This window comes from Ciconia boyciana, chromosome 7 (genome assembly GCF_034638445.1).
Source record: "Ciconia boyciana chromosome 7, ASM3463844v1, whole genome shotgun sequence".
Classification (NCBI taxonomy): Eukaryota; Metazoa; Chordata; class Aves; order Ciconiiformes; family Ciconiidae; genus Ciconia; species Ciconia boyciana.
In genome coordinates, this window is record NC_132940.1 from 59,795,097 (window position 1) to 60,948,529 (window position 1,153,433).

Sequence of the window (1,153,433 nt, forward strand, 5' to 3'; positions counted from 1 at the left end):
TTGCATTTCAAATTATATGTATTGGATCAGACTGTGGTATTGGTTACCATTTGATTCCTGCAAGAACGCAGTTGCAAGGTAGTTAATATTGACTGATTTTTTTCAGTAACATCTCATTTCACAGTTTCTGAGCATGAAATCAAGCCATTACACAAAATAAAAGATCTGATGATAAAACTCACTTAAAACAGCCTTCTGTCTTATACAACCAACTGTCGAAATTAATTAAGTAAACTACACAACTTTTGACAGAACAGGTTGGTGGCCTCTCAAATTCTGATTCTAGCATGCACAGCCAGAAGTAGATTTCAGCAACCTGCTCTGCTGCTTGGATGCAGCAGTAAGTCCCTAGTACCAACATGAGGTAGAAAGCACCAGGCTTGATGCTCTTGTGATGGGATTTAACATGAAAGGAAAGCTCTCAGGTACTTCTGGTTGCTATGAAACCATTGACATTTTCTGTTGGAAAGTAATTTGTCCTCAGTATAGTACTAAATTAGAAAGTAAGTAAGTGGTATGTCTGCAATATTGAGGACACTAATTACTTTTGAATGGAAGATAACACTACCTGAGCAGACCACTTTATGCTAGTCATGACTGGAAAAGCTTAATGTTGCATCTCTTATAGTCTAACAGCAATACTAAGACAGCCACTCTGGGGCAGGAACTCGATGTGCAGTAAAGCTGCCTACCTTGCATCCATGCCGTTTTTCACCAAATGAGAATCTGGCCCAGAAATGTTATTAAGCACCACCGTGTAAATTATGCAGTAGTGAAACACAGACTTCAATGAGCTTCCAAGCACCCAGCTAGGTAAGATTGTGAGGTTTCTCAGAAATACTTTGGGTCCACTACTGCTCGCTACTTCACCAGCAGGAAAGCAGCAGGCTGACAGGTAAATGAGGCAGGAAGCTGAGCAGAGCCTTCGGGTCAGACCGGAGTGCTTCTGGGGCTGAGCTGAGGAAGCTTCGTTCCAAGTTCACCCTAAAGCCAATACCATCAGCATAGAAATGGCTTTCAAAAAGAAACTCGATAGTCCAGCATGAGGACAATCACTCCCTTAACAAAAGTATTATTTTATTTGCGTATTCCTCTATAATAAGCTAATAACTTCCACTACAACTAGCAGTTCAGGTCACAAACCTGAGTGTAAGAATGATCCTTTCCCCAAATTAGTTATTGGCTGCTTGGGTCTCAGAGCAAAATTAAGTGATAGAGGTAATCAGGATAAACAATTAGATACTAAGATTTCCTGTGAGCAACAGGGCAGCAAGATGTGTTCGGACATTAAGAACTGCACAGTTGAATATTATTGGGTCATAAATATAACAGGACAGCATGATTTTGAAAGCTTTCTTGTTTTTATATGAATAATAATCTAGTACGTTCTTTTGTATTTCTTTCCTTTGTGCATTGAATTTGGTGTGTATACTTCCACATGAATAATGCAATATAGCAAAATTGATAGCACAGTTCTTTTGTTAAAGCAGTTATGAAATGAGAAAACAAAACCTACAAGGAAAAGTTATGAAAAAAACCAGCATTTCTCTAACAATAAAAAGATGAAGTTGCCTGGCCGTTTACATTTGTCTTCTGTGTCATGAATATTAGATCAGATTCTTTATATTAATCCATTGATAGTTCCGTAAGGCAACTCATTTGTGATAAACTCTGTCAGGACTGCTGTAAATAAAAAAAAGATTTATGAATTAATTTTCATACGTAAATGACAAAATCCTCTGATACATTTGAAATATCTGCCTCGCAGTTAAAATAGACATATATATGCATGCATGCATACGTATTCATTTAACATTCAGATCAGCCTATTCTTTTAGAACATATCTTAATGTCAACTGCCTTTTTCTGTAGGAAAGAACAGTAAACTACGAACATAATTGGCATTGAGGACATATTATAAATGAAAGAAATGGACAATCTGTGATCTGGGAAGTGTGCTGGACTAAAGGTGTAGCGGGTTTTATTTCAAAAGCATTTTTGTTTTCAAGTATCAATGGGTTGTGTACATGCCAGTGTGCTGTAAAAACACAGATATCTACAACTCATTATTATTATTATTACTTGAATTGTCTTTATAGCTACAAGTCTCAGACATGAACCTATTAGGCTAAACATAGCACAAAAGCTTAAGCTCTAAATACGTCTTCATTTGAAGCTTAGGTGGATAATTCAGCACAGCCCTGAATATCTGTGTAAAGCCAAAAGTACCACTAAACTCCACATTTTCTGGCAGCAGTAAATCACAGAGCTGGTTCAACCCCTCCATTTCCTTTCCTTTGCCAGTGAGACAGGGACTGCAATGGGCCTGCCAGGACTGTCACTGCCATACAGCCAGCACATGGGCAAAGAGCTGTAATGAAATTTTTCTTCATTTCCCTTGTACCACAGCAGTGACCTGCATACCAGTGCATCCATGCTCACACTCCAGAAGTGCAGCATCTCCCTCTTGTTCTGCATCTTTAAGGCATTTTACAAAGAAAACTCAGAATCATTCTTTTTATTTTACAGATGGGAAAACCAAAGTACAAAACATGTTGTGACTTCCTCCAGAGGGATAAATGTCTATTCTTTTTAATAGACCATTAGCTAATATAATACAAGCTTGCATAGCCCCTTGACATGAGCATTTTTAGGTTCTACAAGTGAAAGACAGAATTAACCAGTTCATTACTAGACAGAAAATGAGGCAGGCACGATACCCATGAGGTTTAGTTCTGGATTATCTTCTTCCAATTAATTTATCTGTATGGCACTTCATTGTATGCTCTGTTTATGGTGTGCTATTTGATGTAGTGTGTAAGCTCCCTGGAGCAGGATCTGTAAAGTGTGGTACCATCCACAGTAACTAGTGATTTATTCATAAAAATCACAGATTTAAAAAAATATGCAATATCCTGCGAGAAGAAATAAAACAGATTGAACTCCATAATCTGCTGTGCTCTTAAACCTCATTGTCTGGGACCTGAATAACTTCCAAAAGTACACGAAGCAGTTTAGCTACCCTTTCTGGTCTGTAGCGTGTCCTCACATTCTTTACACAAGGACACACTTTGTGCTGTGAAGTAGTTTGTTCTGACAGTGTTCTGACTTAGTTTTTACATACCTATAACCTGTTGCTTAGTGTAGAGGGGTCAGGTTGAAGGCCAGCATGGTAATGGGATTTGTAATTCTTAAAGGATCTTACTCTATAGTATGAAATTGAGCTTCACAATACTCCTGCTTAGCAATCTGCAGTCATACACCAGAAAGTCTAGTAATACCCAAGAGTGATGTAAACCAACTTGATCTGCACTAATTCTGGGGTTGCACTTATTGATGTAGTAGCTATGTATTCTTTTAAATAACAGCATAACACCCCTGTTATGTTCTACTGAAGATCAGAAATACTCTTGTACGTGAAGAGAAAGCAATAGATGCACTTAATTAAAAATTTTCTTAAATAAGCAAGCCAACATAAAAACTAATAGTTGAGGTAAACTTTTTCCCATTCAAATACAGAGTTTAGTTATACCAATTAAATTCAAGTATACTTCTTTTCTATACAAACTTGGTATTTTATATTAACTTGACTGTATCCTGAAGCCAGACTAGAAATCTATCAATTAATGCATTTGTCATGTGTTTACAAAATACACACCCCCAAGCTTATTTGGATTATACTAATGCCTTTTAAGGTTATACAGAAATGTGGCATGTGTAGGCAGAGACATATTGACAATCCATGTCTGGGAGCATTTAAAATAAATAAGAAAAGGAAAAGATAAGTACAGAGAAGGAGTTTGTATGTCCAAGTTCATGCAGCATGTCAGGGAGCTGATCTGTCCTCCACTATCCTATATAGTGAACTATTCATTATCTCTTAGGACTAACAACACAAACAAGTATATCATGATTTCTCATTATAGTCTCGGAGAGACTTTGCCAACTGTGATTTCACATTCTTTTGATCTGAAATATATTAGGTTTTTTTTAGTCGTAAAGCATGCTTTACTGAAATTATAGATCTCCTGTTTATTTATTTACCTCATTATTCATTTACTTATGTTACTATTTTTCCTGTTAGTTTGACTTACATTAATAATATTACTATAAAATTGTTCAACCCCATTGTACCAAACCCTTCCTGTCAAAACCTACTCTTGCAGTTGGTTTTGAAAACTGGGTAAGAAAATGTTAGCTCAAATCAAAATGCTCCACAATGCAAAAGACATAAAAAACTAGTAGAGTATATGTTAACTTAATTGCTAGGCCAAGACGATGAGGCGTGCAAAATCATAACCTCTTAACAGACATTAATAAGGAAAACCACCAATGCATACAACAAATAATAAAATACACATTGATACACTAGTGACTTTGTGTTATCAGAAAAAATGCTACAGTTTTATAAGGAAAAAAAAAATTATGAGAAAAAAAGGAAAAGCTATAATCAACTAAATATAATTTGAATAAATCTTAGTTTCTTATTTTTATAATATTGAAATATTTCTATTAGCAGCCGACCAAGAAACCAGCCACATATCTTGTTGATATCAATGAAACTATTTGGGCTATCTTCTGGTTTAGTCAACCTCAGAATGTGGCTCACCATCAACTTCAGCAGGACTTTGACAATATATTTCACAGGTGATTAAACTCAACATGTGCAATATCCTTAGGACATTATATTACCTGCAAGCAATGTCTAAGAGATGGAAGAGGAAAAAGTAAAGGCTCTAATGAGAGCTGAGCAGAGTGACCATTCACTACATCTCACTTAAGAAAGTAGTTTCATTCTGTGTTTCACTACAATGTTAAGAAATACACAAAAAAGCATATTGCTCTATTACAAAATGTATCTGTCCTCTGTTCATAACGTTATTTCTTTTGATGCTGAAGGAGCTCTAAAAGGAGCACAGAGATAGAAGGGGCTGAGAGAGCCAGAACACTTCCATTAACCTATTAACTCACAGCCCCTGAGGGCTTGTTCATCATGGTGCCTATCAAAGTGTCAGTCTTTTCTATTACTTTTTCCTTCAGAAGATGTCTGTCTATCATTGTCATGCTCTTCTAGCAGGACTATCCATCATTTTGGGTGAAGCCAAATCATTCATTTTCATGGCTGTCTCTGTTAGTGAGTCAGGAAGGAAAAAAAGTGTTTTTTTCAACAAAAGAAAAATGATGGAATTGCCCTCTTAATCATTTTCTTTTATTACTTAATCCAAAAGGTTGGGAGGAGGCTCTGCAGTTTATTATACCAGCAGTCACCGACACCATTATATTTCAGGGTGTAGCAATATGTCCTGCTTTTCAGCAGCTTATAAAACTAGCCATAAACATTAACTCCGCGCAAGAGTTTGTCATACTGTACTCCTGGCTCTCAATTCAGAGCACTAGTTGACTCATATGGTTAGTACTGTGGTACCCCTTCCAGCTGAGGTAGGCTGAGATAACTAGAAATCACAAAGGGTTGTTGTGATGAGCTGCAGCCTTGCCCTCCCGGAGCTGCGTGCTGCTGGACCGAGCATGCACTGAGGTATTGTAGATTTGCTAGGGATTTTACAAATGCCAGTTTTGCCTAAATGTTAGGCTTAGAGCACCTTGATCTACATTATTACATAGATCATTATTATGATATCAATTATGTCTTGTGAGTAGCAAGACTACACAGGACACACTCTATTTAGCAATAAAATTTGCAAAATTAAACACTTAAAGCAAAATCATCACATTGTTAACCCTCATTATCTTCAGCCATACAATAAGGTGAATGGAACAATACTAGGTGAATCTTCTAGAATTTTGGACACGATATAATTGTTTTTGACTGCTCGCTGTCCTAACACACTTTTCATTATCCCCGTAGCTACTAAAGTTACCAGAAGAATCTCCATAATGAAATATGAAAATGTTTCAGAAAATGTATTAGATATGGCAAAAAGCCCAAATTGCATGCTATACCATGTTAACATCCTGTAAAAGTCAGCCTCCAGCTCTTGAGAATTTACAAAGTTAAGTGGCTTGGGTAAAGCAAAAATTAAGAAGCTTACCTTTTTTTGCATTTGTCTTTTTGGATTACTCCAGGTTGAATAAATCCTCATCAGTTCTTTTTGTTCTATGAGTATCTTTATGTTGATGCTCTAATCACAAGAAACTGAGCTCCTATTACCAGTATTTTGTCACTGATGAGCACTTCTTACGTACATCTTCTCTTCCTCACCTCTACCTTGGCTGCCTATTTTCTTAAAAGTTTTAGCAACTTAATAACTTTGAGATCACTTCCCCCATGTTAGATTTGGTAAAAACTGACTCCATGTTCAGAATTCATTAGCCATAGATAGGCAAGCAGGTTAAAACAGATTAAAAATAGTCATGGGCAAAACACTTTAAGTGGGGTGATAATTGCAGTTGCTGTAGTCATAGGAAAAAGGTAAAGTATTATAGTAAGGAAGAAAACATCAGAAAAGTCTGACACAGTAAGGATAAACTCATCCTAAACTCAGTCTTGTGAATGCCTTGTAGCAGCATACTCTAGTACTGGGGCAAATGCTGCCTTCTATCATTGTCTGATCGAAAGACTAATGAAGGAAATGGGAATAATTCTTTTGACTTCACTAGAATTTGGATTTGGCTCCTGGGGAGAGAAAGAGATACCAGATAAGTCTACATTGTGTTTGATGTAAACTCTCACCACACTCCCAGCCAGCTGGGCACAAGTGAGCTCCAGAGCAGAGCCACAGTTAGCATGGCACAGAGCCCAGGCTAATAAGGCCTGCTGAAAGGCAGAGTATATTATCTTGAGCTCAGAACTGTACTGCTGCAGCCATAAGGCTCTTGGCCAGCTTGGCACTTCAACCGAATAAACATCACATCTGCGTGGCAAAGGGCTCCAACATCTGCCTGAAAAATCCCACATAAATACACTCATTGCTGAGCAGCTACAATCATGGCATATTCCTTACGATCTAAAATGTGACTGCACTACAAAAGCCCCTAAATATTTGTACAGAGCTAGAGCTCAAGAAATAATTACTTGGCTAATTCTTGATAGTATGGAGATGATGTCTTATTACTCTGCAATGTCAATTGCTTAAGTACTACTAAAGACACTTCAGAAACATTGAGTGTCTTCTCACAATCACACTCCCAAGAGCCATATCTGTCAGCGATGTCCGCAAGTGGTTTCAGGGTAATTGTGCTAACTTAATAAAACCTTATGTCAAATTCCACAGAACCCTTGAAAATCAACTGGTACTTTTAAAATGTAAAATTAGAATCTTTGGATTGATACTTGTACTTTTCAGCTTCACAGGTTTCTTTCCCTGCCCAAGAAAGTGTATGTTCAATCTGATGGATGTTCATTCTATAGCATTATTACAGTATCCATAATGATTCTTATTTTGAAGGTGCTGATTATACAGACTGTGATGTGAGAGTCCTGATCCCTTCACATTCCTTTGAGTGGATGGTATGGAGGTTTATTTTTCTACAGACATCCACTGGTACCTGAAAATATCCATCCTATGCTTTTGAACCCAATGAACACCATAAATCTGCAGTTTACTACCAGGTATTTTCCAGGAGGAAGATCATTGATTGCTGTCTTGCTTCTGGAATATGCTTTCATTTTCTATTGCTCTATCAACTGCAAATTTTTGTCTTGGTAATTGGATATTTGGACATCAATATGCTAAGACTGGGTGTTAGTTAATTTTTCTCTCCAGTGCATAATATGGTCTTCCAATATGAATTCAGTTAAAAGATTCTGAGCTAATACACACATTCCAAAGAATCCATTAATATTCAGGAGTCTACTGTAGAGTTTGTTCTCCACAATCCTCCCTTTGCTAATAAATATTTGATTATTTTTTTTTTAATATATTGTGGGAACATTTGGAATGCTTCTTCTGAGGCTTTCAAAATTCCTTATGTTTTCCTTACTTTTACCCACGTAGATCTCAGTAATATCTACATAGTAAAGAGTTCACCAAATTAATTATCCAGTTTTGGTATTACAATCAAGGACAATAAGGCAAAACACTACAGAAGTTAGGTTAAATACACCTGCATTCACTCAGCAGGTGAACCGTGCCACTGACAAGCAGCAGAAAGTGAAGATTCACCTAAATTCTCCAAAATTATTGCCAATCCTGTCTAAAAAAGTGTAATTCCCAGCTCTGACTTTGGGTTGACAATCTCAGAAACAGGGTTCTACCACAAGGTACTAGGATCTGTCCTGCTCTTAGGTAATATATTAACAAAATTCGTAAGAGTAGTAATTTGTGCTCACTGATATGTAAAAAGCAGAAACAGTTTGGGATAAATGCTAGGTGAAGTGATAATATATATACCCAACCTGGCCCACATAGTCACTTCCAGTGTCTGTGCATAGGATTTTCCCACAGTTCTGGTTCCAGCCTCTGCACACTCAGGGGCAGCTCAGATCTATCCACAGTTACCTTACATGCATGACATGTGCAACAAATTCCATTCTGCTCTTGACCTTTAGCCTCATATCAAGAAAGAGACAGACCAGCTCTTCTAGAAATATCATTTTCAATTTTTCTTGTCAGTGAAGTAGTAGATATTGGACTGCAACCAGGATAAATGTTAGGAAATTAGTTAGGAAATGAATCCCAAACATTTTCATATGTACTTTTCAGTTCTCTTCAAAATGGGGGCGGGGTGGGGGGGAGAATCTTAACGAAAGCTGCCTTGAGTCAGGGTCATATATTAGGCCACACATTTGGAGGACACTAAGTCAACCCTGCAGCGCTATGATTCTACAGCACCTTGAGAAAATCAGCTGCTCATCAAGAAGGAATTCCCATCTGCAGCCACAGCAGAACAGAAAAGTGTTATGCACGGATTTACCAGCCACATGTCCCACACATAAGAAGATCACAGATGCTACAGTTCCAACCAAATATAGGTGTTACAGGTATTTGCTGCTACAGAGAAAAACAAAACTTATATTAAAACAGACAAAAAAGGCCAATAAGGAAAGTATTAGACTCAAGCAAAACCAGCAATGATGATAAAAATGGATGCAGGCTCTGATTTTCTGGATTAATTCAGTGGTTTCTATAACCCAGGAAAAAAAGTTGCAATTAATGAATAGTTTCAAAAGGCACTTTCTCTATAAAGAAAACTAGTGGTTTTTAACTACAGTTCATAAAGACAAGGGACTATATTCATTCACTCATCTTTTGAAACCACTGGTTAGAGTGAGAGCAGGGATGGATATGACCAGAAGGGTCTAACTAACTTAAATAATAGTTAAAAGAAATCAAAACTTACTTCCCCTAAGTAGAAGAGAAGTCTTTTCCTTTGTGACGCCCCTTATTCTAAGTGCAGATTCAGTCAAGTTCATGAACAACCAGCGGCTTAAATAGCAAACTTTTTCTTTAATTGTTAGTACAAACTCAGTGCTTCACTGCCAGAAATTTAATTACAATTAGAGACAACATTAACGGAACATCGTTTTTCTTCTTTGCTTTTCTAAAAAGATCTAATAAAGTAAGCAGAACCTGTATTTTACAAATATGCCTAAAACAGAGTTTGCCCCTTAGGCCTGATCAAAAAATGAGGAGACATGATCCTCTCTCTCACCACCATCTCAACCCATCCCTCAAAAGGGCTAGATTAAAAAATGGAAATCAGAGGAAACACTGCTCTGAGCCGTAAGCCTCATCCTCTTATACCCTGCCTTAGGTGATACAGGGCCATGTATATCCCCCTTTTTCAGGTCTGACAAAATGTAACAGCCTCTGTAGAAACTGATGGCCTCATCGATAGGTCTCTGAGAGAGGGAGAAGGTAATGTTTTCTCCTGCCTTTAATTTATCAGCCCGAGAAGCAGTAATCAGGATACAGCACCAGCACAAGTAAATTTCTAGCGCTTATGTAAACGAGAGGAACAATTATTGAACAGGCTGTAAAGAGTTTATAAAAGCACAATCAGAACAATTAAATGCCTGATCTGGCACGCAGGATGTGGTATCAGTACGCACTTATCACTGCACACCTGAGCAACCACGCTCCCATCTTTGACAAATTACCCTTCACTAAGCAGTGACAACATTTGACCTGTCATGCTGACAATGGGGGCTGGAAAATTATGTCCCGGGGAATGTCACCTTCTGAATAGACTGTGAAAAATCTCTATAAAAATTAAGGGAAGGGGGGACACCTCTGCAAGAACTGTGTTCTTTCAGCTTCTCTAAAGCAAATTAGAGCTCATGCTCCCTGCCTGCAAGGGAGTTTTGCTCTTCTGTTTCAAAGTTCTTCTGTGTTAGTCTCAAAAGCGTAGTTCTTTGAAGAAGGCTCTAAAACATTGCCCTTTTAAAAGTGAAAATATAAAGCTCTATATTAAATTATTTTCAACCAAAACCCCATCTTAGCATAGTCTTTTCCTTCTCACCATCACATTCTACTTTCTCCTTAATAGCATCTGGTTTTATTTCTTTTACCCTGCTTTAAACTATTTTATTTCTAGAGTGTTGCTATACAGTAATCCTAGATATATTTTACTGTCATTCATTTTTACTACATCATATAACACTCTACAAAATCATTTTATACAACACTTGTGTGTATCTACATATAATACTTAGATTGCATTTTCCCTCTCATTTTGTATTCTGCCTTCAGCACTGTGCAATGCACAGTGATTGTCAACGGGAGGATTTCCAGTGACTTCACTGAGAGCTGGATAATGCCTTTCACTGCTGGGTATGAGCTTTACTTTGGTATTTTACCTAACTCTACAGAATTTAATTTAAAAAACCCCAACAACAAGCGAACTCCCTCTATTCTTCAAGTAAGGTGTAATTTTTCTTCTTTAAAAGAATAGATTTACTTTCTCTGTTGTTAAGGTTGTGCTGATGGCAAGGGAGGATTAAAAAAAAAAATAGCCACCTTTCATCCCACCACCCTCCCACTCATTTTATAATCAGGTAGCAACAATTGTAAATTTCTGTCATTTTTCAAGTAACAAAGGATAACATCCTAGAACAGCAAATTCTGGGAACTATTTAGTTAGTTCCAGTTGTGATAGCTCTTGTTTTAAATTTTGGAGACCTCTAGTTTAATAATCATTGACAAACAAGGCCTGGTCTTTTTGATCACTATATAATGCATGTCTGTAGAAGAATCTGTGTATCTGTATGTATACACTGATGGGTGTGTGCATGCACTGACATATTTATATGCACATCCATTTATACATTTTTATCCTAGTCTCACAAAAATTTAAACTGTTTGTATTGTGCTATTACTTCTTTTCACTTGTTCAAAAAAGCAGTAAAAAATAGTTGCCAAAATAGTTTACAATAAAAGAAGGAGATGCAATAACTACAGCAATCACCTAAGCTGGGACCAGCTTTTTAACAAATAAAAAGGTAGACTATTTTCAGACTTCGCTGGTCCTATAAGTATGACTTACAGCTAAGAACATTTTCTAGCTGTCAGACTTCAACCTGTTATTTGCTACTGTGGAGAATTTTTCTGTCAGCCTCCCAGTGTGCTTTTCAGGGGGCTACTAAAGGAAGGTGGAACGGGAGGTAAGACAGATCCTTACCTTTGTAAAATAAGTTATTTTTCATAATTCTAAAATAAAAATTCACCCCAGGATAGACACTTAGTTGTCTCCACCTCAACTGCAGTTGAAAATTAGGCAGTTGTGTGCCAGCAATACCCTAACATTGTAAAGTCGCTGTAAAAAACAGATTAATGGACTTGATATGTAAAGACTTACAAAAATCCTGATATATGCACTTTTTTGTTGGTGACGAGCCAGCTGTGACTGCAGTGACAAAAGCAAATATAGAAGGTGGAGAGGAAGGGTAGATCTGCTTCCTGTGATCAGAAGGACCGAGCCACTATCAGAAACAAAAACCAGAAGAACTAGCTGCAGTCTAACCTCAGTGTGTCACGTCGTATTGTACAAAGAGTATGTATTTCTATGGAAGAATGGTATGTAACCTAGGAGCGGTGTGGGAAAAAATAAACAAACACCAGGATTTGACAACTCACAAGGGCATGGCAGGAGGGAGAGGATCAGTAACAGATGGTCTTTGCACTGATGAGCTGGTGGTGGGAGCAGCATCTAGGTGTGTTAGAGCTGAAATATAGCTACCTTGCAGGTAGACAAGAGGAAAAAAAAAAGTGTGTCTAATGGTCTTTGCCTTATCTTCTTCTTCCAATCAACCTCTATATTTCACACACACTTTTCACAGCAGCACATCCTTCTGCTGCAGCTCAACAGATTAAAAAAAAAAAAATCCCTATATAAAGTAAGCAATAGAGCAGTAACACTACTATGACTAGACCTCCATGCCACCTAACAGCACACGTCGACACAGAGCCAGTGCACAGGAACATCTGTGTCTTTCGCAACACTTTACACAGGGAGGGGCAAGAAGCAGCTCCGCTAACAGAGCGGGGCTCTGGGCATGCTTAGCTTTTTGCTTCTTGAAACAGGGACCTCTAGCCATAAAAGAGATCACTTTCTGCCTTGCAGTCATGCAGGGTCAGATGAGGATAACTCATTCATATCTATTAGTACTCTCCTACTTCAAGGACTGCTAGAGAAAACAAGTAGACCAGGTTGAAAGCAAGATACTCGTGTGGGTCCTGTGCATCCACTGTGATTTAGCCTGCAAACCAAATACAAAACACTGCAAAGGGGAAAAATAAAGAATTAAAAATCAAAACTTTATGCCTTGAACAAATCTTACAGATAAAAAGCAGGCAACATTATTTTGAATAACAAAAAACCCCCATTCCTTCATTAACCTTTATTCTTTTTTTATTAGCAGTCTTGTTACCATGACTCTGAGCTGAGCCCAGCAGGCTGCCCAGGCAATGACATTTCAGAGATTGGCAAAGCAGCACAGTCCATGTCAGCTTAACACTATCTTGAGTTTTTGTCATTCACAGCAGGAAGAAAGCTGGCCAGTTCCTTTTGTACTTTTGAGAAGGAGGTGAACAAAAAAGGTAGTGGGAGGTGGGAGGGCAGCAGGGAGATAGGGAACTTGATCAGAAAGAGAAAACAGACTGAAAAATATTCCATTGACATTTTAATAATCTGGGAAGCAGACATCACATTTTAGGCAAAACATTAGATTATACAGTCTCAGTGTGGAGACTATGGGAAAATAAGGTAGAAGTTTTTAGATGCTACATCTTCCTCTTTTTGTGAAGAACATTAGAAAGGACTATGATAGGTTTAGACACAGATAGGACAAGAAAGGACCGCAATAATTCTTTCAGTTCATCTCTTTGCCCCAAGACTAGATTGATCATTGAATGCCACCTTTTTACTAGTCTATCTACATAATGATTGGCTCTCACTGGTGAACCTACCATGAAGAATACTCAACAGTCTTTAGAGTGTATATCCCAAACTACAGAGATCTCTGTATTCAACAGGAGACAAATGCTCTATCAGAAGACTCCAGGGAGATTAAAAATGTAATCTCTGGTTTGGGATTTTGACTGTTCTGATAGAAATAGCTCTACAGTAATAAACATTACGTTTGTGCCTCAGAAAGAAGTTGACCCCAAGTAAGAACCACATACTGCAAAGGAGACAATCCCCTGGTGCTTGCAGTTTATAGTCAAGACTAGGGAGAAAAGGCTGAGGAAATAGGACTCTCTTCTTCACCAAAGAGCTCATCTCAGGTATATATATTTAGCAACTTCACATGAACAAACAAGAAACCTGTGGCAAAGTCAAGAATTCAATTCAGATCTCACCAAGTTCCAGAACAGTGACTTCCTTAATACTAGTGTATAAATGAATAATAAGCCCTGCATAGGGATGTTTCATATAAAGATTAAATCAGAGCTGTTATGGCTGGAAATACATCTGTCAAGGTGCCTGTTGTCTGCAACATGAAAAATGCTAACTATATTTTAAAGTATTATGAATATTGAGTTAATTTGGACTTCCATTATGTACTATAGACTCACTACAGTAAAGAGAAAAAAAAGGGGGGGAAAGAAAAAGGAAAAGATTCATCCAGTCAAATCCAGTGTTAACAGAAAAAGACTTTTTCTCCCTAAGGGCTCTATTTAAAGTTTACCAGGTCTTGCTCATGGAAGACAAAGAATATATGATGATGAAGCCAAGGTGGAAGATCAAAATGAAAAAGGGTGGTGAAAATATAATATTAATGCTCTATAAGCATTTAGATTAAAAAATATTTTAATATCAACAGACATAAACTTGCAAGGTTGAATTTTAAAAAGTCATTCATATAATACCTCATTTGAAGACTGAGTAGTAGCCATGTCATTTTCCAAACACATTTGCACTATGAATGGAAAATTATTGCTTTTAACAGAATTAATTGTGTTGCATTGCATGTTTTCAGTTTAATTGATAGTCCAGTAGTATGGCTGGTTTTCCTCTTTCTGCCATAACAGAATTGCCCAAGCAGACACAAGTTAAGCTCAGTTCTTTTGATTAGCAAAAGCTATTGCCTCCAGTGTTAACTTATTGCTTTCTTGTAATGCTGAGAAGGAAGCATATCTCTCTGTATGTAAGTCTTCTAGCTTAATTAATGCTCTAAGTGAATTTCCAGTACGTTTTTAGAAAATACTATGGAAGTAAAGTATTTTCCATCTATCGAATTTACATGTATTTCATATATTACAAATGCTTTGGACCTAAAAAGGGTTTCTATAGCACTGTTGACCTAGAACAGAGTGAACCCATGAAAATATTTTCTCCATGAGGTCACACTCCAAAAAATGTCTGCAAGAAATGAGACAAAACATAGGCCAAAACTTTTAAAAGGGAGTCCTAGTAAACTGTTAAATTTATATGCCTGTTACACAGGTACTATTTTCCAAAGATTTTCAGCAACTGCTGAATGATAGCTGTGACAGGCCCATTAGTAAGATAAACAGATATGTCCTTAACTGCTCTGACAGTGAGAACAATTAACTGCCTTGAGAAAAGGGAAGAGAATTTTTACTTTGATAACACTGTTTATTAAGCCTGAGTTGATGCAGCCTCAGAAGTCCCTGACTAGTATGTTGACTCAATGACAGGTACTCAGTCTACATTTAATATGTTGGAAATGGAGAAGGGTAACATTGAATTATTCTCATCTCTTGTTTATTTCCCACGACATTTCAATAGGAGTGTTTTGCTGTATTAAAAAGAATAGCCTTTAAGGTTAGGTATGGACTGGTAGCCCTGGGAGCAAGCACCTCCAGGCTGAAGAGTCTGAACATGCACCACAGCTACCACTGACGCAGTGCAAGATCCAATACTGCATCAGCCTTTGCTGTAACTTATTTTTGGGGGGACAAATTCTGTATGTGAACCAGAAAGGTGTTGAAATGAGCGGGTCCCAGTTCTGAGCAACCTGAGTACCAGGACTGTAAAGTGTGCTGCAGCCTGCACCTATTAAATCTAGAAGCAACATGACAGGCAGTCTGGATTTATGCTGAGCATTGGGTAGAGAATAGCCTATTGAGTCTACTGAATCTCGACCAGGATTTATTAAGTCAGAGGGCAGGATGGGCCATAAGCTTTTTCCACTGTTTTTTCCCTGCATAAGAAAAGAAAGAAAAAATGAATATGATGCCTCATTGGTTAAAAGCCTTTATGCCAGTATTAGAGGGGATTGTTCTCTTAGTGATTTTAATCTGCTTGAAGAGAAAAGCATGTGTTCATCCCAGACTCTTTAAGCTCTCTATTTTCTCTTATCCTTCAAAGGATATTTCTTGTTAAGGTTTATTTGCAGTTCACCAATAATTTTCCTTGCATCAGAAAGGATGACTGCACTTCTACAGAATGAGAAACATTCTTCTCAGAAGGATAACATATTTCATCCCCATCTTCTCCTTCAAAATTCAGAGATGGAAGTGCAGAATTGCTTTTCCTGAGGGTTGTGTAACAGCTCAGTAAGGATGTAAATGAAGAGCCACATCTCTTAATTGTCATGAACATGCCAACTACGACTCCATTTTCTAATCTGATACCCAAATTACAGCCTTTTAAAAGCCATGTTGTGACAAGACCTCCTCCTTTCCTATGAGCTAAGCAAGATACATCATATACCAGCAAACTGCTGGACCAGTGCTTCAGAGACAAAACAAAAAGGCTACCAAAAGACACTTTGTCCTATTAGGCTGTGCTGATAATCAAGGTGGCCATAATTATTGTATTGCTTCTTTATACTACCCTATTTTGTCTTTTTATTGTATTTTTCCTGCTTGTACTAGATCACATCTCCTCTAGGATGAATGCCACCTGCTCACTCTTGTCTCAGCAGGATGGAAGCTGATCCCCAGTGAGGACTTGGGACTATGAAGCTTCAGGAAGCAGTATATTTTTACAGACAAATGCTTTAGAAAAGGCAATGGTTTCAGTATAAATGAAGAACTGACAGCTGATACAGGGAGAAAAGCCTGTAAAAAACCAGAAGACACTTGAGAGGAATTCAAATGAAGAACCAGAACCAGCACACAGACCCTGACCCAAACTCTTGTGGCATTGACAATGATACTCCTGTCATCACCAGGCCGTGGACAAAGAGTGCAGAAGACACAGCTGGATTCAATAAGGCTGTAAAGCCTCTTAGAAATACTTCTTACAGCAGGAAAGAAACAAAAAAATCAACATCATTAACAACTGATTAGGGGTTGTAGGGTTTATACAGAAAGCCCACATACATGGGCACATTTCTTGTCTTTGACACTTAATATTGCCTTTCATACATCAATAAATCCCCCCTGTATACACATAAAAATCACTGAAATCATTACAAGAATCTTTAAATAGACTGAAACCTCTGCTGAGCTGTTAAGGCAGAAATAACAATGGAAGCTCTTACTTTTACTAGACAAAGCAAACCATCCGTTTGTAGGAAAAGGCACCTTCACTTTATATGACGAGAGGACAACGAGAGAAAGGAGCAAATGCAACTTGTCCGAGAACCCAGAACATGTGCACAGGATGTGGTTAGCCCTATCTGAACACAAAATACTACTTAGCACTGCAGTACATAGTGTCTTTTCTCAGTTTAAAACTACAGGACAAACAGGCTGAATTGTGAGTCCACAGTGACAATATACTTGATCTGCAATACAGAACAAATACAGGAGCATGAAATAAATATTCCAATTGCTAAGGGAAGCAAAAGGCAGTCTGAAAAGAGAAATTTTCCTTAATTATTCTTCGAGTGATTTTTTTACTGAGTTGCCTAACTTGTTACCTAGAGCATCCTTTCCCTCAAAATTCCTATCTTTAAGGAGAAAAAAAGTGTTGTACTCAAATTCCGAAACCACAATGTCAGTTGCTTTCATTTCTTTTGGTTTCTAAACATGCCTGCTTTTGTAAATATTTAATGGTTAGGTTTGAACAAACCTCTCCTAACTGTGGGCCAGCTTCATGAGCCAGAATTCTGTAAATCTTCCCTAACACATTTTTTTGCAAGGAAAACGCCAATGCCAAAGGCTTGCACGTCACCAGTTTCTGCGAGAAAGATGAACGTGTTTGGTCCCTTGTGATGCTCCACCTAACTGAAAGGTAGAGATCAGCTGTGATAGTTTCCAAATGATATCTGCTTGCTTGTTCTTTTCTACTGCTGATGGGGCTAGAGGTCTGCTTTTTCAAGGCACACTGCCTCAGTTCCTCCAGCCTACTTCTCTGTCACTGCCTGTGCTTTGCATTTGAGGTATTGAGTCAAATAAGTGTTGTTTTGCCATTTGTAAATCCTCTTGAAAGTGTTCACTCTGCAGCAGGAGCAAGGCATTTACCTGTCTGGATCTTGTGTGGGATAGTCTCCAAGCTGACAGACGGTGCTGTCTCATCCATCTGCTCTGTCGACAACTCCTGGGAGGACGGTGCGTGGATGGAGTACTTCAGTCCGTTAAGTGGCCAACAAAAAGCTGCATCAATTTATTTACTGCTTTAAGCATATAAAAACCACAGAGAGAGACTCAGGGTTTCCCTAAATGCTACCCCATGAAAATATGGGAAGAGCACAGTCAATGGGAACCCTTGGGAGCGCTCTTCACACGCTGCTGTATGACCCACCTGTTTATCTACTAACAATCTGTGTGTTTCTACAGTAAGCACAACATCAATCTCTTTATGGAGCGTAAAAGAGGAGACTCCTCTGGTGCATCTACAGACTTGGCTACAGTCCACCTCTCTGTTTTTCCAGAGATGTATGAGGCACAAATGATGAATTCAGCACAAGAAGTATCAACTGACAAAGAAACCTCTGTTTCCAGAAAGATTCCTGCAGACAAAATCCTGTTTATAAAAACCCATTAGAAAAAATAAACTTTGTGGAAACTTTCTTTGTGTGTACTCAAGGATACAGAGTACTTCACCTTGTGAAAACAATACTGCAGTTCATGTATATATTTGCATATATCAAGGTGTGATATCCCAAAGCCCTTGAGTCTAGAGTTCCTGTTCCACTAAAAAGAACAAAAACAATGACCCTCACTGAATCTGTGGCTTCTAACTCACTTATACAGATGGTCTTGAAAATTTAATTGCCAAAACATGGTATAATACAAATGATAAAGGTTTCAAAGAGTTATCTCCAAATCAGAAGACAACTCTTGTGCTACCCAAACTGCAGTTGATAGTTACGGAAATCCAACTGCAAGCACTCAATTTGAGAGGAAGGGGAAGGGAAATACACGGGTTTGGATTCTGAAAAAACAATAGTTATTTATGTTAATTTGCACTGCAGTTATTATTTTTAAATATTATCATACACTTGTCCCATATTTACTGCTACTTACTCCCCTCAGAGATTTCAGTAATTGAGTTCTTCTTGTAAAATATACCTTTAATTTTTTTGCTAACTCTAAAATAAATGACTGAATGACAGAGGAATATGCTTATGTCAGTAAAATACACTGTTGGTTGTTTCCCCAAAGCAACCATTTATAGTGCTAGCAGAGACTAAATGAATGAGATGGAAGGATGGAGAGTGCTTACACCTGTTGTAACTAATTTCCAAGTAAGCTTCATGTTAGAAGCTGGGTTTCCAGGGAAATGAGCGTCCTACCACAACACCAGGTCTTTTTTCTTGTTTCAGATGGAATGTTTACAAAATATATAGTTATAAATACAAATTATGTAAGTTACAAAATAAATATAAATACATCTGTACATGTTATTTTAGGAGCCAATGAAATTCAATAGCTCAGATTATATTCAACACAGAGACAGAAAATATTTCAGTAAATAAAGTAAACTTAAAGCTTCCTGGGTACAAAATTGCTCTCATCTAAAAATCACCCATTCCATACAGAGACCATACCACAAGATAAGTTACATCTCAAAAGATACCGCTGAGTATATGGCAAATGCTCCTGCACAGAGCCACATTTTAAAACAGAAGCAGTAATAATTCTATAAATATCTTACAGGTATGCAGAACTTCGCAGGGTGCCTTCCAGATCCATTTTCCTTACTGTCACAAAGGACCATATTGTATGCAATCTATCTATAGTTATCTTCTATACAGAGTGAAAAGACAGCCTCAGCCCATCATTTACTAAGACATTCCTCTCCTTGGAGAAGAGGAACAAGACAACAGCCACTCATACGAGGAGGAAAATGCAACTGCTAAGGAAAGGAAATGAAGGAAGAGAATATACCTCTGGTAAGAAAATCCCTAGCAGGAGACTACTAGTAATAGAGAATGCAATGAAAGATAGTTAGTAGAACCTAAACTGTGCAAATTCAGATTAAAATAATACTTACAAATATTTAACCAAGCCCATAACGATTAGAAAATGCAATCTGTGAATACGGTGGGTAACCTTATTTGCAGTTTCTGAGAAGTCTTTGGATTACCTGGTATTGATGAACAAAGTTAGAATATTATGGGGTGAGATCCTGTGACCTCCAGTATGCAGGAGGTCTGACTAACCTGTCCTATCAGCCTTCTCCGGCCTTAGCATCTGTGTGTGCATTAATTTACCAATTTAGCAGTAACTCTCCTTTAAACAGTCTCTGTGAAACATTTTAATTAGTTTGGTCTTATGGCTTGTCTAAAATGCTTCTGATAGCACAGCGTACACTAAAGCAGTGTTATGAATGCCTAAAAATATAAAATCTAATTATGGTAGCTGTGCAACTGGAGTAACGAGAAGCGAGTGTGACTGATAAGAAGTGAGACGGCAGGCTAACAAGCTGAACCTCTGTAGTTCAAAGGACACCTGTGGTATTGCTTGGAGGAAGATATGTGGACTAAGAAATATGAGCGTACAGCATTTAAAAAGATATGGTATGAACTGAATACACAGCAATGCTAATTATTAGAGCAGGCACTTAACATATGGATAAAATAAATAGCTAATAAGAATGTACAAGACTGAAGATGATTGCTAAGAGAAATACACCTGATGTAGTGAATAAAAAATTACCTGCTGTAGATAAGACAAAGCTGTGACTCCAGTTCTTTGGATTCATGCTGCTGGAAAGTCAGACCTCACTGAATGCTACATGGTCACTATTACACAGTGTTGTCTCTGAGTAGTTATTATTCTGCCTGAGCAATTGCACTTGCAACACACTGAATGGCCAGTGAGACAGAGCCGCCAGTGTCAAAGAGAGGGAAAGAGAAGTCAAAGCATACATCCGCTGGTATGAATGAGAAAGAGGAACAGAGGGACACAACTGATGAACTGCCTTCCTTTACTGTAAAGAACATACACTATCAAATCAGCTAATGCATCCACAGCTGGAGCACACTCCCTTCTAGACTGTCAGCATCTGACCTGACCCTTTGCAGAAATTCTTGTCACCAACCAAGACTATTGCCCAGTGAAATACCAGTGCATTTTCTGTATTCCACTGGCCTTTCCCAAGATCATTAATTACTGACCAATTTATATGCTGTGAGAAACAATAAAATCATAGGTTTTAGTAGTAAATTTATGGTTCTACTACAAACCAAAATTGCTGTAGAAGAAAGCATACTACATTACACAGAAGATGGCAACAGCACAGCAATATTCCCCCCATACTGCTTCAACCAGCACATCGCATCAAGTTGTATGTGGCTTCATGTCTGGTCCTAAGCAAGACACCATATGGCTTTGCCTTCCCTTCTACCCTTGCATTGTTTCTGTGGGGTTACAATACCTAAGCGAGGGGAACTCTTTTCTATGTACATACAGCACAGGGTGGGAGGGAATGAAATGTGCACGAGCTACCATTTAATGCTTGATGAGCTTTTCTTTGCTCAGTTTCTTCAAGTTGCATTACCAATAATGCTTTTTCCTGTTTTTACTGGTCTCCTTAAATATTTCTCACAAGTTATATAATCAAGTAATAAACAGTCCACATATTTTTTTTAATTCTCAGTTTGTAATGCTAAAGATCTTAACCTTATCAAGTATCAAAGCTGTAGAGCAAGTCCTATTTAACAATATTCAGTAACTTACTTTCTTACTGCCTCCACACTAGTATTTTTAGCTCAGTGATGATTTTCCAATCTGTTTAAGTTGTCATCCAAGACATGGGGAATACCAGAAATGGTACATTTTGATTTGACAGTACCACAGATTGTTTTTTAAAAATAACCGAGGAAAAGACTTTACAGCATTGTTTGAAAATATTAAATTCCCATAGGGGTCAACAGAGGTGCTTCTCATATGCAATTTATTCACTAATATGTTTCATGGGTTTTATGAGACTATTCACTTTCCTGGTTAATAGAAAATCTGTACTTACCATGGCAACCCCTATATCAGATGGTTATACAGTAACACTCTTGAAATAAACCACAGATTTATTCAGTCTTCATAATCAATCTGGTCATAAATGTCACAGTAACTTGTCATTAAACTTTCCCCTATAGCAACTCTAGTAGTTGTTTGATCCTTCCTGCTTCCCTGTCAAACTCTTCCCTGTGCACAGCTGCGGTGTTCTGCATGCAGTCTTTTCTCAAATCTGTCACCTGCTGGGTGTATAAATCCTCAGTGATACAGCATACATAACGGGTGATCTAATGACAACAAGCAGTTTCACACACACCTACTGGTAATAGCAGCAGTGATCACTTTAAAAGGACGCTGATGACCAAGCGGAAGTCAGGACGGAGCAAAAGGGAAATCTTGAAGTTTAATAGCAGGCTAAATTATTTATCTGTGTTCCTCATGTGACTCCTTGGATTTCATTTCAGTTTCACTAGCTGACAGTGAGAGATGCTGCCTCTGTGAATAAGACAGATCTCTCGCACCAACAGCATTTGAAAGGAATGCCCTGCGCAAAGTCAATTAACGAGACGTGGTAGAACCCAGATCTCATCAACTCCTGTCTGTCATGAGGCTCCCTGTGTATTGTAGGCCTAATTCTTGCTGCCTTGCACCTTGCATTAGTAATCTGCATCTGTGCAATGTGGGTGTAAAATGCTACCACATAAAAATGAGTAATGTATTTACATCCACTGCAGAGAGGGAAAAATGCCAACAGAATGGGATACATTGGGACCTCAGAACTAGTACGTATTTTGAACACGTTTTTTGTAATCTAGAAAAAGCAATACATCCAGCCAGAGGTGACATTTTGCTAAGGGTGAAAGTTAAGTCAGTACAAAGGAGGGTGACAAAATATTTAAAATTTTCTGAATGAACTGGGAGCTTAATGAATAGTTTATGCAATTCATATAGGAAAAAATGTAAGGTAATGGGACTGGAGCAAAACAGACAAAAATGGAATATATTCTTTATAAGAGCACATGCTGCAAAACACTAAATAGGAAGATGAGGAGGTGTCGTGGTTTAACCCGGCAGGCAGCTAAACACCACGCTGCTGTTTGCTCACTCCCCTCCCCCAGTGGGATGGGGGAGAGAATCGGAGAAAACAAAGTAAGGTTTGTGGGCTGAGATAAAGACCGTTTAATAAGACAGAAAAGGAAAGGAAAATAATAATAATAATAATAATAGTGATAATAGAATATACAAAATGAGCGATGCACAATGCAATTGCTCACCACCCGCCGACCGATGCCCAGCCAGTCCCTGAGCAGCAGTCCCCTAGCCAGTTTTCCCCTGGTTTATATACTGAGCATGACACCATATGGTATGGAATAGCCCTTTGGCCAGTCGGGATCAGCTGTCCTGGCTGTGTCCCCTCCCAGCTTCTTGTGCACCCCCAGCCTTCTGAGTCAGTAGAGCATGAGAAGCTGAAAAGTCCTTGACTTAGTGTAAGCAGTACTTAGCAACAACTGAAACATCAGTGTGTTATCAACATTATTCTCATCCTAAATCCAAAACACAGCACTATACCAGCTACTAGGAAGAGAATTAAGTCTATCCTAGCTGAAACTAGGACAGGAGGTTATGGTGGGTAGCACCCTAAAAGCTTCCGAACTGTATGTAGTACACTAAAACCTTCCAAACGGTATGTAGCAGAAGTAAAACAGATTTCATCTGCATAACCAGGGGTAATGATTAAAGTCTAGAGTACTGGAAGTATATAAGCTATCAGCAAACTCTCATCCAAAATGTTAGATTCATCACATCTGATTCTCTTCTACATTATTTTAAATTTACAGCAGTGTCATGTTATCGATTGCAGCACAATTATACTGGAGCCAAGCCAGAGCAATTCAGGAGAGAATCAGGCTCATCGTTTGCACAGTATCCTTTCTACAGACAACTCAAAGCTAGCCTAATGCATCAAATCCTTATACGTACATTAACTAATAGAAAGATTATTAAATATGCAAAATTTTAAATTTCCTTTACTATATTTCGACTAGTAGTAGTGAAACTGCTGTAAATTTACAGTAGCTAAAAGAAAGACACTTTTCAATGACAGAAAAGAACAAAGTTCCCAGCTGCAGAGCCTTGTCTTTGTTTGGATCTTATAATTTAAGGAATCATTTTCTAAAATTGCCTCTTGTACAGTAAAATGACAATGATTAGGCTTGCTATCTTCCAGCCTCCTGCTGTGCAAGACATGCACTCAGTGGTCCCGGGATACAAAAGTAGCTGCTTTACAAATAATAACACAGTTTAACTATCATTTAATAGCTTCAAAAACATCATAGTAGTTACGAACCCTTTGGAACGAGGACAACTAATTTCAGCATCTCAGTTGTTGTCATGTTTAATCACTTTCTAATGCTGGTGGCTGTTTTAGTTTGTTTCTTTGTTTTTAATTGCTGGAAATTTTTAATTCCTGGTTCAAACAACTTAATTTCACAGTTTTTAGATTAATCAGTGATCACTTGAGGGGAAAAAAATGATTGAAGTTCATCAGGATGTAGTGTGGAGAATCAATGTAATATTGCAGAAAAGCATTTCGATCCTACCTTCCTGAACTATGTGGCTTTAAACTGTAACACTTTAAGGAATATTGGGAGGATTGCCTGGGTACATGACTTTCAGGGGTTCTTTGTTTAATCTACAGAGCTGATCTTCCCTGCCAGAACTAAGGATATGTCAGCTCCAGGGCTGGTGTGTTTAAAGGGGTAAGAAAATGACTCCTTCCCTAGAACAAAAGGCATCTACTGGCTTGAAGGTTTCATTTACACACCAGGGAAATTTGCCTGCCCATCTCCTCTGAGTGCCTTGTGCAGTAAGGTCTCCTTTTGGAAATATTAAAATAAGGTACATATACATTATTTTGGTGAAGAAATTCTGAAAAAACTGTTAGCAGGAATTCAAATGCAACATGAGAAATGTGAGCTACTTCAGAGGAGAAAAGAAAAAAGAAATCTGTGAAGAGATCCTATTCTGTTCTGTGTGTTGCCAGAGGGGTCTGTGGTACCCAGCCTGCCCAGGCACCCCGCAGCAGCACAGCGGAGGGTGTGGGCTGCTGCAGATCTACCTGCGCTGAAACAGAAAGGAGCGCACCGTGTACTGCCGTCACCAACACACGCCGTCTGTTCAGATTGATGAGAGCGATGTTGAGAGCTTTAGAAACTTTCATAAATAAAAACTCTAGGCTTCAATAAATCAGGCAGTCAAACCAATGGGGTTTCTTTCACCCCTATTTGAATGCAAATCAAGCGTTTGACCCAATAAATATTTGTGATATCCTATTTCCTACATGCTGATGAATCCAGTGCTTCCTACCCCATTAACTGAGGCTGTGTTTAGGAAACATCTATCCAACAGCTAGAAAGGGGGATTTATCAGGATCATTCATTCATCTCCTTGGCACTTCTTCAATCACAGCATTTTACAACTGCTTTTTATATTACTGTCTCCTTAAGTAAAGAAGAAAATAAGAGATTTCTTGTGGGTTTAGAAAGGTACTTTTTTTTTTTCTTTAAATACAATCTTACCTGGGCTTATTTGCAGGACCAGCTCTGCATTCAAGGCCTATCCAGCCATTATTTGGACACCAGACAATAAATTCCCCATTCTGAACTTCTATGTATGTGCAGGGCCTTTAAATTAGCTATAGTCCAACCAGCAATAAAAATAATCATAAATCACTTCTGTGAACACAAAAATACTGAGAACATTTGGCAAGGTCCAGAAACTCACAGATCCAGCTCTCAGACTAAACCCTTCCAACACAGGTAGAGCATCCCTACTCCTATAATTAAAAGATATTGAGTGCCCACTTGTTTTCTCACACCATTAGCCTCCATCAACCTATCCACCGGCAGCAGTCCTTTTTCAATGTTTTAATACTGCTATTAAACAAGATTACCTATATAAATTCAGTCTTTGTTCAAACCTCATCAAATACAGTAGCAGGTTCAGCAAGGCAGTAACGCATATGAGACACTGACTCATTTTAAATTATTTTTTGTTAGATAACTTAGCACAGAATCCTCAGCGAGCCCTTTTCCAAACAAATTCCTGCGTTGAAACATACCTGGGGATGCTCAAACTCATAACTAGAGCATTCCATATAACAGAGAAGCACGAAGGTATTTAATGTTTTATTTAGTCTGAAATGAGTTGTATCAGATGCAGCTACAGTAACATCAACATCTTTGATTCTTATCTCTCTTTCAATGGCTATAAACTGGTTCATTTCTACCTATTTACTCTGATTTGATATTTATCTGATCCAGGTCAGAATCTGGCCTAGTGGGATTATACGAAAGGTAAAGCAGCCCAGAATTTGCACCTGACTAGTCTATCTCTCTCATACCACTGTAAATACGTTTATGTTTAGTCAATGTATTTTATATTCCTGTAATTTTAATTCATAATTCTAGAGTTTGTCACTGTCATTTCTAGCAGCTTCTCCCCCAAAATACCTTAGCCATTTTGACGCTATTGTACTGTCACTATCTTGATGCACTTTTGCGTCTTATGCTATGGGTTTTATAAAGCATGAGACAAATTGTTGTGACTTGATACTGAGAAAAGCCTAAAAGCGTCAAAATATGTGCAAGGAATTAACTCTATCATGGAAAATAAAAGCTGTTACCTATTACTCCAGAATTACCTGTATCCTTGAACTAGAAAAATCCAGCATATCTGGTGCAGCTGGGGAGAAAAAAAAAAAAAAAAGCAGAGTATCTAGGGTACAAAGTAGAATTCTGCATCTCTAGTTAGTTCCCAATACATTGCTGAGCTTATGTATGCTCAAGGGAGTATTTCAGTCTTAAAACATGAATCACTGAGGACACAGGAGATAAAAGAAGCTCGAAAGAACATTTTGATGGAATATTTCTCAAAGGGAAAATTTGTTTTTGAAGGTCTCTTTTCAAGCCTTCTTTAAACCCTTAGGTCCTATGCATTGTGCTTTTCCGTAATTTTTTTCCCATTTGACTTTCACTCCTGTTTTTACAGGATGTGAACTCTCTTGAGCATTTCAGATCTGCCTTCTTCATCCTTTTTAACCTGAGGGCTTTAAAACTCTAGAAAGTAAAAAAATAATAATAAAAAAAGTCTGGAGATAGACAGAGGAACAAAAGAGGCCACAGGGTGTCTTCAGGAAGGTAGAAAAGGATGACTCCAGAAAGAGAAAGGTGATAATTCCAAGAGAAGTGTGCAGTTACTCACCATATTCATCACCCAAAACCAAAGTACTTAAGGGTAAAATTCAGACAAACTCTGAAGTTGTTTGGATAGTGAATACATTTTTATAGACCCCTAAAGTCTTTCTGGTGTTCCATCTTCTGTGCCTCCAAACCACAAGTATCTATACAACTTCCAAACAAAAAAATCTAATCCTTTATTGTCGTTCACATTTTCAAACTGACCTGTGGTAGTTTTTAGCTTTCCTGCTTATATCACTACATAAGCACTAAAACAATTATTTGAAATTGAACTGGTCCAGAAATAGTTCTTATAGTCCAAAGCAGGACAGAGATATTTTTCATACAGGTGGATAATTATGCAAGAACAACCCTATCTACCCAGCTAGTTAGGAGACTAACCTGAACTGGGTCCCACCCACATCCCTGTGTTTCCAGTATCTGACTCTCTGGGAGTCTCAGTCTGGGTTCCTGGCTCCAGGAACTCAGGAACTCCAGGAACTCAACTGCTCCATTTTAGTTGGAAATCCAGAAGCCCTAGTTTTACCCAGACATTGGATTTTGGCTCTCAGCTCCATGGTAAGAAGCTTGCAAACCCAGAGAACTGTGTTACAAGAAGAAGCACTCCAGAATTGCAGCCTCCAAGCTACCCAGCCAAGAGCATGCCTTGAGGCTATGCAGCCCCTCGCTTCAGTCAAGGTTGCTGGATTTTAAGGTTACCCTTTCCTCCAAGGGTCAAGAACTCCTATTTCACATGGAAACAAACAAACAAACAAGAAAAGGGAACAGGGGAATTTTAGTATTTGAGTATTTTTGAAATTTTGTTTCCAAATAGTCTTTTCAAAATATTATCCCTTCTCACAGAAAAGAACTTAGAGTTTTTAGAAACTTTGGTTAAAATTGAGTAAAATTCAAAACCTTTAAGGTTCAAAATCATTTGTTACACAGACATCAACTATTCCTGCTCTTCAGCAATCAGTTTCACGGCAGGTTACTGATACACTGGCTTGATTAAGCTAATGATGAAGCGCAGATAGTTTCTTTTTTTGCCTGTATACTTAACTGTAGAAGGAACATGTGATAGCTGTAAATTATTTATTATTTGGAGGGGAGGGGATGGCAATCAGTAACTGCAGTTTGTACAGATTATCCTCCTCTGCTTTGCTAAGGTCTGATGTGAGGAATATTTGATTACTTTGTCACTGACAGATGCTTTTCAAACCTGCCTGTGCAAAATCTATGCAAGACTCATTACGCTTCAAACAGTGCGTAAGATCTAACAAATTAGCTTTAGGATCACAGCATGAGTAAACTAACATAAGTCTTTCATTGTAAGAGTAAAGCAGACTTTCAAAATAGGAATATTCAGCAGTAACAGCCAACAGTTCAAGTGATATTCTCTTCTTGCAAACAGACAAATATCAAACAAGGCACAGATATAACAGGAACACAATGGTAGAAATTGTGGAAAACCTGTTTCTTTCTCCTTTACAAATTTTGACTCGTCAGCAAATACCAGAACACCAAAAATTTTGCGCGTCCCTCACACTGATGCACAAACATCACTGCTCATCCTCACAGGACTCCATGTCCCTCTATGCTTTACCAGAGTGAATGTTTGGGCAGGTGTCCATCCCCTGAAAGGTGAGGCCACCTTGCCTCTTAGTAAATGACAGTAATGCAACATGGAAAAGGTTCCCTGGCTGAGGAAGACAATGAACGCAGCAGCACTCAGTCTGCAACTCCCATGTAGCAGCTTTTAGGTGTGAAGGAGTTCTTCCTCTTAATCTTAGAATGAGTTTACTTCTCAGAAAACAGACTGTGTGACATATCCAATTTTAATTCCCAACTTTTCCAATGAAGAACACATAATGGAAAATTCTGGACTAATTGTGCTAAGAGGTTGTATAACTCAGTGGCATACTTCCACATATTCATAAATAATGATTGCTAACAGCTTACTAACCCAAGAGGAAAAGGACAGATAAGTCAGAAGAAGATCCAGGTCCATTTTCAAATTCCACCAAAAATTTCTATACCTGCACCTCCATTTACCCATTAATGACTTAATTATTCTAAATTACATAATTATATTTGTTCATTATTTTTGTTCAGCACAGTACCACTAAAAGAAAGCCTTGTTTGCTTATTTAGAAGAATAGCTTAAAAAGTTTAATTGCCTACTGCAATTAGATCTGGAGGTCTTTCAGACAGCATATGACTTGCATTCTCAGGCAACAGTGAAATTTTTCTCAAATAATGGAAATCTGAATGACTTTATAACTTATAAACCAAAATATTTTCTGTCACTGTCTGGAATAATATAAGTAAATTAGGGTTACAGTTACAGATCATGTGCATAAGAATCCATAAATAAATAAACCTGGTAAAAAAATTACTAGTTTATTTCCAGTGGAAAATAATGTTTCAACACACATTCACAGTTTAGTTACCAAGAATATTGCAATTTTTAAAGAATATCAAGAAAGTGATGAAATTCACATATTTTCATTATTACATTTTCTAAATGGAAAGCCCTCAGGTTCAAAACTATTTTACTTTTTGAAATTTTAATAAATTTATCCTTAGAATTAAAAAAAAAGGAAAAGAGAAATATTCAAAATTGTCTAGCACCCCACAATATTTTTGCATGAACAGTAGGCAAGAAGAGTTAAAATTTTCATGAGAATTTCAGACGGAAATGGTTGAACATCATAAACATACAGAATTGAAACCTTTTTGCATCCAATCATTTCAAGAGAAATTAAAAATAAATTTCAGTCTGAAAATATGTAGAAGATTAAACGAGCAGATGAAAAGTGAAGCGCAACAAGTACCATTCAGCTGTTTTCTCCTGACGTACAGGGCAGCGGCATGAGACTGGTCAAAAAGGTTTTCATGAGTTTCTCTTCCCATATCTGCTAGATGCGGTGCCCCACTGCAGAACAGGAAGAGTCACATGTTCTGCATCTTCCTGACCCACTTTTTTTTTTTTTTTTTTTTTAAGATAATGCCAATTTTTCAATGTAAAATACTGGGGGATGAGGGAAAGGGAAAGAAAACAAGCCCTTCTACTTCAGTGCAACGCTTTCAGGGAACTGTAGCATGAATATTTCATGCACGCAGTCTCATCTATATGCTCAGCTTCTTAGCTGACACTATAGTTTCCATCATGTCCTTAGAAAAAAAGGGAAATGCAGAGCACAAATATAAAGCCTTGTGGACTTACGTGGTCAAAGTACTGCATACGAAAACCTACCTGTGAATTAAATTTACAAAAGGAAATGAAGACGAAGAATCTCAGGAACATTAAAAAAAAACAAACAAACAAACAACAACAACAACAACAACAAAAACAAACAGAATATTCAGTTTGGGATGAAAACTTAGATTTTTAGAGATCTGACTTTTTAAAAGAAAAAAATCTTCACCAAAAATTGTAGAAAAAAAATTAACCAACAGGACTTTCAGTTTAACATTTCTGACAAACAGCCTGACTTCAGCAGTGCCTCTACACAGTTTTTCTGTTCTGTGTAAAGCAGAGATTGATCTCGGATAACATGGACAGAAGTGAACTTTGACCTGACTGAATCAAATTCTATCTAGTACGTCCAAAAAAGTAATACATTCCATTTCATTAATAAGGAAATACAACTAGGATAAACAATATAAAAAATATTAACCAGCAAACACATCCATGTATATATGGCAGAGCTCTGACCAAAAATATAATATTAACTCAGATTTAATTAACATATACTAATGCTTGTATCTGTCTCTGATTTTTCACAGGAAGCATTGCAGAATATCATTAATGTTCCAAAAATAGATGCAAGTTCAGAACACCATTATCTTGAAGAATTTAATTGGTCTAACTATTCTATGAAGTACAGCAAAATGCCATTTTAAAAATAAGTTTAAGAATGAAAGCCTCTCTTTCCAAATCTAATTATAGATATTTAAAGGTGAAGCAAAGGGAAGCAGAGAGAACACCTGTAACAGAATAAAATATCCCTATTGGTATATTCAACACACAGTAATTATCAAACAAAATGAATTCTCAATAAATGGTTAACAGATAGAAAAAGCACCTTATAAATTTTGTTAGGAGAGCTGAACATTCTTATTGTACATGCTTCAACGTAGCAATTTAACGTGTTAGTCTTGATCTGACCCTGAAGCTAGTGGGACAGATCCTTAAAATAAAGCTTGCTGCCACTAAGATGAGCAGTGCAAATACAACATATAATATCCCATACCTCTGTCTGCTTTTGCCCCTGATGTGTCAGCAGAAGAGATCTGGGGCTGCTCTATGTTATACCAATTTCTCCTGAGAAAATTATTGTACCCAAGACTGTCAAGTCTTGATGTTGCCAAGCCATACCCAACACTGGAGTGAGGATTTTACACATAGCACTGTTCTACATCCAGCTAGTGAAAACAGAGCAGTAGTGCTCATTTCAAACCTGTCTGAAACAGTATTTTGGCTTCAGTAGTGAAGCAGCCATAACTGCATCAGAATTTCCCACCAGACGTTTTATACCCATTCTTTTTTCAAAATATTTTAAGCCACCTAAGAACCTGTAAAATGGATTGTCCTTGAGAGGTGAAACTGGGTATGTAAGCATGGTGCACTAAAGGAAACATAAAGATACCATTCTATACTAGAAGATAAAGACACCATTTCTGTAGCACTACACCTGTTCTATACAAATTTTGCTGACAAATTGGAAAAATTAAGGAAAGTTCTTCTGTAGTGTCATATGTAAGATAAAAGTGAGAATTAAGTGGATTCCTGATCATAAAGAGTTCTTTAGGCAAAGTCAGAACAAAATTCAGATTTTGAAAACATAAGCCTTTTATATTTAGATGTAAAGAATACATATTTTGTGTGGATAATTAACTATTAAAACGGGCATACAGGGATGTTTCATCATTTGATGTCTTGAAAATCTTCTTTTCTAGCTCAATTAAAAATTATGGGCTTGATAAAAGAACCATTTATCAAATTCTACCAGCTTATGCTAAACAGGTGGTCATGCCAGATTATTTTAGAAGGGCATCTGTCATCTGAGTCTATCAAAACCTCTGCGTCCATAACACACATACTGAACACAGCTTCAGTGAAATATTCTCATAATGCCATATGGATTCTAGAAAGCACCCATTGCAGTGCTGCATCTGATGCTTGACACTGTAAATCCACATTCAGTTGACCTTGGGGTTTCATTTTGTCAAGAACAGAGTTTGGCTTACTGATATGAAATAAGACAGGTAACCATCCTGAAAGTAAAAGCAGTATAGGTGCCCCCTTCGGCTTCCCCCCCAACCTCTGCTGAACGTAATTACCTTGAGACTTTCCAGATAATCTTAGTAGAGAGTAAAAAGAACAAGATGTCTTAAAAAAACCTCCAACAAAATCTCTCTGAAAAGATCTGTAAATCCCTGGGGCTTTTTGGTTTGCAAGTGCTTTGAGTTATTAGAAGTTATACACATTTACTTGCAAAAGTTCATATTACAGCTCCAAGTAAGCTTAGGTCAAGCTGCTTTGGAAGAGATTTGGACTCAAGTGAACCAGCCTTTCGGCCTGCCAAAGATGAAGATATTCAGCATTGTCATTTCCCCAGTGGGTCTGGGATCAGCAATGATTGGAGAAACAGTGCCGTTCGTGCCTTAACATCTTTCGACAGCAACAGTCAGCTTGGCGGCTGAGAATTCCAGGTGCTAGGAAAGCTCACTAAAGCGAAGACATCTTTCTGAACAAATGTTTTCAGTAGAACGAGAGGGAAAAGAAAACACAACCAACAACAAAATGTCCTAAACAAACAAAAAAACCAGCCCATAGGCTTTAGCAAGGCTGAAGTATCCAAATCTCACCTGGATGAGGGCACACAAGAGCAGAGAAAAAAACCCCAACTCCTACACTTAAGGGCTGAATAACTAGCACTATGCAGTCATTGAATAGAAGTGAAGGACAGCTTGTGCTATCATGAGAGCTTTTCAAATAACTTTGTTTTCACAAGAAGCATGCAAAAGACTGAGAGGAAAGGGAGAATGGGCACAGAAGGACCCAAGCATTTACCATACAAACTCAGAAATCACAAAACCAGCCTCTGACCAATATTTTATCTTTAGAAAATTCCAAGAATCACTTTAAGTGCCTAATTATTTCTTCTGTTCATTGCTCAGGTCATTAGACAAAGTACTGTGTGCCAGATAAAACTACCTTCCACATATCACTCCTATCAGATAAGAAGAGAAAAGAAAATGCCCAGAAAGGGAGCTGCAGCATACTGTACAGTTTGAGAAACAAAGAAAACAGTCTTCAAAAGAGATAAAAATGAAACTGAGATTCAAGAAAAAGTCATTATTAACTGTCTGAACGACCAGATCTTTAGTGACCATTTGACAAACTATTATACCACAAGAGGTCACAAAGCGCATCATTGGGAAGGTGTTGTGTTATTATCTTTATTCAGCAGGTGGTGAAGCTGACACACAGTGAGGTGAAGCAATTTGTGTGCATTTGCAGTGCAGGTCAATGGCAGGGTGAGGTACAGACCCCAGACTCTCACGCCACAGCACTTTTCAGGGACACTGCACACGTTCTGCTAAAATGTTGACCCCTTAAAACACTGATGACACCTAGGAGTCCCCAGTGAACCACAACCAGTTTATGCAATCATAGGGTATCTGTGAAAGGTATCTCAGATAAAAATGTTTTTTCCTAACAACCTGAAGTTTCAGTCTATCAGTTGCACCCAAAAAAGCACATGGAGACCAGCTAGTTTTCACATTAGCTCAGTAACTGCATTAAAATCATCCAAATTGCACCGATGTTTTTGTTAGATATGGTTTCAGCTCCATATTCAGATCTAAGCTGCTTAATAATATTGTAACACGGTTAACAAACACAGTATTACATACCACAACTAAGCATAAAGAAAGCTTTAAAAATATTATAGTTACTCTAACTACAGTCTCACAAGATAGCTTTAGAGGACCTGAAAGGAAAACATACATGAAAGGACAGCACTTTTTGTTGTAAATTATCTGATTGCAGCTCCACTATAAATCTGGGTGCTGCACACAGTTTTTCTGATAAATATGCCTGGAAACAGTCAGAAGAAAGCTGTACAGTGCCTTACATCATCTCTTACTATGAGTTACTAAAAACAGATGTCATTCTGACAGTGAGCTGGCTGAGGCTGAGATACTGTAGCTCATTATCCCACAGAAGTCTCCTGACTTACCTTCAATACGTGCACGAAGTGTCATAGAGCATGTTGGAAATTATTTGTGTCACAGCAGTGTGGTGTGTTTTACAAGGGACAGTCAAGGACTCAAGTAGAACACCAGCAAGAACTTGCTTTGATGTGTTGTCAGTTCAGATGAAATTAAGAACATGTACAGGTTATGAAAAAAGGGCAATTATCCCATGGGGATTTTATTCTACACTGCAAGGAGACATGTAATTAGATTCTTGCTATGCCTGACTACACTTTTGGAACTTTCCAATTTAGGTTTGATTACCTAATGATTAACAAAATTTCAGATTTCAGTTCTGATATTCCTCCTTATTTTGTAAGTAGGAACAACTTCCATGACTGTAGAAGAACCTCAGCTCTTCCTGAGAAAAGGCAATCACTCAACAGGAGTAGAAAAGCAATGCTATTCATGCCCCACACTGAAAGCAGCAGTAGAGGAACTGTCGGGATCATAATCATCCCTGATCATAACCTCTCTTTAGTCTGCAAATGGGCTAGATTACTTGGAGCTCTAAAATATGCTTCTAGTATCATTCTGCTAGTGGATGTTTCTCCCTGCACTCCGGAGATGCTCAGAAGATACAAGCCTTCCCTTGACATTTTTTTTCCCCCACTATGTATGTCCCACCCTGTAACATAAATACATACCTAAAAGGAAAGCAGCTGCAGCCCTGCATCCAGATGAGCCACAGACTTCAGAGAATGAGATCACTGCTCTAAGTAGCAGCCTTTGGGGCACCCTTATGCGTGCCACATCAGGAAAGTGATAAACTAGCCCAACAGCAGACAGTTGAAAAATCAGCCTAAGATAACTTATGACACCAACCACTACACAACCCTCACTAAATTCACACAGTCAAGGCTGGCTAGGGAGCACCAAAGGATTTAATGTACAGCAAAGGACATATTCCAATCCATAAATACATAAGACAAATGAAAAAAAAGACAGTCCAGTTAAGGCAGGATGTGCAGAGTGCTGGAGAAAAGATGGTGAGAAAAAAACTAAATGCGTTTTCAGCAGAATTTGAAAGGGAAAATGGTAGATAGACAGGGAGTAGACAAGAGAAATACTGAGAGATAATGATTAATATCAAGGCTTCAAATCAGTAAGAATGGTTCAAGGGAGCCTAAAATGCAATAGATTTAATTTACCTGATTTTTGGTCCTCACTCTGTGTAAATCATGGAAAACAACATGAATTTGACATAGAGAGAAGCAGGTAGTGCACTAGTACTTTAGATGGACAGAAGAAAAACTAGAGGCAAATCACTGTGCCTTCTATCATCTATCCAATGGTGTTATAGTGTTAACAATGTAAGAAAAGGAGCATTTAGTGCACCAGGATGAAAAAAATAATCTAAATTTTCACCAGTAAAAGAAAGTGCTGGAAAGGTTGGATGAAATGTAGGGACATAAAATGGTTCATCTTTCTCTAAAGAATGGCTTAAATAGAACTGAGAACTTCTTGTCTCTTATAATTCATTATTCTTGCAAAATGATTGAAACAATTCACAAAACTTGGGTAAGCCTTGCTTTTTACTATGAATTTCCTTTATACATTGTATACACATGTACACTTATATGCTCATAAGAAACCCTCATCACAGCTCTTTCTACTCATTAACAGTATTTTTATTTATATATGAGAAAGTCCAGTAGTTGCATGTAGCAGATGGTCTGAATCATGCATTGCTCTTCTGAAATATGATGCTGTCATAATCACAACTAATTTAGGCACTAGAATGGGCAGTTTGAAATACCTGCTAACCAGCATCTACCGAAGCCTCAGATCCTCCCTCGTCCCCCAGACTGGCTGCAAGGCTCAATGTAGAACTAAGTGTACCTCTAGCCAAAGTCAAGGAAAAGGAAGGCCTCACAGTGCTGTGAAGGTTTGCTGAGAAGAGCAAGAGATAATTCCTTCTTTAAAAAATATACTGCTTAATGCTGGCTGCTGTGGCTTTGTTTTAAAATTTGTTACCTCATTACTGCAGAAGAGAACAATATGAAAACTTTTCAACACAGAACATGGAGCACAAGCCAACAAGTTTTTGGTCATTACCACAGGTTAAATTTAGATTACCAAGAGATGTCATAATTTTAATCATATTATTATTTTCCCCCCACAATGTTTACAAGGCTACTGCAAATGATGCCAGACTTCTACCTGTGCCATCTACATCCCAACAGAGATTTGAAACATGAAGAATGGGAACGGAGCATGACTGCGACTTTTACTTTGCGCGTGGGGTAACTGATGTGGAAGAAGCATGTAACAATGAAAGAATGATATTCTCACTTCCTTACCAACTGTCAAAGTATTTGCTAAGGAACACACAGATGAACGTAAGCATCTAGCAACATCTCTGAAACTCGCTAAGCTTGGAATCACAATGTAACATAAGTAAAAAACCAAAAAACCAGAACCACAAAAGGCAAATCCTTCCCAGCACATTGCCTCTTTCAGAAGACTGGTACTCATTATGTTGTGCCTTCTGTGCTCAAATGCAGAACCTGAAAAAACTATTTAACGTGTAAAGAAAGAAAAAGAGACTAAGTTTTTCAGCTTAAATATGCTGAATGCATCATTTGCTATTAGAGCTAATGAGGATTTCAGTTAGGTTTGGCCCCTGTAGGATTTTCTGGGATTTGCCAAAATGAACAAACAACAATATATATTAATGAGCAACTCCAAAGGCTTGGATAAGACGCATGGCTCAAATGCACATGGAATAGCACCACTGTAAATCATACATGTTGTGTGTAACAGAGTTTTAGGTGGCCAACAGATGGGTTTTAATGCCATTCTGGCTGTATCTGTACCATAATTCTGCACTAAAAAAACAGAAGCCTTTGGCCGAAGGACAGATCGCTGCACCTGCACCCCTTAAAGCCACTGCAGCAAGCACCCTACTGCTCCTCCCTGCAACAGGAGAGAGACAGCAGCATGGCTGCAGCTTCCCCTAGCAGTGGGAGAGAATCAGACAGAGCACAGGGTGCCTTGGAGCTTTGTAAAGCACAGGGTCTGCAGTGCCCTGCACAGGGGTCTGTTAAGGCACCCCAGGCCATGCCGCTGAAGGTTACTCTGTGCCTAGCATGAGGCAGATCATCCCTTTAGCCAGAGTGTTTCTGTCATGTGTGGATGGGTTGCAGGCTCATGTAGTGAGCTCCATTGCACAAGGTGCATGTAAAACACGCTTCAGAGAACATAGCCTGCTTTGCACAACTTGCAAGACAACCCTATGAACTAGATATGATTTAAATTACACTTCCTGGGAACTGGTGAATGTGAAAGACATGAATATTACCTGTGTACACATACACACAAGAATACACTTATGAAACAAGGTATAACACAGCAGTAGCAGTGCCCACCCAAACCAGGGGCATCTCCAGGGCTGTGGCTATTTTTCAATAAAGTTGAGTGATCCTTTTTGCAAAAGATAGAGCCAAGGACCTGACAGAGGAAAAATCCAAGGACACTGGAAAATGCAGCAGTTGGAATGTGGCTCTAAGCAAACTTCAGTGAGATGACTTCCAGCATAAACTCTGCCTGAAAAGATGAACCGCTAGCAAAAGCCCACCTCCTTCTGCATTCAGAGAAACAATACTCTGTCTCTGCAAGAGTATTACCCCCTGTGGTAAACAGGTGGGATAACACCAGGGTACCCAGTTTCAACACTAATTTTTCTAAATAAAATAATCCTTTAGGTCCTGACTTTACACTAACAGCTCAGTTGAAGAGCGCAGCGCAATATCTTCCTCCATACCAATTAGTGCTCAGGTATGAAGTACATATGTACAAAACATATGTGCATGCAAGACACTGAAACTTCCCAACTTCCCATCCTCTTACATGGTGGAATGATCACTAGTTGCAGTTTTTCAGACTACAAACAGTACATCTTACATCTAACCATCACCTAATTATGCCACATTCAAAATTGAATCCTACTAATGGTGTAATAAGATCAGTCACCTGAGAAAGGGCAGCTATATGCCTAGCAGAGTAAAAGTCAATGATTTAAAAAAGGTGAAATAAAACTATTATCTAAATAAACAAAACCCCTCCCCAATAAACAAGAGAGGCAGAATTCTGGTGTAATGATAGATCTATATGCACATTGCTCTTACATTGAGTCCTTGCATGACAGGCAACCAGGTAACTTGGAAGTAAATAATGGAAATCAAGCCCATGATACTCCTCTTTAAAGATTTTTTTTTTAAAGACACTTATTTTGCATAGTACCAGGGGAAAAAAATTATGTCCCACTGCTCCCCCCCTTACTTTCATATGATCAACTGGAGTTTTTTATTCCAGGGAGGGGAACTGAAGGAGAAGGAGGTGGCTGATGGGTTAGTAATTTACATATCTATATTTCTTTTATACTGCAAGTATGTTCCATTTGTTCTGAAAATATGTAATGATCTAAAATGGGGACAATTTTAATGAATTGGGTTCATAATATTTCATATCTTGCTGCCAGACTCTTAGTCAATCAAACTAATGTTATAAAGGAACAGCCAACAGCCAATTTTGACATCCTTTAAGCAGGTCAGTTATAAGCCAATTAGCTCTACCTACTTGGTCTCCAAGGTCTGAATAAAATATAGCCCATTTTGATTAGAAGCACTACTTCCACCAGTGTGCACATGTCTTAAAATAGACTGCAAAAATACTTAAAGCCCCATGGAATTGTAAAAGAAAGTCTCGATCCTACTGAAGTCAATTACTGTAATACAATTTCTCCTGACTTCTCACAGATTACAAGAGCTCCTAGATTCACACAGTGTCATTCCATTTTTATTGGATAGCAGAAAAACCAAGTGCTGCATTCAGCAGAGCCCTTCCATCTGCTAAATACAACTTTTCCGTGACATAAGATAAATTGAAAGCATCAATCCCGAATTCCAGCAAAATTCCTGGTGATCTAACTTCAACAAAAGAAAATCACTCACAATTACATTTATATGCATCACACGTTAATTCCTCTTGTTTATTTTAACACAAGTTTCACATTATTAATAACTGTCAGATCCTCCTTGAATTAGGATAGTTTAATGAGAAATGCAGTTATTGAAACTGGGTAAAATAAGACTCATCAAATTATTTCAAGAATTAATTTCACACTAATGTAAACTTATTCATTAATATTGTCGATTAGTCAATAAATGTTTTTTCTTGTTAATCATGTAATTTTTAAGAGCTGAGAAAAATATAGATGTTTCATTTCTCAACAATTTCCTGCTTTTCGTTGTTTAAAAAATGGGTGGAGGTTTTTTTCATTATTTGCCCCTCTCCCCTTAATAAGATATAAACATCTTCTTTGGAACCATACTCATGACTAGGAAGTGCTAGACAAGTCTTATTTTATATGTAGTCACACATATCTCTTGCAAAACTATTCCTGTCATTCACTGTAATATATACCTAATGTAGACAGTGAACTTCAGAAGAGCAGATCTGATTTAACAAAAAACAAAAAAAACCACAAACCCAAAACAACCCAAAAAACCAAAAACCAAACCAAACAAAAAAAGACCAACACAAAACTAAAAATCTCCAGCAGCAAGCAGAGAACATGTCTTATTTTATTGGAGAAACTCCAAACTGGCAAGATCCTTAGAAATCAAAATGCCTCTGAAGTCTTACTTATGTCTTCGTTTTATTCTAATTCTAATACACTAAAAAGGCTCAGCATGCAACCTCTTTTCTGGGCAACAGGCTGTCTCACAGGCAGTATTGGGCTACCCAACCCCTAACCCTGAAAGCTATAACGAGTGGCTAGGAAGTAGTACTATTTGTCTACAGATAACCGTAACTCTTTACAAAGACAGTTCGTAGCATCCTCTCCACTTAACTAAAAGGGCAACCAGAAACAGCTTCTTTCAAATCATCCTATAGGTCAGAAACTGAGCTTGAAACTAGACTATAATCTCCTGTGTGCTGGAGCAAGCACCTTGTGCACTAGGCAGCATGTCTGTCAAGCTTCTAGATATGGCCAGAATCAAAAGCTGATCAAATGGAATAGTGCTGCAAGGTTCTTACAGAGAGAAAAAAAATTATGAGACAGTAGTGCTAATTTAGACACAGAAACCTATCATAAAAACCTCATTAGCTCATGAAATAAGAAAATAAGATTTTTCTAAAACACATATATTTTAGGATGACTTGGCCTAGCATGGCATTGGGAATAATCAAACCTTGCATGAGTAGACTTCTTGGCAGCTTTTTGCACCTGTTCTGAATTCCACCACTCAATCAGAAAGAGCCAGTGAAGCGCTCAACAGCAGAGCCCTGTCTCCTCAGGTCTCAGTATGATTCACTTCAAAACTGAATGCACTCAAACTGCAAACTAAATGCAGTTGTTATCTTTTGTTTGTTTTGTGCATGTAACACATAGGCAATAAGTGAGAAATTTTTAGTTTTCTTTGTTTCTGCACAAGCCAAACATTTTCCTAAGGGAAGTGTGGGACAGGAGGAGAAAGAAGTCATTTCTGAGCAGGAACAATATATTATCAATACTAACCCAAAACAAAAAAAAATATTATGGAGAAAAATAATTATTTGGAAAGAGATTACAATACTTGTTTCACATATAGTATATACATGGAGATCAGTTACACTCTTCCTTTTGTGAACACTTATAAAATAAAATTCTGTTTGTCTTGTCTAACAAACCACACCCATCCCACAGGCTCTTTATTAAATGTAAGCACACGTGTGGAAAAAGAACGTTTTTCTCCCGCCCCTTAAATCATTATATAATCTTCCTGCATCATGTGTCAAATTCACAAAAAACATAAGTTATTGAAACTACACCATCAACAAATCCAGCCTAGTATAGTTCACCATGTTTGCTACTGTAATCACATGGTCAATGAAAAAATTATGAGAGGAGGAGCAAAAGAAAAGAAAAGACAATCCACAGCTAATAATCCAAGGGCACAAGCAGCAACTCCAGGATTCAGAACCATCTAGAACTGCCAAAAAAACACATTTAAGACTTATGAAAAGGGGGGGCCTGACACTCAGCTATTGTGAATGGCACAACTTACGTGAAGCCAGCTGGCTTCTAGCCAGGTTGGCCTGGCCAAATGCACAAAGAGCTAACCTCTAACCCTGAACCCAACCTAAGAGGATTTCATTGACAGAAACTGGAACGAAGATCATACGAAACAGCAAGAATGTAATACTGAGGGCTGTAAAATTTACTCATACTTGGGAATGTAAATAAGCTCTACTAGAGTAATTTAAAACAAAGATATAGCTGTTTCATACCGTCAATACAGAAATATTGAAACCTCTTATCAAGGAAACTAGACTACAACTTCCTTGATTTAATGGTTAATTATACTGCAGCTAATTATTAAAACTCCTGATAACTGATGCAGCATAAGCAACTGTATCTGCCTTCTGAAAATGAAAATGTACCATAAACATTTTCTGTAACATACTACTGTTTCAATTTTCAGATGATTGCCTGTCCTATGTCCATTACTCTTCTGTGTTTCCACTGAGCTTTAATTAGAGTTGAAGTATGTCTTGATTTGCTGATTAAACATCATAAGCAATTTAAAAGAAAGGGTCATCATTTTAAATATGCAGGAAACCACATTTAACTTACTTCACAAAACATAGCATTAAATCAAGTCACGTATTTTTTAGGAGAAAAGTTCTGATCATTTCAAAGTATAAATTAATTCTTTACTTAAGCCTGGAAAAATCTGAGCTATTCTTGAAAATAAACCAAGGGAGCAAAGGGGATGTAGACTACAGAAGGGCATATATGTAATTTGCAGTCAAAGCTGCATGTACTGTAATAGGTACATAATGGATGGAATGGCTGGAAGTCGTTCACACAGGGATGGTCATTATTTCCATCCCAGAAATACTTGCTTCAGAAACATTGCCTGCCTACACCAGCACCTTTGGTCTATAGTACTTATTTACCTTGAGGATAAAACCAAAATCATTTGCAAGATTATCTATATAGATATAAGGGTATACATATTCTAACCCCTCTCCCCCACTACGGAAATGTAAGAAATGTCCACAGTGGTTTTTTCTTAGTCTGCAGGAGAATTTTTTGACATCTCACTAAATGCTTTTTGTTAGGGTGAGAGCAAGGGAGCTGTGGAGTTGGATACTTAATACAGCTGTCTTTTTTCCAAAAGGTTATTCATTAAAGAGAAGTAGCTGCTACCTAAATATTTATACATTTTTCACTGAAGAATCTTTCATAAGCTGTTGTTTACTTTTTCTTACCAATAGCTGTCACAGCATCATTTCATTAGTTAATCAACTTTTCTCTACTGACATGAACACAATAGACTTTGCAGTTGCTGGTGACTGGGTCAATACAGAAAAAACAATCTTTGTAGAATCAGAGTTATGGTAGAAATGGAAATATTTTACACACAAATAAACTGACATGCTTAGAGAATGACAGAGCATTCAAAATTTATTACTTCAAATGAGACACCCAGTTCCCCTTTCTGCTAAGAGTTATGCAAATGTTTAAGTAAACAGCACTAATCAGTATAAAATTAGATATCCTTAGCTTTTGCAGAACTGGGGTTGTGTTCCATAGTTACACAATTACATAAATTACTTGCTTTTTGACAGTCCTCAAGTCACTTATTTAAGTATCTGAATGTAGCTACAGGCACATAAATTTGGAAGTGTGATAATAGATTACCTAAGGCCAGACAGTGAATCAATGTCTAAGCTAGAAGAGGAAAACAGGAATCTTGAGTACCTGTTGAAACACAAGGTGACACTGCTCAGTGTGGAAAAAAAATATTCCATTTGCAACCTATACAAATATAAATCAATTCTGCTCCCCAAACGGTGATACTGCCCTTGAAATAGTCTTAAATATGTTGCGTATTCCTTCAGCTTCATTCTTACAGAGGTAGGTGTGGAGAGATTAAAAGCACAAAAACCCAAACCTAAAACTCAAACCATCCTTTACTAGGATTAAATCACTAATTGCTTTCACTCTTCTTGTAGAGGTCCTAATTACATTGTAAATAAGACTATGTACAGTATCAGCTGAATTACCTAAACAGTTTAATTACCCTGAAAAATGCTTCTAAGTAAAAAGTTTATGGGAAGCTAACAAAGTCACTTTGTAATTACTGCAGAAAGTCAAAGTCTAAAGTTGTGCCAACATTACCCCCCACATGGAAAATTTCACATTTAGAATAAATTGCGTGTAAAATTTCTTGGGTGTCAAGGTGAAGGCAGAATATGAACTACTTTTTAAAGAGCAGAACCGCAGAGAAGCTATTTTTAAGAGTTCAGTCCCTCTTTCCCCACCACTGCAACAATTATTTTCCCAGCAGGCATCAATGGGACTAGGAAACCAGAGAGCTGGGAACTAGATGGTAGGGAATCTAACAGCTTCAAGGACCCTAAAATCTACCTTTATATCATGCTGAAAAATTTTTCAAAGATTCAACCCATTTCCACATGCTTCAGTTTCAAGAAACCTTCATTTTAAATAGAGACACAGGCCTTCAGAAAATTTCCAGCCAGTTTAACAGTAGCTGCTTCTTGCTTTTTAGGTAGAATATAGAGTCACTTTAAGAACAGTTAAAACTGCTGTAGCTCTTCATCATCAGCTGGTGCAATGTGAACTGTGAAGTTGTAAAACCTGGTCACTGCCTGAGTCTGAGCTGTGAACTTCCATGAGAACTTGATGACTATTTCTTTTGGGGGATAAGGAAAAGGGAAAAAGGGAAGAAATTATTTTCTGCTTCTGAACATCCCAAATGTTTCTAGCCTCCTTCGGGCCTGAAATTACTCGTTCTCAAGTCAGACCCATGACCCCACATTTTGGCACCTGTGATTCCTGACAGCGTCTGGTCTGCCCACTACCAGGAAACATTTTTGGATGTGGAAATAAATAAGACTTACATCAGATGCCAAAGGACCATTTTTGGCATTCAAATAACATCTCAAAGTAAGTGGAACAACGGCGATTTTTACATAATGCTGAAACATCATTTCTTTTTTGTGTGTTACATTATGTATTTTCATTGGTATCTGATAATAGCAAGAGATTGGTAAGCTAACTAAATACCAAGTCTTTAAAGAATTCAGTAGGCTTCCTATATATCCCAGGAGAGATGTGGAAAATAATGCTTCACCTTCTAGAAAACTTAATGTAGTCTGTAAGGTAGGACATTTCAGGTACAATCTCTGCATTACAAAATAGCATATTTGCACATTAGGCATCACCACTGATACAGGAAGTAGCCTCAAGGTTAAACAACCCACTGATGCTAAGAGTTGAAGCAATGGTTATGAATTACAGCTGGAGATAAGCTGCACTTCCTCAGAAGTGAACTGATGACCCTCACAAACACAGAGCACTGAAATAAATCAATTACTGACTAATAATAATGTTTCTGCAATTCCTAACCTTCACCAAATCCATAATGGATAAATTTTCATCTCATGAAATCTAAATGAACGAGGAAACACCTCCTAAGTTCTCTTGGAAGTTATGTCTCTTAGCATCTTTGGAAAGTCTAGGCAGACTAATTAAAATCAGTGCACAGTGTTAATCAGTGCCTAACCAGGAGCAAAGAGAACATCATCCTTCTTAGGTGGGAATAAAAATCCTGAAAGTCTAAAGGTGGCAGAAATGTAAATGCACACCAGAAACATCAGTGTGCCTTACACATAAAGGGTTTAGAAAGAAGTTAAAGTTGTATTAAATTAGGGACCAAATCATACATGAGATAAACCATTGTAATTTCACTGACTTCAGTGGAAGTAGGGGTCCACCTCAGCCACCCTTTAGGCTCTCATCACACTTCATTGCTTACCCGTAATCTAGTGCCAGCCATGACACTGTAACTGCAGGGGTGTCTTTTCTGCTTCTCAGTAAAGCTGTACAAGCCTTAGAAGTGACTAATATGATACCTTAAAAGAAAGAACAGATACGTGCTGCTTTTTCTCAGACGCTCTACGAGTGACCAGCCTGGGCACTATAACTGATCTTTTTATTTAAGCACAGTGGGAACACCAATAACAGAAAACATGCATATCATATTCCAGAATCCATACCAATGGCCTGAGAGATCTACATGCATGCTGAATTTAGCCATTTTAAGTGTGCTAATTTCCAATTTAAAGCAGTGCCAAACAAAATGGATGGGCCATTTTTGAACACTGTTCCCCTTAAGAGATTTGTCAGGTTTGGACTGTGTATCATGCTCTCAAAATACACTGGGACTCCCACTGATGTAAGCTGCATGTGCAAACTGAAGGCAACTCATGGTCCTGTGAGATAAACTGCTTGCTCTTTTATATCCTGCAGCATATAATTTGAAAAAGCAATCTGCTTTGCTTACTGGAATTCAAAACTGCAGTGCCCATAACGACTTGGATATTTTAATCACATCTTGCTCCTAATCTTACTTATGTTCCATACTATCAGAAGTCCTATTTAATTGATTCTACTTTGATAATAGCCAAGTTTCCTGACCTCAGATGTCAGATACTGAAGTCATTACATAGCTGAAAGCTCCAAGACACTTACCAGGTAGTTCAGAAAGCCCAGGGGAAAAGGAGATTTGGGTGATGACACTGGCTCATGTGGGAGCCCACCATTCTCTAGAAGAACATAAAAATGCAGGCAGAGCTGGGCCTTAAGGCAAACCAGAGCGTTTGCAGTCTCTGTAAGCGCTTTTCCTCAAAAACAAATGAACAAAAAAACACCAAAAGAGAGATCCTCATTGCCAACAACATGATGTAGTTGCCAACAGAGGACTGTGCTAGATGCAGCCATCCAACTAACTGCACTGGAACTGCTTGAGAGAAGTCATCTGCCCCACTCAGCCAGAGCACACCAACAAGACTCACAATAGAAGACATAGACAGTAAAGAAAAGGAGGTATGAATACATCTTCCATCCTGTTAATTCCAGTAGATATCTGTAGAAATCTGTGGCTAAATTTGATAATAATACGAAGACTACCTTCTATCTACTAGACAAAAAATCTAAGGTCTTAACACATATGTTTGTTTTTTTGGAAGCAGCTTTGTGCGGTCTCAGGAGATTACAGCATTTAAACGTGGTACATTTAGCTTTACAACTGAAAGTCAGAACAGGTCATGTCCATAGAGCCCAGTTTTCAGAAAACAGGTATTCAGCACTTTCAGTAAATGAGGCATAGTTCAAAGTATCAGATCCCAGCAATTGGTAGTCACATCAGGAAATCCTGGCCTAAATATTCATCTGTTCCATTATGATTCAGTATCTGGTGCCTTTTCCATCCAGCATAAGGAGTGTTCGAAATCTCACCAAAGTCAAATAAGTTTCAAATTACTTAGAAACTGGGGAGAAAAACTTGAGTGACTTGGAAGTGGTGGTGGTGGGTTTTTTTAAACGTAATGACTACAATTGCCATTTATCCTCTAGATCTCCCATTCAAATCCAAAGTCAGTCATATGACGGGTTTCTATCGCGTGGGCTCCGACCTACACATATCTTAAGTACCAGACATCTTAAAACAGCAACATGATTTCACAAACAGCAAGAATCCAGATAAATTTGCATTAACTTCAGATAAAATCCTTTCATAAACCAAACACCAGTACTTATGGGATTTGTTCATCGCCGTTGCCAGAACGTCCTGTAACATGCACCCTGACTCTGGCTGTGCAAGCTAAATTTGCTGTGATTAGTAGGGCTGAAAGAAAAACGACTGCACTGATATTCAAGCTGTTTGAAGAGAGGTTTACTGCCCCCAAAAGAATCATTTAATTATAACACACCATTTTCTTTAGATCTACATATAAAAGAGTTAATTTGCCTAAGCATGCACCAATGGGGCTAATGGATAAAGGTTTTTATTAGGGATGTGCCAAACGGTTCAATAGTTACTTGAATACTGTAGAGACCTCTCAAACATGTAGCTTTGGTGTGCAATAATTCTGTTCAATTAATGGGTTTATTTCCTTCACAGATATTCTTTTAGAAGTGCTCCATCATCCATGCAGTGCTGTTCAGAGACATGTTGTAAATACTTTCTCTTTACTGGTAAGTTCTAAGGACATGATGCTGTTCTTTCACACTGCTGTACTTGATACAGGAAGAAACCTGCAGAGAAATATGTAAAAAATGCTGTACCAAATTCTCCTTGGACCCGAGTTAATTGTTGATAATCATTTTGTTGCAACCAATGGAATCACATCAGCTTTAAAACAACCTCTAGTGCTCCTCTCCATTTCAGCCTGGAGCTCTACATGGCAGGTGGCGGCACACCCAGCATCCCTTCCAGCATTGCTTACTAGAGACAGCCATTAATATGACTCTAAATCTCTCAGCTCTGTTATCTGTGCACTATTGCTGAAAATGCATACCTCCACATACCTATTAATTTGAAGTTTTAATAACTGACAGCAATGAGAAAAAAAAGAACAAAACTGGATTTTCATTCATTACAGTTTTCCTGATTTATGGGCTAGGTTTTAACACATTGGTTTTTGCACAGCTATGTTCAAGCTGGGATCAGTTTTTATGGTGTAGTATCTCAAAAGAAGTTGAAATCAAGCTTGATGAAGATATTGCCATTACCATAGACCAGGATGTAACGGATTCAGATGAGAAATTTCTCCAGAGCATTGTTGACATTATAACTGGCCAAGCTGAGTTAGCAATTTAGTTAATAAGAATATTTGAAGTTTCCATAATGCTTTTCATCATCAATATCATCACAACTTGCTACATGGAGAAAAAATTATATTCCTAGCAAAATTCATCTCTGAAGGAACACTGCGGAGTTCAAGGGACTGGACATGGGAACATTTGAACAAAGGCAAAGTAAGTAGCAGAACCTCATCTCTTCCCAGGGTCCCTGCATAATTAAATGTGTGTAAGGGATACAAATGCATAAAAGCTGCAGGAGATTTGCATTTAAATGTGTCAGACTTTGGAGTCAAATTTCAGTGGCCATCTTTTCTAACCTTCGTACTCATTTTTCCCTCAAGTTTCTGGATCAATTTCTGTTACCTGTTCAATATTACTCATGTACCTTCAAACTGAACTTTTCACTATAATCTAGAACAAATTAGTCAAATCCAACCTGACAAAAGATGCAGAGAGTTGTCTTGTGGGGGACATTTTTTCATAAACATTCTCTTAACTTCTCATTTGAAGGCTGATCCAGAAATCCTTGGATTAACTAGAATCCAAATCACATTGTTCTCCTGGCAGTTTCATTTCTAATGTAGCTCTCCCAGCCTGACCAGCTCCTTTAACTATGCTTCTTGAGGCTCCTCTTAAAACAAAGGAATCCTTTCAAACAATCAAATTGCAAAAGACTGCTCTCATAAATCCATTTAGTCTCTTTTAAAATGTAGAAGCTTATATAAACAAAGGGAAAACAAACCAGCAGAGAGTCAACCACAGATGGGGGGAAAAAAAAAAGCTACTCAGCAATTTCCATGATTAGTGGTTTCAAGACACATGCACTTTAGCAAGGCAGAAGAAAGCACAACTGCAAAAGTGAATACCCAACTGCATAAATTCTAAGAATTCTAAAAGCAAATAAGCATATTTTGATCCCATTTGTAAATTAGCTCTGTTCAATAGTCCTTAAAAGGACTTCTAGAGAATTTTATTCAATTATTTGCATACTTTCAAGACAGTATGATTACACCATGATTTAAGACCTCCCAAGGACTTTCTAGCAGTGATGAGAGTGAGGACAGCACTCTCTCTACTGCTGTTGAAAATCCTGCCTTTCCATTAGTCTTGAATCCTCCTTGAAATGACAGAGGAATTAGAAGAAAAGCTGCTTCTACTCACAAATAAAAGCCTCTGTTGTATGGAAACCACCACCTGCTTCCTTCATCCCCCTGGCAGTAAAATAAGTTTACTGTGTCTATGTTCAGAGATCTTTAGAGATCTCCTCCAATGCCATATCTCCCTTTTAGCTGCTACCTTTCCTGCTTCTGGATCTCAACTTTCTTTTTTGACTATTTTTTCTTTGCTTTTTAATTACACATGCTTCCCGGTGAGCTAACAAAGCACCAAACTTTCTTAAGCTACATGAAAAGACTTGCTGTGAAGCACCCATTGGCCTAAACTGCACAGCAAAGAAAATGAGGCGCTGTCAAATAAATGTACCTGAGCTGCATCTCTCCCAGGAACAGGAAATACTGGATAGCAATATTACATATCACACCTACTGCATTGTCTGGCTATTTCATGAGAGTTTCCCTCAAACCAGGAAACAAAGAAACATCAGGATCCGTGAACTTTCCTGTATGTTTTCGAGTTTAATTTCTGAATCTCTCTCTCAAATTGTAAAACAAACATCTGCTACTTATTCGTTTCATGTCCAATTACCTGTATGTGGATGTAAAGAAACATATAATACCTGGCATATCCAAGAAATCAAAATGTCTTTCTTCACCAAAACCAGACAAGTTACAACAAGTCACAGCAAAGTCCAATGCACGCATTAACAGACATCACTGTAGTAAAACTGTTCTCTGAATGGTCTCCTCTGTGCTGCCTGTTGTTTCTACCAATTGTTTCTGAACCCTCTTCCCTTAGTTCTTCTTTTCCTTCAATCTGATTTCTTTGTGCAATTCCACTGAAAGGGCTGGGAAAAAAATTACAGACCTAATATGACCATTGCCATCCAGCTGTTAGCTGTCCTTGAACGGTCTCTTTCTTTGCCCCTAACCTGTATCCAGATGGTTTATTTGAAAGGTAGAAAGCAGCAAGTTTGTACAACGACTAGACCTTCTTAGACGGTCTTAAGGTCCACATCTTCAAAAGCATTTAAATGCCTATGTCCCATTGGAAAAAAGGAGTCTGGTAACTAAATATTTATGCAAAGCTGTCTCTAGGCATTATGTATTAATGTAACTGCTTTGCCTGTGTTACATTACAAAGACATAATAAACCTTTATGTAAAAACATTTTTCTTATTCAAAGGGAGCTTAGTTAAACTTATACTACTTGAGAATTATCTGCTGTGAGTTTAACATTGTTAAGTTACCTTTGTAATAATTTTTCTTAGCCTTTAACAAATGAAGTTGCAAATAAATACGTGAAATGCTGTATGAGTAGCCCAACATTTATAACAGAGAATATGAACATCTGGATAATAGAAAGGTTTGAGATTCCCTCCAGGAGAATTGTTATAGCTCATTAATCATATACATCATGACTCCACTATTATTATCTTTAATTACAAAAAAAAGATGAAAAATCATAAACTTGAGAAAAAATATTTCTAAAGTTAAAACCTATGGAGTCCCATATCTATACTCCTGTACCTTCCTTTGCCTTTCTGGTTTTTGGCTGTATGATCACCTAGCCAGCAAGTGTCTCATTTACAGCAACGTACTACAGGTATTGACATTGATACACATGCTGTGATACCCTATGGCATCTCGCTTACAGGGAGGGGACTCTGCATTTGCATGAGGCTCCATGCTGGCATTTTCGCCTCTGAGATGCATTGGCAGCATTTTCTACATGATATTGTGGAGCACACTTGTAATATGCTTGAACAATTAACAACATAAAGGAGATGCTGCACTCACCTCTAGCTAGCTTTAGCTAGAGGTCAATACCTCCATTCTGGTGTTTTGGGTTTGTTTGGTTTTCCCCTCCTGTTATTCCTCACTTCTCCATTTCCGAGTGTTGAGTTCTTTTTCTCTTGCTACTAGCACAACAACAAAAAGTGGTGAGGACAGAAGTCATGATTACAAAAGACCATAAACATTACAACATTTACATGGTGACATTTTTACAGTGGCCAAATGATTACCTAATGACATCTCCAGAGCTTCCAGAGGTTAGACCTGTCAGGGTAACAAGACAGTTTTTGCTTTCTATGGTTACCCAGGATAGAAAAGGCCCACAAGGGAGGCACATTGTTCTTTCTCTGGCAATGAACTTAGCAACTTGAGATGGAGGAAAAAGTACACAAGTTCCTGAGACTGAAAGTAATCATCAGTGTTTGATACTTCTGAAATTGTTTTCCTAAATTAAGTGATGAGAAGACATAGATATGGCTTTGTCCTGTTTACCCTTCCTAGTAAGGATCCCTTATTCCTAAACAACAAGGGCATCATATTTAAACAGAGCAACACTTTCAGCAGTTGGAATTGAATACCATTGAATACATTGACCTTTACAAAGATTTAAAAATAACCTTGAATGTTGTCTTGCATTAGCTTTCATTATTATTCAATTGCATCTGATGAGCTGGCAGTAATTTCCACTTCTGGTTGCTATTGTTTCTTGTGGAACAAACACCTTCTCATATCTACAGGACAAGCTATATATGGAAAAGTGTACAAAAAGCTCCCTGCTAAAATTCAGATAAAACATGTCAGTACAGTGGATGTCTAGGGCATTGGTCAGACCAGCACCTCATTCACCCACCCTCAATAAAATTTACACAAATTTCTGCTAATTTCTCCTATTTTTCCTCATGCCAGCCAATATTTTTAAGAGCATTTATTTAATCAGGGACATATTTTCTACATACATGACAGAATTCAGCTATGTGCTTCTGGAAAAAAACAGCTGAAAATTACTATAACTCAAATTCTTTAAGGGTTATCAGAGAGATACAAAACAGGTTTGCTCTTTGTCAACATTTGTATGGGTAATGCCTGTTTTCTCACCTTCCGTTCTACTTAAACTTGCTCCACAGCATGTCAAAGTAAGTTTACTCTGCGAATGAGTGAAATATATTGCTCTGACCTACTTGTTAGCCACTTAAATACCTTCAAGGATCAAGGACTGAGCAAACTGACTATTTTTCAAAACACAACCCAATGTAAGAATGTCAACACAATGTAAAATTGTCCATTATTCTCATTCCGTCGATACTCACTATGATTTACAAAACATAATGTGTGTCTCAAACTAATGGTAACTCCCCTCCAATGGTAATTCCCACCCACATATCCCATCTTTCTCGACAGGTGTTCAAATATATAAGTGCCTGGAAGGCAGCAAAGCCTGGCCCAATTGAAATGTGATTAGCAACAAGCAGTCTCAAAGAAAGTCATTCTTGGAATCCTTCCCAGTGGTTACCTACATACACAGAGAAGCAGGACTGGGGCAGTGAAGCCCCAGTACTTTGCTACTTACAAGTCTTGCAATATGATACAGGGAAAGTTATAGGCTTTTAATTAGATTTGGAAGTGTTACAACTTTTATGAGGCACAGTCATCTTTTTTGACTCAACTGGACTCTTTGTGGAGAAATATGTGATAGAAGAATGTAGCTTCATGAATGTGAATCCATTCACAGCTGCATTTGAAATCCTTGATGAAAGGTGTGATAAATAAATATTAAAAAAAAACCAACCAAGAATAAATGCAAAAAACACTGGCTTTTTCCATTCCTTGTTTTTTGTTTGTAACTTCTAAGTAAGAGCAAAAGGCAGAAAGCACTAGTTTTGCTTGATCTGATAATATATGTTGCAAGAATGAGGGAAGAGAAGCAATGATGGTTTCAACGTCATATTTACTTCACTGGTGTAAACAAAGTAAAGTAAATGCAAGTAAATAGGTTCTCCTTTACCAACAGACAGTGTGATACCATATTCTGACTTCAGTAAGACTCTTGCAAACAAACCTAATGGTCTGCGCTAAGACCTTAACAGATCCCTCAGGTATTGATTAGTCTTGAATCAGCAAAGATATTTTCTGATTTACCCACATTCTCAGAGAGGAAAACTCCAAATATAAGTAAACATTCATTTTTATAAACTACTCCGTATTAATAATTCATTACGCTGCCATCAGTGACCTAATAATTCTTTTCTAACTCTTACTGTGATGATGTGAAGCTAGTAATAAAAACTTTCTCCCCGCCAACAGTACTTGGAAAAATAGTTATTCCTCTCTCATACCTCCTTTCTGGATAGTACCCAGGTATTTGCTTCAATATTCTATGTGGGGAGAAATCCACATCTTTTTGCTTGTATCTGGCCTGCAAAAGAACACACAACAGCCAGGCAGGAGAAGGCCTTTCTGAGAAAGCCCCTTTCCTATACTTGAATAATGATCACACTGGAGTGCAAAGATGTTCTGTTCTTTGCAACTGCAAAATAAATTGGGGGGAAAAAGATGCTTCATTAGAGTATGAACTCTTTATACTCTTTATTTCAGTTGCACTGAAGAGCCATCTTTGCTCCACTAGTTTTAGTACTATGTCAAACATTCCTAGAGATATACACATTTCTCCCATACTTCTCAAATTGCACAATGAAGACTGGTAGCAACTAGCAACAAAGCAAACAGGTCATATAACATTATCTAAATGCTTTGCCAGGTACAATTCAGGCTTACGCTATCCAAAGGACAACCTACTGCATATTGCCCAACAGCCCCATTCCTAGGTTCTGTCAGCAATTTAAGCCTATCTAATTCCAAACTGTGCTATTTGTTTAGTCTGCAAACATAATATTACTGTTTTCATAAATAGGTGTTTATGTTTAATTTATGTTTAATTTGAAGAGGTTTTTAGAATATTTTCCAGGTAATATCCAGACCCTAGTTTACTGGTACACAGAGTAATATTCCAGCTGAACCTGTAGAAGTCATGTAACTAAGGACGCTTGCAATTCTACCAAAGTTTTCAAAAATTACATTTTACCTAACAGTTTCTATGTTAGGAATGGTTAAATACTGTTCCACGTGACAGCAAAAGCAATCCAAGGTTACAGATCTGTCTTACTTGGAAAGTATTTTGTATGATGCAGAGTTGCATACATGTGTATCAAGTCTATTTTGATAAGGCACAGGAAGCAAGGAAATACAGGTGAATGCCTTCCCTTGTGTCTGCTGCTATCTTTTCCTCACTTTCTATGCAACATCTCAAAAATGTGTGTGTGTAAGTCTCTGTTCACAAAGCTATATTTTGACAGATCTAACATACAAAGCAGCATAATGCTTGAAAACTCATCTAGGTTGTGCTTCATCTGAGACTTCGGCTCATCTATATGCTAATTCGAACTGGATGCAAGTTGGATTCTTCTGAAGACTGTGCTCCTAATATCCTTTTAACACATAATTTAATATTATGATTTGGGGACAAGCAGTAAAAGTCAGTGTGTTGTGTTGTTCTGTAAATCTGTTGATTGCTTCTTTCAGGGATACTGCATCAAGCATTGGCTTTTCAGCAAGGTCTGTCAGTCTGTTCTGGCTCATTGTGCCACTTAGCCACGTATGCAACACTGAAGAGCATTAAATAACACTTCACAGATGCTAATATAGAATAATAAACGACATGGTACAAAGGTATAAGGAAATGTCTATTTTTATATGGGCAACTGAACCACTTATCACTGAAATGCCATTATTTGCATGTGAAACTTACTCTCTAACACTTGTTATAAATATTGACTTCCAGACCCCTGTAGCATAGGAAAAGAAAAAAACCCAAACCAAACCAAACCAACACAAATTTGTGAACTGAACTCTATTATCATTAGAAATGAGTCCAAAAACAGGAAGCATTTTACTCCACATGAAAAAAAAAAAAAAAAAAGGAAAAGGAAGAAGCTATTAGTCTTTAAATTCACTTCATGATAGAAAGTTGATACAAAGATGTTCCTTAGGGCTTCATTTTTTTAGATTACATTTTCCTTGCAGAGATAACCTACATTGGCTTTTATCAAAGGTTTCTTGTGGAGGCAAAATTTGTGGGGTTTTTTTAATTATTTTTGTGCTTTAAAAGCATAATTATTTACAGAAGGACATTCATCACACGGTTCAGATGGGATTTTACTTGAAACATTTTTTTAGTTAAAATTCCTAAAAGTAATCCAAAAGTTTTATTATTTTTCAACAAAACCTTACTCCTCATGATACCAAATGGCCACTTGAGAAGTGCTAAGGGAATGAATCTGCATTTGTGGATGTTTACAATAACATAAAGAATTTTACAACAACAAAAACACCCCTGCTCAGCAATGCAAATAATTCAACTTATTTCATGGAAATTCTCAAAGTCAAATTTGACCAACAAGTTGGTCACAACTAACTCAGTGTGGTTATAAGATACTTTATTAAAACTCCTCAGCAGTGAATAATCTTAAACAACAGAAAAAAAAGATTTAAAATCATTAATATTCATACATCTCTTACCTTGAGGATAGCATCCTCTAATGAAATGCAAGGAGGCCACAAACAGCTATCCAGTACACCTGCCTCTCTTCTAGACAGTCTTTTTAATAATATTTTATTCCTTTGATCTGTTAACTCCCAGCACAGACCTTATAGGAAAAAAAATTCATAACTTGGTTGGACTCTGGGGCTATAATCATCCCAACCAGTAGGTCAGAATCATCTCTTGGCCATACTGAAGTGTTCTCTCTGTGACAAAGTATGTGAGGCCATTATTTTCCCTTACTGCCTAGCTACTAGCAACTCCAGTGTTTTATCAGGTAAATATCCCAATAAGCACATTGTACATAAATACTGTATTCATAAGTTATATAGAATAGACACACCCAGGTCACCCTCTGTCTATCTTACCTATATGCAACAAAATGTCATTTATAAATGCTTGATCTGTATTGGTGTGGTGACACACGCTAGGAAAAGAAGTCAGAATTGGTTCATCTGGACAGCAGGCTGTTCTGAGTGACATACAGCTCACGCAGGCTGAAATCCTGGGAGTCATATGCATGAAACCAGGCATAAAATGCTCACAAGGGGCGTTGGCATAAGAAGTACAAACATAAACCAACAGTAATGGAAAGGAGAGAAATGACTTTGTAACATCCAGGGCCCAAACTGCTTTGAAAATAAAAATATAAAATATCTTTATGAATTAATTAGTATCCTCGAATTCTTTTTGTAGGTTGTCAATCTGCATTTAAGTGGTTCAAAGATAGAAAAAAGCACAATCATTTTTATGAACTTACTAGTTTTCATCAGTTTCTGATAGCATAAAATTTCAAGTTCAATGTGTATATCATAATAGCTTGTCATAAATGAAATCAAGCTTGAAATCCCTACATAATGAAAAGTACAATAAATAACTCATTAAAAGGTTATAGACAAAGGAATTTATACATATTTTGACTCTTCTTATACTATCTAACAATCTGTATCTACTGTATATCTCAGGAAGCTCAACTCAGTTAAGCTATAATAAACAGTGATATTACTATAACCTTTTTCTTTCTCCAGCAACAATAGAGTAATGCACATAGTACAATGAAGGATCAGACCCCTTTTTGCACATAGCCTCAAATAACCTGTAGCAAAACCAAAACTGTAGAACCTATCAGCTGTCATCCCCACTGCTTGCGGCCAATGCTGATGGATACCATCAATTAATAAACAAAATTTCTAGGTGGTAAGCCAACATCAGTGCATCTGCATTTACATCCTGCAATGCTTGACAGAGATTCATGTACAGAACAAACTGATACTAATTACAAATTAAGAGTTCGTGCAGGTTTGAGGAAATCAAAGAGCTTTCCAATTACTTCAAAACCCTGCATGGATTTCTGTATCCAAAGAAATAGGTGGTTTGAAGTTAGTGAGGTAGTCTCTTGGTTGCTTAAATCCTAAAGGGATAGTAGAAAACGTTTGGGCAAAACTCTTCAAAAGCACAGAAAGTTACTACACCAGTCAGAAGGCCAGGACATAATATCTGCAGTAGTAACAACATGTAATCAATCACGATGATTTTTGTTGCTATTTCACATGCTACCTCTTCTGTTAGAACATGGTTTAAGACACATTCTGGTTGCTTTACAGAACCAGACTGATACAGTTAGAACTTTCCTAAGGGGCTCAATCAACAGCACTGATCCCTCATGACTAGCTGTTGCCAATTGCTAATATTAACATACAAGTCTTCTCATCAAAGCAAAAGTATCAAAAGAATATTCAGGCTCAAGTATGACAATGAGATAAAAGGCTGATGGGAAAAAAGTCAACCTGTTCTTCCACCAAGGGGGGATAGCCCTGTAGGCTAAACAAAGTAAATGCTACTTTTTTTGAGCTAAGGATAAAAACTAGCAGGCCTCAAATATGCATATCTGGTAGGGAATTTTACTAGACTGGAATCAGCATAGTTCAGTATAAGCCTGAAGCTGGCTACTGGTACCACCAGGTTAAATCACTGTTGCACAATACAGTGCACATGAGAACTACCTATGAGGAATTTCAACGTGTACCACAGTTAGCCAAAGGACCACCTGACAAAAAAGTCTAAACACCGAATCACAGACATTGACTAATTGCCAATATGCAAAATGTAGCAGTTACTGGCTAATGAGTACTCTATAATCAATTTAAATACTACGTTAGCAGACAAAGAAAGTTAAAGAGTTTTCACAAACTAGTTATTTCCTTCTCATGGCAATTTTTGTGAGCTTCACTTTGTGAATGTCAATCTGAAAGATAAATTCTTGAAAATACCCATGAAGGTTAAAATTCATGTCCTGCTGGAAACAAAAAAACCATTCAATATCAAAGACTAGATATACCAAGTGAATTATACATAAGGAAAGGAAAGTCAAATGTTGGCTTCAATGCATGGGCCAAGCCTTCAGGCTGGTATAAACTCATATAGCAAAAGTTTTTTGTACAGAGAAAGGCAGATATTCTAATAACTCTTTAAAATAATTTTACCATAGGCATTTGTAGCCAATCCATCTAATACAAAAAATTTCAAGAAAATCATTCGACTATATTATTGCTCATGGCTTGCTTACAGCAGAATGCACTTCAGATTAAGGAATAGCTAGAGGTAAAGGAATAAGACCATTTGCAAACACAGTTGATTGGCAGAAAGAAAGAGATATTCTGGAACAGTTCCTTGCATAGATAAATATCTTCTCAAATTGTTGATGGTGGACGTCCCACTACAGGATCTATCTCTCCCCTTCTTATTTTCCTTTTGACAGCTCTATCAGACTAGTAGAGGTACAGTGAGACATTACAGGTTCAAGTGTCAAAAGCACAGTCATGTTACGTGGCTGACTACCTCATCATCCACAGCAGGCAGTACTCTTCTGGGAGAGCTGATGTACCAACAAAAATACTAGCAGGGAGGAAAAAACAAGTCAACCCAGTGAAAGCAAAGATTGATTAGATAAGCGGATTAAAGGATTTAAAAGGCCAGAGAGAAACAACTGCCACTAAACCCCTGTCAAGAGATCACCCCAAAATGAAGAGACAGGCACGTACCACAGCGTTTTTGGTTTTGGAACTTCACCTGTATTTGCAGAGTGGATCTGAGATACCTCCTTCTCTCCTCCAAAAGCCCTCATTTCCATTACCCAAGCTCTCCCAAACCTGCCAAGCACAGAGATTCATGCCTTCGTCATTTCTGAGACAAGCTGCTAAACTACAAAAAGGGGTCACATGTTGGCTTCATCTGGCCTGAGACATAGTCACTACAAAGCAGTGTAAGGCAGCACATCACACTGGTCTCTGTTGCAGGGATTTCCCGTGTGATACTGGATACAACACAGTATCCATACCTACACATGGAAGCTCAGTTAATTGGCCCAAGTTAATATATTACTTTGAATTGTTTTCTAGAAGACATCTTTCCAAATTCATTGCCCTGCCCCCCCCCCCCCCCCCGATAACTAACAATAGTATATTGAGAAAATATGTGATCAATGTGTTTATACTCCCACCTAGGTATTTTTTTCTGGAAGACAAACTTTTCAGGATGGAGGAGAGTAACTGAGGCACTAACAATAGAATTATTCACTCCCACATTTACTGTAGTGATATTATAGCAATTGATGTAGTCAATAAAAACTGTTAGCATTAGAGAAATGTGAAGGGAATCAATGAAGCCAAAATAATTAAATCATGAAATAAATCCTGGCTAATGGATATAAGTTTACCAAATTGAAAAGCCCACAGAAGTTGCTATCAAAAATCTGATATATACACAAAGTTTTAAAGTAATGATCCTGTGATATTTCCTAGTCAAAGCAGAAGAAAGGGAAAAGAATAAGATTCCACTGTCTACATTACCCAGATTTGTTTATGAAGACACAGTAACTTTTTAAGTGCAAGCACTGTTCAAAGTTAGTCAAACAACTACCTACATCTTGGAGGAAAATACAAGAGTCAAACAGAATGCAGTAATACTAAAGCACAGACTATAAATAGAAGGATACTAACAAAAACTGTAAGGACTTCCAATGGCAGAGAGTAATTTTTTCTCTAAGCCCTTCTCATATCAATGTTAAATTCAACTCTACATTTGAGATGAAGATGACAGAGTTAGCAAAAGCAGATGCACTGCATCTTCACAGGAATCTTGCAGAGCAGGCAACGTGAAGCTAGTAGACACATTAAAATGAAGAATAGATCTCAGCTTCAAAGGAAAGAGAATCACTCTTAGATTTACAATAATACTGTCATATAACATCCATATTTAAAGAAGACAACATAAAAGGAATCAAAATACATTTCTTGAAGTATAATGGGCTTTATTCCTTTAGCCTTGGATGTGGAAAAAAATGGAAACATAAGAGGCAAATGACATGAAGCTTTCACTAGCTTGGGGAAGGTGGTCCACCAGTTTTAAAAACTTTTCTCTGGCTGAGAATATTTAAGCTATGCATTTATCAAAGTAACTCTGAACATAGCTTAGAGTCCATGGAGTTTGCTTCAAACAGAATAGACACTTTTAAGCTGCCAGTGGACCATGTTGCTTATCTACACGAAGACTCACTACAAAGCCCAAGAGAGCGCTGCTGTTACCTCCCACCTGAGTGCAGCTGATTAAGCATGTCCTTGACAGAAATTGTCTGTGTAAGTGACTTTTAGCTTCCAGGAACCTAGCCAAACTAAGAAGTCATCCTACAGGCAACAGGGTAGGACAAAGAAATGATAGTTCTTTGAATTTTCTTCAACTCTAACTCTTCAAGAGAGGTTTGGTAACCCCAGGGAACAAAAACAGAAAGTCAACTGATTGTACATTCCAGCACTCCTCATCTACGCTGCCCTTCTCATCTTGTTTCTTCTGGAGTCACAGGCTGAGATACCGGAAAGACAGGAAGCATCCACTGGTGTGTGGTTGATCCTTTTCTTTCCTCCTCTTTAGCAAGTGCAATGCAAGATAGGCTGTGGCATGCTTTAGGAGAAACAGAGGATCAAGGACTATTATATTAGGATGTGAAGTGACTACAGGCACACAGGATCTTCTGTGACCACTGTAACAATGTCATGAGTGCTGCCTGTGTCTAAATGGCTCAGGTAAGAGCTATTTTCAGCGTTTTTTATTATTATTGTGTTTTGTCCTGGATCACACTGGGAAGATGCCTATTTTAGGCACCTGATACTTTATTCAACCTGGTTTAAAGTGGTTATTTTGAATGCATTTTTCCCCCACTTACTTTTTAATAAGCTACTTCCTTCACTCCATCCATGCCCAAATCTCAGGGATATGAAGAAATGTGGTTCTACCAATGACCTTGGTATGAATAGCTACTTTGAACATCCAAAGATCGCAGACTAGTCAAAAGACATATTTTGACCACCACCCTGCATGTGCCCACAGGCTGAAAAGTCTTTCAATTTGTGCAGCCTAACAGCCAACATACAAGAGATAAAACTCAAAACTGAACAAATTAGCCAGAAGTATGTCAAACCACTAAAGTGAACATTTTAACTAAAAAGCTAAACTGCTGATTGACTTGATCTGATCTTGAATTTTTAGTTTGCCAGTGCATTCAATAGGGACATTTTTTAGATACTCTTACATCTCTATTTGGGTTAGAAAACTGTTTTCTTAAATCATTGAGGCATCTGATGTATCAAATTTAATATAGGCCCAGCTTTGTTGCAAATCTATGCCAGAATGCACAAGGCTATTTGGGGAACTGAAATTTTGTTAGCTGTTGTTTTAATCCTACGTATGCAAATTGCACTCACCAAATTTAAGCCATTTCAGTGGTGACTACTTTTGCTACACTGGTCTCATTGTCACAGTTCTATGTAGCAGATGTACTGCAATTATCCCTAATGCCTAATGTGTGTCCCTTTGTGTCCCAAGTGTTTTTTAATTTAATGGAACAATTTTTAAAATCATGTTTAAGCTTATGTGTCAATTTGAAAAGATTGCCCTTTTTTTTGTTTGTTTTTTAAACAAACACAAAATGGAGGCCAAGGACAGACTTGATACAGCTTCTCTATCTGCAGATAATGGAGGTTTCATATAAAAATCTCACTAAAAAGAGTTTGACTTCCTGTTGTGGGATTTTTAATTTTTTTTTTCCTTAGTCTGCCCATGTCAATTCCAGTAAATTTCTTTAAACTTAACCTTGAGAAATTATTTGTGTGGAAGTGAATAAAGTCTCCCTAGCTATGAGAGGATTAATGTGTTCACTGATACTTTCCAATTAAAATACTGCAGAACCTACACCAAATGCAGTAAAATCAGATAAGTGCACTAGTAGAGATGGGCAGTACACCAGTCTGGCAGCTCTTAGGTAAAGCATCATTTGAATTCAGTTGTAAAGTCTTGAACAGTAAAGTCTTGTTTATCCCTGATATAACAGAAATCTGATTGAATTGTATTCTGAAACAAAAAACCAAGTGATACACAGACTGTTTTAATTATGAACAAAGTTTGTAATGCTAAAGGATTGTAATCTGATAAGGTTATGGGCTTTTTCTGCACTGGAAAAGAAAAACACGAAATGTAGTAATTTTTTGTCTTTGAGGTAATTTGTCAAATACATTAAATTAGAACAATGTTTTCTTTATCACCTCTTGTTTTTGGTGTACTGGAGTTTTATTATATTCAAATCTTTTGAGTCATACAGATTGGAGATAGATACACATAATGGAATAGTGTTAACATATTATCTCAAGAACAAATAAGCATTTCTTTTCATTTTCCTTTTGGATCCACAATTTTTCTTATTTAATCTAGTAAAGTAACTGAAGAAATATGTCTGCTTCCTTAAATATCTTATTTCTCTATCCCCAACAGATTTTGTGTAATCCTGAAACAAAAGCTACTTCTATTAAGAAACAGAATGACTAACAAATTATAAATATAATAAAACTATGCAGTACCAGAAAACATATTATATGATGTATTTGTTCCCTGGGTCCCCAGGGCTTTTCTCTTAAAAAGAAAAAAAGAAAAGAAGACAAAACAAACAAACAAATAAAACCCCAACCACCTGTTTGTTTTGCAACCAAATAAAGAAAAAAATATTGAGCTACATGTTCAGGTGCTAAAATTAACAAAGTGCACTTACCAGCTGAGGACCTAACTATCCTTAAAAAAAACCCAAAACCAAATTGCTGGGTAAGAAATGCACGTATCCATAATAATAGACTAGCCAAGGTGTGTCCTCTGGTTTATTCTGAAAAAAGCTGAAGATCAATTTTCTTATACTAGAAGGCATTAATGGTCACTGTCAAGGAAATCTTTGATCTATTGAACTTATTAGAGACCAAGTTAAACTCCGTGAGGTGTGCTAAGAACTCCTTCCAAGCCCAGAGGAACAATTTAGTCTCCTTACAGCACAGAGACTAAAACAACAGAGCAGGCTAATTTTTTTTCTCCCTTTGGTACTCTGTATCCATGTTAAAATGTCTATGGTACACCTTCAGATTCATTTTTTTTCTCCTTACAATCACACCTCCCATGTGCAGAAATCTTGCTGCTCATTTAAGCAACTGCAGACTGAATTCAGGATCTGTTTCTGTTTCATGGAAGTGCTTTAGCTGCTTTCATCTTACTATGCAACCGTTTTGCAGAGTGGCTACAGCTGTAGCATTGCTATGAGTAACAAGAAACAAAGGCAGGAACCCTCTATTCCCTGTCTCTGTCCCTTTTGCCTCTCTTTTTGAAGCTTATGTCAATTACTGCCGTCTGCTGAAACCTGCTCTGCAAGTTGTTAGGGAAATTCATACACACTCCCCAAAACCCAAGCACCATACAAGAACACTAGAAAAACACCATAGACACAAGGGGAATTAGGGCTTGATTTACATCAAATGAAATGAAATACTATTCATGAGGAAAAGTGTTTAAGCATAGATGAAACTTACAGACCATATAGAATGCAAAAATCACCTGCCTAGAGATATAGGGTCAGAAAACAAGCAGACAGTGGGGAAAAAAAAGCTATCAAATATAGCTCTAGGAAAGGTAAATAGAGAAATTAACAGAGAAGCAGACCTGAAGCCATGAGCCTGGAAACCTCCTGCAGTTGTTTCCCTGAGCGTTAAGGGAACAACAAACATAACTCTGCAAGACACTGAAAAGTGGTGAACTCTCAGACTGTAACTGGCTATTTCCCTACAAAGTAATAGCTAAATTTAATCAGTAGCAGCACTTTGCACTTCTCAACCTCCTGTCACCAAAGCATTCCAAACAGCTCACGAATAATGATTCAGAACCACAGCTCTTACTCCTGTGAAACAGTGGCAATATCTATTTCCCCCCCCATTTTACAGATAAGGGGAACAATGCATGAACAGACTGAAGTCAATTCAAAGGACTTGCCAACATGCTTTATGGTAGCCATGTATTGAACCTCTTTAATGATAAGAAGTCTTTGTCAGACAAGGACAGTCTAGTTCTGTTTTTCAATCACATCATGTGCTTGATATAAACAAAGTTATAAAAAACCCTGCTCCATTGATTCATATCGCAGAGGTACTTCTTAGCCAGGTGAATAGTGTCTCTCAACACAAATGGCACTACTCACGCAAATTTAAAAAACAGGGCTTCTCCCAGGCAAGGCATCTTCAACTAAGTTTTAGGAAAGCAGAAAACCAGTTTCCTGAAGAAAGTTGTTTTCTGTTTTATAATACCAATCATTAAAGGATATCTGAGTTTGTAGATGGAAAAAGAATTTTTACCCTTGATTTTTTTTGCTCAAGATCAGAATTTTCAAAAATCTCAAGGGTTTACTTAATCGTATATCAATGCACATAAATGAAAGATCATGTGCAGTCATTTATATGTGAATTTCTGCATTTGTTTAATTAGCATGGAGCTATTCTGCTACTGCATTCCAGAAAGCAGTTATGTTTTCATGGAAAATTTAGTGTTTCTTCCATGCAGTTGACTGCTAGAACTAAATACATGAAAGTGGCATGCTTGTCACCACAGTGCAAACAAAAAATGCAGCTTCCTACCTTCCCAGTGCTTGATACTCAATACCTAATTTAAGCCTTAATATTCCAGTTTGTAGTCAGAGCATCTATTAGAGCAATTGTGCAGCAAATCATTGAGAAAAAAATGTTTCTTCTTCCATATGCATAGTCTTTGCCACCAGAGGTCAACAATTAGTATACAGATCTATTATTAATTTTAATAAATTGCTAGAAATAATATTTGTGAATATGAGTATTCACAATTTATGAGCTGATATTTAAAATCTGTGAAGTAGCCCATTTGACACACATCATAAATTACACAGTATATTTCTAGCTCATGAGTGGAAGAGCATATGACTTAAAATAGATTGTGTGAAATGCCATATATACTAATTTGAAATTCACCCTCTATTAATATTCCCTAATTATTTAAAACTTGCTGCGTATGAATTTTCCTGCCAGCAAAATCATGGAACATATGTAAAAAGCAAAAACAAAGAAGGTGCTAGCAGTTTTAAAGCAAAACCTTTTGAAATTCAAATTATTATTTGTGGAGAGAGAAAAAAAATAAAAATCACAGTATTCAACTGCCCTATAGATGTAGACAAGGAAAAAGGCAGGGAAGATGATGACTTGCACTGTCTGAGGGACATGCAATGGCTTCAGAGTTGACACATATTGAGTCACAATTAGAAGCAAGTTTGTCATTCCCAGTCTCTTTCCTAACATCATAAAATTGCTGTTTCTTCCTACTACATGCACGCAGAACACAGATATCCAATTATTGCTAATTGGTTTTGGTTTTCCATGCATAGTTAATGCAACCTTATTTATACAGGGCAATCAACTCCCTTCAGGTATGCCTAACTTTTCAGTAGCATTCATACTACATATAATTAATTTTAAATCTATAAAATGCATTGCAAATATCCTGGGACAACATAAGAGTCAGCCTATCTGATGAAAAGTATATTAAAAAAAAAAATCATGTTTCTGTAAACATTTAAACATGTACTTGCTCTTTTCCACCAAAATAATTCCATTATGGATGCTTAGGATTGTGTGAACAGATGCATCAGCCAAAACCCATCAGAGAAACAAAATAGGCAGCAATAATTGAGCAGAGATACCATGCTATGGCTTAAAACATGCCACAGAAATAAACTATGATAAACTACGACACACAGAAGTTTTACACAAAATTATATCTTCACTTGTATTCCCATGAATGTTTTGCATGAACACACATCTAAGTCTTCACACTATAAATGCTTTTTGATAAGTATGTGCAAGAGTCTACAAAAGGACCCAGCACACAATGCAAAGGTAACACACAATTGTGATTTCATTTGATTGTGACAATAGGTCTTAAGTCATCAGTGGGAAGGCCATAGGTGATGCTGGATTTACAACAGATTCTCACACAGTGTCACTTGCACCTGTCCCTTACCCACTGCCTTCACTGTCTGGCAGAGAGGATAACTGCAATCTGTCTCTCCGCATTCGGAAGGGACAGCACAGCTCTTTGAATGCACTTTCATGCACTTTTTATACTTCATTGTAAAAAACCTACTGAACACTTCTGTGCTACATATGAGAGGCAGAACCTCTCTGCACTGTTCCCCTGCAGCACTTCAGAACAAATTAGGAAACAGGATAGCTGACCAAAACATTTGGATTAAACTCCTGCATTTAACAGCTAATACATTTCTTTTGGTCATTGTTTATTCTTCTAATGTATACTTATTGATATGCCCTCCAGAAATCTTTCATTTTTCTACTCCAGAAATGTAAATCAACTGATAGCTGTACTCACTCAACAGTACAAATGAACACTAGAAATCCAGTGGCTAGAGAGTTTCCGATAGCAGCATTTACCCAATTAGCCATCAACTCATCGTTTTGAAAAAGATTAGAGAATGTGCAATTCCCTGCCTGTATTAAACTACTGAAATCTCTAGGAGAGTGCTGGGAGATTAAATGATGGTATCAGCTTTTCACCATAGATGGTGAAACTAAAACTTGAAGAAGCACAAAGCCAGTGTTGTTAAGCCACTGCACGCTCCCCAGAACTGACCTGCCTTACCTGGCAAACCTTCCCTCCAGATGGCTTTGGGGCAGTGCTGCGTGACCCCCCCCAGACAAGCAGCTGAAGCTACTCCTTTCTCTCCCATGAGGACATCTTTCAGTACAGAAAACTCAGAGCACTGGCAAGTCAAATTATGGTAAAACAGACCACCCCCTACTCTCTTCTCCATCATGCAGCACTGGCTCCCTCCCTTGCAGTCTCACTAGACCAGGAAGGTCTGGTCCCTGACGGGTGCCGCTGCCCACCCCTGGGGCCCATCCTGTGCCCTGCCCAACCAGCCCAGCCTCAGCACCCCAGGGACTTTACTCCCCCTCCCCCAGAGCACCCAGCTGCTCTTGGGAAAAGCTCCTTCCCACTGCCCTGCAGAAAGGGCAGCTGACAACAGACTGCAGGCAGCTTTCTTTGTGCCACCCGGCTTTATTTACTCTTTCAAACGTGCAACCCAATAGCCATATTAAACTTCAGAAAAACCAATTAGGCTCTCTGTCACATGGCATAAATCAGAAGTCATGCCATAGAAAGAAATGCTATGAAATCAGCAGAGAGGACAAAGGCAGAGGCAAACTCAAAGGTAGCAGCTGCGCTGGCCACCTGAAAACATCATTTTAATTTTGTTTATGCTCAGCTATAGACTTGGCTACCTCTGAGAAGTGTTGGCTCAGTATGCAAATGTCAGTGCTCTGCACTCCCCAGTTCCTTTTGGTGTATGCTCTCCACATACAAGCAGGTACCTGTTCATTTAACTCACTTAATGCAAATTAGCCCTTGCAAGTGCAGTGGCTTATTTAGAAAAAATATAATTTGAAAATGTAGTCCTATGCAGCCTGTGGATGAAAGGCACAGTATATTTTTATTTTAATGTTCTTAAAGATAAGCATGATGGTTCACAGAATTATCCCTTTTTCCAGTCTGTAACCCACTGATGCCATACTCAGAAAATACTTCCATCATAAAAGGCCCCACATTTACTGCTTTCTGGGGGGGAATATAACAGTTTGTCTGAAGAACAACAGTTTCTTAATTATTTCACCATTTATCATCTACATAGCACATTCCCTTCCCTTGTGGTCAATAGCACTGTCACAGAGACCCAGCTTAATTGAGTAGATATTGACGGTCTTTTTGTTTAAACTGAGGCATGTGGAAGTATTTCTTAAGTACTGTTTATGGCATTTGGGTGATTAACATCTCTGGGTGTCTTTCAAGATCCTATCATTATTTTCTTTACATGGCTTAGTCTAACAGACTTCACTAGGATGAAATCAGGACATACAGACCCTGCCTTCACTTCTACTATTCCTTTGTTCACCTTCTCTTGCACACTTGTCCTTTATTTCTTAAATGTGAGGAAGTCTGAAAATGAAATTAAAAAGTCAGAAACATAGGCCTATGGCAATCCTTATTACTAGAACTGATTGTTCATATTGATTGCACAATACCACTCCAATTAGTACTGTTTTGAGTAGCCTGATCTCCAGTGTACCAAACAAAATCTGTTTCTTCGTTTCTCTACCACCAAATGTGTGTCCCCTCCAGACCACCGCATGTACCAGTTTTAGCATGAATTTTGCAAAGGCTTGCTTGCTTGCCAGTCTGTCTGGGCAATGTTATGCTGTGTCATGCATCCTGCCCCATACAGTCTGGGGTACAAGCATTAATCTTCTCGATGTACCCTTCCGGTGTTGAATGAGGAGCCCGTGCCAAAGCACTTTTATGCTATTAGCTGTCTCAAACTTATTTTACTTTGAGCCTTAGCAAAGAGAGATCAAGTGATACATTTTAAAAACCATGGGTTTAGCTAAAGAAAGTCTAAGACAGAGGTCTCCCCTTTGTGCTACTACCTATCCTTAGGGCTCCTGCCACCCACCAGCCTGAGACTTTATTCTGATCCTCTCTAGTTTCCCTACCTTGGTTTTCAGGGATACTGTCATTGTGCAGTCTCTCACCTGTCAGTCCAATTGCCTTTTTGTTTTTGCACCCATGAGTTCCATATAAAAGCTAGCATAAATGGCCCCCATGGGAGTCTCTTTCTCATACCAGGTATCACCTCTCACTCTAGTGGAAAACACTTTGTGGAAAGTGCCACCCCACTTCCCTGTCATCCCTCCACCAGGGAGTTGGAAGGGAACTGTCAGGTTGTCTGCTGGAAGGCAATGACCTCAGAAAAGCTGCCCGTTGCGTGTGCAGAATTAGATGAAAGACAGAGCGCCAATGGTGACAAAGTGAAAGGTACAACGGGGATACAGTCCCCTACTGCCCTCTGATAACAGTGATGCATCCAGATTTGCTTTGTGTCCTTGAGTATCTGACATAGGTAGACAAGTACTAGCATGAGCTATTGCAGGCCTTAGTCTCAACAATTAAATCAATACATCCTTAAAACTGTGCATCTCCCTCATCCTCACAAAGAAAAATTAGAAACATGATAATATGTCTGCTCAACACTGCCTATCAAAAACCAAGCCACAGTGGAGTTGTTCCAGAGTTAAGCTGTCCTGACAAAGTAACATGAGCAAAAAATTAGCCAGCTTTTATTAAGCCATGTTTTTTAGCATCATTTTCTACTCTCATGTGGTCCTAATCAAGAGCCAGGGCGAGGAATGTCAGTGAACCTCAGACTCAAGAGACCAGTTAGCATTTGAATGTGTAAAGCACACTCTGAATTTCACAGTTTTATGTTCAGTGACTCTCAGTGGCTCGGCTCCATCTGAGGTGCAATTCTATTGACTGCAACCATTCCTATAGATTTACCCTGGGGACTTTTTTTTGCTCAAAAGGATTAACTCTGAAGGGAACTTTCCCCTGAAACAAGTGAAATAAGAGAAACAGTGACATGGAAATCCTATCAGCGGTTCCTGCCATTATTGATTAACAGGCTAAAGACAACCACTTTCTAATAATCTGTTGTGGCGAACGAGCAGCTCATTAATCACCTCCGGGAGCAAGAGCTGTTCCTAAGTGCTTTTTATTCAGCAGATGGGCAAGGTGGGTAAGATCAAAAATCCCAGGTAGTTCCAGGAGGAGGTGTCTAATTCATGGTGCTGAATAGAAGCTAAAATTGAGCTATTGAAACATGGAATCTGCTAACAATGATTCAGAGCAATAACCTGCTAATAGACTATCCCATCTGTAGGACCAACTGATACTGTAATTTTGAGAAGTGGAACAGTTCAGTTTTCATTAACATATACAGTATTTTTCTGAAGTGGCATTTAGATTACGAAGCATCATCAGTAAAAATTTGCATAGATAACTACAACCTTTTATGAAAAAGGGTGTTCTGCATTTTCAAAATGTCACAGAACAACCCTTTAAAAAAATAAAAAATTAAGCAAGTAATAATGACAGTAAACTTTCTTCATTATGCTGAAAATCAGCCTACAAATACTGAAAACATCTGCTTTAGTCTATTACATTTATTTTCTGAACAGATTTAGATATCAAAGATTTCTCAAAGGTTTTCTGGAATAGAAACCAGCAAAAAAGAATGTTTTACAGGACTGAAAGCATAGCCATATGCATTTAATGATAAGTTATGCATGTTATGCACTTTAAAATATGCATTTTCAAACAGATCTTGGAACACTTTACATTGTTGATACTATTCAAAAATTAATATAAATGAAAATGTCACTATAAATAAAGGATTTTTGCCAGCAACTATTAATATTTAAAAGCAATGTGTGGGGTTTTATTAACTCGAATAAGGACTCTTTTTTAAAACTTCATTTACATAAATTAAACATTCCATTGCTACTATAGATAATTTTCCTTTTTCTTCTTCAGTTGTCTGATTATAAAAAAAAAAAGAAAAAAAAGAAAGAAAAAAAAGAAAAAAAGGGGTGAGGGGTTAGAGGGCAGATAGATTTCATGCAGACGAATTCTAATAGACCTTCCAGATATATAGCATTTTGTTAAAAATTCATGCAGGCCAGAATACTAGAAGGTCAGAAAATGTCTTTGAAATTCTGCCAGAGCTCTTTTTGATAATTCATTCAGGTTTTAAAAGGGAAAATTCCTCATTAAAAAGGACCTAATGCTTATTAATTTATACTCCTAAGGCAGAGGCTGAATATTAAGCGGTGGACTCTGTTAATCCATTTATTAAATATCAAAGACCATATGTTTTCACCCTGTGTCCTTGCTTATTGATTAATTGCCTTAGACCTATATGGGTAAAAGCAGAAAAAAGTTCCTTCAAAGGTAAGTCTCTAGACATTTTCTTAACCTGGTGGAAACTGTATCACTCTTTTGTGTACTATATGTCTTAAAGAACTGAATCTCCTCTGCCTTCAGGTACAAGTCTGTAATCTACTGGATCTGGCTGAATAAAAACTCCCTTTGCTGAAAGTTATAATTTTGTGACAAAGGGTAACTATAATAGCTCCTACAACACTGATTTCTGGTTTCCTGGTGAACACATTATTGGACATTAAGTATCAGCAAGGCTTCTCGGTGCCCCAGAAACAAACAATAGCTTCTCTGCTCTGTGCTAGGACACAGTGAGGAGCTGAGCACTTTTCCCACTCTTAGCACTATTTTCAAGTTCCCTATTCAATTGCAGAGTTCCAAGTACAGTTCAGATGGAGCCCAGGTTCTGGGCCACAATTTGAGCTATAAACTCTATAAATCAATTGCTTCTCAGAGCTACCAAGTAGCCTCCATTTTGCTCAGAATCCCCATATTACCAAAGCAGAGGGCAACAAAAAGCAACAGGAGTGCTGGAGTTTGCAGCAAATCTGTGTTTTACTAGAGTATTTTGTTTGATACTTGTACATCTTCCACTTTATTATATCACTCTCAAATGACAGAAGCAGAAAGGCAGGATCATGTCCTGCATTCACTTTGTAGTGGTATAAAAGATGACTCAAGGTGCTACTGGTTCAAGAAGAGCCAAGCCCGAACTATGAATCTTTTCTGAAATCTACTGAACTTAACAGTCAAATATCAATTTTCACTTCTTATGAATAACTTCTCCCCTTTCCCAAAATTGAGGATGAGAACTAACAAAGCATGATCTCAGGTAAATTAAGGTTATATCAAGAATGATTACTGACATGGAGAAGTATGACATTAGATAGCAGAATAGCCTTCCAAGTGATTGAATCTCCCTTCATGGAAATGGGAGGAAAAAAAAAAAAAAAAGTGTGAACCAAACAACAGACCACCAGGAGCAATCATAATTAATACCTTCAAGATCATCAGGTAATATGCTGATACACATTACCTTGTAGATAACACAAAGTCCCACCAGGGAAAACGTGAAAGCAGCAAGCACTGGCACAGGCTTGCTTGGCAAACCTTTCTTTCTCTGACTGCAGAGGGGAAAAGCCCCTCGAGGAGTGGGTACCATCACTCTGCATGTGTGACTGTGTCAGCAAGCAAACTTTCTAGCCAAAATTGCTTGGTTACCAGGAAAGTGATTATTCTTTTTGCCTTTTGAAAACCAGGTGATGCTCATCTTACTGCTAATTTTCAATTGCCTGCTAACACAGATTAGAAGTCTACAGAGACTTTTTCTTAAGTGCTTCAGTAGTCAGCAGACAACTAGCAAGATGGCAGATGAGTACTGGCAGAGTTGAAACAACATGTTGTATGGGGAAAAAATCTGTGTAGTAACAAAGGGAGGAAAATCCACAACAAAAGAAAAACCTGTAACAGAGAGAGAATGAGGGCACTTCAAATTGACACAGTATAGAGGACTTTAAGGTGGTTTTCTTCTTGTACGAGGGCTGCTGTGTGCAGTCACTGTTCCCTCCGCTAATTCTTGCTGCTCCCTCAGTTGTGCCAGTACAACTATTTGTGTGACTGTGAAGTGAATCAGATCAGGGAATTGATCCAAGTTAAAAATAACCTAGGAAAAAAAAAGAAAAACTCAAAGCAGCTGCCGCTGGTGCCAAAAAGAAATGTCAGGCAAGTCACAGCCTCACCAGGGTCTCTCCTGAGCCCGCAGTTTCAGAACAGTTAGATTGACATGGTGTTCGAGACCTACAGCCTGGACAGACAGCAGCCCACAAGCCTGTCCTGTCACAGGGACATGATGGACACGTCAAAACAGCAGGTTTTGAACTCAAAGTCCAAAATACCAGTATTGGGGATATAAAAGCATGAACACAAGGTGTTAAACCACAAATTGAGATGGATAGAGCGTAGGTGCAAATCTTCTCAGTGCTGCCACACTTCAACCATTCAGATAGTTAAGGTGCAGACCTGCTGCTTCAAACTGGACTTCCAGCCACCTATCTCTAAACAGCCACCTCAGGGAGAATTTTCAAAAGCAGAATTTTCAAAAATAGAAACCAAAACACTGATCCCCATATGCACCATGACATATTCGGTGTATTTTAAGTTAGAGATGGAAGAAATTGTCTGCATCAGGAAGTACCTAGTAAGCATTCAGAAACTACAATAGAGAAGGACATGTCAGAGGCAGAATATTAGTCAGCAGAGTCTAACCCTCCCCCAGTAAAAATGAAACAGGGATTCAGTTTCAATAAATGATTCCTGTATACAGAATGGCCTCACTTCTTACCAAGTTGAGGTCTACTTTACATGTTAATAACAGAATTCTCTGTGAATACAGCAAAGCCTCTTCCTGCTTCTAACATGATCTTCAGCATGGCATTCAGTGACAGTCACCTGCTCACCACAGCACAGATGAACTGGGGAATTTATTGTACATTTTCTGAGCTCAGCAGACAATGCTTTGCTGCTGGACAGTCTGCCGGAAATATCCAAACCAGTACCAGATCTATAACATAGGCCGAATGGTTTCCTTGTGAATGAAAACAATTTATTAAGAGAGTATCATACAGAATCTATTTTGGTGTCTGTCGCTATGGTTTAGATAACAATTCCTGATGATAATAAGCTCAGCCTTAAATGCGCACATGCCATGATCATGCTGTGTAAGTTTAAAAATGCTACTTGTCTGCCTGCCTGTTTAGCTGGCAGTTTTACCCACCAGGAACACAAATGATTTAAAACCCAGATGCTGAGCAATTTGAGATGCAGAAACACCCTACAGTGAAGCAATTATTGCCTTGGAGGGTCTTATTATCCTCATCATGCCATGAATTCTACACAAAGTAAACATGCCTTCATTGTTATGTATTTCCCAAACTACAGTATTGTGAAGAGAAGTTTTGAAAGAAGTTTCTCATCCCTAAATGTAAATCTCACCATCTTTTCTCCTTGCTTAGAGAGGCAACAGACGCCTGCTGTTTTCCTGTCGTATTATATTGGATTCCCCCCCACGCTACCCCGTAAACCTAAGCAAGTAGTTGAGGCATGGGTTTTATACGCTACTGGTCAGAGAATACAAGCACAAGGTAGCTTGCAGAGGGAGATGCATCATGCTGCTACACCCTGACCAGCACTGCTTACTCTTGATAGCCACAACAAAGTGGTGTAGCACATTTGGTCAGATGTGCATTAGCCACAGAACTGTGCAGGAAAGGCACTAGCACTCGGGTTTAAGAAGAATATAGCCTACAGGGCTTTTAAAGCCATTTAAAATCAATAACGTTCATGCCAACTGTCTTATGGAATAGATTTCAGAATCAAGAAAAGCATTCTTTTCACCGTAGAACAAAGCACTTGTATAACGTTATTATCTTGCCAGTGAACTATACTTATTGTATGCTTGTTTCCCACTATTAATTAAAATGCATTGAGACAAGTGGCCTGTTGACTTAATTGGACACCAACGATTGCAGACCTGAGACATATCTTTAGTGCCATCTGATCATAGCCAGGTCACCTGAGCATAATTCAGAAATGTAGCTTTCAGGTATTTACAGCATAGCAAGGACCTGGATTTAAAAAATGCTGCATGCATTGGGCAGAAACATACAGACTGCCTTTAAGAAAACTGCAGTGCCCCATATTATTTCTTGAATGATACTCAAACCCTTTACTGAGTCATCTAAGAACATCCAAACTTAATGATTAATTGACAGTGTTGTTTAATCTTTACATTGATTAGTCTATGTCCTTCTGTGCGATGCATAAAGGACGGCCATATAGTTCTGGACTACATTGCTTATTTTAGAATACAGCAAGCACCCACTACAGGAAAATGCTAAAGTAACAGCTCTGTATGAGGCAGCACATGTGTGCAAATTGTAACGAATCAAACGCTTATTCTCTTCTACTTTCAGCAGCCAGCTGCTTCCTACATTCTTAAGATCAAAACCACACAGATTGAAAGGGAAAAAAAACCCCAAACACATTAGTTTGTGTCTGAAGTGAATGGACAGTACAGTAGGTAATAATCACAGTAGTTAAGGATTATATCTGTATTTTAGATTAAACTGAGGCATCCAAGGATACTTTTTTTTTTTTTGCTAAACTACACCATAAGTTCTGGAAAAGTCACAGTGAGCATTCCTTTTCCTGAGGGGACATAAACTTACAAGGCCTCTTTTGTAGATACATGCCCTTACCCATTATGCTGTTACGTATCTTGGTTACTGCAGACATACTGCGGTTAGTCTCAGTTCTTCCTGTAGAAGCTATTCCACTAAACATGATAGTCGCAAACAGGAGTGAAGACCGAATAACTAAAAAGACTACTCACTACAAAGGTAGAAAACACGATTCCCAGTTTCTGATGCACAAGCTAACTTTATTATACAAAGTAGGACAGGTTCAACTGAAGGAGAAGAACACTGCACCTACAATATGATATTGCAGAGTCATTTAGTCATTTGGGAATTCTTCTGGGGAATGGGAGTTTAAATTCTGTCCTACAAAACAAGCAGCCTAACTGGTTAGATTTTAATTAAATGGGATTTGACTCTGAATTCTGAAATAGCTTCAGATCAGACAAAAACATATCGATTATTTTACAAAAATATTTGCTTATATGTACCTGAAATTCAAAGTTGTGATAGATCCATTAGCTAATACTGACCAGATACAGGAAGCAGACTCTGTAGGTTTCACAGCAGCGCAAAGGCAAGTGCTCTGAGTATGGAAATGTCTTGTCCCATACCTGTTGCTTAGCCTTCCAGTGTGAACCAGTAACAGTTACTATAAAAGAAGAGCTCCTGTGCCTTAGGAAATTTAGAGTGAAAAATCGATTCAACTATTTAAATTCAGATATAGCTCTTTATTGTAAAGAACAGCAATAAATTTAAGAGCATACAATACTTTAACCATTATAGTTGAATGTATGAAACAATGTAGTTCACAGTCAATTCCAAGTTTCAAATATTTCCATTTTCTTATCAGCTGAATCCCAAGATCGGCCAAGTCCCCCACTTGATCAGAATCAACAAGCTGACTAAAGAGAAAGTACACAGAACGTTTTATTACTTGAGTGAAGTAAATGACCTTATCTCTTCATGGTGCACATTCATCATCACCAGGAAGGAGGATAGATGGTAAGAGCACTCTCCAGAATGCTTCACTTCGGCTGTCGAGTTGCAGCATATTCTGCTTTATCAAGATATTTAGCTCTTAACAAATGCCTAACAAGAACCAAATCAGTCCTGTAATTAGAGTTAATGGTTTTTGTTGATGTCAGCAATGCCAATGCAGAGCAGGAATATTATTGTAATTTAATTTTGAAGAATTCAGAACTGAAGTTAATGCTGGCTGCTTTGCAGCAATCACGAGAGCGTAACATCCTTCACTCCAAGATCTCCTAGTGCATGCACATGTGGGCATAACACTGTGTAGGTTAAATAAGCAATAGCGTATAAAGCAAGAACAGTACAAATTGCTCATTGTCTGGATAATACTAACCAGTTTTTATATGTTGGAAAACAGAAAAACAACAAAAAAAGATTTTGTAAAGGACCTTGTAACTTTTTCCTAAATGTCCTCTTTCATGTTCAGCCTGAGTTGCCCAATGCCTGTCTCTAAGCTTGGGAATAACCAACAAAATATTTAGGGCTGTTCCTCAGGAAATTAATGCAAGAGAACACTGTAGTGTGCTTACTGAATTTGTTTCTCAACACACACACACACACACACAAAAAGAAACCATTTATCATTGTAAAAAGGAGGGTTGAAGCACAGAGTTAGTCAGTAAATTCTCCCCATTCACATCACAAATTAAATCACCTGACAGCCAGAGTACTGAGACCTAACTTTCTCCTCTGCATTACCTTGCATGCCTACATACCCATCTGCTAGATCTGGTGCTGGCATGTGCACCATCTGTGCTTAGCACAAGAGGGGAGTAAGACTGAAAGGTTTTACAGAGGCTTAGAAAATTCACATGGGGACAGACCCTACTATCCCCAAGGTAAGAGCCACATATTTTTTGTTTCTTTATGTTCGCACAGTCAATCACTGTGTCTCCTACCAGAGGCAGGACATATATGTTAAATGCTTTTTGTATTGTTGCTCCAATCCTTTTGTATAGTTACTCCACTCATGGTCAATTGTGGAATTATTTAGCATTTGTAGACCCTTCTTAAACTAATTTATTCACACCTAACTTTCAACTGTTCGCATCTGTGATTAATTTGGTCCAATGCATCTTGCTGCTATTGGTGTTGATTTATTGTCAGTTCAGGCTTATAGGTATAGCAATTGATTTGTCTTAGCTCTTCTCTGTCTTTCATGCCCTAATTTTCAATTAATGCCTATTCATTAGTGCTTTCTTTCCATTAAAAATCCACAGCCTTTTTTGTTGGTGACTTTTATTGGCCTGCAATAAAGAAGGCTTTGCTTTTTACATGTCAGACAGGCCTGATTTTGCATTACTACTGGCAGCAATAACTAAGCATGTGACACTGCCTTTGTACTACTGATGGATGTCATCTAACATGTAGGAGGCAGAGATGAAAGGGAAAAGTTAAACTGAGGGAGAATGGGGGCTACTCTCTGTTTAATATCTACACATAATAAAGAGTCATACAATGTAACAGAAAGAACGGACCTCTGCACCTATCTACCATTACCATTATCTTTGGCAGAAGTTTTAGTACAGATCTGCCATTTTTTTTCCCCACTCCCATTTCTGTTTAATTGCAATCCTAGATTATGTGCAGCACACTTGCCTGAATACTATGTAGAGAACAAAAGCTACTGAAAGCTAGGTGATAGAGCTCAAAAAAACAGTGGAGGAAAAAATTGCATGGTAGGAATAAACCCATCTGGTTTTTAAATTAAAAATTTATAATTAAAAGAAATAAATGCCAAAATGTCTCAATCTCATAGTCAAATTGATATACGTTAGCTAGACTTCAGCATTTGTCCATTACTACTCATTGCAGCAAACATAAGGTAACATAACCTATTTTTTTACTTTCTAACATTGACTTTTGGAACAGTTAAATGACACAATACTTTCTGCAGACTAAGAATACCTCTTCTGGACAACTACTGTGCCGAGCTGGTGCGCAGTAACTTTTTGAACGATAGTAACTTTATTTTGAGTCTGGCCTGTTAAATTTACTCAATACAGAAAGTTAAAAACACATTTTGTGCAAAAAAAATTCATTGCTGGATCCTGAAAAGAAAGAGGTCTAAGAGCTCTTCCGACAGGTCACCAGATGGAGCGGAGACCCTCTGAGCCAGGGCTGTGCTGCATTCTCAACACAGTAACTGAAAGGGACAGCTAAATGATAGATGCCTTGGCTGAGCATCAAGATGAGCTGTTGTTCTCTCAGAAGATCAACAAAAGACCATCAGGCATTCTCTGTCAGTAGAAGCTACATGATCAAAATGCAGTTTAAGATGTTAATCAGAAAATGGAACAATAAACTAAAGCACAGCAGTTCCTTTCAGTCTTGCTGCCACTGCAACCTATAAGAGTTTTGCCACTGATTTCAACAAGAGCAAAATCAGGTAATTATAATGCTTGTGGCTTACAGAGCCCTCTACCTTGACTAACAAAGCTCCTCAAAGTGAAGCACTTCAGGGGCTTCTCTACAGTCTCCTTCTACAAAAGAATTTATTTTATAGTTATGGCACATCTTTAATTAAAAAAACATTAAAATTAAAGAGTTGAAAACAAACATTTCAAGGGCCTTAAATCATTTTGTACTGGTCTCTAAAGCTTGTTCACAGTAACAACAGAGAAATTACCTATATTAAACTATAGCATTATTACTATCTTATATATAGCCCTGCAGTAAGAAAGCGAGTAAAAGATGGAAAAGCCTTTTTAAAATTTTTGTTTTAATTATTATTCTACAAAGGACTTTATTCAGGGCAGCCTTTAAGTATAAAAGATTCCTAAGGTTAAGAATAAGTCTCATCATTGACTTGAATGGAAACTAAAGAGATTCCTAAAGTTAACTGTGATCTTAAGCACTGCTTTAAATTAGTGGTTTATGAAGCACTGTCTCTGTTCGGTGATTTTCTTCTTTTATGAGTGTTACCCCTGAGTCTACCAAGATGTATACAGGCACCTATGTTTCAGCACATACATTTGCCATAACAGAATTGGGGACATTCTAAAAGGTTAAAAAAATCAGGGCAACTTGGTAACATAGGTAAGCCTGGCTTTAATTATGTGAGGATATTTAAGAAAACTTTACTCAAGTAGGGGCAAAATAGTGCTATTGGCAGCACAATGACATTCCTGTGCTTTCATTTTGCCAATCTCAGACAAAGGCAAAAGCCAGTGTTTGAGATGATAAATCCAAGTGTCATGGTTTAACCCCAGCTGGCAACTAAGCCTCACCCAGCCACTCTCTCACTCCCCCCAGGTACGATGGGGGAGAGGATCGGAAGGGTAAAAGTGAGAAAACTCATGGGTTGAGATAAAGACAGTTTAATAGGTAAAACAAAAGCCACGCACGCAAGCAAAGCAAAACAAGGAATTCATGCACTCCTTCCCATGGGCAGGCAGGTGTTCAGCCATCTCCAGGGAAGCAGGGCTCCATCACGCATAACGGTTACTTGGGAAGACAAACGCCATCACTCCAAATGTCCCCCCCTTCCTTCTTCCTCCAGCTTTATTATGCTGAGCATGACTCCATATGGTCAGTTGGGGTCAGCTGTCCCAGCCATGTCCCCTCCCAGCTCCTTGTGCACCCCCAGCCCACTCGCAGGTGGGGTGGGGTGAGGAGTAGCAAAGGCCTTGGCTCAGTGTAAGCACTGCTCAGCAACAACTGAAACCTCCCTGTGTTATCAACACTGTTTCCAGCACAAATCCAAAACATAGCCCCATGCTAGCTACTATGAAGAAAATTAACTCTATCCCAGCCAAAACCAGCACACCAAGAAAATAAGCAAATTTTTTTATTTTCATTTTAATTATAGGTAGTCAATTTGAACATTTTGTCTACGCAGGGACTATGCAGCACAGGCTGTAGTAATATGACCTTTCTTGAATTTTCTTCTTTTACCAAATAAGACAAGATGAGAGCAAAGATTTAATGGAGCTACAGTAAAATTTCCGGTAAAGCCATAAGGAAAAGCAGATAATTGCCTCACAATACAGCAAGAATTTTGTACTGTGGGCTCTACGAAACAGAGAAACACAGACTCCTTGGCACTATAGTCACTACTGCTGTTGGTTATACGGACCTGGGTAAAACATGAATGTCCATAGAGACTGTATGTCTTATCTGTGAGTTTCAGTGCAGATCTTTTGTTACAGCCTGCCCACAAAGAGAAGAGAGCATATGCACAGATATGTAACAGGTATGCTGCAGGTTCACACAGGCCCAAAACACCAATGCACACACCTGCCACATGCAGTGTAAAACCCTAATTGCCTAGACCCTTAAAAAGCACTAGCTGATGGATCACACTCTAATAGATGACTAAGAGACAGCTCTTCAGATGGGTTCAGCATCTGAGAGTGCCAACTAAGGGGTTTTAATGATGCGGCTATTTTTGACATGGGTGCAGCTTCATTTTCCAGAAATGTGATGTGTTACCCTGAGTAGGAAACACTCTTGCAAAAATCTAGCATTCTTGTGGGGCACTTCTCATATTTTCTAATCCTTTGTGTCTAACATCAAATAACTTTAAATACCTAGGTGTTTTAAAAAAAAAAAAAAAGCTCTGGGAACATGTCTGGGTAGTATGTATGCTTAGAAGTGGAAAAAACTGCAAACCAGAGAGACCTTACTGGGAGGCTGATTTTAGGACTGAATTTACAAAGGGACTTGAGTGAAGACAGCAGAGCAATTTCCAGGTTCAATGCCATGTAGTATGTGGATACGTCCAAAATCCTTCATTAGCTATAAAATATATGTCAGAATAACCTGTGCAAAATTATGGCTCTAGTAGAAAGGGGTGAAGGGTGAGTAAGTGTTCATAAATCAGATGTAGAAATGAAAATTAAAATTGTAAATTTTAACCTGGCACATTTTGGATTTACAAAAGCTATCAAAATACAGCCATCTCTTTTCATTGGGCTGGTTTAACTTCGTACCTTTAAAGAAAGGAGGAAATGATGCAAGTACATTTCCCTTTAGGATTTGTCTAAATTAATATAGCAACCTCTATATCTACATCTTTATATTTGTAATTTACTACAAAATTCCTGAATTTCTCATTAGTACAAGTATAAATGTGAAAATAAATAATAATATTCCAAAAAGTGTTTCAGACCTGATGTAATGATTCCTACGGAGCCATTAAGTTTCATCATTTCCATAAATTCAGTCTCCATGCAATGAGCTCTTTATGAAAGGGCATTTAATTGCCTGATAGGATATAATGGCTCCTTTGCATCAATAATAAAGTCAATAATCTGCATTTTTTAAACCTCTCTAAATATCCATTGACACAATAGGTTGTTGCAGTCCTAAGTCCTTCAGGCCCATTGGACCACTAATATAAAAGGTATGAAGCTATTAAATATACATTTAACATGATAGAATGTTATGAGTCTATTGGAGGTCAATGCTGTAAAATTATGCCTCTAAAAATCCTCCTCAGAAAGTAATTTATGGCATAGAATATGTTTATTAAAAGTCCCTGACTACAGATTTATGTGATTTTATGTGAAGACCACAATTGAATATGCTTGGGGACCAGTCCTGCGAACACTTTCCGTGAAGTTCAGAGCTTATTACCCTACATAATCCCTCCTGGAGTCAATTGAAATACTCCCAAGAGTAAAGTTACTCATAGTCATAAGTATTTGTAGCTTCATGCCCTTAAACTTCTTTCCACAGCTCTGCCTCTGATTCACTGTGGGATCTAGCAAGTCATCTGATTAGCTGTGCTTATGTGAGAAAGGGAACCATTTAATGGGTAAATAGTAAGATAAACTGTATGTTTGCTATGTACTTAGATGCACAGCACTATTGGTACTAATTGTTACTATTTCTGCAGCTCTACTTTTATTAATCGGCTGTGTCAGTGGTAGTGACCAATTAAAGAAAGAAAAACATTCTCTGATCAAACAAGATATTGAAATCCCTTTGGGACATAGCTCAAAAAAATTTGAAGTTCCTCCTACCCTATGCCCTAAAACCCTTCCTAAGCTTAGTGCAATTCATATTTATGAAAAAGTATTGCTTTTCTACTGAAAAAGTTTATAAAATGTTACAAAAAATTCTCCACACCTTCATTCCCCCATCCACATATCCCTGAAAAGAATTTCCCAAAAGTGACTCCCTCCGTGCCACTGGAGTAGTTAGTTACCACTGTACATAGGAAAGAGCAAGAGCTTTTAATGAACTGCATAATACTGTTTTCATTTCTATGCTTGTATAAACAGTGGGAGGGATAGTTTTTACATTAATTTCAGATGTAGCTTTCAGCATACACGAAGGAAACTATACATTCCCACCAACCTGGCACAGGAGAAAGTTTACCTCACAGTAAATTAATGAAGAGCTTATCATCAGCTAAGTTTACAAGCTGGTTAACAAGGTGCAGTTTGCCACCCAGGAGGGAATGGTCCCACTTAGTCATGCATGAAGGACATCACTGTCTAAACAGTAGGAAGGATAACCAACAATCTTCATAGAGGAATGCTAATGTCCTAATCTCCCTTCCATTTGTGGCTCAAGAAAACTGTTTAAGGGTGAAATATTGGAGAGAAGAATGAAGAAATAAATCTGGCTAGCTCTCCCCATTGTAACAGCAGAGGATTTACATACATTTGTAGGTTTTTGCTCATTCTAAAGTCAAATTCTTCCGTGATACAGGAATTTGCTTAAGTACTGAGGCCCGTTTACATGCCTGTGCCACTACGTTAGCAGGATGATATAAGGGACAGCAGGATGACAGAGGGATTTTTGAGCTCACTTAAACCATATACAAACATACACATGTTTTTCTTCTATTTCTATATACCTGCTTGAACCCTATTACTGTGCTGTGAGTACTTAGGTGATAACTGATAAAGGTCTGCCAAAGAAAAACACGACAAAAATGCAACAGAGTATCAGTACTTCATATTTTAGTAGCAAGCTTTTTACTACTGGAGAAAACCAGCAGCGAATCTTGCTCATTCTGGACTCCTTACTATGTCATTTGATTTCCTACATTTTTGGGCGGTTGTCAGCCACCAGGCAACAACAACAACAAAAATATCACACCCAGCTAGGTGGAGTGGAGCCAAGTCTTGGTTAGAACCTGAAAATACAGTTTTGATAACACAGTCTCCTTACAAACATTTTGAACTTCTATCGGGAAGTTTCCTTTCTAAGTGAATATGAATTTTCCCCATCAGTAACTTGCTAATAACAAATAAGAGATTTTGGAAGACTCATGCTGCAGACCTTAAGGACAGACTTTATTTCAATATAGACAAAAATCTTCAGATGTGGTACACAGACACAACTCAGTATTGACTTCAGCTGATTTACAGTACAGTGTCTAGACTGTTCTGTCCGGCACTGACATCCTTACAGTAGAGGCAGGATAAATATTATCATTGAAAGAAGTGCTGTCATATAGTCCAACCTGCACACAGTGACTATACCTTTCGGCCCTCCACTGAGCCTCTTCTACACTGAATTTTATGGAAGACCCATCTAATCTATGCCCCCCACAAAATCTCCAGTCTTTCTATATTCATAGCTTGTCTTTCCCCTCAGAGTTGTTAGCAAAGCCCCGAGTGGATTCATTATAAAAACTAACATATTACCATAAGCTAGGAAAGGATTTTGAAAGAATTGTGCTACCAGCTGATAAAGGATTTGGGAGACTGTAAATCTTGCATTATTTATGTAATACACTGTATATGAGAAGCTGAACATACAGTTCAGCATGGGCATATACCACAATGAAATCTTTGCCTTTAGGTAAAGACAAGAACTAAAGGGAGACCTTCAGGGATTAAATTGCTCCAGTCACAAGCCAACATCTATTAGGACTAGCAGAACAAATCTCACAACAACAAACAAAATTTAAAAAATTATAATGTATTTTTGAGTGAAAGCTAAAATGGCAAGTGAGTTTGTCAGCAATGTAAGACTGACTGCCTAGGTGTGAAGACATTGCTGTAGATGACAGCAGAACTTACTGAGCTCAATTCCATTCCCAAGATTTTCTTATGGCTATGTTTTGAGGGGTGAAGCTGTAGAGGAGAGGGATTTTCAATTATTGAAGATGTATCATGTGGCTGGCCAGCAATTAGGATAACCTCGGATCCAATCAGTGTGCTAGTGACTATACTCAAACCAGAAATGTGTGTCAGACCTTCAGATACCTGACACATTACTGACTGCACATTCAAAACAAATAAGGGGACCCCAGAGCACTTGTTAAGGAGGCACTTGCTTTAAAGCTGCTATAAATTTTTCCATAAACTTAGTCATACTATATATATATATATATATATCTTGGTAGATCCATGTTCAGGATTGAACTCTGGTCTTTGACACATGAGCCTTGGAATATGCTTTCTGGTAACCAGATCTTCTGCAGTGACTAGGAGGAAAAAACACAGTATCAGTGGCTCAAATTCCATAACTTATTTTTCCTGCTAATCCCTGTGTTATTTTTCAGAAGTGAGAAATCTTATAGTAAGAAGGTATAAAATTTATCTGTTGTATACCTGGCCTTACATTATACTATTTATTTGTGAAATTTACCAATTCTTACATTAAAGCTACAAAGATACATTTACATTTAGAAATCTAAGGCACAGAGTCTTTGAAATGAGGTGGAGGGGTTTGTTTGCCCCCCCCCCCCCCTTTTTTTTTTTAAACTATCCCCAGTGAAAACAACTGGGGAAAAATCATTTCCCCAATGACCCAATTTTGTATTAAAAAACCCAAGAATTTACTGCAGACTACTTCTTTGTAAGAAAGAGAAACTAAAATCTTAATCCCGTGATTAAATTAATGTAGGACGAGTCTTGGACCTATGCAAATCTTCAGTGTTAATTTACAGCTGGGCAAAAGGGTCTACTCATGTGTATCATATTTAATGCTGGGGTCTTGAGTTAAATTCAGAGCATGCTGGACTGCAGTGAAATAGTGCATTTTGACCTGGACTGAACACTGAGGGGAATTCTACCTTGGCTGCAATTTTGTCAACTGCTTTGGGGACTTCACTTCCTGGATTCAGTTTCCCAATTAAAAAAAAAAAATCTGGAGAATGTCAGAAGAGTACTGATTTTTTAATGGGGGGGTGTGAGAGATGGGCGAGGTGTGTGTGTGTAGAGGAACACTTTAAAACAAAAGAGCGTTCAAAAGAAGGGTGGAGTCTTCCAAATAGCATTGTAATTGCCCTGAATCTTCACATTCATCTGACAGGCTTTGGGAGGTGGGGATGGGAGCAGGTGGTGTACTTTATTTGATTGTGTTGGCTTTTTAAAAAAAAAAAAAAAAAGTATTTTAAATGCTTCCTAAGTACTTAAAATAGTGTTTGTAGGGCATTGGTGTATTGGTCAGTATGACTCCAATCTTCTGAAATACTCTACAGAAAAGGCCATTTAGGATTTCAGAGAAAACACTGAGGTATTTGTCCTGTAATGCAAGCCTGAAGGAAGGTTGCTTTCCTACAGGCATGGAAGCTTCTATTTATCTGCTTAAAGGGGAAGAGACACAAGTACTTGATGGGGAGAAGAAAGGAATGCCCATTGATACAGATAAAAAATGATTTCAAACAGAGGCCTCCCTTAATCATCAGCTACTAGGACAGAACACAAAAGGAAACATTTCTTACCAATTTGTTATCCTTGATCCTGATTTGAATAAATTTTTACTGGAAATGTAGGAATACTTTAAAGTATTAGCTGAAGACACAGGCTCCCCCTTGCCCCAAACCCTTGAAGTTAGAGGGGCTATACCTTCAAGAAACTGAAAATGGGAGCAAGTAACAGCTTCTTTAATATGATCCTGTTGAAATTCAAAGAATTCCTCTCTCAGAATGGAACCCCCATTTAGGGGAAAAAAAAAAAAAAAAAAAGAGATTTATGCCTACACCAGTTAGGAGAAACTAAGAGCACCACTAAACAACAGAAGAAGAAAAAACAACTCACAGCACCACAGGGGCTCTTGAAATTTCTGAACTTTCAAGCATTTTTGGCAGCAGAAATTGTTTGGCTGTGAAAATAGGGCACAGCAAATAGCACAGTACAATACCAATTGCTTGGCACTGTTTACATGCTCCCTGGGTAGAGCCCTCTCCTTTCTTATCTTTCTGGAGCCCTGTACTGATTTCATATATACACTAAGCTACAAAGAAACTACGAAAGAAATCTATATTTTGCTGCTGTCTTGTATGTTCAAAATGTTGGAGCATGGATTTTCTTTTATGGTACCTTTTGGCATCTACGGTATTTTTTATCAGTCTCTTCTCCCAGGTAACAAGCGATAGGACGAGAGGAAATGGCCTCAAGTTGCCCCAGGGGAGGTTTAGACTGGATATTAGGAAATTTTACTTCACTGAAAGGGTTATCAAGCATTGGAACAGGCTGCCCAGTGAAGTGGTTGAGTCGCCATCCCTGGAAGTATTTAAAAGACGTTTGGATGAGGTGCTTAGGGACATGGTGTAGTGGTGGTCTTGGTAGTGTTAGGTTTACGGTTGGACTCGATGATCTTAAAGGTCTTTTCCAACCTATACGATTCTGTGATTCTGTATTTACAGCACCTAGACCTTTGTGGGAAGCTAAGCCAGGAATAAAACAAATATGGGGCTTGATTCTCCTTTTTACTTACATTGATAAAACACGAAGCGTAATTCCTTTGGCTTCAGACAAGTTGTTCCTTATGTACATTGGCATAAAAGGAAAGTGAACTACTATTGTAATAATTAGAAGAATCTGTATTGACAGCTAGCATATAAAAGAACTTGATAGTGCAGGACAATCATATCTTACAAAACTGAAGGTAAGAAATGCAGTACTTGGGAATGTGTTAGATTTTGCTTTCTTTTATAGCCAGAATTTTGGAGTCCAGCAAGCTGTGGATCAGCACTGATGGCATAGCAGTGACAGAGCCAGCCTTACTACCTGTGATGTGAGCACTTCCCTGCTCTGGCCGCAACTCCTCTGTTCCCTGGCAACAAAGATATTGTAGTGTCACAGTCTGCTCTGATGTAAATTGTAATTTACATCAATTTATTATGCAGCAGCAGTTGGTTGCAAAAAAGTTTCGTTTCATGAGAAGCAGAACTAGATTGGAAAACATTTTCAACACAGCCGAGTTTTGTCAGGAAATGACATTCACTAAACCCAAAATGTTTTGCCCAACATTTCTCTCTTTCTTTCTGAGATTCACACATATCGTCAACTGAATTCCTGACAGGCTGTTGGAGAGCCCAGTACTTCCATACTGTGTAACGCCAGGGGATGAGTTAAATACGCACTCACACATTCACTGCAATAGAGCTGACAGATTCAGGTTATCCACACCACAGCGCCAAACTTCATGTCAGGGACATGAGGGCAGAGGGCCTAGGACCTTTAGCATTACAGTAGAGCAAGTTCAAAGATATAGATATTCATACATATGTAAATTATTCAAATTATAACTTCTAAGAGCTTATAAATAAACCCACATTACAACGCTTATGTTATGGTGCACATATGCTAAGTTATTTATATAGGAATATCCCAAAGTAAAACACAGCAGAACTAAAAAACAAGCTGAGACTTCTCACAAACAGTAAAATAATCATATGTGCAAATAACAAAAGTCTAGTTTAAGCTTAGTAATAAGGTGTCAGAATGCTTCGCCCAAAACTTTTTTTTTTTTAACGATTAAGCAATTCTGAAAATTTTCAGGTATTCCTTAAACAACATCATGTTTCTGATACGAAATAAGCTTCCTGGGACCCACAGCTGAAAAGGATGTCAATTCTGTATAGCATCTTTTGGGGCTTCTAGGATACTCAGCAGGTATTTTCCCAGGTTCCTGGGTCAAAGGTAGCAATAGGAGAAACTGCATTAAACAGTTACATATGGTGAGAGCTTGTTTCAGATGATCCAGGGCCTGAGTGTCAGCTATGTCTAGAAACCTTAAAAGCTGTAGCTGTGGCCAAGGCTTTAATGCTTAGGTTTAAAGGCACAAGACTGGAAGTCCCACCCTGAGAGATTGCCTTGGAAAAAAATGGAACATCAAAGCCCAGAGATTTTGATACCTGAGTATTAATGCTGTATCTGAAGTAAGTCCTATGGATGCCTCAGGTTACAGCAGGTAACCCAAAGATGATCTAAGCCATATAACTGGATATTCTTAAAAACTTAATTGTGCAAAATCAGGGAGGGGGGAGGAGCGATCTGTCTGTGCAGCTCCATTGTTATATTCAGTCTGTTCTAAATGTTTGTTCTTTAAACAACATGGAGCAGTTAAAGAAGAAAAAAAAAATCAAACCCTATCAAGCTGTTCATGCAGAGAACTCTCAACAATTTTCTAGAATTGTCCACTGATATTACTGGAAGGCTTCTGAATAAGTCACCCATGGCATGGATCTTTAATGGCTGCTTGGTTGTCTCACCATCAGTCGCACACCCCTTATCCTAGCAGAAGGTGGTAGTGGCACCTCAGCATCTCCGCAATGTTCACACAGACAACTGACAATAGTTCACTTTCAAAATGTTCCCAGGGTTCGGCCATCCATATTTTACTGTAAAATTTATAGATAATATCAGGTATAAAATACTTTGTTTTAATAATGAGTCTTTCTATAACCATGGCCACTTCATTAGCAGTAGGCTGCATCATGCGCCTTCATTTTAATTTAATAAAGCTGGAATATCGGGCACTTTCATTTTGTCAACTGTTCATCTCCTTGCAAAGTTTAGGGTTTTACAAATAGTTTTTTCCCCTTTACTGTTTGTACTTTTTGACATATTCTTTTAGTCTAACTCCATTTGCTTTCCTATTGAAACCCTTTGAGACTAAAATAACTGAAAGTATTATCTGTTACAAGAGCACATTTTAGTGACAATAAGAAAAAAATCTTATTTAGAGACTACCTACATTTCTTTTTTCTTTTTTTCTTATAGGTAAATCCTAATATAAGGCTTTTTTTAAAATGCCATTTCTACTACAGGCTGGAAATACAATTATTCCTGTTCCAAAATGTAAAATGTTCTAACACAAGCAGAAACCCGAGAGAGTATCTTTCCTGAACCCATTTTTAGGGAATAACTGCTCAGACGAAAATCTCCAGCATTTAAATTATACAGACTGCCGTCAGGGTGCAGTATTCAGATTATATTAACTGTAGTACATCAGTTCTCATTTTATGCACAGCTACATCACTGTGCTCTTACTGCATCAGCACGGTAGCATGGGACCCTCCAGTTTTATAAGATAAAGATGAATTGTTAAAAACAAGAGTTAATTCTGCTTTCTGTCCTCTACAGCCATGACAAAGACTTAAATATTTTATTTTGTTCCTAAAAATGTGAGTTTAGTAGCTCTTTTCATTCTCTTTGACCAATTACTGCAGGAATATATCCAGAGATAGTAACAAATTCAGCTAAATCCTCCTTCTCATCAGCAATTTCTAGTAGGTGTCATCAGGTGATTTGGCCCTGAACTCAAAGTCCCTGATTTTCCATGCGAGCTGACACACCAGATGGCTCCAGACTTAGCCTCTGCTTCATATCTGCCCTTGCCTGAAGCCATCTCCAGTGCTCATCCTTTGTGCTTACTCTCTGTAAACAAACAAGCAACTAACTCTGAAGAAAGCAAATTTTCAGTCTGATCCCTGTGAGTGCATGCCAAGTCACACATATACAGTGTTGCTGGACTTGACTTCCACGTATACATATCAATATATGAGCAGTGCTACCTACTGTGAAAACATGCAGCTCTGTAAATACATAGCGCAGATTAAAAGTATTGCTGTCTTTTGCAGGTTTCTTGCCTGCACAGTTCTTTACGTGATCTTGTGTTCACGTAGCCAGAATGGGGTAAGTTATGTGGTCAGTAAGAACCAACCAGCATAAGCAGCAAAAATGAGTATCAAGTTCTCAGAGAATCCAACTGAGAGAAGGAGAAACAAATGCCATTTTTGAAAGAAGAGTATGTATCTATCTCTTTATGGGTATTCTGCAAAATATAGGATTTGGAAGCGTTTTGCTTGTATCTAATTTTAACATTAAAAGCTTAGATACAGAGGTGAGAAATGTGGTGTTGGTACCATCATTGCATCAAGGACTACTGAGGACACTGTGATATAGAACAACACAGGACAGCTGGGATTACCCATTAATTGATCTAAGATCATCCTAGAGCAAGGCATTTCATCTGGTTATCTCTTTATCAATCTGTGAAAACATAATCACACTGCTACCCTCTGTAGAGAGCTTCCATAGGTAAGAATAAATGCACTGCCAAATCCATACCTTGGCCACCTGTCATGTACAAAAGTCACTATTTTTTCATTTATAAAAATGCATGTTATATATCTATAAAGATAACACTTGAGCCTGTATCAGATTGTACTTTAATGCTTTTACACATCTGTCAGGGTTCTCTTAAGATGGTTTTCTGTGCATGATTGCATTTTTTATTATTATTTTTAAATCTATTACCCACATGAGCAGAATTGGGAGCTGGAGGCTGCACAGGACAGACCTCTGCCATTTAAACTAATGACACTCCTGGTAACAATGGTTATTTTCCCAAACGATCAGCACTACAAAAGAAGGAAGCTTTGCCAGTGGGCAAGTGTGTATGGGGAGAAAAACACAAGAGTATCAACACAGTCATTTTGCAACCTATGGTTGGTGATTCTCTTCTGCCTTCCTTCCAGCCATGTTTCCCCTCGTTCTGCTCCTTTTCTGCAGAGAATCCCTTCTGCAGAAAAGAAGCAAGAGACAGACTCTTGCTTTCCTCTTTTCTTTGTTTCACCCCATGGGTTTCTTATACCCAGCCCTTGTTTTGCTTATCTACTTTCTTCTCCAGCATTACCTCTTCGCTCCAAGTAACAGTCCACCTCAAGTACCTACCCAGCAATTCTTTTGGCCTTAGACCTTTCTGGATCCCTAGGTCCAGCCTGTTTGTTCAAATAACAGGGGTCATACTACAAGCATCAGCTTCTAGTCCAGTTCCTAACCCAGTTTTCTACCTGTTCTCTTCTATGCTTTACGCAAAACTCTCGCCTCTGGTGCCAGCTCTGGTTCAGTGCTCTGCAATGCAAAGATGCTGGAGCAATGCATTACAATTAAACAGGTAAAGTTTTAAATTACTTGTAACTTAATATTTCACTGACTGAGAATAACCTCTCAATAACCTTAGAGATTGCCACAAGATCTGAAATACTGGTTATAACATCCTATCAGCTGCTCTCATAATTTCTGCACATTTAAATCTATTTTTTCCTAATAAACCCCTCTGAATAATTTGAGAAGTTGAGTTCTACATTCCATAATGAATTTAGATTTATGCAAGAAACATTCTGAAATCAACAGGAACAGTTCTTGAGCAATTAGAATGAAGATCTGTTAGACCAATAAGACACTGGATATTCAAGTTACTGTAAAATACAGTAACAATCCAACTTCCATTTCAGCATGGTAGGAACACTAATGCTGGAAAGTCCTAATATATGATAAGTCCTCTCTTGAACTTTACCAGACTACTTAATTTCAGAAGCTCAAATAGTGAATTTATTGTTACCTGTAATGAATGTTATGTACAACTCAGAATATTTCTGCTTTCTAGTTGTATCACACATTAGTGGCTGTAATTGATTTGGTGTTAGTCTTGCATACTTGACTTTGTTTAACAGGTTGCACTGAGCATAAGTACTTGTAAGTAGATATGTAGACTTCTTTAAAATGCTGACTTGAGCTGGCTCTGCATGAGATAATTGTTATATTTCTTTACTATATTGTTTTATTGGAATATTTTTTTTCTGTCTATGTAAGTTCCAATTTTTCATGAACAGTTTAATATTAATTTTTCCAGTATCCTGAACTTTACTGAAACATGTTCATATGTTCATTTATTCCAGAGAGTGACACAAATATAGGACCCAACAAGTCTTTCTCTAATAATAGCAGATTGGAACTAATGTGAGGAAGTAATGGTCAGCTCAGGTGAAGTGTGTGAAACAAACTCTCATGAAATTGGTGAAAAAAACAGTTAAGGATGAAATTTGTCTCTGTAGACAGGACAATATGTGGGGTAAGACTGGATATAATAGGGAGAGGTCCCTCACAAAAGCATCTTTCTTGCAATACTAATGTTTGCCATGAAGGTCAAAAGAGGCTAGAGTGGAAGCAAGAATCGGGGGAATCAATACAAAGCCTGTGTGGTCAGATCTGAGAGGCACTGAGTGGCTGTGTCTCCAACTTTTAGGATGCACCGGTGGATTGGGCTGCCCTTTATAGCCACTAGCTTACTTGCTGGTCTAATAGCTTCCTAAAAATAAAGCTAAAGTTTCTCCAGGTTTTGAGACTATTTTTTCATGTCATTGCAAGTTCTCCTTTTTTTTTAGGACAATGGAAATGATTACAAGACCATCTATGTTTCTGCTGTATTTCTTGCCCTATTTAGATTTAAATCAGGAAATTAAAATAATGATTAAAGAAATGCATGTCATGCCTAAAAAGCACAGAATATTATCAAGGGACTACAAAGGCTGACACAATGGAGGGATGAGCTAAAAAAATCCTGAGAAGTTAAAACTGGCTATGAATGAAGTTTTCAGAGCAAGGAAATAAAAACAATAAAGTCTCCTTCAGGTGTATAAAGTGGAGTGAAGCTGACAAGAGAAGACATTAGACCATGGCAGGATATTTGAAGGAACTTAATAAAGAAGGAGGATAATATAGCCCTGGAATTTAATGAGGTCCCTGTAGTGTTTGCAAGAGGAACTGGAGTTGGAAAGCAAGCAATAAACAGCACACTTAAGTTTTTCAGAAAGTACTGTGCCTAAAGGCCATCAGGTTAATGTGCAGATTTAATGAAAAAAATGTACATACACCAGAGGGTTAAAGCATACATCAGATCTCTTCACACTGACTTAAGTCTCTGCTGGGGTGGAGGGGGGGAGTGGAACTCCCTCAAATATAAAACTCAATCAAACACTGCATGAGAAGATGAGATGGAAGAAAGTATAAACGATTTCTTCTCTTACTTGAATGTACACTTTCTTTGATGTTTTTGGCAAGTTGAGTTCATTGATAAAAAACAATAAATGCTTTTTCAGGAAGTTCCAATATTTTGAAGAAAACTAGCTGGAGCATTAAAAAAAAAAAAGACACATTTATATTAATGATCTTTTTTACACTGTGTCTGGGCCCAACCTTCCAGGTTCACCCTCAGCCTCAGCAACAGGAATCCAAGGCTCCTGCAGGCTATAACCCTGGAGATGGTACTGCAGCCCCCCAGGAGCCCTGGGCTTTCCTCTCCAGGGCTGCAGGGAACACTCAGGGGCTGGGAGGAGCTGGGCAGGTGAGCTGGAAAGAGGATTGCTTTCTCAGGCAGAGGTTAATTAAAGAGGCATGCTACTGCAAAATATTTAGATTCACAGGAATTTGAGGGCTTTATCTGACAAAGTAAATGCCACAATAATATTTCTGTCTGGCTTCAACAGACAGTCCCATTTCCTCATATCTTACTACTACTGAATTTACTAAGCAAACACCACATATTATGGAATAAATACCTGCATCCACAGTCCCTGAAATCAATAGTTGTTCCATTGACAACTGTGGGCTTTAGATTATAGACCCTTAAGAAGACATTACCTATTTCAAATGACCTCTTATTATGCAGCTAAAAGCAACCAGAGATAAGACTTTTTTTGAGCTGATAAAAAGCCTCCAGAGCAGTGGTTCTCAAAATTAGAGTTGCAGCCTCAGGTTGGGGTGTGAAGAGGTTTTTCTGCAGGGTCACAACACATTCTACAAACCTAAGATCTCGTTGTAAAGGAAATTACTTCTAGCTCTTCTGGCAACAAAGATAACCTTCAGAATGTAAACATCTGAAGCAGTTTGGTTTATTGAATAAACAATAGTAGGGAATACCCAGTTCATGATGCTTTCTACAAAGATAGAGAAATTATTCTATTCTGATGATATAAATACAAAATAACAAGTTTGTGTCAAATATAGTTTCTATCCAACCAATCATGATGTGGTAAACTATTTCAGCTGGGTTTGTTGTTGAAACAGCACCAAAGTTTCTGACACAACTCAGAGTGCAGATACGCTGTGAAAGACTATAGGATGGGAATGGCTTGAATTTAGAGTTGCCTAAAGATTATTAAGTTTCAAATACCCTAGTTGATTAAAGAAGAAAAGTTTAAGATATGGGAGACTAGAAACCGCCACTGTTTAAAAGCTGTAATGCAAAGAAGCATTAAAGTAGTCACAGAGAAGTTTCAGAGGAAATTGGGGGTTCACTGAAGATAGAAGGGCAAAAACTACAAAAAACTTAATCCTTCACCACGAACAAGTATGTGTTCATCTGTGAATATCCTGCCCTCCAGGGTAAAATTTCATTACACATGAGAAGATATCCTTTAAGGTGACTGGTAATATACTTCAGGGGCTGAACTGCATAAGCACTTATCAGCCTATATAGCTAAAATGGAAGAACTATAATTCTAATGCAAAAGCACTGGTCATATACAAGAAGCATCAGATGATCCAGTCCTTGTTCTCCTCATCAAAAGCACAATCTGATACCTGTTGAAGTTAACAGGTATTATTCATCCAGTGTTTTCACACAGGAAGAAGAAATGGTTGGGTTTTGGGTTTGTTTTTTTGGTTTTTTTTTTTTACAAAATACCTGAATTCTCAGTGCTCCAATGGAAATTAATACACAGAACCTAATCTTTTCAGAGGTCTAGACTTTCTTCTGCTGTAGTTCAAAACACTTGTTGCTAAAAAGGACTTTGATGCCTGGTTTGTAGGGGACTAATCTATGGGGAAATTGAATTGGCATTAAAAGGGAATATGAGGTGAATTTTAGAGGAAAAGCTATCCTATAGAGAAAAGCAAAGAAATATATATGGAGAAACAAGCAGATTAAATCAGTGTCCAAAGCACTGAATAACATGCTATGATTTCAGTAACTCACATCAGTCAAGCATTTGGTCCAATATCACTGAGCTGAGCTGTTGTCATAAAACATATAAAGGAATTCAAGAGAAACCTAGGGAGGGCTGTAAAGAAACAAGGGGAGTAGAGCGACAAACAGTTCTGAGAAAAGGAAACGGGAGTGAACCTGATGGAACAAATGGCCTTCTCCCTGATTTTCCAAGAATAAACCTATTTAAAGAATAAAATTATTGCAAATCTGTCCCTACAGTTACTGTAGTGATAATGAAAGCCATTAAAATGAATATTTGATAAATGAATAAATGAATAAAAATGAAGGGAATAAATGAATGGTAAATACTAAATGGTGAAAATTAAATGAATAATTCTCTTAAATGAATAAATCCACTGTGCTTCAGTTTGTTAGTGCTCTATACAGATTAAATACCTCTTAAACGAGGATTCTTGAAACAAGTTTACACTGCACCACAAGGATATATATACTGGGGGTTACCAGGATAATGGAAAGTAAACATCTGCATGTGTGCCATTGCTCAGTTTCTTTAGCACACACCAAAACCGACAATTTAGTTATTAGTTAGATTTTACAGTTAGTGCAGTCAGTGGCTGTTGCAGAGGCAGCAGTATCTCAATTTTTGCCTGAGCTGTTTAATTCTTTTATAGCAACTGTGCATTTCCTGTATTGTTATTTATTAAACACTGGTATTCTTGGCATTGTACAAGACACAAATATCAGTATGTTCAGACAGCACACAGTCTAGATGTCAAAGAGGAAGACAAAAGTTGAAAAGAGGGAGATAGAAAGATTGTTCAACACAGCGGTAGCTCTTCAAAGAAAGAGGAAAAAGGAAGAATTGATGCAACAATTATTGAATGTACAAGTGAAGAAATATTCTGAACAGGAGGCCAGAGCTATATAGATTGCAGACAAGAGGAAAGGAATAGAGCTAAGTAAGTAATTGAAAGATGGAATGACATGGTCAGAAAAGAGAAATATTTGTCAGCAGTCAACATAATTAAACTAGAAAAGGGTTCCCTAATTCACATTGCTATTACTGAGAAGGTTAATCTGTGGAAGGCCCAACCTTCAGTCCTTATTCAACCCAGACCCCCAGTCACTCTGGCTGGAATTAGCAACAATAAACTTGTACCCCATCACCTTTGTCATTCCATTAGCATCAATATTTGTATGCAACTGCCTCCTTATTTAAGTATTTACAGCAGAACCTGCTGCTAGGACTGAAAGCAGAAGTCTGACCACAGACCTTGTAGAATCTACTGAGAGAAACTGATTTTTTTGTTTTTTAAAAGAAAAATGCAGTTCACCTCCACTGAGAGGTTTTTATCATGTTTAGCTGTGGAAAATTAAACTGTCCTTATGCTGTACAAAACATTCCCCTTCTTCCACTCCCCCACTGTTAAATTCTGAGTGCTCTGCAGAAGCACAGGTCCCAGTAATTGAGGAACATGACAGTCAATACAAACAAAACCACACAGTATACATTAGTACATACTCCCTGAACCTCCTTAACAGATGAAATAAAGAATTGCCGCAATTCCTCAGATTAAAGCACCGGATTTAGTCTGTTTACAATCCTAAATTCTATCTCTCTGTAAACCAAACAATTTAAATTCTGCTCCAGAGTCACATAAATCTCAAAATAATACTGCATACCTGGAACCTTGAAAAAAAGTGAAACATTAGTCCCATTTTGAACCCTTGTTGCATATTTTACTTCACTTCAATTCTCCTCTCATCCACTGGAGAAGATGCAGTAAACAAAGACACCTGGAAAACAGCCAAAACCATCGTGTGGTTCTGATATAACTCCAGCCTGCTTTGGGATTAGCTCTGCACAGCTGCTGTTGTTTGGTCACTAATGTCATCGTTTCTTAAGTAGGTCTCACTGGGGAATTAGGCCTGTCTTTTTGGTAGCTACTAAGTTAAACCTGCAAGCTTAAGTCAATAACAAGTGTCATGATGAGGTCCCTAGATTTTGAACTAGTGCTTCTCATTCCAGAATGTGGTTCTTTGCTTTGCTGTTTCTTTAACAGAGTTAAGGTTTGTAACCCAATAGAAGTCTTTTACTTGTCAGTTGGTAATTCTTCCTGTTTGGTATCTTGTGTAGTTCTTGTGTATCTGTCTGCAGTATCTCTAGTAGTAGATGTAGGCCAGTAAATACTTGGTATCTAGCTGTTTCTCCCTCTCCCTATTTATCTATACATCTGTTGTCTTGGTAAATTTACAAAACTAAAGTTACACTGGATTTCATACCTACCAGAATGTCTATTGGTCTTAAAGCAGCAAGATTTTTTGATTGGTTAACTTGGCTTTGAAGCAATAATTGGGAAAGTCATTTTAATAGTTTTAATTCTCTGCACTGTATTTGAAAACATTTTTTTCATTATCTTTGTTATCATTCTGTTGTTTGCCAAGCCCCAAACCTGTTGATATCCCTCAAACTCTTCAACTCTTTAAGTTAAAACAAGCTCGATTAGCAAAAAATTCTGAAATACGAATCTCCATGCAATCTTATTTACTCATTAAATGCCAAAAAGCCATTTTGTGCTCCTCATTCCCTTTTATAGCTATTGACTGAAATGTTGCATCAGTATCAATTATGGGGATTTGAAATGGTGAGAATGCTGGAGAAGCAGAGAATGAGATTTCATGTTCACATCAAAGCCATAAATATTGTCATTCTTACTGTTCTAATGCCCCTTAAGCTTTATTTAATGGTTAATTGATTGCTAAAAAAATCTTTCAGATTCATTTAATTTTCAAGAGTGTGGCCTTGTTAGTATGTTGCAAGGTCTTTTTTTTTTTTTTAACAGCAAAGTTATATATTATGTGGCATGAATTATAAAGCAGTTGTCATGGAGATGTTGCTAATGCAGGAGACTATATGCTGTGTACTTTGAAATCTGCAGAGCATATCTGTTTACAAGCACCTTTTCTGAATGCCTTGCAACTGGTGGTTAGGATATTGTCTGGAGAGTTTGTTGCACTATGCCTGAGTATTATGCTATCGCAGTGACATATCCAGGTAGCTCTCACTTTACACCTGCCTAGACATTACACTGGAAATTTTAGTGGTATTCAAAGACCATAATGAGGCAGTCAATTGAATATATTGAATTGCTCTGAAGCTTATGTCCTATCAAAGAAATGTAGAAATTACACAGAACTGAAACAGGTAATACTAAGAGCTTGCAACCTAGGACTTCTTTGTTCCTTTGATATATCAATATTAATTAATTTAGCTAAAAAACAGTAGGCATACAAAAGCGATCTTAATGAACCAGTGCCTGCAATCTGGTGGCTCAAGATTTGCTTACCTCTATAAGATTTTGGTAAGTAGGTTACAGAACTGTTTCCCTCTGGTTGCACAGCTGTGAAATGGGGACATTTATGCCTAATTATCTTTATAAACTGCTTTAGAGCTCTCAAGATTGAAAACACCATTTAGATGCTAGAAAAAACACCTCTATCTCAAAAGTTTTTCAAAAGATAATATTCACCTATCTTTCTTAATAGTTGTACTTTACTGTATATGTATCTGATGATAAGTGTTATTAATCTTAAGTAACTTTTATTCTTGAAGCATCATATGCCACCCTTAACAGTCAGTTTGACAATGTTTTTGCTTGCATGTTACCAAACGGAACAAGCTGGCATGTAGACTTGTTTTGTAAGAAAGACAAATGGTTTTGAAGAAAGGTTTGCAGTATTACGGAATCTTGTAACAGCAAGGTATCATTATCTTTCTATCTTTTGTGGTAGTGCCTGTAGAAGATCCTGGGTTTTCTGACAGAGAAAACAAGATACAGCCTTACTGAAAATTGCTAAGTAGGTTTTGCATTAAGCATCAAGTTTTCTATTTCCTATTTTCATAAATATGTAGAAAATCATGATGCCTTGCAAAATGAAACTTAAGAGAGCAGTTCATGAAAAAATTATATGCTCCATTTACTCTGGCCTCCTATGTACTTTATTTTTTATTAACTCACTTATCCTTTATATGCAGGAGACCATTTCTCTAATATGCAACCCAAAAGGGTGGACTGCAGAATGGGGAGGGAGTAAGCCAAAACGGACATTTGCATTTCCAGCAAAGAAAGTACATTCAGAAATTCACCCCACATTAGAAAAGAAATGAACCACACAGAGTTTTGTTGTTGTTTTGAATGTCTTTTAGCCTAGAGAAATGAAAAAAACTAAAAAAAAAAAAAAGGGGGGGGGGAACAAGCCTTCTAATGGCTTTTGTGGACTGCAACATGTGATTTACAGACCTCAAACCACTTCTTTTATTGCAGAAGGGACACTGTACTTCCCAGATATTTTTTTGTTCCCTCAGTTATTCCATGTTTTTCCTCCCTTTTTGCTCTTGGGGAAAACTTTCTTCTGAATTATACTAGCAGCTAATCATGATCTTATTGCCCTGGCGGGATTCAATGACCAGAAAAAATTTCAGTTGGAAAATGCCTGCTCACGTGTTCCACAAGCAGGCAGATTTTGTTTTTTTCACCAGGTGAGAAAGTTATCTCTGTTTTTTTTCTTACAGATGATAACTGATGCCAGCTACAGTTCTGCTGTGGAAAGTTTAGTTTGTAATATTCACCTCTTTTGGAAATTATCCAGATTTGTTAATACATGTGAAAACAGCAAATGCTTCACCCTTGCTAGACTTCTACCTCCTATTAGCCCATGCTAATTACAGTGGATAAGATTGCCTTTTTTGCCTACTGCTGACTACTGAGCCTTATTGTTGTTTTTTTTCCCACTACTGCCAGTTTGTCGTCTTTGGTTTTGTCACTGAATTCAATGGACTGGGAATTCAATGTATTACTACAACTTCTCATGCAGATGTACGGAGAAAGATCTTACTTATCTGCTGAAATATTCTACTCTTTAATATGTGACAAATGTACCAGCAAAGTAACAAAAACCTTCTTAAAAGTTGGATGAACCATTTGCCCCTCATTTTGCTGATAAGTTTGCTACTTTTAAAGAGAAAAGCTAAGGAGGGAACTTGAAGATAAAAATACAATTAAACATTAAACAAGATGAGGCTAATCACAGTCTTTTCTCTGGCAAAAAAACCCAGATTAAGGTAGAAATAGACCTGGCAAGGAAGGGAGCACAATATAAATTAGTGGAATGCTGTCAATTTACCACTAAGGATAATGAAGGAAAAGTCAACAAATACTGTGAGAACCCAGATATTTTTTTTATCTCTAATTTTTCATACTAGAAAACCATACTTGGAAGTCATTGGTGATCTTTCTGTACTTTATCATTTACAGTATCCAAAAATAATCCTCACAGCAAACCATGATGTCATATTATCCACATTTAGTTGCAGTCTTGAGGGTATGACTTCATTTCTGTATTGAAATGAGCTGGGTTTTAAGATTAGAGGGCAGGACTGGATGTTAAAATACCTGAGTTCTAATCCTAATTGTGGGACATCAATTATTTCAGTGATCTTAAATAAAGTTTAATGTCCCTGGTTCAGGCTTGCTGTTTGCTGATTTCAGAAGACGTTGAAGACTCCACATGCCAAAATAAATAATAAGAATCCTTCTTCCTTCTCTCCCCTGCTCCTAATGAAAGCCAACAGATTATAGCTCAGAACTGTCAGGAAGCTTAGTAGAAACTTCATGTGCTCTGCAATATTTACAGAGTCTCAAACTGAAAGGTAGTCACAGAATGGCAAAGTATAATCTTATCAGAGAATATTAAACTTTAGTTTAGTGTTCCAGTGCAATCTTCATATTCAACCTGTTAAAACATGGGTTACAATTTCTTTGCACAGAACAAAATGGAAATTTTGTTCTCTAGGTGTGAGAGCAAGAGCTGGATGAAACCAGAGAAAGACACAGGAAACAGTGTGGCCTGATGAACCCTGATAATTACTACAGTTTCATGTGTTGGACTGGTGTAGACCCTCTTAATAGCAGAGCAAGAACGACACCAATTTTTATAAATTTCATTACATTAGTAGTGCCTCATGCAGATTAGGATGCAATGCTCTGGAAACAGCAGTTAGGAGCTAAGTAAATTTTTAGGCAAAGCTAACCACTGAGGGTGGGTCCCAGTCTTCATCCTGTAAGGCATTGTTTATTCCTTCTGTGTCACTTCAAAAAAATATGTACAGAACTGGAAAGACATTAAAGTCATTCCTACCATGTGACAGTGAGAATGAATCATGATAGTTGTTCCTAGTGTGGAGTAGAAAATGGGAATGTGTGAATCTGTAGAGACATTAAAGTAATCATTAATCCTTTTCTACTTGTCAATCAAAAATGTTGTACTCTTGGGGTGAGAACATGTTTGGCTGAGAACAAGCTTTTAGTAAAATAGATTTGGCAGATGCATATTTGCAGATGCTCATGAAAGATGAATCATGACATTTCCTGACAACAAACACACCAAAATGTCTGTTTTGCTACTCTGTTTCCCTTTGGGTATTGCATCAGCTATATATACTGTATATGTATGTGTTTGTGTATAAATCAATCAAGCACTAATGAAGAAAATTCTTTGCTGTCTACATCAGAACACAACACTACTATAACAATATCCTGGTCACAAGAAAAACAGTGAAGAACATCTGAAACAATTGAATAGGTTCTTCAGAAAGGCTATGAATTGTGATCATTAAAGTGGCATAGACAAATTCTTTAATTATTGTCATGGTTTAGCCCCAGTCGGCAACCAAGCACCACACAGCTGCTCATTCACCCTCCCTTCTGGTGGGATGGGGGAGAGAATCTGAAGAGCACAAGTAAGAAAACTGGTGGGCTGAGATAAGAACAGTTTAATAACTGAAATAAAATATAATAATAATAAATAATAATAATAATGTAATGAAAAGGAAAACAACAAGAGAGAGAGGAACAAAACCCAAGGAAAAAAAAAAACAATTGATGCAACCGCTCACCACCTGCCAACTGACACCCAGCCAGTCCCTGAGCAGCGATCACTCCTCCCAGCCAAATCCCCCCAGCTTTACATGCTGAGCATGATGCCATATGGTGTGGAATGTCCCTTTGGTCACTTGGGGTCAGCTGTCCCAGCCGTGTCCCCTCCCAGCTTCTTGTGCCCCCCCCCAGCCTCCTCGCTGGTGGGGTGGGGTGAGGAGCAGAAAAGGCCTTGACCCTGTGTAAGCACTGCTCAGCAGGAACGGAAACACCCCTGTGTTATCAACACAGTTTTCAGCACAAATTTAAAACATAGCCCCATGCTAGCTACTATGAAGAAAATTAACTCTATGCTAGCCCAAACCAGCACAATTATCTATGATCATTATATTCTCATAGAAAATTTTCATTTTTATCACTAAATCTTATCAAAGAAGATTAATTAGCTACAGACAATTTATCTAAGATCAGTAAACACCTCCAGTGCAGAACACATTAAAGAAATGGTGATTTTATCCTGCATTTGAGTAAAGAATAGGAAACGACAGGCAAAATGAATGAAGGAATGAATGAATGAATAAATAGACAAATAAATGAAATTAAAATTCTCTCAATTCAGTATTACTTAATATTCCAATTTTATGTTATTTAATTATTAAGAGACTTGTATGAAAACAAAATCAAGCCAGCAAAAGGAAAATGAAGCTAATAAAAAATAAGAGTAAGACAAAGAACACAGAAGAATGCTAATGAAGCTGTTAGATCAGTTTGAGCTGATGCTCAGAACCACATCAGATGCCATGTAAAATGTATCTAATCTCAGAGCAGCCTTTGGCCAGCTGATGTTAAATTTTCAACACCCACTATTAAAGATACAGGTACTCTCTCACTTCAACATCACATATTTTTTATCTGTGAAAAAAGTTACAACTTCAAATTCATATTGAGAAATCCCAAAATCCCAAGAAAAACATACTATTAATGAACTGAACTCGTAGATTGAGTCGGCCTCATTCTTTCTTTTGTCTTTTTTAGGGTTTTTTTTTAGGGTTTTTTGTTTTGTTTTGTGTGTTTTGTGGTTTTTTACTCTAAATGAATTGCTTTTGTAAGGAGGAAGAATCTGGCTATTCCATAAAATAAAACTTGTTATTGTAATATTTACACATTAAAATTCTAGTACGCCTTTGCAGTTGAATGCTGCTACATGTACTGTACAAGCTGTGACCTCCCAGGTGATCTCTAGTAGAGATCCATCTAGTCTGACCTGTTGCAGATCCAGAGCGTCAAATCAATATCAGCGAGAATCACGTAGGCCCTCAAAACACAGAGGCTGCTAATGTAACAAAGGTACAAATAAATTTGTCATCAAAGGCTTCACACTGTTTTACTAAGCTTTACAATACCTCTGTTCATTCCCAAGGATTTTTCCCTAAAACTATGTTTAGAAGTATCAATTAGTTCTCTAAAATGGATTTAAAAGCAAATTACAGCAATGTATCACAGCAAATTTTTACTCACATTCATTCTGCTTGACCACTATAGTTACATTTGACCAAACAGTATCTTCCAGACAGTATCCAGCCTTGACACGAATAAATCCACAAAAGCTATTTCTCTTGACTACCCGTTCCACTGGTCTTTTTATGAAGACATTTTGCCCCATTTTTACTTTGAAATGTTCAGCTGCATTTTCCAGAGGAAACTGCAACTACATTCACTATCTCCCCAACTAGGGGGAAAGATTAGGGACAATTGCTACAATCAGTGGGAAGCACACACCATCTTGGAATAGCGATAAACCCTTGGTTTGTGGATTGACGGTATTTAAACAGGTTGTGTTTGCTCGCCATCACCCTCTGCTTTTGTATTCAAATAGTCAGGGCAATCATTGTTCTTTGCAGATGTAATCAACCTGCAAAGCAGGATTCTGTTTCTGGCTAAGGATGTTTATTTGGTATTAAGTATAATATATTGAAAGTCATAGCAATGCTGATGGGTCAGCACAGATGACTTCCATCATGAGTTACCAAGACACATTTCTTCGAAAAAACTCATAGATAAAATGTTTTCGGCCAGCTGAGGTTAATAAAGATAGGTCCTTCATCATCTCAAGGAATGGACCCAATAACGAGTAACAGAAATAATATCATAAATCATTCTTTATAAAGTAGGATTGACTATTATTTGCTAAAATGCCTTTCATGGTGAATTTGCATACTATTACTTGTTGAATGACAATAAGAAAGCAAAAAGGAAAGGTCATGGGGGGCACAAGAAGGTAAAATACTGCTATGTACTACTGTATTTGATAGCTGGGATTGATTTACAGAATAAACCACCAAACAACCCTGCCTACAAGTTCAAGGGATATGGCTAGCATGGGAGTCTATTCATATAAGGAAACAATCTAAAGTCCTGCCATTTTGAACAGTTAGCTGCTCAGAAAGACCTGGATACTCCTAAAATGAAACAGCATGTATATATATGTTTTATTATTGCCTCTTACCATAATTCTCGTATTAATATGTAGGGGTAGGTTTTGCTCACAAGATGGCAGTGTTGATTATTACACACTGCTTCACTGAGCCTTCCTCTAGCTAAAGGTCTCTGTGCTGCTACCCAGGAAAAACCACACAGGGTGGAATTCCCTAGAGGGCTGCATCTTCACACCTGCTTACCCAAAAAGCAGATCATCTGACCCACCACACTGCATATTTGCTACCATAAACCCTCAGGATTAAATATACAACACCCGTCTGAACATCCTAATAACCTGAACATCCTAATAATCTCTGAACATCCTAACAACCAAACAGTGTGGATCCTTGTTTTCCAGTTCTTATTAATTTTCATGTCAATAGAAAGCATTTTTTTCCACGCTTACAGACGGCTTTTCCCCTGTAGAGAGCAGGCATGGTCTCTAAAGTGGTAGGATTCCAAGTTTCCAACCTCTGTTACATTTTCTTTAGCAGCCAAAGGTTCCACATGATTAACACAAATGATTATCAATGGCTATTTGCAATGCAGATATGCTCAAGTAGTTTTGGAGACCCTGTACTGAGTAACATTCAAACCTTATAGGACTTGTTTTCTGGACCCAGGAGATTGCATCCTACCAAATACACTCACAACAGATAAGAACTGAGGCATTTTCTGTTCAAACTCAGCAGTGCTTCTTTACCTACCAGTGGCACTCATAAAAATCAAACGAGTTCAGAGGACATTTATCCAGCTCTTCTTCAGAGATTGAGAAGCAAGAGGCTTATCATTGCCACTGAACATTATGGCACGTTTTGGAGAATTGCTTAAAATGCGAGAAAGCAAAAGGGCCTGGAATTCACTAATGTTTATCCAAGTCCAGAATAAGAGACAAGGATTTTTAATGAAGATTGACAACTAAGGGAGATTTGTGTCAGTAAATGAGAAAATAAAGCATTCAGGAAGGGGGAATTACACATTTTTTTAGTTTTTTAGTTGTGACCCTAAGTCAACTGCAAAGATGTAGCAGAATGAACAACCATGCCAGAAACAGGCAAACGTACAAACCAGAGTTGCCAAAACAAATTAACAGAGCTTCTGGCTGCAGGTGTTGTTCTGACCCACTACAGTCATCAGGGCATGGAGAAACACCAAATATAAACCGAGGCAAAACTGACAGATTCCCATTATGTAAAAAATGAACCACAGGAACAATGTTCCTTTCAAAACAAGAGCATTAAAGATTCTTTTATGTACCTGCTGTAAAAGTGAAAAATGCTTACTTATGCATTCCCACTGATCTGTCTCCAATAACGAAAGTGATTTTTAAGTAAATTAAATTCACAGTGTTTACTGTGGAGCATCACATGCAAGATGAAGCTTTTCTTAAAGAGACGCTGTGCATCCAACAAGACAACATTTGCTTTGGACACTGTAACAAAAACATTTAACATTATAATGATAGTAAGGCTTCTACTTCAAACCCAACAGCAACAAAATTCAAAGTCCTGGCTGAGACTGCACCTGTAATGCAACCAGTTCTGCTTACACATTGCAGCACTGACTGCACCTAGAGCTTCAGATCACTCGTGTTTGGTGTCACTTGTAATCTAACACAACATACTAAAAATAGAGCTATAGTCCTAAACTTGCAATGTCCTGCCTTGCACAGGTAGTTAAATATTTACTGCTAACTTTAGTAAAGACTTTCTATTAAATTAATTTGTCACCTACTTGATACGTATTTTGGAGACATGCTAGATTTTTGAAGGGCAGGCGAGTTATTTCAATGCTAAATCTTCTGAACTACTGTGGTGAACAGATGGCTGAAGCTACCACAGCTATACAAAGGCATTCATGTATTCCTTCCTACTGACAATGGGGAGGAAACAGTATTCCCCATTCATGGACAGAACTCAACACTGTGGTTGCCCAATTGCAAGGGCACTTTTTCTCCCCTCCCTTGCCCCCCGTGTAGTTGTTTCTCTGACACTTCCTTTCATGAAATCATTTTCAACAGAGCAGTGTGCTCTGAATCCATCTGAGCCAGTGGCCCTGGCTTGGTTTTTGTCATTTCTGTTTTCCTTCTACCTTTTCAGTCATCAAGGCTGCCAGAGCATTCACTATGACCTTCCCCTGTGAGAATGCCAATGGATTCTGACCTTGCTTTCCTTTCCTTTCTCGTTCCTCTTACAGCATCTGCATAGGTATCTCTAGCCAAACCCACACATTTTACTGGTGCCTTAGAAACATATTTTTCTACTCCAGACCAATCTCATCTGGCCAAATGACAATATCAGGTAATAAACATTCTGGAATAAGAAGGACCTTTTTTGTGTGTGTGTGATCATGCGTTGCATGAGTTCTGGCTCCTCGTATAATTAATAATGTTTAGTAATGCTAATAAATGCCACCAAACCAGAACATGAATTTGGTGTTCTGGTATGCTGGAACAGGCTAGCGTCTCTTTAATAACTTGCTACCCTCTTGTTTTAATTACTGTTCCTTTCCCACTTCCCAGTCAATTGTGCACAATCTGTACCTACAGCACAGGCTGAGTTCCTACTGACATCAATGGGGAGTCTGAATTTAGACTGCAATGGTGGGGAGAAATTTGCCCTTGGCTGCTGCGTGCATGACTCACTACAACCAGTATTTCAGATGTCCCAGATTATGACCTACTTTACTGTGTATTACTCAGAGAGAATGAGTAAGACATTTCTGAGGCTGATAAAAACCAGTATTTTCTGTGGTAGCAAGGAAGAAATGCTTTCTTAAACGTTAGATCAATTTTGGAATTCTTGTATCAATGATTAAAATTCCCTGGGGTCACTGTGCAAAGTCTACTGAAGAACTGAATTGATTTTCATAGGCTACAAATCAGATTTGCGGTCTTTAACTGAAATGCAAGGTGCGTGTTTCCATACATAGGGGATCATCTAACTGATGAAACACCAAATAGACCTCCATAAATAGATCTACTGTTTGGCAAAATTACAGGATTTGTGGGTAATTTATTCAGTACTGGCACCAGAAGTATTGTTTTCAGCCTATTCTGCAAACCTTGTGTGGAACAGGCCTTAGAGTCAGACAATCATTTAAGCATGTCCCTAAGTGCTTTGCTGATATAATATCATAGATCCATTGAAGTCACTGGAAGCCTTTCCCTGACTTTTATGGGCTTTTCATAACATCTTCTATGATTCACTTTTCCAGGTATAAAATGCGAATATGAATAACAGCTCTTTCCTCCTATTATTTGTCAGGTCTATTTAGGCTAGAAACTCTTTAGGGCAGATCTGCCTTTTATATGCAGGTCTTGTGCATAGAACAATGGTCCCCCAGCTCTGGAGGGGAACTAAATACTACCATAATATTATGCTCCAGGTCAAACCAGTCTTAATAGAAGCTCAAAGGCCCGTGCTATGCAGAGGGCCAGGCTAAATCACCAAACTGGTTCCTCTTCTCACTCTGGAATTTAATACGAGTAACTGGGATACAGCTAGAGAAATGCAAGACCAGCTCTGTTTTTCTACTGCTACTGGAATTTCTCTGGCTCTATGTACATGTGTGGATTTATACACCTGTGTAGATTAAACTTGCCACTTAATAAGCAAGAAAGAGCTGTGGCTCAGATTTTGAAAAAGTTTTGAAAAACGAAGTAAATATGGCTACATATTTACTAGTGTAACCACATAGTAAATGTGGTTACACTGAAATCAGTGTGAAGATATCAGCTCTTCCAGAAACTGTATGGTGACTGAACACTCTTCATATAGGTCTTAACCATTGCATTAATCTTAAAAGAGATCTGAAAGAGCTTAAAGAAATTTCTTCTTATTCCATTTAACACTGTAATATACCTGAGTTGCCTCTTTTTAACCATATACTGTAATATAATATTAATATCAGTATGGAGGAATTCATAAAAGATCAGCATTTTGATCTGTAATACTCTTGGATTAAAAAAAATTAATAATAATATTTACAAATTTTCTACAGGAAAAAAATCCCATGTTCAGTTGCCTGTTTAATCTGCAAATGAAAGCCTGAGATAAGACACTGAAGAAGGAAAACACAAAATAAGAATGTTTACCATGAAATGAGCTTCATTAATACAGAAGATCCTTATCTGGACCACTCAAAAGATTCCATGTGGGTGGATTCTTCTGCTGTGAGAAATAAAGTTTTCTTTTGCAATCAGCATTATACAAAGCCATTGGTGTCTCCTGGATTGTTTATCGATATAAGTGTAAAATGAAAATTAGATATAAAGATTAAAAGATTTAATCTATTTTAATTAAGTTAAGATTTAAAATATGGACTTTAAAAAAAATTATATTCAGGCTACCTCATCAACCCAAAGTGATAGTTAGACTTCTAAGTATATATGTTTTCAATTTTTTGTGTTAATTAAATGGCCTCACCCAACCTGTATTTTATATCTATTATTTTAAATTTTGACTGATGGTAGGAATACAGTATTCTAATTGGATAACAAAAATTCCAATGAGTTAGAATAATCAATCAAAGAAGGATGACCACTCTGAATAGAAATTGGGAATTTCCTATTATAACTCACTACCAAATACTTCCACCTAAAAACTAGATGTAGCTTTATCCTAGAGGTTTGTACTAATGCCTTCAACAACCTCAGAAAGTGACACTGGCATTTCTGCTAAAAGATCTTCAGTACATTTAAGAGCTTATTTAATTCGGTTGTAAAATTCTACTCTGGGCCAATACAAGAAGTGTAAGCGACTTCACAATGATTACAGGGTGTCAACACACTAGTAATTACTTACATCTTCCAACATTTTTGCAAAATTTTAGTACCAGTCTTTTCAAGACTTGCTTGTTGAATGGGAAATTTAACCTCAAAATTGCAAGAAGCAAGAGTTTTGTCTAAACCCCACTGAAGTAATAGAAAGACTTACAGTGATTGTAATGAGCTTTTCAGCAGACAGAAAACACGTAGTATCTCGGATATAGAATTTATTCCAGGAAACATTCATCTGGCATATCACACCTTTCTTAGTTCTCACATTCATTTATGGTATTTTTAGAACAGGATTTTCAGAGCATGGATACATAAAAATGACTTATCAGTTACACAGTAAGAATTAGCACGAGATTAAGATGAAAACCAGACCTCCGGGGCCATACTACTACTACTGCTGCTGCTGTTAAGGCAGGGGGTAGTGTCTAGACTTTCAGTGCTATTCCAGTAACTATCCAGCTATACAGAACTTCCTCTACTGACATAATACATACTTGAAAAGCACAAAAAAGTTCTGATGCATATACTTAGGTTTTGAAAAGCCCATGACATTTTTACGTTGACAATACATTAGAAAGTGAGGACTTTTGATAAACGCAGTCTGCAGAGCTGATCCTCACCAACCTACAAATAAAACAAGCATACAGAATCACTTAAGCACCAATGATGTGACTGCAGCTACCTGCCTCAGATCCTTTCTTCCTCAGTATCACTGTAGACAGTACTCTTCCATAATGTACTCTTTAAAAATTATACCATTAAATAGACACACACACACACATACATATACAGGAATGATACATAGATTTTTTGTTTGTATCTGATTACATGTCCTACGTGCAATCTAACTTAGAAAGAAAGAATCCAAAACAGTATAAATCTTAACAGGATGGTTTTTTTGGACTCTGCTTCCATTTAGCAGATGCAACAGATCTCTTATAGCAATTGTTACTGATTTCTTTTTCCTGTATATAAATACTTTAATACTTACAAACGAGGCAACAAAGAAAGTCAATTTGACATTTAATGTTCCGCACAGAAATCACAGACGCTCTGCCAAGGAATTAATTAAAATTACAGTCACATAATAATGACACCAATAATAAATACTCATATACAGGTAATAAATTAACTCATTAATTCAGCCAGTACACAGTTGTAAATAACTATATGAAAATAACAAACATTTTATATCAGTTCTTTAAATGTTAGCTCTGTTTTTAATACTGAGTTTCCTTCTTTGGTTGTTCAAAATAATGATGCTTTAATGGGACGTTAAAATTTAGATTTATTAAAGAATCTGGAATAAACTGGTTGGAAACTTTCTAAAAATACTTCAAAAAGATTCACAGACTTATTCAAGTTCTGCCTTACTCATGAAACAAAAAATCACAAAATAAAAGCACTGGATGTGTGTGTTTGCATATATGTGCATATATATATATATATACACACACACACATGTATGTGTGTGTGTATGTGTGTATACATATTTATTATATATACACATAAATATATAGCCACACACACAAAATATAGATATATGTATATCTGCAGGTTCAAACATCTTTTTTTCAAATACATTTCACTGAGGGATGCAAGATCATTCCTTCAAAACATTTTAAGGAAAAAATGAGATACATATGTGAACTGCTTTAATTCTGATTAGCAGGAAGTCCTCAGCTTTTATCTGCTATGTTACAGTCCTGCACAGGCAAAACTCCCATCACAAGGAAGCAGTACATCACTGATACCAGCTTGCTAGAGGGAGGACATCCCAAGAGAAACTGATATCCTTTTGGGCTGCTGTGTGTGTCTGTGCCAGAAAGAAACCCTACCAATCCATCCTTACAAGGAGAGAAGTCAGAAAGGCCATGCACATCTACCCTTTATCCAGTGGCATATATAAATACCTTATTTTGTCTCTCTTACAGCTGTTTCTGAGACATAATTTGGAAAAACAGAAATGTTGTTCTCACTTCAGAACCTCAGCCATGTATGCACTAGCTGCTGCAGGTAACCTGCTGCTAAATCTGGTGACAATACATGTTGCTGATTGATACAGCAATATCACCCACAAGTCCACACAACATCCGGACAATTTATTAACTGATCATTTTAATCCTCCAGAGTTTTCATTAAAACAGATTTTCTAAGCACTGAGTTACTAGGTGCTTTTGATTTACTCATACAGTCCTTGGTGGGGAACTTAAATCAGAGATTCATCTACAGTATACTGTAGGATCATGTCTGTATTGGCAAAAGCCATGGCATACTCCAAGTTACCAGTCAAGAACAGTTTTACTCCCATCACACTTATTTATTGGAAATTACTTACTGGATATTTAAAATAGTATCTAAAATGAAATGGAATATCACTAACCCATATAAGGGAAATTTAGATTGTCCTGTATCTTTCACTGTAGAGAATAGATTTCTTTAAACAACCTACCCTATTTTATGCTTAATGTTAAAATAGGCCTTATAAAGCAATGCTTTTGAGCATCTTCAAAATTTAATATTTAGTCCACATACACAGCTTCTCCACAAATGTTTTCTTTCCTACATTGTAGTAAAAGTGTGCTGCTTTTTAGCAGGACTGACAGATTCTTCATTTAAACCATAACTGACATTTTTCAGTTGTTATTAACCCATAAATTGTCCAGGCTACGCTTTCCCCATAATAAAATGTATTTTAAACAAGTTAGCTATCTCAAGCTGAAAAAATATGAACCAGTTTATTGTCATTTCTATTATAAGTATAGAAATCAGCTTGGTACTTATCAGTTTGGTAGAACAGGTTCATTACAAGAATAGTAAAGTGTACAAAAAGTAATGATGTACCATTCTTCCCCTGGGCCTTGGTCTGAAGAAACCTTCTACTGTATGGTCACAAAAGAGCTTTCAAAGACAAGTAAAAATTAGTTTCTGCTTAAAATTGCAGCTACTTTGGCTGCCTTGACTGTATCTTTATATAATAAAAATATATCTCAGTAACAATATCATAATCTTTTTAATATTAAGATTACCATTTCATTGGCATGAATGAAAAGACCATACCAGTGATTCATTTACATGTACATCCTGTGTCCAACAATGGCCACTTTCTTTACAGAAAAGTGCAAAGATCTCAAAGTTATCAATTACAGAGGAACTGGTATATAGCATTTTCTTTTCCTAAGCATCTTAGCCAGTAGCTACTTTATCAGCTAAAACATAAAGTACTTTTCTTTACTACAATTGGTTTTCCATCTAATATGCCATTGTATCATGCAAGCATCCAATACTATATGTGTGTGCAATAGAATCAGAACTTATGGTTACAGGTATGATTTTTTGTCATTTGCCTGAAAAAATATTCTAAAACTAATGTATTTTCAGCAAAAAAACCCTGTATCAGAGAGGATAAAGAACAATTTTCAAGCTATGGGACTAATTTTCTGTTGGTCAATAAGGCTAAAACGATTTGTATAGGTTGAGGAATTTGTCAGTAAGTTCTCTTTAAGTGTTCTCCTGATGGTGGTGATGTAAGGAGAAATTTAAGAACATAGATGCCTTGTTTCCATAGCAGGGGAAGGGAACCAGCGAGGCAAGACAGGCTTTCTCATAATTTGCTATTTCAGGTGAAGGGAACCAATGAGCTGGGATAGGCCTTAACATAATATTGCACCATAGTAGCAGAAAGGGGATCATTAAAGCCAAGATGGGCCGTGGTATAATTTTTGCTAACTCTGCGAAAATACATTTGGCATTACTTGTGGTGAGACAAGAACTAACCAAACTGCTGATTTAGCATAACTATAAGGCCTGAGAGTATCTATAAACCGCGGCGGAACTGCTGAACTAACAAATGGCTGATTTAACACAATAAATAGCACATAGGAAAAATAATGCAGTAACAGCATAGTTAAGACAGCTGCAGAATGAGGGGAAAAGGAACTATTTGAAAGGAACATTGCCTTTGGAATATGGAATTCAAAATTCAATGTGGAATATTGAAAAGGGAAAATATGACGGTTGGTTTCAGGAAACCAGTTTCCCAGAGAAACATTTCCCAGAGAAACAGAGGAACCTCCATACTGGGAAACTGACTCAGCAGAAACAATGAACTACCAGTCTGGGAAACTGAGGAAGTAAAGAACAGAAGGCCATAGGTTATGGACTCCTGAGGGGATAAAAGACAACTCAGAAGACTACCAAGGTGGAATCAGCAGAAGCAGATCAGCATTAAAAACCCCAGCTGCTAAGAATCAACTGCTACAGAAGCAAGCACCTTCTCCAGGAAACCTGGGGATGCGAGGTGGGATGCCGCTGGGAGCCCTGTGCTGTGAGTGCGGCCTGTAAGGACCAACGGCGGTGCCTGACCAACAGTGGGTTGGGTGAGCTGGAGGATTTGGGAATGCTTGTCATAGCCGTGACACTGTGCCTTTAATATTTCTGTGGCTGTATGCCGAGTAGCTTGCTATAGCTGTCTATTACCATTATCGTCATTAGAGTTATCTCATAAGACGATTAGAGCCAGTTGCCATCCACTGCCATTCTCGTAATTACCCCAGTATCCTAATTGTCTATTGTTATTGATTAGTTATGGCTATCCATCTCACAGCTGAATATTGATAAATCACAGTTGCATTTGGTACTGCTGTGCTTAAATTTATACAAGCTATTAATCAATGTAAGTTTTTAAAAGCTGTCCTATATACTTCATGTAGTCACAGTCCCTTTATTCACTTAATGATATGTTGTCCACTCCCCTCTTTCCCCACTTACAGATCAAATTAAGCAAAATCATTTGCCACTGCATATGGAAATTACCCCAGTCAGATGCTCTTTAGAAAAAAGATAAATTCCTAGCTAAATAGGTTGTGCTCAAAATTAGAGCTACCATAAGAGATAGATACAGAAATACAAACCAAGAGTGTAATATAAGAATTGTAAGAGTCACTATGTACTTCTTAGAACTCTGGTCCCACTGATCACTGAATGAGTTCGATTTCAGCCAACACAACTCGTACTGTGTAAAACACAGGTCACATCTATTTTAACATTAGTCTACAAGGCTGGCAGAGGACAGGCTCGAATCAGGAGGTAGTGTGAAGGGGCAAACCATGTATGCTGAGGACACTTTGAGGAGCAGCAGGAAAGTGGAAGAGTAAGGTTGCTTTTTCCACAGGGTCACAAGGAAGAAACACCGAAAGGAGCCATCTTGAGAAGGCTGATAGATATGCATGTTGGCTTAGTCAGAAATATATATATATTGCTATATTATTTTCATTGCTGGCTTATAGACAGAGACTGTAACAAACTCTGCATATAAGACCAGCAAATTAGATTTCACCATGTTTTTGGAAGACTGACCTCTTTTTCCTGCAAAGATGGCAAGTTCTCTGTCCATCCTTCTTTCTTCAGAAAACAGTCACTAAAGTCATGTAAAAGAAAGGCAATCCTTGATTTAAGTATCTTATAAAATTTGATATGTCAGCAACTGTACTGGGTGTTGGTGGCGAGGTGCTGGCAGCGGGGGCTGCAGGGGCCTCTGTGAGGAGAGGTCGGGGCTGCCCTATGCTGGACACAGCTGGCTCCAGCCGGTCCCAGCCAGCTCTGCAACGGCCCCACCGCGGGGCACAGCTGAAGTCTGTCAGCGATGCCTGTGGCACCTCTGGGAAAGTGTATTTAAGAAAGGGCAAAATACTGTCCAGCAGTGAGGAAAAAAGTGTGAGAGAGTGCCCTGTGAGCACCCAGGTCAGAGAGGAAGGAGGTGCTGGAGGAGGTTGTCCCCTGAAGCCCGTGGGGATACCCCGGTGGAGCAGGTATGCACGCTGCAGACCATGGAGGGCCCCATGGTGGAGCAGGGGAAAAGTGTGAGGAGGAAAGAGCGGCAGAGAGGAGCTGGTACAAACTGACCGCAACCCCCATTCCCCATCCCCCTGTGCTGCCTGGGGGGAGGTTGGGAGAGTTGGGAGTGAAGGAGTGAAGTTGAGCCTGGGAAAAAGGGGTGAGAGGAAGGTGTGAGGAAGGTGTTTTAATTTTTGTCGTTGTCTCTCACTATCCAACTCTATTTTAATTGGTAATATATTAATTTTTCCCAAGTCAAACCTGTTTTGCCTGTGACAGTAATAGGTAAGTGATCTCCCTGTCTTTATCTTGACCCACAGCTTTTTCACCTCATTTTCTCCCCCTGTCCTGTTGAGGAGGGGCAGTGAGAGGGCTGGGTGGGTGCCTGGCCACAGTTCAAGGCCAACCCACCACCAAAACAACAAAAATTGCAGAGAGATATTAAAGAGGGTGTCTTGGTACAGTGCCTTGTGAAGGAAAGGCCTGCATGAGACTTAGGTATCACTTGGGGTCAGATAACCTACCCTACTATAACAACTAACTTTCATGCACTGGTATACGATGAATCCATCAAACATTTTAACGAAGAGAAGGAAATATTTTATTTCCACTTACAGGAAATTATTTTGTAAAAGTGTGAGTAACTTTTCTGGATAAATCCTTTCAACTGTTAGACTACTTTTTCCACATTTGCCCCCACACCAATTTTCTTCAGGATAGGAAATTTTGGAATGTCCTGGTTTCAGCTGGGATAGAGTTAATTTTCTTCCTAGTGACTGGTATAGTGCTGTGTTTTGGATTTAGGATGAGAATAATGTTGATAACACACTGATGTTTTAGTTGTTGCTAAGTAGTGCTTACACTAATCAAGGACTTTTCAGCTTCCCATGCTCTGCCAGGTGCACAAGAAGCTGGGAGGGGGCACAGCCAAGATAGTTGATCCAAACCGGCCAAAGGGACATTCCATACCATATGGTCTCATGCTCAGTATATAAACGGGGGGTAGTTGGCCGGGGGGCAGTGATCGCTGCTCAGGGACTGGCTGGGTGTTGATCAGTGGGTGGTCAGCAGTTGCATCACTTGTTTTTTTGTTTTTCCCGGGGTTTTGTTCCTCTCCCTCTCCTTCTCTTCTTATTTTCCTTTTCATTACAATTCATTATTATATTTCAATTATTAAACTGTTCTTATCTCAGCCCACCAGTTTTCTTACTTGTGCTCTTCAGATTCTCTCCCCCATCCCACTGGGGTGGGGTGGGTGGAGGGTGAGTGAGCGGCTGCGTGGTGCTTAGTTGCTGACTGAAGCTAAACCATGACGTGGAACTACAATAAAGAGAAATCAGAGGGTTTTTTAAATAGTCTGATGCTTAGAATAGCTGTACAATATTAAGTACAATTGACACAAAGCATGTCTTGAGAGCAGATGAAAATACTCAGTGCAGAGAAAATACCAGTTTTCTGCCATGCCTTGGTCTCTTTTGTTAAATCTGCTTTCAGTCTGCCAGGATGAACTAACAAGGAAAAAGAGTAGAGGAAACTACCTGGTTTGTTGTTGTTTTTTTTTTTTAAAAAATTTAAAATTTGTCATATACTTGTGTTATTTCACCAGTGAGTCCTGAAACCTTGCCTTGAAGCTGCTCACGTAGGACCAAATTGTCTCAGTAAGCAATATAGTAGTCATCATAACTGGCAAGCCATTCTTGCAGCAATGGTGACAGAGTGCATCAGCTGAAGCTTCCAGGAAATGAACATTTTTTATTAGTCCATGTCTAACTAAATTTGTTTCCTCCCGGAATGTTACTGGTCAGAGACTACAGGCAAGGCATGAGGTAGGGTATTCTGATCAACAGTAGAAGTACTATTATTAAGAGCCACTGGAATCAGTCCATTGATTCCCTCCCTGCAGAGTACCAAGTGAGAAGCTGAAGTTCATTAAAACTGTAGCTTTGACTAGCTTGGCTGGAAATTACAATGCTGGGTTTATTACATAATGTATTCCTCTGATGTATATTTTACTTATCATAGATTATGAATTAATAGAGGCATGATTTTAGATAAAGGGATGGAAGGTAAATGTCAGCAGATGATAATATTCTCTGTATCAACATAACTTCTCATGCTGACTCTGTAGAACCTTCCCTTGAGGCTAAGTCTGGCAGGCTGTGATTTATGAAACAGTTTAAGGTGTATATTTGATAACCAACTATCCTAATTAGTTCAGTCATTATCAGTCTTCTTGATAATTTTGGTTTCATTCCAATATCTATTGATGTCTATGAGAAGGCTCTGTTATTATCAAGGGAAAGTAGGTCATATTTCAGTCTAACTGGCTTTCAATAGCTGTCATTGGATCATCTTAAAGAAGTGGAAAGTTCTCTGCTCTAGAAAAAACAAGGACACTGACTTTGGCCTCTGGTGTTGTTTTTTGTTTTGTTTTTTTTTTCTTTTTTCCTCCAGACAACCCCAAGTGATCAGGGTCTCACAAACTGGCACATCTAAAAAGCTTTCTAGCCCCCTGACAATTTACCATGGCACTCAAACTTGAGGATGGCAGTAGGATACGCTTGAATTCAAGTTAGTAATGTTTCCTCAACCTGACAATTTTATTCTAGTCTCTGTAAATAAAAATAACAATTTTTATATTCTACTTTTTCATACAATTCATTATCACTCTTAGGCTTCTTTGTGTCTTTACTGCTTTTAAAAAAAATCAGTATCTTTTCATGTCTCTCATTTTTATATTAACAATTCATTCTCTCACCAGATGCAAACCATTTGATGTTGCTAAGCTCACACGTAGCCATTGTTATTGTTATCAGTATTAGTAATGGAATCATTATCATTCTCATCACTAAAAGCTAGCTCATTATCTGATAAGTCAAAATTTCCTCCCAAAGATTTTGAGGTATTTGATTTTCCTCATTTGTATTCTCAGAAGTAATTTCTTCCTCACTTGCTGGAGATGAAAATGCACCTTCCATAAGTAAGCTGCCATTCTGCTCATTATGCAGCTTTGATTATTAATTTTTCTTTTCTCCTTTGCAGCACAAGAATGATTGCATTTCTAACTGGTTTGTGCCTCCCAAGGGATTTCCTTTGAAAAACAGCTACTGGGGTTAAGTTGTGATTATGTGGGCTTGAGACAACTACTGATCCAACTACTAAAAATCCATGGGACCTGATAAGACTGACAGTTGAACCACAGCATCAGCTGGTGGGCAGGTTCTTGGGGAATAAACTTTGGGAAGAATTTGAGATAATGATACCTGTGACAAGCTGGCCTTTCACTGAACGTTTCACTTCTTTTTCACCCCAGTTTCTCACCCATATTGGACACAACCTAGTCCAAACTCCTATTAGCCAAGTAAGTTGCAACAGCTTAGACAAGTTTTTCAGTGTTTGCTTTCACTTCGCAAACGGGTGGCTATTTCCTCTTCTGTTAAGTCCCAATTCTGCAGACGTATATGCTAAAATTTTTCCCTCCGTAGACTGGCAACTCCATGGCTGCTCTTCATCATCACTAGTCAACTGTTCTAGCGTAGAATATTGACTGTCTTCATACCTGTCTAGAGGATGAGGTCATAGTTTGTCCACTTTCTTACATCAGGTTTCATTTAGTCCCCCTCTGATTTCTCCTTGACACTATACAGAGGGTGAGATTTTCTTTTCAGAACTGTTTGTTTGATATGGGAATCCTTTTCTGATCGTTCACGCACATGGTTCTCCTCTTATCTAATGCTACTTCATTATGTAACTGGGGTCAGGAACAGACTTCTCCAACGAGAAGTGCCAACACGTCAAGTGTGCAGGAGATTTGGGAAGAAAATGTAGTCAGTCTGGGGCAGAGGGGGAGTTGTTTTGGTTTCGTTACTCTGGTTTTGTTCTGCTTTTCTCTCACAAAGAAATATTTCTGATGATGTGGTACAGAAAACTACCTGATGTGTGAGCTGTAAGTGGCCTTTTAAAATTCAATTAACTTTATTTAATGGGATTCATGCGTTTGTAATATCAAGGAGTCACATTACTGAAAATTAGTTTCAGTAATGTTCTTCTAATATTACTGCACAGCTATTTGTTGCTAAATGGAAAGAAAGCTAATTACTGGACTTAGTTTCTCACACAGCTGATAATGCTTTACCCCATCTTCCCTCACATGACATGAGATTATGCATGCATGCTACTAAATCATATTTTAAATCTGAGATATCTGACCCCTTTAGAAAACTGAGCGCTTCTGTTTGTTTAGCCAGGGACATTCACAGCCAGAGAAAGAATTTAGATTCTTGATTTCCATTTCTTTCTCAGACTTTAAATTCTCAACTTTAACACAAATTATGCCTAGAGAAAGGCCTTTGCATGTGCCATCCTGGCATCAGCCAACTAGCCATGCCATGGCATTAGGCTAGATCTCTCTAACAGCTTTATATACAGAACTCACCACTTTTTTTCCCAATGTACTGAGCAAGGACTACTTAGTATCTAATTCAGCCAGCCTTTTGGAGGAGAAATCCAGATTGGAGCCATGTTTGAAAGGTTTAAACTTTGCTTCTTCCCAGAAAATAACACAAATATTTTAAGGATCTGGATCATTTTCACAGCTCTTATAGCTCATCTCTCAACTTGGAAAAAGCGTGGCTTTAAAATGTCACACAAGTATTTTGCCTACAACAGATATGTCAGTATTACAAAGTAAACCTGTTAGAAATAAACTTAATGTATGGGAACAAAATTAATTCGCTTCAAGGCCACTGGAGTCACAGTCTGAGCGGAAATATGGAAACCGAGGAGTGATAATTTTTAAAGATACACGACAAACATGTTTCATTATCACTACATTGACTGCACAGAACCTGAAAATGGCATTGGATTTTCTTTAATGGGAACTCATATTTTCTTTGCATTTTGCTGCAAATTGCAGGCTGGTCAAGGTTAAAAATGCAAAATTAAACATGGCCAAACTATGGCAATTTAACTTCAAATTTATACCTGCTTTAAGAAGATGCAAGACAGACTGCATACAGAATGTTATGCATCTTGGTTCATTTCAGACAGAGCTGTAACAGATTACAGGTTTTTTCATGAAACAAATCATACTTAATAGATGTATAAAACATATAACTTCTATATTTTTCAGTACTGATCAACCTGCAGAGTATACTATGCTGCCTAAATTACATATGTTGCATGAAAACAATGAGAAACAGAAAAAAATAAATACGAACCAGACAGAAAGTTACTTTCTTTCATTCCTTCTCTCATCTTACTGTTCTGGCTGTCCTGTTAAAGGGTAGAACAACAGGATGCTAATTACAAAGAAACCCAGCTAATAAACAGATAACAACTTGCATTTACGCAGTTTAATGCCTTTCATGGGAAGAAGATATCAAGGACTTAAAACTCTACATGAAGTATCTACACAGTTGTCATGGGAAGCAACTACCATTATAAAATCATGTGACAACGTACAATACATCTGAAAGAGTACCATACCACATCCATGTTTAACTGTAACTTTCAGAGGAAATTTAATTTATTTTGAAGTTTTCCCAAAAGACCTACAGAAAGGAGACTGGTACACCGACCTGAAGGGCACCACCTACAGAAGCAGAATGCTGGTGGGTTCCCTGGGATCTCTTGGACACCTGCTGCCCAGAGTGTTGGTTGTTTTGCCTGAGAGCTAACAGTCTAACAGAGAATGCAGTTTGTTGTAGACCACAAGCCAGTTAGTCACTGGAACTTGGTAATGACTAATTGTTCCCTAGTCAGCTGATGATACTTTATTTCCCAGTGACGTTCCTTGCACACCTCAATTCTTGAGAGGTCAGCAAATACTTAGTGTGACAAAGCAGTTTCAGGATGAAATAAAGCACAGAGAAAGCAGTGATATAGTTTTTTAGTACTTACCCAAAATGATGGGGGAATTAACTAAAACAATTAATTCTCCCTTTTTTAAAATCTGAGGTCGACCAAAACACATTGCCAGTATTTCTGCTTATATTGTGATCATGGAACGCAAAAAGTTCTTACCTGCATACACTCACAGCATGGATTAAGAAATACAAAAATGCCTTATTTGTAATTGACTGGAACCCCTACAGGTGATTGAAGAGTTCTTGAAAATACTGAATTTAAAGACCTTTAAGACTGATATCTTTCCAATAAAAATCATCTTTTTCTTAAATCTTTTCCATAAAGAAACAATGTTAGAAAATGACAACCATTCTTCTTCCCGTAACAGTGGCAATATGGCTCTAGCAGAAGACATTTACAAGGATTTTAGTTGTCTGTTATTCTTTTTGCTGGTGCAACATGAAAGATTTCTGAGTTAGATATTTGATTTAGATATTGTACGGAACAATTCTTAGAAAAACAGATGGAGGTTTTGTTAGTTTTATTGAACTTACCAGAGGGAACACTAACAGCAAACATAAGATAAAAACTCTGAAGTAGACACAGAAGACTTTGCTCTATTTTATTGGGTATAACCATATCATGGATATGAGTCTATTAACTTTTTGGAGAAATGTTGAAAAATATTATAACTTAATGAAGAAAGATCATAAATTATACAGAAAAGGGTTTCCTGAGTATTTGTAGTGAGTGAGATGACCTCACATAGACTTTTGTGTTAACTGCATGTCAAAACATATAGTCATCTAGAAAAAAATGTTTATGCCATGCAAAACAGTAAATAAATTGTAAGATTTAATATTTTTACCTTCAGGGCAGAGGTACAGAAATACAAGCACAGCAGAGGAACCTCAGCACAGCAAAAAGATAATATTTTCCCTGTGGAAGAACTGTAGCAACAAAAATTGTGAGTATTCCCACATTTGAATAGGATCATAAGCAGTTTTTGGGCACCACTGTTTGCTTTGTCACTTTCTTTGGGCTCCTTTGACATGGCATTGTGAAGTTACATGCCACCTTGCCAGGCAGTGGCATTAGCAACCTGTAGTTCTCCCAGTTTGACACCCACTTAAGATGGGCGTCTGGGGTGGCACTCATGCCATGCTGCCCTTGCTGGGTGCTCTGCCTTTGATAGCAGAATGCAGTAGGCACCTTCCTGCTGATTTAAAAAGTTTCTCTATGTTGTACAGGCCACCCTGTGACATGCAGAAAAGCACTGTTTTCTAGTGAATACAACAGTGGACTAGAGATCTTGGAGGTTGTTTCTGAGTTCTCATGAACGGCTCTGGGTGTTACATTTACGCTTAATTTCCCCATACATATAATGGAACAATAACACTTACTGCATATGATAAAGCACTTACCCAACCTGGAAACCAGAACAGATCTTTGTAGCCTTCCAGCTGCTCCAGATATCGTCCTTCTGTGCTCTTCCTGTTCTGCTTTGACATAATGCTGTGCAAGTTTCAGACTTTCAAGTATCATTTATAGATTCAACCACTTTTAGGTTTTAAATGGCTTTTCTGTCCTTCATTTAGAGGAAAAAAATCATGTACCATTGAACACGTGCTAGAATTACCAGGAGATAAATGGTCTTTGATTTTCAAATGTGTATTAATGGGTCAATATTCTCATTTCTTGCCATATACAGATCTCTCATTAATTATAATGTCACTATAGCTGCAGAATGAATTTGACCTTATCTGTTGAGCACCATGTTTTAGTATTAATAGTTTTTGTTCTTAACAGCAATTGGGAAATACAGCCAGACATGCTGAATGACAGATCTTTACCGCATGGCTCTGCTCATTCAAAAAATGCAATATTACAAAGGGTGTTAATAACAATTTATTCCTTTATTTTTTTTACAATGAATAGATGTGCTTAATGCTGGGATTATATAAATTTAATATTGACGTGTAAAACTGATTTCCGCTATGCGTCTAATATGGTAGAAAAAGCTTGCATAGGAATCATTATGCATCTCTGGACTAAGGTTATTAGCACAGCAATTTGTTCAATTTGGCATCTTTTTTCATAAAGATAAAGTAAATGCATAGCTGAGTGAGTCCAAATAAGTTAAAGGGTAGTGTATGGGTAATTTTTCAGGAAGTGTAATGTCTTCAATTCTAAGCAAACAGGGCTTTGGTCTAAAATTCTAGTGTTGTAAAATACTGCAAATTACTAAAAGCAAGAGTGTGACTTCATAAAATGTTTAAACCAGGAAGAAAGGGAGCAATAGGGATATTCCGCAATGGATAAAATGGGAACGAACCAGAATGTAGAAACATATTTGCTAAGGTAATAGAGCACTGGTTCACCAAGAAATTCCCAGGCATTAACAATAAGAATACTACAAGGAAAGGCTTTATGCTGGAGAAATTCATAATGAGATAATAGTAAAGTTTAACTGGACAATATTACAGAAATGTTTTATTCAGGCAAAACCAATGGAGTTTTATCACAATTTTATTCAAGCTGTTTAATAATATCAGTGTTACACTTCATTTGAATGGGTGAGAAATAGAAAAGCAATAATGGAAGGTGTCATTAGAACAGTGTCAAGCCATGATGTCCTTGAAACCAATTAGGAATCTTCTGCAGGAATTGAAATGACACCAGAATAGAAATCTATGCATAAGGAGTTACAAAGAAAAGAAGCAGAGAAACAAACAGGCTAACTTTGAACAAATGATTACGTCTCTCTTGCTTAAAATAGAGCAGACTTCAGGTTAAGTTTAGGATCTATACAAAATGACAGTTATGCAGGATGAGATACACTATTCAAATCTAAAGCTAAAGGCTTCAGAGAAAGTCCTTTCTCTTCAAGAGTGAATCCTTCTGGCTAATTCCTGCTGTGGCAAAATCAGTGGGTTACTCTCCTATCCCACATTCTTAAGGAATCGCTAAGTGATCATGTTAGCACTGGGAGCCACTGCCCTCCTCTTCCTGTAGGGTCATTATGCATCTAGGCAATCATGATTGGCAGGGCAGAAGAATTTAAATGGAACAAAAATGCAGTATTTTTAACATGGAAGAAAACTCCACCTTCCCAGTTTAGTTCTGGTTAATTTCCCAGTTTCCATCTAGGACAAACTGACCCTAGACCCCTCTTTGCTCAGCCCTGAGGAGCTGAGTAGGGTCCCTATCTGTGTTCTCCTCTTCCCCTTGAACAGCAACTCACAGCAATACACTGGAATTTTGCACAGTTCATCCACATGATGTTTGGTCATTGCTGCCTTCGATGGAAGCATCTTCTGGAGTGAATTACTGCATTGCATATCACATCAGTCTTTTGAAACCATGAAGAGGCTATCAAATGAGCCATATCACAAGAAGTTAAATTCTTTCTAATACAAAAAAAAAAAAAGTTTTCATGTAAATGTGTTTATATGATCAGAGAAATGATGACTATTTTGCTAGGTTTGGATATGTCATGAGTGTTCTGTGTGATTATTTATTAAAGACTGCGAGTTCACAAAGTAAACGGGTTTAGTAAGAGTGGACTCTGAATCTTGCTTTAGTTGTCATACTCTATTCGTTCATTTTTTTTTGTGTGGATGGTACTGTACTTACATTAGCTGCCTAGGTTGAATTTACCTTTAAACTTACGAAATTGATTAAAATGTTTATTCATATAAAAAAATACAGCTGGTGTTCCTTGTGAGAACTGTAATATAAGAAAATACCATTACATGCCTTGAGCTGATATATTTCTATGTTTTATGCTACTGCCTAAAGCACAATCACAGAGCAAAGAAATGAGAAATTTTAAAGGCTACTGAACACTGGAGATGTGAAATCAGCACTAGGTTATTTAGCACAGGTTTTTAGAATGATATGTAGGGGAAACGCACTGCTCAAGGACTCTCCAGCTCACACTCATAATTGTAACATTTAGTGGGCTACTCTGTAATACAACAGTCTGAAATATAAAAAGCCAAAAAGAAAGTAAAGTCCCCCAAAATCCCTCTGCAAACAAACCCCCATCAGCTATCTTAAAGTCTGTTTATTTTCTAATGTATCATTGTCTTTTGCTTGTATCTGTTTCCATGTTCATTGATATAAAATGCTGATTCCAGCTATTTTCACAATTATGCATTTCCATCTGTTTCTTAAAAACAAACAGAAGAATTCCAAAGGGTTCAATGTATTAAGCACCCTCCATTTGTATCAGTTCCACTTGTCGATGCGTTTGATTGAACTAAAGGTGTTCAATAACTCCGAGAACTGGAAATAAGTTGAGATTTCTACCAAATGGAATCAAGTTCAATTTTGACATACTACTTTGGTTTGCTGAATTTTAGAATAAACGCATAGATGCTTATTTGAATTTTACTGTGCCCTTTGGACACTTAAGTACATGGATAAGTTTAAATTAGTTTGAAGGATCTGCCTTACCTTACCTGAAGCGTGGTATTATTTCCTCTTAAAATAATTATTCCACAACAACTGTTACCAGCGCTGCACTAGAACATGAGGAAGATTTTGCCCTCTTCTATGAGCAAAGGCTTGGCAAACATCTCAGGACAGAATTCTAGGACCATGGATACACTGCAGGGAAATGACATATGCTTGCATCTTGTGTTATTTAACAAAACAGTGACCTGTTCTAAAGATGCTGCTCTCAAGGACGCTCCAGGAGGGAGTAGGTCCACTGAAATGAAATTCCAGTAGTAACACAGACAAAAACGTAAACTGTAAATCAAGGAGGCTGTTTAGTTCAGCTTGCTAGAAGCTCAGACTAGTCTGGAATTTCATGTCATCTTGCCAGATTTATAATGATATGACTGGGTACAGAGTCTGACTTGCCATCTTTGATCCAATAAAATATTCAGGTACATTATTTTAAACTTTAAACGTCCAAGTCCCCTCTTTCACAGTCAAATTCTTCCCTGATGGTACGAACTCCAGAGTGATTCCACTGACTTGTACAGGCTTTTCCCATTTACTTTATAGTCAGTGGAGTGACTGTGGATTTAAAGTAGTGTAATTGGGAGTAAAAGTTGGCTTTTTAAGTCTACTTCTATTTTTAAAATCTTCTCTGTCAAGTTTCATGAGGTCAGATGTGAAGATGAATTTGTTATTTAAGCTTCTTCCTCCTGCAGGCAAAAAGCTTAATAATTTTTTTCTACTGACCTTGTCTTGTCTAAAGATGAGTCAATGAATCAAGTTATGAATGATATATCATGAATAAATGATTTATGCCTGGTCAGATCAAATATGATGTATTACTTAGATCCTTGAGTATTATTGCATATAAAGATTTATCCAAAGTGTCATACAATTGGTCAGGGAGAGAATTCTTAAGTCTTTGTACATCCTCTTGGAAAAAAAAAAGTATATAACTATTCTCTGACTGGAGAAATTTATCTTGGCAAAAATCTTTGTCTTTGACAAAGGCTTAAGAAGGACAGTCCAGCAGTTACACTTCTCTGCTGGAATGCAGGAGGTCCCAGGTATGCCTGCCTTCCTCATTCTTTGCAAACTCCCTTCACCTTAGTCCCACCATCTATAAAAGAGGAAAATAGAAAACCTCTTTAGGTCATAAAGGGTGTTGTGACACTGACCAGCTTATAGACCCGGAGGTGCTCATACAACATAGCAATTTATTTTTATGTAAGATTTACAAGAGTAATTTTTTTTCCTAATAAATTTATTTGCTGGTTCAGTATAACTTTCTGTCTTAGCCTTCATCATATGGATTACTCATTACTGAGTCCTAAGAGTATTGGAATGCAAACACCTTCTCTGACAGACGTTCTTCAAGAAGAATTGCATTGCAGCAGTAGCCAGTGCCCCCTCTTATCGATTTGACTAAATTAATAACAAACTTGTAAGGTAGTTCCTCAGGTGGGCTACATTAGAGGTCCCTGAAGTGTGCCAGCTGAGGCCTGGCCATAAGTCTGAATGATCTCCGGAAAGAGAATTGGTGCAGAAAAGTTATTAAAATAACCTACTTACTTAAATATTCAGGGGGAAAAAAAAAAGTTCTATCAGCCCTTTCAACTTCATGCTGTTCCCATCCTTCTTCTGTAAATCTGATGGTTTGTGGTTTCTTTCTCCCAACAGACTTAACTCCCCTTCCCAGTTACAGTTAATGATGCCAACCGTGCCATACTGTGAAGGATCTTCAAACCACCAACTGGATCACACCTTATTATGTAATCTGTTTTATGTCTACTTAATGAGCTACCTGTCATGGTTGATCATTCATTTTCATTTATTCTAGATTTATAAAATGATGGGCATCAACATATGTAATTTGAAGCAAATTAATGTATTCCAAAAAGGTTGTTTTCTCAGAAATATTAATAGATGACAGGAAAGTTGGGTAAATATAATTATTCCGACAAGAAAGATTTCCTCTTATCCTGAAAAGGCAGTAGTACCAGCAGGAGCTAAATGAACAGTTGCTTATTGCATATGGATGGTGAAGGCCTCCTGGAAATAACAGCAACAACCATGAGAAGACCAATCATCTGTCAAATATTTTGGACTGTATTGTGACCAGAACTAAGTACCTGCAGTCAGTTTACAACACTGCATCAAACTGCGCAGCCTAGAGTCAATTCCTTGGATGGCCAGCAAAGTAACTGAGGCAGAATTCTGCCAATCTAAAACTGTACAGTAGGAGGTGCATAGCTGGTTGAAAAAAACCCACGATGCTGCAATCAGTCACTATAAATTTTTCTCTCTAAATCTAATGATGAAGCATCAGTGAAGTATGCCATGGAACATCAAGTTAAATACTTCATAGATTAATAAAAATGTTACATGCCGCGAATTTATGTATTGAATTTTCATACTGTAAAAAGAATTATTTAAAAAGCTGCCTTTTTATTTCAACTGCTGCTTTCCCTGCTATTTTATAATAGTGAATGATAATGAAGTTGTCATTTTACATATAGGATAATAAATTGCCTTGCTATGAATACAAGGCTATTACTCACTCATAGGGCCCTGATTATGTTGTGCTAGGAGAGTGTGACAAGCGCGTTATGAATGGCACGGTCCTGAAAGTGAACTCAGTCAATGTTCATTATAGGGTCATCCTCCCAGAATTTGAAAATGTGAACTTCATGCGTGGGGGTATGATCTAATTTTTCACGCTCACTGTATAAGTAACACGTGCATATCAAGGTCCCCCATCATAGTTCTGCATCTTCATTTCAGATAACGCGGTGATCTTTCACTTTAGGAAATGCAGTGACACATGACATATGTGGAAACTTACTCAGCTAATTTGACCATCTTTCATATAAAGTCCCACGCTGACAAACACCTGCCTGTCACCCAGGCTCGAGACAAATCCATCTTTATGAATTCTTACACTGAGCTCTATTATTATTCAGAGGAAAACCACAGAAATAGAGTTAGAAATGTCAACCTGTTTGTGGTAGACGCAGATGGCAATCTCTTTTTTTTCCTTGTTTCTCTGGATGCCATAATCCACTTTGGAATATAACCGTTACTTTTTGATAGGTATTAGACATTCCAACGCCTGCCTAGTCATATGGCAGTACACCTCCTCTCACGTTACAACTTACATATATCCATGTAACTTGGACTTAGACCAGTTTTTAACCTTAAGGTTTTCCCTGTGTGTTCTGTAACAGCCTCCACAGGTTTATACTGTCAAAGCAAAGGCATTTCTCAGCCAGTTTGTCTCTTCCATATTGACATAATATTTACCCATTTTGTTTCACTTTAGATACTAGTTCTTAACTTTCATTCTAACTTGCATAACCAACACCATGTGAACACTACTAGTGTTTTAAGTTTTATATTTTATATTTCTGTATTTTCAGCTCTTATAGTACATCTCTGTCCATTATCTTCCCTTCTTCCTGTAGAAGATATAGTGACACAGTTCTGATAGGGCACTGGGCTCATCATCTTCTCTAATGACAGCTAAGGGATTCAGAAGGATACTGTATGAAACTGGTTTGTATTATACGGTATAAAAGCAGCTTATTCTTAAGGGATGACAGATAACTTTGTTTAAGGGAGAGGTCCAATTTTAAGTACAATACTTGCTATTGTACCAACAACACATGTTAAAAGGAAGGAAGTATTGGCATGGTATTAGTTCCGATGTGTGTTCTCTTTTGTGCAGGAAAAGTAACCCTTAACCAATGGGATAATTCATCTCTGGCATAGCGCTGACCTCAGCTCAAATATACCCAAAGATGAATTGGAGGCAATGGCTAGAAACCTTACTAGATTTCCCTTGAAATGAGATAGTCATGCAATATCAGAAAGTGCTTCCATTTGTTTGAGGCTGAGCTACAAATAGCAGATCGGATCTTCACTTGATGTAAGCTGGAAGCCTCAAAGGAGCGATCTTGGTTTACAACACTTGAGATACAGCCCAGAGCCTCTGCAGCTGAGAGGAGGACTATAAGCAGAAGGAGACTGAAGTTTGTTAGATATAAGGTAAATGGACTGTTCAAGGTCACTGTACTGAAATAAATCTTTGCTTTGGTGCCTTTGTGTATTTGCCTTAGCAAAGGCTTTAAGGCTTTTTAAACTCAGATATTTAGACCTAGCTTATCTTATCCAGTCCTAGGATAGTAGAACTGGATATAATCCACGCATTCTATCTCTTGCATGTTAGGGAGAAAATGGTGATCCAATTGTTGTTACTAAGTATCTCAAAATCAATTCAGCTCACAGACAGCACCACTCTTATAGTCACTTTTATAGTCTCTTCTGATGGAATATAGAAACTAATTCACAAGGCCCTGAGTTTCTCTTTCAAAGACAGGATTTGCTGCTGTTTCTAGCGTTAAAAGTCTTAGCTATTTCATACGTTGCCCCTTCCAAAATAAACAGATCAGTGTGGGGCTGAAGTGCTCTTACTGGTCTACAGTGCATTCAGAACAGGTTCAGAGCTGGTTAAACTGGCAACAGAGTTCTTTGGGCAAGAGCCAGATCTCCACTGTGTGCCTTCTGGTACCTGGTGCAACACAATCTTCTTACCAGCACCTGCCTTTCCCAGGGTCCACTTCTGGCACTCTTAGGACTTTCAGCCCACTGTTGGCCCCATCAGGCAGCTACCACTGGCCAGAATCTGTTTCTACTCCCATCCTGCTCATCAGCCTAGTATATAAACACTTCACTGTGACAGTGTCAAATTATTCATTACTTCAGCTGCATGGTTACCACACCTGCACTTCATATAAAAAGCAAATGCCTTCATAATTACACGATCCTGTAGACTCCACTCCCACGCGGATTTCTATGCTACTACTTGATAAGAAATACAGGTGCAAGAAATGCCATAGCCATCTCAAGGTTAAAGAAAACAATGGAGAGGACTGGTTATATTCCCATTCTCTTGGACAAATCTGTTCTATACCAAGCCTGGCTACTTGGAATGCTTGTAGTATGTTAAATATACTTTTTTTTTTTTTCTTCCTCAGACAGATACTCAGTGAAAGAGGATAATGGTCCAATCTCTTAAGTGGAGACACAGAAGATTTTGATACCCAGGCAAAGACCATTTAGCTTTAATGACATTTTTCAGTAATAATGACTTCCACAGATCTATCAGCAGGGATTGAAAATAAGATACTTGTATAAAACTGTTGATATACGTCTGGCTTTTATTTTCATGGCACAAGTTTACATGGCTTAAAGGAAACATGTTCTGAAGGAATATGTTTCACAAAATAGTCTTGAACATTACAAGAGATATTCTAGTCAGAGCTGCAGTTTGTATGGAGCTAATGCATCAAACTAGGTTAATGATCTAGCCATGATTAAAAACATTAACAAGGTATCGCTTTTATTTTTCCTTTTAATCTGGTGAACAGGAAAGCAGTTTCAAAAAAACCCTACACAAAATGGAAATTGGAAATTTGGAAATACACATTCATTTACAATGAAACTATTGCATTACACCTCTCAAGTGCTTCATAAGTACAGAAAAGCCTCCAAGTTCTCATATACTATAAGCGAAACGTGGAATTCGTATTTTCATGAGATAACAACTACCTTATAATTTCAGGACCTCTGAACTACTGGAAAAAACCTGATCATCTGAATTTCATATAATCTGAATATTACATATCATCAAGATTTTCAAAACTGACTGGTCTCTTCAGATAGCATTCAGATTGCTCAGTAGCTTTTTTTTTTTAAGAGTCTTATCCTGAATACTTTGAGTTCGATCAAAAGTCTCTATCTACTTTTCAAAATCTTGATTTTCAAAAGCATACAGGGACTTCTTCTTCCTACCTGAAAGATGAATTATCTGAATATCTGGGCTTTCTACATACCAGCATCTAAAGAAGTGGATAATTCAAAATTTACCTGTCAGTAAATTATCACATCCCAGGTTGTGAGGTTCTGTCTAGCTACTTTTTTTCTTCCTTGCTTTTTTCCTTCTTCACATTATGTTTTAATGCCCTGGGATCCATGTTACTGAATCAGCAGCTTGAGAGGCATATGTTACAGCTCACTGGCAGAAACGATTAAAAAAATAAAGTAAAACCAACAAAAAAGCAAACGAATACAATTCCAAGTCATTCAGTGCAATGTACATTATACACATCTTCATATTCCAGTTTAATTTCTAGCAAAAATGTAACTATGGAAAAAACATTGTCTAATTCACAACCACTTTCACAACATGTCTACTACTGAATTCCAGTCCACAGTGCCTTCTCCACAAACACTCTCACGGACTGCAAAAATCACTTTCATAGCACAAACAAGTAAAACGTGCTTCTTAATCAAAGTATGTGGAATCTACTTACATTAATGGCCAATGTTACCTTTTTATTACACTATGTTATACAAGTGAAAATTGATACAAAGTAAACTAATTTTGCAAATAAGCTGTTTTATTCAGACTCAACATTCTATAATGTGTTACAAAAATCAACCTTTCATTGCACATTTCCACATAACATGATATTTATTGGTTTCCAGGAATCACTGCATCAAGTTTATATTACTGCATGGTCAAAAACCCTAGTTACTTAATATTCTGAATTGACTAGCTATCAGTTGTGGCAACTTGGTTTTACTACATGAGAATTCAGAAGTAGATGGAATGAAGGAGTCATCATTCAGGCGCCTCACATTCTATGCCAAAGCTTGACAAAGATAACACAACTTGACAGCTACTCTTTTGCATACAAAAGGCAGAAACACTTGCATATTCCATCCAATTAGGTAAACTCGTATTGAGACTAACATGATCACTCATAACAGCATTTGAGCACTAATCCTCAAAGGTACAGCAATGAGGACATACAATACACTACCATGCAGCTAGGTATGAATGCAATGCTAAAATCTGGCCTTACGCAGAAGAATATTATTTTCCAGACCTGTACTAAAGCCCCCAAAAGTTCCTGTTCCAAGTACCTTAACTTGTGCTTTTTCTCACTGTATGCAAACAGTTAAGATACTTGAATGTGAAGTGTTCCCTGAATTCATTATACTTCCTCTGGATATGGCATCACATTCATTTTCCGTTTGTCTCAGAATACCAAACCGTAATATATGTGATAAGAGTATGTTGCATATTAACTTGCATAAACTGCAAAGGGAAAACAAAGAGAATTTGTATTCATCTTATCTGCTTTAAGTATGAAATATTAAGCATCTCCTTATTTCTCCCCTAGTGGATTCATAGACTACAAGATGTTTCAGCTGTTGAGAACAGGAAACGAGACTGCATGAAAAAACCCCAGTGTTCCAGTACTTTTTCAGAATCCTCAGTATACAGACTGAAAACATCAAAAGTTTGGCAAGCACTTACCAAGTATTATATTTAACTTTTTAAGGATAGGGGGCAACAGCAGTTTCTGTAGCAAGCTAACACATCAGTCAGAGCTATCCATCTCACCTTGGTGTCATTCAGATCAGTATCAGGACTGTGCTACATGAGGGGGGCTACAAGAGACACTAATTGAAAACTGTGGAAATACACTGACAGCTCAGACACCCCCCTAACATGCCACCTGTAGTAAGAGCTTGTAGGCGGTGCTAAGAGAACTTGGTATTACATTGCTATATTACCAGTACACTCAGGAGAGAACAGTTTCAAATAGGAGAACATGAGCAGGTCTCTGCAATACTATTAAAAAAAAAAAATGTTCTCTTAAATTACTGCCTCAAAGCATTATATTGCATACCTATACCACTGCATGGTAAAGGCAGCCACCCAAGCATATAATATCATATACATTATCTGGTCAGTAAAGGACATTCTTCCAACGACCATGCTTTGAAATACCACTTTTAATTCTATCAAATAATCCAGGAATGATCAGACAAGAAGACATTACACTGTCTTAACACGTGAGAAGCTTTCCAAAAACACTAAAGGCAGCACACATTTAAAAGAAAAATAAAAAGCAAGACTTCTTTTTCAAAGGCTTGTTGGAAAATAAATCAGAGAAAAGTAGCTTAAACAAAACCCTAATCTTTTTTAACCAAATGGATTAGGCAGATGAGTAAGCATATACTACATTTACACAGCAAAAAAAGTTGCTCCACGCCTATATTCTGATTACAGTTCTTAAATTAAGCTCTTGTATTAATTCCAATCTGTGAAGCTCTTAAGAGAATGTGTGCATTAATCCATGCCAACATTTATAAAAACTGTTACACTAATACTAGATTATAATACATCACTCGTACATACACATTTATATTCTGCCCTGTGGGTTTACTTAACATTGACCAAGAGACTCCTGCCCAATTTTTGAAAAATATACTCTTGCTTGTAATAATCTATGTTGAGAGATTAAAGAGAATAGACTAAACACAAATAAACAATATTTTGATACCAAATCTTTTGGGAAATTCCATAAATAGTGGCCAAATGCTGCTGACTTCACTCATGTGGAATAGTACCCTGATAAGCAGTCATGGTAAAGTCAACCCTGCTGAAAAAAACAGACCAAGCCAGTAAGACTGAAGGGGAACAGAATCTTTCAGTAAATCTAAATCTTCAGGTGCACATATTCTCCAGTTATGATGAGTGTGTATGAGCAATAGCAGAAATAACCAGGGGCAATGGGATTAAAATTAGGAAAAAAAAAAATGTTAGGCTTGATAGCACCATAGTTTTAGTAAACATACAGTCTAATTTAGATATTCTTAAATCCTTTGCTTCCTAGATGAGTATTCATTATTCTTAGGCACTTCCTAGGTTCACATGTGCATGTTCAAGTACAGGTTTGTGCATATGGCTTGAGTCCTTATCATCCTTAATCATTTAAAACACTGCAATACAATAACAAAGTTTTGCTTCTGCTCTAACCACCTTTTCTTACTCAAATATTTACACACGTAACTATTGTATGGAGCCATCACGTAATGAAAGGTACTGGATGGCATGCACAAGGTCAGAAAAAATTACGTGCTTCCATACTGCTTATTTTATTTTGTAGGCAGGTAGTAGGTAGTACCAACTCGAATTAAGCTTGTCTATAATTTCTTATTCATCCAGCTTCAAAAAGTTTATTTCAAAACTTCCAAGCTTATCACCTGCCTACACTGATATTTTTGAGGGAATTTCCTGGTCCAGACATTAGAGAGAAAGATGCTAAGAAAAAATACTTTTCATTTCTCCATACTTTTACATTCAGGTTTTTTAATATAAAACTGAAATGACTGGCTAAGGAAATTGGAACCGGATGGGGAACAAAAGGCATGACTGAGTTCAGAGGGAGAAAAGAGGGGGATTAACTTGGTGGTTCGTGAATTAAAGGGAAGACTAAGAAATGATAGTTGGTAAATTAATGGGATGACTAAGAAGTGATAAGGAACCAGAACAGAGGCAGAAAACTAGTGTAAATGACCAAGAAAAAGGTGGTGAGGAGTGGGGAAAGTCATCACGTGGCATGAGGATGTGAGAGAAGTTGAATGCAGGGAATGCAGGGGGTTGGAGAAGATGGTGGCAGAGGGAGAAAACATAGTCTGATGGTTAAAGCCACCAAAAACTACGTGGGGTGATGAAATCCTATCCCTGCATTGGTGGGCAGGTAACTTTTACCATTAATGTAACCTTTAATAGACAGTAACTAATTGTGTATTCTGTATTTCTGAGACATTTACTTGCCATACTGGAGTCTCTATCCCAAGTTTTGTGGACTCAGAGCTCCAACAGAAGACACCTTTACTATGTTTGGAACAATAGTTCTGTACAAGGCTAACTGTTTTCAAAATTCAGGTCCCAGGCATCTTAAAATGATATTTTTTTCCTATCACTCACCTTTCTGTGACTGGCAGAATACCGCTAAAATGTTATACAGTGCTAAAGGGAAAGAACATCTTCCACACTATGCTTGTTTCCTAAGATAGCAACCGTAATGTATGTCAGAGGTTCCTATTTCTGAGTAACACAGATAACAGCTACAGCTTGCAACACAAGGCTTTTGAGGAAAAGCTTAACTGCTCCCTTGAGAATACAGGCCCAGACATAACTATGTTTATAGTATTTAATAGCGTTTAAAAGCCAGAATGACCCATACAATTATCTTGCCTGACTTTCTGCACAACGCAAGCCATAGAATTGCACTGGGCTCCCAAAGTTTGGTTAAAATAGCTACGTTCACAGCACATAGCTATGCATATGCTGATGGGTATTTTTCCTCCCTGCATTTTCTAATGCATCTTTTGTTCTCAATCACTCTCTTAATGTAGCTAGAAATCCTGTGACTGGGAACCTGGGACCACACAAAAAAACCTCAAAAGATAAAGACATTAGTCTCTACAACTTAAAAATAAACCCCATGGCTTGAAGGACAAATCTCCTTATACAAACTTTCCAACATATTAACTGTGAAATCCTAGAGACCTTGGCCAAGAGTTTTCACTGGATGAAATGATGGTTATCTTTTGAATGTTTGCAATTAAACCAATTACAATAATTTAACAAGAAATACAGGGAGAGATTTGGAGAAACTATTATCTACAGCAGAAGGAAACACCTTTTCTCTGTGAGGGTGATGAAGCACTGGTACAGGTTGCCCAGAGAGGTTGTGGAATCTCCATCCTTTGAAGATATTCAGAAGTAACCTGGACATAGTCCCTCCTGGGCAACTGGCTCTAGGTGACCCTGCTGGGGCAGGGAGGTTGGACTAGATGACCTCCAGAGGTCCCTTCTGTGATACCTGAGAGATTTAACCTTTCCCACCTACTGCTGCAAGAACTGAGGTCAGCCGAAGTGCCTTCTTTTACACCTGTAGACTGAAATACTTTCCTAAAAAGTAAGTGAAACAGTGCAAAGTTCTTGCTAATTTTCTCATGTAGTTATTATTTACATCTATTTTTATGTAGATGTATCATATAACTGCAAGTAAATTAGTGTTTGTACAATGTTTTGAAGATAAGGCATTTGCGTATTTGTGTGTTTGCGTATTCGCACAGATACCGTATATCAAAATAATCTTGTTTTTCTTAGATGATAAAAGCAATTCACTGCCTTTTTTAAGGTTAGTACTCAAAAGCCAGCTCCCACGTACTATTATTCATCTGAGCTGATTGTGCTTTAGCTTCTTTATGGACTCTTTAAAATATGCACTAATAAAATCTTATTAGCTTTTTATTATAAACTGTCTCAACATACAAATATTACAAGCTGCAGGGATTTTCTGGTCACTGTGAGCATGACTCTAGATTACTTAGCAATCAATGCATTTGTTATACTGTCTCTGGCAGTTGATGTTTCTAAAAAGGTAACGGATTTTTAGTATCATTCAGGCAATTTGCAAACATACTTCTTCCTTTAAGGGCGCTCCCTTTATTTCAACACAATATAGGAATGTATTCAATCTGGGTAAGCTACTATGATTTACTAACACCTTCCTTTAGCTGATGTTCCACAGCTGGCTGGGCAAAAATTCTATGTTAGAAACACACCAGGTATTTAGGACCTTAACTTGCTATAAATTCTTTGAAGTCAATAGGTAGGATTTAAAAATCAATGGAAGGATATGGCTCGAAAGTGCCTTTTCTGAAGCTATAATGGTACAAATATTATCACTGAGCACTCACTTATACGTAAGATCTGAACATTTGAAATAAAAGCCTACAGATCTAGAAGTGTGAGATGACATTGAAATCAATGCATTTAAGTCCCTAAATAGCTCATCTGATTCATCTCACCAACAAGAATATATGATTGTCTCTAGAATAGACAGGAATTTATAGCAGCAGTGCTTTTTGTGGTGGAGTACTTTGAATTCTGCTATTTTAAAAGTGGTTATAGAAGGACATTAGTGAGAAAACAAGATAAATGTTTTAGTGAGGAATTACATGGTTGAAAAATCTTACATGAGGGATACTCTTCCCAACAGATTTCACCGATTTTGCATGAGTACACTTTGGTTACATTACAGGTGGTTTTGGTGGAACATACATACTAAGACTGAGGAAGCAGTTAGTAAATTCACCTGGCAGAATTAAAGGAAGTGTTAATCTCTATTTTTGGTCTCTTAGTGGCACCTGACCCTATATTATTTAAGACCACAGACGTTGGCTCCACAGCGAGTCAGCACTCTAAAGAAAATATGTTACTAAATGAACTGTTAGAAGAGTGGTCCCTATCAGAAAATACAATTCAAATGTAGTGTGCACAGTACATCCCCAAATACTATCACAAAATAAACAGACAACTGAAATGTGACTATTCCAACCATGTAAGTATTACAATACTAAAAACTACAGAAACAAGGGGATGAACAAACACTGTAGTATCAGAAAAAACGTTACTCTTCGGAAGTCAAATTCTCTCTGCGGTAAAGAGAATTGGTACCAGTGTTAGCAAAACAATAGTCATATACTCTTGCTTATCAGATGCCAAGTAAAGATAGGAGATAATCATGTCTAGGCTCATGCAGTCATGCTGGCTGATGTTGAACATATTCCCACTTCAGTTGTAGCTGTACAACTGCATAGCCCTGCCTCTGGTCAGACTCGGGATGTTTTTGCCCATGTTATGATAATAACGTGCAAAGAAATGTAGCAACAACATAACTGTATGTACCTAGTCCCGGGTCATTGCTAATAGAGGCCCATTTGCCAAGGACTTTTGGAAACAGAAACCCAGATCTGTAAACAACTCTCATTTCTTGCTGTGTGAACACACACTTTAAAAAGTCTTTCACCAAATTGTGCACTTTGAAATTTTCCAGAAGGCAATTTTTTTACACTAGTACAGATACTTTTTCCATTTTTATTGCAACCTGAAATGTTTCTGTAATGTTTCCATGGCAAACTGGGTAACAATACATTTAACATTTCCATCAAATAAATTATATTTCGATTCTAAGTATCTACATAAAATTAATTTTTTAAGCTCTAACCCCAGAATCATCTGAGATTGTAAAACTAAACCCAATAGGGCTTAACAATTTCAGCTGTTTATATTACTAAGACCCGCAATTCTCAAGTGTGTATATTATCCCCTTAGAGGTTCGGACACTGAACCTCCGGATGCTTTAATTTCAGATTACTTCAGGCCAACAAGGTAATGGTGTGATTACAGGCTTTGTACAGGGCTTCCACCAATGCAAAACAGATTTGAGTTTTAGCCCTGCAATATGCTTCACCAGCTTGTGCCTTCAGAGGTGAATTCCTGGCTCTGCAGTAGAGAATGAATTTATGTTTTCCTTGTGCTTTTTTGACAACAATCCAGGTCCTATATGCTGGGCACTACTGATGGACAGCCTGGGACAGTGGGTGGTGTGGCCGAGTGGTGGAATCCCAAAAATATTCCCAGAACTTTGAGGTCTTGTTTTCATTTACTGCTCTCTAGAAATTTAGGGAGACCTTGAAGTGGGCTGTTTTGGTAATGTATAAGCTTATAAGGCCTGTAGCCTTAAAAGGCTAGGCAGTTCTTTTATTTACCATAAAGAATCAAAGTATTTTTGTACAAGAGTAACTGCTGACTCAAACTTTTCAAATCATTTGAAATCATCACAAAAATTTTCTCTTCAGGAATTACTAGAGAAAGCAACTCTTTTTCATACAGAAATGGGACAATCAGAGTTTATCTGTATTCTCAGGATTGAGGTATTTATTGTTCCACAGGAGTAAAGATGTTGGATTGCACTGGTAAGAGTGTTTTGTGCATTTCCTGATTAACTCCGGCGCTGGATACCCAAGGAAACGCCACATCCTTCAACTACTTACTCTGAAAGGAGTAAGGAAGAAGATGAGTTTGCTGAGGAAGTTAAGAAACGTAAGAGTATACTTAAGTTACATTTTTCTGACAGAGTAGGCATGGAAAGCTCACCTGGGTATACATCTGGGGTGTCTCAGAATCAGGTCTTCAGCATATTGCAGGACGTGCTTGGTACTTTGCAAGACTGAGCTCTTAGTCATAAAAATATATTTTACATATAAAAATACAGCAGATGTCCTTCTAAAAGTCGTATCTTAAGTGTTATTCCCTCTCATTATGTTTTATACATTCAGACACAGACATTTGAGATATACTGTGAACAGTGCAAAAGACTGTTTTATATTTATTAAAACACGCATTGCAGTACCTTTAAGAGCCAACTGAAAGGGAAGTTGAGAAAGGTTTCATCCTCAGAGAAATTCTGGTCCAAGTCAAACTTTTGTTTAGCAAGTTGTAAACAAACGTCTCAGAATGCAGACAATCCTCTCATTTCTTTCCAGCTAAGGTAGTCTCAAACACATCAAGTCCTGCTTTGAAGTAAACCTGAGCTGAATTGATGCTGTTCAGCACCTCTGACAAGGCTGCTTGAATGGTCTCATTTGACTGATGTAGTTTGCAGTGCTCCAGTGCCTCTAGCAGTACTGAAAACTGGCTTGTCCTTTCATCTAGTCTGTAAAGAATATTTCTAAAAGAGAACAATGGAAAATGGTAAACTTTTTACTCAAAACAATTCATCAGAAATCATCAAGAAACCCTGCAAGCATCAGCCACACTTTACAGATGATACATATTATGCACAGTAAAGCTGACCCGTGGCAAACTGAAAGACAACTGCATATTTATTACGGCTTTGTAAACTGCATCTGTTCATTGATCTAGGTGTACATACATTGAAACATTCACAAAATCCGTCAAAGAAATCTCATATTCCTCTTTGACCATTCAAGATTTTATTCAAAATCATGAGCCTAGACCTATCACACCTCTCATGAAGTATTTCACGTCTCAGCTGGATTCCATTTATTCCTCTCTAAAAAAAAGTTTGGTTATTACTGTGGACCCTAGGCACAGAATTATTTTTTTTTTCCTATATGCTCCTGTTATTTATTTCACACTTCAGAGGTGAAATTCTAGCTGCATTGAAGTCAATGGTAAAACTCTCATCAGCAGAACCTTTATTTCATCAATAATCCTTTGTGGCATCAGAACAAGAGCAACCCGTCTTTAATGTCACATACTTGAGAAAGGAAAAAAATTGAACGTACAGCTAAACCCTTATGAAACAAAATCTCTGTTTTCCTATAATATCTGCAAGACTTTTTAATGGTTCATATAAAAACACATGCAAAGGTAATGTCTGATCCCTTGGAAATGTTATCTGTATGAGGTGTTGGAGGCTCAGTATTCAAAGCTAGTCAGTGATTTCAATGAGACTCTTTGAAGCAGACTATAAATATTATCTAAAAACAGGTGTAATCATTATCCTAATTAGAAGAGCATGTAAATATCATAAATTTCTACCCAGGAGCTCCTTTGATTGTAAACAGAAGCAAGTGAAATTTGAAACAGGAAAGCTACAAGTGATTTGGTGCAGGACCTTATCCTTAAATACAAGGCAGGTGTTCAGGGCAGGGGAGAAGTTGTTTCACAGAATGAAACCAGCAAGAAAGCAGGACAACTTAGATACTCTGTTAGTAACCTAAGTGCATGACAGAACAGGCCCAATGGCAACTCCAAATTCGTAATAAAACTGCCAAGTACCTACAAGACAGATGACCACAAAAGTGTATCTTGTTATTATATGAGTCATCTAATTGCCACGGGGGAATGGTAACGAAGTAGCCCAATAAATGACACCACAAAACATCTACAATCTTCTGCCAAGTTTTCCAGTTTGAAAAAATGCTTTGAATCAGAGGCAATGTTTTTCAAAGCTATGAAATAACTCCAATCCTCATAACACAATATTTGAATCTTCACGCTTTTACCTTCCTGTATTGGGTATACATCCAAAACCAGCAATGTGCAATAGGAATGGTAAGCTTTTTATCCCCTGACAGCAATACATCTAGCCATTTCAAGTGTTCTGCAATGCAGTACATGTAGTTTTAAACAGAGGAGGGAAACGGTTCGAATCCAACATTGCAGCAGAAGGATAGCCTACATAGTTTAAACAGTAGGTCATCACTGACCTAGATCATTTAGACTGAAACAGGTTAGGAGCATTTGCAGCAACAACTCAGTGGGGACAGAAACCTCCATCAAGAGGACAGTAACAAGCAGATATGGCAATAACTTCTTCAGCTTGCACTGCGGAAGCCAGAGGAGGACAACTGCCTGCTTCCTTGCTTCTGAGCTGATGCTACTGTTCCTTGAGACTATGATGCAGCTTACACTTAAAGGTGAATAAAGTTATATTATGGACTGTCCCTAAAGCGTCTCTGTGATATAGTAAATGAAAACTGTGTATGTTGAGAACCAGATAAATTCTTGCTTGGTTGGTTGGTTTTTAAGGATAGGCTGTGCTATGAAAAATACTGTAGTTTTCAAAGCAGGGATTGATTTTGCTCCCTCTGAAATAAATTCAGGGACTCCTGCTGAGATCAGTGCAAGCAGAATCAGGATTTTGAGGAACTCTCCTCTATAGTTCCCGTAGTTCACAGGGAGATAGAAGCCTGTTCACAACCCCTCAAAGGCTCTGAACAGCAGGGGCAATGCTAGAGATAATCACATTACTTTCTACTCGCAGGAGGCATGTGACAGTCCTATCTGGTTGCTGGTGGCTGGGAGAGTTTGACTGAGCTAGAATTCTTCTCCAAATGCCTACAACACTGGCATCTTGATCTATATTAGGATCCCTCTATTCCTTTATTGGGGGTAATGTCAACTAATTAAAATGTCATAAGACAATAACCATCAGCAGAGCAACACTAACTTAGACTGCTAGAAATCAGACTCTAAAGAGAGGATGACCTGAAGACTGCAACATTTGGGGACTGCTGAGAAAACGTTTGAGGTGAATAGGAACAGATCTTCTCCTATCCCATCTTCAAATGTGCTCTAAACATGGCACACAGGCTAAAAAGATGTTTTACCTTGACATACAAGGATGTTAATACACTTTAACTCTACTGCTGTGATTTTGGAATCACAGGTGATTCCACAGTAAATCCACAGGCAGGTGATCCACTGTAAAAGACAAATATTCCTAGCATATCCCACCTGACTACAGTACAAATCAGTGTCTAATGAGAAAAGCTTAGTTGTTTGATGAATGAAAGAGACAAGCAGTCTGCTGTCATAATTTAAAAGAATATCTTACCTTTGCAATAGTAATATGACTTCAGCACAGCTGATTACATAGTATGACAGAACCTATTTTTTATTTTTATGTATGCAAATAATAATAAGTAACATTATACAGCACCTGTTTTTTCAGATTTTCTGCTAGAAATTCTCACCAGGGCCTTATATTTTCCAATTACTTATCTTTGCTTGGCAAGCCATGCCACCCCTTTGTTGCATGAAACGATTTCTCTCTTTATGCATGTTCATGAGAGTCAATTTATACAATTTTACTTCTTATCTCTGTCCAAGCTTAATCAAATGAAAAAAAATGGCTAGTTCAGTTTATTACTTCCAAGCCTTTACAAGTCAGAAAAGTGTTTTCATTAAAGATTACACATGGACTGAAAAATAAAACCCAGCCATTTCATTGGCACAAGATATCACTATGGGACCACAACATGCATAATGATACCAAGAGACTTTAATTTATACTGTGAAATTCAATTACTTACACATTCCTTAATACAAATTGGTTTTGTAGCCTACACCTCTGAAACAACAATTCCAGCCTCTGGCCTAATTGCTTAAGTATCTACCTTCATCTTTAACTATTTTGATCTTATAAATATAATTCACACAGTCAGCCTGACCCACACAAAACAAAAAGACTCCTAAACAGAAAAGTGCAATACATTATTGATGACAGTAATGAAATTACAACACACATCATTCACCTTAATGGGCTTGTTTCAACAACACATCACAGTGACTTGAAAAGTGTAACACTGAAGCAGGAAACCTAATTAATAACTTCAGGCGGTACCATTGAAAGAGGTAAAATGGCTCCATACAAACGAAATCAGCCTTAGTAAACTAAAGCAAAGAAACTACAAAAATGCATTCTAAAAGAATCTCTTCTATAACTTCTACGAGCCCTTTGCAGGCCTACGAACATAAGCATTATTGATCGAAATAACGCCATTAGAGTTAAATGCTGTTTCACGTTATCACAAGTAAGGATGCAATGTCAACCCCACCACACCAAAATGAATTTGACAAAATCTTGCAAGACAGATCACACTAAAAATATATTGATTTTAACACAACTTCAAACTATTTTGGAGATTATATTAGAACAACTGGACAGTACAAGATAAAACTAGATTACTACATTATTCTTGTCATGAGAAAGGATTTTTTAGCTTACAAGAAAAGTTTGTGTGTAGGTAATGTACAACACAAGCTGAATTATTCAGGTACTTACAAATAACCTCCTATCTAAGAGCTTACGTTTGAGATTTTGAAAAGTAATTATTAAATCATTAGCACATGATGGCAAGTATGCAGTCCCACATAAAAAGAGTGCAGATTCTCCCTCTGGAATCACATTAGAATTGTTTACAAGTAAATGCTATGGGCAGTGTCTGTCTATTCCAGTTATAACACAATGTGCTGCGAGTAGAGCTGCTTCAGCATCCTCGCAAATCCAATTTTATAAATCCCTGAATTACTCTTGTATTCTCCAAGAAAAAAAAGCACACCAGAAGAAGGATGCTCTGTATTTCCCTTTCTCTTGAAAATGTTCCATTTTGAATGCACTTTTCTTACACCTAGGAGTTTGTTTTCATTCATGTTTGTAAAACATAAAATGTTATTAACTTGCCAAATAAATAAATGCATTCTAATAATAGTATTTCCATGTTGGGAATTCCAGTTCCACAGGGTGTTTATTTATTGTAGGACATAAAAATATTACAAATTCTTCTTCCCTGGAAACTGCATGAGCTGATTTATACTAGTTTATTTACACTAGTTTGTACCTCAGAAAATTTTATGGTTAAGGTACAGAAAGCTTCCCTTCTTCCTCTGGGCACCTTATCCTTTTGATCTCCAACAGTGCTTCTTCTTTCCTCTCTTTTTATTTTTTAAACTTTTTTGACACCCACATACAGTTATTTTATCTTACTTATTTTATTTCACAGCACTATTGTGGCAGAAGGTTTATAATTATAAAATTAGAGCTGCTAGCCATGTAAGACTAACTTTTATCAGGACAAAATTTATGCAGTGGTGAACTGTCATTACATGTCATTATAGCTGATCCAGAGGAAATGGATTTCTACAATGCTCATTTCTTGCCGGATTGAATGGTGGAAGCCACTGGCTCTGGGGCCGTGTGATCCAACAACATGCATGTGACCAGGGGTGATGGGGATATGGCAACCTTTTAGGGCAACTTAGCTGTAAATGTCGCTCTATGCCTTCACTGTCCGAAGTCCCCACAAACGCAGCATGTCATATTTAAGGATCCTTTATTTGTAATGTGTTGTTCTTAACTTTTGTTTGCTACACATCCTATCCTTTTTTAAGAGTCATCAATTGCCTTCACTTAGCGCTGTCATTTATAGGACTACAAATTGTTCTACTGGCATATATTATAGAAAGTGATATATTTAAATCATGCACATTCAAAGGTGAAAGTCTGCCAGAAATATAGGTATTTGCATGGTATCAGCAGTTGATAAGCTACAGGTAATCTAGACATCAAACCTAAATAAAGTCTAACCAACTGAAAGGCATTTCAAAGGCATCATTATGTGACAGTGGTAAACCAGAAAAATTCTGTCCCTGCCAGATAGAAATTTATCTTGCACAAGAGACAGGAGTTAGGACACCTCTAATTGAGTCAATTATGGCACACGGATGTTATGGTAAGCCTGTATTTAACAAAATCCTGTCGGGACATGGGACTACAAGGAGGTAATTATTCCAAGACTGAATTAATTTCTGAGAGGCCAATTTAGAATAGGGCTTGTTAAAAAAATAAATCCTGATTTTGGCAGCTCTGTGAAGTGTCTTGAGGCTTGGTTTGGCTTGATTGCCTGCCAAATAAACAAAGGAAAAAGAGAAGCCAAAGTGGAACGATAGCTGGTTACATGATATATTATCTTTTATTTCCCTACAGTTATCTTTGACTACAGTACTTTTTTAAAGGTAATTAATGCATTGTCGTAAACCACACTAATCTCTTATCGCTAAAGCCTAACCCTAACTCTAACGTAAGTTTCAGCTTGATGCACCCTGCCAGCCTTAGATCTTTGTCAAGGCCTTGAGTGCACTAATAGGTCTTACTGGCCCCGACCAGCCTTACCTGGGGCCGCTACCCACACCCCCTGCTCACAGGCCCAGGAGCCCCATTTCACCTGAGCCCTGGGTCTTCAGTCCCAGCCTGAGCTACATCGTAGGTGTGCCTGTCTCCAGCTCTGTGGCTGCCACGCAGCCAGTTGATCCAGACCCCGATCTGTAGACTACTTCCTGGCTCGACTTGCATCACCATGGGCTTGCCTGATGACCAAGGCTCTTGGCTGAACCTGACTGCCACTCCCAGGCCTCCCCTGCTTGCATCGCTTGGGCACTACTGGCCTGGCTGGAGAGGCCACTGCCCTGCTGGCCATGGTATCATGCCTGGCTCCCCACCCTTTAGGGGGCAGCCGGCTCTCACCACCCCTGACAATCTTCGCCTAAACAGGTGACCCTATCAGATTTGACTCTAAACACCCATCCCAACCTTACCTACGGACCTTCCCACCTTTAATCCTATCCTGGCGATCGTGACAGATTCAGCTACTAGATTCCAATTTGCATGTACGAGCATTCAGAATCCCAAAGAGAAAATGAAAGATCTATTAAAGAAATAAAGCTGAGTAAAGGTTGTTTGGATAATTTTTTATGACTAAAACTCAACATTCACAGAAAATATTCACATTCACTTTCTGTTCTGAAACATATAAGAAAATGATTCTTTTGATAGCTGATTAATGACTATCACCAGAAAAGACTGACAAAAAATAAAGCTAACTGAATGTTAATCTTGATTTTGTGATAATAGGACAGTGCTCTATGATGGCTTGGAAAAGATTTCAAATAGGATACTGTATCTATAACAACCTGTAGCTAAACTTTTTCACTTTCATTAAATAAACAGTAGTTACTTCATTTCTTCCTGTAATTTTTTTTATATTTTTGTGGCTTATGATAGCAAAACAGCTTCTAGTATAATATAAAATAACCATGAACAAATGGAAGCTGGAAGCTTGATACAAGTTGCTAACCATAAGAGGACTGATGTTCTGGAACAGCCTCAAATAAGAATAATGGAGCTAAGAAGTCTGACTAGTTTAAAGACTGAGTTTGAGCAAAATCGGGCTTCAATAAAATACCTCTTTGCAAGGGCTGAACATCAACATTACCTTGCACTCACAGTTTTTCCCCTGTTGAAAAATTACTGAGTTTAGGAAACTTCTTTCTTTCTTTCCTTGGAGTAAATAAGATCAGTAAGTAAGAAGAATCAATTCTACAGCTTCAACAGTACAGAATGACTTCACAGAACAGAAGTGGAAAGAAAAAGAAAAATTAGGATGCATTTGTTCTTCAGAAGTTGCAAGCGATTATTTATCACTGCTAAAGAGTAGTCCTCTTATTAATTAGGCATGATTTTCTCTAGGGTTTTATGGAAATTAATTAAGTGACTTTATCTAGAAATTCCTGAAGAAGCCACAAAACACACTATCAAACTCCGCCATCAAGCTCTCAAACCCTATACGCAGCTGATGAGAGAGTCACATATACTCCACAGAAATGTAAAAATTCCTTGAAAATCCTTCAATGTTTTTTCTGTGATTTCTTAGAACAAGGACTTGCATCTATACTTAAGAGTGATGATGCATTAAACAAAATTAATATAACTGTATTTTAAAGTGTTATTTGCTGGCAGCAACTGGTATGAAGTATACTTTGTTAACTTTCAAATAATGTAGCTGTTGGTAACAAATGTAGGCATGTTGTTCTTTGATTGATTTATGCTGCACTTGCTTTTCAAATGAAAGAAACATATGCTTATGCTGAATAATTTGGAGGAAACTATTTTTCTTTTAAGGATGTCTCAGTCTGAAATACTCAAATTCAAAGCAGATGTGCTACTATTTTGAAGGACTTGAGGGAAGTGAATTAATGAAATTATTTCCAAATGGCTCACAGCTGATGTTCTGAAGGCTTCTTAGGGATTTTTATTTAGAAATCATGTAAAACATCCGATTCCTAAGGAGGAATACCATTTCTAAACAAAGCAGCAAGCAGTGTCCAGTGTTTGATGCAGTAAATTGGCTTGACCTTGATCTCCAGTTCCAATCCTGACTAGCTTTATCATCTTAAGTAACTCCACACCATGAGACGTGAGACCATTATCATCATAGCCAAAATCAGAAAGGTCATTATCATAAGAGTTAACTATGGATAAAAAGTTAATTATGTCATAATATGTTCTTTAAAGAAGTGCCTAAAGTTCTATTTTTATTACCTTCAATGGCATGCAGACACACAAAATTAACACTTTTTTTAATCCCAATTAAGGTAATTTTCCTGTTAATGATCTCACCACCAAATTTCTAAGCCCTATTGCCTGGGTAATATGTTAGTAGGGGGAGTTTTACATATTAACTGTTTTTCCAATGAATTCCACTTATTTTTGTACTATATTCGAGAAATGTTCCTGGCTAATATTTCAAACATACATGAGTGGTTCTTATCTGTCATGACCAAAAATGTGGAACCATATATTTCTTGGATCTAAAAAATGTTATCAACCCTACTCTTTATAAGAAAAATGAAACAACGTACAAAATATTAAGTTTCTGTCATATTTAATAAATTCAAAATCTAATACTTTATATAACTTTCTGAGATCATAGGTTATTTTTCTCTGTAACCAAATATTCTTGGGCTATTTAGGACCATAAGCACAGACCTGAGTGAGATCAGCCAGCAAGGGAAACTGAATGGAAACTGTATCCTAATCAGAAGACTTGCTAGGCGTTGGCATGATAGCTCTGCACTGAGCTCACTGAATAGCCCTCAGTGAGAGGATTTTTACAGTTAGCAGAACAACCGCTGTGAAATGGGCTAAAACATCTAATAAGGCCACGTATTCAAATAAATGTCATTATACAAAACCCCCAGGTTCTCTCCAAGGTCAAGATCGTGCACATTCGTGGAAAGCATGAGGAATTGTATGTCCTGGATGAAGTCTTGTCTCAAGGGCCCCCAATGCTGTGTTGAATTGCAATATACATAATAATATTTACTGTATCAAAAACATAATGGGTCTGATGCATACTATGGAGAACTCTGTAAGTCTACAAATCAATCTAATTAAAAGAATGGAAGAAAATTCATGAGGAGTACATACAGGAAAAATAAATTAAGGTACGTACACCCAGGTTTACCATTCATACCGGGGAAGTGAGAAAGCTGGTTTCCAGCCATGACATAATCCCTAATTATAGTGGTTTTCTGCTTTTGCAGGTGTAATGAAAAGATTTTCACGTTCCCTGTTTAAATAAGCTTTAAAGTCAACCATAATTACATCTCTGCAGATGGCTAATTCAGTAGTATTTATGCAGCAAATGCTCTTTAAATAGTAAAAATTTACAAGACAACAAATACAGTCATTACTTCATGGTCATTACATGTACCAGTGATTCCAAAGGAAAAACCATTTGAATTGCCACTCAGATGGATCAGGTGTTTTGCGTGTGAGTTACACTCACTTTACTGCATCTTCTCAGTATTAAGAAAGGGCATAATTCAGCATGATTATCAGTCATGAGAAAAATAATAACCATAGCAGGAATTTGTAAGACCATTATCAAACTAGTAATTGCTACTGTTGTATGCTAGGATAAATGTGCTGCTCCACACGTGGATGAATGTTAAAGAGTCAACATCCCAGCAGATGAAATTCTATCTATCTGGCTTAGAGAACGAATAACCACAGCGCTGTCATCCCCAGAGGGGCTGGGAGGACTAGGTCAGAACCCTTCCCAAAGTTGCCCAGTGCACAGAGAATGCTCATGCTGCTAGAACGTTGTTCCTACAGGTCCATCATGAATTAAACAGTTTCTACACTTTCCTAACTACACCTGTTCCGGGGAGCTACACCGGTGGCAAAAGGTATCCTGGGGAAACCTTCTTGTGCTATTCAGAGTTACAGCTTCATTTCAATACAACATTATGTTGATCTGCTGAATGAGCAGATTCATGACTGCATCTTCTTTCCAGTCCCTCAAATCCCATTTTGAGTATCTGTACCATCTGAGTGAATAGGGAGTGATCTTTATGTCTGGCTTCTGGCAGCTGCTCAAGAGAGAAGAAAGTTCCTTTTCTCCTCCCACCCATGCTATACCCCCACATAAAAGTTGGGTACAATGTTTAAAAGGAATACAGTGAATAAAATACTTTCAGTTCACCTTATATCAAGGTTGTTACTCCAGATTCTGCTAGTGACTTGGATGTATGAATTTGACTCAAATTATGATTTTAAACTGAATTTAGTGTGCCAAGGAGGTTGTTGCATTTTTTTAAAGATGGCAACAGCTATATAAGTGCTATTAGAATCTAGTGTTCAGGATTGGATTGGAAATATTTCTTAGTTTGTACCAACCTAATTAAATTCACATCATTGCTTGTCATGCCATTAACTAACTGGTTTGTCTCTGGTTTTAGGATTAGAAAAAAATAACCTGGCAGTTAAGAATTGCTACTATATTCTTATAAATTATTTTCTAACCAGGGGTGACTTGCAGAGATGACTAAGTCTATTCAGTTTTATGATAAAAAACACTTTTGACTATGCTGTAAAAACTCTAGATACCGACTCATGATTGTCACCACTTTTATAAATCCTGGTCACCTGACACATGACATCTATTTAGAGAAGCATATAGACCAAGAACCTAATCCTTTCACTTAATGTCTGCTACCAAAGACTGGGAGGAAAATCATCTTCCAAGTAAGCATTAACTAAAGATTTACCAAGAACTGCACAGCATCTCAGATCTTCTGACAGTGCATAGCTGCCACTGTTCACCTATCTCATGAAACTTCTTTTTGCCTCCCCACGTTCTTGGGAAGAACATAAAACCATCCTTGGAATATTTCCTGTGATTTTTTTGCCATTGGTAGTTCATGAAGTGAGCTACAATGAAGCAAGAAGTGTCACTTCTTCTGTCCTGAATATGAGTTCGTTATCTCTAACTTATGCTTGCATACACTATAATCAGACTGCAAAAACACAGTAGAGTTTGAAGGAAGAAGGTAGAAGAAAATGGGAAGACATTTTAGGTGTAAAAAAAATACATTCGGACAAACGTGTATTAGAGAGAAGGGAGCTGAACAAGAACTGCAGAGCCAAGAAACACTGGTGAAGGAATAGAAAGTGAAATAAGTAACACCATTAATCATAACTCCATTTATAAGACGTAGAACAATTATAGAAGAAAAAGAGATGCAAATTTTGAAAGATACAAGATACTAGGGTGAAAAGTCAGATGGAAAATCACTGCTGTGCAGTAAGACAAAAATTCATTTATTCTGACTGAATGGCAAAATCTGAGGTATGCTATTCTAAAACCAGTACACAATTCTCTCCTTCTCCCTCAACATAATTCTAATATTGTATTTACAAATTGCACATGGCAGATAATAGGAGACAGAACATTATCTACTACTGCCAGTGCAACATGAATTGTTGCAGTATTTCCCACACTAAGGATCATCAGCACCATATCAAATCACTCTCTGCTCCACATAATACATTGCAGAAAAGAAAATATTCCATGAATTTGGTTCAGGTCAGTCAAAAATGTCTCAAACATTACAACAAAGTATACAGGGGTATTTTCTACCTGAAGCCACAAATGAAGGGTTCAAAATGAAAAAAACTATTCTGCAGAGTCTATACAATGAGACAGAAATACTGTTTTCTGTAGAAACTCTGGGATAGGGGTTTTTTTTTCAGATGACATTGCACTACATGTTTACCCATGTCACTGTGTCATGGTTTAACCCCAGCTGGCAACTGAGCACCACCCAGCCACTCTCTTGCTCCCCCCAGGTGCGATGGGGGAGAGGATCAGAAGGGTGAAAGTGAGAAAACTCATGGGCTGAGATAAAGACAGTTTCATAGGGAAAGCAAAAGCCGTGCACGCAAGCAAAGCAAAACAAGGAATTCATGCACTCCTTCCCATGGGCAGGCAGGTGTTCAGCCATCTCCAGGGAAGCAGGGCTCCATCACGCATAACGGTGACTTGGGAAGACAAACGCCATCACTCCAAACGTCCCCCTCTTCCTTCTTCCCCCAGCTTTACATGCTGAGCATGACGCCATATGGTGTGGAATGTCCCTTTGGTCAGTTGGGGTCAGCTGTCCCAGCCGTGTCCCCTCCCAGCTTCTTGTGCCCCCCCAGCCTCCTCGCTGGTGGGGTGGGGTGAGGAGCAGAAAAGGCCTCGACTCTGAGTAAGCACTGCTCAGCAGGAACGGAAACATCCCTGTGTTATCAACACAGTTTTCAGCACAAATCCAAAACATAGCCCCATGCTAGCTACTCTGAAGAAAATCAACTCTACCCTAGCCAAAACAAGCACATTCTCCACACCTTATTCCATACCATTTACGTCATGTTCAGGTCCCACACTATCCAATACATCCTCGTTACCCACCCCCCCCTTCCCGTCCTTTGATACAATACACAGATACCATTCTCTTATCTATGGACCACCCCTGTAAAATATCTGTAAAAACATTTTACAGATATTTTACAGATATAAATGTCCACTGAGTTCATTTAGTCTATGACTTTGGGCTCCATCTGTTATGGTGGTCACTCAGGACAGGAGAGGTGGTGTGTTGCGTGGAGTTACTGGGCACCAAAGCCAGCTCAGGTGGGGTCACTGCTGCACTTGCACTGCTTCTTGTAAGGCTTCTCCTCCATTGGTTCAGGTGCTTCCTGCTGTAGTAATTCCTACAACATGCTGTCCTGGTTTCAGCTGGGCTAGAGTTAATTCTCTTCCTAGTAGCTGGTCTAGTGCTGTTTTGGATTTAGGATGAGAATAACGTTGATAACACACTGATGTTTCAGTTGTTGCTAAGTAATGTTTACACTAAGTCAAGGCCTTTTCAGCTTCCCATGCTCTGCCGGGTGCACAAGAAACCGGGAGGGGGCACAGCCAAGATAATTGACCCAAACTGGCCAAAGGGCTACTCCATACCATATGGCGTCATGCTCAGTATATAAACTGGGAGAGTTGACCGGGGGACAGCAATCGCTGCTCAGGAACTGGCTGGGCATCGGTCAGCAGGTGGTGAGCAATTGCATTGTGCATCACTGATTTTGTATATTCTTTTATCATTATTATTATTATTATCATTATTATTTTCCCTTCCTTTTCTGTCCTATTAAACAGTCTCTATCTCAACCCACGAAATTTACTTTTTTTTCCCCAATTCTCTCCCCCATCCCACTGGGGTGGGGGGGAGCGAGTGAACGGCTGTGTGGTGTTTAGCTGCCTGCTGGGTTAAACACCAGCACACTAAGATGAGCAGGATATTTGCATCTTTAATGCTTGTCCTCTGTAAATCCAATGAGCAGCTTGTTTACACATGGAGATTTAATAAGCACTTTAATTTTTCTACTAAAAGTACCCCTAAAAACTAGAGTCTTAGGGCATGTGAATTTTGACACCTGAGAATCTGCTGCAGTTTATCAGCAAAACAGAAATAAATCCAGTAAATTCTGTACAGATGTCAGAAATGTATAAAACAAATCTCAATCTGAAAGGAAAACATTTGTTCTAGTGAACAACAAACACTTGAGTGGCATGAGATTAGCAGCAATGCAAATTATCTTTTTGTGTGGTGCTAAAAGCATCTTTTGATTGTTCTTTCATTTCATTATGGCAAATTCAGGGTGCACAATACATCATTGCTTATAGCAAATATTTTATTCAGTGCATCGTAATGTACTGATTTGTTGTAATTTTTTAGCCCAATGAAGTGTTAATGCCACACCTGGGTATCCATGATAAAAAGAAGCAAAAGGAAGAAGTTTAACTTGCACAAGCGAGCAATAAAAACTGCTGGAGGTCTTTCTTGAAAACACATTGTTTTCGAAATCGTTACTTTTCACCTACTTATTACTCAGTTCACTCAATTACATCTACTAGACATAGCACGATGGCCCTTGCAACAATTCCATAAATAGTGGTGACAGATGCATACAGCCTTAATGGACGGGATGAACTTGGCAAGCTAAGATGGAACTCTTAAATGAAAGATTTTACACAAGTTGACTTTGATACTTTTAAAAAATTGTTAAAAGAACTGTCAGTCAGGACATAACTGATCCTTAAGCAATGGTCCATTAAGAATAAAAATCACCTAACTGGAGCAGAAATGACAGCCTGAGCCCTTGTGTGCCTCTTTTGGACTTCACATTTAAAGATCGAAGACACAAACTCTGTTTTTAGTGACTCTTTTAGATTTGGAAATCTTGGTGGAAGCATCACAGGGTATTCTAGGAAACCCTAGGAAACCCTTACTACTGGCTCCACCTTGTATCAACAGCATCCATCAAATATTAAGATTATGTTGAGTTCTAGACATGGATCTGAAGAAATCAAACACTCTCAGAAAGAGAGGACATCTTACTGCACTGAGTGTCCCCTGCCTGATACTCCATGAAGGTTTCTTGATTATCTCCTTTTTTTGCAATATTATTATTCATTGTTCCAAGGCCATTGAAGCCTTTCAACAAAGAGACACAAGCTCTCTGTGTGAATACCTAAGGAATGTACACACAGACTTGACAGATACATTAGGCTGACAGGGTGTCAGAGGCTGTGGTGATCAGCAAATATAAGAAATAAAATATACAAGGAATGGGGGGGAATGGTCTTACTCAGTCTAAGCAAACACAAGATTTGAGCTCAATATTTATAAACACCAGGAAGATACATGCTGTCTTGTTATCCATGATATTGCCAGTGTCAGTGTTTTGGTAGGTATTTTCATAGAGGGAAAAGGATGCAAAAGCATGACAGTAGACTTTTAGAATCTAAGACTTTTAAGGATTAGCTGATGCACAAAAGACAAAGATGTTCAGGAAAGAGACAAAGAGGAGACCCATCAGTCAGCACGGACGCATTTGCCCAATTACCTAACTTACAAACATTCATTTACAGAAATTAATTTTGCTCTCTCTCAGAAACCATGCAGCGATTTGGTTAATCAGTATCAGAACAGGTGTCAGTGAGTACTTCCTTGACCTTATCAGACAAGCTGCTTTCACTGTAGGGAAACCACCCCAGGTCTTTGCTTTCATCTATGTTTATTTATGGCTGAAGCACCTTTTATTTAGAATATAGAGATAAAGCATCTTCTCCTGTCCCTAGCAGGCAACTACACATGCTTTACTGAATGCTGATGAAGGTAAGAATTTGGAGTTTTCTTACTATATATCAGCATTTATAGAATCATCTTGTATCTCTGCTGAGGCTGACCATCTCATTGAGAGGACAATACGCTTGAGATTTTTTTTTTTTTTTCCCCCCCTGTCTATGCAGAGTGCCTAAAGTAATGGAACCTCTGTTCTTACCTGAGCTTCGTGCATGCCACTGCAGTGTAATCTACGGTTATCGGTACTAGTAGCAAAATATGACCATCAGAAAATATACAGAAATGTTCAGCACAAGAATACATTGTAAGAGTGGAAAGCGAGAAACGGCTAGAGGAACGAAATAAACATCTATAAATTTCTACTGATTATTACGCTAAAATAATGACAAAATATAAATCAGAAAATTATCAATATTATGATTATGTTATGAGAAGCAAAGACAGATAAATGAAAAATACCAATAGCTATCCTATTTTGTTCCTAAACATTTATTTTGGAAATAGAAAGTCTACCCGTGGTTACCTTTGGGAATCACAGAAATTCTTCAGGTACAATAAAACTCAGAGATTTTTTCCTAACCCCAAATCAAGCCCCAGGGTAACCCTTGCAAAGCAGGGTAATATTTCTCAACCTGTTATTTTTCATTCTGCCTAAATTTCTGGATAAAAAAATACCCTGATGAAAGCTGTACTTGTATATTTCCAGCTCAGTTGGAAATAGAATATCATGGGGAAAGTATGCTATTGTCAAATTTTCAGTACAATGTCATGAAGTTCAGGTAAGAAGGATAATAATCTAAACTGCAGTGTTTAGTTATACTGTATTGAACAATCTGCCAATATCAATCATCATTACCTAAATGTAGTCAGGATATCCTAATATAATTATCAAAAACTAAAATAACTTGAATTCTGTTAGTAACTTTGAATAATTTTATTGCTCATTATAGATTAATAATGCATCAATTATGCCCAAATATTGCCCTATGGCATTGACTGGAATGAGGCATCTATTTTTTAAGTACATATATACAGTGAGAGACTACAGCTATGGCAATGAGTGTACAAACCATACCAAAAAAGATATAAAGATGTATTAGTTCCTCTGTAGTAGACAAACACAAGTAGGTTGCAATCCACCTCCTGCAATAAAGCAAAAAATCCACCTTTCTTTTTAATTCAAATTCTAGAAGAGAAAACATAGTATAGATCCAGAGAGCTGTGAATTAGGACAAACACAAGCCTAAAAGTGATGCCTAAACTTCAGCAAATTTGTCAAGTACTTTGATTGAGGTTGAGAATATGAGTCCAAATGGGTATACAGGAAGCAATCATTTTTTCATGAAGAATACATGCTTTACTGTGCACACAAATTCTTCCTTCAGAAGGCTGTAAATTACAGTATTTATGGAATCTTAATGATCTAAACACAGTTGGAGCCTGAAGGTCAAGGCTGCAAACTGCATCCTAAATTTCTGTTTACAGATGAAGCATAGTATTTATTGCTGCACTGCTTGCGCTGCTATAGTTAAAGGGCTGCCAGCATTTCCATTATAAACCACTATTTCAGGGGTTTATAACTTGCCCATCAATCTTCCGACTGGGATGAAACATGGCATACAAGGTCCTGGCTGTGAGACTGATTTTTTTGTTTGTTTTCTTTACAAAATTACAAAAAGAAAAGCTTAAAGTTATACAAGCAAAAAAAAAGTACATCGCGTTTTTCAAGTACTTCTAGTGTTCCTGTGATACAATTGTAGCTTCAGAACACAAAATAGATTCATATAACTACATCAATTAATAGAAGGACTTTCAATCCCTAAAAAGTGAAAAATAACCTAAATAAAGACACATTGTTAGGTGCTTTTTTTGAAAAGAAACTGTACTTCAGATTTTTAATGTCAGGAAAAGAAATCGGAAATCTATCACTGTCCTCGATTCTGTTTGCATTAACGGTAAATCTACACTACAATTACACACCTCGGCACAGTACAAAGAATGCATTCTTTTTAAATAAGTATCTAAATGATGATACATAAGGTGTACTTTACTGTTACATACTCCAGATGACGTTAGGTAAAATAGTTCAGAGTAAAGTCAAATCCAATGTTTTCCCACAAACTCTAAAGTAACCTTATTGTCTACTGTTAAATCCTGTATCAAATGTAATGAAATCAGGAGGGGAAAAATTACAAAGTTTTCAGTTCCACACTATCTACTTTGCCAGTATGAATACTGCGCTCTGCGCCAAAGTACTGCTGAGAGCAGGAAGGTGAAAAATTTAATTCACATTATACATGCAAATCTAGCAATTACATCTTGATGAATAACAAACTTAATTCTGCAAGCACTGCAAGAATTTAAATATTAGAAGACCTCAAAAAACCCTGTTATTGGAATCCTAAGTTTTGGTATAATTTATTTTTACAAATAGAGAACTGGGCCAGATTCAACAATGTGCCTTTGTGATGCAACGCAGACACATTACATTACGTTAAGCAGTTTTACGGCTCCTTTGCAACACCATACCAGTTCAGACAAGAAAGACAGCAGTGCTAAACCTGGAATGTTAGACTTTATTTAATCACGTTTTGGTTTATTTCTTTATATTATAAATCCAGCCACAGCAGGAATGAAGTAAATTAGTCCCTCCTCAAATATCATTATTATATTTTCTTTATTATAGCTGTAGGGATTTTATTCACTGACACTGAGTTCACCACAACTACCTTTTTTTTTTTCTTTTGTTTTTGTTAAAAGATGACTGCATTTGTTTTATGCCATTCCTAATGCTTGGAAGAATCTCTTCCTCCTGAGGCTGTAGCTTTCTGCTTTTCTTCCAAAGTCTACCTCTACCGTCTGTCTATTTTGTGTCCCCTTGAAACAATCACTTGCACAAGCCATTTGACAATTTTCCCATCAGCTGCAACAAAGTACTGTTTTATTAATTTAGTTAGTTCTGGTTGCATAAGGAATTTCTATTCCTTAAATAACATAGATGCCTCATTCACTTCCGTGTCCTGGCCCCTGTCTATCTTCTGTGTGTGTAGATCAGTTCACTTCCAAGCTCTCTTTTTTGAGTATGCCAACCAGTTTCCCCTAAAGGAAAACCTGGGTATGGCTTTAGGGACAGTTTTACCTGGGGAAGCCTCCTAATGGGCAGTATGGATGAGCCATTGGCTCTCTTCAGCTGCAGAGTCGTCCAAAATAATCCCAGGAGGCCTGGTGAAGTCAAACAACCCACATACGCCCTCACTGTGTAGCCCAGGGCATTCAAAACATATACTTGGGGTCAAGCTATAAAACACTACATTGATGGGCTGCGATACAGTGTTTCAGACAGTTTGTACTGAAGCACATGCACACACTTTATTACTTCTCCTAAACAGCCAGAGGGCCAGGCATTACTCAGGGCAGGCTTGGCCAGTTCTTGCTTTTCAAACTTTTTTTAAGCTACTGATCGCCGTAAGTTTTTTTGTAGAGAAATCTGTGGTGAGACATATAGACCTGTAGACTTTTTTCTTAGAAAGTGAAAGATGGAGTGATTATGACATCTTAAAATCAACCTGGGTAGTGCAGCTGAATACATATTGGAGAAGAATTCTAAGCAGAGACAAGATGTTATTGAATGGTGACTGACTAAGGCCTTCTCATTCACTCCACTGTACTGCCTTTGACTGGTTGAAATGCACCCAAGAACAATGCTATATAATTAAATATGTTAAATAATGCTACACAGTATCTTGTATAATTCTGAATCTTCAATGAACTGTAAAAGGTTTTAAATAAAATATAGGTGGAGCTTGTCAAGCAGTATTAGACTTCAAAATATTTTCCTCTTCTGAAAGCTTACTGTACCGTCTAACACAAGTATCTGTCATGCTGCCTGAGTTGCCATCACACTGTACATCTTGTTAGCAGTGATGTCATGACAGAAACGCTACAGTGCTGCATTCTAATGACCTTTTGTATTTTAATGAATTAATGTTTTCTGCAGAAAGGATGAGATAGGAAAAAACAGCTTTAATCTTGGATACTCACTGAGATTTTTTTAAAAGAGCATGAGAGTTCTGAAAACCAAGCAATGCGAGATTACCATTTTAGCTCAAATGAAGAACATGTTGAACACCATACCTGTAAAGTCCTGGAGGAGCTCGATGAACCAGGAAGCTTTTCTCCAAGCTTTGTAGCACATCATTGAGCATCCTGACTCTGATAGGAGCTCGCTCCTTGGGGTCATTAGCTGGGCGCATCTCATCTGATTGGAACAATTCTGCGGTGTCCCTCAGACGTGATGCCACTGCAAGCAACTGAGGAATGTCTACTTCACCACCTAGGAACAGTAAGAGAAAGGCAGTTGCCAGTGATTCAGAGAACATCACTTATTACTCTTGCTTACAAGTCAAAATTAATAGTTCAATTAAAACCTGAGCCTCTTTTCCCTTGTGAAAATTATTTAATGGATCAAGGAAAGCCATAGATCATTGTGCATAAGCGCTATTCTATTTTTCAAAGAAGATCAATTTGGGCTGTGATGTTTTAAGATCTAATAAGCTATGAGGAATGATTTTGGGGTACAGCTTGAAATCTACCATTGGAAAAACAGGCATGCAGGAAGCAATGGTTATAAATCAGTAACTGTAACATTTCCTTCTGGGACAGAATTTATTCAATGCCATTTGATGCTACTGCTCAAGTTTGAAAGCTTGTGCTTAGATTCCATAATGACTGCTGTATGTACAGAAAATCGTAATATGCAAAATTTAATTGAATTTTGTTCAACATTTTAGAATCCTAGAGGTTAACAACAGTTGTAGAGGGGATGTGAAATTGTTCCCCTTAATCACTTAAATCATATGCCAATGAGCTAACTAACACTTTAATTGATATCCAAATGTATATTCTAATCCAGTCAATATTTTCAAAACTTTTAAAACTTGGAGTCTTAACTGTTACTTTGTTTGCAATCCTACACAGACACCAAAAGAACGAAAGCCCACAGCACCGTGGAGCACACCATGATTTCGGTATTTCCCTATTCACAGTCCAGAAAGAAGACTGTGATACATGAATTGGAGCACTGTGAATGTGCAGTCTATTCCCACCTGCAGTGCAGGTGAAGAGCGTGCCCTCCTTTCCCAGTGCGTGCATAACCATCATTAATTTTTACAAGCGCATGGAGAGAGAAAGCAGAGTCTGAACCTGATATAAAGTCAAAAGTAACATCAGTCAGCAAAAACATTTCCAGGATGCAGAAGTGATCTTTAAGGCCAAGATTCACTTTGCCTATTAAGGACAAGGAAATCAACGATCCTTAGATCTTTTAAATGATGATTTAATCAAAACAAAGCATTCAGCTTTAGCAGCTGTCTCACCTTTAGTTGAATGTACAAACTTCAGTGAGTTCAGTATCTTAGTGACTGAGATGACTAACCCAACAAGGTGGTTCAAGACACAAGTTAAATGAATACTAAAGTTCCTTGTCTAATAAATATATGGAGAGATCAGAAATAGTAAATGGAGAACATCAACCCATTTCTCAAACGATGTATGGATGGAGTCTGAAAAGTGAGCATATATAACAGGAATGGAAAAACAAACAGGTACAACTAAGAAATTCAAGGAAACGCCTGAATATGACATATTCTCCCTCTCATATGGAAAAAGAGATTTGCTATTGGATACATTTCAGCAAAGGGAAAGGAGTTCATAGACCCCCATGCACTCCTGTCATTCAGCTGACTAACGCATTCCAATCTAGCAAAACATGAAATGATCCAAAATACACGGAGAGATGCTGGTGTGAGAGAAACTGTCAGATTTCAAGAATTATCAAGACGAATTTCAACAAGGAACAGAAGCTCTCTGTGGGAACAGGAGTGAGAGAAGATGTTTTATGTCCGTCTTGGTTTGGGACAAGGTTGCTTTGTCAATGGCTCTTGATCAATCCACCTTTCCCTGATTAGAACAGATAACAGGCACTGTAGTACCTTGATGTACAGGATTGGTATCTTTCTGATTGAGTCTGGAGTAATTTAAAGTCTGATTAAGTTAGGTTGATGCCTCAGAAAAATATTCTCCAAGCACATAAACTTGGTATATTTGGGATATTTTGAAAAATATAAGTATCCTCAATTTTCAAATCTCAGGCAAACATCCTGTGCAGCTGATGAACTTGTGATTTCCATGCATATAATCCAGGCACTGTGCATACCTTACCCTGGGACTTGTGTCAGTATGGAAAGGTTTAAATTCATCCTGTTAGAAAGAATCCTTTGGTTTCAGCAAAGCACTTCATATTTCCAGTAACATACAAAATTTACAATTTTTATTCTGAATATTATATAAACAATTGTAAATGTCAGCTACGCCTTTTCAATAGGGAAGGTGAGATAAAGGGAAAATACATCATTCTATATTTGGAAATGAAGCCAACCAGACCACCCTTTTAACCATAAAAATCCCGTAAATGCTCTCACTCCTTCTCCACAGCATGCATTTTGCCCCTAAAGCAACTACATTTTACTTTACAGTCATGAGTAAAAAGCACTGTTTACATCACACTCTAAACCAGCACTTATTACAAAACAAACACCCAGGCCCTTTTTTAATACTTCTGTACAAAACCTGCAAGTGTCTATGGCTACTGTTACCACAGAGAATGAAGGACATAGCTTTAAGGGCATCAGTAGTTTTTACCACAACACACTGAACTTCACTGCCAAGGGAAACTGTGATTTATGCTTTTTCTCAAGTTGAGAAGCTGAGAGTGGAAAGGCAAATGATTCTTAGAGAAAAGGATGCATTAACTAATAAAGTCTTAAACATCTTGTGATACTTCTACAGAGAAAATAAAAAAGCCTGCAAGTGTTACTTCACTCAAGAGAAAACAACGCCCCATTATTATACTTCGTATTCTTTGTCCTTTTGTCTCCAGTATGAATCATGATGAAGCTAGTTGTTTAGCTGTTAAATAAAATTGCAAGTACAAGAAAGTGACTCAGGAGCATGTATACTCTTGATCAGAGAATTATACTGTTGAATTTCATTACACTTGCTAAATGTAACTGGATTTTATTCAGAAACAGGTTACACCAAATAGATATTTATTTTTACAGACATTGAATACAATAGCCTTTCCCCATGTAACTGATTGCTCTTATGAAAAGTACTGCTAGAGTTTTAGCATTTTAAAATTGTATTTGTGCCCTCTGGTATGAATGTACTTGCCTACGAGCACCTACAGGAGAATGAGCACAGACAAATGAGCAGTTTAAGGCATGACGCTCGCTCTCCATGCATGTGAACATGTGCTTGCATGTAAGAGAGAGGGGAAATTGCTTCAGGTTTTTATTAGCTTGCACATTCATGATCAGCTACGGTGTGTTGTATTCACTAGAAAGATTTTTCATGCTCTGCAAAATTGGATGATGAGACCTGGCAGTGGAAAATCTGAATGGGAAAGCTTTGTAGAAAGTACCCTAAAGGGGGCAGAAACACAAATCCACAGACAACCTCATTTCAAAGAATATGTTGCCATCAGCTTCAATTTTGCTACCATGACTGCTACTGCCCAAGTAAACTAATCTGATGTTGCTACAACAAGCCTTTTTTCAAAGAGGCTATCATTAAAAGGGCATGTTGTGACATATTGTTATGCAATTTCAATACAGCGGAAGTTATCAATGACTTTGTACAGAGCTGCTGAAACATATATGGCCTACTGACACAGAAGAGATGCTCATCCTTTCCCTTCAGTACCAAATGCTTTGTCCACGGAAAATGCATTTTTTTCCATGATTATTTTTTTTTTTTTAGAGGCTGATGAAAGGTTTGCCAGTACTAATATATAATATCCTTGAAAGGATACTGAAGACAAGATGTCAGTGTCTCATGGCAAAGAAGGTATTTCTATCATACATACAGATAACTAACTGTTGCATTTTTCACCTCTGTAGCTGTCAAGAGTAATGGGTGGGAACAATAAAAAAGGAAGCTTTCTGAACATTACAGACAGATGGAGAAAGTAACTCTGAAAAGCACCCTAAATGATCAGGGAAATATGATCAAGCAGGTAAAATGATGCCAGGCTGAAGACTAGCAGATAGCTGTAGGCAATGAGTATGCAGCCATCAAGTAAATGACAGAGATATGTTTCTGTATTGATTTTTCTAAGGACAGAGAGTTTAGACCGATGGTTTGAAACGTATGGGTCGAGCCAGGGCTGTGGGAAGTTATGCAGACTTTCCTGGAAATGGCTTATCATAAACCAGATTATTTTTAAACTTCTGCTAGCACTGCCTACTATTGTCACCCCAAGTACTTCAGCTGCTGTAACATCTGTAAAACATCCATTCTGGGGAGAAGAAAGGGCCTAACTGATAGGAAGCAACACACAGCTAACACTGTGTCAGCCAAAGAGCTTGAAATCACAGCCCTTGCCCTCCCTATATAGGGAAAAACAGAAAATCTCACCCCCAGTTAACTTAATTTGCCTTCATAGGCCTCTCTCAGCTAGTACCTATTAGAGATGGCTTACAGCTTATCTGATTTGCTTACCAGTTTCAGCAGCCTGTGATGAAAGCCACAACTAGGGAATCTTAGCATCTGTGCCTAGTGCTACTCAGCCACAATCTAAGGCTGGGGCAACAGACACCAATTTTTGAAAGCTCTGCAGGAGTCTAGGTGGGCCCAGTGACCTGCAATAATGAAACGATAGCAGCTTCTACAGCCAACAGCACCTAAGTGAGACACATGGCTAGCACCAAACCCGGTTGCCTTTATTTTTGTAAACTGTGTGATTGAACTTGTTATTGCTGAGTCAGTCAGGTGCAAAAGTACAGAAAGGCTTTTGATCCTAATGAGACACTTTAACACTTCCATCATCAATCCCTGAAGCTTGCTGTAATATACACGAAGTTTCAAAGAGGCCCAAATACGGTGCAAGATAGCTTACAAGGAGCAAGTCCAGACTGCACAGTGCTAAAAGCATTCAGCGGATGATACAAATACATTTTGAATAAAAATGCTTATATACATACAAAATACTTATATACAAATGCTTACATATTTGTACTTGCATATACATACAAAATACTTCACATTTGTACTTGCATATACATACAAAATACTTCTATAGAAGTGCTTAAAAGAACCATTTGCATCATTCACATGTCAGATTTGACATCTAGTCTGTGCCCTACCTCAAAAGATAAATGGGGTTTTCATAGCATGCAAGGCCTAGCGAGATATTTGTGTATTTGAATCAAGTTGCAGTGGGTCTTGAGTTTAAATGTATGAAACGCACAAACACGGCCCAACTGCAATGTGTAGTTAATGAGAATATTTTAAACTGTCACCTATTCATGAATTTCTCTAAAATATCACATCTGTGATCAGATAGGTAACAGCCTGAATAGCCCCGGGGACCTGGATTTCCGTCTTGGAACCCATCTCATGTAATTTATGACCACAAGGTTTCCTGTTAAACATCAGACCATCAGCAGATGCAGAAAAAAAAAAGTCTCTCCAGTCACAACCCTTCCTTTCAGGTAAACCCAAAAGCAGTAGCTTGTTTCCAAGAGTTCTGGTGTGTGCAAGTGGAGAGAACACATGTCGCTTAACAGCCATTTCCCCATCTTTCTGAGGAACGGGCCTCGAGCCAGATGTAAACATGTTGTGGATGACATTTCCCGATAACCTGCCATCTAGCCTATCCTGCATGTAAGAAATCGTTTATAAAGTGCTGAGTAACATCCCATTGAATTTAACAGAGCTAACAGTACAGACACCCACCACATTACAGAATTAAATCCTTTGGAAACATAAATAAATGCAGTATTAACAAGTATTAAGACACACGCATCCTTTTGCGAGGACATGCAGGAGACTGCAAAGCTGACTCAAGTATTTACACATACGATTGAACTTCGAGAATGTGAGAAAGTCCAACAGGCAATAAAATGTGTGTTTAAGTGATTGACTGAACCAGATCCCAGAGGCAAAAAATTAAGCCTAACGAACAAATCTTCTAGCATGTCGTGCAGATTTCCCTTCAGCTTTTCTACATTTACAGTTTGCATCAAGTTGGAGAAGGAAATAGTTTACTAAGACAATGCACCTTTGAACTGGAAATCTAAGACAACATCAAATCTTTTGAAGAATAAAGAAATCCATGAGCCATGTTAAAAAGTACAACTTCTCATTTAAGTAACCAGAAAAAAAGATCATTGTCTTATTGGTTTCCAAAATAAAAATAAACTGTTATTTGACACAAGTCAGAGATAGATGAGACATGAAAGTCATGAGAAAAGTCATTAAACAAAACTCCAAAGTGAACAGCTGGGAGAAAGTTTATCCTGCTGTCCCTACAGCCTAGAAAATAATTTTCCCTCCCCTGAAGTGGTTGAGATAAATGATATAACTGAAGTTAGAGGAAAAAAGTCAGTTTAAATCAAAATTTCTTGTTACTCCATATAAAGAAAAAAGGAAGAACAATACCAGGCATCTCATGTTCAGTTGAAGGAATACCAGCTGAGCCACACTTTTTATTTGATGATTATTCCCTGCTGTGTTTAGGCTGAACTAAACCAATATTTATATGGCACAACAGAGCTAAAATTACTTGTCTTTTTGGGTGCTCACTGATTCCAGACCAATGCTAGCCTACTGACTCCTAGGTCTTGACAATGATGGATGGCAAAGATTAAAGAAAAGATATCATACTTCTATGAATGTGTATTACAGAAAAGTGATACTTTATACTGTAGGGAGCGAATGAAATGCAGGGGAAACACGTCAAGATTACAAAAAATCCCTAAGTTTGAGATAAGATGTCACATTCTACTAAACTATATGTAAAGTTTTGGTGTGATTTTATAGAACTTCCGTCTTTATTTAACAGATCAACTTGAGAGTTCCATAAATGTATAAATAGAAAAATTATTTTTGAAAGGCCTTAGCACACGACAGGCAATCTGTATCAGAGGCATAATTGGAGAAAAGGAAATAACAACATGGTTTTACCTATCTCACATTTTTCCACTGTGAGGTCCTAACAAGGGCATGCTTTGGAGTAGTCTTTCAGATTTCATGGAGGTTCTTGTCAGGGATGTACCTTTTACCATTCCTTTTAAGTTCACTGAATTCTGACCAGAATACCAGCTTCTGAAATATCTCAGTTTGTACACAATTATGTTAGAGTTTGGCAGCTAAATTATCAAAAGATTTAATCTTCAAGGACTAAACCTCTTATGTGCTCTCCACAGCCAGCCTACTTTCAACTAGTCACTTAGACAAGGAAAGAGAGTTCGATCTCATTTGAACACACTAAGACACGAGGAAACTTTAAGGGAAAAGGGACAGAATGGGAGGAGGAAGACAGATGATATGGAAGGAGAAAGCTTATACAGATGAGTGACACTAGATAGTGTTAGAACCTAGACTTCTCCCTCCTTAGTCCTCAGGACTGGAGCTAAGACAGATATTCTTTTCATAATTGATAAGATGTATATTTATTGTTCTTTTGTAGTCTAGATAGTAGCAGAGAACATCTCAGTAACATAGAATGGGTTTAGTTCCTTATAACATAGCAACATTTTTCTACCAACTGTAGAGAGGGAAAAAAACAAAACAAAACAAAAAAAACCAGCCCCCAGAAGGAAAGGGAATGCACAACTGCACCCTTTAACTGTGTTATCTTAAACAGCTCAAGCCAAGGGCTATTGACTTAATTGGGTTCTGTTGTCAACATAGGCCAAAAAGACTGCAGAATGCTTGTTCTTTTATCAAGCCCTAAAAGGCTACAAGACAACAGAAAGAGCCAGAAATGAGAAGGCAATATTAGCAATGGCTCAACAATCTTGATGGAGCAGTCTCATATCAAGGCATTCATCCTACACCTAGCAAACAGGGCCAAATCCAGAGTCTATGAGAATTATATCTGCATCATTTCCAAGTTACCAGTCAATTCTGTTTACTTTCTGACTAGGAACTTTTTTGTCCCTCTCCCTAATCCCAACCCAATGTCCCAAACACACCAAGATGAGTTTCAAATACAGAACTTCCAGGGTCTCAGTGCTTCATCAACTCAAACAATACGTACTGGTAAATAATCGTGCTATGTCACACATAAAAAGAAGAAAAGTTAGCATGCTCTGCCAACAAGGTCAGTTAGTGGAATAACCAAACAAGGAAGATGATTGTGAAAATTAAGGAGCCAAAGGGCAATGAGATTAGAAGTCCTCTCTTGCTTGTACTGAACAAAGCCTTAAAGGGAATTAAAATCAAGTTCAGTCACAGAGGTTGTTATCTTTGACTGTAATTATGAGATTTTAATACTAATTATTGCTTAACTGACATAGTAACATCAGAAGAAATATAAACATTTTATGGCTCTATTCAGCAACAAAACCTGTGTTTTATTTAGCATTATATAATGACACTGTTTAACTAGTAAAATCACTGGCTATCATTAAAGTGGAAATTGAAAATCTGTATCAGGGAGTAGATGATCCCTTTTTTTCTCTGTATCAATGGAGAACAATATTCCTCTAACAAAAATTACCTTTAAGACTGTTCTGAACTTCTAACGCGATGTCAAGGGCATTAAACGGCAAAACTGGTTCACTGGCAATTTGCAAAGTCACTTGTCCTGTTAGCTGAAAAATACAAAAAAACCACAAAACAGTCAAATAATTTCTAGCAGATTTAATAGCCAGCACTTCTTTTGCAATAGCACATACTTTCATCACATTGGATTTTCAGGGAAAAATTAATAAAACTCCATAAACACATCTTTGTGAAAAGGAATATGATGTAGACCATTGTCTCTCTAATACAACATTAAAAAATGTTAAGAGATTATGATTTATGACCACACACAAGAATTCCGTGCAGTACTTTTTCTGTGGACCTGCGATACTGCAGGAGTCTCTGAAGGGCCTTAGTTTTGCTTTGTTTTCAAATAAAACATCTCAACATTCTAAAAATAGGAATGAGGTTTATTGTTTTACTTAGTTCTCTGGTTTTAGTTATCGGATTTTGAGAGTTTACACAAGTAAAAAAAACCAAACAAACATCACAGACGTTAATGAGCTTCAGATCAAGCCCATGGCTAAATGCAAGCTGACCTGAAAACCTACTGTCTTTTGAAGAGATATGTGACAACTTGATGCACACAGACGTACAACTTCCAAACTGGATAGAACACTACATTCTCTCAGTAACTTACAGAAAGAAATTCCCAAATGAGTGAAAGGGAACTCTCAGTCCACTCCAGACTAGACAGTAGCACCTGTCATGAAACTCAATGGCATGAATGGTTCTTTTCAACAGTTCCAGAGATGAGGCCAGGGACTGACTGGCCTGAGTGCTTTTTTTCAGTTATAGAAGACAGGCTCTCCAGCTCAAGGCTTAGACATGCTACAGGGGCTGCGTATAGAAATATGTCTTTCTGCTGAACTATACCCTAGCCTGTGATTAAACAGAGGATTTCAGTCTCTAGGCTGCCAAGTCCATCACTGTTCGTGGGAGCTATAAAAACACACTGACAAAAACATGCAAGAAACTTTCATTCATCTTCTTCATATCTTGATATTGCAAAAAGGGGAAAAAAATACCTGTAGGGCTGTGCTCTAAAATGGAATGACAGCTGCAGGTGATGGTGATCGTGTTGATAAAAATGTGGACTGAATAGAATCATATTGTACAATACTTCTCAAGGTGTTGGGGGGGTTAGAATAATATCTGTCCTTCAAAAGCAATATGATAGTTGCTGCACTGAAAGTAGCATTTTAATTCTACAATACAAAGTAGTAGGAAAAGACAACAATGCTAAAGTAATATTAAAAACTATAGTACAGCAATTGAAAAGGAAAACCACCTCCCAGGAAAGTGGATGAAAACAGGGTAATATCAGAAATACAAGTTCCCTGGAGAAAGATTGATAGAACCCCAACAACATTTATAAGAAAGCATTAAAGAAATACTATTTTTTGACCTGGCCACAGCCTGATTTGGGCACAGGGACTGAGGGAACATGCTGTATTATCAGGCTGCAACCTCCATTTGAGCAGAGACACACTGTGAAGCTATTGAGATTTACCTCTAGAGAATACAATATTGCAAAACGCATGAAGAAAAAACTTACCATACATAAAGTGAGAAAAAAATAGGGAAGAATAATGATACGTCAAGCCGTTATCAGGAAAACTAAAGAACTAAGAGTGAACTTGAAGGAAGATGAAAAATACTGTGTTTGGACATCCATGTTAAAATATTACACAGTAACCTCTCATTAAACTTTTCTCCAAACTTCCCAACTGCACGGGCCATTAATGCTTGAAGGCCATTACGTTTTCTATCAGTGATCAGAGACAAAAGTCTCTGGGTTAAAAAGCATTAGAAAACATTAGTCTTAGGAATATCAGAGAGGTACTGTGGAAATACAGAAAAAAAACCTGTTAGGGCAAACAGAAATCTGTACAAAACTGTATCCAAACCAGGTTCATATAATCCAACCAGAAGCAACTGTAAAAATCTGGTTCTTAACATCCAAATGCCATGCAAAATCCTTCCTTGTCCTGCATGGAACTCTTTCAAGCATAGCTGACCAAAACATTAACAACCTGTAAGTTGCTATGGAAAAGCAACTGCGACAATGAAATAACATCCTATTAAAGAGGAGGCATTCTATATGGAGACCAAACTCACTGAGTCCTAAATAGTGCTACATCACACTAAACATTTGAATTCTTCCCTGACACCCTATTTCTGCAAAAACCTTCACTAAACAGTCATGCAAGATACATATTCATAGGTATATTTTAGGGAGGGACATGAACAGTTATAAAGTGCTACCGATACTTTTCAATCTGTTACCGCAATGTTTAAGAACACAAAAGTACGGAAAAAACGCTTCTTTTCTGAGGCATGAAAGTGGCATTAAAGAGGAGAATACACCCTAGTAAGCACCTTTCCTTTTTGTCATTATCTCCTACAGAATCTGGCTTGATTCTTATAAGTTCTTGCCTTACTTCTATTTCTTCCAAGCAATTTTATTTTTGACCAAAGACCAAAGTTGTTTTCTCTTTCCTATTCAAATAAAGTTATACCATCAAAATCCTATGACTGACTGAAGCACTTTGGAAACTTTATAGTACCTCTGTATGTAATACTGCAGACATTTGTGTGTTAGTAAACAGGTAACAGCGGTGTTTATTACATCACGTACTTCGTAGGCTAATCTGGAAGAAATCAATCACATAAAGGAAAGCTCAGAGCATTGATTTGAACAGAGTAAGTAATAATGCTGCAGAAGCATATATCAAACCCACATAATGCAGCAAGACAGAAAAGGCTACTGATTTCTTATTTATAGTCTTATTTTTGGATATACCATTCCCCTGAGTACAACACTGAATATACATGGAAAATAAAGGCAAGCTTCTGCCCCCTTTTCCCTGTTGAAAAATGGTTCAGACTGACTATTGAATTATTAAACGCAACAATAACTTAGCAAAGAGTACAGACAACAATTTTCTCACAAACTGAAATGCTAAAGCAGCATAATTGATTCTATTCCCATACCGAACTGGTTGTAACACTAATGACAACTTCTCAAATAACATTTATACATAATAATACACAAACAATACACACAATAATTGATGTAACATTTGCGCAATTATCAAGTCCAAAGAAAAAAATTATAGTTCAAATGCTAATTGATTCTGAAATGCTTTTCTGATACAATTTAAAATGAAAAAATAACGAATAATGTTTCCACTGCGCTTGACTTTGGGAAAGGTGTTCTTCAGTGAACTGAAATGTATTTAATGAACTTCCAATTACTTTAGAGATAAATGTAAAGCATAACAATAATTGTGGAGTTATACTGTATATTGGAAAATAAATCTGAATATTCAAAATAGGTTTATACCAAGGTAATATTTTTTCAAGGTCTTTTACCTTACAGCGTAAACATCTTTGTAGGAAGGAAATAACTACTGTCCCTTTATCTCTCTGACACCGTGCAGATCCAAAAAGCTAAAAAAAACCCCAAACAAAAAAACCCCAAAACTTCAAAAAATTCTGTTGTTAAAGATGATTCAGTATCACTCGACTCTTCTTAAATGAAGCTGTAGGTGGTTCTTTCTTCCAAAGTGTTATAACCTACTCTTTTAGGAACTATGTCTTCCTGCAATTCTACCCAACTTATGAAGCTAATTTCACTATAAAAGTCAGCTCTCGGGGACATCAGGTGGATCTGCACCACTCTCCAAAAGACTGTGTCAATAAAATAATAACTGGATTCAATACACACAGTACATTCATCTATGTAAATTATAAATATCCTTTATCTTTTTAGCTGGTTTACAATGCAAATAAGGAAACTAACTAAAATGGAGCTGGGGGTTCATCATAGAAATTATTTCTTTATGTCACACCTGGTTTTTCAGTGAGTTAAACTCAGTTTTCAAGGTAACTTGCTTCCTCAAATATCCAAGCTGCCTACTAACAACTCAAAGCACGTCTATTGGCATGCAAAATTTCTTTAAAAATTGAATACTTAAAACCCAGGATACAAAAATGTGAAAGGCTCCACTCAGCCTTTTTTCACTGATTCAGCTTTGCTTTTGGGGCATGCTGTTATTGATCATGTCTTGCAGGGACACATCTTAAATGTTATCTGGTTTTACAGACAACGCAGACATGGCAACCCATCTTCCATTCTGTCATGTGATGAGAAACTTGTAAGATGAATAAAAAGAAAACATATTTAGTGGATATGAAGATATGAAAATATTATGCATGATAGAGATCAATCTGCTAGAATAAACATCAGCATATAGTGTGCAGGCAGTTTCTTTAACACAGAAGTTCACGTGCCAGTCTTGGGGTTTTTTTTGTGTAGTGAAATTTGGAACTGTGCGCTATATCTAGCCTGTGTGCTATGTAAACCTCAGTGGGTGTAAGTGTTGAGCCTTTAGGACATTTTTAGTTAAATTAAGAGTGCTAAAATCTAAACAGACATCTCAGATCGCTTCATATGCCAAGTTACAAACAACATAACTTGAAAAAAATCAGGTAAACTGCCATGTTTATCCTTTTGTGAACACTGCTCTTAGGTAGTGCTGTACTCCAATTTTACCTGCTGGAATGAATTAGACACATCTACTTGAAACCTGAATTGTGCAGTGGCAACTCCTTTGTATTTCAAGTCATATACCTCTGCAACATACTTTTTCTTCTTTCCTGCAATCTATAATTTTCAGGTTTTCGTTATATAATTTTATTCTATGAATATTAACAACACTTCACCCTACTGATACCTGTGCACTCTTAGAGAAAACTAGCATACATATGGCAGCTAATCTACATGACATATATATACATAGGTGTCTATATAAACTATATAAAAACATGACAACTCATATTAGAAAGCAGATAAGGTAACAAGGTAGTGTAGTAAACCTGTGTAGATTCCCAACTACAGACTCAACACACCTCTGTATGTAAGACTTCCTACTACAGACTCAAACAATCCTTGTAACTGATCAGAGTGTGACATGGGGTAACTAACTTGTTTGAACTCTGAGCCTCAACTTCCTTTGACATCAGGCATTTTTTTTTTTTTTGAGTCACGTTTGCCCTCAGACCTTGCACTTCTCCCTTCACACATTATCCATGTGGTTCATGGATGAGGAAAGAGCATGGGAAGACACTGTGCTGCCTAGGGTGATCAATAACAGTGTGTTGAAAATAACACTTTTTTCCCTCTTTTTTTCTTGTAAAGGTGAATGAAAAGGTTTAACTTTTGTGGCTGGCTGTTGCAGTGTCTAATCTTGGGTGTTCGTCTCTTTGCATCAAGGGGTCTGTCTTTCCACACATACTGACTAGCAGAGTGACCTGCTGAGATCTTTTGACATTAACCCAAACATAAACAACGGTTTCAGTTTCCACACCCATGTAAATAAGGAATAAATCTCTGCATATATTAAGATCCCCTCTCAGAACCAAAACATTAGCCATCTCAAATGTTAAAATAATCAGCCTTCCTCAACCTTCCCACCCTGCAAAATTAAAGAAATATTTTCGATAATACAGGCAAATTTCCTGGATTTGCTTTCTGCTGGTTCCCCCCTGCCCCAACTTCCTTCATGTTATCAGATTTTTTTAATTAAGCATGAGGAATTGAGTCTAAATGAAATCTGTGATTCTCTGACAGTAACATATTTTCAGCACCTAGTATTACTGGATGAATGGCAGTAATCGTGAGACTCATGATAAATTAACGAGCATTTTTAATACTGGGATCTCACTTTACTGCAGAAAAACTTCCTGCATAATCAGTCTAGACAGTTGTTTTTCTTATATTCATCACCCCCCAAAAAAGTTAACTGACTCATACAAGAAAAGTCAGAGGCAGGAGCATGAGAAAACAACCAGTTCTTTGACCCTCTGTTTTTCTGAAGAACCACATTCCCTTGATTAGACAACGAAATAGAAATCTCATCACAAACATGTTTGCTTTGCACTAAAGCTGCCAAATTTTGAAAATTCAGAACTTCTCAAAAATTCAGTAGTACCGTATGTGTTTTTGTTCTTACTGAAATCTACCTTGGCACCAGGGCATGTATTTACACTACAGGTCAAACGGTATTTTGGGGTATCTGACATTCAGTTCAACATCCTGTATTTTAGGTCAGTAGAGGGCTCCCCGAGAAAAGAGTACGATGAGTCTATGGCTACGGTAGGTGAAGTAGAGCATAGTCATTCTTAACAGATAGCTGTTTCTGACCAAGGAAAGTATGAGGTCTTACAAATATTAAAAACTTTATTTCAGCACTCCCCTCTATAATTTAGTATTGTTTTATTTACTCTCAGTATAGAAAATACTGATTAGGAAGTAAAAGTGATAGTGAACAAAATATGGATCCTCCCTCTTTGCAGGTATCCTGTGCACAGCAAACAACACTTAACTAATTGTATTATGGTGGCACACAGCATTAGGCAATCTGAAAGTTACATATTAAGATTTGCCAGAATTATGGTAGCTTAGGCTGCTTACTCTGGAGTACAGAAAATCTGTATTTACATGATCATATGCTGCATTTTCTACATGGCTCAGGATGAGATTCGGAGGCACTGAGAAATTAAGGTCACAAGTATTCTCTTAAGTGATTAATTTGCTTAAAATCTAATTTGTTGGCCAACTTAGTAATAAACAGCACTTAGAGTAGTGAAAGTACATTTTCTATAGATTTCATTCACAGCTGGGAGGGATCATTCATCCCACTGCTTTCAATTACTTGCACAAAAAAGAAACTCATACTTATCTCCACTTTGTTTTCTGTGCACATGTAGAAATTCCTACATTTTAAATTATATTTATATAAAGTATATGGAAATATATATTTTGTGTATATTTAAATGCATTTATGTGAATCTTTTAATATGTGTATATATAAAAATATATTTAACATTGTATTAATTTCTAGTGGGCGATTATACCCCACTCCCTGGGTTATAACTCCATAAGGTTATACAGAGTTTCTTTCCACTTGCTTCTACCTTCTGTCCAGATCACCAGTGAAAGGGATGTGAGGAAGGACATCAAGGGGTCATCATGCCGCTCCCCACACAGCGGCAGAGAGCAATCCTCCTCTCTTCACACAGCACAGAGCGGACAGAGGTGCCTTGTGTCCTGCGAGACATCACTGTGCTCTGGAGCTCACTGTCATGGGATGTGCCAGACACCATGTGCACAAACAGGTTTCAGACGGGACTAGACAGACCCCTGCAGGGCAGTGCACTGCTGACTACTAAAAATGATGCTCCAGATTCAAACTTCAACTGTGGTCATAAGGGAAATACACTTCTGAGGCATTTGTCACTAGCTACTGTCAGAGCCTGGGAACCAGGCTGAAGTCTGGCCCATTGTGGCAATTCTCATGCTCTTGTTACCGCAGCAGCAGAGAACAGGGATTATTAACTCAGGTTCCCAGATAATAGCTTTATTGAGTTAGGCTTGGCACTGCGTAAACAAACTTGTACTCAAACTGGCTTGTTTGGAACTGAGGCAGAGCAGCTTTATGTCTGGGCAGAATACACAGGGTTAATGCTTACACAGGAAGCCATGAAGTTAACTGTAAAGCACAGTTCCTTATGTGGGCAGTGTAGAAGTGTAGCTAGAAAGGGAGAGTTTCTAAAGTGCTTTATTCTTATTTTTTCTGCACATAAACAGAAATTGCATGTATTTGAAGTATGCAGGTAAGTAGCAATAATCTTGAGAAGAGTTTATAATAATGTATTTCATATTTATGTATGTCAAATTCTAGTGATGTCTAGGTGCAAAGAAAGTGTCAAATTAACTTCTAGAAGGGCCACTAGACTTAAACCTCTTGTAAAACAAAAGTTAGTCCCTTAGACTTTTCCCTAGTGTGGGTAGCTATGAGCATGCAAAAGGATGTAACAGAATGCTCTTCTGCACGAAGAGCTTCATGAGCTCTGGGTGAAGAGGTCACACCACAACAATACAAATCTTTACATCATTACAAACCCCCATGCTAGATTTCTTAAAGAGAATTTTAAAGTTTGTTCTAGCATTAATTCTTTATCTCCAACTTCAAAGCCAGGTTGCTCTGGTTACCGGCTGCAGACTTTGAGTGACAAATACAGAAAATTTTGCTTTAAAGCTGAATAATTGGCAAATAGCATTCCCATAAACCAAGATGCCATTGTTGCACAGAAAGTGACCTTTTAAATGCTTTCATGCTCTGACCCTCTTCAGGTATAGCAGGAGGAGGGGGAAATTAGTGCTAGATCCTTTTTAATGAAGCCATGTTAACTGCCTGAAGCTGGTTACAGGCAGTCCCGAGGAAATAGATTCGGCTATTGTTTTGGTAGAAAGAGAAATATATAATAAAATATGAAGCAAAATTTATCTCCACACATCAGAGGCAAAAATCTGTAATGACAACAATCATGTACAGAAATTGCATATTGGATAGATCTTTACTATGTCAAACCAAAACTACATAGCTTATTTTTTTATTTGCTTGTGTAATACAGACTTTCAAAGGACAAAACACACAGCTAGCTAACAGTGCACACACTTTAGGAGAAGAATTGTTAAGTACTTTTTCTGGTGTAAGCCATAAATGAAAGTTTAAAGTTAAAGAAAGTAAATGTCATCTCAGAATAACAGACAAGATATATCAGTGTCGATTCCTGGTATGAAAACACAGGATGCTGTGATTAACAGTTTGGACATTTAGTACATAGTTCCAGAAATCATCACACTCTTCCGTGCTACTAAATGCCTTCATTGTGTTTGCTACCAGTTAGTGAATATCAGTACCTTTCCCTGACTTATGTACGTGTTTAAGACTCTAATCAGGATGTTAGCACAACTAGCCCTCCTTACTCACGATACAGGACAATCAAAGCACAAGATGATAGGACTCAGCAAGATAATTGATAATTTTGTTAACAGTTGCCAGACAGTTGGCTGGGTCCCGCTGGTCTTACAAGTCAGACAGTAATGACTAGCAGATAAAATAAACAGCAGTGCAAGTCTGCATTTAATCACCCAGGTTCACAAGCACTCTACAGAAATATAGATCAGCCTAGCAAACAGCATGCGGTCTTACAGTCCTAATTAATCAAAGTATCTTCTCATATGCTTCAAGATACATGCATGAACGAAGAATCTCCCTGAATTAGAACCAGTCCCAGGATCATACATTCAAGGACATCCAAGTACTTGCTAAGTTTCTATTTGATCTATAAAGTTCAAAATTCAGTTCTTATGCTGAATCTGCAGGACTCAGCCTGAAACTTGTGGCATTGTTAAAAACTAGATAATAGTCATCAGAGGAGTGCAATAATAAAGAAATCTGCAATAGGAAGCTTCAACCACAGCTTTCAGTTTAGACCTTGATATCATCTTTTTAATCACTCCCCTTTTACAGAAATGGATTTGATTTAATTGAACTCCTAAAAAAAAGTCTCTAATCACACTTCATCAGCATGCAATTATTATTCAAAGGAAACCATATGTACTATTAGGCACTCTTAATTAAAATAATGCATATAATCTGCTTCAGTACCTCACAGTCATTCTCCTTGATGTTCATTATTCTTTTACTTCCATTATTGTAACAATACTTTTTTTTTTCTTATTCTTCCTCATCTATCCCCATTTCATTTATACACTTTTTGAGCATTAATGATCATGGTATCAGGACACTGAGATGCGTTAATATGCTGTCATCTGAGATGCGTTAATATGCCACCATCCTTAAAAACTCATTGCATAGCATGACCTTCAAAACGTGTTAGACCTGACTACGGAGATTTGTAAGAAGAGGATGAGGGAATGCTGTAACAGGAGCCTTAAACTATACTCTCTTTTGCCTGAATTTTATTTGCAATTACGAAGTCTTCTAAGTGGCAATACTGAAAGAAGAAAGTTCGCTAGGCAGCAGTCAATCCTTAGAGAAAGAAGGACAGGATTTGGGGAGAACAAGGGACAATGGATGGAAGAAATTGAATCTAGCAGTTGAAGAGCCTGAAGAAAAGCATCAATGAGGGGTTGAAGCAATGGTTCCTTGAGGAACTTGGAAAATTTGGACAGTCAATTCAGTATTGACTCAACAGAATAAGCATTACCGAACCACAGAATCACAGAATTGTATAGGTTGGAAAAGACTTTTAGGATCAGCGAGTCCAACTGTAAACCTAACACTACCAAGTCTACCACTACACCATGTCCCTAAGCACCTCATCCAAACGTCTTTTAAATACTTCCAGGGATGGTGACTCAACCGCTTCCCTGGGCAGCCTGTTCCAATGCTTGACAACCCTTGCAGTGAAGTAAAATTTCCTAATATCCAGTCTAAACCTCCCCTGGCGCGACTTGAGGCCATTTCCTCTTGTCCTGTCGCTTGTTACTTGGGAGAAGAGACCGACCCCCACCTCGCTACACCCTCCTTTCAGGCAGTTGTAGAGAGCGATAAGGTCTCCCCTCAGCCTCCTTTTCTCCAGGCTAAACAACCCCAGTTCCCTCAGCCGCTCCCCACCAGCCTTGTGCTCCAGACCCTTCCCCAGCTTTGTTGCCCTTCTCTGGACACGCTCCAGCCCCTCAATGTCTCTCTTGTAGTGAGGGGCCCAACACTGAACACTGTATTCGAGGTGCGGCCTCACCAGTGCCGAGGACAGGGGCACAATCACTTCCCTAGTCCTGCTGGCCACACTATTTTTGATATAATCCAGGATGCCATTGGCTTTCTTGGCCACCTGAGCACACTGCTGGCTCATGTTCAGGCAGCTGTCAACCAACACCCCCAGGTCCTTTTCCTCTGGGCAGCTTTCCAGCCACTCTTCCCCAAGCCTGTAGCATTGCATGGGGTTGTTGTGGCTGAAGTGCAGGACCTTGCACTTGGCCTTGTTGAACCTCATACAACTGGCCTTGGCCCATCGATCCAGCCTGTCCAGGTCCCTCTGCAGAGCCTTCCTCCCCTCAGGCAGATCAACACTCCCGCACCACTTGGTGTCACCTGCAAACTTACTGAGGGTGCACTTGATCCCTTTGTCCAGATCATTGATAAAGATATTGAACAGGACTGGCCCCAACACAGAGCCCTGGGGGACACCGCTTGTGACCAGCCGCCAACTGGAGTAAACTCCATTCACCCAAACTCCATTATGAAAAGATTCATGAGAACATTACATATTAAAGTCTCCCTATACTCCCAAACTCAGGAAAGCTAAGATATTTAATGGTTATATAGAGAAAATACTGTTCTTTTCTCTCTTGCCATCTCTTGATGCAAAGGTACCTCAACTTTTTCCACCTAGGTCACCCTAATCAGTGAAGACTGGAGCACTGACAGTTCATTAAACATGACAGACTAGCCCCGAGGGAGACACACTAGTGAACCACAGTGCTGAGGATCCAAGGGAAGCTGAAAATACATAGTTCTGTAGTATATAGCTCAAAGAAAAGACCCATAAACATTAAGAGACACGTTCCACTTCAGGGGAGAATTGGATGGATAATATACTGAGGCTACCCCCAGACACCAGGATACACTGCAGTACCCACAAAGAGGCTCAATGTCCTTGTTAGGCAATTACTTCAATTAGGGTTACATTCTGCTCTTGGATATACTGGCGTGGTAGTACCAAGCCAGAAAGGTATTTAAGCTTCTTACTGGTATCATAATTCAAAGATGCAATTTCTGTTATTTTTTCACAGTACGTTTCAAATTGGAATATCCAATCTTCAATGTGTACTGTGCAAGACACATAAAATAAGAAGTAATCAGTTGACTTACATTAATAATTTGAAATGTAAATCTCAAAAGGAGATCTCGTACCTCCTCCTGTAATTAAATAGTATAACTTAACAAATAAAGGTGGGGAAGATTGGTTATTTTATTTTAAAAAGAAAACATTAATTAAAGATGAATATGTTTGGGACTGAGCAAGCTCCCCTCAGGCTTGGGGAAAATGCCAAGTCTGACAAACTCTTTGAGCCTTAGGGAATCCCAGGTCAGTTTGATGAACCTACTGAAGTATTTTATAATTAGCTGGCATACTCCTGAGGCTACCAATTTACCTGAAAAAGAAACTCCCTCACCTTTCAAACTTGTCCCTGAACAACAATGAATAAAGACCTAACAAATAATGTTTCTCATCATAGAATATTTATATAAACAGAGAGAGAAAACTCAGAAGAATGTCCTGTGCTATAGAATGGCCCTCAAAATGCATAAGGAACCCTAGCAATAAAACTCAAACTATCTGAAGGTAGAATTGAGATTTATTACCACATCTGGGGCTGTAATAATACACCTGTTACTAAGATAGTCAAATTATGATGGCCATTTCATTCCACTGCACCCTATCTTTATGTGGCCTCTGTATTAAAATGGTAAAGGCAGCATGATATAATGGCGACAACAAAGATTAAACAGAGAAGCACATTTTAAAAGCGTATAATCTTACAACACTGCAGGAAATGTTACTACTCGCCCAAACGACAGCAGTTGCTGTTAAGAAAAAAAGATAAAAATCAGTGTTTGCCTACTGCACCATGGAGCTCCAGGTGCATAGAGCACTGCACCACAGTTCCTCCAGGTACTACCTGTTTTAAATATCTTACTATTTATAATTATCATTAGTGTCTAAGCACCAAAAATACATTACATGTCTCAGAAAACAATTCAAAAGACATCTACTCTAAAAGGCTTGTTGCCTATCTTAAGCTTATCTGATAGAATCAAACAAAGAAGCGGGGACACGGCATATGAAAGGCACAGGTTACTTGAGACTATCTGACAAGCCATGTTGCAAGAACCACTCAAAGCTCAGGACTCACCTTGTTGGTAAGCATCATATTTTTGTTAGCTTCTGGTCTTGCTATCGATTCCATAACTTTTGTTTTGGCTTAGCTGAATGCTTATTTGTCTTCAGTTTTAGATTAACTTTCTGGAACAAATGAGTTCATCGTAAGAGGTCTCAGTATGGGCAAACAGACAAGGAGACAAGTTTTGCCTGACAGGTAACAACAAGGATGGAGATCTGATGACTGTACTGAAAGAAGAAGATGAAAGGGACATTGTTGAAGAGACTGGAGAGTGGAAGAGAAGGAGTTTGAAAAAGTAAAAAGATTTAGAAAGCAAAACAAGTTGGAATTTGCTGCACAACATAAACAGGAGCCTAGGGAATTTCTGAAAGAGAAGATGGCAAGATTAAAAGGATAGCTGAGGAAGATCATTTTGGCAACCACACTATAGATGGATTGCAGGGAGAAAAAAGACTTGCAAAGCAGATGTGTCAAGACAAGAAGATTACAATGCAGACAAGTGGTTTGATCATGAGGCCAGGGAGAAAAGGATGGATTTTTAGAAATACCATAGAATAAAAATGTATCAAAGGAAAATACTTAACAGTGTCCTTCAGCATACTGTAATCAGTGTGTACTCAGCATAATTTCCCCATACTATGTAAAATTCCAAATAAACTGTCCCCCAAACTGAAGAAATACTGCAGAATATGGCATTGATATATAGTGAACAAATTAGTGGGAGGGCTGACGATGTCCAAAGTGATATATGCATGCACGTGTGTAAGTGTACTTGCATTCATAGATCAAAAACTCATCTCAAAATTCTTCTGTATGTTCAAATTGAAGACAGATACAGTTACAGATAAAATTAGATTTTCAGACCTAAAAATAAATTAAGACCTTGTAGACTCTAAGAATTTCCTTTTTTCCCCTCTGCAGTAGAAAGGCAATGTATATAAGGCATTTGATGTACTCTGAATGGCTTTAAACTAAATGTAAATAGTCTTCAAAAGAGTTTTGATATCAGAGTGAAATTTCTAGAACATTTTGCACTATGTCTGCATTGTACATCAAAAATACAAAACACATTTTAAAGTTTTTTGTTTGTAGCTTCAGATAAATTAAAAAGCCCTACAGAAACTGTTCTGATCTCTCAGGTATACCATAATGCTGTAACAGCTTTTGACCCCTAATTAACAATATTTTCATCCAAGCCTCGTCCAATAATAAGGATATGGGGCATTTCTGGGGCGAGGAACTGATCAGAAGGCACACTTGATAGTGGATTTAAAAAAAAGAAAAAAAATAGTTTTAATTTATGGACCTAATGAAAAAGACAGACTTTAGAATTCACTCAGTAGCCAAAAGCAGTAGGTAGCAAGTAACAAACTGTAAGTTTTTTAACACCTTTTAAACCCCATTTCATATTATGAACACTGACCTCTTAAAATATTTGAAACAAGAAAAATGGAAATGACGCTGTAAATCTCGTGGTTTCTAGGAGTTGCTATTTGCATACCACTCAGTGGTCACAGTCCACCCGTCGGGAGGGTTGCCCCAAGAGACAGCATGCAGGCATCTCCATGTCTGTCTACTCCCAAATGTTTAAAACTTCCATACTGAGAACAGGAGACGCTAGACACAGTATTAGATTAGACCACTCTCTTATGCTGATTTTGGCAATATTTATTTTACCTCCAGTCCTCCAGCATTCCCCTGCACAAAAACCACATGTCCCTGAGACAGTCTTCAGTCGAGTTTATTGCCTTTACTGCTTATTCTGCTCAAGCAACAACTGACATTTGCAAAAGAGGGGAGATTAGTACCATCTAAGCAGAGGGTTTTATTTGTGCAGAATATTACATTAAAAGAGCCCAGTAGCTATTAGTGATTATTAATCTTCAATTACAGTAATAGCCATATTTAACAAAAAAAGAATAGGCTATGCTGCAAGTCATGAGAAAAGCCTTTTTAATTGTCAGCCCTGCTAGTCTAAAAGACTCTTCGCCCTATTCATTCAGTTATCATTCTGTAGTTTATAATTAAAGTGCTAATGTATATCAGAATTCTTTGATCTCAAAATAAAGGATTCCTTTACCATAGAAATTAAGAACACAGTAGTTACAGGAAATTCAAGTTTTCAAGTAAAAATTAAAAGAAACAACCAAAAGTAAAGTAATGTAATTAAGGGAAAACTATTTTTGTTGAATAAGGGAAGGAAAAAACTTTGTGAGTAGTCATTCTGGATTATGGAACAGTTTACCAAGTAAAGTGGCAAAAGACCTTTCTCTTTGATAGTTAAGTACAATCTAGGAAGAAAGGAAGTAAGTGTACTGTACTGGCAGGAAGGACTAAATGACCTCAAAGTTCTTTATCTTAAGCTAACGAGTAGAGGTAATTCATATGTCCTGGAATCTAACTTCAATTAGCATGAGTTATCATAACGATTCGTAGTATCTCATCCATGATATTTTATTTCCATTCTGATTTCATATTTGAGGGAAAAGGTAGTCAGCAGCACGTTATGTCACAAAGTCCATCTAAATTAATGCAAATAAAAAGAACTATGTGTAGTCATCTACACTAGGTACAAGCATTATCTTAAACACTCAAGGTCAGCAGAGCTGCTAACATATAGTCTCGTCTCTTGTGTCTTACTGTTTAAAGACAGTGTAACTAAAACCTGACTTCAAAAACCAAAGGAAAAAAATTTCCAGAATTAATTTTGGCTTTTAGTCTGCTAAGAATAATTTGCTTTGGTCATTGGAGATATTAACTGGAGTACGTGTTTCCCCACCCCAGATTAGATGACAGGTACTAAAAAAAGTTGGTAACTAAAAGGGATAGAGTCAGCAAGCCAGTAAGCTCCCACACTGCTTATCTGTGAGTACCACCAGTCACTTCTGAAAATGGAACTTAAGCTTTGGAAAAATCTTTCAACAGCAGCTACTGGCTCAAAGACGTGGGTGGACACCAGGCAAACTTATCTCTTAATAAGAGAGAAGAGATAATAAACTTATCTCTTAATAGCTCTTATCTCAGCTCTGATATTGTCATCCCTTCACTCACAATCTGCTTCTCTGGGAAAGTGATCTTATTTATCTCACAGGGGTTAAACAAAAAAGTAAGCAAAGCCTAATTATATACTATTGCTATAAATCTGCATTCAGTTTCAATGAGCTTTGGATTAGGCAGGTCAATACATTGTATAAACAATACAAACATATTACTGTCGCTGTTTAGCAGTGTAAAAGGATGTGTTTTGCATTTTTCTCTTCATTACTTTCTTTGAATTAAAACCACTGAGCCTCACAAAAAAACCAACACAACTCATTCTCAGTGAACTAAAACAGCCAAACTGAGAGAAAGTGAGCAAGAGCTTCTTTCTTAACATTAAAAATGCTTCTATTAAACCCATGTGACTCAAGATCATCTTAAGTATTTCCTACATGACCTCTAAAAGCAAGATTTCTAGTTCTGCTGCCTTTTGAGACACTAAGAAAGCTAAGATTATTGGAACAGACAGTAATTTTAAGGTTATTAGTTTTTCATTCTCAAAGTCACAGTTTAATAATTTTTAAGATCCAACTAGTCGTACAAGAATAGAAGCTTGAAAGTCCACTACAACTATGGAAAATATAGTAAAAATAGTCCAGGAAAGACAGTTATGGATCAGAGGAGACTGCAGAATTTTATCACAGTATATACTTCCCGATGGCTTTGCTTTGTTCTGTTCTTTGGAAAATACAGGCAAACCATACACCCCAAAAATGAAAAGTTTGGGCACGTAGGTCTGTACTAATGAGCTGCTTAGCTTAAGTTCACGTAGTTTGGAAAACCTCAGGCAAAGATTGCAGAGAATAAATGGTCACTATTTTTTTTTTTTCTAATAAAGAAAGATTCCAATAAATTAAAGATGACTCCAAAAGTCAGGCTAGAAAAAATATTTTCTTCTGTCAGTATTAAACTTTGGTTACCTTCTCTCCAAACAGCTTGAATTGCTTCATGCATTTGAATAAAAAAGTTGGTAGAAAGACTTAGCTTAATATCAAGGATGTGCTTTCTATAGTTTCTATGAAAATTTAGGGACTTGTCCAAGCTGAGAATAGAAACTTTAAAAAAGTACTGTCTTCAACTCTTATGACCTTTGGAATTTCACTGTTTTCTTTGCCTTCTCCTGAGAACAAGTGTTAACCTGTAAATCAAATGACTATATTTCTTCCTGTTTACTTTCCAATTTTCATGACTGCTTCCATGTTTCTCCTATGCCTTATATGAGTGACACACAAGACCTACGTTCTGATGGAGGAAAAGCCAATTTCTAGAGTGCTCCTCAGGTTAATACCCTGCCAACAGCCTCTAACAGAAATGCATGAAGTACATGAAAAGGACTATGGGCAGAAATGTCCCAAATAAAAAATAAATGCAAAAGTAAACTTACACCTTAACATCGAAATGAAATTAAAATAATCTCTCATAATAGAGAGATTATTCTGGAGGAGGGATTTCTATGTGTATGTCCCTTTTAAATTGCTGTTTAAAAATTAAGGTGAGACTACTAACTGAATTATATACATAACTGCTGTTAGGTATTTGAGTGTCTGGACCATAACTTGCAAGTAATGCAATGAAGAGAAACACATGATTATGCAAGGTATTATATATTTCAATCCTCTGTTTAAAAGTCATTTACACAACTTTAAGAGATTACATTAGACAATATGAAAGTAGGAAAAAATAAATGGGAATGAGGATACGGAAACTGCTTGTTAGCAGCTTTTTGATTACAAAAGTGTTCTGCTTATAAAGCATCCTTAAGCACAACCAAGGAGCCCTTCATAAGTACTGTCAATGACGATATTTTGCAGTGTCCTAGAAGATTCATAGTCAGTATGAGATGCTGTAGGTAAGCTAATTAAGAAGACACAGAGTACAACCAGGTTGTAATATATGAAGTGCCATGTTGCTGGACTCCTCAAACCTGAATTTAATCTGAAGACTCATCTCAGTCTCCTGTAACAAGTGCACTGATTTCAGTCTAATTCATGTCTAATGGTGAACTGCCTTTTCTAGTTTGTATAGGCTGTGTATCCAGCAAATGATCACTGTCGATGATTACAGACTAATGCCTTATAGCAGCGAGGACTGCGATAGCGTTACTTTGGTCAATTACGTCCTTGCCTTCCAAAAGTACTAAAGCTCTAAGACATTTCACTAAAATCCCTTTTTCTTAAGTACAGTAAAAGGCATGATGATATAAATAGCTTTAATTGAGATACTGGAAAGTCATGACAAATAAAGGGTGTATTTTAAGGCAAAGAGGTGTTGTTTGTTGTTCCTACAACATTCTCAGAAGACCAGCTCTATTTCTGTGATCTACATCAGTGAAGCAATTCAAGCTGAAATCTACAAAACTTGAAGGTTTTTAATGAAATGAAACATATTTCAGCAGCATATGTCACAGGTCTTCTAAGTGATATACTAAGCATGTATACATTCTCCACTGAACAGAAGCAAGTTTTTGATTTCATATGTGCTCATAATTACCTCAAACTTACATGTAAGTCTTAATAGTAACTGAGACAAAGAAAGCACAAGCAGCGAACAGAATCATACCGCTTTCAATATGGTGACACAGTGAAAATCACAGAATATGAAGAAAGACACTATGGGCCTTTAAAAAATGTTTCTTGACAGCTTCTGAAAAATAGCAAAAAACCAAAACTTACCCAACCGTATGCCTACTAGATTTATCAAACAGTATCTTACCGTGTAGCAAAATTATCCCTAAACAAGAACTATGCTACTGGATAAAATATCTCCACAGAAGCAGGACAACTGAATTCTCAATTTAGTGAAAGAACATGGTGAATTTCTTGTTACCATTTCTGCTTCTTTTTGTCCTCTCCAAATGGTAGAACAGTGTAAAAGTACATAGCCTGAACTATAAGTAGAAAAAAAATTTTAAAATTGAATGCACTGAGCAAATCCACACATTTCCATTTTTGTGTTCCTCACCAAGATTCTCACTTCCTTGCTTTGCTTTCTAATCCAATTTTGAAGCACCTCAGTGACTATAAGAATCATTAAGAGCGAAGTCAGAACTTACTCATGGGCAAAATATACAATAATCTTCATAAAAATGCAATAATAAGCAAAAATAATCAAAGCTTCCAGATTTGCTATTACTGCAAATAATATGGGTTTTCACAATGTTTTTGTGTAAACAGTGCATCTGGGACAGCCGATATCTTCAAATAGCCAGCAACCACAGTCTGACTAATAGCATGCTAACCAAAATCAGTAGCTAGTTGTGGTAAAAAAATTGCACATATACTACCCATCACTATACAGAAAGCATCGTATGCCTTTCAGCTTCAGAAATTTATTAAAATAGCTTTTGTGCCATATACTAGCTCACTTAAGTTCAGTGTTTTAGGTCTGGCCATTTGGGGATATTAGGCCTGTGCTCAAGTCTAGAATCTGGCAGTCCGTGCAGCTGCATCAACATAAACCAAAACCAAATGACTGTGTTCAAGTCCTGAGGAGAATGCGCTCCTAGTCTTCAGCTTCACTTTCCCTTAGAGACCTGGGACAGGCAGAGTTACAGAGAGAAATGCCCATAAATAGCATCACTTCACTGCTAGTGAATATATGGGGAAACAACTTTATGCACGCTAATATTTTCTAAGGGCTTGCTATTTTAAAAACTTTGTATATATTTGTAAGTATTGATCTCTTCTGCTTTTAAAAGTCCACCAGGAAAACTTACCAGCAATTTATTGTGCATATAAATGCAAGATGAAAAGTAGATTCTTAACACTATCATATCACCTGTTTCTGGACAGGCTGAATGCATAAGATATTAAATGGGACACACATTTATAGCCCTATAGTTTGGAACTAGAGGTCAGTTCTTAAAAATGTGCCCATGTAGCTACTGTCTTCTGTTACATGATTGCAATGCAACTGTCCAAAGCTTTGTCAGGCTTTGGGTGCTTCTGCCAATGTTAGAACCTGTTTTCTCCAGCAAGCAAGAAAATAATTTCTCTTGTCAGTATATGACTGCTGAGTAAGTCAAAAGTGAAGGCCTTCCAACTCACAGGACACGTCTCTTCCAGTGGTATACTTACGCGGGCTGAAGTAGGTCAGCCAAGTACCTTTTAAAAAGTCCTTCGCTCTCCTGCAATGCTGGCTGGAAAACCAGTGACAGTAGAGCCCAGCAGGAAGCATGAAGAGGAGAAAAAACTGCATGTTCCAGGTATGGGTAGAGTTTTGTTTTTAAAAAAAGATGCTGAATCTCTTCTCTGACAGCTAGTCAATGAGAGACTGATGATATAATAACTCTAACAGTATGATGAGATAAAAGCACTTGCTGTAGATTCAGACATTGACTGTACCCAACTAAGATTTATTTTTGTTTACTTTTGCTTCGCTAAGAAAAGCAAATGGCTCTAGAGTATCCTTGTCCTTCCCCAGCAAATACTGATTAATGAAAAAATGTGCCAGCTAAACAGAAACAAGATTTTAAATGGAATTCTTTCATTAAAAATTAATCTTATCTGTTAACTACATATTGCAATCTGGAAAAAAATAAGCTCTCTGAGGTAGACTATAATCAAATACGTTATAGAGTGGTACTGTCATATTTGATGTAGCTTTCAGCGTCCCATGCTTTGCCAGGAGCACAAGAAGCTGGGAAGAGGCACAGCCAAACTGGCCAAAGGGCTATTCCATACCATATGACGTCATGCTCAGTATAGAAACTGGGGGGAGTTGGCTGGGGGGCAGCAATCGCTGCTTGGGGACGGGCTGGGCACCGGTCAGTGGGTGGTGAGCAGTTGCATCACTTGTTTTTCCTGGGTTTTGTTCCTCCCTCTCTCTCTTTTGTTGTTTTCCTTTTCATTACAATGTATTATTTTTATATATATATTTTTTTTTCTTTTTCCCAATTATTAAACTGTTCTATCTCAACCCATGAGTTTTCTTACTTTTGCTCTTCCAATTCTCTCCCCCATCCCACTGGGGGGGAGGGTGAGCAAGGGGCTGTGTGGTGCTTAGTTGCCAACCAAAGCTAAATCATGACAGTTCATAATCAAGACATAAATACTATCATACTCTTGTTCTCTTCTTTCCTGCCCTGACTGTGTTTTGTGAGTTTGTTTACTTCTAATAGAGAAGAATACAGTAATATTTCTGTATGGAGTTACATCCCTTCAAATCTCTAGACATAAACAGGAGTGATCCAATTTCCAACAGAAAATCAGTGGAGCAAGAGCCTTTCAAAGAAATATAGCAATATTCTTAATGGGTAACTAACAATCATGTCAACACTGCATTGCCAGTTAAATATAATAAGGCATAATGGGAAATTTTGAGAAGAAATTATCATCTATAATTTCTGTTGTTTTTTTTTTTTTTAAAAAAAACATTGAAACATAAAAATCCTTCCAGTGAAGGATGTTTTAAAGTTTTGAAGAAAATGAATTTTTTTTTAATTGATTACTTTAACAAAATCTGCTTAATATTTAATTTACTTAACTTTTTTTCACATTTAGCTATTTTTACATGGGTTTGATTGATATAGCAGTGCTGTTTGGAACAGTAAATGACTTAGTAATTTAGGGTAATGCTCTATTTCAAATGCAGTGATGTAAATGAAGCACTTAGAACATACAGTTTCTAAGACAAGCTGGTTTAGAAAAGCATTTGAATAAATATCCGTAACACACTTTATCTGGAAAAAATTGTTACTTAGAAAATAATTAGGAAAAGTTCCATATGACAAATACTTGTTTCCCCCTGTCCTGTGAGATTTTACTGTGGACAGAGATGTTTTCCTGCAAGAGAAAGGGAATGCAAATGAAAGATTCCCAAATTGATGTGGAAAAAGGAAAAAAAGAGAGGAGACTGAAGTTTTCATTAACTCATATCCTCAACATTGAGCATTCAGCCTCCACATTATGCAAAATATCTATTGAGTTACAAGCAAGTTGTTGTATTTTTGTATTTTTTTGGAAACCATGATACAATGTCATGGTTTGGTACTTCAGCATAAAAAGAAATGTTTCATTCTCTTTGCCTCATTAGGATCTCATGTGAGGCTCCTGTCAGCTGCAAGTTTGTTCAGTTTATCTCAAGAAAAAAGGAAGAGAAAAGCTTAAAATTTTCCTTAGATATGTCAATCAAAAGGATTGCACTGGCTGGGACACCAAGTTCAGAAGAATATCATTCATGTCAGTTAAAGCAGAATCGTTATATGTGGCCCCATTTTCTTCATCACTTTTAGACAAGACGGTATTTATGTAAAGGCCCAACCTCAGCCTGCAATTACACCGAAATCAAACGAAGCTATACAAAGGTGTTAGTCAGTGATTCCAACATGTACTTCTCTTTATGTGCTATTTTCTTAGCTGAGAAGTCCTTTCCTTAGGATCACAGTTTCACAAAAGATAAATAGTATTCAAATTTGAATTGGCCAGGGAGGGCAGGCCTGACATTCAATCTTAAAGCATTTCCTTACTTGGCTGTGTGAAAATTATTAAAATTCCCAAATTCTGGTGATTTATCTCAGGTTCTTCTGCAGGCTATGTTCACTTATATTCAAATTTACTGCTTTCTTTCCATTCATGTAGTAAAGATATACTGTCCTTATACACTTTCTTTCATGTAGCTATGCTTTTATTGTATTTGCAATAGTTGCTAAACTAAACAGCACATTGTATCAGGTCTTTGATTCGAAGAGACATACCTGTTTTAATGTGCTCATATAATTTTACAATCTCTTATTCATTATCATGTTGTCTTTTTTATTACAATATAGATGTTAGAATGGCAACTGTTAATATTTGAGACTGTAGGAATTTTTTTTTTTAATGTCAAAACAAAAGTATTGACCGTTTGAGATCAGAGTGCTGCTCTAGGATCACGGCTCTTTCTTTAAGAAGGCAGCTCACGTGAATGAGCCAAAGAGGAACCCAGCCATTTCAAGGAACTTTTAAATGCTGTGTACTGTGGTTCCAATGAACACGGTGCCACCTTATGCAATGTGACGTATCAGGTGGTAAACTAACTCTATTTCATTTTGCTGCCATTTTAAATAAAAGCTAGTGACAGAGTAGAGATACAAAGTGTGTTTCTCATGAAGAGTCTAGCTCTCTTGTTTTGTAAAAGCTGGTTAATGCTGATGTTTGGATCAAACATATTTCTAGAGCCAATTATTAAACATGTACTGTGCGCTGCTGGGATACCCAGCTTATAAATCACGAAATTTCATAAAGCTGGCTTAAAACTCATTGGCACTCCCTTTCCAGACTTGTGAATAGTCTTAGGGAAATAGCATAGCAGAAGGCATCCACATAAACAAAGTCCTTCTGGTTATAGCCCTCGGCTACCCAAAACAGAAAAGGGAAAAACTTTAAATAGCTGTATTGGGTAATCTCTTCTTTGTATCTGATAAACCAGCTGTAGAAAATAATTAGCTGGCAGTGCCATTCAAGCCAAAATAATACACCTTCGAGCATAGAGCTTTCTGTTACAAACCTGATAATAATTTGTCTTTCATTTACTTATATAATTTATCCAATTAAATAAACTGTGATCATTTAACTATAGCTTGTGGTAAGCAACACAGTTTGCAAAAGATGAATAGCACAACAAAAACACTAGAGTCTGAGTAACTAAATAGCAAACCACTCTACAGTTCAAGTCTGACCAGATTTGTGGTTTGATTTAACTCTGAAACAGGGCTTTCTTAAACATAGAGCATAGGAGCTAATTTTCCTTTAGGTACTGAGCAACACATAAAGCTGCATTATGAAACAAGTTTATTCATGGTAAATAAAGAAAATGGTTACCTAACAAAACTGGGAGATGCAAATCTGCCTTCTCAGAGTTCACTTTTCATTAACTTACCATAAATACTGCCACCACTAAAATGGGAAAACATTTTTAGGAATTTCACTAAAACGTATACTTTCTTAATAGTCAAGTAATACATATCCCTTAGATTTTCAGCAAATATTGTCCAAATGGATTGATTAACCCTAAAGCATATTTACAAACTCTGCAACAGATTTATAAAAACTACAACAGATATGCAAATCTTACCAATAAATCCTAAATAAAGTTTTGATTTAGACATTTTTCCTGTGCACTATACAATACAAGCCATAGCTTTATTTCTAAATCACAATCTTGGGTCTCAGCTGCTAGCATCAAAATTACAAATACAGCCCTTACACATTAACTCTTAATTAGGTTTTATAAATTCCAATCAGAAATTCCGCAGTGAGTTCCTGAAGTCCAGATGTAATAATGAGTTTCATAAAAGGCTTTGTAATTTGTTTCTCATGTCTTCCTTCATAGTTCAGAATAAATCACACTCCAGCCACAAAGCACCCTAGTATTTTTGTAAAGTAGCAATTTGTTATTATTTGTCAAGTTTAGCCATGATGCTTCTACAATTCTACTGAAATAACAACAAACATGGAAAGGACTTCTTAAATTTAAGGCATGTATTTTAAGCAGATCTAAGAATTAACTTGCAGTAGAGTACATAAAGAACTAATCTTCCTCGGGCCAATTTCAACACCCTTTCAGTTCAAATTTTAAAGCCTATCAAAAATTATGCTGTTGCTGAAATAACTGCTTCTATGCTACTCCCTCCATGCACTTCTCACTGTCATCCTTACACAGGCACTAAAGTTTGTATGGCAAATCAGATCTGAGAGCTGAAAACAAAACAAACCCCTAAAGCAGAAGCAACAACAAAACCAAATGATTACTTTTCAGTCAGATCGAACTTAATCCTGCTCACTCTGTGGTAGCATTCAGATTGGTTTAGGGGAAGTGTGAAACTATAATGTCAGCAACATTCAACTGATGGATACTTCTGATGATCTTAATTATTACATTAGTTTCAAAGTCTTTTGAAAATCCAATTTCAATAGCAGGTGCTAAGAACTTGACATTCAGCTCAGAATTTGATGGAATATAGGTGACAGGAAGGGAAGAGTTAGTAAATCAGAAGTGATGTATCAAAGACAGGGGGAAGCAAGCATTTCTTGTTATTTTAAGAATTTTTTACTTTTCCTGAGATACTTCTAAAAATAGGAAAAAAGTTGAACTGAAAACTTAAATTCCAATAGTGTTCTTCCACAGTAAGGTAAATAAATTATATTAAAAACAAGATGCGTAACAGTAAAACTTTTACAGTTACTACATCTTTCTTTTAAGTACTTACATAAATTTTTACTTTAATTATGTTTATACAATTCCTTATATTACATATCATCTTTCTATTAAAAATCTCAGTTGCCAAATCCTCTTGTCATAGAACCAAATCCCAAAATCAAAGGTCATAGTGTGCTGAGCCACAAGCTCTGCTTATACAAGAGAATGTTCTCCATATTTCAAATGAAAATAAAGACGAGAAAAAGAACTTTATCTCTTTTTATGTTGATTTGATCAATTTTGCTTTTTTATGAGACCTAAAACTTCTGTAGCAGAGCATTTACTCCACTGAGCCTAATCAAGTTTTTCAGTTGCATAAAGATAAGTATTTAGTCTTTTGTCTTCAGAGTGCTCCTCTGCTTCCTTTTAAGCTTTGGGGCTGAATTCCCGTCTCAAGCACAGCAATGTCAACATGGCATAGTACTGGATGATTACTGATGGGATACAGAATACAGCTTATAATTTAATTCCCAAATAGGTCTTATATTCACAAAGCAGAACAAAACTACACATTTTATTTTGAAATATAATGAATCATATTTGCAGCTGCTGCCTCTCATTTTGCACCTGAAAATCTGAGAGTGCATCTGCACTTATGGGCTCAAACACTTCGTGAGCAGCTGAAAATCTGACCAATATTTTCTTTATATGCGCACTTCATGTAGACCATTTGCTCTTATACTGGTTGAAGCCAGACTGAACTCCACTGAAGTACACTGAACTAGTACTATAACGGAAATTAGATCTGGGTTCATCTGTATATATCATATTCATTTATCTGACAGAGAGCACTAATCATGAGCACTAATCATGTTTTAAAAAGTGAAATCTGAGTGATTAACACAGGCTGGCACCGTGACAGATGCAACAATGTTATTTAAAATTAGATTCCTCAAAATGATACACGAAGGAAAAAACTTACAGAGGAAATAATAAAAAAAAAATAATAAATTATGCAATCTTCACCTTTGTGTTCTAAAGCTGTTTTTTTAAAAAAATAAGCAATAATCTCCCTAGAATCACAAAGTAGTGCAGCAATAAGCTAATTTGAGCAGAAGCCAGTGAATTTTTGTCTGTTTTTTTGTTGCCTTGGATATTTCATAAAGTTGTGATAAAAAGTCTGCCAATTTGTATACCGTACAACTGTATGTTGAGCTAGAAAGCTGAGCCTTTGCAGATTTGAGTATTATTTAAAAAAAAAAAAAAGTGTTACATTTAAAATATCTTAGAAAAAACACAGAAAAGATCACTGAGTAGAAAACCTTTAGTAGCATACTTTTTTCTCTCAAAGTATTTGTATTTTGTGAAGTGTGTGTGTATGTATACGTAGCTCAATCAAGCCAGTAAAAGCATGATTTTACCAACTAAGTGCTTTAATTAAAAAAAAGAAAAGCACTTAAAAAGTCATTGAGAAAAACAAACCCAGGAATTATATTTTTTATGTCTGTCATGTAAAAAAAAAAAAAAAGAGGGGGGAGAAAAAGTAACAACTGGTAATATCAGTGGTTATTTTTTGGGTGGCATTTTTTTACAAGACGATTGGGCTAGTAATCACTAAAGGAAGGCTATTTCCCTCAGAGTCACTGCCCACATTTTTCCCCTGAGTTCTTTAAGTATCAGAACTTTTGAACACTTCTCCAAGATGAAGTGAAATCTGTAAGATTGCCTCACTCCAAATTAAAGAGGCTGTGCTGATACAGTGCTGTTGATCAGAAAGGGAGCGTGTTTTAGTGTAACAAGATGTCACATTCACTCCAAAAGGATTAAAATCAGTTTGGATTCAAGTATTTACATACTTACTTTAATTACTTGTTTGAAAAAAACATTCAGTTCTGATAATGCTGACTTGTATCATCCTTAATACATGTCAATTTTCATCTTACTTTGATTGCACAGTCCATTTTTTTTTATTGGATGCTCTGAAATTCCAGTGAGCTGTCATGAATTTTGATGGATTCCCCATGCTATTCTCCCTGTCCAGGCAAGTCTGAGATAAATGGCTGGACAGGCTATGATCTTTGGGCAAATTACTCTCCTTGACTACAATATCTATTGATGAATTGTATGCGTAGTCCTTTACATATTTGTCAGTTTCATTACCCAAATAATAAAAACCACACATTCATGGCTCCATCAGAATGAAAGGGGGGTATCATAAGTTATTAAAAAAAGGTAATCACAAAGTTCACATTAAATCTAATCAGAAAAAAACCTAATCATGAAATTCAAAGTAATAGTCTTAACATCATCCACATCAGTCAGATGCAAAAATATTGCTATTTATTTGGCCATTTAAGAATTTGAATTATTTTGTTACAAGAAAGTAAATGTTCTCCTTTCAGAGTTTCATTCTGCTGAAGTCGTAAACACATAAATGTTCATGGACCACATATGATGGTAGTGAAACAGAAATGATTTTATTGCTTACCTGTAATAATTTAAAACAGATTAAGTAGAACTTTACAATTATCTCGGAATATACACATGCATTATCCATGTACACCTACTACTGCTATCTCTAAGCAACTGTCGTGGTTTAACCCCAGCCAGCAGCTAAGCACCACACAGCCGCTCGCTCACTCCCCGCCCCCGGTGGGATGGGGGAGAGAAACAGAAGGGTAAAAGTGAGAAAACTTGTGGGTTGAGATAAAGACAGTTTAATAGGTAAAGCAAAAGCCGTGCACGCAAGCAAAGCAAACCAAGGAATTCATTCACCACTTCCCGTGGGCAGGCAGGTGTTCAGCCATCTCCAGGAAAGCAGGGGTCCATCACGCGTAATGGTTACTTGGGAAGACAAATGCCGTCACTCCCAATGTCCCCCCCTTCTTTCTTCCCCCAGCTTTATATACTGAGCATGACATCATATGGTATGGAATAGCCCTTTGGTCAGTTTGGATCAACTATCCTGGCTGTGCCCCCTCCCAGCTTCTTCTGCACCTGGCAGAGCACGGGAAGCTGAAAAGTCCTTGACCGGTGCAGCAACAACTAAAACATCTCTGTATTATCAACACTGTTTTCAGCACAAATCCAAAACATAGCCCCATGCCAGCCACTATAAAGAAAATTAACTCTAGCTCAGCTGAAACCAGGACAGCACAAAATAAATGGGCTATCCTTTCGTCTACTGAAAAGACAAGAACTCTCTGAGATTCAAGAATTATCACATAACTATAAGAAAACACTACTTTTTCATGAATGATTCTTCAAAGGAAGTATCGTTCAGGACATAAATTTCTTCAAAATAAGGTTAACAATAAAACTTTATCTCTTTTTCTACATAGTCATACTAATTTTAAGATGAGGAAAAGGCTGCAGCATACTAGAATATACTACTCCATTACTCCAGAACAATTTCTATCCTTCTTTCTGTCTATCCTTCTGAAATATTGTTTTCATTTATTGGTGAATGGACTCTTTTCTTAAAACACTTTTAGGTCCAAATGCTGTACCTTGTAATATTAGTTTAAATTTTGAACTAAAATTATTTCAATAGATAATACAGATGCTGTATCTTTGAAAATCAATATCACATGTGCATGGTTGGAATTAGGCTGCAATTTATGAAACTCCTGGCCATTAGTTTTACAAGAAGGTATTAAAATAAAAAATAGCTTCATAGCCAGTATATGATCTCTGCTTATGAAATAGAAATATCATTTCCACTGTAGGAAAGTACGTCTTTTATATTGCTTTGGTTTTATGGTTAGATTGCTACAGATTATACCCAGCCCCTGGCCCAAGGAACCGCTGGCAGATGGGGTGATCACTCCTGTTGGTTGCCTAGATCTCATGCTCATTATGTTAACACATTGAATCTATTCTGTTGGACTCAAATGGAAGTGGAACAGATCATACTTGAACTTGTAAGTTCTGAAGGCAAAACTGACCAGTAGAAGTCCAAGCTTATTTGCCTCTGCCTCTTCTTGCTATCCAAGTGGCAACACTCTTATCTACCACGTGACTCTGGAGGCCAGAAAGCCCTGTTCAGTCATTAAACAGTGACCTTTCTTCAGTAGGAATGCACTCAAGAAGGTGGGGTTTGCTTTCCTAAACTACATGCTTAGACTCAACTCTTTCAATGTGGTTAGCACTTGCTGCCTGGGGCAGAGAATTAACTGCTTTTATAACACAATTGAACTAAGATCTGGTTTCAGGCTCACAGAGGTGAAACAGGGGGACAGACAGTATTCCCTACTCATAATCACTGCTGAACAGAACCTTTCTCTTCTCAAAGGAGCTGAACAGATCATAAAATCAAACTCTCTGATGTTATTCCAAGACAATCTCTTCCCTTGTACATACTGAAATAAGAAGAAACGGTTAGTTTAACCATCCCCACTGCTTCTGATACAGGATCTTCAGTTCTCAGTTCTCTGAAAGACACTTCTACTATCTTATAATTCTAGCTTAAGGGTAATCACGTATTCTTAGTCTAACGTTAATTGGTCTAATCTTAGCTGCTTTAATGCTAGAGTGTCTCAGCAAACTGGCAGTATTTATTTATTGTTATTGACCACACTCTACTAAAACCAGATCAATAAACAAGATGTTCTTCCTTGGATTTGGTAATACCTTTAGCTTATATTCTTTTTTGACTCATGATAATTTTTTTTTAAGTATTCACTAGTTTTGTCTCACAACTTTTATACTTTATGAAATTTCTTCGCATTGTCCAATTGTATTTGAAAAGACAGGCTTTATTGATGCTAATTTTGCTATCCTTCATTTTAGGAGATCTATTAGAAAAGATATAATTGTACTTTTTCAGTTATATCTGATTTAAACACCTGCACATCAACATATTAGGAGACAGAATAAAACAAAACACAGGACAAGAGCAGACTACAGTTTCATAGACTGGAGTATGTTACAAAAACATCTTTACGATTTTTATCACTGAGAGTACATCGGGTTTCTCAAATACAGCTAGAGTTACAAAACAATTCAGAACAAGAATTTCAAATAAAGATTATCTGCCACTGGAACCAGATTTTCACAGCACATCTGCAACGAAGGCATCAAAGTGTAGGGCTTTTGAAACAGGCCCAGTCACTCCTATTAATGCCACATTGACCGTAAAACACAAGTAGAGTATCTCATGGTGCAGCATATCGAAATCTGAAGTTCTGGCTGTTTATTTTGGCTCTTGACCAGTAATTAAGGGCTAACCTCCCAAAAATTTAACAAGTCTTTTTAACAGAAATTCTACACCTAACCTGACAAGTATTTAGAAGGATTTATAGAAGCACCTTTTCCTATATATTCAAGCTTGTATAACCTTTGGATCAGTTTCTTCCCTTCTATGGCTTGAAGAACTCAAATCTGCAACTTCCATTACCCAAAAGCATACTATAGTGTGTCTAGGCTACAGGCCATTCCAGATGCATGTATCATACATCCCTAACAGTGAAGATGCAGCAAAGAATCTGAGTTTCACTGATCCTGGAAACAGAACAACAAAAAAAGAGGAGTGTGTATTTGTATCCTACCGATTAGTGTGATAAGTGGCAGTTCTAACTTCCACAGAGTATAAGGTTTTTACATTAAACAGTGTTGATGTAGAACAAAGGTAATTTTTAGAGGGTCTGTGCTTTGCAGCAGAGTTATAGCTCCACATTCCAAAAAGATTGCTCTAGTAAATAGCCCTTGTTCAGACTCCAATGCTCACGAAAAGAGGACAATTTCTATTCAGACATAAGTTCGTGCTTAATTTTTACTGTTAAGTTCCTGCAGGCATCCCCCAACTCAGAGCCTAATGGGTTGGTTCTTAGGAGCTTTTTTCCAGGACACACATTTCCAGGATACACATTATCCACTGTGTAGACATTCAGTTTTGGTCTTATACTCCCCTCTCTGGATGGCCACAATCCCAAGAAATGCTCAGCACCAAGAGGATGGTTCCAGCAGAGTTCAGCTATCAGTTTGATGCTAAAATAGGTGTCTATATTTAAAGACAAGATTTAAAACACTGTGGATGGGGCTAAGCCTCCTGGGAAAATCTGACATTTTAAAATTCCTTAAGGGAAACCAAATTCTTGAAAATCTGGTTTTGAATTCAGGACTGAGCTCATGAAGGAAATCGGCATCTGTAAAGTTCTGATGTGTTTGTAGTTATGTCACAGAATAAAATAAAGACAAAATATGTCAATAATACATTGTACAACTGTACACCAAAGGAAGTTATAAGTATGGTCTAAAAAATGAAATGAAAAATAAACACAGATCTTCACAGCTGTATTTCCCAGGTATTTCTGCCAGTTGTTTGCAAAACCAATTAATTCATAGTACTTAAGCAGCTATTTCCATCTCTTGTTAAAATGCACTTAAGCAGATACTTAAGTTCCACTGACTTTACCTCATATTCACTCATAAGCAAACTGGATTATGTTAAATTTAAAAAAAAAAAAAAAAAGAGTCATTACTACATCATCGTTAGTAGAAACTTAGTGTTTTAAGAGGCACACTCTGGGGAAAGGATTGTCTGATTTGACATCTTTGTCAAAAGATCTGAAGACAGAAAAGAGCTAATACAGTGAGCTAATACAACAGACAAGATACTTTTAGAGTACCCAGAGGAACTATTCCTCTAGAATGCTAGTGTATTGTTTAAAGAAAAATCCATCTTCCTTGCACAGCCATCAAATTCAGTACAGGTATGCCAAGAATAAAGATTGAATCTTTGTCAGATGAAGTATTTGTTAACCAATAACAAATGCTTACGGTAGTACTGATGCTACAGAATGGATTAATAAAATTATACTCTGATAAATTCAGTAACTAAGTGTGTGAAGTATAGGATAGCAGGAAACAGGTGAAAATTCAAATAACTGCAGGCATATTCCTACCTATTAGAGTAGCAAGCTTCAGATTTGTTTTTTCTGTTGTTGGATTTCAGTGGTTGAATATAAACATATGTGTTGACATTCCTTAAAAAATGCACACATATGTCCAATAATTTGATATCCCTCATAACAAACTTACATTTTCAAAATAAAAGCAATGGAAATAACATAAATTTTCCTGCCACTCAGTACAGAGTCACTGTTGGACAAATTGGAAACAATCATTTGACTTGTGCAATAAATATGCAGTAGCTTCTTTGTACAGCCACGATCATCAACCACCAGAAAAAACACTCCAAAATAAGACATTTGTCATGAACATCTTTGCTGAGAGTCTGTCACCAATGCAGCACTCAGTAACCAGCTAGGTATGCAGTCAAATTACAAATCTCAACATAACCAAAATATAAGGCACTGTAAATGAAGGCACTGCCATAGGCAATGTCACTTCTTTTCAAGCCAAGTACATCCCACTAACACAGGTGCTCACACAGCTTCAGTACATAGCAGAAAACTGCCCAGCTGGTCACAAACAGTAGTTGAAATTCCAGCAAATCCCGAACACGTGCTAAATTCCAACTTCAGAAATCTAGCTTCAACTTTGACATATGCCTCAGCCTTTGTCTAGCGTGTCAGAAAAAACACCAGATTCTCCAAGTTAATGCTGAATTCGGTGAGGAGATGAAGTAGTTGCTCAGTTATTTTAAGTACCATTTTTGACCCATGGTATTTTATTTTCTCATATATAAAATGGGGATTAAACAATGCTTCCTCTCATTCCTACCTTATTTTCTTTTGTTTAGTTAGACTGCTGTAATCTGGAGTAAAAAAAAAGTCTTCCACAAGATGTACAAACACCACCAATCTTGGGTTTCTATCATAAGCTTTAAAATGATACATTATGTATAAACTTTTATGTTTATTCTGTGTTTTCATTGGATCAGATGGAGTTGACATATATTTGCTTACTTCACTTAAATTGCAACTCTAGCTTGAAAAATGATGCAATGATTTTTTCCTTTTTTCTGACAGTTGGCAGACAAATCTTGAGAGCAACTGAGTAAAATTTAGGTCTAAAAGAGGAATTCAGGAACTGTGTGGTTCTAAACAGCAATGTGGTTAAGAAACATTCCCATAGAAGCCAATGCTAACTTTTTTTAAAGAACATACAGTCTTGCTGCAATATCAAAAAGATTTAAGGAATGTAGAATTAATTCTCTCCTGAAAGCCAGAGAGCTGAACAGTTAGGACTGTACACAGACAATCCATGGGAATGGTTTCTACACAAACCATTCTACTAATGCTGGCTATGTTTTCTTGTTCATTCAGCTTCTCTTGTTTATTGGAGCCACAGCTGTCCAGTTATTTTGATATTTTCATAGTTGTCAGAGTTCTCTAAGCTGAAAACATTAAATTCCAGCCACTCAAAAAGAAGCCCAGAAACAATCGTGGAATACTTGAGTCTTGACATCTTTCCACAACTTCCCAAATAAATGGCACAGGAGGAAATGGAGTTAGTTCTGTCCTGTAATGCTTCTTCCATTTTGAAGTAGTTATTAGGAGGAAAGATGTGGAAAATTTCAGGGGGGTAGGGGAATGGGGTTGTTTTTTAATACCTGACTGAACCAAGTGAAGTTGTGTTGGACAGTGCAGCTGGTTCATCAAATTTTTACCAGGGGTTCTGCAACTTCAGCTTATTTTTATTACCTAGTCTTTATCCATCAGAGTTCAAGTACAAAGTGCAAGAGTCCTTGAGGCTACTTGCTTTTAGGAACAAAGAACTACTGAAAAATTCCAAGCATATCTACCCTAACTAGGCTAGAGCAGATAGAGAATATGCTGTCTGGCCAAACACAGTATGACTGTCTGTCAGAACACCTCACGTCTTTAGCAGCAAAGTCACCTCTTTCACATCTAATGTTGAGAAAATCCCCAGACAGCTTTTTTTTCTTTGAATGCTGTTACTTCCCTGTTCACCACAATTCATACAGCATCCCCAAAGTTACTGTGCCAGTTTATATCACCAGATTTACTCTTGTTTTTATTGCTGCTGACAATAGCTACAGAATAAAATATATATTGTTAGAAGGGAGTTTTCAGTAGGTTTGTGTTTATCCTCTGCTTGAACTGGATTATATGTTCTTTCATGCAAGAAGTCTAAAGATATAACAAAAACTCTCACTTGTGCGCTTAAGAGAATATGTGCTAAATCAAACCATTTCTGTGAAATATACCTGTGCTTCTTTGCAGAAAAATTTGAACAAGTTTGTTTTTCTGTGAATTCAGTCAGACTGTCACCACAGACAACGTAGTTCTGCTTTGCACATCTCAAATACCATTAAACCATAAATACCAGTAAGATGTTCAGAACCAGTACATGAGAGGCTGATCAGTAAAGCAAAGCAAGTCATTTAAGTTACGGAGTGACTATCTGGCAATTGGTGCATTACCCTGTACCTATGCTGCTACATCACCTTAGGGCAGGTGAGAGCTGCTGAAACACCATGAATCGCTGCCAGCTGTGGGAGGACAAACAGGAAAATTAAGAGATGCCCCAAGTCATCCTGCAAATTCTCAGGCAGAAAAAACCCACACAGGTGCTTTTATGTGTGACAGAGCATCCAAACGATACTGCAGACTATTCTGATACCTTCAAAACAAGGTAAAACTCCGCATCTAAAAATTCAGTATCAACAGCAGATTGTCTCACATATGGATATCGATCAGGTCGCCCAGCTTGGTTCTCACTTCATACACCGAGAACTGTGCTTCTGTTATGTTAACTTCATTCAGCATCTCTGTCACCTACCCCTGGTCCATATTCCTGTTTTTGTCTGGAGACTTGGATAATTTGTTTTGAGAGTACAAAATCATAACCTAATTTGTCTTTAAAAAGACATGAGAGGTCCGTTGGTCTGTGCAGAACTCATGTCTTTGGAGGTATGATGATGAAGAGACTGAGAAATGATGTGAAAGTCTGGCATACGCGAATGAAGAGAGGCATTTTAAAAATTACATCAAAAAGAATACATCACTGAAGAAAGTTAACTGGAGAAATTACCTGTGAAAATTGACACTCCAAAGTGTCACATTTTCATGATGGAAATCATGGCAGACAGCAAAAATTTCCAGTTAGCATACCACACAGTGATACGGGGGAAGGCTGCCATATATCTGCCTGGACCTTGCAAGGATAAAGGGTTTACTGGGCTTGGCTTGGATATGCAATATACTTGGGTGCATCAGACTTTTGCTTTCTGAATATTTCAGATTCATTCTGCATGCACCATACGAGTACGCTGGCGCATGTGCTGTAACTCTGATTGGGGTAATATTCTCTCTCTGCTGTTTGGAAATCTTAAACAATTCTGCCAAATCCTCTAGTTCTACACAGAGGAAATTTTTAAATGAAAATGGAAGATACATCAATGGAAATTCAGATGTACAGCTGCCTTGATGCAGAGGCCACTGGGATGCCTAAGCACAATGCCACACAGCTTTTTCAAGAACAATCTGATACCAAAAAGGGCATGTTGTAGTGAGGACAACACATGAATGTGAATGTACTCTGCTGAAATAGCTATGCCAGTAATAATACGCTGGTAGAAATGTTTCTGGTAAAACTTTGCAACATAGATGTGCTGTACATGGTTTGTGAGAGTGTTTCCATTTGATATTACTGGGATTGCATCCCTGCCAAAACTACAACAGCTGCTTCAATGAAATGCAAAGAAATTTCAAGCTGGTTGACTATAATGAGATTTTGCTTTGATTTTGAACTCTGGCAGGAAACAGCATTAATACTGTTCTTCACAGTATTATTCCACTGATTCAAAATCTGCGCTCTCAGTCTTTGGGATTGTAAGGGTTTGCCACCTTCATGTTAATTTAGGTATGTTGTATTGTCTTATATTTCCTAAATTTAATATTTCAATAATTTATGGCAATCTCATATATCAGTTATATATACATCCATAGTTACTTTTAGCTTTTGCAGTACAGAAGCATAAAAAAAAGAGCTCATTTGCAGATACCATGCAGGAAGATGAAAATATTTAGCAGACATAGCATGCACCAAACCACAGATTTTGATTTTTAGGGAGATTACAGAGAAAGGAACTACTGAAGTTATGGATATCATTGCACTGCCACGATGAATGGGTATCCCCTATGCTTGTATTAGAGAATTAATGGGACTAGACAATGGGTATAGGGGAATATATATCCCTCCTATGCTTCAAAGGAACAGAACAGTATGATCCTGTTTGAGAATTCCTCAAATCAACATTCCTGTGCTGTACCTTATCTGTGGTCAAAATGTGAATTTCATTTGCCAACAGTCCTGCAGTCCAGTACATTTCATTCCATGTGCTTCAAGAAAAGAATCTGCCTGTCATCTTCTTGGAAGTGTTTATATTTTTTTTAAAAAAGGAAATAGTCTAGTATGTTACACAAAAAACCTCATTTCCCCTAGAAATGGAAACACTCCTCCCTATTGCTGTTTTATTTAACATTTAGAAGTTAATTGCATTACGGTAGTTAGTTCTACTTTATGCAGCTCCATAATTGAAGTGTAGAATAATCAGGATCACTAATAATTTTCTCAAGAGTTATCTGTCAGCACCCATAACTCATCATAAAACCAATTATGTCACTTCTGGCATACCTTTCAACACTTTGGTGCCTGCCAAAGTAAAAATCAATAAAAGATGATTATTATTCCATGGCTGATACTGAGTAAGTGGCTCCAGTGGCACTCCCTGTTGGGGGACTGCCATTAAAGCTTTTAGAACTGCATAATCCCAGTCTTAGTAGGCTACTCTAGTGAGCATACCTTATAACACAAAGGTATTTTCAAACTTGTTAATAACTCCAATTGACTAGTTACCATGAAACACTGTGCTGAATAACACTGAATAACTCAGTGTTATTCAAAACTTATTGAAAAATAGCACATACTTTTCTGAGTATGCATTTGATAACAATGGAGTTTCACCTGACTGCTTCTGGTCTGATGGGAAAATCCATTCTCTGCCACGCAGGCACACATTTCTCCATTTTAATACTTGATATATGTATTATAAAACACACTTGAAATTACAAGGTCTGCAAATCTCACTTACGATACCATTAAATTTTGCACTGCAACATGCTGCTGTAATGAATGTCTTGGTTCTTCACCACTAGGAAGCCTACGTATTTCTCTTTCTTCTCTGAATCTTTCAGATCAGCCTGGGCCTTGCAGCAATCTACCCTAAATCCACCTTTAAAGTGCCAAGATCTAAGATAAATTGATCTGACAAGTGTTCTGACAAATTAGATCTTCTAAGCACTCAGATTACAGATCTCCTTAATAGCTGCATGCTTCTCATTCATTTTACCTGCCACATTTGGCATTCTCCTCCTTTTCAAAGTATTCATGAAATTAAGGTAACTACTGTCTTCAAAGAGCACAAGCCACAATTGGCTGATTATTTGTTCTTACACCGAACCTCATGTAAAAATTTATGTTGAAATTCTTCCACTGTTACTTAGTACCAAGCCATTCAGATAGAAAAAAATTCATTAAAGCCCTGTTTCCCTCAGAGAGATGAAGGGCCTCAAATAGTTTCCTGCCAAAATCAGCATAAGCTTTTCCACCAGCTTCAGTGGCCATACAAGCAAAGCACACTGTTAGCGATATGCAGTGGCAAATGAATTTCATCAAATTGAGTACTAAGCGCACCTCTGCCACCAAGACTGAAAGATACTTATTCTTTGTGTCCTCCTTGACCTGCATCCTACAATATTTGAGCACTGGGCTGAAAAATGGCAGGCTCATTGTTGGAAAATATGAAGTGATGCACACAGGAGAAAACAACCTATGAGCATATACAGGCAATCAGGACATATGAATTAGCTCATATCACTGAAGACAGAAATATTCAAGTCATCATGACTAGTTAATGGATAACAGCAGTGTAAAAGCCCAACAGCATGTTGAAGAATATTGAGGAAGGATTAGAGAAGAAAATATCAGAGAGAATCTCTACATCCACACTGATCCCACATGTTGAATATGGTACATAGTTCTAATTGCCTTAAAGCAAAAGAGATGCCATAGAGCCGCATAAGTACAGAGGTAACGTATGATTAGGCAGGAATGACTTACCTATGAGGACAGCTCAAACTGGTTACTACACCCAGGCACAACACAGTTTAAAAAGGAAAGCAACTGGTATCGAAAAGTAAATGGAGCATGTTTGTTTATTATTTCTCATACTAAAGGCAGAAAAAACCTAGTGAGATAAACAAGTAGCAAGTTTTAAGTGGGGGCGGGGGGGCGGGTGTGTTAAATTGTGGGAAATGTTGCTATGGGATGTTAAGGAAGTCAGAATGCAAATGAATTCAAAAAGGGCATAGATAACTACACATGCAACAGAGCTGGAAATTGGTGTGGAGGTGTGATTATGAGCCTAAGAAATATTGCACTGCCAATTTACAGTGAGTGGGAAAGTATACCAGAGGAAGTATCATGCTATGATTCCCTGATTTTATATATTTATTCCCCAAGAATCTACTACTTGTTACTACCAGTTGTCGACTTTTGTACCAAATGGAATTTTGCCCTTATCTAGCGAGGCTATTCCGACTCTGGAGGCTATGCATCAACCAAGAAGCAACATAAACTTCTGAAATCAATCAGCTTGGATAAATTGGTTTGTCCATATCTAACACTCTTGAATATACAAAAAAAGACCCAAACCAGGTCAAACATTCCTTCACTAAAACCATCAATACACAAGAAATCTGGTAATAGATACTACCTCTTTACATTTGCTTTTTTCAGATATTTCAATTTTTTCTCCAGATATCTCAACTCTGTAACATCTTCACCGCCAGGTCTGAATGAATAAATCACAATTTAGTAAAGTAAATACTCCTTTTACGATAATCACCATCCAGCACCACTATGCCTTCTTGCATTGAATTCAACATTTTCTCCGTTTCCAAACCTCAATTTGATATGATAAAGTAAGTATAGCTTCAAGAAATATATACCAACTGTGTCTCAAAAATACCAATTACTGTGCATGTTCCAATAGATGCAGAGTCATTCAGATCAGGTCTCAGCTGGTTGCTAAAGGAATTGAGACTGTAATTTTAAACACAAAGTCTCTCACATAAACAGCTGTAAAATACATGCTTCTATGTATGGAAAATAGATTTTTTCACTGCTATGAAATTTAATAATTTTTTGCCTTTTTAAGCAGATTTTTATTTGGCCATTAAGATTTACCAAAGGAAACAAAATACAAGGATTATTAATGGCAGCAAAAATTGTTGTTAAAAATGAATTATTTACTGAACATGGATACTACAGTCAAATTAGCAATCACTTAAATAGAAGGAACTAAATTAATATATGAACAGAGCATATTACTTCCTGGGTTTAGGCCTTGGCTTGTACCAGCCCTCTAAAGATCACAAAATCTTTAGTTCAGATATGGCAGAATGCTGCTTACCTTCAGACAACAATAAGCTATCAGCTATGGACCTACAATATTTTGGATTTATTTGCCAAGATTAGTGTCTCCAAAACCTCATAGGTCTTTCCCCAACTTGAACTTCTTACATTTGGAACTTCTATACTCTAATATCATGGAAAACTTGATAAATGACAAAAATTTTCATAGTCTTCAAAGATATTATAGCTGGTTACCAGTGTTTTGTACTACTCTAGTTCTGTAAATAAGGATCTGAATATTTGCTATTTGGATAAATAGTGGTAAAATAACCAGATACGTATCTGAATAAAGCAGGTTGGAATATGGCATTTACATTGTGTGAAAAATGTTAAGATTAATAAAAATATGTTTGGTCTCAAGAATAAAAAGTTACAGTTTCAAATATTTTAATAAACAATTTCTGAGGAAAAAACCCAATGAAAATTATTAAATTTTGAATTTATTATATTTGAATATTTAATTTCTTTTAACACAAAAACCAGTTTTGTGTAAAAAGTTTTTCAAAATTAAAAGTTAAAATTTCTGAAGCAGTTATGATACCTGTTTTACTTGCAATTGCAATGGAGCATGCCCAGTCAGTTGGCATGTACCTGTTCAGGAGCATTAACTTCCAACTGAGGTCTAACTACAAGCTAAGTTCTCAATATGGATTTTTTTTTTGCAAGTATGAGTAATTTAATATAAAGCTAGAGATTTCTAATCTTTTGAAGATATAACATGGCCTCATCTGTTCAGAGTACCACAATGAAAATATGAAGATTTCAGATTAAGAAATAGCGTTAACAATGCTTAGTTAACTAAATAAATTTAGAGCATTTCCTTTAAAACCCATATCCAAGTAATATTTTTACTTTAAAGACTTCAGTAAGAAACTAAGTCTTGGTCACTCAAACTGTAGGTTTTCTGAGGTGTTCAGAGAATTGTATCAGAATTTCTGTAGTCTCATGAATACAACTTGCTTTTGCAACTTAGAAGTCCAAATAAAAAGTGTTTTTCCTTTTACCTTGCTTATAAAAGTCAACAAAACTCTGTTTTCAAAGATACAAGATGAAATGGTATTTCAGGATATATAACATTTCTGTATTTTTATCCACTTCTCTCTTTCACTCAAATAAAAACGTATCTTATTTATTTTTAACTATACTAGCTCAAAGACAACCATCAGGCATATGCAGCAACTGATAAATGCAAAAAAATATTTGTAATAATCCACTTTTTACTAGAAGCAAAAAATGTCGAAGCACCAAGCATCATATATCGTTCATGTGCACAGTATAATACGTAGAATTCTGCTAGCACTCATACATTGACTGTGGATAACTGATCAACAATGGAACAGTGTAGAATAGGCATTGTTTAAAAGATTTGTATCTCCATGTGGCTCGAATTTCCTTTCCTTTAGTAATTATAGATGTTTTCGTTAAAGCTAAACTGACATATGTTTTTTCTTTTCAAAGAAATAAAACTTCATTAAGCTTTTTCCCCCTTAAAGGGCTCACACTGAGAATCTATATGTGTGCAGTATAGAGAGGACATATTTGGAGTTTTGATGATGGAGATAAGAAAAACCACAACCAACAACAAAGCCCCAGCAACCTTCCAGGTTGCCCAAAGCATGGAAACCAGTGTCAGTTTAAAAAAGAAAATTTCTGAAATAAGATGACTCTTCAGAATTCAGCCTACATATGCAGCAGCTTGTCTGCACTAACATGCAGCCACTAGAATCAAATGTAGGGTTGAAAGAAGATCTTACCAAGTAAAAGGTGATATGATGTCACCTCAGGTATGAAGCTGGATAAATGTTACCACACAAAGCCATACTAAGGCCTTATATAAAATACTGCATACATTTCTGGACATTCACCCAAAGAAAATGCTTTCAAACTGGAACAGCTGACAAACACTAGGATAAAGGGAAGGGAAAAGGAAAGCCCATCTTGCAGGATAAGGAAAGACAATGGCTGGCTTAGTTACTCTGAGAAAAAGGTGGAGGGGGGGAGTGGAGGGAACCAAGAGGTAACAACACTGTTATCTAACTATAAAGAAGAGTAAACAATAGATGAAATTTAGAAAACTTTTGCTCTTCAAGCTATTCAGAAACTACTTTAAGATCAATTAAGCTACGCTAAAGATGACAAAATCACCAGCTGAGGATCTTGCTCCACTGCTCCATATATTATTCATCTTTATGAAAGCATCCTGGGCTACAGTCTGAAAAGCAAAATGGAAATATAGTCGTATCCTAATGCAATCTTCATCAAGTTTTATCAAAGAAAATTGTAATGCTCAACGAACCTACTTAAAATAATTTGTAACGATTTAAACAGTATCAAGATGCTTAAAGTCAACTATCTAATAAATATTTTTCTGTTAGTCAACATTATAGAGCAAGTACCAAAATACAGATTATTCAGATTATACATGGCCCATCACACACTAATTAGTAAATCATGAATTAACTATGCAGTAAATAATCACGTACCTACTTCCCTCAGTCTTTGGGAAGAAATTTGGTGAATCTTTTCAGTCCCTTTGGCATCAAGGATGGCTTAAAACCCATCAATTCCATTAAAAGCGCTTCAGAGAAGACACTCATTTTGTGATTGTTCCTTAACTGTCAGACTCTGCCAAGCTTCAAAAGAATGTCTAGGAATATGTGCTTCTTTTTTTAAAAAAAAACCCAAGCAAACAAACAAACAAGAAAACCCCTAAAAGCCCCAAGATCAGTCACTGTCTATTTTGCCAAAGATGCTGATCTGCCTACATGCTAAATCTTTGGGAATTTATTTTTGTTGTTGCCAAAAGAAATGTTTCAAAAGCAGCTGCTTTTCCAAAAGAAGTAGCTCCAAATAAACAAATCTGTTTGTGAGGCATACATAGCTCTGGTTTATAAGAAATCCAATTATAAGAAGTGTGTAAATCCATTAAGGTGGACTCATTTGTAGTCACGACTCTTTGTAGAAATAGGGCTTGCTGAGTGGACAGAGTGAAGAAAGAGTACTTTAGAGCAAGGAGTAATTTTGATTGTATTAATAAAAAACACGGAGGGAGTATTATATTGGAGCGACAAGAGGGGAGTCAGAACACATTAACTTTGTGAGCGTCCCCTCTGTAGAGCACTCTCCAGAATCAGGGGATGGCCACCCCTTCCTCCCATGTGAACATGACTGTGACAGCTCGTAAAACCATCTATCTGTGCATGTGAAGGTGCCCTCAGAGAGCCCTCTTCACTGACAAAATTGACAGCAACAAACTCATTACTTCCTGCCACCTAGTGGGACTCAATGCCCTGCACTCACGCCAATAAGTTTAATGTGAACCATGCAAAATACAACTGAATCACATAAAATTAAGCACGTGCACATAAAAGTGTTTTGATTGCACAAGCTGACTGATATAACAGTAAAGACTATTCCAAAGGTGAATCTCAATGAAAAAAACTCCACAACTTTTAACTACATTCAAAGTATTCACAGGAAAAAATAGATTACCTTTCAGAATTATTAACAAATGCAAATTTGGCCACGTGAAAGAAAGTATGTGTAAATGAGATCTCAATTTCTGTTACCTTTGCAATGGTCTCATGCAGGCTGAAGGAGGGATCCAGCTCTTCAGTTTTTGTCGTATGTACAGGAAAAAGAGCTTCGGAGAGAAAGCTAGAATTCTGTGAGAAAGAAATAAGAAGCCTTTTAGGTTTCCACATTGATTTCCTCCTTCAAATGCTTATTGGATTTTGTTCAGAAATGGCAAAACCCTTCAAATTGTTCTTAAGTTTTGCCGATTATTAGAACTTATTTCACTGATCTAATTAATTGATTCCAAGTCCCTGAAAGGGGCAAAAAACCCTAAGTCTTATGACTTTATTTCTGGAATGGCAGTTGTCTTTGTAATTATGTTTCCCAAAGCAGCTAATAATTTTGCCTAGAGGGAGAAAAAGTATCCACACAGATTTCATCCTGATCTAGGCAGCAATCAGACAGATTTAGTCTTCAGAAGAAAGGTAAACACAATAATCAAAGAATATACTTTTATCTTCTGCAACCATCCTACTTCTGTATACAGTAATGCCATCTACATAATATGGGGGTTTGGTCAATTCCCTAGAATTATATCCTTTATGTTGACCGCTCTTTTTAACACCGGGCAATCTTAACTTATTACTTGTACAAGATGTTCGCCTCTTCTTGTACTGTAAGAAAGCAAGAAGTTAGGTTGCGTATTTGCTGGCACAAGGAAACAACAAACTGATACTCAGGTGCGGACTGAAAAAAAGCAAAACAATGCAAAACAAAACCCCAAGCCTCAAAGGTGCACAGATGCCTAAAACAGGAATTATTTTAAACCCATGTTCCTGAACCTGGTGTAATAACCCAGAAACTAACCTGAAAAGAAAAATCTTTCTCTACATCCCTATAACTGTTGAGACATATATCTTAAAATTATCCTTGCTTTTATGGAGTGCCTCTAGTTTTGCTCCTTAGGCATGACCTGAACTGCCCCTCTCAGAAAAGCCAGGAACCTAGTGCCCATCTAATCCCCACCTGGTATAAAAATAGGTGTAGAGGTGCACCTTGATGGACTGAAATGCTCGATTTGGTAAGCATACTTTGGATACACTCACTGTTCACCAACAGCAATGAGTTCAGTACAAAAGCACAGAAACTATGGCCAAAGTTATTTCAGAGATCAGCAGGAGGATGTGACAGTGCATGCGTATCATGCCATTCTAAAACATACTAGGTATGAGCAGCTCTTTTAAACATACTCTTCAAAGTGAACTATGATGCACAAATAACCAGAGATGCATCCACTGCATTTACCTACGCCCTGAAGAGGAACAAAACTTCACCTCAAGCCTTCTGCCAAACTCTGGTTAGCTCTAGACAACTAAGTTCAGCATCACAGTATTTTGTATCTCCTTTTGGAAGGCCTAAATCTTTCCTTGTCCATGAATCTTATTTTGGGTTTTGATTTTAATTTTGGATGCCAGCACCTAAATATATTATTGTGTTTAGCTAGAAGATCCTAAGGTCCTTTATTGTATTTCGTATTTAGTGTACAATGCACTGTGTGCCACGTAGAATCACATACAGGCTTACCAGAGGGATCGATTGGGGACTGTAGAGGGACTACAAGCCTCTCATTAACATACTTCCTTGTAGCATGTCTTTGCATCTGAGTGCTGGGAAACTAGTCTTGTCCTTTGTTTGACAGCCTGACAGAATCTCTAGGGAAGTATCCAGTTTCAGATTAAGTTAGGCTAGTCCTAGAACTAACATTTCGCATGCATCTTTCAATGCCACTGTTTCTTTTTCTGGAGAGGGACAGTAACAAGAATATAAGAAAACGTACCCATTAAGAAAGGTTAAGCAGAGGAGTGTGACTCATGAAATGAAAGTATTTTGCCAGATTCATAATCGTAACATTTTATATATGCTAGTTCTGGAGCTTTATGTAGGACCCGATAAGAGAGTACCCCAATTCTGAGTGCAATTTTTATGTTCTATGAATTTACGTATAAAATAGTACTAGCAGCAGTAAGAAGCTGACAATATTCCTGGCTCAGAAATGCCTAAATCATCATGAGATTATACTACGATTACATCTCTATGAAAATAATTTTGAAAAATGTCTAGAGTCTTTTCACATTGAATTCCAAATAAAATTCACAGAAGCCCATGGTCTTGCATCTAAGATGAATAATTTTTCTGGTTTAGATTATTTCCCAGACTGTGAGGCAATATTGACAATGTTCTGGAAGCATATCCTTTGCGAATACCAGCTTCCCATATCTACTAGACTAATATTTCTTCAGTTCCCTCCTCTTGATATATACTGATCTTCAATAGGTTCTGTCCTTGTACTCCAAAAAAGACTCATACTCTGTACTCACAAGAAGTGAAGCCCCTTTTTAGGGGCATTAAACCCGGTAACAATGCCCAACTCATTCTTCAACAGCCATAAAGTTACTTGCATTCAGAGATCGCATAGTGGCCAAATAAAGCTTCGGTTAAAAAATATTAAAACTTATCTGCGCTTTAACAGGATTGATTTGTAAGGTTGGCACTCCACTACCTTTTCACTTGCTAAAAACACTCTGTAGGGTTTATTGTTTTAAACATCAGGAAGTGTGCAAATGAGAGAGACAAACAATTTAGATGCTTTGTTCTGGCTTGTACAACCTCTTCTTATGTGACTGAGCTTTGCTCTTTTGCATGCTGGGTTCTAAGCCATACACAGACTGAAGAAAAATAGTACTTTATCTAAAAGAGCTGTTAACTTCAATTCAAACAAAAGAAGTTAAAAAGAAGCAGAGAAAAAAACCCTACCCTCTTCTTCAAAACAAACAATATAAAGTATCTTACTCATGTACCCCTGGGGGATAAAATGATGGTATCTGATATATGCCTGCTGAATTGGAATTATATTTGTACTACACAATGCAGTACATCGCATGGATCCAAGAGCTAGTTCTTAATTGGCCACAGCACTGTTCGCTCTCTTCCCAAACAAGTGTGGGACACAAATGCATTATAATCATATCAGCAATGTGATATGCCAACATGCTCTGCTCAAAACTACTCAATTTAGGCGTAGTTCCATATAGATGCTCAATCCACCTCCTGAGCGAGTACATTCACAGCTAAATTAAGCTTCTTTGAACAGTGTGACATGTCTCATAGACATGGTCAAGAAAACTCCATGAAAGGTGTGTCTCAAAAAGGTCTGTTACATCGCTGGTAAGTTTGCTTGTTAATTTTTTCTACAAATTAATGCCTCCATGATCAATATTCTATCAGTATTTCCATGCATTTCTAGAAGATTATTTCTGGTAGTAAGCTCCCACCACTTTCTTAAAAAAAAATTTTTAAAAAATGTAATTAGCTCCAATTCATACAAATTTTTGTGTTCAGTGACACATCTGTGTGTTGTATAATTTGTCACAGAAGTATCAGAATAATCAACAAAGTCATTCTTCCCCTCAGAAAACTTTTTTTTTTTTAGACCTCAGGGAGAAGATGCATAAAGTCATTTATTATAAAGATAAAATACATACTTTAAGATTAATTAATAACACCTATTCATCTTTGTTTTAAGTTTGTGCACTAGTTTACAGTTTGACTGGGGGAGGTTGAGGAACACTGTCATTCTGCTACGGTGGTGCTAATGCTGTTCATCATCATTCACATAATTGCAATTGATAACTTGAAAAGAATTACATTATTTATATTCATTCTTGAGTACCTTACTGAGAGTCAGTGAAGAGAATGATTACTGAATTAGATTTGCTACACAAGATCAGATTATCGCTCCATCTAGAAAAATACTCTTTTCTGGAATCTAAAACTTGATGGATCAGATGCCTGTAAAGCAGGGAAACACCACTTAACTGGCTTTTATCCTACCCTACTCTAGACACACACCTGCAGAGCATGGGTTAGGATTCTACTCATTGTACACTCAGCTTGCATTCAATGGTGAGAGATACAAACACTGAAAGTATACATTCATACCCATTCTCTAAATTTACGTGCCTTCATGGAGCAGAAGGTCTTGCTCCTCTTACACAACTTAAATAGAAAGAAATACTAGGTCATAAGTGTTTGAATTACACAAGCGAGTGGTGTGACTGAACCCCAAGTCAGCTAGAGCTCCAAGGTGGATCAGTCCTGGTATCTTCCTGGAGGCAAAGACCTGAAAAGCCAAACTTAATTTTTCTTTAAAACTAGGTTTTATGAGAACTGAATCCAGGACAACAGTCTTTATTAAAAAGCAAAAGTACAACAAAATAAAAAACACTTTGTAAATAACTTCTGCCTGTTGTTTCTTTGCACAAGGAGTCATTATCTTTAGGTTCTTCCTCAGCCCAGCAACCCTTCGGTGACTTCCCACTCTGCAACAAACTCAGCACAGCCCCTGCTAGGATCCCCAGGCAAAGAGGGTTTTTTTTCTACCTGTCTTGTGTAGACAAATATGCTCCCTGCTCTTCTCATCAGTCCCTTCTGTATTGAAAGGTTTGGGGGTCTTTTTGATTTTTATTACTGTCCCCCTCTCACACCTCAGAGAGGTGTTGCTCTCTCTTTTGTTTGCCACATCTATGCTCTGGAAAACTCTCCCCGATTAGTATGTTCCTTCTCTGAAAGCCACTGAGCAATCAACCCTTCTTCCAAAGGATTCCAACCTAGTCAAGACCACAGCAGCTGGGCAAGGTAAACAGGTAGCCTTTGCTACTGCCTCAACTGCTGCCTTTTAAAGGAACACAACATAAGTAAGCAACGATCAGCAAAGAAATCAAAACACATTTTGTCATCACAAGAAGCAAGTCATTTTGCTCATGATGGAATCAAGACCCTGCTTGCTAAGATCTTGAAAAGGAGTCATAAAGAATCACTGCTTTAAGCAGGCTTGAGTATTTTTGCACGATTAAGCTTTCTACTCAGAAAACAAAGCCTTTCCTATGGAGTGCACATGAAATAAAATAAATTACTACAATTTTATATATTTGTACACATTTGTAGATAACATTTATTATTCTGTGTGTGTGTGCAGACAGATAATACTTGCAAATAGTTAATCCAAGATTACTATCTGAAATAACTTGCTGACATCCGAAATATGTTGCTCTGCACTTACAAAGGGAAATGTTTACAAAGGGAACAGTTGTTCCTCCCCCCCCCCCCCCCCAAAAAAGACAGCTCCATAAAGAACTACGAGAAAGGCAAACATATTCTGTTTCTCTTGCCTTTTATTATCTTTCAAGCACTATGCTCATCAGAGAAAGCTGCATGAACTTTCCAAGTAACAGAAGCCCACTCTTTATCCCAGGGAGCACATGGCAGAGAGATGAGTCTAGCTGATGTTTCAAGAGTACCTCTCAGCATTTAACAGCAAGAGCAACACTTTCCAACAGCGAGAAACTGAATCAGACTCCCCATTTATTCTTTCAGCAAGCTCACAGTAACAAGAGAGTGGTGGTGGTGTTTTTTTAACAGCATTTTGCTAAGCAAATTTCTAGTAAATAGACACTAAGATAAAGACATGCTAATCCAAAGAGCACTAAACCCAGCTATATTATTCCTTTATGTTTTTCACCCACAGTAGGAGTTACAGCTACAGTTGCTGTCCTTGTACTCTTCCACGCTCACTTCCTAAACAAAATTCATCTGCCTTCACTTCTAGTCAGGCACTGCTATCACCCTCACTTCGTACAATAGGCAGAGTGTTCTACGTATTGTGCAGCTGAATGCTCTCAAGATGATATCAATTTATGGAAAAACTTTTTCAAGGTCAGACCACTGTGAGACACCTTAAAATTCAGGAGGCCCAGCTTCCAGTCATGCCTTTGAAAATTTTCTCCTTGCTGTTTATTGCCTTTTGTAAATTGTTCTTTAGCTATCCAAATGGATTAAGAACGTTTGCTCTTCTGAGATGAAGCTATGTTTTTATCATACAATCACTACAATCTAGAAAGGACCACACCAATAATCCTTGAATTCCCAGTGTAATGATCTGGTTTCTCTACAAGCTCTTCAGAAGAGAAATGAACAAGCATAACATATGCTTGGAAGCGGGCTTCCAAAACCCCCCTTTGTCTCATCTTCCTTTTGGAACGATCAGTTAACCTGATCTTTTCAATACTCATTTAATGAAGCATTCTGTGAAATTAGAAAGACATTGATGTTCCACTTTTCAAATAATGGGTCACTTCTGATTAAACTTCGATTGAACATTCAACTTTCAATCTTAAAACAAATTGCCTCCTCTTCTTTTTAATTTGAACCCAATTTCCTGCTGCCCTTGGGTCTCGTGACAGTAATTAATTGATTTATGAATCGATTACATGGGTATCGAAAATGCAGGGAAAAAACCCTTAAAACCCCAAACCTAGCCTACTCTTGCTTATTTATGATGGACACTTGCAGTAAAATTCACTTCTGATTTACTAGACTTATTTTTCTAACTTATCTTATCCTTCCTCAACTAATTAAGTGAACAGAATGCTTCACCTTCTAAAGGTACTAAATTTGCCATCCCTTGTGTACCGTCTTACAGCATACCTTCAATTTATATGCCAACTTTTAACCAATGCATTTTAAATAATGAATAAAATCCCACAGCACTTCTGGTGATTTAATGTAAAATAGAGTAAATTCTAAGACATACTTTAGAGATCTATTTTGCTGTCATTTAAAAAAAAATAAATAAATCCAATTTTACCAGACACTGTCTTAGAACTGGAAATAGTTCTGTGGTACATACAACAAACAATTTTCTTTACTAGGCCAAGACAATGCTGCATTCACAATAGAGAGTCCTGTTTTCTTGACTATTACTTTAGAAACAGTTAAATTACCAGTTAGGAAACTCAAATTATGTAACTAATAATTCCTTAATATGCTCTCATTCCATACCTGAATAGATTATTCTTGCCTGTTGAATATTTCCCAGCATTTATAAGAAAACATCCCTCTGTCCTTAACCTGGTGAATAATACACAAACACCTCCAGAATGTTTTCTGGTTTTTTTTGTTGGTGGTGGTTTTTTTTTTTTTTTTGAAAAGTAACATGCAGTGGAGGTTTCTCCACTCCGCAATAATGCTCAATCTGGAAAAACACAGTCTTTAGACTACAGTTCTTTAATCAGGTTGACTTCACCTTTGTTAATATTTGTCAGTATTGTCCATATTTGCACCAGCTTTGCCCTTCAGCACTTCACAATATTTGTGCCACCAATTTTGTACTGCACAAAAGTAGAAGACTTTAGGAAGGTACAACAGACAGCAAGCAGCAAGAGCAAAAATCCTTCTGAAATTTGTACAGGTAGGCCAAACAGTATAAACATGCTAATCTAATACTGCTAAAGTCTGCAAAGCAAACACAAAAAAGAAGGATGAAAGCCAAGAGAAAGCTGTTTATTTTCTTCACATAGGCTGAATAATAATGTCTAGTAGAGGAGAATTTAGGGGTATAAAGCCTCTGCTGCATCAGGACTGAGAATATAATCTGTTATCTGTCCACATATATATATGCTGGGTCTGTTCTATGAGCTATTAAACTGCTTCACTCTTTCTGCCTTTTTGTAATACAACAGCGTGAAGAGTAGAATTGCAGCAGCCTGAGGGACACACACAAACATGCAGTGTTTGGTCACTAAAACACAAAGCAAGTAGTCAGTGCTTACCTTCAGAATCAACCTGGGAAACAAGTTTAGTTGGGAGGTTGAATTCACCTGCAGAACACACACGATAAAGCTATGCTAGTGCCCAAAACTATTACCCAGAAATCCAGAGGCTTACAATTGCATGAGGACTTGTCTGCATCTGTATTCAAAACCATTGCCAAAAATTTGTCATAGCATGAAGGAGAAAGCCCCATCAGAAGAGAAGATAAAAAGAGAGCAGTGAGCAGAACAAAAATACCTCTGAAATCTGCACTACAGGCTCTCACTAATTCCTTCTTCCATTTTACCCTAAGTCAAGCAATTGGCATATGGTGTCTTGGCAGCAAATACACAATTATATTCCTTTGTGAAACAGGTGTTTCACCTCAGCTAGGCTAAAAGACCATCTCCTCCATTTTCCTTTTTTCTCCTGGCAGGGTATAAGAGATTGAACCAGAGGTTTGACTGGAAGAAGGATGAAAAAAAGTGTAATGGTAAATGGTATCTCATAGACTAAAATATGGCTTATTATCAGACATCTGGAATACTTTTATTTTGGGAGGGTGCTGCAGACTGAAGCAGATTTTTAAATAAATTTACTGAAAAAGTGGATTATCTAGCATAGAACATACCAAAGCCAAAGTGTGGTTCTCCAATGTGTGGGTTAAACTGAATCAATGGAATAATACCAGGCATTAATGTATGGCATATAGGATTTCTCATTAACAAAGGCCCTTAAAGCTGCAAATATATTGCAGAAGAGAGTGCATGGCTCTCCGTCTCACTAGTAGGCTGACTTTTCCCTTTCCAGCAAATGCTCTTGATATCTAATTAAATATTCCCCCCAAAAATCCACAAAGGATTATAAAGCAATATAATAGTTGGTTTTCACTGGTTATTACTTAAATGAAACTAAAGACATAAAATGGGTATGCTTTTAAATTATTTTTAGAAAGCAAAGCTTTGCAGTTGCCACAGCCTAACGTGTGTCAAAAATCTCATTCTAAGTCAGAATGACGCTATTTTGTGAAAATGGGCATGTCAGAAGGAGTTTCTGACAAGAGGCTTTTCTTCGGTATTTTTACCATTTCAGCTTACTGAAGAAACTTTTAGAAAAGAAACAAAACCAAATCTATTTTCTGTTTTAATGTTCTGGTAAAGATGCACAGTGACCTTGTGATGTCACCAAATGCTGGACAAAATAAGCAAGGCCTGCCAAATCAGACCACAGAACACAGAAGAGGCAGAATTGGAATCACTGCTGCACAATTTATTTTATTATTCAACTCAATTGTAGCCAGAAAAACTGAAGCCAACAGTCATCAGACAGGAAAAGAATATAAGCACTTTTCTCTCATCTCTCTTAATTTAATGGTTTCTTCCTTGCATTAGTAAGTGAATTGAAATAATCACTGTAAAGCTATAAATTCACAGACTGCAGCACAAAGAAAGCAACTTTTAAGATATCAGGATACTTGCATAGCTTTATTCCTCTCGAGAGTTCTCCCTTGACGCTTTTTAAACTGAAGGCAGAATCAGCAGTTTAAGTAGGAGGAAGCAGCCCAAGCCATAAATCTGGAACCTCACAGAGGATCTTCCCAAAGCTTCAGAAGGTTAGAAATAGGAGGCTCAGTTCAGATTCACTACATGTAAGAGAGAACACCTATTCTTGGATGTGTGGTGTGAAGGATGCAAGAACACTTTGTGACATTTTATGATCAATATTATGCGGAAAACATGCAGTGCCAGTAAGATCATCCTAACAACGTCCTGCTATAAGCCATGAATCCCAGTGACAATGTCTTTCATAATCACAAATATTATAAAGCACAATGCTTTTATCTCCTGATCCGATGCTTCTTATTTCCAGTTTTCATTTTTAGTGCTTTAAAAAAACTATTTAGGTTATTATGCTGAATGAAGAAATCTGATTTTATCCACTGGACAGATATTGTGCAGGTGGGAGGCTCACCATTTTGCAGTAAGAATCAGAATTGGCTTTTGCTAAGAACAACAATAACATCTTCAAAGACAATATTTATTTATCAAAAGCCTTATTAAACAGTTCTTTAATGGCCACGATAAGATACATCAAACAATGCAAATTTTATTTGAGAGAACGTATCATTGACTCAAATCACAGCTGTTTGATAGTCCAGTGATCTTGATTTTTTTTTTCAAAGTATTAAAAGACAAAGCTGAGCGTCACACTACTAATATCTGCTGACACAAAACAAGTTCTGATACTTATTCCAGATACTCTGCCAGAAGATTTTTAGTTGGTCTGTTGAATTTAGCCACTCAGGACAACAATGGTGAAATGTTATCTTGAATGTAACATGCCATTTACTTCTCCAGCGAGGACAGATAATTCAGTGCCTTCTATCCTTCGATAATACATGTTTTCAGTAACTAGATGCTTCAGCAGACTATCAAACAGAAGCAATAATTGGTGTCTAAGCAAATTTCTCACGTGTTTTCCCATATCCCATTGACCTTGTTAACTTCCAGGCTGTCTTTCTTCTATTGACTTTCAACAGCCCTCAGTCAACTCCAAGAAAGCGAAGAGCCTATGAGAGAATCTGCAAGGACAGAGTTTACAGCAACAACGTGTATTCGTGCAGTGTGAATGATAAAGCAGCTGTGCATTTTTGTTACTGTACGGCAGGTTTACGAAAATAATTTTCCCCTCCTGGATGCACCATGGAATGTTTGGGACATCAAAGCACTAGGATTTGTGCGACCAGATTCTTTTGGAGCAAAGTAATGTATCCAACTGATGAGGACGTCATCAGTTTCACTAACATCAGTGGAATAACAAAGATGCTCTTCCATGAAATTAAGTAGCTAAATATTCATATTATTCAATAAAACAACTCAAGCAATCAATTGAACATCAAATGTATTTTGTCTTGTAAAACACTGAGTCATTAACCTTAACAAGTTCACATGCTCTCACTACCAAATTCAACTAAATTAGCATCCAAGCGAACAGATGGACTAATATATTAATGTATTACTGGTGAGTACTACACTGAGTAACCCCTGAATGTACTGAGAAATTAAAAAGCACTAATTTATGCTGAAGATGGACAGAAAAGAGAAAACATGTTGGTCAGAAGGAATATAGTATGACCAAACAAAAGCATAGCTATTATAAAGACAGTATAGCCCATGAGTGAGAAAGGCAAGACACAAAAGCAGCCATGGTTTGGACCTACCTTTACAAGTAGTCCCAAGACAATCTACTGGGGACTGTTTGAACTATATTTTGTTACACACTGGCAGTTCATTACTTGTCCACCAACAAAAATGAAACCTCTCTCTTCACCTTGACACATCTAACTCCCATTGCTACACCTTGTTGACCATGAAGTTCTGCTACAAAGTTCATAAAAATCTCCCGGCAGCAATTGCAACAGCACCAAACTCTCCAGAGACAGTTTAGAAAAAGGAAATCCTGGTTCCCAAGCAACCTGCCATTCTGAGGCTGATACACATTTGCTCCTTTGCAAAGAATTGCTGGTATTCTAAGCACACTAGTACTTTGATTCTTTCATATATGCATGAAACATCTCCTGTAACTCCCCATGGGCAGCTACCAGCTGTGTATTTCCTTAAAAAATTTAACATATACCAGGGAGAAAGGGGAGGAGGAGTAAAACGGGGAAGGAGGGGAGCCATGCAGAGCTGTATTTTTAGATGGAAAAGCTACCAAAGTGCAGATCATGACAACAACACACTGCTGTTACGCAAACTCCTTATTAGTCTAGATACAGAAGGGAAAATATGGCTCCTGTTTAGGCTAGGAATCTCCCTGGAATATCAGGGCCAAACAACTGGCACTAATGCTCTTCTAAGGACACTCATGCATATGCCACGGGCCTGGAAGTTCTGTTTTGAGCAGCTAAGGCTGAAGAAAGCACACCGTGTCTTCGTATATGGTCTGCCCTGATCTTTCAAAGAAAATGATGCCATGATGCTTCTAATTGAAGTTCTTGACAAATATACCTGGATCTGATAAATTAATTGGAACTGGGTGACACTTAATCCAGGAGGACATAAATAATAACAGAAGAAAAACAGCATAAAATTTACCAGAAGAGCCTGGTCAGCCGTAGATCATCCAAGTAGTCAGTCAGAAATCTCAAGACAGTAACTCTTTCCTGTCTGGAAAGCGACTGGAGGACATACCGGAAGTAAAGGAGAAAATGATCTGGATATGGAGTAACAGCAAGATTAATGATATGATACAAAATGTTGAGATAACTGCATTAGGAATACAGAGATCTGAAACTTCAGAACATAAAAATTGATTGACTTTAAGCACTGTAACTGTTTGACCAGTGAACTACATTAGTGATACAAAAATGGCTCTCAATAATAGATAACATAGATCAGGCAACTCACATTTGCTTTAGATGTACGCACACAGGTACAAGGCTGTGTTTGTGGAGTTAAATTTCTCACTTTACCCAGAATTTGCTAACAAAACTACACCACAGATTTTGCTGCCTTCCATAATGCCACCTTGATTTTATATATATATAAACATATGCATATAAAAAGAAAGTGTGCATTTATATATATATATATATATATATAAAATCTATATAAATAATCCTTGACAAGAACTTTGCTAAGAGAGAATGTAAGAGGCTATTGGTCAGAAATTTACAGTGACAGTTATCAGAGTTTGCTCACAATACATCCAGCTGCTTCACATTACAATACATGTTACATTCCTAGGTAAGCTGCAGCTCAGACATTGTAGGTAGAAGACAGAGGTTGTGTCTGTCACTGGGGATTATCTGTCCTTCTCAAGTTTGCAAATTGTTTACTGGTCGTTTTCAGCTTTGTTGACATATACAGTCCGTCCTGTATCAGCGACACAGAGACAGAGAACTGTTCTTTCAAAGAAACAGTAGTTTTCAATAAATTCTGGCAGCTAGAGAAATGGTAATAGCTCACTGATAGGCAGAAATTAACTTTATTTTCAATGCTTGTTTTGTGAAATCTAAGAAACAGCGTGCTGGAGGTTATAATGGTAATGGATGTAGCTATTCATGTGGTAACAGAGCCAGTGGCCATCAACTACACTAATGAATTACATACGCTGCGATGAGTGATAAGGCAGTTGCATATTTGAAAATAAAAAATCCTCCAAATACTTCCTACAAGTTCCCCTTAAATTGAACTTCTCACAGAGGCTAACTACTTAGACACTTTCACTGAACTAAAATTAAATAATATAAACATCATGTCAAGGTCATAACTGGAACCAACTCAATACGTCAGTGAATCAATAATGACAGGAAACAGAATCTCCCAGTCAGCAGTGGGACAAAGGCATTTGTGGTAAGGTCCCAATCTGGCTAACTGGATACAGTCCTGATCCTTTACACACGGCCAACACCCAGAACTTCCCCATGCCACCCTGATTTCTATGAATTTGTACGTTCACGTCAAAACTTTACGTTGACACAAAAAAACCCCCAAAATGAAATAGCAGCTGAAGGTCCCTATAACACAGGATTAAAATGCTCCTAATCACTGACACCAGAACCCCACAGCTTACAGACATTCAGTACTGTTCTCACACAGACAGAAATTGGTATAAACACCAGTTTCCCATTAACTTTTAAAAAGAGACAAGCCAGATGCACTGAAGAGCACTCCATACTGCCTAAGCCTTCCCTCTACACTAACACAAGCCTGTGAAAGAGATAAAAGCAGCATGCAACACCGGAGTTATTTTTTGGTAAACTAGACCCTAAGTTCTCTCCATCAAGGACAGCTCCTCTGTTTCTTTTCTCATAACAAAGAAAACTGGAAAGCTTTTGATTTCTTTTGAAAGAAGTGCATGATGTGTCAGCCTAAGCATGTAAATACTGAAATCAAGAAACTGCCGTAAGTTTGCCCAAAGAGTGATAAAAAAGGAAGAAAAGAGGGCAAGACAGGGGGGAAGGGAGGAAGCGGAGGCAGACGGTAAAAACGACTGAGAAGCCACATTCATTGAAGAGTTAAGATTTAGTGGCCTCTGTTTTACACCAGTGTGGGCGAAAATCACTTTTAAGGGCTCTAATGAAAGTTGAAAGTTACCTTCAAAAAGTTATGCATATTTCAACCGAAATAAAAATCATTATGCATTCTCTCTAAAGAGGATACAATCTCAAACTGTCAAAATTCTAAACTCTTCTACATATATTACATACAAATGCCTTCTATAAAGAAACCTCTTTTCATTTTTCTTCTAAATTAGCTTAGTGGTCCATGGTATTACACTATCTTGGTCTAGCCTGTGAATAATGTGACAGGTAATTTTTATACTTCTTGCCTGTACTTAAGTTTGAGTGAAGATACGGAAAACAACTTTTATAGTCTCGGTGTAAAAGTAAATGTTCTGTAAGCCCTGCATACCCAATCTTGGACAGCTACCATAAAATATTTCATACTAAATATGTGTCCATCAATAAATAACAAAAAAAGAGGGTAATGTTTTGGTTTTTTTAAATAATGTGCAGTAACTTGTTTTTTCTCAAAACAAAATGATAATGCTAACATTGATGTAACCTACCACATTATCACAGAAGGGATTTAAGATTCTGTGTTATCAGATAGGCATCATTATGTAATAGGATGTGCTGAGAAGGATGAATAATATGCAGATAACATAGGAAATCATCTAGCTATAATTTGAAAAATTGGATTCCTCATGAAACTGCCGACTGCAATGACACAGAAATGGATAGTAAGAGTCTATTTCCATCTTGAAAAAAAGCTCAAAATACTCCTGTACCAGCTTAAGTTTGCAAGTGATCGGAACGGCTTCAAAATGCTGAACAGTTTAATGTTGTTTGATTTACAATACTGAGGGAACAATCAAATCTCTAACTGAAACCATGGCAAATCCAGATTATATTTTCTCTTGTACCCAAACATTAGGCAGCCACAGCAAGGCTATTTTTCTCAGTCTCTGTGATTTACTTATGTTCCAGTATTTCAGCAACTGTGCTATAAACTGTGCTAAGAAAGACATAATCAAAATGAATTAACTTGCAACTACGGGGTTGGTTCTTTTCTCTTTAGTGAAGAAGTCCACTACTACACTTCCAAATATAGATCTTTTATAGATCTCTCTGTCCCCTTTCATGAAGGAAAAAAGGCAAGTGTGACCATCAGATTAAAATGTTGAATCCAGCAGAGCAAACTACATTTTTAAGGTGCTCCACCAAGAAGAGGGAAAATGATATGGGATGATGCTCATATAAAAAGAAAAAGAAGGCAAAGCTTAAAGAAATAAGGGAGAGAAATAAGAGAAACAGAAGAATGTTAAAAGAGAAGGTATGGATAAACATCTGAAGTTCTAAGTCTCTCTCACAGGTAAAACTATGGCTAGAGACAGGAAACAACACAAAATTTTCCAGACCGCGCTGTTGGTCCTGGTTTTATATTTTTATATAATAAATGCAGTGTAAAAATGAAAGGAAGGATTTATGCCAAACAACTTTCTGGAGAAGGCTGGAGACACCCTTGACGCCCTACTGCAAAAGCTGTGTTATATTTTAAGACATACATGTGGTACATTTTAAGACTTAAAATTAACATTAATCTGTTTTAAGTAAATCAGCAGGGAGTTCTTTGAAAGCGAGCTTACTCAGCAGTGACAACACTATGGAAGACTCACGTGTTCTCTCTCCATATACCCCAAGTACTGACACACATATTCTTGGCATAGAAGAGTCTGTCTTCTCCTTTCCATGTTTGATGAGGCCACTAAAGAAGCAGAATTAGAAAATAGCCCTTAAGTTTGCCTCAGAGTTTCAGTGATTCTGTGGAATCTGCCTCTCCTCCTCCACAAATAAATACCCTATTTGAGCACGTCAGCCTTAAACAACTGGTACCATAAGCACATGGAAGCAGCCCTTTTCAAAATATATCCCGGCACATTTAGCCCTTCTCAGTATATACTGCCTGAAATCACTATCTCTATAACCAACAGCTGTGTAAACAGCTTACATTTCAAATTCCATCTTTTCCATAACAGGTGATGCTTCCATTGCAGCTAAAAAGTAATGGGGCAAAAAAACTCTCAGATCCCCAAGAGATTCATTTTACTCTGCCTCTGTAGCAGAGGTATTCTATACTGCTGAATAAAGCTACAACTCCAGTATTAGCTCACTGTGACGATTTTTATATTCCAAAGAACTTTTTGAAAAGTTCATAGATAAAATTCCAAAACTGTACTAAAAGTTGAAACTTTCACACATTTTAATAAAATGATTACCACTTGAATACCTTGCTCTTTTAGAATCCTTCTCATGTTTATGCTTCAAGCCTTGCATCAAGAGGCTTGTTCCATTACCCATATGTGCAAGAAAGATAGTAAGGAAAGACAAAAGCTAACCTGGGAAAAGAACCTAAACTTTTCAAGTGCAGTGGTTTGACCAGAAATACAAACTGTTTCTCAGAAACATGGCTTTGATTATGAAAGGTGCTTTACAGATTTGGATTAAATGTGCCTCATAGTACCCCTGCTAAACCCTGTTCTAGAGCAACAGAGAAATGTAAGGGGTTTTTTTTAATAAGTTATAAAGTAAGTTTGTTTTGGTTCTCTGAACATGAAATAATTTCCAGTTGAATTTCAGAGGTATTAAACACTCACAAATTCAATTGTCATTACTTAGAATTGTGGCAACTCAGCATATTTAATGGCTGAAACACCTCAGCATGGTCAGCTAGAACACGTGCCAAAGAAAATTTTGAAGGATTTTAGCTTCAAGTGACTTTGATTATAAAGAAACAAACCTAGGAATCTGAGCAACAAGTTCTCTGCCTTCATACAGGCTTTCCACCCACTGCCTCAAAACCACATCGATTGTATCCACTTTCTGAAATAAATCATTCTATCGTCGCAAAACAACTTCCCAAATTGTGTTAAACAGGATAACGCAGAGTATTCTGGATTCATGCATCTTTTCCATTCATGTCTCCAGTTATAGGAAATTTCATGTTAGTTAACAAGTAGAGCATTCACTGTGACTAAAACCACTTTCTGTTAACACAGCCACAGATTTGAATAATGAACCTTTTATTGCTGTAAAGGTTAAATTTCAGTAATTTTTAAACACTTTTTTGAATTTTGTAGAGGTCATTCACAAGAGTAGAGTTGAGTCTACAGTGAACGTTACTTCATATGGAAGAACACAGTCATCACAACTGAAATGAACCATTTAATACTAGAATGTCCATTAACGTGCAAATTTAAAAAGACGCCAAAAAGCAACAGAGAAGGATAAAAAAAAATTAGTAAGGGAAGAGAAACAGGGTAAGCTATTAAGTTATAAAGCAGTATTTTCTATTACACAGACACACAATCGATGTATATCCATTCAGAAAGAAGAACAATGAAGAATTCAAACAGAAACTGAATGCATGCTCTGCAGATCATACACCACCATATCCAGTGTTCTCAGAGTTATTCCTAATTTACAATCAAGTAACCAAGAGCTGAGTTTCAGTCATGTTGTTTACAAACAAAAACACCACAGGTGAAGAATTTACGTCTAAGACACTAAGCAGAATCATGATGAACAGTGATGTATCCAAAACCATATTTTTGTCTGTTATATGTATGTATTTTCTATCATTATGGAGGATATATATGTATTATACTTGGTATACCATTTATTTGTTTGAAAATACATTGTCATATAAACATGACTAATATTTTCAAGGGCACAGAAACGGTCCACACATGAAAAAAAAACCCACAGAATTTTCTCACTTGCTCCAATTTATTATTCCTGATGTACCAATAATCATACGATCGAATAATTCCATTGATATCTAGCTCTTATTGCAGTACAGAGAGTAACAAAGACAAGTCTGTGATCTAAGACCTCTTTTACTTTACGCTCCTCTTTCTTGTTGATGTAAAGCTAAGTGAAGATGTTTCTAATACTATTCTCCACTGAGGTGAGGACTAATAGACTTATAATAATGGGCTTTCAGCAGTACAGAAACTCAGATTTGAAATCAACATTAGTTCTCTGTCTGGAGGCTCTATACAGTCACTTGGATGTAAATTAATCATATAACTTGAATAGCATGACTCCTCCTCAAAGTAGGAGAATCTGCAGCATTAGGAAAAGTTGATCAGCCTTTCTCCTAATACATTACAAATCAGAACATGACCCTTACGTGGAGGTAAAGCCAGTGCACCAGACGTTAGGAGGAGAAGAAGGCTTTCTTCAGCAACTGCAAGAGAATCCTTGGAAATTGGGTTAATATTATGTTTTTTTCCACTTGAGAAATTCTTCCAAGTTTACTTCTCACTTGCAGACTAAAATGCTGCATATTTTCTGTTAGTAAATAAATGAGCTGCATTTCACTCAGTGCATTTTTATACTAGTGGCTGAATACTTAGAATGCACTTTACGAGCTCACAGATCTGACCACAGGCATTTGCCATGCAGATTTAACCTCCCTGAGGCTGTGGTTCGCTGTATTAGGTAATTTCAAGCAAGACAGTTTTACTTACTCTTCTGGTCTGAATGTTTCCTCTTACAACTTTTATTTCCTCTTATTTACTCCTCAGGTTCCTGCCAATGAAAAGCTTTTACAACCTTCTCTCTGAGGACTGGCATTATACTTACTGTGTAAGAAATGCATTTCTAAAGCTGACCTGTAACTGTTGCTCTGTAGGCAGACTACAAGGCACAGGTCTTGGGCTTTTTTACTCTAAAACAGGTTTTTTTTGAGCCTGGAATAGCATCAGTTTTATGTGACACTGCATGCTGTCTGACAGGTGGATAAAATAAACAACTAATGTATATTCCAAAAGAAGAGAATTTCCTGAGTAGGTCACAGCAGTGAAAGAGACAGCAGAGGAAACCAACCTGGTAAAATGATAGTCTACAAAAGCACATCAAAACATCCCATTTCAGAAACCTGTTTTCCCAAATCCAATTCCTGTTTTGCAATGGAGCTGACAAAGCTGAGGCATAGTTTAAAAAGCTGAATGGCTTGGAAACAAACAAGCAAAAATCCCTCCCTGCAACTCAACAGATTATTTTCAGTCACTAACCTGCATAAGATAAATTCCTACAATGTTTATTAATAAGGTTGTAAACACAGAATAATTTCTGTCTGCCTTATAATAGTACTATCCCTGTTTGATACAATAAACAGAATCCCCAATAAACAATTGCAATAAACAGTAAACAATAAACAGATTGTTTGTCTGGTAGAATATAGAAACTAGGAGAGACAATAAGCCTATTTTTTGAAGGACTGTTAATCAGTACAACAAATAACAAAAATATAGCAAAGAATCCAAATTTAATCATTCTCTGTAACTTCACTTTTAGGAAAAAAATCCATCCTCTTGCTACAGAAATTTACACATTTTGCTAAGCAGATTTATTTCTCACATGAAATAGATCTCACGGGGTCAAGATCTCCTATGGTCTGAGAGGTACAGTACATCAAGACTGTAGATTACACTCATCACAAGTTTATTTCTAGGAAATGATTTTGCAAGAAGGACAAGAGCTGAGTTTTCAACAGAGAATCAGATTTGCTGTGTCATATTTAAGGAAATATGAAAATATTTTCTTTTATGATTTTAATTACATTGCCAAGTCATTTCCAGCATTGTGCTGAGACAAAAATGCACATCTGCAACATTAACTGAACACGAAGAATAACTTCGGTAGGATTGAAATAGACAATAGCCAAGGGAACCTTCAGTGTTCATATTGTAAATGTTGCCGGGAAATACTTATTATTTTGATATACTGAAGTTTGCAGATTCTTTCTCATGCTCTATAGATCCTGTATACACAGATCTGGAATGAAAACTATACGGAATAGCTGCTAAGTGACAACTGAAATTTGCACTGGACCACAAGCCTGTCATAAACATTGCACTCGTAGATCTTCTGCCTTCACATTTTCCTTACAGCCTTTGCCTTGTGTTTAATCCGAAATAGAATATTTTGCCTAATAGGTGTAGCGACGTTTAGAAAGAGAAGTCTTCTTATTTATATAAATTCGTGACTTAATCTATTTTAATTTACACAGCAACATCACAACAATGCTCCAATATTTGGCATATTTCTGTTTTGTTTTGCATTTGTGAATTAGAAGGATATTAGCATGCAGTGCCAGGAAGCATTCCGGTTCAACTCAGCTTCGGCTTTGTTCTTGAACTTGGAAAGATGTGCACATACGTAGATAAGCACAGTGCAAGAAGATAAATGAGGGGAATATGAAGTCAATGCATTGTTACATTTACAAGAAAACACACACCTTTTCTCATGACCACTGTATCTTGGAATAACTAGTGCCAGGCTTCCTGATCCTCAGCTGACCAACTGAGGGTAAGTTTGAGCTGTCCAGGTGCAAATATAACCTACAGTAGTGAAGGCTGAGGAAGGACAAACTTTCCTGACAGTTTATCTGTGTCCAATTCCAACCTGGTCTCCAAAAAGGATAACAAGCCTCTTCCTTCCACTTACCTTGCAGAGGACAACGGACTGCAAAAGAACATGGTGTTTTCAAGACTCCAATCAAGCATATAGATCTTTACAACCAACATATATACTAGAGTCATATTTTGCCCACTGTATGAAAATAGATATAAAATTCATTTTGAAGGCTGTCTCATCCTACTGTGCAGGAAAAAAAATACACATCAAAACTCATTTCCTCTATGTTGAAAGCAGTCTGAAAAGTTGGGTTAGATAATATGTAACCTATAATACTATCAGCAATATTAACATTTTTAACATAATGTCCTCCAATTTTTTTTTTCTTTTCATTTGTTCTAAACATTTATCTGTTTGTTTGAATGCCATACCTCTATAAAATCAGTCACTTTTAAGCTCTGTGGTAATCCTCTGAACATCTGAAAAAATGCACTTACAGGAGATAACTTTCCACTACAACACGCTTGTCACGTAAGGATATAACCCGAGAAAATCTAATTCTATCTTTCTGCTATTTTCAGTTTGTCCATTTTTATTTGTAACTACCTCTGATGTTTTGATGTCCTCATAAGAAAACTGCGTGGCAGGTACTCCAAGATGGTTGATGAAATAATCTGAATCTCCTTGTATCTGCACAGAACTCACATTAGATCCTGGACATTTAGTCTTTTCCACACAGTTGAAGCTCTGGCTCTGAAAAACAAAAACAAATCAAAATTCTACTTACTTATTTACAACCAGACTCTTAACAAGTCATATCAATATCTCATTTACACAGCATTCTTTGGGTTGAAGCATTTTAAAAACAGGCTGGAACTTACACTGGTATTAGCTGATTCATACTTAGTAGTGAGTGAGTCTACAAACCTTTCACCCCCAATTGATACATACTGCAGTCTTTGGGATCGGACATAGAAGAGTGTGCTGCAACATGGCTGAGTCTTTCAAAGGACAATGAAAGTCATAGATAATTGAAATGGTAGGAGGGTGTTGTGGTTTAGCCCATTGGCAGCCAAGCACCACACAGCTGCTTGCTCACCCTCCCCCTCCAGTGGGATGGGGAAGAGAATCTGAAGAGCAAAAGTAAGAAAACTCGTAGGTTGAAATAAGAACAGTTTAATAATTGAAATAAAATAAAATAATAATAATAATAGCAATAATTTGTAATGAAAAGGAAAACAATGAGAGGGGGGGGGGGGGGGAACAAAACCCAAGGAAAAAAACAATTGATGCAACCGCTCACCACCCACTGACTGATGACCAGCCCATCCCCGAGCAGTGAACCCCGTGCCCCCGCCAACTCCCCCCAGTTTCTATACTGAGCATGACGTCATATGGTATGGAATAGCCCTTTGGCCAGTTTGGCTGTGCCACCTCCCAGCTTCTTGTGCACCTGGCAAAGCATGGGACGCTGAAAAGTCCTAGACTGGTGTAAGCTCTATTTAGCAACTAAAACATCAGTGGGTTATCAACATTATTCTCATACTAAATCCAAAACACAGCACTATACCAGCTACTAGAAAGAAAACTAACTCTATCTCAGCTGAAACCAGGACAGAGACGCAAGAGAAGAAGCCTTTGGTAGGCATATGAAATGTCCCATACTGGGAAGATTAGAGGTCATCATGGTATCTTTTCGAAGCATGTTCTGAGATCTTTAATGGCTACTAAGGAATCAATTCTTTATTCAGTTAATAGCATGCTCTCTAACAGCAAAAAGCTGAATCAGATAATCATATTCAAGATATCTATGGTCTATGAAATGCTGGCAATGTAAAGAATTTGCTGCAATTGCAGAGTAGGGGTTAAGAGAAAAAAATTAAAAGGCTAAAGATATGTAAATACACATTTTCTGGGTAAATTGCTTAAAACAATTCTAGTCAGTGACTTGTTTGTATTTCTTTCACATTAGTATTTAATGGTGAAATCTTATCAACAGAATTGCACTAAATATAAGACGAAAACTGGAAAAGAAGCCCAAGACTGAGTGCCACATACTAGTGTAGCTTTCAAATACATTAGGTAATTAACAGTAGGCACAAAGGCTTTCAACATCCATTATAGCAAATAAACTACTTAGGTTTCTTTTTAAGAATGTTAAGAAGTTGAAGTACTAGAGATTATTTACATTTAGCTAACAGTTTATATAGTATAACATAGCTTCCTCAGACCTACCCATTAAATTACTAGTTTGCTACAAGAACAGTGTAAAGATTACTTCTCTTTTAACATTAAAATACACCAGATTCCATATATTAAAGTTCCTGAGGTTAGCAGGAAAATGTTTTAAGAGTTAGAAAGAGACAAATCTTGGTACTTTTCCATTTTTAAATTAGCATAATTATTGCTTCACAGTTTCACTTCAGTGCTATGAAGAATGCAATTGCATATTACCCAGTATAAATAAAAGCCGCAGATTCTCACAGAAAACTATTTTAAAATACCTTCAAGAAATAGCTTCCATTTCATAAGTATTTTTGAAAGGTGGCTATATCACACTCTTTTTTTGTTAAACGTTTCTGCTCCCGCCATTCTTACATATATTCACAGTTGTGCAAGGTCCGTCTAAAAAGACTGAGAGTTACAGTCAAAATAGAAACAAAAGATCACTTCTGTATGTGCAGTCCACCTCCAGTAAATACTATCCCCTTTAAAGATATCCATGGAGCAACATGATTCACAGCAGCCAAAATTCTGGCTCTCCATGGCATAGTAAGAGAAAAGAATAATAAAAATTAAACATTAACGTAGCATTAATCTTAGGTGTCATTTGTAAGTCATAGTTGTTAAAATATTGCAGACAAAAGTTTAAATCAGGGCTTTTGGGGGATTTTTTAGATTTAGATTAAGAGATTTCTTTTAAGTTTTTAACCCTTAAGGCATCTCTTTAATTATGTTTGTTCCTGTGTTTCACTCCCCCTTTACATCATACTTGAGAAGGTTTCAATCACATTGAGAAGACATTTAACAACATCACAGTGTGGCTGTTCAAAGACATACAAATCCACCTGCTATTTAAACAGCCTCAGTAAAGTCAATAACCTTGTTTTTTAAAACCCGAAGCTACAACAGAAACAGCAGAAGCCCAAACTATATATTCATTTCAGAAGGTGTTTTTAAATAACCACATTTTATTGTCTACAAACTTTCCCAGTCAAAACCACTGTACAGCACACATCCACACATAAAAGAATGTTTATAATTTTATGCATATACATGCACACAAGATCCATCCTTAAGTGATTGCTCCTTAGACTCTCTCTTCACTTCCTCATACTGCCCAACACATTTGGTCAAGTTTCATAAATGATGAGTAGTCTGTTCTTCCAAAAGTTTACTGAATGATGTGAAATATAGCTTTCGGATTCAATAGGAAAACCTCTGAAATAAGCAAAAAACCCCCAGAGTTACCTCCCAAAGAAAATCACAAAGTTAAATGACCAAGTTAATCCCATTAAAACTGTTGGGCAAAACAATTTAGTATCAGAAAAGTCAAACAGCTGAAGAGTCAATGATCCATAAGCAAGCCATATACTAAACGGAAGGATCTTGTCACTCTAAAAAGACCTAATCCTAGCTCTCAGTAAACACAATGGCAGCAAAGCTCTTCAAGGCTAATGCTACTTGCATCTACTCAGGTTAAGGATTTACGTAACTATCGTGACTATCCAGAATTAATTTTCAAGAAGTAATCAATAGAAGGGATATCTTGAAACGTGGTAAGGACCATCAAAATCTTAATATATACCTCACAGAGGTAAGGAAATGGAGCAGGGAAAAGAATGGACATTTCTTTCCTTGTAAACCTAAATCTTTATACCTTTCACTCTACTTAGCAAACATTAACCTTTCATCACCTCCTACGTATTCGTATCTAGAATCTGTTACGAGATTTTCAGAAAAGGAATACTATAAACTGCTGACTGGAGGTACAAGTGTGGACTTGGAATTTATACCTGGAATTCCCAATTGGGGAGGGGTAATAGAGGGTAATAGAAAAGGAAAACAAGGTTTCATGCAATGAATAACATTTCACACAGCAAAAAATGCCAGAAATTTTTAATCTAATATGTGAGAAATCAACTGGTGCAACTGTACAAATGAAGTTCTAAGGCATTTTCCATTACTGTCATCTCACTTATACCCCCAAATTGTTGGTTAAGTATCAAGAACATTAGAAAGCTGGATCATTACTGTCATCTACTAAGCAGATTAGGTTTCACAAAAAAGCAGTCAACATTATAGATACTGCAGGGCGAGCTAATTGAGTATTTTGATATTGTTCCCCTTTCTGTATTGCTTCTAAGAGGTGAAAATGATGGTAGAGTCAGGTAATTCTGAATATACACCAACCCCCATTTCTGCTAGCATACCAGGAACCGAAAAAAGAGACTCCTTCCTTTTTCAGAAACCCAAGCCTGACTTTTAGCCAGCATTCTACCCCTCAGAAAACACTTTACTACATTCCATTTTAACTATTCAAAAAGAATCTGTTACTTTTTTCCTCACTATAGCAACAATGAAATATTTTTTATGTATGAAAATTTACATATGAAACATTTACAGATTCAGTTAAGAGTACAATGAGATACGGTATGTTTTGGTTTTTACATCACCATCCTTCATGGTGATGGTGAAATGGATTTATATTTTTATGACAGCAATGTTCAATTCAATCATGCTAGCATCTTAAGAGTTTAACTGCTTTGTTCAGCTTTCACCGTTCTGACACACAAGTCCCTGATAATGAGTAGTTAAAAAATAAAAATTTAACACTGCACTAATACGGGAGAATACTTTATGTGCAAGATACTGTTCTCTTCCAATTTATTTTTATTGTTACGCAGACTCTGCATCAGCATTCTTCAAGTCTTTGGCAATGACTGCAAACTTCAAGTAGTGTGTTTTGCATTCATTAAACAAATGAAATGTTTCCCAAAATTAATGGACTTTAAGATAAAGAATAATAATGGTCTACAATTAATAAAGCTTTCCCATCAATGAAGTGTTGTTAAACTAAGAGGCAAGCTTTTAACTTAGTCAATGCTAGAACAAAAGCCCACCATACAGCATGCCACATATTTCATATACGATAACAAATCAAAGCAAATAAGCTGTTGAAGGAATCAGCAAAGCAAGCCTCTTCCTCTCTCCACCCGTCTTACAGTTATAAGAAAAGAAACTGAGGAACATTTTCCTAGAGTAAGATGCAAAAATGAGATAGTCTTATTGTGCAGAAGAATGATGGCAGGCATGGGAATGATGGGAGATGGGATGGGAGTAATTCGGTGGTGGGACTTTTTAGGCTGTCTGCTTGCCTAAATGCAGGTGTCTAATGCCATTTTAGATGATGCAAGGCATTCACACAGACTTAAAGCAAGACACAGGAAAGCTGTATCTTACTGGATCAGCATCTGTAGAAAGGAAGTATATCAAACCTCAAATGGGATTAAACTTTTTTGTTTATATGACTGAATGGAGTTCCTTTATTTATACAGATTTGCTTGTCAATGTCCAGGCAGCTCCACCTTGTATTTCTTATTATTGTTTTGCAGGTAAAAGTAACATCAATTAAGTCTAATATCAACTGCATCTATAGCATTGAACCCAGCAGCTAGACACATAACTGAAGCCTTACCTACAAATACCTGTTTATAGGACTATTATCCACAAATACTGGCTACATTAGTAGTTGCTGCTTTCATTTCCTTCCCTCCTCATCCTTACCTAGAAGAACCATCCTAAATCTCTGTTCGATCTTTCCGTACTGAAGACACTACTGTTTCTGACAAAGAAATTAACTTCAAAGTCCACGTAGTTAATCAACTGGAAATATTGTTCTTGTATCATGTGAAACACTCTCCTACCAAAACGTACAACCTCTGTCTCAAGTTTCTTTCAATATGCGCCAGTCAGGGAAACCAGGAAAAGATCATCTCCCAGAATCGTAGTTGCAATTAATGATAAGCAGGACAGCTTCCATGCTTGGCAGCAGAATGCCTGATCCTTGCTGCAAGCCAAGTAGGCATGAATGCAGAACAGAGATGAAAGACTGCCTGTGAAAAAAATTACTGCTGCTGGGAAATGAAGGTCACTCCTAAGAAAAAACCTACTGGGGGATGTGGGCCACAAAATTGACTGGGGTGGGGGTGAAGATTACACCAATGCCAATATCCAGAAACACAAGATTTAAAGTTCTTTGGCATTTTAAAGTTCTTCAATGCCAAATAATTTGTCAATCATCATGTAATAGCAACTGTGTATCACTTTGGCATTCTGCTTTCCCTTTAATTATTTTTTACCCACCAACTCTTCTGCTATTCTTATATGTTTAAATCTAAAGTGGTGTCATTTACAAAAAAACCCTCTTTGTAACATGACAAATTTGATTAATTTTAATTCTAATAATCCACAGAATCTTTCCTTTAATATATATGCAACAACAATTTGTGAGCTCCCAGTTTGGGAAAAAAGTTTAATTGCTATGCATTACTTCATCAGTTGCGGTCAGGTCCTATTTAACGATCCTTTAAATGTTAGCTTTTATGCAGGAAAATAAAAAAATTAATAACTTTAAAAACGCATCTAGAATAAATTACCAGCAACGCGCTCTGTAAGAACTAACTCCGTGTCGTAGAGCAGGCAAACTACACTTCCTCAGCTGGTTAGTCTTACAGTAAAACACACATAATAGCACTATTTAGATCACTCAGTTGCTCAGGCTGGTCTCCACTGTGTCAATCAAGTCCTCCCTTTAGATTGGAAGGAAATCAAGCCGTGTGGTTAGACAGTAATCAAGGAGTGGCTCATGTCAGTGCAAGGACGTGCAGGCTATTCATAATTGCATAATTTTATTTCTCTGGAGTTCATTTTGGTTTTCAGCATCATGTTACAGGTTTATATTACAAATTTGAGAAAATGAAGAGTACCATATGGCCCATTAAATACATTTAATTTGGATTAATGTTATAAAATAGACCTTACACACCTAAAGTATAATGAAGTGGTACTTCACTGTAGACCTTATTCTACCACTAATCAGAGCTAAGCATTCATAGGTGCCTTTTGCTGCAATGTTAAGATCCTGGTATAAATAAAAGCTTATATAAAAAAAAATAAAAATGATTCTTGGGCATTTCTACAGTTCACCTTCCACCTGGAGACATGTACCTGTCAGTTAGTTCTAGTCACCTTCCTTCCTTATGTGACTCCAGCTGAAGTTAAAACTTTAGCAGCTTTTGAAAATGGATTAAAATGTCTAAGTAGTTTTCGACAGGACAAATAAAGAATGACCAATTATTTGTACAATGTGTCAGTGATCCCAGCTTCAGAACTACAGCAAGGAAGCTTATTCTTCATGACTAATCAATCTCTATTTCTTGAGCTGAATTGCCACCTGTGTTAGTTACTGGTGCAAGGCAAATGCATTTAAGAAGTAGAAGCATGATAAGACCATCTAGATGAAGTAAAATTATCTAAACAAAGAGCTACAGAATTTATTAAATTAATCACAGACCATGTAAAACTGCAGAAAGCAACAGATTAGCATCTTTATTACTACGAATGTATTATGCTAAAACATCATCAACAGGTAGGAAAGGCCAGAGAAGCTGCATAGTGAAGGATTCACAAGTATTTATCTCTCATCTATAAAAACCTGCTACAGTGACATACAAATCATTACAGGAAGAAGGTTTGACAGCTCATAACAAAATATTATTAGCTATCTGCTTACCCTGACTACCAAAATCTACTGAAAAAAATAATGGAGTTTATAGGAATTGTATTAATTCTATGGCAAACACACTCCTTTGTTTTCTCTCATCTGATTATCTGGTTTGACCATAAACATCCTGCTTTGCTCTCTGTCTTTGCTGATTGATCATATATACTGCTGTTAATGCAAATCAGCTCTTTATTAAATTATTAGGGAGATTTAAGACAGCACTTTCCCCTATAGACCTTAAAGTACATTTGAAATCAACTGAAGGCAAGCAAGGTACCTAATATTTCAGTCTTACCCAACGTTACAGAGCTTAACAACTAAATAGAAATTAAATGCATGGCATTTCCCAAATTCTGAGCCTTATCAAACTGTCATGATTCAAGTATGTACATAAAAATAATTCTAAATTATATCCACTCATTCATTCTCTGCATGAGAAAAAGAAAAGAAAATCTAAATGTGCTGATGATAATTAATACGATATATACAAAGAATAGTTGCGGTTTAAATAGCCTAAGTGTTACATGCCACTACTGTGATGTGTTTGCCTACTTACACAATGCAATCATCTGATTACCTCCACTATTTTAGGGACATAATAAAAATGCTAAAAAAGGGATAGGCAGACTATAATGTTCTACTATAGATGGTAATATTGTAAAAAGCTGTCATATCAACGCTTGTGCATGTCTTTTACATCTATATTGGCCATGACAGCAAAGTCCAAAAAGCACGTACAACCCTGTTTCCCAATGATCTTTGACTTCTTGATGCTGTATGAGGCATTGAAACACACCTGAACAGCTTCATCTGATGATACTTATTTTACTTGTTAGCACATTTTAGTCAACATTTCTAACAAAGCAAAGCACAAACACTGAAAAAAATGGATCACCCTGTAGACCAAGCCTATAAGCATTCAGAGTAAGATAAATATGATTAAAGCTACAGCAAGAAATCTTCTGAGGTAGAGTGACTAAAACCTGCTGCTTTTATATTTAGAATAAAATAATTAATTAAAAAGGAATAAAATGTTGGATCCTTAGTTTCTCAGCAATTATTTCCTTCCAGCTTATGCATATTTTCATTTAAACATGTATGAAGCTTTACTGAAAATATTTAAAATCTGAACATTATTCATTTACCTTTAAGGGCAACATGAAGACTCCTAGTGAAATTGTTCTGTAGCACTGCAAAATCAGTCACAGAAAAGATGCATTTAACTCAGAAATTTTCCCTAGTTTGGGTTCTTTACTATTGTCTCGGTAAAATGAGAGATGTTACTTGTACACACACACACACACATACACACACACACACATTTTATTGAGAGGACTATCTTGTCACTAGGGAAAAACAACTCCCACAAGAACTAGTGTTTATTTAAAGACATCAGGGACAAAGAATTTAGCATCATCTTCAATTCTTCTGATATCCACCACAGTGCAGGTGATTCTCAAACAGATCACTACAGCTGCCAGGGATCACCATTAGCCCCTTCGAAATTCACCCACAATGTACTCTGTTTTCTTACACAAAAGCACTATGTCTGGAAATTCCATGAGTAAACTGTTTTTTAGCCTGTGTGGGAAGAGAATTTGGTATTTGCACAAGCAAAACCTGCCTCTCAGCTAAACCACATGGCTTTAAAAGAATTGTTCTTTGAAAATGCATGCAGGTGTCCTGCATGACAGAGAAGACCTTTTTCACCCAGGGGGGCAAAGGAAACTGAAAACTGTGACAACTACAATGCTTATAACAGGTCAGATCAGAGATTACCCAAGATCCAGTTCTGATACTGTATTCATATTTGTATTGAACCAAGGAAAATTCAGGCTATGCAACACAAGATGCCATACTTAAAATTCCAGTTTTACTTTTCAAAAAAGTGTAAAATAATTTTGGCCTTTTAATGGTGATTTCCTACAAAAATTGGGAAACTATAATACCGGTGGTTATAAAACAAAGCATGGAGAAATACATATGCTTGGTCTGAAATATTTAAATATATTGTTATATGTTGTACCCCTTTACAAATTTAAATTATTTTTTATTCAATTTACAGCTACAAAACATGAGAGAAGCATAAACTTGTATTGCTTGTTCAGGGCTTTGTTTTCTGTTAAGCAGCATTTGCACATTTTGAAATCATTGTCTTATTTTTTAAAAAATATGACCATCAGTGTAAGGTCTTTATAATAAATGGGACCTCACAGGACTGAACCACATTTTAGATATGAAGTTTACATCAAACTGGTAATAAATACAAAAGCAAGGTAGTAAAAATTATATACTGCAAATTTAATTTCCTTTACTGGACTTCTTCTTCATTTAACTTTATCTACTGACAGTTTCTCTCTGATTCCTGATGCTTTTTATATGATACTGAATTACATTTATCCTTCCTATACCTAAATTGAAGTCATATGCCTCATTAACTCAGATATACTTGTTGCCAACACCCAGTACAAACTGCTAGGAATTTTAATGGCTTTTTTAAGGGAGGTAAAAATCAAGCAGGTATGCTCCTATTTGATAAGAGAATTTCAGAGCAATCAAATATTTAGAGCTAAAATTACATAGCATAAATTATATAAGTGGCAAGACTGCAATTGGAATGCCATCAGCAGTTCCAAACATCTCAGTACCTTAAAAATATAGAGAGTTACAAGGTTTTACAAAAGTAATTAAGAAATTCCAGAACTTAGCTATGGTAGCTGTGTTTCTCCAAAGTATCCACTTACTCAAGACTCCTATACTCATCAACCAGAAAATGTACAAAGTACTGCATTAAAACTTCTCCCATATTTTTCCATCAGCACAGATAAAAGCAAGCTCTCCAGCACCTCAGGTAAAGTAAATTTAAAGACTTATTTTCCATGACCACAGGCTCAGCCTCAATATTCAGTGTACTACTTTTATTTATGGTAAAATTCAGAAAACAGCTTAAGATCATATTACATTATGACGAACACCCAGCAAAGAAAATACTATATTAACTGAGGGAACCTGTCTCCACACCCAACTCTGAATACACTGAAAACATTGAGTGCTTTGTTTCCTTTAGAGCTTGTATTTTTAAATCTAGTTTTTAATCCAAACTATTTTTGAGCATGGAATGGTTGCATTTGTAATTAAAGGACGCAGGCAAATCGTTTGTTGATTATGTAAAAAGTAATACTTTCCTGGACTTAATGGTGTTCAAGCTTTTTCCTCCAGGTATTCAGTAGCAGGACTACTGGTCAGTGTTAGTTGTCACATACACACTGAGATACTGTGAAATCCAGGTTTAACAAATTGCAAATTAATCAGTTTTAGTATAAAACACTGATAAATTGGGACTTGATAAGAACTGGATGACTTCCCTAATATTTTGTGCTGTAGTAACATTTGTTGCTAATATAAAAACACTGCTTAAGGAGGTAAGAGGATTACGATTTGACAATAAGACCTCATTTTCAAATGGCTGATATTTTATACTCCATGGAAATAGCTGTGGCTTGTAAATAATTTTAAATGCCTAAAGGCATTCTCACTCTAGAATACGTAGAGACAGAAATACTGTGAACCCATTTCAGTTTAGTCTAACTCTGTAATGATCAGGTTCTGCCATGCTACTCATTTTGGGATGCATCATTCAAACCCTCCGAATGGATATTAAATAATTCATGCCAGTAAGATTACAGCCTTGCTTCTCCATACCCCATAGGAAGAAAAAGAAGAGAGAAGTTACTTGTCCCTCTAAAGGGGACAGATATGTACACTCACTCTATTATTTGAAGAGTTATAATATATCCTATTTCAAGATCTCATGAGTGTCCCAAACAGGACAGTCATTGTGAGGTTGGATATCAAATGAATACGCAATAACATATTGTTCACTGGTCTTCAATATGGTTGCACAAAAAGACAAAAAATCAGGAGAGGAAGCTTCCACTACATACTTTCCACTAAAAGTGAATTAAGGCTCACCTAGAAAAGTAAACTATGAAAGTAAATTTATGGATTATTTTAATGATCAACACTAGATCAACATCCCATTAGTATGCACAGCACACGCCTGCAGAAGCCATGTTTCTCAGTTAGCTAAGCAGATGGCTCAAAGCACCCCATCACTCTATCCTACTTTAAAAAAAAAAACCAAACAAACCACAAACAAAACCAAAACCACACACAGAGCAAAATTTGTATTTGTATTGCTGCACCTAATGTTAGAAGTTAGGCACACACTTAGTTGTAATATAGATACTACAGTTTGCAACTACTCTAATTTATATTTCCCCAAACTATCGGCATTCACATGTCACAATTCCTCTTTCTGAACTACATAGTACTCATGATCTGTAGTATTTCTACCAAAAGTGTTTGCTAGCAAACTACTCCCCCCAAAAAACACTTGTCAAAGTGCAAATCAGCTCACCAAAGACATCTTTCTGAGCCTTATCATAAAGCTGACCCAGGAAGAGAGATGCATCAGATCTTAAGTGAAAGTCAACCTGCTACCCTTTCCCCATGCAGTGGATTGTTTCGCTGTACTGAGATCTGAATCTGCTACTTATAAACACAACATAATCTAAAGTGTATCACTAGGAAAAAAAAAAAAGTCATTTATCCATCACACATGTGAACATATTACGTCACATATTCCCTACCCCTCTCCACACACTCCCAATATCCAATATCATACCAACTCTTTTCCAGAACCTAAGAATCCTACTGAATCATACTGCACATCTCTAACAATACACACAGAGGCATGACAAACCCATAACAACACATCATCCAAACAAGAGGGGATACATATACAAATAAACATGGTATAACAAGTGGAACAATCAGGTTTTTAAAATGGAGGAGAAATTTGCAGTCAAAATTTCTATTTTGTTACTGTAGTCAAAGACCAGAGTAAGTTCAATTGTAATATACACAAATGAAGAAACTTGATTGGAACAGAACACAGAAAATCACACGTGATACTTTGGAGGAACTCTCTTGCCACAGTGGTAAATTATTGCAAATCTCCCCTCATGGCACTAACCTAGAATAAGGCCAAAGTAATTTACTTCTGGCAAAGCTTTATCTTGCCCTGAAACCTCTGGTCTGACATTTAAACTTCTCGATAGCAACTATGCACGAACAAATCACTCCCTTCCCAGTCACACACAAAAAATATTTTTCATTCTTTGAAATGGAAAGTCACTCCTATTAGTCCATACAGAGCATGAAGGTCAATAAACTACCATCATATTTTTCATAAAAAAACCCTCTTCTGACTTCAGTGGGAATTGAGCAAATGGAATAATAATAGTACTTGCACTTAAGATACCAAGTATCTGTATCAATTGCATTTTTCGGAAAGATCATCACGAAGCAGATTTATTAAAGTGTGTCACAGACAGCACCACAAATACTGGTCTCCAGGCTCCAATGGGAGATAAATTAAATGATCCAAAAGATGTTAGATTATATTTTCTACAGCAGTGGTGCAAAAAAACTTTGGGACAAATGGACCACTATAAACCCTACACTTAGATGCTGTAATGCTCTGACGCTTTCCCTGACTGGATTCTTCCAACTTTTATCTACTTACACCATAAGTAAGTATCCTTGGTATTGCCTCTGTGCTGGGCAGGGAAACAATAACAATCAGGAAAGCAGAAGAAAAAAAAGCTAGAGCAGGGAAAGCAGTAGTGCCACTAGAGTCTTCTTCTTTCTGGGTTCACAGACGTTCACTTGACCTTGGTTTCAAGAGCTACGAAATATTAAGGCTTGGGAAAACAACTTCAACTAAGTGAATAAAATGTGATTTTAGCCAGATACATGAAACTGACCTAGTCCAAGTAACTTTGAAAAGATTTTCACCAAAACACACAGGAGCCAACCATTACCCAACACTAGTCATACACCCAAATGACGTGTTCCTTTGCACCTGAAAAATTAAGATTATTATCTGAGATATTTCCAAACCCTATGTATAGTATTGAACAGGGATATTTTAGCTTCTATGTAATGTCAAGTACTGGAGGACTAAAAACAAATTTAAATTTTGTTAAGAAAATGTGGTGTTTTATTGTTGACAAGGTTCCAGGGATATGTCACTGCTTTCTGATAACAAGCAAGCAAATCCCAGAAAGGCTGTTAATGTATTTTATTTCAGAATTTATCAGTACAGATCTATAAGACTGAAAACTGATAGCTTCTAACTACTGCAAAATATAATCTAAGAAAAATATGTATTACATTATAGTTCAGGTTTAATCCTCCAGATTCTGAACTTCAAAAGTTAATTTTGCTGCAATGAAACCAAACTTTCTGAAACAAAGCAAGCACCGTCTGTAAGAGACAAATGTTTACACTGCACACATTGAGAAAACAAATTGACAAATCCAGTAAAGTGCAACCTACAGCTATTTACTCTTATCAGCTAAGGAAGACTAATGAAAGCCACATATATGCATTTTTGAAAATACTAAATAATACAGTATCTACATGAAGGTGCAGATTATTTCAAAGGTGTAGATTCTAGTCAGCAGTGTGGAAAAAATTTACTTCACAGCCCAATATTTTTTAATGGACTAAAGCTACTGAATCACATAAACGAACTCATTTTTTCTCAATATTAAATCTTTCTCTGTGCACTCCATCTTCCACAGTTTGCATCTCTGGCCTCACTGCTGTAATTGTATATGCAAATAGTTTTATGGATATGAACAGTTTCCCTAAGCTTAGAAGTATTATTCATAGATACAAAATCAAGCATGCATATACATGCATACACACACATTTTCAAAATATAAACAGACTGGAAGTTCCAGGACATGATTTTCATTGTACTGGTTGTTGGTATGGTTGGTACTTAATAGAAATCATATGTAAGAACATAGCTGTATTTAATAATATCCTTTCTGTAACAATTGACAGTTGTGGGTCTGAAGCCAAACACAACCATTATATTGTCTACCTTATACTTTTCTTTTAAAAAAAAGGAATATTATTTTACTGAGATCAGTTGCTTTCATGTGAGTAAAGAATACCATAGATGAAAAAAGCTAATCTATATCTAAAGATACTAAGAAATGAAATAATCCATCTTTTCCAAAGTAATTTGTTCTAAAGTTTCATTGTCCTCACTCTTAAAATAGTGCTTTTTAGTTCACGTGTGAATTTGTATGGTTTTATTTTCCAGTTTTTGATTCTCAAGCTATCCTTTATGTTTTACCATTCAAATACTTTAGAGTAGCAATCTTCCATCCAATAAATAATGAAGGTGTTGACTAGTACTGAATCTAGTGCTGCTCCCTGAAAAATGTTGGTAGGAAAATCTCCATTCAATGGTGATTCTCCATTGACAGGTAATGCCTTTGAAGATCTATCAGTCAGCTTGTGTAAATCTGAAATCCATGTGATTAACTACTATCCTAAAGCACTGTTTTTATTGTGAATTCCATAGAGTACCATACAAGATGTTCCATAAAAGTCTGTGCTGCTACCTTTATAAAATAAACATATCATTCCTTCAAAAGAGTAAAAAAAAGTTTCATGACAGAGAGATGTGTTCTGTGAAAAAATTCTGACTGGCATTAACTCCCCTCCTGTGACAGTGTGCTCCCCCCCCCCCGCCTTTATCTCCTGTAACCCTGTTCAGGTGATAACCACCAGTGGCAGTCGTAATGGATGCATCTGGTCATGATGGCTGCATCCGCTCAAAGTGGATTCGGGAGACAGATAACAACACAATAGCCTAGGGCTATTGTGCAATGCGCCCACCGAAGAAACTAAGATCTGGTTGGCATGCAAATATGACTATGAGTCAATCATCTTACCCCCATAAATAGTGAGCAGCCCAAGAGCCCTTTGAGCTCTCCTGCACGGCAGCGGGCTGCACGCCAGGATCTCCCCTTGAGCAGGGATGCCTCTCAAGGTTACTCCTCAAGGTTGAGAGATTCCTTGCCACAAGAGATCCTCGGTAAGTGACTAATAGCATGCTAAACTTTGAAACCTTGAGTGATATAAAGGATTGATTGCGCATATATAATCCTTTAGACATAAACTGTTGACCAAGTCTGGGACTAGGATTGGATCCAGCCGCACCTAGACTCCTCTCTGAGAAGGAGTTTAGAAAGCAAGGGGGTCCTTTTCCAAACCTCATGACTCAATGGGAGGGTCTCCCTAACAGTTTTGTCTGACCCTGTCCTCTATGCAGTAAATAATCAAGCGTACCTTGCAATTGAATCTCGTTAAACCACTGTCGCATTGAACTTTGTTAACTCCCTAGTCTATTATCAATAAAGTATATTTTTGCTTCCCTCTTACAAGTGAAGTGCACTCTCACTCCATCTGTGACACCTCCTTCTTCTAAGTCCTGTTTAAATCAATTATCAATTTATTTTATCTTGGGGTATTATCAAAATTAATCAATCTACAGTTACACAGGTCGTTGCAATTCTCCTTTGCAATGCTGATTCAGCTTTAGCACTCTTTTAGCTTCTGGAACGCCCTCAGTCTCCATATTTCAGTGCACGTAGCTCATTTAGCCTATGGTTCCGTTTTGGCACTCTGGGTTCCGTTGCCTTATGGGATGTAGAGACTCTATGGAACAATTACTTCAGCTCTCCTCTTCTTCAGTTCCCTCCAGGATGCCATAGTTCTTTAATAACTTCCAATCACAGACTTTGTACAAACTTAAAAACTTAATGTTTATGTAGCAAGACTGAGAAAATTATCTATATTGTCTTCTCTAATTTTTATGATTTCCTACTAGTTAATCTGAAAAATGCTAGTCATGCAGTAAAAACTAATCCAAAATTCAGCTGCTGCTTTAGGCTCACTGAATTTTTTAAAAATAATGTTAATCTGAGACTGTCATTTTAAGAGGCAAATCACCAAAGCACCAAATTCTTAACACAGTTAACACTGAAGATCAAAAGTTTCTAGCGTCTCTTTCCTCCTGTATGCCTTTGGAAGAGCTACAATTAAAAAAAAAAAAAAAATCAGCTGCTAATTTCCACTAACTGCTTCCCAGTTGTATGCAAGAAAGTCATTTCAATCTGTTACTAATCATAGTTCACTAAAACATAACAAATAAGGAGGTTCTATCCACAAAATGCATTTGAAAGTGAATTTTGGAGCTAAACCTCACACACACAAAGAAACAATAACTGGTTCTACTGGTCTGAAGGAGATTTCTACTTTCAAAAGATGCATGAAGTACTAGCTCAGAAAATAAGAAGATATCCACTACTTAAAAACACACATCAAATTACTCCCAACAGAGTTAAGATGCATGTGCACTGAAGCGAATCTTATGTACCTGTCATTCTCAAGACTACATAAAGAACGATAAATGTATATACAACTTCTCTACAATAAATGATCCTTTTACTTCAGTACTTAGATCGGACTGAATAGCCAACACATTTTACTGTTTGCTCCAATTTCAAAATATTTATGAACACAGTAAATGTATCAATTGAAAAATATGGCCCAAAACAGTTCTGTGGATATGCAAATTCTATGCTCTGACTCAAGATACTAGATAATCAAACCCTAATCTGTCCTAATTGGCTACACAGGCCAAAATTGGTCAGACCTTAACGTCCAGAATCTATGTAAATCCAGTCATGTTATCAAACACCCAATTTACAAATGCACGAGGTCCCCGAGTCTTCCCCTGACTATTGATGTGTCAGCATCGCTGAAAATCAGCCTGCACAGAAGCAGAAGTTCAGAGCTTTTCCTATGCCATCAGTCTAAAAGCCCAGGTTTCACAGTTGACATGGCTTCTTCAAATGAAGGGCTGCTGGTGCTAGGCCGTTTCTTAATTTCTTAGGCCGTTTTCTTAATTTTCCCCAGGCTGAGGGACGAGACCCCCAGACCTCCTCCATCCTAAAGTCACAAACAACTCAGTGCCTGGCAACAGCTTTCTGAACCTAAGTATCTATTCAAGCCCTAATATCTTAACAGAAACACAGAATGAAAGATATTACAACGATGTATTGAAGGAGGAGGCAAAAGATGCACGTGAGTCTGGTTTACACAGACTCATAACTAAAACCTCTTCCGTTTTCTGGCTTACTATCTTGATCATGTTTGGTGGGTGTCAGATCACAACTAGGGCATAATTAACCAAAAAAATAAAATCACAGTTCCATTAAGAAATGAAACCCCATTTAGTAGTTCCTTGTAAAAGTTGTGTACCAGGCAATGTTTGACCTAAGAAGGTAAAGAAACACGCTAAGAGCTGTCTGCACGCCTGTTATGCTATGATATACTTATACTATGATGTATTTCACCCTGTATGAATTGAAACATGATGAAAAAATTAAATATATATATCTCTGCCTATTTTTATGCTGAGAACGTCTGTTACCTGTATTTCTTATTGTGGAATAATAGCAGCTGAAAAGAAATACTAGAATGGACTTATGGCCATATCATTTCTTCTATAAATTAGCATGAGCAAATGTCTTTTACACCTCCTGCAGTGAACTCACTCCCCATACAATAAAGACTCCATATTCACCTACTGTTGGTTTACTGAGTAAGAAAGCATTAGTGGAAAAATATCAAATTCTCCTATCTATTGCTATCCCTAGCATATGCTCCTTACCATTCAGTGCACATCTTTGATTTGGCCTTCTAAAATAAAAGGCTAATATCTTCAGAAGTGCTGAGTGACCATCAGGTACACTGATGTTCTTCAGAAGCAGCAGATTTTCTTGTGAATAACAGTTTGAAAAGTTATGAAAACAAAGCAAATTGAATAAATCTGAGGGAGACATATTATTCTTTGATAAGTCTATTAACAAACACAATATACTTGAAAAGTCCAAAGGAAAGAGAGATTAGAATGACTTGTTCTTGTATGAGCAGTATATTTTTAAAAATGGTAAAATATTCATTATACAGCTACAGATCCCATCCTAGACTTTTAAGAAAAAAAAAAAAAGAGAAAAAAGAAAACGCTGACCTGAAGCTGGAACCAAAGATGAACCTTTATTTAAAAGGAAGGAAATGTAACAAATTACTTCCAAAACTTTCCTTAAACTGTACTTTTCTCTTAATCTCATGCTACTAAGACATAAGTAGGAATGGAACATTCATCAGGACACTCATTTGTAATCAAATATTCTAAGTATCTGCATGTTGACACAATACAGAAATACTGATAATTATCATCCATTATACTAACTTTTGCCGTTTTCTTGAATGGCATTGGATGACACACCTAGTTTGAAATTTTAGTACTTTATTTTCTCCGAGAATATTATTTCGAAGGCTTTTTAAAGACTGTGATCAAAAATAGCAATGCAGATGAGTTCTAGAGCTGTAAATTTCACTTCAAGTGCTTCATTTTAACACATTTGAGTGCAGTCTGATTGACTTACCGAAACACTGAAAAAAAGGCTACAATTTGAGCCAATCATGCTGAAGTAAAAGGAGCTATGAAAAAAACGCCCAACCCTTCTAATGTAGAGTTCAATATAGAGATTGGAGATAAACAGTATTAGTGTACATTAAGGGGGCTAAGGATTTTCAACTAAAAGCATTAAAGAATCTTCTATGTCAGGAATTATTTTCGGCTTAGTTGTCACACAGTACATACCAAAACTGAGTAAAAAACCTGACTCTCATTCATCTGCATAGCAAACCTGAAAGCAATAGTACCCCAGCATTTCTTAGCCAAACCTCCCTCTTCCCTCTTCTGCCAGTCCTGAGTCCTGCTGCTGCTTTGGCCCTCATATTAGCATCAGCATACCTTGGTAGTGCTTTACCTACTGATCCTAATGTAACCATGGCAGACAGCTTCAGAGTGTCATGTGTGTTCTTCAGAGAACATGAGCATGGACCACATACATCATGAAAGTCTTTAGATTAAAACAAACAAGCAAGAAAGAAGTCTAGTGAAGCTGCTGGACCAAATTTTTGTTTGAACTCAAATGGTTTTAAAAAAAAAGAGTGCTGAAGCCTAATTTCAGACTCACTCAGAGAGCTCAGCATTCACTGACACCAGATTGAATACTTATTTAAGTGGTGGTCATCAATTACCAACGATAAATTTCAATTTCATTAAATTAACTGATTTAATAATAATAATAATAATAATAAAAAGCAAAACTGAGTAATCTGAATTCAAGCTTTTGAACTAACACCACTGCCTGTGAGGAAGGTACTGTAGCAAGTGCTGCAAAACATTTGGAGAAAGTTACCTGACTAAAGAAGGAAATAATTTACAAAAATAAAGCAAATGGGATCCTAAAGCATTAGAAAGCTCACCCAATCAGGGATCAAAAAGAAGTTTAACTTCAAATTAACCAGCTTAAATCTGGAACGTTGGATACCTGCATACTGATCAATAACAGATTTGAGGATTGATCCCCTACAGTTCAATAACAGATCTGATGAAGTAAAGATTTCGCAAACCATTTCAAACAACAAATGAACTTGAGAAAATAAGAGTCACAAGTAATACAAGAACAGAAAAGACTACATTCAGGAAATTTCATTCAACATTAGTCATTTACAGAATGAAACATACTACAACATTTCAACATTATACCTGAATTCTGTATTAACCACTTACACTATGCAATTTAAACTGATTCCAACTGCTACTTCTTAAGAACTTTTAAGATTAATGAGTGAACTTAATGCCAAATGTTTTAAGAGTGCTCAAATGTAGAACAGAAGACTGAGAGTTCATATCCCTTTACTCATTTGCCCTGAGATCTGGATTAAATTCCCTCCTTTTCCTCCTTTGTGACTTCGTCAAGTCCTATTCATCTCCCCATACTTCACTTTACCTTTAGTAAAAAAGAGATCATTTTTGTTTTCCCCTACTGTTAGTCTACCTTGTCTCTTGGGATATAATTTTCAAAGGCACAAAGGCCAATCAGGAAAGTATCTTCAACTGAAAGCCAATTAAGTTTAACACCTTTCTTTACCTGTATCTTTGAAAATCTCCTTCATGTTTGAAGTGCTACATAATCAGACTCAGAATTCATACTAATTTGAAACTATTATAATATCATCAATACTAAATTACGCAAGCTATCCATTTGTTTTAAAATTAAACACTCTGATGGAGGAGACCCAAGATAGCCTTAAAATGTTAATGCATGATGCAAAAGCAATGATCCAGAGGATGCTCTGGCTAATTAACAAGCTCTAGTCTCAGACCTGAAATGATAATACTGATGAAAACACTGACAAGGATTTAATGAAATTCTAAAGATCCTTGTCTGGCTTGTGCTCCATACGAAACAGAGGGGGATGGAACAAAATATATCTAGGGAAAAATTCATAAAGATCTGAGGTCATTCAGTTAGAAATGTTGATACAGGCAAATATTTTAAGGGTCAATGCAAGTAATCATGCTGGTATAGTTGATATAGTTAGCTCCTCAACTTAAAAGAGGGATATCCGAGGCAGCGTGTCTCACAGAGAAGCGAGGGGCATATCACTACTCTTTTCAGCAAGGAACACATGTCCCTGTGCTGCAAGAAAGCACTTGCTACTGGCTGCCACCAAGATAGATGCAGTGCAATTCTTCCAGGAAAACATGAGAACAACATGGATGTGATGAATTACCTTACCACAGAAGGTTTTCATGATTTCCAGAACAATCCTAGGACCTGTGTTCATGGTGTCTGAGATTCAGAGGCTCCTTAAATATTTCTGTATTTTGCTTGGTAGTCCTTCAGCAAAATTAGAATAATTGGAGGGTATTTTACTCAATAACAATGGGATTGTTAACTCACCTCAGTAGTTAATTACCAAGGACTATGCAGTACTCATTGAAGTAAAAAAATACTTTTAAAAAAAGACTCTATGTCAGAGAGTATTTGGGGAGGGGGGAAAGCCAACTCTGATGGAAATCCAGACTTCTTTAGTAACAGAATAACCTCAAAACCTCTCTCATATTTTATTCCACTTTTACATCAGTGTGGCTGCACTAGTCCCCATGTAATTCCTCTCAGTGTACATTAGTTTACAGGAAATCACAATAAGGACCAAAATATTTACACTAAAGCCCAAGGCAGAGTGCGTTCTTTGTGGAGCATAAACACGTTGTCCCAATTAAATGTCACATATGGGCTCTCCTCCTTTCACTTAGTGTTACAGCTCTCTTTTAAAACGGTCATAGGTAGGCTGTAAGTTAAGTTATAGGAATATTTTGCCCTGAGCTACAGTGTTACTATAAGCAGTGCTGCACAAGTGTCTAACACTAAATCTACACTGAAGAATGCTCATAGTACTTGTGCCTGCTTTGATGGGGAAGTACAGGATGTCAGAAAGAAGAAATGATCATAGAAGTTATGATTATTTATTTACCACTTTCTTTTAAAAGAGGGATTAAATACTAGAGCATCAAGCTCAGATGTCAGCAGGCCTACAACCTACTTCGGGAACCCTAGAATGAGCAGATGCTGCCAGAACAGAAGCAAGACTTCTCAGCACAGTAGGCAAAGGTGAATTTTGCTACCTTAATGATTCTATCTTCGTCCTTAGGGCTGCAAAATTCAATTCATGGAGTAAATAAGAAATTTAAATACAAAGTGAGGATGAGCTCTTCAGGCCCCACCTCTGATAAAAACAAATAAACCTTGCATTGGGAGAGAACAACTAACCTCCCCCGTGCACCAAGCATTGGCAAAGTGCCACCCAAACACTATCTCCTCAACCATTTGCCTTCTTCATCTGTGCCTTATATCTTCCTTTGTCTTCAGGACAAACATCTTTCATTCCATAGCAACAGCAATGAAGTAGTGAAACACTGCCCCACATTCCCAGACACTGTATAGACAAATCAACTCATATGGACAAGTACTGCCCTTGCATTCATGTAACCTGACCCTTTCAGATAATAATAATGCTACTATTCTGTTTCTTTTTGTAAGAACTAGATTTTGAGACTTGTTAAAAAAAAAAAAAAGGAAAAAAGAAATTGAGTGTTCTTATGGATACTTCTCCTATCTGACACTTGCAGAAACAGTAAGTGTGCTATGTAGTGCCAGACAGCAAAACACACATGTATGGCATCAATACAAAGGACAAGAATGAAAAACACATAGGACAATATACTATTATCTTCTTTGTAGCAAAAAATGTGGTATGGATTTATGTTGATTACCTAAAAATACAAGCTGCCGTATGCACTTGCCAGAACTGCTGAACCAATCAATTCTTTACATAATCATTTAAAATACCTGTTAGAGAAACCTAATCGGGCTGCCCTGCTACAATTTTAAAAATTGCTTGTTTTGATTATCTGCCACTCAGGATCTCTGTACCACTCTTCTCTCTTCTAAAAGAGATGCTATAACACTTGTTTCCACCATGACAGTTCTTCTTAAGTTAACACATATACCCACACACCACATCTACCTTATCTGACTTTTGTCTCAACTGTTCATGTGTAAGAAGAAAGTCTAATTCAGGAGAAAAACACGAAGTTAAAAACAAGCATTTAAGTACCCCATAACCAGGGTAAAAAGTTAGTTGATTAGTATTGCAATTAATTCCAATAAAGTGTAGATGATACTCCTTTTAGTCTTTCTTCTCTTGAAACAAATGGATTTCTTTCATCACTCACAAGATAACTAGTGTCACCTGTCCATCTCCGATTAGCTGATACCAAAGGCAATCAGTTTTTGATGAGCAGGATCAGATGCCTTCAGTAGCTCTGTCAGCACAAACATAATGCTCTTTTCATGGAGAATACAAGCCATACTTTTTAGTGCTGAAGCAGAAAACTCTGTCATTCTTATGGGGAAATAAATCAGAAGTCAAGACCCAATTCTCTTCTGTCTTATAACAGAATAAATCAGGAAAAATATACTTAAATCACTAGGGTTACAGCATTTTGTAGAAATACAAGTGAAACTAGAATTCCATCCTCAACCTCTTCTCCATTATCACAACAATGAGATTGAAAAAACCCACAAATGCAAACACAAAGCCATTTTGCAGAATAAGTGAGATATGCCCCAGAATTGTGAAACTAACACCTAGGGACTAATATTTTTAAAAAGATTTAAGGAGAATCAAAAAGAAAACTGAGATTTACATATGAGTGAGAATAAAATAAGTGCTTTACAAAAGAAATTCAGATGAAGAGAGAAGGCATTTGGATGAGACATTATGTTCTCAGATTAATTAAGGTCAGTTTATTAAAATGCCTTTGGTTCCAAGTTCACTTGCTAGTCAGCTATTTTGGTTTACAAATATATATTCCAAAGAGGCTCTAAAGAGGCATTAAATCACCGGATAACCAACCAGGATACCATTTTTAACAGCAACACAAGCATACAAAAACCAAAAGTGAAATACATATTTCTATTGTTTTTTTCTGAGTAGATTCTCTGTAGAGTCACTTTGACTCCACATATATTTTTCTGCCATTTTAGCTCATTGTAAAATATTAGTTGAAGTGCAATGCGCCACAAATGGTAAACTTTGGCAAAACCAGGATTTAACAGAGACTTCACTTGCTTGTCTGGACATATTAATTAATTTAAAACACCAAATTTCATACTAACTTTGAGGAAGATGTATCGATTCTCTGAAGCTGATATTCAGTGTATAAAGTGTATAATTTTCTTTTGTGTATAATGATAACTTTTGTTCAATATCTAAAAAGATTGTTGCAAAAAAGAACAAAGATCACCAGTGGAAGAAAGGGAAAAGAAAGATTAATCTTCAACTGTGATGACTTCAACAGATGAAAAAAATTTTCCAAATATTGCTGTGATAGAAGACAAGCACAGATCATCTGAGAAAGTTGTAGAGTCTTGCAGACTGGAAGCTGAAACACATCAGAGAGACTTATTTTTGCAGTAGGATGAGGAGTTGGAGCAGTGATTGCTCGAAGTCCTTACCAGTTTTGTTTTTGTATCATCAAAGGTGCTTTACATATTCATTTGTATGTACATTTTACCTAACCACACCTTATGTTTGGAATCTGTGAAATGTAATTCTCATTTCCTTCCCAGGAAAAAAACAAACAAACAAACCAAAAACAAACAATAAACCAAGCAAACTACATCCTTCTCTTTCATTTACAACAATCATCCATTAATTTACAGGGAGAAAAAGGTTTTATGTGATTTTTTTTTTCCCTCCAATTCCCCAAAGCTCCAAAGAAGTATCTAGTGCAATATAATTGGTTCCAAAGCACCCTCGATTCTGAACATTCAGTTCCATTTTAGCTGTGCAGGCAACTGTTTTACAAACTTACTTGAAGATACTTTGTAAATAAGATTTATGATACTTTTGTGGTGTTTGGAGTTAATTAAATGTTTTGAGTGACAACTGCAAATAACTACCACTACTTGTTTTAAATAAAAATCTAATCATTACACAAAGCTTGATAAGCAGACCAAATGCAGCAAACAAAATACACCACACAAGACAAGTTTTTTTTAAATAATGAATCTAAAATCAAATAAGATGTTTTGTAATCAGCATGAAAGACAGACATTTAAAAACATGATACTACTATGGAGTTCATGTACACTAGCTGCCACGTCAGTCTATTCTATATAACATTATATTCTCTTTTGTTCCTAAGTTATTACTTGGTAGGCTACAGCTTTATCGTTTCAGAGTTAAAATGACCTTAAACAAATTCTCCTCTCATCCTAGTGCCAACTTGAAAGAATAAAACAACTTAAAGTATTTTTGTATTAACTTTTGCATGTTGCCTAGTAGGCTAAATTACTACTTTTCCATTGAATTTCAACCTCCTTCATTTTTTGACAAAAAAATATGAAATAAAAATGTGCTAAACTTACAGGATTTTAAAAATTATACTTGACATTTGTTCATTTCATGACAGAAACTTTAAAAGCTATTTAAGTATTACTGAAATTTCAGAACAGATATTTATTACATAACTATCAATGGTAGAAAACGTGGATAAACTAAGGATAACTTTTCCACAAATGTTTAGACATATTTTTGGACTCCAGATTGCATTAACCAAAATTAGTAGGTGATCTTGAAAATTCTGGTTAGCCAGAATGTAGCAAATCCCTTCCTTGACCGTCACAGACATTGGTAATATACAAAACAGCAGGAAGACCATCTAAATCTCTACCCACACAAACTCATGAGTTGTTTATTAATCTTAACAATAAATACTGTTTTTCTTTTCCAATCAGACACAGAATGCAACAATTATCTAGGAGAGCTCAAAAGCCTTTGGAAAAAAAAAATCAATAGCAATAAATTAGAACTTGATCTGCAGCTTTTTTTAAATCTTTACAACTACCATTAAATGTGATCATTCTCACTTTAGAGAAAAAGATGAACATGTTAGAACTGAGAGGAAGGTAGTTTCCAACTTGATTTTTTTTTCTTGTTTTTTTTTTTAGATTCCCTTCTTCTAATGCCAAATTTCCTATGGAACGTAGAACATTCAGCCTTCTTCAAGTAATTATACAGTAAGACATCTAATGAAGAAGAGGGAGACATGATACAAAGTTGAGAAGTTAGCATCTCTCCTAAATGTTAGAAGGCTCTTGAAAGAGAGCCTAAGCTTTAAAGTCTTCAAATAGATGGCTACAAAACAGGTTTTGAAATCACCTTCAAGGCTCTGTCAAGAGACAAAGGTTTGAACCGTATGACCTTTTACCTGCCAAAAGAACATTTTTTGCAGAAACTTCAAGAAAACTATTTCCTGCATTTTTTCTTTTCCTGACATCACAGATTATCATCTGTAAAATTTTTCCCTGTTACATTCAGTGACATCACATTCTGCGTGCACCTAAAGACGGGAGTAGTAATACTATGGGAACTATGCTTCTTTGAGTCATTAAATGAAAATGCATTTCAACCACATTACTGATTAAAACCTCATGAATAATTTGGAAAATACACAGATTTTTGGCTTGAAAGCACTTTGGAAATTTCCTGGTAATTCAAATTTCCAGTTTATGAGGTGTCCTGATAACCTCATAACCCAGTAACCTGATAACTGTTCTAGCCCTGTCTAGTAGTTTTTCACACTGGACAAGACACCACCACCAGAATATTCTGGTGGTGAAGTGAACAGATGAATAGGGCATGAAAAATGAATGAACAGGGAACCTCTAGAATAGTTCAAGTTGATGCTTGTGATTATTCAAGCTATGACAGCTTTAAATGGATATGGAATCTTTTTCCCCACTTCTTCCACAATTTTGAATCACTATGTTCCATTCCCTTTTTATTTTGCATGCATAGTTTAGCCATCACAAACTCCTCCATCCGAATAACTCATCAAAGGCTTTTACTAAGTTCTTGCCAACAAAGATGCCTAAACTTAAAGATTTTTTTTTTTTCTTTGGATAACTGACACTGAACTGGTCAGGTGTTTGGGGTTTTGTTTTGGCTTGCTTTTCTTCCCAAATTTGGGTATTTATTTGGGTATTTATTATATAGTTATGCCTATAGAATAGACCCAGAAATTCAATGAATAGCCTTAAAAGAATATTTTTTGTTTGTTTGTTTCACATATAAGAAATGTAATTGCACCAACACTGAAATTAAAGGGACCCTTTGGGTGACAAATGTACAAGGTTCAGGTGTAAACACCCCTGGGTATGAAAAGACAGGCATGTAACTAAAACATAACAATCACCATAATTATAAGGTGATTTTTAAACCATTCAAACTATAACTTTGTTACTAAGTCTATTTTGAATATAATTCCATCTAACGTATAAGTGAACGATCAAACACCAAACGAAGCCAGCTTATTACGAGTTCAGAAGTCACGGCCACTAACCTGACACATGCACTGCCACTAGATTTGCTGACCAAGTCTGACAGATCCTGCAGGACATGCAGGTGAATCTGAACACTAAAACACACATAGAGTCCTCTATGCATGCATGACAAGGGCCCATGTTGGAAGAGCACTTCCAACTTCAAAATCTATCAGCATGAGCAGGAGTTCCATGCTGTTTACTACCCCCATTTCCCAGTGGGGCTCAGGTCAATGCTTTTCTGTCAGTTACTGGCTTAGTATTCTACAGATATATTTTTCCTCTTCCTGGGAGAAATAGCTTAGCAAAAAAACTCCACCAAAACAAAACAAAAACCTTCCCAGGTTTCTACAAATCTATTGTTCTTCCCCTTCCTCTGAGTTCTCAATATGTGACCTGGTTAGGACCATATTAAACTGCATACAATTTTATGACAGCAAATACTAGTAAATCATTTAAAGTCACAGTGCTTCAGAAAATAAACATCTTCATGCTTGTCTAAAGAATAATCACAGCTAGAAGACCTACTGAGATAGACTGAGTAATAGTGTGTCAAAGAGCACTTTAAAGCTTCCCATTCTCAGAATATGAGGTTAGCACACTTAGAAAGGCCACATCTTACTACGAAAAAAGTTGGTATCGAATACTTCGGGCCAGGTTGAGTATCTATCACATTACCTAAAATATTTCACCTTTTTTATTATATGACAAATAAATGGTCTGCTTTTCATTACTCAGATGCATTTTTTTCCACATTGATCTGCAAGCTAGAAAGTGTGTTGTGCTGCAGAAAATTTTCATTATTCGTCTGTCACGTGCAAAAGTAAGGAACAGGCAGCTGTAATTGTTATGAGCCAAATGACATAACAGAGTCCTAATTCTCATTTCATTTTCTACTAATATCTTGTAGATTCTGATTTAAAGATGCTTTTTTTTTCCTAGTTATTTTACCATACGCTTCATTTTTGCACGAGCATTTCTCTTCCATGCGCTGTTTGCATTTTAAGGCTTATAGCTATTAAGCCAATTTCATTCAACAACATAGTTATAATGACTAGAAAAAAACAGTGAGAAAAACTTTTCATTGATTTGTGGTTATGCAGAAAATGTAAAATATCCAGAGCTGTCAATCTATCATCTTTTATAAGAACTAGAAGTTTACTTTTAAACTCTCTACATGAAAGGTTTTCTATCACTATGAAAATGTCTTTCTATCATCATGGAAAAGTCAGTTCTGAAGGGAAATAACTAGGAGCAATAAGATGAAATTAAGGAAAGGAATATTTAGACAGAACTGCAGTCAACTTTTCTAATACTGTAGTCTGGATAAAGTCTCTGGAAGGAAAAAACAATTCCATTGCATAGTACAGCTTATTACACTAGACAGTTTTAATTAGATCGGACAATAGAAGCCTAGAACCAAAATCCACTCTACAGCAGGTAAGGAATTACTGAAATCTCCCATACTCCAGGCACGACCTTTAAAGATAATAAAATGTCCAGATTTCTTCAATTTTATCTACAATGGCTATCAAAGTTGACATTTACATTTCAAAACAAAAAAACCCCTGCTGAATTTGTACATCATCTACGCTTTTAGCAGAAGAACTTAATACCTTAATTTCGTAAAGATAGGGAAGGACATGGAAGCAGAAAGCTTGATTCATTAGAAACAATGGACATTTGACAGATCACCAATAAGATCACAGCATAAAAACTAGTTCACTTGCATTCTTCCTTGCTAACAAACTTTTTTTCCCCATGGTTAACAGCAATAGTATTTCCATAACATCAAAATGTATGAGTAGGTTTAAATGATTACTCACTGTCTGAATCAGCATCTATCTATTAAAGTTGTTTAATTTGGAGGAAGAGTGAAAAAATACGCAACAGTGGACAAAGCAACATTTTATCAAAATAAAAGCATTCTTAGCAGATGCAAAGTACCTGCTGCAACTCCAAAATCAATCCGCCATTAAATGAAACTTTGCTTTTCACACTGGAGAAGCAGCATCTTAATGAATTTGAAAGAGCTGGCAATGAAGTATTGTCCATATTAACAGCATTCTTTTAATGTAGTTATGAATTCCTGACACAGGAGTTCACAGCATAAACTTCTGATTCTCAAGAGATTTTTTTGGTTTTCAACACAAATATAAATAGTAACACCAGCAATCAATTATAACACTAAAAGCAATAATAGGGAAAGACTGAAAATTCATGGGGAAGCTGTAATCTTCTGTTATATGGCATACAACAAGCAATTCAAATAATATTTTAATGGTTTTTTCTTCTTTAAAACCTACTGATATACGAAGCTTGGAGATCCTTTATTAAATGCTGAAGGTAAGACAAAATAAATGAGAAAACAGAAGTTGGAAGAAAAGAATCAATGCTGACATTAATGTAAGATTTTTTTTTTTTTAAAATCAAGAAATAATAATAGTAACAAGCATCTATACAGAAGTTTATCTTTGGTTCTACTTCAAAAAGAAAAAATAGTTTTCTGTCAATAACACCACCTTTAAATGTAAAGATGTTTTATGCCATTTACTCCATTAATAGAAACTAACACTGATAAATAGCATGGAACAATACTTGGTACAGTCATTTTTAATTTCTGATACAGAAAGTGCTCAACTCATTCTTCGATAGCTTTAAATGGCTCTTTTCCTTAGCAGAAAGGAGCAGCAAGTTTTCTTGGGTTCAGCAATAACAGCAGACCTGGAGTCTGATCAGCAGTGGTCATACAATAGGTTAGAAGAAAACAGCAATTAATTTATGTTTCATAATAACTTTTTTACTTGTGAAATGTTATTTATAGAAAAAATCATTAATGGCCTTATTTATGGAGAATGAATGCCAGCATCAAACAAACCCAATTTACCAACGACACTCTGCCAACAAATGGTGACTCACTAACTGAGCAAGCGAATTAGCAATCATTTTCCTTACAAAATAATAGAAGGCAAAAATGTAACTTGGCACTATTTCCCTCTTGTTAATGTGGACACTAATTAGCATAGTTATATAAAAAAAATTTGAATTAAATATGTCAAGGTCTCAGAATTGTTTGAATTCATCTTTGCTTAATTAATCCAAATATTTAAATTAGCTTCTTCATGTAATTTGGTGTTTCAACCAGAATCCCACTGATGGCACATAAAATTATTATTTGCAGACTGCTTATGTAGCTCCCTTTTCAAACCTGCAACTAAAATAAAGATGTAATCCCTTTACATAAGACATCTTTAAGAAGTCATGGTCTCTGTTAATTAGCCAAGCACTTATCCTATTCTCTGACCACCAGATCTCACATAGTAGACAACTCATCAGGTTTGTGATTTTTCTTTTTATTGGTAAGTCCAGAATATTCACACAAACTACATTTCAGCGAAAACTTCTTCCCTACTTTTCCCCCAGTTTCCATAATTTAAGAAAAAAAAGTGGCTTGGAAGCTGCAGTGATTAGCAACTGTCCAAAATTTTATTTTAGAACAGCCACATATTTACAGCACAGAAAGTAAACACTGTTGTATGCATTTGCCTATCTTAGTTTGACGTTTCTCCACAGTTCTCTTAGCTACGGTCCTTGTAGCATTCATGGAGTGCTCTGCATTTAGTGTGATTTTTACTCGACTTCTCTTTCACAGGACAAACCACAGTTTTTCATTGTTTTCCCTAGAATCCTAACACTTAACCTTTGTAGGCATTTATAACAAGTTTAGTTAATTGTCCCTAGGAAAACATTATTCCTCTGTTTTACTGAGATGGAGTGCCCACAATTTTAGCACAACAGTGAGCACTGAACAAAACCCAACTCTGTCCTCAGTGCGAATAGTGAGCAGATCTTAGTCTCCCCCTCCTCAAATAGTGTCACAACACTGTTTAGGAATAGGAAAAAATAATGCAAGCTGGTCTCTTCTGTTGGGAAGTCTAAAAATGGAGTATGAGTTTTACCATTGAATCCAAAGGTACAGTACGGTATCTTCCATGTATCTATAAATTATGGAAAGTTTCTATCTAACTAAACAAGACTAGCTATTTTCTCTTTTCATTTTAAAATGGATTGATATTATTAATTCTAAATTCCTGATTCACTTTATTTTCTGTTCTAACAAATGTAATTTCAGAAAATTACTCTTCCAAATTAAAATGATCCATGTCTCTCACTGGACTTTTTAAGCACTTCTTTGCAACTTGCACCTGTCAACAAGAATCTCATGTGAATGGGCTCACAATTTGTTCAAGATGAGATGAGCTCCAAAAAGACACATCTTATCCCATTTGCACTATCATAATTTTGAGATGATCTGTAATTACATTGTCTTCTTGGCAAGTGCTGGAAGTAATATCAACATTCTTTGTAAGTAGATCAGTCTTCCAGAGAAAATCTTCTAGACACATGGCAAATTGTGAGTACCCGTGGGAACAAATGAAGATCTGTGCTGAGCTGTTCCATCACTGTCAATGTACTTGACATGAATTCAGAAACCTAGCCAGCGTTTGGAAGCAATAATTCCTACAAATCTTTTTAACAGTCACAAACTGTATGACAGTTTCCTTAATTACAAATAATATTATCCTACAAAAAATAAAAGTATACAGATTACCTCGCATGCATTTTGTCCTTTTCTTTTTAAATGGGGCTTCAAGGTAAACATGCAGAATGGATACAATCTCAGTAATAAAGCCTTAGCCATTAAAGAATCAGAGGTGAGATGGAGGGTGTTTACTGGAAGAAAAAAATGAAGTTCTAGTCATGTTTTACTGACTATTTACTAATTAACTGGTGCAAGGCAGGACTGCTAAGAGAGCCTGTGTCCATACTGCTGGATAGGATACAATTGCTATTACAAGAATTACAAACTATTACAATATCACACCCAAATGCACCACAGAAATAAAGTGGAAGTGAAAAAGAGATTTCCTTTGCTTTCTCTCCAAAATAGAGGGCAGGACTGTAACACTCTTAGTAATATGGTGTTTAATAGAATAAAAGAATCAAATCTTAATATAAGTAATAAATAGATAATAAAGAAAGTGTCTGCTGCACAGCTCCAGACAGTTTACAGTTTTCAGATCACTGCCACAGATCATATTGTGAAGTCAAAGAAACAAAATGAGAAACAATCAAATAGCTCAAGGACCTAAAGTAATAAATTTAGTCTTGTAAATGGCAAATACCTGTTTTCATGGCGATAGGACTGCAAACACCAATAGGTTAGCAAAAGGCTAGCTACCTATCAGAATAGTATTTTTTGCAAATACAGTAGCTAAAACTTGAAATAAAATTTTAATTGACATATCTATAACACCTATGGACTCATATATATAACGTAATAATTTTCCACAAATAAAAGCCTTTTCTTCCCTGAAAAGAAATTATTTTGCATTGCATTTTTCAGAATACTTATACAGAATAAACCAGGCCCTTTCCATGAGGAAATTACCACCTAATCACTGGACAGGAGAAGTGGTTAAAACATTGCTAAAAAGCAGTTTGACTGATAGCATTTTACTAACTTAGTTGGACAACAATTGCCAAACAAGATGAGTCTTAAACTCCATTTAATTCAAGATGCTACTTTGAGCAGTGTTTGTTTCAGAAGCAAGTCAAAGAAACATCAGAATAACCTAATGAGTATTAGCTTGGCAAATTTATGGAAAAAACATTTTAAAAGCGTACTTTATGAAAGTCAAATTGAACTCCATTTTATGCACGCCACTTTAAACTGGTTTTATAATTTAGTATGTACCTTATATTATTTTCAATTCATTTTAAATATTAATAAATTTAGCAACCTCAGAAATGGCAATAAGGTCATTAGTTTAAAGCCTACATGCACTTACACCAGCATAACTACAGAATATTCTGGCTGTAGACTCGTTACAAAGGCGGAGATGAGCGATGAACCTGATGTACCTACTTTAGACAATATTTATTATAGTAAGAGTAATACTCTCCCTGTGTGTCATGTTACATCTGGTAAATATACAGGTTTAAATGCAAATTGAGAAACAGTCTGGAAAGATCAGATTAGGGAGAGAAAAATGTGCTTTGTGCTAAAGAATAAAAAAAATGTTACTTTAAAGCTGCCAAAAGGTGAAAAAGCTGTAGGATATGCAACTATGGTGACACCTGGTATAATGAGCTGTTGAAATAAATTATCCTTTCCAACCTCTTAATACACCTTGTAATTTTTAAAATAAAATTTAACCTGCTTACTTAGTAAGAACAGTTCATGCGTATTTGTGAGGTTAAAATGCTTAAACAAAACAACCTCAACCTATAGCTATCTAAAACCAACCGGCATCAAGGGGGTTAACTACGTAACCTCATAAACCACATGTGAAAGAAAATGTTTTATTTCTAACCTCTACTGCCAGTTGCTGAAGAGAAGGAGATGCAACAGGGTGTAAAGTTGAGTTGCCTCTGACCGGATTATGGAGGCTAACGTAGGCCACAACATTTCTTTGAAGAACTCTCTTGAGATCCTACAACACAAGCAGAGCAATGGTTATTACTATGCATCATTATAATTAAGACTTGTTTTGTTCTTTCAGCTTCTTCTAGGGAAAAAATGCACCCTACGTTTTTGTCCTCTCTGATTCCCTAAATATTACTTTACTACTACTTCTTACAATATGCTGTTAAGAACTTCAAAGGATATCTTAGTGTTATTTCTCTATATAGCAGAAGTTATAATTCCATTTCACACATCATCTCAACAAAATGCAAACAGGCCTGGGAGGAATTAAAAATGACTACACTTGTAAGGCCCAAAATGAAAACATTACATACTGTGAAACAATGTGAAAGACTTTTAAACTTATGCCTGACAGAAGACAAACTTCAAAAGCAATCATTACCAACAGTTAAAGGTACTCAAATTTTTAGAGACCAAATTCAGATTTGAATTGCATAACTTTCCCAGTGTTTTCATTTTATTATTTTTTAGACTCTAGAAATAGTATGTACACAGTGTTTCAATTATTATCTCTTTTTAAAAAAGATCCCCTTTGCCTTCTCAGTAATGAGTTACTCTTTGCATGAAGTGGCTCTTTATATTGAACAGAAGGGGTGTAACGCAATTACATCTGATGTAAAGCTGACTTGAAGTGGAACTAAACAAATTCTGCTTCCAGCCTGGATCTTTTCAATTTGATTTTTTCACCCCCTCTTGTTTTTGAAGAATAATCACGTTGGAAGTATGAAACTTCAATGAGAGCTAGCCGCTTCTCACGCATGATAAAAAGCAATTAACTCTTCATTTTATCTACTGTTTTAATTCAGCAGCCATGAACCTCTCTGCTAGCTATTCGTTTAATTTAACAACTGAAGTCCACTGTAATCATACATGATCAACAATACTCTGATAAGGTATTTTCTTTCAATAAGCTGATTTCTATTCTGTTGAAAGTAAGAGCCCAAGGAATTGTCTGTGTCAGATTGTATCTAACTCCTTAGCACAAATATGTGAAAAGTGAATCAGCACTAGCCATGGAGACACTGAAATGTTTATGTAATTAATGTAAACCATAGTACGGTTCTCTTCTTTTCATTCAATGTGCTCTTGATTCAGTTCTCCCCACACTAAGCCTATCAATTAAAAATTAGTAACTGTTGAACCCCTAAGAAGGAGAAAAAGCCCTTGAAGCTATTTCTGGGCCTAGGTCTTTTTTGAGGTTTCCCCCCCTCCCCCAAACTCTCGCAATGCCATCCTTTACAGTCCTCTGCTGAATTAGGAAGGGAATCAGCTCACAAAGGTGCTGTATATGCAGCCTTCACAGCTACGGAAACAACTTGCCATCTCATTATCACACATGCTCTGTTCCACAGGAACTGCCTCTATAGATGTTTTCACTGCATTTGCTGTGGAGTACATGAATGTACACAGACAGATGTCACAGACCAGTTAATGAACCATAATTTCCATGTGGTAATGTCATATTGTTTTCATGCTTTCAACAAAAGTAATCATTATGGCAATGAGTCCTTCTAAAATTATTTTACCTCTGCCCATTCATATGAACCAATGTTCCCAAATGACGTTCCTCCCCAGGAGCAGAAAACAATGGTCCGGTCAGGTCTCCAGCCTCTCTTAACCTTCAACATCAAGGCTTGTATAAACGCTGTGATGATAGCAGTGCTACTCGCCCATTCTTGTCCACCATAAGTATTCAAACCGTTGTGATGACTACCAATGATGATGTATCTGTCTGAAATGTGAAAAAAAAGACAGACAAGAGAATCTTATTTCTTCTGGATACTAGCATTAGAAGAATTTTAAAAAACTAAAAGATGAATTGTATTAGTAGTCTGTAATGTCCTTAATACAACACAATGCTGTCAACCAAAATTTATATGATCATGTGCAAGACAATCATACAATATAAACACATAAAACTGTGAATACTACTTAAAAATAAACTAGTAAATACGTATATGTATATACTTTCCTAATTTAATCCCTGCACCCTTGCCTTCGTTGTTTGCTTATTACAATCCCTTCTTATAAATCTGATAGATACCATTTTATATAGCCAGGACTTCATCATATAGATAATCTAATAAAGTTCCATGCTCACATTAGAGTGTTATGAAAAAACACAAATGAATAAGCAGGAAACTCTATCTTCAATACATATTAGTGTCCACAAAAGAAAACAAAAGGTGTGGTAGTACAATGAGAAACACAGAGAAAATACACAAAGTATTAGTACTCCCTCACCTGGAAGACTGTGTTCAGTGCTCACCACCCTATCTCAAAAAAGACATTGCAGAAACAGCAGTTGAGAAGCTGGTAACCAGAACGGTTATATATCAGGACTTAGACTTCCATGTAAGGAGACATTGAAAAGACCTGGACTGCAGGTTTAGAGAGGAGACATGACAGAGGAATAGAGATAATGAATGATACAGAAACGGTAAGTCAGACCTAGCAACTTTGATGTTACTGGGAGAAAGTATTTTATAAAATGAAAAGCAAGAATTTTCAACCTGAAATAAAGAACATGCCTGTGGTTATTCAGAAAAAAACCCACAATTTTTTTCAGAGAAATTAAATGAAATCTTCATCTCTCGAGGCATAATATATAATCTAAATACTAACTTACAAGTGTAAAGAACCTTATTATATTCCAAAAGGATGATGTGTATGAAACAACATGGACCAGTGTGACTGACGCGTGTCAAGAAGTCTAAGCAGAGCTATGCTGAATGACTTATTAAACTATTAGACCTTCTGTGCGAGATGAATTCACAACCAAAGCCTCTTTGAAGGATTGCTTACGAATTGTGTTCTGATATTTAGTAAAGTCTCTTTCTGGTCCAGATCTAGACTTTTAAAGGTGTTCTTTCCATATTTCAGGATATGATAGAGAACAGAAGAATAGTTATCAAGTGATGCCAGATCCACAACAATCTCTGGGTGTCATTTGGGTTCCAAAAAGCGCAAAAAGTTTTGGTTTTCTGACAGTATTCTTTCTTTATCCAAGGGGATTCGTTCTTCACTGTTATCAGTACACTGGAACGTAGCAACACATAGGTGATAAAATGCCCATGTTTTACATTGCTTATAAAATTAAATATCTACTCAGTCTTTTTTGCAGTGACTGCTGCCTAGAAACAATTTTAACTGAACACCAACATACTTCACTTATAAAACCATTCTCTATCAAACTGGACTTTTACCAGTTTTGTTCAACAAAATACATGGCGATGTTGTTTTATAAGGAATCAAAAATGCTTTACAAATAGGGGATCTGCTATGTACATATAACACAACATTTTCAATCAACTGCTTGGGGGTGTATAGTATGTAAATGAAAATTTCTTTCCAAAAGCAGATATGCAAAATGTAAATTTAAGTGTACGTAATAATTTAATGTAACAAAATGCAATCTAAATCACATAATTTTGCAACTTGTGTGTTGCATCATGAGACGTTTAATTATAGGTTGCACTGGGATTGAAAAATCATAGGATCTTCAACTCACTTAATGTTAAGAATTGGGGACAGAAATGAATGGCCTTACAGGCTTCCAGGTTGTTCCAGGAAGTGCCGCTAACACAGGGTGATCAGACAGGACCAATGCTTGCCCCGTATTATAATCTCTGTTCAGTCTGTGAACAGCGTACGTGAAGGGGAGTGGAAAGAGACCTTATGTAAAATAGTATAGGACATTTTGACGGAGAAGAAAGCTACAAGCAGCAACTTATTGTAGGAGATGCCAGCTGAATGAACAGGGGTAAAACGTAACAGCTGGTGTCTCCTTTGAAATTCTTCATCTTTGCACATCTCTCCCTCTTGAACAGAGGCAATACCCTGAAGCAAATGACTATAGGAAAAGCATAAGAGAAAGGATAGTCATGCTTACAGAGGCAGCAGCTGTCCTTTCTCATAATCATTTGCTGAAGCATGTACAGAAAGAGATCACATGGTAAGAAAAAAAGAGAAAGAAAGGACTAGAGATAGAGAAAAAAATATCCATCAGATACTTTTGAAAGTGATAAGATGGGATAGGGTTCAGGGCAGTGATGGGCTGGACAACAGGGATTTATCATTAAAAAAGAGTGACTTTATACTGTCTTCTGTTGTTATACATCCCATTTTCAACCATTTCCGATACAGCTACAAAATCAGGGTTCTGTTTTTCAGGTTTTAAAAGGCTACCAACTATCATATTTCCTCTGCTACTAAATCTTTTAATATTTTGGTTGGATTTCAGATGCTCATTGTTAGTCCTCAGATCAAATGTCAAATACGGTCACCATTACATAGATGTGTTTGTCTGTGTGTGTGTATTAGGAGGCCTTCAAGCAAAAAAAAAAAATAAAAATCCACCCTTGGTGATGGTTTGGTCTTTCATTAAGCACTAAAGATAAATCTGGCCTTCTTTCTGCATTTCTGGGAACAGAAAGGTGATTATTTCAGGCGTATGAAACTAGCAAAACCCCATCAAAATGACAGAGAATCAATGCCATGAAAACATCAAGTCTTCAAATCAGTTGAGTGGGCATGGCTATAGTATCAACCAGGAAGAGCAGAGAAACAAATGAAGGTGTAACATTGATTCTGTGCAAAATGTTATCCATGGTGCATTACATGCTTAGCTTGTGCCTACATTAGAAGCCAGTTGCTATGGCCGTTGTTCAGCAAGACATTTACGGGACAAACTGTTGGCATCTGGGCAGTGCTGTTGACTTCTCTTGATTATATATCCTCAAATTCTTGAAGTTAAGCATGTACTGACATACCTTTAAAAAGTAGCTTCTTATTAAGAATGCAATAATAAGATGGAAGATTCAGGTATAGAGAAGATAAAGAATTTATTAAACAGCAACTGATGCATGCTTCTTATTATTTGTCTTGCCTCTGTTTCACAATTCAGTAGACAATATGTCTAAACATGGCAGTTTCTACTTTTCAAATTCCATGACAGCTATTGCAAAACATTAGAAATAGTACACTAGTGACTTCAAATTCTTGAAGGAAATTAAATCCTTTACTGAGATTAAATTCACTGTGCTAATTGTTTTCTATGTTGTTATGTTGTTTCACTATGGTGAAAAGTACAGCATTCAGCACACAAAACTGAGTCATTATTTCACTAACAGGAATAAACTTAAATCTCCTCTACCTCCTTCATTCCATCACTTAAAATATGAAATGACTGGCCTACGTCCTAAGGGACTGTAGATACATTTGCAACCTTTCTTCTGAACCTAATGAAAGATTATTAATCAAGGCAAATGTGATGATGTTTTGATGATGATGCCTTCTGTACATTAGGAATTGGAATGGGTCTAGAACACTTTGCACTATGTAAGTAGCCAGCAACAGTGTTCATTCATGTCGCAGAAACCCTTTAACTTTTAGGCAAATTCACACGCAGACAGAATAAACTCAAAATGATCTTCATTCCTATGATGTTCTGATTACTGTATTATCTGCATACAGCATCAAAGCGGGGAGGGGGTTTGTGCTTTATGTCACAGTTGCACTTGGGATCTTATTGTTTAATTCTTAGACATACAGAACAGTAAGAATTATTCATAGACTTGTATAAAACTAGCTTAAGGCATGATTGTAACACAAAATAAGGCTGCAGCAAGTGTGATTAAAAATTTAGTCACAGATTTTTGTATATCTGTATCACATTAATATTAGATTCTTAACTAAGCCAGAGATCACACTGCCCTACACCTTGGTTTCAGTGAGACACTTGAATTATGTAGGGAAGTTCTGGACTTGAAGCATGGAGTTTTATTTATCTCAAAATTCTGCTATCATTAGAAAACAAAATCAAAACCTTTTCTAAAGTTGTACAGACAGCTTGCATATAAATTCAAATAATGCAAATATAGTACAGCCTAAAATTAAAACCACCAACATAGTTACTTGGTATAAAATACTAATACTCTCTATGGTCTACATGTAATTCCTGTTTGTTGTGTAAAAATATGCTTACTGTAACTATAATACCCCCTCGAGCTCATTCTCCGTTTAACCCTTATGTTCTGTTTTGTCATAAATCAAATCACAAAATGACTACAACAAAGGCGCTCTCCTTCCTCTGTATTAGTGCATTATCCGGCAAAATAGAATCCTGATCCCACGTATGACTGCCAGCCATCATGAAATAAATAATCGATACAGATGATAAAGGGCTACTTACCAGGAAATACACTTCCTTTTAAATATCCAATAACATTAGAAATTGTCTTGTAAGTTGTGACTGACTGAATATTCAGACTGATTATTTTTTTGCCTGTTAAAAGATGAAAAGAAAAAAAAAAAAGTTAAACATGTTTATCCAGCCAAGAAATCTACAGGACACAGATATAAATTCCCCACACATTAAAAAAAAAGTAAAAACAAACAAAAAAAGATACTGAAGAGGAACCAGAGATTAAAACATGAAATATTACATTACTTTCTTAGTCCCACTTTAGCAGTGGGGTTCAAAGCTGGAATCTCAAAAGAGTTCTCTACTTCTTGAGTGAAAAGATCATTCAATTCACCCAATAAATGCTGCCAGAATACAACAGGAAAAAAAAAATTAAAAAGAGTGGAATTTACATAATTCTATGATAAGGAAATGTCTTAATCTTTATAGGTTTTTCTCACCTAATCCTTCACCCAGGTCAATCTTTCAATAACCTTCACAAAATTATACCTAGTTTATATTACACTATTCTTCTGAAGAAAACCCCTTATGCTAAATCAGATGACAAAAGTTAGACCTCTGCATTACTAATCACTTTGCCAGCATAGCCTTTGGTGATATACTTGTGAACTTATGCCAACAGACAACAGCTTTTGTTGGCTTAGCTCGTATCAGCTGAGGAAATGGTGTAAATACAAAGGCGGAAAAATTCCAAAACCTGCCAATATATAAGGGGCTTGCCAGTATTGCTATGCCAGCTGAGACTGTAGCACAGGATAAAGCCAAAGAAAAGTAAATGTCTGAGTTAAAATAGCTTAAAAAAATTAGCTGTCCTTTGCTGAGAATTACTGTAATTCCCTCTGTCCCCGAGGTGGGACACACTAACCAGACTAACTCCTGCAGTTTGTGGCAATGGAAACAAAACAACTAACTACAGGGAGCTGCTGATACCTTTAAAATGTTTCGTTTGCATTGTAATAGACTGTATTAACATTCATCTCATCTGAAAGGTCATAACTTCTATCTGAGAAAAGTGAAAATGTCTTAAGCTGCTCTAACTTAAATGCTAGCAATTGTCTGACAATAACCACTGTGTCATCCTAGACCTTCAGGGAGGTTCTCTTACATCCAGAGTACTGCACCACCCCCACGGCAGACCTGTGTTTAAAGGCATCTTTGAGCCAGAATTCCTTCAACGTCCATATCCCAACTGTCACAGATCAAAATTAAAATATTCCATGGATCATTTTGCTCTCTATCTCCCAGGCTATTATCCTCCCACAGATGTATTTCTAACAGTTTGTTTCCTGGCTTTGTTTCCTGAGATGTGCAGAATACGCAAGTGGGGAGTTTACTGCAACATGTAAAATAAAAACAATACATCTCTATGATACTGTTCTTCAAGGTTCGTTTGCTGGTACTTCATCTGGTAAATTTACTTTAAAATTATCTTAAAATAAAAGCCAGTGTATTTTCATTCACTAGTCTTCATTGATATTTGAAAAAAGCAAACCAACTGCTAGGATCTTTCTTTGGTTTAAAAAAATGTACCAGCAATATTTATTCTACTTTTTACTTAGACAAAACCTCCTTTGTTATCAATAGTTGTGTCCTCTACGTGACAACTCTGTTTTTGCTAGAACGCAACAGCAAAGAAAATGCAAGTCAAGCACAGTTAACTAAAAATAAACCACACCACACTATTTTGCAACAATCTGTGACAGCAACTTAATATTTTGATCTGCGATGTGTATGTTGGGGTTTGATTCGTAATTAACTTTGCCCTTCTGATGTAAGTTACTGTAAGGTTTATTAACACCATGTGATCATGAATTGTGTTTGTTCTACAAATCTACAGACATTATTCTAGAATTTTTTTTAAAAATTCATTAAAAAAAATATTAATCCAAAGGGTTCCCCAACACTGTACTGTCACCTATGTTCTTTTTTTTTTGTCTTTTAAAACAATGTGAAAACAGCTCGTGGCATCCATATTGATTAAGCAGTTTAAATTTAATCTATACTATGCGAGTTACTTCTGGCTGCTATTTCTCACCTATGACCATTCTAGAGTCAATTTACTCCACTTAAAAAAGATTTTCAAGCCAAAACTGATTTCCTTTCCTTTTCTAACCCTGCAACACTTTAGATATATGTTTCTTTAGGCCCCATTTCAGACAAAAAGAGAAATGCTTTGGAGGACAAGTGACTTAACTGTTTTTCCTTAATCAACATCAGCTATCCAGTCTTCAATTGACAATAAAGAAATAGAAAATTAACTTCTGGCAATACACATATTCTGGAATCAGATATTCAAGTTAATAGTCATGTAACACAGTAGTCAGCTTAAAGTGACTCAGGCTTAAAGGCTTAGTACACCAGATGAAAAGGCTGAAAGTACTCTTTGGAGTATACAGCAGAAGTGAAATTTAATCCCCTTTAAACAGTTCTGACAACAAACCTCTCTTCCTAATGCTATATTTTAAAGATCTTGACAACTTTCTCTCTTTTTTTCAGTATTCTCTGGAAAATTATGAGGAGACTAGCTTAACATTATTAGGGATACACTTTGAGTTTATGTAAGCCAAAAGCTACTTCTGAAATAGAAGAAAAGTATTTATTGTCAATATTTTTTTTTTATTTATTTCTTGACTTGAAATCTGTAAATTGTCTCATACCAAAAGACTACCTCCTCCTCTCACAATTACACAGGTATTTTTAGAAATGCATCGTTATTTCCTTCTCATTTGATTGACAATTGTAGCACTTCAGATGAGCAAAACCTACTACTTTTAGCCTGAAAATGAGTTATGTTTTCTTTCTTTTTTTTGCTTTTAACCTTATCCCAAGCTCATACCAACATAGAGGAGTATAAGTTTGAGCCCGCTTTTCAAACACGTTGGTTAAATTCTTGAATCCTGATCATACTGAACACCTATAATCAGACAGTTTTCTGAGCATTCCTTTGAGTACTGGATTTTAAAAAGCATCATTAGGGACTCAGGTTTGAAAATGGAACTCATTTGACAAGATTTTTGCTACTCATATACAAAAAATTCCCTACACGCACATTTAACTCCAGTATAGAAGCATCAAGTACTAACTGAATTCATGCATTTCGATAACATAGTTCATGGATCATAAAACCAGAAGTTATTTCAGAAGATTGCAGAAACAAGGTACATTGAATAACTTCAAGTAACCCAGTTTTTAATATGAATATAATTCCTGCTGAAATAAACTTAAACCACACCTGAATGAAAATACATCAGTTTGAAATCACAATTAAAGTAAAGCTTTCAAACATCATCAAACATCCATGGCCATGTTACTTAGGGGGCACTAATTCAGCTGAGGTAGTCAGGATAAAATTACATTCAACAGATTCTTGTTCCATTTGAATGAATGTTCCAGTCATTCAAAAACCTTATGTCAGGCTCTAATAACTCAACTGCTAACTTTTTGAGCACACACTACCAAGCTTTTCAGACCCCCTTGAAGGCTAATAATTTTTTTAATAACGAAAGCTACAGTTTTCATAAAGTTATTTGCCCCAAGACCTGAGGCTTTAAAGTAATATCACATACCACAGAATATGATGATACAGTTAAGAACCAGCTGCACTCAATGTAGAAACACCATAAGCTATTTACATATAACGAATAATCAAATATGTCATAAATTTCTCATATTCTATTGGTGATACTGTATGGAATAATATGGACTGGTACGTAATATTTGGAATACCCTGTTAAACACACTGATATGATAAGGATACATTAAAACACATATAGCAGCAGATATTGCTATCATTTAGAACAAACGCTTCATTTTCATTAGACATTTTCTGGAATAATTGAGTAAAATTCAAAACTACTACTACCATATTAGACTGCCTAGTTAGTGGGCTTTTGAAATCTTACTGGACTGTGAAAAATATATTTTAGTTAGTCCTCAGTATTTCATCATGTCAATTTGAGTGCCAAACCTTATCTACTCCATATTTTAAATCAGTTTTCACTTAAGTTCAAACACAGGACTTTAAACAAAGAAATGTAAACATCATAAGCATTTATGTAACAATATAACTTACATACCAAAAATACTATATGCAACATAAATTCTTAAAAAAGCAGATAAACTTATAAAATAGTATATACTTAATAATTTATGTTATCTCTGAAAAAATCTTGTGCGACACTATCAAGTTGCATACGCAAAAATCAATGCTGAATCTATGATAATGTACAGTATTGTTGAATTATAAAATTATTTGTGCAGGGATATGTCAAAACTCCTAGACAGATGTCCCTGTAACAAAAAGCCTTTACTGTTTTTTTTTATATAAGCAATACACCATCTAGATTCAGTCTCTTTGAAATCTAGTATCCCTAATTTTTTTCCCTACTAGATTCTTATTTGATTAACCAACTATGTTGCCTATTAAAAAGATATTCTCCTTTTTAAATGGATATTCATAGGCCCTGAGTCCTCAAGCTCAATCTGAAGAGCTTAATGAATAAACTTTTTGCTATTTGATCATATTTTATGACCTACAATATGGAATCCAACAATAAATCTATTAAGATGAAAAGCTTTTGAAAATAAGTGATGCCTAGAATAAAGTCCTTTAAGGAGGCTCTAAACTGGGATAGCCTAATGCGATACAGAATAAATGTGTCACACTCAATATCAATGATAGTTGTGAATTTTGAGAATGCTTCACATTGTATAGTTTAATTTAATAATCTCACACTATTTTGAAAAATTCTTTACCTGCTTTACAGCAATCAAAACCAAAGCATCACACAGAAAAATAATGGCACAGAACAGAATTCTGAAAATGTATCTTGATCAGTTACAATTCTGGTAGAAAAACTCTTGGGGCTTCAGGTAGGAGTAGAGAGAAAATATACAAAAAAATGCTTCACACTGTTTATGCTTAATTCTTTTCATGAACTGCTATTTAAAAAGAGAACAGAATTTACAGCAATCACAAAAAGGAAATACAAGAGTATTAGTATAAATGTTTGTAAGTTTTAATATACAGTATGTCTGTATTACATCTGACTTCCCTATTTAACATGTACTTCTTTGAAATGCCAGTAAGCAATATCTGCAGAACATCATTATATTTATACTGTTATATACAATGAATTCAAATTTGGTAGATACAGTAACATGCACTGCCACACAATATGCTGGCGTCTTTCTCTATTTGTTTTCTTGGATTTATGTTTGGCATTGTGCAAATACCTAGCAATTATGGGATTGTTTGCATATTGATATCATAGTGTATGATGGCACAGCCAGAGTTTATTAAATATGGTACTCTTTCTTTTCTCTGAGAAGTAGCAAGCTACGAAGGAGAAACACATCTAACAACATCACAAGGCTGTAGCCTAATAGGAGGATATATATCTCCTTTATCTTTTCATGCCCTTCCTCCGACTGAAGACAGGCTTGATTTGCACTAGTGCAGCACTTGGCAGAGAACTTTATTTGTCTTTGACGATGACCGTATAATATGGAAACTAAAGGACTCTTCCAATTATTCCTTTTGTATAATTAATGATTCAAATTTCACATGATCAGAGTTGACTATAAAACTCAGTATAATGACCATCTGAGATGTGGAACTGTATAAAATAGATAGTCAAAGTCCTACAAAAATTCTTTATGTTATGCTACAAACCTTTTCAGTAACAGTCTCTTCTGATTATCTGTTTCACTCTCACCTTTTTTGGTAGAGGATGTGGATTTGTTTGCAGCCTACAATGAAGTTTTGCACTGCAGTCATTAAGATGATTCAGTATTGATCAATGACTGTATTCTGTAGGCTAAAAAGGTTACAAAAGATCAAATGATTCTACCTAAAAAGCATTTTGATGAGTCATTTTACTGGCTATAGCAGAATGCTGGGAGCCTTTGTATACCAGGCTCTATTATTCACATAGTGTTTGATATCATTCAAGTTACTTAAACTATACATGCTTTGGTTTTACTATTTTATAAGTTAAAATATAAATAACTACACCAACTTCACAGCAAAAGGCATTAAGAGCTCATAAGAAATGGGATCTTCTTCGGTATATGTTAACTCTACTGATATTTTCTGAAATAATACACCCTCAATGATCTTGGTTGATCCAGACAAAGAGAGAAATAGGGCTGGATTTCAACATCAGTTGGCTAAAGAAACTTAGAAGTCTTTAAGTGAGATCAGTGCATGAATGCTTGCATTATACTTCCTGTCATTTGAGTTAGACTGCTCAGGCATACTAGGTCAGACCAACTGGCCATCTAGGCCTTATGTCCAACAGTGACCAACAACATATGTGTGGAGGAGAACGTAAGAATAGGATGAGTGTATAGTGATTCTTTCCGAAGACGCTGTTGTGCCCTCCAGTGTCTTGAAAGTTAGTTATCCAGGGGGCAGGGGGTGCGTCTGTGTTTAAACTCTTTTGATTGTTTTTTTCCTCAGTTAATTATTTACATAATTTAAACTTATGTAAATTTTTGACTCATGTAAGTTTTTAGCATGCACAATGTCCTGTGGCTGAAGAGGAAGGAGGGTAAGGAACCTTTATTAATAGTCATTTATGAATAACTTGGACACCTCCCAGCACAAACCCCTGTCTCTGTTGGTGACTATCTCTGTCTCTTCACTGTTAAAAACAATTTTTATTTTACTTATTGTTTCCTATAATTTTAAACAGATACTTAGCCATGTAAACACATTTCCTCATATACCATGTTATCTAATTTTTCCTAAGTTCTAGAGAGGATCTTAGTTGAGAACCTTTCAGACAATATCCCTTTGATCTCCCTATTTACATGTCTGGCAACACAAATTCCTCAGGGTTCCATTCATCCTCTGAAAAATACGGCACCTTTTTCCTTAGGTACCATATAACAATGAAAACTATTTAATCATGCAAGTTGATCAGTGAAATCCTCAGGTCTGCCCTTCTGCCACAGACAGCTGGAGATTGATCACTAGTGGAATCCTAGATCTTTCTCATCTTCTGTCTTCTCAGATGCAAATCATATGAGTATGAAAATTCACGCTTAAAGCCAAAGAGAAAAATTAGACACGTATCTCTAGTGTTTTTAACTACGAGACTTCCAGGCTACCAGACTTCCATTTAGCACCAAAGGATATGGTCATTAGTGATGAAAACCACTTTGTAAATTAAATTCCACTAGATAGAATTACTTTAAATACTCAAGAGACTCATTGAAAACGGATGATTTGCACCTGACTGAAATCTACCAACTCGCAGATAACAAACCACAAAGAAAGTTTACTGCAACACAGCAAGACTTTCTTCATTTATGTTTATAGGAGTGCTTTAGTTTTACAGAAATCTTCACAATGTTCTAGCAAATATCCTAGTAACATTCTGTAAAAAAAGAAAGCTTCAGAAGTGTACAGCTTCTCTATAAAACTTCACTCTTAAATTCTTCCTAATTGCTCATTTTTTGGAAAAAGTTCATGGGAGCACAGAATTTCAGATTAATGAGGATTAACAACAATGCACCATACTGAACAAAAAGCAAATCTAATTACTAACTTCAACGAACACAAAACTAATAACTAACTTCAACTCTCACTATTCGCTTTGTAGGTTCTAAGTATTCGATATCTCTCAGATGTTTCTCTCCTTATTTTCCCACTCCCTCTGTCACATTATGTCTCTTGAAAACTGCAAGGCTAAGGGAAAAAAGAGGCAATGTGAGAAAACTATATTTAAATGTTTAATCATTACTGATGAATCTGCTGTTCAGCTTTTTGAAACTTACTGATGAGAGAATGATGATCATTTTATTCTAATAAATTTTAAGCCAACCAATCATCTGAATTGCTTATTCACCTCTTTTGACAGATAAGTGATGAGTTCTACGTCAGAAGTGAAATCTCTCTCAAGCTTCTTCAAATCAACAGGAAGACTGCAAATTCAGCCTTCACTGTTCTCATATGCATTGCTTTGTTCAGCATTTTCTCTTTAGCTATTATTATTAAATAGTCATACAAGATTTCTTATCATGAGACCAGTCTTTTATCTCTTCCATTAAGGCTGCTACTGAACACTTCAGCACACTATATGCTCTGGCACATCTATAGTTTCACTATTATTTCAAGGCAAAATATATCATAATGCATTATGGAATTATGCAAGGCTTCTTATTATAGACCCTGCTTGCTCAATAAACTAAAACTTTTTAAAGAAATCCCACATGCATTACTGTGGTTCAGAAGCTTTACCTGAAATCAAACACAAGCTGTTGTGTTCACCCAGAGTAAGCTGGACATGGATTGGCTCTTACTAGACTGCTAGCTTGGAATATTCTTTCTTTACAGAGATTTTCCACTACACAGAATTCCTGCCTTCTCAGGGAGATAAAACAGACATACCACACCTGTCTCAGAAAAAGCAGAATAAGCTACCCTTTAGGTGATTCTGTCCTGCAGCCTCCACACAAAGCTTTTTGAGAAACACACAGTGCAGAATCTTATCTTTCTAAAATGAGTGTCATTTGGCAGCCCAAATTCATGCTTTCCTTTAGGCACTTCAGCTGTTGAAAATTCTTATAATACTAGCAAGCTTCATGCATCCTACCTGGAACGGTCAAAGACTTGTTCCTTCCAAAATGACCTTTTCCCATTTATATAGTCTTTGTCTATGGGTTGTGGGGAAGATCAGTTCCTCTTTAAAATACCTAGTCGGCCATGCATGGAGAGCAATAGTCCTGTCTAACCACAACAGCTTCAGCCATGAAGCATGAGGTCTTTCTGCCTTTCTTTTTAGTATGTATAACTACAAATGCTAACACAAGTCATAAAATTAATTAACCTTTTTAATGACTTGTGTTGTATTCCCATTCCACAATAACTTTCCAAAAGCAATAAACAAGTGATACATCACATGTGTGATAGTACAATGGTTGCCCTTAAAATTTGCTTTTACTGTTCTCATCACTGTATTTAGCACTGGAAATAGTGGCTAACTTAATTTGCCTCCCCCTTCCAAGACCACTGCTTCAAATCAATTCATTTAAACAGGCATTATAATGAAATATACCATTTTTTCTGCATTTTTTTCTAACGAAAGACAGACTAGTACAAAACAAAAATCAAGACAGAATTACTGTTTCTGGAATGTTTTCTGGAAGGTGTTCCTTCCTTCACTGAAACACTGTGCAGTATCTTTGCTAGAAGACTATTTTCACTTTTTTCCCCCCACATCAGCAGTAGGTTTGTTCAAGCAATGATCTGTATGTCTTTGCTAATGGCATTATCTCTGAAGAGGTAATCTGAATGCATTCTTTCATTACATCTAGCTCTACTCAAGGTATTTTGTTCTTATCATGATGACTGTTTTCCTGGTGAAACTTGGAGGAAAAGATGCCTGAAGGTTCAAAAACCAATACATTGTTTATTCTATAGCAGGTACAAATTAAGGAACACAGAAAGACATATCACTATTTAGAATTACGGTATTATTATGCCAGAGGCAGAAAAAAAGACACAGAATAATTTTAATACCGCTACTGGTGCCTTAATGTTAAAATCGCATTCTTAGTAGTACAACAAGACCTAACAAACCATAGTGCAGCACTAACAAAATCTCCTTAGTGATGATATCTAGATAGAGGGGTTTTTAAGTCAATATTAAGAATTAGAGCTTAATGCCTTATACTAAGAGACTTTTTTTTTTTAACCAAAACTTCCGTTGATCAGATTTTGGGAGCATAATTTTTAGATTGTTCATAGTCTCTTCTAGAAAGCAGCTAAGCAAAACATACCCATAATCAGCTAACCCTCTTAGTTATACACAGTAACACAAAATGGATTTCGAGTCCTTGAAGAACATTTCATAATTAGAAGAACAGATTATTTAAAAAGCATTACCTGTAGCTGGCATTTGGAGGGGTATACACCTATCTTTTTGGACAGTGTCCTCAGGTAAAGAAACAAGTTTTTTGGCAAGCACTGCAGAAATTGGTTGTACTAACAGTGCTGTGAGGTTCAGTCGATTTTGCCTGTAGCTTCCATCTTAAACAACAGAAAGAAACAGCAATTTAGTAAATGAAAATTAGATTTCCCTTCTGCATCAACAAAACAAAATAAGCAAATATCTACAATACAGCTTAAAACAACTGATTTAGATAAGCAGCTGTTATTTTGTACTTACCTTACTGAAAAAAAATCCCTTCAAGAACATGTGCCACAAAATTACATGTACATATTACAGTATTTGGGCAACAGTTCCACGAGACAGAAACTGTCAAAGAGTCCAAGCAGATATTAGATTGTGTGTGACTTAAATACAACAAATTAAATTGGCGTATAGTTAAAGGAATAAGTGAAAAATAGAATTACTGATCAGCAATAACCTTCAAATTCAAGTAAGAACTGAACACAGCCTTACACGGAAAAGCAGACATTTAAACAGCCTGAAATCATGCGTAAGTGTCTGCACTGAACGACGCTACTACTCATAAGGCTGTTTGTTTTGCTAGGGATGCCAAAATGTTTAAATTCTATGGAAGTTGTGCTACTTAGCACTAAAACTGTTTAAGGGGCAAGCTATCACACAAACAAGGTTTTGTGAGAACTTTGACAAGAACCACACCACAGAGGATGCACATTGATGATATACTGGCAACTTGATGAGATGTGCTTCCTTGCATATACCAAAAAGCCTGAAAATGTAATATACACCATCTTTTAAAGAATACAATCTAATCTTCTCATTGACTCAAAGTGGGTTCAATGCAGCTAAGGTGACTATAATTTATCTTATAAATGCTGGGGTGTTTCTGTGATGGGAGGTTGAAGGCTCAGCTGAAGGAGGTCTGGAATAAGAGTGTACTAACCAGACAGACATATCAAGTGGAGGAAGGTACAGATCAGAAAGCACCAGAATACTTCATTTACTGCTTTAAGATCTTAAGAAGCCACAGCACAAACCTCACAATGTCAGCAGATTCATGCATATTTTAAAATCTCCCTTTAACTGAAAAAACGTGAGTTTCCATACACATGACTGTCCCACATTTAAGCATGGGAAGGTTTCTGATGAGATAATGAGATATTTTGGGAGACCAACTGACAGAACTGGAAAAAAAAGGCAAACTCTGTACATGGAAACGCTCTGAAGCACTTCAGGACAAAATGCTCATCTGTTTTTCTCAACTATTTTAGCTGGCCTAATAAAGGCATCAGCTCTTCCCATGGAAAGCAAGAATGCTCTTGCAGATGACAAGCCCACCACAGAAAAGGAGAGGTTCATAGCACTGGGCAGAAAACAGCGCTAGAACAACCTGCAAAACTCTGAAAGCCTTCCAATATACCTGCCCATACCGAATCATTTCCAAACTGCCAACTAGAGATTCAGAATACAAGGCCTCTCTCTGAGACCTCTATGAAACAAATACCACATTTTCTGTTGACATGAAATTCTTTACAACCAGAAGGCATTCTTCACATACTGTGTGACTACAATCACAAAGGAAAGAAGCTATCGGAAATCAGGAGCACACGTTCTAATAAATTTCTATAAAATTTCTAATGGGAGCGTTGTTACTGAACCACAATATAAAAAAACACTGCTTTCTGTCTATAGTTTGTCAATCTGCAGACTGTATTACAGGAGCAATGAAGCTCAAAACGTTGCAGATGAAAAGCATCTCTCCTTTCTCCATTCACCCACAACTTGAGCTTCACACCTGAATAAACTGTGAAAGATACGCTTTCGAGAACAACTTACAGGAGAAAACCTCCCATGTTTAAAAATGAATCATTTCACAATATAAGATGGAGTTTGAAGTATGGGACAAAAATAAAAAAAAAAAAGAAAAAAGATTTAAAATCTAGAACAGGATATTTAAGTTATCTGGAAGAAAAAATTTCTAATAGGGGGAATTCTTAAAGACTTGCCTAGGCAGGTGATAAAATCTCTACAACGGAAATCTTTTTAAAGAAAAGATTAAATGAATATCTGCTAGGAATGACGTACACATGGCTGATCCCCTCCCTGAGGGAAGGTGCTAGATTAGATGACCTCTTGACATCTTTTCCAGGCCTGATTTCTATACGATTCTCTAGTAACCAAACTTCCTGAACTAATTACAAAAAGGCAGTATTGGAATTAATATTAAAAAATGCTTTAAGAAAAAAAAAAGTAAGAGATCCTTTCCTTCTGCCAGTCATTTATTAGTTGCCATGAGACTACCTTGTTTAGGAGACTGAGGAAAGCTATCTGCATCACGATCAGGGTTCAAAAGTGAAAGATTCAAGACCAATCTCCCCAGTAAAACAGCATACACTGAAAAATCTGTAGATTTCCAGGGCTACTAGTTAAAGCACAATCATTCACTTTTTAAATACTCATAGGCTTGGTGCTGTACCAAATGCAAAACAATGCAGTGCAACATCACAAAGAAACCAATGTATCGAAAGAACTTTGCAAGATTCTTGCTTGCTCTTTCCCCGATGGATGCCAGACTCCTTGGAGCACATAGTGCTTTCAGGATCTGTGAGCGCAACAAACGCTTTGAGAATAATTTAAATTTGAGATTTTGTTTGTAATGTCATGTAGTTTTATAGCATGAAAATCTTCCAAGAAACAGAACTCCTTCCTCCATGCAAGTCTAACAGTCTAACCGTGCCAGGCCTAAAACCGCTACTAATTTGAGAAAGACTCTAGAGAACATACTGGAATGCAAGAAGAAAAATATGCTAATCAATTATTAAGTTAATTTTAGGAGCACAAAAAGAGGCAATCTTGAGAAAGTTTCTGCATAGAAAGTGAGCACTACATTTCTACTTTTGCAGTGACTGTGTTTTGTGTTTTCTTTTTCAATGCAAGCACAAACCTTGAGCACCAGTTTCCATACTGCTTAGTCTGGGGTATGCACTTGTAACCTACCGCTTCATAGTGTTCTATCACTTAACTTACTGGTATTAGTAACATATTCTGAGATTTCTGAAAAGTTTTTACTAGGAGAATTTAACAGTAATACTTGTGTACCATATGCCACTCAATTCTGGGTTAAAGTACAGTTTAACCATCGTTTCAATGACTTTTGTCAAGGCTGAAAAATCAGAGCACATGAAACAGAAGAGAGTTAGCCACAATGTCATACTTCTCTAGTCAAAAGAATATTGCTTTACCCACAGCTTCTTCAGTATTATGCAATTAGGCTTTTATTTATTCTCTAAAAAGTTTGTGCTATAAGAATCAACTTTCTGTTATTTTTTATTTAAATTCCAGATTCAGAGAAAGATTGGACAGAATATTGTATTTCATTGTTATCTGTTTATTAAAGTCACCCTCTGCCAAGATCTGATAAAACAAAAAGTTAAATAAAACTGTCTAAAAAGTTTACTGATAAAATTCATTAAAATAATTCCTTCTATGACCTGAAACACTGTTTTAATGATGTCCCCCCCCAAAATACAGAAAAAAAGTAGAGTCTGACTGAACAGTGAACCATAATTGTACATACTCACATCTTTGACTTTCTGCTGCATTAATAATAGAGCAGTATTAGTTTTGAAATATCTGAAGTGAATGGCTCATTAATTTTTCACCTTAAGCTTAATAGAAATTTGACAAACAGTTTTATGCTGAGAATAGACACTCCAAGCAGGACTTCACAGCACACCATGAGAATAAATTAGAGCATAAAAGATGGAATAAAGTGCATTTGGTCAAATAAGATCGTTCTGTCATTCAATTGCCTGAAGTGAACAGTTAGTTCAATGCCTTTCTGTGAAAGAGGTATTCTTCCATTTACTCATTCCCAGCGTATCTTCTGCACTGCCCTTTGTCAACACTTGATCTTGTATTAACCATGACAAAACCAAAGATGTATAAACTGACACATCATAGACATTTATATCATTTGTGCCTTGATCTTGTATGCAGCTTCCCCCCCAGTTTTGCTGATACATTCAATAGCTGTTAGGCTTCCATTGGTTCCCATGAAGCTAGTCACAATGATTTCTTTATACTTCCCTACAAAATCAGTTTATCTGTGGTTTTCCTGACTTACCTCTGACCGCATGCCAGACTGTCAGGGACTGTGCAGTGCCTACTACAGGGAGGCTCCAGCAGCTGATTGGTGGCTCTGGGTACTGAAACCACATCACTGTTGTTACTTGTAATAATTCTGCCATGCAGCAGCTATTTTGTTACAACTTCAGCTACAGCTTCTTACAATACTGTTCATGAGCAGCATTTTTAAGACAGACATGACTCTTCTTACTCAAAAAGCAGTCTTCAGTTAAGCCTTCACACTATCAATTAATACTGCTAGACAAGGCTTGCACTGTCACATTGGTGCATTATACATCAAGATTTGAGGTTGTTTTGTTGCTGCTTTTTTTGCACATTGTTCTTCCAATGAATAGTTCCACAAAGTAACACCTTTTCCTAAGACAATTCTTATTGACTTCCTATATACTTTTCAATGGCACTATTAGTATGAGTATAGTCATACTCGTATGAAATTGCAGGATTTGTTTCAAGCAGATACTTAGAATACAGATCCTGTCTAACCTCTGATATAAAATGTACCCATCTGCTACACCTCACAAAGTCACTCACATTTTTTTCTGTCCTAAATTATCTCTTTGAACATGGGAAGAAAAATAAACTGATTCTGGCTGTCACTTCTTGCTATAAATGGATACAGTGAGAATGTTGATCCAGAAAAACTGATGCTGTTCTCCAAGCACTTATGAACAGGAAATTCTGGGAAAGCCCCGTATCTGATCAGTGTTTGGACGCTGAAAGTGAGGTACATGTTTATCTGCATATGAAGTAAATGGAGAGCTCTTCCTCCATCTCTCTAAAGCAAAGAAAATAGTGCTGATTGCCCTACGGTGCTTAAAATGGAAGTTAGAATGGATTTTATTAATGGAAGGGAGAAAACCATAACTTCAGACTTATAGAGTATCTTGAGAAGTATAAGCTAAAAATATCAGCAAGGATAAGAAAAATAACTGGTATAGAAAAATGTTATTCAAGAGAAGAGCAGAACCTGAAGCAGATGCCCATGGAGTAGAAGTGGTAACAAGCACTCTCCTGCTACGTCTTTATTCAGTTCTCTGTGAATTATCCACTAGAATTACAGGGTGGAACATATGTCAATTTTGAAGTACTTTGCTTCACTAGCCACTGGTAGTAATATGGAGGAAGAGAAAAACGATTGCTTCTCTTTTGTAAAAAAAAAGAGCTTTGAAATTCTGCAACCAGGGATTTTAACAGCGGCCCCAACTAAGGACTTTCAAAGCAGCTTTACAGGCAATGAAGCATGAAATGATGAACTGTTTTGCCAATTACGACAGCATTGTGGCAGCTTGCATTTCAGGATGCATGATTCACAAATGGAGAGGGATGCTTAGAACTATGTACTGATTTGACATATGGGTGAGAAAGACAGCCGTGCCTCTAAAAGGTTTATGGACATTTACAGAAAATACAGAACTTGGAGGCAGTGCAGATCACCTAGAAGGAAAACAAGTTACTGGGAGTACTCAGAAAGTATCTGAAAAACATTTTCAAATCTTTCTTTGCTTTGGTGATGGATAAAGAGACTTCTTTAAAAACACTTTTTAAAAGTCAAGAGTTAATGAAAAGAGTTTAGAACAAACACAAAGATATCACACCACCTGTGATAAACTCCCAAGAGTTAACAAGACCATACATTCATTGATACATACAAAAATACATTAACACTACAGAAATATTGTTTTGCTTATAAAATATATTCACTGTATTCTGTTTACATCACATTTTATCAGTGGAGTGCATGCAAATCTGGGTATATATAAACCAGGACTGTCTCCTTAAACAGATTTCTGTTGTCCTTAAAATAAAACTAGAAATTCTGTAGCTGATATGAGAAAAAAATAGACTTCTGGAACCTGCTGTCATGTTTCTCCCTCCCTCCTGAGGAAATGTGCTTAATCAATATGAAAGAGAAAAAAATGCCACTCCCCTGTCTCTTAGTGCAAATCACTCTTAATGCCTACTTAATGTACTTTAAAAATACTGTCAGTGTTGTTTCTTTTTAAGATAAATGGAATAAAAAGCAACACATTTATTTTGTAAAAGCAAAACTGCTTTGACACACTGATGCAAAAACATCTCATTAATCCCCCTGTTCCCTTCTAAAGATATTTAATAAAATGTCAAGAATAAAAAAAAAATATCCCAAACCAAAAAATTTTTCACAATACTCTCAGCATTTTGAATCCCCCTTTCCACTTAGCTTGTTATAGTGGCTAATTATTAAAATGACACAGAACTGGCCAAAATAGAGCAAAATTATATAACACTTCTACACAGACTGACATGGAAGAAACATTTTTCCTTTTTACTTATTGTACAATTGTTCATCCACTAAGTCATGAAAAGGAAAGAGTAATTCTTCCACATGTTACAAATAGCCAAAAGATATTCTCATGTCCTAGTAACAATGGAATGTAACAGGGGAGAAAGGACAGGGTAATTCTCAGTCTTCCTGTGTGACCAAATGCTCATCTCGCCACTGAACTGAAAGAAACTCTCCTCTAACAGACAGCAGTTTGGGCCATGTGACATACAAACTACTATCCATCCTTTTGACAGTGATGGTAGATATTCTAAAGGGTTGACAGAAGTTGTATGGGTTACAAGAGAAAAAATAAATAGCCCTCAATACTTTTAAAATAAGCTTATTCAAAAAAACCTATAATCATAAATTTCAGTTTCTGCACCATTTGTTCTTCGCATGCATTCTGAATTCAAACCAACATCTTCAAAACTTTGCTATTTAATTTTGGATCTTATTTGAGGTATTCTTGATACCAAAACATCTGCTTAGCATCTTCTACCTTCATTAAATTTAAAAACACAGGTACTTCACACCGTATAGGTGTGGGGGGGAAATAATCAGTGCTAAAACATTGGAAACACTCAGAAACATTAGCCACCTAAAAAACTGACCACAAAATGCTGCAGCCATGTTATCCAAGTCTTAAATTGGATACTAAGTATCACTAAGGACTGCAAAAATAAACACTGCAAGTCTTACTTAAACTTTAAATCTTTGCACCAAATTAGTGATTCAAACATTACATGATAAAATAATTCTACAACAAATTTATTGTCAACTGATATTTTGTATTTTCCTAAAACATGCAGAAGTATTAATCAAATGGAATTCAGCAAAACTGCTTGAAGTGATTGTTCTGATGCTCAGAATTACTGCATAACCCAAAATATTAAGTTTCAGACATATACTTGGGACTGGTTTTTTTTAATCTTTCTCTTAGAGTAAAACTGCTTCATGAATCCTATATCTGCAAGTCTTATGTTTGAAATGCACCTATTTGCTGCTCCCAGAAAATATATTTCCCAGACTATTAACTATACGATGTTCTTGAACTGCAATCTGGAGGGAAGCATGTATGTATGTGTGTGTGCATGAGGGAACACAAATCAAACTGCTGTACTAAGCTTGACAGAGGTGGCTTTCAAAACTGAAATATTATAGAACATTTTGAATTCAAGTGTCAAACACATTATGGAATTTGTTACCAGTTTCATTGAAAAAATATACTTTGGTCTGTGTTTGAGAGCTACTTGGGTCTGTCCCATCTGCCTATCTACTGTGGGTCAAGTACAGACCTAGCTCAAGTTTACCCCCTTGACTGTGGTTGTGCTACGGATGAATTTGGCCTGTTCTGTCAAAATGGACACAGAAAACATCATTGGATCCCACATTCTGTTACTGCGAGGTTAGATAATTCTCTTTAATATTTTCTGAAAGATTCTTAAAAATTCTCTTTAAAATTTTCTAAAAAATTAATTAATTTTCTGAAAATTAATATTTCTTAAATATTGATATTTAATATTTTCTGCATCAAATTATCTAATAACGTAAGTGACAAGAAACCTACTCCATACCTCATAGTTTATAATACAGTTCACAGACACACATTTAGTCTTGAACATAAGCACTTTACATTTGCTTCCATAATGCTTTTTACCTCCAAGGTAAGTAAATGATGTTTCTTTTAAAAAATAAAGTTATAATACCCAGACTTTATAACTGCCTTTTCCAATCTGCAGTGTCATATTCCAGTCAGACCTTACGCAGTTTCTGATACTGGTTTCCTTTTCCTCTCTGGTAGCAGCCCACAGTGAGAAAACCAGCAATGATGATAATGCAGCAGCTCTCGTATTCTGAGTGGGGAAGCAGCTTTTCTCTGGTTTATGGCTAGTTATAGTAATTGGTTGGTTACTAGCTCTCCCATGCTTCTTGAAGGAGATGCAAGGGTGAGAATAGGGAATAACTGGTATCGGTCAGTTTACTTTATGTTTGCCCAGCAGAACCAAAGACTTCTCTCCCTCCTACAAAAAGGGTCCAGGTAGCCACCAAGCATGGGTATCTACTCAATAGTGGGACCATTAAGTCACACTGGCAGATAAGGCACAAAGCACCTCTGGTATGAATTACATTTTCTGTTAACCAGTTCAAGAAATAAGCAACTTCTGGTACATTCAAGAGTTAATGGGCTGGTCTTAGAGCTTGTTCCGTCATGAAATAAACCTTGGTTTTCTACCCCAGTGATGGCCACTATAGACAAAACAAACAACAAACATGGAAATGAGACACTGATACAGATTTCCTTCCCTTCAGTGATGATTAAGACTACAAATAGCAAAATAGCTGTCTTGCTTTAGGTGAATTATGTTTGCAGCAACCAGAATATACATCAGGTTACATATGCCATCATTGTTCTGGTTATGACCAAGCATGGAGTCCTGTTCACCCACAAGAATGAAATTTATTGTTATTAAAAATAATAAAAACCCTATAACACTCTACAAGGAATGGAAGGGAAATAGAAAATCTCAAAGAAAACACTGAAAGTGACAGGTTTAGGATACCAATTATTTTGTTTATAGCACGTAGTGAACACTGCAATGACTCAGAATCACGTGCCATCTGTATATATTTGGTGGAGAACATGAAATAAAATTGCGTACGTTATCTGTGGTACACTATGTTTTTCTTACAATAATATATATCTCTGATTTATTCTTCCATACTTGTTTGAAATCATGGAAAGTCACATTTTGGCTTCAGTTTGATGACATATGGGGTCATCCAAGAGTTTGAAGTCTCCCCCTTTTCCCACAGCTTGTTACTTATTCCCTCTCCCCACACTGCAGTGCCATTAATTGTGCCAGCACAATCGTTTCAGTGGCCATCCTATGAACTAGATCCACAAACTTTCTTGAAGCTTTTTAAAGCTAGATCAGTTCCCCAACCCATATCACACAGTGCTCTTAACAGATCAGTAGAGTAGGAGCTAAGCTGGAACAAGGAGGTAGATGGGATGGCAGGAATTCCTCCAATTCCTCCCAAAGCCTTGTATTGTAAAACCACAATTACAGAGGATACTCTTGTCCTCTAGGATGCAAAGTGTTGCCTGGCACAGAATGACACTTAAATATGCACATAAATTCAAAAGCTACTTACAGCTTTAAAAAAAAAAACCCAACAACTTTCTAGTTTCCATTTCCTCTAGGGTTCTTATTTTTAAAAAACACAGCTTGTATTTTGATTCGCAAGGGAGCACCACATAACCTTAAATCTGAAAAATCAGATCCTGGTAATACAATCCTCACACAGGGGGGAAAAAAAAAATAGTTACTGTGTTAGGGTTTGGTTTATAAAGAACTAACTGGTAAATCTATCATAACCGTGCAATAGTTAAGACCAGTCAGAAATGAGATGTTAATCACGGTTCAGATCCTAATGGACAGATGCCTGCATACACACAACTATGTAATCGGAATCAAAAGCAACAAGAATCCTCTTCTCAGCCCAAGGACTACTTTAAATACTGAATCACAGCACACACATTGAATCAGCCTTCTGCATATATTTCTGGTTCCTTCATGCAAGGGTTGAAGCAAACCAACAGGATGTCTTCACTTTCTGTCCATATATTAAAAATGCTGGTTTACATATGCTCTGTTGACTAAGAACTCAAAAAATTATTAGCCTTCAGTTGATATTCTGGAACATTTCTGGAGTGGTGTATGAGATATTTACTTTTATTTTGTATGAATACTCTGATTTAAAGTAACAATTCTATGCGTGTTGCATTCTGGTACTAAGGTACACAATTGGGTTTTTTTTTTTGCTCCTTTTTGTCTGTATACTATGTTAATCAATGTAAAATCAGGATGGCCCAGATTGCTTTCTCTTCTCATTCTGCATAGCTCTGTAGCTCCCCCTTGCCACATTTGTTTTCTTATCAGCAAAACATTTCTGAAGTTCTTCGCTTGTAACTGTACATACTTAGTTAGCATTTCACTCGGAAAAAAAAAAAAAAAGTAAGACAATCCCCTTACTTTCTCTTTTGACTGCCATCTGTTAAGCTTCTCCTCAGAGAAATTAGCAAGTTTCCATATTGGAACTCTGAACTGCAAATATGCCATCATCTGCAAAAGTTATGAAAAGAATCCCAATTGGAAAAGATAATAGTCTCATATAAAATTACCAGAGAAGACTGAAACATAAGCAGAGGGCATTGTCCAGGTATTATATGAAGGCTGTTCATGGCCTCTAAACAAACAGCCTGGATAATGTCAGAACTACAGAACAGCTGAGCTTGGAAGGGACCTGTGGAGATTGCTGAAGGACAAGCCGCCTGCTCAAAGCAGAGTCACCTAGAGCAGGTTGCCCAGGACATTGTCCAGTTGGGTTTTGAGCATCTCCAAGCACACGCCACAACCTCTCTGGGCAAACTCTTCCAGTGCTTGACCACCCTCACCATAAAACAGCTTTCCTTACGCTGAAGGGGAATTTCCTGTATTTCAGTTTGTGCCTGTTGCCCCTCCTTCATTCCCTGAATACCACTGGAGAAGAAACTGGCTCCATCTTCTTCCACACTCCCATCAAGTATTTACACACATTGATAAGGTCCCCACAAGCCTTCTCTGCTCAAGAATAAACAATGCCATGTCTCTCAGCTTCTCCTCAGATGTCAGACACTCCAACCCCTTAGTCATCTTCATGGCCCTTTGCTGTGCTTGCTCCATGATGTCCAAGTCTTTCCTGTATAGGGGAGGCCAGAACTGGACCCAGCACTCCAGGTGTCATTTCACCAGTGCTGAGCAGAGGCGAAGACTCAGCTCCCTCGACCTCCTGGCAATGCTCTTCCTAATGCAGCCCAAGATGCTGTTGGCCCCCTTTGGTGCCAGGGCACATTGCTGGCTCATGCTCAACTTGTTGTCCACCAGGACCCGCAGGTCCTTTTCTGTCTAGCTGCATTCTAGCCAGTCGTGCCCCCCTGGGTACTGGTGCGTGGGCTTATTCTTCCCCCATGCAGGATGTTGCATTTCCCTTTGTTGAACTTCAGGAGATTTCTGGCAGTCCATTCCTCTAGGTTATTGAGGTCCCTCTGAATGGCAGCACAGCCATCTGGTGTGCTGAGCTGCATGCAGAACAGCAACCCTGAAGCCTCAAATGGGTGCGTTACCTCTTCTGAATTTGAGATAAAGCAAGCAAGTAGTGATTTGGAATGTTTGCTAATCAGTGATGGCAGACCCTAACTCCATATACAGAACATGGAATAGGTAGAGAAAGGGATACACTGATAATGGTATACTCTGGTCTATTAATCCTTAAGCTATTGGGGACACAGCTGTCTGGATCAAGTGTCTCCCCAAGATGATGCAAAGCATTGCAGTCAAAAGCACTTATTTTATTCATCTGAAGTACCAATACAATTTCTAACTCATAATTTAGACCATGCACATAAAAATACCTGAATTTAAAAAACCACTCTGTATCTAAAAACATAATGCTTCGGGAATTTGAGATAACTGGGGAGTCAGATACAAACTAGTGCTGGTTTGTTGTTTTCTTTCCCTGAAAAACAATTCATTGGTAAATATTCGGGCCCAACTAATAGTCTCCTATTACGCTGTAATAAGCATCCCTGATAGCGCTATAACATTGTTGTAACTTTTTTTAGGCATTACACGATAATTCAATAAAACAGTTTAAAAACAAGAAAGCCTCTAACATTGTCTGAAAATGAAACAAAATTAATACTTATCTTCTGTTTTAGCAGGGCTAATTGTAACATCAAAATAATATGGAAGTTGCAGTGTTAATTTTACTAGTATGATCTTAACGTCAAAATTTCTAAAATAAGATAAATCTGCTAATAATGCATGTCTATTAATTCAAAGTATATTAATACCATTTAACTTCATTTTAGTGGAGTGTGCCATTGGAAATGCAGTGATGCTCATTTTCAAGTTAAATTCTGACTATATGTATCAAAGGCATATGAGCAGTTAAACAAAAATCTCTATCTGGTTACATCTTGTTCTAAAGGGCTTGCACCCAATTCAAAGAGAAGTATACTTAAATACAGAGAAGAAGAATCAGTGTTTTTAAAAAGCCAGATTGCAACGAAAGTGTTCCAAGTTCTGAGCTCATCTTTACTTTATTAATCTTTCACCTGCAAGATCAGATATAGTAGATATATTTGGTCATGTACCAATAATAATTTGATTACAATTACTGAAGAAAAAGAATATCCTGGCAAGTCAAGTTGAAATGACAGTTTTCTAGAATGAAGATATAGGTCTTCTCAAGATCCTTAATTAATCCTGTTTATAGTACAGAGTGGAGAAAGAGCTATGCTCTGAAAACCCTAAAATTCTGATTCTAAGGAAATCCTTGTAACATGTATTGGTTCATATCTTGGATTACAGAGGAGAGACAAATAAACTATAATCTATTTGCAGCGCTCCTCAGAGATATAAACACTGGTATTTAATGTACTTAATAACTTGCTTATATATTTGCAATCTTTTATTATATTCATGCTGACTACTGTAACTGTTGTATTCAGCTTCAGAAGGCTATTACAAACACCCATGAGAACAGGATTTTATTTTGCCCTCAAGAGAACATTGTATATGAGTATTCATCCAAAACTCCAAATGGATTCCTTGGCTCTAAGTGATTCCTGAACCACGTCTTGTAAGAAGCTTTGCATCCTCACTGATGTAACTTACACAACTGAGCTTGTGTTACCCGAGATGAGTATGCAAAATAAATCATGTTGTTGAAATAACAGAGCTGTGGAGCTAGTTAATGTTTAGGCTAAACCCCCTGAAATTCAAGGACAATTTGAGTTAGGAAGATCAGAAGCAAAGAAAATTTGAAACAAAAAAGAAAATGAGGCAATACTTAAAAAAAAATGTTCTTGTTAAAGAAGGGTAGAGTAGCAGCATCATTTCAGAATATTATATTTAAGGTCATGTTTTAAATTGTAAATCAGTGATAAACAAATTCCTACACATATTTTTGAAAAATGTTACTTGGGATTATTTTTTCAAGTAAATCCTTAAGAACAACAATTCCACAAATATAATGGAGATTATTGCCAAATATAGGTATTAAAATTCTGCAGAAAATAAGATTATAATAATCAATCTGAATTACTACTTAAAACTAAGTTAAATGCAAAGTGTCCCTTTTGGTCAATCAATGTTTTGAAACTTTTTTCAAATGCCAGAGATAATTTGATGTTCGTCTTATCTGAATTACATCTGATTGATTAATATTATATTTCTGCATAGAATAAATTTCCTACTCAATTCAAAGGAGCCTTCACAGGTATAAAACAATGTGTACCCAAACCTCCTGTAACATGCTACTTCCAGTTATACTAACGTAAGCTACTTACAGCTTATATTTCCACAGCTGTAAATTACCTGCATTGTACCTTTGCTCTGTAGAAAAAAAAGAAAAGTATTTTGTTTTGAAATTAACTCCCCCCCCCCCCGCCCCCCCAAGTTATCATGCAGTCACTACTTTCTTGGTTTGGGTTTTTTTGTTGGGGTTTTTTTTTTTTTTTTTCTGTATTTTTGGCTAGTTTATATTCATATAGAAAGTAATGTATTGACTGGCAGTAACCTGTTAGTGGAGTTTTGTGATCTCAAGTTATTAAAAAGAGAAAGATCTGAAAAAGACCAAACACTGTAACAGAATAAAACAAGTTGGAAAGAAAAAAAGAAAATACACTGCTAGAACAAGGAAAAATGAATGTGAAAAACAATAGAAACTTTACAGATCAAAACTAAAATATTGAAAAATAGATCCCTGTCTCCTATTATCTAAGAAAAGGCACAGATCATATTCTTCTAATGGCCCCTCAAACCTCCAGGAGAATTAACTTGATAATGCACATACAAGTATAATTACATACTCTTCCCTGCTCTACAGTTAACTTTTTAAAATCACCTGGCAATATTTTTATTATTTTTTTAAACATTAAAATCGGTGATCTTCAAAAACAATTTCTAAAAATTCTTTATAGTTAAAAATATTTTCAACTGTTTATTGGATATTTTAAAATCAAATATTTTATCCGCTTTGATGCAAAAGGAAACTACTAAAGTGGTGAACCCAAAAGTTATCAGTCTCAGTTGCTTTGATTTTGAAAGGCATCAGTGTAACTGCATTATCCTAAAGTAGTTTTTAGTGGCTCATTTTCCCCTCAGAACTATATTATCCCTTTATTCCTCCCTTCTAAGTAATCAGTATGGCATACCACAGGAGGCATATAGTGGACTAGGCACATCAAATGTCTCCACCTCCAAAAGCTGATACTGATACCAGATACTGAAATATTTAAGTCAGCAGATACATTTGTTCATCTGATTAAATATAACAATGAAACCTCCATTATCTTTTCTTCAAATGATTTCAAAACACTTTTTAATTTAGCTTCCATTGTGTGCTAAAGTTTTCTGACTATACATGTGGTATCTTGTTGAAACACTACATTTCAGAAGCAAAATATAAGCAGAGAAGTTCCATACATTTTTCCCATTCTATTAGGCAGGCTTAAAGCATTGTTTATAATTGATGTATACGTTATCCTTATTCATTTTCAGTCCCTTCTCCTTTTAAAAGAAATAAAAAGGCAAGACTCTCTACAGCTCCCTCAAAGAACATACCCTTCCTAGCTCATTTCTTACTGCAAGATTAGAAGGACGCTGCAGCATTGAACTGTCCTTTGTTCCTTTTATAGTGTTAAATGTGCAGAGCTCGCCCAGGTCATAGGCAAATCAGGAAATCCATTCTTCTTCTTTTTTTTTTTTTTTCTATTTTTACAGCAAAGAACATAGGTTAGAAGAATCCCAAAAGAGCCATGGAGGAGGAGAAATCAATACATATCTAGTTTCATTCTGACTGTTAGCCTGAAGTTTAATGAATTTTAAATAATACCTAGAAGCATATAGAATATATACAGACTGACAGAAATGCCTATGCAAATCTTACTCTTCATAGCAGTTGCACCTCAACTAAACCACTGAACACAAGGCAACTCTCCTCTTTTTTTCTTGTTATAAAAAGAGTGGTAACTGGAAGTGAATAATAATAATACACTAAGAAGATGCTTCAGATTTGCCACTACTTTCCTGTAAGTACTAGCAAAGAGCTTGCAGCAAGCAAATTGTTTTCACAAGCTGAAACTGCAATGGACCAGACTGTCCTCCTCTTTAAAAATATGCAGGTCCATGAAAGAAACATCAATCAAACTATCTGCAAAAACTGTACCAAGAAGAGGAGCTGTTTATGCTACACGTCAGTATCAAGCATAACATTCCTTATTTCATTTTTTCATCAATGTTACAGATATTTGCAATGGTGGTATCTTGAAAACTTCATAAATGTGGGCAGTGCTAATAAACATTCTCCCTTTCAATGGCTTACTGTTAAAATTTATTGTCCTGTGATATCTCCAAGGACTATCCCTGTCTCTGAAGATGGGACCTCAAGGTTTCAAAGGCCCACAGCATCCATATCTATCAAGAAGATTCTTGAACTATATGAAGTTAGATACACAGAAACACACATGAATTCTAAAAGCACTTGGGACTCAGAACATGTGTGCGTGTCTGGTTCTTACCATAAAATCCCCTCATACCGGCTTCTGGTTCAATAACTAAGACAGTGTGATGGCACAGCTACCTAAATAGACTTTATTACGGCCTACAAATACATGTATGTGCACGCGCACATCCACACACACAAACCCCATGTCACATGAAATAGAAACCCTCCAGCTGCCATTGACAGTGACTGCTGCAGAACTAGAAGCAGCATAGTTATGTTTCTAGAGAGCATAGTCTGGGCAAATAAATCTTACCTATAAGTAGAGTTAACAAGCTCTGACGTGCTGTTGTACTAAGACAACCCTCACCTGGGATTTTCTCAATGGGAAAGCAACAGCATTACTCTCCTGCATCACTTAATCATTATTGTAAAGTTCATTCAGCACTTATTTCAAAATATGTTTGATAATCTAATCCTCAATGTTACCTCTATTCTGATTTCTACTACTTTACTGTCACAATTCAGTTCCATGGATTTTTTTGCCTCAAGTTACACAAAGTTGCACAAAGCTGGTAAGCTATCACCACAGCTTTACAGTAGATAATAGATGCTCTCGACTCCATCATATTGATAGGCAAAAGCACAAACAAAAATACAGAAATACAGTTCATTGAAAGAAACGAAGAAATACAAATAAAAAGAACACACGGACTACTATAACAACATGAGTTAAAGCAGTTATTTTCACAAAAGGAATGTGTCATAAGTAATCATCACTTCCATGTTATTTCATCTCCTTCTCAGTACTGGTAGAAACAAATAGATGTCACATTTGTAAATTCCATTGGCACTGTTCCATTAAAGTGACACTTGATGTATTACGTGATTGCCTCTACAATATATAACATCATTCATTATTGTCACAGGTACTGTATTTCACACAAGTGTGCAAACTAGCATTTGCAGTTTTATTATAAACTATTTCCTGCCAATAGTGTTGTAAGAAAGTTGCAATTTGTCCTCAAGTATCTGTTTTCTGCTCAGAAAAAAATATTTATAGCCACTCAAATATCAAATATTCTTTTCCCATGCACTCACTGCAGACAACATTTCATTCTCATACATGGTATGCTGTATGAGAGCACTTAAGTCAGTGAGACAGAACTGACTGAACAGTTGAGTTCCATCATTGTTCATTATAAGGCCAAAATTCAAGCATTCCTTAACATGATTTCAGGTTACCAATTCATAATTTCATTTTACTGCCTGCAGTTCAACTGCAGTAAACAAGTCTAATATTAAAGTAATAACAGATCAGAGGGCAAAAACACTACTTTAGTCTGTAGATAGAGGTGATCTTTTTTATTGTGCTTTTACTTCATATGTGGCTTTTGTACAAACATCAATACAAGAATTATGTGGAAAAGATATTAAATGCTATGAAACAAGAAAAAATTTACTACATGAAAAAGCACAAACTATTACTTTTGTTACAACTCTATTTTAACTAAACTTAAATTTTATTCATTTTTGCTTTAATCTGGTTAAGTAATTCTAAGTCCTGTTAACCTCTAAAATGGAATGAAAATGTAGCTCAGGACTAAGCATGGAGAAGGCATTTGAAAGATGTTCCATTACTCAAGTCACAGTCATCAGTGCTGAGTACATAGTCACAAGGCGAGATGCTGAGAAGATGCTAAATGTATTTTAATTAAGTAGATGTATATATACAAGACTGTGCCTTCTGGTTGCAGTGATTTGATAGAAAACACAGAAATAAAGGAAATAAGTCCTTTTGAAAAAATCTGGCCCTTTACTTGATTCAGTTCTCACAAAAATCCAATCTTACTTATGAGTGGCAGTTGAAAAAGTGGCACTGACTCTTGAGAAGTGTTAAAGAGCTAAGAGGAAACATAGAAAAAAGAAACCTGAAACAATCAATCACCCAAAGTATTTAATATATTAATATGAATTTGCTACCGGTTAATATTTACCTTCCTTACACAGTTCTCTTGTACATATAATTAGATAGTACAGGACCTGTATTGATGAAACTTCAAGTATCTATAAACCTATGTAACAATCACAAAATTAGGCTTTGAGTTATGTATGCAAACTTGTTTAAATAATAATCTTCCCATCAGAGCTTTGAGCAGAATAAGGTACTGCCTTAGATTAATTGGGCTAATTATACTTCCTTTAAAATCTGTTCAATAATTTTCTGTCTCCTACTGTAAGTAAGTAAATATTTCAAATGTTGTTTAACCTCTAGCTTAAGTCCCCAAGAAAAAAGCCAGAAACAAATCTATTTAAAATCTAATGAAAAATGGTGTATTTTTCTACCACTGTTTGGAAGTGTGCTCATTAGCATTGGTTCCCTATATTCTGGCTACTGAATTTTAAAATGAAACAATTTTCTTCTGTTCCTAGAAAGTCTTAGTCAACACAACACAAACATCTACAAAAACCACAAATATGAACTCAATTACTACTGTGTTTTTTTCTGTCCTTCACCTAACTTGAAGTCCTTCGTACTGATGTGCTCTCTGGACTCTGCATGTAATTGTAGTTTTTAAGCTGTAACTAAAAACGTGTTTTCTTAAGAATACATATCTCATGTCCGGGGTTGATATCATAAAGTCATGTCATTTAGATCAAAAGCTTCTTAAAATCATCATTGCACTGCTTCTCACAGGTTTTGGAAAAAATGTTTTTCTTAGAGAAGTATTGGTTAGACTTACAGGGCTCAGGCCACATTCAGTGTACGTGGAATTTGCATTAGGTACTTCGGTACCCAAAAGTCTGTGTTTTTCATGAAATATTTCCAAAAGGACTTCATCAGGCTGAAGAAGGAAATGAAACTGTGTCTGTTACATGCTCTTATTCAACTCTATACTCAGGGCACCCCCTGAAAGACATGACTGATATGAAAGAAATCCTGCATGGAAAGGACAAAGGACAAAGTCTATACTGAATCCTCCTTGACCTATTTCTTAACCGTAAACACACCAAGATACACATACGGTACCTATTGCACAAGCTGCCGCAAACCTGTATTTTCCCTATAGGAAAAACTAATTTTATTATGGTCAGATAACTTGACACTTTCAACAACAGCCAACTACCTGAATTAGAGCTGGCACCCTGCAGTTGGAAATTTCCTCAGATCGGAAAAGTAAATAGTCCACTGAATAATCAAGAGACTGAAATAATTCAGACTAATTTCTGAAACTGTGAGTGCCTCTTCAGAGCAACTTTTATGAATATAAACCCCCCATTAGTTTTAGTGTTGTTCCATGAAGTTCTACACCGAGGATACTTCCATCTGTGGTGCTTCCTGTCTATATACAATTTAAAAATAATAGTGAAAGCTATATCAGAGGTTTGCTTCAGGTTGGCAGAAGCAGCCATTCTCTATGGAACACACTTGCAATTAATAACCTGAAGGTATTTGTTTAAAATGCAAAATACTAGAACAACTAATTCAGAGGCACTGCAGAAGCACTAACGAGAATCAAGACCTAATGCATTTCCAACATATACACTAAAATTAATTATGAGCTTGATGGCACAATTATTTGGCTTGGGTTATGTACAAAGTCAGTCTTGCAATTACAATTGGATTGTTCTGCCCTAAAATTTCACAGAAATATTTCTGTTAAACAGTGTACATGTATCTTGAAATGGCAAGAAGAAATTACACTACAGCTATAGTATGGATTAATTATTGTGACATTAGCCTTCTTCAAACCTCTCTGGCAATTCTTTACAAATGCAGATTTTTTAAAAAAATTAAGGATAATACACAATATTATGTTAAAGAGTTAAGTCACACTTTGACTTTGCGAAAAGTAAAGACATTTCTTCTGGGACAAGTTCTTGACATTAAACAAGTTCTGAGAAGTTTTCTCAGTCAAATCATAGGTTGATAAAATGACTGTAATTACCTCATCTTAAGAATTATTGATAACGCAGTATACAAATAATGAGTTTAGTCAAACTCTTAAGCAATGTGATTACAATAAAATTTCTGACAGCTACAAACAATGACCTATGTGTTCTAAGAGTAAAGCTATGCCAACTTGCATTGGAACACCACTCATTTACTTGACCTACCCATAATTATGACAGTGACTTAAAGAACATAAAGTTAAAGTAATGAAAGGGAAAAAAAAAAAGTAACTGCAAACTTTTCAATTTTTCTGAAAATAGGCAAGAGATTGAATTCAGTAAAGCAACCTTGCAAATCCCCAATTCAACAAAAAGCAATATATATCTATTTACTGTTTTTCTCAGGTTCATTATGTATAAGTCATATTATTAAAAACTGTAAGAAATGTGCAGGATTCAGACTAAAATGCAGAAAAATGCTTAATCTGGTCAAATGACTAAATATTTTTCTGTTTGGGATTACTTCAGCAGTTGTGAAATTAATGGCAACCCTCAGCGAGTGCTTTCATGCAGATTCAGACTTTAACCTCTGATTTTTTTTTTCAGATCCTATAACAAAGGCGTATAATATTTATTTCATTGTTCATTACTTATTATTGCTAATTATACACTATTATTACTATCAAGAACTTTGAGACATTCCAAAGGAAAACAGAACAAAATGTTAACAAACTATACTAAAAAAATCCTGTACATTTAAGTGTTTACACACAGAAAGATATTTTTCACCATAAGGGTTCTGAAAATCTTCTACAATTTTGAATAGACATATCCAGTACAAGATGGGAATCCTGGTACCCATCAATCTAACACTTCTAGCTTGTAAAGTGAAACAGCGCATTCTAACTTCTAAAGTAACCAAACCAACAAAAGGCATACAGTATATTCAATGGTCATTGACTACATGATATGCATTAAACGACACATCAAGTGTGATCAAAAGAGAATAGAAATGCTGACACCAATATAATTAAAAATGCAGGGGAAATCAGATTGGTCAAGAAGATTTACATACACTAGACAAAAATGTCTCTTAATCAATGGTCAAATATATGCATATTAACATCAAATCTTAATCTCAATCAGTGTGGGCATTTGTAGTACCCGACAACTGGAATGTCCCTGCACCCCCCCAGGAAAAAAAAAAAAAAAAAAAAAAAAGGTGAGTTCTTACATAATCTACAGCAATCTTAACGTTGTTCTTGAAAATGAAATGGGGTGGGGGGGAGGACACATGACACAAAACAAAACAAAAGAAAAAACAAACCCACAACACCAAAAAACCACCCCAGAAATCCAACCTCCTTAGGTAAATTACTTATCTGCAGAATAATCTATAACAAAGCCAGGACAATATATTTAATCACAATGACTATTTTAAGTTAACTGTACTTTAAAAAGAATGCCAGGACGATATCTATGGATCAATGTCATCAGAAGGCAAAGCTGGAAGCTGGGACTTGGCGCTTAACCCAACTCGTGTGCTCTGTTCCTGCCATAGCTATATTACAAAGCTATGTAAGTGGAAAGAGAATCCCAGATGACTTCTGGCAACGTTTTCATCAATACTCCAGCAACCAGGGAGCCCAGACTTCAATAGAACTCTGCATTTAGAATCTAATACTAAGGATTAGTATGCAGCTCACCTATATTCATTTGTAAAATAAATTCTGGAGGGTGTATGTAACTATACTGAGGACACTAGAAAGAAAATCAGGTATGCCAGGTAAGCTCTCACATTTAGTGAATAAGGATTAGAAATGCACTGTGGAAAGAGAGAGTTCTTCTGTATTCCCTGGATCTGTAGCTAGAATCTGTATTAAAATAAATGGATTGTCACACTCTACATTCATATGAATGAGTTCTTAAGTAAAATCCAGAGTTGAGTCAAGCTTAGTTATTTGACAGACTAGCTAATAGAAAACATACTGACAAGGGAGACTTTTCTACATATTTATGCCTTTTCCAGTTCAAAGTCTAATCTAAAAGCTCTCTTAAAAGGAATTTATTCCAGTAAAGAGGGTGGAAATTGTTGTCAAAGCTTTTATAATGGTAAACATCTGTAGGAATGGAATTCAAGATCTCAGTAGTAGTGCAGGCTTTCAATTCATTTCACTTCTAAGACAAATCACCCAGACCTACCTTAAACTGTGTAATAGTAATCTTCCTCTATGCAATGTTTTCAATACAGAAGGAACTTTTCTTTAAATAAATAAATAAATAAATAAAAAACCAGAGATCACTTATATTATGTAACCTCCCTGTAATACCTAAAGCTTCTCACACGTCACTTAAGAAATGCTTTCCTAAGTTACCTCATAGTAAGATTTCTTTCCCTGTGCCTCCTTTTCATAGCGGGAGGCTGTCAAGCCCTCAGAGTTTCAACGCAAAGTCTCTCCATAATCCATAGTCCCTTGCTTACCTCAGGAGGACTCAATGTGATATAAATTTAAAAGATAACTCTTACTGAGCCTCTGACCCCAAACATAAACATTCTGTTATGCATTAAGATACTTGATCTTTCTTTTACAGGTAATACTGTACAATGTTATGTTACAAGAGCTATATAATCTGAATGTATGTTCACAGCCACAGGACCAGATCATTTACTAGTATAAACTACCACATTTTTACTGCAGTCAATTTACGCCTGCTTGTGACTGACTCAACAAATATTTATATTAACATTCTCAGGTCAAGATTCTGAAAATGCAACTGGAAGTCTAGTCTTTAGCCTAAAATATTTTGAGGAATGCTCTTTTTCAAAAAGCATTTTAACCTTCAATGAAAGAAGGACTTAAAAAATGAATTTCTGAAAATGATGCTGAATCGTTAATCGTATTTCAAAACATTGAGTTAAATATCTCTATGTGGTGCTCAGTGTGTAGGTAACTACTCTGAGGTTGACATTCAGACATAAACTTCACTATACTTTCAAAATAATTAACTCCAGAGAACTACAATACAATGATTCATACTTTTGGTACTTCCAAAGACCAACTCCTTCTCAGGTTGTTTTCAAACGGCAGGTTAACTGAATAAAGCTGGATTTGTTAATTATTTTGCAGTACTGTGCATAGTGGCTTATTGGTATTATCTACACTAAATATATGGGGCTTTTTAAAGCAGGATTTCAAGCAATCAAGTGCTAATCTGCAATACTAAAGTGCTATCTCCTACATTATTTGCACTCATTATTAGGATAAATTACAACTAATTTGCTGTGTTCTTTCTGTTTTTTCCAATGTAATGTTACTGAAACATACAGGACTTGGATAAAATAGAATTTAGTTACATATATAATTTCGTCTTCAATATTTCTTAAAGATCTTCATGGGACAATGTGTTCTAAAGTTCAAACACTCAGAAGACACTGAAGCATCCATTATGCACTTACTTATTAATTAATGCACTTAATTAATTAATACAAAATACCAAATGTTGCTATTGAAACTATTTTTTCGGTTCCTAACAGAAATGAAATAAAGTTTCTCAGATACCAAAATTACTACATACTAATATCCTTACTGCTCTTTTTGTGGTCAAGAGCTATAATACATTTTTCATAAATAGGCAGGGTTATTTAATGAATAGTTTACAGCTAACAAACAGTTGCAATGGCTAAATGGAAACATGGCAAGGTCAGGTGTTCCAATATATTCCAAGATGACCCAATAATGCTAATTTCTACAGCTGCTCCTTCCTAAAGCAAGGGATTCAGTTTATCTTGCACCAGCATAGCACCACTACCAGCTGTAATACAACCCTAACTTGGCAATGGTATTCCTGGTTACATGTACCTCAAAAGGCAGAGGTAATTCCCTTTACTCCAATACCTTCGTTCATAATTTCAGAATAAAAACATACCATTTACTAAAAAACAATCGACAGATATTTTCTGTGTTTAATAAAGAAATCAGAAGTATAAAACACAAGTTACAGAGAGATTAATAAAAGAATCACTGCTCTTTATTAGAAAAACATTAAATTATACTAAAAATTACCTTTTCATGCAAAATAAATACATGTATTTGGAAAATACTTCAGCTCTAGAATGATCTTAACTTTCTCTTCAAAATAGAAATAATATTAATTGAGTATAAAAGAAAATGTAGATTAAAGTAGCAGGTGTAGCAGGGAAAACTTGCTAGTTCTACAGAGAATACTCCTATTGACAACAGAAGATTGTCTTTCAAGTAACTGTGGGGCTTAGTCTACAATAAATAACAAGTAATAGACAATAAATAGCAAAATGTCATTCGTAATGACATTAAAATGAGCTTTTCTTTGCTAATGTCTTCAAAGTGCTTGGAGCGGAAAACTGGAAAAAGTTTTAAACACAAACAAGCAAGCAGTATAATGAAGGGCACAATTCAGCTGAAATTTTGCCTACTCAAACAGAGACTGATTTAGACAGCAGTTTTGCTACCAACAAGACCAAAGGAGTTCAGTCAGCTCTTATAGATTACTATCCATTCTTGAAGCAATATTGCAGACCCCAGCAAGGAGTGGATGTATGCATAAATATGGTCTGAAATATTTTACACTACTAGTGGTGAAATATGTGTGTGTTAAAAACAAGAGTCAACTACAGACAAAACACTATTTGAGTATTAGGCTAAAAAATAAAATCAGATATATTGCAACAGCGATATTTATCAATGACTTCTTCAAAGCGGAAAGAATGAATTCCCTCTGTATTTCAGTGGGATTTTACTAAATCTTACCGGTTAGTATGAAAATAGGAAATAGTATCTAATCCAAAGGGAAGACAGGCTCTGTATGATAATAGAGACAAAATGTAAGTAGAGGTAATGACAGCAGAGAAGGATGTGTGGACATGCATTGGTAAATTGAATTAATTCCCAAACACCCAACTTCAAAACATTTTCTGAAATGCTGTTGCACCAGCTACACAGATGTGACATTTTTTATCTCTATTAACTTGACCTTGCAGTAACTCAGAGGTGGAAAATTCTGACTGAATTCTGACCCTGAAGTCAACTGAAAACTCCTAAAAACTTTAAAATGACCAGAACTTTTGACTGTATCTCCAGTCCTAGTCACGTCTCCATTATTTTTTATCCTATAAAAAGGAATGACAGGTGTTTATTGACATTTTTACTCTATAGATTAATCCTTGTTGAGTAAGAAATTAAAGTCCATTTCATTTTTCATTAAATACAATGATATAATATTTGCAAATACTGTTTATATGTAGCACAGGTTTTTTTCCAGACATAATTTGGAAGAAGGAGCATATAGTCTCATGTCTATTTGGAACATAAGACTTCACTCTTCAGTATGTATCTGGGCTATTATAAAACACAAAACAGTTTCCCAGTGAGAACCTAAGGAATTTAATGTATTCGACAAATTAAAAGGACTTCTGGTAAACACCTCACCCCTTCTAAAGTGGAAATTTTTGCCTTAAACAATGTTTAACAGAAGGTAAGAAAATTCAGTGTATAAAATTAACATACTCTTGATCTAGCTTCCTGGATAGAATTTGTAGAGATTTGAAGGAGTCAATTCTGTTATCTTTCGAGTGAAGCAATAATGAACATCAAAGATTACGGTGTGGAACAAAAGAACTCCGTGTCGTCAATACGTTGGTACAAATATATGGAAAAACACATGCCACTGACATGCTATAACATCTATCTCAACCAATACAGGCAACCAGATAGGACTGAACCTATTTTAGGTAATTAAAACATAAAGTACTTTGACAATGAAGAGATAAATTTTATTGTGGCCTAGATGTTTCCTAATGTGTATAACTGGAAGTTTGTCTAATTATCCATTCATTTCAAACAACACATGTAATGGTGTTGACATATTGATACCGTAAAGAATTCTGTTGAGTAATCTGCACAGTGACAGTAGAGATGTACTATTTTGTCCTCAAAAAGAAAAAAAATAAACACCCAAATGCCCTTTTTAATTTTCAAAGCAAAATTTTCTTCATAAACAATGACTGCCAGATAAGAAAGGTCAAAACTGATAAGATAAAGTATTTTTAAGCTTCTAAGAATATGTAACAAGCTACTGAGAACTAAAGAGAGAGGTAGGTTATTTAAAAGAAGTGCTTCCCTGTTCTTAGAGTAAGAATATGTTTATCAATCAGTGCAAAAGAAAGCAAGTACTTAATCCTTGAAGCTTTGAAGAATGGGCCTGATGCTACAGGCTAGGTTAAGTGTATAGCAGGCTAGGATTTCTGTATGTGTTGTTCTCTTATGTCACAGTCAATTAAAAGATTCCCAGGGCACAGTTTGAGAGTGTGAGAAAAAGCAAATATGCTTCCCGAAGAAAATCTGAGTCAAAGTAGCACCTTTCTTCTGAAGACACTTGAACATCTATTTATGAAGATTTATATTTATTCCTTGTGGCCACTAAAGCCATAATCAAATACCCCAAATTTCCACTTATAGTTTATCACCATTTAGTTGAAAGGGAAATAATACACTGATTTCTTTTTTAAGACCACTGTAACTGGAAAAGGAATATTTCAAATATGTGCAGAACTTTGTCAGTATATCTTTGTTTTCAGTTCGCTTTGGGAGACAATATTATATCCATAAATTAATTGAAAATAATATTGCTCATTAACTACTTGCTATACTGTAAAGATCACAGTATTGCATACTGGAGAAAAGTACATTATAATGAAGTCTAGACTTTTATCCTGAAGTTTGTATAACAAAGTTTTCAATTTTTTTCTCCACTTGCCATTTAAGTTTATATATTTCATTTTGAATACCTAGAATTATTAGGTATCCCCATAAAATGGCTATATTTATTTTCTGCAGTTACAAATATTTCAATGCATTTTCAACCTCCTAAAAGCACTTTTTGTACATGAGGTAAGGACAGTCCAAAGAGCTTTTGCTCTTTGTTTTTATCTTGGAAGATTAACTATGGATAAAATAGTAGAGGAAAGTCACAAGAGATCTGCTTTTAATGTTTTATTTTATTTCTTCTGTGTAGAATGAAGGAAGCAAGTCCTGAAGGGATCTGTAAACCAGGACAGAAGAAGGAATCATTGCCCAGGATGATAGGGCAGATAAAGCAATGCACATCCAAGGGGATAAACCAGACGAAAATTAAATACAACACGGCATCTCCACATCGAGGTCATAAGAAACATGCAAAGTTGTTCATAGGATAATTTAACTATTGCAACTGGCTAAGTACAAATCTGGCACTGAAAAATATTACCTAAAAAATCCAAACTTGCAAATAAATTTGTCAGAGGTGATGGAGTTTCCTCTAATTTAAAATAATTTAAATTATTATTAGATGAACTGAAACACAGGTACTTGCTGCCATTAACTAAAGTCACACATTTTACAACTGATTCTGAAATTAGTTCTCCAGATTTAACATCATAAATTTAATCAAAATGATCTTAACCCTAAACTATATTTCATAATTGTCATGACTGAATTGTGAATAAATTTAAAAGCACTTTTAATTATCAAGCTTTCCAGTACAGTAAGGACTGTATCCAGTACTAAGACAGGACTTCCAGTACTATCAGGTAATAATATCCTATCTAATAATATACTGAAGAACTAGTACCTCCACTAGCTCTACTCTTATATTAAATCTAAGCAGAAACAAAAATACATAGACATGTTTTTGAAGGGCATCCTTTAAATAGCATTAATGAATATAAAAGTAGTATCCAAGTATACACAAAACCTCTGTTTTCTAAAGAGAATTTGCAACTGCACCCTCACATATACACAAATAAGCTTTTATCCTGAAAGCAACTATGCAGTATGAATCACCTATGTGGGGTACATTCACAGCTCAGTTATTCAAGCACACAAAGTCTCAGCTGGAGTATTGTTCTGATTGTTAGCACTCACACTGAAAAATCCAGCAGTTGGGTAAAACATAACAGTCAAAGGAACTGAAAAAGATGAGGAGGATGTAATCTACAGCAAGCATTTAACAGTGGGAACGTTAAAGTTTTCTTTACCAACACAAAAATAAAAGACACCAGATGATGATTCAAAGAAAAATACTAATAGAAACATAAAGAAAACATTCCATCAGTGGAACATACAAATCACTGGCCTGATATTCTCAGCCCTGACATTTTGCCTGACATTTCTGAAACAGCTGAAGCTTTCCTTCCACAGGTGTCAGGCATTTCCTTCCTCTCTTTAGTTACAGTAAGTGGCTGAGATGCCTTGTGAATTAACTTCTCCTCTGGACGAGTGCAGTCAGTTTCTGCAATTAGAACATAACAGTCTCTAGTTGAGAAGAATTTACTGAATAAAGCTTAGTTTTTGGAAATTACACGTGCAAGATGTTGAACAGCCATGAACCTCAATCAGATCAATGGACTGAAGAGTCATCAGCATTTTTTAGGAAGTACTCCATAACAATTACAGCATCATTATCAATATTGGGAAGACAATGTTGAAAGGTATTATTAGAAGCTGCAACAACTTCTAAAGACTCCTACAGAGTCTGACACAAAGCACACTCACAAGGAAGGTAGAACCTGAAACAGAAGTAGGCGAGTTTGCTATATGCTACCTAAACAGATCTGGGCTCTAATTACCCATTTGTGCTTCTAGCCATCTAATTGGTCTCACAGTCAAATCACCAGAGGCACGAGTACTCAAATTAGCACCCACATCTAGTCAGAGATACAATGTATGAGTACACATTACAGTTACCATAAGAAAGGTAATTCAGCTGCAGAAGTGCTCCTTCAAGCCCTAAATCATACTGGATATTGCTTGGTAAATCCTACTAATGCAGTTCAGTAGAAGCTCAAAATATACAGTCCTTTCCCTCACTGAACTTTAAGACCATAGACTTTTTCTTCTACCTTATTTAAGAGTAGATATATGAAAAAAAAAAATCCATCAGGTTCTAGCTAAAGGGAAACCCATGTTTTTCATATTTGGAACAGAAACAAGCTCATGTCAAAATCTAGTCCAGTACACATTAGTGCCTTAGGTCTGTATATGGATGTTTTATAGATATTTATTTAAACATTCAGTTTCTTTTATCCCCTCTGCTTTATTCTATTCCTTTTTTTGCAGGCTAAGAATTTCAACATTAGTTTAAATTCAGCCTCACAAATGACAGGTACAACACATGTATGAGTTTGAGGCAATTCCTATTATAATAATTACTAAAATATTAAACCGCTCCAGCTTTGAGACTATAAATATTTTCAGTAAGCTATAACCAGCAAACTTGCAATGATATCTGTGTCATGAGGACATCTTTCCGCCAACCCATTTACCTTGGCTATTAGGTGCTCAGATCCATATTGCAAGATAAATGATCTAATGCTTTAATTTGTTTTAATTAATCAGATAAAACATTATTGTAATTTCCACTAAAAGTAAAATTTCGACTAAACGTAAAAAACCCCCAACTTCAAAGACCATGTAGAACTCCTATCTTTGCAATCGCTTAGTGCATAAGCATCACTGAGAGACAGCTATACTATGATAATAGCCCACTCTTACTGTTCTTTATCATACTGGAACTTCCATGAAATGTCATTGGTATACAAAACAGATAAACAGAAAATAGACCTGTTCATGAACTAAGTAAAAAAGAAAAAAAAAAAAAAAAAAAAGATAAAACCCAACAAAATCCCCTTTAATGTAAGGAAGCAGAATGAAGAGAAGACTAAGCATGACTGAAGAAAGAACACAATAACTTTGGTTCGGACTTATACTAATCACAGTTCACCTGATTCAATAAAAATCTGGTACAGCAGTGACAGACTATGATGTTGAGCAGCATAATAAATATCATTATTATGAATTCTGCTAATCCCATTTCCCATGACAGATAACAAACAGACAACACATTAAAATGAAGGGATATCCTTTAGCTAAAATAATGTGCATCCAGATTATCCACATAATCAAACCTGCATTACTATTAAAGTAACAAAACATCTATGGCATGGTAATGCTTAGATTTTTCTCCAGGAAGCAAGTATGAAATTCTTACCAGGACCAAAAAAATCATGAGTATTCCATTAAAATGTAATTATGCCATAAATCATTTTAATGCATCAAAAATTCAATGGGATGGTATAGGAAAATACATATATGTATATTTATACATACATGTTTAAAGATATAAATGTCTTTCAGTAGCTTTTTAAAATAACTTATAACTGGTCAAATTAGACTTTTTAAAAGCAGTAAGTTCTGAACAGTGCTCATCAAGAGTTTATCTTTGTTTTGGATACGGCATCATTCAGAAATTAATACAGGCTTTTTTTTGCATAAACAGTATTTTCATCAGAGGCCAACAGATGGTTACCTGGGCATAATGCATGCTCATTTCAAGTTCTAAGACAAATTACATACTATAATACTGGTGTACTGTTGGTATAAGTACATGTTTTCAGAAACATAAAACAAGGTTCAAAAATTCATAAATGATGAACAACTGATGTCACTCACAAGTAAGGGGCAGTTTTGATAACATCATTTATGAAAAGCTTGGCAGAGGAAAACACATGATAAAGACTGCAAAAGCAATAAACATTTTTGTAGGAATTATTCTGCCCATAAGGGAGAGAGCCAGGCCAGAAGAAAACTGTAACATTACAGAATAGCAGTTTGTCTTCATCTTGAAAAGGTGTTTTGAAGAGTTTCTAGAAAGCTTGAAGAGCCTCTGAATTGCAGTTCAAGTCCCATAGAATTTTTGAATGTGCCCCTCCTAAGCCACTTTTTCTGCTCTGTCTTGTCAGCCAGTTGTCAAACATCACCATCAATTCCATTTCTGATGGGTACATACTATACCTAGTTTCCATGTGTCTTCCCCCCACCCCCTGCATCTGACTAATTTTATCTTCAGGGAAATGCTTGGTTCATCTTGTCAAAGAACAGAGTGATTAAAAAACTTGTCTTCAATTGTACATTTTTAAAAAAAAGGTCTCCTAGTAACTAAACTTGCACAGCCTAATGGCCAATGAATGCAAAAAGATGTTTCCCTGTAAATCTACTGAAGCCACCCTAAATAGGAGATGGGGCATTTCTATCATCCACAGGAATGTTCCCAGTCTATGAAGAATTCCATCTGAAGATCATCAGGTACCTTGAGAAAATATACTGGGGGTTGTTTAGACCTAGACCACCTACCATAATTTTACTCGTCAAACAATTCGGGCTGCAGGGGGAATGAAGTAGTTTCATCCCAGAGGACTTCATAAAGCATTTCTAAAGGGCTTCCTGAGGATGGGATTATTTTTAACAAGAAGTGCTCCCTCCAAGGATTTAACAAAACATCTTGCAGGGTGAAAATCAGAGCAGGTTTTCAGTCCTCTGAACTGTCCTGCCCTTTGTCTTACTGGTATACTAAATTAAAAGTTTATTTGGAGGGTGCTTGAGATCCAGCATCAAATTCAGGACATGACACAGCCGTCAATGCAAGAAGATAGTAGAAAATGCACACACTAGGGCATCACAGATCATCAAAACACAACAATCAGGTCAAATAATGGACAGGTGGCAAATGGATTAAAGATCACCTCTTTCACTGATAGACACTAGTATCCCAGTGATACCTCACTCACACCTTCTCAAAAAAAGACACTCCCAGCAAGAAAGGATTTTGAGAAATCCACTTGTCAGTCAACCTCATGTTTGTGTCCTTTTCCCCATATCCTGAATTTCTCCTGCCATTCCTGTGTTACCCTAATACTAATGTCACTCTGTACCCTTGGAGTGTAAAATGGTAAGCCTTAATTAATCTCCACTTCAATTTAAACTATTTTTCTTTCTAGATTTCAAATGATTAAGAGTTTTAAGATATTGGGGGGAGTAGTTTACTGGGATTAAAATTTCTAAATTATATTTGAGCACCACACTGCTGTTGTTATGTTCTAGTATAGTTTTTTCCACAAAAATAGAAAAGGGAGAAATCAAGAGATTAAACTAGTATATCAATTTTCTTCTTCTTCCAATGCCATAATCCCTCTATGTTCATGCAGCAAATAAACTAAAAGGAGTGCAAAAGAAAAGCACTGTATTCCAATGGACAAAAAAGAATGAATCCAGGAATCAGTATGTATCTCTGACTAACTTTATGGTCAGGAAGGACAAATCACTTTATCTCTGTGCATCTCTGCACAACTCATAAAATGGGAAGAGTAAAGTCCCTGCCTTCTGTTAAGGAATTCTGAATCTCAATGTTTGTTTATTAAACATGTGACAGCCAATAATTAAGCATTGTTCTAACTTGTCAGAACAATGATATTAAAAAGTCAATAGTTGTCTAAAATAGCTTTTTATTTTACTTGCAAGGCTTCCTAGATAAATAAGCCGTGTATGTAATACACGTCAATTTGCTACTCAGATTATCTATGAAACAATAATTATAACAATTTAATTCTTCAGCGATGATTCTTTAATATGCTTGACTTTCAATATTTTAACTTTATTTTAATTCTTAACATGCAAATCAGAACATTGCAATAATCAGCAGTTACGCTGACTTTTTAAAAATCAGTCTTCCACAATCACTATTCTTCTCTAACTGCTTAATATCACAATGCTTCCTTTTAGTAATTGTTGATTAACAACACACTGAAGCACAGCATGTGAAACCTTGAAGAATAATGAAATTATATCTGCATAAACAAAAATAATAAACTATTTTCCCAGTATTATCCAATAAACAAATGCAAATGCCAAAGGTAAAACTTTCTGAAGTATTAATGACTAAGATAGCAAGGAGGTTAAGAGAATGTTGGGCCGCTTCTGAAAATCTTATCTCAAGCAAAGAGAGCTATTCTGAATGTTTCCAGATGTGCTTTTAACATATTTCTAGCTGGATTTAGCCTCTTTCCTCTGCAGATAGGATTCTCTGGTAGTAATGCATTTGTGGTTCTGCCTTGTGAAGTACCAGCCAAAATAAAACATGCTTATTGGGATTTATTTTTGTCCTGTATTCTGGTTATGATCTACAGAAAAGGACAGTGGAGAAGTAATTTTGCAGAATACTGTCCTGCAATACAAGTCTGGCAAAACAGTGTGTTGTTCTCATATGTGATGAATGAAAGAATCAGATCATCTAAATAGCCATCATATTCTTATAAAAAAAGGAAAACCTGTTTTCTTTTTGCTGATTGCTATGACCTCTGTTTTGACACCACATATTCTCACTCTTCAGAAGAGTAAACAGATTACATACAGATAAATTACAGATATTAAAAATAAAGCATGTGGAATAAAGAAGCATTATTAGGATATATAAAAAGGTTTCTTCTACTAGAAAAAAACCACAAATCCATCACTTGACAGAAGTCAGCAAAAAAAAAAAAACAAACAACCCAAAACCAAAAAATACTGACGTACCAACATCAGCCTGAAATACTTCAAAAAGCCAGAAATCTTAATATAATTCTAAATATCAATACTAAAGCTACTTGCACTTTTGTCAAAAGGTTTCTTAGTAAAAATCACAGATTAATTGAAACACAAGAAAGGTAAACAAATAACTCTCCAAAAGAGCAAACAGCTCATGGGTTAAATAACTCATTTTCCAAAAACTATTTTCCGTGCAGTTTCCTGGGCTACAAGACTATGGGTTATTAGCTAGATGACAGTCTCTCTTGATTTCCCATAAGCATTTTGAGAAGCATTTTTCATCACTAAATTAAATTATTTTTTAAATGTTGGTATATTCTGAAATTACCATTACCAGCCTAACTGTAATTACTGTATTGTCTCCTATTTCCATTCAATGATCACCTCAATTATTCAAATTTAATGTAAAAAGTATACAATATTACAAGAATGTGTATTTAAAAGTTGAAAAAGAGATAGGGTAACATCCTTTTGAAGGGAGACTAGCTCCACGCAATACCATTAATAGGCTGCATGCAGGAATCACTTTTCTTAAACATTAGAGCTCTTAGCAATTCTTTTGTTGCCACTACAATAGGACCTGAACCCTATGTTGCTCAATTTTCCAAGTCCAACAAAAATTTAACTACTTTTAGAAGGAATGATTAGGAGGGAGAAGCAGGTAAGTTCTCTATTTAAATACCACTGTCAAAGTCTTTTGCCATTTCTCCTTCTAATTACATTTTTTTCTCTCCATTAAGCAATAGGTGTCTGGAGCCTTACCAGAGGACAGGGAATCCGGGTATTGCAAAGTCATGTCTACAAAGTAAAAACCAGTTCACGTGAGGATACCCACCTTCTTATCACAACTAATTATTATAGGAATACCAGTGCACTAGCACAGCTACTAATAACTCAGTTCAGTTTTACTGGGCTATCAGAAAAGCGTCTGTAAACATATGTGTATCTACAGATTCTGAAATGCAGATAGTAGAACTGATACAGAATGCTACACAAGCAATCCCATATTTCAGAAAACCTAACTGATGAATCTGACTGTCAGACAATTACTTTATCCACATGAATTTGTCTTAGCTAGTGCAATATAGGGGAAAGCAGAAATTTCTGAGGCTCAGAATAGCCTTCCTGTGCCCAAAGTCTTGGGTAACAAAATTAACAATGCAAGCATTTCTTGCAGGAGTGACAACTTGCTTTCAGGTTGAAAAATTAGCTTTGAACACCATGCAGTATCTGTGGCACCTACCAGAATAGTGTGATGGTCACTGTAATTGACCTTCCAGAAAACCTCCATGCAGCTTTTCATGAATCCTGCTCCACAAATGAATCATGAAGACCATTGTGATGTTGCAGCAGCTAATACAAACACTATTGGACCTCAAGGTTTCTTTTATCCTTTTCTCTTTGTCATCGTTTCTCAGAACCACTGGATATATCTCCTATTCAGACATTATAATTCCTTTAGCACCCTCAAAATTGTCTATGAACTACCAAGACCATTCCCTACAGTCAGAGAAAAAACTAGTATGATTAAGTGTTACAGGGTATGTCATATAACTAACACATTTCTCACCACATGTCACAAATTCCTTAATAAAAATTCTAAAAAATATTTCATCCTGTCATCTTCCTCAAGACACAGCACCCAGTACTGTTTGAGAAATCTTCTTTAATGTCTGCAATCTACAGACTATAATAAGTAGCCATGTTTCATCCGTCTAATTCTCTCTTTAAACTTATAGCTCTCAGAAAACATTCACTGATCCTTCCAATTCAGAAAACTACTGCTATTTTTACTCTTTAGATTGGGTCATGAATGAATACTTGCCATTGTGTTGAAATTGCATTAGATAGACATGTTGAATCAGTCACTTCTTCCTTTGTCTGCCAATTACAGTAGGTGTCACAGAAGCCCTATTTTAATACCAGACCAAGATAAATTTAAATGGTTGCATTCTACCAACACACACAGCATCTTGTTCTTTATCCTCAGAAAGACTGAAGTCCTTTAAACTACTGATCAAGAATGAAGACCAAGAAATGAAATTTATGACATAGTCAATAATAATAAATTCAAATAATAAAATAATTCCATAATAGTTGATTCAAAAAAAGCTGAGTTCTAGTTAAAATGGAAAAACAAATTATACTTCTGCCAAAACCACATTTTATTCTCACATCTCATTTTGTTGATTAATGTCTTGTGTCAGAATTTAAACATGGAAAAGAAGATGACTATGCAGAACCTGTTCAGGCCTGATTTCTTATATTTAGCCCAATATTTTGTTTCCCTTCCTATCATATAGGCATGTTTTCCAAAAGTGTTACAGCCAGCCAGCTCTTATCAGCTGGACTATAAGGGAGAACGCTATAAGTTATACTTTGGGGATTTCTGGCTTCGTGTCACAGTTCCCAGGTTCTTTTAGGCCATCCTGTCCCAGATCACTTTTTGTTTTTCTTCATATCAGTGTCAACAAAAAAACAGCTGAATTTATCAGCTGAATAGTCAGGCTGAATTTATTCTAAAATTTGTTACCTACTATAGAATCATAGAATAGTTCAAGTCGGAAAGGACCTCTGGAGATGACCTAGTCCAACCTCCCTGCTCAAAGCAGCATCAGTTAGATCAAAGTTGCTCAGGACCATAACCAGCTGCATTTTGGATATCTTCTCTGGGCAACAATCTCTCTGGGCAACGTGTTCCAGTGTCTGCTCCCCCTGCCCCCCAGTAAATATAGAATTTACAGTACTCATATATTCAAAAGACAATAAATCCAAAGAAAAGGCAATAAAAAAATTAAAGCTAGGATTCATCTCATCTTAAGGCGAGACAAGACATTAACGTGTCTTTTCAAAAACTGACCCATAGTGAGGTGTGCATACTATGAGATAAACATCTTACTAAATCACAGTACTTTAATGCAAGTTTCTGTTGCCCATTTGTGCTATAATACAATCAGGGAAAAATTTCTATAACAGCTTCTACGAATGGCAACTCCTCTCTCTGTTCAGAGGATAATGTTTTTTAATTTTTTTTTTCTATGAAGTTGAAGCAGAGACTGAGACAAAGAAAAGTATTTTAATAAACATAAGTCCTGTAGAAACAAATCGTAAAGAACCTGACCCAAAACAGAACAGACATTAAAATTCTAGAATGATCTCTGCTAGGATCACAGAGATTTTGACTTAGAAATGAGTATAGATTTGTATAGCTAAAAATTACTTTATTAAGATTTATTTTACGATTTGTAAATCTCTTGCAGTATTTCTACATATGCTTTAGGATTTGTAAATATATTATAGGATTTTCAATTCACCTTTTCATCTTACAAAGCGAGTGAGAGATGTAACTAAATCCTATCTTAAAGCACTGATTCCTAAATCAGGGCTTCAGAGTTCAGAATTAGAGGTCTGTTGTATAAACTGGAGGATAAATCCAGACTCTAGAAACACAGTTGTGTTTCATCTAACAAGATGAAATTGCCAGAAACTCAAAAAATAAAACTGAAGCTGTAACTTTTAGAAAATATTGTTGACCAGCTTAAGACTACTGCTCCTGCCTAAGTGTTTTAAGCATGCTTCTTTTCTATGCTTTGATATGTTGTACTAACAAATAAAAATTATTTAAAAAGCATGAGTAATGCCTAACAGTTATGAAACCTACTTAAAATCCATGGATGTTTTCCTCATTTACATTCTGTTTTGGGATTTCTTTTTTAATTTTTTTTTTTAATTAAACAGCAGTCAAGCTGCACTTCTAGGTTTCCTCCAGTATCCTGAAGCTCACAAGGTAAAGCTTTCACTTAAAAAGTAGAAGGCTAATATTAAAAAAGTGATTAAAGCATCAAAGGACCCTGAGGCTTACAAACCTAATATGACTACAAAGTATAATTAACTAAACACAGTAGTAGTCATTTGATACCTACATTTTTGGTATTACTGAATTTCTCACCTCCCCCCCCCCTTTATTTTTAAATCAAGAATACTTTTATGAAATTATCTGTATAACCCTTACACAACTCTCCTTACACCTGAGTCACCTAATTTTAACTCAAGAAACATTCCACTCATGCTATCTTCGCAAAGTCCATATTCTCACTTTCTGAAGAATTTTTAAAACATTCCTCAACATAGTCCATGCCAGGTGATGTATATATTTTGTTCAATGGATTAGCAGCACATAATATTACTGCCCAGAGAAATAATTTGCCTCTTACCAGCAAAACTCAAAGTCGCAACTAATACAGCAATTTTGGGAGGGAGCAGAGGTAACTGACAAGGGAATTAATTCTTAGTTTTATCTTACCTTTACACTTCATTTACTACTACAAAAAGCAAAATGGATCTTATACTATGCAAAAATTATTACTGCCCAAATTTTAACTGCTGAAGGCTTGGCAATGTGTGGTTCAGTTCTCTCAGAGTACGCAAAATATTGCTGAAAATCCCTCACAGTCCTGGATTAAATTAGGCTTGGCAGAAATCGCACAGTGGACTAGTTGAAAGACTGCTGATGCTTGGAAATCAAGAAAAAAAAAAAACCCTAGGCATTTTAAAACATGAGTAGGCCAGCTGTTCTAAAATTAGGCTCCTTGTTATGAGCATTATACCAGAAAGGAATAGATTGTCACCACGTGTCAGCTTTAGCTGACATCTGCTATAAGAAAAAAAATTACCTCCCAAGTAGGCAGCACAAGCATTTTTTCATTATGTATTTTGTAAAGGGTGGTCCCTATACCACAACATTTTAAATAAATACACAAATCATTATATCACTATTCTAAAGGATCTATTACTTCAACGAGGTTTTAAATAACCCAAGAGGCTTCACTCTTGTTTTCACTAACTCAATAGACCCACCTGTCAGCTAGGTAAAATTAGCATATAAGAGGTATTGGAAGTTACAGACATTTTGTGCATATACTTGTCCTAATTGAAATTGAAACAGTTATCAAAGTTTCAAAGGCTTATTCAAATCATTCTCATAGCCTAGTTTTGCACATGAAAAACATGTCAGATAACAAAAGCATCTGGCAACAAACTGACTGTTTCTCATTCCGCCATTGTGCCCATCACACAGCAAATATTGACTGGCATCAGTACATACAGGAGTACTCCAAAAGCACTGAAGAAAGAAGCTTTGTAAGCTGTGACTGCCTCCTTGCTACAGTCATTCTCCCACATTTATGAAATTCTCTTGTATTGCACAGCTGACACCTGGCCATCTCTATCCGCAAATACTTTTCCCAGTACTACCCCTTTCTCAAAAGGAAGGTCCATGCTTTCGCAGAACAAACCTCAGAGCATTTTAAATCGTTTTAGTAGAGAAAAGGAGAGAATAGCTTTGCATCAAAACTGATGAAGTGGCTTACATAAAGGAGTCCTGCAACTTTGTACCAGCAACAGTATATTAATCTAGTGTCCCTTAATAGAAAGGAGTCACTATGTCTACAGTCACATTGAGTGTACTTAGGCAATATGTCTACATCATAAAATCATACCTAAAGACCATCCAGTGGAGGTTAACCAGCAAATATCACTCCTATCACCTTCAAGAAGGAGGATCTGGGATCAGCCTTACATTAGTCCCTGGGAAGGTGATGGAGCAAATAATCATGGAAATCATTTCCAAAGATATGAAGGACAAGAAGGTCATTGGGATTGGTATGAATAGATTTACAAAGGGGAAATCATGTCTGAGCAACCTGATAGCCTTCTACAATGAGATGACTGGCAAGTTTGAAGAAGATACAAAACTGGAAGGAGTGGCTGATAGACCAGATGGATGAGCTGCCATTCAGAGGGACCTCAATAACCTAGAGGAATGGACTGCCAGAAATCTCTTGAAGTTCAACAAAGGGAAATGCAACATCCTGCATGGGGGAGGAATAAGCCCACGCACCAGTACCCAGGGGGACACGACTGGCTAGAATGCAGCTAGACAGAAAAGGACCTGCGGGTCCTGGTGGACAACAAGTTGAGCATGAGCCAGCAATGTGCCCTGGCACCAAAGGGGGCCAACAGCATCTTGGGCTGCATTAGGAAGAGCATTGCCAGGAGGTCGAGGGAGCTGAGGTCTTCGCCTCTGCTCAGCACTGGTGAAATGACACCTGGAGTGCTGGGTCCAGTTCTGGCCTCCCCTATACAGGAAAGACTTGGACATCATGGAGCAAGCGCAGCAAAGGGCCATGAAGATGACTAAGGGGTTGGAGTGTCTGACATCTGAGGAGAAGCTGAGAGACGTGGCATTGTTTATTCTTGAGCAGAGAAGGCTTGTGGGGATCTTATCAATGTGTGTAAATACTTGATGGGAGTGTGGAAGAAGATGGAGCCAGTTTCTTCTCCAGTGGTATTCAGGGAATGAAGGAGGGGCAACAGGCACAAACTGAAATACAGGAAATTCCCCTTCAGCGTAAGGAAAGCTGTTTTATGGTGAGGGTGGTCAAGCACTGGAAGAGTTTGCCCAGAGAGGTTGTGGCGTGTGCTTGGAGATGCTCAAAACCCAACTGGACAATGTCCTGGGCAACCTGCTCTAGGTGACTCTGCTTTGAGCAGGCGGCTTGTCCTTCAGCAATCTCCACAGGTCCCTTCCAAGCTCAGCTGTTCTGCGATTCTTTTCTCCTGTGCTAAGTGCTGTGACCCCTTTACTGACAGCAGTATCGGAGACATCTGAGCCACTCCATGATACACCATGCTCTGGAATGCACTGTCACTGAAATCACACTCCCAATATGCTTAGATGGTTTTGACCACATTTGAAGTACACATACTGTTTACCCTCTTGTCTCATAAGCTTCTTTCACCACTCATGTTGTCCTTAGCCAACCAACTAAATCATCGCAAGAGCTTCTCTCTCGCCCTGCTCCCTGCTCCCCTCCTCCCCCCCAGTCCCCCTGGGTAGAGCATTCTATCTCTGCAGGGAAGGAAAACAGTGCAAGTCTGAAAAAAAACCCCTCTGAAAAGTACAAGCAAAATGCTTCTGAAAATTGCCCAACCCAAACTGTGATGAATTACTTATGTCTTTTAGTGTTCTGCAGAACGGTATTATATAATATGATAGTACACATTTATGTAACGAAAAAGTATTTTCCACATCTCCATTTTAAGATGATTAGGTTTTCTTCTGGGGGAGTTTCTACCTGTCTGAAAGTAGGAAGAGGTACTATTATCTTTTTTATGCAGCTGCTGAATATGGTAAGCAGTGGGCTGGAACAGATATCAAGTCGAATTAAAGATGGTTTGGTTTATTCTGGCTTGCAGTATTCAAACTGCACTAGAAAAAAATTCAATTATAAAACTAATTACATCTTTAATTGCTTAAACAATCAGCCAGCTGACTTCATGGTGCTCTTCATACTATGCAGGTGCACTTGCAGGTGTTAACTCTGCAATACATAAGAGTTACATTGTAGTATCCCAACTTGTGCACAGGAGTGCTAGGAGGATAAAATACCATTGTATTACATACATGCACAAATATATGGGAAAGTTAACCAAGCCTTATTAGCAAATACAATTCCTTTATTTATACATATATAGCTACTAGCTGCTCTATCTTCCTGTGAAGGGTACCTAAACTGCTTTACAATCATTCCGATTCTGACATTTTTCCTTTTAGCTTCTATATGGCCAAAGTTATTGGTTGAATCTGACCAGAATTTGTACTTTGAGACAGTTGTACTTCTGGCAATTATAGCAGCATTAATAACTAGTACCACCTACCAGAAATGCCTGCCTTTTACTCTGAGGTGTCATCTTAGCAGTACACTTGAGTAAAACACATTCATCTCCGAAACAGGTATTTGCTTTGTACATACAAAATAAATTAGGAAAAAGGCACAACTAATAGTGAATTGGGCCCATGATGTTCAAAATGTTCAATCACTTAACCCTTTTGTCTCTTCCCTATATTTCATCAACTTTTAAATAGAAGGGAAAAGTTCAATTTTTAACAATTTAAAAATGAAATGAATGGCTTTTTAAAATCCCCTTTCTGCATACAAAACTAAACACTAAATTCAGCCTAAATTCACAAATATATTCTGCCTCCCAGCATTTCTTTTAAACATATTCAAGTCTTCATTGAAAAATTAACAGCCAGTTTTAAATCTAAGCTGCCTGAACAGTCATATTAAGAGAGAATCTTTTAGATCTTGACAAGTCTTATTTTTCAGAATGTACAATATATCACCTGAAATGGAAGATGGTGATAATTAGACTCAACTATTAGAAATACAGGAAAAACAGGCCTAGGACACTGAGGCTGTTTTACTGTAATACTATAACCAGAGTTTTGGAGCCTTCAAAAAGAGTTCCACTCAAAAGGTAACTACCTACTGTTCTAAGCCCTTTCTGGTTCCCCCAGCACCAGCAATATCACTGTTGCTTGCTTGCAATGGAGAGGTGTCATCACTAACTTGGTACTGGTCTAAGCAAGTGTTTCAGTTGCAGTGAACAAAGAAATGTGTTTACAGGTTGCAATTAGCAAAAACCTGAAAGTGACTGTATTGGTTTGCTATTTCTATGCATGTTTTTGCTATAACTCAGATTTTATGTACAAATACTGCTAAACTTTCCTGCCTATCTGCTAGATGCTGCTGGATGAAAAAAATCTCAAGTAACATTAGCTTAATTGGATTCTGAAAGAAAACCACCACCACCTGAAACACAATGAAGCCACTGGAAAAGGCTGTGAAAGACACAGGATTAGAAGAAACCACAGTAATGTGCAGAGAAGGGCATTAAGTAGCAAATGACTGGCAACAGAGCAAGTGGTCCATAAAATTGGCCTGTAGCTGACAGTTCAGAGCTTAGCTGGTTCTTAAAATGGATCATTATATATTGCTACGTGAGCAAACACACAACTATTCATCCCGCTACCTTTGCAAACAAAAGTAATGCCATTCCTCATCCATACACATAAATCTAGTAAAATATTTCCTCAATATCCTGTCTTGGGTCTCATCTGCTTCTTAACACCATTCCCATATACAACTAGGAGTTGTGTATGGGAGTGCAAGGGAGTCTTCATAAAACTCCCTGATGCTATAAAAGCAGCTCCCTGTCCTGGATTCTCAGCCCATGCAAAGACAATTGATTTCAACTAGACTCTGAAGGCAGCCATGCTTTTGTAGTAGCAGATTCCAATATACCAGCTAGACTTACTGCCATACAGTGATGTTTGCTGTTTCGTGAGCACATAATAAATTATCTCACTCGCACAAATTATGTTGAGCTGAAATATCATGTCAGTAAAGCTATAGTGGGATTATTTTCAATCACGATTGCACAAAAGATTTAAATATGCTAAACTCGCGAGTTGAGTAGCTTCAAAAATTTAATCTGGACACTATTTAAAATGCTATTTTTGCTGGATGAGAGACAAAGTGGCTTCACTGGAAAACATTCTGTAGGGAGTCAAGGCTGTTTAGTAGTTTAAAACTGTCTGAAATGGCAAAAATACCGAGGAGTCCTCCCCAACTTCTAAGGTGTCAGGAAGTGTTTAGACAGTATGTTTTCCACTGAACTAAATCTGCAGAATAGAAAGCACTGATTTGTTGTTTTTCAAATAATTCGGTGTTTACCACTTGTACATTCCACTACTCTTTTAAACTCACTTTTTTTTTAGTAATTTTCTGTTTGAAATTCAGAAAAGTTTTGACCATATGGTTCAGTATGGTATTTGGAAGAGTCAAATGATACAAACACTGCTAGCAAGCTATTGTAGTACCATTGGCAGTAATTTCTCCCCTCCTCTTCTAATACTCTAATTGATAAAATCACTGCATTTTCACTTCAAATTTGGTTTATCACCCCAAGATAAAATTATAGGCAGCTTAACAGAAAATAAAATGATACCTGATATACAAGTGTCCACACACACAAACTTATGAGCCTAAAATATCTTGATATCCAACTGATTTTCTCAGTTTTAAATACATGCAACACCAATTGAAAGCCAGACAGGAGGAAAAACTAAAAACCACCACACCCAAAAACTCAGAGCATGTAATTTGATACTTAAATACAAATTTAGTTGCTTTATTGTATCCTGCAAAATCTGAAGAGGCAGATCATGGATTCAGATACGTTTTGAGCGCTTAGTGCGAGAACTATTATTGAAAATCTGCTGAAATCATTACTTACTGTGGTCACTACTCAAAAGTCAGTATTTTCTAAAGACTTACCTCTCTATTGCATTAGCACACATATTTTTTCATGCAGAAGATAACACAGTATGTCAGATAGAGCAGCGTAGTTGATAATGATGAAGTGTGGGGGTTTTTTTTATGGAAACCACTAAAATTATGTCGTAAGTAAAAATAAAATGATCAAGAGTCTATATAAACATACACACACAACCCTCCCTAAATTAAAATATGGCACTGTAAACTTTTCTTTCTCCCCAGCTTCACTCTGCCCTTAAGGAAAATAAAGCAAAACAAAAAAACCCAGAAGCCTGAATGCAGACTGTCATTTTACACCAAGTTATCTTTGTATTTCATTTATCTGATGTTAGCATCAGAAAGTAAACACAAATTTTTGGGGAAAAAAAAATAATTCCCAGGATAATTTCCACTGCTGCAAAGGCAAGCACAGAAAAACTATCCTTGTAACTGTGTTTTGTTCTTTAAAACAACAGACAAACCAGGGCTGAGGACATTTTGTAAAAAGCCATGATGATTCATAACAAAACATTTTAGAACATATGTTGCATATGCATGGTTAAAACTGTTACACAATGTTCTATTTTCTAGTTAACTTCTGCTCAGCTGGTTGCTTCAGAGGAGTAAAATATCATGAAGTCAAGGACAGTAAGGACAAACTCAGATAAGAGGCAGGAAGCACATAAACATACAGAATCACAGGGCTGACTAAAAATAAAGTAGGCATACATTTCTGTCACAGCATGTACTTACTTACCCATATTCCAAGAAGTAGTAGTAGCTTCCTGCGTTTACTGCAGAACTGGCTAAGCTTAGTTAAAGAATGATACATGACTAAAGAGGTAAATGCCATGGGCTTTTCATGATGCATATTTGGTGTTCTTCAACTTTTGCTGTAATTTATCAAAACATGGAGAACACAGTGTGGTGGGTTAACCTTGGCCAGCTTCTGGACACCTACCTAGCTGCACTCTCACTCACCCTACGCAACAGGATAGGGGGAGAAAATAAGATAGAAAAGCTCATTGGTCAAGATGAAGACAGGGAGATCATTTATCAGTTACTGTCATGGGCAAAACAGAGTCAACTACGGCCAATTAAAACAGATTTGGATAGTGAGAAACAAACCCCAAAAGATTAAAACAGCACCTTTGCCCTGCCTTTTTCCAGGCTCAGTTTCACTCCCCTGCCTGTCCTGCATTCTTGTCCTTTCTTAAATATGTTTTCAGAGGCACCACCAACTTTTTGATCGGCTCAGCTGTGGCCTGCAGTGGGTCAACACCTCACCGATTCCTCATCTTCCTTGTCCCTTCCTCTGAAATCATATCCTATTAGCAATGTTTGAGGAATGCTCATGTCAATTCCTCTGCCTCAATAATGTTCACTATTCACAATTCTAGGGACACTGTGCATTTCCCCTGCGTTACTGATTTTTCACCCAAATCCCTGTATTATGGCTTGCGTGACTAGCTGCTAACAATGACCTGAAGCATGGACTACTTCCAAATATACCACTTTGCCTCACTGTTATAACCTCTGCGTAACAATTCTCTAAAACAACTTTACACTTGAAATTCAAGCTGATAGCATAAGATTGTATTTCACGGCTGTTATATTTCAGCATTTTTAAGCTCACAATGTTTTCTATAATGCTGTCTGAATTCTTCATGAAATAATTTCTATTCCACCACTGCACAGATAGGGATTCTATTATGAGGTACCTTATCTCAGGGGCAGGGTTCTTAATGCTTATCACAATGCCACTTTTCTATTTACATACTAGGATTGACAAATAGGTTCTATCCATATTTTTGTTTACTGAGCCGTTTCCTGTGTGGAAACAAATTTGATTTAAAATGACTCTGAAGTATAGCAATGGAGAAATGTAATGTGTCTCTGCCATACAAAGGTAGGTGAAAGGAAGTGCAGCCTTCAAAAAGTCAAAATGGAAAAAAAAAAAGCAGATGGGGAAGTCACACAAGTTTTATGCTATTCTTCTACACTTTATTTTCAGGATAATTTTTGCGACATAAGTCTCTTATCTCCCTCTCAAGCTTCTTAATCCCATATGTTTAATACCTTGAGTCCCACCTACTGGCTCTGTGTCATTTCAAAAGCAGGAAGAAAGAGAAGAAAGATTTCTAAAGAAAGAAGGAAAGATTTCTAAAAAATGAAGGATACTAGTCTTTGGCAATCAGAATCAGGCAGACAGAACTGATGTTCAAAAAGGCTCATATGACTGTTTCAGGACTGATATGACACAGGATTGGGAGAGTCTTAAGAAAAGAAGAATTAAATTATCAAACAAAGCTGCAGAAACTTTTACATAAGTGCCATTGACTTCCCTTTCCACATCATTACTTTCTTCCCTTTATCAAACACAAGACCAAAAAAATCATTCCACTCATATATAGTAGGCATCTCAAAGCCATCCTCAAACGATTCTGTCCATTCTAAAATAATTCACATGCAGAAGCGCAGCATTTAACCTTCATGAAACAGAAGATTTGAGCTAAAACCTCATGAGAATGCCAAAGTTCTCTCTGAACTATTACATAAACCCCATTTTAAAATGTTGTCAACTTTGAGAAGAGATCTGTAAATGTTATCATTTCCTGAAGATTTTTTTTCTAGGAAAAAAAACTCGAAGCAGTCCAATACTTTGATGCCACAGAGAAATTTGTTTTCAGACTAAAAGAATGTGAGAAACATAGGCAGCAGCATGAAAATACAAGTTTCCTACCTTTTATTCACCTAGTACAAGACTAACTTTGGATCACTCATCTTACTAGGAATTTCCTAGTAAAAGGAAGAATGGCGGTAGAGCAGTCCCTAAGATTGTAATAGTAACAGTTCTTTTGGCAATGTGTGAAGTGCAGATGGTATCAAAGATATGCCAATAACTTAAGCAGGAGCTTCCAATAAAATCTCTTGCAGTGCATGCTATACTCTGTGAATCAAAGTGATAGGGGCAACCCCGGGTATCTGGCACTTTTATTCTACATGTAGTCAGTTTAACTACCTTATATGCAAATGCATCTCTCGGGCAAAAGTCTGCGCTCCAGACGTATTTGTATTTGTCCCAGGCATAAGTTACCTCTAACCAGATTGATTCATAGTCTCCAGAGAAGAAAATAATCATCAGAAACACAGAAATTCCTTCCATCTGATCTACCTTCCAGTGACAAAAATCATAAAAAAGAGTTTCCTCAAGAGTTCCTCTGAGCTCTTTCCAGCTCATCATTGAATTCAATGACCAAAATATAAATGATTTTAGGAACCTAATAGTCTATTCCTGCTTATGAATGTTGCTCAGAGATTTAAAACCACAGACAAGCCACGCTAAGGGTTCTACTAGAAACCATCAATGTACTTATAAGGATATAACCATTTTCCATATAATTAAGCTTCTTTTTCTCAAACTGGAGATTGGAATGCACACTGCCAATAAGATCATTTACTGACAGAAATGCAGCCCATAAGGTTTAGACACTGAAGTGGCATCTTCATGTTGGTGTATCTGTTTTAATTAGCTTTACTTCTCATGTAGGGTAAATAAAACATTAAGGAGTCAGCCAGACAGATAAGCGACAAACTGTTTTTCAAATAGCTCCATGAAATGAGCAAGAATAAAGTTTGAAGAGTGTTTTATTTACCTCTGTAGCTCCCAGGGCACTTTTAAGAACACTGGGTCAGGTACACTGAGACACTGAGAAAATGTGCAATTTCTTTCCCACTGAGCTGTCAAGGCATTCATGCTGTGAATAGCTAACACCCTTCTTTGACAACCAGGCAAATATTTCTATTTTCTGCCATTCTAGTCATGAAGTATCTCAGCGTTGCCTCAGTTGATTTAGTGCCAATTCAAGTCAGACTTTAGATGTCTGAGCTAGTAACTGGACCAAATATTCTTGATGAAGCCTTGTCATAAACTCATAGACTGCTGCTTAATACATTTCCAAATAGTTAGATAGTAAAAAAGGTTGTAAAGCTGAAAAGGCAGCAGAGAAGCAGAACACACATTCACTGAACTGACAGAATGTAGAGTTAAGTAGTGCATACAAGTCAAATATGCTGCTGCTTCTATTTATTGTTAACAGTGCTTTAAAAAAAAAAAAAAAAACCAAAACCACAAACTTAAACTTTTAAAAAACTATGTAATTCCTTAAAATCAATTCTTTATTTCCCATACTTTGAAAATACATGTATTTAGAGAAGCACAATTGATAACCAAGTCTATCCAGGCAGAACTGAGACAAGGCTAAATGAACACATCTTATTCAGGTGGTAATTGTGCAAAGATACTATAAACATTAATTTTTCTTAACTCTTTTCAAATATAAATTTCTGATTACATTGCACCTGCAGCTATTGACCAGAATTTTCCATTACCAATACCATGAAAGTGGAAGACAGAATGAAGGGAAGAATACTTCTTTCACTGGGGACAGATCCTGTGGAAACCACTGGACTAGTACCTCACAGCTTTGTTTTTCATGGGATAAGAATAAGCAGGCAGGAGTAATGGTTCAGTGTGTGAATACACAAATATAAAAAGCAACAAAATAAAGTAGTTAGAGTACAGACTTTGTGCCAAGAGTTTACAGTAAAGCACTTCTGAGATTGGATTCCATCCTTTGAGCCATGCTGCATTACACAGTGTTCCCTTACTCGGGGTTTCTATGTCAGGCAGGATTTGGTTTAGTCTTTTAACTCCCATACTTACAATCTACAGAGAATTAAAATGTCCCTTAACTGAATATGCCTTGAACGGTACTTACCAATACTGGCATAACCAGGTGTTGATGGATCTCCTCCACTGTTCAAGGAAACCATAAAAGCTTTATCAGCAAGATCTGTAGTCTTTGGTAAGTCACAAGGATCAACGTAAAGAAGAACACCGCCAAACCCTGCATCTTCTAACAGAGAAAGCTGAGGGAACAAAACAACATATGTGACTATTAACAAAAATTATGTGACAATGCATTATTATTTATTTTAATTACTATTGAGATAGAGGCTTTACCATGCATCAGGCTCTCACCATACTATGCTCTGTATAAACGTAATAAAGACAGGTGCAATTCCAAACTGCTTGTAATATAAATACAGCAGTTATTCTTTGAGAAGACAAAATCAAAACCCCAAAAAACTAGTTCAAAGTTTTTTCAAATACAGCAGCTATTCTTTGAGAAGACAAAATCAAAACCCCAAAAAACTAATTAATTGGGAAACATTTTCATGTTTCCCAATTAATATCAAAAGCTACTTTCAAGACCTAACAACAAAAAGAATTCTTACTTTTAAATGATATGTAGCATATTGAGGAAATGCAGTGCTAACACTCATTACAACTGCATTTGAGATTTGCAACTGTTCCATCTTCACCTCTTTTATTGTGATAGTCAGCCAAGGCTGGTGTGTTGGAAGTTACATTCAGATGAAGTACTGGCCATGATTCAGCAAGGTACACAAAGAGATACGAGTGGAGCCACCTTTCTCCCTACTCATTGGACACTTGCTAGACTTACAACCCCAACGTATTTTCATGTAGTATAAATACCACCTTGAAAATGCGTCAGTTTTGAAACTAATCTCATTAGAACATCTTGAGCAGATCTTCCATATTTTCTATATTATTAGCAGTATGAGGTTCCTGCTTAGTTTACCTCTTCAAGGACATGCATAAGTGTGTACAGCACATACTAGATGTTTGCCTACACTGGCATCAGTCTTGCACAGGATTTCTGGACAGAGTTACTCTTCAGTTGAGAGAGAACACAAAAGGAGTTTACAGATTAAAAAAAAAAAAAAAAAGGCAGTCTAGTTTACCCAAACCTTGGAGTCTGCCTCCTGTCAGACAGACAGCTTTTATTCTGTGTCATTAGAACATCACAGCTTGAGTTGGTAAATGTAATTAGCCTTTCCAAAAATCTATGGATCTGGGGCAGCAAATCAGGCAAACTTCCCCAAAGTCAAAGACAAAAGCATGCAAGCACCATAACTTGCAGCAGCCTATAGATCAATTTTGACTGAAAAAGCTCAGGTTTTCCCTTTCATAGAGAACTGAAAAATAAGGGGATTTTATTCCAAATCAGATGAAATCGAATTGTAATGTGGAAAATACTCCTACGAAATGAGATGATTTTTCTGTATAATGCTCTGCATATTTGGAATTGACTGAAGATACAACAATGTCACAAAACTATATTAATTTTTCAGACAGAAGTAAGTCTGATATTTAAGGATTATCTTACTATTCACTATGCTCCACTGATGACTTTCCAAATGGCTCCAAATGGTCTGAGGAATGACTGCAAGTAAATGTTGTTTCTCGACTACACTCCGATTCTGTAGGAACCTGAGAACTTGTTACTATACCTCCATTTCTCAGTTCAATTGTCCTTCTCCTTCTGTCTTTTAGACCCTTCCTTTTTTTCTGTGTGTATATATTTTTTTTTTTTCAATTTATCTCCTAGCTGTTGGTTTTAAGGAATGTTTATGTGTAGTTCTTTGTGGGTTTACAAGTATGTAAACTACATGAATATATGGCATTTGGTTTAAGTCTCAAAACCATTTGATGTTTAGTTCTGCTTTTCTTGAAAGTTAAGACAGAAAAAAATGTCTAAAAATAGCAGCCTACTATTTGCCATTTCTACAAGTAAACGTATCTAGTATTATGATTCGCCAAGGTTATGACGCTGTAGTCTGAATTCAGATAAACAGATGCAAGCGAACCTGTGAATCCCCTGTGCAATCCTACATATCTTATTCAAACAAGCAATCCCTAGATGAAAAGGGATAGTCTCTGAGAGAACACTATTCAAATAAATATGAGTGTGCAGACTGAGAATGTGACTGGCACAGATGTTTAAAAATGTGAAAGGTTAAAAAGGTATTACAGACCTTACCTGTAATGCAGGAATAAAAACGTCCGAAACGGTAGGTTAGTTTATTATTGTTCTGTTTCCAATTCATGTTCATATTCACATATTCAGCCAGGATTTGGCTGCACAATAAAAGGGGTGGGAACACTATAGGAGAAGCAGGATACATCATAGCTAAATGATTTAAAATAACAACTGTCTTTTCTTTTCCTGCATCCATATCTAGTATCTTTTTATTCATCTCTAGTCTTATTTAATAACATAGAAGATAGGAAAACCAGATGCGGTCTTTTTTTTTTTTTTTTTGAAGAGAGTTTTAAAAACTTTGTACTCAACAAAAATCACTATTAAATTCCTCTATTTCACTGAGAGAAGGTAACTACATGGTTGTTATTCACAAAGTGCAGCAACCGCTGCTGCCATGGCTACAATAACCTCTAGTAAGGAGTTGTGTTGTACATGTGAAATTATAAAACAGCTGTCAGATTTCAGCTATAATTGCTGCTTTTTAACTTTCCAAGTGACATCACAACTATGCCAACAATAAATAAGTATTGTTGCTTCCATTTTCATCTTAAATAAGTCAACACCTTAACAGCCATAAAGTGCCCTAGCATAAAGAATCTGAGGAAGGTACTGAATATTTTTTTACATGGCTAAAGCTTGTAGATTAAGTCCTTCAAGTAAACTGGTACACACCTATTCAAATCAATGGATTATTTTAGACTGTATAATCAACCAACAGCTGCTCCTTATGGTTTTGGGTGTATGCCTCCTCCTTCTCCCAAAGCCACAAACATCTCAGAATAAAATGGCAACAGCAGAACCCTTGACAAGAAAACAGACGCTGGTGCCCACTGTTAACCCTTTTGTTGTTTATGGCTGCTTAAATCCTCAGTTTTTAGAGTCACTTAAGAAACTGTAACTCTTACAATCCAGTATATTAAATCACCCCATAAAACATTCCGGACTCAGTTTAATCTAATGAGACACTTGCTGCTTTATCAAAGGCTCTGTCGTGTAACTGGGGACAGATTAGCCTTGTAAACTCTACACACCATAAGGCACCATTAAATTTCCTTTTGAAGATGATGTGGCTGAAGCAGTGAAAAGACACATCTTTATTTTAAGTAGTGACTAGTGATTTTGGAAGATTTAATTTTACTCAGCGAGGTTCTTATATAATAAGGTTATGCTTGAATAAATGAGGAATGAACCTCCCAAAATATGGCCAAATCTTCAGAGAACCTTGCTGCACCACTGTCTAGACAGTCCTCCATCTTTGTGAAACCTCTTTGCAATCAGCCATGGTGTTAAATGTGCAGACAGCTACAGTATCAACATTGTGGTTTGTCTTCCTCTCTCTCTCCTGGTAAAGGTCATCTCTTCTCTCTCCCCTTTATCCCTCCCCTAAAGTTGTAATGGCTATGCTTTATAAGGTATAATACCAGCCCCATTACTGATAAATATTGCTTCTGTAAGGCTTCTTTCAGAAGCCTACTTTCTATGCTTGTCCATTTATGTGCCTTGACCCACAGTAACAATTGAACCACTGATCAGCTGGCACAGACGACTTATTTCACAGGAGGAAATATCTCAGACAGTATATTCCTGAAAGTTTAATGAAAATGGGATATTGAGTAGACAAGAGGCAGATCCTGCTAATGCACTGCACTAAGAAGGCATTAATAAAATCTGGAGAGCTTACCCCTTAATGGAAGAGGGAAAAACCATATAAGAAATCATGAGAGAGAGTGACAGATGGAAAAGAATACAGAAACTTGGACTGCAAATTAGACGCCACAAAATCCAACCTCAAGAAACAAAGCTGTGAAAAACCTGCTCACTAACCCATGGAACAACCTGTTCTTTTTTCAAATCATACATTATGTAAGATAATGCAGTTCAGTACAGGACATATTGGCTTACAATTCTATATAATAAGTAAGTGACTTTGTCATCATGGAAGGTTCTATCCTTACTCAAAACAAGTAGCACTAACACTACGTCTGAAAAAGTTAATTTAAAATACAGCAACTTTCAAATGCATTACACCATTTCTGTAGACAGCAATGAGAGTTTTTCAGCATGTGATAAATCAAACTCTAGTGCTGAGGAAAAAATGAACCAGATGTCTTCATTTTACTAAAGGTTCCCTTCTGCTACATTTTACTTCTCAATACTAGGTTCAATACAAATCCAGTCACATTTTCTTATTAGATCTAATTCTGCTTTCAACTATATTACATAAGCCTTCAGACTTTCAATCATTACATAATGGTTAAAATGTATCAGTAAATAAAACTATATAACCTAGCTGCACAATGGTATTTAAGAGGTCTCTTTTACCTAGTTGTCACATATTTTCAATATTATGCTAGTATAATTTAGAAGTCTACACTTCAAAATGACCTTTAGCACACCATACTGACTTAAGCAAAAAGTGTCTCAAAATGTTGTCATCTTCAGAAGGCATTCATGTGCATATATTTCACATTACTGAAAGTGTATATCTTGACCATATCCTCACTCCTGTACATAGATACTTACATTAATAGACAGTATTGGGCTGTTCGTTGAAACTACTCACATGTTTTTGAAGGCCTTTCTACTCTATCACCACAACATGACAGAAAGATGCTTTTGTGTTAATCAGAATCAAAGCAATTGTGCAATACACTGGGAGCTTCTGACTGATGTCAGTACCATGAAGATTATATACCCACCCTCTGTGAATTTATGTATATGAAAACCTGGAAATTTCAGTCACATCTGAAAGTCACAATAATGAAAAAGGAACTGAGAGGCTCTAGAGAGGGGTGCCTTTGGTATAACAAGGCACCAAAGCTTTAAGTGGTAGATTAAGCAAGCATTTATCTTCCTTCTTAACTCTTATCACCAATTTTATTGTTTAAAAAAAAAAAAAAAATCAAAATGTGTCTGGCAAAGTAACAGAACCCTAAATAAAGAGATTAAACATGCTTTAGCTACAGGCACTTATAGAACGCTTAAGCATGGGATTTTTTTAAGCTTAATAGGGCAGTTTGCACTCCTTAAATGTCCTTAAATCTGCACACAAAATTACAAAAATGGTATTTTACACAATGTCTGCATTAGTGTAAATGATATCACAGTTCATTAGACAACAAAGGCCTTTAAGTGTCAGCTACTGACAGTACAACAAAATTCATACTGGATCATGTTATTATTCTAGCATATGACCTCTTCCATATAACTTCAGGCCAAAAGTCTTCCTCTTCCTGAAGTCAGATTCACAACTGCACTGTTTATTACAAGTCCATTCAGGTGCTAACACAGCAAAACCTGGACATAAAGCATTCATAAAATAAAAACTTAATGGATATTCCCACTTATATGTTAATTGCCTGTATATAATTATCATCCCCTTTTCTCTGCCCCTTCTAGGTAATCCACACAAAAATACATGCAGAATTTTCTATTTAAAGTCATAATACATATGGAGCATTGAAACAAAAAAATATTTTAAAGAAGAAAAACTGATTAGTAAAACAAAAAATACAATACATACAATAATATTTCAGAGGAAGAAAGAAAATATCTCAAAGATATATGAAAAAAATACATACATGTACCTGTTACATATTACTCTGTTTAAAATCAAACATATTCATAAAAATTTGTAGAAGCTGTATCTCCTGTTGTCATTACACTTCAGTGCAATGATCAGCATTAATTAGACAAATAACAGCAATCAGTTTTTAAACTACTGCATTTTTCGATTCTTAGTGCAACGTGCAAAAGACATGGTTCATTAATCTGAGACACAGCTTTACTAGCTGGACAGGCTACAAGTTATTAATTACTCTTTTCTACTGAAGTTGCAATTAAAATCATGATGCTCTGAAAGGAACTCCCAACTCATTTTACTAATTGGCGGTACGTAAAATTACCAAGCAAGGGGAAAGTGCCATTTAAACTGTTGGAAGACCTCACTGACATAACATCTTTTTATTTCTGAAACAGATTGCTTGAGTAGAAAAATAAGACTTTGCATACCGCAGATTTAATTAGATGCCACCATCCTCTCAATTACCTACTATAATACAGGCTACTTGGAAAATGCAGTGGTACCACAAACAAGATTCAAGGCAGAAAAAACCACCTAGATACACAGCTCTACATTTTTTACAACTCTTCCAAGTTGCATATTTTTAACAAGTAAGGTGGCAAAGGTCCATTGTGGCTTCAGCTTAATTTTTTAATACTGCTTTTAATGTTTAATAACACTTTTACATTTCTCATCACAGAGATCTAGGGACAGTGTTCAAAAGAATTCTGTGGCAAAACACTATCTGAGGAGGTTCTGGCTTTTGCTGATCAATCCTCAAGGTGCTGCGTTAAGACAGCAAAAGAAATGGAGGACACAGCCAGTTTAATGGCTGACTACATGGGGATGATGAAAAGAAATACATCTTTCCTATTCAGCTCAAACACTGTCCTTGTCTAAGGAATGACAGTATTGCCGTATTGAACAAACAGGACTGGGAAAAGGATTAAGCTGTGTAAAACTTCAAAAAGCTAGAAATGCAGACAATGCTGATCTCATAAATGACAGGCTATTCCCATAAAGGGTTTAGAAGGTGGAAAACATACTACTGCATCGGAATTAAGCAAATTATTCCTGACATACAGTGCCATATATATGAACAATACAAAATTAAATACTTGCTCTGCATCATGGCAAGACCTTAAAACTTTGATGTACTTACTATCAAGAGAAATGATAATATGAAGTGCATTTATTTGTGGAAAGAGTCTGACATGCATACCTAAGATTTTTTTAAGACATTTTTATTATTCAATTTCCAAATTGAAATGGTCATTCCCAATTTTCAATTTTCAGAATTTTATCGTTTTTATATCTAAAAATGATTTCTAAGGAGAGGAGATTTCCCTCTTGTATTTCCTGGATGCCCTACAGAATGTGGGAGGAAAAGCAGGAGGGAAGGGTAAGAAATCTTGGAAAGTTAATCATAAAAAATCTGCATATAAGTGATGGAGCTGTACGGCAGTGAGGAGTAAGAGCTACTTTGCACATAAATTTAGCAGCAGTTGTATTTTTAATAACATTCTTCTGTCAGATAAGTGCTATTCAAGGGCAGCAGACTTTTAAATTAGAACTAACCACAAGAAAACTCATTTTGAAGGTTCACGAACATCAGCTTTTACAAGTAAAATAATAAGGTAAGTTGTTTTTCCTTACTGTGAGTATCTTAAAAAGAAACTACCAAAGGGAAGTAAGATAGGCTTCAATTTAGCCAGAGACTTCCACGCTCCCACCCGCCAACTTGAAGCAACATTAAATCTCCACACTAGTTCATTCCCTTTTTGCGCTAGATGTGGACATGAGGAGTCCTTGGAACCCTTCCGCCACACTAGAAGTTCTCTTGCAGTAGGAGAGACTAAGCTCCCATGCAATGAAACGTACATACCAAGCCCTCCCACAGATCTCTCTCATATACCAGTTATCCATTACCGTATGTATAGTTGACCCTTTTCATCCTCTCAGGCAAACAATGAACCAAAAACCCCCAAACACAACAACATGTTCTAACATGTCCCACATGTTCTAATGATGTTGGCCTGAATCCCTGCTGGAAAGTCTTCCCCATAGCTAGGGATGTTGTCTGTGACGGAGACACATTTAAACTTCCTACAAGCTGTGCTATATTCAAAAGCTGTAGAATGGCCACCTTGTCTAGAGTACCTGCATTTTGTAAAGCAGCCCAGTAGCGTTGTCTGAACATGGATAAGATGCTATATAGCCACAAAACAAAAGAAAAAGGAAAGCAAAGAAAATGCAAGACAGGCAATTGGCACTGGGAATCACAGTACACACTCAAAGAGCAGCAGCTTCTATGGTGCAAAGCTGAGAGAAACTCACACCAACAAAAGGAATAAGGAGCTGAATAAATTAGATCTACCATAAATTGGCAGAACTCAAACCGGATCAAGAGTTTCCAAGCATTCATGTATAATGCTGAATCACAATTCAGCCTACTGTCTCCTAGTTTGACTGGAAATCTAGGCACTAGCCCCTCTGGGCAGCCATAGTAGTTGAGGGAAAAACCTCTTGAGACTTCCCTCCCCCATCTCTAAACCAAAAAGCAGTTTGGTTTAATCCTGTAATCCTTGCACAGTTACATTTTTAACGTCATGGCCCTGAATGTGGTATTAAGCTTACAAAGAACTGAACGTTTTGTCCTATACTTTTTCCTGTTTGCTGTCTGCTCATCTTCTACACAGTTTTATCAAAGAAAAGTAATTTGTTACACATCAGCAGTTTTTAAAAATGGAATTTTTCACAATAGGGTACTTGGACAATTAAACATAAGCCAGATATACTGCCAGTTCCCTGCACTATATTTTAGGAACTTCTAATACAAATTGAGTGCATATTTTATTGCGAGATCTTGCTTACCACTGCTAAGAAATTCACAATGTTCAATCTAATTAAAAACGAAATTGAACTACAATTCCCTAGAAACAAGGGATGATTGGACTCAATAAGCTTTACTTAATTTATTTCAGAAACAAAATAATTGAATTGCTTACAGTCCAGAAAAAATGCTTCATTATTTGATGAGTATATAATACAAAGCCTTTCATATCACTGTTTCATTCCTACATCTTCAGGAAATATTACTCACTTTTAAATAAGCATGTAAAGGAGCACCGCGTGTATAATAAGTATCACTAAATATTCAGTAAACATTAAACAGAAGAAACAAACAGACTGGATGAATGTCCAGATGAGCAACCTCCAGAAAGCCAATAGCATTTCCTTGTTCACACTGAAACTGTTGTTTCTGATTATGTTTATGGTTATTTCAGTCTATGTTTAGACTTCATTATAGAGAGAATAGAGCTTAAGATCCGTCATACAAAAAACAATTACACAAAGATATAATTATAATCTTGGTAAATCATCAGGAATAAACTGATTAGACCATTAGTTATATTTTACGCATTCTACGGAACTTTTAATCCAAAATCCACCAAACAGCCAATAAAGTCACAGGCCTGAGTCAAATCTGCAAATTTCCCCTTACTTTTTTTATTATTATTATTTATTTGTTTTCCTACCACTAGAAAGGTGAGGTAAAGTCAGCAGATGCAATTTACAAACACTGTTCCCAGCACGCTCCTCAGACAGCCAGCCATGGTGTCAGGTTTACATCACCCTTCTGCACCTCATGCAGGGCACAAAAACCACAGAAGGTTTTTTCTGGTGAGGAGGCCGCAATTCCACTGTTTCAGCAGCCATACTGTTCGCCACAATCATTTAGCGCACCTAGTCTCAACTTCAGGGAGGTCTCAAATCTCTGCTGTCCATCTCTCCTCACCACTCTTGAACCCAGCAGCAAGCTCCCAGCCAGGAGACGTCCCAATCATGAAATAAAGTGATACAACTTACAGCAGATCAACTTTTAGTATCAGCTTGGTTGCATACTGCAGTACTTGGCTTCACTTCAGATCTCTTGCACTGGTACTGCTGAACTGCCTAGTGGCTCGCACTCAGGGTAGGACGTGTGGAAGGCCATTGCTTCCTTTGCACTCTGCCATACTGGGTTTCCACGAGGAAGGCAAACGTTCAGAAACCAAAACCTTCCCACTGCAACCTCCAGCTCCACAGAGTGCTGTGGCACCTCGCTATGGCAAACACGATTTCCTTTGCACTAAATGAGCAGCACTTGCCCTGCGTATTTGCCACGAGGCAGCCCACTGCCAGTGGCGGTTCCCGCCCTAACACGCCCCAGCGCCCCTCGCAGGCTGACAGGCCTCACCTCCCCTTCTGGAAGCTTCTGGGTTGCCAGGTGGATCATGTGGGGCAGCGCATGTGGCGGGGCGCTGCCAATCCCGCTCGTGCTGGGGGTGGAGTGTTTCCCGATCGGTGCGCTCACACCCATCGGCACCTGCTCTGCGTGGCCTGGGCCGCTGGCTGTGGGGTCTCCCTCAGATGAAGGTCGCCGTTACTCTTGGTTTAGGAAAATATATTTAGCCTGTGGTGTTTTTTCTCTCCTTGTTTTCTGCTAACCATAGCAATAATGACACACTAACTCAATGATGTTAAACAGGGAGAGGTTAGACTGCGGTACCCTAAGCCTTAGATCAAACCGATGAGCAGGCTCCCACCCTCTGTCAATAGAGGACAGGACCTGAACTCCCATCGGATGCGGTAGCAACTCCTATTTTTAGCTCTTTAGTTACAAATTGAACCCTGAAGTGTCATCCAAAAGAGAAGTGATTACATTCATGAGTGGTAATACTTCATACTCAGAAAATAGTACCACAAATAGAGTGCAAATAGGTGTATTTAAGGGATTTTACCTGTCACTACAGTAAGAGCTATTAAAGATTTAATGTGTCAATTTAAAATTATTGGTGCCTGCCCCTTTAACCTTTACCTTCCATCCAAGATGAATTTGCATTTTTGATTTTGGAGAATTCTCCATTCTTTAAGGAACAGCTATTTTGAGAAAAATCTAGATCACAATTTCCATGTTTTGGCCTCAAAATATACTGCAGCTATTCAAACTGAGACTAGCCTACAGAGAGTTAGTGAAGCCACTGTGGGTGGCAGTGGGGGAAATATGCTCACACTGGGGTTTCTTCCAGTGGTGAGCTGCCATCCCTTCAGTATAGATTGGGACTGTAAGCCACTGCCAGTGGATTGGTATCTACATCACAGAACAGTCACGTTAAAACTGGTAATTTGACAGCATACAGGAAAATTTAAAGATTAAGAATGCATAAATTATAATTTTGTTTTACTGAAGTTATTTATTCATTTGTCGTAGTCATCTTAAGTCACAAACCAGATACTTACCTAAATCTGAGTTTTGGCATACTCACCTCTGGTTAAGTAACTGAGTTATCCTCATACTCTGACATTTATGAGTCAAGATCTTTGTTAAACTTAAGGCCATACTCACAACAAAAACTTAAGGCGGTGTCATACTAGTCTTAGAAAAAAAAAGAAAATTTAAAAATGCTGAAGTGTATCACCTAAGTGCTGCCAGCAACCAACATCAGTGAGGACACACCAGGCTTGTTTTTCCACTTTCAAGCTACAGAGTTGAGTACTCTATTTCTCAGTTATATGCAGTACAACTCAGTAACGCGGGTAGATGTTTTCAGATGAAGGGAGAAGCAGCCCTTCTTACAGGGAGGGAACAGCTACATCTCAGTTTACATTGCAAGCATCAGCCTCCTGAAGTCATTCAGATTACCACAGCCACTGTCCTCTGCCCATAAGGGAAACCCCCATGGCTAAGTAGTGGTGTAAGTCATCTGTTGAGAGTACAGGAGAGGATAGCAAATTGTACCTTAACTTCAGGAAAGGGATCCTCAAATTCTTATACTGTATCTGCTATAACAAGTGGCAGGTGGGCTGAAAGACCGAAGAATTAATACAAGATGTTAGACATAGTAAACAGTGGAGGTCTGTGTGTAGCATGCGCCTAGGAGCCAGGAACTTGTCTTCTTTTGTGCATTTGATTTACCTTAGCTGTTTGTTACAACTCCTCCTGGGGATTCTGGGTGTCATTACCATTATTCACTCAACCTCTGCATTAATTCTACATAATTGCCTGCATTTATGAACGGTTTCCACAAACAATTCTCCAAACAAGGTAGGCTTTGGACATGTAATGGCCCAAGACCACCAACCAAAGCAAAAGTACACACAAAAAATGGAGACAAGAATGTTGAAAAAAAAAACAAAAAAAACCAACCTTAAGTTGTTTCTAAAATTACAACTTAAATAATCAGCAAGACTAAGGAAGTATATAAGCAGAGAGAAAGGGAAATACCTACTTGCATAAACCTCCCACATTGTGCATCATATGCAATGTAAATTCGTAATCTTTGATTCTCTCAACAATCTTTTCTCAACTTACATGTAGCTTGTATTCAGGATATCCTTGGGGTACCTTGAGTATATATTTTCCAGTACCGACACTGAAAGTTAGTAATGTAGAAATGCAAACAGCCCAAGTCATCCTACCATCTCCAAGATAAAAGTAGGATTATGACTTTACTAGCTCCGTGAGTGTAGACGTTACATGGTATCTATTCAAGATATTAGCAGATGTTCTCACAACCCACATAACAATCAGTCACAGATTTTTAATTAAGGCACATTTGCTGCCTCAAGTAATTGCATCTTAGGACGTCTGTTAGATTGTTAAAATACAACTGCCTTCATTAGACTTGTGCAAAAAAATTTCTTTTCACTTATTTTATTATTCTTGCAACTATTATCTTGGAAGATTCTATGAAAAGCTAGTCTATTTCTTTTAAAGTACAAAACATGTTCTCTGCTCAAGTATTTTCTGGCGTATTACATTGTATCCAGGTTTCATGCTTTTAAAATAACACCTTGAACATAATATAACAGTCTCTTTAGATATTGTATAACACTGTTATGTATTTTTAAATTTATGTTTGGTTTAATTTTATGTTTCTAAGTGGAACGTATAATGATATAGAGTATGCTATATGTAAGCCTCAGGCATATCTATATATCAGCTAGGAAAACTGCATATTATTAATTGGCTGATGAATATTTTACTTTCATTTATGGAAAAGAGCAGTGTTTAACTACTTGGTTAGCATGCCTTTAAGTAAATCAATACTCAGAATGAACTTATTTATCTTCCTTATTGGAAAAACAGTCACAAGCCAGGAATGGTAAAAGAAATGATCATAAAGAATGTGCCCCAGTGTATAAAGTTATTTCAAAAAACTATAAATATTAAAGGAGTTATTAAAAACCTTAGCAATAAAAGTTCTTTATAAATTATCAGTACTAATTTCCACTCCTAAGCTCCCTTAGAAATCCCAAAATTAAAAATTCGGCTAGTTTCCATTTTTTTCATGACTGACATTTCAGCAACGAGAATTTTTTTCCACAAGACCGAATTCATGAACTGTGCCACACAGAACATATCATGAACACATCTTTCATACTGAACACCAGGGTCTGTGGCGGCATATATAATAAACCTAAGTACTGTTATGGATGTTATGCATAACTCGGGTACAGCAAAACTGCAGGAAATCTACACAAAAGATACAACAGCTGCAAAAGTCAACACTTGCAGCTTTTTTCTTCCTAGGTCCTTTCTTTTTCACTGCTTTCCACTCAGTACATCAGTAAAACAGAGCTTTGGCTCCTCCTGTGACCTACTAAATAGCCCGTTTCACCAAAATGAAATAGCAGAAAGAGCTACATGAAAGAGGTCCAAGGTTGAAGTACTTGATGAGAACAGGGATGGCAGCTGCATTAGTTTGGCAGTCACAAAGCACTACAAAGTCATTCATTCACCATCAGTTAAAAAAAAACCCAAAACCAAAACCAACAACCCCCGGCTCTTCTTCAATAACACTAGTATACAAGTAGTTCCAGAACATCAATCCAAAATTATGCCCTTGCCTTGTCATAAAAAATGGAGTGAAAAACATAAAATGTGAAAAATATGTCTGACTTATTGTCATAAAGATTTTTTATGCAGTGATTAAAAAAGGAAGACCCCGATACCAAACCAAGGTCGTACAAAGGGTGGTGAAGAAGGATGAGCTAGCAACGCTATTGCTCCCTGTCACTCTTTTCCTCAACTAGGTCATGGACAGCAGCCACAATAAAGTCATTTTTGTCTTTCTCTGACAATTTTTTGGGGAAGGCAAGGAAAGATGAAAAGAAAGTATCTTTTGAAACCTTGTACATTAAAAACAAATACAGTTCCCTCTGATGGGCCCACTGAAAAGATTTAGCCGCACTTACAGCTCCTAGAACTCCACTGAACTGACTTCTAAATGACATAAACAGAGAATACTGTAGTTAGAAGATGAACAAAAAAGAAATACAATGAAACCCATGATCAATCAATTTCTGTTACACCACTGTTTTCTCTTGAGATAGAACTTTCAGTAAAAGTCTTTAAAGCATACACAACTTTACTCTGGGAAACAAAACAAAACAAAAACCCAAAGCCCAAATAAAAGCACAACACAATGTTATGCTGCAATGCCATGCAATGAATGAATGCTCTGACAGACAAATGGAGACATATTGCCGGTGTTTAGCACAGCACAGGAATCTATAGACAAATCAGGGAATAGTTTCAAGTTCAGACAAGAATTTTCTCATGCAATGTCTTTGCAATTGAGGCAAGGAGTAAACCAGCACAAATAGCAATTTCCGTTCTCACTCATTAATTCCTTTTCTCTGGTGACAGACTGGCAGAGATGGCTAACCTTTTTACTTACCATTGCTTGCAACTGGTCAAAAAGGTGAAAAGAAAGCCAGTTCAGGGTTACACGGCAAGTTTACTTTTGCACCACTTATTAATGGAAAACACAACTAAATTTATCATATTCACAATATTAATAGTTACTGAAATAATTGTGTCTAAGTCTGCATTTAATTGCACCAGCATTACACCAACATAACATGCTCAATGTCAGTAAACTTAAACTGGTAAGAAACTAAGAGTCAGGCTTTGTAACCTTTTATGTGTAGTGAACTGAACATGTAGCGAGCCACGTCAACAAGTTGGTGATGGAAAACATGCTGTAAAACAGGGCGCTAAGTCAACAGGTTCTTACTGGTTTCTAGAAAAGTGGAAAAGCACAACCTATTAGAATGAACTGATTATTCTACCCCAGCTGGAGAAAGAACTTTTATGACTGACTGCAAAAGGAGGGCAGAAAGTCTTCAGATAAAGCAGCAAAGCAGTCTGCTTTCCAACACTAAGCCCGAATTTTTCTATTCTTTGGTCTCAGCATCTTTTAAAACACTTACTGCTGTGTTTTTTTCTGAAGACCTGAGAGATTTTGATAGGGAACAAAATAGCTGTAATTTTCCAAAAGGCACTGTTAACTAATGATCAGTCTTCTTGGATTAACCTATTTACTCGGCTGGCTCTTCAACAAAGTAGTCAGTAAAGTTATTTTTATTTCTCTGTTACATGTAGCATTAATCTGGGGTTTTTTTTTTTCTTTTTTGGGGGGGCGTGAGGGGGGAGGCATTTCAACTTTTTGTATGCTTTGAAATGTTTTTATTGTGAAACACAATGTTTCAAGAAAGATGTTTTGAATGGCTGATCTCCCAGCAACCAGAAGGCAGCAGAGGTACACGCCTGAGATCGGAGATCAGGCGACAATACAAAGTCTGAGAAATCCTCTCAAGCCATTTGCTCGATTACACCCACAGTTCTGAATTCACAAATCTGTGACAGATGTAGTTCTCTCCAAAGGCTCTCACTCAGCCCCACTTTTCAGACAGATGCAAAAAGAAGATATGAAGCTTTCTAGGGTCACCCGGATAACTGTCGAAGGTGGATCTGAACTGTACTGATGCTGATGCAATGCCAGTAAGTGGATACCTGGAGCAAGATACAAACCCTTCTTTAATAATAGCATAACCGCTGCTTTATTTGCCTCCAGAAGTACCAGATGTATTTCTATTCTTTAATATTGCTGAAATTACAGTACATTGTTTATTTATTCGATGATTAATTTCCATAGCCATATGCTTTCTAGGTCTATATGCAGCTTGTGGTGTTCAACTTCATTTATAATACATAAATTTACTAATAAATACAAGAGTTCTATTCAGACAGTAGTAAAATTCAAAGCCATATATTATCATACTTGTATTACTGACATTATCACTTCACATGATCCTTCTTCCTCTAAATTTCATTAAGCAATAAACCTCATGTATTATCCATCAGCATAAAAATCCCAGATGGTTTTAGCTAGGAAATTGACGTACGTGGATTTCAAGATACAAGATATACAGCTTTGTCCAAAAATAATTATTAGTAAACTGATTTCCAAAATGAAGGCATACCGCTTGTAATCAAATTGACTGAAATGTTAACTTAGTACCATGCCAAAGACTTAAGTCAACACTAGAAGATACAAAAGGAAGTGTTGCTTCCTCTTTAAGGGCAAGACACACATCTACTTTTAAGTATGTTTTGCTTGTTTGGGGGTTTTTTCTTTTTTTTTGGGGGGTGTTGTTTTGTTGTTTTTTGGTTTGGGTTTTTTTTCCCCCCCTCTTGGAATGTAGTTAGAGAATATGATAATAGGAATGTTAAAGATGTCTTTTTTTCCCAGTATTTATAAACATCTTCAGAGGCAAACCAAATCATCATGTAACACACCTTGGCCATGAGACACCAACTAAATTAATTTCAGAAAAAATGTTTAGAATCTGCTTGGGTGTTATTTGTTTAAGGAGCATAGACTTCTGAAGCACTAGTTCTTATTACACTGTCTATCAATATTGAGGCCAAGAGAAAAAGCTTATCTCCTTCCAAGATCTTTAAAGGGCAAAGACTAGTGTTTAGCATGCAGCTGGTACCTTCAGATTTCTATCATTTACTCTGGTCTGTTCCTATGTAGACTGAAGATGGAGTATTTTGTGGGTAGGCTGTTACATCCATTTTTGTTTTGTAATAAGTGGTAAAGCATTGCTAGAGTTTTAAATACATACTTTCCCAAATGTGCAATTCTATATGAAGAAATTGTAGGTATCTACATAGTGGAACTCATCACCACAAGATGTTGTAGAGGTAAGTATGAACAGGCTCAGAAGTGGAATATACCAATTCATGGAATATTCATGATGGCAATTAAATCAGCCCAGACACATTCTCCACTTCAGGAAGTCACAACACCAATGACTGCCATTTTTGGGGAAGGTATACCAAAGAAAAAAAATCACTTTGTACTTGCTTTGTAACTCATACGCGTCCCCTAAGCATGAGCCATGTCAGGTAAGGATATCAGGCTGACAGAGGACATTTCTTATGTTATGTTCTCATAGTAAAGATGGAGACTTTTTTCTGGTCAATAAGAACTTCTTGACAGAAGACTAAGCAGAATATTATTCCGGATGAGTGATTGTGTGTGCATGTCACCATGACAGTTTATGGTAACAATATCTCAACAATAACAGTACTATGCTATGGCCATGACCTTATTGTCATATGAGAGTTTTACCCGAATAAACACCAGACATGGCTTCTTTTGCTAAAGGAGACTTGTTCCTGTAAAACATACTAAGCAACATACTTAAATATGTTCTTTACATTAAATAAAGGGAATTTTAATGTGCTTAAAGATAAGGCCGTGTTTCTGTATTCTTCTGGAGCAAGAGCAGAATGCTAGAAACCTCACTGTATCAAGCTTCTCTCTCCAGTGAGAAATAAACTTTGTCATATTAACAATCAAACTAATTTTGGCATTAAAACATAGGTCTTCCCAAAATTAAATAATGTACTCTAAGTTTTATTCTGCTTGTTTGCTGAACAGAAAAAGGGAGAAACGGGACATTTAACTCTTCCCCTGTAACCATTGCTATCACTAAGCATTGAACAGCTCTACACTTTTGGTAGGTCAGAAGCAAACCTTATTTTCTGAATCCGTATGCCTTGAAACTATTTCATTCTCCAAGAAAATAAAGCACTTTGACTGGGAACATCAGATTTAGTCCTTGCAATGCTCAATGAATCTGTACAGCACTCACATCAAAATTAATCCCTGTCAGGTCTACTTGCAAACAATACAAATCAGTAAGTTATCATTTTAATAAAAAGCTCCTTTAAAAATGCAAAGTATATTTGTGACACCCACTTTACACTTGCAAAGGGTACAGGTTTTCCGGAAAAAAGTACATGCAAAAATGGGCAGATGAAAACAAACACTACAGGCATTTGCAAACAAATTATAACATATATACAATGTTGCACACAAAATACATTTCTGGGTATGATAGCCTCATTTTTTTAAATGCTAAGATCTCAACCTCTCATAATTAATTTCTGATGAATTGCATTACACTGAAAAGGAACAAAATGTAAATTAAATACTCTGTAGTGAAAATTTCTGTACTTTTATCACACTGTGTATCACCCTTCCAACCCCATTCTGTTGGCTAGGGCAAAAGCCATCTTTTAAAGATGCGCCCCTTACTGCCAAGTATGAAGCACTGTGCAAATATGACAACTTACACTATTTCTTCAATTTTTCAAAACAAGGAAGATATATGCACACTGTTTTGAATAGGATTGTTGCTACATACAGTTCTTACACAGAAAAAGGAGGGTAGGTCACAATTCCCCTAATGCATTCCAAATGTCTTCCCTGTATCTCATTTTTATGGTTCATGTACAGCACCTTACAGTGCAGACAACTTGCATTGCCAGGCACAGCAAGAGCCCATAAAGCTTGCGCGAGCCTCAACATTTATCTAATATTGGAAACAGCAGATCCAATGTGTCACACATTTATGTGATCAACTGCCTTGCTAACAGAATCTGAAATTAAGATGGCACACATGGTTATTGAGAGATAGTAATGTCTACAGCAGTCAGATGCACAGGAATAATTAATTTCTAATCTGTCATAAAGATTTCTTAAACCTGGAATCCAAGAATCACCTGAACTAGCAGATTTGGACTTACCTTTTTCTCTTATACTCTATAATATGATAAACAGCAATGGGACATGGTCAGGTGGTTAAGTGGATTAAATGTTATCATATTTCCTCTGAGACCACAGTAGGAGGCCTGACTGAAATGAGTTGTCAGGTCAGTTCCCCAATGGACATTTTACATCATAAAACCATCACTTATAACTGAATACTGATATAAAAGGCAATATAGTCAGTTCCCACTCTAGGGAAAACCAAGATTGACTTAGAAGTGAAAAAATACGCTTCCTTCTTATTGAAAGGGTGGTCTCTCTAGGTCACCTCGAGGTGACTTCTGAGGCTGCATGGTAAGAGTTCTTATGATGCCTGCATAATAACTTGCAGTGGAAAAACATAAATATCAAGTTCAACTGCCATTGCAGGCACTCCTCCAACCTTCACAAAATGCAAATACTCTGTCCTCTATCTAAAATATTACCTGTATCTAGACATAACTGTGTGCTGTGCTGACAAATCTCAGCCAATGCACATACTACGATTATTTCCAATTACAAGGCTATCATCAGCAACACTGTGGGGTTTTTGGTTTGTTTGGTTTTTTTTCAATCTGATGAAAAACCTGATTTTTAGAGAAATTTGAAGTGTAAATGTGATATGAAATTTGGAAGTGTTAATGAAAAACGTTACTAGTTATTAAATGGTATCCTAAGCCAATTTAGGAAAGTAGCCCCCACCAATTTCAGCTTAAGGTTCCAGTGACTGTGCTCATGCAACTTTTGTTTTCTCTCCCAGTGAACGTCAGGAAGCTCAGGAATCTTTTTGTATGCAACATCCCTGATTGACCATTTGTATCAAAAAGCATCAAAACCAATGCTTTTTTAAAAAACAAAACAAAACAAAACAATCAATCACCATGAATGATCACAACTCCAATTTCAGATGTGGAAAAGTATTTGCCCTCAGAAAATTGCTTAAAATAAATTCAACACTAAAAAAAACCAAAGCCAACAAAAAAACCCACCAAAAAACCACATACAAAACCCAAACCCACTTAAAAACATAAGAATATAGTAGGAAAACATATAAATGGAAGCAAGTTGCCATTTACTTGGAGCTAGATCTAGAGAAAACAGAAAAGATAAGTTTAACTTCATTGCGCCTGTTGCTGTCTGTGAATTACTCACTCGGACTTCAAGACGAAATTAAAATGCCTGAGTTCTCATATTGACATGCACAATCTTTTCCTGTTAAGTGAAAATATGTTCGCTGTGTAAGAATTGCCTTCTGCACAAAAGGTTAGTTTAATGTTTTGGCAATTGAAATGAAATATTCCAAGTGCCTATTCCTGTACTTGCAAAGAGGGTGCCAATTATATTTGTAATTATGGACTTGGTGTTTTTCTTTTCAAATTCATGCCCAGGCATCAAGAAGCCCAAACAGCTAAGAGTGAAATTTTGACTTTGGTGCTCTACAGCTTCTTAAGCATTATGTAAAGAAAGAGAAAATGAAAGAAATATAACGCTAAAAGCCACTGCCCCCACCCCCTCGCCCAAAAGACCTCCCAAAATCCTGAGGACAAGCAGTTATATATTTTGTCCACCTGTGTTCCACAAAATCCAGCTACTGAAGATCTGAAAGGAGTCCATTGAATAACCCTAGGGAAAATAATAAAAAACCTCCATAGGCTATAGAATATAAAGTATAAAAACCTGGTTCCACTGATGCCAAAGAAAAGGCTGGCTATCAGCATTCAGCAAGACCACGTTTCTGCTCAAAGTTCTGATCACCATGCAAACACTAGCTGTATTCGAAAGGGCAGAATTCAGATTTCCATACATAAATCACAAGTGTTGATTTTGTGAACCAATTCTCACAGATGCGTCTCTAAAGCCGTTCAGAACAAATGCAAATCAAAGCAAGGTCTGGATCTGGCTATATTTCCTAAACTGCAGGACCAGCTTCAAATATATTTCTATCCAGAGATATTTCTATCCCACTGGGTTACGGAACCTTTTTTTTTTAACTGTGTTAACTGCATTTTAAAGGACAGACGACAAAAAAAAGAGCAACTAAGCACAAAAATCATTCTTCATTTGAGTAATCTGTGACATCCTGGTTTATCAAATAAAACATTGATTCTAGGAACAGAACAATTTACTTCTATAATCTCTTAAATAAAGTTTTACATAAATATTTTGTTCAACAATAATGACTTTTGATACCTTTCAAATCAGTTCAGACATGTAAATAAACTGATTAAGAAGTAGTTACTGTGGAAGAAGGAAAAAAAGACCTAAAAGAGCATAAAAAGGCCAGAGAACAGTCATAACTTCTTTTTAATAAAATAATAGACCAGTAACTACTACAGAACGTGCCACACAATTCAAACCCCGAAGAGAATGAGGGGAGTACTTATAAAACACTTGTTGCCTGAAGAAAGAAGACCTTTTCCTCTGGTCACTATTCCAGAAAATATAAAATAACCAGCATGTACAGTACTGGTCTGTAATTATCCTTTGCAGAGTTGTTCAAGTGGACAGTTCTGAAGATTAATGGCATGGGTTGCATTGCTTCACCTAGTCCAGTGGCTGACATTTTCAAAGAACCAAAAGGCAGATAAGACCTGTTCTGGCAGGATGAGATTTTATATATTCACGCCCCATCTCTACTTAAAGCTCCTGTATCTTCCATTTTCTTTTTCGCTTTCTCAGCTGTTGTTGAAATCAAACAGTATATGCTGGAAACAGATGAGATGAAAAAAGGCCCAGATAATTTGTCTGCCAATGGCTCTTTTGTGAAGTCCAAGCCCAACTAATGTGAAGGGCCAGCTCAATCAGCAGCTTAGGTAGAAAAAAATGCCTATATTTCCCTATATAAGCAGCAGAAAAAGTGCCAAGACCACTTGCAGAAGTATGGCTAGCGCACCTGCAGAAAGAGCAAACTTAAAAAGTTTAGATTTTATGATGGAAAGACAAAGTGTGTAAGTCTTTCCTATTTCCCTGCACATGAGTAGCTGATCAGCTGTGTGGATTTAGAGCTCCGAGGTACAAATTGAAGCAATGGATTTCTTTGCTCAGCTCTGCTTCAGAACAATTGCCTCACAGCAAAGCCATTTCACTTGACTTTGCACCATTTATCAGGACAGAGCACTCAGACAGTAAATTGGATGACTGCATTTACTAATCGCTTTTTAAGGGCTTGATAAAGTAGAAAATTATGCTTGGGCTTCACACCTCTAAAATCTGACAAGAGCTTCAGAAGACCCCAGAATGAAATTTTTATGAGTCAGCCATCCTCCATTTTTGAATGGAAGCCACTTACTGTCTCACTCAATTTAAGCCTATTGTGCTAAAAGGAGGAGACCTGCTATAAAATGGTCAGCCCTTTCCCTCAGGAAATAGTGATTCATAATGGGAGCTGGACTAATTTTTCAAAGGATGCATTTAATATATGTAGTGAATGTGCAATTAAACACCCAATTGAGTATATGAATATTTAGAATTATTTGCCCAAGAGAAAATGAAGTGTTCAGTGTTATTGAAGATAACAGGTCTATGTACCCAGTCAAATAGCTAAGAATTCACTGTTTGATTCAGCAGTAGGACCTCAGGAACTTCTATATCAATCCAGTACAGAACGAGAGAAGAGGAACTAGAGCTGGGAATACAAGTATGTCTGCAAAACAGCAATGACTTCTCAAAATATTAAGGGAAAATTCTGTGGCATCAAAAATGCAAAATAATCGATATCTACTTTTGCTCATTAACTTATATGTCCCCTTGTTTACTCTGCTAATAGCACATTTCTCCTTTCGTTCAAACAAATCCAGGGGTTTGTAATTGAAAAGGAAATGAGTAATAACCAAAAGTCCTTTTACTGATGCAACCAGAATGTTAATTACTTGGGAATATTGACACGTTGTGCTACAATTCCAGACATCAATTACTTTTCTCCTACCCCACCCCTTACACATTCTTCTTACTGCTTACAAGAGCAAATTACTTCCTCCCATTTATACTGTATAAACAAGGAATTCTCACTCTTCTTTTATTTACTGCAGTGCACTTGACTAAAGGGATAAGAGAGCAAATTTTTGTCAACTATTTCATATTCATCTGGACAGGATACGGATTGGATTTACAAGTGTACTGGCATAGTTTCTCTTTTAGGTAGTACAGGTCACAGTACATCATCCTTCAAATGCTGCATTAAGTACAAGGTAAATTGACATGCTCAGTTTAAATTATTCTGGGTAGTAACAGCCTTCTAGGAACTGAACAATAGACCCCAGCGTGATTTGGTTCCCATCAGCAATACAAAACCACTCTTTTGACTTTTTTTTAGTCATCAACTATAGATTTCTCAAGTCAGTATCATTTCTCAATTTTCTTTCCCACAGTACCTCACACAGAGGGAAAAAATGTATCACAATCGGTACTTCCATTTTTTTAAAAGCTATGTTTTAAACTAAATTTACCAACAAAAATTTAAAATATGACTTCAGGATGAAGCATTAAGTGATAAATCTGTGCAGAGAGACTTGGTTTTTTTAACTCAGGTACGTCTACTCAATGGGCTGGGGGTGGATTTCTTAGTCACCCCAACACAGAACAGATTTATGATATCAAGGCAGGGCGTCTCCACGCTTCTCTAACTAGCTATTACAGCTTGTTCCTTCTGTTCAAAGGGACAAGAAAGCATTGTTATCAGTCAAAGCAGGAGGAATATAACTGAGAAGTATGTCTACCAACCTCTTTAACGTGATACACTTTCAGATGAAAGAAGACCCATGATCTTTCTTCAAAACAAACAAGCATTTTCTCAGTCATCACTAAAGAGCAAAATAGCTTGTGCATCATTGCTTGAATCATGAAATCAGGAAGAAGTAAATAGGTGACTAAAAGAATAATCCAAAACACAGGATTGATGGCACTATGAAATATCAGTTACATAAATGGCTTTTTGGTACAGACTATTGTCCAGTAAATTTTTGAAGGCCTTGGTACAGAATTTTTTTACATAGGAAGTAGAGAATAAAGGTGGCTCCCTGTTATTTTCTGACTGGATTATATCTAACGGATTAAAGCAGCTGTTTGAGGGGGGGAAGGTTAAGAACACGAGGGAACTAAAACTAACCTTTGGGGGCGAGGGGGAAGGATAAAGAATAACAATAAAAGCAAATAACTTGAAGGAGGGAATCTCCTATAAACTCAGGGGAGACAAAGGCTAAGGAAAAAGGACCACAAAGCAACTTTGTGTTCATGGAACACAAAGTAAGAACTAGCATATTTTGTAGGAATATAATTTGGCTAAATAGCAAACTCTGCATCGACAAATCTGATTGTTATCAATCAATCTGAACTCAGCTTGGATTATTCAAGAGGAACTCTCAGGATTTGGGGAACTGAGATGAGATTTTAAAAGATGATAAATTAGAGAAAACCTGAGAAACAAGACGCTATTCAAGTGGACATTACTAGATGATCCCCTTCAGATCCAGATCTCCAGGTCTAGTGTTATATGCTTCTATAACTTTTATCCATACTACCTATACCTATGGCTCAAATTTTCAAGAAGGGGTTTGGGAGGGGATAAAATATAATTAAAAATCCCATAGCACTCACACAGGAAATTGGTATATAAAGACTTTAGGCGCCTTGGAAAAAATTCCATCCTACAAAAAAAAAAAAAAAAAACCAAAAAAACCCACAAAACAGTGTCCTTAATAATGAAACGTATATAAGATGTTGAAGTTCCCTAAAAAACATTTTGTTCAATATAGTTTTTTTATATATATATTTACATGCACACACTGTATATATATATATTCATATGTATATACATATACACACACACCTGTATATATAGGGAGGGAGGAAGGCATGGAAGGAGAGAGTGCTAGTTAAATGGAGATTTAAAATGTAATCTTCACAGTTATATGTGCTAGCCATAAAAAGTACCAGAGGGAAAGAAATAAACAACGTAGACAGTAGAAAAGTGAAATTACTTTTTCCAAAGTAAACTTATTTAAAACTAATGCAGTTATTAAATAGAAGCCTTTTTGCAAATTGCCTTTATTCTGGGAATCTTTAATATTTTCCATTTAGTAAATCCTTATCCGTAAGTGCCTGCCAATAACCTCTGCATAAACATGCAAGCATCCACATTTCCAAACTTTGACAGTTAAAAAGCAATTTTATGAATATTTATGAAGGCAGTAAATTATTAAAATAAATATAGATATTTACACATTAGAACATCTTCATTTAATGGATGTGGAAAAAATGTTAATATGTGAACATTTTAAAGATGAAGTGGTTTGGCCTTCAGAGCTTTTGTTACTCTATTAAAAATTAATTTAGCACAGAAATTATTGCTTTTTCTTGAATCCCAACCCCAAAAGATTAAATCATGATCAAGACTCACAACATTTTTCAAAAAATGAATCTGGCGACGGTATTTCCAGAGGCTGGATACTGAAACTACTGTGCAGTTCTCCCTGAAAAAAAGCCTCCTCTGGCTTCTTTTATGTGCTCACAGTGGCGACATATACTCAGACGAGTTTTAGGGCAGAGGACCTGGGTGCTCATGAGGTGGTTTCATCACCTTTCTGTCACCACACATTTTATACTACTAGAATATGTTTCTGGTCTACAAACACAACAAGGCAACTCAAATTGCTCTTTCTCAAGAAGGTGTTCTACATCACAGAAGTGATTTGCTTCATCACTAGTAATAAATTTATTCATCTTTGCCCACATTTATAGATCCTCCTGATTCAAGGACATCAGGGAGTCTGTTCACCCACGATCCCAATAACCTGAGTTCTACCAAAACACAAATTTTCCTTCTAGTCAGAACACCAGAAGGCAGTCATTTTCAATCTGAAGGCATGAGGAAGCAAGTATTCTACCTTTTTTATGGTACTTAGTTCCCAAAGTTGTGCTTCACTTCTGTTCTACATTTGTCTCGTTTCAGAGAAAGTTCCTCCTTAAGAAAGTTTTTCTTCTTCCTTAATCCAGTTCCCTCTTCTTCCAGAAACAATCCAGCTCTTGAAAGTGTCTCAGACTAGTCACAAGATCCCTTTAGGAGGAGCCACAGTAGTTTAAAATTTTGCCTTCTGTCAGTTATTCAGCACTGTGAATTATTCTGCCTAAAGAGACAGAGATTACTAGCATCATGGCTATGCCAAGTTAATGCATCATATGAGTAAGCCCTGTACGCTCCACTCCTCGGTCTGCTGGCTTAGTTTGTGTTACTACAGGACATTGTCACTCCAGGTGCTGGGAGTAGTGAATTCCTAAACCTTTCAGTTGCATTTGGAAATGACTCTGCTTTTGCCATACTATAACTTGCTCCCGCCCTTGAAGCATTTCTCCCATTCTTTTCTCCCACTTTTAATATTAATTTTATAATAGACTACAAAGTCTTGCTCCCTTACTGATCTTAATAGTGCCGTATCAATGGTAAAACACCTTTTCTAAACCTCCACTCCTCTCTGATTTATATATACATTAATACACATCCCTTTTTTATCTATTCTTTTTATCACAGCAAGGTAAGCTCTACTTGTTTTTTTTCTTCCCTAGAGTCAACACTCTTTTTGATACTTTACCCTGCTATAAAGGTAGGGTCCATGTTCTTTCTTTTTATATGCATAACTTATCAAATGGCTGTAGTAACATATTCTTTATTTGAAAAGGTCCAGCTTAAGGGATCGAGATGTGTCTGTGTGGCTCCGCCGATACTGTAGGAAATGTGCCCACTGCCATAACTGCTGCCCCTCTTGCCCTGATCAGATACTACGTTCTGTTTCAGTGGAACAGAAATGCAACACTCCCAATAAAATCTGAAAATCATACTCAATTATAAAAATAACTTAAGGACAGGTTTCTACAACTCTTGTTCTCACAAAGCAGCTTAAATTTATGAACCTTACCAAATTTAATCAGAATTATTCACTTTAAGGATTCAACTGCATATTCTAACAGCACATTAACTTCAGGCTTTTCTGTATACTCGAAATTCCCTGTATATTCCAATTCCAAGTTACTCCAAGCTCTGAACCGCGTCTGTTGTTTTCAGTGTGTCTGAAGACATGAGAGATGGGCCTAGTCTGAAAGACTGAAAGTAGAAGCTACAAATTATTTTCAACCTTGATCCTCCCCCAAATTTTGTACCCTATCCAATATCCATAAAATACCAAACTAAACATCTACAGCAAAAATATTGTAATACAACAGTAATACAATTATTTTTCCAAATATTCCAATTTCCATGACTTGGGCTTATTTCTGTAAACTATCCCCTTCTACATCAAGCTGTTTTCTACCAGCACATACTTCCGTCTGTTAATGTGATGTAAAGACTAAACAAATGTTGTTCAGTTTTCATGGTGAGTTTTCTGCCAGCAGCGGTTTATTATTTCTTTCAGTTTTTTTCCAATGGACTCAATACGGAGAGAAAGAGTAGTCAAGATTATAAAAAAAAAAGGCAAATTAAAAACACAAAAGGGGGAAATAGGAAAAAACACATGAAAAACTGTAGTTGACGATGGCAGTAAAAGAGAGAGAGGCAAAAAGCATATCCATGTGAGGGAAAATGGAAAGCTGAAAAATACAGACATGATTAGAAACTCTGTTATAAAGATGAAACGTCGGTGCAGGATCTATAAAAATACAGAGTGAGATATTTGTATAATATAAAGTAATAATAATGAGAAATTAAAGAACATTAAAATGTGAAAAATACAAGTTAAATACAGAAATTAGAAAGAAAACCAGTAAAAAACCCCATATATATAGCGACAGCTCGGTTATGAACTAGCATTCTGTTTTAATGTGATGTAAAACCAACCACGTGGAAGACAGAGATAAGGAAAATATAGGCAGAGGGAAGTATCTGCTGAAACAGAAATGTGAGACTTACTAAGTACAGAAACATAAACATTGGGGGGGGGGGAAGATACAAAAAGTGGATTCAGTGGTGAGATACTGGGCCCATTTAAACCACCAAGACTTGCTGTTTAAGGCAATCTTTCTATTTTACTTCAAATATACCTTATGAAAGAAGAATCTATATCTGATATATGCCTACATATTTTCTCATACTTTTAATAGCTTACAACTATTTCACAGCCAGAGACACAATTTATATTCTAAAAAAAGAAAGACAGTTTACAACCTCAAAAAGAAGAAATAACAAATAAAGGGCAAACTTCCTACCTGCGTGAGCAGAACACAAAAAGTAGGTTTGGGGAGTTGTATTTTTAGCTCAGATCCCGAGCGTGCGTTCGAAGTCAATCTCCTGATCGTACCACACTTTGGTTCATATTGTGTAACAGACTCTGAACGTCCAAAATGCATTATTTTGGAATATCAGATGAGCACCAGAAGTGTGGCTAATGCATCTCGGCCACCACTTAGCATTTTCTTCTCGGGACGAGACTACGGCCAACCCACACTAAAAGTTCCTGAGATGCGCCCTGTCCTCAGCACCCATTGTTTTGCCCTACTCCTTCAGGCTGCACTACCTGCTAATTTAGACACAGTAAGTACTTACAGGAACACAAATCAAATTGGTAAAAAGTCCATCTCATAGATGGACTCCATCTCATATTACAGCAAACTTTGCATCTTTATCGAATTCCTACTTTATGAGCCCCAATTGCTATTTCATAGTTTTTGTCAGCTAGCGGTGAAATGCAGTATAAGATCCATTGGTGGAAATGATGCACAACAGCCAAGTTTCAACAATAACTGACCTTTCACAGGCATAATTAGATTGCATCTAAATAATTTAAATAAACAGCTAAAGCTACTCAGCTGAAAATGGCATTTTCATTGAGACAAACATTATTCCTATAGAAAAAGATATTAGTGGTTATTTTCTGAACCTGTGTTGTGGTCCCGATTGTGCTTTCTGTTGCCGACAGAGCAGATCCTGATTCTCTTAATTATAAGATCTGGAGCCACTGTTCTTTTATAATTGCTTTTGTGAATTGGGAATGAATTGTTTAAATATTTATTGGGCTAGTGTATTTTCTGAAAGGCAAAACAGCATTTTTGTTTATAAAATATTGGCAACAGAAGGCAGTTACTTGATGTTTAGGGTTTAAAGGTGGTTTATATGTTGAGTCTATTATGTCTAATGTACAAGTGGACTAGTGAGCTCCATCTCTGCGCCCTCTGCCAGCACTGGAGTTGGAGGAGAAAGAAGGGACACACACATACCCATGTACTCCCCTCCCCACACATAGCTGCAACCAAAGAAGAAGGAAGGAGGGAGTGGAAGAAGAACATGGTTCTTGTTCTGAACTGGTGGTAACCCATCCATAGACCAGTAAATCCTAGTGATTTTACAGGAGTGACTGGCCATTAATGGCAGGGAGATAAATGCCTATCTGTGTATCTCAGGGTAGCCTGCTTACACATTTTACACAGCAGAAAACACCACAGAAGTTAATGCTCTTTTCCAACTCTCAGTCCCTTTCTTCCCTTTGAGGTGGTAAGGATGGCAGAAAGAACCAAGGTGCCAAAGGCAAATTCTCCACAGAGCAAGGCCATATTACATCATGATGAAATCAAGTTATGATGTCATTTCTTAAACAAATCCATAAACAATAGCGTTAGTCCTCCTATAGTGTACGCTATTGGTTACTACCTCGCAATCTCAGTGCTGGCAGCAGCACATCTGTAGCAAGGCCCAAAGTGCTGAGCTTTAGACACAGCCCAGTGGGACGGGAAAGACCCGCAGAAGCCTGAGGTCAGGAGAGCACATAGTGTGCTCTGCCTCCTCTCCCAGCAGGCTGAAACTACAGCCAGCAGGCCAAGTACTACATATGATTAAGCAGAAACAAAAGACTTCAGTGCAGTGGTGTATGTAACATTTTTAGCAGACACAGATCCAACTATTCCTGATCTCAGTTGACTTTTTTTTCCCTCATGCTTTATTATTTCTTTTAGGGATTTCTTTATTTGCCAAAAGACTTATAGTACACCCAGATAAAATATGGCATACTGCTGGCATAGTGCTGTAAGATATGCAGCAAAATAAATAACTGTAACACATAAAAAGCACCGCAGATCGAAGTGGCTAGCATTAAGGAAGAATCTGAATGCCAGTAAATCCTGACTTATTGGGATAGAATGGGAAAGTCTTTGTTTTGGTATTTCGAAACTGGAAAAACAGATAACTAATTCAGCTAAAGTGCAAGAAGCATTTGACTAACCTTATAAAGCAAAGGTGATTGTCCTAGCTTCAAAAGTGCAATTTTTTTGGTCACATTTGTAATGGCTTGAATCCGGATCAAGTCTTCCACGGTCCCATACTGTATATCAACAAGTTCTGCCTGTGAAGAGAAGACAGAGTTCAGGCTATACCCATAACCATGCATCATTGAGGGTGCTCCTGCCCCAGAAACAAAGTTGTTTGCATAAGTACAAGCACCGGAGCAGAGTTCTGCAATTACCTTCCCCCCAGTTCCTCCTCAGGATTACCTGTAATAACAAAGAGCTTGAGAATTCAATCTGATAAATTTGTATCTCTGCAGTTTTCATTCATAATTCATCAGCTGTGACAAAAACCCAGGGGTTTTTGCCAGTGGTTATAATAAGTGGTGCTGATTCTTATGAGCATTTCCCCTCGTTAGCTACAGGAATGTATTTAAAACCATGTAAGGGATACTAACTCACTTCTGTTAATTTTCTTAAAATGAATCAGTGTGAATTCGTTTCTTAAAACAAATTCGTTTTTCTTAAAACGAATCAGTCTTGTGAAGCTTGTCAGAAAATGAGCGAATGATTATACTGGTCACTTACAAAAACATACAGGTAATACATACTCTACCAATGTATAGTTTTATTATGTGGTCTCATACGATTCCTGAGCAGCCTACCTTAACTACTGAAGTATTTTCTTATAATCCATCAGTTATCCAAGCATTATACTCAGATAGCCATAGTGATAACAGACTACACTGCTCTGACATGTAAACTTTTCAATTAATACATATTTTTAAACTAATTAGAGTCACTTCCAACTAAATTAAAAGTGTTTAGAGCATGAAGATCTTCAGCTCTTCAGTTAGGACACTGCAAGAATATATAGTAAAGGTCTAAGTTATTATTAAATGTCAAGCATTGGCAGTGATGGAAAAATACTTCAAGATGTGTTTTCAAGGATTATATATATATGTATTAAAAACCCCATATATTTATATATAAATTTAAGAATGACAAAGGGCATTTTTCGCACACATTTATAGCAATAAATTCTGGTGAAGACCAAGTATGAGGATAATGAGTCTTGTACATTTTTATTTTAGAATGTTATGAAGCTCTCAGGGCACCATCAAGGACATTCTAGAACCTATAAATCCCTACACGGTGTTCACATAAAACATAAATACAAGAAGACACAAGACTATTCCATGAGTGCGTAAAAATTAAAATTAGAGGAGCAGTACAAGATGGAAAAGTTTCTCTTTCAGTTTAGTTTTGGTAGCTTAAGTATGGATTCCTTGCCAAAGGCAACAGTTCTCATTTTGGGCATCTCTACCTGAACTGTTTAAATTCTAGCAACAGTTGTTCTGGATATGTAGGATGTGTGAAATTTTACTAGATTCCTGAACACAGGTATTTTAGGAAAGTATTTACCCTTATACAACTGTATCTGAATATTTTGTCTGAGTTTGCACCTCAATATTTAAGTTGAAATCATAAAAAAAAGTTGCCAAGGTTCCCATCTTCTTAAATGTATTCTTTTAGATTTTCAAGTTAACAAGTTTGTAAGTGTGTAACATGTCACCAGTGCTGTATAAACCAAGTATTTAGAAAGGTCAGCCAAAGTTATAAAACAGTTCTGGAACAGGCAAACATTAGATTTAACACGAAATACTGAAATGTAGGAAGAGAAAATCTTGCACTTCATATAGTTTCTTCTGAAATATGTGGGGTTATTAACATCTAAAGAACTTGAAAACTATTTCATAAGAAAATTTAAATGGTGACTACATGCTGAAATCCAATATAAATTTTTTCTTGTGTGTTCATCATATTTGGAATGTGATGAAGCTTTTATACTAACGGAAGCTATTTTATACTTTATCTAATTGATGCCTCTGTTTATAAAGAGCTCACCTCAAATGAGGAAAGGGTATTAACCACTGTACTTCCTTGAAGTTCACACAGATTTTACCTCACTCTGTAGATCTCAGTTTTATTTTAATTTGTACCCACAGACATGTCAAGAGATACACTTTAGTGCAATAATTACTAGAGTCTCAAAAGTCTTATGGCTTGAGAGGTTATATCTAGGCTGATTTCTGGGGAGACCTCCAATCTAATTCCTTTGGACCCAATGACTTTCCCACTTACCCTCAAGCAACCCAAAAATCAGAGCTTTCATCATTCATATGAGAGAAACCACAATGAATTTTCCCGAGGCAAAATCAATACACAAAGATATAACTTAACGAAGTATCAAACCATTTGCTCCTACAGTATGCCTGTGTGAAAATGAGATCCCTGCCCATCTACATTCATGTGCTGCTTCTCTTCACATCATTTTTGCTAGCTGCTCCTCCAGGGTGCTATCCACCGCTCTGTAAACAACAAAACTACATGTTTGCACAATTATTAATGCATTTAGCAACTGCCCTTGGATGTTCTTCGTTAATTTACGGATGCAAACTGCATCTTCAAGAGCTGCTCACTGGTCTTTCCCAGGCAACAGATGAGCTCAACAAGAGCAGGCTGAACAAAAGGCCCTACAAAAGCACAGTTCATTTTTTAATTGTGTGAGAACCAGAACTTGACTCCCTGCTGCCCCAAACACTCTGCAAACCATGTTCTTTGCTCCAAATGTTAAAAGTAAGCCCCAATACCAAAGCTATTAAATACATTCATACATTGAGAGCACATGTAAGAAGTCATTACATAATGAAAAAGCAGCTGGGTATAATATAACAAAGAGTTACATGTGCTTTCATTACACATCTTCCACATGAAGGATATGTCAAAGCTCAATATATTAGAAGTTTTTCTTTTGCACTTGCCTGAAAATAAGTATGACCTAAGCCTCTTGTTACTGTCCAACTTTAGGGATACTTGCACACTTATATTTCACTGTAACTTCAAAGTGGTTCTCTTCTCATCACAAATCTTTGACCCTTAATTTTACCTTTTTGGGAACCATGGGTAAAAATATTGCACGTGTCTACCAAAGTAAATTATCACATCCTGGTAACATCACATATAGCCTAGCAGCTGGAGATTTGCACAGCTAATCTCAGATCTAACTTCAGTTAAAATGACAAAAACACGGAATAAAATCTTCTCTTGAGTAAAACCATACATGGCTCCTCCCCTCCCAAACGAAGTCAAGAACCCACTGGAAGAGTTCAGAAGAAAGTCATAGCATTTTGGCAGAGCAGTCCAGAAACTAATAGGTAAGCATTAAATTATAAAAATAGTTTGAAAAATTATTCCTACCCCTTCCTTTCTTCTACACTTGAATACTTTAGTACAATTTCTAATAAAAAGCAAAACATTTTGCACTACTCAATTACAACATCTCATCAAATACAGTACAGCAACACTAGCTCAGAGTACTCAGTTTTGATTTTATTTAATACAATGGGGCTCAAATAATTGGACCCTTTACTTCTAGCATAAAATAAAATATTGAAAAAAATACACGTTTAGAATAATCTTAAAGGATCCTATTGAATCCAAAAAGTGCTACCCTCTCAGTCATCCACTGAGACATTAACAGTCCATTTATGTTGCATGAAGTCCTGTTTTAGTCACAACATTCCTAACACCTCCAAAAATGAATAAATATTAAATTTTCTATTCTTTTTTCTTTTTTAGAAATGCTTACAACATGACATAATTCTCATTTTACACATTCCAGATTTTAAAAAAAGCAAAATACCCCACCCCCAACTACGCATATTTGATAAACTGCTTTCCTTTGGTAGGATAATTCTGTTCATAAACGAAAGAGAACTCATCCTTTTATCAGGTGCCGAAAAAGAGCACTTGTGTACTTGGTTTAGATATGCAAGGGTAAATCCTCTTACCCTAAAACTGGGAAACTGCTAAAGAATGAGTTGTTTTATCCATTTGAATGAGGTACTTACTCTTCGAATTGTCTCATGCTGTGCTGTTTGAAAGATATGACTATTTAGGAACAAATTGCTATGTGCAATATGGAGTTCAGTAGTATTCCCCCATGCATGAAATGAAGTAGGGGTAGGTAATAAACCAAACATTTTTAGAAGAAGTAGTTATTTTATGTTAGACTTATTAGTTTCTAAGTCCCAAGATGATGCTCAATGAGTTGTAAACATTCTATCTTAAAAACTATGACAAAAACCCCCAAAACAGAAAAGACAAACACTCTGAAAATGCCACAATCAAGACAGTCAAGGATCTTTTCCCAATTTCTTCTACTTATCTCTAAAATGAAAGAGAATAAAACAGCGTACTTAATCCAATCATGGATGAAGAAGAGTACGACAGGTCTTGGAAAGGAAAAGTATGAATAACTGTGTGAAGCAGGTGGCAGCTGGGGATGTGCTGGATACTATTTTAAAACTTTGCTTTCTTTGCAAATGCTAAGGCAATAAAAAAAAGGATAAGTTAAACAGGTCAAAAATAATAATGGAAATATGTTTGTCATATCACATTGTTATCATTCAGTCCACTTGAATGAGGAAAGGAATTTAATAACAGCTTTATCCGCCTGCATCCAATACACTAAGAGGCAGATTGTAGCTGATTTGCCAGGGGCACACAAGACAGGAAAAAGATTAAGGGAAAAGCCCACAGGAAAAAAACAACCTCAAAGCCAGTACACCCAGGAAGGGATGTTTCTCACAACCACCACAATGCAGATGGAGTCAGTGCAGATAAGAAGGTAGCTCTTAAATGCATCTGCTCTATCTATCAAGGCTGGGAATCCCAGGGTAGAAAAGCACCACACCTAAGCAAATAGTTTTACTATTATTTCTTACAAGAATACGTTAAGGTCAGTACCCACTAATCTCAAAGAAATCTTATCTGAAAGGTACAAACTTATGCAAAAAAACAAAACCAAAAGTAGCATACAGAATGGCTGTGGTGAAAAATCTTCTCTTCTTAATGTTAACCTGTTAGTGCCACAGTTCAGTAACCTCAAATTACAAATATATTTTATCAAATACCAACCTGTTGACTCATATTAACGAACAGCTTCTACACATACTGTTTGGGAGGTCAAGACCATAGAAGCTGCAGCTATGAAAATGACTGACATTCAGTAGCACAGTCAAGCTCATATTCCTGCCATTTCTGACCGACCCACCAAAAGAGTGTCAGAAATGGATGACCTAAAGAAAGTCCAAGTATTGAAGAAAACAAAATATTAAATGCTCTGTATAAAATATATTTAGGATTGCTTATTCCTCAGAATTAAGACAATTTCTCCAAAAAGCACAAATGTAATTCTAGAAGTATCAACCCCTTAGTTCTGCGAGTGTTCAGGCTTACCGTATCCCCTTCTTTCATTCAAGTCAATGCCCTTTATTTGTCCTTCAGCATTCAGCTACTATTTTCAAATTGTTCACAAAATAAAGGTAACAGAAACATCCAATGTATGATCAATCACAAGTAAATAACCTTCAACTAGTCATCCTGCCTAAAGTGAAAACTCCAAAACATATTTGCAAATTGTATCTGAGAAGACAGCAGTCTGCAATCAGGACATGAGGCTAACTTTAATTAAACACTTCACTATAATTTATTTGCACAGCTCTGAAATTGAGGCTGAAGGCAGCATTCAGCAGAGCATAAAAGTAAACTCAAGCTGGCCGTAGAACAAAGCTGGACATCAACAAACGCAAAGAAAACTGCAAACATAAAAGTAGCTCTTCTCTAAAATTAGAGAAAAGGAAGAAAGAAAAGGGGAGATAACGGAGCTGTGCCCAAGTATGCCGAATCATTTGTTGGTGTAAACTCTGCTACGCTTTCTGACAGAAGCTGCTGCTCCCATTTCAGCCAAAAGCATCCCTTCGATAATCAGGGAACCACAGCTGTCTCCCTGTGATTGCTACCACCCAAGCCTCCTTTGTTGTCCTATTGAGCATGCCAGAGACAAAACAAAAGCCATAGCCATCTTTTCTATACTTACTGTATTTCTACAGAAATGTTAATATTCAAAGTTATCTTTTAAACTTTGTCCTTCACTTGGTTCCAGGAAAAAAGAGGGACAGAGAGAGACCTTCTGTGTTTGTGGGTTTTGTGGCGCGCATCTGATGACTGTCTCTAGTTCAACTGAAGTGCTGAAGGTTGACCTAAGAACGTAACGTGCCTAATTACTGATTTCTTTTACAGCACTCAGTATGAGTAGGACCAGTCAGTCTGTTCCTTCATGGTTAGGACTCGCTGAAGCCAAGTGCAAGTGCAAGTTTTACTTTCTGTTTTATGTTGCTAGGCTCGGCATTATCAGAAGAGGAAAAGATCTGAGAAAGCATGACCAAGGGTATAATTCAATATTTACTAAAATAAAGACAAGTCTGACGTAAGATAGAAACAAACCAGGAAAGAATCTGAAGCAGATGACAGATTTTTAAGAGGAGAGTTCGGGGCGGGGGGGGGGGGGGAGACTGGGGTGGTCAGGTGACACATGAACACATGAAATTTCTTATAGAGCTACTTTTGCCATAAAACCAAAATTCCTTTCTTTATAACCCACTTTTTATATAAACACCATACTCCAGTGTTTACATTAATTTCAAAATAACACTATCTTTGAAATCCCCTGGTGAGCTTTCCACTCTCTATTGACTTTACGACAAATTTGGTATAAGGCCTCAAAATCCAAGCATGCTGTCTCTGGTAGCAAATACTACTTACAATGTTTTGTGTGTCCTATGACACTTTGACATTCCCAAGCTGTCTGGGAAAGCTTTTAGATAAATTTGAGGTAATTACACAGAAATGCCTCTGTGAAATCCTGCAAATGACTAACCTGTATATTTGAAAGTAAATTCCCCTACCATCTTGGCTAAATTTGGACACTACTTAACCAGACTCTGTTTCTAGTGGCACAGGATTCCCTATCCTTGAGCTTCTTTTTAGGTCTTATTAGAAAACTGGAATGAGAAAAATAATCTTACGTCTTGAAAAATAATAACCTAATGTATTTCCAAGCAACTGTCTGAGGCAAGCCAAAAACAGATGATTTGCGCAATTTGGATTTGAACATGCTGTCTGAGCCCAAAAAAGCAAATCATTACCTATCTGGATTAACTGAAGCTGATTTTGTTCCGTTAGAATACTAAGAGATGCACCTGACCCACAATGTCTGGGCAGATTTAAATCACAGAACTTCAGTATTGCTCCACATAGCAAGATACATGTGTGTGGGGTCATTAAATAACTAGCTGATCATTAAATAACTAGTTGTTTTTACCTACAAGCATTTACACTTCTTCAAACAGATTCATGACATTTTTTTATTTACGTTTGTTAGCACCTTACTCTAGAGGTTTTCTTTTTTTACTTCAATATTCCTACTCATACAATAAAATTCCAGAGTAATTCAGTATGACTCACAGTATCAGCTTACAGTCAAAAAGGATTCTTTGTGTCTAGTTTTTATTACATAAAATTGCATGCTGCATTACAATGGCAGCTAAAACTGTAATTTGTACCAAAACAGGAAGAAAAAAAGATGTTTCTTAACCTCAGTTTGACAGAGTTTGGCCTTGGAGACCGAATTCAGTCACAGACACATTTTACACGCTCTCTCTTGCCCCTCATCCTATCTGTCCAGCTAACACAGCTCCATTCCAGGCAGGGCTCTACTGAAGCTTCTCCTATAGGTTGCTTTTGCTGTTTCAGTATCATTTTTAGAAAGAGACTGAGGTTTAACTTGTTTGCTCACTTTCTTTTTCCAGCTTATAGCGGGTTTTTTTTCTACTAACTCCCAGGGAGAGTGAATTAAGATCGAAGCCTTTTTATTGCCTACAGAAAAGAACCTCTTCTGTGTTTTATGGTTACAGAGCCCCAGATAAATCGGAGCTGACATAGCTCAGTTCCCTGTTGATAACGCTCATCCTGTCAACTCCTCCCTCTATATCTGTTTTCAGCTTCACTTTTCCTTCTTTTAATTCATTCATACTTCCCCCCCTGCCCTCTGTCCCAAATCACATTCTTCCAGTTTCCCTTAAGTGGAAGGCAAAACTAATACTTGATACCTTCTTAATTCTAATTAATTAATTCTAATACTTGAGTATACCTTCTTAATTCATTACATCCAGCGAGATATCCAATCAACAAACCTAATTTTTTAATCTTTTCTAATTATATTTAAATGCAAATCTAGTTTTTCAGGAATTCTGAAATAAAACATTCTTATTTTCACTCACATTAAGTTGATATTTATTTATTTTAAAACCTCTAAGAACATTGCTTTGGTTATAAAACACTAAAGGACACGATATCATTTAAGGCCCAAAATCCTATCAGAAATTTTATTATTTTAACCTTTCATTAAGTGATGGTGACATTATTTGTCATCTCACAAAGCTTACTAGTGACAAAATTTTAAATTAAAGAATCTAATTATTCTTTCTTATATGTGTTCATTATTTATAGTCTCCTCTTTTATAAGAGTTAACTGCAAAGATATTTAGTAGCATTAGTCTCTAAAGCATAAAGTCCCATTGATCACACTTTCCTAAGCAGAAACAGTAATCTGTATTTGCCAGCCTACTTGGTTTAGCTTATTCAGTGGTAATTATTCATGCAAATATACATTTACAAATTACACAGACTAAGGATAAACTAAACAAAACAAACAGAATTGTTCAGCTGTAATGTGACATCTTAAAAAAGAAATCATAAGCTACATATGTACATAGTAAATTATAATGGTGTGATTTAAACCCAGCTTTAAAATTTTCAATGAAATGACTTTATGTCAGAATCCAGTCCCACTATGCCAGAACTCAGCAAATTCTCAAGGCCGGCCTGCAGTGACACGGAGGTTTTATTGGCTACTCTCAAACATGAATAATGAAAGTAAAGCATCCAGAGGGTGCAGGCTATCCTCCTTCAATGGCCCTTTTATCATATATCGAATAAAAAACAGGCATTCCCTCCTAGGATAGCTACAACTGTTAAGCCTTTGGAGAAGATGCTTGCACCTTACAGAAGGTGCCTGAAAGTGCTTTCTATACAAATAGGTTCTGCAGATTGCAGCAGAAACTGCCGGCTAACAGCTAATGTGGGGAAGGATCCGTCTCAGCTGGGCAGGAGAGGCTACCAAACAGCACACTCCCCTTCACCTCTTTGTAGGGTCCACGTGAAACACGAAACACAGTGAAACATGGAGCATAGCGAAGCATGAGTTTGCACCTACACATCCAGAGAAGGAAAGTAATCTCCTGCCTGAAATGACGGGTCAGAAGAACAATGTCCTGTGAATGCAAACACTCTATCAAAGATAGAATATGTGTGGCAACTGCAGTGAAATGTCACACGGAAGTGCTTTTGAGTCTTTTTAAGTAGAATTGAAATATTTCATTTTATAACTATAATACATTTGACATCTTAATTTCCTAGAGAGTAGCATTTCAACTTTGTTCAATTTTTTCATTTTTAGAGCTAGTCTGGCTGTGTTAAAACAGAAATATCTAGGAAAATAGCCTTACAATTTTCAGGTTTCCAACTTTTGCCACAATTCTGAATATATTTTGGAACAGCATAATTTTCATAGGATGAGAAGCCTGTTTTCCAATCAACTCTCATACTAGTGCAGGCATAGTGCACTGAAATATACAGGCTGGCTGTATTTCTATGCACACTTGCTATGCAAACACATAAAACATAAGTTATTGTTACTGCAAGTACATAGATACAGAAAGATAAAATAGACGTCTACCTCAAAGATGCACATAATCACACGTATGTACAAGAGGAGGTCATCCACTGCATCAAGAGAACACTTGAACTTTCAGAAATGTCAGTGAGAAGTCTATTTTCCAGAGTATAATAAATGCTCTTTCATAGAGTAGCCCTTGCTTGGCCAAACATCACACACTTGAACATAATCAGAGAGATGCCCAACCATGTAGTGCTTTAAACACAAATCTGAGTGGTCAAGCAGCATTTTATCAAACCTGGAGAAGCAAACATGCAGTTGTGAAAAGGAAAATGACATCTTCCCTATCTGATGTGAATTTTGTTGTTTTAAGCCATCATGCAGATGTACAGGTCTATAAATTACCTCTTTAGAAAAAGGATTGAGGAAAAATACATTCTAAAATGACAAATACATTCGGATGAAAGAAAAGGACACCAATGAAAATGAGGAATATACTTGAGTAATAATGAATTCAAGTGGCCCAAATGATTGACGAAGACAAATATAAAGAAGGCTGTATGTGAGAACAGCATAGCTCTATGTGATTAAACAAGTAGATATTTCCATTTTTCAATTACCTAACATTATGGAAAGAAGACTTATCTTACAAGTGACATATAGCATGTGATTCAGGTAAAAGTGTACCACAAAAAAAAGCCGGTTCTTTGTTGTTCCAGGCTGTCAAGTTTTGTTTTTAAAAATGCACTCAGTATTTTGGAATTGGCATTTGGTCATTAATTGTGATACTGTATTCTGCACTGCTTAGTCACCTAAAGGTTTCTATATAGCAGTACCATTTATCTTGTCCTTCAGAAGTAGCTAACCTTCATTTTCAAAATGTTTTATTTTTATGAATAACAGCAAGGATGAAATGAAAGCTCAGGATAGGGCCCTGCCAGGTATTGCTATAGCGTAATCAGTAGCTCACCTTTATCCTAAATCTTTCCAAAGGTCAGGGTGAAGGTTTTCCTGAATTGTGCCAAATTTCACACAGACATTTTGATCATTCATCTCTGCTAAGTGTTGGCAAAAACACCATGGAGAATTTGTGAACTTGGTTCCTGTGCTCTCAGCAGGGATGGAAAATCCTGGAGAAAGAGAGGAAATCCTATGCAAGGGACAGAAACTGCTGCTTTTTAGAAAAGGGCCCAGTGAATTGTTCACCTTGTACATTGGCATTCCATTAAGCCACATCTCAAAAGGAAAGATGGAAGAATGCTGACATTATCTAAAATGTATGGGAAAGTCTGAAAGGATACCAGAATCTGGACAACTTGGTGGGGAGGAAGGAGTAATCTGACCTCCGACATCACACAACTGATTTCACTGGTAACGCAAAAACTTCACCATCACTGCAGCCCTGCTAGAGCGTTGGAGCTGGATCTGAACAGAGCTTCCCTCATCTTTGAGGCAGCCTGGAAGCCAAGTCAGCCCCCTTTACAGCAGTAGAGAACTGCTCAGTATTGTTGTAGCAATAGCACTTTATGGTACAGTTTTCAATAAAAGCAGTTAGGGACATTATTACAGAACTATCGGTTACTATAGAAATCCATACTCAGTTCTTTCTCTTCCTCCATTGTGATCCCTCCTGCCCAGAATGTTGAACAATCAACAAAAAGAAACTAGGGAGCTCAGTATGCGCTCTCATAAATTCTGATTCAACCACAAATTTCCTTAACAGTCCAACTTCCAACATCAAGTGGTCCCTTTCCTGAATTTCCGCAAACACAAGAGACTAAATTCAATAGACAAGACAAAGAACGCACAACACTCATCATTAAAAATATTCACTAGTCATATCATCTACTGAAGAGCTTCCCTCCGTATTTCTTCATTTGTCTTTACATTTTTGGTACCCACTTTACAAACACTATACATTGTGAAGAAATTATCTTCACTGTCTGCAGAGAAAATTGAAAAGTTATGAAAGTTTAATTTCAGGCGGAGCAACTCTACAGGCATTAAGACAACAGCAGTAAGATCAACAGGGAAAGATCTGAACTGAAGGAGTCAGCCTTACCCACCAGATCCTGAGCCTAACACTGTCCATGCTGATACAATTTCTTATTCTAGATTTTTAATTTGTGTCGTTACACGATCGCAATATTTTCTTTTAGCCTTAAGTCGTAAGAGTTTTATAGGTAAAAAGACAACATAGACAAAGACATGAGAATTTTTTTTTTTAATAAAAGTTTTGGTTAGAAGAATGATGCAGCAATTCTTTTGCCAGTAACATAATTTCTAGCTTTTCATATTACTTCATTCTCTAAAATACTCCCCAAGTACAGATCGTGCCTGGCAAGCACTGACCTGCAGGAGGAGGAACATCTCTCCTGGATGACAACACAGCAGGAGCTTTCTTGCATATTTAAGCAGCTTTGCTCTCTAGTAGTTGAAGCCATTGCCAGACCTCTTCTATCCTTATTCACCTCTGTCTGCCCCTCGAAGACATCAGTGTGAAGCAGTGAATCTTACAGGAGACAAGACTAACTCTATATGGTAACATAATTCAGTGGAAGGAAGATAAATTCCTTGAAGCATCTTCTTTCTCACACACACCTACCCTTGGGCCAGTCACAAGCTGGTGATTGATTAGTCACCTTCTCTTTGAACTGCAGAGCACAGGAACATAAGAAATAATGATGAGAATAGAACTGATATATCTCACGATTAATTCACATTAAGGCCCTTTTAATGAATGAGATAAACACAGTAACTAATATTCATTACATGAGGTGTTAGACATCAGATTTATTTGTATTTAGGGGAAGAGACAGCATATCAGACAGAAAAAACTAGGAATGCCTAATTCTAGAAAAAGGCAAGACCAATGTATTTTCAGCTTTGTTTAGTTTGCACTGATTTTTTTATTATTATTATTTTGTAAGCAGATACTTCTCTCCTGGGATAGCAACTGGTGATACTGGAAATACAGCACAGTCAGAAGTGCTGTATTTCCAACCAGCTTAAAAGTGAAATTCTGAACAAAAGCTTTTTCTCAGGACATTTTAGTCCAGCCCAGCCAGTGAACAGGCTCTGGCATTTTGACAGTTCACATACACACCCAATGCACTTCTGCCAACTGTACCAAAGTCAGACTTGCCTAACTGAGTCTTTTTTTTTTTTTTTTTTTTAATATTCTTTTTTACATTTTTAAGAATTCAGTTCTTATGTATTTTTTTCAACCAGTTGTATCACAGCTCCACATTTTTTCATCCTGCTCTGAAAGGCTTTCAAAAGACATTTGCTTCAAAGGGTTTTCTCTGAGAGAGGCCTTCTTCACTTTTTGGTCTTTCTTACCATTAAGGCTCTGTGTCCAGGTTTATAGCATTCCTCAAAGCAGTCTCCAGAGAGGTTCATGCTTTGCTCTTTTACACCAAAATTCTTCAACAAAGAAGTCAGACAAGCTATTAAAATCTGTCCTCACCAAACTATTCATATAATGGCAGCTTTATCCTCAACTACTTTAGAATACATTTAAAACCTGTCATGTATGCTTTTTTTTCTTTTTTAGTAAGAACTTATTTCCACTCTTTCAAAGTGGTCATCTTAGAAGATTATATTTGGACTTCATATTACCATATCCTAACACAGATAGGAAGTTTTCACACTTGTTTTGGATTTTCAATGCTACTTTCATTTCAAAATATTAAAAAGATTTTAAGAATGAGGAAAAAAAAGAGTCCTGTACAAAAGCATTCAATAAGCTGATATTATTACATTAGAAGAAATCAATTTTTAAGATTTTGACAAGATGTTGTCCAATATTGCCTGTAAAAGTTATACTGGTAGATACAGATAACTCCTAAGATAAAACACATTGCTTAGGCTTCAACTGGTAAGATTTATCACGCTGCATCAAAGATTAAAATAGTCGCTCCTGATTCTTATCAGCTGCCAGCTCTAATTCACAAGAGACACCAGCATTATTTACACTTTTTCTCTATTTTCAAAAGTAATCAAGTGCAGTATGTCAGAAAAGTGGTTTGTTCTTAAAAAATTTATTTTATTACAGTGATTCTAACCTGTATTCTCATGGATGACCGACTGATGCCTGGGACTGCCAGGGCTCCTAGGTACAGGATGCATAGGCACCGTCAGGTGTAATCTGCCTCCAACTACAGATGCTTTTGTATTGCTAATGTTCCTTAAAAACTTTTAGGACTTGCTTCTCTTCCTCAAAAATGAACTAAAAAATGAGAAGAAGCAATAGTTTAATCAATATTGTATTTTACAGTCACTCATAACTATCACAAAGCTGAGTAGCATTTTAACAGGTTCTTTATTGTTTATGCTTGAAACTACATTTTTTTAAACAATGAAGTATACAAGCTGTTTTAGGGACAAGGATTGAGTATTATATAAATACAAAAATGTTTTGTTATTGTAATCATTATATCAGTTGTAGTTGTTTCTTATGTTGTTTTTCTCATCCTAGCATTTTTTTTCAAAGCTGGTATTATTTGCTTTACAGTCTCTCTGTTGGAGAAAATTTTTGCCTTTTTTTTTTTGAGTGTAAGCAAGATTCCTTCAAGGCAGTTTTAAACCTTCAAAATATTGGAGAAATTTAAAAGAAAAAGATCCCCAAAACCCAAACCAAATAGCTCACAGCAGAAGCAGTTTTTTTGCTTGGGGATCTTCCTCTGAGAAGGATATGCCTTTGCAAACTTAAACAGAAAAAACACAGGTATGCTCTTGGTAGGTTCAAATTTACTAAGAAGATGTAAAAGAAATTGCAGGGAGACAATAAGATAGCACTGCCTAAGCAAAACGTGCCTTGTGATTTGGCAGAAGGATTTCCACTTGACTTGGAGTACCTTTGTATTCAGGTTCGCACCGAACACCATTAACAAAAAGCGGGAATGAAAGAAGAGTAACTGGGTAGGTATCAACCCAGAGATCTACTGAATGGCATAAGTGATTGCAACTTGCCTGGTCTGAATTATACAATAAAGTAATTAAAGAGAAAAATATTTCTTAGAGATCCATGCATTTAAAGAAGTTACTTCCACTTGTATTCTCTCACAGTGACTACTAACAGACAAGATTCAACTCTGGTAAAAAATTATGTAATTCCCATTGATTTCAATAGGAATTTTACTTGCACTAAAATCTGAATAAAGCACCAAACCAATTTCCCAGGTCCTCAGTGTTTGCACCCTTTAGTTTTTACCATGCAATTGGAATATAAATAATGTTTATGGTTCGACATTGCTCCCTCTCAAATATTGTAGAGGCCTTACTGAAAAATGCCTTTAGCTGATTATGTGCAATGGCATGGAAGTGCTCAGTGATCTGCTATATCTGTAGATATCAAGATGCCTCACCTTTTGCTTTTTTGCATTTAAAAAGCTCATTTAGTATTAATGACTTTATTACTAAAATGTCATTACTAATATTTTATTAGTAAAACATCAGTACAGTATTGACTCGCAATTATACAACAGCAAGAGGTTTTGCAGCAGTAGCTATTTGCATCTTTGAAACCCTGCCCTTCAATGACACAAAAATCTTGCAGCAATATTAACCGGGCTTTTGTGCATGATAAACTACTATTATTTTTAGGGAACTGTACAACTTTATTTATGAATGCTTATGTGATATATGCCAGAAAACTGACAGGATGTTCTGCAGGACATCTCTTCAATGATCATTTTTGTAGTCCTTGACTGCAATTTTAAATTATATAACCTTCACATTGCATTTCACAGCTTCCTATATGTAATTATAATGGAGTGGCAGCTATGCTGTAGTTAATGTTGAATGTTGTTTTCTGTTTAAAGGTCAAGTCTATTCTAAAATCCATATTCTTAGTGAGATTGTCTTGAAAATTTGCTGTGCCTACTTGGTATGCGGAACAGTGGTCTAAATTATGATTATTTGTGGAAGAGGTTTCTCAGAAACTCTTCTATAAATAAAAGATAAATAAAGCTCCTCTAAAACGTCTAAATGTTACAAAAATCTCATTATTCTTCTCATTTGTGTGTATGTGTTATCCAACCTATAGCCCTAACCATCTGCAAACTGATTTCAGTTGCTAGGGATTCATTTTAGCGAGTACATGTCTCTTCAGAGAAGAAATTTTAGAAAATGTTAATAAAGATAATAATGAACTAAATTGGAGTGCCTAAAAGAATTAAATGCACACATGTATCAAGATTCCCTCTAGCTTGATATTTTGCACCAATGTGCCATCAAAACTGACTGAAAGACTTAGGGTGAGATGCTGTGATTATATAATCGGAATTATATTCACTCTCTGCCTTTGGAATTCAAGATGTGCAAGTGAGCATGCTGCAGAAGGCTCATTTGGAAATTTTGCCTAGGGATAAAAATAACCTGGGAAGATTTTAAAATTTTCTAAAACCAACCCACTGACACCAATCTTAATTCAGAAATATTGTTAAGGAAATTACCACTGATTAGCTAGAGGGAAGATAAAACATAATAAGGGTGCACTAATCGCATTTCCAGCGCAATGAAACCAAATCAAAGCAAGCTGTTGGGTCAAGGATTTCCTGATGCATTCTCCCTCCAGAGGAACTCATAACCTTTTGGTGCAGAGCGAGAAATACAGAGAGCTGCAAGTACTGCAAGGAAACAGTGCTGCAGTACTGTAAAGACCTAGCAGAGAGGGGAGGGGACTGTAGGGCACACAAGTGGGGAGCCGGCAATGAGTGGGAAAGATTAGAGGAACAAGTAGTAGAGGAGAGGAAGACTCCCATCTTCCTGCAGAGTCAAGGACCTGGGAAAGAAGGGGATGGATGGGGAGAGGAGACATCTCAGCACAGCCATAGAAAATGGGGTATTTGATAAGAAGTGAGCAAGCCCCCCTCCTCGTGAAAGAGGATCTGACAGCAGTCCGAGTTCTGCTTCCCTTATTCCAATCTTGCCAAGGTTGAAGAATGGTGGGAAGATCACTGAGTGAGCTTAACAGATGGGTTTGCATTTCTCATATTGCTTCAGGTTGCATTAATCTCTGCAGTGGGTTCTCATTTAGCTGAGAAAATGTCACCAAAACAAATGAACCGGAGCAGGCTGATATGCTATCAACAGATGTAGAGAATCTCTTCTGCATATTGTAGATAGAGGCATTCTCACTTGTCTGCTCCCTGCAGCCCCTCCAAAACTAATCAAAGATATCACTGGCTGAGCTGGGAATATAAATGTCTAAAATCAACAGATACCTCTAATAGAGAAATGGGTAGAATCAGTCAAGGAACGTGGACAATGGCAGGGAAGTGAGGTGATGTAGTGGAGGAGTCCAAGCAGTCAGGGAACAGGGACAGAGGACGGGTCAAAGTACAAAGGAAACACTTGAGTGTTGGGAGAACTGCCTTGGAGATGGGGATGATTCATTTCTGTCCATGAAACCATCAGATCCCTGCCTGCATATGCAATTCCATTTCAAGAACATTCCAGTACTTGTACTTTTCTTGCATCCTCTCCTGGTTCCTGAAGCAACATAGTCCTTTCAGTGTCTGAGGTAGAGAAAAGTGATGTTTTGCTGGGCTTGCCGAGAGTGTCCACAATGAAAAAAGGAAAGGATGGAGGAACAGCAAAGGAACCATCAGGGATTTGGTGCATTCAGCAGTCAGTTACTCCTGAAGAGGCAGAGGAGTGTAATACAGCATGAGGCAACACTGTATAATGGAGGACACTAAGCATTTCTGTTTAAAGTCTTAAAGCAGATTTAGGATTGCCAACAATTCCTTAACACTTCCATAAAGCAAACAGTGAATAAATTTAAGGTGAAAGGAAGGTGAGGAAAACTTCAGAGCACACAAACAACTTCAGAAAAATCAGGGAATACAAAGTAAATACAATCTTCATTTTGCTTTAATTAGTCTGTCCTTGAATGTTGTCCCAACACAGTAACCATTACATCTGCTAAAACCTTCTCTTTACAGTTGCTAAAGAAACAGGGAACAGAGCACATTAACATTGCAACACCAAAACTGAACACTTGTTTCTTCCTGAAGTTTGCTGTACTCAGTGGGCCTGCTTTAAACCAGCCTCCCAGATGACCCGAGTACCACCCAGCCTTCTGCTGCGCTTCCAGCCAAGACGTATCCTTACTTACCCTTCGTTGCACAGGGGGGATCACCGCCGTGCATGTTAACAGATGGGCTACAATATGCATCTACGCTGACGCTACTTACCAATGTGGTACTGAAAGGAGGATGCTGGATCTCTGGGGGTTCACATACACCTCTCCTCGGCTCTCGCCGATGGTTCCCCAGCTCATCCCTCCACTGCTCCACTGGTGACAGCAAACGCAGCCACAGCTCGTAGATCACCGCGCGCCATGAAGGCAGGGAGCAGCACATTCGGATTCATCACACCACATTCACTTGGGGACTGGCTAGATACTGTTTGACAACGCATTTTGCTTTAACGCATAAATTTGATGCAATGTAATTTCCCTTTATATATGTACTCTGTTGGCCAGAGTGGCTTTCCTGTTTTCATCAAGCAGACAAAAGGTTTAAACTCTATAAAAGCTGGCTGATATTTAAGTTTTAATAAAAATATTTCACATATGTCATTCTTTCCTTAGACTGACCTAGTCTACGAGACATTATTTACATAACTGCTGCAATATCTATTTCAAAAGCAACTAGACAGCTCTCTCCAGAACTGTAGGCTGCCCTGCCTGTCACTGTGATGGGTAAACAGTGTCACCTTTTCAGGGCCCGATGAATTATAGAGAAGTAGTAAAGTGCACCATCCATCACAATGGCACTAAGTAGGTTTTTGAAGTAGATTTCAGATCACAAATGCTCACATTTTTACTCACAAATGCTGTTTAGACTGTTACCAGAAAGCATAAATTGGATGGCTCATATACAATGGCCCATATGATGAATGGACATGACAGGTGGTCAAAGAAAATGAGTCTTACTATTCTACCAATAACCTTGTCAACATGAAAGTAGAGCTGTAGCTCTGCTGGTAGCCAGGCTGCAATAACTTAATGATTTTATTTGTTTGAACTTCTAGCAAACCAAATATACAAATGAGATACAATGCAGCAGCAGCATCAAAGCAATATTAGCAATTCCACCTGATTATGTGACACACAATAGACATTTTGTACTAAGGATGTGTCACATTTGAAAGAAAATTATTCAGATTATAAGTAGGTGTCACACAAATACCTTTTCACAGGAAAACCCTCATGATTTTGCAATGATCTTGCAACACCCACTGCAAGATATTCGAAACACACAACTTGTAGCTCCACTGCAAGCAATGAAGTCACCCTCTGATAGCTGAACACAGCAACAGTCACCACCTGCTAATTCTCTGTCCTGGTTTCAGCTGAGATAGAGTTAATTTTCTTTATAGTAGCTGGTATGGGGCTATGCTTTGGATTTGTGCTGAAAACAGTGTTGATAATACAGAGATGTTTTAGTTGTTGCTGCACTGGTCAAGGACTTTTCAGCTTCCCGTGCTCTGCCAGGTGCAGAAGAAGCTGGGAGGGGGCACAGCCAGGATAGTTGATCCAAACTGACCAAAGGGCTATTCCATACCACATGACATCATGCTCAGTATATAAAGCTGGGGGAAGAAAGAAGGGAGGGGGGGACATTTGGAGTGAAGGCATTTGTCTTCCCAAGTAACCGTTACGCGGGATGGAGCCCTGCTTTCCTGGAGATGGCTGAACACCTGCCTGCCCATGGGAAGTGGTGAAGGAATTCCTTGCTTTGCTTTGCTTGCGTGCGCGGCTTTTGCTTTACCTATTAAACTGTCTTTATCTCAACCCTCGAGTTTTCTTACTTTTGCTCTTCCAATCCTCTCCCCCACCCCACCGGGGGGGGGAGTGAGCAAGCGGCTGTGTGGTGCTTAGTTCCTGGCTGGGGCTAAACCACAACATTCTCATTTAAAGTTTTCCTACTTCCATTAGTTTAAATAGTAGAGATTACTGTGTAGGACTGAAAGTCAGGGAGGTTAGATCACTACCAGTTTATCTATAGCCTAAACAAAAAAGGAAATTCCCCTTTTAGGCAAAACTCTAGATCTTAGGATACTTTAGGTAGACTTTTTGAGGAATAAAAGAAAACACCTGAAGTTTTGTGAGGGTGCTAGGTATCTCAAAGACCTGACTGTAAAATTGTGCACAGCGAGTCATTCTTTGGCTCAAGTACAAGCTCTGAGTTTTGCCAAAGCCAAGGTACACCCCTGGTGATGAGTACATACACAGTGTGCATGGTCCTCATTTCTGCAGAACTCCATCGTAGATAAAACTGCTCTAAAATATAACTGAAAGTGGTACATATGCTGCTGGCAATAAAATCAATTATTTTTCTGAGAACATTGCATTTCCTTTAATCTGATGAATTTGTTAGCAACACATTTATTTTCATGAAATAAATCTCAAAGGCACAACTGTACTTATTAAGTTACAATGAGAAAATAATATTACATATTGAGTTTCTAAGTGATAAATGTGAGAAGCCAAACCCATTCATTAGTACTTTTTACTTGTCCATGGAAAAGTTAAAGCATACATCATGCAGGTTAGGACCTACCCTTGCCTACTTCATTTCAATTCTTAACAACAACCTCTAACCTGAAGTTGTTGGGCTGACAGATCCCCAGAATAGAGGCTGTACGGAGATAATGACCATGAGACTCAGTATGGAAAGTAGGCATGTCAGGTACACAAGAACAGGAGATGGAGAGAAGTCTCTCTCCCAAAGGAGAACAAGAACTCCATTCCTTCTCCACTCTGGAATAAATCTCTTGGACTAAAAAGCTTCAATGCTTTTAAGAAAGAGAAGCTGAAGTTTGTGGACTTCAGGATGGTAACTTAAGGATCTGACTTTCTACCAGCCCTCATATTTCCTACAGCCCCAAATTCAAAATTATATTAATAGTCCATAAAATGGGTTAGTTAGCATCATGCAACTTTCCCCATTTTGACTCATTACAAGATTTCCACGGTGCATTGCATGTTATCAATAAACATTACAGGCAAACACTGTCACAAACAAAAGGAAAATACACAACAGTTGCATTTTACTGTTAGAAAGTCAGTAATTGATATGCTATAAATACTAAGATATTCACAAAATATAAAGGTGTTTTGGAAGAGGTATCGTCCAAACCCAAAGCCATTCACAATCTGTTCCTATACAGTCTATTAGTGTTCTAAGTCATGAAAACAAACATATCTTTTAAAGAATAAAGAAACCAGGATGGAAAAATCCCTGCATCATTGGAATAACATACAATACTTTAAAAAGGAGAAAGACAACAGTAAAGCAGTGAGCAGTGAAATTGCAATTTTTATATTTCAGAAATATTTATTGAGATTTACACTATCTCAGCTAGGAAAGTAAATAGAAATTACGACCCCTTTGTGCACCCCCCAATATATTTGGAAAGCAAATATAGGGAGGTAGCCAGTGAAGACAGTAAAGAGGATAAAACAAGATAATCCAAGATCTTATTTCACTTGCCAAGCAACAAATCCCAACAGGCAGGATATTTTTGCTGACAAAACTTCCTAACAAAAGCTACAGTAAGATAAAAATACAAATCGGGCTTTTCAAGAGGAAACAGAGCAGATGTGTCAGCTGAGTTGCCACAGAAGAAAGTATGCGAGATCTGCGACCATAAGTCAGGAGCTCCAGGTATTAGCCCAGCACTCCCACCGGTCTCACTGCAGGAAACCTCATCTTACTCTTCCTACAGGCATCCCTCAAACCAGTAGCAGTTATACATCAACAAGAATAAAATGTCGCTCTAGACACAGCTTTCACACTTTTACACGCAAGTAAAAGATACCAATTCATAAACTCAGATAGTTTAAAAAAAAAAAAAAAATCATGTCAAGCCTTCAGGTCTAATTTTTAAGTTTGAATCGAGATTGGCCGCACGATGTTTTACCTAAATATGTTTATTTTAAGGCTGGGCATTTCACCATGGGTACCTTGCCAGCCAAGTTCAACAAAAGCTGATGTTTTCTAACTCTATTTCACCACAAATGACAGAGACAAATGGTCATATTACCTCAAGAGTTCCTTTGGCAGAGTAAGCTGCGTACGAGTACAGGAGGTCTTGGCTATGAAGCGTTTTGGTCTCTCTGTTGCACTGTTGTCCACTAGGATAAAAGCATTCACCGCTGTTTTTCAGAGTTACTGTGTTTGAAGAAGAGCCCGGTAGGTCAAGCAAAACAGGGTAATTTACCAGCTGGACATCTTCAAGGCCTTGGGAATTCCACTGAACCAGAATTTTCATTGCAATGTCTACATCATCTCCTCTAGGGAACCGTAACAAATCTCTGGAGAAAACACACAAGTAAACACAGTTTCAGTTTATTTCTCACCTAGATGCTTGTATGCATCAGTCCATAATTTTATGCATAATGTATCATCAAACATGCAACCCCCTCCTCTTCCCCCCCAAAATCACCCTTCATTTTTTTGCAAATAATTTCCTCCCAATTGTGCGATAAAAGCAACCACTTTTTGGGAAATAAAAATAAGGAAAAAATATTTATAGGAAACATATCAAATTAAAACATAAAAAATTCTGCAGAAATTATCATAGTAATTGTTTCAAAATTCATCTCTCTGGTGCTGATCAAGTTTCTGATATAGCATCAATTTAATCAACTATTGAATATGAAGAATGCAATCTGAAGTAACATTTCAGGGACTACAGGGAGGGCATGATGCTGAAAATGAGTTGTAATTATGTGTTTGGCTTAAATTCATCAAGTAAAGCCAATTTCCTAAACAGAATGGAACTGTTCCCCCAAATATTGTGCTAGCTGTCGGAAAGTTTTCCTCAGATTTCCTACCTGCACTGAAGGATTACCTGAGCCAACAGCTTGGCAAGCATACAACATGAGCCCGGAAATTATTTTGGCAGTACCTACCAGATGGGCCAACTGAGACTTCAGACGGATTGGTCTGGGCTTGTATCACTGGGTTTGTATCACTGTTCAACACCTGCTACCAGATGGGCCATAGGATGAAAATGGTGACGGCACTGAAGGACCACCCTCCTCCCCAGCAAATGTCAAAAAGATACCAGATGTAGAGAGTATTTTAAAGATAACTTTAGAGGACAGACACACTGAAGGGACAACTAAAGGCTTTCCCTACTTACGTAGGCAAGCCCTTATGTAAGCAAAGCAAGACACAAATAAAAAGCACCATCCAAATGCAGTACAAAAAGCTTACAAGCTTACAGAATATTTGCTGAATTTTGTGAGGACTTTTTTTTTTTTTTTTGGTCTGTGAGGCTCTCAGGACTGAAAAACAAGGCTAAGGATCACAGAGGTATTGATTTCCAAGCAGAGAGATACTGACACTGCCTGAAACTCTTGTTCACAACCTTCTCTTCACAAAAAGGCCAATTATATTTAGATGTTTTAGGGTCCTTAATTGAACCTTAAAAATACCCTGGCTGTCTTGCACACATCAAAAGCAATGGTTGAATAATGCATGGTCTTTTTAAAACCGTTATTGCGAGCAATAGGTATTTGAGAATCCACCAAGTGCTTTACGGGCACCCCTGTGCTATTCAGGACCCAGCTGCGAAGCTGCAGGCAGGATGCTCCCGGCTGAAGGCACCAGCACTGCTTCCAATGGGGTCTGCACTAACCCCCGGGAGAAGTCCGCCAAGGAAAGCTTATGACAGAAAGCAAGCACAAAGAATCCCTCCTCTACCCCAACAATACTATCTTATAGTTGAACAGACCTTTAAAAAAAAGAACATTTACTGCCTACACAACGTCAAAACCTTAAAAAGGCAGGAAGTGAAGTTATAACACCTATTATAGCCTAGAAAGGGCTCAAACATCATATACTACGTTCCAATGTCTAATGCCCATAATCACATTACACGGATGAAATAATTATTCCAACACCCAAAGGATTTAAAAAATATGCAAAAATTCTTTGATCAAAGACATATGTTGTATCCCAGCCCGCATTACCATAGCGAGGTTATTAGTGTACAAAGTTCAAAATCTTTACAAGAACACTGGACTTCAGTTAAAGACTTCAGAGATCCTGTCAGGAGGAATAACTGTCTTGCAGATTTAATCTTTTAAAATTATCTAAAATAAGTCTTCAAGCAGTCTACACAAAACAGACGAGTTAATCCAACCTGTAGTATATTACAAGTCTCCAATTTCATCTCCTGTGCCTGCTAATGTAATGACATAAACTTAGGCAATGCAGAAATACACAACGTTGTTTGATTAACACAATCATTAACACAATATCCGCATTTCCCTCAGGTGATAGAAACATTAATAGAATAAATAATTGCAAGAAACTTATCCCAGGCCCATAAGGTTATGGCACATTTCAACAAGAAGTATTCCGTTTCAATAAAAGGAATTAAGCATTAAAAGAAGAAGATACAATAAGCAAATTGCTCCCTTAGTAATAGAAGTAGTTACTTTCCACTTCATAATTAAATAAGCATGTCTTTGAAACTTTTGTGACAACATACCTGATTAAGTTAAAGAAATGAGCACAGTCACTATTTACTCCGTAATTTCTTTAGAGCATGTTAAAATCAAATTGCAAATTATAAGCACACGTTATATTACAATAAATCAGCACATATTAGACTACTTTGATAAATCTTATGAACACCACCAAGATTTTTTTTCTAATGTTTTTTTACAATTACTGACTTGCACTTGGTCTTTGATATAATTCTGCTGGCTGCACGGACTTTAAGTCAGAGGTAATTTAACTCATTATTTTTATTACATACTAGTTGGGTAACAAGTATAACACGTGAAAACAGTATTTCCTAAACCAGACCAAATTCAGAAACGTGTTTGTTTGACAGTCTGTCCTGAAAAATCCCAACACTTCACGTGCATTTCATAGTCCTTCTCTACAAATCATCAATTAACTTGCTTCCTAAAACTGCCAGGGCACTGAGATTCATAGTAGTAAGATTTAAGCAGTGGAAAGAAACAGGCCCCTGGGATGATTATGTTTCTCACTTTTGCAAGCGGCTGCATACTCAGTAGGAATCAATAGCAATGCGATTGCCAATTTCCATTTACAATACTGGCTTTAATAACGTCAGCCAAATTTTTTATTCCCTTACTCACATTAAAAAGATACTTTATTCAGCTACTTGTTCAGATTCAGTCAATAGGAATAACCACAAAGTTAATAGGCACATCTCAGTTGCTGTAAATCTGCATAATTTATTGAAGTGGAGCCACCACAGACTTAAGATTTGGTCTCAAGTTAGTATCAACGTTAATAAATATAACAATAACAGTCTGAATAGTACCGTGCCTTTATCGGATGCTCTCAAAGAGATTTCCACAAGTTATTTTCCTTTACTTTCTAACATAGATCAGATATTGAACTAATGTACATCAAAACAGGGCATAAACTTGTGTTCATGAGTATTCTGCTCCATCTCAAATACACTAAGTTCCTGAACTGAAAAACCACAGATAAAATTGCACTTAGAACTCAGAAAGCATACTCCACTTAAACAAGGTAAAGTTTTCCCGCTTTGCTATGATGACAAGATCAAGAAAATGTTTATGAAGACACATTCTTAGACTTCCTGTGTAAACAAGAAGTCTAAGTCTTATATTACTGCTTGATCAGCTGGATGTCCTGGCCAGTGAAGAACAGCAGCCCATCATTGTTGAAGGTTCAAAGTTCTAAAGCTACAAAAATAATTCAAAATAAGCTGAAGACACATCTGTAATAAAGACAGGCTTTCCGAGCCTCTGCAGCTTCGAAAGACCAATCTTTAAGAGCTGATTATAAAAGATAAATGAACATAAGCGCACACACACAAAAAATACAGAAATTTCATTTACAAATTGGTAACCATGGGGAACATGGAGCTGAAGCAGCTTAATGGAAAGCCACTTGCTATAACAGCACTTCTTACAACAAGGCTTGCTAAAGAAGGGAACAAGGTATGGCAAATAAGCCAGCTGCTCGTTGCTGGTGATACACTGGGGCACCGCAAAACACCGCTCAAAGGACACTGGAAAATTACAATAGGCCACTCCAACACTCAAAAGATAGAGTCATTTAACTGGATAACGCAATTCCTTATCAGACAATCTTATTAAACTGGTACAAAACCCCCTAAAAACAAATCTAAAACTGCAGTAGAATTCTACAGGTTTAATCTTAAAAAGCTACAGGGACAAAATTTCCCTTCAAATATGAAGACCTTCAAGTGTGGTTTGTTTGGGTTTTTTTTCTTTGAAGATTTAATGTCTGTACTGCAGTGAGAGTGGGAAATGGCCTACCCTTCATGGCCTATTAAGAAAAATAACCCAAATTCCAGTTTTGCAGAGTTAGAAGTTTATCTAATTTCCTTTTTCCCAAATTTTGACTGTAAATTTTTACTCTTTATTTTCTTCCAGTTCATTGCAATTGTTGATAAAGCAATTACTGGAATTTTAGGTAAGAACTAAGAACAAATATAAATTTGGAATTTTTATGGGCTGATTTTTCAGCTGAGTAGTTGTTTTCAAATTTTGGGAGTCGCAATGAGCTCACCGGGAAACATTTTTTGTAAAGCTACATCAGAACAAAGTGTTATCTTGCCTAATATGCTGTTTCCAACAGTAGCTGGTAGCAGATAATCAAAAAAGAATGCAAGAAACACATCATATGGGGCTATTATATTTATAGGCTTCCATGCATATGTCTTTTTTCCTAACCACAAACTTTGTCCAGGCTGAGTTTTAAAAATGTTTACATATGTTCAGGATTTCAGAACTCGTTTCAGTCCATTAAGAGCTGAGATGTGGCAGTTTCACCGGTGCCGGGTGAGTGCACAGCACTTGCACAGACCAACTGCTCAGCATATGCACAAGTATTTTTTTGCAGTTGCAGATATTTATTTGTATCCATCGCATATAGTGTGTACACACAGCAAACTAAATGCGTTCAGGAAATACCACCTGTCCAAGCCACATCTGCTTAAATTTTAATTACATGTTCCTGTTAATTAGGGTGCTCAACTGGCTGGTCTCCAACCTGCCCGATCGGATTTCCCGTGGTCTGAGCTGACTGCCACAAATCTGCTGATTCCAAAACAAATAAAAAAAATCCGAGTCCAAGAGAGGATAAATATTTATCAGGAGGTTAGAATATCTAAGAGAAACATTCTCATGGTGTAAACAGTTGACTACGTGCATCTAGTGCAGGACAGGATCCAGAACCACTTCAGCCTCTTCAGGTTACATTGCAAGGCCTCCAGCAACTGCTCCAGAAAGCAGATCTGTGACATGTCCTTTGTCACATCTGCCATCGCTCTCTATACAGTCTGGATATTCTGGGCATATTTTTAGCACTGATACTAATTTTGTGGCAGTCATGGGTCACAAGAAATCTGGTAACTGTGTTCATTCTTGTCACACGATGACCATAGCAATGACCAAAACTAACAGGTAAGTCTATTCAGATATGCTTCCTAAATCATAAAGTAATACTGGCCTACAGCACAAAAGCAATGGAAAGCTCTGGTTAAACATAATATTTGGACACTAGATATGGGTGACATGACTACGTGACATGCTTCTGCTGCTTCTGTTTGCCTGGTTTTTGGCCAGCCAGTCTCACCACCCACAGCAGCCTCTCCTCTGGAGACGGAGCTCTCATGGGAGGCAAGGCTTTTTGCCAGCCCTCCACTCTCATCCAGTTCTGCCTGACAGAAAAATTTATACATGGCTCATCAGAAGACAGTGATGAATGCGTGGTCTGTCCTAATGCTGGGAAAGCTAAAACCCCGCTCATTCTTGGGTAACAACATACCGCTTTTTCTATCAAAGGGAGCATTTACAGATCTGCACCTGCGCATCTCTACAAATGCTACATAGTGCCTACAATACAGATACCATGCTATTAACATAAAGGAGTATCATTTATGACAACTTTCACTTTTCACAGACGCAGAATAAATGTAATTTGTGAAACCATAAAAAATATCTAACATCAGGTAACAGAACACCAGCTCTAGATTTGGTTGCACAGTTCTCTATTAGAAAAATGCTTTTGAACTTTCTTTTTTTTAAACATTATGTGCACTATGGCTTTTGGGTATTTTTGATAAAAAGGGACTTGAGTCTTCCATTTAGAAAATGACACCATGAGCAGGCACAAAAGTACTTTTAAACAAAACTTCACAGCGTTTTTGTACTATGTTTGGGTCCACCTGGGTACCACCTGATTTCCGCAGGGGTACCTGACCCTATGTACCGTCTCCTGTCATGGTATAATTACATGCACAACAGCTTCAGGCCAAACTTCCCATTTTCCTGAAAAGTTCCTAGTCATGGGATTGAAGAAAACCCTCAGATCTCAGCCCATGCTGGCTTCCAAGCTTAGCTATTTTGTACTTTTTTTGTTGTTGTTGACTACAGAACTACCAAGCATACTGCTACTACCCAACTGCATCAGACAGTCAAATGCCTTTTATATTTTTTAAATAAAACCAACAGGGACAGTTCAAATCTCACTTGCCAACATCAGGATGCAAGCCAAACTTGCGTTCAAGGCAGATAGTGGAAGGCATTGAAAAATGACTGATTCTCTCACTCTGTGATTCCAGACTTTATTGGAAAACAAGCAATTCATTGTTCCTCTACACTAAACATTGCAAAGTCATAAATTGGCCATAGGTGAGCTTTCCAAAGCTTTCTAAGAAATCTGGATGTCAGTTATGCTGACATCTAGCCAGCATCCAAATCTTCCAAATGCTTCAGAACATCAGAATGCCAATACGAGTTCCAACAAGGGTCTATCAAATGATTGCCCAGAAGAGGGTAAAAACAGGGCAAGCACACACAAAATCCCTCAGCTACTCTTCTGGTCTATTTTAAGATGAGAAGATTCTTGAAAAAATCTACAGCTCTGAGTATCTGTGACTTCTTAGACAGCATTCACCTTACTTTTCAGCAATAACATGCCATTCTAAATTGAAAAAGGCTCTTTATGATCTGTTTGTTTAATTCTTCCAGTTATGCAATCTTTTATTGTGGAAGGAAACATCCATGGTAAAACCCAATGCCTCACCTATTCTAGCATCAGACACAGAAAGAACATAATAGGATTTTAAAATGGTGTTAACTTAATAGCATGCTCTGCATGTTCACTCAAAGTTCAAGAGCCCATCACATTTTAACGGTTTATTAATGGAAAAGTACTGATTAAATCTAATTATTGATGGAGAAAGAAAATTGTTGAAAACCGTTATTGAATGATGTAAATGCAGCAACTGAAGCAGTCATGTGACTTATGAGTAATCAAATGAGTTAAACTCTGTCACAACACAGAGTACGTGGTCAGATCCACCAACAAATCATCAACTGACATTTGTAGAAATCATCGCGATGAATCCAAGGCATACAAGCTTTGAAAGGTAAATATTTGTCAACAAGCAAGCCATCTGCAAATACATTATGTTCAAAAAAGAGGTTCAGTACATGTTCACCATAGAGAAATTATGTCAGTTTATATCTGTTCTGAATCCTTTTACTCTGTTTTTCATAATACCAGGAATTACTAAGTCATAATTTCAGAAGCAATGAGGTATAAATTGCATCCCAGCACAAGGAAGGCTCTTGTTTCATTCTTCTGTATATGGTCTTTCAAAGCAACGTAGTGAATACTCTCAGTATTTCATGAGTCAGCAGCATCTGCAAGTGTCTGTAACAAAAATCCCTCATCTAAGGTCCAAAAAATGTTGCATATGTACACTAGTGTTTGAGTCCAGAAATGGCTGGGCAAAGAACTGAAGAGTTTAGTTAATTCAGATCCTTTGCAAGTCAGCCAAAAAGACTTTGAACATATGCAAAATATGTTATATGGGTTATAAGTTTGATAGAAACTGTTTTGAATACATCAGATTAAAAAAAATAAAGACCTTAATACAATTTTTATTTGCAGTATGGAAAAATGCATGGCAAATTATCAACATTACCACAGTACTTTATAAATAAATTGACTTATCAGCAGAGCACAAAAGTACAGTAAAATGCATTGGCCAAAGCGAAGGTTGTTTAAACGTGTTAATTTGCAATGGACTATGAGCATGTGTAATCAGCTGAAGTCCTGCAGTCATGCAATAACTTGTTAAATTACTGCTTTTTGATCATTTAAAATCATGTAGGCAAAATCTGAAAGGGAGCTGACTTTGATATTAAACCAGATGCCCAAGAAATGAAAACCACAAAACTGTGGAAGTTTTTGAAAATGTTTAGTATAAGCAAATCACTCAAGGGCAGACAGGTAGGCAATGACAGAGCTAGGAACAGAAACCAGATTGCCTGATTCACTCTCGTGGGTTTCAGTTATCAAAGCATCTTACACTTTACTTAAAATAATCCTTAGTCTTGTTTTTTTTTTTTTTTTCTGAAAGCACTCACTTTGCCATGACATATACCTTGCTTAATTATCCAGAGACAGATGAGAATGTCATTTAGCATTTCTCCCCCATCATTCTGGAGACACATTAAAAAAAGGATGGTGATCATTATCCATTTTCAGAATAGTTAATGAACCACAGAAACCTCAATACAGAGAACGACAGCTCCAGACCCTCAAAATGGGCTGTTTTTCAAAATCCCAAAGACTCTTAATTCCAGATGCCAAAAGAGGAGAGAGAGAGGAGATACTTTTTACATTGCATACTTCACTGCAAAAAAGTAATTGCCATGACTCATTGTTCCTTTTGTTTACAAGAGGGTTTAGGTGAAAGGCTCTCCTTTTAGGAAAGCAAGCAAATCTTGCCTCTTCCTAACACTGAGCTCCCGGTCTTCATATGCTTACCAAAAAAAGGACTGATCTACTCCTTCGTACTTCTCTTTTTTTAATACAGTAAACTGTTTTCAACAGATGAACTGACTATAAGAAAAGTTATTTCAAAATATATACAGAATGGAGATATCTACACAAGAAACCTCTTTTTTTTATGAAACAATCTTGTTCGCAAGAGAATCTCTCAAAATGATGCCGTTTTCTTTCAAAATCAGTGAGATCACCACCGCTATTTTTTTCTTATTAACTTCAATAGTTGCTAAGTATCAGTCACAAAAGACAGGTTTTCCTCTATGGTATACAGGATTATGTGTGTATATAACATCACAACCTATATCTTTGTACAATTCCATCTAAAGTATTTTAAATAAACTTGTACTTTGTCCAAAGATATAATAGCGCTCTGTATGACTTTACCTAAACCTTTATTGTGGACATGCAAGGGTATCTTAGCCTCTCCTTTAAATACAGCAAAGGGAATATAATTTTCTTCAAAGTTTGTAGGTCTAATTATTTAACAAAGGGATTTACTACTATTTTCTCCTAATGCAAGAAAAGAACCAGGTTGCAAGCTCCAAACAACTGTGCCCTGCGTTTTCCAACAGGTTACGATGCCGAGGGCAATGCATACTGCAGCTGAAGGAGAACAGTAAAAAGACAATCCCCACCTTGAAAGTGTTTGCATACAACCCCGCATTCCCAGGCAGAGCACTGACCCAGCAAAGCTTCACAATGATATAATCTTCTTTTCTTCCCAGACCACAGGGAATATGTCAGTGTCTCAATAAAATGTGACCAACTGCATAATCAAGTCCAAGTGGTCTCTTTTACTGTCGGAGACAATTACATTTACTTACAGCAAGAGATCATTTCTGTATGTATGTGAATAGCAGTGGATGTTTCACTAACACTTTTCTATACAGAACACCTATTGATCAAAAAAACTTGAAACCTTGCTTTTTATATAGAAAATCTGCTGATCAAAAAAAAAAATTCTCAACACTGCCCAACTGGCAGTATTTTATTCCTTTCAATTGCCAATCACTAGGTTACACTGTGAACTGAAAAGCAATTAGATTGAATGCCGAGTGTTATTCTGACAGCACTGGACATCTTCATTTGAACTGTATGATTTAACTTTTGAATAATATCCCACTTCCCAAAGGACAATGAGGAATTAAGAGGGCATGCTAACCTGAAATCCTAGAAAAACTTAGCAATACTTAGAAAAGCTACCTATTATTTGAAGATTTAGGATTACTTGGAATTAGATAAATCCCCAAATAAATGTTTAATTTTTAAAATTAAAAAGAAGGTAAATCCTTCATTTTATCTCATGAATCTCAGAAAGTTAACCCCTATATACAGGAAAGCTTAAGACAGCCACAAGACAATGCCATGTAACCATTCTGTTACCAGTCTCATTTCCTTATCAGTATGTTAACTTACCAGTGCAATTCTAATGGAACTGGGGAGATTTCTAGCTGATATGTCAGCTTAGATGTTTTATGAAAATATTTAAAAGTTCAGTCAGGTGTATTAGTTAAAATGAAAACTGCAGGAAAAAAAGTGGGAGAAAGGATACAATACCATTGCTACGCATTTATGCAAGGAAAATGTTATCATGAATGTCACATGACATGGCTTAGTTCAGATAATCTCCATCTCACCAGCTGAACTGCATTTCAGCTGAATTTGTTTTTATCTGCAAATGCTGATATTTTTGAACCGACCCTTCAGTTCTAATATACAACTGAGGAAATCAACACTGATAACCAAAACAGTGTTGTGAAGTTATTTATGCTGTACCGCAAATCAAATTGCTTGTGGATATACAAAAAGTTCTCTCCAAAGGAGCAAGCATAAAATCTTATAAAGAGAGGCTTGGGAAGAGACCACAGGAGATCATTTGGTCCAAGGCAGGCTCAGCTCATCCAACTGCCACTCAAGGCAGATGCTTTCCTGCCCTGTTCCAAATATAGAAACTCCTTGTCTGTCCTAAATAATCACCCTACGTACTGCTACATTTGAGCACACTGTTTTCTCCTTTCCACCACTGACATTGAGAACAGACTAATCTTTTTCGCTTTGCAACAGTTTTTTTACATACTTAGGGATTGCTCTTATGGCCTTCCCTCATCTGATCTTGTCTTAAGCCAAATGTCCTCAGTCTTTTCATCTGTTTCCTCAGAGCTCCTGCTCCTGAAATCTCTGATTGCCCTCCCTGATCTCTTCTGGCCTTCTGCCAGCATGTCCCCACTCCTCCTGGAACTGAGTTCCAACAAATGGACACTGTGAATACGCCACTTGCACTGAAAATGAATGATTAGTATCCAATTATCGTTTGCCTCCATAAGAGTCAATTATTATTCCTCTGCTGTCCTTTATTCCGATTTCACCTCCATACCTCTCCAGTAAGTTCACCGAGTCCTTTAGCTCTGTTGACCTCAAAGAGGCCTCCTCATTTCACCACTCATTTGCTGCAAGAAGGAATGGTCTTGAACACATCTTTATGTATTGTATAAAATGGGTCAGATTTTCAAAGTGCTGAGAATCCACTGTTAAGAATGAAAAAAACCCCAAACAGCTCCCATATAAATAAATAAGCTTAAGTGCAAGACTTCCAGAGTTGTTGTGCAGTCTGCCTCACACCAGACTTCATTGTACACCAGCGTGTGCCGACAGCGACCTGGCCTGGCCAGAGCTGTGTATTTTCACTGAAGTGAGTCCTCCCAAAACATCAAGCGGGCTCTGACTCAAAAAGTAAATTTTACAAGGATTTAAACTAGAATGATAAACTTTTTAAAGCAGGCAAAACTCAAAGTATTTGCTTGCCCACTTCTAAGCATCTACCAATCTCAAGTCTGGAGCTGCTCTGAGATTTGGCTTTCAAAGTCATCACTCTGTTTGCAAGGAGAATCCTGTAAGTTTGCTCTTAGTCCAGCAAATTTGCAGTCATTCTCTCTCTGTTGCAACGACCTGCACAGTTCGCTTCAGGTCCATGCAAAAAAGTCCTTCTTTCTGTCACTTCTAAGGCCGATCTACCCACTTCATCTCCTCTCAGCAGTCTCTGTGCCACAAAATCCAAACCAGTTGCTCTATAAAGTCCACGGATCTCCAGTAAAGTGCATCCTCAAGGGGCACGTTACAACGCCTAGGCATACAGGGCAAAACATAGGCATCGCAGTGCAGAGTCTTCTAGAAAAGTCACAGGAAAGGGACCTTACCTGCTCCTCCTCCACCTACTCCTTTAAACTTTTTGGTATACAACATTCTCTACTTTCACTTTGCAAGCCCAGAAAGTGTAACTCCCTCCCCAAAACCATCTATTTACCCATATTTTCTTGCCTGTTCTAGACTTCCCTCGGACTTCTGGCCCTTCTTTATCCGAAAATAAAATAAACCACGCAAAGCGTCCCAGGAACAGTGGGTGGTGCTTTCATGGAGTAATACTTAAATGGTCTAATTCATTTTCAGCCTCTCTTACAATCAAACTAAAATTTCAAAGCCCATTTTTAAGCGACTAAAGCACAAATAAAAGACAAAAAACAACAGCAATACGCAGATGTTCAGGAATTGGAATCAAGGCTGAAAAATGCCCCCTAGTATTCAACATACTTTAATGTGCAATCACCTGAATTGCTTACTGCAAGTACAAATGGGCTATTGTAGTACTGCGATGTTTCAACCTGAAGGCCAGAGGGGGGTGGCTGTTGCTAGGCAGTAAAGAGGAAAGTGCTCTATTCCAAAGCTTCAGCATCAATTAAATCTTTGGGAAAAAAATGAAAAGCAGAATCATTACATATCAATGGTAAATTTCGGTACCTTTTCTCGTCTCTCTTCCTGCAAAGATATTATGATTCTCAGTCTGAGTTTGCTCTTAATGCGGCGTTAAGGAAGCTACAGACAGACACGAGGATACAGAACAGGATTCAGAAAGGCAGCAGCGGTGCAGGTTTTCACGAGGTATGCACGTACAGAACATGGTCATGTATCTACACTGCAGAAAATAAAAATATTGGCATGGTCATCCTGCCCTGCTTCTTACATCTACTATGAAGACAAAGTAATCTATTAAACTATCTACTAGCTGGATGAATTCTGGGAGGCAGATGGCCTATTTGTTATTAACATGACATGAATACTCGTATTCTCGGTAACAAACTACCTACGTGGATTATGCAGGCACAACATTTCATCCGAAGTTTCTTAAAAATCTGCGACATTAACCCATATGACACATTCACTGACACATAAAAAGGATAAATATCAAAATGGAAAAACTAATAAGGGGTTGGAAGTCTAGATATATTTAATCAAGCTGAACCATACAGAGCAGCTTCGGATTTTTTAATCAGGGGGAAAAAAAAAAGTAAAACCACAGCTTTAGCAGTGTAGCTACAGTCAAAAATGTATAAGCACACAAAAAAGTAAAACCTGACAATTATAACTATACCTGAAGCAATAATGACTGAAACACAGGCATCTGTAAAGTTTGTGTTTTTGAGAAAGTAAAGATAAATTGAATCAAGTTTTACTGGAAATCTTCAGGAAACAAATCTACCTTACTTAGTAAATATGGGAACACAGTAACAGTTTCACTGCAGTCTAATGTGTATCACACCCATTCTTCAACTTCTTCCTCCACCCACCCCCAAATGGTTCAGATTAACGGCCCATATTGCTGCGTATTCACTGACGCTTTCACTGCAAACAGAATTCTGCCAAAGAGAGAAAAACATGACAGTGAAAGACTCAACAATTCATGTGCATTTATTCCTCAGAGCAACGCATCGTAATGGCAAGTTACAAATTTTGCACGCATCTCTTTTAATAAACTGATTTAAATTATACAAGTGCAAATCCATATGTAGACATTATTTTAAAGCAGTTGTTCTGTTTAATGTGAAATCATTGGAGGATTTTACTTCTCTGCATTTTATGCTGGCTGAAAGCGTGCCCACAAGCAGTTTCCGTAACTCCACTGCCACAAAGCACTAACATGTCACCCCAGTGCAAACTGCAAGCTCTCCCCCAACCCCAATTAAAACTATACCCAAGAAAGCTCCTTTTAAACAAAAATACATACACCTAAATTTAAATCAACTCCTTCAATTTCTTGCAGGGCAGAGACAAAGACAACTAGGATAGCTTTTAATTATTTCTGAATTTTGGTTAGATGCTTAATCAAGTTACTTTTAATAAAAACTTCACTTTAAGTATAAGCAACAATTATTATGAGACCTGAGCAATTTGGGGCATGTTAGAAGGCAAAAAGGAGTAGGAAAACTACATTACTGTGAGCCTTGCTACTGAAGAAAATAATGATCTGGAAATGCAGGCAATATTGAGTGAAACAAATTGTGGATTTTATTCAATCTGATCGCCAATTAAAATAAATATCACGTGGTTAAGCTTAGAAATTCACTTTATCTGAAATCATTGTAGCACAGAACACAAGGGAAGATGCTAAGCATATTTTCAGTGAAGTTAATAGTTTTGTCAACAAAATACAATATTAGCTGTGATATTTATGTAAGCAATATCTTCCAAAGTGCCTACAGGATTTAGGAAAGCAAAAGTACTTAAGGCCTCTATTTTGAATTGCATGTAGGAGCATCTTTTCCGTATACTGTTTCAAACAGCAAATTTCCTTAGGTAACGGCAGTAACACTATATACATGCAGAGTCTTGGTATACATAGAGAGAGCACAAAAAGGCTACAGTCACCCAAATATCTGCCAGTCACTGTGAATTAAGATAAACTCCTTACAAATGGTTATTTTAAAGACAAAACTCTCTGCTTCTTTATCTTTCTTGGTGAATCTATACTGTCAAAACTGTCAAATCCTGCCTACACCTCCTCTTCTTTCTGAGGTTTTGTGATTTGCTTTGGTTTTGGATTGTGTTGGGAGGGGGTCACATACCTTTTTGTAACATTCTTCGTTGGAGTTTTTCTACCATCTCTCCTCACCATCCCCTTCTTCCCCCTACAAACTGTCCTTTGAAACCTCCGCCTTTGATGGCCTCACATCTGCTCTCTTCCTTTACCACATTTCACCCCGAAACGTCCCTTGTCAACTCCAGCCCACTATTCCACCATATCGTGTTACTCTACATACTAAGCGGATAGGATCAGCAAACAAATAATATAATGTATTTGAGCCTTGGGACTGAATAAATGACTGATGAGGCAGATACACCTTGAGTGGCGAAAGAAACAACTTGACAGGGGAGCTGGACCACCTACACCTCCCCCAGCCCTTCATCATGCACATCACGAGAGAAAGAGGAAATACTCCAGAAGCATGGCCTTATAAAAATAATTTACTCACAATATCCAGATGGTGAGTGGGGAGAGGAATAGCCTAGCTGCTGAGAAGTGTTTTGGTGCCTTGTACACAGGTTTTAAAATTTTAGATAAAAGTGATGTCAACTGAGATCTGAGTCTGCATCCACAAGTTTGCTCTCTAGGCTAGCAAAAGGCACAAATTCTTATAAAAATGTAATTTTTATTTTGATAATTAGGTTCTAGGTTTTATTTGACAATATTACTCATACACTTCATGACTAATATGCCACCTCTCTTTTGGAGGAACAAAAGAGCAGCTTATTTAAGAGGGTTTTTTGGGGAAAAAAAAAATCATTATGAGAAGTTTTTGTATAACTCTGTTATCCAGAGGCAGATGTGAACATTTACAGAGTTGAGAAGCGGGAAACGAGAATAATCTTGCTCTGCGTTATCTTATCTTCTGTTTACCTTGGCCACTATATTAGTATATGCGGTTTAATGACACATTTATACAAAGACAACAATAGCTTTATAGCTCACTGTATAGTACGTTGCTAGGATGCATTTCTTAAATCATCAACAAAATTACCCTCTCTAGGTATATATTTAGTATACCTATCAGCAATTGGAAAAATGGAATTAATCAAATTACCCATGGCCAAGATTTCTTGTTTTTTTTAAAGGATGGTTAACATTAGAATCCCAGATCTGTATTTAGACAGATAAAATCTTGAATTACAAGTGATGAGCACTGAAAATTAGGTCACATATGTAGGAGTTTTATTAAAGAGTTAAGTAGCTGGTTTAGAAGCCTATTTCCTCCTTGGTTATAAAATCTTCCTGTGGAAGACTGGCAAGTCAGCCACATCGTGTGTTTCTGAGGACAAGACGTGTCATACCTTTCAGTACTTGGATGGTTTATCCTCTTCTACCCGCTCAGACCTCAGCCTTAAGTCTCAAGAGACACACCAAATGCTCTGCCTTCAAATATGCTGCTACCTTATCAGTACTGGAAATTCACTCTATAAATTCATACATCTCCAGCTGCAGCTGTTTCTGCTCAGGGCGTTATTGTCCCAAGCCCTCCCCTACCCCTTTGCCCTCCATCTGAAAATTACTGTTTATTCAGCTCTGTTGATGGAACAATGAACCCACCTCAATCAAAGTAGGGCGGGTTTATTTACACATTTTAAACACTATAGGTTTGTTAATCCAGATCATCAACTAGCTACCAAACTATTTTTCTGCAGCAAGTCCTCTCCCTAATTGTAATCTTTTAGCAAGCCACCATCCAATATAAGTCCGCTTCCAGCATTTCTCTAGCACCCACAGGAGGCACCAGCTATTCCGTTTCCTGAAATGAAATCACCACATCAAAATCTTCTAACTGAACAGGCCCGACCTTTTTAAAGGTGTGCTATTAATAAGATAAAATAAACTGCAGGACTCCAGCAACCAGGTTAAAAACTCAGTAAGTAGCCAGGAGGTGACATGAAATGAGACCAAGTGGTCTTTACTTAATGAAATAGACTATCTCCTACAACTAAAGCAGCTTTCAATAACCGACATATGCTTTTACAATGCAAAGGTACATCTGCATTGGTGAATGAATAGAAAAAAGTGTAGTTAAAGGCATTCAAAAGCACATTGTTTCTATCCGTTCATATTTCCAGAACAATGATGCGTGAAATAATGATTGTTAATACACAGGTTTCCACATGCTGCCAAATTAAGGATAAACCCCAAACCAGATTAACTATAAGAGGAAAATACCTACTGTTCTTCCTATAAAAGTGCACATCTCTTACATAAACATGTAATTCTAAAGCAAATTTTAAAGGAAATTTTAACAATTGCCTTTTCTTTGTTCAAAAGTCAGAGAGATATATAGAACATATATAAACCTATAGGCATAACTGGTAAGCCATGCGCACGTGTGTGAGCATATGCATGCGTGTGCAAGCAGCATGAGCTGCTGTGGCTGGAAGAAGCCTGACAACTGCTTAATCTGCAGCTGTTATTTTCCAATTTAAGGCTGATTGCAGAAACAGCAGAAGATTTCAATGCAACTCCTGATGACAGCAAGCAAACAAGATGTTTGGAACACAACCTGCCTTCTCTACCCTTGGACACGTCTAGCCACGGTTCAACTTGTCTCCAGCTAGATGAAGCATGAACCCCAGGGACACAGCTACAATGGGCTGCTCCTTCCACCAGGCAGCATCATTCACCAAAGCCTGGGAGAAAGCCCCACAACAGCTTTCAGCTGCTGTTAGTTCCCATTTTAAAGAGGGAAAAACACACATTAGGCTGTCCTGCTGGGTAAACATATTCACCTGTTTCTCCGGCTTTCTTTGTAAAATGCCCCTTTAACTCTGCAGGGTCAGAGCTGCCAAAAACATAAGAAGATTGAAAGGGAGAAAAATGGACATTTTGTTACCAACTAAAAAGTTAAAGTAAACAAAAGCAACACCTGTTTTTGCCATTTGCAAAGGTTATTCTTCCTTGAGTATTTGGATTTTAACACACTGAAGACCTGTGTTTTCCAAGACACAGAGAAACTACTGAGCCTACTGATGGTATTTAAGTTTATGGCTCCTTAGTATCTTTTGGAAATAAGACAATTACGGGAGCATTTTCAGAGCCACAAAAAAAATCCACTATCCAACAAGGTCAAAAATTTAATGTAAGCTCCTAAGATAAAAAAATTACAGGATCACCTCACATACACTGAACTCTGCTCTGTAATTAACCCAACTAGACAAAGCTATGTCCCTGTATTCAAGCCCAGAAAGTTATGGTACCACACAAAGGGTAAAGTTTAAATTAATCAAAGCCTTTCTACGTACTATCTTCATATTGATCAGTTCCACAATGTGACAAAGACACTCATGTTACAGAATCCTATCAAATGTCAGCCCTTGTGGAGAGCATTATTTGCAGTATGCTTCAAAAAATCTTCTAGTGCTGAAAAACAACTGTAATTTACTCTTGCGCTACTCCTAGGAGTGCTGAATTCCAACGGAGAGACCTGTTTCTACCAGAAAATATATTTGTGAACTGCTACTGTACAAAATTATTTTGAGCAACCAAACCAGTATTTTGCCCACCCTCCACAAACAGGCGGACCAATGACATAGCGAATATTTTCTTCTAGTAGCCTTCCTCAGTAGATAACTACTTAAGCTTTTATACATCTTCCCTATATAATGAAAACATAAAAATGATACACCCAAAACCATAGAAGTCACTTACATAAAAAGCTTTAAAAAGCCTGAAATAGACAGATAGATGAACATAATCTGCTTACCCACCTCCAAGCAAGTATTTCCAATTATTACAACTCGGATTATCAAATAATTCCTGCTAAGCATAGCATTAGAAACATTATTAAAATTAATGGTTGCAGTTGTCAGCTGATGAATGCAGAATAAGTATGGCAGCACACACATGACCATAAGGAAACAATATGTAATGAGTTATTTTTGAGAATGGGAGACTATCAACAAGACATTAATTTTAACATTGTAATTTTTTCAGTCTCTTTACATAGGCACACTGGGGAAGAAGCGGTAACTGAAAAATTCAGAAGGGGGTCTGGGTTTCTTGACTGTATTAATACTATTATTACTCACAATACCCAGAATATGTTTGGCACACCCCCCAGAAAAGGTCCAGTCAGTGCTTCAAACATAAAATACAGCTTAAAAGCAATTTCATAAACACAAGCTGGAGCGGAGGAGCAAAAGTGCAAGACACAACAAGCTGCCAAGATACCATTGTCTATTAATAACTCTCATTTTAGGCACATCAGTGTAATGTGATAAACTATCGCCAAGATTTTTACAGAATAAAATTGCTATTACTGAGACAAGCAAATAATACTTGAAATCTCATGCTTGGTTCACAGTGGAGCCTTTACCCCCGGCTTTATTCTTGAATTCCTATAGAAATGCCTACAGCAACAAATAAAAAGTTTCTAGCCATGCAAATCTATTTTGCATTTATCTCAACTCTTAGCTCCTGGAATACTGTGATGATGTCAGATTTTCAGCTTTTATTAAAAAACATTTTAGCTTTTAGGATTACAAAAGAGAATGTGACAGAAATGACCCAAGAACACTCAGCAGTCAGATAACAAATTTTAAAAGTATTCCTATTTTAATATAATTACTTTCATTGCTTGAGCAAGTAACAATAGAGAGGAGATGAATCATTTTGCCATGTGTTGGCAATTCTGCTTTATGTGATATAAAAAAATTAAGGTAGTGAGACAGTGGCACAGAGGGACAAGCGGTCTCACACTTCTTTGATCTGATGCTTAGCAAGCTGCAGCGGCACGACCCAACCTTCCCTGCAGTGCAGGGCCCAGACAGAAATGTCATTTGCTTCTGCCCAGCTCTGCTGCCTTTGGGGTCCCTTCTCTCGTGGGAGCGTGGTGGCAGCTCAGAGGCGTCGGCAAGCACAGACCCACTGGAAGATACTCAATACAGACAGGGTTTTGGATGCTGCCAGGAATGGCTGCACTCCTCTAGCTCAGGCATGAGATCACAGTTAAAATAAAGAAAAGCAGTATGTGGAATAAAAATACCCTCCACCTCATGCTCGCTGGATGGCTGCTGCATGCCACACCATAGGATCTGTATTTCTGTGAAGAGATGGAGAAAACCAAAGGGGTCTGGAGTATTGCAAACACTGAGACAAACCCCACTTCAATTTACACTGATGAGAAGAAAAGGACACGGTATAATGTGTTTAAGCCCCACTCGCTTGCTGGAATGTAAAGAAAGCTATTCTGAAAAAACAAGAAGCCTATTCTGGAAAAACCTAAGGCTAACAATTTAATTTCTGACTGCAGAGATATTACCTTGTTAAATCAACAGTCAGTGACAGGCTTTTACTTCTTCCTGTAAATGTAGTCCTAATCCTTTGCTTTTCCACTGTAATCCCGCCACCAGATGGAGGGCACATCACGTGGCACTCACAGGGGAAAGAACAAGGAAAGCCACAACCCCACGTACGGATTTCAACTCATTCCAAAGAAATAAATACACAAAAAGTTACTGTCTGCACTTAAACTGAAGGGAGTATTTGGCATAGCAGCGTAAGGAAACAGCAAGCGGTCCCTCACACACCGTTACTGGTAAAAAAGACATACAGCAATGGTTTTAAGAGGAATAAAGTCATTCATTTGAAACTGTGCTGAGAACATAACAGTAATTTATGTAGTTACCAGTTACATTCTTCAGATTATAAAGTGATATCCAGCTGATACAAGATTTATTCTCTTAAACATCATTTTCTTCTAGAAACAGAGTAATCCAAGGAGGGTATAGTTTTGTTGTAAGCATTGTATATGTTGTGAATAAATTTACTATAGAAAAAAGGGAAACTAGTTTAACTCTTCAACCATCTGCTAGTGTGACCCTGCTAATTTAAGACTCAGTCAAGCAATGTTGATGAAAGTAGAAATTACATCAACTTCAGCAGGAATTCTGAAAAATTGGCTGAACATAGGAGCGAGAAAACTATTTATGTCTGGAAAACTCCCGTCTATTCCTTATTCACCCAGCCCTTCAGCACTGAATATGGATGTTTTCTTCTCCTGTTGCTTCTGACAGATTAAGCAATTCCAGAGTTGTCCATAATTAATTTTGGCACGAAGGTAACTACCCTTGCACAATCTGGAAGACAAATGAAGTGTCAGAGAAAGGCACCCCAGAGTAATTTGTTTCTTGCCTTATCTACAAGAAACAGGTGTAATTTTTTAACAGGTGTGATAGGATAGCACAAGATGGTGGCTCACCACTAGTCCCTTAATAAATGTAAACAGAAGAGAAATACTTTAAGTACTAAGTAAAGGGTAGGGAGAAAAAGAGAAATCGATTAGCAAAACAAAACAACCTGACCCTCCCGCCCAAACCCCCAAACAGTCCTTAGGTGAGTGTCACACATCCGAGCCATTCAGTAGGTTCAGGATCTGCAAGGAAGCAGCCAAGGAAATCCTCCTGATAACAGAGCAGGAGATGAACAGCCACCCGGGCCCTGCGAGGCATCCTCCTCCACGCTAAAAATTCAAATAGGTACCTGGAGTGCAGGTGTCACGTATATCACTGTCCTATATAGCCCTGCCTCAGAGCTCAAACCACCAAATTGGCTCCAGCGCGGGTGTTACAGTCTGAAGCAAGTCAGGATCAGATGAGTATATGACAACGACGATGGTTTTGCTTCTCTGACCATCATGGTTCAATAGTGCCCGCTAAGATACGACAAGCAGCTTCATGTCTTCTGCTTGGGTGTCTCTTGCCTGAGAAAAGGTAAGAGAGCCTCAGCAGAGACCCTACACTCAAGGTTAAGCAGCAGGGATGTCTGGCAGAGACACAGTATGATGCGCAATAGGGATGACCAAAAGGCCCAACCCTTGCTCCCCTTCCCTGGAGAGCAAGCTGGCAGAAGAACAAAAAGCCAACAGGGACAAAGCCACACAGATGCAGGCTGGGCTCCCAGGATGTCACTACAGGATTACCAGACGTACACTTCGCTGTGTTAGGTGGGATGTTATTTATTAACACTAAAAGTACAAACCTGTCATCCCCAAGCCTGTCTTTCTTGTTTACCTCACCTCTCCCCTATCATCTTAAATCCTGCTATTCTCTCTCTTTTCTCAACTCAAGATTACTTTTGGTCGTCTTATCAGTCTCCTCCAGACTGATAGTTTCAAAAGCAGATATATCCTCGACGCGTGTCTGACAGGTTTGGCCTCACTTTTTATGACACCTGTGCTGACAGCACGTCACAGCCACAGATACATAGAACTGCATCTGAATGCGCCTAAGAACTCTTTAACCAGAAAAAGTTTTCTTACTTTTATACGAAGATTTCCATTGTGACCTTTCCACTGGATATTAGTTACCAATCTAGTGAATCTTATACGGACAGAAAACGCTAGTGAGTCAGCCAGTACAGATCCAAGAGGTGGGCAAAAGTCTTCATTTCAGTCAATAACTGAAATGGAAAAATCACCCGAGTATTATTAAAAAGACATGCTACCCTTTTTTCATCTCCAGAATGTAAAGTTTGAAAATTTCCATCAGCTTTTTCCCCCAGCAGAAAAATAAGGAAAAAGAATTGTTTCCCCTCGCCCTCAAAACCACTTGGAAATCAGGGTCAATCACATCAAAGCTCTTACACATACAGCCCTTATTCTTGGACTCAGTGAAATTAGTGTCTTCCTATCTGACACTATGGCAAAACCCAGACTCTTAACTTCAAAACCCAGGAGACTGAAAAGGAGCTGAACAATCAACGCCTGCTCCGATTTTAACTGCTGTGAGTTCCAGTGCTCCTCCATCCAAATTCTGCCCCTTCTTCAAATATAACAAGCACTCATTTAAATTCAGTACCACCTGAATACAAATGGTCTCAGGAAGAGAAAAAAAAAAAACACCACCAAAAAAACCCCTCAACAACAAAAAAAACCCACAAACCACAAACCCATGCATTTAATTCACAAAGTCTACCAAAAATGTTAATAATTACTCCAGAGTAACCAAAGAGCAATCTAAGAACTTAGGATAGCAGTATGTCACCAAAAAGTTATAAAAAGCATGGCTGCCTTAATTCCGTGCAAAATGGTTTTCATTGCCCATGAAGTTCATAAAACCATCAGCCAGACACAAGTCAATCTTGGAGTGGAAATCTACCCAAAACCTGCTGGTGACTAAAATTTCTTCCAGAGAAAAGCAAGACGCGTTACCTGGAATAAACAACTTCAGAGAATTTTGACAGAGGCTGTAATTTTCTAGGGCTACCAATCTGATATGTTCAATATCACCGATAAGATATTGAAAAATAAAATGAAGATAAAGCTTTAAGTAAGTGTGCTACAAACAAACAATTCATTACAACCAGTACCAGAAGAAAATAATAATCTTATATATATACACAAAGAGGTTATAATTAAAATTGGAAGAGGGCATGCAACAACCTACCTAGGTTTTATCAAGACCATGTTAACTTCAAATTTCCATAGTACAATGACAGCATATCAACTGATTACCATGTATGTGTTTTGCTGATAATTTTCTAAGTTATTCACTTGAACACAGCTGATTCATTAAACTAAGTGGGTTTTTTTGTTTTGGTTTGTTTTTTTTTAATTAATAATGTCAATATTACTAAAGGCAGGAAAAGGAGAGAAGATATTTCTGGTTTTCAGATTTATTGATCACCAAAGCCACTTCAGCAAATACATTACCAGCTACAAAATAAAATCAAATCCCTCTGAAATCCATAAAAATCTAATGTATATTGATAAAAGTAAATATGCTTAAATAGTTTAAAAGAAAATTTCAAAATTATGTATAAAGGTTGCTTCTGTCAGAACAAGCAGTCTCTTGGACTTCGTGTGTGCAAGCAAACACTTGAAAAATCGTGTTTGCCCTAAATAGAGGTGCTGTTATACACCAAACATTCTCTATTTTTCAATAAAAAGTTTTGTGCCTTTACGCACCATGTGGCATCATACACATTTTGATAATGTAATCCAGTTTCGGACAGAATGAACAGGACTTCTACCACTGATCTCCCTGGCAAGCACTCCCCCAGTGCTCCATTGCATGAGCAGACTATGCAGTAAATAACCTCTCATCTTCTTGATAAGTAATCTGTTTGAATTTCAGCTGTAGCCATATTTTAAAAGCATAAGAAGACATATTTGTCATCTTTTGAAAATCAGCAGTAATAAACTAATCACTACGAATTTAAAAGGAAACAGCTACTTATTAAAGGAATAGCATAGTACAGGTCAGCAATAAAAAAATTTGTTTTATTAAATAATGTTCTTTATTAAATTACGATTCTACACGATCTGCAATTCAAACTTCATTTGCAAAAGTAGAGGGAAATGGCTACAACTAGTATCATTAATAAAGCCTTAAATAACTAAGCTCTGGAAAGAAATACTTGCGAGAGCTATCTGGATTAGATCTTTAAAGGAACGAGTCACAAGCACTGGAGTACTCCAGGAGGAACTCGCTGCTTCACCTGCTGAGAAACTGCTGGAAGTGGGAGTCTCTGCAGGCAGCCCAACACGAACGGCCCTGCACAGCCAATGCAACAGCCTATATTCAACGCGTTCTCCTCTGAGCAACCAATCTTCTTATTGGTTATGTATTTCACCTTCTTCCCAGGTTTACTGTGCAAGTTAAGTATGTCTTGATTTTAGGGTGACATAAAAAGAATTTCTAACTGTCATTGCAGACCCAGCTCAACTCTTACTGCTTCCAAGAACACTCAGGCTACATGTAAGTTTGGTTTTGTCTCCGAAAGATTTGACAAAAATAAAAAGGCTTGGTGATTGAAAAACAATATTGAATTATACAAGTGGCAAAACTTCCTTATGACAGGAGGCCAAAAGTTTTCTCTGAAGGAAGCATCTCCAAGGCCACTTCAAGGTGCTGCTGGCCCAAGAGGTGTCACACCTGCCACCACAAGTGGCTGTATGCCCTTTCCCCTCTCCACCCAACTAAACTCCTCTTTTATGCGGAATTATCACAAAAATGATGGAGGAAAGCTTCTTTTTTAAAAAATAAAAATATTGTGAAGAACAGCTAGGCAACATTTAGGAAGGAATGATGTATTTAGATGGTTAATGAAAATACGCATTTGCCTTACAGAAAATAAAACTTTTTGCAGAAGAGTCAGAAACACTTTACCTCAAGGCATAATACAACCATTAACTGAGCCATAATTATTGACTGCGAATTCTTACAGTATGCTCTGATGCATTTGGCATTGGCACGGAACAGGAGGCAGTAAACTAATTCAATTACATGCCTGATCTGTGAAGTTTATTGATGTTCAGAAGTGGGGCTAACTTGTACAGTCTTAGCTGTGAAAGTTAAGAAGATGCTGAAAGTGTCTACTGTTTATCTTCTTGCTTTTTGTTGCTGTTGTTTTTAATGAATTAACAGTGTTATGGGTTGCTAAACTGCAGTCCACACCTTTTTGTATTATTGGGCATAGTTAAATTATGAAATACGTGTTTCAAATTTTATCGCTAATTTTGTATTTTCTCCATTTCTCATGTAAACAGTACAATATTTTAAGTGTTTGATACTGACATAATTTAACATCAGTTAAATTTATAGCTTAAATTTAAAGCTTAAAATTATATTTTAAGCTTTAAGATTCTTACCCAATCTTTGTCTGAAATTAGAACATTCTTTAAGTGAGAAAAAAATTTAAAAAATGGCTTCAGGAGAGCTTCCTCTGCTGCCTCACTCTCAGAACCCACCTTCCATAATTGAGATAGAAATTACAGGTATACTAAGTGGTACTCTTATGTTTCTCTTCGACATGATACCAAGATTAATGCTCATTGGGCAGAATTTACCATGTTACCCAATATATTGCTGCTGTTGAAAACATAAGTTCACATTTTCTCAAATGGAATATTTTGCATCGTCAGTGTGATACAAGTGTGAAGCGTCATGAGTATTATAAGTAGGCAAAAATATTGTTAGCATTTGGAAAACTTCATTTTTCTTCACTAGTCCTTATTTTTCTTCACAGAAGACCATTGCAATCAAGATGTCTGCTGTAATAAGTTATAGCCACTGCTGTAGTGCTGACAATAGGGGTTTTTTTCCCCTATTTGAAGTAGTAGCATTACAGTCCATCTTTATAGATTTTATAAGGATGTTGATTCCAGTTTAATGAGCATCAGAGAGCATCTGGCAATTATACCCCTGAGGGAGGCTAACTGATAAATTAGCAGACCCACTGCACCAAGGCCGGCAAAATCTAGTCTTTAAAACCAGCTCTCAAATACTCTCTGGCATACATGAAAGTTTACAAAGAAGCAACTCCTACTTTATTTTGAAAAACGTTAGTAAGGCAGCAAGTGCTATCCTAGAACAAAAACCCTGCCTAGTTCTGGTACTTTTCTAAATCAGATTTTCCCAGTTGCACAGCTCCTCATATGGATATGTAGATGTCCAGCAGGAAAGTCAGGATCATAAGTAGTGATAAAATATATTCACATGAACTCTCAAGTTCATAAAGTCTATGTGATAGTACTCCAAGGCTTTAATTTCTTGACTACAATGAAGAAGCAAAGATCAAAACAACCCAATAAGCAAACTGGAGAATGGCCTCACAGGTCGACTGCTTCAGATCCATATACTCGATGGTCTGTCCAGGGAAATAAGAATTACAGCCAAGAGCTACCCAACAAAGAGCCTGAGCAGTTCACTAGTGAGGTGGTTGCTGCACTGCTCTGTTCTGATGCTTCCTCCACCACAGAAAGAACATTTCAAACACGAAGTCAGAACTTAAGACTGAATTTAAGAAGAAAGGACAAAGGAAACAGGGAGATATATATCTGAATCATGCTGTCACAAGCAAGTTTCAGTGTAATCAAATGGACCTGTAATTCACAGGACCACAATAGGAGCAATATTTTGAGATCATCCACTTTTAAAGTGTAATTTATCTGCCGCTATTACCATATGAACATGTAATCATGTGTAAACATGCAAATCGTTTCAGGTATGTTCGAAATAGTGCAATATTTTCAAATAAGGTAGAATAGGATATATCTACAGAATATTAATGTAGAAGCTTAGCAAATGTTGATTTTTTTGGGGAAGGGAGCAAGAGAGGGCCACCACACTTTCCAGGAGAAAAAGCTGGTAGAGAATACCAGGCATGGACTGGGGCAAGAAAATTGTACCAGGAGGATGTTGACATGCCATCTCAGAAGACAGCATGGGAATTCATCTGGTTACATGCTGTAATACAATCAAGGGAAAAACATTCCATGGAAGACGTAAAAATGACCCAAGTTTTTGTCCAGGGTTAACTGATGTAGTTATATCAGGGCAACTGAGAAGCATCTGAAACTAAAAAGTGACCCAGTGCACTGCTTAAGTACAGTTCAAAGACAAGGTGCTCAACAAATAAAAAAAGGAGAATAAAACTAAACAGACCTTTTCATCCAGCAGCAGTAAAACTAGAGGGCAGAAAACGATGTTAAATCGCTTAAGCTTGTTGCATCAACAAACCATATCAGAAAGTTACAAAATATGTGTCTCATGGTAACCATTCCTATGCAACACATCGCAAAATAATAAAGCGCTTGCATCAAAGTCAAGTTGAACCCACATAATGACTCACCCTGGGAAACTCGGGCACTGGCGGTGTGCGAAGGAGGAAACTATTATGTGAGAAATGCAAAGCCACTAGGAAAGTAAAACAATGTACAGGCACTGCAGTGGAAAAACAAGAAATCCCGAAGGGCTTGGAGCACTGGGTAGTTAGTAAAGCAGGTAAAAAGCCATCTTAACTAAATGAAAGTATCACCCCAGAAGATGAGGGGCATTCCATTATTTTAGTGATTGCCAAGCACAGTAAGAAGCTCACTGTGTTCATCAAGCAGTAAGTGCAGCCTAAAATGTAAATGTAAACAGAGGACAAAAGCAAATTAAAAGTACAGAGGTCTGAATGTCAAAATAAGACAATTTTAGAAATAACTAAATGACGACCTGTTTGTGATTTCACTTTCTTCTTGGCTGCCTGAGCACTTGCGGAGCTACATGGCTAGGAAAGCTGATGAGTTTGAAAAATATTAACACACTTTTAAGTAACTTCAGACAAAAGATTCAGACGTTCTAATAAAGAATACTTGTTTTTAGTAAGATACAATTAAAGTTTTGTCGTGGTTTAGCCCCAGCTGGCAACTACACACCACACAGCCGCTCGCTCGCTCCCCCCCGGTGGGATGGGAGAGAGAACCAGAAGAGTAAAAGTGAGAAGACTCGTGGGTTGAGATAAAGACAGTTTAATAGGGAAAGCAAAAGCTGCGCACACAAGCAAAGCAAAACAAGGAATTCATTCACTCCTTCCCATGGGCAGGCAGGTGGTCAGCCATCTCCAGGAAAGCAGGGCTCCATCACACATAATGGCTACTTGGGAAGACAAACGCCATCACTCCAAACGTCCCCCCCTTCCTTCTTCTTCCCCCAGCTTTATATGCTGAGCACGACGCCATATGGTGTGGAATAGCCCTTTGGTCAGTTTGGATCAACTATCCTGGCTGTGTCCCCTCCCAGCTTCTTCTGCACCTGGCAGAGCATGGGAAGCTGAAGAGTCCTTGACCGGTGCAGCAACAACTAAAACATCTCTGTATTATCAACACTGTTTTCAGCACAAATCCAAAACATAGCCCCATACCAGCCACTATAAAGAAAATCAACTCTATCCCAGCCAAAACCAGCACAAGTTGTGTTTTAAAGAAAAAAAGCACCAATTTCTAACGCTGAATAAATACAGTTTATTATAAAATTGTTCTTACTACTAATTTCAGATTTAGTCGGAGCAGAATAAGACATTAGGATAACTTTACGGTACTTATATTCTTACCTTGGGACTCTTACTCATGTTCGGTTCCACTTACTCAAATTCTCTTCATATTGATCATATTGCAAGTAAGATTAAAAAAAAAACAAAACACCTTCATTTTTGAGTACATTTGACTGGGCTCCTATAGACCTAGGGAGAAGGGAGATTCCACTAGTGCCTGCAGTTTGTTCCTAGCCACATTAGAAACTTGTTGTCTAAGAAAAGTTTAAATGTTACTACTGCAAACATAAGCTTTGAAAAAAAATGTTAAAACATTACTGCGCATCAGACTAGACTTGAGAAATTTCACAAGATGCTCATTTCCACTTGTGCAGATGTCCAAAATACAAAGCTTTAAGATGAAAACTCAGTATTTACTGTAAACAAACCAAGAAGTAACATTTTTTTCCTGTTTCAATGAAAGGTGGTTCTTATAAAAATTGATGTTAATTCCTGATATCAAGTTGGCCAACTGAATTAAAATTTCCAGAGTTATTCTATTAATAGAGTTTAAATCTGTCTCTTAGTAGAGATTCAAATATTTGTTCTAGAATACCTTTGTAAATACATAAATTCCCAACATCTCAGCTGTCTTATTCCTTCCAATAATACTGTGCCTGAAAATGATTCAGGGAGTTTAAAACACAAACAAACAACCAACCCAAAAACCTAACCAAAGCAAAACCAAACCCCTAACACCTGAGACGAACAGAGCTAAAGCACTTCCCTTCCACTAGTACAAAATCTAACAGTCATATTTATGAGGGGCTCCAGGGCACAGTGTGAAGCATATTTTGGCAGCAATCACAATTGCAATGGAACTGGTACTCTGAAGAAACAAAACATTTTGCATTTACAGTCTCTTTGCTCTTCTTTAACCTTCAAGCTGCTTTAAAAAAACCAAGATAATTTTTAATCTGCATATTGCATGGCATCAAAATAGCACATCTCCAAAGCTGAGAAAACATATGCTGTCAGCAAAGAACAAAATCATCTCTTTGATTCTAATACCTGTGATAGTAGCATGATAATAACTACGTGTGACAACCTCTCCCTACTCTCAAAATAATTATAGTTCTCTAGAATTCAACATCTGCGTTACCAGATGTTACTGTCAACCACGTAAGCAGAAGCACTGCAGAAACCTGGCCTGCCTCCAGAGTTTTTGTCTCAATACCTCGGCAGATGCAGGTGGTTTTCAGTCGTCCAATATTTGGAGCACCAAGCCATGCAAATCTACTTATGTAAACAAGAAAACAGCATCAGCAAATAATGCATCATACCCAGACAGGTTCACCATAGTCCGAGACCGACATTTCTGCCAACCTATTGAGAACTCAGATCAGTTTTAGCATGTTTGACACAAAAAATAGTAATGTCACAACATGTTTCTGAAAACCTATTTCCATTAAGTCGTTTTAACTTCAACATTCACTTTCATACATAGACATAATATGTGCTAGCTGGATGAGACATGAGCTATTACAAAAAACAGGCATGTGCAGCAGAATTTTAAAATATTATATCAAAACCATAAATCATTCACTCTTCAGACATAACTTGTAACTTAGCACCAAACTCCTTGCCTGAATAAGATGATATAGATACAGTGCAGCTTTTATGGAAGAGTGTTTCCTCTATCTATATACCTCTAAACTGCTGCAATCTGAAATTAAATTATCTTCAACAGGGAAGCAATCCAAACTCTAGCTGAACTTTCTCAGTGAAAATAAACATATTTAAAATAGAATTAACTGTAGCCAAAGGGTAACAATCTTTCAAAAACGTGCCTGGAGCACTTCTGATGCAGAACTTTTTTGATGTTGCACTCCTTAATTATTAAACCAACAGGTTTAATCCAAAAACAAATAAGAAGAACAAGTCTCTTTCTACTAACAACTCCTTCCCCATTTTGTTTCCACAACCAGCCAGAAATGAGCCTGCCCTGTCCTATTTGGCCGCACTTTCTCAGGTCAGCCTGGGACATCCCTTTCCCAGGGAAATCCCTTTCCCAGAAGGGGCACATAGCATTTTGGAGGGCAACTCCGGCTCCTGCAGCATCTCTCCAGTCCCAGCACTGCTCTCCTGCCATCTAAGGGGGAGATACCTGGTTGAAAGGTCCAGCTCCTCTCTTCCTCCTCAATAACGCACTGTGGATCCCCAGGGGTGCAAAAGCATTTTGGGAACCACTTGACTAACACACTCATGGGCACGTAGAAGGACGTTGCTCCAAATACAGAAGGGCTTTTCCTAACAGTTGCCCCAAAGCATTTTACACAATCAGCAAAAGAGGTCTAACGTGCTTACGCCATTTATTTATAAATTAAGGAGGTGCGTGTGGGAGGCTTAACTTAGATGTGAAACACTAACAAGAAGAGAATCCATCTCCTAGATCTTAGCAGAGCCGTGCAGCCGGAGAGGTAAAGAAAAGCACGTTTCAAAGCCAAAGAGTGCATCCAGTATTTGGTACTTAGACATGAATCTCTAAAGGGTAGTGAATGTATACCAGCCTAAGTGTTCAGACACATAATTAAGTCAGAAATTATTATGGCCTTTATGACAGCAGGACTCCAGCTCTACAATACTAAAAGTCAAGGTTTCCACTATAAAACTCCTTTTTCATGCATGTAAAAGTTAGCTGTCAGAATTATTTCTAGGTTCAAATACATCTTATAAGCTCTTCACCTTCAAGCAAATTAAACTGAAGTGCCCAATCATTTTTAAATCGCATAAGTAGTAAGTTTTAGGCGGGTTGCAGTCTCTGACACAATTCTGAATATTCAGCCTTTAACTTGAATTTCAACAATTGAAGTTTCATTAGCAGCAGTAGCTTCACCCTCCCTCCAATTCTGTGCTTACAATTTTCTCATTTTATACAATTATGGCTAAGTGTGTGTTCAAAATTTAAGTAACATAAGCTACACGTGCAGGCATTAATTTTAGGAAAACAAAGGCAGTGTTACTACTAGTTATTGGCATTTTAGTGGCTCAAAACAGAGGAATTTGAGTTCAAGATTCCAGAACACTGGCCACTGTATATACAGTTAATAAAAGCATTCACCATCCCAAAGAGTTTCCAGCCTACATACCTGACAAACCAGATATTTAAAATCCATACTTTCATGGTCTTAGTTATTTTGGTCCTTCTATGCATAGAAGCATTTCTTTTAAAACATTTCAAAAAAACAAGTGCACAGTGCATATCAATGTTATAAGCAACCTAATCTGATCTTCCTGGGACCCGTCTCAAAATTACATATAGCCATGGCTAGTTTTTTGGGTTTTTTTAAAGTAAAAAAATAAATCCCAGTGTGTTACTCCATATTGCTCAGGTGTGCCAAGCGCTATACAAAAAGAAAATATTAAAATGGTCCCATTGTTAACCATAAACAATTAAAATTTAAATAAATGTCTCTGAGCTCAGTTACATGATTGTAAATTCAGAACAACTCTGGGAGATTCAGGAAAATAAGCGCATACTAGGAAACCTGAAATTGGAATCAAGAACAAATGTTTAAACCTACTTTGAAAGAGGACTAAGTTAAATTCATGCTACTCTAGTTACATATTTAGACCATCTCAAAGGTAGCTGCAAACTAGGGGGGCTACCTTTCAGTGGGAAGACCAAGAGAAAATATTTCAGGAGGATTTAAAAAGAACATCATTTGCCTTAGTTCATCACGTGGCTTTCTACTCCTCTCAGAACCACAGCTCCATTTTCATGATCTTCAGTATATTGCTTAAAATTATACTTATAATTCATTTTAATTCATAATTCATCTTTATTATGTTTAAATTCTGTCTATAACAGAACCACGGTAATTTAGAACCCAGCTGTGGCTGAATCCATATTTAGTTGACTACTCCCTTCTGCTCAAATCTGATGATACAAGAAGATGAGAAAAATTCTACATGATACTCAGGGAAAAAGGAATTTAAAGTAAAATATTTGATTATTTCTTTAAAGAAGGGTCCAAACAGCATGAACTCACGCTTTTCTGATTCCCAGTGCATAGTAATGCTCATGTAACAATACATGCCTGTCTTTTGTTTAGTTCTGTTTTTTTTTTTTAAAGGACAAATCAAATAAAGGTAATTAATCTGATGAAATCAAAACATTGTCATAGAATACACATTCTGAAAAGAATGCAAGTAGAATACCACCAAGGAGCCTTTCTTGACTTCATCCAATCTTTGTTTTCCCTAAATAATTAAGCCTCCTCTGAAAATTCAAACTTTCAACTACAGAGATAGCTACTTTGCGAAGCTGTATTTTAACATTTCCGTGTATGCAATGCTGGTAAGATATAGTATTTCCAGTAGGTCTGAAATTCTCCTGGCAAACAGGGAAAAGCAACTGAAAACTTTGTTACATCGCCTTCAAGATCAAATAAGGACTTCTCCACAGACCTTTCCTCCATTGACATACAATCAGAGCCATGTAATTACCTGTAAGCAAATATTCACTTCAATTTTCCGTATCTAGTAGAATATGGTCTCTCTCAAAGTTAGTGCTCAAATAATACTGTAAGTAAAATTCATTTGATTTTACTATGTATTCTCAAATAGTCCCAGGGCAGTTTAAATACAGTCTCAGAAAGACGCTAATAGAGATCGATTATCTCCCTCTCAGCTATAATAATAATAATAATGAACAAATCTTGAATACATCCTAATGTTTCCATGATTTGAAACATTGGTGGGGGCAAAGAAAAAGAAGAGCTTTTCTAGCAAACTTTAATAGCTTTCACAATTGAAAGAGAAGCTAATATGTTCTTCGCAATACAAAAAAGCATAAAGATGCATCTTCTAGTTGGAGGTGAATCTAGAAAAGAACACTAATTTTCCATTACTATCAAGTCATCTATTTAAAGGATTACAAACAGACAGTACTAGGATGTGCTTTTTTGCTTCTGGAATAGCTGCCCTGTCATTCTCACTAAGGTCACACTTTTTCTTTGAAGTTATCTTTTTTCTGTTTTTATGAGGCATTATTTACATGCTGTATCATAGTCTGGCGTAAGAAACTAGGAAACTATTTGTATACGACTACAGTAAGCCTTATGACAATTACCACCATCCTCCTCTGTGTAAAATTACTTTCCCCTCATTCTAGAAAAAGTAACAACTCTTCCGTTGGGGTAATATATCTTGAATTACTGGTGGAATATCACCATTCTCATCCCAAAGTCACTCTTCATGAGTGGCACAACAGCACATAACTAATACTTAAGACTCATCTTTAGATAAATCCATTTTCTATCTCTGCTGAACTAAGAGTCACATAATATAACGCAGCCAGCAACCAGCGTTTAACGTACAATAAATAAAGGGTGTTAAAATGTCTTTATGCACCAAAAGATCCAGTATATAACCTAATCTTAAAGTTAATTCTTGTTGGGTAGACTGGATTATTCAGTAACCGCATTTCAAACGCAAACATTGTGAGTTCTTTGGAGGATAAAATAATTTCTGAGTAAGCGTGTAAAGAAATTTATAATCCAATGCTAAAAGGTGCTGCAGAAACGTCAGCTGCTCTTATCTGAGATGAAGCAAACAGGACCAGATCTCAAAAGCAAGTCAGCTGTTTTGGAGAAACCAAACATATGTGAGTGAAGACTGCTCAGATGATGTCCCTCAGAAGTCAGAAGACACTGGTGGCAGCATGCCCTTTGCTGGCAGGAGCGTGCCCAGCTCAGCCAGGATGCCCTGGAAAGACCCAGGGATCTCCCTGAGGCGGTTCAGGAAAGGTAACTGAGGAAAAGCAACTGAGGAAAGGCAGCCAAGCAGCAAGACACTTAGATTCAGTACATACAATTCTGCAGTCCTGCTAGAAAAATTCTGACACCCCCCCAAAATAACCTGGGAAACGACCACTTTTGAAGATGCCAGGGAAGCAGTGTGCCCAGCTGGGGCAGGGAGGACCCTGCTGCAAACAGAACTTGTGAGCTTTGCTCCAGAGCTCCCAACTGCAGCCAAAGCAGCAGCACGTACGTGCAGACTAGGCCTGTTACACCGCATTTAGCAAACGCCTTTCTCTGCACCTCAGCAGGCCGCCAGGACAGCTTTCCATGCGTTTGCAAGACAACACCGTAATCCTCCTCCTCCCCTCTGGTCCCAGTGCCCCACCTGCGCCTGGTGCCTGGGACGCGAAGGAGAAAAGAGGCAGGGGCACCGCTGGCTCCCTGCGAGCAGCCAGCACGCTTCCTCCCCGAGCAGAGCACCAGGGCAGCGGGAGTTTGAAGCCTGGGCCTCAGAGGCCGGCCCTGCCCTCCAGCGCACCACAGGCCTTCTCTGGGGGGGCCCACAGCCTCCTTAGCAAGGCAGGGGCAGCACTAGGCAGGAATGCCCCTGAGGAGTTTCTCACTTACCTGAGGCCTTAATTTGGTAAGGGATAATTTGATCTTTAATGTCAGTCTTAATTACGTTAACTAAGGGGAAGGCATGCAATCGTACTGCCAGCATTTAATCCTGGGTATGACTCATCCTGATCCAATTAACTGTTTCCCAAACAGCGAGACCTTTTTAACTTCAGGACATACTAAGTCAGGAGAAAATGAGAGAGACGGAAAAGAGACCTAAACCTCTACAAGCCTTGCTCTTCCTCGGGGAGCCGCTGATCATTGCTGCCGCTGCAATCTGTACACAATTCCTGCAGCAGCAACGCTGGCAAAACTGTAAAAAGAGAGTTAGATTAATCCAGCCAGGATGTGACGAAAGCATGTAAAACCAATTTCCAAATCCATAAGACCGAAGTAGGATTTAATTTATTTAGCTTTGTATTTCTAAAATAATACCGAATGATTCTTGTTTTAACAGTGCCTGGTTAAAAAAAAAAATTAAAAAAAAAAGAAAGTTTTGCCAGTGGAGAGCTGCAAATCCCTGATAATGCCCGACCGCCTTGCAGTGCTATCAACAGCTCCGCGCGCCTTCCAGCAGCCCCGTGACTGTACCCAGCTCCGCCTCGGCTCCTGCAACCGCCAGAGCCCAAATCCTCTCTTCTGGTTCAGTTTATTAATCAAAAGAGAATATTAATATCAAACCCTCTCAGGCATCCTAGCTAAAACAGCTCAATAATAAAGGAAAAGAAGGGGTAACTCTAAAAATTTAGGAGTTTATTGCTAGCATCCTCTATCAGATGAAATTATCATTACCTTTTTTTAGCCAATTGATGAAGAATTGCGGAATCCGACCTCATCTGACCATAGGTGACAAGAGGCAGAGGCCATCAGTGCAGGCGTCAGCCTTTGAAGTTTATTTTAAGAACTGCTTTCTTCTCCGCCAGAAACCCATGTGAAGGCAGTGGGATGGTTAGCAGAATAGGGCCACGTTGCCACCAGGATGATCGACTGGAGTGCAGTCTTTTCAATCTGCCTTTAAGATTTTTGTTAGTTTACTTGACCCGTAATGTAACAAGACTGGGCATATGCTGCATTAATGCAGTCGTTTTCATTTAAAAGAGTTTTTACAAATGCTGCAGAGCACATGTAGAAACCACCTCGTGCTCCTCCAGCTGTCATCTCCTGCTCTGGGTACTCGGAGGTATGGGGACCAAAACATGCGGGCTACACGCCAACTCTCAGTTCATAGATGCCAATCGTAATTTTAAAATGTGGTCACAAATTCAATTAACTTTCTTGGGTTTGTTTTTTTTTTTAAATCCTATTTAAAAAAAAATCCCTATTCCTTTGAGGAATTCAAAAAAGGGGATCCATATTCTGGGTTTATATCTGAAAGCAGGAAAATTTTTCATATTGTCTTTGCATTATGATTAGGGAAAAGAATGAACAGCGCTACTTTCTGAGGAACTCATTCCATATCCAAAGTACTACTGCTTCTCAAACGTGCAGTCCAAGATCTTTCCTGCACATGTAACAAATTTGACTGATCTCAGTATGCTTCAATAAAATCTTTGAAAAGACTGATGAAACACAGAGATTGGAAAAAACATTAGAAAGAAACCACTAAATCATCTCACCTCGCCTTTTCTATGCCACAGATATATATTTTGCCTCGTGTTGAACACTATAATGACAGTTTGGGTAAAGAACATTAAACAACATAACAAAGTCATAATGAAATTTGTTCCATTCATCACCTTATCTGTGCTGTATACTACTATTTTTAATTTAATGCCTGATGTTTCAGCCATTGGTTCCCATTATATTTTTTTCCCACACCAGACTAAGAAGCCCAAGTATCTATTTTCATGTGGAAATATTTCTACACTTTGATCAACTAACTTAATCTTTTATTTTATATAATACTTATTTCAGTATGAATGAGATAAGCCCCCCAACCTATATTTATTTCTCATCAATGCTAAACAAGTAACTTTATTAGGAGTTGAGGCCCATCCTGCTGTGCAGAACTATGCCCTTAATAACTCTCTGGGCATTTCTAATCACAGTCATCATAAGATTTTGAGTTCTTACAGTTTCAAAGGAACTATGAATACAAGAAGTACTTCTGGCCCTGGGATAAGTACAGCAATCAGGTTTCAGCCACGACCACAGGGAGAAGTGGTACTGAGCACTAGAATATATGACAGTTTTGAGAACTGTAGTGTAAATGACAGAACCTTAGCTACTATGCAAAATTAGATCTATGTATTCACATATGCACAAAACCCCATATATAAATGGACGGCTATATAAATATATCTATTTCTGCCTATAGGAAACGTATTTCCCATAAACAAAACTTACTTCAATTAAAAAAAGTTTTCCATGAGAACAAAGGAATACCTGTATTAACTTCCACAACACAATGTCTTGTCTATCTTTTTAGCACATAGGCTGAATAATTTAGAAACAAAATCCCCCACAGGGTCTGTGCTAGGATTCTGAGGAACTATAAAGACTTAACTCTTTTTTTTGTCACTGGGTTTTAATTTTCTTAAATAGTTTCTGGAAATACTAGCAAAGAAAAACAAGCATGATAATACAGAAGGAAACCATTTGTATTTTTTAAGTCACTATTTGCACTGCTAGCAACACAGCGGCAGGTTCCATTTGCCTTGCACTAAGCATATCATGAATAATTCAGTTTCTTCCTTTGTTCCCTAAATAGTTGGCAGGGAGGGGAAACTTTATTCATGACCGTATGGCCTTTCTCTAAGCTCGTCTATTTATTTAATAACGCACATGACAGGGCCCATCACCTAGGTTGGCATTTATTAAAAATAAAAGCATTCAATAACTATTACCAACAAATGGCCATAAAACAAGCTACTTCTCGGAGCTACCACCTTTTGCTCACAAATAGCACTCAGCCAGCTATTTAAATAATTAAATGGTCTCAATCTGCACCGCATCTGTGTTGGCTCACGTAGCCTTCGACAGGAAACAGATTCCAGAACCGCTGGGAACATGTTCCTGCCTCGGCTACAATCATAACTGTAAGTATGTGAGCTCTCTGCTAAATCACAGCTGCCCTGTTGGAACAAAGAAAACCATTTCCATCAAGGGCGTACTGACATTTTCATGGACTCCTTATCCATTTTTAACTATCAATCCTTCTTCCCACTGTCTCCCCTCTTCACATTTTGGAGAACTCCTGGGCTTCTCCACTCTATAGGCTCCAGTTCGTCACTTGAACAGAACCAAAATGTGTTATCGCGTAGAGCAAAACACAAGTATTGGATCGCTGAGTCAAGGTAGCATACTTCAAAACTTTGGTCATTTGGTCAATTCTGTATTACATAGGAGGATTACTGCATCAGTCCTTCCGCTATACCCTAACTTCCAAAGGAAAGACATCCCAAATTATGTCCTTTCTCTAGACATAGATCTCAGCAAAAATACTACAATCCATACAAACTCCTCTCCGAAGAGCTTCCTGAAATTTGCTGGAGAGAAGTCAATCTTTGATGGGGTCCTAACCCCCACAGCAATCTTTTCCCTTAAGCCTCGCACAACCCGCTTAATTAGCCTGCTGGGTAATGAAGTTTGAGCACCCATTAAAAAAGGTAAAATGAACAAAACCCTCAAATGTCATCTGCTCACTAAAAGTGAGAGATCTGAGCACTACTACATATATTGAGCTTTTATGATTTTGATAGCACTGGTGCAAGGAAGTCTCTGTGAAACTACAGAAAAGAAAGAAAAATGTCACAACAGATGAAAAGATGAAAGTTGTTAAATTTTCTCTGTTCTGGTAAGTAACCAATTTTCACAAAAGCTAAACAAAGACATTAAGTTGCTTGAGGACCAGAGATTGCTTTGGCAGGAAATGTCAACACACACAAAATTCCCCAACTAGGAATAAAAATCCTGAAGTTTCCAAGAAACAAGATTTCCAAACAGTTTTACTTCTGAGCCATTTGAACACTTTGTCTTGATAGTGACATTTCAATTTACTTTTCAATTTTAGTATTTTACTAAAAGAAAAAAAATGGATAGAGAAAATTTCATCTAACTGGAATACTTCAACCTTTTCACCCTTGAAAAATACTCATAAAATTAGTGCAGTATGAAGCAGTATTTTAACTTGGACAGGAACTAGTTCATCAGGAAATCATATGTATGTAAATTTGTGTCAATTACACGTGTCCAAGGGAAACATCAGCTTATATGAAGGATGAGACTTCTCGCATGTTTAAAGATTAGCCGTTACTGAGACCGAGAAAAATCAGACATACTCACAGACTTCCTGCATTATTTAACTTCTTGTCCATAAGGAGTACTCTAGAAATTTAAAAAAGCCAACCAACTTGTTTAATTTTGAAGTCTGTACACTGTACAAGTTTCAGTATTACTGGGAAAAGCCCCAACTTTCCAATGCATTTCATATTTGTTTCAGTTATTTGTTCAGCGTCACAGCTACCACACTTCAGAAACTCATCAGCTTTCAAAGAGAATTGAACTGAGAATACAAGCCCCTTAATTCAAGACTACTGTAAAAGACTATTATTAAAATTGATTATTATTCAGACAATATTAATTTCATTATCCCCGATCAATTCCTAGCAATGCTCCTTAGTAGCCTTCACTCACGAATGCTGCATGAGCAGTAACTTAATACTGCACAACAAATTGCAGTCCTGCTGCTCTCAGTAAATTCGGTAACAGTCTGACTTATTAGCAGGCTTCTAGTAAATAGCTGTCATAGGTGCTGACTGTAGGGAACTGGATGTCAAAGCACCACCAAAGAGGGCTGAGAAAACTCTTTCCCCTCGAGGCTTTGTTAATTTGATTTATGTGTACAGGCAGGAAACTAATTGCTAATTGTTGCAGTGCATACCATGGAATTGCAGCACTCCACTCAAACACCGTATCTCAAGAGTACCAACAGACTTCAGCTTTACATTCTGCTGATGAGAGATGCATCCTAAACAGGAATTTGCGAGTGTTTGGTGCTTAAGAAATTTTACAAGAGAACTCTTTGCAATGCCCTGTGCCACCATCTCCTCGGAGAAAACAGCCACCCTCAAAGCACACTGTATCACGGAGAAGTTGAGAGCCAATACGGTTAACTCAGCAGGAGCGAACTCTTACAGTTGTTCAGGCAATTAGTAGATAGTCGGCATATCTAGTGCCACTAATTAAATTGTTAAGGGGTTTTGTTCTGGAAGGTTTGTTTCTCAGTATCTTTATAAGTACGTCCCTGGGAGCACTAGCCAAAATTGCTGATTCTCCTTGTATTGAGTTGCAAGGACTGGACAGTGAAGGGCAACTTTGTCCAATTTCTGTATCCTCTGGTATTTCCCCATTGGATGCAATTGGCCTAAAATGAAAACTGGCTTTCATCTCAACAGGCCGTGTGCTTTTTTCCTTCAGATTCTTTCTGTTAGAAGAAATATGGTTTGGTTACATCTATAAAACTGATGGATGGCAACGTAAATAAGTCTTTTGCTGCTAAATACTGCCTTTTAGCCAGCATTAGTGTCAGAATCACTCACAAATGTCTAGTCAAGTATTTCTCTTTCTCAGGTAAACTCAAGTACAGAGCCTACCACTCACCAAAAGTTTTTTAAAAGGTATGGCTTTTTAAAATCCATAGATGTTTTACCATCTGTTCCAGTTTGTTATACTGAAACAGAAACAATCCCCTGAAAACTTGAGCTTTCCAAACAGCTCCAAACAGCTACAGGCAAAGGGGGGAGCGAGACGTCCCGGGGGCAGCCCAGCAAACGGGAAGATTCAAGGTATCATCAGACCCTCCGTGATCCCTCTGTTAGCCCAAGCAGGCAAGAACAAGGTATGCTAGACCTTTAAAAAGCAAATTACTCCCTCACCCATGCTGGCACAGCTCATTTCATCATCTATTAGAAAAAGCAGTACTTGTCACCATTCCGAATTGCTGTTCTAATTGGGACTAAATTGCCCCACGCTTTTCAGCAGTCATGGTAAAGAGGTAGATAGCTAATGGCCATGGAAATTGGTTCTCTCTCTAAGCCCTAACCACACTTCTGCTGTGATGAGTTTGAGGTAATTTTGGCAAGGTAATCTCTAATTTTAAAATAAGTAAGTTTATACAATCCAAAAATAAGTAATCAGAGCAAAATTCATTTACATTCTATAGCCTATGAAAAGCTAGCGTTCCTTTTTCTTAGAAAATGTGAGGCGCTGTACCAACACGCAGACGTTGTGTAGGAAAGCACTCCAATGGGAGAATTTTGGGTGTCAGGTTCCGCTCCACCTAACGCAGAACAGGACTGTGACCCTCAGTCCCCTGCGTCCCACGTAACCTCTCAGCAGTACTGAGCTGTCCCCATTTTCCCCTCTCAAGTTTCCACCCTGAGCCTATGAATATTGCACTGAAACAGACACTGTACCACAAAAAAAGGCAGATTTATAGAAAAAAACAAACAGTAATTAAAAAAAAAGTCTTCAAAAATTCCTAATTAGCTCACCTATCCATTTTGTTATTCCACAAAATACACATCCTGGAATGATACGCCTGTAATAAAATACTCAAAAGCATCATTCTCAGTTTTCATTTTGATGACATATGATGTCCACCCCAGGACATCACATACAACACACAAATCCTCCCGCTTCTCCTCTTTTGAGAAAAGGTCTCAGAGGTTTGGCAAGCTCTCTTTTATTTTCTTACATCTCAAAAGCAAAATAAAATACTTTTTGGTCTTTTAAAGAGTTTCTGAACTGGTGAGTTGGCCCAATTGCAGAATCACAGAATCGTATAGGTTGGTAAAGACCTTTAAGATCATCGAGTCCAACCATAAATTGTGATCTTCTTTCTATTTTCCCTAGCAAAAAACTGTATGTTGTTTTTGAGAAAGGAGCAGGAAGACAGAAGCCATTCATATGGGCTGTGACAGATAAGGAAATTTATCAAGGGACTCATCATTTATTATGCCAATGTGAATATACAGCTTATTGGATCTAATTCATTACTATATCACTGGTGTATTGCTTGGAAAAAATATTTTAAGGCAACACTGTGTACTTCATTTACAAAGGACATAGTTATAATACAAAAAATCAGACTTTATTGTAAATGATTTCCCAAATCAAACACCTAAAAATCAATATATTTTTATGGGTACCATTAAAAAAAATAATTAACCAAGAAGAAAAATTGTTCTCAGTGAACCACATGGTGGACTTGAAACATGTCCTTATAATGTTAAGTAAACCATAAGCTAAGACATTTCTTCAAAAAGGAAGAGGAATTTTATAAGCATATGCTGTAACTGACTCTAACAGGAATAAACTTACACCTCCTTGTCAAGCATTATATCAATATAATGCTTCCTTCTTTCATCTACAGAAAAACAAATGAAAGAGCTATGTTTGGCAAATCAAAAAAAAAAAGGGAAAAAAAAGAATAAAAAGAGGCAAATTGAATGAAACCAAAGAAAACTATAAATCAGACAAGCCTTTCTATTAACACCTCTGAAGTACAGATATAACCTATTTTTTGGTTTAAAAAAAAAAAATATATATATATTTGACATAAGTGGGTATCTGGAGCCTAAATTTACCAAGTCACTGTTCCACAGATACCACTCGGGTCATGCAGGGCATCCTTCTTCCACAAAAGACACCTCCCCATGTTCTCAGAGCCATTCTTCTCTGGGGAGGTAGCAGGAGGATAAGTGGAAACTTTCACTTGTTTGACATGACTCTTATCTCCTTTCAAAAGGGGCTTTGTACTTATAAATACGCATTCAAAATTATCATGTGAATAAAGAGAATCCCAAGTGATTACACAGACTATGGGAATGAAATAAATCTAGAGAACTCGCTCCCGGTTACCCAGGAACACGCCAACATCCATTTCTAAAGATGTAGTAGGCAGGACTTCAGACTCAGTTTAACTAGGTTTAATACTTGCATTTTTTTATGGCAATACAATAAATATCTGAGACTGATATACAGGAGGGAATAGGATGAGTTGCCACTGATATTTGCTTTTTACAATGCATTTTTCAACAGTTGGCATGACAAAAAACAGAATATGCCTGCGTACAGGGGACACAAAGACAACTGCTCAGATCACAAGTAAAGTGAGCAGTGGTCTAGGCCAGCAGATGGCTACTGTCACCCATGTAGATGTTAGCATGCAGCTATTAACAGTAGCTGTTAACAGGAGTAGGAACAAAATGGGTCTTTCCTAAGGGAAGCAGTCACCAGAACCCTCCTTTCTCTCCTCATACCCTTCCTGTAGAATGAGAGGCTCTGCTCCTGCCATGATTTCTCATTCCCGGGACAGCAAAGTCAATTTTGCCAAGCAGCAGCCTGTGAACTTAATTCAGTCCAAATCTCCAGAACTGAAATCTTTCGAGAAGTTCTGGGCTCTCTTTGCTTGCTAGGTCTGTGTTTCACAGGCTTTACCCAATAAAAAGGTGTGAAGCTCCAGGGTTTTAACAGTGCCAATTATAACTGACCAGGGACAAGAAACACTTGCGTATGGAAGTTTCTCACTTCACTTTCAGAAAAGACAAGTAAACTGCTTTTCTCACTGCATAGGCACTTTTGTTTCTTTGGCCATGACCGCATAGGAGAGCGGTTGCTGTCTGCTCTCCCAAAGCCCTTTGAAGAATTAAGCTGAAGTTATGGATGGCACCAGGCACCAGTGACAAATCAATTCTTGCAGAGATGGATTTGTGAGATTCTGCAGGTGATATTACCAGATGGAAGAAGGAACAGATATGCCTCCAAAGGACAGTTAGTTACAACTAGATGTATTACGAAGGGATTTAAACCTCCCTATTGCTCGAGGGGCAAAAAAAATTATACTGAAGAAAGCATTTGAGTGAGAAGATACAGCATGAAAAGCAGAGCCGAAATGTAGGAGCTGCCCTATAGACTGGATGAAGAGCAAAGCAAAGACTCTTCCATCTGTGGCTCCCCAGTCTTAATCATGGGAAAATGTATCCAAGAGGACTGTGAATCTGATAGTAACCGAGATGCACGGCTGTTGAAAGGAATTACACAGTATAAGGCTATTACAATTTTCTCTCAAAAAACAGTGTTTGAGAGAATTAACTATTCTGATAAATAAGGTATAGCTAGAAATATCAATATCAACACAACTGTCCATTTTTCTTTACACTTACTATTCAACATAAATCTTTGTTTATCAGTTTAATTTACAGAAGTCGACCCCAAAATTATAACTCCCTATAAAATGAATATGATAGCCCCACAATTTCCAAACAAATTATGATTGTTTCATTTTTATGTGGCTTTGGAAAAAGAAAATGGAAATAATTTCATATAAAAATACCACCTTTCGTATTTCCCCTATTGAAATGCTCTGCACTGTTGAACATGCAATACAACATATTTTCTTTAAGAAAAAGATGCCAAATTGGATAGCAGTAGTTATTACAATTTTAGAGGTCTTTGAAGAGACTGTATTTCTGCTACTTTTTGTGCTTTCATTACCTTGTCCCTTTATATTTTGTTAGTATTATTCAACTCAAACCTTAACTGAAAACACTCACCAAAGGTCAGTTTGCATAAAACTCAAATGTTTACCTTTCTAAAATATAAAATCTTAGTAACATATATAATGATCAAAATGTTGGCAGTTAGTGACAGTAACCTTGAAGTCAGCGATAATGCTCCCTCTAACTCCAGACCAGGGTGTCTCAGATTTTTTTCCTCTTGTCTTTTACTGAAGGTAGGGCAAGGAAAAAAAACCACCCAGGAGGCAGAGGGGACACTACACAGCACAAATGGCAGGCTCATCTTTGATTTGGGGAAGGAAAAATGTAATATTAAAAAAAATAAACAAAATAAAAATCAATCTACTCATTGTTAACACAAATCTGCTGAATAATTCGATTATGTGGTAATGACCACTGGGTAGCTAACCTGCATCCGGCAGATGCACAGCAACAGGATAAAGATATATTTCTTTAGCATCCTTCTTTTTATACACAGCAAGAAGGAAAAGCCAGCTGAATTTTCAAAAGCATTTAAGTGATACTAGAAATCTGAATCCCATTTTAAGAAGTAGCTTAAAATGTCAGTTTTCACTGAAAATTGGGCTCATTTACTTTTGAGAATTCAACAGTGTGCTTAGCAAAATTGTTGGGTGTTTCTGTATTTTTGAAAGCCTGCCTCTTACGACCTTAAGCATTTATTATAAACTTTAGAGACTTCCACATTTAAACACATTCATCACTTTTGAAAACAGGACTTTTCCTGTTCTAACGATTATATTTCAGAGCCGCAGACAGATTCCACAGGGAGCAAGACCGTGGACTCAAAGCACAGATGACTACTCTCCAGCTATGCCCTCTTGACACACTCTCTCTAAAAGGGCTCTGAGAACTCAATCTTGCCATGGAGTCTCAACCTAGCTGTCCCAGGAGATAGCCTACTTCCAGCCTATAAATTTTACCAAGCTTTGTCCATCTGTGTTACCCTACTAAATTCTGCTGATAACGGATATAATTCTAAACAGCGCCTGAGGTATTCTGTATTTCGACTTCTACCTGGTCTCTTTTGGATGTGGGATTTATGCCCTTTTCTTATTCACCCTGAAGGCTTGTGGGAGCCAAGTTACACCAGACTTGAACTAAAACCTTGTCATATATCTTTCCAAAAGAAAACTGAAGAGAAATCATATTCGTGCCACAAACAGATATAATACTACTAGATTGCTATCAGCTCAGTGATGTTTGCAGAATTATGCCCGTTTTTACCGGTGCTGACTCTGCCCATACTATGAAGCAGGATGTTTCTCTTATAAGTATTTCTCTGAGGAAATTTAGTATTCAGACTCCTAAAATGTTAGATTTACTGATTCAATACTATTAACAATATTTGTCCCAATTTTTGTCAGCATGTAAAATGCAATGAACAGAGTAAGAAAAACTCTTCACTTTTTTGTGGTGACTCCTTTCCCCCTTTCAGGCACCTCTGACAACTTTAGTCCTCTTGAAACCTCTAAAACATCAGGAGTAAACTGATTTCTGCTTTTTATCACCAACATTGTAAGCACTTCCCTACGGGAAGGGGTGTTCAAAAAGGCTTACAGACATAATCTTTACTTAGGCTGTATCATTAATTAGGCAACTTGGCCAAGGCCAGCAATTACACTGTGCTAAATTGCACTGAATTTCTGTAGCATTGATGTTTCATGGGAAGCAAGGTGCAAAGTTGAAGGAATAAAAGCCAACACAGTGACTTTTCTTACCTAATGATTTCTAGTATGTCTGCTGGGAAAAATGCTTAACAGGGACCTGGCTGATGTAGATGGCCAGTACAGAACTGACAGGAGAGCAGCACACGAGCTCTCACCAACAGCCTCCAACGGAGAAGCTGGACAGGAACACCTGCATCTCCCATTTCAGCAAACTATGCAGATAAACTGCTGTTATCCTACATGATCCTCCAATTCCTAACACAGTGTCCAGGTTTTGGATGGGGTAGAGTTAATTTTTTCCATAGTAGCTAGCACAGGGGTTGTGTGTTGTATTTGTGCTGAGAACAGTGTCAGTAACTCAGGGGTGTTTTCCGTTCCTGCTGAGCAGTGCTTACACAGGGTCAAGGCCTTTTCTGCTCCTCGCCCCACCCCACCAGCGAGGAGGCTGGGGGTGCACAAGAAGCTGGGAGGGGACACGGCTGGGACAGCTGACCCCAACTGACCAAAGGGACATTCCACACCATATGGCGTCATGCTCAGCATGTAACGCTGGGGGAAGAAGGAAGAGGGGGACGGCGTTTGTGTGGGGGACACCATCGGAGTGATGGCATTTGTCTTCCCAAGTAGCCATTACGCGTGATGGAGCCCTGCTTTCCTGGAGATGGCTGAACACCTGCCTGCCCATGGGAAGGAGTGAATGAATTCCTTGGTTTGCTTTGCTTGCATGCACGGCTTTTGCTTTAGCTATTAAGCTGTCTTTATCTCAACCCATGAGTTTTCTCACTTTCACCATTCCAATCCTCTCCCCCATCCCACTGGGGGGGAGTGAGCGAGCAGCTGGGTGGTGCTCAGTTGCCGACTGGGGTTAAACCATGACACACAGATTGGCAGAGAGGCTTCATTCAACTCACACAGAATCCAGTCCAAATCCCAGCCAAATCAACACAAGTCCCCTGGTGCACTTCCAGAACGTCTTTAGAAGCCCAGAGGGTCCCAATCCTCAAAGCTTCCTCTGACTGCAGCAGATTTCATCCCAACAGGAAGTTCCCACTCCAGACCTCCAAGCACATTAAGGTGATGTCTGCTTGGGTGATAGGATTGGCACTGCTGTGTCTTTTATACATTTTTCTCCTAAGTCCTTTATCAGGACTGTTAGCAAAATCCTTTACCATTATTGGGTCTGATCTAAGTAGTAAGCTAAGAAAATTAAATTAACGTCATTCTCAGTAACATTTAGAAATTGCAAGCTAAGCAGCTGCCACTTATTCCTAGTAACTCAAAGTATATTATATTGAAAGAAGTCTTACAATAACATATATTGATTTTGTCAGGTTTGGCCTTTTTTTTTTCCCAAGCTACATATGTTGCGTGTTCTATACTTGTAGGGCCACATAGACACAGGTTTCATTGCAGTAGCTCTGATTCTTGCCAAACAGATGTTGACGGAAAGCAACTTAACACAACATGGGATAAAAGCTGTCTCAGATCAAAATGCTGGCTTAAGAACAATCTTGTGGGTAATGCAGTATACTAAAAGCATTGATTATATATCTATATACAGAATCAATAGGTAGCTGAATTAATGCTTGACTGCATTTGTTGAAACCATGCTATTACATAGAAAAAAATTACCAAATGCTAAGAATTATGTTAATTAAAGGACAGCAACTACGTACGTTTTTGAAATTCCAAAGCATTCATATAAATTCCTTTTACTTAAAGTCCAGATTCTCACTAATATCCTAAGAGCTAGCTAAAATAGTTTGAAAAGCGATGCAGAGTTTGAAAAGGGATGTTTTAAAACCACCCTTTGAAATAATAAAATGGCAAGCGATTCCCAGTCCCCAAACACAAAGAACTGGAGTATTATCCTGAGACTGACAGAGTTCTCTGCAATTTGCTGTAATTTTTGTAATACCCAATCAGTAGGGCTTAGCTTATTTCAATACTCTGTTCATGACTAAGCCTAATGACAGAATTCAGTTCAATTTACTCTCTGAAAAGACAAAGAGGTTAATTTTTTACTATTCAGAATCAACAATTTTCATCACCTATACCCTTTCCCATTATAAAAATAATTAGATTTGTATAAAGTAGAGTCAGTTCAGCACATGAAAACTGACACGAAATCCTTCATACCTATTTTTTCCCTTGAATTTAGTAACAGTGTTGGCTCAAAACATGGTACTAACTGCTCCAGGATTTTAGGCTTGGTTTAGCAAATATAATAAAAGACAAATTATGTTAGAAGACTTCTGTGGTTATTTTCAATGTATTTCTGATTTACTCAAGAACAACTCTTTGGATGTCTGTGACAACAATCCTTTCTAACCTCAGGTATGTAAGTTCTGCTGCTTCTGAACTGGTACTGATGAAAAAATCTGCAATGTGTTTCCTTTATCATGAAAAAGGAACTTGCAGTTCCAGAAGCCAGAAATAAGCTCATCTCCCTCCTCACATAGAAATAACTTTCAAAAGTTGGCAGGAAAACCTAGTTTCTTCCACATTTGCTGCTACAGAAGAGTGATTACATGCCGATACGAACGTGTTATATAAACTTTCGAAGCAGTGAAAAGATTCCACATGGAAAAAAAAAAAAGTTAAAATCAAACCCAGTCAGTAGATATTTTACAACATTTTATATCCATAAAACAGATACTAAAGAAAAAAAAAAGTCACAGTCTTTCAGAGTTCAATTTTTCTCTCCTAAACCCATGCAGACTGAAGGTTTACTTTCACCGTATAGATTGAAAAACAAAAGCCAGAATACACTTATTTGCCAGAAATTAGATCGGGATTTCTTAAAGCACCAAACATTACAAAACATTACAAAACACCATCTAAAATCTTGCTTTTCAATAATGTTATTTGACAATTGACTGGATCTAGGACAGCTGGTCTGTCGTGTATATTTCTATTCACTTTGAATTATCTATGTTTTTCAATTCATGTACATTAAAGCTAATATTAATATATTTAGCAATAGAATGTTATTAAAGCAAAAACTATAATGACTAACACAAATCCACATTGTTAAAAATTACTCTAGTTTCATATATGTTTATGAAAGCTTCCCAAGCATCATGAGAAAACTGAACACGAAGAAAAAGTCAAGGTTTGTAAATAAGATTCCACATAAAACAAATTACAAGAAGTCTTAACATTGGCACCTGATTGCATTTAGACAAAAACAAATCAAGGTACATACCTGTAAATCTGTTGAATATTTTCAGCTTTGATTTCCTTGAGGATTTCATGGTAGATATGAAGGTTATTTGGTTCTTGAGACGTTGGGGGAGAAGGGCATTTCTTGCGTGCATAATATCCTATCACAATTCCAAAAATAAATAAAATCAAGGCAGTGCAAAATACCTTCAGTATCTGAAAAAAATTGCAGCGATTGCTCTTTGGTGCCTGTCTCGTATAGTGAGAGATGTAGTCGGGGTCTTCCTGAAGCCGCTGGAACCTTCCCTTTGGAGATGATGATGGCTGGATGGGCTCGAGATCAAGGTCAGGGCTCTGTGAGTTTCCCAGGTGATGCTGGACCGCTCCATCCAGTCGGAAATGGTCAAAGCCAGGCTCCTCCAGCTCTTTTTCCATGTCCCATTCCAGTTCCAGCGCTGTGGCTTGGAGCTCATCATTGTCAAGGTACGGAGAGTGCCCCTGTGCTCTCTGGTCTGCATTCACTTTGTGATAGGCCATCTTTTTATCTATTAAAACAAAAATTAAAAAAAAAACCTAAATGTTTGTTTCCTGATGTATACATAAACAATGTATTTATTCTTTGTAAACCTGGGAGAACTAAACATATATAAGAAAAGGAAAAACTAGGTTCTCAGTATTCCACTCTGTTTCCATCATCCTGTCTTCTTTTGCAGGATCAGCAGTCCCATGAACATCGTCAGAAGGGAAAGAAGATATTTAAAGGAATATAATATATTGTCAGAATATGAATAAAGGGGATTTACAAGTGCCAATGGCAAAACACAAAAGTTATCCTATTATTTTGCCAGTCCCCAAGATAATATTAAAAAAATCGAGTGAAGGCACAGAGTTTCCAAAACAATTATTTATTACCTGAAAGTAATTTTAAAGGTTAACAACTGGGTGTATCAATTTCATTTCACACACCATACAAAATAAAGCTGTTAAAATAAAGTTGAAAAAGTAGAAATAGTAAAACTTGCCTGATCTGATACTAAACACAAGGAAATGATAAGTTAAAAAAGAAATTTCAGGGTGACACTATACTTACACACCAATAAAAGGCTTCCATTTAGATGGAGCATTCTATTATTTATAGGTATTTTAAATGCATAGTTCCTGAATGACTGATGAATTTACTTAGAAATTGTCCCAGCTGTTTTGCTCCACTTATTTTTCCCATTTTAATGAATCAAAAGCACTGCCTGGTAAGTATTTATATCAAAATCATTCCTTTAATAGCAAGGCATATCTGTGGCAACGCTAGATATTTCTATGGAAGTATAAGCCCTCTAAAGGGAACTCTGACCTCCAGTACAAACATTCAAAGTCAATTTTCAACAAATCATTTTTAACAGTCTGCAACAATAGGGTGCCGTTTTCCGCCATACTTTGACAATAGCTATTCCACCACATAAGCATCTGTAATTTAGGGCTTTTCAAACAGACTCACTCATCAATTAGAATAAAATGAAGATAGAGATATTAAACCTCTGACAGTGATGGATATTGGACTGACACTTACAACACTACATTATCCCTCCATTTTTACATTTTAAGGCATTTTCTTTCTCTAAGACTTACCTCCAGATAACATTATTGAGGCCACATAATAGATGAACCTACTCTAATGGCAAAGTAGAATTTAGCTTTTTGAAGCTCTCTGAAGAGAGCAAACCGTTAGAAAGCATTGATATAATGAAACAGCCTATTGTGCACTGACAGACTATCTGGCTCCATACAATACCAATTTACAGATCCTATTTCCTTGTACAGCCATATAAATATCCCTTGCCTATAACTGGCAGGCAGTCTAGGAACAGTCAAGAGAGCCCATACTTGAGGCATGCGTTTCAACCATAGCTATTGTATACACTTTGCAAATCAACGCTCCACCTGCAGTCCAAATTTTTCTATATGCAGTGGAAGCAACACAGTTTAGAGTGAGCTGACCTAAAGCATCTTAAATAAGTATGAAAAGTTGCATTATTTATTTAAGTAACGATAACAAATCTCTCAAAATTCCAGTTGAGTCAACAAATGGCTTACACCTGCAAAGCCATTCTGGCTGAACTTTATGGACTTTCTGTTAGCCCAGCCCTCAGGTTTGTGAGGGTCCCTCTGAACTGTAGCTCTACAATCCAGCAGGTCAACCTCTTCCCCCCACAGCTGTGCATCACCTCGAGATTTCTCAAGCAAGCACGCTGTCTCCTCATCCAGGTTGTTAAGGAAGATATTTAATAATATCATCCACAGAATTGATCCCTGGTGCACTAAGCTTCTTACCAAGCACCAATTCTTTGGAAAATTGAGCTAACTATTTTTCAAATTATTTACCTGCCCTTTCACTCTGTCTCCTCCTGTTTTGTTGGTGGAGGGATTAATTTGCAAACCATCAATGACGGAGGTCACTACTAGATAATAACAACTGCCCAACAACCTCCTCTTTCCAACTCCAATTCATACTGCTTTTTATTAGAGATTAATTTAAAGACAAGTGTTTCGTCCTTTCAAAGCAAAACAAATCATTACTGTATTCCATAAATACATAATTTTGGCTCTAGAATTACTACAGTCATTTAACAAACTGCTTTAGCCAAATAAATAAACCCTTAATAGATTACTACAATATTACCCATAGAATAGGAATTAAGGCAGTTTTTCAGATGCAGTTGCACGACAAATATTAATCTTGCTGCGCTTATAAATGGTGACCATTGCATATCCGTGGTAGTTAAGTTTTCTCTGCATTTATGACAATTTAAAAATGTATGTTATTGTTCAATGGAGTGTATTAATAAAGGTTATTTAAATCTACACATAAGTGCATAATAAAAATTCCTTTGAAATTTCTTGACATGGTTGTTAATGCAGATGAGTAGTAACCACATTCCACAGCTTAGTATCTCAGCAATTCAATTTTCATACACGGCACCAAAACCAGGTACCTCACTCCAGAAAAAAAAAACAAACACAACTAAATGAACTAAAATAAATATCAGTATTTAATTCAGTTTTATATTTGAGACCAGTCTTTGGTGTATGGGATCGTCTTAGCAACGCATGTGCTTTAGTTAAAGAATGCAAAGAATGCAAGATTAGCCCCAGTTAGCATCTTCACTTTTTCTACCAATGTTGCTAAGTTCATTATTTGAGTGTAAGGACACAGCACAACTTACCACGAAGTATCTGAGATTAGGGCCCGCAGTGTATTTAACTCTGCCAACAGTGATTTTGGAAAGGGGTTCTCCTGATTCTCAAGGCACAAGTCATTTGTGCCACGTAATCTATATTACCAGTTCTATTTAGTATTTGGCTGGTTAAGGAAGTAGGACTTAAAGATTATGTATTAAATGTAATTTTAGGTAGGAATTAGAAGGATAAAGAAAACACTACATAGAGAATAACAAAACAATAGAAATATGGATAAACTATGAAGTCAAGAAACAACACTATGATACTCTAGTTCAGTCTTCTCTATAACACAGACCATAAAATGAACACATTTTTGAAAGACACTTTTGAAAACTTCAAGAGATAGAAAGTCCATCCCATCTGCCAGCAAGCTATTTCAACATTTAATTGTTGTTAAATACATGTTTTATTATGAAGATAAAAGCAACTGCAAAATGCCAGAAGTCTGAACGTGCACCGAGTGAGCTTTAAAGCCATTCTATAGGGACAGCAAAGGGAATCAAACTCTGGAATACTGGACAAAGCATGGCTGATGACCAATAAAGTTGATGTGCATTTCTATACTTCCACTTATTTGTGGGGAGAATGTTTATAGAGAGGTATCAAATCAATGCTAAATAACCTTTCAATTAACTGTACACCAGAAATCAGGAGAGTCAGCTTTGTAAGATCGTTATTGCCTTAACAAGCCCATTTCAAAACTATCTACCTGTTCTTTGATCTTAAAAATAACACATTTACATCCTGCCTGATAGGTGCATCTTGTTATGAAACAACCAGAACCTTTTTTTGTAATAGCTTTCCTGCTTGAATCCCTTATCAATGAAGCCTTTGAAAACTATATAACAAGGACTACATGAAAGGTTGCATCTGTATCGCTACCGCTCTCTAATACCTCCACAACAGAAAGGTCAGCTTATACGAACGTTTCAGGAAATCAACAAGGAAAGACCAGTATGAATATATTACAGTAAATTCTTTGTGACTGGTGCTGTAGTTGTTAAATCCAGTTCATAAATAGCTGAGACGATTAGCAGGCTCATTCACAGCAGGAAGAGTGGCAAGTGTTAACGTGCTGCCCACAGCGAAAGCCTTCGTGGGCCATTTAGTGTTCATTACTGAAAAGGCAAGCTTTACCCAGGAATTGTACTAAAGGCATTGCGGCTTCTTTGTATAGTCACAAAACCAGAAATCCAGGGTTGCTGGCTAATCTCATTTTAAAGGTTCTTTCACTTTGATTTTCTTCTCAGTATCCTCTATACAGAGTACTTTTGCTTTAAGTCCTTGTAATCTTTTTGCGTCTAGGCAAACCCCCAAAGCAGATATAATGTCACCTGTCTGAAGGGCAAATAGCTGTAGTTATCGTGGAAATCAACACCCACCACACATACAGGTCTTTAAAGTGTATACGACAACAATTTAGTGCTTTGTTAAATGAGATGTAGTACTTTGTTAAATGAGATGATGCCAAGTTTCAGGCCTAGACAAATTTCTTCAGAGTTATAAATCCTCGACAAAAGTTGTTTGCAGAAGAGATTATGATGCCCTTGTCAACAGCAACATTACACTACACTGTAATTCAAAAAATAATGTGATATTTCCATCATCGCTTCCTTTATTTTCTGCAGTAATGATTTCTCCCTTCTCTCACGTTTGGGATGTGGGCTTGGCAACCAGTTCAGTTACAGCAGGACAATTAAGTTCCTTGTCACTCTGCACAACCACCGTATAAAACCAAATGACAAAACTTACCGGTTGTTCGCGTTTCACTAGCTGACTCAAGATGAACACAATCTGAAAAAACATGCAGTGTTGTAGCAGAAGACACAGAGACATCGGACTTGAGAAGGTAGATGTGCAGAACACAGATAATCGTTGAGTCCAAGTTTTCTCTTCATATAACACTAAGAAGTACTTTTTGGCATACGTGAGTGATGTCGAATATTTAACTTCTTCAAAATCTCTCACCAATTTTATTATATCATGAACAGCCATGTGGACCAGGATACCGTTAACACAAAGGATGACTACATGACAAGAACAAGGTCTATAATGCACCTTGATTGACAAGACTTGCGCACGATTATGTCCAGTTGGAAGCAAGCATTAACCCGCCTGTCGAGGAGTGATCAAATGCATCAGCCACTTGAGCTATAATATCCTGGGCCGTCCAGGTGCGCATAGGTACACACGTAGGTATTTGCCTGCTGCCTTTTCAGAACCTCTGAAGTCCTGGGGCTCAAAGAAAGAATTGCTAGGAAGCTCCTTCTCACCCACCAGACAACAATCACATAAAGATGAGGCAGACTCAGCAGGTCTCTAATATGCTGGGCATGTATTACTAACATAGATCTTTTCCATCCTCAGACATGTTTAGTTTGCAAATACCTGTTTGCCTGAAAGAAAACTCAGAAATATTTATTGAACTTGCAGTAGCTAACAGCATCTGCGATATATGCATAGCCTACCTAGGAGGTTTATTAAAACCGCAGCATAATCAGATCAGTATAAATGGCTCTGTTACGGAGTCTGTGCATTTCTTGTGGTACGTGCTGTGCTGCTGCCTTCGCTTTGCTTCCATTTTCAGAACAGCTTTTCCCTCCAGCTCGGGTGGGTAACAGCTCAGTTTTCTAGCTGCTCACTCTTTACCACACTCATTTGCAAATACCAGAACAACAGTCTCAAACAAGGAGGAAGAAGCCCCTCACACACACACGCTGGTTCCTTAGTCCATGAATTAATCGCTCATCCTTCCTTTGGGCTCCACACTCAGATCCCGCTGTTCTCCTTGTGAAGGGCACTGGAAAGGACTGCAGCGTTTCTAAAAGCAAAAAAGTGGATGGAGAAACAGGACTCCCAGAGCTTGGAGGGATGTGTTGTGTATGCGCGTTTACGCGCTGTTCTTAAACAAGGAGTAAGGGGAAGAAAGGATGTCCTACATCTTCATTCATTTGCGCTAGGCCACAGCCCCACCGCCTAACCTCTCCCTGCCCCAACCACCTCCCCGCCACTTACCTTCCCACACCTCTGCCTGAGCTCCGGTCCATCCCCTGGGCCCACACTGGGCCCTGCGCCTCCAGAGCACCCCTGTCCCTGCCCACCCCCGTCCCAAAGCCCCTCGCTCCTCCCTTCCCTGCTGCTGGAGCTGCCACCCCGCCCCAGCATCTCTTCCTCCGCTTCCCCAGGGAATCACAATAGCTGGCGGGGTGGGGGAAGTCCACCTGACACCAAGGGTCCCTCAGAAAAAAATGTGCTGGAGTTCTTATCCCCATTTCCAATGTCAGGGACTTGGAGACATGACACAATTACAACAAAACGCATTCAGAAGGGATGCAGTTGCAGAAAGTGAGAATACGTTTCCTGCAAAAGACGACATTTTAGCCACGTGTTTCACCCCGTCCTTGCCACGGTTTGGTTTGAAGAGCAGCAGCGGTGGACCCTGGGTGAAGCCACCTGTTGAAGTCCTCTGCCCCCTCAGGCCCAGTGGGATTTGGCACGGTCAGCAGCAACCACCTCTTCTGCTCTTTGAACACCTTAATCTTGCCCTTTTCCCACTTCTCCTCATACCAACTGCCTGTATCCTAACCTAATATTCAGTTTGCCTACATACATATTTTTTCCAAATTCAAGGTTTCATCAATAATATATTTTGCATTACATTTCCCAAGACATTATAATTGCCTCTGGAAGAAATAAAACACAAAGCTTCACCAAGACAAAAACTATTATTGGGGCATTTGCATTTAAGCTTATAGTTGAATTTGATGTGAAATAAAATTATTGTAAATGGTGTTTAACTTGAAAATGCTGACAGCGATAGCTGCAATAACAGGCCCTAGCAGTTCTTAAGAAAGTTAATTTTATATGACTCATTTCTGCTTTGGAAATTTTTACGTTGCCAGTCTTTGGATTTGGCACATTTCACTTTGGTGGGGTTTTTTTTCCCCCCAAACTCTTTTTTCTCGTTACTTACAGTCAATCATATTTAAATTATTGTAAAAAAATGAAGTAATTTTAACTTTAAAAATTTGGAAACTGTACACTTGCAAGCTACTACACTCTAAGAAACTGTGCTAATGGGAGTCTACTATACTTCCAAAGGCGCAAACCAACATTACAAAATACTATGTGATTTCCACCCATGTCTTTTGAAACGGTAAAACAAAAAACAAACAAACAAAAAAACCCAAAAAGGTCACTTTTATGGATGAGCTGCAAACAGGAATCTGGCCTCATCGAACACAGACTCCATTCCTGGTTTTTAACAATCATTGCCAAAATCTAGCAATGACCATATTATTAACACATTCTGCTGGGGAGGGACGGACGACACACGGGGGGGACACACGACATGACACACCACCAACCTGATGACTCCGGAGCAGCTGGGATACGAGGTTATCTAGCCTTAATCTAGTCCAAAGATAAGAGATGAACATGAGTCAGCCCTGCAGTTTCAGTCTATCCCCCTGAAGGGATCTGCCCCCTGATAAAAGGACACAGTTGCGGCAGACCTGCAAGCATGAGACACGCTCAGGACCTAAGACCGAGTTTCATTAAAAATGTAGACTGCAGACAGTAAGTTGTGCTCATGTCTCCTCTAAAAGGAAACCAGCTCTTAAGCGACTTAGACACTTTAGGACGTCATCTCGAAGCAGAATGATCTCAGATATATAAATGACTATACATGGGATAAGGCAATTTAAAAGAGAGACATTATTTCAAATCTGTTTGTAAAAAGAATAAATCTACAGACAAAGACTTCCTCTATAAAACCTGCATTTGTGACTGACCTGTGCACAATTTCTGTTCCCACAGAAGAGCTATGGCTCCAGCTGGAGATGGCAAGTGCTCTCAAAACCCTGTTTCTATGGCTTCTGCTGAAGAGACCAGAATGGACAGTGGCGTGGGGGAGAGCAGAATGGACTTCATCTGCAAACTGCTTGCTACTCCCGGTGACACACAAGATCAGATGATCTAAGCTGGTTTTCAGAGCTTAGGATGAATTTCACAAACTTATCTGGTTACAGAATACAGATCTTCCTATTATTAAGATTTCACATGGAAATCAGAGATACACATGACACATGAAGCCCAAATGTCTCATCTCAAGAGTAATTTTTTGGATAAAACTAGATTTTATGTATTTAAAATATTGATAAGCACAAGTAATATGTTTCTGTTGTCACCATCCCATGGTCTTCTAACTTGCTGTAGAAAAATAGGTCAGTACTTTAAAAATTTCTGTAAAATGTACTCTGAAATAAGGATTTTTTTTTTTCTTGCTCAGTGGGGTTTTATTGAGTTTTATCAATTTCAACAATGACATAGAGTTCTTAATATATTATGGAGCTGAAGATAGCAACATTTACAATTTAGCTTTATTGGAATTTTACTATATTTTGATAGATGACAGCTTTAATGATTCTGTGCATGGTTTATAGCAGAAAACAGAGTAAGGCAGTAACATAATCCAAAGAATTCAGAAAACAAGCAAGTTTACTTCATAATCACGCCAAATTTATTTTCTGGGTGAACTCTCGAATGTTAAAGCTCAAGCACACAGAGTGATGTTGCCATGGCAACAGCTACTGCAACCCAAGATGGGAACATATTTATGAAAGCACATTTATATACCCGTACACACTTGCCGAGGCACACTGATGCTCCAGACTCTTGTTAGAAGGCAATTGAGCTATTCATGCGTTATCGGTCCCGATTCTGCTCCTGGCAAGGCAAGGGGACGTTCGCTGAAGCCATTAAGCTGCAGCAACCCCGCGTATGATATATACAATGCAAGGTTGTTTCCGCATGTTGTGGTCGTGAAGCCTTCGAGCTATTACTGCTGCTTCTAGGACCTAAATGAGGAAACCTTAATTTGCCATAAGATGTAATATTAGAAGATTTAGTGTTGCTATAGCTATAGGCGAAGAGTGGAGTGGTAATATGTTTGGTGTCCTTTGACCTTTTTTTTTCCTAAATCTCCACTGAAATAAGCTGTCAAGTTTGAGAAATGTCAGAATTTGGTCATCTGAATCTGCCCGGAGGTATAATTTTGCATGGTGTACAATTCCTGTGAATTTATCACCACATGTTATTTCACACATAGTCAACATGGTGTGACATTCAGCATCCTGAATCTGCCACTGTCTACATGCCGAAATGAGTTTATGATTTCTCCTTAAAAGAAAATCCAAGGTGCATTAGTTCAGGTCAACAGAGGAATCCTCAGTGGATTTCTGGAGATAAAAATCAAAGGAAGCATCCCTTCCTTCTGCTGCTTCATCGCATACCTATCTGTTAGGCAGTTCTACCACTCTTGACACAGCCTTTCCACATCAGCCAGCACCGAGTTCAGTGTGAAAGCATCTTAAATTAAAAAACGATTTGTTCTTTTAGTGGAGTACCACTCACTCTGCAAACACGTTTAAGATCTGTGATGAAGTAAATCTGTATGTAAAGCTCTACATATCAGTTATATATATGCTTTCAGTAGTTTTTCAGGAGAATTTTACACTTTGATGTTAGCCTTTCCAGAATTAAGTCACAAAAAGCAGCTAGATCTGATGCTGTTTTCAGCCAAGTCCTACCCAACTGTGACCACAGCCTTGGGAGAAGAGGCACAGCTGCTTAGCCTATGGTTTTATCCTCAGCCTCTCTTTGATGGACTCCCAATCATCACTCATGGAAATCTCTCAGCCTTGCTGAGATGTATGAAGATGAGGGTATTACATTAAATAAACTAGAGAAGTCCATTATCCTAAAGACTACCTCAATTCTCAGTTGTCCGTCTCAGCCTGCTATATTCACTTTTGACACCTACAAGTTGACAGTTAAACTTTTATATATGCAGAATTTATCATAGACTGCTATTAGGCTGAACTCTGAGCAGTTCTTATTAATACTGTTAGTCTGTACTAATTTCTTAAGCAATAATTTCTTAAAAAGTAAACATAATACTTCTTGACCACGAACAGAGCAGCCTTAGAGAGGAGCATGATACATACTTCACAACCTAAAATAAACAGATCAGCTGCTGTAGAGGAAAAGCTTTTAATAAACCTTCTTGTTCTTTTAGACTAGGCCAGGGCTTGTGCATAGCTATTAGAGCTTAAATTGTTTACGCTGTAGCACTTCCTGATTTAGAGACATTAGCAATGGAAGATAAGCAAAGTGTGCATTACGACAAGAACAAAGAGGAGATATTCAAGAAACATATAGCTTAGGATACTGAGTTAAAGTAGGCTATAAACTATATAACTGATGCTTAGAGGTATTTCAGCACTTCCCATCTAAAGCAGGAATTGTGCATGAACAGAAGGACTGATGGTTTGTGCTAATTCAGCTTTATACCATCAGCTAAATGTGCGTTGATGATCTTGTAAGATGCTGGATACCCATGTTCAGGTACACATTCTCGTATAAGAGAGCTAGTGATGTTTGGGAACTCTTCAAAAAAGCAATATTAACTGGAAAATGACAATCTGCTGGCACCAAAACCCTTAAATAGTGAATGCCGCAGAACAGCAGCTGTGGATGACCCGTCACTGAGCATAAGTTGCATACCGGCTAATACGTGCCATTACTTCCTCTCTCCAATTTCCTTTAAAAGCAACATAATCCAAAACCACTCCAAGCAACAGCTCTGAGAGAAGACTAAGCCCTCTCTTCCCTGCTTTCCGCTATAAAACAGAACAGTATTCCTGTCACAGTAGTATAATACATTACAGCTTCTTAAAAAGATGGGATGATACATCAGTTACACTAATTCTCTTAATTCTGGAAAGTTATACTGAAAAGTTGACAATTGACAGAACCACAGAAATGTCGGCTGGCAGGGAGGGACCTCTGGGGTCACCTGCTCCAACCTCCCACTCAAAGCAGGACTGCTGCCAAGAACAGATCGAGTCGCCTCGTCCTTAAACTGAACTCATCAAGCATTCAATCAGAGCTAAAGGGCTCAATATGAACACAAATGTATGCCATTTCTCTCCTTTTTTTTCTGCTGTGGATACATCTGTTTCTTAGTAAAAATAACACCAGTATGTAAAAATAAAAAACCTCAAACCTGTAATATAACCAGTCATTAAACTTCATACAGACATTTCTGCTTTAAAAAAAAAAAAAAAGAAAGAAAAAAACAGAAATGGAAAAAGAAACGAAAGTATTAACACACAGACATAGCAGCCATGGCATGAAAAATTCATTTCCATTAATGAGACGTGGTAGTCCCCAGGCCAGCGCCCTTTGTATGTGAACCATGTTAATCAGATTGTATGAGCATTTGCTGGAAACTCCTGGGATAGCAAGCAACTATAACTATATAGCAAGCATAGCAGATTAGCAGCTTGCTAAAAACTGCTTGACTTGTAACCCTTGAAGCACATGGATGATGCAGATTTCCCGAATCACTGATAAATGAAGCATTTCATTTATGTGGCTCATATTTTTTGCAGCCTTTGACTCAATTTGCACATCACCAAAATGTGTACAAAATATCCTTCTCCATGGCATCTTTGTGTAAGAAAGCACAGAATAAACAAACAAATAAGGGTTGTGTCAATTCTGATTTGGTCACACACACTTCTTGTACAATGCCTTGCTATTGCTAGCCTATATCTCCAAAAAACCCTTCAACAACTTCAGCTGAGTTGAAGCAAGATGAAAACACAAGTATTCCCACCAGGACTCATTGCAGAAGCAGGTTTGGATATGGAGAACATGCCGATTTATTGAAAGATCTAACAAGATAGCAGGATCTAGACTTGACCAAGCAAACTCTTCCCTTCTAAGAGGCCCTATTAAATGAACCCTTCAGCCAGGGGGAGGAAAACAATCAGGATTTAGGCTTTCCTTCAGCTGGCAGCAATACATTTAATTGCTTCCTAGCTTGGGCTTTATCTGATGTGTTTTCCCAGTGACAGAAACAGATGGAAACTCTCGCTACTCGAGACAACTTTGTTTTAAAAACACTTGGGAGTTTCAAAGAAATTTCCAAGTTGTTGGATCTGTAAAGCTTTTTATTGACTTTATCCCCAACCTAATTCTAATCTCAATCACCAGTTCTCAAATCACTGTTTGTACAGAGCTAGGAACCATTAAGAAGCCAATGTTCTCAAAAAGCAACCCACAAAATTAAGAGAATCGATAAGCTAATTTCCAAAGAACACAATTTCACAATAATCATGAAAATATTATCCATAACTGACTCTGAAAAGGACTCCAAGAAGCACGCTCTTAGTGACTGAATAATATAATAAACTATTAAACTCTGCAAATTCCTACATGAGTATTTTCAACATTGTACTAATATTTTTTGATCGGAATATGAATTATAGTCCCATTGCGTGCCTTCTTTTCTACCACAATACTCAGGTGTCTCCTTGAAGGAAGAAGAAAAGACGTCATAAAATAAACAAATGTATAACCGATCATCATTCACGTGCTGCTTCTGTCTCTCTGGAGGCCTCTGGGAAATTGTGTAGATTGCTGTAGTGACTATCAGTATGTCCATGGTCTCTCCTGCCTTTCCTTCCCTTTTGAAATATCAAATGAACAAAAAGTATAGAAATAGGGATGCAGATCCCCAACTGTATGCATGTTTCCTTCAACTTCAAAACTAGAAAACTAATTTTTCACAGTTTCCCCAGAAACTTTCCCCAGAAACATCATTCAAAACTGAACATCCCTTGCTATATTTTACATGTTAATTATTCCTCTTAGAAATAAACATTTCCTCACTAAAAATGTGCATTTTGATGAAATTTGGTTTTTTAGTGGGAATATTTCCCTCACAAAACAACTTAATCAGCTTTATTCATACATGACCTAATTTCAAGCTCAGGGGAAAAAAAAAAAAATGAAGTCAAAAGATGCCCATGAGCTTCCACAGGAAGAGGATCAGGCCAAGCAATTTGAAAAAACAGAAGTGCTTTCTTCATCTCTACTGGTTTTTACAGTGAAATGTCTTCCACGGAGCTTCACTGTGCAAAGTTTTTCATGATTTACAGCAAGGAAAGAGAGGAAAATCAGTCTCTAGTGAAAAGTCACCCAAGCTCATGAAAAATTTAGAGTGACTAAATTTATAATTAAGATGAATCAAGAAATGACATTAGAAAACAGTTTGTACATTAACAGAAATCAAAGACTGAAAATTCGAACGCTCTTTTTTTCTTTCCAACAGCGAACGCACAGAATTCCCTGTATTTTAGATACGCATGCATACCTGTAATTTCTATATGTATTAAAGGTATTTAGAAACACAGTGAACTATTTTAAGTACATCTCATAGCCTTCATAATTTATATATGAACAGGGACATTATTAAAAATAAATGATCTTCAATGGCACTTAAAAGTAATGCTGTTTTGAGACTAAATGTCAGGCAAATGGCATAAAAATGTAAAACTCAGTAAGTCATAAAACACTGCTTCATCACAGAATATTTATACTACCAAAATACAGCCTGAAACAACCAGGTTTATTATAATAACACAAACAAAATCATTACAATTGCATTACACTTCATGTGCAATCATTACATTACTTAAATACTCCATTTTTCATTCTCTTCTAAAAAGTATCAAGCTATGTATTCATACAGATACAAAGGCTTTAGCTGCACTGCTATATATTACAAAGGGTATGGTCTGAATATGTGTGATCAAAAATAATCAGTTCCATTACCCATTTTCATAACTTTGCCAAAAAAAATCCCAAATATAACCATTACAAAGTCATGCCCAAAGCCTCCCACATTGAATGTAAAGACAATAACCCCGAAGTGACCATTATGTCACATCTCTATGTAAGGAACATGTAAACTCTCCATAAATCTGTTCGGACCTGTAATCCATTTCCATTTTCCCTTTACTTTTAGATCCTGAAAATAATTAAGCCTACAGTTAAACCAATTAAATACTGCGTGCCATTACAAAACCATACTACATTTTTTTCTTCCACTGCTAAACTTAGTCCAGAATAATTGCAGCAAATACTATTATCTACCACAGTTACCATCTGGGACATGAAAGTAAACATTTTAATTATTGCCATTGTAATTTGGGACCTACAAAGACCAATATTTGGGCTACATATAGAATTTACTTTTATGGATTAATGTCAAAACAGGCGGATGCAACACTTCAAAAGACAGTTGGCTACATGTCCATAAACTTTGCTACCTAGTGCAGACTACTACAAAGAACTGGAGAAATGAATTTTTTATCCAGGCTGGTTGTTAAGCTGCTGGGTGATCTCAAAAACAAAAATCAGGATAAAAGACATTGACCTCTGTTCTAAAGCACTTTTATGTATCATTGAAGTAGTTATCATTGAAGTAAAGATAACTTTCTCATTAGAGATGTAGATTATCAAAAACTCCTAGCAATTTTACTGACTGTATTGGGAACTTTGTATGCGGGGAAAGGAGAATACTTTACTTCGGGCGCTTTTATTTGAGTAGATACCTATGATTATGCACATCTAGCATTAGGCATCAAAGTTAAAACGTATTTGGCCTGCATAGCGATCTCTCAGTAAAGAGCAAAGGAAGACTGCAATCTAATTAAATTAATGAGAGTCAGAAAAATAAATATATAGGGTATGAAATAGAGAGGACATTAACTTCGGAGTTTTTGAATATAGCACTGAGAAAAGGTACTTAAATGCCTTTGAAGATAGTCTGAATCTGTTTTACCAAGGTCAAAATGACTGCAAAATGAGTGAGAAATTGGAAAAGTTACATAACATTGGTAGTGAGCAAAAACTTCTTACGGCCCTATCGCAACTTAGACTTCACACAGCTGAAGAAATCCAGAATGAACTCTCATTTAATGAGCCCGTTAAGACTTCCAGCTTGTGACCAAGGTCTAAGATTATTAATGACTGCACAACAGTCTATGAAATTCCTAGCCTACGTGTGTTTGAGAGGATCACTCCTATTTGACACATAATGAACTCCTCCTGTGGACTACTGAGACTCCTTAACTCTCACCTGTATTAAAGGAAATTAGTTTGCTCAGTTTCTCTGAACTATACACTAAATCCAGTTTTCCATCACACATTGCAACTTGTATTACTATCTAATAATTATGGTTGTTTTCTGGTTTGTTTCTTTGGGTTTTTTAACTAATAAGGCAATGATGACCAAGACTTCTCAGTACTTACTTTCACTATTTTGAAAAATGATAAAGACTGATACTGGACTGGGATGAGATGTAACTGAAGATCAAAGTCAGTTTGTTGGCAACAAGCTCCGCCTTTTGTAAGCAGTGAGCAGTACAACTCATTCAATTAGCAGGGATCTGCTTTCCTGGGAGTGGAGGCTGGTATTAGAGCAATAACCCGATAAACCATAATTCACTCACTATCAGACCTGGAACCAATGGATGTTTTCAAAGATCTTCGAGACCTGTTATGTATAAACGTGCACACTCAAATAACCCCTGCCCTTACTGAGGCTGGGGAGGATGCTCTTTATTGGGGGCAGATTTTATTGTCCCTCTTCCATGCAGATTTTATATCTGTAGTTTCTTCTCTAAACTGAAATTATACACGGCTTTTTTTTTTTTTTGACAATATGCTCAAACTTTAAGCCTCTGAATATTCTAATTGTTTTGAATGAGATACCATAATGTTTGAAAATAAACACATACCTGAAGCTTTAAACATTGAAATCTAAATTCCACTTTCTGGCAGGCCCACTATGAGCATCCAGATCTATTCCTTCGTTTTTAACATTGAACTACGGCATACTGTAGTGCAAGGATTGAGTTGAAATACTTTTTACTTAAAAGATAATGATACAACTATTTAGCTAAATAAAATAGTGCATGACCTTACTAAGAAAATACATAATGTTTATCTACAGACATGATCTGGAGTAAGTTTTCATCCCAGAAGGAGTATTTTGCTATTACAACTATAAACATCTCCCCGCCATGTTTTGAAACTAAATAATTAGATTTAGAGAAAATATGCTTAATTATACCCAGAACAATCAAGACTGACTGCTTGGAGGGTGTGAGTTGCTCAGTCCATCTGCTGAGTACATTCACTGCTGGTTTGGCACTTCTTTGAAGTCATGAAGTGTACACACACAGAGAGGTTAGAAACTTTTCAAAATCATGTAAGCAGAGGGTGATACAGCAGGTAATAATTTAATGACATAACTCCTAGAACATGTTTCATAAAAAAGGGAGGGAATAAACAATGTCCAGCCCAGTCTGATCTTTTAATTGTAGTGTAACAGCTTTTGTTGAATTGGCAATGATTTTCCACCCATCTATTCTGCAGTTGGAAACAGTAATAAACAAGTTCTATATATGTTCTATTCCTAACGCAACATTTCAGATCAAAAAAAAAAAAAAAGGCAACATAAACTACAAGTTGCCTAAGACAAGAAAATAACTATAATTATATAACACTGAACAAGAATATTTATCGTTAGTTTTGCAGGTACAAAGAGGTCAGAAAGACGTATGCACAACATCTGCTCTTGCATCAGCACAGAACACTGATGCTGCTTAAGTGTGAAAGCAATGAAGAAACATTAGTCTTATTAATTCTTCATTTTATGCAGAAGCACAGAATCTCATGGAAGTGGAGAGGCACGATACAGGCATGATAGCAGAGGTAAACCAGAAACTGAGTGATTTTAATGAAAATGAGAGAAAAAAAAAAGATAAGACTGTGTTGGTCTACTTAACATACTACACATGCCAATGAAGGCTGAAGGAGAGAAGAGGATCTCTCCTGAATGCTATTATAGCAACTTCACTGTTTTAGAAAAGGAACTGCTACCTCCAAAGGAGTCGAAGATGCTGAGATAAGTACTAAAGTACATAAGGTTTGATTGGCAATCTGCTAAGTCAGTGGGAGTCATCTTAACCGAAAGGGTTTGGAATTACATCAGAGATGTATCACCCTTTGCATTATGCGCAGAAACTGAAGCATAAATGTGTAAGGAAGTAAATGCAAATGAATTGGAATAATCGGCGATCTGTCACTTTGAGACTCAGATAGTACGTTCCAGTCACTGCTGGCTTTACGTGAGAAATTAAGATACAGGCAAAAAAAAGCAGGGCTGAGTGTAGGATAGAATTAATGGTTGTGTTTATCCCACAATAATACTAGTGTACACAGAGTATTTCAGTTTTGTCATAGAACAGTATATTTTTTTCTTTATGCAAAGGTCAAATAGCTTAAAGGGTCTATATTTGAGTCACAAAGTAGAAGTAGTAATTTATATATATATATGCATATAGACACATATGAAAGAAACATTATAAAAATCACTAGTTGAATCTATTGGATTAATTCAATTCTGACTACAAATGCCATAATTGGTTGCCTAATTTGAACTACAAACCCTAGTCTCATGATTTAAGCAGCTCATAATGCAAACTTTCACTGTATTATTTTTTTTGATTAGTTCATTTCTCAGCAAACTCCAATAGAGCAATGGATTATGGAAGTTGGGTTCTGGATTTTATGATACTATAAAATAACATATGAAACATTTATTATTTAATGTTAAATTTCATAAAGAAGATAACCTCTCTCCATATTGTACACCCAATCAGTTCCAACTTGGGATTGGCTTCTCTGTTTGAATGCACAGAAGAAAAATAGCAGCACAGCTGACTGGAGTGTCACCTTGTCTTTGTAATATACTTACTTTTTTCTAGTTTTTATTGGGTATGTAAATGGCATAAAAGAAGTGAGGTGAAGTATTTACAACAGTTTCCTCTAATTTTATTTTTTGATTCTCACAATTTATTCCCCTGTAAGTTAACAAAACAGAACAGAAACATCACAAAAGGTCACTTTGATGTAGAATCATCAAATTCCCCAGCATTATTCCAAGCAAGTTTATGATTTGTAGCTTGAAATGCTAGCTAAACCAAGAAAAATATACTAAAATAAACCTCATAATGAAAACAATATATAAATACCATATAATCCTGTGCTATGCTTGTCACTTGAAAAGGAAGCGCAAATCAAATCTTAATAAATATGACATACTAGTTCAGAGTGTAATGGTGCATTTACCACATAAGACAATTAGGGTTTTTTTTAATTGAATGCTGTTTAATGAACCTTTAACTTACCTTTCAGTCTGCCTACAACAGAGTGTTCTGAAAAGACAGTCTGAAGTCAGAGTCTAATTAGAATCCTCTGCATGTCCTACTGCATCTATGCTGTTGTTACTTGGGGTTTTTTTGGGTGGTTTTGGATTTTTTTAGGAACGGCTGACATTTTGTACATCACTTATTCAGTTTACTTAAGTATACACAAATATATATACACACAGCTACATATGTGCATGCATTTTCTATAGCTATATACAGAATAAATGCAAATTATTATCTGGTATTTACTTACAAAACTACACTACTGCTGAACTATTTTTGTGGCAACAAATACATTATTTAAACATAAAAGTGACAGTAATAACTGTCAGATTTAAATATTTAGTGCCAGAATATTAGGCTTCTGACTTAAAATGACCCTAAACAGCCTTAAAGCTGCAGTAGCTGGGCAGCTGAGGAATGGGATAAGGGAAGCACTTGCTAGCATAAAGCCAGCAGAGCCAGCTGAGAAACAACCTACTTCTGCCCTCCAGAAAAAAACAACCAAACAAACAAACCATGAAGTACAAGAGTCCTACATAAAGGAGATGTCCGTATTTATATGAATATAAAGATGGTCGTGGTAGATGCAGATATCTACTAGGACGCAGCCACCTCAGACAGCAGTCTGAACACGAATGGCAGCAGGAGCTCATGGCATCCTTGCTGCCTCGGCCGTAACCACAGCCTCAAGGCCACCTTACCCCAGGCTGGAGGCCAAAATGAGTTAGCTTGCCTCAGAGAAAGGGAGCGGAAAGTAAACCAAGAGCCAGCTCATCTATTTTGTCCACCTTCAATGGTGACAGATGTAATACAAATTGAAGTGCTACTGTTTCAGCCGCTGATGTTTTCTGATGAATTGCACCATCCAAAAGTTATTTCATGATGGTGAATAGTGGTAAGTAGGAATAAGAAAGCACAGAGGTACAACGCTATCAGTGAATGAAATGGTAATGAAGTGGTAATGCTACCCCTAAACAAAGAAAATAAAAAACCCTAAAAGCAAATCTTCTATTACTCCGAGGTATAAACTTTTTCTCTAATGCACCCATACACTATTGCTAGATGACAAATGCTATTATTCAGCCTTCCAGTTTTCTCTCTCTCCCTAGCTGCAATAATCCGACAGGCCGTTATCCTGACAAACGAGATATTTGACATATCCTGATTGAGCCCATCACCGCAGCGTCAGTCACTCCACGGGAAGGAAAGATGGCAGTGACTGGTAAGTCAATGGAGCAGATGACACAACAGCACGGTTATCACCTCATTCGCACCCTGGGGTAGTTATACGCCGAGTGAACATTACAAGCGAAAACCAGCTGTTTATACTGGAGTAACTGATGTAGCAGGTTCTACCATAGCCCTCAGATTTCACACTCCCAATGAAATAGCATTGCCAAGGCTTCGAAAAATATTTTGATAAAACACTCAGGAGCCATGACTTTATTTCTCATGGTAAAATAATGAGAGATGCCCTGATTACAATGGAAACAGCGTAGGAGAGGGCTAGAATGTTTGTTTGGAACAGATAATAGCTGCTTTATCTCAAAATAAAATACCAAAGTTTAGGGAAAAAAAAATGTGAAAAGATGAAAATACTAATCAAGCTTCTTAAAGAAAAAAATAATATTTTTTTCTTTTTCTTTTTCCCCTCTCTTCGTTGTTTTTTTTTTTTTTTTTAAGCTCCCTTGAATGCTCACGACCCCCTTAAAGCATAACGGGCCAAACCCACACCTGATGTAACTCCCCTTAGCTCAGGCGAGGCATGCCAGAGAAAAGCCTGGCTCCGTGTTTGACACCAATGGCGACTACAATCCCAAACTCTAATTGGATTTTAAATGATGCCCGGTTGATTGATGCGTCCCTTCTGATTTACTATATAGTTTTTTGGCTCAGTGAAGAGAAGTTATACACGCAGAAGAGCATAATGTGTCAACTAGGAGATTAATTTTACAATCTATATGTTGAAGTGAATAAATTGTACTTTCATTAACAGAAGTAGGCTATACACCGAAAAAGTCATTGGATTCGCTTCACTGGTGAACTAGAGCAACAATATATGATTAGAAAGCCTCAGCAGTTCAAAAGTCTTTAAAGGCAGGTCCAGTGGTTATACAATTAATTTTTAATGATATTGTTACCATCTGGGAAATTCACTTGAAGTGCTAAATGGGTTCCCTGAGCTAAAGTATTAGCTTTAACAAACTTGACACATCTACAATGTGTCTGCTCTCTGTTTAAAGTATTGTTAAAAGGTTTATGAGAATAAGCTATCATTATTTGTGCTTTTTAAGGTCTGGCAATACATCCACATTTGCAGCTACTAGATTGTTATTGGAGATTGTGGAAGGCCTGAAAGTTTGCCATTAGCAATAATCATATAAAAACATTAAGAAAAATTAAGTTGTTTATTCCAATTGGATCATATAATGTCTCCTCCTTTAGGGGAAAAAAAAAAAGTAGTCAAGGTTTCTGATTTCAGAAATCAAAAGCAATGAGTATAAAAAAATCATATCAAAATCAATGTGTATAAAAAAATCATATCAAAAGTAAGCCCCGTAAGATTGACCTTTTTGTAAGTTTTCACAGTTTTAAATTTAAGGGGGTTTAAAAAGTAAAAGTCTTTCTCTCAGAATTTTTACTGAATATTGCCAGTAACATTTTTTTTCTTCTAAGTCACGCAAGACTCAAACAGATCCTGTGTTTAACAGCAGTTAACTTCCACGTTTTAAGCACTAACACAATAAAATGTTATACTTGGTTTTGTTTCTTTATTTCCTTCTCTGTCTCAAAAATGGTAATATACATTAAGCTTTTCAGATATCAGCACAAATTTTTACGCAGTTAACCAAGTATGGTAACAATGCTGAGATTTTATATATGGATTCTGTGACAAGTCAGAATAGTATTTAAATACATACTTATAAATACTTGTAAGTATTTAAAATTTACAGCCTTTGTACAATTACAACAGAAAAGAGTTACTGTAATATTGCTCCATAAAAGCATGGGGTTTTGAACAGGCAGCTTCTATTTTGAAAACTCTTTTCTTGCCAGTGAAATGCGAACACTTCTTCAATTTCGTTAAAAAAAAACCAAAACCAAACAAAGAAACAAAAAACACTCAAACAAAAACAAACAAAAAAAAAAACAAAAAACCACCCAAACAAAAACAAACAAACAAAAAAACCCCAACACCAAACTACAAGTGACAGTACCGAGCTGTATTTTGCTGTTATATTTCTACTCCATTTGGACTTATATCACGACAGTGAGGTCGAAAAAGTAATCAAGCATACCTCTGGTTCCTATTTGAGTATCAGGATCTTTTTCTATGACTATAGGCCTCATGACATGAAAGGAAAAAAAGCAATTGCTGACAAACAGCACTTTCATCAGGATAAGAACCCAGCAGAATAGAAAGCTTTCAGCTAAAGCTTTTGGTAGTTAAAAAACAAAAAAAAAAAAGAAAAAAACCACACAACAAAAAAGCCACACAACCAAAAAACCCACCACACAAACACCACCAAACAAACTTCATTTCTAAAACTGAAACATATTTATGGAAACATAGAAGCCTGTTTTCTTGACCCAAAGCATACTGTATGACTCATATTTAATGGAGCAGCTCCAAGAGAGAAGACAGGAAAGAGACCAAGCTGAACCTCTGACTCAGGGAGCGCTTAATGAGGACTACCTGATTGGGCACAAAAATTTTGAAGCTGGGGCATCTCCTCAAAAACAATATGTTGGGAATTTAATGCAGAAAAATACTAGCAGATAGTACTGTTAAGTAGTCAAATTAAATCTGTGTGTCTAACGGAGACCTGGTTATTCTCCTTTTAAATAATTACTGCTCCAGCACAGTGACTTTCTGTTCCTGCAACAGACAACCTTGCACAAAGCTCATGGGGCAACTTCTGTCCATTTTTTTCTCAAAAAAAAAAAGGCATTGGAAAGCAGTTGATACCCATTATTGTATCATTTTCTTTCCTTTATAAAATATGTAAATGCCTACTAAATTTACATTTTAGAACAGATGTACATTTTACACTCAGCAAAGAGAAGTTTTTCATGGACAAAATGACACCGGTGCCATTTATGAAGAAAAACATCTTATATAGCTGAAGGGAAATAACACAAATACTTCACTTTTGTGTTATTTCTACTTCATCAGAAAGCATTAAGGATTAAAGTAGAGATTCGCAGTACCACACACAGAATAAAGGACTGAAAGACTATTATTCTAAAGGTCACATTATCTTAACTAAGTGCCACTTTCTGACAGTGTGACACTCATATAGAAGTAACATACTCCGTTTACCAGAAGCCGCTCTACGAGATCCATGCCCTCTGCACTCTAAACAAAGAAATTAGTGATTTTCTTCAAAGGTCGCTCGGCGAGCGTGTTATTTAAAATGAGGCATTCGCCAATGGCGGTAGGTATCTAAAAAACATCTGATCTGGGCCCTGAAGCGAGTCTTAAAAATGCCTCTCCCCAGACCACACTTTTTTGTGCCACAGGACAAAGTCTTCAGCTCTTCCAGGGCAGCAGGCTATGGAATTTCGGTTACAGATCCGGAATCTGTTATTCTTTGCAGAATACGTTTTGTTGAAGAAATGCTATCTCCTTTTAACATGCATGAAAAGCAACAGTATCCACTTTCTAGGTGCTACTTATGTTATGTGCATTTAAAAAATGGACATAACAGTAGAAATGAAACATCAGCTATGTCTGTCCCTGCCTGGCACCGAATATGAAATCCTGTACGTCAGCCTAAAGATAGGCTTGTTACATAAGATACACCCAATGCTAGTTCATGGGAACTGTTCCATAACAACAGACCATGACAGCCTATTACTTAATGTGCCACTGAGCTGATGCGACTCAGATAATAACACATGGGAAATGTAACGCTGCCCGGAACACGCTATGCTTTCTACAAGAGTCCCTTTTCAAACCCTCACGGCAAAGTAGCTGGTCTGCCAGCAAGAAGTGGACCTATATTTAAAGGTTATTAAAAGGGCAAGAATGAAGAAAACAATAAAGATCAGCTCTGCAAAGCTCAGTATTCGAAAACAAAATAAATGTGCTGACATTTCTATATAAGAAGTGAAACTCTGAACACGGAGATAAAAAGATGAATAGAAATGCATTCAAAGAACTAGATGAATTTTCTGTGAATAAGTTGGGTCTTCAGCAGTCATTGACTATTCTGACCTTATCAAGCTTTTCAGCTTCTCCGGATCCGTTAGGGCTGTTTAACACCAAACGAACCAGCCAACTGGAGAACCGTGAAAGCAGAGCATCTCAAGGGAACTCGATTACTAATTCTCCAGGAAACCTTATTTTCATGAAAACAGTTTATTAAAATGACAGTCCCTTGAATATCTCCTCTCGCTAAGTTTATTGGGATGTTTCTATCTGCATTTTAATGAAGATCTTTGGGAAAAAGAATCTCAACAGTTATTCAGAAATATTATTTATGAAACGGTGTTAATCGTGTCTGTATACGAAAGACTAACACTGCCATAACATTGTGTTTGCGTAACACAAACCACGATTTACTTGCTGTTCTGCTGTTCCGTCTTAGATCAAAATTTTAGTGGGCTACATTGATCCTTCGACTGGTAAACCATGAAAACTGGTGGGGGGGAAGGAAGGAAGGAAGTAAATCTGACACTTGGCCAGCATTCACGTGCAAGATCTACCGAAGAGAAAACTGGGCTATGCCAGATGTTGTATGGAAGAACTCTAGGACTGATGGAGAAATCGATCTCTCTCAGTCTGTCCACTTCTCTCTTGAACTAAGCGCACAAGCCCACAGAGTTCAGCGATTTCTGCGGAGCCTCAGTTCATGAGACAATTCAAACCCAAACCCATCTCTTAGAATAACTATGAACTACTGTATTGCAACCTGTAACCTCAATCGTGCTCCTCACTCATATTCCTTCACGCTCATTCTTCTTCCACTCCCTTGTTAAAGTCCTTCAGCTTTGTGCAGAGCACACGAGTATTTGGGGGGCAAAAGGGAAAAAGGCAAGAACCAGTATTTCCCCGCATCCTTGGAAGTACGCTCTCCCTTGGAGGGATGAGCTTCTGTTTCAAGGGCTGCATACATACTTTGCATCGAGTTGTCACTGGATAAAGTTGCAGACTGAAGTACCTAAATGCTACTTGAGGCATCAGCAAACACCTAGCTCTACACCTTTTGTCGAGTTAGACAACTTCGAGCACCTAAAACTAAAGCCCTTTTTAATGGATTCTGACTACTTAGCTCAAAAGCCTCAGCTTCCATTTTTTTTTTCTTTTTCAAAACTAAGCTAGTAATACTTACCTATGATTAAAATGAGGAAGAAAAATTGATTAGCAGTTGTAAAGTACATTAATTTGAGATAATCAAATAGAACGGAGGAAGTAAATCCAAAAAGTATGCAGACCTCACAGATGAGATACTGATAATATAAATGTATTCCTCTTTAATAAGTAGTACTAATATTGTTTTTTGCCAAACCAAGAGGGTATTATTTTTTTTCTGAAAAACTTTTACACCTTATTACTGCAATCACTTTTTTAATTTCATGCTTCCCTAACTTTATTACTGTTAATTTTCCTCACTTAATTCTGGCTATTTTCTACCATTTACTGGGAAAATAGACAGAACTTTCTCGTTTTCTGATAAATAAATGGCTTTGTGAAAAAGGACATCTATCTGTACAGTATGCTTCTTTCCACCACTGGAAGCCCTCTGACATCCTATGATATTATTTATCTATTTAACTAATTCCCATTAAAAATCCTGATGCCTCAGAGCAAAGGCCAAGGCAGAAGGAAAGCAGCAGTGTGCGACCCGAGACGCCTGGCTGTGCCCCAAGGCTAGCTGAACTGTCCCACCCACTGCAATGAGGTTTGGGTCACAGCTGGTAGATCTTGACTTTTTATATGCTTTTGCTTAAGTCTTCTGTCACTGCTGATTGAAATTCAAGCAATAATTAATATTAGCCACAGTTGATCAACATATTGCACTTAATTATCTTTATTAAGAAAATTATTCTTCCCCTCCAGTAACAGTTGTTAAGTGAGAAAAGGATTCAAATACTCATATGATTTTGCACCCAACTAGTTATTTTAAATGTACTCCTGGTAAATGTGTGTTTGTTGTGTTTGGGTTTGAGTTTAGCACCTTCCTTTCCCAAGCGAGCCAAATGCTTTAACATGCATATTAAAATCTATAACTCTATTCTTAAAGGCATTATATTAGAGAAGAATGATGTATCACACTACTACTATTTTAGACAGCCAGGTTACAACTAAACAACAAATGCTGGAGTTGTGCTTTAGAATAAACAAAAAAAAAAGTCCACGTCAGCCAAATACATAGCACTCCTAAATGAAAGTCAGAGATGAATGTATTTATATAAAATTTTCAATACCCTTTCCCTTTACTTTTCCCTTAATATTTGCAAAGTGAGGGTACAGAAGAGCTGTAAATCAGTACAGTTTCAATACCCTAATGTAGACAGCATTCTCATATGTTTTATGCCTAATGGTGGGCTATACAATGAAAGCTAATGTCTATAACTGAAAAGATATTTATATTCATAATGCAAAAGAACGTTAGGATATTGTAGCTTTCAGTCATCTTGGCTTTAACTCCTGAACTAGTACTGGATTATTAGAAGAAAACAGCTGTATTTCCCTCTTTCATTCTGTATTAGCATGACAGTGGAAATAATACACTAAGGAACTTGAAATATGTTACTACACTGTGAGTCCTTATGGGTGGATTGTGGTTTATATGTTAATCTTTTCAGTATTTGCAGCTCTATCTGATAGCGTTTTCCAGCCTTCTCCAGTAAAAGCATTTCTCTAAAATAGCCAAACTCACCATTCAATATTATCTTCCATTGATTCCCAGTTCTAATTAAGAATGATACTCCCCACAAGCAAGACAGATTAGAAGTATTTCAAACTAAATGGGTGTAATGAGACATCTTTCCAGTTTCATTTGTTCTTATATAATGAAATGAAAGTTAAATGCCGTAACCACAGCTCTCTGAGGTTGCACACGCCAGGTTATGCTCATTGTATTTGTTGCATTCCATTAAAAAAAAAAAAAGTGTTTGTTTTTGAAGTCAACTGTTAAAAAAACTGAAGGAGAATATTTTAAGGTTTGTTTCCTTGAAACAGACAATTCCCTAGAAACAAGATGACTTTGTGATGCTTTTGTTGTGGCTAAAAATGCACCTTTGTGAAAGCACCCTGGCTCAATAATGCCATCCACTGGAGTTGATTATTTAGATTTAGCATTGCTTTGAGTTCTTAGGATATTCAAAAAGAAGCTCAGCCATGTGAGTCGACGTATCAGCATGAATCTCTTCGGAGTAACACAGCTGAATTTTTCAAAACCCTTTAAAACACCATTTCACAGAGTAGAAAAGTAAAACCAGTTGTGTTCAGCTTGTCTTCACACAGACGCTTCAAGCTTTTCAGCTCTTCTTTTTTTTCCCCCTTTCTTATTTAAAGTTCAGTTTGCTTTCAGTAACACACCACAGTTTATGGACTAAACCACCAATTAAGCAATTGAGCAACTAAAGAAACCGTCTCTCCAACTGCAGTCAGCTGATAACCTTCTACCCCAAAGCTGCACCTCCCAGTCAGCAACCACCACAGCCCTCACTTGGCCCCCCAAAGCGTTGCATGCTGCCTTTCATTTCTCCATCCTATGATGTCATTTTACCATTCAACATTATTATAGGATTCAACTGCCAGAAGAAAAGTCAGGTTTCCAACATTCGCCACCCCCCCCTCTCCCCGGCTTGTTTTCGTATCACATAAATATGTGCATTCTCTCAGAAATGAAGCAAGCCACCAAGTATAGCTGGCTAATTGATGATAGTATTTTAATTTGCTGGAAATGAAAGAAATGGATGCACAGACAGCATTACCTAAACCTACTAACTGTCACAGAATGTGAAGGACCCTGCGTCCCTAAAGGCACACCACTGCATCAGAGACAAGCAGAGCAACAAACATCTTATTAAACAAGTGCAGAAAAGCAAAAGGCAGAAGCCTCCAGGGCCATGTTAATTATCTCAGGGTCGAAGTCGCTCAGAGGGCTGTCTCGCAGACTCCGAGGCAGTCAGATGGCAGTGCCAACGCACAGAAGTCCCCAAGGTCCTGCAGTTATAGCACTGTCATATTTCAAATGACAGGTAATACTTACGAACATGCCGACACTAACCTCCTCAATTATATTCAATGTCAAGGTTTTCATGCTGAAGGAACTGCTAATTTTCAACGTACACACTTGCTGACAAAAGGTACTTTATTGAAGACGGGAGTTTAGGGTATCTGCTGCATGACGCTGAAGATCCCTTTTGACACTCACAGTGGGAATAACATCCTTCATGCAAGCTCTCGAATGATGAAATAAATATTGCCCTTAGTCAAGCATACAAAAATCACAATATACTATATTTGCTTTGCTGACAGACAGTGCCTTTGCAAGGAAATCTCACTCTGCTATTAACCGCGGTGTGGATGAGCAAATACTCTCTTGGTGTTTATTTGAACTTCCTCTGAAGAAAAAGGCTCAGCGGGTGTGGGATATTGCAATGCCTCAGGTGCTCCAAGAAGCAAGACTAAAAAGACAGTGCCTTCCACCAGCCCCCCAAGAGCAGCCATGTGTGCCATCGAGCAATTTAAGTGCAATTACCAAGGAAAAAGTAAGCATTGAATTTAAAGAGAAAGACTTTTGAACATGCAAACATGATTCCTTGTTTATTCTCATATTCGCTCTTTGCAGAATTTAACTGAAAATACAATTAAGTGAACTTGATTCGGCAGTTAGTACAGAAAAGAGATTAGGTGGCACAGATATGGCTACGGGTGAAGGAACATGGTCTCATTAGAGTGTCTATCCGTTCAGGCGGCTTCTCCCACTTACAGTCATTAATATGAACTGGAGACAGATTCTGCTGTGAGTTGCACCAATTTAAATCCAGAGCAACTCTTATCTGGCCTCCAATTTGCATTAATGGTCAGAGGTGGCACACTGAGATGAAGCACGATGAAGGCAGACACCATGCTCGGAAGCAGAAGGAGCATCACACTAGGAGAGAGGCTCTGAATTTAAAGGGACACAGTGCAATGTAAAAAGGACACTTGTTTGAAACAAAAAAACCTTCTAAAATTAAAAACAACATTTAAAAACTTTGAAAAAGTCTTTCAGTTATTTGCATTATTCTTGATTTTTTTTTAGTTGTGTACAAGCAGTTTCAATGTTTCTTTATTATTATTTTTGTTAACATTTACAGTGCAGTACACAAACATCCAAAAATGCCATATTCCTACAGAACATGCCTGGGAAGCAGTTGACATTTCAGCAGTTACTTTTTCAAATGCTCAGATTAGAAGAGTATTAGATCTCCCCTAGTTTCCCTTCTCATATTGCAGAAAAACAGGCAAATTTGGTTTTTAATAGGCGAGTAAGAACACCAGCAACCCCATTTGTAATTGATGTAAATAAGAATTGTGGCTCTACTATGTAACCGCTACAGGCTAATCTTACTGTCTCATGTTCATACAGCGATTTCTGCACAGCTTTGGGAGGAAAGCTGTTCCTCTCCTGCATGTCATGATCCAAGAATTCCTTCATAATGATGCCTATACCACCCATGTTAACACTGAACTAGCAACCAGAACATGCTGAGGTACTAAAATCACAAGAGAGCTCATTAGTCCTCCACTTTATTAATTGGGAGTGGAAGGGTTAAAGAAAACACACCAAAACATGAGATTTATAGACCTTCACATGCCTTTCCAACTCTATACAGATAAGGACATTTTCACAATTGATCTGACTGATCCTCTTCAAAAGAGCTGCTGGATTAATAAACCGATATCCCCTTCCACGAAAGGGCATATTTCAGCAACAAGGGGAGCAATTTTTGGCAATATGTCTACAGATCCAGAGCTTGAATTTTTTGCTGACACAGCAGATGGATTTCATAAAGCACTATGCTCTTGTTAAAAAAGAAAAAAAAACCAAAAAAACAACACACCACAAAACAAAAACACCCTCCCCCTCAAAGCCCAATGCCATCCCTGTCACTTGTCCAAGAAGAAATTCAAGGGTCTGAGATTTCATGAGAAAACAACACGCTCAAACTAATAACGTTCAGTATTCACATGGACTCCTGAGAGGTCTGAGATTATTTCGTGTCTGACTACTCAATCCTTTTTCAACACTTATTCACAATATAAAAATTCTGCAAATGTTTTCTATGAACAACACTGGCTTCTAAAGTCAAAATGTATAAACACTTATTAATAACCTGCTCTGCTTTCACTGCTGACATTGAAGAACAGAACTGTTTAAGCCTCTACCTAAACATACAAACACATCAATGGTTTCTTCCCAGCCTTAGCTGCTTCTGAAAAATGTTCCAAGTAACTCACAAAAATGAGTTAGACAAAATCAGTTCACCTACTATAGCTCAACAAAATACGCATGTATATGTTACTACGACAGGTAATTTTACACACTGGCAGACACTTGCACGTGCTTTTTCTGTATGCAAATACAGGTGTTTCAATTTACAGGCGAAAACTAATTTTTTTCAGTGTACACTAAAATTTCTAATTTTGACCCTATTAATCTTACTGTTTTACTGATCTCTGTTTTTCAGGAGAATGAGGCTTAATGGATCAAATTTAAGGAAGCCAGAGTTCAAGAGTAAGTATGGGAAAAAACAGTGTTTCTCTTTGTTCCCACTGCAGTACCGCTCTGTCCCTCCCACTGAAACCATGGCTTGTTTTAGGTACTGTAAGAAAACAACATAAAAGACGTAGGAACATCTTTATTCTTGATTTTTTAAAATGCAAATAATTCAGATATACAAAAGCTTGGGTGAAATGAAAGCACTGAACTTAACGGCAAAATCTGAAAAGCAGCTTAGTGTTTTCTGAAGACTGCTATTGCTGTCCCTAGGGCTTAGCGGGCAGCTACAGCACCAAGTTTATGGCTTACAAGTCCATAGTGCAACATTAAACCATGTTTTAAGCAGCCCTGTACTGTGCTACTATATAACTGAGCCAGAACATATAGATAGGTAATGCTATATTATGCAATACAGACAGACCCAGCGTAATTAAGAGGCTTTTAGTGTGTAAAGTGAGGATCCTGAGAGCCTGGATATAGAAAGATGCAGACAGACAGTGGTGCTCACACAACCTGAACTGTCTACGCACCATCAAAGATTTGCTAAATCTGCCATTATTTACTCAGCATTTCTTAGCTTTCCCCACACAGATGACTTGCCGCTTCAGAAACATTTGATAGAGACAAAAACTGCATTACTGTCTAAAGACCTGGCCCAAAGATTTAATAGAAGAGCAACTTTCCTAAGACTAAAAAAAAACCCCTGCCTTTCCAGAGCCAACTCTCAAATTAAAATTGCATCCCCAAATGATGTTTCCCCACATATGACTTAAGACTTGTTCAGTTCTTGTACCAGCAACAAGCCCGCTGAAGAGAAGCCTTGGAAAGACAGATGTGTTTTGCTCACATTGCAGTTGAGGGTTGGCAGCCCAAGCTGCCCGGCAGCTCTGCACCACACTAAATCCTTCCAGAGCTATTGGTACAGCAAGTTCAAAGACAACTTTCTAGAACATCCATGAGGTCTTTCTGCAGACACCAACAGTAGATGTTAAAAGAAAGGGCCTGGCATATACAACTGGAATATTCCTAATGCTGTATGCTTTTTTTTTTTTCTTTTAAAGGAAGAAGGTTTTCAAATACAGGGAATCATACACAACCACCATTAGTGGCTGAAGGAGAAAGCAGAAAGCTAAAAAAATAACATCCTGAAGCAATTTTTGAAATACTGCTTTTAAAAACTCTTATAGCTTATATAATTTTAAAAGGTAACACACGCCATTAGACAACCTCACTTTCCTCTCCTTTCTCATACCTTAACACACACATTAAAAAACCCACTCCATAAAATCCATTTGTATGTCTAGTGTGGGTGGCAATACAGGCTTGATTCTCATCTCTCTTATTGTTGTATATCACTTAGAAATCTCACTGGATCCACCCTACTACCCATTGCTCCAAAATATATAGGTTGCTCTGACAACCGAAAGTCTGTACTTTGTACTGTCGAATATATAATTTTGTCAGCCTAGACAACCTGTTGGCAGCTATTACAAAACAAAACTGCAGAAAGCAAGAAAAAAAAATCACCTCTTTTCCATGCATACTTTCACTTCTCGAGAGTCGAGATTTTACAGTTCAGAGGAGTCTCTGAGACAGCTTTTTTCACCTTTCATATGTACAATGATAACTTTCCTTACCTGAATTATAACTTTCTTCTTACTCGCTATTCCTTTTGTATTCTGGTTTATGAAAAATAAAAAGTGATGCGATGGCTTAAAACTCTGCTTGAACTGTAAAGCACCTCTTCAATACTTTTTTGGGGGTTTATTAACACAAAGAAACATACATTGCAATTGCATCTATGCTGTAAATGAGCCAAATGAATCTTGAACACTATGACTTTTCAGAAACTTCCTAGCAAGCCATAGCTGCCATTCAGAACAGCCTGCCCTCAGAAGAAAATACAGGAAAGCACATGCATATTTCTATGATCTATAAAAGCCAAGGGAAAAATCTCACAAGTAGGATGAAGAATACATATGCATCAAGGAAGACACCAAAGGCTCAGTCTCCACCACACCTGAAGACAGGCAACAGAAAACCTTGCCCACTGCAGAAAATAACTGGCATGTATTACTAGGAATTTTCTAAAACTGCCATTAAAAAAAAAATCTAAATACCATAGTTCAATCAAATCATAAATGCTATACAAGTGATGCACTGCGAGATCCAGGATTTCCCAAATCCTAATCAAAGCAATGAGTTAAGTTCCCTCTCCACCCTCATTATTGCCATTAAAGAAAGCTACAGACAGGCTTTTTAGTATCATCTTAAGTATTCAGTTTCCATAAAAGAAAAAACAAACAAAAAAAAACCCCTAAGAAACAAGTATTTTTTTCTCCCAGTAACTGTTCCATAAATCAAATGACATTTAAAAATTTATAAATGTAAACACACTTTTATTTTCCTTGACCTATGCAAACAAAAACCCCAGTCTCAGAATTCAGTGGCGTGTGGCTCAATGTGAACAGGAAACCTGAGAACCTGAGGCCAATAACCTTATTTAATGACATAGCAATAAATAATTAAGCACACACACAAATATTACCTTCTCCCACCTCAACTCAGACATGTCCATATGAACTTAGATAATCAAATTTATAACTGGGGCTGCATTGTTTGGTCATTTTTCCAATGACTATAATCATGATTCAATTAGCTTCCTCTGAGCGTTGGCAGGAGCACAGTCAATGTCCCGTGACATTTAAAGGATTGGTACCGCCCAACCCTTCTCTCCTACGTGAATTGTCTGAGCTCCGAAAACGAAAAACTTCACATCTGCAAGACGACGCACAGGAAAGCTATTCCAAATGGGGCTGTTTCCCTCTGCAGGAGCAGCACGTGGAGAAGGGAAGCTCCCAGATTTTTGATTCCTCCAAGGCAGTGATTTGGGTTATGATTTCGGAAGCACAAAAACACTATGGTCACCTTTGTAAGAATAGATATTACATGTGTATAAATTTTATAAATATGTATCAGAAATACATGTGTGTATGTATATATACATATATAAATATTTAAAAAGCTGTAAAATTTTATCCACACTTCCAACAGTTCGATAAGCCAAGATGCTGCATTATCAGGCTTCAGTGCGTTGGACGCTGCCTATCCAGGACCTAGTAGTGGGACTCCCAAGGTTTGTTCGGAGAGAGGTTTCTCCTGAAAAGGCAGCGATTGTATTCTTCAGCACTTTTACCTGCCTATTACTATCACTAAAGTTCAGCACCACTCAGGTGCTAAAACTTGAAATGACTGTTTTCTCATAAGGTAATGGACTTAAATATTCTTTAGGCAGAAATAGATTCTTTCCTCCACAAATGTGATGGAAATAATCTGCAAGTACTTTCATTTAGAACCACTTATGATGTAAAATTATTTCAGACTGTGGCTTCACTCTAGCATAGTATAAGAATTTATATTAAAGCTGACTCTGAAATATTTGCCAGCTGTTATACCATTCCAGTACCAAATTTTATGAAATCAAACCCACTGCAAAAGAGACTGTTAGCTGATTATTCACATAAGTAGTAAGCCACGGAAAAGTATTGCTGATATCTTACAGCCAGAGTTGTATAAAACACTTGCAGCAGATGAAAAAGGATACCATGCATGCAAACAGCTTCACCTTTCCTTATTACAAAGTCACAAAGAAATTCTCCATATTTTACCAAGTTTTCGCTCTGATAAATATGTCCCTTTTCCAGAAAGAAAGAGAGTCCTTTTATAGAAAGCCCGGACACAGTGAGTTAAGGCTAGTTTAACAACATCCCTTAAATATTTACTATACAAATGGCCACTTAACTGAATATCCAAATATCTAATAGGCAAAAAACATTTCAAGCATCACAATTATCAGTTTAACTCTTTCACACATTCAATAACATCACCTTCTTAGTTAATGAAGGCAACCTCAAAAATAATATGCCTCTAAATCTGCTTTAAAGACAGAGTGTTTCACACTTAACTTGCCCGCAAGAAGTCGCATACTTTTGCCATTCAGAAAGTTCGAGCAAAGTTGCTTTTAGCCACCACAACGGAAACACAGTTTGCATAAATCTTGCGGTCTGGGCTGTGCAGAAGACAGTAGTCCCTCCTTGAGGACAGCAGAGGACAGACATTTATACAGTTGGATCAGGCCCAAATGACTGTATTTGCATTTACACTTAGTAAATTAGCTGGGAAATGCCCGAAACAGCCAAGGAAGGTGGGCAGTGCTATTGTAGTGTTGTGCGGGCAACAGGAGTGAGCAAAGGCTACCATGGAGACGTCCTTAAAATCTGTCTCTTTAGCATATAAAGAAGTGGTGGAAAATCGCGTTCTGAAAAGGACTTCCGATGGCTTGGTTGGAAAATGGTGGGTTTGCTCCGTTTTGTTTGGGTGTGGTTGGTTTTTTTTAAATAAACAAAGGAAATATACAGTAAATTATTCCTTTGTGACAATGGAGCTGAGGAGGCTTGAGGAGCACGTTTCAGAACCTTCAGAAGAAGGCATGCCTGCGGGGGCTGCGCGGGCCCCAGAGCAAGGGAGCGGCGGACTGAGGCGCAGGGCGACAGTCTCGGCACGCGGGACCACAGCTAATGGAAAAGGCTGCATAAACACCAACCAGGATGCGCAAGAAGCAACTCGGCGTGAACTGGAGCAGCTCCTAGCAGATCTGCCTACCGGGAATCAAGACCTACCTTGCAGGCCAGCAGCCCGAGCTACGTTTGTGGAGACGGACGGGGCCACAGGCACCTCTTAGCACACCAAACGGGCAAGCAAAGGAAGGTGTCTGTAGAAGAGAAGAGTTGGTAGCTACCTCAAGATGTCCTTCAAAGCCACACTGCGCTCTTCAGGGCTGGCAGTCTTGCTCACATTCAAATATCCCAAACTGAGATATTACCACATTTCCTTTTATTCCTCTTGCCAGTAATATTAAGTCTGTTTAACCGGTTGTTTGGGATTTGACAGATGACCTCATTGAGAACACGGCCATTACAATTTATTCTCCCTGTTTTCTAGGAAAAGGCTTGACTAGTGGGGGCTTTGCATTTTTATTTATTTTTTTTAGATTTATTTTGTTAGTAATTGACTCCTTGCTGTCAACTGGTGCCTGCAGAAGAGTTAGATTTGTAAGAAGAGCAGCAAGACATGTTCAGGCATGTGACAGGCATAGCATGCTGACAGGGGCTGGGAGATACAAGACTTTTATGAACGCCAGAATTATGTTCCAGCAGAGAACTTAAACTTTTATATCTTCCAGCAATTTCTCAAAAGGAGTAATACTTATATAAATGAAACAGCTGCCCACACAAAAATTAAAGCAGCAATTGCCAGCACATTTTACTTCATCTATAAAGGCATGCAAGGTAGCAAAAAGTTTTGTACATATATTTCTCAGGGAAATAAACTCAGCCAGAAAGCAGCTTTCTGACTTCTGAAGACACTTACTGTTCATGGAGAGCAAACATCAGGCTTTACAGCTTTCGGAGGAAGCTACGCTTTATGTCCCTGGAAGCCAACACAGTGTCAGACAAGTGATGCTGTGGGTTTCCTGGAGGAGTATAAGAATACAACAACAAAAATCCACTGACCAGGAGCACTAGATTTTGACAGAGACAGCACAACTTCCTCCCGCTAAGGACGCTGATGGATGTTTTCCGTACCAAAACTGACAGTGACAAAACAGGCTTTAACGTGAAGGAGCCTTTCCAGTCCCTCTTCACACATCTGGGAAGGCTGGTACTGACTGACAAGCAAGTCAAATATTATGAATGACTGACATCCCTAAAACAAATACGGAGGTGGGGTGTCTTCAAAGAGCAACTGCTACCACTGCTGGTAGGGGGTTTTTTTAACGCTTGTGGCAGTGACTGGTTTTGCTGCATGTGGCTGAGAGGACAACTGTTTATTTGCCCGGTCTGCTTCACTGCTGGCACCAGCCCAGCCCTGCCCTGCCCTACCCTCGCTTCTTGGCCTAAAGCAACCAAAAATAGTTATGCTGGGATCCCTGAGGTAGCAAACAGACTTCCGTGGTATGGGATGTTGCTCACTACATATACCAGTATTACAGAAAAGAAAAACAAGTTGGGAAAAGATAAAAATTTATGTGAAACCAGAGGCAGAACAGAGAAAGCAACAAATTGTAGGGAACTCGTTATCTTTCTCATGCCCCATTTCCATTACTGCCTGGCAAACGCACACTTGTCATCACCGGTATCTTTCCTCCATTTTCTCAGCAATGCTTGACTTTGTCTTCTCAGGGGAAAACACACAAACAAGAGATGAGGAAAAATTATTTGATACCTTTTATGCTCCTCTCAATCCTGAGTGATGGTCCAACATTGTTTGAGAAGTCATCTGCAGAACCCTAATCCCTACTGTGGCACAGACGGCACCATCCCACAGCTAACCTGCCAGCAGGAACACAGGCTTTCCACACGACATTTCAGTTCAATCTAGAGGTAGAGCCCGTTTATTGCACAGTCAGCACAATGTGGCAAAGTTACTTGAATTTCTTGGGAAAAGAGCCATAATAAGGATGTGTACTTTGGGCAAGATTAGCACCTGCTGCAAATAAAAGTCAGATTTATACTTGCTAGGGATCTAGTCCACCAAGGAATAGAATAAATTTAATATTCAATTATGGAAACAAGAACTTAATTTTAGTACAGATGAGGATCATGACGTAAAACATAGCATCCTACAATCTATCATGGTTAGCATGATTTTAATGGATCATTAGAAACGCTTATGGAACCTATAAGTTTCTGGGCACTACTTCGGGATCAGTAATAAAAAAAATTCATTCTCTAGTTACCTCCTAAAGCAACTTAGCATACCATATATGATGAAGAATTATAGTCTACTTGAGAAAAGATACTTAACTCCTTACAATGCAGCAATAAAAGATGCCTGATCGGAGATGAAATTTGAAAGCTTTGAGTTTGATGGGCTTTGAGAATACCCCTATGAAAAGTATTATATTTTATACTCTTTTTTCTTTTCAAAATGATTGTTTTTCCACAGACTTTCTAATATGAGCATACAAGCAGAAAAATTTCAGTATTTCTTTTCAGTGATGTCAAATTTTAACCATTTATTACAGTGCAGAGCCCTGGATAAAAATACTGTCTGAATCACACACCTAGCTCTATCTGCACCTTAAGAATTTAAGTATGTCCCGAATCAGACCTCAGAGTGACTGCTCATGAAGAAATCTTTTTGGAGTCAACATGCATCCTCTACGGTCACTTGTATCCACACACATCCTCCTTGCAGAGGAGCTATCCTTCCTACTCTGCTGCTTTAATCTCTCTTCATATTTACTATACTCTGAAGAATTTTAATAAATATTCCATGTGGTATCCATAAAGCAAATAAAAATGATTAACTAACAGTCAGCACAGACGCCTCTAAAGCAGCATGCACTCTTCTTTCATGCAGGATATCAAGTTCAATACCATGATAAAGGTTAAGTTTATTAAGCATTAGAGAGATCTGAGTTCTCATCACTCAACCACTCTTCTTTTATTACACTTTCTCAAAAAAAAAAAAAAAAAAAAAAAAAGAGAGGTGCACAGCTAAATGGTGACCTTTAGAAGTACTGTGTGTTCCTACGGGAGGAAATGCACTGTATTTGATTGTTAGTTTTTATAAGATTAATTAGTCTGGCACACTAATTGATATATTTTGGTAGATGAGAACAATGAAATAATTTGTTTCCCTTTAAAGGAATTCTGTAATAAATGCAGTCCACAGATGAATAACTGCATTGCTTTATCAAAGCAATATACTTTTTTTTGGAGATACATTTTTAAACCTAAAACAAATGCATCCATTTGGGTAAGTTATCTGAAAGCATTATGGAGCACAGTTTTTTCAGACAGCAAGTCCTTCATGGATTTAAATCACCAAACCAGATACATAATAAAAGTCCCCTATTCAGCAGGATGACAGATGTCATCAGTAGAAAGCCTCGGCATTAGCGAGCTAGCACATCTCAGTTCAGGGTTATTGCCTGTGCACAATTTCTACTGTAATGCAACTTCCACACAAACACAAAAGCGTTTCGTTTGTAAAAAGCCAGCATTGTTAAAACTCGTGTCGCTTAGCTTTTACTTGCACTAGTATCTATGTACGTAGGCATAATAATCTTTCACAGATCTGACCTTCAGAAATCACACATTAGTATGCAAGTATGCACAGTATACTGCAAACACTAATGAAGATATTTCGACAGTGTAGTTAGACCTCAGACACATGATAAAGTTGTCACAGATTAATATATTACCCACATCAACTGAGCCATGGTTACTGTCCAGTCACCTGGTCTTAGCTCATAAAATGCAAGGTAACGAAGTAACAAGCATTAGCGAAGCCCTCTTTCACTTCAGGTTAAGCCAAGTCAAATAACTTTGCATTTGTGCAAACATAACCAGTTACTGCATCTCTGCTAACCCATGGTAACTGAACAGGTCTTGGTATGTTGATCATGTATATAACCTGTTAGATAGGCTGCTGCCATCTCAGGAAGTGCTCCCCACATACCCTACAGTAAATCAGAGATGAATGGCACAGTCAGTACCTTCTCCCCAGGGTACCAGAAGTGTCTTGCACAGACCTTGGCCGGCCCTTTGAAAGGCGACATCAAGACTTATTTGCCTAGCAGCTAACTTAGCAGTGACGCTCGTTCTCTCACCACATCTGTTGCAAAGCTATCACAATATTGGACCTCTTCATTTTTAAGCCTTCATGGAAATACTTCAGCCTACACAAAACATCCCAGAACAGGCTCGTAACTGAATATAAATTAAGTGTTAGAAGGCTGACATACCACTGTAGTTAGATGATAAAGCTTCTAACACCCCAGTAGATGCTATTTCTCTCAGCAATTCTTATAACAACTGCAGGAAAATCAGCCCAGATGCACAAAAGTGTGCCAGTGACCACCTTCAGAGCAGCTGCTGAATTGGGACTGGGAGTGAGGAGTTTAAACAGAAGTGAAAAACCCGCCTACCTTAGTGAATCTGGCCTAAACGGACGTGGTTTATTGCCCACTAATTACAAGCTGGGAAAAGGGACCAACCAACCAGCCCAACGCCCCAGCCCTGACAAAAGGAGAAGAGAAAAGCACATTAAGTACAAAGATTTAACTGTACATTAGGCAATACTTGCTGGGAGTAGGAAATACAAAATCAGTTTCATGAGCTTTATCAGACACCGCATGCCTCTTGGGACTTCTGCTAGAAAAGGTCACTATAAATTGTGGCCGGACTCTGTTGGGGTTCCTCTAACAGACCCACTGGCAGAGGTTTGGGAAGGATGGTGCTGAAACCTGAGAGCCAACAGTTCCCGTCTTGGTTTTGCACAATGAAGGAGGCAATAACAGATTTTTAGTTCAGAGACTGAACTAATTACTTTATTGTTGGTTTTGGCTGCCAGAAACGTTTTTCTATGAATCAGAAATGAATTCTTTATTAAATGAGAGTGCCCTTCCTACCAAGTAAGTACTTAATTCACTAGGCAAGAGTCTAAAAAAAAACCAAAAAACAACAAACCAAAAAAACAAAAAACCCAAAACTAAACTAAACACCAAAACTAAACACAACCAAAACCAACAAAACAAAAACCCAATACTTCTTTAAACAGTGCAATGAACATTGAAGTATTTGTACAACACACAAGAGCGTCAACAGAAGAGACAGAGACTCCCCACAGTGTACAGAAATCAGTGGAAAAGAGACAAAGGGGAAAAGACAACTTGAGTTCAAATCTGAACAATCTGAATGCCCAGACCAGACTCCTGACAAGAGAGGAAAATGACTGTGCATGATTTGAGCTTTTTTTGCATTTCTTTCAGGAAAGAGCTCCAAGACCACGGTTGCTCTGTTTTTCCTGCTCAAGCCTGCAGACCAGCTGGGAGAGACAATTTTCTTTTTTTGTGAAATTCTGTTCCAAGCAGGCTTCTGACTGCTGGGATCTCACTTCCTTGGCTTTGGAAAGCTAAATCTAGACTGTTTTGTTGATAGGGAATGGCATAAAGCAAGCGACGTGACAGGAGGAGGAGGATATTTCATAAACGAGAAGCATGCTTGCATCAGGTGCAAAGGAGAAAAAGTATATCGATTACTTTTACACTAGAATTATACTGACATTATTTTACCCTTCTCACTGCAAATGAGGAGTAAGATTAATTTTACAGCAGTAGATTTTCCCCATGACTTCAACAGAATTAGATTAAAGTAATGTTTCAGTTGCGCTTAATCTAAATTTCTGTCTTCTAAACGGTAGGCAAATGGTTTCTAATCACTATTTCTGTACCATCTGATGTTAAAGGTTCATCAATTTTATTTCCCACCAATATGATTAAACTCTTATTCAGGCAAGAAAACATTGTTAGTAAGCAAATAAATTTCTTTTAAAACTCTCTCATGTACTACCAGTTAATAGCTTCTTCAACTAAAACCGTAAAAATACACTGGTCTTGGACTTACTTTTTAGCTATATGCTGAGCTGTGAGTGTGCGATGTTTGTCCCCTCTAGTTCTGTCTGACCCAGACCAGCAACATATAGGACATAAATTTGAATTTCCCTCTATACAACTCTTTCAAAAAGAAAGAACTGTTAGAATCATAAACTGCCAAATAGTGTGATTTTAACTTATTTAATGAAGGACAGAATGAATTTCTACTTTATAAAATGTAACTCCAATTACTACCAAGAATAAAACACCCCATGCTATTATCAAAAAGTCATAAAACATCTGGGTTTAACAATAATCTGGCTGAAGAGTACTATACATAACAGAAATAAAATTCCTTATTGCCGTTCATCATCATCTATCTTTAAAATGATACTGTGCTCACACATTAATTACAGATATTAGATAAGTGAATTGTATCGCTACGCCCTGAAAGGCTGGCACAACAACTGCTGGAAGAGCATAAAACCATTAAATCGGCGAGATCCTTTCTCCATCAGGTCTGCCAGCAGCACGATTTCACAACATAACACTTTGTCAGTCATTTACCTTCAGCTGTACTTGTGAAATATAGCCCCCCATAAGCACTTTATGCATTACGACTCAGTCTAATAGGTGAAAAGGACTTTTCTGTATGGGACAGGGGGAATTAAGGGGTTCCTGACACTGCTTTCAAACAAACGAGTAAATAACCTGCCAGCGGCACAACAAAGAGTGAACTCTGCCATTCTGAGATTATTCGTTTTGTTGTACAGGTATAATAAACATACTGGAGGACAAAATTGGTCTGTTACATTACTATATCTACTTAATTTAGAGCAAGTGCACAGTGTAAGCTTCAGCATTTTAATGAGATAACAAGGCTCAAGCACTGCCACAGGTACTACTATTGCACAAACTCTGTCAGAAAAAGCCCTTTTTGGAAAAACCAAACCACTACAGAATTTCGACCTCAGCTATCAGCCCTGACACGGTGCCACAGCTTTTCGGGCACTGACAGCTTTTGGGGACTCTCCCTCCTCCCAGCACTGCCCTGCACCAGGCCCAGCTAAGTTTGGTTTGTGAAGCAAGCAAAAAGGGACGTGCTCCCCCCTTTCCCTCACCGTCACTCCTCTGCTGCCGGTGCCCGCTACCTCATTAGCGACCACCCCCTTAGGACACAGCATCGCTTTGCTGCGGCCGGTTCCTCAGCTGGCCCTGATTTTAAGTAGCTGTCTCCATCGAGTCAAGGCCTGAGTGGGAAGGAGAGAGGACCACATCTCTCCAGCCAGTACATTCACCGAGGGTCCCTTCTGCACCCCAGAAAGGGCAAGGACAGGGACGCAGCATTGCCCTGTGCAAGGAGAGTCAACTCTATGCCTTGCAAAGACACTTGCAAAGAAAAAGGCATTTATTCATGAAATGACAATCCACTCTGTCCTGCTTAGCAACAGTTTTCCTCCTCTGTGAAGCATTAGTAATATATTTTTATCTACTTTCAACACCACGCCTTTATGATAAAATGTTTAATTCCTTAGAAAAATAAACTCTGCCTCTAGCGAGGGTAACTTCTGCAGCAAACCAGCAGATGTAGGGTTTTGACAGCTGACTGGTCATAAACAATCAAAGGTTTGAACAAAGGTAAAATACTTGTGTGGGCTACCATTTCTGCCGAGAAATTCGATGAAAAGTGATGAACAGCAAGGAAAGAGGATAAAATATCACAGACTTGAAGCAGAAGAAGTCTGCAGACGACGCTGGCCTGGGAGGAAGGAAAAACTAACAAAACATATCACTAGGCATAATTAACAGCTGTGTAAGAAAGAAACCAGATTTCAGAGGAAATCCTCCTTCTGTAGAGGTTTAAGGGTGACAATAAAGCTTAAACTGTCACAGGCGTTTGGTTAATACATTACAGATGGAATTTAAAACTGGCAGGTTAATAATCAAGAACTCCCCAGGGTATCAGACTCCCATGAATGCATCTCCCCCTTTACCTGGGCCAATCAACCTACATTCATACTTTTCCTACCACCTGACAAAATACATCTGCTGGTAAAAAAACAGCTTTTCCTGGAAACAGATTAAATATTTATGCCATTCTATTACTGATGTAAACACTTCTCCTACACAATTTTCTAGATATAGATCAGCAGCTTCATTGCAAAACTTAATCATGCACTGTTCCCTGAAAACTGCTTAAAAGTATGTTTTAGAAACTGTTCACAGAAGGTAATAAAACATACTTAGAGTCACATAAAACTTATAATCATTGTTCCAGCCATTTTAATACTGAAAAACAACTGTGTTCAGAAGTTGAACAGCCTTTGCTAACACTACATATGCCCTTCCAGTACCTAATTAGCTGATAATACTCCGAATGCCTGTAACGCACGATTCAAATGTATTACTTACCAATGTGTTTAGTATTCTGCAAATAAGTCTTCGTACCAATTAAATCCCTTGTTATTATGAAAACGCTTCCATACTGTTGTAATAACACAGGATAACACAGTCAATGCTACTAATCATGAGGCTATTCTTTGAATAATTGCAGGATTTATGAGTAATCATTGCTAAGGATACACTACTATTCAGTACAGAGTACACAAAATCTAATAATACCTTTCAAATAAATCTGATTAATGTTACAGTAACCTTTAAGTGAGGCATGTACATAAAAAAATCTTCCCAAACCACTGAGAAGCAGTATTTTACAGTGCAGTAATTTACTGTAGCAATTCCGCAGTAATTTACAAGCACAGTAATTTACAAGTGTATGCAGACAACTCTATTTTTCTTCTCAATATCTGAAAATATTGCTAAATATCAGGTTGGAGCTGAGAGAAGATTATTACTTCCATTTCCCCTAGAACAGACAAATTAGGAGAGACTTTTGCCCACAGGAAACTTTTGGGGCAAACTCAGGAATAAGCCCAGATTCCCTATCAAGTAAACCAGCAAGTCAAGAACCTGCAATATCTCCACAGAAATCTCTAATGGTACTGGCTTATAGTTTAGTCCAGTTCTAAAATTTTCTGCTGAAATCACATACAGCAGAAATACTTCATTCATCATCAAAATAATCAAATACATTACTTCTAAAATAACACGTGAACTCATCTTATTACTTAAGAAGTTATCTATCTTACAGTTACCTGAAAAAGAAAACTATAGGGCTGCAGAGCAAGAACCCCTTACCATCAAAAAGATGATAACACTAAGATGTAGAACTAGTAGGAACTTTAAGAAAATCAGTAAGACTTTCAGTAAGTAACTAAACATGATCATTTACAAAGTACAACTAAAGAATGACATTAAAAAAACAACTAAAAAAACTCTTCAACACAGTACAAGAATGGAAACATTTTAGAGAATTATTTAATTAGTAACTTACATATATGAAGACATTTAAAATGCCTTTCACACACACGACTACCCAAACCCACAGAAGTCAGTGTGGCAGGGGACAAACACACAGGCAGATTAGATCACCTCTTCTGGGATAAATCAGTCCCAAATTTCCTTCACCTGTGCCTAACAAAACGCCTGAACTAAAAGTGCCCCACCAACCCCAAATCCTTCCAACCTTCTACCATTCACTCTGGAAACAGCTGAGACAAGGGCCAAGCAGATCCACACGTGTGCAACCTCCTCACCGCCCAAGCAGGCATGCAAGGAGGACTGGCAAAGCTGGCCAACGGTGTGGTATGAGTTGTGCTTCAAGAGGGCAGACAGTATTAGCATTCACTGGGGTACACAAGGAAAAAACAAAGGACCAAGTACTGAAATCAATACGTTGAAGAACCCCTTCTTCTTGGGGATTAGCTGTCTGTGGGACTTTCTGACACAGCGTTATCTCTAGAGCATTAACTCAATGATACCTGCAAGGGCTACACTTGCATCTTCATCATCTTTCAAAGTTCCAAATCGCCTGTATTACTTTAAGAATACAACATGTTGGAATAGCTATCTATACCCTCTTTCAAAAAATAATTTCTAAATTGCATCTGTCTGTGCTGTTCATTCAGAATTCAAAAGGAAAATGTGAGGATGTCTGCTAAACAGGAAAACATCATTTGGCCAAAAAATGGACAGACAACTTCAAGTTCATTAGAAACATTTATCTATAAAAAATATTCTCTAAGATATCAATATTAATATATTACATACAAAATATAATAAATACATACAGAGAGCAGAAAGTGAAAAATTTCAACTATTTTTCTACTATAGATTAACAAATCTGTTTTTTTTTCCTTCAGAAGACATTGGTTACTCAGGCAAGCCATTCTATTAGCAAATCCCTCCAAAAAGAGAAGAGTAAATATTCCACAGAGACATTAATAGTAGATAAACTGTTGCTTCTGGTCTCCTGCCCAGTGAATGCTTTTCTAAAGGAACAAAAATATTACTATGCCAACCATCACTACACAACATTGGACTCCACCTCTTCCTTTTTTAAAAAGAAAATTACCCACACGCCAAAAAAGAAACATTTACTGATTTTATTATGTCTCAATCAGATGGACAAAGCTCACCCAAAAGGCATTAGTATCACCAAGTCAAGACCGGCAATTCCACATTAACAACAGTATTCAGCAGCATCCTACATAAATTTATTAGAGAAAAGAAAAAGGAATCTTTGCACATAGATACAGCACTAGACAATTAAAATAGTAAGATAGGAACAGATGTGAAAAGCTCTTCAGAAAGACAGCTATTCTCAACAAGTCTTTAACTGTAATGGGGAAAAAAAAAATCAAATTCTTATTTTAATGCACCCGAATCGCATCACTAAATACATTTTACATGAATTTACACTGTGCCTTCAGGGGAAGCAGGTTACTCCTAAATAATGACAGAGATTTCTACCCAGGGCAAGGTCCTCAAATTATATATTAACTATCAAATCATGGGTTTACATTCATTCAAACTGGGGTCTCGGCATGGGGAAAAAAAAAAATCTTCTTTTTCCTAGAATGCTGAAATTTTGTTTTTTGAATGCTGAAGGTTTGTTTTCTGACTTTGATCAGAAGCTTTCCTAAAATTTTCTCACCTGTACATGTGCTACGCACTCTATAAGCAATTTGTGGCAATCTACCAGTTCATTACAGCATTCTTCCAAAATCATAGCATACTAAATGATTTTTTTTTCCAAACATGTAAAATGGGTAAAAAGGTATTTACCTAAATTGTACAAATACATTGCATACATGGAAAGAATTTATTTTAGCAAAGCAAATATCTGAAAACGTTAGATTCAAACCCATTTCTTTACATTCAGGTAACCATGGAATCATGTAAATTTTTCTTTCTTTTCTTTTATCACCTAGATTCTTTAATATGTGAAGAAAGCAATAACAATTTCATTGAACTAAACTACAGAAAAGAAAGGCAGAGGTGCCAAATTGGTACAGTTAGAAGGCTCAGATTAATAATTTATGACAGCCAATCTAATCTTTTAGAGGTAAAGCAAGTAAAGAAGATTGTATGTCTGAACTTTTTACCTGTGTTTCATTAATCTACTTGCTTGCATATATGTAAAGTGTACTGTCAACGTGTGCCGCATCCCCAGGCAGGCGAATATGGAGCAGCTCTACCTTTGCATCCACAGCAACAGTTCTACAGCGTTTGAACATGATCTCTTTCAATGAAGAAATTCCTCAAAAGCCAGTTTTACCAAGCACACACCACTTGGCATCATCGCCTGCACCTCTGCCTGTCCACACCTTTACCTCCTCATCCTGAAGTTCAAAGATAAACAACCTTTCTCTGCTCTCAAAGCTGTCACTCTGAAAGCCATCCATGGGCAAAATTACAACTACAGCAGGAAGCTGTTAAATAAATTACATGCATGCCTTAACCCATCATTTGAATCAATGTATATAAAACATATGCTACTAATACAATGACCTGTATTAAGAGCTTTATCCTTAGGCAGATTTATTTGTCCGGTGTTTAAATTATATTTTTTGCAGTACCTGGCAGTGATTGTTAATATTACATTTAATTTGTATATGCATTACAGTATCATCCAGAAACACAAGGTGCAGGAGTAATATGCCAAATACAACATCTTAAAAAATTTCAACATTAATTTTACCGCACAGATTTTTTGCATGCCACGGAGACCTTTATTAGGTACCCCTATGCAATTCACTTCAACAAACAGCTTCATGTAAGAGCAACTTATTTTATGCAGATGAAATACCCAAGCACAAAGACTAACAGAGAGTCTGAGAACACAGAAAATTCTCCTTTGGGTTTTGAATGGGTTTGCTTTAATCAATGTAGTTGATAACAATTAAGCCTCAAAACCTGCATGCGTAAATGACATACTGCAATTTATTTTTATTACAGAGTTTGTTTTGTTATTTGTAGCTCGCCATTTAATAGGCAAACACAAAATCACACATCTCCTTGGTAACAGGTTGAGCCCAGCTCGATATCCAAAACGTCTAACCCGCCGATGGGACGGGAAGTCCCTCCTGTCCTCTCTGACCAGGGACGGCAGATGAAGGGGGCCCGGCTGCCACCGCCCAACAGTGCCTTTCTGGAGACACGTAACCATCTCCATGTCAGTGAAGGTGACAAGAAAGACTTCCCGGATGGGGTTATCGAACACTTTTTACAGTCAGGCCGTAAACTTGCACCGACGGATTTGTGTGTTTGTTCAGCTGCCCTAATTCCAGTGGGTTTTGGCACAACCCACACCCTAGCCACTCCAAGGCTTGCACAAAGGACAACTCCCACTCTCTCACTTTTTTCCTGATGCATCTGATATTAGTTGTTTGTGCTCCTGTGTAGTGAGTGATAGCTGATGAATATCTCCCTAACTGCACTATGTGAAACTGCATCATGGAAGGAACTTGTTATTGATGGCACAATACATTATAATGGAATTTTATATAGAACTTATGGATTTCTTACCCCTTCACCTACCAGCATTATTTCAGAGAGAGGTTTAAGCAAGAGTCAACCCGACTTTTGTTTTAATCTCTCAACTATGACAATATAATTAAGCTGTGAATGATATATCAAAGTGCCATACACAAAGACGAATTGACAGGAGTAATTTTTACTACTCAAAAGCCTTCAGTTTCATATATCATAATATCCTGTAAAGCAAGCCCACTGACATCTGCTTGACTGTAAAAGCAATAGCTCGGTATAAACCTCAATTCATCCTTCAAACAGGCATATGTGCTCCCTGCTTATTACTAGCACTATGTGCATTACTACAGTTGAAACCTGCATCATTCATTATTTTGTTTCTTTATTAACTGCTTACCACAAATCGGAGGGCAGAACTTGCCATATTCTTGCATGACAGTGTTTCATATGAGTGCTCTGCTTAAATTATTTTAAATGTTTTATCATCTTGACAGATATTTTGCTTCTTTTGAAGGTGTTGAAGAACAGAATTTGGCATATCTGGTTAGGATCCAAATAGGTCTCAAAAAAAAAAAAAAAAGGAAGGGAGGATTTGTATTCAAGCTCTCATTGTTTCTCATTTCACTTCTAGTTTTGAAGCTTTTCAGGGCTGCAGCGGATCTTAGTTCTGTACCTACAAGAATGAGAAACTCGTTTACAGCTAGGATCCTAAGGCACTACTGTAATGCAATTATTATTACCATCACCATCAGTATCAGCCCAATCAATCTGAGTATGTGCTTCTAATGAGTTTGTGTCTTGAGGCTGTTAATGTTCAGACTGATTTGGGGGGGGGGTTGTTGTTAAATAACCATTCTTTGCAGAAAATAAATTGAAAGCTTTATCAAAGTAAAATTAGTATTTAGAGAGCAACTATGAAAAATCTGATTATAGAAAAAAATTATCAAGAAGAACAGATTAACCTAGCTCATTTGGGGGGTGAATTGTATTTGCTGGGTTAAGAGATATGGCTTGGCCAAGAGGCAATTTGCTTATATCTTTGGGTTCTTCTGTAGAAGAATAAAATACTTTCCTTAAAATAAATAAATTATACAGAAAAGATTAAATACTCTTCCATACAGACCGTGCTCAGAAGGAATGCACACTATTTAAAAGGCTGCTTTGGCAAAACAGAAATTCAGGAATTTTGTTTTCTGAATTACTGCGCGATTCATTACAATAAATCTCCACGCCTTCCTCAGAAAATACCAGGAACAATTCTTTCTTGGCCATCGGATGCCAGAGAACTTCCAACTTGAAAAAAAAAACCAACTTAATTTGCTCTTGTCTGATAAAATACTCTGCTACAGCAGTCCCAATTGTGAATAATTACCATTCAATCATATGAATCAGTCTTGTGCATATGACTGGATTTACAGTGACAGACTCATTTTCAGCTGCATGTTTGCAAGTATTTGTATTAGAAAGCCACCATTTCCAAGGCAATCATATAAAGAAAAGTGAAGGTGAAAACTTTTTCATTATCTCAGAAGACAGCCTATTACCTATATCACTTTCTCAGATATCCATCCATCCACACCTAATGAGCCCTATGATTTAGTCAGAACACATTCATAAAGATGATTCATAGTTGTTATGCAGCCACTTGATGTTAATAGCAAAGCTGATGTCTTAAATCACAGCTGTTTCCCTATGATAGCCAAGGGGCAAAGCGACACTTTGGAAAACAGAGGAAAGAATTTATTAGGGCAACTTTTCGAAAGCAACATCTACAAGAAAAATGTGAAGCAAAACATCAGGGTCAAAAGTGCTATAACCAAATCACTAGATAGTATTAAATGCCGCATAGTAATCTGCATAACTAAGAACTTAGTAGTTATTGGTCCTCCCTCTGCATACGTTAATATTGCCAAAATTTTACTATATCTAGGTTAAAAACTTTTATATTTAATTTTAATTTTATCTATAATCTGTTCTCAGTGTTCTATAGAGATGCATAGTAACCTGTATATATTTAGTAACAAGAGGCAAGTAAAGTGTCATTCTTTCCTATACTAGTAAGCATTTAACCACAACTAAAAAGAGTAAATTTGAACCAAAAAAAGTCTTATATTTAGTAGTTGAAGAATTTGCTGATTTTTAATTGTATCGACTAAGGGACAGATAATACAATATGTTAAGAGTACCAGTACTAAGCCAGTAACAAACACCAAATGACCCAGTGTCTTCAGGAAAACTACCTATGTCCTTCAGTTTTAGCTCGTTAATAAGTTCTGCTGGATCACAAAGCATACAGGGTTTTAGAGGGCTGAATCCTCTCTACATACACCCCACTCAGATGCACTTTGATCCAGAAACACTCAATTTATGTTGACTGCAGACTCTGGTGCTTTAAAGAATATTGTAGCTTTACAGCCAGGAAGGAAGGAACATATGAGTAAATTTGGCATTACACAAAAGATAACAATTAGGCACAAGATACCCATCGGCTCTTGGGAGTCTCTTAGATTCATAAATGAAGAGACGTTGCAGCATCAAACTCTGGTGAGAAACGGGTGCATTTTTAAATAGCACCAACAATCCCTGACATTTCACTTGCTTTCAGCAGGACTCCGTTTGCCTTACTCATCACTATTAAAAACATCTAAATTAATCCAGCAGGATTTCAGAGAAAGCAGTGAATGAGCTGTGATTTTGCAAAGCGGTAGTCTGATTTCTGCCTCCATTCTTCTGGCCAGTAATTTTAACAATAGAAATACTGAACTCAAGTTCCCATTACCAACCATATGGTATTTTTAACAAGGAATGAAATGACTGCCAAACTGGAAAAAAATACGGAGATGAGAACAAGATGCGCATACACCCTAGCAAAGTGGAATAACTGCATAGATTAAGTAGGTCAACTACAGGTATGGATTTCTTTTAAGGCGATCCAAAAAAGTATGAAAAGTTGCATGTGAAGGCATGCTCCAAAAGAATTCACAACTACTAACAGGCTTGTCTTACTCAAATCAAGGGCGGCAAAACTGAAACCACCTACCCTAAGGAGCTTCCTCGGGAAAGCTGGTCTGATTTCCCAACTTGCTCGCTGGAAAGCTGCTGTGGAATAACCAGAGTGACGGACGAGCACATGTCGCACAACTACTTCTTAATGGTATTTTTGTCAGGTGATTTGTAAGCAGGAGCCTGGATTGGATAGGAAATTACCTTCTTTACAACCGCCATCTAGTATTTTGCATTAGAAGAAATTGCTATTCAAAATACATGAATATGGCAATTGCTGCCTTTCTTGCACCTTTTTTCTAAAGTGAGCTCTGAAGTTTTCTATTAGTATTTAGATTTGCAATGTGATTTTCAATACAGAGCTAAGCCTGTGTATCCAAAATAAAAAAGTGAAAGGAGGTCAAGAACCATCTTGTTAAAAAACAAGCCTTCCATTTCGGGGAAGAAGGGGGGGTTCCTTTTAAAAGGAAAAAATCTCTGAGGAATAAATTGCTAACGGCTCTTGGGCATCTGTGGATCAGTTTGGTTAGTGGGTTTTGGTGGAGGAAGTAGGAAAAGACATGCACATGCATGCAGATTTCCTCCAGCTGCTAAAGGCACAGATTTTTAATTTATAGATTTTTAATTTATAGACGTTTTGACTCTTCAGGTATCAGAAGTCTTTTAATCTTGTGAAACTTGCATTATTTTCTTCCTAAGTTTTAAAAAATAATTTTGAAAGAGAAAAGCTAGAATTGGAATCCACGAGGCTCAACCAGGCCATCAGGAGAACTTCGCATTTCTGGAAGTCCTGAAACATTAGGTTTATAATGAGAAACTGATGCTAATCCTAAAGAAATGTGAGGTTTTCCCCTTAACTACACACACGGCTCAAACAGAAGGTGCTTCAGCACACAAGTCCAATAAAGTCCTTGGAAATCTCCGTTCCCATGCATACGAGCATACACAGACCCACAGACCTTGTGCCAGAACCCCTGGGAAAGGTCAGCAGAAGTCCAGACACTGGGGCATTTTGTTACAAGCAAGTGTTAGTCTGCCATGCGACCCCCCGAGTGGGAAAACCCAGACTCCCGAAGGTGACTTGCCTCAGGAAAGGAAAGATATGAAAAATTCAGAGCTGGGGAAAACCTCTTGCCGCTACACTACACTCCATCATACGCCACCTCCTCTCTGAAGTAAAGCTAGATAGAGCCACAAGCAGTTGTCACATCTTTAGCAGACTGAAAACTCACTCTCCCCTACCTGTGAGAAGAAGCAAGGAGACATCGCTGCACACGTTATTTCTTATTTAGACTTCTGCACGGCAATGCTCGTAGGTAAACGTTGCACCACATTGGGGTGGGAGTCTCAATACGCATGTGCGGGTAATCCTGGCTCAGAGCCTCCAGATGAATGAAGGACATGATCTTACTGATAAGAATATGTATAAACTAAAATGTACAACTTCCCATGGCTGTTAAGTTCTCTACTCCCTTCTCCACCCAAATATCAAAATCTGTGGATATTAAGTAACTGTAAACATGGTTAGAGACCATTGCACACATTTTTCTCCTAGGCTGCTTATCTGGGCTGAACTGCAGCACTACTAGTGCAGGAGAAAAAAAAAAAGACTGAAACAAAACAAAGCAAACTACTGAAGAACAACATGTTGTTGTAAATTAATGCAGTTTTGGGAGGATCCAGAAAAGTTCCTGAAGTTTCTTCCTCCTCTTTATAATGTCATGCTTCTAATTTACTTCATTTATATTAATAAACACTGGGTTACACAACTATTAGTCTAGTTGAGAACTGCACTAAAGCTCACTAAATCTGTCTCTAATTATTATGATTAATGGTCCAAAACGATCAGCTTCTCAAATTAACAACCTAAAGCAACTGGTATAGAATAAAGGATATTTTTCTTGGTAAACAGGGTCTTCAGTCTTTTTAGTTAATGAAATCTTGAGCAGTCCATTCAGTAATATTACATTCTAATTCACCAAAAGTACCTATTTACATAGATTTGCATAGATTATGCTGCCACTATGTATTTATTTGAGATTAATTATTTTTAAATTCCACTAAAACTTACTGTCATGCTTAGTTTAATACTGCAGAAATGGATCTTCAAGAGCTGAATACCTTGGCCCTACTGTTTTTCTCACTGCTTCCGGAGCACGTACTATATACAGTTTTCTGTATTACTGCTACTATTCACCAATACTCATTTTTGAAGGACAAGTTCTCCATTGAATACCTGAGGTTTGTAAAACATACTCCTGACATTTCACAGATTTATTGCTAAATTAAGAAATATATATATCATCTAAAATACTTACAGGAATTACAGTTCTCTGTTACTTCTGTGATTACTACTCCAATGTCTTTTATTTTGCAGTGACTTTTAAAGAATATTAACGCAAGCTGATCACACAACCTAAGTTAATTATATAGTTTACAAGTGAGAGAGACTATAAGCAGAGTCTTATCAAACCCACAAAGGAAGTATCAAATATTTTTCATTTTAATACCCTTAGATTTGGGTTTCTAGATTTGCAGTTTTACCCAACAATGACTGAAGACAGTTGCTAAGTCTGAGCCAAAGCCAACTCACAAACATGATTAGAGCAAAGTAGCTGAAAATAAGGTCTTCCTTTGTCCTTACCATCCTCAAACCCTAAAAAAGCTTCTACCACCCTTTAAATGCAAGACATCTAGTAAGGACCACATCTACTACATTAATTCCAAAGAGGAAGACAATATGCTCCCCAAGCATCAAGACACAGTGATATGGGTTAAGAGAAAAAGGAAGTCCTTCAATAACATTCAAATGAATAGCAGTTGCCTTTGCCATCTAAGACACACTGAAACTTTAGTGCCCACTCTTCTAAACAAGGATTGATAGCTCTTGCTCAGTGGATCTTCACCAGCAGTCTTTTTTCTCCAACATCTGTCATCAGTAACACTTTTTTTTTCCCCCTTGAACTAAAAACATGAACAGCCCTGCACAGAAAATTAAGCTCTGCAGAACATAATGAGAAACGTTCCCACAGCTGCAAGGAGCCTAAGGGATTGCTCATTAAGAATTAGATTTCAAAATACATAGATATGGTCAATTCCATAGGGAAGAAGTATCTGTCTCAAGAGTGGCAGAGACCATTGCCTTTCTCTTTTGTCCTTCCTCTTCATAGCCCATTCCTAGGACCAACTGAAAATAATTTCACAATGTGCTTCTATTGCAAATAACCGGCATCACAGCCATGCCTTTTATTTCTCTTGCTCTTTTCTTATGGCATTATAATGTGCAATAGAGTTGTAGCATTTGGTCTTCTACTATAGGTCTCATTTCTGTTGGGTGCTTTTTGTGGACTATGATACATGGGGGCATGTGCAGTACTTATTCAGCAGATCTTCCTGGACCAGTCACCGGTTGTGTTCCTCCATACCATTGTCCCAAGGTAGATGCCACGTATTTCGTGGTCCCTGCAGGTCCTGTTTCCCTATTTGTAATAAGTTAAATGCAACAGTCTTTGTATTAATTCAGAGAAGCCTCTGTCCAACACTGGATTGAAAAGAAAATATAAAAGTCCTTCTTTCAAATATGGATTGAAAAGATAGCAGAACCTACAACACTATTGGTGGAGAACTTGCTCCCACTTGAAGATTCCTCTTATAAATTTCAAATTACATACCCAGTTTAAACAAGTTTGTGTTCAGTATTTCTGTCATCATCTGAGTTAATAACATTCATTCTTTAGTACATGTGAATAACCAAGACAGCAAAGATTAAAAGGGAAAGTCGATAGCTTAAACAACTGGTTTGGCAGCCGCATGGAAGAAACAGGAGTGGTTCAACCACTAAATTCTCACACATCAGTCTGGGAATGCCCTGCAGAGGACTACTTAGGACACACTACTGGCTGGTGTGTGGGAAACCTAAGTACAAGATTGTTTCAACATGAGAGGTGCATCTGAATGCTCTTCAAAGCAATTGTGAAAGCTATGCAAAACCCACTCGATTCTATTTGGAAGGTTATTGGGAAATGGCAAATTACTCATAGCTGCGTGATTTCGCTTCTGTTGTCGTTGCTTGAAATGCCAGAGCTTGCAACTAACCTGAAAAATCTCAAAAATACTTTTGATACTTGAAAAACTTACCAAATGCATCCCAGACACTATTGCACTGTGATCACCCCTCTGTGTGATGAAAAGTGAAGATGAAAAGTGAAAAAAACCTCTTTTAAGTGAAAGAATTGCACTATCTCCATAACTAGAAAATATAACTACAATGAAAAATGACGTGATACTGTGTTTTGCAGGTTCCTGAGTTGTGGCAGTGGGAGGGGGGCACGGGGAACATTGCTGCTAAAGCTGGAAAGCATCCAATATATAATGCTGTAATTAAGCCTCATGTAACTGACTTAAATATTTAACTCTCTTTTTTTGACCAATGCATTCCACAGAACACGACTAACACCTTTTCTGTGGGGAAAGAGGTAAAAAGGAAATGGACACTTTTACCTAGAGGTAATTCGGCTTACTTTCTTCTTTCCAAAACTATGGTTTCTTTCCCTTTCTGTAACAGCAGAACCTGGAAGAACATTTTAATCATTTCTGTGACACTTTGACTAGTCCTTTTACTTACTTTTCCTGAACTAGGAAGAAATTCACATCATACTGCAGAGTAAAACCACCTGAATTTCATCTGCTTTCAAGCCTCAACAAGAAATTTCATACAGCTCTATCCATCTGAAGTGACCTTGCAAAGTCTAGAGCCTTACTGATATATTTCTTAGCTCAGACTGAATCGACAAGAATAGACCCACTTGCAGATACCCTGAAGACTGAAAAAATGTAATTTGCTCCTGTGCACGTACAAGATAAACATAATTTGTGAAAGCATTCATGTGTATAAGATTTCCCAAGGCTTTGTGTGACACAAGTTCATAAAACATATTTGTGCCTGATGGTATATATTTTATATCACCACCACTCACCTCTCTTCTGTTACCATGAATTTTCATTAAGGGAAGAAGGTTTAAACATGTAAGGAGAGTTTTAGTAGTAGCTGATTTGAGTGAAGGTGATCTTGAGTTAGAAGCATGTTTGCCCCATTAAGACTATTGTACTAATGACACCATGAAAAGACAGTAATATCATGTACCACTTTTGGAATGACATTATTCCTAATCTTGGCTGCTAAAAAATGTCCCAAGAGCTAAATTTCACATTAATAATTCAGTAGAGGGGATTTGGAATAGGAGTATTAAAAAAAAAAATACAAAACCTGAGAAACCCATTTAGAAGAATACACTTTAGAGTTATTAATTTAGTAATACCAGAACCCCTTTCTTTTTATTTTGCAAGCTTTTGTAAGGGGTTGTCCTTATTTAGGTGGCACGCTAAAAAATATTATCAACAGACAAGGATATATCATAAAGGCATTGCTGCTGTTAGCACCAGTTTTTGATCCGACTCCTCAGTCTGTAATGCAAAGAATTCAGGGAAAATACAACTTACCGCAAAGACAAAGTCATGCTGGGTTTTAGACCTCTGCATGAATAGGAAATATACTTCCACACCAGATTCCCGAAACCTTCCATACGAAATTCTCACCTACTGTAAAAACGAAGCCCTGATATAAAAAAGAGATAGTCTATAGGGTTCCCAACCCATACGCTCAAACGATGTAATTGCATACGTCCATGTTTTCTACAGATCACTGAAAAAAGGGTCCATTTTGGTCTCACATCTGGGAGACAACTAAGCCACATTCAAGACACTACAAACTGCTGTGACAGACAAAATCTAAGACTAACAAAACCTTGAAGACTTTGGAATCCATTCACACTGAGAAAAGTCAGTGTAAAGTTTTTTTTTTTTTAATTATACTCTTAAATTTACATTATACAACTGTACCGTGTGCCCACTGCTGAACAATGAGAACTGACAAATGCTCAGTACTTCTGCATACTTCATCAATATGGATTTATTTTTTAAAAGACCATCTTCTCATACTGTTTCCTACTTTCAACATCATATTCAGTCTTACAGTTTTGGAACACTCATCTTACTGCAACATGGGCATCCATAAGTCAGGAGAAAAGTAAGTAACCCAAAAACCAATGGTCTTTCAAATGGACAAGGTTTGCAATTCTTCATGCAGAGATGCTCCCACAAAAACAACAATCCTTAAGATAGAAATTGGTTAGATAAAGGATGCAAGAAGTGCAGGATTAAAAGGCCTAGTAAAGAATAAGAAATATCATCTTCAGGTAGCCCTGCTGGTGCTCATAACCTGCATTTTACAAAACTTCATGTCATTCCTTGTATGAAGGGAACTGAGACATTCATTTTAAGAAGTCTCCCTCAAATGAGATTGTTCTCTTCAGAAACTAGATTAAAGATGAAAGTGATCTTTTTTAAAAAAAAACAATTAATTTAAAAAAAAACACCTTATGGCATCTCATAGGTTTTTAACTTACTAGAAAAAGTTGGCAAACTGTGGTTCACATAGACACAAAGCATCCCTACTTGCAGGCATCTCCTCCTCTCCACGCACTGCTCTCTCCAGGTTCTCTACTTACAGAAGTAGCCTCACAACTCGAGATTAGATTTTGTGTTCCACCTTGAGCTGCAGGGGAGGATTATGGTACACCCACAATGTCGTTCATAATGCAATTTCTCACCTAGTTAATGAGGAATAAAAATTGATCAAAAGAGGTAAATCATTCTTATTTTTAAAGTAAGGCTTCCACAGACTCCTGATACAATAGAGTAGAAGTCCTGCTGCATCATTACAGCCACACTTTCTAATCATAGGTCTTCACAACACTAAATAAGGGCACTTAATGTCCCCTCTCCACCACCACAAATAGTGGATTATTGAGATTTTCTAAGAAAAACTGTTTTCCCTCAGAAAGCACTGGTTCTTAAAAAAATCAAGAAGTTTGACAGAAATGCATTCTAAAAACGTCACTATAAGGTTTCGTAGTCTGGGTAAACTGCTAAAGTTTCCCATGTAGGCACTATATGCTCGGAGCATTTAGCTCTTCAGGTGGGTGCTCTCTCCCTTCACTTTCCATCATCTTGTGGAAGAAAAAAGGTGGGGAGTGGTGGGGAATGAGAGGGAAACATTTCCTGAGCATCTCTAATTACAAGCACCACTATCCTCAAAGAGAGGTTTAATTGGCCTGATTCTTATTTTAGCCTAGTCAGTTCACTCATATTTAACAATTACTGAAAGACATTACGCTGTTGGTCTTGAAATTATTTTTAGACACCATTAGAAGCCTGGCCTTAGCAAAAATTCTTAATTTAATTTGTCACGAACAGACTTAACGAACGTACTCGACTAAGAAAGCCTCAACGGTGACAAAAACAGAGGGAAAAGCGAAAGCTTGTCAAGTCACAGACTAAGTACCAAAAGCTGCTACAAAACTCCCAACAATGAGAAGATGCTCAGTGAACACTGCTCAGACAGCTCAGATTCACTGTGTCACTCTTGCAATATTTTAAGGCTATTACATATCTTCAGGTTGGGAAGAAATTGCAAATCTGATCTAATTACTGACTGTTTTGTGGTGTACTGCTTCTAGGCTGCTCCTCTACAACACTGGATAAATCCAAAACAGCAGTGTCAAGCTGTAATACTGTAAACTATTTCTAAGAGAAATTATGTGGGTTTTGAAGCATCAGGTAGGGCCAGCATGGACCAACTCTGGAGAAGATCACTTCAACATATACACAAAAAAACTTCTAAATGCAACAAAACCAATCTTCTGGAAGTAAGGTCCAAGTCAGCTATTCTCCAGAAGTCGTGACTGCTACAGAAAACTAGCTATATACACATAAGCCTTACCATCATCTGCATAAAGATGATAACCTCTATCATAATGGCTAAAGATGGAAGACTGAAGACGAATATAAATACGGAAAGCACAAAGCACAGCATCCCGAAATGCTATACTCCACATGAGTATAGGAAAATGCTTATTTAGAGTAGAAGCTTTGTGTGCTGTAAAATGTTGCTATAATGGAGAGTGGTAGAACTGAATGTTATAATACTGAAAAATTCTAACAGAGACAGCCTTTTGGTTGAAATGGCTTCAATGCATTAGTAAAAATAATTGGGTTTAGTTTCCTGCTCTCAAATTTAGTACTAAAATCTAGAGGCAAATGAAAAACATGTATATGTGATTGTTAGGAAAAAAGTTCTACCTTTATGGTTCTGGAGGGTTTTTTTGTTTTTAATTGAATTTTAAAAATCCCACACTACTTTAGAGCTACAAAAGAGATCCTCAATCACTTAAAAAAAATAAAAGTTAAACTTTCCAAAATATGACTAAGATTTTTACAAATTACTTAGAAATGCTGCACAACAAAAGTATCTATTAAATAAAAAAGATTTCATAAGAATTAAAAATTTGGGTCGGGGGGTTCTTTCAAAAGAAGAATTAAAATGAAAATATGAATACCACAGGAAAAATAAATCAAAAAACTTTTCAGTTCTCAACAATTCAGATTCCAGTTTGATTTTATTTTTGAGATAAAGCTCCACTGCAGATTTAGAAAAACTAGACATTTATCTTTTGTCCAAATATTTACGACATTCAGTGGCAAAGGCAGGTTACAATCTAAGTCTAAAGTTCCTGTTGCATTTCACCAATCTTGTCTCTCAAATGGCAGAAAAATCATCTCTGAAACCTGAATTCACTACGACTGTGTGGAAGTTGGACCAATTTCTTGGTGATGACTGAATTAAAGATATAAATGCAGTAAACTGGATTCATGTCCGCATGCAGTTATGGTACGACTGATCTTATCTCTACTCAAGTGTCTTAGAATGAGATCTTATGATGTCAAAACACTGCAAAGTTTTTGAAGTGGGGTTTTACTTGATAACACTGACAGGTTTTTTTAACCTGTGATTTTTCTGCTGCTTTCCCTCTATATTGTTATCATCAGCTTTTTTTTTTATTTTTTCTATTTTATTTCATGTTTACTTGTACTGATCAAACCATATAGTTTTATTCCTTCAATTAATGTTATTTCAGATGCTCCAAAGTGAAAAACAAAACCCCTGACTTTTCTAAGCCTAGTGGTTGTCTCTTAACATGTGTGAATAAAACAACCAAGAATACTGTTGTATTTTGCATTAAATTCCACTGAAGCTGACTGGTGAGATTTTTAACCACCATACTTTATTGAAGATGTATATAAGACACCATTTATTCTCTTCTTGGAAGGAGATAGCGAAATGACAGCGCTCTCAAAGTACAGGGGACACATCTCCGCCCCAAACACACGCTTGTCAATAACATTAACTGTGTGACCAAAGAGGCTGTATTTGAGGCATGTGTGCTCAAGGAAGAGGGGAACAGACTGAAGGGGGAAAAAAAGCCAAATCAAAACCAGAGAAGCAAAGAGTCAAGGATACAGCCAGAATCAGCCCACAAAGAAAGTGCATTTTGGTTAAGTATGCTGCAGGAGGGTTTGAACTGAGCGCAGATAAATTCTGCTTAAATTCTCCAAGAAACAGAAGAAATATTACACATTAATTATTACATAAACAAGACATCTCACAGGATTAAAAAACACTCCCTTCAGAAAAACCTCAAATTTGGGGCAGATTTTTGATCAAACCAGATGAAAACACTTACTTGGCCTTTGTTACCTCGGCATTTTCTGAAAAACTCAACTCAAACCAAAACTTCTAAATGAATTAACAAGCAAAGTTACATGAATCTCTAAGCAAGACAAGAAAAGCCAGAAGCTGCATTATACAATGTTACAATTAATCATTAATACAGAGTAACATTTAATATATTTCCTTTGAAGTTTGGCGGTACAGGAAAATACTAGCGATGGAAAGCCTCAGGTAATTGCAGCTAGCAGGTGGTTTAGCCCGAGGAGCTGGAATCAGGAAGACCTTTGTATTTTCATTATTATTTCTTTGTAAGAGATTAGAAGACAACGTCTTGAGTTAACGTGATGGAACTTCAAAGTACAGGTATGGCTACGCCGAGGAGGAAAATCAGTGCAGAGAACCTCAACAACTGACAGCAGATAGGGTAGCGCCTTCCAAATGATGAGAGGCTGGAGTCATTGGCCAGGAGGACGCTACTACAGGAAAGCTCTCAGGACGCATTCAAAGACAGTTAAGCCCCAAAACACAAGGTGATTAAACGAATTATTTTCTCACATGAATGCTACTTCTCTGTACGCACCTGGAAAATACTCCTAAGTTTTATACTATCTGAAGTGTTTTCTAAAATATTATGAATATTTGTGACTAATAGGTGTATTTCAAAGTAATTTTAGAATTTGGGAATTGATTGAAAGAGTTATTCTGATAAAATGAGTTAGAGAAGACCACATGACACACGACATAAAGAGATTTCTTTGAATTTTCATTGAAAAACATAGTTCTATTCCTCCATAAGAGTGAGCTACTCCATGAATGACAAAGGAGCTCTCAGCTAATGAGGGAAATGATCTGACTGAATTTCCAAGGAGGCTTTACCATAGCTTATATGAAGTATTTCATTAATATTTATCTCTGTGTCAAAACTCTGACAACCATTGTTATTTCTTCAGCTTCTAGTTACACAGTAAATTCTTTCAAACGGTACCATGCTTGGAAAAAAAATCCCATACAGGCTGTGATGTGTCATAAATTAAAACAAATTATTCTATGTACTTCCGTGTATCATTTTCACATTTCAGAAGTCATCCTTGTCTTTCACAAACAGGAAATTCTCAGGAATTTGATGGTTCTTGATACTCCAGCCAACTTTTCTCTGGCAGCAAAAGCGCAGTCCATCCCCAGCAACAAGTGCGCAGTGCACACATCTAAGGGGCAACATCAGGAGGTTAAGTAGAATGTTTAAATATTTCATTAAATTAACTTCTCTCTGCTTCCAGGCATTTCTTTCAGCTGTACAGTCACTGAAATTTATAAACTAATACCAATGCTTATGCAATTTTAATTTGACTGATCCGATGAAAGAAAAAAGTATAATTTATCATGCCACAGCTTTACTTTCACATAGTCATGAGGTCTTTTCTCTTCCCTTCATCCAAGCACCCTTCGATTAAGGTGCATTGTAATTCGGCCACCCCACTTGGAGCTGCTGCAGCGATACCTGGTGAAGCACAGTTGCCAGAAGTGATGCTGGTGGGATTGTGGTCAAAAATTGAAACAGAGGTTGAACAGATGTTCTTTTTAACATCTGTCTTCTGGGGTGCAGTGACCCAGCAGCAGAGTCAACCATCTTAGATAGTTTTCATGCATGCAACAGCAAAATACCCCAAAAGGATGAACAAAAAATGCCACACACAACCCACACCAAATAGTAAAGAGATGGATTTCAAATAGCTACTTGCCGTCTGGATTAAATTTATCCTTTTTAAATTTTTTCAAATGAAAATGGTGGGCCACTGGATATGGCTGGTGATGCTCAGAACAATACAAGACCAAACCAAAAAAGCACAGTACTTTCTGTGGACAGAAGACAACTTGTATGTTAGTTCGACCTCTATTGCTAACAACCAGGAAAATGCCTGTCAACTCACCAAAAAGTTAATAACCAGCTAGTTAATCCTACACAGTTCTTGATAGTTCAGTGATCTGCAAGTGATGTGGCCTTCATATGAGGAAGTCTGCAGTAGTACTAAAATGTGGTCATATAGAGCCCTCAGTGTGAAATTCAAAAGAAATACCAGCACACTTGCAGGAATAAAAGGTGACAGGGAATCTTTAAAAATAAATCCAGATGTCATCCAAATAACAGCACAGCTCAAATACATGCAAAAAATTTAAACAATTAAGTTTACAAGACAAACAAGCACAATACCAATGACAGAAGAGAACAAAAACCTGAACCACTTCTATGGTGTATGACGTGCAAAGAGCATCTGAAGCACTTCAGGATTCCTCTGCAAGTGGATTAGGAATTACTATTTCATGAAGTTCCCTACTAGTTCTACTATCAATCTCTTCTTTTGCTTCTTTATATTTGTCCTCTACCCTTTCTAGTAGAGGTAGCTATCTATCTACATATAGCTAACGCACACAGAATCACAAAAGCACTACAGTAGGCCAACAATGATTTTTCCTCATGTTGTGTATGAAAGCGGAGTCCCTTTTATTCACAATGGCATTACAAAGCAATCTAGCATTTAGCTACTCTCTCACCAGTACTTTTGTCATTATAACTTCAGACATGCTGGCTGATGCTATCGGCTTTAAAGATCCTGTTCCCCAGGTTGTCTGTGTGCAGTTTATAAATCTGCTTTGGATTATATTGATTTACTAATTGACCAAAACACTGGATTATACACTCTGCTGGACACTTTACACATTAAACAAAGTAATTGATAAAAAGAGTGTGCTTGTTGGGCTGATTTTTCTAGGATTTGATCTTTTCTAGGAACGTATATCATTTCAAGTCAGTCCTTAATAGCACAAAGAAATAACATAAAAGAAAAGAAACAAGGGAAAACAGCCTTTTGAAACTGTTATTTGCTACTGGAGGAAGGCTGGCAGAAGCAGCCGCACGAGCAGGGACTTGACTGGCAACAGAGACCTGATCAATGCTCGCTATCGTGTAATCAATGGAAATTCATTAGGTGAGACCCTCTGCAGCCTAACAGAGGTGCCCTGCAGCGTTCCCCAGGAAACTGGAAAGCAAGCACCCTATCTATCAAACCCCTGGAAAGAGCAGTTAATCTTCCATCCCGTTTAATATACATCTGTTATTAATCAATAGCTGTTAGAATTTGTGTCCCTTCTCCTCCCATTTTTACAAGAGCTGGCAACTTTCCTGTGACTGAAATAACCCAATTAATCTTCCAAATAGAAAGGCAACCCTTTTTTTTTTTTTTTTTTTGACAGGCAGATGTTTGACAATTGATCTGAACAGCCTGAGGAAAAGGAGATGGAGCAAGTACGAAGTAAAAAAGCACATACAGCATCAGAATACATCGATGTAAATAGTTCATTGCTCCACCTGCTGTTGGGCTCCTTTTCCTCTACAAATCACATGTTCTCTATTGCTAATGCTAAACACAAAAACAGGCACCTATAGACAGCTTCATCACATAAATCCATTTTATTAAAAAGTCTGGACTAAAAATGTACAAATCTGAAGGCAAGTCAGAATGAGACAGAACACTGATTTACTACTTAAGTCTCTTTTCATTGGGACCTAGAAGTATAAAAGACAAAACAGCAAGGGCTGCCACACAGGCTTACATGCATCTTTGAAGGAGATCTGTATTGTCCAGAGAATAATAAAAAAATAATAAAAATCTATGCTACAATGCAGCTATTTCTTCCTTGGATCAGTATTTAAACAACAAATTGCTATTCCTACCAGAAGGCCATATTCAAATTATTCCTATACATTTTGTATGGGAAAACCCAAAACAGTCTGATTTCGCTTTTCCTCTAAGCCCTTTATATTCTCTTTTGCAGCACGTGGGTTCACCTGACTAACATAGAATCGTGTGCCGCAAGGCAGACATTTGGCGAGTGTGCAGCCCTGCTGCGCATCAGCACAGCAATGCTGTTTGACGTGAGTTTTCACCTGTAACGTGGTCCAAAGGACGGCAGCAGAAAGAGGGGAAGAACACGTGTCAGCAGGCAAGTACTCCTACCACCTGGTACACACAGTGCCACCTAACTTGGGATGCTCCCATCCTCTGCATCAGCCAATTATCCTCTTTAAGTGCTCTCAGAGATCAAACACATTAAATTCCTGTGGTCAAAGGTGTGGGTTTAGGTGAACAACAGTAGTAACTTCAATAGTCAAATTACATGTTCCGCTGTGGCTAATAAACTCTGCATTTCATTAATCTTTTTGGTAGGCCACCTCTAACCGAATGTTTGATTAGAAAGGAGCTGTGCTTCAGGTTGTGGTATGAAGGTATTAATATAAATAGGTGATGTACTGTAAGATGTACTGTAAAACTGCTTATGAATATAATGGCTCAGCCACCGACAATTGTTAAACAGTGGAAGGTCAAAAGGGCTTCTCTGAATTTTCAGCAGTAAAAATAAGAGGAGATCCTGAATTTAATACAGCATTTTGGCATTTTAAATAATGATATATCCTTTTATATCAAAATTTTTCTCCTTTAAATTATCATCCGTAGTAATTTTTCTTTAAAAAGCTATTCCCTTTGTACAACCATATTGATAGTTTATTGTGTATGTGCTAGATATCCTAACAGTTAATACTCTCTGCACATCAAATTTCTTGGGCCTCTATTATTAACCAAAACCTTTCTGAACTTCGTACATACCCCTCAGTATCAGCAATATACAGACATTAACACAAGTAGCACCACTGTTACGTCTTAAAGCTGTCGTCCCATCCTTCCAAAGGCCTTGCAGTCCTATTCTGCTTTACGTTTAGCTCTATGTTTTTAGCTTTTCAGCTAGTGATTCAGAGGTATGAGAACAGTTTTAAAATCCCAGGACTATGCACAAATAAAAGCCTCATAAGACAGTAGGTTCATCACCCTTAGATCTACGTTATCTCAGCTTTTAGCCTTTTAGTCATCAGTTTCATTCTAACCTCAACCCTACACTCCACATATTTGCATCACAAATCTTCAACACATGCTCACAATAACGTTCAGTCTACAAGAGCTTATTCTGAAACACTCAACTCATGCACTCACAGCACATGTTAACCCGAATGCAGCTTCAGATTCTTGGTTCCAGATTTGTTAGGTATGGTAAGCAAGAAGGCTAACCCTGTTTTCAAACATTTACAGCTTTTGGACAATGATTTCAGTTATATCAGTTACTATAAGCCCACGTTATTTGGCTACTTTTTAAATATATCTCAGCAATATATCTCTGACCTAGAATACCAGCCTGTAAATAAATCAATACTACCAAATTATTCCCATTTTCTGATTATTCCAGGGAATGAATTATACTTATTAACATCACTCCACAAACAGAACATGCCCTTGCTTTTAATGCCTGTGAACCTCCTTATGAAGAGAAAAGAGGAGGAGTTAATGCACTTTAATCTAAAACTAACTAGCAGCCAATTCAGACATCAAGAGCATCCCTTTTGCAGTACATCATATTCAAACACAAATTCAACTTTCCCGATGCCTCACCCTTTCAAAAACACTATGGCTCCACCTAAAGTAGTAATTTTGTTAGAAAATACTACTTTTATACTTAAGTATGAAATGACACAGTTACTGTTAAATCCTGTGAAATCCTGCCCACCTCCCATATTATAACGCACTTCTTCCTCCAGTATTGCATTCTTAATTATAACAACCACACAATATACCATGCTGCTTTTCTATACATTCGTACAGAATGAAAACTTCACTTTCTCATTCTAACAAAGTAATACACATTAGAAGCACATGTAAGTGACATTTGCAATATTCAACCAGATGAATGCCCTGGACAAACATATAAGATCCACTGTACATTCGTCTCTTCAGCAAAACCCCTTATAAATATAATCATTGTTATGAGTTTCAGGAACAAGGGTAATGTGTTTTTTTTTTCCTCCAGAATTTGTTCCATTTGTTGACAACACAAACTGTCTCTTGAATTTGTTTTTCCCATTTGTCAAAACCAGCCACGATTCTCATTGTGGTTTAAAATCCACAACTACTTGTCTGAATTCTCTTATAATTGGTATCTTTTCCATTTGCCACTGATAACCATGTCTCTGGCTAATGGTCTGATTTTTTTTTTTCTTTTCTTTTTTCCTGTCTACAAGCAAAAAAAAACTCTGCCTGATCCAAAGAACCTCAAGGCAGTTCAGGAGTTATGACCTTCTACAAGGGAAAAACAAACCCCACAGACAGCCAACACTTTCTTGCAGTTTAAGGAACGGAGGAGGGATACATACTTCTGTCAGTCTTTCTTCTTCTCTTTGCTATCACAGCTCCTTGTCATCAGGCATGGAAACACCTTCCCTTTCCATCCATCCTACACCCACATATTTTACATTTATCACCAGAGCATAAGATCTTTCTGCCACACTTTCGGTGGCCGTGGGTTTGCTTCACTTGTCTTTTCTTTGATCCAGTAAAGTATTGAAATACCAATAAAGTAGATTAAAACCAGAATATTGGTTTTAGCTATCATGTCTAAACCCCAGTATTTGGTCAACTTCTCCACTTCTTCCACTGACAGATCCCAAACAGACTTTACTATAAGGCTGAAAAGAAAAAAGGAAATTCTTATTTTAGTTTTACCTTTTAGGTCCGACTCTTCTGAATAAAATTTGTCATCTACAGAGAGGGGATTTTTTAATATGTAAAATCATACATTCTGTTTAACAGGCCAAAAGTGTGTTTTCTGGATATGCTCCAAATGCATTTCAGATTGACAGCTATTAACAGTCTGGATCTTCCTGTTAGAGGCCAATAACAAGAACAGTTTTCCAATAAAGCTTTGAGATTGTTCTTCTGAGAAATAATCACTGTTCATTCAAAAGACAGTAGAAATTATGCAGGTGTCAACATTTGCCATGAACTGACAGGATTTATCCTCTCAAGAGACCTTGCTGGAATTGTAGAATAATTAAAGGCTCATGGCTTTTAATTAAGAGATCTCCAGAAGGAAACTGAGGAATTCTTAACAGCAAAACAACTGGCGTAAGCAAAGCAAGGACTGAAAAGAGAGAAAACCATTGCTGTTAAAGGAGGCCTACAGAGGAGAAATCCGTGTTCTCACTGGGAGAAGAGGGATGTCATGAAAGTAAACTCTCCAGATAAATGCGTTTTAAAAGAGAAGGCAAACCATAATGTATTTATAAAGATCCATATTTTATGAATACGTTTATCTGCCCACTCTGATAATGCTATTTGGAAGTGCACGCTACAGAGCAGAGAGATACGGGATGTGCAGTTTTGAAGTGTACATAATAAGCATTTACCACCTAAAATAACAAAACATGACAGCCGCAGGAAACTGAGTTTTGTTTCTTTAGCTGTCTGTATTTTTAACATAGTGCCCAAAGTCCTACCCTCCGTGGGAGAGCTCTCAGCATCTCCTCTTCTCACTTCTGGGAAAGTGAGGATGGAAAGTGATGGAGCTGCATGAGGCCCCACACCAATAACTTATTCCTTCTGATATGGTCTCAAATCTCACTGTAAAAAGCAACTCTGATTGCAGCTAGCTTGAAGATACATGAAAAGTTAGTTAGGTGAAGTGGAAAACAGCATGGGAATGAATGCAAGCAATGTCAGACCAACATAATTGTCACTTTTATAAAATCTTTAAGGATCCCATGGTCCAATTCTGAGTACAAGTGTTTGGATTTGGAAGTGCCTCCAAAATGAGATTCTGGTAATCACTGAGCTAGAAGGAATGAAATGGAGGAGATTTCTGATCTAGGAAAAATAGATTTCTTTCATCTGGACGGTCTATAATTAAAGACCAAATAATTCTGTATAAAATGCTACTTGCCTAATTTTAAAATACATTTCTTCCTGTGCATGGAGATGTACTCTGCAGAATATTTTAGATCCTGTGTACAGACCAACAAACCCCATGCAGTTTTGTCTGTGCCTCATTTTCCAATTTAAAGTTTATTTTTATTTATTCTTAGTTCCTGAATTAATTAGGCAGATTCAACAAACAGTTTAATGTCCTACAGTACAAAGTCTTATTAGTTTGGTTACTTTGCACTATTAAATACAATACCTAATAGTCAAAGTCTTCACTAAAAGAGTGAGTCTTCACTCACTCAAATTATTCAATAGCAGCACTTGGGGGTGTTTCCTAGAAAAAAAACTAAAAACCCCTGGAAAATGAAAAACTGCATTTATCTTTGCAACTGCAATTCAAAACTGTAACAAACTGAACCAAATTCTACAGCTGGTTACTCATGACTAACTGTTAAGTGCATAATGAAGAACTATTGAATAAAGATGATGTGTGTTGCAGCTGGGCTAAATCTAACCCAAAGTAGGTGCAGCTCTACTGGTACCTACTGGCCCCACTGTCACTCATAGCGACAGCTCCTGAGAAGTTAAGAGCGCGACTCTCATGCAAAAGCTGTTTCACATGATGAGCCACGGGGCTGTGTTTGGTGCAGGAGCTACAGCTTATTCAAAACCTGTAGTGGTGAGAGGAAACAAGTCAGCTGGAGCTTCCAGCACTTGCGTGTCTGAGTTGCCCTCAAATCAATCTCTGTGACCTTCAGTGAACGTGGTCTTGACAAAACTGCTTGCAGAGCTCCCTCTGTATCTCCATTCTCCCAAGCAGGTGGCTGTATGCATCATGCCTATGGGGAAAGTGTTAGAATGTGCCTTACAGGATGACGAAGAAATAGTTCACAACACTTGGGTGTTTCCCACCGCCCCCCATTCCAGATAATGATAATGAATTTTATTCTTGTAAAGGACTGACATTGGAGATGAATCATATGAAGCCTTGCCTCCACATTTCAAATTAATCTGACCCTGTAACCTCTCTGCTCCTGTCCTATGCAGAAACTGCTAATCCTGCTATGACGTGCTGAGCTCAGACGATTTTGCAGTTTAGACAACTAACTGCAGGAGTCTGGAACGAAAAAAGGCCTCATCCCTATACTAATTATCTACTTAGGAAATGTTGGTTCTTTGCATTCAGCAAAACTCAAATGACTGCAGCTTACTTGCTTATCGAGACACCTTAGGTTCAACTTGTGGAAGTCAAGGCAGACGTGTCAAGGGCAGAAAACAAAGATCTTTTTTAAGCCCAGAGATGGACGCTCAGAAATAGGGGCACATAAAATCACTGAGATCTAGACATACCTGGACTTTTTGACTTTCTTCTGGAAAATAATCCCTGCTCTGAATGGCAATGAGGCCAATCATTTTTATTGTTAAAGGATGTGGAACCATTAAGGCATTTGCTATTCTTACTGCTCTCATTTTTAGTCTTTAGTCCTTGGTGTGCCAGAAGAAATTCAATAAGCTTCTCCTCCCATATAAAATCGTATCTACCTCTCTGACGATATGGGCCAGATTTTGACTGGAGTCCCAAGCCATCACTCTTTAATCACGTAACAGCATCGGGCTTTCATCCTGTAAAATTTATGTTTCAGACCTTATCAAAACATGTCCTACTGGTCACAGGTAGTTGGCAGAGAGCCAGCTGGTTATGTCCAGAAAGCAGCTGACAATAACATCTAGGCTTCATCTACTTAAAGCTGTCAAAGTGTGAAGTTAAGCAAAGGTAACTGTATATGCACTCAGCTACTGCGTGTTCTCAGAGGAGTATTGGATGTATGGGGGTGAGAGACGCTCAGCCTCTACAGGTATCTCTCCAGGGTACCAAGTCTGTATTTCATTTTTAAGAGTGCACGCAATCAAGAACCACCTCCAGTATAAGATGAAAATGAGCACCCCTGATGCAGGACTCAGGGCATGTACCAGCCCTCACGCAGCCAGGTATGACAAGAACACGAGGTCCCGTGCTTTGGAGCAGGACCGCTTAGCTCATCTTTCTCCAGAACTGTTGCCAGAGCCACAGACTAGTTGCTAGAGGCAGAAGATAAGACTAGCACATTGAATGGAGCAGGCAAATAAACTCATTTTATTGCTCTGGACAAAACAAAAGCAGCCAGTTTTCATGCTCACGCACAAGCCGGACTCATCCCTGCTTGCAGGCTCTTTGAAGACCCACCACCGCCACAGCTGACCTCCGCTTCCTGGGGAGAGGCGACAGCATTCACAGGAGTGCGAGCTTTACAGAGAGCTCGGCACGACCATTTCTCCTCCACATTCCTTGGTTTCGCTAGCAGGTCTGAAGAGGTTAATTTCTGCAGCTTAAGGGCAGCTCTAACCTACCTATTGACAATTTACAGATGTTTTGCTCACCTAATTTGTTCCACTATTCACAAAAACATGCAGTTACCTTAGCAACTACTACATTACATTTTATCTCCAAGCTGCAGAGCTTTTTCTTTTCTAAAAACAAACCCCACAAGCCTACTGATACTGCATGTAATCTTTGATATTAGTTCTAGCCATTTCAGGAAACACAAAAATAGGCACAAGTGTAATGAAAATAACAGCCTCTTTTCTAAAGTCTATTTAAGTTTTCCATTTATGAACAGATTTTCTTTGTAGATTTGTTTTATTTGACTCTTCTGTATGTTTGTTATTCTTTGCGTTACAATTTGCATAAAGGAAATTAACAGGACAAGGAGGAAGACTGGTTTTGATATAAGGAGCTAGCTGGAATATGGGTAGAAGATATTAGAGAATGTGCGTCTCAAAAAAAAAAAAGTCAGGAATCAAGGAAATATCTGAAAATTGCTGCAAGAAGAAACAAATGCCTTTAGGCCACTGACTTCAAAGTCCCCTTATTCAATGGACATCCAGAATGAAAATGCATCTATTTTTAAATGGCAAATCAACAGAATACTGAAAGTTTTTCTAAAGTGAAAGACATCTTCCTCTATGAACATATCTGGAAGAAAGGATAATTATACTTGGAAAATATTTGCAGTTGGTTATGTACCAGCATTGCTCCTAGGCACCACTGCTTCCTGCACTACGTAAATTTGCATTCAATTGAAATAAATTTGTTTTGAAAGGCGTGTTGACATCATGTAATGTGAAATGATGTGGAGACATGTAAAGAAACATTGAGTAACCTGGTGTCTTCACAATGCCTGCTGCAAGATGAACCGGCCTCAGATCTAGATGTGGCTTCAACTTCTTCAAAAGTTCATGTGTTGCTACCTAATACTGCATTGCACAGGGAGAATGGGAGGGAAATGAATAGTTTTTTCTTCAAAAGGAATACATTTTGGGACATATTTTTGTTTTACTTAACTCAACAGAAAATCACAGATTGGTATTTTCTCAGAGCTGTGAAAAACTATAAAGGTTTATCTTTAGGGGTGACTAAAGTTAGTGAACTCGTTGAGTCTTGTGATTTCAGCTAGTTACTGATTTAAATCTATAGATCAATGCTTAGACTCAATTTTTAATAAATTATTTTAACTATCTTTGAATTTAGGAATCATCTTAAATACTGTCTTGAGTTAATACTTTAATGAAATAACTTCTGAAAAGGTCTTGTTCAACACCTGCGTGATATTCTTTTATATCTGTAACATGATGTTTGATTTTCAGCTACCTGCTCTACAGTGCCCATTTGTGCATATTTGAATACACTAGAGAATCTAGGTTCTGCTTTTTGCAAAATTTAGATACCTTTCAAAGGCTAATTTTCCCATTAAAGATGGCTAAAATAAAAAGCAGCTGGACAGAGAATTTTTCTGGTCTTTCTTTTTAACAGGAGGTTAATTTTTTAATCAAAAAAGCACAACATTTTTCAAAAGCAATAAAACTTCGTAGGAAGCCATCAGCACAAAGTGCAATCCAAACTTAGAATTTTAATTGTAGTTAATTAAAATGTTGGTAGGGAAGTAATCTAGTATCCAATCAGCTATTAGTAATTAATCTTCCAGCAAATCTAACTGAGGATGGGTCTGGGCACTTAAGTTCTAACCCAGGGGTTTTCCAGTGCATTGACCCTCCAAGTTTTCTCCTGCCAGTTCAGACTCCTGTACAGTGGATTTAGGCCAGCTGACACAAGTTTTGGTTTTCTTCATTACCCTCACGAATCCTTAGAGCAGTCCACTCACTCTTTGAGTTTGCAGTTGCCAGGTTGAAAATACCTCTGTTAGCTTTAAGCCACTGCCTCATTTCTCCTTATATTCCTTTCTACTTTCTCTCCTACGAGCACCTATCTGTCTGAAGCTCAGCAGGACTCTGCTTTGAACATGTTTTTTCTATACTGCTAAAGAAAGTCACTGAAGCTGACCAGTAATAATAACCTCCACAGTTCAGCACATAGGTCTTTCTGTAGCCTTCTGACTATTTCTGAAACCACTGTTACACTTGAATGATGGTTTATAATTTTTTTTTTTTTAACAGATATGACTCTGACCCTTCCATCTTCAATACATGCCTGCCTATACCCACTGTCCTATTCTGTCCTTGAACACCACAATTCGCTCTGATCACAGGGTTTAGAAGAAGAAACAAAATTCCTGTCCACTGGTGTCTACTACAAATTGTGTAATACACTTTCTATCATTATCCATGAATTCACCCTGCGACCACATACAACGCTCTATCCTTACCACCGATGTAAAATAAGTAACTATATAAAGCAATAATACCACTTTGTCAAATAATCCTTTACCTACAAGGGAGATAAAGAATGAAACATATACAGTTACTTGGTTACTTTCTACATTAACATTTATTTAACTTACTGAAAAATTGTATGTAGTTAAAAGGCAGTAGGAAACGACAGTAATGCCAATACAGCATTCAAATGCGTCAGTACTTCTTGTTACATCCTTTCTCTTTCACTGTCTAGCAGACAGAGCAAACCTCCCCTCCTCAACCTCTCCGAAACAGTGCTATAGCTTTGATTAGCGCTATTAAAAATGCTACTATATTCCAGTTTAGTAATGGAAGAGTTTCAGTGTTGTGGGAAAAGATTCACAATGTGTGCGACAATGACTTGTCTAGGTTGCACACAGATGTGACTAACACATATGAAATGAGTTACAGGAGAACGATATGAATTAATATACTACTGTAATTTATGCCATTCATTTCCTTTGCATAATGCTGCACCATACCATCCATTAAAATTCATAAAAACAATTCATTGCTTTTTAATTTCTACATATTTATGAGCACTCATTTGAAATGAAAATTGTTTTCTTATTGACACATTCTTCCATCTTGACAAAAAAAGAAGAATATTGAACACTAAAGGCTAATGACTTCAATATTTTTTGCTGATATTAATCATACTTGGAATGCCACAAAAATGAAGAGACATTTACCCAAATCCAAAATACAGCAATCAAGTAATTAAGACACTTAATCCAAAGCCAATAAATGATATTCCAAGCAGCAAATGTGGTGATGTAATTATAACTGTTTTAGCACCTTTGCCTATAAAGAATATTTGAACAACAAAATAAAAATTAATGGCAGCCCCAGCTGTTATCATAAACAGAAACAGTACTTTCATTTTAAAAGAAAGCAGATGTATTTTCTTAGGTTCAGAATGCACGTAGAATTTTCTGTACTATCCACATTCACTTCATTTACAGCAAGCGACTTTCTTTACACTACTGTATATGAGATGGTAGACATGTGCCTGTTTAATGAAGAATTAGAAAGCAACTTAAAATGACTGAACTTCACAAACCACTTCAACAGGCTGATAAACACAGAGGGAAAAACTCCCCTCTGTCTTGCAAAATAAACACAAAGTTGCAACATAAAAATTGTGAGAGATTCTCCACCTTCACAGCACATGGAAAGACATGAAAGGCACAGGAGCACCCTGACAGGGTAAATTACTTGCATTTATATTAACATTCACCTAATTTTATCCAGCATGATTCCTGGATGCGTAGCGTATGTCTTTCCTGTTCTTCATTACATGAATGTGACAAGAGGAGATGGATGCTGGCAATGCAGCTCTGAAGACAGCAAGCTGACCCTCACCTTTTTTTCCAGGGAGCCAGGGTGGAAAAGAAGGAAGGAAGGAAGAGAGGAGGCACTAACAGCCACTTAAAATATAAAATTAGTACTTTTGTGAATGTTTCAAAGAACAGACTAGCTAATTTCTCATCAACTCCTTTAATGGAAAGAGCAAGTCCAGCCTGCTCTCAAGATTTTAAAACATCACTGGTGCTCATTATCATTCCCTTCCAGCACTGGCTTTGCAACTGTATTGTGTTATAATGCACTAGACAGAGCCTGGTAATCACAACAATTCAGAAGAACAGTCAGAATCTATCTCCCTTGCTCACAGTGCAGCAGAACATAGTAATCTGCAGGCCCCTGTCATGTTTTCACACTGGCAATATGCTCACATTCGTTTCAAGCCCATCAGGCTCACAAGCGGCATTGCTGTAAGTGCTGTGCACGGGGTGCTGCGCTTCAGTCAGCTGGGGAACGAGCCACGACGCCCGCAGTCCCCGTGCTTGTCCAACTACACGTACGGGTTTCTTCTTCTACACCCATTAGTTTGTACCACATATACCTGATTCTGCTTTATTCTAAATAAATACTTATTTATTATATACCACCTATACCCGATTCTTTATACTAAACAAATACTTATTTATTATATACCACATATACCTGATTCTGCGTTATTCTAAGTAAATACTTATTTAGAAAGGAAGCTTACCATGGCAAGGATTGCTTCCTATTATAGTAGCACGTGGGTTTTAAGCAGACTTGGCACATAATTTAAGTAAGGGTTCTAAAACATGCTATTCTATAAATACAGGTGGCCAGAGTTTTCAAAATAAAGCATATGATAAAACCTCACTGCAATTTTGATAAAATACTGACATTTCCACCCCCAAAATTCCTACAGCGCTCTGAAGCTTCCACAACCATTACGGAGCTAGTAAAAACCTGACAACAGCAAAAGTAAACAATGTTTGTTCATTGTACTGGCTTCAAATAAGTGCATATATTGTCAGATTGAGTCTGAAATTTTAACCTCTGATCCACACCTTTAAAAAGTTGTCTACATAAGAAATAGTTTAATGCTAAATAGCAAAACAAGTATTTAAAGGGGATTCTTAGACATAACGTTATTACTAGGATTGTCAGGAGAATAAATCTTTATTTTCAGAGTGATTGTGCATGTTTCCCTTTGCTTCAAGAAAAAGAGGATCATTAACATTTAAATCGAAGTAAATTAGACTAACTTCTACACTGAACAGCCTGCAAAGCAGGAAACATGATCTAGCATCAAGCAAACTGGCAAATCAAGTCTGTTATCAGCACCTCCTGAATAAAACTCTGTGTAATGTAGTGTACCCAGCACACAATGCATTTCTCAAGAGAGGAACAACCCATAATGACCTTTGAACAGTCAAGTAGGCATTAGAATAGGAACAGCCTAGAGATGCTGGAGTTTGGAGTAACTTTACATCCGCAACATGTAGGTCAGCACTGGCTACAAATTAGGAGTCTTAATAGATTACTACACTGTTAAAGTAACATAAAACGGTTCACTATTTACCAGTGTACTTACAGAAGCTGTAATAATCCTAAATCTGATTGAAAATACAACTCAAGAAAAAAATCAGAGAAGGGTGAAAAAAGGGGATGTAACTTTCATAGACTTGAATGTTTCAACACAGAATTGCAGGTGTGGAACAACCTGCAAGACGAGACAACTGCTGGATTCTGCATGGACCTGATGGAGCACGGTTTCAGGGCCTTAATGCACTGATGAATTGCTAACGTGACAACAGATCACTGACATCCCAGTTAGGATCTAGGTATGTCACTTCAGGCGCAAGGTTTAGAAAAAATCCTTTAGATCACGTACCTGTCCTTCCTACAGATGCACGCCACTCAGCTGCGATTCAGTGTAGCTTCACCACTTTAAATATATGGTATCACACTAACTCTGAGCTGTAACTGCAGGTTGAGTCCCTATGGTATAACTTCTTCCATGAGCACTTAAAAAAGTGTCTTGGGTAGGATTAGCTTTCTGTCTCTTAACAGGAAGAAAGAAAAAAACATTTTGCTCTGGCAGAGGACTGTAAAATACTGGGGGTTTTGTTATTTTTGATCTTAGGATCTTCCCTTTTCTAATTTACACTTTTATTACTGCATCAAAGCAAAACACACAAGATAAAAGTTGTATGCCAGCTGCAGCCAGGTTCATAATGGCTAAGACTTCAGAGCCTAATGAGTGTTTAACACTTTCCTAATGCAGGCAGTGTACAATAATAATTTTTATAATCGGGGTATGAAATTTCTGGCTCTTCCTTGACAAAGCCCCCTCTCTCTTCCCTCCCTCTAATGCAACACACAGCCAACCTGGCTCAAAAGTTAGGAAAGAAAGGGCACAGCAACATCCCTATCACATAATTTTAATATATATTTTTCAAACTTCAAATCACGTTGAGGATCCACTACTAACAAATGTAAAAAGAAAAAAAAAAATTGTTAAGAAGAAAACTGCAATATGCTTTCATATATTTTACGCCCTGTATTGCCAACAGCAAAATTAAACTGTAAGAAATAATGACAAGCTAAGGCTTAATTATTTGTGGAATATGTGCAACACTGGAAATACCAAAGGGGTTATTTTTCTTCCTATGCTACCATTGTCTAAGAATTAGTTAAAAGGGTATAACCAGATGGGTGAAAATACTCAAATGTCTGTCTTCATTGGTGGTGTGATAGGCAAAGAGACCTGGTACAGGCAAACAGGGACAGAGTTTATCATATCATTCCAATACTACCATCTTTTTTCCCCAAGTATTCAATTTTCCAACTGAAAATTAAAGATTTGGTTTGGGATTAGAAGTAGTTAAAAGCAAAAAAAACCCCAACCAAACAAGGATTAGCAGCTCTTAATAATTCTTCCTTGTCGTAGTATCGCACAACTTGGAAACTTCAGACTATTCCAAATATTTATAATTTAGCATAGGTCACAGATATAAGAGCCCAACTGGACAGCAAATGACATGCAGTCACACAGAGATCATGGTTATCATCATGTTAAGCAGCAAACAAAGAATTATGAATAAGACTTATTTGCTCTCTCGTTTCCATATTCATTAAGCCTTCCATCCTTTATCAGAAATGCATACAGAGGGTGGGAATCTTTATGCTTGGAAAAATAATTTTATTGGTGTTTCTTTTAGAACTTTTTAATTAGTTTTTCCAAGATTAATGATCAATTATTGTTTTAAATTTGGATTTAATTACTGTGATCAGATGAAGACTGAACCATCCCTCTAACTTCAGTACATGAGTAGTCTCTGGGCTTCTACCAAAAAAATCTTAAAATAGCATACTTTACTTTTTTCAACGCATGAACTATGATTAATGTTTAAGCATCTTTGGCAATATAAACACAGCAAGGAAGTTGGGAGTATATAATATCACCATTGATATTTTGCCTAATACGTAACACAGAACAGCTGTAAAATTTTTTTAAGTAGCAAGTTCTTACCAAAGGAAATAAGTGTCCGATCGCCATTCGGGTTTTGGGGTTTTTTTTTTCAGAACTAGCTGAAAACTTCTATTTTGCAGTTAACCATGCAAAGTAATTTGACTCAACTCATAGCCTTCTGTTAATACAGTAAATGTAAAGCAACAACAATATAAAACCAGACATTTCTGAAAACCGTTACTACCAAAATAAACATATTTCTGCTGGTTAGCGCTAGACAGCAAAATAAGAACAGCATACTAATCCAGACAGAAAGCAGGTGGTTTGCTAGATAAGCACAATGCCCCATACCAGAGCTGGGTTACTGCATCTTCTACTTGAAGATTTTGAGATGCCAGTCATTGTGTTTCTGACAAGAGATGAAATCCCCAGCAGACTGAGCCCGTCATTTCCAGCGAATTTCCATACCCTGTCAGCAGTCGCTGCGCTACATAGATACTCCTGACAGATTCCTGGTGATATATTAACAGTTTACTCTCGCTGATTAAATGCAAGGCAGACAGACAACAATGCAAATTAGTAAGCAGGAAGAATCATTAGAAATTTGATTCATTATGGGAAAGAAGAAAATAATTTCAAATAGGACTATTAAAATAGTTAAAAGTACATTTTCACTATGTCCTAATTTCAGTTAATTATAAAAAGAAAACAAACTATTCAGAAATACTGAGTTTTGATTTGAGAAAGGAAAACTTTAATAATGGGTGAAGACAAAATCCGCAGGAGCTTTTTGCAAAGACTGACCTGATTAAGAAAAAAATGTATTCTAATTCACATGGAATTTAAAGTCTGCCTTTAATGATTTAAGGCTAACAGCTAATGGGAACAAACTTGGGTATATAAAATACAATAATTATACAATTATGATGATACATAAAATGACTAATACGATAACGCTTGGGTTTAATAACACGATATGGGATACACCGTCACAATGGCCTTAGTAAATCAACCATACACCATTTAAAATTATTTATCTTTGATTTCTTCTTCCTTACCAACTAAAAGCTCTGCAGAAGCCACAGCATCACTGACTGCATCTGAAAACATCAGTTAGTCTTGCATGAAATTGAACTTTATGAAGAATAGGAAGTTACTGATGACCTTCAAATTTTGAAGCATAATAGAAATGTTTATCTTTATACTTGGCATAATTTAAACATTTATACACTAGTAATTTAAAATGGCTGAAATGCCTCACGGTTACGGGGTTTACAAATGATAACTGAACAACTCAGTAACATTTAAAATGCTGCTTTTTCAAACATCCTGTCTCAGCATTCTGCTCCTATTCTATTCCATGGAATATAGGATTTTAATTTTCTCCTATTACAGTAAGCAATCATGCCCCTATCAGTTTTCCATCTTTACAACAGATGTGCATATTGAAAGACCTAAATGCTAACTTCCCGAAACAAATACCAAAATAAAACCAACTAACACAAAATGAAAAATATAGCCAATTATAACTTTTTAGCCCACAAATGTCATAGAAAAAACAGAAAACAAGAAAAAATGTTTGCTAAAAACAGTCTGTCAAACAGAAGCATGCTACCAGGATAAATGCTAATTGGTTTTTTTTTCCATATAGGATCAACTGTAATTTGCCTATTTCAAATGAATGTTCCAGACCTAAATTTAGTATTTATTTATTTATTTTTAGGATTGAAATAGTCAGTACATTACTTATTTCTTTTTTTATTTTGTTTCCTTGAAAAGCCAGACATGGGTCACTGGATGGACTGAGTGCTCCCTCTTCCAATTCTGAATAAGAAGTATACACAAGATAAAGTGAATGAAATGAAATGCAGACAACTTTTCTGCAGTCTTTAAGAGGAAGAAGTCAAATCTACTATGATAGGTAGGACAAACTGGATAAATAGGTTTAGTAAAAATGCATGTATGTTTGTGCTTATAATGCCTATAATCTGTTAAAGTGTATGATTACAATTCAGCAAAAGTTTTAAAGGTTGGGTTTGGTTCAAAACGTCATTCTCGAACATTTGTGTTTGCTTATCAGGTAAGAATTTCCATACAGAAAAACAAGATGATGATCATGAAATTTCAGTGGGCCTATTTTGCATCTGGACAAAAATAATTTAAAGGTACCAGCTGTATCTCATCGTCTCCACTTAAGACCTGTCTGCACTCAGATGCAGTGCATATGAAACAACTGAACACAGCCAAGGCCACAGATTTCCACAGCTGAAAAAAGAAACTAGACTAAAATCACTTTTTAGAAGTCAGTTTTGAAGACTGAGATCTACTTTGGACCAAACTCAATTACTGAGACTTAACTGGAGATGTGCTGCAAACTGAAGTTACTGCACCTTTTAAACCCTGACGAATATTTATATACATGAGCCTGCTTCATCAGCGATTTTGTTTCTTTTCCTGGGTGCTTAACTCTGCTGAAAGAAGCCCCATTCCAAGTCCTCAGTATATAGAAAACTCCTATTCACTTGCTCCTGAGGCAGTTCATTTACAAAAGACTGGTACAAAATTAAACAATAAATTAAATCTGAGTCCAAGTTCATGATTGGGTTTAAACAAACATCTGTTTCTGAGACAACAGAAAACCCATTTTATTTTTTTTTAAAATAACTTTCGAAATATGAAGGTGATTTTTCTTTCCTGCAACTTTTAGTTTTGCTGTAATTGCAATAAAAGATTCAATCCAGTTCAAATAGCTGCAGCTGACACCAAACTAGGAAAAAAAAGAACAATCCAAGTTTCTTAAACTCAACGGCTGACTTTACAAACAGATGAAAACCAGGTTTTATTGGACCTTATCTCCATTTACTGGGAGCACAGCAGTAACCATACATGCTGCAGAACTAGGACACAGACATGAAATTCAGTAAAATCCTTTCTTTTGGTCTGCATTAAAGACAAAGCAATAAACAGAAATAAAGCTACAATAGACTCTCCTCATTACATAAATATAATAAACCAAAGAACATAATACCCTAAGGCTATGTACATCTTGACACTAAGACTCCTTTTGTTTTTAGAATCAAGTTGATTTTTCTCTTGCTTTTGGGTAGATCTACAGAAGAAAACTCACCTCTTCCACCTTCACAGAATCTGTTCAGGAAAAGTTTCTTGACTAAACTAGATGACTGGAGAAATAATACGATTATTGCCTGTGAATGTATCACTACCTTCCCAGGTTAGGAATATAATCACATATTGAAAAGGCAAGAAAACTAATCTCTAATTTTTTTAAAGCTGAATTCAGTAACAAGCTAAGTGTGTAAACAATTGTGAACTTGAACCACTGCCCTTCTGTGTGTGACCACAGAACATGTGCGAGCTATTGTACAACCTTCCCTCACTGCTCTACCCATTTGTCTCCATCATGCTCTGTGGGAAGGGCAAAATTTAACAAAATAAAATTACATATCCAAGGTAGGCAGACAATGCACTCTGCATGCTATTGATTTATGAAAAATGTCTGTAGGCAAAACAAGACCACCATGTTCTGTGTGTAGACACCCACGCACCCAAAACACAGCCTCCAAGTACAATGATTTACAGATACGTAACCTGTAATCCCTAATCTTCAGCTGAAGAGTGCAACACTAAGAGAAAGATTGGTTCATAGACCCTTGTGATGTTGCTCAAGGATTTGAAGAGCCACCTTCAGCAAAGCCAGAGTCAGGAAACAACAGGTACTGACATTGTAATACATCCATGCCAACGATGAAGGATGTCATTTACCTTTAAAAATACAAAAGGCAGTAATATCAGAATAAGCAAAAAAAATACACTACATTTAATAAGCTAAATCTCAATTTTCACATTTAAGAAAGACTGTATTTTGGATAATATTTGACTAATGTAAATTTAGGGGCTAGATTTTTTCAAAGATGTTTGACATCTTAAAATACTTAGCATTTCCACTAGTCAACCAAAAATCAAATCATTGTGCCAGATTAATTTCTATCTTCAATTATTTAAAAATAATAATAAAATAGATATTTCCTTTCTGTAGCAAACAGATTTTTGTATTACGAAATAAGTTGGAAATGTCATAAAACAGATTAAAAAAACAACACTGAAGTGACATACAGGGAACCCTTTGTTTCTAGATCACCTCTGGAGAGTGCTTAGAGATCCTCAGCCTGACATAGAGCTTTACAGCACAAGCAAAAAGGAGAAGCGTTCGCCTAACTGCTGTACACAGGACACTGAAGTGACTAATCCCTCTTTCCCCCAGAAACCTGTCCTGAATCTTCTACATGACATAGGAAGGAGGTAACATGAATAATTACATCAAGACTTCAGTTTAAACCTGTTTTGTAACACTGTTATTAGTACAGTGCCTACAGCATTTCGGATGGACAGCCAATTGTGTCTTTGAAAAGTCTGTCTTGGAACAAGAAACATCCTCAGGAAGGTGGAAACTTGCTCCCTGATTTTAGGTTCCCATCAGCACAAAGGAAGCTGGCTGATGCCACCAGCCTTCATAACTGACCGTGTTGTCCTGGTTTTGGCTGGGATAGAGTTAATTTTCTTCCTAGTAGCTGGTATAGTGCTGTGTTTTGGATTTAGGATGAGAATAATGTTGATAACACACTGATGTTTTAGTTGTTGCTAAGTACTGCTTACACTAAGTCAAGGACTTTTCAGCTTCTCATGCTCTACTGACTCAGAAGGCTGGGGGTGCACAAGAAGCTGGGAGGGGACACAGCCAGGACAGCTGACCCCGACTGGCCAAAGGGCTATTCCATACCATATGGTGTCATGCTCAGTATATAAACCAGGGGAAAACTGGCTAGGGGGCCACTGCTCAGGGACTGGCTGGGCATCGGTCGGCGGGTGGTGAGCAACTGCACCGTGCATCACTTGCTTTGTACATTCTTTTATGATTATTACTATTTTGTTTTATTTCAATTATTAAACTGTCTTTATCTCACCCCGTGAGTTTTCTCACTTTTACTCTTCCGATTCTCTCCCCCATCCCACCGGGGGGGAGCGAGCGAGCAGCTGTGTGGGGCTCAGTTGCCGGCTGGGGTTAAACCACGACACCGTGACTTGCAGCAGAAGTGGTTTCTGAACAAATTATCACATTCTTCATTTTGTTATCTTTCTCTCCCAACCTTTTAGTTCTCATCCTTCAAGGTAAGAGTTTTACTCTTCCTCTTGATTTTTAATAGCTCAGCACGTTCTAACCCCACATCCTTTTGTATAGAAGACTTTGTTTTTTTTCATTTCATTTCAACATGCTCTTCTACTGTTAGAAATGAGCCAATTAAAACCACAAAGGTACTTGTTAGTAGTCCTTGCCGCTATCGTGTTTACCTTCACTAAAATAAAGGCACTTGAGAATTACTGACAGACTTAAACCCCGCAATGCCTGCAGAGCTCAGGCAGCTATTATCTGCCTATCTCAAATGAGAGCCTAAGGTAAAAAGTGAAGCAAGTGATTTGCACAAAGCAAGACAAGGGGGCAACCCAAGCCCATACAGAAAATCTGTTATTCAACCAAAAATTGAAACAAGTTCCTCTTCTGTCAAGTCCTCTTCTGTCTATGGCTTTGAGTCTTCAGAGTACAAGTTGGCACCTGGCTTTAACAGGTGAAAGCTACCACTTTCTTCTTTCTCTTCCTACCAAAAAGGAGCCTATCTCCCTACATGTAGAGGCAGTAGGAAATGTAGTGGAAATGTAGTGGCAGTCATCTCTTGTTAGAGCAGACACCATGTTACAGCAAACACAAATTCCCTCCAAAGCAAAAGCCAATTAATTGCATGTCTTACATAACCTATTTGTTAAGAAGAAACAAACAAACAAAAAAAACCCAGAAGTTAATTGCATTTTAATATAAAATCTTTACACCTTTTGCAGATGATTAGGATATTTCACAGTTTATTATAAAACATTTTCTGTGATCATTAACTGAAAGTTAATGGTTTTCTGGTGTGGTGGCTTGAGTGTAGTAACTGCAGTGACACACCAACATGAATGTTAAGTTGCTGCATACGGCAGCAGTACAAATCTGACCTGCTAGCCAGAAACAATACACACAAAATTAGAGTAAATAAAAATTAGAGCTTACGTTTTTCAAGGTATTGAGCCTCCCTTTGTCACCAAAACAAATGCCTCAACACATAGATGGCAAAACTCTTCTGGATTTCAAGGCCCAAATTAAATGGCTAAAGGATAACTGCAGAGGAGTGAAAAATCAAGGCAGGTCTGGGTTCTCAAACTGTTGGAAGTTTTTAAGAGAGAGAACTGAGCATTTCCATGTGTTGTGGTTTTTTTCCCTATGAAAAATGCATACATTTCACACTTTTTTTTTTTTTTTTTTCAAAAAATGGAAGCAGACAAAAAAGTATTATTCAAGTAGTAATAGGGTTCTTCAGAGCAGACAAAACTGGGGGAGATCAATGGGGGTACCTTTATAGAGAGGGCTCTGCAGTCAGAGATGCCACCTTAGTCCTGCTGCATAAAGAGAATGCAGATGCATGTTTGATTTAAACATTTAGCTTTATAAGAAAATATTTAAGTCAGAACTTGCTACAGAAAGCCTTCAGAAACCGCATCATTGCTCCGTGTCCTTGAAACGGCCACAGCTGTCTTCCTCACCGAGGTTCATCCCAACAAAACACTTGATGTTCACACGACACATTTTGTCTCTGTGTGTTCTTAATAGGCTTCCGTTTACCTGCTGGAGTGCAACCTGTCAGTTTGGCCACCTCAAATGCCTGCAAGCCTCAATCATATTCTTTCTACCCCTTTTGTTCAAAGCTAGGCAGAGTAAAGTCAGCCAGAAGGGTTCAAGCATCAGTACGCCACTGGCAGATACTCTTACGAGGGAGGAATTTCCTGCCGAAGAGTTGGCAACAGCTACTACAAGCTGCCTCTCTGAAGTCATCTTTGTCCTAGTTTGCTTAGTTTACTTATTCAGTAAGGGGTCACAGCGTCACTATAACGTGCACAAAGTTTGAGAAACTTCAGATGCTGTTTGGTATCAGTGCTCACCACAGGGTGCATGAAGATAAAAAGATGAGAATCTAAGTAAAACTAACAAGCAGAAAGAGATAGAGGTGCATCCACCCCTTGCTGAAATAGGGAGAAAAGTACAGTATTTCTCAAGGGTGTTCTGGGAGTTTCCTTTACAGAGCAGCCTACCCACATGCTATAGATTTACAAACATCCTTCCTTTTAATATAGATGCATCGACACAGTATTTGGCACTAAGATTAAGTTCACTATATCTTTGTACTGAGACAACTAAAATAGCACTAATTTGGCACAATTCTCAGGACCACACAAACTACCTCCTTGCTTTACGTGATGTAGATGTTTGGAGAGAAAGCAAACACTTTTTGGTCCTACAGGCACCTACTCAGGGGTCTGAGAGACTCCATCACTCTTTGCCATCGCGGTGAGTTGCCCTCGATTGTCCTTCCAAGGGCCAGGTCTTTGGAGCTCTCTAACCCATTTTTCTCTATGTAGCTCCAGTTCTCCTGCATAGGGAAGACTGTCTTCCTCCATTTACCTCAAAAGGAGGGCACCAAGCAGCATCTCCTCAAAGACCATTTTGGATGGGGGAGAAGAAAGGGAGCTTTATCCTACTCTGCCTACAAGGATCCTTGTACTGGAATTTTAATGAGAGCATAGCCTGTATTTCCAGTCACCTAAAATGACTATTTTTGGGGATCACCTCAGTTCTCCCTCTTCTTCCACCTACAGTCAAACCTCATGAACTGTAAGTAGATGTGCCACGAAACAACACATTTGGCTCTAGGCCTTATAATGATTAGAAAGGTAGTCTGCATTTCTAATGCTGCACTCATTACATGCTGTTCTGAAATTCAAACACGTTAAAAAGCTCTTCCTCCTACTCCGCGACGTCTGAGTAAGAGCTCACTGTGCTGAAGAGCAATGCTAGCTTTGCCACTGATTTCTGATCAGATAAGAATTTCAATTTTACTATTTTAAGCCAGACTTAAAATTTTTACACTAACATCCATCGTCTAACAGCCCAGGTTTAAGGCAAAAAGCACAGAAATAAGGTTCCAGCCTTTGTCTCATTTGGCCCTTGGAACTGTAATTTTTCCACAACAGAGAAAAGTCAGCTGAATTGCAATTGAAATTGTAAATGTACTTCTAAGACAAGAAATATACTGTATACATTATAGTGTCCCACGGTGAGAAAGGGTCTTTGATAGAATTAGAATTTGCTTTCTTGCATCTCAAATGCAAATTTCTCTGGAGATAGCTCAAAAAATCTGGTAAGAAACAAAAACTCTTCAGCAATAAAATATTTTTAGTACATAAACAAACCAAAATATTCTCATTTGCATATGGTACATCTTCATCTCCTCTGACATTTTTTATTTTTATCCTATATGACAATGCTACTCACAAACTAAATAACCAAAAAAAGCAGGCAACATTTCTGATGCCAGATGCTGAAGATCAATAGCTATTTCCCAAAGTTTATGGCATAATTAAAATTTGTAACAGGAATAATTTTCTTTTCAACCCCCTCAGGCTAAGCCTAGAATTATTGACTAAGTTAAAGTTATGTAGTGTAGCATTTTTTATTATGTTTATGGATAATATAAAGGATTTTATGTTTTTTACATGTAATCTGGTAAGTATAGAAACAGTAAATAGGAAAAATTCTCTGTATCAGCAAAGCAACAGTTATAAACATTTTGGTTTTTAGGTATGTAGAGGACATGGGTTTATGTAATTATCTGTTAGTTAACCATCAGCTACATTACAGTTTAAATGTGGATGGCCAGAATGCCCATGAATTAACAGAGAACTGAACTTACAGTCCCTTCGAGCCTGACTGCCACAAAGCCTTTGTTACAGGGAGGCAGCATCCCAGGGATGGCGTGCAAGACACCAGAGTCGTCAACACTGCCAGAAGCTAGAGGAATACGGTATCTGTAATTTAATTTACTGGAATATTGGAATGGCTTTATATTTATAACCCAAATAGTCCACTGATGCTTTCTTCCACCCAAGACATACTGAGAAGAGACTTGAAGAGAGAAAGGAGAGCAAATGAGAAGAGAGCGCAGTTGATCGAGGACATCTACGCATCACCTCTATGAGGAGAGAGAAAAAACAATTCTGCTGCACCACCAACATTGCCATGATTTGGGTTTACTGTAACTCTCAGACTTTCAGGTCAACAATACTCAGTTTAGAAGTTAAAAGATGTATATTTGTTTCCTGTCAGCCCTGAAAACTCAGCCTTGGGCAGTGGAAGTCTAACTGGATTATTTCTTGCTCATATGTCTCAATCAATGCTAATAGCAACACAGGCCAAATTAAACCCTCTGATACCAGTGCAACCCCATTACTTTCATTGCGTTTTCACAAATAAAATATAACTAGAAAGTTGGTAAACATTTCTGCTGATGAAGCACAAGAACAAATACAGTCTGACTCAGCCCCTCTTTGCAGCGCTAGCAAGAATAAAATGCGGTAAACTTAATTGTGTTATGAAGGCACATAAAATTTGAGCTTACACAGACAGCAGAAATGCCACTTTTATACAAGCACTATGTGAAGAAAAAGATGAACATATATACAAATTGACAAAGCCAGCTATTGTGAAACTATTTCTAGCACTATAGATTCACAGTAACATTCTGGCTAAAAACCTTAGCTCCACTTTCTATGACTGTTTCTACTGGGATGGATTCAGTTAACTTTAGGTTATGCTTTTTATTCTCCTGAATGTTAAGAAAGGCTTCAGTATATGACCCAAATATAACCAGAAACATGAACTGGAAAAAGGCAGAAGTAGCTGCAGCACCGCTCTGCAAGAGAGTACCAATGCAGGTCCAAAGGCACGCCATGGCTCTGCACCAGCTGAAATACTGTCAGGTATATGAGGTAAACATGACAGTGGAGGCACGGACTCTAAAAAAACAGAAATTAAAAATTTGAGTGAAAAGCTCCAGCACTGCTACACAGAACACGCAATTGGTCAGCACCTCTGAAACGCACATGCTTTCTTGAGAGGGAAGAACATGACAAGTCTCCTTGAAGCTAACTGTTGGTTTCCAATGGTTTCTAGCTACTTTCCTGATGTAGATCAAGTAAATATTTCTTGCTTCTCTGACTACTGACTAAATGCAAAAGGAACAGTTTTTGCAGTTATTGTTCCCAGTTTTATATATTTCACAACCACGAGATTCCTAAGAATTGTCACAACTATGATATAGACATTAAATACAGCTGAACTGCATCCTTACAGAGTTCTTTTTTCTCTGAAATAGTGAGAGCTAGAAAATACCATAACAGGTAGCAAAATCAGAGTATTTCTGACAAACATGCGCTCTTCTTCAGCAAACGAGGCAGCATTTTGTTCTGTAAGCATGGACATGTCCACACTTCCTCAGGGTTGCACAGCTTTCTGTGTAATTAAAAACTAATCTTAGGATATGAAGATCTGAAGTCACTGAAAATTAATTAAACTTGTTTGCTCCCTCTCATCTATACCTAAGACATATCTTCAGCTACATTTACTGCTGCATAAATCAACTGATCTCTGATAAAATCTTTTGGAAAAATATGCTTGAGAAGAACATCCAAAATACCTGAAATTTGCCTGAACATTCTCAAGTTCATCTGACAGACATAGCACAATTACAGAAGCCTCGTTTCCTTAGTAATTAAGGCTAAAATCGTCACACACCCACCCCCCAGCTTTTGTACATGTGCTAAATTTTAACTGCTTGTCATGACTACAGAAGCTTGCAATAACTATTGAAGTCTGTATGACAAAAGCAACATCACTACGAGAGTGCAAAAGTCTTTACACAGTGCACTTCACCTCTTTTCAAGGCATGTGCACGTGACGTGACATAAAACACTTTCTGTGTCTATCATGTTTTGTTTGAACGCCTTCACAGTGTGCTTTTACTTTTACAATTCACAAATAGTTCCAGAAGGGTAAATTCAAGCAGTATGCCTTCTCCCCCAAACAGCCTGCTTGGCTTTACAATTAGAAACACGCGAGTAAGATGGAAAATTACTCAAATGCTCATTAAAATTTCCTTCTGCTAATATAGCGTTGCTTCATACACCTCAGGATATATGATACATAATAATATATATATAATGACAATCTGGACATGCATAGAGTCACCGTGAATGACTAAGAATAGCAGGAGAACTAAGAAAACCAAGTCTCTGGGTTTGAAGCAAATCTACAATGACCCGTTTCAAATTTTTCAAAATTCACTACATACTACACGGGAGAGCATTATTGCACGGGTATTGTGCCAGTACTCTTTTTATTTGGCCTAGATGTCCTAAGTAACTGATATTTCTCCTACTGGCTTGAATCCAAATTAAACAGTAATGACAATGGTATAGAAAAAATATAGAAAAAATAACCCAAGAGCAAAAAATACCCACACATGATCACTGAAAAGTAGAAATTCTTCCAGTAAAGTCTACTTTAGCCTACTTTTTCATCATTACTTAAAGCATACTATATTACAATGTAATGTTACTACATTACAGTCAGGCAATGTCCATAAATCTAATGGAATATTAAGAATATCGTAAGTTTGAAGGGACTAATTAAGAGACCAGGAGGCCAGGGCGGAGGGGGCACAGACGGGGATGGACACGGGACACACGGGGGGGACGCCAACAAAAAACAAACCAAAAAACAGAACAAAACCAAGCACTTTGAAAAAAAAAGTCTAAATACCTTGATCACGATGATATTGCAATGAAGAAAGTAACCTTGCTTGTCTTTATAAAGCATTATACCACCTCATTTGTGATGGAGATCAGTGGAGATGCTGTTTTTCAAGCAAAGGAAGAAGGCAAATAAAATGAACCCCCTCACCACCACCACCTTTTCCACCAGGACTATGGAATGCAATCCCTGTATACAGGTGGAAAAAATTCCAGCCACTTCCAGAAAACTTCCAGTACTTGAAGGAGGAGGAAAAAGAGACCTTGTCAGGACCTGCTATGAATGCAGAGCAGTCTTGAGATTATGAACTAGTGTCATATCTGCATAAGAATTTTAAATAAACCTTGGATTCTTCTGCCTGAACTGCTAAAACCACGTTGATATTCCCCCTGCATCAACCTCAGTTCTTTACTTTTCTCCAGTAAGTGACATACTTTCAGAGAAAAGAGGTACAGGAGCGGCCAAAATAAATATAACGCTTACCACACACACTGAAGAATGATGTGGCGGGGGAAAAACCAACAACTTCCCTTGGATCACTTCCCTGAGTGGCAAACACTGAATATGATAGGCCCTACTGCCAAAAAGAGCTCATTTCTACATTTGGTAGAATTTCAAAGTTTAAAGTAGCTTTATGATCAAGATGATGAGGAAAAGTTTTCGGACACTTTGCAAACATCATCCTTTCACTATATAACTACTACATTTTCAATTTCAGTTCTATTTATTGCAGCAAGATGTTGCTATCTCATTTCATTTTCAGGCATATATATTAGGGTGCAATCATCTGCAATATACCTCTAAGAACTGGAAAGGATTATAACAGCAAAACAACAATAATACTAAGCAGACTGGGAGCTGGAAGTCTTGGGTCCAATATCCAGTTCTGCAGTGGATTCTCACCATTGGAGAGAGATTCACTATTATCATGCTTCAATTTATGCAGTTTTCTCAGTTTTAATATGCTTATGTTAGTGAGGCTATTTCTGTAGAACTGAAATCCCAAACCCTGATTCATGAGCACACATAAACTGGGAAATCAAAGCTAAAAAAAAAAAAAAAGGATACCTGTGATAAAAGAGTTAAAAGCACCTAAAAAATGTTGGAATGACTTATGCTGAAGTCGAAAGAGTGCTCTGTGCTGATCCAGCTGCTGATGGCTCTGCGGGACTATTTGAATCTCGTATTTTTCACAGCACCAGGACAGTGATCAGAACATACTTCTCCAGCTCTCTAGATTCACCACTTTGAAATGAAAGTCAAAAATCTACAGGAGGCAGCAATAAAATGTATTATTTTAAATTACCCATTGTTACCGCACCTGGTTGGTGAATAGAGCCAATCTGTGTAAGAAATGCTGTCACAGGAAACCCTCACTATTATCATTCAAAAAGAGCCAAGAAGGGACCCAATGATGTTCTGCTAATAACTGTCCAGAGAGCAAACAGGCACCCAATTCTGAGCACTGAGGTCATCGAACACAAAGCAGGGAGGAAGCATTTTTACAATGGACCTTCAGAGCTACCACCTTTTGTTAGAGAACCCCAGTTAATAACTGCAACTGATTACAGCATTCATTAGCATTATTCAGAGTCCTGCTCAAAAACGCAAACCTGAAACAAGACCGTTCTTCATAAAGCCTAGCAAGCAGGGTAGACCTGGTGGCCAAGAAGCCCTCTCATTAAGAAAGGGATGCTTGAGACTGAAAAGACACCGTTCTGAAGTTCGCTTTCCGAGACATTCCCTTTTTAATTCCCACTGCCCCATGCAAGCACGCCATACTCTTTATGCAGGCTCTTGATATTTTCCTGTCACCTTTCTCAGCAAAAAGTAGTAGTTGCTTCTTTTAGACCTGGCCCGTAAATGTTTCATGAGACTACATATATATTGATCTAAAAATCAACATCAGAACACAAGAACAAGCCCTAAGGAACTCACGCTTCGGAGCTGATCCAAAGCCCAGATTAATTACAGAATGAATCTGAACTTGCTGGAAATTATTTTAAGAAATATTATACTTCTTTAATCATATGTTTATATTAAGGATCTATATAATGAAACCATTTATAAAAATGCTTTAGATATGCTAATAAACAGCAGATAAGGGAGCCCTGAAAAAAATAAAATTCAGGATGGTATATTAATAATGCTTGAATGACTCCTCTCATTCTTGCTCCCTTACTGTGCCTCCCGAGAACTGAAAGAATAAGCTGCTTTGACTTGAACTTGTCAATTTAACTCTGTCCTCTGTGGGCCAGAGAGGCAAGTGTGTATTAAACACACTTAGCAAGCGAGCAAACCTACTATGAACATCCAGCAACACAATACAGTGTAAAATCAATTACAACTCATGTACAGTATCATAAAATTAACATTTACAGTAATTGCCTCTTGTGGGGCTAATATTGTCACACTCTCCAGTAAACAGTACTTAATTCACAGGAAGACTGAAAACAACAACTCATGTGAAGGAATGGATCTTGATTCTAGAGGCAAAAAACACAACAACAACAGAAAACCAAAAAAACCAAACCACAAAAATACAAGATATTCTCAGTTAGTTGCAGTGCATTTTTGAAGGGCTCTCAGTGTGCTCACTTGAACTAGGAATCAATTTATGGCTGGCAGTCCAAGCCCTACTGTTCTGGGCTTTGCTCTTTCAGTTGTCACACCCAGGCTGCAAGCCTCCGCAGAAATGGAGGTCTGAAGAATAACAACGGAACCGAACCAAGAGTTAATTTATTCTCTGAGCTTACTGTACTTGGTGCAAAACAAAAATGCTGTGACGGCAGAGTGACCTTATATTTACTGATTGACCAGATGGCGAGAATTACTGCCTTATGTAAGCCCCGAGCCTTCTTCACCATCTGACGGCTGTTTGGTGAAATCAAATAAAGGTCTCTGCGTAGTCTTTAGTGCACAAACCTAATCATCACAAGACCATTACTTTGTGCCCTTAGAAGAAAATGCTGCAGGGAAAGGCAAGGAGTGAACAGGACTGAATCCCTTGGATCCTTAAAAAGGGTTTTTGCCCCAGCAGAACTGAGACACATGGGTATAGCACAGCAAGGAGGTTTGTGCACCTGCTGCCCAGGCCGTATCTCTTTTGCTAATGAATAAGTGAAGCCAGCCTCCAGGGCTGTCAATCTGGCACCTTTAGTAATTCATACAAGCGCAAAGTTCTCTAAAAATAAATAACATGAAAAGAAATGCAAGTTGTCTCACTAGCAGTGGTTTTGACAGGTATCTTGAGTAATGTTAATTTTCCACCTTTTTTTCCTTAAAAAATACCAGCTGAATCACCAATTATTTTGGACAGTTTCTAAAAACAAGCACACATGGAAATAACCCAGTACATCAGATCGATGGCAACTGAAAAAACTTATACTGGGGGTGTACGTGTGTGTTTGCATGCGTGTACACACAGAACATTTTTATTTAAAAAATGGTATTACTGTGCAGCCCTAATTCTTGTCCCATTTTCCCTAATGCAAATCAAGCGGAATTCCATTTGACTAAGGTCACTTACACTAATGGAGAAAAGGCACAAATTAAGTTAGAATCACAATCATGGTTCCCAAAAGACCTGTATAAAATACAAGGGGCCTGAATACATTTTACATCAGTTTTATCAATAAGAGTTTATTAGCAGCAGTGAAATAGCTCCTCGCTTACAGCATGAAAACGAAGATCAGAATTAGGCTGGATATATTTCTGAACAGCATACCACTGTAACCTCAAGTCAGATCCTGAATGAAGAAAAAGAAACAATATCAATTCTCTCATTACCATGCCAGAAATGGCATTTAGACCTGTACAATACTGAACATTACTGTTGCTTTTTTCAAACTTAAAATCTGGATCAAAACTGAATTTGCTACTATATGTCTTCTATGTGGTACATACATATTTATTAACACGCACCAAAAAAAAGCAGTGGAATAGAAGTTCTCCATTAAAAAAAACCTGCTCTGGCATTAACAGAGTTATTCCCAATTAACATAGGTCTGAGACACATATTTGAATCCCAGTATAACGTGTTTGCATGTATATAAATAATAACTTCAAGGGAAAAATAGTAACACAGCTTCTCGTTGACTAGAAAGTTAACATTTCAGCTCTCGGAAAACCATTTGCAAATTTTACAATAGCTTGAGGATTCTTGCAAAACCCAAAATAGATACAAAGCTTTATCCCTTGCTGGTATGCAAAGCATGAGAAAGAGGCCAGGAAGAAACTGGTAAAGTCAAGCAAAAGAAAAGCACCGGTTGAATGTCAGGGGAAAAAAAAAAACACTGAATGCTAAGAAGATAAAATAATGGAATAATTCCTCAGGAAGATAATATTTCTGGGACGTTAAAACTGTCTGTTGGAAGAAAAAAGGGCTACTGAGAAAACATTCTTTCTCAAAGCAAAAACTTGACATTAACGTTGCAAAAGAAGGACTAAGCAAGATTTATGAACTGTTGTGTTCAGGCTTCTACTGAAAATTTAAAACACCTAGGACAGAATACTCTGTTCTTACAGTTAGTCGCATAAGTGCTTACAAGGGCTATTTTGCATGCATGTGTTGGTGTTACCTTAGCACAGCCCACAGAAGAAACAAAAGAAAACAACCTGGAATAAGCCAAGAATGCAAATTGGAAAGAATATCCTTCATCTTTACGCACCTGCCATGCCCTGCTCACATGCAACAGGTACTCAATTTGTGCAAAACAGTTGTGCAAAGCATTTCCTCTCCAAAAAATATTTGCAGCAGACTGAACTACATTACAGAACGGTAACCTCAACTTCCACAGATCACCTTAAGTTTAAAGCAACCTTTGTTGACAATACAGCGCCAAATGCTTACATGATCTTATCAGACCTTCCCTTACCCTCCTAAATTCATGCAGTGTTTCTTTAAAAACAATGTATTGCAGAGATGAGGGATGTGGATTTCCTCCTTTCCCCAAAACACACACACATGCAAAAACACGTCCCCTCCTGTGGACATGCAGCACCTGCTGCAACAGCCGACAGCAAAACAAGCTCCCACACGCAAGGCCCCAAACTTCCAAACAGCACAGCATTTTGCAGGTTGCATGTGCTTACCTTGTTGGGACTGACTCGGTACACTAGACTCATTCTCGCCCATTTCTAGAAAACGATAAACTCCCCCGTAAGGAGCCAAGCCTTTTTGTCAAGTTGACTCGGTTGCTGTGCAAGTTTTGACCTCCTGACTTTCAACTGTAGCACGGTAACCGTATACCTGACTTTCTTCTGTGAATAATTAGTATCCTGCTTCCTGAGCTACCTGGGCTTGCCTGACCTGTTTCTCTATAAACTGACATCATATCCTTTGATCTCCTTTGATTAACATGTGCTTCAGGCAAGGCTGCTTTGTCTCCTCTTGGACTCTCCTGCTCGGTTGCTCCCCACCCTTTCCTTTCACTTTCACACAGACAGCGATCTGAAGAATATTTCTCTTTTGAGGCAGGTGTTTTAGTCAAAATGCCAACAGAAAGTTTGCAACTGATTTTAAAGATCCTCTGAAGTTGCATTTCATAGGAAAACTAAATGATAACTATCAAGCCAATCTCTGTGGGATGGGAACTTTGCAGCCACAGCTTTCCACCATGGAGAACGATGATCGCCGACACAAGTGCCCCTTGGCAAAATCTTTGCAAAGAACCCAAAACCTAAAAAACAAAGCCACCCTTCCCCTGTTTTTCACGAAGATTACCTCAAAGGAAAATGCTTTCCTTGAACACTGTAATTTTGAGATTGTTTTGACTGTGTAACAGAAAGGGCTTATAAGCAAACCAAAAAGTTATTTTGCTTCTCTTCCCCTCCTTCTCCAGCACAAGGACACAAACTTTTAAGATAATCTCATCCAGCCAGACTTCAAATTGAGTTCCAAGAAAATATTTGCTCTTTTCTGCTGTGGAACTCAAATAACAGGTGTCTGATACATTTGTGATCAATTTGTTGAACAAGTACACCTGTCTCTCTGCCTACAAAGTTAGTTTTATTTTAACATTTACATTTGCAACTGCCAAGGACAAAAATCAAAGAGAAGCCACCACACTATTTTAAAGGAACAAACAATGACAAATTAAAAGAGCTAAGTAGCTCTCACAATGTTAACCTCTGTCTGGATTACACTCAAAATGGTCTAATCAATGGCATTTGAATTTTTTTTAATCCAGTAGAAAATAAGTCTATTTTTAGAACTAAACTGTATTGTCTTTTTCTTTCCTTTTTTTAAAGTACTGAAATAATTATTTATTAGAATGAAAACACAGGAGGGAAAAACTGAAGATAGTTTTTCAACATAGTTCAGGCTAGGTAAAGTGTAACTTTAGAATTTCTGAAACAAACTATGCTAATTCAAACAAAAGTCTTATTTAGGAATAAGAATATCCCCACAGACAGTAACACTCCTCAAGCTAATCATCACACAGGCAGCAGTAAAAAAATATTTATGTCCTCTAGTGATTCACTGTCAACTTCTTCTGCGCACACTAAACACCATCCTCATCCACGCATGCAACTAGCTTTTTTAGCCATGCTTAAACATCTGACTTTTGCTAGAGAAGGTAAATCAGACATCCCAAACCTGAATCATCTAAACAGTGAATTCCAAAAGAACTTCTCACTCGGTTCACAAAAATGAAGGCTTTTACAAGAAAAAGCTCATGCTTTATTCTTGCCTGATTAGCAAATTAGTCGGGTTAAATCAACCATTCCACAGTCAGAAAATGCTCTTTACCGAGAAAGCAAAGAGAGAAGCAAAATGAACTTATGTTTGAAAAATGAGCCTTTCATTATTTTATTTCTGTTAGTTTAGCTGAGCTTTTCCTACGCTTTTTTCCCCATAATTCTCAACCTCAGCTCACGGCCCAAAATTTGCACTCCCTGGTTCCTTCCTGCATTTCACCAGGCTCATCCCTCCTAGAATCCCGATTTACTGTCAATGGACTGGAGCTGCCCTTGGCCAGTTCAGACTCAGTGCAGGAGGTGAGACGCCAGCAGACACCTGGGGAATCTCCCTAGCTGCACAGCAGACAACCAGCGACTTCCAGTTCCAATGCTGAACATCATCTTGAATTCATTTGCTAAGTTTCCACTTGAAAGTAGGAGTGAAACATTCAACTGAAACATCCATTTAGTGGATGGAGATCTTTTTCAGCTCAGCTCTAATGCAGCTTCCTCTACTTAAGGACTAAATTAAGTTATTTTTGTGCGCAGAGAAATGCATAAATAAGAACTTTGCTGGCTTTGTGATTACTTCAGGAGTGACAAACCACAGTGGCCTCTCCTCAAAGCATCCAGTAGTACAGTTAATGAAATGAGCATGCAAGAGTGGATACTGAGACTTTATTAAAGGGTCTGCAACGTCTATTCATGCTTTTCAAACAGGTCCCTAATACGAACGGAGATCTGCACGATCTTCCTGAAGCTCAAAGCTGATGAAATGCACCTAAGACAGGAGAAGAAAAAAATATTTGGGCACTGATCTTTCTTTATCTCAGCTCTCGAACAAGGCCACTATGGCAAGTGCACCATTTACTATTAGTTTTATTTGAGAACCGATACCTAGGTTGCACCTAGGTTCCTTCCTGGGGACAGCAGAGGAGCCCATATAGAAACTCTTCCTTGACCATCAAACTTGTTTGACCTGTTTTGACCATCAAAACTGTGGGGAAGTCACAGATTTAGTGCCGAGTTTCTATATTCAAACAAGCTTGAGTTGCTCTGTATTTAAAAGACATACTTAAGAAAAACAAGTGTATTTACCAATGAAGTTCTGCAGTGCAAAGCAAAATATATTTGGTAATTAACTCATGAGACATAAACATCTAAAGCATTTCTGCCCTCTCCAAACACAAACTGTCCATCTCTTGAACGACAGAAATCCTTTAATACTCTATGTTATTATAACTTCTAAACATGGTAGAAATCATAATGATTAGTTTTTACCTTCGATACTGTACTCTGTGAGGTCCTCCAACATATAAAGAGAGCTACTAATTCCAAAGAAAACAGAAGTCTTAAGGCAACAAAAATAACTATTCTTCTTAGCTACTGAGTACCAACACTTTCCTTAACAAGTAAGATTCTGATTTTAGGCTTTTAGCACCTACAGAAGTATTTTGTGGTTTAAGTTCTAGCATTTTATCACATCACCTTCTGTTAACTCTTAAATATTTTTAAGAATTCAAGACATGAGAGTGATAGTACTGAAAATACTTCTTCCTTTGAAATGAAGCCTACAAGTGGGAATAGCGCAAAAAGGACTGAAACTCGAGATTTTTCACACTCCCTCTTCCCACAATGGCTGATGGTGAGAAATGGCTAGCATGGTTTTATGTTCTCCTAAAACTGTTTGTTGTGCTCACTTGTGTGCAATGATTTAAATGGAGTGCTTTCCAAAGGAGGAACTCTTAATTCATTCACTCTCTCTAGAAAGGCCCAAATGTGAAAATGTAGTGGTTTTGTTCTGCTCCCAGAAGAAAAAGGAAAGTTATCCTGTATATTTACAGTACAGCAACTACAATGTTTCTTGATTCTAAGGAGTGCATTTGACAGACAATGAACAGAAATATAATTTGATGACGACAGTGATCAGGGCTACAAGAGAAAAAAGCTAGATCTTACGCTGTGCATACAGCCATGCGAAACAGATCGCTGCATCATACTGCGAACGTCATGGATGACTACAAGCCTAAGTTCAATGTCATTAGAAACAGAGTGCTCTCCACCAACAGTGATAAGACTTGCCAGAGGACACGAATATTATCACAAGTTTTCCAGGGTAGCCCTGCAAATGTAGAGAGAGGTCCTCACAACTGAAAGCCTTCAGAAAAGCAAAGGTTTCCTGTAAGTGCTGGCCAAATTGCTTTCAAGACTCTCATTTCTACTCAAGAATCTAGATATTTTATACAATTAATGCAAAAAAAGTAATATCAACAGCTAACAGTTGCTGTCATTCTTTATTGGTAACGTGTTTCAAACTCCCAGGAGTATTATGCTACATACTCTACAAATGTAATAGAAAGATATGTCGGGGGGAATCCCTAAAGAATATAGTTTCGATGTTTCAAAAAAGTGAATAATGAGGTACACTTATTACATGTGAAATTGCACAGATGACACAAATCATGCCTAGAACTGAAATGTAAGCACTGTGAATACGCAGAGTTCTTTCACACAAATCCCTAAGATGACTCTGCGATCCAGTCTCTGTGAAAGCTTGCTAGTTGATAACCAAGTGTTTTAAAGTTTATCAAAGGAGAGAAGCAGTCCACAAAGTTTCTTGTAGTGACTACCTGTCTGGCACCACAGACTGACATTTTTCACAGGAAAAAATAACAAATATTTCACCTTCAACAATAGCAGGAGTGCTAGGAGAAAAGGGACAGTGCCAATCCTGTCTCCCTCATAAAAACAGAGGGGCAGATATCGATGCTCAGGTTTTTATATTGTTGGTGATTTGGCTTTTTTTGTTGTTGTTGGTTATTTGTTTGTTTGTTTCAAAGAGCAACATGGTTATTTTATCTTTCCATGGAAAAAGGTACAGGAAAAGGAATGGCATTATTTGGTTAGCCTCCACATTACAAGCAGTTGTTTAGCCTACAACCTGAATTAAAATACGAGATGGGGAAAAATATTTTCTTCCACAATTAAAATGGATTAAATACAAAAGCAAGGATAACCAGTCTCAAAAACCACAGTGAAATAGGTTTTCAGTGTTTGTGCAAATGATGCACTAACAAAATTGCGGCCGAGTGCCAGCAGGCAGAGACTGTGCACGGAGAGAGCTGAGCCCAACTTACTGAAACGTGGAGTTCACATGAACTTGAAATTAAATTTCTTTCCTTTCTCCAACGAAGAAGTCTGACTAGTGAGCAAAACCCAAGAAAGACCTACTCCATCATGGATGAGATTTTCATCCCACATTCCTCTGGCTTCTCTGAGTTTTATTTCCAAGTCTAGTTGTTGCAAACAGTTTTTCACCAGTTACAAGGAGGCTGTGGTATAAAACTTTCATACAGACGCAAACATCACTACTTTGGAGCTTAATGAGAAACAAAGTATATTTGTTCTCATTTATTTCTAAGCACTAATTACAGCTCATTATAACTTTTTGTCAGAAAACTACTTGCCATCAGAAAAATATCACTTCGTTGAAACAACTGTTTTTATGGTGAAAAGACCTAGTTTTAATGAGTCTTCCATTAAGAAAGTTTCTTAGTTTCTTTTCCATTGTTTATTGTTTTGGGGTTTTTTTTGGCTGGTTGGTTTGTTTTTGAAAAGAGAACAGAAAAGGCTCCAAAACACCACTCTAACCAGCAAAATACTGATTTGGGCAAAAAAGAACCAAGATTTAGGTCTTCCAGACCCAACAGAAGGTGTTTTATTCTCTCTGCCACTTCGTTAGAGGAACTGTTGCACAGAGGAGCAATCTCATTTATCAAAAGCACATCCAGCAAAATGACTAACGTAGCTCAAGCTCTCCTTGATCCCTTGCTGAGTGAGAAAAATCACATGCCAAGGGAATTTATTAATATGCAGAAGAAAACAGGGTTCAAAACATCCATGGAGTTTTCATTAATTTTTGTTGTTTTGTTAATAATGCACACATTACTTTTTGCAATACCTGAATTATGGATAATTGTTCTGTCTCTCTGAGACCTATCAGTCCTGACATGACTGACAAATGTAACACAGCAGAGGGGATCTAAGACTACAGTTCAATTTCTGACCCCATTTGATAGCTTTATGACCATAAGAAAACAACTCAACGTCTCTCTCTCTCCACTCTCAAAGTCCTGATTTGGAAATCTGAAACGAGAACACTTTGACAGCTTTCCCCAACAGAGGTATTTTTCCCTCCACAGAAAACAGGTGCTTTGTCAAAATGTCGTTTCTGAAGTTTCTTTAAATATCTTTTTCTAATCAGTTCCTGCTCCTCAGTTTTCATTCACCCAGCTTTAGCAACCAAACCTAAAAAAAATGTTAGCAATCAAAATCAGCAATGGCCTCCTGATTCACTTCTAGTGTTTTTAGACTTCCTACTTAATGAAAATATAGATGAGTCTGTAGAAAATAAATAACAACTCAAGCTGACTTCAGCAGCTGAAAGATGAGTGCACAGAAGCCAAACCTACAGACATGCTAGTACGAAGTCTGTTTGTAGAAGACAGAAAAAAGAAGAATTAGCTTCTTTTTCCTTCTAATTTGGTCTTTTCAGCACTTGTATTGGGTTTGCGTGGCAAGGTTTTGGTAGCAGGGGGGCTACAGAGGTGGCTTCTGTGAGAAGCTGCTAGAAGCTTCCCCTATGTCTGAAAGAGCCAGTGCCAGCCGGCTCCAGGACGGACCCGCCGCTGGCCAAGGCCGAGCCCATTTTTGGGGAAAAAAACCTGCGCGACTGCAGCCAGAGAGAGGAGTGACAATATGTGAGAGAAACAACTCTGCAGACACCAAGGTCAGTGAAGAAGGAGGGACCCCACGCTGGAGCAGAGGAAGAGTGTGAGGAGTCCTCCCTCTGAGGAGGAAGGAGCGGCAGGGACAACGTGTGATGAACTGACCACAACCCCCATTCCCCCTCCCCCTGTGCTTCTGCGGGGGACGAGGTAGAGAGTTCAAGAGTAAAGCTGAGCCTGGGAAGAAGGAAGGGGTGAGGGGAAGGTGTTTTAAGATTTGGGTTTATTTCTCATTATTGTACTCTGATTTGATTGGTAATAAATTAAACTAATTTCCCCAAGTCGAGTTTGTTTGCCCGTGACTGTAATTGCCAAGTGATCTCCCCGTCCTTATCTCGACCCACGAGCCTTTCATTGTATTTTCTCTCTGCTGTCCAGCTGAGGAGAGAAGTGACGGAGCAGCTTTGGTGGGCACCTGCCAACCCACCACAGTATTAAACAAAATCAAATTATGCAAACAAGTATGAAAATCTGATGCATGGAAGATGATACTTTATCATCTGGGCCTCCATATAATAGTAATGCAGCATATATAAGATCTAGTATAAAGGGTAACAATTTCACTGCCCGTCAATCCACTTGATTATTTACGAAAGCAGTGGAATTAAACGAGTGCTTTTTAAACATGTTGTTTGTTTTACTTAAAAATCTCTGCGCAACTTATTTCTGCCACCCCTACTTTTGATGAATCTTGTAGTTATAATTGAAAGCAAAGGATAAATTGAATGACAAAGGTAAGCAGCTTAAAAAAGGAGAGCAAACCAGAGAGGGAATGAAAAATGTTTTTCTAATATTTGTTGGCAAGAGAGCTAATGCTATAAATGCTAACTAATACTGAACTCCATCTTGCACAATTAAGAAGTAAATCTTACTACTCTGAGATCACATTATGAAGCAGAGCCTAAAAACCTGATACAGTGAATCAAAAGCTGATTGGCTTTAAAAAAAAAATTCACTATTTTATCCTTATTCTACCCTTTTAGAGAAAGCACTTCTTCAAAACACTGAAATGGGTGACCTTGTGTTTAGATTTCGGCAAGATGAACACTCATCTCTAGTACATCTCTAGTACATCTAGCACAGCTGGGAAGAGTTGTGGTTTAAGTAGGTCAGCTTGCATTCCAGCCACATATGTAAGCTTTTATAACAAATATACTGTATAAAATACAGTGATTTAATATGGAGATGGATTTTCAAGCCAATGAAGACTTGGACTCTGAAGTATCTTCTACCCCAGCAAATATAGAAGAGCCAGGAAGAATCGTATGTGTGAATCTTCAATCACTAAAGATTGTTCCAACAGAAGAGCTGTAAAATACATATATATGTATATATAAAGATATATATATATACACACACGTATCTGTATCTTATAGAGAAGCAATACTATGCTACCAAATTACCTCACTTTGTGGGACTGCCACATACAGCAAGAAGGCCATTTCATGAAATGCAATGAGTTGCAATACATACATCCCATTGAGTGCTACAAGGTGGCAAACAGTTCCCTCCTGAATCAAGCAAAGCAAGAAAATTCATCTTTGTCGTATCATCAACAAGGCTAAACAGTGAGTCTCTGCATCAGAAGCCTGACAAATGCTTTTGATACTCACACAGCCCCATTGACAAATGAGGGGGCATATTGACAAAAAGTTGTTACTAAAATGATATTCCTACACCCATTTATTGCTTTTATAGCCAGCAGACTTGCTGCCTCCTTGTGCCAGGTGTGATCATCTTCTGAAGCTATGATAAACCGATTTAGCTCACTAATCCCACAGTTTTGCCAGCAGAAAGCTACCTCCTCTTTTCCTATTACTTCTCAGTTTTCTGCTACTTTAAAAATGTTAATCAGCCCACAAAGGAGCACAGAAGATGGGAACAAGACAGCTTTTTTTTGGTGCTGACAAGCTGTTAGGTGAGCGCAGCCTCTTTGATCCAGCTGCACCGTGCACTACGCACGTATACATGCAGCCCAAGTTCAGCACACCCGTAATTTACCATCTCCTCCTCTCCAGTGAGATACTTTCACATCACATCTGCTTACAACCCTCTGCAGACAAAGCACATCTCATTAGTCTGTAGTGAAGCACATCTCATTAGTTTTTAACAACTACTCTGCAAAATCAGATGGGTAGGTGACACGGCACTTGGACCATACAAACTGAGGCTCAGATTCTGGCCTGGCACACCGTGTTTGACAGCAGGGCATGTGCATCACATTGGAATTGTGCTTCAGACTGAATAAATTCTTCCTTTTTCCCAAACTAGTTAGTTCAATTATTTACTATAAGTAACTCCCTATATAAAGCATTTCTAGTATGGAATAACACTCTTCATTGCTGTTTGCATTTCTGAATTATCTATGCAATACTCCTAAAAAACAGAATGAGCTATATTTTTCCAGTGAGAGTAAAGACAGCGAAATCTTATTCTCCCCAGCTGAGGGGGGGGGGAGGGGGGGGGCAGACATAAATGATTTTTAGATTAGCATTGTTTTCCATTTCTCTCCAAATCTATAATAAAGTTTTATTTTTCCCAATTCCAGTTGCAGTGAGGTACTCTTGGAAAACACAGCTGTTGGCTTTGTATTTACTAGTATGTAGTTATTGCATTGCTTAATATATTTTCACATAGATTTGGTTTTTAATACAGAACCAACATAGGAAATGAGATCTAAAATACATTACCCATGCCCTTTTTTCCCTGCTTACACACCATGCACTTGTTTCATATGCTTTAATCAATAAATTGTCTCCGTATCTCAGACAGGGTATTATGTAAGGCAAGTAAAACAGCACAGAAGCCAAAATGAAGGATGAGAAGTTAATTCTGTGTTCATAATTAAGAAAAGGAATCAGAATCTTGCTTTCAAACAATGCTCATTGTACACCAAAAAAAAAAAAACTTAACTCTTGTTGGCTCCAGGTTGATCCTTCCATGACTTTCTATGTTTGAGTCCCATAAGAAAAGCAAAAGCACAACAGAAACCACTACAGTATAAGGCAGTAAAAGAACACTAAATAAAACCCAAAACGCATGCAAAAATATGTTGAAAGTCTCAAATCTGCTTGATTTAAAGCATCATTTTAAAACAAAACTTACACAGTTTAAGTTTTCTTAACCCATGTTCCAACGTAACTAATGGTTAATCTATTAGAAGTACTGAAATTTCATAAGACATCGGCAGGTATTCCAACAGAATGCTGAAAACATTTAACATATTCCACTTGCATTCCTTACAAACGCTGGTAAATGAGTATTTGCAGTTTAAAATTATTTAATTGGGTTGCAAATAAAAGAACATTTCTGGTAACATTATGGAAGTTGGGCAGATTTTTTTTTTTCAGCAGCACTGTGTTATACAGAGAAACTACTACATTTTTTCTGAAAAATGTTATTGATCCTTACTCATCTTCTTGGTTCAATTATAATATTTTTTAAGGTATTTTTCTGTCTTAGAATCTATCATAGGAGGGTAAATAGCCAACAAATTGGACATCTTGGACATGAAGACAGATTCATAAATCTTAAATTGTAATATTTTCCTTCATTGATACAGTAGATTAAAGCACAAGTTCAAACACTTGGATCCAAGGTTTCTGTAACGTTAGTGCAGTACGCAGTTCCTTGAATCATGCCAGTTATGTTTAAGTTAACACAATTGTACCAGCAGACACTTATTTGTGCAGATGCTGGGAAAGAACAATCTTACCTACATACCAAAGTTGCCCTTAAGAATACAAGTTACCACAAAATACAGTCCAGAGAAGTTTACCCAAACTTTACCATGAATCATCATAAGCAACAAAACATTTCTCAATACCCTGTAGCAAACTCCAGGCTTGTAATTTAAGTATAAACCATTAAAAAGATAAATAGTAAGTGAGAAGCTACAGTTTGCAACATGAAGAATGAAGGAGAAAGACCATTTTGTTAATGACAATTGCCTTAAGGCTTTGGCTATACAAATGGAAACATTTCAAATCTTTCACCTGATTTTCTGAGTATCTCCAGTTACAAGGAAGTAATTTTACACAGTTGGCTGCCGCTATCTTGCCTCTGTGTGTTTGCATGGGGACAGACAGAGAACAGACTGTGCAGAAAAAAGTTAGATGAAAACACTGATTTTTGTCCAGATTATTCAAAGTCTGATAATTACAAAGTATCCAGTAAACATAATGGATTTCTTTGCAGCTTCCATCAAAACATTTCCATACAAACACTCTACATTTAGACAGCTGGTCAGGTTTCACAGTGTGCCAAATGCTCTAAAAAGTTTCATCCTTAACAACAACCATCCTTAACAAAAACACTGAACCCAACAAGAAAAAATGGAACCAAGCATTTTGCAAATGACAACTGCTCTTACTAGGAGGAGATAGGTGGCTTTTTTTGCTTTTAAGAATTCTCAAGGTAATACAATTGCAGATGTCTACGCATTAACCTCATTTTTGCCTGGTGGAAGAAACAGGCACAAAATGGCTAGGTAGATCTCCCGTCCAACAATTCAAAACAAGAACCCAACCTGTTTCCTACAGCTTTGACCTTATCATTAGGCACCAAAGCTATTCTTGAGAGCTGAAAGGGGTAAAAAAGTTACTCCTCTGGCAATATCAAAACTACACAGAGTACTGGATCGTGCTACCTGAGTCTGAAAGCCAGTTGCAACTTTTTCCGTAATAAACGTGCCCATAGAAAAGAAAAAGGGTTACTAGTTCAATATTCACTTAACTATAACCACCTTCATGTGGTTACGTCAATCCACTTTTCCATAAAGGCCTTCTAGAGAACACCAAACTAACAAAGGCCACCCTCCACCTCCCTAATGAAGTATCACCTATGTACAATTATACTGCAGCACAAAGATAGATCTACAGCTCATACTCAAAATTCATCTGAATTGTTGTAAGAACAACTTGTACAAGGTCAAGTCTGTCATACCCCTCAGTGCACACACTGTTCACAGCCTGATACTACACCACAGTAAGAGGGGAAACAAAGCAGATGTGTCACTTCATAACTGTTTCAACCACAAAAAAAGGCAACCTTCTCAAGGTTGCAATTAGAACGCAAACCCCAGATCATCATCTTTGAGCATTGAGTGGGTTGATGGCCATTTTCTGAGGGCTTTCAGCCTAAGACAACGTAACTTTACCTGGAATTAGATCTAAGTGCTTGCAATTTTAGGCAAGTTTCTTACTAAACATGGCGCTCATCCTGAAAGCATAATAACCACATGGGACAGAATTCACAACATATTGTGTTCCTTTAACTAAAATGCTTGATTTGCTTCCCTTCTTCTTGTGTTTCTTTTTAAAAGAAAGAAATACATAGAGACAAAACATGGAATATACAAATCTAACCCAACGATGATCCGTATTGAGAATAAAGTATGCAAAAATGCAGAAGTCCGTCCTCATGAGCTCAAGAGATGCGCCAATTGTCAACTCCCGTGTAGTGACAAGGGACCTCAGCCCATCCTCCCCGCGTTGCCAGGCAACCATTCCTGTATCCTTAGCTGTATTCATTAGCCATTAACCACCATCAGGCTCCCTTTCTTTTCTCCCTCACACAGGCTCCCACTGTCATAGATGTAGGAAGGCGAGGGAGATGTTAAACAAGATGACTTCCTTTCTGATCAAAAGTAACATTCTGAGTTTTAATAACTAATAGATTTTAGCCAATTCGCACAATTCATATAATTGCTTTGTAGTGAAAGATACAGCAGGATTATAAGGTACAGTTCTTTTAGTAAGAGGGCTCTGTTAAAAGTCAACATTAGTAGATATCTTCTAAAATGCCTATTATTAGATAGTGATGACCTCATGCTGAGAGTACTAAAGTGCCCTTTGAATTTGTAAAAAATAAAATAACAGATGACAGCTTTTTAGCTCCAGAAGAATGGCATTAAACATGAGGAAATGCTATTCTAAACCTTGTCGAGATAAATAAAAATCAATTGATCTCAGAAGTAGAAATGTGTTATCTTTAATGTATGCCATGGAAACAAAGCAATACAACTGCTAGAGGTACTGATCCACTGTCCTTAATAGCAACATAAATATGCACCACCTCCAAAGTAGCTGGTTCCCCGCCTGCCCGTCCTCAAGCTACAGGTTAACTTCCACTTGCAGGCACTAGCAGGTAAGTTACGCAGCCATAAGCTGAGCTAGGCAATGCAAATGAAGTTGATGAAAACTCTCCCCCCTCCCCAGTCCCAGGTTAGCACCAGCCAGAGCAGCTCTCATCCAGCTCCTCACACTGCAGCCCAAGCATCCATGGTGGCACAGGGGATGTGGTAGGGCCCTGGCTGAGTACAGAGGGGAAGATACGGCTCTTTCAGCAGACGTTCTTACTTGGATCACCTTAATGCTACTAAGGAATAACCCTATAATACATTCTTGGTATTTCACAGTCTTGTTATCTTGCTAGGTACCATGAGACTGAAGTTGAATAGAACTCTTCAAGTGAAGAAAAATACTAAAGTATTGAAAAAGTTACTGCAAAGCACTAAAAAACATCGAACATTGCAAGACCCGCAATTCTACAATAGGGAAGCACAAGATTCCCGGTGTGATGCTGTGCAGAGGTCTCTCTTGAGCATATAACTAAGAAGCTGCATTGTCTCTCCATCTTTTTTATTTTTGAGACCACCATGTGAACATGTTTTCAGGTCTATTAACCATCATTGGAGAAGCAGCTTGATTAGAGATTATTAGGACAAGGACCATGAATAAGATTGGAAAACATCCTTACAAAGAAAAGGATAAAAAAAGCTCAATCTGATATTTAAGTGGAAGTTCGGGTGTGATTAACAAGCAGTCTAAATAACTAAGCTAAGATCAGAAATGTGATAGCATAAGGTTGTGCAGGTGAGCAGAAAAAAAAAAGTGCTATTTTCAATGCTTCAAGCTGATGCAGACAAATTGGAGAAATAAACAGGGCAAATGTTTTCCAACAGTGTAATCTGTTGGGCAACTTTCCAAGAATCATGAGAGCTTTTCCATCACCAGAACCTTCAGGATAAGAGGCTTTTGCTTTATTTTAAGTACAGCTACTGAACACACAGAAGTAATTGTTCCAAGGAGGGCCTATTGCCTCCAGATAGGACAACCACATCAGTCGCTCCAGCGTTAAATTATTCCATGGTCTGTATATAGCAACTGCTACAGGAGAAAAACCACACCACAATACCTTTACATCTGACATGAAGAATTGATAAGAGATGGTACAGTGCTATCACCCAGGACTATTACTCTCCCACAATTCCTTAATAAGGCGTCTGGGCATTTTGTTATACACTTCATGAACCAAGACATCAAAATGAATGAAATTTAGCAAAGCATATGTAATGCACAGAAATAACTCCAGTTGTCAAAAAACTAGATGATGGAGACAATTCTACAGTGTGGAAGGAAACATGCTGATTACTACTGTTTGCTCGTTAGAGCACAAAAGCATTTTTACAGACTGCTGTTTTACAAAATTTTCTTCTGGTTGTGTCCACGCAGGTCAAAATTGAAGATTCTCTTCTCATTTCCAGATGCAACTTCCGTAATTTGAACCCAAAGTATATAGCGCAAGAAAGAGGATTTTATGTTGCCCATTTTATATTATAATTACTTTAGTATAACAAGCATAGTCATGTCTATTTGCTAGACAAATGCAATACTGACCAATCTCTACACTGCCAGATTTTTTAAATATTTCTCTCTGATGCCAGAGTCTAATGGCGATATTAAAAGTATTTAAACCATGAAACCATCATGGTACAACTGAAGGAATTGTCAAATTTGTTTGGTAGCACCAAACACAGTGAAGAGAGAAAGCACAAGAATCTGAAATGGTTCTTGCTGTGCCCACACGGCCCAGAGGCATTGGGAGAGATCCCATCTTCAGGGACAGCAGCCTCTCCACAAGCCCAACCCTCTATCTGGTGTGCCAAGGCAGCCGCTCACCATGCTTACAGGAAATACCTGGAGTACAGAGTGGAAATGGCTATCCTGGCCATACAGAGCTACTGCTCTGATCTAATGGAAAATGCAATTTTGTTTTTTGTTTATTGTGACTGACAAAATTCTATAAGCATATTTTGCAAGTTCTGGAGTCACATAATTTCATCATTACAAGCCCTTCTGTCTTGATCTGCAACTTATTAAAGCTTTGATTTATTAACACTGTATCAGTAAAGTGACAGTAATTTAGAGGAACTCAATATTTTCTAAGAATAAGACACTCTGGCCATCTGTGAGTCCTGGATTATTATGGTATTTCCCAAGTATCCCAAATATTAAGTCTTAATACACCCTTATCTGGAGTCCTACTATAAGAGTATCTGTATTTAAATACTGTTCAAATCAGAAAACTATTAATAGCAAATTATTTAAATAACTCAAAAGTCCTTAAAGTAAACTTCCAATTCTCATAAAGTCCTCAGAGAAGGATCACAATTTCCACCCTAAAGGGGATACAACCAAGCCCACAATACAGTGTCATTAGGTAGAACAAAATTATAAAACAAAACAAAACTCCTATCCAGCTATGGATTGCTGTCCTACCCCATGGGCAGCTGGGCAGGCTCACTGAAGGTCCAGCACTCCTTTTGAAAGTATTGCTGACAGCTTTGCTTTGATCTCCTTTTACAATTCTCCTTTTTGAATCTGATCTGGTTCTAGAAGTACCTGATGCTTAAGGGCAAAACCTGGGCTTTTAAACCAGATACACAACTGAACATATTTTGACAGTGAATTTTTCAAATTTATTGTGCTGCCTGGAACTTGTTTTTCTGGCATGTGCCAGTATCACAACCCTTAATACTAAGGATGTGAAGTAGCATATGTTTTTAATTATGCCTAATAGCATTGGTTAAATTTGGAGAAAGTTTCACTTGAAAATCAGGCCTGAGTACAGCGATCTCACCAATCCCTTCAACCACAGACATAGCAGGGCAAGTAGATCCAAAAAGTTTCAAACACTGTAAATTACCCATTTTGAGTGATTTCAACAACTGAGACAGACACAGTAAACAGTCAAATGAAGTATGGCATGATAAAGGAGTATCTAGTGGAGATTAAGAATACTTAGCTGCCCTCGCCAGTAATTAACTGTTCAGAAAGTTATTAAAATAACTTTATTTTAAAGTGGAGAAGGATCACAGGTCAGCAGGAGAGCACCTGAAGAGCAGCACAAAGGAATTCCAGCCACTCCAGCCAGTAAGTCAGCTTCATCAGGGGCCCAACTTAAATGCCTCTGTGCAAACACACGTAGCATGAGGAATAAACAAGAGAAGCTAGAGACATGCGCACGTCTGCAGGGCTATGATCTTATTGGCATCACAGAGACATGGTGGGATGGCTCTTATGGCTGGAGTGTTGGAATGGAAGGATACAGGCTCTTTAGGAAGGACAGGCAGCGGAGACGAGGAGGGGACGTCACCCTCTCTGTCAATGACCAGCTGGAGTGCATGAAGCTCTGCTTGGGGATGGATGAGGAGTCAACCGAGAGCTTATGGGTCAGGATTAAAGGCAGGGCAGGGACAGGTGACATTATAGTGGGGGTCTGCTAGAGGCCACCCAACCAGGAAGACCAAGTGGATGAGGCCCTCTATAGACAGATAGGAGCACCCTCACGTTCACAAGCCCTGGTCCTCATGAGGGACTTGAACCACCGCAATATCTGTTGGAGAGACAACACAGCAGGGCATAAGCAATCCGGGAGGTTCCTGGAATGCGTTGACGATAACTTCCTTCTCCAAGTGATAGAGGAGCCAACGAGAGGAGGTGCTATGCTGGACATTGTTCTCACCAACAAGGAGGGGCTGGTGGGGAATGTAAAGCTCAAGGGCAGCCTTGGCTGCGGTGACCATGAAATAGTGGAGTTCAAGATCCTTAGGGCACAAGGAAGGTGCCCAGCAAGTTCACGACCCTGGACTTCAGGAGAGCAGACTTTGGTCTCTTCAGGGATCTGCTGGGTAGAGTACCATGAGATAAAGCCCTGGAGGGAAGAGGGGCCCAAGAAAGCTGGTTAATATTCAAGGATCACCTCTTCCACGCTCAGGAACAATGCAACCCAACAAAGAAGAAGTCGGGCAAAAACGCCAGAAGGCCTGCATGGATGAACAAGGAGCTCCTGGACAAACTCAAAACAGAAAAAGGAAGCCTACAGAGGGTGGAAGCAAGGACAGGCAACCTGGGAGGAATACAGAGAAATTGTCCAAGCAGCCAGGGATCAGGTTAGGAAAGCTAAAGCCCTGATAGAATTAAATCTGGCTAGGGACATCAAGGCCAACAAGAAAAGCTTCTATAGGTACGTCGGTGATAAAAGGAAGACTACGGAAAACGTGGGCCCTCTCCAGAAGGAAACGGGAGACCTGGTTACCCGGGACATGGAGAAGGCTGAGGTACACAATTACTTTTTTGCCTCAGTCTTCACTGACAAGTGCTCAAGCCACACCACCCAAGTCGCAGAAGGCAAAGGCAGGGACTGAGAGAATGAAGAACCGCCCACTGTAGAAGATCAGGTTCAAGACCATCTAAGGAACCTGAAGGTGCACAAGTCATGGGACCTGATGAAATACATCCGCAGGTCCTGAGGGAACTGGTGGATGAAGTTGCTAAGCCACTATCCATCATATCTGAGAAGCTGTGGCAGTCCGGTGAAGTTCCCACTGACTGGAAAAGGGGAAACATAACCCCCATTTTTAAAAAGGGAAAAAAGGAAGACCTGGGCAACTACAGGCCAGTCAGTCTCACCTCTGTGCCCAGCAAGATCATGGGGCAGATCCTCCTGGAACCTATGCTAAGGCACATGGAAAATAAGGAGGTGACTGGTGACAGCCAACATGGCTTCACTAAGGGAAATCGTGCCTGAGAAATTTGGTGGCCTTCTACGATGGGGTTACAGCATTGCTGGATAAAGGAAGAGCAACTGACATCACCTACCTGGACTTGTGCAAAGCATTTGACACTGTCCCGCACAACATCCTTGTCTCTAAATCGGAGAGACATGGATTTGATGGATGGACCACTTGGTGGATAAGGAATTGGCTGGATGGTTGCACTCAAAGAGCTGCGGTCAATGGCTCAATGTCCAAGTGGAGACCAGTGACAAGTGGCGTTCCTCAGGGGTCGGTATTGGGACCAGTGCTGTTTAATATCTTTGTCGGTGACATGGACAGGGGGATTGACTGCACCCTCAGCAAGTTTGCCGATGACAACAAGCTGTGTGGTGCAGTCGACATGCTGGAGTGAAGGGATGCCATCCAGAGGGACCTTGACAGGCTTGAGAGGTGGGCCTGTGCAAACCTCATGAAGTTCAACAAGGCCAGGTGCAAGGTCCTGCACATGGGTTGGGGCAATCCCAAGCACAAATACAGGCTGGGCAGAGAATGGATTGAGAGCAGCCCTGAGGAGAAGGACTTGGGGGTGTTGGTTGATGAGAAGCTCAACATGACCTGGCAATATGCACTTGTAGCCCAGAAAGCCAACTGTATCCTGGGCTGCATCAAAAGAAGAGTGACCAGCAGGTTGAGGGAGGCGATTCTCCCCTTTTACTCTGCTCTACTCCCACCTGGAGTACCGTGTTCAGCTCTGGGGCCCCCAGGACAGAAGGACATGGACCTGTTGGAGCGAGTCCAGAGGAGGGTCATGAAGACAATCAGAGGGCTGGAGCACATTTCCTACGAAGACAGGCTGAGAGAGTTGGGGTTGTTCAGCCTGGAGAAGAGCAGCCTCCAGGGAGACCTTATAGCAGCCTTCCAGTACTTAAAGGGGGCCTACAAGAAAGCTGGAGAGGGACTTTTTACAAGGGCATGTAGTGATAGGACATGGGGTAACGGCTTTAAACTGAAAGAGGGTAGATTTAGACTAGATATAAGGAAGAAATTCTTCACTATAAGGGTGGTGAGGCACTAGAACAGGTTGCCCAGAGAAGTTGTAGATGTCCCGTCCCTGGAAGTGTTCAAGGCCAGGTTGGATGGGGCTTTGAGCAACCTGGTCTAGTGGAAGGTGTCCCTGCCCATGGCAGGGGGGTTGGAACTATATGATCTTTAAGGTCCCTTCCAACCTAACCCATTCTATGATGATGATGATGAAAATAATTATTTTCTGCAATGATTTCACAAATAAAACAAGCTTGCCACATCTTACCACGGAACACAGTAAGTTAAACAATTCTAGAGGAGAAAGACTAAATACATGCAGTGTTAGAGGATACATTTTCCATATACATGAGAAATCAAAGCATATACATATATAATGGAAGCTGTAGACTGCTGAAAATTAGTCTCTGGTATGGCTCTTAAGTTCCTAGAGATATTTAATTACCCCTTCGGCATTTTCACTGCCTTGTCTCTATACCAGGAGTACGGTACCATGAAAGTAAAATTAAAGAGGAACAAAAATGTGAATTCCCATTCTAGCAATTTTGTTTGCAACTGAGCTCACGAAATACAGAAGCTAGAGTTGCAACCTGATTTTCAATTATTTATACTTTGCTGCCTTCATAATTTCACATTTTCCATTCAATTATAGTAATCTCTCCTTCATATGCATATTCAATTTTTAGACAAAAACAGACACTTGCCAAGGCAGTATGTAAAACACATAAGCATTCATGACACTGACTGTCATTTAGTTTAATTACTGAAGCCTACCCCAAATTATTGGCTCATACTTACACTTTATTTTGACTAAAGATTAAGTTTTGCAACTTAACTCCTTAAAATACTTACTTACTTTCTTCTGAGCACGTAACATCCTCACATTTCTTTCAAACAGAACAATTATGATGAGAAGAAAAGTCAGAAGAGGTGTTTGATACATTTGTTTTTTCTTTCTGAATTACCTTAAAGCCAAGACGGGATCAGTTTGGTAGGGACTTTTTCACGAAGGCATATTTTCAGTCTGGCCTCTATGTTAATTCTCTGCAAAAGAGGAGCACATTGCATTTTATACCATTCACAGAAACAGAAATCTAACCATATGCAATGATGCAACTTGTAAATATAAATAGAAGATGCATTTTCCTGACACAGCAGCAAAATAGAATGTATTTTTAAACATGCTGGTACTTATGAACTCTTTTTCTCATTTAAAGAAACAAAGTGTCTGCCAAAAATGTCAAAACCAATGACTAGACCAGCAAGGTCTAGTTCATGAAGCAGCAGGTTCATATGCAGGGAACCTGTGGTGCTGGTTCTGCTCTACTACAAAACACTGGACAATAAACAATTGCCTTGTTTATCCCATCAGTAAAGTAGAAGTGTTCTTATTACAAAAAAGACCCTGATATTCTGATCATTTCAATTTTTCACCTATTTCCCACTAGCAATCTCATTATCATCCACATAAATCTCCCTCCTTCTTTTAATGAAATGCAAAAGGTGTCAATGTGTTCCTTCCCCAAGGGAAACAAGGTAGCTCAGTACATATTTAAACAGTCCCTGTGTATATCGCTGCAGTTCAGTACTAATCAAAGCTTATTATAAAGATTCTACAGATAACTCCACTAATAACCCTCTCTTGCTGCACTACATAAATTATAAAACAAAAGGAAAAAAAGGATCAATAGTAACCAAGTTGTGCCATTGTAATTTTCTGTAAACACAATCATAGCGGGGCAACAAAGAAGTAATCTTGGGGAAAAAAACAAACAAACAAAAAAACCCAACGAAACAAAACACACCACACCACGCTGCCACTGCTTTTCCGAGGCATTCCATCAACATCCACAATGCAGAACCCACCGAGCTCCTCCAACACTCCACTTCATTTTGTAGGACTGCAGCCAGGACTAATCCCAATAAACAAATAATGCACTGAACTAGCAGGAGTGCAGTTTCCATCTCCCAGACACTAGGTTTTCATATAAATTTTACTGATCCAACATAATGGCTGTAGCAGACATGTTGAAACAGGCTTTCCCTTGTGCAGATAAGAAAGTGGGAAAGAGTAGCTGGGGGATGAACACGCTTTTACATCTTTTTCCTAGGTATGCATTTAAAAGTCTGACTAAAGTTATCCTTTAAATAATGAGGAGAATAAAAGTTGGAAAATAAAATTTTAAAAAACATATCTGAATTTGTCATCTGGAGATAAATTATCTTTAAAAAAACCCCAACAACTGATGGTATTATAATTATTCATACTTCAGTTGCTGTTGTAATTGCTTTCAAAGTAACCCTAGAGAGTCACAGTTCATAAAAATGGAAAACCAGCAATGGGAAGATAGTCTCTTTATCACTGTAGATTTGAACCATGTCAGAGACACATAAAGTAATTTGGGTTGGGAGAAGCTTGAAAAGTCAACTGGTCCAACACCCCCACTTAAAGCAGGAGTACCATCAATATTAGACCAGGACGCTCAGAGCCTTGTACAGTCAAGTAAAACTAAGAGGAAAATACCAGTCCTAAAGTAGATTCATGTTTTGCCCTTCATAGACCCAGTCCCCTTTTCACAAAGGCAGCTGACAATGAACTGCAGTAAAGCAGCAAAAATTTAAAATAAAGTAAGGATGGATTTACTGAGTTCCAAAAAGCAACATTTCCTTGACAGTCATAAATATAATATTGTACTACTTTTCTGCAAAACAACACCTTTAAACTACACAAACTAAACATGTAAGCACATATTACAGTTATGGTCTTACTGGGCAAGATAAAAGGGAAGGGAAGGGGCGGGGGCAGGGGGTAGGAGGGGGAATCACTCCTTTCCCTGGACCAGAAAAATAAGTATTTGCTCACAGGTCTCAGATAAAAGCTTCACATTAAAACATTTTATCTATCTTACAGTTTTACTGCTCAAAAGATGAAGTATGAGATTATATCCAACTTTCTATTAAGCTCTAGAGATAGCCACATGCTATGCAACTCGTAAGACTTTAGGGTTTGGACATCAGTAGTAGATATTGACTATATGAGGGAAGCATTTCAAAAAGGCATTAACACTAATAGGGCTTACATACGTGCATCAAGGGAAAAATAGCCACTAAGTTATGATGATAGTCAGTCATGATCCAGAGGTACAGAAAGAAGTTATCTGTACAATTCCAGAGAATTCCAAGAGATTCTCCTGAATTCCCCCACTTAGAAGAATCTTTGATTTCTTCTAAGCATCTACTGGGAAGAAAAAGGGGAGGGAAAAAAAGGTCAAATCATAAAGTAATCAAACTCAAAGATTTTTGTGTTTTACCAGTTTGAAGAACAAGTGCAGGGGCAGATTTAGCAGACACAAAATGATTTATTTTTTTTTTTAATTGAAAACCAGAGGAAAAAAGAACACAGTGAACTCTTTCCACTAAAAGTCAACAGGTTATAGTTTTGTCCAGTCTTTTGCATTTAGACAGTCACAGCATTATTTAAAACATGCAGAACATTTTTAAAGTTTTTCTGTCACTATGACTAATAACTGCAGGATCTCACGCTCCTGCATCTTCTAGATAGGCAGTTAAAAAGGAGACAATACGAGTTGTCCATTTACACAGTAATAATGAGATTCTGGATCAGGGAACTGAAAAAAAAAGGTGTCATGGTTTAGCCCCAGCCGGCGACTAAGCACCACGCAGCCGCTCACTCACTCCCCCCTGGTGGGATGGGGGAGAGAATCGGAAGAGCAAAAGTAAGAAAACTCGAGGGGTGAGATAAAAACAGTTTAATAGGGAAAGCAAAAGCTGCGCACACAAGCAAAGCAAAACAAGGAATTCATTCACTCCTTCCCATGGGCAGGCAGGTGTTCAGCCATCTCCAGGAAAGCAGGGCTCCATCACGCGTAACGGTTACTTGGGAAGACAAACGCCATCACTCCAAATGTCCCCCCTTCCTTCTTCTTCCCCAGCTTTATATACTGAGCACGACGCCATGTGGTATGGAATAGCCCTTTGGTCAGTTTGGATCAACTATCTTGGCTGTGCCCCCTCCCAGCTTCTTGGGCACCTGGCAGAGCACGGGAAGCTGAAAAATCCTTGACCAGTGCAGCAACAACTAAAACATCTCTGTATTATCAACACTGTTTTCAGCACAAATCTAAAACATAGCCCCATACCAGCCACTATAAAGAGAATTAACTCTATCTCAGCTGAAACCAGGACAGTATCCACCCCTTATTCCATACCATTTACGTCATGCTCAGGTCTCACATTATCCAATACATTCTCATTAACCACCGTCACCCTTCCCATCCTTTGATATAATACACACATATCATTCCCTTAGTCTATGGACCACCCCTACAAAATATTTGTAAAATGTCCATAAATGTCCACAAAATTTCCACTGAGTTCATTTAGTCCATGACTTTGGGCTTCATCTCTTATGGTTGTTACTCAGGACAGGAGAGGTGGTGTGTTGTGTGGAGTTATTGGGCACCAAAACATAGCCCCATACCAGCCACTATAAAGAAAATTAACTCTATCTCAGCTGAAACCAGGACAAAAGGTGATGTTTTAGTTTTCCCCTCTACCATATAGAGACACTTATTTCTTTATTGCTCTATATTCTTTATTACCTTCCTGTGCAGGAATGGCTATGTTCAAAATATACTTCAGTATATTTTTGTCCATGCCACCCATATCTTTAACTTTTAAGCAGCTATCAAAAGTACAGATGATGACTCTGAAGTAATTTAAATAAGCAAGCATTAGCCCAAGGAAAAAATTCCTGTTCACAAATCATGAAGAAATTATTCTCTCCTCAGCAAAGTTTATATTCGAGGATGTAAGTATTTTTGCTGGGAGAGAATGTTGCAAATTAGAACAGAAATCCCATTTGACTTAAATCATAATTCCTGTGTTTCACATGAGGCTCAAAAATCAGTGAGCAGAGAAGGCGGGGAGAGGAGGGAGAAATACAACAGCTAACGGATTAGATGTTGTCACTTACGATCCATCATCACAGTTTCTCAGATTATGAAAATGAAATTTTCCCAGTAGTACATTTTATGCTTGACAGATTACAGATCGGTTTACGCATTCAAAATTGGAGCACTCGGATTTTACAAAAGTTCAGGTCTTCTGAGACCAGCTTTTATTATATGGTTTGACACGAGTCAAGAGAAACATTCAACAAGACAATGCCAGAGACACTTTCAGGCAACGAAATGGGTGAAGTCACAAACTCCTTAATGATCACTTCAGCAAGCCTGAATTTAACACTTTTTCCTTGACTATACAGCTGGCTCAGAAAGGTCATTAGACTATTATATTCACTGTTATGTAGAGCAGCACTATACACATACAAAGTTTCTATAGCAACACTTTCTTAATTCACTCTTTAAGCAAAACACCAATTAGCTTTTTATTATAGCCAATTAAAAAAATCTGCACACTAATTGACAACCTCTCTACTCAGAATTTAAGCTTAGGCAAAAGAAAATTGCAGTGAAATTTTCTGTGGTAATAGCTTACTTCCTATTCTTCCTCCTTAACAGAACAGTAAATTATTCTTGATAGGGGCTGAACACTTATTTTCAATCTAAAACGTTTAGACACACAGAAGTAACCTATCCTGGTATGCCTTAAATCTTAGCAGAGCCTGAAGATTACAGGTTTCAGAAAGGCAGCAGAAATGTAATCAACTGACTTATTTCTGCATCGCAGGAAATTGGGCATAGGCCTATGCACCTGGAGATCATGCAAGAGGCAGCCAGCAAAATGTTTCTCTCTCAGAGTATTTAAGTGCGTTGAGCCAAGAGAGAAAGACGGCAAAAAACAGTACTAAAAATCAAATTCAGTAGGGCAGCTGAGACATTTTCATTTGCTTCTTAATACTTATTGATGGTTTTCTCAGACGTCTTCTACACAGCTGGTGATGACAGCTTCTTTGTATGCCACTTCAAGTAGCAAATATCAAGATACATTAGTCAGAAAACAGTCAGCGAGCACAATATAAAAAGAAACACATCATGATGCAGAGTATCAGGAGAAGTAATCAACAACAAAAGCCAAACCGTCCTTCTTGGAAAGATGTTCTGCAGGAAGCTGAATAAAAAATGTCTTTCCCCTTACAGATCTTGCATGTGAGATGTCAGGATTCACCTCACTAATAAATAAATAAATACACACAGAACAAAGTAGCAGATGGCTCCTCTGACAAGCGTGGCATGCCCCAATCAAGAATTAATGGTACCTGGGGTATCAGTAAGTCTGCTAGTTCTTGACGACAATCTACGGAAACTAGTCCTATTCTCACCATCTTATACTTACTTACTCACACTGTCTTATACTACAGTATTAATTTAGAAACTTAAGGCAGCTGACAAGTTATGTGGGGACACAATAGCAATAACCAAAAGAGTTTCCCTTGAAAGGCTGATGAAAAGAAAGAGGGGTTAGAGTGGTCTTTCAATCCTACCACTGTAGAGGAGAGAGCAAAGTACTCCCACACGTGCAAGAGACCGCTATGTATAACCTTGGAGATACAGAAGTTGCTGCAGCATGAGAAGACCATCTGCTGCAAAGTCAATAGGGTCTGGAGTACATCAGTGGGCTATGCAGTAAGCAAGGACAACAGAGGTAAGGGGCTAGAGTTAAGCAACACAGCTACAGGCTTTTATTCTTGGTTCTTTAGAAAGGTAAACTCCCAAAGACAGCTCCCTGAATCACCAGAAAATGGCAGCACATTCAAGCTCAAAGCCTCCCAAGTGCAAAGTCCCCACTACCAGATGCACAGCTCTACCTCCTGCAGAGAGATTATATTAAGCCAAGACATGGACATGGTGTTACACACAGAATAAGTACTAATCAAAACTGTCATCATTTGTAGTCCAAAGTCTTTGAAGATTTCTCCTCTTGTAAATCCCTGCTACCAGCACCTCACCAAAATATGTGACAGTTCACACACCTCTTCAGTGTACTTATCTCCCTTCTCTGCCCTTGAAGGGAGGAGAGCAACCCATGTCCCAGCACAAGATCTGTCAGTTACTGTAATGCAGTAGTGAATACCTGACAAACAAATTACATTTTTTCTCCTTTCTCATTTTTTTAAGCTTTCTGCATTGGCATTTCAAGCCATTTAATATTTCAGCAAGTGGGTCTACCCTGCCAGTTACACATTACACACACACAGTGTGTAGTTGAGGAGAAAGTTTAGGGCAAAGTTTAAAGGCAGCTGGTAACGGCAGAGCTACTTATTGGCAGAAGCCGGGATCACCTTCAGCTGCTCTCCAGGAACCTACATTCCCAGTATCAGAGGCTCCAACCAGTGACAGCCATTTTTCAAATACATCTTCCCTAGGTATCTCTTTCTTACCTTCTTCTCTGATTTGCTCTTTGCCCAGTCAGGCTGCCCTGAACAGTCACGTCCATGTGGTTAGGCAGGTGGTGTGTGATGTGAAAACCCTTGTGGGAGTAAAACAACAGATACAATTTCTGGCAGTCTCATCCCTGCCAAGAAAACACCTTCAATGGCCTAAAATACGAACCCAAACCAGCTGTGCAGCCATCCCAGACTTTGTGAAAGCAGACAGTGCACAAATCAACATGGTCAGGTAGGTATACGCTTCTGCTCTATATTTCCAGGTATTATAATTAGTGTTCAAAGTATCTTCATTAAAAGAATAATTTGCACATTCGGTTGCAGGTAAGAAATACAGAGCTACATTCCACTTTAAGACTTCAGAAGCAACATTTTCTTCTTTGATCGACTTTTTTTACTGTTTCGCAGGAGGGCTTACTGCAATTAAATTGTCTTTATCTAAGTATAAAAGCTCAAAATATTCTGTTATTTCCAAGAAGTAATGGGATGGCTTTGTTGCATATCTAAATTACTCACCCACTGTTATGACCTACCATAGAACTAAAGCAGATTAGAACAATAGTCTAGGCATCATTGTGAGCATGGATTTTCAACAGTTTTGAAACATCCTTTCTGACTGCTTTCATTTACTTTTCTGATTTTGAAACATGTAAAACACAGAAGCATAACTGCAGTAAATTTTGATAACTACCATGGATTTCTCGCACTCTCTCAAAGAAGAAAAGTATTTCAGAAAAACCTTCCATCCAAATATATCTTTCCAATTTCTACACAATCCTCTGTAGGCAATAATATGCACCTGTACCCCTGGATGATGAAAAGAATTTAAAGAAAACCATAATTTTCCCACAACATTGTTCAACCTCTGAAAAGAGTTGGCGTTCTCAATCCAAAGTTTGAACACAGAACCTGAAAGCAAAATGACTGTACAAAAGATACTTTTCTTTCTTCACATCTTGGTGAAGAACTTTATGAACTACTGCTCTTCAATAATCTGAAGTTACTACCCCCAAACTTAAGAAAACTCAGTTTTTATTACAATGTTTGAAGTAATTAAAATCTTATCCAAATAATGCTATTTCAACACCATTTTAATTCTTGGTACTCTATTAAAGAAGTATGGCAAGATCTCTGACTTGCAATCAGATCAAATAGTAAATTCTGAAAGGTTCTTCCTCCTTTGTGCTGTCATTACGTTATTTACTAGAAGGCTCAAAGTTAGGGGTAGATTCAATATTTCTTATGAAACTTCAACCTTGGATTCACAATTGTCACATCCGTAAGCTCTGAATTCAGAAACGCTGAGCAACTAGAACAAGAAAATGTTATCATCACTATCAAGTTCTCAGACCATGGTATGACAGCGACATTATTGCATCTTTTTAGTTTTCATAACGTCTCCCAAATCTCATGCTGTTTTATCAGGCAAAATAAATACAACAAATCTCCAGTCTTGCTACTGAAAATGACCAACTCATACCTACAGGTGATTATATGTATTTTTCTATTTTATCATTTCAAAGTTAAGTTCAAAGACCTAAAGATATGATAGATTAATCCTGGAAAAGAAGCAAGCGTCTCCAAGGATCCCTTTATCTCACAGTCAGGAAAATTTGGTGAATTAAAAAAGAATCAAACATTGAGGAAACTACAATTAAAAGTTTCTGTGGAGGAATAGCACTATTAAAACAACCCATCTCCCCCTTCCAATTTCTTCCATCTAAAACTTCCAGAAAGCATCTAGTCGTAGTACTTCTTACATCATCTTGTATTACGGGTAGAGCAGCATATATTTATTTTATATGTATGAGAAAAATCAATATATGCAATTCAAATCTCAGCAGCACATGCAGTTTGATGGATACACTGCTCTTGCTAGTGCCAGGTTGCAGCTGAGAATCGACAAGCAATTTCAGTGCTACCATCAACCCTTGTAGCACCTGATGGATCCACTCTGCATCTCTGGTCCTCAACAAAGGACTGGAAGAAGCAAGAGCCAGTACAAGTCACTACATGGAGAGAAACAGGGAACCTATGCTGGCATTATGCTTTTTCTTTGAGATAAGAACTCCAAGAGTTTGCCTTTAAATATTCAGAGAAAAATAACTAAATATCTACCACTTAAATTAAAGGACAAAGCTGGCTTCTTTGAATTGAAAGAGAAGACCAAGGAAACTGGGTTTAGTTACAAAGTCCCCTAATAACAAGCAGCAGAATGCTGTATCTTTTTTTGGGTGGAAGAAGCTGTTATCTACCTTCCCTGCTCCTAATGGGATTCCCTGGGGGCTCTTTTTTACCAATTTCAAAAGGTCAGTCACTGTTGCCAAATGCTTCTTGTCAATGTTAAAGCCACAGTCTAGTCTTTGATACTAAGATAAAAAGACATATTTGCTGGTTTAGAGCACCACAAACTGCGAATAAGGCCCACTGCAGTATTTCAAAGCAGCAAATGCAGCAGCAAGATTGGGGTGTGTAACACAAGATGACCAAAGTAGGGTAATATTCTGAAGGAGAATAACTTGTAATGATATACTCAGTGATACATTTCACTTCCAGCCTGGTCCAAAATGCACTGAAGTTTGCAGAATTTCTGCAATTTTAACAAGTTTTGGAACATGTCCTTTATGCCCTCTGAAATCCTATCAAGGAAGTAGTATCAGTTTATCAGGTTTAGTGGGCGCACACACCACATTTTATCTTTAAGGTTATCTCCCTAAAGGAGAAGGAAGGTTCATACACTCAGCATATTTAGACACCAGAAATACGGCAAATGAGAGGAAAGGCAGATTTCTCAGTGATAGAACAAAGACAACAGGTTAATCTTCAAAATGGCTTGTATTTTCTCCCTTAGCAAAAAAAAAAAAGTCAGATAATATATATTCAGTTTTTACTTGTATTCTCATCAAGATTCATTCCCATTGTGAAAAGAAGGTATGTCTCTCTCTCTAAATAGATTAAATCATAAAGAATAGCAAAAAGTCAATTTCCACACATTACAACTATTTTCATCTAATAATTTGTTGTATTTCGCAACTGCTAAGTTATAAACCTCACCAAAATAGGGTTTATTATAGCACAACTATAGATAATAGTCTGTCAGCATTTTTATTAAATTCCTTATATCAGCAGAGTTCATAAATTGGCAATAAAAAATAAATACATAATTCCAATGGAAACGTACCATACTGGGTGCCCAAGTTGTTTTTAAGTAAGGAGAGTCCAAAAACTAGACCATACCTCTCCATCTTGCCCCAGCAAACAGCCAGCCAAATTTTAAAAATGAAAACAACTCTTGGCTCATTGGCAAAGGCTGAGCTGCCGTTTTACATGTGCTCACCACTACAAAATCTTCAGTCTTGATCCTCTAGTTTTGCCCCCCACCGGGACACGCAGAGCTCAGGGGCTTCAGCAGCAGCTGCAGGAGCTCCATGGGTGAAGATGACTTTGGGCCCTCGGGAAGTTTAAAACCTCCTCCTGGGTCCAGAGAACCACAGAGGGCTTGCGAGCCCAGGAAAAGGTGATTCAGCCTCAGTGCTGACAAAGAGTGTGGAGACAGTTTTCGATACATTTTTATACAGCAAAGTATTTTGTGGTGTAGAGATGCACAAAGTAGTAATTGATGAGCTTGTTCAGGCATGTTACATATACTACAGTAACTCAGAACTGTGCGCTAATGAAACGAGACTGCACTCAAGCTAGCTTATCCTGAATTATGTTAGGTAGTTCTGCCCAGCCCTAAATTGTGCTACCTCATCTAATCCTTCAGAAGACACCGCATTTAAGTCATCCCATGTTTTCACAAAGGGGATGGGCAGGGAGAAGAGCCTCTTTTTCTTCCCTGCTTTCGTTACAATAGGCGAAGCACCCCTCCAGAGAGGCAGCCCCAACACAGGGGGTCACCCTCCTCTTCCTCGCTACTTAGGATCAGGAGCACTCAATGCCCCTGATTCAATAGGGGAGAAGATTTGTGATTCCCACCTGATTCTGCCTGCAGCTTCAGGGTTAGGACATGCCACGGATGTGGGACCTACACCTCAGATCTACCCTTGCCCCTGCCCAGATAGGCGCTCTGGACTGCTCACCTTCAGTCCATTGGCATCTTCTGGTTTTCTGCTTCCTTGGACAACCCCAGCAAGGGGATATCCACCTGGTGAACTGCAGCGCTAGCGGCCTACCATCTGTCCAAGATTAGAGGAAAAATAGGAGTTGATTCATTTTGAACAGTTCAGCCACACTGAGTTTTGCTGACTTATTATTGGTCAGCATATTTATTATGAGAGATATAAATAAAACATTAAACATTTTACTCAAAATAACCAAAACAGCCTGCAATTCTCCTACTTCCTGAGCAAATTTAAATGAGTTTTCTCCCCAATGGCTTTTTCTTTTTTTTTATTATTAAAGAACTGACGCAAGGAAAAGCCATGACTAACTAGGCCCTTACTAGGAAAAAAAAAAGGAATAGCTGGGAGGTGATACAGACAGCCAAACTTATATTAGTGCTATAAGCCAAATTTTGTGCTATTGTTGCTATTGCATTATTTTGGTAGTCCAATTAATTTCTGATGTTGTCAAATGCAAAATTAGGTAACTAATAACCAGTTTGCACAATGAGTACTTACACACGATACTGACAGTAACACAATTACACAAATTTCCATTAGCCTAGGCTATCAATTAAATACTCTCAAAGGCAAAGGATAAAATACCTATTTTACAGCAGCAATTATGAATTCCTGTAGTCCAAGAGACAAGTATTGCCCATGGTGTCAAACAGCAATAACTAATTCTGAAATCTCGTTTGCTCGGTTTCTAATTAAACCCATTGCATTACTGCAATGTATGTTTGCAGTTAGCTGCTGCCAGACAACTATGTCACCAGCAAGTACCAATAAAGCTCATATTGATTCAAGAGCATACATTGCTAAAAATCAATGTTCCAGCAGGTGGAACAGAGGTGACATCAGAATTGCAAAGTTCTGCTTAGTTCAGCATCCAAACCAAAATTCCCATCCTAAACCATTCCACAAAAGAGACTTATAAATGAGAGCAAAGATGAAACAGGGCAGAACACACAACTCGCCTAATAATGCAAAACCAACATTCTTGTTCACACTGGAAGAAAAAAAAAATTAAAATAAAAAAATTTTTATTTTGAAATAAAATTTTTAACAAAATGCAGATGTATCATCTTGCCCCACTGAAAGGCCATGGAAGGGTGACTTATCATTCCAAACACACAGCTTGATTCTCCGCTGGCTCTCCACCGGTAAGTCAGGAGTAGTCCCAGTGGAAATAAAAGCTACTCTAGTGTTGGTGGAGGACAGGTCAGACACAACCACTAGCAGCACTGTGATTTAAGACTCTCGCTGATAATATGTCTGTGAAAATATCAGGAAAGCTCTGATTGCCTATTATGCATTATTAAGAAACAGATCAATACAAAAATCTCCAGGGGCCACTAACATGCACCACACGTGTGATTTAACCTTCTGCAGACACATCGAGCAAGCAAAGAAAGCTGGTTTCCTGCAGTCCCGTGGTCAGGGTGTCTGCTGCACAGTACAGCATGAGCCCTGATTGAAGATCTTCCCCGGGTAGGACACGCATGGCATCTTTTCTCCTCTACCTCACCTTCTTCCTCCCTCCCTGTTGGATTTCTTCGTGTCTTTAGTGACTTCAGTGAGTTTTTCTTCGTGACTTTAGTAAAAGTTCAAGCCTTGGCTTTTTCTAATGGGATCATAAACTCTTTTTTACAGAGTTCCCTGTTTTCAGGAGATTTCCAGGACTATACTCACAGTCACAACTCCATCCAGCAGGAATGGCTCTGCTGCTGACGCATCTGCACATAGCTTTCCCACCTCAGGGGGATACACTGTAAATTTGTAGATTTTAATGCACCACCTTTCAGCCAGCATGTGCCTCTGCCTCACCCCATCGCTTCTCAGAAGCTAGCTAATGTATGGGAACGGAGCCGTACACAAGTGCATGGAAGTTTGCCCCAAAAAGACTCTGTTTCGGCTACAGTGCCCAATAAACACTTGACAATAGATAGGCAGCTGTGACTCCTGCTCGCTGTGCCAGGCAGGGCTGTCTTGCTGTTAACTTGTGCTCCTCCAGCTATACCCGCTGCCATTAAATTTCATTTTAAGCTCTTTGGGGCAGAGGCTGGGTTGGGAGATGGGGTTGTTTACATGCAGCAACCAAATGCAAAAGGTGCCAGACTCCAGTTGGAGCCTCTAAACGTCACTTTAAATATCAAGAGTAACCAGTTATTTCTGCATGTTTTTCAGCTGAGGGCTTGATTTTAAGGATCAGAGAACAGAAACAGCTCCTTTTTGAAAAATAAAAAGTAAATATTGGGCACTCCAGATGCTCAGTAATTTTTCTTCACAAGATAGGAATACTGCTTAAAATTCCCCTCTCCAGCAAATAGCATTCTTTTTCTTGAAAATATGAAAATAAAGTTAACTTCTGAACAGTAGCATATGTCACAAATATATGTACCAGCACCACCCTGTGAGCCTCACACTACTTTGCTAGCAGAGCTGGGCAGATTTGTGTTATTTACAGTAAGCATAGTTAATAACTTACAATAATCATGTTTAGTACCAAGCTCAGAACAAACTGCTGCCAAACTGATAAATGTGGCAATGAAAATTGATACCTTTGAGATTTGTTTCATGGCTCATATACAGAAAACCTCACCAGCAGACATACAAAAATCAGAATACTTTCAAGAACAAGAGTATTCTGCACGTGACTGAATTAATTATTTGAAAATCACCCACTTCAAAGAAAAACTGTCTCCAGCTTTGGTGACTGGCTGTTTATTTCCAACACAGAAATAACTTTATTAATTGTGGAAAAGGAGGATACCTGATTCTTTCCATCTTTTGAAGGGTAAAAATAAGTATGTAGAGAAAAAGATAAAACATCATTCATGTAAAATAGGTCTTCAGGCCTTAAAACATTTTCAATTACAACATCAATACAACTCCCATATGATTCTCCTTCTGCCCAAAGTTAAGTGATCCTTACCATTAATCCATACATTAACCTATTACAGAAAGGAGTTTCTGTTAGGAGTGCCCCCTCCGTTCTCTTAGAGTTATTCTTCCAGACATAGAAGAATGTGCATTATAAACAGTTAAGCTCATAATCGTACCAGAAAAATAATAAAAATGACAAAGCAACACAGGTTCTGAGCACTGGACACTAAAAGAAGAACTGGCAACAAGACAGAATGGAAAAGAGTGGAAAAAAATAACAGTTGTTTCAGATAGCTTACATGGCTAGCAGTCATATTAGATAGAATTGTCTGTATGTTGGATTGCCAAACTTATCACTGCATGGCATCTGGTTCCACATGCCTGTAACTGCCAGATTTTTATTCTGTGGGTTAAAATTCTGAATTTCCCAATCCAAGAGCAGATGCTTCTCAGGTTTCTGAAAGGTGATTTCATTAATTCACCGACAACAAACAAAATATTACATGCCTACTTTAGGGAAATGGAGTTCATAGTGCAGCAAAAGCAGACTGGGACCAGAAGGGTTGGGGAGAAGAAGCAGAGAAAACATGGCGAGGCCAAAGAAGAGAGCAGAAACAGACACAAACAGCAGTGAGACTCACGGTCAACAATGTTCTCCAAAAACCTTACTGTAGAGCCTCACATACTCCAAACCATAAATTTCTTTTGCTCATCTAGAAGCATATGTGAACCACGCTAACAAGCCGTGCATCCCTCATCCTTATCTAATGTTGACATGACAAACTACTAGTGGTCTTGCTCTTTCAAAGATAACAAGAACAGCCTGCTTACAGATCCATGGCTTCCAGGCACGCTGCTAGATGCTGGTCAACTCTGTGGGCACTACTATGATTCTGCATTGCATGATTGATTAGAATTATTCAGCCTGCCTAAAAAATTGAACAATAACAAAAATGCATTAATATTGCAAAGTCAAGCACTGAACAGCTATGAATTTCAAACACAGATATATTTATTATTATTTAATCCATGCATCATTCTGTGTCCTAAATTGATGACACTGGGGATAAAATGGAAGCTGCTGTTGCCTTGTTCTGTATGTATCTTGTCAGTACTCTCTGGTGAGAAAGAGATCCAACAGGAAAGCAGTTGAATGAAAGCTTGAAGAGAGCATATTGAACCAGAAGAAAAAAGTATACCATCTTATATTTAATACACACATATACTACAGAAAGCTGAATCAATATCAAAGATGGATGAAGGTTTCTGACTTGAGTAGCTGATATTTGAAACTTCAAATGAAAACATTCCTCTGTTTGAACTCTTGGGATTTTTAAGTATTGGAGGAGGAAGGGGAGTGTGGGTGAGGACATGGAGGAGAAAGAGAAGTGTGAAGGACAGTAGGAAACAAAAACAACTTGAAAGTTGAAATTCACCACAGAAGAGGACTGCCAAGTACAGCAACCAGTCCCATGGAAAAGTTCTTCAACTTAAAACACTCATGTTTTAAGGTAAAACAGACTCTAAAGGTAAAACAGACTCTGCACAGGAATGTTATGTGTAATAAGATGCAGTAAAACAGCATCACTAGCATACGCTTGTGTATGAACTTACAGTAATACAGCATCATCTTAAAATCCTAGATTCATACGTGACACTTTCATACAAAGTTATCACTGTAAACAGTGCAATTTATTGTCTGCCTTCTATAGTTTGAAACTGCTGATGCTGTTTAACCAACTTCTGTCCCTTAAAATATTATTCAATTTCTCCATAAAATATTTATATTAAGCTTCTAGCACAGGTTTCTGCTCAGGGTCCTATTAAGCTCTCATGAGGAGTTGAGTCAACATGTCACAGGCTCAACCTTTTAAACTCAATGTTTCTTTCAGGTTACATAAAAATGGAAGAAAACTGGAAGACATGGTTGCACTTTTCAGTTATCATTAATGAAAACATAACTGCAATTAAAGAATTACAAAATAAGTAACATGTATGCATCAAAAAGTTCTTTTAAAAATGCTGTTCATCTCCTCAACTAAATTAAGCTCCAGCAAATGGAAGGTATTATTCCAGCATGCTCTTATCCCATCCATCTCCTACTCTTCTACACATTATCCAAATTCTGTGCCGAATGAGATCATTCTACTATAGCCCACACCTCCTGAATAATTGATTGTTTTGACATGAAATGTTCATGCACAGCAGCATGAACATCAAATCACCTCTGCGACCATGGAAATGGGATCTTTGAGTCGCCAGGCTGCCAAAACTTGGACAAAAGTCAATGGCAGTTGTGCTTACATGAAGTGTGCTGAGTGTTTGTGGTTTTAAGTTGACTCCAGAATTTCACGGTCTTCAAGAAACATTCTGAAATTCTTCTTTAGGACCTTATTTTCCTTGAAGTATATACAAGGACTTGCATGATTGTGATCACTTGAACATAACCTCACGTTTTTACTGACATTTGGCTCTCCTCACCTCCAGGCAAAACGGTAAGGAAATTTATATGTAAATTATTCAGTAGGTAAAGAATCTGGGTAGAAGCCCCAGCTGCAATATGAGAAATATTCAGAGGATTACAGGTATCTTAGCTATTTATTAAATTATACTTCCCAGATGTTAGGCTAACTATGAAGATTAAAACAGTCTTGCTGATTTTTTCAAGAGGAGGCAACTGAGATGTATTTGGTTTTACGCTTCTTGAATTTGTATGTATACTTGTGATAGTACTATCACAATGCTGAGCAAAGGAATACACCTTTGCAGCTCAGGCCACCCAGGAGTACCCACATCAGAGCAAAGTCTGGGTTGTTTTGCCTGTTTTTTTCCCCTCTTGATTATTGGACAAGTCTAGAGTGACTAAACTTCTGAGACTCAGTCTCAATTAATCAGCATCTTAACAAGCTGTCATAACAAGCACAAATCATGCAGTTACTAAAATCTGATAAAGATGCTTCAGAATGAGAACCCTCTTCCTTTACTACCTGATGTTCAGAGGCTATACAAGTACCTTGCCCTAAATCACATAATCATTGTTCGTTAAATAGCACCTTATTCCACAGCAAGCTGGATGCTACCAGAAAAAGTCACGTGCTGCTCAAGTGCTGAATATCACTCACTGTACCGAACACAACTTCAAAATGTATACAACCATACATACCACATCCAGAGCTCTGCCATTGTATCACACTGTAAACCCTGCCAAAATATGTGACATGATGAAAGAAAAGTGTATTAGAAAAAACAATAGTCTTAAATAAAATTTGTCAAAATTTAGAACTGGTGGAGCATTCAATAAAATGGCTTACCACAAGAGAGCATACTTGCATATATAAACTGCTCAACAGTTAGGTAATTCCAGCATAGGATTTTAATTTTGGGTTTGGTGTTGTTTTTGTTGGGTTGTTTTTTGTTTTTTGTTTTTTAATTAAAAGATGCAGCTGACCTGCATATCATCATTGAAACCAAGGACTTTATCAAAGTGAAAAGCCCAATTAGCATCAGTCCTCTCTGGATGTATAGGCTAACATACCCCTCATCAGCTCAATAAAAACCCAAGGGTGCTTCTGCTCTCCAGAACTGCAAAACTAATAAACAATTTCATTTAATTTGAAACAGACTACACTGAAATCCAGTTTACCTCAGAGTAACAGTGGATTGCATGCTTTTCTCCAGGGCATGTGTGGAAAAGTAAGTATAAAAAAAGTGAATGCATGGAAAAGTACAATGAATAGACTTGCATTTACAAACAGAAAAGGGAGAGTGCCGTATTTATCGGATTTGAAAATCATATGCTGCAAAATATCTTATGAAATGCATTGAAAACATGTTTCCATAATACCCTTTGAAGTAACTTTCTAAGCTGAAATAAAATGGTACCCAAAAAGTAATTATTATTATCATTATTATTATTATTTTTAAGAAGTCACGATAAAATAAAGTGCCATAGCTTCCTCTGCTAACCAGTATTTTATTCTGGTTGTTTCCATCACCACCAAATGGACTGTCCAATGGAAAAATACCTACAAACCGGGAAGAAACTTCAGCATTATGTAGGGGAGTCTTTCATCACTGGAAAGAAAATGCCTTTCCAATTACAATTCTGTTTCTATTGCTGTGCTTCAATTACAGTGCTATTACTATATAACACAACAGTTAGAGCATCTGTTCCACGTTAGTTCAACCAGATATATTTTTGATGCATCCTTATTTGTTACATAAATCAAAATCCACACACTATTTTTCCTTCAAGAGGAGAAAAAGAAAGAAAAAAAGCCCACTAAAAAGAAGCCCTAGAGACTACCTCACTGTATGGCAAGAAAGCACCCAAATGTTATAGTAATAGTCAAGCATAAACAGAATAGGAAACACGTTTTGGGCGCACTCTGCAACTTTTAGTCAAACAGACTTACAGTCAAATAAGTGGTAACAATAACGTTTTTCTCTACAGGTTAGACCTAATTCCTGCAGCCCTTACAATTGTACTAAGAACTAACAACATTTTGCTAATACTGCCCAATAAAGAATGTTTCAAAATTTGGCCTTAAACACAATTCTCTTTAGATACTCTTAAATCCTAATACTTCAGTTAATGCTGATAAGTCAGGATCAGGACAAGCAGACAGGACACTGGAGCCAGGATCAACTGCAGAAATGAGGCTCTACTCCACAAAGAAAAGTAGGATTTTGAGAAGTGAATGAAAATGAGGTCTCTCTTCCAAACAAAAAAACCCCACGGGGCATATAGTCTGTTTTGGGATAGGTGCTCTAAGTCACAATACAGGAGAGCAAGGGAGGGAGAAGGGATGGCAAATCCTTGCTCTGCAATAACCAAGCTGGATCTGCCAATCGCAAGAATATTTTTGAAGAGTAAACCTCATCCCAGGTTGCTCCCATAGCATTTATGTTGATGTTTCCTCAAAGGTTTTGGGTCTCATTGAAATGTAAAAACCCAACCGTCACCAAACCCAGAAAACAGTTTCACTGAACAGTTTTGACCAGCTCTAATTAAGATATATACACCTCTTCGAGTTGCATGCCAGTTTGGTGTTTATTTGAACAACTTAAGTATTTAATAGATACCTTCACTTTTAATTACCATAAATGTCAAGAGCTTCCTGTAAGGTAAGAAGAGCTCCCCAAATGTTTCAATGATTTTTGAGCTTTATCTGAAGTGGTTAACTTTAGGATTTTGTAATGAAAGCGACCCTACAACATTTCAAAAACTAACAACCTTCACGCCTACACGTTTTCACCCTAAAACATATCCAAAGACTTTCACTGAATAATAGTGCCTCTTCTTGCACTTGACATTTATTAGTCATGATTTTAAAGTGAGGAGTATTTAATTACAAATAAAGGATCCCTGCCTTTGATAACTGTCAAGGAATTGCTAAGCATAAAATAAAATATGATGCTGGAGCCCCCCCTTCGACTTTGCCGTGTATGTTTCTTTCTTTTGATAATTCTAATAAAATAGGCGGATCGTCAAAGTCTAATTTAAGACTTAATGAAGCAGCAAAGGTTGGGGTGATGAAAAAGGAGCTGAAACAATAACAGTAAAAACATAGTCAGACTATGATGATCCAAGAAAAATTTTCTGGCCAATTAGATTTGATTGTGTTAAACAATGACATACTACAGAAGTAATTAGAAATCACATACAGTATTAGCAAGTGACTAAATGCTGCTGGTTAACTGTATTTTATGCTTCCTGAAGACTGCCATATCCTTCTACCACATGTGTTTTAAACAAGAATCCAGTTTAATCATCAGAATTGTACTTTTGCCTCCCATTTAATTGTGGCCAAATTATTTCCTGAATTTTATCTTCCTGCTGTCTTTACTATTACAAAACACTATTAATATTAAAAGGATGTTATGGAAATCTTGTTCACATATAGTCCAACATTGACAGTGACACAAAAAATTTATAAGAAAGCTCAATGACTTAAGTCAGGCACATCCTTTGTAATAAACATATATGCTTATTTTGTATATATATAAATAAAAAAAACACCTCATGGATCTGTTAAGGTCCACAGATATCCACCCTCCAAACTGAATCACACAACCAAGATTTTCACACACCACTTAGCAGGCCCAAACAACAGCAAAAGCAAAACTGTTCTGCCAGTTCTGAACAGCTGAAAGCCCGCTGGTTTTTGCATTTTAAAATACACAAAAAAAACCACCAAACCCTTCAAATCCACAAAAATGCTCACACCACACACACACACACACAAAAGCGCTTTACACCAGTGTTCAAGACTGAAGGGTATTCACAATGGCTCAGCTGAACACTATGGCAGGGAGTCCTTCTTGATGTGAAATTAAACACAGTCAGCCTTAACATTTCATAAGCATCTCTGTATTCACAAAGACTGTATAATACCATAGCAGTGAATACACTGAAAAATGTGGAGACAGAGCAATACTTAATATAAATGCTCACAGCCAATTTCCTTAGTGCCTCAAAATAATAAATAAATAAATACAAATCTGACTGCTAACAACGCAAGCAAATCCAAATTACTATTGTGCTTTAAATCAGTACCCCCAATCTCAATGTGTCTGTGAAAATAAAGAGACAGGAGAAGGGAGAATTTTCAGTAGGCACAAACATGAATTAGCAGTTTAATGGACTTTCTACATTTTAACCGTCTCCTCCAGGTGATGCAATACTCATGAAGAATTTCTCCTAACTCACTCACTCAAGTTTTCAGAAAATTAATTACCAGAAAATATTAATTCACAGGCGGTCCTCCAGCAACATTTCCAGTGGCATATTACTGAATACAAACAGCATGCATCTGTCTGTACCGCTGCATCTGATTAAAAATCAAACATTATCGATTTTTTGTTGAGTACCTAGCAAGTCATATGTCAAGCTGTCTAACAGAAAACCTGGTTTCAGCCATGATTCCCATGGTCAAGGTGTAATAACGAGTGCCCATACAAGACAGATCTTGTTTTACCAAGCCACATGACACGTGGTAATGTCCCAAGGTTAGATCATTCTCTGCTTCACTCTAACTCTTTCAAATTTAAATTCAGAGAAAATTCTTTATGTGGCAAGAAGTACAGCAAGCTCGTACCTATTGCTCACTTTAAGTTTTCAAGCTCAAATTCCTTAAAGACTTGAATATGAAGAAAAAAAAAAAATTAAATTATCTTTTCACACAAGTACAATTGTCACGTGTAAAGTAACCCAGTCAAGTTCACTCATCATGCATCAAGGAAAATAAGGACAAAAATAGTAGGACTATAGCTAGACTGCTCTTCTGTAGAAGTTTTGTGCAGTGTATGAACCTTCAAACCCTGACACAGATGCAGTAATTACAGTTCAAGTTTAACATAGTCCCTTTTACTCTGCTCTCATCTTTAAGCAAATTTCTGTTTAACTGAGGGCTAGGTTCATCTTTTATCCCTCCCTTCCACACAATGCTCAGAGATAAGAGGATTTATCAGAGGGTAGCAAAGATGCACTACATTTAGTGTTTTCTCAGAGCAAACTCTCCAAGTTTCTCTCTTCTCACCTTAGTCTTGTTCTAAATTGTACACTCATCTATAAAAGGGCTGCATTAATCCTGTCCTGTGACTCATTATTTTGGATAAGACTAGAATAAACTAAAGATGGGAGATAATTGCCTTCACACAGACCAATTTCAATTTTCAGAGTAAAATCTTAAAAGGATGAAGGAATAACAGGAATGTATTCAATCTAAAATATGGCTAGCCACTACAGTAAAACTACGGCTAAACACCATAGAAAAAACTGTTTTTCCATGTCACTACTAAGATAACCATGCTAAATATTGTCACTTATTAAAAGGCAGAGTTGCTTGTAATTATGTACAAGTGCTAGACACTGGCTGCAAGACCACAGTGCAAATTTCATAAAGTGGGGCTGGTTGCTGCAAACACTTAACTCACCTGTGTTCATAAGCACTTCTCCAAAGAGCAGAATCAATTTTTTGGCAAAAATCTAATACTGAAATTGAGCTTCTCTGAACATCGCAGAGTATCATCTTTTCTAGGCCTCCTCCTCTTCAGCCTTCCCCCTGAAGCTGACAGGGTTTGGATTAAGGGCTCTGGGAATCTTGTTTGCCAAAACTTTTTTTTTTTTTTTTTTTTTTAAACACAGAGGACAGTGACCATGGTTCTACTAAGTTCCCTTAAAATGCTAGTAGTAGAATTGATTTTTTTGTTTGTTTCATTCTAGCAATATTTGCTCAATTTAACCAACTGAGTTATAATACTATGCTGTAAAAGGAACAAGACTGGAATCACCAGGTACCATGCTTATTTAGCCAAATTAGAGTCAACAAACCTTCTCCCAGTTCTAAGAGAGTATCTTCAACTTTTGTCAGCCCAAAACATCAACATTTACTTACATCTACTCAGATGGATTGCCTAGAGAACAGCAGAAAAAGCAAGGGAAAAAAGCTAGCCACTACCTGGTTTACAGCACCAACAAGCAACATCTGCACTGTGGTACCTTTGTCACCTTTGTATACTACCGTCTTAAAACTTGAAAATGATGAAACTGGAAGCAAAGGTCTCGCATCCCAAAAATAAGAAAGTGATTTGTTTCACTATATTACATACTAATTGAATGGCAATAACTGCTTAATACAGATGGCAAAGAGATGCAAGAATATGAATGTGGAGAGCAGCATCTTGAGCGGTGCCTGTTTTCATAGGTAACTGAGAAATTACCCTGGTTGTCAGATGGAGTTTGTGGGGAAGCGTTTTTGTCCAGGGGTAGCTTTGCGTCTCTGACAGTTGCTCAGAGAGTTTGCGTGTGATAAGGAAAGGGAAATTAGCCAACAGCCAAGAACCGATTTAGCCTCAACTTTAACAGGAGATTCCATTCAACCAGCAGTAAGACTCAGTTTATCCTTAAAAGGTTTGTCAACTGTTTTTGACCAGGTCAGCCTTATTCTGTAAATCAGATCATTTAACTACTGTCTCGCTCGTGTTTCTGACTTCAATATTCAGTTCTGCTTCCCTGCAGTGCCACTGCTTTGCACAAACATTGTGCAAGTTTTAAAAATCAGATATTATGACCACATCCTCTCAGTGCCATTCTGAATCTTTAATTACTAACAAATATAAATCATCTCTTGAAAATGATGCTGTATGTCTGGTTGGTTAAATATTTAATAATTATTTAAATTCAATACTTTCTAGTGTTGGAAACACTGAAATTAGTCAAGTAAAAAAATGGTTTTAAACTCAAGCACTGGAAATGCACATTTTGTGCACTTCATTTCATTTTATAGTCTCCAAGAACTATTACAATTTTTAATAAACTTGTATCTGGGATTTGAAGCCAAACACTTATGCTCAAAAGGCACAAATTTATTAACTAAAAGACACCCAAAGTGGTAATAAAACGTATTCCCCAGTGGTATATTGCAAATGGGCTGTAAAAATTACATTTTATTAATCCAGCTGCAATTAAAAAATAACAGCTGTACCATTTGCATTGCAATGCCCCACTTCTGGGGAGATGACAAATATTGTTCATTATTCATTATATATTGCTGATTGGCAAACATTTTTCTCAGTCCAGTAGTGATGTCTCTTGGGCATGACTGCTTCTCTTTATGATTGCAAACTGAGTTCTCCTGGTATCATGGGGTTTGCAAATGCTAAGAGTCTTTTTTTCCTCTAAGATGTTCCACATTTCAAAGAGAATGATAAATTTCTGCTGAAGCTAACAAAACTAAGCAACACATATATATATAGACAAGTATCTGGCTAACATGTTTTTAAAGCGTTACTGACAGTTACTTACTTTTCTACAATTAATAAGCCAGTATCACAGCTACCATCTCTTCATTGAGATAACACATTCAAATGTCTGGCAGGTAGAAAATGAGAAGCAAAGAAAAATAGTAGCTAAAATTTAGCTAAGAAATGTACAGAACTACCTATTAATTTTTACAATCAAAAATAATAACTACTGAAATCATCTTCCTTTGGAATAAATTAATACTCCATCCAGTAGATAAAATATGGGCATCATGCTGCTTCCACAGTTTGCCATGCTCTGTCTTTAGAGTTGGAGTCCGTATACTGCTCTGTAAACATTAAGACAGTTAGAAAAACATTACAGTAAGATAAAAAACTTGTATGATTTCTGAAAACAGATAGGAAGCCACAGTAGGTCAAACAAGTATGGTATATAACAATCAAATATTGGCATTCTGCTGCGTACATCAGAAAATCTTAACTAACTCAGCTTCGTTATGATCCTGATGGCTCTAGCTCCAACAAAACAGCTTTAGAATTCTCCATTTAAAATTAATTTTATTTGAAATGTTATCTGCAGCCCACAACATTTTTTAATTAATATTTACTCAATCTGACAGGTTTTCTAACCATACAGTAAAGATAGCACCAACCCTACCTGAAATAAGTAATCATACTGAACTCTTCAGCCTTGTTTATGTTTATGTTGCTGACTACAAAATAACCGCTAGCTAGTTAACAATTTGCAAACCCAGTGATGGTAAGAACACACAAGCCACAAGAAACAAATACCTTTGTGTTCACATCCAGAGACTAACAAAGTAAAATATTTAGACATATCTGACAACACAAACAGTATTTGAAAGTTACATTTGACAAAAAGTAAAGACTTTGATAAGTTGGTTATAAATACACCTCCCAACAAATAAGGATACAGAGCCTGGTTTATCATTGTATGTACTTTAGGAAATTAGTTACACGTATACAAGCTGTTAGCGTTGAGAATGCTGATGCATTAGAACTACTTCACAATGTTAAAAGCAACTGCACAAACAGCAGCAGAAGGTCAGGTTGCAGGCTACCCATCTCTCCACTGCACTAAATGTTTTTTGCTCAAGGCTCCTCTAACCAAGAGCACAGTAAAATTTCTATTGACTTTATTAGACTATGAGAGCTGGAGCAATGGGGGTGAGGGTTTCATGGGATTTCATTGAGCCTACAGATACAGGCAGGATGCAGTCTGGTGAAAACTAGTCACTCTGGGGTGACAACGCTATCGTGTACCAGGCTTCATGTACAAAGATGCTACAAACTATCCTCCCCTTACCAAGGTCAATACAGCAAAAAGGGGATTCCCTGCTTCTTGGTACCAGGGTCCCATTCTGACCAGTCATTACCAAGGCTGGGTGCAAAGAAAGAACAGGCTGGGAAATCCATTTCTCACGGCTTATTGCCCTTCTCCTTAGGACCCCCTTTTCACCCTCCTTCCCTCCAAAGGGAAAAAAAACAGTCTTTGGGAGAAAGTAAGGAAAGGTTTGCAAAGAAAATTGATGCCTACCAACCCAAGAGGCTGCCGCACAGACTAGGTATCTTCTGCATAAAGTTTATAGACTGAGAACAATAAAAGACAGCTTTACCAGATTAGCAGCAAAAGAAAGATATTGTGGAATTTGGGCATGGTTTTTTTACAAGCAAAAGTTTTCTCCCTTCCTTTACATCTTCCTAGATTAGGCAAACAAAAGGCAGCCCTGCCGTTTTTCTCCTGCTACTCACTGCATTTTTCTTTGCTTTCGCAAATGGAGTCTCTCAAGTGCATCAACAACAATACCAACTTTCTGACCTACCTGTATCGTCTCAGATATTCTCAATGATGTTCACTGGTAAGTGGCAGAAGATAAACATCTATTTTTAAAAAGCACATGGCAAGCTAGTAACATGGCAGGCTGTCTTCTCCTTGTTACAGGCTTACTGACGGAGTAGGAATTATTCCTTCTGGAATAAAAACACAACCTAAGTAGCTATAGCATTATTTACTTATAAAGTATTACTAAGCCTTATTTCTTGTGATATCACATTTTCTAGGTAAAAATTTCAGACTGACAGTTCATAATCACTACTACAGAGAACAACTTCAGAGTGTTTCCTCTATGATAACGGGAATAAGCCTTGACTTGTAGACACAAGGACTTGGTAGTGAATACACTTTCATCCCAAAAAATCCAAACCCCACACTGAATCTGAAGATCTGTAAAAGTTTGTACGTAGACCTGATCCAGGACCTTTTCTCCTCATGAAATGTCTCTCCCTCTCTTTGCTGAAATCCTACTAAATCCATCAAAAGGTCTCTACAGATGTGACAGTCTCTACTAAGCTTGCTGCTGTCTTCAAATCTCATGCACACTGTGGCATTTTCAAGATCTGAAATGCACGTTATGAAGGTTTCCTGTTGACCCAAAGCAGCTTCACAGCATGGTACATCTGAGAACTGGGAAGAGGACAGCACAGGCTGCCTATTTGCAAAGCTTCTGAAGGAAAGAGCAGGAGACTTCACAGACAGGTCTGTAAAGTCTGAATCACAGAGAGAAAGAAAGGAGCAAGAAAAAGCATTTAAGAAAGAAAAAAAAAAGGGCACAACATTGATTTTTATTCTTTTCAGTTAACTCATTAATTCACTGAAATAAAAATGGTCATCCAGGAACATCAGATGGATGCCCAGCACCAATTTTATCACCATTTGAGTTCCTCAACACTGCATTTACTACTTGCCATATAAGCTCCACTTCCTTACAACCTTACTTCTAATACGATCTAGTATGATCAAATAGTTCCTTAATAAGTAGAAGACTGGTAGTTGGGGTGGGGTGGTGGTGTTTGGTTTTGTGTGGGTTTTTTTGGTTTTTTTGTTTGTTTGGTTGGTTTTTTTAATAAAGAAATATAACAATAGTCATGAATTGCCACTTCCAGGCCACAATACTGAACTGACCTACTTGAAGGATTTTTTTTTTTTTTTTCTGGAATTTTGTATTCAACCCTAAACTGATTTCAGTGCAGAGTACAACAAAGCTTCATAAACTTACTATGCAGAATCTGTATTAAAAAAAAAAAAGCTGTGCATTCTGACATTCTGAACTTGAAATCACATGGGGAGAATGAAGAGAAACCCCACTTCTTGCACACCGTCAGCAGGTGGTAGGGGGAAAATTAGCACATCTCTTCTCATTCTTAATTTACCAAGAAAGCAAAAATCTCTTTAAAATGGGAACCATCTTTGCTTGAAGTGGTTTACAGCTTATGCAGACCATGAGTCCTGCAATCCTACCTCACAGTAGAAAGCGCAGACTCACTGCTTGTCAGGACTGTCTTCAAGTTCCCATGCCAAGTACAATGCACTGCTTGTTGCTCTAGGCTACGCTAAGAGGCACAGCCTACCCCCAAGTATATACTCTTTCCAAAACTGTTTGCTACACAGAACTTTTATTTTCACCACGTAAAGTTTAGCGTTACCTTGGTTGCTGCTCAGTGAAATATTTTTAAAGGACCTGAAGCGTTACAGTCACTTTCCATTAAGTGAAACGTTTGGAAACTTCAGATAAGCTCAGGGAAAAAAAATAATGTGTAGGGCCTAAATGCAAGAAAACCCAGCAGGCTCTCACACATTAGAGCAGTGTGGGTTCCTGAATTCAGCTCTCAAAGAACCCAAATATAACAATAATGATCTTGGCACAGGGCATTTCCTGCAGATTAATGACCAGCAGGGAGGAGTTGATGGCCCACAGTGCAGCCAAGGGCCATTAACCCCAGCCAGTCATTAATCCCCAGGAAATGCCCTGTGCCAAGATCATTTTCTTATTTCAAAATGAAAAGCAGCGGAGACTATGTAGGTTTTTTTGTGTTGTCTTAATGAATGATGCTATTCAACTGCTATCTCCAGGGTATAACATCTAGGTAAGTTACATTGCTATAGTTTAACTAAGAGACTGCAAGTGCAGAGGATGGGCAAAGTACATGACCCAAGCAGAAAACACTCGTTTTATATGAGGCTGACAGCAATGAAGGGATGGCTGCAGCCCTGTTCCTTGCTCAGAAACATGACGAAGTGCTGAATCACTGTATCATGAGCAAAGATGTTGCCGTAAGCTGCATTGAGTCATTCCCAACTGTGCTGCTGAGCACACTCTCAGTAATAAGAGGCACGTATCTGCCTCATCCATGCAAAAACACTGGTATGTTGCTCTAGAGTAGACAGTGCCATGGACTTTATATAACACTTTATGGAAGAAAAAGGACCGTTACCATGTTCATTACCATTCCTGTCACCTACACCTATTGGTAACTCACACTTCCCAAAAATCACATCCCAGAAAAAACCCTACAAAAAAATCTAGAACAATATCTGATTTGTGTGGACAATTTCATAAAAGCTCTCAGTTTATAGCAAGTAGGTATGGATTAGCATAGACACAGAATAAAACAGAATAGTAAACCCATGTTTACAAGCTGACCTGTCACCATAAACTTCAGTCTTCTGCTAATAGGCAATTTGAGTGCTTCACTATGGTGTTTCTTCCGCACAGGTAACAAAACACATGGCTGGAGTGTTCCCGCTGCAGCTCATAAGTGAAGCCAACTTGCAGGCACTGCTGGGATTCACTACAATAATCCTTGTGTACCTTGGACTCCTGATGGACTTATTCACACAGTATCCTTGAAGATACCCCTTTTGAAGCTAGGAAACTTGCACACAGAGAGGGATTTTTCAAAGGGCATCAGATGAATAACCATCTTGGAGATGCTGAACCTTATCAACATGGTGAAATTCATACAGCCTATCACAAAACTGGTTGGCAAAGGAGTATGCAGGGGTAAGCACCAAATCCCCTGAAGTACATGCTTTTAGAAACGTTTTTATTATATTGACAATATGTGGATGCAGAGAGGGGAAGTCTTACCTCTAAATTCAGAGTTTAGCATATCTCCAGGTTATCATGACTGTATGTCAGTGAGCCTAATTTTGTTGGTCTATAATCATGCAATTAAAGCTTCTTGCTAACAGCATTATCACTGCTTTAAATACCAATACATCACCAGACTTCAGGTTAAGAGATTTTTGTTCTATAAATACCATCCTAGTGCCTTACAAATTAAATGAGGTCTTGGTGGGAAAAAAGACAAGGCAGAACAAAAGCCTTAAAAATAATTCTAAGCAACTAGTCTCCAAGAAATTTCACAATCCTCTTATTTGTGAATTGTCTCATCTCTAACTAAACTATCCAAATAGTCCTAAATAAATAAATAGTTCTCTTTTCTCAGAAGCACGTCTTCTTTCTCCTCTACACTGGCAGTCATAAATTTACCTGCTAACTTAGCACCTGTGAAAGACATTTGCTATTTCTCATAGTTTTAAGCTGAGCTTACTGTATGGAGTATCTCCCACACACAGCCCCTTCCTAATCTTCTGTAAAGTGCTCTTTTCAAAGATGAGGCTATATGAAAATTTATTTTTCTGTACTAGGGAAGAACTTACATATGTTTTTATTTAGCAGTAAACAACTGTGCATGGTTACTTGCTCTTATAGTCCCTAATCTTATAGAAAGCTAACAAGCATCCTCTCCCCGCCCCAAGGAAAGAAGCACATACAGTACTTTGGGGCATCAGGCTCTCATCAAAGACTGTATGTGAGCAAAGGCGAATGATCCTAGCACTCTTTTAACAGTGCTTGCTGTCCTCTGGTTATATATAATTTACCGGGAATAAAAATAATTCATGAAAACGATTCAGGAGTGACCAAGTAAATCCAGCAATGCTTTTCAGGAATTTGTTGCCCAGCTGCTACAAAGGTCAGTGCTTCTAGCCTGTCGATTAGTTTGACACCTTTATTCCCACAATGAAAAGCAGAGCTGAAGGTTTTTCTATGTTAAAAAGTAGAACAGTGTATAAAAAACCACACTGCATTAACAGAGGACAGATTATCCACTTAGTTTCCACAGAGTGGAGTAGAGTACCAGAAACCAAAACACAGAACTAATTCAGCTCCTTGTCCAAAGATGTATCCAAATGTCACATGAAGTTGAACACACACTCCATAAAATGCAGCTTTTAGCCTCTTGCCCAAGCCTCCTACAGACACATCAAGTTGGGAAAAGCAGTAGCAAAAACATCTTTACACAAACATACCATAATAGCCTTTTTCTTCAGAACAGCCTTTTCTTCAGTCTTAATCGCAAAGCAAGTAGACCTCACCGAAAAACTGCATCTGTTGCAATTCAGTCCCCACACCAGCAACCCTTTCCTGCCAAAGGCCAACAATCAGAAAGGGAAAGAAACTGCTGCAGATCACTGAGGGGGTCTGAACTTCCAGCTTCATCTTCACCACTGAACAAAAGTCACTACAATATATATCACACAGGACTGGATTTCAAAAGCAGTACAAAACTGTAGCAAAGCTAACTTCTTAAATACTCAAACAGCTGCTCAAGTTTTAGAGCCCAAAGCCAGACCTGTACAGCAGAAGAGACCTTGTCAACCTATCCAGGGAAACGTAAAGAAATCCTAGATATTACGATGAATGAAAGAGGCCAATCAAATAGAACAGAGGGCAAAATTCTGTTTACTTATCCCAATATAAATCTAGCAAAACTCCACTGATTTTGGCAAAATCACTAACCACAAACATACTGTTTGTTAATACACAGTATTCAGATAGAAAAGGCAATCCTAAACTGAATTGTATTATTTTGTTTAAATTTGAAATTGAAACTTTAGTATTAAATTGAATATACTAATACCTACTGCGATACAGTAGATATTAATACAGACAAGCGTTGTACAATAACTAATCACTATTTAGTATAGGCTTTTTCCCCTAGCTTTTTTTAATCAATAATCTTATCCCTCGATAGAAATAGCTCTTTTTTAGAAAATACTATGGTCCCAAGTAAGAACACAGTTATTACCTTGATACAGTAATTGGACCCCCCTTGGTGTGCACCTGTGACACTTTAATTCTGTCAGCCCAATGTATTGAATTTTCTGGGTCAAAATTAGAGAACACATCAGTAATGTCAACAGTTGACAGAACAGTGGACAGAGCAAAGTTTAAATATTTATTCTTTCAGTGAAATCTTCGAATGCTAGTGCAAAAATCTTTTCAATAGAAATAGAATTCTTTCTTTGCTATCTGTGGTATCTTTCATTGCTGACAATGTTTATTTGTGCTACAGTGTTCCAGAGTACATCCGAGTCTTTAAAAATCAGTGAAAAAAGTTTTTAAACGTGCTCAAGAATGTAGAAGCACAAATTCCAGATTAAATTTGCCAAGAATGATATACCCAAATTCTCCTGAAGTCCTTCTTGCAGCTCCTCTGATAGGACCTAAAGCATCCTAACAGTTCTAAGAGAGCTCAGGATCTGCTTTGACATCTCTACTACATGCGCTGACCTCTCTACTGAGCAGCCTCACAAGTCATCCTCAAATTAGTGAAAGGTTACATATTTTTGCTAGTTGGCAAGTGTGCTTAAACACAAGTAAAAGCAAGACCTGCAGTTGTTTGGGGTACATCCACCTTGTGGATAAGTTTTCCACCTGCACATCATACACATTTTCCTTTAGCTTCAAGTTGAGAGGCAACAACAGAGTGCTTTTTTCAGAGGGGGGAAAAAAAAAAAAAAATCACTGTACAACTTACATAGGAAAGAGAAGAAACTTGATTCTCCTTTATACAGCTCTGAAGAGGCTTTTGAGAATTATATGAGCTTTTCAAAGAAGGATGTTTTCTTAAATATTACCTGTTCTCCACTATTGGTAACTTGGTTCTAAGTCCAAATGGGACTGATCAGTTCAACAAGGATCACTACAATTTACAGACAAGTGAAAGAGATTATTCTCAAAACTAACAAGGAAGACACACACACACACACACAAAACCCTCTACACAACTGCTATAAAGGCAAATTGTACTGCCTGCAGCTTTTACTTTGAAGGTCAAATATTCTCTGAGTCATCAAAGAAATTGCTCTTCAAAAGGTGAGAATAACAGTTCCTGTATACAGAAATGTTCTGCCCAGCTATTTTGTGCAGAGAGGACCAATGATAGCCTTTTTCATTCCTAGCTGGGAACTGCAGGCCAAATGTCATGCTAAGATAATAACGGGCTGATTTCAGAATATTGAGAAGCAGCTTGAAAGAGAAAAACAACTTCCACAAAATGAAGAAATGGCAGCATTTCCGTACAACTGCAGCCCGAGATGATTTAGGGGAGCAATCAAATTAGTTTCAGCATCTTTGTTCCTCTAATTTATCAATCTGCAATTACTGTCATTGTCGTAATAATTTGTATCAGTTGTAATTTACCCAATTAAGAAAGAGGCAGATGCTAAAACCCAAATTACATAATTACAAGTAAGAACATTACTGATATTGTGTGTGTTCCAGTTAGCCATGGCCCTTAGAGTGGACAGCTTCAGTTCATCTCCATGGAGGCAGAATTCCACATCCTTCTAATTTTTTTCCCCTGTAAACAATAATCAACATGTAAAAAAGTTCTCAACTGCAGAAACTGCTCCATTGTGTCAATGATAATAACGCTGAGTCATAGTATACAATTGATTTTCTTGAGCAGTTAAAAAAAGTCAAATTCAATAGAAAAAAAAAAAACAATTAGGACTGTACCGACCTGTGCATTTCCGCTAACAATACAGTTTTCCCAGAGCAGTTTTCCTGACTGAATGTGGAACTTACAGTTTTTGCATCCCCTCTGAGCCATTGGCTCTCAGGAATGGCTGCTGACACAGGGCATCCCTACGCTCAGGTGCAGGTTTTTGGCAGGAACACATTAAGAAGCTTAAAAGTCTACTCCTCAACATTTTTCTTCCAAATCAACACCGCTACCTTCTACTTACCTAAGAACTCACACCTCTTAGTTGATTAACATCCTCCATTTTGCATCTACTCATATGGCTTTATTTAGCACAAATAAATGAATGCGTACTTGAGCTCTCCTTGATGTTACACCACTGCTGACTTCAATAGTACAAAATCTTGGTCATCTTTTCACCTTCTAACCCTTGTTATGAAAAGCAGCAAAGGTCAAAGACTGTTTTGCCTCTCAATCTCGCCCTGATTATTCAGCACACAGAAAAATTCTGGAGCCACTCACTCTTGTTTACAACTTACAGTTCTCTAAAAATATTGGACATTCTTTTCCTTTCTCCACCCACAATCAAGAGGGAGTCACTGCAATTTACCTCATTCGTCCCTTATTTCCACAGTGAATGACTCATTTGTGAACATATTTTTTCACCAAACCAGATCATGCAGAAGAGGAATGCTGTTCTCTCAGTGCTGCTGTTAAGAGACTGAAAATGGACTGAAGGACTTGTCTGTGGCCATAGGATTACAGTATGTTGTGGCTTCCATCATTCTTGGCTGGTCTTTCTAAATATCTTGTTTAAAATGTCATATCCCCCCCAAAATTAAGTTTAGAAATAACTCCATTTTACAAAACTGAAATGTATATTTTTGAAAATTCAGAAGCTCGGAGGCATTTGTAACTCACTGGGTTGTGGGGGTTATTTTGTTTAATCCTTTGTAAATACATGGATACTTCCATACCTTAATACTCCCTTTTCACAGTGTAGGGCAAAGGTCATCACAGATTTTGGTTTGGCATATTTTCATTACATATCCATTTTATTCCATAAGTAAAGCAGTTAAAGAAACTTGCAGGAAGACACCACTGACTTTATTTACTTTCTTATTTATTCTGCAGCAACCAGACACATGTCTGTTTGTACTGTTCCTGAGAGCTGTTACTGCTAAAAGGTAATCTAATTGAGCCAGAGCCTTCAACACATCAAGCAGATGGCTATAAATAATGCAAAGACGCTGAACTTAGTGGAGCTATCACAAAAAACATTCACACCAGTAAGTCCAACTTGTTAGAACACCTTTAGGCCAAGTCATGCTATACACAACTTTACAACTAACTCAAGAATTCAAGACCATTCGCCAATGTATCAAATTCTTTGTCCATCTGTAAAGCAAATAGTGCGCACACTTGTAAATCCCCTTTAAGTTGTTTCTACTTACGCTGCTTTCAAAAACTTGTGCTGAATACATAAACTGGTAGCTATTGGGCACTCAGAAAAAAAACCAAACCAGCTGAACCCGTGCATTTATTACACTACAGATTATCACATGGATGTTCAGGGAATGATAATTTTTTAATTTTTTTTTTTTTTTAAGGGTAGCAAGCCCAGAAGAGTGTGATATGGGAAAGGGTTTGTTTACTTCACTGCTAACTTCCCAGTCTGCTGCCTCCATCAGCTGCATTGCTCAGCTTGGATTCTTGTGTCGAAATTCTGGTTTTAGGGGAAAAAAAAATCTGAAGAAAAACGATGGAAATTGGGACTTTGATGTTTCTGCTTTAGCTAATGAGAAAGCATGGAGGTTTATATCCCCATTTCCTTTACGAGTCTCTTCTATTCGTGTGTGTGTGTGTGTCTCTGTAGCACACTCTTAAGAGCAGCAAACACTTCTAGAAAATTTAGCTAGCATGTCAGAGTAACTTCTGCAATTTATCTTTAAATAGATTTCAACAGCAATCTCTTCATTTGAATAAAAGCTTGCTTAGCTATTTTGCAGACAGCACAAAGAATCAAGCATTCGTCTCAACTTGCAAAAGACTTGATAAGCACAAAAGGATAGTTCACCCCTAAAAATGAAACACTTTAAGAATCATTTAAAACCATTTCACCACTTTTTAAAATGTATGTTTTCATAATCTGCTGCTTGTATAGAAAGCCCACCTGTAAAAGAAAGTGGAAATTCATGCCATAAACATCAAGTCTTTCAGGTTTCCACTAACTACGGAACAAAAATAGCCTTAAGTAGTTAACCACTACTTATCCCCAGTTGCTGGCTTATATTTTAAAGGAAGTCTGGGATTCATACTTTCAGTAAGCTCAAGCACTAGTCATCTTGAAGAAAAACTTCAAGTATTCAACTTTAAGCGGGCTCCATCTCTAACCTCTTCCCTCCAGCAGAAGCAAACAGTCAGAAGTGTACCTCAGGGAGAAGGATATTAGTCTGCTTCTCAGTTTCAAGCAAGCCTGGAAAAAACATGAGATTTAAGAGAGCTGGGAAAGCATTGACAGGAAAGATTAGCAGCAATGGCAACACTGGGAAAAATAACACAGAAGATGGAGACAGCTGATGCAAGTCTGTCTTTTTTTTTTTATAAAGTAAGAGAAGCTTCTCATCAGCTTCCAATTTTAGGATTTGGGATAGATAAAAAATATTTTTATTTCAAATATTTTTATTTCTCAGCTTTATTTTTGTCTTTCCATACCTATAATTATATAGCTGTTTGACACATCATATATTGTCCTACTTGGCTTTTCCTCCCTCTCAAAAATAAATATGTCACTTTCGCCTTTTTTGGGAAATTACCAACAGTATGTTGCCATTTGGGAACAGTACTAACATTATTTTACCATTTGGGAAACAACCCATTGAAATAATCAGCCCACTTCACTTTCAAGTGATGTAAAACACAGCTCCACTGTAACTAAATTCTGAAGCTGAAGGAAGCATCAGCATGCTTGCTTTGTACATTCACTACAAAACATCCCAAAGTGCCACTCCAAGCAAGGCAAGGTGACGAATTTGACTACTGTTAACTGAGAAGCATTTACATTTATTTAAACATAAATGTATTACATATGTAAAAGAATCCAAGGTGGCGTGGGTTGAGTAGGAACATGGAATCAGATTAAAAAAGAGAAAAATTAAATAACAGATGTCTGTCTCCAGAATGCCCATCACCTTTAGTAGTAGTGGAAACAATCTGCATATTAATTAAGCCATAACTGAAGTTAAGCCTCTTAATTTTGTAGGAATGGAGAACAGGCTGTCATTGATGGCTTCCCCAGTAACTGTTTTGTAGCCGTTTTCCCTGCCACTAACTATTTACTTACGCTGCTGTAAGTCACATTGCAACTAAACAAAAACCTGCTTAAGGGGAAGAATGGCAAGTGCTTTGCTTTCAAGGAAAAAGAAAAGCCTTGGAAAAAAACTTTCTATACTTCACTTTGCCTCTCAGTTTTCTTCTTCTGGAATGAAGTAATAAATGTAGATAATTTTAAACAAAGAATATTCATTCAACAATCATCTACAAAACATTTTTTCAACTATTTCTAGTGGGTTTTATTTATTTGTTTTTACACAATCTGTCTAGCACTGACTTTTTTTTGTTTGTAAGGTCTCCTTTTCTCTAGGAAGAACATGCCTCCATTAAAGAATTAGGAAATCAGTATTTTCTAATGCATGAAAACAAACATTTTCTAATGCATGATTCTTTCAAACGCATAAAAACAAACAGATATCTACACTAGAAAGCCATTTCTTAAACTATAACACAACCAAAAATCCTACCTTAATGAATGCACACAATATGAAATGGAGAGCCACTACAGTCATACATGACTCTTCTCAAACTTTTTCCCTGAGATTTAACAAAAGTGCATCACAAGTGGCTTTGTCACAGCTTTCACACATTATCAAGTTCTGGTAGTCATATGAATTCTGCTAATACTTAGCTATGAATTTACAACATAAAATTATTTCAGTATGAATCATACCTTAGCACTCTGTGTAAACATCCCTGATGTTTCACATTTGCATCCTGTACTTACGACTCTTAAGCTGCCAAGCATATGGTTTTACACAGGATCAGAGAGAGATTTAGAGAGATGTGGGCTACGTCTGTCTACACCACCTTACACTGGTATTAGTTAATACCATAACTAACATTTAAGAAAAAAAATAAACATCAAGTTTTAGCTAGAAAGGAATATGCCTCTATTAGAGTACCTAGAGAGGATTACAACCCTCACCACCAATCCCCTTGAGGTTGTTCATGTATCTACAACTAGCAACACAAACTACTATTGAGTAACATGCAAGAAAAATAGGAATCTGGAACGGCCTCTCCAGGACCTGTACATGGCCAAGCATGGCACTGCAGCCCCTTGCATTACCCCACGTACGGGAGGAAGCTGTGCTGGGGACTGACACTTCCTCCCAAAAACTCGGCAGACATAGCACAGAGCAGTGAGCTGCTGTGGCTACCACTGTACAACACAAGTCTTACCCTCAAGAGTAGCAACTAGGTCAACTATGTTTGGGAATTCCCAACCTAGAGCAGGCTTTCTAACTGCATGCACTGTCTGCAAAATACTGAGAAATGTACACAGATGGGACACAGAATAAATGAGACTTCAGGTAAACCTTTGTAAAAATAACAGATCTGCAGACTGGCTGGCATCGCCATTCAATGCACTTCCTAAATATTTGAAAGAATACTGCTTCTATTAAAATACAAACCTGGTAAGGAGGGTTCCATGTAGCCAGTGGGAAAGGCTACATCTCCTCTGGCCACATCAAAGAGCAGTTGCAGCTTCTCCCACTTGGGTCACACATCTGCCTGCCAGATGCTGAGCAAGCAGTCCGACACCGTGTCTTTTCACCCTCTGCCTGGAGCAGGTCTCCTGAATGCAGCAGTACTGGCTTTGTTTTAACTACAGGTAAGTCCTCAGGCAGCAGCTCCTCTAGGTGACCAATCATCCCCCCAAAGCAAAGCTTGGTTTTCCACCACAGATTTTGCTTGGTTTTCCTAGGGAGCCAAAGTAAACCTGGCTGCATTTCAGCTGTTTCTTTCCTTGTGTACAAATAGCATCAAAAATGCTCTAAGTTAATGATTATCTATAGTAACAAAAACAGTTACAGCTTCAGCAGCACAGGCAGGAAAAAAAAAAGAGGAGGGTGTTTATACTATACAATACATACTATGTAAAGAGAGGTTCCTAAGAAAGATGTTTATAAATAATGATGTGCATGGTTCAACTAGGCCATAATGTTTGACCTACCAACAGTCTTCACATATTTAGAATGTAAAACCGGTATGTATTGGCTTGCAGTCCTGATGACCTCAATGGCTACGCTCTGACCGTCCCTTGGGCTATATTTCCCTTCAATGCTAGTCCTGTCCCATATTGCCCAACCAAGCACATCTGGATTTTACAACCCTGGGCAAGAAGCAGAGTAAAGTCAAGCAGCCATTGACCTGCTTACAGGCTAGAAGCCCAACAATACTGTGATGCTGAAGTTTCCAAGAAATTCTCACAAATTGAAGTAACTTCAATATATGCAAAAACCATGGAACTACCGTAACACAAAAACTAACAGTTGTTTCAATGGCCATACAGAAAATAGTAGTCATTAAATAAGTAGGCATTACCCAAAGTCCTCATCATCCCTGAGAACAGGTGGCAGCATGTAACAGTCTCGGTGATCTGATTCAGCTCGGTTATTTTTTTATTCCCCTTGAGGCTTCTCAGCAGCAGTTCAACAGTGTTTAAGAGAGAGGGGACACACAATTTCCAGAACACTACACTCTGAATCTGTCCTGAAATGAATAACTGCATGGAAGTTTAGAAAATGAAAAATATCAAGCTAGCCTCATAGATCCATAATTGAATGCCCCATGATGGCACAAGTTGGGCAAGCCGGTCATAAATTTTTACACCTTAAGCTTTCAAGTGGCAGAATGGAGACTTGGGAGATATTTCTGGTTCTAGCTATCTATCACGCAGTTAAAATTTGCATTAGTTAGCATGTCTAACGCCAGACAAGATTCAGCCCAGCGAGACAGTAAATTGATGCTACTCTAAAACTTTGAAGCAAGCACCAGAATCAACATTGTATCATGCACGGTACCAAACACATCCCTTGCTAAATCCTGAGCTTTCAGCACTCCTCCTACCACCTACCACAATAAGCATCTAATGAGCTGTCAGAGCACACAGAGCAGCACTCCCGGTGTGCAAAATAAAAGATTTCATTAATCTACAACTGGAGATTTATGAAAATCAATGTCATAGTGTCACTGCAAAATGTCATCTTCATTTCTCCTTTCCCTGTTCCTGTATCCTCGGATACCACATTCAATTATTGACAGGTTTTTTTCATTTCCCCATTGCCCAGCCTTTCAGGAGAGGCACACTGTACTCCACACTACTTTCTTCTCTGCAAGCCAGGAGTTTTCCTTTGTCATCAATCTCCTTACACTACCAACGAGAAAGCATCTACTTCTTCTGATGATATTAATGACCAGGGCAACCGTATTTCAATATTGATTTTCCTGACAACCCTAAATAATGTTGTCCTATTAATAACACACTCATGAGATAAGGCTAAACGCACCTTCTTTAGGCTAACAGTTACAATGATTATTATTAACTATGGATCTGCAGCCCAATGACACTTTATTTAACCCAACAGGTTATTATATAAAAAGCTGTGTCTAGAGAAAGAAAAAAATAAATTTACTCCACCTAATTATTTTTAAAAAACCCCAAGCTTCTGCCATGTCTTTTTTGGGTATTTTATATATATATATATATATATATGTGTGTGTGTGTGTGTGTGTGTGTGTGTGTATGTATATATGTTTGCTTACACACATACAAACCAAGGAGCATAAGCACATTGACTTTAAAAAGTCTGAAATTGAGTTATTTTATAACAGAAAATTAGCATTAGAAAATAACATGACAGGTCCCTGGTGGCTTTTGGCACCCTGATATCACCAGCCGATGGCTTGTAACGGCTTGCAAAATCTAAGTTAAACAAATTATTTCATAATTACCTGAGGTATGAACTGTTTTGATCTGCTCCCCCACCACACACCTCTGGATCGATCACATTTTGCACAAGCACAGATGACGATGCTCACCAAGAGCACTTCCTTATCTGCTTTAAAATTTTCACAGTCAACCTCATCCAAAAACCTATGGACCACCTGTGCCCTGCCGCAGAAGATGCTTAATGCCATATTCTCTTATGGTTAAGTATTCTACTAATCAGGCACTTAGAGTTATATACAGGTTGATTGCAGGTCATTAACTAACATGAACTGCACTCAAGCTAACAGGAGATAAGTTATTGAACTCCAGTAAGATCAGTATTACAGGCAGAACAGATCTGTCCTTCTATAAGGACAGATGCCACAGTTTCGGCCCTTTACACTAGAAAATCTTCTAGATATTGTCACCTCTTAGGCACCTATCTTTACGTATAATAGTACGTAAAAGAGCCAAAACCAGTACCAGAAATCATCCAGAGTTTTATTAAATAATGCAATTTTACAAATGGCCTCTTTTTAAATCTCTGCAACACATTCCTCAATGATTTTTTCCCCCTTTCGCTCCGAAGCGGACTCAATTATTAGATCAAAGAGACAGCTAATGTGAAAATTAATATAGAAAAACTAATTTAAACAGAAAACTGGCAAAAGAAAGTTGTAGGTGGTAATGGCTTACATTCCATTTGTTTCCTCTGAAAGGAGATGGGGAGACCTCAAATAAAAATGAAGAGTATATACATTGAGTGGTTTATGGCAGTAGTAATCAACCTTCTGGTATAATACTCTGCTGATAATCAGGAATGTTAGAAGCTCATTCAAACATGAGCTGCACTAAAAGAAAAAGCTTTGCCATGTAGGGCTATAAACAGTGGTTTTATTCCCACTGGAGTCAGCAGCACAATTCCGATGAGCACGCTGCAGCCCGGCTTGCAGCACAACACCCAGACTGTTAGATAAGGAGCTCCAGAGAGCAGGAAGAATCAAGTACACCTGCACCATTCATCTCGCTGTGTATTTGCATCCTAATGGTTTTAACAATTGATTTTTTTGTTGTTGTTATTTTTATTTTTGAAGAACAGCATAGCAGTGGATTGACATTCACAACTGTTCATAAATAAGACAACTGCAATAGCTTTATAAATGCTAAAAAAAAAAAATTACGGGAGACAAAATTTATATAGTATGTCAAACCTTTTATAGAAACCACAGTGAGGGGTCAGCAGAGCATAGTGCCTGTCATTCCCATTGCAATTACGATCACTGCCAGAGTCCAATCAGCTTAAACACTCCAGGGTGTTAGTGAGAATCTTGTCTTTTGACACACGACTTATGTCATTTATTGACCAACGTTGAACAAGTCAGAAACTTTAATGAAAAACTTCAGAAATTAGTATTACAGGCTCTGAAGTAAGAGAAAGGAAGAGGCAGAGCAAACTGCACACTCTGTAAATGCATCCTGCATTCTGAAAAGTACATAAATGTTTTATGATGCTTAAGTGTCAACTTTGCATCAACAATAAACTAAATACAGAGCCAGGAGTAACCTTTATACACCGTGATGCACATAATAGTGGCAAACTGCTGTGAAGAGACTGTGCTTTTTTCTTTTTATGTATATAAAAATATATATGTATCAGTAGTATATTTATCAATATGCATGTGTTATATGTTTTTTGCATATAAATATACATATGTATGTGATAAGCTTTTTTTGGACACAGTCTTGGGGTTTCTTCCTCTTCTGTTTTTTAAATTGTTCTCTGGTCATTAAGACATGCAAAATCATTTATCTCTCCACAGCCCTTCAAATCTCAGAAGTTCTGAAAATACTAGGTCCTTGAATAGAAAATAAATAGCAATATTTTATTACGTTAGACAGAAAGCCAATCATAAACAGTAACTGAATCTGATGGATCAATTGTACAAATGTTTTGGTTCAGGCTAGTCATTAATCAGAAGAATACACCTATTGTCGTTTTCATAGGATTCTAATAGAGATGAAAATAAAAAAGGCTGTGTAAGGTCCTTGATTAATTACCGTTTTCACTGACTGTTGCTCCAACATAAATTCTATCTGATGCCTTTCAACACAGCCCTTCATCAGCATGATAGCTCTTTCATTCTCCTATCTTTTATACAGTTCCTCAGTAAAATGAGTATTATGCCTTTAATTTAAACAGTTCTCCTCCAAAGAACTGCACAGCAGCAGAGTGATGCACAGTGGCTTTAATACCATCACCACAACACAACTAAAACTCCCTTGATGGTGTAAATAGACTTAACCAAACACTACTGTCAAGGTAAACTGTTTTTATTTGGAAGCAATGCTACACTGAACGCTGAGTAGTATCCTGTGAGTAGTGGCTGAGTAGTATCCTGTTTGTCTGAAATATTCTATTCAAATCAAAGATTTATAGATTTTCTTGTGGGTTTATTTTGGCGTTTTTTGTTCTTTTTTAATTATTATTAAAGTAGCCTAAATTTTAGAATCTCAGGAACAGGTAAAGTCGATCTTTTCCTTACCATTTCAAGGAATATACAGCAGTTTTCTTAAGGAAACTAGTCATATCAGACAACACTTGTGTATCTTAAGGATATTTAGAGAGATTTCTATCATATTGATGGCTCTTGTACAAATTACTTTGATATAGGTCAGTTTTTTAAATTCCCTTTGACACAAGGCAATTACAAATATTTACCTCATTCTATAGCAAGTTCCTCATCATTCAACAGCAGAATAGAGCACATTTTGTACACACCCGTACATTTGCAGCACTCAACCAGGTAAGATCTAAGCTCTGAGAGTTGGCGTGAATTTTACATTACCAGAAATCTTTTTTATTTTTTTCACTTGCTTTATTTCAGCCACTTGACTTCAGCAAGTAATACCAATTACTTGATAATTAGCAACGAGGTGCTCAAACTACGCTCCATAACCATTTTTCTGGGTCTTCTTCTAGAACATGACACAGCTCACTCTTCCTGTTAGGACTTGAGCCAACAGGAGAGCAACTTCTGTGGGAAGGGTGGTCATGGTGATGGTCACGGTTTTGATACTGAAAAGCAGCACAAGTATTCGCAAATACAATTGCCCTTCAGTTTAAAGAGAAACACTGTAGTAGTAACACCTCTAACAGAAGACCAGACAGCCCAAGCAGCACAGTGATAGCCCCAACTAGGTTAAACAAGACTTTACTTAAGCAAGACAAGGACTGGATTGCCATACATTAAGTAAAGCAGAGCAATAGATTCTGGCATGGATGTCCATTGGGTATAGAAGAACAGATACTGGCTATAGATCCTGGGGTGGTTCTTGTTCAGGTAGTGATTCAACTTCTAACCTCACACTTCTGTACCGATTCAGTATTTCGCCTCAGCCTCCAAACCGTGGATGAATCAACAAGCAGAATAGTCTACTTTTTAACATATGGGCAAATTTTATTTCAAGGAATTGAAGGAATGACCCAGATTACGTTTGTTTTTGAGACAGAACCTCCTAACTAATGTGTATCATCCCAACACCATGCAGAAAATCACTGGTCTCACTTCCTTATTTCTAAACAAACCTACACAGGCAATGCATATTTTACAGCTGGTTTTTTTTTTTTTTTTTTTTGCTTTTGTCCAATGCCCACAGTTCAAATGGTTACCCTTGCATTTTGCAGATACAGAGAGACAAAGGTCCACGAAATTAACACAAACTACTAGGGTCAAGAGAGAACCATGATTTAGCAAAATAGAGAGGATTTTAGGAAGTCAAGAGAAAAACCTTCCAATCTGCCAACTTTTAACATTAACTTCCACAGTAGTTTGCTCAGTTCTTAGACAATTACTGCTTCTCCTAAGTTTACCAGCCTGCTACATATCAGAAATTCTATTTTTAATATCCAATTATAGATGATGTGACAAGGAAGTATATAAAACTGTATGGAATTGGGTATTACGCAACCCTTCACAAACACCACTCAAGGTATACTGAACATTAAGCAGTAGAATAGTTTCACTGACAACCACAAGGATTATTGTGCTCAAAATTAAGCACTGCTTAAGAGCTTTTCTCATTGAAGCTAAATGCAAGTTAATAACACGACCAATAAGCATCCACAGCCTCCTGGTTCCCTCCTGATACGAGACTTTATTCAACAAAATTAAATAAAATTGCTGCAATTTCACAGAAGTTTCACATGCTTAAAACCGGATTAATGTCACTGGGGAAAAAATTCACAAAGCAAATATTCCACACAGACCTATGATTCAGTAATGTTTAGTATAACACCACTTTAGAAGCTTGTTCCTCTAACTTGAAGCATACCACTGCACAAACAAATAACTTCTTGAATAAAACACCCTTTTAAGCAGATCCACAAATCTTTTACTGTAGTCGGTAAAAGGGGCAGACGTAGCTCAGAAGTCTGCCTGAAGCTGACAGCTTTTGATATCAGTCACTCGTTAACGCATACTCAGTTTTATCAGACTTTTTCTTTTTTTAATGTAAAAACATACAGCAGTTTTTCACCTTATTCCTGGGTAAACAGGTCATTGTTCCTAAATGGTTTGCAAAAGTAATTCTGAATGCAACCGTAAGCATCAAGAATACTTCATTTAGGCAAAGAGTTGAACTGCCTGATAGGAGATAAGCTTGATGAAACAACCAACACAGATACAGCAATGTGATTTTGGTCAGTGGCATAAGTTCAAGGAAACTGTCAAGCAAATTAATCAACCCAATGTATTTATTGTAACTGAGAGCCATGCTGCATTCTTGTTTCCACACAGCTGCATTTATATTCTTTCATTTATTTCTGGAAGCAAGTTGCAGGCTAAAATTTCAACTTAGGAAGAGGCCAAGACACTTCAATTGACACCGATGGGAGGACCATGAAGCCTGTCTTTGGGGACTCTGCCCTGAAGACCACAGCCAGCATTTATGCCAGCTGTGCAAGTACCTGTACACAAGCCAAAGAAATCACTTGCAGAGCTCAGATAACTTGATCGCTACACACGAAACATTCCTAGACTCCTCTTTTCAGACTACCAGGAACATGTAACCTCAGCGGCAACATTGAATTTGGTGACAAAAATTCATTGCCTTGTGATTTCAATCATGCTGCTAGTAAATCCACAGACAAGTATTAATTTCATGGTCTATTGACCAAGGCCCTGATTATCTAAACTTAGCTGTTTTCTATTTTCAAACATGGAACAATTCAGTTTGTTCCATTCTGCAGGAGAGACGCATACTTCTCCTCCAGTCAAAGCTGAAGTGGAACATTGCCATCTATGAGGATCCTTCAGAGGTCCCTTCTCAGCAGAGGAAACCTCTCTGCTCAGCTCTCCTTCACATTTTCTCATGAGTGACGAATACAGAACTGTATTACTGGTAACCATCGAGCTTCTAGGGACAGCCACATAAGTGGAGTATATTCAGGGGGAAAAAAAAGCAGCTGCAAAAACACTGACCTGTTACAGGAAGGGCAAAATTATTTGTTCTCATAATACAACTAGTCTCCATCCTACTCCCAGCACCCTCAAGTAATGCAGAGCGCATTTGTTTCCTCCCTATAGGAATGACAGATGTATAATGTGGTAAGAACTGTTTTCTACTGTTGTAGCTGCATTTTCTTTCTTACCTCACACAACCCTTTGTCTGGAAGAGATGGATAAATATTTGACATGGCATCATTCCCAATGCTCCCCACAATATAAAAGTTTTTAAAAATTTAAATGGTTTCTTTTCCTGTGTAATAATTAATGACAAAGGTTTTTTTCTTGCTTTTGTATTCACTGTAATTACAAAACAAATGACATAATTTCACACACATATAAAAAACCTCTGACATTATTTTACTGGTTCTGCCAGCTACAATTTGAATAAGAACAGGATCACAGCTAATGAAGTCAGCACTAAAACCCTCATATAATCTTTCTGAATACCCAAGAACTTCCATATAGAGTAAAAATAAATCATTTTTATGACTGCTTTCTGACACAGTTAGGAGGAGTATAAAAGAAGATATGAACTAAAAAAAAAAAAGTGAGAATTATGAAAATATGTCAAACGTATGACGTGACACTAGGATGTGATCAAGCCAGTAAGAGATTAATGCAGCATAAAAACATACCTTTGGGTTTATTAGGGGCAAAGTTTGTACAGTGTACTTAGAGATAGTTACGAAACTAAGAGGTGCTGAAATAAAGATTTAAAATCTGCTGTGACTGCAGTCTGTCACAGGCTGAACTTAAGACCAAAGATTTCTAGCTTTTTTTTTTCTTTGTCAGTCCGTTAGTAATGTACCAAAGAATAAAAATGTCTAAGTGAAAAAAGCATTTTTTTAAGCAAATAATTCTATTGTGGTTCAGTATTAATGCATTTCCATGCTTTCAATCTGTAGAAGGAAATAAGCAGACTCAGTTAAACAGTGCGTTTCATCTTGCAATGGGAACATTTAGGAGGACACCCCCCCCAAGATCCTACAGGTGCCTACTGCATACCCTGGGTGACAGCTATTACCAGAAGTCTCAGCAACACACAACAGCTGACAAAACACTATTCCTCCAAGTGCTTGGCAACTGTTTTACCATTAACTACTTCACTGATCTTACCATAATATTCACAAATAAATGCAAATATTATTACAATTTATTACTGGCCATAGGCTGTTCAACCTTCACTGATTTGCATGAGAATTTGGTTCCAATACTAACAAATATCTCATTTTAAAGATTAAACTCCTTGTATGGTAAGGACAACAAGAGGTAGTACTATATGTGCTATCTCTAAACTTTTGACAAGTGATGTCACTTTTTTTTTTTCACTGATTCTGTTCTTCCTCATTTGAAAGCAGACGTGCAATGAAGTTCTTTCTGATCAGCAAAATCCGTTAAAAAAAAAAAAAACAAAACAAAAACCACATCCCTTACTCCTCCCAACTCCCTTTCATTTAGAAAGGGGACAATTTAGACCTCAGCTGGCTGCATAACTTCCAGAGACCTCCAAGAAGCATACTGTGGTTTTGAACCACATATCTAGAAGCAAGAGTAAAACTTGGACTGCCAAGCATATCACTAACTCAGACTTGCTATCATTTGACCACATTGATGTCAATGAAACTATTCTATGATCTCACAGTCCTAACTTCTAAAATGATAATTTGTTATTATAGGAAAAAAACCCTCTTCTGACATGGAAGGAGAAGGCTGCATAATTGAGTGTCAAAAATCCCTTCAGAGTTCTGGAAGGCAGACAAGTGCTTTAACTCCCAACATCTGGGTTAAGAACAATGACCCAATTCATCAGAGCAGTGACTGTGACCCAGCACATGCTGTGAGGGGAAGCAGAGCACTGGCATGTGCTCTAGCAATCCTGCCAGCCAGAGCAAGGAGCCTCGGGTCAGACCCTGGAAGACATCTCTGGGCTGCACGCTGAGCAGCAGCACGCACGCCTGGCTGCCACCTAACCTGGCTCTCATCTACAGCTCTGGAGCATCAGGAAAAGCTTGGACCTTGTGAACATGGTGAGGATGAGACACCTGTGGGACAGTGAAAGAATATTCTGTCACCTTGCAAGCAGTTTAACTTAGGTTCTGCAACAGACCACACAATGCTCAATTCTACTGCCAGGGGACCTAAGAAAAGCAAAGCTACAGGTTTCTCCAGTCCTAACTTGCCTGTCCTCCTTCCCCACCCACGCACATACAACTCAGGTCATCGCTGTGCAGGGCCTTGGCTCAATAGGGAATGGAGTGTTACAATTCCCGTAGCCCGACTAGATTGCCAAGGTATAAGGGACAACAACTGCTATCCTATTCCACCCCAAATTATATTAGAACTAGTTATAAAATAAGTAGTTAATATTGCATGTTCATGCTTCTTTTGCATACTATCATTGTTCTTGCTAGTCATCTGAGGACAAAAATAGGAATTTTTTTCCTGAAATGGTTTTAGGCTTTACCCTGGAATTAACTGTCTCTATAAAAAAAGGAAGCATTAAAAAAAAACATTTAACAGCTGGATACAACATCTGCCTTTCCCAGGTCATTAGTACTTAAGAACAGTTAATTTATGAGACTACAAGGTTACAGACAGACTGTCAATTAAAAGAATCACACTTCTTTCTCATTTAAGCCTTGTCTGCTGAGTGTTCCAGTTAAATAAATTGTCCTTTTTTTCCTTTTTTTAAATGCAAGTTATGCCAAAGGGAAAGAGCCATCAACTCTTCAATGTTCCAGTAATTTTTTCACAATAATGGGCCATTTTTCTTAGGACTCCATTTCATGGAGTCATGTGATTTTATACAGTGCTTTCACATCTCAGATCCATGCTTGCAAAGTATGAAATAGGAACTTGGAAGGTTAAAAAAAGTAAATAAGAGAAGCACAGCAAAGAAAATTGTATCTCATGTAATAGACACTTAACCTCCATCTTAAATACCAGAACTTAAGGCAATCTAAGGATTTCTTTGGGATATGGTACCTAATTTCTGAGTATGTATGTGAGGCAGGCAGTACTTAAGTTACCTGCACTGGTTTTCTTGATTTGACCACCAAGACCCTTATCACATAATGACACCCAGCCTTCACGACCAGGGCTTAACACCTTTGTAGTCTTTTTGTTTTCTGATTCATCTCTAATGTGTAGTGGCTGAGAGAAGTACATGTACATGAAAGTAAGATTATTTAAAAAAAAGAAAAACAGAACAAAGAACACAAACACAAACTATCTGGCAATTCAGGAACGTGTTTAGGAGTGCAAACTAATTTTAACTCATTAACAGACTTCCAACAGCCAGCCTCTTTTTTTAGGATGAAAAATACAATCATACTTCATGACTCTGTATAAAAAGGTGATACAATTCTTGCTTTCAAAAATAGAAATAAACATTACTTCATAAAGAATAAGAAACCAAGCCTGAAAAGGGCAATTTAAGAATATAAGCAAGGAAATAATTATTTTGAAACAGTCCAATTATACACTCAATAGGAAAGCACTGTTTCCAATTTATAATGAAGCACTTTTTAAACATCTCTGTTGTCAAGCTCAGAATATTATACTACTGTTGAAATTCATTCCCTGCCAAAAGTAAGAATTCAAGTCTTTTCGTTTCATGGTCTGAAAACAGAGTTTAAAAGCATTTTTTTTCTTTGTTTTTTTTTTTTTTTTCTTTTTCCCTAATCCCAGTTCTAATTACACTGATGTAGGGCTGTACCTTGTACAGGTATGCCAGTGTTTCCATTATCAGGGCTTGTTAAGAAAATATTCTTTCAAGAAGGATATTGGCATATGAGTATCTCAGCATGAACAAAAACGGATTTTACAAAATCTGGCATCAAAAGTTACTTCTGCAGAAAGCAAAGGAGATCAAAACCTAACTCGCACACCCACACTCATCATACAAACAGACACTTTTAACATCAAAGAAAAAAAAAGGGCACCAAGCATGTAATGGATAATTGACTACAAATTATTACTCAGGGGGGTATAGAGGAGACAGGAATCCAGATATGGCCCTCTCTGTTCACTCTCCATCTTCATGACTCGTGTCCCAAACTAAATGGCTGTAGGTGGAGTGAGCTTCTTCCTGCTCAGATTTCAGTGCGGAACTAGGACCTACTAGTTCTGAATTATGGCTATAACTTAGACTTTTTGTTACCATTACCCAAAACAAGGCTTTCACTGTATCAGACAATAACAGCACATTATTATTACACCAGTACTGCCAGAGCAGCACAGCCCTCTGACAGCACACACATGTAGTTGTAACAACTCTCACATCAATATAATATTGTTCATGTAAGAAGCTATACTCATAAATAAATCCATTCTGGGGGCTGCAGGAATACATACTGGAATGAGAAACAAAACATAACCCGCCAAACACAGGGCATCTAGATTACACACCCAGGCTGCAACAAAACTTATCCATAACTTCAGCCAAGAAGTTTTGTTTCCATTTTTCTAACCTCTGGCAGGCTTCGAAGAATCAGGCTTAGCTTCAGTGCCAGTCCTTCCCCTGAACCAGCTGCAATTTATCATATTATAATCCCATCTTCAATTGCTCAATCCATCCTTTTCAGTGTACATTTCCTTGTGTTAAGCCAGTTATTGGCCTGTGGCTCCCCATTCTTTCAGACTGTCTCAAGGCTTGCTCTTTTAATATTCAGTATGTGCTTTTTTCCACATGTAGCACATTAAATAAATTGGTTCCATCACTCCTAACATTTTAAAAATGCAAACAGATACATGTGGCCTAAGATGCATATTATAACCCCACATATTATACTGTAATTCTGCCAAGTTCCATTTTGCAATCACGAAAGTGGAGGGGGAAAAAGTGTTAAATGAGATGTAAAAAAAATTGTATATTCTCCTATAGTGAGAGATTTCATGACAAGACTTAACATAGGATGCACAAACTTTTATAGTTAAGTTACACAGCTCTCAAAATCACTTTTTTCCTGATGGAGATACTGAAACACCTTAGGTGCAATAGCATACACTGACTGTCTTGAAATCCTCATAGCTGGTTTGTGCGAACCACAGCTAACAATAGTACCATACACGGTAATATAAATCATATCCTATGTTAATGTATATAATATCAATATATGCTACATAGTTATGTAAGAATGAATGTAGCAAAATAAAAGACAGACTGAGATTTATAAGGAAATAGAAAGAAATCAGAATTTCCATTTGGACTCCCATCTTCTTCATTTCACCTCTATATTCCTGCTCTTCTGCTAACAAGCAGTACGCTCTAATTTCAAATTCTTGCAATGTCCGAGTAGAACAGAACAGACATGATGTAGTGAATAAGGAATACTGATTTAAGTCATATGTACAACTCAAACATCAAGTAGAATTTTTAAAGTTTCCAAATCCCTATTTCTGTTTCTATTGTTTACATTTTATGGGGAAATTGTTTCAAAACCAAATTAGTTTTCAGAAGTTAAGTCTCTATTGATTTCAGTATAATATTCAGTAAACTGTTTAGTATAACTGGTGTGCTTGCATGAGCGTGCACAAATGCATATCTACATCCAGAAAATGCCTGTAACTCCAGATTTTAAAAACACTTTCCTAACAGAAAAATTTATATTATACTATTCCATGAAGTAGATGTTATTCACATTTCACTTTTGGTAAGTGAACAGAAGTTAAAACTTCTCCAGTGGTGTCACTGAGAGACCCTAGTGAACTAACCCATATATGCATGGGCCAAGGTATTGCAACTGCATCACTGAAGAATCTGTAACGCTACACCATCTGCTACAGGCAGAAGCTCAACCACAACATCACTCAGTACCCTGACACAGTAGAGATACCAAAGAAGGTAACCTCATTCTGCAATTTCTTCCATATATTTAATGAAGAATTCAATAACGTACCTTCAATTCTATTTATCATCAGGCTATAAATGGCTACATTTGCAATTATAGACGTAACTTGACTCTATCGGTATTTCTCTTCCATAAAAATGAAATTCCCAGCTCTAAAAGCCGCTGTATTCTCAAACTTAACTACTGTGAGGCAGGTGGTATAGAGAGCAATAGCATCACGAAATTTAAGTGGTACACAGACCACTCGCGTCTCCATACAGTGGTACCTTCCACTTATTTGCATATGTCCATTGCTTGTGTATCAAAAACCAATACTTTTTCATCTATTTTCATTTCAGAGAAGTTGGTTGCCTTCCACAATATACTTTGACCATCTTTTAAAACATCTGCTGTCAGTGGAATCCCCATCTTGTCTATCTAAGGAAATGTTGTGCCCTGAAGACTCCACTAAAAATGTCCCAACTCGCTACCTGTCAGGTGGCTGAAGGCGCTTGCTCAGGCAGCCTGCAGCTGGAGAGGATTATAGCTCACAAATGCTGCCAGTATCGGCGAGACAGCAAGTAGCAGACAGTTCATTTTACAAAAACTTAATGGAGTGTATGGCCCTGGCTGCTTAATACAAGCACTGTCAAGGCATCTAAGCAAAAAGTCTCAACTGTCACTGCTGACAAGCCGAGCAGAATTATTTGTCACACTAGAATAGATAAGAGACCAGTAGAGTGGTGCATGGTGAGATTCCCATACATCTCCACGCTGCAATCTCAGACAGCAGACATATGGTTTCCTCCAATACACTGGCAGTATAATGTAATCTTACTACAAGGCAGTATGGTTAAAATGTTGCTCTTTCGTCTTCATATTTTGACTACATTATCCGCCTTTTTACTCAGTGTTTTACATCTTCTAATTAAGTGGTCTCTGACTTCCCCTTCATATTTTCTGAAAAAGACAGCATGCAAACCCCTGAATAATCTCCAGGTCATTAGCTAGTATAATCCATGTCATCAATATGTCAAATTATACCAGCTAAAGAACTAACCTGATGCATCTGTTCCATAATATAAAAGCTTTCATCTGGATATTTCTTCTAACCCCATCAAAAAGGCTACCATTTATTATCTTTCAGCACATGTGTACTCATTAACAAAGACTTCCAAAAAGCTAATTCTTTCCTCACTAGTGCTTACAAACCAAAGTTCTCATTATCCAGCATGCTGGATGTACACAATCTACTTATCTAGGATATATACCATCCTTCTACACACAGAAATGTCACCTTAAAATTCCACTACTCCTCACACTAGAAGAGAAATGAATGTTTTTCATTTATCAGAATCTACCCTGCACAACTACATTGATATTAACACTGAATAACCAGAAAGGTGCATATTATCCTATAAACTCGTCAATTACCTGAAACTCAGATAAAAGTTGTTCAAAATCATCAGCCAAGAACTATGAAACAAACTACTCTGGACAGAAGCCAGGCAGTTATATCTGATGCACAGGTGTTCATCTAGTCCTAATATCTATTATGCAACCTAAAATAAATTTATTTAATTTATAACTCTACTACTATATTGCACTACCATAGCCTTCATAACATCATTTTCTGTTCCATCAGCCTGCTGCACCTCATCAAATCTAATATGCGAGTTATTTTGGACAAATGTCTTTTTATGGAATGATTCTTGGCAATAAAGCACAGCAGAGATCAGGTCCTCGATAAAGGCCTCCTGATGTTAACATAATACATATAGCAGCATCACTGCCCAACTAATTCACATCCAGAAACCTGTTTTTTTTCAATAGCTTGCCAGACAAATGTAGGTGGGTCTGTATTCTCTGTGCTTCTGCTTCACCTGCCTGGTGTATTTAGAAAATAAGCTTTATGGGTGATAGAATTTCTCTACTGTTTATATAACTTATTGTAAAAATAGGGGCCTAAACTGGACTAAGCCAAGTACTGTAGATTTTCCTACAAATATTTAAGCCTTTATTAAGAAAGAATATACTGTCAAGGAGTGTTTTTTCAGAACGTATATAAGCAGACTATAGATCTATATTCATTTAGGATCATTGTAATCGATTCATTGTCTGATATGGAGGACAATGAAGTACCTAGAAATGTTACTAGTTTGGAACATTCCTTCTTTTTAATCTTTTTAACACATTGAGTATACAAATGAAAATTAGGAAGCTATGCCTATCTGGACTTTATTGAAGGTTACTTACTAAGTTTGACAATATAGTTTTACTTGGTATCACTTAAAAACAAAATGTTATCTCAAAATCAAATTTCAAATGTCTGTAAAAATATTGTCAAAACTAGTATAATTGAGGTTATTTATGAGTTCTAGTCTCCACAAATTGATAACCACACGAGAAAAATGCCTGCAAGATCGTATTTTGTATTCAGCAAAAGAGTTCGTCCAGGACCAACAGTTACATTGGTGCATCCAGAGGGCAACTACTTAGTGATAAAAACTCCATTACTGACACTCTATTTTTAATCCATGCAGATTGCCTATGATGATTCACTCAAGACTAAGTGGGGGGGGGATGAGTACTACTTAAACAGTTCTCCTTTTGGGATGAAGTGTCTTAAGGCAGTAGCACTAGGGAGGGTTTATGCTCACAATATCATGCTAAAATTATTTATGAATGTTTTGTAAAATTATTTAAAAACAGATATTGTCGAACACTGATATATGCATGATTTAATGCATGTGACATTAATGAGTAACCAATTTGTCATTCACAAAAGAGTTGATGCCTAGTCTGAAAATAAGCACCAATAAAGAATGTATTTTAAAGCAACTCTCTTGACTCATTCTGAACTTATTAACACTGGCAACCATTATCACATTCAGATACGCAAGCTGAAGATCTATGCAAACTGCAAAAGAACCATTTGACAGATTGGATCAGAAGAGCTCTGCAAAAGAAACATAACAGCTTAAGTTTGAAGTGCCAAATCTCCTCCTCCTCGTCAATGCAAAACCCGTATTTCCCCTCAGACAGATTTCTTACTCAAAGTTTTAAGAAAAGAATCTTAAGGAGGAATGAAGTAATAGCAAGAAATGAAAGTAATAATACAGAGTGAGCCAAGTTATACAGGGTTGTCAGACAAGGATGAGAAGAGAACTGTGTAAGTGACAGAAAATAAGTGGAGAGAGGCAAGGCTACCTACGTTGTACAAATGCCAGTATTGCTTGCTTGTTCCTGACACCTCTTGCTCTACATCTAGGGCCCACTACTAAACTGTCAGATGGCGTGAAGTGGTGCCACTTCTTAGGCACAGTCCTTCAATCTCAAAAATGCTATGAGGTTATCACTGGATGTGATACAAGTACTTTGCCATGCTATTCCCCAGACAATGAAATGGTCCCAGTATCCCAAAGGCAGATCTTAGCCACACTAGTTTTCAAGGAAAAACATACACATTTCCTCAAACATTCTTCCTCACAAAAGCACTAGAAGCTACAATTATTGAAATGTTAGCAAGACAGAAAAAAGCCCATATGAATAAAATTTGGCTAAAAGCATCATTATCTAGTCTTCTATTTGACATTTATTAAATTTAGAAGTTTATGATTGTTACAATTAAATTAAAAAAAGGAAACTTCAGCATGTTACCTCATCTCTGAAAGACCTTCCCTGCTTCCAAACAGCCAACGGATATTTCTGTATTATTTCCTGCACCACTGCAGGAGAGTAACAAAGTTTTCACTTTGTCTACAGTAAGGAATCTACATGTTACAGAGCTGAGGCCTGAGAAAACAATTACTATGTACTACTCTTCTACACACACATATACATACATTGCACACAAACATACATACATCTACAAAACCAGGCCAAGAATCTTGAAAAAAAAAAAGGAAAAAAAAGAAAGAAAAAAAGTACCTCATCACTGGAGCTGAGAGCTATTCCCCATGGCTGAAATTCATTCATGGACAGAAGACTTGTACATAGTTTAAATCCTATCCAATTCTCAAGAGACGGATGCACACGCGCGTGGACCCTGCACAGAGTTAATTTTGCCTCCCAGCTGAGCCATCAAATTGCCGTAGCTCTGACACAATCAGCTCCCTCTTTACTGAAGGACGGACAGAGATGCACTGGGCTTTGGAAGACAAGCTTTTACATTCATGACCAAGAAACAGCTGTATTGTTGATGATGGGGTAAAGCCTAATGCTGTGGGGATACTGTACTAAGTTGTGGCATCTCAAAATTAATATTGTGAATTTGCAGAATCAAGGCAGGGGCACAGAAGGAGATAAAACTAATCATGAATGAAAATTAGAATGAATATGAGAAATAGGTGTATGCAGTAAAGGTAGAGGCTTGCTAATTCACCCTGTTGAAAGTGCCTAACAAGTGAGCAGCTAACCTACTTAATGGGTGCTCAAAGGACCTAAAAAAGCCAGCACAGAGAGCATTACATTTCACTAACTCACACTTCCAAAAAAGCTCTGTCACTATACAAGCAGCAAATCATGTTTTTGAATACAGTTAATCAGCCATACAATAAGAAGAGAGAGGGGCAACCATAAAAATAAATGCAACTATTTCAAAAGAAAAGTGTTTCTTTATAACATTAGTTCTGGAAAAGACTCATGCTTAAATTTTACTCACTGATAAGTTAACACCTCCCTACCAATTTAGCCAATCAGTTAACAATGCTGTATCATACTTCCTAAGAAGATATCATTAACTCAATCTCACAGACCAAGAAACAAGAAGATTACAACATCCTAATTACACAGAAATGCATGACATCAAATGGGCGAAGATAATCACATAATTCAATAGAAAATTAAAAAGGTTAAACCACTAACAATTTAATCAAAGACAAAGTAACAAAATAAGCGTAGTTACAAATTACAAGACATTAATTCAACTTCCAACTGTAAACACAAACTTAAGATTTTTGTCTTGTACAAACACAAAAGACCAAATAAGACATGCTTTATCAGTAAATAACCTCCGTCAAGAATCAATGCAGATTTATGAACTTTCTGGTCCATCCAGTTTTCCCTTTTCCCTAAAATCTTCAAAGTGAGGATTTTGAGGCACCTATTCAGAACCACTAAGCAAGCTTGCACTGCAAGATTTCAAGAACTATGTATGTTGGCACAAGTGAAGTGCGACATACTGACTGCATCATAAAAATGGCAAGACTGACATTCGCAGTTGTAGCAATTCATCTAGATAGCACCGCAATATATCTTCACTTCAACGTGTAAAGAAACAAGGTCTAAACATTAAAAACTTGCTGCGTGCTGGTGAAAGAGCTCCATGATTCCATTTTTACAGTGAAAGGAGAACATTTAACCTTAAGAGCCTTCATCCCATGCCGGAACATACATGAGGCTTTGTTGGTTGCTTTGTAGCCACAAATGAGAAAACCTCTTTTGACCAGGACATAATATCAAATTGCAGCAGCATGGCCATTTACATGGCTGCATTATCCCATCCTAAAGATCCTGTCACTGACTCTGCTCAGCCTGACATACACAAAAGGGAAGTGAGCCCAGAGTGAGTTCTCCTCATCACGTGCCTGACAGCTGGTGAAGACTGAAAGACCGTCTCCTGGCAAACAGCACTAGAAAAAAAAAAAAAGAGGTAAGCAGAAGACATCACCTGAAATCACTCCTCACTCTCCCACATCCCATCGCAAATCTCACTCATTCATAATCTCACTCATTCAAAATCTCACAAATTCATAATTACTAGAGCTTCAGGAGACAAGAGAAAGGAGAAAGTAGAATGGCTTACCTGGAAAATGAGAAAGCAGTAACTAAAGCAGATAATTTCTTCTACTTTTCAATATCCTAGCTATTTCTGAGCTTTAATCAGTCATCTCCTTCCCTAAAATCTGCCATGCAACGAAAGACATACCCCAGAAAGGAATTTTTAATACCAGCTCCTTGTGGGACCAAACTGATATATTTTAGCCCATTTCTTTTTAATAAATGCAACGATTTTAATCAAATTTGTTCAGAGGACAGAAGATTAGTTAAAGAAGAGAAGTAAATGAAACATTAAATTAAGGTATCATCAGGAATTAAAAATGTAATTTTATGTTATTATCAGTGGTATATTATGAATAAAGAATATGCAATATGCAATTAATATGCAGCACAATATGAAAAGCATTTGAGAAAAATGAATTTGATATGTAGGACAGGAAGGTCATGAATTCTTAAACCCGATTCAATTTGCTTTACTCTGTTCAATTTTCTCATGGGCATCTGTTTAAATATTTCCAGGTATGGGAAAAGTCACTACTAAATTCTGACATATTTTAAAGAGATTAGGGTTCATGACAGGCAACCCAGTATATTTCCTATACAAATCAAGGCACTACTCCTGTAAGCTTGCTCTTGTTTGAGCAGATAGCTGCTTCCCACATGGAGCTACATGGAAAGCAACAGGACGAAGACCAGCAGTTCATAAGAATAAGTCAAACAGTAGAATTATACCACTAATTCTAAAAGTTGAAATATTCTTAAAACTTAATCTAAACTCCCAGCTTATCTAAGGTTAAAACATATTATTCAGAGTCACTAACCAGTGCACAAAATTACATTTTTCTAAGCCACTCACTGTTCTGTTTATGGATATTTAGAGGGAGAAGATGCAAAGTAATGTCCTATCAGACCAGCAATACATTTCACCTGTAAGTATCACCAAGAGGAATAGCAAAAGTACCCAGAAAATAAGACTAATACGCTGCATATTAAAGAATGCCCATTTGATTTAAAAGCATTTACATTTATACTTATTTGAAATTATTTTTTCACGATCAAGACAATAGAGACACTGCCACTTTGCCTGACTTCAGCATTTTTTGTGTAGCACTAATATCTTTAAGGATTTAATCATGCTCTATCTGAGTACTAAAAGTTTTTCTTAGCTCACTAAACTACACCCAAAGATTACCACATAAGTTTTGAATTCACAGGTATCTGAAACTCTTCAGAAAACAAATAGCCAATATAAAGGTTTCTTTTATTCTCACTTGATTCCACTCAGGTGCAACAGGACATAAAACAAAGTTCAGGTGTGTACACAGGCATGGGCACATTCAGACTTTGTGGTACCATTTGGGAGCCTGTTTTCAGATTCCTTAACCTTCCCTTTCCTATCCCCTCCCTTTCCTCTTCCCCAAGCAACCAGATTCTTTAAGCACACTGGAGCTCAAATGAAAACTGTATGCATGGAGTCCTGTTTTGTATACTAAATATATATGGAAGCAAAGAGACAGTCCTCTAGTTTTGCAAATCTCATATTCATAATTACAACAGTCAATTCTATGTATGTGTTAAAGTTTGAGAAGATTATTTTTGTTTTTTTAAAAAAGATAAATCAATGTTATTTTCAAGCTTACATGAAACCAGCAATTTTTTCATCAGTTTCCTAAAGCCATTCATTTTATCCATCCAGTCTAATTGCATATTTTCACAATTATCTGCTTATTCCAACCCATGTAATCTATTGACATCTCATTTCTAATAAATGCTGTTTCGTGCTTCTTTAAATGCATTCAGATGAACATTTGTTTTTGACAAACAGCATTTATAGAGGACAACTGTGATCACCCAGACTGACCTACTACATTGCACAGGCCAAAGAATTTAACTCGGTAATTTCTGCATGAGCCCACAAGCATCTAGGTGAGCTAGATCACATCTTTCAGAGTGATATACAACCTTGATTTAAATATTTAAACCAACAGCAATACCATAATTTGGTTAATTTACTGGTTTGAATTTCTCTATCTATAGCTGTGACCCTCAGATTCACAAGACTAGTGGACTAATTTCTTCCATACATTTAGTACATAGGTCAAATTTCCAGCTTGATTCCTAACGTTCAAGCATTTGATAAATCCTCTCAATTTCAAAAGACAATTATTACTTCCCACCAGTTCTGAGGCCCGATATTAGACCTAAATTTTCCTTCTATGCAAAAGGAAACACAGTGAGACGCTTACAGCTATCAAGCAAGCTCTGTAAAGCCGGCTCATTTATCCACAAATAAATAATGTACAGCAAAAGCTGTACATTCAAAAGTGTTGAATACTACTGACTACCAAAGATAAACTGTGAGACCCCTCCTCACGGTATTATTGCAGCTGAGAGATGAATAATTCTGTGTTTAAGCTTGTCAAGTTATTATCTCTCATGCATTGAACTTCTTAACACAGGGATCAAAGATGATGAAATTTCAAAAGTCTCATGAGGGGTTTTCATGAAGGGGGGGTTTGTGAAGTACTTATTTCAGGGGTCAGCTCTAATATACATTTAAATACATTATTTTTGCTAAAAAAGGAAACACCACTGATACACTTGTAAAATTCCAAGTGCAGGAATTTGGTTTTATTTTAAGTTACAAAATCAGTTGCATGTTCTGAAATAAAACTACAGACACCATACTTATGTCACGCAATTGCACAGTTGAGAAACAAAAGGTATTATTCTTAAAGATCTATCAGCGCTTGGCAACAGGGACCAAGGTGACACTGACCTCATACAGTCAGAATTACTTACATGGTTCTGTTCATTACCTTCCAAATACAGTAGCTGTGGACAATTAACTGTTCCACGGCTCTCAGGAAGAGGACCACCCTGCCATCTCTCTCATTTTGGATGTTTACTGAGCCATAAACAAACTAAGTGTCCTCAGACAGGCTGCCACATATCTCCATATGTTCTAGTCTTGCTCGTGGTAAGAGATGATCTAACCAAGCGTGAGAGCAAGAAGCTAAGATAATACTTAAATTATATTACCAAAAGTCTTTCCTGGATCAGAAACACCTAAGTTAACATTCAAAGGAAGTCTTTAACAAGCGGACAAAAGAATTCACCTGAAAAAATGTCCTTTATTTTGCTGCCGTTAGCCTGACGTTTTCTGCCAAAAAAAAGGCTCCTCTTTGTCATTATATTATAGGCATAAACATGTTTACGTGTAATATCACTGTTTCGCATCTTAATTATTTCAATGCATTCTTGGTTAAGTTATATCTTACTCCTACTCAGAAAAGATAAATAGTTCTGCTTTTTTTAAAAAAGTGAGTGTATGCTAAAGAGACATTTTCTTGAGCAAATTAGATGGCTCTGAAATTTTTGAAAGCAAATTTCAAGTCATAAAGCTTTTATTTTTCAAAGCATTTAGCTATAATTTGCCTTTACCTTATCCCTTATTTCATTACTGCAATTACTTCAGATGATGAAGTTTAAGAGGAAAAAAAGCAGTACAGTAAAACTGCAAGCAAAAGGCAGCAAAATATTTTCAGTGATTAAGCTTTGCCTTTGAAATTCATAGTCACATGATTTGGTAACCTAAGAGCAAACAGGAAATCTGCAGATTAAGAATATTTTTCTAGGTGAAGCATATTTTAACAAACAACAGATATCTTTTGAGATATTTACTTACTGCTTGCCTTTTTTTCATTCTTTACTCCTGTAGAGGGCTATAAAGAAGCGCAGTGTGTTTAACTGATTAGACAGAGATATCTGCTTACTCAGCACAAATAGAGTTTAAAACTTTTGCTTAATCCAGCTGTTAGGACTCGAGGCCTGTCAGATAAAAATTAGTGAATGTATTATGGTTTGAGAATAAACTCATACATGGAGACTATTTATTTTTCACTACTGAAAATAATATTAATTGGTGTTGCATTCACAGTAGAGGTGTGCTACCAGAATGCAAACAAGCACAGATTATTCAGAAGAGAGGACAGGCAGTGATTTTGGAATGTTAATCAGAAACACAAGGGATATGAGAGAGTAGTGTAAAAAAATGAATGCGCTGATTGTGAGAAAAAGATAAACCTTTTAGAGCGAAGCCTCCAGAATAACACTTCTAATAAAAACAGAAACATGCAGGTGACAGAATAAAGTGTGCACATTTACAGTGCCTACAGAAAACCCTATTTTGTGCAATCCGGGTATTGCACTGAACATCAAGCCATCTTTCTACAACACAGTACCTATAGACTCACCAGGTTTACTACAGGCCATCTGCGCCTCCTGCAGAAATCAGTAAGTTTCATCATTGGATTGGGTGGTCATGGAAAGCGATACCAAATAAAAAAATAGCACTATTCAGGTAAATTGTGCAACTTCCATTAAACTAGAAGAATTGTAAGTTAGTTAACATTCACAGCTGTAATAATACCACAAGTAGTTTTTGCTATCTGGATTTTTCGGAAAGATGAAAAAAAACATTTTAATTTGAAACATTTAAGATGCAAGAGATACTATTAACAGTTTGCCTCTACTCTTCACTTCTCTTGAACTTCAAAACGACAAGAGCTTCGACACAAAATTTCACTTTTTCTGCTAATATCTTCCATGCACCTTCTGTTGTGATGCCTTCTTTCAAGCTTCACTCAAACCGTAAAACAAACAAACAAAAAAAATCAAACCAAACTTAGAAATCAATCGTAAATGAACCTGATTCTAATGCACATTACCACAAACTGTAACATCAATTTACAGAATAACATTCTGTAAGATTATGAAATGCAGCAGAAAAAAAAGTGACAGGCGTCAGAAACTTCTGCTTGTGTCCTCATGTGGAGCTCCCTGCAAAAGGGAAGTTGAGTGAAGGGTAAAATTAACTCCCATTTTCTACTGTGCCACAGCGTAGACAGATCTAAAAATTTTTGTTATGTAAAGAACCAACAAAAGGAAGAAAGAAGCAACTAAGCATACGGGGTTGTTTGTTTTCCTACAAAACAGAATTTCAGAAACTCACATGGAGACAGGAAAGGTTATCAATTTAAAGTTTTAAGACTGCTCTAGATAGTGGCTCTAGAATTTTGATACTGCTATCACAACCCCAGTGTACATGCAGCTATGCCATCTATTTATTTATTTTTTGCTTTAGCGTCCTCTCTGAAACAGGGGCAAGAGTTAGTCTCAGTTGGTCTCCTACCCATGTGCAAGTCTGAGGGTGGAGGAGGAAAGATCCTACAGTTTAATTGCCATGGTTGACCAGAAATGATACCAAAATTAACATGCTTATTTATTTCTTTAACAAAGAGAACCTGCTTCAGAACCTGATTTTACTTTTGGTTATACTGATCCAAGTTAGAAGTAAATTCATTAGAGGTGACCAACTATGCTGTGAATAAGACTTAAAACTAGTATCATAGTAATTCCCTGCTATTGCAGGATGCAGCAGATTATTTCATTTAAATTCATATTGATTTGTTGCAATACAGCACACAATGCAATATAGCACCAACAAAAGAGGTCGTTCTGAAATAAAATCTTTACAATTAAACATGCATTGGATTTTATCGATACTAATTTTTTAAGACATTGGAATCACCAATTTTGTTACATTATCAAATAAGATAGTTTAAGACCAGAACCTGAGGATTACACACTTACAGTTATTGCAAATAAAGTTAGTCTTTTAGAATTCAAAATATAAGTTCCATTCATATCTCATTTCATCTATTATAATTAATGGATCATAGAAAAGTAGTTACTAAACACATTAATGACATTTTAATACAGTCATGAAAATTATATTGTCACAGGAGTCTTACATACAAAACTAATGGACTATAAAGCTTCACTGTTTCAGTAGGTAATACTGGAATTAGATAATTTCTTTTCTAAAGTAATCATGCCAGACTGACCTTCACAGAAACAAAAAAGGTTTTTTGCCTATAGCAACAAAAAGAAAAATACACCTGTGTATACATATATACGCTCCTTAATAAAGCCATCCATATATCTAGGAGGTGTTAGTTTCTTCTTTATTCAGGCACCATTCATTTCACTAGTCTTCTACTAGAAAAGGAATGAAAACGCATCGTATGAAATCTGATCCACAGTTCCTGTCCTTCAAATCAGGGCTGAGTCTACATTTTGGGTGGTGCAATACAGAAGCTGTAGGTTTAGGCTGCAGCTTCGGAGTTACTAGCTCATCATGCCTGCGTGGCTTGCTGAGTAACAGAGCACTCTTTCAGCAGTCTGTCCCCATTTAAAGCCTAATGATACTACCAACTCCAGCTTACTTCTTTTTGACCAGGAGACACTATACAAGAAGAACTAACAGCCTTAAGAAAAATTATCCCTGTAAACTTGCAAATCATTATTGATTATTGCTCTGGCTAGAAAGAAGGCTGAAATTGAACACAGGCATGCCTGCTCACTGCCTACGCCTGAGCTGCTACTAAATACACATGCCTCGATTGCCAGAAGAGGTAACATTTTTATATTTAAGTTACCTGAGCTCCTTGTTGCACGCTCTCACTATTTCTTTCATGTGTTTGGCTAAAAACGAGGTACCTTAATGCCTTCAACATGACTTAAGTTTTGAATAGTTACAAGAGCTAGACAATGAAACTGACTGGAACCTGCATGCAACACAACCTTTTACACTGATACTCAAGATTCTCTGTATTTCACTCAGACATTAAAACTGTTTCATTAAGGCTGATATTTTGCTTTGTTTTGTTGGGTTTTTTATTATTATCAGCTAATAATTGGGCATGGATGCACACACACATATGCATGCACATTAAGTAATTATGAAATTCTATTTTCAAGGAGGCAATAGAGCCTGTGAAGACAGCTTTGTAAGCCTTTGCCTTTAATTTCTTGAGCCGACTCCAATAACATACTATTTTAAAAAGGCATAGCTGATAATTTAATATTTAACACAGGAAAGCAATCTGGCAGCATCCCATTCTTGCGTATACATGTGTACAGAATAACACAGAAGATACCTAACCAGCACGGGTCCCCGAATCACAAAGGCATTTCAAGCAAAGTTGTAGATACACCTTTTCTGACAGGTCAGAATTGTTTGTAATAGGATCCCTGCTGCATGTAGGTGCACACCTGTGTATGAACTGAAACAATGCGATCAGAGTGTCAATGTGGGATGTTCTGTAACCCCTTTCACAATAGAACACCTCTGCTCCAATGAAAACATCAAGAAGTCTAGAAGGTAAAAGAATATGTGCCTTAATACTTTAAAAAAAACCAAAAAACATTAGATTGTAATAAATCCTAAAAAAAAAAAAACCCCACCCAAATCCACCAGTTTTCTGAATTAATTGTACAGTTCAATCAGAACTTTAAGCTTCGTGACTTTGGGGACACTACATAATGCAGATCTATTCTTGCAAGTTAAAATTCTCGCAATTGTCCAATAGGTAAGACGCCAATAACCCGATCCCAGATTTTCATATGTGTCTGAATGCATAATAAGGAAGACATATTCAATGGCATTTCCCCAGAACATCTAGGGTGGCCTGCTACCTAGCTCCAAAGGTTTACAAGGATCAGGTTGTTCAAGGGAAGTTTAGTATTTAAACATGTTAGCAATTTTGAAAAATGCTACTGGGCACCTAGGTAACATTGCAACTCAGGCCCTTGGAAGCTTTACTGAAAGTCAAATGGTAACCGACGCACTAGCTCACTACTGGCAAGACAACCCAGGCAGCTGCAAGAACCCTGCTCTTGAGGCTGTGGTCTGAACCAGGCAGCTGTAAGCCAGCCCTGCCTGGCAGCCAGTGTCATATTAGCTCATGTTATTCCCACATGACTGCCTTAGCATACTACTCAAGCAGAGAACCACAAACTCATACTATCCTGACTTCCAAACCAAATTTGCTCTGTCCCCCACTAACCTGAAGCAGAAATACAGTGAGGCTAGGTTTATCGGAGCCTTGCTGAGTAAGCTCTCCCTGATGCTCTGCCATCCTGTCAGAGCACTTGGAGCACTGTGTATACTGCTAAGTGAGAGAGAGATGTACAGCTGCACACAGCAATAATCAACAGATTTGTCCCCTGCTGCTTCAAAGCTGTTGTCCAAATCTACGAATCATCACATCGCTGTGCTCCTTTTTGAGAATGTAATATAACAACACAGATTGAGGTCTCTGGATAATTCGATGAAGAACTGCATTCTTTCTAAGTTAAGAGGATCTGCTTAGGGTATCATCTTCCAGAATCCACTGAAAGCCAGCAAAAGTAATCAGGTAAAACACTACTTTTTGGAAAACATCTATTTCCTCAAATTCAAGCATGCTTTTCACCATGAACCCTGTATCAAGCTCCTCCTCAAAACAACAACAACAAAAAGAATTGCTACATCTCAATCTAAGTTTCAGAAGCAGAAAGAGAAGGGCTGTATTCTGCAAAACCATTACTACTGATCCTCTATTGGAAGGCATTCACAAATTCTGAGAAAGGATTACAATAAAACAAATATTACACGGATTAACAATCATTCCAGATTAAAAAAGAAAAGGGAATAGGAAACATTTGAAACACCCAAGAATTACTGTTTCCCCCTCCTCTTGCTTCAAATCCTAGAAGACCAGTGTTATGACTCCATCATGTAAACACATACATTCATGTGGGCAGGGAATGAAAACCTCAGACCACAAGTGGCTTCAGTGGCTTAGTGAACCTTAACCTGCCATAAAATTAAAACCAAGAACATAACACCATTTGACTGCTGTTTCAGCTCAGTGGTCATTTTGCATTTAGCACGTCATAATCTAACACAGACAGCCCAGAAAAGGTTCACAGGGCCTTTTCCACAGAAGGTAAAACAGACCTGGTTTCCATTCCATAGAGTTTATAGCATAAACTGATCTCAACATCACAAAGCATTGAAAATGATGCATCAAGGACAAATGTAAGCTAAGCAACTTTAGGGTGTTTTATGATGTTACGTATATTTCAGGTTAATATGAGATTTTTATACTGCTATATTACTGTGTCTGAGGCCGCTGGAGTTATGCTGCAGCTTCTTTACCAGATTGCATTATATTTCTTCACAGTTCCTATCTACTTTCAAATTTAAGCAAACTCCAGGGAATGCAGCTATTCGGTACTTTTGTTGATAGCTTTGCTGGTTTGCCGCCACCTCTCTCAGGAGAACTTGTTAGGTGTAATACCTCTAAGAAAAGGTTTAAGTAACAGTTTGTTCCAAGTCCTGAGAAAAGTAAAAATAATTTTAATTATGTTCTCCTTTCAATGCCAGACCATCTTTACTATGACAACCAATGACATTCTGTACTGCAACAGATTTTGAAAAACAAATGAAAAAACATCCCAGGCTCCTTAAGCTAGGAAGGCAGTTTTATTTATTCAGCAGTAGGTATCTGAAATGCCTATCATAAAGAAACTGTAAAAACATTTGAACAGATATTTTTTATTGCGAGGGGAGGCGAGAGAAAAATCTGAAGTATAGCTTGAAGACAAGTCGTAAGAACACCTGCATTTGTCAAGCTTCAGCTGATTCTAAGGTATAGGAAAAACATTAATGAAAAACACTGGGAAAAAGAAAGGTAGCAGGCTTCTCCCATTTAGTTGAGGGAACTAATACCACTATAACAGCTATAAAACAAGGCTCTCACACTTCTTATTGCAAATGTATTCTCACAAACATTGCAGAACCAACAAACTATTCAAAACTAAAATGCCAAGGGCCACATCCCCTGTCTTCTGCTCTGTCTCTGCTAGCCACTTTAGTCCTGCCCCCAGCATTTCTTTTATTTCTACTTGTTGTGTCTCAACATGTATCTGCTAGGCAGATTTTTTTGTGCGTGTTAAGAGGAAGGGAACTAATGGATAAATGAAGAAGTGAGCATAGAAGTAGAAAAGCAAAGAAAATGGATTGAATAAGTCTTAGGAGGTCCAGAAGGGAATAGCAGGTACTTATTACTTACATTGTACAGGAAAAAAAAGAGTGCATTTACTTATTGTTGGCACAGCACTCTGTAAATGGGGGAACGTGGAGAAGTGTCATCTTATGTTTTAAAGGAAAAGTTCTAAACTGATGCACCAACAAAATTCTCTTTCAGATGAGGTAAACTGAGCTCATGAAATTATACCTCCAAAATCCAATCTATCATTTTCTGAAAGATATTCATTGTACAGGTGTTGACTAAAACAGTGATAGTGCGATCTAGGATAAAGGGATCCTATTTACCTGAAAGAGTCACACTTTATAAAAGTAACAGCTAATACAAAGCCTGTAATAAATGGTACTCAGTGAACTCACAGCAGATCCGTAAGGTCTGCAGTAACAAAGTCAGTGACTCCCAGTGCAGAGTGTTTCAAGAAGACAGCAGGCATAGTTGGTTTTCATAGAAGGCACAGGTGGACTTGGAGGAGCAGAGGTGAAAACAACAGGAATACTTAACCCTCAAGGAGAAACTTCCCAAAAAGGTGGACCTGCCTACTTTCAAGTCCCTCAATCCTGTTGTCATGGTTTAGCCCCAGCCGGCAACTAAGCATCACGCCGCCACTCGCTCACTCCCCCCTGGTGGGATGGGGGAGAGAATCAAAAGAGTAAAAGTGAGAAGACTCGTGGGTTGAGACAAAGACAGTTTAATAGGGAAAGCAAAAGCCGCGCACACAGGCAAAGCAAAACAAGGAATTCATTCACTCCTTCCCATGGGCAGGCAGGTGTTCAGCCATCTCCAGGAAAGCAGGGCTCCATCACGCGTAACGGTTACTTGGGAAGACAAACGCCATCACTCTGAATGTCCCCCCTTCCTTCTTCTTCCCCAGCTTTATATACTGAGCACGATGCCATATGGTATGGAATAGCCCTTTGGTCAGTTTGGATCAACTATCCTGGCTGTGCCCCCTCCCAGCTTCTTCTGCACCTGGCAGAGCACGGGAAGCTGAAAAGTCCTTGACCGGTGCAGCAACAACTAAAACATTTCTGTATTATCAACACTGTTTTCAGCACAAATCCAAAACATAGCCCCATGCCAGCCACCACAAAGAAAATTAACTCTATCCCAGCTGAAACCAGGACACCTGTCTCTAAACAATGCATTGACATGTCAGGCTTTTAAGTTCCATTTTCTGCAAGCCTCACATATTGGATATCCTCCTTGTTGATGCTGAAACCTCAGTTACTTTAATTACAATATTATTTACTTGCTGTGCAGGTGTTTTGTTGGGGGAGGGGAGCTGGGATGATTTGGTTTTTTAATCAAAAATTGAGTCGTCATTTCTTGGTTATGGCTTTAGCTTTTGTGAAAATAAGACCATTGCAAAATATTTATCTCGGTGGAGATGAGCTCTTTTCCATAATGCATTGAGATGCCTTAGAGCAATTAAAGTTTTCATACTAGGATTGTGAAATATTTTGCTTTGACCAGTACTGTATCTATACACATAAACTGAATCTCCACCAGATAGATTCATAATGTTGCTGAAATCCATCAGAGCTTTGTCACTGACATCAGGATGAGCACAGTTTCTTCATACAGGTAGAGCCATATTCCTTCTAATAAAAAAAAAAAAAACCCCACCCCAAACAAAACACAAATCCACAGAATTGACAATACATTACATAAAGGAGTCTCTTAACTAAACAGCTTGAACAGCTCAATTTACTGATCACTGTTCAGTATTGCTGATCACTTTTAAATGTCATTCCTGATAACCTAGCATTTGTGCTTGATCCTGCTTCCATTGAAACAAATGTCAAAACTCTTCCAATAAGATTATATGCGTCATAGGTCTTAAGCTACAGGAAACACTCACTTTTGAACTCAGATGTACTACATTTAGAACAGCATAGTCCTAAATAATAATAAAGTATACTGAGAATGCCATGAAGCTGATAAATATTACACCTCTTCCCTGAACTACAGCAGGGACAGAAGCATCTATTTAAGCTTCCATATTTTCTTTCATTTTTCAATATTCATGTGAGAAATAATGATCATATATACCTTTGCTGTTTTCAAAACTTGTTTTGCACACTACTGTAGATATTTATCAATGAACAAATAGTGATTATGCTACCTTGCTTGAAACCAAAGGCTGACTACAGTGTCACACAGAAGGGTCATTGTTCTAATTTGCATGTATGGAGTCACTCATGCCCTGCTCTGTGCTAAAGGCAAGTAATCCCCTACAAGATCATGGAAGTATCAACCTGAGAGAGGTAGTCAAGGCTGGGCTTAAATTCAATGCTTCCTTAATTGGACTTCTAAATTTTTTTTTGAACATTCCTAAAGCCTTTCCCGTAGCAAACTAGACCTCAAGATCTAGTTTATTCTTCAAGAAAAGGGCCTTAGTTTGGGATATGACAGGTCAGGGCCTTGTTAACAACTTACTTCCACCACTGCTGCTGAAAATATCAGTAAAGGAAGGGTTAATGCCAAATTTAAATGCTGAGAACGAACCAAAACACAGCAGAAACGCACAAGTCTGGTGTGCTGGAAAGAACCTTTCACATGTGATACACTTCATAGCACAATCAGAAAGATGTCCTACATGGGCACAATGAAGACAGAAAAATAATGTCCTCATAGGTTTCAGAACTCCTGCTATGAGCTGGGGAACATGTCAGCTCAGAGGGGCTTGCACACAGAACCTTTTCTGATCAAACTCACTGAACAATATTTCTAGTCTTCCTCCATCAGAGCTGCCCAGGGGGAGCTCCCCTCCCCTTCCAGTCAACACAATTCTCTATTACAAACTTATGCTTAGAACATTGCTCATTAAAAAAAAAAAAATAAAATAAAATAAAAACCCCAATTGAGGAGGTAATTTGTAGCACTGTCTCAACTAGACAAAGCCACCTTTCCATTCACCACTGGGAAAAATCTGCTCAGAATTCTCATCCTTTAAATTAACAGTATGCAGTTATCGCTGTATGAGTTTACACTAGCTGCAAAAACTCACCATCATCGGTAACAAAAGAGATCCTTCTTGTGTTGGCACAGACTTTCTAATAGTCTTCAGTCCTCACAGAGGACAAATATTTTACATGTAGTTTCTTTAAGGCAAAGTACACAGCATTCCATGTCGATTTTTAATTTTAAGACAAATACTTTCACTCCCAGTTTGCCACAAGCAAAAAATCACTAGAAGTATGAGCCTTTTAGGAGTTTTATAAAATAAATATGCTAGTCTAGAAAACCTTCACTTTGTTTTACAGATCATTTTATAGTTCTATGGTATTTCCATGGTCAGCCTACTGCAGTTAGAAAAGATGAATTCATCCCTCTAAGGAATTACTATGCAATATTAAATGATTATGTTATGGTCTTCTAATTACTTTATGGCACCCTATACAGAGAATCAACTTTAAACAGCAACACATTTCTGTTGATGAAAACATTGCTCTACTTCTGTGTCATTTTAGTATGGCACAGCAGGCTGTCACAATCTACCTCCTGCATGCAAGTCAAGTTTTTACAAGTGTTAAAAATCTTAATTATGTCTCTATACTTAAATGGAGAACATTGCGTCAAATTCTTCCCCAAAACAGTGGAAAATAAGGGAATACCCCTAAAAACAGACGGTGGGGGATAGAAGGGTGTATTTGTTTCCTTTATTTGAAGACATTGTGTGAAATCTTGGCTCTACTGAAGACCGCTGGAATCGGCAACAAGTTTGCATAACCTGTTTCTAGAGCTACAGAAGAGTCATAGGCGTTGTGTTCAGCCATCATTAATTATAGCTATAATTCTCAAAGGAGCCCAAGTACTTGGTTATCAAATAGAGCCAATACTACTAACTCAATGGCAATTCATTGATTTTCTTACAGTAATTCAAATCTATATGCAGGCATATGTACTTGGGAACCAATACTGAATGGAATTTCAAACAATTTTGTTCTAGTAAATCCAAAAAAAACCCAGCTGCAATTATCATTATTTGTTGCTTAAACAAATACTACAAGTTCATGGGGAAAACATTAAAATGCATTAGGTCCTGCCGACGCTTTTGAGCATTGAAACTATTCCCAAGATGTTCTTGCTAAAATAATGACTCAAGGAAACACAGTCAAAGACACTTCCCTCTGCTCTCAAATATACTATGCATAGATGATCATACTACATGCATTTTGAGTTACTGTTTTGACTAAAGACTCTTTTGGAACCTAGGGGTCAGCACGTGAGCTTCCTCCTCCACCTTTGCTGTGCTGATTAAGCAGCAGTTAAACAATTTCACCATTAAGCTACTTCATGGCATTTTCCTGTACAGTTTGGGAAATATTCTGATGGTTAATCTCTCTGACCATCATTAACACATTACAGCTAAAGGCAACCGTGAGAGCATGATCAATTAAGCAAGTGATTAGCAATTTTCTTTGCCCTGTCCAACCCCCTAAAATTAAGTGGTTCAGGCTTGACCACTGTGCCACAACGAAAATGAGTAAAATGCATTTTACCTCATTATTCCTGTTTGAACAGCAAATTACCTAAAACCAACTCATTTGGCAATGGCAAAGAGGAACTACAAACTGTTTGTCAGCCAATTGTCATGCCCAAATTGTCTTGTGGGCATGTCTTCTTCATATGTCCTTTCTGCTATGAGTTCTACTACACAACTTGAAGCAATGCTATTTATAAAGCATCTACACAAAACAGTTCACAGGAAATCAGTTAGATAATAATGTTTTATAACAGCTAAAAGGCAGCAGCAGCACAGAGCAGAGCCTCAGATACAAAGAGGTGAGGAACAATTTCTTTATTCCATGAGTGATCTCCCTAAAGTCAATGGAATAACACAGACACTCAAGGAATAACACGGTGCGAATCAGAAGAGGTGCTAGAAACTGGCCTGATTTTAATGAGAAAGGATCTTCAGATTTTAAAATGAATTTTCTAAAAGTGAAATTGTAACAACTTAATTGACAAACTCATTAATGATCAGTCCTCCAAATCTTATCTTTCCCCACTTGACTAGATTATCCTCCCTTACTTCCCCCCTTCTTCAATTACTTTTTCTTCATATACAGAAAAGCCATCTTATGCCATGAAGAGTCATGTATTTGGGGACTGGGAAGGGTCTGTGATTCATCTTGCTGAAATGCAAGACCAGCAACTCCCCATGACCTAGAAATACAGCACCTTTATTAATTTAAACAGGAAAAGAGGCATTTGTGTATGAAAAGGGGTTGCAGGAATATTCTGGGTTCAGAAGCCAAACAAAGAAGTTACTGTCATCATGAATAGCAAAGTCAAATTACTGGGGGGAGGGGGGGGGGGGGGGAGAGAACAACAACAACCACCAGTTAAACTGATATTTTAATAGTTTTAACATTTTCATTTCCAGTTGAAGAACAGAAACTGATTCAGAAAGATACAGCTCTCAGTTCACTTCCATATGCCCTTGCTCCTGGCTGAAAATAAGTTTACTGGAAATCTGTATTAGCAGTACAGCACTGTCTTTGGCCCACTACCACGAAGGGTTCTCACTGGAGCGAACACTCTGTGTATCCCTTTGGCTTTTCCTAGGCTCATTCCCTACTTGCAAGTTCCTCAGTGAACTAAATAAGCAGTGGTGGCGTTCACATGTTTCTTTCTTTTTTTTTATTATTCTGTGTTTGCTATTTGATTGAGATCTTGGACAACCTCCCACTAAAGGTATATTCTAACTCATGGTAATTTTGCTAATCAGTACATTTCATCCATTGCTTGTAGGGACATCCAGTAGTTGAGAGAAATCTTATGATTCAGACTAATATATGGAAGTAATTCTCATATATGCAATTAACTGACATACAAAGACTTATATATGCGTAACTATGCATCAGAGTATGCCCAGCTTTATAGAAGAAGCTGGGACAAATCAACATCAGTACATTATGAAACTAAATACCAAGTTTATACACAGAGACTTCATGATTGAAAGTCTAAGGTTCTGCAAATCTGCCAAGTCATATTTAGCCAATACCTTGCTATTGTTTCAAGGCATTACGGAAGTGTTCTAGATTTCGCTTTGCAGCACTGCTTTACTCATAACTGCATACCCCATTTAGATTTTAAATGCTACAGACTTCCATTTAGATTCACCTCAAAAAACAATTTACTGTATTGTTGAAGTCAAATGCAGGGGGTGGGGAGGTGGAGTTTGGGGGATGCGTAGAGCTGACAGTGCTGAGTTCTACTTCATTTTAATTTAAGTTTTCCTTCCTTCTCTCTTTGTTTAAAGTAACAATAATAATTATTACACAAATATAACAGACTTGAACTGTCTGGTTTATTCATTGAAATTATGTCATCAGCTTTCACATTGCCAGAACTTATTTTCTGTCTTTGTACTAGATTCACATCTCAGATTTTCTTCTAATACAAATAGAAGAAAAGCAAGGTTGTGCAGCCCCCAGTATTAGGGACTGCCTTAGAGAGCTTTGTCCCAAAGTTTGTACTAACATGTAAACAAAAGAGGGTGTCGAAAGTACAAATTAAGGGTGTTCATTGGTAGTTTCAGTGAACAAGTTTTGATTTCTAGTTAAACAAACAAAAATAAACATTCTAAACTTTCAGGAAAGTTAACAGTATTTTAGATATTCATTTTAAAACTTCTTTTAAAACAAATTCAACACATTTCATTTTAATTAAGCCAAAGGTATATCAGAACTGTAAAAGCTGTCTGTGAATGTAACACATCAAAAATGCTCAAACAGCTGTCAAATATGCATACACTAAGGCAAAGAAATTTCTGCTGTGTTAAAAGTAGAGCTGATCGGGCTACATTACAGTCCCAGATGAAAGAGGAACAGAAAAGAAATCTGCATGTAGGGAAGGTGACACCGAAAACTGTTCTTCTTTTCCCTTAAAAAGGCCAATTCCTTCCTGGATTTCCTAGGAGTTTCCAGAGTACAAAAATGTATCACAATGTGATTTTCTTCAGTTCTTCTGTTTTTAAAAATCTGTTATTAGCAATAGTGATAAAATGCAGCAACTTTTTAAAGTATGCTATGAAGAAAAATAATGTGCACTGAAATAGAGACTTTGTGCTGTTTGGCAGATTGCAAAATGTGTGTAAATCTTTGTTGAAGAATCCCTTCAGAAACACTCACAGAAAACACCATAAAACAATTCTTTCTATACAGCGCGAATTTACTTTTTGAAGTTAGTGGAAAGTGGTAAACTCCTTTCCTATTACTATTTGCAGGTTACACTTCCTGAACATCACAGAAAATGCAAAAAGGACAAAAATTACTCTTAAGTGTAGCACTAGGTCTGTCATTAAAAAACTTCAACTCCTATTTAAAGGATCATGAGCATTTCTACACGTATTAATGAAATTCTCTTTCACAGCAGTTTTAGTAAAATGCTCCATGTATTTTTCATAGAATCATACAATTCTTTAGGTTGGAAAAGACCTTTAAGATCATCTAGTCCAACCATTAACCTAGCACTACCAAGACCACCACTAAACCATGTCCCTAAGCACCTCATCCAAACGTCTTTTAAATACTTCCAGGGATGGTGACTCAACCACTTCCCTGGGCAGCCTGTTCCAATGTTTGACCACCCTTTCGGTGAAGAAATTTTTCCTAATGTCCAATCTAAACCCCCCCGGCGCAACTTGAGGCCATTTCCTCTTGTTCTGTCACTTGTTACTTGGGACAAGAGACCGACCCCCACCTCTCTACAACCTCCTTTCAGGTAGCTGTAGAGAGCAATTAGGTCTCCCCTCAGCCTCCTTTTCTCCAGGCTAAACAGCCCCAGTTCCCTCAGCCGCTCCCCACCAGCCTTGTGCTCCAGACCCTTCCCCAGCTCCGTTGCCCTTCTCTGGACACGCTCCAGCCCCTCAATGTCTCTCTTGTAGCGAGAGGCTCAAAACTGAACACGGTATTCGAGGTGCGGCCTCACCAGTGCTGAGTACAAGGGCACGATCACTTCCCTACTCCTGCTGGCCACACTATTCCTGATACAAGCCAGGATGCCATTGGCCTTCTTGCCCACACTGCTGGCTCATATTCAGCCAGCTATCGACCAACACTCCCAGGTCCTTCTCCGGGCAGCTTTCCAGCCACTCTTCCCCAAGCCTGTAGTGTTGCATGGGTTTATTGTGACCCAAGTGCAGGACCCAGCACTTGGCCTTGTTGAACCTCATACAACTGGCCTCGGCCCATCAATCCAGCCTGTCCAGGTCCCTCTGCAGAGCCTTCCTCCCCTCAAGCAGATCAACACTCCTGCACAACTTGGTGTCCTCTGCAAACTTACTGAGGGTGCACTTGAACCCCTCATCCATATCGTTGATAAAGATATTAAACAGGACTGGCCCCAACACAGAGCCCTAGGGAACACCGCTTGTGCCTGGCCGCCAACTGGATTTAACTTCATTCACCACCACTCTTTGGGCCCAGCCATCCAGACAGTTTTTTTACCCAGTGAAACATACGCCCATCCAAGCCATGAGCCACCAGCTTCTCTAGGAGGATGCTGTGGGAAACGGTGTCAAAGGCTTTACTAAAGTCTAGGTAGACAACATCCACAGCCTTTCCCTCATCCACTAAGTGGGCCACCTTGTCATACAAGGAGATCAGGTTAGTCAAGCAGGACCTGCCTTTCATAAACCCATGCTGGCTGGGCTTGATCACCTGGTTGTCCTGTACATGCTGCGTGATGGCACTCAAGACGATCTGCTCCATAACCTTCCCTGGCACCGAGGTCAGGCTGACAGGCCTGTAGTTCCCCAGATCCTCCTTCCAGCCCTTCATGTAGATGGGCATCACATTTGCTAACCTCCAGCCAACTGGGACCTCCCCAGTTAGCCAGGACTGCTGATGAAGGATTGAAAGTGGCTTGGTGAGCACTTCCGCCAGCTCCTTCAGTACTCTCGGGTGGATCCCACCCGGCTCCATAGACTTGTGAGTGTCTAAGTGGTGTAGCAGGTCACTAACCATTTCCCCTGGGATTATGGGGGCTTCGTTCTGCTCCCCATCCCTGTCTTACAGCTCAGGGGGCTGGGTACCCCAAGAATAACTGGTCTTACTATTAAAGACTGAGGCAAAGAAGTTTCTCAGCCTTTTCCTCATCCTTTGTCACTATGTTTCCCCCCCCACGTCCAATAAAGGATGGAGATTCTCCTTAGCCCTCCTTTTGTTGCTAATGTATTTATAGAAACATTTTTTATTGTCTTTTACAGCAGTAGCCACATTAAGTTCTAGTCAGGCTTTGGCCCTTCTAATTTTCTCCCTGCATAACCTCACGGCATCCTTGTAGTCCTCCTGAGTTGTCTGCCCCTTCTGGCAAAGGTCATAAACTCTCCTTTTTTTTCCCTGAGTTCCACCCAAAGCTCTCCGTTCAGCTAGGCTAGTCTTCTTCCCTACTGGGTCATCTTTTGGCACATGGGGACAGCCTGCTCCTGTGCCTTTAAGATTTCCTTCTTGAAGAATGTCCAGCCTTCCTGGACTCCTTTGCCCTTCAGGATTGCATCCAAAGGGACTCTGTCAACCAGTCTCCTCTACAGGCCAAAGTCTGCCCTCTGGAAATCCAAGGTGGCAGTTCTGCTGACCCCCCCTCCTTACTTCTCCAAGAAATAAAAAACTCTATCATTTCATGATCACTCTGCCCAAGACGGCCTCCAACCGTCACATCACCCACAAGTCCTTCTCTGTTCAGAAACAACAGGTCCAGCAGGGCAACTTCCCTAGTTGTCTCACTCGCCAGCTGTATCAGGAAGTTCTCTTCCACACATTCCAGGAACCTCCTAGAGTGTTTCCTCTCTGCTGTATTGTATTTCCACCAGATATCGGGTAAGTTGAACTCCCCCACAAGAATAAGGGGTAGCAATTTTAAGACTTCTCCCAGCTGCTTGTAGAATATTTTGTCTGCCTCTTCATCCTAGTTGGGTGGTCTACAGCAGACTCCCACCATGGTATCTGCCTTGTTGGCCTTCCCTCTGATTCTTACCCATAAATACTCAACCCTATCCTCACCATCATTAAGCTCTAGACAATCCAAAAACTCCCTAACATACAGGGCTACCCTACCGCCTCTCCTTCCTTGCCTATCCCTTCTGAAGAGTTTATAGCCATCCATTGCAGCACTCCAGTTGTGCAACTCATCCCACCATGTTTCCATGATGGCAACTATATCACCGTTTTCCTGCTGCACAATGGTGTCCAGCTCCTCCTGTTTGTTGCCTATGCATTGGTGTAGATGCACTTCAGTTGGGCTATTGATCCTGCAACCTTTTTTTGGGGAGAAGCCCTAATTCCTGTGTGACCGTTCTCAGGTGCTTCCGTGGTTTCTAACACATCCATAACTCTCATCTTTGCTGCTGCATGGATCTCCATCCCCTACCTCTACTGAGACGGCAGACTGAAGGATCTCGTTAGCACACCATCCCTCAAGCATTGGTGTGCCGCCCTCAGGCTTATCTCTAGCAAGCCTGGCTTTATCCCTTTCCCCCTTCAAATCTAGTTTAAAGCTCTTTCAATGAGCCCTGCTAACTCCTGCGCAAAGTTCCTTTTCCTCCTTTGAGACAGGTGTACCCCATCTGTCACCAGCAGGCCTGCTGTCATGTAGACCGACCCATGACCAAAAAAACCAAAATTCTGCCGGTGACACCAGGCTCAGAGCCAGGTATTGATCTGCTGGCTCTTCCTGCTTCTTCCCTCATTATTCCCTGCAACTGGAAAGACAGAGGAGAACACTGCTTGTGCTCCTGATCCCTTAACCAGTCGTCCCAAGGCCCTGAAGTCTTTCTTGATTGCCCTTGGACTTCTAGTTGCAGCTTCGTCGCTGCCTACCTGAAAAAAATCAATCTGAGGGCCATACCAGGGTAGGAAGTTTTCTCTTCACATCTTTTACCCAGGCTCCAGGGAGGCAGCAGACTTCCCTAAGAAGTGGGTCCAGTCTGCATATTGGGCCTTCTGTTCCTTTCAGAAGGGAGTCTCCTATGACAACGACCCATCTTTTTTTCTTTATGGAAGCAGTTTTGACACAGGGTGTAGGCCAACTTAACCTCGGTGACACCTCCAAGCTAGATGAACCAGCGTCCTCATCGTTGTTCGGTTCCACTTGCAAAGCCTCATACCTATTATGCAAGGGCTCCTGGGAAGGTGGGGTAGTCGCAGAGGAGACGCACCTGCTGCGCCGGGCAGGAACTTGTCACCATTGCCCCCTATCCCTTAAGTCACTGTGTTCAGCCAGGTGGAGCAAGGGTAGGGAATCCTCTGTATCATGTGTCCTGTCTTCCTGTTGGGCCTGTCTCAGGGAAGGTAGGGCGTGATTCCAGCAGTCTGTCTCTCTCTCTCTCGCACTCCCTGATACTCCTCAACCTCCCAGAGCTCTGTCATCTGTCACTAAGCGGAGGAGTTCCTCTACCTGGGCAACACCTCCCACAGGCGTGCTCACTGCTGCCGTCCAGTACTGGCACAAGAGCAAGGCACACCCTGCAGCCTGACATCTGGGCAGAAGCATATTCCCACCAGAGCTCTGTCTGGGAAGCTGTGACAGTCGTGGTGGGTGCAGAGCTTAGAGAGGCCATGGCTTTCTGCCGGGTAGATACCACTGCTCCCTGGTAGAGCTGGCACTCTTCAGCACCCTTCATGCACGCCCTTCTGCACAAACTGCCGTGCCACGCCCTTGCTGCCGCGCCACGCCCTGTTTGCCTGCCCCGTTGGCGGTGCTCCTGGTCGCTAGCACTAAGGGCTTCTTCTATACATGAGGGGAGCTTGGCCGTCGTTGCTCTTGGCCCCACCCAGGTCTTGTCAGCTGCTGTCGTGAGCTGCAGGCTCAGCGCGGCTCTCGGCTCACCTGAGGTTCCCGTGGTTCGGAAAATGCCCCTGTGCACTGCGCTGGAGCGCTCTGCTGCGCATCCTGCTGGCACCGGAGCTGCTCACCTCGGTGACCGATTTTTTTCTGATCGCTATCGCAAAACTGAAGTTCAAGGAGAAAATAACTAAGACATTTTTTATTAGAAGTGATAGCAGTTTAGATACTTCACTGTATCTGAACAATCTCAAGTATTTCTTATAATGAAATTCCAACAGATATCCATTCTTATGCTAACACTTTTGCATTAAAAGGGGTTTACTGATATTGCCCGTTAGGTTCACTTACCCAGCCAGCAAATACATAAGAAAAACAGCTTACCTCTCGATATGTTTACAAGCAGCATTATGCACTATAATAACTACATAACAAACATCGAAAGAGAACGAGAAATTATAAATATTGAAGAAAAGAACACTATCAACTTAGAAGTACACATTATTTGGAAACAAATAAAAAAACATAGCTATATATATGTGGCTAGTACTGATTGCATGCAACATTTGCAAAGTAATTATCATAATTCACAAATACTTCTATAGAAGAAACTAAGAAATAAATCCATTATGCTAGTAGCATTCTCAAGTGTAGACTGTATTATGCAGCTTTGATATACATTCACCTGGTAATTGGTAAGAATTTCTAACATTTCATCCTTTATAAGCACTGAACAGTCAATATTGTTTAACTGTTGCACAAATGTTAATAAAAAGTCATAATCCAGGGAGCTTACCCTGGGTCAACAGAAAGAAGCCCAGAACCATCTAAAGTTATTTCCAATGTCCAGACAAGAGATCTGAGAAAGAGAATAACAAAGGGTTTGTGACAAAGCTGACACAGAGTACTCCGAAAGGAGCAAAATCAATTGTGACATTTTTCATTTATTTGTAAATGCCTCTTTGGCAGTATGCTCACTCAAAACGACAGTTGACTCTTATAGAATAGGGGTGGTGATGGTAAAATAGAGGAATCCTGACAGTTGCTTTAATGAGATTCTGGATTAGGACCACTCTACCACTTTCCCTCAACAAGGAGTATGCCCTTCACTTTCAATCTTACATCCTCCAATTTGGAAAGCATTAACCCTATGAAAAACTCTACTCAGCCTCCTCTAATCAGCATCACAGCTCTTCTTTCCACCTTCTTCACTATCTCACTGACATGTATGTATGGAGCTCGCTCACAATTTTAAATACATGTAAGTAGCATAGAGCAAATTAAACTTCAACTTGATAGTATTACTTTAATCAAAGTTTAGCTGCAGTGTGTGTGGTGAGGGTAGGACAAGACTTTTGAAGTAGACCTTAGTTGATATTAGGAAAGAGTGCAAGCCCACAGAGCATCCCTTCCAGCTCTAGGAATCATGCTACTGGAAGGGTTCAATGCAGGAACCTCTGATGCTCACATTTTCTTTACTGCAAAAATAAATAGGGAAATTTGTAACATGACATGAAACTGGCCTTGCAAAGATTGAGAGAATAATCATTTTGGGAACAGAAGTAGACAGGGAATTTTAATAACTGTAACAATATGCAGCATTATACCAAATATTTCAGGAAGAGGCCACTGGCTTGAGGATCTAACGCTTGAGTGTGCTTACTCTGACATACCTCCAATCTGAGCTATTTCATTCTCAAGCTTTCCAACAATAACACTTTTTTTGTTCAAACTTGTTTTCTAGTACTATATCACATATCTTTCAATGGAAATAGATGACAGTACTGAATATATCATGGTAGCCTCAGGCTGCACTGAAATTAGTATTTTATCCTCTGTTAACATCAGTAAAACATTTGTTATTACAACAGTAAGTTGTTTGGGTTTTTTTTTTTTAAAAAAAACCTCTCACATTGGCATTGCTAAGAAGAGCTTGAATCCCAGCTCTTTTGCATGAGGCAAGCAAGTTTGAGTTGAGAAAAACTAAAACATCCACAATAACACTGCTCAGTCTGTGTTTCAGAAAACAATTCCATGTTACCTCTGTATTAAATCTGGCTAACTAAGTCATGTTTGGGGAGCTTGCAATGAATTCATCGTACCGCAATCTGCTATACTATCTGTCTACATAAACTGTAAGTAAAGATCTTTCATTTCTTGGAGGTGGAAAAAAAAAAAAAGAGAGAAAGAGAGATGAGTCATCTTCATGAATTACAGAGCAGTAACAAGCAGTTTGCTTGACAACCTTCACAGAACCAGTGTACTTACCCACAGCTCAAGCAAAACTTCCATTTTCCATTTGATTCGTTTGCTTACAAAAAGCCCACAACTTTTTAGAGTATGGCAGAGCTTTCTAAAGGAAAGATGTTTGGCACCTTCACTTTGAGGATGCACACTAAAGGTGTAACTTTGAAGTCTTTTGCAAAATCCTTCCCGGTATATAAGGTCTTTTAAAAAGTCTCAATTGATAGAAACAAGGACTGAGATTCACTTTTAGTATTAGCTTCTATTTTTCTCTTACTGAAGATTCACTCTTCACTGAAACATTTTAAAATTAGCGTAACAAAGCCTAGCACAACATTAAATCAACAATCTGAGTTCACAAAAAAAAAAAAAAAAGAGTACACTTCAAAACAAATTCTCTGGCAGTTTCTTCTGATTGATAACATTTCTCCTAAGTTAAAAGACCCTTCATATTTCATTCTTAGAAATGCACAGTTACTCCTAGCAACCTTTCACATTTGGATGGAAAGCAGAAAAGGCCAGATTCTGACCTCTGCTCCAGTATGGGAGCACCAATGAAAAATAATGAAGTCAACATGCATTTCCTATAGAAAGGAAAAAAAATTACTATTTAGCTCCAAGGAAGGCTGTTTTATAATTCAGACAGGTGATCTGGAGGCACAGCAGAGCAATAATGACTAACATCACATACTAGAGGGAGTATAAATTTTAATGATACCACTCATAAAACCCACATTTTAAAGGTTACAAAACAGAAACAACCTTACAAAGAAAACACATAAATCATTCAAGGTGTCGGTTTCCTACTCCTTAGCTATTTTAAGAATTAACAGCCTGTCCATCACTAAATAAACTAGAATACGGTGTACTTCTTTATGCTGGACTGAAAAGGAACATACACTAGAGTTCAGCAAGCATACACCACTATAGTCTCTCTTCTTAGCAACACAATATCCATAATCATTTATACCTTCACTGATTTATTCATTATTCAAAAAAATTAAAGAAAAACACTTGGCCAAATTCACTTACGTCTAGACAAGATCACAACAATACATAATTAGCACCATATAGGCCAGGTAAGTTACATGGACGTTAGTTATTCAGACACATGAATGCACTTAACTTCTTGCTCATACACATTTCATTGTATTCCCTTAAACATCTTTAATGGGGCATTCACATCAACAGACTAGATGACTTGAATGTTCAAAGACAGTTAAATATCAGGGAACAACAAAGTCCATTAAAACACTGGAGTGCTCATTGCATTTTGTTCTTGGTTTTTCAATCTTAACTTCAAAATTTTATTGCCTTGCATATAAAATTGAAGTTCACCTAATAAACTGCTGTACCATTTATCAAGGAACTCAGGTAGGCTTCTGAACAAATCACAACACACGAGCACTACAGTCCTGATTATCTGCACCACAAATTGACCTGAGCTATTACTAATGCTGCTGAAAACATTAAGTATATTATAGTTCATATCCATTTGTTACTAGAAACTGCTAAATCAAGAATTGTATGTCCAATATGCAAATAGAAGTAAGTAACACCCTTCCAAATCAAAACCCCCAGTTAACCATCCTACTGTCCCCCAAAAAACAACCTTTATCCTACCTGTTCTTCATAAATTCACTGATCATTATTCATGCCTAAAACACCCTCCTTGTAATGTCAAGCACCACATTTTACCATCATAATGGCTCAGCCAAGTTTCATCTAATCTATACCCCAATTAACCTCCCTGAAACAACAGGGTGGCTTGGGGGGTAAATTAGGGGATGAACAGGCCTCTCTGGGTGCTGGAAATGTGTAAGCCTATCTTGTTTTCAAGAACAGTGAAACATCCTCTGCACATCCTCATGTGGCCCTCAATGAGGCTACTGTTGTCCAAACTCCATGACTTTCATGGAAGAAATAGGGTCCTACATTGATACAGCATACCAGTTTTACCAACCAAATGGTCTGAAGCACACATCACTTTTGCTTGTAGTAACAAGGAAGAAGGACATTCTGAAAACACAAACCTTTTCTTCATCTTATCCTCCATAGTGATGGACAAGAGTGTTGCAAAGCAACTTTCTATCCTGCCTCCACTCATATCGTGAGGATGAAACAGAAACAGGGCCTTATATTCTCATTTTTGTTACTTTAATTGGTCTGCAATTGCAACTGTATTTGTTGTCGCCCCTATACATAAGCCATCAATACAAGACATTTTAAATGGCTGGTTATGAAAATAGTGACTTAGGGCTAATAAGTGACTATTAATGTCGAACTTTGACAGACTTGTCATTCAAATTCACAAACCATCTTTTGAGCTGAACTGGATTTTACAGAAATCATGTGTAGTTTTGCTCAGTGGTCATTTCTCTTAGTCACAGAAACTGGCACCTCCATTTCACTGCAAGAAACTTCTACCTCCACAATAAAATGTACTCTGGGCTCCGTTCTGGAAGGAGTATGCCAAAGGCCAGGCTCATCACAAAACACTTTCACTGCATAAGGCTTTCTGCATACTGGCTCAGAGAACAGGCCTTTAGTTTTTGGCTTCGAGAGCTAACTCAGCTTTAATATCACTTTTATTCTTAATATCCTTCTATGTTTGAGCTGTTTAATGTATAACTCAAAATTGATTTATTTTTTCATAAGTAAACATTAAACAACATTTGAACAAGGTCGTTTTGCCTTGCTCTAAAGTCCAACAAGACTATCAGATAAGGCCTCACCCAAAATCCTTCCATGTCATAGGGAGTATTTCTACTGGCTGGACTTGAACATCGAATGTAGATTTGGGATCTAGTCTCACTCCAAAGAGTGCAGCAATCAGCCACACAGCTACACAGCTCTCACTGGCAACACCCACTGGATTTAAAACTGCAACCTTGCATTTGAAATTTCTGCATCCAATTACCAGTTATCAGAGGCAACCAATCTCTTAAAACTGCACTGGTTAAAGAAAACTCAGTATTTGGTTTACAATGGCAATAAACACCTAAATATTTTCAATAAGCTGTTTTCCTTATGCCATGCCTTTAAATCTGTTTTCTTGTAAATCTGGAAGAACTTTATTTAAGTAAACTGCTAACACACTATTTTTCCAATCTTTGTTTTCTTTAGGAAATTATTTAAGAAGAAAAACCTTGAACAGTGATCTCAGCATTCATACAGCAGTGAACTTCAGATACAGCAATTGCGTTGCTGTGAGCTATGACGACTTTCCCATGGGGGAGAAATGACCTGGTAATTCAAGAATGACAAAGTCAAAAGTAAGGGAAGCTGGGGGAGGGAGAGGATTTCCCCCTAGGAAGTGATAAATATAATTTCTCACGGCAGTGTATATCTCTCTTAAGCCTCAGGTGGTTTTAAGTTAATGAGATTAGTTCCAGCAGGCAGTGAAATCCCAGGATATAGGATTTATATTTCAGCAGTTTTCACTTCATCCAGCAAGCACAGTGTAGTCAATCTTTGTGTCATTTTGTTATTGTCCTGGTTGGATCTCGTTCTCAGACTCAAGCCTGGCTAAAGCACCTCGTAACTTTGACTTGAAAGCTTAAGCTTCATGTAAAGGTTGTGTTTAAATGTTTAAAAAAGAGGAGAAAGGCAGTAGTCTTAATCTGTAAGAAAGGATTTTTATTTAACTTTTCAGATGTACTTTTATGCAATGGAATTTGATCCTGTACTTTCTTTTTTAAACCAAGGTCACACACATTTTTACCCTGAACACACACACACACACACAAAAAAAGCTGTATGTGTTGATGGAAGAAACACCGCTTTTTTAAAATCTAGTCCCTAAAAAGACAGACATGAACAGCCTAGGAAGACTGGCTAGTTCAGCATCTTCTTCATGCTGAATGATTGCTACCCAGCTCGGTAACAACCCAAATGAGTTCCTATCCAGCAACTACCCACTGGACATACAAACTGGAGTTTCGCTCCAGTCCGCAGTTCTGCTCATACAACAAAACCTTCACTCCTGCTGCCAGTTTTAGCCATATCACAAGTTAAACTGGGGTAGCCTTATGCAGTGCTAAGAGAAGGCAGCATTTTGTCTAGCTGATGACAAGGCACAGCAGAAGGATTCAGAAGTGTACAGAATAAGTAGCTGGAGCAATCTGAAATATAAATCATTATACAGAGCTGTTAAGCAGAAGGCTTTTAGAAGATAACATAACGGGAAAAAAACTGAGGTCAGATGATAACAGTGATTTCCATGTACTAAGAATTCTTCCATACCCAGCCTGAGTTTGACTTACAATCACTGCATATTAATAATTGCCAATTTAACAATTGTTTCACACTCTGGGCAGTACTTTTAGCTGTGAATTTAAGTTAAAAAAAAGTCATTAACCTCAATAACATTACTGGTGTAAAGAAAATGCAGAAAAATCTAGTGTTGACAACATGCTTTAGGTAGCTCCTTCCCATCCAATAGGAGAATGACCACAGCCCTTTCCTCCTCTCTTGCAAAACAAAATGTGTAGACATCACATCAAGAAAATGCTCTTATTAGTCCTAGGCTTCTTTCCAAGACAGTCTGATTAAAAGACATATCCAGAAAGTATACAAAGAAATTATTTTCATTAGGGTAATTTAACCTCAAAATACAAGATGAACTCTATTCAAAAGACTTTCTAGAATGCCCAAGTCCATCACAGGAAAAGCTGTGTCTATTCTAGTTTTAACTTACAAGCCTGACTTTAATACAGGCAAATCATACCCACCCAGACAACACTGTTTCAACTTTTTTGTTGTTGTTTTTGTTTGGGTTTTTTTTTTAATTGTTACTCATGAATCTGCCTTCTCATTCTGTGCCAATGCACCACCCCATTATCTTTATTCTTCATCCTCTACAGAGATGTCCTTCCTACTTCAGTTTCTGGCTCTTCATTAACCAGGTGTCTTCAGTTACATATGAAATGTTCAATCATCTCTTTGTCAAAGGAAGGGTGTCTTCTATCATAGCTCAGGGGGAAGAGTGGCAAAAGCTAAGTAAAGGGCACCTGTTCAAGTTGTGAGATCTATTTCCTTTTTCTGTGGAAGTACTGAGCTAGAACCTCACCTGGTACGAAAATGCATAATCTAACTGAAGGGAGGCAACATCAGCAAATGAATCTGAGGACAGAGGCCAACACCTGACCACAAATTAGTTTCTGGCACAATTCAAAACTTCATAACCATTGGAATCTGATATGCTGAATAAAAACCTAAGCATTCAGTATCCACCACTACTTGGACTGGCTATAACTTGGAAAAACGCAGCTGTAAAGGGATGTGGTATCACATGCAAGTGATATTAAAATGCATTCTCCTGTCAGGATAGCTAAATGTTTGCTTACCTGCGAAGTAAATACACATTTGCTCTCAAGTTAAAGCCAATGAGTATTTCCAGATGTGCACAGAGCAAAGCATGCCATTTTCAATTAAATATAACATGCAAATATGATTTCCAACAATATGAAAATGAACTACCAGGGTAATTGTTCTGGAAGTACTGCAATTATAAGTGTCATCAGAATGCATTATGCTTTCTGTTGGCAAAAGAGTATTTTGTAATGGGTCAGGGAACTCCTTTCACACACTTTAATAATCAGCACGCAAGCTTGAAAAAGGAAATCTATTTTAAATCTCTCCCATCATTTCATTATCAGCCTCTGAAAGTAACAGGCCTACCAGAAAAATACTTATAAAAGTATGATCACAGGGTGAGTTACCTTAAAACACTGTTTTCAAAATAAAACAAAACAAAAAATCAACAGTCTGCAAGTATTTACATTCTTTTTAAGGCCAGAAGGATCCATCAAAATTAACAATTCAGATCTCTCGCACAATTACAAGTCAAGAACCCTCATACAGAAATACCTGCCACAAGAGAGAGGCTTTAAAAGAAGTGTTCGTTAATAGTTGTACAATGTTCCAGAAGATTTTTGCAGGAAAAATGTGCAGCTTTCTGATTCTATTTTAAAGTGTTAATGTGTGATCATTGGCCTTAATCTCATCTAACTAGCTTTAAAAAAAAAAAGTCTAAATACTTGCTTTAACCTTACCTTTCTCTTGGTTAAGTCCACTTTTGCTGCACGTAATTTCATTGCTAAATGAAACATCGCACAAAAGTTCCCTTATAGAGCTTATTATCAGCATTTGGCTGAAGACAGTGCAAAAACATTAAGCTTCCTGAAAAGCGAAAAGCAGAATCAAGCTCTGCCTTTTCACAACAGCAAGCAAAAATGGCCTGATTTTGAGATGAGCCTGCTGCACGCCCTCTTAGCTGGCAAAATCTGCAATTTTACGACTGCAAGTCCTAAGCTATGGATGCTATCTCCTCCATCCACAGAGTACTGTGCATCCATTTAGCTGGTCCTATATAAGCAAGCACAAGTAAGTTGTGCCCTCTTATGTCATTCCCATGGAGAGGATGCAGAATAAAGTATCTAACACAACACTGCTGCCAGAAACAGAAAAAAGGGATTAGTCCAGTTCTGTCCTGGAAGGTATGAAGAAAAACTCATGCCTAGCTGTGTACAGATATTTGTCTTCTCTATGCTTTGTTTCTTCCTCTCAGCTGTACATCTCAGCTGTACCTCTTAATATTTGCAACGTTAAAAGAACTATTACACTAGAAATTTGACTAAAGGTATGTTTTACAGAAAAAGGGGAGGAATTTTATCTCCACTAAGACTCCTCTATACTGCCATAAAAATGGTGGAAAGAGTGTGTATATGAGACCATGCATACTTAGAAATACTATGCACAGATACACACTTTCCTGCATATTCCTTAGTATAAATGGGAAAAAAATCACATAGTTCAGTGAAGAAATTCCATTTTGCATGTGAACATAATCCAACAGCTACTGCTCTGTCTGGCTTGGGAGAGAGCACACCCTGCCAGAATTTGGGTATTAGACATCACATAACACTAGATGATAAGACTGAGTGATGCTATAGAATGGCAACACTAAAGCTTCTTTGCTTTGCTTGCATTACAAATATCCTAAAGCAAGACTACTTTTGAGGCAGAAAAATAACAAGGCAATAAAACATCAAGTTGGAAGTCTCATATTCCCTGAAATTTTTGCTCCTAGGTCTGCCTGGATATGTCAGGAAAGATTCAGCTTCCTTCTGCTGCAGGAGTGCAGCAGATTAACCTAATGCATTAGATGGAACCTTGTTTGGGAGAGGAGAGAGCTCCTGGCATCAGCCTGATGTATATGAAAGAAGACAGCTACAAAGTTTAAGGAAGTGTGGAAACTTTAAGAGACAGTTTTGTGATTAAAAAAGAGATAATGAAATGGACAGAAGTTGTCAAAAGAATTTTCATTTTGCTTTAAGTTTACTGAAATAAGCATTGATTGATACATTCACAGTTTCATTGCAGTAAGCATTAGATTAGGGCTATTGAACTAACTCAATATGATGCATTGCATGACAGCGAGAAAAATTAAACAGTTCAAGCTGCTATCTTGTCAGATCTCAGAAGCCAGACAGGACGTGAGTGATCTGATAGGGAACTTTCACGGAAAGCTGGGAAATACAGCTGGGAATTCAGGTCCCGTTCCTGTTGAGCAAATACCCAGCAGACTTGGTTCTAGAGGATGAGACTTCAACCCAGGCTTCTGACCACAGTCATCATTAACAATCACCGGTAACACCTTTTGCAAGTTAATCCTCTTGTTCTTGAAAAGCACTCCAGCAATGCTTTCGGCCACCTCAACACAGAATAGCCCTAGCTTACAAAGCTCACACATACAGGAATAAAAATGAATGCTTTTGGAGAGCCCTTGAATGGAGTTGCTCAAGTGTTTTTTATTATTTTAATGACAGAGAAGACCTATATAGTTAGAAAACGGGACAGCTACAAATAGGGTACTCCATCAATCTTCCAGTAAGAAGTGCCCTTCGCTTTCCATGCCAGACAGAAGCACTGCACTCTCTTCTGTGCAGCAATAACTCAGTGGCTGAAAAAAAATTATCCACAGACAAGATTTTTTGAACCACCAGACCACAAAATCTCCCTAGAACCACTGTGTACACTCAGCATATAAGGATGTTGCATATCCTTCATTAAAAGGACCACAGAACCACATTAAAACAACAACACGGAAGATTCCCCCTTGCACAGCCCTTCACACTACAGGCCTAGAGCGGGAGTTTCCGCAAACTAATGATACGTTCCATTTGTTGAAGAATGGTCTATTTTAAATAAGTGACAGTGTGCCAATGCTTTGCAAACGTTGTAGCAAGCTTCACTCCGTAACGTTAAGATGATTGTGTAGATTGTGCTGGAGGAAATTAAGTGCTGCTACAGTTCACTAATGATTTTCACACCTTGGATTCCAGTAAAGTGTTTTCATTATTTCACAGGACTCCACTTATGGCATGTCTTGGGTATTAGCCTGCAATAGGTTCACATTCCTTCAGAAACCTCAAAAACGCGCAACATAATCGCTTTTAACACTATTATGTAAAAATCATCACATGAACATTAGCAAGAGTCTGCTCCAGAAGAAACTCTGCCAAGTTTTAGTTTCACCTACTTTCAACCCCTTCGTCAACCTCACTCCACTGTGAGTTTTCATGTTACATTGACTTTATCATTGCCATAAAGGATTGCATAGACGTCCCTCTTCACTACAATGGAAATAATTTCTGTGCCCAGTCTTAAGCAAATAAGCAGGGAACATGATCTTACTTTTGATCTGAAGAGATTGATAACCTTGAGTTTTAAACTGTACCTGGCATTTCCCTGATCTTCACTTGCCATAAGAAAGGTAGAAAGTCTTCATCTGCAAATTACTAAAAATAATCAGCTGCAAGATGTGACCTTGGATAAAGCAACGTTAAATTGGCCAGCAAATTTTTCTGAGGCATCACTGTTATTAACTTGCAATTTTTTCATTTCAGTCTGCCACTGATGCTTGGCAGGTTATAATTTTTCATTTTCTCACTTGGCTGATGCTCACTCAAGTAGAGATTATAGAGATAGCAGTGGAGAATTTTTACAAAGATTTTTTCCCCTTTCACTCTATCATACCAGGATACAAATACAAATTGTCTTTATGAGGTGGGTTACCTTCCAGGTATAATAGGATTACTGTTAAAAAAGATCCTTTCAGTACTCCAATGGCAGGAACAGTTCTTGTCTTATTTGGAACTCATGAGCTCTCCACTGTGTTAATGGACAGTTGTACAACTACTACCTGTTTAGTGCATTCCCATCAGACATGATGTGGCCTAGCTGTACTTCCATTTTACAGTTACTATATGATAAAAGTTTTACAATTTTAGTGAATTAGTCCTTTCCCTTGAAGTGACCACTGCTTCCTTTTTTTTTTTTTTTTAAAGCCGTTGATCACTTTGTATTAAAGGAGAGTATTCCCCACTCGTGACAAAGTATGTTTGGCTCCACGTTACCCTCCCACTCTCTCATCATTTCATCATTCCTTTGCTGCTGATTTAATGCATAAAAGCTGTAATAAACAGCTCCTCCCAGTGATCCATTCTGGAACAACTTCCTATTTCTTAAGTGTTTCAGGGTTTGGTTTGGGGTTTGTTTTTTTTCATTTTTTTCCAAATATCCTCTGTTCACAAGGAAAATGTCCAGATTACAAATATCTAACTAAATGCAAACAGATCCAAAAATGCGCTTTCATTTAAGTTGTTCTGCCTCTGGTGATGAACCAAAGCTTCCTTCTGCCGGAAGATCCATTTTGAGACATTTTATCTAACTAAAAATACCTGTCCCCCAAGCAACCGGGACACAGGAATTGCACGTGATATGCTGTGAATATTTGCAGAGCTTTCCTCATTATCAAAAAAGGTTCTTCTATTCTAGTTAGAGCTTATGCCAGAAGATACATGGCAAGGGGAAGTCGAAGAACACATTAAAGCCTGGTACACGAGAAGCATAAGTCACGGTGGAATGCATTATCATCAATCAGAAACTACGGTTCACATGAAGCTGGAGACACTACGATGTTGTTACTACTAGATCAGCATTAAGTTACAGCCCAAAGGATATTAACACAGCCCGACAAAACATGTCATTGCCTTGATAATTATCCATTATTAGCCTTCCTATTCAAACCATGAATATTCAGTACAAAGAAGCATAGGCCTGTTGCGATCATTGACCTGAGTGCACAAAGAAACAAGGTCACGTTTATTTATATTGCCTTTGCTTTGTCTTTTTTAATTGTAGTTTCAAGTATTTATTATCCTAGCAACTTTCTTGCCACATATTTCATTCTTGATGCCATTGAGAATAAGCTTTGTCATTCATTCAATGAGATTACAATTTTGGCTGATAACTAGAGTGACATAATAAGGTTTCTAAAGTCATACGACTATACAAAACTATAATTCTTAGATCTAATTCACTGCTTTTTATTGCAATTTCTGAAATTTCTTTAGAAAGACAGCATAACATCACTCATTTTATAGACAGGGAAGTGAAACCACAGAAAAGCAAAGCAGCCTTGGCCAAGGCCATATAGGGGAACAGTGGCTGCATTTGAATATTGACCAAGTCTTCCAAATCCAAGTTCATTTCCTCTTGTGTTTAGTTAGATATTCATATTCTGGACATTTTACTTGTGAACAGAGGATATTTACAAAAAAAAAAAAAACCCTTCAGTTCTTAAAAAAAAAAAAAGGCTTTGAGAGAATTTCTTAAAATCCATGACTACATTTCCAATAGCCACACAGTCTAGAGAACAACAGATGATGTCAGCTGAGGAGCTCCCCAAGAGTCTATCCTCAGCTTTGACAGCTAGTAGTTTTCTGTTTCCTGGCTTACAACCTATGGAAAGCTGCTTTTAACATCTCCCGGTCCCATTAACACAGCCAGCAACACCACGAAATCAGCACACAGGGAGCACAGGGAACTCCACACCTCTTGCAGCCTCGGAGCATCAAGCAGCCTCCTGGGTAGCTCCAGCAGCTAAGGAATACAGCTGCACAGCATCGATCCTGCTTTACTTTATATAGATGTAATGCTAGTTTGACCATATAGAGTTGCAGAATTATGTAACTTCTACTTATATAAAATATTAGCTCTGCTCTTGGTATTTTTATTCTGATTCTAGTAAAATATTTTTTTCAGTTAACTTGGAACTAGGTTGGAGAAACTATATTTCAGTAAGATATAAATATATTATTATAAACTACTTTATAAACAGGGTTTTTTGGGTTTGGGGGTTTACATTTTTTCATTCACCTCTCAAATTGGACTCATTCTATAAGCTGATTAACATTAATTTACCTCTGTTATTGACCACTTGTTCCAGTCAAAGCGTATCATGTGAGGCTGGGGCGGGCGGAGGAAACAAAAAAGGACACAACTAACTTGTATTAGTCAAGTCTGCATTAGTCAAAACAGCAGTACAAAACACTCAAAGTCTTTTCACACATTTCTTTCCACCAAATTAATTCTCTTCAAACTACCAAATTTGCAGCAGGTCTGACCTTAAGTCCACTGAAGTCTAACAACAGACATGTTTGGATGAGAACAGGCATGAATAACAGATGTGTGGAGCTGCAGCTCTCTAGCTATCTCTGCTAAGTAAGGTCTGTGCTTGTTACAAGGAAACAAAATTTAGCACTACGAGTTGAATTTTAGGAAAAAAACCTGTTTGAATCCTTACGGGCCTACCTAAAGCTAATAAACTCATGCATAGATCAGGAAAAATCAAACTGAAATAAACTTCCATGAATCTTTGTTACTTATGCATAAAATTTTCACAAATTCTCACCAGGAATCCAATTCAGAAAGCTACTCTTGAAGCGAAGAATGCAATAAAAATGCATTCCCACTTCCTTTGCTGGATTTTTTTTTTTTTTTTAACTGAATCCCACCCTAGCTTCGCACTATGGCAACGCGCTTCAACAATTCAGACTTTTCTTAGGTACTCATTATTGTAGCCCAACCTTTACAATAGTCTATTCTGTGTATGATATTCTACTCTACGTAACAAGAAGACAAACACCTCACTCTCTCCTCCTCATAGCATCTTTTACTATTAACTAAAAAGATTCCTTTGATGCCTGCCGATGTAAGAAGATGCAAGTTTTGTACTCACATTAGTATGGTACACTCACTTCAAGAATCCCAGTACTGGTCTTATGCCAACCTATGCGCAAAACGACTACGTGAAAGGGACCCTGCACGTGTGAGAACTGGGGCTGTTCACATCAGCTCTTGACTTTCAACTAAGAAAAGTCAGACTGGACTGTTAAAGCATTCAGAGCACTAAATGGGCAACCCTGACTACCCCATATTTTGTTTTAGCCATTTGTGAAGTATTTAGTCATCTGAGTTTGCCAGTGACCGCAAATCTTTATTCATGAAAGAAGTAATTATCTCCTCACAGTGAAGTCAGTGAGATTTCAGCAAACGTTCTTCATTAATTTGTTGAGTTAGCAGAGGGAAGCATATAATCTCAAATATGAATGCTTTGCTGAGCAAGAGCCCTGACTTAAGCACTGGGTGGTCAACCTGTAAATCCAGAGATCTAAGTTTCATTGCCCCCAGATTGGCTTGACTAAAGCAGTCACTACAAAAGCCTAGCACCTCAGATACCAGATACCTCAGGTTCATTTTGCATTGCTATATACTCCAGGTAAAGTCTTTTATTTTGCCAGATAGACCCACAGATCCCCACGCTGGAAACTTGGGCTTAAAACAATGTCAGAAGAAGCCTAAAAAACAAAGGTTAGTGGCCGGGGGGAGGAATAAATCTTGCCCAGATTTTCACATCTAAATAATGGAAAGACATTAGGCTGCTAATGAAAATAAAAACTTTTCAGTTAAGGCACGTATTTTAGTAGCAGGCTATTTTAAAAAAAATATTTGCAATATTAATCTATAATCCATTAAAAGACCAATCTTTTTTTTTTTACAAAAAAACAAAACCAAAATTTCCGACAGTTTAATGTCATTACAGCTGATTGCAAAAACCTGCAAATTTTAGGCTGTGTATATTTATTTTGTTCAAGTCTGACCTGCTGTTCAGTCCACGTGACACAGTCGAGGGAGTATGTTAAAAAAAAAAAAAAAACACCCACAAGTACTACAAAAATGCTAACAGCCTTCAAAAAAGCACCCTGGAAAAGCTCCAGAAATCTCTCATCTTAACAGTATCTTAGATAGATAAACACTGAATCCCTCTTTACTTAGTATTGCTGTTCTTATTATGAAGCCCAGTACTCTCAGTACTGAGTCTGCAGAAAGTACTCCTGATTAATTTAATTTTCATTGGCACTTCCTTTTAATTTTTAACCTGCTGCAATAACTAACAAAATACAGTGCAGACCTCTGAAGACCCTGATTAGTATACCATGACAGGGAGGATTAAAAAAAAAAATGTTCTGAAACAAACAGGAATCACACACACACTGCTGCATGTTATGGTACAGTCAGTGCTTATAGGACTATCCGAAATTAAGTCTTAAGAAAAGCCCTGATTTAAAAAAGATTACCAGGAAAGACTAAAGTAATATTTACATGAGCTTCTGTAAATTAAGGAACTTCTGGGTGCATACAGAATGTTCCTAGGAAGAGTTATTTAGCTAACCAAGACAAGAAGATTCCTATGTCTAGAATTCCATCAGTGAAATACTCAAGCTTTATCTATTTCCAGATTGCTGGCTTCATTTTGTTTGTAAAATATCTACCCAAGTTTCCGCTCCAAGCAAATCAGGACAAGGGTCAGTCTGCATTTTCAGCCAGTTTGTGAGGCACATCTCATATCACTGTAAGACAATTTCCTCCATATAGTTTCAAAGAAAATTCTGTTCTTTTTCACTTTTCTTCATAAACCAGTATAACTTAGTGTCAATCTGCACTTTTAAAGAGAGGTACATTCACGTAGCAGGTTGGAATACTTCACATTGCACAAGGTAACTGAATAAAAGTTTCTAGATGGAAATTCCTCCAAAGCAAGAGATAAACAATAAATGGGTTAATATTCCCTAGGGAGCACCGTAATAATAATCTCTGAAGTTTTTCTACAGCTTTCAGTTAATTTATTCTAGAACCAACAGTGTAAATGCAAGCCATCTAGAAGAATAAAACCCAAATTTCCACTAACGTGGGTTTAAGATCTAAGTGTCTTGACAGTTTCCCTTTAAATCACATTTATTTCAGTTCTGAAAAACTGAATTACTTTGATATATCTTTTACACTGGCACTTTTATGCCTTCTCAGGACATCAGTGATTTTCAGACTTTTGAACTGGTACTAAAAATAATTATGCAGTAAAGGTCAAGAAAATTTTTTTCCCCTCTTTTTTTTTTTTGGTAACACTTCTATCTCATCTTTCTAGGAAGTGTCATTAATTAGCTGCTTTCAACCAAAAAAAGAAAAAGAAGCGTCTCTGTTAAACGTAGAAAGAATGGGACTTCAAAACTGAATCATACAAAGTATCTGCTAGAAAAAGGAATAAATTACTTAGGCTTTGCCACTTAGAACATATTATACAAATAGAAGACATTTGATTTTATAATGGAAAAAAAAACAAACAAGGCAAACAAAGAGCAGAAAGTAGTCCTTATACATCAGTATAACTTTTCAAAAAATGTACTTAATCTTGAGAAAGATGGAACAAGAGTGTTTTTCAAATCTCTCATTTATGCTTGAATGACATACCAAACAAAAACCAACTCTGCATTAAGAAGCAGCATCAAGAGCAAGTATTTTACTTAATAATTCAACTATAATGCGATATTCACTAAGACTTTTTTCCCCCTCCTTTCATGTATTGGAACACAAGCCTTTTACTGGAAGGAAGACTGGATAATAGCTCCCTTACACCTCATGCCGCCCTTCCAAAGATAGTGAATACATCTGCTCTCAGATACTAATACACAACGACAACTCTATCGAACCCTGATCTATTAGCAACTAAACAACAAACATGTTTCAATCTTAGCATTATACATACAGTGTATAAGAGAAACACTAATACCTATTTCAAAAGGAAGACCATCTCAGGTTACTTTCACATAACTTGAAATAACAATTCAATAATTGTTCAAACTATATATTTCCTAATAAATGCACATTTCCTTTAATACATCCCAGATTCCTCTTAGGACAGGAACTCAGAAAATTCCTATAAATATTCTCTGCAACCTTTCTGGAACTATTTTCAAATTCAGAAGCCACAAGCCTATCTGATCAAGATTGCACATTCATCAATAAATTATTGTATGCTTGCATACTTTAGTACATAACCACTACATATATGAAAATGCATATTTCATTTCAGTTCCCTATACTCAGAGGTCCATTGATAATTTTTATGTGCAAGAACCATCTGTACATTACTCAACAAAATAAAACAGAAGTATGTTCCTTTTTACAAAAAAAAAAAAAAAAGGAACAACAAAAAAATAACTTTACAGAAAACAAACAAACAAAACAAAACTCCCTGCTTGTGCCACAGAAGTATCCTATGTTTGAACACACACCCCAGGAAAATTTTTGCTCCTGGGACTTTCTGGTTCTGAAGTGCTGGACCTTTGAACGTATATAATTAAAAAATTCACTTGAAATATATTCTATTTTTTCCTGCATGGCAGACCTTATTTGCTCTAGAAAACTGAAGAATTGGTCTTCAGAATTGGTTTACAAACTGAAACCCATGTAAAATACACGTGCAAATTTAGAGAATTTAAACTTTCAAAGTTCATTATCCACTCAACTTCAAAATCTAGACTTAAGTGCTAGCATGCAACATACATCAAGAATGAAGTGTCTATGCAGAATCACTTTTTGTTATGGTGGAGTATTAACAGAGCAGAAAAGCCAGCTAGACCGCATGGGAAATGAGTATTTTTCCACACACACACTTATGAAAAACAGCTGTTAGAAAACATGAAGGAAAAAAAAAAAAAACTTTTTTTGACAAAGGATGAAAGTGAGAAAGCGCGTCCCAAAATAATCAAAGAGTTACAAGTAGGTAGATGAAGCAAGTGAGAAAAGAAGCCACAAGTCAGTAATCAAGAAAAGCTCTGTACTAAAATTGCAAAGTCTGGTAATTGATCAGAACTAGAGATGCAATTTTTTTTTCCCCCTGGAAACACCATGTTCTCCATAGCCTCTTTGCTCACTACGTGGTTTCTTTTTTTTTTTTTTTTTTTTTTTTTTTTACTATTTCCATGAAGACAAAAATCAAACCATCTGTCTTGTGCCAGACATACTTGCCCATGTTGTATCTGTTTTTCAAATAGCAGACACTCATCAAGCATCTAATACATGCGATTAGCTGGTAGGAAAACAAGAATTCAATCCAATTTAAAAATATCTTTGCATTTGTTCTCATTCCATCCGGGGAGGAAACTGGATACTTTTGTATGCTTGTCTGTGACTGAGAAAGAAGACTGAATAATCAGTAGTTCAGCATGTTGAACATATGCTCACATATCAGCTCTGGGCCAACACTTTGGCCTGAAAACAAGACCAGGCTTCTCCGAGTATTTCAACACATTCCTCTCTTGTGTAAGCACTTCTATAAACAATATTGTATAGGCTTTATTCCCAATTGATACAGTAAAAATATGCAGTAATGCAGCACCTCACTACTAAAATAAAAATTTCAGAGGCATGTTTCTGACACCATGTAACTATCTTCCCTTTTTAATCAGAATGTTTTTTCTCCCCCCCCCTTGATGCATGGTCTGAATGGCTGTTACAGTCCCTTTTAGAGACTGCAGAAGAGGGTACTGCATCACAAGTGTCTCCTTTAATAGTTAAGAGAAGCAGCAGTCTGATTTGTCAATTATTTTCTTCCACAGGTATTCTCAGAAACCTCTAAATGAGTAAATCCACTAATATTTTAATAGGCTTCCATAATTCAGCCTCAGACAGAGTCTACTATACTAGCCAGAGGCACAGTACATTTCACTTTTATATACAGGTGATCCCCGAGGTTCCAGTTTCCTCCTCAGAGGTAGTTCCTTCATACTGTAGATGCTCTGCAATGGCTCCCACAGCAATAGCCAGTATCAACAGGAAGATTACAAAATTCTGTATGTCCCCAGCATAATCCTTTATTTGTTGTAGATATAAGGTGTGTATCTACAGCAGTTCAATATTATTTTCTGCCCTCTAATTATGCTTTCAAATATTCATGCAAGAAATAATTTCTGTGCCAGAGTTCATATGGATTTTTTCCTACTAAAATACTTATAAAACCAAGTTATTTGACCACAAGGAAACTAAGTCTTTAAACATGCCCAAGTATTGCCATAAAAAAAAAAGTCAACAACAAATTAAGCAAAAGAATAGTGAAAGACAATTAACTAATTTAGGCAGCAATACTAGGTAAATCACTGCCCTTAGTCTCACTCAGCATGATGTTTGTGATTCATAGATGTAAATCTCTTAGAACACATTTATAAAGGCATGTTTAATAATTTCATGTTTCAATGCAGCTTGCAGTTCCCATCTATTAATTCCTCTGAGATTTTACCACCAAATTAATTTTCTCCCACAACTAGCATGACCAGTGGATTTCAAATTTCACATTAAAAGACAAATAGGAAAATTAATCATCTGCCAACTATTTTTCCGGGGGGGGGGGGGTGTCAAATTTAGTGCCCACAAAGCGTGTCAAATGGACTGTGGAGAACCAACTGTGACAGTAGATGGGATGCATCCAAAGGTGTTGAAGGAGCTGGCTAATGTCACCAAGAGACTGCTCTCTACCAGCTTTTCAAAGTTGCGATGACAGAAGGAAGTCGTAAAGATTGGAAGAGTCAAGTGTTACGCTTGTCTGTAAAAAGGCACGAATGAAGATGCAGGAGCTTGAGATCATTCAGCTTCACCTCAGTCCTGTCTTGCCAAAGTACAGCACGCAAGAAACATTAAGCAAGCAGCTCTTGCCTGCACATGGACACCAATCCATATCATACAAAGAATACAATGAAATAAAGCTACAGAGGGTCAGTATAACTCTATGGCTTTGCTGACTTTAAAACACACTGAAATCAAGTGTAATGTAACCTGGTATGCTCCGGAAGAGCTAGAAACACTAACTTCACTTAGGCAATCTGGAATAAAGCAGTAGCTTCAAAGTGTAAAACTTACATGAAGCCCCACATACAAACACCATCTGCTCTTTTGCAAAAGGTATAACATTTGAAATAACATTCTTTTCTCTTCCTCTTAATACATGCCATTATGAAGTGAATAATTTTATTTATATAAAGAGCCCACAAAATGAAGTTCCATAAAAACAGGAACATATGGCCAAATAATTCTGAATAGCACTTAGCATATTCATCCGTAAAATAAGAATATAATGGGTAGATAAATACACCCAAGACTACTTGGAAATTGCCAGTATACACATGGTTTTCTGCAAATAATTTTTTTTTTTTTTCCCCCAGAATTTCTCACCCGTCACTCTACACAGATACTTCTCATTATCGTTTTGCCAAAGTTAATCTTTTCAAACAACAAACTTGTCCTATACCACCTTATATCACACATATTAACAATAGTCTTAGGCCTAACTCAGTGCCTAAAAAAAAAATTCCTTTCTTCCATAAAAGTTAAATTTTTATTGCCATTACAAAGACAAAGCTTGAAACAAATATAGGCAATCCCTAAAATGAATGTAAATATAAAGGAGAAAAGGTAGAATATGTGTGGAGATACTTATAATATTAAATAAAATGACTAAATATAAACTTAAGGCAAGAAATAATCATTTAAAAAATAAAAACAGTCCTGAAGGAAAATATGTACACACCTATGAATTACTTTCTGGTATTAGTAAGGAGAAAAACAATTCATAGTCAAATATCTCTACCTTGCACATGCACTCACGCAGGATTTTCTGTAATTACAGCATTTGGAATCCCTTTCTTTTTCTCAACAGTACTTCATACATCTATCATCCACTGGTTTCTAAGCCATTAAATACTTTTCATTGCACAGTTTCTTACTAGTAAGTGGCTTAGAATTTGTTGACTGAGCCCAAAAAACCCCACCACTTTTACAGACATCTCCAACTCTTACATTGATCAATACTACAAACAAATATGTAGCTTTCTCTTCAGCATGTATCATGAAACTTTCTGGATACGTGCACATTATCACTTGAGACAAGAAGCACAATCATCTTCAGACTCTCAAAACTCCTTCCAGCCACAGATTTTTCCTGCTCTCATTTGCTGCAGTAGTATAACCAGCTGGTCCTCACTGCATACATGATTCGGTTCACCAAACCACACTCTTCTAATCAATCCTCTGGTCGTTGCTTCAGTATCTTCAGGGATTTAAGCAAAAAGACTGGTTTCACTGAGTGATGTGGGTTTACTTGGGTCCTTTTCATTATTTTTGACGATCCTCTCATCATATTGAAGGCTGATTCCTGAGATCTTCTCCAAAACGCTGAAGAGTTTATACAAGACAGTCATATCTTACCTGACTTGCACTTCAGCTTGATTTCTGCTCTTCCCATCAAACTTAAGTGTCAAAGAGAGGTATCACTATTCTGATTTACAATTCTTTTATTTCTCCCTATGCTGCCTACAATTCCACTAAGCCTACGACCTGAAAGCATCGCCTACTAAAGGCATGTAAAACTGAGCACACTAAAAACCTCAGAACATTCCTGCTGGCTCTTCACTGCAGGAGATAATGCATTATAACACAGATTTCCCCGAAATCTCTGCAGGATCTACAAATCCCTCCTTGCAAACCCTCCGATAATTCCCACACACACACAGTAGGCTCTTCTGTTAACCAGGCTGTTGTACTCAGTTTTCTAAAGCAGCGGCAAGTGCTCTCTTCTATGAAAGTTACTCAATCACAACAGGATTTCTTTATTATTTTTTTTTTAAATTTCACCTTTCTTTCAGATTCTGGACTTCAACGATCTTTATTTCCACAGTATTTTCATGAAAACTTGTAAGAAATCTTAGCAACTGGCATGTTACTCTAGTATTTACAGGCAATGGCCAAGATCTACTAACGCAGAAATTGAGTGTAATGACATCTTTCCATTGCTGAAGAATTTTGTCGCCAACATGACTTAGCAATCTTCAATCTTCAGTACAGAACTTCTAAAACAAGTTCATTGTTTCCAAGCATTTTAGATATTTTAAAAGTCTTGAGCTGACTATCGGCTCTCTTTAATTTCAACAGTATTCTGGGTTAAAGAACCATATTTTATTATTTTATTTTTATGCAGATTCATGTATTTAGATACAGAAAGAATACTGTGCTTATCTACTCTGACATCTACAAAACATGGACACAGGCCCTCAATCAATTTCTATTTAGGTACATCTTAGAGGAAAAATATCACATTTTAATTATTTTTTTCCTTTAATGAATATCCTACCACAACCTGCAATAAATTACCCTCACTGCTGAAGATGCATTTCTTATTTCTATTGCAAATGTGTCTGGCTCATATTTTAGCCAATGGATCTTGTTATACCTTCATTTTCTGCTTCATTATAGAATTTCTGTTCACAATGCACACACTTAAACATTGCAATCAAGTCCCTCCTTGCCTTTCTCTTTGATAATATTTAACATATTAAGCTCTTGGAATCTCTCCCTCAGGAGCTATTTTCAACCCTTATTCATTCTTACAGTTCTTCTCTGAATTCTCTTTGACTTTAACATACTCCTTGAAGTATGAACACCTAAACTTGACAGAGGATTCTTAGAGTGATCTCATTAATGTCAAATACAAAGATACTGTACGTTTTCTGCTCACTCATATGTATCTTGGATCATATTCAACATTTTCCTCAAGATTTCCCATAAATTAATCTGTATTTACATGGAAAGTAATTAACTGAGAAGCTCAAAAACAACAAGAGAGAACAAGGGAACAGACCCAACAATCCTACCAATTCAACCTCCCAGATGACTCTTACATATTTCCTTCTCCCTAACATGCATGTGCTTGGTGGCATTTCCCTCCGATTTTCAAGCAGAAACTCCAGAAGAATGGTATGATGGCTGAATCCTTTGGCTCTGTATAAAGGAGGAATGCTGCACTTACTAGTATAGAGTTTAGGGTTAACCAGTCTGAGTTAAAAGTCAAGGCTTACTGAGGTCAACAACCAATGTCAATAAAGTCAAGATATCGATCTTCAACACAAGTAATGGATCAATAATAAATAATAGCATATTCTCACTTTTATTCAGGTCCTCTATGTATTCTGTACTTCTCAGATATTCACACAGAACTGCAAGCACATTTGTACAAGAAACCAGAACAAATAGCACTCATGAACCTTTGTTTGATTACTTCTTGACTACGTTTTCAGATATTCAAGTCTTAACATTTTTTTAGATTCCAGCTGACCAACAGATCCCATGGCCAGTAGATGGCTCACAGAAAATAACTGCTCTTCTGCACTCGGCCTGGGCTGCAAGAGCTGTACTTGATTTTTGCTTTACAGGAACCATATAGTTATTGTACGATGAACGATGACCTTTCCTACTTCCCTGCACAGTGATGTTAACCAAGCATACACAACTGACAGAACCAGTAGATGCATATTTGAGGAGAAACAAAGTGCTTTAGTGCACACGTTGCTAAGGCTCCAAGAAGAAAGTGCATTGTTTTCAACTGATCATAACTCATTCAGAACACTGAGTTACTTCTCAATGGAGGCAATTTCCACATCAAATTTCAACTCTCAACCTCTTTCAACATCAGCAATGCAGTTAAAGAACATGAAAATCTTAAAGAAAATTAGAGGGAAAAACTGGAGAGCGGAAATGTTTCTTCCCCTCACTTCACTTTCCAATTTAAGTGCACGGTGGGAGTGGGGGGAATCAGTGTTTTTTCACTGTTAAATACTATAGCTGTGTTGACGTGACCTTTTACGCTGACATGCTCTGGAAATGTAAAACTTCCGAATCTAAAACCAGTACTGACTTAAAAAAAAAAAAACCACAAACCACCACACACACAAAATCAAAAAACAAACCACCCCCCACACACACACAGACAACATGCAACCACAGAAGTCAGGAACAAAAACAAGTGCTTACTTCACTGCTCCAGCAATCTTAGCCAAGCTTTTGGAAGAGAAATATAAGTGGACAGAGGGAGAGGAGAGACATCATGCCTAGAAGATTTCAATTCAAAGAAGTTTGGTTTGCAATCAAAAGAACACATATATATGTTTCAGAAACTTACAATACAGAAGGTCCAAACAAAAATACAAATATAGACAAAGCAGTTTTGCTGCAGAAACTGGTAGCCAACAGAGCAGTCTTGTGAGCTAAGCTGTGGTGCACGTTCCATGGAAGTGCTAGCGCAAAATTTTGTATCATTAAAAGTCCATTTCCTCACACCAACACAAAACTGTTCTGCAATTCCTGCTACTGGCAGTCCATACACAGACCCAGTGGTTGCTGGATTGCCAACAACCTATAGAGAAGGTATAAACATAGAGTTGGTCCCCTCTGTACACGACCACCAAATAGAAGGTTCTGGCATCTAGTATTAGAACAAATATGACTGACATTGCTGACACCAGTTACCAGTTTACGCTGAGACAAGGCACAGAAACAAGCAAAAATAGTCCCAGAAAGCTACTTCTTCCAATAGATCAAACACACAAAGTCAAACCCCAGTGAAAACAACAATGGCACCATTGTATCTCCACACAGCAGGAAAAAAAACCAACTTTGCCCCTCCAAAAAATAGACATCCAGTACCTGTTCTGTATCTCACAGCTAGAGATAATGCCTATATTTCATAGTTGGATTAATTACAGCTATCTTCAGGAAAGCGTTACGACTCTTATTTTACAAATCAGCAAACCAAAGAGTGATCTGGAGGCAACTTACAGGATCCCAGTTCTAAATTTTATCACTAATTCAGAGCCATCTGTCAATGATTTCCTCACATTACATTGCATACTCCTAATAAACTCATTTATAAATATATGTATATTTATATGCATGTGCTTAAACACCAAAGCAAATGTCACAGTGGAGAAAAAAAAAAACACACACAACAGCCTAAGCACTGATTCTATACTGAAGAAATACATCGCACTGCAGGAATGCTATCTTGGCCAACAAAAGTACATTTAGAGTAGGAGCTCCAGAGCCAGTGAAAAAGTTTGAGGATCTAGAAGATGTCTATTTGACAGATTAACCATAATGAAGATCTACAGCACACATTCCCTGGAGGGTTACATGTGCATCACCAAGAACTACGCTTCTGAAATAAATCCGTTTATTAAGAGGGAGAAAAAGCACTTTAAAGGTCTATTTTTGTCTAGTTTGTATTCATACCCTGAGGTTATTTAAGAAGGGGAAAAAATAATGCAGGTATGTACCACAGTAAGTGACAAGCTAAGACTTCAGCTATGAAGATTAACAGAGCGGGAAGTCATATGATTCAGCTTTATTATTGGGAGCTGCTACCACAAAAAATCTGCAGCTTGTGACACTCATATGAACCATGAGCATCTTTTTATCAACTTAGACAATTCTGACATTTTTACCACTTAATCCTTTTTTCTGCTTTAGATAAACAACCTGGACCCAACTCTTCAAAGCAAACAAAACAGCCTCCCATTAGCACAAACAGAAGTATTGCTTCATTATCGAGCAATTTGGCCTGTTAATATGGTCTCAGCTAACACCTGTAAAAACAGGATGTGAAAAAAAATTGCAAAGTTTAGACCCTTAAAACAAGAAAAACCTGATGAAACTTGGAGAAAAGTGGTTTTCTGCAGAATTTTTTTCTTTTTTAAGAAAATATTGTGTGTGTGTGTGTGTGTATACCTCTACAGCTTTTAATTAAAAAACTCCAGCTGTAAAAAACTGCAAAAGGTCTGCCACAAAAGATCATTCTTTGGCTTGTTTCAGGTGATTAATTGTATGATAATCTACCATGAAGTTAAGACACCTACTAGGAATGTACAAAACCAAAATTCAGAAGATATTCTTTAGTCTTTTGTCAATACTGGAGATAAATGCTGGATTATAGATGCACTGGGACTCATACGAGAGCTCTTTAGATTAAGAATCTATAAATATATATAGCATTGCCTGATATACAGGACTCTGGCATCATTACAGTTTCAGTCATCTAATGCTTTCCATATGCTAACCACTGAACAAATAAATTTGCCTGTAAATGCAAGAAATATGTACCAAGTAATAAATAAACCAACATGAAATGGGCTGTTCATATACAGGGTAAAATCTAAATTCTTTATTTCTTCCCTGAATTCATCTGAATATGACTCAGCAACAACGCTGCAAATTTCAGCTGAAGTCAGCAAGATGGCTCAGCACTGTTTGCAGTTGTCAACTCCATAGCCTTTATAGAGTAGATTGTAATTACAATTTTGAGACCATCTCAGTTAAGGGAGACTTACCGTACAGAAACCTACTGAAGTCAAGGAGGTCTACATGGATGGAGAAACCAAAGACAACCATGGATCACACAGCAGGACTACAATGTTATCCTATACTGAAACCAGTGAAATTACTCATTTGCATTTCAGATAACCCGAGCATATACAAAATGAAGGAGGGGAAAGCATGTTTTCATCCAGTTCATCGTTTTGATAGCTTCCAGAAAGTCTTTGAGATATCACATATCACTATGTTTTGGGGTTTCTTTTTTAATATTTAAACGCTTTAAGGAGCTAACACGTAATTCGACACATAATTCTGTTTCTAAATCTAGCCGAGACAACGCTTGTGTCCAATTTCTCAAAACAGCTAAGTGAACAGAAAGCAAATAATAAAATACTCTGAGTAATTCAACACCATAACTCAGAAGTAAGAATGAAAAAAGAGCAGGAGAACGCAGCTAATCATATTCATGTAGGACACATTTGCAATGCAGATTTACCTGTTATATTGCAAATTGTAGCGTACTCAAGCCAGGACCTCCTACCAGTCAGGAAGGAGAAATCGTCCTGACTTAAAGACGCGACGTTCCCGTGCGCCGTGAATCACCGTTCATTAGCGGATGGCAGCGCCGGAGCAATTAGCGCCCGCGCGTGCCGGGCGCCGCGCGGAGGGACGCGGTTCCCCGCGCACCTCACCTCACCTCACCTCACCTCACCGCGGGGAGGGAGGAGCAGCCGCGGAGCCCGCCAGGGTGGCTCGGAGCTACTTTTTTACCGAGTTCACAGTTACTTTTAGAAAAGCACCCACTGAAACTGCCTTGCTTTGACAAAGTTTTCCCCCGCTGCCTGCGGCGCTGGCGTGAGGGCGAGCCCCGGCTGACAGCCGGGCTCCATCCACAGCAGCCCGCAGACCGACGGACCGGCCTCCCGCCCAGGCGGGAGGATGCCGGTACCGGGGGGTCCGGTGCCCCCACAGCGGGGCCCGGCCGCCCCAGCGCCGCGCTGCCCGCCCGCCTCCTCCCCCCGCGCCGCCGCGCCGTTACCTGCCCACCCCGGGTGCCCCGGCGCCGTACGGCTGCCCCGCGCTCGCCGAGGGAGGTTTTCAGCAGCCGTAAAGCGGGGAGCGCGCTTTCCCCGAGCGGCGCGGCGCCGGCGGCCGGGCAGGGGCCACCCCAGGAAGCGGCCCTCCGGGCGGGCGGCGGCGCCGGGCTTTCCCCCGCTGTGGGGCAGGCTGGGGCCTGTGAGCGCGATGCCCTCCCTCGGCTCCATCTTCGGAGCACCGGGGCTCGCCCACCTCGGGGGCTCCCTACCTGCGCGGGGAGCTGCTCCCGCCGCCGTGAGCGGCCGGGCCTGCCCTGCCCGAGGCCCGCCTAGTCCTCCCGGTCAGCCGGGGCCGAAGCAGAAGAGGCGAGCGGGACCCCGGTCCCGGGGAACGTGGGGAGAGGAAATTGCTAGAGAGCTTTTGGCACGATGTGACAACAGGTTGTGCAGGTTACGGGTGAGGCCGTTACCTACATTCAAGCAGCAGAACCTGCAGCTGTAGCTCCTGCGGGATGAGAGGATTTTCCCTGCCTCATGATCTAGATTCATAACATTTCACAGATACGGTGGTGTTCAAGCCTTGCTTTAAGGCTTTTTGGTGATAGTTCGGGATATGCAGCGTTTGTGCATGGTAACATACTCTATACCCACAGACCCTCCACCCGGGAGGGGAGAGGGGAGAAGTCAAGTGCACCCAGAGCCAGCCAGGACCCACCGCTTTTCCCAGCACAGCTCTGTGGGAGCGAACATCTGAGCGCCGTGGTCACGCATCTGACAAGTATCAGCAGGAGCGAACAGCACAAGTGCACAGTTTTACAGGTGTCTGAAGTGCCATAATTATATTGCTTTCACAAAGCCTCTTAGTGTCCATAGGTAAACTTTGATCTTGAATGCAGTCCCATTACAATATTGGCTCCTTATAAAAAGGAGTTTCCTCAATACAGATTAATGACTTAGTTCTTGGAAGCATTTTGCTGTTCATTCTGTCCTAAATCTACAATTTGTCCTGTAATCCTGGGTGCTACCACACAAGCTACAGAGCTCAGCTGTCTTCAACAAAGGCAGGAGAAGTAACAGCCTGTAAAATTTCACTAACTCAGGGGTAGTATTGTTTACCCTAAGAGAATTAGTGATAGAAATGTTCATTTTAAAAAGGGGAAATCTGTCAAGAAGCATTTCCCAGACGGACATTTATGACATATCCCTCCCCATGGGAGGGGAAGGGGGGGGGGGGGGGGAAGAGAACAATATTAAGATGTTTTCCCTACTGGATGATAAAAACTATTATTAAAAAAAAAAGAGCATCTTAACCCAACAGCTACTGCAGAGAAGGCAGAAAACAAAGTCCTTCAAAAGTCTTCCATGCATAAGGTATGCATACTAGCAGACAGAAAAGCAAATTTCAGGCATTTATAACAGAAGTAGCTTCTGCTAATGAAGTATTAATGGGAAAGTCTGGTTGGACTGCTATAGCTCTGAAAGCAATTTCAGAACGCATAGAGCAATACAATCACTGAAGAGCAGGTGAACTAATGTACAATCCTCATTAATAAAGCAGTTTTTCCAACATTAAGCAGAAGCAGAAATAAAACCACTGCAGCTGGAGGCATACTTTTCTTGCCCAATGGAACAGAAATCTATCAGGCATTTAGGTGTACAAATAAATTTACTCAAAGCATGATTCATCAGTTTTTATTCACAATTTTCTCTTCTCCTGCAAGAACATGTTACAACTCTGCTCCTTCCTCCACCCTTCTCTTTTCTAGACCACCTACGGGTTAGAGCCATGGCTGTATACCGGTGTTGTTAGTCACACCATAAGTACAGACTTGAGTTTTTTGTGCCACGTAGCTTAAGCCAATCATGCCCATTCTGTGTGAAAGGCTGAGACTGAAGTTCAAAACAGATTTTCCACCACCAGAGTTCTGCATTTCCTTGCTTTGGCTGTGAACCACTTTTAGATAGTCCAGAATACGGCAAAAGCGTGAGCTAACACTGCAACAGAGAAATGGTCTCCAACAGCAAATCAGTGCACCAGCCATGACTCCTCATGCTTTCACACAAGGGTCCAAATGTGTTAGGTAACCAGAAAGCTGACTGGAGTCTCATGCCTCTGCTGCATCTTAGTAAAAAATTCCTGGACAGGCCTCTTAATTACTCTGAGCACTAGCAAAAATTCACTCAAATCTAAGATTTTGCTACCCTTTTGCTAAAACCAGGTTAACTTTGCTGCACAAACACTTGTCTTCCTGCTGCCGTTCTAATAGTTCCTCCCTTCCCCCAACATTTTTGCCAGGGATTGGCTTCATTACAGGCAGTGGGAGAAGCAAGTGCTCACTTTCCACAGTACAGAGGTTTAGCCAAAAGGAGAAGTTTGAGTCAACTGGCAAGGAAATTAATTTTTTTTTTTTTAATAATGAATCAGGATCACACACTCCAGAAGTGAGTCACAAAGAAGCAAGTAATGCCCCAACATTCAGGAAAACTGAAATAGATTTATACTATGAAGAAAGAAAAACTCCAGGCAATTATATTTTGCAAAACTTAATGTGACATGACTAGAAAAGAACATGAAAGATAATAAAATATAAACTTAAACCTTCCGTAAAACTTTTCTGAAAGGAAATAGTGCATAAAAATAGTACATCCATAGAACACTTGAGTATTTACATGAGTCTTGCCTTATCAAAAGTATCTCAGGTAATTTGGAAATGTTCATGGAAACATGGAAAAGTTGAATGTTAAGCTTAAAGAGATTTGCTGACATTAAGTCCATCTTGAGACACTGTTTAAGGCAGAAAGAAAAAGAGTTTCTGCTTTACAAAAAGGCTAGGTTGAAAGGAATCCATCTGTTGTTTTTAACCACTGACTTTAAAATGCTGTTCACAAGAATAAGCTTACTTTTCTTCTGTAGGTTAAAGTTGGGTTGGTTTGTTTCTTTTTTGGTTTTTTTACCAGCCTGCTAAGTGATTGAGCTTTAGTAGGTACATGAAGCCAAAGTGCCATCTTGTGGCTCTGTTAGCACTTGCTGGTTAAGACGCAGCCTTTTCGGGTCATATTAGAGGTACTAATATAAAAATCTCATTTTTAAAGCAGTTCAGCCTACGAACAATAAAAAAATCCTTCCTAGTTCACACGTTTATGGACTGCCACTATGAAGGGTGATGTGCTCAAGTCCTTGCTTGAGGACACGGATCACTGCAGTTGGCAGGACTATTTATTCCACTGCAGGAGAAGGAGGGCATTCAAACTGTCATTTTAAAGGTCTGAAAGCGACCTGCAGTCCTGCCCCTTATCGTCCACTCCTGCGGTATTTAATCAAGGAAGCTACTCAGACCAAGACGACTTGTAGGCATGCCCGGAATGTCAAGTCTTGCTTCCTTACATAGGCTAAAGACACCACACGTTTAAATAACAGAAACCCCACCTGGGGAAACAAAAATTTAAATACCATTAAAAGCATCTGCCAAATGTAGTTTGAAGGTCTAAAATTCCTTTTTATGAGAAGTCTCTGCTTTTTATACCGAAGAATTAATTAGATATATGCATTTTACAGAACTAATCCATGATTCAGCAAGAAAATTAATGAAATGAACAGACAGTTGGAACTGCTGCCAAGAGTGGTCATTTTAGACCTAGCAACCTTGGAAAATGACCTTTTAAATAATGATTTAGGAAAAGTATGCTACAAACCAACAAAAATGAGTGCTATCTACCTATAAAATCTGCTAATAGCAATAGCTTCTAAAGAATGAAGACATTAAACGGATCGTATAAACTTGCTAGAGCTGCTGTTTATGTATCAAGCATCCTAAGCATTGAACATACCTGCCTCAATGCACCCCCTAACGTAACTCCAGTTTTGCTCAGTGTATGCTCCTACCCACTATACAAGGAAGTACTAGGATCCACTAAGGCCAGGAGGAGCGTAGAGCCGTATAGCATTATGAAAGCGAGAAGATTACAAAATTAGGCCTAGAAGGCTAGCGTGGCTTCCCCAAGTACTTAGAAAAGGATAACTAAACAATAAGCAATGCAACATATTTGGACAATTCCATTGATTATTCATTATCCCATAAGCAGTGAAATACCTCCTAAAAAAGGCATTTAAGCACACATGCTTTACACAATTGGAAGAATGTCTAATTCACATTGAGTTGCTGTTTAAGTAGTGCATAGCGATGCACAAGAAGTTGTGTGGTTCTGCAGTTAGCCTGGAGTTTCTTTTTATTCCTTGATCTATGCCTTACAAAGTAGAATAACTAGCAAAAGCAGGCAATTCTGATTTTGTCCAAGCTTAAACTAGAGCAGGATTTTTCTGTAAAGGAGGTGACTCCCCACTTAATGGAAGTGTCACATTTTCTTTTAACTTTCAAATCTATCATATTGAAGTGAAATGGAAGTCCACCATTTCTTATCAATGCATTCCTGCAGTGGACTTGCTCAGCCTTTTTCCTCCTACTCAGGAAAACCATATCCCAAGCTGCAAAGCATAATTCTCCAAAGTCTGTGTATAGTTTATTTATAATATTTTCTTTTTAAAGCATTCAAAGCTTGTAGTTTTTATGGACCACAGGACCCACTCTGGAAGTTTTTTGGCTTTTGATCGCTGCCCAGGATAGACAGCAGTTATGAGTACAAGGAAATACCTCTAGTATACAGCTTTTGCTGGAAAAAAAAATATTCCCATTAAAGAAATGGATTGCAAATGAATAAGTGAAAACAAAAATAGTCTCCTCGTCCTGCTGCCCCCCTGCTTCCAACTGTGCCCTCCTCTGTTCTCCCTTGAGATTATAAGAATATGAAAGAGAACAAGATGATTTACTGAAGAATCACTCCCCTGCCCACACTGGCCCAGACACTGTCTTTCAAAAAATTATTTTCTAATAAACAATGTCCATAATGTTACTGTTAATCAAAAAACTTGCCATTTTAGAACTACTAAGAAACAGGAAGTACTATCGATTGCCCTAAAGTCCTTGAGGCTGTTATGGACATACTCATGCATTACCAGAAGCAAGTTGTTTTGTCACTGACTCAATAAGATCAGGATTTGGGGTTCCTAACAGATAATTCTAATTTATGAAAACAGTTTGGGGTGTACATTTCAAGATGTTAGCAGACCAACTCATTAAAGAGCTATAAATGAGTGAATATAATCAACATCTCTATTAAGCAGGTCTCCACAACACTCAAAGTTGTTTCACAAGATAAACAGTTCCTGTGATAAAGCTTAGAACCATAGATTATGGAGAAGAAAACCTGTCTCCTACTTTTTTAATTATTTAAAGAATAATCACTTCAGTGGTGGGTTTTAGAAGGTGTTTGTGAATTGAAACAGAAAATGAGAGTGCGGAACCTGCGCCTTAATCCTCCAATTTAATTTCTTTTAATCTTGCTTGTAGAATACGACCTGGTTTTTAACTATCCAGTTTTTCACCACAGCCTGGCAGTTTCAGATCCCCTTATGCCTTTTTACCATGAGATACGTGCATTGCTGTTCTCCAGACAGACCTCCCTCCCCCCTCTCCAGGTTTCTCCACCTCATGTTCAACACAGCATTCGTCTTCTAATCCAAGGTGGCTAACACAATAGAACTAGAACAGGAACAGAAGATAGCGCATAGCAAGTGGTCATTTGGCAACCTGCAGGGCTCACGCTTACAACAAATACTCAGAGCGCAGGTAGGGCGGCGAACACAACATTAAGACTAAATAAAAAACAATTTATATTCACCCCCATTGAGGTTTGAAGCTGGGATAGGTAATTTGTTCCAAATGGAGGAGGAACACTACAGACTTTAGTGCTCCAGGCTTTTCTAGGTCTTGATCATTTAACTCATCATGGGGTTTCTTCACATAACCTGACCTCCAGTTGTTTTTGAACAAAAGAGGTAACTGCTGAAGGAGACTGTGAGGAGAAGAGGAAGGAGACAACCTGTAATTACTTAATTGGTTGATTTCATCAGGAGCTGCATTGTACTTAGCAAGTAAAGATACTTAAACAAAACAGCAATATTTAAACCAACACAAACTTAAGAGTTTTTATTCTTTATTCCATCAAAACATTTTATTTAAAAGCAGCAGGCCTAGCAAAATAAGGGACAACCTAAAAAAAAACCCCAGTGGCTTAGACACATTCTATTTGGTGTGATAAAAGACAAAGACCCACATATCTTGCAACATATAATTTGCTTCAAAGGACAGTAACTTATAGCCTATGATTTTAATGATTGTCCTACAACTGATCATTTTGTGAAGTACCAAATAAAGTGCAGTTAAACTAAATATTATCCTCTTACCCTTCCAGAGAACAGTATTTCATTTAAGCCATTCAGATAGAGGTAGTTCTGAGGGTTAGTGGTAGATTTGAAAGCTTGTTTGTAGTTATTTGAGCTCCAAGACCTCAGCCTTATTTAAGCTAGTTCACCATTTTTAAAACTTCTCAGAAACTTTAAAATCCCATATATATTTTAAATGCTTAGCTTAAAATAACTAAACCTGCTACAAGGCTCAGTTCTCATTTTGCATATACCAGCACTTTTGAATCAAGACAACAAACTTCTCCCAGAAAGAGAGAATCTTCTTTCACCACTCAAAATAATTATATTGCCACCACTCATATTAGGAGGAAGAGAGAGATGGCCTTTACTCAAAGATGCTCTGGTTTGCCCTTACAGAGTTAATTGGAGGACTGACATCTGAAAGAGCTCTCCATCTCACAGGACTCATTTTCTCTTTACTCGTACGGTACCAACTTGAAAGATAGAAACATTTAACAGACTGGTCCCCAGACATGCATTGTTTTTACTAATATTTTCACACTGTGGTATAGCAATCCTGCCCAAAACCTCACAGCAAGCAGCATCTTGAACATAAAATATATACTGTGCCAGCAGAGGAAATTGTCTGTTTTGCTCTTACCCCCTAGAAGTATCAGTGGATACCAGGAAACAATGTCCAATATGCTCATCAGTCACAAGTAATTACAGATCCCTATCATCGTTTTTCCACACAATCACCTTATCTCCGGCAAGACAAAAAAAAAAGCCTACACGTTGTGGGAAGGATTCATCCCAACAAGTTTGCTGTCAGAAGAGTAAGAAAACAATGAATAAGAGTGTTATCCAAATGTTTTTACTGTTGCTTATAAATAGGAAGAAACCTATTTTTAAATTTTTTTTTTAAATCAAATGTAAGCCTGACTACCTTCTAGACACCTCTTTACACTTGCTTTTTTTAAGGTTTTCAAGAAGATATCGAACACTGCTTTGTTAATGTAGTTTGTGATTATTTTTCATAACCATTGAAATAATTAAAACCACATTCCAATCAAAATCCTAATGAGTGGATGTTTTGCCCGGTGCGGTGCTTCCCTATAGAGGAATCTAATTAAATGAACTATATGAATGAAGTGACCACATGGAACATCGGTGGTGGGGAGATACTATAACTTGGAAGGAAAATTATCACAAGAGATTCTAGAACAAGGAAAGAAGGTGCAAGTTATAAGAAGGTATCTGCTGAATATTCAGAATATTGGAACAGGAGCTATGTTTAGAAGGGCAGGGCATCAAGAGATAGTCTATACAAACAAACAATAACAAGTTATCATAATTCTGGGGCACTTTGATTGCAGAAACAAGTCGCAGAAACAGAGAAATTTAATTTCTTTCTATTTAACACCAACTGCAATGGCCACATGCTCTTCTGTGTTTGCATTTATTGTGTATTTTTGTTTGTGCCACCAGAATATAAGCTCTTCCGTGCAGGGCCTGGCTATTGTTTGGCACAAACTCCCCTATTATACAATATTGGGTACACCTAAATGGGGGCTTTACATGCTATGTTAATCCTGTCCCTGAAGCAGGCTAATTAAATCAAAACCTGATAAAGTGGTGTTACAGTTTTCACATAAATCAACAGAATCAAGGACATTTCAATTTTAACTCACCAGGGGACTGGTGTGGAAAAAATGAAATATCATTTAAAAAACATAATTATAGCAAAACTGTACTCTAGGAGTAGTGACAGAGTTAGGCTCAGGCCCCTGTGTACCTGTTGGGAAGCTGCAACTCAAGTCATTACTTGCATCCTATGGATGCAACAGGACCTGTCAATACCGTGCTGAGCCCAGGCAGAGGAATCTAGCTTACGGCTTGCATTGCACGTCCTTGGTATAGTTTGCTTTCACTATACAGCCAGGTGAAGATTAACGGGTCAACACCTATTTCCATTCCAGGACCTCGTAGCTTTTACAGATTCAGAGCAGCATTATTCACAGCAGGGATAGCCCATCACACCGCACTAGGATTGTTTCCTTGCACCTCCCTGAGTTATGCTTGCAAGAGTTTGCACATTCCTTATTCTGTTGCTGTCGGTAGGCCTGTGCCTGCCGTAATTCAGACCTAAGTATCTAAAAAGCCCGGAGAATACCCAAGTGCTATACCCTCTTTGCTGTTTGCATGGTATTTTCTGCCCCATCATATGCACTATATCCACAGCAGAGCAGGTTCTGTTACATGGAAGTTGTCTATGTAAGAGCATTCATGAAGCCTCCATTTAAATCTGTACCTAGTCTTGTGATTAAACCTAACCTTCTGTTACCTTAAAAAAAAAGATTAAACCCAGTGTTTGAATGTATTTTATTTCCTTTGCATTGACATAAAAGACTACATAATGTACAAGAATGAAAGACAGCAGTGAACTGCCCAACTGATTTCAAAGATAGCTTCAGGTGATTGGCATGGACCAGAGGATGTCTGTTAATACCCTGTCACAATATAGCTTTACAGGAAAAACATTTACATGAGCTGGTATGAAATCCATGCAGTAAAGTTTGTTGTGTAATTCAGTAGCTGTAAGTCTTTGTTGTTTTCCACATACATACCCAAGCAAACTATAATAAAAGGAGTCAAATAGTACAAACACTAAAAGATAATTGCAAACCTAATAGGGCACCAGAATTTCATCAAAATCATATCTGCTTCTATCAGTGCTACCCATTTGTTGCATATAGCAAAAGGACAGTCATGCCAATAAAAAAACCCAACCCAGATTAAAGTGGATAAATTGGGGGGGTTGTTTGTCCAGGGCTTAGGTTTTCTTTAAAGCACAGCTTGTACCCAATTTACTTGTCCTAATGCAGGCCAGTGTAAAGAATATGTTATTAAAGCTTTTAATTTCAAACACACTTCTGTGATTGCAATTTAAATGAAAACACATGACTCTCAATCCCACTTGATCTCTTCGCACTAGTTCTGGCAGTACATGGGCTTTAATTCTAATTAGGATAAACAAATCCATAGCTGAGACTGCTAAAGAGAAATACATGCCAATTTTATAGGAAAAATCTTGCTTTTTTGGTAAATGCTGGGCAAAGGGAGAAGTACTGAGCAGTAACTGGAGATACTGGCCTGAATGAGAAAGAGAGCTGAAGTACAGGGAAGCGGAAGGGATCCAGAAAAGACCACGTGAGAGGCAGCACTGCTTCAGTACCTCTTAGCAGATGGCAGAAAGGGTGGTTTAGTATTTTCATTGATTCTCATTTCAGTTGGTATTGTCTTGGGTTATTAACAGTTTTACTTCCTGTAGCCAAAGCTTTTAAAACTAAGGGTGATTAAGTTAGCTTTTAAGCAAAACACAACATTCAGACTGCTAAGGTAGGAACCTAAGTAGAGTAAAAGGCCTTTTCAAACTAACACAGGCCTGAAGATACCATCGTATAATAAATAGCTTTTCATTGGTCTGGTTCACTTTCATACTGGGCACCAGTGCATGGAGCAAGACAACAATTGGGCTCTGAACAGTCGGGTTTTTGGAGTGTGATGGTGTAGCTGGATACTTCCAAGGATAAAAATGCTGTCAAAGCAGCATGCAATTTAAGGTTCGTAAGTGAAAGAAAGCAGAGGGCTCATCAACAAGAATGTCATTTCTAAGAATAAAGACAGATTTTTTTTTAAACGCTATTCATGACTCCAAGGGAAAAATTAGAGTCTCTTACAGAACTAGTAGGAGAAAGCAGCAAGGACAACAAATGTCAAGTTAAAGCAGATATATTTGCTGGTGGGTCATTTAAATTGTGCCTGAAGGATAATCCCAGCAAGATGGGTTTTTCAACTTCGTTTAGCAGCATCCCTAGCTGGGATAAGGAGGTCTAATCACTTTATTAGAACAACAATGTCATTAGAGGAGAATTTGGGAAGAGGAAGCTATATTTTTTTTTTTTTTACTTTTTACTTTTTATAAAGATTTAGCAGGATAACTTTAGCAAACAGCTCGAAGCTGTGGATATTTATGATTTTAGCAGTTAGTCTGACTTTGTGGTATGCCAAAAGGCTGACTGTGCAACAGACTAAGAATTGCACTGTTGTTGCCCGTAAAAATACAAAAAATAAATACATCTGATATTTATATTTTTTACCTCTTATGTTTTAAGAATGGCAGAGTACAGCCCATTTTCTTTTCCACTTTAAGTGTTTTAGAGCAATACACTCTTTACCTCCAGACTTCTTCATTCCTTTTCAAACAGTACCTAGAATCCAGATGACACAATAAGATTCATGCAGTCCGACCTTCCTTGCCTTTCACGCAGAGCTCCTGCGACTCTGTAACCAGCAAAGTTTGGGGCATGGGTAACAGAGTACTTCATTGCAGCTTAGTTACTTGTGGGGATATCCTCTAACAGAGCATTAGTGCTAAGTGTTGCAAACAGATAGTTATACTAATTAACTGAAATTGAGTTTTTATACTGTCCTTTAGCCTCTTCTCCCATCTAACCACCTACATCTGTGACAGAACACGCAGTGTCACTGGCTTCCTCTGTAGTGCTACATTTTGATTTTTTCTATACTGCGGGGGAAAAACTACTGATAAAAAACACAGCCCTATTCTTGAATATTACACTGCTAACTAGAGACTCTCCCTCTAATTAAAAGGTACTGAGTGATCAGAGCACCCTTGAATCGGGAATTTGAATGTCAAAATTGTGTCTTTATTTTAAGCTGCAAGCTACATGCCAGTTTTCATACTGAAGGGTCCATAATATCATCTGGGAGCACACAGGAAGCAGAGATGCCCGAAGCCCCACCCAGCTAAGGAACAACATTCTTAGAATATAAAGCTTAAAGCAAGGAGTGCGGAACATTTATAAACTGGGTAAAGATAACAGAGGTTTGATACTAGTCTTTACTTTAAGAGATCGATAAAACTTTTTCGGGTCCTTGCCCATTACTGGACAGTCTCATACCCCATGTGTTTTGGATTTCCTTGCCATTTTTTGCAAAATCAGAACTGCATTTAAGAATATACCCAGAGAAATAAGTGCTTTCTGCAGCAGGCAGAACAAAATTCAGCACCAAGAAGTGAGACATTTGACATGCACAGTGCCCAGTTTTTAGCTACTAGTGTAATATTCTTTAGCAGCCTAGAGTACGATTCTTAAGGTGAAGATGGCACATGGCCAAAGCCGTTCTACAGACTGCCTGACTGCTCAAAATGGTATATGCTGGGCTGAAAGCATCATCATTGTTCTCAATGGTCTATCACTTAAAATACTTACATCAGTAGACCGCCATTAACAGCTGGTAGCTGCTCCTTTGGGCCCCCCTCCTCTTTTTATTCATAGACATGAAAGAGAAATGTCCTTGGACAAACACTGTCATTTTGAAACACTTCCTACTCTAAATTTGTGTCCAGCATCAAAATGAACAACTGCAGCATGAATTAAACCTGTTATGATACAACTTTCACCAAGTATCACCACCTGGATATTTAAATCCACAAGATCTCTGCTACAGGGGCAAGTGCAGCACTTGCATTTCTAGAAGCGGGAAATCACCCACTCTGCAGGTGTATCTGCACTTATTGCTGCAGACAAGGTGCAAATTACACCACGATACCAACCAAGGTAAATCAATATCAAAGAGCCTGTTCATCTGGTCTCACTGTAACTACGCTGAGACTGACCACTTACAAGCTCTTAAGTACATAGTGTTAGCAATGATATGCACACACATCTGAAAAGGAAAGAAACAAGTCTTCGTAGCCCATTGATTTTGCCTCCTCACACTTCTCTACCCGAAGCTAAAGGGTAGTCGAGAGGCAAACAGGTACAGTAAGCTGACTGCTTTATAACTGTAGCATTAACACAATGTGTGTATGCGTGGAGGGAGAAAGAGTTCAAGCCACAAGCAACAGCCCTTTTTCCATTAACACTTTCGCTTATATTTACAGCTTGCCTTACACACTTTGAATTCACCCTCCAAACAACATCACTCACTGCTGATACCAGACACCATACCTCTACAGCCGTCGTGTTGTGCGTTGCAAAATATGCCATATCTGGGTAAGGAAAAAATAAAGGTGGTTTATTTTACCTATTCCTAACCTTTATTGTCAAGAATAAGTTCTGACTTACCTTTCAACAGTCTAACGAGAACAGTATTTTAGAAATTCTCTCAAGTGTAGTTTATGTAAACTGGATCTGATATTTAAGGAGTCAGGAAGTCACCACGTTGCACTGTGCCTACTATGTTCCTGCTATATATCTAATGACTTCACTGGAAAGTCAAGAGAAAAAAGTCCCCCAGGCTCCTGGGCTATGATTTGCTTTGCCTACTACTATACCCACATACATCGAAAGGAAGTTTATACAGGTGCGCCAGGTTTTGACAAAAAAAAAAGTTAGATTATGATCCAAAACTGTGGTCTGTCTGCCATCTTTGCTCAGAGCTTTATCCAATCAGGTTTTGAAAGATCTCCACAGATGGAGACCACGCAACCTCTCTGGCCAAAATCTGCTCGACTAGCCTAATGATGAGAAAGTTTTTCCCTTAAATCCAACATAAACCTCTGTAATTCCAGTTTACATCCATTGCCTCTCAGCTTCCTGCCATACACTGCTGTAAAGAGCCTGGCTCTGTCTTCTCGATAACCTCCTCAAAGGCACGGGAAGGCTGCTGTCAGGTCCCTCATAGAGCCAAATGTATCACAGTTTCCCCATACCCAGTCAATGCAGCGTACCATGGGAACTATGGTTTATTTTGAGATGCAGCTCTATATGTCCAAATTATGATTTCCAAGAGAAGCTGCAGCAGTTTTATCTGGAAACCAAAGAGCTCACATTTTTGCCAGCAGCAAAATGGAGGGGCGAAAAAAGAAAGAGAATCAGGTTCAAAAAAACTCAGCCATACTTGCCAAAATGTATTTTTTAAAAAAAGCAAAAAAACCCAGTAATGCAGTGCTAGAAGTAGAACACCCACTTCTTGTTTATCCCAGTATCTCAACCATAAGACTGCTCTATAAGAACAGCTGCATTATAAATGAAACAGTAAATCCCTAGTACCATTTATCCAAATACAGAAAGGGCTTATTCCGTACAGAAGTTTAGCAACAAAAACAGAGAAGGTCTGATTTAGTAAATCCAGTTTGCCTTACTTGTTATTTAGCAAACACCTTCTACTAAAATCCTACAGTTTGTTGACAGCAATCTGAAATGTGTTAAAGTAGGATACACATACAGAATGTCTTATTTACTAAAGCAGAATTATTTTTGGAAAAGCTGAATGTAGAACAAGCTACATCTTGCTCTAATTTACAGCTGAGCATCCTGTTTACATGCTGATGTCCATGTTTACTTTTTTTGGTTACAGGAAGCAATGCCGAAAGACTTGAAATAATGTTGCTTCACACTGCCTATCAAGTTATTCCACTTCCATAGGAAACAATGGCTTGGGGTCAAGTTAACTCATGCAGAGAAATGCAAGAAAGCAGATTTGTTTCACTGCTTTAAGACAATGCCATTTTAACAGCTTTGCTACAAGGATTTTTTTTGCCAGGCTGCTTTGCCCAATCTGTCTCTCTGAAATATGTACGACTTCCTTCTGGCTCTTTTGCTCAGAATATTGTTCAAATTATTTTTTCTTCTATCCAAACCTTATTCTTTTTTTTTCCCCTCTCTCCTCTTTTACAGGGCAAAGTACTAACATTTTCACAAGATTTGCCCTCTATCTTCAAGCTACAGTCTTAACATATCAATCTCAACTATGGAGCTGTACACAACAGCAGTTTCTACATTATATTCTTGCCTTTTTTTTTTTTTAATTTATGTCTTGAAACACAGAATGGCTGGCCTTATAGAGGGTTAAGAAGAGGAAGCCAGGACAGTTTTCCATATGAATCTCTGTGCAAGTGCCAGCTGGATTTCGCAGCCTGGTGCTCAGCAAAGCACAGTGGAACAAGAACGCTGTTAGTATTCTTAGAGTGCTCTGAAGAGGAACAGGAAAAGGCAAGAAAATAATCTTACTCTGTACCAGAAAGAAGTGCTGGAAAGTCAAAGAGGAGAATTCAAGCTCCATCCTCCCCACAGCACACAATCAACATCACTCACAGTCACTCTCATGCATCACAGTGACACTAAAGGTAATAAGCTGTACATGAAAGAAGGGAAATACTGAAGAGGTGTTGTTGCAGCACATCCCCCTTTCCTCGTGCTCTCCCATGCCCTCCAAAACTGCACATTGCTTCCAGGATACTGAAAATACTGCTTGCTGAAGCTCTGCCCGGGAGGGGACCCATGCACCCATTCCTGCCTCTTGGGATATATTTATTAATGATTTATAGCAATACACTATTCAGATAACTAGAGCTGACTTAGTGTCTCAATTTTTAATTTAATGGCTGATTTACCCTACCTTTTAATAACTGCTAAAGAGCATGAGGCAGTCCCTATCCACAGGCAGAGCCCTAAAGCACAGGCGATGCTGGGGTGATACAGAAGTGTTGATGACTCCCTAATACTTTAAACAGGTCTTGCACAATGCTCAAGACCTCTGGGCTGGTCCTGTGCACACAGACAAGTTAATCCAAACACCACTAATTTTTATTAATTCTTTATCAAGAGCAATGAAAATTGATAGACATCCGGAACTAAACAAACAATAAAATCCCCATTCTGCCATTGAGAAGAGCAGCTACGTGGGGGAAGCAGGACTGGATAACAGTCCTGTCCTGTTCCTGCTACCCTTACCTGCCTAGCTCTGCAAATAGACATGTATTTGCCCCCACCATGCTTAGCGTATCCCAAGTCATTACACGTGTCAGAAGCACTGCCAAGTGGTACTGTAATGCACATGAGGAAAATCCTGCAAATTCCAAAGTTATATAGAAGGGGAAAAAAATACCAGTTTCTTCACCTCAGGGGCAAAATTGGACTTCACATGTGTGATGGACTGAATAATGCTTCATCACAAGAGCCAATTTTCTTCCAACTCCCCTGCAGCTCTTAAAATATAGATCTTAGTTTTGTACCTGATTTGCTAAATGGCTTTCCTCTCTATCGTGCCTTTAAAAAAATAAAAGGAATGATAAATACATAATTTCATTATTTACTGTGCTCAACAGAAGCTAGATATTTTAGGAAGGAGTACTGTTCTCACTTAAGAAATATATACTGATATAACAATAATAAAAAACCCCCAAAACTATGTCACTCCCCCCCTTCCACAAGGAGAGAAGGGGTATAATTTCCTCAGGGAAAACAAAAGCCAGAAGAAAAAGCTAAGTAGTTATTAATATGGAAATCGTCTTAAAAAAAGCCCCGTGACGTATAACAAACAAAAAGCCCTAGGACAGTTCCATCTCATGTATCTTAAATTTTAGTGCTAACTGTAGCAAAAACATGAGAGGTAGAAAAAAATAGAACAAAATATATATATATAGCATAAGCCTTGAATCAATGAAGTAATTGTACCGATTTGCTAAATGGCTTTCTAGATCATAAGTATCCTAAGAAAGTCAACACTTAGACATTTTCCTATTGTGTAGGACTTTTTTGGAAAGATATATGAGGTTTTTTTTAAAAAGGACCCTTCCCCCCCCAATACTGAATTCCCTTTTTGGACTCATTATATTGCTTTGCTGCATGAAAAGCAAGGCAAGCAACTCTGGCTCCTTGGCTGCACTTCTGTTAACTCCCCTGGTTCACCCCCTACCTCAAGACACATCCATTCGGGAGTATCTGTAAAATAACCATATAAATGCTTCCTACCTTCCCCTTCAGACGGTCAAACACCCACCTCCACTCTGGGGAGGGATCTTCTTCCCTGACTGAAGATACTATGGGTGCCTCACTCTTTTAAGCCTTTCCTCCAAACCAGCTTTGCCACCGTAGGAGATCAGGGCCCCAGGACTGCAGCCCCTCCTCTGCCATCTGCCCACCTCTTCCCTTCTCACCCCGCATCCCTGGGTTTGCCCCCTCTTTCTGGAAGCTTCTTTCCAGCAGAGACTCCAGAGGGGCTGGCATGTCCCTCCTCCCAGCTGCCAGGCTGCAACTGCTGACACTCACAGGACTAAACTAAACCCTTGCCGCTTTGGCTGCTATAGGTAATTCATGAGCCCCTAGTCCAGCTCCCCAGTGCAAAACATCTGTCTGCGATTACCTGACAGGAGCCTGCATCACCTGGGCTCAGCCTGGTTTTGGGCTCCCAAATACAAAACACCTAGCCACGAGGGTGGGAGAGGAACCCCATCGCCGGGACTGACCTGGGGCTTGAGCGCATGAGGGGTGACTGAAGCATCAGGCGGGTGCCATACTCCTTAGCATCCTGCCGGGCATGGTGCCTCGTAGCCTCCGGTCTGAAGAAAAGGAAGAGTTCCAAAAACGTGTAGATGTGGCACTTTTCAGGACATGGTTTAGTGGGCATGGAGGTGTCGGGTTGACGGTTGGACTAGATGATCTTAGAGGTCTTTTCCAACCTTAATGATTCCATGATTCTATGAAAAAACTCCTGAGGAACTGTTTGCAGAAATCCCAGCTGAAGTATAGCAAGGCTGGACCGCAGCAGCACCAGTGCTGGGGTTGAGGTGGCTGTTTTATTAATTCTTGTCACCACTGATATACACCACTCACCTTCACCAAACGTGTAGGATAGCCTCTTTTGCAGAAAAGGGCTCTGTGTTTGATGGTACAACAGCAGCTGTGCAGTTACCCCTGGTAACGTCCAGTCCGCTCTGAAGCCACATCCAAAGTTCATGATGCTACTTTCTCATTGTCTATGAAATGCAGGTTAGAGTTTATGTTACGAAAATCTGAGAAGCTTAAGTGCATCTGGACAAGGCAGCGGAGAAAAGAAATAGCCTAGAGTTAAGATTGTGGACGTGGCAGCTGGAAATCAACCAGGAGGTTTTAATTTCTTAGATATGAATATCATCACAGAAATTTTATTCATGGAATTCAGTGCCATGGGATAAAAGTTGGTTTTAAAAATGCTTGATAGCTAATGGAAAACTGACCACTCGCCGGAGAGACTGTAAACTAATTTGAAGAAAGGTGCTTGATTTATTTGCCTTTGCTCTGTTTTTGTTTAATATTGTGGGAGCCTAAAAGTATCTGATTAGAAAAATAAAGCGGAGCCAAAGATATAAGACGGGCCAAGTAAAGGTCCCCCACTGCTTTCAGCATGTTACGAAATATATGATACCTTTTATAATAATGTGTCAAGAATAAAAACCTTTCACAATCAAGAAGAGACAGTATTAGTCATTCTGGTGGTTTCTGCCTTTCAGAGGCAAGCGTGCTCCAAAATATTGTCATTTTTGTTGCTTCTAATATGTCAGCTTGGAAAGGAGACCGCAGAAGTGAGATCAGGCCAAGACAAACATTTTACTGCCATTTTTTTCCCTTTATTACAATTGCTTTCAGGTGGCTATCAGTGTACATTTCAGTATCTCATACCAGCCAGATGAAGTTTTTTACTGGGCTCAGTGTCCTTACAAGGTTTAGACTTCGATGACATCGTATTTCATTTTTACCTTTTCATTATTGCCCAACTGCAGTGTCTTTTAATTGAAAAATAGTCATTATTTGGATATATGTTGTGACACACTCTGTAGTTCACACTCTGGAAGAAGTCTTCAGAAAATCACCACATCCCAAACCACCTTCATAGACCCAAATCATAAGGTTTTATTCGCACAGATGCTCAGTGTGATGGGAAGAAAGACCTAAACCAGGTGTGGCCGTGCAGACCCACGGTGCAGCACCGGGGCTGGAAGGGAGCTGGGACCAGCCCCACGTTCCTGCCTCCAAGCTCCAGCCAGGCAGCCCTGGGTGTACCCGGCGCTCCTGCCTTGTCCAGCTTCTTTTTAAGTGAATCTCACCCATAGAGAAATAGTGATTTTCTTTTTCCTTAATGCTGCCTACAAAGAGCTGCTCAATTTTTAGTCCATTAACAAATCTTTCCTGGGATCTATTAACATGTCACTATGGAATGCCTTTTTCTTCAAAGTTTAATACGGCTTAACTCTGTCTTAATCATATTGCTCTACTACACTTTATAGCCTGTGGCTTCAGGGAACCTTTCCCTTTTATTGGTACCCATATACAATCATGATGTCATTCCAAAAATCCAGTGCTGCTTTGGGTTGCATAAATTCTTATACCTTTGATTTACTTGGTGTATCTGCAGCTCTCTGAGAAGGAAGATGTGCAGGCAGGGCAAGGAATGAAATGTTACAGTACCGAGTTGTGCCAGCACATTGCTTTGCAAGGCGCAGCTGAACCTGACAGGAGACACAGTCACTTCTTCCCTGCAATAATGCTCATCAACGTTAACAGTGATACTGGCTCGGTCAAATTCTTGGTACAACCAAGGTAAGTCCTGTTATGACAGTCGGTGAGAGCTGACAGACTTTCATGCTTGCAACTTTGCTGTGGGGGACTATTTCTAGCTTGATAGTGGCCCATAAGGAAGATCTCTCATGCCACAGTCTTGTCAGAGTCGCAGCATTTCTGGTTTGGCCCATCTAGAAGCTCTGTGACTGCTTTATGGGGGAAGGATGGGAGTACCTGTCTGTCACCCATTTTGGGTCATTTGAACTTCCAGGTGAGGAAAAAGAAGTCAGAGACTGAAAATCCTTCTTACAAGTGTGGATTTGGCTACATGTTTTATCTGTTGTTTGGGGTGATATTTTGCACTTTATAATGACATTTGTGAGGGACATGAGAAAGTCTCAGTGTGCTAAATCTATGGTCTCCATCTGATAAATCTCTTATTTATATCACTTACTTCAATACTGGAGATGACAAAACTAAGATTATGCAATTGTATAAAAGTAGCTGCTGACAATTCTGTTGTCTTTTCCAATTTCATTTCTACTGAGAAGCATATTTTAATGCAATTTAAGGTGCTATAGTCCTAGGAGCATGAACAAGATGGATTCACTAATTAAATGGAAACAAGGCCCAGCCTGCTATCTCTAAAATACAACAGACCCCATCATATCCACATGCATGTCTCCCTGCTGTTAAAGAGATTTGTCATTTGCAGGTGCTTGGGTTCCATCTTAGCATCATGTCAAAGAATCTGAAAAATATCTCATCTGTCTTCTAATAAGACACCATCTGACTTCTTTGTTAGCATAGCATCCAATTAGGCGTTGTCTGGGTCTGCTTAGACATTTGTTGCCTTTGCCCAGTTTCTTTACAAGAGTTTTGGGATATTTTTTTTCCAACTCAGAGTTGCTGCAATGTGCTCTATGTGGTGTAAGTGTTCAAAGGCATTGGGAACGTGCAGCTTGTACAGAATGCAGCTGCCCGCCTGTGAAATGGTATTAGACACAGAGAATACAGTATATCGATCCTTTGGCATCTATATCACCTTCCTGTTTGTTTCTGAGTATAATTTAAGTCCTAGTTTTTTACCTGGTTGGATCCTGAAAGGTTACTGCTTTTGTCTATATGAATTGCCATAGCAACTGTGGTGCTGGAGCAAACAGTTGTGAGCTTTAACAGCCTGGGGGTCAGCAGCAGAACACTCTTAATTTAGAGACCTTCATCTCTAAAATCTGGGTTGTTTTACCAGCTTGATTGGGCTATATTTTCTGTACTTCAGCATGACTCGCTTTGTGATCTGTGGGCTACAGGATCCTGATTTCCACGTGGCAGGGAGGGAAGAGATGTGAGTTTATGTTTGTTTATTCAGGAAGGACTATATTCTTTTTCCTTTGAATAAACACCATATTTAAAAAGTCTAGAATGAAACCCAAAGTATATATTGGCTCGCATGTATGTCTTGATATCAAGGCTAATGTTCTGATACTTTATTGCAAGACTATGGCTCAAGTCTGAGGCCAAGATGAGACATTGAGCACTACAACATCGCATTTGCTTATGCTAAAACTGAATTTGGCCTTGTTGCGCTGTGCCTTAGTGCCTCAGCCTTAGCAGTGCTAAGGGGCTGCTCTTTGCAGCTCTGTAATCCTTCACATCAGCTGCTGAGGCAGTGTTTTCCCATTGTTGTTCTCACATCTTTGTTTATTGTTCCCATGGCCTTGCACCTGCAAACCCCAGTAATGTTACACGGCAGGTTCTCATGGGAAGCCATTACCGCTGGTGTGAAAATCAGCCCTTTCCCCAAACCTTTTCATACCTTATTTTGCAGATGTTATATTAGAGACAACTAAGACCTAGCCCACAACAAAGCGGTGTTTGTATAGTAAACACTATTTTAAATACTAAAATATTACCCAATAATACATGTGCATGGAAGGTTAACAACTGATGTGGAACACCTCTGTCTAATTACCATACTCAACTTAGCTGTAATCATACCACAAAGAGGAACATCCAAGAGGGAGTTTGAGTTGATCCCATTGAAAAAAAGCTGATAATAAATAGTGGAAAAGCATGCCAAAAACCATCGTCATCTTCCTTTTCATCCTCACCATTGCTGCACTGGAGAGAGCCCCCAGAGGACACTTACCTGGGAGCCCCACCACTGCTCTTCCCAGCTGCCCACAGAGAGTTTTCCCTTTTCCTTCTGTGTGTTCTCAGCTGCAGACCCTGCTAATAATACTCTGTGCATGAGAGCCTGTCTCAGCATCCTGCGTGCAACAGCCCCAACAGTGTGAATCTATGAATTATGTGCTTGAAACCATGAAGGCAGGGAAAGTCACAAATGGCAGTATGGCAGATAAACCACAGGCATTTTGCTGTTTGTCAGCAGGTCTGCCTCACCCTTCAGCTGGTAGAGCAGAAAGCAGTGGCTACTTGTATTTTATGCCACAAATACCTTGCCTTAAGTAACATACAATTTAAATATAGATATGACACATACACAGTTGGTCATTTGACCAGTGGTCACGCTTATCTACCAGCCATAACAGTTTTATCTGCCTGCCATACTGCACATATTTTTATGAAAATTGTTGCAGCTGGGGATCTTCTCAATGGGAACAGCTGAGTGTTAAAACCCTTGTTCTCCATAGAAACAAGGGCATCCAAGACTGATGCCTTCGAATGCTATAAGATGATCCTGGTCACATTTTTTTGTTGTTCTGTAACACTCTAACATGATTGTTTAGTGATAATGCTGACTAGCTGATGAAATCATAGAAATCATCAGAGTGTATTCTGCAGTTTGCAGGGGGCTTGCATATTTGTCTTCTGGGTAAATCTTTTCCAATCTGATTTTTCTATGGCTGCACTCCATGTGTTTTATCAGGACTTTGGGATTTAACCAAGACTGACTACACAGCTAACAAACAGCTGCATCCATCCCCAGAAGTTTGAAGCCAAGCTTCCCAAGTAGTCTGTATGAGTACCAGAAGCAGACATCTGCCCACTTGCCTTTTGACAGGTATGGCTTTAGGTGACAGTTTCTGTGAAATTAAATTCTATTGAAAATACTGCTTTACCCTTCACCTGCTTCATTTTTACCACTGAGAGAGTTTTTAACAGGGGAGGACATTCCCATGTTCTTCAGATGAATGATGGCTACCTGCCTTCATCCTAGAACAGAAAACATCAAACAGTTGCAAAGGGAGCTGAAATGACCCCGAAAAAGCAACTTTATGTGAATCTGGAATATCCAGAGATGCACTGAGCTCTGCACTCACATTACATTTCCTTGACTACCATTGCTTGCATGTAGAGGGATGAGTTAAGCCCCAGAGAAGTCACTCAACTTTAGCCTTTGGGGCAATCCCCCCTGCACTTCTCCTTACTTAGAAAGCTTCAAAAGCAGCTATTTTCACAATCCAAGTGTTAAGAGAGTAGGATGCTGTGATACAGCAAGCGGGGCTATGGCTCCCTGGCCAGGTGGCTCTGTCAGAAACAGATCTTGGTCTCCAGTGCGAGAAGCACAGAATGGGGGAGGAAAAAGGAGAGAAAGTCCAAGACAATTGTAGTTTTACAGTCTCCTTTTTCAGCTTGCAAACTGGAGATAAGAGCAGAGAAGCTTTATGATGGTGTGGAGAAATCAATACATTTTTATTGATTCTTGTAGCTGCAGAACTCTCACCCAGCACAAGTACAGGGGTCAGAGTACGAGTACATGACTGTCCTGCTACACTCCGAGTGTGCTCCTCAGAAATCGTGCTATTTGACTCACCAAGGATGAATTCTGCTCCGTTACATGACTGCAACAACAGCAGCTGACCCAGGATCCCCTCTCAGCAGGGGAAGTTAGGTGCTGCAAATTATCCACTGCACAGGCCAGAAACTACAACAAAGCTAGTGGCAGCTGCCGCTGAAGGCACAGCTTCACATAAGGAAAATACTTTCTTTACAAAAGACTATTTTCAAACAATTACACAGAGCCTATTGAAATAATGCATGTTATTCCAAAAGAAAGAGGTCCACAAAGTTGCATGTGAAGAATGATACAGAAGTAGAAACATCAAAACAAAACAACTTGGAAAACTAGCTAAGAAGTGGCGTAGTCAAAACAGAATGAAATTAAGAACTTGGAACAATCATCTAGTTTTGAAACAAAAGGAACTGGAAACAAAAAGTTAAGTGAAAATGAAATTAATGAAAACTTGAGTATGAAAACTAATTGAAGCAGACTTGTAAGGTTTACATTTAGTTTACATTTTTGTAAATCCTCCAGAAACATCAGTGAGAGTCTTTCAAAGTTGTTTTGATTTTGCAGAAGCAATTTCTTTAACTGGCATTTTCAAGTTCTGTTGGAAAATTTCTGACCTGCTTCGACCCTACTGAGAAGCCGTTCATTAGCGAAGTGTGAGGTTCTGTCGCCATTTTCAGTTGCTGCGAAGCTGTCAAAATGGTGTAACTACTGGAAGGTCCTTATAATATTATGGCCCACCTTTGCAGGTGACATTTTATAGTTGATTCGATTGTGCAGCGATGGACCTGACCTTTGTGTCGTGTCTTTCATTTCCCGGTTTCTTCATAAGAGTCTGTTATCGCTTGTTCCAAATTCCTTCAACTCTTCTCTTTGACTTTGTGTTACTTTCCACTTCATTCCCAGACTGCACCGCCTAACACTCTACACCTGCTTTTGATGTCACCAAATAGGGACAATGACTATAAAGTTATTTCCCTTTACAAGTCAAACCTGGAAGGTCTCTCTGTTGTTGTTCATTCTATTTCCATTGCCAGTGTAAGTGTCCTTGTTGTTTTTCCCACTAGTGAAGAAAGGGCAAATGTCATATTCACTGAAGCAAAGACTTTGCTTTGAAGCGGTATTGATTTTTCCTTTTCCCTTCTGAAGCTTTGCCAGGCTCCATAAAAGCATGTCTCTTGTTCAGAAACTCTTTGGACTGAGAGACAACAGGGGCAGCAGAACCAGCGGGGCGCAGTGGGAAGTTAGGGCATCTGGTGGGGAATGACAATTATGACAGCAGCTAGAAAAAGAAAGAGGTCATTTTATTTTTAACTGTACTGTGAGAACAATGGTGGATCAGAACAAAGCCAAATGGGAAACACGGCTTTAATTCCAACTTATGATTCCTTCTTGTCTAAACCTGAACATGAACATTTTTCTAGGGTTCAGCTGTTGGCAGCAAGACAAAGACCACCACCAGAAGCGACAGCTTGGCCAGAGGCTTAACCACAAAGGTGACAACAGCATGACTTTCTGGCACAATGCTATAAAGGTACGAGCCTTACACTGTACCATATTGGAGCAGCAGCATCATATGGACCTGCAGAGAACTTCTGAATGAAGGTCCAGTGCTACAACAGGACTCCTGTTTAAGAGATCTGAATTACTTTGTTTAGAGCTAGCTTATGCAATGCAGAAGTAGCTGATAGCATTTATTAGGCTCACACATATTGCAAAGAACCAAAATGTCTCTCTCTTTGCCCAAAATGTCTCTGTCTTTCATAGATTCCTTGAAGCCTATGACCACATACACATATTTATAATCTATGCACTGGAGAGCCTTTCATTCTTAACGAGAAGATGGGTGCTGGCTTTAAGCCTTGTTTAAAGGCGGTGCCTCCCAGCACCTCCAACACTCTTCCATGGCATTTTGTTCATGCTGGCTCAGAGGAAAGAATGTCATTTATTGAAACATCAATGCCACTTTTTGCCATGCTTCTGTATTTCTCAGAGCTTTCAGGCTGGGAGAGCTGGTCTGCCAAAGCTCATTAGATAAACAGCTGCTGCTGGAACTGCATGTAAAACTACAGCAGCTGCCTTTTGCAGAGTAGGTCAAGTAATAATTATTTTTCCTACAGTTCTTGTTTTTTTGTAAAATTAGTACCTACTACCAGGAATTAAATAACAACAGTAAGAATTATTCCTAATGCTAGTGAATGTGATCTCACACTCACAAGAAGTAAATCAACCTAGTGCCCCCCTTTTATTAGCTTTTCCTATTCAGTCCCATCTCCCAGTCAGAAAGTTCTTTAAAACCTAAAAATCCATAAAATGGCTTGCAAATTCTCAGCTATTTTGAGAACTGTGCATATGTGACAGCTGGAAATGAGACTTTTTTTAAACACCTGTGAAAAAAACTGTTATCAACAGCAATGAGAGGGTTCTGTTGATTAAAGGATGTTTTCTGCTACTCATTTGTAAGGGAAGTGATTCATTAAGTGCTGTCTGAAAACCATCTTCATACTGAATAAGAGGAAAATGTCTTCTGGTCACTAGGGCTTACAGGAATAGCTTGAACACCCACCACCACCATCTCTGATGCTGACCTGCACTTTGCACATCAGCACTGCTCCAGCTGGCGATGACACTTGTCAATGCACTTCAGCCTCCCCCAGCGTGGCCATCGCTACCTGCTGCTTTTTCTTCCCCCGCAACCAGCTGTACCTGTAAAAAGTGCCATTTTACAGTCTCTTTCTCCAAGGACAGGAAGTATCTTAAAACTGTGGCATCCTGCACAGGGGAAGAGAAGCATAACTGATACTGTTTGCCCCATCAGGACCCAAGCACAGCAAGTAATAAATACACAGAAGCTATTTCGGTGTCCTGGGTCAGCTTTGACTTTACGCAGTTTCCTGCAATACGTTTCGGGGCACGTCACACTGTTGACTTCTGCACCGGTGTTACCCATCCAGTTCTCCGTGTACATTTGTTTTCATTATTTGTGCCCCCTCCTGCTGTTTTTTCTGACAAGCTTGGGATCTGAAAGCTGCTTTCCCAGACCTTTAAGTAACAACCCATCATCAGCTGTACTCTGTACGGAAGGCTGCAGCTTGAATTTGTTTTCACAAAAGGCACATCACAAGACCTGCCTAATCAGCAGTTACCTAGTTTGCTCACACCAGACAGAGTCAATTTACAGACCATGCCTGCTGTTGACCCTGCTGTCTGCTCTGGATTATTCCAGTCTGCCTCCACTTTCTGAAATTAAATGTTAGTATTTTTAATTGCTGGTTTTAACTCTAGCCTAATTGGGCACAAGCTCATGCTGTTACGGATCTCTCCAAGGCAAGAAAGAGGGACCGCATGTAAAGGAGCTAGAGTGGGGTTGCTGGTAGTGACAAAATGGGTTTGTGCCATTCTGGTCCTGTCCATCTTCCATAGATCATTGAATGGTGATGAAAAAGGTCAGGTACCGCTGTCCCCTCGCTACCCCTGCCCAGTTCACACGCACCATCATGTTGCGGAGACTCCAGCTCTTGGAACATGATGCTTCACAGGACTGCCAGTTTAATTCAAAGCAACTCTGAGGTTGCTGCTTGTTCATGTTGCAGCTGAACAAGCTTGTAGATGTTGGAGGATATATCTTGTGGGTCAGCATCTCAGGCTTGCATATGGTAAATGGTGAGATTACAGATCATTATATTTCATTGCTATTCTTTCTTTCTGTTGTTGAAGATATATGAAATAAAACTGGTTCATTCAGAATAATAACTGCAACAAAGTTTTGCAATAATTGTGAAAAATATAGGCTGTTTTTCTATATATTACTTAAAGGTATTACTAAATATGACCAATGGAAATATGAAAACTGATTATTTTTTTTTAAACCAAGAAACAAATGACTGGTGAAATTGTTATAGCATTTCTTTCTCTTTGAGTTTTATTAAGACTTTTCTTTTTTCTATGCAACTATCTCTAGTTGATTCCATCTTAAAAATAATTTCACATTATGGGAGAAATGCAGCCTATCCTGCACAGCTTGCTATATGGGATGCCAAAGATTTCCAGTCTGCAAATTCCAAGTTCAGCTCCTTATAGTATGATCAGTTTTCTCTACCCATGACAAGGCACCGACCATAGCAACATAGACCCAGGATGAACATGCAGGAAACATAAGCTCAGCACCTACCTGAGGGATTACGGACTGATCACAGATTGCAGAAATGATGAGGCTGAAGAAGTAGCTGCAGACGTGCTCCAGTTTGGAAACAAGGACCTGAATACTCCGGCCGCTGTCACCTAGTGTGCGGCAAAACCACAGCAGTTCTGCTATAACATCTGTGAGTTAAGGTCATCAGCAAGCCAACAGTTCAGATTAAAATTTTAGCCTCAGAAAATGTTTACTTGTTTTTTCTTAAGATTTTACCAAGATTTAATTTTCTGTTTCTATTTCCTTAGCACACAAGACCATGGACCTAGATCCGTTACCATCATGACAGCGATAAAAACCCGAAATAAGCTCTTTGATTGCTCCCTACTGCTGCATTTCAGTCTGATGCCTGCAAATGCCATCTGCAAGGGTCCCAAATGGACTCAGCTGGGCTACGACCACTTATCCTTACCAGCCTGCAGAAAAAGTTGCTTTCCAGTGCCAGTGCTGTGTTTTGATAACCTTTCTTGATTTTCCAGTGAGACTTTCACACTGCCAAGACAGCCAGTGGAGCTATGGAGGCTGCAGTGTTTGTGGTTTAAAGATGAATTATTGTTTTACAGTGTCATAATGCTTGTACAGTAGTGTTGTATTCCAGTATGACTTGCAATGACCAACTTAATGTACATAAGCGTAACAGCTTCATAACATCCTAGGGTTGTGCGGTCACTAACATGAACAAGGCAAAGACATTTTTAAACTCCAAAGTTGAACAAGAACATTCAATATTTCTTGTTTCGTTAGCATATACCTCCAAGAATGGAGAGAGAAAAGAGAGTAGATATTAATGCAAATCTAATTGCAGAAACTAACTGTCTGAACACCAGCAGGGAAATTCCTGCTGTCAGGGATGAAAGACAAGGTATCTCCCATTTCCTAGAAATGCTCTTCATTAACTTCATGAAAGCCAAACAAAACCATTATGCAGGTAAGCATGCTGTACAAGCTCCTTACCTCTCCTCCTCAGAAAATGCCACATGTGGTGCAAGACTGAAGCTAGGGACACATAGGTGAAAGTCACAGTATCAAAAAAGCTTCTTTTTGGCTGAACAGATGTGAAACAAATGTAATCATACCAACCTTTAATCCAAACAATTCTACTGTAAACCAAAGTCTGCTATGTCTGGTATCTAGGTTAACTAGATGACAAGGTCTGGGCAAATCCTTCAGATAAATAAAAGAGTTCCTAGAAGACATTGGAGTCAATGAGTCTCATGAATGCTCATGACTGTTCTCTGAAATTCAGGATTTTCTAGCTTTGACCTCTGATCTGAAAAAACAGTTTTATAGAAGCCTCATAGATCAACAGGATGGACGTGTACTTGATGGTGATTGCACCACAGGTAGTCCCCATTAGCTGGTGCTTTTCATATTGATCTCTGCTCTAAATGGGTAATTTTAGTAGTTTAATAGGCAATGAAGCCACCAATATCTGTCAGCTTTTACACCTCTTTGGCCTCAGTGTGTGGCAACTATTGCTATCAGTTTTATCTGGTTTGTTTTTAGCTTTTCAGTTAATCTGATTGCAACACACAGCATGAGGTTCAGAGGTTTGAACAAATGCATTCACGTAACTCCTCTCTGAGACATAAGTGATCACATTTTGCATAGTTCTCTTCATAATACTAATGATTTACAGGACAACAGTCAGTGCTCTCTCCAGTTTACAATGGTTTAAATAAGGTAGAGCTCTAAAGCATGTTTTTATCAATCTTGTGGTCTTAAGTGCTTGTCAAATAGATGTCAGAGACCACACAGAAGTCTAAAAATACTCGTGTAAACCCTTCTTCAAGTGCTTGTCATCGATCCATCTATTGTATATCTTCATGCTCAACACAGGTTAAAATAGTGCACCTCACTGTAACATTGTGACTAGAGGCTGCTAAGCTGACAGAAATAATTTGTTACGCTGCTTACAACTAATAAAACCCCCTTTGCTTTTGGGCAGTTTTTGAAAATACAACTCTCATCCTTTTCACATGTGAACTCTCGCTGTTCTTACCATCTTTTATAGTCCTTAGACAAAGGTTTGAAGCCTACAAACACACTCAAAACTAGAAGGAGAAAGAGGAATGCCTGCCTACATAAAAAAGGCCACCACTGCACCAGAATAGGCAGCTAGTCTTTTTTGTTAAGTATAGCTATTGTGCGTTAAACGCATCTAAACCCGTACTAACTTCTGAGAAGAATCAGCCTATTGATCAAAGAAGCTCAAACTGGCAAAACACAGCAGTCTCACCAAGTGCTACAAGAAGCCTCCGTCTCTGCTGGTGTGCCAGACTGCACGGTGGTGGTTTGATCCATGAAATTCACTCCTCTGGGCCAGTCTTTTTCCTCCAGCTCTTTTGCCTTGCTTTCTCTCCCCTACGGCATTTCTCTCTTCTGCATTTCCACTTTGCTAACTCACTCCTAACGAAGGTTACCCCTCACAAAGTGATATCACATGGAACAAAATAACGTTGTGGAACTAGCAGTTCTTGTAAGCCACATAACTATGTCTTATCTATTAAGACTTGGAGCTATTTAGAGAGAGAGAAGAAATAAGAAGAAAATCTCCAGCCCACCTAGCCATCCCGAGGCAGAGTCCATTCTGAATAGCATTCTTCTATAGCATTCTCTGCTATAGAAGCCATATGCAGCCTGCTCCAGTCTTAGCTACGCTTACCATTGGAAAGTTGCTACACCATAACATTTTTAAAGTGACTATTGTTCATTACTTCATGCTGCCTCAGGGCCTTTGCTATTTAATTCTTATCACTGCTGGTCTTATTCCCTTAGCCATAGGCACTATAGTACTAAAATAAACAAAGGTTGTAAAAAGCTATCATTCTGATGTATACAACTAAAAATAAATAATTATCAATAGTGTACATATATAAAAATAAATGCTTTATCTGATAAAAAGATTTTAGGCTGTCATAGTTAAGTGTATCTGAAGGAGAGAAAGGACAGCATTTTTTTTTCACCTACTTTTGGTTCCCTCTTAGTCAACAGGGAAACCAGATACCAGTAGACTATGATTTATCCAGTACTAAAATTCACCCTCTTACTAACTTCCAAGAAGGTCTAGTCAGCTTCCTTACACTAGGCGCCTGATATTGGTAGTTACATTTAGGAAAGAAGAATTTCATCCTGATCACCTACCTCCAGCCAGAAATCTACAGCAAAAACACCTCCCACGCTCATATCCAAACTATCAAGCCCTCCTTCTGCTCTTTAAGAAGGGAGGCAAAGGGCTGTTTCAAGTTATAAAACAGTAGAAAATTGTGTTTGACGCTCCACATCTGTACGTCATTCCTTTCTGCTATGGAAGGTGCTCATCTTTCTCAGGTGCACCCAATGGAAACATTGCTGTTTACTGCAGCGGGGTCAGCAGGAGCTCAGCTCCGTGGAACGGCTGTAGCACAGATACAGGCACCACGACAAAGCCCCCCTCGGAACAAAGGGCTTAGTGTCTGCCCAGCCAGGAAGAATACATCGACACTCGTCTGAAGTGTGGCCGTGAGCTAGAAACTATTCATAGCCTCTTTAAGCTTTTTAATCCAGCAAGCAGCAGAGTTTACAAGTCACTGCTTATTTCTGGAGGCCCATGCTTGCCTTAGCTCAAGATTGGCTTTTGCCTGTGAAATTCTGTGCAGCATCTTTCAAAGGGAAAAAGTACCGTCTGGCATGTGTGTGAGGATAATTCAGTGATGGCTGTGGACTTCCCGGCACCTGCCTGTCATTATCAACTGAAGGGATTCCTGTACCTACTCACAAGTCTTGGTCTTGGCCATGCTAGATGCTAGAGATACTAGAGTAGATGGATTTCCATTCCCATCCCCAATAGCAATTCCTCTGTGCCTGGGAGTTCATAAGTTAATAGAGGAGTTTAGTCTCCAGAGCTGTTCTGTACCCAAATGCTACTTTCATAGAAAAAGAGATCATCTGTGAATAGCCCTGGATAAGCAACTGCAAGAAAAACAAGATAAAGCAAATTCCAATCAGAAGGAGCAAGATGACTGATAAAAATAAGTGAAGAAAACAGAGATTTAAATTATTTCAAATATTTGCATTTGTGTGAGACAGTAGTAATGATGTGAGAGGGCATGAAGAAGAATAAAATTGCACTTATCACAGAAACAGATTAAAAAAAAAAATCCCCAAACTTGAAGGAATTAAGAAAAAAAAGATAATAAATGATAACTGAAAAGATTGGGATAATATACTTTTTGAGTAAATGATGAATGCATTAGAGAGTACAAGCTAGCAGTAGTCCATACTGAAGCAACTAAATAAAAGCAGAGTTTCTAGTTTTAAAATAAAATCCCTGAATTGAATTGTAGAATGGAACCAGGCTAAGCATGGGACAAAGGGGAATTCACATGCAGTATTACAACACAGTCCAAATTCTAGTAACCAAGTAGCCCTTTTAGGTTTAAGATAAACTGTATTGTTGAAAAAGGATTACTTGTTTTTTAAAACAAAGTTAATAGAATCTCAAATATATAACCATTACCAATATTTTATTAAATTTGACAATACATGCTCCTTCTTCTGTCAAACATAGCAGAATTTGCAAGTGTTTTCACACTTCCTTGCTGTGTCTCAGAGCTACAGTTGGGATTGTTTTTCTGGAGAAGTCTCCTTTCATGAACTTAACCCTGCCCTTTCCGCCTGGACAAGGAAAGAGGAAAACTCCCAACAGAGCTCCTGGCTGTGGCAATTAAGGTTTTATCCTTTCCTGGGTTCTGGTGAGCCTTCAGAGAATGAAGATAGCCAAATGTGCCTATAGAAAATAAAAAGCAAAATAATAAAAAAACCCAACCAACCCCCAAAACCTGGCTTGCTATTTTTCCTCTTCTATTACATTTTCTGATCTTGGACACCGAAGTCACGATTCATGAGAAGAAACCAATGGTTCCTATTATCTTCATCTTCTATGAAGCGCGTGGTACACTTACTCCAGTTACTGACTGGGGAGAGAAAAATATATTTATGGCAAATTCATGAATGTTAAAGAAAAAATCATCACAGGGTTTAACATAGGAATCACTAGTACCTGGCCAAGAGCAATTGGTTTTGGATGTTACTTACCTTTTTTAGTGAAGGTCCACGTTTCCACTTTCATGAAATTGCTCTAGACTTACCTGTATGCAAATGAGAGCAAAATTTATTCATCTGCTTAGTCAAATTTCATGACTACATAGGAGTAACCTTGTGAAAAGTAGAAAAACAACACTGTACAACCATATCTTTATCATCAGTCAGTAAAACATTGCATGACTTCTTCTGAAAATGTATTTGGTGACAAAGGAACCATCCATTATTTTTAGAACTTTTCATATAGTCTTAATTGCTTTAAATTACTGCAGAAGTTGTTTCTACAAATTAATGGAAGAAATAGGTACATTGTACATCTCACTCTCCCAAACTGCCTCCTGCCAGAAGGTTCTGCCCCACCCCTCATTTTATTCCAGGGAAAATTTATATCTAGTATATTGTACTGGATCTGGCCCATGAGTGCTTCGCAGTCACAAGTTTTCTTTTTCTATCCTTCACGCCCATGGGATACGATCACGCTCCAGCCCAGAGCCATGTGGCCACACCGACCCAGTGCTGAGACCAAGCTCACAAGACCTGCTGAAAAATAAGGCATATTAGCTGATTTTGCACTATCACAGTGATGAGTCTTTTGGGGAAGAACCTACCTGATTTTGGCCACTGAGCGTGGATACCTGAACATACGTGCTCCTCTTTGCAGAACTACGGATGGATAAATAGCTCAGGGAGGTCTGGAAACATCCAAAGGCTCTTAGAAGCCATGGTCATAGCTGTTTAGCCTTTATATGGACCTCACAGGAGTTCATACAGATTTCTGAACTGGTCCTTCTTTCAGTAAAGTCAACAGCGCAATTCTCATTAACTTCCACAGCAACTGAACAAAATCACTACATGCAAAATTTGTCTTTTTTTTTTTTTTTTTTTGGGTAATGCAGTTGAAGTGTTATCAGCTCACACCGTCTTTCACAAACCTCTTGTTAATTGAGCTCTAGTATTGTCACCTCTGGTTGCCAGCATGATCAACTCCCACGTGAAAAAAAGTTACTGGCTCTTACAGCTGTAAAGCAGAAAACCTGAATACTAACTGCCCAACCCTGCAGGCTTCAGAACTCCGCATTTATTATTTTTTTAAATGGCATCATTCTAAAGCTAAGCTCATAAATGCTGAGTGCCTGGCGTTGCTGACACTGAGAGGGGAAAATTCAGATGACAGAGAAAAATCCAGGTATTTCTGTCCTGAATTTACAGCAAGCGTGTGGCTCAGCCGTATGTCTGTTCCCTTCCAGAACGGAGCATAGCAGAGTAGGCTTACAACTGCTGGAAAGTGTCATGGTGTCTTTGACATATAGGTCAACATATAGATTTGAGGATCAGACAGAACTGAATGTTCTTTTTTAAAAAGATTTTAACATAAAACTTACTATAGCACGTTAAGGCTGCAAACTGTGGTACAAAGCTTTTCTTTGCATCAGTGTAATTTCCAGGGCTCTTTTTTTTTATGTAGAAGGCTCTTTTTTTCTGAATTTTGGACTTACATACAAATAACTACAAGCATATTTTAAAGCACATTTTAGTGCCTGATAGTGCTCATAAATCAGGTAGTTATACTTGTAATAATTTCTATGAGTGGGTGTTCATGTGCGTGAGAAGATATGCAAAATTGGATGGTGAGATGAGCCATGATGAACATTAAAGTTCCGGAAGCAGATCGATAGCTGGTGTAAATTGTCAGGGCTTCATTGATTTCAATGGTCCTATGATAAATACTAATTCAGCTGGTGCTAAAAAAAATGTCATCAGCTGAGCATCTGGTCAATAACAGCGGAGACTGCAGAATGAGGTATCGGTGTTACGTCCACACTGAGCACTTGCATTTACCTGTGAATTGGATCTGCATGGTGCAAAAAGGTAAAATGCCCTGTTTATTCATGTTTTTTGAAATCTCCTCTATTGGCTGGAGTAGTGCATGTGGGTACGCACGTGGAGAGAAAGATGCATATATATATACAAGAAGGCATTTTCCGTGACAAACAAATACTTACATGGCTTTTACTGCTGTGATGGTACTTTTATCTTCGATTGGAAAAAAAAAATAAATTCAAGATACTGTATGAAAATTACTTGTACAAATTTGTTGTACTTCTATGAGGTTTTTCATTCATCCCAATAGCAAGGGAAAGTAAACTCAGAATAGGCTTTAATCGACAATTTACATACAATACTTAAATTCCTTTTAGAAACTAGAGCTTATTACAGAAATGATAGTTTCCCATGTGTATGAATTACTGAGAATTATAATATCAACAAAGAGGAATGAAGCCAGGTTGCACATAAAAATCTATGCTTCCTAGGTGATTCTCAACATTTTTTTCTAAACATTTTCCACCAGATGAAGTCCATTACCTTGTTCAAACCATTTCCCATTTCACAAAGTTAAGTTTTTACTGAATCTGTGAATAAGAAATCAGTTATACAATCGCATTAAGAGAACATAAAAGAAAAGGGACTTCGCGCATGGCTGGTGGTTAACTCATGGTTAACTCATTGATTCTGCTATGTAGTTCTCTTGAACGCCTTATCAAATGCTGCTGATTTCTAGTCTGCATACAAATGTATTGATGTGCCAGAATTAAATCAAATTAGAATGTTTAGAGTAAAAGTCTGTTCGCCATGTTTCAAATTGTTCATATTTATTTGGAGGCCTCAGAAGGACATCTTAATCTTATAGTGTTATTATTTCAAATAGAAAAAGAGATTTTTAATGTTATTTGGAGGAAGTCCCTTAGCTTACAGACTGAAAAAAAAGGCAGAACTGCTGCAACAGATATTTTGACAAGAGCTTTGAATGAAAAATAACAAAACCTCTGCAGGGAATTTCCCATTAATCTAATTTATTTGGGAGCACATTTTCACAATAATAATTAAATTATCTAATGTTCGCTTACATTAAAAAGCGATCATCTGTAACAGTTCATTACTAGAAAAAAGGGAGGAAAAAAGGCCAGTATTTTAAACTAACACCACAGGAAAAAAACAACAACTTGCAAACATCAAAGGAATGCCATGATGTTTGACAGCTTCCTATGAATTCAGCTGTTTCATCTCTTAGTGAAGTTGGCAACAGAAATTCCAGCATTTTCTGTGCAGTGGTGTCTTTAAAGCTGTAACATGTTTATTTGTTAGAGCTCTATTCATCCGGTTTTCAGAGTGTTTCAATAACCAAAATATCCAATAACTAAAGTCTTGTGACATAGGAATCCATGTTTCGTCCAGACAACGAAAACAACAACTACATTTTCCTGGGGAACGTTATATTCAGGTAGTTCGCCCATGCCCTGCAAGGCTTCAGTGGGTGGAGAATACCACGTATAACCAACTGAGATACCATTGAGCAAAATGTGTTTTCATCTGCTTTATTTCTCCTAGAAATGTCAGCACAGCACATTATATTGCCTGTAATTTTAATAGATAAACGAGACAATGATTCCATTGTTATTTTTTTCTCAAAATGGTAGAGTACATTTTCTTAAAAAGGTCTGCAAACATATTTACAAAAGTGTGAAAGCAATAAATGCAGGCTTTTTATATTTTTACGGAACTTCCAAAGACTGACTGATATCCTAATTTTATTGGAAATCTGGTCCAAGGATGATACAAGAAATTAAATATCACACTCAATTTTGCTTTCTTGTAGGCTACCGTGGAAAACAAACCAAACAGATAACTATTTTAAAAAGAACAAACTTATATTCCATGAAGCATAATGAAGATATTCCAAAACCATTTCCTATATTTTTATTTTGTTTCAGCTTTAAAATATCTCTTGGTCTTTCGTAATGTTGTGTTAAAATGTGGGACACCATCTTACTTTTGGAAAGCCAGCTGCTGTAATGTAATTATAAAGTAGCCACTAAAATAACATTCACAGTATCTGCATCACAGGAATGGACTTTTTTTTTTTTTTTTTCAAACAGGAGTGATAAAATTTGTGTCGTTGCCTTCATCTTTCACATTTTAAATACTGTTGGCTGACAGAAATAAAGTGTAGTGTCATGCTTGGTTTACCTAAATCATTTATTTTGTAACTAATAAAAGTAAACAATTACCAGATACTGTATATATAGAGATATATAGATATATGGCCACAAATAAACTATAGTAGAAAGTTATTTTGGTTTTGATAAAGTTAAGAAAAGCACATAAAATCATATTTCATGAATATCTTGTTTTATGGCCATCAATATTTTTGTATTTTTTTGTTTTGTTTCATCAACATAGCAAAATACAATCTTCCTATTAAACAATAATTATCAGATGGCAGACAATTCTTTTTATTGGTTTACATTGGCAGGTCACAGTCTAAAAGCACAACCACATCAGGCAGAAATTGCACACAGACCGCCCTGGATTTTGAAGACTATTTTTTATGCTTCTACCAAAAAGCTTAATTTAAGACTTGGGACTGTAACAAGCACTAATTAAATACATGGATTTCTTTTTTTTTTTTACTGGCTAAATAAAATGACTGACATTGCAGTACTTTATTTTGCTTTCAGCTTCAGTTTTAACGTTTGTGCTTGACGCTAGCAAACACACTTTGAACTTCCCAGCAATCATTTATGGAAGTTCAATCACCCAAATAAAACCCAGGTGATTTTTTTCCTGTCACAGAATACTGCAGATTTATTTCAATTAGGCCTGTTCCTTGGCTTTTTTTTTTGGTGTTGATATTTGCATTTTTAACTTATTCCTGAAACCTAGGGGAGATTTGCATGTGATACTATGCCTTCATACAGTCACAATGCCAGTATTTCTGTAAGAAAAGGTTGTAGGAGGGACTGGCCCATAAATATGCAGTTGTATTAGTTGTAGAAGGCATGTTCATGTCTTCAAAAGCCAGACTGGTCTTAAGATATTACTCTTTATTTGAGACAGTTACCATTACTTCATTAAAAAATGACAAAACAGCAATAAACATTTTAGCTCTTTAATGAGCAAAGATCAGGTCTCTTAGCATTGGAATAATATTCGTTATCCAGATTATCTTTATTTCACTCAGTGACCAGTAATATGGCCAAGAAGTACAAAGTAATTTTCCATCAAGTAGTATACAATTTTTGTGTGTAATAAGCTTTCATTCTTGAAAAAGAGTAACTGAAAAGAAATGTTTCTGTTACTGCAGTTAGTTTGTCAGAGAAAGTTCTTCGCATTATCTTACAAACTATCAAAATTGCTAGTAATTTGAAAAAATGTAAAAAAAAATCACATAACTTTAGTCTAATAGAAATATAGTACAGGTAAGAGAGAAAGTATTTATCAGGGATGTGCTCTTAAGTCCATCTCAATTATTTCTTTTATATAAATGTACATCTGATTACATATACAAACATTTTGAAAGGACCATGGTATAGAATTACTGGAAAGCAACAGGGGAATGAAAAATTTCTTGTGATTTTAGAACGTTCATTTCAAATCACACAAACATTTGTAGTAGTATTCAGATTTTAAAATTTCCAGTTGTTGGCTCTCTCCCCGTTCTTACGTACCCTCTTTTTCTACACTGTTGCCATCTGGTCTAGAGAATTCATTTGAATGGCAAAGCTAATGTATAGCAAAAAGGGAATTAACTTTATATTAAAGTATTATAAGTAAAGTTTGTAACATGCAACATGAGTTTAAACAATAAACTGAAAGGTGTAATCAGAGCGGTAATATTGGGGCATTTTTATATTGCAAAATACCATTGCAATTAAAGTTTTGGACACACTTTACCTTACCAATTTGAACTAAATATACTGTAACTAAATCACAGCAAATTATAAATCCTTCATCAAAGGAGATTCCATTAAAGTAACAGTTATGTTAAAGTTAGAAATTATTTAGGTGGAAAGGAAAAAGAACATCAATAATACAGATTTTTTGTCTGGGATTCGTATCAGTGAGGGTTCACCACTGTATACCTAGAATGCCATAAATACCTTTAAGAACTGTTGCAATTCCTTCTATTTCTGAAGCTACCATGAAATATTTTACTGTAATTACTTTTGCCCCTTTAAAAACTTCTTTAGGTTGTGCCAATTGATGGATAAAGCTTCTATTAAAAAATCCAATGGGATGAGAAGAATTTTAATTACGGCTTAATCAGCAGCACAGCCACCAAGCATATAAATTATCATGCACATCGTGCTAAAAATATCCAGTTTCCTTTATTCCCACAACTTTTATACTGACAGCACTTATGTGATAATGTTGTACCTGCCAGGCTGTAAAACTTCTCTGACTGGCAGATTTCAGCATGAGCCCCTTTCTAAGGCCTTAACAGCATTGGTGCTTTGTGTACTTATTCAAATATGTAAATATGGTCTACACAAGAAAACAGGTCCAAATAAAAACTGGTGAAAATTATCTGACATTCCATTAGTGTGTCCCTTGTGCATATTTATAGGTTTTTAAAATTTTCAGTCATAGTTCTTTCCTGTTTGTGTTGCACATGCCTAATTCCATTATGTAACTTAAATCTTCAAAAAATTAATACTTGAATGCGAATGAAAAAGTATCATTCAGGACAACTGCTTCAAGCAATTGCAAACAGTTGGGTTTTTTTGTTTTTTCTTTTGTTTGTTTTGTTTGTTTGTTTCTTAAGTTCATTTGATATATGTACAATTCATTTTTTTCAAAACCCCAAAAGTTCTTGATATGTATATTCACATAATATTCCTCCATATTTAAATAGTAAGAGTCTTGTAGGTTGAAAGCCAAGTAATCTTCAGTAATATCACCTACTGTAATCCATCAAAAAATAAAGTTTGTTTCGTCTTGTCTGGCTATACCCTGGTTGTTGAGTGTGAATGGGGGTGGGGATGAGGATGGGGCAGAGTATTGTTCTGTCCTCCGGTAAATGTATTGAATGTGTGTAGGGGTTGAATCCCTGGTATAGTGTTGGGGATCATTGTGATGGTGTTGGGTGTCATTAAGGGAATATCATCAGGAGACCTTCTCATAGCTAGCGTGTAGTCTGGGGGACAGGCGGTCCTAAGAACCACCTCATGTGGATGGATGGACTCACATTCATGATCCAAGTCAGTGTGCTTCATTTGGAGGGACATTATCTCCTCTTCTTGTGCATGCGTAAGATCATTGGTAGTAGTACGTTGTGGGCTACATCTCCTATGAACATCATGTCTCCGCTTGTCTTTTTTGTAGTACAATGCTGCAAAGGCCAAAATGTTCAGGAACAGCAAAGATGCACCAACTGCAATAGTAACACTCAATTCTGTTGAATAGTCCCTTTGATCCACTGAAAACGGGCTTGGTTGTTGTTTGGGATCATCTTGTTTGGCTGTAGGAAAGGCTGAAGTAACAGAAACAGAATTTTTCCTTGTTGGTCTGAAAGTATTATCAGTTGATGGCACTTTAGTTGTGGTAGAGGTATACTGTGAAATGTCGTTAAGATTGTGCAGATGAGGTACCAGTTCCAACCAAAGGTTCACTTTATTGGCCCTATAGTGTTCTTTAACTCGTGGTTTTAATCCAATATGAAGATACAGTTGGTCTTTCTGAGAATATCTGGTCCATGCTACTTCTTCAAACCGATTTGGTTTTGTATGGATGAATTTTGTATCTTGCGGCACTGGTTGATTTGGGTCACTAAAAAAAAAATAATCTCCAATGTTACAAAGTATTTCAAAAGGAATTATAAAATTAACATAATTACGATTTTATACGTAATGTTTAAATCTGCCTTTGGACACAGCAGAATGCTATTTCCTAAAATTAGAGGCCTTAATAATCTTGATTAGAAACAGCATTACGCAAATGAACCCTTCTTTTACATAGACTTCAGCGACTTCCCTAGTTCCCTGAAATGCTAGTGTCTCTCACACTGAAATCTTTTGCTGCTGAGGACAGATTGCCACCAATGTGGTAATGAGGACAAACGTCCATGAGAGACCAGTGTGAGAGGACATTAAGCTTTGCTTTTCTTTTTTAGTAACATAAAGCTCATAAAGCTCAGCATTTCAGTTTATATGTGGTATCTGTGGCCTTTCAGAGGTGAAAGACCATGGCAGGGCATAACTCAGTATAACCCATAGTGACTTAGAGTCCAATGGCCAAAGGTACAAAAGTGTTTTGAACTGCCAGTGAAAGAAGAGTTAATGAAAATGACAAAACTTTTCAAGTTTGAAGTCACATATTTTATGGTCAGAAGTGTCAATTTAAAAGAAAATACATTATTAAAATAAGCTGCATTATATTTGATGCAATATTTATGCAATTTTCTGTCTCGTGGGATGAAAATATTATCAGTGCTGGGGTAAAGGCAGTTACTAATGTAACCATTTTTAACTATACACATATGCTAAATGCTTAGTTTTGCACTTTTCTGTGGATCCCTTAATTATTTTTGTGTACAAAGTATTTTTTTAATTTCTTCACACAGAATGTTCACAAAGCTATTTTTTCCCTCTTTTTGCTAGAATGTGTAAGCGAGCTGAGGGACATTACAATAAACATAAATATCCAACCCAATTCTTAATCTCTTATTCATCCTACAAGTACAGAGGCATTCCCAAGGGAGATAACCAAGGGAAAGCACTGCATCATTATATCTTGAGTTTGTATACAAGACTATTCATTATCTGATACTCACCCAGTTTTTGCAAAGTTTGTCCAGTACGTCATCACTACTGCACTTAGCATGACATCATTTTTGGAGAAATTACAAGGAAATAATTCAGTAGGACCAATCATGGGGATTCCTAGTACGTAAGGAACCTCATCTCCATGGGCTGCATCTGCCCATGCAGGTACCTGATCTGTCTGGCAATGATGGTAGAAGGCATAGAAATATGTAGGCGATCCAAAATTTGAGTGAAGATCTGCTGTAGCCACTGCTGGTGCAACCCACTGGTGATCAGTAAACAAAGCCAGCAACGTTTTCCTCCTGGTCTCAGGATTGTGTCGATCTGCCCAGTCTGTGTACATAAATTTAATTGTTTCCCTCAATATATCTTTGCCTTCAGGGTATCCGTATAAGTTATCAACAAAATTAGAAACTGCAAAGTCAAAATCACTAGCTGATATGCCATCTTCACTATCCACAATATTTTCAACAAATTTTAACCCTTCCCCTTGGTTAACTCCCAACATGATGTCGTAGTTGAGGAATTCTCCTTGTTCCATCAATATCTGAGGATCATCTGGTATCACATCGCCATCAATTACTGGTCCAAAGGCTATATGGTATCTTGCTGGTTGAATGTCTTGGTCAACAAGTTCTCTATAAGGCTTCTTCTGTAGACATTCTACCAATTCTACAGTGTCTGACATGTTGCAACCAACTTTTGTAGCCAACATCCTGGCGTATTTTGCAGGCTGAAAACTAACTGCCCAGCTGGAGAGAGCTGTTCCGCTTTGAGCTATTGCTCTTTGAAAAAGTCCTGTGGGGAGAAATATTTAAAAACTACTGAAGTGACCTTGAAACAGCTACATACTTGAAAGATTCAAAGGAGTTCTTTGAAACAATAGAAAACTTGAACAGAAGAGATACTTGAATCTTAATAGTACTTAAGTACACAAGATGGTGAGATTTGACTGTCATTGTACCTACAGGTAATGCGTACAAAATAAATGCAATATGCGCAGAAATTGAAGCAAATGATTCTACCTCAATGTAGTCCAGCTGAGGAACAGATTTTCAAAAGAAACTCAGGAAGAAAAAGAACTGGCATTACCTATGTAGAAAACACTATTAGCTTGAAAGAAATTCCTAAAATTAAAGCAATTTATAGGTTGGAGGAAAAGCCAACAAGTCGCTGAAATGGATTGAATTTCTGGATATTGTTCAAGCCATCAGCAGCATGTGTGCATACAACTATGAGTTAAATAAACCTACTGTACTGCTTTTTCATGTTTTGTTTGAGATCAAACTTGGTTTGAGAGGTGCAGTGCTTTTGAATTGTATATCATAACAAAAGTTCATATTCTGGAGTAATAGATGAGAAGGTACGAAGCAGCTATTAAATTTATGTGTCTAAGAGTCAAGATCCTTTTTTGTAAGGAGTTTTTCTAATGAAGGTTTATAGTGATCACACTTATATAAAAAGGGAAATGATATATTTTACACTATTTAGCTTTGTAATTCAGAGATTTAAACATATGTTCAGGTATTCATTTAGGGGAGAGAGAGTATGATCTCGCGCTGCATATAAATTTGTAGCAAATCCCAAAGACTTCTGTGCAATTAATTTGAATTTATGCTGATTTAACTAGCACTCTGGACCAGGAATTCTACTCATAGAAATAACAAGATGTTTAAACTGACGTTTTCCTCTCCCTTCTGTAAGCATTTCTGAGCATACCATGGATGAAAGGCTCACCCCCTTGTAGTCAATGAATCAATCCAATTTTTTTGCTATTGACTTTAATGCAATCAAAACTCCACCCTTGTTCCGATACTTCTCATGTTCCCTTTGTGTTGGGGCTTTGCCTTTTCCCACTCCCTTTGAGGAGCGCAGTTCGGGTTCTGAAAGACATTTTGAGTCTGAACCTTGCGCAAAATAATGCTCATCTCTAATGTCAGAAACTTAGACTATATTTAGGTAACTGTGACCTTTCTGTTTTTTTGCATTTTCATGGAAGTGCATCCAGTTCATTTCAGTAGCACATCTTTTGCACTAATTACTGGAAAATATTTTATACTGGACCCTACCTCCTATAGCTCACTGTGGGTAATACAAAATGGTCTATAGCATACGTAAGTTATGCAGATTTAAGATATATGGGTCAAAATTTGGTTTTACTTACGCTGATAGGCACCTGGAGTAATTCCATTGAATTTGGTAGAGTTGCTTAGGGACTGGAAGTGACATCTGGCCTCACTCACTTAATTTTGCTAAGAATGTATCTTTGGTCCAATGCTTGATGAATAGCTGGATGCTGCCACTAAAGGAACTGGAGTTAAGGTGCTCAGCTTACCTCAGAATTTTATTCCAATAATGCAAAAGATGGCTTTTACTTTGATAAGTAACATATTTCTATCGATAAAAAACTTCCATAGCCTCTAAATCAAGTCAGAGGCGTGCCTTTACAGCCTCTCTTGCCGTACCAGACCCTGTACGCTCAGAAGTTAGTTGGAATCAGTTGCTGGCAGGAAACATTTTACAAGCTTCCGAGGAATTTTAAAATAATTCTAGACTGTATTAGGTCCAAATCCAAAAGTCTTAAAATCAGATAGGTGTAGGGACTGAAATATGTAAATGCAAGCCTCTCCTTAAATTTATGAGAAGTCATATCCAAGATATTATTTCCTTGCAAGATATGAGTAAAAAATAAGAAAGAACTTGAGCTATAAAGCAGGTAAAAATATATTTGCATGTTTACAAGGTCAGATATTGAGCTCGTATAAATCAGCTCAAAGTCAGTGGAATTACCGCAGAGGATCCAGGCATTGTAATAAATGTAACCAAATGACAAAACTGAATTTTCACAAAGATGTATATCCTGTTACTTCATAATGTGTCTTTTTTGCATATTGTGTAAATCTATTTTTATTGCTTTATTAAATATCTCTGAACAAGGACAGAAAGTGTAAGCTACGTATTAAGAAAATGCTGATATAAACACTATGGCTTGCTAAGTGCTACATAAACATTAAATGTTGGATTAAGTAAAAGTGGTCAAGTCCTCTGGCCGTAAAATTATCTTAGGAAATGAAACTAAACATCCCTCCTGTGCTGAAGAATGCTTACGGAAATATTCCTCCTCTCAAACCATTTGGTGAAAAATGAACAACAGTATGAAAAATTATTTTCATTCTGTCTCAGAATTCCTGGCAGAAATTGGTACCACACAGGATGGAGAACTACATTTTTATCTGATAATGTGTATGATTATTATAGCGTATGGGCTTCAGACTGATGGAAAGAAGATTTAAATGTTCAATGGACCATATCACTTTGTGACTCCTATTCAAAGTCTCACCAAAGTAAATAAAAGTAATTTGCATATATTCATCTACATGTTCAGAGCACTCTCTGAAGATGGGTGCTGTTCTGCCCACTTGCAGATGGGCAGTTGTGAACAGCACCATCTTGATGTAGGCTGAATGCATCCTCTCAACTACCAAGGGATCCTTTCAAAGGGAAATGAAGGAAGCAAAGAGAGCATCCGAATTTACAGCTTATGAAAGAGACTGGTTAATAATGTGAAACAAAAGGTTTTTTGAAAATGTTAAGATATTTGAAAATGTTTGAAAACTTGAAATAACTTTTCTTATTTGAAGCTGACCAATCTTTATTTTAGCACTTTTTTTTAATGGCAGGTCTAACTATCCCCGAATGAAACATAACATTGTGGCACATTGTTCTGTTTAATCCAAATTTCAGTACAGCATGTTTTTGCTTTCTTATAAAAGAAATCCTCAAAAATTTACTTTTACAATCGGATTTTAAGTATATATCTGTAAGCCCTCTCCAGTCCCCTCCCAAATCCTTTGATCTGCTACGCTGGCAAATTACTGCATCAGTTTGCCCAAACAAATTCTGCTCCTGGCAGAATTCTGGCCATGTGTTGAATGGCCAGGGGTAATGAAGGCCAGAATATGACAGGGTAAAATTTGCTGATAAGAGGTAACACATGACTGTCCAGATATTGTAAATGTGGCATTTCTCATTAATGCCATGTTACATCAAGAAGATCAAGATTAAGACCAAGTAAGAATTAGGAGAGGATAAACCAGGTCTCCTCATTCAACCTTAAGCTAAATCCTCTATTACAAAAGTTATTTTTGTGAGTTCTGATGAAAAAAGATGGTGCAGTGTGACCCTCAGATTACAGTGTAGTGAGGTAATGCTTACCTCTTGTTCTTATAGGCCAGTTTATAAATATGTCCTATTTAGCCGCAGGTAGTTATGGAAAAAAAGATTACCTTAAAAATCAAATTGTGGAAATAGACTAAAAGTTAAACCACAGTCTATTATATGAAAAATTGCATATACCACCACTAGACTTTTCTTGTAAAAGCTATAGTATTCTCTCATTTAAAATAGTGTAAAGGCCTGATCTAAAGAATCTGTCACTTCTATTGACCTCAGTGGGCTCTGCATCATGATTTTGGGTAAATGCAGCTCTTTTAATGTCAGTGGAATTATATTTTTAGGACTGGCCAATTAGTCCCCCATGGAGATACAGCAATATAAATTAGTGGAGGATTGTATGCACAGGGCACAGTGTGATGTCCCTGGTAAAACTAAACAATACAGATAAAAATGTGAGAAAACAGTGAGACAAATATAATGTGATCAATAAGCAATAGCCATGCAAATGAGAGAAACTGTGTGGAACTGTGGTGCAAAAATCATAGGAAAAAAAATGGATGCCTCAAACAGCATGTTTTTAATGTCCTGCTGTCTGCCTTAACCAGAGAGAAAAGGTGTTAGTTATGGAATAGGAAAAAACATATAGAAGAAAATCCATTTGCAACTTGGATGCTTTGACAATTTTGGATCATGCATGCAAAACATTCAACCATTCTTTTATTAGATGACAGCAAGTGAAGTTCATGCAGTTTCAGACAAAAGATTTCTGAACTAGGTACTTGTTTTCTTCACACAAAATAATAGTTTTAAGCATTTCAGCTGTTAGCCTGAAAAGAGAAACTGTGTCATTTTAGTTTTCTTTAAATTCTGCTCCTCATGAGAAACTAAACATGCCTTTCATGACTATCTGAATATAGACGACCTCATCTACTGTGAGCATGACTGACTGGTTTTCCAAAAAGGACACCCTTAGGTAGGAAAGAAAAGAGACAAAAATGATGCACCGAGAAAATGCTGTTCAGAAGTCTGCTATAAAGTGTTTCTACAAAGCTCCATAGGAAAAAGAAGAAAGTGACCCAAAATTTAAACATGCACAGAAGAGCTGAGGGAGAAGTCGGCTTGTACAGCCTTTAAAAAGTTTGCTTAATATCGAGCTGAACTCAACAGTTCATTCTATGAACAAAGAGAATATACAGAGCATCACATAGTACTAATGGTGGTGGCATGCAGACACCAAAATTGTCAAAATTTGCAACCTGCATAATACCTTTGGTTGAATTGCTCCAACGGTTACCTTCAGAATAATGGGATAAAGTCAACAGATTGACGCATGAACCGCCTGCACCAGATCCAAAAACAGTTATTCTTAATGGGTCACCACCAAAGAACCCAATATTTTCACTAGTCCATCGCAAAGCTTGAATTAGGTCAAGGAGGCCATAGTTTCCTTTTGCTGCTTGGTCCCCAGTGCTCAAAAATCCTGTGAACATAAATGAAAAAAGAAAGGGTTAGCAAGTGCTCTTCTGAGTAATCCTGTTGCAATATTCTAAGACTTCAAAAGTAGATGCCATTAAATATTATGCAACTACACAATTTTCCGTATTCACTGGACAACAATGTGCACTTTTGCACTCTTCCTGAAACAAATTATTTGGTATTCACTCTTTTGGCCGTGATACATTACTTTAGGGAAGATGAAGATACATCCCAGGCAAAATACTTGTCTAAGTCTTAACAGGTCACAATGTATTACTCCAAAAGACTTCGTGTTGATTGTACTAAGTTTAAGAGTAAATGCGTAGCAAACAGATATGCTGCAGTCATTTTGTAAGTGATTTGGTCAACTGTGTATTGCAATTCTGTACTTAGAGGCAGCCATGAGCTTTGCGCATGCCTGAGAGGCAATGGCTACACTTCTCTGTAGACTGTGTTTGGTTATGTCCCGGCAACACACTATCTTTTCCTTTTTTCTCCCCCCAAAAATGCAGCCTGTGTCACAGGACAAGCTGGGTTGAACAATGTGAGCAGCTCTCAACTCCCTGAGCTCCGTCCCATAGTCATTAACCTGAGTTAATTGAATCTACATTAAATGGATAACGACAATTTAAGCTGTTTCCATGACCCCTTAACATCAAAAAGATAAGAGCTCAGAGGTAATCCGGAGAGACAAGAAGTGCTCCCTTTTATTCATGCTGGAAGAAAAACGGCAGAATGTGTCAGGTGCAGGAATGGCTGTTTTACGCTTTACTCCCAGCAGTACCCTCGTATTGAGTATTGCTGTTACTCTTGTCATTAGAGCCTACCGACTCTAAAAGGTGGACAATAAAAACTTCGAAGAAAGTCTCTGTTGAGAAAAGACATTGCTTTCCTTCTGCATTCCATTTGTTGACATTTCCAATTTTCTCAGCTTAATAAACATATGTTTAAATAATACCAGCATTATGAAGTAGCCCAGCACCTCCATTTGCATATCAAACTGATTTAATGCTCACTAAATCGACAGTGTAACTGTTTTTCAGTACATGCTTTGTAGAGAAATGCAACCATTACAACAATTATTTCCACATTAGTTAGATATTAGTGGGTCTTCTAGTGTCGTCAAAGTTCTACTGATTTAACTCTCTTGAGTGCAGACGGCCTACTCAAAAGAAGTTTACAGTAGTTTTTCAGACAAATATCTCTCAAAGGAGTCCTACTGTTTCATTATGACAATAAAAGCAGCTTTTGAGACATTTCTAAGAAGAAAGACACATGTGCGTATACATATATAAAGGAATGATTTAACAAGAACACAGATAGGTGCATGCATGTACCTATATTCATGTCTATAATGAGCATGTCATTTGTCACTTTGTTATTATTCTGATTTGAATTCAAATGGCAAGCTTACATTTGGTATTCTGTTGTATGTGTAGATATTTATACTAACAGACCTTCTTTGCTGTAAACTGCACTGAAAGCTAATTGGCCTCGCTGCCTCCGTAGTTGAGCTATGCTCCGTTTAGGGCAAGCAGCTTTGTTTGTGTAGGTCAATCCTGAGTTTTGTTACCATGGAGAGGGAACAGGAAAGTGGCATAAGGTGCCAGGCCAGCAATTCTCCCACTTCCAGACCTAATGTACCAAGTCTAATGGGCATACTTCATTCACTGTAGCCATAGTAAATTGTTACTTTGATACTAGACGTTAAAATAACCACTATTCTATAGCTAAAACCCGCCACATTTACTACTTAACTGCGTAAAAGAGCACAGTAGCATCGGTACCATAGAAGAAAATACCACCTTGGTATTGAGGGAAAGCCCAGAAAGGAAGTCATAAATATAATTAATTCATTCTCATTTTACTATTACAGCTTGGTACTGAGTTGAGATGAATATGAAGTTATTTTACTCTGCTTTACTCTCTTTCGTTTTCTTCTGTGTAGCCAGAGGGGCTGGTGTGCATGCCTATGTGAAAGGACGGCCCCAGTGTAATCCTTCCTGCACAGAAGCATTCATTCCTGTCTTCATGTTCCAGTAAAATGTTGTCCCCCATAAACAGTTTTTAAGGACACAGAGAGATGATGTCTTTGAATCTATGATAGCAAATCTAATGAAAGCTTCCTAACCAGTCTCACTGCCTTTGTCAGCCTGCTTGGAGTTGAGGGATGGTATCAGCGACTGTAACAAAATTAAAATGTAGGAATTTATGGGAACTACAGGATCCTGTGTCTGCGCATGCTGGGAAAGTCTTCCCCTCTCTTTGTGTAAGTGTATGACTGTAGAAAATCAGTGACAAATCAGTTCATCATATTAAGCACATAAGTGACTGCACTGATTTAAGGGATTAGAGGAACGATTGACACTGGTGGTCCTTGAAGCGCAGGTGGCAATGAGATGAGAGCAGTTAGAGCAATTACCAAAACTGTGCCCTAAACAAGTCCCTCTTTGCTTTTTCCCCTTTCCCTGGCTTGCAGATTCCCTGAGCCTGGACGGGATCTGCTCTCAGCAGAGCTGCAGCATTGGTTTAAAAAGATCCTGTCGATTTCTCAAAGTGATTCCAAGGCACTTATTAGGAAAAATAGATGGTAGGGTTATAGCTGAGATACAGTGACCGCCTGAAGGAAAACAAATGCTAACACTCAAACTTGCTGAAAAAGTTGTTTTCCATACTCGGTATAATACGCAGCAAAGTGGGAAGCAAGTAAGTCTTTGCCTGGAAAAGCAACAGACGAAAATTATAGGTAAAGCTTTAGGGCAATCCCCTGCTGTTAAATGAGTTCACATCACGCCCCGAACCTTGATGGGGAAATGGGAAATCCTTGGGAAACTATAAATATACTAGTTTTAAAGAATCTTTGCGAAAAGGCTCTTAAAAAGAGAGCAAAACAGGAAATGTCTCCTGTTGCTAAAAGTAGACACCAGGAGCCTTGCATTCAGTTCAGGAAATGTGCCAGAAGGGGGAGCTTTCAGTTTATTTAAAAAAAAAAAAAAAGAAAAAAAAAAGAAGGAAGTATTAGTAATATTCTCCTCATTCATCTATATTAGACAAATTATGACTTGTGTCCAGAGCAACAGCTCCGATGCAAAAGAAATATCTCACGCCTCCTCAGCAAGAACCACATTGGCTGACTTCCATATCTACACAAGATGGATGATTATTGATGTTGACTTTCATGACATGAAACATTTCTATCTCATTTTTCAGAACCATAAGAAGGCTGTTAATATCGCCACCTGTTCATGCCTTTTTTCTTGTATGCAGTAGTATCAGCATGGCTTAGAAGCATTCAAAATGTCATGAAATCAGAGACAGGACTGATAAAACATATGAGGTTTTTCTTTCCAGTTTTGGTTTGGGGTGGTTTTGGTTTTTTTTTTTGTAGCGAGGAGTGCCTCAGTACAGATAAACTCATCTAAATAAGCACCCGTAGAGAAAAGCTTTAACGTACAGCATCATACCCCGTCTGTAGGTCTGTGGGTGCAAGTACTTATTCCTATTTATCACTTAGATAAAATAGAGATTGCAACAATATGTTTTGTCTTTATCCCAAGAGGAGCTTTCAGGATGTAATTAATATAGATACCATACATTTCTATGCATTTGTATGACACAATCATCACGTTATCTAGATATTAAGCTAGCAATTTTGAGTCACAGAGGTGAACCTGCTCTTGCTGAAAAGGGCTTGTGTGTCTGAAAGCTTGTCTGTTTTTTAAACTGTATCAGTTAGTCTATTAAAATATATTATCCCTTTCTGCAAAGGCTGTCTTATTATTATCCTTGGACTGTCATCTCACCAAGAATGCTGCTATCATACACTACCACCTTTTGCTCTTGTAAAAAAAAGTGAAGGAAATTATTCCTTATTTTAGTTATTCCAGGAAGACATTTGCAAAAAACCTTATTTTTGCATTTTTCTCCAAAAAGGTCAGATTGAGCTAATTTTATTCCATAATTAAGTCCTTCTACTGGAAATATTCCAATCATCAGCTGAACAATTGCTATTTTATATTCTGAATGGAGAGGTTATCTCCTTTTATCTCTTCCAAAGGAGCAAACTCTAATAGAATTATGGAAGTGAGGATGTGGTCTTTTGTGAGTTTAAGAAAGAGATTTATTAAGCTCATTTGGACCATTTCTCTGTTACATGTCCATTAGACAAAAAGGCAGTGTGCGCCACAACCAGGCCCTGTATTTTGTGTTAAGATAAATTTTAATGCTTTATAGGCTTATCTGCCTGGGTAATGATTTCTGCTTGCCATTCAGATAAATCTTTTTCTAATATGATTCTAGCATTTTTGAAGAGTAAATAAAATAATAGAGTTGGGAAAGTGAAAATATTTTGTTGAAAACCTTAGTAGATTGAATTATTTTAAGCTCTGGCCTAATTTGAACATTGAAATGAATGCAGAAGGGAAGGCCAAGACAGAATTTTTCCTAATGTAAGGGACTGCTACAACCTGATGATGCAGTAACAGACCAGGCGCAGGCTGGGGGATACGTAAGAGAGAACCAAACCTTCCCTCTGATGACTTCTGTCCATATAAGTGTTTCATAACCCAGCAACCTTCCTGACTGGATTAAAGTAAGGGGAAGAATGTCTTGCTGGACAAAAAAAATATCTGCCTGTGAGAAAATACACAGTAACAAATGCTACTCTAAAAATAAAACAGAAGGGCTTATAAAAACTGGTCTGACATGCTTAAAGGGTATCTTCAAAGAGCTGTGTTTCTGAAAGCAGAAACACTTAAGATTTTAATATTACCCACCTGTTAGGGCATGTGTTATAATAATTTAGCTGTGTTTCCAGTTACATTTCCCTATGCAGTCAAATGTCATCTTTTATTTTTGTTAAAAGCAAATGTTAAATTGTACGAGTATAAATGCATCAATGCATAGTGGAAGAATACAGGACATATTTTGAGGGAAGAATATATATTCCCTCTGGATTGCAAGTTCCTTGGTTAGGACGTTGGTTTGACACCTTCTATTAATATTGAAGAGTAATTGCCATCCACAGAAAATTTCAGTTGCCCTTTAAACTATACTTACTTAGTTAGGAATGTGAGCAAGATAAGCAAATTTTAAGCAATATGGTTAAACTTAAAGAGCACATTTGTTTCTATCTTAGACATCTCTCTTGAATTCGCATCAGCTAACTAATCTGAATGAACTCCGTGGGCAGCAGCACTGTGAACATTAATGTGTATGTGATATTCCTGAAGCAGAGGATACTGCTTCTCACTTTGCTGACCAGCACATCCTAATATTAATAGCATATTTTAGTAATGGATAAGGGGTAAGGTGACTAAAAGGACTAGGAACTCCCATAAGGAAGACGTAGGAGAATATAAACTATTCAGTGCAAGAAAAATATTCCTTCATAGACATCTGCAATATACCTCTCCTCGAGAATCAGATAAGCAAGTCTTCTGAAAATTCTGCTCAATCAGGAGTTTTGTATCGAATTCATTTAATATACAAAAAAGTAATTGCAACATTAGCGAAGTGCTTGTCTGTTTCTGTAGCTTTCTGCCACATACATATTAGTAATAAGATTAATGATTGCACAAGTGCGAGATTTTAGCTTAACTCCATGAGATGTGCAGAGTATCATGCTACATTTTTATGCACTCTTTCCTGGCTGTTTAAGATATGTGAGACACTGCATTTATATACAGATTTTATTTTAATTTTACCTATAGAAGATAAATTAATATGTCAGAATCTTTGCAGGTGGACACACTGTCCTTTTAAACAATTAGAAGACAAACATTCTGTTGCAAAATATTTGTTAACAGATGTACATTGTCAGGTTGGACGGGGCTCTGAGCAACCTGATCTAGTTGAAGATGTCCCTGTTCATTGCAGGGGGGTTGGACTAGGTGACCTGTAAAGGTCCCTTCCAACCCAAACCATTCTATGATTCTATATAGTATATGCATATATTTGCAAACTATTCACTTTTCACGTAGTAAGGTTACTTGACTGGTCACATAAAATGTTTCAAAATTTACCATACCATAAACTTTATGAATTAAGGACAAGTATCTTCCATACAAATAGCCTGCACTGATTTTTTCAGCCCATAACCTGTTTTGGGATGCGTCAGGCTTGCATTTCTGCTGTGATCAAGCTGTTACTACCAAAACAGCTGAATGTGCCATCTAACACTGATCGAAGAGATGAGGGGGACCAGGAAGGGTTCTGATATGAGGCCAGTTTAATTGCAAATGTTCTACAGCTGTGGAATTTATTTATTTTTTTTTTTTAACTGTTATAGAATGAAAATCCATCCATTTAATATGTCTGGACTATATGGCTGACTTAAAAAGAACAGCTCAGAAACTGAGAAGTTTTTTGTGAGCAGTTGTTCCCACTATTCATATAACCTCAGTAACTTGGTAAAGAACTAGGAAACAGCTCAACTGTTTTAACTGTCTTAATTAAGCTGTGTTACTGTAAGAACAGTACCTCAAGGTTAAACGTATGAACAATAAACTGTACTGCGAGCAATGCAAAACAGCTGCAGCAATTCATTAACTTACCAAACTAAAGTGCTGCATCTGTGAGGTAGAATTGCTTGAAAATACCAACAGTACCATCTTTACTGGCCAGTGCTTTTGCCCCAGCAGTTAGCCTTTGGAAATTCCCATTCATTTCACCAAAGTAAGCAATTTACAGCATTGAATCAGTAAATATAAGAACTTGTAACTATATCCTTTGCCATTTTGAAAGTATACATGGAGAAAAGTGTGTGATGATGTATAAACCTGGATGTGCTTTTTCAGCATTGCTATTTTACTGCTGGAATTTTTAACACTCCTCCCAGAGTACCAAATCCTTCGAATTAATATTAGTGAAGTGGCCAGAGCCTGCAAAAAGGCTGGGCTTTCCTTGTGGCTTTTTGAAACAACAGAAATTTTCCCTTCCTTGCATTTTACTTAATTTCTTTTCCCATGAGAGGCTAAACGAACTGAACACTGCAAGTTACAGAAGTCCCTTCCAGCTGTTTCAGTCTGGCATCTGTCACTTGCCAGTGCTGATGCATTACAGCAAACTTCTAGTATAGAGGCAGATTGCGAAAGACTGGAGTGTCTCACACCAAGGCACTTTATTCCATTGTCAAAGATGTATTGGCATGACTTCACTGGGTGCAATGCAGGCCAAAGCAGGCTAACTCTCAGTCTTTTTCCAAAACACAGGTTCTCTTTCACAGGCTATATCAAAGTCCTTTAAATGTCAAAAAAAGGCTGCATGAAGCCAGATTTTTTCCTATCCTGGAAAATTATCCTCAACCACTACAGAAGGAAGGAAGATGCTTAGATTTACTGTGATATTCTTGGCAAGTGTGTCGTAGATGTTAAAACAGTCTGAGATTACAATTTCTAGCATTCTCTGAAGGCTGTGAGAAGAGGGTAACTCTCTTTGCCTTTAAAGCTTCGGTAAAGAGATGACAGAAGTCTGGGAGTGCTTTCAAAAGCTTTAGCTGCCTATTCTTCATGCGGTCAATGGTTATTTTCCATTCTGCCTTGTCTGTCTTGTCAGGACAGTTGTGGGCAGTCTCTCAAATTCTGGGTATTCTCAATGCGTGAGACATTCATGTATCGGACCCTGTGACAATCCCATGCTTGCACACGGGGTCGTGGTATGGGGCAGGCCCACACGATGAAGCAGGTCAATGTTTGTTTGTAAAGTACCGAGCTGGCTGGTTTTTCTGCCTGCAGCACGGCACGGTGTGGTGTTGTTTCTCTCCAGATCTCCCAGCCCACGTCAAGCGTGACCGGTTAGTGGGTCACGGCTCCCGCAGTGTGTGGCAGGCTTGTCAGACGCGGGGCAATGGTGAGAATACAAAAAGTCAGATGTTTGTTACAGTACTGTCAGCTGCACAGACAAGTTTCACAGAAGCAATTCTCTAAGCCCGTGCAGTAGAGTTGGTATCAGGGTGGGAAGTGTAAACTGATCCTGTGCTCTATAGGCAGTTCTTGCAGTCAACGTTTTGGCTTCAGCGCAGGGAGCACGGATAAAAGGGGCTTCAGCTGCCTTCTGCTTCTCAGACCTCTACTCTAAGTACCACATAGCCGGTCCCACATGATCACCTGAGAGATCAGCTCTATAGCAGCTTATTATAGATGTTCTTTACTGAAAGGTCAAATGAAAGTCTGATAACAATCTCAGAGATACTTTGAAAGAGTTGTATAAGCAATAGGGCTAGTCCACTGGAAGTGATCTTTAATACTGATTTCTGGATACACTGTAAAAGGAAAAAAGAAAAGGAGGCAAGTCTAGTCTCAGAAATACAGCTGCAGAAACTAATTTTACAGGATTTTAAGTGATATGTGCTGACACATATCGGAAAGTAGAAGTAAGCCTTAAGAGCTGATGAATGACATTTGGCATAGGTGGACGCAAAAGGCAGCTGGAGTATGTTTGATTTCATTGTCTCCTCTTTTCTTTAAAAATACAGAAAAAAGATGGGGTTTTCTATAGAAACAAGCAGATATCTATGAATATTTTCATCTTTGAAAAAATAAGCAATTCTGCTGCCAGCAGAGAACATCTGCTTAAATGCCTTCCACAAGGTAAAAAAATCATAGTTGTTAGTACACAGCTGAGTCATGCTCTAGGGCAACACAACTTTTAGTTTAAAGTATTTTTAAGTTGCATACAAACTTTTCACAGGACATGAACAACGCTGTATTACTAAGTAATACAATAGCAATGCTCTTATGAACCACCATCTTTGAGAACTTTAACAAAAATATAAATAAAATCAATAGTCTCTAAAAGACAGCATGGGCAAAACCAAATCTTATAGGATAAAGTGTGGAATAATAAAAATCAAACACATACTGATCCTTTCAAATATACTCAGCCAAAGCCCAAATGATAATGAAAGACCACATGACAGAACAGAAAAGTCCATAGCCAAAGCCATCACTTGACTTTCCTACTTGGCAGAAGAAAGTGATGCCCCGAGGGAGAGATTCTTGTCTTCACCAGGATTGAGTGCACAGCTGTTCTGGTCCTACTTACTTCAAGTAGTGCAATATGCAAAATTAAGTAGCCCACAGCACATTGCATCAAATATCTGTCCTTTACTATGGTCTTTCAGCATCCCCATTTTCAGTAGCAAGATCAGAAACAAGGCATTAAGATATGCTAGTCTTCATGCAATATGCTATAACTTTTAACTTTAGATAATACAATTAAAGGCAGCAGCTACAAACCTGGAAAACATGTTATAGTGGAGAGTTAACAAATATCAATGTTCTTAATGTGCAAGGCTTTAAAAATCAAAATTGACCCCATAAAAAAGTCTGCTTTCCATTTTCCTTCAAGATTTGGGCAAACTGAGTTCATTATCTCAAGATAGCCCACATGGTACTTGAAGATCTTTCTACCCAATATATTTGAGAAATTTTTGCTATATAATGAGCTGTGTAATATGTACAGCTACTTAGAACTACACGTAGTTCAGATTCAGCTTTCAAAAGCGTCTTTGAGGTAGTACATTTTAATTGATTGTTAGATGCCAGAGAACGCTTTTTCTAACTTAGGCCTGGAAATCGTCTTTGCTTTATAATGCTCACTCTGGTTGTATATTAGTATATGTTTTCAGTAATACCATGCAGTTTTTCAGAATTTTGAATATGTATGTGGATGAGAGAAAGTATGGGTTTCATTTCACTAGAAGGGAAAATTCCTATTTTAGAAATTAAAAAATCATAATTACGACTTCCATGGAGAGGGACAGCACCATAATTTTTGATACTTCTTCACAGCGTTGAGATTTGCAATGAGGGTCCAATCAATGCTAATATATATTCTATGAGCTGATGAAAGGGAAGTCAGAAATCTTCATGTAAAACTGAATATGCAAATCACTAGTTAGAAGCCTAGCAGCTATTTGAAAGTGCAATCTTTCAATCAGAACACAGAAATTATGGTGCTAATTTACTGTGAACTCAAATCTCCTTATTTGAAAATAAATAGAAAAGATTAACCATTGGACCAATTTACCAAGAACTGCATTCAGTATGTCATCACTTGCATTTTTAAATCAGAACTGGAGACTTTCCAAAAATATGTGGTTTAGTGGTGGACTTGGCAGGGCTAGGTTAACAGTTGGACTTGATGATCTTAAAGGTCTTTTCCAACCTAAATGATTCTATGATTCTTTCTTCACTGAAAGGGTTATCAAGCACTGGACCAGGCTGCCCAGGGAAGTGGTTGAGTCACCATCCCTGGAAGTATTTAAAAGACGTGTAGATGTGGTGCTTAGGGACATGGTTTAGTGGTGGACTTGGCAGTGCTAGGTTAACAGTTGGACTTGATGATCTTAAAGGTCTTTTCCAACCTAAACGATTCTATGATTCTATGTCACTGTTCAGATAAGATTTAATTTGGGAAAGTTTTATGAGCAGTATAATACAGGTAGAGGTCATACCAGATCATCACAAAAATGCCTTCTTGCTTTTGAATGCATGAGTTAACATATGAGACTTAAATAATCAAGATTGGACTTCTGTAGCCCGATCAGTGCAGACAGACCCTTTAAGTGTACTGGGAATTTAACTAAGTTTTGAGAAAGCCTGAGAAATAAAGCTTTCCTATCTTCCTTCTTTCTCTCTTCCTCTCCTTTTCCTCTTCCCTTCTCTTTTTGCAAAGCTTAATCTTATTTAATCAGTATCAACACTATTCTTGGAGTTCTGTTATTTATGTGAATTTATATATGTGTCCACTATGGTCTTTGAAATATACTTGGGGGCACACAATCAATTTATCGCTTGACAAATCCTTGGGAATACCTGGCAATATTTTTACCCCTGTGATAACAATCTGCCACGCTCTCCACAAACGCTATGTGGTTGACCAACTCCTTGACCTACCTGTAGCATCGCATCCACATCTGTTTCCTTGCTGCAATACAATATGCAGTGGTAGCACAGTGATCAGAAAGATGACATTCTGCTCTGTCCCTTTAAACACCTAGAGGCATATTTGTCTTACTGAAGACACTGTATTTGTGGCTATCTTAGCCTGCATGGAAGAATAACTTCTGGTAAGAAAAAGTGAGTAGAAAAGACAGCAACCCAGTTTCAGTTTGAATTGTAAAGTGAGGTATGCTGGAGCACACCGCAACACCGCCATAATTATAGCACATCAGGTTATATATCACGGCTTGTTATTGCAGCTGCCGTTTGTGTTTATGACGGCAGAGATGCTGAATCTATTCTTACCCAGAGAAAAGGACTTGTCCAACAGTGAGAAAGCTAAGAAATACAGCAGGTTTTTGACTTATACCTGTGGACCTCTAAAAGTCTGTGGACGACTACTGCATGGCCAAAGATCACTAAGAAAAGCAAACCAATTAAGAGCAAACACAAATGTACTTTATGACGGTCTGAGCCACCAGGGAAAACTTTGAGAGGTCTGTAACAAAAATATGTTGCAAACAACTGTCTTCATACACAGGCTTGTGCTAGCGAGATTCTTATACTGTTTTCATTGCTATTAACTGAACACCAGAAACATTTGTAAGAGCATATATGTCTAGACAGAGGCATCAAATCTAATTTTCTGGTAAATATCTATCAGTTCTGGTAAAATGTGAAGTAACTAAGAATTAACTGCATCACCATATGCCTGTTTCTTTCTTACACGGCATTTTGCTTCTCCTAGTACAGTTTTTGCTTTCTGCTGTGTCTGAATTTCCTGTTCCATAGGGCAAGATACTTTATCTCTTCACAATGATTTTTCTGTGCTGCAATACACATTTTGTGTCTTAAAGGCAGGGAGCTGAAGAAAAGTCAAGAATGGGATGAGGATAGCTGTTACACAGACGGTAACTGCCATTTACCAAAAAAAAAGATTGCTATTAAACTACTCCTCCCCAGCAGAATCCTGAGGGGTTCGGCCACTGCTGACTGTACAGCTGTTACACAAAACAGTAGGACACAGAAGATATGTATTAATATATAAATCATACACACAACTCTTGTGTATCTCTTCAGAGCAGTCTTATAAAATACCTGGTCATATGCATATCCCCTAACTTTTCTAGCAACAATTTAAATAAATACAAGATGTCAAAGAATCGCCCTTAGTCCAAGGAAAAGGAAGGAAAAAAACCTCAAATCCACCCAAAGTTAATTGAGGCTAGAATCACTGCAGCTCTATCCATTGCAATTTCACATTGGTGCACTTCAATTAAGGCATAATAAGAGTGCAAAGTAATTTATAGTTATAGATTAGATGTCGTCTGTGAAAAATCACCGATTAACTCAAAGGAGGCTTCTGGAGTACCAGAAGAACAAATGTTGTAGTACCCTGAGTTTCGCTTTTCAGTTAGCACCTTGAAACCACAAAAGCAAAGCTGAAAATCCTGTATTTAAAGGTATTAGTAAGAAATACTTTATACGCATGGGCACACACAGACACATGCTATCAGCATGTTGATCTTCAGGCTTCACTAGATAAAGTTTCATTCACCAATAAAGTACCAACACAAAAATGCCTGTACCATTTCCAATAATGATCTCAAATGTTTATTCAGTTGCTGAAAGGCAAATTTTTTACCTGTTTTGTTAAAATTAAAGAATTCTTTGAAAGATTGCCTACTGCAGCCTCAACTAAATGCAGAGCTCCAGTTTTCCATAAGATGCTGCATCCTTTAATTCCACTCCACAATGAGTGTCATATGCATTACCACTACATCATCTGAAAATATGCATATACCCATCTACAGATGGACCAGGCTCATTGCTATTCTAAATCTAACTAATTCTAGTGAAGTCAAGAAAATCTGCCAGTTCAAACCAAGCGAGGGTGTGATTCCAGACCCTTAATCTTCTGAGATATGTAAAAGCATGACATAGATACTGCATCAAATATACAGCATCAACAAAGTGGCTAAACTAAGTAATATTTAATGGGTAGCAGAAAATAATTGATGTTTCAGACAATTAAGTATGTGAGATGACTGGAAGCTGAAGTAAGATTCTGGAAATCTTTGAAAAGAAAAATGTGTGTACATATGCCATCCAGCTCTCAATAACTGAGAGTGCTCTACATTTAAAGATTTCTGCAACAAATACAGTGAAAGAAAACCAGTGTCCAGCTGCGGTAAATATACTGTTAAAGATGCTAACTTTGCATTTACTGCCCCTATATTCAGGCCACAGTAGGAAGCCAGGTATTCAATATTGCCTAATCGGAGAGTATCACATAGCAGCCTCACTAGCATGGCTAGTTTCACCTTTTTGCCATAAGAATACAGAAACCTGGTAAGTAGCAAAGTGAGAAAAATAAAACCAACAAAACCTGAATTATTTCATGTTTCTGTCATGTATTTTAAAATCTAACACTTTTTTGAAAGCTACTCTACAATTATAAATTAATACTTTGATACAATACAATTACACGGTCTTTGAGTAGGAAGAGTCTTTTATGGGGAGGGTAATATTCTTCAGTTACTCACATTTGGATGAAATTAGGTGTCTTGAAGCTTACAACACCCACTTGCAGCCAAACTGAGAGAAGGAACACAAGTCAGAGGTCACAGGGAACAAATTCTCAGCCCTGAGCAAGAACTGAATTTATACAAAATGGTCACGTCTAACAAAACAGTGCTCAGAAGAGGACAAGAATGTCAAGCAGCTAAGAAACATTATGGCAAAGAGCGGCTCGCTCAGAGGCATCAGTTTTCTATTTTGCCAGTACGATTCTTATAGCTTACTACAAAGTGAACTAAAATGCACAGTAGTCACACAGTAAGTAAAATGGTGCTAATTTGTTTTTAACACTTAACCAAATACTACAGGTTCTAACGGCACTTTCTTAGCCTCAGATGAGTTGCAAAACCTAATCTGTGCTAATTTTCCCAAAAACAGATGGTGCATGAATTAAACTGTGTAGACCCTTTTAAGCTTCCATTCTCATTAGGTCCCTTTTGGGATAACTAATGTTCATTTCTTAAGGCCCTATTCTCCTGCACTTATTTCTCTTAAATAACTGAAAACAGCCTCCTTAATTGTATAGGAAGATACACTCAATGGGAGAAAAGTCACAGAATTTGGGCCTTCAAGGGATTATGTTATGTATGCAAACTTGTCACTAAACCCAGTATTTTTTGCACGGACAGTACGATGGTATCTATGTTATTTACAATGGGAAAATGTTTCATTCCAGGCCAAGAAATATCATTACCTATGGAAGGTAAATAAAGCCAGGACTATGCCAGTAAACCTCATTCACGTACATCACTTGAAGGCACGAGGTATGAACTCATAGGACTAAAGACCACCTCATCTGAAAAGAAAGATCGCAGACAGTAGGTATTAACAGGCGATTTTAGCTGTTGTTTATTATTGTGAAAGGCTCAAAACCTCACCACAGCCCTGGGCTTAACTATGTTAGAGAGGTAACAAAGGGTGTTCTTAGGCTTCGTGTGAAGGAAAGGAATCAACGTGTGGAAAAGAAAAGTTGGGAAGGTGAAATAACATTAAAAGAGAGTTTATTAAACCAACATGACTCACAGTTTCTCAGTAGCCTAAGAGGAGCAGATTTCTGCCCATGCTGTTGCAGTATCATAATCTATAAAAAAAAAGTGTCACAAAACCTGCAGTAGCCAGCTAGAGGATACCCTGTTCTCCAGGAGCTGCTGCACCTCCTGGCACAATATCTCCCATCTCTCCCTCCTCTAAGTCAGACATTTCCATATGGTGCGTAAGCAAGCTCAAGTCCCAAGGTCTACTCTGATTTCATTCGTGATCTGCTCCTTAAGGGAGCAGGTTGAGGGAACAAAATATAAATGGTTGCTGTGGGTTAGTCCCAGTCGGCAGCCAAGCACCACACAGCCACTCACTCACCCTTCCCCCCCAGTGGGATGGGGGAGAGAATCTGAAGAGCAAAAGTGAGAAAACTCATGGGTTGAGATAAGAACAGTTTAATGATTGAAATATAATAACAACAACAACAACATATATAATAATAACAATAATAATAATGAAAAGGAAAACAACAAAAGAGAGAGACGGGAACAAAACCCAAGAAAAAAACAAGTGATCCAACTGTTCACCACCCGCTGACCGATGCCCAGCCAGTCCCTGAGCAGTGATCACTACCTCCGGCCAACTCCCCCCAGTTTCTATACTGAGCATGACGTCATATGGTATGGAATAGCCCTTTGGCCAGTTTGGCTGTGCCCCCTCCCATCTTCTTGTGCTCCTGGCAAAGCATGGGACGCTGAAAAGTCCTTGACTGGTGTAAACATTACTTAGCAACAACTAAAACATCAGTGTGTTATCAACATTATTCTCATACCAAAACACTAAGCTATGCCAGCTACTAGGAAGAAAACCAACTCTATCCCAGCTGAAACCAGGACAATGGTCTATTACTGTTCTTTCTTTCTATGACATTTATATGTTGCCCTGAATGACTCTGGAATCAGGAAGGTTTACAGTATGTTATCCTTTTATCCTCACCCTGAATAATGAGGTAGTAGTAATACTCGGTTCACAGGAACAAGGAGACATAGCACAAAGAGGAGAGTGACACACCCAAGATTATAGAGGAAAGCTGCGGTGGAAGAGGTAGTTGAACCTGCCTCTGAATTACGAGGCCAGAATGTCTGGTAGACTTGAATGCAGTGAAATAGCTAAAGAATTATTGTGCCATTATATTTTGAAGATTTTTTGCAACCACATGCCCACCTTTAAAATTCCAGTGCGAACGTTCTTTTAACATTCTGTGTAATGTAAGCTGGGTGCTAACTGATGAAATAAATTGAGTTTTAATAGACTTTGCTCAACAACACACCCCAAATGACACATCAGTAATTACCATCAGATCTCAAGCAACATCCTGATAAAGTTACTGAATGTAAAGCGCATCTGCTAGATTGCAACGGATTGCATTCTTGGTACGCTTGAGATTTGTCAGAAAATGTATTTATACTCAACATTAATTCTGCTGACTCCGAGGATTGTTTCAGTTAACAAAGGCATCTCTGACACTGCAATATAGAATCATGTCCCATTTCTGGCAATGTACTGCTAGCAAAATACCAGCTGTTTTCAGTGGAGGATCAGTGTGATACAATGAGTTGATGTGCTGGCTTGATTAATCTTTATATGATTTCTCAGCTTCTAACGTAACATGCATAACTTTATATTTGTAGTCAATGGTGTAGAACATCACTTGACAGTTAAAGTACTTAGGTACTTGTTCTTTACTCACGAGACAGTTACTGAAGAAAGAAAGTTCATCTCTTTTAATTTGTTAACTTCTGAAAACAGCAGTGATGGGCTGACTACATAGACTATAGAAAGAAAGAGAGTGGCTCCATGAGTAGCAGCTTCATTTAGTATCATTCTGTATATCATTGCTGCTTTCCTCCATCAGAACAAAAGGTATGTGCTGGTTTTGGCTGGGATAGAGTTGATTTTCTTCAGAGTAGCTAGCATGGGGCTATGTTTTGGATTTGTGCTGAAAACTGTGTTGATAACACAGGGATGTTTCCGTTCCTGCTGAGCAGTGCTTACTCAGAGTCGAGGCCTTTTCTGCTCCTCACCCCACCCCACCAGCAAGGAGGCTGGGGGGGCACAAGAAGCTGGGAGGGGACACAGCTGGGACAGCTGACCTCTTCTGACCAAAGGGACATTCCACACCATATGGCGTCATGCTCAGCATGTAAAGCTGGGGGAAGAAGGAAGAGGGGGACGTTTGGAGTGATGGCGTTTGTCTTCCCAAGTAACTGTTAGGCGTGATGGAGCCCTGCTTCCCTGGAGATGGCTGAACACCTGCCTGCCCATGGGAAGGAGTGCATGAATTCCTTGTTTTGCTTTGCTTGTGTGTGCAGCTTTTGCTTTCCCTATTAAACTGTCTTTATCTCACCCCGTGAGTTTTCTCACTTTTACTCTTCCGATGCTCTCCCCCATCCCACCGGCGGGGAGTGAGAGAGTGGCTGAGTGGGGCTTAGTTGCTGGCTGGGGTTAAGCCACGACAAGGTACCACATGGTTTTTGCTTTTCAATGATCCATCAGTCAAATTCAAAGAAGATGATGAATCATAATTTCAAAATATTAATTTTGAAAATGTTTTGCTAATTCTCATGGAAAAATTACATATGATTTAAGAAATAAGTAGAATGTGTCCCTAAATGTCTAGAACTAGTCTCAGTAATTTTAAGACAATATATTTCTTTCTAGGATAGAAACTAGAACTTCTGCTGTATCTTTCTTCTCCTCAAAATTACAGTTCCTTGCTGTAAGTTTGAATGCCTATTTAACAGCATTATGGAAGACCATTTAAAAGCATTACAGTGGCTGGAATACTATACTCCCCTCTGCTGTCAATAAGTCAATCTCCAGCTATCACAGTCTATATGCAGATGGATCTGATCAAACCTTGAACTGATATTTTTCCCAATACTCTAATGCTTTTTCAATTTTTAAATATATAGTTTATTTTAAGTTTCCCTGTGTCATTAGTTATATGTGTTAAAAACTAAACCACATATATTGGTGTCTGCTTCATTCTAAACCATTTTTAAATACCACTGTGCACTGCCCCAGCTATTGTTTCACAATATGTATACATCACAGTCAACAACATGTTATATCTCACACTAAAAGTGACTGAACACAAATAATGCTGTGCAAGGTATGAAAAATATTTACTTTAATACTGTAAATCACTTCCTGATAGCTGTTGGGAACTGGCCATGTAGGAAAGTTTATGCTTCCTTCTACCTTTGTCCTTCTTCCCAGAACTATGTTGAAGTAGATATAGAGCATGGAGAAAAGGTGCTATGTACTAAAAAAATGTCGAGCAAAAGAATGCTATAGGTGGACAGTCAAAAACTTAGACATAAGAAAAGCAAGCTTGTTTGGACCCCCGTGTAGTACAACACATCATTATTTGTAACTACATGGCCATTATTTTCATTGGTACTTTTGCATTCACAGTGCTCTAGGTGACTTAAAAGCTATTTCTGATAAGCTCACAGGTATTGTGGGTTGTACTCACTTCACACAGCAAAGGACAATGTCCATGTTCATGTCTAGATCACAGTACTTACTGTCTTCTTTGGGTTGCTATTGCTTGTGGGCTTCAGGCTTCTTACATTTTAAATATGTATAATTTTAATCCCTTATCTTGTTCCAAGCATAGAAGGAACTGTGGAACTAGCAAGTTGTTCTCTGCTTTCAAAATGTAGTGGTAGGTTTAACTTTTTTTTTTTTAAATATATATATATATCAGGATCAATGAGTTTCATTGTTGACAAATAAAGATCGGACAACTTTCTGCATATCACAGTATCCATACAGACTCCTTTTCCCCACAAAGATAGAGCAGGTATTGACCAGTGTACAAAACAGAGTAAATAAGGACGCACAGTTATTATCATATAAATGATAAGAGATCAGCTAATAAAGTAACTGAGTTGGGATGTAAGAATGAACTTACCCAAGACCTGTACAGAAAAGCCATCCAAAATTGAAACCTTTATCCGTCACTTCCTATGAATTTGCTCATGGGGAATTTGCAACGCTTTCAAGGACAGATGATTGTTTTCCAAGGCAATGAAGCCAGTGAACTTAATGAAGATATTTCCATTAATTTCATAGACTCTGCATTCCTCATTTAAAACAAGGATTGAACATTGGTACATTTCCTGCTGTTTATTGCTGTTGCACCAAAATCTTGCATATATGTTTTAAAATCAAAACCCTGAAGCTATTTATTCCAGAGTGATTAATTGATTGGAGAAGATGCTTATTATAAAATAATGAAAGATTTGCTTCACAGCTCAGCTCTTGCATCTATTTACTATTTCCAATAATACAAAGGGCAGAAATAGAAGTAGCAGTTATTTCATCACTATATTGGTTTCTTTCATCTGTTTCCAAATTAGTAATCAGATTACCTTTCGCCTATAGTCTCACCATGGAGGGGTGAACAGAATGAACTTTTCACCCCTAGAATCTTTTATATTCAAAGCATTTGGTTTCCCACAAGCTAAAGAAAAAATAATTATACAATCTTTGTTCCCACTGCAGCTACCTAGCAGGTTTTAAATATAATAAACACATTCTGGCAAAGTTAATGTACCATAAAATCAAGCAGACTGTATCACTCTTTGATACATATACCTGGTAAGCCATCACTGGAAATAACAGTAATTTATGCTAACAGATTATTCATCCATAGCAAACCCACCCTCTCTGTCAGGAAAGGTATTTTAAGATACAAAAACATAATCCCTTCCTCCTATATGTTTTCTCTGAGTATATTATTTACCCAGGATGCAGTGTCTGGTTTAAGTCCTGCTTTTAGTCAATTTTATAGCACGACTGAAACACTGGAAGTCAAGTGACTCAATGCAAGGTCACACAATGAATCTGTACCTCCGTGCAAACCCGAGCTCGAATGCAGCCAACACCTGCTCCTTTGCCCTAGATCATCCTGCCTCCTCTTTTAAAAGCATTAGCCTCAAAAAGAAGTTGGTCTTGCAAATTCTGTTTACAGTCATTAAGGGCGGGTGAAGCCTTGTTCAGGAGGATCAGCTAGCTCTTGTGATAGGGATGCAGGGCAAACTACACTTGTAAAACCAACTTAAAGGGTTGCCGGCTTCCTCTTCGTTGTCACAATCCCACTTATCTTTCATGCGACAAAACAGCGCAGATGCCAAGGTCATAAAAAGTATTATATGGTTCTGTCTGCCGTCTCTTCAAGGTGGGTTGGCAAGGCGAAGGGCTACAGACAGAAAAATGGAGTAATAAAGTTTAAGTAGTGGGCCATAATATCCATCTGCAGTGCTGCAATGCCGATTAAGAGATTGAAAAAACTCCCTGCGGCTCTAATTGGATTTTCTTGTGTTGTGAACAACCCTTGGGGGCCCTACGCTGATAAAGGCTACTTGTGCTGCCTGTTTATCCTACATGCGTGACTCCATATAATGGACTTATCTGTAAAACATACAAATTCTTATGGTGCTGTGGAGCTGTTGCAATACCCTTTAGAGACCACTGTATGTTACTTAGAAAACCACAATCTAATCGATTAGTATGACACAATACAACACTAATGGCCATCTAAAAATGTCTTATTTACACTATAATAAGAACAACAAAAGAATCAGAATGCAGAAGTCTATGTGTGGTTACCTAACTTATATAAAACCCTCTTAGACCTTATAGATAGCTAACCATAAATGTAAGTAAATTTGAGGAAAAAATATAAAACACACGCTAAAAACTAAGTTTTGAAAAATAATATTTGTCTGGGAAAACAGAAAGCAATAGCATTTGAACAGCCTTTCCTTCTGCTGAACAGAATCTGTTTTAATTTACTAAACCTTGTACTCTAAATAAAATAAAAAAGCAAAATGAAGACCATTCCTGAGTCTGCAGACAGCCTTCACAAGTGTTTCCTTTTCTTCTCACAGATGTCCTAAACTACAGACCAAAGCAATGGACTGTTCCTGTTCACTGCTAATTTCCAACCCATTAAGCAGGAGAGAAAGCTGAAACCGTTTCATTAAATGGAAAGAATACTGCAACTATTTAGTGGGAAGAAAACTCCAAACCAAATGAAATATTAGAAGCCTGGGAACGTATTTAGACTTTTGTTAGAAAGAGAAGGAAGCTGGAAGGATAAAGTAACAAACCTCTCACTCTCCCAATAATTAGAGTGTTGAGAGTCAGGAAGGGGAAATCAAGAGGTTGGGAATAGAGAGGTACATCTGTGATTCATCAACATAGAGCAGACAGTTGTATTTGTTTGAGATTATTGAATGCTGTTTATCAAATTTTGTTCCTTGCTTATGATTGTCTGCTTCTTTCATTCAGACACTTCCCACATGACCTGAAGATTTCATAAGTTCACATGGACTGAGTTCTTGATTTTGGGAACCATGTTGGTGGTACAGGGTATTGAAGGGAGCATCACAAAAAATGGGGCTTAGCACCTCATTTAAAACCCTGATAAATAATAGGGAAGAAGGAAAAAGATCAGTTAAATTAACCAATAACACTAAAAAGGAAAGGGGATTGTGAACACAGCACCAATAAAAGAGAGGCAGAGAGTATAAAAACACTGTGAAGAAAGATTAGCTTCAGAAAAAATGCAGACTGCTAAACCTGGGGAGAAATAGGGGAAGACAGGATACTGATGTTAGAGATTTCTCCACTTCTACCCCAGTTAAGTCCATCACAGGTTTGCATTGCCATATAGCAGCCAAAAGAGATGCTTCTGCAAATGCAGCTCAGCACTTGTTTAGCAGCTGAAAGGTACTAAACAACCCAGGTGTCACAGTGTGTCTTTCTTATCTGGAATACAAAGGAGAAACAAATGGGAGTAAGCTCACAAAAGAGAAACAAAAATGATAAGGTGCTGAAGGGGGAAGCGTTCGGAAAAGATTAAAAAGTGGGTAAACAACACAAGGTAAAATGAATATAGTTTGGTCAAAAAACACCCTAGGGATGACAGGTACATTACAGTATGAATTATTCAGGTTGCCACATAAGGTTATTACTAGACACAATAGCACCAAAATAAGAACAGGAAACAAATATACTTCTTGGTTATGGGAACTTCTAAAAATGAGGGAAAGTTTCCCGAGAGAAATGGTGGCATACCTCATTGATCTGAACTTTTAAAACTAAGAGACATAAAGCACCAGAAAGTTCTGCATTGGTGGAAAGAGGGAGATGAAGATGAAAAATAGAGCTTTTCCCTGTCTAATTTCTCTGGTTCTGTGTTTCTGCAGCTTTGCTGATAGCATGATTGATAAATGATCCTTACAGTATTTTACCATCACTGTGCTCCTGCTTTCCAGTAACGAGAAGACTTTCCTTAAAAGGGCAGCATATGGGAGGCTTTCTCTGCTTTATAAATTTTATCCTTGAAGCAGGCTAGCTGCCAATTATTGCAGAAGGTTAGAGAACCTGGAATGTGCGTGTACAATATGCTTCAGATCCTCTCTACAGCTCTCTGGAAAAAGGCATTTTTTATAAAGGATGTTGATGTGATTTCAATAAGGCCTTAGAAGCCAGGGGCAGGGTTTGCTGAATAATTTTGCATTTTCTGTCATGAACTGCCATCTAGGAAAGCTCCCCTTCATGCCTCCCTTTATTTCCAGAGACAACAAAATTAACTCAACCCATTACGTAACCGGACCAAGTTACCAGGTTTTACTCTGATTAGTAGCTTTTGTCCATTCCTACTGAAATTTATACATCTACTGTTCTTCATTCACTGAAAGTAAAATAACAGAGATCTTGGGCTCTCCAGGGGTCACATAACCATTAGAGAAGGGCTCAGTCATGCAAGTTTTCCCAAACCGGGAGAGGAAATGGCTCCCAACCTTTTCAGAAAGCAAGCAAACATCCAAGCATGACAACAAGCTTCAGGCTGAAACAGTATCTGAACTGATTGATTCTCCTTTTCCAATGCAAACTTTGATGCATTATGTACCTTGGCAGCATCTTTTGAAAGTGGCTACAGAAGCATATGAAGCATTCGTGCTGTTTACCAGTTAGAATTTGGCAAATAACTCCTGTTTGCAGGCATTTAGGATTAAAAATACATTATCAGAAAATGCCTCTAATAAAACTTTTCTTTTTTGTTAGACGGTGAGATCAAATACACGACAGATTAAAATGGCAATCATGATAGTTATGCTTATAATGCTATGAAAAATAGCTGTATTTGTAATACAATTGAATAGTTCTGCAGTCAGTTAAAGAGCTCTAGAAAACTAAAAACCAAAAGAAAAAAGGGTCGTTTTTCAGCACCTGCTATTCAACCCCCAGTTGCCACGTTCATCAATCCTGTGCAGCCATGAATGCCTGCAAGCATACTTCAACACAACTGACACCTGCACACACACATCAGCAATGCTATTAGAGCCTGAAAAGAGCCTTTATGAAAGCTCCAGGGGATAAACTCTAAAACCCGCGTGCACTTTACTATTGTGGTTGTTAACCTGCACAAGTGTAGCTGCAAAAACATCTGTTCGCACGAGTGGAGGAGCACATTTTAGAAGGAAACATGGTCGAAAATTTGGTTTCCAGCACACAGCGGCTGAATACAAAACTGTCGAAGCAGGTGTGAGGGTCAGCACTAGTCAGAGGAACAAACTGGTGTCACTCTTTAATGCACTAAATTTTCATCAGTGGAGAGCAGGGTTCAATATTTTAGATGTATCGGTTAGACTATAGCCAGCTCGTAGACAAGTTACTCTACAGTCCAAAGGGCTGAACACTCCTCAGTGCCTGGCAGCTTTTTCTGGCAAGTCCTTGCCAATGAAAGATGCTGCTTCAGCTTGGAAATAGGTGTAGTTTGAAACTGGCTTCAGTACTCACCGAAGTCAAAGTAAATTGGATCAGGATCCTATGAAGAGTATTTGGACTGTATGCTTGACACTGTCAAAATACTCTTAAGTTTCTCATTTGCAATAATGAATAAGACATTTAGAGATCTGAAGTGGAAAGCATTTTCAAACAACTTAGGAGGACTGCTATATTTAGCCTGTGTAAGTACAGAATAAAATCTAGAGGCAAGAGTGTGCCATTTAAGTGGCACACAGGCAGGGAGATACCTGAGCTCAAGAAAGACCCTGGCTTCTGCTTCTCAAATGGTACTGCCAGCCCCGTCGAGGGCTCCAATTTACTGCCTATCTGCTAAACAGCTTCAAGATGATGCCTGTTCACAGGGCTGCACTTCCACTTTGTTTAAAAACCGGAGACAACCGAGAATTCAGCATTTAGTCCTCAGACCTGATTCAGGGAGTAGTTTGAGCACCTAAGTACTTAAATCTAAGTGCTTTGCCCAATCAGGGGCTAAATGTTGAAAGTGATTAAAAACCCCTTGTAGTCTGAAGAAGAACTCATTACAGTGCTCTTGCATAAATTTAGATTAAATACATCTCCAAAAAATCTTAAGAGCTTTGGAGCCAATTTGTAAAAAAGCAAGTGGCAGTACAATTAGTGAATCATGTAAGTCTAAACATCGCTATTTTTGTTTTTATAAGCATAATGAAATAAACCTTAGATCTAACCCCAGGCTAATTGCATTTTCAAACGGGTTAGATGGCAGAAGCAAAGCAAAATGCTTCATGGCTCTGTTTTGAATCTCAAGGCTCTCCTCAAAGGAAAATAGAGAGTTGCTGCAGCTGAGAACTAAGAGGGGCATGCATTGTGGCTATTGTTTTTTCCCTTTGCCCTCTCAGCACAGGCTACTTTCTTTGCCACAAATAACTCAAAGGTTATGAAATGCACTCTTAAACAAAGCCATGATACATGAGGCATGTTTGCATGTCTTATTCCTTATTGCAAATGAGAAACTTAAGAGTTCCTAAAAGGTAAGATCAAGCACAATTGAATAATTTTCAACATACTCTTCCTGCTGGCCTTTTCCCAGCGAACATGTTTAAATCTGTCCTTAATGAACCCCTACAGACTAGGAAATGATGTCCGGAGGCAGGTAATCCAAAAGGATTTTGCAGGAGCCATCCGCAATAAATCTGTTTGAAGTTTAGTTAATCTGCATTTTAATAGTTCACCAGCCAGGAAATTCAAGATTTGGAAAGTCGGAGGCTGGTAAGCCTAAGCTCTATCAGATGAAAGTCTGTAAACATGAATGACTCAGAACTCTTATTCACTATAAATAAGCTTTCTATGGACTTCAGCTGAGGAGATGTTGCAGAACTTGGATGGCTCTGCATCCACAAAGCCTGATTAGGGTGACTGAATTATTTCTGTGCTAGAAGTACAGTTCACCATTTTGGGCCTTCTGCCTTCATCTGCATGACCACCGCCTCCCATTTACTAGCCCTCTATATTAATCTATAACAGCAATTGGTTGAACTTCGCTGGCTCTATAAGAGAATCATTTGTCGTTCAAGGTGGAGAGGCACTTTCTGTGTCTGCCTGGCAGCAAGCCATCTGCCAGGCAGCTAGGTAGCTCCAGAAAGGCATTGCCCCTGGAGGTTATAGACTGTTAATCCAGTTTCTGGACAGTTTAGCTATCAGCCTTTTTAAAAAAAAAAAAAAAAAAAAAAAAGGCAAACTATTTCGTGGTTGAAGTAGGCTGGTATTTGCTAGTTTTCATATGTGAAACATCTGAAGAGTCAAAGTTTGACAAAGCCTGCCTTCGTAATGACACTGCATGTCTGTAAAGCACCAAGTACATCTTTGATAATCATATAGACAAGTAATGATGCCAAAATGTGAACAAACCAAGTTCTTAGTGTGGGGATACTTCTTCTTACCTCCTTATTTTCACGGCTTGGTAAGCCTTCAGAGAAGGACTGTTAAAATCTCTTCTGAAGAATCCAGAACTGAATGCGGACTTCAGTGCTTGGACCCAATTAGATGAAGGTCAAAAATGTTACCAGAGGTATTTCCAGGCTGTGGTATAGTTCTGTTTTAATTAGTGATTTCTGCCCTGTGTCATAACCTGCTCCTCTTGGACTTCAGTCCGAGGTGAACATGTGCCTTGTTTTGCAACAGACACAAAAACATGAACCATATTTTTGTGCAGACCAAATTCAGTCTTTGTGTGATTAAGCAATAACCCCTTGGGTTAAAGGCAGCTATGGCTTTTACAGCAACTCTGAGCTGGTCACATAACTTGACCGCACAAGAAGCTTCAACAACACAATGCAAAAAAACCCCCAAAATCTGGCACATGTACTAATCCCCTTACTGCAATGCAAGAAAAATCAGCCCAAAGAGGAGGCCGATAAGCATTTCTGAGTTTGAATCTTGTTTTTATCAATAGACAAACTAGGGCTAAATTCCTACCTAGTGTAACAAGTGCAAGCTGTCTGCCTACCTATACCTGGACTGATTTTGGATTTTCCTCTTGTATATTGTTTCGGCTAGTAGATGTCTGAGAAATAAGTAGCTATTCAAGAGCACTGCTTGAGCATGTTAGGATACAAAGCATCTCTCCAGCAGCAGGTGGCAAGCCTCTCTTGGTTTGTCAGCTGCATCCGTTCCTCTTAGCTTGAGAGAGATCATAGCTCCAAGCCTCATTTTTCCCACATAAGAGATGAGGATTACAATTCTCTCTTCTGAGGATTATTTTGATGTCTACTGGTATAAAATGATATACATATCATTTATTAATAATATGTGTTTGTAAAAATCCTTGAGATTGTTGTAAGACACTTGCATTGTGGTCCTTTGAAAGGAAAAAAAAAACCCTTAAAACCCCAGATGTTCTAAAATGACAGTAACAAGGGATAATACAGACAGCTCAACCAGACATTGCCTTTAAGAGACATTTCAGGTTATAATAAATAAAAACTTGTTATTAGCATGGCTATCCTAGGGCCTTCTGTAAATCCACACCTGATAGCTGCACAGTCATTAGCAGACTGGCGATGAATGACTCATTACTTCTCAAACAGTTATTTATGAGGCTAGATTTTAATTTTTCAGTATTGTATTAACCCAAAGATAAATTCTGCTTCAGTCTCATCGATGCATGATCTCTGCCTGCTCATCAGCTGCACTTGTAACATTTCTTGTTTGCTCACCAAAGCAGCACAGCGAGCATGACAGCAGAGAGATGACATTTTGAAAAGAGTATCACTATATAGCATCTGTTCTGAACTGTCTGTTTTTTAAACTACCTTGTAAATGGCAGGTTATTTTTCACATATCAAATATTTTCATGTCACATTTTCACAATATCAGAAACCTCCTACTCTGTCAATTACTGCATAATTAAAAGGATGGACTAAATCAACTCAAAATTTCCCCTCGTTTTAGAGATTGACTGGGCAGGTACATCTTTTTCATCATGAGAGTAGAGGTTGGAAAAATACAGGCTTAAAGCCTGAGCTGTAGGATTTCCTTCTTCATGCACAGACAGATAGTATTCATTTCTTATGAAAAAGAATGACAGCCTCATTTAAATTCATCCCGTAGGTGTTCCACATATGGAAAGGAAGTTATTGTTGCTAAAGACAAAATCAAAGGGCCATATTTTGGCTACCATCTACCAGCCAATGAAATACTGTTGATTCAGATTTAGGCTCCACTTCCACGGTTGTGTAAAATTGAAAAAAAAAAAAAATAATAAAAAAAAAAAATCAGATCCTGGCTTATTTTGCACTGTGAAAATACAATAAAGAGATCTGATATATCCTAAATGGATAGCTCCATCACCGGGCACTTCCCACAATGCCAGCTCCCCGATGCGCTCCTCTTGGCAACTTGAGATGCACGAGCGGCAGAGCTGGCGTCACTCCATGGCTCCTGCTATCCCTGGGGTCCACGGGAAGGGGCTGGTTTGCACCACAGCGTCCTTATGGGACCACATGTTGGATATTGGATTCCAGGTGCACATATATTTGTTACTTTTTAAAACAAGCCTGGTGTTTACAAATGTTTATCACGGCTGCAGTTGAATTGGTGAAGGTAATTTGCAGTGGTCAGTATAAGTATTTCAAATACTACTGTGGAACTGTTCTGAATTTTATATAAAGTGACCACTGCAACGTCATCTACATCAAGCTCTGAAAGCATAATTCTTTTTTTTTTCTTTCTTGAAAAACTAGCTTCAGTTTTAAGCTTATCTTTACTTCACAATAGTTTTATGCTTATCACATTCAGTTTTTTTGTTTTTTTAAAAAAATCTTTTTAATACAAAGCCAACGTAGTGTTTCATTAAAGAAATGTAAATTTGCTCTGTAGACAATTTTGTTCATCTGAGTTGGTTCAGACCTTGCTGTAATCTAAATAACCCGATTTAGCTGTGAAAGATGGAAATGAGGGTGCTGAATATAAAAGAGAAAGCATTATAAGAAGGTTTTATTCTAATTCTGATTCAACAGCAACTGTGTGGCTCTTGGTATTTTTGGAAAAGCCATAGATGGCTAATCTTAGACTTGATGAATGGAGGTTACAGTGCTTTTAGGAGGAAAATAACAGGAGAACAGAATATTGAATCGAATGAACAGGCACATCCTCATGAATAAGCCTGGCAAGAGAGACATCTGGATCAAGCATACAGGAAAACTACTTCTCAGTACCTAGGTACCTATCTATCTTGTTCATTTATTTTCAGGTCAAAAACCCAATTAAAAGTAAAATGTGCACAAATTGCATGTCAAAAACAATGGATTGTTTTAGTATATACCCATTTCTTTTCAATATACAATGATGGCAGCCAGAACAGCCAAAGCAAGAGTACTCCACCAGTGCTGTTCTCTGACCTGAGATGAACAATATGTAGAAATATGCACAGATTCACCAAATCTGCTGCTATTTTCTATGAGTCAGAGAAGAAAGTGCATCTTTGCCTAGCAAGATATTGAAAGGCCATACACAACGTCCTTCAAACTCTTCACATAAAAGAGATTCATACTCAAGCAACCCTTACAGCAGTGATGAGAGACAAGGTACTTCCAGATATTTTGAAATCTCCCTTGTAAATTCCTCCTTTAACTGAGTCAGTAAAAATTCCATATCTCTACAATTCAGATAATGCACACCAGTGTGAGACAGACCCACGCATGTGAGAAGAAAAGAAATTGCTAGTTTGAGAAGAAGCAAAACACCATGGAAGAAACTGAGAATTACACGTCTAATATCTGTGCAGAATGGCCAACATGAAATTGTGAAGCTGGCATCTTATCAAACTTGCCCATAAGTAGACAAAACACATCTGTATGTATCTATGCAGTAATTGAATTTTAAACTGAATGCAAGAAGTACTGTAATTTAAGTCATATACACATGTACCTACTTCTTTTCTTGTCTTAAAAGGTAAGAGATTTCAAGAGCAAATTTCCTAGTATTTAAACATATTAAAAGTTAAGGTTTATGTCATTCAGTAATTTAATTGCAAAACTGAGTTAAAATACCACAGTTGGCGGTGTTACACCTTTTCACCCTGACTCTGTCCCAAGTGTTGTTATGTTCCCATTTATTGAACCCCCTGGATATTGATGTCATGGTTGCAAATTGGCTTGCCTCCCAACCTAATAACTTGGAGACTCTCTCTAAAACAAATGTAATATTAAAATGCAGACAAGTGACCTAAAAATGGCCCTTGAGGGCAGGCCTGCAATTTCCTGAATCACACTTTCCTTATTCCCTCATTTGTTAAGTTTCGCAACATCAATTTTTATACTGTTGCTGTTTTATTCTGTCCAAATGATTGCTGAATACTAATGAACTGTCTCTCTTTGACAAATGAGTTATTGTTTGATATATTACATTAGGGACGTAGAGACTAAACTACTTACAGATACTAGACATTTATAGAAAATAAATTTACATAATAGTATACTATTAGCGTAATGAGGTCCCATATCTGCAAATAAATAGGGGTTTCAATAAATGCCAATTTTGTCAGTTATACTGTAGTAATATTTTGTAAAATAAATGTAGGGAAACCACAGAAAATTATTTTCTTTCCAAATACTTTTTTATTTTGATGTTTTATCCTACACTAGTCAGCTGTGTAAATGCAGTGGACATTACAAGTCCATCATCATGATAATATCAGTATGCTTTATCATGGTCCACCACTACGGTCATCATATAGTTTTGCTTTATAATGTAAAGATACACTATTAGGGCCTGAAACCCAATGTATTCAAATTATTCACCAGTGACACATTTCATTTGTACACTCTTAACAACCTTCTAAAGGAAAAGAGAGGTAACATGCAAAAAAAATCAAGCGGACTAGCCTCATTTGTATCATGCTGTACAGAGCACCTGCTCTGTATTGAAACTTCTGCACTGCTCATTATTAATTGCTTTTTCAAAAAAATTAACTAAAGAAATTCTGTGGAGAAATCCCCTCTCCGTTATTATCTGTCAGAGGCTGGGTACTCTCAGAGCACATAAAGGGCGTCACTGATCCTCCTTGAAAACTAACTAAGTCTTCTGAAGTTGTGACTATATTTTCTTTTGACAAACAAAGCATTTTCTCTTTTTCCACAGCTAGATTTTTTCTCCGTTGGAACTCCTAGAATATTTTACATTCCCACCGATTAAAGAATTTTAACTGCAAGTCCTTTCTTTAATCCAAGTGCCTTTTTCCTACAGTTTATTCTGACCACATATATGAGAAACCAATACTGTAAAATACTGCAGTCCATACTGGCTTCATTATTTCATGGCAGGATTTCCAGTTCTAGTTGCTGTGCAAGAGCACACAGATCTGAGCTAACAGAGCTTGTAACAGAGCTTCCTCTTCAACCTGAGTAGAAGACTGAGACCCTAAAAATGCACTACGCTGTCTTTTCTTTGATTTTTAAGGCTTTTTGCTCTTACATTGAGGCATCAATATTTTCCTTTTGTTCAGTATTGCTTGCTGTAGGGGGTTTGGTTTTCCTTTTATAAGATACTTCTGAACAAAATCTATCTTTGCTTAGATTTACTTTACTAATATTGGCTGGGATTTCTATTTGAACCTCTCAGCTAAATAAATGTATTTCTATTTTGTGGTCTATGGAGAACAATGCACCTTCTGAAAGCACGAATGGAGCTGTCTGTGTGCAGCAGTATATACTTTTCCCTAGTTCAGATCATAGGCTATAATGCGACAAAGGGGAAGGATCTTTGATTTTTCAAATCTTTCAGATTAAAAAGAGGGGGAAGGAGGTAGATGTGATGCTCCCCTTTTCAATTCAAGTATTTATAGTCATCAGGATTTGTTTACAAGATTAATTTTTCAGAATTCTTTGTAATCAGTGGCTAGACATACAATGTGAAAACTGGCTTCTCTAGAAATTCATTTATACATTTTATTACTGTTTATTTACATCTTCTCTTTGTTCTTTTTGTATTTTACGTGTAGTCATTAAGCTGGGGGAACAGTTCAATTCAGTAATGTAAATCTTTTTCTCCTTTTGACACTCCCCTTTAACAAAATGCTGAACTTGAGATATTTTTCTTTATGTTTCTCCCACACAGTTGAGTCAGGCAATACCACAGATATTGAATTGACCAATCAGCAGTGTTACGGTGCTCATTGCGACCTAAATATTTGGACTACAAATTTTACAAAGCGGTAAAGATCAGGATGGCTCATGAAATACTCTAATCATTAGCACAGTCAGCAACACTTGATAGAACATGATATTGCTGTCCTTCAAGTTCTGGGCCAAGTCAGCAGTGAATGGATGCATTTAAATATGAATAAATTTATAATTTATTATAAATTTATAAAGAAATCTCCCAAAGAACCAATTAAAAACAACACCTAGTAGAGATGATCGTCCACTTAAAAGCCAAAGAAGTTGCTTTGGATAGTGTATTTACTTTGAAGTGATTGCTGTCTTTTATGTCAGTTTTATTTAATTTGTTACAATTAAGTACTATCCCCCAACAGTGTTAACTAATAGCAATTTGCACAGCGATTATCCACCATTTATTATATACAAGCAGATTTAGCTGACTGAATGAGCAAATCCACACACGCAGGAACAAAGAGGAAAAAAAATGCATCCAGGAATATACATTCAAAATGCTGCACCTCAGCAACTAAACAAGAACTCTGTAAAACTGTATTTTGATTCCTTCCCAATTCTCTTGTCAAATGTTGTGCTGATCCCAAGCTCTTGTTTATTAAGTCTCTCACTGGTCAGTATTTCTTTTCCTTTTGCTATTTCATCTTTATCATTGTTCTTCTCCCAAATACTAAATGCTTTTCTCCTATTCAATGTCTTCATTAAATCTCATTAAGAAATACTCACCTAGAAAACCCATTTGTGAAAGTAAGACATACTTTATGCCCAAACCACTATGAAACATGAATATTACTTGGCAAATAAACCAGACTTCTGCACTGGTTTCTAATAAAAAAAGTCTCCAGATCATGATCTTTCTAAAGAAATTTCCTGTCCATATAGAATGGCCAAGATATTGGCAAAGGACTGTTAGTTTCATAGCTACATCTTTGACTCCCGTAGTGAATACAGTACTAACGATAAAACACTACACATTATATTTTCAACACATTCACCAGTTTCTGAATTTGTAAGTTAGGCAAAGTGCAAACATTGCTACAAAGCATGCAGCATGTCTGGGTAGTTGTAATAAGAATTATTACAATTACTGTGAGCATTCAAGATGTTGCTACCAGCAAAGAAACATTATCTCTCTCATTTGTTTCTATTCTTATTTTGACCACACAATATTTCTAATTAAGTATCCTGTAACAATTGTATTTTATGAATAACATTTATTAAAGGCATTGCTGCTTTCTCATTTATTCTCTCATTTATTCTGTGAAGGTTATTAAGTTAATGCAACTGTCACTTTTAAATTGTGAGGAAATAAGCCCAAGGAGTATTATAACTAAAATCAAACAGAAATTAGAGGTTGATATACTATGTATGAATTAATGCTGGATGAATGAGTCATTTACTGAATGCAATTAAGAGGCTTGTGGATTGTTGGGGGGGTTTTAAAGTTCCTTCTAAAGCCTTAACTAAAATAAACTACTAAAACTCAGATAAATTTCTTTTCAAGAACAGAGCACATCATGAAGCCAATACACATAGTTCTGGACTTGCAGATATGAAGTAATTTACCGCTGCTACCCAAACAATGGTGAATACCAATCTATAAAAACCTGCTATATCCCACAGAGATTAGACCACCCAGGTCATTGCAGGCTCGGTACCTTCATTTCCATCTGCTTTCTTTCAGATTTAAACCATTTTCTTCAATTTATCTCCACTTTTAATACAGTTATTTTGAGAACAACTATTCAAAAAATACAACAGGTAGAAAAATGAGCATCTTCACCTTGCTTCAGCTTTTATTTTGGAAGTGCTTGAAAATAATTTTTCCACATCTCTCAGGCAAAATATATTAAAGATAACAGGGTAATAATAATATTTATAAAAACCTCCTTAGATTTTGAAACTTTGAACACCAGATCCCAATGAAATCTATGTCCAAATTTACTGCCAGAAAAGAAAAGTATCATTCCACTGGAAAGATCAAAACCACCCAAACTGATGTTGTACATGATGAAAAACATTATCTTTAAACTGCTGATCCAGGTCAAAATATTAAAAGGAGACAGCATGTTAAGCGACAGCAACTACATGTGAACTTCTTCATTAAAAGCGTTTTCAAAAGAGTCACTTAGCGATTTATTGTGATAGACAGCACATTCCATGAACCCTATGTATTGGTGTTTTGGTAATCAATAATGGAATTGCGTTTCAAAGCAAGTGCTTTGAATGAACCTTTAGCAGGAAGCTAAAAGCTATAAAATTAATAGCTGTGGACTGTACACTCAGGACAGGATTTGCCCATAAATGCCAAGTGAGGAACTCTTCTCTTATGTTTCTACTTCAAAAGTATTTCCACAAGCTGCAGGAGTTATGAAACCTGCTTTTTCCTATGACCTTTGCTCTCTAGTAAGGGGGTTAAATTCATGTGGTAATTTTTCTTTCAGTTAGGGCATTAAGCTGTATCTTCCCCTTCTATCTGGCTTCTCACTCTCATGAAGCACGTAGGTACCTAACACGGTTTTGGATCTTTAACTTTCAGTCATATTTGCTTGAAATTGGCCAACAGATTAACAAGCTACCAGCATGGGAAACCAGACAGGAGGCAGTACAATAAAAACAGCAGACAGCATGATCACTTCAGCCTTGTTTCTTTAGCAACCCAACCTAAAAGTTTCCTTTGATACTATTTTCAACTCAAGCTTGAAAAGAAAAATACTTGAATACTGCAGTTGTAAATATAAAAAATACTCCTTTTTTTTTACTGTTTTGCTTGTAAGACTTGGCTGAAAAAATAAAATACAATAGTAGCACTATATAAATAAAAAACAACAAAATGACCTGGGCAAAATAGAATATCTTTCAACAAATTGGGCTGGAACCTGAATTATTGTTTCTTAGATTACAATGAATGACATTCAATAAATGAATAATGATTTCAATGATATACAGAGAACTCACCATGAATATTTTCCATCATATCACTACCATCTCAAAAATCTCATTTTAATAACATGTATGATAGAGGGCTGCTTAAAGCACATTGTTTCTTGTCTGACACTGTTATGATGATGTATGACATCAACTAAGCAATGAGGCTGCAGTGATACGTTATTACAGTATGTTGTAAGAGTGCCCTTTTATAACAGATGATGGATACATCACGAGAGTACTTTTGGAAGCATGGAGTCTGGGACACAGATCTGTTTGGTAAGGTTTGGACTTTGTGAAAATACGTATTTTGCTAAGAAATTATTGGAGGCACAGGTCTGGAAAACAGGCTGTTATGAGCCAGCATTTCATGTTACTGGGGTCCAGTGAGTGCAAGAGAAAGCTCTCCATTCAAAAGGACATCCTATTTAAACAGCCTGTATCTCAGAGAAGGAGACCAAAGAACCATTACGTTATGGGGCTGTGCCCAAATGTCTTTAAATAGTAGAAAGGAAGGTGCTTAAGATGCAGCTGTAATGAGGGACCTGAGAAGAAAAGAGATGGTGCAAACAGGGAACTGACATTGTGACAGGTGGATTAATGGGAATGAGACATAACAGAGGTGACAAGGGGAGGATAATGTTATGAAGATGTTTCTAGAGTCTTCATTACTTTGGTTACTGAATTATGCACCTGGAACTGGTATAACAAGGCACAATCATTCCAAAGGGAAAACAAGCGAAACAGTAGATTCTGTAGAGATACTAAAAACATAGACAAACATTCAAGTGTTCACGAACACATGCGAAAAATAACAGGTATAGTTTTTGCTGCTAGAGACTTATTTCACACAATAGAAAAGCAGCACAAGTGGATGAATTCTAAAAAAGTGAAAAGTCCCATCCTTGCATAAAATGTCTTCAGTAATTAGGCACAAGGGATTGATATGGCACAAAACATGATGTGCGTGGAATATTTTCTAACTCACTTTTCCTAAATGTGAAGAAAGCTCACATTTGAGTCTAAATGAGCAAATTCCAGGTTTCTGAAAGTCTCCTATTAGTCTCAGAAGTCTGTCTCAAACAAATAGGAGCAGGAAAGTTCAGCAGGAATGCATCGAATAGAATTCAAGACTTACTGACAAGTTTTGATTTCAGTTTTATCAACAAATCTGGGGGAAGAGACATACAGCCACTTATTCTTCCTTATGAACGTACCGAAAGGACCTCAAAGAGCCTTAACTGTTTCTCACTTCTGCGTAGTAAGCAGATTGCAGGGCTCATTGAAACCTTTACATCTGAATTTACAAATGGTGCAGGTCTTTATAAACACTGGCCCTCGTTTTACACGGATTAATAGGTCATTTGTCTCCTGCTGCTATCTCTTTTTATTAAAAACAAACACACACACACAGAGCTTTCATATGGTTTGATAGTCTTCAACTAGCTTTCCTCTCTGTTTAGTTACTTGGCTTCTGTCATGAAGCTGACTTTCATACCAAGGCACAAATCCACTGCTCTCCCATGGTGATGCTTGGCACTAGGCAGCGTGAAGCTGGAGCTCTGATTTCATGTGAGCACCAGCTCTGGCTCAGCATCCCGACAAGCTTCCCAGGAGCCAGTACTGCAGGGAATTCCTGCTGAGGATTCAATTAGCACTACACAAAAGTCGAGTAGTGCCAGGCGGTAACACATCAGCCCATGTCCTGCACGCACAGCCTCAAAGTCGGGTTTGGACCTTTAATTTGTGACTGCTGCTCGCTGTTCCCGTTTTAAAGGGCAAGTGTTCAAGGGGAATGGATGCACGTTCTGCTCAGCGGAGCAGGGTTCATGGGAGCAGGGTCAGCAGCATACCTGGCAGATTTTTAGGAATTCAGCAGCAAAATAATAACAGAAAGCTGAAAACTTGTTTCAAAATTAAACTGGATAATCTTTAAATTATTTTTATAGGCCTGATTTTTCAGAAGTTGCACTTGCCTTGAATCTTTTGATTTGTCTTTGCCCATTGTTGAAGGAGTTCTGTTAGATTTTTGAAGTTAATGACAATTAAATTAGTAATTTTGAGTGGAGTGGAGGCTGCTAAACACAGCTGGAAAATCAGTTTCTTCAAGCTGACTATTCAAAAGTTGAAACAGATAAACCTAATGAACATTTCTGAAATACCTGGATGTCTACTCTGGCAACATGCTTCATTCTAGTTCTTGAAACACAAGAGTAACATTTCCAATCGGAAGCTGATATGAGTTAGTATTTCCCCTTCTTTCTGTGAAGTACTTATTCCTAACTAGAAGATACTGCCCACGAGCCTTCTATGTGGACCTCGCAGGCACAGCAAAGAATCAAAACAGTCAATTAAAGGATGAATTCGGCAGACTTTTCACACAAGTATCATATGGGGCATGTTGAAGTAAAATAGTGAACTTGTTCACTGTCGCTGGCATAATTAAAAAAGCACTGGAAAATAAACTGCAATGGAAATTCAGGTCGCAAGAGGATGTATGTGTATTTGTAACATTTAAGGGAGCTGAAAATATAGTGGAATTAAAATAGCTCAAGACGGTCTAATCTCTGCAGTGATGTATATATAGCACTTACAGCACGATATTCTGCAGCACAGGAGAATAACTGGGCTTTCTGGACAGCTTTAAGATGTAAAGACATGCTCCTGCATTTCCTCCACTTTCAAAGTAAGCTGGAGCAATCCTACCACCTGTCTTGCAATAGCTTTGTTTATAAATACTTATATGTAAGGAAAATAAATTTACTCTAATTCTCCAATAATTTCTTCTTCAGAACTTCAGCCTTAACAAGAAATTGTTAGTCTATATCTTTAAACTGAGTACCTAGTAATGACAGAGACTACTGGTGAAGGAGCTAGGGCAGATGGACGCTGCAACTTCCACTCCCCAGCACCAGACACTATCGTTGTGTCATTTGGGTCTGTTCGAAGACAGAAAGTAGATAAAGACGTTGTGGATCCTTGTAGCTGAAATTTCCCTACTGCTGTGACACCAAGGGGGAGAACAGTTGGCTTACTGCAGTGATGAATGAGAAAGTCATTATTACAAGATACGTTAACATTATATTTTTTCCTCTATTGACACTATATTTACCACTACAGATCTTCCATGAAGAAGGGAAAAATGCTGCTGCTAACTTCATTTTCCACTGTTTCATCTGCAGTCTATGATGCTGCTTCACTGTACAGTACTTTCTTCACTGGTGAACAGAATGAGAACACAAAACAATTTAAATTTTTTTCCATGGATCCCAGCATCCTTATTTGCAGAATTTTAGAATAGAATAGAATGGAATAGAATAGATCTGGATGTCATTTACATCAGCAAAACACTTATTACACCTTAGATCTTGAAAATCATAGTGAACAAATGTGTGTCCCTGGAATATAAATTAAGCATTGCGATTACTATGAAGCATCTGCGTAGTATGTACCAGCCAGTAAACCTGCAAAAAATTTCAAATTTTACAGGAATCTATTAGGATCTTTTCCACCCAAGCCTTCCTAACCTGGATAAGTCTCTTTCTACTGTATGCTTACGCTAGTATATAAATCTTCATTTAGTAAAAGATATTTTGGTCAGTCCCATGACAGAAAAATTAAGGCAGGTTTCACAGTAGTACAGATGGTTTACAATAAGCGTAACTTGGATTTTTTCTCCCTCCGATTCTGCTTATTCATGTTCATATAGACTTTATTCTGAAAATTTACATTAAAAAGTCCTCTTCATCTTAGCAACCATAACAGAATCTGACCTGACGGAAAACACTGAAAAGACATTAAATGCCAACATTTGTATACCAGGTGGGTTAGAATGAATTCCTTTAAGCAGCCCAAAATTGAGCCTGGCTTTCACCTACACTTATAAGCTTACAAATTCAGATAAAAAATTTGTGAGAGGTTTTCCTAAGTCGCTTTGTTTTCTTTGTCCGGCTTGACCTCAAATTGAGATTTATATTTTTAAAATTGGCTTTATACTCCCTTGAAGGCTGCCTGAGCTATTTTAAGTACCATGTAAACCACGTAGACATAACAGTGTTTCTTCCAACGTTGCTATATGAAAAAAATTGAAGCTTATTCCCACCATATATTGCTCACAAATGCCTCATTGTCCCTTTGACAAATGGTCTGTGGCAAATTGCTGAAATCATCTCTTGCAGCACTGCAGCTTAAGATTCATGCCATTGAATACTCTCCCTCAAAGGCTAAAGTCTAGCCTCAAAATTCCAAATATTGCAGCTTAATAAAATTTTAAAGACTGAGAGACCCTCTCCTGGGATCAGCTGTCAAACATCTTTTGAAAAGAAGAGACATAAACAGCCTCCACCCTAGAGTCTGAATGCCTTAGTCTTTGGGAAAAGAAAAAAAGAAAGAAAAAAAGACACAGCAAGGGGTGTTTTTCACTGGAAAAAAAATCAGAATATGCTCTTTGATGTTAAAATGATAGGGTTTTGATCTTCTGTTGAAAACTATGGCAGGGATACTTATTTTAAATGTTAGGATCCTGGTTTGTAATGAAAAAGCACAACTGCAGTTATCTTTCTTCTGGCATTTTTAAATATCCACTGCTTTTGTGGATCTTTCTTGGGAATTGCATATATGTTTCCATCACACACAGAGCCTTCCCCTGATACCTGCACTCAGCCTCATCAGCCCAGCAAAACAGCCAAGCTTCATCTGGGCTTTCCTCCCTGCCCTTAAGAAAGCACAAAGTTCACTGTAGTTCATGACACTTCCGATTTTGTTTATTTCCTTCCAATCAAGCCTTATCACAGATTTTTTAGGAAGTTTCAGTAACACTCTTTGTCACCGTATGCTTGGAAAGCTAATCCCCCCATAGTCTCTTCTAGGAGGGAAAACTGACTCACGTTTGATGACCAGAGAGGTGAAGTGGCTCAGAATATTATTTCTTCCAGGAACTTGTTTTGGGCCCCTTGGCGAGAGACTACAGTCCCCGTAGGAAAGTCAACAGAAGGCAGTGTTTGCACGGACCACAGCTGGGTGAATTTACAAACCAGCGTCTGTGCACAAATACATTGCACTAGTGGTTTAAGGTCACACATGAGGCTGGGAACTGGAGCGACACGTGGGGATACAGGTCTTGTTCTGCCACCTCGGTGGAGGAGAGGAATGGTGGACTTATCTTTCAGGAGCAATGTCGGTAATTGTCACCACTAGAGCTCACCAGTCAGAGCGCAAATAGGCATCATGTAGTCCTAAACCATGAATGGCATTCTTCTCCAGCCCGCAAACCCACGTCTTTAATTATGGATGTCTTTTACATTCACATCTAACCTATGCTAAATAAAGGTATCTCTTTTATCGTGCCTGTCAAATTTATTTTTGAATGTGAAATCCATGAAATCTGTTGCAACCACTTTAGATCCTGGAAGGGAAGAAGAATGGGAGCTATTTAATGAGAATTAATGGGAGATGTACTGAAACCTGAGCTCTGAGCATTCCCCACACTCTCAGATGTGCGCTATGTAGGCATTGAGACAGAGTTTTAAAACTTTCAAATTCCAACCTATTAATCAATACCATAACACTTAGTGGTAAAACTCTTGAGTAATTAATGCTTAGCTGAAGTTACAGAGCAATGGGTTGTTTATGCTGTTTCAAGCACACCAGCAAGTCTCCATGTTCCAGCTACGAAGTGGTGCTTAGGGAATAATCAATCATTTCTACTAAGTTAGCAAAGATTATTTATTTTGAGTACTAACTGCAGAAAATAGTTCAAACTACTCCAATTTCAAATACTTTTTCTATGCATTATGACAGGAAGCACACAACCCCCTTACTTCCACCCACACCATACTAACATTAGAAGATTCAAAACTCTACTAAAATACCTATGGTCTCATTATATATTTTGTAACAAAAAGGTTCCCTGTGGCAGTTTTGCAATACATTGCATTCCAGCCTTTTGGTTCAGTGCCCACAGAAATTAAGGAAGATACTCTAACAGCTTCCAGAATCCACTGGGTGAGAACCTTGTTCTTGCCCTTCATTTCACAAAACTGGCAAGCGGGTATCCTATAGAAAATATAAATGTAAACCGAGAAGCCGCCTCTATCTGAACAAAATTAAGCCTGCAGAACTAAATGAACTGTTACTCAACCTGACAATATTTGCACTGCACTGGTAATTTGGGCTTTGTTTGAACAACGCCACTGCTCAGTGGCATTTCAGTTGCACTGGCAGAAGGAAAAATTCTTTTATTTTTATTTTTAGCTTAAGTTCCTGAGTTCAGCATGCTCAAAGTAATCAAGTGATGGTAAAAACAAAGGCACAAGGAAGTGGGGCTTTGTGTTCATCAGAAATTCTCCTTAGTTGAAGCAAAAGCGTACTACAGTACTCACAGAATAAAAGCTGAGCTAGATATAGTACTGCTATTGATCAATAAGACAGAAGGACAAATAACGTACTGAGTCGAAATCTGATCTCTACTGCCTCTCCAAGAAAGTAATTCCTATTGTATCAGCTGGTGTATGCATATCATTCTCTTGCTCTATTACATGTGCTTTGGAGAGAGTTTTAATGTTTCCGTAGCATATGGAATGTTGCGATGTTGCCAGTGTTCTTGCCATTTTGTTCAAGTCTCTTTACTTATCCTGTATTTGAAATCCCCAAGTTTAAATAACTTGACTTGACCATATCTAATTTCACCGAGTTTACTCAGGGCTAAAGCAGGGATTTTTTCCTTGGCACATGGAAAAATCCATTAAATTTAAATTAATATTATATAAATAATGTATATATAAAAATATACTCTTAAGTATACTCTCAAATATCCTCTCTCTATAAATATTCTCACTCTCTCTCCGTATACACAGATATTTATACACATACACACAAAAGACAGCTCAGAGAATCAGCCAACATACAATTCCCCCTCTAACAATACATGAGATTATGAAGCTAGGATGGACTATTGTCTGAAGTGGTCCATGCATGCAAGTGGTTACTACTTATGGTGTCTTGATGAAGAAGAGAATAGAATGGAAGTAAAATCATCAGAAGATCAAATAATAGATAAAATAATTTTTATATAAAATTATAGTGTCTTAGTTCATGTTACTGGAGATTATGTAAGAGTTCAATGCATCTATGAGGAATGAGGAAAAAAGTATAAATCTGTTGGTTTTAAGTGTAAAAACTACACTTTCTACAGTACAAACTGTTTTCTGTAACTAGCATACCTGCCTCTAACATGCTTCTAAAAAATAGAGGGGGGGGAGGGGAAAGGCCCTTCGCTATTCCTGAAAAGTCCAGCTTTTTGAGACCATCAGAAGAAATAAATTCCCAAATCTGTGATCGCAGCTGGAATGTGGCTTTATGAAGTTTATAGCTACATTATATTAGGCCAGTCAGCATATATGAGGTCACTTTTGAAGAGGGGAGGTCTCTAAAACAGAGGACTTCAGCAATGCTATTACATGAAAAATAACTGCAGCTACAGGTTAAATTGTAACCTGAAAACTCAGCCATGCGTTCAAGATGTACGGGAGTAACTGAATGATCAGGAAAACTCCTGTAGTAATCCAGTGAAAACTGCACGCTGCAATGCAGCTTTACCATACGGATGCAGAGGACACACAGCTGGCTCAGCAACATCTGCCTGGAGGTGGGCACGCCTCGCTGACCCCTGGAACAAGCCCGTGTGGGCAGCCCAGGCACACAGTACCAAATCGTCACAGCAAGCTGCTGGGGAGGGGCTGTCGGGAACGCTGCGAGATGCCCTCTTCTCCCATTCACAGTTACACCGAGAATTCCGACCAAAGCATGTCATGATGATCCCATGATGATGTCAGTGGCACTGCAGCAGGTTAGTGTTTCTTCAACTCTTGCCTGAATTACAGGTGACACAACCTTTTCTTCTTTTAAATTATAGTATTCAGAGCAATCTTTAATTTCAAGTTCTCATACTCTGGCGTATACAAAGAACTCCACAGTAACGGTTTAAATATGGAGCAGACAGAGAGACAGAGGTAAATAGAGCTGAATTTAAAAGATGGAGTAATTTTGTAATAAATTGGTAGAAGAGTTTAGGGGACACTTGTTAAAGTTTTGAAACTGGCAGGTCTATGAATGTTATTAGCTTTTAAGAAAGCATTTAAAGCCTAAATGATTGCTGCCAAATACTCTCTGTAAGTAATGGAGAAATGCCTACCATTTATCGGTAATTACTCATTTCCACCCATTTCTAAAAGCAGTGGCAGGAGGTGAGATGTGAATTGTGCAGTGTTTCATTACATAAGGACACACTGGGTCTTTGTTTGGAATGTAACCTGCCAAAATCTAAAAGAATATATCTTATTAATAAATGATGCTTTCTCAAAGGCACTTTGCATTTCATAGAATAGAGGACAACAGCTAGAAAGGGTAAGAAGACTTCTAAAGCTGGAATGATGAATATGATGGCTTCCTTCCTGCTAGATCTGCATTACTCTGCAGCCCCATGGTGCAAAGACTTGAACTTTGGAGCTGTATACTATGTAATCTGAAACTTGAAAGGGATAGAGACTTCAGTGCTGACACCTGCTGCTGACCAAGGAGAGGTCCCGAGTTCTGGAGTGTCAAGAGACTTGCTGAATCCTAGGCTGATGTCCCAAAGGAACACTACCACTCCTTAGTGGGCAGTCGTGGCTAGATAGCAGAGATCGGAAAGATGTTTAGTCTGTTACAAATGTTTTTGTTAGGCTGCCTTCATGCTTTGAAGTTATGGGCGAATAGAATATTATTATTCGTGCTTCGTAATGAATGGGCAAGACAACTGTGGCTACTAGGACTTGTGACAGCTTAGCTTGTTCTCACACTCTCTGTAATTCATAGGTAAAACTCTCTAATTTGTGTCAAACTTAAATTCCAGAGGCAGAGCTCTGCCCTTCTAGACTACCAGCCCAAAGCTCCAGATGAGAAACCTCCACACTTTGCCACATGGCCATAATAAATAGCTGGGACTAAGAATCTGAGCAGAAGTGCAATCTAATCATTGCAGCAGGCATGCAATGAAGCAGGACATTTATGATGGAGTTATTGTGCTGCTGAAAGCGCCAGGGATAAACGGGAGCTCTAAGCAGTGTCATAAGAGGTTAAAAAAGGAAATGCGATTTCTGTAAACCTAGGGATTCAACTACTACTAGTATCAGCATGGCCAATGTGAGAATGATTTAACATATGAGAAATAAGAAAGGCTGCTTATTACAGAGTGTTAGTCACAGAGTCTTCGGACGTAATTGCATGAAGTGGGTAAGAAAGCTGAAAGTCTAATAACTATATAGAGAGTCATTTCTTGCTTATGGAGAACGGGCAGGACTCAACACAATACATATCAATTAATTAAAAATTTGAGTAACCACCAGGAAAACTGCCTGTTGTTCAAACGGCTATATGTGCAATAAGCCGTATGGGATGGACACAAATGTAGCAGTCTTGAAAACAGAAAAGCTGTAGGGCTTTAAAGACATGATCACATTGACACAACCTATACCCAGCATGCCCAGGGGATGGGTAATTCCCAGCAGTGGCACAGCCAGTGACGTCTGAGTGACTGCTTTGGGCAAAGGGAGAGGAAGGAAAAAGGCTCTGGATCACCTCAGTGGGCAAGGTCTAAGCGGGGATCCCAACTGCTGTTTCCTCCGTCCCCAGAGCTGAGCACTGCAGAGATTACCGTCACGAGCAAGTCAGAGCCCAGGCACAGAAACAGCTGTGACAAGAGCCCTGGTGATATGGGACTTGTCATGAGACACAGAGACTGATGGGGCAGGCATCACAGAGAACAGCTTTGACAGGGCACTCTGATGAGGGTCTGCCTACGTAATGCCAGAATGAATGCATTTCTCTTAAGCAAAAACCTATCCTGTTAACCTTGGACTCCCTGATTGCAAGCAGGCATCGCCCAAGCCCAGCTAGGGGTCAGGGAGTGCCCGGGGGAGCTCAAGCCACCATTGCTTGGGGGTTGTTTATTTAAGGGGGAAACTTTAGGAACTGAATCTGGTCCTTTTCCCCACCAAGTATGTTTATCAGTTGAAGGATTTTTAATTTGAAGGATTATAATTTTTAAAGTACCCCAAGTGAATGATGGCTGTTGTCTGAGTTCTCACAGAGCCCACTGTGAATTGTGGGTCAGCTGGATATTTCAGTTGATTCTGCAACTCTGATAGGGAGGGAAAGGAAGGATCGGGGATAATTCCAGTAATATAATGTCTGTCACTATGGGAAGCATACGGCACAATATATCTCTTGGTATTGGATTTCTGATAAATAAAATGAGGGTGGTTATTTTTAATTTAGTATTGCAGCATGTAGGTCGCAGGCAACATAGAGGCTTTGATGCTTAGAGAATATTCACAATATAATTTACCTTTAAGTTTATTTGTTTACTGCAGGGCCTCGTTTTAGAAAACTGCACAAAATGATCCTTAATTTTAACCATATATGAAAGTATTGCACTAGTGTAGATCATAAATACTTAAGGATATTAACTAATTAGTGCTGTAAGTGTTTTTGAAAAAGGAATGCTGTGATTTAAAATTGTAACAAAATAAGAATGTTATTTTTAACCTGTGAAATCTCTCAACACCAGCTGTCTTGACATTAACTGAAAATATGCATGGCAGTCTTCTCTCTTCTTCATATTTTATACCCCTACTCATCTTTATATCTTATATTGCTGCAAGCAAGTCCTGCGTATTCTAAAGTTAACTGCTATATCTTTCCAGGTCAAACACCAAAGCTGCTATGGATTTCAGGTAACTAGTGCCCTCCTTTTAATCTATATATTTCTTTATTTTCTTAGGTCTTGGTTGGTTTTTTGTGTTGGTTTTTTTTTTTCCAGTCCCCATATTTGGGCAGACGTTTTTGTCCCAGTGAAACCTCTCAGTAAGCTCCATGTAGTCCAGGGGACCAGGCACAAATCAGTTCTCATGATTTTCAACAAATTCTAACTCATCATTCTGAAGCCTTGGTGAAAACATTGTTTTTTTCTATCCTGTATTGCTGGCTAGGAATACAACCTTACCTTCACTTGTGAATTTCTTAGAGAAAGTAAATAGCACTCCCTCTTAACTTCCTGAAAAATAATTCGATGTCAAGGGATTTTTTACAGTCACTTTTTCCTTTCTTATTACAGAAGTTTACTGTATCACTACATCAACAGGGGAGAAAAACAAACCAATCCCCCCCAAACCCTGGAGTATTTTGGGGAGATCTAGAAAGCAATGTCACACATGAAAAAAACAATCTTGCAGTAATATTTAATTGCCTACGTTCTGTCTTTCTGCTGTCATGAGTTGGGCTGCACCATTTTAATTCAGGGTAGAATTTGGCCCATTATATTTCACTTGTCTACAATTTTTTTTGCAAAATTCTCACATGTCCTCGATAATTAATTCTCAGATCTAAATACTGGATAACAGCACATTTCAGAAATTAGGAGGAAAACAAAAACCAAACTAGTTGTCAACATCATACTGAGTAATTCAATAGTACTGGAATATCCCGAGGGTGGATATGAATAAACAATTCATGAAGAGCTGGTAAATTACATTTTAACTTCTCTTTCTTGCAAAACTAGATACTAGTCAAATACTTAGCTCTATCGAATAAAGATAGCCCATTGGGCTTAGAATAAAGAACATTTCTTAAGAGTTTTTCTCTCTTAAGAGGTTTTTTTTTATTATTTATAATAATAAATGTGTTATTTTGTGCAGGATAGGTTTAGGTTTTTAAGCATTCTTTAACACAAACAGATGAGATTATAACAGACAAGGTCAAAGAGGAAATCTGATGGCCTGCAGCAAGGTGGGTTAGTCCTTAATTCTTTCATAGAGTACACAAAACCATAATGAACTAAAATGAGTATGTCTTTCAGGTTTTAGACCAGTTTTTAAGATAACATGAAAAACGAATACAATTTAGAATATCTTCATGGTACATTTAGAAGCATTCGTAATATTAGAGGTCTAGTGGATGAACGAGTAGCATGTGATTCTTCTAAGACCACAGTTCATGTTAATCCTATAACCCTAAACAAAATTAATTTAACCCTTTGAAGTCAGTCTTTACTGCAAATCAATACAGATGAGAAGGTCACCAAATACTATCCAGTGTGAAATTACTGGCAAAGAATCATAGAATAATTGAGGGGAGAAGGGACCTCTGCAGGCCACCTAGGAAAGACGACCTTTCCAAGCAGAGCCGACTTTGAAGTTGAATCTAACTTTGAAGTTTGATCAGGTTGCTCAGGGCTTCATCCGGCCATGTTTTTTATACCTCTAAGGACAGAGATTATGAAACAGCTCTGGGCCACTTGTTCCAATGTTTGACCATCGTCATTATGAATACTTTTCCCAATATTCAGAACTTCCCTTGTTGCAGCTAGAGCCCTGCTTCTTATGTTGTTTACCAACACAAAAGCCTCTACCACCCTGTCTCAGGTCACATCACTGATTTATGTAATGCCAGGACAGCACCACTTAGAAAACTGAGAGCTGTGGGAATTTTCTCTACCTGTATGGTGGTTCTGAAAATCCCTTAAATTAGAAAAATACCAAATCTCCTGCTACTGGGTCTGATTGCAAGATTCACCTGCTTGTTGTTGAGGAATATTCTCCAGTGAAATCATTCTCCTTTCAGTGGGGAGTAGAGAACATTAGGAGAAGAAAGAAAGTGCAGCAGAAAGGCCACATAAAAGAGAAAGCCCTAACACACGTCAGCCTTTAAGAGTGTAAACAGAAGAATCACTTTTATTATTATAGTGCTCATTCATATATATTAAGAGCAGTGTGATCAAGACCTACTTGCTGCATAACATATGCCAAAGAACCTAATTGTAAAACTGGGATTTTGATTTACATACATGTATTTGTTCTGTAGAATTGCAGTTTGATAAAGTCATCAGGACAAGCCTGGAATCCATTGTTAATTGCCTTAAACATTATTTATGTCCAAAAATACCAGATCCAATGAATTTGCTACTTTGTTCCTCAGCAGTAATGCTGGTGAATCAGTCTCTACAACTCTTAAGTTGGTTGCCCAGTTAATTCCACAGTGTCCAATGAAATTCATGAGTTTTGCACTGCTTTTGCTTTGTGGATATAGTTTGGCACCAAGTGTGAGATTCATTTGTGGAAGAGACCCTAGGGCTGCTGAAATGTCAGGACCATAAAAGCTGCATGCTCTTAGTCTTTAGGGAATTATTATGAAGGAAAGCTAGCAAGCACCTTGCTAGCCTTCTCATGCCAGCAGGAATGTGCTTTGGGGCAGTTTAGGAGGAGAAAAGTTTGAAAGTAAATGGAACAAAAATACTGCAAGGTGAAATGGCTAATAAGCTTCTGGGATGCTTAATCAAACCAGTGCAGTATTTGCTCTTTTAGACCTGGGAAGAGAAGCGAGTGGGTCTGTGGGATTGTTAGTCAAGAAAATTACCAAGACAAAACTCATATTGTTAACTATACCACAACGCTGTATGAGGTACCAATAAATAACACTGAAATGACAATCTCTGTAATGAGACTCACAATCGTTCTCATCACAAACCCACACGATTTATTAGGGTAAATTGATACTCCAGCTAGAGATGTCCTGCCAGTCAGATATTAACTGAAGGCTGTAGGTAATTTTAACAATATTTTCCTGTTCAGATGTTACGTTTGATTTGTTTCTACCTGCTACCATAGTTTATACTGACAGCATTAAAAATGGGTTACTGCACTGTGCTATTTTACAAAGGTTCATGTCACTTCTTGTTACTTCATTTCATGTTGCAACATGACAGAGCACAGTCTGATATAATGTAGTGTGGCCTCCTATATTAGAAAGGGTCAAACATTTTCTAAACAGTAATATTTACATTGGAATGGATATTAACGAAGCAGTATTAAATGTTTCATCAAACCATGGCAGCACATTATTTTCTGTTTCTGCTAATTTATATGGCTAATACACACTAGGTTACATCAGTCAATGCTCTGCACCAGCAAATTATTTCTGCAGTAAAGAGAGAGACTGAGGAGAAAAAATGGATAAAAGTAAAAATAAAATAAACAACTGTCTGTCCTGCCCTAGAATGCACCAAAAAAATTATTTTACATTGGAAATTCCTAAGCTTGTAGATGTGCGCACCCTTCTGTGGTCTTAATAAAGCACTCAGATGAGACTGTCCCGCATGGTCATGTCAAAATACCTGCCTATTTGTGTATAGGGTAAGAATGCATGTTCCACTAGCCGCTGCAGCTATATGTACAGCTCATTTTAGCTCCACTCATCTCCTGAGGTTACAAGCAGAAGGGGAGGTCAGCTTTTTCTCTTATAGCAACAAACTCATCACAGGTACAACCTGCATCTGGGAAAAACCCAAGTCGTTATTTTCCATTTCATTTGATTTCTTTTAGTTTATAGTGATGTGAGTATGGAATTAACTCCAATATTTACCTGCAGACTTAGCGAACTTAAGGTCAAATCAGCAAAACACTCCTAGTCCCAAAGAGAGTTTTAGTTGCCTTTCTCCTCAATAACATTTTTAAAGGGCCACAAGGGGAAAGTTCAGACAAAATCAAGTGGCAGTTTCCACTTGCATTTGAGAGCTCTGGAATTATGGAGAAAATTTTAGCATAGGGGTCTTGCCTGTACCGCTGCCTTTCCTCACCACAGAGAATCCTCCTGTTATTCCTGCTTTGAGTTCAGCCTATTTTGCAAGAATTTGGTATTTCCCATTAAAGCTATGGGAAGAAAGGAAAGCACGTCAGAATACTAAAGCAGAAGAGTGTGAGTTCTAATAAGAGCCACAATAAAGGTCGATGTTTAAAAAACTGAGAATATACAAAATCACCATTTATTTGATTGTGTAATATATATTGGGAAATTAGGATTGAAGGAATGGAAGATCAAACACCTGGTATTGATAAGCTTCTCAGAAGCTTATACTAATTACATGGTATTTTACTCTACAAATGATACTGTTGAGAGCTGAGTACACATAAGTAATCTTAGATTATTTCTCTGCTTGGTACTGCATAACAGCCTAGAAGTGTGAGCTTTCTGTGTGCTGACTACCACTGATGGTTGGCAAAAGTGTAACTGTTGGTATAAATTTAAACCAATTTAACTTAAAACAGGTGCGAAAGACTGTGTTATTTGGGCTTAAGCCAAACTCATTTAAGGTAATTTCAATCAATATGAATTGACTTATGTTAAATTTAATTAAACCAGTCCTAAAAAAACCATTAAATTGAAAGTGCCTTGATGAGAAGTTGTATAGAATTAACTTAAATTAGGTTTAAAAATTACATATGGTAAATTGTGCAACCATCTTTCATAGACGAGTGTCAGAAGTTAAAGAGGTAAGTCAGTAATGTGAGAGAGTTTGTGTTCCTAAATGCTGCCTGAATCAGAGTGATGGAGTCTGAGCTAGACCTCTTGCTGCAGACCAGGATGGGAACATAAAGCCACTCTGGCCAGTCTCTCCTTCCAGGAGTGGTCTCCCTACAGAGCACAGTAAACAATGGCAAGACCTTTCTTGGAAATTATCCATCAACTTATTTTTTTAAAATGAAAAATGGTAATTCATCAAAATCTTAGTATTTTCAAGAAAATACTTACAAAAATTTCCATGTATAAACATGCTTTGACAAAGCAATGCTTTTTTGGAAAATTTCAGAATTCAAATTAATTTCCTTTTAAAACATATTTTGGCATTGCCTTTTGTTTTCTTTGTTCATATTATTGCACTCTACGCCAGCAGTAGTGCACTACAATTAGTGATACAGTCATCTATAGCATGAGAGTTGAAATATTTTACTTTTAAATCATCAGAGACACATCTGCCACCCAGCATTGATTAAAACATGTCATTTTTCTGGACTGAAACATATCCTGTTTAGTTTACGATGGAACATTCTGACGCCTTGACAATCAATAATAAATAACAGATGCCCTTAAAATGACTTTAAAAGTAAAACCAAGTATTTCAATTATACTGTTCGATATCATGTCAAATCAAGAGGAGCAGAGAAAAGTATGGCAGACTGCCTTCTCTAACAACACAGCCTGTCTTTTTGTACAAGTTCATAACAAAAACCCAAAGAATTTCCAGGAAAAAGCATTCTGTTGGAAAATTCTTGACTAGCTCTTCTTTCTCATTTCTTTCCATTATATGTACTTAACAACTCTAAGTATCCCTACAACTTGCAAGTGCACTACAAACCAGACATCTGACTCCGTCTCTAATAATAAATAAAAGTCCCACTGAACTAGGGAAAGAAGTTCTCTGCATCTGTATCTTCCATTAAAGTACATGGAAAAAAAAATCTAGTTGTGCCCTCAGGAAATATATATCATTTCTTTATACTCTGATATATTAAACTTCTGATTACTTACCATGTCCTCAGAATACCCAGCATAGCACAAATTTTGACGTGGTGTTATGTAAAGAACTGTTAAAGGTGGGAGGTTTTCAGCTACTTTGTAATTACTGATTTCACAGAGTCCTCTTGGGCTTGCTGTCGAGTGGGACCATCGCACTGTGTGGCCCCCACCTGCGGGTGCATGCATCCCGGCTCCAGAGGGCCAAGGGAGAGCACAGAGGGGCAACCTCGCTATTCCACTCGCTTCGGCAACTGCCTTTAAGAGCTAAAACTACCAACAGAAGGAAAGTAAGAATATTCTGTGGCAGAGAAAGGGAGAGAAACAAGGTTCAAGTGAGAACCTTGGGAGCTAAAATCACACATAGAGGTGCCCCGAGCCAGACACCAGGGAAGCACAGAGGCACAGGCACGCAGCCAAATAACAGAGCTGGGCCATCGGGCAGGAACAACTGAACTCCACCTTCATCAGAAGAAGACATGATAGGGAAAGGTGGGAGAAAAAGGCAGCAGATGGGAGGAGGAGGAGGCGTGGAAGAGCAGAAATGCAATTAACAGTTTTCCAAGTGGTTTAAATGGTTATGAATTAAGAACTGCTAAAATTCACAGATAACAACAAACGAGCATTTTCCACCTGTAGGTGCCAAGTGCTCCGAGAGGAGCCATGCGGCATTAACTCCATCTGCAGATAACAAAACTGAGATGCACAAAGGGAAAATAAAAGGCATCCTGCAGGCCGGCTTCAGAGACAGCAACAGTGTCTGAAGGGCAGCTACGGCTTCATCCCTAGCCCAGCTACAGGTCTTGTGTACCTTTTTTCTAAGCTAGTAGCTGCTTCTATAATTAGAAAAATTCTGTGTGGATAGAAGTGCAGGCATGGGGGGGAATCAGCCTGTATGAAAAGGGAGTCTGTGAAGCAATGTGCATCGGAATTGTGCAGAGCTTGAGAATGCCAGCTTAAGAAACTAAGTTTTCAGAAATGGTTATTCTTAAATGGTCTGCTAGACAAACTCAGTGACCTTATCTATTTAAATTAACTGAAATTTATGAACATGAGGGGGAAAGACATTTTTCAAAGATCCCAAACTCACATTTTGCACAATTTACAGGGAACAGAAGGTTCTCAAACCTTGAAGATGGCCATTAGCATTTCACAGTATTTTAGCATTTAGTATGTAGCCAGGTCATTTTTAATTACCAAAAGAACTCTTCAGACAGAATGTATTCTAAAGATGCGTGCTAGAAATGCTACAAAATCTTGTCGTTATAGGTGATAAAAATGTTAGCTGATGTAATGACATTTGGGGAAAAAAATGTGGACAACATTCAAATTCCAGTAGAAAAGTAGACTGACCTTTCATAATGAAATGACTACCCACATATTAAAAGAAAAAAAAAAGAAAAAAAAGATCAGACACATTAAAGTGTGTAAGAGTGAGGAAAGAGGCAGCAGCATGTCCAGCACTGACTCCTCTAGCAGTAACAATGAGTCAAAGGACTGTTGTGGATTGCAGCACTCTCCCTTTTTTCCTACTTTCCTCAGTTACTCATTTTCTTGCTCTATTAAGGAATCCTATTGGTGAAAGCTTTAAGGTCAGACCTTGATGTGCACTAGAGCCAGTGTTCTACTGTGGGGTAGAAGAAAAATTCTTTCATTTTCCATTTTTATTTCTAGTTTTAATTTGACTTGATAGCTTGTTGCACTTTGACTTGCAGCGTTTCCTATGTGAAGAAGTCACATCCAAAAGTTAAAAGACTGTATTTAAAGTAAAAATCAAAGTTTCTACATACTGAACTTCACAGCCTGTCTGACCATGCGGGGACCATCTTGCCCTGGATGTAAAGAACAGATGCCTACAGAAAACCCCCTCTGGAAGAGCTCTTCTAGGAATGCTTTATTCTAAAATTAATCAACCACAGGCATCAGGGACTACAGACAGAAGAAAGTAAAAGGTATGCATTGAACTACCAAACCTGTTGTGTGGAATGGCTAAATGGAAAGATCTGTACATTCCACTAAAACTACAACGCTGCAAAGATATGAAGAAAAAGCTTTTTATAAGTGCTTCATAGTTTCATATTGCTCAAAAAAGACTAAAAAAACAAAGAGTAACCTTTATGTGGTAGAAGATTTTCAAATCCCACACTGAAAACATTCCCTTCTTCCTAGGAAGACCTATTCCACACAAACTAATTTTAGCAAAAAAAGTAAAAATGTCATTACTCTATGCACCAACCTCTAAAATAATGACATCTCAGCCGTGGTATGCTGTAACTCAGTGCTTTACATAGTACAACGAAGGCCAAGAATTTATAGATACGCTGACGCCTGTAAATGTTAATAAGTATAATAAGCTTTCTTTCATCTCTTCACAGGTTGAACGTAATACCTAAACTATACAAATTCCATTTTAAAAACTCATGTCAGATACTACATTGTATACTGGTGACATCTCTTACCTACTGTGTATGTGCAGCATTTTATTTGTGAGGTTTTTTTGTAAAGCATATGTAACATTGGCACTTGCTTTCCTAAGAAAGCCTTTCAATCTTTTATTGTCTGTTGTGCCAGACATCTCTGCCTGCATTTATACTGAAAACAAAGGTCTTGCAATTACAGAAGTTTTGAAAAATTACTGGAGAAAGGAATCGAAGACATTTTCAGGAGAAAATACTTCATTGTTCTTTGAGAAGTTTCCAAATGCAAGTATTGTTTAATTTAATCTCATAGTATCATGAAACAACAGTTATTACCATATACGCCCCAATGCATTTAGTTTCCTTTCTATGCAAAAATTCTGCAGGTCATTTCTGTTTGAATGGCCAGTTCTTCATGTGGAAAGAAAGCTCAGACAATGTCTTATTGAATAAAACAGGCTTGTTTCATGATTCATTACACCTCTTTTTGTCCTTATGTGTAAGCCAGCTCCTCTCAGTTCCACACCAAGGCCGAATGCACAATGGAGGTTGTGCAGACCTATAAAAATAATGCTGCAAATTCTCATGCATACAGTAAACTGCTCAATAAAAATAAGAACATTTTGCAAAAGGTGCTAATAGTCTCCATTTTAGAACTGATTTTTCATTCTGTATAAGCTCATTTTTCTTTGTACTTAAACAAAATGACAGATGTTCATAAAAATGATATTAAGGATTCCTTTTGGCACTTCTGTTCAGTGTTCTCATTTATTACTCTTCTGGTAATAGAGTATGCAATGTTATTCTTATGAAACCAGGATCATCAAAATTGCCAGGTGTCTGATGTGTGATCATTCCCTCTATATGCAAAGCAAAGTGTTTCCAAATGCATTAGTCTGGTGAATTCTATGCTTACGGCTCAATTCTTCAGAGTGTTGTGTACTTTCATTATATACACCTTAACTTAATGTCAATAATGTTCAGCCTCCTGTAAGACTGAGCCCTTGAAGAAAAAGAAATTCTAATTGTGATTCTTATAGTGAATACGTTTGTGTTCTTGAGCAAATCTATAAACTCAGGTTCCAAACTATAAAATCCATTCACATTTTCAAGCTCTAAGAAACAGCCTTTTTTAACAGAAATGCTAGGCTGCAGATAAAGTTTGCAGTAAAGTCAGTGGGAATAATAGCTGTCTAAAGTCAGTAGGAATGATAGCTGTCTAAATGTAAGCTAGGCACTTAAATTAAGATGCCTGGAATTGGTGCTGCTTGTGCAATCTTTTGCCTATGAATGATTGACACTGTTGCTCTTCCCCCCACATCTACCCCTCCTCCCTCCAAAAAAAAAGAAAGAAGGAAAGGAAAAAAAAAACCAAAACCAAAAAAAGGGCAGAACCATTCATTTCACAAAGCGGACCTCTATATGGATAGCTCAGGTTATGGTGTGAAAGATAGCAGCAAGCAGGATAGAAAAGTTGAGAAACGTGGTAAAGGAGGCAGCTGATAGCTAAATCCCACTATATATACACACCGCATATGCACTGTACATATCCATGTAACACCTCCTGAATTAAGCTAGCAAGTAAATTTTCACGGTTGGTAGAAGAATAGGACAATCTGACAGGAGCTTTACAGACATTCAGTGGCAGCAAAAGAAAGGGGACTCTCAGGGGACTCCTTCCAGCCTCTGAAACACCATTTGCTCTACTAGGGAAATCCTCTTTGTGCTTCCCCGCATTTTCTGCTTTCTGCTGCATTCAATCTAGCTAGTTCCTTTCCTGTTTCTCTTCTTGTCCCAGCTTCAATCTTGTCACCTATATAGTCCACCTTCTTATTTCCCTTCCCCATATACCCGCATTTCAGTCACCTTGTACAAGTAACCCCAATGCTCCAGCACGCTCAGCCCCTGACCTCCAGTGTCTTGCCACCTCCACTTCAATTCCCCCTTCTCATCGTAGCTTCAGAGCATCTCTGTTCCCACCGCTCTGTTCTCTGGACATCTCATATTCCCCATTTCTACTGGCTCCAACTCAAGGAAAACCACTAGCAATAAAATACTTTATAAGCTAATATATCCTTTGACTGTTTATGTGTAATAGAGATTGCTCTTTTAGTTGATCTGAGTCTGTATCTTTCTAAATATTTCAAGTGCTATTGTATATTTACAGTATTTTTAGCTCAGCTACCTTCTCCTTTCTTATAGAAAAAAATGCTCCTAATGACTTCAGTGTCACTGTCCTCACATTTATTGGCATATTTCTGGGTTAGGATAAACTGTAATTTTATTGCCTTAGCCACAGGGCAGTTAAATGGTAACAGATTTACTGATCACTACTTTAAAAGGGATAAATCTGTTTACCTCCCAAATAATAAAGAGATCCTGCCTCCAGCTACTTACTTCTGCTTCTTGTCTAAAAGTTTTTACCCCTTCACTAAGAACTGAACAAGAATTGGTTAAAACAAAGGAGTTTGTGATATGTAGCATAGCAATGAGGAGTAGTGAGGAGGCTGGAGGTGGAGGAAGAAATCTCCTAAGGTAGATCAGAAAGAAACTCCATTAATGGCAAAACTAGTTAGAAAATCCTAACCTTCCTACATTTGTTCCTGCCATCTCCATGAAGGTTTTCATCCCTTCATTTGTGCCACTTTAGAAATCAACTAATTACCTGACCACAGTCTGAGTGAGAAAGCATGAAATGAAGTAGAGGATAGAAAAAACCAGTGTAATAGAACATTTATACTTAATTTTTAGAAGATGACTGCTATTGTAATATGAGTCAAAATTAACAAAACTACTTAGGAATAGCATGGCTTCTCCCTCCACCCTCCCCTGTGCAACATAATATAAAACTAGAAGAAAATAGAAAAAATATAAAACTATAAAATACAAAACTAGATTTCTAATAGGTATCTACTGGACTTGTGTGAAAGGTGAAATAAGAGGGACTTGTACAAGGATTATGAAACAGACATCGCTGAAGAAAAGCTACATCTCCATGTGCCAAATTTCAAAATCCATGTGCCAAAATATGTGGGTGAAACTGTTTTTTCACAGGCAGAATTTTTAAGACTGAGGGTAAGCAAAACAGCCTTTCTCCTCTGGATTCACATTTTGATAAAAATCACTCCAATTTTCCATTTAATTTGGCCTGAGACAAAGATCTACTGTAGGTTTCATCACAAATACAGCACAAAAGTTATAAATGCAACTCCAAAAAGCATTTTACCATCAGAAGTATCAGAAAACCCTAATTATAGCCTACATAATTTCTCTGTCTATACTGTACAAACACATATCTTACAGTAATCTGTAAGTACTCTCCCAAATCAGTACCTCAAATAGTATTAAAACTAAAAAAAAATCTAGATAAATGCTGCAAATCTTCAGACTGTAGTTGCTTAAGAAAATAAATTAAATACCATTACTAGAGTACTTTGAAAACCTCAGGTGAAAAGAAAGCAGAAGTGAAAAGAGTGTTACGTATCAGAATGTTGTGTATTAATCCTAAAAAATTTACTTGTGAATTATACGAACAAGATTCTGCAATTATACTCTAACATATTCAAGGTTAAGGTTGGACATGCTCTGTATTATTTTTTCAGTATAAACCTTTCAAAGTCAGAGGCCCTGTAAATGAGCAGAACATTTGGATGGTTATAGAAGACCTAAGCAGTATGTGCAAAGAAAAATCAGTCATCCGAAGATGCACGACTCATCTTTGCACTGATCAAAAATCCTCCAAGACCTACAGACAGGAAATATTTTTTTTTCTCTTGCTATTATTGTTATATCTCAGCTGCAAAATGGAGATCCAGATTTGCGTATAGCTAAGTAAAGGATTTAATCTCAGGTCAAATCTCTATTTTATATATAATTCACCTTTTGTCACCACTGAAGTCATGGAAGATATGTTCCTACTTTCAAAAGGGATGAAATTAAGCAATTAAAAAGGATTCCAACATTTCTTGCACTTTAATCTCTACATCATCAATCATCTGTTTCGTTCATTTAATGACAAAGTATGTTCTTCCTTCATTGTTTACATATCCTTGTTACCACTTTTAACCTAGCAAAGTCATATAGCTTTTTTTCACTCCATGTCAGATAACATTGTGTAATCAAACCCTGGTTTAGGCAAGAAATGAGAGTTTTCTTACAAGGTTGTAAGCTTATCAAGGGTAGCTGTTGCAGTAGTGCCCTTGCCTCTGTTTTATGAGCATTAATTATCATCCTATGAGGGAAGAGAAGTACAGTAGAGTTCCCTTGCTCTGGGAGGTCTATCCCCCTATAATGATTTCAAAACAAAGTCACTTCAAGCTTGAAGGGCAAATTTAGCACATAACAGTCATGGGGAAATATTACAAATTGTTCCCCACTTTACAGCCTGTCTCCCTGATGAGGTTATTATAGTGTAAAACTGAAAAATCAGAGGTTAAAATAAAACCCTTCCCCCTTTGGACCGAAAACAGCTTAAGACCAAAATAACCTATTTGATTTTTGCCATTCCATATAAAAGAGCTTACTTTCTTTCCACAATTTTATACTCCTCTAGTTCTTTTACTAGTCACAAGGTAGATTTCAGTGTCAATCTACCAGTTTTACAAGCTGATTGATGCCAAACTCTGTACCAACTGCTACCCAGGGAGTTACAGTTTACTCCTTCTCAGTAGTGAGGTGCGAATTTAAGGGCTGTGGTACTGTGTCAGCAGTGGTGCAGAAGTTTTCCAAGCTTTCCAAAGCACACACAGTGGGAAGAACACAAGATGATGCCCAGGGTGAGGAACAAGAAAAGGCGTGGAAATCTCTCAGGTATACCCTGGGTAGGATGGAGGTTAGACTGGAGGGCTCTAAATCTTTCCATGGCTGCATTCATGCCTCTCCACATCAAACCCGATTATTTTGTGATTACTAGATACACTTAGGATATGGTCACCTTGCTGTGTTTTGCTGATTTCTTAGCCTTAACTTCTGTTTCTACATTTTGCTTCAATACATAAGCTTCATCTCCCAGCAAGTATCATACTTCAGATGCTTTTGGGAGTGGTTTGGTTCTTCCTCCCTGTTTCTGAGGGAGGAATAAGGATGTAGCAATTAACTACCTTGCAAGCACACGATCATCTCTGGTCATCTATCATCTGTGTAGTGTCTCTACTGTATTATGGTTAACATAAGTCAGCAGACACATACGTCTGTCATCCACCTCTAACACATCTCTATAGCAAGATGCCTGTGGGAGAAGATGTACATAAAGCAGACTTTTTGTCTGAGGGCATTCAAATCAGTCATAAAGTCTAGCTTTTTTACTCATGAGCTACACTGATTCCTATGCGTTATGGCCCTCACAATGAACAAAACCGGGAGAGTGAGAGTGGAGTTCAGCAGTGGCTCCACTCTGCAGAAAGTTCATAGCCCACAGCATCTGCACATAAATAACAGGCCATAATGGTTGAAGGCAAACTGTGTCCGTTTGGGAATTTCAGAGTAAATTGCATCCCGGGACAGGGCTCTGACAAGCACTTGTTGCACTCAGGAGTTGAGGACAAAATCTCGGGACCTTGGGCATAGGAGAAGGTCACCCAGCCTGCAGCTTGAACTCTGAAGCATTTTCATTCTCCTGCACATTATGAGCAGCCCTTGCTATACCAGGGGTACGTGCTGCTATGTTGACCTTCATTCTTTTATTTTCCAAGCTATGTAGCACATTAGTAGAGGAAAGCTAATGCAATTGGCATCAAAGAACTTACATGCCGTCTGATGGGCTGGCGAGCTGCCAAGCCTCTAATCCACCATGTGACTGACAGAACTTCAGTCCCCAGGAGAAAGTGAGTTTTAACACAGTTTTCTATTTCTCTGAAGTTATCAGCAGTTTCATTCAGATGATACAGATCAAATGCCTTCAAGGTAAGTGATTATTTAAGGAATTATTTTCAATGAGAGCCTTTGGTCCTAGTGTTCATTCTGATAGTAGTTAGAAGGAAAAAATATACTTCGGTCCTCTGATGTTGAGCTTTTTTGTACCAACTAGTGCCAGATCAGGTTTATGCTACACGAAAAAAAATAATAATAGTTTGGGCTCTTTATATATTAAAAAAAAAAGCAAAAAGCAAAAAGCAAAGTTCACAGCTAAATATGGTATTCATGCCAGGGGTCACCTAAGCAGATCAAGCTAAATCATTATTTAAAAAATCTTATATCCTTATACCGCAGTTTAAAATACCAGCATGTATTACAGCTGCATCCATGGTGTTTGCCTGCCAAGGGCTCAGATAGGAATGAAGGAGAAGGATGCCCGGATTCAGCAAAGCACTGCAGCATGTACTACCTCTCCTCATAAAAAGTGTCCTGAAGTAATAAAATTAAATCACCTCAATGGCTTGTAATAGGACTTTAACTTGGCTAAAGCTTTGAGGTAAATCTGCCTAGATCTTTTCCTTACAGTGAGTTCACAGAAAAGACAGACAGTCTCTTAAAATTAAAAAGGTGAAATATCATTAGAATAAGAACCAGAATAATTAACTCTTTAGGACAGAGAAGATTCAAAGGGATAAGATAAGACAGAAAACACATGAAAAGTGGTCTTAGGAAAGAATTCCCCCTTCCTCCTCTGCCCTTCCCAGGCTGCTCCTCTCCCCCAGGCTCCCTGAGCTCCCGACATTTCCTTTCTGCCGGCCAGAGGCCTGGAGGGTGTCTCTTCCCAGCGCTGCTCAGCATCTCTCTGTTTTTCCTGCGCTGTAGAGGCTCTCTTCTCGCTCACAGTCTTCACCCAGAGCCCTCCTGGGCACCACTGGGACATCCCCTGCCTTCCCCCTGCCTCACCCTGTCTGTAGAGGAGCGTATTGCACAAACTGAACAAAGAAGCTAGACAAGCTGCCATGAGGCCTAAATCCAAGAATCCTCATATGGTTTGGTGGGCAGAATTTCTCAGTGAAGCATACACAGTGCATCCATAAATCTTGATCCAGGACTTGTAAGGAGTGATGCTCTTGTTTAAATCTATGCCCCTCAGAAGTCCCATTGATTTCAAGAGGATGACTTGGGCATGTGAAGTAAAGCACATACATTTTGCGGGCTGTAGGTTTAGCTTTCATAGGAAGTGATAAAGGAGATTTACAGCATTGCTTTTTCACCTGGGTTTTTACCCCATTTGTCCAGCTGGGTAGAAAAATGACCAAAGCTAGCCAGTAACTATGGTGAGTGTTTGAACAGGGTTTCACTGCACAGGAATATGAACAAGGTAAAAACTATTTGAAGTTCTCATATTTACAGAGCGTTTATGCTCCTTTCCCTTCTTTTTAATGTCCCAGCTGAGGGGGTTGGGTTCCCAATCAAGACAATGATCCTCTTAGACCAAGCATTGAAGAAATGCCTAACGAATGACAAAACCTGCCAAAATACCTTGCAACTTAAATATGAGATGCAAGTAAATGCAGGTACGCACCCTCTGCTCCCAGTTACACAAAACCAATCCATTCAAAATCCTGTATTTCCACAGAGTTGGTTTTGCTCATTTTTACTACACAGTAGAGAATAAATAATTAGGCAAAAATCTGGTTAAAATTCTCTAAGCAATGTTCATTTATCTACATTGCTGTTATCTTGTCTTCTAATTTACTAGTTAAGCTCTTTAATATATACTTTACAAAGTCTGAAATCCAGTGCAAGAGAATCAATTTTGGTATGAGAGTTTCAGCCGAGGCATTTGTTAGGGTCGGTTTTTTTGGAGTGACTAAATACTTAGCGTAATCTGCCATCAAATTATTTTTTGAGTTTAACACGATTTGTAATTCTGCTATGCACTTTGAAGCATACAAAAGATGTTATACAAATCAATATATGATCATATTGAATTTATTAATGCTTAAAACATTAGGGGTAAGGGGGGGGTGAGGGAACGACAGAAAAAAGGTGGACTGATACCTACTTTTTCATGCCAGAAAATAACGCGGCTTCAAAAATTGATTGGAAATAAATAAAAGCTAGCCTCAGGTGCACATTTTATATTCCCAGAGATGCTTTTGAAACATAATAAATTATTGGAAACAGAGGCTTCCAATCCAGCAAATTAAGTCAAAAAGCCCTCCAAGGCCAATACCTCTTATGCTCTGCACATTACTGCCAAAGATAAAGCATTCATTAAGGCTACATACTAAAGATAACACAAGCATGTGCAATATCAAAAGAACCTGGGTCTTTGGGAAAGCAGTGAAATGACCTATTTCCATTTCTTTAGCATGTGTGGTAAACTGCTTTTACATATTGTTATCACGACCTATACAAATCAATATTCTCCATTGAAAATGTATAGACCGCATAAATACACTCAGAAGACTAGGGAGAATGTACTATCTGAACTCAAATCCAAGGTCGCATAATCTCAACTGAATGCAGCTGGAAAAATTCCAGCCCCTATGAATGAAATGCTAATAAATTGCATTGCAGAATGCAGTGTGTAAAGAGAATGTTAACTTCTTTCTTCCTTAAACACAAATTGGATCCATTTTACACAAAATATATTCACTGAAGATTTAGCTCCATTATGCTGCATCATGTCTAATATTCCATAAAGTATATTCTGAAAAGAACAATTTGTTTTCTAATATGCCTAATGGAATGTGATTTATGATCCTAAACACAAATTGGTCAGCATGCTCAAGATGCCTCTCTCTGCAAACAGTGAGAACTTGTTTTAAAAAGATTTTTCACTTGAACTGAAGCAAAAATTAGCTGAGTAAGTCCTCCTTGAGAAGTGCATAAAACCATGTATCCAGATGGCAGTGAACTTGACATTAAATGAATTTAAAATTTAAGGGGAAAATAACACATTTTATATGTCTAATAATTTATAAAGAAAAGGACATGGGTTTAAATTTTCCTTTTTGTGACAAACTATAATTGTTCCTTTGACACAGTCTAGTTTAAATTTATAGTTGCAATGAATGTAGCACAGAAAAATAGGCCTGAAGAGCTCAGTTAAGTATTTATAGAGCTACTAGAATTATCTATATTCTGCTTTAAAATTTTGGAGTATATACACATTAAATTGTAACTTTATAACCTTTTCAGTCTAGTAAGTAAGGTTTTAAGTTGTCACTCACAGCCTGATCTTTTTTATTACTTCAATTCTTTCAAGTACTGGAAATGGAAATGCTTGGCGTTATTTACAACCCAAATTGACTTGCACTCATTGGTAGTTCTGAGATCTAAATCTAAAAGCAGGACTTTTAAAATGTCAATTGAACCTAATGATCTAGGATTTGGGGCAAAAAAATACAAGCACATAAAGAAACACATTCTCAGGTATGAGGAAGAACAGATACAGAATCTAAATACGATGGACATTGTCTGAAATGCAGTGAAGCAAGTGGACAGACTTTTGCCTGCCTTTGGTTTAGACTGTATCATACCTTCACATGGTGCTGGTTAGCCTTAGTAATGGCTTATCTAGGACTTAAGGGAAAGCCACTATAAAATCTAAAGTAAAAACCAATTCTAAAGTGACCAGTACTTGAAATGAAAACCCTTTTACTTCATATCTGTTCTGACTTGTAAAATTACAGAAAGATCACTTACAGCTGCATTGTGTTTACAATACAATTTAAACAAGAATTTCACAGAATTTAAAAGCCATGTGCCTTCTTTTTTAAATTTGTTCACATTAATCACTGTTGGAATATTAGATTACAAAATTCTCTTCTAAGAAGTTAGTTCCAAGTGAAGAAAAAATCAAAACTATCTTATTAAAGACTGTCAAGGAATTCTGGTTGATAAAAGCCAAAATTATTTTCAAACTATTAATTCTTCTTATATTGAAGGTATAACCTAAATAAAGACTGAGTGTTAGCTACTTTAAGTTACCAGTGCAATGAAAAGTCCACTCTTCTGCATTCCTGTTAAGCACTGATACAGTTACTCTGCCACAGCAGTACTGAATTCTGAAGAGCATACACTGAAAACTAGAATGCTAAGAAATACCACTAAAACACCACTATGTCAAAAGAATGATTTATAAAGCCACATTTGCACTAGCCTACAATGATCTATGTATTTCAATGGATCAGATTTCAGCCAGACTGTCAAAACTCAGTATTCCATTTGAAACCGATGTATTTTGCCAACATCAACAAGGACGTATCAGGGAGTCTTCTCTCTCCCCCAAAGTTCTTAAGTGCCAAAATAAGATAAGCAAAGAAACCAAAGCTGCAGTCCTCTTGGTATAAATAAGAGGTAGCTGCTGCCAGGCTATCGGTGCTGCTGTCAGTGAGGGTCTCTGGCTTCTGTATTAACTCTATCCATTATTTTAAAAAATAACCTGAGTCTTGCCACCTCTAGGGAAAGCTAATCTGTTTAGTTCTTAGAATGTGTGTTTATTTATATCACATAAATACTTTGTAATAACTTCAATGTAATAATTTCAGGCAACTATTGTACTTGGGTAAGGCCTTTTTATTTAGTTTGTATTTCTGCACATTTAGACTGAAGAATATGTAATTGTGTGTTAGTCCTACGCTTTCTATGGGGAGTCATACTTGCTATTGTACTGTTCAACATTTTGATTAAAAGTTGTTAATTTTTTGGCACCTTTAGAGACCACAGGCTCTTACCAAGCTGAGTTGATGCCATTGCAGGCTCAAAAATCCATTTCTTTAGAGAAGGCATTAGACTCAGACTGATAATGAACCTTGATTTTGTAACAAACCTACACTATGCCAAATTCTACACTATGCCTTTGTAACTAAACCTACACTATGCCAAATTCTAATTTTATGTTTCAAATGACATGGAAATAATGTATTGACCAGTTCCTGTCAAGAGAGAACATGACTAAGCAGTTTCCAAACTATATTACAAAACTCTGCAGTAAGACCTGAACTTAAATCTGTGCTACTTTAAGACCTGACTTAATGAAATGCTGACCAGTGCCAAAGAGTGTCTCATCTCAGAGCATTCGATTCCCAGCGGGTCCAGCCCCCTCAGAGAGACATTCATGACACACCAGAAAATGTCAAACACTTTCAGACTCAGGTGCTTGTTCTGTATCCTCCTACGAGTCGATTAGTTCATCATCATGACAACTTGTGAACTTTTAATGCTCTACAAACATTCTCCAAAGATTAAATCAAGGTCATTGTACTCATATCTGTTTTTATTCTAAACCACAGCAGACGTGAAGGCAGGTTGTACTAGGCACTCAGTTTAAACCACTCTGTCACTTGTCATTTACTTAATTTACTAACCCAAACAAACAAATACAATAGTGCAAGAAACATCCTCAATATGTATTTGAAATATCAGAAGTTTTTCTTCATATATGATATGCACTTATGCAGTACATTTTAAAGCATAATCACCACAATCTGTAATAAAATCCTTATAAAAAGAAATGGGATCCAACTACAAGGTATTTTCTTGTAAAGAAAATATGAAGGTCTTTCAACTACCCCATCTTCGAACATGTATTGAGTCCAGACTGAAGGGAGCTATAGTCTTAAACTTAATTTCTTTATATTAAGCCTGGTATAACCATAATGCAGTAATGGAAGTAAATGAAAAAAATAAATATGATCAAAGCAGAAGGGATTTTGAGATGAAATAAAGAGCGACCAGTGGATTTTTAAGTGGAGGCAGAGCCAAATAAGGTATAGTAAATAACAGAAATGAATTTAAAAACTTCCTATCAAGCTGAATTCATAATGAAGGGAAGCCAACCAAATGAACATTCAGCTACAAAGAATACATACATACATATGTGTGAAAGAAACAGCTGGCTCATATGTATAGCTCTATCACTTACAAAATGCTTCATGTACCTCTTTAGATACACAGAATTATTTAAATGCATACTCTAATATATATTATAGACATACTAATGGAAACATAGAATATGGTAGAATAAATTGCCTTTCATTTTCACAGGCTGACAAATATAATAGCCAAAACAAAGGCACTAGTGACCTTATATACAGAAAGTTTCCCTGGTTCTACACATCTAATAGAAACATCTACTCACAGAAATACAACAAAGTGCAATAAACAGTGTGGTCTTGCCTCTGAGTCTGCTTAGGAATTTAGTGTAGATTATCACTTAGAAGAGTCCCAACAAAGCAATCACTCAATATAAAACCACTCCCCTTCATCAAAGAAGTTTTGTAAAGCGTTTGCAAATTCTCTCACAAATTACTGCAAAAATATGAAGTGAATTCACAGTGATGGATAGGTGTATGTAGAACCCTTTCTTGATTTTGTCCTTTGGAGCATTCAGCAACTAATATTACAATTAATTTAATCAAAATGGCAGGCCAAAAGTATTAAGAACCCAAATTATGTATTTTCAATTTCAAATTGCAATTAACTTTTTATAATACCTACTGCCTTCTGCCTCTAAGAACCTGAGCACGCAACAGATTGGCTTCAGTTTGCTACACTGAATAGCAATCAATTCAGGTATGGAGCAAAGGCGGGCTGCAAGGTGAAGGAATTTCTTCCCCCATAAACCTACCTGCTGAAAAATGATGCAAAGCAATGCAAAGCCTCCGAACACTCGTGTGATCATCCAGCAGCGGTCAGTTTAAACGCTGGGAGAAGAAAGGCACGCCTTTGCTGCCACCGCTTATTGCAAAAGTAAAACGTTCTCCCACAAGAAATCTTGAGCCCAAAACCCTTCACTGGCTCAACCTCACTGATTAGGAAAGAGATAACAGAAATAATACTATACATTTGTATGTGTGTGAGCCATCTGAAGCCCTGGAGAATTTGAGGTTTAATCTAAATCAACAGTTTCATGCAGCATGGAACTCCAGTGAATGTGGGCTCATTCTTAACATTCTCAATGCCAGAAGCATTACATTTACTATCAGGTTTGGATGAAATATATGCATGTTGATTGAATTAGGCAGATTAGTTACCTCCTGATGGCAAGAAGGAAAAAGAGAAGAAGAATGAGAGCTACCTTGTGCCACTGAACTGGCTGGCATGTACCCAGACACACCGTGCTATCAGCAAGCCGGGAGTGTCATGTTGGATATCAGTAGTTAATAGTGAAAGAGCACAGGTTTGATGCAGAGTGATTCTAGGCAGGACACGTACTCATAGGAGCAGAAACTTCCATTTAGTAAAGCACAGCATTAGCCAATGCATATACAATTTTTGTGAAAACAACTCGAACCAACTTGAACAATAATGCGCACAACCACAAGCTGCAGAAAGATTTATGATCATACCAGGCTCAGCCTTATTTTATAGCTGCCATATGAGATTTTATTTCTGGAAAGAAGCGGCATTGATAAAGAGGTTTAATTGTCTGTCAGCATGCCTTCTGCTGCAGTTACTTCATTTACTTCAAGCCTGAATCTCATTACTACTTCAATTCTCCAGGTTCCCCTCCATCTCAAGGTGGGTGCTTAATTAGAACAGCCCTGGTAATGCAAGCAAATACAACAGACTTGCGTTTTTTTCTCCCCCTGTCATCCTGACAAATCTAATAGACTATTGATTTTCCATCCTCAAAGAGATCAGGCTCCACTTTTACCATTCAATCATGATATTAGCTGTCCATTAACTCCAATTCCCTGGCCTGACAGCTTGTGGACACCTCCAAGGCTGTTCAATCAGCCAGTCAACACCCAGACAACAACGCAATTACAAACCTCTTCTAGACTATAGCCCAGGTCTTAACCTTCCGCTTTCTCTCACTTCCTGAGAAGTTTCCATTCCTTTTTTTGTATTTCTTATTTGTCAACTTAATAATACTATTTCTTATTTAATTACTGCACTTGAAAGGAAATATATTTCTCATTGACAGGATGATTGTGTTATTCCCTGGCAAAATCATCACTTTTAAGTGAAGTTATTCCTCCACCTCTGCTGCACCTGTAATGGCTTGAAACTAAAGCAAGCACTATAAACATTTGGTATTTGTCAGAAGAAATAAATTTGTCAAATCTCAGTGTTCTTCATTAACTTCAGCTGTACAATTTATCCTGCCATTTCAAAAATCACAGTCAAGAATGATTAGTCCACTAAACAGATCACTCAGTATTTAGTGAAAGAAAAGAAGGGTGATAATTTTATGGTTTCCCCTTGCTTATTAGCCAGTCCATTTTATGAAACTACAAGGAATGGTCAAGCATTCTCTGACAACTGTTCTTCCCTCCAATATTTTGGCATTAAAATGTACATTTAGCTAAATTAACTCTACATTATTGATATACCTGTTCTTTACACACATTAAAGCCCCAGGCTTTTTCTTTTCTTTTTTTTAGCTGCTGACAATCATCAGTGCTTATCAGCCCACGGTATTTCTGCCAATTGCAAAATGAACGCTCTAAGTATTTCACTCTGAGTTTTAATAGCTTGTAACAACTGTGGCATGAATGACCTCCGTTTGTTAAGCACAGCCATGCAATTTGGCATGAACACAAAGAAAACACTTGTAGCTTATGGGAACATCCTTATATAGATAAAGTGTGCATGGAAAAGTAACTGCTCATGATAATCTGATCTATGGGAATGCAGCTTAAATGCTATTTTTTTATTTTCGACTAATAAATGACAAAAACAATCAGCTTTCCTTGGTTTTATCTCTAATCATAATGGAAGACTCACATGATATTCTTTAAAGCTTTTTGTTTGTGAGATTTTATGAGAAATGGGGCACTTTGGTGTTCACTTAAGTTCTGCCTGCCACCCTACGTTTGACTCAAATATTTTACAGCTGAAATTCTAACAGGTACCTCATTCTGTATAATTCCACCTGTATAATGCCACCTTTAATTACTTGATGATTACACTGCATGGCATTCTCACTGCATGTACTAGGGGATGTAGTCAAGCAACAGCGATCACTTAGGAGAATGTACATAATATGTGTGGAAATATTTTGGTTCTTTGGTGAGGGGATGTGCCGGTGTTTCAATGTGAATTATCATTTAGCTTTAATGAACAAATGACTGGTTTTTACACACCTCATTTTGAATATAGACTATTTTTTTTTTAAATGAATGTTCCATTTTAAACAATAGATACACTTTCATTTATTAGTGATAATGTTGTTAATAAGAAATCTGAAAAGTTTATACAGTGCAATATTCAATTAACTAGTCCTGTAAACAGATTTTCTGTTCCATCCCAGAGATCAGGGATGGAACTAATGCCACTGGTTATATTACACTTTATGCATCCTATGACCAAATACTTACTAGGTTTTCCAACCTGGCCAAATTAACACATGCCAAAGGACAGAGTTCATGTCCTCTATTAATTTCTCCCTAGGATTCTTCAAAAAAGAACTCTTAACCTAACAAAGCACGTTTCTGTACTGTGATGCAGAAAAATATGATCTGGGAAGAACGATACTGTCACAATAAACCCATTTGTATTCTAATAGGTTGATTTTATCAAGGCATAGAATAATAATTTACATAATACCTGAACCCTATGTTAAATATTTGACCAACTGCAAAATTACTGTCATCCCTAAATTGCACAGCCGGTCCACTGAGATTTTGTCTGCACTGAGTAGTTTAGCAGCTCCCTTAAACACGCCTCAGAGTAGACTGAATTTAAGATAATCATGTAGTGGCACTACATACATTTGGCAAAATTCAAAGACTATATGCAAAATGATGGAAATTAAACCTGTTTACCTTCAAATTTTGACATATCTTTCACATCTCACAGCTTAGCTGAGGGTAAACTGAGGCTATTTAATTTTTGTAATATCTTCATCTACTCACATTCCCACAGATCTCAAAGGATCAGTTGTAAGTAGGTCTGCAGGAGACATATTCTTACATTAAAAGCCAGTGTTTGCAGATATTACTAATTTGATGTCCAATCCAGCACTCTATCCCCATTCATGGACATTATAGAAGGGCAGAATTCGTGTTAAATGAAATTTTCCTCTCCATAATGCAATCAGACAGGAAATGGGGATGATGTGTCACCTTTGATGACACTATGCCTGTTTACTCCTGAGAAGAGTTTAGCCTCTAAAACATTGCTATAATGTTCTTGGTGAATTATACAAAGTTTGACTGTGTAATATATTGAAAATATAAAATATACACTAGTGTAATCTGTCCATAATACTAATAACACAAAGTCCATATTTTATTATTTTCTATATAGATTCTTCTTCGTTCAAGAGACAGTTATAGTTTGAGAGGACTTAAGCTTCGTAGGGAGTAACTGATGTTAAGCATTTTTCCACCAAGCATCTCTAACAACTCCTTCCACAGCTGTAGGCTGAGCCTCTCACCTGTGGGGGACCAGTCTCATGTGGGTGCATCTCTGCAGAAGTCTAAGGTTAGCCAACCCAGCAAGCTCCATAATGACCGATTTTTCCCCTTAGGGCAGCAAATGTGCCCCATTCACTGATTTTGATTCTGCAGGAAGGACATAGTCAGCCACTTTAGATAGCCTCCAAAAAGTGATACCCTGCTTCTGGCGAAGAGCTGCAGAAGAATTATGGCTGAGTTAATAAAGTGGTTTCAGAAAGAAATTAAATTAAAACATTAGTGATCAGACATGGAAGCAGGGCATAAGAAATTTTGCATACAGAAACTGACTTCAACCAGAAAGCAGACTGAAGATGAATCTGTTTGGTCTGTTGTACCACTCCAAAACAAGCTTTTATTTTAGCATAGGCTCTCTGCCAGCACCGGACCATCTCTCACAAGCATGCCTGTGATAATCTTCCTTCTCCCCCTCTCCTCTGTAGCAGTTCCCTCCTTACTGATTTCCATTTTGATCTTTAGACACTTCTTCCCATTCCTTCTTCAGCATCATCTTCTGAATCATCATCTGAAGTGGTCACTGTAGCTTGGTACAATCAAAGTAATCACAGCTGTTTGTTAAACACTGTGGGGGTCGACTGTAGTTGAGGCACTTCTAATTGAATGTCTCAAACAGGAACCAATTTAGGACTTTAAATTTTCCTTGTTTGCAATGGTGCATCAGTTCAAAGTTTCAAGCAAGAAAGACTGAGGATGGCATGGCAGCAAAGGACCTTGGAGCAAGGTGGAGAAAGCCTTGGCTTGCTTTCTGACTAAAGACTAAGATAATTAAATATATAAACAGAAAATAAAGGAAAAGATGCCATTAGTTCTGGTATAATTAATGCCTTTTTTTCCTCATTAAATTCTGACTGGATTGCTGAATTTAGTAAAGAGCCCAGAGACTTACATCTTTTTTCTAGGAGGACCTCTCTCAGGACCAGAGAAAGGCTGTGTTGGCTAGCCGAAGAAAATCTGCTGATCAGATCTCTGGCTAATCCTTCCTTAGTAACCTTGTAACCTTTAGATCCACTGACATTATCTTTGCTCAGTGCCACCATGATGGTGCCACCAATGCACTGTTTTATCTTAGACAAATTAAACAGGACCATATAAACACAATTTCATTGAAACTGCTATGATGAGCTACATATATGGGAATAGATTTTGTAACGGAGATATAATTTCAAGCAGTAATGATACCAGCTTGCCAAAAAATCTACTCAATATGCAACTCATTCAAATAATTTTAAAAGTCACTGTTCTTTGATTTATGTAAAAATAGCCTTTATGTCCATTTATACAGGTTTTAGTATACATTTATAATCAGCCTTCAGCCTGATTCAATAATCGTTACGCAGATTCAGTAGTGCTTACTTAAGTAGGTACAAAGTCAACAGGACTACAGGGGTGCCTAAAGACTGCCAAAATGAGCTAATGTAAAAAAAAGCAAACCTGAGCCCAGAGAGAAGTCTTCACTGAAAGAAGGAAATGTGTAATTAAAGTTACACTCAGAGACTGAAAAATTGAAAGGAGGGACTGTTCTAAATAATACATTCTATTTCTAAAAACTTTGCACATAGTCCTTTTTCATCTGCTGACCTTACCATAGGGAAAATTGCTGTATCTCTTTTAATAAAAATTACATATCTCATTTGCAGCCTTCCAATCTCTTTCATCTGGAATCTATTCCCTGTAGGTGGAATTCCTTCTTTAGACCTTTAATTAGGTGGAACTCCTTCTTTAGACCTTTAATTAGGTGGTGTGGCCTTGACCAGCGTAGCTTAGATTTAGTTTAGTATTCTAACTCTAAAATGGCCACTTGTGTATTTGCGCTCCAGTATTGACCCTACAAATTTGTCTCAGAATTTGTTACAGTGTTTTAAAGTGTTGGGTTTTTTTTTTCACCTTGTTCTAATTCATTGGGGTTTTTTTCCTAAGGCCAATATCATTCTTTGATGAACCTTGATTTTATTGTCTCAGAATTCGCCACTGCCTCTTTTGAACGACACTGAAAAAATTGGTTAACAGAAAGTACAGAGAGTTCACTTCCATCTTCTGCAATGCGCTTTTTCACACATCTCAGTACACATTTCTGAATTAGCATTGTTACAGGTTACAACCACGACTTGTTGATGTGATTTATCTACTGAATATTTCATGTATTTTTGATACTATCGATGATAAGATTTTAATGAATTGTTTACAGGCATTATCTCAAAGACCAGTGAATAATTTCATCTTTCTGTGAATGTGTTCAGAGTTAAAATAACAAACAAACCAAAAACCCAACAAGAAATACATAGAAGATATCTCCCAACAGAAGAGATCTAGTTTACTTCAGGGTGGAAACTTGGGGTCATATTTTAATGTTGATCCCTAACTTAGGGCACTGTTACTTCTTAGTGCACTTTGGTTTGAATTTTCATTTGTATGCAAATAAGTCTCTGATTTATGGCACTAGTAAAGATACTACTCAATGACTCCTATTTTTCAAAATTGCTTTCAGGGTATGTAAAATTAGATAAGCAACAATTTTCTCTGAGCCTGCATTCTGGCAAAATCCCGTAGAGTATTAAAGCATCACCCAGCTTTTTGCTAAAAAAAAGTATTTAATTTTTTATATCAAAATCATGTTTTCAAAAGAGCTTATTTCTTTAAAAATATGAAGAAATAGATCTATACTTTAAAAAGCTTGATATCTTTGATTTTCTGGTATAACAGAAGCGGCCCAGGCTCTTCCTTCACACTTTGCTTCCAAGAGACTAAGGGATTTGTAGTAATACTTGAAATTCACACCTGAGTTTTATTGAAGTTCAGTCATTGGTAAGAAAACTACACCTACAAACTAAAGGAATTAAATGAAAACAGTAAGTAGGAATAATGGTATATCGTTCTTCAACAAAAATCACATTTCAAAATTATTTTTTCAACATAACCAATCCAAAGTTGGTTTTATACAGTTTCTTTATGTTAAAACAACCATGACATGACCTAATAAAGGATATGTCTACTGAAGAAACTACAGAGTTAATTTTTATCCATGTAAATCACCATTTTCCATAACACCTTCTGTACCTTTATAAATTACTTGGAAAATGTGCTAACAATCAATGTCTCAATGTTCTTTTACAATATTTAAGTTTGTACTGCACCCATTACCTATCTATCACAGTTAAGCTTCTGGCTGCTTACTCATTAAATCCAAAGGAAAGGGAAAGCAATAAGGAACAGTAGGCAGGGCAGCATAAGAGCATTTGCTAAGGAATTTTCTTATATTGTCCTTCCATACTGGAAGGAGCTGGAAGGGGTCTCAGGTCTGCTGGTCTGACATACTCACTCAATTAGAAATTAAAATAATCTTTTCATGAACATACAGGGTGTGATTCACAGAACCCCATTTTATCTGTCACGTTATCTCCAGATGAAGAAATGCTGTCATTAGTTAGATGACTGCGCTTCAGATGAAATGAGTGGGCAATCGCTAATTGCAGCTCAAGGCTGAATTTTCTCATGGCCACCCTGCTGTATGGGAGGCAGAAGATGCAAACTATGTTGCTATCAAAACTGTCACCACTGCTCCAGTTCAGGGGATTTCTGTGCCCATGGAAGAGCCACAGAGAAGAGAGGTGGGAAAGAGCACCAGGAAAACAGCACCTTTGTCCAACAGAAAATGGGAAATGCAGGAGCGAGAGTCTGTCCATCTGAAGCTCCGTAGGTGGACATCAGTTTCTTTCACTGTTCCTAGTACCCATAGCTTTTACCACATCACTTCACAGACTGATACAGAGCCCAGATGCTGAAACTGTGTGATCTAATTATGCAGAGCATTATGTTTTGAAATGAGCAATTTATATTGGAAAGTGCAGACTGAAAATACTTTGATTTCAACACTCTTCTAAATACAAGCCTGTCATTTATTGTGTATATGGTGATCCTTTTTATGACAAAGAATTCTTGTACTTAATCTTTTTTTTGTTGTTTAGATTTCCCCAGGGCAACAACCAAATTAGTATGTTCCTCATGGGAAAACACATGTTGGTAATAACACTGTAGACAAATTAGGTAGATAACCTGAATCACAGTCAAAAGTAATCAGATCAGTGCTGAGTTCTAGGACAGAAAATGGTAAGTTTTGCCTTCCGTAATATTTCTAAATTAGGTTTCCCTGTATGACCTAAAGAAAGTATTGCAGAAGACTTTATACAGACCACCCTTACTAGTGAAAAGAGATTTTCTTTGCTGAATAGAGAAACAATAAACTTTTAGGTTTAACTTCAAAATCCGCCATTTGAAGTGGGAAGTCTCAGGAGAGGAAGATTTTTCCGAGTTATAAACCAGGTCTAGCGCTAGAAGAGTATAGAATTAGAAATGCATAAATGGTATTAGATCTTCACCTCCACCTGTTTATTTAAACTATAGTCAGAAACGTGTCTATCTGTTAACCAATGGAGTTTTCACCTTGAGCCATGGATAGCTAAGCCACAGAACAGTAAACCATGCTGTTTCCAGTCAGCCTAAATTTCCTGTGCTCCGTTATAGCATATTACGCTAGCTACAACCCCTGAGCCACTCTGAATAAATCTTCCTCTATTTGGTACTTAGAGTCTCTAGAAGTCTAAGACAGTTATGCTTTCCCTCCCTTATATATTTACAGCCTGATTCTTCTTTCTTTACAACAGTGTAAATCAAGGGTCACTCCAATGAAATCAGCACATTTGTGCTGATGTAAAAGAGGCATTAGAGATATATCAGGCCCATTGTTCTGATGATGTTAAAAGAAAAATCTGTTATGGCCAGACATCAGATGAGTTCAAAACACCTCCTTCAATATTAGATACTGTTAGAAGTAATTCAAAGTTTGCTGATTATTTCTCATGTTTATGTTCTTATAAGCTACCTATGCAATACATACTTCCTTCCCTACCCTTCTGAACAGATTGAAAAGGTTTTGTTCACATGAATGTATTTGCCAAGACAGATACAGAGAAGTGAGCGCACAAAGCATGACTTAACTCAGTGTCATATTTTATAATTAAGAGCCATCTAACTTGATCCATTTACACAGAGAAGATCATTTCTTAGTGCGAGTGGGTGCTACAAAGATTATGAAGATCTGAATACGTATATTTATATGGAGAAGATAATTTCTTCTATTCTTTCAAGTCCAGAAAAATATGATGGAAGAAAAAGAGAAGTCTCAAATTGAAAGAGGGGCAATTGCCAGCCATGATGGAAAGCTTTTTGGCCTTTACTGGCAGGTCTTCATGACCACCAAGAACACCTGAGAAACAAGGGGGCCTCAGGCCACATTTTACAATTTATCACACCATCCCACTATCGTACAAGACTGCCATTATACTATTTCTAAAACCAGCAGAACAAAAATACCCCACGAACAATTATACTATGTATAAAATAAAGAAACTGCGTTCTATAAAATCCTTATAACATGGCTGTCTTGGTATATGACACCTTCCAGAGCACCTCTAAATAAGCATTTGGGAAAAGCAATCTGAGTAAACGGTTTTAAAGACAGGTTATTTATTTATTACACAAGACACAACTTCTCACATTATTGCCTCAAGTAAAATGAATGCTGATAATGCTCCCGTCTCTGAAACTGAACACATTTATATTAAAAATGTAGAAAGTACAGTATACACTGAGGTGCAATCTATTGACTATGTCAGTAATAGCAGCTTTTTCATTTTTCCCCTTGTAATAGAAGTCACTGCTTGCATTCAGAATGCATTGTCAAGCTTTATTAATCTCAGCACAGAGGCCATCCTGGGCCTTGAAAGCTATTGATTTTTTTTAAAGAGATGGTATTCTTTTCCTATGGCCTACTCGAGATCTATTTCAGATATGTCATAAAAAGGAACCTCAAATTACAGGACAACTTAAACAATGCTTAGTGATCAGTGATGTGTTTAAAGTCTCTTCCTTGAAAAGCTTGAAAATGAATTATAATATTTTCAATTTAAAAGAAAGAGTTTCTTCGCAGGCTGGCAATCACATTGTAAGATGCTTCTTTGTCTCATTATTCTCAGATGAAAATTATTAGACACTGAAGGTGATATTCTGAGCAGAGCTGAATGCATGATCTAGCGAAAGGATTGAGAAACATCCCTCTTTGAGCTCTGTAGAAAGAGCAGTCATTTTGGTGTCTTAATTTGAGAGCTGAAATTCTGACCTTAGTGAGGTCATTGGGATTTTTGTGATCTACAGCGTAGTTTGGTTAGGTTTTTTTTAACCTATGAGTGCACACGGGAAGTATTTATGCTACAAGCAACCCTAACATGATTTGGACTGCTCCATTCTGAAGCCGAAATGCCAGATAAGCCTGTACGTACTGAGGAAGGGAGGAGTTGTTATAAGGTATAATATCTGTATACTATTTTTACTTGGCTTTTCTCTAAAGGGGCAGAATGCAATGGTGTAGGATATATCAGTAACTCCTCAACAGTCATCATTTAGATTCAGACTTGTTATAAACATAAATCCTCTCCCTATTTTGCAGCATTAACACTGTAATATTCTTATAGTGGATGTCTGCATTACTTGTCTGTTAACTGTTGAGGGATTGGAGACAGAAGATCAAGGCCTTACAACCATTTCAAATACTGTTGGCCTTCTGACATGCTCCTGACCTACCTGCATCCTTGTTTCTGCATCTGTTTCAAAAATTAGTTTGTCAAGTGATTTGCATGAAAGATCCTATGCAACTCTTATTGCCATGAACAAGGACCAAACATCAGCATATATTACTAAAAAACAAGATTTTATTCAGCATGTGATGATTGAATTCAAAGCCATTAATAGTAATATAGAGTGGTAAAGACACTGAAATATGAAAACACCTGTTTAATTGTTTTTGTGGCAAATGTCGATAGTCTGAATTACTTGTCTTTGGCATGACTATATGCTTCTACTTCATGCTGTCTTTGGAGAAATGATATAAGTATTTTGTACCCTTTAGTAAGATAGCAAAAAAATTTATGAAGAGACTCACAGCTTTTTGGCTTTACATTCAGGTGGCATAAACAGGGTTATCAACTTGTTCTTACTACTTGGTTATAAAATAAAATCACTCTACAGAACTAGGTACTTGCTGCGGAAACTCAGTTCCTGTAAAAGCTGAATACTTTGTGTGTGGCAAGTTAATAGCAACACTGAACAAGATTTCACTTGGCATCTTTCAGTTATTAAGTCATGTTGGAAATAAAAAAAAAGCAACTCCAATAGCGAAGCACTGAGACTTAAATCTTGCAAGTGATGTGCACAAAATGAAATATAAACCAGATACAACTAATGAAATAAGCCAGCTCAAACTCTCTGTGATTTACAATTGAAATTTGATAAGCCAACAAGTGCTTACACAATAAATTTTGTTATTTTTTTAGGCTTGATTTTAAAGTTTTATTTTAAAAAGATAAAGGTAGTTTCAAAAGTTTAATTGCAAGAATCTCATTCAAAGCAACATGATAGAAAGCTACTATTGCGCCTTAGTGTAAAGCTGGCTAATTGGAAGAACTCTTTGTAGGATAAAATAATATTAAGTCATTATACTAGAAGACAATAACTTATTACTAAGTTGGCAGCTTCCCATTTAATAAATTTATTTGCGATTACTTTGGGGGTGAATGTTGCTGACAGAGTCAGTTCAATTAACATACTTTCCAGGAATGTGCTTTAACTTTCTTGCACCATTGCTTGCATATAGGTGGCACTAAAGGTATGCAATGAGTTATTATAATCTATTTATTATATTCCAGTTTTTAACCTATTTTATCTATGGTACACACTATATAGCCCAAATATTGCCATAGTTTACTATATTTGTTCCTTTTTGCACATTCTGCAAACATGAGAGATTATCAACCATGATTCAAATTCCAGAAATAAATTCTCCTTTAAGCTGGAATTCTCAAGAAGTACATGGGAGTTTGGTGTCCTGTTTTCTTCTTGAAAATAAAAGGTATCCTTTACTAGACCTTTGGTCTATGAAAATCAGAGTGGTTTTCTTCCATCTGAATTGCAAAATCAGACCTTAAATAAATGTGTTGAGCAGCCTTTGAGAATAATTTATGCTTTTTTCAAAATGGGCTCACATAAAAGAAGCAGCCTTCTTGCAGTTACAGAGTAAGTGTACTTTGTCTGTTTAATACAGGGAATTGCTGTTGAAGTCAGCGAGAATGTTTTATGCCAAAGAACTGGAGAACTGAATAAATTTTGGATAATTTGACAATTCAAGTAATCAAGACACTCTACCATACACTCAGTTCCTTCCAGACTGAAGTACATGATGACAATATCCTGTTTTACTGCATTATAAGATGTTGGGAAAAATTAAGACTCTGGGAAGAACTTGTAACGTTAAATGCCACCAACAGCCTTTAACACTATAAATTGACAGGATGACATTTTGGTATCTTAATTTTGGCCACAGCAATTCTTTTTTAATTTAAAATTTCCTTTAATTTATAATTTCTTTTACTTTTTAATTTTCAGACTCAGCATTAGTAAATATGGCACATTGATTAAATCTACTTTGAAAGTATCAAAATATGTCTTTATTGAAACAATACACTCATTTGCACATAAAATATAGAAAATTAAATCTAGGACAACTGATTTTTGTTAATCAGTCTAGTCAGTCCCTAAAAAAATCAGATCCTGAAGAAAAATAGCATAGTTGCTCAGTGTCTATGGATGATATTCACGCTTTACACCAGAGAAAATAAGCCCAAAAGCTCCAAAGTTACAAAGCATAACTAATAAGTTCATCCTCTAATAAAGCCATCTCTCTTCTATGGCCTATTTTATTCTGCAGGGCAAATTTCAGACTAGTAGTTGTGTTTTTACCTAGAAGTTTTACGGCTCCACTTCCTACAATCTTACCTGCCTCTCCGAGATCTGTCCATTATCAGGTGTTGTGCAATAGGCTAGAAATACACATATACACACACATGCACACAAGCATTTATGTATACATTTATGCATATCCTCCATTCTATTTTCCCAGACATACTAACAGTTTAGTAAATATGGTAATTTTAATGACAGCAATAGAATAAGGAAACATATTACAAGAATACTGTAATTCTTACATATTCCCATTTAAAGGAATCCCTATGACACCAGTGTTTAATTATAAATACCGACCTTTTCCCCCATTCAGTCTGTGAAACAATCTTCCATCAAGCAACTGCATATAGTAATCAAGACAGACTTATGCATGTGATAGCTGCTGGAAATTTGTGATCAAGATTAGGGTTGGCAAAAGGGCACAGACCTAGCCAGGAATACAAAGGAGGGGTAAAAACTCATGCTGGTCTCCAAGAGTTAATGAAGATAAAGGAGAGACGTCTTATTCTTTAGTTGTGTCTGAATAGGAAAATTAAGAATTTGGATTTTACTGTGAACCATGTCAAGACATTCCTCATTTGATCTAGTACTGCTTTGTGTACACACACTATTGTTTTGCTGTTAAAGGCATGTAGGCAAGCTGCAGACTCTCAGATTTTAAAAGAAGCCTTTGTCCATACTAAATATATTTGGATTGCCCTTTTAATGGGTATGCTATGGAGATTCTGGGTTAAAAAAAGTTGAAGGTGAAGTTTTGTGATAGAATCTAGACATAAAACTGAGAAAACAACTTTCTCTAGAAATAGGTAGATAAGGAAAGTGAACAGATAATAATTGAACTTAATTTGCCACTTGAGCTTTGCACAGGTATAATCAGCTCAAACAGGACTCTTCAAAAGCACTGCACACTAAATGGCTATAATGCTATTCCATGGATAAAGGTAGAGCTAATGATAAAAGCATTGTCTTCTACTGGATGCTTTACAAATGAAATTGTATCTATCCACGAGTAAAAGCAGTAAGCCTACGACCCTCTTTGAACCCTGCTGAGAATACAAGTAATTTGCAAAGAGAATGGGATGATGTCCTTAGGAGAAACTACTAGCAGAAAGCACGGTGGAGAACAAGTCTGCTGCACAAACTACTTCCTGTCCACAAAGCAAAAGAGAAGGGAATCTTCAACTGCAGTTCACTCTCCGAATTACTGAAACAGTCGCGGGGGGGAGGGAGGCGAAGATGCTTACCTGATATTAGGTCTTATTAGGTGCAGAAGAAGAATATAGAAAAGAATATCTTCAGTTTAGCACAGGGATATCCCTACAAACACACATGAATGACTTGATCCAAAAGGAACAAAGCAAGGACTAGTGGCGTAATTAGTTAAAAATTTAAAATGCCTTTCTATTGTTTAAGAAGCAAACTAGTCACCTGTGTTTGTCATATAATCAGGTATTCCAATCACAACTATTTTCCTCCTTAGGTAGTAACAAATGCTATCAAAGAATTTTTTTGACAGTCAAGAAGACACCCTGCCAAGTGTTGAGGGTCTTGTGTCTGATGGCTTGAGCCCTGTGAACGTGAGATACTGCATATTTCATCTCTGGTAGAATCTGCCTGGTACCCAGCAGCTCTCAAAAGCCAATCTTTTGCTGGCAACATCTGTCACGGCACTGCATTGCAGTGGTCATGGGGTGGTGGGAGAAATAAAAGGAAAATAAGAAAGGAGAAATACTTACTTTACTACCCGATACTTCTGGGGTGTAAACTATGCAGTCTGTAAAACTTGTTAAATGCCATTCCAAACTGCATCTTTTTGCCACATAGCTAAAGTTTTGGTAAGACCAATGAGTTCAATATTTGTTTTTTGTTAAAAACAAGAACCTGGGATTACAGTTCTTCCTCCTTTTCTTCCAGCAAGGTAGAAGATGCTAATGTAAAAAGGCAGAACAAATTGAGTCTTTATTTTTGCAGGACAAAGAGCATTTGAACTCCATCAGTGGCTGTTTGACTGCCTTCAAAGTTTGTCTCTGACTAAATTAAAGCCTCTGCTAGCTTCTGATTTTTGCTACGCTGTAGGCTTCCCATTGCACTAGCAGCTAAATGCATGTAATGTATTGTTACCTTACAATAATACAGCTAATGAAAAAAATCAGAATTAAGATTTACGAAGGGCTATGTTCTCACTCAATGCAAAGTAGCGTAGCTCCCCTAAGATCAATTTTTATTATGTCACTTCACAGTGGCTCAGAATCTGCCCCCTAATTCAATGAGCTCGTTCTAAGAGAAAAGTCTTAACCTTATCCTGTATAACCAGGGTAGCACATTTTGAGGTCACTGATAACATGAAATAGTTTAACTGGAATTAAAGTGATTTTGTGAAGTTAGAAAAGCACAACTCAGCAGATGAACCAGCAAAATTGGCCCTAAAGTAGGAGACCACTGATCCTGATCTCACTTAATTTAAGAGGCACTCCTGTGAAATCGGTGAGGTTATCTGGGTACAAAAAACCCCAATCACAACAATAAAGAGCAGAGCAGAAAAGTGCACAGAATGCACTCACATGGCTATATTCCTGATGTATTGGCATTTCTTCATCATAACATCACAGTAATTGGTTAACAGCGAAGCACTTACATATGAGGGGCTGGGGGTTTAACATGTGCCATTAAAATTAAAATGGATGTTTATTTCCCCTTTCCCCACTGCTCTCGCTGCAAGGCTGCCTTTTCACTCCTTCTGAGTGAGGAAGAGTTGTAGCTGTTGGAAGATCCTGCTGCAGGACCAGAAAGAAGTGGCCTTTTAGGCAACCTCTTTTAGATGTGAGAAGGGGGTAAACAGTGCTGGTCTACCGCATATTCTTCCTGCACACGAGCGTAAGGTGACAGCTAATAGATTGGCATTGTTGAACTAAAGTGAATGAATTTGCATTTTGGTCCTTTACACCTGAATTACACTTATTCTACTCATACTGGCATCATTCCAGTTTTCACTGAGGTTGTACTACAGCTAATAAGTTTTGAAAATGCTTTAAAATCTCTCATTGATTTTCATTAAAGAAATCCAGATATGAACTCACAAGAAGCTCCCTAATGATAACTAAAACAATAAGCTTGAAATGCTGTAGTGTTTTCTTTTAAGGCAGGACAGTTTACCTTGTCTTCAGTATTTAGAAAATGAGAAAATATTTCAAGGATGAGCCTCACTGGAGATAATATTTCTACAGCAAGACCAAGTGCCCTTAGTGATGAGAATATCCATGAAAGAATTCACCCACATATGCAAGGCTGCTCCCAACAATTTGAACTTTCACGAGGATGAAGACAGAAAGCAGAGATGAACATTCTTTTGGACTCATTGGAAATAAATCTAGATTGCTAGAACTGGAAAAATAAAAACCATAAAAGCTCTAGTACGTATAGGAATCATGTGCAAGGTTATTTACCATAGGCACTTGCTAAAATGATAAACACAGGACCAAAGTAACAAAGATTCACTAGAGGCTTCAAATCAGGAATGGAAACCCTCTACATGCACTTTATAAAGAGAAAGATGTGGTCAGTATGTGGTCAGATCCAGTTAAAGCTATATTTTATAATCTGTTTGATTAATTCATTATTTTATCATTCAAATGATGAGTTTTAAAGCAACTGATTAGTTTATTCCTATCATTTAGAAATGTGCAGTTTGAAAGAGACATTAGGACACTAGTAAGCTAGGAAACAGAAAAAAGTGTATTAATCATAGATACAAGAAAAAACATACATGTTTAGTGTGTGTAAGAAATCTGAAATAAGTTTTCTTTGGCACAGTAATGAGACAAATCATTCCTGGGGGTAGCAGAAGGGATTAGTAATTATGTCAAAATATTAATGTCCCAGTTGACTTCTTCATTCTCCAGCAGGCAGACCTGCTTTTCCAAAACAATTTTGAGAACTCACATGCTACCATGTAAAATATACAAATTGAGCAATAAGCGGTAGGAGGAACTGCCTTGCTTCTTCTCTCCTCTTCCTACTATATTATATTCATATAGTGGAGTATCTGTATAGCCTACACAGCTCAATTAGTGCATGTTTATATCAGCAGAAAAACCTGAAGGATAAGGTCCTTCTTGCCATAAACTTGGATGCTGGGCTACTTATTGAATGAAGAAAAAAAAAAAAAGGATAACTTCAGCTGCCTAAATCCATGGTTTGGACAGCAAATAAGGTTTACTATGTAATCTTACCCCTTTCAGAAATTAGGACATTTACTTATTAAAGCATAAATCCTAACTTCTTAAATAGAAATCCCACTAATCCTATGGGATTGGGATTTCATTTGAAGGGCAGGATTTGGATGTCTAGCCTTTTTTCAGGCTCTGCAAATTACCCTGCCTTGTGTCCAGCTGCTGATCTGAAAGGCTGGGAGTCTCCCCTAACTCCTGTGTTGTATTTGTCTTTCCACGTGCAGAGCGTCTTGGATACCTGAGGGCATCTTGAACAGTGCTATGCACCCATGCTTCTGCAACTGGAACCTGGACCACAGGTCTACACATTAGGGTCTGGACACACCACAGAGAGGGAGCAAACTGGATTATGACCTATGGTTGCTGACCACATGTATAGTCTTAGGCTTTCCTCTGCCTAATACTTCTGGGTGGTTTAAGTGGTTTTCTTTTCCCTCTGCTGTGCTGCACCAGAGGGAAGCATTTCTACAGGCTGCCTGCCAACAGACCTTGATAAACCATGGACAAGCTATTGCTTCTAACCACGTGTCCCTACAGCAGATCAAACACCAATTCTCCCAAACCTCTCTGCTCTGTTCCTCTATCTGCCTCATTCGCTTAATAGTACTTTCAAAATGTTACAAGTTTCATGTCTTACTGCTCATAAAGCACAATAAAAGAAATAGTATCTATCACCCAACAGCCACGGCTGAATCCTGTTTATTCCTGCGAAGTATGTTTCAATTTGCTTTTTAAAGTGAATGTTTTGTTCCTAATGATGCCAGGCTAATAATCCTGAAGGTTTATTTTTCAGGTAAAGCACTAGAAGTGTAACCAAAATGTCTTTATTAAGGCCGTTATTTTGTGATCTTAAAAAAAAGTGAGAGTGTTTTTGTTGGGGGAAGACCAATACACCCACAGCCTTAAGCAGTCTGCAGTTCTCTGAACTACTAATAAACAAATAAATAGGTGGTTTTTTTCCCCAGTCACCTCAATATATGTAAATCCACGAAGAGCCATCAAATAGAAATTTCTTTGGCTTCTATAAACTCTGTACTTGAAACATTTCAAATTAGAAGGCTCTACCTCAGCTCAAATCAACTCACATCACCTATGAATGCAAGTAAATAAAATGTGTATTTTGATCAAGATGCCAGTCTGTCTGAACGGTTACATCTCCTGCTGTCTGAATTAATTAATGGTCTATTTTCTGGGAAATTTGCTGCCTAAAAGTTGCAAGTGACAGTTCAGAGTTTTCTGAAGGCTGATGGTTGCCAGTTCTAGAAGGACTTCTTACTGTTAGAGGTCATTGCACCAGCATGTTTGTACATTCTTTGTGACATTTTGTCACACAGCACTGAATAACTGGCTGTATGTATGTGAACAGGCATATAATCTTCTGTTTATAAGTCTTCAAAAAAAGTGTTGTCTTCTTGAGCTCTGTCAGTCACAGAAGAGAGTGCAATTTATACCTGAGTGCCTCAAGCATTGCAAATTACTTCCCCCCCACCTCCGCTTTTCTAAGCAGATTCTGTGATACATTGAAGCTTGGCCATAAACATGACTCCTTTGTGTGATTACTGCAGGCTTCTGAGTGCTGTGTATTAAGGGTGCACCTGAACAATGTAAAGTCACTTTAACAATGCATTGTATGTCAGGATGGGAACTTATCTCTGTAGACTCACTGGCTGTTTCCCTTGAACGTTCCACAAGTGATTGCGTGAAATATTTTCTCTGAAGCCACCGAGGCCGCAATTGCTGAGCGGTCTTACTGAAAACTAGGAAAGAATGTGCTAAATACAAACTCTTCAAGGATGCAATCCCTTTTAGTTCAAGTTCAGCCCATACTGAAGAGCTTTTCTAGGTTTGGGAGCAAGGTTCACACCAGCCTGCAGGATTCAGCTGAAGGCTTTTTAGGCAGTAAGGAGGAATATGCAATGCCTCTTTGTCTTACAGGGCGCACACAAACAGATAAGAGGACTATTGAAAATTAATGGAACACATTTCATTAGACTTTCAGCTTCAGTTTGTCACTGAAATCCTATGAAATAAGGCTTTCATTTCAATAACTCTCCAAAGATTAATAATTTCCTACAGTTCCATGCAGTCTGTTGTTAGTATATTCTGACTTTAACTACAACATCATTTAGAAGTCCCAGTCAGGTTAACTTAATAGCAGGTGCTGTGCAGCCAGATTTTCCCCAAATAATTTGAAATCTTGGTTATAATCAAGACAACAAGGGAATAAAACAAAGGAGAACTGAGAGAGACAAACTAAAAAATATTCTAGAAACCTTTTCATATAGCTAAGTGCTGATCTCAGACTTGTAGGATTATTATTTACAAGTTTTAGAAGTCATTTTAAATAAGCTTTTAGAGGCAGAATATAGTGCTATCCATCTTCATCAGGTAAGAAAGCAGCAACTAGGGAAGAAAAGAGAAAGAAATGGGGGAGGGAAAAGGAGGAAGCATTCTCTTTCAGTTATGATGAATTTAGCTTAAAACTAAACAGTCACATAGGATCTCTGGAGTTGCTGGGGTGTTAGTTTAGACAGATGACAGGATGATAGATAGGGTTTTGATTCAGCATCATAGAATTGGTTATTTAAGTTAGTTGCAAATGAAACCAATCAAAGATGAGGCACAGTGGGAAAAGAGAAAGCAACCAGGACATAGCTGTCAGGAACCCTCAGAGAAAGCGGGATGGCATCAAAGAAGGACTTCCTGAAAAGCAGTCTAAAAGAACAATGAGAGAAAGAGGAGGAAAAAGAAGAAAGAAGCAGCTGTCTTGACAACCGTCAACAGGTCCAGGGTAAGAACCAAGAACTAATCCTGAGGTTTGCCTCAGAAATGATCAAAATGTTTTCATTAATGTAAAGGAAATACAGAACTGGCATTTACTCCAGAGCTCCAGAAGAGAAGCCCTAGATAACATTTGGAAACACACTGTCCATGCGCTCAAGATGAGAAGAAGAGAAAGGTGGGGAAGCTGTGAGAAGTAACTTAGCACGCATCCACGCACTGTTGGAGCCCTGCAGATTCCACTTGCTCTGTCTTTGCTTGGTGTTCACATCCCTTCTTCAATCAGCAAAACTGTCAGAAGTAAGTACACAGCTCTGAGGAAAGCACCCTCTTACTTAACTGTTTTTGCTGTAAATTCAGCAAGGAAATAAGTGCAAAATTATTCCCCTATAATAGCTTCTAGGAAAATAATGCAGTTTCTCAGATGTTAATGTGGGGTTTTGCAAATATTGCTATGTTCAGCCTGGGATGTACTTGAAACTATAAGACAAGTCACAATTTGGGTCCTTGAAACGATATTTAAAAAACGTTCCTCCCAACTCTCATAATGCTATTCTCAGAGATAGCGTTAGCTGCATGTACATAATGTGGCATGTAGCTGCCTTGTCTGTTAGCAACAAAGTAAGCAAGTATAAAATATTCTAGCCTGATTTGATAAATTAGAAAACCAAGTAAACTAGACAGGTAATTACAAATAATAAACCGGTTTTAATTGGTTAAGTAACCATGTAGAAATTCAGTGCCAGCAGCAAAGGTATAAAATACAGCAACTTGGGTTTTGGTGTCATAAGTATCTCTGATGCTGTTGAGCCACAGTAATTTCAGATACCGTAGGGAAGCTAGTACTTCATTACTATGAATGTAGAAATCATTACCACACCTCATTCTATATACTTAAATACAAATATGTAATATAGATAACTGACATCCTGAACACAGCAGGAAGGTGATTAAATAGCAAGTACTCAAGAAATATTGCCAATGGGGCCCAAAAGGCATTTTTATTTTTCTTCTGGCCAAGTTAATAAGTGGCCTGATGACCCCATCTCACAGCAATACACCATTAAATTTCAATAGGAATGATGACAAGCCTTCATAAATAAAAACATCCATTTGCAATAGCTTCCCACTAAACAAGGGCTAGGTAAGGCACTTTGCTAGCATGAGCACTTGCAGCTAAGGGCCTTATCCTTCCACACTACGACAAAGCTCCAACAGACTCGCACTGGGAAAGACAGTCAGCACTGTCCAGAAGAAGTGGATGTTCTCAAAGCTCAGTAATCTCCTGAAGGCCACCACAAGAGACAGTAAAGTTAAAGCTGTTAAATTACATTAAATGTAACACCATTCCCTTTTGAATCTCTCAGCAGAAATACAGTAGGAACAGCAGTATGGATGGGCTGGGCACAGAAGGTGGGTATCCTAAGGAGCACGAGTGTGATGGGGAATATAATGAGTAACTCCAGAAGTTATAGGCTCATTAACAATGCCCTACAGGAAAGAATTTTCTGTCTAATAATAGAAGTAGCACAAGCACAGATTCTCAATATGATCTGAAGCCTGTTTAATTCAACTGCTTTGGGAGTAGGGCTCTTGATTTCTCCCTTTCTCTGTCACTTACATAATTTGGGCACTGAAGTGCTAACTCTATTATATGGTTCAACATGAAAATGGAGACTTTTTTCAAGCTTCATTAACATACTGTTGCAAAAATTGGCCTCAACAGAAGCTCAGTTATTTTCCAAGACTCACAATGTCTAGCACAATTTGCTGCTGAAAATAATAAGATGCATTTTTGAAAAGCAAAAACAGGATTACAAAATATTGTGTATGATTCAAAATGGAGAACTCGGCATAGATCAGAACTCTGCAACATAATTTGTCAGAATAGTATTCAATTTGGGCCACTATGCTATATTTAACACTAGCCATAGCACTGCAAGTTCATTGCCATCAGCACTTTGCAAAAAATGGGCTGAGAAAACAGTCCATATTTTGCCTAATCAGGTCAGCAACAGGTTCCAGAGATTTAAACTGCTATAACAGTATGTAGCTGTCTCTTTCTTTCTGAATGTCGCGTTCAGGATTTTTTTCCAATCTATCCTAAACAGCATCTATAGAGGATATAGTCACATAGAACAAGGTTTCTTTGCGACGGTGAGAGGATCCTACACCAGATGTACACCAATACTGTAACACATTCTTCACCTTTTCTTTCCTGAAGTAACCAATAAACCTATACGACTTAAACTGGAACCTATGACTGTACTAAAAAATAACCATTATAGTAGTAGGTCACATTTGATCATGTGGCCTACCATAGCCCAAATTTGTCTAACCCAAAATATTGAACCAAATTTAAAAGTATATGGTTACTATGAGAACAATGTTCCTGCATCCTACAAAATTCTGATTGCATCTGCTTTCACAATAAACAAAGTGTGCATTAATAAACTACATTTTCTAAATCAAAGGTATTGCAAATCTCAATCTAATACAAGAAACAGGAAAATAAATGATCTACAATTTCAAACCCAACATCTTCTGATTATTGAACTCAAGCAAATGTTTCTGTCTTACAAAGAAGTGTTTATACTTCAGGTTCCCATGTAGCCCCAAATATGCATGCCAAGTGTTTTTATTTGGGTACAAGTCACATTTCTAATAAGAGAAGAAAAAGGAATCAAAAAGCAGTTTTTATTTTTCAGTGGTTGTGAGAAACTGATTGAAAACAGATTATATGTATTCTAAACAATGCAAGGCACAGATGTTTATTATTCATTTTTATTCTGAAGGTGCTATTTTTGGCAACATATCTTATTTTTCATAGGTGTTTGCACTCTCCAGCACTGAAACAACTGCACTGTCAACAATAGAGAGAACTCACTGAAAGAATGATGCGGTAATGGGAATCATGGCATAACGTCTCATGTATCTTAACCAATTATAATTAGCAAAACATTTATAACATACTAGCAAAAAGAGAATTGATAAATATAAGTGAAAGCCTTATTACCTGATGCAATGTACATCTTGAAGTGAACATAAATAGCAAATATTATAATCACTGTGTGATTTACATTCTTCAACGCAAGTAAGTTTTCCAGATACAACCTGACACCAAACATCATGCCTTAACCAAGTATAATTCTGATTTAGAAATAATTAGGCAAGAAAGTGTTACTTACTCAACAGAGCTTTGCCTTATGTGTACATACAGAGCAACAGCTGATTACTTTAATAACTCCTTCATTTTTACTTCTCTACAGCCTTCTACTCCTTTCATCCTTATGGATCCTAAACAGCGAAGTCAGAGCAGGCAGGGTAAAGATAATGAAGCCTGTACCTGAATATGCTGGTTACATTGGCATAGTCCAGACTCTTAACCCTTGGAAGCCCAGCTGGGAGGTATAATGCAGTACTGGAAGTTTCAAATAAAGAGTTTGTAGTTAATTAAGATTGTTTGTACCTCATTTGGATTAAGTAAAAGGTAAAGAAATCAATGCATTTTAGCTGCGAGACGGTGAGTTTAAGACTCAGCTTTTGAACCGAACATATTCGCTATGGCAATGACAGGGAAGCAGCGGGCATGAAGTTATACAACGGGATCTGTACCCTTACTGCCCAGAATGGATCTGCATTTTGGTCTTTATCCAAAGCTCACATGTTCAGCAGAAGCCTTTTCATAAAACAAGATGTACAAACAGAAGTATCACCTCTAGGACAAACAGAATGATCCTTTTTGCTCTAATGAGCATTGGAAAGACTTCATCTAGAGTACTGCCTCTGCTTTTGGACACCACCTTCACAGACAGGAACTAAAAGGAGAGATAATTGTTCAGGGAACAGCAGCAATGACAAGAAGCAATGAGAAACAAAATGTTTAAGCTGAGGAAGAGGATATAAAAGAGAGACTTGATAACAGTCTGCCAATTTGTAAATGACTCCTGCAATTAATCCCTCCTTCACGGAAGGCAGTATCAGGAATAAGAGTGAAACAAGGGAGATTCTGGCTAATAATTAGGAAAAAATATTTAATGATAAGGATAGTTAAATACAGGATAAATACAGTCATCTCCTCTCTGGAAGTTTACAAAGATGGATGTTACCATCCATCAGGAATGACAGAAGTATGGTTGATCCTGTTTGGGGCAGAGGAATGAATTAGACAACCTCTGGGAGCCTGACTCCTGAGACTGTACTTGAAATACCTACAAATTAGGTCTCTCTGAATTAGCATCCGAAAGGATATATGTCTCCAAAGCACTGCAAGAGACTTCAGGGATTTGATTCTGTAACATACTTAAGGAAGAGGGGCCATACCGGGATATAAGATCCTTCAATTTTTGAGAGAAATACTATGTAAATCTGGGGGTTGAAATTTTCAGTTGTAGAGATATAATTGAATGATGGAGCTTGGGACCAAACAAATATAAAAGCCTCCAAAATGAACAGGTTTGGATTAGCAGGATTGTCTCAGGTTCACAGCACTGGGGGGGTGGGAGGGGGGGGGGTGTCTGTTAAGGGAAATCTTCAAGCTGGTGTTAAAAAGAAATTTCTGTAATTTTCCATTATCATTTCTTCAGTAATGTTTTTCTCTATTAAAATACTGTCTGCTGATTAATTAAACACCTTAGCATAATCAATGCACAAAAGAATATGCCTCCAATATTGATTAAAGCTTTCTTTGAAAACCTCTCTGAGCTCTTTTATCACAGTCTGTAGAGAGATGGTATTTTCCAGAACAAAACAGAACTGCATAGCAAGTGTGAAAGCGTGACAGAATAAAGGTACAAAATATGTAACTGTTTAGCTGAGGACGTTGAAACAAAGCATGTTCAGAAATGGAATGATGTGACAGGTAATTTACAGTGATCTGATGGAAGCTGACTGGATGCCAAATAACCTGTTGTAGTCACCGTATTTTTTTTTCCTCCAGATACTTTGAGTATCTTTTTTCAAAGCTGGCTGTAATTGACACATTAGATTAGTTACAAGATCACCTGCCAGGAATGAAAAGGGGTGAACACTGACATTTAGGTTTTTAGGACCATCTAGGAATAATGGGCTTGATCCTTCCTATACCACTCAAGTATAGAAAATGATGAGCCTCCATGGGGATAACAGTGAAGTTGATAGCAGCTTTTGCGCAGTTTTCCTCTTTTTGGATGCAATTCCCTAAATAATACAAGTTAATAAATATAGGGATGAAATGCAAAGACGTTGGAGGACAATTTGGGAATATTGCAGGCTCTGATCACTGAAAGCAATGGAAAGACTCCTGGTCACTTCCATACGCGTTAGATGAGAATTAGAGATACTTGGTTTTTTAGTTCCCCCAACTGAGTATCTGCATATTTAAGTAATTAACAAAAAATGTCTTAGATCGGTCATGCCAGGCTGGTGCCTCTTCCACATTAAGGAAACCACTTTCTAGGAAAACAAGTTGCTAACATGAAGAATGATTAAAAATTGCTAATTTTTCCATATGTATCAAAAAAGCTCTAATTTTATAAGGCAATTGAGGAAAGTCCTGTATGCAAGTCTGTAAGAGTACAACAGTCCCAGAATCTTTCATATAACTCCTTGTCTATGTGCAGATTGTGACAAATTATGCCAGAACATAATTTAGCATATCCAGAGAACTGGAAAGTAAAATTGTTCCATACGTTTTAGTTACTCCTAATTTTTGTAAGGGCATGGCAGTTGAAGTTTAGATTTATTCTTCTATTTTATTTTATAATGCACAATAGCTTAAATTAATTTCAAGTCAATTATAACGCAAGGAAGTTACATGGTCTGTTAAATGTTGCTCTATCTGATGAACACCTATACTTCCGCAATTACAGGCGCTGTTTTTCAGAGAAATAAGGGGAAATCATGAACTCTACGGGACTGAAGGATAACTTCCCTTCAGCCCATGATTCTGGAAGGCCACTACCACTTTCTGTGCTATGAACCATAAAGGCAGCCTTTATAGTTATTATCCCAGCATTCTACATATATACAATATAACCTGCCAACCAAAACCTGCAAACCTACAATTATGTGGTGTAGCAACTCCAATTATTTACATAAACATTTTTATTCAGTACAATCATTCTCTCTCTGTCACCAATGCCCTGCTTTTACAGATGAGCCACATACAGTTCTGTTTATCTTCTGTCTTTCTACCTACAATGCATTAACTAGTTCCAGTGGCTTTCTTGAAAGCATAATGACTTTTCCTGTACTCTAGTAAAAATATATCCCCACAAATCAAGAGGAAGCAGGCTCAGACTAAGTGGCTGAGAAGATTTACATTCTATTGCTAACTCAGTTATTACTCTGCTGAAAACCCCATAGCATCAATATAATGAATCCCTCAACCTCTGCTGCTAGCACAATTTTTCTTCCCAACCTCATTGGCTCCCAACTTTCTGCTTGACCTTTTACAATCTGTGTGCGGCAGAACTTCATTACAACCTTTTAATGATGCACAAATGGCACACAACACCAAGGTCACAGCACATCCCCAGTGAGAACTTCTCCAACACCTCCCGAGCAGACAGAGAGTTTTCATTTAAAGAGACAGACAGTCCAGTGTGGAAACAAAACCTTAGGATTTAGCATGGGTCTCAACACCTACTAATGCACAAAAAAGTGACCATGTCATAAAATGAGTACCTGCTCCCAAAAAATGTTTTAAGATACAAGTTGGTGTCTCAAGCTGTCAGTTACTAAATGAATAAAATGGCTCATTTAGGAAACTCAGAAAAATATCAGTATTTTTCTGTACAGAAAGATTATTCAAATCTTAAAAAAAAAAAAAATACTAAGGGGTTAGCAACATTCATCCATCTAGCACATTAGAAATCTTTCTAATGTCACAGCAGTCAAATGAATATCAGATGATGGATTCTATTCCAAATAATCACCAACTTTTTGTTAAAACAGTTCAATCTCTACTCTGTAATTTTCCAGCTGGGATGTGAGGATACCAATGCTTAAGCCTATTTTAAAAGTATTTCAGGTTTTTGTATCAAGAGTGCTATATAAATGCAAAGCATCTCGCTATTCAAGCGTGTAGACTGTAGAGCACGTTATTCAGTATTGGTTAATGTTAAGTCACTGCATATATTGCACCTCAGTTATTGGTGATGCATAATACAACATTCCAAATGAGTATTTAATATTACCTTATATACTTTTTGTATACAAAGTAATTAACACTCAAAAACCATAGAATTGCATCTAAAGTTACCTATTAGGCAATGGTGTACTCCTTTACTTCTGACATTTTGATCTTCAGTTTATAGACATCCAGAGTATTTCCACTCATTGTGTGCAGGTACATGCATACAAAGGTATACTAAATGCACTTTATATGCTCAATTCTTTTCTCTCTTACAATGGGGAAATTAGGAATAACAAACTGAACTCAGTGCAGTCAGATGTACAGCTGTGCAGCTAATCTGTGAGGAGAATTAGGACCCAAACTAACCTGTATCTCATGCTATGCTACTACAGTTACAGTGACCATAGAATCATAGAACACTTCCAATGATGGGCATCCACAACTTCTCTGGGCAACCTGTTCCAGTGTCTCACCACCCGCATTGTAAAAAAATTCTTCCTAATGTCCAACCTAAATCTTACCTCATTCTGTTTAAAACCGTTGCCCCTTGTCCTGTCACTACAGGCCTTGGTAAAAAGTCCCTCTCCATCTTTCTTACAAGCTCCCTTTATATACTGAAAGGCCACAATAAGGTGTCCCTGAGGCCTTCTCTTCTTCAGGCTGAACAACCCCAACTCTCTCAGCCTTTCTTCGTAGGAGAGGTGTTGCGGCCCTCTGACCATTTTCACAGCCCTCCTCTGGCCCCGCTCTAACAGGCCCATGTCTTTCTTGCACTGGGGACCCCAGAGCTGGACGCAGCACTCCAGGTGGGGTCTCACCAGGGCAGAGTAGAGGGGGAGAATCGCCTCCCTCAACCTGCTGATCAATGAATTGGATTAAATACCTCGCGTTCTACTCCCCGAATTGTCGCTGACACCACTTTCTACTCTTGGCCAAATCATTTAATCTCATTGTACTTCCATTTACCCATTTGTAAAAATTGCATAAAACTTAATTCTCAACCACGAAAGAGTACAGGGATTGCTGTAGTCATAAAGATCTCTGAAATCCTTGGACACACAGCAATCTGAAAATGCAAGGCCACGTGTATGATTTTAGGTATTTTTCTATTATTAAAAAGGAGGTACCAGGAGTCAAACACAATCCCTGATACTAGTACAGTTTTAGTACCGGCATATTGCCCTGGATCTTAGACAAGTGTAAAAAGAACCCCCAAAAAACATTCGTCATAGACACTTGAATTCTGCTTCCTTTGGACAAAGACTACTAGGGTCAAACCCTGCTTTCATGACTTTCAGAGAAATAACTAATAAATTGTTCTGGATTTACAGCAACATAAATAAAAGCAGATATTGGCTACGTTCCTTTAAACAGTTTGTACAAATACATAGATTTGGTGCAAGAATATAATGCAAGTTTTACTACCCATGAAATAGTCTTGGAAAGCAACACATCTTAAATGCTCACTCTTATGGATTTTAAAAAAAAATAAATTCCCATAGTGGGTCAAACCAAAATTCTGGTCTCCAAGTCAGGCCAGGGACAAAACCCCCAAGTAGTACTTTGTCATACTACCCCAAAATACTTACTCAGCCTCCAGCAATTTGTAGCTTGTAAACATCTTGAGCTAGACTGGTGCTTACAAGTCATTAATGGATTACTCTTCATGAATTTTTCTCCTCACCTCCCTCTTTGGCCCTATATTCAGCAGACTTGGTTCATTTGGTATTTACATTACAGAATTAATTTGAAGTACGAGGACTGGAATATGGATGTGAAAAAGATTATTTTAAAAAGAAGTAAGTAAAGGTGAATATAATGCCTGACATAGCCACTAATAAAAATTCAAGTTCATGGCTTGATTTTGATCCTGCAGTTCTATAGATCAGATACAACTTCACTGCAGTCACTGGAGCTACATCAGCACAAGATAGTACATGATATGGAGGCAGCAAGACAGAACCAGTGGAGGAAAAAACCCAGCCAATCAAAAAAAAACCCAACAGACTAATAAAGTTCACTGTGAATTACCACTCCTTTGCAAAACATTCTTTAAGTTTCTTGCTAGAATTACTACTATAGCTAAGGCTTCTAAGGGAGAAATCTAGGATTTTATTTTAGGGACTACAGCTAGACTTTCCATATGCCACTTAGACAGTAGGAGGTTTATATGCACTGTATAAAGTAGTCATAGGCAGATGCCTCTATTCACTTTTTAAAACTTTTGCATCCTTTCTGTATTTAGAAAAGTGCATTTCTCTTTCCCTACATTTTTAAAAAAATACACTTAGTAGCCCCCAGCTGTGAAACCCTATCCAACAAGGCAATTGGACACACTTTTTATAGAATACTGCCTGGTCTGCATCTGCAGAACTAAAACATCAAGTGAGAAATCAAAGCGCTCAAAGCTTCTGAATTTTGTTGTAATGGAAGTACCAGGATTTACTCCTGTTTTAATTGATTAGATTTAAATTGGTCTTAAATTGTAAATTCTTGGAGGTTTTCTTTTAATTGCTAACAGGTCCTAAATTACAAAAGATAAGACTCCATGGAAATCAATCCATAGTCCCAATATTTTCATTAGCATGGTCATGAAATTATAGAAGAATAACAAAATGACTGTATGTAAATAAGCAGGAGGAGAATAGGAACAACTCAAACCGTCAATCAGCAAATAATGAAGCTTAATGTAGGAAAACAGAAAACTGTAAGTGTGGTTTAATGCAGTTTTTATTAAAAAAAACCAAAACAAACCAAAACCCCCAAAAAACAACCACCCACCACCACCAAAACATTCCCTAAAGGACCTGACATTTCTGAAATATATTGGAAGCTCATTTCTTATTAATTTGATCAGATTCACATACAGCAGGACAAATAAGAAGATTCTTATTTTACTGAAGCTGAGACTTCCCTATGTCTAAAGCATATTGCTATTTGCAATGGTAGGACTCTAATGAATTAGCTTACTGCGAGAGGCTCGATCAGAAAAATATCTGCGGGATATATGTGAGTGTATACACCCACAGAGAATACAAGAATTTAAGTTCAGTTTGTAGCTAGATTACAGAAAATTCAGGTGTAGATATTTTTATTTATTTTTTCAGAGTGGAGGGGAGGAGGAAGATGTGTGATGTGTAGTAGCTCTGAGGGAATGCAGGAGTTGGAGGACAGGGTTCTGGGCAGGCTAGAGAATGGAGATTTATGTATGTATGTGGAGAAGTAAGGCCCAAATGTTCATGGAGAAGAAAGCTGGAGTTCAATCTAAAAAGCATGAGAACAAACTGGAAACTTGCATCCGCTGCATATGATACCAAGCAGCAAGATATATTTTATCTTTTCTTCTTTGTACATTAATTAGCAATGAAAATCATTAATATTAAAACCTGTATAGAACCATATTATGGAAAAATGCAGTTAATTGGCCTAATGGTTCAAGTTACTGAGAACATCACATGCATCATGTAACATAAGCTCTGTGATATTTAAGGTTCCCCAAGGGATCTTGTAGAAACCCCATTCTTGGACATTTTCACACACATTCAGACAAGAGCCTGAGCAGCCCCAAACTTTGATGATAGCCCTATTTTTGGGCATGACCCAAAATTCTCTCTGGAAAAGAGACTTGCAAAGGTCTCTTCTGACCTAAATTATTCTATGATTCTGCTATGATACTATGATTCTGCTATGATACTATGATACTATGATTGCTATGATACTCCTAGCAATTCGTTTACACCAAAGGATTAAAAATATTTCAAAATTATTTTTTAACCAGAGTCTGACATAATTACTGTGAAGCCACTTTTCAATTTTAAGGGGTGTTGTTGTTGTTGTTGGATTTTTTTGTTGTTGTTGTTTTTTTTTTTTTTATTTCTCCTCTTAGGCTGGTGGCTTTCGCCACGTCTTTTGGAGACGTGAAAATAATATGCTTAAGTCTTGGAAAGACATGGTTTTTATTGAATACCAGTTAACACGAAGAACTGCCCTTTTCTGCAAGGCTCTTTCTTGCAAATTCACTATATGATCTCACAGTAGCAAACCTTAACAAAAAAAAGACTTCAAAAGATCTTGTGCAAGCAGCAAATGTTTACTGGCATGACCATGTTCTCAAACTCAATGATATTCTGTCTCTTTACTTTTGTCTAGACAGAGTAACTGTGCGTTACCAGGAAGCATCCCTATTCCTATACCTGTTGCACTAAAATTGTTTTTCATTTGCTCAAGTGGCTCCTACTAGATTAAAACCTTTTGAAAACATACAGCTAATATGCATGTGGATGCAGCCAAACGAACTAATTGAATTAGGAACCTGTTTAGTCTGAATTTCATTATTAGTGTATATAGCAACAGGGGAAAAAAAAAACAAAACAATTAGTACATCGATTTTTACATTACCTTAATTACCAGGATGTGCTAACTGCTTTTCAAATATGGAAGTAGGAAGTAATTTTCTAACTAAAAGACAAAGATTTTTCCAGAGCAGGGAGTCACCCACATGCAGGATGATGCACAATCAGTATCTGTGATATTTTATTTTCTTCCACTATTAGTCCTCCTGACAGTGAAAGAGACTTTTGTAACATATATAATATACACTTGACTCCATATTTGTTAAAACAGTCAATTTAAGGTCATCAAGACTATGTATATGTACACACGCATAGATATATAACTGATATAGTTTATATCTATACATCCACACCATATTTATAACACCCTAATAAATCAGCAGAGATTTTTTTATTAATACAGCTACTACTGTAACCACTTGGCCATGTCTTGCACAAGGTAATGCACCATGTTGAAATGCTATGCTGTCACACGGCTCTTCAATTTTTTGTTATTCAAACTTGCCCCTTACTTTTTCGTATTAAAAATTGGTAATGAGGTTCCCTTCTTGCTGAAGAACTGGCAGAAAGAATCCTGTTACTCCTCTAATGACAGAATCGACAATTTTCTAAAGAACAAAAGAAAAATGTTGCTCTAAGCTTCAGAACTGACCCTATTGACTGAAAGCTGTCTTACCTTGTTGCAAATGAATGCACTGGGCAAATTACCCCATGCCGAAAAGACAAGAGAAAAGGCTTAAATAACATTCATACTCCACATTTCCCAGTTGGTATTGTCAGCAGTTGTTTTGTGGCAAAACCAGTAACATCTCAATAAGAGTATACAGCTGGAAATAAGAGAAGAAATTGCCATCTCATGGCAGATCTGCCTGGAATCACTTTAAAAAAACATCTAGCACAGGTGGTGCTCTCCAAAAATGGAAAGAAACCATGTCGTAGAGGTGTGGGAAAATGAAAACTGTAAATCTGGGCTTCCTTAGAGTGTCTGTTCCTTTCACGTTGTCTCTGTTCCAGCCCCACATCAACAGGGTTAAATTTTCTTACTCAATAAACACAAAACACTTTTCAAGAACAGAAACTCCTCTCATGAATTAATGCTAAGGATTTATGTAGATACTAAAAATTATAAGCCCCTCTGTTTTCATATTTTATTCTTCTAGTTCACATCTTTTTATTCTTCCTTTTCTTAGCATCCCATAGCACAGTGCTATCTCTGCTACCTTGCCTACCTATAGTATTGCTATTTCTTCTTTCTCCGAGGAATGCAATATAATCTGACCTCCCAGCTTTCAAATCTCAATCCTCCTACTCCACTTGATACCTTTATTTTTGTTAGTTGTTGCTACTCTACCTCTTAAGCCATGTCCTGTTTCCACCCCTTCCTTCTCACTGGAATAATCTGCTAACAAGATATCTCAATGTTATGCTCATCTATTTTTATACCATAATTGTTTCAAACTTCTGGCACATTAAATACTTTAACAACCAAAGCACAGAAAAACTATTGAGTATGTTAGCCAAAAAGAGCTCTTTAAATGCAACTGGTTGGCACAAATTAAACAAAAATGGTCTTGATTATAGAAGACATCCAAACTAAACATAACTAGTTGCTTTACTTTTTGAGTTAAATTTAACTCTAATTCTCAGCCTCACCTTTTAACCATCCCTCTATGTCACATTTACTTGGGCAACTTTTTTCACACTCAGACACTGTGCAAGCAGGATCTGATACGATTTAGGAGCAAACAAGGATTTTGGTTAATAGCTAAAAAAGACAGCTTGGGTTTACATGCTACAAGGCTAAGCACCACCATGATCGCCTCGCCCGATGCTGGAACCCAGTGAGCCCCTGCTGGCTGGGCACTCATCAGTCAAGGGTGGCTGTGTCAGCCACTGCAGATTTGAGAGTGGGCTGATCCTCCATCTTGCAGAGTTGCAGCCTTCTGACCCTGCTTTTTCTGGAGTTTTGTATCTTTTCATGTCATTACTTTTCCCTTGATCCCTAGGTTTACTATAATCATCTCAAGATTTCACTTTTCCATCATTTATTTTCTTATCTTGCAAAGCTTTTGCTTATAGACAACCTCACAGCTCAACAACATTGTGGTTTTTTTCAGTAAAACTAAGCCAGTCACACAGCTGTGCTTCACAAACTTGGCTTTGAGTGAGACAGCCAAACGCCTGGGACGTGGGTCACAACCTGAGCTCAGCATTACTTAGAATTACAGCCTACTTGTGTCATGAAAACTATCCAACATTTTTCTTGTATTTATTATTAGAAAGCTAGACAGTTTATATTTTCTCTAAGTATTGAATTCCTATTTTCAAGTGTCCACTCCAAACAGGCTTTCTGCTCATTTCATTTGTTTCATTAAAATCAATTTGAAATCAGGATTTTATTTTGCAAGACCAAGCCAATCTCATAATATTGCAACAGCATAATAACAAACTGTTGAAAGTTTCTATTGCAATTCCTTCCTTGCGATAATTAGTAACTAGTGTTTTGCATTACAGCATTATTTAAATTCAATTGCTTGACAGACTTGCTGCATTATTAAACCTTTTGCTCTTGGGGTCTCTATTTCAATTTCTGGTTGTGCTGGTAGAATCTGCACAATGCTCTCCAATGTCAAGTGGCAATTTTCTGAAGTTCATTCTTACCGGTAAGGACCAGTACACCCTCACTGATAGCAAGTTCATTTGCTTCCAGGAAAGAAGAAAATGATTAGGGTTAAATTCCCTCTGGCCTTCATTACAGGAACAGATAGGAGGTTTCAAGTTGGTAACTTTCACTGTTTAAACATATTTAACTTCAGCAATAGAAGGCAAACAACTTGAAAAGCACGATGATTATTTGTGTCCCTGTTGCATACGTTGTCTAGAATTGGGCTTTCAAAGGGGAGTGGAAGAGTACTTTAGAGAACTGCTTTTATTCATCTCTAGCGAAGCAGTTGAAAACAAAATACTGAGTCAATCGGTGGCAAAATCCCCAGTGCAATGCTAATAGCGGACTTTCAGGCCTACTGACAAGCAACAGGAGGCAAACCCTGCCTTCATACAAAGCAAAACCGGTGTCTACCGAACCAGCAAGATCATAAGGCTTCTGCTAAGAAAAAGAACACCTTATGTGCTGGCGTTTATAATGTATAATACATTATATATTTACACATACATTATACTAATTTTATACAAAGCATATATGCATTCTTATACCAACCCTCTCCTAAAATAAATTATAATTATTCGTACGGACTAGTCACAGCAACTGCACAGGCCAAGATGACGTGATGGTTGGGAATGACAATGAGCCCCCTGTTGTGATAATGATCCATCTTATCATTTTAGGGATAGGAAGGGACAAAGAAAACATGCAGTTTCATTAAATATAGTAAATCATTTAAGGACAGAAAAATTGTTCCTCCTAGAGTAGTTTCCTTTAAAACATCTGTATGGCTGTGAAACAAACTGCAAATCCTACCTCATTTTATAAGATAGAAGCCAGCAAGATTAAAAGATGATTTTCAGAAGAAACTTATCATGCAACAATTCGTTATTCTGTACTCCTTTCATCAGAAAATAAAAAGGCTCAAATTGTACTTAATCATTTTATATTTGCCTGTTACTGGAGTAATCCAGGTACAAGAAGAGTACTGGCTCCACCACAAAACTAGAGACAAATTCCTAAAAATATGTGTTTTAAGAGCATCCCTCGAGTTGTGACTGTACGCAGATAGGTATACAGATGAACAAAACTAGCAGATATTATGGGTAAAAGAAAAGCAGAGATTGCTTTGATCCTTCAGTCATAAGCTTCTAAGCTGAAGCTTTTAGATAAATGAGCAGGTAATTTTCAGCTTTTACAGTAAATATCTATGATCAACCTTGAGGTATCTCTAGGTGTCTTCTCTCAACACCCCCAGCCACATGGTACTGCAGAGGATGAGATGCACAAGCAGCTTCCCCCAGTTCAGTTCCAACTGTTACTATTTAAAGATATTTCTACTCTTCAGAAATTTGTCTGCATTTTTTTCAAAATGTGGAATCTGCTTGCAGTTTTTTCCAAAGGTGATATATTACAGCATATTTTTATAATGTCAAATCTTCCTTTTGCTTATCCCTGACTGCTCATGCTACTCTCCTCTTACCCCCAAACATTCCCCCGGATATTTGAGACTTTACTACATCAGCAGACCAGGAACAGTAACACCAAAAACCAGGAGATTCTGTAGAGATAATCCCTAACCCAGTCTCTTCAGAGGCTCATTAGGAAATAAGCACCAGCTCCAAAATGAAGAACTATATTGTTATGCTCTTATAGAGGAGAAAGACACTTTTGGATATGCAGCATGGAATATCACTGGATTTTATGTTCAACAAAGAATGATTTAGACAATTACTGGTAACACAAGATCTGTCGTCCATTCACGTGCAGCAGACATTGCAGTAACTGCATCACCAAACTTCTTTAGCAGGCCCAAGAAATGAAACCAATACAGACACCAAGGCCCACTCACCATCGGGGGGTTGATGCTTCTTGGAACACCTTTCAGGACAGTGGGAATAGCACTGCTGCCTATATTGTCCATCTTTTACAGACAGGGAAACAATTTCAGTTTCCAAACCTCAGTTTAACATTTTCCTACGCAGTAAATCAACTTTAAAAAGATGTAAATAAAGTCATAATAAATGATGAACCACCAACAGAAGTAATGTTAAACATGAACATAAGCCAAAATGCAGACTATTCTTATTACAATTCTGGTTTCAGGGAATATACTTTTTCTTGAATATGGGGGTGACTGGATCTGAAATGCTAGGATTTTGCTCCTAATCTGATTTTTACCATGTGTGTTTTACTTTGAAAGAAACCCATGATGATATTTCCAACCTCTCTCTTGCTCTCAAACTAATCATATACTCCCATGTGCCACTTTCAGGAGAGTCAGGTTGAATAACAGTGATTGGACATAGGCAAGATGAGAAAATACATAAAGAAAAAGGTAGATCAAGCAATTTTAATGACTAATGAAAACAAACAAAAAAGTACATTTGGAGTTATGCAACTTGAGACAATTTTGTGAACTTACCATTACTACAGTTTGTACATTGCTGTTACAGCAGGAAGAATAATCAGTTAGAAGACTTACCTACCCTTAGGGAAAGTAACACTTAAGTGATGTGTAGGCATTTAAAAACTTCAATGCTGTAATGTGACACAATTGCAAAATAAGCTATACCAGTGATGAAATTATTAGCTATGTCTTTCAAGCTCCAATCTTAGAAGCTCCAAGATTCTCCCTGGTCTGGGCAAAGGTATGACATGCATGCAGCATAGGAAGAGGAAGGCTTATAGGAAGGCTTATAAGGGAGGGAAACACAGAAAGTACCTAGAGAACTTCAGAGTTCACAGATACGAGACTGCTCCCTGCAGTTTATATAACCGTTTCTCAGGGAAAGTTGTTATTCAAAAGCCATAAAGGAAAATATTCCCTCATCTGAGACCTTCTGCAGAATTTAAAAGAAAACTGGTTTTCTTGAACAAATCAAAGAAAACAAAAACCCAAGAAGCATTTCTGCAAGAAAACAAAGAAACGAGGAAGAAGCTTCAGCATTGATGCTGTTCCCTGTCAAGCTATAGATCTGAAGTAGAAGGGTTCTTGCTGGGATATGTGCCACGGAGGAATTAGAGCATATCTAGACCTTGCAGTGTGGTGCATCGCTGTTTCCTGCACAATGTCATGGTGAATTTGAAGAGTTAGAAGCTTCACTAAGATTTTCTAATACTAATTGCGTTGATGGTTCTGTCCTCTAGAGTAAAATAACCAAATTTTCAGTTACTGAAAGGGAGGATCTCTCTCTCTGAAGGTCTTGTGCTGCTACTGTAATTTGCAGTTTATCAATCTGCTCCACAATCTATATAGAACATTTTCTTCAAAATTGCCAGTGACCTATTTTATAAATAAAACACACTGTGGGTTGAAAGACAGGAAGAAAGGAATAAATACGAGCAGGGGGAAGTGAAAAACTAAAGCACAAGAATAAATAGTCATTAATAAACACCAGCTGGCAATGAAAAACAGGGGTCTGAATGAAGTTCTAAGACAGCTTTTCTGTAAGTGACGGAGGTAAGAAACATAACTAGTTTCAAAACAGCTTGACACATATATTAATGGTGTTGTGTGATTTGGTTGGCTGCACCACTGGAGACCATAAACTTCATTACTCAGGGTGTCCCCCTTCACTTCTATGATGTGGTATTTATCCTAAATCAAGTATTTCACTGGAAAAGTAACCTTGCCATTTTCCGTAATCTGAAGCATGTTTCTTATTGTTTCAAGCATTGTTAGAAATTTATACACATGCTGTTACTTGCTAAACAACAGAATAATTTGTCCTAGGCTTCAGTTCGGGCGGGAGGGGGGGGAGAAGAAACTCAACAAAAACCCCTCCACTCTTGCAATGTTATCTTGCTGAAACCTTGCAGCAAAATTCAAAAACACAGCAGCTGTCATTTACCAGATTCTCCAGTACTCTTCTAAAGCCAGATAAGATGAATACAGAAATCTCTAAGGACAGTATATAAACTGCAGTATAAATGGGAAAATGTGAAACAGAATTCATTAAAATACATCAGTAGCTCTACTACCGGCTTAGAATAGATTGATTCAGGAGAAAATCCTGTGCAGAACTTACTGAACTGCTGCTGGCAGGCAGCAAAGGCTCAACATGTGCAAAAGTGATAACTGGTGAGACTGCAGAAGGCCTCTTGGCGATTTAAATGCATAGGCTGCAGACAATTCAGACTGATTCTCCACAACGATTTTTAGTGTTTTATTTCATTACTTTCTGCAGCAAATGTGTGGGAACAGAAGGGTAGCTACATTTAAAAAAGTATCAGTACCCTTGCTGCCTGCCCAAAAATTTGACTAAGCCAACTCATCACTTAAGTTGTGTCCTTGCAAGAAAGAAAAAAAATTCTACGACCATGACATGCTCTGCCAAGGTTGCTGGCGGGAAGAGAGACCCTCAGGTCAGGAACGCATAAACAAAAATGCTGAGGATCTACTTAGCTTTGCATACAATGAACCTTCCAGTCTTTCCATTCTCAGGCATACTGAGGCAAAATTAAATTATGAGTTATTCACCCAAAAACCATTCAGTGAACTAATGGCAAAACCAGATTTAACACCCTGAAACCCTGAATCATTATCCCATGCCCTCGAAACCTTTGCCTGCACAATAATGGACTCTGATACTTTTTTCCTTGACATATAAATACCAACAAGAGTGTGAATTTAGATACAGAGGTACTTGCAAAACACATTTAATATTCTGTTTTATCCTAGCCATCTAAACATGTTAGGATATCCTAGAAAAATTACTTGGGAGGAGGGGGGAGGGCAGCTCTGGGCTGTGTAAATTATATCCAACCTATCTGGATTTGCTGATTTTAAAGTCTTACCAATAAGCAAACAGGTAAATAAATCATATCCACAGCTGATCCAAACGGCCACATCATCAAAAGTCCTTAGGGAACAGCAGAAGAACAACAGATGTTTTGCAAATAAAATTATGTTAGCATAGATGTATCAACAGAACTTTCAAATGAAGACTATGAGTTTAAATTATATGCCATCCTACAAAAGATGCTTTTTGAATAAAGCAAAAATGGATTCAAATATCATCCAACCTTATCTAAGGTAGTTTATCCAGGTATCCACCGATCAAGCCCCATCGCTGCTATCAAAACCAGTGTTGCAAGGGTAGATGTGCTGCTGCAGCCAGTTCCAGCCAGTGTGCAATAGCAAATCCTAAAGATGCTCCTAAGATAAATTTCTCTAATCCCCAAACGGAATGGGCAAACTTAGTGTTAATTTCCTAGCTATAAGGTTTCTTTTAGCACTTGTAATGAAACTGAGCTACTTCCAACAATGTTTTTTATTTGATACGACACTTCCTCAGTGTTTGTGCACTTCCCTGCATACAACTTATTCCTCATCAGACAAGAACAAACACTTCACAATTTGCCACTGGCAGCAATGTTCCTGAAACTTTTTAACTGAAGAACATTAAAGCTTTCTGACAAAATCCAGACCATCTTCTGGATTTTCATTTCCAACCAACTAAAAATGATACTATATTTTGAACAGTAATTCAGTACTGTTGCTTTCCTTAGCCGTACTTGTTTTGCTCACTTGATTTTTTGCTGTTTATTCTTTATGTTTTATTTGCTTAGATTCTTCCACTAATTATCTTAAGATATTTTCATCCATCATGGACTCGTTTAGAGATGTGTCACAAGATCAGTTCTCCCATGTAGATATTTTTGCAAATTGGACACACAAAAGTACATGTCCTATTTAATAGTTTCGAATTCCACATGCACAGAAGTAATGCACGCAGGCAGCCAACTGAAGCCATTAATACTGTGTTCATCTTTTTGGTGTTTTTCCTGTAACAAAAGCACAAAATATGATAAAGGGCTGAAATGAAGGGAACAGAGCTATGCTTTAGCTAATTATGGTTAGAAAAAAATACAAATTGATAACTGCCATTTGTCAGAGCCTTAACTTTGAATTATGGGAGGGGTAGTAAAACACCGGCATGACTTGGGCATATACCAACATACCATGTTGTCAGTCCCTTCTCGGAAATTCTTCCAGAGATAATACTTCTGGGAATGACACTAATTAGTCACCAATCAACATTACCAGCTCTGTAACACTGTTCCCAGAAACAGCATCTTTCTGTAGTCATATTTCCAGGAACAATACATGGTATGTTTATAGAAGCAGGCAAAAAAGGTAATAGGTACTTAAATATACATGAGGCCAGAGCGCCCTGGCTCTTAAATGGTAGAGACTTTCATAAGGCCTCTTCTTTCAAAACAATACTTAGGAGTATTTTTTAGTCAGACAAAACATTACTATTGATTAACCTTATTGAACTGGGCTCCTTTGCAGCATGAAGTGCACACCAGTTTTTGTGTTGTATAGCATACAAAAATAATAAAACTGTGACTGAGCTGTTTGCTTTCGTGTAATGGAGCCTTTTGCAGCCGAGCTGGAAAAAACAATCTGCGTTGCATCCTTTACCAACATGAACAGATACTTTCCTCGGTTTCGTTAACTGGGTTATAGGATTGGGACCCAAAGAGCATAGTTTCAAAGGTAAACAGAAAGGTACTGGGATACTTAAAAGGCACCTAAACAGGTTACAGACATTGATTTTATAGGGAGTTAGGTCCATAACTTGGTTAGGTGCCTTATGAAAATACAAACTGCTGCACAGTTAGATGCTCAGGCAACAGTGAATCCGGCTCTAGTTTTTCAATAATTAAAGCTATTGCAGAAATTCTCGATCATTTTATCATTTCAACAGAATTCCAAATCCCTGCACAAACTTAGATATTATTTCCAAGTCACCATACACAAATGCATTTTCTTAACCAGATTTCTGCAGCTGTTTTTTACTGCCTTTGTACTCCACGCTCAAGGAGTGATCTGATATGAGAACAGTGTTTAAATTGCAATGAATTTAATTTGACCGCTAAAGATTAAGGTAAAAGTCACTATACTGTAGCATATTCACAGTCACTTGAAGTCAGCTGAAGCATTCAAATTAGCACTTATGTTGGAATATGGCATGGATGCTAATGTAAAATGAATCCCTTACAAGTATATCTGAATTTCCTCAAATAGATACTGTAATAGATTTCCTTTTTAAAGCAGATCTAATTGCAACTTTGGGAAGAAGAATACTCCCTGAAATGGATATCTACATTGAAACAATTAATCGCAATTACAGTATTACCTACCTCATCAGGCAGATTGGGGGAGGGACGGGCTGTTCTATAAGCAGTCTCTAAAGGTAAAAAGGAATTCATACAATTGTACAATTTATCATCCTTTAAAAGAGGGAAAAAAATACATTTGCTCTACTTTTTTCAGCAGATACTGGAAGTACTTTCGACAAAGTCGAACCAACTTTCGTTGTAGTCTCACCACTAAAATACTTAAATTTTCGTATAAATATAAAAATATGCCAATTTTGCTTCATCCAGGATTTGTTACAGAGGAAATCAACAATAAAGATAATTGTGAACTATAAAATTGCTAATTGACTCAAATTATGCACACTGGCTTTGTAGTTTGGAGAAATGGTCAGTGAAAAAGGGTACCTTAAAACCTTTACTTGATTCCAAGTGTAGGTTGTACCAGGGATAACTTCAGTAACTCTGTGCCAGAAGGATGCTGAAGAAATTGCTTGGAAGGAAACCTGCAGAATGCATGTGCTAATTTTCATGAAGGCAATGAGAATTTACTCACTTGAATCTTGGCCTCAGTTTAAGGCTTACTGGAAGATCAAAATATTTTGGGTTATGTCCCTGGCTGATGTTCAGAAGGTATCCTTTCCACATCAGTGCTTTTCTTACTGACCACAGTCCAACAAAAACAACAGCAACAAAAAGAAAGTGGAAGCAATCAAAGCTATCAGGATTTTATTTCTTAGCCCAATAAAAGAACAGGGACAATATTTGATTGAACTTCTGTTGTTTTTATTGACAGTGACTATGAAGAGGCCAAAATGTTTTGGCATTTATTAGACAATAAAATATTTCCAAAATACTATATCTAGAAGACCCACCAAATGCTAGAGTTACCGGAATATGTGCTCAATGCTGTCTTTTTTTCCCCCGTTTGGAATTTTTGCTGTCTTTTCCCTTTGTGCTTGTTAGAGAGAAAGGGAGGACCAACACGGTTTAAAGATTACTGGCTTTGCGCACTGTAAAAGGAAGGTTTCTTTGTTTGATACAAACTGATAGACAGCAATGACAGCTCACTTTCAAAATTTTATTCCTGCCTCTTCATGGAGACCTTTAAAGAGGAACACGTACCCATGCAATCTCGCTTTCCTCATTTGCTGAGGGCAAACTTTGACAATACTTAGCAAAAATACCCCACAAACAGTAAATCTTTTGTCAAAGACATTATGGCCCTCATGCAGCAAGAAATCTCATAATATTTTTACCTTCACAATTGCTCGCAAGTGACCACCAATCAAATGAACATAAACATGGCTTTAAGTCAACGTGTTAGGTATTTTGTGATAGAGGATGTGAAATACTGAAAATGATAAACAGATTGAAGATAGCGAGTGTCAGTTCCTCAAGTTATTTTATTTTTCTCTTTAGGGATGATCTTTCTGTTTCCCTAATTCCATTCCTTCCATGCTGTGCGAGGAAATATAGTGTGAGGAAAAACACGTATACCATTTTTCTGATATGTTAAAAGGGCTTATTTATTGAAATTATTCTTTAAAACGTAAAGTAATATATGTATCAACTACTATTAGAATTTTCTAATAAGACTGCAAATATAAAAAGAAATCTATTCATAGGCTCAAGAACATATATATTCAGGTGTGGCATATAAAGCATTAGAAACTAATAAAGTACCAGATAATTATGAAGAAACAGCCTGCAGATCTGATTATAGATATGAAGCCTCTCTCAAGATTTTTAAACTTATTTTAAGCAACATTAGATTATACATCTACATTCTTATTTCCAGAGCTGAAGGAGAATGAACACAGTACTTTCTTCAGTACTGCTCTCTGAGAATGCTATTTCACACTTACAGCTTGAGCTCCGCTAAAATGCTAATGACGAACTGTTATTAGATGTCAAGTAGGGGGATACATCTGTCAGGCAGAAAGATGATGACAACCTACAGGACTGCTAGATCTGGACCTGCATCAGAATCTGGTGTAAAGCCAGGAACAGCAATTCAGCAAAGCCCAGGAGGAGAGGTTTCTGCCTGAAACTTCCCAGCACGCAATTAGCAAAATCAGAACGAGTCGTATGTGCGGTAATCGGATCATCCTAGCCACTGTTTGAGCAAAGCTGTATGGTGCTGACCTGTACCTGTTCTCTATGCCTCCACTGGTTAATGGAAAGTCTTACGTACAGTACAATTACAGTGTCCAGAACATAGCATTGCCTTAATAACTGCTTTTCATAACTAATGTTTTGTTTGATTGGGCTAATCTTCTACTAGAAATTTGAGCAGATTTTTATGCTAGCAAGACCATTTCAAAAATTGCATTCATTACAATATATTTCCTCCATGCTTTTCTCCAAGGGAATTAAAATACAGTAATTCATGTTAGGATTCTCAAATGACAATGACAACAAAATAAGATTAATAACTGCTGCAAACAACTCGCCAAAGAAAGTCATCCAGCTAATGCTACAGAGAATGCTTCTGCCAACCCACTGAAGAAAGAAACACAATTCAGAGATTGTTTCATTTACTCTGTGTAAGTATATTTAGCAAAGATCCTCGGCCAGAAACAGAGATGACAAATGGAGGTGTAAATTATAGACTAGTAAATGGGAGAAAGGCAGAGTAAATTGGCACAAGTTGAAAAAAAGTAATTTAGAAGCTTAATTCCTGAAAATGGCTGTGACATGGAATGTAAGACCAGTGATGACCCTCTGGCATGGTGTTGAGAAGATTTTAAACTGGTACTAGAATTCTTATTTATGTATCTCTCTAGTTGGAAAATGACATATTTCCATGATTTCTAAGTGAACATTTAAAGATTTATGAAAGTACTTACCAAAGACTCGTATGCCTCAACAGCCACACAATTTATAAGATCAAAATTACAAACATGCAAACTGCTCAGCAGAATGAAAATATAAAGGGTATGTGCAAAAGGAAAAAAAACCAAAATGGCTAAAATTGAACTAATAGCATTATAAACTTCACAGCACAATTTTTTTCAGTATAGACTTAGCTTTTAAGGAAACAGACATGTCACTTTGACAATATAACTATGCACATTTTAACCAAAACTTAATTAAAAAAAAATAAATCTATTCATTGAATAATAATGGGGACGTATTACATTTATTTAATCCCTCACTCAGTGGAGCCCATGTGCCTACCAATTGGGTTATTCACACATAAATTGTATCTAATGGCTTCCTGTTAATATGTTCTAGTTATATAATGAAAACCCAGCAATCTTAAAGCTCAAGCATCCTTCTTCCTCTACTGCCATCAAACTGAGCAGTAACTGAGTCACTCTGGAAAGTACAATTGACCTTGAAGCTTTACATTTTGATTATCCCACCATGTCACAAAAATAGTCCTCTTTAATTTTCTTTCGCTTAAAAGGTGGGAGGCAGTAATAGATCTTGAATTTTAATAGTTTAGAACCAATACCATTTTCACAAGAATCAAATAGAAAATTGTGGTTCATTTCAATAAGAACTGGATCTGGTGATTTTTGCAATGGTCTTTTGGCACAAAATGAATTTTCTGAAGACAAGAGACAATAACTCATCAATAAATTCATAAATTTTCATTCCAAAAACTAGAAAAATTGATGAAGCAAAGCCTTAGCTCACACAGATTCAATTTTTTAATTGTGTGTTTCACCAACCATAAGCCATTTAACTAATAAGCAATTCAGAAGTCTGTCAGTAGAATTTGTAACTCTATTGTATTACAGGAAAAATATCAGTTAAGAAGAACACATGCGGCATACAATAGGCAGGTTTACTGATACACACCTTACTCCTACAATATTTCAAAAGAAGGCAAGTCCAGATTATATGACACTTCCAGATGATTTTCAAAGCTTTGTGCTTTATATTGACTATAGTGGAATATTCACCACATAGCGCAATCAATTCCTAGTTTGATTGTATCAACTGGTATTTTAGATGTTACACAGAAACAGTTTTGTTGGCCAAAAGGACTGTCATGCAAATCTGTCCAATTAAAAAGCTTCCTCTGAGCCAAGACTATTACGAAAAAGAAAGCCCCCTGCCAAGTCCTGTTCCATCTCCTGTCTCCTTCCCCGTAGAAAAAAAACAAATGCTCCCATGTCCTCTAGTAGCCTAAGTAGCCTCTACAGCCGAAAGCTGTCCGAGTGTCACATCTCAGCCTGTGATAGCTCAAATAAAGAAAATTCCAACTCCACTGAATACATCACGCATCTTACAAGTAGTATTGCTCTCTTTCCACTCAAGGAGAAAAAAGCTAGCTCAATATAGATGTGGCTGATGGTGGGCAAAGCATTAATTAGCAAAGCAGAGACAGTGAACTTCAGTAGATCCTAAACGATGTGTTTGATTCTTAATTACCGAACTGACTTGCTAGTTCTTGAGTTCATGCTTGAGTATATCATAAGGGCCTTTTCATGTAATTTAAGATTCAATCAAGCAGCAGCATCTTACAACAGTGTTCTTCAACATGTTAGCTAACTTACTTTTCTTCCAAGTCTTACTAGTATACATGACTAACAGCGCTATGCATACAGAAGGAAATAAACAATTTATTTTGGTATAACTCCATGTAGAATTTGATACAATTCATGCCAGTAGCAATGGTTTCTAATTTGAGTTTCTTTTAGAAGAATGACGCTCCAGAAAAACTCAGCAAATCCATTGTCTCTATTTCAGTAAAGTTATATCTATCCACTTTAATCATTTAAACATTCACGTTCCCTTTATCCAAGTTTGCTTATGATACTGTGTATTTGCTAATTTATGTCCAATGCCATTCTTATGCATTATATATGAAATTTAAAAATAACTAACCATACTTAAAGCTTAACGGATTTGATCTGAATTGACTAATATAAATTAAACATGTCTAAACTAAAATTTTACATTATTGACTCAAGTAATGGTCAAATCTATGTCACATGGGAAAGCCAACAAGTTTGTCACCTGCTGCACCATCTACTGCCCAAAAGATACTACAACAGATCTCAGAAAAACACTACACAAGTCAAGGAACATATTTAAAAGCAAAATACGTGTATACATGATAGACTGGTTTCTCTAAGCCACAGTGCTGATGACCCTAATATTTTGGACCTCATTGCAGTGATGCTATAGACAGTACATGTATGTAGGACACAATTACTATAAGTTATATATGGCAATAAGGCTAGTGTTTGGTTTTTTGTTTTTTGGGTTTTTTTTTGGGGGGAGGGTTGTTTGTTTAAATATTTGGCTGAACTTCACAATGGTGAACTGCCCATAAAACTTTTTTTTTTAATTATTCATTGGATCTTTAAGATACAGCTGTCACACAACTCACACTTTCCAGCCAGAATAGCTGAAACATCACCTTTCCACTGTATATAGGTCACACATTATAACAATGCCGAGATTTTCTTGGTGACACCAAATGCTATCAAAAACAGCTGCAGGATGTCCCCTACTTATTTACATATTTTAACAAGAGCCAAGGAAAAAAGAAAAGGACTATTTATCCATGGGGCCTGGAGATCCTCTTGTTCTATTAAACTTCATAGTTATTCATTGTATTTGCCTCATTTTTTTTAAAACAAACGTGGAAAAATACATCAAGACACTTTTCTGACTGGGAAAGAAGATAAATACTGCAAGCCCAAGCTGTTTATAACAATATTCTGTAACTACACATGAATATTTTTCCTTTCCAAATGATTGCTGAAAAGATGCAGTAGCACGTGATGAATTAAAAAGGTACTATTCCCTATTTATAGAACATCAGCATAATTACAACACAAAGAACGCACTTATTTCCAGCTATGTGTATACAAGGAAGAGACTAGCAAATTGTAAGGCGAAAAGAGAACTGTGAAAGTAGTAATTATGAAGATGGAAAGAATAACTTATGGAGAAACAGTATAAGAAATAATATGCATACCTTGGCTAAATAATTACTAAATGGACTCATGATTACTGCGCACAAGTATTTCAAGGATGTAAACGTGAGTGAATTGCAAGGGGACTTTGCTAGCATTAATGGATTGAAGAAAAGCAAAAAAAAGTTTAATTGTAACACTTTATATTTTTCATTTGTAAGCAATCCCAGGCCCTTTAAATTCTATAAGTCTTGCTGGTGACTTTCCATAAAGATTATCAAATACCATAATTAAGTGTACTTTTTTCTTTTAAAACACTACCTTGCAGTACTACAAGTGGAATGTTATGACTCTAGGTTTGTTATATATTAAAAGTTCAGGGAAAAAAACCCACTTAACAATTGTATTCAGTGTTTTCAATAGGAAAATGAAGGCAAAAGAGGAGAATAATAGTATAAATAATTGAAAACAAATAGCATGAAGGATCTTGACTTATAACTTTCTGATCCAATCCCAAATTCATAACACATCCCTCAGTAAAGTGAAAAGGAAGAGTTTTTTAAGCACTTGACAAGGGCATACACCCTTTCTAGAACTGATTGAAATCCTTCTGTATATGGCTGCACACAGCACTACAGAAATGGTTGACGAGACTAAGCAAAGCAAATCATGTATCAACAAAATCATCAGCTAATGCTTAAATAGTTTGGTTAATAAATGAGAACAATTCATTGATTCTATGACACGGAGACACTACCACCAGCTGGAGAGATATCACCAAATGCATTTTTCCTCTCTCAATGGTACGGATAAAATCCTGTTCTTTATAGTTGGAACAAGTGACAAGAGACCAACACTTAAGTCACACAACACATGAACAAATTGGGGACCTTACAGACAGGCTGCTCTGGACAGCGAAACTATTACATTTTAAAAGTAACTAAACAAATTCACACAAGAAAGTGCCATCAGGAGCTATTAAGCATAAAGAAAGTCATGATAGAACTTTCTGATTCAGATATGCATTTGTATCAGCCTGCAAAACCAAATCAAGAAGCATAGGGAGTTGGGTAGGGATTTTCCTTATGTTGTTCAGAGGTACAGGACATATAATCCATATGGTTATCTCACTTGAGAGCTCATGGTGCCCAAAAACTTCTGAAAAAGCTTAAATGATGCTCCAACTTACGCATACTACTCCTCTTTCCCCTTGCTCCCCTCTTTTAGGGGCTCTCATGTAGCCTGGCTATCCTAGCTAAAGTTCTTTTTCTTCTAAGTCCATTGAAAAGCTTTACAGGATTTTATAAACGTCAGTGAAGCCTAGCCTATATCCTCAGCATGAAATGTGGAATTGTTCTATCAAATTATTGTGATAAAAAAAAATCAAATCTGATTTCTTACAGGACAGTGTTCATAGTTCTGCTAGTTAAGTGAGCATTAAGCAGAAAAAGCTTAAGAAATAGCTTTATTCCTTTTAAAAGTTCATTGGAGTAGCACTAAATGAAATTAGTACCAAAATTAAGAGTGAAGAAGCCCTCACTGATCTGAGTAACAGCTTCTGCTTATTGACCACCCCACAAAATCTAGTAATACCTAAATTAAATTCACTAGTATAATGGTCCTGTTCCCCCTCAAGGCTGATACAGCACTGAAGAAATCTTAAAGGTGCCAGTGTTCATGTCAAGCTTGCTTGGAAAAATAAAATAAAATGCATTATCTCGGCTGTATAATTTTATGCCAGATCAACAATTCATTTATGGCGAAGGTTGTAAACTTTTTTCAGGTGTCACTTGAGAGAAAAGACAGTTTCTAGCACCTCACTGGATCCACATCCTCTGAGAACTTGTGGAAGACAGGTAAAGTTCCTAAACACTAAGTGTTCAGTAATCCTAATCTTTGTTCTTTTTCAAGAAAGGGGAGAACAGAAAAATCATCAAACTTTAAACTGCTTCACTTTATTAATTTTCAAGTAATCAGAATTATAAAACTACCTATGAGCACTTGAAAGATGACATGGATCAAGGTTATTTCAATTTGTAAGTCAATCGTATCTTGTAAGTAAGAAGGGAAGTAGTAATTTCATATTTTGACTTCAGAAATGCTTTTCACACGATCACACTTTACATTTTCATAATTGAGACAAAGAAATACAGTATAGGTCTCAGAGAAGGAAGCAACATAACATAATTCTAGGACAAGTCATACATTTTTACACTTTCAGCAAGAATAACCACCCGCGCAAATGCAAGATACTGAACAGTTGGTTGTGCATCCATTCTTTCAAAAAAACCCCAAAATCTCAGAATTACAATGGATCGTAAATTGACCATCCCTCAAGCTGTATCAGACAAGACAGACATCATAATGGGTTATATTCGTAATATTTTGTATGGAAAAATGCTAAGCTTTCCATCCTATTAATTAGTGGTACGGCCTGCAATACAGCCTATGCAACCCAACTTTGAGTACTCCATGAAAGGTGTGGGTTAGTTGAACCACAAGTCTGGAAAACACCATCTGAACCAACAAATTCCAGGAAACTATCTAAGATTAAAATGGTATCAGACCCAGAGAACCCAGAGCAGTGACATTTAAATATGTAAGAGGTGGCTGCAAAGATGAAGGGAATAAAATATTCCCCATATCTCATACATGCATGAGGAAAATAACAGCAGGCTTACATTGCAGAGGTAGAAATTTTGGTATATAAAATCATGGAATCATAGAATGATTTAGATGTGTACGTTATCCTGGAAATCATCTGGTGTAACCTTCTCAAAACAGGGCTGACTTCAAGTTCTATCTTTAAAGTTATACATTAGGAAAGAAAATCTGTTTCATGGTATGGCTATAAAAACAGACTGCTTCCAACTATTGGTATCTCCACCATTTGAAACCAAGAACAGATTGCAAGGGAAGAGTCTAAGAATTTTTGCTATGTTTGGGAAAAGGAATGAACCCCTTGAGGTCCTATTCTACCGTTTGTGACCTTGATTCTTTAGCTCCTTCATACCTTGCACACACATGAAAACACATTTGCCTCTATACTTAAAGATTCTGCAAAGCAGCTTTGCAATGTTTAGTGAGAAAGTACACGTAGGGACATTCATATATCACTGACACCAGCCATGAAAAACAAACTGCATTATTTGGCAAACATCAATTTATAAAATATCGTTTAGTTGTTTCTCTGCAAAAACCAAATTAATAAATGTTATTGTATGAAATATTCATGAATATGCATTACTATACAAACATTTTGCACAACAGCTGTGAGTTGTTTACTAATTCCTGGTTTAAATCATAATGACATTATTCTGAGGAGGTGAATATTGCTGTAACTATGATTATAAGCGAGGATTAATCAAGTAGCCAATGGAGTAAACAACTGCATTATCACCACTGGTATCACAGGATCTTGAAAGCCACAATTTTCATCAAAAGTAGAATTTAAATTTCTATGGAATTTCTATTTCTACATGGCAACCATGTAGTCATCTTTATTTCGTCCTTTCTCCCTAGATTTTCTCTATCACCGTTCCATGCCAAAGCTGGCCGAGATATACGTCTGTATATCTTCCACTATACTTCTGAATGGGTTTTGGACCTCTACTCTGTGCTGGCAGAATGGGGATATTGGAGAGAGAAAGCTATGCAGTTCCCCAAAAATTGGCTCTTCAGAACTGCCTGCCCTCAGGAACTGATTTTTAAATGTTATGTGGTAGGTATTTCCTACTCCTATTTTGTCACATATGATTTTTTTCTGCTCTTGCAAAATGCAGAGGTTTTCATAGCTATAAAGTTCATTTTTTACTTCCATTATTAATACACCAGTATTTTGACAGCCATTATAGGAATATTCATTAATAACACACCTATTAGGGAAACCAATTAATACAATGCAATAAAGGGCATGAAATTAATCTTTTAGAGAATATAAATGAAAAGCATACATAAACTTTGATCTTCTGCCATGAAGTGTTCTGCAGGAATTTATTTGATTTTATTTATTATCATAAACAATGTGTTTACATGTCACGCATATTTTAGGCAGGAAGCTTCCAATAAATCTTTCATTTAAAACACATCTGTAACTATGCATGGTAAACCTATACATACAAGACGACTTCTATCAACTCTAATTGTTCACTGATAACACATCTGATTATTTGCCCCAAGGCAACATTATGAATTCTAAGTTGTTTTTTCACAGTTGTAATTACCGTATGTTTTCATTAATCTGATTCTGTTAGCTCACTCTTTGATTAGTGAACTTAGTGTCAATCAATTATTCTGCCAGTGCATGCATCAAACCAATTAGAATGGATTTGGGAAACTGGAAATGTAATTTTTTAGTTCTGAGGAATTGTTCCAACAATCTGAGTCACAAAAGCTGCTTTTTAAACGTAAGTGACAATACGACCCCTGTGTTTCCAAGGGGCTGTAATTTATTCATCTGGACAACATCCAGTATTTCTCGGTCCATTCTTTAAAAAACTGTAAGCACATAGATACCTATTAAAAATATTGGTAAAACCCAGCAATTTCTTTTATGTTTTGAACATGTCAGAAAGGGTAAAGGAGAAGCTGCTTTGGAGCAGCTACACACTTGATGGTGTTTCTTAGCAACAACTTCTCAGGAGAAGTTTGCAAGGAACTGCAAATAGGATTCAGGCAGTACTTTGTAGTTCAGTAATAAAGTTCCTTGCCCCTAGTTAAAATGACCCTGAATCTCTTTTGTTTATGAATAGCATATTTAATCCAAAGAGTCTAGGCACCAAAGATAAATTTATAGTTAATAAACACATCCTAAATTACTGCTGTAATTTTGGTTGTGTAAGACAATCTCAGCAAAAATATGAACAAGTTCTGCACCCTGTATTTGAAGCAATTATAAACAACATTGGCTGTCATTAAAAAAAATTTTGAAAAATTAAGAAGCCTGTATTGAACACAGGAGTGGAAACTAAGTTGTAGCTGTCATAGGACAGTAAACAGACTGTTTATTTTTAACTTACTTTAAGGAATGCCTAGACATAATTTTTGTTAAAATATGTTTTAGCAGCATTATAAAAACTGAAGATTATTAATCCCAATGCTGACAATATGAAGCATAGTTAAACAATACATTTTTACATGACCTTTGTTTACAGTATTTAGCTGAGGCAAAACCCCCCTTTTTTAGTTATTGGTTTTTATTACAATAACTTACCCACAGTGCCAACTTTAGTATACAGAATACAAAGTACACAATTCTGGCTATAAAATAGATCCTATTCACTTAACCAATTTCATTACAGTTAATCTACATCATGAACATCACAGAAATCAAAGCAGGTACACTTTAAAACGGAGCCTGTTAAATGCATCTACGACTGCACAGATGACAAACTCATAGTACTTGCAAAGCACTGTTGATATAAAGCAGGATAATATGAATCAATACTAAAAAATAAAAATGAATATTCAAATAGCATCACTATTTTGTTCATTTCATCAAATTTAACTCAAGAAATGTATTTCTCATTGGAAAATTGTCTCATCTTGATAGCATTAATTAGAAATTATATTGGAATGACCTCTGTGTTCTTCAGCGGAAGGACATTAACAAGGTGTTTAAGAGGGAAGACGTGTAACTTGGATTGCAAAATTTTTTTTGAAATATCTTAGTTCATAGTATCTTTCTGGATCATGACCAGAACCATCAGGCACTCCTACTTCTCCATCAACTAAGAAAGAGATGCTCTTGTCAAATCTATATGGCCTCGGGGTATTTCAGAAGCCTCTGGGCTAGCTAAAGGGCTGCTCCAGTCTAGTAAATCCCTTGAATAATGCCAGCAAAACAAGCGGCTGATACACCTCCGTACTTTCATTTGGGAAAGCACCACAGTACAGCTGTTCATTTGGGCAGGCTGCAAATTAAGACATCTCACAGCATCTCACCATCTCCTACAGTCATTCAACTGCCTATGTATTTGGTGGCTGATACAGATTTAAGTATTTCTTATCCAAGTGAATATAAACTGAATGGAAATTGAGTGCCTTCTTGCCAACTTATGATTTTGCTTGGTGCTTTTATTATTGCACATTAGTTTATTTTTATACTCGGATCATCTCTATCTGGAACATATCCTAATTTACATGAAAGCACTCAAGTTCCATTTCTGAAGGCCAAGTATTTAGTGGGTTGCAAGTCTCCAAACATATCAGAGACACCCCACCACAGAAATGGAAAGCTGAGAGCCTTTCAGCTGGCTGCTCATCCCTGACAAGAGGATTTCTACCTCAGCCACGGCTTTCACTGTGTCCAGTCCCATAGGTAGGAGACCCAAGTGCTAAGAAGATCACAAAGCAATGGTCACTGGCTTTTAGGATCATTTTAATTGCAAAATTATCTAAATTAGGCAGGTAAAGTTTAGAAAATTTAATTTCACAATGAAGTGTGGATTGGGGTTTTTTTTTGAGTTTTTTTAATTTCCGGTGGGAAGCAAACTGCAACCTTTGATTAGCTCAAAAGTTACTTCATGTTTTGAGGACAACAGTATCTTTCCTAAACTATATGAGTTTATCCAAAGATAATCATAAAAAAGGTGACTGAGGATACAGCCCTAAGGAGGTGCAGGCTCCTCTCCAATGGTGCTAGTCTTCATTATGCTTTAAATCTTAAATTTGCCAAGCCAATTCTCACACTTGTTTCTCATGTTTGATAAATGGGTACACTGCTCTTGCCAAACTTATTTATATGATCAACAATTTAATTGCAACATAGTAAATATTAAAAATTCAGCCTCCTAATACTATTATTTAAAAAACAAAATGCATCTTAAATGGTCTGAAATACAATTTCCATGCTAAAGACTGAACATTTATAACTGTTATTTATATTTCTACATTAGCAAACATCCCTCTTTACATTCATGACTTCAACACAGGCCATAAGTACATTTATAATTACAGCTTCCATTCATGCAAATGACAGTTATGCCTCAGTATTTATCAATGGAAACGCTAGAGAATTCTAAGTGGAGCATGACACATCCAAAATCATTAAAAAACCTATCTATCAACAGTTGACATACAGTAACACATTGAACAGAGTTAAACGTTTGTCTTTGGAGATTTTGTGCATTAGCTTAAAAAGTGATTGATAATGCCAGAATTAGTGATGGATTTGTCTGTGGTTTGCTGTCGCCTGTTTATCTGAGATGCATTACTGGAAATAATCTCCCTGCGAAATAAACATCCCAATATAAAACCAAGCTTAATTAGAAACTCAATACAAGCAAGCCATTTACCAAATCATAAAGAAAAATGGACAATTTTTTTTTTTTTTTTTTTTCAAAAAAATCCTACCAGGTTGCCTTTTACAGAGATAAACATTTCTGTGACAGACCATACAAGTCATGTCTGTTAACCTAACAGACATTCACCCTCACAAACATTAGCACAGAAAAGACATATACTTACAGTCACTGCCCTTAAAACAATGGTTTAAGCCAGGGTGAAACATGTCAAAAACCAGAGATAAAAAAAAAAATAAAATCAAAGTTCACATGGGGCTATCACATTGTTTTAGATAGCTAAAGCCTTCTTTCATTAGGCTGCTTCTGAAAGGTTCCATCCAATAAATTCTTTAAACTATGCTTGTACAATAATTCATACCAAGTGTTCAAGGTTTAAAGCTACAGTACAGCCCTGGTTGGGACAGCTTGCCAAAGGTTGAAATTCTATTTAAGAGTTCTCTGTGAACTCACTAGTTCTTACGTATCTTTATCTACAAAACATGTATGAAAGTGTAAGTGGCTCAGCAAGCGGCAATGTAGTACAGAAGTCCTCAGAGGATTACACAGATTTACTTGCTAAACTCCCAGTCAGTAGTGTTACCTATGTGTTTTTACCGTAGCTGCTACAGTGATTCAACAACAATGAACTTCTAAAATACAATAATGACTTCATAAAGTCCTTTGCTTCGTTTAGTCTGTTCTGCCATGGTTATCCTCCTGCCAGTCTGATCCCTCCTTCAGTGGCTCTTTGGAGGCCTCTCTGTGCAGCTCCTCAGGGTTATATCCTCAATCATTTTTATGGTTATCTTTGGATAATCTCATATACAAATGAAATTTTGTCTGAACAAAATTTCAGATTCTACTTGAAATCTCTTCTTTCTGTGAATCTACAAGGGCATGTGGCTGACATACCTGAACCAGCTTTAATGGAACTGCTTTAGGGAGCAATTCAGCGATGACGATGTAGCACAAATTGGCCAACTAATTCATCTTAAGTTTAACAGTGTTTTTCCACAATCTTACATGAAACTTCAGTCGTTCCATCATTACTGCCATCACTCATAAATAATGCAGAGGGATGTCTAAATATCCTAGAATCATATCTTCAAAGATATTCAAATATATCCTGGCACACATGCTGTCTTAGACTCTTTGTAACAGTGGGTTCTTGATGCATGTTTAGGTCTCTTGATGTTATGATGAGTGAAATAATGAGGCATAAAACAAAATAACTAGAAATTTCAATTTAACCTAATTCTATTTGTTCCATTCCTACATTTAAATTCTTTTCAGCATCATAACTTCTTACTGTAATTTCATAATCTATAGATGTTGCACACTGTCACAGTGTGGCTCCAAAATTTTAAGCTATACCTAGAACGATACGTGTTTTTCTTTCTTTAGCAATATTCTTAGCAATTTCAGTGATTAAGGCGCTTTGGGGGGGTGGGGAGGGTGGGGAGTTTATGGGGTTTTCCCCAGATACTGTATAAGAGTTGGCTGGGAAGTCCAAAATACCTCTTAGAAATATACATGAGCATAGCATTAGACGAAAGGAAGAATAGCTTCTCTGTGGAGAAAACAAAGTTAACGTGGGGTTTCCACATGATACTGTGGAAAAAGCAGAGTATATAAATATCTCAAAAGCAAAGATATGCATGGTACTTTTAATCATGCAGACAGAGACTATCTCAACTGAGAAGATCACCTATACTGAAATAGAAAAAAACCCCTTGAAATAATTAATTGGTTTTGCATCTATCATTCTAAAAGACCCAATTTCAAAGTTAAAAAGACAAAATTTAATTTCTAAAAATTCTAAGTTCATAACATTCAAATTCTTGTACTATATGTATGAATTACTACCTTTTACTTGTACAGTAGTGCAGCAAATACATATGAGAAACTAAAACCTGAAAGTTATATGTTTAATTTACCCTGCATATCTTTCAATAAAGAGATATTTAGAATAACATGTCAGACACTGGTTATTATCATCATCACCATATAGTGCCACATTTACAGGCTAGCAATATCTTTTTATGATGCTCTGGTTTTAGAGTTGCTTTCAATTGTTCCTCCCATTAAAATTAGAGTTAAAAATATTAATTTACGCAATCTGAGCCATGGAATGACTTCAACTAAACTAATTAGCATAACCTTCTCAGATGTCATCCATATTCATTTTGCAGATTGTGGCAACGCTTAATGGCAGAACTAGAACTGATGAAGCCTTAAGCTGTTTTAGTGCTACACTTCATAAACCTGTGAATTCAGCAAATCTTACTGTTGCCACCTACAGCAAGCACTGTGTATAATGTTAAGTAACTGCCGTAAACTTCATTAAAGCCATCAAGGGATTTGGGCACTTAGTCACAGCAATGATTAGAAATAACATCACCAGTGTCCATGCAGCACCCTTCCCCAGCTGCAGGCTCCCCTTGACTCGTGGAAGTGGAGCAGTTATGTCCCCGAGGAGGTGATGTGCGTAGGTCAAGAGCATGCATGGCAGCATGCCCAGCCAGTGCAACTGTCCAGAGAGCACAGCTTTGTATCTTCTGTCACAGCACGTGTTATGGGAATCACCAAAAAGTGGCAGAGTCAAAGGTCCAGAGCCCCATGACCTGTGCAAAAGCTTGTGTAACATCACCTGAATATACTGCCTGGTCTTACGCTGTTTATGAGGTGACCCAGTGATACGCAACCCATGCTGGATATTGGGAGGTAGGTAGTTGCCAAAATATCAGCATTTCCTTTCAGAAAATCAGTTGTATTGGCAATCTTATCCAGTCTTGGGACCAGCAAATATGGGGCCATTCAGGACTACTACAGACAAGTGGGTTTGTGTGAAAACAAATGGGGAAGAAGCTATTATATTCCTGATCTTAAGCTAGATGCATCTTCCTGAGTGGTGCTAGAAAACAATTTGCGTTCCCATATGAAATGTTGCATCTTCATTAAATATAAACCATGAGTTACAAGTTTAATATTCCTTATTATTAATATCATATAAATATTCTGATAAGCAAATCCTGAAAGCCTGCAATCTTATTCCTAATCCCTTTAGCTTCGAGGACACCAAATTAGAAAAAAATGCCTGACAGTATTTCTTAGGATCAGAGTTTTTCCTCCAACTCGCCTCTCATACACTTATCTCCAGCCACCCATGGACACGCATTTGTTAACGGTATCCACTGCCTGCAAATCTTATACAATATTTACACCTTTTAAAAATTACAGTCACATTGCTTCTCCATTGCAATACCTCACACACAACTTCTTCAAATATTAACTTTGCAAGAATCTCAAGAAAATACAGCCTGGTTTCATTAATGTTTATAGGGTCATTTAAAGTGAGAATATCCTTTACAAACAATTCAAATACACGTAAGTGGTCACTGACATACACGGTTTATTGTTATTTTAATCCTTTCACATATGAAAGGACATAAATTCCTGTTAAATACACTAACCCATTCTTGTATATACATAGTCCAAACACCATTACAGAAACCAACAATTTATCCAGAAGCCCCCAAGCCCTAATCCTGCTTCTATACCTTTCTAGACACTAGTGCTACAAAATGTGAATACAATTAACAAGCAAAAAAACCTTTCCACTGGACACAGATGCCTGTGGCTTCCAGGACAAGTAGCACAAACAGCAGCCTTCCTCTTGGTGATTTTTAATTGGAATTTTAATGAAGGCTCTACCACACTGGAGCAAACTGCCGTTAGCACAGCTCTGACTCTTTTAATCAAATTCCTTGGTGATCGTTCTTGGGACTGATTGGAATACAGAAAGTTATTTTAGCAATATTTATATTTTCTCTGATTTATAATTAAAATTTTTACTCAAGTAAAAAGACCAAAAAATTGTAACATCCTTGCATATATTATGTTGGATGGCTCAGGCTATGGGGTCAGCTCAGGTTTTTATATTTCCATTCCAGTAGCACCCAGAAACACTAATAACTGCATTTCCCAGATAAGTGCCAAGCAGGCTCACTGTGCACCATTCTTCAACACACATTTTGCTCTTAACATGGAGCTGCAAATTCCTACAGAATTTCAGTGCATTAGTATCTTTCAATAAAAATTTGTCCCTTATCTCATAAATGATTGTAATAACAACAGGTTACAATAAATTCAAATAACTAATCTTTAGTCTTCTTTGAAAGCAACCTCATCTGTTTACCAATTTCACTTCATTTTTAAAAGGACACATAGCAGCCACTACATTTATATCTTAAAGTGCACTCTTTGTATTTCCTGTCTCAACCTGAATCCAAGAGGCAGAGAAAAAAAGAAAATCTTAATTGCTCTGTAAACTTTAGAATATGCATGTAGATTTCTTATATCAAACAAATCAAACTATAGGCATCAAATGATTTTGTTGAAGGTTTTTTCCTGAAAAGATTCTTAAATATTGCAGCTACATATACATACATATTTGTCATTGGTTTGCATTCAACAAGCACTTGGGTCAAACATCATCTCATATCTCTGCAAATTAAAACCTCTCAGTAAACGGACGGCTAATATCCTTCAACAGCAAGAGATGGAATTTATTAGATCCCTTTCTTCAATGGCACAGTGAACCAGGTAATTGATGCAGTAATGCAAAACATAATTAATGCTATTGCCTCTGCCAATTCTAAACCTACCATGCAGTCTTTCAAATCCACTGTGGCAATTTCTGTTACTTCCCCCCACACTTGTTGCTGTGCTTCATATTTCTGCATCAGAAACTTCCTTAAAAAATTTTCTGACACAGTTATTTCAATGAAGACAAACATGTAAATTCTGAAATATGCCAGTCAAAGTTTTTCAAAACTAAGAAGGAAGCTAGAAGTTTAATTCCAAGCAATCTATCCATGGTCCACTGGTTACTTAAGATTATGACTTAGTGAAAGTTATTATTTTTGCATCTAACATTTTTACCATATAATTAAGATATATATCTAACAAGTCCTTTTGGAAGGACAGTTCCTCAAATTTTTTTTTTAATAAAAGTAAGCATTTTAAAGGCTTTGCATCAGGCAAAGCCTGATCATCACTGCTTCACCAGTGTCACTTTACTAGCAAAATTTTTTTACTCGGTTGTTTTTAAAAAATAAAATTAAAAAAAGACTAGTTTAAACATAATTGCTACTTCAGTTTCTATTTCTGATTATCTGAATCCAGTTTTCAAGAATGCCATTGAAACCAGACAATTCACCAGTGTGATGTTTTGCAGCAGGAGGGTAGGCATGACTGGGGGAAGACAGGCGAGCAGTGCCCCCTCTGCATCATCAGCAGCCAGCTGGGCTCTTACCAATTCTGCAGTAATTTTCCTTTCCTATTTTGTAAGGAGAGATGAACCAGGGGACATGATATGTAGTTTAAATGAGGTGTTGAGCAACTCGTAGGAGGGAAGCAAGTTCAAAAGAATGTTGTCTATTTGTTTTTCAGGATGGCGATTGTAAAACTGGTCTCAGCAGTAATGAAGGGCTGAGGCGCTTATGCCTTGCATCCCACAGAGTACTCAAACATGTCTCGGTTTCATCACTTAGACATTATTGCAGCAAGGGAGGTTAAAAATAGCACACCAAACCAAAATAACATGCACAGGAAGACTTGATTTATAAAAACTATGTTCAGAACTGATGAGAAAGAACTTCAGGACGTTGTGACTTGGATACTTACTTGAACTGTCTCAAACTACAGAATAATAAGTTAACTAAAACTGCCTTCAGTTCCCCTCTATTTTCTCTTTGTGCAAGACAAATGGCCACCTAAACCAGCAACATCTCTGGCAGACTGTGGTGACTTTGGGATGTCAGTATTACACTTTCAAGATTTAGCCAGTTCAGGCTTGACAATTTGAGCATCTGTTGGTCTTATTCTTTCATCTGATTTCCAGTCCCCTCTCAGAGGTCCACCTCTATCCTCCCTATGAAGTGGAAGTATTACAAATAAGAAGATAGTGAGTGACTTGCCCAGCATTTCTTTGGTAGATGCTCAAACACAAATGATTCAGTTCTTCACTACTACTCTGAAAAACGAATAATCTTCTCTAAGAACAAACTAGCCCATCAAAGCAATATAAGAATGAAGACTAGAAACAAAAATTCCCAGAACCAACATCTGATTAACTGTTTTAAATAACACTTTATTTGCAATTTGAATCTTTGAATATTTCTTGCTCTTAACAATTCATAAAGTTGTCCTTCCATTTTAAAGTCCATTGTTTATGGATAAAAGGACAAGTTCAAATCACATTGCTTCAATCAAGCTTTGCTCTGGAGTAAAAGTTGGGGGTTTTTTTTGCAATATTCACATTTTAACATCAACTTTGTGCATTTGAGCAGTTGTTGCTGATCACATATACTCAGTCCTATATATGAAAATTCTGTAAGTGAGAACTGATGTTCAAAATGAAGAACAAGCAAAGGAAAGTTTTCATGATCATTAAAGATGCAGGCATTATTATTCTGGGAAACACTTTAATTAAATGCTGTTAAATAACTGCATTTTTTTCCTTTGTTTGCTACAGTGTATCACATCTTTCATACCTTGTTTAACTTACTATGAGTAGTAAGGGGGGGCTTGCTCTTGACTTCTAACAGGGTTGCTGTAACATTAACGCTGACATTATCATTCACAGCATCATCACTAGAAGCTTTCATGGTCTCCACCCTATATCCCCTGGCATTCACTTAACCAGCTTGGGTGGTAAAAGGTAACTGTGACCACCCATTTCAGAGAGGCTCCAGGCTAAACCATGAGAATGTTTAACATCTTTATGGCCTTTTCCAGTTTCCAGTCGTGTAAGCAGAAGAGAAGAGTTCTCTTGCAGTCATAAACAGATCCTGCAACACTGCACCTACATCGCACTTAACCTGGGGGTGTGCATTTAAATGTCCTTGCAACACACTTGCGTGACTACTGTTAGAAAACAATAATGAGAATCTGCTAGTTACATAAAGAGCCCACCTAACCTAAGGGACAGATGGTAAAAAGTTTAAGTATGTTTAAAATACTCCAACATAAACAACTAGAAATGATCATTTACTTTCATATCTTTAATATGTTAAAAAATAAAATCAAAAAAAGTAAAACACTTACTACATGCAACAAGGAAGTCTCAAAACTAATGCTGCAGGAGTAATGCTTCTAATCAACCCTTTGAACTAAGAATCAAGGCACGTTTCTGATCACTGGCAACAAGAGATCGGTAGATTTAAAGATGCATTAATGCAGATCACTAATGCCTTCATTACACAAAAGACTCATGTCTTTGACACGCTAGCAAGCATGGTTTCAAATGGAACAACAATTTCTATTGCAGGGAAATTCTGGGTAAGGGGTGATGGGCAAACAAAGCAAAATAAACCCCAAGCTACTGTACCACATTCTGTTTCAGCTGTATCTGTGAAATTCTACCAAATCATTTGGAAGCTGTTCAAATATGATTTGGAATAACAAAAAGCACAGCTTCATTTCAAAGCCAATATCGACAATTATTTTCCACAGGTCAGCACATTTAATGCTCTCAAACTGGAAAAAGCTTCAGCAGAATGTAATTTCTTTCTGTGTTTTTTTGGACAAAATCGAGGAATATCCATCCCACAATACTCCCAACTCCATTTACTTTCTCACGTGGGATTCTGGATCAGCCTGTGAAGTCAGAAAGGGAGAAAATGCTCTTTGTGGAGGAAAGAACAGAAGGCAGTCAGGATGGGGACTGCAGAGCAAGTTCCTCTGCTGGCAAAAATTCTCTGTCTTCCAGATGGTGGGAGAAGGGAGCTGATTACATTCCTGTGGGAAGAACTGCATAGCCAAATATTTGCCAGGTGCTTCAAGTCTCTTGCTCCGTGCAATTGTCCTGCCCTCTTCTACTCCCTGTTGTTTAGTACAGAAGCTCCATTTTCAGGACAAATTGACTGTTTAGAGATTGGAAGAAAATGTTCCCGCTGAGGCCAAGACTAGCAGACATTTCTAGGAGTATAACTTAAGCTCACTTAATAGGCGCAAGACTCAGAAATCAAAGTAAATAATCTGAGGGAAAGTTTAGTTTATCACATCTTCTGGCTAACGTCCAAGAGTGCTAAAAGGCAGAAAGGGAACTCAAGGCAGCACTGAAGACCCCAGTTTTCTTAGCTGGACATTAAGCTTGCATCAAGTTCTCTGTTCTCCCTTAAAAGCTTGAACTGCATATACCACTAGGTAGATGGAAAAGGACTACTCATTAGAGGTTTACTGTACTAGGGGTATAAAGAACCACTCCACGACTCCTACGCTAGCACCACTTGAAAATTGCGAAGTACATTAACAAAGCTGCAGCGTGACACTTCAAAATCATCCCTTTAATCACATGCCTCTCAAGATCATACAAAATCATAATAAACATCAGACTGACCATATTAGAGTGCCCACCACTACTCTGAAGCATGTAATTTACCGCAAAGATTTACCGAAAAACAAACCACTTTTAGCAGAGCATTTCTAGAGAATCAAGGCAACCTGCAAATATAGTCAAATCCAATCTTTTCCTGCCAAAAAAGGAACCATCCCCACTGAGTTCAGATGGGTGAGCTTCTGTAAGCAGGTATGAAGCTTCCATAATGCCCTTGAGAATGTAACAAATGTTTCATAATGATATGTGTGAAAACTTCAACTTCTTTATTCCATATGCCTGAGAGAAATAAAATGTCTGTGCTACCATATGATCCTAGCAGGTTTTAATGTATAAAGGCAAATAAAAAACCCTAAAAATGCAGAGTAGCAAACTTTCAAAGATTCAGAGCACAAGAACACCTGCAGGACCCTTCCCTACACTGACCTTAGAAATCAAAGGCCTGAGATGAGGAAGGAGTGACTCAGTTTTTAACACCGAGCACATGGACTGAACTTGCACTTTCTACTGATTTGCCTAGTTGTGCCTCATCAGCTGCATTTCTTGTCATTGCATTAAAAAAAAAAGAGGCAGTATGCTCATTACTAATGATACATATTTGATAGGCTTTTTATGCTGGTAGCTACATAATGAGTAAATAAATTTAGTAGCTATTAAATTTGAAATGTAAGGTAAGTAAAAAACACTTTTCCCCTGACACTAACATGTTTCTTAGACATACCAAAGTGCTCTCAGCTATGTAATAGAAAAAGAAAAAGCTTTGTCTTAATCTGTAATGATATTTCAGAAATGACTTTTACAGTACAGTAATTCTAGAAATTATGAGAAATGAAGACTAGCAGTGACAACGGAGTTTAGAGTTAAGCTGAGGTTCCTCCAGGGAGAGCACAGCTACCAGCATAAAAATATCCTTCTGCTGAGAGAATCCAGGTTTCCTGAAATACGTTGCACTCTTCCAGTTTACAGTATTTTCACTTTAAGAGCAGAAGGAAACCTAGATGCACCCCAGAATGGACAAAACAGATATGAAGTGCCTACAAGGAAGATAAAAGAGCAACCTGGAATACAGAGAAGTCACTTATCCAAGGTATGTTATTGCCCTGGCGAGAAGGTGAAGACCACAGTAGGTGCAACTGGAATATCCAAAATACACACAGTAGTAGTACACTATGAAAGTCACAGAACGAATTATGAAAAGCTCAGGACAGTAGAACAACTTATGAGGTATCTCCTCAATGTAATCCTCAGCATGATCATAACTATTATACTGTCTGTTCAAAGTCCTGACTTTCATTGCAGGTGTATAAACTATAACCATTTATACCACTGCAATCTGAACATAAGTTGATCTGAGAGACTCTCAGAGCTAGGAGACTCTTGGAAAAGAGAAATGAAAAGGGGGGAAAAAAAAAAGATAAGAAAAAAAAAATCAGGCTTGCAGAGCTGAGGGGAAAAAAAAAAAAAAGATTACCTTATTTCTCCTTTCAGATACTTCAGGGCAATTTCATTCTTTCTCCCTCTCTTTGCACATAAAAAAGAAATACATGAAATAGGCCTAAACTTGTCCTCCTTCCTCAGCAAGTTATCCCAGTAACTCCAATGGGAAACCTGCCAGTAGGAGCAAACAACGTGAGGCATAGCTAAACCCTGCTGAAAGTCCAGAAGATATTGACAAAGAATTGGACTGTCTTTATTGAAAGATTCATAACATATCAAAGACCGAAAGTTCAGCATCATTGTGATTATCTGAGCAATACCAGGCAAGAATATGCATCCAAAACTCAAGTGTAGTTTGATTGCCACATGGTTAGATTTAAACTAAACTTGGATCTACAGAAGATTTTACAGTCCAAATTCAACTAAACATCTTTAATAGCTGTGAGCAAGAGCTTCCGTGAGCGTAACTTTATGCCATATTTTCTGAATACCTACCTTTTTCTCTAGATGTTGCTAAAAATATGCAGGGACAGGACACATTTAAAGATTTTAAACTTATTCTATAATTCTATAGGTCAAGTCATGCTCCTGTTACATCATCACAGTCCAGGAATTACCTTGAGGAAATCAGTGCAATTAATTACAAGGCTTCACTTCAATGAGAGAAAAGGATTATCTAGACAATTATCTCTAACACCCTTAAGTAGCATTATGCTACCTCCCCCCCCATTTTCTCTATGAGACAGACAATATCTATTAATACCTTTTAACTAAAGCTTGAGACTCAAATCCTTATTTTTCACACTAATGACACCCCTACCTCAGTATACTTCTAGAAAAAAATTATTTGGAGATTAACTGTATGAGGCACCTACCACTTTCAAATCCTACTGATACCAGGCACCCTTCACATCCAGGCAGAATTCTTGAATAAAAGAAACATTCTTTAATTTGTACACCTTCCAAAGTGCTTATTGGATATGTCTAGTAACCTATCTGAAGCTCTTGATTGCTTGTGCCAGATGGGTTAATTTTTCCAAGTGCTAAATGAAAACATACTATGTTCACATTCAAATCAGAGGTATATTCCCAGACCAGAACACTGTAATCTCAGATCTAAAGAGACTCCACAGCAGCAAATGTGATTTTATTTATCTTTGATTTCAAGGGTTGTGCCAGTCTTTGCTTCATCTGCAATAGCAATCCCATTTGCATGTGTTTAATTTGATGTAAAGGTGTGAAAGTTATGTTAGTCAGCTTCCCTAACTAAAACTGTTATATTTCAAACTGCAATTCATGGGGAGGTTGGGGGAGGACACCAAATGATCTAACCTGTCAGTCACAGACATTTTGAGATGCCTGATACTAATTAAGCATATCAGCTCTGATGCCAGACTTCTGTAAGACAAAGGGCTCCATCAAATTGATAAGACTCTGCTAAGCAGGGTTTAAAATTAATTCATAATTTCTTTTATGTTTGTCATGTTTTGTGAAAATGAACTGCCATTCAATTTTTCATAAGCTCTGCACAAGCAGAAGCAGCTTAATTTCAGGCACTGTGCTGACAGGCCTGGGTAGTTTTATGAACAAATTATGATTACACACAGTGATCAAGCTCCAGATAATTGAAGCAGCAAACCAACCTATCCAACATGCAAATATTAATGGATGTCCCCAAAGTCTCTTTGAATCTGCATAATCTAAGAAGTTTTAGCTTCTTTTTGCATTTGGAATATTTTCAGCATAAGTAATTAAAAAGAATTATCTAAAGGATCTTCTAGTGAAGACCATTCCATCTTAGATTTCCCACTGTTTGGAGACAAAACGGAGTGAGCCTATGGCTGTAGCCTGACATTCAGAGCACATGCCCGGGAAGGGCTAGTTCTGCATCCCATTTCCAATTGCAAAAATGAACATGCTCCAAAGTCAAAACTTTACTCATCTATTTTTAGGGGTGCTGAATTCACTGTTCTCTAATAAATCAGCAAAGCTTTGAGAACACAGCACCTCCAAAAATACCAGAGCCAGTGTGTCTGAAGCTTTAATGGCAGAAACATGGCATGATAAACTAGAAAAAATGTAGGCCAATGACATTAACTCTGCCTAAATGCCTAATACTTTAAGGTATCTCGGAGTTCTAGAGTTAACAGATATGTCTCCGTGCAAAATACTGGTATCATCAAGAACAATCCAAAGGCTATTGTGAAGATTTAGTTAACTTCTATGTCTAGTCTACTGGTGAATATCAAGGCTGTGAATTAACTAATCACAGTGAAAACCAGTAAAAAACCCTGTCTTTAATATTAAAAATCTAAAGCCACAATTTGTTTCAAGCTGGCAAAGAAAATGGTGAGACTCGTTGCTTTAGGCATTGGGGGGAAAAAAATTGCATTAATATTGTCAAGGCAACAATGGATATATTTTACTATTATTAGGTGGAAAATTGAAGGTGCAGAAATCCTTCACTTGCTTTGTAATAGCTTGTTTAGTAAAGGGGGACCGGAATAATCGTTTTTCAACTTTAATATTATTATAGAGAAAGAGAAAAATGGCGTCTGCGATCTAATGCTGAAAACCATTTTCCTGCTGGCTATGAACAGCTATGTCTATTTTGACAAATCTATTGCTGCAGTAAACAAAAGAAAAACCTTTCACCATCACTTCATTAAGAGAGTCATGAGTGGTTTTCATTGATTAGCTCCTATTGTAACGATAATCCTCAATATGCTGCATGCTACATGTGAGCACTATTGTGTGTAAACAACTACCAGTGATTAGTGATCAATGAATAATTTTAGCCAGAGAGATAAATGTAATTGGATGAGAACATATTAAGAGCTACTTTGTTTCATTCTCCTGATATTCAAAGGAAGAAAAGAGATGTAGAGTTATCCCACCTTGTTAATTAGTATTTCCTTATGAACACAAACATTAGATTTATATTAGGCATTACATCTGAGATGTATCCCCTCAAATAAAATTTCATATAATCAAAACTAAGTCCTGCATTGCTTTTTGCCCAGACTTTTAAAAGATTTCTAGTTATCAGTGTATATTTTTCTGTTTATTTTACAGATGTACCAAACCATTTTACAGAGAATGGCTGTAAGAGCTACACATTCAATAGCTGCAACAGCTACAGGTTTTCACACTGATGAACTGCGACATTAGAAATGAAAGGGAGCTGCAAATGCAGCATATTCTGGTCAAGTTGTTTATTCAGGGCCCTGGAGCCCTCCCGAGTGGCAACGGCAGACGGCCAGTCCACACGAGGGACTGAACAAACGCAGGGGCGGAACTGACTGCAGGTAAACCTCATTTTTTGATGCCGGGGTTTAATAACTTTAGCAGGCACTTGCCAGAAGACTGCCATGAAGTAACATTTCTAAAGTCACTGGGAAGCACGTGGCCTTTTTTCCCTACATCTGGTTTCCTAACAAAACATGAGTGGAGCAATATTAAGCAAAACACAATGGTTTGCACTTTTATAAGAAGCCACAGAGCATTAAGTTCAGTCTTCCTTTAGCCAAATGAGTGTCCGATCCCTTCTAATGGCTGGTCCAGTTTTAGAATTGTGTTCTTATTCTCTTATGGAAATAAAAGCATAATATATACCCTCTCTCTCACTTCTGTCTATTGATACAGATATTTATCCACGTTTTTCCACTATCATTTTCCCCTGGTTTTAAGGTGACTCACTCTTTCTTTGTTCGGTTTTCCTTTCACTTGAATGCAAATCACAATGCTCTTGATGACCACACATTCACGCATAGTATGTCCTCAAACTAAGTCACATCTACATTTCAGATTCAAGTAAACATACCAATAATGTCACCAGCACTCTAACTGTCCTGAAATTAGCTTTAGTTGTAAATAAGACTGTCCTTTGATGTTTCTGACTGCTTTTGACTGTTCAGGCTGTGTGATGAATCCATAGGTGTACTTTATTCTTAGTCTTTCTCTTCCTTCAGGCTCAAAGATTACATAAATTATTGAAAAAAAATTTCACTGTGAAGTGAAAGAACTGACTCGTACCCTTTCAGAAAAGCAGGTCCTCAAATTGTATGATATGCAACTCTTGGGCTATGAAATTTGATGTAAACTCATCAAAACATTGCACAAGTTTTGATTTAAATCCAGACTCTAGCAAGCTAGCTATGGGGATAGAAACGGAGGTAACTAGTACAACAGGGATCTCCAAGAGGCAGTGAGTGAGTTTTAAAAACCTACTTAGCTAGAGATATAACACCTCCTACAGCACACCCAGGAGTGCAGAAGCAGTGAGTGGGCACAGCTACTGCAAAGACGACAATTATACTTAACAATTCTTATAAATAGGGCTGTGTAACTGATGGGGGAAAACAACATGAGGGTAAGGGCATGGTTGGCCTACCCACATGGCTTTCACCCTGAAGACGATGAGATGGGCACCCTGCAAGTACCGGAAGAGCAATTCTTCTTATTTTATACACTGTAGGATGAGACATTTTTACCATGCTTCTTCACAAAGCCCAGCAACAGTCTGTGTCTTCAGAAGTGTTACCTCATCCTTTTGTGCTGTTCTTAACACACAGAGGATGTGCTGTTATGATCTGAACTAACATGCCAGAATGGTCTGGATCAGCACATTCAAATTTGTTTCAGCTGGTCATTTATGACAAACACTGATGCAACATTTCTAGTTTCTCTTCCAATTACAGTCAGAGCTTCTAGCGTTCTGTCACTGCCCCCACAAAATTACTCCCCATTTTAACAGTGCTTTCCCAGGTGAGGCACAAGTAATGACTTCTGGCAACATTCATTTCAGTATTCCTTGCCAACATCACACCTTTATTAAGGAACACCTGACAATCACAAGGCTTGCCAATATCATCCTAGGGCTTGTGTACCTTAATGAACTTACAAGATCAGTCTACACGAACTAACATCTTCATTTGTGAATGCTAAATCCTCTCGCCTTGAAAATTAGAAGCCTAAATCAGACACTTTGAAGTTCTCATTGTGAATCATTATTTTCTATTACTGTATACATTGTAAATTGCTGCAGATAAAAGCCTTGTCGTTCATTTACAACTGCTCGGAAAAGTAAATTCCTTTTTATTAGCTACAGCATGTGAAGTTTTGCAAGTGGATTATTAAAAGCACCTAATTGTCCTTTGAACCAGTAAGTACATATTTCTCTTTCCAATTGAGAGTTAAGTTTCTAGAGTACCAAAATATCCTACTAGATATAGCAGTTTTATATAATGTTTTAATTATTTGTGCAAAGCCTCAGACTAAGTTCTCAAGCCTTTAGCTTTCTTGCTTTATCTAAACAAAAGATTATTCACAGGGTAACAATTAGGCTAAATAAGAACTTCAGTGAAAAAAAAAAAGTAAAAATAAGGTCAATAAAGATATAGCTAGTTCAAAAATACATTTTGTTATTCTATCACCTACATAACACATGATGGTAATAACAATGCTGGAACAAGAGTACCAATTTCAGTGATAACTGCACTGAAGAGAGAAGTGTCTCTCTCAAAGCTGTAACATTATTACAGGAATGGCACTACAGAACTAGGCACATACCTTAAGGCCTGCAGGGATGATAGATGCAACACACTAATTCCTGATGGCTAAAGGATGTTATTACACCGTAAAGGTCATTTGTTCAATCCTGTGATACATCTTCAGCCGAGAATGGCAATTTAGAAACTTTAGCTAGAATGCTACAATCAACAAGTAAGCTACAATGGCAGGTCTGCAGGTAAACAAATCAATGACCAAAAGACAACTTCACAAGTTAGTAATACTCTCTTTTTGAGAGACAGGAGAGATGATGGCTGCTACTTGAATTAATTTATTCTAATAATTTCAACATCTGTGACTCTTTATTTTGAAGTGATAGCATCAAATTTCCAAAGGACAGTAGAAACTGACACAGTAATTTTGAGCATAGACTAATAATTAAGGATTCCAAATACCACATCTGTAATTCTCGGTATGCCTCAGTGCATGTATCCTCATGGGTTCCCCCTTGACCCCTTTATTTTTTTGAGGGAGACATACACAGAGAGAGAGAGAGAGAGAGAGAGAATTTGGTATATCATGCATAACATTTGAAGTTACAGAAGCTTGTTTTGCAAAGGTTTGCAGGGTGCGTATTTAGCAATGTTAGTTTTCACAGAACACTACAAGATTAAAACAGAAGAAAAAAAAACATAGAGAAACTTTACAAAAAATAAAGTTCATTTCCAATATGTAGGTACTGTTCTGGAATAGGAAGCATAACACATCAATGCACAAAGTTGCTGTATGACACTTCAGAGCTGGCTGCCATCAGATCTCAAGAAAGATATTTTGCTAATCCCCACCAGGAGCTGCTACTCCACTGCCTCAGGCCTTCCTCCTACCCCTTCCATGCTTCTTGCGAGAGCTACTGCAGACATGAGGCCCCTGCCTGGGCAGTGGCAACAGCAATAGCAAAAATAGCAAAAGCTGCCATCAGGGATTTGTTGTATCTGCCCCCACTTGGCAGACCTCGTGCCCTTCCCTTGCTACAGCTCAGGCAGCAAAACAGTAAACGAGTTTTAAATAGAAACTGAACTTGATTCTCTTCATGGTGACATTACTGTGTGTCCTTTGAGTTCAGTGGAGACTCGCCCAACTTACATGATGTTTGAAAGAAGTCAAGGTCCACCATTACGATAGGATGTTTATGATTGCACTTTCATTACCAATACAGTGGAATTACCACTTGATATTACCTATATCAAGTTGGTTTGGGGTTCCCCCCCCTTTTTTTTTTAAAGGTCTTCATATTCCTCCTTCTCTGTCAATTATTTTTAAAATAATAGAATAGATACAGTAACAGATGTTTTACTGAAATATTGTCCATAATGAATCCTTTATATGTCTTTATTTCCTTTTTTTTTAAAACCGAGAATAAAATCGCTTTGTCTCACAACATTTAATTAGATGTACTTAAAGTTTTTAGCCAAGGCAGCTTCTTAAATAATTAAGGAGTTATATGGTATGCAACTATGTAGTATTTACTTATAGTTCATGTCAAAAAAGGCAGTAATGATTTGATATATACTGAATCCTGTATGTTATTAATTTAGGTATATGGAAGACAAGGATTTTCTTTACTATTTCCAGATATAGCTTGATACACTATGTGCATCATTTACCTGAACACAGACTAAATAAGCCATGAAGGTATCAGGAAAGGATTTAATGCAACACACTACAGCAATGCTAACTCTACAGGATGTAGGGAAACACTGACGCCCCCTGTTCTTTCAACAGACTGCCTGTCATTTGAGTCAAGCAGGGTAAAATTACTCAATTTAACCAAGGAGACACCACGCATTTGTCCAAAATATTTTCTTCAAGGTTCAGCTCCCTCATGCGGTCCTTTCACAGGTGGGACGAGAACATCCATAAGGTTCATTCGGCAGCAGCAGACCATCTCAATCCGAATCAGTCCTGACTTTCCCAAGTGTCCATGCTTAGGTTTACTTGAGGAGCTGCTCTGACACCTATCCTGTCTGCTTCTCAAGAGACACTGGCTACAATTTAGGAGAGGCAGCTGTGGAAAAGTTCAATGTCACATTGTGTTAAAAAGACTGTCCTTTTAATCTTTTTTCAGGTTATTGCACTCACAATGGAAGAGGAGATTCCTCAGCTTGGAGACCTTCTGGAGCACAAAATGCAGCAGGAAGAGCACAGGAGGCACCAACAGCCCAAGGCCCTGGGATTCCCAAGACAAGCAGGGAGCAGAACTACTGTCAGCTCTCAGAGGACAGGGAGGAGTATGTTTACCTGGGAACCCAAATTTTGCACAGGTTCTCCAGCCCATGGAGCCACTGAAAACTGCTGGACTTGAGAAAGCAGAAGCGAAAGGAAAGATCTCCTCATTCAAGGGCACAGTGAGCAGGAAAGAGATTTGCTTTTCTAATCTTTTATTTGAATCTGTCTCATCCTGCAGATCAGAGTTCTCCCTATTTCAAAAGCTACCCTGTTCTAATAAAACCAAGCTCCGGAGATTAGAAGCCCAGTGGTATCTGTCAGCATACTTATTTTAAGGAAACAGTGCTGGCAGTTACATTTCAAAGCTACGGCTAACTCAGGATCCTGTCAAAACTTTCAGAAATGCCATCTGGTTAAATATGCAGCATACCCTGAGATACAGTAAATGCATCATACCTACAGGCACTAACGGCCACTTTCAACACACCGAGTCATCAAATATCAGAGCACACTTGCTGCAGTCTCCCTGTATAGTTGACGGAAAGACAACAGCAGCCCCAGGTGGCTTCGGCTCACTTCCTTTCCACTAGACACGTGAAACTGGGGCCACCAAACTCCTAATCTGGATACCTCAGTAAAGCAACTCAAACTAGGTGGGATGACCACAAACTGTCACTGACTTCGAGGGAGCTGTGCAGGAGCAATTCAACTCATATGAGCATTTCCTTCACTCATTTCATACTGGCCGGTCACATGCTTACTCACAGAATGAAGCATCCTCAGTATGCATCACCCTTGTGCTGGAAAGCAATGGTGTGAAGAGATGTAATTACTGTCATGTGAAGAAAATGAAGAGTCATAATCACTTCCATCTGCAGTGGAGCCTATTTTATTCATCCTCTTCTTGAACTGCTATTTCTGGGGGTCTTAAAAATTAAAAAAGTACAAGTAAGAGCAACTTTGCTCTTTTTTATGTGCAGACAACCTTGCAGTTTCTGAACTATGAGCTACACAATTCTTCACATATTTTGCTTGATGTAAAGAAGTAAAAATCCTGACATCATAATGCCATGGAAGGATGTAACTGAACACACGAGTCCAGGGAGGCAGAAATTCTACTGTTTTTCCATCAAAAGCTAATGTGGCTTCCCTAGCTGCGGGACAACGCATTTCAGTGCCATTAACCCTATAGTGCTTTTATTCTATCTTTTAAGATCAAAAAGCAAGTCAAACTTTATCCTACTTACCCTCTCTCTTTCCTACCCTGTTTTCGAACATGTCTGAAAGAGCTTCTCAACTACTTTCATTCCATTACCTTAAGTACTTAAATTTCATTTTCAGTAAGGCACTGTTTAATGAATATTTATGAGTAGATCCTGCAGTGTTCATTGAAACTGTAGACTTCCCTTCACAGCAGGCTACAGATTTACATTTTGCTTTTTATTACTAAAATGTTAGCCACACAAATTGATGTCACTTAGAAAATAAGGTGACAGTTCTTCCTGCAACTCTAGCACCTTCATCTGAGTAACTTCATGTATCATATTATTCTTTGGCTCTGGAGAAATATAATTTATATTTTTGATATGCAATATTTAATTAAAAATACATAATTATAAAACTTCCAGCAGCCACAATTTACACATGGCAGCCTCAAGTCGGCAAACCACTGTGAGTAGTCTCCCTGAAGTCACTGAGATCACTGGCGTGAATAAAATTACTCACTTGCATAAGCGATCACAAGACAAGATCTTCATTACAACCATAACACTGCTGTTTGCCAGGTTGTGTAACACTGAGGTCTCTTCTTCTGTAGGCACTGATTAGAGGCTGTTGATCCCAACAACAGTGGTGCAGGGGAGCAGCACTGCAAGGCCATCTTGTCAATTTTTTTATCAGGTCCAGAAATGCCAAACCTTTCTCCCAGGTGGCAATGATCTCTTAAAGAAGTTACTCCATTGCAACAAACATGGAAAACTAAAAACATCTGTACCCCTCTCTTTATTAACTTCAACTTCGCACTTGTAAAAGCAGACGTAAGCAGATCTGGTTTTATTTAAAAGTATAGACACAACTACCCATGTTCAGAGAATACAGAGTTCGTTTATTCTAAAGTAGGTAAGTCACTCAAACATTTCGCACACAACTATGTAACTAACCAGTGAATAAGCACTAAGCTCTTCTCTGTAACCAGCTCCAGTCCAAGATGAACTTAAACAAGATCAATTCAAGTAAAGCAGCCCAGGAAGGGTGGTGGTGGTGGGTGGTATTAAAAAAAATTTAAAAAATAAAATAAATAAATCAGACTCTGGAGTATGCCCCAATTTCCTTAATTTTACTGTTAAATTGAATTTCTTTGTCTTTTTCTTTGGAGTAGCAAGAGATGTGAGAAATATATCAAAACTTCCATGGTGTCAAACAGAGCTTCAGACATATATACTTTGTAGTCTCTGCTTAGGAGTGTTTGTTTCCTCTGAGTAAAATTATCCCTATAGGCTATGAACAGGTTGCAGCTGCCTGTAATACAGGATTTCTATGGAAGATGTTAAAAATATGCTTTTATTTATTTAAACAAGCTTAGCTGTCTTAAGCCATATATACATATAAATAAAAACACCTTTTCTGAAGGGCGAGATACACATTACACTCTTGGGGTTTCAGGATGAAAGAGGCAGCACTTCCATTGTATAACCTGCTGGGTAGAAAGTTCACAGAAGTAAGAGTAAAGAATTTTCACATGAAGTAAAAAACAACTGGGCAAACTGGGCATTGTCATTTGTCAGTTCTAGAAATATTTCTGATGCAAATGATACAATAAAATCTGACTTTCAAATTGCAATCAACATTCGATTTGTAAGCTCACAGTTCAGAATAGCTTAACTCTTGCTACTTCAGTATTTTCTATCACATGGGGAAGGCTTTCTATTTTTTTTTAAAGCTAAGACTAAAGAGAAATCTGTTATCCAAGTTCAACAGTTGGACCCTGCAGACCACATCCCCTTGACCTTCACTTGACAGTGTGTATCAGCATAGGGCTTCACAACACCTGTGTGTTGTAGTTATTTACGGAAGAATTATCAATTTTAATGTTACAATTGTAATTGTACAGTTAAAGCAGACTACCCTCAGTTGTGCCTGGAATTTTTATTAAAGTATACTCTTCCTTCCTAATGCAAGATACACTTTTTTTGTACATGAACGTTGCTTTGTCCCTTGCGTGATGACTTAAACATCAAATACTCAGACAGAAGTGAGTTGCAGCATGTCACCTGAGCCAGAGAGTAATCGGCTATTTCCCCATTCTTAGCCTACGGCTAATGCAAAGTAAAATGAAAAGTTTAAAAACAAACATGATTTACTTGGCATTCAAACTGGTGCAAGTCTAGGCACAGGACCTCTAAATACCTGATAACACGTTAACCCATAGTGACTTGCATTTAGCCACCTAAGCCCTCACCTTCACCTTCAATACAGATCTGTACTTGATGGATCCAGAAGATGCATCACATTGTCTAAATCCCAATTAAAACATGCATGAGAATCAGGAGATGAAAGTCATGAGCTATCAAAACATTAGCCAGTGTGTGATCTCTTATAAGCTCAACACTTGTGTAATGGAAACAGAATTGTAGGTCATTGATACCACTGAAAATAGGACTACACTTTGACATGAAGTTCTACATTTAATAAATAAATAAATATTCTGTATTTCCCTTTAAACCATCTTTCTGACTTCATCTCAAAACAGGTACTGTTGTCACATTATAACCATTTCCCCCTATGCTTTCCTGTTATTGGGTTACCTCTCACAAAATTAGGTCTCGATAATGTGAGCAAAGTGTGGTATCAATGTCATTTCTGCCAATATAACTATCCACATAAAGCCAAGTGTTTGTTCTTAAAGTACAAGCTCTTTGAGATACAGTCTAGTTTCCAAGTTATCAAGTTGGATTTTCTCCAGAATAAAACATCCTTTCTGCAAATAAAAATGAGAGCTGAGCAGCAAATGTGCCTTCCTCACATATGCTTTAATTTATAAGAGTGCTCAGAGACATCTAGTTCCTGAACTCAATGGTACTTCTCTAACACTTAAAAGTAGGTACAGGTATATCATCTTACTGATCAAGACTACATGATGCTGCAGAAAGGACCTGAAAGAGTAAGACTGTAAAATCATTTACAGGTATAACTGGATCCTATGGCAGACTTCCTCTATATAATCAGAAAGACAGAAATAATAAAAATGCTAAACAAGACACACCAGAGGTTTATATTAACACACAATTTTACACATTGATCATCTGCCATCGACAGATGGAGAGATTAAAATGGTATTGTTACACCTCAGGTTTGAAAGAAGCACAGGATGAGATACTAAAGGATTTTCCAGGGAACATTGTAACAGAAGAGTCTCAATGGGAATTCTGCAGATAAACACACAGGGAAAAACTGAACATAAAGCATGGTACCCGTACTGTTTCTCTTTGCTGAAATTCAAACAGCCAAATCATCTACATACAACAAGACCAGATTTTCAAACAAAATCAACCTCACCTGGAGATACACAGCTGTCATCCACACTTGCATTTTAACAGCCTGCCTGGCAGAGCCTGACAAAATGTTTGAACAAATATTACATTCACATTTCACTTTGTCCTTCTGCCAAATTTGCACTTTTTTCATTTATGAGCCTTCTGCAAGAATAACTAATTTCTTGCCAAATTGCTTACTTCCACTCAAAGGTTCATGAACATCAGGCACCCTAACAAAGATTAAAAGCTCTCAAAAAATTTTAGGGCATTTATTTGCTTCAGGTAAGAACAAACAGTACATTCCTGAGATTCTCTTTCTATCTAGCCAATAAAGCTTCAGTGGTAACTCACTTTTTCTGCATAATACTCGAATTTGAATGGGATAGAAAGTCAATCAAGAATACATCCAGCAATAATTTCTATAAAAGGTATGTACCACTGGCATAAAAACAGTATTTTGCTTGTTATGAAGTTTCACGTAACATCCACCTTTACAAATATCTATTTTGAGGTAACTGAAATATAAATCAGAATTGCCTACAGAGTACCACAGTCTGGAAATGACCATGCTGTTGCACTTGCTAAGAAGCTGAAAACTTCAGGTAAATTGTTCCAGATTAGCTTTTATGTATCCTTCTGGTAGGAAAGTCAATGTCACCTTTACTGGGTTTTGTATATTTCATATAGAGAAGCAAAACCAGGGTTGATGAAAGAGTATGGTCACATAAAACTCTCCTACAACAAGAACCAAACAAAATTCAGGTCAGAGAACTGAATGAGAACAAACAGGATTTTGCTCTAAATCCAAACAAGCAGCTGTTGATTGCTATCGTAATTAGTAAATACAAGGTTTGTATATGGTACTGTAGGTATGGATGTCAAAAACCATGATGGGAACAAATAGTTTTCAAATTGCAATGATATCCCTTAGGTTGCCAGGAATAACAATTACTTTTTTTTTCCCCTTCCAGATCAATGATGTAAGAACCAGATTTAACCTCCTTATTCACATTCAGCTATGTATTAACTCAAAGCAAACCCCACTGCAGTCAACAGACACAAGTAATAAGGGTATCGGAATCCATCTGACAGAGATAAATCCAAGTTATTATGTTGGTTAACAGAACTGTTTTGGTCCTGTAAATAAGTAATTTCCCAAAAATATAAAACATGAAGGAAAAAAGTAGCCAAAGATAATGATACTATTTTCATTTATTCATCAGGATCACTTTAACATGTTAAAGATAACTAGAGAGGGGAAAGAGAGAAGACAATTTTAAGCAGTTACTGTCAGCAAGCCTGTATTAAACGTCTTGTTGCACTAAGGAAAACAAACACAAAACAAAAAAAAATCCTTTTTCAGAACACCACACTCTAGACATTTGATTTAATGGATTACACTACTAAGTCCTGTTACCAAAGAGCTATCTTCCAGCCAGCTAGTTTCCTCTCACACTACAAACACACAATATTTGCATTGCACAGAGGTGTATTTCCTCTTGTGACAACTCCCCATGAAATATCTTGAAGTCCTCTTGTGCATTTCACTGTACCCTTTACACCAAAACATGTCCAAAGAGCTTGAATACAGCTCTAACAACTCTGCTGGGGTTCCTGGTTCCTTGTTAAAACTGGAACAGAATCGTGTTTCTCCCTCAGGCACTGCCTTAAAAAAAAACTTTAGGCCATACGTTCTTGAATTATTTATCAGAAGTTATTATGCAAACAAGGATTAAATAATTCTCTTTGAGCTGCTTGTGGTAAGCACAGCAGCTAGAGGCATATTGCCTGTGCGATATCTACATTTTATCCAGCCTTCCTGGCAAACAAATTGCATTTTGCTAGAGAGATGCAAGACCTGATTTTCCTCTTTACTCACACTGGCGTAAACGAGAGAAACCTCCTCAGAATTTGATGGAATTACATCAGCATAATACTGGGTAAGTGAATCAAGGCCACTATTTGTTTCCAAATGCATTTTATTAATGAGTATTGGACAAAAATAGTACAAGCTTAGACTTTATTCTGCCCTCTTGCTCAATTCATCTGGCATTGCTTTAAAAAACAGCTAATCTGTTAATGAATAAAGGAAATAAACAATAACCACAGAATAATTTCAGCTTTTTTTAAAAAAAAAATAGCTAACTGTGTCAACCACCACAGGCAGTAGATGAAGTTCTCAGTATTTTCCAAATAGGCATCACTTCCTAAATACACTTTAAAAAAATATTTGTAATCTATATATACTTAAGCAACTGCTGGTGCTTCTGTATGATCTCAGTTCAAGAAAGTTACCGGCCTGCTTAAAAATGTGGATTTGCGCAGTTATGCAATAAAAATAATTTTAAAAGAATAAAAATTATGAGCTGTATCTGAGTGTGTTATGTGGCAGAAAATATCTGGACAAAGAGATAAAACAATTATTGCTGCTGCCTAGCATAAGTACTACCTTATTTTTGCTATTTTGTTCTACATGCAAATTAAGAGTATATGCAAAATGCCCATTCCCTTTAGTAAACTCCCAAAGAGGACAGATTGCTTTGTTCATTTCTCAAAATTGACTTATTGACACACGCACACAAGTATACACAAACACGCACCCAAGAGGTTTTCAGTTTCTTAGCACGGCAAGGCAAAACTTCCACCTGCTACTATTAAAGGAAGGTATACTGAAAAAGTAACCACAGATTTCCGTGAAAAGCAATGTGCCCATGCCACTAGTCTTTGAAGGTTGTACCTTTCTAAATATTTAGGCAAGGTGCATCATCTAAGATGCAATATACTTTGATTTGGAGTCAGATCCAAGAAAGACTTAGCTGAACTTTTACCACCTAACACCAAAAACTGAACGAAGAAACATTGACTACTTTACTCTGGAGGCAGTAACTCAGGTTCTTCTGTACAAAACTGTTCCACCTCAACAAGTAAGGCACCAGTCTTTGTTGCCAGGATTCTTTTTTTATTTTGTCCAATGGCTTTTTAACCCACAATAACAACAGTAAACTCAGACTGAAACTCAGTCTAGTCTTTCCCAGGTAAAGGCCTTAACTATTAAACCAGGCTCCTCTTCCTTACCTTCTGCTGGGCTCACATAAGATATTTCCTACCTGTACACACCCCCTGAGTCTCTCACGCTCCAGCCACAACAGCTCAGCAGACCATGCAGACCACTACAATGTCAGATAGCAACTGAGACAGGGGAAAAAAGATGGGGTACATTCAGCAAATATACGTGGTGCAGCCATCAAACTGAACTCCTCAGACTATGGAGGCTGATAAACCACAGTCCTGAACCTCCTACGCAGCCTCTCCGGCCACCGCTAGCCCCTTAAAAGATGCTTCTCAGCGGATCAGGCTTCAGGTGCTGCACAGGTAGAGTCCTCCTGGCAGTCCTGAATCAAGCAGCTGTGTTTCTAAGGCAGGTAGAAGTTCAGACTCACCTTCTTGGCTTAAGATATTTCAGTGGCTAATTCTGTAACTCTCCCCTGGCTGAATCTAGCCCCAAGCGAATGCAGTGACTGATAGCTGAAGCCAATGGAACTTCTTAATTAATGTCAATGGGCACAGAATGAAGTCCTTAAAGAAGTTAATTAAAATTGAGGGGTTTGGTGCAATATAAAGATGAATAATGTGCTTCATGTATTAAGGCAGAATTAAAAGGAAACCCCAAAACAGTAGCTCCAACATTGTTCAGGAGTATTACAAAGGGGAAAGTATGAAAAACTGGAACGCTCTTTACTGCATCTTAACCATAAATATCCAAAGGAAAATAATATCACTAAAAAGAAAGTTTTAGGCCTACAGGATTCCACCTTTTGGGTAGAAACAGAGGAAAAATAGTCAAAGACCTTTTATAGTTCAGACCAAAAAAAGCTGTATGCTGATTTGGGTTTAACGTCTGTCGATAGTAGCAAACCAAACCAAACTCAACTGAGACGTGCAAACCAGAGTAAGCAAACAGCTCCATTCCCAGGTACCACACACGTGCGTCCAGCGCTTGCATCTCAGGCCACCGAACCGGTTCGTGGATGCCTGCCCGCCCCACCGCATCTACTTTCTGTTGGAACTTTAAAAAAAACATTAGCAGCAACATTTCTTTTTGATTTTGTCCTTGAAAATTAATAATCTTTGAGAGACTGTGACACGCAGGCTGGTCTTGCCAGATATTAAGTGCTCTCTTTTTCTATGCACTAAGTGCCTCTCAGAACCAAGATAGGAATCAAAATAAAGCACACAATCAGATGCTATTCAAGTAGATTATTTTCTTTTCCCATATTTAAGTTGTTGATAGACAGATGCAAAAGCCTGCGTCTCCTCACACCTCATTAATTTTTATATTTGGCAGTTTAAATTTAAAAAGTCCTCAGAAGATTAACACTGTTGTTACAGTTTCTGGAAAGGAAAAAAGGAAAAAAAAGTGTCATGTGTTTTGGAGTTTTTCAGTCCTGGATGAATAAAGATTTTAAAAAAAAAAAAAAAAGTGTGGTTTAAGTACCAAATATTTACCGTTTAGGGTCTCTGTTCAAGCGTAGCTGACACACTCACTTGCCAAGCTGAGGAACACACGACAGCAACGTGAATAAACAAGAGATCTCTGTGTCCCAAAGACAGCGGAGGGGCTCCTTTCGGGACCGCGGAGGGGAACCAGGCGACCGGGAGGGCTCTCGGCGCCGGCTCCGCGGGGCGGGGCAGGGCAGGGCAGGGCAGGGCAGGACGCGACCGACCGCTCCCTCCCGCGCGGGCCCGGCCGCCGCGCCCGCCTCACCTCAGACGGAGAACGGCCGTTGCCGCAGCAACCGCGCCGGCCCGAGGCGGCCGCCGGCCCTCAGCGCTGGGCTGGCCGCCGAGCACCTCCCGGGCTGCAGGGCCGGTCCGGGCTCAGCCGCCCCGATGGGCCCGTTGGGTATTACTTCCTCGCCACAGCCTGTTGTTCCCGGGTGCTGGGGGAGATAAGTGCCTCCAGCTGCTGAATCAGGGGTTGCCCAAGCATTGGGAGGGCCGCTTTCCGTGTGCGCAGGTTTTTGTGCGGTCTGAGGAGGCGTGGGCCCTCACTGGACACCTTACAGGAGAGGTTAATGGGGATTTGGTTTAGGTCTGGTCATTTCTACGTTGGGTGATAATTGAGATAAACTGCTAGATTTAAAGCTGGGCAGGGGTAGGAGGGAGTACTGGTGGTTGTAAAGGCCCAAACAATTATTTCTTGTAGACTAACGCCCTTCTGCTGTGTTGTTTAAGAAAACTTTCACAAGAGTCACAGAATTTGCTCTTAATTTCAGCTTCTGTTTTTGTAAGTGAAGCCTTTTTCATTTTTCTTTTTATCTGAAGCTTCTTTTAGGTAAACAATTCTACATTAATCCAGAGATAGCATGAGATAACCTTGCTCTTGCAGTTGCAAGCTTCCTAGAAGACTACTGTTTCCAGTATAAAAGAAACTAATCTAATTATTCCACTCATATTGTTACTTGCATGTTAACTAATACTCATTTCATTTGATCCTGTAGTGTATTGAGTAATTTATACACCCTCTAACTCATTAGGCCTTTGGAGCATTCGGTATAGTCTACCTCCGAGACCTGAAGTGCACCTGGGAATTGTTATGGCTTTCATGGAGGAACTGCTAAAATTTGTCAGACCAGCTATCGTCTTGCAGACACACAATTCTGTGATAAAAACCAAGTTCTCCTTATCAGCTAAGTTATGCAAGCTCTGAGGAAGATAGTAGGTTCTCTGAACCCAGTGGTTTAATCTTCTCTAAAGTAAATGGTTCATCAGTCTTAAGTCCAAATCCAGTATATACTGGTGGGAGCAATTTGCACAGATAGGGAAGCCTCTTTGTACGCATGCTTTTCCCCTCGTATATAAATAGGTATGCAGTCATTTGGATTGGTGAGCTGAAGGCATGCGAATGCAGTATTAGCCATAAAAGCAAAAAATTTCTACCTTGAGTGAAGAGAATTGGTTTTTCCCTCATGTGGAGTTAAACTTGCCACTACTGCTGTTGCATCCAGGAGCAAATGCAGGTAGGTGCAGTCTCTCTTCACACCAGACCATTTTAAAGAGAGAGATCTTAATACTTATGAGATTTGTTTGGGAATCCTCAGGCTTGCAGTACTTCCTCATGTGAGTCTCAGGCCCTTTAGGAAGTACACGTTTTGGACAAAAATTATCCTATCAGGTGACCTCTACACTACTAAGTTCTTTAGTACCCACCATAAGATACCAAAGATGAAATACTAAAAGTTGTTAAATAGCTACACAGCTTTTAGGACTCATGTTCCAAATATGTACTGCACTTACCACAAATAGAAGAGGTATAGGGTTTTTCTAAAGTAGAGTTGAAACTTAGTAAGTGAAGCCACATTTCATTCAATGCATCGTATACGTTAACCAGAAGTAAAAAGTGCTGTTTTACATGAATCTATATAGACTTTTATGGCTTCTGTAGTCAGTCCATGTTTCTGTTATGAAGCCATTTGCCAAATCTTGCAAAATATTCAGATCTGGATGGTGTTCAAGGTTGTGGAGTAATTCTACTTTTATTCAACCCTTGTCTTTAAAATTACATTTACATAAAATCCATGTTCACTTTTACACAAACCAGCTGCAACAGTGTTTTGAGACAATTCAAATTGTTCGCCAGACCAATTGTGTTCATGTTCTTTAGAAAACTTCCTCTGATGTTAAAGAAGTTGTTTTAATCCCGGCTCTACAATTAAGATTTAGGAATACATATGGTCGTGATTGCATCTGATCTGAGCCACCCTCTTGATAACCTTTTCATCTCAGCTTCCCCCCTGCCTCCCAGTGGATCCCATTCTTTCTCTTTCCTATCCCTCCCACGTCATCTCTCCTTGAATTCTCCCCTTTTCCATCCTGCTTACCGTTCCTCATTTATATTCTCTTTGTAGCAAAAAATTTTGAAAGTATCAAAACCCATCACTTTGATTGGAACAAACGTGATATTAAGTCTTTTTCATCTTTCATGTTTTGTCTTTTTTTAAAAAAAAAAACCAAACCACAGCTTCTTTAGTTTAGTACTGTGTCCATACAACAGAGGCCCCATAAGATAATAAGCATATGAAATCTTCATAGTAATTAAAGTCTTCAATTAAGATTTTTCTAAGGTGGTGTCATGGTCCTGTAATAACTTGAAGTAATCAAATCTTTATCACAAAGTTGTCTGATACCACTTTGCTTTCATTTAATGGACTGCCTAGTACATAACTTTGCAGAAAAGCAAAACCAAAATATTATCCATGTTATATATTGGCTGTGTATGCACTTGAAAAGACAGCACTGATGAAGACTTCAAATTAAGTTTAGTGGACAAGAGTCATTCGTCTCAGAGCAGATGTCATAAAATACATCTTAGCTAATATGAGTGAAGCAGGCTAGTTCAGAAGAAGAAGAAAAGAAAGCTCAAACTAAAAAACACTGCTGGAATCTCCAGCACACTGGGCACTGCTGTCCATTGTTAATGTATGTACACTGTTGGGACAAGAGATGTACATCCTACTAAGCTATTGAATGAATATCCATAGAGTGAACATCTATGGGACATACATCTGTACATTATTTGTAAGTTGCATAGAAGCCGAAAGCTGGTATTCTTCCGGCTGAGGTGCATCTGTCAGAGCTGGGTTAATGTTTTCAGGAGGGACCTTGCCTTTCAGAGCAGACGCAGAGCATCTTCTTGGCTGCAAAGGCCAGCGACATAACAGAACTTCTGCAGACAGCAGATGTAAAGACCATTTTGAATCCTGGGAGAGCAAGACGCAGGAGTTTTTTCACACCATTTCCTTTTGTGCCAGGAACTGTGTTGCTTTCAGTTCCACTCAGTGGGTTATGTTGTTTAACTTCATATAATTGACAAACTGTCCTATAAATCTTCTAGCCAACATCTTAGTGCTTTATAGTCATCAATCTCACCCTCCTCAGATGTGCCTATTCCACAAATGCGATCCAGTACATTACAACAAAAGAGGAAAGGAAAAATAAAAAAACCCAAACAAACAAACAAAAGGACAAGTCTCATCCACTCAATTTTATCTTTGCCAGGGCTGGTAACTACAGGATCTAGTTGCCCCAGAAAGAAAGCCCATCTCAGTATGACACGGTAGTATAATTTGTGGGTGAGACTAGCGTGGTTGTAGACACTTTTGGAGCACCTCTGCCAGACATCATGATGATCTCTAGGTAAATTGGTAGTTTTCTAACACGGATGAAAAATGAGCAACAAAGCAATGCATAGCCCTGGAAAATAAGCTTTGCTTGTGCCAAGCGAGGGTTGAGGTGAACAGGGCAAAGATTTCTTTGAGGTTGCAGGAATCCCTTTGCAAAAGCAAGCAGCAGCAAGCTCAGTTCCCTAGCCTTTCCCATGAGAGAACATGATGATGTGGGGCTTCTCACCCTCAGACGGGCAAAAATAGCTCTGCCTGCTCTGCTGAAACAGTGAGTTAGTTCACCCAGAGATTACAGCTCAAATCCTACTCTGCTTTGCTGCAAGTGTGTAAACCCCTTGGCTCACATTTCTGCTTGGAACTGGATATTCCAAGGAGCGAGACTACGGTTGTGGACTACTGTGGACATTTAATGGCATAAATAAGAATTATGTGACCAGTTCTCGAAGATTGCTCAAAGAGCCAGTAATCTATTTAGTGGGAATATGACTCCACACCTTCCCCTGCGTGACAGATTCTAGCCCTTGGCTCCCTGGTAATGGAGATGGATATGCAAATCCACTAGTGGCTCTTGTACTGCTCAGTGCCTTGAGGCTCTCAGGCTTCCAATTCATATACTTGGAATAAGAGCTCTTGCTGAAAACATCACGTGTAGCTGGCTGAAACGTGAGGGATCACTCAATTTCAGAGGACTGTGCAGACCTTTGTATTTTACATTAGCTTCAGACATTATACCACAGAACAAGAACTTTTATGAACGTAAATCTGATTGCCTGGAATGACTCAATCCAATACATGCAAGAGTGCCACACCACTCTGCTTATATTGATTACAAGTTTGAGTGGTGCGTGCATCACAAAACAAATCTATTACCACACTTGTAGAATGAAATCCCTGAAGCTTATACAGGTCAGTAAACACAACTTCCCTGCTGTAAAATATTTATTGCATATCCTGCCTTCTCCATCCATACTAGTGCCGAGATATACCTTTTACATTTACTAGTGTATTACAGTGTGATAACACATTTACTCTATTAAGCAATGTTGTCTGATTCCTTTCCTAAGCAAAGGAAACATAAATCATGTAAACACCAGTGAGAGCAATAGAGATATATGGAGTAAAAACCTCAAGGCAACGGAGGAAAATTTCTGGATAGCCCAAAGATATGTAAGTGGAAAACAGGTGCTAAAGTTAAAAACAGACAGTAAAAACATACCATAAAAAACAATTTATCTAATTGACAGCTAGCATGATTGTCCCAGGAAAAGCCTGTCTATATGTTATTTTTCTTCCTTCGGCCTTTCTTACTCCAAAGTCAGTGCAAGCGTTTCATATCTACATGCTGCCATTGCAAACCGATACAGCAAGTTCCTACAGGCAGCCCTGGACGTTATATACACTTAAAGATAGTAAGTTTCCCCCACAATTACCGTTTTTCCTATGGAATACTTCCAACGATAAATCATATGTTGAGAGATATTTTCTCTCCCTCCCCAAATACTGTAAGTTAGAGGAGCACTGTTGAAGGAAAAAGGGCACATCCATAGCTTGTTATGTTTAGTGGAAATCACTTAGCTAGCGCTACTATCATAACACTTATCAGGCATAGTTCTATGCCAGGACCCCGGTATGCTGAAGAAGTAATTTTAACCAGTGAGGCACCAGGACAGCGTTTCTGCATGTCTGTTATTATTAGCGCTTTGATGTCATTTTTATTATCATTTTTATGTCAATATTTCCATTATAACTCCATCACACACATGCTTTACAATTGAAAAGTCATTTTAGACATTCATGAAAGGTCAGCCTTTGAACACTTCTTTAAAATAGCAACAGTTTTTTTAAAAAGCAACATTCTCCCTTTCTTCCAGTCAATGCTGCTATTTTCAGGATAGGAAAGGGCAAAACAACTCAACAGTGTTTGTTTCTCTCAAGTACCATATCAGCCTGATTTTTTTAACACTGCTGAAATACAGATGTGAAAAACATTATCTAGTGCCACAGAGCTCATAGAATCCAAACAAAGAGATGAAACATTATAAAGGCTCTGTTAAATTTTTACATTTTATGCTAGGCAGGACAACAGCAAACCTCCAATTACAATGGTCTTAGCAGAAATTAAGGAAGTCTATCACCAATCAAGAAAAAAAAATTCTACTAGTACATAACCAGCAAGGGCAGAACCATGAATCACTACAACCCTTCCCAGGCCACAACCTGACATCAGAGCACCTGTGATTTAACTCGTCAGGAATGGCGAGGGTGAGGATTCCTCCTTGTGCTGGCCACAGCTGGTTTAGGCCACTTCAGAACAGCTAGGGGCTGTAAACTGACTTAAGCATAAGCATTTATATCAGCATTTCATATTGGTAAACTGTGTTGCCTGCATGCAGTTCAGTGGGTTTTTTTTCCCTTTTCAGAAGTTATAGTAATCCCATTACTCATGTGACCTTCCCAAATTTACCCACCACTTACTCCCTATAAGATATTTCAGTACAATCCAAACTGTAAAACACTCAAGCAGAAAATATCTGCCATTCTGTATCATAGCATAAGGACAAACAATGCTACTACTTTTCAGCTAAAGACTAAACTACTATAGGTCCCAACTTAAACTTAATTAAAAAAACCTTTTAACTGTTTAACACCATGTAAACCAGGCTTACAAAGAAACACCAAAGGAGCCTCATCCCACACAACACTCCCACACCAGATTTACCTTTTCTTGACAGATGCATCAGATAATTTTCAGGCAGCTTTTAACCACAGCAAGAGCCCTTCTAAGGACAGGGCTAGAAGTACTCTTCTTAAATGACCCTGGCCTTCCCCTTTTTCTTCTCCCTCCTAACCATGTACCTGCTACAGCTGTAGTGCCCAATCACCCCTTTTCCAGGACCCAGCATGCTTTTTGGTCTCTAACACTGCAACTTGATTCTATGATGAAGAATTATATAGAGTTCATTTAAATCTTTCTGATGTCCTCATAACTATAGTTTGTATGTATGTATTTTTAAATATTTAGCTTTGACCCGTGGTGCTTCACTGGAAGAATATGCACATTATATCAATAACTTCCACAGGGATGTTATGGAGCTTAGTTAATATTGAATTCAGTTATGTCTTTAGCTGTTTAGATGAACCGTGGTGAAAAAAAAAGTACCATTTTTATCATGTCACCAGCAACTGAGCTACTGAAATGAGTGTTATACTCAGAAAATAAAACAGGTTTTCCCACACTAAGACGTTCTTTCAGTAATCACCATCCCGTTACCACAAATTTCTTTCTGCCTTTCCTGTTTGTGTTGCTGGTTTGCCCTGGAATTCCTCAGCTCTCTCTAATGAGGGAGAAAGCCAACAAATCTCCCCCCAGAGTGTCTATTGAAGTAGAAATGTATGTTGTTGCATGTATTATGTATACACAGTGTGAGGTCAGAAAGGGAAGATGGCTGCTAAGATAGGTTGCCACATCTTGCCATATTGCACTCAGCCACAGATCTACTTGCCTATGTCAATTATGCACTCTTATTACTGCCATATTCTCTAATCTCTCCAGTACCACCCATTAGAAAGTGACTATTTTATAGAGAAGATCTTTAATGCTTTTTCTTGATCTATTGTTGCTATGCATCTGTTATTCAGCTGTGTAAAGTAATTAAGGAATGCTCTCATGGAAAGAAAAGTAGAGCTATCTCTTAGGAACATGTGTGTGCATATAAAAAATCACTACCAAAAAGTACTTTCATAAAAAAAAATTATTCCTGCTACCACATGATGTCAATTGTGCAGTTAATTGCAAATGCAGATTGTAAGAGGGGAACTACTGTGCACAGTAGACTTGTCTATACAAAAGAATAAGTAGGTCTTAGATGTGAGAAGATAGCAAGAATTTTAATTTCAGACTAAAATTGTGCTTGATTTTTCAATGAAAGTTTTTACTTTCACAGCTTATTTGCCACTGCCCTCTGCCACGTAATAAAACCCCACCTCATCTGAAGAGTTCTGTGATGCAGTCCAGGGCAATGAGCTATAAATAAAAATTACAATTTTCTTTTTGTTTCAAGTATGGTTTTTAAAAACAAATAAGGCATGTATATTAGACAAGTGTGCACACAACCAGTGCTGGTACATGCATGTGTGTGTATGTTGTGTGTGCAACTCCACGGGGTCTCTCTGGAGAGACTCTTCAATTCCTAAAATCTTCATCTTTAAGCTAACAATTCTCCAATTTAATCATCTCTAAAAAAGTAACTGTACTTCTGTTTAGCTTTTTCTCCTCTCATGCTTTACTTCACATTTATTAAAAGATCCTTTGAAGCAAAGACTTGCTTCCGTGAAGTCTGTTATTAAACAAGCTAAAATTGCTGCTTTCATTGTGACACTTAATTGGGATGTTGTGCGTCAGGACCCGCTAGAGCTCTCCTGCTGGCGCGGCTGGCAATGCCATGCTATGCCATATGGAAGGCTCAAGCTCGGAAGCGATTTTTGGGATGTTGGATCTTTGTGCCAATGAAGGCTAAAATAGAAATGAAGACAAGTCCCAGCTCCAGGGACGTGAAAGCACAGGTTGAATTACTCTTCGATGTCCCCTAGTGGCTGACAAAATGCATGGGATTTAAAAAAAAAGCATCTCCTTTTAGTCACAGAGTTCATCGTGTGATGGGGAGATGCAACCAGTTAATTAATATCACTTTTTCCTAGAGGATTAATTTAGATTGTTTTATTAGGCCCAGGAACTTTCCTGTAGCAGAAAGTGATAGGAAAACTGGAAGGGGCTTGCAAAAGTTGGTGGAAAGGAAGATTTAAATATAACATGTTCTAATTGCACGATGCAACAATGATGGGAGTTGTTTTACAACTGCTACAGATATTAGGATGATGTTAAAAAGCTAGGTATATATGATTTATGTATGTTTTTATCATTAATGCTACTAAAAATATTCAGTATAGTCTTGTAAAACAACACAATCCTTGTTTTCTGAAGAGGGTCCTAAATTTATGGGGGTTTTGACACTGGAAAATTTTAAATACTTTTAACCACTAATTAAGATGAATTCTGTTCCCAGACAACATACCAGGGTATAAGGATCATGGATTGGAAGCTCATTCTATCTTACAAATTAAATTTCATTAATTGGAAATAAATAGAGTATTCATAACTTGTTTATATTGCTACTTTAATTTCCTGTAGAAAGCATCTTCAGTTTCTCCCCCTGAGTTATTTCTGACTTAATTAATAAACTGCTTCAAAAATAAACTGGTTTTGTTAGGTGTAGTAGTCTGGACATCAGTATTGGGTTATGTCTGCCTCTTTAAGAATAGTAGTTGTAGGTTGGACTGCATTTTTAGTAAATCTCTTCCATGAATCCCTCCATCTCTGTCTCTGATTCCGGCAACAGATTTTTACATTCATAAAGCATTATTGTGGCCTTCTAGTCAATAGATTTTAGGCAAGAGCTTGCTAGAACTCACAGCAGAGCATCTAGTAATAATTTTACCTTCAACATTGTTACGCTATTTGTAAATCCCCAGAATTTACAACAATTAGTGGAATGTTGTCTATTTTTTCCTCTTTCTGCATGAAGATTTACCAATTTTAAAAAGTGATTGCTATAAACCAGCAAGCAGTAAGACTGCTTTTGAGATACCTGGCATGTAACAAGGTGCAGAACCTTACTGCAAAATACACTTTCAGTATCAGTAAGGAAGCCAGGGGCTCATGAAACATTCAGTTTGGGGCTGCATTTAAGTGCTGTACTATACTGAACCTGTATAGCAAGTTGTTTTCAAAATTAAGACCAGCTCCGATTTTTGCAGTGTATTCATATTTCTGTAAAATGGCTAGGAGCAGCACCTCGGGCAAATATTGCCTCTGCTCAAGGAAAATTCTTGGGATTCAGCTCTGGTAAAAGCAATTCAAAGTATATTCATAGTGTCACAATCGTATAGATTTATAGGCACACAATGAGAAAGTATAGCAGAACAGGTATGCAAGAATGAGAGTGCTGAGGCTTTTTAGAGACCCCAGCAAAGTGTAAAGCCAGGCTGGAACTGAAACTTCACTGCTGGTAAGATTATTGTGTTTACAATATAAGACGAGTAATTCATAGCATGATCAGATTAGGGTGACATATTACAAGGTCATAGTTTGCAGTGGAGAAGGCCCCGATAATTATTCTTTTTTCTGCTCCACCTTTATAATCATGCTATTTTTTTGAAACTGAACTCTGAAATCAACCAGTTTTGATTTGAGGTTATTTTTAATTGGCAATTGTGTAAACCACCACGCAGGAAAAAGCGGGCATCACTTACGAGTCTCTGAAACTTCTCAGCTGCAATGTCAATGCACGAGCCATCAAAGGCCCAACAGGAAACAACAGAAGAAAATGAAGTTGTAGGAGGTATTCAAAAAGCAAAAAACTGAAAACCCAAAGGATGCCCCAAGGCTTTAGCTCTGAGCACCAGTAAATACAGGAAAAACACAACAAAAGAAAATTATTTCTGCAAGGTAGGTACCTTCCTAAATGGAATAGCTTTGCTGGGGGCATCTTGGAAACACTAAAGACAAGGCTTTCCTCTGCTGGAAATTTACTCTAGGCTCCTGCCCATTACATAAAGCCAAAATACAGGAACAGCAAGCAAGAAAGGCAGTCTTGTTAACCAAAGGCATTTATTTGTTTGTTTGTCTATTTAATGGACCATCTTGTGAAGGAATTAAGGGCTTCTGCAGTTCTCATGTTGAGTGGGGTACATCCTAGAATTCTCCTGACACCATTAGCTCCTGCAGTCAGGGGAAGTAGAGAGTGTATTTGTGCAAATGAACTGTCAGCTTCCCAGGTGAAATGGCTGGAGCGGGAGGAGGGGAAACAACTCTTTCTTCTTTCCTGAGAGAGCCATAAAGCTGCTGCCATTTCTTTTAATAGATTTGCCCTTTCAATCTTGTATTTGTAGCCAGGAGCTCAAAAAGCAAAGTATGAGGGGAGAGACAATGGGAAAAAAAAGTAGGGCTGATTAAATAGTAGGAAGAAAGAATGAAAGAATAAAAGAGGAAAAGGGAAAGAAAAAAGGGAATCTAGACTGCTAATAACAAAAGCAGTTCCAGATATCCAGGAAATACAGATATCACAAGAGAAAATAAGAGACTTTAAACAAGCTTATGGATTAAATGGAGGTAAAAAAGATTTAAAAGGAAATGTGTGATGCCTTACTTCTCTGACTGCAACAGATTGTTTGGTGGTTTATATATTTATATGTATGTATGCATGTGTGTTTAAATACATTTAAGAATAGTGCCTTCAGTCATTTGTAAGTCAAACTCTAGTGTCTTCCTAAGGGAAGTGCATCCCTGCACAATCCCCAAGGAATGCATTGAACAGATCTTGCTTCACAAAGTAATCATTCAACACTTTCCTCTCTTTAACACTCTTAAAGTATTATCTTGTGCATTCATCATCAGATCTGTCTCTCTATGTCTGCAGAATTGTTCCAGTATATTTTTTTTTAATTTAATCTTCCAAGTGTACCTTCAAGAATCAATTCCGCAGAAGCACTGCGTAGTAATAGCTACTGTGTCCTTACCAAACCACCCCCAGAATCATTTTCAAAGTTACATCCGTGCTGCTTAAGTTGGTGGAAACAAAAGCAGACAACCTTTCTGTAGTTTGTGCAAGCTTGGTAGTGGCATGCTGTAAAGTAAGCAGACACTTTTGGGGGGTTTAGAAGACCTGTTTTCATTTTATTATCTCTATCATAAAAAAATGCCACAAGCTCTGGCATTGCAAGAATAAGAGTGGCAGGGGTGCAACACACACAACTGCTATCGTCATCTGCTCCAGTGAAACCAGTATCAATTCATTTAGTTAGTTAGTTCTTAAAGGCCCTCCACACTGAATTTTGTTAAAGAAAGTAAGTTTCCTCTGTTTGACTATTCACATCAAATCAGAAGTTTTCTAAAAACTTGCTCAGCTATTAAGAATTTGGAATATTCAGCTTTCCATAGTGAACATCCTACTTAATTAAGCAATCAAGAAAAATAAATCCCTTTGCTTATGTGGGCTTCAGAAAGTGAAAATTGAAAGCATCGGATTTTCAGCTTCTATAACATTAAACACACACATGCAGAGAACCAACACAAATCCTTGCCATGATCATACACCTGAACTTGAGATTTGAACAGAAGCTGTAGTAAAAAACATTTCTCCTTCGAAATGAACACCCTGTTCATTGGAAGATCGCTAATATTGAGGGTAAAACCCAAGGGCTTCATCACTTTCCCAAGTATACAAAAAAGGATTGTACAGGAGGCAATATAGGAAAAGAAAAAATTGAGAAACATTTTGAATAGCGCTCATAACCATAGATGATCTAGATCTGTGTAGATATCTGTGCCCTCCTGGTACACGAGCAGTTGTTCTGGAATACGGAGGAGAAAATAGTCCAGGTAAAAATAAAAGCCACCATTCTGCTCTGAGATGTATGCATTCAACGCTCAAAAAAATTGAACAAACTGCAAATGAGCAAAAATGAAAGTATGCTTAAAAGCATAGGATAAAGATATGTGCTTTTTGGACTCAGAAAATGAAGTCAAGCTCCTATTCATATATTTCTGGGGTAAGAAAAATGTAGATTAGAAGTCTCTAAAAGCTTGTCATTGCATTATACTTACCTTCACACATATACATACATAATAGGCATCAGCTAAAAGTAGAGCCATTGGGTCTGGGTTCATCACTTTGTATTTTATTCTGTACAGTGCTATCTGGATGTTTTAGCTGGGAAAAAATGTGGTTTCATCTGTGAATGGGTCACTGACATTAGAATTGAATGATTTATCAGGGTATGTTTGCATGACAAAATACAGCACTACACAGAAATATACTAGCTCTAAATGTGACATTTCCAAAATGGAAAAGGATTTAATTGAATTAGCGCAGTCCTCTGATCAGCCTCCTATGCCCTGCTGTTCAGTAAAGCTACTTAACCCAGACAGAGCTGTACTAACACAGTTATACTTGTCCTGGTTTCTGTGCTAGCCCCCAGCATAACTCTTCACTGAATTTAACTCAAAAGGGATTTACATGATGCTTTCCAAAAAGGACCCTTAAACCTCCCAACACCTCCTAATTTCAACTTAAATAAGACCCTTACCAGTAAAAGTAAAAAAACCCAGCAAAGTAAAAATATTTTACTTATGACTATGGGTCCTGAGAAGGAGTGGGGTCCTTTCACGTCCTCGCTATGGAAGAGGTGGAAGTGTATAGAACACGTGCACAGTACCAGCACATCCTAAAAACATCTGGACTCCCAGATAGCAGCGACACAGCAGTTAGTGGGACCTGCAAGGACAGGTACTCAGGGGAAAGCTAGTGGACTCACTGGAACCAGAAACTTCTCTAAAAAAAACAAATGGGAAAATGGAAAAAAAAAAGAGCAAAAGGAGCATAAATTTAGGTCTAAGTGAAATCTTGAGAACAGAATATATTCAGGACTTTGTAGAATGTGGAAAGAAGACATCCCTGTGAGGTGCCTGAGAAATAGAGAAGCACCATTGGAATTGCCTTTTTATGAACACAAAGGTAACCACTGAAATTTAGTGGGAAGAATATCATTGGAAAAGTAATGTTAAAATAACTCTTTAGAGGGGACTGAGGGGCAATGGGGAGGGATAATAATACTCTGTGTCAATAAGTAATTCTGTGAGTATAATAACTAATGAAGCCTGGTCTCTTAGTGATCTTCCTCTTGTGAATGATTGATGTCATCTAAGATGACATCAGCTATAGCTGAAACATTTTCACAGCTCACCATTTATAAAAGCTCTCCCATGAGGACTCTCTGTCATCTAATAAGCCTTTCCCATAGACTAGGCACTCCTAGTCTCCTTTTTCTACTTGGGAAACTGTTTTCCTAGCTAATGTGAGCCTAAATTATAGAAAACCAATTGTTTTCGAGACTGCCACTTACATGCCAAATCTATTTGGAAAGAGTCCAGAGAGGAAGGAGACAGTCAGAAGCACACATAACACTGCGTGATCACATTGTCTTTTTCCATGGGTTCTATTTGACTAATGGACCCTAAATGATGGAAACAAAAGATCTGGAATGCTCATGGATACATGCCGTAGCTGAACAGAAGATGAGGTCCCTGGTGACATCTGCTACACAGCATCAAACGCCGCAGGGGACGTGATGAAGGGATACGCCAACACCTAACTGTGATATGTACAGAAGCAATCATATAATCATGGGAGAGTTAAAGCTGAGAGGTCAAATTCTGAAAATCCCCCGCTGCTCAAAATAAAATGGAACTTTGGAAATTATAGGAGAAGGTCTCCTACCTCAAAAATGTCTATCTAACGTGAGGGGATTCTCTATTAGGCAGTGGTTGCAGGTTCCTGTTCTGAGGCAAGCACATCTGATATAAAAGGTTACCGCCTCCTTCCTGCATTTGCTTTCTCTTTCTCAACCTGAGCTACATTCAGACCTTTCTGGAAAAGATTACTGCTCCTGAGTTAGGGCAATTCATCTGTTCCTGTGATTTAATATCTGAACTGGGCATGTGAAATAATCTAGCTTGCAAACAGAGAAAAAAAAATAAATACATTTCTAAGCCAGATCATTTTCACAGGTGCCTATAACCATGTTCTTCACAAATAAAGGCAAGCAAAAGAATTCATGGTAACTTTGTTGCCAGTGACTATAATCTAATATACTTTGTTATAAGCAAACAGAACAAAATTCAGAGTTTCTTATGTATTCTTTTTTCTTTAAAATGGCTAATTCCATAAAGCTGAAAATCTGAACCAAATCGCTTGGGAGAAAGAGCTAAGCAGGAAAAAAAAAATTGAGAATAGCTTAGTAGATGCTCCATTTAAATGGAAAATCATGAATTATAATTGGGAACTGCTTAAGAGCATTTTCCTAGATGCTCAAAACTAGAAACCAATAATCGTGAAACACAACTCTCTCAAAACTGACAACAAAGCAAAACCACATGTTTCAAAGCAAAACTGGATGCAGCTATTTAGGCAATGTAAAAAGATATTATTACAGCAAATGGGGAGAAAAAAGGGATAAACAGTAATAAATATAAACCCATAGGTAGGGTCTCAAGATAGCAATAGAAACCAAAGAATATAAAACCAAGGGCTAGAAGATTTGATTAAGATGGCAGAAAATTTTGAAGTATGTAAGGGATGAAGGGAATCCTAAAGTTGATATAAAGATTTAGAACAGTTACTGTAATCGTGATGAAAATGCAGAAGAACTCAGCAAGTATTGTTTCTGGATTTTGAACCAACTAGGCATTGCCTTATAGGAATGTGATGGAAAAAATCCTTCCCAGCATAAAGAAGCAGAAAGTTAGTGGGACAGCTTTCATATAGGAGGTCTAAAACCATTGCCTGAGAACCTCACTGGGCCATATATGTTAAGTATGTTATATTATCAAAATATATTAAATACATTTTGGATAGTGAGGAAATTCAAGACAACTAGTAAAGAGCTGAAATTGCGCTAATGCTCATTTAGAGAGGGATACAGAAAAGCATTTGTGTTGAATTTTTCTTGACAACTTTTAGACAAGTTTGGTTTCTAAAGTATTGACATACAGGTAGAGTATCACATGAGGTTTTTATTAATAAAGGGGAATGATTCAAAACTCAGCATGAAAGACATTAAATTAGTTGCAAACTGGTTGCCTTCTTGAAACTGTAATTAAAAAGGGAACTATCGAGCATCGTTAACACTCCAGTTGCACTCCATTACAGAACTCCATTGACATCAGGTATGAAAACGCTGACATGCCAATAGCCAGGTTGTGCATCCAGCACTACCGAGATTGCGACATTTGCATATAGTCCGTAGTCATGAAATGGAAGGTCTTAAAAACCCAGTCAGTCCTTCAGGTTTGCATTTGTTTTTCCATACAAACCATAACGTGCTGACAGGAAAGCAAATCATTTTTCATGAAACTACTAGGTACTTTATTAGTCGTATGATTTCCTAAAAGCTCTTTGTTATAATAAATCTAATCAAGAAAATACAAAAAATCTCTGTGAAAAAGCAGGGTGAACTGCAACCAGAGACCAGAATTTACTTTAATGGTATGCTGTATAGTACCATAATGTAATAAAGGTTACAAAGGAAGCCCAGGTGTCATAAAGCAGTTCCACTGACTTGGGCAGAATATTATACCTGCTGATTTTTCCATTTTCTCCATGCTTAGACTATGTCTATATTTATGAGGGGAAAAAAATGATGAAATATTAAAACAGTAAGCAGCTTGAAGATCTTCTATTTGTTTGCTAAAATTTAACACATGCTGCAGTAAAAGACTAAAGTCCTAGAAGCAAGCTGCAGGGCTTTCAGGGGGACAAGGAGCTGTCTTGGTACATGCCCTGCAGCCACAACAGCTCACCCCAAGCATTTGGGAGTACTGCACCGAGGGTCATTGCCGCTCGGCCTCAGGAAACTTAAGGGCTCTAGATACATTTTAGAGAAGGACAAAAATAGGATGTGATGTTCTTTTTGTCCTTAGGAATGGAACTGAGCTGGAATAAAGAAGGAAGCTATCAAAGCAACATTCCTGAGTTATTTGTAGCGTGATGTAAAGGTTAGTAGTAGTGTTCCCTCTCAGAAGAGCGGCTCTCAACTTACTGTGAACAGACCTAGGAATGGTCCACAGCTTTTTCTTTCAGACCTACGGGATGCATTTTTTTTAGGTTCAATCATATTGTCAGCCCAACCATATTGTCCATTGACTTCGTTTTTTTAAACTGGCATCCAGACCTATCTTTGGAAAAAGAATAGAGGCCAGAACTTTTAAAAAGTTTCAAAACTCTTGCTTTAGGGGAAGGCCATCATAGGAGAATATTTTTGTGACAAGAGCAATTTACATAAGACAGAATTGGACCACACTGCTCCAGTCTTCCATAGTTATTCTGTGGCCTCAGTCACTGTCTAACTGTGGGTATATGGACTGCACAAGTGAATCTGCCCTTCAAAATATGAATGTCTCCGATACGAGAACCAGGGATTTGAAAATTTAAATACCGTTAACCATTCAAAAGTTGCTAGATGTTTTCCCCCAAATCTTCCAGGCTGAAAACTGAGAGAAATAATCAAACACAACCAATCAATTAATCTAGAGATTATATTATTGTAAATTAAATTCATTAAGTGCAAGTTATATAAGTGTTTCTAGGTGGGAAGGTTCAGGAGGGAACCTGTTCCTATTCAACAGAAACAGCACATAAAGCGTTTGAGGCTATATTCTCAAATTGCTCCTGTAATCCATCATTGCGAGAGATTGCTTTGACCGGGGAGATACTAATTTACACTGAAAGGTGCAAATATGCATATAAACACTGGAAATTTCAAGTAGTGATTTACAAAGTTTTGTAGAAATAAAAACTGCCATAAACCAGATGATAAGACTGGATTTAAAAGCTTACTCTCGGCCTCTGTCTATTAAGTGACCCCAAGAAGATATCTGGCCCTTCCTCTGCAAATAAATTTAGGATTTACATAAGGTTAATAAAAACATAAAGATCACGTTAGGATACTGGCAAAGTAAGACGAATCTCTTGGTTTGAACAAGGTGAACAAGGTGGACATTATCCTTATCCAGTTCTGTAACATATGGGTAGTTCCCTCACTAGTTTAGTAAAAAGGAGAACTATTTAAAGGAAATAGCAAATATCCAAGCAAAGGGAGAGGAAACCTATCAGTAAATATTAGAACAATAAACCACCTCATGAAGGATATATAGAAAGAAAAACAAATCCGGCAATTAATTTCTTTCTTTATTCTTTTTTGCTTTTCTTTCATGAATTTTTATTTACACTTGTAAAGACATACATATAGAGATAAGATAATGAATGGAAGAAGTAATGAATTTAAAATAGAACTTTGTGTTATGGATATTAATATCAAGAAATGGTAGCATAGAAGGTTAAAAAATGGAAAATTAAAACAAAAAAGAAAGCACAAATTCTCAATCGTAATTAAAATGCATGTATTAATTCAGAAAAGCGTGAAAAAACCCTTTGTTTCATAAAAAAATCTGATAAAAAATGTGAAGTTCAACAAATTTTTGTTCCGATGGATTGTTAGAGGAGATGGAGACAACCACTTAGGACATAATGGAGCAGTGACGCTTGTAACGAGAAAGATTGCATTTGCTGTTTCAAATGCCCACATGATCCATAGTTGCATTTGGGGACCCAATAGAGCCCTGGTGATTTTTAACTTCTTTGAAGGGTATGGTGCCAAATACCCAACCAGAATAAATGCTTATAGTTCAATTGTCGTAAATGTGAAGCCTTTCTCTAGGGAATGTTCTTTACCCTGACAATGTCAGCTTGTTCAAATGAAGTCCCAGCCCACCTACGCCCTACGTTCAAACCTTGCCAGAGCAGTCAGTGGCTTGATGCAGAAATAAAGTTGAATTTTCTCACGTACACAGTGACAACACTAAGCAGAAAAGGGGGAGTAAAATAATTAAAACATTAACTAGATTGAAAATTAAATGGCATGGATCATTGGGTAGCTCTGTGTTGGCTTATTGACTGTTGATAGGTTACTTCAATTATTTGCAATTTCTACTGCAGTAACATTAAGGGCCCCGTTGTGCTACGTACTGTGTATACATGCCTGCTCTTAATGACTACATCTAAAAGGACAACACATGGGAAGTGACACGGAGTCATAAAGAGGTTAATGAACTTAACCAAGGTTACAAGACAAGATAATAGGAGGGATGAGAATAAAATAAAACAAGCAAAGACTACAAGCCATACCTCCTATCGCTTTGTCATGCTTAAAGTAACCCCTTGATTTAGATAAATGAGCTTCACGAGCAACTAGCTTTAACAGTCTTAATACAATGCATCTCAAAGTCACCTGATGACTTTCTGGTGGTGTCAGTGGAAAGGTACGTCTATTGAAAGACTACAGGTCTAGCACAGAGGTCAGGAGATGCAACTTTGGTTGCATCCTCTGCCAAATTTTTGTGTAATCAGGGACAAGCTGCCTAAAACTTTTGTAGACATGGCAGACTGCCCTGCCTCTCAGGGGTTATGATGACACATGTTAATGTGACAGCAATAAGGCCAAGGAAAGGTAATTAGACCCAAAGTGCTCTTTGATTCTGAAAATTCTCTGTGTAAAAGCAGACCTCAATTGCAGTGGACTAAAATCCCTTTTTTGTACAGATTCTAAGTGAGAACGCTAAATTCTATTTGTTGTATACATCATCAACAGAACTATTAACTATTCCTAGGTTGTGACTGAGTATTACTATTGAAGTTGATAAAACAAACCACAAAGAAACTGTCATGACTTCCACATCATACAACAGCTGATTTGCAAGAGTAGCAGTTAGAAAAAAGCAAACTTAACCTAGACTCAGTATAAAATCTAGATAGGAACCTTAAAATTGCATTTTTAGAGTAATTTTCAAAACAACTGCTTTAAGTGGATGAATCATGAGTACTAGAATTTAGTATTTTAAAGCAGATTTTCCAATAAAATGGATTTTCACTAAACTAAACCAATTAAATTCCTGCACAATTTCAGGTAAGTATGTCAATGTGATGATTTAAGTGCATAAAATTAACGATTTGGGGTTGACAAATTTCTCTGTGTGTATATATATATTAACATATATATTTATATAGTAATAGCATTCTACAAATGATGACAATAGTACAAGTGTAAAACAATCAGCAAAATGACAGATATTCTGAGGAAAGAGATTTATTTCTAAGATAGGTCCCCAGTTAATAGTCCACAATAAATTCTGCATGGCAGAATTTAAACTGTTCTCCTCATTTTGGATATTTCAGTTTCTTCTGTCTTAAGTCCTAACTGTAGTAATAGCTGATTTCTGACACTGATTCAATGGTTACATGACTTCATAATGCTAGCATAATTAAATTAGACAAAATTATGAAAATATAGTATTATTTATCAAAATGTGGCTTTGGTTTGTTTACACATGCTGACAAATTTTGTTAGAAGAGGCCAATACATCAGTTTACATCCACTTCTTATTGTTTCCCCTTGGCTATTAACGAGTCTAGTTGCTATAGATTTTGACAAAGTGAATCTATTGCTATTTAAAAAAATAGCTTTTACAGTAAGCTTCATCAGATGCATCGATACGTCGCATTAAGTGTTATATAGTTGAAAGTCATCCTTATGTGTATTAAAAGCTAAAAAGCCTGTTGGTAAAATATATATATATAAGAATGTGAAAAATGAGATCAGAGCACAGACCAAACCATGTCTTCTGTTCGCATTCTCGCAGTCTGCAAGACGCCCATAATTACTAGAGCTAAATCCTCTGGGACAGCAAGTGTAGCCATTGGAGGAGGAGGGGTTGCTTTTTGGTTTTGCCAAGGGAAGCTTATATATTTCCATACTTTCCGCTTTTGGAATGATTTTTCTGAGCTGTATAATGTTGAATTAGGTATTATTTTACCAAATTATTTACCATTTGCAGGTAAAATAAAAAATTGTTTACTATTTGCAGGTTGTTAAAGAAGAGGCAAATATTTAATATCAAATAAAATCTTCCAGAAATGCTACTTTTACTAGCTGGTACTCAAAGGTGGTTCACCTAAAAGCAGGTAGAAATCAGGCCAGTTGAAGGAGAATTTAAGAAAATGACTGTCCTTTTCAATAGAAAATATTTTCTTTTGCTTTCCATGGTGTCCTGGTTTCGGCTGGGATAGAGTTAATTTTCTTCCTAGTAGCTGGTATAGTGCAGTGCTTTGGATTTTAGTATGAGAATGATATTGATAACACACTGATGTTTTGGCTGTCGCTAAGCGGTATTTACATTGGTCAAGGACCTTTTTTTTTTGTTTTTTTCCCCAGCTTCTCATGCTCTGCCAGGCGCCCAAGAAATGGGAGGGGGCACATCCAGGATAGTTGATCCAAACTGACCAAAGGGCTATTCCATACCATATGATGTCATGCCCAGTATATAAACTGGGGGAGTTGGCCGGGGGGTTGCGATCGCCGCTCGGGGACTGGCTGGGCGTCGGTCGGCGGGTGGTGAGCGGTTGTATTATTTTATTTTATTTTTTTTTTTTTTCCCTTTCCCTTTTCTTTCCCTCCCTTGGGTTTTGTTCCTCTTTCTCTCTCATTGTATTCCTTCTCATTATAATTCATTATTATTATTATTATTATTATTATTATTATTATTATTATTTTGTTCCAATTATTAAACTGTTCTTGTCTCAACCCACGGGTTTTCTTACTTTTGCTCTTCCGATTCTCTCCCCCATCCCACCGGGGGGGAGTGAGAGAGCGGCTGTGTGGTGCTTAGTTGCCAGCTGGGGCTAAACCACGACACATGGCCTTTGAGGACAGCCCAGCTCCCAGTTTCACATCATAAAAAAAAGTATCTAGGGGGGAAACAGAGAGAATTTGTGGCGTTGTTTTTTCTTTTCCATTGAAGCGCCAGATGACATTTCTTCGAATGATTTTATCTTCTCTAATTTACTCTTTTCACTACAGCACATTCCTTGGAGCCTATGTAAGCTAGAGTCCAAGTCAAACATAAAGTGAGAATCTTACTTCTTTTCCATTTGTTTTCTAAATGCTTTCTTTGTGAAGAAATGGAGTATTTCCTTCTGTAACTTAAAGCATCTACTGTTGAAAGTAAGATGCTGGCACATACCATCTTAAAGCTAGTGATCGTCATCTGAACTAACGTGAGGAAAAACTGACCGTTCATCTTGGGAGAGTTGTTTATGGTAAAACACTGCAGTGAAATGCGTTTTGTTTACTTCCCAGGGGGCATCTGCTATTCCAGCAGGTACAGATAAGGTGTTTTGCCTTTGTACCACGCTATGCGTGTAAGCAGAAGATGCTATATGTTTTTCCGTATAAACCACTTGCCTACTGCTCTTATTGCTGCATTTCTAAGTGCTTGCAGCTGTTTCTTAGATTTTTAGTTTTTAGCTAGGACAATTTTGGTTTTAATTTTTAACTTATCTTTTTAGAGCAGCAAAGTTACCAGCCTGAAGAATCCATGTATTACTCATGTTGTTAAAGCCCCTTAGGTTTTTCCGGCTTTTTGAGGATACTTCACTCAGTCCTTGTGCGGGTTCTGTACTGGGCTTTCTGCTTCCTTAACTGAGCTCGGTTGTGTGCACAGGAAACAAAAAATAGAGACATTAAGAAGTATTCATTGGATTGTACTAAATGAATATTCGTTGAACGTTACTGGGTATGGCTACCTTATACGTTCAAGTTTCATGATTCCCTACGCCGACAGGACAGAGTTAATTGAGGCAACAGAGTTAACTGGGGCAACAAAAGTGACTTCTAGCATAACTGAGCACTTCCTACTTGTGTCAACTTCAGTTGAAATTATGGTAAGATACCATCTCCGAGAATCTCCCCTCGGTTGTTTCCAGCTGACCATCCAAAATCTGAGGACGCTCTTGTTTGATGTGAACATTGTCAACTTTTGTACTGCCAGAATCATTTCCTGAAGCTTAGAAGAAATGTGCTACACCGTATCTGCCAGTAATATTATTCTGACTAGTCAAAGAAATAGATTCCTATGATAGATATCTATCTCTCATGATAACAGAGATCTGGAGAGTCAAAACTGCTACAGAGTCCATTTTGTAATTGGTGTAAAATGTGATTACAGTTGAAAAGAGTATTGCTCTAAGAACAATGATAAATCAGCACTTATGATGTGGCTCTTAAAGAGCAAAATCCCGGGATTTTAAATGCTTACAGTTTTGGGTGTTCTCTTCCTGTAACAGTTTGGGTAAAATTATTTTATGATAATAAGGGATTACCCTTCAGGAAAGACATTTGTCATCCATGATGCAAATAGATTAAAGACAATGGAAGATCACATTCTAATTAAAAAAGTGTCAGTAAATTATAATCTACTAAGCAAATTGCCAATATGTACATCTATTAGCTGTCACAGCAATGAACTGCAACAAATTTATTAACCAACGCTTGTGTCTCATTTCCACAACTGAGAGACAAAGGTGATTTTTCCAGCTAGGTTCATAAGTAAAAGCAGGGGTATATTGAAATTCTTGACCAACACTCAAATGCTCTATGTCTATTTAAAAATTAAATTTGGCAGTCTATCATCCTTCTAACAAAGAATATCAGAAAGACCTATACCTTATGCTCTCATTTCTTTTGTTTTCAATAATATAGGTCAGTAATTTAGTATAATTGTAGTGTGTTAAAGATGATACTAGTGATTATGATACTCACCTCCTATTATTTTCTCCATCTAGTCTTCCTTTTGGCTCTTGTCCATCAGAGCTTCTCTTTTATTTAGGGTGAGAGATATGAAGTCCACAGACAACGGCAGAGCTAAGGTGATTGTTTTAGAACACCACAACAGCCCCAGTTATGCTGGTTTCCAACATAAAAATCCCAGAAGAAAAAAGCCCCACAACTGACACAGCAACAAATAAAATTGGGACTGGGGCAAGTCTTCCATAGTTCCCTTTCAACACCAGCTGCACGGCCTCATGGGACAGAATTAGGAAGAGTTCAAAACATTTTTTGAGTAGACAGTTTAGTTATTAAATTAATAAAAAATCAAGTAAAACTTCCTCTGACGCAGACACAACAGCCAGCTGGCTCCACAGTAATAGTCCTTTCATATCCAAATTCAAACCCACTGCATAGCTAGATACTGCGTTTGTGTTAGCATCTTCTAATCTCCAATACACAAACTTTAGAGTATCTTACTTCTAAATGCAACTAACTGGGGATTTATTTCCCTATCACACACTTACTAAGGTATTGTATTACAAACAGGTCTCCAATGAGGAGACCACAATTGGAATTTACAGGAATAACTTCATAAAAATAAAATCTGTAGTAAACTTTGGCATGTAGAAAGCACAGAAAAATCTTTACAGGACATTGAGGAAACTTTTATTTCCTCTAGAAAGCAAGCCTTAAAGCCAATAAGTATTCATACAATATTTGTCTTTTACTAGCTTCAAACTTTCTTAATTTTCAACAGTTTAATTGTGGAGTGTTGCTATTAATACTAATCTGAATAAAATCTACCAAATCTCTTAATTAGCCCTGTCCAGTTCCTGGCTAGCTATATGAATGCATGACCCACTGTCTGTGATATTCAGCTAGTTGTGTAAACTTCTTTAGTGATCTTTCCTATTTCATATTGCCTAAGTTTCCATACTGCAAATACACCATCACAACAGGAACTAATGAAGAACAAACATGTGGGTGTTGATGTTTTTTGTCTTAATTTCATCTTCCCTTTAAACACAGTCTCTCAAAATCAGTTTGCTTCCCTGTGAGAGGATGCTTTATGGAAGCTTTTACTTAGGATTTCTTGATCAGGAACCAGTCTTAGAATAAATAGCCATTCTCCAGGGTTAGTAACTCAAGACCTTTCATAAGCAGTGTATTCAAACCCATAAATAGAAAGCATGAAGTTAACATAATCTCTAACAATTAATACCTCTTACAGTGCATGTCAGTCTGTTCCCGAAGTACTAGCCAAAGTTTTGTGGAAGGGCCTTTCTTAATCTTACTTAATCTGTTTCTAAAATACTAATAGACTAGGAATTCAAACAAAGAGGGAGAATTTTTTTTTTTCTCAGAGATATGGTTCTAGCGAAATGTCCAGCACTAGATAAATGACCTATTCCAGACAATTTATTCCATATGATGAATAAAGAGCCCATATAAAAATTAATTTGGTCTCAATACTTAAAGGTTTAAAATTGACATTCAAAAGGAAATGAAAACCAATAATGTGTGGGTTGAGGATTACCATAGGACTCAGGGAGGAAGATGCCTTTGGAAATTAGTTGTGTGTTTACAGTAGGATAACCCATGATAAAAATCATGGCCTATTTTAATAAACAGCAAGAATGAAAAAGGAAAGTGGAATACACTGAATACCTGTCTAAATGGCAGTATTTGAACAAAACAAATCAAATCTCTGCATGACAGAAGCTCAGGTTTTGTAACAACTATAATAGTTAAATCCAGGGCTATTGTTATTTGGTATAATAGAGATCCCAGAAGAAGAAATAAACATTTTTTTACAATCCGGATTTGTGGATGTATTCTGAAAAGAGAAATTGCAAGCAGTGTTGCTTTATACAGCTTTCAGAATGTAAAGGTAAAAACTAACTGGTTTGCTCTCTTTAAAATGAAAAGAAAAATAGTATATACTTTTCCAATTCAGGTAACAAAGTAAATTTTAAAAGAATATTAATAATTATTAATATTAATACCTTTGGTTTTGTGGAGTGAATGATTATTCACTTGCAGGATATAGCTCTATGAAGATCTCAAAACATTTTATAAATATTAATGAATGATGACAGCTTTATAACAAATATAATAAGTAGCAATTTTCCGTTCTACAGAACAAGAATCTATGTCACAATCTTTTTTAAACAAGAAGTGGATAGGAAACAAAAAGAAACCAACTCTGATTCCCTCCTCCTGCATTACAAAGATTATTCTTCCTTTCATGTTTGATATTAAGTGGCGTACTGCCTCCATACTGAGTATCTTGTGCCTGAATCATTCTTAGAAATCATTCTGAGGGAAGTTAAGAAAAGAACGTCAGATGGGTACCAAATTTTTTTAACATTAAGTACTATGTCTTGTGTAGAAGAAAATTGTATTCAAGGCTCTTTTCATTGAAGATGTTGTATTACATTTGGTGGTCTTTAATGATGGGAAGATGGAAAAAATGGAAGGTGGCCTTGGCTACTCAAAGGATCATCAAACTTTAGTATGTTCCTGTAATGCATATTTTTACATTAAAAGCATATGCACAGAAACTAATGAAATTACCTTGTTTACAAGTCACCTTCACACAAATTTATATTTCATTTTTACTGCATTCTAAAATGCTAGTTACCTCACATTTCTTTCAGAGTGCAAACCAGATATTTTTAACAAAATTTATGCATAAATGCTGTTATATAATACTCAGAGAAATGGTAACTCAAAAAATGCAAGTATCAATATACAAAAAAACCTCCCATCCTAATTTTTGATGTAATTTTGGGACAGTATATTCTTTTGACAAAGAAATGCAGCTTAGATCAAGCTATTCACAAAGCATGATTGTCTGGGAATCTGGAGTTTTGTTTTGGGAGTTTGGGAGGGAGTAGTATTAATTTACAGGGGAAAAAATAGGTATCCGTGATCTTAATATGCTGTACGGAAGTGAATAATACCTTTTTGGGTTTTAGCACGATTTCGGTGATCTTTTCTTCCTAAATTTATCTAAGTCTGAAAGTCCATTTTTCCTTTAGACCTTTCATAACACATGCAGTATTTGAGACAGTAAGTGCAGTAAAGCTTTCTGATCAGAAAAAGGATAAAGAGCTGTGCAACATCCTGAAAAAGCCCAGCCTGCAATCAGAAAATTTTTCTACTTCCTTCAGGTAAAACAGAGATAGATCTCTCAAAATAATGAAAATTGGAAGTGGGAACATGTACCAGACCAGGAGATGGGGATGGATGTACAATCAGATGGTCTTACAGGTCAAGAAAGTGAGGCTTATGATCAGTTCATGAAGCTTGTCAGGTCTGTACATAAGAGAGAAAGATCTGAATCTTTTGGAGGAAAGATGGGAAGAGAATGTATAAGCAGTTGGGATTTATACCAGCTTATTTTCAGCAGGGCAAAGTTCCAGGTTAGGTGCCTGCAAATACTTATCAATACTCATCTTTTCAAGGCCAGAAGGGACCATTAAAATAAGTTCCTCTTTCTCTTGGAATACTGCAAACCAGAGAATTAAACACCCTTATTACAGCAGCTAAACTGTGATTTTCAAAGAAACAACAATGCAGTAAGGCAATAAATTTCCATTTAATTGCAATGGAAAGTAGGAACCTGATTCATTCACTCAATAGCTATCTAAGGATTGCCTGGTCTCCATAAAAGCCAGCGAAATACCATGAAGAACCAGCCTAGGAAGCTACAATAAGTGGAGCTGGCTGGAGCACCTTAAGCACTGAACTGAGTTTTTCAGGTCTTCGGTAGATTTCTACGTAACATAAACCTGCAAAACGCAGGCTGTGGAGAGGGTTTCCATGTTTCCTAAACAATCAGCCTGGGGAGTCCAGCAGCGTGGAGCTGACTGAGGACAGTGCTGAGATGCTGCTGCAGAGAAGCACTGGGCAGAGGAGCCAGGCTGGCATGGTCTCAGCCTCTGAGCGGTACCCTCTGGGCAGTAGCCTCTGAAATAAACTATCCAGACAACTGCACCTAGATTTCATCTCAGAAAAATGACTTTCCTCACTCAGAAAGCAAGTCTGGGAGTAAACTAAAATGCACATAATGTAGCTACCTCAGTGTGAAATAGGAGATAAATTTCTTGACAGTTTGGACGTCTGCTAAGGCTACTGGAATACAACAGCTTTCCCAAATACAACACGCTTCTTTGTAGCTCAGCCTTTTTCCTGAAGAAAGACTCCGTTGTGTGAAAAGGGGAGCCCTTGTCTCATCAAGCTCCTGATTCAAGAAGATTCCCCTCTTTTTGAACTCCCAATAATGCCAAGGAGTCCAAGTTCTGCCTTCGTATAAGCTGCCAGACTTTTTCAGGTGACTCCAGTGACCAGCTCTCACAACGTCATCATACCAACTGGCAGATGCCCATTGCCAGAAAACTTTATTCTTGCCAGCTCAGTCATCAGTAGGAGGTAACTTACTGTCATGCACAATTACATTTCAGTGGTAATAGCACTTTAGTCAAGCATTTGCTGCTGGAGCCCCTTAACAATATACTTCAAGAGAGAGGGTAAGTGGCAAGACAGAGTCAAAAACTCAAAAAGAAGTTTGGAGTCTGACTAGGGCATGTGCAGAGTTCATGTTCCCAAAGGCAATCAGTTAGCAGTACATCGGCAAATTGCCTAAACTGTTATAAATGACATACACGAGGAAATATATTCACACTTTTTTCCTAATTATAACCAAGCAGCTGCATTAAAATTCTTTCTACCATTCTTTGTGTGTTGTTCTTAAACAAATTACTAAAAACTAACATCAAAGAGGAACAAATGAAGAAGGGAAGTGAAAAAACCAAAGTCTATTAGTAATTTACTCTGAAGGAAAAAACAAAACAAAACAAAACAAAACCAAAGTCCGAGGGGAAAAAAAAATAGCCATTCAGTATATTCTGTGTCAACGTAAAAGAAAAAAAAAAAAAAAAAGAGTAATTTTCTCAAGCATTTTTATGAGTCAGGAGAAAAGTTATCCCTTTTGCCTGCATAGCTGAGCGTTGTCATGGAACACAAGAAAAGCCAGAGGCAAAACCAACACAAACCAAAGAAAAACTCAAAACCACCACTGCCTCCCTCAAAATCTTCCCAGTCTGTACAAACAACTTACAAACACAAATTATGTTTTATGCCTCACAACGAACAGGGTCAGCACAAAATTGTTCATGTAAAATCTGTCTTTAATAGAATTTCTAATTTTTTTTTTCCTCAAAAAGGTGAAGAAGAATAATAATAGGATAGGAAGTCAAAAAGTATCTGCAAAAGTTGTTAGGACCAAGGATAATGCATTAATATGATCTTTTTATCTGGTGTACAGTTCAAATGTACCCAATACCAAGACAGACATGTCAAAAGTTGCGGATAAGTAGAAGATGTGAAACGATCTATGTAATAATTACAGAAATGGCCAATTGTGTACCACCTTTGCTTTCCTAATAAGCACCTGCTCAGATCTATTTTTAAGGCCTGACTCATCCTTTCTGTATCACCTCATTTGCTTTCTGTATCACCTGGACCACAGAGCATTCTTTGCAGCTGACTGCAGTCAGGATTTAATTTTATATTTTTATTTTCCTTTCTTTTTAAAAACAAAATCTTGCCCAGAATTGGAAGTTTTCCATTCAGGTAAGCAAGCAACACCTGTAGAAAGGATTTTATAGCTGTTACAGCAAGAATCTTTCACAGTGGCTCATAGGCCAAGTGATGCCATTAGATCTGGTGTCACTAGGGCACTCGTACAGGACAATCTAATAATAGTTGGAAGGCTGATTTCTCTCGTAAGTTCCTAGGGGAAACAGCAAGACCTGATGTTGGAAAATGAGAAAGTACCAGAAAATCATCTGTCTAAACTAAAATCCCAGTGTAAGCGTTTAACCCATAAAATAGTATGAGGAAGACAAAAGCTGGAAAGAAAGATGTTAACAAGTCTCTGAATTTTAACTTGCATCCTCCCAAGTTCACTAACTCTGGTGCTCCTTCCCATAAAATATATTATATCTGCAGTGTTCCATTTCCTTTATACTGGTCCCTTTGGTAACTTTGATAGCTCTCATTAGCAGTTGCCCTTGATTTATCAAATTTCCTGGTTAATACATTTTAAAGACAGAAGGAACCACTATATGCATGTAGACATACTCTGAGTAAGGAAAGGCAAAGAATACTTTCTATAGTGATCTCTGCAGAGACTAATGATTTGTATTGACATGATTTACATGTGATTCAACAACAGCAGTTAGAAAGTGAAAAAATAGTATTTCACATTTCAGATTGATTTATTCTAATTATGACCTAGAGATGAAGAGAAGTCTGAGCTGGATATTACTAACTTACAAGTTCTAGGCAAAAATCAAACCATTCAGATTGTTGGGTTTTTTCTATTAACACTTGTCCGTTGGCAATGACACATAAATAACCGATATTTCGGAGACTTTGGTCACTACCTACTGTGGGATAGATTTTTTGCTTGAGTATAATTTCCATACATTTCAAGTAATCATTTATAGGCACAAAGTAAAACCTAATTTCAGGTAGGAATCCACTTCATCCGTTTTTACTAATCCCTTAAATCCCTTTTCACTTTTATGCATTCCTAGTCCATGTACGTTTCAGAAATAGGACACTATTAAAAGCAATCCTTTCCTGGTCAGAATCAAGAGTGTGTGAAAAACTTCTCTAAAGCAGATGGTTATCTGTGAAGTAAAAAAAAAAAAAAAAAGGAAAAAAAAAAAGGGGAGGGGGGAAATAGGGAAAAAAAAAAAAGATAAATGTCATACCAGACAGTTGGATCCTCTAATTACAGATTATTTCACTTAAAGTACCTTATTTATATTCTGGAGGGACCTAGACTTCTTTAAAAAATAGTAAGTTTAATTATAAATTAAATACAATTCTAAAAGGCATCCCTCTCTGATTGCCTGAAAGACTTAAAATATTTTTCTTAAAGTTTCCCCATTTCCTGAAAATTATGTTTGATCTTCTCATAGACTGAGAGATTTGCAAAAGCAGCATGTGAGATATCTGAACGAGTGGAATGCTGATCAGCCTGTCAGATGGCTATTTTGTGCCAGTGTTTTCAGATGGTTAGGTCATTAGGTGGGATTGCCATCTTTGCTTCTCATGGACCCAGGGCTGGACATCTGGAAAGTCTCTTTTCTTGTATCTCACCTGGGATAGAAGTGCCATATATATTTTATGAGGAAATCGTGAAGATTAAATGTGTTTCATAAAGTGATGTGATATCTCAAGTATATGCCAAGTGTTGCCGCATAATAACTGTAGCATATATATGTGCCTGTATGCACATATAGTAATATATAAACACATATATGCAAGTACAGACACTCTTCTGCAGTCGGCACAGAGGAGTCACACTGTCTTTCTTACAAGACTGTTCCTGTTACTGATCTAATTAAGGATAAGAATAACATTGCACATACAGTGATCACTCTCTATAGAAAGTAATTCTTAGTATTTAGAGAAGTTTCTGATTTGTTCCTTTACATACCATCTAAACCAAAAAATGGTTATGAAATCAGCCACAATTTTTCCCATTACAGGAACAATATGGACTGGTATTCCTTGAAAAAGTCTCTACCTACACAGGTTTCATGGAAGATGTTTGCCAAAATCAGTGCAGCCTGCTGCTATGCACGGTGTGTATTCAGCTGGCACAGTCAAAAGCTTGACTGTATTCACCATCAGGTCTCAGTGACATTGCTCTTTAGAAGACTATGACATTTGGGCTTGCTATTCTTACTGATTAGTAAAGCAACATTTTCTTATATTCCCTTACATTTCCTTGTTGTTTGATAGATGTTGATACTCTCAAACTCTCAGGCCCTGATGTGGCAAACATATCCACATGAATGCAATTAACTGAGGTGAAACAAACTGGACCACTTACTGAGAAAAATATTCATGTACTTAAAAACTCGATGAATACTTCAGTTGTTGGCTTGAGCTAAAGAAAATTGCATCACTTTTAGGCAAAAGCATTACTTCAGTAACATCTTCAATATCGAAAATCTGCTTGAGGAAACACTTGATAACACATCTCATTTTTTCCTACAATTTTGCTGACTCTGTTCATCATAGCATTGAAAACCAGGCATTGCATTTTAGTTTCATAGTCTCATACATAAAGGAAAATTACATAGCTGATCAGTTTGTAAACAGATATGAACAGTTACGTTTTTCTCTTTGGAAGCCATGGCTTTCATTATTTTCCCATGCGACCTGAGAGAAAGCACGGCTTCCCTGAAAATACTAAAAAAAAAGCCTGACTTTATTTTTACAAAACATTGCCTTGGCCAGTGGCATACAGGGTAGATATGGATTCATTTCAAACTCTGCTGCAAGACTGGTGGAGTTAAAACATTTCAGCAGGAAGAAGAGTGATGATGAAGAAGTCAGAAAGCAATGCAAAGAGCAAAACAAAAAGAAAAATTAGAATAGAATGGGTCAAAATATAGCTGAATTTTTATAGAGGTGTAAAAGACCATTTTATAAGAAAATAGTGTTATTGTTACTATTTCTGGTATGGAGCATCATCCAGTGTCAGGGGAAACATGATGATAGCTGTAACTGTTTATTTTTCCAGGTAAATCTAGGCGGCCTTTTTCTGTGATGCATCAGTAAAATCAAGCCAAAAAAATTACAAAATGTCAGAGTATTCCCAAAGGATGAAATATGAAAGGATGAAAAGTGCAAAATCAACACACTTTTGTGTAAGATAAATCAGGTAAATTAATTTGGGACATCTGTAGCTGCAAACACTGTAGTGGGAATGGCAGGCAGGCTAACTGATTGCACTTACTCCCAAGACCTGCTTGTGCTGTAGACTTAAACAGTAATGTATTAGGTCACATCCTACCTTAAATGCCTCAAATGTCTCAAATGTTCTCATAAAATTCTGTTCCACCTTTATCAGAAGCAAAATCAGTGTGCTGCCCTGTGGCCAGGGTTAGATTTGCATTGTGGTTTTGCCCTGATAAAAAGAACTTCCCCTTCAGGTTTGACCGGAAACTTAAATACCTGTTTTGTTTCAAAATCCTCAGAGAAATCTCACTTTATAATGAATATAATGTCAAAAAATGTCACTCTCAAGTTGGCTTCCTCTATAAAAGATTTTTTGGAACAAGCTGTGGTTGCACTGCAGTTCAGTAGTTCACTGCTATCTACAGTAGCTCTTTGTAACTCCACTTCGAGGAGGCTGGAGTCCCATAGGGAACTATTCTTTTTTCCAGTATATTTGACATGTTCAGCTGTTAGTGCTCATTATGGTCATTATGAGCTATTACTGCTCATTACGCTGTTAGGCAGATGACACCTAGATTTACTGACCTAATGGTGATGGGGGTGGAATAACCTTTCTTTTTAGATACACGAGTGATCAAAAAGGAGAGCTAAAAAATCTTTGAGATGAGAGGAAGAAAAAGAGGTATTGAAAGAAACACTATACCTTCAAACTCAAAACAGTGATATCAAATCATATATGCCATTTGGCATTATGTATACGCATCCCTGTGACATTCATCGCCATCTTTTCTTCTCTCTACTAGGCTCTAGAATATCTCATATATCTCAACTACTAGAAACAACAATGAATCTAAGCTAATTAGAAGAATAATTCCGATATTACTGTTCTATTTTCTCTGTGCCATCCCTCATGCAATGACACATTTCACTTTGGCAACTTACTTTACTGATACAATTTCAGATAGCCTTAGGCATTACAATTTAATTATTCTCTAAAACAAAAATAGAAATATTGGCATAGGCAGTTTCTGAAAATAAAATTAAGAGCTACACAGCAACAGGACTGTCTGGAAAAACTATTCAATTACATATTTGCTTTTTCCATTATCTATTAATGCAAATCATATACAAATTCAGTGTTTGAAAACACTTACCAGAAAGTAGCAGCAAACAATGTTTGTCCCATACAAACTGACAACACAGTGGCCCACAGGTTAAATTACTTAAATGACAGTTATCAACATAGTCAATTTTTTCAACCATCATTATTTAATTTGTAAAGACTTAGATGAGTTATTCTGGGGGGAAATACACTGCTAGCTATGGTATTTGATTTAGTTTCACTGGAAATGAAGCTTTATCTCACTTGAAATTAAGCTTTTTTATGTGAAGGACAAGAGATTAAACACAACTTCCTGAAAAATAAATGGATTATAATATCAAATCTTTGGTTTCTCTTCTGTTACTACTCCAAATGTATGGATACAGCATACTCTGGCTTGCAGATCTACACAGGTCCTTTATTAACTTCCCTGTGTGTCACGTAATTCAGCACAGCACTCGAGCTCCTTGACAAGAAACCCTAGAACAGAGTCTCTGAGGGTGCACTGTACTGCAATAGCTTTAAGTATTATGCACTCACTAGTGTAAAGTGCCTAGTATAAGCTGGAGGATCAAGGGAAAGGAAATGCCATTCCTATCTGCTATTTGGTGTAGAGCAAGAAAGAAGCAAGTAATAATCTTTCCCCTCGTGGTTTCCACTCGGCTGTGTACGGGCAGGCAGCGAGGCCAGTGCTCACTGGCTGAGAAACAAAACAAATGAGATCAAGATGAAAGTGTGGAATGAGATATGTTATATTAATCTGCCTGTTGCATCCCAGAAACCAAATATATAGCTAGAGTATTGGAAGTCTCAGAGTCATAAGCCCCATCTATCTCTCTGTAATGAACCAAAGAGAAAGTCATTAATGAACTGGTCAGGTATAATTAACAAATGGATGAATAATATGCAGTGGCATTTGCATAATGTAGGGTAGTTTTAACAATCTGGGTATTTCCAGTATTGTCTCTTCTGCTGAGAAACAATTGCAAAGGGCACTAAAAATCTTTTTTCTCAGATACAACAAGCAAAGACGGCGTATGACATTGTTGTGATACAACATGCCAGCTCAAACTTATGGTGTGTCAGTTCTTTCCTGCTAGCCAAATTTTCAATGGTGGCAATCTCTGGAGAAAAAATTATGGAATAAATACGCATATCCTTCAACCTCGAACAGATTGAAATGGAGTAGTTCTGTCAGTAACAACAGCTTGTATCAACTTTAGGTGGATATCATCATGACAGGAGCAATGTAACATTTAAATAAATATAAATAAATATACATTCTGACTTAATTTCCTAATTGTTGATGAAGGAATCCTCTGAATAGCTTTTTATTGTTGACTGGGCATTGTCTGATGGCTAATCCTGCACCAATAAATAAAATCCAGTGCTTTCCTTATGATCGAGAATTATATTGCCAGATGTCATGAATGCAGTGGACAATTACATCACATTATAAACATGGGGCTTGATCCAACACAATTAAAATTAATGAGTTTTTCATTGCCTGAAATTTGCTAGAATCAAGGCCATAATTAAGATATGGTCACACTTTTAAAAGCAATCTATGCATTTGTGATATATCTATTCATAGTACGTGATAATCTTGCAACTATCTTGTACATAAAAAAGTCAGTATGGGTGTAGTTTTAACTGAAAAAAAAAAAAATGTTTTCAATGATCAGTTTTTGTTTCTTTCAAAACAGATGATTTCTACTATTGTGATCCAGTAAAATACTACAAAGGCTTTATGAAGATAATAAAGAACAGGAAATTAATTTTGCAATATGTGTCTTTAGAATTAGTAATATTTATTTTACAATCGATACGTAAAATTTGTGATACGCAAAGCTGAAATCACACTTTTTCTGCACTGAGATTCAAAGGGCGAAAAATATTTATTTTTCCAGTTTCCTTAAAAGCAAACTTTTACTATTTTCTTCACTGTGTTCTCCAAGACTCAGATTCTATAAACATCTATTATATGTTAATTTTATACATGTAAGCAATCTAATGGAAATCAGTAGAACTATCATATTTATAGTTAATCAGGAACAACAGAAATAACGAGCAGTTATAAAATCGCAAAAACTATTTTACCAACAAAGACCAGGTGTACTGAAAGAAAGGAAATATCAAACTCATGGTTTTTTAAAGGGTCTAGGTTTCCTACTGTACTCTTTCTGTTTATTATGCTCTTGAGATAGTCTTCCTTGTATCTCAAATTGTCCTCTTGCTTCAGACTGATGTGAAACTATGGTACTGTCACTGACATCTCTTCGGAGTTGTACCATTGTAAGTGAGAGAAAAATTTAGCCTAAAGAAATCGTTTTTTCGGGTGTTATTAGAGAAGGATGTTGAGGTTACCCAGATCATCTGGAATGTGACAATGCGCTGTACGCTGAAGAGCAGCACTGGATGAGCGTTGCCTTCAGCAAGGAGCAATGTGCAAATGGCACAGCTTCACATCTGAGAACACGGTTAATTGTGTTTGGAAAGTACAAGTGAAACTAAGAAACTTAAAAAGAAGTAGCCATCTTTCTGAAGGGATGACTGAGTAGGAGAAAATGGAAATTATAATGCAGGAGAACAGTTGGGTATAGTAGGAAATGTAATTTTGTCCAACTGAGTTAAAAGAAGAATTGAACTTTTTTTAAGTTATCACATAACCTACAATTTCATTCCTGGTTTTAAGTAATTTCATATATTATTAGTATTTTGAAGATCATCAGTGTTGTTCAGTATTTGATATAAATCCGTTTTTATAGTGCTATGTGTTAATGACCATAGTACTTTAAAGAAAATATTTACTAAACACATGTTTAAAGTTGCTTTAAATTACACAAATTGCTAAAACACCTACATTCTCCCTTTCCTTCCTTTGGTGTGCCACAAGAATGTTTGCTAGCATGGCATAAAATAAGGAATTGTGAATTTTATACTGCAGCGAACAACTGATTGTTTGTCCTGCTGAGTGTTAGTGCTGACCCAGGTAGCAGTGTTACATAGTCTGAAGATCAAAGTGCAGCTTACCCATCAAAATCACATTCCAGCCTTTGTTTATTGCTCTCTTAACCTTTCATCTGTACTTAATGTGCTTTACACAGCACTGAAAAATACAAATATAAAAAAAATGTTCAGAAAGCCCTGTTTTGGTGAGTGATCTTTATTTCTTGACTTATCGTAGTATTAACAAGTTCTTTGCTTTTCTTGAAGTTCTTCCATCATTAAAACTACTACGATATTCCTTCTGAAAAATTAGTGACTTCATATACAAAATACATTTTCTGCTTTCAGAAAAAAAGTACTTCAATTTCTTTGATTCACCTTAGCGATATTTATGTTAAAGAATTGGTATTAATGAAAACACTTAATGAAATAATGAGGTTTATCACTAGCATTGGTTTCTCTTTTTCATATTCTTTTAAAACTAACATTATTTTAGGACGATTTTTTTTAAGGAAATGCAGCAAATAATATCAGATATATGTAAACACTCTCAACGGAAAACAAACAAAACCATTTATCAGTTGTATTCTTACAGAGAAATCCCCAAAGATGTCTTTAAACCAGCCTTCTAGATTCTGCAAGTTGTTAAGCACAGGACATTTAACCTGCTTTTTGCAACTGCTTCCTTCCAAAGCATTTCACTACTTGCATTTACTGAGAAGCTGCTATTAAAAGTACCTTCAATCTGCTTTATACATGTCAATTGCAGAAAGCTATTAGCTGTAATTGGCAATTTAATTTTTTTTCCTTTTGCTGCTTTTAGTGTATGATAAGCTTCCAAAAAGTAAGGTTTTAGAATTTCACTAATGTACCCTAAGCGATGTATTCACCCATGGCATAGGCAGTTTTTAGTTAAGAAATTGGTCTTCATCAACATGTGATTTTCCAATATGTGTCAAGAGATGTGAAAAAGTATGTGCTCAGGAATTGCCAAATTGTGTGGAAAAAGAACAGTGAGATGAGTGACAGCACAGAGGAAACATCCTGGCATGATGAAAACAAAGGAAAAAATTAGGATACGATATAGGTCAGTGGTTGGTAGGCTGAACCTAAATAATTGGCATCAAACTAAAACAAGCCAGCATTTCATGGGTATAGGTACAGATTACACTGGATCCTTTCCTAAGAGTAAAAAAAAGGCAAAGAAGGGAGAGAAAAAGTAGTCTTCCATTCACTTATAACTTGCAGGCAGTCTTCAGGACTCCTCAAAATCAGGAGCTCCTTTCCAGAAAACTCAAATTCCAACTGAAAAAGCTACAGCATAAGACTTGACTTGGCCTAACCTGTGATCATGTGATTCTTCACCCCCCAACATTTAATTTCTGGGCAATACGAGGCTAAGTGCAAGGTTTACCAAAAGAGCTTGAAAGGCTTAGTTTAAGTGTGAAAACGGTTTGGCATCTCTGCTTTGGACGTAAGCCACTGTAAAGTTTGCAGGAGACAGATCATTGTCTCTCACTGCCGGATTGTCAAAACAGAGCTAGTTTACTCCATTGGGATGGCAGAATAAGTAATCCTTTCCATGCCTGTGAGCCACAGCCTGAAACCATAGCAAGTGAAAGTAGACGATATATCTACTCATGTCAAAAAAGGTAGTAGGGTGGTTACTGCTTTGCAGAAAAGCATGGTTTTTGCCTGATAATAGGCTAATTAATTTTCATGAGAGTCCAGTCTACACAGAGACAAGGTTTACAAAGACAATCAGGAGTTAAAAGATCAGGTAGACACCTAGAGAACAATTCATCGGCCCCCTCTTAGTGCTTGGTATCCCACTGCTATGCCTTAAGATCAGAGAACCACAGCCTCAAGGTAGCAGGGACCTCTGGAGATCCAGTCCACCACCTCCCCTGCTTAAACCAGGGTCAACTACAGCCGGTTACTCAGGACCGTGGCCAGGTGGGGTCTGAATATCTCCACACACTGGAGACTCCACAACCTCTCTGGGCAACCTGTTGCAGCGTTTGACCACCCTCAGAGTAAACAAAGTTTTTCTTACTGGAATTTCCTGTATAATTGGTGCCCATTGCTGCTTGTCCTTTTGCTAGATATCTCTGAGAAGAGTCTGGCTCTTTCCTTTGGAAAAATCTTCCTCATTCTATATAAACTTAAATTGAAGCTAGTGAAAACCAAACCTCTTCATATGCTTGTTTTCATTTCTTTTGGCTTCCGGCACATCGCTTACTTGGCAGTGAGAAGTTAAGAACCATGTTCTGAATATGTTTCTGCTGGGTTCTGCAACTTTGCAGGATGACTTTAACAACAAGTAACTATTAGCAGACATTGATCGTCACAAGTAATTTTGTTTCTTTCAGAGTGAGATTGATTATCTTTACCTAACTCGTGCAGGTCTCCAGGGAGAATACACTGAGGAACCACAGAGATCGTGATAGAAAAAGCTTTTAAAGGACTCAAAAGTTTTAGCACCAAAAGACTGACTAAGCGCTTGTGTAAATGAAAAGTGCAGTCTCATGACAAAAGCTCTTCTCTGTAAAGTCAGACAAAGGCACTTGGTTTATCTATTTCCATCATCCAAATGCCAGCATTCAATCATTAATGGGAAATAAACCTACTTGGGCTCATTTTTCAAAGTTATTTTGTTGGAGTGTTGTAAGAGAATCATATAAAAGCAGAGAAAGGCCCACATACTACTAGCGCAATACTGAAAATTTGTCCAGAGCCATACTGGAACACGGTGAAGACTTCAACAGTGGTGAGCCACAAAGGTGCTTACAAGAACAGGAATAACAGAGAAAAACAAATACATAGACCCAGTTTTCTTTGGTGCTCTAGGCAGCAGAAACAGAATCTCCACCTCTTTCAGAGGCACGGCCCCAAGTGGTTCTCCTACAGATGCAACCTCTTGTCATCACTGATTCTTCAGTACAAAACACATAATATTTCCTATTTGTGGTTGGTCCTAGTAAAAATAGATAAGGTTCTAGCAAAGCTGATTATTCCTAATGACAGCTGCTTGCACCTGTTTTGCAAGAGGGCCTGCTCTACGGTAATCTGGAACTGGAAGTGGTTACAAGACAACATTGTCTGCAAGAGAAGGGCTTTTTTCCATGTTCTTAAGATTATCCAGACTTTTTCTGACCCTCAGCTGCATCTTTGATACACTATAGCCAAGTAACACGATTTTTTTTCATATTTTGTATGTCTGAAGAAAAAAGGTTAAAACTGAGCATTTATTCTAGATAATACTTTTTCAAAATTATCAGTTCCACTACACCTACTGAATATACTCCTGTTTGTAAATTTTTTTGCACACAGTACTTTCAAAAGAAACATATCAACAAAAACATCTGCTGCCATGACTGAATTCGAACCAGAGATCACAACACTACCTATGAAATATTTATAAAAAGAAACCAGCCAAAAACTATATAGAACTTTCAAAGGATGAAAAAACAGCATAGGGGAAAGAAAAGGAAAGGTATGCATCATTTTAAAGCTATTTAAGAATGCAACCTTAAATTCCAAATTGTGATCATCACTTCCATAACATTTAGCTTAAAGACAACTGCAAAGATGGAATTTGGACACTACCGCAGATGTTGAATTTTGTGGTTGCTGGAAAATGCAGGTAGTATCTTGTTATTTATCAATAACATTTTTAAAGCACATCTTCAGCTGGAGGAAGCCCACGTTAGAAAAGATCTATATTAGCAAGGTAGATGCCAAGTGAATTCTTTTCTATTAGGAAGAAAATATATTAAATAGTGAGTATATTTCCATTTTAAGTTATCTTTTTAATATAAATTCAAGAACCTAATGATAAACAAAATCCAAGCAATATGCATCACAACAGCTATTAATTACAACAGGAGAAACTTAACAATGAAAAGGTTCGTAAGCTTTGAACACGCAGGATGTGCAAGCCCATGAAGTGTTAAAAGAGAAAATTTTAAATTATCAGAAAAAAATGGTGAAAAGAAAGTTAATACTCCTTTTATTGTGAACATTTCCCTTTCAGTCTACCATAAATTAGCCTTCCTAGTTAAGGACTATATAAAAGCGAAAGGAAAATATTTAGAGATTTTTTTTCAAGAGGCATGTAATAATAAAGTGAGTAATTATAATAGCATTAGGATGCTCAGGAGTGTATTTTACAGGGTCATTAATACGGTTCATGGGTAGCTGAAAGCACATGGCCTTTGGCCTCATGCCTCACAACACACATGGGGCATGCATTAATGGCTCTGTAAAGCACACCCTATTGCATCTCACTGCTTTAATAAAGCCTTACAGATGAAATGCAAAACCATTTTCAGTTGAGCTAGAGTATTTTGCTGAGTTGAAAGGAAAATTTCAGTCATAGAAGCAAATCAACTAATGTGCAGTAAATTATACCGACAAGTAGAGACGGAAACAAACTTTTTTTTGGAAGAAATTAATTTATCCATATGTTTCCTGTTGAAATCAGTGAGATGATACAAATAAGTGCTTACCAAATTCATGAGGTAGTAGAACCTAAGTAAGGAAAACAGGTTAGGAATATGTTTGCCTTTTCTTTTTTAAATGATTTGGAGCTATACGGCACTATGCCTCTATGCCTCTTCTCTCTTTATATTTTGTACTTCTGTACTGAACACTTCATTATCAATTAATGAAATAAAAAAAATGTAAAGAATTTTTTCAGCATACCTATGGCAAAGTAAGATCCCTCAAACTGAAATCCTGGTGGAAAGTGTTGAGAAGATGAACAAATTATAATGAATGTCAGAGATTTCATAAAATTAAAAATTCAAGAGCTGACAGAAAAATACAGCAAAAATGATTTTTAAAATCAGTAGAATTCCTGAATGTGTAGTGAGTCTCTCAGGGAAACTCTTTTTGATTCTATTTCATTAGAATCTTTGCACAAAGAGAGTGAGAAATTACTGCAGAACAATGAAAAACCTTGGTAAGTTTTATTTCTGTCTTGCTTCTCATTTTGAACAACAAACCCCCTGAAACATGGAGAAGATAGTTCAAATACTTAATTAAGATATATAAGTAATCTTTCTTTTTTCAAAAATATATTTAGCTTGCAACTTATACAACACAAGAGATACTCAAAATACTTCTACAAATATGTTGGTATCTATAATTTATATTTGCTTGAAGGCAATTTTCATACTTTGCTTAATAAGTGATGTTAACCAATATATATAATTTCCTCTGGTCTTTCATAGGCCTTCATCTAGCAGTTTTTCATGTAATAATGTATTCAAATTCAGTTTTCACCAAGATAATATTTATTTGCCAGTACATTGTGGGATGCAAGAAATCAGTATATCAAACAATGCAATCTTCTATCTATTCTCCGTTGGAAAGTAATGCAAATTGCTACATTTTACTGTAGAACTTTCTACGTTGGCTAAGGCAGGCATTTACACATGGATGACCCATTAAATAGAGGAAAAAATTTAGGACCCTCTCTTGCCAGTACTGCTGCCAAGAGAGTTTTGGTCCTCTAGATCTATTGTTCGCACTACTCTTTTGAATGATTAAAAAGTGCTGTTACAACCATAAAATACAGATCTTCTTCAATTGATTCAAAAATATCATGAGGTAGAACAGTATTTGAGCTAGTACCTATATATGTAAACTAATTTGCACACGAAAAAACATAAAACTTGAGCAATGTTATGCATTTGAAATGTGTGAAAAATGAGAGCAACATTTGCAATGGAAATCCCTGTCAAGTTATCTATTGCTTTCAAAGCCCCACAGTATACAGAAGTGCTTCATTTAAGCTTCAGAAAACTTGGGACTATTTTAATACATGTAATTAAATGCAGTGAATTGGGAATTCAGAAGTATGCTGTCTACTTGTCCTGCTACTTCTATCAGAATTGTCACGAGAATCTTCATTTGCCTTTTTTCTGGGCATGAATTACAGCACTGTAAAACTCAGGAGTGAAGAGTGCCTGGCCCACCAAGACTGGGCACAGATCTAACCTAGATGCTGAGCTGTAGCATACTTCTTAATGTCTTCCTGCCTTGGTTGAAAATCAGCATGTTGGAAACTCAGAGGATTATTTCAGTGTTGGAACGCTCTGCAGTGAGATACAGATTGCATGAAAATCCTAATTTATCCCCATCTCTTGGCTTGCAGTCAGACAGATCCTTTCCTGGGAACTGTGGCATCCTGGCAAATGCAGAGCAGCCTAAATTCTGTTTGCTTCTAAGGATGAGGCCAAATCTGGCTTCGTGACAGGTCTCCCATCACAAGACAACCAAAGGCTTAGGACAGTGTATAGTGTATAATACAAGTTATTTTGTATACCTGAAACATTTGTAGTACTGTAGATTGGAGGTTTTGCCCAGGGATCAGTGATGGTGTAAAAGTAATTTGGTCAGATACTACTTAGAGGAAAGTGAGGGCAGCTACACATAGCTAGATCATAAAAATCACAAATAACTTCATGTAGGATAATAGGGTCAAAGATTTTGATATTTTTTTCTGAGGCAGTAAGATGTCTATAATTTGTCATCAGTGAACACTTTTTCTTTCCTATTTTGCAAATATCAAGTTGAAGTTTATTATGCTCTCAAAGATAAATCTGCTATTTGGAAAAACTGGAATACTTTTATTATATGATTAAATATTGATCAAGGGAATTTATCTTACCAAAAAGTAATTTCTCTCGACAGAAATGACACAAACTGCTCTTATGCCAAAATTAATAGTTTTAAAGTTTGTTATTTGTTATTTTTCTGTTTACCAAAAAAGAAGTCTAGTGACAAACGTTAGAATAAACCTGTTATTTAAAATGTACCTGTACCAAGATAGAAACCTATTCAATGGCAAACAAAATGATGTCTTTGTGCCCTAAAAAATAGAGAAGCGGGTGTGTATCCACCTATCCAAGCAGATGGATAATGTCAATTTGCTGTGCTAGAAAAAGCACAAATAGAAAAGAAATGGTTCATTTTAAAAGTGCACTATATATTCAGGGTTCCCATTTCATAAATATCTTGCCTGCTGTGCACTGCAGTTGACCCTTTAAACATATCCAATCAATAACCTATTGTTTACCACAAGTCCATTTTGTCATTTTGATGGTACAGATTCAAGTGTGGCAATCTTCCTTTCTCTGCTTCGCTGCATACATGACTCCCTTTGGCTGGTACTAGCTCACAAAAAAGCCACTAAAATGTCATTAATTACAGCAGGTTTGAGATCTGAATGCTGATTCTATTAATGGAGCTATGAAATTAGGACACTGTAAATCTAGACGAGCTGTGCTTGGGCCTCCTGCAAACTGGGCTGACCTGAGGTTACCTACTGTATTAAATAAGAATTGTCTAATACATTTTTAGAATTCTAAGCATGTGTAAATCAGACCTTGTGAAGTACACCACCAGAGGGAATAGATAACTGCAGTACGCTTTCTGTCTTAACTTCTTCTATTTATCTAGCATCAAATTCATTTGGAGTGCTTCATACCAAGAAACAGTGATGCCCAAGGCTAAGGTGGGATCAGATAAGGCCTTCTGGACACTTTCCCTACTGCATAGTCCCAAAATGTTAAAATTTCATTTATAAGCAACTTAATATTCGTATATCTAAAGGAGACTTGTTATGAAGCTGCCAAGGGTCCCTAAAAGTATTTATGAATTAACATTCTCTGCGTGTTCTTCCAATTCAGAATACTTAAACGAATGATTTTTGACTGCACATTTTGATGTGTTTTGCTATTAATTTCCCATCTTCACTTTCAATGTAATGTACTTTTAATTAGGCAATAATATATAATCTTCTGTTCATCTATCATTTTTACTCAAACATGTTAGGAAATGGATAATAGAAAAAAGGCTCATCAGAGACCCTTTGGTGGTACAGCAAAGCTGGAATGAAATGCCATCTCCTGACAGTACCTTAAAGGTTTCATAAAAAGATAATGGATGTGCTTGTCACGGACGCTAATGATCAAACATTTTCCCAGTTTTACTGGATATTAAACTGTGGACTATAAAAGAAAACCCCACAGTCTAAGCAATGTAGGAAAAAGAATCTTGCTACATTTTTTATCTCCTTTGATATCTAACTAACATAAACCTTCTTATTCCACTGTTACTTTTCACTGAATAGTCACTATGGTGTGAGGGGGTGATGCTTACTTTTAGTAAAGTGGCTTATTTTCAGGAGGAAAGACAACTCTCCAGGTTGCAGAATAGGAACATGATAGATTATATATGCAAAAATGCTTAAGTGACACAGGACACTAATTCATCACAATATCTTTATGAAGTTAACTAAAGCTTTTTTTAATCTGACATGAAGCAATTTTTGAAAGGGTTATGTCTAAATTTCATATATGACTTGGAAACATATTTGAAAGATATCCTCTGTTTAATATTTTCAGTAGTATTACCATGATGTCAAAGTAAAGACAAGAGCAAGGCAGAAAAAAAGAAAAAAAACCCAAACTATGTGATGGGAACATTACAAAGTAAATAATTACCAAAATAAGGATTGATCAGTTTGACAAATTAGATTAAGACTGAAAAAAACAGATCTAATTTGAAAGCACTGAAAAAATAAAATGGTATGTTATTCTATTTAGAAAGAGAAAAATATCAAAACAAAACAAGACAATACCTTCTAGTCAATCACAATGGAATTAGACTCCTGAAATGAGCAGGTACTTCCAAGTTGTTCTGAATTAGTTTTCATTATAATATATTCTCATCTCTGTGTTCCATCCTGCAAATAGTCAACTAGATAATTCTTCATCCCATGACAAGGTTCACTAGGCTACATTCTGGAATTACTATAGCAATGGGAACAAACTCATGTGCATAAAGTTACTCATAAAGGAAAGCTTGTGCATTATTTTTTGCCTGTTGGGAATGTGCAATGTCTTGCTGAAGTGAAAGATGGATAATGGCAGAAATGATAGGCTTGGCACAGATTGTCCAACACTTAGTGCAGGGCTGTATGCTTATATTTCACATACCTCTTTAGCCAATAAGATATTGCTGGTTGGCATGATTCTGCATAGAAGCAATATGTACATTCAAACCTAATGTATATTCCTAATGTATTCTGGCACACAGCAACCAAACATGTTAAGGCATAATAAGACTCATCCTCTGTCACTACATCGTCCATAAAGCTCTAACAGTCATTAATAAAAAGTAGGAAAGGGCTCTTGAGACAGTATTTTTGCTTTGTTCTGTTTTCTTTCACTATTCTGAGTTTTATTTTACATGAAAGTTGCAGCCCAACATAGCCAGCTGACACAACACACTACTGAAAAATTGAGGTTTGGGCTGGAAAACACAACAGACCTCTTCTAAGAATAGCTTTTCTCAGAAGAAGCTCTGTGTATGAGTAGCAATTTTCCAATACCCTTTTTCCTCATTGCGTCATTTCAAATTATGGGCAACTAGTCTCTGTCACGAGGGGAAGCACTGTACTTATGAGCCCCATTGATTTCAGTGCAGTTATTTGGGAAATAATGTGCTAGTAAGAATAAGGATATCAGGTCTTGCAAACAGTGTGCTGCAGTGACTTTACTTTCAGCATTAAAAGTACAAACTGGCAAAAAAATGGAAGTAGCAGAATACCTGGATAGGTGTTTTCTACTCAGTAATCCCAGTCAATATCCTCCAACTAAAGGGTGACAATATAAATACAAGACTAAATGACAGCAACATTTCCTATACCCTCCTCAAAAGGGAAAATTGCTTATAATTAAAGAAAGCATAACCAAGACAATCTCACTTATGGGTGTGCTTCCGTTTTGGCATAAATTAAAGTCTTACAGTTACAGAACATTTGCCTTCCCTATGCAGACGTTATTTAGAATGCCAAATGGAAAATACAAAATACTTATAATTTTTCCTTTTTCTTTACTGCCACCTTTTAATCCAGACCTTTGGAATGACAATTTACTGTTTCTGTAGGGAAAACCGCTCCCTCTTAAAGAGGAAAAAATGGGAAATTTAAAGCAATGCTTAACCTAGAGATTCCTGTGAATCATTCTTCCATCCTCGAGTTCAGTTTGTGAGCTGCATTAAAAATGTTTCTTTCAGTTCTATTAAAGTCCTGTGGTTAAAGATAATCAAGAGCAAGAAGTGTAAATTAATAAAATGAAGAAATGAGTATGCAGTTAGCATAAACCAGCTCTCTCCTTTCTCTCCCCTCTTGAGAGCAAAAGGGGTGGCAGCCAGTGCTGACCCAAAGCATTCTCCTTTTCTAAAGAAACCTTTCATAAGAAAGAACACAGAAAACAGCACTGGCAGTATTAAATCTGTCTATCATGATCTTTTCTGGATGTTAAATAGACTCATTTTATAATCCTTTTACGTTTCTTTTATGAAATTTAAATAAAAAGCTCCTGCTTTTTACCAGTTGGAGATATTTAAAATAAACATTTGAAGTCTCAAATTAGTTGAGTTCAAAATCCAAACTTGTCTTCATATCTGTCGTTTCCTAAAAACAAGCCATAAAAATATATCTGCACTTACTTCTATGCTGTCCTTCAATGGTATTAGACTACTCACGCAGTATTCCTCACTAGACAAGATTGCTTGCACAAGACTTGCATTTAAAGAGAATCTAAAGAAGATATAAATAGTCTGTTTCCAATGGCTCCTTATTCAGTAGTCCCTGATTTTCCAGGGCAAACAGTTCTCTTTTCCATCTTATCTTTATCTAAGGAAAGGTTCTAACAGACTTTCATTCTCAGACTTGTTTAAAAGACAAAATTGAGCCAGGGAACTCACTGGGGTTTTGTTTGGTTTTTAAATGCACCTGCTCCATACTTCTTTAATTTTTATCATTGTTTTCTCTTTACCAAATGGATTTCACTTTTAAGCAATTTCTAACATTTTATTTAGAAGCAAATCTTGCATCTCCATAAAATGCAGGTCCTCGAGCAGATTAGTCTATAGGACAAAAGTTGTCTCTACTCAGAATACACAGAAAAATAATCTGAATTGCACCAAAAGCTGTCTACTGTGGACTTAATAATAGTACTGTAAAGAACCTAATATCGCAGCATATCCTCCCTTCCCATCACTATTGATCTGGAAGAAAATGTTGCTGTTGCAGCACTAAACATTTATTTAACCAGCTTCCTCGTTAAGAAATGTCACAGTGCGAATCTTGGTGAAACAACAGCAGAACTCCTAGGACTCACATGGATCGTCTATATTAAGATATATATCCACAAAGACCGATTCAAGAAACCCAGACCAACAAAGGTCATATGAAAGTGAGAACATAGATGTTCTTTTGTCCCTACATCCTCTCATGTGAAAAAAAATCCCTGTATTACTTCTCCCTGTACAGCCAGGCATTTTACACAGCAGTGAAGTGAGATCTAGGTGTCTCACAGGCAATGGACTGTGAAGCTGAACCTCTCACCTTACGGGATGTGATCAGATAAGGGAAGCTGAGAATTTGTCAGCTATCTATTTGTAAAACCATATCTTATTTAACATGACTGCAAAGGGTAACATTCTGCTGAAAAGTGATGAACAAGAGTTTCAAAACAGCAAAAGTAAAAGTTGATACCTAGTATGATTATGCAAAAGTTCTACTCTGAAGCTATCTTAAGACCAGGAAACATAAAGGAAGGCAGAAAAAATGCAAACTGTGCAAATTTTCTTTTTTGATTACTAGCGTGTTTCTACGCTACCTATTTAGTGATATGTCATCATTATTTATTTAATACATGACAGATAAGCACTGTACCAGATACAAAATATATGAACGACTGCTACACGTAGGTAACAGGTGCATTTATTTTACTAAGAAAACCCTGCAAGCCTTATACAGGGTTATTTTAGTTAGTTTGAAAGTAATTTCAAGTATTCATACCAATCACTGGATTCTAGTGTGAGTTTTAGAGGTTTTACTGTAACAGGTCCCACTTAAAAGAAAATTAGCTCTCTGCCCCTTGAGGCTCTGTAAAGACCACAAAGTCCAAAGAACCACAAAAGCATGAACACAAATGAAATCCTCCTAAGCTCAGTAAGATGTTAGCAGTGGGTTACCTCAGGGATCAGTGTTAAATTGCAAGTGGAAAAGCCATTACCATCAACGAAGGTGAATTAATTTTCATCTTTCAAGCAACTAGCCCTTTCAAACACTGCAACTACAAGTGATTTAGGAATTAGACTAAATAATTTACAAAAATACACAGTTCTTTCAGATAATGGATACTGTATTACTGGACAGAATACCCTACTGGCATATAATATAGATAAATGTTGTTTGAAACATCAAAGACGAGCACTGGTGTAAAAATAAAATGTTGATTAGAGGCACAGATTACAGATTATTAACTGCTCCACTAATATGTGCCCAAGGAATAAAGTCACTATATAAACTGGAAGACAGGAGGAGGGAGAAAAACATACAAAATATCAGAATTTCCTTGCTTAAAGAAGTACATCACAAATGAAACCTCCAACTGGACACTAAGGAGATAAATCCATCAAAAAACCAGTTATGATCCTTCTGGAAATGACTCAGTTCCTTGTAAGACACAACTCTATTAGACTAAGTTTCAAAACCTAAAGTCAAAATCCATTCCCTCCCCCCAAAATTAAAGTGTATTCAGATGTCAAATTTTTAACAGAAATGAAACTGTTGGGAGAAAATTACCCAGACGAGCAAACCAGAAGCAATGAATTTGGGGATCGTGCTAACTGAATTCAAAGCACAGACAAATAGAGCAATGATGCAATAAAATTACCACACAAAAGAAAACCAGAGTAGCAGACATTGCTAATGCCCATGAATTGAAAATAAAGTTCACTGGTCTTCAGAACCAACTCACTGCTGTGAATGACACGTGGCTTATCACACCACTTCAGATGTTACAGGGAATACCCTTATACCTATGTAAGTATTCTGAAGTTACTGTACTGACCTCCATAATATCCCAGAACTGAACTCCTGCTTTCAGGAGTCTTAGCATACAACATTTTGGTAGAACATGCAGAAGAAAAAAACCCAACAATCTTATTGTCTCAAGAGCTGGCGAACTTCTATCATGAATGTGACTACACTGAACAAATAGCAAAATATATTTTTTTAGAAATACAAGCTACCAGAGGAACACCGCACAAGTCTACCAACAGCATCAGCATATCCTATTCACTGTATTTGAAACAGTCAAAAGTAACCCTACTCAGTCTCTAATTTGGCCTAGAAAAGAAATACTGGAGGTATTTAAATTATAATAACACTTTTCAAAACCACAATGAAGCCCAAAACAAATAGGTAAAAAGTACAGCCCTTATTAAATAATGTTTCCCTAACCTCCTTAGCTTTTTCAAAGTATGAAACAATCATGGTAATCAAAACCTAGACTCTTTCTTCCAACAGAAAACCCTATTGTCTATGACTTAACGTTTTTTTTAAAATCTAATTTACCTGTCTATGAAGTAAAACATCACTGTTATTCACAGAAAAAAAAAGAACTCTTCTGTCTGAACAGCTCAGCAATGGGAACACCTGTAACATCCGTTTCATACCACTAAAAGCATGACAGCAGGTTCTTCCAGATAATACTTGCAATGCCATAATATCTCATCCCCGGAATACAAACCTTTTATTTGACAAAGAAAACAAAAACAATTGTTGTTGTTCTTTGGCTTGTTTGTTTGTTTGTTTAAATACATTCTCGCGTATAACATGAATTGCATTGCAGATAGCAGGGATTAATGGAAAGCTGAAAGCTTCTTACCAAGTACCCCAAGGCGATAGTTGACTGTGATGACTATCACATTCCCATAACTTGCTAGAACACTGCCATCATATAAATTTCCAGTGCCTTCCATGTAGGACCCTCCGTGAATATACACCATCACAGGCTTAGGTCCCCCACTGTCCCGAATGTCTGGAAAAAATATTAAGACACATTTTATCTCAAGAAAGTACCAAAAAAGATACATGCAATATTTTAAGGTTTTTTAGTGAGGTTATTTTTCTTGAAGTGTTTCTCAAGCAACATCTTTTACGTAAAGAAAAGGGCAGGTGGGCATAAGTGTTTCTTTGTGGCTTGCTTGTAACTAAAGTTCGTATTTTTGAAACACTTGTTGGCCTCAGAAAAGCAGAAAGGAATTGGAAATGGTAACATTTGCTCAAATGCAATGGGACAGTGGTCTGATTCTGTTCCTGCTGAATTTGACATAAAATGTCTACTAACATCAGTGTGAGCTCATTTAGGCAAAGTCTGAACACTTCTGAAAGCTCAGTCCATCTTTCTGTTCACTTAGCTAAAGGCAATTCACCATATTAAGATAAACAAGATTTCTGCTCATACAAAAATTGTTGATTGCTTCCAGTACGGTAAGATCAATAATTTATAAAAAGGGTGTATAAACAGCTGTCCTTTGATAAGTCTGAAGTCCAAGTTTTCAAAAAGTATTTGGAAGCTGTTTAACACTTAGACCTCAAATGGATATTATTTGTAACCTGAGTAGCCTGAAGTTTAAGGAGCGTGGGTACTTCCTATTTTACTAAATTGTGAAAAGGACTGTATGTTATATTTGAAAAAATAGCTGCCTGGAACAATGTTTATAAATCCCCACCCTGCATTCAAACAAATATTAAGGTTCTCAAAAGTAACACTGAATGCAGCTAAATTTTAAATCTTAGAAGCTCTACCATTCTCTCAGAGAACAAAATTAGATATTGGCATATTGTTTTGAGTTTCTTTTTAATGAAGACACTGATTTGGGTATCCCTCCCCCCCAAACTAGTCCTGTTTGCAAACTGATGCATCTACTCGAAATAAAATTCTAAATATCTCAACACCACTGCTCCCTGTGAGGAAAGTTGTTCTTAAGTACCAATTCAAAGCAACAGTTAGTGGTGGGATAATACATGTTTTTTAAAGATTTTTTTCTGTTGGACTGGAAAAAAATCAGCTAAGGTGTAAATTTAGACTTTTACATCTGGATTAAATCGTATTTTGATCTCATTTACTAGGTGCCTGAGTCTTCCACTGCCCAATCATAGTATACCGTAAAAATCAAGAAAGATAATAGCAAGAGAGCATATGAAAACTTCCCAATGAGGAACTGTACTGCATATTCTGATCTGAAGACATTTTTTGTCAATATGACAAGTATTCAAGTGACTTCCCTGATTACTCACTTCAGCGTTTGAAGAAATCTCAGATGTATTGGTTTAATACTTTGATTTAGAGGAATCTTAGTTAAGATGCTTTCAAATAAGCTCTCTTTAGAATTGTTTGAATCATTTCTGAAGGACTGTAAAGACAACTAGGTGAGGGCGGTTACACAAAAAGTCCTGCTTTTTGAATTTGCTGAAAAAATCAGCACAGACGTGTCTGTTTATTGAAAGCCAGTTGCTATTATTATTTTGATATTGATTCTAATTCGAAGAAAATGCCAGAACAGTCAAGATCAGAAATTGGATCTTCAATATTAGAAGTACTAGAACAATCACTTATTCAAGACCAAAAGGATGATGAAAGGTTGTGCATGAAATTGCTTATATTGCTTTCCTCACTCAAGCATATAGTAAGGGCTTTCCAACATGCAATTTTCAGAGTGTAAAGCTAAGGAGATTATTTATCTTCATTGTCCATGGGATAGAATTATGAGCTCCCAAGGTTTAAAATCTACACAGAGGAAAAAGTCTTTTTGAATTCATATACTGTTTTCAGTAGATCATTTGTTCATAGTCTATGCTGCTTCTTTTTTTTGATACAAATATGGAAGCAATAATAAATTATTAATCTGAAATCACTGTGTGACTGTTCCCAGCAGAAATTGTACACAGTTAATTGTATGCTTGGCGGCAGCACAGGGGGAGACTGTCTCAGAATTCTTCTTTAATTAAAATTACATAGAATTACAGAGCACCAACTGTGAACAGTAATGAAATGTTGGTAGTACTGGCCTGTTTATCTGGAAAATAATATTGGGATATTTAGAAAAGGTGTCCTTTATCTGAGAAAGGAAGCACACATTCATGAGTAAACTCTGACATATAAAGAAGTGATTGTCTGAGTAAATTCTGTCTATACCATACTTTTGTTATTTCCTACTACTAATATTCTTGTAAAGATTACAGACAGATAAAGAAAGACTAATTTTCAGCTCTGCCTATGTGCCATGTCAGAGCAGATGACTTGCAGTATGCATTTTCCTTGTGCTGCTTTGCCAAAGTCATCAGTCTTAAGAGAAATCCCTTCTACAAAAGAAAAATCGTGCTTCTGTCTGTTTTTCAGGCAGTAATCTAGTACTGGAGACACCTGTAAGGTTATGCAGTATTCAGCTGAGGCTAGTGGGTCTTTGGGCTATGGATTATATAGAAGCTATGGAGCTCTTCATGTGAAGAAGAGAGATCACTACATTTGGGTCTTACAGCCAGTGCTTTCATATCAATTGCAGCCTGTAGCTAGGAATATTAGAAAGGTGCAAATATTCAGCTGGGAGGGTACCGTTTAAGTACAGATGTTATTAACTAGTGGATGTTATTAAATAAGATCAAAGGAAGAGAGCAAAAAATCAGACCATAATCAAGAACTGATTCTTACCTGAAAAAGAGTAAATGTTCCCCCAGGAAAACTATCATCCCTCAAAATTAAAATGGAGGAAGTACTAAGAAAATACTCTGTGAGGAGAAACCCCGTATTGGTACAAAAGTGGCAGAAAGATGCACTTTGCAAAAGTGCTTATTGGAGTTAAGTGTCCAACTCAACAAAGAAAATAACTGAGATTTTGGCGCTCAGATACTTTTCAAAACCTGATCCTAAATTATTTGAGAAGTCTTTCATTTTTTCCTACAAGCTGCTATCAGTCTTTTCTGTGCATGTGGTGGAGTGGTCTCAGTAAACTGTAGTTACACTTTCTTACAGAGATTAATAGTTATTCATGGATGCAGATTAACAGTTATTCGTGGAAGTAGCTCGTTTTGAACAGGCCTGAAGAACTGGGGTGCAAACGTGACACGTCTGCCAAGAAGTGTAGATTTACCTACTGATTTAATTTAGTTGTGTACTGTACCTTTTGTTGCATTTTATTAAGTGTTGCTTCAATTAAAAAGCAGACACGGGAATATTTTCAAAGACACATACAGGGATAGGGCTGTTCGAAATCCTTCCCAAATTCAACTCTGTTCTGTTTTTATTCCCACAGAAGATAAGCTTTGAGTGCTGTGATTTGTTTGGTTTAAATTGCTAGTTCATAAAACATCTAAGTAGGTCTTACTGTATGGCAGAGAATGATCTTATTTAGATGACATATACATGAACTTTCTTATTATGAGTTCCATCATTTCCTCTCTTCCGTACTTTTCTAATGTTTCTTGCATCTACTTTTTATGTCTGGTCTTAACTACATTACAGGCAATTTAGAAATAGGGCTGTCTTTTATTCTATGTTTGTTACATCACGCAACAGGGAACTGGGTCTGACTGTGAATACCAGTCACAATTGTCATATATAACAAAACATAATTATAGCTTCAGACATTTGAAGCTGATGTGAATTGGCCACGTGACTTAACAAGTATAATTGGCAGGGAACAACCGAAATGGGAAGGGAAGAAAGCCTACCTGGAGATAACGTAGCACAAAAATACAATTCATTTAGCACAGATGTCACAAGCAGTGTTTCTCTAAACACTATGAAAAATTGTGACATTTTGATGTAGAGTATTAAGTAAATCTTGTTTTTTGAACATGAAACAGCACAAGGACAGTGGAAAACTTTTAGATTGGTTACTGTAAAACCTATGTGTTCCTTACATAGAATATTATACGGATATATGTGTAGCTCTTCTGTAAGCTTTTGTCCTAAAATATTTAAGTAGAGCATGGTACCAGTAAGTGCAACTCTTACCCATTGAAAAGCCCTTTAACATTTGACCTTTCAGTTCAAATCTATCAGATGCCTCATAGATGCACTGCTATTTTAATAAGCTAGTGCCCTTCTCAGTACTAATATGTAAACATCAATTAATGCCATGTTTTCAACATGTGATACAAAACTAGATGTCCTGACACTATTAAAGTAACTATTGAAATTCTGTTAGGAGTGGCAGTGAGGTTTTAGACACGTTTCATATTTTAAAATACAGCATACTTCAAGTTTTAGACAAATAGAATTATCTCCTTTTTTTGTTTGTTTCTGTATCTGTCAAACCAATGGATTATTTTGTGCACTCTCGAACACTTAACTACCTTTACCTGAAAGTGATTTGAGATCTTGATGGAGGACTACACGAATGTATAATCTAACATTACAAAAGGCCTATGCTCTTACAGGTAAGCATCTGGAGCAGACTTTCATTAGGGTAGGACCTCAATAGCCAGGTAGGTAGCAATTTTAAATTATTAAAAGATGATAGTTAGAAATGCAAAAGCCGACAGACTCTTCACTGTACAAGCTATGCTTGGCAGTGCTAAAAGTATAATGGAGCCCTGAAGAGATGCATAAATTGAAGGTCTGTCAGAATTTTTACTATGCACATTTTCAAGTATTAATAACATCACTACAAAAATTCAACATAATCTGAACTGAGGTTCTCAGTGGAAAGGGAAAATTGGCAAAATTTAATATGCAAGTGACACTGGAACCTGTACTTGGGAGCTGGAATCACGGCACTAATATGAATGGGTGACAGGATGAACAGGAATCATGAATATGTCTGTGTGTATCCGTCAACAAGTTCACCCAAAGTAGTAAGATCTGTGCTACTCCAGCCTGGCTGGAACTCATTAGAGGCTATAATTAAGGCTGGAGCATGTGGTTGCTTTGCGAGGTAGACGAATGTGTTCTGCTGTTTACTGATCTCTGAAGTCCGAAAATGTACAACTAGTGCCAGACTAAAAGATTGTTTCTCTCTCTATTTCTTACCACGACAGCTGAAAGCAGATGAAATGCTAAACTTAGCAACCTAGTCTATTTTAATACTAATGGAGTGATAGGGTTTTTTGGAGAAGATCCTCAATTCTGAAACCTGCTCTTTTGCGCCAATGATGCTACAGTCTGTTAAGCATAAGAAGGGACTTGCAGATGCATTCTGCATCATTAGCAATTTAAAATTTGAGTGGATTTTTGTTTGTTTTGATTTAAAACATGCTCTGGACCAAGAACTTCTTTCAGTCGATGAAGTCCAATAGCCCCTATAAGACAGAGCATCAGCCTAAATGACCAGAATCATCACAGTTACAGCCTGTGAACAAACAGCAACATCTGTTCCTAATCTGTCTCCTGTTTCACAGGAGAGATTGGACTGGAGAAGGGAAGAGGAGAAACATCTAGCAATTACAGGGCAGGCCCCGTTTCTGAGGCATGTACTCTCAGTTCCCTGCTTTACTATGGACATGGTGTCTGCATTCCTCAAACTTAGTGTCTGTATTCCTCGTTTCTAAAAATGGAATAATAGCATTCCTCTATCGCAGAGGGATGCTGTGAGACTGAATACATTAAAAACTGAGAGATGCTCAAATAGCATTGGGGACAAAATAAGGATCTAAGATTGACAGACTGATGCGCTAGGTAAGGTGTGTATGACAGAATGGTGGATGAAAATAATTCATTTGTGAGCAATCCTTCATGGATATTTCGTGCAGCACTAACTACCTAGAAGTCCAGTTCTGATCCCTGAGTACATAGGCTGATTAATGATTTGTGTTGCTGTATTTTAAGTCATGCTAAGCACTTTAGCATATGGGAACTAAGGGTGCACAAAGAGTCACTGTTTTTTGCTACAGCCGAATTAAATCAAGTTAAATTATTACCTTACCAAAATTAAGACTGAGATAAGATATTAAGATTAAAATATTTTCCTTTTTTAAACCAAGCCTTCTTTCTAGACTGGGGAAGGTGCAGTTTATTCAACTGCTGAGCAACTTAAATCTTGCATCTGCACTAGATATTGCTTACCTGCGTTGTCAGCAAATGGGCAAATCCACCACTGCTATAAAAAGGGAAAGTCCCAATGCTCACTGCTTGCAGGTGCTTTTGCTACTCTTGTTTTTGGTGCCTGCTCAAGTAGTTCAATACTTTTTGAAAAACAGGCAAGCAATTTCAAGTGTAGATATGAAAGGGTTACACAAACAAGAATGCAACCAGACTGGGGGGAAAAAGACATTTATATAATTTCTGACTTTTCACACATTTCACACTCATAGAATTTGAAAATACCTTCATTTTTTAAACAGCAAATTTGCAGATCATTAGCTGGTAATATGCACTACTGCCTTTGGGTCTTTTGAAAACAAAAATGAAAAATGATCTAATTAAGCCTGGTCTACTGGTTGCAGCACATACCAGAGATCCAAGTTTGATTACTAATTCCAGTGCTTGTGCTGGCAAGGTTTGGACCGCAATACTGTGGTAGTGACATGTAGCAGCAGATGGGAGTCAGATTATTGAACACTGTTTTAAAATGAAATTTTCTAATCAGACTCTGATGTTTGAGTGACACAATACAGAATACTTTCCAGGCATTTGATCTAAGAAGCTGCTATGAAAGATCTTTCTTCAGGAAAGGCGTAATACAAGAAATGGACATGGGAGCTCTGAATTTCTTAATACAGAGACCATCCTGGGTATTTTAGAAATCGCTGGACATTGTTAACGTAGCATGGATTCAATGGTTATATGACACAGTCGTTTTTCACCGTGTATAGCCCAGTCTCCCTAATATTCCAACGTCATCATTCATTCAGTTTGCTATTTGTTTTATTTTGTCTGCAGTTATTCATTTGTAGATTTTTATATTGAATAAAAACTACCATACTGCAAAAGGTGAAGGGTTTGATGGACAGGTGAGCAGAAATCTAGACAGCGAAGATGGCTTTTTGCTTTGCCAATTTCTTTCCTGCTACTCATACCCAAATACATGTGACTTGAAGTGTGTGAACTCTTCAGTTCTGCATATGCAACAAGTGCTAGAGCTCCAGTGCAGAAGAGCAGGTTCACAAAATGCAGGTCAGGTCATCTGATGCTGCTCCTCCACTGAGGGACAGTGAAATGCTGGGCCTCAGCAGACAGGGTTTCTACCAACCCAGCAGACATCCCTGCAGCCTTCAGTGTCTACTGATAATAAAAATTTAAATTTGCCCTGTCTCTCTGTGACTCTCAGAAGCAGTGAAAGTCTAATTACTGCCTGCATTCTCCTATTGGCATGGAAAGGAGAACAAAACTGTCACTTGTACGCCAGAGAAAATTAATCCCAGTCCTATAAATTACAGAGATTTATTAATGTTGTAAATGTGTTTCTTCCCCCCCTAGTTTGACTGCTGTGTTCTTACAGCCCTTTCTCTTTCTCTCCTACAATTGCCAACGTGGGAGACGGGTTTTCTCTGACATGGACACTTGTTCTCCAACGGCTGAGATCCCTACTCTCATTTGACTCTACATATTAAACTGCTTTCTGATAGCAACCACTCTCTGCTGATTTTTAGCAAACTAAGTAGGCTCTTTTAAGTGTGTCTAAGCAGAGATGGACTCAACAAATGTTAAGCCATTAGCATCTGTCTTGGCAATTATACAGCAATTTAGGAGAGCCATTAAGGTCCACTGGATGAATAACCCAGGTTTCAAACTGTTTCTTAAAACATATTGTTAAAACAAGACAGAGTAACTTTTACAACTGCTAATTCAATTCTTGGAGAATACACAAGAACGTCCCTTGCAATATTTTGTCATGAACTAATGTAAAAACGACTTGGCCTCATAGAGCTAAGTGGATCTGAATTATCATACTTAGCTCTGAATAATATGAGAGCTTTCAAAGGAGATTTTCAATTAGGTGGTTCTTTCAAAGCTTGGGCCAACTGGTAGGCTTTCATTCATATGCTTAACATACACATTCAGTAGAGGATCGTAAATCAGACATATATAAATTTGTCGGTTTATTTGTAAAGTCTCTGTTCAGTTATTGGGTAAGTTAAATGCTCATATTTGCCTTCCTTCATCTTTTGTGGTAACACTGCACATGTCTGAGTAAAAGAGTTGATGTTCTGTGTGATGAAAAATTTCTTAATTAAGAGCCTTGCAGTTTACAAGTTAAGCTTCATCTTACTGTTTGGCAAAAAAACCCAAACAAACTACCAGATATTAACAGAGAAGCAAGTAGCAACTCTACCAGTCTCATATGGTAATTTGTTTTACTCATTGACCATAAATATACAAAGTATGTGTTTAAGAGTCAGAATTTTGAAGCACATCAACTTGAAGGGATGAGACTGCTCAAGAGAAAGAGCCCCTTGTTACCATTTTCATAGCCCTGAAAAAATATCAAATCTGCATAGCTTATATGATTAACAGACATAATTCATAAGCAGAATAATATGCTTGACATTTTAAACTTTTTATTTTACTTGGTAATAGGGTTTTCTAAGGGTCAGCACAAGCAGATAAGCATCTTTGTACACTTGTAGAAAACAGAAGGGATCAGATTCCTTTAGATGGCATCAGTTTAGCTCCACTGAATTCACTGGTGCTGTGCAGAGCCTCACCAACTGCAAATATTACTACTGTTCTAGTGCTACCTCTCTTCTACAGGGAGGTGGGGTAGTCTTGCATTTATTTATATTTGTTCATGGCAATGTAAATGCAGAAGGTTTTGTAATTGGGGAAATTCAGTTGCTTAAGAGACACTTTCTAAGAATTTTCTGTATTTTTCCTTTTATAAACACAACATTTTATATGTTTATCAAACTGAGATCAGTCAGTGAAAAAAGAAACATCTTTGTACTTGGTGAAATACATAGGGTTAGAAAACATGCAAAAAGGTGTACAGAGAAACTTTAAAAGAGTGTTAGTTTAAATAGTATGGACAAAATTCAGTCAAAAGGTGGGATGCAACATATCAAAAGTCCATTTCAAGAAAACAAAAAACCCTTCTCTTTAAATATTGTTACTGTTTTGTATCAAAACGTAGAACTTAACAACATTCTTTCTTTTAAAAAATTAAAAATATATAACAACAAGCAAGAAGACAAAACACATCAAAAATGGGAATTAAAAAAAAAAAAACTCTTCAAAAGAAGACAAGAAGTCAAAAAAAGAGGGGAGAAAAAAGATTTTCAGGGATCCTTGTCATGCAAATCAGTTTGGCGGCAAAAAAATACCTTCATCTTCAGCACCGTCATTATCACCTAAATCATCTGTCTGTTTCTTTGTAAGGGGACCTAGGATTGAGAACGGAGAAAATGGAGGAAAAAAGACAATTCAAGAATATACAAGACTGAGGAAAAAAAACAGTGAATATTAAATTCCCATGGATGTTTCAAGAAAAACATTTGCAGGGAGGGAAATCTTAGTTTATAACAACCAATTTTTCATTACGTTTTTCAAACATTACAGCAAAACCTTCCCTAGGGGGTATGGCTATTAGAAACATCTAGCACAAGAATCAAAGAGTGCCCAGTGCTTCATTGTTTTTAAATGAAGAATCAAAGCTTGTTTACTAAAAGCATACCCACCATAAACTATATTTATCCACTTAATTTAATTGTTTTTTGTTGTTGCTGTTATTAGGAAGAGTGGAGACAAGAACTGCCAAATTACCTCTTGCATTTGATGCAATAAGGTGGCTAATAAATATCTTGACAGTTGGTTAAAACAATATTTTCTGTGAAACACTAATTCACATTTCTAAGTTCAACCATTTAAGCTCATGCTTTACAAAGATGAGCATGGGTTTGGCTTTTTTTTTTTTTTTTTTTTTTTTTACACACTCATTACATTCTCTTTTAAATAGAACTGTAGATTCCCTTGAAACCTTTGACTACCTGCTGAGATATTTGTAAAGAAACATGAAAATCCATATGTAAACTAGAAACAAGAGTGAAATCCTAGACCAACTGAAGACAATGACTTTTGCCATTGATTTCACTGGCGCCAGGGTTTCACCCACAGTATACAAAAGTTGCATTGAATATGGGAATTGAAGTTTTAGCTTGGGCAAGACACACAATATCATAATTCCTTGTTTCTATAAATGGATGTCAAGACAAAATTCTTTCATGCCCAGCACCTGTATTATTAACAAGTATTAATAGATTCATCATATTTTCCAATGGGAAAAATGCCCGCTCCTTTACTGAGTAATAAAAATATACACCAGAAGGAAAGTCAAAGGCTATTCTGAAAATATTTCCACGTCATATATTTTACACACTTACGCACAAACAAAAGACAGTTGGAACTCAGCATTATCTTTCCTTTTTTTTCAGAGCTCTCTCATTTCCATGACATTCTGTAATTTGCATGCAAAAAAGCAATCAGTACAAGCACAGGACTAAGTAACAAAAAAAGAAAAAGCCAGCCAAGCACAGAGTAGAAAACAAGAACTTTCTCATGCATAAAATAGCAATAGACAAAAACCAACAACAAAAAGGAGATGAACAGTATGTGTTGATATTTGCAGTAGATGTAGGCAAGAGACATGCATTAACTCTAAGCACTATGGAGTATTAAAACATTTGTATTTCAAAAGCTCTCTCTAGCTCTGTTATTTTACAGGATATTAGTCATTCAGCATTAAACCTGCCGTTTATAGGCAAAATACCATGTATTTGAGTGATGCATTTAAAAAAAATTCATAAAATGTTTGTACCAGGTGCATGGATTTGAGAAACAGAAACAACCCATGAAATACCATGAGATTTTAACTGTGAATGTAGGAACTGGACTATATTATTGAAAACCAAAGCTGAATACCTTAATTACTGCGTCAGTCAGGAGTATAGTTTTAAACTCATTCTAAATACAGAACACTAGAATTATACATCATAAATTAAACACAAGCATTTTTATAGTCACACCTGCAACAATCATTCTGTTCAGTACAGAGCCTTGGTGAATGCAATAGCTTTTCCTAATACAAGCCCTGAATGTAATCTTTACAATATATGATAGCTAGATAATGTGACCCTATCCAAATACACACATTCAAATGTCTTGCTGTCCATCTTTCTCATACCATAGCAACTTTACTTCTGAAACAATAAAACTAAAAAAGTAAAAGACGTATGCAAAGAATAACAATAGTTTCACCGTGGGTTTTCAGCATGGTGAACAGGAAGAATGGACTTAAAATTCTAAGAACTATGCACTTAACGGAGCTATGCACTTAATAATGGAGAGCCAGACACAGCCAGAGCCATATATACGTACACATTTTTAATGGCTTCTTGTTATCTTTTAAATTTTTAAAAGTCACCAGAAAGGAACAAAGTAGTAACTTGAAAGACAAACAGCACACATTTCTCCAAATAACTTGCACAGAGAGGGCAATTTCTTTTCTGGATGAAACCAAGACAATGAATGTTACATTGTTTTAATAGCTGGCCTTTGTGAGGTATTCTGTATAGATCACGGTTCCAGATCTCAACAGCAGTTACATACTACATCAAACATCTCAATGCAAATGACTGATCTCATATCATCTCTAATTTTACAACACAGTGAAGCATAATTGAGGCTAGCTATTAAAAATAACCTGGGCAATTTTAGTATTTATACAGTTGTGAGTTTCTCTGAAAACCATAAAAAAATCAGACCATCTTCCTTATAATCACGTTGCAACACACATTACACACAATTCCTTTTGCAAAGGGGCAGACCTATTTTTAAACTGTCATAGATTAAACATGCTTTCTAATACAGCTGTATATCTATTTCACAATACAGGGGCTCTGCTTACTGCATCCCCTAAGCAGGAGGACTCACCCCTGATGGAGACATGTGGCAGACCCACCAGGCACCACTAACAGTATTCTGTTAAGAAAGAGATGAGACACGATTTCTGCCACAAGTTCGCCCCAGTCTGCAAATATAATGGCCCGCATTTGTTACATCTCAGCCACGGCTAGCTTAGAGAAACACATCAAAATGCTCCAGACAAATTTTCTGCTTCCTGGAGTTACAATGCTATCTGAAGTCTAGAAACCAAAGCAGAGTTTGGTCCTCATGCACCAGGCGTGAAACTACTTACCCATTATCTGTACTTTACCTATACATACAGGGATGCTGTGAAACTTATTTTGTATTTGTAAACTGCTCTGCAATCCCTAAAAGGAGCATCAGCTCAAGACCCGTTGTGCACACAGCTGTCTAAAATGGCATACAGCAACATCAAGTACTTCTGTCTTGAATCCTCAAAGAGGAAGCAGAGCGCTGAGCTTGACTGTTTATGTTCTGTGTTGCCCGTTTCATGTCTGGCTGCTGAAGAAATTTTCTGAAATCTTGAAAGCAGTACGAAGAGAAGTTCTGGATTAGACTTCCACCTGTTTCAGCAGTAATTCTCATTTTAAAATCAGTAAGAAATGGCTTTTGCTTCTGATTCTCCAGATAACAGACTACCTCGACTAACAGCGTCACTGTGTCTGTATGACCATAAAGAAAGACTGATGTCTTGAGTCCTTACACAGGAAAACATGCTGAAATCACTATCAGATAAACAAAATAAAATCTTATGGAAAGATCCTACAAAATGTAACAGCAGTAGTCTTTTTAAGTAAAAATAAATCAGGACTGAAATTGCTTAGTAGGTGTATAATTTTCAGTTATTTTCTGCAGGTTTGAATTAATATTCTACAGAAAGTTTATGATTTTGTAAATTAAATGTATCCCTCAACTAGATTTATTTCTTTAGCCCTGACTGTTTATTCAATATATGATTCTTTAGGGTTCTTCCATCATTTTAATATTCTTTTCAGGTAACAGAAATGAATTTTAAAAATACCGATACTAAGACATGATGGACTAGGAGCCAATGAAACAAAAAAGAGTATACATTTTACAGAATTATGATCACCAAAAGTGTTTTGTCCACAATTACTTTCCACTGTTGTTCCACTGTAGCTTCTCTTCACCTTTCGTGAAGGCCCTCTTATTCCTCCTCTTTGAGCATTTCACTAACAAAAAGGGGCATCCATTACAAAAAGATCGGTTTACTATGTTTAAGACATAAGCCTTCAAATAGATACACTGCCTTATTGTGCTGGCCTAAATTTTAGCTAAAGTTTATGTAATAAATACTAAATATCAACAAAGTAACCAGGTACCATAAATAGTGGGGGGAAAAAAGGATACTAAAGCTTCTAAAATGCTGATGCAAAGATGATTTACTTATCAAGAGCCTCTCTAAGGTTTACTCTCATTTAGCCTCATGTTGCTGCATACCCATAATTCACATTAATGCTAATGGGAAAGTAGACGCCTAAGTCAGTTTAAAAAGGGGAAGAAGCAATTACTGCATTTTCTGTATCCTAAAGGCAATGAATAGCCTTGCTACAAAAGCAAAAGGAATGCTAGGTGCAGGAGGAATTCTTAACGAACTCTCTACTCATTTAATTTAAAAATAGTTCTTACATTATTTAAAGTATTATTCAAATATTTATTCTATTTGTATTGCAGTCAATGCTAAGGAAGTAACTTGATGCACTTTAAAATCTCAATAGTTGACTACTGTATGCTTGCAGATGGCTTTCCTTTGCTCAAAATAAGAGAAATAACATACCTCCTGTCCAGTTAGCTAAAGAGTAATTATGTGCTCAGAAATAATTAAAGTCCAGCCATATTAATTCTGGTTTTTATCATTCCCTTTGATGAAGGACTAAGGTACTTTAGCTCCCAAATACATTAAAGCTGATTATAAATTCTCTCTTTATGGCCTTGATTCGGCAGAAATTATCTGTGGCCTTTTGGACCGCATGTGTGTGGGAGGCATGGAAGCTGTAGATGTCATTAGCTTTTTGGCCTGGGAAAGCTATTCACCATAAAAAAAGTCATACCACAAGTTGACAGCATTTTGTAAAACAACAGCACAAATCCTCTAAGCTTAATAAATCTGCGCTTATGTATACAGCCATTGTTTGGTCCAAAATGTTCTCCTTCGGTAATGAGAAAAGTGGGAAAGAAAAAAAGGACCTTTTACATTAGGTTAAGTAGACTCCATGGAACTAGCAATTTAGAAATCTCCATAGTAATAATCATTCTTTGAGTTAAGGTGTCTGTTCAATAAAAAGGGAAAGAGATGAGATTAAGGCCAACTGCTGAAATAATACAGGTATTAGAAAAATTCACTGAGGGGGTTGCAACACCATGGAATCTGGTAGTGCACATGTTAAATGCAATTATATATTTATCTTTAACCTTAGATAAGTGCCTCTATCCGTCCATTGCTATTTCTTCTTCATTAGCTCATTTTTTAATTGAGCATTGAAGACCTGTGAAGTGAAATTACTTCACCTTTTTAGGTCCTACCCTCAGATCCAAATATAAAATAACTAATCCTTTGTTATTTCAACTATCATTTTTATGCAACAGACTCTCCAACTAAAAAAAAAAATCTGTGCTGAATTATCACAGTCTAGCAGATGTTAGCTGAGGCACAATAACATGTTGTACCTATCTCCTGTTTTTAATGTAAAAGAAATTAATGATGAGTTATAATTAACAATCTTCAGACCTCAACTTTTTCAGTGAAGAGAATTCAAAAATCAAATTATTATATGTTGAAATTAAAACATAACTATATAATAATTTTTCTTATAAATGTAATGACAAATTGGAAAGATACAGCCTAATAGTCATCTGATGAATAATTTTATAAAATCATCTTCTTTCATTTGAAAATTAGAAAGCTGTCAGCAAACAGAAAAGAACTAGAATTCCTTACAGAAAAGAGATTTGGAAGGTACAAATGGCAGCTGGGTCTTAAGAAACACTTAACTGAAAAAATATCTCTTTCTATTATCAAACTTTGTTGCAATAGACAAAACAATCCACTTTATATTTTCCCTTTTTACTGTCTTGCTTTCACCACATGCTCACTCCTTGCCTTGTTATTTTTCCCCCTTAAATTCCTTTTATTTCCATATTGTACTTATTTGTATAGCGTATCAGCAGGGCAAAGCCCTGGTCGACTTTGCTTTTTGATGATAACATTTGCACTCATGTTTTAACAACAAATGATGGCACAAACCTTAGTCATTTCACATCTTACTACCTGATTTGTGATGACAATCAAGCACTGTAATTAGAGCTGCAAGTAACTCAAATTTGCATCTGCAAGTGAATGACAGGTGCAAATTGAACTCACAAAAGGGTTGCCAACTTTCTTTGAAAATTTACATGTATAAATGCTTTGTCACTAAAGAAGCTATTCTGACACTTCAAGACTAACTCCTGCTGTGTCTTTTATAACAGCATATTGCTGAAGTCTCACACAGAAAGAATGTCTAATCCCAAACCTTTTTATTCACAAGATTAATCACACTGGCTGGATCTTGATTTCCCTTAAATCTGAAGGAACTTCATTACTGAACACTAGATTTGTGTGAATTTAAATGAGATCAGAATCTGGGAATGCAGATAGAGATTCACTTCTCTGCTTCCCATTTTAGGTGCAGCCCGAAATTCAATGTATTCTCAGAGATGAAGGCACTTCATGTTCACTTGGCCTGTGGAGAGCACCCCAGATGAAGCTTCATTTCAGGCTCTCTTTAAATCTCATTCCCTTTGCAATAGGCCACTCTATAAATCCAATGCCCTTTCTAGAGGCTTTTGGTTAAATGATACGCCTTACATGGAGTCATGCAGCATTACTAGAAAAGTAGGCAGGATAAGTACAGATCGCTGGGTGAGCCATGGTCCCCTGGGGTCCATCCACACAGCAGGCTTCAGCCCTGAAGATGCACGCAGCATGCACACCTGTCCTGGTTTCAGCTAGGATAGAGTTAATTTTCTTCCTAGTAGCTAGTCTAGTGCTGTGGGTTTAGGATGAGAATAATGTTGATAACCCACTGATGGTTTAGTTGTTGCTAAGTAGTGCTTACACCAGTCAAGGACTTTTCAGCTTCCCATGCCCTGCCAGGTGCAGAAGAAGCTGGGAGGGGGCGCAGCCAGGATAGTTGATCCAAACTGGCCAAAGGGCTACTCCACACCATATGGTCTCATGTTCAGCATATAAACTAGGGGAAAGCTGGCTGGGAGGCCGCTGCTCGGGGACTCGCTGGGCATTAGTCGGTGGGTGGTGAGCAACTGCATCGTGCATCACTTGCTCTGTATATTCTATTATTATTATTATTACTATTTTATTTGATTTCAATTATTAAACTCTTCTAATCTCAACCCACAAGTTTTCTTACCACAAGTTTTCTCACTTTTACTCTTCCAATTCTCTCCCCCATCCCACCGGGGGGGAGCGAGCGAGCGGCTGTGTGGTGCTCAGTCACCGGCTGGGGTTAAACCACGACAACGCCTCATCCCTCCGGATGTCTGCCTGCATTGGGTACCCTTACAGTGTCCCGCCAGATAGTATTTTGGATGAGTAAAGCTCTGCTCCACTCTGCCCCTGCACAGCAGCGCAGACACAGTGGTACTACTCACGTGAATGAGATTTGCCAGGACAGGTTCAAAGACAGCACAGGTACTTTTTTTCTAACTTTCCATAAAACACAAAGCTAATATCCTAGGTGAGCTGCCTTCTAATCCTTATAGGGTTGCAATGAAAACATAGCTCGTGCATGGAGTATACTTAGTACAAGGAAGAAGCAATTCAGTGGAAGAGCCAACAGCCTGATAATTATTCTAGACATCGTAGCTACTGAACCACTCTGACTTCTGTTCTAGCCAATGGGGAAAAAAAAAATACATTGGAGAGGGGAGAGAGGAGAGAAAGATGTTCATTTATTTTCTTTCCAGTGGCAGTAAGGAAAGGAACAGATGCTTATGATAAAGCAGTGGCTGTCCCACCCACTGGAATTATATGTGAGGAAAAGGATGCTTCAAATGGACTGAGACTCTGCTGGCCAATGTTGACACAGAAAAACAAAGCCCATGCATTTAACCAGGAACACTGCAGTTGGAGTACAAAGCTCCAGAGGTGAGGGATGGGCAGGTAACAGACATGAAAAATGAAATTTGTAAGCTGTTATATGGCCATTATCACCAGCATTTACCACTCTAGTACCACCTCACTTGCCTATATCAGTCCTATATCACTTGCCTATACAAGTCCATGCAGCTTTTAACATTTTACTTGCATTAATAATTCATATTGTTTTACAGATACTCATATTCCAGGGTGACACACTGCTATAATGAATTGAATGCAACATTACACAGCTGTGCCACCACCTGAGCTTTCAGATCATGAATCAATTCTCTCTCTCTACAGGTAATGACTACAATCCAGATCCTAATGAAGACTTATGCACATGCTTAACTTTAAGCCTCCGAGTAAGTTCTCTGAAGTCAACAGGCTAAATCTCCTAATAATATAAAGATAGATCCACTACCATTAACAGAACTGCTCCTATTTGCATCTGGGCCAGGAGGTCAACTCAGGAGTAAAAGTTAAGCAGGAACAAGCATCCCAAATTTCTAACTTCCCTCAGTTATTCTGTGGATAAATCTAATCAATAAATAGAATTTCAATCTCTTGAACATGCTACCAAAGCTCTGTGATGAAATTAAATTTTCTTTTTCATAAATGCATTGCATTTTAGTCTATGTACATACAAATAAAATGCTACATTCATTTTCTACAGCTCTCATAATCAAATTGCTTCCTAATTTTAAGGAAGATATGAACTCGGTTTAGACTACGAGCTTAAAAAAAGTGATCATAGATAGGTCATGCAATAGAACTGAAGATTTGTAATTTTAAGATCCAAATTTTCAGTTCCAAAAGGAAGATTTAAAATTGCCATATCAACATTAATCTTCACTTTCTTTCAAAGATCTCTATAGCGTTGCTGGAATAACAGTGCAAGAAATCAGGATGCAGTAAGTGCATCCTTTGTATAAGGATATATGAAGAGACAAAGCTGAGAAAACCACCATCATTTTAGGTAAAACTGGTAAGGTTTGTTCTCTTTTTTGCTGCTTTTGTGCTTTTTTTTGAGTGTTATTTTGTTTCAGACAGGTAGGGTGGGTCATCTACAACAATATAGTATCAGAAAGCATTCTCTGCTACCTCTTGACTTAAATACCAAAATATAATTAAAACCATATTTTAAAAAAATCCATCTCATTTTACTTTTTATTTCATTGTCCCCTTCTGTTTTCAGACCCGGAATGGAAAAGTTGCAGCCCAAAACAACAACTGGACAAATAAACATAACCTTTGTAATCTTGCCCCCAAATACCTCTCTCTGGAAAGAAACTAGCCCAGAACAGCAGTCTCAGCAGGGGAGATAGCTTTGGGATTCTTGCACAAGTAATCACCTTTGCTAGGGACAAACACTGTCAGCCTGCCTTCTGCTGGAAAAGCCTTCTCTCCCAGCTAATTTTATTAACTGCAGGGGCTGGTGTTACAGCAGCTATATAGTTTTGTTTATGGCACAGCTGAGCATACAGTCCAGCTCTCTTGAGACCCAGTTTCATAGCCTAAATAGCAGAGCAAAATGGTCTTCATGTAACCATGTAATTGAACATTGCAGAGAAAATCAAGTTAATTGTGCATAATATTTTCGTACAGAGTTTGGAACAAAATAAGTTCTCCCACCCCTCTCCCCAATGTACTTCATGTCATCTGGTTTTAAGCCACGTGCTTTGAGCTCTATATAATTCACTGTACCACTGCAACCTGTGCAGTATTTTACCATCTAGAAATCCACACTCTTGCATACCATAGAGATCATAGATAACGTGCAAGTCTTATTTTCTCAATTTTCTGAATGAGCCACTATCAGTAAAACTTAATTCTCCAGCTACCTCACAGAGCTGAATTTCTTCAGAAAAGTGGTAAAGGGGAGGAGAATGTTTTGTGTTGTATAGCTGACCGCAATCCAACCCTCTCCTTGCAAACACTCAGCAGACAGAGGGGCAGGGAGTTTATAGGCAAAACACCTTGTTGATCAACCTTTCCATTCCCTCATATTAACTCCAAATCACTGCATTTGTTGCCATGTTTTGAGTAGCGCAAAGAAAATCTGATTCTATAGTGAGCAACCAAGGTAGACATCATGTATGCCAAGTCATTCACAGTAAGCTAAATTAGACAGAACCGCACCCTCCTTCATTAATTGTAAAGGCTTGTCTTCAGCGTTGGCCCGAACTTCCCAATCATCTAATGCTGATACTGGTACCTAAGTCACGGAGTTTCCTTGTTCTTCTTATCATACCCAGGTTTGTCTCTTGTGGTCTCAAGGGCAGAGATAATACTTCTCATACTTCACATCTATCTGCATCTGCAGTCATATTTAAATGTTTTAAAACATTCACACAACAAAGTTTCTTCCTAGAAGGTAAAGGTGGATGATTTTCTTTTAGTTATATATGGCTATATAGATATATGTGTACACATATATATACAGGCAGGTTCTCCTATATGACTTTTTAACACGGAGAGATTCTTCCTACAGATTTGAAGCTCTGAGCATTACTGAAATATAAATATAAATACATTTAAAAATCAATAAATACTGATACTAATAACCTGGTGTTCAGAACTACAGTCTTTCCATTAACTTGGATCTTAAAAAGAATAAAGATACTTCAAGTCAAATGCTTCTCCACTATTCAAAGCTTTCAAAGCATCCTTAAAAACACATTTAATTGGGACTGTGGTCACCAGCTTTTACAAACATAATTATATCTGCTCTCATTACCACACCTTTTGACAGAATCAAAGTGCATAGCTCTGAGAAACAGTGATGGGAGAACTGAGGGGGCAGCATTTATGTAAAAGGCTGTCAGAAGAAAAGTGCCTTGCCTCACTTATTTTCTCATATTTACATACTTTATTTTTAGAAAAGCATAATTTTAGGCAGGAAAACTCAAAACATCTCAGCAATGGAGCAGACACAAAACAAGAACAGCACAGCCAGCACTTGAAGATTACTGGGATCAAATACTTGTCATAAGAAAAATCATTTTCATTTTGACATGTTTTCAATATTAGTATGGTACTTGTTTTGAAACTACAGTTGACTTGCTCTGCATGTTATATTAAGGATTCCCAAATGGACAGATAAAATCCTTATACTGAATGGAGCATGAAGGGAAATCAGCACATCACTTCTAAGCTAGCAGAACTTACAGACAGGCAGTGATACTTGGGACCACATATTTACAGAGCTACTGTCGACTCCTATATGGACAGAAGGCTCTAAACCCTTCTAGTAGAAACTTTGCCTTCATGCTTGCTCTTTAATAATTGAATACCTTAACACAGAAGCTGGTGAACAGGAAATGATCATCAAAATAAAATAGATTTACAAAATGTCAAGTCTAGGACTACAATATATTATTTACAAAAAGCATCACAAATTTAGGAGCAAAATGTCAGAGTAGCCCTTGCTTCCATTTTCATAACAGCCATTTAGGTGAGAGTTGACGGGTTTGGGACAATATGACATTTCTAATTCTTTATCTGCTGACAATACCCCTGCTCTCTGGAGGAAAGCAACAAAATGCACAGCAGATAAAAGCATAACGTTTCTCAGCATTGGACAAAAGGTACTCTCCTATTTTTATTTATTTTCCTTCTCAGAAGCCTACTTGCTTAGGATCACAGTATGCACACAGTTACCAGGGTTTTTATACTGAGCTATGTTTCTCTTTTTTAAAGCTGACCCTAGTGGGGTAAAAGGTAGAGGTACTTTCTTTTCCCTAACAGATACAGAGAATTTACATAAACAGTATGAACTACTAAATTATAATGATGGTCCAAGGTTTCATGCATGGGTCCTTTTGATAACAAAATCCGTAGCTAAATTAAATATGGCATTTTGTAACAACTACACACATAACATTTAGTTACTTTATAACCACTGTAACTCTTTAGTGATAATTATTAAGGTTTGTTTGTTTAAGAGTAGTCCCTGATATGACTAGAATATCTTCTGTTTAGAAAGTAAACAAATCCATGAGGAATATTTCTGAGAATATTTGAGCAAACAGTCCTTACGACCCTTTCCCAAGTCAACCAAAGTTAGTGAAAAAATATCGCAGTAATCCAAGCTCCATCCTGCTGAGCAGAATGAATGCCTACAGCAAGTAGAGCAAACTACTGGCACCAGAACAACACTTTAGACTATCAAGCTACCAAACAAACTGGGGAAAGTGAAAGTTACTCCTGTAACAGACAGCTAATAGCCTGTTCCTATGGGGCAGCAAAGATTGCTTTTGCTTACAGACCCAACAGTAAGGGTAATATCAGTCCTTGTTTTCACTTCTGCATCAGTAATGAGTAATTTCCATAGTAGGAGGCAAAATTTTAAATTTACAATTTTCCTTTAAGATTTTAGCTTGTTAGCATTGTGGATTCAATAAAGTTTTGGTAATGTTAGACAGATTCGTTCCAGCTTTTCAGCTACAGGATTACTAACTAAACTGTGGCTATAGAGTATTTAATGTAGACAAATGGGAACAATCCAATTGACTTCAATAGATTCTGAGAGCTTTTAACTCATGCCTTCAGATATATAGTTGTGCTAAGTGTATATTAACTTTATGATTTAGATGTAGGAGAAAGTTTTAGAAATGTATGTGGGCATAGATGACTTCTACATTCGTTGCTAATGTGAGAGTTAAAAATAATTCTTTTTCTCCTGGGATTTTCTGTGTACAATTTGGGTATATCTGATGGAGAAAGACTAGATGCAGACATAATGGTTTGAAAGCAAAAGAAAAGGAATCTATTACTGATAGCAACTCCTCCAAAATAAATAATAAACTGTGTTTACTTTTATTTTATTGGTGAAATCTGGTTTCCTGGGAACTACTGGTCAGGATCACTGGTCAATGATATTCAGTAAGGCTTTTTAGGTGAAAAGTTTTTGATAGAATAGTTATCACTGTTATGCAATCTTACAGTTTTTTGAAGTAATGATTGTAGACATAATCAGACTTCTATATAGACAAAACATGAATGAACTGCTTCACTTAACAGAAGAAATTTAATAGTTTTATATTGTCAGAAACTGTTAAACAGCAGAGTTGATTTATGTTCCAATGTAAAGCAGTAGAAACAACTTTGCAATTAGTATTATTTGTAAATTAAAACTATTTATATATAAGGTTATTATTCACTGTGCTTTTGAACAAGGTTCCAAATGTTTGCATGCTGAGCTAGGCTGTGTCCTCAGTTTGGAACTGCTTTCATAGAAGTTACAGGACTTTTTCTTGGCCATTCTCCTTCCCTGCAAACCTTTCAGCTTAACCTCTGACTTCATCCCAACCCATTACATGCCATTAGTATAAGAATAACTTCTGAGTTTTGCACATTTCCAACAGGCCGTGAATTTCAGCAGACTGCAGCCATTCATTGCAATAGGCTGCTTCCCAGTGACAGCTGTATGACTGACATCAGTGCACATCACACCGGAGCTGGCTTTCCTGTAGTCTGAATAACATACACAGAAGCTGAAACTTCAGAGATGGTTTTAATTCTGTTGAAGAGCTGGGACTAACACTGCAATAACTAGCTTACAGCTACTCAAAGAGCTTAACATATGCTGCAATCAAATACACCATCCTCTGCAGTGTCAGTACAGCCTTTGTCTTTTAAGGTGCCATTGTCTGGGCCAGTGTCTTTCGCTGGTAGCACTGATGAACAAAGTATCTTATGCCATAATGTGAGCAAGTCAGAATACACCGGCGTTCCATTAGTGATTTAAGTTCTACAGTGGGATATCCAAATTCAAGGGAGCTAAAGAGGTATAACTTTAGGAGTTGTAAGCTTTAAACTATAAAGACTAAATGTAGTTCTCCATATGCAAGCTAGGTGTCTAAATAAGCAAGGACCATGTTGATAATGGACTTTTCAATAAACAAGGACCATGTAGATAATACAGCCAGTGTAGCCGAAAGAACAGTATCCTACCCTAATGTAGACCCCTACCCCTGTAGGCACCATGAACGTTGGTGCACTCCTGCACCATCTCTCCTCAAACTACAATGGGTGTTTAGATCGCTGGCTCACACAGACAGCTACAGGGTGATCCCTACATGACAGTGTCTTAATCTGGAGCTGAATCCCACTCTGAGCTTCCAGAAATCAGAATCAGACAGACATGGGTGGGGAGGAATACACATCCCTCACATGAAACACAGTAAGATTTTTTTAATCTCATTTCTTGACTCAGTCAATTTTATAGTTTTATAAAACTTGTCAGTTCATTGTTAATTTTTATGTGGAGTTCATTTCATGCAGACAGGAAGAATTGAATTTATAAACTCTCATTAAAGTGAACATACTGTGTAGCATTACACCTATATAATAGTCTGATACTCTATTGTCTTGAATTTTAGTGCACGTCATTGAAAGGACAGATGGGTGATTCAAATATGTATGTGTCATATGCAAAATTCACTGAACCTTTACAGTCTTCCAACTAGTTGCATGTCATATCTATTATGTCAACTAATAAACTTCAGAGACTATTTTGGGTTTCAAGCTTGAATTAAAGGTCTGTAAGATTCTCCCCTCCCATCATCCTTCAGAGCAAAAATTACATTACTGGGACCTATGAAGGGAGAACAAAATATCTAGAAACCTGTACCATTTTGGTAGCAAGAGGTTCCATTTACATCTGTCTTGTTACAAGCACTTGCTCAGGCCAAAACAATCTGTAATTTTATACCCACCTACTAAAATTTCTCACTTGAAAAATGTTCCAATCTCCTTTTGCTAAAAATTTGCCCCAAAGTTTCATTTTAACTTTGAATTTTAATTTTCTTAAAAAGAAAATGATATATTTAATGGACCACAGCTGTCTGGAAAGTACATATTTGATAGGCATACAGTACTAATTTGGAAAATGAGTATGATTTACTTGATGAGTCACAATGAATGTCTGTAAATATATATCCAAGTTCTTTACTAGAGACTAGTCTTGCAAGCTGTATTACATAGAAATCATACTTAAACACACGAATCTCTCCCCTGAAGAAGAATGGAGGCCAAAGCTAACAGCTTCCATCTTCCTTACCGCTTTCAGGCTTTTGGTTGACGAAGTCCAGAAATATAATACTGTCAAAGAGTGCAAATATTGAATGCAACGGATTTTCCCAGTTTAACCTATTTTGTAGAATAGAAATCCCATGGCATGGCAATGGACAGCCCCTGCTGTAGATGGAACAGCAGCTCCATTAAAGCCAGGCACCTCAGGCACTGGCCTGGCTATGAACGATGGGAATGGTTCTGGCATCCTGCAGCACACTGCCAGCTGCCCTCTCTCCTTCAGGCCCCGCAAGCGTGTGTGTGCCTGGTTACACATCAGGAGAAAACATGGATATTGAGTCTTGGGGAGGAGGCAGGGTGGGCAGAATAAGCAGGAAGAAAGTGCATGGGCACGACTGCATCTGTGCCTTAGTGAACGCAGATTACTTAACAAATCAGTGCTAGGTAGGACAATCCTGCTTATCAGGTTTCCCTCTCAACTTTATTTTGAGGAAAACTGTATAAATCAATTCTGGCAGTATCAAAAACCTTTAGATTCCCTAGATTTCAACACGAGGAAGGAAAAGGAGGGCATTTTGCATCAAGTCATCCCCCATCTAACAAAGATATTTGAATAATTAGTGAAGTGCATTGCCAGAAACACAACATTTCAAACTCAAATCTGAAAACATATTCATTGATAGCATTAATTTAAGATAATCAGGTGACTAATTGGGTGACTAATAGTGTTAATGAATAGAAAAAGAAGTTGAGATTGTAATCAGAGGCAAATCTCAGCTCCTTGAAATGCACTAGACAGAACATTGAATACTAAGCCATAATGATAACATACTTGCTTCTTATTTGCCAATATAAAATGCAGAAGTGTTGAAAATTAAGAGAAAGTATGTATGTTACCATCATAAGCCATCAAGCTGTTTTAAATCTGTTGATTTTTTTTTATTTAGAAAGAAAAACTTTTCAAAACAGTACAACTCAGGCTCAAAGAAGGCATTTCTTTGAGTAGTTTCTCATAGAAAGTAAAATAATGAAATGAAAATCACCTCATGTACCTAAGGATGGTACATGTACGGATGGCAAATCAAGGCTATGGTAATAATGTAACAAAGCATTTAAGCATTTGAGCAACTTTAAATACACGAGTAACTCCTGTCAGTGTCATTGGATTCATCCTGCTTACGTGAATAGGATCTTCAGAAGACGTTTCAGAGAAGATAATTCACAGAAGTCTCAAAATGTAATTTAAGAAAGGATAGAAGGGAAAGAAGATTCTCTGTAGATAGTTGCCAGCTGATTGTTTTTAATTATTTTAACAATGCTGGTGCTTTTCAGTTAGGTTAATAATTATGGTGCCTAAAGCTCTTGTAGAACTTTCTAAAAAATGAACGCAAACTTGTAAAATTATATCTTAACCATACCTTTTTTTGCTTAAATATTTTGCAGGACCAGGGATTAAGCAACTGGATAGCAGCAGAATGCCAGGCAACCAAGAAAAAAAATCCAAAACAGCTAATTTAACTTTAGGACATACTAACAAATGTAAACTAATATTTTAAATTTTATAAAAGCATTTCTCCTTCCTTCTTTCGGCGGTATGATAGTATAGTAAGCTCTTCCAGCATGTAAACTCGTGAGAATAAAATCACCATTACATTTAACACATTAAAAATTCCTGCATCTACGAATAGTCAAGTTAGTCAAAGGTTAATTAGCATATGTGAAAGGGAAACTGGAGTTATTCAAGCAACATTTGAAATGTTCTTTTTTTAAAAAAAAGCATTAAAAACCGCATTAAGATGACTATTAGAAATGTGCTACAGATTGATTCCTTACTTGCTAATAGTAACGACTGATATAGTCAAGTAGAATTGCAGAAAGTTTTTTATTTTTTTTTTGTCTAGCGTTAAATCTGAAAACAAGTGAGGCAGCTAGCTGTTGTATTAAACGCCCTACATTATAACATAGTAGCTAGATTATAAGGGGGGGAGTGTATCTACAACTCTACATCCATTTTAGTAAACCATGACTCCCTGATTATGTGAAATGCCCCCAAATAAATATAAATACAGTCTTTTCTAAAAATGAAAAAGCCAGAAAGCCGGGACAGGGCCCATATTACAAAAGCAAGTTGCAGTTATGCTCTACTTTACAAGCCTAGTGGAATTCACATAGTTCATAAGCCTTTGGTAGCTTTTTGCAAAAGGATGAATTTCTGTGTTGCTGTGTTTTCTGAAACACACACCAATCCTAGGTCAACATTTTGCTATTAAAAATAAGTAGTTCACACAGCACTTAGATGTCTGAGATCTTTTTAGAAATATCGCAGGCACTTGCACATATATAAAAAGCATTTTTCAGAAACAGTTGCAGCATTTTATTTTTGGAAGAGTTAAAGGATAAGAGTAACTTTAGATGTATGTTTCCTTGGGCTTTGGAGGATGAAAGGGATTAATGGAGGGTCACAAGAGGAGGATAGAAGAAGAAATGGAAATAAGAGGAGAGTGCTATTGGATGTAGCTTATCCTTTCCCTAGGCAGTGGTTAGAGGTGTCTATGAGAGGAAAAAGGATTGACTACTTCTTGCTGCATGTTTCCAACAGTTATTCCAACAGAAGGATGAGTATGGTCAAAATGGGATTTTCCTATTCTCTTTGTTAAGAGTAAGGCTAAGGCTGTGATGTCCTTTATACTGAATTTGATGTAGTGTAAAACTCTCAGCTCCTTCAGGCTAAGAGTCACTGGAGTAGCTGGGTAAGACTCTACATGCTCCTTGTTTTATTAGAAGATCTGGAATAAAGCTGAAAAATGTATACCATGCAGTTATGTGGTGCTTTTTTGGGAAGAATATATATTAAAAACAAGATTGCCAATACTGCTTGAGATTCATGCACTGAAACACTGAACTGGATTTATGACAATTCAAATTATTATAGACAAAGCTATGGCAACTGCCTATCAATTACTTAGTATAGCAAAATGATTCTTCATCAAGAAGTACATGTTGCTGTATTACCATTTTTTTAAAATGTCATTAGGATGAACAACATAGCCATAAGTGTAGGATTGAGTTTGGAATCCTTCCTATAATTTAAAAATAAGAATGAATCATGTTCCTAGGGACATCAGCCACATAAAAAGTCCTATGGGACTGGAAAACCTCCCCCTGTTAATACAGATCTTTGCACAAATAAGGGCAGTGGGTGATGCAAGTTACACTGCTCTTCTGCTGCACAGGCAAAAGAAAAAATTCCACATTTGTAAGAGTATAACCCATTACTCCATGAACAATTGATAGACTTTGCAAACACAGTGCACGCAGTATTGCAACAAACACGGTTTTTCAAAAGCCTGCATTTAATTTCATTTACAATAGAAAGCCTTTTCTTAAAAATATTAAGCTATGCACTTTGTGAGTCACCATTCTAAATTTTGAAATATAAATACATTGACAACAATGCCGTAATGAATGTCTTCTTATTACATCTATGCATAATGTCAAGGGTGGAGAAAAAAAATCTCTAGATAAACTTCAAAAAACAGTATACTATCATGCATTTTCTAAGAGGGTAGGAAATTTAACATTACCTGGCAGGCCTCTGGGCCTGCTAAGCATATAATGAAATAGTACTGGGAGTAATGTGTACATTTCTGACTATCAGATTATAGGAAGCATAATGCAAAGATTCAAAATATACAACAGATGGCAACTGAAATGAGTCAGGTTCTGTGAATGTAAGACATGATACAGCTATGCTAAAATTAATTTCTAGGCTTCAGAAAACAGGAAACTGAACAGATATGTAACAGAAACAAGAAAATAAACAGATATGCCAGTGAACTGTTTGAGATTAAACCTAACATACAGGCATCGTATGATATCAGTGGAAAAACAGGAGGACCTACTGCAGAAGCAATATATCTAAAGACTGAACCTAGGCTTAACATAAGGTGACTTAAGCATAATTCTTCCACAGCATGGTCAGAAACAGAAGCTTTGTGCAGCTTTCAAAGGCTGAGCAGAGGGAAAAGAAAGTCAAAGGTTCAACGACTGTGCAAATTTAACATTAATTGCAATTTATAGGGTTATATAGACTCAAGGTCTTCTGAGATCTGAGCTAGAACCAATTGGAGAAATTTTCAGAGGCATAAATGGGAGTTAAGCACTATGTTTCCACTGCCTTTTGACCCTCACTTCTTTCTGCCTTCAACATTTCTTCTGTTTATTACTGTTCTTACAACACTCGTGTGTATCCGAGTATTTCTTATAAATGAATGAATTTACGATCACAACTCACCTGTGAAGTACAAATGTTTTTGCATTCCCGTTTGGGAGAATGGAAAAGTGAGTGATGAAATGGTTTGCTTGAGTTCACATACAAAGTGTGGCAGAAGTGGTTTAAAAATTTCTCATCTCATTGTGCATTACTCTTCACCAAGCCTGTACACACTTTGAGCAATGAAGTGAGATGTATTTTATCCACCATCTGGGTGATTTGCCAAAAAAAACCCCAAACCAACACTTTAAGAAGGTTAATAGTATGCTGTTTATTTCTACACAATTTTGCAAAAAAGTGGGGATACTCTAGTCATTAGCGATCAGTTTTTAATAGTTTTGTTTCTGGGAAAAGTGTTCAACATCCTTTTCTCTACTTTACAGTATCAGTATCTTAAGGCAACTGCTATTACAGATTATATTTTTTCTTATTCCTGTTTCTGATAAGCCCTTTCTTCCAAGAAACACCAAGGAACATAATTTTTTTTTCAGTCATTTACCCTGAGCTTTGACATTTTCTGCATTTTTTGTGACCTTCAGAAAAGTAACTTCATGATTAACACAGAAATACAAGACAGACCTCAGCAAGAAATGATAGTCTAAATGGTTTCTTATGAAGCCTCATAATTTAACCTCTCTATTATAAAAATACTCAAAGCAAAATTAGGTTTTTTACATCCACTGGAGGCAGATGCCCTTTATCTTTTTTTCTGCTGTTAATTGCTTTCTTCATCTGTGTGGCTTCAACTCTACGATTCTTTTTACAATAGTGGAAATATTGAAAAGACTAAGTTTCTTCTTCTACTCCCCGAATGAAAAATTGTTAAAACATCAGAAAGGTAAACATCCAAATGCTACTTATATTGCTTCATCTCCCTTCAGAGTTCATAATAATGCTTTCCCACTCGGTTTTAGTCACAACTACCCAGCCCAGAGTAATCTCACTCTGTATGAATAAAACAAGTTATTGCACAATATGCCACAGATAACATCTGCTGCTGCGCACGTGGCAAGCATGAAAGAGCTGTACCTTTAACATCCCTGTTGAGCCCCGTTCTGTAGGCTGAAGGCTGGCCTAACAAGTGTACAACCAATGCTGACTTACATACAAGGATAAATTAAATGCATTTTTTGTGCTTCTTCACTTTTGTCCCTTATAAGATACATTTAACCATGACATAGCAGAGCAATATCCTACTTGGAACTTCAGACTCTCTGGCGAAGACAAAGCACAGAACGTCTTTGTCATCTGATGTGTCTTCCACTGGGGACAATATCATGCATGTGTGTTGGTCTTGTACACGTGGTCTCACAGGTCATCTCTGTCGTTCATTTTGAGGAGCCTGTGGAGGATCTGTTCTGCTAAAAACCATAACTTAAGCTTAATATATCAGCTATACTGCAAAAAAGTCTCTCTGTAGAGAGCACAACTAGCTGAGCAAAGCTAGGCCCACACCTGTATCGAAATGTGTACATGGTACAGGTGATACTGCACAGGGGACACTTCCCTCTCATTCAGACTTGCCCTCAGTCTCCCACACTTTGTTCCCGGCAGGCTCCCTGTGTTAGCACTTGCATTCTTTTGGTAAGGCCTCAAATAAGAGAGCTTTTATATTTCTCCTGCTAACTGGCTGTAAAGTATTTTACAAGGCTTGCTGGCAAAAAGCTATTGCAATGTTTTTGAGTCACTACATGCCACCACAGTGAAAAAAAGATAAAGCAAACCCTCCAGCTTTTCTGGAAACTATGTGGAAAAAGGGATGCATCCAAAAGCAATGAATGTATCCCTTTTATTTCCCATACCCTGTTAAGGCAAGGCAAGCCCCTGCTACAGGGTCTAATCATGAGCCCAGATACTCATTTCAAATACTGCAACTCACACTTATGCCTGCTGAGGTAAAATCCATCTGAAGTGTGCAAAAATGTCTTTCTTCAAGATCCTGTCATGCAAATCACCTTGCATTCTTCCTGCTCCTCCCTCTTCCTTCTGTTTCCACTTTAACCTTTCCAAATTTCTGCTGGTGTCTTTAAAACCATCTTTACAAACAAACTTTCAAAAAAATATCATTTTTTTTAAAGTTTCAAGTAAAAAAAAATATCTTTTTTCCAGTTTATAGAAAATTTTATTAAAAGGTCGGATTTCCTGCAGCTGTCTACCCATCCTGCCACTGTGGTTGTCCTTGCTTGTTTTTAATCTGAATATTGTTCTGGCTGCAGCAGACAGAATGCTCTTCTATTTGTGGTGAATTACATTTTGCTACTATGTCAACAGAGTGTTTTTACCTTTATTTTCAGGTCTTGGTACCACATCAGGCCAAATCTCACCAAAATTATGATTTTCGTTCTGTATTTTGTTGTTTCCTATCCCCTTTGGGAACCTCTGTGGCTAATCTTTGTGTGCTACTCCCTCTTTTGAAGTCCCAGTCCTAAACAGCGTTATGCTACTATTGCAAGAGCACATGTGAGAATTGTTCACAATGTTCCCTGAAAGGGTAAGTACAGACGGATAAGAAAAGGAATCAAGATATTGGGAATTAAATCCAGGTCTTTATCACTGCAGTTCAGAACACTTTATCCTGGCAATTGACGATTAACTTTCAATTCATCATTACAGTTGGTAAATCATCTTCAAACAAAAGATCCCTGTGGGGACCCCGATGTTGTATGGTCATTTCTTTTTTTCTTTTTTTAATCTTATCCTTTAAGCTGATTTTGAAAGTTCTTTCCAAGCTTTTTGGAAAGTTAGGGCTATGCCTTGCATCTTTTGAGTGATTTTATATATCATTGGAAAGTATATATATTTTGAGGAAGAAATAAGTGTTTATTCTTTTAACTCCATCAGATTTGCTTCTGTTTTTCCTATAGCTCCTGGTGATTTCATAGCATGTTTAGAATGGATTTTTGTATCTTTGTCAGAAAGGGAGTGCTGAAGCTGTCATGGCATCCAAAATGTTAATGGGTCACTAATACTGGTCACCTAAAAAAAGAAAATAGTCTAACCGTAAATTCCTATTCCTCTCATTTGTTCCACTTTCACTCTATTGAGTTTATAAAAGTCAATTCCAATGAAGCTATTCCTAAACCAGTAAAAAACAAATCTGGCTCTGTACTTACTCAATTTTCATTTATCCAGCCCATCATGATTAAGGGATTTTTCTTCACTGCTGTGTTAAAAGGGGATCTTGCCTGGATGTTCTCTGTAACCAATTTCCCATCCACATAGCAAAACTCTTAACTCAGGCGTGGGGTAACTGTAGCATTCCTGTTGATCCTTTTAGGTACAGTCTAACACTACAGTGCTGCTTACTGTAAAATAGTAATCCACATGCTTTCCACTGAGACATGCTAAACCTCTCAGGTAAAAATAATCCTCTCACAGCTATTCAACATTTCTCCATGGTCCCCAAAAGACAAATTCTCCTGTGCTTCTCTGATAAAGAAGAGTAGACCATCTCAGCTTAGTGGGTCACTACGAACCATGAAGTGACACCTGACATTCTACGGACACAAAAAAGTGCTGACAGCACCAGCACCGAGACAGAAAAGCAGAACATGTTCAAGGGTGGCTTTTCAATGTAGCTGCCAAAGCAGGAATTCACATAAAGGCCAATCACCAAAACTACCTCCTGTTCAGAAGACTCTTCTTCCAAGGTAGACCAGACTTCCAGAGGAAACCAATGCATGCTGCTTCCTTGCTGAAACAAAGAGTTTCTAAATGCCAGCTGCCTTGCTAGATTAGAGACCCCATAAACCTCCTTTGGAATCGCTAAAATCATTACTATTCGCAATCTGATGCCATACAACACTTTGCAACTGCACGGAGATGTTTCCAAGGCAGATACCTCAGAATATAAGAGAAATGATGCAACTTTTGTACAGTGAAAAAGTACCTATACATGAATAAATTGGTTGTCCACAATAAAAATATTTCATTTGTAATTACTGTGGCTAGAGATTCAGGTTCATGACATAAATTTTACTAGATAAACCTTTTGTCTTTCCTGCTAGTATTAAATTACCAGTCACACTCATTTTTATTCAATTGGTTCTTTTTTCCCAGAATCTTACCATGAATTCTTTATCATGTGTCATTTATAAAATATTTAATAAATATATAACCTTATCTACAAAGACATATTTCCCTCTAGCATACTTTTCACATAAAAACCAGAACCATTGAGTATGAACCCCACAATAAATTAACTAGAAACCACAATTAACTGGAGAAAAAAAGGAAAGAAGTAATCTAAAACAATATTTAACAAGAAGCTCTAATAGCACCAAAAATCTAAAAAACTGTCAAGATGACGAGAAGCAAAAGCCTACCATCTTACATACCAAAAGGCTCCCATACCATAGGGCTCCCCGAGGCAACGTGCACCCACCAACCAAAGCTCAAGGTAAGTTTAATTCCAAAATTATTACCTTTGCAGTGAAAGTAAATATACAAGGGGTGGGCATCGTCCTCTACTAAAAAAATCAGTGGTACCTTGACGCCTGTGATCCCTTGGCTAAGCCATGCCTTTTTGTTTGTTTGTTTGTGAGCGAAAAGTTTCAATTAATTCAAAATGCAGCCATTTAATTCCTTAGTTGTATCAACAGCTAACAATGTACCATCCCTCTTTCTTTCTCTACACAGACTCCCCATAGAATATTCGGTCAAATTCAAGGTCTTGCTGTTACACTTCAAAACCCTCTAAGGCACTGATTTAAAATACCCGTGGGAGTGCCCCTCTTCACAACACTAACATCCCACAAGAACAATGTTCCCCAGAAACTTTGAAGCTGTCATCCTCAAAGATGACACTTATGATTACAGGAGACAGGGCTATTTCCACAGAGGACTTCAGCTTGGGTTCACACCAGAGGAGTTTACTGTGACCATAAATATAACAACAAAGTAAAATTCTCTTCTGTAGCTTAGTATCTTAAAGGTGGAAGAGAAGAAGTAAAGATAAAGGAGGGACATTATTAGAAGAAAGAGAGCACAGAGAAATGAAATTAAAAAGCTATATAATCCCAAATATTATGTGGGATGTAATACAGATCAGTATTGCAGTTTACGTTGTCATTGCTTGGAAAACACACAGTTTCTGCAGTGAAGATACATGAAAAGCCAAGAACACAGATAGGACCAGACTAAAAAACTCGAGTGTTTTTATAAGTGAAACTTATGCCTCTGTTAAACAGAAATTTTTAGAGCTGATAGGAAAACACCTGCTGATTTTTATTAACACAACCATCTGAGAAAGACACATCCCATTTACACTGTATGGGTCACAGTTTGGCCCATAATTTTCCCTTTGGTACTGGGACTAGACAGGACCTAAAGCTGCTTGTCAGCTTAAAGGTTGCCTTCTTTACAAATTAGATGGCCACATAAGCAAAGGTTTATATAGCGATGACATAACACACACAAGAACTGCACAATGTGAGGGGTTTGAAATAAACCCATGAAACCAGGCCATTTCAGAGTTAAGCCTATCAGTCTATCTTTACCTTATATCCCTGTGTCTGGCTATTGCAGTAACCTTGTACAAAATCATTCAAGGATATTTTGTCCCACGTGTGCTGTAACACTGACCTGGAGAAGGCATAGTGCTGAATTAATAGATAAGCAAGAGCTTTAGCTTCCATTTTCATTGATTTTATGGACTTAAGTTAAAACCATTTAGTTATTTGAAGGCTTCTTTCTTCTTAATGTTATTTATTTGAATATGTCTCAAGGATATAGCCTTCTACATGATACAGGAACATGGCTCATTAACATGCAATATTACATTAATCAGTAGCATTGATTCTTGTTGCTTCTTATAATGATAATGTGCACTAAGACTATTACAATGGATGTTACAGCAAAGAGGGACAAGTATTTCCCTCCTTGCTGAAGCAGTAGTCAACATGAGAATTTTATTCAAATAAAGTGCCAAAGACTTTTCTTGTGGGCCTTATATTCATATGAATAGCACTACTAAAACCCACAAAAGGAGCAGGTATAGGACTGAGCTATTAACAGGATACAGGATTTTAACCACGTTTGTTTACAGTAAGTGAAAAATCATCTTCACTCTTTTATGTTTAAAGCACAAAAAGATACTGATCTGATTTATGATAAAATGTTTTTCAAAACCTTGTTTCCCATTTCAAATTAAGACACACCAAGGCTTCTGCCTAAAATTAGTTGTCTATTTTGTCTGAGAGTGCTTGCAAAACCACGCAAAAATGTGCTCCAGGCAAACTTGCAAAGACAAGCATTCCATATGCTAGAACTGCGATGCATAATTCAAAGGTTATATCATACTAGGAACATTACTATCCCAAAAGCAGGTGAAAACTTCACAAAGGTGAAGTTATATCCATTTACCTTCTTCCTCTTCTTCCCTACAGTACCACTGCAGTGCTGCAAGTTAGACAGATTCACCAGAGTAACCAAAAGTTTTATAGCCTCCCCATCATCCTTGTTCAGTGGGATCCGCTATATTATGTGACATGACCACACCTGTGTAGTAACCCTCCTGGCAAAATACCCACCAGGATATTTTACATCCTGGACCATAAGTACAGCCAGAATAGAGGTACCTGATGGTACAAGCTCCTTTACTCAAAACAGGCAAAATGACAAATCAGTTGTGACACTCATCCTTTTATTCACATAGAATAAATATATAAGCTCATTACTTCTTTTGCTTACTATTCTATCCTATTTCTATAAAACCATGTGGAAATGTTTAATGTCATGAACATACTCAGATTATTACTTTCAGCTGTCTTAAATTGTAAGAGAAACAAGCCAAACTCGTTAAAAAGTAACATTATATGTGTACATGTGAGTCTGTATGCACAAGATACTGCTTCATGATGTCTGTGCATCTGTGTGCCAGCTACTTGTTTTACCTCTACTACCTGACTGACAGAACATCTAACCCGAGGCTGTGCCTCAACCAAAGTTTGCAGAGTGACATGTGCGATGTGTTCCTGTCAGAAATTCATCTCTTCCTGTAAAATGATCAGGTAATATGATCATGACATACCATCTGGATTTACCAGGCTATTTTGCCTTTTTTAAGAGGTATTCATTCAACCTGTAAAAGGTCAGATTTGAACCATCTGCGATGTAAACTGGTTGGGGTATTTGTGATCAAAAGATAAAACTTTAGCTCAGACAGTTCAGCAGACTCAAGACCTGAAAAAAATTAGGGAAGGAAATAAATGGTACTAATCTGTCTCATTCGTGTTTCTGTTCTTTTTTATGTGAAATACCTGACATGGATTTATTTGGTTAGGTGTATATCGGTAAAAAATGTTGAGCTAACTTACTACTATTTTATATTAAAATTTTATGACTCTTCAGCTTATCCCTCCAACTTTGATCAAGGAACATTAATTTCACATTATATTTGGGGACACTTTGGAGCCTTTGTGCTCGGACTGCACAATGCAGCATTAGAACCAAAGCAGAGATGATCCAGGATGCAGAAACTGTTGGAATACTGTTAGTCACCATTACCAAGGTCGATGTGAGCAGTTTGAGCCTTGAAACCATAGATGATGTCTACATATGAGAGAATACATTTGGAATTTCAGCAATATTTGAGATAAATATCTACACTTTTAAATGCTCACCTAAAACAACCAGTGTTATCACTGTAACGATCAGATATTAGAAAAGCAAGGTTTATAAAGAGAGCTAGAAACTTTTAATAGGCCTGGCAGGCTAGTTGGAAAAAGAAGGTAGGTGCTAAATATAAAAAAATTGTGATTTGGTAGAACTGATTAATATCACTGAATTAAACCACAAGAAGTTCTTTCCAACTTCAACTTAGCATGGAGTTAGCTGCTACTTTGACCTGAGGAAAGGACACTTGCATAAAATTGTATCTTCTTTTCCCTACTACATCAGTAGAAGGAAGAAATCGTGGACTAGCATTGCCAACAAAGTAACCTGGTATTTCAGTAACTATATATCACTTAATTAACTATATATCACTTCATGAGGAAAAGAAGGAGTAAAGAAACAAAGCAATGAACTAAAACTAGAAGCTTTCATTTCCCAAAATATTCTACCAGTCTTTTTTTTTTTTCCTTAAGACTATAACAGGAGAAGTTATGGTAAATTGATAGCAGTCACAAATCCTAAATACTGAGTCAAGCTTTGAAAAGCTATGCAGAAGTAAATGAGCCCTCATTTCATTTTACCACATCACTAAAATTTCTCAATGGCCTTTTCTCTGCATATTTTATATGCTCGCTGCTTCTTGTTTTTTTCTTAAATAAGGCAACACTTTCACTGCCATAGGAAAAAAAAGTAAACAAACCTTGAATGCTATTTATTAACTGCAAGGAGCAAAAAGCTGATTCAACATAATAAGGTTATAATTGTAATAAGTGAATGCTAGTGAAGCAATTGTCTTATAGATTATGTTTGTGCTGACAAGAGTTCAATGAACTAAAGTGCTGTATATACATAGTCGAAAGCCATTTAAAAATAATCAGCAAGTGAACTGATGCTTCCAGTATTTTCCATATAAATCTAACCCAGATGGCAAATGAACTGCATGTCAAGTTGTATTTGAAACTAAGGCAAAGTGTACCCCTCACCATTTGAATTAATATGAGCACAAAACATGCATATGATATAATTTCGAACATAAATATCTCATGCCATAACAAAGTCATACCGTCTGTTCCTGCTTTTAACTCTTTTAGTGTTTTTTCCCTTTTAAATCTTTTGGTGTTTTCCCACCAGAGAATGCCAGAAGCAGCTAGACTGGATTGCTTTGATTTTCCATAAACATATATACAATTTTGTTTCACAGGCAGCACATTATGAAAAGCAGTTCATATGGTAGGAAATAATCCAATATTCTCCGGCTAAATTCTGAGTAGCATCTAACACATTCTAATTAACAATGATTATTATGGCTTTTGCACTGTCAATGTGAAGTTTATCCACATTACTTATCAATTGCCCTAACAACATCCTAGACTCATTTTAAAAACCAAAGCAGCATGAAAACACATTGGATTTACCTATTTACCTATACTTATATTTATGCTATTCAAAAGTTTGTTTGAAAACTTTGTATAGAATACTGTGACTTGATGGCGTTTCTTTCCCCTCTACAGACACTACAAATGCCTTTTTTCTTCAAAAGGTCAAATTTTCAGTAGTTAATTAGAATTGGTGAAAACAAGTGTGTTTCAAACTATTATTTGAAAAATTTTTTCCACTGCTGCATACCCATCTCTGGTTGTGGTGGCAACTGTAATTCTAACCCTTTAGCCCTCATAAAAACACAGTACACAACAATTACAAAATATATAGGGAAATATGCCGTTACCTATGCTTTCATACCTGTCCGTCCAATAGGTCAGTCCAAAATGTCATTCTTTTTCAGGGAAAAAATACTAAATTCTGGCTATTTGCATTATACCTCAATAATGCTAATCTAGCTCCCTGAACTCCAACCAACATTCACCTCTTCCACTGCACAGCAGCTGGAGTTCACTACCAGATTTTACTACTAAGGTAGAAAATTAAATGGCAATTGTGTCTTTCTAATTTTATGAGTCATTTACAAATGCTAAATTTAGAAGATGTCTTCAATGAAAAGTCCCTGCGTTACTTAGAGTACCTCCACCCTGTATAGGCTACAAACCAAAAATAAAGTCTCTGATGGAATATATTACTAGTACCACACTTCATTTGTGAAAGCAGTGAAAGCTGTCTGAGACTAAGAGAGAAACTCGCAAATGACCCAACGACCATCCTAAGACTCACAAACATCTACTCAAAGTGCAAAAGAGCCCTAAACAATTAGGTCTCTTTAGACACACGAGAGACCAAAAGTAAGTATTAAAACCAAAATAAACAGCCCCTCTAAAAGCACAGCGTATACTGCATAACCAAATTCTGCTTTGTCAGATAACAAACGGGAGAATACTAGCCAGATGTGATGGACATTATTCATATTGCTAAATGCTTTTTTAGATGGAAATATTTTTAGGAAGAGGACAGTAGAGGAATCCCCGTATAACAGCGTAGCATGGAATGTATAAAATATGGGCTTTCAGTAAGTGTTTAGCGGATGCAAGTGAGAAGTGATCCAAAAACTATATCCTTTTTTACCATTATCATTACTGAGGCTATGGCAAAGCTCACCGCTTCAAATTGGCCAAGCCCAGCAGCCTCAGGGAGCATCTGAATCACACAGCAGTATTACACAAAGTCTCCTGAACAGCCTGAATCACCACAGAGGCAAAGGGAATTTCTGAACACATGGTTGGGTATTCTTAATAGAGACAACTCAGTTAAGGTTGATGAGTCCTCAAGATAACGCCAAACAGCAAGAGGGAACAAACTCATCCATTACACAGTGGTGAGGAGCTGACGTTTGGGGAGTTCATTAAACTGCCGAATAAAGCTGTGATGTCCTCCCAACCCTCCCATGAATTCTGACCTGTCAGTGGTTTCACAACCAGACAAGAAAAGCAAGATTCAAAATTGAGCTTTCTCTCTCCAGTCTTAGCGCACTGAATTATCTAAGCATTACAGCATGTCCAATCTCAATTAACAGACAGCGTCTCTCCAAACAGCAAGTTTTCTTGGATACCACAAATGCTGCAATAGCAACCTAACAGCCTGCAATCATCTTGTTACAGGCTTATTTTAACAAGTCCCTCAGTCCGTCAAGCAACTTGACGTAAAAATGAATTAGTAAAGTCTCTGAAATATCTGGTAAATATTTATGCATGCTTAATTTGCTTTAGAGGAAGTACAGTTTAATTAACCCTGACAGTTCTGAAAAGCATAGCACTGGAAAAATTTCTTCACAGAAAGGGTTATCAAGCACTGGAACAGGCTGCCCAGGGAAGCGGTTGAGTCATCGTCCCTGGAGGTATTTAAAAGACATGTAGATGTGGTGCTTAGGGACATGGTTTAGTGGTGGACTTGGCAGTGTTAGGTTAACAGTTGGACTCAACGATCTTAAAGGTCTTTTCCAACCTAAATGATTCTATGATTGTCATACCCACAAGTGTTTTATTTTCCTGAACACAAAATTCAGCCTTATTCTTTTGCAAAAGTATAATTTACAAAGGCTTCTAATAATATTAGTTCTACAAATAATAATTACTTGTATCCTGATAAACTATCCGAAACTAGTGCAAGGGGAAGAAAGATTTCCAAAAATCAGAAGAGGTTGTTGTTACTAACATGAGCCTCTAAATCAAAGCAAAACAGGTTGGTGAGGTTTCGTAGAGAATGTAATATTTACATTGCGTAATTGTTATTAGAAATTAACTTCACAGTAGCAAACACCTTATAGCCACATATATCTAATCTTACCAGTGGTGTATAAAATATAGGATAGGAAAACATGCTAATATCACCATTCTGCTGAGCATACAGTGACTTGTCTCCATGCCCTGAACACCCCCATCCCCATCCCCATCCCACCCCCACCCCCCATAACTCCAAACACACGGCCTGGCAGGAAACTTCCCTTATCCCAGTGCCAGTCCCACCAGTAACTCTTGTTGTATCAGTAGGGCACTGTGGGAAAGGCAGCTTGTAGAGAGCTCCAAGGTGGAGGCAAGGGCCATGCAGAGGTTTACAGAGCCTTTGAGTCAGAACAAGTGATCTAGAGAGATTGCATGTTTTTTCAGTGAGGACAAGAGATCCAAACTAAACTCTTGGCATGTCCCAAGAGACGACCACCAGAAACCAGAATGGCATTTAGTCATCTTAGAAAGCATTGGCATCACCCATCTTCACTGTCATTTTTCAACAAGTTCTTGAGCAAGTATGGTGTTCTGCAGTTGACTACAACTTAAAGCTTTCCAGGTGGCAGTGATGTTGGTTTCAACATGCCTCAGTGAGTAAAACTGTTGGGGTGAATGTTTATTCTATGAGAAAGTGGTAGGAGAGGCAATTTTTCCCAAAAGTTCAGTGCTCACAGGAAGTGCCTTTGAAGCAACACTTGAACGGAAAAATTTGAAGTATGTAAGAGGCTAGAAAGGAGATAGTAAAAGCTCTTACAAAGGGAGAGGTACTTGGAGATCTGCTGGTAACCTCCACTTTTTGAAAACTACATGCAATCTAGAATCTTGCAAATGCAAAGACTAGTTCTCTCTCAAAAAAAAAAAAAAATTAAGAGCCAGACATCAAAGTCAGTACCAGCAAATACAGTTTATGGTGTAAAAAAAGATAAGGAAACATGAACAAGAGTAAGGGAAAACTCCACAACTGTTTCCTTCCATTGGAACTCTGGCTCATGGCTGTTAGCTGGTAGCTGGGTTTTTACATTACAGTATGCAATAATCGAAGGTCATGAGTGTAAATCCCCTATTGCTTTTAGTTCACAGCTAAACCAAAATGAAGGTAGGTGACGAACACTTCTTGATTGTTTCTGTCAATCATTTTTCCAGCTGAAATGAGAAAAACTACACAGGGTTAACTGAGAAAGCAGAGTTGGAGCTCTTTTGATATAAATGGGAATTGAACTCATGGGACTGTGCTGCCGAGAAAGATTTTGCAACGTATTTTCATCTTTCCCAGGATTTTTTTAAATCCTCAAGGCATCTTGCAAAGCCCACATCTATTCATTGGCATTTAGGGAGTGAACCAAACCCACTGAAGTCGATAGGAGTCTTTTCATTGACTTCAGTGACCTTTAGATCAGTTTTTTAGAGAGACTGACAGAACAGAGATGGAAGGAAGATCTGATAAAACTTCCCAATTTGGTGCAGGCTATGGCCATTGCATTTTTACTTATGAAAGGATCTGTAACACAGACTTTTTGTTCAGCCATATGTGAAAAAAAAAATTTGACCAACTTCTTTTACTGTGGTAGGTGTTATGAGCACTGGATAGTTATCTAATGAAATGAAATACATTACTCTTAGACAACTCATGGAAGAAGGAAAACATGACCCCACATATAATACATTTCTTCCTATTGTTGAACATACATTGGATTAGCTATTGAAGAAAGTGAAAGAATCCAGTGAAAAGCTAAATACGCTTAATTTTAACTGAAGTCCACATACAAAAAGCTATACCAAATTGAACATTAAAATGACTAATTTAAGTATGACAGCATGACAAAATAATATGATTTAACAGAAAAGGCTTAAAATGAGAAAAATTAAAGCATTTGTCTTCAACGGCTACACAAGACATTTTCTATTCTGTTCATTCAACCTATTCTTGTTAGCTGCTATGGTTTAAATATTAATATCAACATAAAACATAAATGAGAAAAATTTTAGGCCCCCAAAAGCAATTGTCAACATTCTAGCACTAAAGTAGAGCTTATTACTTGCTAACATGTCACTTTCCAAAGCCGGGCATAAGATAAGCACTCACAAAATGCACCAAGAACAGAATTATTAAATCCAGCCTTGCCAATTAAGATGGGTCACCTGCTGCCCCAAAGGATACAATCTAGGTTCACAGTTCTGTAATCAGTTCTGCACTGTGCCTGTGCACAGCTTCATGACAAGATCAAGTGTACAGTTTTGGTAACAGTTGGTAAGGACTTCTCTAATTCTGGCCTAAGTATTTTAATATGGCTCTCATCCTGAATACCTTTCTTGCATTTTAAGGAAAGGATCCTTTACAGTCCTTACACCCCATCATAACCAGGCAAGCTTTTCCAAGCCAAATATTCTGTATCAAAGAGCATTTGTCCTACACAGGTTTTATTACGCATTTTAAAGTAAACTGTAAGTCTCAGGCCATTCAGCTGGTCTCAGCAGCAGAAGCTGAAATGCCGAAGCTACACAAGAAAAGCAGCTATTTACTTTCCACTGACTAAGAAGCTATTCAGAGCTCACTGTAGTGGTTTTAGTTTTTAAATTACTGGAAGATATATTAAAATTAATATTTCATGTTATTTTCTAACAAGATATATTGCAGGAAGCTACCCTGTACTGGGTAGCTTCTGCACAGAAATGGATGATCCTGTAATCTTATAGACTTTTTCAATGTCTGTCTTCTTAGACCCTCCAGCCATTGGTTACAGATGCAAATGCTAACTGTATATTGACCTCTTCAGGGACTAAGACATAGGGCCATACAATGACTGCCATTAACCCAGAGTCACAAGTCACATAGGTACTCTAGAGATACAAAGCCTCCATACAGGCTAAGGCAGACCACATCCCCTCGAACCAGAAAAGGTGACCACAGAAGTCATCAACTTTTAGAAAGGCACATTAACTCTTAAAGACAATTATAAGCAGATGAGTTTAAAAGCTTTACCAATAGCATGTGGCTATGTGTTGGACTCTTGAGGGATTCTCTATGGAACACTTCCTAATTCCTCTTTAACTTTTCTTTTTTCAACTTACTTTTTTTTAAAAATTAAATTCCCTCTTTTATGTGTTATTTCTATTGCCCTTACCTTCACACTGTTTCCTCAGTACATCTCTGCATCCTCTCATATTTTCTAGTTCCACTCTATTTTTCTTTTCCCACCCTGTTTTACTGCTTACCCTTGCATTTCTTGCAGTTCTCACTTTTCCTATGTGCCTTCCCATCTGCTTCCTCCTTTAGCTCCTTTCTTTTCTCCTTCAGCATTCTCATTTTCCAGAATAACTAATTTCCTCCATCTTTCCCCTCTAACCAATTTATTTGATCAGTTTTAAGGTATGCAGCAGTGTGCTTACTGGTGACACAGTGCTACACTGTAAAGGTAAAAAACAAACACCAGATTCTCTCAACATCTGCAGTGAGCAACAAGGATCGGTATTACTAGTCTGATCGCACCCGCCTTCAGACTTGTTTGGACTATGTGAAGGTTTTGACATGTTCTTTGCTTTTGGTTTTAGTTTTGGGTTTTTTCAATAGTAGAGACAGATGTGGTTTAGCAACCACTGCTTTTATTCAAGCATAGCCTGAAAGAAAACAGAGATAACCCCCAAAGTCTCCTACATCACGTTATTTTCCACATACGTTACACCCAGCACCTGTGAGCCTAAAATCCAATCAATCTCATTCTGAATTGCACAAAGCTCTTCCCAGCTCCTTAAAGATCAAGCAGGTCTGTGATTTGTCTTGTTTTGTCCTGCACTTCCATTAGGTATTTAAGAGACAACTGCTTTATTTTGCAATAACAAAGTGCTTCTGTACTGCGGAACAGAACACCTCCTCATGGCAAACCTCTGATCAGTTTTCAAAGTCTGCAATATTAGAATGGGAGAAGCCAAGTAATTCTCATTTTTTGCCATGATGTTGAAAGATTTTTAACACCTTTTGTCTTGAGCAGGAGCAAGAAATACATCTCTACATATTAGAAATCTGAATTAATTAAAAAAGCAATAATTATTGAGATTGTTGGATATACAGTATTATAAAGTCATTTAATAGCGTGACAGTGAATAAGTATTTGAAAAAAGATAGGAAAAATGATAGGATCATGCACATATTTTGTCAACAGTAAGCTGTTGCTTCAGCAATCTATAAAAATCCTTTCTTAGTTCTTTTTGCGTGAAGAGTTTTCATTTATATTTTGTATGGCTCTGCCTACTCCACAGCCTGACATTTAATTATGAATCCTCAAGAAACCTTTTCTTCTATGTAAAAAGCTCCTTTTGTACAAGGGCTTTGACAAAAGGACAGAAGGTCCCCATGATTTTGCCTGTCTTTTATTAAATCATGAGCTAATGTAAGCAAACCTTGTCAGCTGTCAGGATAAACTGCTCTATTACATTGCCACTGCCAGAAAGCCTGCTATCCAGGCAGCACACAGGCCTCTCAAGCCTCCTGACAGTATATTGTCATCAAGTTGACCTGGACAGACAACTTTCTTTTCCTTTTGGGATCCTAAAAAGTAATTTCGCCACTGATGTTCCTGTTTGTAGAGATTTTTAAATCTTAAAAATGAGATAAAAGATTTTGTATTACAAAGATTACTGAGAGTCTCTAACCATGCCAGACAATCTCGTACATACATCTGCTCATCATTCATAAAAGTACTGGCATGTTAATGAGGGAAATAACTGTTGAAAAATTAATGCTTGCAATTTTAAGATTCATATTTTTCTTCAATAGCAATGTTTGTGATCTAGAAGCCTTATAAAAACACAAAGACTTCTGCCAAAACAACGTGCACAACTATTTGAAAGATGCTGCTCTTTGAACGATCTAAGAAATGTTCTCATTGTTGATTCACTTTTGGGATAGTTTTGCTTTTTGTTTGCTGAATCCTCACAGTGAAGATGTCACCTAAATTACTGCCTTTGCACTTGGGAGATTTTAGGAACCAAAAGGTCTAGCATTATAATATTGTATGTATAAAGCTCAGTTCCGAAAAATTTAAGGCCTATCGAAAGACTCCGAAGTCCTATTTGGTGATGTAACAAAACAGATTCTTGCTCCGAAATCAGTTTTCATTTACATTCAATTTACATTTACATTTCATTACAAGTTCACTGCCGCTTAAACCCTATAGGGTTTTATAGATATTTACAGGAACTACATTTTGGCTAGTTTAGAAGTTTACTATAAAACTGATCTGTTTCCATGTGGCAGTACTTGCCTCTATTTACTATCCTTATTGATTAATAAATGACAGTTGACTATGTCAGAAATCTTTAGCATTACCTTGTAATTATCTTGTTGTTTTCTTGGATATTCCACCTTCTCTGCAAAGCCAGAGACTGTTGTCGAATGAGTTAAATGAAAGAATTTCATAATCCTAATTAGCTCCCAGCTTTAGGCAATCTTGCACATAGAATTGTTTTGTTTATATGTACCCGTCCGTGTGAATTTTGGAAGACTGGTGGCTTCCTTATGGAAATTCTGCTATAAGCAAACTACAGAAAAGCATATGTAAATAGCGTGGCAAATTAAATGCAGATGACTTTAAAAATGATCAATAAAGCAGGTTGTGGCACTTCAGTTTCACATACTCAAATTTTATTGAGCACTCCAATTTACGTGTTGTCATCATTAGAGTTAATATTTACATGCTCCAATCACACTAAACGAGCAGGTCCTTAATTTCAGTGATTTTTTCAGCAGTTGCTCTAATTTCTGCCTCTTCACTTGTAGCTGGCAGTTGTTCTCTTTTTGCTACTGAGCTATCATCATCCGTCTGGGGAGGTGTATGTACACCTCTTCCATATCAGCACTATGCACTAAATGCTCTTACTTCCCTAAAGTTTCTTTTTCTGTTTTACTCAGAGAAGTAAAAATACAAGGAATTAATAATATGAGCATGCTTATATTCAGTAGCAAAACTACACAGCCTGAGATGTGTAAATGAAAGCAATACATGAAATGGAGTGGATGTTTCATAAAAAATGAGATTGCGATTACTACCTATTGAGATCGCTATCATATAAAAGACACAGACGAAATGATGTTAATATCTACAGATATTAAATGCTTACCTATTTATTTCCATTTGTGCCTCATCTATGCTAAACCCTCCAGCTACTGAAAACAGCATACTTGTATCTGAGCAACATCATAGATGACAACATCAGTAATACCATTACTATGTTATATACATTCCCATACACAACCCTCAGCTTAAATTATTGCACCTTATCCTCGTTAAGACAGTTTGTTGCATCCCATTTCTGTGACTGGATTCACGAGGGCAGGCCCTTGCACACATTGCAAACTCCCCTCAGAAATGCTCAGTGTTAAAAAGCTCTTAAGACACTTCATGTTATACAGCACATTCCAAAAGTAATAAAACAATTGATGGTGATTACAGCAAATTTTATAAGACAGTAAAATAGACAACCAGAAAATGTAAAGACAGCAATTTATGGGACAGATGAGAGTGCAAAGCTCTCATTCTGCCACCGTGTCTGTAATGCAATTGATCTCCAGGACAGAAACTCTAGTGTCAACCAGCTTATCTCAGCATTTTGTTGACAGCCAGCCCATGAACAAAAGCTTTGGTGCCTGCTTTAGGACAAAACCATCCAGTCATTTTCCCAGCGTGGGAGCTGGGCTTTTTGACAGCCAACACTGAAGCGGGAACAGAGAAACCTGAACATAAATGCAATTCTGTGACACCAGCTTCTGACTGCTGGAGATCAGCAACACAACCTATGGTTGAAAGGTCCTGGATAGTTTTCCAAGAGAGGAGATCTGCTCCAAAGCCTCGCGTGCCAGCTCAGTTCTGCCTCCAGAGCCAGCCTGCACCAAAACTTCCATGATACTTTCATAGTCTGCATAGGCTGAAGGAGACAGGATCTGTTTTTACACAAGCAGAGAAGTACGATATTCTCTGAAGCCAGTTTTTCAACTTACTGCACTGTAAATGTGCTTCAGAACTCACTGAGAATACTACTAGCAGAAAAGAGAGCTCTCTTTTTCTCTCATTCACAGAAATAAGTAAGTAGTGGCATCCCTTTTTTTATGGAAAACAATCATTAACTCCATGTCTTTATTATATAGCTAAATCCAACACTTGTGGCACTTCAAAGGCGGCCGACAAAGGCTAGCACTAAGTGCAACTATGGATTTTGACCTGACAGTATTTTACATTACTGTAAAACGGCACTGCAGGAGCCATCCATTATTCTGGCTGACCCCAAGCACAGAGAAGATGCCGAGCTCCTGTCACAGGATGCTGCCGGGGCAGAAACAGAAATCATCTCCGACAAAGCCATCAAGCAGGGACAAGGAACTTCTTCACAGCAAAAATCTCAATAGGTGTGAGGTGAGGCAAAGGGAGGGTCAAACGCAGCCAAGGGCCTGTTGGGAGCTCAGCTCGTCTCTGTAGTCATAATGATCAGGTAAACTGTTTCCTTCCAAGGGCTCCCAGGCGTACAGGTAGCTTGAGCGTAGGTAAAAGTAGTAAGATTTTAACATTCAGCATTTAAAAAGCTTTACCACTGCCGGTGGTGAAAAAGTTCTTTCCTGTCACCAGATAGGTTGCAATTTAGCAGCTAAAGGGAAAACACATTTGTCTGAACAGTTAATTTGTTCTCCTGGGGGCTGAAAGCCATCTCAAAAGCAGCTTTTTGTTTTGGAAACCAAACCACCACCAACGGCAGGGGGGAAGAGTACCCATGGGATCTGCTGATCCTGGAACGGCATTAACCCGATACTTTCCCAGTACGTGCTAACACTTCAGTAAGATAATGCCGACACATTTAATAATCTCCAAAAATAAATTCTCAGATGTTATCCCAGAGTATAGAGATTTGCTGAAGTAGACACAGACCAACGCACCAGCGTGATCCACCTACCTTGAAGCAGTTGTTTATTTTGCCTGTTTCCATTTTACAAGAGGAAAGAAATATATATAGAAAGGCGTAAAATCAAACAGGCCATCTTTTCCCCCTTGGCTCAAACTCTCCCTGCACAACGATGGCTGGCGCACCTGGGGTAGAACTCACAGGAGGGAGTTAAAGCAGCACAGACAACTGTTTGTTTTTTCTACAGGTGCCTGATATTACTCCTCATACCGTTCTGCTACGTGTTTCCACCTCTAAACCCGTACTAAAACCCCACTCTCTGCGGCACTTAGGCACCGCCTCCCAGTACAAGCGCGGGTAGTGTCTGCGGCTGACAGGGCCCACGTCGCCCTGGCAACCGAGCAGGGCCCACAGCACCGCCGCCGTCGCCCCGAACGTGAGGCGGGCAGCAATGCGGGCCCCGCGCCGGGGGAGCCCTCCCGCGCCGGGCGGGCGGCAGCGGCCCCACCGCGGCCCTGCGGGCGCCGTTCCCCTCTGGCACTGGCTTCTGTTTCCAGAGGTTTGTAACTTGGCTGGAAAAATTTGTCCCTGACAAAAGCGCGGCGCAGAGGGGTCGGGCTCTGTTGATTTTTCCCTCCCTTGCTGTTGTTTACAAGCCGTAATTAAAATAAAACTTCTTGCAAAGGAACGTGAAAAACTGAGCAGAAGTCCGCTCACCCTGAAAATTATTAGGCCGTGAAAACTTAAATTTGACAAACTGCTAATTCACGCTATTTAACTGCTCTTTATAATCCAAGTAGCAGTGTAAATAAGAAAGATAATAAAATCTGATGAGAGATTAATGTCTGACTGAAGCAGTAATTCCTTTTCAAAGAAATATAATCAACAGATTTATGACGTAGAGTGGAGGAGCTATCACAATTTAATGGGCAATGGAGTACAGGCCAAATCCTGCTCCCAGCGGTACTAAACACATTTTTGTTCTAGACACAGAGTAGAAGTTTTACATAGTTTTAATGTATTCATTTTTTCGGTAGCGTTCCTCAGCCTGTAGAAGAGATATGCAAAGCTATGTGGTTACTAAAACACTTCACTGAAATGAGCTATATCAGGCACATAAATTTAAGTAGGAAAAAATTGGAGTAGGTATTTGCATCACTTGACTGTAGTCGTCCATAAAGCAATCAAAAATTGCCGTGGTAAAGAGAAGCAGGAGCGCTGCGATGAGGAGGGGGGCTGAGGACAGCCGAGCCTCCCGAGCAGCCCCACATATGCCACCGGCAAGGCCGCAGCTGCCATTTTGGGGCCCGGTGAGGGAGAAGGGCTCCAGCCTCCCCAGGTCCCAGTGCAGCACCAGGAGCGCCTGCGAGGAGTCGGTTTGGGTTTGGGAAATTTTACATCACCTTGGAGTAACTGGAAATGCTTTATCTGCAGATAATCCACCTCCCAGCAGGAGGACACGTAATCCCTCAGATGACTGACTAGTTGTACGAATTGGGAGAGTATTAGTCTTTCCATAAAACGCAAGGACATTGAGAGGTTAAATGAGGTACTGCTAGTCAAACGCAGAACTCATACTGTGGGTGTCACTGCACAATGAATCAAATTATCAAGGGATGTAAAAACCAACGTGATCAGTTGTCTTTAGGCTAATGCCAGAAGTCCGTACAAAAATAAGAGGAATATTTAAAAGCTTCCATTTGAGCAGAAATTAGACAAAAATCAGAATTATCAAAATCTGGTGGGAGGATTCATGACAGGAGTGTTTAAAGTCTTTAAATACGTCCAGTCAGGAAGAACAGTATGCCTAGCTAGGGCTGGGGAGAGAACGTGTTGCTGCTTCAAATTATTCACACATCAGACGTCCAGGCCCCGGAATGGATTAAAGTCCTATCTGACAGCAGCAATCATTAACGTTTGTTACAGAGTACCGCATTAGATCAAAGAGCAGGATTTAACATGTATGATAAAGAGAAGAAAAATGCATTATCCAAGGTGACATCGGTCTGGAGGACATATGCTACTTATGCTGCCATTACTAAAATATCTCTAAAGAAGATGTAAATGATCACAGCCTGGTTACATTTGCTGTGTACAGACACGGCTCATGCCCAACAAGACATATCCATAAACGTAAATGATAACTGGGCTGCTTATTTGTTCCAGGGGGAAAAAAAAAAAAAAAAAACCCAACAAACTATAATTCCAGTATTACAAGAGAAGATTGTTTTACTTTAAAAGTCATCCTGAATAAAAGGAAAAGTGAAAGCTACACTACAAAAAGTCTGTCTCTAAAAGTATAAGAAAAAAATCCCAATTGCATTGCATAAAAACTTAAATTTAAAAGATAGCTGGAAAGCACTAATAAAAAGAACTGTGGCACATAGTGAGGCACAATAATAAAGAAATTGAATCTATCAGTGAAGCATACATCCGTTACTATATTAGGATTTTTAAAATATCAATAAAGATGCATAAAAAGGATTATTCAGTAAGTACTCCTGTTTATAGCTGGAAAAACAGAAGATATGTGTATATGCTATACAGTTAATTTAGTGGGGGGTTTATCCCTACAGTAATTAAAGAAAACCAGTCATCTACTAATGGTGGATTTTAAAAATCAGCAAAACCTTTCATCCAGTTCTTCTGCAAGAATTAGCTGATTTCTAATACATCTTGGTATACTGCAGAAATTCCAGAAGACAATAAAGGACACTCTTTGGGCAAAAATTGTGAAGTGCAAACCAAATGAATTCTGTACCTGCAACTCATTAGGTTGATTTTGATCCTGAGCAAAACAGCAAGCAGCCGCCAAGTGAGCAAAGAAATAAGGAATTGGAAGAAAAAAAATTCACGTCATTCACCTTGGTTTTACAAACATGTTTTTAAGTCTTCTCCAGAAAAATTTGCTATCAGCTTTAGTTGACAAAAAAAATATCTCTGCGAGACATTTAATGTTGAAGCACACAATGTTCTAATAAAAAAATAGCACTACACAGAATTGAAGTGGCACATTTAAATATGCTAAATGTGCACATTACTATGCTAGGCTGACAACTCCAAAAGTTATTGTTAGATATTCATTGCTCACTAGAGGTGCTGCTACTAGTGGTCTTTGAACATCTGTTCTTGGCCCTATACAATTTCGTAGTACTTTTACCAGTAATTTAGGAAAAACATACGGTCACATAGCTAAATAGACAATGTTTTGCGGACTTGTGAATACAAAAAGCCTTTACATAGGGGAATCCTGATTGGAGTCTTCTACGCTGGAAAGCTCTGAAAAGGCCATATAAAGGGATAATCAACATTTTCTATGAGTGCTAACATAGATCCTGGTTGTATAAACAAATATCAAGAAGGCATAGCTAAATGGTATTATGTTTGTATGACATTTTAATGATGCTATTCTTCAAGTACTCTCCAGTTCTTGAATAGGTACTTTTAAAAGAGTTTTTTAAAAATATGGAGAGGATTCAACGAATGAACTATAAAATATCCATATCCTGGTTAGGTTCCTTCCCCTTCTCTGAATGAAGAATTTCTTTCTAGAAACTGCCAAACTGTCTTTTCCAAAGAAAATAATTATTCTTAACTCCGAGACACTTCTAAAGAGCAAATATTTTGCCTTTGAATACACCTCATTGCACCAGATGGTGTGTGTATATATATTTTTAAATGTTCCTGTGGATGAATACTCCCACATATTCCTTACAATAGCACCTTCATCACCGTTCAAATCATCGAGACACACTCAAAGGCACACAATTGCAAACTTAGTCATGCAAAAGAGTAGCAAAGTGGAGTAATCAGGAACAAAGAATGCCATTCAACTGCATAACACTCTTGTGCTTGTTAACATCCCTAGTAGCAGTGCTACTATTTAGTTCTTAACACTTTTACCAAGATCTAGAAATCATACAAAAATCTAACATACCAAATATAGGGAAGTTTTAAAGTTGTACATATTTATCCAACAGACTGGAAAGACTCCTTCTAGTTAGTTCATGTTTTATTAATACATTTAATGCACCCAACTCTTTAAGGAATAAAACACAAGTTTCTTACTGCTATGCTCTGGGCCACCCATAGCTTCACTGCCACTTACGTGTCTACTGTAGATCGTGGTTCAGTTACACGTGCTGGTGCAGGTGTAACACCAATGACCTTAGTGGATTTCTGCCTTGTTTACAACAGAGAGTAGGAGAACAACAAGCCTTCCGGTCAGATTTTCAGCTGATCTCAATGAAGCTCAATTATTCTGCATGGAGCTACACTGATTTCTCGGCAGAGAAATCTTGACCCATCTCCTTCACTCAGCCACAATGCCAAGTTTAATCTTGTTCTTCTAATCTGTCTCTACATTTTCCCCCCGAAGTTTCTACAAATGGAATATTTTGCTGGTAGGGTAACTCCTCCATCATGTCAACCCTACCTTAATTTTTTTCTTACCCATTTGTAAGCCTTAGTGTAAAAGCTGTATTAGAATGAACATGTCTATGCTGTCAAATAAACTTAAAAATTAAAATTAAACCTCAGACAGCAACTCCCACGGAGACCTAAAATACTGACCTGAACTACAGTCAATACTATCTTCTTTCATAGTTAGCCAAGTTATCAGCACAAAGTAATCATTCAATTGCATACAAAAGTGTTGTCACATCATACCTGACAAACTTGCCCTACAAAACCAGAAGAAATTTCCTCTGAGCCTAAAATGCCAGACTGCCAGTCCTTAGCAATATTATTCAGGCCACATAGGAAATGGCCATCAAAGAAACACATTCATTGCTTTCAATACTGCTTACTGGTGCTTTACTATTTAAGCAGATTATTCATCTCACAGCATAATACCTCCTAGTCTCTGTCTCTCAAATACAGATAAATGCATAAAATCCACACAGAGAACTGAGCGCATAAGCTCTAGCACGCAGAACTCTATACACTTCTGCCATGTCCGCTAGAAGTGGATAAAAAAAATGACAGTAAAGGAGAAAAAGTCCAGTATTTTTTGTTCCCTGAATACTCTGTTGGACACGGTAGAGAAACAGGATAGTCAGGTAGCTGGTTATAGGTTTTCAGATTCTCAGGAAGAATTTCTACTGCCTTGAGTGCTGCCATAAGGTCAATTCAGTAAGGATCAACTAAAAAATAGGAATGATTAACATAAAACTGCCATAGTTAAATTCTTACCCATCATATTTCATTTCTATAAATACAATTCTACAAACCTGCACTAAATAATAAAGGAACATCATCAGGAAAAAAAATAATTTCTGCCATCACTATGCATTTTTCTTTTCAGTAACTTCTTGAATTGAAGGCCCAGATATAATCTCTACTTTCATCTCTCCTTGTCTAATTTGTGCTGCAACAGTAGTGCTGTTTCAAGACTCGTAAGGTTTTTTATTTAGCTAGCAAAGGATATAGAAAAGCACCACATCACAGAATGTAGAACAAGGAAAAGAGCTTTGAAATTGTTATTCCTTTAAGAAGGCTGCTGAGTAATAATGCTGGTTAAATTATGCAAGGAACACAGCATTCTCCCACAGACACACATTTAATATCTCCTGAGATTTGGTGTATTACATAGTCAAATGGAAAATGTGAAGATTCTTTTATAAGATTTATTGTAAAAATGCTCCTGGAGATGGTAACAGTTCCATAGAGAAGAATTTAGTGATGGATAATTTTTCACATATATAGCATCAGTATTAAAATGGAAATTAAGTTCATAAAAATTTTAAAACAAAACAAAACAAAAAACCCCCCCAAAACAATTATTTGGAATGTATAGTTCCTTTCAAAGTCCCAGCTCCCAGCCCCAAAAGGAGCAGTCCTTGTTTGTGCAGTACTTTTCAGACAAGGTGCTGCATGTCTTCATTCTGCACTGATGCAATTTTTTGCTTTTTCATCCATGGCTCTTCTACAGTGATGTGAAGCGTTTTTGCTGAAGCATTTCATATAGATGTTCAGTATACAAAACTCCCTCTCATCCAAACAGAAATGCTGAGCTACGATGGCAGCTTGAAGCAGAATTTCTATTTAGTTGTTTATTTCTCCTCAGTGACAGAATATATTTTGTTTTGGTGTGTCTTCTTCCATCTCCCCAAGATGTGCACCACACATATCTTAGATCTTAAGAGAAGAATATTCACTGAACAGTGATGTAGACAGGAGCCTAAAGAAGAAAGCTGTGTAACTCTGAACTAAAAGACTATGAAACTTTACTGCAGGTCCAGATAAGTACATTTTCTCTGCATGTGAGCTGAGGCCTTTTTGTCTGTTCAAAGGACCCTGCACAAACTTTAGCAATATTTCACAGAGATCCAAGTGACTTTTAAAGTTACTTAGTTATGGATACTCTCTTCTTTCTTTTCTTAAGAGAAGCATTTCTTAAATACCCTACCTGCTCCCAGAGGCATACAACGTAAAGCAGTATACTGATCAATGAGAACCCTGGTCTCGCAAAATTTAATGGCAAGATAGAAACAAGCCATGAGTATTCTGATACGAAGAGCAACACGGAGCAGGAAAGCTTACAACAGCTTTTGGAGAAGAAGAGAACAGGAAAATGTAAGGAAGGAGAAGAAAGAGGAAGCGAGGGTTTCCAGGGACCATGCTGGGGTTGAATCACACTGATAATTTATTTGAAAAGAAGGGGGGTGGGAAGGGGAACAGCAAAGGAAATCACAGCTCTGCGGAAGAAAATGGCAAACTTCCATTGACTTTAACAGGCGAGCATTCAACCCAAGCAAGCTGAACAAACCCTTTAAACTGAATTTACATCCCTGCTGCAGCAGTTACTCAAAAAAAAGAAGATCTTGTTTTTTCATGAGAAGGACACCCAAGTTAAATATAATTCCATTTTGCTCATATTTATTAAACACTAACAACATGATTCACGACACAGTTCAAAAGTCACTAATAAGAGCTGGAAAACTCCCACACAGAGCAGGACTCAGGTAATCATTATTAGCAGTAAATATTGAGAAAAATATGAAGTATAATGCTATTAGTAGAATAGGACGGATGCAAACAGAAAATATGGCAAGCTGTGAAGTGTTAGTTGGGTAATATTGATGGAAGTAAAGGCACTGTACAAATGGAAAAGATGGGCAAGGAAAGTCACTTTGTAAGAAAAAAAGATGCTAGCACACATAAATGAGTATCTGATACAGTATTCCTTGAAATCAATAGATGTTTTGAGCATGCTATGAATCCAGTACTAGACACTAAGCGCAGCAAGAAAAAAAAAAAAGAAAAATGTGTTATTAAGGGGAGAATCTGTTTTCATTTATAATGCAACTGGAGAAGGTGAAGTTTGCATTTTACAAGACTGAATGCCTAATTCACTTGATCCCAAGGAAGGACACAAGGCAAGCTGAGTATCTATGATCTGCATAAAAATCTGAAATCAATTGACAAGTAATTGTTCATTGTTAAAACCAAATTATTCATTACTAAACACTACAAATTAAATTACCATGTATGCTGAGGCTGTGATTATCTTGAAATTATGCTCATGCATGTGCACATTAAAAACTGAAGTTGTATGTAGAAGGAGACATGGGGAAAGGGTTAGGACAAGACTATTTTGATTGAACAGGACATTTTAACACAAAAAAATATTAAAGGGCTGGAAAAATTTTACTACCTTTCATGTAATGTAGTCAGCCCTTTTGCTTTCTTTCCAATATCTCACAATGAATAAGGCATACAGCTGATACAGGTAGAAAATATGTTGTTGTATTTAAAAGAAATTAAAACATTCACTCAATTTTAATTAGCCCTATTATTTCTGTACAAAATCTGGCTCATCCATGTGTGCATTAAGAAAAGGGTTTTATATTAATGTACATCTGTCATAAACAGTACAAGTCTAAATTGTAGAATATATTTGCATCTTTTTCAGGACTGCTGTAAAAAGAGAAGAAAAAGGGAATTATTGATGCATTCAAACAGTGTGCATCTTGCTTTGTAATGTAATCTGTTTTTCTTTTCCTTAACACCTACACAGCTTATGTTCGTAGCTAGGACAGTTTAAAGAATAAATACGGACCCAGAGTATCAACTTCCAAAGAAAAACTTGTAAGAAGCTGTTTGCAGATTTGCATTTTGTTATTTCAGAACACAATCATCAAGTTCAAGTTTTTCCTTCTTGAGACACTTAAACCAGCTGAAAGGATTTTTGGTTTTGTTCCTAGAGTTCATACCTAAAGGTCCAATACAGCTACTGTATCTGTTAATGTAAATTCTTTCCCTGCAGACTTTCATAAAGGAGGCAGGAGCTATTAAACCACATACAGAATAGAAGACAACATTTTCTTCTGGAAATTCAAATGTCTGTTGCACTGACTATATCCATGATGATCCTACAAATATGCAAACCAAGAGTGGTGGCATGCAAGCTGATGAACCTTTATATTCCAGGGAATTGCCATGTGGGAATATGCTTAACTTGGAAAGAACAGTGAGTTTTTCAAACCATTCTTGAGTTGACTCTCTTAAAACTGCACATAATCACAAAACATTCCTAAGATGCAAAGGGAGACCATGGTCAGCAAAGAAACGAAACCATGTCTATGATTTCACATTCGCAAATGGCACAACATCGATGAGCATGTACAGTATGACTAATGCATTGCCATAGTATCAGCCACAAGAAATGTTAAGCCATACCTTGAATGCTGTTGAACAGAACTTACCCTTGGGGGGCCAGATATCAGGGGAGGGCTGGGCTGGGCGTGGAAGGAGAGGACAAAATTGCATGGAAGGAAAACAAGAAGGAAGAAATGGCCAGGTGGTCAAATTCGGTCAAGTATTTGCTGTGGCTACATGAAGAGTATTGTCTGCTGTGCTATTCTGAGAGAACGGGAAGGCTGAGTTGCTTGAATTCAACTCCTGCAACTATGGGCTCTCGTCTAAATGAGATGCATTTCTCCCAGGTAAATGGAGCGTAGTGAGTATTTATGGTCCTCTTCATTTAACTTTGTTTTGCAACAAGTTTGAGCAGTGTGCTTATGAATTAAGCACCAGTCTTTCCCCAAATGGGAAAAGTGATTTTTAAATGATGTGACTTATTAGAGGTAGCTTATACAGACAAGTCACACAGTGAGATAATAGCACAGCCAGAAAAAGAAATATAAAGGTCTTCTGGGACCAGCCTGGTAGGGATGAGTTTGTAGAGGAACAGCAGCTGACTAAAACTTAATCCAAGGGAGACAGACACCATCCTGACTGTAAGTAAGTGAAACACTGGCCTACAGTCATCATTACTTGTCTAAGTATGGACCTGAAAGGCAGTCAATTTATTCTACGCTTCCAAGTGCTCCAGGATTCCTCCCCGATGCTCAGTTTGGCATAATTTCTCAGTTTACAAGAACATTTTCTACCATCTCCAGTTGAGGACAGTCCTCAATCTGAGGGCAATAACCTGCTCATAGCTAGTTGTGCTTTTGTCACCTTCCAGAGTATCTAAATCATCACTGGGAAGTCTGAGACCAAGAAGTCCATTCGAGAATACACCTTGTACAGAGGCCAGACTGTTCCTCAAGGCTGGCATTAATATTCACAGTATCTAAGCAATACTTCAGATCTTACTACTGAGTTTCCTATATGAGACTTGTTTGAATGTAGATTCAAAAACACACACAAACCATAGCAAAGGAAAAAAAAAAACCAGACCAACAAAATTACCTTAACACCTTAAAAATCTCAACCAGTATCTCTAGAAAGAGAATCATGCCTCACACAGGCTGGGCACACGGCTTACTGCTTTTCAGGATAACATTGAAAGTCTACAGTGATGAAGATGGTATAAAAATGTGCAAACTGAAGACAATGGAATTACATCATATCATCTTGAACCCCACTGGTTTTCTCTTCTGACTGATATTATGCCTGCCAACATCGCGCAATTGTTCTTTGTAAGTGCATATTCCCAATAATTATGTAGAAAATATCTATTTTTAAAGTGCCTATATGTTTCCATATGGAACTACTGCAGTACCTATATCCCTGTTTATATTAAAAAAATTAAAATACAGGTGAAAAAATGGATTTTTTTCATTTTAAGAAACCCTACAAGTTTCACTGGCACATTTTAAAAAATTCTGTTTTCTTATGGAAAGATGCTAAGAGGAGGAAGTCTGATCTATGCAATAAATCTTATTTCCTGTCCTCTGCTATTGTACCTTAGCTGCTATTCCTTTTAAACTTTCCTTGCATCTTGTAGGCAATATAAGGCAAATAAAACTGCTTTTATGCAAAATGTGTAGTTCTAATATTATTATTCTTCTTATAATAAAAAAAATATATTCTTACTGCAAGCTCCCTCTCCATTTTTCAGGAAATAGTTACATACATTTTTAGAATGATGCTGATGCTTTGACTATAGTATGTTTCTTTTTCTAAATTGGTTAGAAAGCAAGCAGTAAAATGTAATCACAGAAATTTAATAGGGATGGACAAAGCCTGTGCAAACTAAAATCATGCTTTAGACATTTATGTAAATGATACTCAAACAGAAAGCAACCCTTTGATGAAGATAAATATCTACCAACATATTATTGCTAATATGTGCATTTGACTAAAGCCAAGTTTTAAAATACATAAACTATTAGAAGCTTTTCTGTTACTGAATTTGCTTGCAAAGCTAGTATGTTAAATTGTTGAAAGTTCAGTGTTTTTCTTTCCTGTGACTGCCCTACAGGTGATAAAGATGTTCAGAAACAAAAAAAAACCCTACCCCTATAGCACAGGGTTATTCAGAGAAAGGCCATTTCTCCCAGGTGGAATTAGATTTTATGCCCAAGAAAGCAAAAATGAATGAGCAACATATATCATAATTAGTCTTAAAATTTATACAACATAAATAGAGCTGTACTCCAGGGAGCCTGTCTTGTCTGTGGCAGCACACAGAGCTTAAAGTACACTCTCGTAGTTCAATACTTTTATCTCTTCCTCACTGTATGATGCTTCGTGGCAACTCCACAGTTCAGTGCGTTTCACACACTGCAGAACATAAGAATGGAGGAAAAAAGATACATCACACAAAAGAAAAGTCAGATGGCAGCTGTGCCAACTTAGGGCAAGAGAAGAAAATTATATAAAAATCTGAGGCAGGCAAATTCACAGGTAAGGAAGAAACATGGAGAATAAGAGTAGAATGTTAACTAAATGCAAAGAGCTAATGGAGAGAATAAATGCATCTCTGTTGATGTGTGCAAGAAACAAAGAAGAATTTGTGATTGAAGAGGCGAAAGGTGGAAGACTACAAAGTGCAGCTGTAGGACTAAAGGAGCACTTAGGAATGGATAGGAACAACAACAAATGCAGCATGGGAGGATTCTGCAACATTTCTTTGACATCGGTTCATGACTGTGCAAAGCAGGAAATGATGAAACAAAACACTTCTCACACCAACCACAGGAGGAACCTCTACAGTTCTTTAGCCCAGTGCTGCTTTCCTTGTATAGACCACTGCAAGAGACAGACAGCTTTCCTAGTGTTGGAGAGCATAGTATCTCGGGGAACCACAACTGGTGTTCCACTGGTGGAGCACCACAGCATTCACAGAGGACAACCAGCCACAGCAGAGCTCTGACTGGTTGCTCCAACAAACTTGCTACTACTTGCTTTTTTAACTTAGCTTAGGGGTGACAAGTCTTCTATACCTTCTATCTCACTGCCCAGGTGTGATTCTGGACTTACACCCACCTGGGCTCTGATGTCCTGCTTTGAAAGCTTCCTTATAAATACACAGAGGAGATTCTTTATGTTACTTGGAACATGACTTAAAGAATTTGAGTGAACATGCTTGACACCTGTTTGGTGACTATTCCTTTTCCTCACTCTTCCGAGTGTAATTTAATTCTCAAAAGCAGCATGCAAAGTATGTTCCTGAGAAACACTTCTAACAAGACTAGTCAAGACCTACATTTTTCTAATGCTGCTGTTGTTTGCCTACTAACAGCTTCCTGTAGGTTCAGGGTAGAAGAACCCCATATGCTACCTACTGCTGGCTCACAAATTTGTTCTTCTCAATTGACTGCGTTCCCAGTATTGCTACTTCACACAAGTGATAATCCTGTCTCTTGCAAAGACTGTGTATTTTGTCTGTGAGATTATTCATTTCTTATCAGCTCCATGTAGAGAGCACTTTTATCAGTCACCTTGTACTGGGATAAAAAATATCTTGTTGGCAGTTGATCCAGGGAAAGAATTAGAAGAACCACCTCAAAGTGGCAGGTTACTCTGAAGTTTCATCAGCTAACACAAATAATACAGACCCAGCTGACTATTTCTGCAAGCTTGTGGCTCCGTGAAACATATGAGGCAAAAGATACAATTCCTTTGAGAAGGAAGGCAGGGAAGAGAATATTGGAGATTATAAAATCATGTGCCTCAGTCCTGGAAAAAGACTTTCATTACGTTTTTGTTGCTAGTGATATTTTTCACTTTTCCAGAAACCTTTATAGGTCCATACAAGGATAAAATTAACTCTTCAGAGTAGATTACATCAAGTTCAGCTAATGAATGAAGGTACTTGGTAACTGAGAGTTACTCTGGCATCACAAAATAAAACTACATTGCTTAAATTTACTTCTGTCAGGGTAGGTTTTGTTTAATCTACAGGCCACAATAATGCAGTGAATGGATGGGACTGAGAAGAGGTTAAAGTCATTTGCTCATCAGAAGTCATTTAATAAAAAGTAAATTGTAATGGTAGCTGGAGGGAAAATCAAATACAAGAAATGAATTCAGGCTCCGCGATCGAAGCTGCAGTTTCATTGATTAACGTCTGCTAAAATAAACGGCTGGACTGTAGACTTTCTCATTTATTGTCTTCCCCATGTTTTAGTTGCTATGATAGCCTTCTAAAGATATGTGGCAATTACTCATCTGAGAGTCACAGGCAGGCAAAGGACACAACAAGAAAAAAAATCCTAATTAAAAAAGATGATTAACAAATAACCAAATTGAATTATTCTTGTGTCTTTACTGAAAAGCTCTCAGAAAACCTTTGCACCCATCGACAGTAAAATTCTTATTCTTCCCCATTAACGTAACAATTTCCCAGTCCCCTGATTAGACAGGGCTGAGTATTTTCGGCAGATACAGTGTCTGGGAAGTATTAAATAAAGTGGAGGTGGAGTCACATTTTGCAGAGATGGGCTCAGAAGCGATGAAAAGCTCAGGGCTGTTATATTAGAGTACTAGAGCACAGGCATCCCTACAAATCTATGAAAATGGGCATAAATTTCCCCTTCTCCTGTTCTCCATTCAGTGCCATCCCTACTGCCATTAAACAGCATTCCAGCCAGCTCTGACCAGCACTTCCCGAACCCTTGACGCATCCACCAACCTGCCCAGAAGCAGCACGCTCTCATCCACCCTGCAAACAGGCTGCAAACTAGCCAGCTCCGGGGAAGCCGGGCTGCGTGACACTGAGCTCCCAGCTCCAGTTAGTGCTGGCAACAGGTAGGGCAAACCAGGCTCCCTTGTGCAAATCCACATAGTGGAAGTGATGACACCATTTAGGCTCTAGGAAGTTTATTCCCATTGATGATGTGAGAGGAGAAGACCCAGTTTACTTCAAATCCCTCGTTAGCTTTGCAGTGTGTTTAGGTGAAAGAAAAAAAAAAAAACCAAAACATTTTTACTTGTAAGCAGAGCACTGAAAACCACTGAAAAATCAAACCTTACAGAGCTATTACTTCAGCAACACTTTTCCAATAAAACACTCTTTTAAACTAAAGCCAGTAAATGACTTTAGGGAGATCCTTAAGTAATTTAGAAAGCTTCCCACCCATATGCAACGTGTTCTCCCAAACAAAAGATTGCTTTCTTAAGCAATCTCCTAAGATTGTTTAAGAAACAATGGAATGTTTTGGAGGCTAAATTTGAGCCCTGATCTGATATATACCTAATTTCCTGTAAGTATTATTTACTTCCTTGGGTTCAAAGAAAGTCCTATAGTCTCCAGTAAGCCATACTGCCATTATCTTTTGTACAAGTGTATCAGGCTTTGCTCTTAAGAACAAGCAGTTGTGTTTTTAAATAAATGTAATTTGCAAATTTGCTGTGTTCAGGCATGTGAATATTCCAAGGGGATTTTTTGTCCTATTGCTTCTAAAAATTTGTGGGAAGAATTTCCTGTGAAAGCTCATTATTTAACACTATAAATTATTGAACAATATTTCCCTTACATGTTAACATTTTGCATTTAGCTGTTGTGTTGGAAAAGACACCAGATTGTTGTGGAACCAAGCCTTATTTGAAAGAGTTACCAACATCATTTTGGAAATTAAAAACTCTAAAATATAGATGCTGAGTCACAGCACAGATGCCCTGAGGTTTTCAGTTAGCAGCTGTAGCATTTGGAGAAGAGCAATCCCTTCACTACCCAAAAACACACAGCATCAGCCATTTGCTGGGCGCTCTTTTCCCGTATCTGAACAAAAAAGTGTTTTCACTAACTCAGTTGAAAATAGCTTGTATTTGACCACACGCCATACCAATGCACTCACGAGAGCAAAACTAGCACTTTTCAGACATGAGATCTAGACTTACAGAAGTGTCTGCATTTCCACTTGGCCACTGAACGTATGTATATAATGCACATATATATGCACATATATGCATGTGTGCATATGTGTTTGCACAGCAGGGTGCCATAAGAAGTGAAAACAGCTCACCATTCTCTTCCCCAGGATGTAATATTATTGCTGCTTTAGTTGAGACCATCTGAGGATAGAAGTGAAGTCAAGTCCGCCAGGAAAGTTTTATTAGAACAGGTAATGTGGTTGTGAGAAAAAAAGGAGACGTGTAAAAGCTTGTCTTCAGTTTTTGTACAGGAGCAGTAACCTTCAAGCAAAACATGGTTAAGACAAATTGTTCACGTTCAACGGAGTTGTTTAAAGAATTCAGAAAAAGAGATGTTCAGTACTCACAGAAGGGACTAAAACAAGATGATCAGGAATTTAGTCCAACAGGACAGAGAAAGAGACAGGAAATTGTTGCCTCTGGAATACAAGAAATTAATGGAAATCAAAATTCTAATGTGCAATAAAACCTCTGTTGAGTCCCTGGTTTTAGTGTCCAATAGATGTGAATTATTCTTCTAACATAGCCTCTTGAAGGTATTTTGTAGACCTTCCCCAAGGATTTGTAAGAGAGGCTGGAAATGGAGTGGTTGTCTTAGAAAAAATATGATTTTCATATTTTTTCACCGATTGACTGGGTGAATTCATTTTAATGCGCAGGGATTCTTTTCACCCACAGTTTCCCTGAGGACATTTGGTACACTGGATGAAATATGTTACAGTCTGAGATAGACAGAGAGAGCGAGAGAGAATCCATGAATTTTTATAGTTGTGTTGTGAGAACTATTTCTTACAGTGGTGGTGGAAACGCGCTTGCAAATTTTACGCTTGTTGCTCTGCATGAGCTGGCTTCTTTTGGTATATGGTGGTCCTCAGCAAGTTTGCTTCTAATGATGAGTTTAGCAAGCCTGTAATGCATTTCAAAGCTACAAAGAGAAATTCTGGGAAAATATCATTCAAGGTATGGTGCTTCTTGCATAGGCTGTTCTGGAAGAGTTTTCTTGGGTAAATATTCTTTTTTGTCGTGAAGATGATAACATGAATTTCCTTACAGTAAATGTGGCGGTGTCTGGCAGCAAGGCTACACACCAGTGCACCTACATCCTCAAAACAGCACCCACCCCAAACCACAGCAAGAGGCTATGCTTTTGGTTCAATGGCACATTGTCATTTTCTCCCCACCTGCTCCACATTCATTTTTCCATCGGCAACTTGAATTTTGTATCACATTTTTGATGTTCTGATCACCTTGTTTTAGTCCCTCCTGTGAATTTTGACCATCTGTTTTCCTAAATTCTCTAAATGTGTGTGTCAATAACCTGTGGGACCCTTAAGAAGATCAAATATATTAATCTATGGACTTTGTACAACTATTTGAACTGCAACATTTTCATGTTCTCAGAGTCGTAGGAGGTTAATTCAGTACCCTTGATAACTGAAGATTCACGTGAAAATAATCCAAAATAGCACTGACTCCTGGATTCTCAGTGCGTTCAGACAGATTTTAACGGCAGTAATGATAGTTTCCAAACCAAGACCTCAGTCCTGCTGTCATCCGTGGGTCAAATGGATGTGAATATCTACTCACTGAATGACTCAGTGGGAGACTGCAAAAGAGTACGGTGCACATATCTGCAGGATTAGACCCCCTTTAGAGAGAACAACAATGAACTTGAGTGACTGTAAGACAAAGGATGGAGACAGGCAATAGCAGAAAATATTGTCCACCATCACCCCCGTTGATGGAGGAGCAATAAGAAAGGAAGCTCAAAGGCATGTAGGGACTTCAGAGACTCATAAAGGATGCTTCTTCGTAGGAAATTATTTCATAGGCTGGAAGAAGGCTTGAATGAACACAACCGAGACTTGAACTTCCACTGAAAACTTAAACAAGTAAGTTCTTCCTTCGTGAGAGTGGCTTGGGAGTAGCAATGAAGAAGTAACTTTAATATACACTAACCACAGTATTATTGTTCAACCTATAAACCTTTTTTTAGAGTGAAATCAAGACACCCATACCAATTTACAACACTGAAATCTGAATCTTATTTTTGAACATGGTGAGGATAGTGGAAATTTCACCAGTGATTTTAATGGAGCTGGCATTTCACAAATAGGATATGGTTTTATTCCCCATACTATTCATTAGAAAAAAGCCCTACTTTATTCAGTGTTACACTGATGTGAGAAATGATATAAGAAAACAGTGACACTGAAAACAGTGAAATGATATATATTGCTTCAGTTACATCTACACATTATAATGTGTTTTATAACAATTTGTTAGAGCAGCATCTGTTACAAATTTACTAAAACAATTTGAATATGCTTTTCAATGAGCTGAAGAACCGAGCTCCACCTATTAATCATTAAATATATATCAATGAATAATTTATAAATGGTACCTTTATTCAAAGTGCTGCCAATTAACTAAACAGTCACTGCATTCATAATTGTATCTGTCACCTCTAAACTTTCAACCTTTATCCAGATTACAAATACAGAGGCAGAGAAATTGAATGAAAAGTAAGTTTTTAAGCATAACAGCTTCACACCGACTTTGATATTCTCTGGCATCACTGACAGTTTCCTCAGGAAAAGCAATTCTGAGCCCTTTAATGTAAAAAATATATATATTCCTGTTTCACACCCCACAGCTTTTTAAAGACAATCATAACTGCACACTGTAAATACCGTAACATAAAAATAGGTACTGTGTACCTCTACAAAAGAAGTAAAGCGAGGCTAACTTAATAATTCTGCTCCAAAAAAAGACTATATCCTGTAGTTTGGTATTTCTACAGATTTCTTCTTCTGCAACACAGGTAAAAAGCTGTAATTTTTTTGCAGAGCCATGCCCTCTCCTAGTCTTCCAACTGCATGACAAACTATGCAATTACATGCACTGTTCTGTCTTCCAGTCCCACTCACTGTAGTGAGATGTTCACTTCAAAACCAGCGCAGAAACATTTGTACAGCAAGAAACAAATTCAGGAAACCTCTCTTTCCTACTTTATTTCAATTAAAAAGACAAATAATTGCAATCAGCCACATTAATTCAAGATTAAAACTGCAACTGTAAATCACAAAGAGTCACATTTAATGGTGACATAAACAGAAGTCAAAATTATCTGCATACATTTTTAATGTAAATTGGTGTTATTTGCATGTCCAGAAAGAAGGAAGAATGGTAGCAAACAAAAAAGGCAATCAACTGTCTCGCCTTAAAGCTTCACGTTGGTTTCCTTTCCCTTCTACAGCAAAGCCCTCTGGCCTCTCAGCATGGAAGCTGAGCTAACACTGACTTCCTGATGTGCAAGATGCAGCTGTGATATTTAGCTAATTGAAAAACATGCTTGAAAGTGCATTAGTAAATTTTGAAAAGATTGGGCCATAACAAGGTGTTATTCACACAGTCCCTGAATTTAGCCCCCAACATTTTCAGGTTTTTATCGGCAACATTAGTTTGGCAACACTGCAAATTTAACATTGATTTTATCCTCCAATTTTGATAATCAGTTCATTTGGCTTGATGTGGAACTCCTGTTATTACAAAATATTCACCAAATACATGCAGCTCAATAACATTAATTTGGAAAGTATATCTGTTGCAATTTCTTCAGCTTCTTCAGCTTACATTAACGTACTGTGGAGGGTGTTGTCATGTGTTTCTACTCCTGTAAAATGTGGAAGGTTATAGTTTTGTGTAGACATGAAACCATAACGTATATGTATATTTGTGAGTATGAGTTTATGAATACACAAACAAATAAAAATACATATCCATATCCAAAATAAAAAGAAACATTCATATCACGTACATACTTGGTGGAAGACTTGGGATAAGGGGAGTGCAACTGTGGCATGTATTATTGTACTCACAGTATGGAACAATTTAAAAAAAAAAAAAAATAGCAGAGAGCCAACAGCAAAAGCACCCAAAGGAACAACAAATTCTTGAGAACATGAAGAGAAGCCAAAACAGAAGATGCATCTACTTCATCTTGTAATACAACTTCATTTTAGAAGAAAGATATAAATGAAAAGTCAGTGAATGTGTAGATTGGTAATTGAAAATCTCTGTAATTACCCTAGTTACCAAGGGATTTTTCATCTATTTGTACTCAAAGACATTGGTTTTTAAAACCAAGGCAAAATTATAAGAAACTATTAGGGAGCACTTTAAGATAATATTTTTAAGTATGTAATAAGAGTAAGGAACATCTCTGATTTTATGTCCTATAACACCACCCAAACTGCTTCAATTAAATTTCCTGTAGTGCCTACAAACTACAGAGGTAGTGCATTTTCATGGAAACTTTAACTGCCTGTGTAGCATCCATGACATACAACAATTTTAAGCAGCCGTCGGAGTTTTGTCTAACAGGAAGAATGATACCTTACAGGCATTTCCAAGCTCACCACTGAACGTTCCCAGCAGTGGAGCACATTACTGTATTATAGGAGTTATGATAATTGTTGACTCAAAATCATTTTCTAATGGCTGCTTTGAAACTTGGAATTTTAAAATAATTTCAATCATTTTCAATATAGACACAAGCAGTCAGTGGAGGAAACCCTCTAAGAAAACGGTTAAAAATCTTTCCTCTGATTCATTTGTACTTTAAATAGCTTAAATTAACAGATGCTGGGACTCTAAGCATTTTTCCCTTAGATCTTTAGTCATGTAACAAAGGCAAGCCAAATAAGTGAACTAGATTGAACCTCTAACCAAACTAAAGTTAGTAACAGGCTGGAGGCTAAAATCATGTCCACTGTCCATATCAGCACACATCTGATGTATGTGCTAAACTGATGGCATATAAAAACAAACAAACAAAATCTCGCTTTCATTCTTAAAATCCATTTACCAAACAAACTAGGTATTCAGTTCACATCAGTAAAATCCTCACTAGCAGCAGGAAGGCTACATGGAGTTCACCCAGAAGAAGGTAGGAGATCTCGATGGAGATACCCTTAGGGAATAGGCTGAGCTTCCAGTGTTGATGCAGGATGCAATGGGCAGATAATAACACTATTTTAAAGAAAGACCTGATGCATACCACCAGAAAATACAATAAGAAATAGCCTTGATGGAAGGAATCTGTAAAGACACAAACATCGATGGAAATTCAAGATGACTTTACAAATCTTTCTAATTTCTAAAAGGACTGAGTATGTTACCAAGGGGTTAAGTACCTGCTAACACTTCTGATATGGCTAAACTACTAACACCACCAGGACTGCTATCCTTTTTGCATGTACCCTGCTTCTCTTCCTGTCCATTCCTCTCTCTTACCTTTTACGCTCTTCAGTTTCTTAGTCTCCTCATTTTAATTCCTCTTTTTTTTTCTCCCTATCTTGTCCGTTCAGCTCTATCATGCAAAGTGCAACAATATGGAAAGCTATAAGCCACTCCCTTTCATCCATTTCCTTCCTCTCAACCTATTCGCATTCCTTTGGACATCTTTACTACCTTGAATTACAGAAATGGATAAAATTAATGAAAAGTAGGGAATTAACAAAAAAGAGAAATGCCAACACTTTCTTATTCATGAAAATACTTCAGTGACTATTTTCCCTGGGATCCATCAAGAGTGCCTCTTTGCAAATTCCTGTCATTGAAGGATTAAGACACTGTGATCCAGATGATGCTGAAAACAGAATGTACAGAGTAAAATGACATTTCTAGTTCTGACAGATGGCACATTTTTTTCCCTTTTAGAACTATTTTTTCTAAAAAATATACATTTTTAGACTTCAGAAAAATAATAAACTAAAGAACATATTTTTAAAGCTAGGTATGTTTTTATGTAAAGGAAAAAAAATGTAAAGTAATTAACTTTTGCTTTTGTGATTGATATATTTTGTACAGCTACCCAGACCTCTCTTGGGCTGTCTGTCTGCTCTTAGGCCGTAAGGACGATGACACCCTGAAGTTATCATTTCTCATTCATTTCACTGAATGTCATTCTTAGGTAGAAGGGAAATTAAGAGATTAAACAGGAAGAAGACTGAGCTGTCACTGGGAAATTAATATTTTCAAATTAACTTTAGATAAAGGATGCATAAAATCTAAGTTATGTTGATGAAAACAAGCAGTTTCTCTGTAATAAATATGTAAATCAAGCCATTGATCTATCAGTTATTATGACAGTCTAATGTCTCAGAAAAACTTGCTGTGATTCCAAGCAACACCCATGCAATGATGAATACATATGGTAGCATATCAAATGGTAATGCATAGCTGAGTACTTAGAATGCTTAAAAAACCCCTTTTTATCAGGTAATTTTTAATATAAACAGCTTCTAAATGCAAGAGCTTTATCTGTCACTGTTAATTAAACCTGTACTTTGTCAACATACAATAATCCATTTATTATAGTAAAAGCCACTACATTTCAAACCACTCTCAAATTACAAACCATAATTGCTAGGATTATTTTATTTCCAAGTGCAGGCAGCAAAGCCACCTTAAGATTCAACAATGGTGAGATAATTTTGGAGTGTAACCATAGCTCTATCTCACAGTCCATTGGCTTTAGTATTGGCAGCAGACAAGCTGTAATTTTTCATTTCCTAATTAGATTTAGCCATTAATTTAACTATTCTACCATATTGGTGGGATAGAACAACCCTGTTTGTTTGGTTCTTTTTTTTCCTCATTGTTTTTACTAAAGACAAATGCAGTAAATGAGAGAAAAAACATGAGGATCTGAATATACAGAAAGACCTAGGCACTTCCACGTTGGTCATCTAACTACCTAACTTTTAAGCACCTGACTTCCAAACTGCAACCTGTGACGCTTTAAGAGGTATCTGCTGGTAGCACACGTGGAGAAATTAGGCATTCTGGGAGGGATTCACAATAGCCAACACACTCGAATAGCTAATGGGAATGCTGAAGCGATGAATGCCATCAGTCCCACTGCCCTGTAAGGCTCAGGTGCCTTGCTCTGGGCTGCCGGCATCAGACAGGAATTCAGAGCACCAACATCTCCTGTGATTTTGGGAGCTGGCAGACGGGCTCCGGGCGCCTAGCTGAAACACTGCAAGAAGTCAGCGCTCCACGCTGGCTCTACTCCTCTGTTAGATGCTGCCGTTCACAAAACACAGCCCCATTGTTGGGTTGGGTGAATGTTTCAAGACCAGTTCAATAGCAAGTCAAACCGATTAGTTTAAATCACCTTTAATGCTGGTTCAGGCTCACCTGGGTGACTCTGGATCGACAGGGAGTAAGAATGTCTGCTTTGGAGGCAGTAATCACTTACAGGGAAAAGGTAACGACACAAAAAGGCACCATAGCGGTTACTTCTGAAATTGCTACAGCCAGTCCCAAAATAATCCTCTACTACTACATTTATGCACCTAAATCATTCTTTTCAAAAAAGTGAGCGAGGGTCATTCCTATAAAAAAAGGCATAATGGAAGGAAGCAATACGAGTCACTTTTCTTTTGTACACTATTGAGAAAAAGAGGTAAATGTTCCACATCGTTCTCAGCATGAAAAGGGTTCAAACTCGCATCTTTTACTCATTTCTGTAACGCTCCAACCACCTGCTCTCGGCCAGAAGCACTCTCTACGCTCCACAACTGTGTGGAAAACATCTCTGTTAAAATTAACTGGAACCAAAGAGGGGCAGAATAATCTGTAATCTGGGGGCTAGAACACCTATTTACAACAAGCAAGAAAGAGGGGGTTGGGTGCTGATCCCTCTTCTGGGGACTGCTCATAATTTTTACGTGGAGGGTTTTGCCCAGTGGCAGTTTAAACCATACTTGGATTAATAACTGGACCGAGATCTCTGCTGACCCAGGCGACTGCCTCAGTGACTGAACTACAGACATACTTGTGTCTGTTCAGTCCAAGAACCTGGAGGGCTTTTTCTGCGGAATGACAGAGATGTAACTGGAATGGACAATGCCCTCCGTGCTGAATACCTAGGGCACTTTGATGGGAAATGAAAGGTATGAATTTGATCTCCCTGAGGCTACAAAGAGCCCCGAGTTTCAGTCTTGCAAGCCTGGATGAGTGCTCTATCTACTGAAATATTGTATAAATTTCAGAAGTCCCAATTTGGCCATTATATTCTGTGCGGGCATCACATCATCCACGCTTCAGCAGAATAGGACTGCTAAGGAGATGTAGACAAAACATCACTTTTCTTGAGGATCCCAAAGAGCCTTGGGTTTGAGATGAATCTGTGTCATGGAGAAAGCAGCACTTTAGGAACACAGGGATTTTACTGGAAAAATAAATATGAGTCCGTTTGTGCTGGGCAAGGGGTTTTAAAGTCCACTCCTATGCACTTAGAGTCCTGCATTTCATGGATTCTCCACTTCAGATGATTGAACCCAATATTTTTTAACAAACAGCTCTAGTTGTGATGTTTTAATGTTCCCCATCTTCCCGGGAAAGCTGTAACTTAAGGACAGTATTTGTAAATAGATGTCAATGTCTGAGTTACAGTACAGTCATTAAAACAGGGAAAATCTTCCCTCAAGTCTAACGACTGAACAACCCCCTTTGGAGTTGTTTCTTAAATAACTCCCACAAGTATTGGTACTGTTCTGTCTTTAGGATGAAAATACATCTGAATTAAAATTTACCCAAGAATCGGTAAACAGATTTTGGGTATTGTTACACCGATGTCAGGACCTACAAATACAGGGTGAACAATTAAAAATTCTTGAAGAACTTGCCTTTGTACAAGAAAGAAAAAAATATAAAGTACTTTCCTGGTTTTTTAGAACTATCCTAGCAAGAGGGCACTGACGGTGGAGGGTGCACACGCTGCAGCACCGACAGACACCCTTGGCAACCCGTGGGGGACGTGCTTGGAAACGTGAAATGCAGGCCTGAACAAAAGATAAATAATCTTCCATCCTGTCCACAGACAAATGCATCTCATAGTGACTTCTCAGTCATATTGTTATTTTTTCCCTACTGAGCATTCAGGACAAGAATCTCATTCTAAAATCATTCTGAAATGTATTAGTCAACAAGAGACTTGGTACTTATGCCAAAAGTGCCAAGATCCCGCCTCTGAAGCTACGAGCAACAGATCTGTTAAATGTCCCTGACACACAGTCCCTTGGTTTCATATAAAACCTCAGCTTATATTAATTCTGAGATTTCCTAAAACTGAAAAACATGAGAGGGGTTTCTCCAGAGACTTCAAGACAGAGCAAATGACCCTTGCTACAGATAAGCAAATCTTTCTTCTACGTGAGCAAGTACCAGAAGGCTAATTAATCCTTAAGCATAATCATAACTCACCCAACCAAAAAGCAAGGTCAAACAATGAGTTTGTAAATCACTGGAAATTGTATATAGTTATGTAACACACTGTCCTTGCCTTCAGGCTTCACATTTTCTGATTGCAAAGGCACAGGTGAGATCTCCTACAAATCATTAAAGCATGTGCCAACAGAAGCAGCTGTATTCTTATATCTGCATATTGCAAACCCAAATGGTTTTCATTTGTTAATTATTGACATTTTCCCATTAAAAGTTAGGGATATTACATATATTATTGTCACAAGAAAAGAAAAAAGAATATAAAGGAAAAAGGAGGAAATATAACAATACTTTGTGATTTAAAATGAAACATCATCACTACCACTGATTGCTCTCTGAATCTGAATTGGTAAAACCATAAGATTATCAACAAGACTCAATACAGGTAGAACAATAAAACCTAATTATTTCTCACAAAGCAGACCTTTCCATTTAAAATAGAGGAAAGCTAAGAGCAGTAAAGCCTATGTCACTAACAATTAGTCTTCTGCACACATGATTAGACTTACAGAGATAAAGAAGCCTCTGAATTTAATGATGAATCCCGTATTTCTGGCTGGGCTCAAATATTCTCTACTAATTATGTTGAAAGACTTTGTGCTACTTAAAAGTACTTAGACTACAAAGTATGACGCTGTCTCCATAGATTCACTATTAGCACTTAACATTTAATATCGGGTGCTACACTACACTGTGAATTAATATCGGCATTTAAGGTTATTTCTTTTGTTTAATTTTTTTAAAAGTAATTCTGAAGAGCTTGAGGACAGTGTTTTATGAGCTGTTTGCTATTTAGAAACCCTTAAATATGAGCTGTATACATATGCCGCCCTAACTTCAAATTCAGCAGAACATGTTACCGAACGAACCTGGAGCAAAAGAATGAAGTGCTTCAGGAGGATGAGCTGAGTACCTGACATGGACTAGCTCTTCGCAAAACCAAGAACAAGTAGGATTATACTTGATATACAAGATGATCAGAAAACAGAAAAAAAGAATTTAATCTTTAAGTAAATAACATTTTAATGGCAACAAAAATGTTAAATATTGCCTTTATAGAGAGTACTTGGAACTGGCCACAGAAAAGTTATTTACTGAACCTGCTATGGATACATATCTTCCGTTCTGTCATTTGGTTTGCAGTACGTATTTCTTCCTTTTAGTCTTGGAAAAGATGCAAAACAAGTCCTTTCTCTTAAAACAAAACAAAAAAACCACCATAACAGAATTACTAAGCTAATGAGAAGTACAGGAGAGGAAAAAAAAAGTTTTAGTATGTGAAAAAAATATTTTTAATATCTAATTTACAATAATGAAAATGCTTATCACATGCACTGTGCCTTAAGACTTTTCAATAAAATCAGCTATATATATTCTACAGATTATTATGCAGTTGCTAATATAGATTTGTTTCCTGGCATAAAAAGTGTATCCCCATACAGTGCTCTGTGTCTGGTATTTCAAGTCTCTTGAGAATTATGCAAACACCTACTTAGAGCAATGTTCTTAGCTTGATGTACGCATATACTACACACACACATATGCACCCATGTATACATAGCCCAATAAACTCTCTCTTTGTGTCTTCCCTGTTAAAGATGTTCAGAAATCGCTCTGTCGTTTGTGGATGGCTGGATCTGGTTTCTAATTTGCAAAAAGCCGATAATTTTGCTCACAACTAACAGATCGTTTCACAGAATGCCGCGTGGGAGAGAAAACATGCACAGCACTGTTAAAACGGCACATACAGGGGCAGAATTATTTTTACCAACTGCACAAAATTTGACGCTCTCCAACTGCAAGTAAAACCAGAAACATGAACAATTTAATCAAAATGAATCACTGTGTTTTGGGAATATATGTCCCTCTGTACTCCCCATACAAAATTGTTGCAGAGACAAAGAAACAGATTTTGAGAATTCCGATTAGAAAAAACCTAATTTCAATGGCTAGATAAATTACGACGGCTCCTGGTTATCACAAATTAAGGTGTAAATTTAGCCATGTGTGAACGACGCATTTGATTGACCCATCAGTGATAGTACAATCCAACCATAAAAAGCCGTGCTATTCCATGAAGCTTCTGGTACTGACCACCGCAAGAGACAGTACGTTCTCTTCTATAGGTCTTTTGGGCCTGCTCCTTAAGCGCCATGGATGCCCCTTTGAAAATCTGTCTATAAATATAATAATTGGAGCTACTAGGCACTACCAGCATAATGTGCATATGCTGATATGCCCAATATGCATAAACAATAGTATCTCTGTATTTTCCAAGAACATCTTCTATTCAGCCGCTTTGGAGTTCATTCAAGGTTGCAATCTACTTTATATTTCCATTGACACAAGTATTTAAGTTTGTACTTTTTCTCAGAAATGCAATTAAAACCTCTACATTACTGCAGCATATGCAACCAATAATGTATTTCAATCTGTAAGTTTTACTGAATTTCACGAGACAGAAACATTGTAAGAAGTATTGTAATCCATATCAAAACACCAAATTAATAGGCAATAGTAGGTAGCCTGGACTGATGCTGACAGAGCCTTCAAAACAGAATCCCTGTCATCAAACTCAGCAGCCCCAGTAAGATTGTCAGGTCAAATCCTGGTGTAAACCCAGCATTACTAGGGATGGTTTCCTGCCAATATACGCAGGCAAACGAAGGCAGGAACGATTACAATATTCCAATCTGACATTCAAGGGGGGACTTCTACAGGCTTGCTAACGGTCATTGCTGATTTCTACTAATGCAAGGCAGCAATCTCAAGTATATTAAACTCGGCTTTAGTTCTTCCGAATCGCAAAGTTACATCTGCTGTTGCCTAAATGCTTTACTGAAAGTTTCTTCTGAACAGGGGTCAGCATAAAGCTCAAATGACATTCTTTGGGTGTTACTCGAAAAATTTGTATTATTACAGGGATTATTTTCAGCATACTATTGGCAAATGCATCAAATAAAGTGTAAAACATCTTCATCCCCTGCTTTCCACTGCCTTTCCCAATAGTATTGACCGATTGCCAGTGGGTGTAAGATTGCCTGGCTCCACAAAGGCAGTGATGCTTCCACGTCTGTCATCCAAATGGTGTCAGGGAAAGCACACTCTTCACATAAATGCCCTCCTCTGATGCAGAACCCTTTGACTCGCAGACCTTAGTGGAGACTGCTGCCAGATTGCCATATTAGCTGCTCTATGTTTTTTCAAACATTTACATGACAAGATGAGACAGACAAACGGATCCTCATTCTGACGATATGAATCATTATTCATTGCCAGCAGCATATCCACTCAGCTCACATTCTTAAAAGGCACATTAAACAAAATTTATGTTTTGTTACTGTACAGGCAAAATGGTGATCCTAGTTTATTGGCAATAATTCACTGCCTTCGTCTCATTTACAAATCAGAAGCACCTCACAAAAGCAGCTGATGTACAATGATTTAAAACTGATGGAAGTAAAAGAAGAATCAAGCCAAATTTCTTTATTGTCGAAGTTGGAGGACATGAATGACAAATAATCCTCAATTCATTTACTAGATTTCTTCCTCTTTCCTCTGGGTGTATTTAAATATTTTTCCACATCAACTGTGTCTTTCGTTGTTTCATTTAATATACAGGAAATTCTTTATCAATCTATAAAGTAAAATTAGCCTTAACAAAATCTTTCCATTGATCATCTAGCGTGCATTTGGCTGAGAATTTGCTTTGCAACCCAAACGTGTGATTGCTTGATTACAACTGTGAGTTAAAACCTGGGCACATACATCACCCATTTCTGTTTTGCATAGACAATATTATTCAGTAAAACACAAACTGAAAATACGAATACATAAATTTTCCAATATGAGTCAAAATCATAATGAGTCATTATCAGTTACAACAAACTTACTGACTCAGCTCACTCACATACATGGGTGCACACCCTTCAGAGCAAGGCGGGGGGGACAACCCAAGGGTTGTATCTGAAGGGGGACAACCCAAAGAAGAGCTCACGGTCATTGATTTACACCAAGTTGTGCATCAAAACACTTTAAATAAAATCTAAAAGAAAACATCGTTGCTCTCAACCTTCTCGGCACCTTTCCTAGCCGCTGGTGTCTAAATTGTTTTCAGTCAGTTCAGCACATCTCTAGTGTATAATTTGTTTTATTCAGTGGAATTTCCTGTCATGTCTTGTCACATCAGTCCCAGAACGGCTTGCTGCCTTTAAGAGATACAGAACAGTCTACGGTAAGGGGAAAATGTCAGAGAACACCACAGTCATAGCTCACTCAATGCAAAGGGAAACATTCATATGGAAAAACTATCTCTGAACTCCACAAAAATGCAAAGTTCAAGAGATGGAGAGATTATTTTGTATTGCAATGAAAAATGAAATGTATAGCAAGAGTTCTTTACATCAAAATAAAAAGCAAAAGGCATTTTATGTACAGCCCGTTTGGGAAAAATGGAGAAACATACAGTCGAAGTTTCTCAGACTCATATTTAATGCAGAAATCATAGTGCATGCAGAGATTTTAGCTTGCTTTCGGCTCAGTGTAAGTGAAAAAGGTAAATTCCCAGTCAAGTTGTACAACTGTCATCTGCATTCCACCTTAACCCACTTCTTCTGGGGTATCTCACATTTCAAGCTCATAGCATGTTCAATTTGTTGAGCAATTTAACAATCAACTAGTGAAATATTTTCTATTTCCTCAGAAGTTATAGAATCATTTCCTAGAACAGAAAAAAAATCAGTCTTCAGTCTGCAACAGCAACACAGCCTAATAACTTGAGTTTATCTAGGTTAGAAACAGCAGCTTTATACCACAGAATTGATTGGATGAAGGTCTGTGGACAGAAAATCAAATTGGATTATGATGTTTCCTTCTGATCTTTTACAGTATGAATCTGTGATTCAACCCTCAACTTTGGTTCGCACACGATGTTTGGCTGAAAACCATTTATATTTTTATTAACACTACTGGTCTATGTCTTCCTTTCTTGTTGGTAAAGCTCCTTTAGCAGAACTGTAGTTTCACCAAGGAAACGTGATGCACAATTTTTCAAAAGTTACCTTTGTACTGAAGAAATACTTTTGAAGAGCCTATGCAATGCTGAGTCAAATACCTCTGCGCTGCTAATTCATGCTCAGTTAGATAAGAGACCATTTGGTCAATAATTTAGTGATAAAAGATCTGTTTAAATATATGACTTCGGACACAGGCAGCCAGTTTGTGATAAACCTTACGATAAATTTTAGATATTATTTAGGTGGCAGGAAAAGGCTTTAGCTCCATGATACTCTGCATTCACACAGTACGGTGGAATAGGATACAAGCCCCCCCAAAAAATTACAAGCTTGGGAGTTCACAGAGCAGAGAGAGAGAAATCAAACATTCAGACAGGGGAGAGATGTACATGGTCTGCATGTGCGCAGTGCGGGGTCCCCCTCCGTTCTGGGGAGACCTGGGTGCAACGGTACACAAAGAAACCAGAAATAAGCTTACAGCAGACAAGGTGAGGGCTAAGGTCAAGATAATGAATAAACAGGGGGTTTATAGCACTGTGAGAGAAATTAAGTGCCCAGAAGAGAAAAGTGAGGCACCGTCAGATTCCAGAGAGACTGCAAAGGAAAAAACAGATGTGATTTGGCAAGTCTGACCACAGGAAAGCAGAAAAAGATTTGAGCACAACCCGAGGTTGAAAACAGTGTGATAAACATGCTAGAAAGTGCTGACCTCAGTGCTGTGTCAGATTCTTCCATTAGCTGAAATACAGCACTGGCATTAAAGAAGTCCCAATTTTCCCAATTAGAAGTCCAAGGCTGTAAAAAATGCTTGCTAAGAAAATGTAGGGAAATTTTGTGATGTGGTAAAGGATAACAAGATCAGTCTCATAAAATCATAGAGTTATTTTAAAAATATTCACAAATGTTCTGGCAAACCAGAAGATACGACACCCTGGGATTCTCATACAGGATTCAGTTTCAAAACAGTCGCGCAGCTGGGTTAGGTTTTTATCAGGATCCATCTTACAAGGCACCAGTTAACCTCCTGTGGGCATACACATTTCCGAATGAAACATACACTGAATCACCCAGAACATGACAAGATCATTTGGCACTTTTCATAAAGAGATCAAAAGAGGAGGGAAGAAAAAAAACAACCCAACAAAATAAAGCTCCCTGCCTCCACCCCAGGCATCTGAACACGGCTGTTCTTGGACACTGTCCCAAAGAAGGGCATATGCCGAGGGATCTCGGAGCTCTGCGAGCGAGATACAGCAGGGCAGAATTATCCCAGATTTACATTTCTTTAATTCCTGCTCTAAAGCGAGGTGATGTAGAAATCCCACTGGGCAGCACAAGGAGTGAGGGAGTGGGACAGAAGTCAGCATCCATTTGCTTTAAAGAACAGGAGCATTTTCTTGGTGGCATCCCCATGTTAAAAAGCAGCTAGTTAGAGGTTGCTTTTGAACTCAGGCAGCAGCACAGACAAGTGCAAGTTTCCCCTGCTGGGACAGCTTGCTCATTCCATTTTGCTAGGATAATTAGTTTTGAGCTACTCTAATTGTAAAAAAAAAATCATATTCTCTGCTTCATTTTCATAAAGTGTCAGTAACTCACGCCTGTCAGGTTCACTAGACCTGGGAATATGCTATGCTTGCATATTAAAAAATATTGAGCGAGCATGTCAACACAGTTTACTAATTTAGCCATTTCTGTCCTCGTATCTCAACAGAGCTCTTTTGGCTGCCTGCTGTAATTAGTAACTGTCAAGTGTGTCTCACTTTGTCTATGTCTAGTGTCACAGTAACAGCAACTTATTTTAATTGATTCTCGATCAAAAAGATCACCAGAGATCCCACACATTCTCTTTTATTATGTGCATACTGTAAGCTATTAGCCTACCCTGCTCGGATAGAAAGATGACCCTTTGGATGCTCTAATAATGATGGCTGACACGATTGTTAAATCTGCTGGCACTGAACTGCAGGATATACTATTCAAATGGCAACACAATTTGGTATGTGACGTTAATTCTTCATCATTATGTATCATTCTATAGATTCTTGGCATTTCATCCAAAACTTACCTTCAGAACATTAAAAAAAAAAAAAAAATCTATCAATAAAATAGTAGGGTGTCCGACCTAATGAGAAAAGGCTGTCTTTGTAACATTGTTTATATATTGCTTCATTATTCATTTTTTATAGGTACCTTATTAAAATTGGAAAACAGAGGCAGAAAGACTATAAAAAAGCTTCATAACGATAGTTAGCATTTCATTTTTCTGGGCCAATTTCTTTAAAACACTGAAACACTAGAGAATACTATTTGTCAAAACTGACTACAACAAATCATTTTTGTATTTAAAATCTCATCTCCCCTCTTTGCTTAAGGAATGAAACACTCAAAATATTTAGCGCAAAATAAGAAGACCTATTATTCAGAGTTATGACTTTCTGAGGTCTACTCTTCATTGCGCATCATATGACCAACAGGACAGCTGCAGGAAATTGCATTAAGAAAATGAAGGATTGCAGTATAATATGGGTATCTGAAGAGTATGTTCCTTGCACACAGGTCTTTAAAGTCTAGCATCTACAGAGAGCTAATGGTCTGTGAGTAAATTAGTGCCATGAACATCTTTTACATCATATTACCCCAGGGAGACCTTAGACCTACTAACTTCAGCACATGAAAGATGTATTTAATGTGTTCTGACCACTGACTGTCAGGTTTATACTTGTCAAAACTGCCTTAGACACCAAGAAATTATAGACAATGTTTTGATCCTGATGTTGCTTGTGCAGAAATTGCCTTTACTTAATCTTCTTGTCTTTAAGAAATACAACTCACAGCAAGAGCATCGACTGTCATCACTAAGAGAAGGAAAAGTAATTTTTGTCTCTTATGTGCTACTAATTATTCAACATTTTTTTCCACATAGGGATAAAAACTCTTTACTATCAGTGTATTGACTACTACATGCCAAGTAGTTTATCACATGTTTATTCCTTTTTCTGGACTGTGCTCTATTTTCCAGTGCGTGGTAACTTGTGAAGAATTACGGAGATTTTCCATTAAATTTTCTGGTAAAAATCATTTTATAGTATATGTATTGTATCTTCTGTTTCTGAACCATCCACTTCTCAGCTAGCGGGAAAGTAAATGGCAGTGCATGACTGGGAGAACAAAGTAAGAGGAGGCTATGAGGGGTGAAGAAAGAGAGAGAAAGGAAACAGCGCATTGTCAGGAGAGAAAGAATAATGTCAGGTTTCTTTTATTACGAGCAAGCAATGGGAAGCAACACACATGCATGCAGTAGAAAAGCTAAACACCTTTAAATGTAATTTATAAGGTTGAGCACTAAACCGCTGCTGAAAGTGAAGTATCCTGGAATGAAATGTATGCCTTTTATCTCCTTTGCACCATGTTGAGAAAAAGCAAAAAACAAATGCAAAAACCCCATCTACAGCGGTACGAATACTATAAAATGCCTTACGGAGACGGTAGCTGTGAGCACAGCACACTCAATCTGTCTGAGAAACCTGGACTTGAAAGTAACCCCAGGTTTCAGTCTCACCCTGCTTGTCACAACCAGGAGGATCACAGCGGCGATGCCTCAGCTGGTGGGTGACGGCAGATGCTGTGCGGCGCATCGCTTACACGCAGCCCTTCGGGAACGAGCGCCGAGACCTTGGTGCTCAGCCTTGCTCCGCGTCTCTGCAGTACAGTGACAGCTTATGAGAGGTGATGGAGGTGAGACTCGAGAGAGGAAAAACCGGCCACTTACAACAAGAAGAGAAGTAGAAGGATCTGATTTCTGAAAGGAATGCGGAAAGATAACTGGAAGAATCTCTGACTTGAAAGTCACTGAAAGTACCTCCTTTTTTAGGGTCAAATGGAATAGGCTTAAGCCATACCTGAAAATCCCCTTGCAGAAATGCACCTGCTTCCTCTGGGTAAAGTAAACACAAGTGCATTGCCTGATAAAAATAGCTGGTTACTGCTTTGGGTTACCAGAGCTTTTGGCTTACTGAGTAAGTTCAGAAAGAGATATTGCTACCCTGATGTGTTCGCTGATATTCAGAGACTGTATCCTGGGATTGTTCACTGTCTCTTCACTGCAGCTGCCAATACAGTCCTTAAGTAACAATTTCAGCTGCAGAGGTGCATAAATGTAGAGCATGAACCAGTGAAAACAGGACAAAGATGACCTTCCACTTATTTCACAGGCCATCAGAAACTCCTAGATTAGTAATCAGAATGAATTTAACTCAGATGCCAAATCTGTAGCTTGATCCCTATCCCAAGAGTAATTTTTTCTGTTTATGAAACCACCCAGCCTGCTAGAAATATTGAGAAAGATTGAGACTCAAATGTTCTTTACAATGGTACCAAGATAACAGCCTTGAATTTCGTTACAGCTTTTAGGAAATAGCTTGTTTTGTAGAAAAACTGTGGAAAGGTAAGTGTCAATTAATATTCATCAAGACATCAATCTTCTGCCATTCTCTTTTTAAAGCTGGAATACCAACCACAAAGTCTCTATGTACCTTGCCAAAAGCAAAAAATCTTGTCTTTTCGTCTACTTCCTCGCATATAAAATGCTATTCAGTGTACAAAACACTTTCTCTGAACTGTCATCTTTAAAAATGAAAAATTTATATGACTTTGTATAACTTTATCTGGTGATAGCTAGGTTCATACCAATGATCAAATTTCGTAGGAAAAAACCCATAGCCCTAACTAAAATAGTTAAACCAACATAACAATTGTGTTTAGACAAAATGCCTAAATGCTTTCTGAACAGGGTATTATAATCTTGTTATTCAATAGTTGTGGATCATTTTGTATCTGTGATGTGTTTAACAAATACCATCCTTCAGGTGTCCCAGTGCAGCAGGTTGTCCAAGTGAACATCAAAGCAGAGAAATTCACATATGACTTGCTTAATTTTACCAAGACGAGCAGAATTAACCTGGCAGAGTGGAAACTATATGCTTAAACTCAAATAATTTAAGGCTTCAGCTACCTGAGCACATTTTGCAGCCTTTTAGTAAAAGGAAATAAGAAAAACAAAAGCAAAAAAAAATCATAGATGAGTTTTCTTCTTTAGCCCTTTTTAGACTCTTCCAGCCACTAAGACCACTCTCACTAAGTAGTTTAAAAGCACTGGCTGTCAAAGGAAAAAATTCTGCAGCTTTGCTTACCTAGTATTGTCTTAGAAAGCATTAAGCAGAGGTAGTTGAAATCCTCACCAAGAAACTTGCTGTGAAAGAAGATTTCCCTTATTTTTTCAGAGCCTCATCCAAAGCCAAAGAAAAGGAAAGCAGGTGAAGATGGAAGTGATAAATTAAAGTTCCCTTATTCCAGCCACGCTTCCCTGCCAATGCCATTGGGTGCGATGGTCCCAGATGCTGCTATGACAGAGCACAGGAGCTACAACAGCAATATCAGAAAAGGGAACTGTACCAGAGAGCAAGGAACAGCTAAGCAATCCATCTCTCCACCTCACAGCTCCACACTCTGCTAGTTCGTGTGCTTTTGGGATGCCACTTCAGCTATTACAGTGCCACTGAATTTAAAAAAAAAAAAAAAAAAAAAAGAGATAAAAGGAACAGGTGCCGATCTTCCTTTTCTGTGAGGAAACATGACACAGTAGAGTCTCATATTAAATCCTTTATCCTCATGCTAAGGTCTTCTGACATTTTAAATATCAACCATAATGATTAACATCTCTCCTTAAAGCCAGAAGCTAAAATCCGCCAGGCTGCCACACACAGTGACACCTTTAAACACTCACACACTTCAGCAGTTACTAATTTTCCAATCCAGTACCTGGATATGACATTTTGACAAGTTTGCAAAGGATTTGCTAAACTACTTATTACTTCAATGTACAAAAAGTATGCTTTTTTGCCATACCTTTCAAAAATAACTTCTGAATGCATTTTATATGTGATTTTCTAAAGTAGCTTTCCCATTGCTCTGCTTTCATGTGCCAAAAGAGCTTAATGGTACTTGCAGCATTCAGGCAACTTAGAACATCTAATTACTTCAGCATTATTTTGAGTAAAAGCAAACTATTTTCTATCCAAGTTCTCTTAAGCAATACAGTCCTTAGGCAAATGGGTGGATCAACAATTTGCAATGACATTTGCAGTGATTTAAAGTAGATACCACTGGAGCTATCCAATGCTTCGTGCAAAACAGGAATATGGCCTGAAGCTGCTTTGTATTTGATAGATGTCTCCATCACAAACACCACCATAACAAAAGCAATGCTGTGGGTGTTTTAATAAAAAGGTAAAGACACGATAATGGAGAAAATTCTTGGAGGTGAACGTAGTCAGGGACAGAGTGAAGGCTGTGTGAGGAAGCTGCCACTGCTTTTTTGCATGCAGGTTCACAGGGAAGGCAAGCAGCTCAGTCCAATACTATTGGCAACTACTAAATTAGTTATAGAAAACAGATTCTAATCTGATTAACTCAGAGCTCCTATATAGTGCCTATATTATTCTTTATCCCTGAAGTTCTCCTAGGTCAAGTGATTGTTTTCCCGTTATCAGAATAACAATATGTTATTCTATGGATCTGATACATTCCTCTGAAGAATCTAAGAAACTTTTTATTATCTTGAAGGTAAACTGGGCCATGTGTTAGCTCTGGTACAAACTACAGGCTGATTTAATAAGACAACAATGAAAACTAGAATCACTCACAGTGGGGTAGCATTCAGCACATATTGTTAGCTAAAATGTTGGCAGTATAATTATTATGCCACGCTAAGATAGACACAACACTGCACAAACATCACATTTCCCCAGCAGATTTTACAAAGTATTTGAACTTGCAAAGAGGTAGGAGAAATGGAGATTAAAAACAACTTTCCAAAAGTCATTAAGTGGATCAAAAGCACTGACAAACGGGAATGGTACTCAGATTTAAGCTCAACTCAGAGGCCCAATTATTGACTGAGCATCCTTATTTGAACCACAGGTCTGGTCACGTGTATTACTGTTCACCTGGCAACAATGCAGTGTTCCACAGGAGAAATCTTGTCTCAGATGCATTCAAATGCATCTTAAATCACTCCAAAGTGATCCCAGAAGAATTCACCCCTTACATTTTTAGGAAGGGAGCATCATTCTAGTCCAGCTCCACGTGGCTCTCCCCTTTGCCTAAGAGTCATAGGTTATGGCTTTTGGAACACAACAGTACTCCTTGTGACCTGCCAGAAATCAAAGATGACACATATTACAAGCTTTGTTCCCCGGAAAAAGAAAAACAGTCCTCATACGATGGACGTTATAGTGTATAGGTCTTGGAAAACTACTTGTAATGAAAAGATGCTGATCAGAGAGGACATTTTCAGCTGATAAACGGCCTACTGTTTTGAACTTTATGAAAAGATGTTCATTCATATATACCAGTATATGACATATATATTATCTCTTATCAGTGAAGTCTTTTGAATTACAGACATTTTTAGTTCAAGAAATGGATCAAGCTGGGGTGTAGGGTAGGAGTTTGGAGCCAGGTCCCATTTTCTGTCAACACTCAGAATCTGTGCAAGAGCAGGATTTGAACTGGCATCAGATGTAGTATTGTGGGTTTGATTTCTTCTCAAATGTGTACCAAAACACATTCAGCTATTACGGTTCATATCTGTAATTCAAGATCCTAAACGAATTTAAAAGTTTCCTCCTCTCTCTTCCTGTCTGTCAAACAAATGAATTTGGTTATTCCAGTAAAATATACCGATATGTTAAATGAGAGAAATGTGATAGTCATGATATAAAGTGTAAGGCATCATAAAAAAATTGCATTATGATTCTGGAAATAATGCATTTATAAATTATACAGTGACAATTCTGTTTTATAGTTTAGTTTTTGCCAGGGCTTTTAACTAAAAATCAATTTTTTTAAACAATACATCACAGTTTTTAAACTGCATTTTTCCTTTATAGAGGTTAGCTTGTTTCAATGCACTACAGAGGGACGGCAGGCTTAGCCCATACAGTAGCTATGAAGCAGCTACACAAACAAGAGGGAAAGGTATTTAGATTTTGAAAATACAAAGGTATCATTATAGAATTATTTATATGACGTGACTGATCTATTAATCACGTCCCCACAGCTGGACAGGGCATTCGTAGTAGACAGAGATGATCCAAGTGTCACTGAATGGGAGTGTCCCATCCCAATCCTGACGCAAGTCATTTTCAAAAGAAATAATCCCTGTAGTGCCGAGGAAGTTACTGGGTCTGTGCCCGCACTCTTTCACTTTGTATCTTGGCATGTTTAATAATAGAAGTTTATTGATTTTTGTATAGTTATGAGATCAGACATATATGGGCTTTTTATAATACCGAGTACAATTATTTTGAAAAGTATCCAAGACTCTTCCAGAAGACCTCAAGGACTGCAAGAAACAAGTAAAATATGAGCTATTTGGGGTCTAAACGCGCTCACCGTTAGCAAGAAGAGGAGATGGTTGCTTTATTTGTTTTAAAGCAATTCCAACACCATTTTCACTGCAGGCTCCGATTGTATCACTCTCAGTAATGCTCCCGGGTGCCATCTGGTGTTTTATTTTTACATTGCAATTCTTGTTAGGGGAATATTCTCTGCAGATATATTTTATCGTTGTATTCAGCTAAATGTGGGGAAAAAACATCACAGAACAACAGTTGTAAACTGTTGCTTTAGTCTAGGCAAAATGAAACTTGGAGTCTTTCCAGTACCGATTATTGGACATTGCAAATACATGTAACAGTACGTGCCGTGCCATACCTTCTGTAATATAAAAAAATTACAGATGACCTTATTCATTTTGGGCCAAGATTTAACTCTGTCCTATCTGAATCTTTTTAAATATAACCTAAAAGACAAATAAAGGGTCTGATATCCTTAAACGTGATTCCAGTCCCCGACATTCTCCTGCTATACTTCAAACAAGGCTTTGGTTGTGTCTTTTGTTCTTTTAAGGCTTTGCTGTCTAGCTTGAAGGCCAAGCTACACATAGGGTTTGGCAGGCACATTATAATGCTCCAGCACCCAGACAGAAGAGCAGAAGTGATTTCACTTTTCCCCTATATAAATAGATAAATGCTCCTGTATTTCTGTACTTTCCTTTAAAAGTGAAATTGTTCTAAAAATAAAGGTCAGACGTGTCAGGTAGAATTATATTTAGACAGACAGCATTAGGACCGATATCCCTCTTTCCTTTTCCACTGAAGTCAATGGGAATTTTGTGCATTTAAAGAAGACGAAATCGAGCCTTTTATTATGGCCATATTATGAGCTTCTTTCTCACCCCGCTGAATAAGTTACTCAATGGCATAGTTCCATTGACTGTAATAAAGCTATTCCAATACAGTGCTAAAAGAGCAGCAGCGTCAACCTGAAATGTCTCCGAAGGATCCTGATTGCCGCACAGGAGGGGACTGAGATACAGAAGAAAAAAATTCTCCCTGTTTCACATCGCTACTTTCTCTGTGTCACTGCTTTGAGGGCAGAACGAATGCAAGGTTCAGTGCCGGGTTCCACAGCTCAAGAAACACAGGGATCCTGCGACAGATCAGCTGCTGAAGTAGGAACATCTTGCACCTTGTTAGGCACTGCAGGATATCCAGGACGTTTGCAGAGACTGGCAGAGGACACAGGACCTCGGGGAGATCTACGTCCCTCTGGAGAGCAGCCGGGGGTAGGCAGAACAGCACAAATCTCCAGGGGGTGACAGTAGGTACCCCGAGCATCCGTTCCGTTTCCCTAATGAAGGCTCCTGTGCAGTTTTCATATTGTATAGCACACACGGTAACAGGCCATTAAACGGGCACAGATTCACACACTAGAGTAAGTAACATACAACAGTTTGTGTATGCATGTATATTCTTCCCAGGTAATACCATCTTGATCTTTGTTTTGTTTGTGAATGCATATGCGATTTATCACAATCTGACCTCAGGATCCCAGAAAATTTGTATCTTAAGTAAAAGGAAAAAAAAAATAAACTAAACTGTTCTGTGACAGATGATAACCAAAGCATGGGCAAGGGAAATGATTGCTGGGTACACTATGTTTAAGTCCCGAGGGCAGAAAGAAAGTGCAAGACCTCACTCGGCTACTGACACACACAATAATTTCTAATTATCAGAAACTGCTCACATGTGATTAGCACAGACCTAACAAATGATCATATGGTCATACCATTAATTTTGGGGTTTTTCTCCCAAAGTGTCTGCATAGGAATTATATATTAACATCGCTTTACAGGTAAACATTTCCTCATGAAAAAGGCTGTGGACAAGCATAACTCCCTTGATGGTACAGTCTCCTGTTTTCTGACTTATTCAGTTATATAAATACTGTGAATCACTGGGACACAATCTCTTCATAACAGAAGTTCCTTAAAATGAAAGTGAAGTTTAATAATGTATGTTATCAACACTAAGAAACTGACTATCCGTGAAGTAAAGAAAAGGATGCAACAGTGGATAAGTGTTCAAATTAAACCTTTTTTCCAAATCTAGCTGGAATATGGTCTGACCTATGACTGTACCTACTTTTGAAACACATGAAATTTTCAAGGAAAAAAATGGATGGAAATTGAAGGCAAGTATAATTTGTAAATAATATATTCCCATTGTGCTAATGTGTAAGAGTGACTGTTGCTGCTCACGGACCATTCCGAGAGCTTTTTCAGGGCAATATAAAATACAGCTTACGTGACTGATCATGGGAGTAGGGAAAGCAGAGATAATAGCCAGATTACAGTATTTTGCCATGCTATGGGGGTCACAGAAACAACACCTAGAACTCTTCCACATAGTAAACCTAGCGAGGAGATTATTTTTAGGTCTGTACCATTTAAACTATCTGTTTTGCTTTGCAACCCTTCTCAAATTCCCACTTGTATACCTAAATACTGACACAGCTCCCTCTGTAGCAGAAGCTGAGCATGCAAGGAAAAGTCCATTTCACCAAGTATGTTACAACTGTGATCGGTTTCCCGGCTGGGGAGAGACAAAGCTCCCGTTTCCTGGTATTCCTTTCCTTAGTTTTGCCAAGTTTCTGAATTAAATACCCCTCTCTCTCGTGAAGTTTATGCAATCTACCCAAATGGCGACTACACCGCTTTCAGCATACACTCGACTAGGTCAGGTCCCAAAGTAATACCTTTCTAACACTCCAGTAATTCCATTTGCAGAGCTTTATGGGTTTAAAAGTAACGCTATTCCTGCAGAGAGTTACCCCAACTATTTCCTACAGCGCAGGAACTGTAAGGTCACGAAGCGACTGAGCCTACCCTTGTTTCATAAGCAGCTTCCTTCAACAGCTGTAATATCTGGGACGAGTGTTCGGAGAGTGTAATTTGGCCTCACTGAGTGATTCATTGTATACTGGAAAACTGCTCAGCATTCTTCTGGATGTCTTTGCCGCGTAGACAGGACAAAGCCCCATTTAGCTGGAAGCCTGGCATAGTGGCTCATTATTCACCTGCCACGGCAGTCACAATATTGTGAGGGCTTCTAGACAATGGTTAAAATTTCTACCTACTTTTTATAGGAACACACTCCATTTTCTACCTTTGTATCCCGAGGAACAGAAGCTGCGTACAGACAGTGTAGGGAAATGGGAGTCCTTTTTTTCTGTAATAAAAGAAAAATAAATTGCCATAGCGCGCCACGAACTGCCACGGGATGCTCACGGCTCTATGATCCTGCCTCAGCATCAATAATATATACTTCAGAGGGAGAGAGAGAGGGAGAGAAGGAGAGGGAGAGGAGGAGGTAGAGAAGAGATGGGAACAAGCTGCTCGGCCATCGCTAACCTGTGATCTAGCCCGTGCCCGGCGCTCCTGCAGTGCTCCAGCAGCCCTGGCGAGCTCGGCTTCCCCCCGCTGACACCCACCGTGGCTGCGCGGGGGGCACGTCCAGCCTGCACACCCCCACACCTCCCCACCGCCCGCGGAGACCCGCCTGCCTTCCCCCTCAGCCCAACCGCTCACAGGGTCGGCCCCAGCTGCTCTCTCCGTGCTGAAGAAAGTGCCCCCAAAACCGGCTCCTGCAGGAGAAGTAACCCAGATCTGTAAATCTGGTTCTTGCATCCAGTGCTATAGCCTTTGCTGTTTGATTTTGGGGATAAATACGTTTTAAATGCCACGCTGAAGTAAACACGCTCGCTCCAAAAGCGCTACGTTTAGCAGCTGGGTTTTTCCTAAAGTCTATTTTTTCTCAGAGCAGTAATAATTCAATAAAACTAAGAGATGGCTTTAACAGTTCTCCTCTCAAATGTGTGTCCTGTAATACACTGCTGCACAGGGATATCCTCAGCGCTCTTGTGAAGGCTTTTAGCGGAGAAAGATTTCTACCTCAGCAGGGAAGTAAACAGTATCAGCAGGCTCTACAGCAATACCCTAAATGGCACCTGCTTTTAATTTCTACATAGTCCTTATAGCACTTTTTGTCTTTGTTTTGGTTGCCACCTCCTCTTTCGTCAAACCCATCACTGCCACATTTACAGAAGGCGCATATTACACCGCAGCATATATTCTAGTTACATTCACTTTACTGCATGCCTGCGCTGGAAAAATCATAAAAAGGTATTTGGGAAACAAATGCTTCAAAAAACCACGCTGCATCCCTGTGGAGATTGCCACCTACTTCCTATTAAGCCAAAGCCTGCCATATGCTTTAAGGGCTTTTAACCTCCTTTCTCCCTTGTAGAGTTCTGTAGTTGAAATCGCGCTGATGGTTCTGCTGCCATAGGATGTGCTTTTCGCCGGGGGGAAGGGAAGAAAGGGAGCGAGAGGAGGAAAGAATGGAGATTTTACAGCCAAAGGGGGATGCTTGTGTAATATAACCCGCAATATGAGCAACTATTTCTCTGGCTAAGGTGAGAGAGAAGTATTCACTGCAATAAACTTGCCCACGCAGGGACTCGGGCAGTCACGCTGAGGAGATACCCGCTGCCTCCCTACTACAGGGGGGTTCCCCACGCCGGGCCAGAGACTCATTAAAATGTAGCGATCCATTTAAAAATCCCCCGGGGTAAAAGCATATGCACCTTTCCTTCTGTGTCGTCCCAAAAAGCTGGATGAAACCTGAGGGCCATCGTGGGTCCAGGAAAAGTGCGGGCTGTACCCCTGCAGTGACAAATTATCACTGTCACACTAATGCTCGCATGTATTTGTTTGTAAATCACAAACCTCACCATCTTTCAGGTCATTCTTTAAGCCTTTTGAAGCCAAAGGCTACATGACAATTTCGGCTAATATATTGCTAAGCTTTGTGATTGCTGAAAGTGCCTTGAAAAGGTGAAGCCAAAAATTTAGGGAAAAAGAGACAAATTAAAGCAGCTCAAGGTATTTTTTTCTGTAATCTCAAATAGAGAGCAAGGTGAGGGCAGCAAGTCATTTCCCACTTTCTATTCTTGTAACGGAGGGAAAAAAATCAATTTATTAGTGTATTTTGCTTTAATTAATAAGAAGAACATCTACATAACTCTTTTTTCATCCTGATTTATAATTAACATCACAATAAACCCCCACAAGCATTAAAATAATACATGCATTATGCTCTTTGGCATGTTTATTTCACATGAACACCAATATATGCATTAGCTACGATGCTAATTAGAACTTGCACTGCTGTACTGGCTGATACTTTAAAGATTTAAACCAGACTAATGCTTAATTGTGGAAGATCAAGTAGATAATTCTTATTGTGGCTTTCTTAATCCAAAGTTAATATAATCTGTAAGGAAATGTAACTATATCTCCTCCAGCACGCCACCCCAGAATTTAAGAGAACACGCAGCACTATTCAGGCAACAACTAACATAGGAAAACAATAATTTTTTTTGGTAAGAAATAGTCTGAATTTTATCTTTGGATTATAAATAATGCAAATAAGCATGCTTAAAAAGTCAATTTTCTGCTGTGAGAAACATGATAGGATCCTACAGAACATGACTATAGAAATCTACAGAATTTAATAGTTCACTATGTCACTTTAAAGGCTTCTTAAAAAAAAATCCTTCTTCCTCTACTGCAGCAGATATCTCTTCTGTGCTAATCACGCAAACTCTCAAGTAAATCCCTTTGATTTCAAAGGGATGAAGATTTCACCCACTTTTTGTGGTAGTTTACAGGAGTTTTTCTGAAAGCCACCATAAAGAAACATTTCCTCATTTCCATATGAACATGCATTTTCCTGTTCTTTCTCAGAAACGTCTCCTGTTAGATTGTCTATGTGATTATCAGATTTATAGGACCTATGGGGACTCTTTGTCTGTATTAATCTCAAGAAACTATATTAAAATAACATTAAGGTTGCTGAGGCAAAGACTGGGAGGTTAGGAAACACCAGAATTATGTTAAACTAATCTAATTTGGCTTCTTATGCAAATGCCTTATGAAAGAGTCTACAGTCTATAATTACATGCTCACATCTACCCCATGCCTGCTTCGGAGCAAGGGAGAACATAGGTCCTCCATCAAACAGCTGCAACAACTTTCTTTGCAAGACAAAATAGTGCATTTCTACCTTCTCTTGGCAAACAGCTACGGCAAACAGGTCTTCACTGAGCTTTTCCCACAAAATTCAGCCTGAAGCTGATACCAGCATAGATGATTTTAATTGCTCAAACTTAAATTAAGAAAAACTAAGAAAAACAAGCGAATGGGTAAAGCAACTCTATCTGTAGGAATACCTACTGTCAGTACTTGTAATAAATCTGGGGAGAAGCCGTATGCCATGACAGGAAGGCAAACAGGAGGCATGAACACTACATGGCACCAGCTGGCACCCCGGGCGCAGCCACGGCGGGACGTGGTGTTAGGGAATCTGCCACGGGTGAAAACTACTTCACAAAGCACCCTGGGACTAAAGACGTTGCTTTTTTAAAAAAATAAAAACCTCGAATTACCATAATAAAACCACTAAAAGATATATGTATGCTAATATATAAATCTAAATAAATAAATAGAGAATGCATTTGTGTTGATACAAAATACTTGCTGGCCCCACCGGTGGTAAAACACCACTGCAGCTGGTGGGGAAATTCTGCCTTGGGCTTCCCCGCAATTGCTACGCAGAAGTGAGCATTTTTTGCTTTCCCTGACAAATCTAGTGTACCATAAACTATGGTCCAGAACAGTACAGAGGATGCGGACAAGAAGACTGATACAAGGTGGCAGAAGCACTTCTGAAGGCTGGATGGTAATCCTCAATGTTGCATTGCTATTATGTTTTTATAGTAATACAGGATGAAATAGGGTTTTTCTCTTTTGGGTTTTTTGGGTTGTTTTTTTTTAAGAACTTCGCACATCTTTATTCCTAAAACTATCCATGATATATAAAGTAGCAAGAACTTTTCAAATCTAATTGTTATGTTTTTCTGAGTTTTCTACTTTATGCATTTCTGTCAGTCTGAGGAATGAAAATGAAGAAATCGGTTCTCTTTGATTTCAGTTAGGTCCAAGTTAATTTTCATCTCAGACAATCCTGTGTTATTGCATGACAGAGTACCTGAAATACAGAAATCTAAAGAATTGTAGATTAATAAATATTAATAGGATTGAAAATCCATAAAATGTACTCTTAGCTTTTATATTTTATTACTTTGATTTACAAAACCTAAAAATTCATCTTAATTTCATCTAGCAATGGTTTGTTAAAATACAACATGTATCTTCTGTATCACCATTTTACCAATGATTTCAGCTACTACAAGGGTAACTGCCAAGCACAAAGTAATCAGCAGGTTACTACAAGTCTGTCTTTAACTGTTCAATCTGAATACCATTTCATTAAAAATATATAACACAGTTTCTTCCTGCTTAAAAAAAAAAAAAAAAAAAAGGAGAGAAAGAAAATCTACATCTGTCTCCTACAACTGTTAGGTACCAGAGTTTTTAGCTGCTATACTGCACTTGGAGCAGAATTTTACCACGATAGACACCACCATATGCACAAAGACACAGATGTATCCAAGAATGCAGAGTCATATCAGCAACGTATTCAATTTAAAAATTGCAAGCAAGTTTAATTGTGGAAACTAATAAAACAAAAGTGGAGAATGCCTGAAATATATTTTTTTTTACCCTTTTTTTTTCCTTTTTTTTTTTAAGAAAACTAAGGTTTTTAATCAATGAGAGTGAGCGTTCTTTCACTATTCACAAGAAAGGAGGGCAAGATCACATCAGAATCCAGATTACATCAGACCGGCAGCAAGATAAGGTCAATTAGGGATCAGATTTTTGCTAATTCAGGTTTCTGGTTTATTACTGTGAGGAATTACTCTGATTCACTAGCGTAGAGCAAAACGATAAAGCAGTTCAACCCTGCCTACCACAGACCATAAAATGAGTATGGATACTGAAAAGCCACGCTCATAGAAACACCGGCATTAGTGCAGTTGTCATTGTATTCCACACAATCTAAACCTCCTTTAATTTTTTTCTGGGCCATTAACATAATGCAGAAAACTTAAAATAAGTACAATAATTTTGTCACATCTGCTGCCAGAACAAATGACATGATGACTCCAAGAAAGACATAAAAGTCGTTTTAATTATCTCTTCTTTGAAGGAGGCATTGGCTCAAGCCAGACAGTCTGGATCCAAATCTGAATTTTTGCAAAGCTCAAGGTGAACCCCAGATGTGTTGTTAAGGCCCTCTCTCCTTTCAGTAAAGCCAGTTATCAGGGACATCAGCTCTTCCTATAAACCCGCTAAGCACTTAACATCTGCTTGAACAGTCAGCATTTCGGGCGTGTTGCTGGATCTGTGAAGTCTCGCACCAAAAGCAGCTAACAAATAATAAGCACTTGCTCTGTAGAACAGCATTTCATCGGTGCCAGGTGCAAACCCAGAAGATCAAGAGGAGGTGTGGGCAGTGTTCACAGTTAGCGAAACACCACATTTTTCCCACATTTCTGAACTGAAAGCATGATGGGTACAATACAGTTTGTTCTGTGGCTTCAGTGTGTTTAATGCTACAGTTCAAATGTGAACCTAATTTTTGTAGGATTGTTTCCTAATTTTTTTCAGCGTTGCATGAATGCCTTTCTAAATACATGCAAATATAAAGCTGTACAGGTGACATACTAAACATATAATTGAAGCTGGTGCTTTCATAAAAGCAATTAGCAATCGCTCAAGTTGCAATAGATGACAGCCTCAAGAGGATTACTGCCCTGGCAGGGAAGTAACTCCAACTTACATTACAGTCAAATGTTCTGTTCTTTAATGCTATTTTGTTGTAACAGGCAAGTACAAGGTTACTGATTACGTATTCATTCCCGTGTATAGCTTTTGGCTGATCTTTTTGTCCACAGACTTAGACACTTACACTCCACTCTTGTTATCTTAAAATATTCCCTCTTAAAGTTAGTGAAAAAAAAGTTACAGTAAATAAGCAAATAAATGCAACTGCAAGTAGAGAAGGCCAACAGCAATGTCTTTTCAGCTCAGGGTGAAATCACACAACCATACAAATATTCATCTTGCTCGGAACTCATACAGTGACTACAATTATGCCTATTTTATAATAACATTATAACTAGACTTACAGACATTTTACAACCACTTTAAACTGCCAAAGCAACATCCAGGGGCTTTATGGTCCCTAGGAGTCACCCTTCCAGTTTCAGCAAACCATGGGACAAATCCTCCTCCTATAACAGTTAATGGCAATGTTGCCACCAGGCAAGTCTTTAAATTAACGACTACCTTGAACTACCCCTGCGTAAGTCCCGTGTTCCACAACTGCTCTCCTTAGGAGCACGCTTAACTGAGGGCCTTAAATACGTGCAGATTGAGTCTCTGAATATACTCTGCAGCTCTTCAGTACAATGAATAGCATTTGATCAGAAAAGAAGTGATGCCCAAGTAACACGGTCAGAAGTGATTTAGAGCAACCCTTTGCACTGAGGAGAACAAGATCAGACAGTAGCGCACCCAGACACATTGTTTTTTCTAGGCAACAATTTGTATTGGTTTAACATGCATTTTTTTTTATGCTATGGCTGATTACTTTATCACAGATTATACCATTTAATATTCCATTATTTCAGGTGATCTCCGTAGCAGCAGTTGTACCACACGGAACAGTTGCACACTACCGTACAACGTACACGGTCACACAACGTGTAATACCATAAAGTCACTGGGAAATAATGTCAGCATCTGTGGATTTCTGTTAGCTAAATCTAGCGTATTCACCTCTGGTTACTCTGTGTTGTTTATACACACTTTTACTCTTTGTGCTCATCCTTTCATGCATCTAAAAATAAAATCGTATTAGAAAAAAAAGGAGAAAATTATAATGGTTCTACATGAAGTTAGGGATGGAGTTCAATGCACATCTGATGCAGCACTTTGCCATCACACTGCTGCCTCTGGGAAAGACAGAAATACAGTGGCTACTCTCACTGGCCCAAAGAAAGCCCTGTGCTAGGGGCTGAATGTGTCATTAATTCCTCTGAAGGGGCCATTTCCCATTGTTTCATATGACTTCTAGAAACAGTCGCTAACTGGCACACACATGAACTGGCCATGGTGGAGAGAGAGACCTGTTCGATCACGTCGGTCTTCATTTGAAACATGCACTTGCCCCTGCCACCCACTGAGTTAAATGATGATATTCAGGAGCTGAAAGAGCACCACTAAGACGCTGAGTGGTAAACACACAAATCAGGTCAATTCTTTTGTTTTCCTCGTAATCCCTGTACGTTATTTGCTACTGGCTTTTACTGCTGCCTCTTTCTCCTCTTTGGGCACTCTGTGCACGCATCCGAGCACTCGTGCGCTCCTTCTCCTTCACACCACGTATTATGGCAATCCCTTCTTATCAAAACTCCTGTATTCTGCACTACTTTACTACATCCACTGGCTTTATATCTTCACCTCTGTTGTCTTTTCTTCACTGTAAATTCTCTAGAGCGGGGATCTTGTTTTCTCCAAGTTTGTACTAAAGCCTGTAAATTTACGGCACTCTAGGAATGTTTGATAACAGCACGTAAATAATTAATAAAAGCTGCAGCAACTCTTTCTTTTTCCCTATTTGGAGGCTGTAAGGCAGCAAGACAAGTGGGAGGCGGAAAATATTTCATGGGCTAAGACAAGATGTGATTCGCACCCCTATAGGGGGTAACTGGCTGACAAACACTTGCACTTAGGAAAGATCAGGATTAAGTTGCGCAGGAATTAAAGACAAGAAGCATTGCTTCAGCTACATGAACCATCAAAGCAGCCCAGAAGCATCATAAACAGCCTGGCCCAAAAAAATAAACATGTGATAAAAAGAATGGGATGTTTTAATTTCAGCTCCACAATGACATGCAGTCTCTTTCCCTCTCTGTGTGTGACTTTGCAAAAGTACACTCTTTTGTCTTAGTTTCTCTGCCTGCAGTCTAAAGGAAAAAAATAAAGGATATAGTGGCAAATGAATAGCTCATGATTTTGTAGCCCTAAAGAGGTAGTAAATGTTTCTAAAATGAAAACAATGGAGGTGGAAACATGAAAGAAAGACAAATCAGACAGAATAATGACTATGAGATCAGGAAACACAGAAAAAGTGCAGAATAAGGTAAAAGAGATTTGTTATTATAGGAGAGGGCGTGATACGAGATAGGTACGAAATTATTTTGAGAAAATAAGAATAGAGAAAAAAAGGACAAAGAAAGGGAAAAGATATTTATGTGTCTCGGGCACAATTTTCGAAATCTACAAAATATTCAAATCCCCTGTCTCTACCTCTAAGTTTATGTTTGTTCATCTTTTAGATATGGAAATTTGGGCCTGGTCTTGTAAAACTTGATTTGAATTTCATGATTGACTTTTACATGGCCAAGAATTTACCCACTGAGTGCAGATGGGTACAGGTGCTTTCCACTGGAGCACAAAGGAAAGGACTTGATGGATTTTTGTGCCTTCAAAATAATCAGTAACGTAATCCTGACGCTTATGTCAGTTTTGTCGCTAAATATCCTGGTTTATGAAGGCAATCAAGTACTTTGGCACCAAAGCATGGTAACTGCACTCAAAGAAATTTGAACCTGAAAAGTGCAGGGACAAAACCAGAAGCCACTGTGTCTAGCACTGAATGTCTAATCAGGCAAAACATCATAAAAACACAGCAAAAAGGGCCAGTAAATTACTTGATTTTAGTGCAGGGAAGTCTTCAAAATTAGTTCTTTTACAGAACAGAGACATAATGACTAGCTTCTGAATAGATATTGGCACAGCAGGGCACACAAAAGCCCTGATTAGCTGCTGTATGATGGAATCTTTAGTTAATATTTGTTCTATTTTGGTGTTGATTTCTGACCTTTCCTCTTTGACTTTAATTGGCCAAAATTCAAATCTTTTTGAATTTATTTAATACCAGATAACTGTTTCTAAATTGCCACAATGTCAGGTCACATGCTGCCAATAAAGATAGGGGGAAAAGGCACTTTGCACTTTTTTCTGTCACTTTTTCAACTTCAGCTCATTCTGAAGTAGCAAGCAACATGCGTAACAGTTGCAAGATCACTTGTGATGCAACAGTTCTTGAACTAGTTTTGGGGAAAGGAAAGAAAAAACACCATGAGCTATGTTACCTCAAGTCTGGTTCGGATGTCCTTCACCTTCATTTAAAAAAGAATAGCAACCGCAAACCTGTACTTCTATGCCAGTGTTCCATAAGAAAAGAATACGATACAATCTTGCTCTAGATTTTAATATTAGACAAAGCCATCACAAGCTTCTTTGTTAACTCCTAAACCAGTGATAATCCTGCAGTTTTTTCACCTCTTCGCATTTACAGTTAATAATATGGGAAAATATTTCATGATATTTCAGAGCTCTAGCTGCTGTTGTATGAGAGCCTCCTCACTGATTGATTTACATCCACAACTCCTCTTCCAAGAGCTTCCTTCCCAAATTAAACATGCTAATGATTTTCTATGCAAAATTTAACAACCTAATAGGCTGAACAAGTCAAATGAAAATACGCTAATTGTTGCCTTTGATGTATACTATTCTGCCAATTCTCTCACGAAAACAGTATATTAGCATTAGCTGGAGTACTTACTAAAATATATATTCATAAAGAAAAGTTCATATATATATACATATACATGTTAAGAAAATGACACTGCAGGCTGCAGAAAACACAGCTTCAAGTCTTAGGAGTGACACGAATGCCTATTATACACCGGAAAACCATTTTCACAGAAACCCTGAAAACAAACTACTAAAGAATGAATCACAAACCTTTATCTGAATTAGCTAGTGTTGGTTCATAACACTGGGTTTATGCAATAAGAGTAGTCAAAATAAGATTCCACAGTCAAAATAATAACTACAGAATGAGATAAGAGAGATGATAAAAGGCTGGCGAGAGAACAGAAGGCTTCCTGCCTAACCCCAGAGGTCTGAAATGAGTTGCCCCAAGAAACTGCCCAATTGCTTTATGAAGTAAGATTTCCACGTGCACGTATTTTTTCACCTACAGTACAAGCAATAATGTGGTTTAGCCTATGACCAGCATCACAGAGAGAGTTTTAGTGTACAAATTGGTTTATTCTGTCCTCCAGCCCAGTTCTGGGCGTGAGGCTCAGTGCCACTGTAGTCTTAACACATGCAAATAAAACAGAGGCAAACAAACAATAAGAGAGTATAAATATTCTCTAAAGAAACACAGTGACACAAGATTACTTTCTATTGCTTTGTCTTTAAGAGTTTGCTTATAATGATTTGATAATCTAATCTAATTGATCTCTCCAAGTACTTCTATGGCTCTAATCACTGGAGTATCTGATTAGTGGAACAGATCCATACTTTATCTCCAGATTTAATAACTAAATCTATACTTGAAATAGAGTCACAAGTTCACCACAGGGAGAGGGCCAGATGCTGCTTAGCCAGGGGAGGAGGGAGGGAAGGGGAAAAGGCTAGCGAGGTCCAGAATGACTGGAAAGGGACATTTGGCTTTATGTCAAATCGTCCCTCTGCGTCCAAGCTCCGTTTAAACAGCACATTTCTGGGGTTACAGAAGTAAAGGAGGAATGTGACATAACTAATGGGGGCAGAACCAAAAATGAGCTACTGTCTATGGCCCGCTCTCCTTCAAACTGTCTTCTTCGCAAGCATAAAGTAAATGTAATTATTATTATCGTTTCTTTGTTCTCTTCCAGGCTAGCACTTCATCAGCCTGAAAATTATGACATTTCCTGAATGTGTTTCAATGGCTTCTTAGCCTTTCTAGTTCCTGAGAGCCAGTACAATGGCACGCTGCACTTGGAGATTTCAGCAGTGAAGAGGTTAACACCCCAAACTGCAAATAATAACAAGGGTATTCACTGAGCCAGATAATCACTCACACAGAATTTCAACCCAAAGTCACTTAAAATTCAAAAGAAACCGCTGTATTTCTTTAAGGAAGTGACAGCATTTAGAAGAATATTCATAATTCAAACAACAGGCCAAAATCCAACTTGCTGCTGAGTTTATCTATTTTTAATCAAGCAATATTAAGGGCTAGCTTTTGCCCTACCTTAGGTCAAACCTATTTTGTGACACATCCTCTACCCCATGCCCAAGTACCGGACAAGGGGTGACAGCCAGCCCCCTCGCACAGTGCAAATGTCAAGCGTGGAAGGGGATATGGAGCATTTCTGGTAAATCATTTGTCTCTTCCTCTCTCGTTTGACTGCTGCTTGTTTGTTGTGCTGATACTCAGCCAAACTAGCTTGTAGCTGAGTATGTCAAAGCTCTGGGCAGAAAAACAGCAACTAATATATGTTAGCAAACTCTGGAGAGAAAAATAGTTTCTGCCACTTAAAACTGCAGGGTGGAATTGAGCACTGCCTTCTTCTTGGTCTTATTTTGCCTAAAGGGAAAGAGCCTTTTAATCCTATTTCTCTGCTTGGTTTGCACACTGCCTGGCAGTGTACACCTGCTTCAACGTGTGTGTCAGGAGCCTTCTTTGCTGTCAAATCCCCTTCCTGCTTTTTTCAGCTCATCTTCTGTCTCCCAGCTCACCTCTGCAAGCGAACGTCCCTCTCATGCCTAACCACATTTCGGCAGCCATCTTTCAAAGATGTCAGCAAGAGAAACAAAATCAGCCTGTCAAAAACACATGACTGTTTCACAGTTGAAGGGGCAATGTTCTCTTTCACATGTGAACGACATAGAAGATAACGCACGCAGAAGGGGACGCGAGGGATTTCTGCCAACAGGCCCAGATTCAGGATGGGGGGGACTTTTACTGTGACCTCTTCAGCAACCGTCCATATGTCTCTCAAACTCAAGCACCCGTTTCCCATGATCTAGTATCAAAATGTGCTTTTGGGCAGGTAACACCTTCAATACTTACAGAATTGCAACTGCCACAGAATTGCCAGTTAATCAAAGGTTTCATGGCACTTTAAAGAAAAGACAATCGATGCATCTTTTGTTTCTTCCCTTATGTGAGACTTCATCTATGAGACTTCATATAAAAGAGACCGCAGGTGCTTCAGCACTTAAGTATAGCAATTATTTTTTGTTTCAACATTTATTGTTTCTAGCAAAAGTAATCCATTTGTCATTAACGAACAGCTCAGTTAATGACTGAAAAGTGTAGAAAACAAACTTAATTCTCTTTCCTGTTCCACACAGCGCAGCAGTTAATTGATTCAAACGGAAGGGTACTTCATCTGAGTTTAGCATCACAGAGAAACAGGGAAAGGACTAAGATTTAAAAATCTAGGTTTACAGCCTGATGATTTCTTGTGACATTTCCTGAAGTAAACCTGCCTCTACAACAGCTATATACAGTAATATTTCATAGATCCGAACTGCTATATAGATCATGGGGCACTATCATTAACGAAAGCAGTCTTGGAGTAGGTAAATGTGCAAAATCTTCCATAATATCTGTTTGGCTCACATCTTAGAACTGGCCTTCAGCAACTAAGTTCAGATTTTTAAAAAAATCTCCAAATTCTTTTTAGCACTTTAAAATAAATATGAAAACATACAAATCAATATCAATTTTGCAAACAAGTAAGACAAATTGTACTAGTTTTCCTTTGAGCTTTCAAATCTGTTTATGACTGTATATGTATATACATATACGTAGATAAATGCATGTTTCATATTCCCTTACCACGGGGTCCATCTCATTAAAACTATTGCTTTGGGAATGGGGATTCTCAGAGAATAAATTCTCATTGGTTCAGCTAGATCCAGCTGGTGAATGGTGTGTTCCATTTGCCTGTTCACTACATTAATACTAATATATTAAAGACTGAAAAGCAAAGAGTAGTGTTGGCAGAAACTAAAAAAATCCCTGCCAGGGCACTGGAAGGGAGCTTGACCACAACGGTGGTGCTCAGCTTCTGGTTAAAGGGCAGCAAGTCCTTAGAAAAGCACCACAACCATATGAGCAAACCAGTTCTCGTGTTGGCTGCCTCAGCAAGGAACCTTGACACACGATGGTAGAGCCAGGGAGCTCTTCTCCAGGCCGTGGATGGATGGTCTTTCTGCAGCTCAGGGTACAGTAAGACATTACTGCTCCCTCCAGGATCTCCTGCCTCTTGGAGCTTTGTCTCCATCCTTTTGTGGGACATTAAAATTCTGCATTAGAGTAGATCCTGCAAACCCTCCTCAATCAGGCTGAGCAAAAGCGAGCTGATGTGAATTAAGTGAATTAAACAGAAGGTTTCTCTAACCTGCCTGAATGCATCTGAAGTAACTGGGAAGAATGTGCATGAGTCATTCCCCTAACGAAACTGGGAGCAAAGACTGGAGGAGGAGCCCCAGCTGGTAGGTGGGAGGTAAGCAGCCGGGTGCAAGAGAGATGGGAGGCCCCTCCAGCTGGTTTGTACATAGCTCCAGTCTGCCCAGAGCCACAGCCCGACAGCAGGGTGCTGTCTTTAGAAGCAAAACCGAGGCAGATGTCACGGTAAGGGTGGCTGCATGGTTGCCAGTCATGCCATAGGTACATTGTTACGTACCCATCACTTAAGAACACACTATTTTAGATTTAAAAAAACAGAATGATACAATAAGCCTAAAAATTATATACGCCTTACTGCCATTTTCAATGACTTTTAAAATTAACTGAAGGGAGAGAAGAGAGACCATCGGTACACTACAGAAAGTTGACACATGAAAGAGGATGAGAAATCTGTGATCCTGAGGTTTTGGTAGATTCTGGCATATGTTATGCTTGCCTGTCATTCCCCACCCACTCTGGAGGAGAGAAAGGGAGATGCTCCATAGGGTTCCTCTGTATCCACGCTGCCTTGTCCACCTCCTGTGCTTGGAGCATCACACGGACCGGTGCTACAAGAGGAATTTTGTCTCTCTTTCCCCAACACCTGGAGCTGCACTATTTGGACATTCCAATACATAAGCAGATCATCAAAACTCAGCATGTAATGAAAACCTCCTTATACTTAGTGGAGCTTTTTCATCATCTTGAGCCAACTGTTGGATAGGTTTTTCCCTCTGTGTAGAAGAAGGATGTCTAAGTACAGACTGTGCTTGCACATAGATCCTATTTGCTCCGGGCTGAGCCTTCTAGAAAGATTCAGCAAGCTGTGCAATCTTCTTCTTACACAACGCACCTTTCCATTAAAAATCTGCAGACAGTTTTTTAGGTGTAAGAATATAGAGAACAGAAAGTAAAGGCAATAGAGACAAATTCTTTTCCATGAGCTCTATGAAATCTTTTCTCAAAATAACTTTGGAGGGGTTTTACTGCCAGTTCATAATGTGGATGAATCACTTCTGATATTTCTGATAAAACAATATTCAAAACTTCAAAATCACTTCCAATTCATTTATGCCACCATTTAATTAGGGCTTCTACAACATCTTACAAGGACGTCATTATCCCCTATAATTGTATAAAAATTACAATTTTTAATGAAATAATTGCAAGTACACTAGATGTGTAGATATAATTATGGTAATTACATAAATACCTGACTTTCAGCTAATAATTAAAGAAGGCCTTTACAAAAAGCGTGAAATGTAACAAATGGAAGCTTTCCAGAAAACAAATACAAATAATAAATGGCTGTCTCTCTCCTATAGATTTTGCCCTACTGTCTCTCTCTATATATACTATAGATGTGATTTTCCACACATTATAAAATAATATAAGGATAAAAAAATTATTTAAACAAATATTAAATCATATTGAGAGACCTCAGTACTTCACCTCTGCAGGGCCTGATCCAAAACCTCTGACATTAATGGAGCTCAAACCTAATAATTCTATGATAGCTCAGCATCTCACAAGACATTGAATTGTAAATTACCATTGAGAGAAGGAAGATGTGAATAGTGCCCACCACAGCATACCAACTGTACTCTGATTCCTCTGCAACATAAAGGGACAGATCCTGGACCACCATAAAATGCTCAGGAAAAGGCCCATGTGCGGAGGAGTCCCTGACAGCTGCTGAGAGACTGCAAGCCTTCCTTCAGGACCCAGCACTCCAGCACAGCTGCTGCTACAGCCTTCCAGTCATACCGGCTATGATCTCCCAAAATGTGTCTTCTTGGTCGAATCTGCTGGCTATACCCCTGCTAACACAGAAAACCTGCAGAAGATGTATTCTCCCTCCACCCCCTTGGTGGACGGACCTTTACAAGGCAATGGTATTTCAATAAAGGAACTTCTTCCAGAGCTTTATCAGCTGAAGAACCAAAAATTCTTCAGCCAGCTAATTCTCCTTCTCTTCACATTCCTAAGACTAAACTTACTATACATTTACTGTACTATTAGTATGAATAGGAAAGGCAAAAGCCACCCTCAATAAAAAGCATACAGAAAACTCTACCAGGGCAGATTCTGATTACTGCTCTGATAGCATAAGGAATTAAAAGAATTCCCACAGCAGAGGAATTAGCAACATGATTTACTGTTGCTGCTGAAATGTTTCAAAACACTTTGGCAAAACTCTGGAAGGGAAAATCAGCTGCAGCACCTGCACTATGCCATTTCCATGTGCCTTGCAAGTTCTGCATTCCCTTAGAGCAGCCCCGAGGTGGCTCTGGTTCTGGCCAGAGACCACTCTGGTCCCGGCGATGCGTTAGAATATAGGTGCAAACATAGCTTAAAGTCAGCTTTGTCCCATTTCCTTTAGCTTTGTATTGTTCAGTGCTGCTTCTTTTTAGGATAAGTCTTCATTATTACAAGCATGAGAAAGTAAAATAAGAGATATTAATATTAAAACAGAAGGAAATGGTTTGATATCCCAAAAACAAATCTCATTTATGTTAAGCTCATTAAAGCAGTTGGGTTCTGAATGCAGAGTATAATTAATAACACTATACATATCAAAGTAGAGAAGACATGTAAATTTGACAACATAAAGTAAGTAAAAATGAAGAGAGCTAAAGAATTATAAGTGAAAAGAATTTGGAAAAAAAAGTGAAATTATACTGGAGCAATATTCAAGTTATAAGCAGATTATTAACATTATAATTGAGATGATCCTTAAGAATCATTTGACACATGTAAGCATCATGTTTCAAGCTTCAAAAAATATGCAAAGAATACTAAAAATATTTGTATCCATGTGTATTATAAGGAACAAAGACACGAAGAGCATGAACACAGAGAAGAGCAAAGGAATAATAATACAATACAGGGAAAAAATGACCAAAAAAGCAAGCAGAAAATAATAGTTATCCAAAAGTCCTATTAGTTATTCAAATGTTCCTCCTGAAAATGTACAGATATACTTATGTAGCTATTTTTTATAATATTTGTCCATTCTGGCTTTAAATATTAAATTAGAAACTAGCAGATTGAAAGGAAAACCATCTCACAGTTGTTTACTGAGTACAACTGGTCCACCCGAGAAAGGCCAGGGGAAGAAGCACAAACCAGTTTTATCCGACTTAGTATTATCAGGATAACAGTACTATTTTAGAGCCTGTGTGTGGGAGGATGTAGAAAATGAAAAGCAAGCAGTAAAATAATGGACAAGGAATGGAATTAGATCAGAATTTAAGACCTGTTAGAGCTATAAGCACTGTCAAGGTATATGAACAAAGCAATGACAGCACGATGACTGTGTGGTCAGCAAGAGCTCAGAGCCTGAGCAACCAGACATTTACAGAGGACTTTGACCAGTGTTGATGGCATTTAAGATGACTGGAGTCTTAAAATGCAGCCTGCAAAGTCTTCTGTTGTCAAGCATTGGCTCACCCAGAAAGAGGACTGTAGAAAGTACATCAGAGTTTAAGCATTTTATTTTATTTCCAATATGACATAAACCTACTGCACATCTTTGAAAAATGTTGCTAACTGACACTAACAGCTTTAGATTATGGAAGGATGAAAAGGTCTGTACAAGACAATGTTTGCTTCATTATCTTCTTCTTGTATTACTAGTATAATAGGAAATGCTGCAGTGGTATCTGAGGAAAGAAAAACAGGAATGCTTCAAAAAGGAACAGAAAAATAGAACAATCTTTGTGTCTTCGTGCATAGCACTGGAGTTCAGTATTATGGACTACATTTGTGCCTGCTGATACCGCAGGGATGAATTTTGGCCTCACGAGGCCAGAATGAGGATGAGGGCTCTTCAGCCACGAGCCAGCAAGGGTGAATGGGGGCAAAACTTCAAATGTGTGCAGGCCACTACTGACACAAATACACTACAGGCAAATAATTCATTATGAATTTTCAAAGTGGCCTAAGGACGATATAGACCCTTTGTAACGGTTGATATACACCAAGATATACACCAAGGTAGCTCTGTGGGCTTTGACACTTGCTCTCAAGTCACCATGAGCCCTGGTAATGGGCTGCAAATGCATATTCTTAGCCTACTGGCAATGCAACCTATTTTGACATAGCTCAGTCTACAGTGATGGAGGCTCACACCTTAGATTTTATCCTTTTCATTTATATGGCCATAGAGAAAGAATATTTCAATCATTTTTGACAATATATCATCTACGAGTCCATTACTTTGATATTATTTTCTACATTACATATTTAGAAAAAAAGAATCTGATAATCAATTGACAAATTTTGCCAGTGGAAATACACATTTTAACAGGCCTCAACTTGTCCTTTTCTGGTTGATTTCAGAGCCGAAACGGGTATACAAAAATAAGTTCATTTAATGAAGTCCATAGGAACAGCACATGTGGCATTAATTCCTCGTTACCAAAATTTGATGATAAGTAAACAGTTCTAGGATAGTTAAATGGATTATTGGAACAAACACCCAACAGAAACACAGAGTAAGAGGCTAAATTGGGATCTTTTCATTTCTGCTTAGATTTGTAAAAAATATTTCATATTGCTAAGCTTAAAAGCCTTAAAGTTATCAGTGCCATTTACGAATCACAACTGATGTAGCATATTCTCTATTGAAAACAATGAATGATCAAAGCACGATGAGATTATAGCACTGTGATTTGTGTTTCATTTCCAAGAATGTATTTGTGTGTATGTATATATGTTCCTATGCGTCCATAGTAACCACAGCCATAACCCAGAAAGTATGGTGTTGGGAGCTTTGCTCTGCAAATCAAGTAGCCCATTAGGAGGCATAAATATTAATAGAGCTGTCTAATCCTACACTCTCAAATGAGGTAGTTCAGATCATGATTCTTTGCATTTAAAATTTATTCACTGCAGTAACCAGAATAAGAAACAGAATCCACATGTGAAGAAGTCACTGATGTTGGGCAGTCTCTTAGCCACTGATAATTCCTAAACATAAAAGTAAGGATCAAGTGATTTCTTTCCTTATTCTACTCCCAATTCTCCTACAAATACTAATGTATCCAAAACTGCATGTGCCTAGTTCCATGACATTGAGTATATATCATATTCTCTACAAAAACTACACCTCCACATTTTCGCATTCAGATATCTTTGGGCAATATGAAGGCTTTAGTACAGGTTCATAAGAAAGAGCATACTATCATCCCAAGCGCAGAACACACAATACCCGGGGTTTCTTTTAGTGTTCACATTAGTGATCATTTTCAAAATTTCTTTATGTAGCTGTCATTAAACTAGGAAATTAATGGTGCAAACTGTTGCAACGCAAAAAAATTAATATAGAGTATTAAAAAAGCACAGGCATGCAGCTAAAGCAGGATGTACAGTCCTGCTAAGAGGTAATAAGTTAACCTGTCATTCTGGATCACAAGTAAAATATTTGTGCTTTGACTATAAAGTAAAATAGAGATCTGAAATGCCAAACAAAGTGCAAAACTATTCAGGTATTCCCTAGAAATTATGCAAAAGTTTGTCAGGAAATTCAAGAAATACCACTTAATCAACAATATAATTAATAACAGTCAGTGAAATGGTGTTACCTACAATATAACCTAGGTTCTATTAAAATCTAGAATTATGGAGTCTAGCCTCTAAAAAAACAACACAAAATTAATTAGATGCCTTTGCACAGATTTTCTAAAACCAGCCCTAGCAAATAGAGAAGTTTCTGCTAGTATGCATCCCCATAACAGAATTAGTAACCTCTGACCTTCACGTACCTGAAGCAAGAGACACGAAAACAGATGATCTTTATCTATTGAATCAGTAAATTGAAGATTAAGTATACTGAAATATAGCAAAATGCATACTATAGCATGCCATATTTAACAAAAAGCATGCTATATTGTCTCATTCCTTTTCACCCAGCTCCAGCCTATCGTTTTGTAGCCTCTGCAAATCCCACCAACAGGTGGTAATGGTTATAATACTCATTACAATCTCTAGCATGACACACAGACAGAATTCCTTTCCTTTCTGCATCTATCTTCATCACATTACTCCCTGTTCTTCAAAACTTTGAATTTTCTCATGTCCCTCAGCTGACAATTAAGTAGAGATACTAATTTTTTTATCTAATTCAACCTAGTTCATGTAATAAGAAAGAATCAAATATATACAATAGCATAGGGTTGTTGGTTCAGTCACTTTGAATTTATATATCCTTTCTTAATTAAAAAGATGGTATAAAAGTCTGCCTCTTAGTTTTGTATTTTCTCTTTCCAGTAATTTTCATCATTAAATGTAATGAAATGACTGCAACCTAAAAATCCAGCAAAAGAGAGAATATTGGGCCTTTCTTCTTTCTCATACAAAACCAATGCTATTTCCAAGCTGCTGTTGCTGCTAAGATGCTGTGACTCTATTGCAACTTTGTTCTACAACATGATTCCTTTTACGACTAGGTATGGGGGCAATCCAAGCCAAGGATAATCTTAGGTTATCTACACGTGAGTAGAGCATGAGTTACTCAGAGGACAGAGATTACTACAGCTATGCCAACTGCCCAGGCTGAAGGCACTCAGGAGTTCTCTGTACTTGTCAATGGGAAAAGGTGGGCTTCTGCTGCTTTTTATTGTGCTGTGTGTGGACAAGGTGCTGTGTGTACGACACATCGTGTATTGTGCTGTGTGTACGACAAGGTGACCCGCCTAGTGGATGAGGGGAAGGCTGTGGATGTTGTCTATCTAGACTTCACTAAAGCCTTTGACACGGTTTCCCACAGCATTCTCCTGGAGAAACTGGCTGCTCATGACTTGGATGGGTGTACTCTTCGCTGGGTAAAGAACTGGCTGGATGGCTGGGCCCAAAGAGTGGTGGTGAATGGAGTTTACTCCAGTTGGCGGCTGGTCACAAGCGGTGTCCCCCAGGGCTCTGTGTTGGGGACAGTTCTGTTTCATATCTTTATCAATGATCTGGATGAAGGGATCGAGGGCACCCTCAGTAAGTTTGCAGGTGACACCAAGTGGTGCGGGAGTGTTGATCTGCTTGAGGGTAGGAAGGCTCTGCAGAGGGACCTGGACAGGCTGGATCGATGGGCCAAGGCCAGTTGTATGAGGTTCAACAAGGCCAAGTGCTGGGTCCTGCACTTGGGTCACAGCAACCCCATGCAATGCTACAGGCTTAGGGAAGAGTGGCTGGAAAGCTGCCTGGCAGAGAAGGACCTGGGGGTGTTGGTTGACAGCCGGACAAATATGAGCCAGCAGTGTGCCCAGGTGGCCAAGAAAGCCAATAGCATCCTGGCTTGTATCAAAAATAGCACGGCCAGCAGGACTAGGGCAGTGATCGTGCCCCTGTCCTTGGCACTGGTGAGGCCGCACCTCGAATACCGTGTTCAGTGTTGGACCCCTCACTACAAGAGAGACATTGAGGGGCTGGAGCGTGTCCAGAGAAGGGCACCGGAGCTGGGGAAGGGTCTGGAGCACAAGTCTGATGGGGAGCGGCTGAGGGAACTGGGGTTGTTTAGCCTGAAGAAAAGGAGGCTGAGGGGAGACCTTATTGCTCTCTACAACTGCCTGAAAGGAGGGTGTAGAGAGGTGGGGTCGGTCTCTTCTCCCAGGTAACAAGTGATAGGACGAGAGGAAATGGCCTCAAGTTGCCCCAGGGGAGGTTTAGACTGGATATTAGGAAATTTTACTTCACTGAAAGGGTTATCAAGCACTGGAACAGGCTGCCCAGGGAAGTGGTTGAGTCGCCATCCCTGGAAGTATTTAAAAGACTTTTGGATGAGGTGCTTAGGGACATGGTAGAGTGGTGGTCTTGGTAGGGTTAGGTTTATGGTTGGACTCGATGATCTTAAAGGTCTTTTCCAACCTATACAATTCTGTGATTCTGTGTGCAATGAATTTAACTGGAGAGGTACCTACTGAATTTCAAATAACTCTCTCATTATTCTCCTTCAGGGTCACAGGACAATAAACATGACTTTCTCATCTACTGGGCTCTCCCTCCCTTTATTTTTGCTATTTTTCTGATTTTTTTTTTTAATATTCTCTCATAGAAAAAGATGCTTTCCGAGAACAATGATGGAGATCTGCATCTTTATTTATGACTTTGTGAATCAGCATCTGGGTGATAGGAAGTGAAAGTTGCTCAGCTAATTACACACGCTTGATGAACTGCGTAATAACTGCTGCAGCACTGCACATTAATTGAATGCATATAAATGACAGCAGTTATTCTAACTTGAATGATGTGTGAAGAAGTGACGTTGCTCACAGTACCCTGATTATCTTTGTTTCCAACTTTGGGAATCCAGCTTAAACAACTGTATCTTTACAGCACTGAGCAAAAATTCCCCAATAGAAAACATTAGAAGTTGCCTCAAAGCCTGACACTTTAAAAACAAATTGCCTTAAGTCACTGAAAGTGAATTTAGACATCTAAAAAAGCATACTTTGAGCAACTACAGTTAACAATTAATAATTAACAACTACCTACAACTAACAGTCAGTAGGAGCTGTAGGAGCAAAAACCTTGGACAATAAGGCCACCTTCATTTAGATGCCTAGAAAAAGCTAAATACAGAGTTTACAGAGTTGAACTTTGCCCAACTCTAAACAATTTCCTGCTATGACACTTTCCTAAAATGTATTTGCTCTGGAAAAATAGGGACATATAGCAACTGATATAAAAAATATGGATTACAGCTAACAGGCAACCACGTACGTCCACACTACTTTGTTTACCCTAAAAAGTATTTTTAGATTCAAAAGATTCAAATGTAGTCCAGCTATTAAATAATACATTATTTTAAAGAAAACAATAAAGACCAATAATTTCATGTAAAACAAATGTGTAAAGTAGTACAAAGTTAGTACTTTACACTAGTACCAAATACCTACTTTAAATCAGAACCAAAATATACCTTCTATATCACATATCAATTGCTTCAGGAATTTGCAAATGTTCACAAAGAAATCTGCAAATTCTCCCATACTATCTAACACGAAAAGGGCAGAAGCCAAGTTTTCAAAGCTTCCAAAAGCAGCCTAGTTTCCAAAATACAATGCCACAATATTTAACATTTCCCTACACCCCTGTTAAGAGATTTTCGGCTTTGCAAAGAGAGCTGTAATCACGTAATAAAGGAAATCAACGCTCACTTTTAGAAGCGTGTAAACGAAAAAAAGTGTTTCACGTCTACATTTCAGGAAAGTTAACACTGTTCCAAGAAAATAAGGTATATCACGTAGAAAGTCAATGCAGATTTTCAGCTCTGCTTTACTATAGTACATCATAGCCATTATGCTATACCAGTGGAATATAGAGCTGTGGAGCCGTGCCAGCAACTTCAATGGCAATAGCACGAGGCCCCAGGCATATAAGCTACCTCCTATGTATGCATATACAACATACTGTATCTACGTACGAGTGACAGACACTCCTCTAAACCACGAGGCCAAGACAGAGAAGCTGCCAATAAGGTCAGCATGACATAGTGCAACAGAGATGATCAGGTGCAACTGAGTTCAGACTTTACAAATGTTATCTTCTCATCTGCTTTACATGGTCCATCTCTTTAAATGCCTTTCTGGCTTCATTAGGACAAGATAGTCCCTAACAGTTCACTCCACAGCATCAGCAAATCAGCCTCTTTCAGCTGTATTATTTGTTCTTCCTTTGCACGGTTTTGATCTTTCCCCCATTTTTTTTTTTTCGTCCACTTTATACATACCTCCTTTTCTACAAATTTTCTTGCCGGGTTTTCTGGCACATTCCTTGGATATTCTTTTGACTGAAAAATGAATAGAAGACTAGAAAATAACATGGAGCTCCATCACAGACAGTAGGAGCATGCAACACCACTATCTAACTTAAATATGACCTGCTTTATTAGGTGCGGAAGATTCTCAACTCGCTGTGCCTGCACATGCAATGGATAAGATGTTGATGCATCTTCCCAGAAGTCAGTGGGTGGCAATGAGAATTAGGTACCAACTTTGACCTAAAAATACACGTGCTGTGGGAGAAAAAAATGAGTGTAGACAGAAAGGAAAAAAAAAAAAAAACAAAACAAAACCACCAACCAAAAAAACAAGGACAGATGCATACACAGAAAAGCAGCATGCATACATATAATATGCTGGCATGCAAACAAAGAAAGCCATGCATGCTACCAGTACACGTGAATTAATATTGTTAGAACATAGAACAGGAAAATAAAAAGATCTCCCTGTTTCGCCTGCTATTAACTCACCATCCTCGGTTGGGACATAGATATTTAAATAGAGGCAGTCTTCATTCTGATCTTGTACATAGGTGGAAACTACATCCAAGTTATTAGTAAACCACACGGGAAGCATGACTTCAGGCAACCTGCCTTCTATAATGTTCTGGGGACACACTGGAGCAAACTGAGTGGTATTTTTGATATCTGCCCAGGGAGACGGAGGCTCAGGAGGTTGAAAGCGGCGCTCCCCTGTTGGAGGGGCAGCGTACGGAACCCCAAGAAACTGAATAACGGGCCCCAAAATTTCATTATTAAGTTCCTTCTTAATCCCTCTTATCTTGCCAAAGTTGGTGGTCACCACTGGGTTGGTATCATCCAATTTTTGGGAGGACACAGCTGCAGCGTGAAGCAAAAATCCAAGTATACAAAAAGCAAAAGTGGCATTCAATCCCATGTGTAACAGGCGGACTATCATCGCTCTCCATACACAGTTCAGCCACACGGATCTTGGAAAGGCCATGGTCCCACATTAGTTGTGTAACTACAATGAAGCAATCTGATTTGTATCCACTGGTGTAAAAACAGGGCAACTGAAGGAAACAGATCAAGTTTCCTAAATAGGCGCCTGTCAGAAAAATCTCAAAAGGCTTTTCATGCGGTAAGTATCTTCCATTGATTTCACACTTATTGAAGCTGCATCTTCACTCAGCACTATTTATCAGACTACATCCTATTGACAATTCTGTTTTCCATAGCAGCAATATGAAGAGAGCAGCCATTTACTGCAGAATCCCCTCTTATAAATCAAATCCAGTTAGCCGCAGGTCTATATCCTGGAGAAAATGAAAATAAATCATTAGTATGAAAGAGCTAATATGAGCAGAGTGATAACTAGATGTTTCACAAGTTATTTACATACATTAATAGTTACTAGAGTCATGTAAGTCAAATTGCAGTAGCTTATGGGTCCATGAAATGGCGGGTGAAACACTGATTACTGGATTATCTATAATGTCACCTGTTGAATTTATAGAGATTTTTCAGAAGAAACAGGACTCAGAGAAAACACATTTTTAAAATTCACCTTTTTAAGAATAAGCAATTTGCTGCCAGGCTACATTACCTAAGTGTTTATGTTAATATTTTATTTAACTTAATCAGCTCATAATCAATTTTCACCTTGTTTGCACAAGTTGATTTATCAAAATGAAAGTAATTATTTCTTAAAGCAGAAGATAGTGAAATTAAGATAGACAGGCATACCGAACACTCAAATACATTTTATTTCATTAAAAGCAGATTATAATACATACAAACATTTTTTTGTTCATTTTAAAATACTTCTGATTAAAACGTTGAGGCAACTGCAATATATTTGTAAGGATAACACGAATTACTGTGCTTATTCATGATAACCTGAATTACCATACTTCATATGGTTTTCTTATTCCACAGGTTTCTGACAGCTGATGATCTACAGAGTGAAATGTTCACATCAATGAAGGACCAAAATCTGCTCCCACTGAAGTAAATGGCAAACTCTGAATTTGCACAGAAGTATAACTGGACCTCAGTGGTTTGTTTTTTTTTTCAAAACTGATTTGGAAAAGGGTACGAACCGATAGTTTAGGGATGGAGCTGTATATCACAATTTTTACTTCAGACCAATCCTGCATTCCTTATAAACTACTGACTTTAGTGAAAAATGAAAATGCATTATGAATGCACTCAATGCCTACCACCCTTAATTTATAACATAAACAATAAACGTTCCCATAGGACAGTAGAAATCTTATCTTTCATATACCCACATGCTGACTGAACAATATCCTAGAAAAATAATCAGTTAGGATCAGAGACTGTATAATCTCAAATTCCAGATTCTATTTTCAACTACTTCAGCTCAGAGGTTGTCACACAAGGCTGTGTTCCAGCACTTCTGAAAATTGCTCAGTGCATATCATTATATCTTCCATATTCATGTTAAACATATTTCCAACATGACTTACAATATCCTATTATTTAAAATGCAGTGTTATACACAACATAGCAGTGTAATCTTACACTCCCTATTAAGCAGTGTGTAATGCACAAGAAATGTGTTTTGCTTTGTATAGGAAACATTTTAAACCACCTGCTTTTGAAACAGCATTGGCAGCTTTAATGAGAATTGTTTTTTTATCATGTCTATACACATTGTAGAGAGAATTCAAAAGAACGGCTTGTCTAATAGTCAGACTACCCTGCAGTTTGGGTTATTAAAAAGGAGATTGTAAAAGCTATATAGGACAGCAGGAGATTTGGTTCATGTCTAGTGTTCCTTTAGCTCTCAACAATCTATCTCAGGAGGCAATAAGGAGATAGATGAAGCTTTTCCACAATTTTCTTTCTCCCTTTCTTTCTCTGCTAATTCTAACACCTTCACTGTGAAACTGCATTAACAAACAGGCTTATATCCTTCATTCTCCAGCTTCAAATTCTCAGCATTTGCTGGAAACAGACCAATTTAGCTACAGAAAATAATTCCCCAAACTCAACGTACGTGTTTGCTTTTAGTTTAATAAACTTACACAGAATGGCATGCAAACAATTGCCTCTTAGAAGGCTGTTGCTTTGCTACATTTCAAATTTCAAAGGTAGTAGGATATTACTCGAGAAATAGTAAAGACAGAGCACGTAGACGGGTGCTGGAGCAGAAGGCACCTAGTACAACTTTGCTCTTCTGAGTTGATGTACAGTAGGTCATGGAAAGATGGAAGTTTATTCCTCAGTGGTATTCAAAAACCTCCACAAATTTAAACCTTTTCCACTAGGTCTTAAAATCCACGTTTGTTTGTTGGGTTTTTTTCCCTGTCAGGAATGGAAAAATGTACTGTCTCTTCTGTCTCAAACTCAAACTTGTAAATAGCAGGAACTTAATCTCAGGAGCCCTCCTGCTAATTTACATGGTCTGGGGAAGGTCTGAGGACAAACCAAATTCAACACAGCTGCACCAAACAACAGCATCCTTCTTCATTTCAAGCTGCTGAGTTGGTTCAGTGTGGAAAATTACCAAGATGCTACTAATAATTCATTTAGCACTTTCACTCTAAAAGTCTTAGACCTGCTTTCAGATCTAAGACAACTTTCTAATACACTTTTCATACCGAAAATGGTAAATTCAATGTAAATGTAAATTCAAAGCAAATCCTAGAGTTGGGCTATAGTTTTAAGCTTGTCCATCAGCTGTTTTGCCATTGCAGCTGAACAGCTCTCCTGTGACTGAAAGTTCTGGTTTGCCTCCCATGGAGAAAGTTTTTACTCTAGGACAGAGACAAGAGGCTAAAAAGGTAAGAAAATAACTCAATGCTGTGTTTGGCTATTCTTAGTTAATTAACTATTGGGTAGTAGCTAGCTTCAGTGAATAGTTTTATAGGCTATACAGAGCAGTAAATTGTAAAGCACTTGCAGAATTGGAATCAACAGATTTTCATTGTATTTGTAACTTGAATTTTGGATTTGCCTTTTTTTTTCCCACAAGCCTTTCTTTTTAAATGGCTAAGTAACAATTTATTTTTGAGACTGAGAGGTCAAACGTTCAAGCCTGTCACCAGCTGCCCTGAAGCTATAACATTAAAAACACAAATTCACGCAAATAAAGAAAGAGACTGAGATTACTCAAATCTTTTGAGACTTTTATGCCAAAATTTTATTTCCAGCACTAGGTGGAAAGGCAAGCAGGGAAGCCAGCCTGGAGCATGTCTTACTTGTTGAGAGTTAATGTTGGACACAATTTTCCTTAGTCCTCCAGCAGGTGATCTACATCGGACTTTCCCTTGGTATCTGGACTTGACTGAACAGGAATCAGTGGAAAGAAAGAGAAGCAATAAACAGGAGCAGGAATGATCAGGGAGGTGCGCAGGAGAATAAACTAAGGAGTAATGATGATCAATTTGGGGCAAGCTTCAGCATCAAAATATTGTGGATCTGAGGAGGAGGAGAAATATTTTCAGATTTTAGTATTGTCTAGATGTGAGGATCACAATTGTTCCCTGTGGTAACACAAATGAATTCTACTGTAAAAGGTATTTGATAAAGTCTTTCATGGTCTTTGGAACAGTCTATGCTATATAGAGATCTTTTCTATCATCTATTATTTTATTATCTTCCTTTCTGAATTTCAATTACTTTATAGCTCAGATTCTGAAATACTTTAGAGAGGCATTTAGTATGCCGAGGAGTGAACAATCCAAGATAACTTCAGTGCATCTTTGCATTTCCAACGACATAGGGCATTCCACAACAGGTCACATCTGCTGCAAACTGCAGCAGCTAAACTCCTCTTTGTTACTCACTCACAGAGCTTCAAATCTTAAGGGATGTCTTGAACTGCACCACCTGTCAATAGCTCCGATGGATTAATAAAACCTTTGGTGGCACCCAAGGCTTCTGGCCATATGCCAGCTTCAGCCCATGTAAAGGCATTGTTATGATATCTTTACACCACCGGCTGTTTTCTTTTTAGCTGAAGATGTACTCTGTGATTTGATATTCATGCTTAAAAATTCCTTTCCACCTCAGTTTTGCTAGTAAATCCCAATTGCACAAACATTCATAGAAAGTGATTGTAAGAGTTTTGAACACCACACAATGCTGCTTCTTTTCAAAACACAAATGCTATTTTGCAGAACCAACTACATTTACATCCATTTTTACTTACAACAGTCTCTACTTAGAACTAAGAGCCCAAAGATGTTTCGTGTCTCTAAAAAGAAATCCGTGTTCTAAAATACGCTATGATGCCAAACAGGAACGTGGCCAGCAGAACAGAAGCCATTAAAGGAAAGACTCTGACCCAGGGTGAACAACTGGGTCGGTGTGACACACCAAATGTAAACATGATAAGACAAATCCTCAGGAGATGCATCACAGAATTTCCCATCTCTTCTTTCACATTTCAAGTTAGCAAAGGGCAGTGTTGTGTCAAATACGGCATATTTGCTCTCTATGTAGTAATAAAGATTTTGAAACAGACCCTACTCTTGGGTATTTCCATAAATACTTGGTGAAGGGAAGGGATTTACATGTATTTAGTTCAAGAAATGAACTATATACATTTTAAAAAACACGTGTATGAAATGATACTAGAGAAGACTGCACTCCTGAATATATATGCCTAAGAAGGGAGCAGCTCTGGTGGGGTTTGGTTACCTCCCATGTGCCAGCACCCCTCAACCCGAGAGCAGCTACAGGCCTGGAGGCTTCAGAAAGCAGCTACAAATCCAACCCTACTGAGATGCACAACCTTTGCTGACATCGCCAGCAAAGGTACGAATAAGACATTCTGCTGGTGGGTTCACAGTCCCACCCCACGTTAGTATGAGATTACAAGTGTTATGCTACATGGGTCCACGAACAACCCAGTGGTAAAGATTTCCAGATGCTACAAGCTGTGTAAATATATCACTCCCAGATCAGAGAGACTGATTCCCCAGTGCCATTCTCACATCCACCTCTACTTAATATTATGTTTCGTACACAAAACCTTACAACCAAATTAGTAAAAAATACAATATTTAAATAGAGTATTCAAACACAGCGTAGCACAAATTAGTGAAAAGTTGAATTAAACAGTGTAGATGTTATAAGACTCTCTTAAATTGTCATGCATTTTTCAGCTTCCCTATATTTTTGTTCTTCCTCATTAGTGGGAATATTCACTAATGCTAACTCATTATTAATTAGTATTTTCATGATCAAAAGATCCCTTTAAATAATTTCTGCAACTTAGTTTGCCAAAATAGGAAGACTTCTGATCGTAATTTTCTATTAAGCTGTTTTTGAATTAGACAAATTAAACCTATGAGAAGAAGAGGGTCACTTAAGTCTTATTATCTTCCATTTACTCATATCAATAAATCATTTTCTTAAAATAGTTCTACTTCTTAGCTGTAGTAATTGTTTATATTACCAGAAGCTGGCTACAATTTTTTAATGTGCACTATAGCTGTCTGACATTTTGCACAGTAAGTAGGTAACGAAATGGTGATTTTACCCATAACAGAAAGAATGGGTAACTCTGTCACTTATGTGTAAAGTTTTAGACAGCTAAGTAATACAGATTTAAATTAAAAATGACAGATGCACTGGTTTGGAATATAATGGGCACTGAAGTGAACCTTTATTCCTTTTAGCAGCTTACAGTTAACCCTTAAATGGACCACACATTATACTCACTTTTGAGTACTGTAACTATTCAGCTAAATGATCAAATGGCTATTCTGTTGATGGCAGTAGTGTGCTTCAGGACATGAAGATTTTTTGACCTACTGTAGAAATTCAGCTGAACTCATGTTAATCAGAGGTTATACCAGAGAAAAAAATATCCCAGATGCTTCTCATTTGAGATCTTCAGTATTGAAATCTGAATATTGTATACCATAAAGTCAAGTGGATTTAACTTGCTTTGATTAACACTTTATGAAACATTCACGTGCTTCCCCTCTGATCACTCTAACAGAGTATACTAGAACCCACCCAGAGGCCCCTGAAACTAAGCGTTCTTTTATTGTCTCTTGCAGGTGAAAAATTAAGCTGTAGAATTAGTAACAAAGTTTGTTACCTGATATATATTTGTGGCTAACCCTTGGTTCACTGGGGTTAGTCACATGAGAAAAGTAAATTGGATTTTGTTTGCTACCTTTAATACAATTATAATATCAACAATAATACTATCTTTAATGCTAGTTCATCACCTAAGGCAAGCTTTCATATCAGATTCATAAGAAAAATACCCCTTTTTTATTTTCCTATTTTTGGGGCATTAGGAATTCAAGATTTAAAAAGCTAAAATACAGTTATTACCATTTCTTGAGAGACAACTCTGAATACTAAGATGCTTGAATGAACTCAGATTTGTCTATGAATTGTTCTTCTCTCTGGATACCATACAATAACAGTTCCAAAGCATACAAAACCCTTGTTGTAGAGTTAGATCAATAACTAGCTCTTCAATAAGATACATTTACAAAAAAACCAACAAAACAAAAACAAAAAAAACCCCAACAAACTTCCTTGTGGCACAAAAAAGAGCAAATGCTTTTCTTACTTGATCAGATTCTGCTCTCAGTTCCATCAGGGTAATTGAGCTCAAATTCCAACTCATCATAAAATCCACAGAGGTATAAATACAATTTGTTAATCACAAACCCGACATCTCTAACTCAGCTTCAAAAGTGCTCTTGAATGGTGTTACCATGCTTTCCAGAACTGTAGAGTGCACACTACATTTTGAGTGCAATATTGGCATTATAGGGATCTATCAACTTGAGAGTCCATTTCCTGTGATGTAGCATTCTGTACATCTGTGACTTTACTTGTATTTGTTCCAAAATGAATTTCATGCTTAACTTGTTTTTCTTAATTAAACTTCCTTTAGCAGTTTCTAATATGTGCATTATTAAAACTCATTAGTCCCATTCATGCCTGCCTGTCATTTTTGGCTTCACATTCATGTATCAAAGAGCTCTGTTGCTTTATATAGGAAGCAAATTAAATAATAAATATGAGAACTTGAACGTTTTACGAGTGTCAGTATGAGAAAGTGGCTGCAAGGCCCATAAGGTTTCACACAAAAAAAGCATTACAGCTAAAGCTAACATGCTGACACATCTCTGATCTATAAAGTCTACAGTAACAGTAGCAGTAAAGTGTTGTGCCATAGACGGGGAATTTTTCTCTCACATGAAATAGAAATAGGATATAGCACAGACTATATTTACTGTTGTAAAAAAATTTCAAATAAAATTTCCCAAAAGCGTAGAATATAACGCCATTAAGTGTCTACGAAGATTTACTCTTTCCATCTGACTTCATGTGTAGCTCCTATTATTCAGCTCCTTGTCCTGTTTTCACTTTCTACCACTATCTGTGAGAAAGATACTTATTTAAGTTATAGCAACTAGTCTCAGGTCTCCCTGTGGTCATGTCCTGGTCATGCTGACCACGACGCCAGAGACAGAAGTGTTTCCTAACCCAGCAGCGGGGTCTCATGGCGACTATTTCAGGGCCCGAGTCTCTGCAGAAATAAGCCATCTTTGTGAAACCAGTTGAAGAAACAAAAGCTCCATCCCACAATGCCTATTTTACACAGGTTTGAGGATGTCAAAATATTCAGTATATCTATGTAGTAAGGTTTCTTCTCAACAAGTTGTCGTTTTCTCCTCATGAATATTTCTAACGCTATGTGCCTACATAACACTTTACTGCTTTCAAGTACTTTTTTGGAAACTGGGGGACGGGGTTGGGAAGGCAGAAGTTAAAGACTGATTTTAAGTTCAGATATTGAACTTAAAAGCTTCAGACAAGATGGAATTAAATAAAAGTATAAAATACAACATAAATGTATTCCCCTCATTAAATTCCCAGAACCAGTTCAACAAGTGGGCTAATGGCATCTCTAGGCAGGATGTGATTGAGGAGATTCAGAAAACATATTTTTAAATTGCCATTTAAGTTCTCTGCTTGGTTAAAGGCATATGAGTCACTTGAAATATAATATTTGTAAGTGTCCTTGATCACTTTTACGATTTTACAGTCACGTGTTGCTAATTTCCGAGCATTATATTCTCCCTTAATATGGTGCAGAAGACCTAACCAAGCATCAATGGAAAGTAACAGACTACCCAAAGGCAGCACTAAAACTGATTATGCAGAAAATATTATGAGGACAAAACAGAAGAATTCAACAAATGGGAGAAAGGGAACTCCAATTGCTTTTCTTTTAATGGCCTCATCTTTTATTTGCCCACAGCAGTGGAAAAAGCATTTTACACTGATATATGCAGCCCAGACCTTTACGTAGCCTGATTACCATAAGGATATTTACAGTAGAGACTGTGCCCCATGGCTTCACGCAGATGCTGTCCCTTTACCCCACCTTTTTTTTTTTTAGTGAAAAGTGCCACGTTAAGAGTGGGTGTGCAGGAAAACTTGAACATGGTACTAAGTAGCCAACGAGTCACTTTTTATCTCTGGATAATACACAGCACATCATTACCTAGCAATTAATGATTATGAAAACAAAGTCTGTTGGAAAACATGTGGGGTCTTCAGAGGCAGGTGGAAATGTGGAGCTGAGTCACCAAGAAGTCAACACAATTTCCCCTTATAATTGTGATAATTCAATAGTCATTCTGGGGAATGTAATGTCATCATTTGTTATTAAAACTACAGGATGTGCTTTCAATATGCAATACATGATGAAGTTTCCCCGTCAGCTTCTTTTTTTTGCATCCCCTAACTCCCTCTCTCCTTCCCATACAAACTGTTCTGCAACGACTGGGTAGCAGGGCAGGCATCCCCCTCTGACTGCATACGTTCCTTCATAATGCAGAGCTCAGAAATGGGATGGAAATATGCTTTTACAACAGCATTTATTCATCAGTCAGGATCTATTTTTAATCATTACCTGTTATACTTACCATGGACGGACATCTGGGACTAATCGGAAATTACATTGTTTACTGGATCAGATTGATTACTGCCCATCCTTTATTAAAAGAAATCCACAAAAGTTTCTACTGAATCTCTGGCAAAATGTTGTCTTTTCATTATTTGCTTTCAAAGAACGTCTGTCTCTTTTTGCCCTTCTTTTTCACTATTTAATTTTAAAATAGTTTCTTTTTCATGTGATTAAAAAAAACATAATAAATATTACATCAAACAAATAATTCAAAGCTAGCCAAGGATCTGTAATACAGCTCCATGTCTCTATTAGAAAGGAATGTATATTTGCTTTTAATAAAGAAAGCCAAGCCAATCCATTACGAACTGAGACCACATCTAAGCCTCTGCTTTCTTCTCTTTTCCCCAGACTCCATTTGAACAATTAGAGTGGTTTATGCTTCTGTGTATGCCAGTGGATATTAAATATGCAAACTGATAAAAAATAAAACTACCACCATTACCATGTTCAAATCCTCCATTCATTTGCAAATCAATTTATCTGCCTACAGCTCTGTCACAGTCTTTAAATAACCCTCCTCAGCACACTGCTCCACCTCCAGCCAAATAATCAGGAGCAAACCCACTTTGTTAAGGATGTTTAAGTATCAACAGCTAGGATGTTATCTTCTTACCCTACCGTAGAAAAAGGGGTAAGATAACCAAAGCAGCATCAGGACGACAGCTCTTCTCCTCTCTTCTGCACAACTTACTGCCTTAAACAGCCTGAACACTCTCTGATGGCTTTCGTTGCTACTTCAGTTAATCACAAACCAGAGGTGTTCAGCCAAATCCTGCTTCCCAGCACACTTAGTATGATTATCCTCAGCCTCATTTTTCTTCCCTCAGTCTGCATATGATTCACATGAAATATACAGAATAAATGGGATCCCTTCATATGTACCTAAGGACCCCCTAGTCATTTACTGCAAAAGTGCTTTTGCAACATTGCTGCAGTCTGTAGCTGTACTCTAAGAAAACCGGTGTCATTTATCAAAAGTAACTAGGAAGTAGTTGTCCTTCACCCTGCATCATGCACCAGAAATAAAGAGGGGATAAAAAGAAAAAGAGAAAAGAAAAAAACCCAGCCAACCAGTATTTCCAAACATGGCTACTTAGCTTTTGGCTCCTGATCTGCAAATCTGATTTCAAAGATCCAAAAGTGGGCTGCGTGTTACAGCTGTTGAGCCCACACAAGTCTCGCTGCAGTCAATGGGAATCAGTATCTTTGAAAATCAGGGCCCTGAATAATGGGCTCTATTTTTAAACATTCATTTACATCGTACATGGGTCTTTCACTTGTCAGGTGCCTGTGATAAAGTACACGCAATTTCATAAGTATCCTTTGCTTCAATTAAGACAGCCCAGAAAAAAGTAGGAGAAAAGGTCCCAAAGCTCGCAGTGTTGCTCTTTCACCAGTAACAATAGTCTGTAGGTGCATCAAAAATGCCCGAACAAACAAACTGAAAAAACAACCTAGGTCTTAAAGGAGCATGAAAAAGTTATTTTGATCATTGTCACAAATACATGGTTTCAGATACGAATTATCTCTGTGAATTTACCAGTACAGTCTGGTCCCACTAAGGCTCTGGATAAATGCAAATATTGCCAGAGTAGATGGCAGTACTGGAAAAAATATTTCCTAAAACAATTTCTTACACTTATGCTGGAAAAAAAAAAAAAAATCTGCTTCATTTCAAATTCACAGAACATCTAAACGTGCTAAAAACATTCACTTTTATATTTATAGCTTCTATAAGATATATTTCCATTTTATACTAGTGGATTTTTAATGCCATAGTTGTTAGAGCTAAAACAAACTGGCCTTCCAGAAAGCAAAACCAGTATCCAACTAAAATGATATTCCTTAAAAAGGTCAGCAAATTTCCAGAAGAAAATAGCTTGTCCAGATTGTGTCACCTGCAGCAGCAAGAACGCAACACTTTAATCAAGCTCTGTTTTGTTTTATTTAAACAATTATTTTAATGTAATTGCTCTGAAACCATATGCATCCTTAAAATGATTCGAGATAACATCCTTTCTCCTGATTCCAAGGTAACTTTCTGGCTTTTAATTATAAGTCAATTAATATTAAGTAATTTGACTGATTAATTTTAATTAAACCTGTTGAAAATTGATTTTCCTTCAGCAAATAAAGATGAGGCTCTAGTGCGATCGTCAGGAAAGGGGGGGGGGAGGGGGGGAGAGAAAAACCAGGACTTAACACCCAAGCGAGAAGATGTCTGAAGAAAAAAAAAGAAAAAATCCCTCCATCAGGCATGGCAGCCGAGGAGGGGACTCGGCACTGCGCGGAGGCACTGGCCACGCAGCCCGGGGCTGCGGGGCGCGCACAGCAGCTCGCTGCCCGGCCCAACGGCGAGCTGTAGCCCCGGCCTCCCCGGGGGGAGCGGGGGGGAAAAGTTCGCTCGGGCGGCGGCGGGGGCAGGAGCCGGCGGGCGGACCGCGCTTGTGGCAGATGCGGGGTGTGCGTGCGTGTGCGTGTGTGTGCGCAGATCTCCCTGCCGATACCCGACCCCCCGCCCCGCAGCGGCTCCTGCCGCCGCGCAGCTCCCCCGAGGCACGGCTCGGGCTCGCCGCCGCAGCCCCCGCGCAGCCCCGCAGCCCGGGCGAGTTGCAGCAGCCGAAATGCCGTCTCCCTGCCCGCGGACACACGCACACGGCTCGGAAGCCGGCGCTGCAAACCGCCCCCGGGCTCAGCCCCGCGCCCCGGCCCCGCAGCCGCCCTGCCCTGCCCTGCCCGGGGCCGGGGGTGCGGAGCCCGGCGCGGCCCGGCCGCCCCTCTCCATCCCGGCTCGGGCTCGCCCCGCACGCCGCGAGCATCAAAGTATTTACCAGTTCACGGTCGCTTTTCTGCAATCGCAGCCGAAACTGTAATTCACTGGCTTCGCCTCCTCCGGCTCTCTCCCCAGCCGCTGTGAGCTGGAGGTTCCTCAATCGTGCCCCGGACACTTCCGAATTATATCGATTTTTATATATTTTTCTCCCCTTTCCTCGGATCGGGGCGAGGGGAGAGGGGGCTGGAAATCCCCATCCGGAATTCAGCCTCATCCGTGCCGAGCCACCTCCATTTAAATCCGACCATCAGGCAAGCAATAGAAATGATCAAACGCTACTTCTCTCCGTCTGCAAGCAGATAATCCGACTAATCCAATAGATCCCCCCCGATCCGAAATTGCCCTCCAGACGAATCCCTCTCGCTTGATGTCCGGCGGGTGATCTCGGAGCCGCGACGCTGCCCCGCGGGCTGCGTGCCTGTGCCAGGGGGTACGGGGGGGGGATGTTAATCTTTTTTGGCTCCTGGATGCACGGCTCGCTGGAGCCGCCGAGAACCCTGCTTTTTCCCCTATTACACGTTTCCACTCCAAATTGCTGCTGGATGAAAAATGGTACAAAGATACCCCCAGCGGCGGCGCGGCGAACAGCGCGGGCAGCCCCGGCCCCGCTCCGCGCCGCCCCGGCCCCGCTCCGCGCCGCCCCGGCCCGGCCCCGGCCCCGCTCCGCGCCGCCCCGGCCCCGGCCAGACCCGACCCTGCCTCCGGGGCACCCTCCGGGAGCCATCCGGGGAGGCGCCGGGGCAGGAAGGCAGGTGTGGGGGTGCCCCTCCGGTGGCTACCTGCAGCCGCGTGAAGCACACGCAGCCTTGTGCGGACAGGGGGGATCAAGCGTTGCCGATATGGGGTAAAAAAAGCTGGGTACACCTGCGTGCCTCGCCGCTTACTAAATTATACCTGCGTGTAATACTCAAATATTTCACACGGGTATAACTTAGTAAGAAACCATGATCTTACTTAGACTGTCACTCTCTGCACACAAGATGCATGTGACTCTCTTTTTCCTGCTGTTTCTTGAAATCTTTTAATTATTTCTCATTGCCTACTTTCTAGTTTTAATTGAGAAAACAGTATTCTCCGATCCCGGCCTTCATGCTTTCTAGGATCACAGCAGAGAATGAAAGTTGACAACTCGGGGTATGTGGGGAGAAGGGAAGGCCAGATCAGAAGGGAAAGGAAAATAGTCCTTTGAATTCTGAAAGGTCTATTCATTTTTTTAAGAACAGCCACACTCACACACTAAAAGATTATAAGCATCCTGAGTTAAGCCTCTTGTAGACAGCTCACGAACATCTCCTGTTATTTTAGGAGAGACTTCCCTTCACATCGTGTTAAAAATCTGTATTTTGTTGCGTTAACATCCACCTCGTTTTAATATATTGACACTAATCAAGCACAGCACACCCACTCATGTTTCCAAGCATGTAGCCCCAGGCAAGGTCTCAAGGTGCCCGATAATTTGATAAGCTTTTACACCCCTTACCTGAGAGCACATCCCAGCGGAGCAAAGGCCAGTCCCAGCCACGCCAGGCTATTTATGTCTCCGAGTCCCACTGAGGATCTATATCTAAGTGCCCATGGCAGGAATGACAGGACACAGCAGCAGTTTATCCTGTGACATTTCTGTGTACTGGAATAATTCTGTCCTGGGCACATTTCTCACCTGGTAAGTATCAATAATTATTATAGTCCATGATTAATTTTCAAAGTCCAGCATCCTTCAGTACTCTGAAATTTAACTCTTGCACTGCCACTGAAAGCATATGGCTCCCAGATACAGGGGAAAAAGGCAGAACATAGTCTTTGCTGACAGAGCAATCCTATGCATGTTGTTATGTTATTCTCAAGGGAACACTACGCGGAAAAAAAGGTTTCAAAACTACAAGGAAAATGTGCATACGAATATCAATCACTTGCCACCAGCCACAGATCAACCAACAGCCTAAAAACTGTCTCCAAAGAGGGCAATAGCAGGTGAGCTATTCTGCCATTTTTCATGCGCACCAAAGCCTGGAGTAGTTTTATCTTTGGGTTGTTTCTTGCACTGACAAGTAAGAAATAATGGTGACATAAAATAACTGCACCCTTATTGTCACTTGATGAGCCACTGGAACCCAGGTGTGTAAGGTTTCCTTCTCGCTCCTTCAAGGAGGATATATGTATCTTCCCCAGGTTCCCCAACCCACCATGTGAACACCCCACTGGAGTGCTCCAAGCATCATCTAAGCATATTGTCCCCTACTAACTATGTGAAAAAATCTACCCATTTATCCCTTTACCATAGTTTTTTTAGGGCAGGAGCTGCTCATTTCCATCCCATTTGCTAAAATCCCACCTCTGGCCATCAAGCCTCCACCTGATCCTAACCCATCTTCACTTGTGCAGAAATGGCACAAAGTTGTTGTTTGAGCACATTAAGTTTTTCTTTAACTCCCTCTCACAGCAGTGATATGTGGTACCAGTTCATACATAGCATCACCTTTGCTCTGTCCTGTCCCCAAGGCTGCAGGTCCCTTTCCAGAACTTTCGCACTGTCTTTCACTCTACCCCCCCTCCTCCGTGCTTCAACGTTTCTCCTTACTTCTTCCCTCCAGGGACCTCAGTAGCACAATGGCTCTCCTCTCATCCAAAATGCTGCTGGGGAAAGGGGAGTACTGGCTCATGGGGGGCAAGAAGATTTCTCTTCAGCTCCAGAAAGAGTTGTTCAGCTCTAGGAAGGGATATAGGGTTGGGAGAACAAAGTACAAGACTAATCTCTCCATACCGAGATGGGATAGCAATAGCTGTTCCTGAACATAAATGTGATAATAACACTGCCTAAGGCCTGATACTACTGTATTACGAGTATAGTTTCTGACTCTGATTCAATCTACATCCAGCACGCCCTTGCTTTAAAGACCTAAGTGGCCTATAAACACATTTATTTATACAAACATACACATGTGTGTATATATGCAAATACATACGTATAAAGAGCGTTTGGACTCATTTGAAAGAAGGGGGAGAAGAGCTTGTAGTCAATTAGAACTTTGCTAAATATGTTTTAATATGCTGCATGCCAAGAAACTACAATTTTATTAAAATCTAAGGAATGCAAAACTGGTTTAAAGGATGGTATTGGTAAATATTTAGTTCAGCTGAGTCTTGACAGGGATGTGATATCTGCATTTATTAAAATAATGAAAAGAAAGGGGGATACATTTCTATGGACTGAAAATCCATGGAAATGTCCAAGTCCAGCATCCCACAATAGTCTAAAATTCAACTCTGCTCCATTTTCTCCGTTTTAAGAAAGTGAAGCCCTTCATACAACCCTCACCTAAGCACCTAACTTCTAAAAAGAGCAAAACGTACAACCAAAAGCTAAAAAGAAAGAAGCTACCAACTAGCAATCCAAGCTAAAATACATATCTGAGGTATAAAAGGTATGCACCTGAAGCATTAATGGTAAGAAAGTTTTTTATGTGACAAAAGTTTCATGAGCTATTGAAAGATACAACTTAAGATAGTAATATGTTTTTCTTTCAAGTACAGATTTTATCAGACTGTATTTCTCAAGAAAAAAGATTAACCTTTCTCATAGGTAGAAAAGGTGGAATTGTTTACATATATAAGATTCTAAATATTCATTAATTTCCTTACCTCAAGATAGCTCATTAAATTGTTTCTTGCATGTAACTTCATTAAATATTTTCTTTGTTTTCATGAAACTTATTTAAGATTACTCACTTCTGTCTCTATATTCTCTAGATTGCCCCCGACTGCCAAATCTTTAATGAAATTATAATGCCTGTCTATAAGCTGCTTTAGTTAGCTGTAACTGCTTAGTTATTGCCATTCATTTGGTTTAACCTTGCCAAGAAGAGAGCCACTTAAAGAGGCCGTCCCTCTTCACAGCATAGCCATTAAAGCTCTTCACAAAGATACAGGGGAATGACAGTCCCTCCGTCACTTCAAACACTCATCATAACTTGCTTATCATTTGCTTTCTTTAATGTTATTCTTTTATACTAAAACAACCACATTTTAAAAAAAATATGATGCTTTGCTTGTATGGCAAAGAACTCTATCGCTCCCGAATAGCCAGACTTTCACGTATCAGGAGTCAAGAAAATAAGATGCGCGTAGCCTAAGGGTTTCAACTTTAACTGCATTCACTCTCCTCCAAAAAAGTCCCTGAGCCTGTGCTCACACCCCGTGTGTCCTCACCGTCGCCTCCTCTGCAACGCCTGACTTCAGTGGTCAGGGTCAGTGGTTTTCTGCCTCGTGATGGGAATGGTACATTTTGTCATCTGGTAGGATTTGTATTCTGACATCATACAGGTTGTCCTCGGTGACATTCGCTTTTTATCATTAGCACCTTGTACTGCAATATTTAATTGGCTATGTTGCATCTCTGCACTGTAGATTTATTTTGCATTTTCATTTAATTAACAGCCATGACCAGTGGTCTGATAGATGGTAAAGCATTCTGTGAAGTAGAATCCTACTGGATTAAAAGCTTTGCTGGAAGGTTTCAAACACCCATTCAGCCTATAGTTCTCAAAGGCGATTTTCTTTAAAGCACCGTGTTTCCAAAACACAACGCTCGAGGACATGGGAAGAGGAAGCAGGCAGGACCCAAGGGTGACACAAAGCCTGTTCCTATAGGCTCACCTCTCTCTGAAAGCTGCCCCGTCTTGACTAGATGCTCAGATGAGCGCAGTCCACCCGTGGCTATTCCAAGATTCAGAACTTCAGATTCTTTCAGGTGCTGTTAAAGGACTGATATTGATAAAGCCGTTGCCAGTGTTCTTACTGGGACTTAATCAGTAGATTACAACACATTACAACACTACGCTTGCCAGGGAACTCTGAATTAATTATAAAATCCATTTCCTTGTTTATGTGGTTGTGAATACTTTTAGTCCAGAAGAGTTTTATGACCTTGTTCCTTCCCAAAATTTCAGTTATTCTGTGAAGTCAGAATCTACCAGTACCCTTGGTTTGCAGTGACCAAATACAGGAAAGTAGGGGGCTAGACTTTTTTTTTAAATTACAAAAAGCATTTATACAAAGAGTTTTCTGTTTACACTGTGTGAAAGCCAATCTATTTCTAGCTTTTTAAATTAAATTAGTTTAAACCTATAGTTGAAAAGAGTACATACTGTATACTACTTCTGACGTACTGAATTTGAAAGCACATGGGGACATTTCCTGCGGGAGCTGGTGCGCTAAGTCAGTATTACATGCAGTTTATATTCTTTTAGACCCAATAAGCAAATGACAGAGAACTATGGGCCAACTTCATCTCTGATGTAATGAAATGGAAGTTAGAGGAACCTCATCAGGGAATTTTGATTATTTCCTAATACCTAACCTCAGCAGAAAAATGAACATGTAGGCTGGATTGCTAGCATTTGCAAGTAAAAATAGTAAATTGTTTTCCGCATGCATTTACTGAGGAATACCTTTCACTTTTTCACCAGCCAGTTTCCATAAGCAAGGAAAGCTTCAACTTCTGTGAATTAAGACTTGCTGAAACCTTGACACTCTCTCAGTACTGATAAAGCATTTTAGGTCCTTATTTAAATCAGTCAGTAATAAGATGATTGTGAAATACATCATGATTTTACTACCAGCTTCTCTTGGCATCTGTTTGCCTCCAGTTACGATTGCACTGATAACTTGGTGACCGATATAATTAGCCTGGCTGTCGTTATGGCTGCCGGCCAAAAGAGCCAAAGATGTTTCTTAAAATTTCTTTTCAGATGCACCAAATAACATGATCCATTAATTAAAACTCAGGCAGTCCCAGTTAATTCCTGACAACTGAAAAAGATGCAACCTGAAAACACTCTTAAAAAGCAGTAAACCGCTTTCAACCTGGTTTATGTGAGCTGCGTTTGAAAGAGGCTGGAGTGGTCTTGGGTTTGGGTACCGGGCTGGGAGTCAGGGGCAGACCGCTGTTCTGGCTTTGCCAGTGACCGGGTGGAGACCTTGAGCAAACTATTTTATCTTTCCTATTTTTAACTCTATCTAATCCGTTTTGATTTTTCTATCACCAGGGCAGAGACAATCTTCCCGTACCGAGGAGGAGGAAGGAGGCTCGGGATTCCCAAGCAGGGGAGGAGAGGGAGGTCAAGAGGCAGCGCTGGAGCAGGCGGCAGAGCAGGGCTGTGCGGAGCAGCCTGGCTCTGGCTCTGGCACTGGCACTGCCCGGCCGCTGCCGCCTCTGCCAGCCCCAGCTGTTTGGCACCGACAGGCGCAGTCATTTGCAGGTGCAGCGGCGGGTCCGTGTTGCTACGGGGCATTGATAGACCTCTGAAAGAGGCCAGGCACCGGAGAGAGTTGTGTGGGACAAACTGTTTTTGTGGAGGAGTCGGTATAACGTGTCTATGAAATCCTGCTATAATCAGCATTAGACAATAATGAAGCAACAGAAAAACACTCTATAAAAGCAGTGTTCCTATATTCTGCAGGCATTAATCAGCCTCAATAGTGATGGGAAATCCAGGAGATATGGTCAATAAAAAAAATACCATTCTACAAACAGCAATACATTCACCTGCTTATCGTAGTACATTTTGAAGCTTCTGGTGTCTGGAAATCTGATTCACTGTATAAAGACAAACCACACAAAATAGACATGTACAGGTAAGAACATACAGACAAAGCAGAGAGTACAGAAATTGCCAAGAATTCCCAAAGCAGAGACACCTAAAGAGGTCCTGAACCGAGGGACCTGAAGAAACGTCATCTTTAACAGGCGACGGGGGGGGGCATTAATCCTTTTGAAAATACAGTTACTTTTAAGAAAGTAAACTGAAGGCAGATCAAATCACTTGTGATTTCTGAAAATCTCACTGTAGTATAACCAAGCCATTATTTACAGCCCATTAATATTATTCCTGTAAAATCTAGTTGTTCTAGTGATTTAATAGCAGAGTAACAACAACACAATTTTTCATTCTAGCTGTGTAATGGGTACATGTTAGATCATGTGCCTTTGTGTCTATGGCTGCACACAGACACGTGATAGTATCAGATCTACAGTACCCGGCTGTCAAGTCCCACTGGAAAACTAGAGACACAAACAGCACCTCTGTTCTATGCAAAATATCTGCAAATACTTCTGTCTGCTATGACAGAAAAACACAATCTCAGGAAGGCTTAGCTGGCATCCTTGTAGGCAGACAAAGAAGAAAAAGAAAAAAAGAAAAGAAAAAGAAATGGCAATAGAGAAACTGCAGCATCCTAGAAGCCTATTATTTAATTGATGTCATAACCCAGGAGAATATGTTATCCTTTATACACTATGGTCGCGTCACAGGATGCACTCTACATGGACTTTGAAATCGCAGTTGTTCTTTATACAAGATCTGCTAGAACCATCTGAAAGTTAAATCTATACAAATACTTTGTAATACCTATCTGTGGCTAAACTGAATCCCACACCCAGAAAGACATGACTTTGAATTTTAATTTTCAAATTTCTAGAAGGTCTTGATTGCAGAATACTATTTTTTTTTCCACATCTGGCATTTGCAGAACTTAATGAACAATGTCTCTAGCATTCAGAATAAACACAATACAGCTTAATCTCTTTCTGTGTGGCAAACTTTGGCATTCCCTTGCCGTAGAAAGTGAGCACAGTGGTTCTCAACAAACAGTTTCTCCTGCAAGACAAAAGAATTCATTCATTTTCTATTTCTCAGACCTTTCACTTTCTTTCCTATTGCAGACGAACAGGACACCCACATTTCCTATTACTTTTAATAATGATGCTATAAAATTTTTGCTGGCAAATATTCTTATTCCAGGCTGAGAAAATTATTCCTATAGCTGAGGAAAAAAAAAAAAAAAACCAAAATCAGTCAAACCCATCTGTGGTCTGTCCATCAGCCAGTAGAGGGTGCAGCCAGTGTGGCTGCATTCCCTGCACGCCTGAGCTGGCCACCGCCGCTCCTTCAGCTTGTTTTGAGAGCTCTGCAAATATAATAAGGCATCTAATGCAACGTTATGGGTGCAGTTCAATACTAAATAATATGTACAAATTGCACGGCATCTGTTTTTCTCAGCTTCTCGTTTTCTTTATTCACAACTGTTCTCAGTGTTTATAGTGATGCAGGGCTTGTGTTGCACACATGCAATTCAGAGAGTGCAAGAAAGGCTTGCAAGCTCACATATCTTATGCTTGCAAACGTTGAGAGACATGTCTGTAAGATATTTTCATAATCACAGGATTAAAAAGGGTGCATTTTCTATCAATAGAAAAGTTTATTTCTGTTATATCTTCAGACCTCTAATCAGGCTTCAGTCAAACAAACTTCCACTGAAATAAACCAAAAATATTTCCCCAACACTGGGAATATTAGCTTTTCAAGATGATGTAAACTGAAGAGGGGCTAAGAGGCCTTTGTTTGCAAAAGGGATGTTGCAGTGGCCCTTGTTAAAGGGGGGATTATCTCAAGGTGGTGTTTGCCTCCTCCCACAACCACCTATGGGTGAAACAGTCCTGGGTGATGGGACTGCGTGATGGGCACGGCTGCTGTGCAGTCAGCTCTACGGCACTTGACAGCCTTTTGTTTTGTAAATATTTTGCAGTAAGGCTGGCACAGATGTGAATAAGACTGTACCTGTAGAAGCATTTGAATACACCCTCTACAGTCCAATGTTTCACATCTGTAATTCTACTTAACTTGCAGTGCCCAGTCTACGCAACTGTCTTGCTGTCTCTGAAGGCCAAAAGGAAACGCTGGGATTTCATTGGGATTTAGGCTGTGGGAACCTAAGCCCAGTGTTTCAAGCAGACTACAAGAGAGCAGATTGAGTTCAGCGCCTACAGAATAAATGAAAACGCAAAGCTGTGCTTAACAGTGCTGAATCGTAGAGGTGAGCAATTATCAAAGAATGAGCGCAATGTAATAATCACAAGATACACAGCATGAAAGGTTTTGTGACAGGTGAAAATGAACACATTTACACAAGATGCAGCTAAAATTTGAGTCTAAAACAAAGGATATACTTTTCTTTTTGAGGAAGTATTTGTTGATCTAAAGACCAAAACGATGGTGCTTGTCTCATTAGCACGTCCTACATAAATGATAACCTCTTTCAGCATTATCTTAGGTTTGGTTGTAGGTTCCCTTTCAAAGACTAGACAAGATAAAGCACCTTGCATTAGCATACCTATCTGACAAGATGACATCTCAGAGTGATTTGGTAAAATATGATGGTAAATTTTACAGGTCAATAAACTCTGCCTAGTATGAGTAAAATCAGTGTTGTCCACTCCTTTCCTACAGAGCTATCCGCAATGGAAACAACTAGGAACATCTCAAATGAAATGTCTCAAATCTCAGTACAGTCCCTGCAGCCATCTAGTTCATCAAAGTATGAAACAAGCTGAGGAGAGCTCATGTTCAACGATGCTCTGAGGGAAAATGACTGTCTGGCATCAGCACTGGAAGTAGGAAGTGGCTGACTGATGATTTAGGATTGTTTGCTGAAAACACTGGGCAAATCAAGTAATTTGAACCAATCATAGAATATAACGTGCAACACAACATTCTTCTACCCTGCAGTCTCCCTTCTGGGAAATGTGGAGTGGTGGTGAGTAAGTTTATCAAGAAAATAATGACCCCAGACTCCTTGAAGCCTAAGGTGTTTTTTTTTAAATAAGAGGAATCTGGGGAACTAATTAGGAGGAAATAGCTCCTCAATGTCCTGAGTGAACTCCCACTGAGAAAATAAACAATTTACTGACTCACACAACTACACACATGCAAAGATAGTCGTCTTTATGACAGGAGTTTTTGCAAATATGGAACATAGAAGGGCATGCAGATGCAATGTTTGATAATGAAAAAAAGGGTATATATTCAAGGATCCACCCTTGTCATGACTATTCCAATTTTTATCTTTGAATTGGGAAAACTAATTAAGATATACTAAAGAGGTCTACAGTACTGTATTTTATTCAAAAATTAAGGTAAAAAGATGAGGTTACTTTCTACCTGTTTTTATAGCGTTTAACCAGTTTCCTTGCTATGTTATGTTCCATTCGTTCTTTGGAGAACAGAAAGTGCAGGAGTTTTGGGTGTGGACATTTGCTGGCTCTCAGACAACAAATGTTCTAGAATCAGCTTTGAAAACACTCAGTTTTGCAAATATTGAATCTTTTGGACCTTCTCCCCAGAACAGAAGGCCAAATATTTTGATCAACAAAGGAATAAAGTAATGAGAATGGAAAACAGCAGCAGTGCATGTATTCAAATGGTAGAGACACCCAGGAGTAATGTCGAGTATCAGAGGGAGATATGACAAGAAGTAAGGGCAGCACATTAATATTTACACTGAGCATCAGCAGAAATGTCCTGTCAGTGTGATGTGTGGAATTATCCTACGGGAAGTAACTAAAGCTCATTGCTGACAACCATCGCTTTTCAACATTTCAAGTTGGCAGCCCCATATGTATACCAAACATTCTCATCAGCCCTTTCATTTTATGATAAGCACAAGAAAAAAAGTATATAATCGATAGCAGTGATAGACCTATACGAAATAGCTTTGTGTTGTGAGAAGCTGAAATAGAACACTTGATCTGGATGGAAGAAGTGAGCAGGATTCACTTTGAATTTTTTTAAAATCCCAGCATCCTGGAAACATCTTGATTACGTTTTTATGACTCCTCTTAGGGCCTTATATGAACAGCTCAGAAACACCCTGAATATTTGGAAGGAGCCTTAAGAAAGTACTGTTGAAGAAAACTTGACTACTGTGGCAGGATGCAAAGCTAAATCGCTTATTGTTTTCATTGCTGAGTATCTACAGTTAGAGTCCCATTCTCTTAGGATTCTGAGGATATTTCTTATGGCCAATGGAGAGAGAAAAAAGGTTTTGAGATAATAATAAAGACTGAACACACTGGTGCCATATTAAGCAATCCATACATTCACTCACATATAGCATCCTTTCCTAATGGTTCAGTTCCCTCGTGCTTTTAACATGCTCTCTTTAAAAGGGCTTGTCAAGACAAATTGTCTTCCAACTAAAAGAGGCAATTCCTTAATATAAGTTGATAATCAGCATTTCCCAGAGAAATGTATTAAATTCCAGCTGCTCAATTCCTCTCCATTCCATCCCCATAGTCTCCCTTTCTTTTTCTCCTGCTGATGTCCCAACACATCCTCTCCACTGATGTCCATTCTGGTTAGCCTGCCAGAAGTTGTGGGCAGGACCTATTCTATATTTTGCATTTTACACTTTCTGGAGCTTGTGAAAGCAGCACTCAAAGAGTTTCATTCTGGGCATCTCTATCCCTGACACTTTATCAATTGCTCTTCTCACTTTTATGTAACTGTGGTTAAAATCTGACATGAACGTCTTCTTCATGGAATCTTCTCAGACCTCCATGGTCTACACACAGTTATGACTCACAATTTAAAGCCTATATTACATATCTTCTACACCTGGTACTTCATGCATTTATTTAAAAAAAATGCTGTGTAACTCAAATGCACATAAATACGGATTTGCTTATTAGCAATGCTCCTTCTGTAACTACTGTCAGAGTACCTTAGGGAATAAAATAATTCTAAGCATTTGGGAGGGACAGATTCTCAGTTGTGTTGTCTGAACTTTCTGAAAACAAAACATGCATTTGATATGTAGTGGTCAACCCACTAAATAAATATGGTAAATTCAAGAGGAAAATCTGATGCTCAGAAATCCTTAAACCGTTCTGCCAGTGGATTACCTGATCAAGATTTTACCCGCACCTTTTCCTCACAGTTTACCGTAAAGCTGCAACTATCATGTACAAAAGCAAAAAGTAGTGGTTACCTCTTTCTTAGTTGTGGTTTGGCCATGCTTCCACTATTTGGATAATGAGACAGCTTGTGATAATTAGTGATTAAATATGATTGTGGCTAAAAGTTCTCACAGTTGTTTGGATAGTATCAATATGTTTTGAAAAAAAATCTGTAAGTTTTTAATGCATTAAAGCAACAAAGTTATTAAGCAGAACACTGGACACAGAAAAAGAAAAAAAAAATCTTATACATGTATTCTAAGTTATATTACCTGCCTTAACAGATGATATCATGATCTGGAAAGGATTTTATCTAGTACACGTTAGCACAAGTATTGCTGCAATTAAACTAACTTGGGCACAGTGTTCAGCATACAATGCCTTGATAGATTAGGATAATGATGTGAAATGGGGCAAACAATGCTAAGATTACTTGTCTTATGTCCTCTTTGTGTTTGGGGCCTCTGAAAAAATTGCGAGTGAAAATTATTTGAGAAGAGATGTGCAAAATGTTGTTCATCACATCAATGCTAGCATAAATTGTATCTGATTTATAAAAGAATTTTGCTAGAAGGAATATTTAGAGAGTTCATTCTGACTAGATATCATCCAAAAGAAGATTTATATATTTTACGGTTTAGATCATTGTATATTGGTGAAACGTGATTGCATACAACTTCTAATTTCATCCTCCTTTTTGGGAATTTCTCAGAAAAGGACATCCAAAACAGCAATCATTTATCTTTGATTTAAGCACAATTTGATGCCTACTTAATATACATACAAAATAATTCAAGACAGCACAAAATGCGCATAAGACAGGTTTCCAAAAGACACCAGTGCATATTAATATTTTTGCATTTACAGGCATAAATTCACGGTTGGCTCTCATGGTAGATGACTGGAAAAAGTCTTTGCAATAATATCTTCTATAAAGATTATTCATTTATTCAGTGTTTTAGTTGCATATTCTTCATGCATTATTTCCTGCAATGCTTATAGGATCATGTTATTCAGAGATTCTGTTACTATTTACCCATACAACACCATTACTACCCTTGAAATACCAAGAAAATGCTGATTTGCAGGGTTTTTCCACAGAACAGATTGTAATGATTATAACAGTCTACAGAAAATCTCTATAAAATATGACTGACATAACTATGCCCTAGAGAGCCATGGTTAAATAATAATATACATACATAATGTCATTATTATATTGATTTATACAGATGTGATATTACCTAGATTATATGTGAAAGAAAAAAATGACAGCTGTTAATAAAAGGGAAAACTAGGCATATAACTTATGCAATCAAGAAATAATTTTAAACCAATGTTAAACAACTTGTATACATTAGTCTCAGTCTCATATCTGTGTTCTGAAACATCCCCAAAGCAAGCCTTTTATAAGTAAAAGAGCAAACCGGCTCCTAGATCAAACTTCTTGCTATTCACAGCAGGTTTGATTTGACTTGGCCAGAAAAAAGATTTCTCTGAACAAAGCCTTCTAAATACAACATCTTTTCCCTCAAACCCGTCAGCTCATTATTAGTTCTTTAGGAAACTGTGGGCCATTAGCAGTAAAAGGTAGGTTCAAGAAATGCATGAACGTCACTGTTACTGAAGGAGGATTCAAACTCATCCTAGCCTGCACTGGAGACTTTTGAAGCTATGCAGCTCTACCAGCTGCAAAAAAAGGCAGCGACGCACTCCTACGCTATGAGTTGGTATACACAGACGTTGTTATATTTGTAATAAAATTCTTGAGGCCATAAAACCCCACATAAAATCAGGTTAAAGGCATTCTGACCAGGCATTACTGCAATCAACGTATGTTTCTCAAACTGTTTTTTGACTTAAATAAAATTGAGGCCAGAGGACAGCTGGAGGCTTATGGCTCCTACTGAAAGAAACACATCTACTGAGACAAGATCAGCTTTTGTATATTTTCTTTTTTCCTGTTAAACATCCAGATCGTATTTCCATTGATTCATAGCCCAAGTCTCTCTCTTTCAGCTCTGTAGTGATGGAGCGGCCAGACAGAAAATATACTTTTGCTCAGATTATGCCCCAATGTCTTTACTGATTCCTTAACCCACCTACAACATAGCTCTTTACAGATGGTACTTGGTTCAAAAGGACAGAAAATGAAAATATTAAGGGAACTATAAGGGAAGATATAAATCCTTACTCTCATTCAGATTTAATATTTGACTGTTCCAATGATGTTATCGTGTAAGGCATTCAAAATGGGATGAAGACAGAAGGATGGTAAACTCAGAGGAAGAAGTTAAAAGCAGGGTTTTTCTGCACTCTTTTTTAATGGAACATGTAAATAATTTAGAACTTGTGTACCAAACTTGCACCTCATTTTCTACTGTATGTTATTCTGTGCACAAGATACAGTTTTATATGCTGTATCAATTTCTTAAATAGACTAAATTTCTCAGATTATGCAACATACCAAAAATAAGACACCAGCTTTATCTGATTTCATGAAAGCCAGTGGTCTTAACTCAATAAAATCAAATACAGGTTGAAACAGGCAGATAAAGTGAAAATTATCAGCTAAATAATACGTTTAGTTCAAATATACCAAAAGAAGCAAAGCATTTACAATCTTTGGACACTATATGTCAATACATAGGTATTCGGGATATCCAAAATATTGAATGGAACACACTAGCCCACAAGAAAACAGATAAATCCAAGTCAGTGGGGAAGGGCAATGAATGCCTGCTCCTGGCAGTGTGATGCTAGGATTGATCTAAGCTAACTGCTAAAAACACACAATGAATCAAGAAGGGGAGAACTTCTGATGTGAACAGGAAGACAGACACAAAATAACCGTTACACCTTACGACAGGAATCTGAAAAATATTGCACAGTATCTGAATTCAATACTGACTGCCGAAGTTGGGCATAGTTACCCTTCCACAACATCTCCCAAGCACCAAGGTCATGTGCATTTGGCAAGCAAAGATGCCCCATTGACTGCATGAAGCGTGTTGGTTGGGCAAAGGCAGTCCACCTGTCCCTGACAAAGTAGGAAGTCAAATCAAGATAGAATAAATAGTCCCTTTCTCCTAGTTCTAAATCCACCTAACAAGGCAGTGCAGATGATGATATAGCCATGTAAGGGCTTATAAACACTTCAGGACAGATTCCACTCAGCACCCACAGGACTTTATTTTAATAGTTAAACAAGGGCAAAAAACGACTGATATTCTCCTCTGCATGCTGCCGTGTGCCATTGACAGCCGAGATGATTTACAGGAGCCATCAGAAACTTCAGCTTGTGCTTCTCAACAGTTAATTTTTATTCAAGAAAACAAAGTAAAATGGGTTGCGCATTAGGCTCTCCTGCTGTCTTAAATCATGAAATAATTGTGTTGAAATTGATCTCAACCTTGGTGTTGTGCTTCGCTAAATATCTCAGAACTATTCTTCTAAAGTAAACCACATCAAAACAACCTATGCTCCCAACTAAAAAGAGCCTAATACCAATAACAAGCTTTCCTTACCTTTACCACTCCTAGTCTGATAATGTCTGCAAATTAAAACATCCAGCAACATTTAAGCACTGTATATCAGGTGGAGACTTGACAGGGATTCCCATCAAGTCCTCCTTGCTAGGTAAAGAGAAGACCTTCAACAGAAATTTGATTGGTGATATATTTCTCAGGTCTAGAGGGGCTTCATATTGTGCCCTAATGTATTACTTCAGTACATCATTTATATGCTTCTCCTATAGCATCAGTCATCACTAATGGCCTAAGACCTTTCTCATCTTTCACACAGCATTCATCAGAGCTGGCTCCTCTCAACATTTTTGTCCCTTTTTGACCAAGTTACCAATTGCCATCTAAATTCCTTACCATCAAAACATGACAGGTACTGAGTTAGCTGTTGAAAAGCAAGACTAGATTCCTGAAAGCAGAATTCTGTTCCTCATCTTTGGTCTCACTGGGGAGCTGTGCAATGCTGCTTCCAGACTGCAGAGGTCCTCACCTCTCAGACTGTGTTTCTGGTGTAGCAGGCAGCTGCTCTGACACTCCACCAGTATAATTGGCTTGCAGCAACCTTTCCCTTTCAATCCAAAATACAAGAAAACTTCTTTTTAATGTACTCCATGTGCAAACCCATCATTGCTTTACTCTGGAGAAGTATAAATAGCTTGCACTGCTAGTAACACAGGTTGGAAGGAGTGGAATAGAGGAGATTAGATCGGTCTCTGCTTCTTTCTTCTGGAGCATGAAGACCAGCAGACTATGCCTTTCCAGGAGTGCTTTTTCATCTTCCATGGGATGCCTCCCTAAAAGTTGCCAGAATAAATTCTCTTCTGCCTCTTCTAAACCTTTCCCTAGTATAGGCTACAGTTTTATCACAAAAAGTCTACAACCTGTTTTTGACTGGAATAGTATAAAACTGAAAGGAGAGCTTCCTAAGTTCTCACTTCAGTCTTGCTGATACTTCCCAAAGGAAGACACAGCTATTCTTCAGCAATATTTGCCAAGCAAAATGTACTTTGTATTGCCAGTATCTGTCCTATGCTTCAGTCCAAAGAGTAATGCCACCATTCTGGTATAATTGACATAATACAGAATAGCTGGTCGTTATAAATCACAATGTCCTAATGAGGGATAAAAAGAAAAGGAACATTTATGTGGCACGCATAATTCACAGCACATTTATATTGGCATTTTTCAAGAGCTGAAAAGGTATATGGATAGAGGGTAAGAAAGGAGAAGTGAAATAAAGAACTGTATGATATACTCACAGGATGTCTGTTCTGAGTGCAGACAAATTTCTGAAAACCTTTTAAAGGTCATGGTTACTCAAGTTTACACTGAAAACTTCAGTATTTTTCCCTCTTCCTTGCTGATCTTAATGTGTCCTTCTCCTTTGTGATTTCATGCCATGTCTAAGCTAGTTAGTAACTTTCTCAGGCTTGTTGATACTATTCAAGAATTATGTATACTTATGATGCACTATATTACTGTAATAATTAATAATAAATTCATTCAGGTTTTCAATTAGTGTGACTGCTGACATGAAACATGGTGCAGAACATAGCGAAATAATAATACTAATAACAGAAATAACAACAAGAGGTGTAACTGTCCATACAGTACAAGGAAGCTGCATCTGTTTTAGGAGAACTTGCTGGTTTTTAGCAGGATTTACTCAGCATGATAGGAAACCTCCTATGAGCATGTGAACTTTGATGTCTGCAGAACCCTTATTTCCATGTAATTGTTTTATTTCATTTCTCCTGTGCCATTTTGAAGGCTTCGTTGTCATTAGTACTCCAGATCAAATTCAGTAATTGGGATCCTTAATTTTACCAACCACCGAAAGGCCATTTAAATCATCAATCTCACCATGACTTTCCTGGGAGTCCCACGGAAGGGAGCCTTGGCAACTGACAATTTGGGTGCAAGCATTAAATAATGTAGGAAAATAAATACACTGTGTTTCCCAGAAAAGGAACGGTGTCACTAAGCCCTTGCGACACATGGCATGCTTCTCCAAAGTTGCACCACGCCATCTCTCTCTTTTGGAAGGAAATTTAGCAGCAGGCATGCTGACCCTGCTGTTAAGCTACCCCTGGCAGTCTCAGGCAGTTTTTTGCTTCTCTGGGAAAGGTGAAAGCAACAGATGCATCTTCAGAAATCCTTACATGCAATGAGTCTGGCTGCTTGACCTTCATACTTTTAAAAGATAGGGATCCTCCACATCAGGAATCACAACCACAGAAAAATGCCGTACAGCAGTTAATGTTCTTCTCTAGGCTTCAAACATTTTACTTTTCTTTTTTCTCCTAGGATAACAGGATTGCTTGTATTTACTGCTGGTGAAAGATGAGCAGGTTAATGACAAGACTGTAAAATAAAACTCCACTTAGAGTCAGAGTAACCGTAGCAGCAAGTACTGGTATCTTCTGAAAACTTAAATGAGTCTGCCAAAATGGTTACATATGTAGGAAGAGCTGAAAGTAAATCCAAGTCTACAGTCCTAAAGAGTAAGTGTAATCACTATTTTATCTCCATTTAAGTGATACATTAGGACAGAAGGAACACCACTATGTTCCTAGCTGCACAAACAGATATTTAACAGTGGTAGCATTTTATGCAAACTACCTATTAAGCTACTAAGAAAGTACCAAAAAATGTAGCAAAGTAATTAAATAATGGACAAGGCCTGAATTTTATTATAAGCTTTCTAAACCACAAAAACAATGCCAAAAGACAGTATAAATTCAGTATTGTTTGAAAGTCTTTGGCACTGTGGATTCTTGAAGTCCTGTACTCTGATCTATTCTTTATTACTTATCCACAAAACATCTAGCAATTTTTATTACAAGTCCCATCCATTACAGTATTAAACTTAAATTCAATATACACTGCAAGGTCGTGATCCCACTGGTGATGAAAATCTGTGTCTGGTACAGCCTGCTTCATTTAAGGCTTAGATCTCTTGACCTACTAAAAAAATGAGGCTCACAAAAGGCATGCTCGGATGTCAGAAAGAGTAGACTCGGCATCAGAGTGGAAAGTTTACCAAGTATCTCCAAACAGTTTAATTGCATGCCAGACTCTATTTATGAAGCCCTTCTGATGTTAGTGTTCTGGAAGAAAACCCCTCTGGTTATCTGATGTCAAAGTTGAAATTAGTCCTTTGGATCAAATAACAACAACAAATAAATATTTAAGTGTAATAAATATTTAAGCCAAGCTGCATGCGCATTATACCTGCCGCTGGCTACAGTAAGTCTGTAATCTTTGTAATCACTTCAATTTTACTCAATATTTGCTAAGTTAAGTTGTACTTTAGACTTTTTAGTACAGCACTGGCAAACATAATAACTAGAATAATACTATTTTGCAGAAGGTAAATAGCACATTCTGGGCTGAATATATGCTGAGGATGAGGTCAGAGTGACACAGCCCAACATGTGACATTACTAAATTATAGGGGACCGTATATTCTTAATACTCGGAAACAGTTAGGTACTTATACTGAAAGAGCACATGATTCTTTAAATGCTTTCACATCTTTATGTCACTCCTCTTTGCTTTATTATTTTCCTTCCTCCCATCTTATTATTTTCTTTCTTAGCATCTGAAATTGAGTGATTGCTTCATCTCAGAAGCAGTGTGATACTTTAAATTGTTTACATTTTAATTCAGAGCAAGCAGCTAGGATTTGTCAAACAAACAACGTAAGGCATGTATTCTTGATGTATTAGGTTAATTAATACTAATTGTACCACTCCTGTTATCTCACTGGCCTTGTCTCTTGCCACATATTGTCCAGATAAGGACTTCAGTGAGATAACAAATCTAGACCAGTTACATCACCCATCAGAAGGTAGAAAATTGCACAAAAACTGTCTAGTTATTGCCTAGCAACAGCATAGCATTGCCTTAGTATTCTGATTTGCCAAGGCAGTTCTCTTTCAGAGCAATAAACCAAGAAGATGAAGGAAATGCAGTATACTCTGGATGCAAACGGACATCCTCCCAGCTCTATGCCCTACAGTCAGAACAGGCCGATCATGTTTAACAGAAATCCTGAAGGTTTTCTCTATCTGTCTATCTGGGCTGAATTCTTGCTGAACTTGGGATGGAATGCATGAGGATAAATAACACAAATTCTCTACAATATTTTCCTTTCCTGTCTGCACAGGAAGATGACCTTTTTCCCTTTTTACACCCAGAACTCTCCTGATGAAGGTATTGGAGTGGGCTTACAAAAGGCTGACCCTTCCTTCTACCATCTCAAAAACTCATGAGACGGAAGTCAGTTGTACCTTTATATTTAGTGACATCTTTACTGTTAGCTACACAATTTTCCCCTCCCCGGTATGAAGAATTACTTTCAAGTCAGTCTTCTGCAGCAAAGTACCTGCTTATGAACAGTTATCAGGAATAAGGATGCCTAATCTGCCCTAATGAACTAATCTAGAATAGAGAAAAATAGAATTAGGCTTCGAGCAAGGACACTGGGATTTGTAAGCCACACTGGGAATGCAAGGACACTCCGTAGTAAAAACACAGCCACTGTCAGTTACATTGTTCTTGCTGTGAAAACAATGGTAGAGGCCATTCCAGAAATTAAAATAGTGAGTGCATAATAAAGGGTGGAAGACACATTTTATAAATGGAGACTAAAGAAAAGCATTTTCAAACACTTAGGAACTGTATGTGACACTCCCATTGTTAGGGATGGGAGCTGAGCCAAAATGGTTATACTCAAAGGGAAGAGACAGTTTGGAACTGTTAAATGGAAATATTTTGTACAAAACGTGTAATTAAATTGTGGAACACTCTTTCATTGTAAAATACTGAGTCTAATAGCTTAGGAGGATGTAAAAAATACCTAGATATTGTAGACATAAGGACACATGCAATGTATCATACCCAATTACTCTAAAATAGTGTGTTAGTCCATGTTGGTAGCACAGAAAATACATCTTACTGTTCAAGATGTGGTGTTCTCAACCACTGGTGTACATATTAAAACTGCTCCCTAGAACGACATGTCCAAAACTGACTAAGCAAAACAGAAATTATGAGAGAGCCCAATTTTTAACGCTTCAGGGAATGGTATAACACTGATCTCGATATGCAAAACCGAGCCTTACGTTCCCATTAAAAAGATGTGTTTTCCAAAGAAAGAAAAGGAAATTAAGTAAAGCACATAGCGAGTTAATTCACAGTTCGTTGATGGAATCCTTGATCTACTGAGGGTAAAGTGATTAAGTCATTGGCTACCTAAGCCATTAATGAGCAAAACCATACGACTTGTAGATGGTTTAAAGCTGAGATGCTACAGGAAGGAGCAGGTAGACAGGTGATGAGTACTGAATATGCTTTCTAGTCCACAGAAATAGGTGACGGGGATAAAAATAACAAAAATGCCCAGGCAATAACTTACAACATTTATTTGGGAGCACAGGATTTTTTGAAGAGAGCAGGAAAAAAAGTATAAAGTATAGGAAGGCAGGGAAAGTTTGATTTCTCTTTACAGAAAGAACACAAAACTTGCCCTTCTCTCATTCCAACAGTAGTATAGTGACACCTCATTATTTTGGAAGTTGCTGCTACAAACAGCTCTACCAAACAATGAGTGACTGAAGTACCTGCTTCTCCTTTTGCCTTTGTCTCTGCAAAAAACCTCAAGCTTAGTATATTCTCTGTAGAGCTATTCTTTCTTTTGTTTTGTCTTATACCAAAATATTCATTTTCATGGAAAAAACCCACCCTCAAAATAGCATATCTGAAGAAAGTAGTAGCACTAGCAACCATCAAACTGCAGTAACACAAACTTTCACTGAGCAAAATAGTAGGTCTGTCTCAGCTGTTAATGTTCCTCTGCAAAGACATCAAAGCTGTTAATTTAACGATAACTTCAAATTCTAGGAGGTCTTGTTTTCATGTTTACTATATTTCACAGAGTTGGTTAAAATTAGTCTTCCTTGGATTCCGCACGTGATATTTTACAAGAGTAAACAATAAAATTAGGGTAATCTCTTAAGAGATTTCAGGTACAAATCTTCTCTGAACACATTCAGTGACATGTTGTGAAGCAGCAGACCATAGAAAAGCCCAGATCATTGGAGACATTGGTGTAAATTTTATATCTCTCTGCTGAAAGACATAACATTGGCTGTAAAAATTTCATTAAGATCCTTCAGAACCTCAACAGCAAAAAGGAGATTTGAAATGTGTGAAAGAAATGCCAGTGTTGTCACGAGTTGTGCTTTTTGCTTGCTAGAATTTACTTTAAATTATCTACTTTGCAACTAAACTTGGTCTGATTCTGACAGTTAGGAGTAGATTCACCAGCATTCTGTATCTTGCACAGCCAACATCTGTGGCAAAGTATTACTGCATGAGTGTAGGCTGCTCTCACAAACCAGTTGGGAAATTTTCACACTCACTTTGCACATTAACAAAAAACTTCTACATTAGATGAAAGACAGTGGCTAATCTGATCCCAACAGCTGTACGAAATCGTCCTACTATGAGTCAGCTCTGATTTCAATAAAGAATAAATCTATTTACTGTTATACCATGCTTTTTATTTATAGTTACCAGGCTTTAAAATCATCCACTATTGCCTTAGGTGACTATGGCAATTTCAGCTGTAGTTCACATGCAGCAAATATTATTTCATGATTTAAAACAACAGGAGAGCCTAATGTGCAACCGCTTTATTTAGTTCTCTTGAATAAAAATGAACTGTGGAGAAGAGATAGCATTTCCTTAAAGGCTCTTGTGGATTTAGAAAGCAAGACATGTATGCATACCCAAAATATTCATTAGGTTGTGCTAAGAAAAAAAGTGCAAAAATAATGGACTTTACAAAAGGTAGATTTTGGAGAAGCGAGTTCAAGAAAATTGATGTGAATTAAATAGAGTCCAGAAAATCAAATGTAGTAAAGGAAGGATATTACTAGCTATGCTTGTTCCAATAAAAGATCTACAAGGATGTGTCACATGAGAACAGGAGCTGGTGTGCAGAAGCAAAGGATGAGGAAAACAGTATCAAGGATAAAATGACAGTGTTAAAAGGTAGAAAGAATCTAGAATACAGAAGGATTATGTAAATTATAACAAGAGCCTGAGGCAATCAAAAATACTTGAGAAAGCCAAATTGAAAAATTAGCATCAAATAGTGCAAAGCATCTCAACTAATACCAAAAGATATTTTAAGCACAATTATACACCAAGCAACTGACAGTAGAAAAAGGTGATGAAGTGTAAAGGAACAGGAAGGCTATACAGCAATTATTCCTGTACCTATCTTTAAAACCAAAGAGGGCAGATGTTTGCCTAAGACTCAACACACAGAAATGACGGTGAGGACTTAAAAGAAAAGGTGATAATACTCAAACTATCAATTAACTGGATTGTTGTTCTTAAAACCGATAGGAGACCAGAGCTGAACAATGCTCATCTAAAAGTACTACATGAAGTAAGCATAGAAATTGAAGAAGGTGTAATGAGAATTTATATTTAGTACCATCATTTCAAGAGACTGGCATGGGGCCAAGCAGACACACAGCAAGAAACTACCAGTCAGTTCATTTCCCATTAGTTGTCAAGCAAGTCTTAGACAACCATTAAAAGGATCACACTGGGTCTGGGGAGGAGGGGAACATGAAAATTCAGAGCATAATCAAGGACAGCTAATATTGTTTCAGGTCATGCCTCAGTAACTCAGATTTCATTGAGCCTATTACTGCCTAGCCTGGCAGAGGGGTGCAGTAAATGTCAAAGATGTTAGTTATTTAGATTGTCAGAAAACATTTGACAAAATTCCACATCTAGGAGGAACTTATCAGTGTTATAAACTAACAGACAATAAGTTCTAATGTGTCAGCAAGTTCTAAAATTTGGTTATTAAACATACAACGGCACTGCAGAGTTCAAGGTGTTAGAAACCAGCAGAAGAGCAGGCAAAGAAAAATCAACACTAGGCCAGGAGTGACTAAAAGAAAGGTTACAGATCAGATATGCTTCACAGGGGTGAAGAGCTCTTCCGCCAAGTCACCCTGCAGGGCAATTTAGATACAGGGTAATTAGAGCTGCATCATCTTGACAAGTGGATCCAATTAGTTGCAACCAGGTGCAGAGGTGAGAAGAGGACACTGGGGAATCACAGTGGTCCTGGAGGGAAGGAATTCAGGTTGAGTTTTCCACTGTTCCTGCATTACCAGCAGTAACCCAGACCTGCCCTTTCTACCTGGATGGAGACGCATCTGGACACCCTCCCAGCAGCAACCATTGGTCCACAGGCTCCTGCCTCGCAGGACGGTGTGGGCAGGTGCCCTTCTTGACGATGGGATAACAGGTTTTGCCTGTTCTGCAGGACAAACCATTTTTAGACTGTACTAAATGAGGACTGTTTGCACCTTTGTGTGCTGCTAACACCTGTTGGCTTCCTATCCCTTTTTACTGTATTATTGCAGTCATCTAAGAAAAGGACTTCATCCAGTTGCCAAGCAGAAAGCCTATTTTCCTCTTCACAAAAGGTTTTTATGCATGACTATCTGCACAATCACAACGATTAAGTATATTTAAATCCCTATCTTGAGTTTATCAAAGCCCCAGGAAGGCAAATACTGCAGGAGGACTCCAAGGCACCTCCTGCCTTGCACAGAAGCTGCTCCTGGGGTTGCATGCAGGGAAAAGCATGCTGTGGTGGCCTTTTAGCTGTGCCCTTGCTTGTCTCATCAGAGGCAGCTTAGAAGGCAGCACGTTTTATTCCTTATTCCCACACACAATCTCTGTGGCTGCAACTGTGAAGTTGTGGGGTGAGGGACCATGCGTGAGTCATGCTGCTATGCAGAAAGAGATGTCAAGAGAACAGAAAAAAAAAACCAAAAAAAACCCAAGAGGGGAAAAAAAAAGTCACATACTCCCTGGCTGCACCCTCCACCACCTCTGTGCAGCGAGCAGTAGGCTGGGGTTTGACAGGCCTTTCGGCACTCTCTCGTCCTCTCTGCCCTCTTGCTCAAATGCTGCACAACACGATTCTTCCCAGCCGAGCTGCCAGATACTTTACAAGGAGTCAGTGTAGGGCTATGGGTTGAAGAGGGAGGGAGATGCACTGTAGATGAGCCAGCCAGTGGGAAGAGGAAGAGGGGAAGGAGGGACACATGCTGTGTTGGAGACAGCTGGGAGAGCCCATGCCTTCAGGGGATGGGGATCAAAGAAGATGGGGGCTAAGCAAGGGAGCTGGCAAGAACTCCCTCCAGAAAAGATTAACAGAGAATGGGGGGGGGGGGGGGAAGCCTTGGCTTCAACGGGACTATGCATCTGCTTAAAACATGTGTTGGATCCTTAATTCACGCTAAAGGAGTTGCAGCGTTCCTTCCACGTCATGCAGGAAGGTGAGAGATTATTTCAGGTAAACATTCGGCCTTTGGTCTCTTCCACTCAGCAATTTCTAACGCTCATCTTGGGCAAGGACTGAACTCTACTGCTGCATAAAATGGCATACGGCTTCCATATGTATAGATTATAACTGGTATTGAGGAGTTAATATTTCTATATACAGGTTAATGTGCCTTGTACATGATCCTCCTTATGGATAATGAATAGATGTGACCACCAGTCACACTGGAATAGTGGAAAAATTACTCTGCTTGGAAAGACAGAATTGAAGAAAATGGACAGCTATCACTGAAACAGTCTCTAGGATTGTTGTATTATTATTGAGAAACCGTCCTTGAGGAAAGAACTGCAAAATATATACCAAAGAATTGCAGCACAAGAAGTTAAATTCGAAGGAAGTTTCAAATACTTCCCTGTTGACAATGCTGGGAGATGAAAGTAAGACACAACAGCATTTAATGAAACTGGGATGGCCAGATCTTCAGCTGGGGTCAGTTTATGTAATTCCTTTGATTTCCACTAAGTAAAGCAGTTTACAGAAGCCAAGCCCTTGCTTCGTATCTTTAAGATGTAGCCTGATTTGATGAGAGGTTTTCCTAAACTCAGCTCAACTGCTAAGAAACAGTGACGTGTAATTTGTAATGAATCAGGCCTGCATTCTGTGTTAAGGTCTTCTGATTTTTTTTTTTATTAGTATTTTATTTTTCCTAAAAGGGCAAGTGAATAACTCAAATCCCATGACAGGTTTATTGCAGAAAGAAATGGTAGTATTTGCATCATAAACCTTTTTTTTTTTTTTCCTTGGAATCTGGTAAAGTACTATAGAAGAGTATTTAAGTAATTTATTTGGCTGAATTAAACAGAGAGAAAGAGTATGTTGATTTATACACAGGCAGGTTTTTTCCACTTCATTTTATTTAGAATAAAACCAAGTGAAAAGGGGAATTAATAAAACAGTGTTAAAACAAAACAACCCCCTCCCACAACACTTTACAAATTCCAAGATTTGCTTTTCCAAGATAGACTCTTTTATCACCAAAGTGCTGTGTAACGGATTGCAGTAATAAAATCATTTCACTGGAATGATCTGGTTTACATAAGAATTCTTAAGCTTTTCTTTGCCTTTTCAAAGAATATATGAAAGCAAATTAGGAATTAGCTGCTAGGTTTAAAATAGTTGAGTGTGTTAAGAAAAATGCAGATGTGTAATCCTGCAAATGCATGATAATTTAACATAAATAATTCTTGAATTAATTAAAGGATTTACAGGTTTGTGTTATGTTCTTTCTTCTGGCTTTTCTTTTTGAAAGCATGACTCAGAATGATCATCCTACATATATCTGGCACATGTAGCTATATGGGTGGTTTTAGTACACACAGCTATTTATAGGCAAAATTTCAAATGTTTTGGGACCTTCTCAAGTCCCAAGATCTGACACATTTTGTCTTACGTAGCCCTCACGGCTCTAAAGGCTGGCCACCATCCTTATAGCCACGTGTTGGACGTATCAGAAAAATCTGTTAATTTGCACAGGTCTTTAACTGGCCTGAGATGATCGGAAGAAATGAGGGGCATGCCTCTTCTCACTTTGAGCAGAATGTATAGATTCTGAAGTACTGTTAGTCCTTGCCAAACTGTGCGTGTGTCAGAGGGGAAGGGAGAAGAGAAGATGGATATTTTTTAATGTTCGTAAGATCTGGATGTAATTTTTGACTGTAGAACAAAAGCAGTGCCTCATTCAGCAAGATGACAAAAGGTTATTTGGCACCTGGCACAAAATACACTTCTTGCAAGAACCTGGCATGAAAACCAAAGTGATAATGAGTAAAATGCCAACGTCTGTGCAATAAAATCAGTGATGCTGAATGTTAAACAATCATAAACAGAATACTAAACCTTCTAAGAACATTACTCCTCTTCTGTGAACACCCAAAAATTAGGCAAACCTAAGATGACAGCTTCTCTGATATTAAGAACATAAACAGACCTATTGTCCCAAGATCTTTACCATTACCTTTAACATCCTAGGACATCAGGTAAACTGTAGGAAACGTATACTGCTACTTGTTAATGAATCACATGGGATAAAATGACATCAGTCCAGTTAATGGATACTGTTCTTTGCCAAATCTATGGCTTTAAATTTAATTATAGTTGAGCTTCATCAATCATACAGCAAAAGAACATGGTGATGAAGACTTGAACTCCAAGCTTAGCCCTTAATCAACAGGCGCTTGCCTCATACTCATCTAATACACTTGCCCATAGAAACCATTTGGTAGGGGAAAGAGAACTGTGGTCCTTGAAGCTTTATGATTAATAGCTGCATTAGAAGAATTCAATTCTTGCCCTATAGATAGCTCCTCACCACAAACACAGATATAAAACACAATGTTTAGGCTCAGACCCAAGAGTTCTCTGATTTTACAATTGCTTTACTCTATTGCTGCTAAACCATGTCGCCTTGGGACAGTCACTTTTGCTTATGTTTCCCCATCCATAGAAAAAGTGACGGGTATGGCTCTATATCTTTCATGGGATTGCAACAATTAACCTTTATAACATGTTTGGTAGATTAAGGGCTCCTGAGATGAATGGAAGAAGTTCCATTCCTATCAGCAGTCTGGATTAGCACTTCATAAAGAAAATCTCCTAATTGTGAAATGTTCTTATTTCTATGTCAAATTCACTGGGAGCAAAATTGGTTCTCCCCTCCCCCCTTTTATGTACCTTGCATGACAGGAACAGAAACAGATTTTTAAAAAATTTAATACTAGTTGCATGATATAATCTAAATATACAAAATACCTCCCAGCGGTTTATCGAGTCCAGTATCATATCATGGGAATGACAGGTTATCCTTAGACAAAGGCTGAGGAATTAAGGACTACCCTCTTTCCTAGAAATCTCATCTCTGATTCAGCAGTGGTCCTAACAGCCATGGCCCTCAAACCTCGTTGAACACTGAGCGGGCAAATACTCAAGATGGAAAATGCCCTCAGTCCGACCTGTCTCTCCCTCCTCCCCATTCAACACCCACCAAGGTTCCTGTTCCTGCTACTCTCATCATCTGCATACAGAGGAGACAAACAATATGCAAGTTTTCTTGACTAAATACGTATGTCCACAAAAATCTACATGTTGCCTATACGCAGGTAAACCAAGAGCACAATCCTATTATCAGTACTCAACCAACATTTCTACTGACCACAGGTGACTTCCTCAAGCATGGGATTCACTGCAGGAATACTCCAATGTGCAGCCACTTTCAGTAAAATGTTTACCTTCGAAGCAGTAGGTCTTTTGATAATAATCCACTTCTTGTGTATAATTATATTATCTTGATTTTTTATAATTACATGCTAAACTGAGAAGTGTCCACTTCCCCACACTTAAACAGTGGGGAAAAATTAGCGAGAAGAGTGGTTTTGTTTTCAAAAGATATTTGTATTAAAACAGCACATAACAACAACAAAATGTGCTCTTTCATAAAAGCAATTGCTAGATCATTATGCATTTCAGAAGAAATACTCATCAACTGGGACCTAAAAAAGTTTAAACAAGCAGTACTTGTGGGTGTCACTTCTGTAAAACTTCATACCAAGGCGACTGTATTGTATCTACAACACTAGTAGCTAAGATGAATACTATGAATGCAAAAACATTAATCCTCACTATTTTTCCTGAAAAATAAGGGATATTAGTTCCTTTACAGTAAGAGAAACTAAGATTTAGAAGCTATGCTGGGACTGCCTTACAGCAGACAGGTCTAAGAGGGGGTCAAAGCACTCTGTACTCTCAGGCCATCTCTTCTAACATCCAACCTGCCAGCAAATGGATGACCATGGATTGGCTGCCTCCAAATCTCACACTTTACTACACAACAAGACAAGAGATCAACACTATTCATGTGGTCTTTGCTGCCTGACCCCATTTCGCAGGAATATTACCAAAATCTCCATCCTTCCCATCTGCCAAGCCACAGGGGTTGCCCAGAGCCCAACCCTCAGCTTGTGCTTGTGTCCAAATAATCTGAATGAAAGGCAAATTTGGGTTGACTACAGGCATAGCCAGGGATAAATTACCAGGTACCCAAAATCACAGGTTAAAAAAACCCAGGATCACAGTTAGAAACGACACTCAGGTCCCAGAGTGACCCCACTGCATCGTATTGTGTTTAATGCAACAGTGATGATGGTTAATAAGCAAGGATTGACCAAACCTCAGATAACTTTCTTTTATGCAGCCTTATTATGTTTAGAGCAGACAGAGCACACTGAATTTTATTCATAAAAATATTGTTTTAATCACTAACCCATGACTGTCTCTGGAATACCAATACGTTCAAGAGAGGGGGAAGAAAACCAACAAGCATAATGTAAGCTGCAGAACATCAAAAGAAACCAAGAATGCAATTAATTTCATCCATTTTTAGAAGTAATTGTCTTTGCACCTTATCCAAAATTTAATGAGCATTACTTCTCTAGCATGTAAAAAAGCTTTGTTCTTTTGACTTAATTGATTTGTAAACGCAGTAGGAGAAGTGTATCTGAAGTTCAGTAACCTTGATAGTTGAAAGAAATGGAGCATTCAGTGGGTGTAATACACAAGACGACTGCAAACCCTGGACATGTAACTATGAAATTGATTTCCTGTTCACTGAAACTCATATGCAGTATATGTGTGTTTTGCAGTCTCAGTTATGCTCCTTAAATATTCAAACTCTTTCTATAGTTATTATTTAAAATCTTCCCCCCCTTGCAACATAGCTCTTCATTCTCCAGGACTTAATAGCATATAGAGGTTTCCAGTGACAGAAAAACAATGAGGATTGAATGGCTGGCAAAAAAATTTCCCACAGAAAGGGAGATTAGTATCTTTTGGATGACTGAAAACCAAGACTAGCCAGAATTTTACACGTTGCATCACAAAGGACTAGTTTGAATGTGGTCAAGGGATTATGGGTTCAATGCATCAGAAACACCGAGCCAAGGCAGTAGAGGAAAGAAAGGAAAGGCTGCGGCTGCTGTCTAAGACGAAGATGAAAATTATTTTCAATTAATATCTTAAGCCTGGAAGAAGCCAGGTTTACATTTCATTTTTGCCCCTTAAGGAAAGATTTAGCTCAGTATTGTTCAGTATGTAAATTCTAGTTACAGTCTAATGAGATTCCTACAAAATATCCTATTAACACTGAAGGCTCTGTTCTAAGATTGTACTTACATATGTTGCTTATCTTTTTCTCATCAGGGTTCTTTTACGCTCCTGGATGAGTTTCTCAGCTGGATCATTGTAAAGTGCACAAATTATAGGATTGCTTACCTGTACTTCTAGGAGATTAACTCACATGTTCTACCACCACCCACCTAGACTCTGTGGCCATGTGAAAACACCTTTGTAAGCCAACGTACAAATTCACGTAAGATGAATCAGCGACCCAAATATAAAATGCAGACATGGTATCATGTATAATATTGGTATAAATATCACCTCCTTGCCTCTCCACTAAATTCTGCAACATCAAAGCCAGCTGATCTCTTGGGACAGTTTACAGGGAGGCCAGGGAATAGCATAACCATCTCATCTCTGCACAGCTTTCAGCCAGGAGAGGTGTTGTGATATGAGACTTCAAAATGAGCCTGATGTCCCTGGAGAGAAGTTAGAATTACAACATGCAATGCTTCATTAGCATGTGTATCACTATAATGAGAAGGTAGTTATATTACTGAACTTGCATTATACAGAATTATATATGCACCATGTAGATGTGGGTTTAGTGCTACTGTATGTGGATTGGAGGATTGGACTGGACGTGTGCAGAGTTTAGGTATTTCTTTTCTTTCCTGATTCACTTTTACCAGTATTTGTACCTTAAGCAGAAACAGAAATCAATTTTGAACCATGGCTACTTAATTTAGACTACAAGAGTTTCTGTTTTCAAAATTATCACATTTAAATTTCTATGTGATACTATGATTAGCAATGTTGAAATATAATGTTAAAATATAAATGTCTGATAATCTATTAAAATCCTTTAAATGTTCATTTAAAAATATACTGAGCCAATAGTGCCTCACGAATCTTAATGAGCTGAAGAATATCTTCTCATTTGGATTAATTCCTTGAATGTTGGAAAAATGGCTATGAGCTGAAAAGCCAGCAGGCTTCCTCTTTCAGTCTATGACAAGAAACTAGTAGGAAAAATATGTGATCCATTAGTTCAAAAATTTGGAAGAAGTGAATCCAGAATACCAAGTAGTTAGGTAGAGTTCCTGCTGTACTCGTTAGGTGTTCAGCCTTTGCAGAATTAAATTCCTACCTATTTAGTCTAATTTGGCTCTTCTGATAACTGCGCTATGCATGCATGTCCATTTTTAAATATCAAAATGTCTTGGAAAGTCTGTCAAATGATGACCAACAAAACCTAATTACAATCAAAAGTCATTAAAATTTCCTTTTTTAGTAATAGGTTTGTCATCCAAAAGAAATTTTGAAAAATCTTATTTTCTTCTATTTTTAATGTATCTCAGCACTCTTAGGATAGTTTTATGCAAATAATTAAAATTATATTTTGTATTTTATCATCAAAACTAAATTTCTATCGATACATGACATGACAGAACTAAAGTAAGAAATTAATCTACTGAATTAAGATACATTATTCACTATTTTTAACACCTTAAAATAATATAAATTGTGTTAAGACTGCAAAAATTAATATTCTGAGTAATTGTATGTTATGTTACATACAAGTAGATAAGTATGGATACACAGTACGTGTTCCTGATTAAGCAAAACTAAATTCTGTATTTAATAAAAGATATGGGTATTTAAAATCACATTTTATTGTTGTTCTAATAATGACAAGTCTTTCTTTAAGAACAGAACTGAATATTACAACTGAATTTTTTTTGGCATATTATTTTAAACTTAAACCCAGAGTTTTAAATCACTTCGATTTAAATAGGTCTTTTCCATTTGTCAACCACGGGAAAATCTACCTATAGTTTCATCATTCAGATATTGCACGGCCCATAATTTTCTGTCAGGAAGGTAAATCTGAAAGCTTTGAATAGTGCCTTTTTGAAAATGGGTATTTGGAACATGATTAAAGTACATAAACTACTGACTAATCCTGCTGTTTTCATGAGATGTACTTGTTCCCAAAAGAGGTGTTCCTGGCATTTTCCAAGTTGTGTGACCTGTGTCAAAAAGACCGCGAGGTCTGCCAGTTCATTACGGATTTCATGGCGTAGGTGTGGCGTGGGATTTCATTTTGCTGCTCCTAAATAGTCATGTCTTTTGGACTTCCCCTCTTCCTGAGCCATTGGCCAAACGGACTCTTTAACATCGGTCTCTTCCAAAATGGAAACAGCAAAACAAATCTGTTGAGGAAGGTGGTGCCAAGCCATTATCTGCTTGGAGCCCTGGCTAAGGCTGGGTGTGAAGCCACCCTCTGTCATAAAGCAGCTCACAATTCGGCTATATTCAGGGGAACGAGCGTGCAGGCCTGGAACAGGCAAGCATCACCCGCACACTTACGCTTGGGAGGGGAAAAACCACCTCTGTCACCAAGCCACATAAATACTTCACGAAATAATTTTATCTGTGCATCTGCAATCTCATCTTATGGCCAGTACGTTTAATCAACAGATTTTTATTCTGTCCTTTTCATTCATCAGAGGAGAATTGAGCATTGGCATGTTAGCTTAGCATATATACATCCTGGCTGGTTAAAGAAAAGCAGTTCTGGCACGCTAGCCTGAAATCCATGACATTTTTACTACCCCAGTGATGTTCCATACACATAATTATGGGGCTAAAAAATGAAAAACATTAGTAATTTACTAAATTTACTAAATGAAGGTGGCCCTTAGTACTTTTGTTTCTCTAACACAGTATGGGAGACAAACTGGAGAAGCTACAGAAAAACGATGGTTCTAGAACACAACTATTTCCCTAAGTACTTAGTACTCATTTGCCCTAAAATCAAAGCTAATTAATATATTCTCTCTAAATTTTCCAGATACAATAAATATGTTCATTTTCCAGTTATGTTTAATTTTTTGGTGGAACTTCGTGCCTCGCTACAACTTTTACTGTGCTCCGTGTGGTCAAATAGATTAAAAAATTGCTGCCTCCTGTATTTTAAAGATATAAGAAAATTGTATATAAAAAAAAAAAATCCACCTAACAGTGAGGTCTAATAGGCTGTGAAATAATCTTCCAAGGAAATGGCAGGCTTAAAATGAAACTGGAAAAAGCATAAGTAGCCTAAAACAGAGAGATGGTCCTGAAAGAGATATACAAGATGAATTAGGTCATCTTTTTTATCTCTATATTCAAGTAAAATATCAGTGAGAATATAAAATTCAATAATTCTGCACACAAATGTCATATCATATGCAATATAATGCTTTAATCCTATTATGTCCAAAATTTAATTGCAGTTTTTCAGAGAAATTGAGGGAGGGAGAGCCCTCGGTGTACATACAGATTAGATCCAGTCTCCACTCAAACAAAGCAGCAAATAAATAGGCCATTCAGGTCTCAGTTTAACAACCCACATTAAAAGATCGGCATGTTTTCACTTGGAAACTCCAAAGAGTGATTTCAGCTTTTTAAATGCAAAAAAGATGTCCCTGCTTATCACTACAGATGAAAAAATAAAAAATGAAATTAATACTTGGGAAATAGTGAGTTTGATTTCTGTTTCTCTGTAAGGCAATCTTCATTTCATACATATCCAATTAATATGCTCCGTTTCCAATATGCGGATATGTTGTTCTACTGTAGCTGAAATTTTCTTTCAGCTGTACTTTTACTAAAGAAAAGAAAGTTCCAGTACATATGGGGGCATATTGTCACTGATAAAAATTGCCATCATCAAAAATTTTGCCATTGCCAAAAATTGCAACATCATTGCAGTCATAACAGAATACAGAGCTGAGGATGAGCCCCAGAAACTCACGCTCAAAACTCAGCAGAAGGAAAAGGAATAGTCACCACATTTGGATGCATTATCTACTTTAATGGTAAACTTCAGCTCAGGAACTGTCTCCTACGCTGAGTTTTCAATGTTTCTATTATGAAGAATCTCAGCTGATTTGTAAGCACTACTGCAATAAGCAAGATTTACAATAAAACTAGCCAATTTTGCTTTTTAACGCTTGTAATTGTGATTTTGTTTCTGTGGAGGCAAGGTAGCAGGACGCTCCATGGCATCAGCATAAGATTGGGTACCCACTCACAGATATCTATATACGTCTCAGGGCCTTGGCAGTGTTGTTTAAGTATCCTTAGTTCAGAAATTTGAAATATTTCCATATGAAATCTTTGCTTATTTGGGCACCCCAGAAAGACAGGAGGACGCAAGGAAGACAGTTCTCAAGTGCTGTAAGGCAACTCAAGTTTTCCATTAAGATTTTTGTGACATGTATGGTTCACTGACATAACAAATGCTAAGGCACCATATAGAGCATATCTGGCCTTACAAGGAATAAAAAATAGATAGGTTGCATATCAACTTTCTGTTCAGTGGCCTCTTTCAGTTTTGCTATTACTTGCACTCTTCTGAGACTAATCCATCTACCTTTTTGGCAAGCTGTGTCAATTTTTAAATGGTTTTCTTTACTTTTCCACACCCACAGTCTGCCCATCTACAGTAAATGAGAAATTTTCCCAGCGGTACAGCAAGCTCTAGGGATAGAAATACTCACAATATAATGACATGATGATATGAATAGCAAATCTGACTTTTACCATCTCTTTCTCATTACCTTCCTAAAAACAGATAACAGATTCATACCATGGAACACGCAACACAGATCTCAGAAGTTTAAGAATAACTTTAGTTAACATTTAATAAGAATACTTTGATATAAGAACAGCCTAATAAATGCTCATTCTGAAAAAAGTATGGTGCAACCACTGCTATGGGATACTTTTTTAAAAATTATTTTTAAAAGTACCAATCTCCTTTACTTGATACGATAAGAGAAGATAACAGTGGAACTGGAATCAGATGGTCATATGAGCACTTCCATGAAAATGTTAGCAGCCAAAATCTACATCTAGTTGGTTATTTCAGCCAAGAAACAGAATTTGCCAGAAAGCTCATAACAGAGCCATTCAAATATGATAGCACTGCATTTCTAGAAAATTGCAACAGCTAACAAAATTATCTACTGGGCCTTTGAAGGCTATTTATTTACTTTAAATATTATAGAAATAGCTTTCTGAAGAACCAACAGCATTATAAAAATCACATTAAATCAGCTAAAATATGTCAAATTTACAAATTCAGAAATCACAAGTTAATACAGCTGGCTATTCAGATAAGACATGTACAGCTAAGGCCATTTCTTAACAATTGCCTAAAACTTCTGTATAAAGAGAGAAACCAAGACCTGTTGATGCTCCCTTTTGGAAGGGAGCAACAGTTTGAATTTCAATTTGAAACTCAATTGAGAACAGACCTGGAATGCATATGTTTATTTAGAAATAGTACAGCACTGAGAATCCAGTGCATGCTGAAGTTAGATGACTAGTTTCAAGCTTTACTTTAGTTTCTATTTACAGCACAGAAAACCCGGAATAATATGCAGGTATAGCAGACCACTGTTCCGAACCCATCAGCAGGGTGGAGTCCTGTTTTAAAACAAATTAAAAGCTGCTTCTTGAAAGCTGAATGCCACAAAACATAATTTTCATGGTACGTGCAAGCGTTAGATTGCTCCAATTAAACTTGTAAAAAAAAAAAAAAAAAGCTGTTGAAAAAAAATGTTTCAGCTATGCTAGCTATTATTCATGAAAATGCAGTGCTTCCCAGTGTTGTGGCTTATCAAGTATAAACCAGAATCCTACATTTTCAACAAAATGATGTGTAAAAGTTGCTACCTTTGTGAACATGAGATATTAAACAATTTCAGAGAGGAATGTGTGAATCAATTAGATTCAGCAAAATAGGTTCTCAGTATCTGAATACTGCGGATACAGAGACAACGTGTCAGAGAACAGTGCTGACTCAAACATTTTTCTAAACAAAGCACTCAACATACACCATCCCCGCTATGAGATATATGACTTCATTTATACCTAAATGCCACAAACCCAAGGATATCTAGATTAATTAGCTATGTTGTCCACAAACAGATCACTTAATAAAAAAATTATTTAGTTCAAAACCATATTTTTGTAAATAAATTTAAGATAATTTTTTTTTCCTATACATTTTCCCAAAGGAAAGCATGGCTATAATAAATTATTATATCATTAAAAAGGTCTCAAATAAAACCAAATTATAATCTCTCATGCTGCTCATCCTTTGGCTTCTATCCCAGTACAGGGTCATGGCTCTGTACTGAAAACACAGTGGGATAATAAAACTGCCTGGAGATACTTAAATGCTTATTGTACAGCAAGCAACTATGTATGACTTCTCCTAAAAAAAAATAAAATAAATAAAAATCACTTGAACTTACTGATGGAAGATTCCAGGGATTAAGTCCTCATCTACAGTGAATAGCACAAAGCTATCAAAGGCATTGGTATTATCACAATTCATACTAAGTGATCTGGCTAGAATTATAAAACTGCCCTGGTTCTTGGAGGAAAACACATCACAGTCATGTCATGGCTGTGTATGAATAAGTCAGATATATTTGTTTGGATTAAAAAAGATTCTAACTAATAGTTTTGAATGAGCGTATGAGATAGAGATGCAGAAGTGTTGGCAGTTGCTTCCAGGTGTTTATATTTTTTTATACTGTTTTAATACTCTTCGTAGTATGTTTATGTATATTATATACTGGAACACTATATTTAGCAGATAATAAAAATATTCAAATACAGAGTATGCACAGTGTAGTGTAGCCCTGTTGATAAAGCAGTATTACGAATTGTTAAAACTCGATATATTCCACTCTACCATCAAAAGCATAGGCCAAACCACACTCCACGAGAAGCGTGGCCACTGCCTTTGCTCTGTTGCCTGCAGATTGTAAAGAGCTGTAAAGCATGGCGAAATGACCTCCCACTGCCAGAAACCTGCATCACTCCTCCTGTGGCTTTGAAGGCTACGGGGCTACTGATACCACGATGGTACTTGATGGAAACATCTGCTGACATGGCTTGGCCAGTACCTCAGAGGTTCAGGACTTTAGTGTAAGACAAAGATATAAACGTGGTTCCCAAAGAGAAGCAAAGGGCTGCTCCATATGCCGTAATTAGGGCAGCCAGCCTAGCGCATACTGCTTTCCCCCCCCCCCCAATTCAAGGGTATTATGCTTTCCCAAATGAGATCCATGCTCTGTTGAGCACTTGTAAATGAAAGGAGATATATACATGTATTATCTGTGTTGACACAAATCTATTATGAATAAGTATAAGGTACATTCACTCATAATCTGGTTACGGTGTTAGAGAAGAGAAACAGCGTGGAAGAAGCAGCCTACCCTTCCTCAGGGAAATCTCCTAGACAATAAACCGATTACTAATATTTTTTTAATTTGGTGGGGCTTTGTGAGCATATATGTAACCTTAAGTCCTGCTTGTGTTGAAGTTTCACTGACACAGTAATGGCTTTATGTTGGTAAGCAGCACAATAAAATGCTCTAAAAGCAATTAACTGAAGTGCATGCTAGTACCATGCTGCTAGACACAGATACAAGGTCAGCCTTCCTGAGATTTTTATTTCACAGTCGCACATTGCTACAGTCCATTCACCTGATTTTCTTCCATCTGCTCTTGAGCTACCTGCAACTTGGCTGTGTGCCCCTGTCCGTGCATCAGCTCAGGGTCCCAGCACAAAGTCAGTGATGGCTCCTGAATTTCTTAAGACTGGAAACTTATGCTGCTTCTCACATCATCCACACCACTTTCCCCCCTGTCAATGTCAGGTAGTTAATGAGATACCACAACAGAAACTGTTCAGATCCAGGACACCCAGTCCTGCCAGTAGACAGAGACCATATCGGAGGAGGTAAACTGCACTAACAGAGAGAGGAGGGGGAAAAAGGAACAGAAACAAGGCTTGCACAGATTCAGAACTAGCAGGGAAGAGATCTTCCCTACTTTAGCAAAGGAAAGGAGGCTGTACTCCCTTATACACTCCTTTTAATTAAACCATGAAGCATGCTCATTATATTAAGCACATACTCTCAAAAGTAATCAGCTGTATATACAAGTCATCCTATTGCCATTGACACCCATCAGACTGGGACACTGGGCTTAGATTTGATTTAGAAAAAGTTATAGGGGAGGGAAAGGGTTCAAATCCATTTAATTGTTTGATGTAATCTGCAAGATGAATTTTCAAATAGTATATATCAATACTGCTTTCGCACAGAGGAAAGGTCTTGCATGTAAAAAGCACTTGCTTCACATGGCATTTTAGGGGGCTGTTACCTTCTGACATTTAACATTTGCTTCTTAACGGCAGCTGTAATAACTAAACAAGACTGACAGGTCAAGTAACTTGTCCAAATAATATCATGGCGGACCCTCTGCTTTCTATATTCATAAGAGCAGCTCTGCTGGAGGCAATAATTTGCCATGATGCGAAGAATTAATTAACTGTGACCCACTAACATCATTAAAATTATGAAAAAAAAAAACAAAAAACCCCAGCTTATCTGATAATCCTGAATGCTGTAGTTCCAAAATCGAGAACAAGGGTAGTCCTTGTGACTGGCAAGAGATGTTCTCAAGCCCTGAAGGGATTTAGTAAGGGTTAGCATATATGATGCTGGCGAGTTAGAAAGACAACTCAGAGTAGTAGAAGAGGAAAGCTCGGATTTCAGCAGGTGGTGACCATGACCAAAAATCAAAATAAGCATCCCGTGACCTCACTATAGCCACTTCAGAGAAGTTGGAAAAATCCTGCTGTCATAATACATACGATATTTTTCAGTAGAGAGGACACTATTTCTTATGGCTTCAAAACACTTCAAAATCCTTAATTAAGGCTCAACAACAAATATTAGATGGATGAGAATTAATTAAAAAAAAAAAAAAGAAAAATCAACTTTCTTTTGCTACTGAAGGACCACAGGTGAGGACATGGATATGTAGCCATGGAAAAGTCAGGAACAATGAGAACTAACATAGAACTAATGCATTACTACAACCCAAGTGGAACAGTATTCATGACAAATTTGAACAAGGACATTACTGTATGTTGGTAGAGCATTCCCAAAGAGCATGGCCATGTGTTCGGTAGTGACCCAAAAGAAGAAAATGCCAGGCAATGCTATTAAGCAGTATATTTCCATTTCTTTGGGTTATTTCACGTAAGTATTGATTTGTCTTGTTCTGTTTGTAAGGTAGAAAAAAAGGAGAATGAATGAGCTTAACTTGTAGGAGACCAAAAAGGTGCTGAGTTGCTAAAATGTAACAATTTAAGGGTAACTCAGGGAAGTTATTTCTTTTTTTTTTATTATTAAATAATGATATAAGCATGTTCTTACAGTAATTTCTAACAGCTGTTTAATAAAATGCAGAAAAAATATATTCTGTAATAAGATATAAACTGAAGAATGAAAAGGAAATTCATTATTTACTCATTTCTGTTACCATCCTCTCCGTCTCTAGAAGCGTAGCTTCTGTTGCCAGTCATCTTAATGTAATCTCAGCTATTTTATCCTACATCTAAATAATGAAGGATAACGATGGCTGCATGACAATAAAGACAGATTATAGGTTTTTTCTACATTGGCAAAGTGAGTGATGTATTTTTTTAATTTATTGGCAGTTTTTATATGAATGGGGGAAAAAATAGCAGCGAACAACTGTCTTGAGTTATCTTGTTAAACTTGGCACATGAAAAAGTACAAATGTTTGTCTTCTATAAAATGTAAGGTCGGAAGTTACTACGACTGAGAACTAGCATATAATTATGCTTAAGTCCTTAGGTATTCACTTAATTGTCAGGTCAATTCCAGTCCCATTGTAATGAGGAACAGCCAAAGAAAAAAATATGTCAAAACATTAAAAATATTTTTAACTGACCCTCAGAGATAACAAATGGAAGCGAACTGTGGATTTTGATCTGAAGAGAATTCTTCACTGGCTGATCTTTTTGATTAAGTCCTTTAGGCAAGGAATAACTTATTTTATAACATGACATCTAGAAGACCATCTTTACTCATAGAATAATAATAAAAACTTTACACTTCTTTAGTAACATTTCTAGCCACGGGAACATAAAGAAATTAATTAATATCAATGGAAAGCATTCCACCAAAGGATTTAAATAAATAGCTATCATAAGTCATAGCATTTTTTGCATATGCAAAATATCTTAGAAAGCTGTGCAAATTATCTCATGATCTGGTAATAAAGAGGCTGTATAATTGAATTGCTGCCATTATACTTTCAGTAATATTTCATATATTGTCTTGGAATAGAGGAAAAATGTTTTGCTTATCAACCTGATGAACTTTGACTAACACACCAATGGAGGTTACTCTCTTCTTTCTCTGAAACAGCTTACAAGGCTTGAAATTCCTCCTTGCCTCCTGCCAGAAACACACATTATTCTTACAAATGATTCATGTTTCAGCAGCATGCTGGAATCCTAATCGAGGTTTGTAGCCCCACCTCATTGGACTTCTACAGACGGGGGATATATCACATGAGCTGAGGGAGCAGCCATTTGGGACTGACAAACCAGATTTGCAGGAACAAGTACTGGTAATTTGCTGGGCAGGGCTTTATAATTTTTTTCCTTATATCACACTAGGTAAGTGACAAAGAACCTACCAGAGAACATATGTTCTCTTTTCAATGACAGACAAAAGAGACAGATTGAAGAGAACTGGCAAGTAATGGGGAAAACAAAAATTAGTGGCATACTTCAGTTTACTGGGGTGGGAAATATCCCAGCTGAAATGCATTTGAGCACTGTATGGTCATATGCCTGCACTCCCATGCATGTCTCTCTAATCTTTCTTTTAAATACTCAGTCATGTAAAATTGTTCAGTTTTATAGTCTTCAAAGTAAGTTAAGTGTAAATCATAGAATGACTATTTTCATAAACTCTACTGTATTGAACTTGACAAATATAGGAATATTATAGATCTGCAGATTGTTTGTGTTTATTTTTTCAAAAACTGCTTCAATCAGTTAATCTAGTGTCATGCTTACATCTAGCTACAATTTTGAATTTGATCACGGTTAGGTAACCTTTAATACTGTAAAATTCATAGTGATGCTGTAAGCATACACAAGAAGTCACTGTGAAGCTACAAGTGACTTTATTATGCTTTATTAGCCCCATTTGTCATATTGAAATTCTGCTCCCTTGACCAATAAGGTATATAGCTCCATCTGGCATGGATGTGACACTCAAGCTACCTGGGTCCTATTCATTAGTTTTGTGCACCATTTACAACCACACACACATAAAAAGTTCAGGATCCACCCAAAGGGTCTACGTGCTCCAGCTTTACAATACCGAAAAGACTTTTTGCCGTGCAAAGCAAAAAGCAACTCATTTTTTAGCTGGAGGGCAGGTAAGCCAAAGGAGAAGGGAAGTTGCCACTTAGGGTGTGGCTATATATAATTTCAAAAGGAAAAATAAAGCTTATTACTAAAAAGCAAATTTCATTCAGCTGAACTCACCATGCTTCTTGCCAAAAACGTAAAGACTCTAATAACAAAATAACCAAACATTTGGTATATTATATTCAGTGACACTGTATTTCCGACATTTACTGTGTCAACATTTGTTCCTTTTACTTTTAAATCCATAGATGATGACACACACTGCTTGCTGGGCCTTGATATTTCTGCTAATTTTGTGGTAAAAGCACAGGTTCAAAAGCCTGGATACAGAAACTCACCCAAACTTGTTAAGGTTTCTCATTTTTAGTGCAATTTCCATTAATTAGGGAATATATCTTTATTTTTTGCATTACGATTCGTATACATCTTTACCCCTTTTTAAAATTTTAAGATGAATATCGATGCTCATTAAACTGCCAAACTGATAATTTTGGCTAGAATCTGGTACCGTGAGCCAACAGCTGCCTTTGTTTACAGCCAAAAAAGGTCTATCCACTGGAATTGCACTGAAAAGTTGAATGGGATTGAAGAGAGAAAAAGAACGATAATTTGATTCTGTTCTGGGAGATGATTTTTCAGGCTTCCTGTTATTCCATGCCCTGATTAGATGAAGTCCTGAAATGCAGCATCCAGTACAAGTCAGGCCTGTGTTTAGGAAGAGTTGCTAACTATTTGCTTTTTCTATGGTAAAGATAGAAAAAAACACCTTCCAGGAAAGGAAGGCAAAGAAGTAGCGTTCTCTTTGTGGGATTTCCTATTTTAATAATATAGTCACATACCTAACAGGCTTGCTTTATCTCTCCCTCACTCCACTCCCTCCTCCCCACCCAAAAAAAGCAAAACAAAGCAGCAAAAATACAAGAGTGAAGAATTTTTTCCTAGAATTAAGCAGTGGCAACACAACAGCCCGGACGGCGTCTGCGTAGGTGAAGAATAAGAATAACCTTTTTTTTTTAAGTTGTAATACCTTAAGCTCCTTTTATCTTCACTGCTTCACAGCTCCTCAGTAACGCCTCGCTTGTGTCCCAGGGGTCTAGATTTTCTCACCCTTCACTGTATAGTACCTACTCTGCATCAAACCACAGATACTTACAGAACATTATTCATCAACATGGGAGCAACCTTTCAATGGTGACAGGATCAAGATCAAAGGAAAAGTGCTCACTAAACCAGTAAGCACTTCTAGTAACTAACAACTAATCAATACCTGAGAATATATACCTATGTAACAGCCACTACAGAATGCATCTTGGCCGAATGCAAGACCATCATGATCACCCTTATAGCTTAATTTGCATATATATACACAACAGCCTTAAATGCAAAGTAAGGAAGAGCCTTATGTATGATCAGAGTGAGATGGAATGCCTTTTCAGCTTTGAAACACTAGAAAAGGTATTAAGGATCATCAGCGTGGTGGGCATCACACCACGAAGGAGTTCAGAGATGGCTACATGGGTGGCAAGGTATCAGTATCACACACAAACTACAAAATATTGTCATTTTAGGTGCTTCAGGATGGATTAGTTGCAGTACCTTCATTTCACCTGTTTTGCAGATTATTTTCTGCCTCAGAGATTGAATTCCCCTGACCTAACATCGTCCCCAGTCCTTCCTCATGAGGCAGTCAAAGACTCATAAGATTTGGGGGCTAAAATAAGGAACACCAAGACTGCAAGTAGTAATACACTCCTAGTGACAGCGCCGCATCTCTCTGCAAGGAATTGTGAACCAATCAGGTAATGCGATCAGTGAAAACCAAAACTCTACAGACATCCATTTCTGACAGCACGAGACCAGAAACACTGTCTTTTCTGAGGAGCTACTACCTAGAGCGTGTTTACCTCATCATTCCCAACAGTGACATGATGCAAAACTCCCCGCAGATTGGCCGCATGCTCTCCTTCCCCAAATTTCTAGGTAGGTATAGCTCCCTAAAGAGTGCTGTTCTTTGACTACAAGATTATATTTCTTCAGCCTAAATTTATGCTGTATGGTCTTACTGTCATAGTGCTACACTGCATAACTTATGAGTTGCAGATTTGGGTAAGAAAGATGAGAATTTATTTAAGAGAAAGGAAATTATGTGAGACTATCAGCTGATATATAACTGGGTTTTAGTCATTGTATGAGGATTAAGTGTGTGTATCTGTGTGCATGCCTGCTATAAAATTTTTTTCAGTTTTTTGTATACCATAATTTTTATGCTATGAGCACTAATTATCTTTTAATATGGAAAACTGGAATGATTGATATAGTTTAACACATTACATGAGATCTTGTTTTTGCAAGACAGCTTGCTTTCTGTTTATTCTCATCTAGATGTTTAATGAAGAGACTGCCATATCACACAAGTAGATGGGTTAAATGAATCAAACACAATATTTTGCCTAATGAGAAGAATTTACAGAAAACTTATGTAAAAGGTTAGTTTTGGGGTTTTTTTTTAAAAAAACAGAGCTGTAACAGCAAGAATTCACAAAGGTCTGTGTTCCTCAGAAAGTCAGAAATTCTTATGAAAATATAATGATCAAAAGTGTCACACAGAAGAACTCTCAGTAATTATCAAAAACTTCAATATTGTCTGTAAGCTGTTACACTGAAAAGCCTAAAACCTGCATCTTTTTGTTTTCTCACTTCTTCTCCAAACACGTACAACTAAAGGAAGTCTGAAACTGCTGCCAGGATTTTTTAAAACGATGCACTGAAATGTTTCACATAGAAGCGGTTGAGCTTTTCCAACTTGCCAATATGGGGTGTTTAAGATTTTCTTGGTCTCATTTCAGCCTCAGCGTGATCACCAATGTAGTTCCCTTAATGACATTATTCGTATTACGTAAATGTCAGTGCTATCACTCTGTGTGGTTCGTGAGGGCGGTGAGACCTCGAGTGCTTCCCCATGGGCTCTGGTCACAGGGAGCCCCAGACTCACATGTCTAGCTGGGACCTTTGCAGGATGCAAGGGAAAACTGTTGCTGTTGAACTAAAACCTGCTACGTTCCTAGCAAAGCAAACAAACAAATCTATGAGCGATTAGGACCATCAGCAATTCAGTAAGTTCTGTTGTTGGGTTTTCTGAGGACCAGAAAGGAGGAAGGGAGAAACCCCTTTCTTTAAGCCAAGGGGATACAGTAATGTCTCCATATTCTAAGGCTAACTGGAAACCAGTTTTAAGTGATTCAGGCTTTTGCCAAGAATGAAACAAACTCAATCATACAGCTCGGTAATACTCAAACTTAATGAATTACCTTTGGTCAAAAGCATTTTAAAAGATTCCCTGAAAAAAAAACCCCACCTGATGCTTGGACACAGAAACAGAAGGACTGATCCCATAGCATTCTCTCTCCAACCTGAAATCTGGCATGTGCCTGGTCTTTTGTCTCTCCTCCAAGAACCACTATGATCCGCTCTCCTATCAGGAGGGCAGAGGTTTCCACACGCTCACCGGAGCAAATCTGGCAGCTGCTCCAGCTGCCACCAGTCGCGGTGGGTACGGGTGCCTCCGCTGCCCGTACCAGCTCCTGCGTTGGCTAGAAATCGTTGTCAAACTTGCCTTGGGGATTCCAGCTCTATAGCAGTGTTTCTCAAAAATTCTTCCAGAATTTTGCAAACTAAGCAGAATGTGCTGATGGGGTTTTCCGTGGCTATCATACCTATATTAGCAAGAAACCTTTTTAACCTTCTCAGGTCACAAGCTGATACATACAATCTCTGTGAGGCTACTGAGCAAGCAGAGAGGAAAAAACAACCTGAAAAAGATTATTTCTTTCCTCTTTTAACTAGAAAAACATTCATCTGCCTATAGCTTTCCACAGAAGCAACATTACATCGTAAGAAAATATAACATAGCTGATTAATTAGACCAAAAGTACAATCAGCTCGACACAATGCTGTGCATTAGGTAAGTACACACTGTAAACAGTAACAGACTAGAACAACCAGACAAGTGGAAGTGATTGCCTGTAATTGTAGGTTGACACCAAAATTACTGGCTTCAAGACTGAATTTGGTGATAATGTAAATCACTCCCTGTTATTCTTTTCTTAGCAGCCTGTCTTATGAAGTGCCTGAAAGAAGATCACTAGATTCCTCTGTAAAGAAAATGAAGTAAATTCAAAGTATTTCCCACTTCCATTAAGATTTCTGTTGCTACTCTGTTAACGAGGTGCTGGGTTTGGGGCTTCGTTTTCAACATCCCTTTTACGATCTCAGTTGTTAATATAAATCTATCTCCACCATAGCTGCAGGCACATTCATTGTCAATAAAGGCATGCCCTGGTCACCTTTCCAGCGATCTCCACTAGTGACTTGCTTTTATTACCGCTCCTTCTTTGCAGGACAATTATTTATAAAAAAGTTTGTGGTTACAGTTGCCTCCTGCAGTTATGTATCATGACTGAGGATTTGCTGTAATTGCAGGGGCTTTTTTGTCTTCCAGCTCTTTCACAACGAGCAGAGAAACAGTATACGCTTTGGAAGACAAGATACAAAACTCCCTTAGAGCCACTTCTATCACGGGAATTCCTCATAACCAACCAACAACCAAACCACAGTTAACAAGCTTCTGATCACAAAGCCACCTCTGTAAGATCTGTCTTTCCTATAAGGAGCACAAAGAGACAGGGAAGAAAAGACAGCAGAGACATAGACACAAAGGCTATTTTTATATTTGCATTTTGGCTCAGAGAAGCAGAGAAATTTTGAAGCGAATCCCCTGATCTTCCCCACTTACTGCAGGCTGGTGTGATTCGCATAGTTTGATTTGGTGAGAGTGAATTCGGCTCCGTGCAGAGGACATGAAACCATTTGCTCTTCTGCAGGTGCAGCATAAGTGCTCTCCACCCCTAATGAGTGCTCGGCCATTTAGATAGCCTCTAACGACATGCCTGGTGAAGATGTTTGGCCTAGGGCACCAAACTAAATATTTTAAAGAGAATTATACCACATTCAGCATAAGAAAAAGCAAAATCATTCCCAAGATCTACAGAGCACTTTCATATGCATGCTTCAGCATTGCTGGCAATCTGTACCGGTTGGGTCCTATGGACCAAGAAATTTATTTGTTACTGCTCTCCAGTAATTAGTTACAACACACCTCAACACAACTGAGTGCCAGAATACAGCATCTTTGTAATGGAGGGTACTGCAGAGGCAAAGAGCCTTTGGAGATAGCCCAAAATAGTAATTACTTAATACCCAATTGATCAGAACATGAATGAAATAAACAGCATGGTTTCTGGCAGCATGATAGGCATTATGAAAAGCACCTTACTTATTAAACAATCAAGTAACACTTATCTAAGGAGCTCACAGCACCAGATAAGAGGCTGAGTAACTAAACAGGAAAAGGCACAGGATACAGGCAAAAGCTATTATCTTGTCAGATCTCTATGAGATTTTCTGGAGATAAGTTAGAAAATGTTCTGTATTACCCTGTCAAAAAAGTAAATACTCTGGCTGTACACTGTGCTACGTGACACCGCATATCAGAAAACAAAACCAGTCAGGAAATGCACGCATGATGGAAAGTTGTTTTAATCTTGAATCAGACAAAACATTAATATAATACTACAACTTATAAATACAAAATATACCTTGATTACCAGCCTCCTTATCTCTAGGAGGTTAAATTAAAATTAGCACTTAAATAATCTATTATCAGGAAAAATTTGGAACAGAATCAGAAACATTCAGCTGAGACTCAATCTATTTTACTGTGGCTAATAAGCAGATTTCTACTTGAGTTTTATTCTCAGGAGACTATGTTCAGAAGTAACTAGATCTGTGTTTCAACCAGTTCAAGGTAACATGATGAAAAGTTGAGGCTGTAAAAAACAGTTGGCCAAATCTATCCGGTCAAAGTCGTTACAAAGGTTTGATCTTGAGAAAGGCTAAGCACCTCATAAAAAGCTGATATCCCCAGCTTCTGTAGAATTCAAGACTATATATAAGTATTTTGTAGATCAAGCTTTTTGTAGGGCTGCACTTCTCACCCCTTAACATGATATATTAACTTTTGTAAAGGTCCACGCTGGCAGAGTTGGCCTGTTTCTGGTATCATAGCTAGCTCTCAAAAAATCACCAAACCCCAGTTTCAGGGATCTCTACATTAAATCGTGTTACTTTAAGAAAGGAAATACCGCTATCATGTAAACTTCCACATGTTTTCACATGCTGTGGTTGGAGGTGTGATGCATCTTACTCTGATGCACCGAGGTACTGCGTGATTTTCAGACTGGATAACCCATGGACTTAACCATGTATGGGCATGTTGAGCTTCTAAATACACTGCTAGGGTAAAAACTCCCATTATATGCATGGCAGTGGTCATGGATATTCTTCAGGGCAGAGAATAGAAGAAAAACTCTTATTTGCCAACACACTTGTTCTGTAGCAATAGTATTTGCACCAAACTGTCATGCCCAGTTCCCAGAGCAGCACCATTATTATCTCTGATATTGGGGCACAAGCACAGAAGGTAACAAAAAGCCATTAATATGAAGTCCCATCAAAAAAGCTGGTGGGAAAAAGCACAATAAATAGACAAAGGATAAGTCATAAAGGAGGCTTGAAAGCTTTCCTTTCCATCTTCTATGAGGAAAAAAAATACAAAGAAATTGTACAGAAATACGACAATGTCCATTTAACTCCAACACACTTACTAGCTTAACAGTTATCCAGCATGAAAAGAAAAATATTTTAATATTATTAAGGTAAAATTAGAGATTGTGGGCTTTTAAAATAGATGCAGACAAAACATATCTGAAATCAGTATCAAAGATGCTTAACAGCAAAAGTACACAAATGCTCTAAAGAAGCTAGGTCATGTGGAGCTGTAACCTAACATGTAACCCAAAAACAACTAGCATAATACCATTTGCTTGTGTCAACTATACAACTGATTATTTTCACACCTCTCTGCCCCACATACAGCCTTGTACTGTTCTTTGTCGGATATACGCCATCTGAATGACTCAAGTATCAACCAACTTAAAAAACACATTTGCAATTTCAGCACAAGTCAACACATGCCAAACTGAAATCAATCCCAAAGAATTTTAAAATATCACTTCTTCAGATCTATGTGATTCTTAAAAATCATGTTTATAAGTTTACATATTCACATGGTGTTTTACCAATATGGAATAATATAACCTGCTGTCATGAAATGCCTGAATGCAAAAGGAGACGAGAAGAACCAACATGAGAGAAAACACAGAATGACAGTCAGAACATGTTGAATGAGGAGTGATTACTGGCACGTTCAACTAAGAAGGAAAGATTTCTGGCACGACTACATTTTGCGAAAAAACATGGAAATGGTAGGAGAGAGATGAACACAGAACTATATATAACAAGCAGAGCACAAGTAATGATAAAAGCCATGCATATTTGAAGCAGAGAAAAATAACAGTAAGGTGAGATACCTGGAAAGGTCTGCTTCATAGGGAGGGAGTTTAGGGTTAGCTTCAGCTTGCATTTGAACAATAAAATGTACCTTTGAAAACTGTTTCTTATCAGCAATGAGTAAGGTAGGGCAACAGGAAAACACAAACTGCCATCTGCCTCAGGAGGGCTGCAGACTCTAGGAGACTTGCCGCATCAATGTAGAATAAGTTTGCTGTGAAAAGCATGGCTTTTTTTCTAGAACAGAAGGTAATTGGTAGAACGAGAGAGAGTAGGAATCGTTTGAGATTATACAAGTACATCAGCTGGGACCTTGAGTGATTTTGTTTGCTGAATCATGGGGTTGAGTAGGACAGACTTTTGTAGCAGTGCTTTGGACAGGCTAGAAGGAGGGAATACACATGGCAGAGGGACAGAAAGGAAAAAGTACAGTGAATAAGCCAACACATAACCAACATAGTCAAAAGGGCCTGTGGTAAATTTATTTTCAAATCCTGGCAGAGATTTAAATGCATATTCCCTGTTAAATCCATTCTTAATTATTAATATCAGATTGAAGAATGAAAACGTCCAGAATATTATATTCGATGTGTTTCCCATCCATTTTACACTAATGGCACAATTGATATAAGTCAATACGAAAATAAATTCTAAATATTTGGCACAGTACAGCAGTATATGGCAGAATCCACTGAGAGCTATTACATTCAAAAAATTAAGAACCTGCAAGGAAATAAATACAAATTATATGTAAGTAAATTACATAAAGGTTTACAGTTACGATGATGAAAAATGGTGCCATCTGTTAAAATTAAAGCAGCCCTTAACAGGACAGGAAATTGCTTTAAAGTTAAACATTATCAGTGGAGAAAACTGTAAATGCACATTTTTAATCACACAGTAATTTCCTAGTGTCCTCAGAAATAGTCCCACATCCTTAAAGCATGTTCTCAACTTTGAGCTCTTTGAACAGCCGGGAAAAAAGAGGTGAAAGCATGAGAGGAGGAAAGAAAAGAAAAATGTGCAATGAAAAAGGTACGCATAGTTATAGAAAGGGAAGTTTCTCTCATCTCTGTTAGTACCTAAGTAACATTTGTAGGTAAGGGTAGGCTAGAAAGGAACTGGTTACAGAAGCATTAATGTCTTCATTGTGCTGAGCTGGTCTACCCATTGCCCAAAGAGCATCTGTTCCATAGATGAACAAAGAGGACTTCAAGGACAAGGACCAAAAGAAATTTCTGTTAAACTGCAATTATATGCTGAAAAATGAGTCTGTAAGTGGTGTCAGCGAGTTCAGCGTTCATTGTTGTGAGTGACTCCTGATGAGATTTACTTGACTTACAAGGTTTTCTCGTTTCCACCCCTAAAATCTGCCTGAGATCTGAACATCAGGTTGGGCTGTTTATGGTCCATGCGTCATCATCTATAATAAGAGTCTACATTTGGGACTTAATTAATACAGCCAGGTCAGAATTCAGCTCATTCCTTCCCAGAGATGTGTTGGCTCTGCAATGCTAACTGGTGTAAAGAATAGCACATACTTATTTTTCTGCAGGAGTCAGCAGAAAGACTGAAAATACACAGGACATAGATCTACTGTCATTTCTTGCAGTCACTTTTCTGACCACATACATTTTTTAAAATAACAAATATTTTTTTCACTTGCCACAGCATTTGCAGTCCTTACTCAAGGGGTGTTTTGCCAGAGAAAGCACTTCAGCTCTATGCAGAATTACTGGCACAGTTACACTGCATTTTGCAGCATCTTGCTTTTTCTGGGCTTATTAGTCTAGGAGTGCAAGTAATTCTTCTGAGTAAAGGTTGAATTCATTTTTCACATTCATACATTGATCTCTTCCATTTTGCTTACACAATAATGTGCATATTATTCAAATATCTACAAGCTGCGGAGGGGTAGTGATTAACCTTTTATTTCTTGTCTACTCCTTCCCTTTCCTGTCTGCCAGCTGTATGATATTGGGCAGAAATACTTATGAGAAGGCCTTTCTGACTTCTATAGGAAGACTGCTGATTAGGGGATGAGCTAGAGATATATTACATACAGAACTTCAAGTTTGATCTGGGCTTCTGGATAATAACAGCACTTTGTCCTCACTGCTACTGGAAGAGAGTGATATGGGCAGAGCTACCTCATGCCAAATTGCTGCAGACTGACATTCTTAATTTTCAGAGGTAGGAAAACTGCCACCTCATTAAGAAGAACACCGTGTTATTAGTTTATTGGCATGGTACCAGCATCGGAAAATGCAGCATGCATGTCCTTGTGACTAAAGGCAAAAACCTGGAGAAGCTTATAGAAAATGATTTCTTTGGACAGGAAGCGGGGAATAGTGGCTTTGAAGAGACCTGAAACAACAGCTAATAGTAAAGAACTTTCTCCTTGGGAATATATCCTCCCATTCCATAATATCATTCCAATCGGTGCATTTTCATCCACTTCAATTATTTTAAAGACTCATGAATTTAAGACAACTGATTGACGTTCTAGCATTGAAAACTTCACAATCCAACAAAGGAGAGACGGTATCACAGGGAGGTCAAAGTGCACTCCTACCATAATGCAGATTCCTCCTCGAATTCCCCACCTTCTACATTCTAGTGACACATGGGAATAAGATTAATAGGAAGAAAAAGCAGCTTTCATTCTGAACAGTCTTTCTGAAAATCAGCATTTCCAGCATTTCAATACTTATTTGCCACAGCAGGGAGCTAATCCTTTAAAAAACCCCAACCCAATCAGCCAATCAGCCAACTGAACTGAAAGAATAATGACTTCTTTGATGTTTTCTTTCACTGCACTGGGAAAGTTCAGATGCTCTTGCTGGGACAGTTCAGATGTCCCAACCTGCACTAATTGCAAGACAAGTCCTTCCCATTCATTTTCATTGTTAATTGCAGGAATCCAAGGAAGGTAGGTTCATAATGAGGCCACTGTTGATTTTTGCACAGGTATTAGACTCTAGCCAAGAGCTAATTCTTCATCTGAAAAACTTTGTTTTCAGGCTTCTGAAAATGCTCTTTCATTCTTAACATGCTTTAATTGACATGTAAACTATCATACATCTTGTTTTTCTTTCACATGAAAGATTACTTGCAAATGGAATGTATCTAAAATGAATGGCTCTGCTCCATCATTGTATACTGCCCTTTGCAGAAGAAACAACTAATCTGAGAGATGCTTTTTTTCTGTTGGGATTTACAGCCTCGCATTGTCTAATTATTCATGATGCATTATCCATCACACCGCAAACTTCACAGGACTAGCAAAACCAATGTGTTCTAGTTAAGGAAAATTGCAAAAACAGAGCTATCAAAAGCATATGCCACCTTGATATAAATGTCTGCAATCCTTTATTAATTTTGGGGGGTATTGCACCTGCTGAAGTTTCCTTTTTTTTAGAGCAATGGAAAGTCTCAAAATGAATATCATCAGATAGTGAGGTGAATTAAGTGTTGACTGAAATGAGAAAATTTATCTAATCTTCATACTGAGAAATGATTGTAATATTTTTCAGTTTGAAAAATCCTAATCTGCTTTAATTGGCCATTAACAGTTATAACACAGTTGTAAAAATACTCTGTTAATGAGTAAAAAATATTAACTAAATATTGTAAATTGAGTATAAATAGATTCAGAAATACCAGCTGGGATTAGATGGCTCAAAAAACTGCTTCCTGATTATAAAGCACTTTAGCGCTAGGTCACAGATTAAATACAGAAAAGGTAAATAATGAATTATAGTGTTACCATTAATAACTGCTTGGGGATATGGGGAAATGAACTTGCTTATGTCTGACCATTTTCCACTTTAGTGACATCCGTGTTTCAACCACAACTCGTAAGTGGATGGCTTCTTTCTTTGCAGACTTGACATTGCAGAGAGATCGTTGTTTGTTGGTGAACTTATATGAAATTCCACTGTGTCTCTCTCTTGATTATAAACAGCAATGGAATGAAATTTGTATTATATCTACACCTGAGACTTAATCCTCACAATGCCTTCTAGCACTAGTGCAAATAATTTTTACAAAATTGTTTTGTAAAATAAAAATTAAAAAATTTTAAAAATAAAAATTAAAAAATTATTTCACACCTGTTTGGGGCTATGGCTGGCTATAATAGTTTGTAATTTAGATTAACACTTCTTTTCTGGCAATAGGAGAAGTGAACAGGAAAGGACACCATTGCCCAGACAGAGGTGCGCAGTGCTGCGTTTGCTGTGGGCCAGCCCAGCCGGCCTTCGGCTCCCACCGAGAGGTGTGCGGCTCTCCATAGGCTCTTTATCACATCAGCCAGCATTACAAGAAAGTCTTGGACATCCTGAGGCACCTCAAGTGGTCCTGGACATCACTGTGTGGGCAACTGGATCACCTCCTTATCGTTTGCTTTGCTGTTTCTGCTCTTGCCTTTGTTTTTCTGCAACCATCTAACGAGTCAATGACTAAAGGAACTAGGTTTCTTGTGGGTTTTCAGTTCCTGGATGGCAAAAATATTATAATCAGAACGTTCCTATAGAACAAAACCTTCCAGTGAGAGAATACAATAGATACATTAACCTTGATTTATCTTCCTGTAGTGGACCCATGCAGTCGGTCTCCAACAAACACTATACCAGGTGCTATGCATAGCTCTTTTTATTGGGTGGGTAAGAAAGAGAAATACTGCAGTGCCAGAAGATACACATGGTGTCTATACAGCCAGCCCTTGATGCAAGTTTATCACCAAGTCCCACCTGAAATTTTAAGCACTTCTACCACCCAGACTCAGAGGTATAAACTCTGTTACTATGCGTTTCTGCTGTTTAAATGGATTTCTGACACTCCACATGCAAACTAAGAAACAAAAGCACAGCAACCAGGGCATTCATTGGGAAGTTTAGTTTACTGAGCCAAGCACCCAGAATGTTTTTTTTTTATTCAGCTTGTAAAACTAATGCTGTTTAAACTGAACCACAATTTACATCCCTGTTCAACACTACTGATAAGGCAGAGTACAAAGTGATTAGAGCATCACCAACAGCAGGTCTTTCAGCAATTTCCATGTTAGGAAGAGAACCCTCTACACTCATTTTCTTCCTTTTCATTCCTATCCTAAAGGTTATGATGCACCAATGTATTTCCATACGTGTTGCAACAGTACGAGACCACACGCACAAAAATAATCAAAAAGAGCAGAAAGTTACTTCAACTTTCCTTTAATCTGTTTGCTAAAATCTGTCATGTTCTGCCCAAGGTACTGTCATTTGTACAGAGTATGCTGCACTAAAGCTTCAATCATACTATCCAAATATGAGAAGTCTGGAAGTAGCCATAATGAAACCTATATCAGACAACCTCAGCTCACACTAGATTTCAGCAGCTTGACATCTTCAAATACAAAGGACAGCTCTTTATTGCAGTTTTGGAAGTGTCCATGTTTCAGACTGAAACTTACACATGTCTCAGTAGTTGTAGTGATTTATTTTCCTCTGCAGCATTTGCAAAATATATGTGAATACAACCTACTGTGCAGTTTATTTGCCATTTCAGGGAGGTCTGAGCCAGTCCATTGAAATTCTTCAGAGCTTGCCTCACTTACTTGGCATCCTAAGCATAAAGGAAGAGACACTATCAATAACCTACTGCACAAAAGCTGGCTACAAATATCTTCTTGATGATAGATTAAAATCACATCTCTGTAGGGACAAATTCCATATCTGTACAGGTTACTAGCACAAATTTATCAGTCTAGAAAAGTCACTTTGAAGCAGTTGGCTTGTAGAATCACTCCAAGAGGGTGAGCTTCATATGACGGGATAGATAGATGTGTGTATTTTGCTAATTGGAAGACCGTTTCTTGGGCCCAACAACATTGGTAATAGCTATTACCACTAACTCTAGGATTAAAAACTCCAATGCAACCAGCATGCAAGTTAATGGACTGTTTTGGGAAGCATGGCACACTGAATAAACCTCTTACATGTTTGTTACAGGTGTGTGAAAAGAGCTAGAGGCCTAATTCCCTTCAGAAATCAACAAAGAATTTATGTAGTGTATGTATTTGGGATACTAAGCTTGTATATTTACATATCACCATTTTTATTCCAATTTCTAGTTGTTTTTTTAGAGTTAAATATTGTTACAACACATAGGTGCGTAACCAGATTCTCTGCAGTTCCTGTAATAAAGCCAGTCAGAAATAACGTAGGAGTTGGATATTTCCAGTGCAAGCCTGCTTAAGGTGTAAAACATTTCAGTGCATCAAAATAAATGTGAGGTCAAATAAAAAAGGCGTATATTAAAACTCATTGCAGAGCCCACCTACTACTTAAACTTTCCGATTGTAATCTAAGGCTTTGATTCTGCATACATGCGTACATTTAACTTTGAGCCAGAAGGAGCGAGATTCCTTGTAAAAATTAAATTATACATGTGCAACCAGAGAATCAGATTCTCATACGCAGTGTTTACTCAAAAAATAAAAGAGCCAGAAAAATGTGCAAGACCTGAGAGAAAAAAAGAACAGATTCCTCCTGGAAGAATTAATGCAGCTACTTACGTTAGAATCAGATTGGGTTTAGCTGTTCAATATTTAGACCTCTATGTACCACATATCTAACCTGGATTACAACCTGACTAATTATGTATTGAAAGCTTTGTGCTTCTATTGAACCATGTGCCTATGCTGAAGCAGTCCTTAAATATTTATAAGTAATGAATCCTATAGACACCAGAGAGAGTCTCTTGCAAAACTAACCAGTCTTCCATAAAATAGTAAAAATCTTTATATTTACCAAAAATACAAGGATTGAGGATACTCGACACCTTGCAGGATCATGCTCTATTGCAACTTCATTTGAAGACTTGCCACTTGTTTCATAACTGACAAAAAAACCCTTTATTCCATATTTGATCGATAGAAGATTTTTAATAAATGTTTCAGAGACTTAAATTATTAGTAATATGGTCATAGAAATCTTACACAAATCATCTCTTTGGGAGCACCCTAAAAAAAAAAAATCTTCAAGGAGGAAAGAATATTTGTATTCCTCCTCTTAGCAAATTTCAGCCTCTTGTACTTTATGGAGGAATGCAAGGCTTTTCTGCAAGAGTCAAAACCTTAAATGTATATTTTTCCAGACTTCACTTTTAATTTATTGAAAAGCCAAAGACAAGGCAATGCTGTAGGTCTAATCAGAGTTTCACAGTGAGGCAACATGTCCTAGTATATAGAGAATCAAGGCAAGGAGACCATAGACTTAATTCTCCTCCTGGGTCAAACAGCTTTATGCCACTGCAATGCCACTGACTTAAAAAACAGCCTCCAAGTATGCAAGACGAAGCAAGACAAGTCAGACATTTTGGACTAAGTCCATCCATGTACTCTGAGGATCCGTTTACATCAGCAGAGACACGCAAACACCCTGGGTTGAGACCGTGCTTCTCTAGAAACCAGAAACATCTTAGCACAGCACTGGGCATGAGCTAATGGGCCCTACTGAGGGGCAGCAAATAATAAACTGGCTGAACTGGGTGCCAGGCTAGCACGGCTCTCTGTTTGGACTGAAGCTGACTTGCATTGAACTAAGTGGGGGTTGAGGAGCTAATGCCATATCTAATGCATCCCTGTAGGTAGATATGTTCTTTGGGACACTGGCTATTATCCTCTCTGAGACTTTCAATGGTTACTCTCGCTCCCTGCAGCTTGGCTTTCACACTTAAAAAACGTGAATGTAAGAATCTCTCTGGTCCGCTGTAGAGCATTTTCAGATTTTAAGGGTGAAAAGTAAGTATTAATGTGAGCTTCAATCCTCAAATCATGAGAATAAAGACACACAATAATGTCTGATAGTCTGAAAACTACCAGAGTACTGCTAAAATAAGTATGGTAGCTGAGCATTGCTTTTACTTGTATTCATGCAGTGCCATTAGAGTTAGTGAAATTGCACAGACAGAGAATATAGTATGTTTTTGATTCACAAATTACAAGGGTGTTTTTCTCCTTAAAAGCAGTTCTAGTGGAAATGAACAAAATTAAGAAAAATGACAAATTATTTCCCTCATCATGGCAGTATCATATATAGATTGATCTCTTTATTCTTTGGAGATTTCGATGGCTGCCTGAACTATAAAAATTTTATATCCAAGGTACCAAAATATAGGCAAATACAAAATAACTTCTACCACATGATCAAAGCAAATGTAACCTTGGGGGGGTGGGGGTGGGGAAGTCTGTAGACCAGCAATCTCCATCTATTCACCTTTGGATCATAATAAATACCTAATTCTTTAATTTCTCCAAAGTATACAACAAATGCCTCTATCTACAATGTAGCCTGTCAAAACCAGCCTGGCAAACCATCAGGAGTTGGAACCATTTGCGGTGGGACCTAAGTGTTATTCTACTGACGGTGGCAGAATCCCTAGGCAGTTTTGTTGGGTTTATTTCATGTATACAATATACAAGAGTATCTCTAAGGCAACAGAGAGCTCCTGAGCAGAGACCAAAAGGCTTTCAAAAAAGATATTCTGAGAACAGCCAGCTCAAGAAAACACTTTATTCTGACGTTTAGTGGAAAGAAACTCTACCATTACAATCATTAACAGCCTGCTGTAGACTCAAGTAGAAGCATATTTTTATAATTTAGACTATACTTTTGAAGTATTTGACTTCTGAAGGTGTACACAATGAATTCATTTCAACACAAGACAGAGTCCTGGGCACAACTGAATATATCAGTGGTGACCAATGGGAATCTTAAGTGTTTATCATTTCCACACATTTCAAATATCTTCTTTTGTGAGCGCTGCACCTCGAGAGGGTAAAAATCAAGCCTCAGTTTTGAAACTAAAGGCCCTGTTTAAAGGATTGGTTGACTGAATAAAGACGAAGTTTGGATAAGAACCAGTACAAGCATGGCTACAGATAAACACATTCCTGTGCTGGGTCGGTTTCCCTTTCAAGAGTTATTTATATGTGATTTGTTAACAACTTTTCATATTGAAATGCTGAGCAAAATCTTGCCTGTGCAGTTGGGTCTGGCTCTGCAAGGCTGATTTTTTTTATGCAGTGCTGTTCTCTGTAATCCCATAGACCAATACTTTGTTCCTAGTGATGGGCCAGCTAATTGTAAAATCTTAATTACGGACTAATAACTTTGAAAACCCTAAATTCCTTTAGAAGAGAAACATATAAATCACCAGGAAATGAAATAACTATGTTTCCAGATCAAAATACTAAAACTAAAAATGTCTTATTAACAGCCATAGTAAACTCTGCCAGTGTACTTTGAAGTGGAAATTCAGAGAATTTTATGAAATTCTGCAAATCTTGAGTTACACTTGGAATGCATTTCCACTAGGTTATCAGAACTGAGCAGCTACTCTATGAACAGCAATAGGTATAGATAAAGAAAAGCAATAAAATGATTACCACTGTGTGGAAATTATGAAAATGTTTTATTAAAAGTATTCATCTGGAAAAAAAACCCTGCCGCATATATTTCAGCAGTTATAGGTTTTCCTGCAGGCCTGCATCTGAGGACTTCACATGGATAATGAACTTGCTTGTGTTTTTATTGTTCTTTTCTTAAGAGAAGAATATTTACTTTCTTATTCCTATGTGAGCCAAAATCTTGACTTGCATGCAAAAGAAAAAAAAAAAAAAAACAACTGCAACAGAAGATTTAACAATACTCCTGTGCTTGTTTGAGCTCAAACCTCCAGCGAGTGACAGGTATAGATTTACTGCAGGTTGAGCTGAGCGGAGGCACTAAGGAGGTTCCAGATTTCCCGTTAGCCCCAGCCCCTGCAAGAACAGTGGAAAATCCCAACACAATATTGTACTTTTCTGTTCCCCAGCTTAAAAAATCTTCTGTAAATGCACATATATGTAAAAAAAAAACCCCAAACCCAATCTCGTGACCTCATGCCGCTAAGGTCAGTGCCAACATGTTGAGTGACACGTTATGATACAGGGCTGCCTGCGCCATCGCTGAGGCTTTCAAGGAAGATGCCTTGTATCAGGCTTCAGAAGCCATATAACTCCTGTATCGCTTGTAGCCTTTCTCCTGATCTCTAGGGTACACAATATGAATACATTAAATTTTAGTCATTTACCCTTCATCCTGAAAACCAGGAGAAAACTACAGTCCCCGATTTTCAGTTGAAACTCATTTGTATTGGCAAAACACGGATGGTACTCATAACAAATTCCTAGAAGGGAAAGTCCAGCTGAAGTGAAGTATTGGTGGCAGCTAAGGCTACCACCTATCAAACTGTTAAAGCATAAAACAACCCAATACAACTTTGTCATCTAATGTACTGGTGGAGCTGCAGGGCAAACTGCCTTCAAAGAACATATTGCATGGTCTGGGAAAACCCAAATCTGATTTAATAGCAAAAACCAAATAGAGTTCAACAGAAATTACTCTAAAATCCAATGGAGTTTAATCTTATCAGTTTGGGGGGTTTTGAGCATCCTAGAGAACTCTGGTTAGGGTATCTCATTGGCTGTTACTTTATATTTGATTTTGCTAAAGGGTATGGGACTCTCATTTTTTTTCTTTAACAAGACACTACTCTTGAAATGGTCTTTGTTCACTAGAGTGCACAGGCTGCAGACATGGTCAGCTTCCATTGAGGGGATTAGAAGGGAAAAATGTTTACGCTTCCCTGCTCCATACCCACATGCCAGAATCCACCACAAACTGGGCCTAAGAAAACAAAACGCATTTGCTAAAATGAGCAGAGATTCAATTACAGAATTAATCCTTTTGAGCAGGTGGGTTTGGTGAATCCACTGCCAGAAACAGGCTCCATATCAGGTAAATCCAACTTCTACTGCCAAGGAGTTAATCAAAAAGCTATTATAACTTATTACTTGTCTAATTTGGGGCCTGCAAAGCATTGTAAACATTTCCTAGTTATTTAAAAGTAGCACATCAATTATCTATGTCCAGATACCAGGACAGATAGATAAATTGATTATTTTATAATTTAACACATGAATTAATGTGTGTGTCTGTGTGTGCACACACTGTTCTGCAATTTATCACAAAGTCTGTTTCTTACATCATTTGGCATCTTCTCCACTTTTGAAAAACCGGCAAAACCAGCAAGGAACCCTTAAATACATATGTGTAGTCTCTGCCACATAAAATGCAGTAACTCATACTAACAGCTTTAAATCAGAAAATCCAAAAATAAGATTCTAACATTAATGTTCACTGGCCCTAGTTATGCATCCTTGTATGGACAAAAGAGCTGTCAAAAGGGATCAGGAAACTCTGGCCTTTTAAATGCTTTCACTGAGGGTGGCTAAGGCTCAAAGTTTCAGAGACGGTGAACCTCCTTTCCTAGTATAATGCACTAAACCAATTATGCCAAACCCAGCAGGTGATTAGCTTATGCCCTGAAGCATGAGATTTGATTATTCTTATCTTGGTTTGCATACCGGAGCTACAAATATTATTAACGGTCATAAAATCATCCAGCCTTTAAAAAAAAAATAAAAATCTAGCCTGCAAGTTTGATTTGATGACCTCTGTATGTGGCAAATTTCAGAATGTTTCTTTTGTTTAATCTAAATGCTTTAGCTATCACATGGTCACCTGTATTCATTCATATCACAGGACGTGATTACAAAGCCCAACCATTTTGCGTACGCTTTGCCCTTTGGCAACAGTATGTTTGAGCTTCACGATTGCATTGTTGGTAAGAAGGTTCGGTAGAGATCTAGATGAATAACTGAGCACATAATTTTCCTTGAGATCATTTTAAAGGGAAGCAATGAAAAAGTTTCTTTACAGAAACACTACAGACAGGGATGTAGAGTTTTTCATTAGTATGTCACTATTTAATGGAGAACGTAACATTGCTAGAGCTACTGAAAAGTGATCCAAAGACCACGGAAATCAGTGGGAAATTTTCCACAGATTTCAGTGGACTTTGGGCTAAGCCTCAGTTGAGCTAAATCACACTGCCTAGTTTTGGTTGTAGCCCTAAAGGATGATTCCCAGTCCTGTTTAAATTCCTTGGGTGAACTGCCAAGGAACAAATCATAACACCTTTAGAGATTTTCCCCCAGACAACCCACAAACCAGACTTTGTCACAGTATAGAGTATTTCCACCAACGTGTGTCAAGTTACAATTACGCAGATTGGATTTCAAGTACCATTCTGCTGCCCAGTTATTCCACCTTGATTTTTTCATAATCCTCCAGGTTTTAATATATCACCCTGCACAGGGAAGTGAGCTAGTACAGACTCATTTTGTCTTAGTAATAAATAATTTCCTTCAAAATGCAAACAACAGCTACTGTTTTCTGAATGCTTGGCTGAGAGAAGGTTCTTGAATAAATAGCCTCACTTAGAAAACATATTTGCAAAAGCCTTTGAGAAAGTGCAATGTATATGACAGTTTCAAATGGTGCTTTAAGAACACTGTACTTGACCTGACACAAAACTGAAGACTTTTTATAGGAACTTCCAATCCAGATGTCCTTCAGGCAAACCAGCTAAATCATAATGAATTGTTTATTTGTGTTTGGTCTTTGAAACAAAAAGAAAGTAAAAACTGAATCAAAGACCAGAAACATGAAATCAATCAAATTAAAAGCACACAGTGTTGAGTGTCTCTCAACTGTTTCAGGTTGTTCAGTCCACTTCTGACAACCTTTTAGGATCTGAACTTGCAAACAGAGTGAAAGAATATGTTTGAAAGACCTAACAGCAACATTTGCAGCTTTGAGGTTACGATTCACTTTTTTTTTTTTTTTTACAGACTGTCAAAGACTATATCTTTCTTTTGTTTAGAAGTCGGAAAACTTTAGTTCTCGAAATTAGATAAAAGACTGAAAAGGTAATGCAATCTGCAGTTCCTCCATTACTGATCTTAAGGCTGCTACATTATCCAGGAGCAAGGAAAGTTGTATTGACAGACAAGCAACTTTCTAGGAGATCTTGGAAAGAAAGGGAACCAGTCGGGTGATTTAACTGCTGCCTAAGGTCAGTTTGTTGCTCTGGCCAACTTTTTCTATGTGAGTTCACTTAAGGACTTCAATACCTGAGTTCAAAATTTAGATGTGATTGAGACCCAAATACCTCTTTTCATCTGCATCCTCTGACCCTCTACCCACGTGTTTCAGCCAGGAAGCATGGAGAGAGATCTAGTGCTGAGCTGGAGCATTTCAGGCTAAGACCATTTTACCTCCCTATTCCTGATTTGGAAGTCAAACTAATTGAATTATCAGTTACACATATTTGCAAATCACTTAAGAGGGGAGAAATGTCAGGGTGTAATAAAGGGAAACTGCATTGTTGAAACAAACTTTTGTTCTGTATCTTCTCAAAGAAGGAACTTGAAAACTAACTTAGTTTGCCATTTCAATCTAGCAGTATAACGTGTAAAATATTGAAATGTAGAAGAATTTTATTACTAGATTTAGTCCAAATTTGAAATTGGGAAGCATGTCCACTCACTGAGGCCCTAGCAGCAAATAAATTGAGCTTTTCTGATCTCTCTTATCAAGTAAAAGAAAGCCAGAGCACTCCCTATCAGTACTGAAATTTCTCAGCTGCTCCACTTCCAACAAAGTCTCAGCTAAACTCAATTTCTAATTTTGACTTTGAAGTAACTAATTGCATATATAGATATGTATATATATACTCTAGAAATGTGTGTATGCGTGTGTATATGCCCTACGTACACCTCTGTGGGTAGGTATCTGCCTTGGAAATCCCTTAAGCAGACAGATTGAATACACTTAAATTGTTACAGCTTAATAACTTTGAAGCTCCACGTGAATTGATTTTAGTACTATTATACTGCCTTATCAGCAAAGCCCCTGTCTAAGGAAAGGATTTGTGTGTGTGTGTGTGTGTGTGTGTGTGTGTGTGCGCGCGCATGCCTGTAAATAAGTGAATTTTACTACAGTGGTAGTAGAACACGCAAATCTAGTTTTAAAAGTATTCTCTTTGGTGTACAGAGATCACTTTTTATGGCAGTAAGGCTAAGAGAAGAAGGAATATTTTATGAACAAGGTGCTGGACTAGGACTTCAGAGGCTCAGGTTCAATTCCTCACCCTGCCAGAGGCTACTTCTGTGACCCTGGACAACTTGCAGAAGCAGCTAAGCAAATGCTTAAGTCATCTTTTGTTCAAAGGGCAATGTTTCCTTTCTCTCCTCTTTTGTCTGTCCTAGCACATAGATTACCCATGCTTTACACCAGCGCCTGGGAGGTGGTTTGGCAGGAGTGTTATTCTTTGGGGTTTTTTTTACTATGGGTAAATACAGCATCCTGTGCAGCTCAGCCCTGGTTTCACTTTGCAACCTACAAACTTCACTGGCACACAAATACTTAAATAACTATACTTTGCAGCTGAAGTCCAGAATCATTGTATTGCACACATTTCAGTTCTCAGTAATCGAAGAGAATATACATTATCCCATATAAAATATGAGATAACTAGGAGAAAAAAAAGAGGGGGGGGAAGTGGTAGTAGAGGAGAAGAATAAGTAGCCTTATCTGTATTCCTACCAGGTATCACACTGTACCAACTAAGAATACAAATGTAAGGGTCCAATATGTAAATAGAAAATGTATTTACATTATTATAACAAATAGAAAATCCACACAGTTGTAATTGAAGATCATAATTTATTTTTATAATACCTTCTTTGTAAGAGGCAAAATATTTTTATGACAACAATCTAGAAAAAATGGGTAGATTAGAATTTAAATGTAATAAATTAAAAGAGCATTCAATGTAAAAAAAATGTTAGATTTGGCCAGCAGATCAACACACCAAACATAGCTTCAACTTTAAAATATTATTTTCAATGCATGGGCAGTGTTCAACAGGTTACCATTTTTTTTTTCCTGCCATTTTGTCCCCTTTTTGTTGGTTCTTTCCAGCCTTCGAGCTGTTACGTGGGCCAAGAGTTGGGCAAGGGGCTCCCTCTGGTGCTGACACCAATGAGGCTCTCTAGGTTTTACAGATCGTGCTCTCTGTATTTCAGTTTAGGACCCGATTACGGAAACTCAACATTACGCAGGACTGGGTTTGGTAGTCTGTAAAATTTATGTTCATACTTATGGTTTAGTTAAGCAGTGAAATTGGAGAGAGAGCTCTGAAAGCACCACACTACTCAATATGGTATCATCGTGTGGTATCTTATTCACAGATAACAAAGATCAGACAGGACTTGTTGCTAGTATTTACACATTTCCCACTGCTTTGATTAAGAATCAGCTTGCATTTCTGAAATATCAAATATTTTCTGAATTAAAGTGGGATTGCAAAATGGCAGCTCAAGTACATTGTCAACCGAACGTCAAGTAGCTTGCTTCACTAACACCAAGCACAACTTTTTGGTTAAGATGACATATCTTGGTGTTTACATATTTTTTTAGTTCTACTAGAAGTTTCACTCTCTGTTTTCTGAAACTAAGACACTCTAGTACCATAGTTGCTACTTCTCTGAATTTCTGACAGGTTACCTGACCCCATATAAAATATGGAGAAGAGGTGCAATAGTTGGCATCACAGATGTTTTCATCACAGATCTATGATAGTTAAAGGTCTGTCACAATTTTCATTACATTTTTCTAATTACTCAAAACTATTTTTAAAATGTGCAAAAATGTTGCATATAAATTTCTCCCTAGGAAGTTATTCTCAGGGGAATATGTTTATATTCAAGGAGAAAGTAACATTTTTAATACTTTGTTAAAAAGTATTGGAAATCTAACTGGATTCTAACTTCTCATCACAAATGCTAATTTCCTTCACAAATACCATCTGAGTTTATAATAAGCATTTTACTTTTTTTTAAGAAACAATCATTTTATGAATGGCCAGGCCCATATACATAGTGATGCTTTGTTATTTTGGAAGAAACATACTTGAAAAGAATGAAATACTGCCGTTTCACAAAAGCTGAACAGCATCCATCAGGGTCCAACAAGATTTCCCCATGTCAAGCTCCCCTCATTTTCAAAGGCCATTACAAAGAGAAGGCTCACAAGAACGGGATCATTCATTGCACTGCTGGTCTCCGAACCAAGAATGGATGGCAGATGAAGAAAGAGCTATGGGTCCCCCATTAATAGGAGGGTTAATATTTTCCTATTTCATCTGCCAGAGCCTTTATACAATTCTCTTAACTTTTGAGCTATGCAGGGTTAGACATAATGATCTGAAGAGGCAGCACTGTATTTTTCCCATCAGTGGGCTTTCCAAGCATTCATTAACCCTCACAGCATCTCAGGGTAGTAGTTCAATTTACAGATGGGAAAAGAAAATAGACTGAGTACCAGAGTAAGCAAAGGCATGAGATTGAAAGTGCCCCCAGTGTTTCTTTCTTGTGGACACACGGCAGCTAAGACCTTAGACATGGGCATGCTGGAAAAATCTGGCACAGGGTAATCGCTGCATCACAGCCCCAGCAACTGGGTGAAGAGAGGGTGTGGGAAAAGCAAAGACCAAACTCTCATTGGTTCTCCTCTCTCTTTGTACCCCAGTCAACGGCAATGAGCCACTGCACACTTCTTACGAACTAGGTAAAGGGAGGGGGGAAGACAAAGAAAAAAAAAGTTACTCTATCTCTCTGTTATGACAATGGGGACAAGAACAAAGGCAACGCAAAGTGTTGCTGAACAGTCAAAAAGGAAAGCTGTGGCACCCTTTTAAGGTCTTCTCCATCATTAAGATTCCAAATGCTACAAGATTTACGTTCAGGTAGTGATCTTGCTCGTAACTACTCCAGCAAACTTACTAAAATACAAAAAGTTAAGAGTCAACTTTGACCTCACCAACAATCTGCAAAAACTTCAGAGTTGTAAGAGTACAATATGGTGGATGTGAAGGAAGAGCAATGAAATCATTAGGTTTTGCATTTTCTAAAACATTGCTCTGTTCCTAAATGTCAGTTGCAGCAAATGTTCCAAAACAACTGAAAAATTCTTTTTCTTTAATGGCCACTTTAAAGTAATGTTTACAGTTCAATTTTGTTCAACCTTTGCTTAGACCTTCACTTGCCAAATGGTACATGTCTCTCCATAGGCTAAAATGTGCCAAACATAGGCTAAAAGTCAATCTACATTTTTATATTTGGAATTTTTTAAAAACAAGCAAATGAAATAGCAGGAAAAAGTAGTGTTAACTATACATCTTTTATTAATTCCTTAAAGGCACGAAAGTTGACTAAGTCACTGCCTGATTAAAAGAAATGCTGTTTCTTCATATATACTAGCTGCATATATGTTTCTTGTACATATTCACTCCAATAACATTGCTGCAATCTCTATGTATTTACACTGAAGTTTGAATCAGACCACACATAATTTCTGTTGTGTATTTGCACTATCATATAGCATAGCGCATGTGTATATATCTGTATACGCATGCATATTTTTTAACTGAGTCTACCAAAGACAAGAAAAGTTCTCAAATGCATTGATAATGATCTTTTAAAAAGTGTCTCCAAATGTTTATTTCACTGAGTACATTGAATTTATTTTTCTGACCACTCTACTTTCACATTGTGTTCCAGTTCTTTCACAATTTATGGTACTTTAACATGTTATGAGCCCACAAACTCAGTGCAACTGTGGTAAATCATGCAATAAGAACTCCGTAGAGTGAAGCCTAAATTCCTTTGGACACAAAATGTATTTATTATTTATTTGTACAGTGTCTTGCACAAGGAGGTGATGATTTTGGCTGAACCTCCTGGTTGCCCAAGGAATATAAACAATAATTAATAAAACCCAAACAATTATTAATTAAACCTCAGCACTCAGATTGTCCATAACTTTGTAACATCTAATTTTCATTTTACTACAATATAAATTGCTACCTGGCTATGTCTTTCAGTAAAATTTCATCTGCTTTTAAATTTAATGGTCCAACAAATATGCTTAATCGGAGCCAGTCCCAATTTTTCCAAGTTCAGGAGTTTGGGGATTTTTTAAATAAATATAAAGTCAAATATATCTCAGCTGGAGGTGATGTTTTATTGAAAATAACAGATAAGCCAATTCTGAATAATTGTTGACCAAAACAAAAGGCAGGAGTCAAAAATAAATACCTGTAAGTATAGTCCTACTTCCTTAAAATGAACTTTCACCATATTGAGCGTTGGCAAATAGCTATATAAACATTAACAAAATTTCTACTTCAAATTTTTGTTTCAAAATTCAGAACCCCCCTGTGCTGTTTTCTGGCAACTGGGATGGAAAGTCTCCCATCCACTTCAGAAGAACAATACACCCTCCCCCTTTTCCTTCCTCTGAATAATAAAGTTCCCCTCAATAGGAAATGGATCAAATCCTAAATAAATAAATAAGCGCATCTGGTATTTATTTATCCCAGTCCTTGGAAATTTTATGCTAATTGCAGTTCTGTTACTAAGGCTCTGGAAAATATCTTATAGTTGGTTTTATATTATTTTACTAAAATGCACAAACAGAAATGCTTTCCTTCCCAGAGTTTCTCCCCTCTATATAGTATATGAAGTTAGTCCTCTCACAGTCTATGAAGTTAGTAAGCTGATTAAACAATATAGCTGACCAATTCCTTCTACTTTCTTCTTGCCTAATATAAAGTCACATTACGAAGTCCTATGTTCTCAGCTCGTCAACAATAATAAAGACAACTAAAAAGTAAAATCGCGATTCTCCATTGCTTTAGCCCTCTTGTAAACTAGTGCAACTCCACTGAAATGGACAAAATCAGGTGGACTTTGGACTGCATTTTCACAATGGCATTTCAGGATTGAACATGGTTACTTGTGTTTGCAACGCAGCTTTACAGATAATGAGGCACTTATTATGCTCAATTAGTAGCAATTTATCATGACTAAATTCAATATATCGTCTTTTCTGATATGTGTCTTCTTTCTAGCTTCGTTCACAGAATCACAGAATCATATAGGTTGGAAAAGACCTTTAAGATCATCAAGTCCAACCATAAACCTGACACTACCAAGACCACCGCTACACCATGTCCCTAAGCACCTCATCCAAACGTCTTTTAAATACCTCCAGGGATGGTGACTCAACCACTTCCCTGGGCAGCCTGTTCCAATGCTTGATAACCCTTTCAGTGAAGTAAAATTTCCTAATATCCAGTCTAAACCTCCCCTGGGGCAACTTGAGGCCATTTCCTCTCGTCCTATCACTTGTTACCTGGGAGAAGAGACCGACTTCTTCCTACCTTCAGTCCGCTCATCTTTCCCATGCTCCTTTTCCTACTGCGCAGGTGGCTTGTCTAGCCTCTTCTGCCACAGAGAAAAAGTATTCAAGAACTTTCCCCCAAAACACAATCCCTCTCCTGAAGCACAGTGCTTTTTTCTCTGCTAGGGAAAAAAAAAAAGAGTATGGTGGGATTTGTTCCAGAGTCTTCCCATCGATAAAACTACTACAAAATTTCATTGGAAATATACCTTGAGGTAGATGCATACTTAAAACCAAAAAAGGCTTCAAAATAATTTTTTTTTCTGGCCTTGCAAAAAGTTCTCCAGCACACAAGACTCATGCACAGGTATTGCCATTTCCTAGAAAGTTGCAGAAATCAACCTAACATCTGGTATGACAACAATATGGTCATTTCCATAACTAAAACTGGTCTCCTGTGAAATCTTAATCCTATTTATGACAAAACCATAGTCTTAACCATTTGGATACACAGCAGATTTCTGGTAATTACTCCTCTCTGCACCTCATGGACCTCCACAGAAAAATGTTCAGACTTAAAGCTTGGACTACCAATACCTGGGGGCAAGGAGAAGTTTCACTAGCTGTCAGCAGCAGTAAACCCTTACCCTGTGCACTGAAAAGCTATAAAATGAGTGAGACATCTAGTTTACCAACTTGTTACATGAGGAAATACATGACCTATACAAGGTTGCACTTTTAGTCTGGTCTTCTAAAGCAGTGAGATCTACACAGCCATACTTTGTGAGCACTTAAGCCAATTTTTTGATCAGTTGGTGGTTTCAGCCCAACCTATCCTTGGAACAAGAAAATTCATTGAAAATAAGTGAGAAAACAGACATGAGAGACTGCAAGATTCTGAAAACTTCACTCAACCTCAAAAGAAAAACTGCAATACATTACCAGGCACAAGGAACGTGAATGAGAGAAAGAGCTCTCATCAGCGTTTCAACTGCGGAAGAGTTTCACTCTACAAGACAGAAATCTTTGGGAAAGCAGATTACATTAGTTCTGGCATTTCTAAACAAATATGAATACCTTTTTAAATGGTCACAACTTCAGCATGCTTTATTGAGCTCATCCTGCTGACTGTGATGAGATTGTAAGAGCGTAAAAATAACAGAACTTGGCCACATACTGCACTTGGGTGCTCTGAACCTCCTGCTCTTGCATCCTGGGGGGAGACGGAGGTGCCCATCGCAGCGTGGATCTCACAGCTACCAGGATACCTGGCTTGAAGGGGTCTGACAGTGGGCAGGTCCTACTGCTCCATACAGTGGAGGGCTTATCAGCTGGAGGTCTCCTGCTGAGACCAGACCGATGGCCCCAGCATCTTCCTAGCCATTAAATGAGCAGTACCTTTGACATCCTGTACTGTTTATGGAATTTGTATAAGCTGCTATCAAAAGTAGGTAAAGGTTGTTATCCACACTTCTGTTTCTTTCAGTTAAACTTATTTCTGCTGGGTATCAAACATTTTGTTTCTTTAAGTATTCTCTTTCTTTCTTCCTCAGAAACACTTGCAACTCTTGCAGAAGTTTCATACCCATCTAGTGGCTACAGCCTGGAACTGAGCAACAAAAGCCACAGGTCCGCTACCTACACTTGCTACTGAATCGCTGCACAATCCCAGATTAGTCACCCGCTTCAGGTACTTTTCCCATCAGTAAAAATTAGGATATTGATAGCTGCTCACTACTGAAAAGCACTATGAGGTTTCAAGTAAAAGTTGAAATGGGATCAAACAGTAGTATTAGTAACTGTATGGACTTGGATACAATAAATTAATTCATTTGGTGTCTGGAAGACTGTATGTCTGGTTTTCCACTGTAAAATTATAGACCTCCATCCTGTGGATTAAAATACAAGAGTCCTGTGATACTGTTTACCACCTCAAAAAAAACCAACTCCAAAAGCTAATTTAACAAGAACTAAGTAGGAAATGTATTGTACCTCTACCAGAAATTATGGTTGGAGATTTAATTTGCTATACACCTCGATCAGCAATATTCTCTATCCAGTCATGAATCACTATGTTGACCCATGAACTCGAGCATTTGCTTGCAACTCACTGTCGCTTAAGGAATTATCATTATTATAGCATATGGGGACAGCCATGTTCAAATAGGAAAACAAACAAACAAATAAACAAAGAATTTGTTCAAATAATGACCTGTCAATTCAAGAATTAGATTATGCTCAAATGCACACATGATATAAAAGATAATGAATAGTAAAAAGGGATACAGACAACCCTTCTATTGAGTCACCAATTCAGTTTTCTAAATGTTCTTGATGTTCAGAGGAAAGAAATTTTAAAAGCTCAAATCCAAGTCTGTCCTCATTGAGTAACTGTTCTTTGGCAAAGAGGGAATGACAGTGGCTGTACCGATGACACCATGGGAAACACTCTTTGACCCTTTCCAGTTTACAGAGATAAACAGTAAATTTTCTAACACTGACAAATTAACTCCAAATAAATAAAATTGGCATCCAAGTTATCATCTAAATTGTCTGACTGCACAGTCATAAATTCTCACTGACAACATCTTTACATGCAGATTCATGAAGTTTATGGAAATTTTTGCTTGAATAAGGACAGTAGCATTGAACTCAGCAGCTCTGAGATATTTCATGCTAATAAAACGCTGCATTCAGAGGGTCTCAAAGAAAGCACTAACATCTACATACATTTCATAAAATAACTTCTCAGATTTGGATTCCATTAACCTTACTCAAACGCCTACTCAGTGGCCACAAGGAATTCAATCTTACCAGATTTTGCATGTGGCTATTTAAAAAAAAAAAAAAAAAAAAAGATATATGGTAACAAATTTTTGAAGGACTCGGAATATCTATATAATTGTATTATGTTCATCAACCACCGGCCCAAGTAATCATATGGTGAACTGAACCTGTACCTGTTCAATTGCTGATTAATGGGGTTTTTTGCACAGTGAATGATTGGTCGGCAGCATTAAACGGAGCTCCAACTGAACACAGTGAGCTACGCAGGTAAGACACATACCTATAGATGTACGTTACACCACCAGTTGCAGATCAAATTAAAGATCGTCAAAGGCAGTGGAAAGAAAACTCAAGTAAATGTAAACCCTGTGGCTCAACAATTCATTTAAACAGTCAACCTTGATTCCTTTCCTCATAGCACGTTTACCTCCGTAAGAAGAACAGCAATATTTTATTCCAGCTTTTTCAATACATCCTGACTGTAAATAATGGATAAAAAAATACCATCATGAATACAGAAGAAGGTGGAAATAAAGCAACAGAAAAGGATAACGTGAAAGAGGAGCTTTCCTCACAGCACTGCAGGAACACTGCTATACTCTGCTGAAGGATTGAACTCCACAGCTCCTGCTTATTTTTAAGAGGATTAAAAAAGCTAATGATAGAATCATCAAGATTACAAAAAAAACCAAACCAAACCCTGTTTGCTTTTAATCAAAATATGTAATCAGGAGGCCTAAGTGATGATTACCTCCTGCTTTCAGCCTAAGTCACTGAAGCAGCCCATTAAACGGGCTGTCACTCCTTCCAGTGCCGGGGAATGTGTCACTTCACCAAACAGGTATACTCACGCACTACGCTCACTTCACAATAACCTGATCTCTCCCTATATTTCAAGAGGACAGCGGTCGTCTGCAGCTAAGACACACTCTGTAGGAGTTCAGTAAACATGGGACCCATATCAAGAAAGCCACTTTTTAGTAATGGCACCTTTATTACCACAAACATGCTCACAACTGTTAGCGCAATTAATTTTCGGGACGAGGGGATACGCAGCAAAAGACTAAAAATTGCCTTTACTGGAGCACAATTCATTTAGATGATTTATGGAGTTCTTTATTGCTAGCGTCACAAGAGCTTTTTCAAAACAAGAGAAATCATTAAATCCCATAAAACACGGACTATCGCCGCAGTTAGCTGGTAATTGATATCCTTGCTCGTGCCATTTATATCACTAAATGGAGCTGATAAAACAAAAATTAGTAAAGCATGCTGATGGAGAGCAAGCGCCCGCAACATCCCAGAAGGAAGCAAGGGTATCCTGTTCCTCCTTCCCTTCTCTCCAGCCGCCCAGAAGGAATTACCCCCCCCGCACGCCACAGCCCCCAGAAGCGTGCGCAGCGCAGCGCAGCGCAGGTGCTCCCCCAGCCGCGCAGCGGGCGCCGTGCGGGGGCCGCCGGAGCTCGGCCCACCTTCCCCACCCGCGAAAGGGCCGGGGGGGCAGAAACTTTGGGAGGGAGGAAGGGAGGAAGGGAGGGACGGAGGGAGGGAGGCCGAGGCTCCCGCCCCCCCCCGCCTCGCCGTGTCCCCGCAGAGCCGGCGGCAGGGGCGCGCTCCCCGCGGGGGGACCCCGGCGGGGCCGGGCCGGGCGGCCGCGGGGGAGGCGCCGGTGCCCGCAGGCGGGGGCTGGACCTCGGTGCGCCTCGCTACGGCCCAGAACCCAGCCTCAGCCCCGGGGAACCGCCGCCGGGGGGCAGGGTGGGGGGGAATGGATTAATTTGCTTTTAGAGGGAGAACCGGATTGTTAGCCCCCCCGCTCCCCAACCTCTGCCCAGTTTTCCCTGGGGGAATTTTAACTACTTCCCTCTCCTTTTTAAATGCAAATTAAAAAAAAAAAGGCAGCTTTTTGTGTTGCAGTGTTCTATGGGTCTTTTCAGGAATCCTGCTGGGTGGAGAAAGTGCAAGGTAAGAAATCATTTTAAACAGAGGATTGGTGGTTTTAAACAGTTACCAAATAACAGCCAAAACATGTGCACAGCAAAGAAACTCCCAAATACAGAGCAGGCAGGGAGGAGGAATGTGTGTTTTAGTGATGAAAAGCAAGCAGGCGTATTAGAAAAGACTCGGAAGGACGGGAGAACAGCACCGAAAATGCAAATAAATCAGCCCAGATTCTATGGAAAAAAAAGAGAAGCTGCTGATAACCCTGACCAAATGCTGCTGCCTCAAAGATGGAAATAGCTCCCTTACCTTATTACTAATCCTCGCTTGCACCTGCTCTGCAATCATAAATACTTCGAGGTGCTTAATATGAAGCTAAATTGATGGCTGAATTTAAGAATTTCTTCGTACACCTCTTTTACAGATTCAGAAGGAGATTTTTAGGATCGTCCTCCTCAGTATCCATTAGCTTCCCAAAGAATTCCAATTTTCTTGAAGAAGAGGCAAAAAAAAAAAAATACGGTGTGCCTATATACAAACGGGCACTGTAATAGATCCAAAAAACAGGGAGTGGGGGAATCTGAGAGGTGTCACTACAAACTTGGCAAGCAAAACGTATCCTCAACAGGAAGGAGAGAGAGAGAAGAAGAAGAAAAAAAAAAAGGCTGCAAAATACAAAATTCCCAGAGAGATTTTGAAGGGGAAGGGGGGGGGGGGAAGCAAAGCAGAGACGTATGAACAGAGCACAAATGGGATGGCGGGATCTTTCCCAGCCATCCATCCGTCAGCAAAGTGAGCAACCGCCTCCCGCGCCGCCGCTGCGGTGTGAGCCGCCCGCCCGCCGCTACCTGCGCGCACGGCAGCGCACCCGCCCGCGCGGACACCCGCACGCACGGACACACGCACGCCCACCCGTGCACACTCACTCACACACACACACACACGGAGCCGGTGCCGTGCCGCGGCGCACCCCCGTGGGCTCAGCCGGGCTCGGCGGTCCCCGCGGGGATCCCCGGCGTGCGTGGCTGTGTGCGCCCGGGCCCGCCCGGCCCGCACGTCAGATGTGACGCTCGGGCGAGCGGGGGGTGCTGGAGCAGCCGCAGCCCCAGCCCGCTGCCACGGAAAGTTTCCCCCGGTCTCCCCCCGCCCTCCGGGGCTTTAAGGTGGGGGGGTGGGGGGGTTCTCCTCTCCCTTCCTTCCCCCATGCACAAAGCCGGATCCGGGTGCAGCCTGTTCCCCACTCTGGGGGTGGCCTCTCTGCTTCCCATCTCTCCCTCCCTTCGCATGCCCTCCCAAACCCCCCCAAATTTCCTAGGGCAGCCCAGTTGCAAGTAGGCTGGGTAAGGAAAGGTCGAGAGGGTGCTCTCTCAGCCGGTGAGAGCCCAGAGAAGGTCCGTGGGTACAAACGCTCCCCAGGCACCCCTTCCCAAGGGCTGCCGGCCCTGGCTCGCTGGGGGCATTTCCAATACCCACACACACATCACCCCACACCGTGACAGGTCAGCTCAACAGGCCGTAGGTGCAGACCTTGGCACAGACACATCACCTCCCATCTCTCACTTCCACGCTCTTTTTCCCTGACCTGGTACACATTTCATCTGAGACTTTCAAAGACCTTTAATTATTCTATTAATGTACACCCATAAATCTTCCAGAGCCACATTTCATTAGGTAAGCATCAATATATGGTACACAGAGATGTAAACAGAGGCACCAGGGGCTAGACAGGTACCAAATTATGCACTGAAGCCATAACAAAAGCTAAACCAGAATTGTTCAGTCTTGTTTTCCAGGGCTTTTCTAGGGAAGTTATTCTATGATTTTTTTTTTATTTAAAAAAAAGGTTCCACAGGAACAACTTGTGTCAGTAGATTACCAGGTTACTAGAACAAGCCCCAGTTTACACCATCTTAACAAGTCTCTCCTGTAAGCCCTTACCAGCTTATACTTAGTCTAGTGAAGGAAAACAAAATAAAAAGTTCACAAGCATCTTCACTAGTGTTTTATAGTAATATCATTTACATATTTAAAGAAATGAAAAGCAAGGGGTTTTTTTTTCTCCTTGACAAATTAGGAAACAGAAAATGGCACCCTGAGTGGAAGAGACAAAATATGGGTTCATTCAATTAGGGCAGAAAAAGACCAAGGAAAACAGACCTCCTGGCTCACGCTTGGGTGATCATGTGTACTCTATAGGTAATGGGACTTATAACTTGTTTTAGCCCTCATAAGGTGCTTGGAAGAGGTGATCACAGATGTGCAAGCAGATGGATATGGAAGAACTTCAAAGGGAAGTATGAGAGTCAAAGCAAGTCTTAAACATGGGTGCAGAGAAGGCAGCAAAGGGTGCAGTGAGGTCTTCCTAGGCAAAGTGGGAGGGTGGGAAGAGAACAGAGAGGCTGGGAATAAACTCTTTAGGGCTTCCTCAACTGGAAAACATGTCCTTGTGAAGGACTACTTCACACACTATTTTCCAGTGAGGAAACCAAAATCACATCCCAGCAGTTGGGTAGCTGCTGGTTGAATTTTGAGGACTGAAGGTGAAGGGGGTGTTAAACTCTTAACACCTTTTTCTCTGACAAAATAAGAAAAAAAAAAAAGCAGGGAGTAGTTTAAGGCTGAGCCCAGGAAAGATTCTTCACAATTCTTGTATCGGACAGATGTGTTTACAGTAAAAGCAAAATACCACTCCTGAGAAACTGGTACAAGTGGAAGAACAGTTTTATTCCTTAATGGCAGTGTTGGATGCAGAGCAATCTGGAAATCCTGTAGAGATTCCAAAGACAGCACCTGTCTGTGAAACACGATGCATTTTTAAAGTCCTCAAGTCAGTGTGACTAACAGGGTTCCAACCCAGAATGCTTCTCCCAAAACTGAGAAGTTCAGTACATGAAAATATTTGGTTTGTTTCTGTTTTCAAATCAAACAAAACCTTGATTTATCCTCTGGAGCAATGTATGTGATTTTGGAATATTCAATCTCATCTTTAATCACTGTTCCAATGGCTACAAAAGCAAGGGCAGATGCTCCCATCTGCTGCGTGGCACTGGGTGGAGCAGAACAAGCCAGTGCCCCCAGAATGGATCGGCAGATGCAGCATCTCTACTACACCTACAAGGGTCTCTGGGAAAGGCAGCCCCCTCCCCACACACACACCTCACCTACTGCTATACCAAACTAACATAAGTGCACACATACTTATACACCACTCGGTTCAAGCAATGGCTGTTTAGAGGAAAGCGGACCTATAGAGAGAAAGGACAGAGCTGGGGAGCAGCTGTTCTACACAGCATGGTGCCTTCTGCAGTATGTGATTTTCAGCCGGAAATCTGTACGGTTCTTGCAGCTTAGGAAAATGGGAGATCAGCCCTTCCCCTTCAGTCCCACTGGAGAAAGCACTACTGGCAGCAAGAGAGGCTCTGCGCAGAAGCAGACATGAAGGAAATAGGAAGACAGAGGTAGAGGAGAGCTCTGCATGTCCGGAAGGTAAGTCATATACATTTCTGAAGTGATCATTAATTTGGTATTCCCATCCCGAGAAGCAGATTTAGCCTTCTAGCTGGTAAGTTATCTACATAATCCTCACCACTGCAATATCTGAATAACTTAAGAGCTTTAAACTGGGCATCCAGATGATGAAGTTCACAAAGTCTTGGTGTAAGGCTGGCGGCTTCAGACTCGCTCAGGTTTTCCTATGGGTGGAAGCTCAAATGTAACACGGTTGCACATATCAGTTCTACCTTTCAGAATGTCAGGATTAGCCTCAGGGGCATTTCTAATACCTTCCCTTTACTTGTGCTGATTAAACAGGATTCAAGATATCTTCCAGTTCCTTCCAGCTCCTACATCTTTTCCTGGGGATTTATATAGAAGGGAAGATGCTGTAATGCAGCTAGTAACCAATACATCTCACAAGGACAACATAAAGTCACTTTATTAATGCAAGTTTAGCTTTCCCAGCTTGTAATTGTAGCTCTGTGTTACCATGTGGGTCTTGCCACATTAGCACTCAACCAGAAAAAGCCCACTAAAATTTATGAAGAATAATGGGAAATATTTACAAGTTTTACTGTCCAAAAGTAAAGAGAGGATACTTCCACACTTAATGTAATCATCTCTGCTTCTGAGAGACAGAGGAAATGAAGGTGCCCTAAACATGACAAACAGAATATGATATGTACAAAAATAGGGGAAAGAGAGCTGCATAATAAAGCTGTCTTTTGTAACTGTCCAAGGGAGACTGAGAAGGCTGAAAACAAATTGCAGCAAGGATGACTTTGAAGAAAAATTGTCAGCTTGCTTAGCTCCCAAATTCACACCCTCATGCACAATCTTTAGACAAAAAGCAAAACACAGATGCCCAGGAGTTAAGACAGATAAGACCTTTATGTTACTTATTCACTCTGTGATCATAGCTTAAAGTTTCATAACTGGAGGAGTTACATTAATAAGAGGAATTAAATTATGCATATGAAATATCAATGATAAGTTATTGGCAAATATATAAAAGGGAGTGCAACTTTAGACCTCCAACTTTATAAAAATGGCTTGCTTTTCAAAGGTGCTGGGCAGCTGAAGACTTCCTGACAACATGGAAAAAGTGAGGGACATCTTTATCTCAAAACCAATGCCCAACCATTTCTTGAAGTGCTTACACTTAAACTTCAATTTCCATTTTCCCTTTCTTTCTTTTGACTATAAACATATATTTCACCTTCTTGAACACTCTATACTAATCATACAATAGTTTGGGTTGGAAGGGACCTTTAAAGGTCATCTATTCCAATGCCCCTGCAGTGAGCAGGGACATCTTCCACTAGGTCAGGTTGCTCAGAGCCCTGTCCAACCTGACCTTGAATGTCTAAGAGAAATCTTGTAATGACTCTGGTAGAAGCAGGTATGGTTCCAAAGACATTCTGTGTTTTTCCCTTGAACAGAATCAAAAATCAGTCTGCGGTAATAACATGGTTGAAATATTAAGGTGTTAAAATTTCAAGGAAAATTATATACTACTCCTGAAGGAAAATTAAAAAGCTTATTTGAATTATTTTAATCAATTCTGAGATTACTTTTAATAATCAAAGCAGATATTATCAAGAGTTAAATTAACATCTTGAGCAAGCTTACAGGGAACCTCAAATAGTCATTGAAACATGGTTATAGAGATGCTCTCCAAATATAATGGAATACATAGGCCATACTATGAGAAGACATTCCTGCATTTAATGCCTACTGTTTTAACAGTGCGAGTATATTTTCTTCCTTCTTTAGGTGTGAAGGGGCCCTTACTGAATTCCAGGAAAATAATAAATGAAAATGTTAAAATACAGAAAACACAAATATTCTAGTGCTGGGATCCTGGGGCACCCTGAGGTGACTTGTCTTTTTCACCTTACTTCAGTGATCTAGCAACTGCTCTTATTTCCCATGTTAGTATTAGGATTCAAAGATGACATTCACACATGATATATATATATCTCCTCTTTAGACTTGTGCAACCCATAATATTAAACAACAATGTTGTCCTTAGGTCAGCTGCGTCACAAAGTTAAATTTCCTTATAAAATAGTACGCACAGTTAGGAAAAAAAAGAAAAAGACTTTTTGGGGGCCTGATTTGTCTCTTACGTAATCAGAAATCTGAAGTCACCCGTTGTAGGTTTCAGACATTGAAACCTGTTATCGGGAAACAAACCTCAAAGAGTAATATTTTCCCAGCAAGGCAAAGAGACACTTCACAGGATTTTGAAAAGCTTCTAGCTTTGACCCAGTTCCCATCACATTCGCAGGCAGCACCTCTTACACCAGGCACAGCTTTATGAGTAGTCCCAGTCAGCACTAATCATCATTAATCAAAACCTCAGAATAAGACTCTAGGTTTAGTAATATATTTTAATATGTTTAGATTTAGTGATACAGTTAAATACATTCTCATCTCACACATCTCTACAAGCACAGCTTGACACTGAGTGTTCAAGCATGGGGCCTGTGAGATCTTGGTGACTTACCTATCTGCTTCTCACAAAAGGACCCAAACTTAAAACTCAAATCAAGGCCAAATTTGATCTCACTCAAAATAAATCTTCTTTTGCATCCTGCTTTTAAATCACATATCTTAAAACTAAAACTGGCCAGTAGCTAAAGTTTTTCCCCTTCTTCACTAATGATTAACAAGTTGAGCTGCTCATCAGTGAATATCTTATGGAATAAAGATGTTCCAAAACTACACAAGAGCTCATGGATAGAAGACTATCTCCTATTTCCTGACACACAGCCAAACTCTATCTAGCATTAAATACATATTTAAATCATGCAGATGTAAGTAAATCTCAATCAATGTTATTACCTCCAATATGAGTTTGACATTACTTCCAGGCAGGTAGTTTGAGGACTCTGTTCAAGTTACATCTGTTCCTGATACTTGAAATGTCTTAATACTCTCCTGGAATGAAGCAGTGCTATTACTTCTAAAAAAAAAGTTTCTAAAAATCCAGTTACCATCATAAGAAAGGGAGGAAGCCACAGTGATCATGCAACTACTTTTAAAGCCCGCCAGTATGGTGTACACATAGCACAGAATATACTACTCAAAACCAAGGCATGAAATAGGTACCCTGGTTTAAAATATTATACAACATTCTTTGGCCTTTTCCCACTTCCTGAAACATTTTTAGTTGTCAAAAGTCTTATTTCCATATCTGAGACTACTAGGTCTACTGGATGTAAAGGAGTTGTGATTATCCTGAAAGTGTATCTGACATTGCTATTAATGCTTTAAACTTGCTACCAGTGCATTTTTGCAGTTTCATCCTTTTAGCAGAACTGACACATATAAAAGCTTAGAAAATGCAAAGTATTAATCTCCAAAAGCATATGTGTAGTGATTACTTAACCAATAGGATGTTTTTTCAGTTCCTCTACAAGTTGGCTCAGTAACAGTGCAATATTAATAATGCTTTAGCCTATACTTTTACAACCTGTTCTCCATTTCTCCCATCTGTTGATAGACTAAAATTGTTTACAGAATCACTCATTTTCTAACCTTTTTTTAATTCATCTGAGACAACTCAGAACCAGTTTTTTTTCCCTAAAGAGACTACAAAACTCCAAAACTTGAGGCTCAGCTCAGTTTCCAGAGCTGGTGATATAATTGTGAAGTAGCTCCATTGATTTGAAAAGTGTTATTTTGGTTTCATCCTGTAACAAATGAGAAAATAATTTTGTTCTCATTACTATTCCAATTAAATATATGCCTTTAGTTTAGTTCACTATCTTTCTCAAACTACAACTTGAGGCAACCCTGGGGTCTGTTACAACATTAGTAGGTATATGTACATAAAAGACTGGCAATATTCGATGGGGAAAAAACACAGCCAGTAGTGATCTGCATTGCAAACTTGAATCCTCTGGGATGCCTAAATGGGAGAGCAAGAAAGAAATAATTATGGTGCTGGGTGCTATCCGCTAATTTTGGATAATCTGCCAACTTCAGTGCCATATCACTCTCCCATCCACCGAGACTCCAAGGCCTCAGACACGTGGCTCTGTACAGAGATCACTGTAACGGTACTATTTTACACATCAATTTCTTTGTATGGTCAGAAACAGTGAAATGGAGAAGTCTGTCTTCCTCAAGACCCTGAACTCTCTCCCCTCATGCTGCATGCAGCAGGTGGGAGATTGGCATAAAGAAATTAAATCTTCACAAATAGCTCAGAGCTATAACCTAGGCCACTGTTTTCACTCCTATTCAATAGACTTGCTGGAGTAAACACTGGTTTAAAAATTGTTCAAGGACCTCAAGATTTGGCCCCAAATCAATATGTATATAAATGACTTCATTTACAAGTATGTTTTTATGCCAGATTTAATGTCAACCGCCTAACGGTGCATTGGATTTCATTTATAGGATTTATTAATTTTTATCTAATGAACAATTTCACAAGGCAATTTAGATGATTACAACTGTGAAATGTTTGCAGTGAGGACCAGATCTTGCCAGCCTTGCTTGCCTGTAGTGCCACTTATATCAAAAGTAATTGAAAACAATTGTACATTAAAAGCACCAAAGCAAGCAAGTTCAAAAACACTTAGTCTACATGAGAAAAGGAAGCAGAGTAAGTATTTCAGTCAATTCTGAGCCACGTGTTGTCTCCGTCCAGATAGGTACAGCTGAACTTACTGGAGTAGACTGACTTATAGGAAGAAGCATGGCACGCTGACGTGAGGACCACACCTTTGGGTAAGAACTGCCAACGTGTCGTTTTGGCTACAACAGATTGTCCCTGTGACAAAACCCCCATTGATTACAGTAGGAACAGAATTAGGTCAAAGCTAAACATCCTAAAAATCTCACTTTGTCATTTCAACAAATTTGAAAATTAAAGCAAGGGAACATTTCTTTGGTTATGTACCACAGTGAAGCAAAGAGTGGCTTATTTACCAAAAAGGGTATCTGCTGAGTAATATATTTTTTTATTTTTGGTAGTAGGACGTTGCTTTCTCCTTGATCTTGGAATTATACTACAAAGCTTCCCATTTATAATTAATTACATTTTTTAGATATTTTTTGCTTAGGTGGCGAGAATCTTCCCAGCACCAGTGCCCAAAAACAATTACCAGCATCATGTTCAGTTTACTTCCAACTCCGCTTCACCCTTCACCCAGCAATAATTATATTTCTTTTGTGCGTTTCAGAAAGCAGAGATTGTTTGCCATAAAATTAACTTGACGTGATTCAAAAGGAAATGCAAAGCATTTTAGAAGGAGTCTGAGAGAGAGAGAACTGCAATTGTGAACAGAGGCTTAAACGAGCACGGGGAAGACTTGTGCTTTCAGCTGGGGGAAGCTTCATTACAAATTAAGTTTTGTTTCCTTTACTTGCCGCAGCACAATGACAGCTTTGACAGACATATGGGTTGTTTAGAATCGTAAAGGCTTTTTAGTTTAAAGTGCTTCAGGAATATATCTAGCTGCAGTATATGACGTAGGCGCTTTTTATTTAGCTGTATTCTGCTAAGTGTAGTTTGTAATTGGAACACCTTTCAGTCCATGCATGGGAAAATCTGTTTTGGTCTGCTTCTGCATTGCTGAGCTGCTCGTGCAGCGGGTCCTACTAAGGCCATGCATTTTATACTGCGCATTACCATACATTTCAACACCACGCATATTGTTGTCATTTATTTCTATGGGAACTGGAAGATACTTGAGGCTGTCCTGTCTCCGAGCAGACAATCAAAACCACAAAGCCTTTACGTCATTTAAACCTTCCTCCAAAACGAACGAACGAATAAGGTCACTCCAAGCTGTTGGTTTTCAGGTTTTGCCCTGTTGCAAGGATTGCAGCTTCACTTCTGTTACAAAGCTGTAAGGTTTTGCTTGAAAATGTCATACTCTGTCATTATGGGCCTGCTGTGCATTGTAGCTGTTACCCATGTTACATCTTTTGCTTAGTTTAAAAATGTGTTGTTTTGGTTGGTTGGGGGTTTTTTTGTTTTTGTTTTATTTTTCATGTCAGAACCGCACACTTTGAGACAGATCCTAATTTCAATTACATTGTATAATACCCAGAGTAAAGCCATTTGCTTGAGTGGAATTATACTAGATGACACAAGCATGGCTGAGATTAGACTGTGGCTGATTATGGGATCTGCAAACCAAATGGTGCGCTCTTTCTAGCTTATGCATTAGTCACTGCCAGTAAAGATGTTGCAGCTCTAAACTCTATTAGTTCAGAATGCAGAAACAACCTCATGCTGCAGATAAGAGATGGGAAAACACTAGACTTGTAAACTGCTACATACTGTTAACTAAACCAGAACAGAGCTTGGTTTTCTTTGCCCAAGCCTTACTGGTTCTGCCAGTAGGATAGAAAAGACAAAAATGAAGCAATCCCCAAAGCCAACCAAATGTCCAGAGAAAGTTTCCAGGAAGAAAGGAGGCCGCGTTTTTCCATAGACTTGGCCACTGGTTCCTTTTATTCTGGGATGCATAATCCTATAGACTAAGAATAAAGCCTTTCCTTCAGTACGGGGGGACAGTGCTGCCCCCACCTTATGTTGATCCTTCATATCCACCCCCATCATCTACTCTGTAACTGCACCCTTGCAGCCACTGTTTCTTTACAGCTGTAATAACACTTGGCCCTAGTAGCAAGCCATCCTAACTAACAATTCCTTATTACTATGTTGAGTGGAGGGTATCGCAAGATATCCTGGCACTGTTAGTGCTTGGAGGGTTTTTACACCTTCACCATTAACAGCTCTGATTTAAGAGCCCATATAGAACAGCATTTAAAAGGTCAACCAGAAGTTTCAACTCAAGCTACTGTGGTGCTTCAGGTATTTTGCTGTTCTCTGGAAAAAGTCCTTTGAGAGCTGGTGCTACCTGGTATAGGGTGAAGGAACAGCTGCCCTACTTAGACCTATAGACCTCTGCATCAAAGACTTATTTGATTATCAGTGAATTAACACTACCTCTGGAAGAAAAAAAAAGAGGACAGAAAAGGCTCACCTATAAGAACATTGGACCCAGTAGAGACAGGACAGATTAAAAAGGAACTGTGAGAATGAAACAAAAGTTACACTCTGACTTTTCTTTGAAAATTTAAAAATATCTTCTGCATGAACAAGAGTCTCCTGGGTGCCAGCTTCAGAAGTAACTTAAAGAAAATTCTCATGTCATTTGTGGTTGATGTAACGTAAGAATCCTTTCTTACAGTCTTTCAGTGAAATACAGGGTAGAAAACTGGACTCCCACTCACAGGCAGACTTTTTTTTTCCCTTTGCACACTTGTCAAAGAATATGTCTTTTCCTCTTAGAATAACGAGAGCCTATTCACAGAAATTCTGTGAGCAGAGCCTCCATTTCCCCAGCAGTGAAACAAGGGCAGTGTCTAGAGTGTTTCAAAAGACGCATTAATAAGTAGTTATAAACACTAAGTTTAAACAAACTTATGCAAATCCTGAATATTAATTCTGCAAGAATTATGTGGGGTCACACTTCACTAGATGTTTTTCTAGCACTCGATTATTTTTTTTTTTCCCCGTTAACGAAAATGCATATGTTGGCCATGTAATTCTGGGTTTGTAAATGAGCCTGTGTTCAGAGGCAAAAGACCAGATGATCCTGACAAGCTTCTGCAGTGCCTCTGAACTCATTTGTTCCCAGGATTGGACTGCAGGTTTGATTTTTTTTTTTAAACAATTTACAGTAAAATACCTGATGAACACTTTTGCCAGGACATGGTTCACATTTCTCTCCCCATCTCACAATCTTAAGAAACCTTTATATACATCTGAGCTCTAATAACTGACTGAGAAAGATAGCCTGCTGTTCTTACTCAGCCAAAAATTGCAGAATGTCAGAGATACCGCAGGAAGAACATTTGGCTGCTTCTGTCACTCCTAACAAAATCTCTAACATTTTGTTTTATTTAATGGCTTCACTTTTCATAAGATGATTCAAACCCCTATAGGGGACCTATATTAGTCTGCTGACATTTTTCTGCTAGTAATAATTATTATGTCCTTCTACAGTCTGCTTTTCATCTGTGCACAATTTCTCCCCAGCACAGAAGAGTTTAGTTAAAGACCTCACGGTGGGAAACTGGAGAAGCCAGACTAGTTCTTCAGCATAAGGTAAGGTGGAGGGCCACTTACTTGGTATAACTGTGCATGTGCTGGGATGCCCGGCAGCTGGTGGCATCAAATAGCAGATGGACACAATGCAACTGAGAAGAAAGAATCTTCCTATACTGAAAGAAAATAAATATTGGGGGAGAGGCTTGTTTATCTTTCTTTTACACTCTACCACGCAAAATAAGTGGAAGGTTTCAGCCACTTAAACCATAGCAGGAACGTGGACGCTTCTAACACAGTACATACTGCAGCATATACCTGTATATCACCCCGTCAATCACAAATCATAACAATTTGATTTGATTACTCCATATGAAGGCCTACCTTACTGGTTTTCAACATAAAGTTTTGGTGTAATACACAAAATAAATTTGGTATTCAAAATAAAGAAGTTCTTTAAGAAAGAAATGGACCCCACTGAAGTCTAATGTCACTGTAGCATATAGGGCTACTGCTAAATGTTTAGAGGTTGGGTTTGGGGTGTTTTGGTTTTTTTGGGTTTTGGGGGTTTTTTTATTTGGTTGGGGGTGGTGTGGGGGTTTTTTTGTTGTTTTGTTGTTTGTTTGTTGTGGTTTTTTTTTTAAGGACAGTCATATCTAGACTCAGCTGTACTTTTAATCCAAGGTTACAGCTAGCCCTTTCAACACGTGTCTTTTTGTTGCTAAGCAGGTGCAGATCTGAAATCAGAATAGAGCACTTGGGATAAAAAGAAAGCAAATCCACCTCCTCAGATTTAAAGACAATATTGCCTTGGTAACAGGTAACACATGTGAAGTACGTGGTTAATTAAGGCTTCCAGTTATAACGGCGACAAAACAGAAATGAAAATGAGAAGCACTGTAGCAAAATATAGACAGTCCTTAATAGTCAGGTAGCTTAAAACACATTAGTATACACCCTTAAACAATTGAAAAGACAGCTGTGTAGGTCAGATGGAAAAAATGAACAAAAGTCTGGAAAACTTAGTGGACTGGAGTGCTCTCCCAAGGATGAGAAAGGATTTGGAGAGCTCATGCCCCGTTCACTGGTGAGTGAGAGGAGGAGTAAGGGGGTAAGAAGATGAGGTTATCTGAAGCTATTTTAAAAGAAGAATGCAATCACATCCACAGTTTTTAAACTGTCCACTGTCATTATGTACAAGGATTATACAAAACTGAAGGGGACACTGATATCTGTGCTGAACATCCTTCATTCATCCTTCCTCACCGAGCAACTCTGACCTCACCTGCCCCACTTGGAAAAAGTATGAGGGACACGAGCACAAGGCTAAGCACTATGCAGTTGGAAGAACTGAAACAGGGTCCCTTTAGCACAATAAGCAACCACTTTGACAGCAAGAAATGGAATATGAAAACACGTAAATAACAGTAGATGAAACAGACCCAGTTTACAGAGTGGAGCATAGAGCTGACTAAAATTAAAGGTTGAAGAAGAGGCCAGTGAGTTTTCCATAAGTGTTAAAATCTGGACAATACTGCAATAAAGGAGTTTGAAAATCTAAAAGCATATATAACCTAAAAAAGGAGGACTGTATCTCTACTGGTCACATTGCTGGGTATTAGAATCACATCATCTTCATAGCAGACAGATCTCTGACTCACAGTTAATAACTTTCAACAAAGCTGAAATAAGTAACTTGTTAAAGCTCTGATTAAATGGGATGCTTTCAAATAGAAAATATTTCTGTTTATGATACAGAGTGTCTACCCCCAAACTGGAAAAGGTGCATTAATCTTTTTAAAAAGTTTATTACTACAGAAGCGTCAAATTCCATTTGTATGACATATAATTCATGATAAATATGAATGCATTCCTGCACAGAGGACTAACACTAGGCATATGTACCAGACCACTCAAATGTCCATTTGTACAGACCCATTTGCGTAGCAGAAAGCTGAATCTCATGCCACAGCAGTGCCAGCTGACAGTCTTAGCTCAGTGTTGACAAGCCAAAGAAAATGATGCACTCCCATTCCCTGTTTAAGCATGTTCGCTTCCAGATGTTGAATTGACACTTGTGCACAGTGCCATACAATTATGGACTGAAAGGATTTTTATGTTTATAAAGAGTATACAGCACAAGCAGCAGCACAGTCACTTAACACATACCCACAACTACGTGTTTTAATCCAGTTTGGGGGAAGACTATTAAAAAGTCAAAGTGGAGAATGCTCACGGCATCTGAAGTCAAGCTGCTTGTGTGCTGAAATATTGAATTAGGTGCCTAAATTCTTGCAGATTTTGACTCAGTGCTTTTGTTACTCTCTAAAAGGGATGATAGTAAATACTCGCCAGAGTCACAGAAATCTGAACAAGATTGACTGGTTTTTGCAGAGGACTCTGATAGCATGTGGTAGTAGGCATTACTCATAATTCGGGGGTTAAGCTAAATTTGACCCAGTAACCTACAGTTGAAAGACAGGATCAATCTATCTAGTCACCAATCTTTTAAGACAGCCAACTGGTTTTGGATGTTTTCAGAGAGTCACAGTGATAAAATATCAGCCATATTCCCTTATTGTGGACTATTTATATAACTCTACAGCAGAGCTTTTCAGCAGATACAGAAATACAGTTATTGATCACTTGTAATGCTTAATTCAATTCTGAGGGGAAATAGCCTACATTTCATGGATACATTTCATTAAAAGACTATTTATTCATTTCGCATTTTGTAAATGCTTTAGCAAAGAGATATCAATGCAAGCTCGCAGGGTAGTACAATGAATTGGAAGATTTGCTACCAGTCTCCAGCAAAATGTGAGCAAAATGACATTAGTACGCTATGATCTCCTAAAGTAATTAATAGAATCACAGGAAAATAGGGAAAGAATGGACCCAGAAAGGTCATTGTATCTCCTTGCCTTAAGGGAGGCTCAAATATACTTATGTTGCATCTGACAAAAGTTTGTCTAATTCAATCCTTAAAGATCTCTAATGATACTTTACAGCCACCTCAGAAAATCCATTCCAATGATGCTTTATCTGAATCATTAGAAAGTTTCGGGTTTGTTGTTTTGGGTTTTTTTTTCATGTCTAGTCTTAATCTTTCTTGCTGCAGTTTATGTTGGTTACAATCTGTCCTGCCACCTGGAATACAGAAACAGCTTAGGCCCTCCTTTCCTACAAGATCCGTAAAGTTTTCAGAAGCTGTGTATCCCCCATCAGCTTTCCCTTCCTCCATCCTCTAAACTACTTTTAGTTTGTGTCATTCAGTTCTATATCCTGTTCATGAGGCTCTGATCATTCCTGCTGCTGGTCTGTATCTTGCTTTAAGTGCAGTGCCCAAAACCAACCACTACATATTCAGCTAAGCTTTTACCAGCACAAGAGTTACTTGTACTTGTAAGAGATAACTAAGCAGTGCGTGTTAAAGCCTTGACTTCTCTGCTTCTTTTGTGCCACAGTGTGATCTTGGTCACGCAGTTTGGCTTGTGACCCAGTATAACTCCTACCCCTGTCTTTGAAGACAGGCTGTCCCCCATTTTGAGGTGAACTATTGATAATGACTCTGAATGCATTAATACAGCTCATCTTGCACTCCAGCAACCATAGCTCCAGCATTTCCCTACCTGGCTTGTGAGAATGCCATGAAAACAGGCTGGCCTCAGCAAAGCTCTGACAGTATCTAACACCTACAGCTTCTTACCTGTCCACAAAACACGCTGCTCTATTGTAAAAGGAAATTAGACTCATTCTATGTCATGTGTTCTCAGTAAACTCACACTAGCAGTTACGTATTTCCTTGCTATGTTAGAGTTGCTTATGAGTATTATAATTATTTATTCCCAATTTTTTGTTTTCCAAGAGTTGAGACTGAGCTGCATCATTTCTGAAGACAGACACTGCATTTGTTTTCCGTCTGTTTTCTGGTACCTCATCTACCTTCTGCTAGTTTGTTAGACCTGATGACTAATGGCTCAAACATCGCTACAGACCATTTGTTTGCTGTCCTTGATCGAAGTTCAGCAGCCCCAGCTGATCTGAAAGGTTCTAATCTCTTGAATCTATTAAATTCTTTTTGCCTGTCTCCCTCCTTCCTTTTCCAAAGATTGCAGCTGAAAAATGATGGAGTTCACAAAGTAACACACTTTTTTTTGCCTGACCTTCCTGAACAAGATTTATCCCTTTTCTACCAATATTCCAGCATATCCCATCAAGGCTTTGCAACAGTAAGTCAAAATCTTGGTATATATTAAAAATTCTGCAGATAGATCTTGTGCAGGCAGCTAAATCAGGTGTTCAGGCACTAACAGGACTTGCTGGATCAGATGTGTAATGGAAAGGGAGAAGCTGAGAAGAAAAGGTTTGGAAGTTACAGGGTTTTTACTAAGCACTGTGAAGAGGCAACGAACATCTCGTACATGTAGGATATTGGAATGATACGAGCCATATTTCACAGCATTGGCCAGAGAAAGAGTGTCACCAAATATATATACACATGGACAGTGTTTGTTGTATGGTATGTCGAGAAGGGTGTGCAGGGCCCTGCAGCCATGTGCCAGCATAAAAATACATCTTTAACTAGAGCCAAGAAGAAAACTTGTATGAAGTCACATATACAGCTGGGCACGGCAGAACTGAAGCCTTAGCGGATGCACTGTGACATAAACGAGCAGTTATGCAAACTTCTGCTTTTGCTTCAATTTCCTGGGCATTTCCCTCTTTCAAGCTCTGCATTTGAGATTTATGAAATAATTTATGATGAATGACTGTCTATTTAATAGTTCCAATACAGAGAGAGTGTTAATGATTAATACATTTGTTTTAAAGTTCTAGCCCACATCCACAAAAGCAACAATAACTATTTTATGCACACACATATGTTTATAAGCTTAGCCAGAAGTCAATAATGCACAAGGCCATGACCTACGCTTCACAGATTCACATCAGATCAGGGTCCTCCCCCCCCAGCTTCTATATTTTATGCCTTTTCCTGTTTTAATAGCGTAGCTGTAAGTGTCCTGGGACTTTGTAGAAAAACATTATCAACATTCATGCTATTAAAAGCATTACAGGTTATTGTAAAATTTATTTACATTTGTCATTGTTTAGCCCCAGTCGGCAACCAAGCAGCACACAGCCGCTCGCTCACCCTCCCCCCCGGCCGGTGGGATGGGGGAGAGAATTGGAAGAGCAAAAGAAAACTTGTGGGTTGAGATAAGAACAGTTTAATAATTGAAATACAATAAAATAAAATAATAATAAATTGTAATTAAAAGGAAAACAATGAGAGAGAGAGAGGGAGATAGAGAGGAACAAAACCCGAGGGAAAAAACCAAGGGATGCAACCGCTCACCACCCGCCGACCGATGCCCAGCCAGTCCCCGAGCAGCGATCGCTCTCCCCAGCCAACTCCCACCAGTTTCTATACTGAGCATGAGGCCATATGGTATGGAATAGCCCTTTGGCCAGTTTGGATCAACTATCCTGGCTGTGCCCCCTCCCAGCTTCTTGGGCACCCGGCAGAGCACGGGAAGCTGAAAAGTCCTTGATTAGTGTAAACATTACTTAGCAACAACTAAACCATCAGTGGTTTATCAACATTATTCTTATACTAAATCTGAAACAGCACTATACCAGCTACTAGGAAGAAAATTAACTCTATCCTAGCCAAAACCAGGACAACATTGCTATTATCTCTCTTTCAAAGTTTAAATGAATCACGTTCCCGGGTTCAGAGTGACTTGGGCATCAAATCTAGCAAGCTATGGTAGATCAAGCAGAAGGCAGTGGCAGCCACAGCTGAGAAAAATCACCCTGTCTTTTCCTCCTTTTTTCCTTAAAGTGAGAGAATAGCAGGTGGCAGCTCCCCTGTTTGGAAAGAAGTGCTGGTGGATCTATGCAGGGAGATGTTTATTACCTCTGTCCCTTGTGTAACCTGTATTCTAAAATATCATGGCAGGTAAAGTCACGTAACAATCTACCACCATGTACGTGTTCTGGTTTTGCTGTGGTTGAGCTTCCAGAAAATCAAGGTATCTTATGCTGAATATATCATTGTCATCAAACTGGTTTATAAGGGAAAAGAATCCCCCTTCACAAAAGCCACGAGCACAACAGGAACCAACATTAGCTTCACCAACAATTGACTCTACAGATTACAAGGAGGTAGAAAAATCTATGCTTTTTTCCTCTCGCCTTACAGAGAGGAAAATCTAGATTAAAATGTTTTAAGACTTTATATGGATAGTCTCATAGCAGCTATAAGGAAGGAAGATTTTGTGAAGAAAATAAACTTACAAGATCAGAGGTCATCTCCTGACAAACGTGTAGGGAAGTGAACTGCCTACCAGTTCATACTGCACCAGCACATGTATATCAAAGAGGAAGTTAATTCCATAAATACATTTTAAAGTCACTACATCTGAACACTTAATTTACTTCTATGCTCAGCCACAATTCATTTACAATCTTTATAAATATGAAGCATTGGGAAAAGCAGGTCGTCAAATTATTCTTCAGTCTATAACCACATCAAAAAGTAGATGAACATATATTCTTAGCTTTACATACTTTTTATATTAGTTACCTCAGCAATTTGATGACCATATATTTGTGGGCTGTTTTTCCTGCATTTTTTTGTTTTTAAAAAGAAACAGTAATTGACAGGAGTTTAACAGAGGAACGTGTCTCCTTTATAATTGAAGTACAAGCAAGGAAGATGGAGTCAAAGTCAGCTTCAATTTGTTTGATATCTGGAATCAAAGAAATAAAGCATAGCCTACAATCCATGCTTGTTTCTGTTACATTAGAAAAGCTGTATTTTTCCATTTGAAAAGGTAACTGTTGATACGCTCGCTTGCAAGATTTAAAGTCTATTCCCTGTCAAAAGACCCACTGTTCCTTCCACTGAAGTCAATGGCAAAACTAAAAAAAGCTGTATTATTGTTTCTGTACAGTCTCTTTATCCATGGGACCAGAGATGAAAGAAACAGGAAAAACACACCTTCTTTCCACTATTTGGAATTATAATATAAAAAATACTAAACATTATCCAGTCTTTTTCAGTTGCTGAATTTCTAAAGTTCAGTCTTTATTCTGTATGTGAAATAATCTCACCTTAAAACCTGCATCAGAGACAATGTCTAACACCACTACTCCCAAGTGCTTTTATTCCAGAGGGGAAAGTGTATGTTATTAGTTACCAATCATTACCTGATTTTTATATACTGTCTCCCTTAATCTGAGCATACAGCTATTGTTACATGTTTCTAAGCAAAGGAGGAAGGCGAAATCATGTTAGGAAGATTGTTTGCACTAAGCTGACTCTTGTAGCAACATGTTTTTCTGGCCAGCAGAAGCAGAGGGAGCTAACTTCTTTGGGGGATACCAGAGGAGCACATGGAATTACCTCTGCATTGATCAAGCCTTGTCTTTGTTTCCGTTTTGACAGTTTGCCTGCCTTTTTAATAATCTGCAATTGGAGATAAAGGTCTACAAATTTCCAAGTCCTACATACATTTCTCTGCAGCATACTCAGTTTATAGCTGTGCAAGTGGTTTCATATGCCAAAAATTTTCCTGCTGTTTTCAACTATTTCATTTAGGCTAATAAAAGTTTTTACTTCTCCTTACAAACCTTGCCTGGAAATAAATCCTGGAAGATGAGAGTCAGAACTTTGGCTTGCCATTCTTCCTTCAGCAGATGATTTACATTCAGGGAGTTCATGCATATTTGATAGTATAGTTCAAATGTTAACCTAAAAGCAGAATAGGATTTTCCCCCTTCTCTTAAATTTGATCCCTTGTGTATTTTTCTCTGGTTTTCAGGGGACAGGAGTTTGTACAGAAATTTGAAATCTCCTTGCATTGACATGTTCAGTGAAGAAGTCATTCCCAGAGTCCATTCCACAAATGCCTCAAACCCAGGATCTTTCACAAGTTGACAAAGACGAAGTTTATTTGTATACAAAGGAATTGCTCATCCTGAAAGAAGGAAGATAATTGTCTGGATGGTTTTCCTGAAGTCAAATTGTATTTCAGTGGCTTTATATGAAAATTCCAGGTATCTCTCCAAGCACTAGTTTTCTTGTAGGAATACAGACTGGAAAGTCCCACTGAAACAAAACTTCTTTGGCCCTCTGTTCTTGTTTTAAAATTTCTGTATGCAAAAAGTTCAATGTATGGAAAGAAGCACCAGGAGCTTCTCAAAGGCATGGACAATAAGGAAAAAATATAGTACTGAAGCAGAAATACAGTCTCTATAGCCACTGCAATGTGCAGTGGGATTATACTATTCTTGAGAAAGCCATTTCATGAGGAACTGTGAAACATTATTAGACACAAAAATATATCATACTACTCGTCCATCTTTTGCTCCTGCTGGAAGAGCCCTTCCACTTTGCAAATATCAAAGGATCGTTTCATAACCAGTTCCTATTTCTCCATTTTTTCCTCCTTTTTGTTGCCAGCAAAGCTCTGCTATCATATTTTCCGTCTGCTTTGAGAACACGTGTTCCTTATTGGCCAGACCTTTTAAAAAGAAGGAAGATGGCAGAGAAAAGCAGTACCGTTTAAAGCATGGGAAGCTGCAGAAAGAAAAGATACACAGAACCCCCCTTCAGCTAGCGGAGAAGAATCGTTCCTTTTACTGAAAAATTACTGCATGAAATTCATGATCTCTGTTACATGGGACATCAATCTAAAAAAGTCAAAATAGTCTCTCTTTACCTGAAAGAGAATCTGTGGCTCAGCAAGTATTTCTGAGTTACAACATGCCCACTAATTCTTTTCTGCATGATTTCTGGTCAACTATTCAGTTCTTTCCTGCTGGCCCATTCATAGCAAGAATGAGTGCCTCCATGTCAAAGCTCGCATGAGGTTATTTTCACCTTCTGGGGAGCCTTTCATGGGGATTCCTCAGAATAATGGAATCCATTTTCAGAATAGATTTTGAACAAGCATTTAGACCCTTTTTGGTGCTTGATCTCATCTGCATCCATGACCGAAATACTCCACCATCAATTACAAACCCAACACTTCAATAAGAAATTAAACACACTTTACCATTACTTAATTACTGAGATATAAATACTGTCCTTTCAGCACACTGGAGAGAGAATACAAGTACGGAACACGCCATAAAGATAAATCACACAGCTGACTTGGTAACTTAGGTAAAAATACAGAGGATATTAGCTGATAAACTCCCTGGAATGAATTTGTAAGGTGTTTAAGCTTATGACATTTATGACATCAAAGGCAAACTATCACAACTGCAGGGAAAGTAAATAGGAGGAACTGACAAAGCTTGTCTACTATTCATATTAATTCTAGATAGTACAAAACCAGATTCATTATGGAATCTCAGAGAACAAACAGATATAGATGTCTGAAAGAAGGAATCTTTCCTAGTAGATGCCTAAACAGACAGGCAGTTGAATAAAAATACAAAGCAAGAGGTCTGATACATATTCTATACAGAAATCCATTACGGTTGCATATATATTTCAGTGACAGACAAAAAAAAAAAGAATGGAGAAAAGCACAAACCTACAAATCATGTCAGGTATTATTGAATTAGTCTGAGAATTCAAAGGGAAAAAGTGAAGTAAACCAAAATAACACCTCTTGTTTTGTCCCCTCAGTATCACCACAGTCCATAAGGGACAGCAAATAGACAGATCAACAGATGTCTCCATTTTTATTCTAGACTCTAATATACCAGGTACTATTGACTGCTGATGGAAATCAGTAAACTAAAGATATGAGTTTATAAGCCCTGTGCCCTTACTGGTCAATTTAGACACCTTTTCCTTCATCAGGCATCTATTCATATGCATCCTTATATGAATGTCCAAACTCAAGTCACAGATAAATTAAAAGGAGAGATCACTTGTCTGTCTATTTGGGGGGGGGGGACGACAAACAAACAAACCCCCCACAAAACCACCACACCACCACCACAAACAAACAAAAACCAAAACCAAAAAACCCAGTCCAAATTATTTAAGCAGAGACCTGGTCCTGGATGTTTTAGTCAGGCAAAGCTTCTGCTGGTTCCAGTGTGACATGTGGCTCTTCTGCAGGTGTGTGTATGGCGAAGTTGCAGCAGCCTGATCTCTTTATGGCTCATTTGCAACTCTATATACCAGGACTCCCTATTTCACCAGCAGGAACAGTCCCCAGAAACACAATACAATCACAATCCCAAGAAACATTGTTCTTCAGAGGCACACTTTTCCCTTCACTTCTGCCTTCTGTGGTTGGGAACAATAATTTGTTGTTGCCTTGTATTAGAAGAATTAATTTTCTTCTTGGCACAAAATCAGTTATTCTGTCCAAAAAGGGAGGGAGACAGAGCTAAGATTCCTCCCATGCCCTTCACTGAGAGTATAGCCACCAGCTTATCTTGCTTTCTTACATTGCATCTGGACCTAAGGAAGTCAAAGGGAGTACAAACACAAGGTTAAAGAAAGCTGCAAGGGCATTTCCTTTTATTTGCAAGTTGTCTGAATTGCAATCAAGGCCTGAAAAAAATGAGAAAATAAAGGTAGAAATGAAATCTAATACCAGTCCATTGGGAGAATACATTGTTATCACCACCCCATTTTACAGATCAGGGTCGAAGGGGAAGGCATGCAATGTGTACTTTAAAAATCAGGGTCTTCAGACTTTCAGGCAAAACTCCTAATGCTTAAAATTAGTCCTATATATATATTGATAACAAGTGAGATTCATGACTTTGTGTCCATTCTTTGTCTCAGAAGTCATGGATAGCCTAAATTCCAGCTACATCTCTGCCCTTGCTGTCTCCCATTCACTGGGTTCCCACAGCAACACACAGCCAGACAGTGGGAAATACTAGTCTAAGGGTCCAAAATGGAATTAGATTTTCATAAACCTATAATCCTCATTTAAAAAAAAAAAGAAAAGAGAGGAAAAAAGCTTATCAAGTTTCAGGTGAAATCAGGAATCTCACCTGAATCTCCAGCCCTCCAGTCTGTATTTCTGATCTGTATTTCAGTTTCACTTCACAGCCTGCCTGAGTCATACCAAACCTAGAATTTCTTCAGACTAAGACTACACCCAAGCTGCTGTGCTGAAGTCTTATTGAATATGATTCAACCCAAAAATGCTTCTGGTTAATGGCTCAGAAAACAACTAGACTAAAAATAGTCTCCCCCAAAGCTCATCTGTTGGCACAGCAACAGCCTACACTTCTACCACCCATCAGGTGGCATCACACCACAGCCCCTCCTTCCCCATCCTTCCCTAACCCCAGGAGGGGCTTTTTCTCCCCTCACTAGCTCAAACAAACAGTCACCCCAAGGGGAATGGACTTGCCAGATCTTCATTTCCAGGCCTTGCCTGGTGATGACTTCTACGCTGTTACTGCTAGAAGGACACGACAAGAGCCTGAGCTGCTCAGCAGTCACTCTGATGGACCTTACTGTGGAGGTGTCTGCATATGCGCATTGTAATACCTGCACTTTGTATGTACAAATTTACTGGCAGAGGGAGGGGATTAAAAGGACTTTAGACATCCTCTCCTCCCCTTCTTGGCATCTTCTCACCATCACTGCAGCTCTTGTCTGCAGGATTTAGGGAATTCATTGAAGTGATGGCATCAAGATGGATGCAAGTGATGCCAGATCTCCCGCAACCAGTCTGCTCCTCCATTCAAATGAGTTTGATTCCCAATTGGCCATTATTGACCTAAAGCAAACTTCACTGAATCAGTATCACTACTAAACCAAAACAAAACTTAAATCATGGTGGCTAGATTCTTTTATCACTTAAAAACTAAAGATTTTAAAACCTTGTCTATGTGATATTCACATGGACGTTTTTCTTGTGAAGACTTCTGCTACAGTAGGGATTTTCTACAAAAAGGACACTTACTGGATGTTCAGAAAATGGTAGCAGGGCCGAATGTTCCCACTGCAGCACAGGTCAAGCCTCAGAATAAAACAATATTGTCTTTTGCTCTGTGAGTTATATACCCTTGATCAAATAAAAACAATTCTATTCACTTTGCTTGCGACAAAACTGTTTGGGATATTTGGTGGTTTAATATACCTGTGAGATCAAGACATTAAAAAGTCACTCTACAGTACCTCATCCTTGCTGAAATCTCTCCCTCCTCCTAGCTTTTTTGCTTTCTACAGCATAACTCCACTGATGCTGTTCCTGGATATCTGTGTGTGTATATATCTCTACAGGCATATGGGAAAAAAAGATGAGATACTGTGTTTGTAAGAGATAAGGCTCTGATTTCAGGCTTGCTTTCAATTTTAATAGAGATTTGGCCCCCTATGTGTGTTTTAAGCATGAAGAACTGTATCTTCCTATTAACATGCCACAGCTTTTAATGAACATATAACAGCCAATATGGTGCCCAGTTACAAGACTTCTTAGTATTATATTGCATACGTGACAGTTCATTGCTAATGCAACCCATCTGGTTTCTGGACAGCAAATGCAACTGAAAACAATTATCTACTTCTTTTATTTGAACTGATTCCAAATGAATTTTTGTATGTGAGAATGGCCAGTCATGTCAAAAGGGACTTTGACAGGGTAATAAATACTGCACCTATAAATAGACTTTGATCCATGAGCAGGGAAAATGTCTCCAACAATTTTAGTGCAATGACAGTGAAATAATGAGAATGAAATCCAGACTGAGCATCATTCAGTATGTTGTTTAACTCCAAGTACTTAAACAGTTGCTTGTGAACCAATTTATTCATTATCTATTATGGATAGAGTTGGAAGCAGTGAGATAGGTCTGTAAATAATAAGCTGAGTGGGCTTGCTTTCTCTCTTTCTTATATAGCAGGATAACATTTGTTTTCTACTATTCTGATGGAAAAGTTCCAAGACACAGTGATAAATTGAGCATATAGGTGATAGGGCCCTGGTATTACATGAGCAGCCAGTTTAAAATTTTTTGGAGATACACCAGCAACACATCCCATCAGAGCCTGCTGCTGCCATTTCTACATTTGCATAAGCCAGGCTGTCTCACAAACTGCTGCTCCTGTTCCTACAGCTTTCCCAAGCCAAACTCCTTCAATCTGTTGCAGTTTTGAAGGCCAAACCCCTTCAATCTGTTGGTGCTGTTTCCAAGTGTGGCTGATGCTCCAGTAGTTGCCCAAGCCAAGCTCTGGAGTAGTCTTTTGCTGTTTATTCTTAGCTTGCTCAGCTCTGATCCTGGCTAGCTTTAGCTACCTAACAAGAACCCTAAATCAGGAGCCTGCTCACCTCAGATCCCTCTCTATTCAAACAGGAAGGAAGAGCCAACCCTAAAGATTTATTCAAGTCCTAGGTAAGCTGAATCCGGGAGGTACCTACAGGAGCTGGGATGAATCAGATCCCAAGCCCCCCACTAGGCTCCATGAAGGATTGTCTCTTTTCTATTGAACCACACAACCCAAATACAATACATGCAATCCTAATACGGTACAATTCTAACATGATGCACTTACAATAATTTAGTTGCATAATACTTGAACGATACCTTCCTTCACTTTAATACTGAAATTTCATTTGCATCTCTGTGCAGGAGGATGAGAGCTCTGTAGTATTGCCCCGTGTGCCATGCAATCCCTACCACATCACAAGGGACAGGCAGGGCTACCGCAACACCCCTCGTGCGTTCCAGTCACATCTATCCTCTAGCAATGCTTTGAAAAGTTTCATTAATCTAATCCATTGGTTTTGTTATGTCCCTGACTTGCCCCTACAGAAACAGCAAGCAAAGGCAATACTCTAAATTAAGACCTCCAGCAGCCCTTTTCCCTTCATAGTCAAGAGAGACATGGGAGAAAGAAGGAAAGTGTGTATCGTACCTGAGCTGGGATGATTTTACAGTGACTACCCTGTTCCCTTGCCAATTCTAGATTTAAACTTTCTACTGGCTTAGTGCCTGTGGCAACAATGCTGGCTGCCTTGAACTACAAGAGGTGAAGACCTAGCCTACAGTAAGTTTATTTCTTGTTAACATAAGCCATGCTAGGAAGAGGCAGGCAACGTCCCTCAGCCAGGATTATCTTTTACAATTCCAAAAGTGTCAGCCGAACAAATAGCAGCAATTAAACTGACTGCACCTGCCCACTTCTGCTGCACCTCATCATCTCTGGGAAAGAGGCATACAGGTCAGCCACGCGGCCAGAGAGCAACAGCCTCAAAAGATTGAGACATTTTCCCCTGCATCTTTACTTGGTGGATTCTATGTGCAAAATCATTTTATTCTGTATCTTGATAAGCACATGTCACATCCAAACAAAGAGTTATAGCAGGTCGTATATTGCCTACCAATATGTTCTCATTTCTGTCTGCATATGCTTGGCAAGTGTGTTTATTATAGCTTCCTGTTCGTTACGCTCAGAGATGTGCTTTAGTGTTGCTGCTTATTTCACAGGGCTACACAATCAATGTAAACACTTTGAAACTTAAAGGAGGTTATAATTAAAGAGGAAGATATCAATTCATTATGATCTATTGAAATACTGGCTACACAGCTTGAAAATAATATGAGTAAATTGGCTATAGGATCAAACTAAAAATATTCCATCTGAAGTACCGTTGAGGTTAACAGCAGGTATAGCTTTAATGGAGAGTCAGTCTCTGCGCTTGTCTTGGAATATGTCCCTTATTGCCATGCTCTGTTTTAAGTGTCAAAAACATATGTAGAAAATTGGCAAAGAAAGGTCTGGGCCTTGGACTAATTTTTTTTTTTTTTCTCTTTTTTTTTTCTCCTAAATAACAATGCAGTTTTATAAATACTGCTACAGATGTGAGAAAACAATAGCATTTTATTGTTGTAAATGTTTACATATTTTTTTTGATCAAACCACCAGACCTAGCATTTTTCATCTTCACAAAGCTTTAGAAACAATACTCAGTAATGATCAATCATTATTGTACAACCCATGAATACTAAAAATAGTAAATAGCTTTTCCTTTGCTTTCATGTTTTCATGTCCTAAGAAGTTGTTCTCTGTAAAGTTGTGATCATCTAGCAGGCTGTAATAATTGCCTGGTACTGTATCTTTATCTGCCACATGACCAAGATACATTTGGGAACCAAGTGTGCAACTTTTTCCTTATAAATCTATCATCTATTGAGAAAGGTGACTAATTAGACATCTGTTTCTCTTACTATGGCTTGTTCTGTTGTACCTATTTTCAAAGTGCACACCCAAGTCTCAAAACAATAAATAACTAAACAAACACACAAACTTTCTACAGGAATAAAAGGCTTCCCTGGGTTTTCTTCAGTTTCCCATGCACTGTTCAAATAATATATTGCATTTTCTGTATTAATAAGTATATCCTGACACAATATTTAATAAATATTCATTTTCATCTGGTTCATGAAGAACACATTTAATCCCCTGAAGACTAAATACACTATGTAAAGGGGAAAACCAGACCTGATCCTAAGGCACACAGCACATTAACCTGTACCCATATTCTGAACAGTTAATACTCAGAAAAGCAGCAAGTGCTCCTGAAGACTGGGAAGTACTTTGATGCAAATGCAAAATACATATGTAAAAACAGTGCTAGTATAACTGCAAATTAATTTATGTTAAGAGAGGTTCAGAATGCTAAACACCTTTATTGGAGACAAATGATGTTTTTTCTATTCTCTGAGGGTGTATTATACATCTCTTGTCAAGTTGTTGCTGAGATACCATATTATCCAAGCACTTATATTGTGATTTATAAAAGAAGAGGAAGAATTCTGCATGTATTATCATGGATTGTCTACCCACTCCTTTGCTACTTGCACCTATTGTTTACAGCAGTGTTCCAGCACATTCGGGTACGGAAGGCTGCTAACATCCCAGTGGCTGTATTTACCCCTAGAGTTTGTAACTCAAGCAACAACGGCTTAATTTAAAGCCGCATAAGGGTTAAGTAACTTCAATGCATGCGGTTTGACTTATTCAAATAATGGTTTTTCAGAAGAAAAACCCAAATGACATCCCTGCAAAAAAAGCTCAAAATACTTGGAAAGTTAATTAGTACTACAACAATAGAATAGGAACCACCCAGCTTCGTAAAAGGAAAACACTTTGATCAAAAAACCTCCACAAGCCAACAACAGTGAAGTTAAGCAGCAAACTGTCAGCCAAGATACCAAAATCAGTAACTTAAAGAAAACCAACCAACCAACAACAAAACACCCCACCAAAGCTTCCCAACCCTCCCCACTGTTTTTCTTCTTTTTAAATCCACACCCGCATCACAGCTGGAACATTCCCCTAAAAACTATCAAATATACGATACATTTTGCATCAGTCTCAGAAGCTGCAATCACAATACTTTGGCATGTTAGAGGGGAAGTTTTCTGTATTTAGCATATAGACCTGTGTCCACTATGTTTCCTACCAATTGAATAGTAAAGCAGGTGAAATTTAACTTATGTACATGATGAACATTAGGTGTGTCTAAAAAACAGGACAAAGACACTTCCTCACAAGTATCAGTAATACATTTACACACAATCATTTGCTAAAAATAGAAAGGCGATTCATAATTTTTAGGAATCGAACGAGAAAGGTGCTACACCTAGCTATAGCAAAAGGTGGAATAAAAAGGAATAACTCTGGAAACCATTATTTACCTGTGTATCTTAGAAATGCTTCTATCTCAAGGCTAATATTACAGCATGTCTGAACTTCAAACATGCTCTTCAATCATGAATACAGATCATTAACACCAAATAATTAATGCCATGAGTTCTGTAATATTAGATGTATAAATTACTTTCTCCATGAAAATGACTTACTCATATCATCAGAAGCAGACTGTGAAGTGTATCGGGATGCTGTCTTAATTTTATTTTTTCTTTTTTAATTAAGTGACCAGCCTAATATCAAGATATTGGTTTCTTTCTCAGTTCCACAACCCTGGAAATAGCTCCAGGCATCAGAAGAACAGTTCCCCCTTGCTCTGCAGTCTGCCAGTGACTGTGCAGTGACTCCTACATGGGCAGGGAAGGGAGGGATCCTGACAGTGTTACACCCATTTTCTCTGTCAAGGAAGAAAGTACAACCAAGCCCTGAGTTTAGGTGGCCCGTGCTACAGATGCCAGAAAGAAGAATTTTGCTTCCTAATCGATCAGTCATATAAGCCAAATATATAAGGACACAGACTGTTAGAGACTGTTACACTACCGTTCAAACATTTTATGAAGACTTTGTAAAATGAAGACTTCATATTGTCCTCTAGAAAAGGAAAACAGCACCCCAGTCTATTGGAACCAGCAATGTTACCTAATTCAAAGTTCCTCCCTCTTTCACACACACACACACAAAATCAGTAAAAATACCTTAAAAAAAGCTGGCAGTACCTGAACAATATAATCTGCTAATAACAAGTGATCTTACTGCCTTAGGCAGTCTTGAACAACAAGAGCTGAGCTGCTGACTAACCATGATCAATAATACATCAACAAAGATGTGGTAGATCTTTAAAATCCATAGTGCTTATTTGAATGGAGTTTTGGGGTCATCAAAAGCAATATGACCCAAATTGTATTTACTTCTCTCTGAATTAATCTGATAACAACTGCAATATTTACTGACTTCGTTTTTACCATTTTTGGCCATTAAATGGGATATTATAAAAATCAAGTCAGTAATTGTATTTCTTGTTGCTATTATACACACAATACACTCTTACAGCTCTTTGTAGGTTTTCCTCATCTTTTACCACTGGAGAATATATCCATCAAAAATTGTTCAGTTTTGCTGAAACTTCTTGGCATCATAAAATGACGTGGCTTGAATGTTTGCAAACCCATATCACTAAAATAAGGAATGTCATATGAGTCTAAAGGCCTGGTAGGAACTATTGCTCATCCCCCTGCTCTAGGGGTATTCCACTGTAGTCCTTCAAAGAGACAGCAAAGGAGGTAAGCCTAGAACAACTATGTCTAAATAAAAGAGGAGTCTTGACAGAGTTAAACTCCTTTTAATACACCTGTAAGTCATGCATCTCAAGTCCCAAGTATTCTCTTCTATCATTCACTTCAACAGGAGGCATTAGGACTTAGCAGGATCCAGCTTATAGTTCTAACAGCAAGTGGCATATCAAGAGCATATTACACTCCATCACCAGGATTTTGAAATGCTGAGCATTTTTTAATATAGTACCCCAGGTGTTCGCTGCTTAAAACATACTCTACATGAGCATCTGCAGATGGCATGTCAACAGGGAGCCATCTAGATTCAAATGCACTAGCATTCACTTTGGGACCCCATGCTGGGATCCTAAACAAAAAAAAAACCAACCAAAAACAAACCAAAAAAACTCAACACCACACAAAAACACACCAAAACACACGACAAACACAACAAGAGAAAAAAAAAAAGAAAAAAGGAAAAAAGAAAAATCCTACAACATGGTGGATTAGCCAGTATGAAACGTTCTCATGTCCAGCAAATACAGGATCATGTCCTGCAGTCCTTATTCAAGTGAATTGTCCCAATGAAAATAAAACAAGAGAGGCAATTCAAGCAGTCCACTACAAAGGTAATATTCTCCCTGGATAACTCAACTATGAATAATTCAGTGTAGGTTAAGCTCAAGTAAGGCCATTACTAACTGTTTTCATGTATGGAGAATTGATTTTCTTTCAGTATGAAAGGAGACTCTGGTTGCAGTGCTTCTAAAATGAAGATATAGCACACACTGTTGTTTTGATTGAAGCATGCTGCAGACAATATACCTATGCTTTGCCTCATACCACACAGGAGGGTGGGAAGGGGAATCTTCTCCGTTGCAGTTCTGCAGTTATGTACTGCACAGCAAAAATTATTTAAACATGACAGATCTAAAAAGGAACATAAGCAGCAAGGAAAAATTATACAGGTATTTCCTGCTCCTGTAAGCTAATTGCAACATTTGGAGGCTCTACTTCTGGACAGAGATTGTTCAGCCTACTAACAACACTACTATGACCAAAAATATCAAATAGTCAATAATTGTTAGTAATTTATACACAGGCCGCACAGCCAGAAGGAGGCACATGATGAATAAATGGCATATAAATCAAGACCTGTATGTGAACAGCACACCAATTGTATTTGACAGATGTACGTAAAGCACTGCCTACAGAAAGGCTTATATTCAGAGATTTAGAAGAACAAATACAGAACTACACTGTATAGATTATGTTGAGGCAAAGAAATGCAACTACATTATGGAAAAGGAAAGCTATAGGTAAAAGCTGTTTTTTTGTCAGCTATAGGTAAAAGTCTTCTCTATATAACTGTGAAGTAAGCATCAATAGCAGATTTTGATTCTCATTTGTCATTTAAAAACACTTAGGAAGAAAAACAGCTCTAAAAATATGAAAGTTTAAAAGAAATTAGTTGTTCATTTTCCATGATACCTTAACATAGTCATTTAATAGCATGAAAACATTTTAAATCTAGGGCTATTACACTCTACTGTGGTACTCTAGAGAGTAAAAGCCATCCTACCCACAGCCATCATCGCTTAATTTAATAACAATCTAAAATTAAGATAAATTGACTCTCTAAATGCTTGAAAACAATTATTAGAATGAACCATGATGGAAGAAATCACTTGCTTGAAAACTTTCTTTAAATAATTTGCATGATTACAGTTCACTTTCAAGAGTTACTTCATGAAAGATTATGCAGGCATTTCTAGCATGAAGTATTGTTTATATCTGCAGCTGTCCTGTAGTCACATATTCCTTTAAAAAAAATAATGAAAGCAAGCTGTAAGCATTGCTTGCCACTGCTCATAAAAATTGGAACAGTTCTTGCATGTTAAAATGCTGTGCATTTAAAGAACAGATCAAGATGAACCTGAAATATTTCAGAACTTATCAATGAACAACAATTGGTGTGAATTAAATTTACTCTGCCCTTTATCCATTTGTTTTATATGGAATGTAGTCCCAGTATTTCTTCCCCCCTTTATATTTCCTAGAATATCAAATTCAATTAAAATCAAGCAATTCTTTCAAAAAAATGGGAAGGGTCTACCACAGAGGACCACTAGTCTATGAGAACTGTCCTGCCTAGTTTCAACGCTATCATTGGAACACACCATAAAGATTAGTCTTAGTTTATCTTTACATGCAAAACCCTCGTTGCATGAGAAGTGAATTAGAAGTCTTCTAAGGCAAGCGCTCATTTACTCTGCGGACAACATTCTGTACAATGTGATTATAAGCCAAATTTAGCATTTCCACAGTAAGTTTTACTGATACTAAGTAAAAAGGTAGAAGTGTTTTGAAACAGGAGCCTCCTCTGAAAATGGACTGTAGAAAGGCCAATGTTGAAAACTACGTTTATTGCCACTTTATATAGAGGCCGTGTCAGGTACGTAGCATGTGTATCACATCTACAGCACGGTTCTTTGGAGTGTCAGCCCTGCAAATGAATTCTAGTTTGCCCTGTTTGCGCATCATTATATAGCGTAGAAATGTTATGCTCTTCCTTATGCCTCTGCAGTACTAAGGTTTTCAATGGAGGTACTCTTCAGGCCACAACCAGTAAGGCATGGAAACACTGGAGTCCTGCAGTCTCAGATGCACAAAGTTAGGTTTACAAATTCATGGGGTACTGAACTGAAACTTCACTATGATAAAAATGGGGGAAAAAACCCCACAATTTTTCAAGGCTGTCTTGTAGAGGTTTTCAAGAGGAAAAACTACTGTCTCACCAGCTTGTTTCTTATTGTGCTAATGCTCCTGAAGACCCAAATTTGCTAAGCTTGAAGAAACCAAGTTTGATTCAGTCCTAATAACAGATAACACACAAGTAAAGAAACCAGCTGAAAGATTCCTATAAGCTTCAGTAGGCTTTAGATCAAGCACATAGCAATTTTGCTTTGCTTTTCTAATTAAACTTGATCATGCTAGCCCTCCTCCAATGAGCACACTCTTGGAATGTAGATATGACCTACAGAGTTATTTAAATTACTGGGACGGTGTTATTTCATTATCTAAAATGCCATTGTTTGGTCAAAATAGAGGTGGACTACCTACCTGAGTGCACATTCACAAATTCAATACATTTTTGTTGCATATCATTTGAGCTAAATACGCACAAAAATGTTTCAGTCAACTTTGCCAGCTCAACTTCTTCAAATTGATTAGTAGTTTTAAAGGTAAAAGAATAGGCAGCATGCCATTTCTCAGTCTCCTTTTCCTATTCTTCCTGCTATTTCCCTATGGAAAATAAATAAGTAATAAATCCTAGCCAGAAAGAACAAACTTTTAACATTTCTTTTCATACCTTACACATTGTTATAGCTTTATTTTGTTGTTGTTTTTTAAATGAATGAAAATATATTTAATATAAAGTACTGGGAAATTTACATTTCATTTTTATTATATTACAGGCATAACTGCGATAGTGTGAAATGGACATAAATTAGACAATACATAGTAGGCAAGGCACTAAAATACGGCACATAATAAAAACCAGTCGGTACTTGTCTTCCATTTGGCTGCTGAAACTGCAAATATCCTGTCCTGTCTGTACTCTGAGCAAGAATTCTACAGAAAAAGCTCCTTAACAAAACTGAATATTATGATTTCACTTATTTGATGTCAATATAATATGTATATTTGCATGTTAATTCAGTGATAAGTTTTCTATGGGAAGTTTCTATGCACTTACTGTAATACTTCTCTTTCTGTATAAACCATTTCTTGATAAAAAAATTAAAGATCAGAATTTTGTATTTCTCATTTAGACATTTACTTCAGATATACACCTCCATTTTCAACAGTGCAATTGACAAATGCATACAAGAAGATGAAAATTAGCATTAAAATCCTTAATCTGATAGAAAGTGTATTTGGTAATGAAAACAGATCTTTGGTTTGGGCAATACTGTCTCCATACTCATTGGCTGAACACATCCTGAACACCTATGAATTTATCTTCACAGCAGCCCTGTCAGGTAAAAAAGCATGTTTATCTCAGGAGGGTGAGGCAGAGCGGCTGAGACAAGGTAATAGCTCCCTGCTCCTCTGCTGCTGAGAGGTGCAGCTCTTGTTCCCCACCTTGCCTCCAGGCTCATCCTGCTCAGCCCAGACCTTGCCCAGCACTGGCTCTGGCATCACTTGGTCTTCTTGATTCCACTCACAAACCCAGCAGAAAATTATCCATCTTTTTGTAAGGTTTGTTGTTTGGTTTTTTTTTTCTTTCTTTTTGGCCTAGTAAGTTGAACCAACTCAAGAATAGGTAGAGATAAAAGCTACAGCTGACACCAGCTGTGCAGATAAGCCCAGAGAGCAAGGGTGGAGGAATGAAGATGGAGAAAAAAATGGAATATTCCCTTTAGCTGCAGTAAGATCGGCTTGAGCTCATGCAACACCTTTGAAATGTCACTGATGGAAAACGAGATAAAGAGCATTAAGAAAAGTTCCAGCTCAAACCAGACTAAAAGCCAATGTCAAACACAGTGAGCTTGGAGAAACAGTCCTTCCCTGGATCTTTTGAGGGTGTAAAGTACTTCAGCTAACACTGGGGGTAAAGCCAACCATATTTACCTACAGTGAAAGGTACAGGCAGCCACCGAGCAAAGATCTGAGCTGTGTCGTTTACTGAAAATAAATGGATATAGAAATGGCAGTAGCTATATACAAGTGACATATTTGGGATGAGTTTGAAACATCATTTTGAATTGTGAATCACATCCAATTGCATATCGTGTTCATGATTAGATTTTATTATTTTAAAACTTAAACACATTTTGAATTTTGCCAAACAATACTGTGAACAAATATTTTCAAATGCATACCATCTTTTGCTTTGAAAACAGGCTACAGTGGATGATGAAAAACACTAAGACACTTTTTCGATAAGGTGTCTCAAGAAAATAGATATTTGTAAGCAACAGGAAAGCTTCTAAATGATGAATACAAGTGCATTTGCAAATCCTTCCCAGGGGGACCAAACAGTTTAAAGAAGTATCTTAAATTTTATTTTGCCTTTAATTTAGTAGTTCAAATCTAGCCTAAGCTGAGAGTAGAGGCAAATAGCTATTACTATCTGCTGGCTGCTGGGCAGCCTATGCAAAATGAACTGTTAGTTTTAGACCTGTTCCTATTAGATAAATTCTCACTTTGTAAAATCACCTCTGTAACCAAAAACCTTCATCAGCAATTTCAGTGTCCTCAGCATATGGAAATACAGATAGACAAAAACTTGTTAATGATAAATTAGTTAGTTCTTTCATGTCAGTGCAGGAATGGGGTTGCTGCTGCTGAACTATATTGCAGTTATGCCTAACCTATTCCTAAAGTACTGGTGTTTTGTCTAGGGGCTTCTACATGCCGAGAAACAGTCTTTTCCATTATTTCCCAGGGGGCCCAGATCTAAGTGTAGTAGAGGATTTCACAATTAGTCTATTTTCTCATGAGATGCAGCCTAAATTTTTCTTCCTCTTAACTCAATCACATTTTTCCAACTTAAACTCTCTTCTGCTCTACATAATTCTTGCCTCTTCTGTTATCTGAATCACAGTAGTTAAGTTTATAATGCCTCCTCCTCCCTCCATACACCACAAACCAAAATGGTTTTGGAGTTTTCTTCCAGGTTTTTTGTTTGTTTGGGGGTTTTTTTTGGGTGGTGGGGTTTTTGGGGGTAGACAAAGCGGTGGCTTTGTCATCTTATACCAGCCTCATCTCTCTGGTAGCTTCGCAATTGATTTCCTATTTACATTTCCTGTCTCCCCAGACTCCACCAGATCACAGAACAGACTGACTCTCAGGATGGATGCTGGGGCCGGGGATGGGGCACAGGCTCCCTCCAGAAGCCATAACCCCCGCTGCAGGACTGTAGTATGGCTTCCACTTAGGAATACCACACACTAAGCCCAGAGCTGAGGCAAGGTTGCACAGTGTGCCAATAGGCGAGACGTCAGTGCAACGCCAGAAGAAGGAAAGGAGGGGAGAAACAAGTTGGTTCATCACTACAAGCATGAAACTAGAGAAGTCCACTGAGTTTTCCTAACTTGAGAGGAAAACTAGGTCCTTGGCATGGCCCATTGTTCCTTTTCTTCTTAAAATATTGCTTCATTACAAGTGTGTTTTAATAGTTTCTGAACTTGCTGTTTGAACAGAGCTGCGCTTTCCACCATGGTCTGTGCTGTGCACCCTGCTCGAGCACCAGGACATGAGGAGGTCCCCCTGAAGCCTCCGAGACCATTCCAGACCCCTTCACCATCCTTCTCCCTGAGCTGTGCCTCAGGCACTCCACAAAAATTAGCTCCAACCCTGATCTTAAAGGTGATCTGGAAAGGTTTTGCTGAAAATTAAAAGCTTGTTTGAGATCCCTTAGGAAGATAAAAGTACACAGCTTGTCTAAAATGGAATTACTGCAGTATTAAAATGAGATGTGAGGGACAGACTGCCAATTACTTTACACCTTCATTTGGGACACAGAACTGTGGAAAAAGCAAGAGGTGACTTGGGGACCCCTCAGCTCCCTCTGTTTCAGGGGCACCCTGGAACCGGCTCAGTCCCCACATAATGACCCCATGCCAGGGGTGCTGGCCCACACCCCATCAATGGGGAACAAAGGGAGTCATTCCTGTCCTGCCAGCCATGGCCCCACAAAGCCCAGCATGGGCTACAGGCCCTGGCAACATCCCTCCCTTCTCCCTGTACCTTCCTGCTTTCCCCTTTCAGAGTCTGGGAGGCAAGCCAGCATCCAGCCGTCGCATCAGCGCCATGCAGGCGTGAAGGAGACTTGGTGGGATGGGCCTCCAGCTCCCCCCGACAGACAGTTCTCATGGGTGGGACGTGCCTCCAAAACACCTTGTCCCTAACTCGTCACCTCCAGTGCTCCCCAAAAACATTTCCTGAAGACTTGACTTTTCCCCACTTGCCTTGAAGAAATGTTGGAACGCAGTCAGATCCCACCAACCCACATTTGGAGCCTCTTCTTTCACTTCCCTTGGTTTTTAGTTCTTTTTCCTCCCCTTTTAACATGTAAATTTAACCTGACTCGACAATTTACAACATTCTTCACTGCTTTGCACCTTGTGGAGCCCCATCTGTGCATGTGAAATGCTTCCAAATCCAAATGTTAGTGCTCTGGATTGCGGTTTAACTGCTGGAGTTTGAGGATTTGTGTTTTGGGGGAAAGGGAAGGGCGCTCTGCCTCCCACAGAGGGGAAAACAAACCTTTTCTATTAATTTTGCTTTCTTGTTCTTAAGTATGAGATTTGATGGAAGGAAGAACATCTATAAGAGGGTAATATATCTAGTATAGTGGTAAAGGAATGGGGAAATACTGCTGAAGGAGGAATTACAACAGCAACACATAAGTTCAGCTGTTCACCACCATTAACACAGCACGGGGCCTGAAAAAGAACAATTCAGGCACCGTCCTCTGCACGTCTTGCAACAAATGGGGAGCCAACAGCCCTATTACCACAGGCTGCCGCGGTCACGCATTTCAGCATCTGTGGTGCGCCATTCATCCCGTACCTCAACCCAAGTGCCCCGTATGCGAGGTGTTATCTATCATGGGCCATTCACTGATGTGGCAGCAGCATGAAATCTGCTTTATGGTGTCTTTGCAAATGCAAAGTCAGCTATAACATGACTGTAGCAGTCACCTTGTAGCCCTGGGTTCTCCATCTTCAGTTTTTCCATCTGTGAAATAGGTCTAATTGAAAGGGAAGTTCAATTCCCTTTGAATTGAAGGGAACATATATATTTCTAAGTAGGGGCCAAAAAGGGAGATTAAAATGTAGAAAATTCAAGCAAATATCATCATTCAGAAGTGCTGATGTGGGACTGAAGCTCACTGCTGCATTGTTCGGTGGAGATTACAACAGCCTTAGTCTGAAGCTGTCCTTCAGCTGCCAGCACTGTTAAAGGACCAGCCTGAGCAAACCCCAATCACCCTGTCTCAGCCTACAATCACCCTACAGCCACCCCTCCCAGTACTGCTGCTCCAGAAGGCGAGCATACAAACACTCTTTCAGGCATAGAGGCTCATGCCCTGGCAGCGCAAATGGCTTTTCAAGTGCGGTGCACCCCTTCAGCACAGTCTGAAGTAGTACATGCATGGGGCAGAAGCCATCTTACCCCAAATAATATATTGGAGAAGGGAACTCAGGGAGACAGTTAAACTGTCAACTTTTTTTTCCCTAGTTTAGGATGAAAATCTGGATAAGTTGTACGGTCAGCTGTCGGCTTTTCTTTAAACATTTCTCTGCAAAACCTGTGGAAGTGCTATACCAACCACCAGCTTCAGCAATTCAAACTCGATATAGTTTGGGGAACTGTACATGCTTGTCCTAATGAATATTTTCCCTGAGCCAGGGGAGCATAAGGAAATCCAAGAATTGCAGAGAATGAGGGAAAAATAGATTTATTGGGTAAACTGTAATTGTTTCAGACTTCATATGCTAGAGAAAATGAAGGGGCTTATGCCACTGTTTCCTTTACAAAACTTAAGGTTCTTTACTTAAGGCCAGTAGAAACTTTCAAAGTGAACTCTATCTGAACTATAGTAATTGTTTGTATGATGGTTAAAGTGATGCAATGTGGCATATTCTGAAATGTGCATGTAATTTAGATTAATTGCACAGTATGCTGACCTTTTACAGCCTGCAGTGAGACTGTAGCTCTGTGGCAATACATAATACAGTGAGGCAGGAGAACCAAGTTCAGGGTTAGCCTAACAGTGACTTGAGCTTTCCAGCACATGCGGGTACCACTCATGACAAGAAATTTCCTTGGTCCTCACTGATAAGCTTCAAGATCTGTCACTACTCATCATTCTCGAGTGAGTCATTTCAGCAGAAGGCTCTGACAAGAGCTGTTTGGTCCATCCTAACAGAAGGAACAGTAATAATTAGTCATATCAAACTGAATAAAAATGAAAGCAATTGACATAAAATGGGTTCTACAGAACTCGCTTCAAAAACTGGTAGGGCTGAGTCCTCATACTGTGTAAGCAGGCTCCACTGAAGTCAATAAATTCACCAATTTATATAAGCTGACAACTGCCCCATTGAATTTAATGGGAAATTATCTCCTTTCTATAGATTTTTTTCTCTACTGCTTATAATTATAGTTTTCTCTTGAATTTTACAGGATGGTTCAATGATCAGCCTTCTTCAGACCTTTTCTTAGAAATTGTTCAGCCCATGATTTTGGAAAGCAAATAAATGAGACATTCAGAATAGCTCTCGGACTAATCACAAACCAAAAGTTACCATTTGTATAATGTCCAAAAACTGACATTCACAGCCAAAAGTTCCTTCCAGTAAATACAGGGGCAAACATGAAGTCAAGGAGAATGGCACTGGCCATCAGGGAGCTCCACCTGGGTGCAGGAGTCTCCTTCTGTGGCTCAAATGGCACAATCTACAGTTCACCCTTCATCTCTTTTCAATGCCAGCTGAATTTGTACAATATGTATTTAAAAGTTAGGATGGAATATATCAGAAATCTTTAATGGATATCCAAACACAGTCAGAGCTGAAGAAAAATTTGGAGGTTTGGTGCCAGTATTGTTTTGACTGGAGTAGAAAATGTTTTCTCCATTTGTTTATACAAGTAATTTATTTGGAGATGGAGAAAAATAAATTTTAGGACAGAACCTTAGGTTCTATAGTAAACCAGCTGAATTACACTGATCTGCTCACTGAAGATAAGACTTTATTAACTTACAACAAAATGGTGGAATTAATTTTTAAATGATACTGCAAAACCTATGTAGAGAGCAGACCCTCCAGTATTGCGAGAAGTAGAAACTGTCTCTTCCAGTGAAGTCGCAGATTAACTTTTCATAAATTTAAGAGATATTTCTCAAGCTAGTGGGAGTTGCTTTGCAAAGAACTTCAGTGCATTTAAAACACTCCTGAAGACATTAACCTCCCACATTTTATGTTACAGTGTTCCCTAGGTAACCTTGGGGCAGAAACACCTCATTCCATAGTGCGCATTCCCCAGAGATGCTGTTACAAAGACGATCGCCCCAAGACGGCAGTAGTGTTCAGACAACATTTTCCCTTTGTATTACACCCTCGTAACACCAGTAATATTAATCCACCTTTCCTCCAAGTAAAGCAGAATCCTCCTGTTACAAGTAAACACACACACAAAAAGTGTTAAAAGAGCACATATAACTTAAAAAATAAACAAACCCTTCAGCAAGCTAAGGGTAATTGTGTAGGCAGATGAAGATCAATGGTAAATCCCAGGGTACTGAAGTAGTAATTAAAAATAAACAAACAGGAGATAAAAATAGAACTTAAGCAAAATATTTTCCCACAAGGGTTATAGAGCAGTCAAGCACCCTATCAAAAACAGCAGGAGAAGAACAAATTTCTTTCTATTTTAAGTAAAATGAGATTCATTCCCCTGTATAAAGCAGGCTGCAACCTCCAGTTAAGCCAATTATCAAAACCAGACTAAATTCCAATTTTTGAGATTGCTAAATACTCATGATTATTGGAAAATTTCAGAGAGCGCCTGCCTTTGATTCTGCAAAACTTGTTGGTATGACCCCTGCAATGTACACCAGTCACACGTCCCTCTGTCACGTAAAAGACCAGGAGGAACACGGTGCTAAATGCCCTAGCCCAGCTCCCGTGCCTTAGTTATTTAACACAAAATCAGAATCTAAGTTTAAGTGGCTTCTACTTAAATGACAGTCCCTTGAAAATGAGAGAGGGTATATCAGGGCACATCATCAAATAACACAAATAAGCCAGAAATCTTGCTTTAATTTTCTCTTTTTCTGTACTTTGAGAAGTGCAATGATCATAAATAGGTGATACCACAACTCCATAATTAGTGTAATGGACTTATGAAAAATATGGACCCACAAAAGGACACTCCAGCACAGTCCATTAATGATCCTTGTGTGTATGATCTTTGTATTTTGCCTTTTGGGAATAGGCTCAATTTAATTTCAAGTGCAAAACTCAGAAAGAAAATGGAGGGGATAAAACAAAAGTAAAAAGAACTGCAAACTAGTTTTCCTTATTATGTATAATTTCTACTACTTTATTATAGATACAATGCTCTGTGCAATTTTACTTAAACAGCTTTCGTTAACAGTGCACAGAATAATTTAGAGTGTTAAAAGATGCTGACTTGTAGCTAAGTTTATAAAAGCAAGGTGTTTTATTTCTTCACTAGAGAAACTATGCATCTTGTCCAAAAATCACACTTAAATGTGGAGGGGGACAGATGAGTTCAGCATCTATGGTAGCCACCATTAGGCTATTTTGCTCTATCTCCATTTATACTAATATTGTTCCAGTTAAGCTGTAGTTAGTACTGTTCCATATCTTAAGGGTAAATCAGGTTCCTCGAGAAATATCCCTGTTAAACAGCTGTGCTAAAACACTGCATCCCAGTCACCTTAGATGCACCATAATTCAATTTTACATATTGATAGTACCTCTTCTTTCTGGACACTCTACAGTATACATAAAATCCACCATAGATCTGAAGTGGAGTGTGAACAGCAACAGAGGGCTCTGGACCACACTAAAGAAAAAGACTTTTTGGACAGCAACAGCAGAGCCAACTGTAATTTGCAATCAAGCACCTTAATATCCAGAATTTTCATGCTCTAGTCTGAAAAATCCGCTCAATGTATACAGCTTCTCTTTAATAAGATCAGAGCTCTGAAATGAGCCAAACCTACCTACTGCTTAGCTGGCACTGAATTTGCTAAAGTATTTTTTACACTCACACCTACTAAAAGAGTCTTGAAAAGTGCAAGCCTTACTGAGGTTGATGAGGGTGGGAATATTGAAGTCTTATTCCCTAGTTCCACAGAATAGAGGCGGGTTTTGCACCCAATCAGTCCGTTCTGTATCAACGACAGGAGTAGCTCTTGGCCACTGCTTTAACAATAACATTTGTGCTTTTTTCATTATTATTAGAACTAATGTTCTCAAATTCCTCTAAAATCACTTTGACCAAAAATGGATTTGTGATTGCAAAATGGGGGTAATGAGAACTGTTTTAGCCTAAATATGAAAAAGTACCAGCGATCAAGCACAAATTGTTTCAGAATTGATGGAGGGTGGCTTTGCATAAGTATTGCTGAAAAGCCCAATCACCCATGTTACAAAGAGCCAGCTGGTGAGCTCGAGGGGTGGCATTTCTCAGGAGGGCTCAGGGCCCTGCTGAGGCTTACAGCAGTCCTGTTGTCAGTGATGCTCTGTTGGATTTTAGCTATGGCCTTGGACCGTGAGGCCAGAACCCACAGAGAGGTAAAAGGGTATTTAAAGAAGTTAAAGGTGTTCAAGTCAGCACGAACTGATTTAATTTCACTTATTTTTAGTCCTCAGGGACTACCTGACATCACGTTCCCAGCCTCTAACGTTCTCTCCCTCTAAGTCTTTGGGAACTTCGAGAAGAGAGGCAATATCCCAGAGGAAGGGCATGCAGAGATTGAAACAACTCATGATTAGAGGCTAGACTTGTGATACTGAACGCTTTTTTAAAAACAGGCGCTAAGTTTTAGCTGTCACAAATTTTGATTTTTTTTGAAGTGTTAGTATAGAATAATTATGTTATAAACAATCTGGAATTAATGGAAGTACCTAAGCATGTCCTGGAATACAAAACAAAGGTAAAAGTAATCTCAGGCTCCAAAAGTTAAACTAACCCATGGAAGCAGGAAAAACTAACACTGGGTACATGACAGCTTGCTGTAGGACTTGTTGCATCTCCTTACTGTGTATATTTGGCTTCAAGAACCAAGACAGTAACACTGATCAAATATAGCCATTTCAGTGTCCTGTCAAGGATAACAGTCCACAGAAACGCTCCAGCAATCCAGTAAGTCATAGGTTAATTCACTTGAATACATGAACGGAGTTTTCTCTAGCCCGGGGAGAACTGAAAACTCCAGTCACTGAGTGGGTGGGATATACTTTTATTTCTTACCATACAATTCTGCCATTTTACCCTTGGTTGTTTAAGTTATTGAGAAGATTCAAAACAAGTATGGAAAAAATACTGCACCAATCCACATTGTGCAACTGCTAGTGTCAGATACCTTGTCTGAATTAACATTCTCTAGCCCAAAAGCACCACTTTAAACCTCAGTGTAATATTTTCTGTAATCTTTATAACACACTTGTATCCTTGTCAAAGTATGTAGCTATGTATGAACTTGGCAACATAAAAAATTGGAGTAACATAGGGCTATATTAAATTATGCATAATACAAGAGCAAGTGGCAGATGGTATTGTAGAGTATGCTGAGATACTGGTATTTATACAATAAGCATTAAAATAAATGTGTCTAGATAAATGAGGTTATTTGCAGGTATGACGCACCTAACGTTGAAATAAATGTTTATTTTCGGGTTGTATGCATCATGCACAGGTTATTTTAGAGGCTGCATCTGTCATATTGCGAGATTGATGTGACGCAGAAATGCAGACACTAGTAAAGGGAGCTCACAGTAGCATGTAGAGGAGAGAGATGAGTATAAGGAGACAAAGGCCTCATAAAACAACAGCATAGAACAAAAAAGCTATCTTGACATCAGGGAAAACAGGAGGGACAAAGGGAGGTGGCAAAATGCTTCAAAATGCTAGAAAAATGAGATCAGGAAGTTAAAAGGGACATGTCTTGGGGGAAAAAAATGACTGCAAGATATAAAAGCAGCTGCTATGGAATGTGACAGCCACCTAGGAGAGAGGGAAAAACCAAAGGCTCACATTTCACGTTTCCCTCCTGCCCTTCACTCTACTCTCTTACTAACGAACATCACAAAGTAATGGCAAGACTCAAAGATAGGAAATGCTGTAACAAATCAGACCAGTGGCCACCTCCTCCAGCACTCTTCAAGTCCTCTCTGTTTGGGCTTGCACTAATATCCTGAAGCGAGCAGTTGAGGTGTGGGTCCCTTCCACTGCCTTAATAAAAAGGACGTATAGCAAAAATCCAATACAAACAGAAGGAAAAGCATTGCCTTAAAGTACCCTGGCAACACTTCCCAAGGTATGTCAACAAGTTTTTGACCTTAAAATCTGTTGCCCTAAATAGATGCCTGTGTCCCTGTGGTTATAAATGGGGGTAAAGATGGAATCACAAAAACCTCCTGTATTTTTGTGACAGGCAGCAGGAGCAGAGCTGTAAGAGGAGAAAGGGAGGAGACAGGTCACATTATATTCTGTCAGGTTTTACTTGGAAGAGATTCAAATAATCACATGGGAATAAGTGTTTGAGGAGAGTGGCAGGTGATGAAAACTTGGTGGGGATAACAGTGAGACCTGGATCATAAAGTATATTCATGATGGAGGAAGAATGCAAATACCACAGCTTCTGAATGGAAAGGGAAAGATCCCCGCTGTAGTGCTCCAGACACACTAACAACCCGGCGTGTTTGAACAGTTGTCCAGCCTTTCATCACTTTGTGATAATGTCATTGCTTAGTTTACCAGGCATGTAGCTCAGACCCTTTGGGTATTAAGGGAGGTGAAGTGTCTATGCACAGATTAAGCATTCTTTTTTCCTTTAAAAACATCAGAAATAAAATGAATTTAAAGTCTCATTCCACTGGTGCATTTAGAAGCTCCTCAAATAGTCTATTCCAATTCCACAGCAATTCTATAAAACAAAATGAATAGCACAAATCCAGCAAATATATCTCCTGCCAAGATGAGCTCTCCTGTTTTAAAATCTTTTATAGCATCTAATGTATTTATTTGCATCAAGAGGGCATTATGCCAGTTAACATCTGTGTTCTCTAGAGTTGGTAATTCTGCCTCCCATAACTAGTCATCAATTCTGCATGAAAATACACAACCGTCTTTCCACTATAGATTCTATGTGCTGCTCAATTTTTCCATGCACATTTAGAGAAATGTTTAGTGAAATACTTCTGCGTAAAAAGATATAGACAGGAAAGGATGATTCAAATGTCTTTGGACGCCCTGCCCCCACCTGGGGATGTCATTTATGGACCTTTGGATTCAGATCAGATATTCCATTATGAAAAAAATTAAAGACCAAATCTTCTGCTAATATAAATTGACATGGCTTCTTTGAAATATATAGAAAATTTCCCAGATGTCTATCAGCTAAAGATTTGGTCCTGAAACCTTGGGGCAGTTCACAGCATGCAAATTAAGTAAATGTGCATATACTTTGGTGTGGATTAAATGACCTCAACTAACAATAGAAATCAAAGCAGGTGCAGCTTCCTGAAAGGCAGACATCAAATTTTACCAAAAGTAAGGAATTTCCCCAATTTAAAATAGCTTGAAAAACTAGGTGCTGGAATTGTAAACACATTTAGTCTCTCTCCAAATTTAGGTGCCTGAATACATTTCAGTATCTAGCATTAAGTGACCAGGAAAGAAATCCATCCTTTGCCTATGAGAAATTATAAAGGAGAATCAAAGTCATAGGCAACAAAGAGAGGAGTTGAGGTTTGGGCCAAGATCATGAGCAACTGGGTGGATCAAAGGTAAACCGTGTGCCAAGCAAAATTATGCAATTCATTATAATGCAATGAAAGAGCCAATTTTATTTCCAGCATCACCACAAACTTTCCTTCCTCAGCTGACACTCCTGCCAGCCTGACCAACCCCAGGGTGCAATCGCACAGCATTGCTAACTGGCAACATCCTTAAAGTTTGCAAGCTAAAACTCTGCCTAGAGCACCTGAATCTCTAACTCTCAGCTCTAAAATTCGGTTATTGCGATGACTGGCTTGTCAATGTCTATGTCCTTTGGATCTGGTTTTATGAGAAAAGCCTGTGCTCGTAACAGTATACTTTCTAGAAAGAATTACATTGCAATTAGAAATCTATCCAAGAACTCTATTTCTATGCATGCAGCCATTAAATGGAACCTGCTAGTCCAACGGGATGGTCTGGTGGCTATCCTACTAGTTAGTGAGCTAACCATCGCCTAAATGACAGGTAGTTCATAATTGCCACTTACAGATAGCCTGTGGAGTATTAGCAGAAGGATGACTGACCAATTTTCACTGCTGCCTTCAGTATTTGCAGTGTACATTTTATTATCTGAATGTTTCCCCAAGACCCTTTATGACTGCATGGTTGGGATCTATGCTTTGGTTTCTGCAGAGCTTCAATTGTACAAGAAAATAGCTATATAACACTTCAGCAATCAGAACAAGAGATTTCGGTGGAAGTGCCGTGTGCTCTGAATATCCAGAGAAGAGACATCTTAGAATGATGAGGTCAACAACATGCCCAGCTTCTCATCAAGAAAACACATAACAGTTTTTACTACTTCTTGAGAGGTTTGTGAGCCAAATTATAGTTCCTATATTATTGTCAAACACAGTACTCGGGTTCCCAGTTTATTAGAGACAGTCATTTTATTTATCTGTTGCGGCTACTGGTTTTTGTTGGGGTTTTTTTCCTTCTTATTTCTCTTCAGCTCAGTGTTTTCTCTTGAAAGAGTTCATATTTTCATATGAATTCAATATTGTTCATATTTTGGACAAGTAAATGGATTTATTTTCTATGATATGCTTTCAATCAGTGATATCAGAAAACAAGTAGAAGAATGTGATATAGGTTTCAGGTTACGTGTAGAAGCCAATTTTCTAGGATTAATGTCTCAATTAAATGGAAGTATAACTTCAATATTCTTTTTAAAAATGTGTATCAAATCACACTCTCTTTCTCCTTCCTGGCAAATGTTTTAGTTATTTTACAGACCAGTGAAGTTCTGAGAGTCAGGTCTTTTTCTGTCTCAATCACAACAGGGTGGACTTAATTTTCAAGCTTGTATACATACAGATTTCTTGCAGGAAGATTTATAGCAGTCCAACTTCAGTCAATACCTTAGTTAAAGAAACAACAGGGCTTTCACACTAGCCATGACTGCAAACTACTCTTTACCTCACTGTACAAATTATTAACTCAATTCATTCTTTTGTCCAGAAATCACCACCTTACAGAGAGTCTTTATAGATAGTTCTCCAACACAGAGGGCTGAAGGGGAACCATTCAGCCAAGACACCTTTTGCCTTCCCGGTGTCAATATAAATACTGAAAATGGTTCCAATGTGGTTTCATGTATTTAAAACAGGAAACGCTGCAGTTCTACATTTACCACGAAATGGCTTATCTTGAGTTTTTTTGGATTCTCACTGCATGATGCAAGACCAAAAAGCTAATGAGCAAATTCTGAGTAGGTGAGAGATGCTTTGGGTTTTTTTCCCCACTCTTTCTAAACACTAAACTATGACAGTCGAAGACTTATTTTTTTAATGAAAAGCATTATACTGTTGCTGTGTAATCCAGGATGAATATAACACTAGCTGGAATGAAGGAACCACATACTAATCTTACGTGATTCTAAGAAACTCTCCCACACACTTGAGTCACGGTCAAGCTGTTTAGCCTAAACATATTGTGATTAATGTAAGCAGCAAGTAAAATCCTTCTTCTCAATCAGGATATTCTGACTCCACCTACATTTCTCCCAGTACCCCAGACCTGAACGCAAAGAAAAATGGTCTAGTCAAAACCAACTGAGTAGTTCTGATACTTCTGTATAAGAAAGCGCTCTAATACTTTTTGGCAGGGACTGGTGCCTCCTAATCAACAGACTTACTTCTTCACAACACAGACAGCAACAATAGGCATTGTCACTTCCCCTAGAACTGGAGTGCAAAAGCCCTGAACATGTTTGATTTTCTGTCTCAGAACTCTAGATTCTCCAGGTTGTCCCTAAACACAAAATAACACCAAAGTTCTATTGTTCATTTTATAATTAAACATTTCAGCATTGTAGCTTATTGTTTGAATGGTAATGAAGGGTTTTTTGATCTTCTTTTGAATGCTACTTTTTTTTATTTAAACACTTTTTGTTGTTGAGCAAACTGAAGTATATTCCTGGCTGCTACACTACAAACAATTCAATTCGGTAGATGCTGCACCTGTCACTGTTTTGTGTCTCCACAGAAGAACAGAGAATTGCATTGGTGCAAATATCCCTGTTGATCTGCTTCTATCATCAATGCCTTCTTTACCATTTATGCTGGCATACATCAGTTCTCACTGCGTTCACGCCAGGTGAGAGGAACACCACGCATTCCAAATTCTGGCCACAGTCTGAGTAACACAAACTTAAACCATTTATTTCTCAAACTTCACACTCCAACATCTGGAAAAAATAGTAACTACAATGCAAATTCTTGAATTATATTACTCTATTAGAAAATCAAGGAAGTTGTTTGTGCATCCATATGCATGAAGATCACATTCTACCAAAAGCAACAGAGCGTGATAGAGGTTCGTTGTGCTTTAGTGAAAAGGTCATTAGACATTTGAAATAGTAATTACCTGCATCTATTCACTATCTCCTATGACATCCCTAATAAGAGAGTTCTCCTTTATCATGCCTCTTAGACAGTATCTTTCACAGACATTGTAACAAGGAATGCAGGAACTTATTTTTTTATTATTTTTACATTTGGAAATAAATTATTACATAATATTTGGGGGGGGCATCTTTCTTTTATGAACTTTGAATGAGAAAGTGCAATGCCTAGTAGCAAAAATATTAACAAATATTGTTAGACTTCTCTATAAAGAACTATTAATTAAACCCTGGAGCACTGCAGTGAGTTAAAATATCTATAGCTAACTTCTGTATTTTAGAGATAGGAGGAGGCAGCAAGGGGCCAAGAGAGTTATCCAAGGCAGAGATATTGTATGATGCTCAGGCCATCATCAGTTGTTTCATAAAAACAAAATCAGACTATGAACAGCAGCAGCACCAGCCTAGCTGCACTTACCTTTTTTTTTTGTCCCTGAGAGGACACTTAATATCAAGTTTAATCATCCGAGATTGTCAAACCCAGGGTTCCCTTATAAAAGGTGCCCTCACTGAAGGGATATGGAATGCTTTTTAAAATTAAAGTCTTTGTACTTCACATTTCAAATGCCTTTTGCTTTCACTTTTTTGGTACCTTTCGTATAAGCTAAAAATATTTTTAATAGTGATTGCCATGGCAATAAGTAAGCTAAGCTCTCAATATTTGAACTTCCAACTACTGCTTGACAGTTCAATGTTGTGCATTGACTCTGATTTATTTATTACATCCAGTTTAACACAACACTGAGGCTCATCGTGGCTCCACACAGGGCAGCACAGTGGGGAAGTTGGATCCAGCTGGGAAAGGAACAAGGACACGTGAAGTGTAAGTAATTTCTTGAAAGCAGCAGCACTATACTTTAATATATGGGAACGCAGCCATAATAGCTTCTGCTTTCAGCCAGGGGACTGAGGAGTGGATATGGAGGAGTTGCTCTGTATTCCTTCCATGGGCACCTCTACCCAATCCTCCTGCTTTGCCTTTTTCTTCAGCATAAAGCCTGTTTTACCTGCATTTTTGCAGAGGCAATAAATCCAGTCCTAAGTGAAAAGACACAAGTCTTTGGAAATAAACTTGAATGTACTGAAAGCGCCTCCGTGCCTTTGGTGAGATATCAAGAAAATGAACTTCCATTGATATCAAAAGAAAACTTATTGATAAGGCATTAGGAGCAATTTTATCTCTCTGCTTTGTTTTTAGTAAAGGAATAGGGTATTCCTCTTCCAATCACTCTAGAATTTGGTATATGCTTGATTACAGGGGACATAAAAGATGAGTGATCAAGAAAACTTTCAGTGGTTGTTCCTGCTTGACTTGCAATATAAAGGGCAAGGAGCCTGATTTTATAGACCCTGAAATATAAAAAGGACTCAAAATCCAATATACAGCTTTTTGTTGTTGTTTGCTTCAATAAATCTACATTTTATCTTCTCTGCAGGGCACAAGTTTATCTTCCAAACAACGTCCATTTTGAAGATACACTCATCAGCACTGCAGTATAATTTTTTTGAGAAGTGCTGCAGTATTTCTGACTCCTATGGAGTAGGAGTAACAGAATAATATAAAGATTACAGCTTAAAACATAAGTACAGCAGAGTATATTTGCCCCCGCCTTCTGTAACAGACAGTGCTTTGGTATACAGCCGCCCTGTTAGAAAATGCATAGCCTTACTCAAATCTGTAGGAAAAATATCAATAGCACGCAGGTGTATATTCATGAGGCATACCAGGTGTAGGCAAATATGCCTGATTCTGAAACTGCACATAGCTAGTCACCTGTAATTTACAGTTTTTCACTGACTTGTATTTGCATCTCTAACTTTCCTCAAATCAAAACCCTAGCTCATCGTACTGCACATTACCACTAGGACCTATTACCACAGCTTGATCCTTCATCAAGGTATCAATATTCATCCCAGCACTCTTTGCTCCACAATCCCCAATTAAATTACTGCTTTAATTGTCTGCTGTCACTGACAGATAGGTAAGTGCATGTGCCCAGTCCACAGAAGCAGCTGAAGGTACTTGCCTTACTGCAGAATTACAGTACAGATTTAAATGTTCTTTCTTTATGCTTAAGAAATGGTCATAAATCACTACTTCAGCACAGTCTTCTCCAAATGGTACGAACTTTCTTTTTTTTCTTTTCTAAGTTGTGATTCACAAGGTACTTGCCACTGGCCTAATTTAAAAGTTACTGTCCTTTCTGGTTTCCAGTCCCTATCAATATTCTGAGACTGCTAATAATCACAATAAGTATCTCTAAAAATGGAGGGACTTTATTAAGTAGTTGTCCATATTTTGAGTGTCTGGGAATCCCTTTTATATTTTGATGGGCACCCAATAAAAAAAGGGATTGGCATTTACACACTGAAGTTAAGTCAGAAGGACAAATTCTCTAAGTTTCCTAGTAAACACTAGTATTGTTTTACACAGGCTAAGCCTGAGTCACCATTGCATGCAGAACAAGACTAACCCGAAATGACAGGGAGCAATGGCAAACACCTGCACGTGGTTAAAAGTGGTAGCGCCTCCAACCACACAATATTCCTTTTATTCTGTTTGATTGTTTTATACTAGATCAGAGATTTAAACTGTGCTAAAGTGGTTTATAGTCCGAGCTAAGTTAAGAACTGACATTTTAATGGCACCTTTGAGGAATTTATATAGACAAGTCATATGACCCTAACGTGATAGCTTAAATGTAGCCCTGAGTAATTCAGCCCAGACCCCAAGGGTTCAGGCAAAATCGTAACTCTCTTTAGTCTTTGAGCCATTAAAATTCAGCTAGACTGTGAAGTTGACAGCTGTTTACTGTAAGGTTACCTCCTGCCTGCCAAATAATGGGGCTGCTATTGGCACCCTTCCACCCTCTTAGTTGAGAAAAGACTTCCTTATAGTCAGAACAGAGCTAAAATGTTACATTCCTCAAGCTGGAAAGGTGTGTGTCTTTAAATAGGCTTAAGCAAGATTGAACTGGTCCATTACCTTACTTTGGTTCTTTTCAAAGTAAATGTTATCACAACATTTGGGTGTAATATAAATGCCAAACTGGAATTCAGCCTAGTAATACTAGAAGAGCCACAAGAAGATTAAGAGTAATGGCACATGCTCTTCCAGAGCCTCCAGCTCACGTCTTTCTCAGGATGCCCACATTGCTGTGGGAAGAAGACTAGGCTTCCTACCTTGCTCCCTTAGCTATAAATGCAAAGAAATACTTTCTCCCTTGTCACATGGAAAAAAAGCCATCATTTTATATTGCCAGCTGCCAAGAAGATGCATATTAATGATAAAAAAAGACAAGTGTCACATTGAGGTCAAGAAACAGTGCAGAAAAGTCAGCAAAATCCTCTCATTAGAGCCCCAAGCCCTCTTTCTCATAATTTTGTACTTCTGTGTTTTATTGTTTCTAAAACCACTCTCAAGACTGTTGAAAACATTTTGCATTACACCGGTATCAGCTAAAAATAGGGTAGGGGATACAACAACTCCTCTTCCTTTCTGGCTTCCTAACTCTCCCATGCGCTCTCTCTGCAAGCCCATGAGTTTTCACTCCCTGCCACAAAGCTTGTGCATCTCATCAAAGAGGACAGACCCTCCTCATTTTCCCTCATAGTCAAAAACACATGCTCAAAAGTACAACTTTGAACCACTCAGGACACACGCAGATAACCGAAATCTTTCATTTTTCAGCCACTCTACCTCTAGAAGATTACATAAAAGGGAATAATAACCCTACAACTGCTTCCTCTTGTTATATTTTAAAAGAAAGTGAAGAGAGATCTATTCATTTATCTCAAAAATGCAGAGTAGGTACCTACCTGCAACAGCAGAGCCAGGCTTCTGATCCTCACGAGGAGAGCTGCCGGTCCACCAGCCCAGCTGGCTCAGGTGCCCACCATTAAGGAAGAGCAGAGCTCTAAAACACCACTCCTTTTAGCATTTTCTGTTAATTAGCTCTAAATAGTGTTAATTAGCTCTAAATAGCTTTTCATGCACCTGCCTTGCTTAGGTCTTAGGCTCTATGTAAGAGACCCCAAGTCCCAAACTCAGTGTGGGAGTTGGCTGTAGTGAGCAGCAACTGCTGTGTGGGTGTTCCAGGAACTGACTGGGAGGCAGCAGGGTGCCTACTGATACTTGTAGTTTTTAAGTCATTTGATACTTCTTAAAATCTTACCAAAGTACTTTGAACAACACCAAATGTCAGCAAAACCGGAATGCAATTAAGATACTCCTTGTGAACACGAAAAGCACTTTCCTGAGTGGGTCACTGGGGAAGTGTTTCCACCTTAAAATAAGCTGCAGAGTGGATATTTGTACAGACATATCATGAAGGCACCAAGCCCAGGCTTAGTCCTGGAGCTAGTACAGCTCTACCACTGCGGGCTCCAGAGGAGCTTGCTGATGACAGCAGCTCTATGCGCTGCATGCCATCACATCCCTCTCCATATTATCCAGTGAATTTTGTTAGTCTGGGCTGGTACCCTCATTCTCTTCAGCATCCATCAACGGTCCACTGTTGTGTTCCCCAAAAAACTAATCTGCACCCTTCATGGGCATTAGAATCAACTATAATTCCCATTTATTTTCCTTGTCTTACTCATTATTATTTACCGTGCCTTTCTTGGCTTTTGTATTGTTAGTTCCTCTGTTTTCCGTGACTAAGATGGATGTTGAATTCTTTGCAAATGGGACTGTTCAACAGATGGCTGTTCAGTTCATGCTCTATTGGATTGATTGTTTGGTCTTTTTATAATTAGATTTTTCTGGTGCTTTGTATTATTTTAATGAATCCTTATTAATGGATGGGGCTAAACAAATAAGGCTTTCCTCAAGTGTAATGAATTTAAACAGTTAAGAGCATGCCTTCTTATATAACAGTAGTTAAAACCATTTTGGCCTGAAAAAACATCTTCAAACTGTCCTTGTGCATGTGCAGGAAATTGTTTTGGATGCCATTATTTTTAAACACTTAATTAATTTTCTTCAAACCAAGATTATTTTCTTCCTCTAATGAGAATTATAAAACCTGTCAGGTCTGAGGCTTCTATCTTTAGTCATTTTTTGGAATTATGCAAGTCCAGAATTTAAAATAGAACATATGGAGGCTCCTCGACTCGGTTCAAAAATGGCAGAACTAATTCCATAGAAAGATTTCTCAGAAAAAGCTGACTTTGAAGCCAAGTGGATCATGGAAAATTTTAGCAAAAAGTATATTTTGAGAAGGTATGAGTTGCTTAAAACGCTGTGTTGCATCTTAATCTTAACTTTAGCATTTGCTATCAGGAATGCTATAATAACATTATAATTATCTATAATAGCAGAGAATTTTCTGTTCATCCTACTTAAAGGTAATGCAGTGTGAGTCACTAAAAATTATGAAACTGAATTGCCATTTTAATTTCAGGATATCATTACCTCAACTTGCACGACCCAGATATACCTAGCTAGGAAGCAAGTTTTCTTATATATATATTTATATACATGTGTATATTTACATAGACCTTTGGAAAAACAGACTCAATAAAATGTAACATCCCCGATCTTTTGGGTAGTATGGTGCTGGACACTGAGACCAAGTTACTCTGTGATGCTTCTCTTCCCATCTGTTATTTCTCTCTCTGATTCTTGGCAGTTTTTCCAACTGACAACTCGGCGGTGAAGGTCTGAATCCAGCGATCTGAGTGGGTGATATCTATCAATCTTGTGCCACACGTATGCAACATTGCTAGGCAACAGGAAGCAGCACAACACCCACATTCTGCAATTTCCTTTTGGTGACTGAGACTTTTACTATATTAATTATACTGAACTTTATTTCAGGTATTTCGGGCATTAACTTCTATGGAAAATATTTTTTAAAACTCTTTGAGCTAAGATTACTTTCTGTTGCATACTGAATGAACAAATATTGGCAACTGATAAAGTCATCATTCTAACAATTGCTAGATATGAATGTGGTGCACAAAGCCTTCTAAAATTGCAGATAAGTGGGATATCAGATTATTTTGTGTTGAAGATAACTATGCCACGAGGAAGAATTTTTGCAAGGACTTCAAAACATAAAAGACATAAAAATATAAAGTGAGGAGATAACTACGGAGGAAGTTCCTTTTTTCTCTACTTGCTTTCTCTACTCTATTTTTTTGCTGGCTTCTCTTTTTCAGTGGTTAGGATGCTACAGAGGGACTAAGCTACAGGTTTACTTTCATGCCCCATCACAGACTTTTTGTGTGACCACAGGCAGATGAGGCTATGTTATACTACAGAGAGAACGCAAGTGAGCTGCACTCACTTTCCTTCTCTTGAATTAGCCTAGCCGAGGAAAAATAGCCAGCCCTTCAGCATTACTACACCCTTGCAGGTAATGTATTTTTCTATGGATCTGGGATTTCTCAAAGATGTGTTCCACAGTTATTTAAGCTGCAATAAACTGGGTCATTCTACACATTTAATTTTGAAATAATTTGCCTGTCCTTTCTGAATACACAAAGGAAATCCCTGAAATGCACTCAAATGGAGCTAGTCTATTTGCTGTAAAGTGCTTGTGTTAGCCACTGATGAGTAATAGTAAGTTCAGCTTTAGTTCACACCCTCTGAGAAACCAGCCAAATCAAATTAACAGCAGCAGCGTACTCATATTCAAAGTTTTGCCAGCAGACAGAACATTATTTGGGGCAGCCCTTGAATTACAACCCAAACTATCTTTGCAGCAAGACAAGGCTCTTTGAAGGTGTGTTCAAATGACCGTGAGTGATCATGAGCGACCAAATTACCATTACTTGCAGAGCTACCGCTGGTTTCTATGTCTTGGCTAAACGTGAGTAATTTGGTATGCCAGTATCATTTATGAGAACTTGAACATAGCCTTAATCAGCTTGGGCTTCGGGTTCTCACCTGTATCACTTTACCTCTCACAGTGTTTTTGAGCTGCTCGTAACCTGTGTTACGAGCTCATAGTTCCTTGATACGTGCAAATGCCATATCAAGGCAGACAGTTCCTTAACTAGCAGCTTAATTTTTGCTATATTAAGATGAATGGAAAGAGGGAAGAACACTCCAAATCTTTATGTAATTTTTGGTCAACAAGACAAGTACACTTATATGTTGTATTTTATAAGGCGACTATTTTTATAAATGAGGTCTCTTTTAAGTGTGTCCATGGGACACTGAATCTCAGCATCGTTTATTGTACAGGCATGACCAGCAGTTATGTGTCTATCTGAGAGGCATTTGCTGCTGTTACTCACTAGGTTTTATGTTCAGGTTATATCTATGACTGGAATGTACTTTCTGTACAGAAATTTTATCTGTATACAAAGGGAATTACTTCAAGAATTTGAAATGCATGAAGAATTTCTTCTTTTTTCCTGCAGCTCTCCTCTCCTGACATTGGCTCAACACTGCAAAAGGAAGCAAATTCCAAACCTGAACAGTAGACCTAAACCAGACAGGAAAACTGTTGTACTTAGCTGTGAGGTATATCAGGAGGAAAACAAGAGAACAGTTGCTTCAGAAGACATTTCTCCTCTCCATTTAGACTTCAGAATCAACACTGGGATAGTACCAAATGGGTAGCTTGCTTTGAATGCATTAAGTTCTCCTGGATGACTGGTGGGGTGCAGAAGGAAAGTCCAAGTGGACACGCTGTCTACTAGCTCAGAGCAGCAGGTCAGGAGACAGTCTGTATCTCCTTTGCTAGACAGCAGCCTGGACGAGGCGCTGCGTGAGAGACCTGTTACACGTCCAGCTGTGATTAATGAGGTTGGAGAACAAGCTCTTCAGTTACCGAACACACCTTTTTAACACTGAATCCCACTGGCCTAGGGGAAAGATGCAGGCTGACAAATGCACATAAAAATCTGGATGGGTTTTTCATTCGTTTGTTCCCTGTTGCTGCACATTTTTGTGCCAGACATGAGCCCAGTAAGAGCAGAAAAGTCTGCCGTGCTTGCAAATACTTCTTGGTAGTTAAATAGGAGCACGACTTCGAGAGTCAGAATTTATCACTGAAAAATACTGTTGTTTAAGCAACAGGGTGGTTTCAGTTGCCCTGTTAGTATTTGGATTTTCCTAATTTCTGTTAAGAATTTAGCAAGCAACGTCAAAAGCTCTAGCTTGGGGAATTCATAAGCAGGGATATGATTAATACAATTTCAGATGTATTTGTAGAAGATGCAGAACTTGCTGTGGGGACTGATAATTTAATTAGATTCTGGTTTATGTGATTCATACACCTAATATTCTGAGTACTATATTAAAAAATAAATACAACTTAATTTTTCATAGGGCATTGTTTTGTTCTGCTGTACTAGCAAACAGTTGATTACATGGAAAGCACAGTTTGATTGGCTGTAAAAATTAGAACCTCATTGTACTGTGAAATAGCTTTCAAATACAGCTAAAGAAACCAGGCTGCATAAACACAAATACATAAAATCCCCAGGGAAAAATTAACACCATATTTGGGAATTTTATGTTGAATCTCACAAATCATATGAAGTCTTGAATACCAGTAGCTTAAACAGAAAAAATGTTCTTCATAAACTATTTATAATACACGTTTCTTAAAATGTTAACTTTCAGTTTTGCACCAAGATTTAATGCAACTGGCATGAGACTTTCAAGTAAAGTCTCCTTGTATCTCTAGGCTACATACTGTGATCAACAAAGATGCTGGCTTTATCATTTTCATGGACATGATGCAGCTGTAGTTCTGTGGTAGTCAATGAAATTACACCAGTGAAAGTAAGAGAATCAGGCCCACATTTATTAAGTAGAATAGAAATATTTCTTTATAGGTTCAGGAGATGCTTAATACATGTCTGGATGTATCTGATATGCAGGGAAAACCAGTTTTCTCCTGGACTGACTGCATAATTTAAAATGTATATGCCCTGGGTATCTCTAAAATCTAATGTAAAGCAAGTTTGCTGTATTTGTGGATACCGTGAAGGTCAAAAGGATTTTACAGACTTTTTTTCCTTATTTAAACAGTGCTTCAGTGATCAAATTCTACAGATTGTTAAAACCCTGTAGCTACCTGCAACTAAGCAAAACTCTTACAATTTACAATAAATACAGTGGCAGAGCGTCATACATCTGGGTATACAGAAATTTAAGACTTGAAGATCTAAGAAAAAAGAATTCTTTGGCAGAAGAGACAATATTTGTACAGATTTTCTATACAAAGCCAAGATCACTCCCCTTCCAATTGCCTCTAGAAAGCACAAAGAACATTACATGTGCCACCTGTTGCAAACAGGTAGTAATATTTGTTATAGTCTTTTAGAACCAATTCCATCCAAATTGGTGCCTCTGCACAACCCCAGCTGCTGGGTTTTGTGTCAAGGAAGAAAGAGAAGTGCAGCAGGTAAGCTGTAAAACCACACACATAGTGAATCAATTCTGCACTGACTTGTGCAGCAGAGCGCTGGGAGGAAGCCGTCATGGGGCAGCTGAAGCTGGGCTCCTACCGCTGTGAAGTAACTTCACTGTGTTGTAAACCTGCCATGCACAAGGAAGAAGAGAGATCAGAGATACATCCCAAAGGGACCCATTTCACAGAATTCCTCGTTTGTAAAGTGCCCGTCGATGCTGCAGCTGGAATCTGCCCAAGTCAGGATGGTTTCTTGCTTCAGAAGTGGATGCAAGGGTGCAGTTGCAGAAAAAAAGAGCAGTATGATGAAGCTGTCCCTTATTTTCTGAGAGGCCGTATCAACTGAAAATATTTCTTCCAGCAAGTGTCAGGATTTTTTATTTTATTAGAAAGTTCAATGGGATTCAGTATGTTTACATGCATGATTACTCTGTCTTTGTTTTCAATTTTCAGATATAAGTCTGAGCGCTATGTTTCTAAAATTTAAAACACCAGAAATATTTTGGCATTTAGAAGATATCAACATCTAAAGCAGCTTGGCTTTCTTTTGCCCTGCATCTTTTCCCATCCTTTTCTTCTCATCAGAGTGGACAGAGAACGCTACCAGATTGCAGGGGTGACATTTTGCTTGTACAAAGGGCAGCTGACAATAAAAAAAGGCAATACAGCTATGTATTGGGCATATGTGGATTTTTTCCCAGTGCTGTATGGTTGGTTCAGCTTCACAGAGTGATGATTTTCTCTTTGCTTTTAAAAAGTTAGAATTATCTTGAAGCTATTTAGCCATTACATTTCCTCCGTACATATATGCATACACAGATAATATAACTAGAAGACGATGAAAAGAATAGCACAGCTTGATTTCTTATTTCTTTTGTTGAATTGTTTCAACTTCTCTTCTTGGAGGAAGATGTGTTTCTAATAGTTCCAGTTGGAATATACACAGCTAATGATGTACATTGCTAATGTACAAAACAGATTTCCTATTACAAGGAGCCTTAGACAATAAACATATAATGAGTCTGCAAGTAATTTCTCACTGAAAGCTAATGGTTCCAGAGTCCTTGACCTAAGTGAGGGATTTTTTTTTGTCAAGATGGCCAAAGCCATCACAAGTACATAAATTGAAAAAGGGCATAATGGCTATAGCAATATGTCCAGAAAAGTATTCAGACTCATGAATGCAATCTACAGTAAGATCAGCCAAGGTTATCACCAGATGTTTCTTGTCCCACATGCCACAGCTTGATTGTCTTGTAATTAATTCAGTTGAAAAGTCTCTGCGAGAACTGTGTTTTCAGCACAATTTCAAGCTTGGTTTCAAATACCAGAAATCATTTCCGATTTCTTAAAACATCCTAGACAAATGTGAAACTCTGCAGTTAAAGTATGCCAAAAAGTACTTATAAAAATTGCATTTAAAGAGCATTAAAGAAGTATTCTCAAAGTAGTTATGATTAAAGCTAGACCTTTGGGGTTCAGAGACTTAGGCATGTATAGCACAAAGGCTTAGGGCCTTATTCAGTAAACTATTTGCCCCAGACCATACTGCAAGTTCAGAGGCACAACAGAAATTTGAACTCAGGTTTCTGCACCAAACCATAGTAGTATTTATCCAGTTAGCCATCCATAATATGAACAAACAAAAAAATCAATATTTCCCAAGGTATTTTACAGCTCATCTTCCATTTTTTTTATGGCATATCAGACCAAAGACCCACTATAGTCTTGTTGTGAAGGAAGATGCTTTTGGTTATTTAAAGTTTGAGGTCCATTTAAAAATTAATTTCATTAAAGTCAGATACAGGCATGAAGTTAAGACATAAATAAAACCGAACATATTTTATCATAATATACCACTTTATTTTGCTGCAATATTTGCAGAAAGAACAAATTGAAATGCACTTCCAAACTACTTTAAACCTAATTCTGGACAATACAAGCCTGAGACAAAATGAGATATGTTAAAAATTATGGTTCTGGTTTTCAGAGGTATTGACCACCAAAGCCTATATTTAACTTCAGGTAGAATTGTGTTCAGCATGTCTGAAAATTGGGTCCTAAATTAAAGATAAGTGTTTTCACCTGGGTAACATCCCTTTAAGTACCACCCACAAATTATATAGTGATAGTTCTTCCCATAGGAAAATCGTCTTTTGGATTATTTTAAGATAAAAGCACAGACCAATGTCAGCCCTCTTACAAGCTGCATACTAATGCGAGGAGGGGAAGGAAGGATTTATTTGGAATCTTCTAATTGACCTCAGTGGAATTGGGCCTGGACCCATTAAAACATTTATGAAAAGCAGTTATGGAGCATGAATAGTACCCAATCTAAAACATTAATGTCTAGGTAATATTAAAAGTAATTTGTTTAAAAATAGCAGGGAGGGGAGGAGCAGGAGCCTGGCTGCATTAAGGGCTAAATTCCTTCAACTTTCTGTTGGTCTTTTTTATCATCATTTTTTAAACAGTTGCAGAGACAGAAGTTGCTGTTTTTCCTTGGGCTGCTCCTTCCCCAGCACTCACCCGAGCATTAGTGATACTCCTTCATTTTCCTGTCAGTCCTGCATTATCCGGATTTTTAGACTAATGTGCCACCATATCACAGCTTCATCCTTTCTCAGGAATGACGTAGGCAGCTAAAGGCATTAAAACAAATAGGCCTCCAAAACTAATGTGGTTTGCAGGAAGTAAGCATGGGGGTATCCAAAGCCAGAGGGTATGTTCAGAATAGTGGGATTCAATTCCAGGATGTCACAAAATGTTCTCCATCACCACAGCATGGCAGAAACCTGTTCTTAATGCAATGATAGATGCTCTAAATACGCCACTTACTCAGAGTTATTGGATATGGGAACATGCAAATCTACCAATAATGCAAGAGCCTATGCTTTATAAAGGGCACAGCTACCAGAGAGGTAACTGCGTCCCTAAGGATTTAACAGAAGCTGCGCAACTCCATGGTGTCTTGAGTATAAGCCTCTGCTCATGTTCATTAATCTTGATAAGAGAGGGGCTTTACCTCCGACAAATATCCTAACACTAGGCCTCTTACAGCAGCTTTTCAGATAGCTCCTAGTCCAAACAAAAGCTGCCATTAGTGTATGATCTGTAGCTAACAAGTACCTGCATGGAAATCGCCTAGCAGAAGTTAACCCAGTTAGCAGTGGGAAATTGCAAGTTATAAATGAAAAGCGAACGGATTCGTTGGAAAAACATCTGTGACCCTCCCTGTCCAGTACATCTTCTCTCCAGTTCTCAAAGCACTGACTTCTCCTGTGCTCCTTTACGATTTATTTCCAGAACCTCCCAAAATGAACAATGGCCATATGCACGTTTACCTTTGAACACATGAATGCTGCATTGCGTCTCTTCAAAGGTGGAAGAGCCATGTAGTCATCCTAGAACTGTAAAAGACATACTTTCAATAAATAATGTGGCAGCCCAGCTTTTGACCAGAAAAGATCTGCAAGACGATGTGATGCCAATGCTTATTTTCTCTACTGCTCTCAGAGAGACGTAGCAGCAATGAGATGGAGTCATCTCACCAAGAGCCGTGCCTGGTCCCATGCAAAGGCTGCCCATGCTGGAAGTCAATGCCTCGCCATCTGTCCCAGCCACTCTCCACAGCCCTCCCCTGCCTGCCTTTAGCTACCTGCAATTTTTCATGGAAGTATTTAAGATAAGCCATTTTGGAGATGAAAAGATTTGAGAATTTTGTTTCAACGTCTCGCGAAAGGTGTGGTCTCAATGCTTCACGTCCTTGTATTTAATTTGCACTCCCTGCTTGGGTTATGCATCACAGAGACCAATACAGCCTGCTTCTCAGATCAGTCACATTTTAATCAAACACAACTACTTTATGTTCTTGTTTATTTTTCAGCCAAAAAAGATATTTTGGGGGGGTGCATATTTTCAGTGAAGAAACAAAATCTCCACTAAAAAATACCTGACGAACATTTTTCAAGTAGGCCTACTTTTTATTTTTTAAGGTCTGTTCCTAGTAAGGAATCTTTGATGTAGTCAGCAAGACTTTTCTTCTGCCTAGAAGACCTATTGATGTATAGCCAAACAGAGAGCAGAGGAAAAAAATCCACTCTTGTATGTCACCGGACTCTTAATCTATTTTATGAGCCTTAAACACTACAACTCTTTGCACAGTAGAAATTTCAAAAGATCTAGAAACTCCATTTTTTTTCCTTATGTGGCTTTTCTAAACCTGAAGTTTTACTTTTCATGAATATTTTTAACCAGCACAAACCTTTTTAGGCTCTTTCTTACATCTATCCTTTGTCAAGGAAGAAAGAAGCAATCCTGTGAATCAGATCCCATGTGCATAATCACACAACTACACGAACTAATCGCATCCATAAAAAGCATTCGGTTCAAACATTGCTGTATAGGGAATGCTTAGCCTTAAAAATTATGCTGTTTGGACTAGCAACTTTGAATATATCTTATGAGCAATCCATCTGCACTAGTACTTTTCTTTTCTTTTTTTAACTTAAACCAGGGGACTTGAGCCACCTGACAGTGTCTATAATGAGCCTGCCAATTACTTCACCTTTTGTAATTCTTGCTTCTTTTTTTTGTTTCACATTTCTGTTATAATAAGATGCACATTGTGAAAATGTTTTTAAAAATTGATCAGATCTTGATTGGCAGCTAGGAAGTTTAGAGTAGTAACCTTAACCAAGTTTATACGGAGCTTCAAATTTGTTACCTTGTATAGAGCCATCACCCATCATAAATAATGCAAGTTGGGTAGGCTGGACTTGTTACTTAGCCTGGGAGGACTCATTTACAGCAAAGATTTGCCACCTTTGTTTTTAGCCACTGAGTCATGGCGAAGCCTGGGGGCTCACCATGCAGGTGGAGGAATGGTGGCAGGCAGCGTGGTTGCCGGGGATGAGGGGTGGTGGGTACATGGAGATGCTGGGGACACGGGGGACACCAGGTGGTGGGGACAGAAGAAGGGCACAGGGTGGTGGGGACACAGAGATGCTGGGGACATCGGGTGGTAAGGACATGGGGAACACCAGGGATGCAGGGCGACACGGGGTGGTGAGGACGCAGGGGTGCCAGGGACAGCAGGCGGTTAGAACGTGGGGAGGTGTGGGACACCAGGCAGTGGGGTCTCCAAGGACACCTGGAATGTTGTCTTTTGAACCCCGATACATTCCGCCTGGCACTGCAGCTGCCAACAGCGGACAGAGACCTGGCTGGTAAGTGAGAAAGCTCCCTGTCTCTATGCCGTGCACAGAAGGGGTCTAGGTGGGGCCTGGGTTATCATATCTGGAACGTTTCCCTTTCAGGAATAACAGGGTATTAATGGTTTGCTTTTCCTGGACTGGCTGTAGCTTTGGTGCTTGCAGTGGGGATAGTCCTGCGAGGGAGTGGAGGGCTCCTGGCCATCACAGGGGAAACCCACATCTCCTCCTCTACTACCTTCACGCTTAATGGGGTGGGGACTAACGAGGGAGCAGCTTTTCGTTTTCTTCACCTCACCCAAATTTACAGTCCAGCCTCAGCACTTTCCAGAGACCTCAGTGGGTCTCTTCCAATCACCTCCTCTCCCACCTACCCAAAATGCCTTCTTTCTTTCTCTCACCTAAAATCAACCTCTTTACGTCCCAGCCATCTCCCTTCAGGGAGCTCATCTGGCAGGATGGCGCTTTTTAGGCACTTGTCTCAACCGCTCTCCAGTCTCTCTCCATCCAGAGTTTTTTTCCTCTCCCATTAGTCGTTTAGGTTTAAAAAAAAAAATCAGCCTTGAAGATTTAGGTGGAGAAGGGCTATCTCTTTTTTTATTTCACTTTTGTTTCCATTTTGCATCTTCCTTCCAGTCCCATTTCATTCTGACTACAGCATTGGTTTTTTGAGGAAAAAGGCTTAATTATTGTTTATCTGGATCTCCCTGGATCCTATCTCCAAATTACTGCATCATCAACAACCCCCTAAATAGACACCAGGAAAATTCACACGAGGGAGAGACACTGTGAATACTCCAACCACAGGGAAAGCTTCGATCGGAGCTCGCACACTGTTAGACGCCAGAAAGCCCAGCTACAAAGGCCCAGGAAACTTGGTTTCATTAGTTCTACTCATCATCTAACTACATGTTTCACACTCCTATCATCTTCCCTTATTTCTCTATTCCCTCCTCAGATCTTCCATGCGTCTCCCCTCTTACTGAATCCCTAAGCATTTCCATTTTATTTCTTTCTCCCTTTTGTTGCTTTAGCCCTGCTGCACTTTTCCCCACAATTGTTTTGCTCTGCTCTGCACTTTTGAGCCAGCAGATCAGTAAGCGTGGATGGGACGCAATGATTCATTTGTCTAGGTTTCACCTCAAGTGCACAGCTAAAGTAGGGAAATTTAGATGCCATATCTAAGTTGCACCTGGGGAAGCAAATGTGCAGAGGAAGCAATAGGGCTGAAGCTACTGAAAAAAAAAAAAAAGCCTGGCTTGAAACTAAATTTATTCATTTATCTGCAAAACATTTTTTAGCAATAAGGCACATTTGTTCTGTTTTGAGGTTTTGTATCTTAGTTACTTGATTAATTGTGCTGATTTTGCTGTGTGTTTCTTATTCACTTGTCTCCCTCTGGTCATGGGATCCTTTAGTCCTCGGCGCCTAAGAGGACAGCTTGGCACTGGGATGGGACTGTTGTCTGTGAGGTTTATGCCATTTTCTGCTCTATTCTGAAATGCTTGTTGAACCCTTGCAGTGTTCCAAGTTATGAACATAACTCCAGTGCGTCTTCCTCCATCAGCTCTGTTTTGTGGCCTGCAGTTACAAGGTTTATTTGTCTGGGTTAGAAGCAGCAGAGACTTCATATTTTACCGCATTTTTTAAATGCATTTGCAGAATTTCTTTAGAAAGTAAGGTTAACAAGTTGCTCTGATTTGTGTTCAGCAATTTAGTCTCTTGACAAATGAATAAGGACCTTACTTAAAACCCTTTTCTAAATCTATTTTAGAACTTTTTTTTTATCACATACATCAGTGGAGCTCAGGTCCTGATGAGCATGAACATACCTCCTCCAGTGGTCCAAGGTGGGAAGAAACCTCTGCTTACACTCAACGGTCTGAGATGCAAGTGGTAGAAGTCAGGTTGTGGGGATATGGAGTTCCCATTATATACAAACAACACTCCTTCCAGCAGGTTCAGTTTCTTCCATTTTCAAAATATTGGGCAGAAAGTATTCACAAGGAGGTGAGGAAGAGCGGAGCTGGAATTACTAAGCTGGGGCGTGCTGTAAAGCATTTAGGACCAACTGCATCAGGGACAGGCACGCAATCCCCTAGTGTGCTCGTACTTGTGTGCTCCAGCAAGCTCAAGGGCTTGGACTGAGCCAGTGCTTCACTTCCCAAGCGCTTCCTCAATGGAGATGTTCCTCAAGGGACCCCGAGGTGAGTACAGCTGTGCTGAGCTGGCTCAGTACCATTTTTAAATGGGACTTAGAGAAGGCAAACTCAGGAACCCTAAAAGTGAGATGATCTGCCATGGGTCTCCTATATGTCGCTGAGTAGGATTCATTTCTCTGTGCCTCATTTCTGTACTGCGTTTTACCACAAAGGATACTTCTTTCCTCTGCTTGGTCTATTTAAAAATGTCTTTTACAATGAATATGTAGAAGTATAATAGGAACCTGATCTCAGATGGCACCATCTAATTTTATTGTAATAATAGTAATAAATGTACTAAGCACAAACAATGTGCTCAATGTAGAAATAGATTTAATACATTTAACTGGATTTTGAAATTGGTTCTCCATGAATGGACACCCATTCTTGTTCAGATCAGAAGTGGCATCTCAGATGGTACTTTGGAAGATGATAGAATACCTGTCATCCTCATACTGGGATAAAGTAGAGAAGGAACATTAGATTTCCACTCCAGGCCTGTGAAAAGAATTTTTATTTTTCAGATACTTGGATTTTATTTCATTATGTTTCTTTTTCTTCATTTAATTTAATAATATGTTCCAAATGTATTTATCCAAATGCATCTGTTTTGTACTTGGGGAAATACAATCTGAAAAGAAAATGTAACTTTTTTCCAGTAAAGTTGAAAGAATGGAAGGCAACTAATTTTAACATATTGCCACTTAATGTCATCTTGTTTGCTGATAAAATACATGGTAAAGCATTTTCAGTAATCACTTCTTGAAACAAAACAGAGCTTTCCTGAGCTAATGAATGGAGATACATTTATTTATTTATAGGATGTTCATCATTCTAATTCCCTTGTGTTTCACAAATATTAGTAAGTTGATCCATGCAGCACTAAAAAGAAGTGAAGTCTTATTAGCTCCATGAGGCACAGAAATCACATGATCTGCCGACACTTACCAAAAAGATGCACGTAAAGTATAATTAGAATGAAAAAAAAAAAAGTTGCTCTTATTACAGTACCTAAACAATAAAAACCTCCCTCTGCCATTCAATACTGCTAACCTTAAACATTAAATATCCTCAGGCAGGCAACCAGGAACATCTAACTAGATAAAAATGGTATTTTTTTTTTTATAAATACATTCTTTGATTTCTTTCTTTTTATTTCCTGAGCCTTTACATGATACTTGAGTTATATTTCCAAGCTTTTTCCTGCAGTCATGAGGGCTAGAGAAATTATTTTAACATAACATTGAGATTGTCATCTAATTGCATACCTTCTAGAAGCCAAGTTGTAAGCAGCCTGCTAAATAAGACGAGGTCTGTTGTATTTCAAGGTAGCCATGCTGCTCATTCTGTACTTGCACTGTTTTCAGGAATTATAATACTGTAATTCATTACATTAGAATCAATAAATGAACTATTTTATTGCATATGTTCCCTTAATGGTACCTACTCCTTAAAAAGTCATTAGTTATATCTGTGCAAATTGGTGGTATTGCCAGGATATCCCTACCTAAGCTTGAAAAACTATTTAGGAAATATAGATGAAATATTGTGGTAATAATATTCAAATGTGACCACTGATGAACTTTATGGGCAACCTCCGGACACGTGTAAAAGTGAGTCCTTAAAGTGTTTTGCATTGGTTCGACTTTGCTCTGACAAAGTCATTGGGGCTTTTACCAACTGATTGAAATGGCAAGTAAGGCCAACAATGAGGAAACTCCACGTACCATTGCTGTTTTGAAAGAATATGCAGAAAATTCAATGTAAAATGTTCTTCTGTGTTCCACACTTCTTCATTACAAATACAAGCTCCAGCTCTGTAACTGCTTGTTTGCATGTCTAATGTTATGTGACTCTGCGAGACTACTCACTGCTATAAAATTAAGATGCTGCATGTGTGTGTTTGCAGGACCATGACCACAAGGAATACTTGCTCAATGTAATAACTACCAGTTAAAAAACAAAATAAAAATCAACTCTAATTGTACTCTAATTGTGCCCATTTAATTCAAACATTGAAAAATAGCTTAAATATGGTATTTCAGAATGTAAATTTCATAAAAAGTCTGAAGATTTTAGAATTCTGTTAGCTCTTTAGTCCCTCTGTAACGAGGCTATTACATAGCATCGCTCAGATTGATGTTGAAAATAATGCAGCTGCAAGAGCAGCTGCAGCAAGAATTCACAGAAGCCAGGATGAAAAGCAGGCCCTGCTCAAAGTCCCTGGCTTTAGCTTTCTGTTGTGGGGGTTTTTTTCCCCTATTTATTTATTAGCTTAATTCCAGCATCCTCTGAAATGATGCCTTGCTGGGAATAACTGAGGGTTAAAGCTTTAACAGCTCTACTTAGCCTCACAAATGAAAAACCTGGAATTTAGTATCTTCTGCAAACCAGACTCACTCTGACAGAGGCAAATGCTGTTTTTTCAACATTAACAGTTCAGGGCTGGTCAACATTAAGACAGTAACAGTTAAGAAGAAAACACAGCATCAAAAAGGAAAGATGCTTCACAGTTAGGTGTACAGGAGTACAAGAGCGTCTTCATGCTTCTGGTATTTAAAAAGACATTTATGCCCCTGGGCAGGAGCTGATGAACTCATGGGCTGCCACCTCAAAATGTTTGTCTGTCATGTGGCTTGCAGACAGGTTTGGAGGAAGACGCAAGTCCAGCATCCACCCTTATGCTTCCTTCTTCATGACATACAGAGAGTGACAGGAATGAATCGCAGCAGCAGAGTGCTGGGCCCTGGGTAAACCCAGATTTTGGTAATCCCAAAGGGATTTGCCACCATCCTCACCCCATTTCCTAACCTTCAAGCCTGGGGAGGATAACTGACACCTTGGTTCTTGCTGGTTCTTTCACGGACAGGTTGATATTAGGTAAAAACAATTTTAGTTAATTCTGAAACAAAGATTTACA

The 1,153,433-nt window shown here is 37.8% G+C and overlaps 2 protein-coding genes across 16 annotated transcripts; both read right to left on the reverse strand.

The window, feature by feature from the left end:
- Nucleotides 1-130,331: 130,331 nt before the first annotated feature.
- NAALADL2 (N-acetylated alpha-linked acidic dipeptidase like 2) lies at nucleotides 130,332-648,043 on the reverse strand. 7 transcript variants are annotated; one of them, XR_012043446.1, is made up of 17 exons: nucleotides 647,441-647,662; nucleotides 542,624-542,702; nucleotides 464,691-464,793; nucleotides 429,207-429,708; nucleotides 379,958-380,228; nucleotides 358,251-358,370; nucleotides 328,423-328,573; nucleotides 280,121-280,264; nucleotides 270,214-270,306; nucleotides 265,547-265,752; nucleotides 263,908-264,027; nucleotides 230,600-230,746; nucleotides 209,967-210,062; nucleotides 167,020-167,113; nucleotides 158,589-158,787; nucleotides 139,246-139,563; nucleotides 130,332-138,887 (listed from the first exon to the last, which is right to left on the reverse strand). XR_012043446.1 is itself a non-coding variant. In XM_072867999.1 (16 exons), exons 3-16 carry the CDS (start codon nucleotides 464,695-464,697, stop codon nucleotides 139,365-139,367), a joined length of 2,349 nt encoding a protein of 782 aa, XP_072724100.1. In that variant the 5' UTR covers nucleotides 464,698-464,793; nucleotides 542,624-542,702; nucleotides 647,984-648,034; the 3' UTR covers nucleotides 130,332-139,364. The 7 variants fall into 7 exon arrangements, 5 of the variants coding, with proteins under 5 accessions (XP_072724100.1, XP_072724098.1, XP_072724099.1 ...); XR_012043445.1 differs by having other exon boundaries at nucleotides 138,990-139,563; XM_072867999.1 differs by lacking the exon at nucleotides 647,441-647,662 and adding an exon at nucleotides 647,984-648,034 and having other exon boundaries at nucleotides 130,332-139,563.
- A 38,363-nt stretch (nucleotides 648,044-686,406) lies between these two features.
- On the reverse strand, nucleotides 686,407-1,001,584 carry NLGN1 (neuroligin 1). Of its 9 annotated transcripts, none has more exons than XM_072867355.1 (7): nucleotides 1,001,533-1,001,584; nucleotides 1,000,857-1,001,195; nucleotides 898,712-898,771; nucleotides 889,335-889,487; nucleotides 693,695-693,880; nucleotides 688,233-689,022; nucleotides 686,407-687,229 (listed from the first exon to the last, which is right to left on the reverse strand). In XM_072867355.1, the coding sequence occupies exons 2-7, from the start codon at nucleotides 1,000,960-1,000,962 to the stop codon at nucleotides 686,407-686,409; spliced, it is 2,118 nt and encodes a 705-aa protein (XP_072723456.1). In that variant the 5' UTR covers nucleotides 1,000,963-1,001,195; nucleotides 1,001,533-1,001,584. The 9 variants fall into 9 exon arrangements, with proteins under 9 accessions (XP_072723456.1, XP_072723450.1, XP_072723448.1 ...); XM_072867349.1 differs by lacking the exon at nucleotides 1,001,533-1,001,584 and adding an exon at nucleotides 1,000,335-1,000,394 and having other exon boundaries at nucleotides 1,000,857-1,001,349; XM_072867347.1 differs by lacking the exon at nucleotides 1,001,533-1,001,584 and adding an exon at nucleotides 1,000,335-1,000,394 and having other exon boundaries at nucleotides 693,668-693,880; nucleotides 1,000,857-1,001,349.
- Nucleotides 1,001,585-1,153,433: the final 151,849 nt, after the last annotated feature.

Excerpts from the sequence above, each read along its gene's own strand:
- NLGN1 (XM_072867347.1), bottom strand. The coding sequence starts at position 1,001,349 with ATGGCCTTTCCAAGATCCGTGTGGCTGAACTGTGTATGGAGAGCGATG. Across the intron at positions 693,881-889,334 it reads CTATCGCCTTGGGGTACTTG|GATTTTTGAGCACTGGGGAC; the intron begins GTAAGAAGCTTT and ends TTATGTTCACAG. Across the intron at positions 689,023-693,667 it reads TTGGAGCAATTCAACCAAAG|GACTTTTTCAAAGAGCAATA; the intron begins GTATTATGCAGG and ends TTCTCCCCACAG.
- NAALADL2 (XM_072867999.1), bottom strand. Across the intron at positions 264,028-265,546 it reads GTTCATATGAATGGGCAGAG|GATCTCAAGAGAGTTCTTCA; the intron begins GTAAAATAATTT and ends CTTGTGTTGTAG. Across the intron at positions 167,114-209,966 it reads TGCATGAGACCATTGCAAAG|CTAACAGGACAAGTGACTTT; the intron begins GTAACAGAAATT and ends TGTATTTTTCAG.